General features: G+C 46.9%; 106 protein-coding genes, 4 long non-coding RNA genes and 2 other non-coding genes across 169 annotated transcripts; 61 read left to right on the plus strand and 51 right to left on the minus strand.

The window, feature by feature from the left end:
• Window positions 1-947: 947 nt before the first annotated feature.
• Window positions 948-33,144, minus strand: LOC108097225 (disheveled-associated activator of morphogenesis 1). The gene is made up of 11 exons (XM_043207407.1): window positions 33,115-33,144; window positions 32,659-32,833; window positions 27,298-27,383; window positions 4,766-5,845; window positions 2,844-3,812; window positions 2,598-2,775; window positions 1,837-2,532; window positions 1,561-1,766; window positions 1,356-1,498; window positions 1,132-1,293; window positions 948-1,076 (listed from the first exon to the last, which is right to left on the minus strand). Exons 1-11 carry the CDS (start codon window positions 33,142-33,144, stop codon window positions 1,061-1,063), a joined length of 3,741 nt encoding a protein of 1,246 aa, XP_043063342.1. The 3' UTR covers window positions 948-1,060.
• A 94-nt stretch (window positions 33,145-33,238) lies between these two features.
• On the plus strand, window positions 33,239-40,226 carry LOC108097278. Its single transcript, XM_017199478.2, has 7 exons — window positions 33,239-33,443; window positions 33,498-35,540; window positions 35,599-35,728; window positions 35,792-35,922; window positions 35,983-37,759; window positions 37,824-38,032; window positions 38,091-40,226. The coding sequence occupies exons 1-7, from the start codon at window positions 33,306-33,308 to the stop codon at window positions 40,011-40,013; spliced, it is 6,351 nt and encodes a 2,116-aa protein (XP_017054967.1). The 5' UTR covers window positions 33,239-33,305; the 3' UTR covers window positions 40,014-40,226.
• Window positions 40,227-40,790: 564 nt separating this feature from the next.
• Window positions 40,791-43,209, plus strand: LOC108097363 (anaphase-promoting complex subunit 7-like). 2 transcript variants are annotated; one of them, XM_017199608.1, is made up of 6 exons: window positions 40,791-40,923; window positions 40,985-41,498; window positions 41,657-41,985; window positions 42,241-42,330; window positions 42,397-42,677; window positions 42,745-43,209. In XM_017199608.1, the coding sequence occupies exons 1-6, from the start codon at window positions 40,852-40,854 to the stop codon at window positions 43,043-43,045; spliced, it is 1,587 nt and encodes a 528-aa protein (XP_017055097.1). In that variant the 5' UTR covers window positions 40,791-40,851; the 3' UTR covers window positions 43,046-43,209. The 2 variants fall into 2 exon arrangements, with proteins under 2 accessions (XP_017055097.1, XP_017055096.1); XM_017199607.1 differs by having other exon boundaries at window positions 41,657-42,330.
• Window positions 43,210-43,765: 556 nt separating this feature from the next.
• Window positions 43,766-52,728, minus strand: LOC108097335. The gene is made up of 3 exons (XM_017199569.2): window positions 52,412-52,728; window positions 47,922-48,145; window positions 43,766-47,842 (listed from the first exon to the last, which is right to left on the minus strand). The coding sequence occupies exons 2-3, from the start codon at window positions 48,113-48,115 to the stop codon at window positions 44,077-44,079; spliced, it is 3,960 nt and encodes a 1,319-aa protein (XP_017055058.1). The 5' UTR covers window positions 48,116-48,145; window positions 52,412-52,728; the 3' UTR covers window positions 43,766-44,076.
• A 3,749-nt stretch (window positions 52,729-56,477) lies between these two features.
• LOC108097174 (N-alpha-acetyltransferase 30A) lies at window positions 56,478-59,013 on the plus strand. The gene is made up of 3 exons (XM_017199312.2): window positions 56,478-57,638; window positions 57,704-57,949; window positions 58,011-59,013. Exons 1-3 carry the CDS (start codon window positions 56,952-56,954, stop codon window positions 58,173-58,175), a joined length of 1,098 nt encoding a protein of 365 aa, XP_017054801.1. The 5' UTR covers window positions 56,478-56,951; the 3' UTR covers window positions 58,176-59,013.
• Window positions 59,014-59,021: 8 nt separating this feature from the next.
• On the minus strand, window positions 59,022-63,709 carry LOC108097173 (poly(A) RNA polymerase, mitochondrial). The gene is made up of 3 exons (XM_017199311.2): window positions 63,497-63,709; window positions 62,575-63,430; window positions 59,022-60,282 (listed from the first exon to the last, which is right to left on the minus strand). The coding sequence occupies exons 1-3, from the start codon at window positions 63,594-63,596 to the stop codon at window positions 59,394-59,396; spliced, it is 1,845 nt and encodes a 614-aa protein (XP_017054800.1). The 5' UTR covers window positions 63,597-63,709; the 3' UTR covers window positions 59,022-59,393.
• On the plus strand, window positions 60,666-62,492 carry LOC108097176 (tetraspanin-2A). The gene is made up of 2 exons (XM_017199314.2): window positions 60,666-60,804; window positions 61,639-62,492. Exon 2 carries the CDS (start codon window positions 61,650-61,652, stop codon window positions 62,382-62,384), a length of 735 nt encoding a protein of 244 aa, XP_017054803.1. The 5' UTR covers window positions 60,666-60,804; window positions 61,639-61,649; the 3' UTR covers window positions 62,385-62,492.
• A 241-nt stretch (window positions 63,710-63,950) lies between the features above and the next one.
• LOC108097172 (solute carrier family 12 member 8) lies at window positions 63,951-68,344 on the minus strand. Its single transcript, XM_017199309.2, has 7 exons — window positions 67,645-68,344; window positions 67,040-67,587; window positions 66,701-66,902; window positions 66,398-66,632; window positions 65,693-66,289; window positions 65,446-65,624; window positions 63,951-65,381 (listed from the first exon to the last, which is right to left on the minus strand). The coding sequence occupies exons 1-7, from the start codon at window positions 67,878-67,880 to the stop codon at window positions 65,222-65,224; spliced, it is 2,157 nt and encodes a 718-aa protein (XP_017054798.1). The 5' UTR covers window positions 67,881-68,344; the 3' UTR covers window positions 63,951-65,221.
• Window positions 68,345-68,367: 23 nt separating this feature from the next.
• On the plus strand, window positions 68,368-70,877 carry LOC108097171 (pre-rRNA-processing protein esf1). The gene has a single exon (XM_017199308.1). It carries the CDS (start codon window positions 68,452-68,454, stop codon window positions 70,774-70,776), a length of 2,325 nt encoding a protein of 774 aa, XP_017054797.1. The 5' UTR covers window positions 68,368-68,451; the 3' UTR covers window positions 70,777-70,877.
• Window positions 70,817-71,974, minus strand: LOC108097175 (aurora kinase A). Its single transcript, XM_017199313.1, has one exon. It carries the CDS (start codon window positions 71,876-71,878, stop codon window positions 71,000-71,002), a length of 879 nt encoding a protein of 292 aa, XP_017054802.1. The 5' UTR covers window positions 71,879-71,974; the 3' UTR covers window positions 70,817-70,999.
• Window positions 71,975-73,635: 1,661 nt separating this feature from the next.
• On the plus strand, window positions 73,636-74,555 carry LOC108097057 (uncharacterized histidine-rich protein DDB_G0274557). The gene is made up of 2 exons (XM_017199093.2): window positions 73,636-73,772; window positions 73,938-74,555. The coding sequence occupies exons 1-2, from the start codon at window positions 73,758-73,760 to the stop codon at window positions 74,355-74,357; spliced, it is 435 nt and encodes a 144-aa protein (XP_017054582.1). The 5' UTR covers window positions 73,636-73,757; the 3' UTR covers window positions 74,358-74,555.
• Window positions 74,556-74,892: 337 nt separating this feature from the next.
• Window positions 74,893-79,554, plus strand: LOC108097229 (sex-lethal homolog). 3 transcript variants are annotated; one of them, XM_043207348.1, is made up of 6 exons: window positions 74,893-75,004; window positions 75,583-75,734; window positions 75,796-76,122; window positions 76,298-76,405; window positions 76,475-76,656; window positions 77,194-79,554. In XM_043207348.1, exons 2-6 carry the CDS (start codon window positions 75,672-75,674, stop codon window positions 77,831-77,833), a joined length of 1,320 nt encoding a protein of 439 aa, XP_043063283.1. In that variant the 5' UTR covers window positions 74,893-75,004; window positions 75,583-75,671; the 3' UTR covers window positions 77,834-79,554. The 3 variants fall into 3 exon arrangements, with proteins under 3 accessions (XP_043063283.1, XP_043063284.1, XP_043063285.1); XM_043207349.1 differs by lacking the exon at window positions 74,893-75,004 and having other exon boundaries at window positions 77,194-77,765; window positions 77,876-79,554; XM_043207350.1 differs by lacking the exons at window positions 74,893-75,004; window positions 76,475-76,656; window positions 77,194-79,554 and having other exon boundaries at window positions 75,796-76,130; window positions 76,265-76,390.
• Window positions 79,555-80,416: 862 nt separating this feature from the next.
• Window positions 80,417-84,059, plus strand: LOC108097227 (5'-AMP-activated protein kinase catalytic subunit alpha-2). Its single transcript, XM_017199387.1, has 3 exons — window positions 80,417-80,795; window positions 80,904-81,236; window positions 81,816-84,059. The coding sequence occupies exons 2-3, from the start codon at window positions 80,958-80,960 to the stop codon at window positions 83,277-83,279; spliced, it is 1,743 nt and encodes a 580-aa protein (XP_017054876.1). The 5' UTR covers window positions 80,417-80,795; window positions 80,904-80,957; the 3' UTR covers window positions 83,280-84,059.
• Window positions 84,060-84,098: 39 nt separating this feature from the next.
• On the minus strand, window positions 84,099-85,630 carry LOC108097228 (thioredoxin, mitochondrial). Its single transcript, XM_017199389.1, has 2 exons — window positions 85,286-85,630; window positions 84,099-84,575 (listed from the first exon to the last, which is right to left on the minus strand). Exons 1-2 carry the CDS (start codon window positions 85,475-85,477, stop codon window positions 84,279-84,281), a joined length of 489 nt encoding a protein of 162 aa, XP_017054878.1. The 5' UTR covers window positions 85,478-85,630; the 3' UTR covers window positions 84,099-84,278.
• An 883-nt stretch (window positions 85,631-86,513) lies between these two features.
• LOC108097283 lies at window positions 86,514-98,712 on the plus strand. Of its 8 annotated transcripts, none has more exons than XM_043207479.1 (5): window positions 86,838-86,903; window positions 90,484-90,586; window positions 91,632-92,080; window positions 95,416-95,889; window positions 96,107-98,712. In XM_043207479.1, exons 4-5 carry the CDS (start codon window positions 95,461-95,463, stop codon window positions 97,442-97,444), a joined length of 1,767 nt encoding a protein of 588 aa, XP_043063414.1. In that variant the 5' UTR covers window positions 86,838-86,903; window positions 90,484-90,586; window positions 91,632-92,080; window positions 95,416-95,460; the 3' UTR covers window positions 97,445-98,712. The 8 variants fall into 8 exon arrangements, with proteins under 8 accessions (XP_017054979.2, XP_017054975.1, XP_043063414.1 ...); XM_017199487.2 differs by having other exon boundaries at window positions 86,843-86,903; window positions 95,433-95,889; XM_017199486.2 differs by lacking the exon at window positions 90,484-90,586 and having other exon boundaries at window positions 86,795-86,903; window positions 95,433-95,889.
• Window positions 98,713-98,946: 234 nt separating this feature from the next.
• Window positions 98,947-104,295, plus strand: LOC108097118 (RILP-like protein homolog). Of its 5 annotated transcripts, XR_001771761.2 has the most exons (7): window positions 98,947-100,084; window positions 100,164-100,654; window positions 101,053-101,148; window positions 101,229-101,354; window positions 103,496-103,663; window positions 103,735-103,900; window positions 104,111-104,295. XR_001771761.2 is itself a non-coding variant. In XM_017199207.1 (6 exons), the coding sequence occupies exons 1-5, from the start codon at window positions 99,470-99,472 to the stop codon at window positions 103,357-103,359; spliced, it is 1,557 nt and encodes a 518-aa protein (XP_017054696.1). In that variant the 5' UTR covers window positions 98,947-99,469; the 3' UTR covers window positions 103,360-103,361; window positions 103,496-103,606. The 5 variants fall into 5 exon arrangements, 4 of the variants coding, with proteins under 4 accessions (XP_017054696.1, XP_017054697.1, XP_017054698.1 ...); XM_017199207.1 differs by lacking the exons at window positions 103,735-103,900; window positions 104,111-104,295 and adding an exon at window positions 103,131-103,361 and having other exon boundaries at window positions 103,496-103,606; XM_017199208.1 differs by lacking the exons at window positions 103,496-103,663; window positions 103,735-103,900; window positions 104,111-104,295 and adding an exon at window positions 103,131-103,374.
• A 15,579-nt stretch (window positions 104,296-119,874) lies between these two features.
• LOC108097120 (microtubule-associated protein futsch) lies at window positions 119,875-164,185 on the plus strand. Its single transcript, XM_043207467.1, is given in 12 exon segments — window positions 119,875-120,079; window positions 121,380-122,323; window positions 122,326-122,736; window positions 138,382-138,480; window positions 144,110-144,282; window positions 144,357-144,579; window positions 144,755-144,913; window positions 144,989-150,127; window positions 150,160-152,456; window positions 152,539-158,982; window positions 159,048-160,557; window positions 160,636-164,185. Coding segments are annotated over 11 exon segments (16,662 nt in total). The 5' UTR covers window positions 119,875-120,079; window positions 121,380-122,286; the 3' UTR covers window positions 160,806-164,185.
• A 68-nt stretch (window positions 164,186-164,253) lies between these two features.
• Window positions 164,254-166,472, plus strand: LOC108097119 (putative gustatory receptor 2a). Of its 2 annotated transcripts, XM_017199212.2 has the most exons (5): window positions 164,254-164,421; window positions 164,513-165,496; window positions 165,561-165,629; window positions 165,686-165,775; window positions 165,829-166,472. In XM_017199212.2, the coding sequence occupies exons 2-5, from the start codon at window positions 164,519-164,521 to the stop codon at window positions 165,898-165,900; spliced, it is 1,209 nt and encodes a 402-aa protein (XP_017054701.1). In that variant the 5' UTR covers window positions 164,254-164,421; window positions 164,513-164,518; the 3' UTR covers window positions 165,901-166,472. The 2 variants fall into 2 exon arrangements, with proteins under 2 accessions (XP_017054701.1, XP_017054700.1); XM_017199211.2 differs by having other exon boundaries at window positions 165,686-166,472.
• Window positions 166,473-167,631: 1,159 nt separating this feature from the next.
• On the minus strand, window positions 167,632-170,323 carry LOC108097359. Of its 3 annotated transcripts, none has more exons than XM_017199599.2 (5): window positions 170,094-170,319; window positions 169,738-170,033; window positions 168,493-169,553; window positions 168,237-168,436; window positions 167,632-168,166 (listed from the first exon to the last, which is right to left on the minus strand). In XM_017199599.2, the coding sequence occupies exons 2-5, from the start codon at window positions 169,793-169,795 to the stop codon at window positions 167,857-167,859; spliced, it is 1,629 nt and encodes a 542-aa protein (XP_017055088.1). In that variant the 5' UTR covers window positions 169,796-170,033; window positions 170,094-170,319; the 3' UTR covers window positions 167,632-167,856. The 3 variants fall into 3 exon arrangements, with proteins under 3 accessions (XP_017055088.1, XP_017055089.1, XP_017055090.1); XM_017199601.2 differs by having other exon boundaries at window positions 168,048-168,166; window positions 168,241-168,436; window positions 170,094-170,323; XM_017199600.2 differs by lacking the exons at window positions 169,738-170,033; window positions 170,094-170,319 and having other exon boundaries at window positions 168,493-169,648.
• Window positions 170,324-170,666: 343 nt separating this feature from the next.
• Window positions 170,667-174,168, minus strand: LOC108097242 (leucine-rich PPR motif-containing protein, mitochondrial). The gene is made up of 2 exons (XM_017199420.2): window positions 171,777-174,168; window positions 170,667-171,705 (listed from the first exon to the last, which is right to left on the minus strand). Exons 1-2 carry the CDS (start codon window positions 174,061-174,063, stop codon window positions 170,765-170,767), a joined length of 3,228 nt encoding a protein of 1,075 aa, XP_017054909.1. The 5' UTR covers window positions 174,064-174,168; the 3' UTR covers window positions 170,667-170,764.
• A 68-nt stretch (window positions 174,169-174,236) lies between these two features.
• LOC108097245 lies at window positions 174,237-176,118 on the minus strand. The gene has a single exon (XM_017199422.2). The coding sequence runs from the start codon at window positions 176,085-176,087 to the stop codon at window positions 174,354-174,356; it is 1,734 nt and encodes a 577-aa protein (XP_017054911.1). The 5' UTR covers window positions 176,088-176,118; the 3' UTR covers window positions 174,237-174,353.
• Window positions 176,119-176,323: 205 nt separating this feature from the next.
• LOC108097244 (large subunit GTPase 1 homolog) lies at window positions 176,324-178,535 on the minus strand. Its single transcript, XM_017199421.2, has 4 exons — window positions 178,327-178,535; window positions 176,974-178,270; window positions 176,703-176,908; window positions 176,324-176,642 (listed from the first exon to the last, which is right to left on the minus strand). The coding sequence occupies exons 1-4, from the start codon at window positions 178,426-178,428 to the stop codon at window positions 176,424-176,426; spliced, it is 1,824 nt and encodes a 607-aa protein (XP_017054910.1). The 5' UTR covers window positions 178,429-178,535; the 3' UTR covers window positions 176,324-176,423.
• Window positions 178,536-179,116: 581 nt separating this feature from the next.
• LOC108097288 (GDP-fucose protein O-fucosyltransferase 2) lies at window positions 179,117-180,781 on the minus strand. Its single transcript, XM_017199502.2, is given in 2 exon segments — window positions 179,117-179,357; window positions 179,360-180,781. Coding segments are annotated over 2 exon segments (1,485 nt in total). The 5' UTR covers window positions 180,750-180,781; the 3' UTR covers window positions 179,117-179,262.
• A 66-nt stretch (window positions 180,782-180,847) lies between these two features.
• Window positions 180,848-183,234, plus strand: LOC108097292 (mpv17-like protein). Its single transcript, XM_017199504.2, has 5 exons — window positions 180,848-181,535; window positions 182,341-182,513; window positions 182,597-182,730; window positions 182,782-182,913; window positions 182,979-183,234. Exons 2-5 carry the CDS (start codon window positions 182,351-182,353, stop codon window positions 183,147-183,149), a joined length of 600 nt encoding a protein of 199 aa, XP_017054993.1. The 5' UTR covers window positions 180,848-181,535; window positions 182,341-182,350; the 3' UTR covers window positions 183,150-183,234.
• Window positions 181,545-185,216, plus strand: LOC108097293 (protein sym1). 2 transcript variants are annotated; one of them, XM_017199507.2, is made up of 5 exons: window positions 181,545-182,183; window positions 184,331-184,479; window positions 184,539-184,621; window positions 184,675-184,857; window positions 184,916-185,216. In XM_017199507.2, exons 2-5 carry the CDS (start codon window positions 184,344-184,346, stop codon window positions 185,072-185,074), a joined length of 561 nt encoding a protein of 186 aa, XP_017054996.1. In that variant the 5' UTR covers window positions 181,545-182,183; window positions 184,331-184,343; the 3' UTR covers window positions 185,075-185,216. The 2 variants fall into 2 exon arrangements, with proteins under 2 accessions (XP_017054996.1, XP_017054994.1); XM_017199505.2 differs by having other exon boundaries at window positions 181,546-182,179.
• LOC108097291 (trypsin-1) lies at window positions 183,232-184,330 on the minus strand. Its single transcript, XM_017199503.1, has 2 exons — window positions 183,694-184,330; window positions 183,232-183,637 (listed from the first exon to the last, which is right to left on the minus strand). The coding sequence occupies exons 1-2, from the start codon at window positions 184,168-184,170 to the stop codon at window positions 183,269-183,271; spliced, it is 846 nt and encodes a 281-aa protein (XP_017054992.1). The 5' UTR covers window positions 184,171-184,330; the 3' UTR covers window positions 183,232-183,268.
• Window positions 185,217-186,385: 1,169 nt separating the features above from the next.
• On the plus strand, window positions 186,386-187,940 carry LOC108097347. Its single transcript, XM_017199583.2, has 4 exons — window positions 186,386-186,610; window positions 186,692-186,900; window positions 186,961-187,156; window positions 187,219-187,940. Exons 1-4 carry the CDS (start codon window positions 186,532-186,534, stop codon window positions 187,503-187,505), a joined length of 771 nt encoding a protein of 256 aa, XP_017055072.1. The 5' UTR covers window positions 186,386-186,531; the 3' UTR covers window positions 187,506-187,940.
• A 206-nt stretch (window positions 187,941-188,146) lies between these two features.
• On the plus strand, window positions 188,147-189,477 carry LOC108097345 (trypsin alpha-3). The gene is made up of 3 exons (XM_017199581.2): window positions 188,147-188,431; window positions 188,488-188,773; window positions 189,012-189,477. Exons 1-3 carry the CDS (start codon window positions 188,181-188,183, stop codon window positions 189,372-189,374), a joined length of 900 nt encoding a protein of 299 aa, XP_017055070.1. The 5' UTR covers window positions 188,147-188,180; the 3' UTR covers window positions 189,375-189,477.
• A 200-nt stretch (window positions 189,478-189,677) lies between these two features.
• On the minus strand, window positions 189,678-192,472 carry LOC108097346 (ras-related protein Rab-27A). The gene is made up of 3 exons (XM_017199582.1): window positions 192,143-192,472; window positions 190,612-190,820; window positions 189,678-190,316 (listed from the first exon to the last, which is right to left on the minus strand). The coding sequence occupies exons 2-3, from the start codon at window positions 190,768-190,770 to the stop codon at window positions 189,786-189,788; spliced, it is 690 nt and encodes a 229-aa protein (XP_017055071.1). The 5' UTR covers window positions 190,771-190,820; window positions 192,143-192,472; the 3' UTR covers window positions 189,678-189,785.
• Window positions 192,473-192,963: 491 nt separating this feature from the next.
• Window positions 192,964-197,341, plus strand: LOC108097251. The gene is given in 5 exon segments (XM_043207427.1): window positions 192,964-193,133; window positions 193,226-193,347; window positions 193,485-193,982; window positions 193,984-194,163; window positions 196,916-197,341. Coding segments are annotated over 5 exon segments (990 nt in total). The 5' UTR covers window positions 192,964-193,036; the 3' UTR covers window positions 197,009-197,341.
• On the plus strand, window positions 194,534-197,341 carry LOC108097253 (pleckstrin homology domain-containing family F member 1 homolog). Of its 4 annotated transcripts, none has more exons than XM_017199435.2 (3): window positions 194,534-194,862; window positions 194,948-196,221; window positions 196,916-197,341. In XM_017199435.2, the coding sequence occupies exon 2, from the start codon at window positions 195,237-195,239 to the stop codon at window positions 196,194-196,196; it is 960 nt and encodes a 319-aa protein (XP_017054924.1). In that variant the 5' UTR covers window positions 194,534-194,862; window positions 194,948-195,236; the 3' UTR covers window positions 196,197-196,221; window positions 196,916-197,341. The 4 variants fall into 4 exon arrangements, with proteins under 4 accessions (XP_017054924.1, XP_017054925.1, XP_017054923.1 ...); XM_017199436.2 differs by having other exon boundaries at window positions 194,534-194,858; XM_017199434.2 differs by having other exon boundaries at window positions 194,536-196,238; window positions 196,916-197,021.
• A 367-nt stretch (window positions 197,342-197,708) lies between these two features.
• On the minus strand, window positions 197,709-199,222 carry LOC108097254 (40S ribosomal protein SA). The gene is made up of 3 exons (XM_017199438.1): window positions 199,101-199,222; window positions 198,606-198,848; window positions 197,709-198,400 (listed from the first exon to the last, which is right to left on the minus strand). The coding sequence occupies exons 2-3, from the start codon at window positions 198,822-198,824 to the stop codon at window positions 197,807-197,809; spliced, it is 813 nt and encodes a 270-aa protein (XP_017054927.1). The 5' UTR covers window positions 198,825-198,848; window positions 199,101-199,222; the 3' UTR covers window positions 197,709-197,806.
• LOC122319793 lies at window positions 198,419-198,519 on the minus strand. The gene has a single exon (XR_006245332.1). It is a non-coding gene; the product is annotated as a small nucleolar RNA snoM1 (small nucleolar RNA).
• Window positions 199,223-199,871: 649 nt separating the features above from the next.
• Window positions 199,872-219,930, minus strand: LOC108097306 (glutamate receptor ionotropic, NMDA 2B). 2 transcript variants are annotated; one of them, XM_017199523.2, is made up of 10 exons: window positions 219,653-219,930; window positions 208,914-209,685; window positions 208,564-208,714; window positions 207,735-208,328; window positions 207,333-207,622; window positions 207,095-207,247; window positions 206,850-207,001; window positions 205,670-206,177; window positions 205,484-205,585; window positions 199,872-202,933 (listed from the first exon to the last, which is right to left on the minus strand). In XM_017199523.2, the coding sequence occupies exons 1-10, from the start codon at window positions 219,678-219,680 to the stop codon at window positions 202,891-202,893; spliced, it is 2,793 nt and encodes a 930-aa protein (XP_017055012.1). In that variant the 5' UTR covers window positions 219,681-219,930; the 3' UTR covers window positions 199,872-202,890. The 2 variants fall into 2 exon arrangements, with proteins under 2 accessions (XP_017055012.1, XP_017055011.1); XM_017199522.2 differs by having other exon boundaries at window positions 205,481-205,585.
• Window positions 219,931-231,568: 11,638 nt separating this feature from the next.
• On the minus strand, window positions 231,569-232,192 carry LOC108097058. The gene is made up of 3 exons (XM_017199094.1): window positions 232,053-232,192; window positions 231,760-232,002; window positions 231,569-231,703 (listed from the first exon to the last, which is right to left on the minus strand). Exons 1-3 carry the CDS (start codon window positions 232,153-232,155, stop codon window positions 231,660-231,662), a joined length of 390 nt encoding a protein of 129 aa, XP_017054583.1. The 5' UTR covers window positions 232,156-232,192; the 3' UTR covers window positions 231,569-231,659.
• A 375-nt stretch (window positions 232,193-232,567) lies between these two features.
• LOC108097303 (BTB/POZ domain-containing protein KCTD5) lies at window positions 232,568-235,306 on the plus strand. The gene is made up of 5 exons (XM_017199518.2): window positions 232,568-233,208; window positions 234,272-234,457; window positions 234,521-234,586; window positions 234,654-234,838; window positions 235,177-235,306. Exons 1-5 carry the CDS (start codon window positions 233,023-233,025, stop codon window positions 235,187-235,189), a joined length of 636 nt encoding a protein of 211 aa, XP_017055007.1. The 5' UTR covers window positions 232,568-233,022; the 3' UTR covers window positions 235,190-235,306.
• Window positions 235,307-237,893: 2,587 nt separating this feature from the next.
• Window positions 237,894-239,821, plus strand: LOC122319768. The gene is made up of 2 exons (XR_006245316.1): window positions 237,894-238,276; window positions 239,622-239,821. It is a non-coding gene; the product is annotated as an uncharacterized LOC122319768 (long non-coding RNA).
• A 2,879-nt stretch (window positions 239,822-242,700) lies between these two features.
• On the plus strand, window positions 242,701-243,364 carry LOC108097327 (galactosylgalactosylxylosylprotein 3-beta-glucuronosyltransferase I-like). The gene is made up of 2 exons (XM_017199551.2): window positions 242,701-243,136; window positions 243,187-243,364. The coding sequence occupies exons 1-2, from the start codon at window positions 242,931-242,933 to the stop codon at window positions 243,356-243,358; spliced, it is 378 nt and encodes a 125-aa protein (XP_017055040.1). The 5' UTR covers window positions 242,701-242,930; the 3' UTR covers window positions 243,359-243,364.
• A 415-nt stretch (window positions 243,365-243,779) lies between these two features.
• On the minus strand, window positions 243,780-284,135 carry LOC108097326 (mucin-2). Of its 3 annotated transcripts, XR_001771767.1 has the most exons (7): window positions 283,526-284,135; window positions 283,223-283,336; window positions 279,364-283,150; window positions 277,187-279,268; window positions 261,280-261,403; window positions 261,098-261,220; window positions 243,780-243,891 (listed from the first exon to the last, which is right to left on the minus strand). XR_001771767.1 is itself a non-coding variant. In XM_017199550.1 (5 exons), the coding sequence occupies exons 1-5, from the start codon at window positions 283,793-283,795 to the stop codon at window positions 276,911-276,913; spliced, it is 4,437 nt and encodes a 1,478-aa protein (XP_017055039.1). In that variant the 5' UTR covers window positions 283,796-284,135; the 3' UTR covers window positions 276,799-276,910. The 3 variants fall into 3 exon arrangements, 2 of the variants coding, with proteins under 2 accessions (XP_017055039.1, XP_017055038.1); XM_017199550.1 differs by lacking the exons at window positions 243,780-243,891; window positions 261,098-261,220; window positions 261,280-261,403 and adding an exon at window positions 276,799-277,047 and having other exon boundaries at window positions 277,187-277,315; XM_017199549.1 differs by lacking the exons at window positions 243,780-243,891; window positions 261,098-261,220; window positions 261,280-261,403 and adding an exon at window positions 276,799-277,047.
• A 152-nt stretch (window positions 284,136-284,287) lies between these two features.
• Window positions 284,288-348,072, minus strand: LOC108097186. The gene is made up of 3 exons (XR_001771764.2): window positions 347,088-348,072; window positions 310,195-310,256; window positions 284,288-284,360 (listed from the first exon to the last, which is right to left on the minus strand). It is a non-coding gene; the product is annotated as an uncharacterized LOC108097186 (long non-coding RNA).
• LOC108097185 (broad-complex core protein isoforms 1/2/3/4/5) lies at window positions 338,144-387,880 on the plus strand. Of its 2 annotated transcripts, XR_001771763.2 has the most exons (9): window positions 338,145-338,798; window positions 353,038-353,678; window positions 357,609-357,797; window positions 357,868-358,339; window positions 358,446-358,713; window positions 359,071-359,216; window positions 359,396-359,446; window positions 377,228-378,943; window positions 381,831-381,888. XR_001771763.2 is itself a non-coding variant. In XM_017199329.2 (8 exons), the coding sequence occupies exons 2-8, from the start codon at window positions 353,493-353,495 to the stop codon at window positions 382,649-382,651; spliced, it is 2,133 nt and encodes a 710-aa protein (XP_017054818.1). In that variant the 5' UTR covers window positions 338,144-338,798; window positions 353,038-353,492; the 3' UTR covers window positions 382,652-387,880. The 2 variants fall into 2 exon arrangements, 1 of the variants encoding a protein (XP_017054818.1); XM_017199329.2 differs by lacking the exon at window positions 377,228-378,943 and having other exon boundaries at window positions 338,144-338,798; window positions 381,831-387,880.
• Window positions 387,881-388,122: 242 nt separating this feature from the next.
• On the plus strand, window positions 388,123-391,481 carry LOC108097304 (vacuolar protein sorting-associated protein 18 homolog). Its single transcript, XM_017199519.2, is given in 6 exon segments — window positions 388,123-388,465; window positions 388,528-389,186; window positions 389,240-390,311; window positions 390,314-390,664; window positions 390,732-390,883; window positions 390,947-391,481. Coding segments are annotated over 6 exon segments (2,991 nt in total). The 5' UTR covers window positions 388,123-388,185; the 3' UTR covers window positions 391,424-391,481.
• LOC108097305 (protein C19orf12 homolog) lies at window positions 391,432-392,289 on the minus strand. The gene is made up of 2 exons (XM_017199520.1): window positions 391,813-392,289; window positions 391,432-391,751 (listed from the first exon to the last, which is right to left on the minus strand). Exons 1-2 carry the CDS (start codon window positions 392,012-392,014, stop codon window positions 391,531-391,533), a joined length of 423 nt encoding a protein of 140 aa, XP_017055009.1. The 5' UTR covers window positions 392,015-392,289; the 3' UTR covers window positions 391,432-391,530.
• A 118-nt stretch (window positions 392,290-392,407) lies between these two features.
• LOC108097181 (protein halfway) lies at window positions 392,408-395,872 on the plus strand. Its single transcript, XM_017199323.2, has 4 exons — window positions 392,408-392,798; window positions 393,580-394,496; window positions 394,567-395,077; window positions 395,146-395,872. Exons 1-4 carry the CDS (start codon window positions 392,781-392,783, stop codon window positions 395,536-395,538), a joined length of 1,839 nt encoding a protein of 612 aa, XP_017054812.1. The 5' UTR covers window positions 392,408-392,780; the 3' UTR covers window positions 395,539-395,872.
• Window positions 395,869-416,500, minus strand: LOC108097180 (coiled-coil domain-containing protein CG32809). Its single transcript, XM_017199322.2, is given in 18 exon segments — window positions 395,869-399,040; window positions 399,043-399,901; window positions 399,980-400,165; window positions 404,053-404,146; window positions 404,242-404,424; window positions 404,501-404,963; window positions 405,079-405,141; window positions 405,862-405,945; window positions 406,017-406,082; window positions 406,296-406,459; window positions 407,723-407,821; window positions 407,883-407,997; window positions 408,976-409,066; window positions 413,795-414,403; window positions 414,463-414,608; window positions 414,670-414,723; window positions 414,815-414,965; window positions 416,184-416,500. Coding segments are annotated over 17 exon segments (3,792 nt in total). The 5' UTR covers window positions 414,918-414,965; window positions 416,184-416,500; the 3' UTR covers window positions 395,869-398,627.
• Window positions 406,469-407,726, plus strand: LOC108096992. Its single transcript, XM_017198979.2, has 3 exons — window positions 406,469-406,955; window positions 407,052-407,247; window positions 407,303-407,726. The coding sequence occupies exons 1-3, from the start codon at window positions 406,940-406,942 to the stop codon at window positions 407,724-407,726; spliced, it is 636 nt and encodes a 211-aa protein (XP_017054468.2). The 5' UTR covers window positions 406,469-406,939.
• LOC108097182 lies at window positions 410,099-413,784 on the plus strand. Its single transcript, XM_017199324.2, has 5 exons — window positions 410,099-410,773; window positions 412,012-412,105; window positions 412,187-412,307; window positions 412,470-412,691; window positions 412,744-413,784. The coding sequence occupies exons 1-5, from the start codon at window positions 410,221-410,223 to the stop codon at window positions 413,452-413,454; spliced, it is 1,701 nt and encodes a 566-aa protein (XP_017054813.1). The 5' UTR covers window positions 410,099-410,220; the 3' UTR covers window positions 413,455-413,784.
• Window positions 416,501-416,608: 108 nt separating the features above from the next.
• Window positions 416,609-417,590, plus strand: LOC108097184 (alpha-ketoglutarate-dependent dioxygenase alkB homolog 7, mitochondrial). The gene is made up of 3 exons (XM_017199326.1): window positions 416,609-416,874; window positions 416,935-417,102; window positions 417,162-417,590. Exons 1-3 carry the CDS (start codon window positions 416,641-416,643, stop codon window positions 417,453-417,455), a joined length of 696 nt encoding a protein of 231 aa, XP_017054815.1. The 5' UTR covers window positions 416,609-416,640; the 3' UTR covers window positions 417,456-417,590.
• Window positions 417,591-417,751: 161 nt separating this feature from the next.
• LOC108097183 (protein a6) lies at window positions 417,752-420,042 on the minus strand. The gene is made up of 2 exons (XM_017199325.2): window positions 419,718-420,042; window positions 417,752-419,643 (listed from the first exon to the last, which is right to left on the minus strand). Exon 2 carries the CDS (start codon window positions 419,636-419,638, stop codon window positions 418,370-418,372), a length of 1,269 nt encoding a protein of 422 aa, XP_017054814.1. The 5' UTR covers window positions 419,639-419,643; window positions 419,718-420,042; the 3' UTR covers window positions 417,752-418,369.
• A 10,984-nt stretch (window positions 420,043-431,026) lies between these two features.
• On the minus strand, window positions 431,027-433,249 carry LOC108097017 (trypsin-1). The gene is given in 4 exon segments (XM_017199016.2): window positions 431,027-432,535; window positions 432,605-432,825; window positions 432,828-432,874; window positions 432,929-433,249. Coding segments are annotated over 4 exon segments (924 nt in total). The 5' UTR covers window positions 433,222-433,249; the 3' UTR covers window positions 431,027-432,172.
• Window positions 433,250-462,740: 29,491 nt separating this feature from the next.
• Window positions 462,741-471,967, minus strand: LOC108097372 (delta-sarcoglycan). 2 transcript variants are annotated; one of them, XM_017199619.2, is made up of 6 exons: window positions 471,647-471,967; window positions 467,704-468,350; window positions 467,514-467,634; window positions 465,774-466,035; window positions 464,486-464,609; window positions 462,741-464,390 (listed from the first exon to the last, which is right to left on the minus strand). In XM_017199619.2, the coding sequence occupies exons 2-6, from the start codon at window positions 468,277-468,279 to the stop codon at window positions 464,202-464,204; spliced, it is 1,272 nt and encodes a 423-aa protein (XP_017055108.1). In that variant the 5' UTR covers window positions 468,280-468,350; window positions 471,647-471,967; the 3' UTR covers window positions 462,741-464,201. The 2 variants fall into 2 exon arrangements, with proteins under 2 accessions (XP_017055108.1, XP_017055107.1); XM_017199618.2 differs by having other exon boundaries at window positions 467,704-468,942.
• A 20,631-nt stretch (window positions 471,968-492,598) lies between these two features.
• LOC108097033 (malignant T-cell-amplified sequence 1 homolog) lies at window positions 492,599-493,859 on the plus strand (the record flags this gene model as incomplete). The annotated part of the gene is made up of 4 exons (XM_017199052.2): window positions 492,599-492,675; window positions 492,741-492,893; window positions 492,960-493,262; window positions 493,645-493,859. Coding segments are annotated over 4 exons (615 nt in total), but the record flags the coding sequence as incomplete, so codon positions are not given.
• Window positions 493,860-494,672: 813 nt separating this feature from the next.
• On the plus strand, window positions 494,673-505,573 carry LOC108097300 (brefeldin A-inhibited guanine nucleotide-exchange protein 3). Its single transcript, XM_017199515.2, has 9 exons — window positions 494,673-494,997; window positions 495,418-495,623; window positions 496,103-496,236; window positions 496,838-497,478; window positions 497,542-497,862; window positions 498,014-499,292; window positions 499,358-499,725; window positions 499,787-500,222; window positions 500,777-505,573. Exons 2-9 carry the CDS (start codon window positions 495,539-495,541, stop codon window positions 503,702-503,704), a joined length of 6,192 nt encoding a protein of 2,063 aa, XP_017055004.1. The 5' UTR covers window positions 494,673-494,997; window positions 495,418-495,538; the 3' UTR covers window positions 503,705-505,573.
• A 228-nt stretch (window positions 505,574-505,801) lies between these two features.
• Window positions 505,802-519,720, plus strand: LOC108097323 (cell wall protein AWA1). The gene is given in 8 exon segments (XM_017199543.2): window positions 505,802-506,290; window positions 514,863-515,250; window positions 515,376-515,509; window positions 515,565-516,376; window positions 516,379-516,503; window positions 516,659-517,012; window positions 518,237-518,467; window positions 518,881-519,720. Coding segments are annotated over 7 exon segments (2,514 nt in total). The 5' UTR covers window positions 505,802-506,290; window positions 514,863-514,887; the 3' UTR covers window positions 519,376-519,720.
• Window positions 519,721-522,650: 2,930 nt separating this feature from the next.
• Window positions 522,651-523,399, plus strand: LOC108097056. The gene is made up of 2 exons (XM_017199092.2): window positions 522,651-522,804; window positions 522,857-523,399. Exons 1-2 carry the CDS (start codon window positions 522,732-522,734, stop codon window positions 523,297-523,299), a joined length of 516 nt encoding a protein of 171 aa, XP_017054581.1. The 5' UTR covers window positions 522,651-522,731; the 3' UTR covers window positions 523,300-523,399.
• Window positions 523,400-524,164: 765 nt separating this feature from the next.
• Window positions 524,165-525,684, plus strand: LOC108097356. Its single transcript, XM_017199596.2, has 4 exons — window positions 524,165-524,609; window positions 524,874-524,996; window positions 525,052-525,183; window positions 525,586-525,684. Exons 1-4 carry the CDS (start codon window positions 524,406-524,408, stop codon window positions 525,667-525,669), a joined length of 543 nt encoding a protein of 180 aa, XP_017055085.1. The 5' UTR covers window positions 524,165-524,405; the 3' UTR covers window positions 525,670-525,684.
• Window positions 525,685-530,360, minus strand: LOC108097355 (tetraspanin-9). The gene is given in 7 exon segments (XM_043207523.1): window positions 525,685-526,717; window positions 526,771-526,931; window positions 527,004-527,042; window positions 527,044-527,199; window positions 527,436-527,627; window positions 528,240-528,310; window positions 528,833-530,360. Coding segments are annotated over 7 exon segments (879 nt in total). The 5' UTR covers window positions 528,852-530,360; the 3' UTR covers window positions 525,685-526,476.
• A 1,995-nt stretch (window positions 530,361-532,355) lies between these two features.
• On the minus strand, window positions 532,356-533,594 carry LOC108097379 (protein THEM6). The gene is made up of 2 exons (XM_017199630.2): window positions 533,404-533,594; window positions 532,356-533,212 (listed from the first exon to the last, which is right to left on the minus strand). The coding sequence occupies exon 2, from the start codon at window positions 533,188-533,190 to the stop codon at window positions 532,609-532,611; it is 582 nt and encodes a 193-aa protein (XP_017055119.1). The 5' UTR covers window positions 533,191-533,212; window positions 533,404-533,594; the 3' UTR covers window positions 532,356-532,608.
• A 981-nt stretch (window positions 533,595-534,575) lies between these two features.
• LOC108097382 (protein THEM6) lies at window positions 534,576-537,274 on the minus strand. Of its 2 annotated transcripts, none has more exons than XM_017199635.2 (4): window positions 537,212-537,274; window positions 536,331-536,546; window positions 535,715-535,929; window positions 534,576-535,356 (listed from the first exon to the last, which is right to left on the minus strand). In XM_017199635.2, exons 2-4 carry the CDS (start codon window positions 536,488-536,490, stop codon window positions 534,940-534,942), a joined length of 792 nt encoding a protein of 263 aa, XP_017055124.1. In that variant the 5' UTR covers window positions 536,491-536,546; window positions 537,212-537,274; the 3' UTR covers window positions 534,576-534,939. The 2 variants fall into 2 exon arrangements, with proteins under 2 accessions (XP_017055124.1, XP_017055123.1); XM_017199634.2 differs by having other exon boundaries at window positions 536,877-537,242.
• Window positions 537,275-540,692: 3,418 nt separating this feature from the next.
• Window positions 540,693-549,917, minus strand: LOC108097234 (multiple inositol polyphosphate phosphatase 1). Its single transcript, XM_017199403.2, has 5 exons — window positions 549,537-549,917; window positions 548,358-548,791; window positions 542,248-542,633; window positions 541,955-542,158; window positions 540,693-541,894 (listed from the first exon to the last, which is right to left on the minus strand). The coding sequence occupies exons 1-5, from the start codon at window positions 549,712-549,714 to the stop codon at window positions 541,723-541,725; spliced, it is 1,374 nt and encodes a 457-aa protein (XP_017054892.2). The 5' UTR covers window positions 549,715-549,917; the 3' UTR covers window positions 540,693-541,722.
• On the minus strand, window positions 542,518-548,125 carry LOC108097233 (regulatory-associated protein of mTOR). Its single transcript, XM_017199401.2, is given in 5 exon segments — window positions 542,518-542,633; window positions 542,759-545,657; window positions 545,659-546,179; window positions 546,238-546,769; window positions 546,771-548,125. Coding segments are annotated over 5 exon segments (4,848 nt in total). The 5' UTR covers window positions 547,659-548,125; the 3' UTR covers window positions 542,518-542,625.
• A 2,117-nt stretch (window positions 549,918-552,034) lies between the features above and the next one.
• Window positions 552,035-561,821, plus strand: LOC108097339 (neprilysin-1). 3 transcript variants are annotated; one of them, XM_017199572.2, is made up of 9 exons: window positions 552,035-552,332; window positions 554,418-555,108; window positions 557,669-557,767; window positions 559,120-559,247; window positions 559,307-559,424; window positions 559,483-560,489; window positions 560,549-560,711; window positions 560,771-561,087; window positions 561,172-561,821. In XM_017199572.2, the coding sequence occupies exons 2-9, from the start codon at window positions 554,610-554,612 to the stop codon at window positions 561,442-561,444; spliced, it is 2,604 nt and encodes an 867-aa protein (XP_017055061.1). In that variant the 5' UTR covers window positions 552,035-552,332; window positions 554,418-554,609; the 3' UTR covers window positions 561,445-561,821. The 3 variants fall into 3 exon arrangements, with proteins under 3 accessions (XP_017055061.1, XP_017055063.1, XP_017055062.1); XM_017199574.1 differs by having other exon boundaries at window positions 552,035-552,146; XM_017199573.2 differs by lacking the exon at window positions 552,035-552,332 and adding an exon at window positions 552,359-553,221.
• A 200-nt stretch (window positions 561,822-562,021) lies between these two features.
• Window positions 562,022-646,347, minus strand: LOC108096997. Its single transcript, XM_043207577.1, is given in 27 exon segments — window positions 562,022-566,436; window positions 566,438-567,976; window positions 569,780-569,929; window positions 570,016-570,208; window positions 570,806-572,172; window positions 572,239-572,400; window positions 572,486-572,755; window positions 573,019-573,201; window positions 573,858-574,013; window positions 577,590-577,755; window positions 582,879-583,088; window positions 583,772-584,715; window positions 584,783-585,148; window positions 585,995-586,018; window positions 586,280-586,859; window positions 588,529-588,770; window positions 590,301-590,393; window positions 591,568-591,722; window positions 591,998-592,119; window positions 595,834-595,875; window positions 598,056-598,230; window positions 598,318-598,549; window positions 599,977-600,088; window positions 605,601-606,639; window positions 626,619-626,647; window positions 645,188-645,360; window positions 646,315-646,347. Coding segments are annotated over 24 exon segments (9,936 nt in total). The 5' UTR covers window positions 606,587-606,639; window positions 626,619-626,647; window positions 645,188-645,360; window positions 646,315-646,347; the 3' UTR covers window positions 562,022-564,969.
• A 2,178-nt stretch (window positions 646,348-648,525) lies between these two features.
• LOC108097362 (vanin-like protein 3) lies at window positions 648,526-650,514 on the minus strand. The gene is made up of 2 exons (XM_017199606.1): window positions 649,810-650,514; window positions 648,526-649,645 (listed from the first exon to the last, which is right to left on the minus strand). Exons 1-2 carry the CDS (start codon window positions 650,498-650,500, stop codon window positions 648,780-648,782), a joined length of 1,557 nt encoding a protein of 518 aa, XP_017055095.1. The 5' UTR covers window positions 650,501-650,514; the 3' UTR covers window positions 648,526-648,779.
• A 478-nt stretch (window positions 650,515-650,992) lies between these two features.
• On the minus strand, window positions 650,993-653,187 carry LOC108097380 (vanin-like protein 1). Its single transcript, XM_017199631.1, has 4 exons — window positions 653,111-653,187; window positions 652,398-653,037; window positions 651,374-652,100; window positions 650,993-651,314 (listed from the first exon to the last, which is right to left on the minus strand). The coding sequence occupies exons 1-4, from the start codon at window positions 653,180-653,182 to the stop codon at window positions 651,083-651,085; spliced, it is 1,671 nt and encodes a 556-aa protein (XP_017055120.1). The 5' UTR covers window positions 653,183-653,187; the 3' UTR covers window positions 650,993-651,082.
• A 13,584-nt stretch (window positions 653,188-666,771) lies between these two features.
• On the minus strand, window positions 666,772-669,004 carry LOC108097387 (vanin-like protein 1). Its single transcript, XM_017199638.2, is given in 3 exon segments — window positions 666,772-667,915; window positions 667,918-668,677; window positions 668,906-669,004. Coding segments are annotated over 3 exon segments (1,665 nt in total). The 5' UTR covers window positions 668,966-669,004; the 3' UTR covers window positions 666,772-667,070.
• Window positions 669,005-669,533: 529 nt separating this feature from the next.
• On the plus strand, window positions 669,534-672,330 carry LOC108097324 (UDP-xylose and UDP-N-acetylglucosamine transporter). Of its 2 annotated transcripts, none has more exons than XM_017199547.2 (3): window positions 669,534-669,822; window positions 669,902-670,022; window positions 670,998-672,330. In XM_017199547.2, the coding sequence occupies exon 3, from the start codon at window positions 671,000-671,002 to the stop codon at window positions 672,056-672,058; it is 1,059 nt and encodes a 352-aa protein (XP_017055036.1). In that variant the 5' UTR covers window positions 669,534-669,822; window positions 669,902-670,022; window positions 670,998-670,999; the 3' UTR covers window positions 672,059-672,330. The 2 variants fall into 2 exon arrangements, with proteins under 2 accessions (XP_017055036.1, XP_017055034.1); XM_017199545.2 differs by having other exon boundaries at window positions 669,937-670,022.
• A 321-nt stretch (window positions 672,331-672,651) lies between these two features.
• Window positions 672,652-674,510, minus strand: LOC108097325 (myosin regulatory light chain sqh). Its single transcript, XM_017199548.2, has 3 exons — window positions 674,393-674,510; window positions 673,172-673,696; window positions 672,652-673,115 (listed from the first exon to the last, which is right to left on the minus strand). Exons 2-3 carry the CDS (start codon window positions 673,589-673,591, stop codon window positions 673,011-673,013), a joined length of 525 nt encoding a protein of 174 aa, XP_017055037.1. The 5' UTR covers window positions 673,592-673,696; window positions 674,393-674,510; the 3' UTR covers window positions 672,652-673,010.
• Window positions 674,511-674,701: 191 nt separating this feature from the next.
• Window positions 674,702-685,255, plus strand: LOC108097247 (transmembrane protein 132E). Of its 3 annotated transcripts, none has more exons than XM_017199425.2 (13): window positions 674,702-675,247; window positions 675,436-675,728; window positions 675,790-676,905; window positions 676,966-677,171; window positions 677,461-677,620; window positions 677,686-678,086; window positions 678,178-678,536; window positions 678,612-679,031; window positions 679,094-679,232; window positions 679,295-679,418; window positions 679,471-679,888; window positions 679,966-680,219; window positions 680,361-685,255. In XM_017199425.2, exons 1-13 carry the CDS (start codon window positions 675,202-675,204, stop codon window positions 680,373-680,375), a joined length of 3,951 nt encoding a protein of 1,316 aa, XP_017054914.1. In that variant the 5' UTR covers window positions 674,702-675,201; the 3' UTR covers window positions 680,376-685,255. The 3 variants fall into 3 exon arrangements, with proteins under 3 accessions (XP_017054914.1, XP_017054916.1, XP_017054915.1); XM_017199427.2 differs by having other exon boundaries at window positions 679,474-679,888; XM_017199426.2 differs by having other exon boundaries at window positions 679,097-679,232.
• Window positions 685,256-686,561: 1,306 nt separating this feature from the next.
• Window positions 686,562-689,409, plus strand: LOC108097388. Of its 5 annotated transcripts, XM_017199641.2 has the most exons (6): window positions 686,562-686,862; window positions 687,116-687,315; window positions 687,838-687,855; window positions 688,021-688,312; window positions 688,502-688,721; window positions 688,873-689,409. In XM_017199641.2, the coding sequence occupies exons 1-6, from the start codon at window positions 686,679-686,681 to the stop codon at window positions 688,988-688,990; spliced, it is 1,032 nt and encodes a 343-aa protein (XP_017055130.1). In that variant the 5' UTR covers window positions 686,562-686,678; the 3' UTR covers window positions 688,991-689,409. The 5 variants fall into 5 exon arrangements, with proteins under 5 accessions (XP_017055130.1, XP_017055129.1, XP_017055132.1 ...); XM_017199640.2 differs by lacking the exon at window positions 687,838-687,855 and having other exon boundaries at window positions 687,116-687,375; XM_017199643.2 differs by lacking the exon at window positions 687,838-687,855 and having other exon boundaries at window positions 687,116-687,375; window positions 688,021-688,252.
• Window positions 689,410-689,631: 222 nt separating this feature from the next.
• LOC108097189 (dmX-like protein 1) lies at window positions 689,632-704,755 on the minus strand. The gene is made up of 15 exons (XM_017199332.2): window positions 704,529-704,755; window positions 702,085-702,302; window positions 701,789-701,937; window positions 694,205-701,293; window positions 693,059-694,138; window positions 692,516-692,740; window positions 692,077-692,433; window positions 691,753-692,017; window positions 691,599-691,686; window positions 691,264-691,533; window positions 691,132-691,201; window positions 690,981-691,055; window positions 690,791-690,924; window positions 690,637-690,720; window positions 689,632-690,573 (listed from the first exon to the last, which is right to left on the minus strand). The coding sequence occupies exons 1-15, from the start codon at window positions 704,613-704,615 to the stop codon at window positions 690,373-690,375; spliced, it is 10,392 nt and encodes a 3,463-aa protein (XP_017054821.1). The 5' UTR covers window positions 704,616-704,755; the 3' UTR covers window positions 689,632-690,372.
• A 592-nt stretch (window positions 704,756-705,347) lies between these two features.
• Window positions 705,348-706,721, plus strand: LOC108097273 (splicing factor 3B subunit 4). Its single transcript, XM_017199470.2, has 3 exons — window positions 705,348-705,467; window positions 705,532-705,615; window positions 705,674-706,721. The coding sequence occupies exons 1-3, from the start codon at window positions 705,434-705,436 to the stop codon at window positions 706,573-706,575; spliced, it is 1,020 nt and encodes a 339-aa protein (XP_017054959.1). The 5' UTR covers window positions 705,348-705,433; the 3' UTR covers window positions 706,576-706,721.
• Window positions 706,722-707,535: 814 nt separating this feature from the next.
• Window positions 707,536-716,224, minus strand: LOC108097272 (ceramide synthase 6). The gene is made up of 6 exons (XM_017199469.2): window positions 715,581-716,224; window positions 709,079-709,199; window positions 708,795-709,016; window positions 708,399-708,736; window positions 708,169-708,313; window positions 707,536-707,913 (listed from the first exon to the last, which is right to left on the minus strand). The coding sequence occupies exons 1-6, from the start codon at window positions 715,763-715,765 to the stop codon at window positions 707,698-707,700; spliced, it is 1,227 nt and encodes a 408-aa protein (XP_017054958.1). The 5' UTR covers window positions 715,766-716,224; the 3' UTR covers window positions 707,536-707,697.
• LOC108097274 (josephin-like protein) lies at window positions 710,283-713,218 on the plus strand. The gene has a single exon (XM_017199472.2). It carries the CDS (start codon window positions 710,594-710,596, stop codon window positions 711,218-711,220), a length of 627 nt encoding a protein of 208 aa, XP_017054961.1. The 5' UTR covers window positions 710,283-710,593; the 3' UTR covers window positions 711,221-713,218.
• A 564-nt stretch (window positions 716,225-716,788) lies between the features above and the next one.
• LOC108097168 (transcription elongation factor SPT6) lies at window positions 716,789-723,891 on the plus strand. Its single transcript, XM_017199303.1, has 6 exons — window positions 716,789-716,962; window positions 717,130-717,214; window positions 717,837-718,066; window positions 718,130-718,249; window positions 718,324-718,475; window positions 718,534-723,891. Exons 1-6 carry the CDS (start codon window positions 716,924-716,926, stop codon window positions 723,491-723,493), a joined length of 5,586 nt encoding a protein of 1,861 aa, XP_017054792.1. The 5' UTR covers window positions 716,789-716,923; the 3' UTR covers window positions 723,494-723,891.
• Window positions 723,892-723,990: 99 nt separating this feature from the next.
• LOC108097170 (cytochrome b5) lies at window positions 723,991-725,841 on the minus strand. Of its 2 annotated transcripts, none has more exons than XM_017199306.2 (4): window positions 725,659-725,838; window positions 725,516-725,604; window positions 725,382-725,450; window positions 723,991-724,239 (listed from the first exon to the last, which is right to left on the minus strand). In XM_017199306.2, the coding sequence occupies exons 1-4, from the start codon at window positions 725,764-725,766 to the stop codon at window positions 724,152-724,154; spliced, it is 354 nt and encodes a 117-aa protein (XP_017054795.1). In that variant the 5' UTR covers window positions 725,767-725,838; the 3' UTR covers window positions 723,991-724,151. The 2 variants fall into 2 exon arrangements, with proteins under 2 accessions (XP_017054795.1, XP_017054796.1); XM_017199307.1 differs by lacking the exon at window positions 723,991-724,239 and adding an exon at window positions 724,364-724,445 and having other exon boundaries at window positions 725,659-725,841.
• A 274-nt stretch (window positions 725,842-726,115) lies between these two features.
• LOC108097169 (polyubiquitin-C) lies at window positions 726,116-728,873 on the minus strand. Its single transcript, XM_017199304.2, is given in 3 exon segments — window positions 726,116-726,860; window positions 726,862-728,342; window positions 728,714-728,873. Coding segments are annotated over 2 exon segments (2,061 nt in total). The 5' UTR covers window positions 728,338-728,342; window positions 728,714-728,873; the 3' UTR covers window positions 726,116-726,275.
• A 1,334-nt stretch (window positions 728,874-730,207) lies between these two features.
• LOC108097248 (DNA topoisomerase 3-beta) lies at window positions 730,208-733,550 on the minus strand. Of its 2 annotated transcripts, none has more exons than XM_017199428.2 (6): window positions 733,437-733,550; window positions 733,143-733,375; window positions 732,329-733,076; window positions 731,154-732,204; window positions 730,704-731,097; window positions 730,208-730,642 (listed from the first exon to the last, which is right to left on the minus strand). In XM_017199428.2, exons 2-6 carry the CDS (start codon window positions 733,231-733,233, stop codon window positions 730,290-730,292), a joined length of 2,637 nt encoding a protein of 878 aa, XP_017054917.1. In that variant the 5' UTR covers window positions 733,234-733,375; window positions 733,437-733,550; the 3' UTR covers window positions 730,208-730,289. The 2 variants fall into 2 exon arrangements, with proteins under 2 accessions (XP_017054917.1, XP_017054918.1); XM_017199429.2 differs by having other exon boundaries at window positions 733,143-733,378; window positions 733,437-733,486.
• A 394-nt stretch (window positions 733,551-733,944) lies between these two features.
• LOC108097249 (tRNA (guanine-N(7)-)-methyltransferase non-catalytic subunit wuho) lies at window positions 733,945-735,394 on the plus strand. Its single transcript, XM_017199430.2, is given in 2 exon segments — window positions 733,945-734,132; window positions 734,135-735,394. Coding segments are annotated over 2 exon segments (1,245 nt in total). The 5' UTR covers window positions 733,945-734,006; the 3' UTR covers window positions 735,254-735,394.
• Window positions 735,290-736,979, minus strand: LOC108097250 (26S proteasome regulatory subunit 10B). Its single transcript, XM_017199431.2, has 5 exons — window positions 736,762-736,979; window positions 736,587-736,706; window positions 735,807-736,527; window positions 735,597-735,737; window positions 735,290-735,534 (listed from the first exon to the last, which is right to left on the minus strand). The coding sequence occupies exons 1-5, from the start codon at window positions 736,868-736,870 to the stop codon at window positions 735,432-735,434; spliced, it is 1,194 nt and encodes a 397-aa protein (XP_017054920.1). The 5' UTR covers window positions 736,871-736,979; the 3' UTR covers window positions 735,290-735,431.
• Window positions 736,980-737,664: 685 nt separating this feature from the next.
• On the plus strand, window positions 737,665-739,618 carry LOC108097280 (mitochondrial ribonuclease P catalytic subunit). The gene is made up of 2 exons (XM_017199481.2): window positions 737,665-739,104; window positions 739,165-739,618. Exons 1-2 carry the CDS (start codon window positions 737,840-737,842, stop codon window positions 739,526-739,528), a joined length of 1,629 nt encoding a protein of 542 aa, XP_017054970.1. The 5' UTR covers window positions 737,665-737,839; the 3' UTR covers window positions 739,529-739,618.
• On the minus strand, window positions 739,538-740,818 carry LOC108097281. Its single transcript, XM_017199482.2, has 2 exons — window positions 740,267-740,818; window positions 739,538-740,194 (listed from the first exon to the last, which is right to left on the minus strand). Exons 1-2 carry the CDS (start codon window positions 740,593-740,595, stop codon window positions 739,627-739,629), a joined length of 897 nt encoding a protein of 298 aa, XP_017054971.1. The 5' UTR covers window positions 740,596-740,818; the 3' UTR covers window positions 739,538-739,626.
• An 85-nt stretch (window positions 740,819-740,903) lies between these two features.
• LOC108097279 (PHD finger protein 12) lies at window positions 740,904-744,440 on the minus strand. The gene is made up of 5 exons (XM_017199480.2): window positions 744,288-744,440; window positions 743,964-744,154; window positions 743,212-743,896; window positions 741,630-743,149; window positions 740,904-741,562 (listed from the first exon to the last, which is right to left on the minus strand). Exons 1-5 carry the CDS (start codon window positions 744,333-744,335, stop codon window positions 741,373-741,375), a joined length of 2,634 nt encoding a protein of 877 aa, XP_017054969.1. The 5' UTR covers window positions 744,336-744,440; the 3' UTR covers window positions 740,904-741,372.
• A 306-nt stretch (window positions 744,441-744,746) lies between these two features.
• LOC108097351 lies at window positions 744,747-745,488 on the plus strand. Its single transcript, XM_017199586.2, has one exon. It carries the CDS (start codon window positions 744,977-744,979, stop codon window positions 745,427-745,429), a length of 453 nt encoding a protein of 150 aa, XP_017055075.1. The 5' UTR covers window positions 744,747-744,976; the 3' UTR covers window positions 745,430-745,488.
• Window positions 745,489-745,570: 82 nt separating this feature from the next.
• On the minus strand, window positions 745,571-747,722 carry LOC108097350 (zinc finger protein 865). Its single transcript, XM_017199585.1, has 4 exons — window positions 747,466-747,722; window positions 746,323-747,398; window positions 746,085-746,271; window positions 745,571-746,031 (listed from the first exon to the last, which is right to left on the minus strand). The coding sequence occupies exons 1-4, from the start codon at window positions 747,628-747,630 to the stop codon at window positions 745,813-745,815; spliced, it is 1,647 nt and encodes a 548-aa protein (XP_017055074.1). The 5' UTR covers window positions 747,631-747,722; the 3' UTR covers window positions 745,571-745,812.
• Window positions 747,723-748,950: 1,228 nt separating this feature from the next.
• On the minus strand, window positions 748,951-749,271 carry LOC108097385. Its single transcript, XR_001771771.1, has 2 exons — window positions 749,182-749,271; window positions 748,951-749,119 (listed from the first exon to the last, which is right to left on the minus strand). It is a non-coding gene; the product is annotated as an uncharacterized LOC108097385 (long non-coding RNA).
• A 1,004-nt stretch (window positions 749,272-750,275) lies between these two features.
• On the plus strand, window positions 750,276-753,112 carry LOC108097383 (alpha-tocopherol transfer protein). Its single transcript, XM_017199636.2, has 6 exons — window positions 750,276-750,619; window positions 751,043-751,202; window positions 751,915-751,996; window positions 752,076-752,318; window positions 752,383-752,567; window positions 752,637-753,112. Exons 1-6 carry the CDS (start codon window positions 750,517-750,519, stop codon window positions 752,749-752,751), a joined length of 888 nt encoding a protein of 295 aa, XP_017055125.1. The 5' UTR covers window positions 750,276-750,516; the 3' UTR covers window positions 752,752-753,112.
• Window positions 753,113-755,994: 2,882 nt separating this feature from the next.
• On the plus strand, window positions 755,995-776,536 carry LOC108097287 (flocculation protein FLO11). 5 transcript variants are annotated; one of them, XM_043207457.1, is made up of 8 exons: window positions 755,995-756,197; window positions 762,266-762,590; window positions 766,289-766,804; window positions 767,863-768,009; window positions 769,997-772,376; window positions 772,442-774,083; window positions 774,148-774,214; window positions 774,282-776,536. In XM_043207457.1, exons 2-8 carry the CDS (start codon window positions 762,396-762,398, stop codon window positions 774,354-774,356), a joined length of 5,022 nt encoding a protein of 1,673 aa, XP_043063392.1. In that variant the 5' UTR covers window positions 755,995-756,197; window positions 762,266-762,395; the 3' UTR covers window positions 774,357-776,536. The 5 variants fall into 5 exon arrangements, with proteins under 5 accessions (XP_043063392.1, XP_043063393.1, XP_043063395.1 ...); XM_043207458.1 differs by having other exon boundaries at window positions 767,884-768,009; XM_043207460.1 differs by lacking the exon at window positions 762,266-762,590.
• A 754-nt stretch (window positions 776,537-777,290) lies between these two features.
• Window positions 777,291-779,464, plus strand: LOC108097352. The gene has a single exon (XM_017199588.2). It carries the CDS (start codon window positions 777,499-777,501, stop codon window positions 778,027-778,029), a length of 531 nt encoding a protein of 176 aa, XP_017055077.2. The 5' UTR covers window positions 777,291-777,498; the 3' UTR covers window positions 778,030-779,464.
• Window positions 779,465-783,218: 3,754 nt separating this feature from the next.
• LOC108097353 (retinol dehydrogenase 12) lies at window positions 783,219-787,338 on the plus strand. The gene is made up of 3 exons (XM_017199589.2): window positions 783,219-783,291; window positions 784,621-784,929; window positions 785,689-787,338. Exon 3 carries the CDS (start codon window positions 785,748-785,750, stop codon window positions 786,936-786,938), a length of 1,191 nt encoding a protein of 396 aa, XP_017055078.1. The 5' UTR covers window positions 783,219-783,291; window positions 784,621-784,929; window positions 785,689-785,747; the 3' UTR covers window positions 786,939-787,338.
• Window positions 787,339-790,391: 3,053 nt separating this feature from the next.
• On the plus strand, window positions 790,392-792,518 carry LOC108097320 (zinc finger protein 25). Its single transcript, XM_017199540.1, has 2 exons — window positions 790,392-790,677; window positions 790,758-792,518. Exon 2 carries the CDS (start codon window positions 790,762-790,764, stop codon window positions 791,923-791,925), a length of 1,164 nt encoding a protein of 387 aa, XP_017055029.1. The 5' UTR covers window positions 790,392-790,677; window positions 790,758-790,761; the 3' UTR covers window positions 791,926-792,518.
• A 239-nt stretch (window positions 792,519-792,757) lies between these two features.
• Window positions 792,758-793,412, minus strand: LOC108097321 (NADH dehydrogenase [ubiquinone] 1 alpha subcomplex subunit 13). The gene is made up of 2 exons (XM_017199542.2): window positions 793,305-793,412; window positions 792,758-793,242 (listed from the first exon to the last, which is right to left on the minus strand). The coding sequence occupies exons 1-2, from the start codon at window positions 793,408-793,410 to the stop codon at window positions 792,884-792,886; spliced, it is 465 nt and encodes a 154-aa protein (XP_017055031.1). The 5' UTR covers window positions 793,411-793,412; the 3' UTR covers window positions 792,758-792,883.
• A 440-nt stretch (window positions 793,413-793,852) lies between these two features.
• On the plus strand, window positions 793,853-804,051 carry LOC108097165 (probable citrate synthase, mitochondrial). 2 transcript variants are annotated; one of them, XM_017199298.1, is made up of 3 exons: window positions 793,853-794,095; window positions 801,349-802,326; window positions 802,750-804,051. In XM_017199298.1, the coding sequence occupies exons 1-3, from the start codon at window positions 793,868-793,870 to the stop codon at window positions 803,119-803,121; spliced, it is 1,578 nt and encodes a 525-aa protein (XP_017054787.1). In that variant the 5' UTR covers window positions 793,853-793,867; the 3' UTR covers window positions 803,122-804,051. The 2 variants fall into 2 exon arrangements, with proteins under 2 accessions (XP_017054787.1, XP_017054788.1); XM_017199299.2 differs by lacking the exon at window positions 793,853-794,095 and adding an exon at window positions 794,747-794,994.
• A 268-nt stretch (window positions 804,052-804,319) lies between these two features.
• Window positions 804,320-806,434, minus strand: LOC108097166 (protein swallow). Its single transcript, XM_017199300.2, has 3 exons — window positions 806,044-806,434; window positions 805,158-805,973; window positions 804,320-805,082 (listed from the first exon to the last, which is right to left on the minus strand). The coding sequence occupies exons 1-3, from the start codon at window positions 806,300-806,302 to the stop codon at window positions 804,604-804,606; spliced, it is 1,554 nt and encodes a 517-aa protein (XP_017054789.1). The 5' UTR covers window positions 806,303-806,434; the 3' UTR covers window positions 804,320-804,603.
• Window positions 806,435-806,535: 101 nt separating this feature from the next.
• On the plus strand, window positions 806,536-811,325 carry LOC108097164 (transmembrane GTPase Marf). 2 transcript variants are annotated; one of them, XM_017199296.2, is made up of 9 exons: window positions 806,536-806,820; window positions 807,315-807,815; window positions 807,870-808,159; window positions 808,229-808,567; window positions 808,833-808,844; window positions 808,991-809,917; window positions 809,986-810,156; window positions 810,260-810,456; window positions 810,521-811,325. In XM_017199296.2, the coding sequence occupies exons 2-9, from the start codon at window positions 807,506-807,508 to the stop codon at window positions 810,720-810,722; spliced, it is 2,448 nt and encodes an 815-aa protein (XP_017054785.1). In that variant the 5' UTR covers window positions 806,536-806,820; window positions 807,315-807,505; the 3' UTR covers window positions 810,723-811,325. The 2 variants fall into 2 exon arrangements, with proteins under 2 accessions (XP_017054785.1, XP_017054786.1); XM_017199297.2 differs by lacking the exon at window positions 808,833-808,844.
• Window positions 811,326-811,507: 182 nt separating this feature from the next.
• LOC108097167 (serine/threonine-protein phosphatase 6 catalytic subunit) lies at window positions 811,508-813,250 on the minus strand. The gene is made up of 3 exons (XM_017199301.2): window positions 812,988-813,250; window positions 812,638-812,925; window positions 811,508-812,577 (listed from the first exon to the last, which is right to left on the minus strand). Exons 1-3 carry the CDS (start codon window positions 813,150-813,152, stop codon window positions 812,119-812,121), a joined length of 912 nt encoding a protein of 303 aa, XP_017054790.1. The 5' UTR covers window positions 813,153-813,250; the 3' UTR covers window positions 811,508-812,118.
• Window positions 813,251-816,661: 3,411 nt separating this feature from the next.
• LOC108097060 lies at window positions 816,662-851,583 on the plus strand. Of its 2 annotated transcripts, none has more exons than XR_001771756.2 (3): window positions 816,662-817,110; window positions 835,415-835,545; window positions 851,356-851,583. It is a non-coding gene; the product is annotated as an uncharacterized LOC108097060 (long non-coding RNA). The 2 variants fall into 2 exon arrangements; XR_001771757.2 differs by lacking the exon at window positions 816,662-817,110 and adding an exon at window positions 817,697-817,734.
• Window positions 851,584-888,394: 36,811 nt separating this feature from the next.
• Window positions 888,395-943,498, minus strand: LOC108097299. Its single transcript, XM_017199513.2, is given in 10 exon segments — window positions 888,395-891,420; window positions 891,422-892,230; window positions 892,233-892,535; window positions 903,849-903,932; window positions 903,935-903,977; window positions 904,046-904,142; window positions 904,212-904,368; window positions 904,972-905,740; window positions 930,361-930,405; window positions 942,973-943,498. Coding segments are annotated over 8 exon segments (2,208 nt in total). The 5' UTR covers window positions 905,276-905,740; window positions 930,361-930,405; window positions 942,973-943,498; the 3' UTR covers window positions 888,395-891,009.
• On the plus strand, window positions 935,760-935,832 carry Trnaf-gaa. Its single transcript has one exon. It is a non-coding gene; the product is annotated as a tRNA-Phe (tRNA).
• A 499-nt stretch (window positions 943,499-943,997) lies between the features above and the next one.
• LOC108097344 (protein SREK1IP1) lies at window positions 943,998-945,257 on the plus strand. Its single transcript, XM_017199580.2, has 2 exons — window positions 943,998-944,210; window positions 944,277-945,257. The coding sequence occupies exons 1-2, from the start codon at window positions 944,106-944,108 to the stop codon at window positions 944,985-944,987; spliced, it is 816 nt and encodes a 271-aa protein (XP_017055069.1). The 5' UTR covers window positions 943,998-944,105; the 3' UTR covers window positions 944,988-945,257.
• A 30-nt stretch (window positions 945,258-945,287) lies between these two features.
• Window positions 945,288-946,968, minus strand: LOC108097343. The gene is made up of 2 exons (XM_017199579.2): window positions 946,757-946,968; window positions 945,288-946,689 (listed from the first exon to the last, which is right to left on the minus strand). Exons 1-2 carry the CDS (start codon window positions 946,795-946,797, stop codon window positions 945,405-945,407), a joined length of 1,326 nt encoding a protein of 441 aa, XP_017055068.1. The 5' UTR covers window positions 946,798-946,968; the 3' UTR covers window positions 945,288-945,404.
• An 862-nt stretch (window positions 946,969-947,830) lies between these two features.
• LOC108097301 (alanine--glyoxylate aminotransferase) lies at window positions 947,831-949,651 on the plus strand. Its single transcript, XM_017199516.2, has 3 exons — window positions 947,831-948,227; window positions 948,469-949,331; window positions 949,404-949,651. Exons 1-3 carry the CDS (start codon window positions 948,078-948,080, stop codon window positions 949,573-949,575), a joined length of 1,185 nt encoding a protein of 394 aa, XP_017055005.1. The 5' UTR covers window positions 947,831-948,077; the 3' UTR covers window positions 949,576-949,651.
• A 581-nt stretch (window positions 949,652-950,232) lies between these two features.
• Window positions 950,233-952,409, minus strand: LOC108097302 (60S ribosomal protein L7a). Its single transcript, XM_017199517.1, has 5 exons — window positions 952,293-952,409; window positions 951,676-951,742; window positions 951,483-951,606; window positions 950,979-951,349; window positions 950,233-950,652 (listed from the first exon to the last, which is right to left on the minus strand). The coding sequence occupies exons 2-5, from the start codon at window positions 951,688-951,690 to the stop codon at window positions 950,347-950,349; spliced, it is 816 nt and encodes a 271-aa protein (XP_017055006.1). The 5' UTR covers window positions 951,691-951,742; window positions 952,293-952,409; the 3' UTR covers window positions 950,233-950,346.
• A 408-nt stretch (window positions 952,410-952,817) lies between these two features.
• LOC108097310 (protein deltex) lies at window positions 952,818-956,986 on the plus strand. Its single transcript, XM_017199527.2, has 4 exons — window positions 952,818-953,667; window positions 953,948-955,243; window positions 955,330-955,472; window positions 955,533-956,986. Exons 1-4 carry the CDS (start codon window positions 953,167-953,169, stop codon window positions 955,831-955,833), a joined length of 2,241 nt encoding a protein of 746 aa, XP_017055016.1. The 5' UTR covers window positions 952,818-953,166; the 3' UTR covers window positions 955,834-956,986.
• Window positions 956,987-959,184: 2,198 nt separating this feature from the next.
• LOC122319709 (trichohyalin-like) lies at window positions 959,185-976,795 on the plus strand. 3 transcript variants are annotated; one of them, XM_043207443.1, is made up of 5 exons: window positions 959,185-959,307; window positions 961,037-961,104; window positions 971,100-971,487; window positions 971,855-974,023; window positions 975,056-976,795. In XM_043207443.1, the coding sequence occupies exons 2-5, from the start codon at window positions 961,048-961,050 to the stop codon at window positions 976,654-976,656; spliced, it is 4,215 nt and encodes a 1,404-aa protein (XP_043063378.1). In that variant the 5' UTR covers window positions 959,185-959,307; window positions 961,037-961,047; the 3' UTR covers window positions 976,657-976,795. The 3 variants fall into 3 exon arrangements, with proteins under 3 accessions (XP_043063378.1, XP_043063380.1, XP_043063379.1); XM_043207445.1 differs by lacking the exon at window positions 975,056-976,795 and having other exon boundaries at window positions 959,225-959,307; window positions 971,855-974,034; XM_043207444.1 differs by lacking the exons at window positions 959,185-959,307; window positions 961,037-961,104 and adding an exon at window positions 963,582-963,919.
• Window positions 974,125-974,652, plus strand: LOC122319750 (laminin subunit alpha-like). Its single transcript, XM_043207446.1, has one exon. The coding sequence runs from the start codon at window positions 974,125-974,127 to the stop codon at window positions 974,512-974,514; it is 390 nt and encodes a 129-aa protein (XP_043063381.1). The 3' UTR covers window positions 974,515-974,652.
• A 682-nt stretch (window positions 976,796-977,477) lies between the features above and the next one.
• LOC108097114 (flocculation protein FLO11) lies at window positions 977,478-999,535 on the plus strand. 8 transcript variants are annotated; one of them, XM_017199193.2, is made up of 11 exons: window positions 977,478-980,664; window positions 980,735-981,247; window positions 981,314-981,453; window positions 986,911-987,054; window positions 987,151-987,226; window positions 988,174-988,515; window positions 996,144-996,236; window positions 996,297-996,399; window positions 997,395-997,545; window positions 998,406-998,557; window positions 998,749-999,535. In XM_017199193.2, exons 1-11 carry the CDS (start codon window positions 977,478-977,480, stop codon window positions 998,870-998,872), a joined length of 5,025 nt encoding a protein of 1,674 aa, XP_017054682.2. In that variant the 3' UTR covers window positions 998,873-999,535. The 8 variants fall into 8 exon arrangements, with proteins under 8 accessions (XP_017054682.2, XP_017054681.2, XP_017054691.2 ...); XM_017199192.2 differs by having other exon boundaries at window positions 996,147-996,236; XM_017199202.2 differs by lacking the exon at window positions 988,174-988,515 and having other exon boundaries at window positions 978,595-980,664.
• Window positions 999,536-999,621: 86 nt separating this feature from the next.
• On the plus strand, window positions 999,622-1,001,362 carry LOC108097117 (E3 ubiquitin-protein ligase MARCHF7). 2 transcript variants are annotated; one of them, XM_017199204.2, is made up of 3 exons: window positions 999,622-1,000,241; window positions 1,000,434-1,000,649; window positions 1,000,976-1,001,362. In XM_017199204.2, the coding sequence occupies exons 1-3, from the start codon at window positions 999,849-999,851 to the stop codon at window positions 1,001,210-1,001,212; spliced, it is 846 nt and encodes a 281-aa protein (XP_017054693.1). In that variant the 5' UTR covers window positions 999,622-999,848; the 3' UTR covers window positions 1,001,213-1,001,362. The 2 variants fall into 2 exon arrangements, with proteins under 2 accessions (XP_017054693.1, XP_017054694.1); XM_017199205.2 differs by having other exon boundaries at window positions 1,000,043-1,000,241; window positions 1,000,421-1,000,649.
• Window positions 1,001,363-1,001,610: 248 nt separating this feature from the next.
• On the plus strand, window positions 1,001,611-1,007,958 carry LOC108097116 (amyloid protein-binding protein 2). Its single transcript, XM_017199203.2, has 8 exons — window positions 1,001,611-1,001,777; window positions 1,002,108-1,002,380; window positions 1,004,624-1,005,249; window positions 1,005,342-1,005,566; window positions 1,005,657-1,005,758; window positions 1,005,949-1,006,625; window positions 1,006,699-1,006,856; window positions 1,006,928-1,007,958. Exons 2-8 carry the CDS (start codon window positions 1,002,201-1,002,203, stop codon window positions 1,007,063-1,007,065), a joined length of 2,106 nt encoding a protein of 701 aa, XP_017054692.1. The 5' UTR covers window positions 1,001,611-1,001,777; window positions 1,002,108-1,002,200; the 3' UTR covers window positions 1,007,066-1,007,958.
• Window positions 1,007,959-1,008,444: 486 nt separating this feature from the next.
• LOC108097034 (anaphase-promoting complex subunit 7) lies at window positions 1,008,445-1,009,577 on the plus strand. Of its 2 annotated transcripts, XM_017199054.1 has the most exons (3): window positions 1,008,445-1,008,577; window positions 1,008,639-1,009,151; window positions 1,009,303-1,009,577. In XM_017199054.1, exons 2-3 carry the CDS (start codon window positions 1,008,914-1,008,916, stop codon window positions 1,009,314-1,009,316), a joined length of 252 nt encoding a protein of 83 aa, XP_017054543.1. In that variant the 5' UTR covers window positions 1,008,445-1,008,577; window positions 1,008,639-1,008,913; the 3' UTR covers window positions 1,009,317-1,009,577. The 2 variants fall into 2 exon arrangements, with proteins under 2 accessions (XP_017054543.1, XP_017054542.1); XM_017199053.1 differs by having other exon boundaries at window positions 1,008,639-1,009,577.
• Window positions 1,009,578-1,010,395: 818 nt separating this feature from the next.
• LOC108097177 (GAS2-like protein pickled eggs) lies at window positions 1,010,396-1,056,220 on the plus strand. Of its 2 annotated transcripts, none has more exons than XM_017199315.1 (10): window positions 1,010,396-1,010,827; window positions 1,015,788-1,015,881; window positions 1,037,328-1,037,726; window positions 1,047,985-1,048,181; window positions 1,048,263-1,048,381; window positions 1,048,453-1,048,748; window positions 1,051,463-1,051,570; window positions 1,051,637-1,051,833; window positions 1,051,898-1,052,577; window positions 1,052,676-1,056,220. In XM_017199315.1, exons 3-10 carry the CDS (start codon window positions 1,037,559-1,037,561, stop codon window positions 1,053,899-1,053,901), a joined length of 2,991 nt encoding a protein of 996 aa, XP_017054804.1. In that variant the 5' UTR covers window positions 1,010,396-1,010,827; window positions 1,015,788-1,015,881; window positions 1,037,328-1,037,558; the 3' UTR covers window positions 1,053,902-1,056,220. The 2 variants fall into 2 exon arrangements, with proteins under 2 accessions (XP_017054804.1, XP_017054805.1); XM_017199316.2 differs by lacking the exon at window positions 1,010,396-1,010,827 and adding an exon at window positions 1,012,704-1,013,051.
• A 61-nt stretch (window positions 1,056,221-1,056,281) lies between these two features.
• LOC108097179 (calcyclin-binding protein) lies at window positions 1,056,282-1,057,462 on the minus strand. Its single transcript, XM_017199321.2, has 3 exons — window positions 1,057,343-1,057,462; window positions 1,057,106-1,057,278; window positions 1,056,282-1,056,914 (listed from the first exon to the last, which is right to left on the minus strand). The coding sequence occupies exons 1-3, from the start codon at window positions 1,057,355-1,057,357 to the stop codon at window positions 1,056,407-1,056,409; spliced, it is 696 nt and encodes a 231-aa protein (XP_017054810.1). The 5' UTR covers window positions 1,057,358-1,057,462; the 3' UTR covers window positions 1,056,282-1,056,406.
• Window positions 1,057,463-1,057,516: the final 54 nt, after the last annotated feature.

Below are 1,057,516 nucleotides of genomic sequence, written 5' to 3' on the forward strand. Positions count from 1 at the left end.
GCAGGCTGCCGTGGCGCGGTGGCGAGGTGTGGCCGGTGGCGGCGCCAACGCCGTTCAGCACGCGCGCCTTGCGCGATCTCTTGAACTTGGCCATGTCCTCGCCGAACACATCTCCGGTCCTCAGCGCCGATATCAGGTCGTCGAACTCGCCCTTGTTATCGCCGCTAGCCTTCGCTGGCGAATCCGGAACACCGTTGGGGGAACCAGACTTGAGACCCAGGTTGCGGGCCACGCTGCTCATTAGACCGGTCTTGTTCTTGCGCTCGATTGTGCGCTTCTTAAGCTCCGCCTCCTGCTTGGCCCGCTTCTCCTCCTCCTCCTGCCGCCGCCGGAAGCTCTCGTTGTCGTGCCGCGCCTCGGCAAAGGAGACCAGAAAGGAGTCGAAGATGCCGAAGAATTCGTCCGGCTGCAGTACCGATCCGTCCTCGCCGAACAGCCGCACTGCGCGGTCAAAACGCGTCTTCATATCCTGGAACTTGTCCTCCAGCTCCGCGAAGCGCACCGAAGCCTGGGCGTGAAACTCACGCATCACGGGCAGAAAACGGTCGCCCTGCTGGGCTGGACCAGAGCTGCGGTGGAACTCAATCTCGCGCGCCACATCCGCCAGTCCCGTGCGCAGCATCTGTATGTCCTTGTCCATCTCCCCAAGCGACACCTTGGAGGCCTCGCGCACGTGCGGAATATCGTCCTCCAGTTTCAACAGGTCCTTGAACTTGCGCTCGATCACCTGGACGAGGTAGTGTAGCAGAGTGGTGCCCTTCGACGCACTCGACTTGGTGTCTGCCAGGCGGTTGAGCGAGGCTAGTCGGAATCCAGAAGCGTTGCCGCGTGCCCCGCGGTTCATGTAGTTGCCTGCCGGAATTCGAATTCGAATAATTCAAAAGTTTAATAACAAGATTGGGTCAGCTTACCCAATGCAAGGACCAACTCCAGGAGCTTGCGCAGGCGGCGAGAGCGAGCCACCTCGCGAGATGCCTCCATCACACTGGTGATGCGGGGGATCAGGTCGTTGATCGTCAGCATGAAACGCTTCTTGTAGTGCAGACTCTTCAGCCGCTGCTCATAGTGGGGGGATTCTGGAATTGAAAAACAGATAGAACGGATTCCAGCCAACAGCTTTATGAAACCCACTTTGATATTTCGTAGAGGAAGCGATCGGCCCGTGCCAGGGATTCAATGTCCTCGCTGTGCTCGTCCAGCAGCGCCCGCTCCTCCGCCGAGGGCGTGAACTTAAGCAGCTGCTCCACCATGTCCAGTTGCAGTTGCTCATTGCTGTCCATGGAGAGAATGGCCCTGCAAGCGGCAGAAGTTAAAACGTTTGCAGTACTGTTTTGCTTAAGAGTCAACAATCCTACTTTGATATCTCCATGTCGCTCATCTTCAGCTTGCTTAGCAGGATCGTGCAGTTCTGCGCCCTGCGTCCGTCGATCACCGACAACACCTTCTGCTTGGCCGCCTTGCCAGTCACCCGTAAGTCCTCGTAGGATCCATCGGTGGTCTGGGAAATAAAAGTACAACGATTAGCTGGGTGGAACGACTTTGGCCGAAGAGCCGACACACCGAAACTCCGTTCTTTTGGTACGCCGAGAACAGCTTGTCTATCGACTCCAGCTCCATGTTGTTGTACAGCTTGCTTTCGTCCAGCTCGCTCCACACGGTGCCCTGGAGCTTGGCGTCCGGCAGCTTCGACCAGTTGAAGCTCTTCAGCGGATTCGTCGGCTGTGGCACGTTCTTCTTTGGCAGTTCCACTTTCGGTGGCGCAGGAGCTGGAATGTCAGCGCGAGAATACGGTGGTCAAACAGATTTGTGATGATGTTTATTTTAACTCGAGCTTACCCATAGTTTGTGCCATGCTCGGCGGCGGGGGAGGGGCTCCCGGGCAGGGAGGTGGCGGTGGGGGCAACATGGATGGCGCCATGGGCGGCGGCGGCGGCGGGATTGCCTTCAGCATGGGTGGCGCCGGCGGGGGGGATACGGCTCCATTGCAGCCAGTCAGTCCGGCCACCTTTTGGTCGTCGGGTATGCTGCCCTCGGTGACCAGCCGCTCGAGGCGAGCCCGCTCCTGCTGCTCGCTGAGCAGGCGGTGCTGCAGGTCCTCCGCCCGCATCTCGGCGGTCTGCGCCCGCTGCACCGCCTGTGAGTGCTGCGCGGACTCCTTCTCCAGACGCTCGCGCATGCGCGTCAATCCCGTTTCCAGGTCCTCCTTCTCCTGCATGCGCAGGTCGAGCTCCTGCTCCTTCTTGGCCAGCCGCGACTGCACGTCGAAGTTCTCGCGCTCCAGTTCGTCCGCCCGCTTGCGCGCCTGCGTCAGCTGCTCCTCCTTGACCAGCAGACGCACCAGCTTGGCCACGTTGATCTGCAGCGGCGCCACGTCGGGATCGTGGACCGGCGAGTCGACGGCCAGCTTCAGCTGCTTCTCTGGGTCATCCGGATCGGGGATGAGATCGCTGCTTGGCCGCTGCTCCACCTGCAGCACGATCTGCTGCACCACGCGGTCGATTAGCAGCCAGTGCTCCGTACAGTGGCCCGTATCTGGTGGGGAATCAAATTGAGATTAGATGGCTATCTGTATAATCTTCAAGAGACTATGTACTTACAGGGCAGGAGGAGCATGTGCTGCAGCAGGGAGAGCATGTGCGGATAGGCGGGCGAGTGGCTGAGCTTGCGGCGCAGCAGCTCGAACATGGAGCCGGCACTTTTGGTGTCCACGTGCTCCTCGTTGAAGCGGCGCGCGAACTCCTTCTCGTCCTCGGCGCGCACCATCTCAAAGAAATCCTGTCGAGGGTTAAAGAGGAGATTTAGTCAGCTGAGTCATTTAGTGGAATGATGCGCTTGCCACTCACCAGATGCCTGTCGAGCGTCTCGTTCTCGTGCGTCCGCAGCTTGTCGATCACGGGCTGGATGCCCAGCATGAGAAACTCGTACCGCAAGTGCAGCCGGAACTCGAGGTTCTCCTGGCCAGGTCCGTAATTGAGCACCGCGTTGACGAAGGACATGAGCGCGGTCTTCAGATTGACGTTGTCCCTGTACGCGTACGTCGAGCGGTCCAGGTCGTTGACGATGCTCTGGAAACGGGTTCGCTCCGTGGCGAACTCCTGGAAGTAGAGCATGGCCTGCAGCACCTTGCGATGGCCGCCGGGCACCAGGCACACAGCGCCGAGGATCTCCAGGGCGGCGATCTTGGTGCGGATGTTGTCCGCCACCAGGGACCTGGCTATGGTGTCTATGGCCGTGGGATGGGCCAGCACATGGGCCCGTCCCATCGAGTTGTTCATCAGCGCCTTGATGCAGCCGATGAGGCTGGTGTGCAGCGGACTGTTGGCCACCCGGATGTCCAGCTGCAGCAGCAGGTCGAGCAGGGCCGGCAGCCCGTCCAGCTCCACGAAGCGGAGCACGAAGCTGTGCGTGGAGGTGCGCAGGGCCGTCTTGAGGGCGTCCACGAAGGCGGCGTGGCCGTCCAGGCGGTTGCCCAGCTCGTGGCTGGGCGAGTCCTCCGGCGAGAGGGATATGTGCACCACCAGCTCCTTCAGCCGCTCGATGTAGTGCTCCGCGGTGGGTGGTTGGGTGATGGCCGCCGCATCAGGACCGTCGCCAGCGTCCAGGGGCAGCTTGCGCGAGCAGTATATCTGCCATTTCTTCTGCGCCGGCAGGCTGAGCATCGCCTCCTTGTTGGGCGCCGTCAGATCGAGCTCCTCCACCAGCTCGGCGAACTTTGTGTCCAGCTCGTCCACCGACGGCATGGGCTGCGTCGGCGTGAGCGTCTGCAGGGTGAACGCCCCCTCGACCACGCAAATCTCGGGCGGCTCATCGTCCTGGAACGGGAAAGTCGGAGAACTCGATTAGTGGCAGCTTGCGCAAGCGGATGGATACGTTCTCCGCCCGCCAGCAGTGCGTGTCCAATTAGAAGGCAGACCGCCTTCGTTCAGTCCAAAGCCAAAGCTATTGCCCAACCTCGAGCCCACCAGCCCACCAGCCAGTTTGCCCACCAGCCCACCAGCCCACTAACCCGGCAACCCTGAGCTCACGGCGAATGCTTTTGCTTATTTAGCGGAGCCCCTGTTTTGGAAAAACAATTCTTGCAAAAAATTGTACTAACATACTTAATTTTTGTGGTCCTTTTATACAAATTCCTTATATCCGAATTACTCAGTTAGTAAGTTGATAAGACAATGCCTCTATACTTCGTAAAGTAAACCGCTTTAGGATCTAATTATAAAAGTCAAGCTTTCGATCGAACAGCACAGCACAGGTGGTGATAAAATGAATATACGCTCAATGATTTACCTTTCAGTATTTTAGCTAAGAAACTGAGACCCTTTAAACCTAAAAAATTCCTTAACTTCGAGGCCCTTAAAATGCTTTAGTTGTAACGTCCCCCCTTCCCCTTTCAGATCGTTCCCATGTTCCCATGGCAATTTGAATTATCGCCTCTTATGCAACTTCGTGCGCAATTTGACAAATTCGCTGACACAGCACAGAATCGGGGAGCGGGAGGTTTGGAAGGAGGTCTTGAGTGGAGTGTTCGAGTGCTCCGGCTCCGATTTCGATTGCCATTTGGGTCTGCCGGGTGTCCGAGTTCGAGTTCGCACGTGATTTCGCCTGGATTTTTGGCTGGTTGGGTTGATTTTGCTAGTTTCGGGTTCTACCGCAGAGTTTTCTACTTTTGGCTAAAGGTGTATATTTCGGAGCATAAGCTATACCAGTCTATCAGAAGCTTCAAGCATTATACCCCATATATAATATTATGTATTTGAACTTGACCAACCTTAAAGCAGCCGCACCAGGCTCTCCTGCCCCTGAACACGGGCATCTTCTTCTTCTGCTGGTGCCTGTAGTGCTTCTGGAGCGGCGTCTCGTTGCTGCTGGTGCTGCCTGAAAGCCACTTCCTGATCCCGAGACCGTGGCTGTTGCCGTTGCCGTTGCCGTTGCAGTTGCCGCCGCTGTTGCAGTTGCTGCCGCCGTCGAGGTCCTCCTTCAGGCCAAACGGATAGCCGAAGGTGTAGCCTAGAATGTTATGGGTGTAGAAGGAACCGGCTCCGCTGCCCAGGCCGTTCTCATGGTGAGACTGCGACTGCTGCTGCTGCTGCTGTTGCTGCTGACTGCCGTTGCCGTTGCTGCTGTTGCTGTTGCCGCTGTCGCGGTTGGTATCGCTGCGTCCGCCGTACTGATTCCAGTAGCGATAGAGCCCGTGGAAGCAGTTGTACTCGCTGAGTAAGCCCTTCCAGTGCTCGAAGTCGAATCGCTCCTGGAAATTGTTGGACGAGGTGTCGCTGCCACTGTGGTTGTTGTTGTTGCTGCTGTTGTTGTTGCTGTGGTTGTTGCTGCCGCTGAGAGGGTGGCTGCCGACGCTGTTGCTGCCGCTGATAACGCTGCTAATGGGCAAGGTGGCGGTACTGCCCCGACTGAGGTCACTGCAGCTGTTTAGGCTGGTGATGGACACCAAGCTGCTGTTCTTGTAGCCGCCGCCTGCGGTGATTGTGTTCGCTGCCTTCGCTGTGTTGCCGCTGGTGATGTCCGTGCTGCCTTCTCTCGGGTTATCGCTGGTTACTATCTTTATCTTGGTCACTCCAGCCGCACTGCTGCTGGTGGTCGCCGTACCAGTTCCAGTTGCAGTCAGAGTTGCTGTTCCGGGGGACGCCGCCGCCTCTCCAACGCTCACTCCACCATTGATGGCGATGCAATTGCCGTTTAGGCTGGTCACCGACGTGCCGGCGGCTCCTTCTGCTAGCGCCGACGGCTTCTGGGGCTTCTCTAGCGTGCTCTCCGCACTCGTCTGCAGTATCTCCGCGCTGGCACTGTGCGTGTCCGGCTCATTGATGCACACGATGGGACATGACTGTAGCGTCTGCAAGCGGATAGAAAAGACAGAGCAATGGGTTAGTGGCTGGGTAGTATTCCAGAGTAATCGACCTGCCCACAACGTTGTGACAACTGGCTGACAGGTCGAGGTGCCAGGCCAGACAAATGCCCGTCAACGGCATATATCATATGATATCATATGAAAACCAAACCAAACAGAGTTATGGCAAACCAGACAGCCCAAGAAGAAAAATGCAAGCACAGTGGCACACACTCTTTAGCCAAAGTCGCTCTTTACTCGGAATGCGCTAGCAGTTTTTTGACCCTGCTAAATTATGACTTATCTTATAATCTTGGTTTATTGATATACGCTTTTCCAAGGGAATGTAAATCAAAATTAGTGCGCAGTGATACCACCTACTTTCTTTCACGCAAATTGTGACCTCAGGGGTTCCGCCTGTTAGAAACGAATGGAAATTTGTCTTGTAGCCAGCCACAAGCTGCAAGTAGAGCAGAAATCTGCATACGAGTTACACTTCCAGCGGCAAGGCAACCACGGATTTTCGTGGGTTTCTGTTTCTGACAGCGCGTGGGGGACAGCGCGGACACATTTGTGCATTTCCACGAACTGAGAGGGCAAATAAAGCAATTCAAAGCAAACGACCCGAACCGAGAAACAAACAGAATTACAACTGTTGTCAAGTTGTTGGATTTGTCATAAGTCTGTCGGCGCTGCGCTGCGATCCGTGTTGCAACTTGCAACTGCCGCAGAACCGAAATCGAATGTGGGAGAGGAGTTTGACGGTGTTTGCCTTTGCCTTCCCCCTCCGCTGTTATGCAAATTGCAAATCGCGAATTGCAATAGCGTTGCACACTCCACAATCCGCACACTCACTGGCGTTTCCATGGGCCACACCACACACCACACACCACTCAAGACGTAATCGAGGAGCGGGCAGCAGCAGCACCGACCACATTATGCTGATGATGGCTTATTAATTTGCTTTCATTACGCCTCTCGCCCGTTCCGAGTGAGTGGAATCCGATTTCAAGTCGGAGTCGGAGTTGGAGCGGGAACGGGAATGGGAGCGGGATTCAAAAGTGGCATTGGTATTGCTTTGGAATGGCTGGGGAATGCGCGCTCCCGGCTCGTCCGATTCACTTGATGGATTGAATTGGGTAATCAGCTGCTGGCGCTACTTAATTTTTAATTTGTTCGAGCGAGTGAGTGCTCAATCAGCAGCCATCAATCCATCAGCGAACTGGTTTGGCTATCCGGGCTTCTCGCTCTAATCTCACACACCAAAGGATTAATAATATTATATATTATAATATTATAATACTACTGAGAATGCAAAAACTCTTGACTATTGTCTTTCGCCTTTATTTTCCTTGCAAATCCTAATACTCGTTTCTATTTCGTAGTCTGGCTTGAGGTCTTTGGATGTGGATTTGATAAGTTTATATGGACAGTGAGCTTCTATTAGATGGCATGCTCTATTTATGCGATAAGAAGGTATACTTATGCCCAATTCGTTGGCTTCCAATTAGCTTTGTGTGCTGAAGTTTTACTCATTCAAGGTAGAAAATAAATCTGCTCTAGATTCACCACTCCGGTTGGGCTCACCCACTAACCCACGGCTGTTCCCAGCTCCGCCGGCGGGACAAAGTCGGATGCAGCGCCCCAGTTGCCTTCTGGGCCCAAAGCCAAAGCCAGCTGCTGTGACAGCTTCTGTCTCGGATTTGTCTGTCTCAGATCTGTCTCTTGTCTCCTCCGCTGTCGTCGTCGTCGTCGTCACAAATCAGGTCAATGCTTTAGCTTTAGCTTCAGCTTCAACTTCAGCTTCAGCTGCGGTCTTAACTTCTCAGCTCGTGTCACAGCAGAAAGCCTCAGTTTCTCTGTCTCTGTCTCTGCATCTGTCTGCATCTCAATCTCCATCTCCATCTGGGTCTACGCAGCAGTCCCAGATCTCCGTCTGGGTCGCAGTCACCAAGTCACCAGACCGCTCTGTGTGGGCCCGATCCACTAATTAAATCCGCGCATTGCCGACTCGCTTTCAGCCTGCGCGTGGGTCTAATTAGAGGTGGCTCGATCTGCTGACCAAACGGACACCATAAATAGCCTAGATGCGCCGCATTTGGTCGCAATTAGTCAAATATTTTGAGAGCCCAAAATCTGTTTGCAAAAATGGATTGCCCATTATTTACATTATTAATCACTTTTGGTTGGCATAACTAATTCGAATTATGCCCGGAACGAGGGGCACGTCTTTAATAATGCTGCTTCATGTGTCTGTCATCGAACTCATCATCGGAAATTCCCAAAATGTTGCAGAAGAATGTCTGGACGGCATCCCAGAAACCCAAGAGTGGTTCATAGATCGGTTCAACAGACTCGTCCATCTGCGGATCAGGAGTGGATGGGTCTTCTGTGTCCTCTGTGTCGTCGCAGATGTCGTCATCCTCCACTTCAGGTTCTTCTTCTCTTGGTGGGGGTTGAAAGAAGAAGGCTAGTTCGTGGTGGGGCGGGTAACTCGTCGCTGCAAAGTCATCCACCCTTCCCTCCCAGTCGAGCTCTACCTTGATTTCCCTCAACTCCTTATAATCTATCTTCTTCTCGTCACTCACATTTAATGTCTCGAAGATTCCATTTGTTGGCGGAACAAGTTCTTTGTATGGTTTTTTCGAAACATGCTTCCTAAAAGTTATTGCGATTAATTTTTAAATACTACTTAAATTTTGAACTTTTGTAATTTGTGCTGTTTGATTTACTGTTTGATACAACCACGCCGGCTTAGAATGAACTATTGTGCAAGTTTATGTTGACATTTGTTTAAAATATTTCGATTTGGGATGACTACTTTGTTATCCAGAGAAGCATAGGAACGGATGGACTTCAACTTGTGGTAAAAATACCTTGCAGGAAACCACTTCCTGGGTTGCTTACACTCTTCCTCCACATTCTGCACCAATTATGCCCGATGTGGAGTCTCCGAGGCCTTCGTATTTTTCACACCTGTCGTTGCCACGCCCCCTCGCAGCCGGGGAAACACTTCCGAGTACACCCACCAGCCCATCAGGTTGGAGGAGCGAAGCCGTGTAATAACTTCATACGATATGTCTGAAGGTGATTTGGAAATGAAAGTGAGACAAATGGGTGACGACGACAACGACTGGCAATTGGCAACTGGCATCGGGCATCGGGGGATGGCAGGAAAGAGCTAGCGATCACGGATCTTTATTCGGTGGACCGGAGGCCAGTTCATCCAACAGCTGCGCTGCCCTATTGCTCGAACGACCGAAAATCCATCAAGCAGTGAAGGCGACGCAGGCTGCGGCCGCTTCCCAAAATGAAAACGAAAATGGAAAACTGGTTTTTCCGCATGCCAGGAAAATGAAGAAAACATGTCGAAAGCGCGCACACAGCTGGCAGACAGCAGCCAGCAGACAGCAGCCAGAAACTTTTCCTTTTTGGCACAGAGCACAATTCAGCCGCTGCATCAGCAGCATCACCATCACCATCAACATAAGCTCATCTTTACCCACTTTTTAGGCACTTCAAGGGGTGGACGTTTGGCTGGGTAATTATCTGTGCGTTCCAGGGGCAGCAGGAGGAGCAGCAGCCGAGCAGGCATCAATCATACGCAGCGTTGCCCGCTTTCCTCGCCGGCGACTGCCAACCCCAAGCACTTGCAATTTCAATTTCGGCCCCGTCGCACGGTCCAAAAATAGTCAGTATGACCAACTAACTAACGAAGGCGACGAACGAATTGCGGATGGCGGATTGCGAGGGGAATGGGAACTCACTCGGCTGCCCGAGATTTGTGGCATTTCATTTGCAGTTGCCAGTTAATTGCCAGCATTTTTAGCGCATTTATCAGCACGGCACCTTTCTGTTTTGTGTCAGACGTAACGTCTTAATTAAAAGAAGAATTACTCCGACTTCCAAGGGATTATCAACGCTTCTGGCGAGATAGCTGCGATAAGCAGGTGACAAGATTAGTCAGATTGCCAAGGCAAAGGGCAGTGGAATATTCCAAAGCGATTAAGATACTAGAAAACAAGTAGAAATAGAAACATATCTAGGGATCATAATGTTTTTCCTTCTCAAATTTCGAATAAATCAGTTTTAAAGATTTTTGGGAAGTGTAACCGAAAGAGTTAATCCCCGAGTCCCAGAGCAGAAAATGCGGAACTCGCACCCCTCAAAACGACACCGAATCGCAGCGCACATAACCGCCTTAATCCGTGGGATACACGGGTGAGCAGTCGCAGATACAGATACTGCAACTGCATTGAGACTGCCGGTCGGACACGTAAATTTATTGGTGTTATTACTTATTAGGTTTTCGCTTTTATTTTAGTGGCCTATTGGCGGCGGCAGTGCAACGACAACACAACGAAAGTCAGGCATAAAATAGAAGCAGCAGCAGCTTTAGTAGCATCGAGCCACAAAGCCAAAGCCAACAATGCGCTGGACCGTGGTGAAGGTGTTGTAAGGTGTTGTTTACGTGCAACGACAACATTAGCATTACCGCAGCGAAAACAACAATAGCGACTGGGAGCAGTTCAGTTGAGCTCTGAAATTGAGTTAAACAACACGGCTGGGGGGCTGGGGGAAATGAACAACGAAACGAAAACAAGTAAATGTAATCGAGTAATCAGGCATGCGGGTGCTAATATTATATTGCACAAGCCCCAACCTCTTCACCCACCAACCCACCTTATTTAACACCCAAATGGACCACCATTTGTTAACATTGTTTTGATAAAAATGTATTGGTGGGAAGTGATTTCTTGAACCCCACAGAAAGGACTAGAAAGTGAGTCGAGTCAAGTGCTGCCAGTTCTAAACTATCAAAAACTAGCGTAGCAGGGAACATTTACTTTTGGGGGTGCTTACTATTTGAGATCTTTGAGATCGGTTGCTCAACAATTTGGACTTGTCGCACAGGAGTTTATGCGAAAATAAAGACTTGTTTTCCAGCTTGCTGGGCTTGTCGTCCACTCGCTGCGTTCTTTGATCTTAACTCATTTGGCCTACCAATTTACCCTATCAAGTGACTGCTAACTGCCAGTGAGCGCCGCTGCAATCTGAGACTCATTTACATGTCGGCCAGGCCAACTGCGCTGCTGTGCTAGCTGGTATTTCGTATTTCGGTTTATCTAACTCTTGATATTTGTGCCCGCAAAAGGCGACCGCCGACCCCTCGCCCTGGCAGGCTGGTCAGGCTAAGAATTTATGGCCAAAAGTTCGGATACCTCGCGCTATAGGCTAGGTGGGTGCAGCAGCAGTTTCCATTTAAATGAGTCGAGGAGGAAAATATCAGAAATCCGTTAAATGCCAGCAGTGGGACAAACTGGAAAATCAGCGAAAAAAAAAAATATGCAAAAAGTGGAAGTGTTTTTGTACATCGGTTTTCAACAAAACTATGGGCGATCTCCTGCTAGGGGCAACAACTTTCACCAAATGCACCGATGAAGTTTTCGCCGTTGTTCGTGTTTTCTTATATTTTCTGTTTCTTTTGCTGATTTGAATGAATAGTGGAGTGGTCGTGGCGGGTCAGCAACAACCGAGGATCGATCTCCCCTCCCCCCGCTCTGCCCTTCACCCGGGTCCATTGTCCCTGCCCAACCCTTCGATCCACACCCGAGCAGCCGTCATGGCACCATCCATCCACGGCAACATGTCAATGGTCATCGCTCATCTTTGCCCGTTTTTCGTTTTGTGTTGTGCTTTTTGTCTTTGACCGATAATCATCTGCGAAACAGCTACAAACAACGGAGCGTCCATTCAACATCTCAGCGAACAAGTTGTTGGCGAGTTGGCAAAGTGCTTTTTAATTGTGATTACAACGATCGCACCACCAAACCGAACCCAAAAAAAAAAAACCAAACCAAAATAAAAACAAAGTAAGGTAAAATGATGATTGTCGTCGCCGATCGACGGGCTGGAGGATTGACTGGAGGATGGGCAGCTGCCAAAATGGAAAGTCAAGTGCAATCGGCAGATAAGAATGTGAAAATATTCAAAAATGCAGACGAATCAGGAAGTCGCGATGGTAGGAAGTGAGCTTCACGACCAGAGAAGCTGTCGATCAAGACATAGTTATGAAATTATGAAAAACAAGTTTTAATTTTGGGTGCAATTATAACTCTGTCACAGGAATCACAAAAGAGTTTGGGAGACTTAAGAACTTAAATAATGAGAAATAACGATTTAAATGTTTTGAAAAGTTTAAAGAACAGTAATCAACGAACAACTTATTAAGTAATACCCTTTGCTCTGCAAGGGTATAAAAATGCTTATGTGATAACTCAGAGGTGACGTGTGCCTTAATAAATGTTCATAAAAACTAACAAAGTTCTATTAAAATTGTTATGGTTGGTTGATTTGCCTTCAGCACTTTTGGGAGACATTTGGCTAAGCCTCCGACGATGAGTGGAAATCTGCGCGGAACCGAAACTAAATCTGGGACTGGCAAGCCGACTGACATTTAAAGTTTAAGAGGCCACGAAATGTGCGCTGGCAATGTGGTTGTGGCGGCTGTGGAGGTGTCCTCGCCCCCAAGGGGCCCCCCTTGGGCAGGTATTGGTATTGGCGGGTAATTATAGACTAATAATGGGCCTAATTGGCCAACTGGGGGATACAAAAGAAAAAAAACACGACTGCGAGTAACTGGCAACTGGCGAGTGGGAAGTGGCAAGTGGCTCAGTTCGACTATTAACAGATGGACTCGCAGCGGCCTTCAGAAGTCGGCAGAAGACGGAAGAACTTGGAGTCGCTGCTTCGAAGGCTTCGAGACTTTTACTAAGCCCCCTGCCTTAAAGTGCAGCAATTAATTATCCGGCTAAAACATTTTTCCCTAATGATTTCTACTAGCAGCAACCAGCGCAACGGCGATTGGAGTTGGGTTCTATAGCCTGTTTTGCTCTGCTCACACATCGAGGGAGCACTTATTTATGGCAGCGCGAGTCATGCATTACACCCCCAAGTGATCCACTTTGCGGACCAGGGACAGAGGAAACCAGTTTGCGGCTCCAAATCCATCGAGATCTATCTGAGTGTGTCGGTAATGCTCGTATTCGCAAGATACAAGTTCGTCGCTCAGGTCTTTCAGCCAGGGATTTTATTCTATTGCCAGCCCTGTTTGCTGGCGCTTTGTTTTATTTTTAAATGACATTTATTCCGCATTCTTACAACTTGATTTAAGCATGGAGTTGACGCTGCAACTAACATTGTTGGCTGCTCCAACAGGTTCGCCCCAAATCGTGCAAGATTATTTTTTCTTTTTTTTTATTAGCTAACGAAGGCCTTAAGATGGCGATGCTAAGCTTCCCATTACACAATAGTATTTGTTTGGTAAACTATTTCATACTAGCGATCCTATCCCAAGCTCTGAAATATTATAATTTTTCCCATTTTCCGCTTGTAATGTACACAATATTTTTCTTTGCCTGGCTTTGCTTGACAAATTGGAAAATCGCCACTTTGCGAACCGCCAATTTTTTTATTAGGGGTCAAGGCGGGGGTGGCGGCATTTGGCACTTGTCCGAAATGTGTCGCTGCAATTTTGAAATTTTCAATTCGGATTTAATGGTGGCTTACGTAAAGCACATCGAAGACTCTTTTGCAGGCCCCAAAAATTAACCAGCAAAAGCAAAAAAAAAAAAAAAAAAAAACGGCTACAACGACAGCAATTGTTGTGCAATTTATCTTTATTTAATTGAACTTTTACTTTCGTCGTCGCTGCTTTTGCTGCTCATGTTGTTGTTATTGCTATTGTTGTTGTTGTTGTCTTAATGTTTTTGTTATTGCTCAGCGAACGCGTTTCATAAATTGCAAATAATTTTTCAACCAAAATCAACTTGATTCAAAATAAAAAGAAAATAACCGAAAAGCAAAAAGAGATATCCAGGCGGATCAGACTCAGGCACTGCTGTATGCACATACAGACATATCACTAAAGAGTCGGCCCGATCGCGGGCATATACGATATACCCAGATCGGTGGAAGGAGAGGAGGAGGAGAGTATGTATGTTCGGGAAAGGTATGCTAATCCGGTAAATCAATTGATGTGAGCCGCAGGCGCTTATAAAAAAATCGATATTAATTATTAATTCAAAACAATGCTAAGCCAAAGCAAAAGCCGAACGAAAACGAAAACGAAACCGAAAAAAAACAAAAGCCGGCGTCGGCAAAACCGAAAGAAAAGTTCAAGAAAACTCAAACCACGAAAACGGCGAAGAAACTCGCGGGGCCAAAAACAAGTTTATTTTTTTTCACTTTTTCGGTGGCCATTTAATTTGCCTAAACGAGCAGGGGCGATGGGCGGGAATATCGAAAATAATTGATGCCTGCACTCGTGGATATCGCGTAAATGGGCAACAGGTGAGCTCATTCCTGCTGGCTGCTGGCAATTGATCACAAGATCAGTGATTATGGATCCCAAGATTGCCAGGATCATACAGAACATTTAATTAGATCTCGATCAGTTTCAAAACATTGATATTGGGTGGCCAATAAAATCCCCCTGATTATTGGCAGTCCATCGCTCCTGTCGATTGAAACTGCATTCAGCCGACCTCCTCAAACGCAATGATACGGATAATTGAATGACTGCGATTCATTAGTTTCACTTGTTCAACACGTGGCTACGAACTCTTTGATCCGATCGCCGATTGCCGATTGCCGATCGGTGATCAACCATTTCTCCGCTCTGTGTAGAAAGCAGAAGTCCGAGTTAACCGAAAACCGAAAGCAAAGCCCAAGTATCTTGACCCTCATTAATTCAAGCAACCTGCCGCGGCATTCGCAAAAAAAAAAAAAAAAAAAAATCAAAAAAAAAAAAAACTGAAAATATATGGAAAACTTGTAATTTACAGTTTCAGTTTCAGTTTCAGCTGGGGTTTTCAGTTTTGGAGATGGGAACTCCACTCTTGGCGCTGCAATTAACATACGAAATTTATTTAAATTCAATTTTTATTTGGACGTCGGCGGCCTGCAACTCCACTTGCCTTCTTGGCGAATGTTTTCACTTTCGTTCGGCATCCGAAAAATCCGAGTCTCCACTCTTTAGTCTTCAGTCTTCAGCCAGCAGCCAGCAGTCTGTGTGCATCCGCCGGCAACCTGTTTTGGCCTGACTGACTGCCCGCTTAAAATGATTATTGTGATTATTGGCCGGCGGTTTGGGGGAAACTCTTTAGTTTGAATCTGAGCGAAACCCCAAAACACACAAATTGAAAACGAAAAGGAAAGTGAAAATGTTTGTCCAAGACGGGCTACAAAAACAAAAAAAAAAAAAAACAAAAAGCAGAAGAAGATCGCATAGATCGTGAGCTGCCGCTCCCCATCCCGCATTTCCTAGCACCCTGTCCTCCGTTCAATGCCGTAAATTATGTTGGCGATTTCTTGTTTCGTTTGCCGGTGAAATCTGCCTGACAAACTCCTGGCCGAGTGTGAGTGTGAGGAAAGTTGTCGCCGGGGAGTTCCTCCTCTTCCCGAGTGGGGCAGCGGGTCAGGGAAATCGTGCCTGACCCTAGGACCTCTGCCCATTTCGATTTCCCCAAGAATCAATCCATCGCTCACCTTGTTTCTGCGGGGCGGTCTCTTTACTTCCACTTGCACGTCCACTTCCATTTCGACCTTTTTGTCCCAAAAGTTAAGCCCCAACTGGGATTACGATTCGGTGGAGACTCCCTATCTAATCGGACTTCTGTCAAAACATACCTTTTTTTTTGTCTTTTTTGCGTGTTTATCCTCGTTTTGACACTGACAATGATATGCAAACACAGAATGATACTGAGATAATCGGAAAAGGCGTAAGAGAAGCGAGGGCGGAGAAATCTTATCAGATGTTCAGATACCGAACGAAAATTCTGAGGAAGACATACATACATTGGACTATCATCGTGAAAAAATATATAAACTTTACTTGGGGATTTTGACCTAAGGCCTCCCAATACGTATACGCAATGTCATGCGAGTCAATGCGACGTTTAATTATCCATGTTTTTGTTAATTGCTCGATTCATTTGCTAGCTTGCTAGTGCTCGCACAGACAAAATACAGTGAGATCCTCATCCAAGGCACGCGTTATCATCTATTACCAGCTGACCAGCAAGTTGGGCACTTTCACTCGCCAAAAGGCGAAAACAAACGAATTATGTATTTCCAGTGATTAGTCCGGTCAGCCGTAACTAATTCATGTCCGCATAAATTTCAATCGTTGACAGACTCTGGAAAGTTTTCGAGCGTAGGTGGCCCGCAAATGGATCGCATTACATGCAAAGATACTTTTGTATCTTTTGGCATTAGTTTTGATTAAGTAAGTTAAACAAGATGGAACGGAGTGGTCGAGGGGCTTGATTTGTGCTGGAGTGGGGACTTCAAATGCAAATCAGCCAAAGACAGGAAATTATTACGGTGTCCCCACCTCCCCCCGACTTTTCTCAGTCTAGTTTTGGCCATGTGCTGGTGGTGCCCGGTTTCGTTTGCTTTTGCATCGATTCATAAGCAATACACACAACACACGGCTTCCGTATTTGGGCTCCGAAATCGTATATAGTATGCGCGGGTCTTTGCTGGCTATAGGCTATATGGGTCAGAGTTTTCCGTAACTACGCGGCGATACCAATCCGTTATCGGAAATCAGCTTTCTTTGATGTGGTCGTCGCCAGAGAGGAGACCTTGGCGGTCTGTCTAGAATTACAGTTAGTGTGGATTACGGATTACATGTTTTTCCAAGCACAATGCTTGTTTCGATACCCAATATACCCAATATAAACAAAGATTAAGACTCTTTCCATTTAGATGTTAGCACTAGACATCTAGAAACTTTGCCAACAACAAAAGAGTTCAATTTCTTTCCATTCTGGTTAGTAGAGCTTTTATACCAATATAAAACAAACAACGGAGATATTTTCGAAATACTAGTAAGCTAGTAAGCCTTGTAGCTGCAAGCTAGAAGTATCTCACATTAAAAGGTTGTAATTGGAGGTGAGCAGGTGCGAAGCCATCGCTTGAGATAATTTAGCTATCTTGACTTGGCCCACATTCCACAAGCGCCACTCCAAAGGTCGTGAGAATTGAGTCCGTCTGCTGGAGAACCCCGTGTGGACACCCGTGCATTACTCCCCGTGAGAGGCCCCGAAAATCATCGTGGGCTAGGCCAATGTCAGTCTGGCAGTCTGGCAGGCCTAGAATCCGCCGCCAGCGGCTTATGTCATAAATAAAGCCGTAACGACCATAGGCGACCGCAGACGAGAATCGCCGAACCAGTTTCAGATCGAGTTTGGCGGCACTTGCAGATGCATTTAAGCGGTTCGAGGCATTTGCAGATCCAGATGCCGATTATGCAACCGTGGGGATAGCGAGGAGAAAGCTCCACAAAAATTTTAGCCCAGATTGCGGTAGTTGACGTCACAACGGAACTTGCCGTTAGTTATTGGTCAGTTTTGGTCGGTCAGCGGGGGTACTACTCCCCTCCAATTGCGAAACATGAACGTAGAGCAGTCGCTCTACCTTCTAATTGCAAGTGCAATTCCATGTTCCATGTGTCAGAGCCCCTTCTCCCCCCACTCTCCTGCCACACCGATCTACCGATTCCCCTACCGAGGGCTCAGAATCTCGTAGGCCAAGCCCGCAGAATGTCGAATGAGCGAAAGTCGCCAGGAAATAAATGCTACTGGCTCGAGTTGAGCTTAATGGGAAGAAACTTAAATGGAGCGTTGGAAAGGTGATATATATTATGACATTTCCCGTCAAGCAATAAGGTGTTGTGTCATTAAAATCGGTGTAAAATACGCAGTATTAAAAATAATGGGTTGCTCAATTTGTCTTAAATACTTCGATCGGATAAGTAAAGTTATTACAGTTTCTTTATTGTAATTAAAAGGAATTCTCTGCCCTGGTCACTATTGATTAAATGACGTTTAGTAAATATTTGCATACATAGGAGATGCCTTTGCTGACGAAGCCCACGCACTTAATTGGTAAATGCACTTTAGCCTATTAATAATGACCAGAGACGTTCCAGACGGCCGTTAATCGATGTTTCGAGTGGGTTATCGAATAACCCGCCGTTTCACTTGGAAAGGAAAGCACTTGCTTCGAATTGCACTTTAACAAGCACTCGAATCCAAACCAGGAGCGCCATCACCGCAATCGAAGCTCGGCAACGGAACCACCAATGTAGATAGGCGAGGGGTCTTGGCTCTTGGAAGCCCTCAACTCAACAGCGGGTCTCACCCCGCGGAATCCTCATCAGCATTTTAACACTCGCACACAAAAAGGCAACCGAAAATTATTACTAATTAATTATTGTTGCACAAATGCCTGACGGTTTGCCGCAATGCACCTAGCGCTTACCAACGTACTCAACACTCAACTCTCATCCCACTCCCAATATAATTTTCTGCCTCGGACGGCGGCCACTTGTTTGTTATTCGTTTGATTTTTGTTTTATGTACATTTGTTATGCGGCGCGCGGCATTTCGTCAGCTCATTCGATGATTGAAGCTCATTGAGGCGCGCACTCAATCAGAAGGCGGAGCGAGCGGAGATGGCGGCCATTGGGCACTTAATTTCGCTGGGGCGCATTTCACTTTCATTTCTCCACAATCAAAATGCGTCGAGTACCGGGCATTAAACGGTCAAGCGGGGGGCAAGGGAAGGAAAAGGGGAAGGGGAAGGGGACTGAGACTGAGACTGGGAAAACTGAGGCGCTAAAATTTCAATTTCATTTTATTTATGAGCGGCCAGGCGACACTTTTGAATGCAAATAGCGCTAAATTGTCGTTCAGGTGAGAGCGGACACTCGCTGTCTCTTTCACCTCCTAAGCCCTTTCTAATTTCCCTCTCTTTCTTCTGCAGTTGCAAAGCCCTAAAAGTGCAGAATTCGTAAATAACTCCGTGGGGAAACACAAACGGTCTAAAAAATTAGCTTGACAGAGCAGAAGTAACTGAGAAGTGGGGCTGATATGGATTGGATTTAACCATAGGTTATTGGAAGATCGTGAAACCATATCGTACCATATTAAAAATATATAAAACAGGCCTTTGGAAATTAGGGTAAATAATTAACTAAAGGTTAATTTAATGACAGGCAATTTCTCGAAACATTTGTTTTACCAAACTAACCGAATCTGATTTGGGCCTAGCCGTTCAATTAGATCGCGACCTAGAGACCAAGAGAAATCCGTAGCCTAAAATCATCTTCAGAACTCACCGTGTTTATCTTATCCATGAAGACGCTCATTTGGTTTTTTGCGGACATTGTGAGCCGCTTCTTGTTTGACAGACTTATGCACTAGAACCCGAATCGGAGAACTATAACTTTGCAAGTGTTTTCCGCCGCAGGTTCGGATGCAGCAACAATCCACACATCACGCACTACACATTGCCAATTCTTCACTTGGTGTGACAAAAAAAAAATTAATTGAAAAAAAAATGATTTCAAAAGGTGTGCGCGACAGGTGGCTGCGCTACGAAAAGCACACGCGCGCGCGTATTTCCAATTTTCGATTTGATCAGTTCGACTTCTATAGTCAATGGCTTTAGATTTTGCTTTGAACAGCCGGTCGGTGGGAAGCGACTCGTGTGCGTTTTTATCGACGGCTGGCAGCGCATTGAACGCTCGCCGCTCAAGACGTGCCAAAGGCAGCAGCGACTTGGCCAAAAGCAGCCAAAGCAGCGGCGGCAGCAGCAGCAGCAGTACACGATGAACACGTCGTGAGCCGAAGAAGTTGGCCAAGACAGAGTGGCAGCGAGAGCGCGAGAGCGTTGCGAGCGTAGCACGAAACCGGCTGGCAGCCGAAAGCGGGCTTTGAGCCCCATCTATGGGCCATGCCGAAGACGACACTCTGCTGCACTCTCCGTTCCGTTCCGTTCGTCCGTCGCACCTCCCATTCCCCCCCGCCCCTTTTGCCTTGGCTTGCGGATTGGGGCCGCCTTGTGGGTTGTGGGATGTGGGCTGTGGGTGGAGCAGTGGCAGTGCCTTTGCACTTTCATGGATGTTTCTCGAGCGGAAAGGGGATTGCATTCCAGACAAACTGACTTATAACAAAAACAAGGGCAGTGCTCAAGTTCTCGAGCCAAAGGCCCAGTTCTAAGACACTTGATCTTAAACGGCAAAATGGGGGCGAAAAGCAATGAGCTAATTGCTATCACACTCTGCTCGACTTTCCGAGGGCAAGCAGGTTGCCAGCATAAACATATAAGTTCTTAAGCTGCAGAAAATTAACTAAATGCAGTCACATCATAGATAATACCCACCAATAATAATCAAATAAGCCAAATCAACTTGTATACCAACAAAGAGAAAGGATATACTTGGAAGCCCAGTGTAAAAGAGTTGTAAGCCTGGCCCGAAACAATCGCCCAATCGAACTGGCAAATATAATCAAACAACTTAATTAGCTTTGGCAAATCAGCCACAATCAACAGAGAATTGCAAGTCCATACAATAAGTTATTCAGAGACATGCACATAGCCGTGTTTACCAGCAACTTTGGCAATTGTGGACTCAAAGACAGAGTCGAAGTCAAAGTCAAAAACAATTTAAGGTCGTCACAAATAAAGTTTGTTTTTTCGTCTCTTTTGTTTTGTTTTTTGCAAGTGTCATGCAAAAAAAGCGAATATCATGGCAATGCCGCCGTGTAAGATCCCCACGATTCTCGTCTCTTTTTATGTAACGGCCAAAAGCCGAATATTGGCGGTCATTCGATATATAGCGCCTACAGATTTTGGTTGCCAACCGTTCATCACCTGCTTTGGCTCGCTACCTTGCAAACCTACAGGAGGGTCTAAGTACTTTAATAAAGATAAAAAAAAGGAACTAAAGCGCTTGGGAAATCTTTAAAAAAAATTCAGGATACGGTTACCACAAAGAGTTAACAATAGTTATTATACAAATGTTTACCAGAGGTTTTAAAATAAAAGAGTACCTAGTTAAACAAAAAAGGGTATTATTTCGCTCTATAAAACTTTCTTTTCGAGATTGTTTCTATTTTTTCAGCATTTTGCTCTCATTTGCTCTGACCGTTACTGAGGGCTATTGTTATTAAATATTGAGTTGTTCAGTTATTGGTCTTCGAAGCTTCTTTCAGATCTTGTACTCACCTGTTAATTGGCTTCGTTGTCGGGGCTAAGTCTTTGGCTGCAAGAAAAAGACGAGAGTGGCGAACAGGCAAATTAGTTGAAATTCGTCATAGTCATTGAAGTTCAGAGTTTCCCATTAATTCAATCATCCCGTCCCGACTCGAGCATTTAAATTTCCCATTCGCAGGGCTCTGGCTTTTTACTACTCATCCCGCTGCAGGCGCAAAGCGAAAGCCAACACGCTTCGATCGCAATTACTTGGCCAATGGCCATTATGCGGCCAGACATAATTTCCCATTAGCAGCAGCTTTTTATGGGCAGCTGCAATCACTTAGAGAACCCATTTAATTTCCTTGGCCGAGTCATCGCCTAATCTGATTTGTCTTGCCACCATTCGTAGACACTCCCACTGCCCGATTCCATTTTCATTTCTAGCTAATCGCAGATGCACTTATCTCATCTGGATTCAAGATCTTGTGAAATTTGATTTATGTTCCTGAAAAATAACAACAAGTACGGTGCTCCGAAAAGGTTGATGAAAGTGAAATTTTGTCAACGGCTTCTTCAATTTGTTTTTCGGCTGTTTATTATTAATTTCGTTTTCAATTTCACTAGAAAGCATAAAAAACAAACTCGCAGCCCTCTTGATATTCTTGCCGGGCAGAAACGAACCATTTATCAGTGTTCGCACCTGATTTGAATAAATCAAAAAGTCTTCTCCCTGTCCTTTTTTGTTAGCCTCTCTCTCTCTCTCTCCCACTCGCACTCCCCCTGAATAACAAGTGGGTGAGGGGGTAGAGGTGGCGGCTGAAGCAGAACCAACGGCAAGTGAAGGGCGAAATAAATTGATGGACAAGCAACAAGATCAACGTTCAATTTATCTGCATGCAAGTTCCTAGAAATTTCCTATGGCAAAACAAAAGACTTAAGCAACGAACTTGGGGAAAGGACATTTAATGTACATTTCATTTATATTATTTTTTTTTTTGTTTGCATTTTTACGAAAATTAAGTTTAAATAATTTTTGTTTTAACTGACTACTATTTCCGTTTTATTATTTTTTAACTTCTGAACTCTCCCTCACCGCGTTGCAAGATGCTGACTAAAATTCTTATACCCCTTTGCAAGGATATACAATAAGTTAGTTTGGCCGCCAAAAAGGATTTGAGACTTTTCGAAGAAAATGTTATTATAATAATTATTGGCGGATGCCCCATGGCATATGCACATCCGCCAGTTGGATCGCTTTTTCCGGCTTCGTCTTACGACCTGCGGCTCTTGACTTTCGGCGGCGACTTTTTGGGCAAATCGGACGAAAGGGGCGGAGGGGCGGTAGTTGGACAAATTGATATGCACATTCCGGCGACATTAGCATATGTCGCGAATGGTTCAATTAACTATTCCGCTCAGCTAATATCGGTTTCACCCACCCCAATAAAGGGACGTTTGGGGGGACGCTGGTGGTAAATTGTGGATGACTTGACGCACGAGTATTTCAAATTTTTTGAAGAAAGTCTCGCCAGCGCTTCCCATATGAAAGTTAGCTCTGCGGCGGGTTGAATGACTCAGAAATCAAAATAAAAGTCAAAATAAAAATTTAATTAGTGTTTAGCTGTTTTCATCGTTTGCCAATCAACGTTTCAGGGGCGCAACCCATGAATAAAATAAAAGTTTCCCAGTTAAAAATCGTGGACCGCACAGATTGCAGAAATTTACACCTGGCATTTTAATTCGCCATCAAGTCAACGGATAAAAAATGCATAAAAGGTTTGACCCTTTAATGCTCTAAATGCAGTAAAGGGCACCTGAAAATGTCGTAAATGAATCCTAAATTACTCGGCCCGAAACGCATTAGAATTCCTTAGTTAAATGAACATTTGTTTTGGGATTAAAGTAATATGTATGCCTAACCCTTTGCCAAGAAACTAAGATCAAGATCAAAATCAGTTGGCCACTCCGATTTCTGCCCCTCCCTTTTTAGCTCGTTAAGTACTTTTGTTTTTATTTTTTTAGCGGTTATAATTGTCGATGCTGAAAAGCCGTAACAAACACCGATATTAATGTAAGAGCAGCGGAGAAAAATACATATACGAGAGACACTGCGCTGTGGTCATAAAATTATATTTATGTGGACAGAAGCAGGGGAATGCCGAGAAAAGGGGATCCGACTGCGGTTTTTCATTGCCGGGCTGTTGGCTGTTGGCGGTTGGCTGTTGTTGTAAGTTGAGATTGCATTAAAAAACGTGAGTGCGTGAAATACAGCCTACAACAAAGTCAAACATTGCAGTTACACTGGCCTTTTGGGTAATCATTTCAGTTGTTGTCGAGTTGTTATCGCTGTACTTCTTATTGTTATTGTTAATCGCCGTTTTTTGGGGCCATCGAAATGTGTCAATGCGGGATGAGCGTTCCAGGTGGGAAAATAACAATTTCGGATTGCTGTTATTGATGCCTCAATGACAGCGCACTACACCTGATGATTATCGTTAGGCGGAAAAACTACTAAAAGTTACTAGAAAGGTTACTTATGACCTCTTATAAGATCCCCAAATATTTTTGTTTTAAATGGGGTTATCTAAAGACGTTTTTTTACTAGAACCTACGAGTTAACTCTTAATTTTTCAACTCCCTAGATGCTTTTCCAGTTGCTTACATGAGCCGGCGCACTAAATCACTCATCCGCACCGTTAGACACACAAGCTAAACTATTACTTAGTTTCGCTAAAAAGAAAATGGGCAGAGCCTAAACCAGAAAATAAACCTGCCCCACCAAATCAGCGATCAAACCTCCATTTAATTTCTTTTTGATCTTCGATTTATGTATTGGTCACGTTTTACGTAATCCCAGCGAGACAAAGGCAGACGAGGGCCTGCATTTTTTCTTCTGCCAGCAAATTAGAAGCAAGTCAGGGGGAAAAGAAGAAGAAGAGGAAGAGAGGGCTAAAAACAAAATCAAAAATCAAACGCTTTCGATTTCTATTTGAATATGCAAATCGACCAAAGACCGGCAGCAGCCATCCAAAGCCATTGGATGGCGTCGCATCCTAACCCATTCCAATCCCATCCACCGCAGACCAAAAAGAAATTCCCATCAATTAATTTTTTTCTTCTATCACCTCTATTTTTCGATTTTGTTCGGTTTGTATGTTGTTTTTGTTGTTTTTGCTTTCAGAGGGGCCCTCTTCGGGTACAAATTTCTTTACAACGATTTTTGCACACACCACAGCTTAGAGGAAAATAAAATTTGAATTATAATAAAGTTAAGTTGGTCGTAAATAACGTTCAAAGGCGTCCGAAATTCCCAGCGAAATATGCATGGCCACAACAAAAAAGACCTTTGATTATTTTTTCAAATTTACCATAGTAGTGTGAGTGCGTGGTTAATAATTTTAAGGCTGTGTTTTGATTAACATTTAAAAAGCGTGAAAATTAATTTGCCAAAAAAGTTGCATGAATAAATGTATGGGTTTCGTTATTCTGCATCATTTTTTACCAGAGAAGACTCCAAAACATATAAAAAAATTTATATTTTCTTCTGGATGTAGAAAAAGTTCGTAAAATTGTCGTTACCTGTCAGGCGTCAATCACAGATCTCGCCAGATCAGGTAAAAATATTTCCATGAGCTTATTTTCTTACCCAGAAATGTGCCACAGAAAGAAAAGTGTAACAATACGAAAAACTACCTGCAAGCAAATTTTTGTTATTTTTCTACGTGCTGAGTTTGTATTTTCCCACAGTGCACTTGGAGTCAGTCTACCATCTAGCCATCTTTTTCTATCGCCTAAAGCCCTCTCTGTCTGCTTTCTAAGCAGAAGATTTACTCATCGAAAATGACTGGGCGCGGACTGTGGCCACAAATCAAATTGTTTTAGATTTTTAACTCGTTGTGTCCAAGTGTAATGGTTATGTGCCAGTGCAGTCTCTTTCCCTCGATTCTCCTCGCTTCTCGACGACGCATTTTAGCCGGGCTTTCACCTGCAGGTTACAAGTGGCGGCAGACATCACGTACGGGTCCACATGGAACGGCCGCCGCCGCGCCCAGCCTTGACCTACAGCATTGGTTTGGTCTTGGGCTTGGATTCGGATTCGGATTTGGACTTGGACTTGGACTGGGTTTTTTTTTTTGGTCTGAAGTGGAAGGTGGGGTCTTTCGCGGAGACGGGCTTTGTTTGTCTTGTAGCGCTACCTGAATTCGGCTAGAAACACTAAACCCCCCTTCACACGGGAGCTTTCTAAATACAGCTGGGCCCCTCCAACGAATCTCCTTTTCGCTCGCGACACCCATGCAAATCAGCAAAAGACTTTGAGCAGCCACTAATGATCTCCGAATTTGGTCAGAAGTAACATCGATGAGCTGCTAACTAGCGTTGAGTCAAAACAGTGGCCTATTCCCTAATGATTATAATTAAGCCGCTGGCCAAACACCCACGAATCTATCCTCCCTTCAAAGATATCCCCTGCCAACGCACTCTCGCACCTAATTAAAGTCGTTGAGACCCAGCCAACAATAGAGGCAAACGGTAAGCAGAGAAATATTTGCTTTAAATATTTATAATAGGTATTTATGCGCGTGGGTATCGCAACTTCCGCAACGGGGGCGTGGCCAGAGGGGCAGGAAGCCACAAATTGAAAAGAACAGCAGGCAAACTTTAGTTTCTGTTCGGATTCAGTGTTGGAGTTAAAAAATAAAGAGTTCAATGTGTTTATAAAAGAAATGGATTGAAATAGTTGAATTTGGAAACGTCGGAATATCTTTTGCTAGGAGTTCCACGATCTGTCTTGGCATTTGTTTAACATTCGTCGCAGGCAGAGAGGCATCGGCGGACCGCCGGAGGGGATTATCCAGTAACCTGCAGCGGATCGTGTCCAGCGACTGTTGACACATTTTCGACCTGTCCCGGCGACAGTGTAACGGCATTTTGTTAACTGAACATTTGCAAACCGCTGTAGCTGCTGCTGCTGCTGCTGCAACAGTTGCATCTTTGGAAGTGTGCAGCATTTTTGCTTTGTTGTTAATTTGAAAAACGACGGGAGCGAGAACGTGTTTTTTTGGGCCAAGATAGTCAGTCAGTTAGCCAGAGAAGCCAGGAAAGCCAGAAAAGCCGAGGAAACGGGTTACGCAAAGCTGGCGAACAAGATAATGTGTGGCAACCACCACTCCGCGGTGGCTCCTCTGAACTTTGTGGTGCGCAGTGCGTTGAGCATTGAAACAGATTGCACCACAGCGATTGCGGCATCCCGAAATGCTCCTGCTTCCTCATCTTCCCCATCCCCATCGTTGCCACAAAAATTCTGAAAACAAGTCTCGGCGAGTGACCATAATAAGCATGTTCTTAATTTATACACAAATACATATGCATTTCTCTCGTTTGGCAAGTAGTTATGTTTAAAAGTAAATCGTTATGCATGTTTGCTTGCATTATGTAATTGCGAAACAAACTCCTTAAGGTTCGTTGCCAAAATTGTACGTATTATATTTAAAACGTATATTATGACCAAAGAAAAAGTGTTTGAATATCAACATTATAGTTAGTGTCTTAATAATCTATCGGCTTGTTGTCTTTGAATGCTCAATTGCCGTTGAAATTTGTTTATTTCAATAATAGCAAAAGCCTTAGAGCGCCAAAATGCCTACCTTTTGAACAAAGTTTTGATCATATAAAAAAATAAATTTTAATTTTTCTTTATCAAATCGAGCGAACTCTCGCCGCTTAATTGACGAACACGCCAAAATCAAAAGAAACATCCCACAATTCCGCAGCTGATCGTTGCTGAAGATAAAGACTTGGCCCGGGAATTGGCTTTATTAGCATGCAGATGCTTATCAATCGATCGATTAGGCAGCCCCAAAATCAAGGGCCCTAAGTTCAGTTTTTCTTGCATACTTGTGGGCTCACAATGAACATGTTTTGCCACGGGTTTGTGGAATACGTTTCGGGAGAAGTGGAAAATCCGAACAATGTGAACTTGAAAACCCAGAAGGGGATATGGAAAATGGGGTAGAACGACATGGAAGGGCCGAGACACTCGAGCACACTTCATCAGCTTCACTTGAAGTCTCTCAAGCTTCGGGGGGGTCCCCTTTCTTATGTGATTCTCCCTTTTTTACATACCAGGCATTTATAAATATGAATGAAGGGGAGAAAATCCACAAAGGGTTTCTGGATAGATAGGAGACTCTCTAGACATGTGTTTGGGAATGCTTCTGTGTATTTGTTTAAAGGGGCTCCCTGGAAGTCCTTAAAATTACACAAGCAAATCAGCAGGAAACGCAAACGCTAATGTGCTTCAACCAAAGGACATTGGCATTGTTACCTTCAACACCATGCCGCCGCCCATTGTTGTTTCCCGTTTTCACCCCATATTGGTTAGTTTTGTTCGAGACGGATCAACTTACCTTCGTTGTGGCTCTAAATCGTCCAATGGCAGTCTTTACTGTTATCCAGTTACTTTGGCATGTAAGGTGGAAGGAAAGTTGTGCAACTGCAGGAAGAAAAACAGTAAAATGTGAGAAAGAATCCAAAACACGTAATGAGCTGATATTTTACAAAAACAGAGACCTTGCTCGGGATATTTGGAAAAGCATACTTTTGGGCATCCAATCGACGGCAGTCGACTTTGCTTGCCACCTATCCCCCCATCTGCTCCCAAGTGAAACAAAGCATAAACCACTCCGCACAATTAGATGACCCACTCGAGTCTCGATCGGTTCAACGACGATCTTTAAGTGCTGAAGGCCAATTGAAGTGCTCCTGGCTTGAGACATCTCAAATGTAAACAGAATACCCGAACAAACAATGCAGGCATAACTAAAATACACAGCGCTGGCATAACGAACATATAGTTCGATCAGTGGCAATTCAGTACAAGCCCAGAAATTAAAGTTCGGAGTTGCCCCGGGGTGAAATTGCAAGGGGAGGTTGGAGAATGTCCTACCCCAGAACATAGTGCTTACGTATCAAGTATCTTATGTAAACAAAAAACGTATGGTGATAAAAAATATACATATATTTTTTTGTTTGAGCTGCAGTTTTGTTTCAAATATCAAAAAAAAAAAAAAAAATTGTATACAACTAGTTAACAAGAGTTTTCATAAAAAAATAATCAATCCACTTGTGCCAATATATTAGAATGCTAATTTAGTTAAAGTATACTTTTGGGAAGTGTATTATATGTAAGTGAATTAAAAACCGGGAATTCATCTTTCTCAGGCCTCAGACATTGCCCCTGGCACCCGCATTCAAAGCCATATGCCACCCGCACCTATCTCTGCGTTCCTCGAAACTCCTCGAAACGGGAGTGCAGTGCATTTGGGGGTTGAACCCAGTCCAGACGGAATTTGAGGCTGCATCCTTCTCAACTTTTTTTTTCTTCTCAGTGTCAACGACACGCCCTTTAGCTTCTCCACACTCTTCCCCCTACATTAGTACAACTTTAAGGCCAAAGCCAAACAAGCAAAGCCAGAGGTTGAAGCGAAAAATCTGCAGCGAATGCCACGCAAAAGGCGAATGCAAATCGCGAACCAAAAATGTGAAAAACATCTCGCTGTCAGCTCAAACATTTGCTCGCGATAAGATTGCGCCTACCACCCCCTCTTAGCACCCACTCCCCGCGCTCTAAATGCTTCACCACCCCTTTCACTTTGGCCAAATGAGCAAATATTTGCGAGTCCGATAGAGCCAATAGCAAAAACAGGCAGATAACATTTAAATTCGTGGTGAGTACTTCTCCAGGCTTGCTCGATGCTCTTGGGGACAGAATAAACCCACGATTCAGAAGTGTAGTTTTGGTCTCCATTCTGCATAATAACCTTTAAATTTCGAATATGTTTAAATTAAATCTGGAAAAACAGTTCAATAAGGAATTGAACCAAACTTTTATTTAAGAGGATTTTAAATTTTAATACAAATGCCATAAGTTTTTTAGCTGCGAAAATCCCTTTCGATTTTTGCGCAATTGCTTGGCGCCTTGGCTTTTCAACGCCAGACGCAGATCATGATTCCGAACGAAGAGCGGGACGGGAATATTACACGTTTGCCTGTCTCCCTTCTATTTTTAGCCATCTGTGTATCCTCCCTTGTCCTCGCCTGCTAATAGATCGTGGCAACAATTTAATGGACAGCCTACCCCCGCTCGCCAGTTTCCCCTTGCACTTAAGGGAGATTTTCCGCATCTTGTTTTTCCTCGTCGTGATGCCTTTTGGTCATGCGAACGAGAGAATCGAGACCAGCAATCTTCGCCTTATAGGGTCGGAACTACCCGCCCTTTTGATCACACACAATTCTCATATGGTATGGTAGCCTGCCTGGCCCTGACTTGATTTTATATTTAGTTCGCTTCCTGCTTCTGCCACTCGAGATGGGAAGCATGGAAATGGATCTGGAATGGGCCCATAAATGGAGAGGCCCCATGGAGAGGGGAAGTGTCTGTCGACTGTCGCTGAAGTTGTATCGATTGCACTTCAATATCCCGGTATTTCCTTGTTCTAACTGCACTCTGTTGGTGATTTAATTAAATGGTCTTTTCCGCTTTCTTTTTAATTTGAAGCCCCACATATCATCTTTTGTTGGAAGCAGCCGAAAAACTAAAATTAGTTATCGGAATCTTTCGGTTTCGGCTTTCTTTTCGTTTTTCGGTAACCCCAAGGCGATAATTAAGAATTTCAACCTAATTGATTCTGGAGAGTGGAGCCGAAAATTGTACATAAATAAAACACAAAGAAAATATGACAAATTTGTCTACGTATCTTGGCTCTAAAAATAAAACTTATTTCGACCTTAAGCCTCCGGTTTTAGTGTATTAAATTTTATTATGTTTATTTAAACAGTAATTTAACCATCTTGACTTGATCTCGGGTTACCTGACATGGAAAAACTGATATGAAGCTGATCCATTTATACACCAATGCGACATCAAATTGTTAAAAGTGGAAAGTGGTTTGAAAGAACCGCAACAACCGCAAAACAAGAGAAGCTTCCCATGGAAACCAACGGAAAAAAGAGCCCACGTATAGGAATTGAGAGAAAAATGCGCACTAATAAAATCGTTTTTCACTAGTTTCAATTGCCGGGCAATTTGAATGCAAAACTAATTGAGACAACAGCGACAAGTTATCAAGTGCATCCCCAAGTACGTGTATCTTCCAGTCTGCACATGTAGCTACACATTTAACAAACTGGTAGTCTGTATGTCTGGGCTGGTCGGTCGTCATGGGGCTTCCCGATGCTATTGTATAGAGGAAGATATTGAGAGAAAAGAGAGTGCATTCTAAAGCAACATTTTAAGCGCTAAAAAGGCGATTCAAAAGCTCCCAGTCTAAAAAACTACATTTTAAATCAAGTAAATTATATTGGGCAGAACTCATCCTCTAAAATAAATTTGCATAAATTTCAATCAACCAGGGTATAATTTTGTAGTATGCCAAATATAGCGAGGAATTTTTTTTCACCATTTGATTTTCTCAATTGAATTCGTAGGAGAGGCGATCAATTTAATGAAGTGCTCCAATTCCAATCTATGTTACTTCGTTATTGGCAGTTTTATGAGTGAGTCTGCCACCCCCGTCTTCACCCACCCATGTTTAGCCTCTTAATGCTTGATCTTTCAATCGTCTCCCCTTTTAAAGCGCATGTGACTGTCGCCACGAAATTTTTTCGCAGATTTCAAAGATTTGGAGCAATAAACTTTTCGAATCGAGACACCATCTACCATTTGCTGTTGGGTCACCCAAGCGTTTTTCCTAACCGTTAGAATAAGAAGAGCCAAGCGGAGTTTTATTGACGTCGCCAACCCATTAATGCTAATTTGGATCGATTTGGTTCAAGAAGTTTAAAGAAAGCTAAAGAACCGAACAAAAAAAGAAACCGGCCGAGATGAGATGAGTAAGAATGGAACAAAAGATTCTAAACATACATATTTGAAATAGACGTATTGAAAACCAAACAACCGATAAATGCGTAATTATTTATTTCAAGTTCCCTTGGTTCACAGCCGAAGATTTTGCACTTTTGACAAAGTAAGCAAAAACGTGCAAGAATTATGCGGAATCGTAGGGTGACTGGTACAAGCCTCCTCCGATTTCAGCTCAGATTTCTCTGGAATCTCTTTCAACAACATGGGAATGTTTTGGATTGTCAAGAAACCGATAAACAAACACCGAAAGTTCAGATACATAAAAATCAACTATAACAACAAATTCAGTGTGATAACTAGGCGTCGCCTTCGATATTCAACCTTACCTTTTTTAGGGCAGACTTACCGCACCTACTCCCTAAAGACTCTGGCAGCCCCAATTTTTTTTTTGCTTAGCAAAGCGTAACGCCACGCACGCGCTGAGGATGGGAAAACGAAAAACGAAGAGAACGCAAAGGAATTTTATGCGCAGGCGCAGCCCCAAAAAGAGCAGCTTCCTCTTCTTGATCTCACTTCCCAGTTCTGCTGCCTTTATTTTTGGGTAGGCGGACAATCAACTTCGAATGCCAGCTGGCAAGAACAGGAGGCGAAACCATAAGGAAGCAGCATCCCAATTGGAATCAGCCATAAAGGTCTTGTTAATGCCCTATTTATTTTACTATTTCTGCTTTTTATTTCAATAATAATGGCAGGATGCTGAATAAAGAATGAAACCATGTAATGAATTTAATGAACTTAGTTATTTAAAAAAAAATAGAGATAAATATGGGGTTTTCTAAATACAATGCCAAAGATCGGATGTTATGAAGATAAGGTCAAAGAAAGGCAAAAGGTTCGGATAAAAATCCAGAGATGGGTTCAATGTCAAGTTCGTGAGCCTTGCTTCATTCTTCTTTGCCTGTACTTTTGTTTTTCGCCCACTTATGCAGTATCCCAGGGGAACTGATTGTTGTTGCTGTGTGAGCTCATCGCCAAAGTCACTGGCCACGCCCCAAAGTGACGGCATAGGCGCCAAAAAGAGTTGGAGTCGCTCTTCTCCCCCATCCTCTCATCCATTCCCTCTCTTCCATGTTAAGTGTCCACTCAAGAGAGATTTGTATCTCAAGGACGCACTTAAAAGAGGCGCAAGTGGGCGGTTCGGGGATGGGCGCCCATTTGGACGGGGTCATGGCCGTGAGTCACGCTTATGAAAGTTCGCATAAAACAGGAGTCATTGTGAAAAACTCCCGAAACTTTTCTAATGCACAACATTTGACACCGGAAATATGTTAAAGTTTACGAAAAGTGGGAGGATTTGTAAGAATTTATATTATGCAATAAAAAGATAGCCTTTTCTCTTTTTCGCAAAGCTTCACTGGGAGTTTTTATTTTTTTTTTTTGTAATCGGTTGTTGTTGGTTGGTTTTGTCACTTCACTTAACCGTTAAGCTAGTCACTTTGTTTTCGTTCTTTTTTCAGGTGGTGGTTGCAAGGCCAACAAAACAACAGCAACGAGTTGCGGAGTTTCATTAGCGCTTTATAAACTAATTAAACACACGAGTTGATTTCTCACAGAATTTTTGTTGACAACAAAATTAATAGCAATTGGGTTGCTTTTGTTGTTACTCCAGGAACAGTTACTAGGGAAGAAAGAGCGAGGGAGTTGAAGAGAGCGCAATACAGCCGGCTGCTGCACACACACACGAAGACTTACGCACTGGGGATTTATTGATTTTTCACACTCGCATAATAACGGTAAACAGGAGAGGTATGAGATCGCGATGATAGTGAACCAAAGGGAAGGCAAAAGTCGTTAAAATTAACACAAAAAGTGCATTTATTGCACCCCAGCCAAACACAGGACTTACTCTCTCTCAATTTATTTCTCTCTTTCCACCAACTCGTATTTGCTCCTTTTTTTAACAGGAGTTTTGGCACACGCCCAAAAATGCAAAAGCCGCGCACAATAACACATAAAAACAAAAGCCAATTCACAAACGGGCAAAAAAAAATAGTGTATTGAGGGAGAAGAAGAGGGTGCAACTACCGTTATCCCTGCGAACTCACTTTTTTTTGGCGAAGCTTTACTTAATACAGTCGCCTTCTTTAGCGCAATCACTCAGCTAAGCCCTCATTTTAGCCGAACTCCACTTTTTGTTGCACTTTAATGTTTGTATAAACCCGCGCAAGCCGTTTCGATTTAGGTTGACGAACGAAAAAATCGCGTCCGCTCGGAGCGAATTCAAAACAGTAGTGTTACCAGATGGCTTTACTGCCGCTTTCCCATCGGATATAAATATACTAAAATATCCACAGGCAGTAACGAGCGCTGGCTTTTCTCTTAGGAGGTGCATTTCTCCACTAATTGTTTCTGGCAACACCACTTGTTTCAAAATAAATCGTTATTTGCCGATAGGGCAGCTCTGTTTTAAAACGGTAATTTACAGATCCTTGCCTCACGTGTTTCGGTCGTTTCTTGGTTTGTCGCTATCATTGATTTTGTTTATAGCGCAATATGTTGATTGTGCACCTGCTGCTCTGGCCAGCACTTATAGCCAGTGTTCCCCCGCCGCACTCCACAGGAAAAATAGCCGAGGTGGCTAGGCTGCGGGGCGAACTAGAGAAAGCTCTGGATGAAGGCGACGAAGCACCTGTAAGCAAACTGTCATTTGAGTCACCTTCGATTAACTAAGTCGGGATTTCCCAGCCAGGAGTGGTGGTGGCACCTGCATGGACCCAGAGGGCCGACCACTCAGCCTCTAGAAAGGCCAGCAAAGTGGTGGTGGACCAGACCTCGCTAAATGGCGCCGCTGCCATTCGCCAGGAGATTCAAAAGGCGGTAGCCACGCAAGGACAAAACTCAGAGGTTCTCCAGCTGGAAGCGCAGCTGAAGGCCAGGGGCAGCAGCAAGGAAATTCCCGCCCAGGTAGGCAGTCCGCGCCAGGAGTTGTTAGGTGCAGCTGGCCAGGATGGCCAACTGAAAGCCAATGTGGTCGAGTCGCACGCTGCATCGCAGGGCATCGATCTGGAGCAACTACAGCGCTTGGAACTGTCCAAGCGACGCACTCGCGACATGCTCATTCTAAGCCGCATCGAGGAACTTCTTAACTTTAGCCTGCCCGCAGATGTGGATCGCTGGCTGACCCTCCAGGCCAATGGCAGCGTTTACCTAGTGGGTCAGCAGGCCGAGCGTTTTTTGGTGCTTACAGCAGACTTTAGGCCTCTGCAGAGCTATGACCACCCTGTTCCCGTGGCAGCTTTTCTTGAACTAGACCGCTGGAACGGCAGGAAGCACGAGCAGGAGGGTCTGCTGGTGGTGGCCTCCAAGGATCAGCTCACCTGGCTGCGCTTGGAACCCAGTCTGGGACTCAAGGCCTTCTGGCATTGGCCCCTGGGCATGGATTTGACAAAGATAAGTGCCTTCAGCCTGGATGGTCGGGATTTTCTCGCCCTCGTCGGAAACCACACACTCAGCGTCTATGCGTACGACCTGGAGGCGGAGGAGTTCTATATTGCACAGCGTCTGCAACTGGCGGAGGAGATCTCGGGCTTGGCTGTTCTCGATACGGGCAGAGAGTTGCTCCTGGCTGTGGGTCAGCGGGACGAGGTGCTAATATACGTTTGGGGTTCCAAGGGGGAGCCGCTGCAACTGCGCCAGCATATAGGAGCACCTAAGGTGACTGCAATCACAGCCTTTCAGATGGGCGGACGCTGCTATCTGGCGCTGGGCGGTATCCTGCCCCAGATACTGGTCTACATGCAGGGCCATCTTGTGCCGCGCACCATTTTTGGCCAGAACTTCGGCTTTGTGGAGCACTTTATACCCGTTCCCGTGCGCAGTTATCGGGATGACCTGCTGCTGCTCGTCCAGCACCGAGTTGCCTTTGATCCGCACTACCTGGTCGTCCTGGAGGTACTGGTCTGGAACGGAGAGGCCTTTGAGGCGGGCTTGCCGCCTCATTGCGGGGGCGCCTTTGGCGCAGGCTGCATGCTGGACCAGGAAAGGGCAGCTGGTATCGCGGGAGCGGCTCTGCTGCGTCACCCGGATCAGCCGCCTTCGATCCTGGTGCCCAGGAAACTGGCTCCCTCGGGAATTTTCCGGCTGGAAACACAGCTGCTGGCGAGAAATTCCGAGGCACAGGACCTGCAGGAAATTCAAAGCTTCATGAAGGATTGGGTGGAAGAGCAGGAGAAGATGATCCAACTAGCTGAATCCCTCCTATTGGAGGAGGACAGTCAGCATTACGAAAGGCTATCCGCTCCCCTGGTTATCCGCGAAGGTGGAACCGTTGAAGAACTCTTTGTGAACGAGAAACGCTGGACAGGAGCAGATGCTTCTGTGGATTTGGACGAGTTGATTGAACAAATTCGCGTGCTGGACAAGGAACTAAGTCGCAAACGATCGAAGCGTCAGCCTGAGGAGCTATATAAATTTCACTACGAAAAGCTGGAGGTTGATGACATCGAATCTGAGGAGCTTATCTTGGAGCGGCTTAATAATGAACCTTACTATATCCAAAACGGCTCCCTGCAGTTGCCATCGGGAACATTAAATGTGCAGCAATTGGAAGTCCTGGAAGCTCCGAAAGAGGATCTTGTTCCTGTGGAGGGAACTCAATCTCTCGACTCTCTGCATCTGCCTGGTGACTTGCAGTGCACATATATAAATGGAATGGAGTGGGACAAACTGATCGAAGATCTGGTGTGGCGCCATAAGCCCTTGAAGCTATCTCAGTTAAATGTGGAGGGGGTAAGTTGTAAACTTCTGTAACCTTTCTGATTGCGTACTTTTACTGCTTTTCATGTAGCCAGTTATCTTCGAGGATGCTCTGCAGATAAAGTTTCTAAACGAGCTTAGCTTTCCGAATGACTTCTTGTGGTCGCAGGGCAATGAGACGAGTGTCATCCAGGCCCCCAAAGAGTTTACACAAACGCTCTGTGAGTTGATTTTTAAACGAGTAGAAATGTGTGCTCTCATGCTCTATTTCCAATTCTCATTAGCTGTGAATGCCTTGGACACGTCCGGTACCATCAACTCGATGAATCCGCTGGATGTGGTTACTCTTAGTGATTCTCAGGACATACCGGGCTGGGTGACCTTCTCTCAGCTAGAGGTCTCCGAGGAATTGGAGGTGGGTGACTGACCAGCTCACGACCGTTTCTTATAAACAATTTCTTTTTCGTCCTGCCAGCTGAATGGCAGTGCCCAGGGACGCCAGTTCGAGGAAGCTCCTTTGAATCCCTCGCTCTTAGAGTCGCGTCTTATCCATGCCGACTGTCATTTCGACCAATTACTGGTGCTTGGACCTGTGCGGCTGCTTGGGAAATTGGACAACGACAGCTTTGACTCCCTGCTGGGAGACATCGTCCAGCGCTCCTCCGACTCCGACCAGGAACTGCTAATAGCTGGAGCCAAACGGGTGGATCAGCTGGTTCTGCCTGTGGATGCCCACGTGGCGGATAACCAGCTTAGTGGAATCCCCGTGGATGCCTTTGTGACCAAGCACACAACACAAACCCTTTCGGATGTGACCCAACTGGCGGGATATGTTTATTTCCACCAGCTGGAGCTAGCGGATGACTTCTCCTTTGATGGAGTTCGCCTGAAAGAACTTCTCTCCGAAGGTGTGCGCGTGGATGGGCCAAATCCCCTGAGCTCACCTCACACACGTCTTCGATTCATTGGCCACCCACCGGAGTTCAGCCGCCTGCAAGTAGAGCACAGTTTGAACCAGGTGCCGCTCTCCACCGGCTACCAGCTACTCCATGCACCGCTGTATCTGGATAAGGCAAACTTCAGTCGCCTGGAGGTAGGGCAGGCCCAAGTGGACCATGATGTTACTGGAAACGCTCTGCTCAATGGGCAAAACCTGGGCAAACTGCTTCGGGAGCCTCGACGCACCTTTTCGGGCGATGTGCATGTTCAGGAGTTGATTCTCAACCAGGGAGTGCAGGCAGATCAGCTGCAGGGCGTAAAGGCAGACCTTTTGCTGGACTTTCTGCAGCAGCTTGATGAGCTGCCACTGCTGATCCTCCAAGGACGCATCCAGGTTGAAAACATCACTGTCAGCGGCTCCGTGCAAGTGGCGGACACCCTGAATTCGAAAAATTTCGACGAGCTCCAACGAAACGTAGTGTGGTTGGATAGGCCCAATGATGTACAAGCGCGTTGGACCCTAAGGGACCCTCCCCATTTCCAGCAAGACCTTAACATTCTCGGCAACTTCAGCAATCGCCATCTTCCGGAATTTCTAGACGACATAGTGTGGCGCGTCGACGACGAAGGGCAGGAGGTTCGCATCGAGGGCACCAAGACCTTCTTGGCTCCGGTTTACGCGAAGGAACTTCAACTCGATGTTCTGAATGGGATTCCCTTCGAGTTTCTGGCCAACCAGGTTAATCCGCTAAACCTCTCGGGAAATGTGCGTCTTCAGGGGCGACTATTCGTGCAGGACCTGCAGCTCAATGGCCAATTAAATGAGTATGCAGACTTGCCCACACAATTAGGGGAACTTCTACGCTGGGATAACACCATGGGAAATTTCATACAGCGGGGAGTCATTGAACTTCCCAGGAGGCAACTAAACAATCTGGTGGTGCTGGGCCACCTGGGAAATCGCAGCGGTGATCCGCTTCCGACGCTTTTTGACCAGTTGATCTTCAAGGATGAGTCAGGGATTCATGTGGAGGGCCACAAAACCTTTACGGGACGTGTCCGAATCGAAGACGGGGCCTACATCAACACCTTGAATGGTCTCGATTTGGATCAGCTCCTGAGGCAGCTTATCTTTTTAGATTCGCCGGAGGAAGTTGTCGTTGATACACCAGTTCGATTTGAGGGTGCCGTTCAGATGGACCAACTGCAGGCCAATCACCTCGTGCTCTCGGGGGAACTACTGAATGGATGCAATGTGACCCGGTGGCTCACAGACACGATTCGTGTGGACCGCGATTTTAAAGGATCGAACAGTAATAGGATTTATGGCTATCTATCTATCTTTCAAGTGGTTTTCAAATAATATTTGTCTTGCAGTGAAATTTGCACAGGGATCACTGGATGGAAATTCCCTGGAAGTGGAGCAGCTTAATCAAGTGAATCTGTCGCGAGTTGTCACTCTGCACACAGAGCAGCACTTGAGTGAGCCCCTGACGGCGGACGAGCTGTTTCTTGATGGACACCTGATGGTTCGTGGCAGCGTCGATGGGCGGAATCTCTCCGAGGAGTATAGCAACACTTTAATGGTGCGTTAGACCCCACACCCAGTACTCCTTTACTTACAGTATATATTCTTTGCCGCAGACTAATCCTCTTACGGAGCAGTGTGTAGAAACGCCCCTGTTCATGTCCAGCCTTAATGTAACCGGGTCTCTGGAGGTGACTTCTCCCGTGAAAGGTCTTAACCTGAGCGATGTAGTCACTCTGGGCGAAGACCCCGTGCGTCTGCAGTCGCCGTTGTACTTTGACACCCTCCATGCTCCGTTTTTGCAGGCGGATCAGAGCCTGAACGGGTTCGACTTCAGGGAGTGGTACGAGGGAAGTTTGTGGGCGCGGGGTCGGGAAAAGCAGGAGATAACCGGCAACTGGCGGGTTAAGGAGCTGCGTGTGAAGCAGGCAGATGAATTTCGAGCACGTCGACAAACTGTAGAGGAGAACTATCGTGAGTGGTGCGAGGGCTTGGCCAGGATTCTGCTGCCCTACCAAGTTCAGAAGCTGCGCAAGAGCTTCATCCTCAATCAGCAAAAGGATGAGAAGGATGTCCGCCGCGTATTTGCTTTGGAGGATCCAGGAGGCGCCAGTTATCTGCTTATAAACGAGCACGGCTGCTGGACGCGCATCTATAGGTGGAATGGATCGGCATTCGACCCATCCGGAGCCTTCCAGAGCGGACCGGTGGACGAGGTCGCTGTCTTAAGAGAGAGGACCAATGGCTCAAGCAAGGAGTTCGCCTTTATGACCACTTATGATATGCAGGGGAATGACCAAACGGCCGGCTGGAATTGCAGTGAATTAAAACCCAATGTACTCAGCTGGCAGATGAAGAAATCAAAGCACACTGAGCAGCTGGACATTCCAGCAGACACCTTGAGGACTCTTAAGGAGCAGAATGAACAGCTTAGGCATTTTCCACCGGCGAATCCCAACAACCAGCAGGCCGTCAAGTACCTCAAACGTCCCACCATTAAATCCCAGCTCGGTTCAAGCTGGCAAGAGCAGCAGCAAGAAGTGGATCCCGCAGAGCTGGCCGGGGTACGCAGGCGACTGTTGGAGAACCTGGAGTTCCGATTGCAGACGGAGGTGAACATCACTCAGCTGAGCATCCCGGAGAGCGATCTATTCGACGAGCACCTGGTTGAGGATTTCCTGCAGCTTATGCGTCAGTTGCGCAGCTTGGGGCGACGCCTGGACACAGACACTCTGCCACTGCCGGACACTCCGGCCAGGGTTCTGGCCGCCCGAAGTGCCCAGCTCATCTGGACCGCTCTGCAGGACTTGCGAGGGATTTCCGGTGGGAGTGAAGCCGGGTTCCAGGAGGCAGTTCTGGAGCAAACGGTGCTGGATGTGCTGGCGTTGGCCAACGATGGCAACAAGTCCGCGAACGACGATAAGCTGCATGCAGTGATTCAGAGGCTAAGAAGGCTGAAGGATGAGCTCCATCAGTCAGAGGAGAACCAAGGAGGGGAACCTGCAGGCTCCCCTTCGGAAATAGAAGAGGAGTACCTGACGCTTCCCAGTGGCGACTGGCGACCCGTTGAAACCATTCGCTTGCACGTGGGACCGGCCAGCAGGGCTCAGCTGCTGTACGCCCGCCTGACCATGCCGATGCCCTCGGATGGCCCTCCTCCGACCACGCCCTCCTCGGCCCCAGCCGCCCACATCCAGCTGCACCACGCGAACGGATCGCTCTTTCAGACACTGACCGCGGAGCGAGGGACTCGCCAGCTGACCACCTTGCGGGTGCGCGACGAGACGCTGCTGGCCTTCGTGGAGGGGTGCTGCCGAATACGGGTGCTCATCTACCGCGGCGTGCAGGGATTCGTGGAGTTCTCTCGCTTCCCCGCACCTGCCGAAGGTGGAGGTGTGTTGCAGTTGCTGTCTCTGCGATTGCCCCTCAATCGGTCGCCCGGAGCCATGTACTCCCTCGCTGTGGTCCAAAGGCGGAGCGTCACCTTCTACGAGCTGGTAATAGCCGGACTCCTAGAACCTTGGCTCAAGTGCCCATAAATGTGATGGGATTGGAATTCGTGTAACGAATTTCTTTGTTAAATTCTGTTTGCCTGGATCCTTTAGATTGGTCTGTGTTAGCTGTTTACATATCTTGCAAATATTATTATGGATAATAGCTGCTTTTTTGTTTGTTAATATACCGTTGAATTGTTATTAATGTTATTAAAACTTTGCAAATACATATATTCTTGATCAGCATCACGTTCTGAATTGAAATCCGTCTGTACGTCTGTCCGTCTGTCTGTTTCTATGTAAACTAGTCTCTTAGTTTTAAAGCTTTCCCAAAAGTTGTGTAGCTATTGCACGCAGTATATAAGTCGGATCGGGCCGGATCGGCCGACTAAATCGGATAGCTCCAATACAAGAGAATGAAATAAAAAAATCTTACGCCGTTGTTTTTTATCAAATCGACTTGATTTCTTCCATATGGCATTTTCTAACTACATACATGAATTTAATTAAATAAATGCCTATGAATAAAGACAATTTATACCACTAACATTTGCTACCTAGAGCGATACTTATAAACAACAATGTAGTTGCAAACTCTCTTTCGGCATTACTTAGCGATTTAGTTTAAGAGCGACGTCATAAATCTCAAAATAAAATACCTGCAAAATAAACTGGTTCTGTTTAATAACTGATCTGATAATTTCTTACTTTCATAATCCTCTTTAAATCCCACTTTTTGGAATCGATATCGCGGTATCGATATTGAAAAACATCTGGTAAACCTTTCGACCCAGATGAACTGTGAACTGAACGAAACTGGGCTTAAATCTGGAACCCGATCCTCCATCTTGCGTAGTTGTGATACTTTTGGCGCGAGGACAAGATGGAGAACACGCTTTTCGAGAATGCTAAGAAGCTTTACGATCACAAACTCTACGAGTCCGTGATTCCAGTGGTAATAACCAAACATTAGAGGACAACTCCCGAAGTATGTTATTGAAATTTTATTGTTTCAGGCCAAATTCCTAAGGACGGCGATGAAGAATGATCGCAATGTAGCCACTCTGGAGATGGAGTACCAGGTGCAGCTGTACCTCAGCATATCCGAGTACAAAGTACGCCAATTTCGAGCCTCGCTGCGACACTTGGAGAACCTGATCCACCAGCGAAAATTGATGGTGCGCCACAAAAACGCCTGTTTGTTGGCCATCGAGAGCGCCTATCCGGAGTTTGGGGACATCGAGGTGCGTCGCCGAGGGGCCGAGTGTTATCGTGAAATCGGAAACCCCAAAATGGCCACAGACACCTTGCTGCAGATTCCGGTCAAGTTGCGTACGCCGAGGGTCAACCTGATGCTGGCCAGACTGCAGCATCCAGGCAATGGCAATGGATCGGGGTGCGCCAACAAGGCGGAAGCCCTGTTTGCCTACAAAGAGGTCGTCCGCGAGTGTCCGATGGCCCTCCAGGAGATCGAGGCGCTTCTCGAGCTGAAAGTTGATGGCAACGAGGTCAACTCGCTGGTGCTGCACGGTAATACTCTTAACTCTCAACTGAGACTACCCCCTGACTTGGCCTTAAATATTTGTGTTCTAAAATTCAAATATAGGCCTTATTCCATAACTAATCTGTTCCCTAACTATGTGTCATCTTGAAATGTTTCTTGGTCATCTCACCATTTTCCTCGTTAGCTGCCACGGTGCCCGGCAACTTCGACTGGCTGGGCACGTGGATTCAGGGCCTGGCGCAGATGTTTGACTGCAAGCACTTGGCTGCGGCACGCACCTTCCAAAAGCTGCAGGACACCAGCCAGCTGCACTGCAGCGAGCACCTGATGATGGCGCTGGGCAGGTGCCTCTACTACCACGGCAATTACTCCGAGGCGGAGCAGATGTTCTCGGCCACGATCAGGGCCAATCCGGATAATGTGGAGGCCATCGGCCTGTTGGCCGTCGTTCGCTCTAGCCTGGAGGATCGGAGCAGTAGCAACACCACGGACATGGATCGCCTTTACGCCCAGGTGACTTCCGAGCCCAAGTATTCGGCGGAGCATTGGTTCGTCCACGCCCAGTCCATGTTCGATTCGGGCAAGTTTGAGCGGGGCTTGAGCTTTGTGGATCAATGCCTGGCATCGAAGCCTCGCCACCAGGAGGCTCTGATCCTGCGCCCCCGACTGCTCGCCTCCTTGGGGCGGCAGGAGGAGGCGGCGGTGGCCTTTCGGATGGCCCAAGCTATCGTGCCCTATCGATTCGAAGTTTTCCGGGGTCTCTTTCAGTGCTATTTGGACCAGAAGCGATTTAAGGAGGCTCATGCCGTAAGCAACTGGACGCTACAAACTTTCCCAAACTCGCCCAGAAGCCTAACGGTACAATCTTAAATCGATCTTAAATCCTTATGTTGTCCTTTCAAAAATGTCCCTTCTAATTCCCAGATGTTTGGTCGTACTCTCTTCAACACGCCCAATCCGTTGGTTAAAAAGAGCGCTCGCAAGTTTGCCCAGAAGTCCCTGAAGATCGATCCGAACTACTCGCCAGCGGTGGTTTTAATGGCCGATATCTGTCAGTTCGAAGGTGCACCAGAAGACTCTATTAAGCTGCTGGAGGACCACGTCTCCCGCTTTCCGCAGACCGATCTGTTCACGCGTCTCGGCGATATTCTGCGTTGTCAATTGCAACCCATCAAGGCTTTGGAATACTACTACAAGGCGTTGGGGTCAGTCATCCATCCAAACCGTTTACGGATTTCGCTACTACATTTATACGATATGATAAAATTTCAGAAGGGATCCCAAGTGCGAGCTTGCTTTGGAAGGGATAAGTTTACTGAGATACTGCCCCCCGTCCTCCCTTTTAGAGGAAGATGGCACTACTAAGGTGGATCCCCAGCCGACTACCCCTCAATCCAAGAGTCTGGAGTGTGTGGATAGTGATTTTTTAAAGCACACCGTCCTCTCTTCGAAGGACTCTTTGAATGGTCGAGAGGCATCCTCATCACCGGCAGCCAGGTCAGGTCAAGATGGCGACGGCGATGGAGCTGTTTGGCACGATGTTGATACGGATATCAATTATGATGGTCATTGAGTAGGGCCACTTGAGTCGAAGATCTCTTAAGTTTTTATTTATGTCAATTGTTCTAATAAGCAATCAAGTTTGTTACTAAATTATGAAGTGTAGTTTAAGTATTATTTGCCTTTTGTTTGAAAAGAATGTTATGTCGAGGTACAATAAATATGAATACTGCAAAATTTCAAATATTTTGATTTAAAAAAAAAAACAAGAAAGGAAGCTTGCTTCGGCAAGCCGAAGCTTATATACCCTTGCAGTCATCAAATATGTCGAACAAAATGCAGAAAGGCTAAACAACATCGAAGCTAAGACGATTTTTCTGTTCATTTTCCATATTTTCGACTATAGGTCATATGGGAGCTATATGAGTTGTTAGAAAACTTTATATTCTGTTATTTCTATATAGATTTTTCGATCTTTCCTATGGTAGCTATAAGATATAGCTGTCCGATTTTTATGAAACTTTTTTCTCAATATTAGGGTTGTTAAAAAACTTGATATTTAAAAAATCATGCTCGTGGGATAAAAAAAAAAGATGTTATTAATTTATTTCCATTCTATATATATTTTTCGATCTTTCCTATGGCAGCAGTATGATAGAGCAAAAGGGTATTATAATTTCAGTCAGAAGTTTTCAACGCAGTGAAGGAGGCACCTCAGACCCTATAAAGTATATACATATTTGGTTTCAAATATGTTTTGCTGATGATACCTTACAAGTAAACACGACTGGGATCTCTTGACTACATCGACGTATCTTTATTTCATGGATATAGCGTTCACCAGAGCCTATAGCTTGACCATGATCTGGGTGATTGACTCTTACAGCCTAGGCCCGACTTACAACTACGGAGTTCCGGATCGAGGATCCCGAATGCGGAATTGCTTATTCCTTATTCCTTATTCGAGGGGAAACAGATTGGGAGGACTGACAGTGACTACAATAAATACACACACAACACGATAAAAAGGGGCTGGAAGAGCAGAAGGAGGTAGGGGTGAAACATATTTACAGCTAACCCGGCCCAACGATAGGATACCGCCTACTAGGGAATCTTCACGGGCAGGAAGAGGCGCGGATCGCCGATCTTGGGGCTCAGTCGCACCACCACCTGGTCATCGCCGGCGCCCACTTCGAGGAACGAGTTCCAGTCGGCCAGGAAGTAGAAGCCGTTCTTCTTCTTCGGCGGCGGTGGCTCCTCGCTGACGGGATCTGGTCCGAAGGAGTCGGCTAGGTCGTCCAAGGAGCCGTTCCGGGATTCCTCTGTGGTTGTGCTGGTGGTACTCGTGCTACTTGAACCCTCCTCTCCCTCCTCGGCTGCTCCCTTGAGGTCGCCATCGGGGTCGTCCAAGCCTAGACTCAGGCTGATTTTGGTAGGGGATTGGGTGGTTGAAGGTGCTTCCTCCTCCTCGTTATCCTTCTTGCTTCCCTCTGTGGTGGTGGTGGTGGCATTTCCCTCGCTCTGGCGTCTCGCTTTCAGGGTTTCTTCCTGGCCATTCTGCAGGGACTGCAGGTAGGCCACATCTGGGTTGGTACTCTGCTGAATGGACTGCGGTGTAGCCACCTTATCCAGACTCACGTTGAGCTGCTGCAGCTCCTGCAGATTGCTGATCAGGCGCTGCAGCTCACTGAGGTTGCTGTTGGAGTCTTCCCTCTTATTCTTGGACATCTCCGACTCCGACTCTGGCTCCGGCTTGGCCAGCTGGTAGTTTAGCTCGCTAAACTCCGCCATGAGATCTCCATCCAGCTCACCCTCCCGCGCTTCGCCTTCGTCCATGTCCTCTGCCTCGCCCTCGTCGCTGCGCCGACGGAATCCACTGCCCCCCAGTCCCCTGACCACTCCGACGGGCAGCCCTTGCTTGGGCGCCAGTTCGGTGCTCACGCCAATCCGATTGGCCGCCCGCTTGATGGCCGCCTCGATGATCTTCGTGGCACTGAAGACGGGCAGCTGCACACTGCTCTCCGTGGTGGGCTTGCTCTCCGAGGCGATGGGCCGCACCCTGGGTCGGCTGGTGGTGAGCGAGAAGACCGCCGGCGAGGAGGTGTCGTGCACCTGGACAGGGGCCTGGGTGGTGGTGCTGGTGGTGGTCGAAGTGGAGGACGTGGAGGTTGAGGTGGCCTGCAGCTGGCTCTCCAACTGCTGCGACAGTTCGTGCGGCAGGGCCACGCCCAGTTTCTGCAGTTGCTGGGTGTTGTACAGCAGCTTCTGCAGCTCCTCGAGATCCGCCTTCCTGGGACCCGACGAACTGGGTGTGGTGGGCGTGGCAGGCGGCCTCCTGGCGGGCACAAATCGAGGGGCGGCCGGCGTGGTCGGCGGCTGGGTCTGCACCGTCTTGTAGATGGGCTGCATGTGCTGGTAGCTCTGCCGTTCGCCGGTGTCCTCCAGACTTCCGAAGAACTGCTGGAACTGCTGGAACTGACCGAAGTCCGGTGAGGATCCGTGCTGCGCTGGATGGGCGGGCTGGCTCATGGCCAGTTCCCGCAGCTCCTCGCTGGAGGATTGCGCGGGTTGCGGTGCCAAGGTGGCCAAGGGCTTCTGGTAAACCGGCAGATCCAGCTTGAGCTCCGGCTCCGGCTCTAAATCCTGCTCCTTGGCCGGCTGGGCGTAGACGATGTGGGCCCCGTTGAGGGTCTTCACATGGGGACTGCGCACCGAGGCGGCGGTGACCAGTTGGGAGCGGGTCACGTGATCCGTTTGCAGCTGCACCCGTTCCAGCTCCTGCACCTTGCTCAGCAGCTTCTGCAGCTGCACGTAGTCCTGCGGGTGCACCTCCTCCTGGACCAGTCCGTTGCTCCGCTCGAAGTGGTTCAGCGGTCGCTGCTTGCTGGTGGTGGCCGCCGTCGAGATCTCCACGGCTCCCCCGCCCGAAGCGGCGAAGGGCGTGGCGGTGGGCGAGAGGCCCTGCAAGTGGGCAAAGTCGTTGCTGGGCAGGCTGTAGCCCGGCGCCCTGGAGCCCACAGCTACGTTCCTGGTAAGGAAGTTGGGCGGCGTCGTGGGCTGCTGCAGCTGCTCCAACTGCTGGACTCGGGTGATCAGAGCCTCGAACTGAGCGTGATCCACCGATGGCGTTGGTCTGGGCGTGGTTGTCGTCGTGCTCGTCGTCGTTGAAGTGCTGGTCGAAGTGGAGCTGGTGGTCGTTTTCGGTTGCTGCTTCTTCTTGCCGTTCCTGGCCTGCTCGTACAGCTTCTCCAGCTCACGATCGTCGCTCAAGAGGCGTTGCAGCTGGAGGAGATCGGCTGCCCCTAGTGAGTTGCCCTGACCCAATCCGAGGCCCAGTCCCAATCCCTGATTCCTCGAGGGCTTCGCGGTGGTGCTGGTGGTGCTCGTCGTCGTCCTGCTGGACTGCTCCAACTGCTGCAGCTGCTTGAGGATCCGCTGCAGTTCGCGCGCCTCCTTTTGCACTGGCGATGGAGTGGTGGTGGTGCTCGTAGTGGTGCTGGTGGTGCTGCTAGTGGTGAATCGGCTGCTCAGGGACTGGACGCCCGGACCGGCCGCCTTGATGACGTTCTCCGGATTGATCTTGAGCTTCTCCAGCTCCTGGAGGTTCTGCAGCAGCTTGGACAACTCATCGGAGTTGGTGGTGGTGGTCGTCGTCTGGTGGTTGCCCGCATTGGCGAAGTTGAGGTCGATGTTCGGATCGATTCGCCGGCGAGGCTTCTTGGCCTCGATCAGCAGGGGTTCTCCGTGCGTGATAAGTGGCAGTGGAGCCGGCGTGGTCGTAGTGGTGCTGGTGGTGGTGCTCGTCGTGGTGCTAGTGGTGCTGGTTGTGCTGCTCGGCGAAGGTTTTCTCCTCGGTTGCGACTGCAGTCGCTCCAACTCCTGCAGGTTCTCCAGCAGCTTGGCCAACTCCGCGTTTCCCTGGGCACCTGGCAACCTTGCCGTCGCCGTGGACAACTCCGTGTGGGCACCGGCGGGCTCCTCCGTGGGCTTGGCCAGTCCTCCCTCCTTCTTGAGCGCCTTGGGTGCCTTCTTCACTATGCCGAACCGGGTGAGGTAGCCCTCGACCTCCGGCTTCACCCGCAGCTCCTCGCCAATGTTCAGGGGCTTGAAGTTGGAGTAGGCCTCCGGGCGGATGCGGGCTCCCTGGAGGCCCCGCAGGTCGGCCACCGCCACCACCGACGGCTGCGGCGCACTCTCCGCCGGGTAGTAGTCGTCCAGGGCGTACCGCTTGTGGGCGGAGTCGCTCTTCCCGCCCGACACGATGCCCAGGCTCTCGAGGATGTCGGCCACCGGCTTAACCGTGCTGGTGGGCGGCTTTGGCTTCCTCAGGAACTGCGCGTTCTTGGCACTGTAATGCGAGCTGAACCGAGCTGCTGGAGGTGCAGCGGCGGGATTAGCTGGAGGTGGAGCTGCAGCTGGAGCTGATTCTGCCGTCACCGGCTTGAAGTCCTGGTAAACCACCGGCGGCGGAGCTGGCGGATGATAGGTTGTGGCCTGCGGCATGGGCCTGAACTGCTGCTGCTGCTGCTGCAGGGGATTTGGGTGGGGAAGCGGAAGCAGGCCGAAGGCTGGCTTGTAGGTGGTGGCCGCCACTGCAGGATTGCCGCCCGGCACCGTGCTCCGCGGCAGAGCACTGGGATCCGCGGTGAGGAACTTGACGGGATCCGGCGGAGTGTAGGCATCGATGACGCGGGTCACCGGCGGCCGCGTGTACAGCTCCTGGAGGTTCTCCTCCGTGTTGTTGTCCGTGTTGAAGGGCAGGACGAGCATGAGGGCGCGCATGCTGTCCGCCCGGCTCATATCGCCCGCCTCCAGACTCTTCTCGTACTCCTCGCGGGTCACCTTCTCGTACAGCTCCTCGATCTCGCCACTGCGGGGATATCGGAGCATTAGAATCTCACTCTCTTCTTGTGGCCACTCCACCACTGAACACCCCGTTCGGCACTCACCGCGTTAGCCTAGGCAAGGCCGGATCGTTGGCCAGGATCTTCTGCACTTCGTCGATCGTCTGCTCGATCTCCGGCGGCTGGAAGAAGCTCTTGTCCAGCTGCTGCCTCGCAGTGCCGCCCTGAATGGTGGGCAAGGCCCGCGCCACGCCCCCCAGCTGAAGGAGGGCGATCAGCGCCAGGCACACACGATGCATCCTGGTGGTGGGGCAGCTTAAGACTGCAGACTGCAAGGGAGAACGCGAAACATGTATGGGTGTCGCTCGATCTGTTTTAAATCTACTTGACCCATAACCACAACCCTTCCGAGGCCGTAGCTTTAATCATTTCTGTCCGATTTTATCTATATAAACACGCGAAATCCCTGAACAGTACACACGAGTATCTATAACACCTTTCGTTTTCGCATTTCTAACAATCTCACCCTCTCGCCTTTGACTTCCCGACTGACCCACCGACTGACCCACCGACCCATCAACCGACCGTTGAAGCATATCAACCACTCATTAGCCACCGACTGACCGATTCCAGTTCGGTAGCTTTAAAAACTGTGCACCAGCAATGGTAATAATCGGGTGAGTATATGCTTTGGGGTTTTCCACAATCACAGATCGCTATTCCTCAACCGGATCAGCGGAGTGAGAGGCGAAATTTCCGCCCAGGAAAAGGCGAATGGGAGAAATAATAACCAACTGACAAAGAAAACAAATGAAATGCATGACAAATTTTCGTCAAAAGCCGACAGCAGCGGCAAAACTGAAAAACTTAAAAACTGGGAAAAAAAATAGTACACAAAGACGGCGACAAATATGTGGCGAAGTTTACAAATTTATTTAACCAGCCAAGGCAGCAAACAAGACGTAACTCACAATCAGAAAACACTTGCTGAAGAGCTCTGAATGGAGCAATGGGGAGGTAGATGGTAGGAATTACCATCGTTTCGGGGATTACACAACCAGTGGAGAGTGGTCAGGTCCTCGAAACAGGATGAGAGTGAAGCAACTGCCATTCGTTGCAATGGGCAATGGATGGGCATTTAAATGGAGGAGCTGCCCGAGGCGGAGATCTTGTTCAATTTATCACAGCTTTTTGGCGGAGGAGAATTAGGAGGGGCCGGTACTTCGTCTATCGAACCTATCGGAGCGTTTAATTTTCACTTAATTGCCGTAGTTAAATCATAAATTTAATGAGTGCCGTAGAAAGCGATGACGAAGACGTTGACGATGTTGTCCAGCAGCAGCGGCGAAGCCGTTAGCGAAATGAACTGTTAGATAATCTGGTCGAAAACATGTGCTGTGGAGCAGGGACGAGGCAGGCTAGTTATGGCCAAGCTATTCCGCTCCAACCGAACAAACTGAGTTAAAGTGAGCTGAGCTGAACTGAAGTGAACTGCCACTACGTGCCGGGCATTCTTGAAGAGCGACAATCGAGGCGAGTTGCAGTTGGCAGTCGGCAGTTAACAGTCGGGATTGGATTATATGGATTTTGAAATGCTATTTGGAATGGCAGTGGCTGCCATTCGGGCGTTTCGAAGTACCACTGGAATTCTGCCCGTTAGGAATGGCAATGATACTCCACACATTACACCTAGATCCTTCCTATACTATTGACAGTTTCCAGTTGAATCTACATTGATCCAATAGCTCTACATGGCGCATACGCAATTTGGTTTGCATACTGCGATTAAACCTCGAAAGGGGGGAAACTGGATTTAAATTTCATAATACATTTAGCCTGTGTGCGTCACTTTTTGCGTGTATAATACGTATACGTATACTCTATGCACAATCAAAACGCAAATAATTTGTTGCCATTGCGGCAGCAGGCACACGAAATGTGAGTCAATCTTGGGTGAGTGCATTTCCAATCCAGTGAAAATAAACACAAGACCATCATGACGACGTCACTGAAGCGCATTAAGTGCAGAGCAACTGCGTGCTCCTTTATTGTGTGGTAACAATTAAACGCATATTAAGTAATATTAATAATATTATTACTGCTCAGCAATCCAACAATCTGCCGAGTGTTTGTGCCACCTAAACATCTGAGAGTCTAATTAGGAAGATTAATCTCTTTCATTTTCAGCATTTTCCGTTTTTCATTGCCATTTTCTTGGCGTTTTCTTTTTGCTATAGTGGATATAGCTGACACCTTATGTGCTCGGGCGAAAGACCACCAAAAGTGCGAGTTAAAGGCCTTGATCCCGGGTGGAATGCGAGCTGTAGGAAGTGATGAATAACATTCAGTTCGCCGGTTAATGTAACTCTGCTTCTAAAAAGGCAATCAAAATCAGACTTTGAAAGCGTCTGGCATTAAAAGTGCCAAACTATATAATGATTGTTTGGGTTCTGTCTTATGGGACATACGTCCTTTCTATTAAGATTTATTAGAATAACAATCAAGCCTATTGGTACACTTATTTCCTTCAGGGGTCATAGTCCCCCATTCGAAAAACATTAACCATGAATACCAGTGGCCGCATTGCCACCACATTTTGTTCCTAAGCCCTTGGCTCGAATGACTTTAGCCCTGAACTTTTACGGCTTTAGCAGTCACCCCACCTCAGTCACCATCCAATCCGGCGGCAATTTACGGTAACAAGCGCAAAAAGAGGAAAAACAGGGAACTTCACTTCATAAAACAAAAGACAATTGTCTTCGGCCCAAGCGGTCGCTTCATTAGTTCATTAGTTCATTAGTTGTTGCTTAATCAAGAGCAATGAGCAGTGAGCAGTGAGCACTTAGCCTTGCTAGCCGGCAGAGGTCAGGTTGATTAACTAGCCATTAATCTGGGCGAAGTCGAGAAGTTTGATGGACAATGAGAGATGTTTCTTTGAAGCCAAGAAGACCGATAGCCATACCTTTAAACTGAATGCAGAGACCTAGAAAGTATTTCAAGTTGAATCCATCTTGCTGGAACTTTGGTTCCCTTAGATCAAAGTTACCAAAATCTGTCTCCGCCTTATCTTATTATCTTATTCCCTGGGAATAGAATAGATTCAAGTTGAATCTAAATTGCTGGAACCTTGGTTCCCTTAGAACAAAGTTACCAAAATCTGTCTGCGCCTGATCTTATTATCTTATTCCCTGGGAATAGAATAGATTCAAGTTGAATCTAAATTGCTGGAACCTTGGTTCCCTTAGAACAAAGTTACCAAAATATGTCTCCGCCTTATCTTATTATCTTATTCCCTGGGAACCGGCTTTAATGCTCTGAATAAACACCACTTGAGAAAGCATTTTGCTCTCTCCCTGAGTTTCGAATTCGGTTAGTCAGGTGGCGACAAGTCCATCCATCATCGGCATATTCGTCAGAGCTCCATCTGCGGCGTCCATAACACTTTTACTCGACTGCCATGTGATGGACCAACTAGCCATTGCGGTTTTCCTCGTTTCGCCTGTCGGACCAGCTCAAACTCCTGTGCTGCGTTGGATTCTATTTGAGCCAACTGCATATGACAAGTGAATGTTGTTTTGGGTGGCCAGGAAAAGCCAGCCACCAACCAGCCCCAAAACCGAAAACCGAACTGAGCCAAGTCTCTGGCAAGGCGACTAACTCGGCCAACTGGCTTTGGCTTTGGCTTAACTCGGACTTTGGGTTTCGCTTTGGTTTTGGTTTTGGCTTCGGCTTCGGATTTGGATTGCGATATGGGTGTGGGTTCGGGTTCGGGCTTATTTGACTCTGTTTGACTCGTTTATTGACACTTTTACCCAGTCGATTGATTTCTTGCCTTTGCAGATGCCTAATTATTGTTTTTATTATTGTTCGCTGCCCCTCTTCACTTTTTTTTATTGTCAAGTTGCTTGGCTCGGTGGCCTGGTGTTTCCCTTTTTATGGACACTTTCACCAGCGGATCGCCGAAAAAACAACGACAATAATAATAAATATTAAAACACTTTACTAGCCAGGGAGGGCTTTTGCCTAATTTTCAAGTTTCCCTTCGTCTTTTTGGTTTTAATTTTATTTCACTTTGGCTTGCCTCCATAATAGTTATTAAAAGTGTCGCTGGAATAATGTTGTTTTCGTTGTTTCAATTATTTCACTGTCTTTTGTGGTTATTACAACGGAGTGTAATTCACCACCAGGTAACTTAATAAGCCTAACTTCCTTTTGTTGCTTCTTGTTTGGCAGAGTCATGTTAGTATATGGCTTTAAGGTAAACTTTTCAATTTAAGCCCACAATAGCGGGTGGAATTCCCTTCCGAACAAGCTTTTAATGTTTCCCCTATGACAAGGACGATGGGGTCAAAAGTTCAGGTTTCCCTATATCCTATTAACCCAATAATTTCACTTGCAATTTGATGCCACTTTGCAATGCCCTTGTGACAAGGTCGTTGCTGTGGTGCAGCAAAATTCGATTCACGATTCACGATTTACGATTAACGAGTTTGTTGCCTAAGTCTTTTGTTTGCCAACAACAGAAACCTGTCACCAGGCATTGGTGACCAGTGCTCCCCCTTCGCGGTTTATTTTCGACCAACATTTTCAATTACATTTTCAATTTTCGAACGCTTACGTTCGCCGGCGCACTCGAAAATCCAAATTTTAAATCGATTTAAGTCGCTTTTTCACAACTCTTAGAGGCGTCAAACTTTCAATGCACACACAGCACACAGTTAAAAAAAAAACAGACAGAGAGAGAGAGAGAGAGAGAGATAACAACCGAAATTAAATCGAAGCAAAACGCGAACACGCGACTGCGACTGCGACTGGCGCTTGGCTTCTGTAACGGTTTCGGTTTCGGTTTTGGCTCGGTTCTTCGGTTTCTGGGCTCAAGCGCATGCGCGGCTTGCAGACCATTTTCATTGAGCGTTCGCAGCGTACTGAACCCGGCTGAAAGTCGTCTTGGCCAACTCCGCTGCCGACGCCGCTGCTGCTGCTGCTGCTGCTGCTCTTGCAACTTTGGTTGTCGCTGCCGCTGCTGCTGCGACCTGGCTTTTAGAAGCCGATGCCCAACTTAAATTTTAGGATTTAATCCCATTTGAAATGCACGGCATAAACTTACATTTTTCTACCCTCACAGAGGGCATTATAATTTTCAGTCAGAAGTTTGCAATGCAGTGAAGGAGACACCTTCATATACATATTATATATCATATATATATCATATAAAATGATCATATAAAATTCTAACATCATTGTTTTAAATCAGACAAGCATGATTTTTGGAATGAAGAGTTTTCTAACGACTCTTGAATTTTGAATTAAATTTTTTAAATTGCACGACTACATCATTTAGCTGTCATATTAACAATCGTCGAATACAAGACATAAAAAATAGAAAACTTAATGATGTGAATGCCGAAACAAAGTATTTTCAAGCTTTTAAAAATAGGTTGCATTACTGCAATAAAGTTGTACTAATGTTTTAGAAGTGAACGCTCGAATAACTTTTTTCCCCCGCTTCGAATTCATTTTTTAACCACATTTTGAGTATGTCCTCCTTACACGTTTTTTAAGCTGTTTAATTAAACAATCAAGCACTTTAATACTTGACATAAACATGTTAACTTCAATGCTCCAAAAGAAGATTTCTGGAAACTGATAATTTGAAATCCCAGTTAATCACCAGTGAAGACATTATGATAGTTGATTATACATTTCAACCATTCTTATAATTCTACCTATCGCAAATCAACAAATACAATTAAAAGCCGATGTGACATAAAAAGCATTTCTGGTGGGGATTCCAAACGAAATCGCAGCCCGAGGCGTGGTGACCTGACGCCAAAGCAGAGCTCCGATCAGATCAGTCGGTCGATTGCCGGCCAAAGTGGCTCGCTTGCCTTGACCAAGTACACTTCGAACCGCTAACAGGTGGAGTTGGCTGAGGTCGGAGAAGGTGAACAGCATTCTGCCATCGATGGCAGACGATGAATGCAGACGCAGACAGGTTTCGGCAGTGCGGCAGGCATTTCACTTTGTCGAGCAGCCAGCACTTCTTCGGCGCTTCTTTCCCCAATTGTGAAATTCGATTGGTTTTCTCTCGCTTTCTGCTCCGCTTAAAGCGCTACGGGTCCCAGACCTATTTGGTTTTTTTATTAATACGCTGCTGATTGTGGTCGCTGCTCTGGTTACATAATAGAGCGTACGCACAAAGCAGACCACTGAGGTCCATGAATCGCCGGCAATCGCCAATCGCCGACCATCGATGGGCCTCAATGCACTCGACGTTCAGTGGTTCCCATTAGTGCAACTTGAACGGTCTAACCGCCGTGATCTGCAGCCCCAGGGGGTTTGACTGCTAAATGGGCCCAGAGCTGGTGCTTGGCGGGACCCTCTGGGGGCTCCAAATAAAAGTAAGTCGGCTTTAAGAGAAGACATGTAACCAAAGGTTCCGGAAGTTAGATTCCTGCAGTTAGACCTACAAAAACTATTTTAATCCATTTTGTATAAATGTAGGAATATAATTTCGTATCTCTTTTATTTTTTATAAGAAAATCCTTCTTATTGTAATGGCTTTGAATGCTCAGGTACACCTAGTTTCTCCCCCCCCGCCTTTGGAAGCTTCAACCTTTGTGCTCGTTTTGCGCTTGGCACGTCTTGCTTGAAATAATTAAAACAATTTTTGGTTACTTGTAACATTTGCCATTTACACACAAAAGATGTTTACCTCCGAGCCGCAAGAGGGGGAGGCTGGGCCCAGAGGGGGAGAGGAGGGGGCGGGACGAGCACGCCGCCTTTTTGTGTGTGACAACATTTGACACAATTTAACGCTGACGCGACAAATTCGTTTGCGGTCTTGGTTTGCTCAGCCGTGTGCCTCACTCAAGTCGTTAAAGTCGGCAGGGGTAGGTGGACCTGGGGGTAAGGCTTCCAAAGTGCTTTATATTTGGTGCGTTTACGCTCTGACTTTGCCTTTTGCACACACTCGAATTGCAACATGGAAAACAGCAGGGCGACCAAACAAAAAACTCAACCAAAGACATCTAAACGAAAACTGAAATATAGTATGACAAAGGCCACAGAGCTCTTGACATGAAACGGCCGAAAATGCTGGTGAAATTGAACATTGGAGCATCGCAGATGATGTGAGCTGCTTTTATGCGCCATGGATGTGCAAAACAAAGCAAATACACTTAATACCCTCACTGAAGAGTGCCAAGATGAAATAAATTGAGCTTGTTTTTTATGCTTCATTAGGGTATGAGCTCTGTAGAGATTAAATATCTCTATATATAAGAACTAGGCGGTAATAAATGTTTGTAATCAAAAATGAATGGCGGCTTTGCTGTTGGATACAATGTGCCCTTGGGCTATCAACGAAAAAAAAGCTGCACTTCCGGCTCCAAATCTCAACGAGCGAGGTGATAAGGCGGCGGCACTTGCCCGCTCTCCGGCTCTCCCCCCACCCTCCTTGTTTCTTCACTGCTGCTTTTACCTTATTCGGCCATTCACTTTCTCCGTGTGTTGTTTGCTTTGCTAATTTCGGATTTGCTTTCGTCGCAGCAGTAAAACAACAACAACAACAACCGGGCTTCTCGCCCGGCAGCGCAAAGTGAAACAGACGGCCAAGCAAAACGGACGTAAAACTGTTGATGTTGTTGCTTTCTTACACTGTGGCCGCAAATTCATATGCAAAATTCCAAGAAATTATTCAATCGCGTGGCTAAGATTATCCAATTCCAGTCAATCCAATTTAAATCAAATCCAATTCAATTCCCAGTGCGGAATATGCATATGCATGCAAGCTGGCATCAAAATAAGATCGGACTATGAAAAATACCCCTACCCGGTGTTTTCGGCACCAACTAATGTACCTCCGATTCTGAAGGCACTATTCAAATTCGGCATCAACATTGATACCAAGGCCGTAACTAAAGAGACAGTTCGCTTAGCAATGCCAAGTTCGTTGCTCAAGTATAGCCATGATGGGCGGGGCCACAGTTTTCATCAAATCGACAAGCAATAAAACTTAATCAATCCATTCGCTGGTTGCTTAATAGCCGCGGAACAAGCTGCGAACTGCAGGGAAACCCACTACAACATCCAAGAACTTTCTGGCCCGGCTAAATACAAGCTAAAAGGATATTCATCCGCACTGTCTTCCGGACGTCAGTTTTCTATAAAACCAAAATCATATTTACATTAGAAACTTTAAAAAAACACTATGTGCTAAGGTTTGCTACAACTTGGTAACCAAGATCTTTTTGCCAAAAAGGTTACCTAAAACGGCACTTTCTGGATCCATAACTTTTTCAATTCTAATCAGATTACAAAGTGGCATACCTTCAAACTTTTCTGATAAGAAGTGATTAAATCATGAAAACAGTTATTAAAAAATGTTATCTTTTGGGGAAATCAAAACTATTAAAGGTGTGCCACTATTAAATCGGCCAAACAAATTAGCAATTTATTGATAAAGAGGTGCTGGCTTTGCGTGACTTTTCTGCAGAACTATTTTTAGGAAATTTAAAAAACATCATAACAATTACACACATGTTTCAGACTTAAACATAATCATTTTTTATGTATGCCAAGGATCAAAGGTAGCATTATAAAAATGTGTTCCTGTTTTGTGTCATTGAAATTCAAATTGGAGCTATAATTCAAATTCTCGGTGTTTAAAAACTACTGTATCGGTATAAATGGTATATTTTCAAGAGCTAAATAGTACATTTCGAAAAAGACTCTGGCCACACTTCTCGGGGCCAGCTGTTCGCGCATGCATGTGTATGGGTGCGGATTCTTAGCTAAAGGAAAATCGTCACTTTCGGGGGATATACGATTTTACATAAGTTGGGCATGCCCGTACACACCTAGCGCCATAGATCGAGATCGGATCGGGTCCATCCTCTCCAGCGCCCCATCTCTGTTAGTCGAGAGAAGAATAAAGAAGACTGCTGCCCCTCGTGTGTGTATGTGTGAGCGTGTGTGTATGTGAAAAACCAGCAACTGTGAAAATCTAACCAAAAATAAGACCAAGGTGCACACAGTTGCAGACGAAGATTCGCAGCCCAATTTTTCCAGGAGGAAGAGCAGTCATCCTATAAGAACCCGTTACTTTTCGCGTTTCCGCAGGATTGTGCCAGAATGGCGGATGCCCAGTCAGCGGCGGCCGGAAAGAAGAAGTACAAGAACAAAAAGAAGGATTTGGATAAGAATCCCAATTCCGGTGTCCTAGTAGACCCACAGACACCCAGCAACGGACATGACCAGCAGGACGAAGCGGTCACGTCCGCGGAGCAGGAGGATTTGAAGCTGAGGGGCCTACTCAAACAGCTGCATCTCTGCAATGGCCATGGCGCCAAGGAGCAGGCTCCACCGCCCGCGGAGGTGCTCAATGGTCATGCACATGGCCATAGCAACAACAATCACATACGAAGCATTTGTGGCAACCACAACAATAACGGCAGTCACAATAACAACAGCGTGGACAGCAGCAATAACAATAGTAAGGAGCGGAATGGAGAAGGATCTGGTACCCTCCATTCAGACGAGGAGGAGAAGTCCATAACAGCCACAAGCATAACCACTGCCAACATACAAACAGCCACAGGGACGGGCACAATGACAACAGAATCGGAAAAAGAGGTTGCAAAAAAGAAAGACCAAGTGGCGACGGGGAGTTGCAATAGCCCGGAAAAGAAGGAGGGTCTGCTTCCCACCACCTCTGAAGGGGCCACGCCCACCATTACAGCAGAACCCCAGCTTCAAGAACCTGCCATTTCAGCCGACGAGATCGTGTACAAGGAATATGAGGCAGAGTACCAAATGCATGTAAGTAGCATCGCTGATTCTAAGCTCTTGAGAACACTAATTCACAATTCCCTACAACCACGCAGGACATCATGCGACTGATCCAGGCGGAGCTGTCTGAGCCCTACTCGATATATACGTACCGCTACTTTATCTACAACTGGCCAAAACTCTGCTTCCTCGCCTCGCACGACAATCAATACGTGGGTGCCATCGTGTGCAAGCTAGACATGCACATGAACGTGCGGCGCGGCTACATTGCCATGCTAGCCGTGCGCAAGGAGTATCGCAAGCTCAAGATCGGCACCACACTGGTCACCAAGGCCATAGAGGTAGGAGCCTTTGGCTCGAATACTAAACTGAAACGTTGTATTTCACAACCTTATTTTGCAGGCCATGCTTGCGGACAATGCCGACGAGGTGGTGCTGGAGACGGAAATGCGGAATGAGCCGGCTTTGCGGCTCTACGAGAACTTGGGCTTCGTGCGTGATAAGCGACTGTTTCGATACTATCTCAATGGAGTCGACGCGCTGCGGCTGAAGTTATGGTTCAGATGAGTGGACCCGGCGGCTGCCCTTGAAATTGTTGTCTAAGTAGCCGCCGAAGATGTCTAGCTCTGCAGTGCGGAGGAGCAGGGCGCACCCCCGCTCGTCTGGCCAGCCGGCAGCTTGTTTCGGCGCCCTCTTTTTTGTACCTATTTAACTAGGAAGCATCGTAGCATCATTTTTTTTTTCCTGCCCCTGTCTCTCTTTCATTTGTAAATTATTTTATTATATAGCAGGAGCAGCAGAAAAAGCAACATCTGCATAAGAACAGATCAGATCAGTTAAGCATAAAGCAGCACACAACGGACCCAAAATTTGATTAATTTTACAGAAGGCAATTTGTATGCAATACGTGATTTACATGCATAAAATTATACATTTAAAGATACATTAGTTATGTACATTAAAAAACGTTTACAAAAATCAATCTAGAGAATAGACAACAACTTGCAGCAGCAGCAGCAGCACAGCAAACACTGATCCACATACATTACAAAGATATAAACATAGAATCAAATTTTGTAAAAAGATTGATCAAAAGCAGAGATCATGCTAAAGCAAAGATTACGAAACATACGAGTAAAGTATATCAAAAGGAACAATTGGAAGAAAGAACAAAGAACAGAAAAACATCAACACCTCTCACACACGGCATATACATGAATGGTTTTCTGTGCGGAGGATGAAACAAATCGTCGTTTGGTCTTTTAGAACTTCTCTGTGCTCTCCAGCGTTGTTATCGCCTAAAATCAGGACACAGGTACACATAAATGTAGCGATAAGAATGAGGATGCGGTGAGTGCCGAGTAATATTGAAAGAATGCAATAAAAACTTCAACAATTACGAAAATATGTGTGTACGGGTGGTTGGAACTTTTTCTTATTGTTTTACATTTTTGTTTTATTGTCATAGAAAACAGTATTAATTTTACTTTAACTAAGAAAGTATTTCTTAGGGATAACTTCTAACAAATTTTTAATTTGGTTTGACCCAGCGAATCGTGTTATAGATCCGGTAACAATCTTACTGGATTGATAATTTTGGTCTCATTACTCTTTAAAATAGATTTAATTAAATACTCAACATTTCCTCGATCCTAGACTTAAGCTTACTTAAGAGGAGGTTTAATAGTATGAACAACATTCAGTTTAGTCAACTTAACCCACTTCGAAGGTGGAGTTGCAATTAATCTACGTATGTACACGGGTGTTGCCGAATCAGAAGCATCATCACCTGCTGCTTCGTCGGTTTTTGGCACTGCTTGGTAGAGCCGTGCTCCCTGATCCGCGGAGCTGCTTCAGTTCGGAGCGCGTGGTCGCCTTGATGCTTTGCACCTGCTGTCGCACGGAGGCGTTTTTGTAGGTGATTGCTGAAGTTGAAGCATTTGGGTTGGTCGTTGCATCCGACTCCTGCTTGTCCGCGAAGAGATCGCTGACCTCGACCATGCGCGGCTTGAAAAACATGTTCGGCCGGATGACGGCCTTCTCGGGGTGCCTAAACAGGTTCAGCAGGCCCCAGGAGAGCTCCTGGCGTTCGCCTTCGCCCTCCGGAAGTGATGCGTTCTCAACCTCGGACTCCAAAACCCAGGCGGCATTCCGCACCTCGATGCGCAGTCGCTCGCACTCCTCCAGGCTTACGTTCTTGCTGACATTGAGCAGCTGCTCCAGAGGATTTACGATGTACATCGCCGAGTGATCCGGCTTGGACAGAGGCCTTCCTTCGTTTAACGAAATGGCTCGGTTGTGAAAATCGAACTGCGAGTAATACTCAAAGAACTGCAGCAGCAGTTCGCTTAAGGAGCTTTGATTGCGACTCCTGAAGCCCAATCGCTCCACGTCCCGTGCGAAGGTGCAGTTAATTCCGTCCTCGAGCGTTCGGGAATCCTCCGACTCTGCCGCCTTTGTCAGCGCAGCAATGGTGGGCAGTATGGGCTGGCGCAGTTGTTGCAGGAAGAACATAACCAGGCAGGTGAGGGAGAAGTTGCTGATCCAGCGGCCTGGCGAGGGATTCGTCAGACCACAGGACTGCGCCCAGCGCCGAATGCTAAAGGTCAGAGGACGTACGCGTGGATCCATTTCGCCGAACATGTATAAAAGCTCCGACATGTAGAAGCCAGTTCTAAAATAGGGATTCCGTTTAAAAATCATTCAGTCCAAACATATTTCATGTTAATAATGAAAGCCCCAATAAGGGATGAGTCAAAAGCGGGCGTGGCCTCCTTCAGAGAGGGAGAGCGGAGTGCGAAGAACTGACCCCCACCACTGGCCGGATATAAGTGCAGCATGGAACTTTTCAGGTGAATCATAACCATTGGTATGCCAGGGAAGTCAGACCCGCGGGAGAGCACTGATTCACCTGCTCCGACACGAGAGCGGAGGCGTATTTACACGGCGTTTGGCAATCGCCACCTGTCGCTATCTAATCTTATCGAGCTGGAAAAGCTTTCTTATCTAAGGCCGCTCTCCCTGCTTGACTGTACGGCCCAACAGGCCTGAATGTTGTCATCACCGCGTACTACAGCCAAGAGTCAAGTTTGGTCAAAACGTTTTTATCGTACGAACCCAACGGATCTCCGTTTTGGTCCCGCTTCCGAGTAACCTATTTTGTTCCACTGCCCCGAAAAGAATCAACCTAAACGAGGTGAATTACAATCAAAGTGTTTAAAAATCAATGAACTCCATAACGGTTTGAAGGCAAAATCACTATTTTTTTCAAGTGCTTTCGAAAAAGTGTTGATATCTTGGTGCGATAATTACTCCCAAAAGTTATTTGTCAGTGAAATAAATATTTGAAATATATTCACATAACGTAATTTTTAAGTTCCACCAATAGTAATATTAACATTACCAAATAACTGCTCCAGATAAGACCCAGATAGTTTTGAAAGAACAATACAAAAAGTTTCAAACTTGTAAGGCGATTAAAAAGCTTAGGGTAATACCGATGTAACATTTAAAAACGGTTAAAAAGTGTTTGTAAGGGTTTTACGAACTCTGGTAAAATAACATAACACAAGTTTTTAAATGTGTTCCAAATCCTTGGACCGTTGACTGTTGCAATTGCTTGTGTTAATCATCTTTTGGGTGCCTGATAACGTTATTTGCTAAACACTGCTCTGATAAGGCCAACTATGATACAAAGAGAGAAAGAAAAGGGCGAGGAAAATCGAGCATATATGCCAACCAAAATCGTGATTAATAAGCACGACCAGGGCGAGCTTTTGGTATGTGACTCAAGGCAGGAGCGGTTAAAAGAACGAGAATGCTCGATGGATAGTTTAAATAAAGGATTCTTTAAGTGTGTGGCAAAGGTTTTTGAGTAAAGCCTTAAAGTATCAATTCTCAGTTTTATCGATTGACATGGTTCCTTGTTGCGAGTCCACTTATGCCTGATAAATGATTTAATATGAAATTTATACATCCCCGTAATGATCTCGTTCTAATTCTCAAAATTATTCTTCTTTTGCTTAAACAGGTTCCTGAACCATGGGTATTGGGTATGGCGCCTCCGACGAGAAGCTGGAGAAGCAGATCGGCTGCGTAAAGTACACGCTCTTTTGCTTTAACATCGTGGCCTGGATGATAGCGACGGCACTGTTCGCCCTGACGGTCTGGCTGAGGGCTGAACCGGGCTTCAACGACTGGCTGCGCATCCTCGATGCTCAGTCCTTCTACATCGGCGTGTATGTGCTTATTGGTATAAGCATCATAATGATGGCTGTCAGCTTCCTCGGATGCCTCAGTGCGCTGATGGAAAACACTCTTGCGCTGTTTGTGTTCGTGGGAACCCAAGTCTTTGGGTTCATTGCCACGGTGGCCGGATCGGCGGTTCTCATGCAGTTCAGCACCATGAATTCCAGTCTTCAGCCACTGCTGAACGTTTCGCTGCGCGGCTTTGTAGCCACTTCCGAGTACACCTACTCTAACTACGTGCTGACCATGATTCAGGAGAACATCGGCTGCTGCGGAGCCTCTGGGCCGTGGGATTATCTCGACCTGCGCCAGCCGCTGCCCAGCTCCTGTCGCGACACCGTCAGCGGCAACGCCTTTTTCAACGGTTGCGTCGACGAGCTGACCTGGTTTTTCGAGGGTAAAACCGGCTGGATAGTCGCTTTGGCCATGACACTCGGCCTGCTTAACGTCATCTGTGCTGTGATGAGCTTTGTCCTCGTGCAGGCGGTCAAGAAGGAGGAGGAGCAGGCCAGCAACTATCGCCGCTAAATTGCCCCGAATAGTTATGTTAGTTAGTAACGACAAGTGACCCTACGATAGATCTAAGAATTCACACCCCTTTCGAACAATAAGTACAATAAAGATTGCGACCCCTAAGTGTAAAGGTTTTGTGGCGAATGGAAAGCCCCAGCAGTGATGGGAAATTGACAGACGGACGTGTACGTTAAGGATTACTCACAGGTTGCTCATTGACAGATCCACCTCCAGGTCCAGATGCTCGTGATGGTACTTGATGATGGGCACCCTGGCCTGCAGAATGCGTCTTACATGACAGACTCCAGGCAGAAACAGATGCAACATGTCGCCAAACAACTCCATGTGCCGCTGAACTTGCGAGCGGCCATTGCTCAAACTCTCCTTGGTGTGGTAGACTAGCCGCGATGGATCCGCTACCTTGAGCGGGCTCTTGGCGCCCATGTCGTTGTCGAAGCGCAGGATGAGATCCAGATCGCAACCCATCCGGCCGAATCCGTTCACCGAAGAGCCAAAAGGCTGGGCCTGAGCGGCGGGAAACATTCCGGCAATGGCCTGCTCCACCTGCAGGGCGGCCAAGAAGCGCATGCGAATGCCAAGTTCATTTAGGCGCGTGTGCTTGTACAGCTGCTGCACCTGTTCCTCAATGCTCGCAGCACCTCGGAGGAGTTCCAGGAGATAGGACTGCTCGACCTGCCTCGTACCGTCAAGAGCTAATAGCTGGGGCGCTGGGTTAGTTGTCAGCTTGGGGCTACGTCTTGCGGATCCCGCAGCCCGGAACCAGAGAAAGGGTGATCGCACAGGAACGCCACACAGCTCCCCGTTGGTGACTCCCGCATCGATGGCCGTCGCCGCCTCGCCCAAAGTGGCGTACTCCAACAGGACATAATGCAGGGCCTCGTCCTGACGCACGCAGTAGTGGTGGGCACCCAGGATCGAGCCGAAACGGCTGCAGTAGTTATACAACTCCGCATACGACTTTTCGGAATTTACCTGGACGACAATGCTACGCCGTGCCAGTTGCTTGTGATGGCCAATAAACTCCTCGTAGTTGAGCTTACCTGAAAACACACAGGGACAGCTGTAGCACTTGGAAATAGCACTGATCCCGGTCAAAGACGACTCACCTGCATTCCGGTTGGGGGACGCCGCCTCCGCGGAGCTGTGTTTTATGCAATAAGTGCGCCAGAGGCTTAGCTGCTGGCTGCGGCGCACTAAACTGTTCATGGCGGGTGTGGGTGGTGGGCTGTTCAGGTCCAAGACCTTAAAATCCTGAACTGAGCCGAATATTTGTGGTCTCTGGTTTTAGGTTATGTTGAGCCGGTCATCGATTACCAACAGCAGGTGTGCAGCCCTGGTTGCAGTTAAGAAAGTAAAATGTCTATATTGTTTTTAAAAAGAATCATCGTACATATATAGACCTCATATCATTCCCACTTTTATTCAAGAGAACTTAATTTTGCGGACATTTTAACCAAAACATTCGCCTAAACGTTATTATTGCAGCCCTAGATACTTATCGATTGCTTTTTTTTTGGCGCCACTTTTAAATTGCAACCCACAATCGAACTATTTCAACAATTAAACTATATAATACACGATTTAATTATTGTGTTGTTATTGTTATTACATGCTGGTTTTCCGTGGAATGCAAATTTGCATTACAACTTGGTTTAATTAGACTATAGACGTACAAAATTGGGACACGATCGGGTATATTTTCGAAATATACATCCGCTCTTTTTGACCGGTTACATTAAATCAACATGTGGTGTATATATCGGATATATGTGTGTGATATATATATACATTAATTGGGTGCATATAGAGTGTGATTATTGCTGATATTTACGGGATCCCTATGCCGAATGAGTACGAGAGTACCGGTTTATATTATCGAATAAGACTGTTATTGTTCATCAAGTTGCTAATACAGGGCTTACAACTAAGGTTAGGAGTTTAGTATGTCTGAAATTTTTAAGTTGTGTTCTGTAACAATTTCATTGTGCTTTTTGTGTGTTCGTCTTAAATGCAAAGGCGCCAAATCATCGAGTTTGATTTCTGGTTTCGGTTTTTGGTTCACTTATTATCTCAGTATCACATGTGTATCCTCAAAATGCGTTGTGTGTGCGGAAACACCGGAAACATATCCATTTAGCAACAATTTATACGCTCTCAATCCAGAAGTAGTCGTATTTTAAGAACTACGCGAGAAAGGAACACATCGAAAGCATGCGAATCTTACGATTAAATTTAAATAATTAGTAAAATGCTCTGAGCTGTTGTGTCTGCGGCGTGAGCGGGTTAGTGGGTGTGGCGGTGGTAAATGCAGGAAATAAGAGCTACGGTCAAAATGAAAGCACCCTCAATTATAAATTTGATTAAAGCTCTAATAATAGGTACAGACGTCTTTTGAAACACCAGCAACAAAAAGGTTAAGCCAATAATTTTACAACTTCTCTATAGTTCAATTTCCTTAACTAGTCTGCAACTATCTATTTTGTTTAAAATGATAACATTTTAAGACGACATTAATGGAAACGATTGTTCAAACAAGAAAAAAACAAGACTAATACGAAGATTGAAGTCCCATCATTGTGACCGTAGCTACCGATATCCTTAGCTATACATTAAATACATTCATCAAATTTACACACATACTTAGCGAGTAAGTCTGCATAGTAAAGAGTTTTCTTAAGATTGGTTGCTTTGCTTGCTTCACTTTTCTGTAGTTTAGTTTAATATTTGTTAGTGTTTAAGAAATGCACTCGACTATTGCTTTCCACAGCCACACCCCCTGTCCCTTCAACCACTGCTTGCAGGTGATCCAAGATCCTTGATCCCTATAGGGTCTAAATGTCATCGATGAGTCGGCCCTCGATGACGGACGAGTGGTGGTAGTTGGGCCTCGGGCTAAAGTCCTCGTTCTGCTCGTTAAGTTGCGTGGGCGAGAGATCCACGCCAGGACATGAGGGCGTGACCACGATCTGTTCGTATTCATTAATCCGTTTGCTGAGCATTAAAAACAAAGAGAGTTGTCATTTAAAATCAATTGATGGGCTCAATTTCAACTTACCCAAAGCACCGAAATATGACACTCTTAAGCCAGGCGAAAAAATTAAACTCCGCAGTAAGACCTGGCTTCACGGCCGGATTGGCCGTGCCCACGTAAAACCAAACAACAAACACCACAAGGAAACAAGTGAGGGCGTAGTACCAGTTAACCAGCAACATGACCAGCAGCTTGGTGAAGGCCTGTGCGAAGTGAGTGAGTTAAAAAATAGCTAGTTCAATGAGCTCTTCTAAATTAACAGCATTCTTACTCCCAGAAGCGAGGCCCAACGATTGCAATAGCCCGAGTACCAGTTTTTCGTTTTAGAGTGGATGGGCGGGCGTATTGGAGCTATCGGTTCGATCTCGTCGCCCTGTTCCTGATCGTGCTCGCTGCCTCCTTGCCCGGCCACCTGATCCACGGCTAGAGTTGTGTCCGCCTCGTTGCCCAACCTCGGCTCCGAGGAACGGGAGACCTGCGCCTGGTTTGAGGTGCTGGGACCCTCACTGTGAAGCTCCAGCGGCACCGTCTGATGGAGCGGGGAGTTCTGCGGACTCTGCAGGTTCTTGTGCCGCACTCGATCCGGGAACAGCAGGTCAAGATCATTGCCCGTGTCTGAGACACTGCCGTAGCGACGCGTCTCGTAGCTAGGACTTGAGGCCTGAATGCGAAAGCGCTCCTCGCGCTGTTCTTGAATATCAAAGGTCTGGGCCAGTGCAAAGTAGGCGTAATCGATGCAGGCATACGTCAGCAGGAAAGGCATGGTCACGATGGGCGCCAGAAAGTTAATGTCGCCCACGATAATGAAGGTGACGGTGACCAAAGCCACAATGGCCATGGCGTATAAAGGCACTTTGTTGGGACCACGCTAAAGCAAAAATAGGGACAGGTGAGTTTATGTCACTGTTTGGCCTTCTAATTTCAAACTGGGAAGACCGTCGGCAGTTAAAATATATTTATATGGCTAGGTACTTACGCCCTTTCCTAAGATATCGATGCCGGGAATGACGTTCTCCTTGGCGATGCTCTGAAGGACACGCGGGGTGCCGTACATGGCGCCCAGGCAGGAGGACATACTGGATACATAGATGCCAGCCAAAAGCAGGAAATGTGCGGCCGACACCTTGACCGAGATCATGTAGTCTGTGTAAAGGATGTCACGCTGACAGGTTGCGCCCAGAAAGAGTACAAACACCAGGTACAGAAACGTTCTTTACCAATAAAAAAAAAATATTACTAAGGACCATTAAGAAAATCAAACAAGGTCAACAAGGCTTACGAGGTGCCAAAGGCTGCCAGGGTGCCGTTGGGAATGTCTGTAGAGGGAGCACGCAGATCACCGCTCATGTTGATGCCAGAGAGAACGCCTGTGACTGTGGGGAAGAAGACGCCAAACACGCGGAACCAGGAATAGCCGTCGTCATACTTCGGCCACAGGTTTTCCACGAAGTTGCCGCTGACCCAGCCATTGAAACCGTCGCCTGTGGAATAAATATAAATTCTCATTTAATGCTGCATGAATTAAACATTTTTAATGCAACTATAAGACTGGAAAGGAGAATTCCGAAGCGTACATACGTTGGGGAATTTACCTTATTGGCCAAACTAAAAGACCCACCTTTGTCCTCGCTGGTGAAGCTGCCGACCATAAAGTCCAGCGCAGAAATGAGCAGGATCATGAGAAGGATGAACTGCAGCTTGATGACCCACTTGACGCCGGCCACGTTGATGCAGCCCAACAGTAGCACAGCCGCTGTAGCAAAGCCCCGGATGGCCCATTTGTTGCCCTCAAGACCCACAAGGCCGGCCATCGACTCGCCGAATCCCATCACGTTGAGGGCGCATCCCACCGCCTGGCCGAAGCAGTACAGCAATCCCAGGGCGCCACCGAAGCGCGAGCCTAAGGTGTGGGCTATAAGGAAGTAAACGCCGCCACTTTCGACCCGGCACCGCTCGCAGATCCCGATCGCTGACAGCACGCTCACCAAAGCAATGACCACCGTGCAGAAGATGATCAACACCGCGTTAAGTATACCCGCCTGGGCCACGATCCATCCGGATCGCAAAAACACGATCACGCCAAATACGTTGATCAGACAGGAGGTGAACACCCCGTCCCAGGTGCCAAAAAGCACAGGTTGTGAGATGAAAAAGTTCGAGCGCCACCTGTTGAGGATTCGGATTGAATTCCTAGGTATAAAAAGAAATCCGTCATTTACTCACCAGGGCTTGTCGCCCTGTTCACCGGCAAAAATCTCATTTGCCCCAGAGGCATGGTGGCCACCAGCTGCGTACGTGTACTCGTTACCCAGATCCACAAATCCGCCCGTGTTGTTGTTTGTCCGCTGACGGAAACTGGCCACCGTCACATCGCCATCCTCGTCGCCTCCAAGTCCGAATCTTTGCCAGTCAACGGTGCGCCGACCCCCGGTACCGTTACCTTCTGAACTATTACTCATCACCTGTCCGCTTTCCCGGCGTACCGCTTCTTCTTCTAGTGCGTTGCTTTTGTTGTACCAGCTTTTGTTGTTTGTGCGGCGGAGCGGTTTTGCGCTGTGTGGTGGTTGTTGGTGCAAACGACTGCGCTGATTATCTGCTGGCTACTCGGTTGTCGTCGCGGCAATTAACTGATTACTATTGGTTTCTTGGCTTTTCCACTTGCGCACCCAACAAGCGAACAACCGAACCATCAAGTACATCCACGCAGGCAGAATCCTCTAAAGAATCCTCGTAATGCGTGAATACTTGGGCCAATCGGTTCACTGGCGGCTGCAGCGGGATGTGGCAGGCATCGTCGTGGTTGGACGTGATGAACTTGACTCCGTAGGTGCACAAAAAGTTAAATAAAAATAGTCGCTTATTGGTAAACTACCAAAAGTCGTCATAGATGACTTTTCGGTGGGCTGCGATAGGCGATAGGCAGGCTATCGATTTCGCACACTATTGTTTTTGCTAACCAAGCTATCGGTTTCCGATCAGCCGCACGTGTTTACATTTTACTTTGGCTGCTGGTTGCAATTTGCAAGAAAAATGGCCAAGTCAAAGGACAAGTCCGAAAGGCTGGTCAAGAGGGCATCCAAGGGGGAGGCCACCAGCTCGAACCAGCCCACCAAGGCAACGGCAACCGGCGGCACTGACCCCAACAGCGGTATCTGGCGTGATGCACGTTTCCAGCACCTTATGGCCGATCCTCGGTTTCGAGGTGTTCCCAAGGTGCAGCGCAAGGTTAAAATCGACAAGCGCTTTCAGGGCATGTTTACCGATGACAAGTTTAAGGTGAAGTACACTGTGGACAAATACGGTCGCCCGGTAAACAAGAGCAATGCTGAGGACCTGAGGAAGTTCTATGAGCTGGACGAGAACGAGAGCGATAGCGACGAGGAAAAGGAGAAAGAGTCCAAAAAAGACTCGGACTCGGAGGCAGAAGTGGAGCAGCAGGAGCGGCGAGCTGAGGAGTTAGCCATTGCCAATTTGAAAGACCAGGAAGAAGATCTGGGTAACGATGCCCTGGACAGCGATGATTCTGAGGTGCCGGAGAATCTGCGCGAGCGCCTAACCAACCCGGACATAGACTACGCTCGTGGGGAAGGCCGCTTGCTCACCGACTCCTCCTCCGATGAGGACAGCGAGGACGAAGACGGCGTCGAAGACCCCGAATTGAAAATTGACCACGTGTGGGGCGAGCTGGACAACGATGCCGAGAGCACCGAGGACAGCACCCGCCGGCTGGCTGTTTGCAACATGGACTGGGACCGCATCAGAGCAGAGGACCTGATGGTTATGTTGAGCTCCTTTCTGCCGCCCGGAGGCAGCATCCTTAGTGTGAAGATCTATCCCTCGGAGTTCGGAAAGGCGCGTATGGCCGAGGAGGAGGTGCACGGCCCCAAGGAGCTGGTGGAGCGCAAGGAGCCGACGGAGGACGACTCGGAGGAGGAGCTTGTGCGCCAGGAGGACAGCGATGCTGAGGAGGGCGAGGACTACCACATGGAAAAGTTGCGTCAGTACCAGCTTAACCGCTTGCGATACTACTACGCCGTTGTTGAGTGCGACAGCATCGCCACAGCCGACAAGGTATACCAGGAGTGCGATGGCATCGAGTACGAAAGCTCCGCCACCCGCGTCGACCTGCGCTTCATCCCTGACGACACCTCATTCGAAGAGGACACGCCCTCTGACGAATGCCACGAACTTCCGGACGTTAGCAGCTATAAGCCACGCCAGTTCACTACCACGGCATTGCAGCAGGCCAAGGTGGACCTCACCTGGGACGAGACGGCGCTGGAGCGACGCGAGTTGGGCGATAAGTTGTCCAGTGGGCACGTCGACAAGCTCACGGACAAAGAGCTGCGTCAGATAGTAGCCTACAGTAGTGAAGAGGAGGACTCCGAGGAAGAACCGGCGGCGAGGCAGTCAGCTCCTGAGGAGCTCTCCGAGCAGTCGCAGACAGAGAAGCCCAAAAAGCCCTCGAAGCAAGAGCGGATTGCCGCCTATAAAAACTTGTTGGCCGACATTCTGCAGCAGGAAAAACAGGAAAAAGAGCAGAAGTACGAGATGGAAATGACTTGGAATGTTGAACCCCAGCAAGATGAAAAACAGCCAGCAAAAGAAACCCAGGCCAATCTCACGCCCATTGAAAAGGTGATTCAGAAGCGTAGCGAGAAGAACAAGCAGCGCAAGGAGCAGCGACGCCAGCGTCTGATCGAGGCCAAGGGAGGCGATCCAGGCGAGGACAGTGATGACTCGATGGTGCCTGATGGAGTCGATTTAAACGACGCATATTTTGCCGAAGAGTTTGCCAACGGTGACTATGCGCCAATAAAGACAAAGCAGGACAAGAAGAAAAATAAGAAGCGAGCAAAGGCCGATTTAGAGGTGGACGCCGAGACGCAGCGGCAGGAGAAGGAGTTGGAACTTCTGCTGGATAACGGTGATGGCCCTGACGAGAAGCATCACTTCAGTCTGACCAAGATCCTCAAACAGGAGGAGCAGGAGGCGGGTGGTTCCAAGCGAAAGCGCCGCCAGCAGTTGAAAAAGTCAAAGAACAAGCCAAAAGGGTCCGAAAAGCCGGATGACGACTTCCAGGTGGACCTAAACGATACGCGCTTTAAGGCCGTCTACAAGTCGCACGAGTTCAACATCGATCCGACCCACTCGCACTACAAGGCCACCAAGGGCATGCAGCAGATTATTGGCGAGAAACTGAAGCGCAGGAAGGAGCTGGTGGAGAGCGGCGCTGTCAACGAGGATTCGGATGCGGCGGCTCCCAAGCGGAGCAAGCAGCAACTAGAACAGAATGCCCTAGTTAAAAGCCTCAAGCGCAAGATCGAGCAGCAACACCGGGACCAGAAAACTTAACGAAATAATGTACGATAGGTGGAGACCAATAAATTAAGAGTAAAGTTTATGAAAATTTACTAGTACTGTTTTAGAAAATAAAGGCCGATTTCTATGTATAAGTCTTAAAACACAGTAAATATTAGTTTAATGGAACAGCTTTCCTAGTTTTTAAAGAGTACAATCAGTTTTCCGGTTAATCTTATGCATCACAGGCTTTACACATCCTTATTATTAGCCTCCGCTAGTAGCTGTAGCTGAAGTAGTGCTGGTACAGCACCGCAGTGATCCTGGCGTTCAGGTGAAAGATGTCTGGCAGGCAGATCCGGCGCTCCTGCTCGTAGACAACCATTAGCTCGCAGATCTGCGCCCACACGGGATCGTAATGGCGCCGAATGAGCTGACAGTCAAGCCGTGGACGGACCAGCGCCTGTACCACAGCGTGCAGCTGCCCGGGAGTGGCGTTCTTGTCAAGCAGGGCGGCAAAGGGACTGCGCCCCAGGCAGAGCTCGTAGAGGACCAGCCCCAGCGACCACACGTCCGACTTGAAGTCCACCTTGCCCCCCGATTTGCAAATCGCTTCCGGGGCCATATACATGGGCGTGCCCAAGCCCGCCTGCGCAAGAGAGCTTGGCGCATGTACGTTTGATATCCCAAAGTCGGCGATCTTAACGCGATCATTTGCACTGAGCAGCATGTTCTCCGGCTTGATGTCTCGGTGGATGACGCAGCGGATGTGAAGGTACTCCAGGCCCACAACCATATCGCGGAAGAAGCTCAGCAGTCGCTCCTCTCCGACGCCACCGGTCCCCGGAGGCAGCTGCTCAATGACATTCCTCAATGTGCCATTGGGCACGTACTCCATCACTATGTTCACCGTACCCGCATGGCAAAATGAGCGCAAGAACTCCACGATGTGCGGGTGCCGCAGTTGCGAGATGATGTACACCTCCTCTTTGATCAGCCCCAGCTCGGTCTTGGGGTTCCGAACGATTATCCGCTTGACGCACACCTTCCTGGGTGGCTGATTGCGTCCCTCGTTCTGGTGGCAGAGGAACACCCGGCCGAAGGTTCCCTGGCCCAGCACAGCCCTCACGCGCAGATTGGGGTCGCCCAGGTTCATGTCGCATTCAAAGGAGGAGTCTTAAGGTTAAAGGCAATGTTTTCAAACGCTTGTTCTTATTTACTGTTAGCCCTGCGCAGTCGCACCGTGTATCGATTTATCCTCGAATTAGAGATCGATTTATCCTCGAATTAGAGATGCAAGCTTATCAGCGGAACTTAACAACTTAGCTAAATGGATGTTGATTTTGAAGAGGCATATCTTTAAATGTCTGTGAGTTTACTCTCCAAAAATCTGCATTTGCAATTTTTTGTTTATTCCTTTTTAATAGGAAACGGGTTTTACTTACAGTTTGATTATTTTTGTAAATGTTTGTGCAACTGTTAGCCATTTATCTTTTTTTGTTGCCACTTAACATTTTTAATGATCTCTCCAGCACCCGGGTTTTAAAATTGTAAAAATGCTTATTATCCGTCAGATAATGCAGATTCCATAGAATGATTTGAATAATCAAGTGTAGATCACTATCCTTGAAGCGGTTGGTGGTGTTTTGATGTTTTTTTTTTTTTTTTTTTTAATTTTTCACATATGAAAACCAAGAGCTTCCTGACAATTTGGGTGTTATATAAAACGATTTATCGCCAGTTTGATAATTAAAACTGCTGTGCTATGGAGACAAAGCGACATGAGTCGGGTGCATGTTGGACATGGAGTTTTGCAGACTGGCGTGGTGGCGTTATGGCTGTTATGCAAATCTGCGGCTGGGAAAGCAGTTTACTTTTACTTTTCAAATCGATTATATGTGCACAAATCCGCCTTTTCGTGTGCACCTAGAGCACACTAACCCAATAAATCGGGTGCAGTGTTTTTGTTCGCATTCGAAACGAAATGAATTTTAGGCCTTTTCACGAACTTCCCAAGTAAAGTCGTTCACCTAGCGTTATCTAATAGTGTTGTGCTGCATTTTAATTGCTCATTCGATTCAAATTGGATCGAATCAGATGTAAAATGCCGACAGGTAATTATCGCTCATAGTTGATGCACCTTTCACCTGACACGCCCCTCAGTCTGCGAGGGGAACACACGTACAGTATGCAGCATGGAGATTGCTAAAATCCCTTCACTCCATCTCAATTCATCATTTATCATCGGCGGCAGGCCCATCAAGTGAGCTAATATGGCTCAAACGCAGCAACAGTGAAAAGCAAAGCGAAAGTTTTTTAATGGTGATTATTTTTGGATTAGAATAAGCGACAAAACAATTTCAATCATTTCGGGTAATAATAACAAATACCGATATCATAAACAAATACCTACACTAATTTTGCGGCAGTTAACAGCCCATCGGTTTTGATCACATTCAGAATTGCAGCGATAACCAATATTGATGACGATTACACTGGCCTTCCCTTTGTTTTTTTTTTGCTATTTTGTTTGTTTTTATGCGTCTAATTGCCTTGCACTTGCATCGAATTTTTAGCGAGGACTGGTTTTGTAGTTGGGTGGTTGTTAACCCGTTGGATGGACAACGGGTTTTCTTCTGCGCAGGAAACTGGCTGCACCAGCAGCTAAGTCCACATGCCGTATACGTAATCCGCCTTAATTGAACCACTATCGCACGCACCTATTTACAAATGCCCGTCCCGAATTTTTGAATTTTCCAAACAATTGTGGCAGCCAGGGGCCATAAATTATAACAACAGACTGCGACTTTGACTAAAGTTCGTTGCCGTTGTGTGTTGCCATTGCTGTTGCACGTTTACATTTCTCTTGCCGCAGGTTGGATAGCTTTGGTTTGGGCCGGGTATAAATCGAATCTGGTCTCAAACGCAGAGCCACATTCAGCCTGCCACTGCCAAGGAGAGCACTTCGCGTACCGGACTACCGATTTGAATATTTTTTTATTGTGATTGAGAGTGAAACAAACATCCCAAAAACCATGCTGAAATTTATTGTAAGCATCGAAAAAGTGCTAGATTTGTTTTATATTTTCGAATCCTTGTGGCCTACAAGCCACCAACAAATTAAAATTTTTAAAACATTTTGTTTAAAAAATTAACATTTTTTGAAGGTCCCAAAAAAGTGTTGCAATAAACATTAAAAAACATTAACTTTGCAGCTTCCCTGCTTGGCCCTACTGGCTGTGAGTGGAGCTCTGAAGATTCACGATTACCACCAGGACCACGAAGAGTACGAGCACCACGAGCACCATGAACATCACGAGCCGGAACACGAGGAGACGGAGCTGCACCACGAGGTGGACCACAAGCACGCAACGTCGCACCAGAGTGTCAAGTTCCACCACTACCACGCCGTACCCGTCTACATTAAGAAGGAGGACCAGCATCTGGTGAAGAAGCCCATCGAAATCGGCGGCACCAAGCAGAAGCTTAAGATCCTTCACCCAAAGAGCGAGCACAACCACAACCACGGGCTTGTGTTGGAGAACCACAGTGAGTCGCACGTCCACGAGCACGGACACTACGAGGAGCCAGTGCACCACTCGGAGCACTATGAGCACTACTCTCACCACGAGTAGGATTCGTATTCGGATTTGGATTCGGATAAGGACTCTGCACCCGAATCGGGAATGCCAAATGAGCTATAGAGTTTTTGTTAGCGTTAAAGACTTTTCTACATATGTTAATTTTCTTTTATTAATAAAGCGTTCACATAGAGTACGGTCCAATTTAAGAAATATATTATTTTTTCTTAAATAAATGAAAGTTATTTTATATTTGAATTCAAATTTAAATTGGCTATCCGTTAAACATCGACTTATCGATTACTTATCCATTCTTCATTGCTGGAAATCAGCATTTGCTGTTAATTTCATGAATATTAAAGAGACGTAAACATTTATGTACATACAGATGTAGCTATTAAAGAGTTACAAGTCTCCAAATCGTTTAATTGCATTAATACTTAATAATAATATAAGAAAAACATAAATATTTAAGAAAGTATTTGTTTTAATGCTGTTTTCAGTGTATTTGGCGCTGCCGATCATTGAGAGTAGCAGTGATGCCAACTTAGGGAAAAACTGTATTTTTTAGGGAATTCACAGTTGGTCAGTAGCCTTTAGGGAAAGCCATTTCGGCATCTGGCAACATTAAGCGTTTCGTCAGGAAAAGTGCACAAAAACCGCTGTTTTTTGGTGCAGTTTGTGGAGCCGTTTGCTGAAAAGTGAGTATTGTGCGTGTACCGAGACTTTTCGTGACTGTGGGCTGTTTTTCTGTGTACACGCCAAGTTTTTGTAAGTTCGTATTCTATTTTTCTTGACTGCACGGTGCCCCAAGCTAACAAACACAGGCGCAACTTCGCGTGCGTGTGTGTTTTGCTCGAATGCCCGAGTGTGTGTGTACTTCGTGTTGGTATAGTTTTCTGTGCTTCCAACAGGGTATTTTTTGTTGTGTTTGTGGGTAAGCAGGAAGCATTTGGTTTTCCCGGATCCTGGTGCCCGAGGTCCCGGACGGGGCGCAGAGGCTGATGAAGGCGGCCAACGGTGCATCCACTTTTTTCCAGCTAATCTCGCGCCGTCTCATTCGCTCCGAACGGTCCCTCGGCTGCCGAGATGTACACACAGATACTCGGATTTTGCCGAGGGGAGGGCTGCTGCAGTTCTGGAGTCCGGATTTTGGAATCCGAGGTTCGGGATTCGGAGCTCAATCCGCATCCTGCAGTCGTGCAACAAAGACCTGCGCTCGCAAATACTCCTCGCTTCTGCAAGCTAATTGATTTGTGCTCTCTTTCTATCGTTGCAGCTTGTGGCGCGAACTGCGACGCAAATAAGCAAGTTTACGAGACAATTAGTGGAGCTATTGAAGCCAAATCAAGCGTAAAACCGAAGGACATGTCTAACTCCGAAAAGATGCAAGGTCAGGAGCACGACGATGAGCAGTCCTCCGACATCGAGGTGTGTTTTTCAGGCTGTGATTACCCTATTGGCCACTTTACTCATATTTTTTTTCATCTAGGAGTCCGGCGATAATGTAGGTCGCGATGAGGGAACTGACGAAGACGATGACAGCAACGGCAACATGCAGCAGGAGGATGGCGATAACAATGGCCATGGCGTCCAGAATGGCCAGGAACAGTCCGGCGATGAGGGCCCGGGCAATGGCCAGGGCAGCGAGTGCAACAACTCCGGGCAGCAGCAGCAACAGCAGCAGCAGATGGATCGCACCAGCGCCACCAACCTTATCATCAACTATTTGCCGCAGGACATGACTGACCGCGAGTTATATAATCTTTTTAGTGGCTGTGGACCCATCAACACCTGCAAGATCATGCGCGACTTCAAGGTGAGTCTGATTGTGGTTTTTCGCGAAGTGGGTGGCCATCTCATCTGGGACCCAGGTGAGCTGCACGTTACAGGTGCCATCCCTGTCGCACGCTGCATACACATAAATGCATCATACTCACACCCGCCCCCTCTCTTTTTTCCATGCGCGCGCCCTTGGGACGCCATCGAAACAGACCGGATATAGCTTCGGCTACGGCTTCGTGGACTACAAAACGGAGTCGGACTCGGAGGACGCCATCCAAAAGCTGAATGGCTTCTATGTGCGCAACAAGCGCTTAAAGGTAAGTTTATTAGCTTGCTCAACTTTAAGGCCCCCGGCTCAATCACGACTTTCTCTCTTGCCCCCACAGGTCTCCTACGCCCGACCTGGCGGACAGTCCATTAAGGATACCAACCTGTACGTAATCAACTTATCGCGTAACATCAATGACGATATGCTGGACCGCATCTTCTCGCCCTTCGGCCTGATTGTTCAGCGCAACATTCTCCGGGACAAGCTCACAGGACGCCCGCGCGGCGTCGCATTTGTGCGGTGAGTAAGAAAGGCATTATGCCTCGGGAGCTCGGGACTCCAAAATAGGTCAAAGTTCTCAATCAGCATCCAGATTGCTCCAGATGTTCATAAACTGTCGAAATATTGTTACCGTTGTGCAGAGATCTTTGAGGGCTTAATTAAACTTTTAATTCATTAGGGTCGCAACTTTTAGAGAGCTTATTATAGATCTCAAAGTCCCTGTGTTAAGACCACCTATGTAAACTAGCATAAAAACAGCTAAGATACCAAAAAATAGTGATTGCTTGTGAACCTTTAATGTCGTGTATCTATAAGATCCACAAAAGTGCCTAAATGATTTTTTATACGTGTACGCAAGTGTACGAAATTATCTTGCAAAGTAAAAGACCCTTCAATACTTTAATGCGATCATCAAGTGTGTCATCTCATCAACAATTAAGAACCAACCGAAATATGATAGTGATATATGCAATTGTAAAATGTGGTTATGTCCTGGAGAATTGAAAATTTGGCAAGTGCTTCCCAATTTTAAAGCCCAAACTCACTCGTTTGCAGGTACAACAAACGTGAGGAAGCTCAGGAGGCGATCAAGGTCCTGAACAACACAGTGCCGGAGGGCGGTTCCCAGCCAATCTGGGTTCGCCTGGCCGAGGAGCATGGCAAGGCGAAGGCAGCACAGTTTATGTCCCAGATCGGAGGTGGCAACGGTGGTGGAGGCCCGCCACACATGGGTCCCGGCGGACCGATGCAGCCGCATCACCACAATAACCACCATCACAACAACCACCACAATCCGCATATGCCGCCGCATCACCATCAGCAACAGCATCCACACCAGCATCCGCACCACCACCCGCCGCTGCATCACATGCAGCACCATCCCAACAACCACAACAACAATCACCACAACAATCATCATCATAACAACAACAATAACCATCACCACAACTTGGGAGGTCCGCACCCACACCATATGCAGCAGATGCACCCGATGGGCATGAACATGGGCATGGGCGTTAACATGGGAATGGGCATGGGCATGGGCATGCCCATCCACGGAGGCGGCGGTGGTGGTGGCGGCGGCGGCGGTGGAGGCGGTGGTGGCTTCCACCACATGGCGCACAGAGGTAGATCAAATAGAACAACACGATCTCAAAAACAGCATCCATATAACCATGCACAGAAATTTATTTAAACGCCATTAATTTCTTTACACGATATTAGCTGCATCTCTCAGGTGAAGTGTTCATTCTGCCATTGCCGATTTGCAGCCGATTCCCCAGCCAGCCGCAACCTGTAGGCAATGGCCGCAACCAGAACAACATCAAGAGCGTCTGCAGCAGCAGAGCCAGTACGAACCACCACCGACCGTTAGCCACCTGACCAACCAGATCCCCCGCTCCGACTACCTAGTGCCAATCTACTTCCCCGTCACCAATCCATCATCCGCCTCCTTCTCCATACCCTCTTCGTCGGCCGCAATTACGGCCTGCCCGGCCATAATGCCCCATCCCGTTCCGATTCCGGTATCCAACACGGAAGTTTTCGTTGCAACCTATCCAGAGGCCACGATGCCTCAAATTTCAACTCCAGATCCACCCATTGCTGTCCCGGTCCTTTTCCCCGTGGAGGAAGTCAATGGCGAAGTGGCGGCAGTGGATGGCGGTTGCTTGAGTTTCTATAACATAAACGAGGATCTGGTAAACTCGTTCACCTACTATGATTTGGACAACGGCGAGATGTGTGCCATGGGGCTGGTTTACGTGAGCTACCAGGAGCCGCGGATGGCAGAGGAGCAATTGGATGCCGCAACTCTGATTGCCCAGATGAGCAATGCATCGCTGGCAGATGGAGACGGCGAATAAGGCGAGGCTAAAGGCAGTTGGAATGGCCGGCGGACATGTCGTCCAAAGAGAACGGGCGAGTAGTAACGGCTCCTAACAATAAAAAAAGAAGAAGAAGAAGCCGAATCGGAAGGGAGATGAGGAGAAAAAGCCGATCCAAAACTTATATCCAATAGTACCCGACTCTCTCGCTCTCTTTATGTGTATGTATGTATGTTGTACCCCGTATATGTATATTCATGTTAGAGAGCCAGGATCGGTCGATACCATACTATTTCTGTTTAAACCAAAAACCAATACTGACTGGCCAGGAACATAGCAAATCCAAGCAGTGGCAGCATCGGCAGGCAGGCATGAGCAGGTCAGAAAGAACACTTTCACTGATTTTAGGCAAGCAGAGTTGAAGATGCATAGCGTGTAATAAGATGTAAGAGAAATAATGTTCCAAAGTACATAAGCCCACACAATCCCCTACCACTCACACGTAAAGACGGTCGGAATCGAATCCTTGATCAACGATTTGATAATTTCGAGATTAAGATAAAAGTTATGCACTGCGATGCGAATTTCTAAGCAAAGTAAGCAGCAATTCCAATGAATTTGTATGAGGAGCATACAAAACCCCAAACCCAAAACACGCAGCAATTGAAACGGAGACAAGAACGGAAACAAGGCAGTATCTTGACCTAAGATTACGGTGACATTAAAGGCCAGAAACTGCGAATCGGACGGCTATACTATACTGATGTACGGATACGAATTTTAGACGGACAACGGACAGCTTGCTCTGAATAGATGGTTAATTTGTAGACTTATAAGGAAATCACAATAAGAACAAGGGTTCGTTCGCGGCACTTGCTTTTTACCACATAATAAATAAATTATTGATGTATAACCAACAAGCAGACAACAACAACACTACACACTAAATAAACAACTATATATTAGATAAATATATATGAATGTATAAACACCCGATTTCCCGTAAACCTTCAACATAAACTCGACAAGAAGATCGTTGAATATGAAATAAACTTGAAATTTTCCAACCAGCATACGGTGGGACCCAGAAGCCCATACTTTTTTTTTTTATATATTCATAGTTTCTAATAGTAAAAACTAGTCTCCTAGCATTATCGTAGTTAAGGCAACTTTTTTTCAGACTTAACTTAACGCGCGGAAGAATAAATCGAAAATACATGTATTTAATTTTTAAAGTTAATTATTAATAAACAAAACACAAATTGAACTTTTGAGCCTGCGTGCGAGGTGGCTTGATGGCAGCGGCTGCGAAAGAGAGCGAGAGAGAAGAAAACGAGGTACAGTACTTAAATTAGTACATGTGTGCAAAACGGAGCTTACATTTGAAATATTGATGTACATTGATGTTAAGCTAAGCAGAAAAATAGCGAAAATTTTCGATTTTTGCCTAGCTGAATTGTAGTCCAACATTGAAATATTTATTAGTCTTTAAGCGGGTCTTACTCGAAAGGTGAAAGCAAGAAGCTGTGGCTCTACTGCAAAAAAAAGAACAAATTTAGACACATATACACAAAGATTTGTGAACAACCAAAACGAAAAAACTGAATTTTGCGATAAAACTGAACATTTTGATGGCAGTATTCTTGATAATTTATATTTGATTGATGGTGCACACTGTTCACCTAAAACACACACAAACAGCGGTTACCAGTTGGCATATATATTTACGCGTATCAAGCGAATTAAAAAACGTTTTCAGAGAATTGATGTAAACTCAGTGTCCAAGCCAAAGAGCTATATAGAAATTCTACTTGGTGTAATAAAAATGTTTTAATCGCAAAGCGGAACTGTTGACCCTTTCAATTGGAGATCGAAATTCTGAATTCTCAGTTAGGCACACCGGCTAGGCTTTTCGTTTGCTCACATGAACAGACTGATTCGTTTTTATTTTTAATTTGTCCAAATTCAAAGTAAGTAGTTTACACTAAAAATTGAATTGCGCGGGCGCATTGTCAACCATCTGGCAACCCTGCCGACTGCTATCGATAGGCACTGGAAGGCTAGAAAGAGAGGGTGCGAATCAGCTGCTGGAACGCCTGTTATTGGAAGCCACTGTGGAAATCGCGAGCGCTTTCCAATGTCAATTAAATAAGCAAAACGCGAAGAAAAGCACAGCCAAACTGAGAGTCTCGTTGCCACGGACGTGAACACAAAACCAGGAAATCTTTTTAAATATTAATATACATCATAAGACCCACTCAGCTTCTGCTCATCTGTACCCTAAAACACATCCGGATAAGGTGGCACGGTGGGCAGGAAGAACGAGACGTCGTAAGTTGGAGTGGTTTTTCTGCTCTGTTCTCTTATGTTCTGTTGATTCAACGGACTACGCAATAACGAAACGCAACGATAAACGACTAACAGCGACCTTCCCCGCAGCGGAGGAGCAATCCCTAGGAGCACTACCCTTTCCTCCCTCTCTGACGCGTCAAGATGCCTCAAATAAGGGCTGCGGCCGCTGAGGCGGTGGCCGCCGGCAGCGCCAATGGGCAGCCGCTGGTCAAGATCGGGCACTACCTGCTGGGCGCCACCCTGGGCACCGGAACCTTCGGCAAGGTGAAGATCGGCGAGCATCAAATCACCCGCGTCAAGGTGGCCGTCAAGATACTCAACCGGCAGAAGATTAAAAGCTTGGACGTCGTGGGCAAGATCCGTCGCGAGATCCAGAACCTTAAGCTGTTTCGCCACCCGCACATCATCAAGTTGTACCAGGTGAGCGCAGGACATCTGATATTGTGCATTGCCAAGAAGTTCTGGGGATTCCCTTCCCTACTCACATTCAATTTCCCATGCATAAATACCCGAACAAGTGTTCATTTATTTGTTGATCGATCCCAAGTGTACAGCAGAAATAGGATCCTAATTCGTGCTCGGCTCGTGCCGCTCTATAAACAAAACATTTTTTTCTTCATCATTGTCAGGGTAAATAGTAACCACAACCAACAACAATCGAGGCTTTCCGAAGTTACCCCGAAACTGGGGCACTAGTTTGCTTATAGAAAAGCCGCTGACCAAATAAACATTACAAACGTGATTCAAACAAACAAAATTCAGAATAGAAGTAAAAAATTAGACTCTACCTCATAAGCTTATAGATGCACAGTAGAAAAAATCACCGCATGCAGGTTCTTTGGACTCCAAAACTTTGTTTGTCCGTATAGAAACCAATATATGTATATAGTAAATTGCTCCAAGATAACGAATCCAATATTGACTTAGGCAGACACACACTAATCTGGGATAACTGCAATCACCATATTAAATGGCTTCCCATTTCGACATTTCCCAAAGGTTATCTCGACGCCTTCGGATATTTTCATGATCATGGAGTACGTGAGCGGCGGCGAGCTATTCGACTACATCGTGAAGCACGGGAAACTGCAGGAGCACCAGGCGCGCCGCTTTTTCCAGCAGATCATCTCTGGCGTGGACTACTGTCACCGGCACATGATCGTGCACCGGGACCTGAAGCCAGAGAACCTGCTGCTGGACCACAACATGCACGTGAAGATCGCCGACTTCGGGCTCTCGAACATGATGCTCGACGGCGAGTTCCTGCGCACCTCGTGCGGCTCACCCAACTATGCGGCTCCCGAGGTGATCTCCGGCAAGCTGTACGCCGGACCCGAGGTGGATATCTGGTCGTGCGGCGTCATTTTGTACGCCCTGCTGTGCGGGACACTGCCCTTTGACGATGAGCACGTGCCGACGCTGTTCCGCAAGATCAAGTCGGGCATCTTCCCGATTCCCGAGTACCTCAACAAGCAGGTGGTCAACCTGGTGTGCCAGATGCTGCAGGTGGACCCGCTCAAGCGGGCAAACATTGAGGAAATCAAGAAGCACGAGTGGTTCCAGAAGGACCTGCCGGCCTACCTCTTCCCCTCGTCCATCGAGCAGGACTCCAATGTGATCGACACCTACGCGGTGGCCGAGGTCTGCACCAAGTTCGGGGTCAAGGAGACTGAGGTGCACAACTCGCTGCTTAGCGGCGATCCGCACGACCAGCTGGCAATCGCCTACCATCTGATCATTGACAACAAGCGCTTCGCCGACGACGCGGCCAACCAGATAAACGAGATCAATAACTTCTTTGTAGCTGGCTCACCGCCGCCACCACCTCCGCCACCAGCTCCGCAGTCGTCGATGGATCACCAGCCACCGCTGGCCACCGTGACCGTGGGCGGAGGCACCGCAGCCAGCTCTGGCACGGCCACGCCGGTGCCCCCGACCTCCGGCGGCACGCCCAGCAGCACCATTAGGCCACACCCAGAACGGATTGCGCCGATGCGGGACCGCCAGTTGGCCATGTCCGTGCAAACTTCGGGCGGCGGAGCGTTCCCGGAGAAAACAGTGCGAGGCGGAACGCCGATCAAGCGCGCCAAGTGGCACTTGGGCATCCGCTCGCAGAGCAAACCCAACGACATCATGCTAGAGGTGTACCGGGCGATGAAGGCTCTCAGCTACGAGTGGAAGATCATCAATCCGTACCACGTGCGAGTGCGACGGCAGAACGTGAAGACAGGCAAATTCTCGAAGATGTCTCTGCAGCTGTATCAGGTGGACGCCAAGAGCTACCTGCTCGACTTCAAGTCGCTGACCAACGACGAGGTCGAGCAGGGCGACGACGTGATCATGGAGAGCCTCACTCCGCCGCCGCTCAGTGTTTCCGGAGTGATGCCGCTGCAGCCGACCGGCCACCACACCATGGAGTTCTTCGAAATGTGCGCCGCCCTGATCATCCAGCTGGCGCGCTGAGGGGCTGGCGACCAAACCAATGATGAAGAAGATGTAGGAGGTGACCGCGGTCGGCCGCAGCGTATTCAATGGGATCTTCTCGGTTGGCGGTCTGCGCAAAGACCGCCCTGAGGATTGACCATATGCCGGAGGACACAGTCCCACAAAGAAAAGCTGCAGTCGTGTAGAGTTCGGAGTTTCTCAGACAAAAATGCATAACTAAATTCTTTTAATCGACGTTTTGCATGTTGTCGTTTTGTTTAACAAAAATGTAGCTCACACCAGTGGTCCCGATGCCGTTTTAAGAGTTTAAATACACTCATAAAACGGTAGCAGGATTGAACAGCTTTTAAACCAACCAACTAGTGATTTTCGATCGACGAAAAGCTTCTGAACTCCGACTCCAGCTTCCCCTTGTGCGGCTGTGTCATCTAAATCACTTGTTTTTGAACTCGGACGCCCGCCAGCCGTTACCGCTATGCTACCGTTACCCGCTTTACCGCATCCATTTCCGCTTCCGGTTAGTCTAAGTTTGTAGGTTCCGCTCCGTACGACCAGCGGGCTTCGATCTGTTTCTGTTGTTTCTATATCGATTTCTGTTTATATTTACATGTTGAGTTATTATTTTACCCGAATCCAAAACATATGTGTACGTATATTTGTATTATGACTAACGAATTGTAATCAAAACCTTGGCCGGGCGATGTTTTTAGATTGTAACCAGCTTGGGCCGATCGAGAGTTTTATGTATCTGTATAAACCAAGCCACAATAAAGCGATCCATAATTATTCTAAATAAAACCTGGACCTTTCCTAACTAAATTCAGAACAGCAACGATGTGTGAGTTAAAAATAGCCATAATTAAGATTAGTTTTATTGCATATTAAAGTATTTTGTGCACATTCTTTCAGCATCGATGATTGCATTTCCTGCCTCGGCATTGGGCTATATCGCAGTTACAGTCTCGCGTTGCATGTAAAATCGTAACCTCCCAGAACTCGTATCCTTCTTGAATTTCGCTACTGCTTTTGCTGTTGCTTCCGCTTCAATTTGTCGATTAGCGTTTCAATGCTGTTGGCGTCCACCAGGCCAATGAACTTGTCCACCACGACGCCGTTCCTGAAGGCCAGCACAGCGGGCACGGCCTTCACCTCGAAGGTCTCCACCAGATCTAGGTTCGTCTCCACATCGATCACAGCCAGGTCGATCTCGTTCGAGTTCTCCAGCAGCTCGAGCATCTTAGGCGTGAGTATCTTGCAGGGATCGCACCACTCAGCGTGGAAGTTCACGATCACCGGGTTGTCGCTGTTGATCACCTGCGGTAAGTTATTACCTGGTTGTTATTTAGCAGTAATACAAGCACAAGTCAAGCACATATGAAGAAATATGGATTTAAGAAAATATTGCAGTCGAGGTAACGTTCAATTCTGATGTCATATCTTTATAGGGTCATAATATTAATTTAGAATGATTCACTTGGATTTACACCCCCAGTTTTATTTTAATTGCTTAGCCTTTGAAATAACTATCTCTATTTACGCGTTGCATAATGGAGTATAGATAAACTTAAAAAGACATGCTTTAGTTACTGAAAACTATAACATGTGGGGTAGAGGTTGCATGATTAATAAAACAAATAATTGCTCTGTTTAAAGAGGGGAGACAGTTGAGATAAGGAGACTAATTAATCCATATGCAGTTGATAATCTTGTTGCTAGTGGAATGCTAGTTATTCTTCTGCAATTGACTTTTCCGCTGTTTCTTTGGTTGTTGTTTTTGACTGCTTAACAGCTGGTTAGAAGGGGTTTAAACTGGTATCCAAATGGTTTGGGCCTCATTTGCATACACGAGCCAAACGGCCAACGCAAAATTGGGTGAGCGCAAAAACTTATGGACACGGGTCCATAGGCCAAGTGCGTCATGGGGTGAACCTGCCTTCTCCTGCCTCAACCCTTCTGCACGGAAAACTAATCACGTACGCCAGCGTAGCAAGGTCGTGCATTCCTATTGCGTAATTCTGACTCACCTTCTGGTCAAACTCGTAGTGGTCCTTGATGACCAGCTTCTTCAGGAGATTCTGCGACTGCGACAAATACTTTTGGGTGGCCTTGGCCGTCTGAGGAGCGATTCTTTGACAGCTGCTCTGGGCACTGGTGGCTCCCATGGAGCAACAGGCCACTAGACGTGGCGCTATTCCCTCGGCGGCGATCTTAAGCATTTTCTTTTACGTCTAGGTACGGATGCGGGGATGTATGAGGATGCGTACTACGACGATAAGTTTACGGTCTGAAGTGTTCAAACAGTTTTTTCCGTTTCCTCGTAAAGTACTGCGCGTATTCAATGTTTGTTTATAAACTGAACAACACGGTGTTGCCACCTGGCTCTGCGAACAACACTGAAACTAGCTAGAAAAAGCTAAATTCGTTAAAATGGAACTCATCAGATAAAGTCTTTATAATGCATTGTTCATTTCGGGCAAAACAGCAAAAAAGTGAGAAGAGGGGCTTAATTAATATATATATACATAATATATATAAAATATATGTATAATATATATATAATTAATATATAGAAAATGAGAAAGTGTAGCTTTGTGGATCAGTAACATTTTTAACGTTTTTAGTAAATTATCTTTGTTAAATGCATTACTTCATGCACGTACATATATATATGTGTACTTAATAAATTTTTTATTACCTAAATTAGTAAAATTTCCTCCTTACTTTACTAAAAAATTCGATAAGGTCAAACCTACTAGTTCACCAATTTTATCCTTGCGCCTTACATGAAAAAGCAAGTCCAAGATTAAATGAAAGACTTGCTGTACAATCACTGCAACATACCCTATAAAAAATGTTAAACGCAGGAAATTTATATAGAAATTAAAATTTGTCATTTTCAGGTGTCTGTTTTTAAGCTTTTATTTTTGTTACTCTAAAAAAGTTTAAAGATGGCGCTCGGCTAATTGGAACCAGATCAATTTATCGGTTCAAGAAAAATAATACAATTGTGTTTCCCACCCTTAGAAGCTCCGTTTTCGGCTGTTATGCATTTAATTATGGAGTTCTATTTTTAATAACGTTTATTTATTCATTTTATTTTAATATCTGGGGAAAAAACAGATTTGTCAGCTTCAACTGCAAAACAGCGGCAGAGACATTTTCTGAACTAGAACTGGAAGTGATGAGCCGATAGACATATCGATAAGCACCCGTTTAAAATACCCTTTACACTAAAACATTCATTCATTTTAAACGATCTGGTGGTGCAAATTGCGCGTTTGTGTGTCGCGTGTCGTTGTAGCCGCGCTGCCGCCAGTTGTCTTGTGTTGTTGTTTGCCGTTTCTTTTTTTTTTATTTTGCTTTCACTGCGATACGGTTCGCGGTTCGCTGAAAGCAGTTTCCTCTTTTTTTTATCCTTTTTGTTTGGTTTTGGCCGTGTCAACAGGAGGGCCGAGAAGCGGCAAAAGCGTCCTGCCACCCAAACACACACACTCAAATAGGCAGAAAGTCGAGCTCAGAGCATATGTGTGCAGAAAAAGTGCTGGATAAGCTGCAAAATATTGGAAAAAGAGAAGCGGAATTTGCTGCATTTCGGGCCAAGGAAGTGGATGCCGGAGCCGCAACTAAGAATCAGCAGAAAGCGTGAGTTTTAGTTTAATTTGCGTACAAAATCGGCAAACCGCCTGTCGAGATTCCAAATGAGGTTTCAAGCTCTGTTTGCGTGCGTGTGCGTGAGCACCACGTTTGGTGTTTGTGTGAGTGAGTGAGTGAGCATTTTTCCACCCCAGGAGCGCGCTTGAAAATCCAAGACGCGGTTTGATACCCTCCCCTGATTAAGAACGTGTTTCGCTACAAGGAGTTCGTTTTCTTGGAAGGACACAGCTGTTTGCTCCTCCTTCGTCTCTTTTGGCGTGCAATTTATGACATCAACAAACGATTCCAGCTCACACACACACATTACAGCGTAGGCAGAGCTTTGTCCTTAGACCAAAGCTCTTGCTTGAAGCTCAAAACCAAATTGTTTTTGTTTTTTTGGAGCTCCTGCTTGTTTCTCATCCTAAAATTTTCAAATTAATTGTTATTGATTTATTTACTGTCCTGTGCATATTACCCAATTAATAGAGAAAATGTAGTTACGAATACCTAGTACATGGCGATATCATCTTAATCAGAAGTTCAGAACTTGGGTGTGCAAAGAAATCTTTTTAGTACTTTTTTTCACAATACTTCTGCCATGAATATAGAGAAATTTCAATATTTTAGTGAAGACAACATTCTATTATTGGTTTTCATTTATTAAAGAATACATATGTGTGCATGTTAACATAATTTTAAACTAATACTCCTTTTTGGCTTAAAACTTTTGACTTTCTTTCAAAACTTTGCCTTTTGCCTCTGTGCCATTAGATTTCGAGTTGATCAATCGGTTCCAAAAATGTTTCCCAAAAACAATGGAAAACTAAAAACGAAAAAGCTGGCGCACGGACTAGGGAAAACTTTTATGATGCTTTCGCCTAAAAATACCTCGACCAGCAAATGCCTAATTTACCCGAGTCTGCGCCCGAAATGAGTTCTCCAAGTCCCAAGTGCGATCTCTGATCCGATGCGATTCGATCTGATTTGCGGTGATCCGAACCCAGATCGCCCAGGCACCTCTCGAAATAACTTCCCATGAAGCCATCGGTTGAAGGGGATTTCCGTGTCCGCCCGTCTTAAGCAGGTTCTTCTGCCCTACTAGTGTGTGCCCACTCCCAATATTCCTGCGCTGGCGCTGGCTTTGTTTACCGATTTCCAGCCCCATGCCGGGCACTCGAAACCTGCACTCGTCTATTTCTGATCCGTCTATATATAGAGCCCCGACTTCGGCTTACAGTTCGGCAGGGCTCGCCTGCGAAAGACAGGCGGATGGTGGTGGGGGAAGTTCAATTACCTTTAAATGGATTACACAAACAAACAGGAGAGCAGCACAGGGTGCAGCGAAGGGGACGCTGGCGGGGGGGAGGGGCGGAAGCCTATATTAAACACAGACACGCACTCACACTGCAGAACTAGATAAAGCAACACAAACAGAGACACAAAGCAGAGCACAGCGATCGGGCCTCTGATCCCGATCCCGATTCCGACCCATCCCCCATTCCCCTATCCCCCTCCCCCTCCCCCTCCCCTTTTCACCGGCCCCTGAGCCCCGTCATTCCGTTAACTTGGGCCGAGAAGCGGAAAAATCAAGGAAAAACATGGCAGGAGGGAGGGGGCACTGCCGGCGATGCTGCCAAAAATAAATTTGAACTCAAATCTCAGCGGCAAACGCGAGACGAGAAAAAAACGGCTGCCAAGAAAAACCAACGCAACGAATTCGCCTCCAAAGACCGGCCCATGTTGCTCTCTTTGGGCCTCGGGTGTTATGTAGTATACTGACAACCCACCCAAAGCCAGCCCAATTCTCATCTAACACTAAGAGAAAATATGCAGACACATCTGGACTAATTATTCCGCAAGAAGAAGTTTTCACGAGTCTACTTGGCACAGTTAATCAGCCTAAAATATTTTATTAAGATCCATTTGTTAAGATCCTCTTGAAGGGCGTTCCAACAAGACATGTTAGTAATATTAGTACATTGAGCTATAAAATTTCTCCAAATATTCTGACCAAGTTCCCCAAACTATAGATTTAATCTCCCTGCCCGCAGCTATTCAAATTTGTGCCAAAATTGGGGTTTGCTTGGTGTATCTGCCAATATGTCTCTTCGCGGTTTGCGAGGCCAGCTCAAGGATGGTAAATGCATTCCTTTCGGCGGGAGAGAATCGCCCCTAGAAACCGGAGGAGCCGCAAGGGGCAAGTAACGCAACGTGGCACGGATGAGAAATCAAAGCGCTGGAAGGCGGGGCAAGGCATACGTGCCCGACCTCATTAGTTTCCAGTTTCCAAAAAAAAGGCACGCACACCAGTGCCAACGATTGTGATACACGGGGCGGGAAAAGCGAGAGAAAAGCCGAATCGGGAAATCGAATATGGTTTTCCATACGCTCGGACCCATCAATTTTCTTTATCGGCGAAAGAGCTTAAACAGCGGCTATTTGTAAACGCGGGCATCTGCCAGCCCGAATATCGCTCTCGTCGCCGCCCCCTTCCCTTTCGCCCACCGCTCCTGGCCATAAACCAAAGCGATCCAAACCGATCTCTCTCACTCGGGTCCCTCCGCCGCCTCCTCCTCCTCCTCCTCCTTCTCCTTCGCCCCTCCCTTGGTGCGACTTTGGGGCAGCTATTTTTAAAGTCGAAAATACATTTTAGCTGCCAAGTTGCGAGATGCCAAGTACAGTTGCGTACTCGAGCGATTGGACCAGATCGGATTGGATGAGATCGGTTCAGGTCTAGTCAAAAAGCTGGCGGGAGAATCCATCTGGATCTGTCCCGGTTATAGGACAGTCGAGCTCTTTTTAGGACAATATGAATGGCTCTAAACCTTACTTCACAGACTACATTACTATATACCATTAGAGGCTAATTATTTTTCAACTTAAAAGAAGCAATTAGTATTTGTTTGCTTCCCAGGTAAATTTTCATAGAAAAATTTCGCATCATGATTTAATATTTTGCACCTATCCAATAACACATTTTTATTTATATTAAGCTCTGAACACTTCATATAATTGTTAGGGATTAGACCCTAAAAAAAAAACAAAAATCTTCACAAATCTTCATATCAGTTTTACTATAACTATTCCAAGCTAAGACAAGATACCTGCGGAAGAAATTGTAGTTTACTACCATTCATATGACTTTGACCAAGGCTCTGGATATTCTAGACTATTGCACAGATGCAGCAGAACCCTTGAGGGTATGCGAAGCCAACCGATGTTCTTTGCTTTTTCCTGCGCGTCTGCTAGTGCTGCTTTTCACTTGGCTGTGCCTGTGCGAAATGTAAAATCGTTTTCCCGAAGCTCCGCTCTCTCTTATTTCGCTCGTGGACAGACACGCAGATACAGATACTCGCAGACGGGAGAGGGACCAGAAACAGAGCAGAACTTTCGGTTGGAAAATTGCCAACCCCTCATGGCGCTTTTCGACGCGATCAGCTCGACCCCAATCGATGGCGTGGGGTGGGGAAGGGGGTGCGGGGTGGGGTTAGCGTGCACCTTCGGAGATGCGGACAACAGGCTGCGACGGCTGCTCGGACCGCTCGAGTCTCGCTATTCTGCGGCTGAATTCCGAATTCGTTTTCAGTATCCATTAGACTGCGACGGATGCTCTTTGAGTGCGGCCAAAGAACGGAGCAAAAACATCGGAACCGGAGCATTCGAGTCCCGGATCGGGACAGTTCGAAACGGTAAGCGGTTGGCAGCGGTTACCCGGTAACGGATGCGGGTGCGGGTGCGCTTTGTTTTCTCGTCCCGCGTCTGTTTCGGTTTGAAAAGTGGAGACGGGAGGGGGTGTTAGATGGTATTAGGTCTTAGGTGTTTGGGGTGCAGGGAGGTACACCAGCCGAAAAGCCAAAAGACCAGTGTAGCATTTGTTATTCATGCCAAAAGGCGAGTGGGCGGACGGAAGCAAAGAGAAGAGAATCAGATAAACAGGGCCAGCTCCGAATGCCTCTGCTTTTCTTCGATTTTCGCTGTTGTTTGTTTGCAATGGCCGAGTACAGATCTGCGTCCTCTTCATTCCTCAAATTCTTGATTCGTCATAAGTATATAGCAGCCCCAAGCTATACACGTCTATATTTATAAAGCGTATGTCTCCATCTCCGATTCACTGCCGTTGTACCAAGGCATTTAGTGCTCTTGAATATCAATATCCTTACCCATTTCACTAAACTTTTGTCAACCATTAGAACCCTTAACACAAGCTTAGGTTTATCACAGGTCCTCGTTCGGAATTGAAAACTCTGCTTAGTGGAATTTGAGTTATTTGGTCTATAAACACCGTCAGCTAAAGTTTATCAAGTCCGGTGGATCAGGTGGGTAGAGGTTGGTGGTTGACGCGCCATGTGAGTCACCCACCCGACTTCCAAGTTCTCGTGGAGCCACAAGCCCACCTTAAGGCGATAAGATAATGCCGGGTAGCCAGGTACAGCCAGATTAGATATTAGTTTCAGTGCGGTTTCAATGAGGCCTAACCAGGGGTTTTCCTCTCATTAGCCTCTTCTCAAAAGAGAGGGCGCAATAGAGCGATTCTATTTCGATTTGATCTGACCAGATAGGAGGGCCGAAAGCCAACTCAAGAAGTCTTCTTATGTTTGTGCTGTGTATTCGTGTATACTCTATGCCTGCGCTTTTCCCCCGCCGCTTTTCCCGCTCTCTCTTTCTCCGCTGATGTTTACGTTTTGGCGTGATTTCGTATTAACAAATTCACTTCTCTATGTATTTTAATTTTAGTCCAAGGTTTGAAACAACAACTGTGAGCAGTGGAAACGGAACGAACGTTCAGCTATAAACGATATCAAAACCAATAGGAAAAAACGCACACAAAGAACCGAAAACCAAAGACAAAGTCTTCGACTCTTCGGGAGAGAGCACTGAGTGGGACAGAGACGGGGCAAGAGCGAGCGGGACGAAGATAGCTGGCGGTCAGCGACGTTGGACAAGTAGTTGAAAATATTGCGCATACGCCGCGTGAAGCGAAGGCACAGAACAACAAGCCGTGCGTTCTCTTTGTAAACGCATAGATTCAGGTTCAAGAAAAGCCAGATTGGAATAAAAAAAACATAAAGCTAGGCACAGTGGAGAAAACGGAGGAAAAAAGGGACGCGGACAAGCCAAGAAGAGCCGAGGATTAGCGGCTTCAAAGGAAATCCATTTTAGATTGTAGCCGGCCATATATCCAGGTGAGTTCAGGTGTCTTCTGTTAAATCATGGTTAATCGAAAGAAGATATAGAGAAATTGTCTCTGAGATTAAACAGGTAATTGTGTGTCAATGTGTTAAGAAGTAATAGATGAATTTTTTCATTTTGCTTGCTCTTTATATTATTTAAACTTTTTAGGAATAGGAAAACTCAATTCTTTAAACTGCTGTTTTCCCGTAAGCCAACTCCAAGTTATCTTTGAAGGGGCTCAATAAACTGAACAATTTATTGGCTTATTCAATTTGGAGCTTTACGCTTCCCAGCCGCACTTAAGTGAAACAGGAATTGAAGAGGATTCGGTTGCAATCTCGAACCCGATCGTGGATCTCAGCTTGCCATCGTTTTAACCGACGTTTCAGCCGATGGGGATCAGAAATTGCACAACGCTGGCCAGCATTTTTAAGCGCTTTTGCTACGCTCACACATACACACACACACGCAGAGCTGCCAGGGAACATTACACTCATTGAATCGGTGAGCGCTGCCCGATTCCACGTTTCCGCTGCTCTGGCAGCAGCAGTAAAAATTGTCAACTCAAGCGCTGCGGTTGGCGACGCTCGGGGAAAATGCGAACCCCTCGCCCCGCTGGAAAGCACGCGCGGATTACCAAGAGGCTTCGCCGCCAGAGCCACCAGGTTATCACTAGGAAGAGCAGAAGAATAGCGCCCATTACCCCGAGCCCAGTGACTTCGATCGTAGGACGCAGGTGCGTTTGGAACCGGGGTTACTTGCGGAGAGTGGGAGGGGGGAGGGCTGTGGTATGCACTGAGTGCTGGGTTTCCAGCATTATCAGCGTACAAACAAAGCCAATTAGAACTTGAAACTCTTCCCTTCCCCTCTTCAGAGTGACAGAGGGTGAAGCTTCACTCCCACCACGATTGCCCCTTTCCACCCCCTCTCTTTCACGCTCCTATCTGGGCTCACTTTTATCAGCGGCTTATCAGTAAATAATTCCACCTGTTGCGCGGCTTGTGCGCCTGTGTGTGTGTGTGCGTGTGTGTGTATATGTAGATAACTTGAGGTGAGGTATCGCATTAAGCAACGCTTGTGCTGCCTCACAATTCTGGTCCCCAAAAAGCAAACTTTGCTTGTTTGCACTGCTCACCGCAGTACGCTGAAATGGAAGTCCCATTGCCAGCGGATTTCGTAGATAACCAAACTGAACTGAACTCAACAGAAACGAAATAAAACCAAGCGAACACACACTTGTACACATAGGGAGCGATACAGATACAGATACAAAAACAGAGACGGCAGTTTGCTTCAAATCTTATCTTAAAACTTGACTCGACAGCGTCGCAGTGACGCAGACGCTTAGCAATGCCGCTTCGATTTCTCAGACTGCGTCAGTTTATCGGGCAATCGATCAAGCGTTGAAGAGTTCGATCGTTTAGTAACCGTTATAGCACCTATTGGCGATCTTGTAAAAGATATTTAGATGTTTTTTTAAGCTTTTTCATATATGTATCTTTAATATGTCCTTCTTAGTTTAAACCCAAATCATTCTTAAATAGATGAACTTTATGAAGCTATCCTGCCTCATACTATACAGAATTGCAATTTAAGGGTTCCTGAACAGGGTTTCCGCATTTTTGAGGATACATATGTTTAATATCCTTATAACAATAGGTTTTCCTTTTTGCCTATCGATCTTTGGTAAGCGAAATTTTTCCAACTCCTTTCCCATTTATTTGGAGTTATGTGACCCATTCATTAATTAAAACCGCGTGGGCTTGCTTATTTTCTTCTTCAGCTGCCCCTCTCTTTCAGTCTCTCTTTTGCACTCACACGTCAGCTCAACCCTTACTTTGTTGCAGCTTGAACGCGGCAAAAACAACAACTTTTATTTATAAACAGCGCTCATTGTTGGGGGCCTCTCTCCGTTCCTCGCACTCGTTTTGTTCCTTGATGGACTCTCTGCTCCAAGTTTTGCGTTCTCTTGCTCAGTTACTTACATTACTGTTCTTAAGTCTCTTCTTCTTGCTGTTGCTTCGACTTCACTGGGGTTGTTGTTGTAAACTCGGTTTCAAGCTTTAATTACGCCTCACACATACACTCCGTTAAGGCTTCCATGCTTGTGTATGTGTAAACAGTTTAAGGTCGTGTGTGTGTGTACGAGGGGTTGGTGGGACTGGGAGGCATAAGGGGCAGGGAGCTCAGTTCTTCTGCTATTCCTATTTTTGTTTGCCCAACGCCGACGTCGCTGCACTCCAACGGTACTTCTGAGCGTGCCCGAATTCGAATTCAAATTCATTCGAGCTTTGTGCCTCGTCGCTGGCGTTCGCGAAGTTTGTTGCTGGATTCGTATTCGTTTTCCCCACTCTCTCGTCGCTCTCTTTGGCCTGCCACCCACTTTTCTTCGCCCGCTCGCCGGCTTTGGCGCGGCCTCAAAACGTGAGTACCTCTTCTCTCTTACAGAGGTTAATGTTTGTGCTTTTTTGTGCGGGACAGTTTTACGCCAATTTCGAATTTCCAGATTAGATATCGCTTAATTCTGCACTTTGTAGCCGTCTGGTCTCCCTTTTCAGATTTTCTACCCCTTAAGAGCATTTTTACCATCGATTGAAAATCTTACAGGATCATCCTTTGACACTGTTCTATGACAATCGATTAATAGCTAAGGGCAACCCATTTTTGGGGATTTAAGAGATGCTCTGATTGCTGGTAGTTATCAACCAAACCATTTTGTAGTCAAAAGATCCAAAATAATGTGGTTTACACATTGCAAACGTTGGGTAACTACTCTACCTGCTTGTTTTTTTCAGTGCACCGAGCTCTTTTCTCCTCTCTATTCTCTGCGTCGGCAGCTTATCACTCTCCAAAACTGCGCTTGTGTATGCGTGGGTGGCAAAGAGTGGAGCAGTTGCGCTTGTTTTTGTTTTTTTATTTTATTAATTAAAGAATGGCGGTTGTAGTGGTCTAGGTGGGATCGATTGCAAGGGGGTGGGTGTGTAATCGGGAATCGTTTAGGGGTAAGAGGTCGGAGTAGCTAGACTGGCTGTGCACAGCTGGAGAAGTTCAGTTTTAAAGAACGCATTGGAGCTTACGAATCTCTGATACAATATGTACTTTTTTCATTTTTCCTTATTCTTTTGATTATGTTTGATAAAATCGAAACCCTAATTTTGATCAATTTTAGTTTTAGGAATCGAACCCACAGTAGAGACTAAACCCAATACTTTTCAAACATTATTCTAAAACAAATTAAGAATTCGACAATTAAGAGTTCGAATTCTAAATGAAACTGGCGATGGTATCAACTATGTACATGATTAAAAAATATAAAGTATATATTATGATTCAGTTGGATTTGAAGGATTCGCTTTCTTACAGCTTCACGACGTCTTGCAAACGGATAAAAATGGAGAAGACTCCCCGGTACACGCAGCGGGAGCGGAACATGGTGTTGGGCTACGCGGCGCAGTACAAGGATGTGATCGAGAACAAGCGAACGGACGCCGAGTCGAACCGCAAAAAGGACGATGTCTGGACGGAGATCGCCAAGGAGTTCAACTCGCGAGTCTACCACCAGCGCAGCGCCAAGCAGCTCCGCCAGCTGTACAAGAACATGAAGCTGCTGCTCAAGAAGGACCTCTGCGGCGAGGACAAGAGCAACCACTCGTTCATGGATCTGCTCAACACGCTCTCGCAGCAGGAGTCCGTGGGTCAGTACATCGCCGAGCAGCTCTCGCCGGAGGGCGCGGGCGGGGGAGGCGGCAAGCAGGGCGGCGCGGGAAACGGAGGCGGTCTCGGGAATGGCCACCATGCCGACGACTTTGACGACTCAAAGGTAAGCTCCAATTTTAGATTTTGCTCGCCTTTTATCACCTTTATTTATCACCTCACCTCACCGAGCTAAATTCTTAATAATTATTCGTTGTTACTCATTTGATTGATGTACTAATACATCGTAGTCCTTAAGCCCGATTTACTTAAATTTACTTGCGAGCTTTTAAGCCCCATTAAACATATATAACTTACTAAAATGATGTCTGTAATGATTTCAGTATCACTTGTTTTCCTCCCACTTGCAGATGCCCCTTTATCCCGAGGGCATGGACACGGACGTAATCCTCATCAAGTCGGAGACGATCAGCGACAACGAGCAGACGGACAACGGCATGGACTGCCTGGACGACGAGGATGACGACGACTGCCTGAGTCCCAAGGCGCCGGAGGTGTGCCTGGAGGAGGAGGACGGCCTGCTCTTTCCCACCGATCTGCGCCAGTTGCAGCAGGTGGGCTCCGGTGCCGTCGGCGGCGGCGGCGGTGGTGTCTCCTCCACCTCGCTGCCGGGCGGCAATGTGCCCAGCAACGGGATCACGGACTCCGTGCGCCGTACCGCCAGCTCGCCCGTATGCTCAACGAAGACCTCGGTGAGTTCCAGCGGCAGCTATGCATCGGCGCTCAAGCCGGACATCCCTATCGCGCCAGTGGGCCACATTCGAGTGGGCAGCTTTGCCAACATCAACAAGACGCTGCAGAACGGCGGCTCCAACGCCACGGGCCTGTCGGCCAGCAATGGCGGCGCGAATGCCAGTGGAGTGCTGCCCCTGACGGCGGAGCAAGTGCAGCAGCACACGCTCCTCAACGGCCTGGGTCTGTCCGCCGTCAATCCGCCGCACTCCCTGCAGGCGGCCATCAATGCCGCCTACATGACAGCACCCACTTCCTCGGTGGCCGCCAGCAGTCGCCGCACCCCGCCCACTTTGCAACTGCCACGGCTCCAGCGCGGGAACAATAGCAACAACAATGGCAGCGGCAACAACAGCGCTGGCAACACCAACAACTCCTCGCTGGCCGGCAATGGAGTGCAGCTCCTGCTCAATGGCAACCACCACGGACAGCAGTCGCACCACCCGCTGTCGCGGGACAAGACGGGCGGTGTGGCCATCGGGGCGGCGGGCAGCTTCAACGGCTACAACGGACTGGCAGTGGCAGTTCCGTGCGGCACTTTAAACAGCAGCCGAAGTGCAACCGGAACCGGAAGCGGCGGCAGCAGCGCGAACAGCAGCGGCGTGGGCCTGGGCGTGGGCGTAGCCGCCAACAGTGCGACGAGCGGCAGTCCAAGCTGTGGATCGAAGAGCCAGCACCACGAGCTAATGAACTCGCTGAGAATCGAGGAGAGTCGGCGCAAGATCGACCTGATCAATGCCCAAATCGAGTACTGGCAGACGTTGACCCGCAAGCTTAACAGTCAGACGGGGCACGTTCCGAATCCCTCGTGTCCGTGCCACTTCCCGGGCGCCAACGTTCTCTCGCCCGCCACACCAGCTCCCGCTGGGCCATCATCGTCCTCGTCCGCCTCCGCCAACGTGCTGCAAACGCAGGCTAGCACCAGCTAGTCCGCAGCGAAGGGCCGGGGGGCCGGGGGCGACACCAGCGACATCATCTCCATAGTGGACATAGATGATGAGCGGTCTGAGGAGGAAGAGCAGTCGGAGGACGAGGACCACGCCATAACGGATCTGACGCTGCCCGGTGTCGAGATCGAGGACGAGGACGAGGACGTAAACGATGAAGATGACTCACAGGATGCCTTGGCCAAGGATGTGGGTGTGGTGGGCGGCCTATCGCCGCCACGTTCGTCGCCACACTCCCCGGCGCCACCAGTGAAGCGCTTTAAGCGCCAGGAAACCACCTCTGAGCTCCTGCGGCAGCTGGCCCTGCAGCAGCAGAATGAGGATCCCTAGGAGGGGTGCTAGTATTTCATCTAGTTTGCATGCCGCATGCAGCATCTTTTTTGTCCTAACCATTTTATTATACATTAACATATATTTATTTACGCCTAGTTTTGAGTGCCAAACAGAAAGATAGGAGCCTTGCCATCGAGAATGCTTGCCAAAGGACCTGCTGATAAACAGGTCACAACCACTCGCAAACCGCTATTTATTTGCTAACCTAACTTAATTTAAGTGTTCGACTATTTTCATTCTGTTTATTTACGTAATGAGCCACCTATTTTTTATTTTTTTTTGTTTTATGAATAGTATGTGTAATGTTAAGTTTAAGAGCTGTAACCAAAAAGAAGAAGAAGGAGGATATCTTGACTTTGTACATTTACCTTAAAATTAGAACTACTTAATTAGAACGGAGAATTAAGAGAACACAAAGAACGAAAACTGTACAAATGTGGTTCCTATTCTAGTCCCTAAACGAAAGAGTGAAGAAACGAGGAGGAAAGCTGAAATGTAATGCTTAGCCGTGAACTTGTGTATTATTTTTTATATCAACCCAGAGAGTTCCCTGTTTGTGACCCAAAAAAAAACCATCCAAAGAACTATAGCTAATTTGATGTACTTAAAGGATCAGCGAAACCAAAACAAAATAGTCTGTATAGATAAACGAAGATGGAGAGAGGCGGTCCAGAGATAAAGGTATGAAATTGCTAGTCGTCGTTGCATAACTTTATTTTAATGTAGCATACAAGCCGTTTAGTTATTGCTAATTGTACGTGTAAAATAAAAATAATTGCCTACCCAGTTACCACAATTTACAAGGAAACACACACCAAACCAAAAGTAAAATCTAAGAAAAAGAGCAAAAAAAAAAATTTATACAACTTTTGTAAACGAAAATTATTAATAAAACAATGAATTTACTTTGTGGCCTAGCCAAAACGTTTTTATGTGGTTTAAATGTGGCGATGAAGACAAATACTATCTGTAACCATTAAATCATGTTTAAGAATTGAGTTTTGCCTTTTGAATTTCGCGCACTTGGCGCCAATTATTTTCTCGTTACCCAGCACTGTCTCTCGCATCTTTGGTGCTGCCAGACCGTGAGAGGGACTGTTGAACATCATAAATGTATCATTTTTATACCATCAGTATCGATTTATATTATCGACAACCCTACTTCCAGATCCAGTTCCAGTTCTAGTTCAGCAAAAATTTCGCTTGCAAGGAATTTGCAAAAAGCAGCGGAATTGTTTATGTGGGGATCGGCAGCAGCGGCGTTAGCAAAAACAACAACAATATTAGCAACGTTAGTGAATGAAGTGAACGTGAACTGAAATACCGCTCTCCCACTCTCGCGCTCACCAGTTTGGGCTTGCGAGTGTGTGTGTGTGCTTGTGAGTGCGACGCCTGGAACGGCAAATTGCGAACTGCACATATTTCCCAAACCCTTGAACACCTGAAAACCTGAGACACCTGTCCACTCTGGTGGCGTTTAAGCGGTCACAGAATCCTTGAACAGCTGAAACATCTGGATAGCCAACGGGTAGGACACCCCGAAAACAGCTGCTAACTGAAGCGGGTCTTCAGTGCTATAAAGTTCTGTAAAGCGAACAAAAGCAAGTGATAAATTGCCGCAGGAACCCTCAACCTCGTCTGTCCCACGCCTCGCTGCTGCTGCTGATCACCTGGATGCCCGGCTTCCACCTCAATGAAATGGGTGAAATGGTCCTAGACGCCATTGACGACATCGGCGTAGTCGATGTCTACGATCTGGCTTCGGACATTGGCAAGGAGTATGAGCGGATCATGGATCGTTTTGGCACGGACGCCGTTAGCGGCCTGATGCCCAAGATCATCAACACTCTGGAGCTGCTGGAGGCGCTGGCCACGAAGAACGAGCGCGAGAACGCCACGATCCAGGAGCTGCGCGATAAGGTCGCCCAGCTGGAGAGTGAGAAGCTGGAGAAAGCTGAGTTCCGGCGGCGCTTTGACAAGGAGCTGGAGCTGATCGAGGAGCAATGGCGCAGCGAGACAAACGAACTGGTCGATCTCGTCAGCTCGCTGCAGGACGAGAACAAGCGCCTGGTCAAGCAGACGCAGGACCTGCAGTCCTCCTCCGCCCAGAGTTCCGGCTTGGGGGCTAGTCTCACTGAAAGCATCATCAGCATGACCAACCATGAGTTGCACGGCGCTCTTTCGGACACCCAGGTCCTGCAGCGACTCAAGGAGCAGATATACAAGCAGCGGGACGAGCTGAAGCACCGCGAGCGGGAGCTGCAGGACAAGTACAGTGAGCTCGAACACGTATGTTGGCAAGCTTGCACCTTTTCCTCACAATACACTGATTATTCCTTATTACATATGCTCTGCATTTCGTCCCCAGCTCAACATTCAGGCGGAGCGGCTTAAGGCTTCCGAACGGGACACACGCCGCCGTCACAAGCTGATGCAGGCCCAGGTGAAGACGCTTTGCGAGGAGCGTGCTGATTTTCTGGCCCAGCTGCAAGACCAGAGCCGCGAGATCAATCAGCTGCGCAAGCGCCTGGGTCTGGCCGAAAAGGAGAACGAGGACTTGGTCGCCTCGTACGACGATGGCCAAAACGATCCCAATCGGCCGCGGTACACTACGCGTGAGCTCAAGGAGCTCATCAGTGAGCGCGATGAGCTGCTAACCACCATTGACGGGCTCAACGAGCAGCTGGCGGAGCTAAAGCCGCCCAGCAAGACAAAGGCCAAGCGGCAGCGCCACTTTTCGAGTTCTGACGACAGTGACGACGATGACGATGGTCACGTGGCGGACAACGACGATGACGATGAGGAGGAGGAGACGGCGGCGGAGGCGGGTGAACTCGACCCACCAGCAACCGGAGAGACGTAAGTGGATCAGATTAAATTTAAAGTGCGCTGGCTTTTCACTAGGTGCTTAATTACATATTTAGTCCTGATGTAAGCAGAATGCGCTAATGCATTACCACGATTAATAGACGACCGCTCAGAGCAAACATGATAAATTATAAAGCATTTATAACCTGAGTCATCTTACCTTTAGTTGTGTTTAATGCTAGTCATATTCAAATTTACCTTATGATTCATCAGTTTTTTGTTTACCTACTTTGTGCAAGGTCAATCGTTATTCAAATATCATTGAAATAATTGAAGCCAAACAAAGGCTTGCTACAACAACACTAATCTTTGTCTGCCTGAGTAACTTTTTTATTTTAATTATGTAGTTAATTTACACTTAACAAAAATTATGTATGTACCATTTTAAGGCCGCCTGGTCACGATGCGCCAGTCCAGGGACCGCTGCCCTACGAGCCGGACGATGCACCTTGGAAAAAGAGCTCCGAGTCGGGAATTCGCAAGTTGTAAGGATGAAACCTTCTCCTAAATATACTCTAGTTAAAAATGAATTAATTATTATTATTAATTAAATTCTGTCTTGCAGCTTCCGGAAATTGTTCTCGGACCAGTCGGACGGCAACAACACATTCCCGAAACGTTCCTTGGCCACGCTCTCCAAGATGGCGCTATCTGCCACGCCTGGTTCCGTTTCCGCCTCCGCAGCGGCGAAGTAAGCGCCCCTTAAGCATCCAAGTTGGCGTGCATTTCACATTTTGTTTGTTTTCTGTTTTCTGTTTTTCCGTTCCGTTCCGTTTGCACCACCCCGCACCCCTGCATCTTGCATCTTTATTTGTTTATTGATTTATTTATTATTTATTACTTATAATGTTTAGTTTGGGCAAATGCCTTTGTCTGACACTGTCCCTCGCCCTTCACCTGCTCCGCTTGAGCTGTACATACATAGTTTACACACTCGATTGCTGTGCTCTCGTAATTCTAAGTTGTTATGCTATTTTTTTTACGTAATACGCGTTTTTTTCGTAACCCGTAACTAAACTGGATATATTTTATACGAATCGACTTTTTTACTCTCGATTTATTCTAACTTAATTAACGACTACCATGTAAGACTCCAAAAAAAAACAAACTACAGCCCATACATATGCAAGTGTTCCAAAGAACAAGAATTGTGCAAAGATTGCCGAGTGAGTTTTTAATGAATTTAGACAAACGACAAGGAAAAGAAAAAAGACAAATCCTACCCCTATGTGTAGAAACAATTGGACCCTGGTCAAGAGGACTTCTGGGCCCTCAGATTTTAGAGAGTGCAAGAAGAATGAGATGATTTTGCTTCAATTATCCGTAGCCTAACTATCTCCCGATCCCAATTCTAACTCTTTTGAATCCCCAGCTAGCGCTGTCCCCTATGAGTATACACATCTGTTGGAAGGTATTTTAGCATTCTCATAGCAGTTGCCCCAAGCGGCCTTATATATATATTACAAATTTATCAAAGTACGCAGACTTTAGAATGCGAGAAACCTTAAAAGAAAGATATATAATTGATATATAATTAGCAAACGTTACAACCTTAGCGCATTGTTTGTTGAATTGAATTAAACTAACTAAACGAAACCAAAACTAATCATATTAGATTCCATTGATCGCATAGAGTGCACAAAGATGCCAAAAATGAAAATAAAAATCTCCAAGTAATCCGATTGTCGGTCAGTCTGAACAGGTGTGTGTTTTAGAAAAGAGTTTTACCTTTGACTTAGCCAACAACGAGCAGCTCTCTCGAAATGTTGTTACCAAAATATTGTGAAAATGAACAGCACGCCATTTTACTTACTTTACTAAAAGCAGCTTGAAATATAGACAAAGGCCCTTCCGAAAAGCGATTACTTACTTATTATCCCCATTGTTCTTAGGAGATCTCAGTCGAATAGAGCTTTTGACCCCAGATAACAAGGTATAAAACTAATGATTCCATACTGGTAGTACTAATATTATGTTTGAGGGTCAATCTCCGTCCCGATTTGGTTAACACACTCTGTTCCCGTTTCCACTCACGAAGCACAAAGCGAGGAAACTCCAGTTACATATCAGCTTTGTCGATAGCATCGACTTTTATGTGCCAAAGACTAATTGTCAGACCCCTTTTCCCGACCTCAACCGCCACGCCTCCGCAGGCCTTACCCCTCCACATCATTTTCAAAATATCTGTATCGTTTAACTTACAACAATTTGTGGCAACTGATCTTAAATTTCAATATGAGCGCAACTGTATCGATATAATGATGGACTAACAAAAGAGTATTAAGATCGTTTGAATGAGATAAAAGTGGAGAGACATTGAGTAATTGGTGAATTAATGTTAACTAAATTTGTATACACATATACACATGCATTATACATAATATACTTTACTATATACTATGTAATACCGTATTATATGGAACTATGACTAACCGAAAAGATGGCAACAATTATACAAAATTAAAAGCGTACCAGGGTGCCACTTGGGCCACGGGAGCAAATGGACCGAATCGGAGGACCGGAATGAGGTGGATCACAGAAAGCGACATCCGGGTATCCCTCGACCCCTATACGATACGTACACACAATTTATGAGTGGCTCCACGAGGGCAACCATCAGAAATAAAACTTATGAAACTTTGACAACGATTTCGATTAACCGGATTGGGTTGATATTGAATGGACCGAGGATTTAAAGGTGCATATAACTGATTAAAAATATAGTAGCTTGGTTGTTGTTTATATTGATGACTACATGGGTATATAAGCTTTCCTTTTTCTACTTATTTTTATTTAACATTATGTATATGTTTTCTTTTAATTTATTGGAAGTCAAGAAAAGCAAGAAAATCAAGAAAAGAAAATTCAAGATAAGAGGAGTGGGATATCATACTGGATTAAGAGGAAGCGATCTCAAAAGACCTGTTAACTATAGAAATTCACTGCCGATGAAGTGTAGCTTATTTTTGTACGAGTTATTGTTATTTTCAATCCGAAACCGTAAGTAGGCCAATAATTGTCTTACTAGAACGGAGGAGGGATATCAAATGTCACCCAATGCCTTTTTACAGCATTATTGAAATCTGGGTGATGGTGCTAAAGGAGGTACAGGTGCACCAATTTTAATAACGATGTGGTAGATGACTCATCTAATCAATAATGTCAATTTACTGTCGCTGGGGAAGAGCCAAAGTCCTATTGCACAACAACCTTAATGTATGTTGTGTTTTTTGAAAGGTAAGTAGACACTCTTATTTTTCATTGGTTGATAAAATCGCAACTTTACAAAAGAAGACGGGTTTCCGTAGAAAGTTAGGTTTTCCCAAGATCTTTACTTATATAAAATGAAAAAAAAAAAAAAACATTCTGAAACATCAGAAGTTTTAAAAAAAAATGTTTCTGACTAATCAAACTTTACTGAGTTTGTTTCTTTTTATACCCTTGCAGACGGTATTATATTATGTGAAGGAAAAACTTGATACCCCATAAAGTATATACATATATTCTTGATCACCATTTGTATTGATCATGAAAATCGGATGGTCATATCATATAGCTGCCATGAGGTTATGAGGTTTTGGATATAGAGTTTTCTAACAACTCAAGAATTTCGAATTAAATTTCATGAAAATCGAATGACTATGGCATTTAACTGTAATAAGACAATCGGCTTAAATAAAAAAAAAAATGGTTATAGCTCGAATGTACTAGGACTATTGCGTAATCTCAGGCAGCTCCTTCTGGGTGATTCTCCTATGACTCTGACCCATCTAATTGGTTGAAGCTTTCTGCCAAGAAGCTTTTGGGCTGAGCTTTGTCCCGGGGCTCTGGGTAACCCAAGCTTATTGCACTGTCATCATCTTGCGCATCCGCATCTTGCATCTCGTGTCCTGCGCCAGCAGCGTCTCGTTCCTCCTCCCCACCTCAAACTCCGTGTCCTAGCTCAATGTCCTGCCGCTTACTGAGCGCCTGTTCTCCACGCCGGGTTTGAGGCGTATCTAGGGCGTGGTGGTTGCTCGGCTCGGGTGACCTTGGGAGCATCCCCCACCCCCTCCACGAATCTTCTGCGGTTGCGTTTCAATTGCCTAGCAACATGCGGTAGCTGGTGCATGGTGGATTTATTTCAGGGGTAGGGGTGTTTTCCTGGGATCCGTTCTGGGCATTCTTAACGGGATTTCCACGCAGTTCCAATTAAGCAATTAAAAATTTGCCACCGGCTTTATGGGCCAACCAGGGGTGGCGGGCGTGGTGCACGGAGCCGGCGCTGTCAGTTTTTTAATTAAGAAGATGTTAGCGTAATAGGATAGAAGGAGATGTGCTGCGAAAATCGTAGGTCGAAATGTGTGCAGCTAATGAAGAAGGCGTCTGTGTCTGTGGTCAGTGGGACAGGGACATTTTGCACTAATTGGCCTGGCCAGCGAAAAACTGGGAGGGGAAGGGGTCAGTGGTGGATTAATTAAAAGAAGGAGCATTTGATGGGTTTCTGCAAGGGCCCCTGCGAATACGGTTCGGCTGCAATTCGGTCGAACTTACGACGATTTCAGGGGCCTTCAGTCAGTCGATTTTCGAACAGGCTCACAGCAGCCGCAGTACAGGCTCCGTTGGATGCGGAGGGGTAAGCACTTGAAACTCCGGCCAGAGAGAGTACAGTACTCACTGGAAAGGGGCATCTGGACAAAGACTTTTTAAAGCTTGAGAAACAGTGCTCGCTGGCTAAAGTAAAAAAAAAACGATCGGGCTAAAAATCTAATTTTACTGTCATTTAGATCTCACTAAGGAACTCTTATTTTAACAATAAACTTAATAGTTTATTTATGTATATCTGAACTGCCAAATTTGGTAGTTGGAACACATTTAAATTTAAAAATATAGCGCAAATAACTTCTCAGATTTTATTTGACTCTGCTTGCTGTTTAAACAAAGATGTGGCCGACAGACAAATCAAGTTTTATTAAAAGCCAAGATTTCTGTGGCGAGTTTTTACTGTGTTTGAGCTCAACGAAGAGAGGGGTGCCAGAAAATGTTGCTGGGCAACATGTTGCGAATAGCGCTGGAGCGAGATAGATAAACCGCTGCTCCCCCACACACTTTACGCAGTTTTGCACTGGCCATCGACTGTTGCTCTTCGATGAGCCCCTGTGCCCGAAAACTGTTTTTTATACAAGGACATTGCCATCTCATGGCCACCCTAAGATTAAGAGAAGAGAGAGCCCACGCAAAATGTCATTCTATCTCACATGCAGAGTGTGTTGAGTTCATGGAGTAGTGAACATGAGCCAGAGCGAGATGGACATAGAGGATTTAGTGCGCGATAGACTACATATAGTTGGCCCGCTTTCGCCGCAACTCATTGCCGGCGAATTCTGAGCGCCTGTTTAGCGGCCAGCGTCAGGTTGGAACAAGAAAACGAAAGTGTTAACGCTCGCGCACATCCGCTGCACATTCCCTTAGCTGTAGACCGCTCCCGGCGCTCCTGTCGCGTGTGTTGTTTGTTCTGTTAGCCGTCCGCCGTTTGTTGGCCATATGTGACTGTGAGTGGAGGCCATTAGTCGCGTCCAGGATTTCCCCCCTCCGCCCCCAAACGAGCCGCCCTGTTGGCAACTCTGTTGGCCTGCTAAATTCGCGACGCGCATGACGCGATGTCGCCGCAACATGTTGGGCGCAATCTTGCCGCTGCTGGCGCCTCTGGTGGCCTGCTTCGTTCGGGTGAATTCTACGAGTTTTGGAGCTGCTGGCTTGGAGCGCTTTTCGTGCGATGTTGCAGCGGGCTTATTGGAATGAACATTCTAGGAACTTGCCCTAGACGGACTACCAGGCGAGCAGCAGCCCCCAGCAGGCCAACGACCCAAATTCGCGAAAAAATAGTGTGTGCGGTGAGATACCGGTGCGCTTTCTTGGTGCAATGCTGTCCCGCTTGCGCCAGGGTGGTTGTAATATGTGGTCAGAGCGGGATGGCTACAACTGCCAAAGAGGGGAAATGACAGCACTGGTTGAAGGGGAATAATGTTGAGCGTGGCAACCGGTTCGTGTCTCAGCTGGACTTTTACTCCAAAAGAAAAGCTTTAAGTTCTTCAAGTAAAACGAAACGCGCGAAAATAAATGGTTTTCAAACTTCTTTGACTTTCCTGCAAGAAAAGAAATTAGTCAGGTGAGTAATAAACATCAAAACCATATCAAGAACTGTTAGTGATTTACGCCATAGGGCGTTTTATGTTCCCCCGATTTCGCCCGTCTTTCTTTTTTGTACAATAAGTGTTCCAATTCGGACAGGCGAGCATAAATGGGTCGCACAATGAAATGGCAAGTGAGCGAGTTCTGGTTCGTCGTTCTTCTCTTTCTGGTTTTTCTTTGCCGGTGTCGTTCTTATCACTGCGTGGCCAACAACAACATCACCACAACAAACATCGCCACAACAAACATCACCACAACAAACACCCTCCACAAGCCAGTGATTTTCGAACTGCACTGCTCTGCTCCTTCGCCTTTGCTTCATGGTTTTTTCAACTGCCTCAGCTTTCTGAGACTCGAGTTAGCTAATAGTTCAATAAAAGAATATAGAAACTAATTAGAATGAAAGCAGGTCCCCATTTTAACATTCAAAAACAAAGTAATGAAAGTATAGTGTAGTCCCCATTTACAATACTTAAATCTAACAAAGAATAAATCTCTATTACAGATATTTGCATGACAAGCTTGGAGTTGTCCCGCTTTCCAGGCAAGGTTACGGTCCACCCAATTAACATTTCAGCAGGGTGGAGCAGTGGGAAGCTGGTGGAGAAGAGCACAATAAGCAACCGAATCCTCGCCAGTGGCCGAACAAAGAAAATCCGGTGGCCAAGTGCCCGACAATGGTGAGTGTCAAGTGTTGATATTTAAGCTTCAGAGCAACCAGCCCCTGGGGTTTTTTCCCCACCCACCGACCGACCGACCCCACCTTTCTGCCAGAAAGTGCAAGAAGAACACAATTTGGTCAACGAACGAACGTAGGAGGTACGAAAGCTGATGGGGCTGAGCCAAAAGCAGGCGGGGATGGGGCAATGAATATATGGCAACTGCAATGCAGCTGGCCCCCAGGGTGGGCACCACTGGGTTGTCGGTTGGCGGAGTGGGCGTGGCAGGGCCTAACAAAAGCAACTTAGGCAGATGCACTTGTCCCAAAGTAAATTCAACTCAATTCAGCACGGTCCTCAGTACTTAGTTCTCAGTTCTCCGTTCTCAGTTCTCAGTTGTCGCCTTTGGAGGAAATTCCATACCGCCCTGCGGCTGTTTTTCGTACCCCCCTTGTAGTTGGCCGGACTATAGAGCTATATCCCTCCGTCCTGTGGAGTGGCGACAAAAAGTATGCAATACTCGCCGTATGCCGTGCCGTACCGGAAATGGCAGCTAAGCGGATTCCGCCAAGTTCTTATCTTACAGCGGAGTAGGGGGTGATGTAAGGGGTGATGTAAGGGGTGACAGGTAAGCCCAAGCCTGAATAGCCGAAACTTTTCGGCCGAGCAATTTTTCCATGTCTTTTGCCCAACTGCTGAGCAAACCTCAAAGGAAACGGCAGAATGATATTTGAAGACTCTCGCAGGGATAACAACCTAAAAGCCGAGAGAAAGCTGAGTAATACACATAAGTAATCGTTCGCTCACTGTTGAGAATGACAACTTTGAGTTCTAAATTTAAAATTGGTCAATCTTACTTGAATTTTGAACCCTTTATAAGTATAGATATTTGATTATTGCTGAGCTCGGGGCTTAAAAGTGCCAAAAGTGGCACTGTATCCAGCTGGTTGAGTTGTAGTTTTTATATGAATGTTGCTGTATTTACATATAAATGACTTAAAGTTGTATTTAATTATAGAGAACGCTCCCGAGCAGCCACAGCCACAGCCACATTTGTATTGACTGTTGCTACAAGGACATCGACAAGGATATGACAGCGTCTGCCTTTCATCACCAGACGAGCATAATTTTCGACCATGCTATAGTTGACCGATAAGTTGATGGGGCCAAATTCGTTTTGGCCATGACATAATGTCAAATGGCTGCAGGAAAAGTTGAACCGGGGGAAAAGGAGAGTTTTTAAATCGAAGTTTCTGCGTTCGTCTACCCATATGTCCATCCATTGTTTGCCGGTATATTGGAGAGCTTTTTGCTGCAACGCCGCCGAGCTTTGAGAAGATGGTAGGGGGATCCCCACAGCGAGGTCCTTCCACTGGCCATGTGCCAGGAGTCTCGCTTCCAAGCGCTGGACGAGCTTTGCGCCTGCCCAAAAACAAATCATATGGCTGTGCGAAAGCTCTTCCCACAGAACAGCTGTGGATAGGCGGCGCCCCGATGACGCCATCGGGTTAAGCAGGCGATCAAGGGTTAAGGGGGCAACACCCAACATCCAACGGAGGACAGGAGAAACGATTAAAGCCAAATGTCCTGACAGATGTCTAGACAAAGATGCAAGGAGCAAGTTTAGTTGGCGAAGTTGGGGAGTCTTGATTCTCGTTGATGGATAGATTGATTAATCGATTTCCCAGTGGAGTTGCACATAGTTACGCGATGCTTGACCGCTGCTGCGGGAAGGGTTAAATACAGGATTATTTCCCAGGCGCCACATCCCAAACACCGAGCGCCTCCTCCCCAGAACTCACTCCCCCATTTGTCGCTGTGCGTTCGCGTTTTCGCTGCGGTTTCTCTAGAGCACTTGCCAACTTGCTGGTGCGTTGCGAGCCCCTGCAAAATAAACACATAAATACAAATAGAAATACGAGCAGAAATGCAGGAACACGAATGGGTGTTTGTGCCTGTGCACCTGTAGTATACAGGTTGTATACTATACCCGGCTATATAGGCAGGTATAGCAGGTATTCATAGTGAGTGCTTGTACTTTCAATGGGCTCCCAGCTGCATGACATTTAAAACATTTGCATTTGCATTTCACCCGCCTTCGATGCGGTCTTTGATTTTCCGTCCTCCACGCCCACGCGAAAAGCGGCGGACAAATGGACGTGTTCCTGCCATCTGTCCGGACATTTAAATACTATGTGGCTCAGAATGAGCTAAAAATGGCATTTAGAGCTACGAAAATCAATGATGAATTTAAGCATTTATTAACTATATCTCTATGTGATTTACATAATCTTTTAGGAAGCGAAGACTCTTATTTTTAGTTTAATAGGATAGATAGATTTGTTTTGTCTGTGAATGAAATTTAGGGGAGAAGGTTTCCTTGAATTAAATTCCATTTAAGGGATCTCGATCGGAAGGTTTTTGCATGCCTGCTGGAACACCCTTAATTAACACACAGAGACGAGTGCGAGTTGCCTGTTTATTTCCTTGGTACCCTCTTGTATTTTATTTTATTTTATTTTATACACATTTAGTTCGCTATAGCTCCTGTTTTGCTGTTCTGTTTCTGCTTTCCGTTTTTTCTGCCGCGGGCTTCGTACGCCAAACAACGGGGCGTAAAGTGGCCAACAAGCCGTTAAACATGCCCAGCTGAGTCCCCCATTGCCGCCATCACCCCGCTCCATGCCCCCCCCTGCTAAGCTTTAAAAGTGTAAAACTCAAACTAAAGTTGGCTTTCGTGGGGAAGTTGTATTGACCGGGCTTAAAGTTCTCTCCTCCCACGTTGAGGAACAAGACAAAGGCGAAGCCTGCATACAATTATGCAACAAGAGCAACAGCAACTGGAGGAGGAAGATGTTGCAGATACATTACAGTCATCCTCCAGTCGGGCGGAGGAGTTTTCGGAGGAGAAGGCTGCAAAGTTTGGCCAACAATGCCAATGTGGGGGTACTGCTACTGGGGAGCTGAAGTCTGTTCTATCCTGCCAGAGGTTATTATAGGATGCGAAGGCATTTTTCTTGTGAGGCATTTAAAATTAGAATCTATTTCACCATTTTTCAATTGTCCAGCTGTCTGGTTTTGTTTCACTTGATATTTAAAGGCCACGAATATTGGGAAAGGGACAAGTTTAACAAACTAAGTTTGATTACTGCATAATAAACCTATAGTATAACTCAACATAATTCGATTTGGGTTTGTTCTTTTCCTCCACTGCCGTGGTGCAATCTCACCAGTCCCTTTCTCAATCTCATTTGCAGTCCTTTCCTAATCTCTTCCCCTTTGGGACGACCTTTCTTGCAATTTGCGTGGACAGCGGCTTCTGGGTTCCTGGAGAAGGAGAGGATTTTGGGGCAAGGTGGCTTAATTAATGCATTTTTGTCCATTGACATTTCATAATTGATGCGGAAGTTGCATAACAGGGCTAAGAGGCACAGAATTAGTGCTAAACTCTAGGTACCAAACGATGTTATATAATTGCGATGTATCTGAATCCCTGAGTTCCTCTAATGAACATACTTTCAAGGGCCGAAACCCAGTAAGTAATATTTTTCTCCTTATGGATTTGCCATTATTTCCATTATCTTTGCATTTCAGGGGAGCGATTGTTCGGCGCATTGCGATTCGATTGGTCTAGATCCGATCGAGACAATCTGCATTTGGCTGACGGCGCTCGTTCTTGGGCCCATTCGTTAGCGTTTTATGGCTTATTTATTTATGGTTCTCCCAATAAATATTGAGGACACTCGGCAGACACGCACTCACTCGGACTCGCACTCGCATTCGAACGCCTCCTTCGTACTGGTTGTTGGCCAACTGGTGGTGACCCACTCTCGGTGTATGTATGTGTGCCGCACTGCATAAATCCTGTTGGGCCGTTGGGTCCCCAGCTCCTCCTGCTCCTCCTGCTCCTCCTTCTGCTGAGCCGGCTCTAATGTGTGTCCTCGTTTGGCCTGCCATCCTGCCATCCTGCCAGCCTGCCAGCCAGTCAGCTGCCCCTCGTGGGGTGCCTCGTTTAATTGGCCAACCGACTGCCTGGGGGATGGGGACTGGGGGCAGGACATGAAGGACATGTTAGTCATTTGGCAACTGACAAATACCGCACGAAAATGACGCCTCCGGCGGACTTTATTGAATTTGGTCTTTTGGCCGGGCAAACTAAACTGCATTTGAACTGCATTTGTAACAATTTTAGCTGCGCTGCAACTGCGATGTCCTTTGCGACACAATGGCGGATGCGACGCGGCTTCTGCGGTTATCGTCCTCACCAGAGCCAAGACGCTGCCCCCATTGTCCACCCTTTCGTTCTCCCTTTCGATCCCTATTTCCATCTGAGTTGGGCGGATCCGAGCGAAAACCGAAAACATTGCAAATCAAGAGGGCAGCCGTTTGCCGAAGATCTAACCAAATTGTTGGAAGGAATATTGTGGGACGAACTTGGGTGGGGAAATATTTAAAGAACCTACTAATCATGTATTATTAATCGAGCTAAATTATTAAATTAAAAAAAAATATTTAATGATGCAGTTGTTGGAATGACAAAACCACAAACAATTAAAGGAGTGTTATATCGAAATCAAAAGCCAACTAAGAAGCTTATAGACTTAGACATACTGGGTTTTGAACCCATTCCTTGGGAACTTGCAAGACTTCAAACATTTCAAAGCTCAAACTCCGAAATCGGGTTAAAATTGGACAATTTCCCCCAGTGCATTGAAAGGCGACTGCTGGCATTTTGCTTCGCTTGAACAGTTGCCATTGCTAAGTGCTGCCTCGAGCAAGTTTTCCCTGCCCCTGGCAGTTGACCCCCTAGTCCTTTACCTCGTAAGCCGGCACTGTCTTCGTTTTGGCATAATAGATGTGTACAACGATGTCGGCGGCATTTCAATTTAACTTGCCACGTGTCAAAGTCGCTCGCAAACCGAAGTGACACTTAAAAAAAAGAAGATGGGGTGCCTTCGGAGGGTTTCCTTTCGGGAAAGGGGCTGAAAAAGATACAGAATGTTATCCAGAAATGCAGGAGAGTGTGGTAGGGGTGCTTAAGGGATTGAAGGGGCAACCTCCTACAAATACACCCCCCAAAAACTTAAAACCCCCCCCGAACATTTTCCTGTGTACGCGCCTGGTGTGTGGTGGTGTGTGTACTGCCTTTTACTTTATGGTTGCTGTGGCTGCCGCATCGATTTACGCCAAAAACTTGCGCCGCAACGAGCCCCTGCAGTGTTCCCCGAGCCAAGACAAACCACAGCGCCGGCAATAACAACAGGAACAACAAAGGCGGCTCAAATAAAACGCAAGCATCGCCCAGCAGGTGGCGCCTTAATAGCCACCACCCCCTTTCACCCCCCTTTTACCTCCTTTTACCTCCTTTTGGCCCTAATACCAGCCGACGCAGTCCGACCGGCAAACTTAATTCAGGTGCCCGGTGCACTCTTGCTTAAATTTGATTTAGCAAAACCAAATTATTTCCGATTAAGTAAATGCCAATTGAAATCTCTAAATTATTCTAAATCATAAAATTAATGTTACGAAATGTTCGAGAAGTTCTAATCAATAACCAATAATTTTAGTAAATTATTTGCCCCATGAGTTTAATTTATGTCAAGCGGTTAAAGCTAACAGCCTGCCAAACCTTGTAGTTATTCTAGTTTTTCTTCTCTGTTAAACGTTCTTTTGTAACTAATTTCTTAAATTTTATTTTGAGAAAAATCATCAAACCTTGAGGTTTTTCTTCCCAAATTTCTGCTGAGCTACTAATCGTTAATTTTTAATAATATAAATGTCGTCCTAAATCCTTACTCACGCCGCTGATCCTTTTCATTACCTTTTGGGTGTGCGTGCGCCGGTCCAAGAACTGAAGAAGCAGCCAACAGCTGGCTCGTTGACCTTGAAATTCGTAACTTGATGTAACAAAAATGCCCCAAAAATTATGCGATGTTGTTTTTGTTGTTATTTTCTGTTGTTTTTGTTGTTTCTTTGCTTAGTCTACGACGCCATTTCGGGGCAAAATGCGGGGATTGGGGAAGCAGTGGGTATAATAAAACGCAATTGTTCGGAGTGCGTGAGTGGGTGGTGTGTTGTGTGCTTGGTTGTTCGGTGGTGGGTGTTGGTTTGTTATGGAAACCGGCCTAAAGGAAATGAAATATTAATAACAATATGAGCAACAAGACCAGAGGAAATCAAGATACCGCAAGGACTCTCGCCCCTAAGACTCGTCATAAAAATAACTGAAAGCGGATATCGCTTGTGGTGGGTGGTGGGTGCGCTGGAGTGGGGGAGTGCGCCCTCTTGGCTTCGACCTTGGACACTTGGACTGCGGTCGTAAGTGGCTCCGTAAATAGCCGACAGGACGGAGTGTCCCGAGCATAATTAGTGACTGGACATATTTAAAAACACTCGCCGAGGGAGGTGGGCCTTAGAATGTTTAGTTATGTATTTAGTAAATGGAGGGAGTTTAATTAATGACTTCCCTGACTGACACTATCTCCTGGCATCAGGGAACTTTAACATACAACTCGGCCTGAAATCATTAGTTTTTCTTCAACTAACAACTGTGTCGGCGTGTGTGTTTCGCAGACTTCTCCGCTGTGTAGCTGGCGTCGTCGTTGTTATGAAGCACTTAGACAAGTGGGTCACAATATTGATTCCCAGAAACTTTTCCGACTGCCTCCAAATGCAGTAAAGTTATGCGAGGGCTTAAGCGTACGGTGCCAGAAGTCCGAGTGCCACAACTTCTGAGCTGCAATCTGGGGAATTAGCGGCGACGCATCGCAGCTCGCTCCTCCCCGCGATTCTCTTCTCTGGGGACACTTGGCGACCTTAATTAATGGGGCAATGGGAATCAAGAAGGAGGAAGGAGGAAGGAGGAAGTGGGCCTAGAGCACTTTGAACTTCTTAGGCTTCCTGTGTAACACCGCGGATAAAGAACAACGGACAGCTGACAGTGGACAGCGGACAATGGACAGCGGACAGCGACGCATGCCACTTGCAACTTCCGTTTCCGACCGGCGGCGGCGGCGGCGGCGGCGGCGGCGTCAGCGATGCAGGAAGTGCAGGAAGCCAAAAAATCGATGAAAACGATCCGAAACTGGCGCAGTCTTTCGTTACGGCGCTACGGTTGCTTGTTCGTCGTCGGGGTCCTGACATTTTCGGGCATGTTGGCTGTTGAAATTTATTAGGATTACTCCGCGAGCAGGACCGAAAACAAGCAAGGACACGGCAAAAAGTAGCAGGCTGCCAGAAAAAGCAATACAAAACGAAAATAACTAAAAAAAAAAATATACTTTAGGTGGGGACGCGGTTGAAAATTAATCCAATACTCGTTTCTTAGTGGGTATTTAGTGTCCCAGAGCTTAGATTTGGTTCTATTTCTCAGTGTTTTATTATCTCTAATGGGACTACATTGAGTTCAACTTTCTGCCACAAGTATTGTGCGTTATGATCAATTTTCTAATAAAAATCACAAGGATATAGCCGCTTACAACTACTTTTCTAGGCAACTGCTGTTTTAGGGTTAATGGCTGGTTTTTCATTTCCAATTTCATACCTTGCTCTTTTCCTTACCTTGTTTTTTGCCCCTCCCAGATCCTGCGCCGAAGTCATTTCTTCTAATTAATAAAACGCAATTTATTGCGCTGCCAAATGCCAAACGGAAATGAGCAACGTTTGCGAGGGACGGGGCTTGAATGCTGTTATAATTAAAAAGCCCCAGAAATTTAATACATTTATAACGAGCGTAATTAGGGGAGGAGCAGCCTTAGCAGCCTTAGCAGTAGAAGTGGAGGCAATCGGTGCCGTGAAGTAATGAATGTGGCTTTAAAATGGCGTCACACCCATTCAAAATTGTTTCCGTTTCTTTTTGTTTTCAAAATGCTTGGCTGCCATAAAGGCAGGAGAAATGGGTGTGAGTGGGAGGGAGACGGGGCTTAGCGGTCGGAGGTTGTAAGTGAGCTGCGCACGCGATGCAGTTGCCGATAGCTACATACAGCTGTCCTTTTCCCACGCGCTGCAACCCCATCCGCTTTGCCAAGTATCCGTTAGTTAGTTTTGCCATCGTATTTATTACATTTCAATATTTTCGGCATGCTTCCTATGCCCGTACTCAACCGGATTTTTGGCTCATGTCGTTCCGCAAACTTTTAAAGGCGACTGTAGAGAAACAGAATCGAATATCGATTAAATACATCTTTTATGTTCGAGTTTATTTATTTATTTATTTATCGAGTTTTAAGATAATATGCTACGAGGATTGCTGGAAATATAAAGTTACAGTGCGTATGCTTTATTTATCAAATTTCTTTATCAAGTATACGTAGTTTTGTTTCAGTCCAAGGCAAGGTGTATAAAAAATATATTGCCGGAAACAAAAATTATCGTTTTGCCACAAGGATTGCTCATATTAAATTCTTTTAATGAAGAGGTGTCTAGAAAATATTATTGGGTTACAGTGCGTATGCTTTATCTATTGTTCTTCTTATATCAAGTATACGTAGTTTTCTCTCAGTGCAAGCCCTGCAAAGTGGGCGAGTGTGGAGGCATTTCCCAAGTCCTGCAACCGGCGCCGTCAAGTATGCAACGCCGTGCCGTGCGAAGTTATAATTAAATGAAATCCAGCGCGGAATTTAAATTCTGAATTTCGGCTCATGTCGGCTGTTGCTGTTGGTTTTGTTCTTTCTGCTTTTGTTTCGCTTCATTCGGCTCCTACGGCACTGAAAATTTGGGCCTTTGATTGGATAAAAACTGGGCGTGGTCGGGCACAGCTCGTTCCCCAGGGGTAATCTTTCCCCTGCCGCTTCTGTCGCGGTCGTCGTTACGTGTCTAAGTTGCTTGGGCTTTAAAGGGGTCGAGGGCTTTCGTCTCGAGAAACAGACGAGCCGAAATTTAAAGTATTTTGCTGAAACAGTTTTCACCCCTTCGCTAAGTTGGCCCCAAATTGGCCGCAACCAAAACAGAATTGCCTCGCTAAGCGCAGATTGAGTTGCACGTATGTACATGTATGTAAAAAACCAGTACATGTACGAAAATACCAAGGCAACTAATCAATAATTCGAAAGCATTTTATTTTAGCAATATGTGAATGTTTTAAATGCAGTGCAGACTTTTTTTAACTTGTTATTTTAAAAAGCTTTTATACTTCTTTGGATTTGTTGAAATAAGCTCCTACACCTTCTATAATTGCTGTAGTTCTAAACTGTTTGTTGTCCTATTGAATTTGAAAAGATAACGGCTTACTTTCCTGTGCGGGACATCATGGGCCTCACGGCCCGTCTGCATTTGCATTCCTCGCATTTCCCGACGGCATCAAACGTTTTATGCCTGGCTTTAGCGCCTGGCGTCGTCTGAGTTTTGGCACCAACCCATTGCCCCTTCTCCACGTTTTCGCTGCCCCAGAACTATACCGCCCCACGCTGTCGTCGCTCTGGCTGGCGGCAATCAGCTGTTCGGCTCCGCTTCGTCAGCTGTCGGCTGACTGAGTTGTATCACGGCAGCAAGGCGCATGCGTCGCTGGAAGTCTCGCGGCGTTGTCACATGTTTTTCGAACATGCTTGAGCACGAACGAGCGCGTCTTCCAGTGTGCCAAAAAAAGAGCAAGAGCAAGAAGAAGACGCAGCCGAAGACAAGCCGATTCAAGCAAAGTGTGTTAGTGTGTTTTGCGTGGAAGTGGTCGGGAACAAGGACGGGAATGAAGAAGAGGTTGGGAATGAGGGGCCTTCGTTGGGCGGCACTGTTAACGGTAACGGGCGGCTAGCGGTAACGGTAACGGGAATGACAACCGCAAGAGCACGGCCTCCCGAAAGCGAAGCAGCGCTGTCAAAGATTTAGAACCAGAATCAGAGTCAAGACCCCGCAGTCAACAGAAGTCCGACAAGAGAGAGTTGTGAAAAACGCAGAAAAACTATAAAAAATCGAGTGGAAAAGTCACGATAATTTACAGCACTGCAAATGCGAAATGCTAAATGCCAGCGCTCGAACCAACGGCAATCAATCAATTAGGCCCAACGGGGTGGCGCCCCCTTGCAACTCCCCAGAGTTCCCAGAGCAACAAAAACACGGCCGGAGAGAGCAGAGACATCGACAGTGACAGATAAAGAAACCGAAAGAGGGAAAGAGACCAAGAGAGATAGAGAGAGATACAGATACACGGCAGTGACAGCAGTTAAAAATCAATATCCGTCTAAAGTTTATTTCGGTTTCGGTGCGGACAATTCTAAGAAACAAAGTAAACGGAAATCGCTATAGAGAGTAATTTACTTAACACCTATACAAACAATATTAACTTAATCCATGCTTTAAGCTTATCGCGTCCGCTTTGTGCTACAAATTTAAAACAGTTTTTGCGAAAGCAATCGAGTGTCCATTTTGTGAACTAATTAAAAGATCTAACCAGCATTTCTTGAGTCGCAGCTTTAAGTGAAGAGAACAACTTGCTCCATCCAACGCCATGTGTGTTAATCAGTTTATATCAGCGCCAAACAACAATAAGTAACAACAAGCCAGGGCAGTGCAGCCAGAAAGTAAATCCGAGTCTAGCCCAGAGGTGAGTGCACAAACCGGGGTTGAGTGAAGGGGCTAATGAGCGGGGAATGGGAAGTGAGTGTGGCGTAGGTCAGGGCAAGAGTCGCCTGCCACTTGTGTTCCATTATCAGACGGGGGACAGGGGGACGGGGGACGAGGCGAGTGGGTTAAGCTCTGCATGTTGCATCTGCATCTGCATCCCAGCCACCAGATTTCGGCGCAGCAGGAGCCACCGCTACCGAGCTGCTTGAAACCCAACGCTTGGCTGCCCTCGCGCTCAGCTGAGCGTTACACAAGCACACACAAGCGCAGTCCGCATCAAGAGTCAGCTGTTCGTATACCCGAGTCCCCATCCCCTCCCCGTCCCCGTCCCCGTCCCCAGCCCATCGGTTCGCAAGCTCTCGTCTCTCGCCGGCATGCCGACATTCGCGTCGAGGGGGAAATCGATATCCCAATCTCCATCTGGCAGCTGTTCGCAGCTCGGCTTTTGCAGCTAGCGGTTCTGCCGGTGAAAAATCAGATGGTCGGTGGAGAAGGCCGCCTTGCTTCCAGCCAGCCCTTCCAGCCCGAAAAGGATCACTAAGAGATGTTGATTATAGCCAAAAAGTGAAATTTAATTATCACGGATTAGAAGCTCTCCCTATTTTGTTAACTTGCCCTTCTTTTCTGTAGTATACCCACACGAAAGCTAGAACTCTGATTGCTGCAATTCCCTGTTCCTGTCGTCTCCCTTTCTCTTCTCATCCGAGCCGATCCTCTTTCGCACTTTCCAGACCGGACGGAATATTGCGTATTTTCATTAGGTTATGCCGACTTCCAGGCGTGCGCCGTTCCCGACTGGCAAGACATTCAGTCTGGGTTTCGATACCGTCCTCTGAGTGTTTTGTGCAGTTGCCGCTAGAAGGCGGCGCTAACAGCTGACCCCGTGCAGGGATCCAGAGTAAGTGCGTCCGCTTGGCAGGACAAAAGGGCAGGTATAGAGTTTCGGCATATTAACAAACGCTGAAAGGGCGAAAATTGACGAGTGGCGAAATATGGGGAGCAAGAGCAGCGGGGAGCGGGGAGAGAGAAATGTTGTCGCGATGAAAGAGCGGGAGGGCAGAGAGGACCATAACGATGCCGGTGCCATAAAGTGCCGGTACGGAGCAGAGACGCGACGGCCATAACCGCTAACTGGAAGCGGCAAGCCAGCGAATCCGAGTCCGGCGAATTGCCGAGCCACGAACCCACAAGCCGGCCCCCAAATACGAAGGGCACCCAGGTTTCAATACCCTTGCAGAGCGGCGGGGCATTGCCGTTATTAATTAAAACTTAAATATAGAATGGCATTTGTTATAGCGACACATATATACGATTATCTGGAGAAGTGGTATTTTAAAAGTGGAAATCGGTTTCAAAAGTTTAACAATGGGGTTGTGGCCTGGCCAAAGTTTAACAAGCAGTGCGTTACAAATGATATCCCATTTTTATGCAGTAAATTCTAATATTTAATGTGATTGAAGTTCCAGTGATCTTCTAAGAAACTTGCCATCTTAAGCTGCCGATTAATCATTTAACTAGCTAGATTTGTTTTCGTTTGCCTTTGGCCAAAACACCCTGGTATCAGAAGGGTATTTAAAAAGGGGAGGCAAGGACTTTCGACTTGCCCACAGCTGAGTGGCTAGAATAAGACAGGGCGAGAGTGAGGGAGAAAGAGCGAGCGAGCGAGCCTGCGCCCAGCTGGAAGTTCCAACAGCGGCGGCAACGCAACTGGAGTTGCCAACAGCCGACAGCCGACATCCGAAATCCGAAATCCGAGCGGCGTCGCTGCCTCAGCCGCTGCCTGCCCCACTGGCTGCCACTTTGCTTCGTGGTGCACGATGGCTCGATTTAAGAATCAGTCGTCGTCGAGCTTTCAAACCGTTTGCAGCGAGCGTCAGAGCAGCACCGCCAGGGATTCCAGTCCAGTCCAGTCGAGCCAGAAACTCCAGCCACACAGCCAAGAAGCAGCAGCAACCAGAGTTACCAGCCAACGAGAGAGGGAGAGACAGAGACAGAGACAGAGAGGCCGAGGCAGAGGGGAAAAAGAGCCAAAGTAAATTGGCCAGAAAGAAGTTCTTTCTTTCGCCTAATTTTTTTTTTTCGAGTGTGGTGGTGTGATGGTGTGCGGTGGTGTGCCATTGTGCTATTGATTGTGAAACTTTTTTTTTGCAAGTGCCCCTTTTTTTCTGTGGCTTCTTGCAATGACGGTGGTGATATCATATAGCAAACAGAATAGCACCTTAACAGCACGTGCTAATTGGGTGAGCCATTGATTCCGGCACTCGCCTGTCACTGCCACAGCAGCCGGAGTTGTACCGATCGATATCGGTATCCTGCCCAGCAGCGATCAAATCCTCATCATCTTTTGCATCTGCATCTGCACTCAGCTGCTGGCCTGGCGGGCAGGGAAACCGAGAACAAAGGCCCGAGCCTCCAGCTCCAGCTCCGTATGTGAAATGTCGGCGATTCTACTCGTAGAAACACAAATTCAAAAAAAAAAAAAAAACCGAAGAGACCAGTGAATCATCAGCAGGCAAGCCGCGAATATGGCACGTTGTGCTACTCCGGTGCAATGGAGCGCATCGCTCTTGGCCACGGGCACGCGACCAAACTGCAGTTTCTAGGGGTGATTCTAGGGGAGAGCCTAGAGAAGGATTACGACAGCCGGGCGATACCAACAAAGCGCACCAGAACCAGAACCAGAAGGAGTTGGAGTTGGAGTCGGGTGCTTTTTATAGTTTCCGCCTGCAGCTCGGCCAAAAACAGCAGAAAAGGGAAAGGGGGTGGGGAAAAAGGGGGTGAATGCGGCGGACTGACGACGACGGGTTGGTCTGGTGACGTCGCCTTCAACGTCGAGGTTTCCTTCGCCATCGTTGCCATGGCGCGATGACGACATTTTTCCTGTGGGGCGTGTGCATGTCTCTTGCTCTTCCCACTGCTGTTTTTCCCACTGGCTCGCAGAGTCGCCTTGTTTTTGTGGCCATAGTAGTTGCTATATGTCTATATGTGCAAGGCGGCCAAAGTTCAATGGATTTCATGTACTGCACCTTCTGCCGTCCTCTGCCGTCCTTTTCCTCCTGTCTGTGGCCGTCTTTTTATAGCCGCTCCTCCGCCTGTTTTCTACGCCCGGATGACGGCTGTCTGCCAGCTCCACTGGGAAGCCAGCCGGCTAAAAGTGTGAGGGGGTGGGAGTAGGGGAGGGTGGTGATGCAGTCATGAACTTCAAACGACGACGAGGACTCATAGTCATATTCCGATTGACAGATGCTTGCCATTAATAGTGCTGTTTTTTTAGGGGTTTTGGCCGTCTATATCTCCTCAGCTAACTTGTCGATTTCTGTTCTTCCTTGCAGATCCGACGATTGACGAAAAGGGTCGACAAGCAAACGCGGAAAAAGCCAAAAACGAAAAGAATCCAGACAACAACCAAAGAAAATATATATGAGCAAAAAAAAACGAATTTTCATGTTTAAAACGCAAAACCAAAAATATCGATAAACCATTTTAAGTAAAACCAAAGAGACAAAAACCAAAATTAAAGTAAATTGCTACCAGTAAACGCTAGTCCAAATTTTCACTATATATATATACATATATATATATATATACGTATACTATATATTAAACTAATAATACTTAAAAAAAACACGCCAATTGCCGCAAAACTTAATCCAAGTCGAAAAAGAAAAACTAAAGAAATTTTCATTTAACAACCGCAAAATACCAAACACAGCTTCAAAGTGTGCACAAAACCAAAGAAAAAAGCTAATATCAAAAACCAAAGAAAGACACCAAACCAAAACCAAAACCAAAACCAAGACAAATTATTATTAAACAAAACCGAAAAACAATTAAGCAAACAAAGTCGAAGCAAAAAAAAAAACCAAAGGCAAAGAAAACTGCGCCGAAGTCACGGCCAGCAAACAAAAAGTACAATAAGCAAACACAAAAGACAAACAGCAGCAGCTACGCGGCGGTCGTCGTTGTGAAGTGAAGCGTCACCACTGGCCACGCCCACTCCCCGCTCAGCCGCCCTCCCCGTTTTAGCAGTCTTTTTCCTTTTGGCAGCGCATCATTTCAAAGAAATCTTGCGTGTGCCGAATAAAAAAAACTAAACAGTCAGTGCCGGTGAAAGACTTTCAGGAGTAGTGTCTCTCTTTTTTTTCGAGTGTACGAAAGAGTTTTTTTGTTTTGTGGCCGAAACCGAAGGCAACGGCAACAGCAACAGCAAAAGCAACAACAACGGCTACACCAACTGGGATGGGAGATCAGCCAAAGGCAGCGACAAGTGCAACCGGGAAGCAGTAGGCTCCGCCACTGAAGGCGTCGCCGTGATGGCCGCCACCCAGGACCTGCTGCCCAACGGGGCAGGCAACGGCAACGGCAATGGCAACGGAGGCAATGGTAACGGTAATCCGCCACCGCCGCTTCAGGATCAGGAGCGCGGCCAGGCGGAACAGGCGGAGGCCGGGGACGCCGGCGACGACGCCGCCACCGATGCCGGGGCTAGTTCGCTGCCCCCCTCGGAGATCGGCGGTCGGGCGCCACTGGACACGGCCTGCTCGGACGCGGACGGCGGTGCCGCCTCCAGCCTGGCCGGCGGCATTGTCGGTCCGCCCAGTCCGCTCACCGGCTGCTATCTGCTTATCGTCCTGGGCGAGCCGCACTCTGAGGAGCACAAGGACAACATCTTGCAGCATCTGCTCAAGGGTGAGTTCACTTTTAAATCTAATTACTTTTAACGGCTAAGTTCGTCCCGTCACTAGATAAAATAATATAATTTTCTGAATGATGAGTTATTAAAAATTAAGAAAAAAGAATGCTATATATATCCTTGCAGTTATCAAATCTGTCGAACAAAATACATAAGGTCTAAGCCACATCAAAGCTATGTCGATTTTTCTATAAGGTTTATAGTTATATGATATGGTCGTCAGATTTCCATGAAATTTAATTCAAGACTCTGAATTCCAAAAATCATGATTGTCTGATTAAAAACAACGATGCTATCATTTTATTTCCGTTAATAGATCGATTTTTCGATCTTTCTTATGGCAGCTAGATGATATAGTTGTTCGATTTTAATGGTATTCCCGATTCAAAGGTTATTAAAAATATTCAGAGGCTATTATAATTTCAGTCAGAAGTTTGTCGAATTGGAAAGCGCATTTGAATGCAGGCGTAGAAAGTCTGGGTATGCAAATGAGGTGTGGGGTCCGTGATTGAATTCGAATTCGAATCGGAATGCCTGAGCTGCGGTCGCGGTCAAGCCTGGCCGGTTACCGTCGCGTGTCCCCTTTGGGCCAACTGCTGGAGGCGGTCCAAAACGGACCGATACCGATACCGAGACTGCAGTCCAGAGTACAGCACGATCCATGCCATTCCATTCCAATCAAGAGCATTCCACCCACTCGGCTCGGCTCAACTTCTGCAGACTGCAGCTTCTTCACACTTTGCTGGCTGCCGTCGCCCCGTCTGCTGCCGCTATTTACTCGTATCAGCCAGATTCAATGAAGGTGGCGATGGTCGATGGTCGATGGTCGAGGGAATAGCCCGCTGCTTTCATGTTCATAATTCACTTTTCTTCTGCAATGCTCCGCCGTGTCTGACACAGTTTCGCCGGTTCTTAATGATAGTTAACTCAACGTGGGGCAATACAAGCGGCAACTTCTATTTTGCCATCGCCAAATGTTGTGAGATGCACAGTTTTCGCTGCTTTCCGCTTATTAGCATTGAAAATTATTAAGTTCGCAAGCACTCAACCGCGTTTGTAGTGCCTACAAATCGTACTGCTAAGTTCAAACAACAATTAGCTCAGGCTTATAACTGAGTGTAGTTAATGATGTTGGTTTTTTGCCTTAATTTAACTTGATGAGCTTGTGAAGGAATCGTGATATCCTCTCAACTCAGTAACAGTAAGTGGGGTAAAAATTCTTGGGTTTAATAGAAAGCGTTGCATCTTTGCTAATGGGTGTGCTGATTGCTTGCGAGACACTTCAATTACCTGGCAGCCTTTTAATTCCATTTCCATGCCCATGCCCATGCCCATGGACAGAGCCGCTCCGGGAAGCCGTGTCCATGTCCGTGTCCGTGTCCTCGTTGCCGTGTCCTGTCCGCAAACTCAATAGGGAATGTCGCTGGCAAATCGATTTAAGCAAATTGCGCATGAAGGTATGCAGCGGGTTTCGTTCGATACGAGGATGCAGCTCGTCCACTTTGTGAATTTAATTAAAATCGAATGCACACACCCACACACCCGCACAGCCACACAGCAACTGGGAGGCAGGACAAACAGCAGCGGATTGTTTACTTTTAATTGTATTAATTATTTTCATGTTGATTGCATTACAAACAGCAACATCAAAGCAACAACACAGTGGCTGCTGTATTGAAAAGAGCAAATGGGTCAGAGTTCAAAGTTCGGCGCTGCGGGTGGAGGAGATACATATGTATATGTGGATGTACTGTACAAATACAGATGCACAGATACAGTGCGATGGAGATTATTAGCAAATATTTGATTTATGCAGGCGACAAACCGGAATGGGAATGGGCGAGTGGGACCTGCGAGAGGGCAAACTACCAGGCAACTACCCAACTACCAACTTGGGAATAGGCAACTCGGAACTCGGGGTACTCGTGCTGCTCTAGGGGCGTGCCATGATGGCCGGACTCCAAACGCTTCCCACTCCTCGGGAGGAACGCTTCCTTCCGGAAATTGCGAAAAACTCGCCCGTGCGGACCGAAAATTAGCCGCCAGCTGGAGGCAATGGGTGGTGCGGAGGTGGCTAGTGTGGATTACCTGGAGGCTTAGTTGCAACACACAAAAAACGAAGCACAGAACACAAGAGATACAAGCAAAATGCAAAAAAAAAAAAAACTTTGCAATATTTGTTCAGTTCCGTTGCTCTACACTAGACAAACAGTGGCCAGTGGCGGCGGTTGCAAAGGGGGTTGCACATTTGACCCGAGGGGCGTTTCGAACACGACGGCCTTCTTTTTAATTGATTTTAAAAACACTGCGGCCGTGGCTATCGAGTCCCGCGACTAATGGAGCAGGAAAACACAAATAAGTGGGCCAACAAGGCAGGGGAATCATGTTTGACTAGCAAAAGGGAACAAAATTGAAACGATTTTACTTGAAATCAAATGATTTTCCTGGTTTAATGGTCGACCGTGTCACTGGCGTCGTCAAGTGGTTGGTGGTCACCACTTGAGCACTTCACTCCAATTGGCTTCTCGTTCACCTGGCACCCAGTTCCGTGTCTCTTTATTACGACAATTACGTGGCTCGCAGTGGATTGCAGTCACGCTTCCCAGTCTCCTGCGCTCCAGCGCTCCTCGCTCTGCCCCTTTCACAATTTTGGTCGTTTTTTAATTAATTTAAAAATAAATCAATAACAAAAAAAAAAAACAACGACATTCAAGGTCGGCCATTGGCAAAGGCCGGGGGAATCACATAACATTATTATGACAACTGTTGTTGAAAAAAAGGGCAAAGGGCAAAGAGCAAGTGGCGATAGACGAGGGGCGGAGCTCGAAAATGTCTGCCGGCCCCCAAATCGATCAAATAAAAGAGGCAGACTGGGCAGAGACGGCAAGAGCGTCCCGAAGCGACAAAAAGACGCGTGACGAGCTTCGATTTTGTAGATATTTTTAGACGGCCCAAAAGGGAAACACGGCTCCCTGAGGAGGAAATTTTTTGATTGCGTGACAATGGTGCCGGAATATGACAGCTGGACGGACGGCTGGGCGCCAGTGGGTGCCGCTGCCAGCGACAAGAGTCTTTGCCACAGAGCCAGAAACATGCTACGTGACCCTCCTCCGGCAACCCCTCGAATAGGAATAGCTGGACACGTTCGTTCGCCTGGCCAACAAAGTCGCGCTGACAATGCAATAACTGCTGCTGCTGCTAAACAAACTGCTGACAGACCAGAGACCGGCTGGTGCGGAGCCAACTAAACCACTCGATCCCGAAAGTGTGCTGCGCCAAAAGATTTGGCTTGGCTACATGTGTGTGCCGTTCTCTGTTCTCGGTTTTCTGGGATCCTCTCGAGTGCACGGATGACCGGTGAAAAGCCTTTGCACAGTTTTCCCTATAAGCCACTCTAATGTGTGACACTCTCAAATGAGTGCCAAAGAAGCAAAAAAAAAGGGTTAAATATTGGTAGATCCTGTTTAGTATGTGCACGTACGTGCCAGCTCCGCTCAAAATGTTGGGCCCTTAAATGTATGCTATGAAAAAGATGGCTGCCTGCCTGCAGACAACACGGCGTATTAGTTATTTTTTACTGAAAAGTATGCTATGAAAAAGATGGTTGCCTGCAGACAATGCGGCGTATACGTTATGTTGTATTGAAAACTGTGATTTGTTCACAGCGAGGGATGAATCGAGATGGCTAATTTCTTTGTTGAATAGCTCATTGCCTCCCTGAGGTTTTTCCTCGTTTAAGCAGAGAACAACGCGACTTATACCCTATAATCGATTTTGCATTGAAGAGCCCTGCGGAAACGTGGTGTTGAGGGGTAGAGGGGGGTATCGTCTGTCTCTAAACCGCACCACTCTTGCGTCATCAATCAGCACACAGACAGATACACACACAAGCATACACACACACACACACACACAAGCGTACACACACGCAAGGGCTGGGGACATTAAAAATGCTTTTATTGCAAATTAATTGCTTTGAAGTGCATTGGACGGAGGCCGCTCGCACCGCACACCGCACACCTCGCCTCACATTCGCATGGGCAGAGATCATGAGACGCGCCCGTGGCCAGTGGCGGACCACGCCCAACACGCTCGCCACCGCACCCCCCCCTCCCCCCTCCCCTTCTCACTGGACCTCCGATGCCCTCTGCTGTTCGGCTTTGGGCCGGGCTCATGTTACGTTCGTTCCACTTTAATTAGTCTTCGCCAGGTCGTTTATGTTTTAGTTTCAGTTTCGGGCTTTGTAATGAGCCTGCCATTAAATTTGCAATTTAATTTGCAATCATTTTAATGACCACAAATGCAGATAAAGACACAACCCCCCAAACAGGAAAGATGTCCGAAAACTTTGCCATCAAACTCTAATTGCACTGACCTTTGGTCTGGAGGTAAAATGTGTAAAAGGATTTTCCGGGACGTGCGCTAATTAGTTGCTAACTGTTTGTTTCTGGCCCAAACCCCAGCCGCAGTCCACTTTACCACAAATTGAAATGTTCAATGGGAAATTCATGAGCTGGAAAGGTTGGATCAAATGAAAGGGGTTGCAATAGTGTCGCCCATGTATGCCGATTGCCTGCACTCCCCTTCTCACCGCCACTATCCACTACTTATCAATGGCGCATCTGATCCCAAAGCACTTTTTGGCTCAAAGTTTTGGCCAGCAAGCAAGAAAATAAAACCCATTTCCTTTGCGGCAATTTCGTGAATTTTCTCAACTGCCCTGGCAATGCCATAAAGGATATAGTGTTCCCCCACCTTCCTCCACATCCCTTTCCCCACCGAATATACGAATATGTATTGTGTGTGTGTGTTTGTGCGCTGAAAACTTAAGTAAATTCATTCTCGGGTGGGTATGAAGTTTCTTGCCGGAAGGCGAGCTTCGAAATGGGAGGTAAAAACCAACAGAAACCATAGTTCGACTCAGTTTTACCCTCTTAAATCTTTGGAAACCAATTAGACATAATACCATAGACCATAGTTTTTTGGGTGATTTGAAATAGCTTATTAGATGGTTTGGCCATGGTTTTACATTACTCGTAAAACTTTCAAATGCGATTGATCCGCCAATTGTCCTGGGCTCTATCCACCTGCAGCTATCCTCCTGCAGCTGCATAACTCATGTGCACCTGGTTCCTTGGGGCAAGTACGTATGGATGGACTTGCGGAACGCGGACGGAAATGTTTTACAGGCTTGGCAGGCATTTTGCTTACTATAGCAAACGGCAAAGAGCGAAAAGTTGAACTGCAGACGGCCAGGCGGCCTCCCTGCCTGCCAGCCATAAAATTGTTTATCCTGCTGTTACATTTAAAGTGAAATACAATTCGGCTAATGCAATTGGCACACGAACAAGACGCAGGACTAGCAAATGGTCTGGTCGGTCGCCGGGATGTGGAAAATGGGCGTGGGGATGGGTGGGATGGGATGGGGAATTCGTGTGTACATACTCACGTAACTATGGTAAAGCCTTTCATTTTGATTAATGTTACGTTACGTCCTTCTCAAAGCTGCAAAATGGTTTTACGACCCGCAAAGCGCAAGTTTTTCCCAGAAAGAAGAAAAAGCGCTCGCAGGTTGCTCCAAGTCCAAATTTTACTCAGCCGCAAATTTCCCGACTTTTGCACACTTTCGTACTCACAACAACCACACTCACACTCACAATCACACTCACACTCACACTCACTCAAGCTCACTCGGAGTCGACAACGTGAAAATCATGAAAATTAATTGGCAATCTGGTCCCCGACTTGCCGCTCCGCTCCGCTCTCCACTTGGTGGCGGTCCTGCTGAGCTCGGCACAAATGAAGGTGCCGCCATTTTGAATACAGCACCAGCCCGGTCTTCTTCTTTCCACTTTCCACTTTCTGCGGAGGGTCGTATGCAAATGTTTGCCTTCAACAGCAACTTCAACAGACCTCCGAAAGTCCACAAGAAGTCGGTCAAACGGAAGCACTCCGTGATTCACTCCCGATTCCCGGTTCCCGATTCCCAGCTATATAGTCCTGGCCAGCTTTCTGCTTATTTAATTCGGGAGCGCAATCCGAGCGATTTCTATTTGAGTTTCTGATTGATTTGGACACATTTGTTTGATTTCTGCAAAGTTTGCTTGGACTGGGCGGAAAAAAGAGGGAACCGAGCCACTGGATATCCGACTTAATTCTGTAGGAAGCAGACAGGAATATATAGTTCAGAAGAAACTGCAGAAGAGGCATCCAGGAAGTTGAAAATATCGGTATCTGGAAATCTTAGTGAGTGATATAACCTGAATTTCAGTTGGTAATCTTTAAATGGAAGACGATGGTACCCAGAAATAACTTAGTTTCTCTTGGTTAACCTACATTTCACTCCTTTAATACGGCTTTCGACAATAATCTGGCTTCAGTTCGGGAAGAACTTACGTGCTTTTTGCACAGCAATAACTCACAACAGGCCTTAATTATAGAAGTCAACGTGGATGGCATCCTCCCACCTGGAATACCTAGTATCTTTCGGCCGCCGGCTGTCCTTGGACTTAAATTAAGCGTAATTAATTGCCAGCTGACATTGTTCGCATAAATTACCATCTGCGCCCGGCAAAACTTCTCCTGTCAAGTGGCCTCGAGGAAGAAATTGAAGTTGCAGCTGGAGAAGAGAGAGGAATACTCGCATAAAGTATTGGAATTCAATCAGTGGCCATAAATTCGCTTTGCATAATAACAAGTATCTGGCAGATACATTTATGCCCGTTGCCTTCGCATAAAATTGCAATTTTGATTCCTCTGCCCGTTTTATACATACATATTTTGTAATTTGATGGCAGCTGCTGCCCATGTCCATGTCCGTGGGTGATTGTGGGGGGGCGTAGGTGCCGCTGCTTAATGGTTATGGAGATGGTGGTTCGGTTGAAGGTGGCCAATGGCCATGGTGATGGTGGTTCGGTTGGCCATTTTCATGCTGTGACTGTTGCAATTTTCGTGTGGCCCATTTGCGAAATTAAAAAGCTTCTTGCATCATTCTCGGCCGCCTCCTCTGCATCATCGTCGTCGTCGTTCACCAGCAATCCCATGCTCCACAGCTTCCCCAGCTTCCCCAGTCGCAGTCATCAAGTGATTTGTTGGTCACTTGCCAAGTACAGCTGGTGACACTCACATCCCACATTCACATTCGCACACTTGCGTCCCAGATCCCCCTGGTTGCATATTCAGTTCTTCGGGGACACAGGGAACAGCAAACAGCGAACCCTGACTTTGAATTGGTTCTTGGAACATTTTAATGAGCTCTCGCCCATTAATCGATCAGAGATGAGATGATAATTTCCCTGTAAAGCTGCGTGGCGCTCTTGTTATCTGGGTCCCGGAAAATTAATTCCTTTCTAGTTGGGAATTAATTTTCTTTGGTGAATTGGGAATGATTTCTACCTATTTCCTGAGGTTACATTCCATTATTTTTCTTGCTCACACCATTACAACCTGATTTGTCCGTGCTTATTACAAGTCCCTTGTTTTTTTTTTAGCCCACTTCCACTTTTTATGCATTGGCCCCATGTAAAGTAATATTTTATTTATTTATAGCGTATAAAACCCACTCAAATTTATTGATTGGCTTGGGCGTTAATTGAGCATAGCAAAGTTGAGATTGACTCGGAAAATGAATTTTCATTTTCACTTAATGGCAATTAAAGTTATTGCGGCCAAAGTTGTGTATGTTTTTGGCACGGGATGCTGAGATGAGAACGGAGACTTACACTGAGAAAAATCTCTGTTACATTCACTAAAAGGGATAGAGAGTGATCAGGAATATGTTTGATTTTATTCTCTGTGTTCTCAGTGTGGACAGGAAGGGAAAAGAGCTGGGGATGTCGATACTGGAGAGAATGCATGAAATTTTCAATTTCCCGTCTGCCAATAAATAATGAAATGTTGAGCACGGCAAGAAGAGCTGGCTCCTCATTTCCCCGCATTTCCCTGCCTCAGCCAGCCACCTTCGCATGGATCCAATTTGTCGTCTTGCATGGGGGAAAATTGCGAAAAATCGTTGACAAATTGCATTTGAGGCGCCTTCTGGCCTGCGCCTTCCCCTCCCCGTTGGCTTTCCACCTGACTTTATGCCTGTTCGTGCCCGCATTAGCGCTTCCCGTCGAAAAGCCATTCTACGGCTGTTCATTCAATACAATTTCGTTTCAATTTTATTATATCTGGCATCGCCTCGGACTCAGAAAGGCGTTCTCTGAATGCTTTTTATTGCCCTTGTGGCTAACGCTTCCCCTCTAAGGGCTGAGGTGTAGGCAGATAAGACTCGGTACTTATGTACATGGCTGCCCATTGTGCGGGGAGAGATATGATGGCCCTTCAATGTTTGCCGTTATGCAGTAGTGAGCCATGAAATCGAAAATCCATAATGGACGAGCTGAGCACGAGGACGAGCACCAGAAAGGCTCACAGATGTGCATATATCTCCGATGCACACTCCGAACTCCATTGTGCACCTCAACCTCAAATGCGGATTCAGCTGGGAAAGAGGCTTTTGGGTTCAGTGGTTCAGTGGTGGGACATCGAACGAAGTCCTATAACTCAAGGTGCACTTCGGATGTCGTCCTTTATGCAGTAAATGTGTCTCTGAGCCTCTTCTGAGCAGAGTTATCATAGAAGTGCAGTCGATGTAAACATTTGATTACAGACTGCAAGCCGATATTTGGCTTAATTTGCTGTCGGTGCTATGGATTTATCATTTCACTTGGTATTCGGAAACCTTTTTTGAGTTGAGTGACGTGACGCTTGTAATTGGAACCAAGAATTCTATGAAATGTCTTTCGAATTACCAACAGAAAACGTAAAACAAACTTTAAATTTAAAATGTACATGATTCGCTAGACATTCAACTATATGATATTTAAAATTTGCATCTGTTATTTCACACTCAGACGGAATTGTTTAACGTTTATTTATTTACTCTTTTATTCTTTTTTTTATTTATTACACTCATTTTGCCAACGATTTGCAAAAATGTTTTTCTTTTTTACTTTACTGGTGGTAATTGTTCACATAAAGAGGTGAATAACTGAATGTAAAACTTATCCAAAATGTATGGTAAAACTCATCCGTCGATGATGGATCATCCGCCTTATTGACTTTTCGATGGCATTAAGGGATAAGCGCGGCAGCAGGCAGCAGGCAACAAGGCGGAAGGACGAACTGCAGTGGGGAAATGTTCCATGTTGCGAAATACGAGTACTCGTATTTGCAATTATAGCAATTAGTGACAAACAATTAAGACTGTCATGCGCAAACAAGCCAGAGGGCGGCATTAGTCTTTCCGGGGGAGTGGCAAGTGCACACACACACACACACACAGGTGTGCACAGCAATTAGCACAAACTACAGTTGCGTTTCCAAAGCACAATTGCAAAAGTTGCAAATACAAATTGAATTAAAGTAGAGCAGCGTCAGAAATGGATTACATACACACCCAAAACAATATGCAACTCGAATTCCTGGGGGTCGAAAGCGAAATGCATTTTCCTTTACAGCAGGAAGACTAAAAGGATACTTACACACCATCATGAACTTTTGGAGGAACGCGAAAAATCGATCCAAAACTGCCGAATAAATCGAAATTCAGGAAAAGATTGTTTGACAATTGTGGTAAAAATCACTATATTTTTAGTGGTTTTTCGGTTGTAAGAGTCCTTTCACTTTTTGGACGATTATAAAAACTGACTTTCGGCCAATTTTCGCATTTTTGGTAAGGGGTAACATCATCATTTTTTGCGAAAAATGGCCAAATTTCAATAATTTTAGGTGTGGATGCCACCGGATTCAGAATTTTATTACAAACTCAACGGAGTATGACATTTTATATTTAGATTTGTACTTACCGGGATAGAGACAAAAAACGAAGTTTTTTTTTTTTTAATGATTTTATGGCATTTTTACCACATTTTAAATGATTTCTGTGTGTTGTTTGGGAAAGAAACGACTTTTACTAGATATTTACCACTTTCCGAGAGTTCAAATCATGCAAGATACATTTGAGACCTTGAGAGCATCCGCCGGATAATTTATTTTTAGTCATCTTCAGCAAACTTTAAATTCGAAGGATGCGCGGGCCGAGTTTATTCCCGCCTGTCATACGCATAAATCTTGCACTCGCTCGGCCCGCGGACAAATGCAAATTTATTTTTAGTTCGTTGCAGAAAATTCTGCAGTTGCTGCAGTGGAAAATCTTTTTTGAAGGGAAAACACAAACACACACGCACACACACACACATACAAACGCCGGCAGAGTCATGTGCAGTCATTGTGACAGGCGCAAGTCTCTGTCAGAAATGTTTCCTTTTTTTGGTTTTTGTTTTCGCTTCTCTATATAGGGATTTGCCCACTCCGCCCCTGCTGGCAGTAAAATCGAAGAAATATAAACAAACTGAGGTGACCCAGGCAGCTATAAAGGGGAAGGGCTGCCGTCGGCGGCAACACCGTGATACGAATGTGGCAGGAGATATTGCACTGTACGTATGGTTCTGCATAGAGTGAAGGGATTTCGCCCTGTCCGTCCACTTTATTCCACTGGCAAACGTCCTCCTCCACCTCCTCCTGCTCTGTGTGCAAGTGTTCTGATTTATGGAGGAAAGGCAGTCTGCTGTGGGGCGGCGTTCCCTACGCTCTCCAGTCGAGAATGAGTCCAACAATCGGATTGCAATGCGAACTGTGGAACTTCTCGGAGTTTGCCCTGCTCATCCATACATAATACATCATCCATTTTGGAACGGAGAGATTTCTGGGAAAAGTTATTTTTGAAAAGTATTTAGGAATTAATTTTACAAGCTAATGCACTTAAAGAAACTCAGTTGAACTCGGTCTTAAGTCGAATCAATCGAGCGCATTCTTTTGTTGTTCCCTTAAAAGTAACTTGATAAATTTATGGTTGTGATAGCCTTCTTTAAAATTGCCAGAGTATGCAGACTCGCCTGTTCGCAGTTGGCCTACCTTTTTGTTTTTCTTCGCTTTTCTGCCAGAAGCAGTCGGAAAACTGAGGCAGGGATCGAATGACCCTGGAGCGCATCGGGTGAAAGGTGAAATTCGGGGAATGTGCCGCAAGCGAAGGTAATAGAAATTTCGGATTTACTTGTACTTTCGGGTAGATTGCAACCGACTTTGCAACCGCACGTGGCAGGGAAACATTTATGAGCAATTTATGCAGGGCTATTATATAGTACGTACTATATATGATATGTGAAAAGAGTTCACTCGCCGTCGCTGCAGGAATCTCCTTTCACCTCTGCTCGGTTCGTAGTGCCTTCATAGTGTGTTCGTTCGTTCAAGGGAATTGTGCGAATCGATAAAGTGACATAAATTATCCGAAACTTGCTCGCACTTCCTCCAGTCCACCAGTCCTGCACTCCAACTCATCCTGCATCCCAGGCACACACACACATATCATTTCTGTGGCCTTTGTCAGTCTCTGCAATATCTGGTATATGCCACATTTCCAGCCTCCTATCATTTGAAAATTTGTTGGTTCTCCCCACCTCACGAACCGCCCAACGAATTGGCGCATTTGTATTCCATATATTTGGGGCTTCTGTTGCCAAAAAAGCTGTCCAATGATTTGGCTCCGTTCGGTTGGACCTGCACACACAAATTTTCCTTTATTGTTGTCCGCTGGCGGCAGCCTATAAACATTGATTAGCCATTAGGGGGGAACAACACTTCAAAATATATGGCGCATTCGTCATGTTGGTCTGTTGTTGGTCAGGACGAGCGGGACAGTCGACTAAACTTAGACATGACTCAGCAGCAGTGAGCCTGAGAGGTGGAAACGGGCAGGGAAATGGAAATTGGACAGGGTGAGGACAAGAGACCTTTTGGATAATGACGCATGTTCCGAAATGACGCCATTCTCCACATTTTATTTTCACCGCTCTACAACTGCCGGGATATATATAGTACCTACGGTATATAGTAATTGGGTTATGCAAGATAAATGCAGTTAAATCTGTTGATCTTAGAGGATAATCGCAATACAATAGTTGGTAGTTAAAAAGGATTGCATTTTAAGAGGATTCTCCATTCACTATATTAGCTATTTATTAATTACATATGTATAATGCCCTTAAAGATACGAGTACTCCCTGCCTTAAATCGGCTTTTCTCCTCCGTTTCGCCTCCGCTCTGTTCCAATTAATTACAATTTTTATCGGGACATACAAATCGCTGGATCCGCAGAAAGCAACAACAATGTGTGTCCGATGTGCGATGTCCGCTGTCCAATGTTCGATGCTCGATGTCCTTGTCCGTGCCTGTGTGCCTGTGCGGCTTGGTTCTTGGTTCTTGGCTCATCAGGCCCGTCTTATCGGCACGGGGCAATCAGGCGCAGCATTGTTTTCGCTTTCGACCCTCCTTTCCTTTCCTTTCCTTTCCTTTCGGCCAGGTCCTCAGCCGGCTTGTCACAACAAAGGACAAAGGACTCCGCTTCAATTCGATCCGAAAGGAGAAGGATCCGGGGAGTCAGTCGGTTATTCGCTGCGCTTCGTTTACTTTAGTTTCCATTTGCTTTAATTGTTACTGTGTCTAAGGTCTCTCTATGGGATCGGGATGTCCCGGAACCCCTTCCTCGCCCACTTGGCTGCTTGACTGGCTGTCCTTCAGATGTAGAGCTTGTAGAGCCTTCTCTTCTTTGCCATCCACTTGTCTCAATACGCAATTAATGGGTGCAAGTGTTTAATTTCTTTTAATGTGTTTATTTATGCATTTCCAAACATTTAGCTCTTTTCGTCCGCTGCCACTTGCCACTTGCCCCCCTCGAACACAGTTGCACTTGCTACTTTTCCTTTTGCCATTTGCCATTTGCCTTTTGCCGGGGAGGCAGAGGCAGAGGCAGAGGAGCATTCTACAGAGAAGAAGCGCATTCATTTGGCTGTGCAAACTTTTTCAACGCGCTTTTCTGGCTTTAAGGGCCGCCGCCAACAACGAGCGAACGAACAGCGAGCGTCAAGTGGCTTTTTAGCTACAACAAAATCAACACTACCCCCCAGCTTCCCCTCGCCTCCCATGGGTAGTGAGTGGCTTTTGGAGGGGCGCACAGAATTATGCAACTATTTGCTATTTAAAAGCGGGGCTGAGGCAGTGGCCCGGGTGCATCCGGGCATTCGAGGAGCCTATCAGTAATCATGCGTCCTGACGAAGGGGAAGCCTCGTCACGAGCAGGAACACACAGGCAGCACAGGCAACACGGGCAAAAGTAGGGCCTCATTCACAAGTGTCGCTTGTGGCATCAGCGGGGTTTCACAGGATTTGGGTGGCAAGGGGGATGGGGAAACAGAGTGGGAGGGGATGGGTTGAAAGGGGTGGGTGCCAGGACACAGGAAACAGGTGTCTGTCTGCCTGACACGTCTGCATTCGATTACCTAGCTGGGGGGCGTTCAATCGCAGTGAGTGCACCAGCTTTTGTGGGTGCGGGAATCGGAAACGACATCGGATTCGGATTCGGATTCGGAATCGGAGTGGGAATCGCAATCACAGGGCCCACGGCTCCCGTAATAACGGTTATGTGTGTGGGGATGCGGAAAAAATGAGATTTACCGTTGGGCAATGCATGACAGAAAGGTGATCTTACACCCAAGGCCATGATGTAACGTCACTTACTTTCGAAAATCTTTTAAAATGTAATAAGAAGCCTCACATTTTGTTTTATCCTTTGGTTTCTGCAAATGACAGTGTTGGGATTAAAAACCCAAGAGCTAGGACACATATCATACTATAGTTCACGTTACTTTGTAAAAGACTTCTTCGAGCTTCTGAGTAAATGAACTCTGGCCGTTAAAAGTCAAAAGTGTTCCACCAAAAGCAGTGGTAATGTCAACCCAGGACGCAAAACGGCAGCCACGTTTTCGCCGGTTAAAATACGAGTATAGAGAAACTACAGGGGGTTGGGCAAAAAATTAAATATAAATAAATAAGCGACGGGCCTGGTGGCCCTGGCACTGGGCAAATTTAAGTCTCACTCACAGATATCAACGCATAAATACTAAATGAGCTCTGGGCGAGGGCGAGGGGCTGCTCCACGTCGGAAGCTCTAACTTTGACTTTGACTTGGACTCGGATTCGCATTCGGATTCGGATTCGGTTTCTGTAGCGCTTCCGCCGTCTTCCTCCTCCAGCTGAGTGGCTTCATTCGCTCGATGATTGCTCAAGAGGGCGGGACGAGGCAGGGCTTACCGCATATATCCTTGCCGTGTATACATATATATATATATAGTGTATACACACACACACACACACATAAACGCTGGCGTCGCATATCCTGGGCGCTTCCTCATTATTTTTGTGCAATCGCTGTAGGCGCTTTTGACTGCCGTCTTCCCCTTTTATTCTTCGCTTTCCCTTTTGTTTGGCCACACAATGTCCTGATCCTGCCTGAATCTGGCTATAAAGCGTGTGGCTGCAAAAAAGTGTTAAGATTTTACATTTTTTTTTCTGCCTCGAGTTCACTTTTTAGCCGCCTTTGTTGCTGTTGCCAGCCATTTGTGCAAATTGCTGCAGTGAACGGTGAGGGGGGGAGGCGTTCGGAATTGTAATATTGTTATATTTTCCTTGCTCGGCCTAAGCCAGAGCCATGGTTTTCCCGTCTTCCTTCGCCCGGATGATGATGATCCGAAACCATATGCTGTATGCTGAAAAGCGCTTCATTTGCATCGGTAGCGGCGTAAAAATGAAAGTTAAGCACTCATTAAGGCATCGTTTTAATAAGTTATTCACGACAACGACGACGCTGCTGGGGTCTCTCCGAGTGTTCATTAAATTTCCAAAGGGGCTTAGGGATAATTTACAATCTGTCAGATCTTCCAGACATGAAGGCCTGGCAGGCGAGTGGAAATTCAGGAGGCTCCTTGTCTCCTCGGGTTCCTCGACGAACCCTTGAACCTGTCACGTAGGACTTAGAGCCCCGGCTTCACTTCAAAGTGCCCCGAAAAGAAATTCGATTTATTCACTGGCACACACCTGCCCTTCCCTTCCGCCCTCCGCCCCTCGACTTTTTATGCTGCGCTTAAAAAAAGGCAGGCGAAAACTATGGAAAATGTGAAAAGCCGACTGGACCATGAAAATGATTAAGAGCTGGGCCTCGCCCTTCTGAGAGCTGAATTTTAGTATTTGCTAATGCTCAGGTTGAAGTCGGAGTGTGGCTTAATTTGTTTGCTAAATGATATAATACAGAGCTACAAGGACAGCGAGAACGACAGGCCAAACAATAATCAAAAGGCGTGCGGGGTGCGTCCAGTCCCGTTCATCGTGGCGTATGCGTAATGCGACCTCGACAGCATTTTACCCCCTCGGACGTCCCTTTTCTTCCCTTCGGACGTCATGCATAATTACACAAAACAAATATGTGAAGTGATGAATTATGTATGCATGGGCCCAAGGCGAACGGAGCGATCTCCCAATAAACATTTGGCAGAACTTAGTGGCAGTACCTCTTCGCAGCTCATAACTTATTTACTTGACTAGTGGATTTTTATATGCACAGTGCATGAAAAAACCTGTTAGTTTGAATTTTGTAAGCCTACACAAACCTACTCTTTAGTTATTTTTAAAAAGAACAAGTTCATATAAAACTAATTACCAACTTTGTGACATCTTTTACGAGTAATGCTCTATTTTTGCCTTTTCAGGTTTCCTCTCCTGGGACGTTTCGGACTGTCACGTTGACTTGGAAGAGGAGCTCAATACAATTACACAGCATGCGCCCGAGGGCGAGGAGGCTCGTCATGGTGAGTCCAGTCAACAATAAACAATTATCTGTATAATAATAGTATACTCCAGCGAAACCGATTTGGCAATGGCTGCATTGCTGCGGCATTCAAAGATCATCGAATCGAGAAACAAAGGCGCAATTGCAAATTACAAAAGTTATTCCAACGAATTATTATGACAATTGTTTGTCCACAACGCAGTCGAGTCAAGGAGTAGGGTTAGATTTGAGGGAACGGGATCGGATGAACAACAATTGAATGCACAAAGCCGAAAGCTGAACGCTTTCATGCTTTGTTGTTCGGCTTCTTTGTTGTTTGGCTTTTGTGATAATTCCGAGCCCATGGAGGCTGCATTTTCATTTGCCCAAGTGCAACAACAGCAAAACAGCAGCAGCATACAGACCCGTAATCATCACCTCCGCAGCTCCGCAGCTCCATCATTATCATCATCATCAGCGTCGTCGTCGTCGTCATCGACAGGAGCAACAATAAGCCGGCTGACAGCGCTGTTGTCTTTGCGGATTATTCTGAAAGGCTTTTGAAACGCACTCAAGTGGCTGCCACTGCACCAAGCGAGTCCAGCTTTCGCTGCTCCGTTGCTCTATTGCTCTGTTTGCCCACTTCGTTGACTTGCTCTGGAGATAATTGGGTTTGAGCCCTTCTTCTGGAAAAAAACTTACAACGGCTGCTTTAATTGTTTTAGTTTGCCAAAATAGAGAACATCGTCCTGTTCAGAAGCTAAACTCTTGAAAGGCATTCACTATTAAATATAGAAATAGAAGTTCGTTTCCTAGCTTGTAATTCAAGAGATTCCAAGAAATGAATACCAATTCCTTTGATTTCTTTAGCCTCCTTCCGCGAAACCTTAACGTGCTAGAAGTCGTCCACATTATTTCCATTTCGAGGCGACAAAGGAACTATACACTATGCCACGCTTAAGAGCCCCGGTCTTGGCAGTGATAAGGCGCGTTCTTTTCCTCGGCAGGCCTCTCGTTCGAGGTCGTCGATGCCGAGGCGTTGTCCTTGAAGGACATGCTTAGTGCAACACCTGCGCTCAATGCCCTCCATTCAGGCATTGTCCGGATGGGGAAAAAGTTGGCAACGCCAGCGCATTTTTTTCCCATTTTCCATTTTCTTTTTTCTCCCCTTTCCATTCCATTCGCCCAACTCGAAACTACTCAAACAAAATTCTCAAGTGGCGCAGCCCCAGAGCGGTCTAAAGCCCAATAACGTAACGATGCTGCAGCAGCCCAGCCATAAGCATAAGCTGTGGAGGAGCTGCGGAGGAGAAGCTGCGGAGGAGTGGCGGAGGAGGGTGGTCAGGTGGTCAGGTGGCAGGGACACTTGAGGCGCGATTGCACAGAATGCATTCGCTTCGCCGGTTGCATTGTCCATCCGATAGTCCGAAATCCCCGCTCTGCGCGACATCATCATACTCGTAATCTCCGACAACCGGGCTTTGGCGTCCGAATCGACCGACTTCTTGCATGGCTGCATTCGAAGGAGATGGACAATGAACGCGACAAACTCGGCGATCAGCCGACTAAAGGTTGCCTCCTCCAATGACAAACAAAAAGTAGATTTTCACAAAAATTCGCCATTTTCAATAAATATCGAAAGAGTTAAGAAAAGTATGGTATCATTCAAACGGCATTTAAATTACCCTTCCATTGATACCAAAAGTTAAACGAAGCAAGTTCAAGTTTCGAGTATATTTCACTTTTATTTTGTCAAAATAATTATGCCGACTAGTGTAGAATAAAATACTAAATCTAATGGATTTCTTAAAGAGTACTAGCTCGATTGAAATAAGGAACTGTTTTACAAAAATTACACCGGCCTTTCGTTTAAAGATTTTTACCATCTTCACGTATCTGGACGTTACCATGTTCTCGCCGCTCATTGCTTTCAATACTCGCTTCGCTACACCGGCTCTTGTTCATTCCATACTCGTCGCCGTACTTGACCTTCTCGTTCTCGTTATTTTGCCAGAACACTCGCCAGAAGCTTCGTTACTTCGGAGCCAAATATTGTGCCGCCCCTTCTGCTATCGTACCTTATTCTGGCTCAACCCGCTCTTAGGATTATCTGAGGCTTTGGACACATTCTTATCGCGCCTAAGCCGAATCGCACATATGCAATGAAAAGAAGGCCTGATGAGGAGACATGGCACAATAGGATGGCTAAGTCGTATCACGACCCAGCCTCCCAACCTAACCTCAAAAGCCTTACAAATTCTTGAGATAAAACGTATGCAAAATTGATAGAAAGATAGGATAGGATCCGTCCGTTCATATGCCGCCTGCACACTACACACTACACACACTTAAGCGGGGATATGGTAATATACGATTGTGCATAGAGCGAGTAAAATGGAAATAGAAAGTGAGTAGGAGTCACGCATACAGGCGCAGCTACAATGGCCTTGTATTGACAATGGCCGTGTGTGTGTGCTCATGCATTATTCAACCGGAGGACGAGACGGGCAAATAGCAGGGCAGACTCCCAGACTCCTAGACTGACTTACATGAAATATCTTCTTTTTTTTTCCTATAATTTGCATACGGGAGAGGGAGGGGGAGAGTGGGCGAAACAACTGGTCCGGCAGCGATAAGCAAATAAACTATATGGTGAGGTGGGGCGAGAAGCTGCGCACATTGGTGGTGCCGCAGATAAAGGCGGACCCGTCCTCCGCCTCCACCTTCCGGAATGCGGGTAACATGTTGACAGCGCATCAATTAATACGTATATCAGCAAGAGGCGAACAGCTGACGTCTGTCATATGCGGAGACCCTTCGCGGCGCATCCTTTTAATTATGGCCAGGACGATGGGAGGTGAAGTGAGAAGTGAGGACACGTCGCCGCTTGACGTTTTCAACATGTTGTTATCGGTTTTGTTCAACAAGATCTCCCTCCCTACCCACAAGTGTCCCGAGTCCGTCCACGTTTCCACGTAACCAGAGAAGATTCCGGCATATTATGTGCCCTGATTAATGATGCCATTGCCGATGGTTCGTTCCTAGCTAACGGCCACTGATGTATGGCGGCCACTATAGCGAGTCCACCGCCCAACCTTCCGAGGTGCATCTGAAAGCGCTAATTAAACTATCATCATCATCATAAATGCCAGGGATTAATGCGCTGGACGTTTACATAGAGTACAAGTGTGGCCATGGGGGGAATAAGCGCAGCCAATTAAGGCGTTTGCTTTCCACTCAGGGGAGCTGGAGAAAGCGCCGAGATGAGCTGTGGGAAATTCACAGCCTCATGCATATGTTCAGCGTTAATATACATAATTTATCAGCTGGGGATGACCTGGAAAAACACGCAAGCCACCGACCATCTGCATCTGCGGAACTGTCAAACGGGAATACAAGTTTTTGTGGTCCTCTATACTCGTATTTTGTGACAGTGATTATCAGCCCAAGTGAGGATTATTAATTGCCTATTAAAATATGTATTGCCGGAAAATCATTTCTCGCCTGAATTTAAAAGCATTCTTTAGTTGGAAGAAGACTTAGGAGATTTGCTCCCAGTTTTCGAAGGATCTCGAAGGAAGAGGGCGCAAAAGGTCATTGAAAACTTTTTGTAAAATGTGCGCGTTGGCTTGACAGTAAACTTTTTCCAACTGCGGTGGCGAGTGAGGCTGAAAAGCTGGGTGGACTAGCCCTGCTGACCAACCCCTGTTACTGTAATTACTTTGCAGCAAACAAAAAGAGTCGAGTCGAAAAATGAAAACGAAATCATGAAACACAAAAAGTTTCCGACTGCTACACTGCTGTTATGCAAATTTTTTTCCCATTTCTCCCTTTGTTTGGCAAAAGTTCGTAACTCTGGCAGCGCCGCGACTAAGGCCCGAAGCTGGCTGCAGTTATTAACGGTTAATCTGGTGTCTGGATGTTGCCACTTTGGCACGAGGTGCGGACAGCAGTGGGCTGCTATTCCGCGGCCCAGGACTCCAGTTCCGGTCATTTCCGTTCGGTATTATTTGTCAAGTGGCCGCCAGTCGACTGAGTCTCCCGGAGGCTTGGCTTTAAGAACTTTGCTGCAACCCTCCATTGTGTGTGGGTGTTGGTGTTGGCTGTTGCCAACTCTGGCCACTCTTTAAGTGGTACACTCTCTCACTCTCTCACTCACTCAATTACTCGCTTACTCACACACTCACTTACATTTTGATTCAGTATTAGTGCGATAAAGGTGTTTGTTTATCAGGAAACCAAGTCTTGGAAAGTAAAAACCATTCGAAAACTTTGGAAATATAGTTTGGTAATATCCGGGTCAACTCAATGACAAGCTCAATTGATGTTTAATTATAATTCACAAGACAGCGCAAGGAACTAGAAGGTGAACGAAACTTTCCTGCAAATTGACTGTTTTTCAATCCAGTTTATTCCCCTTCCGGAGCTGTCTTGACGTGAAGGCCACTTGGGAATGGCTTGGCCACAAAGATGCTAATATCGCCTGGCCCTGCGGTGTCCCTCTTGCCAATACGTGCTGTCTGCAGCCCGGTTATAAACTAAACATTCTTACGATCATGCCCTGCATGCCATATACAGCGGAAAAAGGGGGGCAGACTGGGAACGGGGCGGCAGTTGACCTGAATTCACCGAATTGCGTATACGCACGGGATGCCGTGGGCTGTGCGTATAGATACTACCTATATATGTTCATCGTGCGAGTAAGTCACCGCGTTCGCCGCTGCGTGTTCCAAGCTCGGTGCGATAAATAAAAGCCGTGGAAGAACACACACACACAGGTCGGGTTGGGTCGGCGGGATTATCATTTATAAAAAGCACAAGGGATACACACGCCACAGGGCCAACAGTTGAACGAATGAACGAAGCCAAACAAGTGAACGTAGAGCCATCCGACCCACCCGACCCACCGGCGCTCTTGTCTTGTATTTTTTACGCGTACGTGAGCACATTTGACCACTGCCCCCAAAGGGGATGGTTTCCGGGTGGGGCGTGGGGTGGTCCTCCGTGCAGTTGGCTTGTCAACCAACGAGTACTAAGTGCGAAAAATGCGTAAATTAGGACTGCCTAAAAAGCTTGTCATCAACGCTGTTAGGTTACCTGCACTATCATAATCAGCCGTACTCGTATCATCATCGTCCTCGTGGTTAGTTAGGCAGTTAGGTAGTTGCGAGTGGTGAAAAGCGAAGCGAGTCAAGGTCGCCGGCAAGGTCGCAACAGCGTGAACAACATGAACGCACAGCTGAGGGCTTAATTAAAGCATTAAAATTAAAGATTCATTAAATAATTTCTAGCCATGGCCACTGCGCACCCCGAGGGGCTCTGTTTTGTGTCATCATCATCATCGGGCGAGACAATAAAGCCAAGGCCTGGCAATCGAAATCCACTTGATGCGCCGTGCGTGCTCGAGTCCAAGTCCGTGCCTGGCATCTCTTCCAGTACCCATAGTACTGTCCGTCCGTTTATCCATTCATCCGGGGGTGTGCCCCCCAAACCACCCAAACCACCCGGTGTGACTGTCCTGACGGAACGAGGTCAGCCGAAAAACAAAAGAATGGAAACGACTCCTTAATCCCCTTAACTCCATTTCCCATTTCCGCTGTAGAAAATCTCGAATCTCCGAACCGGTGAGGAAATAAGAACCCTCTGTTTGTTTGTTGCTCCTCTTGCAGGCGAACGACTTATCCAGTACGCCAGCGAGAACCTGGTGACGGAGGTGCTCATCCACCCGCAGTACAACACGCTGATCCAGTGCATGCGCAACTTGCTCAGCAGCTTCACTCGCCATCGGCACATCATCCACGCCGGCTACACCTTCAGCGGCAATGGTTCCTGGATACTACAGGTAAGTACTCACTCACTCCTCTGCTTCTTCGCTTTTGGAGAGCGAATCTCACTTCTGTGCTGTCTACCCGCCAGGACGGAACCTTCTCTGTGGCGGACTTCTCTGAGGCCTTCCAGGAGCACGACGTACAAAGGGTGATCCGCGCCTACGCGGACACCATCACCATGAACATCCACTGCGCGGACGCGGGTCTGTGGCACACTCTGCCCGAGAAGGCCTTCGCGCGCCAGTGCCGCATCCGGATAAACCCCGTCGATGTCCTGGACACGAGCAGCGAGTGCATCAACGAGTTCATTGGTAAGATCTTTTTCAAGTCCACACTCAAATGTTACTTTGCTGCAGATACATTTATGATGCTTCCCCTTTTTTTCTTTCTTGCTATAATTCAATTCATTTTAATTTCGCGAAAAAAATCATTCAATGACTCTTGCCAAACCAAATCACTGTACTTATCGATTGTCGCTCTGCACAGGTTATCTGGCGCCCATGGTGATGCCTACCTCGCTGAGGGAGCTGCTTGAGACCTCGGACGTGGTGGGAAACATCCGCTTCACGCACCCCACCCTCTACGTTTTCCCCGGCGGTCAGGGTGACGCAGCGCTCTTTGGCATCAACGGCTTCAACATGCTGGGTACGTACGGACATGCATTTAGGTGATAATATTCACAACCTAATCCTCGTGCCATTCCTCTGCATTCCCATACAGTCGATGGCGGCTTTAACCGGAAGGCGTGCTTCTGGGACTTTGCTCGGCATCTGGACCGATTGGACGCGGTGCTGATGACGCGGCTAAACAACAGCAACGTGCAAGGCTTGGGAGCGGTGGTGTCGCGCAAGCGGGACTCGCATGTCTATCCCCAGATTGGGCACTTCTTCGGCAACGTACCTGACCGCAAGGGCCTGCCCAGCCCGGACGGCGACAAGGACCGCGACCCGCTGCTGATCGATCTCTTCGAGCGCGGACACGGCATCGTCAGCGACCTGAAGGCACTGGACCTGAAGCCGCAGGGCTGCTACCGCAACCAGGAGCCGGTTAACCTCTACCACAAGGTGGGCCACGGCACTCTGGACATGTATGTGATAAGCCCGGCCCGCGATTCGAAGGAGGTGAAGGAGTTCCTCCAGAAGTGGCATGCCGGCGACCAGCGGCTTTTCGCCGCCCGCGAGTCGCGTGACTTCAACTTTCCGCTGCAGAACTTGGTCTCCATCTGCGCCCTTCTCGTGTGGCAGCCGGCCAACCCGGACGACACCATCACCCGCATTCTGTTCCCGGGAAGCACACCCGATTTTAAAATCCAGGAGGGTCTCGAGAAGCTCAAGCACCTGGAGTTCATGAAGCACTCCACGTGCACGGCCAAGTCGATTGCCCCCGCCATCCAGACCGTGGCTGGAGCGCGCAAGAGCTTGAAGTCGGCCATCGAGGCCACGCCCGCTCCGCCCAGCGCTACCTACAAGTCAACGAAGTTCGGTCCCGCAGCCAGTGCCGCTTTGGCCGTCCAGCATCCGCATCCGCAGCAGCAGGACAACAAGGCGAAGGAGGCGGCGGCGGCGGCAGCGGCAGCGGCTGCAGCTGCGGCTGTGTCGGCCGCTGTGATTGTCCGAACCAAGGCCGATTCAATGGACACAGACGTCGAGCCGGAGCCGGAGCCCGAAGCTGAGCCGGCTGACACTGGGGACGAGGCAGCGCCCGCCGAGCAGGAACCGGAAGCGGAGACGGAACCAGAGCCCGAACACGACCACGAACACGAGGCCGAGCAGGACAACAAGACGGCCGGCGAGGAAAACAAGGTCGAGGTGTTGATTATGAAGCCCCAGCAGGCGGCAACACCTGCAGCGGTGGCAGCCTCTGGCAAGGATGCCCTGGACGCTGCCCATGTCGATGCTGCCACGCCCGCCGGCGGCAAGCCGGCCAAGGCGTCGACCAAGAGCGGAAAGGCGGAGAAGCCGCGGGCCGAGGTGAAGCCTGTGGTGCGGTCCCGCATCGACACTAAGCCGCCCAAGTCCATGGACCGCAAGCTGGCCAAGCGGGACGAGAAGAAGAGCTCGCCCACGGCCACGCCGGCGGCCCGAGCTCCGGTGGTGCGCGATGTCAAGCCGAAGGTGCTGAGCCGCCCGGCCAACAAGTGCAGTCCGAGCAGCACGCCCGCCAAGAGCGCCAAGGAGGCCAACAACCGCAAGGTGCTGGAGTCCAAGCAGCAGGCGGCCAGAGTGCAGGCCACCAGCACGACCTCGCGACGGGTCGTTTCATCCTCGGTCAGTGAGAGGCGTGTCCAGCAGCAGCAGCAGCAGGCGGAAGCGAAAGCGGCAGCCACCGGGGCGACGCAGGCGGTCCAAAGGAAGCCCATCTCGAGGAGGCCACGTGGTGTTTCGCCGTCGAAGCGGGCACCAGCACCCGGCAGTCCGGTGAAGCAGGCGAAGCCGAAGGCGGCGGACCTGAAGAAGGCACGCCTGGACAAAGGCGGTACCACCGATTCCAGTCTGGTGTCCACCCCATCGGCAGACGAGGCCACGGCTGCCAAGAAGCTGCAGGACCTGACCGCCTCACAGGAACTGGACGCCGAGAAGCAGCGCGAGCTGGACGACCTGAAGGAGGAGCAGGAGGTGGTGCGCGAGATCGAGGCGGTGTTCAGTCGAGACGAGATGAAGCGCCAGCAGCACCATCAGATCAAGGCCGAGCTGCGCGAAATGCCCGCCGAGGGAACTGGAGAGGGCGATGGCGAGGACGATAACGAGGAGGAGGAGGAGTACCTGATTATCGAGAAGGAGGAGGTGGAGCAGTACACCGAGGACTCGATCGTGGAGCAGGAGAGCAGCATGACCAAGGAGGAGGAGATCCAGAAGCACCAGCGCGACTCTCAGGAGTCGGAGAAGAAGCGCAAGAAGAGCGCCGAGGAGGAGATCGAGGCGGCGATCGCCAAGGTGGAGGCCGCCGAACGCAAGGCGCGACTTGAGGGCGCCGCCGCTGGCTCTGCTTTTGCCACTGCCGCCCGGCAGGACGAACAGGGTGCCGAAGAGACTGGTGAGGCTGATCTGGAGCAGAGCGACATCAAGGCCGAGGTGCAGGAGATCATTGCCACGGCCAAGGACATTGCCAAGTCGCGCACCGAGGAGCAGCTGGCCAAGCCCGCCGAGGAGGAGTTCTCCTCGCCGACACCCGAAGAGAAGCTGAGCAAGAAGACGTCGGACACGAAGGACGAACCAGTCGGAGTGCCGATCGATGTCCTGCCCGTTAATCTGCAGGAGAGCCTGCCCGAGGAGAAGTTCTCGGCCACCATCGAGTCGGGGGCCACCACTGCGCCCACACTGCCCGAGGACGAGCGGATTCCGCTGGACCAGATCAAGGAGGACTTGGTGATCGAGGAGAAGTACGTCAAGGAGGAGACCAAGGAGATGGAGGCCATCCTAGTGGCAACCGTGCAGGCTCTTCCCGAGGCAGCTCCGTCCGCCATCAAGGCTGTCCTGGCCGCAACCACCAAGGGTTCGCCGAAGGATGCCGGTAAGGTGGAGATTGCGGGCGAGCTGCCCGATTCAGGCGAACGAGTGCTGCCCATGAAAATGACCTTTGAGGCGCAGCAGAACCTTCTGCGCGATGTTATCAAGACGCCCGACGAAGTGGCCGATCTGCCCGTTCACGAGGAAGCCGATCTCGGTCTTTACGAGAAGGACAGCCAGGACGTAGCCGGTACCAAAAGCATCTCGCACAAGGAAGAGTCCGCCAAGGAGGAGAAGGAGAACGACGACGACGAGAAGGAGAGCAAGGAGGCGGAGATCGAACCCGAAACTGAACCTGAACCTGAAAGGGAGGAACCAGTCGTGGAGGAGGCTGCCAAGCAGGTATTGACCACTGAGGTTTCTGTCGATAAAAAAACAGAGCAGTTGGCCACCCTCGAGGCCGAGAAGGTTGTGGAAATCACTACAACACCGGCAGCCCAAGAGAAGCAGATAGAACAAGAAGAACAGAAAACAGAAGAGCCAGAGAAAGAGAAAGCTCTGGAGCCGGAACAAAGTGAGGAGGCAGGGTTTATCACCGAAAAGGAGGCTAAAAAGTCGGCTAGCACACCCGAAGAGAAGGAGACTAGCGACATTACGTCCGAGGATGAACTGCCGGCCCAGCTGGCTGAACCAACCGCCACCATTCCCTCGAAGGAAGCCAAGGAACGGGAGGACACTGTGTCCATGGAGAGTCCTGCCACCATTGAGGAGGCCATCGAGGTCGAGGTGCAGGCGAAGCAGGAAGCGCCAAAGCAGGATTCAAAATTAGAGCTGGATTCCTCGAAGGAGCCATCCCTGCCTGAGAAATCTCCACCCGCCTCCAAGGAAGTGTCTCGGCCGCAATCGGTCACGGAGATCGCCAAAGAGGAAGCTGCGCAGCTCGATAGTCGACGAGAGTCGGTGGCAGAGAGCGTAAAACCAGATGAAATCTCCGCCCAGGCTTCCAAAGAAGCTTCTCGGCCGGGCTCAGTGGCGGATAGCGTCAAAACGGAAGCCGATAAGTCCAAAGAACCATCGCGACGCGAATCCGTGGCCGAAAGCGTTAAAACGGAAGCCGATAAGTCCAAAGAACCATCGCGACGTGAATCAGTGGCCGAAAGCGTTAAAACGGAAGCCGATAAGTCCAAAGAACCATCGCGACGCGAATCCGTGGCCGAAAGCGTTAAAGCGGAAGCCGATAAGGACGAAAGGTCTGCACCGGCCTCTAAAGAGGCCTCAAGGCCCGAGTCCGTTCTTGAAGGGGCCGAAAGCCGTCGGGAAAGCATAAAACCAGAAAGTGCAAAAGACGAAAAGTCTCCGCCTGCCTCGGCGGAAGCGTCCAGACCAGAATCTGTGGCGCAAGCTATTAAGGACGAGGAAGCTAAGTCGAAGGAGCCGTCCCGTCGTGAATCTATCGTAGAAAGCGTCCAGGCCGAGAGCGCCAAGGACGACAAGTCTCCGCTTGCCTCCAAAGAAGTGTCCCGACCCGAGTCGGTTGCTGAAAGCATCAAGGATCAGACTGAGGTGAAGGACAGCCGCCGGGAGTCGGTGGCTGAGAGTGCTAAGGCGAAGAGCGCAAAGGACGAGACATCAGCCCAAGCCTCAAAGGAAGCATCCAGGCCAGAATCCGTTGCAGAAAGCGTCAAGGATGAAGCTGAAAAATCGAAGGAACCATCGCGGCGAGAATCGGTAGCTGAAACGAAGGAAGTATCAAGACCCGGGTCAGTTGTTGAGAGTGTCAAAGACGACGCCGAGAAGCCGGAAAGCCGTCGGGAATCGATTGCTGAAAGCGTCAAGGCAGATAGTGCCACGGACGGAAAGTCTCCTCTGGCCTCAAAAGAGGTTTCCCGGCCAGAATCCGTGGTGGCGAGCATCAAGGATGAACCCGTTAAATCCACGGCAGGGTCTCGACGCGAGTCAACGGCTGACAGTGTTAAGGCGGAGAGTGCCAAGGACGAAAGGTCACCTCTTCCCTCGAAGGATGTCTCCCGACCAGAATCAGTAGCTGAAAGCGATAAGGACGACACTGAAAAGCCGGAATCGGTTGTGGAAAGTATTAAGCCAGATAAGATTGAAAGTGAGAGGGGTGCAGATGATAAAGTTGAATCCGTGGAAAGTACAAAGCCAGAAAGCCTTAAAGACGAGAAATCTCCAATTCCCTCGAAGGAGGTCTCCAGACCACAATCTGTGGTGGAAAGTGTGAAGGACGAAACTGAAAAGTCAGAAAGCCGTCGTGAGTCGGTAGCTGAAAGCTTAAAGCCAGATAGTGCCAGGGAATCCAAAGAACCTTCCCGGCCTGAATCAAAGGTAGAAAGCGTTAAAGACGAATCTGAGAAGTCAAAGGGTCCATCCCGGCGAGAATCTGAGGCAGAAAGTATAAAGGTTGAGGTTCTTAAGGATGATAAGTCTCCGCTGGCATCAAAGAAGCATCTCCGCCAGAATCCGTCGTAGAGAGTGTGAAGGACGAAATGTCGAAGCAACCGTCTCGGCGTGAGTCAGGGACAGAAAGCGTTAAGGATGAAGCTATCCAGTCGAAGGAGGCCTCTCGACCCGAATCTGTTGCTGAAAGCGCCAAGGAAGAAAAATCTGCATCTGTGTCCAAGGAAGCTTCCAGACCAACATCTGTTGCGGAAAGTGTCAAAGATGAGGCTGAAAAATCCAAGGAACCATCTCGACCCGAATCTGTGGCAGAAAGCGCCAAGGAAGAAAAATCTGCATCTCCCTCCAAGGAAACTTCCAGACCTGCATCTGCTGCCGAAAGTGTCAAAGATGAGGCTGAAAAGTCCAAAGAACCATCTCGGCCAGAGTCGGTAGCAGAAAGCGTAAAGGAGGAAACAGCCCAGTCAAAGGAGGCCTCTCGACCCGAATCTGTTGCAGAAATCGCCAAGGAAGAAAGTACAAAAGACGAAACATCTGCATTAGTCTCCAAAGAAGTCTCCAGACCAACATCTGTAGCCGAAAGTGTCAAAGATGAGGCTGACAAGTCCAAGGAACCATCTCGACCAGAGTCGGTGGCAGAAAGTGCTACAGTGGAAAGTGGCAAGGATGAAAAATCTGCACCTACCTCCAAGGAAGCTTCCAGACCTGCATCGGTTGCCGAAAGTGTCAGAGATGACAAGTCCAAGGAACCTTCTCGTCCAGAGTCGGTAGCAGAAAGCGTTAAGGAGGAAGCAGCCCAGTCGAAGGAGGCCTCTCGAACCGAATCTGTAGCAGAAAGCGCAAAAGAAGAAAAATCTCCATCTGCCTCCAAGGAAGCTTCCAGACCTGCATCTGCTGCCGAAAGTGTCAAAGATGAGGCTGAAAAGTCCAAAGAAGCCTCTCGGCGGGAGTCCGTGGTTGAAAGCGTCAAGGCGGAAAGCTCCAAGGACGACAAATCTCCCTCGGCCTCCAAGGAAGCATCAAGACCAGAGTCCGCCGTAGAAAGTGTAAAGGACGAAGCTGAAAAGTCCAAAGAACCATCTCGGCGGGAGTCCGTGGTTGAAAGCGTCAAGGCGGAAAGCATCGTAGACGACAAATCTCCTGTGGCATCCAAGGAACCATCTCGGCCAGAGTCGGTAGCAGAAAGCGTAAAGGAGGAAACAGTTCAGTCAAAGGAGGCCTCTCGACCCGAATCTGTGGCCAAGGAAGAAAAATCTGCATCTGTGTCCAAGGAAGCTTCCAGACCAACATCTGTTGCGGAAAGTGTCAAAGATGAGGCTGAAAAATCCAAGGAACCATCTCGACCCGAATCTGTGGCAGAAAGCGCCAAGGAAGAAAAATCTCCATCTGCCTCCAAAGAAGTCTCCAGACCAACATCTGTTGCAGAAAGTGTCAAAGATGAGGCTGAAAAGTCCAAGGAACCATCTCGGCCAGAGTCGGTAGCAGCTGGTGCTACAGCGGAAAGTGGCAAGGATGAGAAATCACCTCTGGCCTCAAAGGAAACTTCCAGACCAGCATCAGTTATTGAATCTGTTAAAGACGAATCTGAGAAGTCCAAGGAAGCATCTCGGCGGGAGTCCGTGGTTGAAAGCGTCAAGGCGGAAAGCTCCAAGGATGACAAATCTCCTTTGGCATCCAAGGAAGCATCAAGACCAGGGTCCGCTGTAGAAAGTGTAAAGGATGAAGCTGAGAAGTCCAAGGAAGCATCTCGGCGGGAGTCCGTGGTTGAAAGCGTTAAGGCGGAAAGCTCCAAGGACGACAAATCTCCTTTGGCATCCAAGGAAGCATCAAGACCAGAGTCCGCTGTAGAAAGTGTAAAGGATGAAGCTGAGAAGTCCAAGGAAGCATCTCGGCGGGAGTCCGTGGTTGAAAGCGTCAAGGCGGAAAGCACCGTAGACGACAAATCTCCTTTGGCATCCAAGGAAGCATCAAGACCTGAGTCCGCTGTAGAAAGTGTAAAGGACGAAGCTGAAAAGCCAGATAGCCGACGCGAATCTGTGGCAGAGGGTTTCAAACCGGAAAGCGTTAAGGAAGAGAAGTCTGAGGCATCTTCCAAGGAAGCTTCCCGACCAGAATCCGTTGGGGAGAGTGTTAAAGACGAACCTGACAAATTAAAAGAATCGTCCCGGCGGGAATCAGTCGCAGAAAACCTAAAAGATGACAAGCTAGCACTTGCTTCTAAGGAAGCTTCCCGGCCAGAATCTTCAACTGGAAGTGTGAAGGATGAAGCAGAAAAGTCCAAGGAGGTATCGCGAAAAGAATCCATCGCTGAAAGCGTGAAGGCGGTAAGAAATCTATTTTGATATGCTCCTAATATGGTTTTCAGTCTTTTTGCTACTACTCAATTTTCTTTATTATTTAAATTAGGACAAGACAAGCATTAAGGACGTCCAGTCTAAGGAACCTTCCCGCCGCGAGTCAGTTGTTATTTCGAAGGAGTCCTCGCCCAGGCCAGTTTCGGTTGCCAGTGACCATGATGCTAACATCGCCGTTGAGGTCGAGCCAAAGTCTTCCGTCTCCCCCAAAGAAGCATCCCGCCCAGGGTCAGCTGCCGAAACGGCCTCCTCCCCAATCGATGAAGCGGTCATGGAGTTCTCGGAGGTCGAAGTGGTAAAGAGGGCTAGTCTTGCACTTAGCTTGGCCCCAGAAGGAAAGCTGCCGACGGACTCGAGTCCTGTTGACGTGGCCGAGGGTGACTTCTCCCACGTCGTTGTTTCTGCCTCCTCTGTCGCAGAAACACTTGCCCAGCCAGCTGAGCTTTCGAAGGTTGGTGCTGCCGTAACGGTCTCGTCCCCTGTAGACGAAGCACCAAAAACTCCATCACCTTTGGAGCCAATATCCCGACCAGATTCTCCTGATGAATGCGCCGGTGCTAAGGATGAGGGATCGTCGCATGCTTCGAAGGAACCCTCGAGGGCTGGTTCGGCTGCAGAAGGTCACGTGGATGATGTTAAAGAATCCGTAAGCCCAAAGGATGTTAAATCAGCGGAGGCATCTCGTCCCGGCTCTTCAGCGGAGCAAAAGGAGGCTAAATCTCCAGCACCAGAAACAGCATCATCGCCCATCGAGGAGGCATCCAAGGACTGCGCTGAATTCGAGCAGGCCGAGAAAGGAATTCCGCCTTTGACTATTGACCCTAAAGGTAATCTTCCCACTTTATCGAGTCCTGTGGATGTGGCACATGGTGACTTCCCCCAGACGGCAACACCCACAAGTTCCCCAACTTCAGCCGCAGCCCAACCGGCTGAACTGTCGAAAGTCGGCACTGAAAAGACAGCATCGAGTCCGGTGGATGAGGCTCCGAAGTCCATAGTCCAATCACCGGTTGAAGCCCGTCCTGATTCTCCGGCTGAGAGCGCCAAGGACGAAGCCGAGAAACCTGGGTCCATCATCGCCTCTCAGGAAGGCTCTCGTCGTGAGTCCATAGCAGAAACTGCAAAGGCTGACGAAAAATCCAAGGAGCCATCTCGACGTGAATCACTTGCCGAGAGTGGGCAACCTGAAAGTTCAAAGGAGGAAAAATCCCTACAGGCATCTAAGGAATCGTCCCGACCAGAATCAAAAGTAGAGAGCATAAAGGACGAATCGGAAAAATCTAAGGAAGCATCACGTCCACCATCTGTGGCAGAAAGCCTCAAGGTTGAGAGCACTAAAGATGACAAATCCCCAATTGCATCGAAAGAGGTTTCTCGTCCAGGATCGGTGGCAGAAAGTCTTAAAGACGAAGGAGAAAAATCCAAGGAAGCCAGCCGACCAGCCTCTGTTGTGGAGAGTGTCAAAGACGAGAGCGACAAACCAGATAGCCGCCGCGAATCGATCGCAGAGAGCCTTAAAGCAAGTAGTTTGAAGGACGAAAAGTCCCCGATCCTATCGAAAGACGTCCCAAAGCCAGAATCCTTTGTGGAAAGCATTGAGGATAAGAGTGAGAAAACCGAAAGCCGTCGGGAATCCGTTGAAAGTACGAAGGTCGAAAAGTCTCCAATAGCTTCTAAGGATGCCTCCCGACCAGCATCAGTGGTTGAGAGTATCAAGGACGAAGCTGAGAAGCAAGAAAGCCGTCGAGAGTCGGTTGCCGTGAGCGTTAAGGAAGAAAGCACCAAAGACGATAAGTCGCCATTGGCTTCAAAGGAAGTGTCTCGGGCGGAATCTGTAGTAGGAAGCGTACAAGATGAGGCGGAGAAATCTAAGGATGCTTCCCGTCGTGAGTCCCTTACAGGAAGCACGAAGGCGGAGAGCTCAAAGGACGACAAGTCCCCGCTGGCTTCAAAGGAACCCTCCCGACCTGCATCCACCGTACAAAGCACTAAAGATGACGCTGAGAAGGATGAAAGTCGTCGGGACTCCGATAAGTCTCCTCTTGCGTCGAAGGAAGTTTCTCGTCCGGCATCTGTGTTGGAAAGTGTTAAGGATGAGACTGAAAAGCCAGAGAGTCGTCGCGAATCCATCGCTGAATCTGTGGCAAAAAGCGACAAGGAAGAAAAATCTGCATCGGCCTCCAAGGAAGGTTCCAGACCTGCATCTGTTGCCGAGAGTGTCAAAGTTGAGGCTGAAAAGTCTAAGGAACCATCTCGGCCAGAGTCGGTGGCAGAAAGTGCTACAGCGGAAAGTGGCAAGGATGAAAAATCTGCACCTGCCTCCAAGGAAGCATCTCGGCCAGAGTCGGTAGCAGAAAGCGTTAAGGAGGAAGCAGCCCAGTCGAAGGAGGCCTCTCGACCCGAATCTGTAGCAGAAAGCGCCAAAGAAGATACATCTGCCTCCAAGGAAGCTTCCAGACCTGCATCTGCTGCCGAGAGTGTCAAAGATGAGAAATCCAAGGAACCATCTCGGCCAGAGTCGGTAGCAGAAAGCGTAAAGGAGGAAACAGCCCAGTCAAAGGAGGTATCTCGAGCCGAAAGCCCCAAGGAAGAAAAATCTGCATCTGCCTCCAAGGAAGCTTCCAGACCTGCATCTGTTGCAGGGAGCGTCAAAGATGATGCTGAAAAGTCCAAGGAACCATCTCGGGCAGAGTCAGTGGCCGAAAGCGTAAAGGAGGAAGCAGCCCAGTCAAAGGTTGTCTCCCGAGCCGAATCTGTGGCAGAAAGCGCCAAGGAAGAAAAGTCTGCATCGGCCTCCAAGGAACCTTCCAGACCTGCATCTGCTGCCGAAAGTGTCAAAGATGAGGCTGAAAAGTCCAAGGAACCATCTCGGCCAGAGTCGGTAACAGCTGGTGCTACAGCGGAAAGTGGCAAGGATGAAAAATCACCTCTGGCCTCGAAGGAAGCTTCCAGACCAGCATCAGTTGTTGAATCTGTTAAGGACGAAGCTGAGAAGTCCAAGGAAGCATCTCGGCGGGAGTCCGTGGTTGAAAGCGTCAAGGCGGAAAGCTCCAAGGACGACAAATCTCCTTTGGCATCCAAGGAAGCATCAAGACCAGAGTCCGCTGTAGAAAGTGTAAAGGACGAAGCTGAAAGGCCAGAAAGTCGTCGCGAGTCTCTGGCAGAAAGTGCTAGACCCGACACTTCCCGACCGCAGTCGGTGACCGAAGAAATAGCCGTGACTGAGAGTAAAAAGGGTGAATCGCCTCCAGCCGCGTCCAGGGAAACGTCCCGCCCCACTTCAGTGGCTGAGGACGCGGGCATCGAAAAGTCATTGGAGGCATCCGGTCGCTTGTCCGTGGCCGAGAGCGTGAAGACAGACAGTGGCAAGGACGAGAAGTCGCCACTGCCTTCGCGGCCCGAATCGGTGGGAGACAAGTCGCCGGCTGCCTCGAAGGAGGCATCCCGTCCTGCGTCGGTGGCCGAGACCGCCTCCTCCCCCATCGAGGAAGGCCCACGCTCAGTCGCCGACCTAAGTCTACCCCTGAGTCAGATAGAATCCGAAGCCAAGGGCACGCTTCCAACTCTCTCGAGTCCCGTCGATGTGGCAGAAGGAGACTTTTCGGCACCGCACGTTGAGTCCACATCGCAGCCAGCTGCACCCTCCAAGCCCGCAGAACAGTCCAAGACGGACACGGGCCACACAGCCTCCAGCCCCGTGGACGAGGCTCTTCCTATTCTGGAGTCGGAGGCCAGCGAAGCAGTCAAAGAGCATATCAGCCCTGCGGCCGGAGCAGCGGATGCGGTACCCGAAGCAGATCTGCTGGGCTTCGAGGATACCAAATCGGAGACCGTAACCAAGCAGTCGGATGCATCGCTTTTCGAGTCGATTTCCACCAAGGTTGAGCAGAAAGTGGAGAGCATCAAGAGCTCAGCCGAGCAGGTGGAGGAGAAGGTGGCCAGCTTGGCGAAGCAGGTGGAAAGCTCTGTGGCCGAGACCCTCGAGCAGGTGAGCAAGCAGAGCAGCGAGCAGCTGACGGAGATCAAATCTGTGCTGGACACCAAGATCAGCAGCGTGACCGAAATATCCCGCACAGCCGTAGAGACGGTCGAGAAGAAGGTGCAGCAGGTGACCGATGATGTGAGCGAGAAGGCAACGGCGCTGGTCACCGAGCAGCTGGTCACCAAAGCCAGTGAGAGTTCCGCGGAGAGTGGCCAGGACAAGAGCAGTCTGGATCTGGGCGCGTTCTCGGAGCTGCGGGAAACGCACATCACCACCGTGGGCTCGCCCGAGTTCACGGTCACAATCTGCGAGCGCGACGAGCCCGTGCTGCACGACATCAAGGAGGAGGACGAGGAGCACCGCTTCTCGCCGCCCAGCATTGGCGACAAGACGGGCATCCTGGCTCCCCAGCTCATGCGACCGCTTTCGCCGCGCGAGGAAGAGGTGGCGAAGATCGTGTCGGACGTGGCCAAGGTTCTCAAGTCGGACAAGGACATCACCGACATCATTCCCGACTTCGACGAACGCCAGCTGGAGGAGAAGCTCAAGTCCACCGCCGACACGGAGGAGGAGTCCGACAAGAGTGCCAGGGACGAGAAATCCCTGGAAATCAGCGTCAAAGTGGAAATCGAGTCCGAGAAGTCGTCGCCTGACCTGAAGTCCGGCCCCATCTCGATCGAGGAGAAGGACAAGGTCGAGCAGTCCGAGAAGGCGCAGTTGCGTCAGGGAGCAGCTGCTGTCAGTCGCCCGGAGTCGGTTGCCAGTCAGCCGGATCCCGAACCGAAGGAAGAGGAACCACAGCCAGCGCAGGCCAAAGAGCAGACATCTCCCGGAGGAGCAGCCAGCAAGGAAGGGTCCAGGCGCGAGTCCGTGCTTTCCGAGAGCCACGGTGGCAAGGACGAGAAGGCGTCGCGACCCGAGTCGGTTGCAAGCCAGGCCAGCGACAGGGAGGCCAAAACCTCTCGCCCAGCATCCAGCACAAGCCAGTTCAGTGCCAAGGATGTCGACGAGGAGACTACCGAGTCGCTGCTCCACTCGTCCACCACCACAGAGACCGTCGAGAGCAAGAGCAAGGTGGAGGAGAAGTTGGAGGAGAAGTCGAGCGTGGAGTCGCTCGTGTCCAGCTCGGTCACAAAGTCCACAGTCCTCTCCAGCCAGTCGGTGCAGCTGCGCGAGGAGTCCACCAGCGACTCGCTGAGCAGCAGCCTCAAGGTGGAGGACAGCTCCCGACGCGAGTCGCTCTCCAGCCTGCTGGCCGAGAAGGGAAGCATCAGCACCGGCGTCAAGGAGGACTCCAGCTCGTCCGCCTCCCACTTGGAGGAACTGCTAGTGCAGTCTGAGGAGTGCTCGTCGGAGTCCATTGTCAGCGAGATTCAGACCAGCACCGCTCAGAAGTCGGTGGTCAAGTCGGAAACCAAGGAAACCAAGGAAACCAAAGAAACCAAGGAAACCAAAGAAAGCAAGGAAACCAGAGAAACCAAGGAGACCAGCAGCAGCTTTAGCAGCAGCAGCGGTTTCACCAAGGACGACAACATCAAAGAGACAGTGGCCGAGTTCTTGGCCACCGAGAAGATCGTCTCCGCCAAGGAAACCTTTAGCGCCGACGCCGCCAAGACGGCGGAAGAGTGCCTGAAGAAGGCCAGCACCGCCAGCGCCGCCAGCACCACCGCCTCCCAGCGGACACTCTTCGTGGGCACCGACGAATCGCGGCGGGAGTCGCTGCTGAGCCAGGCCAGCGAGGGTCGGCTGACCCACAGCGATCAGGAGGACGAGGAGCACGACGAGGAGGACGACGAGCGCGCCAGTGTGAAGGAGGGCCGCTCCAAGTCCATTGCCACCATCATGATGACCAGCATCTACAAGCCATCCGAGGAAGTAGAGTCGATTGACCCGCTCGCCGAGGAGGAGCCCGAGCAAGTGGAGCAGGGTCGGGAGGCCACTACCACCACCACCAGCACTTCCGCCTCCTCTACCACCACCACCACTAGCAAGACCACGACTTTGCTGCAGTCCAGCGACCAGAGCAGCCACACAACCACCAGCAGCAGCTCCAAGTCCTCTGCCTCCAAGGTTGAGTCCATCACGCTCACCCAGATCGATCTGCAGTCCGGACAGGATCAGGATCAGGATCAGGCGCAGTTCCAGGCCGAGCCCGCCGACCGCAAGACACCGCCGACGGCACCAGTCAGTCCCAGCGTGAAGCCGATGAGCGCGACGGGATCGGCTGGCTCTGTGATTGGATCTGGATCTGGATCTGGGGCTGCAGCCGGCGGCGCCGGCGCTGCAGGCGGAAAGTGCGAGTCGAGCGCCGCCAGCATTGTCTCCTCGTCGGGCCCACTATCGCCCAAGGACATAAGCGGCAAGTCGAGTCCCGGCGCTCTCACCTCGGAGAGCCAGTCCATTCCCACGCCGTTGGGTCGGGAGTCGCACACGGAGACCCCGGAGTCCTCGCCCAAGCCGACGTCTCCGTTCCCGCGCGTCAGCAAGGATGAGCTCAAGTCACTGGAAATTCAGGTGGGTCTCACAACACAAGCGCTTTTACGAGCAGCGTTATCAGATATGTTTTATTCCTTCTGCAGCACCACGAACAGGAGCAGATTCTGGCTGGAGCAGCAGCAGTTGCCGCAGCCGGGGCCGCAGCTGCGGCCGAGTCTGAGGCTGAGGCTGAGGCTGATCTTCCCGAGCTGCACGAGCTGCGCGGACTGGAGAGCAGCACCGCCCTCAGCGGCAGCACAGAGAAGATAATCACCACCACAATCACCACGGTGACCAAGGTGATCTCCGCGGACGGCAAGGAGATAGTGACCGAGCAGAAGACGGTGACCACCACGGACAGCTCGGAGCCGGACAGCGAGAAGGTGGTGGTGACCACCACACGCACCACCAGCGAGAGCGAGCGCGACCAGCTGCTGCCCAAGGAGGTCGCCCTGCTGCGCGGCATGTACCGCGCCAGCACCCCGGGCAGCGAGGACGACGACGACCTGCTGCTTGGGTCGCCGCGCAGCGCCACCAGCTACGAGCTGCAGCACTCCAGCTCCGGGATGAGCAAGCGCTCCGACCTCGACGCCGACGGCGACGAGAGCCAGGACGACATTCCGCCGCAGTACGGCAGCGAGGAGCACTCGACGGCCCGCTCGATCCTTCTGCCGCGCACAGCCGACCCGATGGCCACCTCCTTTTACGGCGCCCTGCCCGATAGCTTCGAGGCCACTGCCGCCGCCGCCGCGCTAAAGCCGCCCAGCCAAACGGAGCCCATCCCGATCCAGGGCGCCCCGTCCGCTCAGGGCGACAGCCAGTCGTCGGAGAGCGTGGAGAGCAGCAGCCAGACCTGGGCCGGGCACAAGTTCCTAGACCAGGCGGACAAGGACTTCCAGCGAGCGCTCGAGGAGCACGTGCAGGCGCGCGGCGCCGAGGTCATGTCTTCCGTCACCGCCAAGTACTCGTACTCGCCCTCCAAGGCCGAGGAGATGGAGCAGATCGTGAGCAGCACTGCGGAGCGACAGCGCTTCCCGCTGAGCGATGTCCAGCGGTCGCGTGTGACGGAGAGTGGCTTCGCCACCGTGGGCAGCGTCGCCACCGCCGAGGAGCATAAGCATGACAAGCCAGATAAACCGGAGGAAGCTGCCGCCGTCACCACCACCACCGCTGGGGCAGCGGCGAGTGGCACAACCACAACCACAACCGCAACCACAACGAGTTCCACTGGAGGAGCTCTGCCCAAGGACCGGCTGGAGGAGTGGGGCAAGCCACTCGGCCTGCCGTCGCCAGCTCCACTGCCGGTGGAGGGCGGCGCTGACATCCGCACCACGCCCAAGAAGGAGCGCCGCTTGGTGGCCACCAAGACGCGACTGAACAACGAAAAGAACCTGCGCAAGCGCAGCGAGTCGCCCAACAAGGCGGCCAAGAAGCCGGCGCCCGTCTACGTGGACCTGACGTACGTGCCGCACAATGGCAACTCCTACTACGCCCACGTGGAGTTCTTCAAGCGGGTGCGAGCCCGCTACTACGTCTTCTCCGGCACGGAGCCCAGTCGGCAGGTGTACGATGCGCTGCTGGAGGCCAAACAGACATGGGAGGACAAGGAGTTGGGTGAGTAGTGGCGTGATTTGATTTCTTTCCAATCTTACCAAGCTTACTAAATAATGGATCTGGCTTTCCCCCATGCAGAGGTGACCATCATACCCACGTACGACACCGACGTGCTGGGCTATTGGGTTGCCGAAAACGAGGAGCTTCTAGCCAAGCACCGCATCGACCTCTCGCCCTCCGCCTCCCGCTGCACCATCAACCTGCAGGACCACGAAACCTCGTGCTCCGCCTACCGTTTGGAGTTCTAGGCCACGGGCTTGTTTGTTGCATTCGACGATGACTAAGCCAACCCAGAACGCACCCAACCGGAGAAGCAGGAGGAGCAGGAGAAGCAGGCGAGGAGAGCACTGTCAGGGGATCGAGTCCATGTGTGGCTTACAAAGTTGGCTTGGACTTGGACTCTGGCAGGACGACCACCAGGACTTAGACTAAAAGCAAAACCAAACAACAGAAAGATCTCAGCAACAGCAACCGAAGAACAGGAGGAGGACAAAAAAAAGGACGAGGACTAGAATGAGTTAAATGCAATATGGCGAGTTTCGTGCGCAGGAGCCGCAGGAAACGGAAATGAGGGCGGGCGAAGGCTGATATGGCGGAGTACGGGTCACGTGAATGACGCCATTTTGTTTGCCAATGCTGTCTATTGAGCTTTCGCCGACTTATTTCTGCCAACCCAAAGCTAAGTAATTAATTGATATTAGTTAAACGAGATTAATTACCAAAAACACAGTGCAGTGCAACCGATCTAACGGATACTCAAAGGATTAGTCAAGTAAAAGAATTATATTTGTTGCTTTCATTGGATAACGTACAGCAGCTACCTTGCCTAGTAATCCAAAGATTTAAATAGTTTTCAAAACCGCATAGCTAAAATATACAAGGAAAAACAAAAACAAAAACGAAAACGAAAAGACATTAAGAGAGCGTAGAAAAAATAGAAGCATACGAGTACGAAAAAAAGAAAAGACACACACACACACACACTATATATATAAAGAAATTAATACTCATGTTTACGTATTAGGCAAAACATTTGCGAGCCTTCTTCGCATGGACTCCCCATGCCAGAGGTATTCGGATATTAAGGCGAGCATTAACCAACTGCAAATGCATAACCCGCGAAGTCAGGGCGCTTAGAATAGTAAGCGATCATAATACAACGCGCCCTTTGAACTAAACTTAATCAAACGTTGAAGACTAGCGCGCGATTAAAACTTTGATTTACCGCGATTAACCCAATATCCGAGATTCGGATCCGTTAAACTTAAAAATGTGCCTCCTCCGAGATGTTTTCAAATTGCATCGTTTTCGTAGCCATCCTCACAGATTTTATTCGTTTTGTTAGACTGCGATTGGTTTTCTTTTTGTTCCCGCAGGCAGCCGCCGAAAGGCTTATAACCCCAGAAGGTATAGCAACCGATATACGTACACTTCCACTTCCGCATAGGGAGCCACATATGAACAAGACGAGGGAACTAAAACTGATCAAAAAAATAACACTGAACCTGAGAACAGAATAGGCGATTTGGGCAGAGGAAATAAGAAACAGGACGTTGTTGCTGGCGAATCGATAAGGATTAGAAAGGCAGGAGTAGAAATGATGATGTTACTATATAAGGATTCCAAGGGTCTGAAGGGGTTAGCATGGTATATGGGGCGACAGTGATGGGACAGGGATGGGACTAGCACTGCTTGTGATGGGGTTGGGTGGGTTTTGGGTTGGGTTGGGTCAAGTCGGAATGGAAACGAAGTGGAGTGGTTAGAGACAGAGTGGAACAGCTATTGTGAGAAAACAAAAAATAACAAGGATGAGCAGAGAGTCATAACTAAGTACGATAAAATATGAAGTACACAAAGTGAACGAAGGTTATTTTTCTATATTTTTTTTACTTTTTCATAGTCATAGAATAACAAATTTGCAAACAAACAAGTTAAATATGCAGCCGGAGCAGCAGGATGAAGATGAGCAGGCGGGCAGGCAGGCAGGCACACAGGCAATTTTAATCAACGTAACCAGTAACGTAACCTGTAACGTAACCAGTAACGTAACCAAAACGGAACAAGCAATTTGAGGCAAAACCGCAAAACAGCAAAACAGTCCAAAAGAGCCAGTTACAATTATAAATTATAGACTCGAGTGGTCGGTCGGTCGAGACAGACTTTTTAGGCTACGCGTATATTTTTGAGTTGCTTTTTATATACAAAAACAAAACAACAACAGATCCGGGAGGAGCTGCAGCAGGCGACTGGCAGCTTGTCACGTGTTGCTTGCCTCATGCAACATGCAACATGCAACATGCAATGCGCAACAGCAGACAGCAGACAACAGACAACAGTCAACTGGCAACCGTCCAGTCTACAACCGTTTGATAGCAACCAGCGAAATTTAAGCAAAATTATACACACGTAGGGCTAAGAGGGGCGGGGATCTGATTTAGGGGGGCGTGGTCCATCGGCGGGACTCTCAAGCCCTTACGGTCCGGTCCGAATGCAATCTTCATTGAAGTTCCCCGTCCGACAAGCACATCCGATTGGGTATTTAAACACCAGTCGAGCGTCTTTCGATTATTGAGTAGCAGCATTGCAGTCTCCGCTTCGAAGATTTTAAATTTATAACCGAACAAAAACAAAAACCGAAAACCGAAAACAAAGAGATAAAGTTTATTAAATATTCATAATTTTCGAAATTCGTGCGCTAAGCGAAACAAAACATGAACTAAACCTATGAAGGTAAAGATAAAGAATACTCACACATGAACTATATACAATATACGTATATATACTTATATATATATATATACCTAAATATATATATTTATATATATGTACTTGAGCGTATTGATGTTGCTTAAATCGAAAAACTAAAAAAAAAAGAACTCTTCTCCCAGCCAGAAGACATTTTTTGCCTTTCACGAAACGAATTTCTCCGTACGATACGAAGATATAAAAACTTGTTAACTTTTTCCCAGTTTGTTTGCCAGTTAAGTTTCGTTCGGAATCAGATCAATCAGATCACACACTTTACACACACACCACACACCACACACCACACGCCACACGCACATGTATCCATTGCCTTATATCCAGAGAACAAACAGATATCTGCATCATACCTTATATTAGGATAAGAATCAAATACGATATGTACGACCTATGAGAGTTTGTTTGTTGAATTTGCTTTCACTTTTTAGCAGCTTCGATTTAAATCAAATATACATACTAAATGCACACGCCCCCGCACACACACACAAACACACTCTTTGATTGATTGGTCGTGTGTGTATGATGTGTGTGGGCCCGTGTGTGCTCTATATAATCATTAGTACAGCAAGTGCATGCAGAAAGTAAAGTTGTTACAAACAAAAGCCGAGCCGAAGTATCGCTAACTGGCTAACTGAGTAGGTAGCTACTTGGCTAATTGGCCAATAGAGGAGAGAGTACATAATCGGAAGAAGAAGAAGCCGGGCAAGACGGGGAAAGAGCGAGCCAGCACAAAAACGATCCGATAATATGGGCAGAGGTTAGCGCGAAGAAATATATATGTATTACATTTTATGAAACGTCAAGCTTATCTCAAGAACTATTTCCAAAACAAAATCTGAAATTATAATAAACGTATTTATGTGAAGGCCGAGTGTGTTTTGTTTTCGGGTTTCCAGTTTTTCCGGCTTCAGTTTCTGGCTTCAGTTACATTTTCAAGGGACTCCCCTTGGACTGCTTGATTGATTATCTTTCAAGGAACTTGTGGCCTTGAGTGACCATGATGGATGGCCACTTAGCGCCGCTGGCAATCAAACCCTGTCAGCCAGGAAACAGTCGAAAGTGGTGGCTTTTGTAGATCAGACTATCTTTCAAGAAACACTAGTAAGTCATATCCCTTAAGGGTTTCCATTAATATTATGCCAAAGTTGTGTTTATTTTGCTTTTGTTAAGTTTTTATTTATATTTATTTAAGTTGGGCATGGACATGCTTAGAGCTCTGGAGCCGCTGCACCGCATCTGCCAAGTGTGCGGCCTGTGGCCCTGGCGACTGACCTCCCTGCCGGATACCGAGGGCATCCTATTTCGCAAATCCCGTATGCTGGAGCTGTACGGCTGGAGCATTCTGACAGCTGCCAGCGGCTTCACCGTCTACGACCTCATCCTGGAGAGCAACAGGGGCGAGCAGGACGCTGAGTCCCCAATCTCCAGCATTGGTCAAACTGTGGACTTCATCCAGCTGGTGGGCATGCGAGTGGCTCACATGGCTGCTCTGCTGGAGGCGCTCTGGCAGAGACAAGTGCATCGAGAGTTCTACATGGAGCTGGGCGGAACTGACGAACTGTCCAAGGCGATGCGGGTGAACGAGGATGCTGGTCGCCTTCAGATGGGGCGGCAGATGACGCGTTGGGCCGTGTGGATGCTGTGGGGCTATGCGTTCAGTCAGGGTTTCATCTTGGGAACCAAGCTGCTCGCCCCGGGCCACCGCTTTCCGTTCTACTGGCTCTGGTACCTGTTGCCGCTACTTGTATGCGGCCTGCGCTACTTTCAGATCTTCACCGCCGTCCACATCGTCCGTCAGCGGCTGGACGAGCTTCTCGTCGCCCTGCAGCAGCTCCAACTGCAGCCAAAGAGCCAAGCACTGGAGCCAGCTCCCGGGGAACTGGCCGAACTGGTGCAGGCGACCGTTGATCGGTTGGTTGCCGTGAGACTCGTCTACCAGCGGGTGTGGGCCCTGGTGACCCTGATGAATCGCGGCTACGGACTGTCCATGCTGATCCTGGTGGGCAATGACTTTCTGGCCATCACCTCCAACTGCTACTGGATGTTCCTCAACTTTCGCCAGACGGCGACCACGCCTTACGACATCCTGCAACTGGTGGCCAGCGCCGTGTGGTCAGCACCCCATTTGGGCAACGTGCTCGTCCTGTCTCTGCTCTGCGATCGAGCAGCTCAGTGTGTGAGTAAGCCATAGGATTTGGTCCGGTACCAGACTTGTAACCATGTTATTTTCTGCCCTTCAGGCCAACCGCCTGGCCCTGTGCCTTCACCAAGTGAGCGTGGATCTGAGAAATGAGTCCCACAACGCCCTAGTAGGTATTACCTTGCACTAAACATTTCACCATTGGTAACCGCCGCTCTCACCTAGATTACCCAGTTTTCGCTGCAGCTGTTGCACCAGCGGCTTCACTTCAGTGCCGCTGGCTTTTTTACCGTTGATTGCACGCTTCTTTATACGGTGAGTTGGAAACCCAGAGAAAATATTAATGAAACCGTGCTCCTCTATTTCAGATTGTGGGTGCCACCACCACGTATCTAATTATCCTCATTCAGTTTCACATGAGCGAGTCCAACAAGGAGTAGCACCATGCACCGTTCATAAAAGATGTTGTCTCAATAAAGAAAAACCCTTATCTTTCTTTTAATTAATGAGCAGTTTTGGCACAGCTGATTCGTCCCATCGTGCTGCCAACTAAATTTATTTTGCCTGGTATTAGGGATCTTGAAACCAGCTAATTTGACTATCAAAATCGATTTCTGACACCAGGCCAACATAATCCATAGCAGGATGCAGCTGTTAAATTTAAGATTACTCAAGTAGCTGTCCTTTTCTTAAGATAGCCGTCCTTGGCACACTTCCCCCCACCGTGTTCCACCAATCAGAAGTCATCTCGCTGGAAAGAACCGTTACTTAAAAGTAGCATCAAGCGTCGATCAGCTGATCGTTTTCCACTTTCTAATCGGTTATGTTTGCCTGGTGTTTCAATTTAGTTCGTCACAATTTTCTAGCGGAAATTGTTGTTGTTTTATACAAATTAGCGCTGCAGCGCATTCACCTACTTCGAATTTCTGTTTTCCTGGTGTTTGGTCTCGCAAACACAGCCGATTTTGCTTCCCAAATCGATTTGAGACACCAGGCCAACATAACTCATAGCAGGTTGCAGATGGTAAATCTGATCTTATTCAAATAACTGTTCTTTTCATAAGATAGCTGTCCTTGTTACGCTTCCCCTCCCTGTCCCAACCAATCAAAAAGCCATCTCACTGGCAAGAACCGTTACTTGAAAGTAGCAACAAGCGTCAATCAGCTGATCGTTTTCCACTTTCTAATCGGTTATGTTTGCCTGGTGTTTCAATTTAGTTCGTCACAATTTGCTTGCAGAAAATGTTATTCTTTTTATCAGGGGCGGACGCAAGGAGTTGAGCCAGGATGTCCGGACTCCCCCGAAATCTCAAACTTATTCAAAACTTCTTGCAGCACACGGTCTTTCAACCATATATGCTAAATACATTTTTGATTGCACTCCCCCGCCGAACTAAAAAATTGTTCGGTCGGATCCCCCCAAATTTTTTTTTTGCGTCCGCCCCTGCCTTTTACATAAAGGCTGTTGCTGAGCATCCACCTACTAAGCCTTTCTGTTTGCCTGGTGTTTGGGATCTTGAAACCAGCCAATTTCAATATGAAATTCGATTTCTGACACCAGGCCAACATAATCAATAGCAGGTTGCAGCTGGTAAAACTGAATTTACTTAAGCAACGGTTCTTTTTTAAGTTAACTGTCCTTGGCACACTTCCCCTCACTGTTTCCACCAATCAGAACGCCGCATCACTCGAAAGAACCGTTGTTTCAAAGTAAACATCAGATCAGAGATGCGAAACCACGCTGATTCTTTGTGTGTGTCACGAAATAGCACGCCGCGCACAAGTAATTAATTAATTTCCATGTGGTTGTTGTTGGCGTGACAAGAATAATTTGTCACGCGCTCAACACTGAACAAGCCAATTTTAAGCTGATCAGCTGATCGATTTACACCTACTAAGCGGTTCTGTTGGCCTGGTTTGGCAGTCGAGAAACTTTGAGAAATGTTGCCTACATTTGAGCGCTGCTGGACTATCGGGTTGGGCAACCCCACCAATTAAGAATGTCTATTTACCTTTTATTTGGCGTCTTAAAACCAGCCAAATTTTTGTGCGAAATTGGCACGCTACGTACAAGTAATAAATAAATTCCCTTATAGTTGCTGTTGGCGTGACAACAAACAGTTTTTTGAGGGACATTAAATTCTAAATTGCTACTGACAAACGTTTCAAAATTAAATTGTAAGAAATGCTTATATTTTCGGCTAGGCCACCGAGACATTTGTAGCCTTTGGCCTTGCCGGGGAATTAGAATTCGGGGTGTTAAAAGGACAGTCAACATGGGGCACGGTAACGGACAGACTCGCGCACGCTCCGAAGTAGATCCTCGCACATAAAAAGTTAACCCGCATAGCGGGAAGATGGCGGAACAGTAACAGCGACTGAAAAAGGGGCAGGACCTAGTTAAAGTGTGGAAGCAGGCAACATCGGAAGTCGCTGCGGTAAACCTCCTTTGCGGGCCGAAATGTGCGCCAGTAATTGGGTGCGCAGCAGATGATCCGGGACAGATACTCCTTGAACGCGTCGTAGGTGGGGTAAACGAAGCGCTCGCAGTGGCGTTTATGGTGGTAGCGGCACTCAGTGTCTGCAATCCAGTCACGTGCCAAGCGTGCCTCCTTCTGGGGCTGATCTAGCTGTCGCTGTTGGCCAGTAGTTGGTCCTCCAGCGACGCTGCATGGGCGTGGTTTTCTCTTCAGGGTCACGGCCTCCCTGGATCAAAAGAAAAATGTTGATAGCGTTTAGTAAAACTATAAAACAATCCGCCCGAAAAACAACTCACTCACGGCCCTGCTCAATCATGCGCTGAACTCCTGGGGTGTGAATCACCCGGGCAAAGTGCCGGCAGCAGTTGGCCCTCTCCAAGGTGCACAGGTACCAGGTGGGCATCAGGGCAAAGCGCACCTCGGACAGGATGCGTTCGGCGCAGTTGCCTCGCTCGAACCAGTTGTGCTCTAGCCAGAGCACCACAGACAAAAATATCTGAAAAGTGTTATAACGTTACTAGGCGCAGGGTCTTAAGGGTTTAGTTATATTACCTCTATCTCCGAGTTGACACTAAGGTAACAGTTTCGAAGGATGTGCCTAAGCTCGTGTTCGGTAAACTCCAGAAAGAATGTGGAGCAGACAATGCACAGAAAAACGCGAGATATGCGGGTAAGCATGAGCTCGCAAAGAATGCGGGCATGTGGATGGCGCCGAGCTTCCAAGTACGCCTTAAAGGCGGTGTCCTCGTTGAAGAATTCCATTTTCTCCAGCGACACCCAGAGCTGGCGCAGCAGCTCCGGTATCTGAAGCAATTCTTCGGCTACAACGCGAGCGAACAGCTCCTGCTCTACGTCTGCATCGCGGCCAAGCTGACCCAGTTGCGGCATTTGCTCCATGAAGCGGCGAGCCGCATAGATCTTCGCGTAGTTCTGAAGCACGGACTTGAAACAACGATACCGCTCGTTGCCGGTGACGATACCCGCATCAATCAGAGTCTGCTCCCGTAGAACTCGCAGCAGCTGCTCGGAAACGCGCTCTATGGCCGAGGGCGGTGGCAAAGGCACTGAGGCACCGTCGCTGCTGCCGAGCAGCTCCATTATGATCTGATTGGCCTCACCAACGCCCTCTGCGCAGTCGCCGAAACGGGTGAGTAGCCTGGCGATCTGTTGGCGACCGGCCAGCGCCTTTAGCTGTGCAGGATTACCACCATCGGGCTGGCCCCTGCTGGCATCGATGGGTGTCGTTGAGGAAGCGGGCCCCACCTCATTGTCCGACTGTTCGTTGTCGCCTTGGGCACCAGTTTCGATTGCCCCTGGCGCCTCCTCCTTGTTTTGCTCGCTGTCCGCCTGCTGATCTTGCGGCGGAGAGTCTGGCCGTAAATGTGGTTGTGCTTGCAGCTGTGATTGTGTCAGCGACGAGATGGTGGCCACTGACAGATATATTTCTACCGCGTCTTGGTCTTGGTTTTGATTTTGGTGTTGTGTCCGTATTTGAGCTTGCGCCTGCGCCTGAGCCTTCTGCTCGTCGGAAACTGGCCGCCGGGACAACCGCTTCATGCTTGGACGAAGAATCGTTCGGAACATGGGCAGATTGAACGTTGTTAAAATTATAACTAAAATTTAGATCCGCAGTGTCAATCGGAGCAGCTGCTAGAGAAGTAAGTGTGTGCTACGTGCTTTAAAACTTTCTGTTTACTCTCCGATTCCGGATGACAGTAAAATTCTGACGTAACGCCGAAAGTCATTTCGAAGCACACGGCCCACTTTGGGTTTTACAGAAACTAATCAGTTACTTGCCTGGAAACTTTTTTCTGCCCGCGGCCCGCCTCTTTGCCCATGGCAACCAAGGCACCATGAAGGCGGTTCCTGGTCGCTGAAAAGCCGGAGAAATCAGTTTGTACGAAAACAGGTTCAGTCCTCCGGCAGAATGCGAAAGTATCACGAACCAAATTTTGATTCTAGTTCCCCAGGGATTGCTTCAGCGTGAGCGTTTATCCAAAAACTCGTTGCATTAGGGCCACGCGGATTTCGCTTGCGTTTGCCGAAATCTGGGGCATCAGGTAAATGACGCGAGGATCTCCTCGACAGTTGGGCTAGCGCATCAAAGTTTTTAAATAGCAGTAAGTAAGTCTACAAAGGCAGGAGAAATTCACCTGCAGCAGCGTGATCTTGTCCAGCCGTTCGGGGGAGCGCGTCAGGGCTTTTTTAAAACCTGCCGAAAAAACCGGAGGATGCGATCTCCGGATCTCTGCATTACCAAGTGTTCCGTATGCTAAGAATGCATATTGTACGTTCAGCAAACTTAAACTACATAAATAAAAAACAATTCCCAAACACGGAGTGTTACAAGCTGCGCAGAAAAGTAACTGTCAATCCGGATTTAGAGTTGCCAGACCGATAACTGTTTACACGTGGCATAAAAAGCCTTAGTATGATTAATTTTATTCTGAAAACTAACTTCAATTGATTAATGTCAATTAAATTGATTAATTGACAAAACTGTCAATCTTCAGGATTATTCTTTTTTACACATTTTTTAAAAGCCCACATTTTTGTGTGTTTAATTTAAATTTAAATGTATGATTTTACTTTTTAATACACTGCTTTGTGAATAAATATATATGTACATTATATGTATATGTATGTATGTATATACATACATAAAATGACTGGATTAAAAGATTTAAAGTCTTCACAATAAAGCAAAAATATTGAAACATTGGAAATATAGGAATCTGTGAAAATAATTTATTTACAAAATAAGTTGCACGTCAATGCAAGTCACTAACTAGTTAGTTACTAATAGAGCAATTCTTGAGTATGGCTATCTAATTTGGGCGCGTAGGGCGATCCCGCTGGGAATCTTAACATTATTCACCTGCAGCAATTGGACGAGGTTGCGCAGAAACTCATGTGACACCTTTAGCTCGTCGTCGGACTCCAGACGTTCAAAGAGATCCAGCGCAGCCTCATAGTTATTGCTCCGGCAGAACTGGGCCAGCAGCATGTCGTAAATCTTCTGCTCGTCGATAGTCCGCTGCACGCCCCTTACTCCGCGCGCCAGCCGCAGAAGCGTCCGCACCGCGCCCTCCTGCCCCAAGTGCTCGCAGTTCTTCAGCAGCAGCTCGTGGTTAATGCAAAACTCAGGGTTGATGATGAGGCGACGCAGCTGTGTTTCTTTGCCGGACTCGGCTAGAGCCAGCAGCAAGGCGCTGTTCATGTTGGCCGCTCCGTGAACGCGACTAACCGTCGCGGTAACGGCAGCCAGGTGCTGCTGGGCAGACTCGACGGTGGTACCGGGAAAGCGGGCCAGCTCCTGTTCATCCCCATTGCCAAGGCGCACCAATAGCGACAGGAGTTCGAACTGCAGGGGCGTGTGCTTGTGTTTGTTGGCCAGGCTTTGGAACTCGGCCACCGCCGCATCCAAGTCACCCCTCAGCAGCCACTCGCGAACCACTGGACCCAGCAGGGCGTTGTGCGACTGACAGTAGCCTAGTCCGCGAAGGAAGTCCAGAGTCTCGTGGGTCAGATTCCTATGCTTAGCGCTCTCAATGCCCTCGCTGGTAGGACTAGTCGGGGGTTGTGAGGCGGCCAATTGTGCCACGTTAGTAAGAAGCTGCCACACGTTTTTGATTACATAGTCGCCGCCAACGATCTTGTGTTGCTCTGCTCGACGTTTGAGCATCTGTTTGGCGGTATCCAGTTGCTGCCCGTGCACTAAAAGAGCGGCGTAGTCAATTACCTTGTGCTCGTCAAGCTGAAAGTCTGAAAAACGATACGCATATCAGAATAATTTGTTCCCTGCGTCGAAAGCTTAACATAAACCACTTAACTACCTGGGTAAGTGCTATTCAGTCGCTCCAAGCTTTCCTGGGCACGCGGCAGATCGCGTAGTTTAATGTATAGGTCGAGGATGGAGGCCATCATTCCTGCACTCGTTTGGACCTTCAGAGCCTGACACTTAGCCAACAGTTCCTGAGCTCGCTTCAAACGACCGCTGCGTACAGAAAGCTGCAGCAAGCGGCGAAGAACACCGCGTGGATTTAGATGCTTGGACTCCAGTTCCACAAGATGGCACTCCAGTTCGTCGAGACTCATGTCGCGCGGGTGCTTAATAAATCCCCCGTGAAGCGTGGCCGTATCCGCAGACAGGGACAGCTTCGAGTTGCGCATTTTTTGCAGCGTACTGGCTATATCCTTAACTAACTGGTCGTCCTCTGTTGTCTGCCGGGCCAGGGAGAGCAAAGTTTCGGCTGCCGCAAACGACATTTGTAACTCCAGGCGACTGAGCTCGTGCAGGAATCGCCGCAGAGAAGCGGGATCCTGGCGTAGGCGCGTCTGTGGTCCGGTCATTTGCAGAAGCAAGGAGCCTACAAAGTCCTCCCCACGCTGCAGTGTCTTCTGTTGCAGAGCCTGAACTACCTGCGCGAAGAGCTCGTAGCGCTTGGTGGCACGGGCATTTACCGCCAGCGATGTCAGAGGCTGGATCAAGTTAGAGAGGTCCAGCCGCGTCGGATACCGCTTGAGCAGGTCCAGAGCTTCGGGCACTTGCTGGGTTTGCTGTAGCAGCCGACTAACTACCGGGCCTAGAGTCAGCGAAGGCTTAACACCAGCCGATTCCAGTGATTTTAAGGCCTCAAGGGGTTTCGTCAGGCTTTGGCTTAGGTTAGGGAGGAGATACTGGCGCAAGGTATCCTCGTCGCACTCCACCCGAAGCCGCTGCATATCGGCCAGAAGACGAAGCATGCCTCTCTCTCCCTCTCGTCGGTGGTGGTGCAGGATCAGGGGCCAAAAGTAGTGCGGCCGCAACTCTTCGCCGGCTGCGGACAGCGCCTCCAGACAGTAGAGTGCGGATGAGGGCAGGCGTCGCAGAGCCAGCTCAACTACCAAATGTAACGCGCGGGAATTCTGGTTACGCTCAACCAATTCCCCAGCGAACTGAAGCGTTTGCTCTAATGGGACGTGGGCGCGGAAAAACTCCTGCAGAAGCAGTGTGCCGTATTCATCCACATTTTGGTTCTGAGTTTCGAACTTTGGAGCGGGCAACGCAGCCACTAGCTGAATGACCACTTGGGCGCGTCCCTCGTGCACTAACTGGATGCACAGACTCTTGATCGCTGGCGGCAGGTCAAGACCAGTTAGAAACTCCCGTGGCAGTTTCTTAACCAACGTCTGGGCAAGCTCGATGTCCACATCTTTGCTGGAGAGCACTGTACGCAACATCTGGAGCAATTGAGGAGCAGTGAATCCCTCCTCCGTGTCCAGCAGCTTCTTGGCCTGGGCAACCCTGCCGTTCTCCACAAGGGCCTCAAACCAAAGGGCCTGCGAGCTGCTGCCGGGCTGAATTCCAGCGGCCCGCATGCTGGCCAGGACGGACTCTGCTCCAGGTAGGTCACCGTTGCGGGCGTGACTCAATAGCAGAGCGTCGAAGTTGCGGTCCGTAAGAGCAAAGTTGCGCTCGCGCATCTCGGCGAGCAGCTCGGTGACAAGGCGCATATTTCCCGCTGATCCGGCCACATCTAGAAGAGCGCTGTACAAAGCCGCATCGGCAGCTCCGTGGTAGACGGCAATCTCGGCCAGGAGGGAGCGATGGTCCAGCAGAGGAAGGCGGTTCTGACGCAGTACTTGCAGTCTGGTGTGGTAGTGAACTAGTGTCGGCTGACTTAGTTTAAGGAGCTGCCCCCAGAGGGACTGAAAGAGCTGTAGCCGCTCCTGCGCGCTCTGGGCGGGTAGCAGTTCGGGCACACACGATTCCAGAAGGAAATGCAGCTGATCCACGCCTATTCCTTGGGGCGTCGACGATCGCTGCAATTGCTCCAGCACGCGCTGGCAGTGCTCGTAGTTGAGAAGGCTGTTTTGCTGGTAGTAAGACTCCAGTTGCGACCACATATCCTCGATGCTGACTGGCGGTTTCTCAGAAGAGGCGGGGCGGCGGTGTTTCCTGTCCATCGCACGGAGGACGAAGCCAGTGCCAAGGAGCCGCCTTTGCGGCTGCAGTGGAGGAGTCGGTATCGTCATTGCATAACGCAATTCAAGGCCGGTGGAGGATTCACCACGTCCTGACAGCTGGGCAAAGCGTTGCCGGCACAGCCACACTCTCTGCAACAGTCGAGTTCGCTGCATTTTACCCTATTGCATCCAACTTAAAGCGAAATCACAAAATCCACGATCGGATTCCCGTCAGAAAAACAACTGAAACACGCGCCGGCAAACAGCTGTGATGTCCAGTTCGAGATGACACCCCGCTAAAAGCAGTTATCGGTTTCGATAACCAATAAAACCTCATATGCACTAGGTACCGCGTTGATTTAAATTTATTGACCGAATATATATGGTTATACGCCAGGGTAAAAATATGAAAAAGAAATATCTCGCTAACAGAAGGATAAGGTGTTCAATATTTGAACAGGGTATTAATTCTTTGGCCCCCACTCCATCTTCTTGCGAAGGAGTGGGTCGTAATCAATCTCAGTGATTAGGGACTGACCATGGTCTGCCGGCCCCTTGCCGGCCCAGATCTTTTGGATGCTGTCTATGTAGTTGTCGAAGTCCGTGGCTGTGAAGCGGTGCTGGTAGGGAAAGGTGAGGTTCTTCTTGTGGTACGGACACTTGGCGTGGTAGACCCAGTGGCGCGGGAAAACCACGCTGATGCCGTGGGCCTCGCAGACGGAAAGGAACTCTTCAGTGTCGTCATACTGGCAACGCACGCCGATGAAGGACATGGCGTGCTCCAGCTTGGTCATCGTCTCTGGGTCCGCGTGGAAGGCCTTCAGCACTGGATCTGGGCGAAAAAGCTCTTCTTTGTCCGGTCGAGTAATGGACTCGCGTAGGCTAAAGAGGAAGGTCATGGGCAGGTGGTGGAAGCGGACGCAGGCCATCAGACGGCGCAAGTATTTCAGTCGCTTTGATACGTTTTTGTGACCCAGCCAGCGCAGCGCTGCAAAGAACACCTCCATTTCCGAGTTAACCCCGATGGAGTCCCGCCGCAGTATCAGCTCCATCACTTCCACGGGTAGGTCCAGGAACTCACTGCTGCCCACCAGCGCCAGAAAGCTGTACCGCAGTCGGTTGAGCATTACCTCGCACACCAGTTGGAGCGCCGGCAGCCGCTTGGCCTCCAGGTAGACCTGAAAGGCTACCTTCTCACGCACCGAACTGTCGGACAGAATCTCCCAGCACACCTTCTCCAGCATGTGGACCTGCAGGTGGCGCGAGACTTGCAGTGTGGACACGGATGTATTAAAATCCGGCAACTGCTCGGTGCGCATCCAACGGTAGAGTACCTCGAAGCCGCGGGCAGGAACCTCCCGCTCGGGGAACCTAAAGTGGTTTATCCGCCAGTCGCGGTTCGCAAACCACACTGAGTAGCACTTCAGCAGATTGGGGATGCAACGAAAAGTCTTATCTCCGATTTGAATGTGCGCGAAAGCGCCATAGTTGCCCTCAATCATTGTGGACAGCACCCGCAGAACGGGCATCTTTGTCTGATTAGTGCTTATTGTCACGGGGCAGGGCTTAACATCTAAGTAGGAAAACACTGAACGGAGCGGTACTTTAAAGTTGCGCTTTCTAAAAGTTTTCCAATCTGCGTACTCCTCGTCTGTAAACATCTTCCATCTAAGCTCAGCCATCTCCTGCTTTGTAGTCTCATCGTACCACCATTGGCTCCTCTTCGGCTGCTCATTGGGCTTTTGGCCAGGAAATTCGATTTTCGGCTTCTTATTGGCTTTCCTGGCCTTCCTTATTCTTTTACTCTCTCGCTTGCCAGGTTTCAGGAACACGCGCTTAAAGTAAATAGGCCTTTTGAACTTGGGTTTCCAGATATCCGGCTTCTTAGTTTGGGTGTTCCGCTTTTTCTCAGTTTTCCTGTCTTCGAACTTTTGATTTTTCTCAGACTTAAGGTTCTGCTTCTCCTCGGCAACCTTCCCGTCCTTGCACTTCTTACCGTCACACTTTTTTCTGGTCCTGGACTTCGTTCTGGCTTCAGGCTTTTCCTTTAACTCGAGGGCCGAGCTCTGGGTCGAGAACTCAGTTAACGTGCTATTAGAGTTGCTGCTGCTCGGAGTGTCTGAATTTTCTATTTCTTCTGATAGGAGTGTTGCAAGTGAAGCCTCGCTCCCAAACTTACTAGACTTGTAGCGTTCCATTGTGCCTTTTGCTGATCATGAATATGTGCTCGGTTTCAAAACGGACAAGTGTCCAAAGGATATGATGCTTTTAGCACAGCCAACTTAATCTTGTTCCTACGTTATAATAAGAATAAATTCTAACTATTCTCTTCCAATTATTCTGCCGGCGTATTTTACTCGCATAATTCTCATCTACAGTATTTACTGGCTGCCCATTTTCTTTTTTTAGTCTGGGATAATAGGTCCCTGAGTTCTTTAGGTTCAGGGAACTTTAATAGCTAACTAAATCTATGCTAATATATTACAAGAACCTTTTAGATACGCCCTTGGACATAAATGACTAAAACACTACAATCAGTGCTCATCTAGGTGCGAGAACTTCTTGCGCAGCTTCTCGCGCCTTTCCTTCTTCACGTGACGCCAAGGTTTGGCTGATGGATCATTTGCGGCAACCAGTGAGCCGTCGTTAGCTAAGCGTACGTTTGGGAAATTTGTGCGTCCCTTTACGTGGGCGTGGGTGGGCTTGTCGGAAAAAAACTGCTTATCCAGCTCTTTGGAGGTGCTCTTGTCAATCTGCGAGTGAGAAGATCAATTAGGGAAAGGATCAAGTCGAGCCCCAAATGTGAGCTTTACCCGCATTGCTCGTTGCTGCTGGCTGGGTAGTTGCGATTCCTCGACGACTTTGCGCTGACGTTCGGGAAATGTGTGATACTCAGACTGAGGTACCGAGGGCGGACCCAAGGCGAAAAGCAGTTTTCCATTGACGTAGTCTTTGAGTACATATCTGGCGGAACGCGCCTGATCCGGTTGCCCGTTGGAAGTCATAAAACCGCGATTGTCTGTGGCATACCAAAACGAAAGAACAAGAGTTAGGTTTGAATTTGCAAAGAGCATAAGTACTTACATCCATAGGCCAGCAACAACTCCTCGGAGTGCGGTGGACGTTCCATGTCCTCGCCTTCCAGCGGCTTGGCTATCACGATACCGTATTTATCCTCCAGTATATGACGCGGGATACGCTCGCACAGCAGGTTGACGGCGGGAACATGATCACGCATCTGGTCGATGGGTAAAATACCATTGAGCAACATGTCCGCCTTGGTCAGCACGAAGCTGGGCATCACCAGGCCAGGACAGTCGCAGAGCAGGATGTCCTTGTCCAGAAACAGCGTCTGAAAGCGTTTGGTTTTGCCGGGAGTGGCTGAGACGGACACCTTCTTGACAGTCATCAACGAGTTAATGGTGCTACTTTTGCCAACGTTAGGATAGCCAACCATGCCTATGGTAACGTGCTGATCCGTGTGACGCGGACCGTTGTAAATGTGCCTTAGGAACTCGATAAGCTCCAGGCGGGTCAGCAGACGAGGACTGTTCTTGTCCTCCGGTAGGCGCGGCAGCTTATCGTCCTTCTGTTCAATGTCCACTCTGAGCTTCTGCTCGATGGCACTTAATGTGTCCTCTACTTTGTCCAGTGACTGGTGAATCTCCTCGACGGCCTCACGTAACTGTTGCACCTCGGAAAATGATTCCTGGCGCCCAGCCTCTGCTTCGCGCTTCAACTCTTCCTCCACCAAAGTGGCTGAGTAAAATGCCGTGCGAATGCCCTCGCTGTCAAAGTACTCCGCCCAGTGACGTCGCTGCTCTGTAGTAAGCAGGTCCGATTTGTTTACCAAAATCATGTTCATTTTGTTTGGATCCACCTCCTTCACGTAATGCTCCAGGTCAACACTACGAAACAAAAGCGGGTTGCGTGCGTCTACAATTTGAACAACAACGTCAGAGCGCTCCACCACACGCCAGAGCTGGCGCCAGAACTCGAGGTTCTTTTCATATGGCGTCATCAGGATCTCCTCATCTTCCTGCAACAGCGCCAGATCGCGGCGCCAGTCGAGAAAGGCCTCGTTCTCGGCCCGCTCCAGCTCCTCAGCACTAGTGTCCTTGTTCCATTTGGGACGTCGCGGGATTTTAAGCTGGTTACGGTGCTCATCGTGCTTTTGATGCATACGCTGCTCCTGCGTCTTACTAAGCAGACCCACGCGCTGTTTGGGGTTCACAAACGTAATGTTAAGCTTTTCGGCTTGGAACTCTGTGCCGGCCAGCTCAGCAGTGCGCAGGAAGGCCTGGAACGAAGACTCCTCGGTAACTGAGGACAAGTTCAGGCGGCCCCAATCGTAGCCATCCTGTAACTCGGTGGTGTGCAACTGGTGGAGTTCAGGAGTTAATACATCTTCGCGAATATTCGTTTAAAGGGCCTTACCATCGTGTCGTTGTCCACCTTGCGGCGCGGTGTGTGACCAAAGCGATCCTTAATGAGCTGGCGGCCCAGGTTGGACGCGGCGCCCTTGCTTTTTTTGCCCATAGCGCAACTCTTAGATTTGCAAATCTAAGCAAAACCAAACGAATATAAACCAATTTGTTAACAAAAACACGTGCAGTGTTAGAGGTGGAGAACAATCGATAGCGCCATCGATAGTTGACGTTACTTTACATTTTTGTTTTGTTTGATCTGTGGCTGATTGAATTGGTGTGAAAATAGAGATTTAATATATAGATATGATCTCTTTCATTGAAAAAGTATGTTTAATGTGTTATACCAAAGTATTTTGATTTACAATTGATCAAATTTTAATGTAAAAGGTGGATATCCCTTACAGTCAGTGTGTCAAATGCAGACAACTTAAACACAAATCAACATTAAAATGTTTGGATAAAGTAAACCACCTTTTCGCCTTCAGAAACATTTTTTTTTCGGTGGGACGATATTATCTATATCGAGGGTTCAAAATATTATAGTCAAATATCGATGCCATTCAAAGATAAACGCGGCTATGGTTGAAAACATAGTCGTTGGTGTTGAATATCGATAGATCTCATAGTTCAATGTTTGCTTCCTAGTGATGGGGTCAAACTTGTTACCGATATGTTATCGCCAACGCGATAACTCAAAAGCGGCATAATTTAAATGTTTGTATTTTTCTTTTTAAAATTTACAATACAAATACGCTTTCAAAGACTCTGAGAAGTTTAAAACTCAACTACTAGAACGGTTTACTGGCTATTAATTTATTTTTTGGTACCCAATCGCAGGCTGTTTGGAATCTCTGTTAACTTAAAACGAGTATTCGAGTGGCATTAAGTTATATACATAAACAGCACGGAAAATGGTGCTGATTTTATGAAGCGGCGACCGCTCTCAGTATGGATCGGCATCGGTGTCCTCCTGGCTATCGGTGTCGCCATCATCCCACACGATAGGCCAGACTGCGTTGCGGGAGCAGCTTCCCCCAGTGTCTTGCAGAATGTGTTGAAAGTGCTGGCCTGGCTAAAGCCCAGGATCTCGCGCTCCTCGTAGATCCTATACGTGAAGGTGCTCTCATAGGTGCCCACAAAATAGCGGGCGTAAGCGCACACCAGTTGGTCCACCACGGCCACGCCTCCATCTTTCAGCTCCCGCCGCTGGTCGTTCGACTCCGGCACAAAGTGCACGAAGCGGAAGCGGTAGAAGAGCTCCTTCAATTCCATCAGCTCGTAAGGCGTGGCGTCGCTGGCCAGGAACACTGTGGACAAGTTGAAGGCACGCAGAAGCTGCTTCACCTGCTGGGCCGCAGCCTTTAGGGTAGGAGTGGTGTTCTCCCGAGAACGAACGAAGTCTCCCCGTCTTAGGTGAGCGCACAAGTAATCTCCTCCCCTGGCATTGCGCTTCGGTCGCTCCAACTCCCACATGACAGGCCGCTGGACTCCAGCCGAGGCGTCCGTGGTCGCCAGGGCCTGATGCCGAAAGTCTGCAGCCACCTGGTTAAGGCGGCGGGCAAAGCGCATAGAGCGCCGTGCTCGCCAGAAGTGCTCGTCACCCCAGTGGTCATGCAGCACGGTCTCGGCACTGAGCAAGACATAAGTGCGCATGTCGTCTGCGTCGTCCGGGCCCGTCGTATCCTCGGCAATTGCCACGCGGAGCAACTGCTCCAGCAGACCTGCGCTTCCCTGGAACCGGACGCAGTGAAAGCGACTAACGCGCAGTTCGGGCTGCTGCAGTAGCGGTCCGCCTGACAATGATGTCTCGCTGCAAGGCTTGTCCGTGATCCGCTCGTATTTGTCCCGGAAGATGCCCTGCTCCAGCATGACCTCGTAGTGCTGCAGCCGAAAGGCGTGCGCAACGTGTACAAGGGGAGCTCCTGGATTGCCGAAGAGTCGCTGCTCGGCCAAGAACTCATCGTAGTCCAGTACGGGCGCGTAGCGGCGCAGGCTGGCCAGGTCAAAGAAGTGGCTCCAGGGCAGGCCAGACTGATGCAGACCCTGCGAGTGCCAGTGGTACAGTCGTGGCCATGGCGGCAGGACAAGGCGCACCTTGCGAAACCGCTTGATTCTTTGCAGGCGGCGTACGAACACCGCCATGCGAATGTAGACATCGCGGCGCAGGTTAAAGCCCTCGGAAATGTTCACGTCGTAGAGGATGTACACGGTGCCCCTCAGGTTGAGGACCTCGGGCGGGCAAGACCTCGGCAGGGGCAGAATCTCTGGCAGAACCCTTTTCGCACAGGTGGCGCTGCTTCTCTGGTAAAAAGCAGTTCCGCGGACTGCGGTTCCGTTCCAAAACAAACCCTTCGTGCCGGGTACTAAGTGGAAAAGCAGGAGCAAATGGAGCAACGTCAAGGGCCAGAGCCTGGACCAGCTTCCTCGCATTTTGGGTTTTGAGTGGCTGTGGCGGCGATCAGAATAAAGCTCTAACGCAAGTGCTTTTGGTATTTTGCAAAAGAAAATACATACCTGCAAAATATTTAAACACGAAAATGTTTTGTTTTTGATGCCCTTGCAGAGGGTATTATAATTTCAGTAAGGGGGATATGTACCTCAGACCCCATCTAGTATATATGTACATATAAATATGTATTCTTGATCTCAGTATCACCATCTGAATCGAATTAGAAATTTACAGTCTTCTGACGACTCTTTAAGGAATCTAAGATATAGCTGCCATGGAAATAAGAAAATTTTGGGGAATTCCACCAAACTAGTGAAATACCATATAATTCACTATCGCTGGCGTTGTAAGGGTCGGTTCAGTTCTATAGATATTTAGGTATCATAAATTTATAGAGGCATGCCACTTTGAAATTGGAATAAAATTAGTCGAGTTATGGCTATTTAAACAATAATTGTGGTTACACTTTCTGCGGGCACCATTTAATTCCAAATAATACGCCCTGAACCACACGCTCCACCGCAGCCCCATCCAATGCAAAAGCTCCAAGAAAGCTCCGCACGCTAATCTCAAACAGCTGACTTTAGCAAAACATTTCGCATTTGTATCTGAGGCCGCAAAAACAGTCAGATAGGAGATACGAACGGCAAGCGAATAGACGAGGGCGCGAGATGCAGACGCCGTGCCTAACCACAGTACAAACTAGAATTCCAATAGGTTAAAATAGCGCTGTTTTCCCCGTTACTCCAACTCAGTTTATCTACTAAGTAAGTAACTGCTTACCGCACAACAATGACGGCAACAACAACAAAGGCGATGGATTAAATTGTGGACGGCACGATCTGTCACGCTCTCGTTTACGAGCGACGTAATCTGTTTGCGTAGTGACTGGCGGAGAGCCAAACGTGCCACTATTTTCCATTCATTCAACACGCGAAAGAGCGAGACTTTCCTTCCGCTCCCCCTGTTACATAAAGTCCTTGGGAGAATGCTTCCTCTCGCGCCATCTCTTTCTCGTTCACTTAAGGTGAGAGTCAGGAGCGGATTATGGTCAAAATAGCGGGGATAATAGGCCTCCCTAAGATGGTCAGAAATATTCTTTTTTTTTTTGGTGAATTTAACCACCATTCAAAAACCCGCAAAAGCAGAAATTTTCCTAACAAAAATTGATGCGCCCCCGGTTGTCCCACCAACAATTGCCTTGGAGCCCACATTTGAAATGTGGTTGCTTCATCCCGCTCACTCGGCTGAGGGTCAAGTTCAGCGCGAAGAAAATGCCTAATAATTGTGCATCCCGAATGCCATGTTCGAATTTAGAAATTGCACTCATCTCGCAGCTAGTTTCGTTGCAGCGTTCGACGCAAGCAATAGCTAGATACATCTATCGAGATCGGGACGGCCCTACATCACAGCAAGTATCCTCTTTCCACATTGACCATGGCCAGCTCCTGACCCTCTCCCCTCGCGACCAGTGACTTTCGAAGAGCTCGAACCATTCGTCGTTGTTGCTTTTGTTGTTGTGGGCATTAGTTAATGTTTGGCAATAGCTGATCTGTTTTCCGTCCTGGCCAGCATTAATGTGATGGTGCCCCAGGCTGTGAAGTTGTTTCAGGGTTCGCTGGGCCAGTGGCGACGCGTAATCAGCGCGCCCAAACTGCATCCTATGGCCAAGGGTGCGCTTACGTACGCGGTCATGTGGCCAGCGGGTAGCCTGATTCAGCAGGCGCTAGAGGGACGCAAGCTAAGTAAGTAAAGCCAGCATTCGCAACCCGTTCATAATCCTATCCTGTTCCGCATACGTTAACGCTGCTCCATTGGCGACCCACAGGAGATTACGACTGGGCCAGGGCGCTCCGCTTCAGCTTATTTGGAGCCCTGTACGTGGCGCCCACTCTGTACGGCTGGGTGCGACTAACCAGCGCCATGTGGCCACACACAAATCTGCGCACTGGCGTCATAAAGGTAAGAACTGCCACTTAACCCGCCGCCCGAGCTTCAACGACCGTTTTGCAGGCCATCACAGAGCAGCTCTCCTATGGACCCTTCGCCTGCGTCAGCTTCTTTATGGGCATGAGCCTGCTGGAGCTGAAGACCTTTAGCCAGGCTGTGGACGAGACAAAGGAGAAGGCGGCGCCCACGTACAAGGTAACGCTTATGTCGCTGCTAACTGCTCCCCACCGCTCATAGCCATATCATTACTAACTATTCAGGTCGGGGTGTGCATCTGGCCCTTCCTGCAAACCATAAACTTCTCATTGGTTCCGGAGCACAATCGCGTGGTGTTCGTAAGCATTTGCAGCCTGATGTGGACCATATTCCTAGCTTACATGAAGACACGCCATGAGGAGCCGTCGGATGCCGCGAGTTTTGTTTGTACATAGTTCCCCACATGCCGTATTCGCTACCTGTTGTGTGTCCATTAGGTCAATTGTTGAATTAGATAGAGTTATTATCTGTATAGAGTCATCAATCGGTATTTTAATGGGGTTTGCACAGTTGCCTAGCTGCTCAGACCAGGTGGTGAGCGACCAACGATTAGCTGGCCCACCCAAAGAGAAGTCGGCGCCGAAGAGCTGCCCACCGTCTCTACAATCCAATCCACGTAAGCTGACACCTCGGTAAAGACACCTGGAAAGGGTGGTCGGGCACAGGGCTTGATGCTCCAGGAAACAATCCCCACCTGTGTGTCGGAGCCATTGAGCAGTAGGGGGCCGCCGGAATCGCCGCTACATTGTCCCTTTCCTCCCTCGGGCCATCCGGCGCAGATCTGGCTGTTATGTAGCTGGGTCTGATGACGCTCGCTGCACTCCTCATCACTGAACACATGCAGTATCACCTTCTGCAGATGCCGCTGGACCACGCCACCGGTCTAAAATGAGAGGAAGAATATAACAATCGCCTCCTTGGAAAGGACAACTTTCTTACAGCATTTAATCCCCAGCCCGCGAGGATTGCACTGGTGTTTCCGGGTGTAGCTTGCCCAGGTTCCGGCAGCCGTGTTGGTTGGACGTTCTTGCTCAGGGGGACGGACTGCGCTAACTGTAGCAAGGCGATGTCGTTGATGTACTTGTCCTGCGGCTCGTAGCCTGGATGAGCAAAAATAGCGGCAACGCGGGCTAGCTGACTGGCATTGCGCGCCAGGCTCTGGTTTCCGTACTGAATGTCAATCTGATCGGGCGTGGACCTGTGCACGCAATGAGCGGCGGTCAAGACCCAGTCTGAGTTGAGCAGCGTGGCGCCGCAGAAGTGGTGGCCACTCTTCGCGCGGCGCAGCGACACCACGAAGGGGAACTCTCCTGGGGCTGCCGTGGTGCCGTTGACGATCTTGCCATCCTCTCTAGAGCCTCCTGCCAAGACGCAGGTGACCAGGAGAAGCAGTGCTAGCAGTGCAAACAGAGCCATGTCGGCCTTGTCTGTGTGCGTTTTACTAACAGATCAGGTCAATTTATGGAACTTGGGAGCCCGCATTTGAGGAGGTTTTGGGTGGAGCTGGCCATGTAGTTGGGGCGGGAGCAATTAGCCATGCTAATGAAATGCAAACCTCGTGATTATGACTCCGCAGGGTCTAGATTGCAATGGCGGGACCACTGCTGTGGCAAAACTTCAAGGTGTTCGTTACTCGCTACCCGATAATGCGCGGCATGATATCATACAGCCTGATCTGGCCCACGGGAAGTCTCATTCAGCAGACGGTGGAAGGCAGGCGCTGGGGTAATTCCACAATTTCCCTGAAAATAGCTTCTCATCCTGTTTACTCTCGGATCTTTCAGGAACCTACGACTGGTGGCGCGTGATTCGGTTTAGTATGTACGGGGGACTTTTCGTGGCCCCCACACTTTACGGATGGGTCAAGGTAGGTTATTGCCGTTTCCATTCCAATTTTTCTCTACTTCCAGCGCTTCGCAGATTTCTAGTGCCATGTGGCCACAGACGTCGCTCCGGACAGGTGTCATTAAGGCTGCGGTGGAGACAATCTCTTACACCCCCGGCGCCATGACTTGCTTCTACTTCATTATGAGCCTACTGGAGTCTAAAACGGTGGAGGAGGCGGTGGCCGAAGTCGGCAAGAAGTTTTTGCCTACCTACAAGGTGAATTTTTAGTGAAATTTGCTTTCAAAATTTTCAAACCGCAATTTTCTATACACAGGTGGCGCTCTCTGTTTGGCCTCTTGTGGCCACCATTAACTTCACTGTGATCCCCGAGCGCAACCGGGTACCTTTCATCAGCGCGTGCAGTCTGTGCTGGACCTGCTTTTTGGCCTACATGAAACATCTGGAGCACCACGAGGTGGATGGAGCAATTTAGTATTTCTTGCATATAGTGTAGTTAAAATAAATTTAAGAGTTTCCTTTAAAGAAACCTCACGTGTGACCATACTAACCAGGATGGGTAAAGGTCGCATTGAAACAAGTGATAAATAACAAAACATTCTTTTGTTAAAACCGTAGGTAATTGTTAAAGCCTTTCTTTGTGTTGTTATACCCTTTGTCATTGGACGACTCTTTCAGCATTTAACGTGATGGTGATGTGAGCAAACTATTGAAGACTGAAATAACAAAACATAAACAATTTCTTGCTAGACACAAATAGCCAAATTTGGTAAAAAAAAAAAAATGTACCTGTGGCTCTGTGGTGTTTTCCGCAAAAGCAGCCACGGTAACACTGTTTCCAATGTTGCCAATCTAGCTATTTTCCCGCTAGTACTTTTTTAAACCACTGAAACCACACTTCTAGTTATTAAATGGTGTATTCTTGCATTGGATTGTTAAAAAAACATCGATATGCCAAAAGATCTTCACATTTTTATACATTTTTCTAGTTTTATACGATCACCATCTGGCTACATCATAATTTTCTAGTCTAAAAAGCGTATGAGAGTTAAAATGCTCAAGATTTATAAGCAAAAGCCGCGTTATGCCTGGAAGTAAGACCCCGCATTTAAATTTGTTTTAAATGTGTTATTTTTATATTAGTATTATTTAATGAGCTCAATCAGAGGTATTCTTATAGAGTAATTGTAATATTTCTTTGCTAAGTTCCGAATTCTTGTTTAGATCGCCAGACAATTTTGAAATACTTAAACAAACTGATTTGTTTTCCGTGAACAAAATATTATGTGCAAAGAAGGCTGAAATTGTGCACATCCTCGAGCACATTAAGCTGGAATCGGAAAATATTGGAGATATTCTGTTCCAATGCAAAAAAGTCCCAAGTGTCTAACTACGTGGATGCTGAGGAAATTAAAAGATTTTCGGCATTAGCATCTATTACTATTTTATCTGTTCAACCCATATTTTGTAATATTAATAACATTAAATATCATTTTTGTAGATACGGACTACGACGGGAAAATAAATGCTGTCATAACTATGAAGTCGCAGCAGATTGCCTAAAAAAGATTGGAACCAATCAGACCTACTAAAATTCAGCAGGCGAAGAGCGCATGATTGACGAAATTTAGGAACTACTCAAAATACTTATTAAATAAATCAAATTAATAATAATATCGTTTTACTAACGTAGCTTTATATTAAGCAATCATTAAATTTTTTTGGCGGTTTCTAGCTTCTTTCATTTGTTACTTTAGCTTTTTATGACCAGAAGAGTTGGCAACACTGTCTGTGCCCCACCTATTTTTCGATCTGGCCGCATTTTTTTTGGGTGTGTGCGAGTTTCATTTGTTTACGCTACTATTCCTCAAAAAAAAAAGAGAAAAATCACTCCGATCCAATTGAGATCCAATCAAGAATAAGGATAGCACCATGCGTGAACTCAACAAGCAGCAGTCACAGGACACCACGGACACAAGCGTGGAGAAGGGCGATTATCCGCGGGCGACTAGTAAGTTACGCCCAAGATTGAAAAGATCGGGAGTTGCACCCATTCTGGTTTCAATATTTTAATCCTCAATCCCGTCTCCAGATGGCGTGGTCTTCGGCGCCATCGTCACTTTCGCCAGCTTCTTCGTGTTGATGATGTCCTTCTGTTCGCCCTACTGGATCGAGTCGTACGAGGAGACGCGCTCCTCCTTTAAGAACATGGGTCTCTGGCAGTACTGCTTCAAGGACTTTGTGTACCCCAAGTACCCGTTTCTCAAGCAGTTCAATGGCTGCCACAACATCTTTTCGCACGTGAGAACTAGCAATGTCTCATCTAATTTGATTCTCAATTAAATTTTCTTTCATCAAAAGGACTACTACGTGATCCGTGCCTACCTTCTACCCGGCTGGCTAATGGCGGTACAGGGCTTTGTAACCATGTCCTTTATCATTGTGTTTCTCGTGCTTTCCCTGCTCTCGCTGACCATCATTCGTCTGCCATTGAAGGCCGTGCTGCAGTACGAGTGGTTGCTGGTCCGCCTTGCCTACTTGGGTACCGCCGTATCTTGTACGTAATCCCAATCTTAATCTAATTTTTTTAGCTTGCGGTTAATATGGGTACATTTACAGCTCTGTTCATGTTTTTGGCCGTGTGCATCTTCGGAGGCTGCGCCTACCGCCGCGACTGGATGATGTACCCTAAGTTCAACGTTCTGGGCTGGTCCTACGCTCTGGCCGTGGTCACCTTTATGCTATTGGGACTGGCCGCCCTGATCCTCCAGCGCGAGGCCCGACAGGCCTACGAGGCCCGTGGCGAGCAGAAGAACCTGGTCATGCAAATGGAGATGCAGGAGCCAGGCTACCAGCCGCCACGCCACCACCACAGCCAGTCGCGCAGTCTGCAGGGCTATATATAGGAGTTGAAGACCTGACAGCTCGCAGCTGCCTTTAATGCATTCCACTTCTCTTGAATTCGTAGTTTAAGTTTCCACAAGCAATCTCGTGCCCCTTTCCATTGCAACCGACGCCGTCCGAAGTGCCTTCAACGTTAGACTTACTCCCCAAATTTTAACAATCGAATATAAATACATATTTATACACGCGAACTCTGACCACCGCTCGATGCGGCTCGGCTCCGCTCCATTTATACTTGACACTTTATAATTATACTAAAATAAGAGCAAGATGAAACGTTAGAGCACAGATTTTAACTTAAAATTTTAATTTCTACCTAGGCTCAAAAATGTATACAGAAACAAATATTACATACCATGCCCTTTTATACAAACTGGTGTGAAGACAAATCAATATTAAATCAAACGTACTGTATTATTTGAATTTCCAAAAGTTAACCGATCATAAAGATCCCTTTTTCATTTCACATTATTTCTTCTGCAAACCAACTAGCTCGTCATCGGTGATAAAAAGCGGGTGTGATTGGCACCTAATATGTTTATGTTTGCCTTATCGAGCTGATAGGGCCGAGGCTGATTGCCAATTGTTAGCCTCCCAACAGCTCGATTTTCAGCACGGTTTTTAGTGAGTTTCGTGCGCTGACTCAACTCTGACTCTTTTTTTTCACCTGAACTGCAATGGCGAGGATCTCGTTGAAGATCTGCACCTGCATTCTTTTGCAACTCCTCTTCTGCAGGGCAGAGGAGGATCAGACGCTGCAGCCGCAGCCGCGCATCATCAATGGCATCGCAGCCACGGCGAACGAGAGTCGCCACCTGGCCTCCATTCGCCTCCGCTCGCACGACGGCAACTTCGGCAATGGCCACATCTGCGGAGGGTCGCTTATCGCACCCTCGAAGGTCCTTACGGCCGCACACTGTTTGTACAAGTAAGTTGAATTCCCGCCAGGTGCCCCCTCACCTTCTTAACGGACGATGCCTGCAGCTCCCAGAAGAAGCGCTATCGAAAGGCCAGCGAGTTCGTCGTGGTCCTTGGCACGCTGAACCGTTTCGAGCAAATCAACGGAACCATCGTGTCCCGAGTGAGCTCCATGGCCTACATGCAAACCTTCAGTCCGGAGAGCATGCGCGATGACGTGGGCCTCCTCTTCCTCCGGACTGGATTGCCATCTGAGGGCGTCCACCTCACCGTGGCCCCCATCCAGCTCCCGGAACAGGTCACGCCCTCCGGAAGTCTGTGTCAGGTGTCTGGCTGGGGGCGCACAGAGACGGTGAGTTGAAAAAGAGATTTTAAAACATGGGCCTGAGAAATTATCCATCAGATGGTATTTTCCCACTGCCTAGAATATTATAGGCAAAGACTTAGAAAATACTTTTTGAACTATGTGTGTACATTATTTGGAAATTTGGAAATTCATTATGATAGTTTTGATTTCTGCGAATGTTATTCTCTGCAGAATTATGGCTTAAGGCAACATACAAATAAAATGTTCCCTCGTTTTCCGCCAGAGTTCTCTGTCCAACGTCCTAATGACGGCCAACGTCTCCATCATTCGGCAGCAGACCTGCGAGGCGATCTACTCGTCCGGCTTGCTGCCCGGAATGCTATGTGCCGGACGATTGCAGGGCGGCACCGACTCCTGTCAGGGAGACTCCGGCGGACCACTGGTGCACGAGGGCCGACTGGTTGGTGTCGTCTCCTGGGGCTACGGATGTGCGGAGCCGGGACTGCCGGGCGTCTACGTGGACGTGTGGTACTACCGCCAGTGGATCGAGGAACACAATGGGGTCCCGCACTTCAGGATAAGTCCCGAAATAATAATACTGATGCTGTGCTCTCTGTTCGTGGCTAAAGAGTTTCTATTTCAGTAGACATTAGTTAATCGTAAAGTATTTTTTGTACACCTATTATAAGACCTAAGCCATAGAATAGTAAGTCTGAAAAACGATATAATAGGAACTATAGCAAACGTTACAAGGTATCCAACTTTCTAATGAGGCATCAATGCAAATGTAGTTATTATCTATCGGTCTGTCGAGTTTAACAAGAGTGAGATAAGTATCTCGATTCGGCTTTCTTATCAAGGAACTGAGCAGTGGCCCCCAATGTTGGAGCACCCGACATAAGCCCACCTGTAAGCCTCTTGAATAAAAACCCATGCCAGACGGCCTTCCTTTACTTAACAATCAACATTTATTTACAGCGAAACACACTTAGACCTGGAAACAAGAGTCAATATTGAAGTGGAAGGAATGAGAAACAGAGGGTTTGGGGCTCCGGACTTAGCAGTTGCGACAATTCCGCCGCGGAGAGCGCTCTTCCGTCCGGTCATGGAGACGCAGCTGCTCCGGTTGCCCATAGGCGATGTTCGGCAGGCAGCGCGACTGGGTGAGCAGCAGGGAGAACTCCCGGTTGCAGGCCGCATTCTCGATCCGCTCCATGACGCGACCCACCAGCAGCTCGACGGCCTCCTTGACATTGGCGCCGGTGCAGGCACTCGTCTCAATGTAGGGTAATCGGTAGCGTCGGCATAGGGCCGCCACTTGGTCGCGGCTCACCACGCGGAGTTGCAGAAGATCGCACTTGTTGCCGCAGAGCACCACGTCCGGATCCTCCGAGTAGGCATGCGTCCGCAGCTGCGACAGCCAGTTGGCCGTCTCCAGGAAGCTCTTCTCGCTGGTCAGGTCAAAAATAAGTAGGAAGCCCATGGCGTCGCGGTAAAATGCGGTAGTCAGCGAGCGGAAGCGCTCCTGACCAGCAGTGTCCCAGATCTGCAAGTGGATGCGATGGCGACGTCCGCGGGAGTTGTACAGCTGCGGGAGCACGAATTTAGTATTAAAGATATCGATTGATTGCTTTTTGAAATACAAGGCCGGAACAATTTGGATAGGAATTCAAAGCTCTTACAATGTTTTAGTTTATCATTTTTTTAGAAATAAAAATTCAAAATTATTGGCCTTGTCGTTTCAAACGTCTTCTTGATGTTGTTAGTATTTTAATTGCATTACATTTATTTGGTTTTCCTGGAAACCTTATTTGAATTGTATGAGTAAACAGTTTTGGGCCTGCCTTTGCCGATCAAAGTATATTAGGCTATGATTCACTCACCAGCCGCTTCTCGCGGAAGTCAATGCCCACGGTGGAGATAAACTGAGTGTGGAAACGGCCATCCGTGTATTGGTAGAGCAGGCAAGTCTTCCCCACTCCAGAGTCGCCGAGGACTAGGAACTTAAGCAGGTAGTCGTAGTCGATGTTGGTACTCGTCATTCTGTGTTTCTAAGCGGGTTCGTTCAGGACAGCAGGAGCATCCTGTCCGCCTGGAAGCAGAGAATCAAATGAGCGTCCTTTAAAGCTTTCCTCACCGAAGACTTTATTTCTCCCTCCTAGCTGCTTCTAGACTGCTTCCTCCTCCTGTTGCTCTGTGTAAGCCCGGGCTTAGAGTGACAGGGGCGAAGGGAAAAGGGCCCCACGTCAAGAGGCATCTTCATAAGCGTGCTCCCACCCACTTCCATCCCCAACATTACGACCCCACACGGCTCACACACCCCAAAACACATCTTTTCGTGGCAAATATTTGAAACTCATTAAATCCCGATTTATTGATTTTCTGTCTCGTTCTTTGAATGGGTTCGACAGAAGGGGAAGAAATCCATTTTTGTGGGGTTCTTTTTGTGGAGCTCCCTTATCAAAGAATATTTAGATTGGGCAACAAACCGATCGAGATCTGAAGCACTTCCTATGGCAGTGGTCAAAACGGTATTGCTCCATTGAAATGATGGAATCAAGTAAAAGCACGTCTAGCAACAACAATGTGAAACAAGGCATTGTGTTCATCCTCCCCCTAATTAGACTTACGAGTGAAAGTGCGTAGGTGTGTGTGTGAGGGAAGTGGGGTGAATGCAGCATCCCTGCAATCTGGTGTCCTTCTTCCGCTAAGAGGATTGCGGTTGCCTCCTGCGGTTATTATGGTTGCTAGACAACGGTACTTAGTTTCACCCCCCTTACTTTCACCAAACGTTCACAAAACGGGAAAATAGAGATCGAAATAAGTGGGTGAGTAAGTATGAGTAGCTAATAACCAGGAGCTCTCACTTCCCAACTATCGCTTCACCCTTGTTCCTCTTACTGGAATCCTTCGCTTATGTCTTGTAATCTAATTTCCTCTTGCTTCCGTTCACTGTCTCCGACTATCTGTCCCCCGCTTCCGCTCCCGTCCAAAGAGCACGCACAAGTTACAGTTATCTGCCGCTCTCGCAGGTACATTGATGCTTTGAAAAGGGGCGGGATGGGGAGTCAAGTCAACATGCACGCACTTCTATCGCCGTCTCGCTCGGTTGACGGTTAATTTTAAACCTTTATTGATTCGCAAGATCTTATTGGGTGGTGGGCCAACTCAACGGAAATAGCCTCCCTTTTTGGGGGGAGGCGGGCGCTGAAAGAGGGCCTGGCAATTAGGACCACAAGGTCTGCGCTCAAGGCCGCTTGGCTTCCAGTACAGCCAGGTGCAGATGCTTCCAATTAAAGCTGGACTGCACTACCGTAATTAGCTGCAGCCTCTAAGTCCTCGTCTTTCTCAATTTATTAGCAGGTGCAGAATTTGAATACAGACCCAGGAGAGGCTGCCACCTGCTCCGCTCACCTGTTCATCGGATCCGGCTAATTGCAGAAGCGCGGCACGCATTTCCGCTCTGACGCCTGTCTTTCACTTTGGCGCTCGAGACGTTTCCTTTTGATTTGGCGCTTAAAGGATGCTAAGAGGATTGGGCGGTTTTTTTTTAGCCCGCGCAAATCCCCCCGCCTGCACGGGAATTCCCCTAATTGCGTATCCCAACTGCCAAAACGAAAATAAGCAGTGTGGGCTTGCCTAAGGCGCGAGTTCAGTCAGTCTCCGAGGAATCCGAGGATACGATTGCAGATGCGGACGCTAAGGATCCTGCGGGCGATGCGGCGCACGACCTGTTGCCATGCACTTTCCAGCACAGACTGCGAACCGCCTTGGACGCCAACTGCTGTTTGCTGAGGCCCAGCTTTCAGCCAAAGCTTGCGGCCAGCTTTCAAGGCGCTTCCGAGGAGCGACAGGTGCACACGTGTGGCCCACAGGACGTTTCGCCGATGGTCCACGGGGACTTTAAGAGGACAAATTTATATTCCGCCTAGAGATTTCACTTTTACCGTACACTGCTGCTTCTGATTTCTCTGAAAAAGCTTTAGTAGCAGCTTCAGAATGTCTTTGACTCAGGCGAGTATTTATTTTCGGAGCCTTAAAAAAGCTAATACATGATTTGTTTTGTTAGTTTTTTTAATATAACTACACAGTTTGGGTAAAAATTTTATAAACAAAGTATATCAATTTGTTTTAAATAGCTTTTACTACACCGAAATTTAAATTGCGCGCGGACCGACTTATCGATATCTGATATCTGTGTTGCAAAACACCCGCAGTGTTGCGTACATTTCTTGGCAAGGCCGCCTGAGCGTGAGTTGCTATTCGTTGTTTGAATTAGATCGTTCGGTTGTGAATATTGAAAATACCATGGAGAACTTGAACTCAAATTTCGAAAAACCAGAGTTCGACTGGGACGCTATCAACGTCGGCGACTACCAGTTGGATCACTCCCAAAACTTTTTTGGTGCGTATAAAGACCTTATTGCAGGCAAGCTAAAAAAACGCGCCATTTTACTGTTTTTTTTTTCTGGCAATTTTTGCATTTCCCTACAACAGCGGCCAACAAGGAGAACCTTAAACGACTCAGCAATGCTAACCGCAGCATGTCCTGCCCAACACCGCAGAAATTCTGTCGGGAACAAGACGATTGCGAATCCAAGGACTTGGTGCCACTTAAAGTCGGCGAATCGAAGGGCGAGCCCCTACAGGAACTCAAAAAGAGCATCCAAACCAATTTAAAGAGCAACCAGACGATTGCGAATCCAAGGACTTGATGCCACTTAAAGTCGGCGAATCGAAGGGCGAGCCCCTACAGGAACTGAAGAAAGAGCATCCAAACCAATTTAAAGAGCAAGCAGAAGATGGTTCCCAAGAGCCCAAAATGGAGTCTGATGAGCCAAAGCCAAAGATCCGAGAGAATTCTGGCGAAAAACATCAAATCGACACCAAACAGAATATCCCCCTTAGTTGGGATGAGGATGAGAAATACATGACGGAGGCTGACCAGCACATGGTGCACGACGGACCTCCTCCGCCCGCGGTCCGTGCCAATCTTCGCCTGCAGTGGTCTCCACCGCGCCACCAACACCCTGCGGCCGCTGGCGTCATGGCAGAAGTCGGTACCATTGCCGCCCCCAAGGCCTATCAGTTCAAGGACGTGTACGAAAGCAAGCGACAGCAGGCGTTGCGCAAGCGATCCGAGGAGGAAAGCAAGGCGCGCCAGTTCCACAGCAGACCCATGCCCAATTTTAGGGCGATGCACAAACGCATGGCCGAGCTGGCCGTCATCCACACGATCACCGTTCCAATCACCCCCCGAAACACTCAAGCATTCGCAAACAAGGAAGGCGTTGCGTTGCCAGGACGACCAGGAGCCAGGGCATCTTGCTGACACCCGATCGAAGCCCTTCAACTTGCGCTGTGGGCAGCGAGTGCGCGACCGCCGCGAATTTGATGCCGCTGTTCAAGCCGGCCTGGAACAGAAGAAGAAGGAGGTAAAGTCTGGTTCAATGAAATATTAAAGTTTGGTAGTGGGTTTTTCGGTGCCCTGAAAACATACATACATAAATATCATAGTTAGGAAATTCGTCCTTTGTATTCAAGTGAAATTTACCCAGTGTTCATTTAATAATATCTGATATCAATACATTATACAGTTTATGCTTCTTAGTATGAACTTCAAAGAGCTCAATTATTTTTTTTTATATATATATTTTCAATATTCTAGTTGAATTATTTTTCAACCGCCACTGTTTTCGTACTCGAGTGCTCACTGTGTATTCCTGTCAACAATTTCAGTTCACAGTGACATTCCCGGTGCGTTTGAAAAATTCGGTGATACACTGAAATAAGTCGTTATACAGCACTGAGTGCCCGGTATTTGTTGCGATCCGCGCGCGGTCACACTGTGCTTGCAAAATAAACTTATTTCCAGTCGCAGGCCCCCAAGTTTCTGTTGCTCCAACTGCACATAGAATTCGGAATTTCGTTCAGTCCGGAGCCCTGTTCAAGTTTTTTAGTGCCGAGGGCCCAACTCTAAAATAAACCCAGTTAAAACTTGACGCTTACATACAGTTGGAACGGCCACCACGGAAACAACAACAACACAAAGTGACGCGAGAGAAACGGAACTAGTGCGGGGAAAGGAGAGAGCGAGCCAGAGAGCCCAGTTTGTTTTTGTTGCTGTGGTGTGAGTGAGTCATGACGTTTCGGACGGCGTAGAAAAAGACAGTTAACAATCGTCATTGCATAAAGAAAACACTCGCTTTCGCGTTCCAGGACTTGAAGCAGGATCAGCCCGCCACCCGCAGGACTTGCAACAGCTGCGCTCAGTCCGAACACGCACTGTGTGACATCCTCGCACTGGAACAGTGGCATTGAGTGTCACACCACACACACCGACCTTAACACAAGCACACAAACGCAGCGCACGCATACAGCCGCCCAGTTTGTCGTCACAGTTGGTTACCTTTCGATTCGGATTCGGATTGAGACTCGGATTCCGACTGTGTGAACAGCAACTTTCGCCAAACCCACTAGCGAACCCAAAAACAAACCCATACCCATAATGGTGGACCGCCTTGTCAACTCTGAAGCCAACACCCGACGCATCGCCTCCGTAGAAAACTGCTTCGGCAGCTCGGGCGTGCCGCTAGCTATGCAGGGCCGCGTTCTCGTGGGCGAGGGCGTCCTAACCAAGATGTGCCGAAAGCGACCCAAGTCGCGCCAGTTCTTCCTGTTCAATGACATCTTGGTGTACGGCAACATCGTAATTGGCAAAAAGAAGTACAACAAGCAGCACATTATGCCGCTGGAGGAGGTTTCGCTGGAGTCGATCGCCGACAATCAGGCGTACAGGAACGGCTGGTACATCCGCACCACTACCAAGTCCTTTGTTGTGTTCGCGGCCACCAGCACCGAAAAGCAGGAGTGGATGGCCCACATCAACAAGTGTGTGGAGGATCTGCTGCGCAAAAGCGGCAAGAAGCCGGTCGAGAACCACGCCGCCGTCTGGGTACCGGACACTGACGCCAGCGTCTGCATGCACTGCAAGAAGACGCAGTTTACCTTTATCCAGCGGCGCCACCACTGCCGTAACTGCGGTGCCGTCGTCTGTGCCGGATGCTCGACCAAGAAGTTCCTGCTGCCGCAGCAGAGCACCAAGGCGCTACGCGTTTGTGATGCCTGCTACGAGCGCTTGAAGCAAGTGCCCAGCTCTCATGCAGCTGGCGAAAATTCGTCCGCCGCTGCCACCTCTACCGGCAACAAGCTTAACACAACGACCGGTGACAGCTCGAACGATGAAGACTCCGACGAAGAGACAGTTTCCCCGGGTGGCGAGTCGCACGACGAACCGCGCTTCTACGGCGACAGTAGCGTGCTCTCCGCCGCCGACGACTCCTCCACGATAACCTCCCCCTCCTCCGCCACCTCCGCACCGGCGGCCAGCAGCTTGGAGGTTCCTCAGGAGGCACCAACCGTCCAGAATGCGCCGACTGCCGTCGCAACGACAGGCGGTATTTGCTGAGCGGACCAATTAGCAAAGGATCATGGTAGATATCTCAAAGCGGTGCGCTTGAACTCATCCACAGCACATGTTCTTTTGCACTATTGTTGCACTTGCAGTTACCTTAAATACCCAGCACCTATTCATACATAGATAAAAAAAATTACCTTTTGGGTATTGTAAAGACAAGATTAACCCCTTAAATAGCTATAGAAATGTCCCAACCATAATTTTTAAAACAAGCAGTATAAGATGATTTCCGTTAAACATTACTTGTGACTTCGACCTTGTCTTGGCTCTGTTTTTGGTTTCTTCTCGCGTTTTTCATTTACTGCAAATTCCGTTTTGCTTGATAATCTTATCAGCCAAGTGGGTACGGCGGCTGCTGCTTCTCTATTTCCCGCTGGCAAACAAGTGGGGTGGAACAAATATCAAGTGAGCTGTGATGATCCCCGTATCCGCACCCAGTCCAAGGCCGGCTTATCGGCCTGCAACTCGCGCCGTGACTCAGCTGAAACGATAGGGTTAGATGGCCAGTGGGAGCGTCTCCAGGCGGCGGATGAGTCAGGCGACTAGTCATTCTGGCCTCGGATTGAAGTATACGTTGTGCTTGTGAAGCCCACACTTAATTATAATGCATGCAGCTGCCGCTATCAAGAACATTGGACCAGGACCAGGCACCGATTAACACCAGACCGATCTATTATCATGCTAATCCAAAATTCTCTCCGCCATTGCAGCACGACGAACAACGGAAGAGATGCGAGCAGGAGGAGATTAAGGAGATACGCAAGATGACGTTATTCAAGGCGCGTCCGAATCCATTTAAATAGTGCTTGATGGAGCAGACGACTACCAAACATTTGATTACTTTGTCCAAATTTGAATGATGTCAAGTCGCCGCTACACAAATATGATTATATCAGTACATAGTTTAACCTGATTTATACCATTTTTGTCTAACATTATTTTTACGTGTTCGTTTACACACCTTTGTTTCCTATTTTTGGCGGATGAGAAACGAAACCACTAAAATTGTACGTTTGGCGGGAGAATTAAACTATATGTATATGAATACAATATGAGCAATTCGCAATTGCGATTATTAACTGTTTTCTATTTGTACAAAGTCGAAAAAAACAATAAATTAATACTGTAAATTGAAAGACATGGATGCATTTGTGTGGGGGACTAGAGTGAAACAGCAATAAGCTGGTTTCTCCCTCTTATTAGAGAAGCTCAAATACAATGAAAAAGAAAAGGAACGAAAGCAGCATACAAACCAATTTTAAAAGCAGGAACAGCCGATGTGATTAAAAATACAATAATCCATTACCGGTTGAAAACATTCCAAAACTAAGAAATTTTTTCAACACGTCATTCAAATATTTCTGCCTGAATACCTTGCATAACGATTAGTTTAAAGAATTGAAACTACTAGTAAGTAGCATTAAGATCAATGCCTTTAAAACCCGTTGCTCATCATATAAACGGTATCATCTACCAAGCATGAAAATAAAAAAAAACGTGCTGTTTAGATATAAACATAAAATATGTTTATTTATTCCGCGGAAGAGGCGCTTAACAACAAAAAGCTGTGTTGATGAAGTGTCATGCGTGGTTCTGATTTCTTAGAACTGGCCGTCGCTGCCCCAAGACGTCTTGACGGTGTCCTCGTTCCAGTCCTCCACTCCGCCAACAGTCTCGGCGGCCACCTCATCGGCCCAGTTGGTGGTCTCCTCGACCGGATGGTCGACGGCCTCCTCGATCTTGGGTGGCGGCAGCAGCTCCTTAGCTGCGGCCTCCTCCTTCTCAGCCTCCTCTGGATCGCGGTAGAAGAACAGATCGACGACCACGGGCCACTCCACGCTACGTGAGATAGTGCCGCGCAGACGGAGCACTTCGCGGGCCAGAAGCCACCACATCAGACCGATGGAGTGAGCCGACTTATTGTTGCACGGAATGGCAATGTCGATGTAGCGCAGCGGCGAGTCAGTGTTCGTAAATGCGATCACGGGGATGTTCACATAGCTGGCCTCCACGATGGGCTGGTGATCGGTGTTCGGGTCGGTCACCACCAGCAAACGCGGCTCGCGGAAGGCGGGCTGGATCTGGTTGGTGAACGCACCAGGAGTGAAGCGGCCGGCGATGGGAGTGGTGTCCGTGTACTTGGCGAACTTCAGCACGGCGCGCTGGCCAATGGGTCGCGATGAAATGACGAAAACCTGAGGAAGAAGAAGACATGCTTTATTAGAGGTTACTTCAACTGACGAAGACTGAGGAACATTACTCCAATGCTGTGTGTGGCGTGGCTGGTCAGCGGTGAAAGTGAAATCATTGAATTTCATACCCGAAAGATTAGTTGTAAACTCATCATGTAAGCCACGCCGCACGTCCCCACCTCTCCCGAAAAGCTGTACATATACTCACATCCGAGGAGTTTTCAATGGCCACAATAGCACGGGCCGCCAACTGCAGCTTCTCCCAGGTCTTGCCCAGGTTCAGAATGTTGACGCCATCGGCACGGCGCTTGTACACATACTGCTCCATCTGGAAGTTTACGTTCTCAGATCCCAAGTGGGTGGTGGCCACCAACATCTTGGTAATGTCGTCCTCCTTGAGGGACAGAATATCTAAGCCTCCCGACATGTTAACGTTGAAAGAGTTACGGACCTACGGATGGAAAAACTCATGTTAATGTCTCGCCGTAACCTCAAACGCGGCCCCTTCACGTGGGCAAACATCACACCCGTAATTTTTGCGGGCCTGCTCGACGTTAGACTTTGAAGCGAAGGCTCATCCTATTAGTTCATCCACATTTCACGTGGTTACGGAAGACGACGTCCGCATCGGCACGGATGCCTCTGTTTTTGATTCACCAACATTCCAATAGCTTTACCAAGCCTAAAAACAAGGAGCACTTACGTCTAGATGCCGCTGGGATTTTTGACAAAATGGCCGAGTGGACGGCAGGGGTGGAGACAAGTCAACACACGTTGGTCTCACAAATGTATCGATGTTTTAAATTTCGAAATCGATGTCTGGCTACCGATCCGGGTATGTGTCCGTGGCCGTCTTGTTTTTCTACCTCAACCTATCCGATTCACCCTCCTAACTTAGCGAAGACATCATACTACGATAGCGAGGGCACTAACGGTCGACAAACTCCGTGATTTTAAACTTTTGGAAAACATTCTTTTAACAAACATGTTACAAACATGGCAAATACCTTTTAGGTCGAATGGGACATTAGAAAGCTTTTCGATATCCATTTTAAATTATAATCTATAATTGTTCGATATTATCGATGTTTGTATGAATATATCTAATATTTATTAAGAAAGTAAAAAAAATCAATCTAATGAATATGGCCAATAAACAGGTGTTTGTTAAGTTTTATTTAAATTTAAATCAACTGGTAAAAATTTGTAAATTTGACACGAGAAAATAAAATTAATAGATAAATATATTTTATTTATATTTCCATGGACATCAGAATCGAAAAGACTATCGATAAATATGAATTCTGTGGCCTGACACAAGCTCAGTGGTGCGAGTTAAAATTCAAATAGCCATCAAAGGGGAACCAATAATTTTAATTTAAAGTCATCATTTTATCGTCGGTAAGTGATAAACAATTTTCTGATCCCGCTCCCTCTTAGAAATCGCGTTCCCCATAGTGATAGACCTGCTACGTTTTGTATACACATTTATTGCAAGTTTGTTTATATTATAATTTACGTGTTACTCCTCGCCATCTGTAACTACCACAACAATGTACGCATATTCCATTTAGTTGATGTACGTGAAACGCTCCTTTGCTCAATCAGTGATTTAAAAATTGTGTCGTGTTAGTAACTTGAAGTACAATCAGCCGTCGTGCCGTCCAGCTTTCTCCTTTGCTTTGGTGTGGACAGGTGAGGGCGCTCACTTATTTCGCTTATTTTAGATTCAGTTTAGATTCAAATTCACCGGCGGCTTATGCTCAATTCGTTATGTTCGTGGAGATATCATTGCGTTTAAAAATTGATTCGATTTCAATTTATGTTAATGTTTCTTCGGATTTCTTTTGGCTTTTTATCTTTAACACCTAACAAAATGCACTCGTTATTCGTGTATACGCCTTTGGGCGTGTTTGCGTTAGTGTCTGGACAGCGTGAATGTTTTCGCTCGTTTTTCGCACTTGTAACTTAATAACATTAATAATATTAAAAAAAAAACATCTTTTTGTATACATAAACATTTTTTTTGTTTGCTTTTAGTATCATTTGTCGTGATGTTTAGCTTATTTTCTTTGGGTTTAGTTTTAAATTACTAACTACTTATATAATGTAATGTTAACTTGTTTTACTTGTTTTAATTTGTCCGTAAAGGTTTGGTTTTCCCTTTGCTCTTCCGCTCTTCCTTTTGCTTCCACGTCCTGCTTTTCTTTGCCCACTGAATTAATACTACATTGTTGTCTGCAACATCATTTTCCAGTTTCATAATGCGTTTCCTTTGGCCTCAGCTTCATTTTTCATTTTTCGACTCGTTTTGTTTGGTAGTACTCGTATAATATTCTGAACAACTTCTCTTAAAAAATATATACATATACGTAATAATTAACATTTCGCTATTTCCCACGCTCGAATCATCCATAACTTGTGTATAAAATATTTTCACTACAAAAAATCACTCTTTTGCAAATAAAACTCAATAAGTTCCTTTGTTTTTATGCTTTTCTGTTAACATTGTTCTTGTTGCTTGTCTTTGTATTCGCTCTCGCTGATATCCTGTCAAGTCCGTTAGTCGAGTGTTGTTCTAGTTACTGAAAGTGCTGTGTTGTCGTTGTCGTTGCCTTCGCCGTCTCGCACCTCTCTCGTCGTTTTAAACATTGAGTGGGTGGGAGCTTTACGGGAACCCATCAACGGTTTAATTGAAAAAATTTAGCATTTAACGAAAAGAGTATCTAAGAAGCACACACACAGCCGAAAGGCCGTGTGAGTTTGGTTGCTGTACTAGTGTTTTTTTTTTGTTTTAACGTTGGATTAGTTTGTCATACCGACTTAAGAGTGATTGTTAAATTTTGTTCGTTACATTTACATTTTGCGCTTGCTTAGGGTATTCGTTATCCTCGCTAAACACTTAGAAGACACACATAAACAAATACCAACACAACACATCTCCTCTGGTTCTTCGTTAAGTTCATTTTTTAAGTCGCGTTTTAAGTTGATGCGTTTCATCGTTTAAACTTTTTACATATTTAATTCGATTTCGAGTTTACTTTTATTCTGATTTAAGCATGTTTTGCGCGCCACAACAACAATGCACATTTATAAATACTTTTTTTTATCTCTTTCTAGTTAGGCAAGTGTGTAAGTGTGAGCGGGGGGAAGGGGGGGTTGGGGGATGGTGTGATGATGTGTGGTGGTTTGTTTTCTCCTTCCTTCCCCTCTCTTCTAGCTGCTCGTCCTTGTTCTGCCTCCTCTCGCCCACTGTTTTAATACTAAATTGTTGTTTGCAAACATCATTTGGATGTGGAATTTGTGGGAGAGAGAGAGAGAGAGAGAAAGAGAGGGAGAAAGAGAGAATGACTGCATTAACTTTAGGCCAAATGCAAGAGAGTCGAACTACTAGTAAGTCAAATTCTCATTTGTATGTCTTCTGGATAGGAGAAGGATGTTGGGGGCTTAAACGAAAGGATTATTCTTCGGCGTGCAAGCGAAATTGAAGTGAAGGTAAAAGAAATACAAGAACGCTGGCAAACAGTTGACCAGCTAACAGAAGGGAGCAACTAAATTGAAGCCTCGTAGTCGTGTGGTTATCTCCTAGCGAGATGCAATTTTCGTTTTCGGCCTTGCTTCTAATTCTTGTTGGTGTTTTTTCTTTGTTTTTGTTAGCGGCACACAAGCAATTTGTTTATCAAAATCAGAAAACCAGAAAAAAAATATAAGTACATACATGTATATTAATATGTAAATATTTCTTGTTTTGTTCTTTAAATGTATATATATATGTACGTGTATATGCAATAACATTTATATCGTCGTAATCATAGCAAGGTAAATACATATAAATCTGTTAATGTGTATATTTAATAATGGGCGTGGCAACTACGCCTCGTTCTGTCCTCATCCTGCATGTTTGTAACCCTTCCATACGCTTACTTGAGTATGATTTCGTAAATATTTACTATCCGAAAAAAAAGTTAACAAAGGAAAAAACAATCACAAACAATCAAACGGATTAAATACAAACATACCCATCTCTGGGTTAGAACTACTCATCGTCTTTCCCCTGCCTTGTGTTAACGGTTAACAGTTCAAACGTCAAAAATGTAACGGTTGATCTCCCTAGCTTGTTTCTCTTCTTCTAATCCTCGACCTTCTTTAAAACTTATGTTATGAAATACTCGTGCGGCGGTTGCTTTTCAGTTTTTACGTTTCCCGTGTTCTTTTTAGTTTAACTGTTGCTTTACTGTTACATTAAGTTTAACTTTATACAATCTTGAAATCTGGGTTTCTCGTCGTTTAAGTTTCTCGATTTTCGAGTGTGTGCGGTTGATTCTCGTGAGGCGCTTGGGTTTGTTTGCCGTTACTCGTATCTCTCTGTCGAAAGCTTTCAATTTACATATTATTTGAAACGTTGATTTTGATTAGACAAACTCGGTCTAGGATTGCACTCTGACTTCAGTTAGTTCGAAAACGTAGCAGCTTAACTTTCCGCTCCAGACGCTTCAGAGCACCGTCTCCATCTCGGCGATTTCCGTCTTATACGACCTGTGATCCATTTGGGGGAAGGAGAAACAGGGTGACCCCCAAGTGTTAGTCGGGAGATTCGGGACACATGCTTTTTATGTGAACTACAACTACTGCTTCACTACACCAAGCATGCTCAACAGATAAAGAGGTGCAGGACATGCGTTGCGGGCTACTCTAATTAGCCTGCCAGCCCATGAAAAATGTGTCAAATTGTAATCAGGCTATCTTGGGAATGGGACCAGTGGTGGATAGGGGTAGGGGCGGAAGTTCATTGGCAGCTCCAATGGCCAACAAATGCAGATATGTGTGTCAAGGCAGGCGGTGGTGTTCAGCGAGTGAAAACCCTGCCGGGAAAACTGAAATTACAGCTGCAATGGGATTACATAGGAGGGACTCTACACGGCTGTTTGGCCCAAGACCTCGGCATCATCAATCAATCAGAGTCCAATGGGAAGAGCACTCAAGGGTTCGCATGTAAATAAGTTAGTGCCAAAAAGTAAATGCGAAAAGCGAATCACCGAACGGGGAAGGCAACCGGGGCCAAGTAGCTATGCTCTGAATGCCAGTGTGTGCCACAGATGAGGCCGTTGCCCGGACGGACAGGTGCCCTGTTCCGCCAAAGGCTTTTCCCCTGGGCATTTTTGCTATCCGTTATCCATCACACAATTATCGGTCCCTGCCCTTTTTCAAGCCAAACTTTGGGCTCCGCCCACTTATGTAATTTGCGCAATTCGCGAAAAGTTATGTTGGGTCTGTTGCGGCGAACATGAAAGCCAGAAGTCAGCACGAGTGCCAGTGATGGAGGAAACAGATTCAATGCTACCCATAATGATGAGGTGTATGCAAATATGTGGCCAAGGACGCAGGACCCAGACTTAAGTCCAGGATGGAGCATTGCCGCCGAGCGAAACTCGATAAATGTTCGCACTCCCTTATGCACACAACAAACCCCGGAACGGGCAAAGGACAGGTAGGACGGGTAGGACAACCGCACAGAGTAGAGCTCCACCTATGATGCCGCACCCACTGCCCTTTTTTGTCCCTTCTCCTCACGCCTCACCTGGTTGCAAGGCTCGCGAACTGTTTACTTGCCAGTAATAATTGCCAATGTGTCTTTGTGTCCATTAGTGTTACCAGTAAGCATCCATGACGGCACAGTGGGCGGGAATCCGGAAATCGTCCGCAAAAAACCTATACACAAGCTAAAGCTTACAACAGAATGATAAAGTACCTCTACCGAATTGACCCCAGTGAAGCGCAACGCACGACCGAAACATTGGAATCAAAAGGATAGTTAAAAACCAAACTGATAAATCTTACCTTAATGTGTGAGCATAAGAGAAATGATTTAATTTGCAAGTGCTTTATAATGCGGCCACCAAAGTGGCTGCCGAAGCTGATCGGCATTAACCACAGCTTAGTCTATAACCTCGGAGCCACCTCCGTCCTCGTCCCGTGCAGATTTATTCTCCGCAGGGCCCTCTAAACGACAGGCACCCCACAGTGGAGCACCACAAAGTCACTCCTAAGCCGTGCAACCGGGACGGAAACCGAGTCCTGAGTGGGAAGAGGGAAGGAGGTGGGTGCCTGTGGCAGTGGCAGTGCCAGTGCGGTGGAGCGGCACAGATAAAGGTGTTAGCCCCACACAAAACTTTGTTTGCATTGTGCTGGTCGGGATGGACGGGCGAGTGAGATTGACTGGCTGGGTGCTGGTGGACCATGGGAACCTGCGGCTGGGGAGCGGGGGAGACGGGCTGAAGGCTCTGCCGTGGCAGGGGCAAACTCCCGATTCCGATGGAGAGGGAAGCGATAATGTGCAACCGGCTGCTGGATGCCAGAGCTGCCCGATCCGTCAATGGCTGGCTGGTGCTGCTGCCAAGGGGGTGCAGATGGGGCTGGTCGTAAAGTGTTTCCACATCCAATTACCTAGCAGGACTCGGTCCATTGTGGACGGTATGCAAATGGAGGGACCTACACAATCCCCTCACAGACATTTCACACAAAGGCTGCCACAAAGCTCCTGCGCTGGCGGGGTCGAGGGCCGAATGAATGACAACAGGAACTGTCGGAAATTGTGCTATAACTAAAGACTATAACCAGGGACTGTCTTTCTGTTTGTGTGTGTGTGTGTGTGTGTGTGTGTGTTAGTGGGCATGGCTGCAAAGGGCCACTCTCTCCGCAAGAGCCTGGCGTCTGCTGCTGAATCAGAAACCGAGATAAAGTAATTTAATAAAGTCATTTCCATATATTTATATTAGAGCGGCAACCAGGGAAGTGGCCCGAGGGGAGACACGGGATGTGGCTGTTGTAGCAGCTGCCCGGCATCATTAGTGGGACTCGTTACTGGAGTTACTGGAGTCCCGGCAAAAAGAACACTGAGAATTGGCCACTGAACACTGAACGCTGAACACTGAACACTGAACAGAGCTGAAATGTTATCTCAAGCAATTGCTTAATTTAATTACTGCCACAGAGGGACAGAAGGACTACCAGGGGGGGCCGGGCTGGAGCAGGAGCAGGAGTGCAGGAATTCGTGCAGGAAAGGCATGCGTAAAGAAAACTTACCACCTGTATAGATCTTGGGCACTGGCGGCGAGACTCAGGTTGCCCAGCAGCGGCGGCCGCTCCTTGAGATGATGGTGGTTCAGCAGATCCGAGGAGGACGCCAGTCTGCAAACGGCACGAGGACATGGCGGCAATTAGGCAATTGGAAGGGACTCCTCTTGACCTTTCACCTGCTCCTTGAGCACTCACCTCAGCTGCGGCGCCTTGATGCCGTGCTTGTCCATGACCTTCTCCAGCTGGCGGACACGCAGGCGGGACATGTCCAGCTCGTGCTTGACCTTCCAGAGGTGCGTGTCGCAAATGGGGTCGTTGCAGCGGTGCTTCTTGAGGATCTCGGTGGCCTCGAAGACGGCGCCGCGGAAGGTGAGCGACTTGCCCATCGACAGCGAGATGAGCGCGCAGCAGTGGCCGCCGTCCTTCTTGGCCAGCCGCTTGCGGATGTACTTGAAGTAGACGTGCTCCAGCAGCAGCAGCAGGGCCGCCAGCAGGATGCCGGCCATTAGGAGCAGGAAGGCGGACAGGAACTGCTCGAGGGCCAGCGGGTCCGAGGACTTGTGCTCCTGCTTGCCCGGCCGGCACGTGCCCGTCATCCAGTAGCGTCGCAGTCGCTCCAGGTCCCCGTTCGCCCGGAACTCGAGCAGGCGCTTGTTGAACATCTGCACGTACTTGGAGTTGCGGCTGAATGCCAGTCCGTAGCCTGCGGCGAAAAAGCAAAGGCAGGGCCGTAAATTACAGCCATCGAACCGGATCGAATTGTGGGCTAAAATTAAGTTGTGATATCGAGAGGGATCCACCGAAAGCGGAACAAAGCCAAAAGCCAAAGATTGGCAGTGAAAAATGCTTTTCTATTTGATTTCCTGAAATAATGACTACATAAAACTTTATGATAACTTTATGAATTTAGACAAGAAGAAGTAATCGATTGATTATTTTCCACTGGTTCATTAGGAACTTTGCTTTAGGGTTTCAGGGAAACATTGGATGCCAGTCATCCCGTTTCATAGAAGTGATAACCTTTTTTACGAGGGTTTGCTTTGACAATTGTCTTGTCAATAACAGCTCTTGTAAAATAATTATGTTTTTTGTTTACGAAATGTAAATTCTTTACATAACCCGTTGCTCGTTTCACTAAGGGCAATTAAGGCCCACGTCTACCCGTTCTATTGAAAATATGTATTGTTTATGAGCTAAGCGAATGTCAGTAGGCAGTGAAAAGTTTCGCACGTTCTCAAAGTTAAAGTCAACTCGTTTTTATAGTTTACAAGTTGATGCTGTGTGGGGCTGCAAATTAATTTAATATCAACTTCGAGTGTCAATTATAAATTAAGAGTTGGCCACACACTGAGACTGATATTGGGGGGGAGCTTACCCGTCATGGCATACCAGCTGCCGACGGTCATGAGCCGGCAGTCCTCGTCCTGGGCGACTAGGTAGTCCAGCACAGTGCCGTCGTAGATGAAGGAGTCCAAGTTGCCGTTGAGCACGGCGGCCACTCCGTCGGCGACGCTGGTCTTGTTGTACCTGGGTGTTGGATGTCGAAGGAGGTGGGAGATCAGAGGTCAGAGGTCAGAGGTTGGAGGTTAGAGTCCAGTCTAACCCATCGAGGCTACTCACTGCCGCATGTAGTTGTGCATCACGTTGAAGTACTTGTGGATGGTCGAGTCCGTGTGGCTGTACGGGATGGTGCCGAACTTGAAGGAGGGCTTATGGGAGAAGGGGTGTACCAGACGGCTGTCGTTGAGACCGCTGAACTCGTGGAACTCCTCCCTGCAGGATACCGATGCAGATGCAGATGCGGATACAGATGCAGATACAGATACAGATACAGATGCAGAGTGCTTCAATAGGTTACCTGGTTATCATGAAGGCGGCCAGGTTGGCAGTGTATATGGCAAGGAACACGACGGCGAAGAGGGCCCACACGTTGGTCATGAACCGCGAGGTGAAGCCGCGCGGCGAGTCCACGTGGACGGCGGCCTGGAAGAGCACGGCCCACACCAGCCAGTAGGTGCGGAACAGGGAGAAGCGGTACGGGGTCACGTTGGTGTTCTGCAGGTACAGCTTCATGTCGTAGCCGCTGGGCGAGAGCCACTCGAAGAGGAAGATCATGAAGGTTGCCGCCTGGATGGCCACGATGCCCACCTGGGCGTCGACAAGGAGTAGAGCGGAAGAGAGAGAGAGAGACAGAGAGAAGCGGACACTTACCCGTGAGAAGGCTGGACAGAGAGGGGGCGAGGCTTCAGAGGCTACTTACCAGCATCCAGGAAGCCGTGTCGAACGGCTCCAGGAAGGCGGTGGGCGAGATGATGCCCGTGCGCTTGGCCACCACGATGGCGATGCCGGTCTCCATGAACGGCTCGGAGAAGTCGACCACCGCCTCGCGCTCCGTGTTGATCATCAGCGAGGTGAGGACCATGTCCGTCTTGCGGTTGACCAGGTCGGCGATCAGGCCGTTCCACTTGCCATTCTCGAGGGTACCCCATTTACCATCTTCGACCCGCACCAGCTCGTAGGTGAAGCCCAGCTCCTCGGCGAACTTCTCGAGCAGGTCGATGCAGAAGCCGCTGCAGCACTGGTAGAAGGACTCGTTGCGGTGTGCCTGGCCCACGTCGATGTCGGCGGCCATCTCGTGGTCGGCCGCCACCCGGCAGAGCACACCGCGGTCCATCAGGCACTTGCCACTCACCGGGTCCGCGGGCGACAGATTGATATAGGGTGCCTCTTCGAGGAATGTGATCTTCAAATGGAACTTCTCCGGCACGCCCTGGGGCGGGGCGTGCGAGTTGCCGGGCCACGCAATGTCGCGGATGTCCAGCTTCTGCGTCTCCCAGGACTTCCACACTCCAATCTGCCCCAATTGGAGTGGTGGTGGTGGTAGCAGTGACGGTGGTTGTGGTGGCATAATTACAAAGCGGTGCAAGATCGATTGATCGGTGCGACGGGATCAGAATCAGAATGGGTCGTGGGTCGTGGATCGTGGATCAGAGTGGAGCAGTGGAGCGAGTGGAGAAAGGAGCGTGAGAGTAAGGAGAGTGGCAGAGTAAGCAAGGATGGAGAAAAGCATGCGAGCAACCGGCACTTACCTCCTCCCACACGAGGTTCTTGTTGTTGGCGCTCGGCCGGAGGTTCATGATCTTGAGCTCCGCGGAGCGCAGGTCTCCGTCTGCCGTGAACTCGATGTTCGGCTTGTTCAAGTCCCCCTCGATGGACACATTGCGCAAGTACTTGAAGAAGCTGGGGAAGAGACCAAAGGCTTGAATTGACTACGGGCTGAATGCCTTACTACCTCTACAAGGATTGCTGTCACCATTTTTATGAATCAATCGTAAGGGAATAATGAAATATGATTGACCTTTCCAGTTCACTTCAAATGCATCCTAGATGCGAACTTAATAGGGATGCTACATTGGACTACATTGGGGTCACCACTTACGTTTCTCCGTTGTCCCAGCGACCGCGTCCTTCGTCCTCGCAAGAGAGCGCCTGGGTGGTGAGGCGGCGGTCGCGGTTGGCCGGGTCCGTCAGATAGGCCTCCACGCCGTAGCTGTAGATCTTGATGGCGTTGGAGATCTCGTTCATCAGCGCCGCGCTGGAGGTGTCGAAGTGGACGCCGAGCATCCCGACGGGGAACTGGGAGTGGGCGTCCTTCTTCTCGATGACCGACTGGCTGACCACCCAGACGTAGTTCTCGCCGGTGAGCTTCATCTCCTCGGCGGCGCGCAGGATGGTGATGGCCTCCGTCTGCGTGGCGTAGAGCAGCATCACGCGGGCCTCGCTGTTGACCAGCTCCATGAGGTCGCTGGTCCGCGTGACCACGATCGAGTTGAGGATGGTGAACTTGAAGTGCTCCTGCATCTCGGCCACGCGCTCCCGGACCGCCTGCACGAAGTCGTCGTGGCCGGCTATCTGCGAGGTGACCACCGAGAACTGGTGCCACTTGTAGCGCTCCAGGATGCTCAGCATGGCGGCGCTCTGGTGCTCGATGCTCGGCGCCAGCTGCAGCTGCAGCGTCGACTGGGAGGCCCGCCGCTCCAGACCCGAGTTGTCCGCGTTCCACGAGATCACCGGGATGCCCAGGTAGCCGGCCAGCTGGAGGAAGTACTGCGCGGAGGCCGTGCTGTGTCCGAACTGCTCGTTGTTCATCATGTACAGGATGGCCGACACGTTCACGCGCAGGAACTCCTTGCACAGGGTGCTCAGGATGGCTGCAGGACAGGGAGTGTGTTAATTAGCAGCTGCACCAGCTCACCTTGAGCTCGCTCCAAAGTAAACTAAAAACTGTACGAGTACCTACTATATATACAGTCTAGAAAGCAGAAGTCCAAACAGCATAAACAAACACGCTTCCCTTTGCTCCGTTCAATTGAAACGGAATGTAACAAGCTGTTTGTTTCCCTAAATTAGCCCCATTTATCTCTCGAGCGTGTTTTCATCCGAGCTGCAATACTGTTTCACTGGAAAATCTTCTCCAGCTTCTACAGTTCACCCTCATCCGAGTTTATTTACATACCTGACCCACTAACATCGCCCTAAACGGCTTTCCAAACGCCTTTCCAAATCTCAATCTCAGTTCGTGCGTGTTTTGTGTACAGATGTGTGGCAATTAATTGCGGATTATCCACCTTTCGTTCTTGTTTTACGATTGGCTACGCGGTGGAGTGGGAGCCTTTTATTGAGTTTGCAACTGTGGTTTAGGTTGGGAGGGTGCGGGGTCTACCAGCTAATTGACCTGCTGAAAGGACCTACGATGGTGCCGGGGCAGGACTCGCATCCCCAGCCTCCCCAGCTTCCTTTTCCTTCCGAGGAGCCACTGCAGCCACGTGGTAATTAATTCATATGCAATCTTCATTGCGACAAAATGGGGAGGTGCGAAGTTTAAGGGGCTGTCACGACTTTCGCACGCGATGCCATTGTTCGGCATTGACCAAAGACATTTTCGGGGGTTTGTCCTGAAGCCGAAGGAGCTCTCCGAGAGGCAACGAACGAATCGATGACAAGACATTGTCAAGTCCTAGGAAACGTGCGATAACCCCGACCTCGCTCCTCCCCCGTCCCTGCAAGCCTGTCGGTGTTCTATCAATGCTTTGGCAAAATGTAAAATCTCATCAAAAAGTTTAATTAACTTTTTCATCACTTTACTTCTGCTCTCTGCATTCCATTGCTGTCGGGGACCAAGGGTGGTCCGGGTGGTCTGGATGGTCTGCTAATTTCCCATCCCCATTCCTGTTCCGCCCCGCAGACGTCGTGCAGTGTCCCTGCATTCAATTACCAGTTCCATGTCGGAACTCGCCCGGATGAATTCGCAGCCGCAGATATGTATATAGATAGATAGATGCAGAGATACGCAGATGGTTGGCAGGACGGATGGACGATGGACGGACGATATAAACATAGGCGTAGGCAGCCGCACTCGGGATGACGGATCGATGGATGGACAATGGATGGACGACCCTCCAATCAAGATTGGAGTGCGGGGGAGACTATTCGGGAGGATTGCTGGGCGGACTGTAAACCGTAGTCTGCGAACTGTAGACCTTTTTTCGCATTTAACAGAATACACTTTACGGAATTAGGGCCGAACAAGGTGGGGGGGGAGCTCCCAAAATTAATTTTTTTTAATGGAGAATTTTTGATTTCCCGGCCCGTCCATTAGGAATTTAATTGTGTGCATTAAGCACCCCGTAATTGCATTACCAAGTGTCGAGCTTCGGGCTCCTGTCGGTGTCCTGCGAACGGTGTCTACTGGGAACTCAAACTGGGATTGGGAGAAGGTGGGGACTGTGGGACTGGGACCGGAACTACCGAGTGTGGATCGGGCCGGTGGCTGAAATCACACTCGCATCGGGATTAATTCACGCCCGAGAAGTGCGTAGCTTGGTAGGTAATGCGGTAAGTGGTGATTCATCAAGGTCGCCCGCCTGCCTTTAAAATTGTGCTGTGGCCGTGGAGATTGAACACAGGGCTGCCACTGAGGAGCGGGGCGGTGCCGCTGGCGGTTGGGTAATGTGCAAATTGAATTTTGACACCGCTCCGCCCCAATTTCACTGGCAAATGAGGCTGCCCCGCAGAAGCAGAAGCAGGAGCAGCTGGAGGAGCAACTGACAGCTGTCAGCTGTGACTTGGCACCGACTTTGAGTGCCTCCGCACTCGCACTCGTCCTCGCCCGATTCCCTCGACTTTGTCTGCTCTGACGACAGCCGGGGGCGGAGGGTGGAGGGCAGGGGGCGTGGCTGCCTCCGACAACTTATTATAACATCCATTAATTTCATTAAAGCATCATTCAATTGCCTTCGTTTTTATCGCAAGTTATCACAAGTTGCCAACAATTCAAGTACGTATAATAGAGTGCAGGGAGTTCCTTTCGAAGAGGCGCCACGCATGTTTGTGTGCCACGCTGCCCCACCCCTTTTCCCGCCCCCATTTCCCATCCTTTCACTTCTGGTGAGCAACTTTTTACATTACTTTCGATGCAGGCAAGTGGAAAAAGCGCCGACAGGCTCTCCATCCTGGCAGCACATAAATCTCGATGCCCTCGAAAGTGTATCTCGGGCGCACAGGCAACTTCGCCCTCCCCATCCCACCAGCTTCCTTCCTACTTCACTCCGGAACTCCTGCTCCTCCCGAAACGAAGTGTCATAAGGCACAATTAGGAGTCGCAGTTGTCCCAGCACTTCGACCCGCACTCGATAATGCTGAATAGGGCTCTGTGCGTATTCGTGACTTCAATGCGGGTAGTTGGGAATCGGAAGCTGCGATGGGAGAGGTATTTGGATGGATAGCACTGAAACCAGCATCTCAATCGATGGCAAACTTTCCCTGCTAAGCCAGCGCCCGACGAATCTCGTGCACACAATTAAACATTCGCCGTGATAATTCCGTCCGATTAAGCAATCCCCAGTCAATCCTCATCCCACATTTCGCCCGCCATGCATTGCTGGTTTCGAATTGAAACGCCGGATTGGCAGTTGCACATGCATCCTTGTACAAACGCCGCATTCTGTTGGTTTGCCTCCGATTTCTTATTTTCTTTTACACAAAAAGTTTCTGCAAAAAGTGTAGCATGCTTATTTGGGCAGAGTATCTTCTAATTCGTACAGAGCGAACTTAACTTGTGATGGCTATTGGACATTCATAATAATAATGTTTTATTATAATTATTTTAACGAAAATCCTCATCCCCTATTCTGCTGTTATTATGTGTGTGTGCTCAGGGTTGCATAGTGGGCATTTAAAATACCGTAAATTGGTTTGCCTCTGATTTCTTATTTCCTTTTCACATCTGCAAAAAGTGTAGCATGCTTATTTGGGCAGAGTAGCTTCTAATTCGAACAGAGCGAACTTAACTTGCGATGCATATTGGACATTCATGATAATATTATTTTACTATAATTATTTTAACGAAAATCCTCGGACATTAAGAAAAGTTAAATTAATGTGCTTTTAGTATATGTGTATGTGTGTGTGCTCAGGGTTGCATAGTGGGCATTTAAAGTACCGTAAATTGGTTAAATACCTAAATCCCCTATTAAAAGTCCCCTGTGGGAATATTCGGCTGAAATGAGTGTGTGTTTGTACACGCGCCCGGAGAACATAACTAATCCCAACTCCAAATTTCACAAAGGGCTGCGAGTGGGGAGTTGTGACCTCATCGTCATCCTCGGCCTAGCCGTCCTACGCACTCACGCATACGCACTTATCCACCCACTCCACCCAAACCCCTGTAGCACACTCACACACACACACACATCCGACATGGGCGTGGCATGCCAATATAAAGAAATGCCATGTGTGGCAGGACAACAACAACACGAAGAGCAGCAACTCGGGGGAAGGCAAAACGAACTAAACTAAACGCGACTCTGACGCTAGGCGCTGGCAACCCGGCGCATATATTATAGCTTGGCGTCACGGGCCCAGTGCCACCCACCACCCACCACCCACTTTCGCACCCACTTTCCCCAGCCAGTTTTCATACGAGCAGCTGAAATTCGTATGACAGCAATGAAGGGAGACAGGACACTCGGGGCGAGGACATCGATAAGGAAGCGACGACGAGAGCGCCCAAACATCTTATCGAATATCAAAGTGTTGCCAGATGATTTTTCGCTTTTCAGGCTCTTGTCAGATGAGTTTTGCACGTGAAGTATTCGGAACACACACACACACACACACGGACACATAAAAGGATTGGTCCAGAGCATGCCGCGTACTTCCCACCGCGCAACATACAGGACATCAGGACATGTGTGGCATGCACTTAGTAGTGGAAACTACATCAGCTTAGCTGACTCAGACGGTGGCAAGGACTCCGCCCCGAAAACCTGGAATTTAAAGGTCCCCGCAAGCTGGCGTCGTTGATCCCGACAGGAAATATTTCGTTGATCTGGAATTTTCCCTTTCGAAGGATTTGAGTTGCAACTCCTTGGATGTCGGTTTAATATGTGTGTGAGTGCAGATGCCTTCCGTGGTTTTTTGCCATTTTAGCGTTGTCAAAATATCGCTGTTGTAATCGGCATCGAATTAAAATTGATTCATTAGATTCCACCCCATTTTCGCTCAAGGATGCCGGGGTCACAGCCACGTCAGGTTATTCCGGAGCTGCTGACACGGCAAGCAGCCAGAAAAGGGCTATTCGGGCCTTTCGGGAAGGTGAAGCTTTAGTGTAAAGTGATGTCCTCCAACTCCAACTCCAACTCGAACACACCTCCGACTCGAGACAAATTGGGTTTCAGAGACTCGGATCCGGCAACCTGAGAGCCTCGAAGAGTGCCGTCTTTCTTGCCTTTTGCACTCCTCTTCGGAATGGGAATGGGAATGGCAATGGCAATGGGAGTGGGAATGGGCGTTGTGTTGACACCCTATACCAGAGTAGAGTGGACCCACAACCACAACCACTTGGCCCCTTGGGCCATTAGGCGTGGTTTCGCCTCGCTTCTCTGCTGCTTCGATCCGTTCGACTGGCTGCGCACTGAGTGTCGCACTGGCGCTGACCTGAGTGGTCCATCATTAGCAACTGAGCGTGTATAATCAGGCAATTCAGTGTCCACTTTGTGTCTAGTCTGCTACCCCCATATCGACCACTGCCCCCATATCTCCATATCTGCACATCCCCATACTGCCTGCCACATTGCCACATTACCACTGGCCGGCCTGTGTTGTCGGCTCTGTCACCGCAGGCATGTGTGCGATGTCAACAGACTTAAGCGCAGTTCATAGTTTGTAACCCGAAACCGAATCGGGGCACACAGACCCCATCCCCACAGTCTCCCACGAGGGTCTTCCTGTCGGGCGGATCAACCGCAGGACCCGAGGCCAGTTCCATCTCCTTTCCTTTCCTTTTCATTCCCTTTCCCTTTCCCATTCCCATTCCCTTTCCGTTTCATCGCCCGTAAAGACTGGACCCCGAGCAGTCCACTTTGAAAGTCTCCCAGCGGGAGCGGCAGATACACAGCGCACAGAACAAAGCAGAAGGCACAAGGCACAAGGATGGGAAAGGACCTTCTTGGCGAGGGGTGTGGCTGGACTAAGCCGGAGGGTCATTCTTGACCTGCCAGTGACTCCAAGGATGCGCCTTCTTCTTGCGGCGGCGCCAATTAGTGGGACAGCATCGGATTCCGGCTTGATTTGGGTTGGGCTTGGGCTCGGGCTGATTTTGCAGCAGAGGTCCAGGCCAAGTATGAAAAATGTGTGTGTGTGCACTGAACAAAAAACTTCGTGTCTGTTAGTAAAAAGTCTGGGGAGAAGAGAAGTCTGTCAGTAGAGTCTGGGGACCATTTAACCTCCGCTTTAAAAGAACGAAGACCACTTATTTTCGTACTTGCCTTCAACTTAAGTTTTAAGTTAAGTTTTATGCGGATTGGATATGGATACCTAGTACTCCTCTTTTCTCTAGATTTCTCAGATGGCAGACCATCAAAAGGTAATGGAAGCTGTCCAATTTATCCACTATCAGTTTTCACCCCGAGTGTTGATGGTTTTTTCCCCAGTGTGTCTGTGTGTGTTCGGCTCCCTCCTCCCAGGACCTTTCCGCTGGCCGAGCCATTGTCCTGCTCGACTTGGCCTGGCTTGGCCCCATCCCGTCTCGCTCGCCTTGGCCGCCGGCTTTGGGCTCGTTTCTTTTATTTCGAACACCCTCCTTGCCCTCTGCTGTCGACCATTTGTTTGGGGCTTGTTTCGAGAGCAGGACACAAGGCTCGAGGACTGCCCTTGGCTCGCGTACATGCGTGATGTAAGACAGGCCGTCGGCTGCCGGGAGTATGAACCTACGGCCTCGGCAGCTGTGGCCGAATATTTGCACGTTGCCAATAAATATGGACGAGCCGGAGTGCCGAGAATTTCCAGGGAGCAAGTCCCTTCCTTCGATGCTCGGCCTTCTGTCCGAGCTGCACTCTGCTAAAACCATTAGAGGTGTTCCGTTCGAGGGAGCGGGGGCGGTCTACCAGATCTACCACCTGACAGGTGTGGAAAGCGCTTGCAGTTAACGACAGAAACAGGCTTCAACGGCTTATTAATGGGCCAGTGGCGGTGAGGCTTCGTCGGAAGGCGGGAAAACGGGGTGGCGGGTGGCGGGTGGCATGTAGACAAGGTGTAAACAAGGTTAACGACGTGACAGCATCGCCCTTTCCCCTTCACCAGTGTTACTGGTCATTCAAGGCGGGCTGCACTGGCCGGATGGCGATGGTTATCGCGGGTTCAATAGCTAATAATAAAGAGCCAAGTGGTCCGTGGCCCGTGGCAGCAGGCAGACTGTGCGGCGGGGACCAACCAGCTACTTCCGCACGGGCAACGGCGAAAGCAAAAGCAAGAGCAAAAGCAAAAGCAAAAGCAAAAGCAAAAGCAAACGCAAAAGCAAAGCAAGGGGATGACAAGAAAAATGACTTACGGCTGCTGGGGATCAAAGTTGTCGGACACTGACAATGGAGTGATATACGATACGATACGTTGCCTCCGCGAGGTTCGATTCAACTAGAAATGTCATTTAGCAAAGTGGGCGCGGCTCCCAGCTCCGAGCTTGGTGGGATCATTCAATCATCCGCTTATTGACAGCCACTGCCTGCGCGTTGTCCATACGCCCAGTGGTCATCGTCGGTCGGCGAGAGTGAAAATTTGGGGGTGTGCACCCCCAATCGCCAATTGCCAATTGCCTATTGCAAATGGGGTATTGCGTTCGTTAAGGACGTCGATGTGCATGTGCATGGCAATTAGCAGGCGTGGCATCCCCATAATGCCGAAATAAGGCGCGATTGTTCAGGGTCAAGGGACGCCCGACATCGAAATCCCAATCGCAATCGGAAGCAGGCAACCGAAACCGACGAGACCTCGACTCACTGAAATGCACAAATGCACAGACGCTCAATTAAACGTATTCCATTCCGGTTTGGCATCGCTAGCTGCAGCTGCTATTGTTATGCAATTAATGCAAATTAGCCGGATGAATAGTTACTTAGGCGAGGAGGGAGTGCGCTCTGCCAGGCCGATAACAAATGACACGCACTGGAGAAGCGCTGGACGTGGCAAACCGAAGGGGTAAACCTGCCAGGAAGATAATGCGACTCTGTTCGGTTGGAGGTAACGATGCTTCGGCACAGAGCTCCTCCTAGTCTCTCCGGTTTAGAATTGGTTAAGAAGTAGAGCATAGCTCCATAAGATCTCTATAGATCGGATCACGGGTCCGGGGCCGACTTTGCTTCACCCTCTCCAACGAAACCCTATGAAACCCCATCTAAGGTGATTGCCTGTAATGTTCCCCTACCCCGCTTTTCCGCCTTGTCTCGCTGTGGTCCGTTTTCCATCGCCGCAAATGAGTTAAACTCGATAATCGGGCCATCAAAGTTTATGGTTGCCACACGAAAGGGGAAGGCGGCACAACCACACAGCCACACACAACCGCCCCTCCGTCCTGACCTGGTAATCGTTTGTTGTGTCTGGGGGTTAAAGTAATACAATTTCGTAGAAAATTACTTTGTCACAAAATCATGAACTGCGGGGCAGATGCGAGAGGCTTTAGTTTCGCCTTGGAAACGGAAAATAGAATGGAAGGCCCTTGATGGAAACTCTCGCCCACACTGAGCTCGATAAAGTGGGCTCATCCACCGCCATGCAGGACTCCCAATGCAGGAATGCGAACGTGAATGTGAGGGTGAATGTGAATGGGAACGGGTTGGATGACAACTTTAACTGGACAAGCGCTGAATCGAATTCAATTTCCACACAATTATTATTGAATTTGCTGGCACATCGATGGGTGGCAGGCCAGTGAGAGTGGCAGTGCAAACGGGCAAGGAAAGGCAAGGATTTTCACCTAAGGATGCCGAGTGCTGGGCGGGTGCTAAAATAGGTGGTTGAATGCGGACTGAGCCAGAAATTAAGGCAGGATCCAAGCGCTTATTGTTCGACAGTCGAGAGAAATAAAACGTTTGAACAACTGAACCACTGAACAAGCCCTGTTCCTGCCAATGCGATCGAGTGAACGAATGTGCGTGGGTGCGAAAGCTATAGAAATCCATTATAGATTCCCCATAGACCAACACACTCGCTGGCTGGGCTGTTGGCAGTGGGAGGGGCAATCAGCAGACAGACCTTGTTTGCTGTGTGTTGTAATTTGCGTACACACAGAAACACTCGAGCACATATCTGAATGCGGGCATATTCTCAAGGTCCTGGCCATAATAAACATTTAAACATCATTGAAAATTCATTTGGGTTTTGTTTGCACCCGCAGTGGCCCCTCCACCGCTCCACCGCTCCATTGCTCCACCCCACTCACTCGACTGACTGTTTACTCTATCAATTTGGCTAAGAGAATTGTAAAACTGCAACATCAAATTTCAATATGCCCTTCCAACCCGCCCCTCCATCCGCACACATGGCTGCCTCGGGAGCAATCACTCGTCGCTCTGCCCACTTGCCGTCCGGATAACGTCTCCGGATCTGCTCCGGTCCTCCGGTCCTCCGTTCCTGTGGCGCTGCATATTTCTGCGGCACGATGCGAGCAACGGCCTTGAGGACGGGCGGCGTGTTAGTTGCATGTGGCACAGAGATTGCAATTTGTAGACATGGACACTCCATGGCGCGCGGCCTTTTCAAATGCAATTTCGCAATGGCAAAATGAAATCTGGAATTCGGACAAATGCAACGAAGAGGACAAGGCATAAATTGCTGGAATTAGATTGGGCCGCCAGGCAACCCTGTTGCCCAGATGGCTGCCCTGACAACCCTGCATTCCCAAAATGTGTCACTGGCAAAACGGTGTCCAGAATTCAAATGTCACTCAATCACCGGTGACAACACCGACTCTCCACTAGGCAGCCCTGGAAACTCCGGCGGGCCTTCCGAATACATTATTTGCCAGAAGCTTTCTATCAACTGCTGCACAGTTCTCTTGAAAGTTCTGTAGCAATGCAATCATAGGAAACACGGGCCACCGAATGCTAAACTGCTGCTAGGCAGCCATACAAAGTAACAAAAAAGAAGCTTAAAGAAGTTGGGTCCAAAAATTGTAAATTTCAATTTTGAAAAGTGGAATCGTTTGACCCCTGTTTGACCACGTTTGCCCACCTTTTAGTTTTTTTTTACCATTCCATATTTGGAAGAGTATTTCCTTATGTAGTTTAGGAAAAACTTCAACTTCACCTCGACTGAAATTATAATACCCGCTGCAAGGGTATACAAATCAGAATTTGACTGTGGTAATTTGAGGCAGTGCCGCACTTGGTAACTCTTTTGAGACATTTTCCTCCCCCGGGAGTCCTATGCTAAGGTCTTTTTTCCGCGTTGACAACTCTGACAGCGTTTAATTACAGTCCGGCCTGCCCTGAACATTTATTAATGTCCGCCGCCTTCCTTGGCCACTTCTCGCATTAAGCATTTCCTTCTTTTCGCCATTTTTATTATCATTTTTATTCCCGCCTTTATTGCCTCGTCGTGGGTGGCGAAGAGGGTTAAGCGCTTAAGTAGCACCAAATGAACGGCTATTAAAAGTGCGTACGCAATTAGTAGGCGGCCAGGTGTTGCGGCCCACGTCCTGTAACCTGTGACCTGCGACCTGCGACCTGTGAATTGTGACCTACGACCTTCCCTGGTCCCCAATGAAAATTGTCCGCTCGAGCAAAATTAAAAATGCAAAAGGTAGAGGAGAAGCAAAAGTAAAAGTAAAAGTAAGAGGGCACTCACCTGTCGGACTGGGCGTCAACGACATCATGTCGAAGTGGATGTTCTTCTGCTCGAAGGAGTAGTCCTTGAGGAAGGTCAGCTTGGCACCCCGCGTCTTCGTCAGGCCGGTGACCGCGTTGTTGATGCTGCGCAGGTACTCGCGCTTCCCGAAGTTCGTGTGCGGGGCGATCAGGCCGATGTTGAGCTGCTCCTTGTTGGCCGCCCCGCCCTTGCTCAGGCTGCCGCCCCCGTTGGTCAGTCGGAGGGCGTGGCAGCTGGCTGGCAGGAGCAGCGGCAGGAGTGCGAGCAGGAGCAGGAAGGGCAGCGGGCTGTGGCAGCCGCCTGGAGGGGCTGGTCGTCGTTTAATGCTATTGCTATTGTGCTGGCTGCTGGCAGTGATCGAGGTGAGGTGGCGCGGCGGCTCCTCCGCGTCGCATTTCAGCTTGACGCGACTGGGCATCATGGCTAGTGGACTGGCCCTGGAGGCTCGCTGTGATCCGCTGATTGCTGCTCGGAGCTCCTGTGGCCCCTAGTGCATTTGGCCGGGATCGTGTTGGCTGGGACTCGAATGCTGTTGCTGTTGCTGTTGCTGTTGTTCGGGTTCGGTGTGTGGATGGAATGTGTTCCTGGCGCTTTCACAGCAGTCTGCTCTTCAATCCGCTCGCCAGCCGCTTGGCCTGCTGTGGCTTTCCTGGGCCCAAGATGTTGCACTTATATTGGCTGCCGTGCATCGCTTAATTTGGAGGAGAAACAGGAACCATGTATCCACTCGCACTCACTGGAGAGCAAAAGCAACCCCCCAATGCCCCACAACTAGGCAGCAAAGGCACAAGCAACATCTGCAGCAGCATTGGCCACACTCGACGTTGGCGCTTTCCGCCATTTCCGTTTCCGCTACTAATTTGCAATGGCCGGAACCGTGGAGCGCACCACGAGCAGCGTCGGCCGTTCAAGGAGAGGCGGATGGCCTCGCTTGCGATGTATTTCAGTTCCACTGTGCGGCGCCTGCTGGCGCCAAAGTTTGAGTGTGTGCGTAGTTATGGACACGCCACCCGCCCAGGTGCTCGCCCCACGTTGTTTCCGCCGCCTTTCCGGTCGCCAACGTAGGAGGACCTGCCCTGCCCTGCCTCCGCCTGCACCTTCACTTCCCCCAGCAGTCGGCCGTGCTCAGGACTAAGCAAGATGTGAAACAAGTGTCGAGGGCTGCTCGAGTGCAGAGGGTCTTGAATTAAAACTAACGCAAAGAATAAATATCCCCTGCATTTGCAATGAACTAGTGAGCATTGTCGAGCAGCAGTGGAGGTATTCGCGCTACTTAATTGTGAGGTATTATTTATTATTATTCGCCCCTCCTTCGAGTCCTGTTCCGCTTCCTTCGCCGTTTTTCCCTTGGTTTCAATTTGGGCGCAGCCTGCGATTCTATATAAATTAAGTGCGGCACTGGTCCGCATAATCGCAGCTACACACACACACACTCACACACGCTCGTGTCCTTCCTGCCCCGCGACTCCCTTTTTCGATTGCTGCCCCCGCAGGGCATGCGGGAATTGCTCGTGAAATTTTCACTTTGAATTTCGAATGCTGCCAGCCTCGGAGTAAAAACAGAGCCGAGCAGCCGAAGCGGCGGAAGCAGAAATCAGGAATGAGGAATCAGGAATCAGGAATCGGGAAAAAGGCAGCAGGCAGGAGTCGGATTTCGAGAACCAGTACGGAAACCAGAACAAGAAGAAGAACGAGAACGAGAACGAGAATAATGTACCCAGATGTTGGCCTCTGCCAGACGTCCCCATTCCCCATCCCCCAATCTCCGATTCGCCGAATGTTCAAGCCATTATGATAGTCGTCATCATTAATAATCCCTTATATTGCGGCTGCTGGTAGTTTCCCTGTATCTCAACCTGCTCTTCCGGATCGCGTTTCCCTTTGTTTGTCCACATATTTAGCTATTTCTACACCGAAAAGATGGCAAGTCGTTTTTAAACAATAGATTTGAACATATAGAAAAGTAGCCCAGGAGAGGATAACTCATTGGCTCAGATTATAAGGCCAGTTATTGGTTGACTTAAGCCAGAGTGACCTTGAAATATTCTCTCTGTTCCCTTCCGCACAAGATCAAGTCTGAAATCGAATCAGAACTAGAATTTTTTCTGTGTGCACAGCTTTGGCTTTGGGCGTCGCCTGCTGCGGCTTCGTGTCATCATCGAATTGCGACCCCTGCGCGGCAGAGGGGAGTGGCAGGAGTGGCAGGGGGAGTGGCAGGAGTGGGGGGCTGGCTCCTGCGTCAGCAAGATTCCCGACTTCATTTCGTGTTGCGGCGGTCGTCCCCTTTCGTTGCTTTTGGCTGCGCAGCAAACAGCAGCAAAAAGCTGTTTGGGCTTATAATTTGTCGGTTGTCGGTTGTCTGCTGCTGCTGCTGCTGCTGCTGCTGCTGCTGCTGCCGCACTGCCCCCGGCCCGCGTACCCTTTTGGTCTTTTGGTCTGGCTTAAACTGTGTTTTGACACTTAGCTGCCGGCCTGCCTTAGCTGCCTGCCTGCCTGACTGTCAATAAGCGTGGAAGTGGAAGGGAGCTGCTTCCCTCCCGTTTGGCGTTTGGCGGAAAAGAGTGATTACTTTGTTAGGCCCAAGCAGTCACAAAGGGAACCAGAGGCAGTGGCAGTGGCAGTGGCAGTGGCAGGACTTGAACCTGAACCTAAACATAAACCGTAGCCCAACGCTGCTCGTCCTGCTCATCCTGCTCCACTTGCAATGGCCGCCAAAGGCGGCGAAGGTCATGGGCTCCTCTGTGAATTTCTTCGCACTAATACATGTCTTCAGCCTCATCTCTTTGCTTGTGTGTGTGCGTGTGTGAGTGTGTGCTTAGGGCAGCCGTAAAATGTCTTCTTCTTCTTCTTCGTCTATGTGTGTGTGGATGTCTACATGTGTTTCGTACTTTTCGTACATGACGGCGGCAATAAATTGTATCTTATGAGAAAAGAAACCAAAATAACAGACATCCCGGCTAACGTGGCTCATAGATCCTAAGCCCTCCACCACCCCCTGCCCCCCTGCCCCCCTGCCTTATCGGGGTGGTGTTCCTGGGGTACATCACTCATCGGACGTGTAATGAATTCACGGGGTATTAAACTTTTGATTGAAAATGTTTGTTGCTCTGGCCGTTCTTGTTAGCGTCACTTCCCTTTGTTGCTGTTGCTTTTGCTGTCGCTCTTACAATGGCATTATCATCATCTCTCTTACGCCAGTGTATGTGTGTCTGCCTGCTACAGTGTGTGCGTGTGTGTGTGAGTGTGTGTGAGTGGGATTTTGACTTTTGACGGACATCTTTGGGCTAGGCTCAAGTCGTATTTGCTTGGCTGCTTTTGGGGACAGCCTCTGCTACTAACACACTCTAACTTATGGACACACACACAAGACCTTAGCACACGCACACAGTGGAACTCGCTGGGAAAGGAACACCAAGAGAAATTAAGGATCAGGTTGCAAACTATTTAGTGGAACACGTAATGGGCATTTTAAAACTCGTAAAACCAGTCAGTACTAAGTATGAAAATTATACCCAGCATTTGAAAATAACAGCTTATTTTTAAAAAGCAGAAAGCCTTTACAGAAATTTTTTACTGTGTATGTTCATACATCGTACATACGTTTTCTACAACTGACCCTTTTTTGACAGTTATTTACTTTTTAGCATGGCTCGCCGCTTCTTCTTGCGCCCCCTTCAACCGACCACGCCCACAAATGCAATCTATTTATTTATTTGGGGGTTACCCTCTCCACCTCTCTCCTCGTCTTCCCTTCTCCCTTTCTGCTCCTATCCCTTTTCCTTTTTGTGCTTTATCGCTGCCAGCCAACGGATTTGTTTGGCCAGCGCCGAGTGGGTTCGCTTTGGGCCAGAACGAGTGGGTGGGTGTGGGTGTGGGTGTGGGTGGGTGTGGATGGGTGTTGTTTAATTTGACAGTGCTTCGACCGCTGTCAGTCCCCTCCCCTCCCCTTCCCCTCAGCACAAACATCGCCGGTTGCTTATTAGTTTGGCCCAAACGCCTTTTTGCCAACGCTTTTTCTCTGTCCCTGCGACATTTGCCTTATTTTTCTTCTCGCGTTTCCGCGTCTCCAAAAGAGCCGAAAATGTGCGCTGGGCGTGAAAAATGGCTGCGTGTTATCTTCGTGACACCGACGGCGTCCCGTCCCTCGTCCTGCAGGATCCTGTCTGGCACCTAATTCATTAGATCAGCTCCCGCTTTGGCCCCCATGTTTTCGGCTTACTGTGCCGCCAAAACAACAAGCAAACTAAAGTTTGCTGCCCAAAGTTGGTCGAATGCAAATTCTGCTGCAACAACTACACGACGGGGAAATACGAGTGGAAGCAACGCAGCAACGCAGCAACGAGGGACAGGAAAAGGAAAATGAAAATGAAAATGAACAAGAACAACTAACACAGGGGCAGTTTGTCCCGCGTCTGGTGATTGTGCTGTATTGTGTTTGCCCAAAGTTTGGGCTCCCGACTGGGATGCAGTTACACAGTGGCAGCAGAGGCATCAGAGGCAGTTGCTGCTTTTGTTGTTGCTGCCTGCTTGTTGTGGCCCATCCGCAACATCCTCGCCAGCTGACCTTCAGTCGGCGGGGGCAGTGAGGGACTTCAGCTGTCAGACATCGACAGCCTGGCGGGGAGGTGTTCCTAAATGGATTGCGAGCGCGGTGGGGAGTGGTCCATCAGGTTCACTCCACACGAAACAATGAACATTCACAGGGATTTTGCACAGGGAAAGGCGAGCTCTTCAACCACTGAAGGCTGGCGAAGAAAGGAAAACGGTGTCGATGCCCCGAGCCTAGGATATGACTACTCCTTAATGGTGGATTTTGTGATAGTAAGATTCCTGATTCTAAATTGAAAGTGGTACGTAGGGAATTCCTATTCTAAGATAATGGAGATTTTAAAGTCCTTAGTGGAACTATCGATTCGGTTAAAAACGAAGTTGATTAGTTATTTTCTTTACTCGCCCCTTCGGTTTGTTTACGTTACAGAGAAATTGGGCAGAAGAAGAAAGAAAAGTGCAGGGCGGAAAAGCAGGGGGAAGGGTTGCACCACCGCGCGCCAAAATCCGCCAATGCTGCTGCTGCTTCGGTGGCCTTCCGCCTCGAATTAGCAAAAATTTCATAATAATAAAAATCTCAAACTTGTTGGGGGTGATTGGTGCAGGGGGAGGGGCAGGGGCAGGGGGAGGGGCAGGGGCAGGGGCAGGGGGAGGGGCAGGGACAGGGGCAGGGGGAGGAATCTTTTTGTAGTGCTGCGAGTATGCTCTCGAGTCGGAGGGTGACAGAAACGGGGACGAAGGGGGGGTGGCTGTCGAGGGGGTTGTCATTGCAGGGTCTTAATTAAAATGTGACGCAGGACCGGCGCTGGGGGCGTGGCCGGGGGTCTAGAGGGATCGGGCCTTTGTTTTGCTTTCGCGCGGTTTTCCTTTGCACTTCTGATGCACTCGGCCATTGTTGTTGTGCTTTTATTGTTGTTATTGGCCCACTCGCACTCACTCGCACTCACACACTCGAACAAAAACAAAGTAAAGGGTGACAGTGACGCTGAGGCTGAGGCTGGCACACTCCACTCACTGAAATTCTCCACTCTCCACTGCACTTTTTCGTGATTACTCGTATTTGTTTTATATACGCACACGCATTTTTCTGTAGCTTTGCTGGCTGCTAAGCGGAAAGTTTCTTGTTGCAGCAGCAGCGGCTGGCTTCGAAAGGGTGGTGGCCGAACCGAGAAAGGAGAAAGGAGAAGGCGGTGGAGTCGGAGGCGGGGGATGCGAGAAAGCCAGCGACTAAAACTGAAACATGAAGCAAGTCCACACCCAAAAATTCAAAGACACGCACAACGACAACGACAGCGACAGGACCGATGACGACGACGCAGCCCCACACAGATACAAGCACAAGCACAGGCACAGGCACTGGCACACTAACACTCACACGAACACCAGCACACACACACACACACAGACCCACTCACCGTAGCACACAAAGCCAGGGAGCAGGAACACGTACAGACACATACACGCCCAAAAGAGCCACGAAAAAAGTTTATCTATTTTGTTGTTGCTGATGCTGATACATTTTTTGCCATCATTTCACTGTGCTTTCTCTATTTCTCCCCTCTCCCCTCTCCTCTCTCCTCTCTCCCTTCTCCTTTTTTGTTCTTTTTGCCACCGCCGCTGCTGATGCTGATGCTGTTGCCTTTGCTGCTATGCTGTTTTCTTTGTTATAAAACAAAACACAATCGGATTGCCACAAGGGCGGGGTGGTCGAAAGGCGTGGAGTCCCGGGCTTACGCTTACGTTCGCATCCTGGGGAGCAGCGTTCACTTGGTCGGTCAGTTGGTCAGACGGCTTAGTGCTCGGTTATTTGTTGAGTCCGCTGAAGTCGGGCTCTGTGTCCGAGTTCGCGCTAGAGTTGTTCGGACTTCCGCCTTCCACCCGGTCCAAGCCAGACCGAGCCAAGCCCAGCCAAGCCAAGCTTAGCTCAGGCCAGAATCAACGGCAACGGAAACCAAACCTGGCTCTCTGACTCTGAACGTCGGCTGGCAGCTCCTGCGGATGAGGGCGAACTGAACCAAACGGAACTCTGAACGGCAAGAAGTGCTCTGCGGACTGAATGCGACGAGCCACCGAATGGCACTGCCGACCCAGGACCAGAGCCCCACTCGTCGAGTCACGGAGCTGTGGGGCCGCTGAGCCTCGGAGTCTCTGAGTCTCTGTCGTTGGCCAAGAGAAAGCAGCCGCAGCATCCACGAGCGGTCGCGAGCCCAAACACGAAGGACGAACTGCGCTCCGAGGGGGGCGAGGGGGGTGAGCGGGTGGTGGGAGGGGGTCTCTGTGGGTGGTGAAATCCACAGGAGCCGCCGAGCACTGTCAATGTCACAAAAAGAGAGGAGACATTGACTTGGTTTCGATTTCGTTTCATTTCGGCTTGTAACACGCCCTCCTGCAGCGTATACGTAATATTCCTGTTCTCGCTAACAGAGCTTTCTCTCACTCTCTTTTGGATGCTGGCCGCGTGCCAAGCCCATCTGCAGGGTTGCCACCCAGACTGTGGAAAGTGCAACCCTACTTTCCATGTTTTTTGTTTCACAAATTTATTTATATTTGTGCAAGTGTATTAAACTTCAAATCTTCATCATACCAAAGAAAGTACCCCACTTTTTCCTGTTAACTGATAAGCAACTTAATAAAAAAAAACAAAACAAACTTTGTCAGCCTTTCGGGTTCAATCAAGATTTTAAATTTAAACAATTATTATAAATATAATATTTGCTTCAAATATTAAAATTCAACTAATATTTCGTTTTATTCATTCAAAATTTCAAACAAATATAAATTTTGGGAAATTCTACCGAACTAAGTTGGGAATTATAGTCTGTTGGTGTGCTGCATTTGATTTTTCTTTTACCCCGAAAATCTGGCATCACCCGGAGCTCCGTCTTCTGACTTCCGCGTCTGCGTCTGCGCCGCTCCAAAGGCAAGTGGATGTTTGGGTTATAGGGGACTGCGAGGAAGGGGCAGTCCTTCTGGGCTTTGCCTCGACCTCGACGGTTCAACTGCTCCAGAGGATGCCAAAAACCACGTGTTGATTTGTTTTGATTGTGCGCACTTTGTGCGTTTAAGCTCACACTGGTTCTGTTTGCAATGCTGAAGCTGGCGATGCTTCTCTGGCTTTGGCACACGCACAACGTCTCTAATTGAATCCTTTGCGGCTTGCTCCCTGCGCAGCCAAGCGGCAGCGATGGAGCCTAGTCCCAGTCTTTCCGCCCCTGCTGGCAGTGGGCAATAGTTGTCTGGACCGAAGAGGTGTCTATTTTAAATAACACAAAGCCTTTTTCATGTTTCCGTGGGGTGTACCCCAATTTGATTAAATAGACATTCTTTTGTGTATGCGGCTAACAAGTCGTATGAGTAATATTTTTGAATTGAGCTATTAGTCCTACGAGTTGTATATTCGAAACTCTCTGAGATCCTTTCTTAGCGGGAAGGGTCTTTCTTTTCTTATCTTAAGCTTATAAAGAAAAAAATATGTATTAAGAATTAAAACATTAACTGTTATTTAAAGGTAAGCCTGGACAACGGGGCGTATGCTTACTATTGGGACTATGTACTATGATCTTTTTGTGAAAACTTAAAAATAGGTTTTGCTCCAATGTAACCACGATACTCATTACGTGGGGTGTGTTTAAAGCGCTGGCAGTTGCCTTCGGCTTTCGGCCTCAACTTCGGTCTGCGTCTGGGCTTGGTCTCGGTTTTCAGGTTTTCGGGTTTTCGGGTTTTCGGCTTGGATTTTATCCTGTTCCCGTTCGCCAAAGCCAAAGCTAAAGCGGCGGGTAAACACTTTGCGGCTTTTTTCCGCTCCCTGCTCCTTGCCGCTCCCCATCTCCCTACGGCTACCAGTCGCCTTCGTCGCTGTCTGCGGAGGGTGCCTAACTTGCCAAATTAATAAATTGCCTGTAAAAACGCATAGTCCGAAGAAGATAGCAACGTGTATTCCTTGATTAGATTTGAATGAGCCGGGCGGAGGGTGGCGATTCGGAAGCTGTCTGTGATAGATGATTGGATGCCCCTGCCAGGATGCCAGTTTCTGCTCCTGCTCCTGCTCCTGCTCCTGCTTCTGTTTCCGCGTCAGTGCGGCCCGTACTGCTGATACTTCGATCGCCCGCCTGAGATGTTCGGGCTCTTTGATGGATGCGACCACGATTCGCTCGCATTGAAAACTCGATTAATTACGCCAGCCGATGATTTTCGGGCTGGGTGGGAGCTCCTTTCAGCACTCCTCCACCGCTGCCTACCTCCTGCGCTGGTCCTGCTGTTGACTTTGACTTCTCTATAATTTCGTTTGCATTATATTCTATTCCTTTTTTCCGGCATAGTGTGCGCCTCACTGTGCCTGTGTGTGCCTGTGTGTGTTTGTGTGCGTGAGCCTCCAAGTCTGCCCGAGTTTATTTGGCAAAGTGTATTTAGTAAAATTTTGTTTGCCTGGCGCTGATTTCATTGGGCCAATGTTGCCTGCGAGGCATCTCTGTGAAGTCGGAAATCTGAAGTTTGAAGGGTTTTTCCCTCCCTTCCCTTCCCTTCCCTTCCCGCCGGCCAGCGCCATCAAAGCAAACACACACACTAAGAGCGATGGGAAAAAGAGGGAAAACTAGAAAGAGGACCATCAAAGTTTGGCAAGGCTCAAAGCATTTAAAAGATATTTCAAAACACATGCAGTACTGGAAAATCGGAAAATCGGAACGAGGGCGTAGCTCTGATGACCACGTTAAGAGTAATTTTCCACATCATTGGAGGCCGCTCAAGCCTCCAGAACCCTCTATCTGAGCTTTGAAGCTCCTTCCCCAAACTAAAATAAGTTAACCCACTTATTTGCATTAATTCCCACGCTGCACACTCGGGGGGCACCTCAAATTCGCCATCTGCATCAAGTGCAGTGCAAAGAGGGGCAGTGGACAAACAGAAGCGGCAACAGCAACGGCAATGGAAGCCAGCGGCAGATGGCGGATGACCAACTGCATCCGCCGCTCGCCAGCACGCGACCCAAATCCGCAATTACATCAGGCCCAGGCCAACGCTTCCGCCCCGCCCCTGCTGGAAAAACAAAACAAATCCCAACCCAAACGAAAACAAATCGGCTCCTAATGACATTTAATTTCCCTAGTTAAGCCTGGCATTGGATTAGAATTGTGTCGAAAATTCGCAGACCATTCCTCCCCCATAGGAAGTTTTTGCATTCGATGATGCCTATTGATTGGTGATCATTTTCCATATCCCAGGTAGCTTATTATACCCTTGCAGAGGGTTTTGTAATTTCACTCAGAAGTTTGCAACGCAGTGAAGGAGATACCCCATTCAAATGGCAATCAACGTACATTCGGTGGGAGTTGGGCTTCTCTGGTTTTCAAAACTATACTTTGTGTGGCTGTGAGTTGTTTCTTGCCCAAATAAGAGAAAAATTTCCATTGCAAAATGTTTGTTTTCCCAAAACTACTTAAAATTGCTCAGAAAACCCAGTTTTGTTGCAATATCTCAGGAAGTACTCCTCCAAATGTGGAATGGCATACACCAATGAATTCGTAATAAAATTCTACATACGTTGGCATTCACACCTAAAATTGTTGAAATTTGGCCATTTTTCGCAAAAAATGATGATGGTTACCCCTTATCAAAAATGCGAAAACTGGCCAAAATCCAGATTTCTTTTAATCGCTCTAAAAGTGATTGGGCTCGTTAACTTTGGTCATTAGGTGCCTAAAAATGTGAAAAAATCGACCCAAAAATCGAAGCCAGCTTGATTTCTTATTTTGTACTGATATTTGTGAATTGGCCTTCGACGAGTTAGCCACCATTCCTCGCGTCACCTGTCAGAAGCGTTCTCTGTGCCGTAAATTAAAAGAGGCAGCGCGCAAACGATTACTTCACACGTCATTCGACTTGACATGCGATTTGATGGCATCTGTCCCTGACAACAATCAGCAACAACAAGACCACCGCTCCACTGCGATGAAGCACCATCGTCGGCAACAACAACCACACCACCAGCACTCTGGCGACACACATGCGAATGGGCGCGTGGGCGTATACGCGATATTACCATTTGGTATTGAATAGGCGCAGCTATTAATTGGTTCAGGTGCTCCAGTGCTGCGCTGCTGAGAAGACGATCGAGGGGCCTGCCACCGTCGATTGTGGTAAGTGGAGCATAAAATGTGCAGATCGAACAGCAATAACTGCGGCAGCACCGATGAAACCAACACCGCGGCAAGTGGAGAGTGCTTGCCAAGAGTCGAGTGGGCGTAGTGCAGTGGGCGAGACAGTGACAACATCGTTTACGTGTAGTTTACATTTACATTTTACATTTTAGCGCCCATGCCAATTGCGAGAAGAGGCGGCGGGGGGGCGGGGCGGAGACCTGCTTCTCCTGTTAAATCCCCGTAAACTTGGTGCAAACATGACAGACTTCATCTCCTCCGTCGGCTCAACCCAGCATCTGGCCGCCCGCCCTGCCTTTGTATTTAAATTAATACGTGCCGGAGGCGAATGCACATACATGAGTATACGTATAGCGAAAATAGTTACCTGCCATCAGCTTTTCATTCCGCTTAATCAGCCGTGTCGCTTTGCGTGCTGGTGGAAGGTTTTATGACGGGTGTGTGTGTGTGTGGGCGTGGGTGGCAGGCACATTTCGCCGCAGTCGCTGGCTGCAAGTGACATGTTGCTCTGCGGCCATGCAACTTGTGACTTGTCCATGACAGCCGCATTGACGGCTCGGCACAAAGCAGGAGGGGCTCAAAGATAGCAAGTGGCAGCAAGAAAGAGAGCAGTCCGATACTCCTGTCAGCTGGCGTTTGGACAGGGAGCCGAGCAGCAAAGTCCAACTGAGTCCTGGAAAGGCAAAAGAAAGGCGCAGTGGAGGACGGCGGGCGGAGAAGTTGACTAACTGGCCTCAAAAGCACGCACACCCAAGCTATCCTCCTATCCTCCCATCCCCCCTCCTCCCATCCTCCCATTCCCAATGCCCACTGCTCCTCACGGGCAGCCCCTTGCTGGCTTTTTGATGCCTCGTTTTGCTTTGTGCTCCGCTTTGAGCGGTTATTTCTTTTGCTGCTCTGATTTTTAAACCTCTGAGCAAGGGCGAAACTACTTGAACCTGCTGCTAATGTCCCCCAGCAGCTGAGGAGGTTATCGCATTACTGTCGTCATCCAAATCGAATTGGGAGCGGGAGCCTCATTAGATTTGATTCGAATTCGTTTACAACAGACATCCTTCCGTTTCGGGCATCTTCCTGCCAACTTTGCGACTCCCTTTTTGTCGCTTCCCTTGGCTCTTTGGTCCGCAACGGAGCTGCGTCATCCGTCACGCCCACAAACACCCAAAAAGGCCAAAGCCAAAACAAGATTTGCTGCGATTCGGTTGGCTTTTGTTTATTCGAAGCACGCCATGACATCAGCGCGAAGACCAGCACGTTACTCCACTTCGGTCCACCTGCGTGGCTTACGCGGCCTTGACTTTGGCCCTCTCGAGCTGCTGCGACTTGACTGGAAGGGATCGGGAAGGTTGGATTGGCTTGAGTGGGGGATCGAGTGCAACCGACCTGTTATCAGAGCGTCTGCATCGGCGGGAGCGGAAACCAGGGCCGTGGAGTCGGACAGGCCCAGGATAGTGGGCGCCTCCTCTTCCTCGTCGTTTGGTTTGCCCTTGTCCGCGCGCTGGAGCACCTGTTTGCGCAGTTTGCGGAGGTAGGCCGCCTTGTACTCCTCGCTTGGCTTCCCACCTGCTCCATAGCTCACCTCCAGCACGGTCAGCGGAATCACGGTGGACGAGACGGCCACCAGGTCTGCAGAAAAAGGCCTGAGTGATGGTTAAGTCACCTTACAGAGCACCCACCTGGCTCGTATACTTCTTCGGGATTAAGTTTGTAGAGCATTGGCACGGCGGTGACGCCGGCACAGGCTAGCAGAAGCAGCAAAAATGTTGTCGGAATAGCCATGATCGTCCGCTCTGTCTAAAAGCCACGCACTAACTGAGAGTGCTGCACAACAAGATCTACCTTCAAATGAAAGGTGTATGATTTACCACCGCAGATAAATATATAAAAATATAACCGTCGTTTCAAATTTAAACTTGGCGCCCGAGTATTTATTCCTGCAGCAGTGAGCTTTTGTCACGCGATGCTAACTATCTGCGCGCGCTGTTATCGTCCAGGCTCGGATTGGTATTTTACCAAAAAAATAAAAGAGAGTTTAAAGGAGAATTAAAAGAAAAGCGAGTTTGTTGGTGGCAATGCATTTTTTCACAAGTTCTTCGAAAATTAAACATTCGCCGATGTCAGCGTGACCATATTTTGCTCCCAACTATCGATAGTTGCGACTGCAGCATCGGAAACAGCGTCATCGACAAAACATCGATTTTCGTTTCATCTCTATTCTATTGTGCATTACATTTTCCTAGTTAACTAAAAAAAAAGTCCGAAAACAGCGAAAACGGCGCACCGTGAGTGACCCACAGCGGAAAGGCAGCAGACCACGCGACCACGAGCAGCGGAGCAGTAGCGACAGAGGCAAAGGCAGAGGCCAGACATCCAGGCGCAAAGCAACGCAACAAACACGCGAGCAAGAGAAAAAGCATGAGCTGAGGCTGAGAATACGATTTCCATTGCAAGCGAAACATAGGCCAGAGGGGAAATTGGTGCACAAAAAGAGCGCCCAGAGGAACAGCCGAACAACCCCCTCCACTCCACAGCCATATCCACCCACCAGAGGGACGGAACCAGGAACCACTTGACCAGGACGGCGTCTTCTCCGCAGAAGCAGCGGAGCCAACAGCATCCCAACTAGCGGAGCACCCCGGCAGCGCCATGAGCACCGTGTTTATCAACTCGCGCAAGAGCCCCAATGTGCTAAAAAAGCAGGGCACCGACCAGTGGGTCAAGCTTAATGTGGGTGGCACCTACTTCCTCACCACCAAGACGACGCTCTCCCGTGACCCAAATTCCTTTCTCTCCCGCCTAATTCAGGAGGACTGCGACTTAATATCGGATCGGGTGAGTGCTGCTCCCCCACCCCTTCCGTAATTATAGTAATAAGCCCAACACCAAAAGAGTGCTCCGTTCATGACCCAATGCAGGTCATGCAGCGAAAGCAGCTTTTCGTGGGCTGGCGGAGTGTTATGCCAGGGGTCCGGGGGCCAGGCGCCAGGCGCCAGGAACAAAGAGCAAAAAGCGAAAAGCCCTGAGAGCGTGAGAGAGCGTTCTACATTAACTGCAGCTGCAGTAGAGTGTTCTAGTTTGCCGTGACAGGCCCTGATTTTGCTGCTGGGCCGAGTCCTTGGGCTGTCAAATGGGCGGCCAGAAGGTCGCCCCCCCTGAAAATCGGGGCAGGCCAAGTAATCATCGAATACCATAATCACAAAGCGAACTTGGCCAGTCGACAAACAAACATTTTGCTGGCTCCGCAGCCATAAATCCGCTGCGAGCTAGCAGCTAGAAATTTCAGAGGCACACAAGCGCTTTGCCTTTTTCGCTTTGTGTAAACAATATCGACGGCAGCCCCCTTGCCAACCCTTTTCCGGCCGTCGATGCCCGAATAGTTTTTAATAAAAAGTTTTGCACTCGCACTCGTTGTGTGCCTGCCTGAGCGGCAGTGTTGTTATAGCGCGGCCCGCGCCTTTTGCTATTGATTAAATTCCGTGCTCACTGCCTGCCCCCACACGCCCGCCAATTAAGGCAGCCACCCCCAGCAGTTGCCAGTTACCTTGCCTAAACGGGCGCTTAAACAGCCTGTAGCTCGAATAAAAAGCCCCTCGCTGATGAACGGCGGCAACAATGGGCGCCATCATTCAGCGCCAGCAGCAGTTTGCCGTTCACTTGCTAAATGGCAGAGAATTGCAGGTGGGGTTGTGTGCTTGTCGTTGCGGCAGGCTGCCAGTCAGACAGACGGACTGACGGACAGACGGACAGATGCTCACGCAAGCAGTTGCATGTGCAGCGAGGAAGCCTCAAAGTCAAAGTCAATGTCGGGCACAGGAACTGCTAATGACACCTCGCATCCCCCGGGACTGATGCGCTCCAAATGCAGAGACTAATGCCGTTTTCCGTTCATTTGCAGGACGAGACAGGCGCCTACTTGATCGACAGAGACCCCAAATACTTTGCACCCGTGCTTAATTATCTGCGCCACGGCAAGCTGGTGCTCGATGGCGTCTCTGAGGAAGGTGTGCTGGAGGAGGCTGAGTTCTACAACGTGACACAGCTGATAGCGCTGCTGAAGGAGTGCATCCTGCACAGGGACCAGGTTAGAGCCGTTTCGTATCCATTTCGTACTGCCGGACTAATCCCCAACTTATAACTTTTTCAGCGACCGCATGCGGACAAGAAGCGCGTGTACCGTGTGCTGCAGTGCCGCGAGCAGGAGCTGACCCAGGTGAGTCCTTGAGCCAGCGGATCGTAGGAGCCACCTCTAATCCAAGCCCTTGTCTCTCCCTGCGCAGATGATCTCAACTCTGTCGGATGGCTGGCGGTTCGAGCAGCTGATCAGTATGCAGTACAGCAACTACGGGCCCTTCGAAAACAATGAGTTCCTGTGCGTGGTCTCCAAGGAGTGCGGCACGACGGCCGGTCGAGAGCTGGAGCTCAACGACCGGGCTAAGGTCCTGCAGCAGAAGGGATCGCGAATGTAAGCAATCCACAGAGCCGCCAGTAACGTGCCCTCTCGCTCTTTTTCGCTTCCCCATCCCCCTTTTTTATTTTGGGTGTGCTGTTACCATTTGGTGCTCATTGTGCGCGGTCTTGTGACCATTAGAAAACATTGCCGAGCGTTTGACAACAATTCGAAGGTCCGACATACGTATTCTTTTTGTAAAAGCGAAACGGACAGTGGACCCTTTGTCCACTGCGCTTTTTTTGCAGCGCACAATATTTTAGATGTAAAGTATATACTTGTACATAGGGTTTCGTAGAACCTCATTTCTTGTCTCTGACTGATGCTCTCTGTCTCTCTCTGTTTAATTGCAGTCTTGGAATTTAAACGAGCGATATATTCACACGAAATCCCTGAATACTGAAACCGAACACCCCGTCATTAACCTACAACAAGCAACTCATTCCCAATCAGAAACACCACAGCCACATCGACCCAACACCAATTGGATGCAGTCAAGGAAAGCCACAGCCACAGCCACATCAGCCAGCCACTGCACATTAGATCAGATCAGTCACCCACTACACAGCACACTGGATACACCACACGAGATAAGATCAGATCAGAACAGATCAGAGCCACAAATCACAGCCACAAGTCACAGATCACCCACCAAGATCAGCTGGAATCACCCAGGCAGAGACCGCAGGGAGACTACGCTTTATTTGCATTCGAGACAAAGTTAACAGGTACCACTGCGATTCTCGCCTTCGCGGCCGTTGTGCGCTGGCTTACTGCAGTACTGTAGGACAGTGCGGCACAGCAGCGCTACATTACGGAGTGTGTGCGGGCGTGCATGTGTTCAACTTGTAGTAAACCAGATAGACCCAGACTTTGCGAGACTAGTCCCTACTTTGTTGCGCCCCATAGCCATGTGGCTGTTTCAGCCTCAGCTTCAAGCTTTAGCTTCGCTTATGGAGGCACGCGCAAACCAGTTAGAAGACAACCGAACAGACAGCACAGTTGCTGGGCTGCTGGGGCACTCAATAAGCTAGGGATATACACATTTAGCGGGAGTTTGTAGGGTTAGTCTTAGTAGTTTTTATCGTGCTTACAATAACGACCCTGACGACGCAGCGGACACTTCGCTGGAACAGTCGCGATTCCCTTGGTTAAGCAACTAACTAACAGAGTACCAAACACTAGGTTCGAGCTGCATTTACGTGTCCGAATACCCAAGCTGGAGTCGCACAGGTCCTGTGCATCCGCATCCGCCTCCCCGGAATTTGGCCGCATTGCTGCCCAGTTGTGCGGTTGTTTAATACGATCATGTGTGTGTTCCGTTTTGTGTGTAGGCCCGGTACATTGAGCTTTATTTAAGTAAAACAAGCAAAGGAAAGATATCAACTTTAGGAAATCAATTGAATCACGACTGAATTTATGTGAATTTGCACTCAAAAGAAATACATACATGAAAACTGATAGTGAGGAGACATGTGAAATGAAAAGTGTTAAGAAAAAAAAACCTATCCGGCGACGTTTTGTACAGACAGGCATGATATCTATAATACGATAAGTACATGAATGTATATAATTTTAAATAGTTACTAATTTATACACGAAAATTTATAATGATCCAAAACGTCGCCACCTACTCGTACCCATTTTGTATCCATTTTGACTTATTTTACGCGCACGGCAGGTGCAGTGCGGAATTATATAGAGAATAACTTATGCTTATGTGGATTATTTCGGCGGAGAACCTTTACACTAGCAAGTGGTAAAACCGCAGAGAGCCCGATAATGCCGGATGCAGTTTCCGGCGCTTAGCAATAGAAAGAAAAGGCAAGGTTACAGACACGGCAACCAACACCGATAAGATTCAGATAACTCTATCCATAATAAGATAATACAACACCCTACTGTAACCCCAAAAGAATTTACTCACTCCCACTTTACACACCATGTACCCACTCTGAACCCTGTAGACGGTGAGCAAACCGAACCGCCCAGATTGCAGCTGCATCTGGGACGGGACCGGATCTCTCTTAATACCCTGTCCAGGATGGCTGGACAATCCACACAACATGAATATAAATAAATAAACTTGGAACCCTTTTCTAAAAAACATACCAAAGCGCATGTCCTTCTGTTCTGAGGATGTGCTTTGAGCTTTAATGAGAGCTTGAATGCAACAACGAAACGTTGGGGAGAACTTAAAGCATTATTTTGGGGACACAACCCAAAGCTCAACAGAGAAAGCTTTAAAGGATCAGTAGGGACACTTTTTAACACATTTTCTTATCTAATTTTAGTATCATAATCCTGCAGCTTTTTTTTTGCCGCCAGCCAATCCGGTTATGTTATAAGGAGAAGCAAGACGCCCGGCACACCGTTGGGAATCTCGTAAAGCTCACGTTACTCCACACAGTTGGCGAGCCTGGCCAAGATCCTGTCAAAACAAGGGGATCATTTGGTGCATTCCTTGCCTGTAAATGCTAAGTATACATACATATGTATGTAAACTCCCAGCACCGCTCGTTTGTATAAAATCATCTACATTTTCCACAAGCAAAATGTATAGAAATCAATTTCAAACACCAGGCCAACATAACCGCTTAGCAGGTGAAAATCGATCAGCTGATCAGCTTAAAATTGGCTTGTTCAGTGTTGAGCGCGTGACAAATTATTCTTGTCACGCCAACAACAACCACATGGAAATTAATTAATTACTTGTGCACGGCGTGCTATTTCGTGACACGCACAAAGAATCAGCGTGGTTTCGCATCTCTGATCTGGTGTTTACTTTGAAATAACGGTTCTTTCAAGTGAGACGGCGTTCTGATTGGTGGAAACAGTGAGGGGAAGTGTGCCAAGGGCAGTTATTTTAAATAAGAACCGTTATTTGAGTTATTTCAAATTAACCAGCTGCAGCCTGCTATTGATTATGTTGGCCTGGTGTCAATTCAGTTTTACCAGCTGCAGCCTGCTATTGATTATGTTGGCCTGGTGTCAGAAATCGATTTGGGTAGCAACATCAGCGGTTTTTGGGAAACCAAACACCAGGAAAACATAACTTTGAAGTAAGTGACTGTGCAGAAGCGCTACTTTGTATAAAACAACAACAATTTCTGCTAGAAAATTGTGACGAACTGAATTGAAACACCAGGCAAACATAACCGATTAGAAAGTGGAAAACGATCAGCTGATCAACGCTTGATGCCACTTTTAAGTAACGGTTCTTTCCAGCGAGATGGCTTCTGATTGGTGGAACACGGTGAGGGGAAGCGTCCCAAGGACAGTTATCTTAAAAAAGAACCGTTATTTGAGTTAACTCAAATTAACCAGCTGCAGCCTGCTATTGATTATGTTGGCCTGGTGTCAGAAATCGATTGGGATGGTTTGACGACGCCGAATACCATGAAAAATATGTGCTACTTTCCTATTGGTCAACCAATAGCAAGGCAGCTCGATGTAAGTTGTTTAGTTTAAAACCCAGTTTTTTTGGAATATCTGAGAAAATTTTTCGCAAAAAATGACGATGTTACCCCTTATGAAAATTGCAAAAATTGGCCAAAAATCATTTTTTTTGAATCGTCCAAAAAGTGCGTGGGCTCGTTAACTGTGGTCATAAGGTGCTTAAAACAGTGTTTGGTTCCGCTGTAAGTCACTTTTTGGCCTTATTGCAACCAAAAAACCACTCAAAATATAGTGTTTTCTACCGGAATTGTCAACTGATCTTTCCCAAATCAGTTTTTATGAACTAACTAAAGAATCAATTAACTATAACAATTAAATTGCATTCGGTGGCATGAATAGTTGGGCTTTTCTAGTTTCCAAAACTATACTTTGTTTGGCTGTAAGTTGTTTCTTGCCCAAATAACAGACAAATTACCAATGGATAAAGTTTTTTTTTTGCCCAAAACTACAAAAAATGGCTACAAAAAAACGCAGTTTTATTGGAATATCTGAGAAAGTACTCTCCCAAATGTGGAGTGGCATACTTCGTTGAATTCGCAATAAAATTTCCTATCCGTTGGTATAAACACCCAAAAAAGTTGAAATTTTGCCATTTTTCGCAAAAAATGACGATGTTACCCCTTATGAAAATTGCAAAAATTGGCCAAAAATCATTTTTTTTGAATCGTCCAAAAAGTGATTGGGCTCGTTAACTGTGGTCATAAGGTGCTCAAAACAGTGTTTGGTTCCGCTGTAAGTCACTTTTTGGCCCTATTACAACCAAAAAACCACTAAAAAGAGAGGATTTTCTACCAAAATTGTCAACTGATCATTTCCAAATTGGTTTTTATCAACTAACTAAAAGATGGCAATAAAATGGCTTTCAATCAAAAAGATTGTACGGCTTCTCTGGTTTCTAACACTATACTTTGTTCAGCTGTAAGTCGTTTCTTTCCCAAACAACACACAAAAATCATTTTAGAATATGAAAAAAATTGCATAATATCATTAAAAATAACTTTGTTATTTAAAATAAAAATTGTCTCAGGGGAAAATAAATCGTATGTACAGTACCGTAATTCCAAACGATTTCGTTTTAATTTCGGTTTTGTTGGATAAATAAATGTATCACTATTATTGTTAACAATTTTATTAGCCCTTAGCAGGAGGCACACAAGGGAAACAGGTTTTTAGATTTTCCGTTGAAGTATATGATTGGAGTATAATGTGTAATAATAACATAAAATAATAATAAGATATATACTTACATAAGTAATTTATTTATAATAATACAAATCATAATATAAGAATAAAAAGAATTTGACCTTTTTTACTATATTAAATATTTTCTTTCTTTTAGGATTCATCGATCAACGAGGGCAGCTGAAACACGGAAGGACATGGCAAAGCTTCGGGCCAGATTATTCGAGGAGGAGGTCGGCGATTCAATATACTATAATAAGATACAATAAACTATAATAAGATTATCAACATAAGAAACGAACTTATTATTTATTTAGAAATCGAAATTTTAAAGATAATAAAAACTAACTAATGAAATTATTGACTGTTTTAATGTGAGAGGCGTGCGGGGAATTTTTTAGACACCAACTAAAAAGAAACGTGTAACAGGTGTATTTCGATTTAATCTAAATCATCACGTCTGATTCTGTCCATTTGGACAACCAAATTGGCAATTTCTGAAAACGAAATACCAGGCGAACAGAAATGCCCAGCAAGTGACTACAAAATCCGAAATCAAAAAAGCAGCCCCCTAAGATATGCAACAATTCTCATCTGTGGATGGCATCAAATATCGTGGTTCGAAACTTGACTATGCATGATCTACGAAAAATACGGGGATTTTGTGATGGGCATCACTGGTAATACTGGGTTTGAAACTCGAATAAAAAATACATTAATTTAATAAGAAATGTTGCATATCTTAGGGGGCTTTAAAATTTGTAGAATAGTTATGGGGGCTCGTACACAAAACGTGTTGATGCTCTTGCTTATTTTTTATAGCATACTTTTGCGGGCAATTTGAAAATATTAAAAAAAAGAGTAACCACCTACTATTGCATTCTGTTCGCCTGGTACTTCAAAATGAGGTTTGGTTGAATATGTTGGTATTGGCGGAACGAATTCGAAGGGACAAATTGGAAAATCCACTTTTAGGTACCAGGCGAACAGAATCCATTAGTAGGTGGAAATGGACAAAATTTTTGGAAAAATTGCTCACTGACAGAAGCTCTATGCTACTAATTGCTTACTGACAGAAGATTTCTGCTACTGATATAAGATCGCTGATATACAATTGTTTACTGACAGAAGATCTCTGCTACTGATTGCATACTGACGGAAGATCGCTGTTATAAAAAAAAATTCGATATCCACCTGCTAGGCGTTTCTGTTCGCCTGGTACCTGGTTTCCAGAATCGACCAATTTGGTTGTCCAAACATCCCCCACAGCCCAAAAATCAAGAACTTCATTTGTTAGTTTTTATAATCTTTAATAATGCGACTTCTAAATAAATAATAATTCTGTTTCTTATGTTAATAGTCTTATTATAGTTTATTGTATCTTATTATAGTATATTGAATCGCCGACCTCCTCCTCGAATAATCTGGCCCGAAGCTTTGTCATGTCCTTCCGTGTTTCAGCTGCCCTCGTTGATCGATGAATCCTAAAAGAAAGAAAATATTTAATATATTAAAAAAGGTCAAATTCTTTTATTCTTATATTATGATTTGTATTATTATAAATAAATTACTTATGTAAGTATATATCTTATTATTATTTTATGTTATTATTACACATTATACTCCAATCATATACTTCAACGGAAAATCTAAAAACCTGTTTCCCTTGTGTGCCTCCTGCTAAGGGCTAATAAAATTGTTAACAATAATAGTGATACATTTATTTATCCAACAAAACCGAAATTAAAACGAAATCGTTTGGAATTACGGTACTGTACATACGATTTATTTTCCCCTGAGACAATTTTTATTTTAAATAACAAAGTTATTTTTAATGATATTATGCATATTCTAAAATGATTTTTGTGTGTTGTTTGGGAAAGAAACGACTTACAGCTGAACAAAGTATAGTGTTAGAAACCAGAGAAGCCGTACAATCTTTTTGATTGAAAGCCATTTTATTGCCATCTTTTAGTTAGTTGATAAAAACCAATTTGGAAATGATCAGTTGACAATTTTGGTAGAAAATCCTCTCTTTTTAGTGGTTTTTTGGTTGTAATAGGGCCAAAAAGTGACTTACAGCGGAACCAAACACTGTTTTGAGCACCTTATGACCACAGTTAACGAGCCCAATCACTTTTTGGACGATTCAAAAAAAATGATTTTTGGCCAATTTTTGCAATTTTCATAAGGGGTAACATCGTCATTTTTTGCGAAAAATGGCAAAATTTCAACTTTTTTGGGTGTTTATACCAACGGATAGGAAATTTTATTGCGAATTCAACGAAGTATGGCACTCCACATTTGGGAGAGTACTTTCTCAGATATTCCAATAAAACTGCGTTTTTTTGTAGCCATTTTTTGTAGTTTTGGGCAAAAAAAAAACTTTTTCCATTGGTAATTTGTCTGTTATTTGGGCAAGAAACAACTTGCAGCCAAACAAAGTATAGTTCTGGAAACTAGAAAAGCCACATCACGGCGATCAAAGCCAAATGCGTTCGCAAACTCCAATAGCTCGATTGGCTGCTGAGCTCCAAAAGCCTCCAGCTCACGGAGAAAGTTCTGCTCATCAAAGCAATCCTTACGCCAACATGGACGTATGCAATCGAAGTATGGGGCACCGCATCCAAGCACCAGCTAAACAGGCTGAGGGTAGTGCAGGCACGTGCTGCTCGACGGGCATCGGGACTTCCCTGGTATGTGACAAACCAGGCCGTCCAAAACGACCTACGCCTTGTTCCTGTGGGCGACCTCCTAAACCAACACAGCCGGCGTTACTCGGATAGGCTAACGAGCCACCCAAATCCACTGGCAGGCAGGCTGGCCGACCCGCAAACCCTCAGACGCCTAAAAAGATTCCACCCCAGCGATCTGTCTTCGCGTATTGTAAATTAACATTGTAAATAGTTGTAAATAATTGTATATACCATAGCCCAGGTCCATATCCCATATGTACCATACCTACCCCATCTTCTAAACGCCCGGTTATGCTCAGATGGTCCTGAACGATTCCGGCGACAATAATAAATATCGAAAAAAAAAAAAGAATTTTTGTCCATTTAACTGCCAAATTGCCAAATTCTTAAAACCAAATACCAGGCGAACAGAAATGCCTAGAAAGTGGCAAAAAAATCCAAAAACCATAGCCAACTTTTATTTGTTCGCCTGGTGTCTAAAATTTGAAAATCTTCCAGATTTGCCATGATAACCCCCAATAAAACAAACAAAAATCATTTTATTTAGTTTGTATTGTCGTCTACAAAATCAACCTAATTTGTAGAAACTAATTACTCCTTTTAACCTTAACGTGTCAAGTAAGTATAATTAGTCCAGTTTCAAAGCTTGGTTGTATACAACAGTAACTTATAGCTAACAGCGGCGAATTGCTTTTTAAATATTTTAGGCAGTGGCTGCCGTTGAGGTGCCCGTTTGTTTGTTTAAACAAATTACAGTTTTTAACTGCCTCATGATGTCGGAGGTCCGCATTCGCCCGCGCCAAGTCCTCGTGCTGCTCATCGTCTTCCTGGTGGTGCTGATGATGGTGCACCGGAAGCGCACCTGCCAGGGTCCAGAGTACCTGCAGGCCATGTTTGTCCAGGCGGACACGTTACCCACGATCTACGCCGTAACGCCGACGTACCCACGGCCCGCCCAGAAAGCGGAGCTGACCAGGTGGATTACCCTCTAGTTGCTAAAACGCTTCTAACCCAACTGAATTGCAGATTGTCACACCTGTTTATGCTGATGCCGCACCTGCACTGGATCATCGTGGAGGACACGAACGCCACCACCTCGCTGGTGAGGAACCTGCTCAAGCGGTCTGGCCTGGAGAAGCGGTCCACGCAGCTAAACATCATTTGCGGCGCCTCAGATCGCAAGGCCTGCCCGGCTTGAATCAACATTTGGCGGTATTGATTAGAGGTCGTGACATTGCGAATTTATGCAAAATACGAGCAGTTCGAGTGCGTGAGCTCATGGGATATTCATGGGCGGGGCGACGTTTTCGTGAGAGGGATTCGCCGGATGGCGACACGCGAGTTCGTCCTTTAAAGATTCCGCTGGCGCGATTCCTACACGCATATCGATACGGGCGCATTAAAATTTAACGGCGTCGCAGCTCCACCCGCTCCACCCGCTCCACCCTCGCCTTGGCCGGCCTCCTATGCTGCTCCTGCTGCACTAAGGCGGAGCGAACAGAGCACGGCCGGAACACGTGCACACTTGCGGTAATTCCAAGCAAGGAAATAAAGGAATAAAAACTTTGACGCCACGCACATGAGCCCTTGCAGATACGGTGGCAAGGGTGGGCGGGGCGAGGTGTTGAAAGTTGGTTTGCCAGTCCAGTCGTCGAAGGACATTCCAAGTTGATTCCGCTCTGATCCCTCTGTATCCTTATCTGATCGCTGAAAGCAACCACCGCTTGACATCTGAAAGAAAATCGAAACAGAGCAGCTGTTCATTTGGTCGTTTAGAAATAATAAATAATAATAATCATAAATGTGGTTAATCTAAAACCTAAAAGTAAAGTAAACTACCATTATGCTGTTACAATAACTTTATAAAGATGCCACTGGCCATATATTTTTTTGTGGCAGTGTTCCGGTTTATCCTGTTCTGTTTTGCTCCGCAGTTTTCGACTCGCGGAATTCTCGTAAAGCGCCCCACGGAAAAGGCGGGCTTTCACTTTTCCTTTCTCGAGTTTTCCGAACGTGCATGTGCTCGTCTTAAGGTTGGCCCTCCACCACTCCACCACTCGGCCCACACCTTGCCCACGCCTATTTCCATTTCCACTTCCACTGCCACTCACATTGGGAGTTCCAGTGGGACCGCAATTTTTGCATCTCCGCAGTGCAGCACAACGCCGCCACCACGGCATCACGTTATCCTGGCAATGCCAACCCCTTGTGGGGCGGACGTGTTACCTCGCGTACGTCCTTCAACCCACTCGGCACCCCCAGACGACCGAAGACCGACGACCGAGGACCGAGGACCGCCACCCCAGTTCCATTTTGAATAGTGCAGGAAAGTGCACTCAGGCTGCAGATCCAGCCGGCTCCATCTACGGCTTGAGCCGCCCGGTGCACACACAGACAGACAGACACTCACACAGACAGACAGACAGATCGACCTGGCAGGAGTCACCACCTTTTCACTTTCGTTGCAGATTCCCCTGTTTCCCTGTTTCCCTGCTTCCCTGTTCCCCTTGCAACATTGTACCCCCTGCAAGACCCCCACCTGCGGCAGAGTTCCCCTCCCGTTCTCACCTGCCAGGGTGGCGGGTGGTTGCAGCCGCGGCCAGCCGAGGATTCTATGTCAACATGACAAGAGTCTCGGCCTCGGCCTCAGCCTCAGCCTCAGAATCAGGCTCAATCTCTGCCTCTGCCTGAGCGTCAGTCTCAGCCATGGCCGCCGTCTCAGCAGCAGCAGCAGCAGCAGCTGCAGCTGCAGTCGCAGCGGGCGGCGCAGCCGGCACTCCAACGCTTCCCCTCCCCCTTCCGCTGCTTCAGCTGGGGGTGGAATCAGCGCCAAAGGGTTAGATCCGTCTCGTCTCGCTTCGCTTTCATTTTGTCTCGTGGCTGTCCAGTGCATCTAACTGTGCAACTGCTTGCGCTGCCACGGGGCGGGAGGACTAGGATGCTGGGATTCTGGGATGCTGGGATGCTGGGATGCTGGGATGCTGGGATGCCGGGATGCCGGATGCGGGATGGGTTAGGCCTTTGTGAGGCTCAAGTGCATGTCGTCATCGCCGGCGACGCCGTGTTAAGTGCTCCCAAGCAAAGCGGCTGCTCGCCCCTCCTCTCCTGGCGTGGCCTCTTGTGCGGATGCGGTTCCTGGGGGCACTGGCAGGGAGAAAGTGCGAGTGGGAGTGCGAGTGGGCGGGAGTGGGAGTGGGAGGAGTGGGCATACGTGACACGTGATTTCTGTGCAATTTAACCCCATTTTTCAGCCGGCACAGCTGCAACGCCTTGGCTGCAACCCCCTTCGTCGATGTCGCACTCCCCCTCCTCCCTCGAGCCACTCTTTTGCCGCGATGAGTGTGTGTGGAAGTTTCACTTTTCCAGGAACAACGAAGCGGTTAACGCCTCTCCAAGGAGCCGGCAAATTGGGCAGCCCGATTAGGAGCTCCCTGCACGGCTGCACGGCAGCAAGGCTGCTATTTAATTGATTCCACCTGTGTTGGGAAGGAATGATTTTCCGGATGCCGAATGGGACGTGCATTTGTAAGGCATTGATGCGAGGGGAGCAGGCGAGGTTACGGTTAACCAAATTCGTTAATTTTATGAATTCGTCAAGTCGTTTTTATATGAATTCGTAACAAAATTCTGATTCCGATGGCATTCACACCTAAAAATGTTGAAATTGTACCATTTTTCGGAAGAAATTATGATGTTACCCCTTGCCAAAAATGAGAAAATTGACTGAAATCATTTTTATTAATCACCCAGGTTTCCTGAACATTCTGTTCCCTACCCATCTACCCATCTACCCATCGATCAACGAGAGCAGCTCAAACCACGTTCGAAGATTAATCGCCCTGGACAAGCAGAGTGTTTTATTAATTATTAAGGTTTTATGTACCTTTAGAGATATATATTCTTTCAAATGTAGGAAATTCTATTTATGCATCGAAATGAGTAAGTTTATTTTATTGAGCTTAATTACATGTTATTGTTCAACTTTTGAAGAGTATTAGAAAAAAAAAAATAATTAAAAAATATTTAGAAATAAGCCTGTGGCTGTTAATCTTCCAAAGCGCCTTACAAAAAAGTTGTTTTGCGGTGAAAATCACAGGGCGTTAACGGATCATCTTACAAAAAAAGGTGATATTCGTTGTAAAGATAATGAATTTCCCGAGGTAATCAGGAAGAGTTTTTTTAAAATTTATTTTTTGTGTATTTTTGGGAGCACTTGAAAGTGAAGCTTAAAAAATGGTTGTTAATTTATTTTTTAAAAATAGAAAAAATTTAAATAAACTCCTCCTGATTACCTGCGTATTTATGTGGAGAATTTGTGTTAAAAGTTTGAAAAGGATCGGTTAAGTAGATTTTGAGTTCTTTCTGTTCACCGACTTTCAAAATAACGTTTTCGGGAAATCGATTTCAAGTTTTTTAATACGTCAAAATACGTCGAAATTCGGTCGTTTAAAACGCTGTAACTCCGTTAGTTTGGCTCTAATTGACTCAAAATTTTTACGCAATGTTCTCGACATATTGCTCTCTTAGAAAAAAAATTGTTAAAACTTTACCCCCCTTACAAATGCTATGCATCCAAGGACAAACAGCATCTCAGAAGCAGCAGATGAAGCCTGCAGTGGACCACACGTAAAACTAAGCAGCAGCATCCGCAAAGTAAGTAAAGTAAAGCTGGCTAAATCAAAGAGAGGGAAACAAAAGAAAACTCATATGCCTAAGTAATTTGCATAGGCCAGCCGGGGATGGGGTGCCACCATCTAGATGGTGGCAGTGGGCTGGGGAGCCTGCTAATGAATGTCGAAGTACACAAACACGCCCAGATGCAGCGACTCCAGCGACTTCAGCGACTCCAGCGACTCCGGGCAACTTAGGGCGACTGAAACGCTGTTGGTGTGGAGTGGGGTCAAGCTGCAGCATGGCTGAATTATTTGTCAATGCAACAAAAAACAAAAAGCAAAACGGAACGAAACGAAATGAAAAGTTTGAGACGCTATTGAAGCATCCAGGGGGGCGAGGGGATCGAAGGACGGTGGGTGGATGAGGCGAAGGCGAATGCCAAACAAACTTGTCTCAGATTGCTTGACAGGGTGTGCCAAAGCACGGAAAGTGAAATGAAGCCGGTGAGCCGGAGATTGCAGATGGGAAATGGGAGATGGGAGGCCCGCATCTGGGACGGGTGGCGTCTTTTGTTTCGTCCTCTGGCCTTTGTCCTCCGCTCTTTCTTACCGTGCTCGTCCCGCCTCCTGTGCCCGTTGTATTCCCGCACTTGTACATGTGTCGCGCTTAGGGGCGGCTGCATCTAGTTGGTGTGGGCCGGGTGCTCAACTGCACTTGAACTACACAAGTTGCGGAGCCAGGGGAGGGAACTCAGGAGACGAGGCGCTACCGATAGCGATGCGATAACCAGGCTCCAAGGCGGGGGACTCACAGCTGGGGGTTCCGCACAAGAAGTGTGCCCTTGCATGTGTGTGTGTGTGCAATGCCTTAAGGGATGCAGGCAGGCGGCTGCAGTGTCGTTAGGGGTTTCTAACTGTAGTCTCCCGCCCACTTACCGCCTGTCTGCTGTCTGCTGCTTAGACAAACGCCCGCAGAGACAGCGCTCTATTTGCATATTCATATTCGCTCACTTGCGAATGTGTACAGTGTACAGTGTACAGTGAACACGATATTTGCGTTGTGTAATGAGGGGACCGCACCCCAACCCCCCAACCCCCCAACCCCCCGCATTTGCGGGGTCAACCCTTTGGAAGGAAAGGCGTCTGTACGCTGTATTAGTGGGGACTCTCTGGGCGAGCCCTTGTCCTTGTCCTTGTCCTGCTGCTGGTCCCTTTTTTCGGGGAGTTTTTATTAGAAACTTTTTTCGCCAACATCATTCAGCAGCATTCAGCAAAACAAAAAATGCTTCTCACCCTCATCCCCCCAGTGCCCCCTTCTCTAGGTGGAGTGCTACCTAATAGTATATACTTTTCACAGTGCCCCCTGCCTCCAAGCACACACACACACACACTCGTGGATGAACGGGAGATAAACAAGAGCGGCGATTTAGATATTTTAGACATGCGTGTGCACCACCCAAAAGTCTGCCGCTGACATGTTCTGGCTCGGCTGACCAGCGGCGACCCTTCCCCAACCGCTCCCCCCTCCCCCCTCCCCACTGCCCACTGCTCACTGCCCACCACATGGCGCACACATTCGCCCCAAGCTCGCGTCGTAACCCTCGACAACTAAGCGCGCTTAATTAGAAAGTAGCTGCGGTCGTGGAGCGGCGAGGGGGAAAGGACGGACGGACGCCGCGCCGCTTTCGCGTCCGCTCATTTTTCACTGACCCTGGTCCGCTCGTCCTCGTTTATTACGCTTCCTTTTTTGGGGTTTCCTTTTTTGGGCTCGAATTCGGTTGGAAATTCTGCTCATTACATGACGTGCCCCGGGTACGCAGATTGTGTTGGTTCGGTTTCGGATTTGTGGCGGTTGGGGTTTGGGTTTGGGTTGGGGTGCTGCACACACATATGAATATTCGCATGTTGAATTAATCACTTGGGCTTTGGGTTCGCCTTTGTTTTTTGTTTTTTGTTTTGTTTTTTTCGTGTTTTTCCCAACGCTTTCCTAGTGCCACGGCCACCCCGCCGACGCCTCGTGGCCAGCAACAAACATTTGACGCGGCCGCCACTCTAGGCATATTTGGCGACCCAAACCCCATCCCCATACCCCATACCCCATCTGCCATCCCTGCCTCCTCATTACTATGCAGCAGATCGATAAAAAAGTTGGTCCACTCCACCGACGCGGCGGTGATGTGGACGCTCTGCCGACTGCAGCGCCTCAGCTTCAGCCGCAGTCGCAGTCGCAGTCGGCGTCGACGCCACCGCAATCGTCGACATGTGTGAAATGCGCACATTAAATAAAAAACGTACCCAAAAAGCAGGGGATAAGAATTACAGGGTTGCCACCTATCCCCACTCCCGCTCCCACTTCCCACTGCCACTTCCCCCTTCCCACCCCCTTTTCCAGCCACTGGCCATCGCCATCGCCATCCATTGTGCTCGGCGATTTCGGACCACCGCACCCTGCGGCAACTCGTTTTAGATAAGGTGACTAGCGGCGGTTGTTTGGCATTTTAATGCAAAGGTTTTTATGGCGCTTGAAATGATTTCGGCGATTCGCCAATGGTCACAAAATTCACAAAATCCATGGATAGGGCGTGGGGCACGGGGCACGGGGCACTGGGCTCGGGGAAGAGGGCGGCGGATAGGAGATTTTCCAGCATAGAAGTGCAGGCAACTGTACGTATACTTGGCGGGAAAACTATGCATTTCCCCCTGCCGCATTTCCCAATGCGTTGCCTCTTTTGCGGCGGACAAGCATCACCAAATGGTTTTAATCACCCCGGCAGCTCCAGGCCGAGCGTCCCGAGCGGGGTGGAGCCACAAAAAGATGAAAGGCGCCGCGGCGACAGCGACTAAAATCAAAGACGCATCAAAGTTGGTTTTTAATATTCCATTCCGCTGCAGTAAGCCGAGCCAGTATGCAGCATGCAGCATGCAGCAAGCAGAGTGGAGCGGGCAGTGTTTTGAGTCCATCCGAATTTGGAATGCAGCTACATGGATGGATGTGTGTGCGAGGAGGTGGGCGAGATGGGGGAGGGAGGGGGTAGGGAAACTCGCCTTTGAGCTTGTCGCCTGTCAGCAGCCGCCACACGAGCGCCGAGCAGAGCGGAGCAGCTGCAGGAATTGCATCCGCATCCGCATCCGCATCCGCAGCCACAAAGCATCTAACATGATTTTAATTATTGCAGAGCAACGTCAAAGTGATTCCCCCTCCCCCCTCCCCGCCTGTGAGCTGCAGCTAGGAAATCTGGTCAAATGAATCAACTCGGCCCGAAAAGGAATCTGGAATCTGCCTTGGGCAGGGAACAAACAAGAATCGTCGTCTCTGGGAACTGCGCTCTTTTCGTTAGTGTAAAATAATCTCGATTTAGCCAAGTCTTTATTCGACAAGGATGCAATCCTACTCGGTGAATAGTAAATGGTAAGAATCCCCAATGACCTTGAAACGCTGTTCTTATGGATAGTAAAGTATATCCTTGAGATAAGTGTAGTAGATTGCATTCGTCTTGCATAGCTAATATTTCGGATAAGATGGGAAACTTTTGGGCAGTTGTGCTATTAGTTTAAGAGGTTAACAATGCTGACCCACGTACAAGAACCAGAAGAAGACTGAACCTGACCGGGTTTTAACCTAACAACTTAATAATTTAATATTATATGTCTTTATATGTTCTAAACTACCGTGTTTCCTAATTGTTGTCTGTTATCTTAGTTCTAAATATTATTAGACCAATTGTTCAAACTCAAAATGTAGTTGGATTAGATTAGGCTGCCATTCTACTTTAAATTTCTATTAAACAAAAAAAAAAAAAAAAAAATAACTCAGAGTAACAGGGAACCCCCGTATTGTTCGATCTACCCCGAGATGCGTAGTTCCGAATCCCAGATCGGTGGCCCCAGTTATCCACGATCCACGCTCCACGATCCCAGATTGGGAAACACTCGAGCGATCCTTTGCCACTAATCGCCGCTTCCCACTGAAGAGCTCAATAAATTTGCGAGCTGATGACGCTGATGAGGCTGATGAGGCTGCTGTTGTTGTGGTCCGAGTCCTCGACTGCGTGCGGATGAGCCTGGGCAACGGCCGTTGGGCGTTCGATGGTGGGTTGTGGGTGGTGGGCGGTGGGCGTTGGATGGTGGGTGGTGGGTGGTGGGTGTTGCTCGGTATGGTGTGCGGGTGTCGGACGTAATGCGGGTGCGTTTCGTTTTATTTTTTGAACATTTTTCGGCCGCCAAAAAGTAAACGAAAACTTTGCGGCAGAAAAAAAAGGGAGGCGTGCACACACACACACACACACACACTCTGGCACAGGGCAGTACATAGGAGGCCCGCGGGAGTGTGTGTGCGTGTGTGCGTGTGTGTGGGGGGTATAGTTGTGTGTGCCGCAGGTATATAGGCGTATAGGCGGCGGTTCGTGTGCGTGAGACAGCAGGGAGATGCTGTCGAAAAATAAATCGAAAAGGCAACACGTCATTGGTGGCTCGTCCTGATCCGGCGAGCTCGTCCTGCCGTCGTGCTCCTGGTCGCTGGTTCCTGATCCTGGTCGCTGGTCGCTGGTCGAGAGGCGTAGGCATAGGCTCGCAAAAGGCCGAGCCTATAGGGTGGGAACGGTTGCAGTTTCTGTTGCAGTTGCAGTTGCCCAAAGTACGTGGCAAATGAGCACAAAAAGGCCACGCCTGCTGGCCCGGAGATACATGCTGTTGGGGGCGGAAGGGCGAAGGGCGGTGGGCGGTGGGCGGTGGGCGGTGGGCAGAGGGCGGATGGGGGAAGGTTAGGGAGAAAGCTGTAGGTGCATCGCATCCAGAACTGCTGCTGCTGCTGCTGCAGTCCAGTGTCCAGTTGCCCAGTTGCCCAGTTGCCCAGCTACTGCACTTGCAGCCTTGCTCCTTCGTTGCACCTTCTCCCCGGGAATGCTGTTGTTGATGTTGATGTTGCCTCTGCTGGTGGGGCAGTTGCAGGGGCAGGGGCAGGGGCAGTTGCAGGAACAGAAGAGTAGGTGCGTTTCCCATTTCCCCACTTTTCCGCCTTACTTTCTGGGCATCTGCATCTGCATGTGTGCTGCTTCTGCCTTTGTTTTTGTTCTTGTTTTTGTTCTTGTTGTTGTTTTTGTTTTTGTTTTATTTGCTCCTCCTTTTTTGTTTGTGTTTGTGTGCTGGCGATGGCGATTTTCCCTCTATTTTTTTGCTCGCCTCTTTTGTTTTTCTGATTATATTTCCTGCACAATTTTAATGGATTTTTTTCGTGTGTGTATCTATATATATATATGATATATATATTTACATATATGTACATGTGTGTGTGTGTGGGTGTTGGTTGTTTTACTTGATGCGCTGTTGCTGTTGTTGTTGCTGCTGCTGTTCATCGTGATGAGCATTTTTTTGTGTTCAAGCAGATAATTACATTTAAATAAAATAAAAATTTCATGTGCCTCCACCACCGCACCCTCCGTCACCCAGCACCGCATTCGTCCGGCTCTTGCTAACGGCACTTCCCCGCCTCCCCCTTCTGCCACGCCCCTCTTGCCACACCAAAGGGGTTTTTTTTAGGGAGTGGGGGTGGTGGTGGGTTGGGGGCAGTCCGCTTTTTGTTGGCATGTTGTTTTATAATTCATTTCTCTGCGCTGTTTGACTTACGCGCTGCTCCCCTCCGCCATCGAGGTGCCGCTGATGCTGATGCTGTTGCTGATGTTGATGCTGATGGTCCCTGCTCCCCGGTCCCCGCTCTCCGCTCCCAGTTCCCCCATTCCTCTTTTCCGTTATGGACCTGGTCCACGTCCGGAGTCCCAGTCCCAGTCCCGGTCCCTGACCATTTGGCCAAGCGATGTTGTCACTGGGCCGCAAATTGCGCCGCACTCTGCTGTTCCGTATTCTGTGTTCTGTGTGCTGTGTGCTGTTCCTCCGACCGAAGGACGAAGGCGGAGGTCCTGGCTGGTTGGAGTGGCCCAATATAGAAGTCATTCGCCTCGACCTGCCAGCGCGCTTTGCTTTGTTTGCTCGCCAACTGCAGTCAAGCCGTTTGTGTAATGCTAATTGCTGCCACGGCGGTGGCTCACCTGCCTCATCTGCCTCCGCTGCCGCACCGCCTGCCAGGTGGAAAGTAGAAAGTTGAAAGTGGAAAGGTGCCGCTGACCACCTCCTCGGGTGCGCTTTCTGCGGCTGCCTTTGGGGTCATTTCGGATTCTAAGAGTGTCGTAGCTGCAGCTGCAGCTGCAGTGATCTGATGACTGATGAGGAGGCTAAAAGGTGGCAGGTGGGTGATGGGAGGTGGGTAATGGGAGGTGGCAAGTGAGTGTGCCTCCAAGCGGGCGGAAGTGCGGAGCACTGGAGCTCTGGTGGCAGCCAAGGACAGGTGACACACGACGAATGACGGGGCAGGAAGCCGCAGAAAATTGAATTGTTGCCGAATTTAAAGGTGGCAAAAAGCGATGCCGCGATGCAACTGTTGCATGCGGCGCCTCGAAGGGGTGGCTGGATGTCGTTGGAGGGGGCGGGGCCACGAGGATTTGGGTGGGCTGCAAAGAAAACGCAATAAGAAGGAGCAGAATGCAGAGTGCGTTATCCCATCGTGGGCACTCCTCGGGAGGCGGAGGGAGGGGGGCTGCCCCACAACTGGCAACCAGCAACCAGCAACAGGCAAAAGGCAACACTTTTTGCCTTGTTTGTTGCTTTTCGGCACTTCAAGGCCAACGGCCGCCACCAGCCGACAGAAGTTGTAAAACTTCTGGGACGACGAGTTCATTTGCGGCTTCGTTTTGTTCCAAGGAATGTGGCAGGCAGCAGGTCCTGGTTGCGGGCGCCTCTTTCTCTTCAGAAGGTGGACCAGTTGCCAGTTCCTCGAGAATGACACATTTCGGGCCAATCGATGCTGCGAAACTTGGGGATTAAAGCCGCACCAGTCGACGCATGAAACTGGGCTGTCGATATTTTCGGACTCTCCTTAAGCCAGACTCCCCTGCTCCTCCTCCTCCTCCGCTGGCAAGCGGATCTAGTTGCTTTGTCCTCGAACGGCTGCCGTAATGTATCCTGTCATCAGGCTCTTATCCTTCCGGCTCCGGGACGCCTCCTCCGCGCATCTCCTCCGCATCTCAAGTGCTCCCCATTGTTCCCCAGTTGGGGCTCTCCTGAATTGGGTCTTCGGGAGGAGGCTCCATCTGCCTTTGGCCGCCTGCCACCTACCACCTGCCGCTCGGCAATTGCCGTCCCCCCCTTCTGCCTGCAGAAGGCCTTTGTTCACTCGCAATTAAATTAAAGTCCTTTGTTAGCCCAACCGGGTGTTTGGCATTATGAGTAATTACACACTTCTGGGACAGTTCTCGGGAATCACAAAGCCCCGTTCTTAGTGCCGGAAAGCCAAGTGGGCCTCCACTGTAGGTACAAGTGTATTCCCCTCCAGCCTCGTCCTGTTCTGTCCGGGGAACCACTTTGCGTTCCGAACATGGCTTGCACTAGATAAGCTAGATGGGCATTTTAAAATAAAAACAGCCCCTTAGTTACCTATCGAACTAGCCTGCGAACAATTATAGGTGTATTACATTGACGTCGCAACTTAGTGATGGATCAGTATTAGTCACTATTCAGAGAACTCCCCTAGACTTGGAGGTAAGCACATGAAATGGGTAGAAAAAAAAGACCATCGTCAAAAAAACTCTACAATCGGAATAAAACTGTTTAAGCAATGAGAGTCCAGAAGTCAGTTTGGGTTGCATTTTCTGAACTCCAGACGATATCAACGATGAAATGCCATTTTCATATTCTTGCAGAGCAAAAGGGCATTATAATTTCAGTCGGAAGTTTGCAACGCAGTGAAGGAGACACCTCAGACCCCGTAAAGTATATATTCTTGATCAGCATAACGATCTGAATCGAAACATCTGTACGTCTGTCCGTCTGACCGTTTCTCTTCAAACTAGTTTCCAATGTGGTGTTTTTTAATAACATATAGCTGCCATAGGAAAGATCGAAAAATCTAGGTATATAGAAATAACGAAAATAAAATGATAACATCGTTGTTTTTCATCAGACAAGCATCATTTTTGGAACATAGAGTTTTCTAACAACTCTTCAATGTGGAATTAAATGTCATCAAAATTGGACGACTATATCATATAGCCGTCATATAGTCGAAAATATGGAAAATGAATAGAAAAATCGTCATAGCTTCGATGCTGTTTAGCCTTTGTGTATTTTGTTCGACATATTTGATGACTGCAAGGGTATATAAGCTTCGGCTTGTTTTCCTTTCTTGTTTTTTTGTAACCCGACTTAAACAGTGAGGGCCAAAACTGGAATCATATTAGCCCAGTCGGGGGATATAGTTTTCGGAGAGCCTTCTAGAAGGTATTGAGAACGCCTGAACTTAACAGCAAGGGCAAATTTCGGGCAACTAAATTAATTAAAAATTGCGGAGCACTTCCGCGGTTCCTCGTGCTAGAGTGGCTCAAAGGATCCTGCGGGCGGAGCGGCGTGTGTATTTGTGAGTGTGAGTGTGTGTGTGTGTGTGTGTGTGGGAATTGAGCAAGTTGCGCAAGGGGAACTAAGCTTGTTAGCAACTTGGCGAAGGCAGCCACACGCTCTACGAGCAGCATTGCCCCTCCCCCACCTCCATCCCACTTTCCCGCTCTCCCCCCTTTGCCCACCCACTAAGACGCAAAGCGGTAAGGAAGGAGTGGGCGGGGCGGTAAGTTGGCAAGTCGGCGGCATATGCATGTATTATTGTGAATATTATTATGCATATTTTAATTCGGGTTTTGGGTTTCAGTCACCGCCTTCCACCGCCACCTCTTCTTTCTTTTCCTCGCTTTTCTTCGCTTTTCTTTTCTTTTCTTTTCTTTTTGACTCTTTTTCTTGTTTCAGTTTGTGGTGGCGTTGCTGTCTTATTTTCTTGCACTTTCTGTGCTGCCTAGGATAGATAGATATGCCCCCGCCGTTGTTGTGTTTTCGGGCTGCTGCGTCTTCTTTCAATTTCTTGCACACTTGCCCCTCCCCTTCCCCTTCGCCGCCTTCTTCCCATCCCCACTGCCACTGCCACTTGCACCCACTTCCACTTCCATCTCCATCTCCATCTCCACATCCACTCCCATTCCCGGCGAGAGTTTTCAGCGCTCATATGTGCTTGTAAAGTTTTTACTTCGTTAGCATAATGAGAAACCGCGTGTTCATATCCCAGCACACCAGCACACCAGCACACGCCCCTCGAACAGAGCAGCCATATTCTTGGCCAAGTTGATTGTGTTGTGTGCCTTCTTGCGCAAGTATTTTGCACGATGCCAGCGACTTTCCTTTCCTTTCCCAGGAGCGGAGGAGCGGAGGAGCACAGCAAATTCTATTTAAATTGTGTACAACATTATTAGAAAGTTTTCCGCGGCGCCCGAAAAAAGATGCAAGGATCCGCGGCTGCGGCTGCCGCTGCGACTGCGACTGTGGCTGGGGCAAGGAAACCCCCCCACCCCCACCCCACCCCAACCCAAACCCCCCTGGAAGTCTTGAAGGGGTGAGCGCAAGCGGTAAAGTTGCGAAGAACGCGAACGAAAAAAATGAGCATAGAGAAGAAGTCGGAAAACGAAATTTTTAATTTGCCTCAAGGCAACGAAAAAACACACTCGCGTAACCACACACACACACACGCACACTCACACACACGGGTGAAAGTGTCCTGGTAACACGCCAAGTGCCAGCACTCTATTTGTATTCGTATTTGTACCCCTTCCAAGATTTCGTCCAGCGGAGCGAAGCCGCATAATTGTTTTTGCTTGAATGTGAGGAAAGCTAACAGCTAACTGGGGCGAGAGCCATGTGACGACTTCCTGGGTCCCCATCCTGGTGCTGATGCTCATGTCCTGGCCAATTCTGCAGCGAGCCTAGCGGCATCCATCAGCCATCATCCAGCATCCAACATCCAGCATCCATCATCCATCATTCTTCGTCTCCGACGATTGCTGGCGCTGACTTTAATGAGCCAAACTTTCTGTCTTATAATTTTGGGGACCCTGCTCCCTCCGCTCCCTCCGCTGCACAAGCGCGTATGTGGAGGCGGGTGGGCGTGGCGTAGCGTGGCGTGGAGTGGGTGTAAATGGCAAAGAATTAAAACCGCAAATGTTGCTGCGACATTAGTAGGACTGTGCACGAGGACGAGTATGTGGCGATGTCTTTCTGTGGGTTAGCGCACACACAAAAAGAATTCTTAACAAACTTTTCATATGCTTGTTGGGTCGCAGTTCCCACTCCAATGCACAAGGAAGCAGTCCCCAACTAGGAGTGCCTCCTCCTCCTCCTCCTCCCGATCCTTGGGGCTTGCGGCTGCTTCCTCAGCTGTGTAGGCAACACTCCACCCCTTCAGCACCCCCTCAAACCGCACACCCTGCATCCTGGGAAAAAAGTTAAACAGATAGAATGAAAGGAACTCGGGACGACGGACGACGGACGATGAGCGCGCACTTCTTAAGCATATTTCATTACATGTGCCACGAGTTCCCGGCACTCGGATGTATACGTAAAGGGACTTGCGGGCGGAGGCGGAGGCAGTGCGTCTCAGATGTCAGGCAAGATCGTTCGTGCCCATCATCAGCCACGTTGCCCTGACAAAGGAGCCCATCATCCATCCCATCCATCCAACCAGCCAGCCAGCCAGCGCACCCGAGCTCCACTTACGCTGTGGAAAAATTAACCACACGCTCGCAGTCAGCTAATTTAACCCTGAAAATCCTTGGCACACACGCACATGCCAAGTTCCCGCGCACCAGTCCTTAGCAGTCCCTTCTTAACCCCCCCCTTTCCCTCCCCCCTTTCCTTTCCCGTTCTGCCACATCCTTTGTCTTGGCCCGGGAATTGAGCCCAACTCTCCTCGAGTGCCTCGTTTCCTGCTCATGATTATTTTGAAATTAATTTAAATGCCTGGCGTTCCGAAAGCGTCTCCGCAAATTCACCGAAACGTCTCCCAATCCCGAGTTTCCCATGTGAAGAGTTTTCATCAAGGCATGGGATCCTTGAGAGTTGGATTCCCGCGAAGGAATCTTCTTGGATCTTCGCTTCTCAAAAGGATCACAGCATCCCCACCAGATCGTTCAGATCGAGCGGGCTCACAACCCGTTCGTTCGGCAGCCGACCTTGCCCATTGGGCCAAGTGGCAAGTGGCTCGGTGCTCGGCTCTCGGCAACCAGTAACCAGTAACCAGTAACCGGGCTTCTAAGCTCGCCCACTCACACGTATATGCAAATTCAGCCCCGGCAAGTTCGGGCGGCCTATCACGCAAACTAAGCACTAAAACACAGCCAGACATGTGGCTCGTCGGCTCGGGCCAACCACAGATCCTGGCACAATAGTTTGCCGGGGCAAGGGGAGGGGGAGCAGGAGCAGGAGCAGGAGGGGGTGTCCTTTTGACGTGGCATGCACTATTCGGCAACGACGCCGACACGCATTTAGGTCAGAGCCGCTAGGTGGGCGGTGTGCGGTGGGGGAGCTCCTGGGCGAGCGGGCGGGAGTGCGGACAGATACCGAGCTCTAGTGCGACTAAGCATGTGCAAGCCTGCCATTGGCTGGCGGCCAAAGCAGGCGGGGGGCGGTGCGGGAGCGAGGGGTGTGGGGCGCACAGGCCAATCACACTATCGCAAAATAATTTAAACAAATCTAGGACAGAGCGCCCCTTCGCCGCCCCAACGCCCCGCCGCCCCCCGAGGTCGGTGCTGCGTCCACGAGCCGACGCAGAAACAAGCGCAAAACATCACGAAAGGGGGCGGCGAGGGGGGCGGGAGGGGCGAAAGTGGGCGGCCCGAAGCGAGCCGAACGGGAGCCGAGCCGTTCCGAGTTCCCCTAGTTCTCGCTGGAGGGGGTGGCGCTGGGTGGCTGGGAGGATGGCCAGGACGTGGGTGGCGGCGTGTGCAAATGCCGACGGAAAAGCACGACCACACACAGACACAAACACACACACACACACATAAACACACACATGCTGGAGAGCAGAACTATGTGAATAGAGCGCGTGTAGAGGAGGCGAGCGAGACAGGAGGGAGATGGCAGGCGACTAGGAGGAGTGCGAGCGAGTGCGCAACAGCAAGGACGATTTGCTAACCGAAGGACAAGTGTGGCCCCCACCCCCACCCATAGAGCAACCCACACAGCACCCGCCCCCGATGATTAGAGGGCTAAAAAGCAAAGCTGAACTGAACTGAACGGAACTGAACTGAATAACCGGCAGGACATGAAAGCCGAGCAGCAACGAGTGCGCTCGCATGTCCTCCCGACGAGCCTGCCGAGTGCGGATGCAACGATTTGAAAGGCTTCTAAGTCCCGCTGCCAGCGTTGATTGGCCACGAGCAGATGGCCTAGTCGGAGTCCTTGGGCGGTGGCATGGGACGCGGGGGGGCGCTTCGTGTGGCAACTAATACACGGGTTGCAGTGGCCACCCCACCAGCACCACCGGGCTACTGCAACGCCATGTGGTTGGCTGGCTGGTTGGCTGGTTGGTTGGTGCGACTAGTCGAGGACCTTCCCTCCCTACCACCTATCGCCACCACAAGGCCACCAACTGGACTAGCGGGCTAATTCATAAGCATTCTATGCGTGTTGTGCCAGATAAATCCCAAGGCACTGGCACTAAAACCCGGCCAGATGCTCCAAAACACCACGCACGCACGGAGGTCGGTCCTTGGGTCCTTCGGATCCTTACGACCGCCCAGCCCACCCACGCCCACTCGGAGACTGTTTCCCTGGCAATATGCGTAAAATGTATTTATGATAATGCCAAAGAGAATTACGTTAATGTTAATGCAAAACTGTTACGACAAACAAGAACAATACGAGAAAATGATGACGCCGTTGAAAGACGAGTGGCGGAGGGAAAACGGGAATACGAGAGGTCAGGGGGCTGGGGGCGGGGGCGTGGCTCCGGCACACATAACGTTATCATAAAAGCAGATAAATTCAGCCAAAAGACAAACTCATAAAGGCAAAATGTTTCATTCTATTAAAAATTTTTATTGCAAATTTGTAATTTACAATTTGCATTTCGTGTGTTGGCTTTTTTATGTGGCTTGTCCTGGCGGCGGCACAGCCACAACATCCCACTCCCCCTCGCTGCCACGCCCCCCCTCGCAGTCCCCAGTCCTGAGTCCTGGAGTCCTTGACTTGCGACTGTTGCTGCTTTTGGGTTTTCTGGGCTTTGAGCTCTTTTGTTTCGCAGCGCAATTTTACAACCGTTATTCATAATAAAAAATGTTATAGAACATCATTTTGGCAATACATAAAAATGCAACCCGGGATAGATAGCAACAAGGTGCGGCTCCGGCTCCGGCTCCGGCTGATTCACCCTCTCGATTCTGCTGCCAGCGAGGAGCGAGTAATGTTTTTCTAATAAGAATCGTAAGAATCGTATCGCCACGGCCGCTCCATAGGCATATGCGACCTGCGACCCACCTGCACTCCCGTCGATGGCGAATTTTAATAACCTGCCATAAAATATTTCCCCGTATTTGTGTTCTTCCCCGCTCCCTGGCTGCCCCGACCCCTGGAGGTCGTGTTCCGACATGGCCGTAAAAAAGTCATTACCCATCCATACGTTAAGCCGCTGCTGAGTAGAGACCCCTATCTATGTGGCTCTATCGGACCGACGATTGCATCAGTGACGACTTTTGGTAATAATACTGTGCGCTCTTCGCAAAATGAAATTGCACGAAAGCATAAATATATTGTTGCCTATTTTCGAAAAGGCCCTGCCCCGCTGCCACTGCCACTGAGACAGCCTTTTTATGATGATCCATAATTCGGATCTGCAGTCCGAGTTGGACGCTGGCCAACTGGGAGCTATGCGTCCGACTAACCAGAAAATAAAGAAGAGACATTGCCAGCCAGCCGCTCTTTGTTTACTGCCCAAGATTTGTGTCTGGCGATAAGGGCAAATGAGTCGGACTCCTTCGGGACGCCGGGCCGCCCATGGTTATTTGTGGGCCAAATGGTCCTTCTTGGGATTTTACCACTGATTTCGATGTGGCCGAACTGATATGTGCTTATAGATTCTCCGCCAATCTGGGATGTTACTTTCCCAAATTACGTTCTTGCTATGCTGCACAGTTTCAACTCGGCATAAATGCGGATGTTGATTGCATTATGGAATTTCAAAGTAAAAGAGTGAATCTTCAACAATTGCTTCCACAATTGCCGATGCCTTCAAGATCACCGTTCCACTCTTATGTCCAATTTATCAGTTTAAGTTTAAATACATCAATAATTAACAAGAAAGTAAAGAAGTAGTGGTAGACAACTAGAAGGCTACCAAAACCAGTACATTCGCAAAACGAAGCTTAAATAAGAGAAGATGGGTAGCGTAATAAATAAGATCAGCTTACCAGTTTGCCAGTGGATCTCCATTGTTTTTTCCTAATACAAGAGTTATTCGAATCCATATTTGCCAGTGAATCTATATTGCTTCCTCTTAAACCAGAGGTATCCACATTTGGAGCTCGGGCAGCCTGTAAAACGATGGAACCATTAGTGCCTACTTTAGAATAGTTATTAACAATCAATTAACCGTGTCTTCTTTTGATGTCCGATTTCACCCAAGGTGCACAGAATACAAAACGCGCGGGGAGATCATTCCACAGAGCTTTGAAATTGGCGCAATGGAATTCGAGGAGTAAGACAAGAAGCTTTATCTGGAATAGAATAAAATTGAAGGTGAGTGCGTGCGAAAAGATGTATCAAAAAATTAAGCTCGATTGGCGTCGAATTGGATTAATGGAGGGTACGAGTATAACTTGTCTAATGTCGATGGAAACTAAGTGGATCCTTAGGAGAATCCGGCTAGTTGCCACTGCGAATCGGAATACGAATTTGAAAAGCCGAGAGGCCACAAGTCCACACCGCTGAAGCGTGCCTCAGTTTGGCAGTCGCAGTTCCCACCTAACATTATAATATTTAATATTATTTTCATTCTTTATTTTTATGGTACTCGAGGACATTTCGGGCACGCAAATGCTATGCGAGGTGGGGCCTTGTGGGCGCTTATCGCGCATACGCGACGTGGGACCACATTCCGCCAGCTTCGCCCGCCTAGGCAGGGGAAATCTTGTGCAATAAAATTCCTCTAAACACTCATAAAAATTGCAGGCATATTAAAAATTGTGTTTGTTTAAAAAAAAGAAGAATGAAATAAAAATAAAAACGGTAACAACAAGGTAGCGGAGCGGCCCCCTTGGGTCGCCTGGGGGCGGGTTTGCCGGAATTTGGCTCATACGAGTATGCGAATTTTGGGGGCGGGGGGGGAGCGGGCGGTGTGGGGGGCAGGGCTGCCGTGGCCCATAAAACTGAATGGATATTTGAATAGAATTTGCAATAAAAAATCCCGTTAAAAGCCAGCCCACTCAAAGAGTGCGCGTGTGTGTGTGTGTGTGAGGCAGTGTGTGCGTGGGTGGCAATAACAACTTGTGCGTTATGAAAAACTAATTTCTCTAAACATATGCGCTTCGCAGGCTAAACACGCGAATGAGCCATGGCCAGGACCGAGGAGACAGGCCTTTTACGATCCGATTGGGCGCAGCGCAGCAGCGGTCCTTTGCCTTTGCGAATTCCCTGCTACCCAGCTGCCCCCTCCCCCCTCTTCCATCACTTTCCTGCCACCGCTCGCATTCCGTTCATGTGTCGCGCATGTTGACAGAGACGCATGGAACGGGAATTGGGCCAGGAGCAGGAGCAGGAGCAGGAACAGGAGCGGGAGCAGGATGCTTTCTTCTGGGGCTCGAGCCCGAAATTGCAAATTTACGAGTATTTATATTGATGCCATTTTACTTTGATTTTAATGCGCGACCAAAATGCGTGCGAAGATTTTTAATATTTTCTTGTCCCCATCGAGGTCCGTTTCCCCAGAATTTTTGTTGTTCGGGTGTGCCTGTTCTGTTCTGGAATATTGCCTACGTCGTAGCTGCCAAATATTTATTTATTTAGACTCGTTCGCATTTGAGTCGCACCATCACGAAGTGCTCCATGTATTAGTGGAATGTAACCTTGCGAAATGCCATTGCTTTTCAGTAATTCTTTAAGACCACTAAAAACTATTTAACAGCAATATAAATCGGAACTCAACTAAAAAAGTTTTAGACTCGGAAGTACTAGGTTTCGGTCACTTTTCTGGGTTTGCGCAAAAATGTACCAATAATTTTGTTCACTAAAGAATTAATGCACAACTATTTAAGAGGTTGAAAAATTGGAGATAAATCAAAAAAGTTGTTGGCTTTGAAGTACTGGACTTTGTTCACATTTTGGCAAAACCCCTTTCGTAGATTTGGAAAGTGGTTTCATCAAAAAAATTGTAACAAGTCGACTCAAACAAAAAAAAAAACTAATAATGCAGTTTGCTAGAGAATTAAACTACACATTTTTAGAGGAATGTCACTTAAAAATAGGAGATCAATCAAAAAAGTAAAATGTCTAGAAATAATGGGTTTTGGCCACTTTTTGAAAGACCAATTTTTTGTTAATTTGGAAAGGTCATAAAAATTAAATCGACCCGAAAATAAAAAAATATTAATAAAGCAGTTTGCCATAGAATTTAACTATAGACTTTTAGAGGTACGTCACTTCAAAATCGGATTAAAATAATAAAAGCTATCGGACTAGAAGAGCTGGGCTTCGGTTACTATTTGCTAAACCCATTTATTTTTTTAAATTTAGAAAGGGGTTACAACATAAAAATTAGAAAAATCGAAAAAAAAAAATAAAATAATTAAACTAATAATGCAGTTTGCTGGAGAATTAAACTTCAAACTTTTAGCGGTATGTAGAAATCCTGGAGCTTGTCAAACCTATTTTTCGTAAAATTGGAAAAAGTGGAAATAAAATTATACAAATTTCAAAAAATTTACCCAAAATAGAAAAATAACAACTAATGCAGTTAGCTAGAGAATAAAATTATGATCATTAAGAGGTATGCCACTTTCAAACCGGAGGTCAAATATTAGAAATAATGCCATCTTTAAATCCAATGTAAAAGCACCAAGTTAATGACTGAAAATGTAACCGTTTAGTACTTAAATATTCATAATGATTTTGAAAGTCGTGGTACTTCTTTTAGTGTGCAAACCGTTTCAATGGGTACTAGGTTGAATTGCTGGGTTGGATGATCGATTACGGCCATCGATTCCGCCATCGGCCACTGCCAATCGCTGAGTAGTTGGAGTTAAGGTCAGAGGTCGCTGCTGTTGAGCCGGCGTTTGAGGAGCCCTTGCCACGGCCCCTTTTTCCCGATATGATTTGGTCAAGGACAGGGCGGGCAGACCCCTCTCCTCCCAGGAGCACCGGCCACTTGAGCCACAATGCAACTAAATGCTCGGAATTAATTTGTGTTTGCGGCGGCACTTGTGCACTTGTGTGTATGCAACTGCAACGGGGCAACGGGGCAACGGCAATACAGAGAGCCAAACTCGAAGCAAAGGCGGCGAGTGGGCCAAAACCGAAGACTCTGGCCCGCTGTTCAGCTGTTAGGAGCAAAACAAAGGCGGCCGCAACAACACAACACAACAAAACGCAAAGCAAAACAACACAACGCAAAACAACGGAAAACAACGGCTGAACAAAACAACAATAGTTTGCCAAAGCACCTGAGGGGCCAGGGATTGGGTTAGAGGCTGCCTTTTTTCTTGCTGGCCGGCATGTTGTGCCTGCCACTTAACAATAAGCGTTGGAAATCAATTACACACAAAGGCGTCAAGTGGCAAAATGCAAATGTTTGAAAAGCAAAGCACAAAACGCAGGCAAAATGGCAGCCGAGCGGCGGGGGGAAAAGAGTTTAATTGCAAAAAGGCCAAACCGGCGGAGCCAGAGTTAAGGGCAGTGTGGGTGCGGCGGCAATTCAGCCGCGAAATGCCTACAAAATGTTAATCGACAGCTTAAGTTCAGCGAGGGGAGATGCAGGAACAGGCGGAGGGGTTGGCTGGGGGGGCACGGCTATCAAAATATCGGTAATTTTGTAAAGAAGCGAAATTTATGTGAAAAATGCCAAACAACAGCACAGGGTTCTGGAAAGAGTCAGACAGACGAGCGGCGAGCAGGGCCAAAAAAGTCACGAAAAAACGTGCGGGAAAACAGGACAAGAAAAACCTGAGATGTGAAATGAAACACGACAACCGAAATGCTGGAAACGCTGCAAATGGGGAAGAGAGGGGAAGAGAGGGGGCGGTGCATGCAAAAAGCCCAAAGCTGCATGCAAAATGCCGAAAAAACGATTGCATGGGACGGGACACAGAGCACAGGACACAGAGCACGGGACACAGGACACAGGACGCAGGACACTGGGCGGTGGGCGGTGGGTCGTGGGGGTTGAGCTGAGTTGAGTGCAGGCTGCGTGTGAAGCCGGCGATTATGCGACGAGCTTGCCAACAAAAAAACCAGCAACAACAAAATAAAACGGCGGCTGGCGACCCACATTCGACCCTCTACGAACGGGGCCCCACCAGAGGGACCCACCACCCACCACCCACAAGCAGACCCCCAGAACCAGAACCAGAACCACTACCAGAAGCAGGAACAGGACCAGGACCAGGACCAGAAACAGGACGATCGTTCATCGCCAGGAGCAGAGGCCATGCAACATCCAGGGGGCGCTGCGATGGCAGGAGGGGGTGGCAAAAATTTTTAATGACTGAAAAATAAAAACCGGTTTCGGTCTGGCCAAAACCAAAAGAGTGTTCGTTCGGTGGGATGCGCGGGATGCGTTATCACCGTCCAGCAGAGTAGGTGGGTGGGTGGGTGGGTGGTGCAGGCATAATGCAAGTCAACGCAAACATTTTATTTGCATTAAGCGTCGCTGCGGAGGCAGCAAAGCAAAAAAAAAAAAAAAATAAACAAAACAAAAAAAAGGATTGCAACCAAAAAAGCCAACGTCGATAGCTAAAATACATACGCGTGCAAAAAAAAGTGCGAATAAAATAAAAAAACACAAAAAATCATGTACATGCAGCAAGTGCACCTACTTATGGCCGCACACACACACACACACCAACACACACACATTCGAGCCACAACGTTCGGCGGCAGCCAATAAAAACGCAGCGCTGCAAGTTGCGTGCAACAGGAAGGCGAAAAAAGCGCGAAAACCCAACAAAAAGCCGCCCAAAAAGCACAAAAGATTAAAAAAAATCACAAAAAGTACATACACCGAAAAAAAGGATATGGCAAGCGCGGCGCGGGGCGGGAAAAATCAAACAACACATTCCCAATCGCAAAAGGCCTGGGTGCGAGTGAAATGACAGCAGGCTGCCACTGCCGATGCCGATGCCGATGCACTGGCCACTGCAACGGCCACTGCAGCCTGCAGTCCACCGCCCACCAAACACCACCCACCGCCCACCACCCAGCGTGCTGCAGCAACTGAAGCTGATGATGGGAGGGGCTCGCATCGGCAGCGCTCGGCTCCACTCGGCTCGCTTGGCCCTGAAATAAAAATAAAAAGGGAGCCAACAAAAAAATCCTAGAAATACATAAAAATTATCCAAAAAGTGCAAAAAAGCAAAGGCGCAAAAAAACAGGCTCAAAACGCAGCACACATCCTAAACCTTGGGCGAGAGCAGGCCGGCCTCAGTCGGAGGGAGCGAGAGAGGGCTATGTGGGGCGATGGGGCGATGCGGCGATGGATGCAAGTGCAACTGCAACTGCAACTGCAGTTTCAGTTGCAGCAGAGACCAAGGCAGCGGACGCTCGTTTTAGTTGTTTTGCCAGCAAATGCATTTCCCAGGAGCGCAACGGGGCCCCGAAATGTAGGCAACGATTATTGCTTATCGCTGATTTGAAGAGGCCCCGAAATGTAGGCAACGATTATTGTTAAACGCTGATTAGTAGTAGGACTACCACACATATACGAGTATAGAAGAGTTCATCTTATTAGATTGCATCACACACTACAGGTTGCACAACGAACCAAGCATGATTTTAAAAAAAGATAAGACAGTAGTAGAAAATAGTCAAAATAAGTGTAGAAATGGAAAAAATATTGGAATTAAAATATTGAAATATTGTAAGATAATAAAAATAAAAAACCTTTCATCTGTTCAATAAAATATATATCAGTTCGCGCTGAGCTTGCAAACAGCTAAGGAATACATTTTATATTATAGAAGTGAGGATTCCTGATGGGAAACCCTTTGGAGCGCTCCTGAACCGGGAAATGCAGTTCACTGCCGCAGATCGAGTGGTACGCGAGGTGCGAGCGAGAGGGCGCCGTGGCAAAGGATGAAGGATGAGACGGCGAATGCCGACAATTCGAGGGACGGGATGCGAGCAGCAGTAGCTGCAGTTGCAGCAGTTGCAGGCACCCAATGCACCACCCCGGTGGGGCAGCGGCAACGGAAGGGCGGATGTGGGTCGGGGGGCCACCGGCCAATGCAAATTAAAAAAAAAAAAAAAAAAAAAACGTATAAAAACCATAAATAAATAAAATTAAGCTGAGAGCGCTGGGAAAAAAAGGAAAACCAAAACGATGACAGCGAAAAAAACCAAAAAAAAAAAAGAAAAGCACGCAGGATGATGTGCATTGTTGCTGATGCAACTGCACTTTACATACAGCCTGCCTGTCCAGTGGGCGTACTTGGGGGAGGGGTGGGTGGCGACAGCAGTTTGGCAATTTAGTGGGGAAAAAAATGACAAAAAAGGTAAAAAGGTGCAGGACAAAAACGGCGAAATATATTTAAATTTGTTGCTCTTATGTGAGTGTGAGTGTGGGGTGGGCGGGAAGTGGGTGGTTGGGCGGTCGGAAGAGGGAGCGGGCAGCCGTTGGTCGCGGGCTTTCGAGCAGGACAGAGACAGAGCGAGTGCAGTCAGCTCTCGTTCGAACGCTTGCAAAAAAATGTGCAAAAACTCCGCCCTAAAATGCGAGGCAATAAAATAAAAATCAATCTAATAAAGCAAAAAAATGCAAAAAAGTTACCGAAAACGAACAAAGATGGCGATAGATGTAACAGCGGCGGCAGCATTCGGCTTTCGGAGTGCGTGGGAGTGTGGCGGATACGCTAATTTAAAATGCGCAACTATGACAGCTCCCACCCACCTACCCCACCCCCACCTCACCCCCCTCCACTCCTCCATTCTCTTTAACCCCCGAACCCCCCAGCCGCGCAGGCTGACCATTGCCATTGCCATTTATGGGCAACAAAAATGTTCGATTTAGCGGCCTCGCCAGCACACAACAAAAACACCAATAACACCAACAACACCAACAACACCAACAACACCAAAAACACCAATAACACCAACAACACACCATCAGTGGGAACGGGAATGGGTCCAAAAATGAATCACCATACCCCAGAGTAACCCCAAATCGATGGCTGTCGATAATTAAAAGCCGATAATAACCCGGCTAGGCTAGGAAGTTTTCTCGAAGGGTCTGCAATGGTCTCCTTGGAGAGTGCACCATGCCACTTGCCACTTGCCATGGTGCGTACCCCGAAACCTAAATCCCAATCTCCGATGTGCTGCATTCCAGCTCTCAGTGCTTCTTGGCTCGCCCTTGGGCGGTTAATTTGCCGGATTAGGCAGAAAGACGAACGGCGGGCTTTAGCTTGAGGTTGAGGTTAAGGTTGAGGTTCGGTTCGGTTCAGGCATTATAAAACGAAGTCCGGAGGTCTGGGGAAAGGAAACTAAACCGCAGCCCTTTTATGGCTCCGAGGCGAGGCCTTTGTAGGTTTGCGCTGACGAAATGCGCCGATAACTTTTTTTATTTCGAAGCTCTAAAAATGAGACATTTCATATTACGTTTACGGCGGCAGCAACTGCCGACTCACCACAGCCTCTCCTTCCGTCTTCAGGCTTGAGGCTTCCAGCTTCCAGCTTCAAGCTTCAGTTGCCGGTTAAAAACAATTCGGCTGCTTGGCAGAGGGATTGGATGGGGGCAACCCCTCGAGTTGCTCCTTCTTTTTGGGGTTACGTTACGGTTACGGTTAGCGGACACACACCAAGGGTTGGGAGGCAGTGGCAGTGGCACAGGCACACACTTAACGGCACTCAACGCATACAAAATTTCAAAATCATCAAAAAGTAGAAAAATACGCGTTTCATGCACATTCGCGGCATTTATGAGCCCATCAACGTCGCTCATGGATGAAAGTAACGCGTTTTATGCGTCGTTTGGGTGCCTGCCAAATGTATCTTTTTATGTGGTTCGGCGGTGCTGCAAGCGTAGCTCGCTCATGACCACATGAGATGCGGCGGCCAGAGGGGGGCGGGGCGGATCTGAGGGGGGCGGTACGGTACGGGGCAGCACACGGCGTCGCCGTAAAAGAAACCGTTGGTGGCGGTTCCGGAAACTGCAGGGGAAGGGGGAAGCGAAGGGCGGGAGGCGGGAAAACCATCAAGTTCAAAGTTTTCGGCATCGTTTACGAGTCCTGTGCTGCTGCCACCGTTAGCCAGTAAAAAGTGAAGGGCGGACCACATCCGCATCCCGATCCCGATTGAATCCTATTGGCCGGATCCGCATTCGTACTCCACCTGACGAGTAGCTGGCCTGACTGGATGGCCGACTGGCCGACTAGGCGCCTGCTTAGTCCGTTCACTAAGCAACCCTCCTCCGCTGCTCGACCTCCACAACCACCTCCCTGCAACGGCAGCTTCCTTCAACCCCCCGGCGAAGGCCTCTCCCCCCGCACCCCGCACCCCGCACCCCGCACCCCGCACCCCGCATCCCGCACTCGTGGGCACTCGTGGAACTAACAAACAGTTTTTATGCGCTATTAAAAATATTCTTTTTATAAGCCCTATAAAAAGAGCGCAGCGACAGGCCCAAATAAATCAGGCGGCAATTTATTCGCAAAGCGCTTTCCGTTCAACCACCCACCCACGATTTCCCCCCCTCGATTTCCCCCGCCGCCGCAGCGAACCGCTCTCGAGAGAGACATTTTATGCGCACCTAAGTCATTTCGAACAATTTCGATTAAAAAACTCATCTAAACAATTTATGGCGCGGCGTAAAAATCAAATCAAAGCACAGTCGGCGGAAAAAGTGCAGCATTCAGCAGCAGCAGCAGCAGCAGCAGGGTGGCATAGTCATTACTCGCATTTCCCAGTTTACAACTATGCGGGAAAAGCATAAATTTAGAAAATTAGATGCCTCCCCCACTGCCCACCGCCCGTTGCCCGTTGATAAGCTATTAAACGGTTTGTGTGCATCCGGAGCACTGAAGTTCAGTTCGCGCGGACCTCACGCGAGATTAAGTGCAAATCACCAAGGCCTCGGCCTCGCCAATCCATCCAATCCACCAAGTCCACCAACGCCTTTGATCCCACCCCGTTTTGCCCGCGAGCATGTGATATCTGGAAGAGCCTTCAGCCATTACAAAGTTTCTAAACTTTACGATTAAGTATAAAGGAGAGAGACAAGCTTCTCGAGGAGCAGCTCGGCGGTGGATGAGGGGAAGGGGAAGGGAGGGGAAAGGGCAAGTTAAAACCGTGCGCGATATTAAAAAGTGCACGGAATAATGCTTCTTTTATGACTAAAGTGGCATCGGACAAGGGGTGAAGTTCGGATGGCACAGGAAGAACTTCAAATGTCAGCGGACGGCGGACGGGCGCGCATGAGCGATGATATCTTACCGCCCCTCTTCCACCCCCTCACCCTCCCTCTTCTTCTTCCTCTTCCCTCCGCAACCCCCGACAATTTCGCTACGCCTTGCCCCACGGGCTGGTTCAGGCTCATTTCGTTTTTAATTTCCGTAATTCCGTCAGCAGAAAAATTTTTGCAATATAAAAAGTAAATATCGAAATTTATAGACCTGCAGATGTGCTGGCTGGGGGGTGAGTGGGCGTTAGTGTTTGGCGGAGAGGGGGAGGGGGATGGGGGGGGAACCCAAAACCCAAGACGGAGGCTGAGGCTGAGGCGACATTAAAATGTTAAATAAAAACAGTAACAAAATACACACAAAAACAAACCGAAGACAGTTGCGGCCCAGCAACCAACCCCCTTTGGCAACTTACACGAGGAATTTAATGACAACACTAAAAAGTTTAAGCGTTATTATTTCTAGGGTAGCCACCCACCCCACCCCCTTGAACCCCCTTGAACCCCCTCAGCCACCCCCGAAAATCAGCTCCAAGGATAAGAGCTTAGGCGAGGGATGATGAATCCGACCGGATGAATGGATGAATGAATGGGAGGAAAAAATACGACGGCTGTAAAATGGCGAATTCATGACCTGCAACTGCCGCTACTCGTCCCCCCACTTTGTGTGTGTGTGTAAGTGTGTGTGTGCATTCTAATGGCAACTAAAAACGAGCGGAGCTGAGCGCGATTGTAACGATTCGGTTATTACCGTTATATTGCCGAAACAGCGCGCGTTCCTCTCCTTCCTACCAATAAACCTTCCCCCTTCGTCCAAAGAAAGAAACAAAGTCGAAACGCACATAACTCAATCTTCGACGGAGGTACCACCATCTGCCCCCCTTCCCCCTCCCCCTCCCCTCATCTCCCTCACTCGGAAAGGCGTAGATCCCATGCTCCCCGCATGCTGCCTTCCCCCTTTTATTGCTAATGGCAAAGCGAGGGAAACCGAGCAGAGGGAATGGAAAGGGAAAGGAAAGGGGGGTAGATGGATGGATGGGGGTTGCTGCAGTTTATGCGCCGCTGTTAAACTTACGGTAGTTTACCGCCGCAACAGCAACAGCAACAACAACAGCAACAGCAGCACCGAATCTCGAAATCCAGCCCAACCACCCACAAGCAGCGCATTCCCTGGCTTAAAAACGAAACAATTTTTACAACTTTGTTGTTTGCCTGCGGCAGCCTTCGCCATTTCTAGTTGGCTACCGCCCCACCCACTCCCCCCCCCCCTTTGGGGTATGGCCCGTAAAGTGAATGTAGTAATTTTTCAAAAATCTTTGTCTTTAATGGACCATCAAGCAGTCTTTCGGCCGCTGTCTCCTGCCCGTTTGCCCGCCTTACCGCCAACTCTTCGGTTTGGAAGCCGGCAAACTTGGCAAACTTGGCTCTTTAGCTCGTTGGACCTTGGCTAGAATCGACTCGAGAGTTACGCCGAGTCCGAGTCCGAGTCCGCCCATCGCCAATATTGCGATTCGGTTGTAAAAAATGCGTTTTAATGCTTCAATAAAATAAAAAGTTTGCATTAAAGGCCAGCGAGCTGGGAAGCTGGGAAGCTGAGGAGCAGGAGGCGGGACGATTGTCATCGTGGCGTTCCGGACGGAACAATTAGCGTAAAAATACGCGATGCAGCTCGCATCGCACATAACTCCGTGTTCTGTGGCACGGGACCCTACTCTTGTATTTCCCAAGTCCACTTTCTCTAGAGTTGCTGCTAAGGAGTTTTATGACAGCTTTACGTATATCTTGGCCCGATCAGGCGGAGAAGCATAGCATACTTCCTGGCACTGAAGTGGCGCCACATTAGAATGGATTGAACTAGGCTCGAAGAGGATTGCCGCTGACAGGAGATTCTACTGCCCCCAGGCCAACTGCCCAACCTCCCTACTTGGGTATGGACTGGCCAATCGATGCACATTGTGCACTTGCGAAGCAAAATTAATGTTTAATCAACAAAGTGGCAATATCCCCCAGCACCGCTACTCCGTTATCAGGCATGTGGAAAACTAGCGAAATTGCATCAAAGAAACGAAAATATTTGCAGTGCGTGGGCCGGGGAAAAAGCGAGATAAAAATTGAAATCGGATAATGCAAACAGCAAATTAAAATCCAGTCCCGCCGCCACCACCAAGAGGGTCCACTTCCACTTCCACATCCACTTCCACATCCACTTCCACATCCAGTCCGATTTGCTACCCACACGGTGGACATGGTGTCCAGGTCGAGTGGCCCAATCCTGGTGGCCAATCCAATGCTGATGCCGTGTGTTTGGGCCCGCTAATTGAAAGCCACTGCCACCTTTGCGCTTTGCAGCCAAAGACAAATATTGGATGGACCGCGGCTTTATGCATATTTAAAATCAATTAAGTCAATAAATAATAAGGACAACCTTAATGCGATTGCATATGAACGAAATGCGGCAAATGCCTGTGTGTGTGGGTGTGTGTGTGTGTTTCAGTGAGCCTGTGAGCCTGCGAGCCTGTTTGGTTTGTCTGCATTTCAAGGGGGGCAAACGACCGGGGGGTCGTCCCTATTTGACGAGGTCAAGATACGGTCCCGTATCCGGACGCCACCCTCCGGCGAATTTGATTTGGGGGCGAGGCGACACGCTTGAAGAGCTCTTCGCTGGCCACTTGGACGGCACTTGGCCCGAACGGCAATGCAAGTCCGATGCGGTGCACTCAACGATGAGTTTCAAATTGTTGCCGTTTGTGCCGCGTGCGCTGTGCACTGTGCGCAATTCAGGGGGCACACACAAAGCGGTCGCCGGAGCACGCCAGCCAATGCACTCGTCCACGAAATCTGGACACAAAGCCCCACCCCCTCCCCCCTCCCCCATTTGACCCAGTGGAGCGGAGCCAGCAACCTGAGCGGAGTCAGCGACGCGAAATCAAATGAAACAATCGGCTAAACGGGCTCCCCCACAAGGGCTCCCCAAAAACAAATCGCCATACAAAAAACGAGCGAACGAAAAAACGAAGAATTGGCAGGTCAAGGAAAGGAGCAAACGGAGGAAAACGGAGGAAAATGGAGCAAAAAGAAGCAGTACGCAAATGTGGCACACAAAAAGTGACTGCATCGGTGGTGGCAAAAGCCAAAAGCAATCAGAGTGCGTCGCCGGCCAAAAAGAATGCAAAAGAGATGCGGCGAAAGACAAGCAACAAACATGACTCCATCACCCATCACACAACCAGTTGCCCCCAACAACAACAATCACACACAGCACAACACAACGCAACACACACGTGGAGGCAATCAGAGAGTTTCATTCATGACGACGAAACTCGAAGCCCCAGTCCTCAGTCCTCAGTCCTCAGTAGTCGATAGTCCTCAGCCCCATTTCCCATCTCCAGTCGACAGCCGCATGTCCTTGCCGGGGCCACGGCCCACTTCCTCCTCCACTTCCACTTCCACTTCCACATTCACTCCTCCACTCCTCGTCCACATTGCCACATCCAGAGCCGTGTGTGTGCATCTTTTTGCTTTCGTTTTAGAAAACTCACAGCTCGCACGACACTCGAACGAACCCGCCAGAGCAGCAGACCAGACCAGACCAGACCGATCAAGCCAAAAAGAAACTGCAACGAATCAAGGACGAATTTTTTGGCAGTTTTTTTCGCCCTCCCCCCCACACGGAGTGCTGCTCCACATGTCCAAACCCCCAAACCCCCGCCTCCCACCAAACTCGTTCCGTTGCGTTCTGTTCTGTTACGTTTCGGTTTCGGTTTGGCTTTGTTTTCCGCCGACTCGGCCCTGTGCGGCTGCTCTGGTGCTCTGCTGTTGCTTCTTTTTGCACACACGATGCACACGGCGATTCTTTGGCGGCGTTTTTTGTGCCGAGCCCACGAGCACACGACTACGACTCTTCTCTGGCTGCTCGGGTGGTGGCCAAAAGAAAGCACCACGGTGTCGGCGACCCAGATTTGAGCACTGGCACACGGCAAACGGCACACGGCACTCCATTCAATAGTCATTAGGAATACTCGGTGGCAATGTGCGGAGGTGCTAAAAAGCAATGGGCGCCATAAGATGCGGATGGACACTCGAACTCCTTTCCCTTCCTTTCCTTTCCTTTCCTTTAGAGGGGGCCACCACTATCAATCTGTCCCCCCCCTCATGCATATGTGATGAGCCCCACAGCAGCTGCTGCGGCATGCAAAAGAGCCCTGGGTCCGCATCCGGATCCGCATCCACATCCGCATCCGAACCCAGATCCCAGATCCAGGCTAAGCCTTACAGAACAAAGGCGCCAACCGAAGAGCGGAGCAAACGCAAACTCAAACGCAAACGCAAATCCCGGTTTGTAAGCCAATTTGCACTTAGGCTTATCTAATGTCGTATCATTTGTATAATGCTCTGTTTGGCCTGATACTTGATGTCTACAGTGCGTAGTCAATACTCTGCCCCCGATTTCGACCCTGACACTCACACACACACACACTCAGACACATGCACTATGCATGAGTGTGAGGGCGTGTGCGCCTTATCCAGCGGGGTTCATTTCTAAGCTCATTTATGTTTATCACAAATGCGTGCCAAAGTGTGTCGTTATTCTTCCACATCTTCACATCGCCACATCGCTACTTCCACTTCCACTTCCACTTCCCCAAAGCCAGGCCAAGCCAAGCCAACTTTCAGCCATCGTCGTCGATGTTGTCGAAGTCGTTGGCGTGGCGCGCGAACAAAAACATTTCAAATATTCAAAAAAGCCACACACACTCGCTACCAACCATCCACCACCCACCATCCATTCCCACCTCCTTCCTTTAAGAAACAAGGAGCTCAAGAAGTGGAGTCGCTGTACTCAACTAGTCGGGACATGTACTGGCCATAGAAATTCATCTAACGGCTGTAACAGGTAATTGAACTTGGTTATATGGCCCTCGGAATGGCGTCGCGCTGCAAATGGAAATGTGGAATTGCCACGAGCGGAGCGGAGGTCGCAGTAGCGTCGTCGAAGGGTCGATGTGTCGAAGTGGCGGGCAAATGGGAATGGAAATGGAATTGAATGACGCGCGCATCGTGTGCCAAATGTGACGTTGCCCCTTCCCATCTTGCGTCTGGCGTCTCGCGTCTTGCGGCTCAGAAGCTCACAAGTTCAGAGGCGCCTCCCCTTCAGAGGCAATGCGTGCGAACTATATAATGCGGGCATAAAAAGGATTTGCACAAGGAGCATGTGTGCGCGGCAGTGGCAGTGGCAGTGGCAGTTATTGTGGCGGTGGCAGGGCGAAGTCAATTCCAAAAGACTACATGCTACATGCTACATGCTACATGAAAATTGCAAATTGTGCGCCATAGTTGGGGGAAGCTAGCGGAAGGAGAGGCGGCAGGGGAGGGCCAACTGTTGAACTGTTGAATAATTCATGGCCAACTGGAGATTTGTGCAGGGCATCAACGGCGGTAGCAAGATGATGTCTGCTAAGCGCGTTTGATGCCGATTTGTGGCACGAACACACATACGCATACGCATACACATACACATATAGTACGCATTCGCATAACTGTAAATCGCCAAAAAGCTGGCAAAGCAGAAACGCTGATGCCATTGGTGCTTAGGTGGGCGTAAGTGGGTCGAAAGTGCGGCATGGCCTCCTCACCCATTCGACACTCTGCTCTATTTGCCACTTGCCACTCGCCACTCGCCACTGGCGGCGATTTGCGAATGCTGTGCCACAACAGAGCGAGCATCAACAAAACAGAAGTGAAATAACCGAAGACAACAAAAGCACGCCGATGCAGCTGGCAGTAAAAACAATGGCCAACGTTTCGCCAACGTTGGCTGCATTTGCAACGCGCTTCTGCATGTCCTTTTCTTGCCACACAAACACACACCCGCACACCCGCACACCCACACACAAAACACACCCCACTCGCTCGCTTCAGGGATTCGCGGACATTTGCTGTCGACACTGGGCGCCTGGTGTCTCGCATCCCCACTCGCATGTGTGCCCCACTGTTGGGCGGGTGGATGTTGCATGCCAGCACCCAGCACATCGACTTTGGCTTGGTCTTATTGCCACATCCTCGTTTGTGTTAGGGACTTCTTTCTTTTGTTGGACCAGGCAACAGGTGGCACCTACTTCTGCTGCTGGACACATGCAGGCGGCGAAACCACACAGACCACGACCACAGCCGCATCCACATCCACATGCCGCATGCCACATGCCCCATCCATGGCTCGCTCAACGACCCACTGCCGACACTGGCTGAAGGACGTTCGGCATGGCTGCGCACTTTTCCTTCCTTTTGGCATGCAACTTTTTGTGCGAGCTCTGCCTGCTTCTTTTGGCGCGGCGGCTGCCTTGCTGTTTCTTTTGACGGTGTGCACTCCACCCCGCCCACTCCATTCCCACTTTCCACCACCCGATGCCCTGCTCCACCACATGGAGAACGTGGAGTGCAGTGCAGGTCGGAAGCCCCTTTGTCGGCCAATCTCCGCTTGTCGCCAATTGCCAGTCAGTCGGACAGACGACATTGATTTAAACATATGGTATTTATTCAAGTTAGCTACTAGGTTAAAGTAATCGTACTTCCGAGAAAGTTCGTAGGTTCGTTCGATTTACGGGGGGCGGCGTCCCACTTCTATTTACACTGCGTTGCGGAAGCCAGCGATGTCGCTCAGCTCGAGTGGCTTCCACTGGATGTCAACGTGCTTGTGGACCCGCTCCTCCTCCTCGTCGCAGCCTCCAGAGCAGTTGGACTTCTTAATATTATCAGCTGGGTCTGTGGTCAAGTCAGATTCAGATTCGTATTCAGAGTCAGTATCGGTTTGAGCTTCAGGTTCATATTCAGGTTTAATCGGACAGGGGTCAGGGGTCAGGGGTCAGGGGTCAAAGGTATCAAAGTAACAATCTGGACTTACCGAATTTGTGGTCGTGGTCCTGGTCGCAGGACTTCGGGCAGAAGACGATCTTCAGGTCGATGGGCTCGTACACCTTCACGATGAGCTGCGGCACCGGCGCCTCGGTGGAGAGGTCCTCGGGGCTGGACACTAGTGGACGGAACGAACTCGGACGGTTAACTTGGCTCACTGGGATGCTCGGCGATCGAGCGGAATGTGATGAGATGGGTGTTATGCGGACGGTGTGGTTGCGAGCCGCCAGCAACCAGGGTCTGCTGTTCACCGACAGCACTTCCCGGCGCTCTGCGGCGGTTGAAGGCGTTGTTGGTGCTTCGGGTGGTAGTGGGGCAAGTGGGGCAAATGGAGCCACTACTGATGAGGCCCTGACCGCCGCCAGTCCGCTGGCAGTCGGCAGGGTTTCTGCAGTGGTCGGTGTGAACACTTCTAGTGTACGCTGTGTGATTGGGATTAGTTCTTGCTTCGCAGCTTGGCTTTTGAGTTGGCTGGTTAGGAGTGCCTTTGGTAGCCTGGTCGGCAGTGTTGTCAATGTTGTTGTTTCTGTTTGTGTTGATGCTGGTTCTGCAGTGGATGATTCAGCTGTTGGTGTTGTGTTTTCTTTAATTATTGTTGGTTTAATGTTTAAGTTAGGTGTTGGTGGCTTCCTAACATTGATTTGTGACGCCCCCTTCAAGAAACTGGCAATGGGCATCGGATTTGGCTTGGCTGCAAGTCCTTTCAGGACTGGACCGCCTGATGCGGCTTTCGAGTGCACCACACTTTTCACATCCCAGGCCGTTTTTTTGTTTGGTAATACAACGTGCCGCTTGGCTGTGGCTGCTGGCGGCTCCTTGGCCACTGTGACTTTGTCCTTCCGGTCTTTGCTCTCAGCATCCGAGAAGCTGGAAGGTTCATCCTCCATGTAGTCATCGTCGTCGTAGTATTCTGAGCTCTGGTGACTTAATTTGTTAGTTGGCAACTGTACCGCCGCCTCAGTAGTGGTAGTAGTGGGTTCATTTTCGAACGGAGTGCTTGTTTTCACTCTCGTAGTTGCAGTTGCAGTCGTACTTTCGGCAGTACTTGTGCTTGAACTTGTGCTCGCAGTAGAGCTGCTGCTTTTCATTGTGCTTGATATCCGTGGAGCAGCTGTGGTTGTTGTTGTTGTCGTTGGCAACGGCTTCGGCTTCGCCTCCTCCGCTCGAGTCAGCCGCTCCTTGAGCAGGCTTAGCAAGAAGCTCTTTCTGGCCTCCATGCTCGAGGCTCCGCCGGGAATCTCGTTCTCGGTCTCTGTATTGGCACTCGTTTCTGCAGACAGAGCCTCGTCGTTGGCATAGTCAGAGTCGCCGTACTCCACGTCCCCCGTCGTCGACTCAATCGGCTGAGATGTGGTGGTGGTGGTGGTGGTGGTGGTGGTGGAGGAAGCTGAAGCTGCGGCACTCGTCCGACTTGGAGCGGAACTGGTTTCGGGAAGTGTCTGCTCGGTGGTCGTCGATGGAGCCGGGAGCACGGCAGCCACGGTTGAGCTGGACATGGCCACTGGCAGGGTTCTGGGCAACGGCAGCACCTCGTTCTCCTCGTCGAGATACTGCTCCGACGTCTCGCTGTCGTCGTACTCGGAGTCCTGCGGCTCCTTCTTGGCGGAGTTCGGTGGTGCCACGAGCGGCTTGGGCGGAACGAAGTGCTCCTGGGCGGAGGCCAGCTGCTGGAGGGAGAGCCGCAGGGAGTGGGCGATGAAGGGCTTCGAGGTGGCCAGGTTGTGCCTGGCCATCTGGGAGAGCGTCACTCCCGGCGGCCGTTGGCTGGAGGAACGCTCCCTGCTCGGCGGAGTGGTGGAGATTGAGTGGAACAGCTTCCGCAGCAGGTGGGCCGCCGCCAGCGTGGACATGGTCGGAGCCCTTGCTGTCGTCGCCCCATCCCCACCAGGATTCCCCTCGCCGGAGGACGGAGCATCGTCCATGTAGTCCATGTCTGGCTCATCCCGCCCTCCCAAACTATTCGACCGCCCAGCGAACTCTGATTCTGTGGCGTGTTGTGTTTGCTGTGCGTGTAGAGGGAGTTGTTTCACGAGGCGGAGTTCTTGTGTGCATGCGGAGTGTCTGTTTGTATCTGTAAGGCAGGTGTAGTGATTAGGTGTGCCGTGCTGTGTTGCCCTGCGTGCTTTCGAGATGGATTGATGGCTGAGCATGCGACTGTGGACTTACCTGAGGTGGAGTCGTGATCAGGACAGGCCGGTCGAGTGGCAGTGGTTAGCTCCGTGCTGCTTGAGATTACCGTGGTAGTGGTAGTCGGATGCCTCGTGGTCCCGATACTTGTACTTGACGCCGCAACTGATGACGATTTACGAGTCGTAGTGCTCGGATTTGGTGTGCTTGTTATTGGTTTCGCTGAGGTCGTGGGATTGGAAGTAGTTGTGCTCGGCTTTTGGGTGGAAGATACTGTAGAGGTCTTCTCAGTAGATGTGCTAGGTCTTTCGGAACTTGTTGTAGGTTTAGGAGTCGAAGTTTGTTTAGAGGTTGTACTTGATTTTATAGTAGTTGATACGTCAGTGGTTGTTTCTGTACTCGTTACTGTAGAAGATACTGTAGAGGTCCTCTGAGTGGATGTGTTGGGCCTTTCAGAACTCGTTGTAGGTTTAGGAGTACTTAATGTCGTAGTGCTTGGACTTGGTGTGCTTGTAATTGGTTTCGTTGAGGTCGTAGTTGTCTGGGTCGTTGTTGTAGATTTGGGAGTAGTTGTAGTCGGTTCTTGGGTCGAAAATACTGTAGAGGTCTTCTGAGTAGATGTGTTAGGCCTTTCAGAACTCGATGTAGGCTTAGGAGTACTTAATGTTGTTTGATTGCTGGTAGTAGTAGCTGTCGAAGTTTGTTGAGAGGTTGTACTAGATTTTAAAGTAGTTGATGCGTCAGTGGTTGTTTTTGTACTCGTTGTGGCGGGCTTTTCGGTATTTGTTGTAGGATTCGGAGTATTCGATGTTGTTTTTCTGGTGGTCCTATTAGGTGTTGAGGTTTCCTGACCAGTCGTTGTTGACTTTTGAGCGGTCGTTGTCGATTGCTCGGTACTTGTTATTGGTTGCACAGTAGTTGTTGACGTAGGAGTCGTACTCGTTGTCCTCTGGGAGGATGTTGCTGGTTCTTGGGTGGTAGTTGTTATCTTTTGTGTAGTCGTGGACCCTTTGGAGGTATTCGGATCAGATGTTGTTGTTTTTTGCGTAGTCGTTGTCGTTGTCTCGGTCGTTGTTGTTGGTTTCTGAGTAGTTGATATGTCAGTAGTTGTTTTTGAAGTCGTTGTGGCAGGTTTTTCAGTACTTGTTATGGGGCTTGTCGTTTTTCTCGAAGTTCTATTAGATGTTGAGGTTTCCTCAGTAGTTGATTTTTGAGTGGTCGTTGTCGTTGACTTAGGAGTTGTTTCTGTTGTCTTTCGGGAGGTTGTAGTCGGTGTAAGAGTGGTAGTTGTTACTCTTTCTGTGGTCGTAGTTCCAGTAGAGGTTTTCGGATCAGATGTTGTTGATTTTATTGTGGTCGTGGTTGTTGTCGTTGTCTCGGGCACTGTTGTTGGTTTCTGAGTGGTTGATATGTTGGTACTTGTTTTTGCAGTTGTTGTGGCTGGTTTTTCGGTACTTGTTGTGGGGTTTTGAGTATTCTCTGTTGTTTTTCTCGTGGTCCTAATAGATGTTGAGGTTTTCTGAGGAGTAGTTTGTTGTTGAGTGGTTGATGTCGTTGTTGTTGTTGACTCAGGAGTCGTTTTCGTTGTCTCCTGGGAGAGTGTTGTAGGTTGTTGGGTGGTAGTCGATGACTTTTGTGTGGTTGTGGTCACTGAAGACGTTTTCGGTGGATCAGATGTTGTTGGTTGAGTTGGTTTTTGAGTCGTCGTTGTCGTTGTCTCGGGCAGTGTTGTTGGTCTCTGAGTGGTTGATATGTTGGTACTTGTTTTCGCAGTTGTTGTGCCGGGTTTTTCGGTACTTGTTGTAGGGTTTTGAGTATTATCTGTTGTTTTTCTCGTGGTCCTATTAGATGTTGAGGTTGAAGACGTTTTCGGATCAGATGTCGTTGGTTTTTGAGAGGATGGTGACGTGAACTGGGTCGTTGTTGTCGGTTTTGCAGTAGTAGTTGTTGGTTCTTCAGTCGTGGTTATTGGAGAGGTTGCTTCGGAAGTTGAAGTTGGTTTTTCGGTTTTTGTTGTTTGCTTGCTCGTTGTTGTAACTGTTGAGGTTTTTTCAGAAGTAGTCGTTGGGCTTTGAGAAGTCGTTGTCAATTTGGTTGTCTTCAGAGCCGTCGTTGTTGTCTTCTGGGTAGTTGTTGTGGGCTGAAGAGTAGTAGTTGTTGGCTTTTGGGTGGAAGTAGTGACTGTAGTTGGTTTTTGAGTAGTAGTTGCCGCTGTGGAGGGGTCTTTGGTACTTGTTGTAGGTTTAGGACTAGTTGTGGTTGGCTTTTCAGTGCTCGTAACAACTGTTGAGGATTTTTGAGTAGTAATCGTTGGTTTTTGTGTAGTTGTTGTCACTGTACTTGTCTTCGTTGTTTTTGTAGTCGAAGAAGTAGTTGTTGTTGGCTTTTGAGTGGTCGTAGTCACTGTCGAGGTGTCCACTGTAGTTGTGGTTGGTTTCTCTGTACTAATAGCAGGCTTAGCACTTGTTGTGGATGGCTTTTCAGTGGTCGTAACTGTTGAGGACTTCTGAGTAGTGGAGCTTGGCTTTTGTGTAGTTGTTGTAACTTTAGTGGTTTTCAAAGTCGTTGTGATAGGTTTCTTGGTAACTGTTGTGGATTTCCTAGTTGTCGTACTTGGCTTCTGAGTGGTCGTCACAGTAGATGGTTTCGGAGTCGTCGTTTTGGGTTTTTTGGTACTTGTTGAAGGTTTTGGGGTACTTGTAGTTGTTTGTTTTGTAGTCGTAGCTGGGCTCGATTCCGTTGTAGTAGCTAATGTCGGCAGAGTGGGACATGTCGGTACTGTAGGTTTTGTGGTAGCCTTGGAGGTCGAAGTTGGTAAGACAACAACATTTTGCGAAAGTTTCAAGCCCTTCAAAGGCGATTTGTACTCCGGAGTCTCGGTTGCATAAGTGTACCTTTTGTATTGGTATTTTGTTGTATCCCTTGAAAGCTCATCTCTGGTAGACGTAGTCGCTGGTGTTGTGGGCAAGATTACAACATGCTCCGACAACTTGAATCGGTTCAAGGCGTCCTCTTTTACATCATGTTCTTTACCATGCTCGTGGGAGGTGTGGTCATAAGAGGGGTACAAAGGGTATGACGGGTACGAGGGATACGAGGGATACGAGGGATACGACGGATACGGGTGGTATTTGTGATCCTCGGTAGTGCGCTTCGATGCGGTTGTAGTCGCTGGCGTAGTCGTCGTAGGCAGTATGACGACGTTTACCGAGGGCCTTTGAATGCCGTCCGGCAACTGGATTTTATCGGACTTGAGAGCGGGCTCCAGTTCCTTGGCGTCCGCGTCGTAGTCGTCCTCCTCGAAGAGCGGTGCAGCTGGGTAGGGAGGATAGTAAGGCTGTGGGGCGTGGTAGGGTGCCGGAACAATGTCAAAGCAGTCGACTTCGCTGCGCGGACGGCACAGCTTGCGCTCGAGGTCGAAGCTGTTGCTGCCGGGACACTTGAAGCGCGTTTGCAGATAGGTACCGCTCTCCTGCAAGCGACACGTGTAGTAGAGGGCGCAGTCCGTCGGCGAGCGGAACGTGCCCTCCTCGGCGCACTCGGGGAACTTGAGCTCGCAGTTCTGCGGGATGTAGCTGCCACTATCGGAGATCTCCGTCGAGGGGCACTGATCCCCGGGCAGGCACTTGCGTTCCACCGGCGAGAAGATCGTGCCCTCGGGGCAAGCGAACAGCCAGGGCTGAGTCTGATTCTTGTCGCATCTGTAGTAAACCTTGCAGTCGTGTGGGTGTGGGAAGCGACCCTCCTTCTCGCACTGCGGCGTCCTGTGGTTCGGTCTGTGCTGCGGAACGTGCGGCACGCAGCTCCCGCTGCTCGAGTTGAAACTCTGCGGAACGGAAACAACAAAAAAAAACCGAAATTTAGTGACTGCCAGAGTGAGGGGTCGTTTAGCACTCACCTCATGATTCCGGCACTTGCTGAAGATAACACAGTTCGGCTTGCAGACATAATAGTACTGATGCTGATCGGGGTGGGGCTTGATACCAATGTAGTTGCGAGAGCAACGATTATTCTGAAATGGAAGAAGTTTTCTAGAGTGTTGGCAAAAGTATAAAACAGTCTACATAGGGGGGCGAAGTTGAATTTAATCTGTAAAATCAGTTACTAAACATCACCTAGGTTAGAAATTAGTTTTCTATATGAATCCATTTCTATAAAAATCCAAAAATATTTTCAATGTTCAACGAAACCTTCAACTTACGTAATCGAACCGCACCGGATAACCACCGCCGGGATAGGTCTTGTAGACGCCGTAAACATTATCGTAGTAGGTGCCAGGTGGGCTGAAAACCGGGGGCGGCGCCTGGTAGCCGTATCCGTAGGGCGGTTGGTAGTAGAAGGGCTGCCCGTAGTAGCCGGCGGGCAGGACGTGCGGATATCCACCTGGCGCTTGGCGGACCGAGCGACTGGTCGCCATGGAGAGCACGGCCAGCAGGCCAAGGAAAGTCGACCAGAGGCAGTGCGTCGTCATGGTGGGCAGCACTCTACTTCAGATGACTCGGAACTTGACTGGAACTAATTGCACTTCGTGGTCCTGCGCTCATCTAGCTAGTATCCTCAAGAGTTTCTCGGAACCTGGGCTGCGACCGCGGTCAGCTCTGAAGTGGCAGTGGTGACTTGGAGCGGGCAAGACGCGCTTAAAAGGTCGCTGGGTGCACTCGCTTCCGAGAATGTTGCATAACTCGAATGCCGATTGGCCGTCGCGTGACTTAAGTACGGAGATGTTATTCCCGCTCCAACGGAACCCAAGCAAAGCGGGCCCCATTCTTGGCCCATTCTTCGCGACAGCGAAGAGTGCAGCGGGCCAAGCGCTCTCTGCCACGTGCCCGCAGACCGGAAGAGAGTCTCCGCCGGTAGCGGCAGCGGCAGCGGTACTGCCGCTGCACCACGACCGTGGCCGCTCCGAGATGCATGACTAGAAAGCGAGCGCTTAGAGCGTCGCAGAGTGACGTGCTCCACTTCCGCACCGGAGATGTTGCGATTTTCCACCGCATTTTGGACGTGATCAATGGATGTGACTAATGCGGAATCGATGCCTGCAACGATAAAGGAAATGTGTGAGAAGTCGCACGCAGTTTCGTATTATATTTGTTTCGTATCTCAGAGCCAGGGTCATGTAACCATACCATAAACCATTTTTGGCAGCTCTGCCCTGTTCTACGATTCTTTCACGTACGACTGTGGGAGTTACGCATCCGAAAATTCAAGATTCGTAGCTTTCGGTATTGATGCGTCATTCAACACGTTCGTCGCTTGGGGCGGAAAGACACGATTCGCCTACTGTGTCGCAGCCGAAAAAAGGGCCTAAAACCCGAGATCGAGCACGTTCCCCCTAATTGGGAGGCAGGAATACCGGAATTAGTGTCGTAATTTGGGAAACAATAATGCAGAATGAACACTGGTGCAATCGCTTAGTTACCTAAAAACATTCCTATTAAAAACCATTCATGTTAATGATTCTTACGGTCCGCTTTGTACTTTGTTTTTAAGGTGGTAAATACCGACGGGCGCTATAATATGGTAATCGCTTTACACAAATCTGTCCATCGATTGCACTTTAATGTCACAACAAAAACATAACGTTAAGGTTGCGTTGTAATGATTAAAGATATTTATAAAGATGAAAACTCATGCATTCTTTTTGCTTCATCGTCGGACATGATTTGTAATAAGCTTTCTGATTTCTTTGTAAGAAAAGTAAGAGCTGTGATAAGTAAGAGCTGCATTTCCGGCTCTGAGCCTAAGATAATAACCCCATCCGCATGCAGCTGATATCGACATAAACACAAATCACCTGCCATGCGTTCCCCAAGAATACTATATCTACTATCTGGAGTACTTGGCTACCTGTGCATTCGACCTGCGTGATTTTCGAACGGGCGCAGGTACCCAAGATTTGTGTAATAAACTGGAGTCAAAGCCATTTCCATGTCATCGATGTTGGACAAGCTATGAGTCGCCGCCGCTCCGACTAAATTCTTGAGATTTTAACACGTCTCGAGTTGAGATAAGCCAGTCGTCTTTATAAAATGTGATGAAAAGATGAAATGAACATACTGCGATTCCAAGTAGAAAGAGAATGCAAAAGAACGTTTTGAAGAGATTGCCAGCGGCGGAATCTTCTCACGACACAGAAGAGAGTAAGAATCTCCATTGATGGTTCTCCAGAGCTTATTAACATTCAATGTTATTTGCGCCGAGCTGCACCCACACCAGAATGCAGAAAGTCTCCATTGTGTGTTTGAGACCCCACTAAAATTTCTGATCTTATGGTTAAGCCTCCTAGTTTTAATGGTTTTCAAAAAGTTTACCGACCTTTATTTATATAATAACCCTAAACCAAATTTACAAAAAATATGTTTGCCCAAAAAACAGCTTAGGGTTTGAGGTGGGATACATCTAAAAGTTTGCAGTTTGATTTTCTAGTGAACTGCATTATTTGTTTATTTTTTATTTCGGGGTTGATTTTTCCCAATTTGTATGACCTTTCCAAATTAACAAAAAATCGGTCTTCCAAAAAGTTTCCATAAATCAACTTTTTTGATTTATCTCCTATTTTAAAGCGGCATACCTCAAAATTTTGTTAGTTGAACTCTCTAGCAAACTTCTTCATTAATTTTATTAACATTTTTTGGTCAATTTTATTTAAATTTGGTCTTTCTTAAGACGAAATGGCTTTGAGCTTTTTGGGGCTTTACTTTGCTTAGCAATTGGCAAGCACAAAAAAAGAGATCATAATTAAGTCATCATATCTGGTTTTAAACTCTACTACCGATCGAAGTCTGCAAGCTTTGAGCTTTAAATTCAGCAAGAAAGAATTAAAGTATTTTGGAGTGTCAGGTAAACTCGTTAGGTTGTGAACTCCACTAGCGATCGTGGGGCCAGAGACCCAATCACAATCCCAATCCCAACCCTTCCTGAAAAGCTTTTCACACCGATAGCGGCTGTGAAAAGCTCGAGAAAAGAAGCCAATTAAGCGCGTTACCATCGTCCACGATCCTGGGGAACGGGACAAAAATGACGGGGTGCGTCTCTTAAATTACGAACTATTTCAAAGAGCGCCGCGCCAAAGAGAAAACCTGCTGATACCCCTTCTCACCCCGTACAAAGAAGGAAAAAGGAAAAAATCCTCAACCAACAAAAGAGAAAAAGTTAAGAAAAGTTTTCTGCCTGCTGCCTGCAGAAGGAGCAAGTAAAGTAGCAGCCAAAAAGACGAAAAATTATTTTACGGATGGGGCATGGGGCACGTGGGGCACGGGGGATGTGGGGGAAATCCGTCGACCAAAATAAACAGTAGCAGCAACAGCAGAGCAGCAGCAGCACGGCTCGAGTCAGGAGCAAAGGAGCAAAAAAAAAATCCGAAGGAAAAAGCGAATAAAAAATGGTGAAGAAAACGGGAAAAAGGGAGCGAAAAGAGCCTGGCGTTCACTAGTATTGGTGTTGGTATTGGCGTCGCCGTCGCTGCCCGCGTCGCTCTCGCCGTTGGCAGCGGCGTCAGCGTCACCGTGTGGGTGTGTATGTATTACTGTGTGTGTGTGTGCGAGTGTGAGTGAGTGCGTAAGGCTTCGTCCCCATGTGGCCAAGACTTTCACTCTCGTTCTGCCGTCGTCGTTTTTCCTTCAGAAAACGACGATGCCGCTTGCTGCGTCGACGTCGCCGTCGCCGTCAGGTTTTTCTTTTCTTCTCCCATCGAGGAGGCGATGGAAAAACGGGCAAAAAGTGGGCGATGGGAGGAAGGACCATCAAGAAGTGCTCCCCAAGCAAGCGCTAGAAAAAAACCATGCGAAAGTGCGGCAACTGATACATTTTCACGGCAAAAGGCACTCCGAAAAAATCAGGCAACGGTTTCAAGGCTGCTGCCCAACGACCGGGCCAAAAGGTAGAAAAGGAGGCGCAGAAGGGGGCGTCAGGGGGGCAGCAGGGGGGCAGCAGGGGCAACAGGCGACCTTGAACGCACAGCCTGGACTTGACTGATGGCAGACGTCATTCTCGTCGGAGTGGTAACACCAGCCAGCAGGCTGCGGCCCTTCTAATTACACCAACAGCTGGCTGAATGGCTGGCTGGCTGGCTGGCTGGCTGGATGGCTGGATGGCTGTGGCACACACTCGTGGCAAACCACCTGTAGGCCTGCGGTTGTCCGGCGCAAGGCGTTCCCCCACTCACATGGCCGGAGATTAGACAGCCCGGTGGGTGGGTAGGTGGGCAGCACAACCACCCACATCACCCACCGCCACATAATGCTGGCCACGCCACTGCCACTGCCACAGCCTCTGCCGGAGTTTTATTCTTTTGCCGCTGCTTCGTCGTCTCTGCCAGAAGGATTTTCTCGCGCTTAGCTTTCTCTTTTCTCGCTCCGTTCCTTTCCCGGCTGGCTAGATGTCTTCAACAGGTTGCACTGGGCTTCGTGTGAGTGCGTGAGTGTGTGAGTGTGTGTTATGGACGCTGGGTGGGTGGTGTGTCCTTGTGCTTCAAGGCGACTTCAGTTTCAGTGTGGCTCTCCCGGTGACCTTGGGTGGCGAGCAGCTAAGGCTAAGCGCTGCCATGGCAGCAGTCAACTCACTCGGGGGCTCCCCTCGTCTGGGCCAGCGAGTAATCCTGGCAACCAGACATGTGTGTGTGCGTGGGCGCGTGTCCTTGCCGGGGATCTGAATATCCCCGTCGCTGCTGTCACCGCACCGCAACACTCTCACTCTTGCACCGAAGCCCCCGAACCCGAACCAATCGAGCGGAACGGAACGAGCAAGATGACAAGATGCGGTCTTTGCTGGCTTGTTGGCTTGTTTTTGGCCTGTTGAGCCTGGGTAAGGCCCCAAAAAGAAGCCCTAATATTCCCTTTTCGGGCTAGGACCACTCGGCGGATAGTGTCGTGCCAATAGCCGGCCGATTAAGCGCGACCTGATTTATGGGCCCTATCGGTCAGCCACGACCTGTGGTTGACGTGTTAATCGCTATTTAGGGCGGTGCCTGGTCGAATCCTGTGCTGCCTGCAAACGCAGCAAACCCGTTTTTGGTTAACAACTCTTCACTCTTCGATTCCCCATTCCCGATCCTCAATCCCGGCGAAAAGTGCATGCATGGAGTAGTGGTCGGGCTGGATTTGAAAATGCATCGCATTAGCAGAGACAGAGACACGTCAAGCGAGCCAGAAACTGGGCCCAAAAGCGAAACCGAAGCCTCAGAAATCGAGGGCAGCGGCGAAGGGCACTGAAGGGTACACCGTATACGTATTGAATTGCAGCGACCTACATAGAAAGCAGCGAGGAGCGAGAACCCAAGAAGATTCGGACTCAATACGCTCCTCGCTGACTTGGAGTTGCGTTCGAGTAGAGTTGCAGGCGAGGCAAAGAGTGCACTCTGAAGCGTCGAGATCGCGTTCGAAACTCGAGGAAACATGTGCCTGCAACGTGGCCAGAGTTACGATGACGTTGTTCTTGTTGTTGTTGTTGTTGCTGTTGATGCCTGGATCTGTGGACCCAAATGTTACGCTCTGCAGGCAACGGCAACGGCAACGGCAATGGCAATGGCAAACGCAGCGCGACGCGTAACTAATAAAACTTGTTCCGCGAGGCAATCGCGTGCTCTCCTTGATTTGTGCAAACCGGTTGCCTTACTCGCGGAGCCGCCGAGTTTGCGGCTAGCATTTGATGGAAGTCGCAGCAGTTGCCGAAATTGGCATAGGTGAAATGGGCAAGGAGGGATGTGGAGGAGCACAGCCAGCGGGCAGCAGCCAGAGCGAAAGCGCTGCAAGAAGGACCCCCCGGATGACCACTTTGGGGATTTTTGCTGGCAGACAAAGTTCTCCACTCGAAAATCAAATTAAGTTCCCCATCCCCAGCGACGAAATTGACTGAAAAAATTGCTCCCAAAATACACATACACACACACACACACTGGCAGGTCGAATGATACGACCACTAAGCTGCGACCCGAGTCCTTGTCCCTTGTGTGTGCCTCTTTGCGCCAGCACCCTTGAGTGTTTATCATGTAAAACACCAAGAAAACATGTCAAACATGCCAAATATGCATGACCTACAAATTATGCGAATGCGACACCCCGCACACAAGCACACCCACACACACACACACGCACACACACAGGTCAGGGATAACCAGAAATCAGGGATTACCAGATACAGAGACAACGGAAAGTCGTGGTGCCACCTCCACCCCCAGTGGACTCAGTCGACTCAAGCCCAAGCACAACCCTCAACCAGTCAAGATGCCCGGCAAGAAAGCCGAGGGGCGCTCCCCTCGTCCACTTCCGCACCGCATCCGTTGGCCAAGGACCCAAATCCCGATCTAGACCCAAACAACACAGGCCAAGCCTTCTTGACCCCAAGTGTGTGAATCACTTTGCGGTCTGTTCTGCGTGTGTGGGTGTGCGTGTGTGCCCCGAATATCCTGGGCCCATATCCGAGCATTCAAATTAAGCAATAACACAACACCAGAGCGAACAAGTTTATTAAATAAGTCTAAGCCATCTTGGCTGGCGGACCAGCAGCTCCTTCCTTCGCCAGAGAACAGAGAACAGAGAAACGAAACCACGTCAAAGGAAGTCATAATTCCAAATTACACACATAATCACACGGGAAGGCCGAAAGTCAGAGTGGAAACAACCGCACACACGTGAAGTGTACGCAGGAGGGGGAAGTGGGTGGCAGCACGCTTAGGAAGCCTCCCAAAGTCACAGCCCTTGTCCTTGTCCTTTCACCCTATGAATTTAATAGAATTCAAGAGTGAAACTCTCGGATTTCTGCACACCCAACTCGCACAGCACGTCCTCGATTGACTGACCCACAAATGTGTTTAGCTAGTGGTGTCGGGGGATGACTGCCTGCCGAATGGGGCGGGCCATTTGTCCTTGGGCCTTGGGCCTTGAGATTCGGGCGGTGCGTGCTGCGTCAAAAGTTTTCACTCTTGGGCAGCTTTGCCGACGTGGCGCAGGATGCGTCGTCTAGCTTTCCAGCTGCCAAGAGAGCAGAGGACCAGGTATCGTGTGAATTAATTAGCAAAGACTCCGACTCCGACTCCGACACCGTCAGGTCCTTCGTCCTTCGTCCCACCCACAACTGCGCCCCCAAGAAGGCGGAAATTAACCCTAAAACGATTTCAACACTTTTGTGGCACTTTAGCAGCGCCCCTGTCCCACCATGCCTTCTGCCCCGCCCAGCCCACTGCCACATGAGTGAGCATACTCGCAAGCATAAGGTCAGGCCCACCCCTCAACCCCTCAATCCCTCAACCCCTCGACCTCGCCACCGCCCCGGGTCCAAGTTTTATGGGGTGTCCGGTTGCCGTTATCCGAACAAGAACCGGAAGCCAAGTCAAACGAAGGCGGCTGTCCGCAAATTAGCATGATATGCGTGCGTGCGTGGTGCTCGGGGATGAGGCATCATCGGCAGGACAGGGCGACGAGGCCAGGAAAGAAGGCAAGAAAAGGGGTGTGGAGTGGGCAGCGATTAGGCCCATCAAAGGATTAGACCGGGTATGGGACACAAGACACGGGACACAGGACTGGGAGCTGGAAGGGTTGGGTTGCCGAGGTCAGAGGTTAAAAAGTTCTGACACGCAATTACCCGATCCGATCCAGCTCATGTGTGGGATAGGTTTAGTCCCCGCCCCGGCCCGCCTTTGTCCGCCCTCCTGTCCCGTCCCATTCCAAACACTCATCCCTCCCCAAGGGTTGTTAATACCGTTTTAAGTGATTTTATGATGAATTTTCTGCCCTAAAACTCTAGCTCATTTGCACACACGCACACTCAACATATCAACAACTTCATCATCATTAACACGAAACAGTTATGCGATGTTAACTTTAACTTGCACTGGTTTGAGTTTGGGTTTGGGTTTGGGTTTGGGTTTGGGCTATTCGGTTTTGGGTTTTGGATTGGGTCTTTGCGGTCTTTGCGAGGCGAAAGTTTTTAGTGTGTAATTTTCACAGCCATTTTATAGGCGTAGTAAAGTGGTTTGCCTCTTGGCGGCACTTCTAAGCCTTGCTGCTCTATTAGGCAGACACGCACATGTGTGAGCGTGTTGATTTTTGTGGCATTTAAGCCTTTTTGAACTTTGAACTTGTTCGCTGGCTGGCTGACTGGCTGGAGGGATAATGAGCTGGTGGTTTGCCAGGATTGGCGCGCTCGTTTGCTGGTAGTTTTGTGAATGGTTTTACCAGTTTGCCGCCATTTGTTGCTTGTTTATTTTACGGGCTCTACGGGTGTGGGGGTGTGACGAATCGTTTAACGCCATAATCCCTCCACTGTCCCGTTTACTGGGGGATGGGGATGGGGCCCTGTGGCTGATGATGTTTTTAGATGCGTGAGTGCGTCTAAATTGGCGGTTAACCAACGGCGTGATTGATAATAAAAGGGGAATACTCGTACGTCTATGTTGTAGGGTTTCCTTAAACATTTTGGTTTGCTTATTCAATAAGTCATCGCTTAGAAAGGATCATCATCATTTTAGATAAATGGACGTGGAAAAAGTAGGGATACGGATTTCGCGACTGTATTTTATGAGTTAATGACAAAACAAAACCCTTGCCACTCATAGAAGATTGACGAGCTGCAGCGAAAGGAGAAACGAGGATGAGTCGGGTACGTTGATCCCGAGAAGCTTTATTTTTCGGTGGAAGATCCCTCTACTAATGTGTGTGTGTGTGCGTGTGTGAGAGTGTTTCCCCTCCACGCATGCCTATGTGTGTGTGCGACATAAGTAAGCTAAGCTAACAACAGTCACAGTGCGACCTCCAATCCGACTCCAACTCCGACTCCGACGCCGAATCAGAGTCAGATTCCGTGTCCCAGCGTGGCTCCTCCACTCGTATGCGTACAGTCTTTCAAAGCAGGCAAGCTAGAGGCACCGTCGATCGTCGAGTGGCGGCAACGGGGGAAGCGGGAGCAGCAGATGGGAGCGGTACGGGGAGCGGTACGGGGCTGCAGCCAGCGATCTATGTAATGCAAACGACAAAGAACCCAGCAAGCAGGGCAGAAAAGGAAAGGGAGAGCGGGGGGAGCAGGGGGGAGCGGGGGAAGTGAGTCAGTGACAGAGGGAGAGATGCATTTTTGGCAATATATTCGTTGTATTTTTTGGCAAATTTACTCAGCCGCAGCAGCGAACAACGACGAACGAGCGAAGCTTGACGGCGATCATCTCCTCTCGCTCTCCGTTTCGTTCCCTCTCGCTCGCTCCCCTTCAAGGCGTGTAGTTTGAATTGTGCATGTACCCACACACACACACACATATAAGCGGACAATGCCAGTGGCAGTGGCAGCGGAGCCTCTCTCTTTGGGCAACTTCCTAAATTTTGTGTGTTGTGTTGAACCTCGCTAGGTCGCCGAGCTGCGATCGTTGTTATATATGCACTCCTTTTTAGTGTGCGTGTGTGTGTGTGTGTGTGTGTGAGTGTGTATGTAAGTGAGCGATCGCTCAAGCATGCTTGTGTAGGTTGAGAAACCTCAAAAAAGTTGCATTGAAGCCGTTAACCTCGGAAGCGCGTTCGTCGCCCGAGTTTGTTTTTGGAAATTATAAATACCTCGCCGCGCTCCCCCTCCCTCCCACCCCTGTTCCTTTGCCACCCCCCTCGCTTTTTGGCGGGATAGGGAAAAGAGAAGGGAAGGGGGGAAGGGGGAAAGGGGAATGGGGCAGGGGAGAGAGATGTGGAAGACAGATAGAGTGAAGTCATTTGCCAAAATGTTTCCTCGGCGGCAAGGGGCTGCAAACTACAAACACATGTGTGCGAAGACACTCAGAGACTTTTGCAGCGGTGGTGCATTGGTGGTGGTGGTGCGAGTATCTGTGCAATCGTGAGTGGCACTAAAAATTACACAAAAATTACGCAAAATAAAACAGCCAGAGCTGCACTAAAAACGAAAACAAATACAAAACACAAAAAATACGGCAGTACGGCACCAAGCGACAGAAAGACAGGGGACGGACGGACGTACGGACGGACGGATGGACGGACAGACGGACGGACAGACGGACGGGGCTAAAAAACACAGAGAGAGAGAGGAGCACACAAACTCGTTCGGGAAAGAAGATTTGTGAGTTTGCAATTTTTGGCACACACAAACGGGTTTCGGTTTCGATTCGTTTCTCCTCTTCTGGCTTTATTTTCGGGCATGCAACTGCCCCTGCACCACTGCCATACGTATTGTTGAGCAATTTGCGCACAGCTTTCTATGGCAATGGCAATGGCAGTAGCTCGGCATGGGGCTCTAGAATTGGGGATCCGCAGAGGGATACAGGGCAATGCGATGCGATGCGATGCGATGGGATGCGAAACAGCTCAAGATGCCTGCCCTTAAATCATGTAAGATCGATGGGGAGCGAATGGAGTGCAGTGGTGTTTGTGTGCATTCTTCAGGTTTTCTGCTGCTGCCTTCAGTCCGTAGAAAGTTTTTGTGCTTTGTGCTCTGTGCTCTGTGTGCCGATCAAAGGGCATTGGTTGGGGCGGGGAAAGCGTGAGATGGGGATTTGTCGACGATTTCTCTTTTCGCCTGGGATGGGGGGATGCAACTGCGATCGCAGAAACAGGAATGCGATCCGTCGTCCCCTTAGACAACGAACCGAATCGAACCGAACCAGTGCAGCGCATCCATCCAGTGGCAATTGCAGTGGCAGTTGCATTTCACCTGCCTAACAGAATCAATTAAAATCGTTTATGCTAATTTTTTGCGGCTCCAGCATTTTTCATTAAGAGCTGGGTAAACACGTTAAAAAACAAAAACCGAAAAAAGGCATAAAGAAAAATCGACGCAACCACAAAAAAGCGAGCAGATTGGAGTGAGCGTGGGCGTAGGCGTAGGCGTAGTCGTAGGCGTGGCTGACATGGCATGTGAGGAGCTTTGTCCATCTCTCCAACTCCAATTCCAATTCCAGCTCTTGCGTCCAGTCCACCCGCCCAACTCACGCACGAGTCTAGCGTTACATTATATTTTTAACATTTTAAAAATGGCTGCCTTTTTGCACCATACGCACACACACAGGCATATGTACTGCGGCCTGTATGTGTGCTGTGTGTGTGCATTCAGACAATTTAAGTACATAAATATATATTGGATTGGAAAATACACAAAAAGTTGCACAAAAATCAAAATAAATAACCACGCGTAGGCATAACAATTTATTGTTTATAAAAAACCAACGAGCTCACATACCATAAAAAGGGGAACAAAATAAGGAAAAATAGGCGGCAGAGCGCCGGGAAATTGCTGCACTTGTTGTCGGCCAGTCGCGTTAACGTTAATATAATCCAAAAGTATAGATAAATACCCAACCCACCGGCCCACGGCCCACGGTCGAAATTGCCGGGCGAGAGTTTCGATGGCAGCTCATTGGAATCCTTTGTGCGGCAGAGCCCTTTCCCGCTAATTCCCAAAATCAAATGCGCACACACGTAGGCAACGTGATTCGTGTTTGATGGGAGGATATGGGAGGTATGGGATAGGGCAGTGGGTGCCAGAGTGGGTGGTAGAGTGGCAGGAGGAGGAGGAGGACTGGGCAATTGGGGAACTGGGGGACTGGGGGGAGGCAGCTAGCCAAAATACGCATTTCGCGCGGCCAACCCACACCCACACTTTTCCCCCTCCATCTGTTTTCAACCTGCATGTCATTTTCATAATACGCACACACACAGCCGCACAGCACACGTATTGATATTGATGCATGTACCACCCGGCGTATGTGTAATTTGTCCAGCACCCACCACCCACCCAGCACACCCACTCGGCAAAAGCTGCCCACTCCCGCCAATTGCAGCGCGCAGAAAATAAGCAAAACAAAAAGTGAAAACAACACAAAACAAGGCGAAAAAAATGATGTCAATGGAGAAAACGAGCAAAACAAATGAAACGAAGAGCAAAAAGAGGAAAAATGAACCAAATAAATTGCACGTGTATGCGTGCGTGAGCCAGCGAGTGTGTGCGTGTGGGTGTGCGTGTGTGCGTGTGATTAACAAAAATGCAATGGCCTTATGGCGGACAGTATATCCGGCCGGGCCACCCACTGCCCATCCCTTTCACACAACCTCCTTTGCCAGCTGCATTTGCATTTTATTTTCGTGCGTGCATCGCTGTGAGCATGTGTGCGTGTATGTGTGCGTGCATCGGTGGGAGTATGTGTGCGTGTGTGTGTGTAGGGCCATGTACTGAGTTTGGTCATTTTTTTATCTTTATTATTAAACTTTTTCATTTTTTTGTGATGTGTATTTATTTTTTGACTTTTTCGTTTTGTTTCCTTGCGAGTCCTTTTTTTGCGTACATTATGTGTTACCACACACACACATTTATATCCGCACAGGCAGGGAGAGTGAAACATGTCGTTGATGTTAATGTGATATTTGGGTGTTGTTGCATTACCGTTATTTCGGTCTCCATCGTACATAGACAACCGCCCATCGCCCATCGCCCATCGCCTCTGCCCAAATTCTTCCCTTCCCTTCGGTCTAAAGTTGATGTATTTTTTCTTTCCTTTTTTTTGGTGATTCGGCTGGGGGTAAAAAATGTTTTTCACGCAATTTTCCTGCTGCTAACGTCAACTCGAAAGCAGCAGCGTGGGAGCAGCAGAAATGGTTGATCTGCAACTTCAAAGTACTGCAAAACTCGTTTCTTTCCAGCATGCACCTAACTAAAGTTCAGGAATCTGATCATTCCCTTACTAGAAATCATCATAGCTCTACGTCTACATCATTTCAAGGGATTGAGACCGATCAACCCGCACACTTATGGTCAGGATGTATAAAACCAACACAAAGGCCAGGAACTTTCTCCCTCCAACCCGATGCCCATTAAACATCTATTTTAACTGTCCATGCCAAATATAACGATTCAGAGACACCCTAACCACAATGTAGTTGTACTTATTTACAAGTCCTCCGTCTTCCTTCCTATTTAAATTGGTTTAAAATCATAAAGTCTTCTCAACATAGTGATTATATAATGCCCTTGCCTTGCTAGATTATATTTTCTGTCTAAATTCAGAGTATCTCCGCATTGCGGAATTAACCTATCATTAAGGTTCAATAGAACGGGTAAGGCTTGCATATACTGGTAGGTATAGTTCCCCTTGGAAGGTGTTCCCTATTAATTGCCACTCATTTTTCGGTAAGAGTGCAGAATTTGTTTGATTTTGCAGGCCATTTAAATGAAATTTATTGCGCTCATCCGCGTGTCTGTGTGCATGGGCGGATCCTTGATGGATTCATGGTATATCTGCCTGACTTCCTGTCGAGTTCATGCTGGAAAAAATGCTCAACAGGTGGCTAACCTTGCCCGGCTCTTACCTTTCTTGCTTGCGGATTGCTTAACTAGATCGTAAACTATTGCATGACAAAGAAGTAAGAAACAAAGGCAAAGCAGTGTGCGTGTGTGTGTGTGCCCCGAAAACATTGCTACATTTTCGCAGCACATACCCACACTCAGACAGCGGCAGCAGATCTGAGCTCGCTAGGCCTATTAAACAAACATATTACGAGGCCCCCACCCCCGGAAATGCACACGCACACAGCACAGCATCCCAGCGGTTGGCCTGCTCACACTCACGCGCTCCAGCGGCGCCCAAAAGAAGGCAGCAAAAAATGCAAGAACGAGCTGCATCGCGTGTGTGCGTGTGTGTGTGTGTATGTAGCAAACGCCTAAATGTGCGGCTGTGTGAGTGCGCGCGTGAGTGTGGCGGATTTTAGCGCATTTTTATATAATTTCCACTTTGTTGCCTCGCGCACATTTATTTATTTTGGTTGTTTTGTCCTCTTTTTTAATTCGCGCTGCCACACGCCACGACCTTGCCGCACCACTCCCGCCTACTGCCAGCCAGCATTAACTGTGCTGCACTTTTCCGCGGCAGCAGCAGCAGCAGCGGCATCAGCAGAGGCAGTAGCGCAGCGGCAGCGGCAGCAGCAGCGCCGCAGCTGCAGTTGCAGTTGCATTTTTATAATATTTGGCTTGTGAATTTTATTTTTTAGACCTTTTGCAACTTTTTAGCTTTTTTTGTTGCTCTTTTTTGCGTTGCGTTCGAGCGGCGCATAAAAACGCCCATAACTGAAATCGGCTCGCCGGACTGGCCGCACTGAATCCTGCACGCGTATGCGTGTATCCTTTTTCGGGGGGTTGTTTTGCTCACGCTCACACACGCATGCAATCGGCTGCATGTGCAATGCACGGAAAAACATCGAGCGGGAATTAAAAAAATAGGGGAATGCAACGCGCTCTGCGCTCGTGTGCTCGTCCGTCGTCGTCCGTCGTCGCTCGTTCGATTTTCGTTGACTTATTTTTTAATTTTATTGCCACCACGGCCGCGCAGTCGACGTCGACGTCGCTGCCAGTGGGCAGTGGGCAGTGGGAAGGGGCGAAATTTGACCGCCCACAAGTGCATCGTGCATCGTGTTGCAGCAGTTGCTGGTTGCATCTGCCGCTGCAGCTGCAACTGCATTCAATGTCAGTGCATCGGGAGTCGGGAGTCGGGCGTTGGCAGCCGGCAGCCGGCTGGCTCGTTGCATGTGGCAAGTAGGCCTAGCGGGGAGCTCGGGCTTTGGTTTTGTTTTGTGTTGCCTACTTTTTGTGCGCGTGCATTTATTTTCGACGCTTTTAGTCCTTTTATGCTCTGCTTTGCTTTTTTTCGGTTGCACTTTTTCGTGTTTTGTTGCATTTCGTGTTTGTTCTTTTTTTTTCGTTTTGTTTTTTTTTATTTATTTTTTTGGGCAGTGTCCGGCATGCGTGCGATTGAAAGTGCGTGTGCCAGAGCGAGGTGGCTGCAGTGCTGCTGCTAGGGTTTTTTTTTAGGCCTGCGCCAGCTTTGTTTTTTTGCTTGCCGCCGCCGCCGCAGCTTTGCATCCTGCCAGTCGTTCGTGTCCTTTCCTCGCCCGCTCTCCACCGCCCGGGCTAACGCTTTTTGCACTTTTTGGCACTTTCCCATTATGTGCTTCGTTTTGCGTGGCTGCGACTTTTTGATAGGCCTACACATGCGTCGGTTATTTTGGGGGGGATTTGAAAGGTTTGCTATGTGCAACACTGCAACGCAGCAATGCCTTCTGGATATGAGGTGGGTGACTGGGTGGGTGGCAGAGTGGGTGGTGAGGCATTGGGGAGGCCGGTTAATACATGGAGTGGAGTGGCTATGCCGACTGTCCATTTCCGAGGACGAGGCTGAGCATTCAGTGCGTATACGTAATGTGCTATGTGCATTTTTATTTGGTTTCGTTTTCTTTTTTGGAGTCTAGGCATAGCTCCACGCGTGTGTGCGATTGTTATACGAGTGTGCGTGTGTGTGTGTGGTGTCCTTAACTAAATAAATATGATGCGTTGGACAGTGGGACGAAGACATCCCAATAGGTACCGAAACTGAAAGATGAGTTTGGAATTGCAAAGGGAGACTTTTTTTGGCGCTTCAATAATTGTTATAAATTATAAAAATTGGAATTTCAATAAATAAAAACTTTTTATTCTTGTTTTGTGGGTTTAAATGAGATTCAGATAATAGAAGTTAGATGTTATTTAGCACATTCTTATAAATAGGTAAGAAGTTGGTAAGGTTTAAGGTTTGCTGGCACAAGATCGACATAAGTTGCCAAATCGCGGCGTAGATGAGCTCGGGCTAATCGAATTTTGGAAATTAATCGCGGCTCTTGTCTCACTGCTCAGCCGAATCGAATCCCATGGAGGCTGAAAAGGGTTCGGGGTCGGCTGGATGTTAGCCAAAAGGAAATAAAAATGAACAATAAAAACATCGACATTTTTTCCCATTTGAAATTGGATTTTTGTTAGTTTTTCCTTTTTTGCCTATATATTTTATATAAATATCTACATGGACCTGCACGCACGATGCATCGACGTCTCCTGTCCGTGTTTTTGTAAGTGCGATGGTGGTGGTGGCGCTGCAATTGCAACTGCAACTGGTGTTTGTGCATTATTTCTACATAAGCGAATATAATATAAAAAGGCAATGCAATCGCGGATTTCCTTTTTTTTTTCTGTTTTTTTTTTCTGATCTTTTTTTTTTTGATTTTATTTTTTTTTTTTTTTTGAAGCCACGCAGCAGCGACACCAGCATTGACGTCGACGGAGGCGCATAGGCCGAAACCGAAAAAGGACGAAAGCGTCGCTCATTTGCCACGCATCTGTGCATGTGTGTGGGGCATGTGTGAGTGTGGGGCATGCATGGGATCGGGTGGTGCGGCGGTGATGGGGCGGGTGCACAAAGTGCACACATATTTTTATAGGGTTTCGATTGCATTTTTTAATTTTTTAGCTTCTTTTTTTCATCCAATTGCATGTGTGTGAGTGTGTGTGTGTGGGTTGCCGTGTGTATTTGGATTACGCTTTGTAGCCTCTTCCTCTTCCTCGCCCTTTCCCCTAGGCCCTTTTCGCCCCCTTCTTCCCCTTCTCGCATCGCACATGCACTGCCGCCCAGTTTTTGGTTTTGTTTTTCCTTTTTATTTTTCATGTCCGTGTGTATGTGTTGTGTGTTTTTTTTGTGAGCGATTTTTGCATTTTTGCTGTTTGTTTTGGGCAGATTTTTATTTTTCGGCGACCAGTCCCGGCTCAACCGACAGAGACAGCAGCAGCAGCCGCCGGAGCGAGTGAGAGCGAGCGAGCAGGAGCGACAGGAGAAGGAGCAGGAGCTTGACCAGGTCCAACTGAGGATGAAGTAGGGGTAGTCGGTGGTCGGTGGTCGGCTCCGCTCAGGTCAGCCGTGTGCGCTTGTGTGTGTAGCCTGGAGAAATGATTGCCACGACGCTGGCGATGATGATGATGTTGGCTCATTACGAGCTGCCTGCATATTATGTGCAGGCCAGAGGTGCAGCGGCTCAGAACCGACTTTGCCGTTGGAGCATTGACAACTGCAGGCCGCCACACACACACACACACGAAAACGCACACGCACACACAGGCACACGCACTCGCCTGAGTGTGTTTATATGCAGTCGCACACACACACACACACACACACACAGGACGACAGCGCCAAATTCTGAAGCCTCAGCCGGCGACGACTGCGACAGCGACGCTGATCTCAAAAACACATTTTCTGGGCAACATTATTTTTCGTATAGTTCGGATCCATTTAGATGAACATCAGTTAGCTATCGGATTGGACGTGCGTCGTTCGACAAAGCCAACCTAGCCAACCAGCCCAAACAAACCAAGCCGAGTCCGAGCAGCCAAAAAGTCAAGCCAGCCCAAGTGAATTTCAGTTGAGACTTCAGTTCAGTAGCACCCAGCAGTTCATCCAGTTAACCAGTTCAGTTCAGTTCAGTTCAGTTCAAGTGAGGCCTAAAAGCCATTCGAAAGGACAAGACCAGAGACCAGAGACCAGAGACCAGACACCAGGACACTCGTGTGCCAGTGCAATGCCAGAACAAGGCCGCCGCACCCCAAAGTGGAGCGACGTGCAACGTGATTCCATGACCACATCCGCTATCGCCCCGCCTATTTTTGTTTAAGTGCCAAGAAACAGTTTTTTTCGAGTGACCCAACCATCAATCGCTTTCAAGTGCCAACTCTGCGAACAAACTGCAAACGAACCGAGAGGTCAAAGCATCAAAACATCGCAACAAACTAAGACACAGTGCGTGAGTGCAAGTTTAATCCGTCGAAGCCACCCACCACAGGACTCGCTCGCAGGACACCCAAGCAGGTAGGTTCCAACTCCTCTTTTTTTTTTTACCACCTTACCACCTAACCACTGAGCGGCGAGCAGCAAGCAGCTGTCCTTGTGCGCTCCTGTTAGGCGTCAGAAATTACAAAGTTATAACAACAATAACCAGAGGAAGCAAAACATTTACTTTATCATTTTAAACACTTGGTCACGTCGCGGGGGCAATGTGAAAAAGTGGAGGCCAGTGCCAGCTTCCGTTTTTGCTACTGCTGCCTGCTGCCAGCTGCCAGCAGGGATGCCGCCGAAAAAGAGAAAAGCAAGCCACTAAAACGGCGCTTAACACACGCGGGCTGCCCTTATCCACAATCCCACCTACTCTCGCAAGTCCACATCCCCACTCACACCCCCCTAACACCCCCACTAACATCCCCATTCACACCCACACCCAAACCCAAGCCCCACAGCCACGTGGCATAGACATAGGAGGACACAGGACCCCACGCACACATGCACACTGCGAGGGGTGCAACAAAAAAAAGCAAAAATGCAAACACAGACAAAGTCAACAAAGTTTGCCTGCGACGACATGGCGTAATAGCAGGATAGCAGGATGGCCAGGATCCACGGGATTCCCATGTTTGGCCCAGTCGAGGGAACTGCAAAACAGGGCGGCAAAGTGTCCAGGAGTCAATTGCCCAACAATCGCTGTGCAGTGTGCAGTGTGCAGTTGGGCTCCCTCCTCCCAACTTCTAATTGTGCATCGCGTGCCGTTTGAGGTTGCAGATCGGCGGAGGAGCTGGGGACAGTGGCAGTAGGGGTCGGTAAGTGCGGAGCTGAACATGTAATGGGGCTCCTGGATGGGGGCCAACCACTAATGTCCGCCATTTAATTTCAATTTACGCGGTGCGCTCCAAATTGCTGCTTATTAATTAGGCGGGCAGTTAATGAAATACAAGCGATTATGCGACGCAGCTAGGTAAAATTAAGAACCTTTGCCACTAAAACGTTTTCCAAATATAATCTTGTGTCTTCTGTTGGGCCAAGTAAATGAATAACCACCCAACTAATTCCCATTGAAATTGATCCGAAAGTGAAATCGATCTGACCACATTAAATACCATAAATACTCAAAACAATCAATGGTTATAATAGTATGTGATTAAACTGATATGATCCTACATTTAAATCGAGGCAGTACAACACTTTTTGTATATCTTATATTTCCTGAACCATCGGTAATAAACTGTTTATGGGGTTCAAGTCGAGGCACTTCGTGCTACACTGAGTGTTGTGTGAAATTTCACTTCCTACCTCGATCTACGTCTTGTGCAAACACCCCCCTTAAGCCTCCAACTTTTCCAAGCTATCCATCCACACGATGATCGAGCAAATTCCAGTGAAACAGTGAAAGATTCACGCGGCCCCTTAAATCGAGACTGCAATTTTTTGTTTTTAGGCAAGGAGCAGCAACCAGTTCAATGACCCAAACAACAAAACACAGAGCACAGAGCACAGAACACAGAACGCTTGCTCGCGCACACATGGAGCCCCATGAATCCAAACAAAAGCCCAAAAACCGAGCGACCAAAACCGAAACCAAAACAAAACAACAACAAAAGCTGCACTAAAAGCCTTCAGATTCTTAATGCCTGCATGTGTGTGTGCGTGTGTGTGTGTGTGTGTGATCGAGAATGGGAGAGAAGAGGTTTGCAGTTGCCAAAAAATTGCAGAGGAGAACACATGCAAAGATGACGATATTGAAGTAAGAAAAAAATGCAAAAAAAAAACTCGAAAACGATTCACGCACACACTCAGTTGCGAAAAATATCAAATAGCAAATTACTCATGCGAAGAGCCGGAGGGAGGGAGAGGGGAGCGAGGGGCAGGGTGGTACGTATAGAATGTGGGATCGAAGAAAGCAAACTTGTATAGTACACTGCCAGCAAGTTAAGTTCAAAAACAAAAAAAAGGGCAGCAGATGGGGATGCCAAGGGGGTTCATTGGGTAGATCGAGTGCAGCCCTTAGGTTCAGCCGTATTATAGCATTATAGCATTATAGCAGAACAATCTGGCGAAGAGGATCTTTAGAGGAGAAAAGGGTCTGACCCGCCGGAGATCGACTAAGACTAATACCGATTTCTGCCAGCTTATGGCGCTCGGATACGCGTACTGCCGAGATTGCTGTGTTGGACCGTCATTAAAGTAATTATTACGTATACGCCACCTGCCCAAGCCCAGACTTGATTAGCTGGCGCGACTTTACTCCACCACTCCCTGCTATTAGAAGCCTGTAAAAGGAGTAGTAGTAGTGTCCACCACTCCGATCCTCAGTCGAAACTCAGCTCAAAGAGGTTGCAAGTTAACGGATGGCTATTTCGATGCAAATGCAAAATAATGCAACGAACCTTGTATCCGGTTAGACTAGAATTTCGGGTATTAAATGACACAACAACAGCCCGTTCGCTCGGACAAGGGAAGGCCAAACTAAACTGGCAAAACTTATTTCATACGGCGAATGAAACGCAGTATAAAACATATAGTATGGTGTGTACCTTGGATGGTCCGGTGTGCACATATGTACGTACATACACAGAACCGACGGACGACGTCTGTGTCTATATAGCTATATAGCAAACGCCTACGAAAAAATGCGCAACTGCATAGGTGAGCGGGCGGGGGGACCGCTGGTGGGTTGGGGTGGGGGGGAAGCCTCGTGAAGAACCAGAACGGCACTTGTATGCCTTCGAACGAACACGCACACCCCTGCACCAGGATTGTAACGTGTGTGTGTGTGTGTGCGACAATTCAGTTTGTGCGCTACAAAAGTCAAAAGAACAACATCGCACAATTCAGTGAGTGTGTGTGTGAGTGTTTTTTTGGCAGTCATTGACCCGACCAACGACTCGAGCGAACGATCATGGCCAAGGCAGCGGTGGTGGCAGAGGCAGAGGCAAAAGGCAGTGGCAGCGGCAGAGGCAGAGGCGGCAGCAGCGGCAGCGACGATGTAGAAAGATAGCAAACAAGTTAAACAGAGAGCAGCGATAGTCGTGCGTGTGTGTGTTAGTATGTGTGTGGGTATGCACATGCACACATGCACATACAAATTCGCATGCCGTGCTGCTTGCTGGTGATCTCACTAAGCAGCGACGTCGACGGCGACAGCAAAGCTCTGCGCTCTCCGTTCTCCGTTCTCTGCGGTCACCATTCTCCTTCTACGTTCTACGTTATCGGCTCTCCACTCTCCCTCCGCTTTCCTGGGGGGGAGCTTTCCAGCGGTACAGGGTGCTTAGATGCGTCGGAGCATTGACTTGGCCAAAAGCAATGATTCACGGACCCCCAAATCGAACCGATGGTGGTGTGGTGATCATATTGTTGATGCGCAGGGCGATGACTTCCACCGGTCCTCTGCCATTGACTCCCCGCCTATGACTCGCCGGCAAAAATTAGAAGTTCGCAACGAACCACTGGTACCCCGATCCCCCGATTCCCTGAGCTCAGCTCCCCCACTGACCGCTTCGCATTTTTGCGCTCCAGTCAAATACGATCCATGCGCTTTTGGCTGATAACCGCGGTTCACTGATCGCCGTACGCGCAAACAACGAACCGAGCGCTAAATTTAGTATCCCGTGCACACAGCCAGTCCGGTCAGCTTATCAGGCTTTCGCAAGGGAGGCGGGGGAAAGGGGGGATGGCGGGGATATGGCGGGGGCGGTGATGGAGAGCCTTTGAGAAACCTCTGGCCAAATTATATGGCCTTTATCGGTTATCCGAGCTGCGGCGGCTGTTTCTCCATCTTCCTGCCACGCGAATGTCAATCGGAAGGAGCTCTCCGGCGGAGCTATCAATCATTGCCCCAACCCCGCCGCTCGGCTCACTGTCAAATGACTAGGGAAAATTTTAATGAAAAGCATCTCGCCCCTCCTCCCCCGTTCGCGAACAAGGCAACCGTCAAATCCAAACAATATTAAAAAGGGAACTAGAAGTTATTGCTGAGACCCCCTACCCTTAGCCCCCATCCCCCATCCCCGTCCCCAACCCCTAAACCCACTTCCATCATTCCACCACTTTACAAAGCCAGCGACGTTATAGAAATTTTAAAACATGTTTGAACTACACACACGCACACACCAGAACAGACATCCTCCTTTTTGCTCTCGTACTCGTATTTGAGTAACTCTATTCATCATTTCGTCCTTTGAGGAGGCAGCGAAGGAGGCGGCGGAGGAGGCAGCTAACCAGAAGCGGCGAAAAAGAAATTTCCAGAAGTGAAAACTGCTTACAAAGATTTCTGCTACATCTGCACTGTCTCCTCCCGTTTTCCCTCCCTGCCAGCCGCCTCCTTTTAATACTCACACACACACACTCTTAAGACTCCCACACACACACACACACACACAGAGGGAAAGGGAAAGGGAAAGGAACAACAAGGAAAAGCGGGAAACTGCCTCGCATGTAAGTACAAAATTCTAAAAAAGGCGAACAAAAAATAAAAATATTAATCCTTAGCTTAAACATTTGCCAACGTCGACTCCGCCATCTTCTTGTCGCTTGTCGCTGTCTTCGTCCTCGATTTCCCGTCTTCGTCTCCCGTCTTACACCGCCCATCACCCACCGCCCTACGCCCACCGCTCCGCCTTTCGTCCTTTGTGGCGCACACATCGCGGCACCAGCCTCTAATACAGCAATCCTCTATTTACTACTATTTCACATTTTTCCTGCCAATTCCCCGCCGCCGCCGCCGCTTCTTCGCGCCATCAGCTCAGTTCTTCTTCCTTTTATTATTGATTGTGTTATTATTATGCCACGGCAGCGACGTCGACAGCAACGTTCCCCGGCTGTGATCGTCGATGCTTTTGTGATTTGAGTGCAGGGAACGGAATTCGGGGGTCTTGCAGGGGGGCCAAATGAAAAATGTAATGTACCAACCAAAAAAAACAAGAATGGAAATCTGAAAAAGTAGCACTAAAAGTAGCAACTACAGCACATACTATTTGAGCCAAACCTCCAAGACGCATTTGTACATCAGCTTTTAGGGGAGAAGTATCTTCACATAGCAAAACGAATTCAACAATAGTTTCTCACAACGAAGTGGATAGATTTACAACTAATTCATAATCACAACTAAAGCTGCTGAAAAACGAAATACATTTAATTCCTTTCTGAACTGTAGGAGGAACATCCTTAAAAAACATAATCTCCAGTCTCCAGAATTTTTTTCAAAAATTACCAATTCAAACTGAACCCTCGCTACGCCCATGTCAGCTTCTAATCCACCCAAGGAGTCCTGCTGCAGAAGGAGCTACTCGTACTATACAACTACATTGTCAAGCAATGACGACGGAGACGGAGACGGAGACGGAGACGCCACGCCGGCAGCGACTGCGGCAGAATCTCGACTGCGTACTTGCCTGTTAGCTGTTGGCTGTTGGCTTCGGTATCGTTTTTATTCAAATTCATAATCGCAAAATTTTTATATTCTACTTATGCTCAAAAGACGCGCGTGTGTATTGCTTCTTGCCTCTCCTTTTGCACTCTGTGTGTGTTAGTGTGTGTGTGCGAGCTAGTGTGTGTGTGTGTGTGTGTCGCGGGAGAGGGCTAAAAGTGGGTGGGGGGACTAGTGCTTGGCTTTGTGCCGGGCCTACAATACAGCCAGTGCCCTGCCCCCTTCTCCCCCCGCCTCTCGTCACAAAAACTCCCCTCACTGTAATCGGAAACTTTCCTCTTTCTTTACATTTTTCATCTTTTTACTTTTTCCCATTTTTTCCTTGTGCTTTCATTTTGCTTGTGCCAAAAATACAACAACAACAGCAACAACAACAACGGTAGCGGGAGGTTGAGAACGGAATGAATGAATAATAAAAACGAAGCACTCGATGGCGTAGAATTTGAATAGAAGCTTAGTTTTTCGCTTATACAACAAAAACTTTCTTTTTTCGGGGTTGTTTCCAATTTTTTTCTACTTTGCGCGCCAAATGGTGAGAGAGGGGGAGGAGTGGTGGTAGGCGGTGGGCGGTGCGGTGGGAGTGAGCGGTTGCTGCTGCTGGTGGGGGTGGTCGGGCGGTTCGAGTGGTGGCTTCAAGGGGAAGACATCGACATCGAAGCTCTGTGGCACAGCCAGAAAAGGGAAAGGAAAGGAAAGCGTTTTGTAAAAGGGAAACGGTCACACACACACACACACACACACACAGAGGCAAACACACTAGTAGTAGCGGGTAGCGGGAAAGAGACGGAAGAGCGAGAGCATAGACGCAAGACGGCAGAAGAAAAACTGAAAAGTTTATAATTACTTATTTTTTGATGAATTGGGTAAATATTAAAAAAGGAGCGCACAAAAAGGAAACGCCGAACCGAACCGAACCGAACAGAGCTAAATTCAACTGAACTGAACCGAACCGACGACCAGGGGATTCCCGGGGATCGGGGGATTCCCGGGGAATAGGAGATGGGGTGAGCGGACCGAGGGGTTCGAGGGGGAGGGGGCAAAACTTAGAGCGACAGGCAGCCAAAAAGGTACAGGCGAGTGCTTAAAAAGAAATACGACTACATTAAAAATTATCGATTGATGTTTTTCTCCTTTTTCTCCTCGCTGCTCCTGCTGAATTGAAATTCGATGAGCAGGCAGGCAGGCGGGCACAGGACTCACAGATATTTCGCAACGTCTAGTTTGCAGTCTCTAGTCGCGGATTAGGGGCTGCACCGCCCCCCCGGGAAATGCAGCTGCCTTTGCCAGCGAGGCAGAGCGCTTAATTGCTTTATCAGCCGCCAATGGGATGTGGGCGTGGCCGGGCCGCCAAGCCTCGAACTTAATTTGCGCAATTAATTTATTAAATAATTCAATCGGCTGTTCAAAAAGTGTCTCTCTCTCTCGGCTGAAGTCTGAAGTCCGAGGAAGCCGGAGAACAGGATCCGAGAATAGACTGAGACGAGAGGCTCAAGCCCGGGACCAGACATCCTTATTAACTTTCATTGAATTTAAATTTGTTGTTTACTGCCACTTTAGACCTCAGTGCCACCCGCTTTCTGTAATTATTTATGCTTGGCATTTCGAACTAATTTAATCGAGCCTAGGTGATGGAAATCCTAGTCGTATTTCATTGCGCATCGCATCTAAAACGGTTTAAAAGCAACCTTACTTATTACCCACTCGTATCACTTATTCTGCAGCTAAGTATTACGAGTCCTTTGCTTCTTCGCGGCGGCGAGGCAATCCCATCAAAGCAACGCCTCTCGAGTGGCCCATCACCACTGCAAGCTGCAAAGTTTCCCAACTATGAGACTGGTGGAAGGATGGGGGAAATGCCAACGCTCAGCTCACATTATCAAAGGCATCCCCATTCCCCATCACCCATCAACGTTGCCCCAAACGACTGAGAATAACGGACTAGTCGACCCCATTCAACATCTCCGCCCAACTCAGTTTTCTTAGCGCCGGAAAATCTGCGGAATTTATAAAATTTTCATAGTTACAACTTTTTTTATGCAGAGCGGGCGGCGAGGCAGGCGAGCATCAAGTTAATGTGCGTTCAAGCCGAGCACCCCCAATCCCCAGTCCCCAGTCCGCAATCCGCGGAGCTTCTTCTAGTTTGCAGTTTAGTTTCAAATACATACTTCGCCTGCCCGCCCCGCCCCGCCCACTTTCGTCCGGAGCCTCCCCTCTTTTTTGGCAATATTTTGTGCCTGCTCTTTTCTATGCAGTAAACTTTTCATTATTATTATTATTTTTTGCTGCCGTCGCTCTCTATATTTTTTGTGTTGTGTATGTTTTGGTACGACGACCTAGGGGAAGGCGCCTCCCATTACGTTGTTGTTGTTGCTGTTGTTGTTGAGTCGGCGGTCGCGGAGGAGAAAGGAGCGCAACAAACGCAACCGCCCCCTCTCCGTAACCCCCTTCGCTTCGACCCATTTTGAACCTCAAGCAACCAGTCAGCAGTCGTCCCCTGTCCCAAAAACCCCAATCTCTGCGCTCTGAAGACAAACAGACGCAAACTTTCGCAGCTCTAACAGTTTCTCCTACGCGAAGTGGGCGGTGAGCGGTGGGCGGTGGGCGGGGAAGGTTAGAAGAACAGAAGGGATGCGATGCAAGGGCAAGGACAGGGCCAGACGAAAAGCGTGAGAACGAAAGGAAAGCGCAAAAACCCGAAAAAGAAAATGTTCGCGCGGGAGAAATGTTAAAAAATATTTTTATAGCTCCGCGAACGTTAGAATAGTGTTTGTAGGAGAGGGGATCAGGGCCGGGGGTTCTTCCTCTCACTGTGTGTGTGTGTGTGTGTGTGTGTGTGTACTCCTGCTCCCCACCATCGCCCTCTAGGCATCATCGTCCTTCGTCTTCGGCTGGGGCTCCGTTTACCCTTGTTGTTGTTAGTCAAATGGGGTGTTGATTGAACGGTTGCGCGGCTGTCCTACAACGCGGCAGTCCTACAACAACAACAACATTCTACAACCAACAACAACAACATCCTACTACCAACAACCACACCTAAGAACCAGCAATTCGTGCGCCCCTCGTCTCCCGTTGTATTTATTTTATTCTTTCCTGCCTTGTTTTGCGTTTAGACACAAATTTTACAGCCCGCTCGCCCACGCGGCAGGGAGCACCAATGGAATGGAGAGTCAAGGAGCCAAGTTTGCAAAAGTATTACTCGAGCATACGTATATAAAAAAGATTGCCAATGTGCGGTAACTGGCGGAAAAGACGGGAAAGAGGCCCTCGCCCCCCTTCGCTGTCAGTTCCAGTGTCTTTGCATCGAGGGCACATTGTAGTTGAGATTTCCGCCAAATGAAAATGATGTATTCGCATGGAATGTCACACCAGAGACCGAAGATGGATACAGAATTCTGATTTAGGGGAGGCTTTCACGAGCTTAATGCTTAGGAGTTAAGGCCTTGACTGCGGTGCCATTTAAAATTGAATACTCAATACATTCAACTAGTTATCCAAGTAGAGTTACAAAATTTAAATTGTATAGCTTTCAGTCTTTAAAAGAAAAATATTCTTGATAGAAAGAATTTTTAAATACGTATACTAAAAAGCTAGTTAGTGGGTCGAAAAGATTTGTAGCCCCCATCTACTGGCTGGCTGACTGAGTTTATATGCTAATATTTGTCGGAGGTACGCGATAAGACGGATAAGAGACTCTTCTCTCTGTCGCCAGCGCGGGTCAAAAAAAGAGAAACAGGATAACCCTGTGGCCTTGGCTCCATAATCACATATTTAGTTAGATAAACCAAGGCTGTATTAACTTGCAGTTGAAACAAATGAAAAGAGATGAAAAGCTTACCTGATTCCCTGCACTGCGATCCATTTTATTTCTTTCCGTTTTCGATCCTGGTGGTGGATTGCCTGTAAGGATAAATCGAACAAATTGCATTTGTAATAAATTCAGTCGGGCCATCCATATTGTCTATGCCAAAGTCAGTTAAGGGTCGCAATTGCTGTTTTTTTTTTTTTTTTTTTTTGGTAAATAGAAAAATGAAAACGGAGCCTGAAACTAAACGAAAAGCAACCCAAGTGAAATGAATTGCATACATGCGAGCGAGCGAGCTGCCCTCGTCCTGCAAACTAAATATGACTTATAAAAAATAATAAATACATAAATTACTTTAAAAAACAAAAAGCGACCGAACTGCCCGAAATTAAGCCAACAAAGCGGCACGAATCGAGCGAGTGGAGCGAGTGGAGGGGCAGGCAGCTCCGTCGTGCCGTCAGTGGGTTCGATAGGCAAATACCTCGGCCCGAATGGCCGAGCAAATAGCTTCCGAAAAGCCGTGAATCACCCCGTGATTGCAGGGTAGACAAATGAAATTAAAACAGTAGCAACAACAACAACAGCAACAACCGGTGCAAATTATAGTTAGCATCAGTTTTGGCTGTTGGCCAGGTCCTAAGCCCCCTTTCCCCCTTCCCTTTCCCCGCTCCCCTCCTGTGGCCATGCCAACACACACATTCGTCTAAACGTTTGTTTGGCTGCACTGCGGCAGCAGTGTAACACGGCGTATACGTGATACGTGTTCCCAAAGCGGTTAAAATTTATTCGCCTGCTTCTCGTGCAACTGCCCCCCGCTCCCCCTCCCGTTCCCGCTCCCTATTTCCCCTCCCCCTCTCTCCTTCTCTCATAGCCCATTGTTCTGTCAATGTCATTGTTGTTGTTGCTAGCCGCTAGCCGCTGTTTTGATGCATATTATACGTATGCACTTTTTTGCTCTCGCCAAGTTAGAAGACTCCGGTCGCGGCAGGTTCATGGCTCAGCGCGAAATCTCATTTAGTTTTCATCTACCAATGCCCTTACAACATAGCGGTCGTCCCAGCTTTTAAGCCTTATTTTCTTTGTTTTAAGACAAGGTCATAATATCGTTGTCTGCATTCAATTCGGATTCAATCGGACATCGTACTATAAACAAGTTATATATTCTTTATAGTTCCCTATATCAGCGTTAATTGAAGAAGGGTATTGCGGCCGCCAATGGTTTCAGTCCGAATATTCAGACTTTTTTGTCTACACCGCGTATATGGCGAAAATTTTAGCTGCATTATTCTTTTTTTTTTTTTTGGCAAAATTATTAGTATTTTTTTCTACTCCGCTGCCCGCCATGGAAACACTCGGGGGGAAAAGGGGCGGCCAGGCCAGGAAAGGGGCGTGTCAGGCGAGCCGTCGGCAGCATTTTAAATATAATTATATTATAATTTGGCGCGGTATTTTTTTCGCGTTTTCCACTCGCTGTCGCTTTCCACATTACGTACTATATATACGATCCTTCTGAATATAGTAAGTGTGCTGTGTACATTTTTTTCCTTATTCGCTGCTGAGGCTTTTGGGGAGGAGGAAATTGGAGGGGCGGATGGGCGGAGGGGCGGGGTCGCTGCATTGTTAATGCAATTTCGCTTTTGTTGTCGCTTTTTGTTTTTGCGCTTTTGTATTAAAATAATTATACATTTTTTCCACTCATTTTGTTCGTTTGCATTTGTATCTGTATCTTTGTATTGCTTTGTTATAGCCCACCACCACACATGTATGTGTGTGTGTGTGTGTGTGTGGACATGTGTGTAAATTGTAGAAAGTCAGTTTTGATAGTTTTTGCTATTGTTTGAAAGCCGCTGCCATTTCTCATTTTGCATTTTATTGTTGCATCTTCCTGTGGCGCATTTAAGCTTGTAATTTCGCTCAAAGTTTAGTAGGTTGTTGGAAAGGGGGCGGGGCGGGGGCAGGTGGGCGGTGGGTGGTTGGACGAGTGGAGGGCGGCATTAATGCATCGCTCTCTGAACCTAAGACAAGGGGGTATAGAGCGGGAGTGGCGCTTTATTGCATTTCCATGTTTGCCGCTTCGAGAGCCACAAAGTTTTTCAATAAAAAATCAAACACATGAGCCGGCATAAATTATATGCCGGAGTTAATTGTTATTGACAATGGTATCGAGTCAGATCCGCGGCCGAAGTCGTTAATTAATGCTTTCACAGCAAGGGGTTTGAGGTTGTGTGCTGGTTTGCTGCTAGCTCTCACTGCTACTGATTCCTTACCCCCCAAGGTTGAGTCCTTCTCGGTCTTGGCTTTGCAACAGGTGCCCTGACCTAGAGGAAGCCGAGTCACCCAGCTAACCACCCACCTCCCGCCTCTTCCAACAGCAACAGCTCCTTCGAGCCCTTCCCTTCCCAAGTTGGCGTCCAAGGACGCTGCGTGGCCACCGCGAAGGAGTTTGTCGACAAACAGGATGGACTGACTGGCGGTGGGTACACACACCCCCACACCCACACCCACACACAGACCGACAGACAATGAAAGCACGAACGCGGACACTCGGCAAGGGAAGGGGAGGGGGGAGGGGAGGGGTGGTTTGCCGGCTGGGCGGCAACTGTTGCGACTGGAAGAGGACTGGAGGACCCACACCAGACATTGAAATTAAAGTCCACACTGTCCGTGTCGAGTCTGAAGTCTGAAGTGTTTGTCGTTTCCTCGCTCTCGCGGCTGTTGTTTTTCATCCAGCTCTTCGGTGGCGCTGCTGCCACTGCTGCCGCCGCTGCTGCTGCTGCTTTCAACTGCCATGGACTTTTAACTTCCGGCTTCTCCGCCACACTGACTGCCTCGCTGCCTCGCCACTGAGCACCCGCCACTCCAAAGTCACGGCCTTGCCTGGCAACCGAGCCGAGTTAAGTTGGCTCGAGACTTGACCTTGCAGCAGCAACAGCAACAGCAGCTGCCATCTTGGGAGGCAGACAGAGCTGCCCACCCACCGACCGTCTACCTTGCTGTCTGACAAACACACGCGTCTCACCTCTGCCACTGAGCCAGGGTGTGTGTGTGTGTGTGTGTGGAAGTGTGTGTGTCCGGGTGAGCAGTGATAATCCGCATAAAATTACAGAAGCAGCGCCAAGGACGAAGGACGAAGGACGGGCAGACGAACGGGGAGCAGACAGTGCCCAACACACGCACAATGCTGGGACAACTCGACGACGACGACGACGACGACAACGATGACAACGACAACGACAAAAGCGAAAGTAAGGCCAAGGTCGTTTCACACCCACCCGAACACCCACACCCACGCCCACACTCACACCCACACCCGCCCACTAACACACTCACACGCCTGGCAATTGACCAAGCATAAGTAAAGTCGTCGACGTCCTCGTTGCTGTTGTTTTTCTTGTTGTTGTTGTTGTTGTCCCTGCCGTCGTGGCTTGTGACTCACTTTTACTTCGTCCTGCCAAAAAAAAAAAAAAAAAAAAAAAAACAACCAGCAGAAGATAAAGGAAAAGGCGAGTAAATTTAACCCCCACCATCCCTATTGCCCCCTTGGCTAGTCGAACCGAAGCCAGCGCACAAACGAACGAACGTCCTGCCTGTCTGTGTCGCTCTGTTTTGTGTGTGTGTGTGTGTGTGTGTGTCACCCAGTCAAGAGCATATGTGAAGTAAACGAGACGCCCGAAAAAAAGCACATACTCCTGCCAGTTGTCGTCTTTGCCCTGGCTTCCCGCTCCCCCTTCGCCTTCCGCACAGCCATGTGTGTTCCTTAAGTTTTTATGGCTTGCTGACTACTACTTCCGGCATCCGGCAACCGGCGTGCGGGACTCGACGTGTCCGGGATCCAGGATTCGGGATTCAGGACTCGGGGACCGGGGACCGGGGTCCAGGCCAGCCAATGAATACATTAACACACTCCCCCAGACACACACACACAGACAGGAAGAGCGAAAAAGGGAGGGGAGGGGAGGGGAGCCAGAGCCAAATGGCAGACAACGTCTTGTGCCGTGTCCTTGACGTCCGGCATCAAAATACACATGCGGTCCGTCTTCATTTCTCAAATCAACTCCCCCTTTCTAGCCGAGCCATGCCTCACCATGCCACGCCCCCTGCCCTCCTCCTCCTCCCTCAGTTGGCATTGTGTTGCGCCTGGGGGTATGCAACAAGTTGTCCGACTCAGCTCGAGCCCAAATCAACAAATTATCACACATTGCTTGTTCCCCCCGCCCCCGCGTCCGGTTTGCCGGTCTCTTCCCCTCGTCCTTCCTCCGATTCTTCTGCCAGTTAAACTTCGATAATATGGAAATTTTCATCATTTTCTATCCCGAACGAATAGCGTCGCCCACATCGCCACAGACAACTTGTCGCACTACGCACTCCACACACACCGAAACACACACGACGAGGGACACAGGACAAGCCGGCAGACATTGTTGACAAGCAAACACAAAACATGAAACGGCGGGGAAAGTATGTGAAAATAAATGGAAATGGAAATGGAAATAGAGATGGAAATGGAAATGGAAGTGAAAGTGGCTTGTGGGTTGAGTTGAATTCAAACCGAGTCCGAGTCCGAACCTGATTGTGAATCTGATTCTGAATCTGAATCGCAATCTAACCCGACGAACCGACCCGCATGTGAATGTGCGTGTGTGTGTGTGTGACCCCTTGACCCCTGCCCTCTTCTTCTCCTGCCTTTCCAGTTTGATGAATAGGGCAGGACGGGATGGGACAGGACAGGACAGGACAACCAGTTAACCAGTCGAGCAGTCATGAGCGCTATCACTTACTGGGGCGTCAAGTCTGACGGGTTTCTGGTGTCTCTGTCTGGGCGATGTCTCGCAAAGTGTTTGGGCAAAGATTTCCACATGCGTTCGTTCGGGGGGTTGGGCCATTCCAGTTGTGATTCTGGTGATTCTGATTCCGATGCCTGTTTGGGCAGGGGTTGCAAGGTCAGGGGTTAGGGGTTAGGCTCATTTACATGGCCCACAGCTCGTAAGGATTGCGGACGACTTGATTTGCATTTGCCGACAACGGGATATGTTACGAAAGGCGAAGGGCGAAGGGCGGTTGGAAGGGAGGTCAGGGGTCAACCCACAACGAACACACACACACTCAAAATCACACAACCCCCGATGGCGGATAATGGGTTATAAAATGCCGATTATTTTGTCGCTTTCGAATCGCTCACTTTTGGGACAAAAAGCGTTGTTCAACAACTCCGCTGGTGGGCGGGGTAGGGGTTAACCCGGGGCTGTTAAAGGGTTAGGGGTCGCATATAAGTGTTGACTTCTGGCCTATGGTAAATCAGGGTTAAAGGTTTCTCCATGTAATGTGCTTTTCGGACACAACGAGCTCTTGATTAGTGGAGAAAGTAGTCGTCGGTGGGAGGGTTGCAAAAGAGGGGAGGATGTTAATTAGTTTAATGCGTGTGTTTGTTTGAGTAAAATGGCGGCCGTCGTAGAGAAAGTTTCCTTTCTTCCTTTCTTTGGGTCTCCACCTTTGCCGACCCTGAACCTCCTTCGAGATCCTTGAGAATTGCAAAGGCTTTTCCACACACCGCCCCCTGCCGTTTGCTCTCATCTTAATTAGTAGCGCCTCCAAAAATATTTCGCTCAAATATTTTTTACATACGCCACGCGAAGGGGTGGTGCTGGCGGTGGCGGTGGCGGTGGCAGGGGGTTTGTTCAGTTTAAAAGAAAAAGTTTTAAATTAATTATTAGAAAAAGCATCAGCTGCGGTGGGGGCAGGAGTTGGGGCAGGGAGAAGGATCTGAGGATGCGGTGGGGCTCCCACATGAGCTCGGCAAAAGCTTCGTCAGCGTCACCGGCAGCATGAGGGTTAAGACTCACACACATGCCAGTTAAGTGTGTGTTTGTGTGTGCGTCACCTCCCTAGGCAATTTCCGCTGCCAAATTGAAAAATTACGCGAGCGCAAAGTTTCGCTGCTGCTGTTTCTGTCGCTGCTTTGATTTGCTTTCCCACTCGCGCTATCAGAACCGTAGCCCTTCCACCCCTTCCCCCACCCCCATCGCCAACTTCAGCTGCCACCCCTTCCCCTTCCCCCTCCCCATCGCCTTTCAAAAAAACCAGCGCCACAGTCTCCGCTCACTACTTAAGCGGCGCAGCAAAACATTTTTACATTTTATACGCTCATTACATAATTTCAAAGTACATGTGCGGAATTTTAGAAAGCCGAAAGGAGAAGCAGGGCAAGATGAGAACCAACTCGGCCTCTCCTCTTTTTTTTTGGGTTCGGGGCCTGGAGAGCCACTCCCCCCACCCCCCACCGCCCCAGCTAGCGCCCATCTTCGCACACACATTACAGAAACGGCAGTGGCAACAAAAGAGAAAAGACAGCTATCGAACACACACACGCACACGCACACGCACACACATACACCCAGACAGGGCACGCAGGAAAAACGAGAAAAACGCTAATGAAAATTAAAATGAAAAATTGCAAACGACGTGTGGCGTAAGACCCAGAGGGGTGTAGGGGGTGGTGGAAAGGGGACGCCACCCACACACACACACACACACACACACATACACATACACACACTTGCCTACATTAGACACAATCATCGCTCTGTGTGTGTACTTTCCTCACGCATTTCTCCATCTCCGCCACTGACAGCGAAAACAGAAAAAGTAGAAACAAATTTTCCATTTTTACTTGCCACCCCCTTACCCCCTACCCCTACCCCTACCCCTCCCCCTTCCCCTCCTCCTCCTCCTCCTCCGAAGGGAAGTTGTACTTGGCGCGGAGGTGGAGGAAATGGCGGCAGCGCCAAACGCGAGCGTTTGCCATTAGCATACACTACTCACATTTTATAATACATTTTCCCCCTCCGTGGGTGTTTGTGCCAGTGTGTGTGTGTGTGTAAGTGTTGTGTATTCATTTCATTACACAGTACATAATGGATGTGCTCGGGTATTTGTGTGTGTGTGTGTGTGGCTGCGAATTCGGGGCTAAACTACCCTTTTGCCTAATTTTTAATCTCAAACGTTGCCGAGCAACGCGACAGCAGCGACTAATGTCGCCTGCTCCTCCTTGGAAGGGTCAGCGCATCGAGATCTCGGGGGGGATACGCGGGGGGTGTCGCCATCTAAGCTAGTTTGGGCCATAACCCAGCAAACAACAACAACAACAGAAGCAAGTAAAAAAAACTTGGCTATTACATATAAATACGTATATAGAGGATTTTTATCCCTTTGCAAGTACAATTAAAAATGTAAATCAGCCGACGCCGGAGCCGCTGCTTCTGCTTCTGTCGCTGTCACAGTCGCTGCCGCTGCCTCTGCCTCTGCCTCTGCCCGCGTCGCCCTTTTTTAATTCTCTCCAGTTTTTTTCGCCGACATTTTTCGGCGGCTGCTTTGATGGGTGGGTGGTGGTTAGTTGGGTGGTTCCACCCCCTCTCCCTCCCCCACCCCTCCCCTTCGCCTTCATGTATGTAAATATTATATTTATTTATTTCGCGGCTGACAAACACAACGCGAATCTCTAGTCCCAGCACCCAGGATTAGGAATCCTTCGCCACCACTGCCTCTGCTCCCCTAATCTATTATTAAAAATGTTAACTGAAAGCATTTCTCGTATAAATATAGAAGGAGGAACGGGCCACATAGCATAGAGCCGCACAATGCCCGGGAACGGGAACGGGAACGGGAACGGGCGGAAGGGGCAACAGCGAACATAAATACATATTTATTGTTGGTACAAGCAATTTAGCGAAAAGAAATCCAAATTATATCATAACTTTGTGTAGTGCGCCATCTGGGGTTTAGTTGCCTTGCTCCTGCCTCCTGCCTCCTGCCTCCTTGCTCCTGCTCCTTGCTCCTGCCTACGCCTACAACAATGGGGAAAGAGTCCGGGAGGAAGGCAGCAGCTGAATCTGATACTGAATCTGAGTCAGAAGCCGGGAGTCTGGATGCTGGATGCTGGATGCTCGATGCCGGAGTCTGGAGCATAGACACCAGAGTCGGCGAGGAGGGGGAAGGGGGAGGACAAGGACAAGGAGGAGCAGCGGGATCTGAAGTCGGGAACAGGAGCCGCAGTCAGAGCAATAATTCTATGCCGACGCCATTGTAGCCACCTTAAAGATGTTGCCACACATTTTTGTAGCGTTTGCTCTGCTCTCTGTTCTCTGTTTTGTTTTGGCCTTTTCCACCCGCCGCCTCGCCCTCCGCGTCCGCGTCCGTGTCCGTGTCCCTTTTTTTCCCTACTCAGCGGAGCAAGAGGAGCGAGCAGGCACTGTAACAATGAAAACAATTACAACAACAATTGCGAATAAACATGCAAAAAGCAAAGTAGAAGATGAAGTAGCTAAGGAGGCGCTGGCGCTGGAGGAGCTGAAGGAGCATGGGGGAGGTGCTCGGGGAGGGACAGGACGAAGGTCCTTCGCGAGAGCGAGCGAGCTTGCGAATGAGAATGAAATGTTTTCTAATAAATTTTGCTTTATGTGCGCGGCGCGGCGAAGGCGGCAAAGAAGGTTGTTGAGGAGCAGGAAGCCGGGGACGTGGAGCCGGAGAAAAGGGAATAAATAAAAATAAAGTTTTATATTCATGTACCGCACACACACACACACACACAAATACACAAAGGGAACGCTTGCCACCCAATTGCCATTAATATGGCGGCTGCCTAACATCCATCTGTGTGTGTGTGTGTGTGTGTGTGTGTGCTTCTGTGTATGTCTCTAATTCCAAGTTGCCGTTTATTTTAACTTTGCCACCAACTTTAGAGGCATCCCACAACAGTCCCAGTTGGTACTGTACCCCCTGCACCCCCCGCACCCCCGCAACCCCCGGCAACCTTGCAACGTCGCTCCTCATCCGCCTGCTCAACTAAGCCGAAAAACTTTTTCTGCCATTTTGTTGCTTCTCTTTTACTATTTCAGACACATTTTTTCAATTTTTCTGTTTTTTCCTTATTGAGTTTCTCTTATTTTCCAGGTTTTTCTCTTTTTGGGTTTCTGTTTTGTTTTTCCAGCTCTCTTTTTTTTTCCTTATTTTATTTGTATTTTTTTTTTTGTTAATTTTTTAACGCATTTTGCGTGGGCCGCGCGTTTACTTAGTTAGTCCGAACGTACTGCGGGTGGGAGGGAGAGGGAAAGTCGCGGATTGCGACAGCTCCGAAATGCCGCGACAAAGGTAAAAGGATTTCTGTGTAAGTTAGACGCAGGGATGATGGCCGGAAAAGAGCGAAAATAAAAAACGAAATAAATTTAATGGCTTTGTCAACATCAGTAGACTCGGAGCCAGTTTCTATACGTAGGTATGTGTGTGTAATCGGGTGGAGGGATTACATAGTCTGGGATCATCGATCGTTAACCCTAAGAGGTAAGCTTGTTCAGGTCTACTTTCTCCTAAACATTCTATACATTTTTAAAGAATAGGAACCGATCAGGTCAAACTATGATTTATAGAAATGTAGCTAATAAAACTTTAAAATATTCAAAGGAAATATTATCAAAAGAAAATATTGAAACAACGGATAAGTCAGAACTCGGAGATTTGGGATCAAGCCCCGATGGCTATTATCATTTACGCGCGGATAATGCAAGGGCCGAAATTGTATTTCGAGGAGGGATGTGAATGGGGGTGGCTACTGCAGATGTCATAAGATGATCCCAAAGGCCATAAACCGTATAGAATTGCCGAATCTTTTACTATCACTGTCGTTCCCATTCTCATTCTTTATGCGCGCATTAATAATTTCGTATTGGCCGCAATAAAAAGCTTCGGAGGAACGCGAACCAAAGGGGGCGGAAGGAACGGATTCTGAGCCCAGGATTTTGGACCACAAAGCGGAATAACAAAAATCAAAGCATGCTCAGGTCATTAAAGTTAACGCTGGACCGAGCACACAGAGAAAGCTTTGCCCTTTGCGAGACGGGGGACGGGGGATAGTCACTACTGCCAATACAATTGAATCCGTCCGGGTTCTCCGTCTCTTTCTGGCGAACTGGCAGCGCTATCGCTGCATAGTATGTATGTACCGTACCGTACCGTACCGCCACTTCCTCCTAATCAACCCTTTATGAACCCCTAAAAGGGAAAAGGAAAAATTGTTGAGCGAACGGAGCAGCTAGAGGCCGGAAACAACGGCAAGTACACGGGGCAGAACAATAAAATGTAAAATTAGAAGCGACTGCTTCCTCGGGGCAGTTTTCCATCGACAGACTGCCAGCATCAGCATCAGCATCAGCATCGGAAACGGATTCAGATTCGAAATTCATATCGAAGGCTAGTCAAACTCGGTGATATCAGGGTTCGCAGATCGGTTCGCGAACGGTGATCGATTGGCATTAGCCTCTGATATTCTATTTCCGCCTTCAACTTTCGCTTCGTAAGTCACCCACCAACAACAAAAAAAAAAAAAGAAAAACTTACAACGGATTCCGCCCAAGCAGTTATTTAGGGGCAGGGGGTGGCGGGGAAAGGTAAGCGGAGAGGGGGCTAGCATCCACCAGTCAGCATCATTAAGGGTAGTTTCGAACATCGTAAAAAATATAGAGAAATAAAATTGAAAAAAGCAGCAACAACAATAACAAGGTCGGAAGACGAAGTCGAAGTCAGCGGCAGGCAGCAAACCCAGGCAGTGAGGCGGCAGTGGCAGTGGCAGTGGCAGCGGATGCGACAGCGACGTCGACGTCGCACAACTACAAACACAAAGCAGAGCAGGCCAGATTCCAGGAGCGGAGGGGTGGTGCGGGGTAGCGGGGGTTGCGGGGGTAGTAGCGGGGAAAAGAGCGCAGAAACAAAAAGCGAAATAAATAAAAAGTATCGATATAGAAAATTTTTGAAGAAAACTGCGCTGCGGCGCAGCTGCTATCCTTGAATGAGTTCGCGAATGGGCTTAGGGTTGGGGGTTGGAGGTTAGGGGTGGGGGGTAGAGCTTGTGGGTAGATGAAGAGGTGGGGAAGTTTTAGTCCCATGGAAGGAACTAAAATTTTAGAGGGTCCTCCTACCCTCTCAGCCGCCAACACTGTGGCTCTTTTGGCAAAAAGCGGGGGAAATGCGAAGGCCAAATCAATGAGCAGAATTTCGAGACAGCGAATAAGTGTGAGTGTGTGTGTGTGTGTGTGTGTGGGTGGGGGGTGGGGGGGCCAAAAAGGAGCACTACTATTAATGTTAGTGTCTCACAATGAAACTTTAGCCCAAGCACCCCCCTCCCAGGGCGTTTCTTAGTTTCCATGGATATATCTGGGTCAGACAACATCGAACCCTATCCACCACCACCCCCTCACCCCACACCCCGGCTGCCGAAATTAAAGAAATATGTTCCATTTCATTTGAATGCGAACAAGGGGGGGGAATATTGCCGAGAACGGTATCTACCCCTTCCCCCTTCCCCCGCTTCTACCACCAAACCCTTGAGCGCCCACGAAACCTCGCCAGATTCGTCATCTCCTGCCGCGACTTGGGATTCCTTGCTCCTGGCTCCAACTTCGTCGTCGTCGTTCGTGGGCGTCTTTTACCCCTTACCCCTCACCCCCTTACCCGCCAGCCAGCCAGCCAGCCCTTCCACCTTTCCAGCCAGCCATTAAGTTTTCTCGCTGTAATAAAAAATTTTTCTCCTTTTCGCCGCTCATCGGTGTGCGTACTTTTGTGTGTTCTTTCAATGAGTCTGTGTGTGTGTGTGTGTGTGTGTGTAGATACTAAATTTTCTAGTTCGTTTTATTTCCTTTTTGCCTTTGCCTCAGCATTAGTGTTTATTTATTTTTTCTGCTCTCTTCCTCATTCTTTTCTTACGTTCTTTTTTTTTTTTTTTTTTTTTGAAAAGAAGATTTATGTAAAATGCGGCCGGGGGGTGGTGGGCAAGATGGGAAGCAGCAGCGTTGCCGGCGTCGGTAGCGAAATAGTCGCAGATGCTGTTGCTGTAAGTTTCACGCAGCTAAAAAAGCAAACTGCCGAAACCCATCCAGCCATCAGCCCATTCAGCAACCCACCAACCCACCGAACCAGCAACCGCCCCCGCCCGCTGCCACCTACCTCAACTTGTGGCTCGCAGCACTGCACCCCACCACCCGTCGTCCTTCGCTGGGAGGACCTTTCTTTGACGCGGCTTTGGTCGCGACAGGCACACGGCAAGGGGGGTGGATAGGCGGCTCGGTGGCTCGATGGCTCGGTGGCTGGGTGGCTAGGTGGGCGGCAAGCTCAGGGATGGCTTCCGATGGTGGTGGTGGTGGTGGAGGGTGGGCAAAAGTTTCGGCAAGTTTAATGTTTAGATTTCTAAGACGCCCTCGGATTTTCAACTATAAAATATTCTTTTCATTTTTCCACAAGCACCACCACCACCCCCTGGCCGCAACAGCCACCCCACCACCCACACTTGCCAGAGCCATTAAAAGCAAACGCTGAATTATAGTACTCTCTAAATACATACACACACACACACACACACACACACAGAGCAGAGGCAGAAGAGGAAAATCCTTGCGAGGGGTTGAATTTGGGTGGGGATTGGCTGCTTGTTGCGGTGCTTAGATGTTAGTTGCTAGTTCCTTGGTCTTCCGTACTTTCGCACTCCGCAGCTGGCTCCCACTTCGTCGGCGGAGCGGCACAGTGGTCACAGCCTCATTGAATCCGAGGCCCAAGGCTGCGGGGCTGCGGGTTCATCGCGCGCAAGATGCAGTTATGTTGATAGAAGAATGTCTGTGCAAACTGGCAGAAAACAGAAGTCGAAGAACAATTGGCATTGACTCGGGGCACACTCAATATTTGCACATTCGCCACACCCGATGCGCGACACTTGTGTGTGACTTCTACCGCTGCTCTCCCGCCTTCCCTGTTCCTATTTTTTTTTTGGGGGCGGGGGAAGCTTAGTCAAACAAAGCGCGGGTCCGCACAATTGCCAATGTTGGAGCAGCTGGTGGGGCAATTTTGAAAGCGCAACTCCAATTGACAATGATCCTCGAATTAGCAAAAGAAAGGCCGAGCTGCGGCAATTGACCTCAGACCACTGTGCACAGACATTGGTCGAAGGCCACGTGCCGTGGGATATCGTGGGAGTCGGGAGGCGGGAGGAGGGAGGAGTGGGGCCTAGAGGCGGTCAGAGGGGGTAAGAGGTTCGACGGGAAAATCTAGCTGAATCGAAGCGAATGGAAAACAAAGTTTTCCTTCCTCCCCGAAGAAACCCCTCTCCCCTCCATTCACGCACTTTGTTGCTGTTTTTCTGCTCGAATGGATTTTAGAATTTGCCGCATTTTGTCTCTCAACTATGTGCAATAATAAAAGGCCCACCCCGTCTTCCATCTTCGCCGGAACGGAGGAGAGCTGTAGTAGGAAAAGGCAACCAAAAGGCAGGGAAAGGAAGGGAAGGGAAGGCAAGGCAATCAGCGAGGGAAGAAACACCAGAAACGGCATAGAAGACGCATAGAAAAGGACGTGGCTGGCGAACGAAAATGCCACAAAACGTGCTTCTAAGTTATTTTTCATTTGCCACGCTCAGCGCCAGATGACCCTCCTCCATCCTCCATCCTGCCCCTCCCCCTGCCGCCTCCTTCGATCCCCCACCGTTCATCCCCACCTAAGAGAGTAGTTAGGCAAAAGTAACAGCGGATGAAGCAACGGGCGGAAAAGCGAAGGGCAGCCCATTTTAAGATTTATGTCGGTGATTATTTCTAAGTTTTTGTGCGCTCAACGATGGCCATCGTGCCCCACTCCCCCCACTCCCACTCCTGCCTCGCCATCTCTGTCCTCCTCTATAAAAAGAAGGAAAACACTGAAAAGAAAAATAAGAAATGCGGCGAGGGGAGCAGGGAAAAAGCAGCAGGTAACTAAAGGAGCCGAAAGAACCCTAATGCTAGACGAGGTCCTGAAACCTGGCCAGATAATTCCAACGCCTCGCCTCGCAAATGGCAAGGACCGACCGTCGATGGTAAGTTGGAAGCACAACTTTAGAAATTGTTAGTTTCGTGAATGGTCCGTGCACGGCTTCTGCCACTGCCACTTCCTACTTAGCAGAGGGTTAAAGTTGCAAGTACGTATATTTCCTTTGCCCAGGCATTATTAAGTAGGGCCGGCTGGGTGCCACCCACATTAGAAGCTCCTTGCGAAGTTAATTCATCTCGGATCGGAAAGCGTAAAAGGGACGCTCATACTCGTATATATGTACCCTCGGTTGATAGTTCAGCCCTCCTCAAGGTAAACAAAAAGCGCCTTTCGCTTCCTTCCTGCCACTTTCGCTGACGGCATAAAAAATCTAATCTAATCTATCTAATGTGCCGCCCGCCTCCGCACTTCTGTTGTTTCCGCTTTTTTCTAAGCACAATACTATTTTCTTATTTTCGTTTCGTTGTTGTTGCTACATTTAAAATGTTTTATTTGGCCATTTGTATGTTTTATGGCATTCCTTGTTACCAACGTCCTCCCAGTGTTACCCACCCAGTCCCCCCGATACCTCGATACACTCTCTGATGGTACATGTCCTGGTGGGACAGGAGGTGGTCTAGGAAATCTGTTTACCTTGGTACTCTTATCATAGAATCGTGATATCAAGGATGTAAAATAACCAAATTACTAGATCATGTTCCTCTTAACTTACTTTTAATGCAATCGGATATATTAACAGGTAAAAGTATTGTTTCAGTTACTTAATAATGTGAACGGCATTACATTTACTGATGATACTCGTATTCGTCATAGTTTCGTGTGTGGAGCATTGAGTGTTCGGTGTTCTTTGGCTCCTTGCTTGTGCCTCCTTTTGTTGTGTTTTACTTTATTTAATTTATGGCCCGCACACGGAGCAGCCAACGAAATAAATAAATAATTGAAGCTTTATAAATCTAAAACAGTCACCAGTAGTTGATAATTCCCACCCCCCTTGCTGTCTATATATGTATATGTGTGTGTGTGTGTGTTAAAGTGCCTGTGAGCTCTACGTGTGCGTGGGCAAATGCTTATCAGCGAAACTAAACAAAGTACCAGACCAGGACTTCAAATCAAGGAGTTCCCCGCCCCCATTCGCACCCGCAGATTTTTTCCAACTTTTTCTACCCGGCATCTACTGCGTTTCCCCCGCTTCGCTTGCTCCTGCCGCCTCCTGCCGCCTCCTGCCGCCTCCTGCCGCCTCCCGCCGCTTGTTTTCAGCTCACTGTCAAGTTTACTTTCGTTTTTCGTCTGCGTATGCTCATTCATTTCAGCGCGAGAGGAGGAATGGGGAACAAGGACGGGGGAATGGGGAGTGAGGGGACGACTCACACAACTCAACTTAAATGCGACCACTAAAAAGGAACAGACGACGGCGCAAGCAGGAAAAAAGCACGCACATACGCGCTACGACAAAAAACACACAAGTGCAAAAGCTGCAAAAAATACGATATTAAAAGTAATAATAAGTGCTTTGAAGGGGGGTGAGTGAGGTGGGAGACCACCCGCACTTAGATATTGAAATGAGTATGTTTTTAAATATAAAAGGATGCCCTTCCCCGCACTGTCACACACACACATGCTGAGCATATCCCCCTAATATCCACTTACAACAACAGCAACTAATACAAGCAATGTCGACGGAAGCAGCGACGCAGCCAATGCAAAAGAAATATATCAAGCAACCCTCGTGTGCTTTTTATTTTCAAAGTTACTGAAATTCCTGCTCCCTCTCGTTCACTCTCTCGCTCCGTCTCTGTCACTCTCCTTTCGTTTTCATTTCACCGTGCCTTTTTAGGCTGCTCGGTACTTAGTTGTAGGACTGGAGATGAGAAACTGGATCTGAATCTGAACCTGGCTTCGGGACGGGGGGGTAGGGAGTGCCTGCCTCATCTATTCAGGGCAAAAAATCTCTAAACACCGCACATGACAAAGGCCGTGGAGGGTGGGGAATGGCTTGCGACCCCACCATTTATCATATGGAAAATGCACTGAGAGAATCCTTTTTGAGAAAGCAATAGAAATGCATTAGTTAGTCTTTTGAAAGTTCGAAATTAAAACCAAGTTTTTAGATCAATTGTACGATGAAGATCAATACCAAAACACCTTTACATCTCATAAACAATAATTGAAATGCAAAAAATTAATCAAAAGGCATACCCTCATCTACATTAAATTTTTTGTTGAAAGAAATCGTATTATTGCAGAGGATGTCTAAAAATCACCTGTTCTTCTTAACTAATTCCGCTTATCCCGGCTGCACTTGTAAGCCCTTGCCTTGCCTTAACCATTACCCCTGCCCCCGGCTCAGCTGGCGTCTCTGCCCGCTTCACACACACACCCACACACACACACACACACGTAGACACGTATGCAGACACATACCAGCAGCAGGGAGAACAGGACGAGATTGTTTAACTACGAGAACGTAGTTAAAAAACGAAAAATCGAGACCTGCAAACGAAGATGAAGGCGGGTGTTGCTAACTAGCGACTGCAACGGCTGCGTCGACGTCAAAAATTGAAAAAATATACACAACTACAGCGACAGTAGTCTCGTACACACCCACGCACACATGCAGGGGGTGGTTTGCCTTAAAAAAGAATTTCGCGCAGTAAAATCTAAAGCGAAATTGCCGCTTTCGGTTCGGGGGAAGGGGAAGGGGGGAAAGGACGGCCAAACGAAGTAAAATGTAAAGAAAGAAATGGTGAAATGGTGAAATAAAAACCTTGTTTCCGCGCAAGTTACAAGAGCACTCCTGCCTGCGCTCCCCCGCAGACTTTTCCCTTTACATTCGCCTAAAAAGCTAAGCTCACACAGATTCACACACACACACACACACACGTGGAGAGAGGCCAACACAGACACACAGACTCACCGACACAGACTCACCTTGGCAAGCAGAAGAAGTTCAGATATTTGCTAGCAATAAAAGTAGTAATCAGCTGGAGGGGTGAAAGGGGCGAGTGAGGAAAGTGGGGAAAGTGGGGACGGATTCAGGAGGGGCGCTCCGCTCCGAAAAGCTCCGACGACGCTGCCGAGTTAGAAAGAGATGAGCATTAGAAGCAGCAGTCGCGACAGGACTAAAAAAAGGATGGGGGGAGAGGGCACAATAAATACGCCGCGTAACGAGAACTTTTCATTTTATGTAATTTGAGTTCGTTTTTTTCCGGCTCCGCTTTGTGTGCGCCCCCCCGCTTTCTCCGCTTTCCCCGCACTTTCTTTTTGCCATCCTGCTTTGCTCACTTTTCTATAACATTCGAATTTTTAAGTGAGTCTGCTTCTGTCGCAGTCGCTCGAACCCTCGCCCTTTCGCAACGTACGTAGGGGAGCATGGGGCATTGTCGACACTTTTTTTTCAAAGTCGTTTTTTCATAGTGAAAATATATTTTTTGATAATGTAATGCATATCGTTGTATTCGAAAAAGATCTGGCTAATAACATTCAAAAAGTTTTTTGGTCTATTGTCAAGGGGGTGAGTGTGGTAACCAAAAATCTGAAGTGTTGTCAAATTCAGAAATTGAAAAATCGTGGGGTAAAGTCGACACCCCCCTGGGGCAAAGTCGACACATACCTGAAACTCGAAGAAAATGAACACAAAATCATAAGGTATCAATATTTATTCGTCAATAAGTAAAATGTTTACAAAATACAGCCATCTACCCATCACTTCCTTTTCAGCCAATCAATTAATGTTCTCGGGGAATGTCTTATTTTTCAGCTGCCTTTTTTGCAGCTAAGCCTTCCGATCGTACTGCGTGGATGGCCGTTTTGATATTTTCCACGCTTACGGAAACCGTTTTCCTTTTATAATTGCGTACCATTGGGTGGCAAACATGGCAAAGTTGATCAAAATTCTTCAACGCATTCAATTTTGTTCAGTACACAGAGGCAAACACGCTTTAATGTCGGTGTCGACTTTACCCCACATACATAGTGTCGACAATGCCCCACACGACATTTTTGCAAACAAGTTACATAAAAATCATGATAATATAATAAAATTTTATGACGAGTGTCATTTATATCTTCTGTGAACTCTACTGAATAAAGCCAACATACCTTGATAACTCTTCGCAATGCACAATTCTTAAAAAACCAAACTTCACACGATCGGAAAATTTTACTTTTGTGTGCCAAAAACACATGTGGCGTAATAACAAATTTTCCATAACTCAGAATGCCACCAAACTTCGTTGGTAATGTGGGGCTCTTAGGATCTACATTCGGTAAAAAAATTACGTCGATATGATTTATAGTTTTTTTTTAAGAACGGGTGTCGACTTTACCCCACTGTCGACAATGCCCCATGCTCCCCTATATCCTTGTCCCCTTGTTTTTTTTCCGGCAACGAGGAACTCCATGAAGTAAATTACTTGGCGATACACGTCGGTGAAAACTGCACAGCATCTATACAAACAACAGATCGTTCAAATTTTAACAGATCTACATTTCTTCAATAGTAGTTTGTTGAAATAGAATATAGAAAAAGTGCAAAAAACAAACGATTTTTGATGATTGTTGTTATTTGGATTTAAGAATAAGATCAGCTGCACATCGCCCGATGTCTAAGAGGCGTTGATTACACTGTGCGACAAAAAAATGTTTGAGTTGATTTTTTCTTATTTTTCACTTCTACTAGTCAAAATAAGAATACAAGTTTTTGGATTTGTTAATATCAATAGCCAATCAGCTTCTACGCACACTCAAATGTCCCAAAAACGCGTGTTTTTGCATATTTCACAGCCTTATAATCACATATTGGGAAAATATTTTTTCACCGCTATAAGCGTTCATGCAAGTTCAATATCTATTAATTAAAATGTATTAAGCAAATATACCGTTAGGCTTTTATAACAATGCTTTAAAATTTTTTTCTCCCAGCTCTATACTCTGGGCGACTACGTATGGAACTTGTTACGCGAGGATACCTCTGAAAAATCCAAAAAAATCAGAAAAAAATTTCACTTTTAAAAAAAATAATAGTTTATTGGAAGTAAAAAAAATATAATATTTTGTGTTAAATATTTTCATAATAATAATTTCATAAAATTTATCATAAAAAAAGAAATCCTATCACTTAGAAGGTGGCATAAATATTTTTGTGCATAACTTATGCCCCTTAACCGAAAACAATCAAAAAAGTAACTAAAACAAACATTTCGTTAAATTTTGTCGCACAGTGTTACCAGTAGGAATTTATTATATAAAGAACACTAGCTAAGCAGTTGCTGATATATTATATTATGCAGGGTATATTATTTATATTTATTATATATAAGTTAGAATGTTGGATTATTAATATTTATTATATATAAATCTATTTATAAAATCCTATGCGATCAGTTGAAATCAAAGGATATAGCCTGCTTCAATTCCTAAATGTATCTGCAGATCTCTCTAGCTAGAATTCGACAGACTCTGTGTTTTCAACTTCGAAGGGGAAGATGATCTTTCGAGTTGAGCATACAAGTATGCATTCAAGCGTCTCGAAGTTTTTGAGCCAGCGGGAGGAACAGAAACCGCGCTGCGGAATGGGTAGTAAATGTGCGAGTCTGTGGGTGTATTTGTATAATATTATTTTTTACGAGCGCGATATGTTGTGCAAAATAGCGGGCGGCGCACGAACCCGAGCCCCTACATTTACCTTGAATTTTTTCCTTCTATGCGGGGAACGTGACCACCCCCACAGTCTCCTGCTGCAGCAGTTACAATATATTATAATGCCTTGTTCTATATAAAAAACAACAACACCGTTTTGCCTCGTCGTCCGTCTCGCCGCACTAAATAAAATGTATTTACAAAAATGTTACATCCTCTTGTTATAAACTTCTACTGAAAATATGACGACAGTTTGTTCACTTAATTTTTACTCGCTTACCAGTTGCAATGCGTCAAAGGGGCAATAGCCGAGTTAATTATTTACAGAAGAAAATGTTAACCCCAATTGGGGTTACAGATATCTAATGGCAGGGCACTATCAACTAGAATCGGCTAAAACGAGCTATCCGATACACACATAACAATCGCTCGAGCCCCCAAATAACCCCACAACTCCACACCACCACACCCACAACCCCATCACCCCCTCCTCCATCCCTTAAAATTATTTTATGTGACAATTAAAATGCATTTTTGTGAAAAATAAAAGCCCCATGAATAATGGCAGAAAATATTTGGCGTCACTCGCTTTTTCTACATAATGCCCGACTTTTTTTACCGCAACATTTCTGCACACATACTCGCATTCACGCAGGGGCTTGGGCTTGGTATGTCCCGGCAATATTTATATTTGCCTATGTAATGATTTTTTATTAAAAATAGAAGAGAATCGACAAAAAATGAATGGCGCAAATCGCAGCCTCTACCCTCGCCACCCTCGCCCACCCTGCTCATTGCCCTGCGAAATTTATCGATGAAGCATTTAAAAAAAGGCCGCAAAATGAAATGTTAATTTTATTTTGATGTAATATTTAACAGCGACGCGTCGCCAGTGTCCCGCCCTCCGCACCAGCGGGCACAGCACAGCACAGACACATATGTCGGGTCTATCTGCTCTGCTGGCAGCTGACATTGCTAACAAACAATGCAAATCACTGCCAGCGCCCCATGGCTTCCCTCCCAACCACACCATCCATCCTTCGCCACGGTTTCGGTATTCATCAGTATGAATGCCATCCTGTCAAATCATCATAACAGCAGTGGCAGCGGAAGCCCAAAAAGAATCGTGCAACAGGAGAGGGAGAGAGCATGACTTGCCGCAACCAAGGTTCCATTGATCTATTTTAACCCACACTTTGTAAAAGAGATCGCTAATTTACCACGCCAAATAGTTTGACGAAAAAGTGGGAAAAACATTGTCAAAGAATGTTAAGTGGGTAAAAAAAACATTTAGAGGTATACCACTTTGAAATCGGAACAAAATTGATGAAGTTATGTGCTCTGTCCAGTTTTGGGTCAACTTATGGTTCGCAACATATGAAGACTGGGGAAAATCCACATAGAAGAGCCAAAATATTGACCATCGCTACAAAATTTTAAGGCAGTTTAGCAATTAGAAACTTTTAAAGGTTTGCCACTTTGAAATCGATTCGAAATAAGTGGAGATACGGTTGGCAATTAAGAATCTTGTGCAGCAGAAATCAGATAGTAATGCACTACTGTAGTTTAAAAAGTTCCTAAGTATTAGACCCCCAAAAAGGGGACACTGGGAATAGGCTCATTGACGAGCACTAAGACTGCGCACAAAATGAACGAATGAGCAGGCGACATATACGCACACACACTTACGCCTAGCAGGACTCACACACCGCCACGCACTTCGAGGTACTCGTATATACATATTCATGTATGCAAAAAGAATGTTAAAAGTGTGCGTGGGCCTCGAACGACATGCTAAAAATTTGTATAGAAAATTAGTTAAAAAATTACTCCGCAGACACGCGCACGCATGGAACGGTGGGTGGAGTCGGGAAAGCAGGGGGAGCAGGGAGGAAGGGCAGAAGGGAGGTAATGGGGTTTCACTTTACATATGCGCACACACACACACACACACACACACGCACACATAGAAAGACGGAGAGAGCAAGTCGCTCCACCAGTTAGACACAGATGGCATTAGTGGGCGGTGTTAGAAGTGCGCGCATTCCCCTGTTTCCCCATCCCTCACTCAGCTCCACCTCATCTACGCTTCTTTACCGCACACACACACACACACACACTCACATACACCCCCAACCACACCACACACCCACATGGACCATGTACAATTTTAATGTTTAGAGTCGCGCGCGCTTAAAGTTTGTCATAAAGCACCCCATTAAAAAAAGGGCGAACAGCAAACCTAATGGTGGGGGATGGATTGGCGTGGTGGTTGTGGGTGGATGGGGCGGTGGGTCGGTGGGTGAGTGGGCGATGGGGCGATGGGGCGAAGGAAACCTGCGAGCAGGCAGGAGCGCACGAAAGAGAGCCCCATCAAATTAAATACAAATGCGAATTAGAAAAACTTTTCCCCCGTTTATTCTTTTTTTTTTCCTCTTTTCGGTTTTGTCTTCGGCTCGCTTTGTGTACATATGAAAAATTAAATTGGCTGCTGCCGACCTCGACGTTTTCGTCGCTGCTGGGTTTCAGGTCTCAGCAATGCAGCAGCGACTGTCACTAACAGACTAGCGCGAATGCTAAAGAGCCAAGATGTTCGGATGAAGGGAGGCGGGGCGGGATCAGCGGTTAGCTGGGCAGGGGTACGTATACGCACATGCCAGCAGAGAAGCAAAAAAGTTTTGCCGAAAAAGAAAGTGCTTGAAGGGGTGTAGTTGTGAAGGAGGGACACAGGGTAACGAAAGCGGATAGGAATAGGGGCAGGGTGGGAGTGCCACAAGTTAAAATAAACAGCAGAGTCAAAGCAAGCACAAAAGCGGACCCATTCGAAGCCAAGATGATGAGGCCCACGGAAGAGAGCAATTGAGTCGAACAACCAATACACTTTCCGCACAGCAAGATCGTTTATGATATCTTGTGTTGGTAATTGCAGTGTCAAATCTTGGCATACCCTTCCTTCAAGCAAAAAAAAGGGTTTTCCAAATACACAAACCCCTCTACATCAACTGATAATAGATAATACTAAGAAAATGAATATTGAAATTCGAAATGAGCAGCATACTATACGTATACATGATTCGTTCGGTTCGATCTTCAGCGACACCAAGTATACGCTCTGTTGGCAGTGGAGATTCGCGTTCCTTTGAACGAACAACGAACCTTTCCACAGCGTAGAGCAGCAAGCGAAATGTTAAATTATTTGGCAACGAAGTAAAGAGCAGGAGGGGAGGAGGGGGGAAACGCACAAATTAAAAAATAAGCTTCGCAGCGCCGCCGCCAGCAGAGGTTGACGAGCGATGGGCTATGGGGCGGTGGGCGGTGGGTGGTGGTCGTGGAAGAGGAACTCTTCATCTGCACGCACCACAACGCACTTTTCCACAAATACATTTGCAATTTATGTACCTTTTTCTGGTTGCGACGCGCGAAATAATAAAAAGGGAGCACCGCACACAAGCCCAGCTCGCACACACACACACGCACACACAGAAGAGCGTAGGCAGTTCGACAATGTTCTATATGGTTACATATTCATATGTGAGGGGCACACACGGCGGCGACTGCGAGTGCGAGCGAGAAGGAGCGAGTTTACATAAGCCCCACCAAAAGCGAACGCAACTTTTTCCAACTCGCGTGTGGGAGGGGGAGGGGGGGGGGAGGGGAACTGTGGAATGGGAGTGGGGGGTTTGCTCAACTTTCTTTGCATACTCTTCCTGGCATGTATATGTGTGTGTGTGTGTGTGCGCTTCTGTGTCTGTGTGCATGCACCCCCGACGATCCGAGCCGATCCTTCGAGGGTATTTCCCATTCGGTTTTCGGGGGGTTCTTTTTCGTTGTCGTTTTGTAGTTGTTTTTGGCAATTAACCAAAAGTGGTGGTAACCGCCCCCCAACCCCCAACCCCCACCCCTTACCGCCCGTCCACCCGAATCCTGTCACACGCATGCTTTTTGGGAGCCCTTTTCCGGCCCCCCGCGCTGCGAAAATTTCACCCACTTGAAAATTTTTAAATATTTTTAACTGCTGCGCTCCACTCGCTCTGTTTGGTTAATATTTTTCTTGCTTGCTTGTGTGTGGGTGTGTGTGTGTGTGTTTGTTTGAACTGGGGGAAGTCTAGTGTTTGCACGTTGGAATGTAGTCCCCGCCACGGCCCCCTTTCCACCCGCATATGCGTAATATATTAACCAAAACAAAAAAAGGAAAGAGAGTGCAAAAAAACAAAGGCACCAAAAGTAGGTGGAGCAACAAATTTCAGCTCGCTTCTGACACATTATCTCGCATTACCCACACACATACCCACATGCAGGCTCATAAAAACACATAGAGATGGGGCAACTTTTTTGTGCGTCGCACAGAATTAATAATTGGGTGGCAACTAACCGAATGTTCGCTTACCAGGCTATGCCCCAGGTCCTTTTTAAAGGGCATAAATTAGAGAATGTAAAGGGAAACTTATCTATTTCGTTGACCGATCTTCTGTTACTTAATAGATACCTAATAATTACGAGCAATTAACTAACCCCTTAACGCATATCCAAAACAAACTCATTTGACCGATTTTATTCTCTTATCTTTTCAGCATAAATCTGCTTCTGATCGCAGGTGAGTACTTTCCATTATAGAGTTCAGTAAGGCACAAGGATCACATCCTTTGGCCAAAGGGTGGGCCAGCACGCGATTGTCTTAAGCTCGAATGCGATAGGCAAAGCCCGAATGACAAACATGCATGTGAGGGATGGCTTGCAGACACACACTCACACACCCCTGTTGGGACACTCACACCAGCTCACAAGCTCCAGCTATTCCTATTGGCTAATTACTGCGAACCGAGCACACCGAGCACTCCCCCTCGAAAATAATCTACATATGTGTGTGCACGCGTGTGTCTGTGCGTTATTTAAAGCAAGTCGAGCTAAATATGCTGAAACTTTGAGGCCAAGGCGCAAGAGGAGCGCAAGATGCGAGGCACCACCCACCAGCGGTTGTGTGCGTGAGGCGAAAATCTAAATTATGTGCACCAAACACAACAAAAACCGCCAGAAACCACTGCCGCAAGTCTATCCTTGTACTCTTGTGTGACTGCACGCCGATGAACGAGAAATCCGTCTTCTTATATTTTAATGCAACTATAAGAAGAACAGCGACATGCATACACTGAAAATAAAGATCGGTTTTTGACAGTATTTCAGAGTAAGGTAAGTCAGCGAAAAGGTTTGGCCAAAAATGTATAACCCATTCCACTGAAGTGAAGGAAATAGTTTTTGACAAATTGATAGTTAACAAAACCAACTTATGTTCCTATTTACAATAATTTTAATGCGTTACATATGCATCTAGTAATTCAAGTAAATGTCCAATGGTATTTTTGTAAATTCAAACTTTTTTTCATATGTTTCTTTATGCTGAGTGCAGAAACAATGATTCGCGCGCGCAACATGCAGCTTAAATAATTTGTCGCATTTGCCGGCTGCCTAGTTGCTTCCTTCTTCTGCCGACGTCCTAACCCCAACCCCCCTCCCCTCCCCCTTTCTGCCTTTCTGCCGCACACCATTCCAATTTGAAAGGAACTACGCGAAACTACAACGAAGACGTCAACATTCACATCCTCATCCAGGCTCCTTCGCCCGTTCACTCACACACGCACAAGCACACGCACACACTGGCTCTCTTGCGCCGAAAAAGGAACCAAAAGACGGAGAGCAAGAAAAAAAAAGTAATACTTCGGGCGCACTTGTTGGCATCCCATTGCCGTCGTCGTTTCTTTTCGTCTAAGAGCGCTGACGAAGAAGAAGAGAATTTCGCCCAGCATAGCATACTTCTCGGGGTGCCAGGAAGCAAGGGCGGCGGAATCGGCTGGGGGTGTCCTGCGTCGAGGCGCTACTGGTGGGTACTTTACTTGATGATTATGGCGACGATAATGATGATTGGAATGGCTTTGATGGCGTTGAAAATGAAGATTGCGTGTAGTAGATTTGCTCCGACTTGGTCCTGCTCCCTCTTCCTTTTCCTCTGCCTCGACTGCCCGCTGCTTGTGTGCGTGCTCATGTTCATGTTGTGGCTGTGTGTGTGTGTGTGTGTGTGCATGAGAAGATATAGTAAAGAGGGGGCGAATTTCGGGTAATGCGTCCAACTACACACTATCAGCATTTGATTTTATTACGCTCATTTGTTTGCGCGTAGTTCGCAGTGTTTACCTTACTTTCTAAGACGTTTGCTGGATTTTGCTTGTGGGCGAGTATGGGTGAGTGTGTGTGTGGGCGGGCGTGCTTGTGTGTGCGGCCGAGCAACAGGATGACACGAATGATGGGTGGGTTGGTGGTAGAAGCGGCCAGTCTTCAAGTGCTCGCAACTTTGACCTCCTGCGGCAGCAACCGAGACGCTGACTTCACTGCCGTCGTCGTTTGCTTTTGTCGTCGTCGCCGTGTGCTTTTGTCGTCCTCGTGACAATGAAGGCCACGCCGTCGACTTTTGCCGGCTCCGGCTGACTTTATTTTCCTCCGAATCACGCCAAACTCTGACTGAAGCCCACGGAAGGAAGGATGCTGGCCGGGTGCGGATGCTCTTCGGATTCGGCTCGGCCCCAGCCGAGACCGCCAGCGTCTTGGGCAGTTAGTAACCGTTAAGACCTCGTGGCTGTCTAGTCGCATGTCCTTGTCGGCCGTTTTGCTCACCGTTTATGTTTTCGTGTCTCGACATTCTGCTGGCTCGAAAGCAACAAGGTAAAGGAAACCCGCAGCAAAAGAATTGCTAGATCGCCGATCCGAAAGGACACTGGCCGCGCTCTCTCCTCTATCCCACTCTCTCTCTCTCTCTCTCTCTCGTTTTGTCTCTTCTTAATCTGCAAATGTTGCATACTTTTTTGGGGTAGCATAATGGGGCTAGAGCGAGCGAGCGAACGAGCATAGTTAGCCAAAAGTCAGAGCGGGATGGAGCAAAAAGACAACAAATTAAAATTTAAAAACGGCTCTCCTCATACACGCACGCTCTCCAGCTCCCACACACACACACACGCACGCCATCCTTTTTATTTGCTTGGTTATTTTTGTGCGTCGATTTCCCCTTTCGAGGCAGCGACGAAGCGACGTCGGTGGGCGGGAGAGGTGGGCGGGAGAGGTGGGCGGCAGCGGGAGCTCGGCTCGTAGTTCTACTTTATTGCACGTGTGTGTCGGTGTCGGTGTCTGTGTCTGTGTGAGAGTTCTTTTTATTTTCGTGCTTTACAAATTTTTGTATTTTTCATTTTTCGCTTTTCGTTTCGTCCTGTTTCGTTGGCTTTTTTTTCGCGCGCTCCGCTCTCGTGTCGTCGTGTAAACGCGTTTTTTAAAATTTCCCAACGCTGCCGGCATCGCACGGGGGTTGTTTGTATGTGTGCCGCAGTGTTCGTGTGCGAGGGGTGGGGTGGGGTGGGGAGGGGTTGTGTTGGGTGGGCGCAGCAGAGGCCGCAGCATGCAGTGGGGTTGGTTACGGATGGATTTTTTCCACCGCCACAAACACAGGCACTCATACGTGAGCGCTGACTCTTTTTTCTGCTGCTGCTGCTGCTGCCGCCGCCGCCGCCGCCGCCGATGCTTCTTCTTATCCACCTCTTCCCGTTTTCCTTTTTCGCCTGATGTTTATGTTGTTGTTTCTTTTCGCTTTTTGTTTCAGCTGCTGCTGCGCTGCCGCTTTTGGTTTTAGCATTTTTCGTTCGTTTTTCGCATTTTTGTTTTGTTTCTGATTTTCCTTTTGCCTGTCGCTGCCTCTGTCGGCTTCTCTGCCGCTGCCAGCTTCGCAGCCGCATCCTTTTTTTTAACGCCACACGCAGAAAAAAAAAGCAAACTTCGCCCTGTCCGTGTGCGTATCTCTCGCTCTGTATGTGTCTGTGTGTGTATTGGTGTGCGAATAGTTGTGGCCGCACGCGGGGTGGGCGGGCGAAAGCCAGCGAAATGAGTAATGAGTGTTTAGTACGTTGTTTGGCGGGTGATTTTTATGGCAGCGCTGCTGCAGAGGAGTTCAACTGACGGCGAGAAGGAAGGGTGGAAGGAGAGAGGAGGGGTAGGGACGGTGGACGGCGGACGGCGGACGGCGGACAGTGGACACTAGACGCTGGTCCTGTGCAGTAGCCAGTCGGCAGCGAACGAGCAAGTGCAGGCAGCGCGGACGGTCTGCGAAACGTAGCACAACATTTGGCGCTACCTAATTGAAATCGCCTCGCCAATTGCTAATCTGTGTGCTTGTGCTTGTGCTTGTGCTGGTGCTTGTGCTCCTGTTCCTGTGTGTAATGACTTCGATTGTGTGCTAAGCTTTCTATTCCTCGGCAGCATCAACTTGAGCACCAAAACAAAGCTCCGTCGGCGTCGCTGCCGCTGCCGATGCCGCGTGCTTCGCGTCCTGCAGCGACCTCGGGCCTCCTTCGGCTGTCGGCTTGCTTCGCTTCGGTCGGTCCTGCGATTTGGTCCTGCTGCCGCCGCCGCCTCTGTCGCGGCCCGCGTCGCTGCCGGCGGCCCTGGGCTGTTGCGATTGCGACTTGGACTTCAATCGAGTTGGGTTTTTAAAAATAACGTTAGTTGCTGTTTGTTGCTCGTTACGTGCGCGTGCTGCGACGCGGACCAAAAAAAATTAACCACCAGCCACCAATGAAAACGGGAATCTGAAACAACTAACAAACCCAACTGAAGTTCCAACTCAACTCCAATTGGAACTCGAAGACACAAAACACAAAAAGAACCTGCGTAAATTGTTTTGCCTGTAGTTTGTTTTTGTTCAAGTGCTACTTAATCCGGCAAGGACAGCATCCCGGGATTTAAGGAATTTGTCACCTTTACCGCCCCGATTGTTGATTGTTTTAATTTTTTTTCGGTGAACCGCAGAGGCGAAACCCCCAGTGCCGATGACAAGTTGTGCAATAAATCGAATCTAATCAAAGTGAAAGCCAGTCCAGAAGTACATACGAACAATCCAAGTGATAACGCACGCAGCCGATCCTAGAACACGTTAAAACCAATCTGAACCAACTGAATTTGCACCCGAATAGAATAGCGAGCAACCGCAACATAAACTCTGACAAACTGCCCAAGTGAAAGTGAGAGTGAGCAGCGGCCGGAGTTCTAGCCGGAACCGGATTCCCATTGCCAAACGGATCCGCAATTCGCTGCAGATGATGCTTGTGGCGCAGTCGCAGGATCACTTGAAAGAAATACATGTAAGTGCGGTATAAGATTATATTTGACTAAGCGGGAAGTTTTTAGATACATTTCGCTGATCTTGAGGTTAAGGGCGGACTAAGACTTTTTCAAAACCCCTTACAGCACACGGTCTTTTTAACCATATAAACTAAACAAATTTTAGATCGGACGTATATCATATACATATTATATTCCTCCTTATCCATTATTTTAATTGTTCGCATTTCTGCTGCTCTGTGAGCGCACATTCCTTGCTCTCGCGATCGTCGAATCGCATTCCGTATTCCGAAATATCAGCGAGTCGGGGCGTTGAACCCGATCAAAGCTTTTTTCTTGTAAGAAAAAAACACTCATCGAGGGCTGGCGGGCCGATCTCTAACGCGATGCCGCTAGCGCTTCCGTCATCGACCTCCTCGCATATTACGTATACGCTCGTTGGCATTGCCTTGAGCAGCGGACAATGCCCAACGCATGCGACGATGATAGGCCTTCGGCGAGCGAAAAAGCGAGAGAGCGACAGAGGGAGTGGGCGGGCAAGAGCGAGAGAGGGGATGAATGCGTGATCGAGACTGCAAAGGCGCGACAGTGTGCGTGAATTTACCCACTGCAGTTCCAATTAGAACAAACGGCGGGCGACAAGTTCAATGTGATCATTTCGCCTTCGCTGCCGCTGTCGCTGCCTGCGTCGCCGTCGACGTCTACGCCGTGAGGTTGTTGTCGAGGTCTCCAGCACCTAGAGGTTAATACCGGTTGTAATGGCAAAGCACCCAACAAAGGAGTGCAGCTTAGATCGACGATATTGTACCGTACCGTACTGTACTGTATACTGTACAGTGGCCACTGCCTCACTAAGCTCACCTTTTTTTCGGATGATCTGTGTGACTCGGTGACATTTGCAATGATCTTGAAACAGTCATAAACCGAACGAGACGCAGCAGTAAAGGCATTATAGATACGTATATACGTGTAGATACATTCAGAGTGTTTATTCGTTTATGAATCGGCAAGAGGTCACTGCAGACAGGGCAGCGGACAGCGGGACACGCGGGGGAAAAACCTTAACAAAACAATATTAAAAACAATTCTTAAAAAATGCTAGCACAAGTGCGATACCAGCAAAATTAAAAAACCAAAATCGCCACGCATGAATATCAAAAAAAAAAAAAAAATGCCCACAAAAAATCAGTGACAACAACAAAAGTCAGTAAAATAAAAACGCAGCAAAAACAATGAACAGAAACCCCAAACCCCAAAAAAAAAAAAGAAAAAAAAGACTCGGGCAAACAAGATGCAAGTGGCAACAAGTTTCAGTTGCTTGGACTCCCAGTTCCGCAGTCTCTTCAGGGCCAGCAATCTTTGCTCCACAGTCTTGAGTCTTAAGTGCTCAGTCTTCGGTCTTCGGTCTTCAGTCTTCAGTGCTTAGTGCGTGTCAGGAAGGAGGGGCAGTGCCATAGGGGTGGAGAGCGGGTTGGGTATCTGGGTTATGGCAAACATGGGAGCCATGTAATAAAATGCGGTAATGGTAACCAAAATATTAAACAAGTCTTCGTCAATATCAGCAGAAATTGCAGTTTAAGTGCAGTTGGAGGGAGTGAGAGGAGCAGAGGCGGATGGGCCTGAAAACAAATGCGAAAACAGGCCAGATTCCCAAGAGTTTCTGACTTTGGATTTGGGTTTGGACTGGGGCTGGGGCTGGGGCTTTTAAAATGGGGCTACACTTTCAATTGGAACGCCTCGCAAGGGGAAGGGGGAAAGGGGGCCAGGGCGGAGCGGGAGATGGCGATCCGAAGACGCTCGACGCACGAAGACGTCCGCTGATAAACGCTCCGATCGCAACATTGTGTGCGTATACCGCTATATCATATCTTTGGGCTTACCCACTTACATAGGGCGAGGGCACACACAAATACACACAAATGCACAGCGAAAGTTGCATGTTCCCTCTATTTACAAACTGCCGTTGCTGATCTGCAATGGGAACGGGGCGATTCGTGGGCAGAGCAAACATTTCCGTCCATGTGTGGGTGGCGTTCGTTGATTCGCTCGGCGACACAACGACACTTTTCAACTTAAAAAATTTCCTCAACCCCCCCTTGGTAATGAATAAACAAAACTTCTAAATGGGCAATACCAGAAAATACGAAAATACACAAAAAAAACCCACACACAGAACAACCACAAAACCCCGAAAAAACGCAATTTTCGCTCAGCTCCGCTGCCGTCGCACGCGCAGAAATTGCTCGTTTTTGGCGACTGCGCTGCCGCTGCTGTAAACTGCAGCGATCGGATCGCACTGCTGCCGCCGTCGACGTCGCTGCACTCAAAAAAAAAAAAAAAACAAGCAAAAGAAGCACACAATCGCACGAGAAGTATATAACAAAAAAGCGAGCAAAAAAGGCAAAAAGTAAAAAGCGAAGAGTAAAAAAACCGAATGAAACATACAGGCGGCATAAGTATACACACACACAGCGGCGCAGGGAATTCTCTGATTCAATTGGGCAGGCACACACACACACACACACACACACGCACACTGGCAGAGGGCAGCGGCACAAGCCCAACACATTTAACTGCATTTTTTCGGAACTCAGTTGAGCTTTTTAATTCGATCGGTTCAGTTACTAAAGTTAGTTCAGCCCAAACGCACAATTTCAATTTCCATTTCTAAATTTGAACTCGAATTGAATGGAATTAGTGCGACGACACCTAAGAAACATTAAGACTACCCTAAGCCCACAAGCACTCCACCTTCACGCAAGGATTGGACAGTCTATTCTATTTTTTTGAGTTTTTTACCAAGTGCCCATTTGTATGCAAAAAAGACCCTACGGCACCAAGTGCTAAATAAACCATAAAGCATCCCGAGAACGGGAATACAGTGCGCGATTCGCGCGCGCATCTTCTCCACAAATTGAGACAAAAAGAATCAGGATCGGAGAAAGCGGAAGAAAGCCTCAAGCTATAAGTGAATAAACAGTGTGTATTCGAAGAGCAGTCAACCCATGACGTCCCCATGACGCACCGCCATGAACGAGGATGCGCTTGCTGACCGAGGTCAAAACCACAAAGGTAACCACCAGGTAAGGTTGGCTGGCCCACTCACATCCTGCCGGAGGATCTCGGCCCTTTCGAATCGCTACGCGAATGTGCTGGAAGCTCCTTGATCTTTTCGAGGACAAAGTTGTTTTCGTGCGAGTGCGGTGGTGTGTGTGTGGTGGGGAAATTCATCGACCACATTCGCAGCGATGCAGGTACAGATACATACTGAAATTTGATTCGAATATGGTCCAATTCATGAGAAGGACATTTGACTCATGCGAGGGGCAGTTGCCAATGCAGCTGGCCCTGCTACTCTTTGTCCTCTCTGCCTTTTGATTTGGGCCTTTTGGGCCTTGGGTTACCCTCATTAGCACTTTGATGTAGAGTCAAAAAAGCAGACGAACCAGGCCCAGACCCCACCACTCCCCTCCTTCTCACTCCAGATCACAAATTTTCGGGTGCATCTGCATACAAAGACACGGGCATACACATAGATTCAGAAACACTGTGTACGCACACAGATACAGATGCGGATACAGATACAGATACAGATACACAGATGCACTGCAGGAAGCAGGGCAGCACACCACAGCAGCGTCGCCTTATTTTCCCCCATCGTTTCTACCCCCCGGACTCTCCACTCTCCACTCTCCACTCCACTGCATTGTTCGACTTCTCCGCCGCTCCGGCATTCTCCGCTTCTTCGGCTGCAGTCGTCAGACGCTTCGCGAAGCTCACGGCCAAGGCAAAATGCAAAGGCAACAGCGGCAAAGGCAGCAAAGGGAGCAAAGGCAGCAAAGGCAGCTGAGGATCTGTACTCGGCCGCTCACGAAGGCCAAGCTAGCAGGGCTCGGGAATGATCGAAAGCCAGCCCGAAACTGCAGTTGGCTGTTCAGCGTCGCAGCGAGCAAACGTCGTGTGGCAGCTCATCGCAAGTTGCCGCCATCCGTACATCGTTCTTCCTTCATTCATCGCAAATTGAAAATTGCAAATTACAAGTTGGGAAGCGCGCAACACGCTCGCGCAAAGTGCACAAGTCGCGCTATATTCGCTATATTCGCATGTTCAGATATATATTCGCGTCTGCCAACGGTTTACTGCTTGCATTCTACACCACACCACACCACACCCATTTTGTTTTCGTTTCTTATTTTTTTTTCTGTTGTTATTACTCGTTATATCCTTGTTGACTGCCCTCCCGCCCATGCAACCCACTCAGGCTTAGTCAGGTTCGATCGGAATCGGTCTCAGGAACTCTCAGGATTAGCTCTATTGCAGGTAAGTCACGTGAGGGACCCGTTGCAACTTTCGATTTCTTTCGGGGCAATACGGAAAATGGGACAACAACAACAACGGGACACAAATGTCCAGACAGACACGCACTCAAGCTGTTTGGTCGGGCGGGGGGCCTCCCAGTCCTGCTTCTCCTACTAGTAGCGCCAGTCCTCTGCCGTAGCCGCAGCCTCTGCCTCAACCTCGTTTTTTTTTTCTTGTTTTTTTTGTTCTGTTAGTTGTTAGGGCGACCGAGACCCAGACCCAGACGAATCAGCCAAGCGACAACAAAACACAATCTCTATCCCCATCCTCAGCCACGCCACATACACAGCCATCCACAGCCATCCCCAAGCATTAACCATCTGCAAGCCACAAAGACCGGTACCCATACACTGACACGCACATGGACACGTGCACACCGACACAGCAAGGTGACGTAATGGCAACTACTCCACTAACACATTTTTCTGCATTCCTGCAACTGCGAGGGAGCAGCGAAGGCAGCATGGGAGCATGGGAGCTTCGGAGATGTGGGGGCGGGGTGGGAAAGTCGCGCGACGAGAGAAAAACTGAATGAAAATTGCAGGCAGCCAACGAAGCGTGCCTAGCAAAAAGGAAGAGTAAAAAAGCAAAAAAAAAAAAAAAAAAAAAAAAAAAAAAACAGCATAAAACGACAGAAACTAGAGACGTAGCCAGACTACGAAAATCAAGGAGAGGGGAGGGGAGGGGTGGAAAGGGGAGGAATGAGGAGAAGGTTTGACTCACACACGTGGGACGTGCTATGGAACTCGGGATACGAATGCGATTGTGGTGGATGCTAGGAAGAAACAGAAGCGGAGGAGACTCACCGAACTGGTGGCCCCGACTAGACGCTGTCTGCATGACGATGTTGGTATTAGCGTGTCTATCTGTGTGTGTGTGTTAGCCATCTCTGTGTGTGCGACTGGCCGACATTCAAGGTTGACGGCGCATAACTTGTTGTTCTTGTTGTGGTTGTTGTTGTTGGTGGTGCTGCTGCAATTGTTGCTGCGATGGCAAATGCAACGCAGAAAGAGGACGCACAGAAGCACTCACTTTGTACTTCAGGGGAACCTCATGAGTAACAGTAACAGTAAAAGCAAAAGAGTAACGGGGTTAGGCCGAGCATTTTCAGTTAATTAAAGTGACTGAAGTCTGAAGTCGGTGGTCGCTGCTGCAAAAGTTTGCCACGGATTTATGGCTCGGCAATTAGAATCAAAGAACATAAGAGCGGACATCCCAACAGAACTGAGCAGAACAGACAGACAGACAGACAGACAGACAGTAGCAGACCGACCGACCGACCAGTAGCACTTCCGTTAGCCTTGGAGCCCAATCAACTGGAATCAACAACGGCGGCCAATTGAGAGTTCGCACACAACTGGACACAAAGCACACACAGACGGGCAGAGCAGCTCCCTACGGTTCCAGTTCCCAATTCCCAGTTCCCAGTTCCCGTGACTCATATTCTAGCACAGAGCACTTGTTTGGCTGCAACACACAGCGGCAAATGTGTCCGCCATAAGGCAGATGCAATAACAAATGGGGATCACGATCATGACCATCATCATAATCATCATAATCACCACCACGATCGGCGCAACAATGATGATGATGATGATGATACCACTCAAGGCCACCGCAAGTTGCGAGGAGTCGCAAAACAAACACTGAAACAAAAGCGAAAGCGCAACAGAGATCGCAACCTATAAAAGAAAAAAAAAATGAGACAGACAAAGTGCATAGTTATCGCTAAAGACATGGGCGTGGTGGTGGGGGGCGCTGAGCGACGCGGGGCTCGGTTGATCCCAGCTTGTTCCCAAGTTCTTGGAAACGGTTACTTCAAGGCCAAAAGCCGGATAGACAAACAAATGGCACAAGGCACAAAGGCTAGAAGATAACTTTTTGCACTCCTCTTCGCTTTCCATTCCTCTCTCTCCCTTCTCTGTTCTTCTCCCGCTTAATTGTGCTCCATCCGCGATATTTCTATTTCTGCCAGGCATAAAACACAGGCAAGAGCGACATGGAGACGGAGACCCTGCAATTCTACGTTTCTTTTTCTTCTGCCTTCGGCCGGCACTCCCCATTCTTTTGGCTCCGCTTCTTCTTCCTGCTCTGCTGTCTCAGTCAGTCAGTTGGTCATGAGTGTCATGTGCATAATTGTGGGGTGAAGGAAAGAACGGGGGGACTAGGGCAGCCAGTGGAAAAGAGACGTCCCGGGAAAGGGGTGGCTTCCACTCGACAAACTTCTTCTTCGATGCACTGCACTACCAACCGATTGTCGTTGGTTATTTTTTCTTATTTCTTATTCTTTCCCCCTGCACTTTCGTTGACATTTTTCATTGTTTTCTGTGTTTTACTTTTTCAAGTGAAGAGGTTCTCAACTTTCACGCGGGGGGCGGGAGGTGGGGGCACAGACAGAGACGAGACATGGAGGGTCGTCTTATATAAAACCGTTGTAGCTTGGGCTTTTCTTGGGCTATGACACGAGTAACCCGAGACGGTCTGCTTAACGGTTAATGTGACAAACAGTGACAATGGCCATGACTGTGCCCCACCCCCTGCGTCACCACCCCCTGTCGATCGATCACCCCTTTCCCAGACTGCAAACTGCTCTCGTAGTGCAGAAAAAAATTGAATAAAAAGCACAAGAAGAGTAAAAAAGCGCTGCGAATAATTGGCATAAAAAGTAAATGTGTACAACTTGGTGAGCCAGATGCGCATTGAACTGAACCCCCACCAGTCACTTCCCCTTCAACGCTACTCGCACCCAACAATGCATTCACATTCAATATCCACAGCACAGTAAGAACGCCAAAAGATCAACGGCCAAAAAATTTGCCAGTTCCAAAAAACACACAAAACTTGGGGCACACACATATGTGTGCAATATAGCAGGCCTAAAAATAATGCCCCCTTCGCAACCCGTGCAAACCCCTTCTCCGACCGCTGGAAATGCGCACACGATGCCGATCCGATCGGATTCCAGCCGAAGTGAGCGAGTGAGAGAGCAAGTGGAGAACGGCAATGCGATTGGTAATGGCAACAGGAAAGAGAGGAGGGCGGGGAGCCCTAGCTGACTCTCTCGCGCACATTTTTTTTTATCTAATAACCTTGTGCAATGTTGTTAAACCCCAAAAGTTTTTTCACCTTGTCGGCGCAGCGTCGGCGACTGCGACGTCGACTGAGAGCAGCTTTTTTATTTTTTTTTATGAGAAATGCTAGTACTTTACTGCTGCACTCGTGTGCGTGTCACTGCGAATATATATGTGTGTCAATTGATCGCGACTGTGTACGTGTGCGCCACATTGCGCAAAATAGTCTATAAAATTAATGAGCTGGCCACGCACACGCCTATGTATGTAAATGCATCCTCATATCAATATATAAGATGGGAACGGGAATGAAAATGGAAACGGCAACGTAAACGAAAATGGAAGGCACGCAAGACAAAAAGCACACAAGCTAAATCCAATGTAATGCAAATTATATGTAAGGGAATGCAGAGGTGGAGCGGGGAAGAGGAAGACACAGCTGACTTTCGCTTTGCACTCACCCCATTCTCCCTGTCTCACTCGTTCTCCTTCCATTTTGATTTTGATAGGCTTTTGTGTTTACTTTGCTTTTTTCCCCCATTCCGCTGCTTCCTTTTTCATTATAATGTGCACTTTTTGAATTTTTCACCAATCGATTTGCTGCGCTGGCAACTTAGAAACCTCCTGTCTACCTATTCCTATTTAATAAAAGCGATATATCAAAACAGTTACGTAGTAGAAATTCTGCAAACTCAACTTCCACTTAAATCGTTCCCATACTTTTGTAAATGAAAGCAACCAGGAGGGGGCGATAGAGTGGGGGTCCGGTTATTGTTCTTGTTGTAACATGCAAATTTCAATTCAGTATATAGCAGAAATGGCGCAGTTATTAAACCGACAGCTCTCCTTTTCTCTCTTTTTGCAAAAGGTATTACTTACAGTGATCTCCGAATAGGCGGCTAACCAGATAGAGATGCAGCGAGTGCGAGAAAGATCGCACTAGAGGTTAATGCCCCCAAAATGGCGGGAGTGTGTGTAAACGACGCGGATGTCCCTCGCGAAAGAGAATTTCGCTGTTTGTTATTTTCGTAAGCTTTTTTGCAATTTGCAGTTCAACGTTCATTAGAGCGGCGTCGGGCCAATAACTGATTGTCCCCTTGGGGGCGTGGGGCGGTGCACAACTTATCGGGCGAAGCGAATTGCCTGCGATAATGGTAAACGAAACGCCGTCTGACTTTCGAGTTGCACGAATCCCGAACACGAAACGCACTTAGGGGGAGGAAGGTGGGAGATCGGTAGACGGGAGCCAAACTGTTGAACGCTCGACGCAGGTTAAAGCCCCCGATGACGACAGCCATGACTGGGGCGAAAAATTAACGCGCACACAAAAACCACACTCACTCACTTCCCCTTCCTTTTTTGGTCTTTTCTTACCAAAAGTGCACCAAAAAAAAAAAAAACACACATACATGTATACACTGGCTGTACCAACTCCAAATCGATAGAGTGATTTCGATTCCGATCCGCGCGACTCTTGGCGAACTAAACGAAGCTAAGTGACGCTGGGAAATGAACGCGTCGATCTAGCGCAAAACTATTCGCACTCGTCGTCTTTGCATTTAATTTGACTCAAAGAGCAGCAGTTCGAAACTTACATGGCTAGATTCCACTATCAAGCACGAGTGAGAGAAAGAGCGCCACCAAAAGCACTCAAATAGAAACTAGTGGAGAATAGAAATAGTTGAGAGTAATTCATACGGCAAACTCAATTGAAGGTGAGCGAATCCGATGGTGAGTGCATGGGTAAGGGGGAAGGGGGAAGGCGTGAGAGGCTGCATTGGTCTATCGCCTATGGTTTCTAAGCAGTGCCCTCGCTCCTCTCCCACTCGGCCCCACTCTCCCACTCACGCGCTCTCTCCTACTCACGTACTCTCCCACTCCCGCGTGCTTTTTTCTTGTTTATTTGCAGCTTTTCGACTTTGGCTGGCGAATTTGTGCAGGGTAAACGACCGAATGTCCGAACACGATGACTAGGTTAAGGTGAAGGTCAAATTAGCAAAAATGCAAAACAACTAAGCGAAAGAAAGAGACAGCGGCGAAGCTGACGGCGCAGTCGCAGCGCACTAACAATAGAAATCAACTTTGTCAGCGGGAATGGTAAAGACGGGAATAGAGGGGGCAGGAGGTAGCGGAGCCAAGCAAAAACAAAACAAAAAAAAAATAAACGAAAAGGCGGCGCAGGCAGCCAAAGCCCGTAAAAGAAGAATATACTGAAGCGTAGACAAAAGTGGTCAGGCTCTTTTTTTGTTGGGAATAGTAGGCATAGCTTCTCCAGACAGGAAAGGGAGAGGTAGGGGGGTGTGCGAAAACTCTTCTTCTTCGCTGTCTGGTGCGATCCTCTTCCCCTAAGCGAAGAGGAAGCGGCCTGAAAAGATGGGGGGAACGAAAAGGACAGATTGCCTCTGTTTAAGACTGTTTGTCCACACGCTCACGCTTCAACACCATCGCAAAATGGCAAGCTTTCTAATGTTCCTCTCTTTCTCTTTCGCAATCTCTTTCTATTATGCGCAACTAGCTAAGCAGCGACGCCAGCAGAAGCTGAGGCAGCGACTGAGGCAGAGGCGGTTGAAATGAACGCGAGACCTTGAACTTGGACTTAGTTTACGGGTTGAAGAATTGGGTTTTGTTTTGAATGGTTTTCTCTCTCCGTCGTGTGTGCTATCTTGCTGGTTTCAATGGGTGCTACTTGTTCTATTTGCATGTTTCTCCATTTTCTGTTCACTCCCACTCTCTTGCCCCCTTATTGGTTACAATTAGTCTAATCGGCCAATTGAGAAGCATTAATCAGGTGCCCTACAGGTTCCGCAGTCTAAGTGTGTAGAAATGCAATGCAAATGCCCTGTTATGCTGGACGCACACACACACACGTAGTAGAGTGGGGTAGTACCACGCGCTTTCAGCGTCTAGCATTTGTCTAGCTGCACGCAGGCTCAGCTACACACACACACACACAGAGATGACTGCATTTTTGCACTCGGTGTAATGCTCTCATGGAGAACCGCTGCCCACCTCCACCGCCTCCAGCTCATTCTCCCTCTCTCTCTGTACTAGTTTTTATACAAAACATTCGCTTTCACTACTCTCTACTCTCGCCACGTGTTCCTGTGTTTGTGTATGTGTGTGGCCGTTAGATTTTACATTTGGCCGGCATTCGGTGCTTGAAAAGGGGAGGAAAAGAGGAGAGAAGTATTTGCAATGTGTGCGATTTGCCATGTGGAAATGCTATGTGGGCGCCACAGCGTCTAGCCGGCAACAAGTGGAAAGTAGGGGGAAAAGTAGGGGAAAAAGGGCAGAAGGGCAGGAAAGTGGATGTGGACTGACCTTGTTTAATGTTTGGTAAGCTGTCGTAGACCAACTTGACACGCGTTAAAAAGAAAAGGCTGGAATGGGAATGTGGATGAGAATGTGTCTGTTTGTGTGTGCATAACTTAGTTGGCTAACCTTGAAAATAGAAACCGCACACACAAACACACTTTAAGACAACGATATTAACGAAGGCAATGGCAAAACGCAAAGCCAGAAGAAATCCGCAAAAGTTTTGGGCAAACACAATAGAAAGAGAAAGCAAGTGGAGAGTGCGGGGAGCGGCAAACAAGTTTGCGAGGGTGTGATATGGACGTATAGCAAACACAGCGATCAGAACACACACATCCGCACAACCATACGCTTTTATTTTCGCTAGCATTATACAATTTAGTTTCCAACTGAACAAACTACTTGGCGCTCTATCTAATCGCGTTCGTCGCTGCTCTTTTGGCTTTTTATAAGCTATAGCGCAGTCAGCCAAATAATTGCTTTTATTCAAACTCGCACCACATAACCACACCAACACCAATACAAATACCCTCATTGGGGAGAACCAAAAAAAAATAAGTAAAACGACTGCAACAAAATTCGACTTTTTTCTATAACTATTTTGAAGGCTGCCAGAGCGAGAGGTAGATATAGCGAGAAAGAGAGCTGACAAGCGAAATGCGCCAAACAAAATTTAATAATAATACAGCCACAAAGGCAAAAAAAATGTAGTATTTAGCCTTGAAAGTTCGTAAGCACTACGAGCACACACACTCGAGATCTCGACTGTACATACATATGTACATTCATGCAGCAAGAAATAAAAAACGAATCGAGAGAAAATACAGTAAAATGCCTGCTCTTTCTTAGAGCTTGCAAAAAGATTTGGTGATATGAATGTATGATCTGTTACAGGGTTTCCCCTTTCTCTTTATAGGAGACATTTTTTTTCGGGGCTTTCCGCTTCTCTGGGAGTGTGAACCGAGGGGAAAGGAAAAAGTTGGGACCTCTCCCCCTCTCTTCGGCCTTCATTATAAGTTATTACTCAGCCGGCGACTGCGACGCCTTTATTTTGTTCTATGCACAAAAATTCTGCTCTAGTATAAACGGTGGAGAGCTAAAGAGAGAGGCAGTGCGACAGAGATCGAGAACATTAAAAGTTCGGTGCTGGATTTTTTGTGCAAAAAATGCTTTTTCTGCTTCGAACTCAAGTTAGTGTGTATGTGTGTGCTGCGTCTGGGGGGAAGTCTACGTTCTAATACGAATCAAGTTAGCTCCCCTTCTCTTTCGCTCCGTCCTGCAGGCAACCCTTTTTGGCATTGGTATTGTTGTCCCTGTCCAATCCTTTCGATCGCCTTTTCGGAAACAACGGACAACAGAGCGTGCGCGCGCGATCGCCTCTTTATCGTGCCGTCTTGCTTGCTCTCGCATCCAGACGGCGCAGCTCACACACACAGAAGCAAAGTGCCGAATTTTTTGGGGAATAGTTTCGCTTGTGTGTGACGGTGTGTGCTGACTTTTTTTCTGCTTTTCGCCTGCCTAATGCGCTTTTTGTGTGCGGCCGACGTCGACTCTGGCAGAGGCAGCGACTGCGGCAGTGACTGAGACTGGCACGGCACTCTCTTCTTCTTTAGCACAAATTCAGTTGAATTTCTACGCTTGCAATCATCAAACGCAACAAACACAAATCCCACGGAAAGCGGAAAACGGACACGGACTATCCGCAGTATTCGATCCAACAAATAGCCAAAGACACGCAGACATTGGCACATCCGCCCGCGGATGATCCTGACCCCCGCAATCCCCCACCACCTCCCGCTCGGGATAACCGAGCTTGGCTCAGGCCATGAATTCGGCAAATAGTTTAGTTTAGTCATCGGTTCGGTTCGTTCGGTCGGTCGCTCCCCCAAATCGGTGGTTCTCGCTTCGCTTCAGATACAAAAGTTCATAAGTAATAGTTCGGTTCGGTTGTCCTCCAATTCCCAGTTTGTCATCTTCTAACTAACGGTCTATCCTCGCCTCGTATTTGTGTGTATGTGTGTAGTGTACCGTGTGAGAGTGCAATTACTATTTTTTGTCTATTTTGTTGTGTGCGCGGTACAGAGAGCGAAAATTGCGTATACGACAAATTGCGCATACGCCAGCAGATTTGTCGCATAAAAATTCGGAAATCCACTGAAATCAAAAATCAGAAATCAGAAGTCGAGAAATTTTGCAAGCCCAGCTAAAAACCCATTGAGCGAAAAGCTCAGACATGACCCACAAGCTCCCATAAGAACCGGGGGCTATTCAGGGCCGGGCATCGGATTCCAGTCAGAGCGCCAAGCAGGAGAAAGGTGAGTCTCCTCGCAATTGGAGAACCAGTGGGAATGGGAATGGGAATGGGAATTAGAATGGGAATATGACTGACTGGGAACAAGAGTAATGGTAATGGGATGACGATATAACAACGGGCACGTAGACAAAGACCTCTGCGAGGGGTGCTATTTTTGTGCGGACACATCACTCATACGTACGTATCAGCTTGAAGCAGCTTGGTATAAAAAAACACACAAAAAGTGCAGCGCACGCCCGGCAAAACTTATCTAATAGTTTTCACTTTCAATGCCGAGCGAAAGCTTTGCCACTGCCGCTGTCGCTGCCCCGCTTATCGCAGTTCGCAATTCGCAATTCGCAAGAGGGAGCGGGAGCGGGAGAGGGAGAGGGAGAGTTAGAGGCGCACCAAGAGAGAGATGAACTGCCCAAAAGTTTTCTGTATTCAAATGAATTTTTTTTTCGGTTGTTTTCTTAAATTTTTTTTTACATTCGTTTATTTTTTTGGTTTTTGGTTAAGATGTCCAGATGGGAACGTAGCGGCAGGCCAACTGTTCCCCCTTCCTGTTTCCCGATTCCGATTCCGATTCCGATCCCGATCCCGATCCCGTTTCCATCCCGCCGTACATACAAGTGTTCTTCGTATACTCACATTTGTTATAATTCCCATTTTTACTCCTCCCATTTGCGATGCGTTGGCTGTTTTCACTCCGTTTTTATATAGCATTTTTGCTTTGTTTTTTTTTTTTTTTCGGCGGTTCTGCACTCGTTATAAATTTTTTGCTTGTGCTGCTTCTTCGGTCGCTGCGAGTGCTAATTGTCGTCTTGATAGTTTATTTAATTTTGATTCGCCGTGTGACATAGAAATGGTTTTTGCTGCTGCGTCGTCGCCGTGGTTGACATTTTAAACTGCATTTGTTAACAATTTTTAAACATTTCGCATAGTTGCAAGCGAAACAGCAGCAGCAACAGAAGCAGAACAGAACAGGCAAAAAAACGCGAAAACAGAGCAAAAAACCGTAGCAAAGCAGAAACAAATGCACAACTTTCAGCTCGCACAGCACAAATCCGCGTATAAAAACAAAAGCAACTTCGAGGCGAACTCTGAACTGCAGTGAACTTAAAGGGGGAGGGGGAGGGGGAGGGGTCGGTCGGTCCACTTGTAATCCGATTTCAACTCAAATTCTAATTGTTTGCTCTTCTGCTTTCTTTTCGCTTGCAGTTAAATAATCATTAGGCAGCTAGCGAACAACACAATCGGTAAATCAGCGGCGAGATATCCAACGACAGCAAATACTACCGAAGGCAACCAAAGAAGAAGAAGAAGAATCATCGAGAGCCACTGCGCTTTCAACATCCTTTCTATCGGGGGGCAAGGGAAAAGCCGTCAAAATACGCAAGAAGGTGACCTCGAAGAAGGCCAGCGTTGTGTCAGTTGACGACGATCACAACAACAACAACAACAGCAGCCACAACAACGACCACAACGCTCGGCAGATCACACCCACAGTAACCCCAACACCAACACCAACACCAACGCCAACACCAATACAAACACCAACGCCCATATCAACGCCTGCAGCCACGCCCACGTCCGTCGTCGACCAGGAACAAGAACAGGAGCATAATCCCAGGAACAACCGCAATCCGAATCAGAATCAGAATCAGCCCATCGAAATGGACGACACACAGCACTTCTGCCTCCGCTGGAACAACTACCAGAGCAGCATCACGTCGGCATTCGAGAACCTGCGGGACGACGAGGCCTTCGTGGATGTAACGCTCGCCTGCGAAGGACGAAGCATCAAGGCACACCGCGTCGTCCTCTCCGCCTGCAGTCCCTACTTCCGCGAGCTGCTCAAGGTGAGTGCCCCCAATGTCTAAGCCATAATATCATATTATCATAACACCATTTGTTTTTTGGGGCGGGGAGAAGTATCAATACTGTTAATCATCCCAAGGGATATGAGTTTTGAACAGATTCATATAAATAAAATCAAATCAAGGAACCAAGTAGATACAAAATGTCCTTGATGAAGTGATTTTTTTTAAATGTTGAGAACTTTTATAGATTGAATACAACCCTGGGAGAAATGTTGGTCATGATTTCCCTTCTGAGCACTTTCGCAACTGTATTTGCAGTTACCGTTAACTACGCACACAGCTCTGTGTGTGTGTGTGCGTGACCCACTTAGCACCGATCGCAAATTTCTCGCTCTTTCTCTTTAGAGATGTGCCTCCTTATCTCGCAGTGCACACATGTGTGCAGCAGCCGGCGATGTCTCAGCTCCAGTTTCCTGCTTTGTACTCACTTCACCCTCGCCCCCAACTTGGAGGCTATGGTCTATATATATCCCTGCCCCATATGAAAATGCAACTGCAGCCTGAAAAGCCCTAGATTTGTGCTCATCTGTGGTGGAAGTGCCGGAGTTTCTTGGCAAGTCAGGTCCGCATCGGGATTGTGATCGCTTTTGACTGCCAAAAATGCGCCTCTAAGCTGCGAGGGAATTACTTTAAAGCCGCACAACCAGTCCCTTTCCGCCGCAGTCAAAGTTTGGAGGAAGTGGGTAAATAGTTGTTTGCTTTTAGCTAAAACTGCACGGCTAGGAAGGAGTAAGTTTAGCCGAGTGGTGAGCGAACGGGGGAGGGGGGGGCGGGGGGCTGACGTTTCGCTTGCATTTTAATTTATTTAGTTGCACACAATAGCAAATAACAGACGGAGTAAGAAAAAGGACGAGAAAATCGGCAAGAGTCGCGATAGACACAAACACGGCAATTGTCGGCAGATTGTGGGGAAAGGCGGATGGGGGAAAGGGGGGATGGAAAGGGGGAGGGGGACGGGGGACGGGGGACGGACAAAGGAAAGGCAAACGAAAGGGAAGAAAGGAAGGAAGACGTACAGCCGAAACACGTTATAATTTCTGGCTCACAGCGACGTTGGCCCTGTCATTCAGGCTATTTATTCACTTCTGGCGGAATTTGCGGTGCAAATGAATCGATTGCAGGCAGGGACATTCCGCTGGGACAACGCTACGTATGATTGATTTGTGTTCCCTGATCATGCAACGCATGCGGATCTGAGTTCGCATTTCTTTCCGCTGGAGTACTGAAGTAGGCCGAAATGAATCCGCCGCAGGAGCGTAAATGCCAGAAGCATGCACTTCCCCACTCCACATCCTTCCTTCCCCTTGCTGGTGTAGCTCCCGGCTAATCCTTGAAGTTGCGGCCCAAGTCGCAGTCGTAGTCGAAGTAACTTGCAACTAATGCAGACCGCCCTGCCCCGCCCCTTTCCGCCCCTTCGAAGCCCGCAGTTTGCTTCATTATTTTCATTATGACATTAAAATTATGTGAACCGCTGTTGTTGCCGACGTTTGCCCGCCAAAACTTTGCACTGCCTGCATTGAAAATATTTGCACGCAATTGCGGTTTTTGAGCGACAGGGACGGGGCATGCCAGTTAGAGAGGGAGAGGGCGAGGAAGAGGAAGAGGGGATGGCAGGGGGAAAAGGAAGAAAGAACGACGACAGCCTCGACGTTTGCCATTTGGAGCTGTCATTGGCGGTGGAAGGGGGGCGGGGGAAGGCGAAGAAGGCGGGGCAAGGAGGAGGTCCTGCAGCAGAAATTATATAAATTACAAAGTCCCCCCCCCCCCCACTCCTCCTTCTCCTCCTCCTCCTCATCCTCGTTACTGTTACTGTTACTGTCTCTTTCGACATGATTTGTTAACATGATAGAAAACTTGCTGCTTTCCGTTATTATTTTCCGTTTTTGTTCCAAATTATGCGCGAGGCCGACAAACAAAAAGCGAACACAGCGCGGCAAACTTGTCAGTTCTGTTTGGTTTTTGGAAATAACTGCAATTAGGAGAAAGCAAGGGAGAGAGAGGGAAGGGGGTGGGGGTTGGGGAGGGGAGCCAGGAGCCAAGGGCCAATCCAGCGCTGATTACGCAACGGCTATGGCAACGGAGGACAGGAACCGAAACAAGAACATGTCAAGAAGTCCCTGGCAAAGTTTGCTGCACCTTCCCCGCCCCCCTCCCCCCTTTCACTCCTCCTCCAGCGGAACAAGAAATTGCGCGAGCAGAAAAAGTCGGCATTTAATTTGTTAAAAAGGCCAACTAAATGCAGCGGGACAAAAAACAGCAACGCCAACAAAGGGAAAAGGCCGAGTGAATTTTTCTTGAGTTTGTTTTTTTTTTTTTTGTATTTTTTTGTTTTTTGTTTCCTTTTTTTTTTTGTGCATTCCCATTTGTTGTTGTTGTGCAAAATTATGTACCCAAGAAATTAGTATACAAAACTTTGCTGGCTGGCAGAGTGCAACACAAAAAGCGGCAAAGGCAACAGCAACAGCAACGGGGAATGGCACAAAACTTTGTAAATTCAATTTGAAATACATACAAGTGGGCAAGTGGACAAGCAGCAGCAGCAGCAGCAGGAGGTGCTGGACAAAGGAGACAGTGGACAGTAGTCTGTAGCAGTAGTAGAAGAAGAAGGAGAAGCAGACACTTGGCTCTTGCCCAGCAGGAGAAGGAGAACCCAGTTCCAGTACGTCCAGTACTTGGCGTCGCAATTGTGCGCGACTTTGCGCCTATGCATAAATATTTAATTAACTGCAGAGCATTATTTTAATTAGGTGTAAAACTGCCAAACAACAAAAGCCAGCGACAAGACCCAACCCCCTTTTGGGACTCTGAATCCCATTCGCATTCGCAAGCGAACTCGGACTTGGAATAGTCAGGCCACTTGGCCAGGGGCTAGAGGGCTGGCTTAATGGCCGCTGCTGCTGCTGCTGCTGAGCTGGAGGCATTTGCTAAAAGCATTTCTGGCTTCTGTGTAACGGTCAGGGCCACGCCCACAGCGCCTCATTTGGCTCATTTGGCTCATTTGCATGAAGTGCCAGCTGCAGCAGTCAAGGGGGAGATCTTCCGATCCTCCGATCACTTCGCCACTTCCCTTCAACCTCCGCCATTCGTCTTTCGTCAAATTGACCTCAATTTCGCAATCCCACAGATACACGGCACTCGCTCACTCACTCCAATGCACTGGCAATCTTTTAGCGCTAACTCAATCGCAAATATCCAGTGCTTGCTTGCCTGCATGTGTGTGTGTGTGCGAGAGCACATAAATTGCACAAGCCAGTAAATAAGACAAAACACACGGGATGCAGGGCCTGTTCGAGGGCAGGGAAACCGGGGAAAACGGGGGGAAAACGGGGAAAACAGCAACAAAAGACGAGGCGACGACTTGACCCAATTTCTAGCCAAGCAGAAACAGAAACAGCAACTGAAAATGAAAGAGCAGAGGAGCTGAGGAGCTGAGGAAACGAGGAGCAGTTCCCTTTGTTGGAGTTCCACTTGATAAGTGAAATTCACTGTACACACACGCAGCACAAACTGGAATGCACTGGTGGCCCTGAATGTGCCAAGTGGAATGGGGATTGCCAGAGGAATACAAACACACACACTACCATACACACTAGCATACACACACACACACACATGTGGCACATGGGTAAAAACTGCAGCTGGCTGGTGAATGCGAAAAGCGAAACCAGTGAAACCGGCGAATGCAAACTTCAAATCGCGCGTTGGCCTGTTGACTTTTTAGCGACAATTGAAGGTTGTCTGGGCCAGAGCCCCCTGATAATTGCGCTGGCAAACAGGCTTATCGAAGGGCGGAGGACGGAGGGAGGGAAGGGAGGGTTCATCTGACTCACTAACTGACCAACCGAATATAATCGTAACGAGCAACAAGCGAACTGCAACTCCGATTCCACTTGCATTCCCATTTTGCAGAGCACTCCCTGCAAACATCCGGTCATTCTGCTGCAGGATGTGAACTTCATGGACCTGCACTCGCTGGTGGAGTTCATCTACCACGGCGAGGTGAACGTGCACCAGAAGTCGCTGCAATCCTTCCTCAAGACCGCCGAGGTGCTGCGCGTCTCCGGACTCACCCAGCAGCAGGCCGAGGACACACATAGCGTAAGTAAACCCTTTCTGCAGGATAATGGACAGGATAACAACTATAGACTTCTGCCTTCTGCCTCGACAGCACTTGGCCCAAATACAGAACCTGGCCAACGCCGGCGGTCGCACGCCGCTCAACGCCCATGCCCACGCCCACGCCCACTTGCAACAGCATCCGCACCACGGTGCGCTGCACGACGACGGCGGCCCGTCGACCTTGTTCAGTCGCCAGGGAGCGGGCTCCCCGCCGCCGCCGGCGGGCTCCTCGCTGCCCCCGCACATCAACAACCAGCTGCTGAAGCGCATGGCCATGATGCACCGCAACAGCGCCGTGGTGGCTGCCGCCGAGGAGACCTCGCACGTCCTCAAGCGGCTCCGTGGCTCGGACAACGGCCTGCCGCTCTCCGGCGGCGGCGCCGGCAGTGGCAGCAACAACAACAGCCCCGACTTGCCGCCGCTCCATGCGCGCAGCGCCTCGCCCCAGCAGACGCCGGCCGACTTCAGTACGATCAAGCACCACAACAACAACAACACACCGCCGCTGAAGGAGGAGAAGCGTGAGTGTCGTCTATTCGGCGGTCTATTCTGTCTACTCGCACCTATGTTACATTACATATCAATCTCCCCTTTGGGGTTTACTCCACTCCACACTATTCCGAACAGGAAACGGACCCACTGGCAATGGAAACTCTGGCAATGGCAACGGCAACGGAGCGAGCAACGGCAACGGAATCTCCATCAGCGACAAGCTGAGCAGCCTCACACCCTCGCCGCTGGCACGGGCTGGAGCCGATGACGTCAAGTCGGAGCCCATGGAGCTGGTCTGCTCGAACAACAACGCCAATGCCAACGACGAGCATAGCAACGACTCCACCGGCGAGCACGACGCCAACCGCTCCAGCAGCGGAGACGGCGGCAAGGGTTCTTTAAGGTGGGTTCACTGTAGAGTAAAAGGTCCTTTTCAAAGGCATTGCTTTTGGAAAGATAGTGCGTAAAGTTCTCTTTGCAAACGCATTGCTTTTTAAGTAGTTTCGCAACACTGCAATTACCAAATCTAACCCCTATTCCAAGGCATTGTTTTTGCAAAGATTGTGTGTAAAGTTCTCTTTGCAAACGCATTGCTTTTTAAGTAGTTTCGCAACACTGCAATTGCCAAATCTAACCCGTTTTCCAAGGCATTGCTTTTGCAAAGATAGTGCGTAAAGTTCTCTTTGCAAACGCATTGCTTTTTAAGTAGTTTCGCAACACTGCAATTGCCAAATCTAACCCCTCAAAAACCCTTTTCCAGCTCTGGCAACGACGAGGAGATCAGCAACGTACTCAACTCGCACCCCGACGCCCCGCAGTTCATCATGTCGCAGGCGGAGAACAAGATCTTCAACGCCACCCCCTTCAGCTTCGCCATGAGCAATCTCGATCCCTCAGCGTTGCTTGGTGCGTATGCGCAACGTGCGAAGAAGGGCTAACTGACTAACTAACTAACCAACGCTTTCTCCCTTTCTCGCTTTCTCTCTCCATCTCTTCCCCTCTCTCGCTTTCCCGCTCTCTCCCTCTCTCTTTCTGGCTGACGCCCCCGTTGGTTGTCGGTTGCCAAAACGATCACCGATCAACAGGTCTCAACACACAGTTGCAGCAGTCCGGTGACCTCGCCGTGTCCCCTCAAGGTGAGTCCGAGCATTTCTCTATCCGTACTCTATTGTTCCGCTCTATTTGCGCTCAAAAGCTCATTATTACATTTTTTACATCAAATGCAAATGCAAATGCAAGAACCAAAATAATAATATATACCAAAGAGTCTATGCAAGTCAGATACCAGAAATACCTAAAGAAATGAAAGGCTAAAAGCAAACGTAAACCTAAATCTCAAGAATACGAATCCAAATCTAAAGCTTGAAATTGAAATTGAAATTGAAATTGAAACCAAAGCGAGAATCTAAGTCCAAATTACTACCTAAACTGCTGAGAGATCATTTTATCTGCCCGTAAATTATTTGATTAAATCGTTTCGATCTAGTTTAATGTTCAATTTATTTGTTTTTGGTTGTAATCTATAATCTATTTTTGGTTATCATTACCATTACCGTTTTCGTTCGTTGTTCTTTGATTTCTTTCGATTTTTGCGTTTTGACTGACTTGAGGACACACACATACATACATGTCGCATATGTATGCGTGTCGATCAGGAGCAGGACTTTTGATTTAACTTTCGATTTATTTCCCGTTTGACTCAACTCGAATCCGCACCCGTATCCAAATACGAATTCGAACTTGATCCTTGGAAGCAAAGCAACGGCAGACCCAAACCGAACTGAACACAATGCGCTTTACTTCTCACCCAAAATCCCTCCCTCCAAAAAAAAAAAAAAAAAAAAAAAAATACATAGTAATGATAAAAAACAATCGGTTTTCAGTTCGTTGCGATTCCAAGTCGAGTTGCCGTCGTAGCGCATTAAGCGTATAAATTTCTTTCTTGTTTGATTGTTTCGATGGTAAATGTTTTCATTTGTTTCGGTCACACACTCACACCCTCACACACGCACATGCCAGAAAAGAAAGCCCCCCAAGTGCCCAGATACACCCTAGTATAGTACTTACGTGCACATGCAGCTAGTCGGGCTCCCTGTCATACTACATTCAAGTTCGACAAAAGCGCCACAGATACTGATGCTGATGCTGTCGTCAGGAGGAGCAATGCATAATGATTTCAGTAGCAGGGTAATTGCTAAACAAACGCCAGCCGCGAAACTTTGGCAAACAGTCAACGGCAAACAGCAAACAGCAAACAAAAAGCAGAGCGGATTAACCAACACACACATCCGCTCATTTTAAATTCCCAAATCATCGGCTTGTTTGATGAACTACGCGAAATTAATTAACTGCCAGCGCCCCCAGCTTCCTAGTTGGTCCTCCCAGCCGCAAAGTGTTTAGCAAAATTCTATCACAAGTTTCGCGCCACACGCTCACACACTCTCGTTATGCTGCGGTTAGGCCACAGCAATTTGAGTCCCGTCCTCGGGAATTAAATGGTGTTGCGACTTGGCAGCCACTACACTCCCGCTCGATCCATCTTTTGCATTTCCGAAATGTGAAGTGAAATTATAATCAGGCCAAAAACTACCTAACACGACACACATTGTGATCTTTGTTTGCTAATCTTTGTTTCCTGTTTTGTTTGCGCAATTCGTTAAGACTTACTCTTCCGTTTGTTTTGCATTCTTTCCGTTTCGTTTCGCTTTGTTCCATTTTGTGTGCTAATTTTTTGTATTCGTAATAAAAGAAACTCAAGTAAAACCAATCAAACACAAACAAATGTATTACAAACAACAGCAAACACGCACCCCCACACACACACCAAAGACACGCCAACCACCAACACACTCTCCCACTACCAACACATGCATAGAATTTTTAAAAGCGTTCCAAACCCCACAAACACCCCACGATCCCAACATTCTCTGCCCTCCCGGCTCCGTTATTCTCCTCTTTTAAACTAATATCAGTTCGATGTCAATCTATTATTTTAGTAGACTAGATTTCCAGTAATCCCACTCCGTTGCGTTTTCGTTTATTGTATTTCCAACCAACATTTTTGTTTGAGTTCCAACCCTACGTTCCGTTCGGTTAGTCCCAGTTTCAAGAAAAACAGCAGATTAACACTAGACATGACACGGGAAAATAAGACCCGCAGAGAAGCGAACACCGAGTACATTTTGCAATCGAAATTTTATTGGTGTGAACTTTTAGTTTCCATATAAAACGCAACGCATTTGAAGATCGAATATATACATACCTACATAATATATATATATATATTGAATATTGAACTCTTTCCTTTATTTGTACGTCGTCGTGCTTGTGTCTAAAATTATGTAAACCCCACCCGAACCAAATATACCACCCATCGACCCGCTCCCATCAGCAAAGTCAAAAGAAAAGCTTTATTTACAACAATTGCATTCGAACGAATTTTCACATTAATTTTCAATGTGTCTTTTGTTAACAACTGTCGAAGCCCCTACAGCCTGTGATGGAGGAAAAAGCGGTTTTCATTTGATTTACCACCACCCTGTCCCCGGAAAAGTTACCTCCATTGCCCCTGGGTCGTCTCTTGTTCCCTTGAATTCGGCCACACCACCTTGCTTTAAGCACACACACACACACACACATATTCCTACCAGACCCCCAAAACCGAAACCCCCAATAGCCCAACGTTTTCCCCACGCAATTCCAATACACTTAAATCTTGGTTGCGAATACAGAAATCAGTGCACAACCAGGTACATGTAAATCCTTTAAATATCCTAGGCCTCCGATCTGACGCCCCCCCCAGTGTTTACCGGGGTCGGAAGATCAGTCAGAGCTCAGCACAGATTGGCATTTGTTCACACAGTACACGGCAAGGTACAGTACACACCAGGCGCGGTTAGTTTCATTCCGTTCCGACTAGTTCCGTTTCGTTGAGCGACTCTCGGCAAATCTATACTACAACGCAATGTGTTCCCACTCTACAAACGCACGTTCCAAACTTGATAACCTACATGGCCACACTGCGGCCCAACCGATCTCACTTGATCACCTGGCCACACTAACACATACGCACACACACACGCATAGACCCGCCACAGGACGCACACACACAAGAATTAACGAGAGCCTCGTGAATTCGAAATTGAGAAGGAAAGGCGAAACTTTTGCCATTCAATGAGGTTAAAAGCACACACACTCACTCACTCACATACATCCCCGCCCACACACACACACTCAAGCACAAACACACACACACACACATACATGAACTCTATTATGCGCTCCAACAGCTAACAAAAGATCATCAGAGTGAACTAATACCGAAGTTGATCGACTAACGCTAATCTTTATTTACTTTCCAATTGTACTAACCGACCAAAATTTAAAATTCCCCCCCAATAATCGTGAGAACTATACACATATATATATTTTTCTACCTACCCACACTCGTATATATATGAAACAAAGTATATATATAAATATTGTTAAGAATTGATCGATCTAACCCCCTGTATACGTATATAAATCCGCTTTACTAAACCCCCAATGGATTCAAAGATACAACCACTGCCGCTACAGGCGACCCCCAAGCAGACAACTCGATACATGATACAATCACACCCACCCCCAACCCCACTTCCTGCCCCCGCCTCCCCTTCCCCAAGAACCCATCCCCAACACCCCCCCCAGCACTAAAGAACACAAACTGAAAGTAACTCAACCAACATTTCAAGGCTTCAAGTATATACAACTTAATTGAGAAACCGCTTAAATTACGCCTATATACATTCATATTTGTTGCTCCTTTGATTGAACCAAAGAACACACAGACACACACACAAACACAGCCAGAAGAGAAGAAATCAGAGTAATCAGAGTATTAGCTTACGCCTAGCATACCTAGAATAAATTAAAATTACTTTAACTCCCGTGCGAAGCATTCAAAATTCACTAATTTTAAGTTCCGCAATTGGTGACCCCAGCAAAAGCCGGAAATCGAAAAATGTATCAACCACCAATCTATTTAAGTTACCACCTAAGCACACAAACAAATTGAAAGCAACGGAAAACTCGAAGGATCATCGGTTGGCTGGCTGTTGGATGGAATGGAGGAGTTGGGTTTTAAAAGATAAAATATTCATATGTAGTAAAAAAAAATAGTACAAAATGGAAGTAATATTGGTACAAAGATGTTAAAAAAGTACAAGTACATCCACTAACCCTCCACTCCCACCACAGTAACAGGAATAGAGAAAAGAACCGAGAGCAAAAATTGTAATCTAAGCACAATGTAAATTTTACCAACTTCTGCTAACATTGATTTACCAAAAAGATGTCGAAATTGAATTCGAAATGAAAAAAAAAAAGTACCATTAAGATACCGGAGAGAGATGATGATGTTTAAGACGAAGGTGATGATTTGGCAAGGGTTTAATTCTAGTGCTTTTTAAGTGACACACCCACACATAACCCCGAACCCCCTTAATATCTACACACACACACACACCACAAACACAAACACAGATACTAAGAAAAACACTAGGTACGGGAAGCCAGAAAACACGAACAATGAATGAACAGATACGCATACTATGAACTTTTTATGGTGATGGTGTTTTACACAAACACAAGTACACCCACACACAAACACACTACAACAACAACTTACACGAGCACCCAGACACACACACACACACAAACAGACCCAAACACACACTAGGCTCGTCTCTAGCCCCGCCCCCCGCCCCCCAACCTCCTACGCCTGAACTCAAATGCTCCTCCTACTCCCAATCCTACTTTGTAAATTACAACACACCACCACCGCACACTATGGTAATGAGTAAAACAACAACAAACCAAACCAAACAACCACAACAACAACAACAAACAACCAACCCGAAACCAACACCAAAACCAAAACCAAAACCAAACCAAAACTAGCCAAAAAACCAACAAGAACCTCAAACCAAACCTAATACCAAACAAAAGAACCCCAATTTTGCACACGTTGAGTATCGGTTAGTGTCCATCGATCGTGCGATCAGATCGACATCGATGTCCACGGGCGCTGCCGTCAAAAAAGAAAGAAAGAATATCGATTCGCACTGCAACTGTCACAGTTTGAGGCACAGTCACAGTCACAGTCACAGTTTGAGTCGCAGTCGCAGTCACGGCAATTCGGTTTCGAGTTAAATGGTGAACAACTGGAAACTGAAGTGTCGACGAACAATCAAAAAAGAAATAAATTTCTCACATTTCCCATGCGAAGCCAACCGTTTTCTTTTCCACATGCCATTTTCCGATATTTCCCCCTCCCCCAATTCCCCACCTTACCATCTACTTCTCTCTGTCTCTCTCTCTCTCTCCTTCTGTATATCTCTCTCTGTCTAATGTCACGCACTCCGCAAGAAAAACAGATTGAACAATCGAAAAATAAATCCAAAGTTAAATTAGCGACTAGCTATGCTAAAGCCAAAGCTAAAGCAGAAATAAAAGCAAACTTACATATTTGATGCAAAAAATGCTAACGAAATTCGTTTTCTGATAACCATCTGGCAAATACCCACAAAAAAAAAAAAAAGAACAACTGAAAAACCAATCGAAAAATTCAAAAGTACATAAAATCTAAATCTATATCCAAATCCAAATCGAAACCAATGAGAAACCACGCAAAATTGAGGCAAAACAAAAAAAAAAAAAAAAGAAAAAAAACCAAAACCAATTCAATTCAATAAAACTCGTTGTCCTTGGGCTAATGCGACGTTTTCTGACTTTCTTCCCCACCTTGTCGTCAGGTAAACTGACGACAAATGCTACAACTACTACAACCAAAAACAACAACTTGATTACCAACAACAACAACAACAACTACGTTTACTCTCTACCAACAAACAACTCCAACTCCAACTCCAACAACTCAATAAAAACTCCAACTCCATCACCACCAAATACAACTACAACTACAACTACAACTACAACAACAACTCCAACAACTCGACCTTTAGCTATCACAAGTGCCTCCGGCATCTGTGGGCTTAACCTCTCCACATTCGCAGCGAACGGAAGCAGCGGCGGCAGCAACGGCGGCCTCTCGGTGACCGCCCTGCTGCCCCAGCAGCAGCAGCAACAGCAACACCAACACCAGCAACACCAACACCAACACCAGATGTCGCAACAACAACACCAGCAACAGCAGGCGAACAACTCCGGCGGCAGTCAGACGCCCAACGGTATCCTGGCCTGCAGCACGCCCACGCCGAACACGCCCACCACCACCCAGCAGCAGATGTTCGCCGCGGTGATGGCCAACATGGCGGCCTCGGCGGCATCGGCCTCTGCGGCATCCGCGTCTGCCTCGACGAGCGGCAGCGCCAACAGTTCGCTGAACAACTCCACGGGCGTGATGAATGCGGCGCTCAACACCTCGGGCAGCGGCGGCGGCGGTGGCGGCGGTAGCGGCGGGGGCGGAGGAGGCGGCGGCGGCGGAGGCGGACTGAACAGCGCGACCAGCGGCGGCGACGATTTCCGGTGCAATCCGTGCAACAAGAACCTGAGCTCGCTGACGCGCCTCAAGCGCCACATCCAGAATGTGCACATGCGCCCCACCAAGGAGCCCGTGTGCAACATCTGCAAGCGCGTCTACAGCTCGCTGAACAGCCTGCGCAACCACAAGAGCATCTACCACCGCAACCTCAAGCAGCCGAAGCAGGAGCCGGGCGGCGGCGCCACCCAGGCCACGGCCAACAGCTTCTACCACCAGCAGCACCAGCAGCAGCAGCTCAACCACCACTCCTCCTCATAGGGCTTCATGTACTTCGACTACCGGCAGCATCATCAGCAGCAGCCTCATCATCATCAGCAGCAGCAGCAGCAGCAGCGGTTCACCAGTTGAGGGGCGGCCACTTCTGAGCGGTACAGCGGCGAATGGGAGTAGCAGCAGCGGGTCCTTGTTGAGTTGGCTGCCCCACAGCGATGGTATTGAATGAACGGAGCATATGCAAGGCATAGGAACCTAGGAACACACACACACACACACAGAAACATAGAGAGAAACCCACGATTACGAGAGTGGTACGGTGCTTTTTGTACACATTAACTATTAAAGATCGGGAGGGTATATACGTATTCAAACCGCTGAGGGAATCCGTAGGAGGGGAAGCCGTAGGAGGACGAGCGGATGAGCACACAAACAAACACACACAGTATAGGCTAGTTACAATTAGTTGCCTTCGGTAGTTGCTAAGCGCAGGATACACAGTTTATACAGAGTTAAACGATAGCCGTTAGTTATCCCGGGGATAGTGCCCAACCACCTCCTCCGCACGTTTGTAAAGTTTCAAGTATGTAGTTATGAGAACCACTTCGACCCACATCCCATTTCCATTCCCATTTCCATTTCCATCCCACCACCCACCATCCAACAACCACATCAAGTTTACTCTTTGTCGTCAGCTGTACAAGTCTTAATACCATTAAGTAGGAGCTAGCAGAGGTGCCTGTAGTGAATTCTTCGAAATGGCTTTAACTAAATACAATTTATATGATGATGAGCAGACAGACATCGGACAGCATATTCTATATACACAACTTAGGATAGGCGCCGATCGTATAGCGATCGATTTTAGGGGGATATGAGAAGCGTTAGACGTACGAATTATCTCTCTTTCTACTTTTCACTAAAATAATAATGACCAATCTGCAGTTTTTTTAATATTTACATAATATACATATACATATATATCTGATGTTGAGAGTTGCGATTTATAGATAAGCGATAAGCACATGTTTACAAGTTTAGCAGAAGAGGAAGCGATAAGCGAGAGGGAGCGACCGACCGAACGACCGACCAATTGCAAAGATCTTTTCTATATAGTACTTTAAACTAGTTATCGGATTCTGATTCAAAGTTAGGGTTAGGCGCACTCGAACACACGCACACGCACACGCCCACACCCACACCCACACCCGCACACACATACGAATAACGATGCATATGCCTAGGCTAAGAGAAATGTTTAACTATAGTGTTTTTTTTTTTTTTTGATTTTTTTGTATATGTATTTAATGTTAGTTTTGCGAATATTGAATAATGATACCGAAATGTTTAACCGGATACTTCGATGAGTACACCTGTGTTCGTTAATTTTTAGTGCTGCTAAGTAAAAATAAAGACACATGTATGTGCGTAAGACCTATGAATACAAGCAAATATATATTTACGTATATACAGCACACACACACACATATGCACACACCCACAAGCCAACAAAGCAGTTGAGATCCATGTATAATACGAAGCGATGAGGTTCTGTGTGAAGAACTCCACTTACGATTCTTACGATTGAACTCATGATAATTACAATAAACGTCTTCACATCAAAGCGATATTTCATTTACCCCTTCCCCTCCCGAGGTCACCCCCCGAACCCCCAACCCCCTAATACCCTATTGCCCCAGCCTCGGTATTGTATGCATGTCAATCGAGGCCTTGTCACCCGTCACCCGTCGCCCGTCGCCCATTCCCCGTGGGAAACTAACACTATGAAGGAAAACTAGGGAAGCTAGGGAAGCTCGACCGACAGAGGTCTATTATCCCCGCCCTCTTTTCCACGCACTCTCCTCCTATCATCTCTGTCTGTCCAGCCACATATCATGCACATACTGTCCTCACTCATAACTACTACACATATCCTAGTTGTTAGAGCGCCAGATCCTGGCCCTGTGTCCTTTTAGTGTATCATATCACGTGTGCCGAACCGAACCGAATCGAACTTTGACCCCATTACATTTACACCAACGTCGACACGCTCAAGTAGCTCGGGTCGAGCACAACAAACCTCACCTACTTTAAGCACCCTTGAAGGCCAGAAGAACGGCATTCGCGTGAACCCCAACAGCAACTAATAATACTAACACCCCACATCGAACCAATCCTCCACATCCCTACGATTTATCATCAGCCGGCGGCGAGTTTGGCTTGTCGTCCCCGACGAAACCCTAAGTATCTGAATCTTCTTGAAGGTGCCCGCGATCCACTGTCCCCCCCCCAGAGAACACCCCATTCTCACACAACCCAAAAAATTGGAAAAAGTTCTTTGTGTGTGACCGACCCACCCGTTCCCCAACACGTTAAACTTACCGCACATTTAGTTCTTTTTAACCAGTCCCCGAACCCCAAACCCCGAACCCAAAACCCCAACGTAACCAAACCCATTCAAACCCAACACAGGCAACGGTGCTGCGATTGAGTTTGAAAAAAAGAGACACTAGTGACAACCGCAAGAAAAAAATCACAACTTGCAAGTAAACAAAATAGAAAAAAAAATGAAATAACTAAAATAAAAAAAAAACTTAACATTTTATATATACAACAAATCAATCAGGCCAAACATGTTTCAAAATTTTGCTAAACTTAACAAACAATTGAGAAATCGAATCGAACGAAAATTGAAATTGAACGCATACTAAATTGGAATCGAAGTCGAAATTGAATCGAGAAATGCGAATCGAAATCAAAAACAAGACAAATTGGCTTCAAAGCATCCACGAAATTCGTGACAAATTACCAACGATCAGAAAACACCCAATTGGCAAAAAAAAAAAAAAAAAAAAATAGAAAAAAAACACTACAAAATTATCCACCAGTTTCCAAGGTCGTTCCCAAGGTCGTGCCACTGGCAACTGCAACTGCAACTGCAACCGTCGTTGCAACTGCAACTGCCAGCGATCGAGGAGCTAATTTCCGAATTCGGATTCGTATTCCCCACCTACGGCAGAGAACCGTCCAATTCAAGAATTCAAGTTCAACTACAACCACTACAAACTAGCCACAGCAACAACAGAAACAGCAACAACAACAGTCAACAAACAGTTTTATTACCATTTTGTTTCCATGCGTTTTCCCCAAAAAAAAAAAAAAAAAAAAGAAACGGGACTGAAAAGCCAACCCGAAAGCAAAAACCAAAAATCGAAACTCCGAAAATGCGAAATTGGTAATCGCACTCTGAATCAGAACATCAATTCAATCGAAAATGAAATCGAATTCTCCGAATCATCAGCGTTTTTTCAACAAATTTTTTGGTCAAAACCAATGCGAGCCAAATCAATTTTAAGGAATGCGTCCGCAATAAGAAACTGAAGCGATTACCAAAAGCAATAAATTGATTAAAACAGAAAAAAAAAAAACAAAATTAAGGACAAGCAAAGTTAGCAAAGTCAGAAAATTTACATTGTATTGAGCCTGGATTTGTTAGTGTTATAAAAATAAACTAAACAACAACAAAACAAACATACAGAAACAGACACAGATACAGATACAGATACAGATACAGATACAGATACAGATACAGATACAGATACAGATACAGATACAGATACAGATACAGATACAGATACAGATACAGATACAAATACAGATACAGATACATGGACAGAAACACTGACACCGACAGAGTCATACTAACACCAAGACACCATGACATCATGACCTTGACGGGACCACACTGAATGTACTACAACTACAACAACTACAACTACAAGAACAACACACAACTAAACAACCAAACAAAAACGAAAACAAAAACAAAAACAAACCAAATAACAACAAAGTCAAATATACAGAAAAGTCACTATTGTCTCTTTTTTTCTTCTCTTCCTCTATATGACCGTATAGGTGGCAGCACCGGCAGCCTGCTGGGCGGCGTCATAGTGCCCGGCGGTAGTGGCACCCCTAGTAATAGTAGTAGCAACAACAACAACAACAACAACAGCAACAACCAACAACAACAACAAGTAGAACAACAGTCATCACCACACCACCTCCTCCAACAACAACAACATCATTCCACACCACATGCCAACAGTCCACAACATCATCAACAACAACAACAACAACAACAGCAACAACAACAACATCAGCAACAACAACAACTGAAGCAGGAACAGCTGAAGCAATCGAGCGGCGGCGGCGGCAGCACCAAGTCCAGCGATCTGCACATCGCGGCGGGCAGCGAGCGCAGCCTGTCCCGCTCATCGCAGGGCATTGCGGAGGCGGGCGGGCACAGTGCCACGCCCTCGCCATCGCCCACCGCCTACCACAAGCGCGAAAGGGAGCGCGAACGCGAGCGAGAGCGAGAGAGGGAACGAGAACGGGAACGAGAACGCGAACGATCGCTTGACCACGAGCGGGACATGGAGGGACAAGTTGGCAGTGGCTCGCCGGCCTCGCCGCCACCACCGCCGCCCCCGTCGCACCACGGCCACTTCGGACAGCATCCGCTGTCGCTGCTGCCCAGCCACCACCAGTTGCACGCCACGCACCACGAGCTGAGTGCCGCCGCCGCCCACCACGCCCACGCCCATGCGCATGCCGCCCACGCCCACGCTTTGGCCCGGGCCGGGTCGCCGTTGGAGCACCACCATCTGCTGCACCACCGACGCGCCTCGCTGTCACCGTCGAGCGCCGTTTCAGCATCGAGTGGAGGCGGGGGGCGCGGCTCGGGAGGAGCGGGCGGACCCGGCAGCAGCCTGCTGTCGTCGGTGCGCGCCCAGGATGTGGCGCAGGCGAACCGCCTGCTGTTGCCCCTCCCCCTGAACGCCTGTCATCGGTGCGACGTGTGCGGCAAGCTGCTGAGCACCAAGCTCACGCTGAAGCGTCACAAGGAGCAGCAGCACCTGCAGCCGCTGAACAACGCCGTGTGCAACCTGTGCCACAAGGTCTTCCGCACGCTGAACTCGCTGAACAACCACAAGAGCATCTACCACCGCCGGCAGAAGAACCACCACTCCTACTTCCACCACGGCGCCGGCGTCGGGCAGGCCGGCAGTCCGGGCAGCCGGCTCCACCAGTCGCTGAGTTCGCTGAGCGCCGCAGCGGCGGCGGCCAACAACAGCGTCAACGTGGGCGGGGGGCAGGCGGCGCGGGAGGAAATGCGGTGGCCGCCGCGGCGGCGGCAGCAGCTGCGGCCGCCGAACTGCTGCTATCGCCGATCGTGGGCGCCGCAGCGGTGGCCGGGGGAACGGCCAGCTCAACGCTCCAGCTGGCGGCGGCGCACCAGCAGCAGCAGCAGCAGTCGTCGCCGGGCATCGTCAAGCCGTGCATGGACTTCTTATAAGATCAGCAGCAACTCTTGCAGCAGCTGTTCCACGTGGCGCTCAACAACTCCGCGGCGGCAGCGGCGGCTGCAGCGGCAGCAGCGGCGGCGGGCTCGGGCCCGGGAGGAGCGGCCACGGGAGCGGGGCCAGGCGCTGGAGGGCCGGAGGCGATGAGCGGAGTGCCGGAGTACGGCGGAGTACCGGGACCCAGTGGCACGCCCACCGTCGATCTCACACAGCTGGAGCATTCGGCGGGCGGCGGTGGGTTCTCGGCCGCCGCCGCCGCCGCCGCCCTGCAGCACCACCTGCCGCACCACCTGACCCACCAGCATCCGCTGTCCCACCAGCATCCCCACCAGCTACCGCATCCGCACCCCCATCCGCACCAGAATCCGTACGAACGCATGAATTTACTAGACCAATAAGGGAGGCGCGGGAAAGTATGCTACGAAAAGCAGACTCGACCATCGGGCACCAAACACACCCACACACGCACACACACACACACATGCAATTGAGGAGCAGAAGCAAGAGGAGGACAAAGTGAAGACGAACTGAAATCAAGAAGAAGAAAAAAGGAGAAGGAGGAGAAGGAGGAGGAGGAGAGAAGAACCGACCGAACGAAAGGAGCAGGATGACTACTACCACGTAACAATGTAAATTTCGGATCTCACAGAACGGAAAATTCAAAGACTTTTTCGGCCAGAACAAAAACGGAAACTAAAATATATAATGGTAACATCGAGACGAAGCAATGATCGATCAACAAGAAAGCAAAACCAGCAAGGAGAGGAAAGGAAGACAAAAAAACAAACATTTTTAGGCAAATGGAAAAACTGTGATTATTTACGACTTGATTATAAAGCAAGCAAAAACAAAAGTCTTTTACGATAAAGCTATATAAATACATTCATAAAGAAAAAAAGATGAAGAACACCCACACACACACATACAAAAATGAATAAGATCGCGCAGGAATCGGACTCGGAATCTGGGCAGAAGACGTATACGTATAAGCATTTTTTTTCCCCCTCCCAAATTGGGAGGCGAGTAGAATTTGTCAAGATAGGACTAAGTATAGGAAAAACGCGGCGCTCCAAGGAAGAGCTTGGAGCACAGGATAGAAGACTGTAAACCACGCCACCCACATGCAACCCACATGCCCACCACATGCACACATACCATTACCATTATCATTACCACCCATTACCACCCATTACCCCCATTTTGAAAACATAACACCAAGTATTACCCAGAAAATGCGCCCTTACACTCAGATCCGAACCGAATACGAATCCCCCAACCGATGTGGATGTGGTCGCAGACGGAGGAGATCCCACAGAATCAGAATCTGAATCTGAATCGAAATCGATCACTGAATCATTGAATCCTTGAACCAATGTGCAATGCGCTATATCTAACACTCCCCCGTATCTGTACAGCATATAACCAATCTATCTTCGTCGCATATGCATACTTTGAACACCACACACTTCCATGAACAGAAGATCGAACGAACATAGAACTATAGCATTTTTTTTGATTTTTTTTCATTGTGTATCATTGTAAGATATCAGAGATATATAAATATATATATACATGAATATATATATGTAATAGTGCATACATATGTGTACATTTAGCAGCCATTAAATATTCATCAAATGAGTAGCAAGGTCAATGTAAAAACCACAAGAATGCAAACCTAAGTCTAAGTAAATGTGTGTGTAATACGATTTTTTTTACTTATCTACAATTACGTATACAAGCGTTGCTCTTAGGAAAACACACGCTTATACATTTGTACATGTATTTGCATAGTTATGAATACGAATACGAATACGAATACGATATATGGATATAACTAAGACTATGACTCAGCATAACGTATACACAGCAAAACCATAAATCAATTTCGAGATGATGAAAGTCGAGAGGGCGGAGATCTAAGATTGTAAATACGTGGAAATAGCACTGAGGGGGAGATAAATGGGAGATGGGAGATGGGTCGGGTACGAGTATGAGGATGAAATAAAGGGTTCGTGCGCGTTTCGCAGCTGTCGTCTCGCCTGGAAGGGGTATTGGGTACAAGGACTGACTAGTTTTAAACTCAGCCGAAGGGCGATGAGCGATCATCGATAAACGTTAGCTTATAACTGATTTTCAAACAATGCAATTGTTCGTCCTCAGTTGATAAATATGTTTTCAATTAATACGATTAATATGCTCTGTTTTCCAATTGGCTGACTTCGCGACTTGACACCAAACGTATAATCAAAATTAGCAACCATATAGCATAGATGGTTGGTTTACTTTGCTTCCAGCACATATTACCTTAATTTGAAGACTGATCTGATCATTCGAAGTAGAACTTTGAAGGAGCCGAGGACTAGAACAACCCGCAGCAGGAATCAGGCTGGGGAACCGCAGAGAACGACGACGTTGTTTGTTAGGAGAGCGTGCAATTTCATCTTGGGTCTTGGGAATAGCGATAGGCAGGAATAAGGCTGGGCAGCCTTAGTTAAAAGTCAAACCTAGCTGGGTATCCTTGCATATCCTTGCATAATCTGTATGAGAGATAGAGAGAGAGAAAGAAGGGAGAGTGGGGAGAAAGATTTAGCGCTGAAACGTTGTTTGCGAGTATAGCCGAATTTTATTTTTTATACAACCTAAATATTATAATTATCTCTTAGTGTAACTCATCCACGCATAGTCTAGGCGCATGGCGAAATTTTTTGTTTCACCACCGTATTTTTTTCTTGCTTCTTTTGGCAAACGAAAAGTCTGAAAAGTTGGTTAAGTTGAATCACCCACGTTTTGATACCAAATTTCGATTAACATAGCTTATGCACATACGATCTATTATAAGTTTACCGTACGATTACACCTATTACTGTATCTGTATCTGTATCTATAAGAAGAGCCCTCCGCGATTAGCAGTCGCCAATCGCCAGCTGCAATGCCATATATGTAGAGCATCCGAGTGCTGTCCCCAGCTGAAATGCTCCGACCTCAACCCCAATGTCACCTCGTTTTTATTATGTTCAATAAATGTGGAAATGTACATCGAGTAGTCTATTGAGTACTGAGAGTCACATAACAGTTCGAGGACGTGGAGATGTCGCAGCTTTGCACTTTTTAATGTTGATTACCTAAAACATGTACTACTGTAACTAACAGACATCGCAGATAACAAAAACAGTTCACAAGCCCCCGTGTGTTTAAGATGGTTCATCGTGTGAATACAGAACGCAGGATAAACTCGTCTAACTAAAGTGAGGATCTAACCAACTACTAACTAACTTAATAGCATATTGATATTCAAAATAGCAGCATAAGGTCTCGATAAGCGAGACAAACCCAAACAGAATACCCAAACGAAATACCAAAAACCCAAAACCGAACACAGAATACCGATTACCGATTACCGAATACCGATTACCGAATACCGAATACCGATTACCGATTATACCGATTAAACAATACCGAATAATCAATAGTAGGTTCGCCTGTTTAACGTGTGTACTATGGCTACTTTTTTTCCTACTCGTATAAATGTTCCCACCCTAACGTCCCCTAACCGAAGAACTTTCCCCAATCCCTTGCCAGTTAAGTGAATGTATGCATACTGAACCGTATTATCCAATGAACCATTAGCTCCAAGCCACATAAAGCTTACAATTACAATTACATTAACAACTACAATTACAATTACAATACGCGATATTTAAGAAATAAACTAAACTACAGTAACAACGCAGTAACTACATGGATATACTTACATAAGTAAAATAGCAAATCCGAGCAAAGCAGGAGGAGATGGCCCCCAAATCAAACTCGATCAAGTATCCCTAGAAATAGAACCAAGGTGGTGTTGAGTGGGGAAAGGGAGCAAAAAGCAAAAAGCAAAAAGCAAGAAGCGGACCCACCATTCCACTCCACATTCAGCTCCATTTCACGCTCCACGCCGCTTGGCCAGAATCAGAAGACAAGCCCAACTACAATAAAATATCTCATATAGTTGCAAACACTCGTACACAGACGCTTGCAAAATACTTATAGCGGTAGAAATAGTATCCATACCAATATCCATAGCCACACTCACCCTGAAACTGACATGAAACCATGGCGGATCGATCTGATCACATCTGCCACGTCATAAAATAGCACCAGTTCAAAAAAAAAAAAAAAAAAAAAAACAAAAACAACAGACAGAAGTTTCCTTTGGCGACTCTTGAACGAAACTTTCGAATTGTTTTTTACCCAAATGCTCCAACTCGAACTCAAACTACAACAATAAAAACTATTAAGTTTTCCAATTTAGCCTAGTAAGAAATGTACATTTTTGTCTCCTGTACGTACACTTGTATATAAGCAAGGTGCCAGCACTAGAACTAAAGCAAACCGAAACGGCAAGCCGATAAAATACACCCCCACACATAAATGTATATGCAAAGCAAAATAAAAAAATTTCAATAATTACTAATTTGATGTCTTTGTGTAAATGTCAACCAGACAACTCTAAGAAAAGCAAAAGAAAAACCAAAACCAAAACCAAAACAAACGAGAATTCGAATTCGAACCGAAAGGAAAAGAAATATCAGTTAGTTTCTTTATACGTAAATCGGAAAACAATTATTCATCACAAAAAGCGAAATGCAGACACATTTACACTCTTCAGACAGACACAACCAAAACAAAAGAAGTATTTTCATAATTAAAAGCAAACTGATATCGTGTTATTATTTAAATAAATAGAATGTATATAAGAGAACTATTGTACGTGCCGAGGATTTCATTTTTAACTCTCCCTGGTTGTCTTGCCACTGTCTCTGCCTCTTGCTCCCTGGGTGACCGAAATGGAACTTGCAACTCGCGGGGCTCCCGACCCACTCCACTTAAACCACCTTCCCACCTTCCCCGGATTCCCACGACTTCTTTTAAGCCACCTGTGCCGCAGTTGTGTCCACGCCATCTGTGTGTCGAGTGTCGGGTGCTGGGACAAATCATTCACTCCACTCGCCTCCGATTTACTCCATCTGCACTCATCTGCAGCGTAAAATGTCGCCTAACTCTGCCAGTGTCCCCCGTCGATCATCGAGGCCTAACACCAGATCGCTATATACGTATTAATCCAACACACGATCCTCCTTTCCCCCCGCACACCAATTACCAATTTACCTTCCTTACCTTCCACCACCCAATGATAACTGATAACCGATAACTGATAACCGATAACTGATAACTGATCACAGATCACTGATCATTGACACTCGAAACCGATAACTCTAGTCGTAACCATAACTGTTAACTGTTAGTCGATAACACGGGGCATCCACCCATCACCAGTCGCCAGTCGCCAGTGGTGGTGGAGCACTATTCCCATCCACTCCGCTCACTCCACTCCACTCCACTCAACTCCGCTCTGCAGTGAGGTGACTGGACGGGCAATATGTCTACTATATATACTCTTAATTTGTTATGAACCCTATGTGTAATGTTATTTATTTATGTCTTTTGCTATTCACCATGCCAGACACTCGAAAACACACCGACCGGCAGTCTGTTTGTCCCGCTGCTCGGTGGCTATTCGCGTGTGTGGGCAGCATTCATTACCAACATTTCAGTTACCCTTTAGCTACCCTCAGAACGAGTCCTTCATGTGAAAACAAGAGGACACTCTTTTGCGGCCACTTCCGTTGTTATAGGATAAGGCCCCAAAAAAAAACACAGCTACTACTAGTACCAATCAATACCAAATACCAAATACCAAATACCAATACCAACCATACCAAATCCAAATCCACCAATCCACCAATTTGCAGGAAACTCGCCCAAGAAACTCTTCTCATGCCAGCTCTGCTGCAAGCTGCTCTGCTCGAAAGCCTCGCTCAAGCGCCACATTGCCGACAAGCACGCCGTGCGCCAAGAGGAGTACCGCTGCGCCATCTGCGAGCGCGTCTACTGCTCGCGCAACTCGCTAATGACGCACATTTATACCTACCACAAGTCCCGGCCCGGCGAAATGGAGGTGAAGGACATCAAGCTCTACAACCAATTCAACTCGTCGATCTGAGACTTAACGCCCTTGCCGGGCCGCCCTAGTAGCGTGCCACAGCATAGTCCATACCACCAGCAGCAGCCACCAGCGAAGAAAGCCAATACGACCATGAACATGACCATGACTAGCATACCACCACCACCCCCACACCCACCCAAACCCTTGTCGCCTGTAATGCCCAGGCAGGATTACCTCAATCGGACCGATACCGGTAATACGATCTATCCAAAGCGACCAATGCCACTGAACGACCAGTACCAGCTGCTCATCCAGCAGCGACAGATAATGACCCTGTACGACTACTACTTCTACCAACGCAATGCGAACGGTAACGATCATAACGGTCTCAGTCACAGTCACGGTCACAGCAGCAGTCACGGCCCTTCGATTGCCACCACGAGCAACTAAACTTCAAATAGAACTTAGCTCAAACTTAAAGCAATGCCATTATGTAGTGATATATACACCTACCTACCAATCTATTTTAGAACACGACGAACAAAGAGAGTAGAGCCCACTATTATTAGGGCGAGAATATTTCGAACAATTTAGTTACAAGCGAATTTTGTTAACCACAAAAACAAGAAAAGACATTAGACCTAAGCTAGGCTTAAGAGGACATTTGGAACTCTTTTAGATTAGAAAGTAGATTAACCTATACATCGATGTATCGACCTAACGTAGACTTGCTGACTTTTTCACAACTCATGCCTATGGACCAGTATGAAGAATACGGATATACACTATTTACACTCTGTGGCCTTCTTTTACCTTATACCTCATACAACGTACTCGTAGTCAATTTTACAATTAGAGCTCTTTTCCTGTTTCTGTTCGGAAACAGACGGACATCATCGCACAAGTTGCCTTTCTCAAATCTACGTAACTTCCCTCTCGACCTGGACAAGCTGAACAGATTGTATCGTGCTTTCTTCCGTAGCTTAAATATAATATAAAAAGTAAAAGAAATATATATACTCCCCTTACATAATTATATAAAGAAAAAATATACATAACTCGGAGACGAATAGTTGATATTGGAAAGTGAAGAAGGACATTAAACCTTATGTGTCGTAAGTCCCCCAGTTTGCCGGTCGACTTGTGCCCAGTGCTATAAATGTTGCAACTACAACGGAATCGCTTGCTGCGGCTTGGCTTGGCTCAACAACATCAACGTCAAGAACAACAACAACAACCACCAGACAACAACAGTAACAACGGGGCGCCTATAAATAACACACTTTGTCGAGCGGAGCAAAGCTCCAGACGCGAGAGACCCAGAACGCAGAACGCAGAGTCAGAAATTGAACACCCACAATCATGCCCGAATCGGAGGGATGTGAGCTGGCTTCATTTGACCTCGTGCATCCACCAGCGACAGACAGAGCTGCAACTCTAACTTTACTCGCTACAAGCCTCGCGCTACCCGCACCCGCTACTCGTTAGTCAGTCAAAATAGAAGATCGCGCGCTTGCTAAAGGTTAGCCCAACATCTTAAACTACATTGGTAGCCAACTATCCGACCATGCGCCGATACGTAGTTAGTACATTACATGCTATCTCCCTCTCATGGCCTCGTTCTACACACTGTCGCTCTCTCTCTCTTTCTCTCTCTACCTCTTTCTCTATCTCTCTTGGGAGTATCTGAACCTAAGTCTATCTGTACAAGAATCTCCTTCTAACTCTTTATCTATCTACCTCCTAATCGTCACACACACTAACGAACAATCGAGCGTACCTCTGCCAGCTTAGTGCTCGATGTATATTCTGTACAAATTGTTTCTAGACGATGCAAACAATTAACCAGACCAAGCAAACTCTCTGTGGTTTACCACTAGAACTACGCACTCGCCTCTTCTATGGCCACCATATGCCAAAGAACTCTTTTGTACTATATTGTAACCACATTTTGCCTGCTCACGCGCTCCGAACTCGCCTCCCCACTGTCGCTCTTGATCTCACTTTCCACTAGACTCGCCGTAGCCTATATACTATAGTCTAACCACTCATGTACAAAGAACATCTGCGACCTGTAAGTACGACCCACTCACTTGCTACCGTAGTCGACCTCGCCTCTCTCTTTCTTCGTTCCTACTCGCTCTGCATTCTACTACTCGCTACTACGTACACGCTAACAACACCCCAATGTAAAGCTACTTTTAGACAAAATAACAAGGGGCGTTAAGCTCCCTATCTTTCCTTTTACACACACTCTCTCTCTATCTGAAGCTTTACTAACCGTAGTGACCAAAGAGGCCTCACTCCGCCTTGATTGATTTTGACATTTTTCAGCGTCAGTCGCAAGATTACTCGCCCAGATTACTCGCTGACGCAACACCCACTAACACCCCTTTCTCAGCTCCTCTGTCATCTGTCATCTGATCTTCGATCTGATCTGATTCGTCTTAAGCCTCGTTGACTTGGCATCTGCGTTTCCAGTATCCTCGTATTGTTGTCACTTTCCTCTCTCTTTCCCTCTTTCTCTGTCTCATCACCTACTGTTCCCGCTCTGATGCAACTGTAAAAATAAGCAAAAGTATTATCCACTTATGTACAAAGAATACTACCTACAACTATAATATTATAACGACTATATAGAGAACTAAAAAATGGATTACGAACGCTGCAACTACAAATAGATCTTTAGATATGAGTCTACTCAAATATTTAACTTTTCGTTTTGGTAAGTTAACGTCGTCGAAGGGCCACGACAAATACAAATCGAATCTTAACTCACCACGCTTTCTCCACGCTCGATCTATCAAATTGGGTTGAGGCCCAACTACTAACTGCAATCATAGTTTATCATTTACTTACTGCTTTCGTTTTTGTTAGATTTCCCAAATTTACTCGCAAAAGAAAAGCAAAACCAAAAAAAATAGCCAGTCTTACCAACCGAAACCGAAACCAGCCAATTCGAACCATACCGATGAGCGGAAGCTCACAAAGACACATCTGAAATCCATATTCGAAATGCGATAAGCTCCTAATTTAGTCTAATGTTTATTGCTTTACTTTTGATTCTTTGCTCTCGCTTGTCTCTCTGCATGCCACTCGCTACCCGCTACTCGCTACTCGCTACTCGCTTAAAATACCATTGCCACTCGCTGCTTGCTTGCTTGTTTGTCCTTTGTCCTTGGCGACGACTTCATCTGCTAGCTACCCTCACCATCACAATCCCCATTACACTCAAACACAGACTGACACTCATTCATAGACACTTATACACAAGTAAGTTTGTGATTGCATGTGCACTTTATTTGGTTTGTAGATTAACACGTTCGTACCTCGTATGTATATATGTACAATCGGTTGTTAACTAGCCTAATTTCCCTATTTACGCCTACAACGAAGTAGTCACAAGTGAACAGTGTACAAATCAGTATAAAAAACTCAGATATCTCGTATTCAGTGCGCTGGCGAGTTCTCCTGGCGCTTAGCCAACTGCATGCTCTTTTTTCGGTTCCCAAATCGGACCTGAAATTGGATACGCTGGCGCCAGAGGCTCAACAGAGGCTGGAAAGGTGACTCTGTAGGAAAGCAGTTAGCAAACTCAAGTAGAATTCTGTTTTTCTGCCATAACTTCACACATATGCATATAACATAAGCTCAGACATGCTTAAGAAGAACGGTCAAAGTCAAGGCCAAAAACGTTTTGAGCCATCTGCAAACAAAATTAACCGCTTCCGTTTCCGTTTCGATCCGAACTGTTTCCGATTCGTTCTGTACATAATGCAATGTATAAATAAAGAGAGCGCAACGAGCCGGAAACCGAGTTCGGAATTAGCATACGTAGTGGCCGAAGTTTAAAAACTGAACTTGAACCGACACACACATTTATCTTTACCTTAATAGTTATACCATATATATTCGAGTATTAAACTATATAACGCTTTACCTCTACTCTCTGCTAGCAACCAATTTTAGTTAAATTCAACTCAATTCAGGAAGTTCCTAGTGCTAAAATAGAGCATTCAAGCATTTACTACCTACCTACCTACCTACCGTATTTTATTTTAAACATCTTCCACTATCCCACTCCCCTCTGTCCTCTGCCCTTTGTCCTCTGTCCTGTTTCCTCCAAACTCCAATCCTTTCCCGTATCCTGGTCGCCCGCAAGGGGACAATCTACCACGTATTTTCACCCTCTACCTTGCACTTTTATTTTCATACTTTCTGAACAACCACAAAAGCAATATAAATATCAAATACCAATATATCAATACCAATAAAGAATAAGCCTAAACCAGTTTGAATCGAAACGACCTTCTCCACCACCACCCAAATGAACCCCCTTCCACCCCCCTTCAGCCACCACGCCCAGTCCGAAACGCTCTAATGCCCTTCTTTGTTTGTCTCCTGTGCAGGACCGCACAGCATCAACCGCTCCGCAGCTACCTCGCCCACCAGTTCTACCTCATCGCCGCCGTCGCCGCCCACGGCCCTCACCTCGCCCACCAGCTCGCTGAACGGCAGTCTGGCCGCCGCCGTCTACAACCTGCACAGCCATGCCCACGGCCATGTCCTGGGGCATGCCACCTCGCCGCCGCGTCCCGGCAGCGTCGGCAGCAGTGTGGGCAGCAACCTCTGCTCCTCCACCTCGGCCTCGGTCCTCTCCGGCAGCAATGGCAGCAACAGCGGCAACAGCATCAGCAACAACAACGGCAGCGGCAACACGAACAACAGCAGCAACAACAACGCGAACAACAACAACAACAGCAACAACGGCTCTAGTCCGGGCAGCCAGCAGGCAGCATCGGGCGGAGGGGGCGTGGCCCAGGCGGGCGCACCGCAACTGCCGCTTCGCATGCCGCCGCCGACCAGCGGCGGGATCAACGAGCCGCAGGAGTGTCCCTACTGCCGGCGCACCTTCTCGTGCTACTACTCGCTGAAGCGGCACTTCCAGGACAAGCACGAGCAGTCGGACACGCTGTACGTGTGCGAGTTCTGCCACCGGCGGTACCGCACCAAGAACTCGCTGACGACGCACAAGAGCCTGCAGCACCGCGGCTCCAGCGGCATGCTCAAGCGGCTGCTCAAGACGTCGGCCATCAAGCATGGGCTGGTGGGTCATGGCCACGGACACGGTCATCATCCGCATCCGCATCACCACGCCCTCTCGCATCCGCGGACGAGTCTGTTCGACTTCACCAGCGAGCTGGGACAGCCGCCACCGGGCATCCAATAGGAGCTAAGTTGGAACGCCATCTTTTAAGGAACGAATCTGCCAGCCGTTGGTCTCCAGCCCCGTCTCTCAGTCAGTCAGTCAGTCAGTCAGTCAGTCAGTCAGTCAGTCAGTCAGTCAATCAGTGAGTCGGACGACCAGTGAGCAGCAGTCAAGACCAGCTACAAATACTTTGCCCATTGTTTTCGCACTGGACCGACGACCCCCGCTCCATAAGGCGGGGTCCTCAGCCTGCTATATACATTAGTTAATATTATTAATCATCGTGCGTACTCTAAGCTTTAGGCATACATACATATATTTTGGCGTCAACTGTTTTATTATTCTTATCCTTATGTTACGTAATTATTACGATTACTATTATGCCAGAGTTTTTTTTATACACATGTATCTATTCGTACCATTAGTTATTTGTGCTGCTCTCACCTACTTAGTAGTTGAAGCACCTTCGTTGCTTCATGTGCAATACCTCAAAAATCGTGTAAATAATTTCGATAAATCATTAATACCTCTGGAAGCCGCACAGGCGGCAGGCCAACCAACAACCAACATAAACACAAACACACAAAACACAAAACACACAAACAACGTGAAGTTGCGTTTAAGGAATACTTATTAGAATTAGAGTTATGTTTACCATTAACGACAACAAAATGGGAAGAGAACGAAGGACTAGATCACACACGCACACACACACGAGCACTCTCAAGCTGGGGGGGCGTGGCCAGATTGCGGGGCGGGCGCTGAACGGACGGAGCAATAATGGTACATATCACGCAGCTGCATATGCAACTGCACCATCAAATGAATCTGAGTCTGCAGCCGAAACTGACACTACCGAATCTTTAATAGAATCTGCGCCACCTGTCGGGCGCCTCCGGAACTCAGCTCCCGCCCCGGCAACTCCGGCAGCTCCGCAAAGATTTCTTGTTGTTTTGGTTCGAGCAAACAACAACAACAGCAACGTTAACAGACATACACACACACACACACAAACACACAATCATGCAACTAAAATGTAACCATATTATATATGTAAACCTTCCTTTTTTTTGCTAGTTTATACTCATACAATTATTTTATTTGCCAACTGCTGCGCCATCGTGCGTTCTCTAAAGAGTCGGATTCCAGTAAGAAAAAGATAAAGATCGGCGGCAGAGTAGAGTAAGAGATGTGTGTCTATTTTTTTTTTGTTCGAAGGAACCTAACTGTAAATTTAGGACATATGTAAGACTAGCTTAAGATAAACGCAAATCTAATGTTCAACATAAAGTCGATAGAACAGAGAGACGTGTAACAAGTAACAATTAACAAGCAACAAGCAAACAAACAAAAACAACAAACAAAAGTAAAACGTTATCAGGGATAAAATATCAAGTATGTAGTGGAAAATACTTTTTTTTTCTGCTTATACACATACATATACGACGAATAAAGTAACAGAAATTAAAGTCATTTTTTTATATACACACATAATGAATGCATATGTGTACGTGTAAGCAAAGAGAAACAATTATACTAAAGTCTATGTATACATGTATATACTTTACACCATTTACCATATATACAATATATATAGTACCGATATACACACACACACCGACGCACAGGCACCCGTACTAGTACGTGTGGTGTATAGAAGAAGAAGAAGAAGAGCTGTAAACATTTTTGCAAATCGAGGATTAACGCATTAAACAAAAACCGCAAAGTAACTCAGTGATTTTTCACCAGCTAAGTACAAATGTTCTGAAATTAAATTTAATAACAAGTCGCAAGCCGCGAAGAGCAGAAAGATTGTTAAACGAAAGGGCGAATGCATATGCAGAGAAGCAGAGCAAATCAAATACATATGAGTGCAGAGTAGTATGTTTTCTCCAGTAGAAATGCGGGTATCCAAAACAGAGCAGAATCGGAATCAGAAATAGCAACAGTTTGCACTGCCGACTATTGTACATACCTCACGGGGGGAGCTACAAAGCAATATCTATTCAAGGTACATCGGTTTATCGGGAACGCCTTTAACACAGATATAACTAGAGAAGAGAACACCTAACTGCCCCTACTCAGACTAGAAGTGCAAAGAATATCCACCCACTTACATCTGTGTTAAACAAATTCAGTGTCAAAAACAAAAAAAAGATAAGCAAAAAGGGTACGACAAAATGGGTACCAAATCCATGTCTCAGGAATTTCTTAAATTTAAAAACCAATTTACACCTAATATTAACACACACACTATTTACCGCAGCAGGAACGTCGGGATAGACAGCTACTTAATTCCAATCAACACACCTTAACGGGCATATCATCTTCATCATCAAATGCGTGTTCTCCGATATCTTGTCAATCGCAGCAGAGCATAGATATAGGCGCAGTATCATGAGCAGTAACAAATACACATACAGATTGCAGTGCGAGTAGTAAGAATAGTAACAGTTTTAGACGAGTAATAAGTATTCTTTGTGCCATGCTACCCAAAACGGAACCCTAGGAGTAACGATAGGAAGCCCCGGGATTGGTGATCAGCACGGGGTGGGGTTTCGACAAGTCTCTTCACTTATCAGCGTTCAAACGAAGTTCCATCCAGGTTAATTTACATGGCTTAACAGCGTTTTCAGTTATATATCGGACAGTAATCGGGGCAGGTGCGCTTTGTAGATCTGACATAGTTTTAATTAATTTATTCAACCTTACAGATACTTGTGGGGGGTCGCAAAGGGAAGGTTGACGACAGAGGGGATGGGATAGGTGGACGGGATGCGATTGCTTTCCCCAGATTCTCGTTTTCATCGCATAGAGTTAAATCTTCCATTTTAATATACTTTACATGTATTTATGTTTTTTTTTTTTTTTTTTTTTGTATTTTTAGTACATATTTAATTTTAAATATATTTTATACTTTGACGAATTACACATTATTCTAGTATTAAGTTCTTTAAACTTATAAGACGTACTACATTTATTACTTTTTTCAATTGAAGCGAATACAAGAAGAAAAGCAGAGACAAAAACGAAAAATAATGCAAATGCAACAAACTGTGATCTTAAAAAAAAGTGAAAGTGAACATTTTCTTCATTTTCTTTGTACGAAATTCCATTTTGGCTGTTTATAATTTTAAATTATGTTACTACAACTACGAGACTGTAAGGCTGTCTCTCAAAATTTATGTTTAGATACTCTACGAAACTGTGAATGCGAACTTTTGTATTATTTTTTGTGCACCTTCCTTATTCACGTATTGTTTATATATATTCAATTAAACCTATTCAAAATTATACTTTTTGGCATATGTTACACAATAAAAAAAATCATATTAAGAAAAAAAAAATCCGCAAACTATAATTTCCTCATCCCAAACGATACGTTACAAAGGTATACACTTCATATTTTTCTATTTCGTTAAGTTGTAAAGCGTTTTGTTTGACCTCCCCTATAGGAAGTAGAGGAAAAACTCAGGGAAGCTAACAAATGCTCAGGGAACTACTTGTAAGACCCTTCCTGGTTGCCAATCCCCCGACCTGCAACCCCTCATCGCACTTAGATCGTACTTACAGTCAGTCAGTCAGTCAGTCACCAAGCAGAAAATAACCAGAGGAATGAATTACTAACGAGAGGATCTAGCATGGCCAAAATAAACTGAAGGAGACGCATATATTCGTACCATAAATGAGAAGATTTTGAATCATATTAATGTAGTTGATAGCTCTAAAGTTCGTATAAAAATATTCTTAGAAATAGAAAAGTATATGTATATCCATATTTGAAGCACTTTCCCCACCCGAAACCAAGCTACACTCAAAGGCATAAAAGCTAAGACACCAGAGACGTACATATGATATGTCAGTCACTGAATTTCTATCTAAATATCTATTTATCTGTTGTTATCTGTCACTCTCGAATGCAAGAGAAATTACACACAAAGACAAAGACAAAGGCACACGCGCAAGTACCTTGTACATGTATGTGTGAGCGAAATTTAAATGATGAACAAATCGTAATGTTATTGATAAAAATGCAACGCATATCACAAGCATCCAATATGATAAGAAAATGAAAATTATTACAAATTCGAACACGAAACTTGAATCGGAAAACAATTAGATAATTGAAAATTATTAGTCAAAATTATTTATTATATAATATACAATAAATGTGCATATATATGATTCTATATGTGTACAGGCATATATGCATATGTTAATATGGACAAAGCCAAATACATTTCGGAACTACCCTGTTTAATAATTTAACTTTTCGGTATTTAAAACAAAAAATCTGTGATTAACTACAAAATTTAAATTTTAAAAATTAATTGTATAGCGCCCAGTAAGCGATAACAATGTTTAAGCTTAATTACGAGCAAGCCAAAACAAAAAAGGGAAATTGCAAATCAGACTCGGAAAACGAACTTTTTGGATTTTATCTAATAGTTAAAAACGATGTTTATGCTGTTGCATTTTTTCACACTTTCGGCTATACATACTCACATGCATATTTTACTGGGGCACGGCGCACTCGGCCGCCAAGGTGACCGACAGAGAATCGGATTCAGATGCAGATATAGATACACTTATACGCAGACACATCCTTCACCGATACAAATCAACGCACAACATATGCAGATAGTTGTATTCGAAGGAAACCTGAAAGAACATTTACATTAATAATATTATTACTTTTTTTTTGTAGGATTTTCTAGAAATAATAAATCTGTAATTTCGAACACTTTTAAAGTCCGAATTTATTAAAAAAAAAAAACAAAAAACAGAAAACAAAAATGGAAATGGAGAAATCGGAAGTCAGATGAATAATTATCGTAAAGTCAAGCAAAGAATTACACGTTAGTAAATAAATTGCACAAATAACAAGAAACTCATTTCATGCATACAACATACATGTATACAAACTAATTGTACATTTTTTATTAATAACCCTATTGAAAAATCAATCACCCGCTGTGCGCAGTGGTTTCGAAGCCAACTGACGTTGTGTCACAGAATTATGAATGCAACGCAGAAAAAAAAAAAAACAGTTAAAATCGAAATATTCAAATATGAATCGAGTCAGGAGTGTGAGAGATGTTTATCAAAAACGGATGGCATTTTGCATGCTTAAGTGTACTGACTCCATTTGGAATTCGGACACATGTTTAACGACGGCAGAAAGGCACGCATCCAACATAAATATATATAAATAATATAATTACATGTATACAAAAAAAAAAAAAACACTAATTATTAATAAAAATATAAAAAAAATTGCTATATTTGTAATCATTGTGGGATTGGATCAAGCAATAGCGGACTTTCTATCAAATAATTCTTTTCTTTTGATTATGAAACGGTTTTGAATTTGAATTTTTGAATTTCGATTGGTCGATTGGTCAGATGCCTATCGATTTCAATCCCTGCCGGGGCCGTATCGATAGTTACTCAACCAACTGCTCATCGACTTATCGATACTTGGAGTGCCATCACTTTTGCTGTGGGCGTAAATCGGGGGAAATAAACATTGCCGACAAGGAAAAACCAGCAGAATGGCCCAGGGAATGCCCAACCAGCCCAAGTTCCTGCCCCGCGTCGAGCGGGGTGCCCCGGGCAACTCCTACGTGGCCACAGCCTCCGGCAATCCCTTTGAGGAGGAGGAGGAGGAAGAGATCTTCAGCAGGCACAAGATGGTGCTCCGGGTGCCTAGCAACTGCACCGGCGACCTGATGCACCTGAACGTCTCCCGGAACTGGCTCGTCTGCATCCTGGGCACCGCGGAGCGCACCACTCTGTTGCGCTTCTTCCTGCCGCGCGCTATTCCGCCGGGAGGTAAGCATGCTCACCTCTTGACTATTATGTATATCCAAAACACATCTATGTTCTTGCTGCAGAGGTGGCCCTGGAGAAATACCTCTCGGGCTCGGGGTACAAGATAACGCGACTATTCCTGGACCCCACCGGCCACCATGTCATCATCGCGCTGGTCCCCAAATCCGCCTCAGCCGGCGTCTCGCCAGACTTCCTGTACATCCACTGCCTGGAATCGCCTCAAGCGCAGCAGCTGAAGGTGCGGCGCATCGAGAAGTTCAAGGACCACGAGATCACCGCCGTCGCCTTCAATCCGTACCACGGTAACGAGTCGACCACCGGCTCCATTTTGCTCGGCACAAGTCGTGGGCTTATATTCGAGACGGAGCTGAACCCCGCCGCTGATGGCCACGTTCAGCGCAAACAGCTCTATGACTTGGGCCTGGGTCGCCCCAAGTACCCGATCACGGGTCTCAAGTTGCTCCGAGTGCCCAACAGCAGCCGGTACATCGTCGTGGTCACCAGTCCCGAGTGCATCTACACATTCCAAGAAACGCTGAAGGCCGAGGAGCGTTCCCTGCAGCCCATATTCGCTGGCTATGTGAGCGGGGTGCAGGAGCCGCACTGCGAGGAGCGCAAGACAGACCTGACCTACTCGCAGCTTCGCCTCTTCGCACCGCCCAACAGCAAGTATCCGAAGCAGTGGGCGTGGCTGTGCGGCGAGGGCATTCGTGTGGGCGAGGTAAGTAGTTTGACTTAGTAACACGGCAGATCAGCTTTAACTTCGTCTCACAGCTTTCCATCGAAGGAAACAGCGCCACTACCCTGATTGGGAGCACGTTGATCAACCTGGACTTCGAGAAGGCCATGCATCTGTCGTACGAGGAGCGGCGTCTGAACATTCCCAGGGCATTCGTACTGACGGAGTACCACGCCGTGCTGCTGTACGCAGACCACATAAGGGCCATCTGCCTGCTGAACCAGGAGCAGGTCTACCAGGAAGCCTTCGACGAGGCCCGCGTTGGCAGGCCAATAAATATCGAACGTGACGAGTTCACTGGCTCCATATATGTCTACACCGCCAAGACCGTGTTCAACCTGCGCGTGACTCGCGAGGAGCGCAACGTGTGGCGCATCTACCTCGACAAGGGGCAGTATGAGCTGGCCACGGCGCACGCAGCCGAGGATCCAGAGCACCTGCAGCTGGTGCTCGGCCAGCGGGCGGACGCCGCCTTTGCGGACGGGTCCTATCAAGTGGCCGCCGACTATTACGCGGAGACGGACAAGTCCTTTGAGGAGGTGTGCCTTAAGTTCATGGTGCTGCCGGACAAGCGGCCCATCATCAACTATGTGAAGAAGCGCCTCAGCAGACTGACCACCAAGCCGGTGGATGTGGAGCCAGTGGACGAGGAGGAAGCGGAAGCCATTAAGACTCTGGTCATCTGGCTCATCGATCTCTACCTCATCCAGATCAACACGCCCGACCAGAACGAGGAGTGGCGCCGGGCGTGGCAGACGGAGTACGATGAGTTCATGACGCAGCCACCTGTCCTCCTCTGCACGCGACAAAACCGCGAGGCAGTGCAGCAGTTGATCGCCGAGCACGCGGATCCCCACAACATGGCCCAGTTCGCCATCGCCATCGGTGACTACGATGAAGTAGTGGGGCAGCAACTGAAGGCCGAGTGCTACGCGGAGGCACTGCAGACGCTAAGCAACCAGCGGAACCCGGAACTCTTTTACAAGTATGCGCCCGAACTGATATCGAAACTGCCGAAGCCCACAGTGGACGCCCTGATGGCCCAGGGCTCCCGGCTGGAGGTGGAGAAGCTGGTGCCCACGCTCATCGTTATGGAGACGCGCGAGCAACGGAGCAGACACAGCGCTACCTCGAGTTTGCCATTTACAAGCTGAACACGACCAACGATGCCATTCACAACTTCCTGCTGCACCTGTACGCGGAGCACGATCACAAGCTGCTGATGAAGTACCTCGAGATTCAGGGCCGCGACGAGAGCCTCGTGCACTACGACATCCACTACGCCCTCAAGGTCTGCACCGATCTGAAGGTGAAGGAGGCCTGCGTCTTTCTGGAGTGCATGCTGCGCAAGTGGATCTCCGCCGTGGATCTGGCCCTCACGTTCGACATGAAGCTGGCCAAGGAGACCGCCTCGCGGCCGACGGACAGGAAGATGCGCCGCAAGCTCTGGCTTCGCATAGGTAACTGGATTTCACTGAATCTCTGCTTGTTGAATGTTGGCATCTAATGACGTGGGTTTTCTTTTAGCGAAACATGATATCGAGGGAACCGACGACGTCAAGAAGGCGTTGAATCTGCTGAAGGAGTGCGACCTTCTGCGCATCGAGGATCTGCTGCCCTTCTTTGCCGATTTTGAGAAAATCGACAACTTCAAGGAGCCAATCTGCGATGCTCTGAGGGTAAGGACTGCCATTCTATTGTGGATAACCTTTGTACTAATCAGAATTATGCTTGCTCGACAGGACTACAACCAGCGCATTCAGGAGCTGCAGCGCGAAATGGCCGAGACCAAGGAGCAATCCGATCGCGTGGCCGAGGAGCTGGAGCAGCTGCGCGAGCACAGCATCACGATGAGTGCGCAGGACACCTGTGACATCTGCGAGATGATGCTGCTGGTCAAGCCGTTCTTCGCTTTCATGTGCGGCCACAAGTTCCACAGCGATTGCCTCGAGAAACAGGTTGTGCCCATGCTCACCAAGGAGCAGGCGCGACAGCTCAGCATCCTGAAGCAGCAGCTGGAGGCGGAGGTGCAGCCACAAGCGCAGTCGAGCGCCTCCTCCAAACAACAGGCGATGGAGCTGCAGCGAAAGCGGGCACTGCTGAAGACCGAGGTCGAGGACATCCTGGCGGCGGATTGCCTCTTCTGCGGCCTGCTGATCGATACCATCGACCAGCCGTTCGTCGACGACTGGGAGCAGGTGAACGTCGAGTGGGAATAGTCCAAATATTTATGTACATATAGAGTATTTATTATTAATAAACCTACACAGATCACAACGATTTTGACTAAGATTTCACTGATAGCACTTTGTGCAGCAGCAGCAGGTCAGTCGACAATCTGCATGCGCAGCTCGTTGGTCACAAAGGACATGACCGTGTTGAGCACCGCCTGCTGGATGGAGGCGTTCTGGACGATCAGCGGCAGGAGCATCACCACATCGGTGGGATGTACCTCGGCTATGGCCTTGGACACGTGCTGCACCAGCTGCTCCCGCTGAGTGTCGGTTAAATCGTTGAGGATAACTTCGCCCAGGGGTCGGAAGGTACCTGTGTGTTGTTGGTAAATCGGATGATGAGAGTGGTTTTTTGTTTGATTTTTGCTTCTTACCGCTGGTCATCTTGTAGGCAGCGATTCCGCCTGCTGCCCCGCCTACCGCCAGTCCAACTGGACCCAAGAGCATGCCGCCCGCGAAGGAGCAGGCCGCGCAAATGGCCGCTCCTTTGCCGGATTGCTTTACGGCGACGCGGACATTGCGCTCATCCGCCACGATGGCTATCGCCTCCATCAGTTCGCGCGTATCTATGGGCATCTTTCGGCTACGTGGTGTTTCCCGAATTTCGCAATGCTCTTCTTTCCTGTTTAGACTTTGTTCTGTGTATGGTACAGACAGATGTGTCACCGATCAAGCTCGACGATCCTGTTTTCTCGAAGTAATGATTCTTTATGAGTACAGAAACTGTAACTTCACAACATAAACAATTGTTGCCTTGTTTAAATAAATCGAACTTAAAAATACACTGCGACTCAAGATAAACAGCAGATTAAAAATCCCAGACTTAACATGCACAAAAGTCGATGACACTATCGAACGCGAAAGACTACTTATCGATGTTTCGATTAATCTAATCTATTTGCTATTAGTGGTCACCTTAATATCGTATGTTCTCTGTGCCGATGTATCGATAGACTGCGGAGAACAGAGCAGTTAACAGTTGTCTGCTAAACGTAACATTTGCCTTTTGTTTTGTTCGTATTTGAACGATTTGAGTGCATTGTAGTCACTTATTATTTTTTTTTTTTGATTACCCTGTACCCTTAAAACATTGCAGTGAATTTGTTTGCGTTCGGATTGATGGTTTATCACAAACTAAAGCAAGACAGCTTTAAAAATCACTGGAAAACAGCTGATCTGCGCTGAAATTGGGATGTGCGCAAATCATTTAAATGACAGCGTTTGCGGACACAGAAGTGTGATTCCTCGGATGTCCATTTGGCTGATCCTCTGTGACTCTGTCCAGGAGTAAACCAGCAGACCGCCGAAGGTGAAAACTCAGCGGAATCCCAATCCGGAGGCGATGTTCGCAGACACCCACGTAAGTCAAATGCGCATGCAGTTGCATGTGTGCGTGGGAATGTTGATATACCAGCATTGATAGTGTATTTATAATCTAGATTCTAGATTCTAGAAAGCATCGTAAATTACTGATTCACTCATATCTTTTGATTTTGTGAGCTTAGTGATGTTATTTTTAAATATAATAATAAAATAAAATATAATATGGGGTTATTTATGTACAATATGTATAGTTCTTATCTTGAAATTGTAAACAACATTTTGGAAGAGATTCAAATTTAAGGTTTTAATCCTTGAATTTTCAACTAATAGTAGAGAACCACCCACATTAGCCACCGAAATAGCCAATTTACCACCAACCGACCCGCTTACAATTGCTACCAAACACAGTTAATCTTTTTATTGGCCTTTTATCACATTCGGCCTGGCCATTTCAATTCGATGGGATTCGTTAATTAATTGCCGAATTAGCGTAGCGGCGTCATTGGCAGTTAAGCCGCACCGCAAGACGCTAAAAAAAAAACGATTGGGGTTAACAATTACGACGGGGGAGCAGCGGGTCTGGTTGCTATATGGTACTATATACTATATGTACGTTCAGGGTGCGCCCCACTTACCCTAATTACGGAGGAGGACCAGCCAAGCCCTCGTCGGCTAATTCGAATCGTAAACAAGCGCGTCTGCAAACATTTGCATACGTTATCCGCGCCCAATGTGGGCAGACGGTACTTTTCCCCATCCCCAAACGCCCATTCATAACCATTCGAATCGCTAACATTGCCATTTGATTGTCGTTTCAGGGCTGGCAGCTCCTCCTTCTCCTGCTGTTCCTGGCTGCAGGCGCATGCGCGCGTCCAGAGGCAACGCAGCAGGAGCCCTTGCTGCAGGAGCAGCCCTCCCCGCCGCCGGCGCAGGAGGAAGTGGAGCAGGCGACCTCCTTGCCAGCTCCCAGCTCCACGGTCGATAATGTGATCGTGGCGGAATCCACCACCACACCATTGCCCGAAGCGGTGGCGCCAAGCACGTCCTCGTCTTCGGGCACAACGACAGATGCCACGACCACAGCCCCGTCTTCATCCGTGTCCACGTCCACCACATCCACCTCCACCACCTCGACCACTTCGGCCGCTCCGCCGCCACCTGCTGCCCCCGAACAGCCGGAGTACCTGAAGCACTGCTTCTACGCCGAGGAGCAGCTGTGTGGCCGCGCCTTCGACGGACGATCCGATGTCGCCGAGGGTCAGGGCTCCTCCTCCATGTCGCAGCAGGCGGACTCGCAGTCCCCGAACGGAGGAGGAGGAGGGGGACAGGCCAACCAGGCCAACAGCTGCCAGTGCAGGGAGCACCCGGCGAAGCCGAACTCCTGGTACTGCTGCAACATATCGCAGCTGACGATGATCTCGAGCTGCAGCAACATTTCAAAGTGGATGAATCTGCATGTGCGCAACATGACCGTGAAGGACATGGACCTGTCCAATCCCATTTTCCGATCGCTCCAGTCGCTCGCCGTCACCGATGGCAATATCACGCGACTGGTGAACGCCTTTCCGCGACTCTCGGCCCTCAAGTGCCTGAACATATCGAACAACAACATCTCGGAGATCCACTCGCGGGCGGTCAAGGACGTGCCCCACCTCGAGTTCTTCGGGATGTCGCACAACAACCTCTCGCTGGTGCCGCACCGTAACCAAAACAAGAACATAACGCTGGACATTAGGTGAGATCATTGCAGATTGTTAAATAATTGTACTATATAGCTTTCTTTATCAATATTTTCCTTTCTTCAGTGGCAATATGCGCATGTTGTGCACCCCACTCAACGAAATAATCTACAACGAGTCCATTAACTTCCTGAACCCCGAGCACTCCTACTGCCAGTACAACGCCACCCGCACCTGGTTCCAGTCGACGGACAAGGTGTCCGTGGAGCAGCTGGAGAACAGAAAGCGCTGCGTGACGAACTGCCCGGTCATACCGAACTACGGCAACTGCAAGTGCACACTGGAGAACATCATGATCATCCAGGACAATCAGTCGAAGCCCCAGTGCCATGTCGACTGCTCCAACTTGGGCCTGGTGGAGTTGCCGCAGCGGCTGCCGGACAACACCTTCGTGCTGAACATCACGAACAACAAGATAACCAGCCTGGGCGACTACTTCCAGACCAATCCCACCTACCACAACATCAACCGACTGGTGGCGGACAACAACCAGATATCCTCGATGAACGAGTTCGAGGGCACCAAGTTCATCGAGACCTTCCAGCGCATCTACATGCGCAACAATTCCCTGAGCAAGGTGAGTGTGTGTTGCATTTTATGGCAAGTGAATTCCGATGATCACTATTGAGTGAGTGTCTTCGACAGATTCCCGAGTATTTCCTTAACAATGCTCTCATGGACTCTGGGCTGGGTCGTCGCATCTACCTGGCAGGCAACAAGCTCCAGTGCGATTGCAATTCCGCCAAGACGCTGCAAAATTGGCTGAAGGAACGCAGCTCGGACATACCCGACTACATGGACATCCGGTGTCGCAACATCCCGCAGAGCGTCATCGAACTGCAGGAGGCCAAGTTGTGCCAATCGCCACCGGACTGGACCGACTACATCTACTACTTGATAGCTGCCGAGGTAATCCTGTTGCTGGCACTCATCGCCAAGGTCTCCTACGACTATTGGGTGTTCAAGACGGCTGGCTATCTGCCATGGCCAGCCAGCAAGATGCCCAAGTTACCCTGCGACTGGCTGTGCGAATCGTAGGGCCTTGCTAGGTGAGGTGATTTTTTTTTTTGGAGCAAACGAGAGGCGTAGCATCGCCAAATAGCGAGACAGTTTAAGTGTTTAGTTTAGACACAATCACATGACAGAACGTATACCCCATACGTCTTCAATATATCCGACTGCGAAACTATGTGCCTTTTATATATGTGAACGATTTTTGTTGTTAATAGTCTACTAGCTCTAAGGAATTGATGCATCCAAATGCAGGAGATGCATCTGGAATACATATAATATAATACTGAGTAACGTTGATCAGATCCTCGCCAAGGCAAGGAGCGAATAAATGAATAGAGAAAGCCATGTTTAAAGTCAATTTTACGAATGATATTTATTGTTGTGGTTTGTTGTGATTTAAATAGAATAATTATTATTAGGAAAAAAATACACACTTCTAACTCTTCCGAATGTTGCATTCTGCACCTCATTTTTGTGTCAGTCGGGCAGGGGCTTTGAGATTGATTTTAAATACCTGTGTTGTAGGTGTGTAGATGAGTGGAGTGTGTGTGTGCTTTGCTGATTTTGTGGTGTGTGGTGAGAGTGTGTGGGGTGTGCCTTTTAAGGAATATATTAGGTGTACGATATCATTCACGCCGCCTCGCTCACTCGTGTGACTCTTAATACTTATGTAAATATCTTGAGTTCGTTTATTTAGGGGACCTTTAAACACTGCTCTTCGCATAGTTCGTTATTTATTATCTTCGTAATCATCGTATGCATCGTATGTATATATGTTCTTTTAAATGTGTATTCGTTGCGTGGTTTTGCATGTAAATATATATGTTATACATATTCGTCGAATGGCGCTAAATAAACAATTCAAGTCTACTAACTTAGGTAAATATTTGTCTTTGTGTATATGTGATGTCTTGAGCACGCATTTTTGTCTTCAACTCAAGTCTATTGCACCGGACCGAGGGACTTTGGGCCTCTTGCTAAAAAAGATATGGCTAACCATAGACTACGATCAGCAAAAGTCTGGAAAAGGTGTATTTGAGCTATTGGATATACATATAATAGAGCTATGAATTTATACATATATAAGTAGCAGATACAAGTACGTTCGTCGTATCTTTTTCCTATGCTGTTTGATATTACTCTAAAACACTTGTCGTAGTTCCGTTCCGTTCCGTTCAGCAGATACATTAGTTTCCACAAACGATCGGGGGATCGACAAACCGAACTGCATTTCGACTGCCAAAGGTGAACATTTCAAGGAATGTGTGTATGTGTATTTAATTGATATAAAAATGTGGCAGAGGTGCGACAAATTGTCATAATTTCTGTGTGTGTGTGTGTTACAATTAATTTCAAAGTAAATTAGCCTATAATACTGAAGTGTGTGGTACTGGCCGAGCGCAGTGGAATAAAAAATCTATGTCTGTGCATCCGAGTGCAAGTTCCAAACAGTCCAAACACATTATTTTTAACTCTGTTAAAAAGCTATAAGCCCATACAGTTCAGATCTCTTGACGACTGCCAAGCACTTGAAGGCCTGGAAGGGCGAAACAATGGGTAGTTGTTCGTGGTCAGTTCGTATGTCGTTGTGATCGGGCAATGCCCGAGATCTACCATGGATATATCGGGGATATAGGGGTTCGATGTTGCGTGTAGTTGTTGCGCTAAATGCATGTGTCTAGAGATATTTGCATTTGCATTTCTTTAACCCGTTTTTAGGTGCTATTGTTGTAAACAATAAAATCGTCGGTAGTCCGAAGCGCTTCGTTTCGTACACTCTCCGGAATTTCCCACCAAGAATAACGAGCTCAAGGCCCCTCTATCTCTTAAGGGGAAGGGGGAACGGGGGGAGTGCTTTTGGCTTTCTTGTGGGGGGGATAAAATTAGCTAGTCACCTTTTAACAAAATAAGTACAATATTATCATCGTTCGTTTCGTATTCCATATTGTATCTTGATGAGCTACATATATAAAACTATCAGTCTCACTTCCCATACCAAGGTAATAATAAAAATCTATGCCATATTTTAAGTACATACGTAGACCTGTACATATGCATAATAGTTGATCGCGTTAATCGGTTTGTGTGTTCGAACGACTGTTGTATTAATATATTGTGTGTCGTCGTGCTCTGTCCTCAATGCATGGGAGTTTTCTTTGCGTGTAATCGTGGTGTTGCTGTTATGGTGGCCAGGTTCCGGTGCCTGGCTACCGGGTTTTTGGGTCAAGGGGTGCCGACACATCCGTCCACACAGATGGATATAGAGCTGGATATGGAGCTGAGTGCTCGAGTTTTTCTGTTTTGGTGTTTGTGTGCGGGAAAACATTTTGGGTTTCCCCAATCTCAATGTCAGACTGGGAAACTTTCGGGCTTTGATCATCGCTTCTCCTCCTCTGCTCTCTTGACCTACATATGTGCAATCTCATCGAAACAACAACAAAAACACAACATGCAACAAGTACATCAATGTAAGCGAATACATACATAAATACATTCATCTGGGTCTGTTTACGCTGGTGCATAGGTATGCTATAGTATGCTATACATAATCCTATGCCCGATTTTTTATAGGGGGTGCACAAACGGTGTGATTACGCATTATACAATCGGGATTTTGATTTGTGATTCGATTCAATTTCTTTTTTTTCCCTTTTTTTTTCTTTCTTTCTTTTTTTTCTTTTTTTTTTTTTTTTGTTTTTCCTCCAATCATTTGCGTGTTGCGTTCTCACAGACAATACCTAACGTACACTGGATGCTGGAGCTGTGCAAACACACATTTATGTACGACAATTAGATGATAGTAAATACATGAACAGTGTGTACTGTACTGCTCGCCCTAACAAACAAAAGAGATGTTTGTGTGGTAATATTCTTCCAAGGATAGCTATCGGTTCGGTTCGGGTTCGGGTTCGGGTTCGGGTTTGTCCAGCGTACGATTAAGTCTATGAGTCGTAGCATTGCTGCCTTTTCAAAATCGGAATCGTAATCCATGCAAATAATGGGGCAGCTTCATTCAACCTAAGATGAAGCTTCATTGGCTGCATATGCAACACCGCGCCCGCCTCTGATTAAATGTCAATTTTAGCCTCGTTCCACGCCAATTTCCAGTTGTGTTAAAGTATCTCGGTCTCGTACAGCTGTTTGGTGGTCGTCGTGGCAGTCGCCGTTTGGTGTTGGGAGTTCAAGTTCAGATTCGAGTTTGAGGAGTTCGCAGCAGCAGCGCCTGCACCAGCCGCCCCTGGAGTTGCGCCATTGCCACCACCGCCAGCAGCACCACTGCCGCCGCCACCGCCACCTCCGATCGCACCGCTCGTAGCATCACTGGCCAGCACACCGTTGGTGGCCGCAGAAGCAGCAGCAGCGGCAGCAGCAGCAGACGCCGCCGCCGCCGCAGCTGCGGCCCCACTGGCCTCGCAGGCCAAGCTCAGTGCGGCGATCTTCTGCTGGATGTTGCTCTCGCTGCCCAGCTTGCGCAGCGTGTTGCCCCCGCCGCTGCTGCCGCTGCCACCGGCCATTTCCTGCCCCCCGAGGAGGGACAGGCCACGTCCACCGAGGGCAGCTTGCTCATCTGCTGCAGCCGCTGGTACTGCTCCTGGAGCAGCTTCTGCTTCTTGAGCAGCTCCTGGTGGCGCATCTCCAGGGCCACCTGTCGCTGCACGTGATCGTTGCCGGACTCGTTGCCGCTCGAGTTGTCCCCGCTGGAGGTGTCGCCAGCGACAACGGGCGGAAGGTCACTCGCACCTCCTCCCCCCGTGGCACTGGCATTCGAATTGACGTTGGCCGGGGTGGCCCCAGTGGCAGCCAGGCTCTGTGGCACGTTCGGGCTGGTTGGACTGGCCAGTGGACTGCGTGAGCTGGTGCGTGGCGGCGGAGGTGGCGGGATGCGCTTGTGGCCCACCTTAGTGATCAATTCGGCGTTTCGCTCGGGCACGGGTGGCTTGTTGCTGCTGCCGCTGCCGCCGCTTCCGTTGCCGCCGTTTGCCAGGATGGTCGTCTCGCTGGCCCGCGGACCAGTCGGCGGTCCAGACAGCTCGCCCTCCGATTCGCTGGGGTACGAATGCAGGCGCCGCAGACTGCCCATGTTGGTGTGCACCATCAGCTGTTGTTGCTGCTGCTGTTGTTGCTGTTGCTGCTGCTGCTGCTGCGAATGCTGCTGCTGCTGATGGTGCGATTGTGACTGGGACAGCTGGTGGGTGAGCACACCGCGCTGAGCTTGGGCCGGCAGCACGTTGCCCGAGGCGACAGCGATGACCATGCTGCCGGTGGTCGCCTGCTGCACGTTGACGCTCGCCTCCGTGTAGAGACGGGCCTGCGATATTTGCGTGGTGACGGTGCTTTGTACTGCGGCCTGTGCGCTCTCATCGGATGCCGAATCTTCGGGGCGAATCTGCAGAGGGAACGGGCGACTTGGAACACTTTAGTTCGGCTGGGATGGACTCACCGCCCTTTTTGGGGAAACACTTACCTCGTATAGTTGCTGGTGTTGCTGCTGTTGCTGTTGTTGCTGCTGCTGCTGCTGCTGCTGTTGTTGTTGCTGTTGGGCAATGGGCTTGGAGAATGTCTTGAGCTCATCTAGCAGAGCATCGAGCGCGTTTTCGGGTGCGAGTCCCCCGCTGAGAGCGAACGACCCCATCCTGGGTGTTGGGATTGGCTACAAGACACACACAATTTGGCGGTAAAACACTAGCACAAATGCGAATCCCGCGAGGCGAAGCCAAGATACATTATATATATAGTACGTATATAAATATAACATCTCACATTTATACATTCGTCAATAAGGTACTCAAATTGGACATATATATTCGCGCAAATGATCTTGTTGCACGTACACATCTGATACGGAATCAACCCAGCAATAAGTATTTAACAGATAGCTAAAACGAACAAGCCGCTCTTTTGGATTGGAAACAAAAATGTGTGCAGTTGCATAGAACGAATCATGCAGTGACAAAAAGCCGACTTGTAGCTTAACTTTAATCAAACAAATACGAGCACAAATAGGAGAGCATGTAGTGCGTATACTTGATCTGTTTTTAAACATCGAACTTATGCGTATTCACAGGTAGTAAATGAACATTTTAAGCAGGCAGCAGGCAAAGGTAAGCGTTCTACAATAGTGGAGTAGGTGAAGCTGTACGTATATGATGAGAAACGATATTTTAAAGGCCGGTGAGTCCGGTGGTAAGCGGTATGTGGGAGCGAGTACTACGAGTAGTTCGAGTATGAAGGCGGCGTTTAAACAAGGGAGATGCGGATGCGTTTGACAGATGACGACAGAACCCAGATTGGTGGACGAGTGAGGTTGGTCTTTGGATTGAGTGAAAGCTGTAGAGCTAAAGTAAATCAAAAACCGTGTGAGACGCATTCATGGGTTCTAGGGAAGTCTTCACCGATTATGATGTAGAATATATATAGTTCGTATCGGGACATGTGTGTATTGCCATGTATCTGAGTGTGTATCTGAGTGTCTATGTATCTTCTTTAGACCGTACGCTTTCCTTAGATGAGATTTCTTACTAGGAATCGCTATAGCTTTAAACTTATGTTAATTATCGCCTCGCTGATGACTGAGGTACATAATTCTGATGGTGATGGAGAGAGAACACTCCTTGAGTGTCACACATGTGATTGATGAGGGGCTGATAGGTCGATGGATTGATAGATTGTTGAAACTTCAAAGACAACAATCGATGAGTGAGAACAGTGACTGAACAGTGATGACTGTTTGCATACTTTTGATTGACTGCAACACAATTAGCCGTTCGATTGTCTGGTTAAGATTAATTGTTAGGTACAGAGAGTAGTTATGGTTCGGGGACTCGGATTGTTCGGAATGTTCGGAATAAGGGACTTGGATGTTCTTGGGACTTGGCAGGTGTGTACGTACATAAACAGGGGTACATATACATACATATTTTCTATTTCTTATATTTGTATATATACACACACATAGGCGTTGATCGCAACTACATTAAATATCAATAAAAAGTAAGACAGATTTAGGCATTTCGCGATTAACTGATTGATGATTCTTTCTCTTCTTCAACTGGGCGTGTCCGTATGGTGGGAGTAAATGGAAACAATCAATGACAAACCCCGGGAACGGGCATTTAAATGCTGCATTTACACTTCATCTTGGCATCTTTTAACATCGGCATCTGTATTTGTTTCTGAGTGTGCGTGTTTACTGCTCGTTTCATAAGCTTCATGGCTGTGCTTTGATAAATCTCGGACAACGCACCTATGTATGCAATATGAGTTCACATAATGGATCACATGACTGAAGTAGGAAGGAGATTCAACCGGAAGCGGATCCAGACAACCAAGTTTTAAACAAGCGTACCGAGAAGGAATTTACACATTTGGGGAAATGGAGACAAAGACAAAACAACATGTAGAACAAGGAACGAACACCAACAGAAGACTTGCAAAGCGGCGATTTCGGATCGTTTGGATGTGGGTGTATTGACTTTGAGGTGTCGGGAGTGAAGCAAACAAAACTATAAAGGGAGTCAAATGAAAAGAGGGTGTTGGAATACAATAGTCCTTTTGGGAACACACCAATCGGTGCATATGTGTGTGAAAAGTGCCACCGGATAAGTACAAACACATCAATTTTATTACTGGATTCCCAAAAATCGATCGGGATACTACCTATTTTGATTGCACTCAGAAACGACCATTGATTGATAAGACACGGAGTAAAAAGGGCTTTAAAATCGGAATCAGATCAAAGGTGGGTTTGGAAAGGTTGGAAAGGAGCGGGGGAGTCGCAGCCCACGAAATGGAACTTTGGCTGGTTGGTTGGTAAGCACACACAGACAGTCATTCAATGGGGCTTCTATTGATACATATGTACATACGAACATGGATATGTGGCTGTAGTTGGCTTGATTGGTTTTTGGGGTTTGTTTGGAGCTTATGGCTTATGGACAGCATTGATTGATGATTTGATATGGTTTCGAGTTTAGTAGGAGTATTAGTTTAGTTAGAAGTTTATAGCAGTAGTAAATAGTATACAAAATATAAACTAGTATGTTTAATGCAGAGCAAATTATGTTTAGCAAAAAGAAATTTGACTTAGTTTTATGACTTTTCTTTTTTTTTTTTTTTTTTTTTTGTTGTCAAAATGTTTTCTTTTCGGGTTTTAATTATATTTTAGTTTTGTTTTGGATTTTATCGGTTGGTTTTTGTAAATGTTCTTTTATATTTGGATTTTCAGTCATTACTCAGTAATTGCCTCTTTGAAGTTTGAACTCCATCGCCAGTTAAACTATATGGGTTGTAGTTGTTGTTGTAAACGATATTCAAAATGTTTGAGAAAAGGCAAAAAGAGAAAACGAAGGTAAACCTCATTTTATAAGACGTTAGCTTTGCTTTATAAATTAACTGTTGTGTTCTGTTTTGATTTTTTTTTTTTTCAGCATTGATTGCCACTGATTTTATGATATAAACGTAATTGCTTCAAAAATATGTTGTGTATCTGTAATTGTAGCTGAGATTTTCGGTTGGATGTTGTGTGTGTCAAATATCTAAGACCCGACAAAGCAAGCTCAGAACAATAAGCTCGGAAGATGAGTGGCAAAGGGCAGTGGCGGGGTCAATGGGTCAAGGGGTCAAGAGGTCAAAGGGAGGGGTCCGGGGTCGGTGGCTGGATCGGTGAAGCTTCGCGTGGTTTTCTTTTTTTTTTTTTTTTTTTTTTTTTTTTTGCGGTGCTATGCGGGGCGCTATCTCAACTTGTGCCAATTCGATTGGACTCGGTCGCCATTCAAATTAATTGGACTGTATTGAATTTTGATACTGTAACTCTTGCTGAATGAATTGGTTAAATGGTTGGTTAATTTATGTGAAATGAACGATGAACCAAAACACTATTTATGTAACAACAGCCAATTGCAACTTATACATAAGATAATCGCACAAAAAATAAACCAAGGACTACAAACAAATAAGTGTAACGTAATCCATGTTATTTCGGTTGATATAACTAAGAGGGTTCGTATTAAAACTTTGCACAGTACCCAATTCAAATGGTAAATCACCGTCAGAACTTGAAGTAACATATTTACATAAACACCAGAAACGCGACGCATTTCCGGATAAGTAAAGGGGTCAAAGGGCAGTCAGACAGACGGATGGAAAAGCGGAGTTTTGCGGCACCTGTACGTACATACGATAATATTTACTTTGAAATATCGCAGATTCTACGAGTCTCGAGAGAAGATTCAGGCTCAGATCTTGTCTGGTGAGGTGGATTCGAAATGAAAGCATAGCAAACACGATATATGGTAAGGTCGAAAGCAACTAATCTCTGCGATAGAAATACTGGAAACAATACTTTTATACATATGTTTCTATAGTCATGACACGTTATGTATTGCAGTATAAAATGTATATAAGTATATGGAAATGGTGTGGCCGGGCCCCATAACGCTTTCTTCGATTTTGGTTTGGATTTTGAACTAGCTCTGTGTAACTGTCGCCGTACCACGGTCTCTGTCTAACCCGTGACCTCATCTGCCACCTCACACTCACCTTGTCAGGCGCCGAGATGTCCGCCGATCGCGGGGGCTCCTCACTAATAGTCGGCTCGTTGGGCGGCAGACGTTGCTCCTGCACGCTGGCCAAGCTGTTGGGTTAAAAAGAGAGGTGAATAAGCTTATCGGTCATCCCTCTATGCTATGGGTTATGTGGCGCCCACAGTTGGTCGATGGGGCTACAAACCGTTTGAGCGTCACCAGTGTGCCGGTCAGCTTCTTGCAGCGACGCAGCGCCGACTCCAAGCGGTCGGGCTCTTCTTTGAGGAACTTTTCTTCGCGCACCACCTTCTCCATCTCGTTGGACAGGATGCAGCGCAAGCCATTCGAGAGGGCCGGGAACTTGAGCTTCAGTTCGGCGACGGTTTTGCTAAACAACACAAAAAGAGCAAATGGGCATGTTACGATCCCCAACCAATCACTGATTTATCGTATCCATAGCCCACCTGGCACGGCTCAGCACCAGAGCCATGTCTTCCACAGCGGTCATATTGACCCGGGTGCGTCGGTTGATTACCTCACCGCGCAGGTTCTCCACCGAACCCTCCAGATCGCTCAGGTCCTTCTCCAGACGAATGACCTCCTGCTTGTAGAGCTCCTCCTCGCGCGAAATGCGAGTGGCGTCCTGGTCGCCCTGGTGGTCCCAGAAGCTGCCGCTGCTGGCCAACAAGGTAGCCCGGATCCGCATGAAGGTGCCCTTGATGTCCTCGCGAACGGCCACGGCCTGAGCCTGCGACAGGCGACGCAGGGTGCGCACCTCCATGCGCAGGTCCTTGGCCTTCTTCTGCAGGCCGCGCAGGTGGTTGTACACCTCGGGGGCCAGTGCGATGTCCGCCCGGTAGTTGGGATGGGCGGTCTGGGCCAGCACGATCGGTTTCGGCGGCGGCGGCGGCTTCAATCTGTCGCGCTCTGGCCAGAGAAAAGAACGCGATCAATCATCGAACTAATCACGCAAAGTTGCAGCAAAGCAATTGGTGACGAAACAGGTGGCTGATGCATGCGTGACTGGTGTTTATGTTCTTACCTTGCGACGAGGTGCGTGGAAGGGTGGACGACTTGATTGCCGGTTTGGTTGGCTTCGTTTCAGCTGCAGAGATCGCATTGTGCGGCGTGTGGCATTGGAGGAAAGGGAAACGAATGGCTTTGTACGATCTTGGCTTGAAAAAGCGTTCTGCGCTAACATTTCCTCACACTCAAAAACAAAACTCGCTTTCAAATTTTACAAAATCGCCAAAATAAGTTACTAAATTTCGGGAAACGGCTTAAGGGGCACAACTAGTGTGACATTTCAAAAAAATCTTTTTTTTTTTCTTTCATATTTCGGTAGATTACACCTTTAAAAATAACATATTAAAATTTCAAATCGATATCTTAAATTGTTTTTGAGTTATAGCAATTTTAAGAGCATCCGCTCGTATAGCAGTGCATACGATCATTTTATCTTTAAACGCATTTTTCTCGAAACTGCATTTTCCGAATTTGCTGCAGTGATAACTCAAAAACTAATGATCCGATCACTATCAAATTTTTTTTAGATGTTCTATATATAGTCCTCCCTACAATGACCTATCGGTTTTTTGATCCGATCAAATTTTTTTCTTTAAAAATTTTACTGTATATTCTTCAAACATGTATAAATATATTCTGAAAATTTGAAAAGAATTGATCCAGTAGTTTTTTTTATAAAAATTCCCAAAAATCACCATTTTTTTAGGCCGTCACACTAGTTGTGCCCCTTAATAGTTTCCCGGTGGTTTCTATTCTGAGTGCAAAGGTAATAAGGCAGATGTGATTGATTGTGAATTACCGGCATGTAGAGGATTGTGCGACTTTGGTATTCCCTGAATGTCATCGCTAAACGAGACGGACTTCTCAAAGGACACGGATTTTTCTGGAATACAAGGAGTCGAGAGACATGTGACGGCAGTTTGCAAAAGGAGAGGGGAATCCGGTGACACTTACGGCACGAGTTCTTGCCCAGCTTGGGAGCTTTCTCCCGAATGTACAGCTCGTCCCCGGAGCCGTTTGCTGCGCAGCGTTTTGGGGAGGAGAGAACATTTGAGATTTGAGATAGTAAGATGGACAGCAAGGCCAGCAAGTACAGCCTCATAGATCTTTAGTCCTCGAAAGCCAGGAGGCAGTGCCAGGACAAAGTCAGTGCTCCAAGCTAAGCGGGTGCCGAGTACAACATCTAAAACAAATATGGGCCCAACCCATCCGTACGGAGGCACGGAGACATACCTTGCATCTGCGATGGCACCACCAGATAGTTGGGATCCAGGGTGGGCACGGCCAGCGGGGCGATCTGGGGGTTTTGGTTGACCAGCGCCTTTTGCACCAGTCCCGTGAGGTTGGCCAGCTGCCGTTCCATGTGCTCCACGCGAATCCGATGCAGGTCTTCTGGCCTGCAAGTAAGCGAACAAGAAGAAAAAACGTCGCGAAATCAGTCGAAAACTTGTCTCCACTTGTCTCGGCGTGGTTGCGTGTTTTCGCGAGTCGCACCACCACGCTTACTGGGCCATACATCCGCTGGCACCGCATTGCTCCAGTTGCGCAGCCAAGCTTAGGCACCAAAAACAAAAACACACCGGAATTGGAATCGACTTTGAGAAACGCGGGTCGCGGCACTTAGCTCATGGGAGCGTGCACCGAAACAGGCAAGAACACAATCGCTGCTGCGTTGCGACAACGATATACCCTCCTACTGCCCAGATGCACTCGATCCGGTCCAATATACCCGCCACTCCACCTAACAAATGCCAACAGAAGCCCAGCCGGCACGCAATGTCGGACCGCTTTTGCAGTCGTTACTCGAAGGCAAGGCAAGTTGGAGCGGTGCAAGAACTACTGAGCTGAGCTGAGCTGAGCTGAACTGCTATAAAAACATGACTACTTGCAGTGGTATGTACGATTCCGTTCGATTGGGAAACCCAGTGGCCCTGGTTGACGGATGACGAATGACTCATGACGACTCTGATTTGCACTCGATTCCGACAGTGGTCAGCACACCGGCGCGGTTTGCCCGCTGCCTGGTCAACTTTCAGATGGACGAACTGCTGCTGCTCAAGAAGTCCGTGCAGAGGATGGCCCTGGAGTCCCCGGACACTGGGGATCTGCTAGCTCCGGATACCGAGTGCCCGGAAGTGGAGGGATCGCAGCTCCCGGAGCGAATGGCCTTGATGGCCGCAGATCGGTAGGATTGCCCTCCCTTCGGCATCTGAATTTTAGTGATGAACTTTCCGTTGCAGGAGTGAGCACGACACCACTGGTTCCAGTGGTCCTTGGCACTCTCATCCCCATCCCCATCCCCATCCACATCCGCATCCGCATCCGCATCCCTCTTGGGTTGAGCAGAAGCCCTCCAAGTTGCAGACCCTCTTCCAGATCAGCATAACGGCTCTGGCCTTCCTCTCGTTCGGCGGCTACCTGCTCTGCCTGATCGTGCAGGCCATCAAGAGCAAGGGCACCACCTACTTCCATCCGGTGGCCACGGCCACCACCACCTCATCCAATGGCAACACGAAGCGCATCAAGGTGTACCGACGCAGCAGGCGCAGCGCCACTCGCCAAGGACATCCCAGTATTGCCCCTCTGAGCAGCCTGCTGCAGCAGGACTACGCCTCCTACATGAGAGCTGTGCGGGATCAGAGATCGAGATCGGTGCTCACCTAGTGGGATCGTAGATCTGGTTTCCGCGATGCGCCAGTCGATTGGGTCCGACCTTGATGCCGTACAGTGCGTACTGATCCTCCGTCATGGTTCCGTCGCTGGAAACATAGCATGGCATTGATTAAATGTTTCATCCCATTGATTCTTCACTTCGCTCACCTCTGCTCCTCGTCAATGATGGGGGCCACCACAGTACCCCTCGTTCCGTACTGACTGTAGTACGGCTCCTCGTAATTGCCGCGGCTGCTGCGCTCCGGAGAACTTGTGTAGCCGTCTAGAAAAGGAGAACGATCTCAATTGGTGCATGGGTAGGCTTAAAGAATATATATTTGCTTGCTCTACCAAGTTTACGTATTTCAATTTAGGAACAACGAAACGCAATTAAAGAAACGTAAAGTTCGATTCGAAATGAAACGGATGGGATGCATATGATTGGGGCCGCAAAAATTAACGTTATCCGATTGGTTTTTGAGTGTGAATTGTGCATGGCTAACATTTTATTGGCATTTGGTTTGAATTTGAATTTCTAGCGGTTGCATAAAGCAGCATAAAGCCAGCAAGCCAATGGATAATCAGATGCGAGTACTCGAGTGTAATGTGAAATGTAGGCGACTGTTCACATTGCACACGTAAGTGAGTGTAAGTAAGTGTGTGGAAGCGATCGTACAATCATAGCTATGAATAATTGGATAGAAAGGCAAATTCTCGTGTACCTGGAATGCTGTATAACTGATCCGGGGTGTAGGGGAACAGGGGTTCCATGCTACCCCTTGAATTGAGTGATCTGAGTGGTTTCACAGGCGCTCCTTTTCGGTTTCGATTTCAGTTTCGATTTCGGTTTCAGATTGGTTTGTTAGGGTTCGGTTCAGTTCGGTTCGGTTCGGTTTTGGTTCGAAATGATTCACACCGAATTGGTGTGTTCGATTGTGAGTGTTGTTGTTGTTGTTGTTGTTATTGTTGTTGTTAGGTTAATGGATGGAATATGAATCATATTTAGACTGGGCTTCACTGCTTTTTTGGCGAATGCGCATGACTGAGAACTGAACACTGGGCAATTGATCAACAGAGGGCAAGCCACAACATAAGCCCGCAAAATACTGGAGTCCCGGGAAGGAAGGGATCGGCAGGTGGGCAGGAGGGGATCACCTGAACGAGGGCAAAGGAGCAAAACAAAGGGGTCCACTACTACTCGGAGAAACGAATCAAAGGAATGCGAAATCAATTATTCGGCAGATTCGACTACGATACGTACCCATCGACACCTTGTTCCGTTCCGACGAGTACATCCCACGGGGCAGGGTTTGCGACGAGCCCACGTAGTAGGGCGCCGGTTGCTTGCCAATCTGAAAGATACGGATAGATACGGATAAACCGGATAAACGCCGTTTGATTAGTTCATCAAACCAGGGACAGATAAAGGTAAAGGTAAAGGTACAGGGACAGGGGCGAGGGCACAGGTATTACTCGCTTAACACTGCCAATTGGCCTTCGTTCAAGTAGCGAAATAGCCACTATGGTTTCTCCCCTCTTTAATGACGGTTCGGTTCGCAGCCTATCCCCAAGACTGCGGACGAACACGTACTCGTAAACACACTGAGAGAAAAACGATAATCAACCGATTGCCAAAAGGTGCAGTTAATAAATTGAGTTTCAAATTCCCATCCTTTATAACAACTTTGAATGATTTTTCTCAATATAGCTAAGCGTGTTTCTCGGAGCCACAACATCAGTTCGGATTGTAATTTTGATTGGGAGCTAAAAGCGAACTCACGGCCGTGGCAAGATGAATACCCAGTAATTGGCATTTGACCCACCCACCACTCGATCAATTCGATCCACTCGCTTGCCAAATTAACTGAATCTCAATTCGCCGAATTCGATGCGTTTGAAAACAAAAGTTATTTTCTGTTTTAAGTTGGTTGATGAGGGGATTGGTTGGGTTGGTCAAGCGCACGTGCTGTGGCTTAGATTTCCTGGTTGGTTCTGGGCTCATTATGCGGCGTTCTCAGCCGCATTGCGATTGCAAATTGGCTGCATTACCGAATCATCCGGCATTGGACGACGGGTCCCAGGAGTGCAGCAAGTGCAAGTGGTTGGCTTACTCGCCGCCTGCTACGGCCAAACAGCCACCGCACCGCAGCCCACAGACCTCAACCAGTTTCTGTTTCAGTTTCAATTTCAATACAACAATTTTACAATTTGTTACAACTGAGCGAGACGAGACGAGCGGACAGCAAGCTGAGCAGCCGAGCTGCTGCGGCTGTTGATGTTGCTGTTGTTATTGTTGTTATTGTTATTGTTGTTACGGCAGCGTCTGGGTTTTCGGCGCAACTCAACCTGGCTGTGGCGCATGCGTGGATTATTAGTGAAGTGCGAGACATCGCGGCAATCGGACGTTGCAGACGCGTCGAAGATCCAATCTTTCAATCTATTCAGACTCTAATCGAGGACCACACACAAGACAGCAGAAAGCAAATTCGTTGAAATCGAAATCGAAATGGCGCAGGGCCTTCCTCTTACTCTGCTCAGCATGGTGCTCCTGTGCGCGGCCACCTCCTTCGCCTGGAAGCCGATCGCGGTTAGCTCGAGCGGTAGTGGCATTAGTGGGAGTACAGCCGCCTACAGCCTGAAGCAATCGCACCCGGGGGCGGCCAGCAGCAGCCACGAGATATCCACTAGCTTCTCTCAATTCAACAACGACGGCAAGGAGACCGCCGTCGATGCCGAGGACGATCTGCTGCTGGGCCGAGCCCCCATTGTCAACGGAGTGGACTCCAGTGCCTCGCTGTCGCATCCCATCAGCTTCGTGGATCACGTCGAGGACCAGTACGAGTCGTACAGCATCGAGGACGAGGCGCCCAAGGAGCCGCTGACCTTCGCGCGAACGCCGCTCTATGGGTCGGATCGGTGTAGCGTTAAGAAGTTCGCCTTCAACCAGGACGGCGAGGTGGAGTACGGCAATCCCATACCGGAGTTGGAGCAGTTCACCCTCTGCTTCTGGATGCGGTTCACCAACCACAGCGGCGACCACGTCCTCCTGACCTACGAGGGTGAGTGGGTGAACGAAGGGTCGGGAATGGGAATGGGTAGGGAGTGGGTTTGGCTTGAATGGTGTTTATTGCTGGTGGTGGTCAGCCTCTCACCGTGACTTGCTTTAACTTCAGTGGCAACGACGAGACAATGGCTCCACAATGACCACTGAGCGATTACTTCCAACGGGCAACGGGCAACGGGCAAATGCTGTTGCATAAGCGGACAGTCGATCTTTTGATGGGCCACCGCATTGCCAGCAAAAGAGAGACCTTCGCTGTGGGCAATGAAATTTGTGGGCCATGCTCCGGCGATCGCACCTGGCTGCGAAAGTGAAAGGAAGCCAACTTCCTGATGCAAGTCAGCACAAGAAGACAGGTTGCCGTTCGCGATCAGTTTGACGGCCAACGGTGATGATGATAGTGGTGATGTAGCCGATGATGTTGCCGATGATGTTGCTGATGATGTCGGGTTCACCTCTTTGGAGGAGGAGTGGTGCTATCTGCTTACTGCTGCTGCTACCCTAAAGATTCGCTTTGTTTTTGCTTCTTTCTTGTTTTGAATTTTTTTTGGAAATATTCAACTGCCCCATGACGCCGACTGTGCGCCACTGTTGGTGTTAGTTTTGTTGCTGCTTTCTTGGGTTTTGTCGTTGCGGTCGCATTACATAAGCGATAATTTACCTGTTTCCAGTTGGATGTCGTCGGCATTGTTTGTGTCGCACTCTAAGCGCAGCTGAAGCCAAAGCCGAAGCCAGCTTTAGCATTTGACATAATTTCAAAGCCTCAATTCAAGTAGCGGCAACGGCGATCAGCAGCCGAGTTCCGGACTTCAGGCCGGGCCGGCTTGCGGCTAGGAAATGCTTTTCCCACAGCCGGTGGTGATTCATATTTAAATGTATGCAGTATGCAGTTTGCAGTCTGCAGTATGCATATCACATGCTTGGCAGCCTAACAGGATTTGCCGCATACGCGCAGTTCCAGTTGCCAGTTGTATAATCGAGCTAAGATCTCGTCGTCTCCTCAGTCGGCTTCGGTCAGTCACGAAGGCTTCCTGATTGGCTCGGTTGGGAAAGAGGATACGTCTGTTTTTCGGGTGACGGGTGACGATAGGTGACGCGTTCTGCTTAACGATGAGTCCACAGTTTGGAATGCTGGCTCCAAACAATCCCAGCTCAGTTCAGACAGCCAACAGAAAATCGCCATCAATGAACGGCACGAAAGCGAGTCTTGAATCTGATCCACTTTTGCATCCACAGTTGGAAAGGAACAACGCGAGGTGCAAATCTGGGTCGCCAATGCGCAGAATTCCAGTTTCCTTTCGATGGCCATAAAAGGTCAGCAAATGTTCAGGTGAGTCGAGTGTTGCGTCCATCGCAATGGATCAAGCCAAGTCAATTCGATCTGCGATCTGATTTATCGTTTCTGCTGTAGATTGAACTACCCGCTGAAAATGCGCCAGTGGCATCACATGTGCAGCTCGTGGAATGGCAAGACGGGCGAGTGGCAGGCCTGGCTGAAGGCAGAACGCATTGGGCGTGGCTTTCACAACTCGGTGAGTAGAGCTGTGGAGCTGCTTCGACTGACTCCAATTACGCCGAGCATTGCAAAATACTCCCATACCAGCGATTCGCACTTTTACTTTCGGCATGCGAATCCATTAGGGAGATGCTGCAATCGTTCATCACTTTATTGTCTAATCTACTCGTATTTGCAGTTGGTGGGTCACAAAATCCCAGCGAACGGCAAGCTGCGTTCCGGCGGCAGTTCGGTCACCGGCGAAGTGAGCCACGGCCTGCACTTCGAGATGACTCTGGTCCAGCTGTATCGCGTGGCCCTCAGTGCTGGGAAGGCGCATCGCGACCACAAGCACCACCACGTCCATCACTTTGACCACGAGGGCCAGGAGGTATCCAGCACCACGCGTGCTCCGCCATCGGTGAGAGAATGCTGTTGCTTCCACTAACATCCACTAACTCCTCCGAATCCAGATCAATCGTCCGCAACCCATGCACACACTGCTCGCCAGTGGACAGATTCCAACCAGGGTGCGCATCAATCTGGCCAATCCCACGCCCGCGGCGAATGGAGGCGCCACTCCTGCAGGCTCAGCGCTCACCGATCCCGCCCAGCAGCAGGCCATCACCATTAACACGAACTTTGTGAACGGACAAATCAACGCGGGCTCGCGGCTGGTGGCCCAACAGCTGCTGGGACTCTCGCCATCGGGCGGACTGCAGCCACAATTGCAGACCGGCGGAGGCAACCGCTTCCAGATGCTGAGCAACTCGGCCAACGTGCAGTTCATCGACGAAACGGAGACGCACATCCAGTTCAAGAGGGAGGCCAACGCCAAGAAGCTGCACAAGCGCGGCCTTGTCCTGCTGGACAATGGCTCTGTGGTGGACGATGGATCCGGATCCGCTTCCGGAACGGAGGCTAGTGAGTTGTACAACGGGCTGGCCGACTTCGGGGGGCAGCAGTTCAAGCAGGACCTGACCCTCAAGATGAGCCTGGAGGAGGAGATCAGCACGCACGACCGCGAGCCCGCCGAGGAGGAGGTGAAGGCGGTGATGGCCATCTGCAGCAGCTGCCATCCGGAGCCCTTCCAGGGGGCCATCGTCTTTGCGTGGAAGGATGTGCGCGAGCACATGAACAACGTACTCAAGGGACTCAGCGTGGGTGCCTGCGGCAACTTCTAGTTATTCTATGAGTTCTTTGAGTTCGGACGATAAACTAGTGACCCACTCCACTCTTGGCTTCCCCAGGCCCTCCTCCTAACCCAAACTATGTTTCCTGCTTTCATGTTATTTTTTTGTTTTTTGTATATACGAGTAAGTAATCAATTGGAGCGGGAATCCTCTCTCCTGCTTCGCCTTTCTGCTTGTCCATGTGGGAGTCAACGCTTTACAACAATCCTTGACTCGCTCATGGACACCCAACTAAGCCCAACCTAGCCAACCTACTCAACCACCACACCCTAGCAACTACGCAGTGATATTGAATAAAGGAATATTTAAACCAAAGTGGCCGCAAACTCACCTTCGACTTGTGGATGTGCTGGTGCTTGTAGTCCGAGTCGAACTCCGGTTCGCTGAAGTAGCTCTGGTCCTGGTCCCAGTTGGCCTGCGCCTGCGGCAGGGGCTGTGGGATGCCGGGACCGCCGGGCAGGATCTGCGGAGGGGCCGCCACCTCGGTGGACTCGAAGAGGCGCAGCACCGAGCGGTCGCGTATTTCGCGCAGGTGCGAGCGCACATCCTCCAGCTCGTAGAACATGTCCTTGCTGGCGTCGTGGATGTAGATCTTCACATTGGGCCCCTCCAAGTAGGACATGGTCAGCTGGCGCGGGAACGAGCGCACGAACAGGGCGCGCACCGTGTCGATCGAGGTGATCTCGTTGGGCAGCAGGGCGCGCTTCGTCTCCGAGCGGTACTGCAGGAAAACCAAGCCCAACGGCCGCTCCAGCGTCTTGGATGGCGTGCGTACCACGGGGAGCGAGGAGCGCTGCTTGCCGCCCCTCCGGAATCCGGTGCTGGCCGTTTCCACCTCCGACATGATGCCCGGATCGTCGTCGAACAGCGGTCCCTGGTTCACAGGCGCATATCCCCGCATCGGCTGGTTTTTCTTGTTCTTCTGGGCTCGCGTGCTCATCTACGAGTGAAATTTGATTATAGAATGAAGCATTCCGCTTCTGATGACTTGTTCCTTACCTCCAGATCCATGGCTCGCTGTTGTTGGGGCGCCATCTGATGGGCATGGGGATGCTGAGAGCCACCGTAGACCAACATATCGCCACCGAGCGTGTGGCGCCGCGGATCGTCGCGTCGCATGGCCCGTCGTCGTTCATCGCCGCCTCCTTTAGGGAACGTTTTAGATTTATTAGTTGCTGTTAGATCAGTTCCAACAGTTGCACTTACCCTGCTCGTTTGGCGGTAGGCGACCTGATTTCCCATCATTCTGCCAGTCTTCTTCTGAAAGGAAGAGGCCCTTCGAATTATGCATTGCCCTACCACACACAGAAGCTCCTCCATCTCTCAGTTTTCTTGGAATTCAAGTACTTACCGCCCTCGCGACCTTTGCGCTTCTTTTTCGAAGAGGAGCTGCTACCGCAGGCACTCTGGTTGGAAGAGGCGCTCTTGTCTTTGCTCTTCCAGCGGATCAACATCCTGCTGTTTTCCTCTGGGTTTCCTAAAGCTCAATGGCTGTGCTGCGACTGCAGGAGATGATGGACCAAGCGGTGGTTAGGGTAGAGCCAAAAATGCACTGCACTTTGTTTACGTTTGTTACCGGCAACAACACAATGGACCGCACACACACACTCACATGTGCGTGTACAACACTCAACTTTGGTGTAGATAAAGCAACCGAAACTCGCAGTTCGGGAGTTCGGGACATGTGGGCTCGCCCACGTCCACGGACAGTCAAGTCAAGTCAAGAGGGTGTGGTGGGAACGGTACCTATTGCAAGGGGGGCATGCAACGCCGAAAGTGCGCAAACTCTGCAGCACGGAAAGGAGCAGGACCGAGCAGAAGGCGTGACTGCTGGAGCTGGAACTGCAGAAGGATCTGGATCTGGTCGCCAGAAATGACGCTGCTCTGCAGGGAAATTCAAAGAGAACAAGTACAACTCAAAGAACCCATTTCCGAAGTAAAGGGTGCAAAAGTATTTCCCATTTCCGGATTTGTATTATGTAAATCAGCCTTATGTACCACATCCGCCTGGGAAGAGACAGTTAATCGCTTTGGTTAGTTAGAGTTTGGTTGGAGGAGTTATAATGAATGACACTCTTTTCGCCCGGCAACATTTTTCAGTGGATGTACACATTTTGCCTGTTGTACCCAAACAGAAGCTATGTGCGTGGAAGGAAGGGGCAGGAGCAGACATGTGTACATACGGAATACTTGGTACTTTTCAGTGCACGCACTCCACGGGCTTGTGTGTGCCCGTGTGTATACACACACTTCCACTTACCATCAGCATAATTGCGGGCCACCAAAGGAATTTTTGATTCGATTTAGGAGGTGCAGTGCTGCCGAGAGCTTAATTTCAGTGTCGTTGTTTTTTCACAGAGCACAGAGCACAGAGCCTCTGTTTGTATTGGAAACAGAAACAGAAACAGAAACATCCAGTGCAAAGGGGCAGAGAACAGGGGAAGTGCACAGGAAGTGTCCTGGTTGTTGACTTTTCCGCACACGTCAGCGGTTTGTTGGCTGCACTCCGTGGACATTTCAAAGAGGATCTCCTGCTGTGTGTACCTATGCACATGTGGGTGTGTGTGGGCGGTTCACTGGGACACCGCCGGCGGTGTTTCTGCGTTCCTTTTCGGGAGTTGCAATTGCAACCGCTGCTACACACTAGCCGATTCAGCTCAGGAACGTTCCTGAATTAATTTAACGGGTTTGAACAACAAACGCTCTTAGCTTTAGCTCACCACCGTGTCAGCCGTGTTCGAATGTGTGTGCTACCGTCTTTAAAATTCGTTCGATACGCTTTGCGACGACCAACACTCGACCACTTTGCACTCAGCTTTCAGCTTTCAGAAGCCAGCAGCCACCGCCGCAGCATAACGGCAGAAGAGCAGAAATATTTCTGGTATATCTACACCGGAAAGCGTTTCCGCCCTAGCCGAACTGCGAACTGCGTGCCATTCGGCGCATGCGTTGGCCTCTGCGGGAATCGAGTGTTCTCGGACCAGTTGGGCAACCTGGCATCCCTGCATTCCATCGCTGCCCAGTCCCCAGTCCCCAATCTACGGTGGTGTTTACTCTGTTGCCGGGGAACCCCGAACGGTTGCAACGATTGTCTATCGAGTGACTGCATTCGATAGCCGAGCCGATTGACGGAAGTCCTTTGAATGCCAGTGACGCAATTCGTTCATCGTGACGCACATGCTTGTCGTACGCCGACTAGCTCCCTCGGGAGCCAAGCTCCAGGGGAGGAGGTCTGGGAGCACCAGTTTAGTGGAGTTTACCGGCCAGTGGCCCTGTTCAGATAAACAGGAGTTCGAGTCGAGCATGCAGGTCATTAGAAACTTTGTCACGGCGGAGGAGGAAGAGACCCTCATGCGGGAAATCGAACCTCAAGTCAGGAGGTTACCCTACGAAACGAGCCACTGGGATGACGTTAGTATGCAATGCAAGTTGGAATGGAACTTGACTCTTCTACATATCTTTCACTCACAGGCGATTCATGGATACCGCGAGGTGGAATGCAAAAAGTGGTCATCAGACAACCGCACCGTGCTAGATCGTGTGGCCAAAAGAGCTTTTGGTGGCCTGGTGATGCCCTTGGTCCACATTCTAGACCTCGAAGAAGCCGGAGTGATCAAGCCGCACGTGGATAGCACTCGAGTGAGTTGGACAAGCCACTCGGAAAGATCACAAAAAGCAATCTTGATTCGTTTCAACAGTTCTGCGGCAGCACCATCGCTGGCATTAGCTTGCTCAGTGATTGCGTTATGCGACTCAAACGGGTGACTGAGGATCCAGCCAGCAAGTCCGCGGATATTTTGCTGCCGCGACGCTCACTCTACATCATGAGCCACCTGGCGCGGTACGAGTTCACGCACGAAATCCTGGCCAGTGAGAAATCATGGTTTGGGAAACGTCTGGTGAACAGAAAGCGACGCATTTCTGTCATTTGTCGAAATGAACCTTCGTCTCACACTCAAGAGCAGACAGACCGTCACAAACCGAGAGATTAGCCCAAATCTAGCAAGTAACATTTTCCTTGTTTATATTTTCAATACGAAATTGATAATGTTGTAGTAGAACTTCTTATTGGCAGGTTAAATATAAGAACAAATAAAAATGGTTAAAGGTGAGGAACAATACAGGGTTATGGCTTTTCAAAATTCTTTGGCTTACATACATTAGTTGAAAAAAATGCGATTATTGTAATTGAAAAGGCTAAGATTTTGAAATGATTGGGATACCCATTCAGCATTTGCACATTACCCCCATCAATTAGTGTCCTTCTTTTCGAGAAAAAGTCCACAAGTCCCAGGGGTCTGGTCTGCAGTTATATACAAGAAAATTTTATTCCGATGTGGTGATCAGTTAAATGTAATACAGACTGCGGCTGGGACGAATCACTCGCTGGTTCCCCCCAAGTACGATCCTCTTAATCAAATGTACATAATAATCATAACTTAATCTATCTACTTGTACGTTATAAATATTGGGTTCACCTTTCTTTGTCTCTCGCTTCCGAATTTTCTAATCCCTTTTCTTTTATAAATTTTACAAATTTCTTTTTTCCCAAGCATGTATGTATATGAATTGATAATTTCTACTTTCTTTTGTACGTTGTCGTCTCGTTTCTTTTAAAGCTTAAAGTATGAAAAAGACAGAGACAAGAAGAGGAAAGGAAAACACAGTGTGTTGGGGGAAATGAAGATATGAAAGGTCCGCTAATAATTTGGCCCTAATTCAGGGGCAACTGGGAATCTGTGATGGGTTGTTGTTGTTGCTAGATCTACGTTTATATTTGCACTACTAGCCACGGCTAGAAAAAGTCTGAGCTATCCTTTCGGCTCGGGGAATGATATTATGGCGATGGGTATTCGGGTCTAGCTGCGCACATCAGGCAGATATTTGAAGTTGTATGTGGTTAGGCTCATCCAAGTTTCCGGCGGCGCGGAAGCTGCAGCGGCAAAGCCACCGCCGAAGTGGACGAGTTCGCGTGCGCCATGACCGGGAGTGCAAGTGCCACGGGGGCAGCGAGTCCGCCTCCACCGTACTGCAGGTGCTGCACCACCGACAGCTGCGGCTGTTGTTGCTTCAGCAGCTTGGCCGCGGCATGTGCCTCCGCGGCAGCCACCACAACTGGGTGCACCACCTCGGATCCACCGCCTCCGCCTCCGCCGCCGCTGGCATGTGGCACACTGCCCTCGCAGTCGTCGTCGTCTGAGATCAGTGATATGCTGAGGTCGCTTGACAGTTTCAGGGAGATGGGCGTGGGTGGCGAGGGCGCCACCAGCGGTGCCACCTTGGCGCGCAATGCCGGCGACAGTTTCTGCAGCTGTTCCGGCAGCAGATCGTGCGTGTACTCCGGCACTCCGCTGGACGCCAGTCCTTCGCGCAGCTTGCTCAACGAAAGCTCGTAGATGCGGTTCGCTATCACCGTGTGCACAGTGGTCTCGTCCGGCAGTGTGGCTGTGATGTCGCCGCCCACGTCCACCTCCAGAAAGCAGCTGGTATCGCTGCTGCTGGTGCCGCCGCCGCCACCTCCTCCCTCTCCTCCGCCGGCCATTGCCATTCCCATTCCCATGCCATTGGTGCCCGCCGTGGGCGCTCGACAGGGCTTCAGGTGGTGGCTGGACAGTCTCGTCTGTTGGCAGTTGGCAGTGGTGGAGGATCGCGGCACTAGCGAGACAGTGACCTCCTCGATGGTCTGCGAGATACTGAGCGGTGCGAGCGGTGGCGGCGAGCGTCTGGAGACGATGGCTTCCTGTTCGTCGTCGCTGGTTATCAGGATGCTCTCGGTCACGGGGAACGACGAGTAGGCGACGACACGGCCCGACTGTCTTCTGCCCACTCGTGGTCGTCGCTGTCCAACGACGGGGGCGGAAATCAGAAGACGATTGTGGACAGCGGCAGTAGACGGTCCAGCCGCTGCCGGCCCACGATCCTTTTCATCATCATCATCGTCATCGGACAGAAGGTCGATGGTCACGTCTGCGGGTAAGGTGGCAGCCGCATGGCGCCGCTGCAGCTGTGTTAAGCGATCAGTCTTGGGGGCGAAGGCCTGGGTGCGCACTTGGGCCATGCAGCTTCGCTGGCGCTCCTGCAGGCGTTCCATCCACCGGCAGCGGCGCCGCTTGAGCCGCCGGTTGTCGAACAGACGGGCCGATATGTAGAATGGTTCGGAATGTCTCTGGTTCATTTCGTCTGCAATTTTCAAGGGTTTGTGGTGCGGTGGTCAGTGGGTAGTCAGTTGGCAGTCGGCAGTCTGCCTGCCTTACCGATCGTGTGGACTGCTCTGCTGGCGGCGTTGCCTCCGAGTCAGGGGGTCATGGGCACTGGGACTCCTCCTCTTGCTCTTGCACTTCCACTTCCACTGGCGGCGCGGCGAGTACAGTTGGATCTGCGGCTGCAACTTGCATAATTGCTTAGCAGGCAGGACGCTCGAGGGCGGCTAAGCGGTTCTAGGCGCTGCTCCTCCCGCCCCAGGACATTTCTGATTGCGAACCGGACCGAGTTGGGTGGTTTTCCGTGCGCCAGCTGCTGTAGGTGCGCTTTTGTTGTATTTTCTGTGGCCGAGGCTATGTTTATTTTGGGGTAGACTGCATCGATAAACGCCACACATCGATACCTCGCTTTTCGATAGGTTTGAATGCAACCATGCGCGCGACTGGTCACACCGATTAAAAGTAACAATAGAGAACTGCTTGCTTGGCGCGCGATTCAAATCACTTTAACTTTGGTGAATCTTAAAACGGTAATTAAACTCGGAATCAATAAATGAATAAAATTTTTAAAAAGACAGTGAATGCAAGTGTAAGTGAATGTAATAAGCAGTTTCAGTTTACCCTTGTAGTGGGTATCGGTCTAAACTAGAATAATATATATAGTTACTTGAAGAAACTTTATATACTTATATGTATTCTTTTTTTATATCTATATATATATGTTCACTCAAGATTTTGGCGCCACCCACAATTCTGAAAACCACTCAAATTACGCAGGCGCCTTTAGCAAAAAAGCTTTCACTCAAATTCAGCGACAGCTTTCACTCCACGTCCGAACAAGGACCGAAACGACTAGAAAGCCGCCAACCATGGACGGAGTCAGTTGGCATATCGTCGCTGCAAGGCACGGATGCGAGTTCGCGCTCTCTGGTTGCAAAATAGATTTAATGCCTTTCAATTTACCCAATGCTATTTCACGATTTCGAAGCGCCCACTACGACTTAGGTTGACTTTGGAATTTATAGTGAGCTGGTCTTAGGCATAATTACACTGGCGTTTAACTGCCAGCACAGCACCTTCGTTTCGTACTCCCCAGCCGGTTTCTAGATTTGGGGTCAAGTTTTTGAAAGCCATCAATAAACGAAAAATTGAAAAAATCTTATATGAAAGAGGGTGAAAAGATCTACAATCTCCCATTAATAAATTTAAACACAGTTTGTTTGTAAGAGTCTAGTTTAAGAGCAAGTTTCGGCAAGGTATTGAGAAACTGGGTAAACTAACATGTAATGAAACATAGACAATTTCGACTAACATCTTTGAAATGCAGTTTACTTAAGATAAGATTTTAAGCCATTAGAGATTTTAGTTTTAGAGCAAGTAGATGCAAATCACCGAAAAATTGAAATAAATACCAACAAGTATTGGGCAAAAAAAATGCAGTTTGTATAAACGATTAGAAGTATCCTAGTTTATAATCGGATAAAAAGTAGGAGTGTGATGGGCTTTGAAAATCCAGGCTTAGAGATTGGTTCGGCAATCACAAATGTTGCGGATCAATTCTCCACTATCAAGCTACGAAATATTATAATTCACAAGCCTTTCATCGCAAAGACTGCAGAATTGAAGATCGGTCATCATTTGAATAAGCTTGGGGCAGCTTTAAGAGCTTGAAACAATACCCACGAGTCAAACGGAAACCCTAGGGAAGAGAGGCGAGGAAGATCCGATTTCAGTAATTCACGCGAATGGCTCGTTTCCCCGGCTCGACGAGCAAGGGCAGTACCCAGAAAGCAAAAAAAATGAGAGAAGGGAGCTGCCCTTGGCGAAGGAGACCGCTTAGGAGGGAAGACCCAGTGGAAGGGAAGCCGGGCGCCGTAAGACAATAGACAGGAACCACAACAAAAATTATAGACTCGGTTTTGACTTGGCTCGACTCTACGTATACCAGTGCTTTGGGTTTGGCTGCCAGCACAGGACCCTCGTTCCGCACTCCTTGCGGGTCAAACTGTAGATCCTTTGACTGTTTGCGCTTGTGTTTGTGTAAGTGTGTTGTGTTCCTGGATTGCACTTTGGCCGTTTAAGTTCGCGGAGCGTGCAGGTGGAGGAGTTGGCAGCAGGGAGTCGGGAAGTCGGGGAATCGGGGCGTCGGAGCACCTAGGCAGCCGCATCTAGGCGCACCACACGCACCCGTAATCGACTCCCCCTGGCTTTGGATCTAAGATTCGACTCCTTTTCCTTCCAGGTCGGCCAGACTCTGCCAGCAAACGTTTCCTGGCTCAGACAACAAGCCCGTCCCGTCCCGACCCAACCCGACCCAACCCACCTGTGCATTAAAATGAATTCCTTTTGAACGAGAGTCGGGCGAGGAGAGGCGAAGGCAAAGGAGAAGGGCGAATGGCGAAGGGCGAAGGAGAAGCGCTGAGCTGAGCACCGAAGTCGATTTGAATGAATGCACGTCCTTGCTGCTCATCCCGGTGCTCATTCTGATGGGGGAAAGGACTCGGCTTGGGGGCTTTCCCGCTTCCCTCCTCGCGTGGGAGCCTCGTCGCGCCTTCAAGTGTTTGCCTTTCTCAGGTGTTGAGTTAAGTTGAGTCAAGTTGGCATTGTCTTTTTGTTTTCGCCGTCTGCCGCAGTTGTTTTGCTTTCGAAGCTCCCCGCCGCCGCTCGTTCCGCAGATTTTTCCCACCCCCCGCGCCTCCTTTTTTATTGTGCTTTGGCATTACGCCAAATGTGCAAAGCCAACAAAATACCAAAAGATTGCACACTGCATCTGTCCTTGGGAAGGCGCTTTGGTTTACTGCTCGTTCCCTTAGGACCAGGTGTGTGTGGGTGTGTGTGGGTGTGGTGTGTGGGTGTGTGTGTGTTTTGGCATCCTATCCGGCCACTCGGTCCTCGTCCTTGTTGTTTCTGCTCCTGCCAGTGCTCCTGCTTTTGCTCTGTTCCCTGTCGGCCAGCTCATCGATGATGCTGATAGTGATGATGTTGCCATTGCCTTTTCCAAGGCGCCTGCTGCCTGCAAGTACATCGGTTTCCTTGATGATCCTCCTGCCACGACTGGAAGTACTCGCCTAGGACATTTCCCCCCCCCAGTGGAGCTTAATCCACAGCCGCAGTTTGCTTCGCCGTTGGCGAATGTGGCACATTTTATTGTTCCAGCACAACACAAAACCTACTGGGCAAATCACACTGCCAAAATCAGACTTCCTTAATTCATTAACTTCGGAGACTCCTTTGTCAACTATATGAAGGAGCTATTTGCCCGCCCTCTAACTTCCCTTCTGCCAAGCGTTTTCTTGCGTGACAGATGTATACGAATAGGAGCTCCGTCGCCCACTGGACAGTTGAGTCAGTGGCCATTGACATTATTATAATTATCGAGCAGGCGGAGTGGCTCACTCCGCTTTAAGTGGACTGGACTGGGGTCAAAGGCACTTCTGCTTGCAAAGGCATCTGTTCCGCATCCGCATTCGCATCCATATTGGAAGCCCCAATCTGCACCTGTGTATCGTTCGTTTCCTGTCCGGTCTCGGCAGTTGGTGCCACTGCGACTGGCGACTGCGGCGACAAGTTCCCGGGCAACGGTAAGTAGAAATTTGCGTCAATAGGATTGTTAAAGAGGCTTAAGTTAAATGGGAAAACTTCCGAATCAATGAACCGCAAATTGCATGCGAAATGCCAAAACGAAAATGTCGCCGGCCGTCCAACTGAGCAGCAGCCCACGAGAGCGTGTGCGTGGGTGACACCCAGTGTGTGCCAGTGTGTGTGTGCCAGTGTGTGTGTGGGCTGCGTGCAAAATGACGATGACGATGTTTCTGGGGGGAGGAGGAGTTAAGTTAACTGAAAACGAACTGAAGTCGCAGCCAAATAAACAAGCATCACGCAAAAATTGTATTTATACAGATCCATATGTGGCGAATCCCTGTGTCCACGTCCACCCAAACCAGACAACCAGACAACCAGAATGCTCCTCACTACTTAGAGTGTCTCAGTGTGACCGCAAGGACGTGGACCTATTGCGGCAATAAAATATCCTTCGGCCACTTGCGAGCGCTTGTAAATGCATCCGTCCGTATGGGCATCGCATCGAGTCTTCCAGCTGAGTACGAACACACTCGCACTTCCCAATGAGCAATAGAGAATGCTGACTGAATACGTACTATATACGGATGGGATTGGGAATGGGAATGGGAATGGGAATGGGGCAGGGGCAACAAAGTATTTCATAAATTCGGTTTGTTGTTTCTGAGTCCCGGACTGAGACTTAGTCTCCTCCTCATCCACTTACCCACTGAGCTAATGGCAAATTTATTTTGTTCGGCAAGTTATCAGCCAGCCGGCTGGCGGCAGATTCAATTTCGCGAGTTGTCCCCTCGTTGGATCGGCTGGCTATGGGAACACTTTCTGGACGGGAAGCGTCTTCTGCCCGGAGTTGCAGCTCCAACGGAAAGACAGAGTTCGCCCACGCTACATGCTACATACACTCGGGCTAATCTGGATAGAGGATACGTGATTCCGTTTCCCAGTATGTTTTTTTGGAGTGAGCGTGAGTGGGCGGAGTGGGCGGACACTCGAGCAGCAGGCCTGCGACGTTTGTCTGTGTATTATCCTGGGTAATGCATGCAAAGATGCTGCAAAGTAGCTTAATACTTTATGCTCGCAATGAAAAGCCTTTTTACGATCGCATTATGCTTGTACGTACTTATATTTCAGTAGTTATATCGTGCGTCTTATTCGATACACACGACACACACCCCACAACCAGACGGACGAGCTGCCGGGGTCTATGTTTGTGCGATTGTAAAAGTGCTCGGCTCGCATTAACTTGGTCGGGGGCTCCTTCTCCTGCGGAGTTCGTTTTCGCAACTTGTAGCCGCCGCGCCGTATCGCATTTTACAGCAGGGTGCATGTTCGCATGTGCGTCGAGACACCATGGCGTATGAGTGATATCTGCAGTGCATAAACTATGCAGTAAATAAGTTTATTATCGCCCGGCGTTGCTCGTATTTCCGCGGCTTTCCTTGGATTCAATATTGGGCCACCCTCGGTTTTCAGTTCTCCCTTCTCCCTTCTGCTCCCCGTTCCCCGTGTGATACAGTCGCCTCTGCCCAATGCCACCAACGCCACCTAATTGCCTTTGGTTCTGCCGGCCAAGAGAAATGGCCTCGTCCCTGAAAAAAAAAAAAACCCTGCACTCGGGCAAAGTTTGGCGACTCCGCGGAACTGGCATGCAAAACGGTTGAAATGCCACCGGGCCCACGTATTTACATGTCCAGTGGAACTCCTCTGCTCCTCTGCTCCTCTGCTCCTCAGCTCAACTAAATATATTCTCTACTGACGGACAGAGCTAGCAATCGCTACTTGTTGTTGTTGTTGTTGTACTGTACTTCTTGGTTTCCTCCTGCTCGGTCCTTCCTTTGCTTTGTTGTAATTATTTTGCCGGCACTACCGCTTCTAATTAATACAAATGGTTTGATACACAATAAAGATTTTTCAACTTGGCTCGTTACTGGTCGTGGCCACCCTCCACCCGCCACCCGCCACCTCCGCCTTCACTTCGCTCTCTTGGTGTCCTCGGCAGTGTCCTCGTTGAGGAAAAAAGTTTTCCCATTTCGAAAAGTTTTTATTTTGTACTGCTGCTTCGACAGCTTCTGCTTCTGCTTCTGCTTCTACTTCTGCTGGCCTGCAGTTGCTGTTGCTGTTGGTGTTGCACTGACTACTGACTACTGTCCCACCCACAGCCACGCAGTTATCTTTTGTTTTTGAGCTTTTGCGTTGCTTTGGTTTGGTTTGGCTTGGTTTGGTTTACTTCAGCCTCTGCGTTTTACTCCTCGACGTCGCAGGCAGCGTCATCACAATCACCATCATCATCATTTGGCCCTCTGCTGTTTGACTTCTGTTTTATACCCTTTTTTACCCCAAAAGTATTCAAACTTCAGTACCATGTCTTGGTACTCAAACAAAATGTTTGTTTACTTGTATAAAAATTAGAGAGGTGCATAAAGTTGGCCGTTTAAAAAACACATAGCAAATGATTATGCAACTCAGATAATTTGCCTTTTAGGGAATCTTATGTTTCGGTCTCTGAAGCTGCCAATAATTCCTTTCTCAGCTTCTTGGTCTGCTTTGCCCGCTGTCTTCATCAACGTGCATTGTTTTTGTGTAATTTTGCAATAAACAGCAAAACAATTTTAAAAAAGAAGGGCTGGCAGGAACAAGGACAAAGCGGAGGATGTAACGTTTTGCCAAGTGGAGCGACACTGAGCCAACCGCACCATCCTCCCATTTCCCATTTCCCATTTCCCAATGGGCCCAACGAAATAGGCAACGCTAAAAACCTAGTTAAAAAGTTGCGCTCGCCCTGTCCCCCATTCGGGTTTTCCGCTTTTCCTGTCTCTTTTGCCTTCTGTTGTCACCCCTCCGTTGGGCCGTGCACTTTTTAAGTGCGAGCAACCAACTGTTCATCCGCCATTTTTGCAGCGAACCTTCCTCCTCGGAGCAACATCCTCCTCGTCCTTTCCATCATCAGTTGGCCAGAAGGAGGAGGAATACTTTTGGTTGCGTTTGTGGAAGGCAAATGTTATGCCTTCATTTAATATGTGAACTGGACTTGTGGCCCTTTGCGGGGAGTTGGTTGGCGGCGCAGTTAATTTGTTATTGTTAGAGATTGGCTTCGGCTTCGTATGCGGTGGTCCCCTTTTCGTATACAGTTCCTAATTGAAATGTATTTGAAAAAGTTTGCGTTCAATTTGCATTAAATTCTATTTAAAGAGACCTCCTCGAAGTCATGTGCCTCTCGAGTCTTTTTTTTTTTTTTTTTTTGGCCAACTCATTCCGACCGAAAAGAGTCGAGCAGTTTCGAATTAGCATCGTCGGGGCGTAAAAAACGAATGAACTGTCGAATGTAAGGAGGGACTAGCACACTAAGCCGGCTTAATGACCACTCATTACCGCTAATTGATTTCAATTAAATCACGCCCGAAACGGCATTTGCTGAGGAGGAAGTGCGGTTGATGTAGCCACAACAACTTAAACAACAATTACAAAAATAATCAGGAAACGGGGAAAGGGGAATAAGGAGCGGCAGAAACAATGGTCAAGTCCATCCAGTCCGCAAAGGCTGAGAACGTGCGAAGGAAGCGTGAAGGATGGGATTGCGGAAATGTCTGAGAAGAAAACAAGGAAAAGCAAACACGGGTGGGTGGCGAGGGTGGCGATGTGTTCGAAAGCAGGAAAGCCCCTGCTTAGGACATCGGAATAAGTTCCATTGGTACACATAAAGCGGTCATAAATAGCGGATTTTTTTAGATAGCTTTGACTACTTAACTCAATGAAACCAACCGCCAACACTTGAGCAGTGCAAAGTGGCTCCGATGCGGATGCGGATGCGGATGCGGATCTGGTTTAACGACCCATCAGCTAACTGGCCATATTAAATACAGCCCAGCCCAGCCCCCGCCCGACAGACCCTCGACTCTCTCAGCCGTTGCGGCGGCAAAGATTTTCGGATAAAGTTAATTACAACTCATTGGGTATGCGGCGCTTTTCGCCGGCGAAAAGTTGAGCTGCCTCGGCCAAGTTCACGTCCTTCGTCCGCAGATGCTCCTCTGATGGAGCAATTAACAATGAAACTACACTTTCTAATTGGATGAAACGCTTTGCAAGTTCTCCGTTATGCTTCGCTTAATCGCTGCTCAGAGTTTTAAGTGAATGCCTCAATAGGCCGGTGACGATTGCCGGGAAACTGCTGCTGTTTGGATCTATTTTGAGTTTCTGCATTCCATCACATAATTTATGCAGAAACGATGAATGGAGTAGATTTTGAATAATTTAAAACTGAAAACCAGATTCGGCACAGTGTTTGTAGAAGACAACGATAAAACCTTTTATTATTTTTTTTTTTTTTTTATATATGTATAGATTAGTGCTCTTATTTATTTCTATTTGCGTTTGTGAACTAGCGAGTGCTTTTATGCATCAAAACTGAAATCATGTTGTTGATTTAATCAAAGGGCTGAGGTTGCCTCATCCAATTTGCTTGCTAATTGAAAACAATTAAGCTGGCATTCAGCAGCCATCAGGTGTATGGCGACGAGCAGGGATTGCTCTGGTCTTCTCTAAAAGACCTTTTCTATTTGTATAGCGGCGCTAGTCGGTCGGCCCAGTGGCGCCAGTGGCCCAGCAACAAAGTCACAAAGAACAACAAATGAATACAAATAGTCTGCAGTTGTCTGGTCATAGATAACACTTTCGCAGACAGATTCGCACTTGGCGGGGTCCGCTTCTTGGCCAGTTGCTACAGGGTAGTAGGGTTCTCCTCGACTTCGAGCTTTCTTTCGAGCTGAACAGGAGAAGTAACAAGTATCCTGTGGTCGGACACATCCGTTTGATGCCTTTCCTGCACTCCCGTCACTTGACCGACCGCCTCTTGTGGAAGTTTTCTTTTCCACTCAGCTTGGACTTGGCTAATACGCTTAAAGTATGCGGACAACAAAAAAAAAAAAATCTGAGACGATCCCGAGTAAATTATTTATTGGTATATTTGGCTTTTGAACAGCGCACACACATTCAGGGCGAAAGTGAAAAAGTTTTAATAGAATTTCTTGTTTGATATCCTTTTTCGAATTGCTTTGTCTACCCTGCATAAGCCCCGACCTTTCCCCTTTCGCCTTTCCCCTTTCCCATTCTCAATACTGTACCCAATCCCTGCCTCAATCCCGATACCAATCAACTTGAATTCCGCCGCCATTCGAGGCGTTAGTTACATTGTATCCCCGGCTTTGTTCGATTTTCCAGCATGTTTGTCTATTTGTTTGGTCGTTTTGTTCGCACTTAATGTTTTGTTATTATTGCCCTCAAAGTGTTGTGCTCGAACTTCCTGGCCAAGTGTGAGGGTATTTTCCACGGGCACTGGCACCCTTCTTCTATCTTTCCACTCTCTCTCAAGGCTTATAGCTATGGCAAATAAAACAATGCAAGCTAACAAGTGAGAGGGCTGCGGTTTTCCTTTTTTTTTTTTGGATGCATAATGTGCTTAATCCAATAATTAATTAACTAATTAGCTCAACTATGCGGCCAATAAAGTCGAAACGTCCGGCTGTGCGACTGATTGTGCGACTGCATTGATAAACAATTTTCAGTTGCAGATCTGCGCGAGTGTAATCGGATTTTCGTTCCGACTCTTTGTTTGTCAAACATTTGATTTGATTTGCCGAAAGTGCGTTCGTTACACGCAATCTAAAGGGGGCAGCCGAAATATGGCGTTATAATAATTTTCATTGCAAAATTTACACATGCATAATTAATTAGTATCAAAAATTTAATACTCACACTTTGTATCTGCTTAAATATTTACACTTCGTGCCAAATTTGTATGCAAATCGCTTTGCTACAGACTGACAATAACGAGCACGTATATACGTACACCCACACAGCCACACCGACACTAGCACCCATCCATTCCCCCCCACACACACACACATACAGGCAACACGAAATGTCAGACAATTAAAAAAGCATACTGCACAGGGCACTTGAATAGGATTAATTAATGTTTATTCAAATACAAACAAAATATTTTATATATTTAAATTTAGTTCTGCAACTAAACTAATTAGTTAAAGAGAACTGCATTCTGAATTATTTTTCCAATCAAATTCGTTAGATTTCTCAAGTCCCTACTCAAATGCGTTTGTGTAAGAAGTTTTTGTTAATAGGTTTTTAGCATTTCTTTGGAATTGTACGACACTACGACATATTTCGTGGCATTTCTAGTCAAATACTCGGCGCTGTGGCCCGCCAGTGCTGGGCAAACAGAATCGAAAACGGGTTGCCTGCCGCTGGCGTTCCTGAATTGCCCATCCTGCCTTGCCCGTCACCCAAACCCGAAAGTGGGTGGAAAGGGGGTGGGAAAGGGGGAGGGAGAGGGGTGTCCTGGCGATTGGACTGCTGCTCTGTTGCGTGGTCGAGGTGGAGGCGGAGGTGGAATCACGGGGGTGGCAGAGGGCTGCTGGCGTTGATTGTTGTTTTTGAAAACCCTTTTGGTGTTTGCATTTAACGAACAGGGCCACAACGACATAGCGGCAAAAACAACAATGGTGCCAATATAACAGCCATGATGGGATGAAATGTGCTGTGATCGAGGAGCGGGGATCGGGGAGCGGGTATTGGGGATAGCGATGGGTGGACGAAGGACTGCGGACGTGCGGGGATGATGAGGTCTAGCTGTGGAGCTAATAAAAGGCTCGTTACAATGAAAACAAATCAAATCGCAGGCCAAGCCATCATCCGTTGGACCAAAGCAAATCCCAGCGAAAATGAAACACGGCTAACGAATGCCACAGCCAAACAGGAAGTAGTTTGAATTTCCGGTGTCATTCGGAGCCCCCGTCCCCCCTTTCAGAGGCAGCTTTCCGCCTAAATGTTCAAATTGATTACTATTGTGTGTTGAGCTGAGTCGTGGTGGGTGGTATGTGGTGGGTGGTGGGTGGTGGGAGGGATGGCCCTCGCTATTCGACGGTACTCAGGGGTCAACTCAGCCTCACTTTGAAATGCCATTAAAATGTATTTACAAACGCAAATTGATAGAGATTTCAGTTCGAATCTGGCCCTGCTCGCTGGTCGGCCTGTGGTTCTGGTTCTGGTTCTGGTTCTGGTGGGTGCCAGGTCCTGGTCCCCCTTGCTCGCAGTAGTCGGCGTGTTGACGTTGCAGCTTAGCCCTCGATTTGTCAGCAGGCACGAGTCCTGCAGTCCTCCAGTGCCGCGACTAAACCGCTTGCACGGTTTATAGCAGAGGTGTGCTTCCTGGTTGAACGGAGTTGAACGACCAGAACGACTAGTTGTGTCCGGCTAACCTGATCCACATAATGCACCGGATACGCAGTTCAACATGTCGACTTATTGAGCGATTAGTCCTTAGGAGGTTTACTTTGAAAGGTGCTTCGTCTAGAAGTTTTACTTGTGGATTGTTTGGGCAGCGCTAAGCCCGCAATCAATGACTGCTGCAATGCCTTTTAAATAAACTTCTCTTGAAACGCAATTTTAAGCATGTCTCTAATATATGCAAACAATTTACTGCTGCAGGCGCAAAAAGGACGAGGACGGGCACATGCCAGGACTATGGCCAAACAGCCAAACACACACACACGGACAGCAGACCGTGACAACGGAAACAACAAGGCTAAATCAATATGCAGAAGAACGAGGGCGCTGACGAGCCAACTTGGTAAACAAGAAGCGTGACAAAATGATAAAGTGTCGACTGCGCCATGACGCCGAGATAGCAACAACTTGTTGGGCCAAATGAACAGTCTGGACAGAACGCAGAACTGAGCTGGAGAGCCCGGGCAAAGTGAGCAATAAACATATGCGATTAAATTCATTATGAACACTTGAACAGCACACAATACGACTGTGAAATGACAAACCTGATTGCGAGTGTCTGTAAATATGTGTGCTGTGCTGTGCTCGTCGTTGTGCCTGGCTGGGGTCCCACATCAATTCAACATTGTTTTGCGGCCTGCCTCTCGTCAGTCAGTCGCCGAGGCGGTGGCACAATGGCTTTGCTCGAAGAATCCTGGAGACGGAGGAGCATCCCTCGCTGGGGACACGTTCGTGACTTGTGTTGCTTAGGTTGTTGCTTTAGCCCTCCATATCCATCGTAGTGATTGGAGTGTGCGTGTGCTATTACTAATTGCATTGCAGATATCGAATCAACATGCCTCCGCGCCGAGATTTCGCACCGAGATTCGTTCTGTGCTGGAAAGTCCAACCAAAAGTCCTTGTGCATTTCCACGGTCAGTTAGCAGACCCATTTTATTGCCCATCTTCTGGTGGCGCTCTCTATAATCTAAGCGCGGCCACCGCTGCCCCTAATTGGTATAATCAACAGTTGGCGAATGCCCAAAATTAACCAGGGCGAATTGTTGCACAATGTCCTCGCCGCCGCCGCTTGATATGCACTGGGGTGTGTGGGCGACTAAGGAGGGGCGGCCTAGGTCGTGATGCGATAATTGCTGTCACAAACAGTAGTGGATTGGCCGACAGCGCGGCTAGCATCGGCATCAGCATCAGGAGCAGCAGCAGCAGCAGGAGCAGCAGCAGGAGCAGCATCAGTTCCATCGCCAGCATAACCATAAACCGTTGTCCCACCCAAAACACACGGGGCGAGTGCGTGTGGGTGCATTTGTGCGCGGGTAATGGCGCGCCGGGCACCGCATTTCGCCATTTGCCATCGCGTTGCATGGCCTCGCACTCGGGTGTCCACCTCCACGTCTACGGATGTCAGGGCATGCTCGCTTTTAGTCGGTTTTAGTCAATTTTGGTTTGTCGTCTGCAGGCTCGGAGGTTTTGCAGGCTCCCACTGGCAGTTGGGCAGTTGGGCAGCCGGGCTGGCTGGCTGGCTGGCAGCCGCGATTACTTAGTAACGGTTCCCGAGCGCAACGACCGACCGACCGCCTGTTGAATGGAATGAATTGGAGAGCAGGCTGTCTGGCTGGCTGGCTGGCTGGCGCTTAGCATGTGCCCCAAAAACTGGCCACCAGCGAAAGCTGTGTCAGGATCAAGAGCGCAACCAGCGGATAAATGGCCGGGGGGCCAGAGTTCTCGTTGATCCACGTCCGGAAGTGGTAGACGTCGGTGTAGATTCCGGCCAAATCGGGCTCACCGCAGCCCGTGCCGAAGGACACAATGCCGGCCACCTTGCTGTCGCAGATGAGCGGCCCGCCCGAGTCGCCCTGGCAGCTGTCCACCTCGAAGTTGTGCTCGTCATTGGCACACAGCATTCCCGTCCTGGTCCAGCCCTGCAGCTTCTGGCAGAAGGTGTCCGGCAAGATCTTAACGTCCCCATTGACGACCTCATCGGGCAGTGGTCCGAACTAATGGAAAGAGCATAGGCAGGTGAGTATGGCCTGGTAATTTGAGGTAAGAAAGTGCAGAGAGTGTACATGTATGAGCGTGCCCCAGCCAATGATGAAGCATTTGAGCCCGGCCGTCGGCGCCTTGTTGTACAGCGGTATCGTGCGGACGGCGTCGCCCAGGCGGAGTTCCTGCTTAAGAAACACCAGTCCGACATCATACTTTTGCGATTTGCCCCTTTTGTACTTGGGGTGCGGCAGCAGCTTCCTCGCCGCCACCATCTGGGTGGTGCTGCTCTTCACCAGTCGCTTGGGGTGCCAGCGAAGACGGTCAACGTCTTCGGCTGCAGCTGGCGGCGTCTGTTGGCGGCCTCAATTAGCGGATTAGGAACTAGGACTAGGACTAGCACTCACGAATTAAAGAAACAATGGGCCGCCGTCAGGATGGCACGCTGGCTAATGATGGAACCCGCGCAAAAGTGGTTGTCCCCGAAGAACTTAGCTGGTTTACCCAGCCTAAGCGAAACTACGTGCTTCACCAATTGGTTTGTCTCCGGACGATAGCCGCCCGTAACCAGAAATTCGAAGTCAGAGGGTTTCGGTTTTTCCCGATCCGTTGACGGCGTTACGTCGTTTTCGAGAGCGGCCAGCTCAGCATTCACAGAAACTAGCAATAAACACAACACAACAAATTTGGACGGACACATTTGAAATCGTTTTTCTATGAATATCTGACTGAAAGAGAGGGGCGCACTGTCACCGCATGATAGCGTTTATTTAGTCATCCGATAAAGTGATGAAAAAGTCGCTTTCATAAATAACTTGTACGCGTTAAAAGGCGAGTGTGAGTGGCGAGTGTGTGGCAAGTGTGGCAAGTGTGCGTGTGTAGCCGCCACAGGAAGCATTTATTTATCCCCTTAACCGCCCAGCTAGCTGCGCACTGCACTCCAGTTAGTCAGGTTCCGGGCCACTCAGTCAAGTCGGGCCAAGTCAGTTCCTAGGCCAGCCAACCCGGCCAGCAAAGCCACACACAAGCGCACACACACCCTACACACTCTCTTGGTTGTGTTGTCGAGTTTTTCCCGCTTGCCAGTAAGTAGTTGGTTGGTTGTTTCATGTCATTCAGGGCTCCCCTCCGTAAGTCCTGCAATGCTGGCGTGCCAGCCGTTCGACGACTGGGGTGAAGGTGTTGGCCGGGTCGTTATCATTAATTTGCAGCCTGCTTTTTGCAATAATTTACAAGACACATCTTTTTTCCCCCGACAGCCCAGCAATGCGTGGGCATGCCCGACTCCTTGAAGAAGTCAGTTTTGGGTGGGTTACCGCTCTACTGGTGCTCGGCATCTGGAAGTCGAGCAAGTCGAGCAAGTCGCTGCCGGAGGGCTTCAAGGACCCTGAGTAGCGCCTCGAGGTTTTTGCCTTGGCTTCCTGCTGCCTTGGCCAAGTTTTTAAGTTAAGTTGTCATTTTGCCCGCTTACTAAAGACAAATTTGTGCGGCAGAACAAAAAATGGTAGCCATTCTTTACCCTGCGACCCACATACTTCTGTTTTCGTGCGTGATAATGGAGCTTGGGCGGCTTAAAAGTGCAGTGCGATCTCGCCTTCCTACTCATCAGTTAAAAGCCCCGACAGAGAGTTCAATGCGGTATGCCCACCCAGAGATTCCGAAACCGAAACCGAAACCGAAACAAGCAAGTGCATTCGATGAGCAGCAGTCAGCGCCAAATCTAAATCGAAACCCGAGACGGAGCAGGAGCAGCTGCATAAGTTCAGTTCCCCGGGTTGATGGCCGGTGGTCGGTGGTCGATGGTCGGGGGCAGTTGTCACCAGCCAAACAATTATGGCACCTGACTGCCCTCAGATAGCAGACCGCCAGACACGCCACACAAGCCAGCCAGCCAGCCAGCCAGCCAGCTGGCCAGGCAGAGGAGTGTGCTCTTCGTATTACTTATCACCACTGGACGATGCCGAGCTTTGATTATTGTTGCCTTTTGCAGTTTTAACTAAAACGCATTCGGACGAGTCCGAGTCTGGCGTCCAGTTTGGCATCAGCAAGTGAGGTGAGCAGTGTTGGTTGTGGGAGTGCAAGTGCAACCAGAGCCAGAGCCGTTGCCTGCAAAGGCTATCTTAATCCCAGTGGCCAGGAGGTCCCAGCGCCGCCCCTGACCTGTATTTGTTTGCATACATTGATTGAATTTGTTCACGCCATTAAATTTGCAAATTGCTATCGGCAATTTTGCATAAACTGCAGTGTAAGATTTTACCGCACAACTTCCTCGTCTGCCGAACGAACGGCTAATGCTTGCAGCTTTCAGCTTTCAGCTCCACATCCACATAGCTCCTGTTGTGGTATTGTCTGGACTCGTGTCCCTGTCGCTGGTTGCAGCAAGGACAAGGCCATAGCCATAGCCGTAGCCACGGACTGACACGACGGCTCTTGTGTGTGTGGGACTGGCTGGCTGGCATTCGAGTCATTAACTATTCATATGGCAAACAAGCAAAGCGACCGGGGAGGAAGAGCCACTTGATGACACATTTGATTCCGCCTGTCATCGGCCGAGTCGGTCCGTTGTCCAGTCCGTTGTTAGTCCGGGATAATTGCCACCGGTCCGAACTCCACACTCCACACTCCACACTCCAGACTCCAGACTCCAGACTCCAGACTCCAGACTCTAGGTTCCAAACTCTCGTTCTTTACTCCGCTCTGGCTTTAAGCTGCTGCCTGCACAAGGATTCGGGGCTCAGCCAGATCAAGCTAAGTGAGCTTGATACCCGGTTGACCTTCCTCTGATTCGCATTTAACAGGCATAAACAGTGTTTAAGCTCTCCCCCTCGCAACGGTGTATCAGGGACTGGAAAAGCGTTGGAAAATTTAAATTATCCCACCCGCGGGAACTTTTCATTGCTGTGAAAAAGCCGTGAGCTGGGAAATCGAATTGCGGGCAGCTTAAAGACCCCATGCAAATTCAGTCAAAATGCGCGAAAGTTTTAAAAGCGAAACCAGGGGCCATTGCCTTCGAAGGGCTTCGAAGGGATACGATCAGGTGGCAGGGGACCAGCAATATATTTACATTACCCCACTCGGCAACACAATTCGCGCTGCACTACCGCATTTTTATTTTTTTGAAGTGATTTTTTTGCTTGTGTGGCCCCTCAAATTTATGATAAAAGTTGTGAATTCGATGGCGAGGGAAGGGACAGTTGGGCAGCATCAATATTTCTCATTTCGCGCTCCATTCGGGTCAATCTCTGAAGGTCATCGGTGGAGTCCGAAAGGCGGAAGGCTTCTCCTCTTGCCACCCCTTATGGTGCATAAGACTTATCTCGAGACTTCCGATAAAGCTCACTACTTATCTCCGATTCAGTTGGAGAACTCATCTATATTTGGTTGTTATTCCTTTCCATCTTGCAGCTTCCCTTCGACCAATCTCCGATTGAATTGGCTGGAGGAGCGGCAGTCTCGGCTCTACAAATTACTTTTCCGCTCAATGGGAGTAGAGTAATGAGCATAATCTTAATTATCTCTGTCATTTTTCCCCTGTAAGACTTCGCCGCCATCTTTGCACGACCTCGTTCTCATACACGCCAACTTTATAACTATTCGAGTGACCGACCTTCATCCGATGTGGTGTGCTCCCCTGAAGCTCTGCCTTCACTGAGAGCTCCCGGCTTAATTACATTTTTTTCCGCAGACCCGCCTTTCTGGATCGGCATGAGTGGGAATTTTCCACGGCTGATTGAATTTGGAAATGCTGTCGGCTGCACTTGAAGTTGGCGTCTCCTCTGTCCGGCCAAATTAGATCCGATGCAGTGGGGCCGCGGTTTATCTTATTAAAAGCAGTCATAGACGCTCAAAACCGAGCGTCCTTATAGCACAAATTAAGCAACTTATGCTCAATCGAAACAGTTGATGCAGATTCAATGGAATTAAAAAAAAAATTAAATTCATTTAAACCGATCTAGAATAAGCTTAAGGTTGTAACGATTGGAACTCTGCATAAACGAAGGAAGCGATAAATCCCGAGGAGGAATCCATACAGAAGTCAGCAGACGGCACGTTCATTCCGAAATAAGTTTGTCGAACTGGTTAGGGGCCTGCAGACTCCCCATCCCGCACTCCCCATCCCGCACTTCAGCCATCAAAGGCCTGGATGAGGATGAGGATGAGGATGAGGAGGCGTCGACGCCACAAAGTGGCTTATTATAATTTGCAAAATAAACTAACTGTATGCATTGGTTACCCGCTTGTCTGTCTAAAAGTGAAAATAATATTGTAGTTGAAATATCAACATTGACGTGCGCCGTGCGTGTGAGATATGTGTGTGTTTGTGTGCCTGTGTGTCTGTATGGGTGGGTGGTTGTATGGGTGGGTGGTTGTGCGGCGCGGCACGTGGTCACTGGTGTGCGTTCCACTCTCGTCGTGCCAATACCACTACCACTACAAGCCGGAAAACGAAAAGGGTTCAATTCCCCGTCGACTAGTCCACCCATTCGTCCTCGTCCTCGTTGCTGCCACTCTGCCTCTCTGCCACTCTGCCACTCTGCCTCTCTTTTGGCTGCCAGACAGCTGGCCGGGCATTCAGCATAAGCATATTAGGCGACGCCATTCGGCGGTGGCCGTGCTGGCTGGCTGTGTTGTTGCTGCTGTTGTTGTTGTTGTTGTTGGAGGCGGTGGGTTTGAAAATGAAAGGTTCAAACTTGGGACGGACTGGGACTGGGACTGAGACTGGGGCGACACTAAAACGTGACGCTGAATCCAATGCGATGCTCAAGCGTGTGAAAATACCAGAAAGACGTGTTGCTATCAAATGGATGGAATGCCGTTCCTGGCATCGCATCCCATCGCATCGCTTCGCGCGTGTGCTCTTGGCCGCCTGGCGTATTTATGGCGCACTCGTAAGTTAACAGACAGCGGAAGTGATACATCAAGGACACACACACACACCACACACACACACACACACTCACGTCAATTGGCGTACACGTCTGTAAGCGATTCGTCTTTACACGTTTTAAATTAATCCGCAAGTAACTTAACTAACTTCTGTTTTAAAACTCGCTCGGCTCGAATGATTAGAAGCCGCACAATGCCGCAACAAAGAGAGATGTGACAGAAAGGATCTTACAGTTTTTAAGCCTTCACGAGGCATCGTCTTTGGCGTGGGGTTCCCCCAGCTCATGCTGACTCATGGAATCAGAGTCAAATGTTTGCAGCATCCTTGGTCCACATTTTATAGTCGTCTCTGCTCAATTATAATAAATCTCTGCCGTGTCCGTGTCCGTGTTCCTCCTGGTCCAGCCCTCAGTTGCATGTCATTCCTATGCTACCTATCTGCCTTGGGCGGGGGGCGTGGTCGGTCCCGTCATATGCCGTTGTTGCTTCAATTGCTTAACCTTGGCCGCTGCTCCTTGTCACTGCCAGATGACTGGAGCTGCCAGTTCCCCCCCACTTATACAATATCAAGATTAGCGCCTAATGTCGGGCTGCCTCTTCCACTTTTCCTGTGTGTGTGTGTGGGTGTGCCTGTGAGTGTGTGTGCGGTGGGGGGTAATCGTTGGGGTAACATGCAACTTGAGCCTGGGCCCGTGAAGGGTCCATTCCAGGTCCACCTTTGCCTGTCCTTTGTGCCTTTGCCTTGCGTTGTTGCCGCTGCCGTAGGCGTAACTGGGTTGGTGGGCGTGGTGGCGGTGGCGGTGCTCGTGGTAGAGCTGCTCCTGCCGGCAAAGGCAAAATAAATTACCACTCATGTTGTTCTCCTCGCTCCTTGGCTCCGTGGATGCGGCAGGGGCGGTCATTGTCGTCGTCAACAAACATTTTGACACTTGCTCCGTAACCATAAAAGTCAGTCAGTGTTGGGGCTTAGCCAACTTTAAATACCTTTAGACAGATTAAAAGTCTCGTTAACCAAAATGTTTGCAGCCTTGCCTGCCACTAGGTGTTGGCTGTGTGTGTGTGTGTGTGTCAGTGTGTAAGTGTGTGCTCTGCTTGTGTTTGTGTGTGTTGACGTGGGTGGGTCATCGTGTGCGAAAACTATCGCCATGCATAAATTGTTTATGGAAATGGTTTTAGCCTACGGGGCAACGGCGCTCGCCCGCTTGGATTTGCGGCCACTTTTGCAGTCTGCAGTGGTCCTTGTGTCTGCCACGGCCCCATATTGAAAAATTACTGAGCATTATACTCGAGCGAGGGTCACTTTTAATTACTTTCAAGAAGGTCAACATTAATGAGTGTCAATGGGTGCGTCCCTGGCGTCTCGCTCTGGCCCCCAAAATATCCAGAATGTCCTGGCCATATTGATCGCTCCACTCGGCGGCAGTAGCTCCAAATGTGCTGGAAATTAAAGCAAAAAACTTTTCACATTTGTCGCCCATTTTGCGGTTGGCCATTTGCAACTTTTCCTCGGCCCGGCCTTTTGTTTCTGTTTAGGTTAGTGTCTCGCCCCTTGTGATGTTGTTGCTGTTTGCTGCTGCTGCTGCTGCTGTCAGCATGTGTTGCTTTTAAATTTGCATGCGTTTCCTAATTTACCAGCAGCCACCAGGCACAACCAACCAGGCGAGTGGGGCAAGGTGGGCGCGCAAAAGTATGCTACACTTTTTGAAGTTTGTCCTGCGGCTCGCCAAGTGACAGCAATCCTTCGGTGCGAGCAGTGCACCCACCTAAACCTAATGTCTGGGTAATTGGCAGCACTCTCGGCCGGCCGGCCAGGGTCGGCTTAAACCGTTCTCATCGTTAAATCACATCGCTTGCCACCACAACACTGCCAGTACGTACATACACATACCTATACAACACACTCACACACACACACACACAGGACACTGGGGCAAGTGTGAGTGGCAATAATTTATGCGCGTTAAATTCTAACCGATTGACTTGTCCATAGGCAGCTGTTAGCCGCATCAGTTGGTGGCCAGATCGGAACTGGTGACTGGGCGGAGTGGGCGTGGCTGGTGGGGGGTGGTCGGTTTGGCCTGCGGACGACGCACGAATCGAATCGAATCGGCTTTATTGCAAAAGTTATTTTTGCGGCACGCGTTGTTGTTGAGGCGCTGTTATTGTAATTTAATAAGCGGCTAATTGTTGTTAATCAATTGTTTAACAGTTTACAACGTATTGTTGCGCTCGCTACAATCGTTGTTGCTGGTGGCGTGAATTATTTGTATTATTTTTTATTGGCCGGCTAAATGTTGCCGCTGCCACGGCTCAGTGCGTTGTTTTTGCACGCATTTTAATTGCAATTGCTATTGCAGTTGCCGTCGCAGTTGCATTTGTGAATTGTTATTGCAATTCATTGTTGCTGCTGCAGTCGCCGCCGCGTCCGCCACTGTTTGCCGAGTCTCAGCCCAGTCAGTCTGTCCGGGCGTCTCTCTCGTGTATTTTGTGGTTATTGCAACACCCGAAAGTCCAGCCAGTGCCAGGACATGGCTAGCAGGAGGAGGAAAGCAGGAGAAAGGCAGGAGCAGGAGCAGGAGCAGAAGCTGATACGGCGGCGCCAGCGGAGGAGCCCTTACAGCTGCAGTCACCGGCCGCAATTATTCTGTTGCTTTATTGTCTGTTATAATTAAATCATTTGATTTCATTGTTTGGATTTAACATTTGTGTGACGCCGTACATACCATACCTAGGCACACATACATAAATACTGTCCCGTTTCCCCAACTGGATCGCACACACATTGCATACACTATATAATATATATATACACATATGATAAGCAGGCTCCGCCGCGGAGTGGTGGGCATATTAAACTTTCACTATCTGGCTTTGCAGCGCTAATTGAATTTTTTAGTATGTGAATTCCTAGGCAAATAATCATGCACACCCCCCTCACTCAACCGGCTTTGGTACGCATAGAGTATGCGAAATTACTTATTAAATAGCTCATAAATGTTAATATCGATATGCACGAATTTTGTTTACCCATCGTCGTTTTGACATGTGGCCACCACAACCGCGTCAGCTCGGCGATAGAAAGTTGTTCGCTTTCGCTGTCGGGTGAGGACACTGGAATGAAGTGCCTGTCCTTCAAGTCAAGCGAAATTGAATGTGCTCTCCGGTGCGCATTTAATCCAAAGCATCCGCGAACAACATGGAAATTATATTCTACTCTGGTTTACCATGCCGCTCGGGACTTACATACATATAGTATAGTACATCTGTTCTGCGGGGATCGACGTTTTCCTAATTTGCTGATGAAAAATTTTCACGTACTTAGAGCAAATGGCAAGGTGTCGGGGCGCTTGTCCTGGCATTGCCTCAGCTCAGACACTAATGAAATAACGGTCGGCTGGAAAAGGTTCTTTTGGGATCCTGCTGTGTGTGCCTGTGTGTGTGCTCCAATCTTGAACGATAACAATCCATCTTTTGTCTAGCAGCGCTACGTGTCGTTGTCGTTTTCACAACAGTGTTATTTTAACAGCAGCACAGGGATGGGATGGGTGGAATGGATGGATGGGGAGTGGCAAGGGTCTGGTGGGGATGAGGCAAATTTATTTATACACCCAAATGAAGCAGTCGGCCAAAGAAGGGACTGCGGGCTGGTTGCTGGTTGCTGGTTGCTGCTGGGGTCTTAAGTCCGAGCAGACATGAGTTACCGTTGCCAAATTAAACATCACCGGCATAAAATTTATGAAGCCAGACATTAAGTCCGGGGCCCGCAAGGAACTAAAAACATATTTTCTTGGGACCGTTGTGTCGAGGCTTCCACTTTTGCATAGGTATCGCTGTGTGTGTGTGTGAGTGTGTGTGCTTTGTTTAAAGCAAATTAAGGACATACAATTTTTACCGGCACTAATTCCTACATCACTGATACTTATCCCTTTCATAAATTAGAGCTCCAGTGCTGCTTAACCCCTTGCTGATCCTCAGTTGCATATGACCAACCTGGGCAAGGATTTGGGATTCGCGAGAAGAGTCTGCCGCCTTTTTTTATGAACGACCCCAAGCCCACTTTGTTTCCTGTATCGGACGAGCTGGTGTCATCGGGTTAAGTGGTCGTTTTGGACTAACAAATTCGACACCGGGCAATTCCAGTGCAGGAATCCCCTTTTGGGGGGGTGGCACGCACATGAAGGGAGTGAGGAGACAGGAGAAGGCAGGGCCACTGAAGCCATAATGCTTAACGTAATTACAAGTAGTTTTACGGTTGAGCTGGGGGCAAAACATCGAGAGAAGAGAAGAACCTGGCGGATCCCTTTAACTGAAAATTTGGCGAGGCCACAAGGACCACACGACGGACCATTCGGCCCAAAACAACAGCCGTCGAGGATAAAAAGACGAAGACAGGAAGGCGGTCGCTCTGCGGCAGCAAAGGAAGCAGCGCGAGAACAATGGAAATTACGAGTTTCAATTTGTAGAAAAATTTATTATATCCATTAAGTAAATGGGTTTCGAACAATGTACTAGGGCTGCCAAGCATCCAACCATCCAACCATCCAACCATCCAACCATCCAACCATCCAACCATCCAGGCAGCCGGGAAGTCTGCTGTGCTGTTGGCCCCAAGAAGTCAACTTATGACTCATTTGCCCTGTTCGTTCGTCCTGGTTCTGGTACTGGTTCTGGTTGTTGGTGCTTCAGTGTAAACAGGCGGGAAAAACTCGGAAGCTCCGGAGACGGAGGCCAAGACATCCAACGCATCCAACGCAGAATGTCAAATTTTTGAATGGCCCTGCTGCTGCAGCTGTGCCACCGGCAAACGATTGTTGTCTGGGCTCGGCTGTCGCCCCGTGGGTCGAGGGAAAACCAACCGCAGAGACCGGTCCAAGCGGCTGGCCCCCATAAATCCCTTGCCACCACCGCACAGCACAGTCCACAGTCCACAGTCGAACGGAACGGAAGGGAGTGAATCATAGACCGCAATATAAACTTTTATGCTTGGCTTATTTGTTTTGCTGTCTGTTTGCTTCTGCGTTTCAATGTTTTCGTGCCTCTGTGTCCCTGTAAGTCCGCTGCGGCTGTTTTCTTTTCCATGACTTTGCGACCGTGTGCTGTCGTCACTGTCAAATGGTTCTTCTGCGGCCGACATGTTAATACGTTTTGTGGCCAACATTTTAATCAGTTATTTTTGACCAGTCCTTAGCGCATGTCGTGCCACCTGCCACCTGCCACCTGCCACACCGCCAAGCAATGCAACAAAGCAAAGAGATATCGAACTGCAGTTGAAAGCGAAACAATTGCAACGCACTCGGCGCCACCCACATTCAATTCCATTCGATCTATTTCATCGCTGTGTGGCTCGTAAAGCTTTATCGATACATCTCTGCACAATTTAATTTAGCCGCAACTTTATTACTTTTTGGAGACGAAGTCCTGCCTATGCAGGCGTGCCACCTTCTAGATTTAGCTCTGGCCTAAGCCCCGCCAAGCTGTTTGATCTCCCGCCCGCTCATTAATATGCACGGCACCAGAATCTGGTTTGACTTTCGACACCATTTTGTCTTTATCTGTGTGCGCTTCTGTCTAGGCAACACGGACACGAAGAAGGAATCGGAATCGGAATAGGAATCGGAGTCGAATTCGACATCGGAATCGGGGCAGTGATGACATCCATGGGGGGAGGGAGAAGTGGAAGGCAAAACGAATCCAAGAGAAAACAAAACATTGACAGTTGACTTAAATGAAAGCACACGTGGCTCATAGTCTAAACAGCTGCTGGAAATAAAGTTTGGGCTTCTGATTGCGGTTGAGGCGGAGGCGGAGGCTGGAGGTCCTGGCGGTCCTGGGCTGTGGCAGGAGCAACCCTGCCATGCCACCCATGACCCGATTGCCGTTTTCAATATGCCAGTGCTTAAGATTTTCAATTTTCGTTTGTAATCAGCAGTTTGTATTTGTCGTTGAGCACCCACCCACCACCCACCACCCACCATCCACCCACCGCCTTACGCACCTTAACATACCGCAGGTGTAGCAAAAGTCATCGCAAAGGTGAGAGGAGAGTTCTGCGGATGGGATGGCTGGCTGGCAGGACGGAAACACGGAAATAAGATGGAGGAGCATGGAAATGCAAATGTTTTCCATACGCTGCGCTGTCGTTGCTTGAATTTTAATTTGCACTGCCACCAACCAACCAACCAACCAACCAACCAACCAACCAACCAACCAACTTGCGCTGCAACATTGCAAAAGTGGCGAGGGCTCCATCCCAAGACGGAGGAGGAGTGCAGCCGAATGGCAGGATGACATCCATTTCGCATTTCGCATTTCGCATTTCCCAGCTCGCATTTCCCAGCTCGCGCTTGCATCCCGCACGTTCAGTTCAAAGACATGTTCTTTGCTGGCGGCTCATTGCAGAATAATTTGCATAAGCTTTGCACCGCCAGCCTCCCGGAGCTTTGTGAGATTTTATTTGTTGCCCCTCGCGGCATGTCCCCCAAATCCCCATTGGGGGTCAGAGGTTAACGCGTGGCGGAGGGAGGGTGTTCGTGAAGGGCTTGACTTAAACGGAATTTGCCGGGCGGTTCAAATTAGCCGACTCACGTCCCCCGCGAATCTTACCCCCCTGATTCGCTTTTTATCTGCGTTTGTTTGCCGAAAGACAATTGAAGTGCAATTTGCACATTTTGCCAGGTTTGGCTTCTCTCGACGCCAATTTCCGTCCACAATTAACGAGGCTCCACGGATGCCGAGACGGTATCTGTCCGATCGACGCCGACTGGATGCTAATTAGAATGCAGAATGGGCTTCGCTTGTGGGCCAGTCGCAAACGTGGAAAAGTTAATTTAGCACAGTTTCTTAAATATTTATTGAATGCCAAAGCCAAGTGTAAGTCGGACCTTACACTCACAAAAGGAGACACACACACATAATCATGGTCCGATTGAGTGGACAAACAATACGTGCCGGGAACGCCTTTCACCGCCTTCGGATGGCTTGGATATTGGTTCGGTGGTTCGGTGGTGCAACAGATACAACTGCGTGATAGGGGGCCATCAGTAAATGGTTACAAATTGTTGCAGACAGCCAACGGGTCGAGCTTAGGCACAACTTGCTGGCCATTGTTGCTCTTTGTGGAACGCCAGCGGTGGAAGTCGGCAAATGAACCTTGAAAATTCATCCAGAGATGACGGACGCGGATCGCCCTTGGTCAGCCGGGAGGGGAATTTCGAAGAGTTTCGAAAGGACACATGCTTACCTATACCTATACATTTGGCAGCACTGTATACATGTCACGTACGCGCTCACACCACAACCCATTACACTTTAACGAACAGACAGTTGTCGTTGTCGTGGCTCCACGTCCTGGCTTCTGCTGGCTTCTGCTCCTTTTTCCTCCAGATCCTCCAGCGAGCGATACGATACTGCAGTGGTGTCGGCTTTCTGTTTACTCTTCGCTGTCTGCCGGCTGCTGTCTGCTGCTGTTTTGATTCAAGCCAACCCGGCGCCTTATTGGGTCTTACCCAAAACCCATTTAATAATCTCATTTTGCCACAATAACAGAAAATATGATTTTCCCTCGAACAATCGCAATTCCAGAAGCGAAAGACGACGACCACGACCGCCGCTCGACCCATGACCCCCGATGGATGATGGCAGCAAAGTGAAATCTCTGCGGAACAGAGCAATACGGTGGCAGTACGTACGGTCCTGTTCAACAAGTAATTGAATACATACGTGAGCCGCATTTCCAATAATGATTGCGCTGCCATTATTTATTGCGTGTTATCCTTTTTATGATTCCTATTAGTGGAATTAGTTTTCTCCGCCGGTGATCAGCGCTTCATTGTTTTGTTAGGAGGCGACTTCCTTTTGGCAAATGCCATACCGCCCACGTAATTATCCGCCACAGAGTTTCGCCATGTCAGTGGAGTATGATTGATGCCAGCTTTCGAATGCGGCTAAAGCCGTAGCAGGTGTTTGCAAATTGGGCCTGAAATTTGTTAGCTAATTATGCCTAAATGCATGCTTTTCGGGCATTTTACAGCCGCTCGTTTCCCGTTTTCCCGCTTCATGTGCGCCACTCGTATACCCTCTCCACAAGTCCGGCATTAATGCGAAAGCCTCGCCGTAACTGCCGAACTGCGGAACTGCGGATGGACCGACCCGACCATTAGGTCTGCGGAGCAACAGAGGTCGGTACCCGGCCAGGACCGTTTGCACATTTTCAGGAGGGATTTAATTAATTTGTTTTTAATTCAATTTAACTTATTGCCTTTCTCTCTTCTGGCTCTTCTGGCCGCCGCTCCACTCCGCCGATCTCTCTGCTCTCGGAAGGCGTTAGCCTACTTTGCAGCGCGGTTGGGATGTGCGTACGTCGCGTCGTTCGTACTTCGTACTTCGTACTCCGTATTTTGTATTTTGCATTACGTATTTCTTTTTTTTATACCCTTGCAGAGCAAAAGGGTATTATAATTTCAGTCAGAAGTTTGCAACGCAGTGAAGGAGACACCTCAGACCCCATAAAGTATATATATTCTTGATCAGCATCACGAGCAGAATCGAAATATGTATGTACGTCTGTCCGTCTGTCCGTCTGTCCGTCTGTCCGTTTCCGCGCAAACTAGTCTCTCAGTTTTAAAGCTATCGTGCTGAAACTTTCCCAAAAGTTGTGTAGTTGTTGCACGCAGTATATAAGTCGGAACGGGCCGGATCGGCCGACTATATCGGATAGCTCCAATACAAGAGAATGAAATAAAAAATTCTCACTCTATTGTTTTTCATCAGATCGACTTGAATTCTTCAAGATGGCGTTTTCTAACTGTTATTGAATTTCGGATTAAATTTGATCAAAATCGGATAACTCTATCATATAGCTGCCATAGGAGGGATCGAAAATTATATATAGAATTAATGGAAATAAATTGATAACATCGTTGTTTTTCATCAGACAAGTATGATTTTTGGAATATAGAGTGTTCTTACGACTCTTGAATTACGAGTTAAATTTGATCAAAATCGGACAACTATATCGACATATTTGATGACTGCAAGGGTATATAAGCTTCGGCTTGCCGAAGCTAGCTTCCTTTCTTGTTTTTTTTTGCTTTCCCGTATTTCGCATTTATTAAATGGCACATTTACTCTGTTTATTGGCCTTAATGCCGGCTTGCTTGCGAAATTTACATTTTAAAACAGTTTACTGTGTTCCCCCAGCCACCGCCGTCGCCACCGTCGTCTCCTTCCGTCACTCGCCGCCTCGCACTTGGCCAGGCATTGTTAAAACATTTTCATTGGCCTTAAGTGGAAATTCATGTGTACAATAATTTGTTGCGGCAGCGAGTAAAAGTACACCGAATACGGTCAATGAGCTCTGGCTCTGGCTCTGGCCAAGTAATTCGCGGGCAGTCGTTGAAGTCCGTTCTACCTCTGCCATTTCACTTTCTCCTCAAGCCGCATTTCATTCCTTTACTTGTCCACTCCGTGGAAACTGCACTGCTTTCGTCCTGCGAAATGGCCAAAGAGCAGCTTATTGATTTTCTAGCCGCAGACAAGAAGAAGTGACTGTTAAAATAGGACTCAAGAGGCGACACAGGACAGACGGTCAATCCGCTGTCGTCGTCGCCAGATCCGTTCCTTTTTCGCCCCACCACCACCCTCTTCCCCTCCTCCCCGCTCGTCATCACTTCGGGGGCAGCCGCATGTAAACACATTAACCCGTGCATTCATTAATACGACAAATATTTGCCAGTCCAGACGAGGCGACGTCGTTGACGTAAGCGGAGTTGGGCATTTTAAAGTAAACAGAATTAACAACAAAAGCTGGCAAGGCCGCGTTTCACGGACACGCACATAATCACATCCATGACGCCGTCCGCGTTTCCGTCCACCCCCCCGTCTCCCCCCCCCGTCTCCTACCCTTTCACACCGCCGCAATCACGATCACAATATGCCACCCATTAAAAAGAGCGAACCCAACCTAAAATCCAACTTTAAGCGACCTGCTCGCCCACTCCATCCTGTCCATCCAGTCCATCCTGTCCAAATTGCGGCGCCAGCTAAGCCGTAACTTTAGCTGCTTTAACGAGCGTGACAAAATACTTTTTGACCCTCAGGGATCCCTGGCTAACTATGGGCGAAAGGGGAGCCGGAATTTGTCCAGTTAGTTTGGTGTTTGTTAATTGCTTGCAAGTGGATCACCAACGGACCACCCACCACATAGGAAGCAACTATGAATTTTGAGCAACTATTGAAAAACTACTGCTGACTTACACCTTAATATTCATGATCATGATTAAAAATCCCTCTTTAAAAAAATCCTTTCGTGCAACTATGATTTTTGAAGTGCAATGATGCGTATATAATTAACAGCAGAGTGTATCCGAAAAAATTAAGTTTTACCCATAATAAGCAGATTGTTTTAACCCATCCTCATCATTGCCAGGAACGCACAGTCCCTTTTTCAGCTTTAGTGGGTGCGAGTGCATTAAAATAATTTGTGTTGCATCTTATTGTCGGCCAACCGCCAACGGACACCCGTCAAGCGAACCCTTCCCCTCCCTCCCTCCCCTTCCCCTCCCTCCTTTCTGTCGATGGCCATTTTTCATGTGACTTATTTGCGTTTGTTGTGGTCAGTGGCTCCTGTTGTTGTTGTTTTTGCTTTTGTTCTTTCAACCGCTGCTGCCATCACGGCGCTTGACTTTTTTATGCACAAATTTAAATGGCGTGGGCGGAACTGGATCTGCAGGCTGGAGCAAGTGCAACCACGGTGGACAGCAGCAGAAACATCAAAAAGCAGAGAACCTATCCCACACACACACACACACACTGACACACACACACCCACACACACCCACACACAGACACACTCAAACACAGGACACTTTGTTGTTGCAGTGAATTTTAATCCCCTTTCGTTGAACGTCAGTATGAGTTTTTGGAGTTGTTGCTGCTGCCTTTTAATGCCAAGCACAAACCGTGGATAGCAGGCAGTTTCTTTGCCATTCGCTGTTTGGTTGTTGATGCCGCCTGTTGTGGCCTTTATTGCGCAGTTTGGCGCTGGTCGCCGCTGTTATCGTTGTTGTCTTCATTCATCAGAATGGAACCTTGAATAATTAAAAGCAGTTTCTGATTACCTACCACATCGTTATACGCCCACACACACACACACACAGACACACACACTCGTACCCACACGAACTGACAACAGTGACGTAACGCAAGGAGGTCCCACCTGTGTGTGTATGTCCGTGACTGTCTATGGGCAAGTGTGCGTCTGTCTGTGTGTGTGTGTGTCTCTAATTAAACGGCAAACAGGATTCGAGTTGAGTTGAAAGCAAAACGAAACAGGAAACGGAAGCCAGTCGCCATGCAGGCGGACAAACCTCCCACTCATGTACCCAAGTGCACCCCATCTACACATACACACACACACACACATACAAACAAGCATGGCCGGTGCTTGCGTTTGTTTGTTGAGGCTAAGCAGCAGCATTGTTTGCCGCAGACGAGGCATCCAGCGTCATGACCCTAGCAACGTCCCGTGCCGCTTTTCACCGATGGTGTTGCTGTTGTTTATGCACCGGGCACGCCCTGCTCATTTCGCCATCATTATTGGCCCTGCCACTTTCTCGCCACCCGCACCGCTTTTGATTATATCCGTGCACCCAGCAGGTTGGTCCATATACCATTTTTCGGCATCCAATTATTTAATTATTTTGACCAAGATTTCCCCTCTAATCTAATACTGCACGTTTCATAGTGCCGACCAGAAGAAAATGGTCAGCATTTACAGCATTAAACAACAAGTGATTTTAGGTATGCCAATTAGAAAACGTATTTTTGCAAGCCACTTAAAAAAAAATTCAGCATGGAATAGGATCAAAAACTAAACCATCTCCAATTAAAGAAAGTATTTGATGAAAAATTGACAAACCTTAAAATTTCAACAAGACATCGGAAAAGTGGAAAATCCAACATGGTCAGGGTCAAAAAATCATCCATTCCCAATTTAAACCAATTTAACTACCCTTGAATCAAGAAAAAATATTTCAATTTTACCTATCATATGAAAGATTGTAATATGTACATATATAAAATCAATAAAAACTAAGTTATAGCGTCGTTGTTTTCTGATCAAACAATCCTGGTTTCTAAAATATAGAGTTTTTCTTAAATTTCGAATAAAATTTCATAAAACTCGCACAACGATATTATATACATAGATGCCATATAAGCAATCGAACAATTATTTTTTTTTTTTTTTTAAGAAAATGCAAAATAAAAATGTTAAAGGTAAATACATATATCAAATAATGAAATATATATTAATATTATATAATTGCAATTGTTTAATAAAACGGACTACCAAAAACTATTATAAAATAAATACTTTCACTTACCACTTTTTTATATAATTTAATATTTTTGAAGCTTAATTCATGTTTTCTCTTTATCATCCTCTTGTTCTTCTTTCTTAATTTTTGTTATTTTTTTATTTATTTTTATTATTTTTGGTTTCACTTAAAAAAATACAAAAAAATCACAATAATTCACATAAACAAAAAAAAAAAAAAAAAAAAATCACAATAATTCACAAAAACAAAAAAACAAAAAAAAATCAAAATAATTCAAATAAACAAAAAAACAAAAAAAAATCACAATAATTCACAAACACAAAAAAAAAAAACAAAAAAAATCACAATAATTCACAAAAAAAAAAAAAAACAAAAAAAATCACAATAATTCACAAAAACAAAAAACAAAAAAATGCGTATCCTGTACACACTGCGAGAGTGGACATTGTATTCCGTACATACTGGCATACATGCATATGTATGTATGTATTATATTTTGGGATTTTTGCGCAGCTGTTAAGAAACACAGATTTCTCCCGTTTATTTGTAGTATTTTAAAGAAATCTCATAACTAAGTCCTGGGATCACATATGACATTTGTATTTAATTAGACAATTGTTTTTAACTAATTTGCACCCGCGTTTTTATTCGGAACTACGCGAAGGAAGAAAACAAAAGGAGAGGAAAAGCTTTGACTTCCGAACACGGGAGTTCGGCGGCGATGAAAAGGAAGCCAAAAGAAAGAGCATTGCCATTTATTTCATTCCTTGGCAGTATTTTAAAGAAATCTCATAACTAAGTCATCGCGATCACATATAACAATTGTATTTAATTCACAATTGTTTTTAACTAATGTGCACCCGCGTCTTTATTTCGAACTACCCGAAGGAAAAAAAACGGGAGGAAAAGATTTGACTTCCGAACACGTGTTGGGCGACGAAAAGAAGCCAAAAGAAAGAGCATTGCCATTCATTCCATTCCTTGGCAGTATTTAAAATAAATCTCATAACTAAGTCCTGCGATCACATATATCAATTGTATTTAATTCACAATTGTTTTTAACTAATGTGCACCCGCGTCTTTATTTGGAACTACGCGAAGGAAAAAAACTAAACGGGAGGAAAAGATTTGGATTACGAACACGTGTGTTTGGCGGCGAAGAGAAGCCAAAAGAAAGAGCATTGCCATTCATTCTATTCCTTGGTTTTATGCGTATTTAGTTAAAAACAATGTAATAATTCAATTACTAACTGCAACAAAATTCACAAAATTATACATACATTGTGTTCTTACATGCACACACACTGATTTTTAACTTGTGTAATTATTTAGGATAACGTTTACCAGAAATGAAAAAACAAACCAGACGCGGCGTCGCCGAACGAGAGACTGAGAAAACAAGGACGTGGGCAAGAAAGTGAAGGGACAAACGGTTCTAAAAGCTCTATCAGATCCGTGCTGCTCGTGAGAGAGCAAGTGAGAGGATCAAAAGTGTGGGTGAAAGAAAAATGAGAAGAGGCTCTCCGTGCTTGCAACTTCAAGTGCTCTCCCCCTCATTCCTTTTCTTATTTTCATTCGGAAAAAGACGCCGGCGGAGCGGAATGAAAAAATCAATTAAGTGAAATAACGCCGCGTTTTGGTTGTTAAAAGTGCTGAAAACTATTTTAAACTATAACTATTAAGTGAATAAGTGATTGCAGGCTGAAGTATTGAGATTCCATTAATATTTTGCGTTGAAACGGCTAAGATTGGTGGTCTAAAACACTGCGTCGAATTACGTTGTATGTGTGTATGTTAGTGCCCGCCCGTGTGCATGTTCAAATGTACATATATACATATGTGCATACATATTTGCGGAAGGATGTACAGTTGCACTTTAGAAAAACAAGGCATGGTAAGTGAAGAAATAATTATTCATTATATAACATCCAGGCTTTAAGGAAAAATAATAAAATAGTCCAAAGTAAAAATACATTCTGGCTAAATAGATCACCCATGTATCAATAATTTTAAGTGTTAATTAAATTTCTGAATTCGTTTTAAAAAGTTTGTACATTTTAAGCAGCGATATTTTCTCTAATTTGGCTTGTAATATCCTTTGGTATCAGCACAGTTTTTAGTTTGCAGACTGCTGTCTTTTGACCAGTGCAGGTCCTTAAAAATTATAATTATAATTCTCAATGCCATTGTATTGTTACCTGTAACAATCTTAGGAGCCGGAACCATCAAAATGTACATGGCACGCACTAATTAAATCCGAGGCCCACTGCCCAAAAATGCCACCATTAGCCCTGTCCTGGCGTTCAACGTGGTTAGCCTGCTCCTGGTAAAATGATATCATTTTAATTCCCCAGCCGACGTACATACTTTTGTTGTTGTTGTTGTGGCCGGGCAGCCAGCAGGCTGACGAGTTGCTGACAGTGCCGAGTGTCCGGATGTAATTATGCAGCCCTAGTTTCGCCCCCCAACGAGCGCCAACAACAGCAGCAAAAGCAAAGGCAACAACAACAACTAAAGCAGGGGGCAATAATAATAAAATCCTTTCACTTTCACTTGCGCCACGCCGAAGCTGAAGCCGAAGAAAAGCCAAACTGAGCTGAGCTGAGCTGCCTCAGCGATTATTGCGCATTATACTAATCAAGGTGGTTAGCAAGATGAAAAGGTGGACGGAGTGGTTGGTGGGTGGTTGGTGGGTGGTGGGTGGACTGAAGTGAAGCCCAAGCTCGAGCCAAACTAATCCGCGTCAAGGACTTTGGCTTTCGTGCTTTCGTGCTGCTGCTGCTGCTCTTTCCCGGCTCCCCATAATGTCGCATTCATTAAGCCAAACAGCAGGTGATGCACACCTGCGGCTCCAACTGCCTGCCTGGCACCCCGCCCCCTCCTCCAAGGGCGGGATGGATGGCAGCCGCCGCTATCGCGAAATTGTTATTTAAACCAGCTTGCGGGCTTTTCCCGCTCCTGCTCCCGCTCCGCTCCGGTGGCAGTGGCAGTGGCAGTGGCTCCTGTGGAAGCATCTGCCCTGTCCTATCCTTTACTCCCGTCCTGCGTATTCTTTTAATTCCCTTATGGGTGAATCGCTGACGACGGAAGCGGAAGGCGCTGAAAAGCGCGCTAAAAAAATTCAAAATAATGAATGCCTCGTTCCCGTTCTCGATCCCAATCCCGACACCGACCCATTAACGTTCTCTGCGCTAGCTGTTTATATTTGTATTATTCTTTTTTTTTATTATTTTTTTTTTTAAGCTGGAACCTTGATGGCCACTGAACAGGTCTCAGCCTGTGCGCGGCCCACTTTGACGACGTATTGTGCCTTTGTTGCTGTTTGCTGCCATTTGCTGCGCAACGCGGTGCAGCGTCGCGTATGATTTTGATTAAGCGCCGCCTGCTAGAATTTCTGCACCTTAGCTCCTGGCGGGTCGCCACCTTCCCAGGTGGTCGGTCCCTCCAAATGTGAAATTAAAAAGGCACACACACAAAGGCGACTCGGGGAGGGAAATGCAAAAGAATTGCTCGTGCGAACTCTGGCATGCCCACTATGCGTATGCGTATTGTGTGCCTGTGGCTCCAACTGCGGGTGTTTTGGTCGGTGGGTTGGTGGGTCGGTGGGTCGGTGGATCGTCTTTTGGCAGACGATTTACCCGATTGCGATTGGACAATGTCCAACGACTTTCCGCTCCAGCGAACGCAATAGGGCAGCGCATAAACTCATAAAAAGATACGTTGTCAGATGAGACGAGACCACAAAAGCAGCAGCAAATGGAAAATACAGTAGCGATAATCGGTGCGGCTTTAATGCACTCGTCAACCGAGGGGATCTCGTGTTAATCCTTTCACTCGCCCGACTGCTCAGCAGTCAATAATTTGTCAATATTCAAATAATCGAACGAACAGTCAATGTCATTGAAATGCGTGCGTGGGCAGAGAAACTGCCCATCGGTGTGTTGTGTCTTGTGCGGTGTGTGTGTGCCTGGGTGGGTGGGCTACACACACCACGTAGCCAGACCACGGTAATACACACAGTCGAGCAATCCTTGTCAATCATTTAACTAAATATTTAAGCACTTTGCCCCTTCGGCAAATTCAATTTTGTGTGCAAGCGACCACTGCCACTTCCACTGCGGCCCACCTTGCGATAAACAAACCGCAAATGCGGTACACACGCGCGTCAGATTGAAGTCCGGCTCGATGTCGGTGGCAATGCGAATGCCGAACCGACCGCCAGTCACCCACCAGCGCCCACTTACCCAGCCACGCCCACACCCACACCCACACCCACACCAAACACACACAGAGGAGGGAAAGTCGTAAACATGTACACACGCCGATACACACAGAACCAGTCAATGTCATATTTGCGAAAGTGCAATAAATTTCATATGAAGTTCGTAATCGATTTTGACTTATTGAAACATTATGATTGAAAGACATTTATGAGTGTACGAAAAGGTCTCCGGAGGGTCAATGCCAACAGAAACGCTGACAGCCGCCCAAAAAGGGGGCGGGGACATGGACGTGGGCGGTGGTCGGTGGTCGGTAGTTGGTAGTTGGACACGCAACACGTCGAAACTCGGAGCGGGTGGCCGTTGGGGTGTCGTTGGGGCTGTTGGGAAGATGGGAAGGGATGGGTTCGGGGGGAAATCACACAATCAGCAGTTATTAGGGCTACCTCGGAAGTCATGAGACAGGCTGGGCCGGCAGTAAAAGCAGTTAAAGGAGTGCGAAAGCAGGGGGGAACCAGCCAAGGAGCAAGGAAACCGAAGAACCCCGGACCGGGATGCCTGTTCCTGATGCCTGAGACTTGACTGTAAGTGACTAAGCCTCGCAGGATGTACTGCGCTGTCGAACGGAAATCGAAAAGAAGCCAGACTCAACGGTTTGCGGGGAAGGGGAAGGGGCCATCGCATTGAGCTGTAGCTCCGAACGGGCCAAAGAAATTGCCAACAAATCTTTTAGGACAAAACAAAAAGGGGCGGAGACGGAGACCCGGGCAATCATCGGGGAATCAAATTGGGATGTAAACACGTAGATAATGTGCTCATACGTTTCAGTATACGCACACAGTTCTCCGCACCACGAAGCAGGGCAATCCAGAGTCCCGAATCCCGAATCCCGAACCTCGAGCCTCGAGCTCCCCTGCCACTCGATTCCGGCGTGATCTAACCCACGTAAGTGGCTGTCTGTCGGTGGGCGACCTTTGGCTGCTCGCTCTTCGATTGGGAGGACTGTGACCCAGAAGACAGTAGCCCTTCCCCCCAGTTTTACCCCCCTTATCATCATCGTTATTATATTTCTTCGGCGTGCTGTCAGGCTCTTTTTCTTTTTCTTTCCCCCTTTTTTTTTTTTGTTTGCGTGCTGGCGGCTTGGATTGCCTGGTCTGGATTCGATTGGCATTTGTGCTCCTGTTCCTGTTCCTGTTTCTGTTTCTGGCTTCGTGCTGTTTGTCTTTCTCGTGTTGTCCTGTTTGCGGTTCCTAAAAATTGGACAGCTAAATGCTCTGCTCGCATGGCCCTTGTTTATTCGCCTTCATGTTTGCGCCAGCCAACTGACATTTTTATTCGCTGTCAATTGATACAACAAGCTGTTGGTTGGACCCCCTTGAGTGGGGTAAGTCAAGATTCCCAATCGAGGGAATGGGAATGGGTGGAGGTGAAGTGCGTGTTCGGGCTCCGTTCGGGGAAAAGCAGGGGGAAAAGGGGAGTGGCACACGAGTTAGCCATTAATTGCTGCAATTGGCCAACGATTTAATTTGCAATGAAATTATTATATTGAAATATGCATAAATTGTATCGGCGAGCGACAATTATTTATTTATATTGAACATATGCAAATAAACAGACATATTCGCCAGTAAATTCATTTGGCAAATAAGCGTCGACAGGCGCAACAAAAGCAAAGCAGCAGAGGATGCTGCAACGACATGCGGCATCCACAATGGCATGCCATGGCAAAAGCAATTTATTCTGCGCATAAAACAACTTTGAAACATCTGCATGCATGCATGTGTGTGTGTGTGTGTGTGTGTGTGTGTGTGTATGTTTCTTAGAGTCTATTAATTGTTATGACTCCGAATTTAATTCGGAAACTCTCTAACCGATATGTACATGCAGTAAATGCCATTTAAGAGTTACCCGTATTAACTAATGAATACGAGTGTTTGGATTCGATTACTTTCAAGGATTTAGGAGCTCCTGGAGGAAGCCGGTTAACGATGAACCAAGTCAGTCGTAAAGAGTGAATGGGATGTGGGAGCACGCACTGGGCAACAAATCCCTAAACGTATAATTTACAAAGTAAATTTTAATTAAAAATCCTCATGCAATCCTCAGCTATTTTAATTGAAGCTTAATGACGTCACAGCAGCATATTTTTCGACTGTCGGTTATCCCAAGGCAGAGTGGTGAGAAGAATGGGCAGCTGGGTGGCAGAGTGGCAGGGTGGCTGGGTGTTCGTTTGGGGGGGAAACGGTAATTAAGCGTGCCAGCAAACTTGACTCGGAATCGCAGATAACGCGCCCAGGCCACGCCAAAGAGTTCATAAAAAGAAACGAAGAACCCAGGACGAAGGACGAAGGAGACGGAGGACGGAGGAGCAGACTGTTGGGACAGACTGTTGGGTCCTCCACTCAGGATGGAAGCGGGGCAGTGGGATGAAACAACTTGGCACGCTTTGTGTGAATTCTTCAGAAACAAATTAAACGCGTTTTAAGACTTGACGGGGCGACCCGTCAGCCACGTCATTACGTTCCCATCATTATCATTATCATACCGCCCCCGCCAACCCGTCACCCCTTCCTCATCTCATCTCATCTCATAAATGAGTCAAGATGTCATCGGCCAATGGCGGATGCCACACCCTCCTCCTCCTCCACTGCAAAACGAGATGGCGATGGAAGAGTTAATCAAATGCGCAAATGGAGTGACTTGGAAACAATGCTGCTGCTGCTGCTGCTGCTGGTCATCTTTCCCCCTCTCCAGAAACACTGTTTTGTAACTGCTAAATTTGCCATAACATTGGACACAATTATGTGCTATCTGACGTGCCCCATAAGCATAGCTTGTATCCCTTATCGCGTCCCCAACGCCGCCGCCGGGCGAGCCAAAGTCCCCAATCTGGGAGTCCAGTGTTTAGTGGAGCGTGCTGCTCCTGCGAGCGATAAGATCGCCCACAAGAAACTTGCTTGTTTGGTTGATGTTAACGTGTGTGTGCCTCGCAAATTATTCGCCATTTGCCATTTGCCAGCGATGATGCGAGCGAAAAGGAAAAATTATAGTGCTGTGCGTAAGCTGATTAGCAAGTCGAATTACGGCCAACTCATGGGGTTTGTCGCACTAATGACCGCAAGTTTTATGTTTTCAATTAAGTGATAACAGGCCAGCGCGCCATAGTAGCACTCCTGACTGCCCCAAAGGCTCTGCCGCAAACGGACACGATCCGTGGCAAGTGAACCGCGGGGCGTATACTTGATATTGCCGCAATGGAACGGACAGAGTATTAAGTATACGACCGGGGTAACGCGATGCATTTGATGCAGCTGCTGCTCCACCTTGCCACCTTGCCACCGCAAGTCACTGTTGTTTGACCCATGAACGCAACGCCTGTCGACTGTTTATGGGACTGGCGGCTGCTTTGTTTAAACTTGTGTGCACAAAACTTAAAAAAAAAAAACAACAAAAACAATAACAACAATAACAACAGCAGCGGCTGGGAGCAGGAATGCCAAAATGCCATCATTACCAAGCGACAAAAGTTTGTCCTTTTGCCGGTGCTGCTGCTGCTGCTGCTGCTTCTCCTGCTGCTGCCTGCCGCCTTTTCCTGCTCTGGTTCTGGTTCTGGTTGTGCCAGGAACAGAGCCGCAGTAAGGACGACGCCTCCGTTGCCTCCCATTTAAAGTGCTCCTTGACTCGGCCGTGTAGGCAAATGAAGTGAACGGTTTCTGGGTTGGCTGCTCCTACTGCTACTGGCTGCTACTGGCTGCTGAGTCTGCTTCTGCTGCTTCTGCTGCTTGTGCCATTGCCACAGCTAAAAAATGAAATACGTAATAAAAGGGGAAAAGAAAACAAACGCTCTCTTACTGCCGGCAGAACAACAAACAAAAGGCGGGCGGGCAGGGCACCCGCACACCGCCACAATGGCCCCCCGGGAAAAGTTTTTCACCCACCGAAAGCCACGACGATGGCGAAGACTGTGCCGCTGACAATAGAAATGCGTTCGGCAAAGTTTATTTTATTTTGTTTTATACTATTTCTCTGCTATTTTGGGGCGACGCACGAGTTTTTCATTTGATTTCCGCTTGCCACACTTTTTGTGACCTCCTCTTCGCCCCCTCCCCGCCCCCCTCGAGTCACAAACAGAAACAGAGCCGAGCACAGTTTTGGTTCAGAATTACATTTGGGATGAGGAGGAGGAGGAGGACCAGACCCAGTGCTCGGTCAGCGGGCTAAAGAGCGTATGTTTGTTCACAAAAGGATTAAGTTGGGACTGCACACACACACACACACACACACATACACACACGCACCCCGCACCCACACACTATTGACTCCCATTTGCAGCCTCCAACTCCAACCTCCTTTCCTTTTCGCAGGGAGTAGTTCAAGCTGAATGGAGAAATGGCTTCATTTGCGCCCTCAGTAATGATATGGTGGTGATATGGTAAGCCCGTTTTAAATACGTATTAATGCTGCTATGCCACACTGTCCGCGAAAGCAGGATATATCCCTTAGATAATGCTTTCATCACGATCACTCTTCTCTTGTAATATTGTAACAGGAATTGATGTGCTTAAACGAAACTTTATTTATATATTTAAATACTAAATGCTTAAAGGGTTCTACAAATATAGAGAGTAAGCTACGTTTTTTTTTTATACAAAAGTTTTTTTTTCAGGTGCACAGAAGTGGCATAAAAAATCCATTTGACAGTCTGGGTTTCACCGTTTAGTCACAAGTTTGGGCATTTTAGCTCAATTTTCTCCTTGGCTCCACCGTCGTGCTCCGCCATTCACATTCGATTCCATTTTGGCCAAGTTGTGAAACGATTCCAGTTGCCCGAATTCAATTGGGCCAACTTTTTGCGGTCTAGCGCCTTTGACATTGCTGATTGTTGGCCATTTGGCAATTCGATTACTGGGCAGCAGTAGCAGAGGAGGGAGTGTGTTCAATTCAATTAAAGCCAGCCGATAAACGAATCCGATTTGCTTGGTTAATGCCTAAGCCATAAATCTCCATTCTCTGTCGGCAATTAAAATTTATCTTTAATTGGCACGTGTAGCCCATGAACAGTGAACACTTAGCAGTGGGCCAGTTGGGAAGTTCTGCCAACTGGCAAATGGCAACTGGCAACTGGCTTCTCGAACTTTGCACAGCCTTATCGGCATTGGGGAACTGTAGTCCAAATCGCAGCAAGCAGCGTGGCGCTTGGCACACCTGCCGCTTAACTCCTGGAAGGAACTTACTACCCCCCTCCCCCTCCCTGCACACACACACACACACTGACATTCGGGTGTACCTGATGGGGCTGCGAAAAGGAGCAAAATGTAATTTGGATTTAATTGCCTGTTAACACGCACTCGCGCATAGCGGGCACCGCCGGTAACAGCTCGTAAAAAACGCGCAAGGAGGCGGAAAGGGACAGGTCGAGTGCGAATTAATGAATGCCACCGTCCAGATACCCTTACTACTCTTTTTTTTTTAAGTGCAACCACAAAAATTATGCAAAGATTGCTCAGAATCCCGCCCACACAGATTCTAAATGCAGGTTGTGAAAACACTGTAAACTCGGCTTTAAAATTCATACAGAAAATGTTCTAATGGGATGTATTATGGGATGTGGAGCCTTTGAAGATTGCCAATGATGTACTCGTAATTTAAGTAAAAATCATACATGTGTTCTGGTAATCCCTTGCTTTGCTTTCGGTATTTCCTTGCGAATAGCTCTACAATCGGTACTAAGCCTGGTATCCTTCGGATATATTGCTTTGCAGGACTAGTCGGAGTTGCAGCTTATCATTTTTCCCAAACTTTCGACGATAAGCTGCCCGCGAATATGCGCAACACTTTTGCAAATGACTGTCTGTCCGAATGCTTTGAATAACTATTAAATTTCCCTGAACAGCCATGCCCACCACAAACCCAATAAGGCTAACACGAACCGCATCAAGATCCTGCGGGACAGACAGCCGACCTCCCATGTGCTGCTCCGCCTGCGGAACTGCGGAACTGCGGAACTGCGGAACTCGAGCCGACCGAAGGGAAAGAAGTGCTGAACTGTGCATAAAGCGCAGATAGACAGCCAGATATGTGGCAACTGACATTCATTACGACATAAATTCGTTTAGTTGCTCGGACCGAGGAAGAGATAAGACGCAAATGCCGATGCCGATGCCGACAGCGACTACGTGTGTATAGTATATAGTGTGTAGTATTCCTCGGCTTTCCACTCCCCAGATGCCCTGATGCACGCACGTCGCAAGGGGTTCCTGCCACAAGGATCCAGGTGGAGCTGGCACTCACTAGAGGCTCTGCCAGCCCTTCCCTTCCAACTCGAATGTAATGCAACTTAGTACGCAAATAAGGTGCAGGGATGTGTGTAATTTAATAACTTAATAAATGGATGAGGCCACGTACGCTTCGTACGCCTGCATCCTGGAAAATAAGACTCCTTCGGTTTACTCCTCAAAGGCGGGGCCAGCGTGGTTAGCCCCAGATCAATCTATTGGATCGCGGTTTGTCCTCCTCGTGCACAAATCACTTTCTGGTCGGGCCAGCAGCAGCTGCACGGCTCACTGACTGTCCGATTGAGTGAGTGAGCTGCCACTCGGGCCATCGGAACATCAAAAGGGAGTCGAGCAGTCGAAAGGTGACCTGGGTCGATGGCAATGCCAAATGCGACCTTGCATCGGTTCGGCCGGAGGACGAACTCCGTGCTGGCTGTGCCACGTACGTCCTTAACGATGAAAACATTACACAGCTTTGCCTAATTGCCCACTTAAACGTCAGTTAAGGCATGCACCTGAAGATCCCTGCTACACCCGAGCTGCACGAGTGTGGAGCCCCCACTCCACGCCACTCCACTCCACAGCAAGCCAAGCTAACCCACACCATCGCATTGCCGTGGAAACGTGCACACACGCACACTCGCACACTCACACACTCGAGTCGCGCTGTCAACACTGTTGCAACAACAATGACTCGAGCGTTTTGTAAACAAATGAAACAATTAATTTGATTCCACTCTCCAGCCAAATCCTATTAACTGCAACGTAAAAGAACGCTTAAGTGTGTTCATGTGTGTGTGTCTGTATGGCTTGTGTGTGTGTGTGTGTGTGTGTGTGTGTGCCACTTTCATGCATACTTAATTTGTCAGCTTGGCGCTGGTTTACACCCATTTTAGATATCGTTAACTAACTAACTGTTGCGTCCGCCCTTTGCCTCGAGAATACGTCCTTGGGGGAGGCAATTGACTGCCTGCCTGCTTGCCATTAACGTTCCGTAAGAAGAGGAGTGGGAGAGGGAGGGGGAAAAGGGGGAAAACGGACGGGTCTCGGCGGCCTGCAGAATTTATGGCCGCTCACATATGGCGCCACAAGGTGTTTTCATTTTAATTTTAGGACGGCTTAAGACAGGTCGAAGCGGAGCTCCACTTCCCCCGGCAGTTGAGTTATGCATTGAAATTTAAACTATGCATGTGCTCAGGGCTGAAACGCATGAGTGGGGAAGGCGGGGAAAGCGGGGAAAGTGGGGAAAGTGTGGAGGACAAAAGGGAACGTCCCAGTGTCAAATGGAAGACTCGCGAAAGTAACTTTCTAGCTGACAGTTTCGCCTGTGTGTGTGTGTGTGTGTTTGTTAGTGTGGTAATTAGAAAATTTTATGTGATTACGTAGCCGCGTGCGAGGAGAACAGAGCCTGTACAGAGCCAGTGTACAACGGGGCGGATGGTTGACAAAACGGAGCGACAACCAATGAGGGGGAAAAGTACCAAAGCGCCTATTAGAATATTAATAGAATACTAAATATAACGTCAAGTGCGGCACACGTGCCCTTTTGGTTCCTTTGGCTCCTTTGTCTAAAGTGGATGGATCTGTTCAGAGGGTCCTTGGTCCTTGAAGTTGCCAGATGCGAGCTGTGGTGACTAAACTTGAGCCCAAAGTGTTGAACAAAGTGAGAGGGTTAAGCTGGCGCATTCATTCAATCTGGCCGCCAGCTGCTAAGCAGGCCATAAATGATGCAGGACCCATTGACATGGCGAGTCCATTGAGGACGAAAAACTGCACTTGGACTCGACTCGGTTGCAACTCCAGAAGCTTTCAAAATCGAATTGGCAGGAGCGCGCGCGGCAACTTTCACTGCTGCTGCTGGTGGCTAAAGCTTCCCCGGAGTTCTCGCAACCTGGCAAGCTCGTTTCGTTTTTCGGCTCAAAGCAAAGCCCTTGGCTCAGAGACTAACTCAATTTAGCAGTCGCCCGAGGAGCCGTCGTGTGCAGTCGTAGCCTCGTGGCTCGGCAACTCCCACAACGACGACGAGGCCAACAAGAACGAAGTCAAGACCACACCACGACCACACATAACTGGGCCTAAATCTCTGAGTCCTGAGTCAGAGTCTGAGTCTGCGGGGCCTGAGTCCGCGTGGCCGCCTGGTAGTCCTTTAGTCCTGGAGTCCTGGAGTCCTGTCATCGTCACTCTGCGGAGTCGTCGGCGCTTAGACGCACCCACAAAAGCACTTCAAACGCTCGACGGTTCGATGGAAGTGGCGCTGGATGGCTAGAAGGCGTTAACCAACGAGCATTCGGCTTGAGTTCTCGTTTGAGCGCTTTGTCGTAAAAAGTGCGCACAATCCCGGCCGTCGAATTAAAAATCCGTATGTCCAACCAATTGCAGGGACAGGAGTTGTTGGTTTTTTTTCCCATCTCACGTTCTAATACATCTTCTTGAAAACCCATTCTCGAATCTGATTGCCAATAGATTTAGTTGTTCCAGTGGTTTGTTTTTGTTTGCTGTTTACGCATGTATTTCTCTTTAAGTATCTCTTTAAGTATTACAATATATGTGTTATAAAGACTTCGTACTTCCATCCCACCACACATTCTATATAAACACTAGGTTTCCTAATCGTGCTAAAAAAAATCAACAACAAATTAATCTTAACGCCCCTTTAAAAGCATTTCGTTATGTTTACATACATACAGATACATATACATTTATTTATTCGCATATATCTATATATCAGTGTTCTCGCACTTGACAAATTCAACGGCAATTTCATATTCAACTCTATTTGTATTCATATTCGTATTTATATCCATATTTACCCATATTTATTTATCCTTTACTCATATTTATATTCGTAATTGTTTATGCTTTATATTTGTATCTTGTATCTTGTATCTGTAATATTACACATGTATAGATATATAGGTATAAATAGCTCTTGCGATTCATTGGATGATATTTCATTGTCTTCGTATTGTGTTTAATGTCAGCGTGCTGCCTCGGATTTGGATATTCTGATCGTAGTTAGCAATTTCTATATATATTTTATTAGTCGTTGCGGGGTTATCTACATTAATACAGTCGATCGGGTTCGATTTAACCGATTTCATTTGTGTTGCGGTCGGTCGATGGTACGAAGCAGATATCGAGTTCTATGAAGTAGACAGTCTTATGTACAATATCTCTGGACTGCTCTGCGGAAATGGATCTGGTTTTTTGTAATTAAATCACTTAATGTTGAAACGATTTTGTGGTGTCAAAAAAAAAAGGGAAATATTTTAAATTAATAAATCACCAGCGTTCAAAAGAAAATTATTATTTTGATAATAATGGTTTTGCTATAAGGCGGCTGTGTTTTTTGCTAAGGTTTCTCAAATGAAAACTGATCTGCATTTCTGATCCTTCCTAATGGATTCCATCTTGATAGGCACACATTCACATTCACAGGGGAAGAGTACAGTTACACTGGGGGTCTACACCAATTTAGCTACAAGGATATCTTCGATTCGGTAGTATCTTATGTGTTTGGTATGGGTTTATATTCACTCCCTTGGGAGGTTACTCTGCTGATATTCGTATATGTCTATGATGGATATGCCTATGTCTCTGAATTGCCTTTGTTAAACTAGTACACAACATCCAAGTGTCTAAGAAGCTCTTGATTTTGTTCATCGAGTTCGGGTACAGTAGTTCCCTCGACAGTTTGTGGGTGCGAGAAGGACTTTGAATGCGGGATGTACGTAGTGTGTGTGTCCACTAAATGTGTAGGTATACCTCTCTATGTTACAGTTAGCGTATGGGGGGTAATTCAACATGTATGCGGTATGCGGTATATGTGGTGCATGCGGCTATAGTTGTGGCAACGAGCGATCGATCGCCCTACTGGAAATCCACACCGCCTGCGCTTGGTAAATCGCTGTTGGACTTGGACTTGGATGTGGACTGCTGCCACCGAGTGCCGCCGTGCGATCATCTGCAAACGGTCGAGTCGTCGCCGGCGCAAATGGAGTGCGGGGCCGCCAGGAAGAGCTTGCCGTTGGAGCAGGCGCACAGCTGGAAGACCCGGTGCATGTGGTCCCGACTCTGGGCGGTGCCCAGAATGGGCGGCTGCGCCGTCCGCAGGTTGGGCATCAGGATCTTCGAGGACTCCAGTCGCAGCTGCAGCGATAAGAGCATAACACGGAGAAGAACAGGTGATCCACTGATTCGGATCTGGATTCGGAATGGCTGCGGTGCTTTCAATTCATACTTACGCTCCCATCGAGGGCTCGGAACTTGACGTCTTCCAGGGCCACCACTTCAATGCCTCCTGCCCGGGACTGCAAATTGATGTCCTTGGCCGCCGTCATCTGCAGTTGGCGGGTGGGCGACTCGAGTCTGTAATTAAACCCAGGATGAAAGTGGTCGAATCACCAAAACGGGAGATGGGAGATCAACGGATGTCCAGAATGGCATCCTCCTGTTGCCCAGAACGCTATAACGTGTGCCTAATGAAACGGAAAGTCGCTCATTTGCCACTGGGCCGCATAAATGCTGCCTTGAAAACATTGCAATTTCAATTTGAATTGCCGATATGACTGGCGTTGACATCGCCGGCGCGCTCGTCAACCGAAATATGTATTTGCGTGTGTATCTGGCGCCAGACAATTTGTAATTTCCATGAGCCAACAGGCAGCTATCACCAAATTTGTCAATGAAAATGTTATTACAAGCCGCCGATCCTGTTAATGGTTCGTGTGCACCGCGTGTGTGGTGGACAGATGGACGATGGGTGGTGGCAGAACCCATGGATAGATGGACTTGTGTGGCATAATGCAGCCAGCCCACCAATCCCTATCCCTATCCCTCGATCCCAATCCCAATCCGAATCCCTGTCGTCAGGGGGGAGAATCCCCTCTCGGATTCCCGGCCGGCGTTAGCCAAAGAGGAAAAAAGGTCTGGCCCCTTTAGCGCTTTTTAATTCACTGCCAACGTTTGTATACATTCTGACAAATGTGTATAAATATTTTCAGTCCCCCCGTCCGCGTTCACTGAACTGAATACCACCGACACCTCCTCACTGCAGTTCAGTTCAGGTGCGGACGCACCACTGCACCACTGGGCCACAGGCCACCACCACTTGTCCCATTCGTCGTTGTTTTGTGGCCACTGTTCCGTTGGAGGGGGGAGTGTTGTTTTTGTTACCGCAAAAGGTGACGTTGACAGAGGCGCACGAACGCAACTGAGTGTTTGCTTTTAATTTTTTATTTCTCAGATTTCCCCAACCCAAGAACGACTAATATGCTGCCACAGCAGCGTGGGTTGCATGCCACGGCTGTTGGCTGTTGGAATGGATGCTGGATGCCCAGCTACGAATTCCTGGAAATTTATTACAGTCATTGAATTTCAACACCAGACTGCGAGTGGCTGCAGTAGATTGGCTTTCGATTTCATTTACTTTAATTGGCCATGGCTTTGGCACTGGCATGCACTGCGTTCCTTCCACGGCAGATCAGGGGACAGGTTGCAGGGAAAAGGGAATAGTGGACGGGACAGTCTTACCTCAATTCGCGACCTGGCTCCGCTCGGATGTGCGGCGTCTGCACGGACTCCCGGAAGACCGCTCCGCCCTCGCCATCGATTCGAAGGGAGTGCGCTCCGATTGTGACTTCATTGCGGTTCACGGAGAAGAGGCTCCGTCCGTTGGTGTCGTTGATGCGAAATCCCGCTGCCAGGCACTCGAACTTGTCGTGTCCCAGAAATAAATGATTCTCAATCATGCCATTCGGGTCACGTGTATTGATTGAAAAATTACGTGATGATTCTGTTGATGGTGGCGACGATGGGCCGTCGTCGATGGAGTCGTCGATGGAGCGCCGAGAAATGGAGAAACGGAGAAACATGAAGAGAAATGGAGACACGGAAACACAAAGATGCGACAAAAATGATATAGAAACTTGGCGGGAGATTGTTTGATCGGGGGGACGGGGCAAATTAATCCAAATGTTTGTATGACAAATGCGCGTAATTTTAGTCGTAATTGCAATATAAATAAGTAAACACACGCCTCCAAAAACAGACACACACACACATACACACCACACATACAGCGACGTGTGTGCATGCAAATGAAAGTGGGCACCTGGTTGCGATAGCACGTAACAAGGCGGCGGAAACGGAAATCAAATCTCGGCCCCTCCTCCCCCTCCGAGGAAGCCATCGCTCTCGGCTCTCAACTATCAACTATCAGCCATCGGGCATCTGGCATCTGGCATCGGGCATCGCTGTCACCCACAACCACCTCCTCACCCACCTGCCCCACCTGCCGCGAAAAGGATCTGGAATCTCCCCGGTGGAGCAACCATCCCCACTTCCGACGCGCGCGTCTGCGGTTGTTGCTTATCGCTGCGGGAAATGCTCTCCTGTTTGCGCCGCTGCCCCTTCCCCTTCCCCTTCCCCCGCTCCTTGATGGCATTTTCCTGTCGACACATGGACGAAGGTCCCCTGGAAATCGCATCAGTCTTCTTTGGCCGTGCCTTCATATGGTTTATCTGTAATTGTACATCTTGGCTTCTTGGCTTCTTGGCTGCTTGGCTGGTGGAGGAGCTGCTCTGCCCGATCTCATTTGCCGACGCTTAGCGTCTCCTGATTTCCTGCTCGCCTTCGTGGCCAACACGCCTGATATCTCCTGATTTATGTCTTGCCTGGCAATGGCGCACATTTGTCGTCTTCATCGGTCGCCCTGGGTCCTTCGTCCTTCCTCCATCGTCCATCGCATGTAGCTGGTAACTGGTAACTGGTAACTGGTAGCTGGTAACTGGTAACTGGTAGCTGTACACCTGGCCATGTAACGTGAGTGTTTGAGTACTTGAGCTCGGCGCACTTGCCCTCGAGCACTGGCCAACCAATGGGCCTGCCAAGGCTCCTCGGCGGCTGCACAAAAGGCGGCCAGCAGCGCAGTTCATTAAACATGCGTTCCCTGCGACGATGCGACGATGCGATGATGCCATTCAGCCCGTCATCGGAGCCATGACTTTGACACTTGTGCAGGGGAGAAGGTTCACCAGTGGCAGCAGGCCCCAAATGCTGAGCGATGGCTGCTTGACCAGGATCTGACCAACCGAGCAGCGAATGCGAAGAGTGGAAATTTATGAAATGAATATTAATAGGCGTCGGTGTCGCCGACAATAATGGAGGGGCAGCTGCTGTGTGTCCGCACCTAATCGCTCGATATCGCCAGAGGCGCCCCACGGAATCGCAATTCACACTCACACTAACACACACACACACTTGCACACTCACCTATGGAGATGGGCTGGCCGTGCCGCGAACGGATTGTCGATGTGCGCAGCATGTCCATAATTATCGCTTGTCCCGACAACTGAATGCCACCGGGTACGATTTTGAGCTGGCCCATGCCCTCCTGCAATCGTTAAGAGCGGATGGTCAATTGGATGGTTAGTGGGTAAGTGGAACCGCTGACTGCCATTACCGTGGAGAACTCCATCACTTTGAGGATCCAGAGGGTGAGCACCAGGTTCGTGATGATGAGCAGCATCAGGAGGAGGAGCAGCGTGTACAGGCACTTCTTCCGCCAGCCGATGAGGCCCAAGTACGTCTCGATGCCGCCGACGAGTCCGCCGTGGGCATTCTGGGCATTGGGCCGCTGGGCAGCAGCGGCTGCCGCATGGCGTCCGCTCCCTCGCGAGTGGGCGTGGCTGTGGCTGCGGCCGTGGCTCACCATGGCCTTGCCCGGCGTCGCCGTCACCGTTGTCGTAGTGGTGGCGCCACCAGCACCACTCCTGGCAGCTCCTCCTGCACCACCGTGGCTCCCGTTGCCACCCGTTGAGGCGGCGCTCGTGCCGCTGGTTGTCATCGGTCCGGTGGCTCGGTGGCTCGCCTTGTGGGGCCGCTTGGGCGTTGTGCCAACGGAGAGTCGCTGCTGCTGCCTGCCTTCGTCGGCGGAGCAGTTGGAGGTGGCAGTGGTGCCAGTGACTGGGGCCGTCGCTGGCAGGCGCCTCGAGGTTGGCCCGAAATCGGCGATCTCACTGCTGCCAGCAGCCAACATTGCACACCGGCTGCTCGGCAGCTAATGGCGGCATGAACTGTTCATCTCTGACGTGGCTTGAGTATTCTATTCTGTGAAAAGGGAAGAGGATTTAATTGCCGAGCTGTTCTATCAATCTTTTAAAGCCAAGAGGCAGACTAGTCTACGATGTGTGGCACAGATGTGCCGCCTGTCTGGAGTTGGGAGTGGTGACCCCGCGCACTGGTGACCCCGCACTGGTGACCCCGCACTGGTGACCATTAATCTGGCCAGCAAGGGCGAGTTTGTCTCCGCTTTATGTGGAGTCCTCGTTTGCCACGGTGGCACTTAAATATGCAGCAGTTGCTGCTGCCGCTGCTGCTGGAGTTGCAAGCTTGGCTCTGCTGGAACTCCGGTGGAAAGTGCGGAAAGTCCGACTGCAGAATGCAACTACAAATGCGCCAGTTGATGACTTTAGTGGCGTCAGCTGTTGGCGACTTCACACGTGCAGCTCTTCAATTATGCATGCCTGCAGCTACGTACATTTACGAACTGCAGGTGAGAGTGGGTGTGTTCAGGGAGTGTGTTCAGGAGTGTGGCAGGAGTGTGGCAGGAGTGTGGCAGGAGTGGCAGCCGAAGTGGCGGAGGGCGGCACATTTACATGCATGAGCTGCACGGGAGACTGGGTGTATTTATAAAACCATTCTGTCAAAAGAAATCATAATAAATAAAATAAAAAGTCATAAATGAATAAATTATAGACTTTTTGCTCGTGAGGCTCGTAAATAAATAAATAAGTAATTCTAGAGTTGCAAGTAAATTATTTTCCAGCCAATCTGCCGATGTCAAAGGCAATCAGTTGAATGTGGCTGTTTGGCTGTCGGCTGGTTGGCTGTCGGCTGTTTGGCTTTAAAGTGCAGTTGGTGGCGACACACATTTCAAATAGCGCCGATCGCGCTTCTTTGGAACCTATAATGCCTATAATTAGGACTCTCTGGCCAGTCCATCCGCCCGTAGATCTCTCATCTTGAGAATCATGTGGCTCATGAGCCATGAAAAACAGTCTGTGCGCGCCCAATAAAAATGTATAAATAAATGTATAGTTAATTCGGTTGCGCCAACTTATTTTTATTCATATTCGTTTTGAAAGTACATGGAGCACTCTTTGGCGAAGGCTGTTCAAAAATTGGAATACTGAATACTGAATAATGTAGTGAATAGTTTGCACATTGAGCAAATAGCCCGTAAATATATTTTACGATCTATTCTCTTCTGGTCACCGCATCTCGTGGCATCTCGTGGCTGTGCCCCATAAACACACACGCACCTGGCCAGTGGCCACACACTCTCGAGTGCCCCCCGCTCCCCGATCCGTGAATATATCCGATATTTGTTTATGTTTATTATTATTATGTTTATACAGTCTGCGTCGGCAATTACTTCATTTGTTTACGGCCCGTTTCAGTGCATTCTGAGTGGCGAGGGGCCATATAGTAGGCCATATAGTGGGTAGTCGAGGCGATTCAAATTAGGGATTTGTTGTGCAGATCACACCAAATCGAAAATCAAAACAGATAAGGTTTGCTCCGACTGAAATCCGTGGCAAATGGCGCTTGGCGGTGGAAAACCCAATGGAAATCCTTTGGAAAAAAGGTTTGCGGGGAGTTCGGTAAAGTCGGTAAAGTGAATTTAAATTAAATTGCGAACTACAAAGCGCACAGAGGAGTTACAAAAGGAAATGTTTGGGGTTTTTCCGACTCTAGCTGCATAAAAAAGGAAGTGCTGAAGCTGGAGCGGCCATAAAGGAATTAAATGTTTTCAATTGGAGTAATCAGCAAGGAGACCCAGATGCTAAGCAATTAACAGGGAGAACAGCATTTATTTTATTTTGGAGCAGGAAGAGCAGAGTGGAAAGGAAGGTCGAAAGCATGTAACAGATGTAGCAATTCGCAGACTGAATTTCCACTAGCCAGCAATCTGAATACTCGGCCAGATTCCAGATTCCAGATTCGCAGCCGGATGAGGGCCAAGGATCGTGCTCCGAGAATCGCTGAAGGTGATTTAGTGTCTGCCAACAGTCGGTGGACTACGGACTACGGACTACGGACTACGGAGTACGGCATTCAGCACGCGTCCTGATGACTGCTCTCGGATCGGGCGGGGACGAGGTGCAATATAAACTCCGCCTGGGACAGCATCACGTGCGGCACGTTACACTAAAGTTGCCCATACAGTTGCCGCTCACTTAATTTTGTTACTGCTACGGCTGCTGGCTCTTTATTGCGACTTCTGTCACAAGCATGCATGCAGATTCCCCCGCACATAGAGTATAGTAGATGGTTGATATTCATGGGGAAATTACTGGCCCCGCAGTGCGTACACAGGAAGTACAAAGTGTTGAAGTAGGATGTTGAAGAGTTCTATCGGTTCTTCACCTATAAAGTAGTGAGTAGTAGTGACTCAGCAGATCATGTGCAATATAAACGTATTGACTGGGCCAACTGGCACTCGGAAAGGGCAACTTATGTGAAGGCTGCTCGAAAGTCGAAAGTCCCTGGCGGCGGGCAATTTAAGGCGAAATGGGCTTATGCCGACGACGCAGCCACTGACGGCTTTTGCAACCGCAGTTGCACTCGCAGTCGCAGTTTCAGTCGCAGTTGCACGGATGAACTCGAATCCGGGAATGCCCGGGCTGGATGTGGATGGAGTCAGGTGCCACTCGTGCGACCCGCTCCTTCGGTTAGCTGAAATGAACTCGTAAATGGAAAGTATTGCATTGTCCTGCTATTAAGTTATCAACAAGGACGGACGCAGACATGGCTGCGAGACCCATATGCATATGTGGTTTGGGTTTGGGTTTGGGTCAGAAAAGGGTCGAGCAGCCTGTGCCACGGCACGTTCCCCGGGAAAGGACACCCTAATACCCTTGCTGAGTCGTTGTCCCAGTCGGAGTCGTGGTTTTGGGCATAATACACGAGTACTCCAACTCCGACTTTGGCCCGGCAGTTCCATATTTTGAAACAATTTCATGTTGTGTCTTGTGCGAAAGGTGGTTGTAGTTGCCACACTTAATGGCGCTCGTACGTTTGGGGCAGCAGCAGCAGAAGGAGCAGCAGGAGCAGCCGAGGCAGACAACACTTGTTGTCATTGTTGTATACGTAGTCGCATGTATATTGTTATGTCCTTGTTGCCGCCTGCAGGACATTTTTATTCCAATCATGCGTAACCCCCTTCCTTTCTTTCCCTTCTGCACTAATGCGACCCTTCCAGCTGTTCACCAGAATGTCTGGGATTGCTCATTTAGGACTTAGAACTACATAGCTTCCTTTGGTTCTTTTCCCTGATCGGACATGAAAAGCTATCAGATTGACAGAAACTTAGTGTTTAAACAAGATCATTTTGTACGTACTGTTGCACTTAAGTTATAAAGATATTGATCCAGAATATCTAGCAGATATTGATCTCTTGGCCCGATTACGACACACACTCAACTGAGAGTCCGATCGCGTCGACGCGCTGACCTTCACAATTTCCCAATCAGCGCAACCATGGAAAACTATCGCACAACTCAGAACCGCACAGCACGTAGCAAAGAGCAGAGACACACAGTAAAAAAAAAAAGAAAACAGCACTCGAAAAGAATTCTTTTGAACCGGGGGAAACTCTCGTCTGAGAAAAGTGTCTTTCTTTGAGGGAGCGCTGCCGATTGCGCGTTCGCGTACCGCTCTTGTCCACGTTGGCAGAACAACTGACGACGGGCCAGAATCAGAATCACTTGCCGGAATATCAGGCATTTCATTTCGCAGTTTCAGTTCAGTTCAGTTCATTTCGGTCGCTGCTGCTGCTGCCCCGTGGATGTGGCTATGGATTTTGCCTTCGCAAAAGCGGATTCGGGTTCGCAAAGCTTTCGCCGAACGCCGCTGCCGAGGCAGTTTCACTCAAACATCGGTTGGCTGTGGCCGGTGGCTCCCCACTCGGCCTGGAGTCGTCCTCGCTCGGCTCCACTCGAGTGGTTACCGAGTGGCACGGCCCTCCAAGTGGGCGGTTTGTTTACGTTTTTTGGGGAGAGCATGCAACACGTGGTCGGCTGGGGACACGTGTTGCTGCTCCTCTGCGGTTGAGTCAGTTCAACTGAACTAAGGCTGAGCTGTAAAAGATCCAGGACCTCAGAATAATTCCAGGAAATTAGGTCTTCATCCCTGCACCACAGCAGATCCTGGTTAAAGTTTTCACAGAGATTCCAAACAGTTCAGAGATCCATATGCCCAGAATAGAAAAGCAGCATGAAAATCGGTAGGCAGAGATCTTAAAATTGCCTTTAACTTTGGTTAGGATACTATTCCTTTTTTTGAAAAAATATTTTTTTTAATTCTTACTTTTACATTGTTTCTAATACATTACTTTTAAGCCTTTCAAGCACACATTTTTCTGATATCCTTATTTTCATAGAGGTAGTTGCCTTTTATGTTTTTGGGGTCGCTGATTTCAAATTTTATATCCATTTAAAAATTTTTTTTTTTTTTTTATTTTTTTTTAATACATTTTTTGTAAAATTACTATATTCTACTTCTTCTTTCTTAGATGCGTAATTCTAAGTTTCGAAAATTTGATGTCAAAATAGTAATCATATAGATAGGCTTCACTACTTCCGCCATATGGGATCAGCCATTTTTCAAAATCTGATTACAAATCCTTAATCAGCGACATTAAAAGCCTTTATATCTAAAATTTCATATAAATCCGCCAAAAACTTCTCAAGATAATAAATATTTTTTGCAAAAAGGACCTTTTTTTACGGTTTGTTTATTAATATTATCGAACTCATTAAAATCTTTCGATTAAAAAGTGAAAATACCGAGTGATCAACATGTTAATATAGTAAATTTCAATAAAAAATTATAAAAGTCAAGTCACAAAAACTTGAAAACTGAAAAGAATGATAGTTACCTAGATGGAATTTTCCTTTTTCCACCGTGCCGCAAAGGGTTAAAGCAAATTTTTTGGGGATTTTTGCCAAATACTAGGGTATTTTAATTCAGATCCCAAACCCCTTTTCATTGCCTCGCTTTGCCGGAAGCCATGCGTATTTATAAATTAAAAACGTGTTCATCTTTGGCCAAAGTTCATAATTCTGCGCCTTCATTAGCAGCGGCATTTGCCGCCTGCCACACACACCCACACACACACACACTCACACACACAGAGGCGTTTTGTCTTGTTTTTGCCTGCTGGCCCACATAAAGAGGACTCCCGCCGTTATGGGTCCAGGTCTCAGGTCCTTCTAATTGTCCTCGCCAGCAGCTGCTGCTCAATCCTTTCCTTTTGGGAAGGCAGTGGGAACGGGGTGGTTGGTTGGGTCAGGCAGAGGCGGACTTCGCCGGCAATTGCTCCCCCAAGGATCTGGCTCCGGGAGATCAAGTCGCCCTTGCCGCGCTGCACTCGCAGAAACAGGAGCCGCAGCTTGGCGCAACTTGGTGCTGGAAGTGCGAGCAAAAACCCCCTGCAACGCCTTTCCACTTCGGCTTGCCGTTGTGTATTGTTCGAAGCTGCGGCCACTTTTTACAGCTGCTGGAGAGTGTGTATGGGCGTGTGTGCCCCAAAGACCTTTGTGGTGCTGCCCCGCACACACACACACACACACACATACAAGCACACAATAGTGTATGCGTTTCAAGGAGGGATGTCCCGGGGTCCTGGTTAAAATTAAAGTTGCGACGCTCGGCCCAATACGTCCACATACCCCACACAAAGTCCTGCGGCACAAAGCACATACTCATACCCACAAACACACACACACCCACACACACAGAGAGAGAGAGAGGCGTTGCCGCACATGTTAATTGTGCTCCGGAAGGAGGACACGGGCTCCTAGCCTTGGCTGGCCGGAACAACTGTTCCGTCGTCCCCTCTTTATGCATTTATAATATCTTAGCTTGCTTTCAACTGGATTTGCCCCTTGAATTTGGCAGCAGCTCCAGCAGTTCGTGCTGGAAAAATAATGAGCCAAGGCTTTCGGCTTGTGTGTGAAAGTATAAAAGTGGTTGGTTCCTTAAGGGATCCCATTTGGATGCAGGCGGCACTCGGAGGCTCCCTACTCCTATGCCCCAAAAGTAATTAGTGTCCGGCCAGCGCGCTTTCACTTACCGACGACTCACGGCTCACCACGTACCAGCAGTGCGCTCCGAAAGATATAATGAGCAATCTGGCCAGTTGATTGGGCGGTTAGGAAAGCAATTCCGACACGAGGGCCGAGCCTCCATGTCAATGACAATTCATACAAACGAATGCGAATGCGGATGCCTGGCAAATAGTCGTGCCTCGTGACTCGTGCGTCGTGCGTCACTTGTGTGTCACTTGTGTCTGGGTTGGCGGAAGGAAGGAAGGGCTTGTCGGGTGTCGCATGTGGGATGTGGCATGTATTTACCTGGCCTATGCCGAATGGACTGGCCGGGACTGGACTGGCCGGATACACGATTTTGCGGCCGTCGTGGCTTGAAGTTGTGCAAACAATCATAAATAAAGCAAGCAATCAAACATGCTGTTGTACTCTGATTACCCTAATTTGTATGCCACAATTTGACACATGACAATTGACACTTAGTTACAATGGGTGCCGCCAGCAACAACAACAACAACAAGGCAACAACAGCAACAACAGCACTGGAAGCACTGCAGCCGCACAGCGCACATCGCACATATTTGGCAATCATTTATTTTAGAGCCAATTGAATTTTAAGTAGTCAAACATGCATATGACATAAGTACGCACACACACACACACACACAATCGCAGCCCTTTGCATGCGACAATGCAACCGGGTCTACCTACCATCCACATGTGGCAGAGTGTCTGTGTGTCTGTGTGTTGCTGGCTGGGCAAACATTCGCATCTCGATGCATGCACCCTGTCGATAAAAGGCTCCACAACTCCCTGCCCCCGCGAAAAACCCTCTCCCTCCTGCCCCAAAAACAGACTGATCGCCCGTTCAAAACATAGCCATAAATATGACAAGTTGAATTCATTGAATGGTTTCATTTCATTGTTCGCTGCGTTCGGTGGGAGGGAAAATTAATTGGCCAACTATTTGGCTTTAACAGCCATCAGCCAACCAGCCACTAAATGCGGCGTCGTCCCTCGTCCATCGTGCCGCCTGCGAAAGTGTCGTGCGAGTGTCATCGCAGATTAAAACCCAAAATTGATGGGGCAATGTTTTCAGTTTTATTATCATGGCCGCCGGACACGAAAGCAGGAGTCGCTCTTAACTCGATTTTCCCCAATTTTTTTTGGGAATTCACCTGGAGAGGAAGAGAGGCGAACCCAGAATAGATCTGAGGCAGAGGTCGGTGCACTCTGTTGGGCATTACACATCGACTAGTCACTCTCTGCCAGCGGGAACCATCCGAAGTTATTGTTTTCGCTTTCACAAAAGCGCATCGGTCGGTATCTGAATGTATAGTATCTGAATGTATAGTATCTGAATGTGCATCGTTGCGGGATCTGGGATCATGGCGTGGTCCCACCTTCCTTCCGGTTCCTGCTGTTGCTCTTCCTGCCGCACAGCCGGTACACGCCGAAGGGCACCAAAAATCAAACAGCTTACAATCCAGGGACAATCTGTATGGAATCATCGCGAAGTAGGAGTATCATCATCACATCATCACATTGCCATCTGCTGAAGGTGCGGCACTGGCACTGGTGGCACTCTTTTTCTACTGCTTCTGCCGAAGCGAGAGCCCATGAATAATTCCACTTCAATTGCACTTTGTGTATTTCATATTTGCAGGCAGTGCGTCACCGACAGACTCGGCAATTGGCTTCGATGCCGCTTGCTCTGCTCTCGGTCAGATGGATGGCTGACTGGCTGACTGGCTGACTGGCTGACTAACTGACTGGTTGACTGACTGACTGGTTGACTGAGATTCAGACAAAACATTTCGAGCCTGCGTTATTCTCTTATTAATTAATAACAGCTCACAGGCCACTCCCATTTGGCCGGAGCAGTTAATCTTTTCACTTGTGACCCGCTCATCACTTTGCTGCTCCTCTGATTTTCGCTTTTCCGAGCTTGTTGTGTTTGCGGGGCAACATGTATTCACAAGATAGTTTTTAAAGGAATCACAGGTCGATTGCAAATAACTGTGCATCAGAACTAACCACCTGCGATGCAGATATATAATATTATTATATGAATAGCAGGTATCCCCTAGTCGCATCGTCCCAGGAAAGAGCAGACTATCATGTTTTGGTTTGTTTATGCCATCTCTCTGCACTTAAATAAACTTTTGTGTCAAAATTTTATCAATTATTCAGTTAAAATGCATTGCAAATCCTGTTAAAACTCTGCTGCAGCAGCAGTGGCATCAACAATAACACAGCATCGACAACAATGGCAGCAATGGCACAAAAAAACCAAGGCGAAAGGGCTGAGCGGGCTGAGGGGGATGCACTGGGTTGGATTGGATTGGATGCCAGGCGGGAGGGGGGAGGGGGGAGGAGATGAAACCATGTCACTGGCCACATATGGCCATTTGTCAATTGAATGATGGGAATATGAATTTATGGCATTAAAATCTTTTGGTTTTTCGGCCGTTCGGGCCAAGTGAAAGCGAAAATGAAACGAAAAAGCGCAAAACCGGAAAACAAAGAGCGAATCGCCGGCCCGCTTCCCCCCCCTCCCCGCTTTCCCCTTCCTCCGCCCCCGCTCCGGCGTAAATAGTTGGTGTGAAAGCGAACAAAAGCTGACTAGGATCAGAAGGCCCGGCAAAAGCGGATTATCGGAAAAAACAAAATCCAGAAAAAAAAGAAAGGAAGGGGCTCAAACACACAGCACAATGCAAATAGCCGTCGATACTGCGAATGGGCATCGCTTCATTGTCGCATACAAGTCAACTGAGAGCACACACGATTGCCACTGCCACAGTGCCGCACTGCCACAGGATGTGGCATCCTGGTTGCCCCAGAAGCCGACGAGAAGGTGAACTGAACTGAGCTATCAGCCGTCAGCCGTCAGCCGTCAGCATTAGCCACATTGCATCATCAGCAGGCCAGTTTCATTCAACTGTCTCGCCTCGTCATCGCAGCTAGAAGATCATGAGTTGCCGGTTGATCAGCCATTTAATATGTGGTATTCTACACTGGAGACTCCAAGGTTTATTATGGAATCAATTAAAGAATGAAAGCTCCTGCCGAGTGAACTTGGCACCTCGAATCGGAAGGGCAGTCCAGGTTAACCCGGTGCAGTTTCCTCTTTGGAACTTGTATATCATTATATCATTGTGTTTATGTACACCTCCTTTCCTTTGCACCCGTGTGCGTGTGTGTGTGTGTGTGTGTGTGCCTGTGCGAAGGGGAAGGAGCACTTGTCTAAGCGATTTTTGATTACACTTCCGACGGAAATTATCATATATCCTTCTGCTTGAATAATTTTCATGGAAATGCGCGACAGAGCGTCGAGCGTCGAGCGTCGAGCACGGTAACAACCAACACGTAAACCTTACCATCAATACCTCGGCTGCTCTGCTACCCCTCATCCCCCACATCCCCTCGACCATTGGGGAAATCCCTCCGAACCATTCCCCCTTTAGAAAGAGTCACAAAATCCGACGAGGCCTCTGTTGCCCGGGGGAAGTGGGGGAAATTGGTTGCTGCAGCTCTGCAGATTTGCAGACTTGCACCTGGGCGCTGCGATTTATCGATGGATGACTGAGTAGTCACTTAACTGAATCAGAGAAACATTTCAAATTGGGATCGGCCTTCCATTTTGAAAGCGGCTATTAGCTGCGAAAGAGAACAGAAAAGCAAGTCAGTCCGAAACAAATGGGTGGTGGAAGGAAATCGGGAAAGTCGGAAAATCGGGTGGGAAGGCCGACGAAACCCGACACTAATTAAAGCCATTTGTTGTGCCAGTTTCATTCAATTAATTATTTCGACCATCAGCGCTGTCAATCTATTTATCTAGAAATCTGCCTGGCAGCATTCCGGACCAGGACTCAGGACCCAACTCACTCAAATACGGCCCTCCGCCTCGAGAGTTTGGAGTCCGCCACGAGCTGCACGACTCGACTGCCTTGTTTTGGCAGCAGAAAACGGTAGCATCTCTCGCTGAATCTCTCCGAGGAGCAGGAGGAGGAGCCTAAGGAGCAGGAGGAGGCCGAGAAAGTGCAGGAAGAGCAGGACGGCGTCCAAGAACATTGCCTTGTTCTGCGCTTCTTCGCAGTGAGTTTGGGTTTGCTTTTTGCATTGGCCGCAGCAGCAGCAGCAGCAGCAGCAGCAGCAGCAGCAGCAGCAGCAGCAGCAGCATTCGCTCGTCTCGTGTTCCAGTTAATCCTGCTCGCTGTCCATCAGCCGTCAGCCCGCTTCCACAGTTGCTGTTCGCAAATTGCCTTTTGTTGTTCAAAGTTGGCCGGATTGGGAGGTGTAGAAGAGTACTGACTTTGTTCCAATCCCTACTCAAATCGAGGAGAGTGTGGACAAACGCAGTCTGATTCGCCAGTTCCGCTTTAAGGATAACTTGTCACAATATACATATCCTATTGCAGGCATCATGTGAAAACTGACGAAATCTTCGGCTTGAACCACAACGGATGCTGCCACCTGGCGAGTCCTGGCAAGTCCTGGCTTCTGGCTGGCATCAATGTCGCTTCATCGCAAATACGGCTGGCTTCCTCAATGGGACACGCAAACACTGGGTGCCAGTGACCTTTTTATGCAAATATTTCCCGAAGGCAGTCGGGCCAAGCCAAGCACACAAGCGGTGGCTGTGGTGGCCCACAAAAACGTTGCCAGTTAGCTAACTGCCTGCCCGCCGTCCCACACGTTCGCCCTTATCTAAATCCTAATCTTTATCCCCCCAACGTCAATGGAATACCTGCCGAATCATGCACAAAGGGCCGCCACCGGACAGGCTTGGTCCTCCCCTCAAGGGACCCAAAATTAAAGCTCCACAGCCTCAACAGTTTTGCCTACGAGCCTTGCTTTAATGGTTACTTGATCGCAACCGCCGTGTGGATGGATGGATGGATGGATGGATGGATGGATGGATGGATGGATGGATGCCCCCTTATGAGGCAATGATCTAAGGCGAGGATGCAGTGGCAGTGGCTCGTGGCTCGTGGCTCGTGGCAGGACGCAGCGCCGTTGGACAAACGACAGGGGCGCTATTGCAATCTAGATTCGAGATGGGAATCGTAAAACCGGAAATAAAACAGGAAAATTAAAAACGTACAAAAGGTGCAAAACGGAGGGGGGCGGAGGGGGGCGGCGCGGCACGAAGGCAATGTGCGCAAACAGAGAGGAAAATGGCACACGGATACGGATAGACAGTCCGACTGTCGGCTCCTAAGAGCCGCATTCAGCACCCCCTTCCCCCTCCCCCTTTCCAACACCCACTCTATATTGGGGGACTGCGGCGCAGGCAGTTAGGCAAACACACAAAGGTAAAAAAATATACAACTCCGAGGGCAATATGTAAAATGAGAATTGCAAAGAGGATGATGGCCGTCCGAATCCCGAGTCCGCAGGGTTCGCAATTCCCACGAGGCCGTCGACTGCAGCAGCCACCTGTTCCGGCCCAGCCGGGTCTCATTAAAGCCCATAACCCCATGGAGCCCCGTTCGTGTTTATTGGAGGTGCCTCCTTGAGCGACAAGAAGTCAGGCGCCACTGCCACTGTATTCCGTATTCCGTATTCCGTATCCCGTGTCAACATTCAATCTGGATGCTGGAGAGGAGAGAGCACTCGAATCGAATCGAAGCCAGGCATTATTGAAATAGGTTAAAGTCGGCGGCGGAATTCGATTGAATCACACAACGTACGACTGCCACAGGAGTGGCGCAACCGAGGAACCCAGGAGGAGCCAGTCGGAGGCACGCAACGATGCCATAAACAGAACAGAACAGCAAGCAAAAGTCCAACAACATGGCATTGGCAATATCTGGGAGGCGAACGTGGCAGGACCAGCGCCAAAAATGGCACAATACTTGCAGGGACGTCAGGAGGCGAAAACAATTACTTAAAGCAATTCTTCCGAACCATTTGTACAAAATCCACAAATTAAGGCACTTGCTCCGCAGACAGCAAGTTCGTGGGGCTGGGTGCCATGACAGCTGTCGTATGTCGACTCCAAACACCCAAACAGCCAAACAGGGAAACACACCCAACTCCTGACTCCTGACTCCTGAACACCCCACTTCCCACTTCCAACTGCCTTTGTGCTTCGCTGGTCGTCTATCTGACATCCGACTGTTGGCTAAAAGCCGTTAAATCGCGGTGCAGGAGCCACAAAGCCAACGCCGAAAGTAAAATCAAAGTCAATAACGAACAAGAGACAAAGAATTGATGAAAATCAAAAAAAAAAAAATCAAAAAAAAAAATACAGCAATCAAATGCAATAAAACTCAGGAAACGGGAACCAAAACGAATTCGGGTAAAAATCGTTTGCTACAAAAGATTTAAATATAGGGTGATTCATTCAGTGGGGCAACAACAAGTGGCAAGTGGCAAGTGGCAAGTGGCGGCGATCGGACCAATTGAACACTCAAATGTCGGGCAGAAAGAGTAATTGCCAAGGAACGGAAACCAAATTTTGAATCAAAGTTATGCCGAAATCACTTGCACTTACACTAAACCAGAGAAGTTTATCGAATAGCGTTGGCCTGTAATTAAATTGCACAATGTTTTGTGCAGTTAAGATGTATAAAATCGGATGATTTTATACAATAGTCATGGATGTGTTTGCTTGGCTCTGTTTGCGTATGAGCTCAGTTAGGTAATTCTGGACGCGTTTCCACTCAATTACCTGCGGTGGATCTACTACAACTGAAAAGTTTCCCTCAGACGGAAAACTTTTCTGCGACTGACGCTGAAGTGCTGGCTGTATTGTCCAATGACGCCCCTTCACATTGATTCAAAACCAATTGTGCTCTTCCAGCCAGCGATCCGGGGGAGTCGTCAGAGGATGGCAGAGGATGTGGAGTCATCAGGCGAGTGAGGATGTGGATGTGGAAATGGAAATGGCCCACTAGGACAAGGAGGACAAGGAGGAGTGCAAGCCTTTGCTGGCACGACTTGCTCATTTATTTATGACAATTTATGCGTCGGCAGGGAGAAACATCGCGGCAAGACAAGAAAGGCGGCAAGAATCTTTATTCATTGATTATTTAACGACTTCTTAAGTGGTTTCTTAAGTACACAAAAAACTCACCGCTTATGTGCGATTAAGCCAAAGTAGCAAGTAGCAAGTAGAATTGAGCGTGTGTGTGTGTTTTCGTCTAGGCCAACTCAAAGTCGAAGTCAAAGTGAATTGATGAAGCTGGAGCTGGAGCAAACTTTTGCCGAGCCACTGCGACAGTGGGCCCTCGGACCACGAACCCCGAACCGCGGACCCCAAACCTTGGAGCCACGCATTTGCAAACTAAATCGCAGAGAGGGCCACAAATGAGCAAGTTAGTCAATGGCCTTCGCTTTTCCGACACGCATTTCCATGCGAAATTGCCGCAAGAGAAGTCGAGATAAAAAAAGAGGGAAAAGGTCAAAGCAACTAAGACAGGATAAACTGGTCTACTTAGGCTGCTCAAATAGCATACGACCGAAGTTTGCCGGTCGCCTCCTTTGGCCAGCGGAGCCATGACACCGCGATGACGAGGAACTTTCCGCACTCAAAGTCGAAGGAGCTTAGACTCGAGTTCTCGAGTTCGCGGAAGCGTGACCAGTGGCCACCTCCACTGGTGTCTTTATGTGGGACAAATCAACAAGCAGTTGACCGGGAATTCAAGATATTTTTTACTTAATATGGCAAACCAGATTTTCTGAATTTGAATACCTGGTTTCCCGATGTTGTTTGTTTTTTACCGCATTAAGGCAAACGTTGGAGAGCCTTGGCACACAACTGAAGCTCACTTTTGAGGACGCTCTAGTCGCCGGAATGAACACAACAAAATCTGTGAAATAAGCAAATTAAATTAGTGGGCAACCCACTCCACTCCACCACTCCTCCACTGCTCCACTCCACCACTCCTCCACTTCCTCCTTCAGCACCGAAGCACCAACGCACCGAAAGCCGTGTGGCGACACTGCTAATTGCGCGATTTAAGCGAAGACTGCGGAACATGGCTCCTAGCAGCCGATGATGATGATGATGTGGTTGCCTCCTCCACTGCTGTTTGGTGTTTGTGGGGCAAACAGCGAGTGGAAAGCGTTGAAATAGAACATCCGGCGGCAACGGAAAAAAGCTCCAACGAAATCCCATCGTAAGGCAATATTCATTTTTCTGGTCACGTACGTAAAGTAAATCAATTAAGTTGTCATAAATTGTACCATTGCAGCCGACGACGACGACGCCTTCCCCCTGACAAACCACTCCACCGCCACGGCCATCCGTCCCGTCCAATGTCTCAGTGGGGCCCACATTGCCACGCTGCCACGCTGCCTCATGCCACCCCGACCCTTCCGTCGTAGCTGCTTTTTGTTGCCAGGCTCTCTTATTTGATTTGCGTTCTGTTTGTGCAGCAAATTGAGCGGCATTTTCTTTTTGCGCTGCGCTTCGCCTCTATGACTCCAGCACTACGCAAAGTGTCTCATTTAATCTTCGAGATACTCGCAGATATATACGTATACTATATATATAATTTTACAATGCGCGACGAACCAGAAACCACGAAATTGCTGGCGAATTTTCTTTGCTATTAAGCCATTTTTTCGCTGTGTTCTTCTGTCGCTTTTACGACTTGAAGCTGTGGAAGGAGCATCCATTGGGGGGAGAATCTGAGTCTACGATTGTGTTATTTTATCTGTCACTTCGCGCGGCACGGCAGCCCCTTAGCCGCACCGACTAAATTGTTTAGATGGTCACTTAACGCGGAAAGCTTCTTAGCAGAGCAAATGTTTACTTTGTACACTTTCCCTATGCTTTCCAAGAACCTCCTCCAGTACTCAAATCCAAATGGTCGGGGAAGAACAAATATTAATGCACTTTTTAGATTTTTTGCGGGATTAATTTGGATCCCAGAGAATTTCGGGATAGAGCTTGGCATTCCTCGGGGAGGGGGAGTAATTCTGGCTGCTCGATATACAATAGCCAGTTTAATATGAAGGTATAAATTTGAAAAGCCCCACTCCCGGGCAGACGAACAATTTACGATGACACATTGTCGTCGTATTTTTCCTAGCCGGGGCATCCACGGGCCACTGCCAAAGCATTCCGAGTAACCAATTCGCTGTTGTCTGAACCGCAAGCAACCCCATTCGCCCAACCCCAGAAAGGACCTCCTCCTCCTCCTCCTTTGGCAGGAGGAAGACTCTGCTCCACTCTGTTCACTCCCATTCCTTCCCGGCCGCAGACTGGCGCACTTTCGTTAAGCTCAAAATGATTGCGTATAATTTGGCAGCGTTTAGTGGATGCCACGAGCGGGGGGGAGACTAAGTCTGGGTCACAACTGACGGCGGCGGCGGAGGAGGGCACTTGCGGCCGGAACGGGATTTCTCTTTCATTTCAACAAGGATTATTTACTTCGCCCAAGATTCAATAACAGTTTTGAAATGAGCGTAATTTCGCAGAGCTTTGGTTCAGTCGCGGTATAAGCCCTAAAATAATGTGGCATAAAGCGCAAAGTGGTCGCCCCCCCCAGGAAAGTGGGCCAACTGAATTAGACATTCCCCCCGTTTAAGAGGAAAGGAGGAGGAGGGGCACTTTGCACGACGAGTTCCAGGACATGGACACGTCGTCCGCAGGACCGCAAACACACAGTAACAGTAACACTCAGTCTGTCTGACAAACGAAAGGTTTGCGACTGGTGAGTCATCGAGTCATCGAGTCTGCGGCAACCACACACTTATCAATTAAAAGCTTTGTACAGAAGCCACCGATAAAACCGCTGTCAGTGGAGCTCCCAGTTAATGGCGTTTTATCAAGTCGTTTTCGGGTTTTGTGTGTGCAGTTTTAATTAAAGTTGATTAAAAGCCCGGCCTGGGTCACATGCATTATGACCTGCTGTCAGGCAATTCCGACCCACCGGTTGGTTGTTTTGTTGGTTCGTTGGTTGGTTCGTCAGTTGGTTGGTTGGTTGGTTCGTTGGTTTGGTTTGCTGCCTAGTTCCCTGTCATTACTCAGGATGCTGGTACAATTATTCCGATCCGAATCCGAATCCCAGCTTCGAGGGCGTAGTGTTCGGTGTTCAGTGTTCAGTGTTCAGTGTTCAGTGTTCAGTGTTCGGTGGCTCCGATAGATTCGTCCAGTTGGTCAGGCCGGTCAATCACTGTCTCGTTTCGGGTTTGGCCGAATTAAGGAAATTAAACTTCATGTTTTAAAACATCCATCTAGATAGCCGATGCACCCCGGATCGGTTGGCTGGCTGGCCGACCTGGCCAGAGGAGTCAGATATCATGTAATTGTCGAGACTATTAAGGAAATTAGCTTTCACCCTGCGCCAGTGTTGTTCTTCTTGTTCTTCCAGCCGGATACTTTTTTCGACTTCGTGTTGGGTTCTTCTGCAGGGCAATCACAATCACGTTTTGCATTCGCCCAATCTAGCCACCTCCAACTCCAAGTCGGAATCCGAATTCGAATCCAACTGCTACTCCAACTCCAGTTCCCGGGTTGCCGGGTGTACGTTCCGTTTGGAACGCAGTATGCATGTGCAAATCTAATAATTCTTTGCCAACTGTCACTCCATTAGCGGCAAATCCAGCGGAATGAAGCGCCCGGTGGGTGGGACAGCGGCCAGGAGCAGCCACTTCCTGCTCACTTGCTCGAGCTTTGAGTTAGCGCCATCTATATTTTTTTTTTTTTTTTTTTTTTTTTGTTGAAGGGCCACGCGGCAAGGTCTAAAGAGGTCAGATTTGGGGCAATGTGTGTCTGCCTCTCCGGCGGGGAAGGGGTGCGAGTATGCCGATTGCCCTCTGAGGAGTGTTTGGGTCGCGAGTACATCGATCTCACAGCGTCCCTGCTCCCCAATCCCCAATGTCCGTCCACCCAACACACTCCGTCTCATTGCACTCCACCCTGCCTGCCTGCCGAGTATCAGTCCCACTGCTCGTCGCAAAGTGAGTGTGTTTGTACACCATTTCGAGGTTTGGCGATTTATTTTGCACAAGTTTTAATTTCCGGCAAATTTCCTAGTACAATTTCCCTTCTCAGAGCTGCCGTTGCGCTTTTCTCCACTGCACTTCAAAGTGGAGCACTCTCACCCCTTTCTCCTTTCTCCTTTCCTCTTGTCAGTCGCCCACCCACTTCCCCACTTCCCCTCTTTCCCACTTTCGCACTTCCCGCCTGTATAAATTACCCTAAGATGGCGACATGGCTTTATTTGGGCCACTGCGTATACTGTCTATGTGTGTGTAAGTGTGAGTGTGTGTGTGTGTGGGAGACAGCGGGATGAAGTCATCGGGTTCAGCAGGTCAAAGCACTCATGCTTTGTGGATTTGTGCAATTTTATGTAAATTAAGCAAGTGCGATTTTTCGACACGACTTTCTTCTTGGCAGTGCAATGTGTCCGTCCGTCCGAACTGCTGTCCAACCGGTTGCTCTGGCCCTGTTGTTGTTGTTGTTGTTTTTTTTTTTGCACTCGGAGTCTTGCCAAAATCTTCTGGCCACTCGACGCCACTTGGCACGCGGCCAGGTGCCACTGCCCGCAGATAATCACTTCGGATGGCGGATGGACGGGACTGATTCCACACACCACTCAACTCAAAAACTGACACAGCAAAGGGGATTCGGAAGAAGGAAGCCCGAATGCCAATCACAGACAATAAAGATTGTAAAATTTGCTTTCATTTCCAAAAAAAAAAAAGGGGAAGGTTTCAAAAGTCGCGCTGCCTCCATTGGAAAACACGGCTTTCTACTTTCTAAACCCGTTTTATTGCCCGATTCACCGCTCGGCACTCGGCGGTTTTCCGGCTGCAGACATGTTGTCCCAGGACGGCCGTTAAATGAAAATGCCGATGCCAAGCCAACAACAGACGGCGGCAACTTGATCTGGCCAAAAAGCGTTTGATTTCGCTCACACTGGGCTGGTAGTGCTGCAGTGCTAAACAAAACGTGGTCGAAAAATGTATCAAAAGAAAAACGCGGGGGAAAGAAAAACAATTGGCATTCAATTGACGGCAATCATCGGCAGGCCGTGATTCCAATTCGGCGCTGTTACAGCAGTTACAACAGATGTGTGTTCCCCCTCCTCCAAAATAGGAACAGGAGGCCACCAGTTCTCCATCGGGGATGGATAAAATCCTATTAAGGGTTCATTCCTCCGACGCGGCCAGCAGTTTTTATCTCTCTCGCTAATCGGGTAATCGGTGGGAAGCCCTCTGGTCAGTCGGGGAGTTTGGGGATTTGAACACTTTAAGGATACTTATATCTCCACAGCCAGACCGAACTGAACTCAATTTGTTCCTGCTTCAAAGAAGCAAGCGGAGGAAGACAAGATGCACTGGGAGATCTGGAGGAGCTGGAGGAGCTGGAGGAGGAGGGGGCCGCATCCAAAATTCGAGAATGCAAATTTTAATTTGGTTCCGTTCTCCTGGTTCCCTCGTTCTTCATTGGCATAAAAAAAGTGCAGAAAACGGGGAAAGGCGATTGGGCATCAAGGGCCGAGCAGAAGAAGTCAACCGAGCCAAAAGGCAAAGTTTCGTTAGTTTCGTTTCCGTTTCGTGCAATTAAACTTACTTAAGTTGCCCTTTATTTCCAGCCTGAGTTCGCTGAGTCCGCTGCCATCACACGCTGTTGCTGCTACTGCTGCTGTAGCTACTGCTGCTGCTGCTGCTGTTGCTGCTGCTGCTGCTGTAGCTGCTGCTGCTGCTTTTGCTGCTGGCCATACAACTTGTTATTTAGTGGACTTCCGGCTGCAGCGGGCCAGCAGCAGAAGTGGAAGTGGAAGTGTTTGACGCGGTTTGGACTGCGCCTCCCGCCCTCCTGTCTGATGGGCGAAAGGGCATATCTTATTATCAGTACTTGCCACGCAGCGTGGAAAAACGTGGCAGGAGTTGGATTCGGAGGCCTACAAGAACCAGCAGCCGATAACTTTGGCCATAACTCATCAGCTGGGCGCGCTGTAAAGTCCTTTCAACTGCTGCTCAGTTGCCAAATATGGTTTTTGTGCTTGCCTCGGCAACTATATATTTTCGGGCTGGGGCCCTGGTCTTTATAAGTTTATATTTCTGTCTTTCCCGTGTCTAAATATGATACATGCCCACGCCACAAGTTGGTAGTTGCTAGTTGCAAGTTGCTGGTTGCGCCAGCACAATAAGCGCCAGCCTACTGCCACTGCCACTGCCACTGCCACTGCCACTGCACCCTCGAAAGCATTCAACCACCCAACCACCCATTCACCCACCACCCACCAGCCAAAAGCCAAAACTGTCGGCCACCCACTCTGCCACTCTGATATTCGCCATGTTCTAGTTGACTGCCGCCGTTCAGCTTGTTTCAATTTTTCTGGCAAAGTTGATGCCGGGAAACAGATTGTTTGCTGCACACACACAGAGCCGAACGAACAACAAGGGCAAAGGCGGCAAAAAGTGTCGGCGCTGCAAATTTTCCTTAGCAGTTTGAACTTCTTGTCTTCTTGCCTTCCCCCCATCACCATCCCCCAACCAGGATGGGTTCCCATCCCCATCCCCATCCCCATCCCCATCCGATGCCCACTCCATTTAGGCGGTGCATCCGTGATCTGGCGGCGCCACTCGCCTGGTGGCCATGCACTCTTATCTGCTGATGGTGTAAATTTCTTAAAGTTCCCAACTTGCCCATTGTTGCAACTGCTACTTGCTACTTGCTACTTGCTGCTGCTGCTGCTGCTGCTGCTGCCGATGTTCCGATGTCCGTGCTCCACTGCTCCTGCTCCTCCTGCAAAGCTCAATTTTCCTTGCGATTTTGTTGGCGTCTTCGGGAAAGAGGATTGCGGATGGTGAATAGTGGATAGTGGATAGTGGATAGTGGCAGGCTGTTGTTCGGCCGTTTGTTGCTGCTCGTTTACATTGCGGCAGCATTTTCGAGCATTATCCTTGCCGAGCAGTCAGTGCGGAGCCCTTCCTGTCTGGGCCCCCTACTCTACTGCTTTTTTCAGCCGCCTCTGCCTGGGCGAGCTGGTATAAATAATATCGCCGCTAAATTAGTTAATAAATCATTGGAAAACGCTTCCAAGGCGTTGACTCGTGGCTGGCCTGGCCAGCGGCAGGAATTTCCGTTTCGCTCACTCCAAATCTTGAGGAGAAGTGGTTGTGCCTGCGCCTCTTTGCCTGTTTTGTGTGTGTGTGGATATGCATATGGATATGCTGATGCAATGGCAGTTTGCAGTTGCAGTTGCCTCTTGGCAGGATGCAGCGCATATATCACCGTTGATTCGGCATTCCCGGCTGACAAGGTCGGGTAATTATCAGCTCGATTAAACATTTAGCGCGTCGCCTGCCTTCAGTTGGCGGCGCTCCACTCGAATTCAATTAAAACATTAACAAACAGGCGGCCGAAATGAAGGAGGGAAAGAGAGGGGTGGGGAAAGGGGAGGGGACTGCCAGTGGGTGGGGCCAACAGACAAACTACTCTGCTGCTGCTGCTGGGCCCCAAAAGCAGGCCCGCCAGCGGTGGCAGCTTCCCCCGCTGGTCCGAAAAACACTTTGTAAATGAGCCCTGCCGAACCGCTTGGTGCGTGCATATTTGTCGATTTACATTGCGAATTTTTGTTTAAACACGCACACGCAGATCAATCAGACCCCCAGTCCAGCCAGCAGAGGCCTTCTGCCCCACCATTCAGCATTCAACGTGCCACATTCAGCATACCCACCACCCACCATGCACCACCCACTGCACACATGCACTCAGTCGGCTGTTCGCGTACATTGGCACGCTTTTGAGGGGTTTGTAGTCGTTTTTGCTTTCGCTGTTGTTGTTATTGTATTTACACATTTTTTCGAATATATTTGCAAAAAATATTCCGCGTTCAAACGAGTTGAAACGCACAAACACAAACATTTGCTTACTTTCCTTTCGCAGTATTTAATTGCACCGCAACTTAAATTTGTTGCCAGTGCATGTATCATATACTCTATATATGAGAGGTGGATATAGTATATATAGCGTATGTATATGAACATATATAGCAAACGAGTGTGCCTCTAAAAGTCTGTGGTTTGGTTCTTATTCATCTGGATTAAGGGTTGGTTTAATGTGGTGTCAGCTTAACGATGTCCCCGCTTGATTGATCCCCAAAAACGGCTTAACATTTTTAGGGACTTCAGCTACATATATTACCTGGCTTATTTATTAAATGGCATTCGTTCTAATACGTTGCTTAAATGGAATAAACGATGAACGAGGTGAAGTAATTAAAGGAGATGCTTGAAATACACACTTTTTGCCAGAGTTAATACCACGAAAGCAGATCGCAAATTTCGTGCTTTGGCAGTCACGCATGTTTTCCCTCCTCGCAAAAGTTTCAATCCGAAAGGACTCTTCGTGCGGAAGTCAAACCACGATGCGGTACAATTTTTAAGGATCCAAAGGAATTTTTAATATTTTAATATGCAGGGGGAGTCAAGAGGACCTGGCCGCAATCTCAGTCTCGTCTCGGAGAACAAGTGTACACTGGTCTGGGTGTTCGGTGCTCTAAATGATCCGTTTATCCTTGAAGTTGGTGGCTTGCCTGTGTGGCGTGGCATGCCTCCCTGTGGCTCGTGAGTGGCTACTAGTCCGTGAGGCCTGGGCAGCAGCAGCATTAGAATCGCAGCACCTTACCTTCCCACAGAAGCAGAAGCACACGGGAGCAAGGGCGAAATTATTTTGCAATAAATTTTGTGACATATTTCCATGAATGTGAAAAACGCTTAAAGGAAACTCTTGCAGGCAGACGACAGGTAACATCTGGGGGGTTGTTGGTGGTTCGGCGTTGTCTGTCTGTAAGTCTGTAGGTCTGTAAGTCTGTGCGTTGTGCGTTCTGCCTCGCACATACAGACACATATTAAATGCACATCAGGGCGACACAATGGCAACTTAAATTGTCTAAGAAAACGTCACCAGTTGTAGGGATAGGGATTCCTGCCTGACGTTTGCTCGCCAAGTGTGGGGAAAACAAGAAGCGTGGGAACACGCGGACGCGGACCTGAACTAAGATCCTAAGACCCACCTCTCTGCCCGGCGATTTCGCAATCTGCGACTGCGACTGCGACTTTATGACAGTTTGATTTATACATTATTGAAAAAGTTTTGTCGCAGGCGCAAAAATCAGTCGCCAGCACCGACAATCACGTAGCCAATGCGACGCCAACACTGACAGCAACACCTAAGCTCAGCTCAGCGATTTACACCGGGAAAAAAACTACCTCACTTGATTGTTTCCATTAGCCGGGAAGGCTTAAGTGTTCTTTTCTTGCTTTTAATTCCGTTTCTTTAAAATTTTTTTCTTTTTTTTGTATTCAGTGTTAATTTCTTATTGTTCAATGGCATAACTCAATTCATCAATGTATTTTTTTTGGGTGTACAAGTTATCTTCATGAAGGCACGTTACGCACAGTAAGCCCATTAATAATTTTTACTCCGAAAATGTTGTCTTTGAGTTGCGGGCCTGCTTCGATGCCAGCAATGAAGTGAAATCCATTTTTAATGCGCTCTGGCGGTATCAGTCTTAGTTCCCGCCCACTTACCGCCCACTTGCCGCTCCCCATCCGCAGTCCGTCACCGATTTGGCCGGAAACTGTGAGGAGTCCTAGCCCATCTATGCGTATGCACGGCATCGAAGTTTGGCTCAATGGGAGCACGTCGATGGCCTGGCTCGTGAATATTCGGTGGTGCCCTTCCCCTTGCCTGCTGCCAGTTACTTTTTGGCATCGAAATTAATTAAAAAAGTTTTCAATCAGCCTTCTTCGATGTGTCAGTCCCGCGAAAGAGAGCATTAAGTGCCTGTGTTTTATGCGATGTCGACTGAGTGGAACGCTCACGCTCCAATATCAAGCAAATAATCAGAAGCGCCTAGGTGCGGAATGTCCTTGGAGGAGATGTTCCTGCGATCCTGCCCTCTCCTGGATTTCTTTGGCTGACTGGCACTCAGCTTGCACAAACACAGTTGACTAAAAAACAAAGGAATCGGCGTGTGGAGGCACTCCACACACTCCATTTCATGCCACTCCCACTCCTTTCCAGGACTAACATTCTAGGTGGGACGGACCCACCTTTCGGGGGGCAGGGGGCAGATTTCTTTGGCTTTTGATAAAAATACAGATATAACACCGGCGTTCGTTCGCCTGTGTGTGAGCATTGTACGAACATTGATAAAAGTTTTAATTTATGTCAAAAGCTTTCGCCAAGAATTTTAATATGCGCACAATTTTTGCAAAGTTGTCCCTTCCGCTCACTTTGTGCCTTTCACTTTGGGCCGAGTTCCACCCTTATTTTCAAACTTATCGAATCCTTTAGAGCTGCGACAGCGGCAACATTCTCTGGGCAGAAGGCTAGGGCTCAAGTTGATGCTTAATAAGTAAAGATTGTCGAATAGAAGCCGCGCCGGAGAAGACTTAGTCAACTCTTCCACTTGGCCACTCTTCTGTGCATCAGCAAAAGAATGTGCAGGAGGATCGCCTAACAAGGACGAAATTGCTTTGTCTTCGTGGTAGCTCTCAACGCCCTCTCTTTGGCCCCTCCTTGTTATTCAATATATACATAGTTCTCGTTGTCGGCAAGCAATTGCCATCAACTATGTTTGCCTTACTCTTCGGCCACAAATGCAACACACTCCGACAGCAACAACAGCAACAACAGCAGCAACAGCAACAACAGCAACAACAGCAACAGAAGCAACAACAGCAGCCCAAAACCAACCCATCTTTGGGTTTCCATGTAGAAGGCGACACTTTGTTCTCGGAGTTCTTTTTGCTGATTCGGTTTGCATTTTGATTTTGTATGTGTTTTAGGAAGCCATGCATGTTGCCCTGAGCAAGTTCGAACCACCTTCACCCCTTTTTCCACCCACTGGTAGCTCCCACCAAAGTTACTTTGATTACAAGAGTTAAATGACATGCGAAAATTATGACAAAAACGTATAATAAAGTTATTAGTTGTACGCTATATTTGTATTCTAAATACACTCGTAAAAATCGTATATCTGTAGCATGTTTATTTACTACGTGCAACTAATACACTTAGCATACAACTTGCAACAAATTGTTGACAGTGAGCAACTTTCACTTTGCAACAGTTTGAAAACCAGGGTCGTCTCCTACCCAAGTTGCGAACCTGGTTTCAATGTGCTAAAACCAGGGACGTCTCTTACCCGCGCTCCGAACCTAATGTTCAAGTTTCACACCATCTTGGTATTTTCGTGTTCCGTGCTTTTTGTAGAATTTTTAGACCAATGTGGCTGTATGGCAACGCCGTAAATATTGGTTCTTGTTCCATCTCTAATTCGTTCGCATCAGCTGCCAAAAAAAGCGCAAGAAAAGGAAGTCGTGCAAAATGTTCAAAAGTACGTACAGCATGGCGCTTATGTCGTTCTCTTTCAGACTAACTTAGGCCTTCCGATCTTTCCAGATTCGAGGACAAGGACAGCATTTCGAGCATCCAGCAGCTGAAGTCGTCGGTGCAGAAAGGCATACGTGCCAAGTTGTTGGAGGCATATCCCAAATTGGAGACCCACATCGACTTGATCCTGCCCAAAAAGGACTCGTACCGCATCGCCAAGTGGTAGGCTGTGGCCTTTTATTTATTAGACCCGGATACCACATTACCTTTCCCCAATATCTTGCACAGCCACGACCACATCGAACTCCTGCTGAATGGAGCCGGCGAACAGGTGTTCTTCCGCCATCGCGATGGCCCCTGGATGCCCACGTTGCGGCTCCTGCACAAGTTCCCCTATTTTGTGACCATGCAGCAGGTGGACAAGGGAGCCATCCGGTTCGTCTTGAGCGGAGCAAACGTCATGTGCCCGGGTCTGACCTCTCCGGGCGCCTGCATGACCCCGGCGGATAAGAGCACCGTGGTGGCCATCATGGCCGAGGGCAAGGAGCACGCGTTGGCCATTGGACTCCTCACACTGTCCACAGAGGAAATGTAAGTGATTGAAACTGCGTCCCCAGTTAGACTTTATTTCCATTATAGTTATATGTTTTCAAAGTACTTGCTTTATCTCTAAATGGGTTGCAAGTACTTAGAGTTCTTACTTCTAGTTCAGCCCAAAACTATATATACACAGTTTATTTGTTTTCTAAGTTAGCTTAACAGTTGAACTGAATAGTTTGTAAGGAGTCCTTTTTGCTAGTTTACTAGATTCTATTAAATTTCTTCGGTTAAGAGAGAATATGTGTTAGCTGCAGTAGCTCTTAACTTGTGTAAAGCTTTCAGATTTTTATAGAATTAGAGAGAACTCAATATCTCTGGCCAATTTGCTTTACTTCAATAACCAATGAACACATTTATCTTCCCGTTTCCACAGTCTGGCAAAGAACAAGGGCATCGGCATCGAGACGTACCACTTCCTAAACGACGGCCTGTGGAAGTCGAAGCCCGTGAAGTAGGCGAATTAGGAATCTGCAAATGCACTTTTTAGTCTTCTATGTCATGAGAGCAAAGAATGGTTTTGATATATGCAACTGAATCCTGTTTATTATTTTTTCTGTCCTAATATAACTGTCAGTTAAACTACTTAAATTAATGCGAAACATAATTAAAGGCATTTAAAGCAAGAAGGGAAGCTAGCTTCGGCGAGCCGAAGCTTATTTACCCTTGCAGCCATGACAATGGCGAGCATAAAGGTTAAACAATATCGGAGCTAACACCGGTTGTTCCTATGACCGCTATATGATATAGTCATCCGATTTTCATTTATATGTACAAATCAAGAATATGTATACCTTATGGGGTCCGAGGTGTCTCCTTCTGAATGAAATTATAATACCCTTTGCAAGGGTATAATGAACATAGAGAGAGAGAGAGATAACAAGAGAAAAGAACTGAGCACGGAAACCACCTGTAGAAATCGTGAAAGGTGTTGAGATAAATGAATTCAATTCTTTATCCTCGGATTGGAGCAGATATAACTAATTAATTAAGGAGCCGACTGTCTATTTAATTAGCTTGCTTTATTGATTTGTCAATAAATCAAGAAAATTAAGCCTTAGTTACATTTTCTCCAGGGCTGCACACATTTAAATGAAAATCTCAAGGTTATTGGGTATTAGGAACTTAAGTGAGAACTTTAGTTCGAAGTTCGGAAAGATTTGAATATCCTAATGTGAAAACTTTAGTGTTTTGTTTCGAAGAAACAAACAAAGTTAAAAAACCAACACCCAATTCAGTGTTTGTCGATCCATATGTTGGGCCACTTCATACTGACCCATCGCAAAAATCATAGCATACTTTCTGGAAACTTAAAAAAATTTGCTTTTCTGACCAATACGTTTGATTGAAAGGCATACATTTCTTATGTAAATGGGAATATAAAATACATCCGGTGTTTCCTTGGGCCAAAATGCTCCTTCTTTCAAACTGGCAATGCCACCCTTTTTTTAAGTTTCAGCTGGCCGATAAACTGTACAATCGAACAGCTGTTGCAGCGACATGCGCACTCCTACGCCTAACGGTACTCCATGGCCTGTGCGCACTCCGCCGTAAATGGTGAAAGTGCTTTCCTTTCGCGTCACACAGCATTTGTCGCATCCAACGGCAAGTGCAGCGTCTTTTCCCTCGGAGAAGGCAAAAAGAAAGTTGGAAAAAAACATTAGGATAAGAAGCAAACAGAAACCACAAGTGGTGGCACGCATAATGGCCAAGATCGAGCGTCAAAATGGTAACTTCCGATGAGTAATCACAGGGAAAGTGTTAATAGAACTGCTAAAATTACTTGACATATGGATTTTTTTTGAAAACGTACCGCTGCAGTGCCCACTGCATTGTTCGCCTTCATGGGCTTGTGTGTCTGTGTGTGAAAGTAGGAAAAAGTTTTTCAAGGAAAACGGATACACACTGTTTGAACTTTTTGAAGGTGCACAATTGCATTGTGTGTGCAAAAGTTTTTTAGAAGTGCAAAAGTGACGTGACGCGAAAACACGACACATACGAGCGCACACATCAAAACTTTATTGCATGTGTGTCTGCGTGTGCGTGTGTGTGTGTGTGTGCATACAGATGGCAGCAATATGTATATGTTAACGTATATAAAACATTACATTTTAGATTTGTTTGTATTGATTTTACTACTATTTTTTAGGAGCTTTGTGAATTGTTGTTGCCACTACCAATAACAACATAACACACACACTACTAAGGATACTTGGGCTAACACGCACACACGCAATCGACTGTTTGAGTGTTGGAAAGAGAGCAGCAATATGGAGGACCTCTTCTTACTTGTTATCAAGGAATCAACGGGAACTAAACACAATGCGCTGCGACAAACGGCGCAAATCGCTTACGGTAAGTTTTCCAATTCGCTTTTTGGCCATATGTCTGTGAATTACATTTATGGTTAAAAAGGGGGAAAGAGAGATAGAGCGAAAATAGCGTACCGTTCTCACTTTCTCTTTTGCTTAAAAGTTTGTTGTTTAGCGTTAGTTGCTACTTTCTGGTTAATATTAGTTCAATTTCTAAACTGCATATTTTGTATTCTATTCCATGCACAACATTGCAACACACAACTAAATCTTTTTTATTTCCTATTGAGTATCTGACTGTGGCTTTGTGTGTTTTGTGTTAGTGTTGCTGAAAAGTAGGCAACGAATCGGGGCAGTTTCCGCATTATCAGGACAGATTTATTGTCTTCTAAAAGTTTACCGTTAATCGACTATTTAAAGGCTTTTTTTGTATTGGTACCATAAGGTGCATTCAGGAGAAACAAACTATAAAAGTGTATCCGCAAATAATATATTAACTCCTGAAACTTATTCTCCGTGCAGATAAACTCTACCGCCAGCATGGAATCCACCGGGATCCTTCGCATGAGCTGCGCTCCGTTTGCTTTACCGCCCTGCAGATGGCGCTGGACACAAAGCGGCCCAAGTTCATCACGATGGGACTCAACGGCCTTCATGTAAGTGCAGTGCCCGGAACTGGTGATTATCGGGGGAGGGGCTATGATAATAGGGCCAACAATGGCCATTTCAACCACTGACACACTTTTCCGGCCGGAACTTCCGCCGCACAAGGCGGATTTATCATTCCGTGTGCACACACTGGACACCGGACAAAGGACATGGGATATGGGATGTGGGATTTTGAGCATGCGACCTGGTATATGGCATATCTGGGACATTCAGGGGGCAATGGGCGGAATCGGCTAATTGCCGGGAGTCCCCGGGGGTCGGAAGTGACTTTTGTTTATGACTGGTTAACAAAATGGTAATCAATAGTTCCGAACTTGGTCCTGTATTATGATGTTTTCCTTGTTTCTGGCTGTATTCCACTGCCCCACTCCATCCGTTCTCTTCCAATTTACTTATGCTTATATTTTATTCAGAGACTCTTAACTTGAGAGTCTTAAGTAACAAACATTTTCCTTGATGCCATCTTCTCAATGGGTATTGTTTCAGTACCCAATAATTTTTTTCCGATTCCTCTCCTTTAAAAACATTCCTGCCATATATTTGTTACCTAATCGCTATTAATCGGTTTTCCTGTTGCGATCTTATCAGCGTGTCATCAAGGACGAGCGCTTCTACATCGGCCTTGAGCCGGAGGACGACTCCGTTTGGCTGCCATCGCAGCTCCTTAGGGCCACCAACGGCATCCTGCCGTCGACGAGCAGCGAGGACACGGTGGTCAACGTGCTCCGGCTCTTCCTGGCCATGGCCTGCTCCCCTGCCTGCACCCTAAACGGTCGCCTGCTGATCGAGATCCTCTCCAGATGCGGCGAGTGCTGGGAGATGGGTTCGCGGGCCACCAAGGCCGCTTCCTTGGCCGCCGCCTCGCAGTGCCTTCGCACCTTTTGCGCCTTCCTCATCGAGGAGGCCGAGGAGGTGAAGAAGACAGCGCCCGCCGGCCTGATGACCCAAACGCAGGCCTCCGCCGTCTACAACGAGGTCATCCCGGTGATGCAGTGGCTCTGCAGTCGCCTCGTCGAGCCCAACGTGAATGCCTCGCCGAACAAGAAGTGCGAGAACCACAGCTCGCTGTACCTCACCGAGTGCATCCTCACCTTGAGCTCGGCTCTGCCCAGGAATGTCCATGCCAATCCGCACTTCACCTCGTTTCTTTGGCAGAAGTTCTGCCCCACTTTAGCGGCGGCCCTGGGCTCTCCCGGCAGGATCAACCTGGACAAGAAGTTTACCTACAAGTAAGTGAAAACCTGGAACAAATCAGAGGATTTTCATTTTATTATGATTCTTATTTCCTTCAGGGACGCACTGCACATGATTGAGAACGAGGCGCGCGGCTTTTTCACAGGTCCTGGCTTAGATGGTCCCCAGGCTCGTTGCGTCTACTTGACCGCCATCCAGTTGCTGCGGATTGCCGGTGCCCATGGCTCACTGCGGCCCATGCTGGAGGCTCTGTTCCATCGGATGCTCCTGCTGCCAGCTCCGCAGAATCGAACCGAACCGCTCCGCTGCGTGAGGGAAATCTTCAAGAGTCCCGAGCGCCTCATCGATCTGGCGGTCATCCTTTATGTGGACAAAAACACCGCCCAGGGATGCAGCGATGAGATGGCGCTTTTTCGACTGTAAGTGCATCAATTAAAAAAACGAAATGCAATTCAAAAAGAATTAAAATACAGATCTTGCTCAAGAATGCTTATAAAGTTTCTAAGTTTTGAATATAAGTATTGGTTATTTTTAAGCCGGATTATATTGTGTGTTGTGTTCCCTTTTCAGGCTGGTCGACGCCATGGAGGAGTGTGCCTACGGAGCCAGTGGCGTGGGCTCCGCCACGGAGGCCAGCCTGCAGGCCAGTGTGGAGTGCATGGTGGCCCTGCTGGACAGTCTGCAGGTGCTCTGCAGCGGCGAGCTGACCGAGTCGATGATCAGCGACCAGATAGTGCAGGTGGTCAACGGACGGCACGACCTGCTCAAGGATGCCGACTACTCCGGGCCACTGACCTACCAAAGCATGGCCCGGCTGCCCGCTCCGTATCGCGATGCCATCGTGGAGTTCCGGCAGAACGTGTTCGAGACCTCGTCGGGATCGGAGAGCGAGGGCGAGCCGCCGCACGAACAGGACGCGGCCTCCAACGGCTCCGGGGACACCGAAGGTCCCGAGGACGACGACCCCAGCAGCTCCAGCGACGAGACGTCGCGCGTGGAGAACCGCTGGCCATACTCGCACCTGGAGGCTCCCGTAATGCCCATACGAACCGATAGCGACAACGATCGGCAGCATGCCCGCGATTTCGCCAGGGCTTTGAGGCAGGATCTGGTGCCGAAGCTCCTGCGACTGCGCAGCTGCGTGGAGCTGGACGAGGCGATGCAGGAGTTCGCCTCGGCCGTCTGCCAGGAGAACAGCATGAACTTCTCGGACTTTGACTACAACCTGACCGCCATCAATGCGGACGGCATCTACCTGGCCATCTACTCGTCGCTCCTGCTCAGCCTGCAGCTGATGCGTGCCGGCTACTACGAGCAGGTGGCCCAGGGCATGTCCCACAAGGACATCCTGGTGCCGATGTCGGAGCAGCAGTTCGTCACCTCGGTGCAGAACACCGGCGTCCTCGTCTATCTCTCCTCGCCGTGGCTGTGCGAGCTCTACCAGTCGGTGACCGTGTGCAACGTCTTGGAGGCCATGCCCCGCCAGCAGCTGGAGGGGATGGGGCCGCGCTGCGCCCTCGTCGACATGCTGTGCGATGCCGGCGGACTGGGCGCCACCCAGATGCTGTCCGAGTGGCAGCGCCTGCAGACGGCCAACGTGAAGCACAAGGAGGAGGAGCAGCTGCACGACAAACGGCGCGAGGCCGCCAAGAAGCTGTGCCGGCGCCTGCTCACCTGCTGCTGGGAGTCCATGGTCATCGTGCTGAGCTCGGGGCTGGGGGATCTGCAGACCAGTTCGGCCTCCAACAAGCTGGTGGCCCTGTCCAAGCGAACACTGCGGGTCAAGGCCAAGGCGAACAAATCGAACGGCGAGGCTCTGTACGCCATGTGTCTGGATGGACTGCATTCGGTGAGAACTTTTGAGGATTTCCACTTCTCAAATGCCTTATAATTCGAGACTTTTTGTGTCCTCAGGCCGCAACGCTCAGCAACAGTTTGAATCTGCAGCATTTGGCCGGGAAAATACTTAACCTGCTGGCCTCCAATGTCTGCCAGACTTCCGGACCCCGGATCTCCGCCAGCCAGGCCATGTCCATGGACGTGGTGCTCACCGGCGGCCTGAATCTCGGCAGCTACAGCGCCGATTGTTGGCCGAGCATCTTCGCAGTCTGCCGGCACGTCAGCCAGCTGGAGCACGAGATCTTCAGCATGCAAAACTCGGCCATATCCGCCTCTCCGGGCAGCAGCCGCCGGGACCTCGAAACGGGCGAAAAGCTGAGCAACGGCAACACCCAGGACAAGCTCAATCTCTCCTCCATACCCATCGACGATGATGAGACCTGGTATTTATGGCATTTACTTACTCATTTATCCCTGAGTGCTGATCAACTCTCTCTTCATTAGCGTGGATGTGTACAGCTTCCTGCAAGCGCCCATGCAGAGTCCCAACACGAACATCACCTCGATTTTGAAGGTCTACTCCGGAACGAATGAGACAGTGCTGCTCAGCCAGAGCGACACCTCGAAGGTGCTCTGCGCCCTGTCCCACCAGGCGGAGAACCTCTTCGGAGACGCCGCCGAGAGGCTCAGCTTGCCCTCGCTGTGCCAGTTCCTAAAGCACCTGTGCCGCGCCTCCAGGGAGCAGCTCTACAAGAGCCAGGTGGCGCGCAAGGGCAGTCGCATCTGGTGGCCCAGCAAGGGCTGGAAGAAGCTCGACTCGCTGCCCATGTCCCTGCTCCTCCACCGGATCGGCGACGTCACGCTCAAGGTGTTCCGCAGCTCGCGACCTCTGCTGCACGTGCTCAAGGTCTGGGCCATCACAGGACCGCATCTCATGGATGTGAGTAGAATCCTACATTTCGAAAATACTTGCACATTTTTAGATGATGATTAAACGATGACTCCCCGAAAAAAAGTTAACAATCATCGGATTGTTTAAAGGGAGGTATTTTCCTTAATGTTTCTTGGCTTTAAAAGAAGTTCCATAGCGACTTTTAAATTAACAAAATTTTATTTGAAAATTTTGTGAAATATGTAATTAGATTTTTTTAAATGAAAAAAGTTGATATGCAACTTTTTTATTGCCAGAAAATGTAGAAGAAAACACCTTCATCCAATTTCTTAGGTCATTAATCAGGAAGAATTAATTATTTGATCTCCATGCACAATTTTTATTTATTTATTTTTGTTGTTTCTAGAACAGTGTATTTTGTTTTATACTCCTTTGAAATGTTCTTCGATTGACAGCGATTGTTAAAGTGATTTAAAGCCACTTTAATAGACTTTTATTTAATCAACTTTCTTATACACTCCTGCTATTATTCCGAATGTGTTGTATCCTCGCTTGTTCGTTAATTACCTCATGAATTATATTGTGAAACTTGCAACTTAAAGGCCGCCTGTCACCGGGACCGGATGATTTCGAAGCGGGCGATCGAGTACATCCACGACATAATCACCGCCCTCCTGGTGGAGCAGTCGGAGCTGCCGTACTTTCACTTCAACGAAGCGCTGCTCAAGCCGTTCGAGAACCTGCTGAGCATGGACACGGACGTGGATGTGCAGGACCAGATTGTGGCCTGCCTGTACGAGGTGGTGGAGGCACATCGCACCGAGATCCGCTCCGGCTGGCGACCTCTGTTCGGAACCCTGCGGAACGCGCGCAGTCGGATGCTGAACATGAGCAACATCATTGACATCTTTCGGGTTTTCCTCGATTCGGACAACACGCTGGTGTTTGCCAACGCGGGATTGGATTGCATCCTGTGCCTGCTCTCCTATCTGGAGATATCCGGCGGGGGAAATAACAATGCCTGCTCCGGTGGAAACGGAAACACAGCGGGGGGAACCGGAGTGAATGGTGGCGGTGGACAGCAGGAGGAGGACAACACGTTCCGGCCCACGGACTTCCTCCATGAGACGCTCCGCTTCCTGGAGCGCTGCTCCAGCATTCTCGGCTTCATGCACAGCATGCCCAAGTGCCCCAACTTCCATTCGACGTACAAGATCAAGGGCATCTCCTACACGCACATCATCGACGCGAACATACCGAGTTCGATGGAGAACTTCACCTACTTCGGCAACGACTACCTGCAGACGCGGAACGAGCAGTACATGATCTCCTACCGGTCGCTGCACATCGACAAGGACACCATTGTCAAGATCGACGAGATGGACAAGCCGTCGGGAGTGCTCAAGGTGTGGTTCCTGCTGCTCGACGGGCTGACCAACTCGCTGATCGTCTGCCCCTACTCCCACCAGGCGCCCATCCTGCAGACGATCTTCAAGCTGTTCAAGAACCTCCTGGCCAGCCCGGGCATCGACTTCGGCTTCTACTGCATCAACCACCTGCTGGTGCCGATGATCCAGGACTGGCTGCGCTACATCAACAAGACGGGCGCCTCCTGGCAGCTGGTGGAGAAGAACTTCAAGCACTGCTGCTGCATGACCACCGACCTGGTGGTGGAGTTCATCGAGAAGTCGGTGCCGGAACAGCGGCGTCTGGGAGCGGGCACCAAGACGCGCCTGGCCCAGATCGTTCACCCGGCGGACAATCTGCTGTACTCCAAGCTGAAGTTCGTGACCGAGAAGATTGAGAGGGAGCAGAAGCAGCAGTCGCCGCCTGTCCAGGATCAGGGATGCAGATACAACCAGCAGTACGACAGCAGCTCCAGCTCCGCCAGCGAGGAGCAGCAGAAGAACGGCGGTGGCTCGAACGGGGGATCCAATCTCATCGAGTCGCCCACCAAGATCTCGGGATCGGCCACACTGGCCTTGAAGCAACTGCTGCTGGTCCTCATCGAATGCGCCGCCCAGTCGCAGGAGGCGATTGCCCGGATCTCCGTGTCCTGCCTCAAGCACGTCATCCTGTCCACCGGCATGCTCTTCAACGAGTCCCAGTGGATGATCGCCTGCTCGGCCATCCACCGCGCCTGCACCGTAACAATCGCTCCGCTGCGCCAGCTCTCGTTCGCCTTCCACGAGAAGTCGAACAGCTTCTACGGGGACTGCGCCAACGTGAAGGTGGCTGCCCGGCGGGACAGCAGCCTGGAGGAGCTGGCCAGGATCTACGCGCTGGCGCAGCAGGTCTTTCTGTCGGACAATCAACGGGAGCCCAGCCAGAACCTGGCCTCCACGCCCAGTGCCTCGCAGTGCAAGTTGTCCGACGACAGGAGCTACTCCTTCCTGCTTTACCCCCTGAACAATGGGTTCAACTCGAACCTGGACAACTTTGTGATCCGGATCCCGTTCAAGAATCTGGTCGTGGGCCTGCTGGCCAACCAGATGCTGCTCCAACTGGTGGCCAAGCTGCTGCTGTCGCGGTTGAAGTGCGTGCCCCAGGCGGTGTCCACCTGCATCTTCGACAACTACGCAGCCTCGGCGGCTTCCCCCAGCCACGATTACGACTTGGACTTCCGCTCCAAGGAGATACTGCTGCGCTGCGTCAAGCAGTACCTGATGTCCGCCCTGGAGTTCGACTCGCGTCCCGGTCTCAAGTTCCTCATGCAGAAGGTGTCGAACATTGAGTACGCGGCCAATTTGTACAAGCAGATGACCTCGTCGTGGATGATCTACTACATAGCGCTGGTGGACTCGCATCTCAACGACATTGTAGTGTACAACCTAGGGCCGGAGGACCTTAACTTCATCCTGGAGTCCTGCTCCCGACTGAACACCACCACAGTTAAGAAGAAGGAGAACTTTGTGCGGTACCTGTTCTGTCTGCAGGATGCCTGGAATCTGGTCTGCGAACTGTATCTAAGCAACTCCGCGCTTCATGAGATCGAGAGTGGGTCGGGAAAGCTGCGCCAGAAGCCACTGCAAGTGCACCACCATCCGCAGAGCAAGCCCATGTGCATCTCTCTGAACGGGAATGGAGATGCCGAGATGACGGATACGGGCTCGGGTTTGGGATCGGGATCGGGATCGGGATCAGGATCTGGATCTGGATCCGGGAGCAGCACCTCGCCCAGCAAGTGCGTCCAGCTTCAGGAGGAAGAGAACGTCACCATGACCACGCTGATCAGCGAGTTTCAACCGAAATGCCGAAACAATCCCTTCGACACCAATCGGCAGGCGAAGTCATCGGAGGCCGAGTCAATATCGCCGGAAATCGAACAGCAGCGAGCCAGCAGCATCCTAAAGGACTCCAACTACAAGAGGGCTGCCTTGGCCCAGCTGGTGGTGGCCTCCATGGAGCTGCTGCGTTCGCTGCCCGGCGAAGCCGAGGACAATCTCAAGCTCCTGATGACCCCGACCATTCGCGAGGCCTTCCGCCTCGTCCAGCTGCAGGGCAACGAGCTGAAGGTCAACCAGTTTTAGGCCATGCTTGTTGAGTTTTATTTTGATCTGTAGGCGCAGCCCCTGCCCCTACCAAATGATCCTTCCTGCTCCCTTCAGAAGTCCCCGAAACGCGATCCCTCAAAGTAATCCCCTTACCGCCCCCCTCCCACTCCCCGAATGGCTAATTTACAGCTACGTCTGCATCTCATGCTCTCTCTGACTCACTCTGTTCCTATCTGTCTTTCTCTCTCTACAAATGGGAAACCTCGCTTCAGTGTGGCCAATTTAAGATCGCGAATACGTTAATCTAGCCTTTTTGATTTAACACGCCTTTGTGTATGTATTAGTTGTTTCTAAATAGATTTCCAATAACAGTCGTTTTGAAAATGCCTTCAGATTATTGTATCAGTATTATCTTCTTAAATGCAAAGGCAACAAATAGTGTAAGTGTTGCAGTACAATTAAGTTTCGTTTGCTTTCCATACAAAGTTGGTCACACTGATCGCAGACTCTCCATCTGTCCCTCTCTCGCCCGCAGTACCCAGCACAGCAGGCAAAACCATTTCAAAGTAAAAGCTCAACATGCCAGCACAAAAAGCAAAACTATCAAAAGTACAACAAGAACAATGTCGAAGCGATGCAAGAATATCATATATATTTATATATATATAGAGTACTTCCTTGCGATTAGAGGATAAAGATGATGATGAAGCGTAGACAACGTAGTCCTGTACATTAAATTAAGTCCAGACTTTCTCACACTTAGCCCCTGCACCGCCCCCGCTCCCCGCTCCCCCATCTGTCCTCTGTCCTCTAGCCTCCAACCACGCCCTTTTCCCAGCACTTATCGACTTCGAATAATGTAAAGATGTATCAGGGAGCACCAGCCCCGCCCACAAAACCAGTAAATTATATATATATACATTATACGAGTATATACAGTACATATATACATTAAGAGTGTAACCTATGTAAACTTATAGCGAATGTTAACTAACACAAAATCAGTGCCGCCCATTAATCCACGATTACCACCATTAAAGATTAGATCACACAAGCATACACATAGAGCCTGTACTAAAACATATGTGTGTCCAAGTAGTCCCGCGCTGCCTTCAAAAAAAAACTTGCATACTTTTGTACCAGTGTGCGTACCTAAGAGAGAAATGGAAAATATCGAAAGCAACATAGCCGAACAAATTCTAGCCACCTTGCTGCACTATCGAAGCTTATTAGCCTACATTTTTGCGCCACACGCATACATACATACAATATACACACAATATCAGGGCTCAAGAAAGGGGGCTCCGAAAACTCTGGGTTCTCCTGTCTCTGTCCCACCATCGGTTTACCCTGCGCATAGCTGATAGCGATAATTATACCGATACCTACATACATATACATACAAACAGCTACGTACAGTTACATATATGCCTATATAAAGATCCAAAGAGTTATATATCTATACATTGATATAAATAAATGTACTTATATGTATTATAGTTGCCACTTGGGTATGAATGTTGTATGTAAATGTCCTACAAAGGAAACATTTTTATATGTGAAACTATTAGAAACGGCGCTACAAATCTATACATATACTATACATATAAATATATATACATATACATTTATTTTCGCTTCGTCGTAAAAAGTATATACATATAGATATACATATATATAATATAAATAGAGAACTATGTACTTGTGTTATTTACTTGCCCATCTCAACTCTCTCAATCTATCTCTCTTTATTGACTTATAAGTGTAAGTGCGAAGAGTGCTGTTGCAGAGCAGGAAGAAAATATAAAAATTGCTCTAGGCTAGTACTAAAACTCTCCAAGAGTGCATTTCTAACAAGAATGAGAATAAACGATTCCACAACGCTTTCGCAACTTTACTAAACAATTGCTCCTTGTGTGTTATTTATTGAAGAATTCAAAACGGGGCGCCCCGAAATTGTTATGGTCACACTGCAGCTTTTGCAATAAGAGTGCCCAGCGCTGCAAGTTCATCGATCCATGCTGATAATAGTTACTTTTTGAAAGTCTGGCAGCGCCGGCGCAAAGCAGTCGAAAACTGGTTTGGCACTAGCTTTTTGGTATCTTTCGCTTCCCCAATTGCGCGGTCACTTTGACGACGGCTCCAACTTTTTGCCGCCTCAATTTGTCGTCGCCACTCGCGAGATTCGATTCGTTGGTCCCGAAAAGCGCGTCCCCAAAATAGATAACTTCATACTTCGTCTCCCGTTTTCCCGAAGAAGAAAAGCGCGTTGCTGGCTTAAATTATCTACTTCAACTCGTGCGTTTTTTTTATTTATTTTTGAAGTGTGTTAATTCGATTTGGGGCCATCAAAAAAAAAGTGCTGAGAGTGCTGGGGGCACACGAAACGCTGCACCTGTCTCACCTGAGCGCCTCAAGCCACAAAAGTGTAAAGTGCAGCGCGACTATTTCTCTGCCGTTTATTATTTTTGTTGCTTCGAGATCGGAGATTCAGCAAGAATTCTGCGAGCGTGTGTGAGTGTTGTTAGTTTTTATTGCCGCCGCGCTCTAATTGCCAGGTTTCGAGTGGAGAATTCTTCAGCCGCTTCTCCCACTTCTTTGGACGCCCGCACCGCAAATGAGGTAAAAAACAATAAATAAGCTAAGCTAAATACTCAAGCAAGTAGCCTAAGAAATGCACTACCAGCAGACTGGATAAGAAGTGGCTAAAGGTTTCAATGGAGTTTTCAAAGAGTCAAACTTTCTTGTGTTCAAAACCCCTGTTTATTAAAAACATTTCTTGATGTTTGGTGGGCAAACAACAAATCTTTAATTCCAAACAATACTTATGAAATTTAAGATATAGAGAGAACCGTTTATTGATTATTTTTGCAGCTATCTATTTCTCCAATATTTTTGAAAACAGTATTGATGTTTTGTATTACTTATTCTTCTATTATGAGTATGAGTTGCGTTTGAACTTGCAATTTGGTGCCTTGGTTTTTCTGTTATTGTTAGTTGTTGTCTTGGAAGCCGTCAGATGTAAACCGCTTAACGGGCGACACACTTTTTTGTTATTAATAAATAATGCGTTTGTTGTCGGCCGGCCTTCAACTGTATCGTTTGTTATTGTTACCCACATCAATGATGCTGCTGTATCTTCATGTTCGATTTGCTCTAAATACTTTGGGGCTCAGGAAAAGATCTGGAGTAACAAATAGAAGAGAGTTATTTTAGTCAATTTCTAGGTCCGAGAACACCTGATACTCTTTAAAACATAGAAGTTTGCTTATGCTGGTGGCATTTGATGTTTCAGCTTTGATTTACTTGAAATATCGAAGCTAAAAACTGTACTCTAGGGATTGAAAAACTATGGTTGAGAGAAAATGTGTCCCAAGACTCCGCCTTGCGGGTGATAAACGAGAATCTCGGACACCGCAGCGACTTCCTAGAAAACGGGCGAGAGCTAATGCCTGGTTATGATTGATGGACTGGCCAACTGATTGGGCCGCCTGATTGAGCATTGCATCTTGGGCTTATGCAATTCCCGCCAGCAGTTCGGACACCGGAGCCGCAGACTCGCACTCGCACTCGCACTGGCACTCACCTGGTGAGCACCTGGCCAATGAGCCAATGAGCCAATGAGCCTGCGGTGAGTTTGAAACCCCAGCAATAACAATAACAGGCACACTTCGGCTGGCAAACGGCAAACGGAGTCCCACAAAACGACGGCGACTTTCCAATGACCACAGCTTGTGGGCCAATCGGTTAATTGCATTTCCTGGCCACCTCGTCATCGTTATTCATCGTCGTCATAGTCATCGTCATCGTCATCGTCATCTTTGCGAATGGCCATCACCTCATCCACATCATCGGTTCCATCTGCGGGAAAACCATTCCCATGATGGTGGGGCGTTAATGCCGCTTTAATTACCCGGACTGTTCGGCCGGGACCTCGGATCTCGGGATCTGCAATGCATTGCATTGCACATGCAAATTGCCAAATGGAAAATGCCAATTCACGTTCCGCGTATCTTATAGATACACAAAATTAAAATTATAATAAAAAGCAAAGAGGCAAGAAACAGTTGCCGAGTCTGCCTTCGGCTGCCTAGGCTGGCTTTTAAACTCGGCTCGGCTGAGCTCCTTTTGTAATTCAAGCCACCGCACCACCAGCTGCACCACACCGAGAGAAAATCCCTTCTCAGCTAGAAAGACTTTTTAGAAGTAGCAATAGTTCGTAAAACAGAAATGTTCTGGAAAGGTTTCGAAATTATAGCAGTATTATCAGATAACCATTAAGCTCATTGAGCAGCATCTATCAATTGAAACTTACCTCTTAAGCCTGTCTATACTCTGCTATATCTACTCGAAATGTTTTCGGTGCAGCAAGCAACGGCCTGGGCAACCAGTTCGCCTCGCCGCCCAGTTAGCCTCAGATGGTATTTCTGCCAGGCGGACAGACGGACAAACGGACAGACGGACGGACACTCGGCGGCGACTCTCGGACTGGTTGGGTTTTCTACTGCGACTGGCATTTGTGGCATAGGATAAGCCTTTTAGCCAACTTAACCCACTGGCAGCAGCCTCTGATAAATTAGCGAAAAGCAAACGATTGCTTAGTTGTTTTTCTAAGGCAATTAGAGCATAATTGTATTGGCGTTGCACTCAGATATTTTTCATGATTGCGAACCATATTTTGCATAAATTGTTTCAGTTTGTGTGTGCTTTTCTCAGAGGTTACAAAATGCTGTGGAAGAATTAAGGCGCAAGAGACCAAGGGTAGTAAATGAGTACTACTCACTACATATTTCAGCAATCTCTAGAATTTCCCGGCTTGATTTTGCTATTGCTGTGGCGAGAAGATGACGATCTGCAGATGGCTTCAGCCAGAGCCGCGCCCATCCAATCCAGTTTGGTCCGCAACTTGCAATCCGTTCCTGCGCCCACAAACAAACGCTCAGAAGTGGCAGCTGGGCCGCCAGCTGTGGCAGCATATGGAGGCTGCCCCTTGTCTCCATCGCCATCTCCATCTCCATTTTGATCTTCAGCCGAATTTGAATCTGAATCTGCATCTGAATCTGAATCTCCTTCGCCTTCGTTGCATTTTTCACAGCTGTTTCGCGTGGGCAAGCCAAGAGGTTGGACAAAAAGGGATTGCGATTGGGTAGAGGGGTACACAGTGAGTAAATTATTCAAATACCAGCTACCCATTCATTAGCAGATTGATTTATTCAATTCGTGGAAATTGGTTTGAGATTGGTAGTTCTTAATATTATTTACTTTTTAAATACTTCCAAAGTTCTTGTGTCTTGTGTATTAATATAAAAGTTAGTGTTTCTGCGTAACCCTTTTTTTTGGCTGTGTAAAATTCGAGTAGGAACGGGGCAGCTCGGCTCTTCACTTAAAACCAACACCCTCGATAGCAAACAGACACAACCGAGACTGAAACTGAAAACGGCAACTGCATATCATCAATTTATGCAAAACAATTCAATTTTTGCCGCCATCAGCGGTCATTTACCCCTTTTGCAACTCCCTCCAGTTTTTTTCTGTATTTTTTTTTTTTTAATTTAGCGGCACCCATAATTTTGCTTAGGGCGCAAACGTACTTGAAACAATGTTTCGTGTCCCGCCTTGGACAAAAAGTTGTTCAATCTTTCACACGCTGCAAGTGGGTGGCTGCAACAGCAACAGCAACCACAGACGACACACAGCTGCAACACCAAGACCACCACCACCAACAACAACAACAACAATAACTCGTTGCTGCAGCAGGTGTGTGGGAATCTTGGCCAAATAGCAAAAGTTCAATAGCAACAACGGCAACACTTGATGATGCGATAGTTGCTGCTTGCCACTGATGATGTTGCTGGATGTTGTGGTGTTTATAGTGTTTCTGTTGCTGTTGCTGTTGTTGTTGCTGCTGCTTTTGCATTTTGCCTCCGAAAATCCAAAGTAAACACCAGCAATGCCGCCATTGTGCAGCTGCTGGGCGGGAATGTTGCTGGTGTCGCTGTTGCTGTTGCTGGTGTTGCTGTTGATGATGTTGCTTGTGCGACTGCCAATTTTCAGCTGACGCAATCAGCCAAATGAAGAGTTAGGCAGCACCGCCGATCTCATCGTGCACGCAATCAAACTGTGAATGATTTCAAGCGCGAAATTCAGCGCGTTTTGCCTGCCGACGGTTTCACCAGAGGCTGATATTGCTGCTTTGTCAGTGTCCCATTGCCACACACAGCAGGTTTAATCCAAAGCATCGGTCTTGAATTCAAATCCCCTAAAGAAATTCCGTTATCAGGATATAATTTACTCTATTTTTATAATGTTTAATATGCTTAAGCCAGTTTTTATACTTTCCTTACTTGTTGTTAACAAAGTACACACACTTTTCCTCCACAAAATGCCAGCTAATTGGGAAAGTTCGAGGAGTTGCCCTCCAGTTTGTTAGAGATGTGAAGCAATCCTGGCCAGCTGTTGCATAATCCCCCCTTAATTGGCTGAAGGTGAAAGCTGGCAGACACAGACACAGACACCTTCCTTTAACCCCCACACATCGTTGTTAATGTTCTGCAATTAAAATGAGCCGGAGTAAAAGTGCACAAGGCGCTTTCTCCAGCCGAAGGAGCAGATTCCCAGCCAGCCAGTCGGGTTGCCACTGCAGTGGCTTCCTTGGGCACGACAGCAACATTTGGTATTTATGGAGCTGCCGCGACTCTGCATCACGATTGCCGCCACGGCGCATCCTCCTCGGTGGCATAACCCACGTTTGACATTGCCTGCAAATTTGGCGATAAGCTACCAGCGCACCGGAGTTTTCACCAGAAAAATGCTTCGACTTTGACTTCGACTTTGGCGGAGGAGAGGATGCCGAGATTATCGACAATTTGTCACGTTGGCAGTCGTGCGTTTGCCTGATTGCAGCGGCGGAAGTAAAAGCCTGGACACAGGTGCGCATCAGCAACATCCAGCTGCAGCAACACCAGCAACAGCAACACCAGCAACATGCTACATGCCACATGTATCCATATGCACATGCAAACCATTCAAGCGCACACGTGTGTGTCCAAAAGACGACAAATTCGACGGAAATTTCTCTTTTATTTATTGTTATTTGTGCAGCAGCTGCTCCTGCCTATTCGAATATGAAAATGATTTGAAAAGCACTGGAGAAATGCTGCTGGCGTACGTGCAAATATTTCCATTCGTTGCCTGCCACTGACACGTGAGCAATTAAAGCATGCCCAATGAACTCATAATTATAGGCATAATTTAAGGCAAGGCAGGCAGCAACAAAATTGTGCCTCTTGCGTTGCAGCAATCTTCAAAACGAATGACTTAGGCAACGAACGCGCCACTTCGCCAGCCAGCGAGATAAATCTGTTTAACGATCCAGCTCGGGTATTTAACATCACTCGAAGTGGATGTCTCCCTCTGAAAAAAAAAACAAAAAACATTGATTTAAGATTAGCCAACTGAACAATGCGCAAGGCAATTGTGTGGCAATCGGGGTTGCCCTTGAGTATATAGAAAACAAATCACAGAAATATAACAGCTTATACTCATCACTTTGATTAGAAAAGATTGTTTATGATTTTAGTAAAGAAGGATAGAACCCCTATCTTTGTTATAATGATTAATTAAGAAGTTGAAGGAGAAAACTGTGCGTTGACACCCATGTGACATATAGAACCCGATCGCTCATCGAACCCGAACGACTTTCCCTCGATCATGACTCAGGGTTATAATAATAATAAAACCGGCATCGTACTTCACTTTTCAGAGAAGTGAAATTCCGAGCGAAGAACTGACGAACTGACGATGAAATAAAATACGATGCCGGGGCGTGATTATCAGTTTAAAGAGAACCCGCTGTTAATGCGAGTCCAACGAATCGCGGTCTCGATCTGGATCGGAATGGGAAAACACTTTACGCGCTTGTCACGCACATGTAATGCGGAGAACACACTGTAAGCTACGTGAGTTTACAAAAAAAAATAACAACGAAATATAAAAAGAGTATCGAAAATAAAAAGAAACCCCAACTGGATGCTGGAGCGGCAACAACTGAAAATTATCATATGCAGAGATGCAGAGAAAGTCATGTCCACAAATAATTACTACATTTTAGCTGCCTAAGAAGACGCAGCCGAAAACAAAGCCATAAAAACAAATTTTTTACATGTTTTTTTTTTTTCTTAGCAAAACTGAGAAAATTTCTTTCTGCATTTCCGTGGAATTGCTGAGCATGAAATTCGTATGGAAATAAAAATCAGCCAGTGGTCAGAGCTTGTTATTTCTTGTTGTTGTTGTTCCCCTTGTTTCCCCTTTTTTTTTTGCTTTTTCAATTAAAGTAAGCAAAAGCTGAGCAATTGCCAAACGGAAACCGAACGGAAAGTGTCAACACGGTGGAAAAAGGCCGGGGGAAAGGCAGAAATCTGAGGCGTGACAGGAAGTTGTGGATGCCAGCAACTCATTAGAACTAATTGTGGGGGTCAGACGGGAGGTCAGGGGGCAGGGGGCGGCGGGCAGCGGTACGGCAGTTGCTTTTTAACAGGTGAAAGGCCGTCAAAGACGTTGGCCTTTTTGCTTTTGCTTTTGCTTTGCTTGGTCTTGTTTTGGCTGCCACTTTCTTGCTGCTGCTGCTGCTGCAGTTGTTGGTCAAAACTTAGTTGTATCTGCCAAATAATTTGTGGCGGCCACAGAAACAGAAAATCATTATTATTATTACTTTTTCTTCAATGTTATCATCTGCTGAAAGAAAGGGGAGTGCTGTGGAAGTTTCTGTAAGCGGAAGGTTGCTGCTGGTTGCATGTTGCCGCTTTTCATCGCCATCGCCATTGAGATGCGAGATCCTTGTCTTTTAGGTCAGGAATCTCCTCCACCATTGAGATAAACTCTGAGTTGATTGGCTCTGGGCTTGAACTTAAGCCCCGATAATTGGCGTTAATCGGTGGAATTGTTGGGATGACAAATAGCGAACGGATGTGGCATGAATGCTTGCAACAATTTGTTAACAATTGTGAAATGAATTCGATGTCTGTCTTTTGTTGACAGGGCTCATGTATGTTTTATCTAACGTGTTTTTTTGATTACAACAACTTTTATTTGATTCAATAAATTCAAAAGTACTGAATGATGATTAAAATGACTTCAACTCGACCGAGTATTCGTAATGCGCAATCCCTATTTAATAGAAAATTAAATATGACGGCATCGTTTAATTTCGATGTGATAGTTTTGATAACCGATTGATTAGCAATGATTAGCTCAATCATTTATGTAATTTGCAGAAAACAAGTAAACTCATATAACGAAGGAAAAATGTTTGCGAGTTTTTAAGTACGCCGTTTACATTAACAACCACTTCTTCAGTGTGTGGCTCGATCACACAACCCAATTCTTTATTTTCCAATTATCCATCCATTCGACACACTTTTCCCCCACCATAATTGATCTGCAACCGGCGGGGCCAAGTCCCGATTATCGAATGATTTATATCTTTCCCATTCAGATGGCGATTCGAAATTCCGATTCATATTTCACCATTAGTCGGCGGGCAATTATAAATGTTTTGATCCGAGTAATTGCCGCTTGCGTCAGCAGTTCGCACTAAGTGGGTAACTGAGGCAATTTGGGTTCAGGCCACCGACCACCGACCACCGATCACCTTTCCCCCCGGAATCGTCTTTGGGTAAGTAAGTTGAACTTTGCGAGCCAAATGATTTATGTGGCAGCCGGAGCAACGAATAGCAGGTTGGCCGAATCAACGTGCATTATGCATTATACAGCGGGCCGCTCAGTCCCGATAATAAATTTCTATAATTTTCCCCAGTTTCTTTCTTGCATTTTTGGGCCGCTGCAAGTGAAGCGTAGAATTACGTGAAAAAGTGAAATTATGCGACGGCTCTGCGGCAGTGAATGTAAATTGCCACAGATCTCTGGCTCTCTGGCTTGCCGGCTTACAAACCCACCGACTGGCAGTGGTGCGTGAAAGCAGGCGCCACTGCCTGAGCCACCAGCACCACCAGCACCACTTGTACGCTCAGCGAAAAGCCAAGCCCTAAATATAAATATTCTTATCTCTTTTTGCATGAAAATAGTTTTAAAATTTCCTTTTCTTTAAATCAAATTAATATTTTATTTAAAGATAACCTTTACAATTTGTAAATAAACTAAATGCTTACAATTAATTTCAACAAGTTGTCATGGATTAATGCATTAATATTATAAATGTACTTTCAGTTATTTTTTCAATATATAAGTTCAACAATAATGTGCTCAGTGTACTCGAACCACCAGCAACACCGCCTCTGTCGATGCGTGTGACCCAATTCGGTTATTTCGATTGCAAGTTCAAGTTTTGCTCACTTTATTTATATATAAAGATATGTATGCACATACATATCGCCTTGTGTTCTTCTGATTTCTTTGGTCATTACTTGTCAGGCTGTTCACGTCGCCAATTGGACTTTTAGGAAGGGGAACAAGGAGTTCGGAGCGACGCTCCCCACTTTCTTCGACTTTCGCACGAAGTCAACTTGGTTCGGTTTTTGGCAACGCTTCAAGTGCGTTGGAAAATGCAATGCCACAGATTGTTGTGATTATTTCAATGAATAATTTAGTATCTACAAACACAAATCCACCATCTTTAGTGGTTTTTAATACCAAGTGGTAGTACTACTATATTTTTTGTGGTTTTTAAGTTGTAATTAAGCCAAATAGTGACTTACAGCGGAACCAAACACCTTATGACCACAGTTAACGAGCCCAATCACTTTTTGAACGATTTAAAAAAATTAATTTTTTTGTCAATTTTTCGCATTTTTGGTAAGGGGTAACATCGTCATTTTTTGCGAAAAATTGCCAAATTTTAACAATTTCAGGTGTGAATGCTATCGGATGCAGAATTTTATTACGAATTCATTGGTGTATGCCATTCCACATTTGGAGGAGTACTTTTTGAGATAATGCAAAAAAACTGGGTTATTTGAGCCATTTTATGTTGTTTTAGGAAAAACAAACATTTTTCAATGGTAATTTGTCTGTTGTTTCGCCAAAAAACAACTTACAGCTAAAGAAAGTATAGTTTTTGAAACCAGAGAAGCCCAACAATCTACTCGAAATCCTATCAATAGAAAGAGCCTTTAAATACATCCTAGTTTAACCAAATCCCTTTCAAATCTTCATTCGATTTAACGGTTTTTGGTTGCAGCTGCCTCTGAAGAAGCGCCAGTAAGATGATGACGATGACAGCAGCCGCGGCAGCCTCCATGTCCGCCTCCGCATCCGCTAGCGGGTCGATAGGGAACTCGGCATCGACGGACTGCAGCAGCAGCATGCAGGGATCGACGACCAGCTCGGCGTCCAGCGACGTGATGACCTTGACGACCACGGCGGCCTCCTCGTGGTGTGCCATCCCGACCAGCTCCCGCCTCCGGGTGCTCCGCCTGGTGAGGCCGCACCAGCGCCGGCTCCTCGTGGGCGGACCGGAGCGGGGCAGCACCTACGGGTTCGCGGTGCGCGGGGGACGGGAGCACGGCACCGGGTTCTTCGTCTCCCACGTGGAGCACGGCGGCGAGGCGCAGCTGAAGGGCCTGCGGGTAAGTGGTTCAGTGGGTCAGTGGTTCGGTGGTACAGTGGGACTCCACTAGATCTCCCAGTCACGTAGCAGAACGTGATGGACTCCAGGGCGGGTGTGCCATTCACGTTTCACTTTCCAACGCAGATTGGCGACCAGATCTTGCGGATCAATGGCTTTCGCTTGGACGACGCCGTGCACAAGGAGTTCATCCAGCTGGTTTCTGGCCAGGATCGGGTCACCCTGAAAGTGCGGGGCGTGGGGATGCTGCCCTGCAGAGAGTGAGTGGTATTTTGTGGCATTCCGGAAGGAGTTCTCCATTGTATTTGCTTGCAGCCAAGCGGAGGAGCGCTTGTCGTGGAGCGTGGTGAAGCTGCCCAGCGTGAGCGGCACTCCGTCGGAGAGTTCCTTCAAGGGCGACCGACGTGGCGCCAGTCGGGACATCAGCGTGGTCCTCCACGTGGCGCCCAGGACGAAGCTCGGACTGGGCATCTGCAAGGGTCCCGAGTGGAAGCCGGGCATCTTCGTGCAGTTCACCAAGGAGCGCAGCGTGGCCCGCGAGGCGGGACTCCGCCCTGGCGACCAGATCCTCAGCGTCAACAGCATCGACTTCTCGGACGTCCTCTTCAGCGAGGCGGTGGCCGTGATGAAGAGCAGCAGCAAGCTGGACATGGTGGTGCGCACGGCGGCCGGCTGCGACCTCTTCCCGGGCGAGTCCAGTGGCTACAACAGCTCCGCCAGCTCGGTAACGGGGGACCAGAGTCCCTGCTGGGCGGATGCCAAGTCCAAGCGCCTCACGGCGGTCAGAGAGGAAGCCGGCGGAGGAGGAGGAGGCGGAGGCCTGAGCTCAGCTCCTGGAGCGGCAAGCACCAACTGGCCGCAGGGCGTCGAGGTGCACAAGCAGCTGAACAAGACCATCATCAAGCTGACGGAGAACGGGACCTCCATCAACAACACGTACATAGCCAGCAGCAGTACCGTTTCCGGTTCCGGTTCCTCCGCCAGCGCCAGTGGAACTTCCGGTCGCAGCCAGCAGCAACCGCAAGCGAATCATCCTTCGCGCCACTCAACCACGATGAAGCGCAGCCACCTGAAGTCTGGGAATACGCCGGGTTCCAGGGGATCGGAATCCGCAGGATCTGGATCTGGATCGGGGGAGTTGTCGCTGCGCCGGCTCCCCCGCCACCGGCGATCCTTGAGGAGGCTGCTGCCAGTAGATCAGTGGGCAGCAGTCTATCGAGTGCCATAACCGAGGAGCTGAAGAAGCGGAAGGAGGTAGGTCATACTATATACATTGAGCATTTCATCAGAAAAGCAATTAGTGTTACAGTTTGTGACACTCTGCGAAACTAAGTTTAAGTGGCACCCTTTTCTGAGTGCACAACAGCAGATTGCGCCAGCAACTAAGCAACTAATTGGAATCATTGCAGAAGCAGCAGCAGCAGCAGCAGCAACAACAGCAGCAGCAGCAGCCCAACAATCGCGATCGAGATAGAGATCGGGATGGAAACCCAAATGGACACGAAAGCGGGGAGCGTCACAATGGAAACGGAGGCCACAGCCGCAGCTCCGGCGGCCCAGTGTCGCATCGCCAGAGAGCCAATCTTGCTGGCGTGGCTGCCACTCTGCAGGGCAGCGAACGCATCAGCAATGCGGGGGGAGGAGCAGGCGGCTCGGGCGGATCGGGCGGCTCTGGTGGAGATCAGCACACGGCGCTGATGGACGAATTCAAGCGGGCCCATCAGCGAATGTTCAGGAACGGGTTCCATGAGAGCGAGCACAAGGTAAGCCACTTGCAACTGAGCAACTTGCAACTAGCAAGCGCAGCTCACACAACGCAGCAGCAACATCGCAGCAACTTATCAATGGTCGGTGGGCTCCTTGCAAAGGTCAAGAGAGCGAGCTCTGCGAACTGCACTTGTCGTGGACCAGGAGAACCCCCACCCCCTCCCCCTCCCCCATTGGGGTGCCCATTGTTTATAGTTGCTGTTGCCCAACAACTCAAGTAGCTGGCCACTTGTGGCTCGAGTATCTCATGGGGGGGTTTGATTGTATTAAGTTGCGATCGGCCCCTCAAAGCATTCCATATTAGCGGGCAGATCGATAAGCGATTGAATCGTTCATATAACAGTGATCTATATTGGGCACTAATCAACAGCATTGACCATTCAGGTGACTAAAATTAGTAATGGCCTGCCTGAAATCGCAGAAACATCTAGAGGCTTCCGATAGATAAGCTAAATATGGCAATCCGAGGTTGATAAAATGTATTCTATGTACGTTTTTGTAAATGCAGCGAATGTATTCTGTAGTTATCTTTCCGATAAGAAACTATCTTAGTTCACGCTTCTCCCAAAACTTCTGCTTCTACTTTGTTTTCATAAATGATATATTATATCATATTATTATATTAGAAGTACTTTTAACAATTAAAGGCCATCAGTCCGAAAATCAATCAGAGGCAGCTGAGTGATGTCCGTAGATCTCGGATCTAGATTTCCGCACCCTGGCGATTGCGACGATGACTCACGATCCGGGTGGCAAAATAGAGCGAGAAAATTGGAGGAACCAAAACAAAAGCGGGCAAACAATTGGCCAAGAGCAAACAGGTGGGGTGGCCGAGTGGGTATATGTATGTTTTGAGTTGGCTGTTAGGTGACTGCTCCTCAATGGCTTTATCTAATCGGCGGCGCCGAGCGATGAACGCTGAACGATGAACCTAACTGCGCCGCCGAAGTTGTCCAGTCTTGGCAAGAACGCGCTGTGGAGCACATCGCCCTGCGGCCGGAACATGAGTTTGTTGCGTGTGAGGAACGGAGGAGGAGGAGGAGTGGGAAAAGGGGGGGACGGGGAGGGAGCGGAACGCATGCCCACCATGCGACCCGTGAGCATGGGGCGGCCCCTGGTGACCATGTCCACCTACGAGGTATTCACTCCCAGGTTCTCCATCTCTCGAATCGCTGATCTGCTGCTAACCTTCGCTTTTCTGCTTCCCTGTTTCCTTCCAGGAGCGTGGTGAAACGCTGAAGCGCACCTCGATCATGCCTGATGAGAGCTGCTACCGAAACAGTATCAACCACAACGGCAATGGCAATGGCAATGGCAATGGCCTCGCCAGCAACAGGAGCAGCAACTCCAGCCACACGAGCCACCTCAGTGGCAGCAATCGACTGCAGCCCCAAAACGGATCGCATCCGACGAACGGCAACGGATCCTCAGCAACGGAGCTTCCGCCGCCGGTAAGCAAATGACCCACTGGTAACCCAAGAACGACCCCCGGCCAGCTATCAAGAGAATTTAAAGTTAACTCGAATGCAAATCGATTTTATACTCGCTGACTGTTAGTCAATTGTAATCAATGAAATATACTTGACGAATCCGTAGCTTTTAAGCGGAATTCATTCCTTTGTATTGGACTTTAGGTTAAGTCAAAGATAATTTCACCAAAGCACACAATTAAAGGTGGTTCTTCTGTTTGGATAATTATTCCTCAGAGAGCTTGCCTTACTGCAGTTTTTATTGGCAATTGGTGCGGTTAGCCTTTGATGGCAGCAATTGATAACTGGTCTTAAATCTCGCTCTTGATAATACATTTCAAACTTCCATGGTACGAACTCTGCAATTAATAATTTGGGTTTCGTTGGTCCCACAGCCACCACAGTTCGCCAACATCCAGGCGGGCCAAGTGACGCCTCAGCAGCTCAAGCTGATCACGGGAAACGGAGCTCCAAACAGAGTCGCAAGTGGAAGTGGAGTGCGGATTGGACTAGGCAATGGCAGCTTGGCCAAGGTCAAGCAGCCGATGTCGCCCGTGCGCAGTGCCAGCATCAGTGTGGGCGGATTCCGGCCACTAGCCACGCCCCAACCCGACTACGATGCTGTCCAGCTGAGATCGCCCGCTGGCACAGGATCCGCGCCAGGAGGAGCAGCCACGAGTCAGCAGCAGAGGCGCACCCTGCGACTGGGCACGGTGACCATCGGGGAGTACGGGGATCACAGGACGACAGCCAAGCGGGAAACACTGCGGAAAACCAACGGCGAGGGCAGCTCCAATGGGATTCTGAAGAACGGATCCAGCCGGAGCAGCGCCAGCTTAAATCACGGCAACTCCCACCAGGCAGAGAAATCCATTAAGTTCGGCAACTGATCGACCCGGACTGACCCGGTCATATAGTTTTGTGCAATATGCTCGAAGATTAAGAAGGGAGATCAATCCATAGGGAGAGTACAAACAATCGGACGTGCAGCGGCTTTCCATACGCATATATACTTACCATACTATATCCATTACATATACATGTATAATTTTTTTTGCTTACACCTAGCTTAGCTGTTTATTTTTGCGATTTGTTGGAAATAATGTACCTCTTGTTGCTATTATTTAACAATCACTGTAAATAACTCACAAACAAGTGCGTGTGTGTTTCCAATACAGCATATAATACCTTATTCCCCGACTCTAAAAATATAAATAAATGTCTGTACATCTAAACAAAGACAACGCTGATACTGATAAGGCGAATAAGTAGCGGGTTGCGTCAGCTGGCGTTCGACGTCAGGTAAATCGCTGAGATATCGGGCGTGTTGCCTGGGATTGGGTCTTAATTGACATTGATTGGCCAAGACAAATCTGCGACGACACTTTTCATTAAGGAGGCACTCGGCTAAACATGGAATGCATCGTTTTTAAGGGCCTCGAAAAATGAAAGAAACACTTTAATTATTTTTAACCATTTCAAATGATTGTCGAAAAAAAAACAAAACATAACAATTGCAATTTTGAAAAACTTTCCATTTTAGACACGCGGTGAACAGAAAAATCAAGCAGCGTTATATTGTTATAGGATAATTCAGATTTATGGTAAGTTGCAGCAGTAACTCCTTATGAAATTACATTTTTTAATATATATTTTATTTCTCTTTCAGGATTCGTCGATCAACCAGGGCAGCTGGAAACCGAAGGCCATGACAAAGTTTGGGGCCACATTCTTCGAGGAGGAGGTCAGCGACACTATTTAAACATCTTATATATATAAATCTCATGTCACGATGTTTGTCCGCGATGGACTCCTAAACTACTTAACCGATGTTAAATTTAATTGGCATACCAGGAGCAGTCTGGTCCAACTTAAGAGATAGGTTAGCTTAGATCTTTAATTATAGTCGCAATTTTATTTTATTGAAAATTATTTGTCTATAATAAATTGACAGTCACAATATCTCACAGCATTGCCAGATAAGATTATATTTGACTTCACAAGCAAATCGCGAAATTTGAATGTAAAAACCGGTACGTCATTACCAAACAACCTAATATATAAAAGGAAGTCGTGTTAGTTACATCACTTATAACTCAAGTCATTGTACTCCTCCTAAACGGCTGGACCTTTTTTTTATAAAATTTTTGTGTGTATTCCAGGCGGTTTGAGGATGGTTTAGATTCACAATATGTTAAAAAAAAATTTTTTTATTTTTAGGGTTTTTAATGTTTTAATAATTATTTGGAGTTTTGCCGGCTCAAGGTCTGGGTGATATTTAAAACACAATTTATGTTTTTTGACCAATATATTTCGGTTGCTCATCGGCAACCGTCTTCAGGGCAATTTTGACACGTCTGCGCCAAGTGACGTGGAGTTATAAACTGATAAACTATATAAACATCCAAATTTATAGTTTTACTAGAGGTCCTGTGTCCGCTTCGCTGGTCAACACAATTTAACAACATAAAAGTCAATGTTGCAACATTTTTTAAATATATGGAAGTATAGAAAGATGGTTATTTAACACTTTTCCAGTTTGACTTTTCCACTTGCGCAGCACAATCCAGCCGTTTCTCTTTTAAACATTAACGCACTGCAATATCGGTCGCCATTGGTCCAATATCTAAATTTTCATTATCACTGTAGTTCGCAGTGGGGTCATATTGGAATGCCAAGCGATTGAATTATGCTAATGATCTCCATGTGCTCATTTGTCTTTCTTCGCTTAAGTTTTGTGAATATACTGGCTGCTGGCTTGGATGTCTGCGGCCAATGTTTGCACGTCGTCCTCTAAGCATTTTGGACTATGGACAGAGTGGTGAATTTATCCTCAAATGCACGATCCACATAATTTTCACAGTATAACTTAAATTGAATAAAAATTCTTTTTTTTTCACAATTTCACAGTGAACACAAAAATTGAGTTAAAATGCTATGGGAGCGTGTTTGTCAGTGTGATGAGGTAGCAACTCACTTTATATGCGACAATATTGCAATTTTCTTACGGATCCCTAATTTTTTTCAAAATAAATTATAGCCTATTTAACTCCACGATAATATAGCTTTCTATCGGTGAAAGAATTTTTTAAATCGGACCAGTAGTTCCGGAGCCTATTCCCTGCAAACAAACAAACAAACAAACAAACAAACAAATTTTACCTCTTTATAATATTAGTATAGAAGTATAGATTATCAAGGGTATGTATCTAGCTTTCAATATTTTTTTTAATTCATTCAAATCGGATATATGGTTACAATAATAAATTTGGGAGTTGTTACAATAATAAAAAAAAAAAAAAAACAGAAAAACAAACAAACAAGCAAACAAATTTACTTCTTTATAATATTTGTGTGAAAGGTAACTATTTAAAAAAACCGGGCGAAGCTGGGACGGGCAGCTAGTATAATATAAAACATAATAACAAATGTTATACTATAAGAAACTTATTAGTTTTTTAGAAATCGAATTATTGAAGACAATAAAAACGAACTAATGAAATTATTGATTGTTTTAATGTTGAAGTTAGGTGTGGAAAGCAATGAGTTCGAAGAGTTCGTCCATTCGGACAGTCAAAATGGCAATTTTTAAAAACGAAATACCAGGCGAACATAAATGCCTAGAAGGTGGCTACAAAATGCAAATAACCATATCCAAGTTTCAAACCCAGTGGATCGCAAGTGGATCATGTGTGGATCGCATGTTGATCACATGTGGATGTGGATATCACCCTTCTAGGCATTTCTGTGCTCCTGGTATTTCGTTTTCGGAAAATGCCAATTTGGCTGTCCAAATGGTCATTTTTTCTTTGAAATCGTTGTTTCTGTTGGCCTAGTGATTAAACTTGAGAAATCTCCTAGATTTGCCAATTTATCCATAAGGCCCCAATAAAACAATCATTTAATTCTTATTATCGACAATATTTTTATTTAACTATAATGCCATAACTACAATGCCTTAACTACAATGCCTAACTATAATGCCTTAACTATAAAGCCTTACTACAATACAATGCCTTAATTATATTTGCCTGATCTGCAAAAGAAAAACTTATTGTCTGCGGAAATTTTAAACGTAAAAAAAAGTTTTCTAAAACCAAAGGAGTTAACTTGACCAACACTGCTCCCTGTCAAAAACCTACTGCCCTGGCAACTGAAGTTTTCATTATCGATAGGTTTCCCCAGGAAAATTAATTTTAATTGAAAAGCAAAAGTCATTGGAAGTCTCGAGAGCTCTTTTCTTGGAATGAAAAAAGAAGCAGATAAGATGTACGGCAATAGAAGGTCATTCGATGATCCAAAATCGTTTTTGACATTGGGTAAGAGTGGTTCTCGGTTGTGGAAGCCCCCAGATAAATGGCCTTCTTCCAGATGAGTACTTCAACCAGTATGTGAAGCCATCGCCCTGTGTCCATCGGCGTCGTTATGTGCCGTACTCCTCACGGTCGGAGCACTTCAGGCGAATGCACTACTTCGGCCCCGCCTATCGAAAGAAGCTGTCCACCAAGACGGAGTTGATCAACCAGCGCTCGGAGCACCTGAGCAGCCAGATCCGCGACATCTGCCATGTACTGGAGTCCAAGATCCTGATAAATGGGGCCGAGAAACGTCTGGAGCAGCTAATAAAACGGATGCCCAAGCCATCGCCACCCTCACAAAACAAGAATGCCCAGGATGCCCGGGCCAAAGATGCACAGAAGCCTGTGCATCCGCAACAGGATTCCCCGGACACCCAACCCCTTGTCGTCACCATCGGCGACGAGGTGATCTACGACGAGACCTACAAGCTGGACCCCATCTGGATGCCCAATTAAGATGGATACTCCGATTCTCCAGGCATTATGACACAACCTGCAGAAGCAGAGAAACCACCTTGTCGGCATAAATAAATAAATAAATATCCCATATTGCCAAATCAGAATTAATTGATCCAGTTGCTTTTCGAATTGGGGCATTGGGGCGGCGTTGGCGTTGGTTGTTGATTGTTGGCTTGCTGGTGGTAAGTGCAACATCAGTTTCAGCTCGACAATTAGGGTTTTGAAATTGAAAACATAAGTTACTTTTTTTATAGAAAAATTACGTTTGTTTTTTAAAGAAATCGCCCCTTCTTGAGCGGCTCCTTAAGACTAAGATGGGTTTATTGTAGCCAGTTATTTTTATTTCTATATTTCTATGCAACACAAACTTTTTTTGAGTGTTGAGTCATAATTGCACAACAGTCAGGTGCTCCGCGGGGGGCGGTTGTAGGTGAGGGGGCGGCTACCGGTTGACCAACTAACTGAGTAAACCGAGTCTCCTTCCTCATTGTTGCGGCAGAATGACGGCGGCAACATTTGTTGACAGCAACAAGTTGCCGGTTTCGGTTTTGTTGTTATTATTATTACCGTTTTAATGCTGTTTGTTATTGTGATTACCAACAGTGCGCTACACTGGCGGAAACTTTTGGTGCGATTAGGCGACTGTTAAAAGTCATTCGATAAAGTCTTAGACCATCAATTTTTGCTTCATTCAGATACGCAATTCTTTTTTTCTTGATGAAAAATTATTCGAAAGTGTTTGCATTATTCATTATGTTTGCAAGCTAGGGAGTATTGTTTTCAGTGGCTCTAGTAGTCGTTAACCCCCGAAGGTGCTTTAAAAACCTGAGCTCCAGCTGAAACCCAAACTACAGCCAAAACGATCGTGGCTCAATGTCCAAAGCGTCGTCGCTCGTGGTCGGGTTAAACCAATAAAATCGTTGCGCAGACGCGGCCATTCAGTTGAATTTTGGACACGATATACTTCGGATCGAAGCTCGAACTAAGACTTAAGCTAGATTTGCATTTGGATTAGCTTTTGTTCGGCGAACTAAAAACTAAGCGTTTTCACCTCGTTTTACAACCGCGTATTTTTGCTATTTCGTTCTCAAGACCGGATAAAAATGACGCTCCAATTCGTGGAGGTGCCTCTTATTCTGCTGCTTTTGGCCCTGATGCACTGCGTCATCGGCACGCCCATCGCCCCTGCCACGCCAGACGGCGCCACGCCCATCGATGCTCGAGTATCGGCCGCCGATTTCGGAGCCCAGGACGCCTTTGATGCCGCCGAATACACGCAGGCGGAGGCCAGCGAGGCCGGGTTCAAGGTGAGTCAGAAGTCAAGGGGTCAGGTGCTGCTGCTATAAGATCTGCTCATGATAAGGGCTCTAAATAAAACTATTACAAGATAACGATTAAGATAAGCAATTGTTTTTAAGCCATAACTACGTATTCAAGATACTTTATGAATTCTAAGGCAGTTCCCTATGCTAGTCAAAGTATTTCTGTAATTATTTAACTAAAACTCAACTTTGAATTGGCAATGGTATATTACTCAATTAGGCACTTTAAGAATTTCATATACATTTTAGATCTCTTTGCTGCCGACACCAGCGAAAACGGCAGAGTCCGTGAACCTGGAGCAGGAAGCCATTCCCTCGAAGGTGCTCAGCGTGTACGATAACAGCCAGAAGAAGCTGGCCGAATTGGCCCAGGTGAGTGGTCATCTGTACTCCCGAGGGCTCCTTTAAAGTGCTATTTCGATCGCAGCCCGTTCCCATTTTGGACTCGATCAGCGAGCACGAAAAGTACGGCAACAATGGGGACATGTTTGACGGAATCTCGCGATCGCTTGTCAACGGTTACGAGGCCTTTTCCAACCTGCTCAACACCTTCATACAGGTGAGTGTCGAGTGGCGACTGCCGAAACTGCGGCCTTTGTTTGTTTGTTTGCCTCATTTCAGAGGTGGGTCCATTCGCACGCGAGTTGCATAACACTGGCGGTGCAGTGTGAGTTGCGATTGTCGAAATTGTAAACTCTTTGCCAGTGCTGTCCCTCCTTAGTAGCTTAAAACTAGGGCCAAAAGGGGTTTAATGGGTTAGTGTAAGTGCTTAGTTCAGTTTAGCGAGTTTTAAGTTAGTTTTACGGGAGGAAAGAAAGCCAGGCGGGCAGCACTGCGGCTTGTTGGCACCGCTTATGCAATTAGTCGCAAGTTCGCTTTGACCAAGGTCAGCTCCATCCAGCTTTCTCTCTTTTAACCACCCTCTTCCCCCTCTATCTCTCTCTCTCTCTCTATCTTGCAGAAGCCAAAAGAGTTGGCGCGCAGCGTAACGAAGGGAATCACCGCTCAGTTGGATGTCATCGGTGGAAAATTGGTCGGGCTCTAAGCCACTTGAAGTGTATTTTTTTTTTTAATTTAATAAATACTTTTATTTATTTGTAACTTAACACGAACATGTTGTGTAGGAATGTATTTTGATATAAATATATACGTATAAATAAAACAATCGTACTCATAGCAGTAGTAATATTTGCTCTAACTGTATGCTCCCTCTCTTCCTCCTCCTCCTCCTCCTTCTCCTCCTCCTTCTCCTCCTCCTTCTCCTCTTCTTTCTCCTCTTCCTCCTCGACTCTTGGGTCTTGATGCTTTGCGGGCAGTTGTGGTTTCGTCTTCTTCGAATACTAAAGAGTTTTAAATGGTAACATATTGTATAAATACTCGTATGTAAAAATATTTTGGTTATCTTTTCCTATTTAAAGGGTTAGCGTAATCCACACTAGCTAATGGGTATTTCGGTTACAGTGACTTCTAGCTTTTCCCTGGTTCGTATGAAACGCACTGTACCCGCCCATGTGTGTGTTACACCATACAACTACGGAGCACATCACAATATGGATGCACCGTTAACTTAACATCTCTGTGTGCGTTTGTTTTACTGGGAGCCGTATGTCCCGTTCACACTGCCCACAGTGCGAACACATCGTCTAGCCCTTTAGATTTGTTCGATATGTTTTCGCCTACAGATACAACATACAACAAAAAAAAAAAAAAAATACAATTTCAATAAAATTAATTTTTGGCACATTTCGCAGAATGGATTAGAAACTAGGGAGTTGACAGAGAAATAAAGATGGAGGGAGACAGGAAGCGGCGGGATTGCTGCCCCCTGCCCCCTCGGATTTTACAGGCGCGTTCAATCCTCCCAGCTGCTGGTGCGGGTCTGGGGGTCAATAGACGGGGAGTAGGACTTGTAGGTGTCCGAGGCCCGCTTGTGCTTCACCGTGCAGAATAGCAGCATCGAAGTGATCAGCCCGAACAGCTGGACGAAGGCGATCCCGAGGCCCACGGCCCCCACCACGTTGAGCTGGCCGGTGAACCAGCTCTGGAGCGAGTGGGCACAGCCCTTGTCCCACCACAGCGACGGGTTCTCCGACCTAAAGGAGTTTGAAAATAGTTGATATAGATTATTAATCCTGAGGTCACTTACCTCCCGCAGTCGGCGCGCATCATTCCGTCGCCGGATCCCTCGGTCAGCACCTGGCGCTGGTCGTAGAGGGTCCTGCAGCAGGACTCGGGCACCCAGCGCTTCCCCGGCCACGATTCGATGTCGTACCAGTCCTCGTACGAGGACACGCCGCAGCACTCGAACTGTAGATCGTTGAAAGGGTCAAATCACTGTCACTGTAATCTGCAATCCGCAACGGGAAAAGCGCCACTCACCGAGTGCTGCACACTGTCCCAGATGGAGGCCACCGAGGGGGGCCACCAGAGATCCCCGGTCGCTGGTGTTGTAGTGCCGTTCGATGCCGAAGCGCAGCTCGTTGGCCAAAGTCCGTCCCAGGCCGCCGCGGAAGAGAAAGGCGATCGAGCCCACCAGGAACTCGCTCATGAACAGCATCACAATCAGCATGAAGTACTTTACAGGGAGCGGAGGTGGCGGAGGGTGAGGCATCGATTGGGGTACACCAAGAGAAAATATTAGCGTTTGAGTGGATAAAACTGAGTTGGGCTGGCGAGCCCCTGAAGTATGCTACAAGAAATAAATCACTCATACGCCATATAGGCCATTACTTTCGTAATGCTTTCGTAATGTTAACTGCTGGGTAATTTGAGCAGCGGTTATGAATGGAACCATGGCCTTTGGGTACTCACCAGAACCAGGAGGCAGCGCGACTGCACCCAGGCGCCGCAGCAGCCGAAGAAGCTGACCACGAATCCGGTTCCTCCGATGGCCATGAAGATGGTGTCCGCACTCAAGCCGGCGTGTTGGGGCAGCAAGGTGGCGTAGCCCTCGTAGCTCAGGCGCAGCCACAGTCCGGCTCCCAAAAACGCGCAGCTACACAGCTGCAGTGGGTGGAATTGGTTGAGGTTGGGAATTATAAAGGCACTAAAGACTACCAAGCAGAATTATCGAAAATATAAAGAGAAAGCTGCCTCTAAGTTGTACTAATAACCCGACCATTGGGTTTCAGTACTTCTTTATGGCTTTGTGAAACAAATTGATGTACATAAATTTTGGTGGGACGGTGCAGTTGCCGCCAATGTCAAAGCGGAGTTTGCAATCGGAACTGAACAAATCAAAGCAACGAGTCGGCAACAGCATCTCAAACAATGCCACATGCCACATGTCGGAAAGACACTTCCGCTGCAGACGGCGGCGGCAAAGTTATGGCTCTGATTAGCTGCTCTACCTTTTTGTTCCGACTCTGACTCTGATTCTCTCTACAATTCCGATTTTACCTCTGCACGGTGCATTTGCTTGTCAGTGATGCTGCATATCCGTCCACGCCACATGCATTCGGAACAATACGACAACAATGAAAATGTTGCAGCTTCAGAAACACTAAATAGAAGTGCCCTCCTCTTTTACACTTGAATATTTCTAATAGTTTTACACCATTGTTCATTTCGATTTGTATTTGGCTAATTATGGAGCTTTTAGCATGAATAACTCACCCATAAAATGATGTTGAGCCAGCAGAAGGTGCGGCGTATGCAAGTATAGCCGGCATTGCCCATCGCGGGATCTGAAGAGCAAAGTAAAGGCAAAACATTAGACCCTATTTATATTATTTTACCCTCTTTTATCATAAACCATACAGCACTTCAATGTTTGCTGCTATTATGTGTGTTTCCAATCTGCTTTTATTTTTAGTTTTATTGGTAATTTTCATTGGCATTTCCTTTTGTCTATGGCATGTAACTGGAGTACCGAGTGAGCATGCCAGCGGGGTTGTTTGGTTGTTTGGTTGGGCAATTGCAGCTGCAGCGAAATGCACAAACGTCCACACATGGAAAGGCACTCGCTTATGCAAATAATTTATGATCCAATGAAAATAATAACTAAATAAAACGCAACCAAATTAACAGCGGCAGCGGTTGCAACGTCCATGGTCACCGAAACAGATGAACAAAAAAATGTGTGTCCTCATCGACTATTTAAACTAAGTAAGGGAAAATCACTATTCCAAAAAAAAAAAGATCACATGATGCCGTTATCGAAACATTGCGAAAGGATAGAGAACCAAGGGGCGAGTTGCCCAAATCACCATTCTTCTTGATGTTCATGGGAAAGATGGAGCACCCATAGAATAGGTTTCATGTTTTGTTAAAATCAAGTTCCATGGATCTGGGAAAATTCGTGTTTGAAAAACCACAGAAAATACTCTCGTGCGAACCGAACCGACAATATGGATAAAAGTGAAGAAAACATGAAAACCAGAAAAGATCCTACTGAATCTGAATCTGAGTCTGAACTTGCAGTCCCGAGGGGCACGCGATAAATCTCAACGGTCCTACGACCCGCAACCCCTTTGGATCGGGGCTCGGAATGCCTGGCTGACTGGCTGGAGGAGGGTCCAGCGCTACGCTGTGCACTATATAATTGAAATAACTATCATACGCGACGATGATGGGGATCGTCCGCCCCCCAAACATAATAACAGCGGAGCAGTGCAAGTAGTGAGCGGGAATGGGCGGGGTAATGGGTCTGGGCTTGGGCTTCGGCTGTCCAGGGCTGTCCGGTTGGGATGGCCGCGGTTTGGCTTTTCAGTTCCATCCCAGTTCCCATTACGACTGCGATTACCATTACCATTACCATTACTATTTGCAGTCGTCTCCAAGTGCGAACAATTGCACAAGGCACACAAGGCACACAAGAGCAGCAACAACGAGAGCAACTGTCGCTCGCTTATTTTCCAATTTAACTCAATAACGCGGACTGGCTTAATGGCATTTGACGCTGAAAATTTGCGATTTACCCACCCACCATCCTCCACCTCCGTCCTGATCCGCACACACACACACACATTGTACACTATACTATACACCACACACTATCCAGCGTAGAGCACACAATATGGTACACTATATGGTACATCATACCCCACACACAGATGCACATTCATCATAATTCGAGTAGATCTGGGAAGCTGCGGATGTGGCAAAGTGATTTATGCCAGGGAAATGCCAGCTGACGTCGAAAATTGTCATTTGCCCAAAACTTGATCACGACGCGATTAGGTTATCGTATGGCGAAAGTAACAAGGCAAGGGGTTTGGCATATACAACAGAACGGATTTATATTGAAATGTTATAACATTATATTCAAGATATTATTGCAATTTTAAAAATAGTTTGTACAACTTCAAAGTAAATTGAAACAGAGATCCGCAAATTAAACAGTGGATCAAATAAATCCATGCGATGAAAATAATATCTGAGAAAGATGACCAGATTTCAGGAAGAGAAAGATACGCCTAGAAAGTACTTGGTCGGGAGTGGAAACCAGTAATAAAAGCTGGTATTGCACAGATCCAGCAGCAGCCAGCAGCAACAACAACAACAACAACAACAACAGCAGCAACAGCAACTTTGGCAAGAAGATCAGTGGCTCAGCGAAAGATTTTCACCATCTGACCGCTGAGACCTCCCCATAATATTGCCGAGGTTGTTGTTGTTGTTCCGTTGTTGTTGTTGTTGCGGATCTTACAAAGTGTCGTCCACGAAAAGTTTTCTCTTTTTTGTTGTAGCTTTTCAAAGTTGTTATTGTGGCTTTTCGGACCGATCGGCCAATCTATGTGTTTACTTTGTTTGTGCCCCATTGCCGCATTTCTTTTCAGTTGCAAATTACTTCGAGTTGTTGTTCGTTGTTTGTTGTTTGCTTTCAATCTGGTTTTGTGGTTGTTGCTGCTGCTGTCGTCAATAAACTGCAAAAGTTCGTCGGTGTATTGTCACTGCATCGCTTTTCTATATGCTTAATTCGGTGCTACTTTGGCTGTGCAAACAGGACATTTACTTTGGCTCCTGTTTCAAAGGACTTCTTCTGCTGTTGTTGGCACGTTACACACTGAACAGAACAGAACTGAACAAAAAATTGGGACACTTTTTAGCCCGATTAACTGTTGGGAAATTCCTTTCCCAAAGATTTGCTTTCGTTTGTTTGAATCTGCACTTTGGATTCGGATCTACGTTTTCTGGGACTGTGAGTTCGTGTGGCGATTCTATGCGCTCGTCGCGGTTGTTCAAAATAAACTGACAATTCTGCGCGACATCGGTTAAAAATAGTCAAGAAGCGACGTTGCGGCACAGCAGCCGAAGTTGCACGAACGACCATCCGAAGCGGCTTCGGTTGCAAGTTGCGCTACACTCCAAAAAAACCTGGTAATCAAACAAAAGTTTGCATAAGTTATTGCCTACTGGATTTCTGAGATTTAAAGTCCCCCCCTGTCACTCATCTTAAATTTGTATCTCAATCGTTAAACGGCGCTGAAATAGAATAAATCCAATGCTGGTATTCATTTTTTCTAAGTGTATTTTCTGCTTCTCCCGCGAGAATCGGGGAGTACGTGAGACCCCAAAAGAGCGCCGAGTTGAGTTGAATTGAGCGACGCGCGCCGTCTGCATACTTTATGAATGGGATTTATGTTTAGATTTCAGTGTCACGTTTTGATCCACATTTCGGCCCAAGCAGGCACGATAGAAAACGGAAAGAAGTGAAACAAACAATCCGAACGAACGAAAGCCGCCGGCAGATGGGGATTCAGATTCAAACAAACAAATCAACGGGAAGTGGATGTGGTCAGCACTCATACGCCGTGTGTGCAGCTGTTGCATCTGACATGACGTCACGGATTACGCTGCAATCGCGGACAGCAGTCAGCTGTTCGCTATTACTGTTAGCTGACTAGCTGTTCCATCTAAGAGATGGAACAATAAACAAACACAATTAAAATAAAATTTATAAAAATATAGTGGTTTTTACCAAAACTGTCAACTATTCTTTTCCAAATTGGTTTTTATCAACCAACTAAAGGGCCAGTTAAATTATAAATTTCATTCAATCGAATAGGTAGTCGGGCCTCCCTGGTTTTCAAAACTATACTTTATTTGGCTGTAATTTGTTTCTTGCCCAAACAACACACAAATTACCATTGAAAAATGTTTGTTTTTCCTAAAACTACATAAAATGGCTCAAATAACCCATTTTTTTGCATTATCTCAGAAAGTACTCTTCCAAATGTTTGTAAATGTATGGCATACATAGTTGAATTCGTAATAAAATTCTGATTCCAATGGTATAAACACCCAAAAATGTTGAAATTTTGCCATTTTTCGCAAAAAATGACGATGTTACCCCTTAGCTGTGGTCATAAGGTGCTCAAAACAGTGTTTGGTCCCGCTGTAAGTCACTAATTGGCCTTATTACAACCGAAAAACCATTAAAAATATCTTTTCCAAATTGATTTTTATCAACTAAATAAAGGAACAGTTTAATGACAGTTGAGTTGCAATTAAATTTGATGACTGCAAGGGTATATAAGCTTCGGTTCGCCGAAGCTAGCTCTCTTTCTTGTTTTGAAGTCCGCGGGGAAGTCCCTAAACAGTTTCGTTTTGGAGTTGCATAACCAAAAAGTCAAAAGCATTTATTGGTTTACCATAACGGAGACAGCGGGAAAGAAAATAAAAACCGCATCTACTAATAACCTCCGACTTTTCGTTGCGTGATAACCAATTTAGCATAAATGAAAGTCGATAAAAGAAACCCAGACGATATTTGTACATAAGTGTAAGTTATTTTAACTTAGGGGCTTCTGCCACTGATTTTATTGTGTTAGCTGCACACACTCTGTAAGCAAAATGATAAATGGTGCAGTAAAGTCTTTTACTAATTTGCATTCATGTGGAACAATATGTGCAATATGATTCGATATATGTATGTATTTACTCATAAACCAGTCTAATGTTTGTTGTGCACAAAAAAAAAGAGCTCCTATTCTACGCAATGGAAGAGGCAAGAGCAAGGGATTCCCAATGGACACCGCAATCACTTGTCCTTGCGCAGCTTCTGGCTGGACAGCTCGATGGCGTCCAGCCAGAGCTTGAGCTCCTCGGGCTTCTCCGGTCGCTGGGCGGTCTCCGGGTAGCTCTTCAGCACGTCCAGCACGTTGCAGTTGGTGATGTTCTGCTTGGACATGGCCACCGCCCGCACGAACCCGTCCGACAAGGTGACGAACTGCTGCTCCAGGTAGATGGCCTTCTCGTCCCACCAGACCAGCCTGGTCAGGATCTTGTACGGGTGGAAGATGGGGATGGTGCGCCGGTAGCGCACACTGCTGGCCCCCTGGACCGCTCCGCCCCGCCGCTCCCGGATGCGCTCGTACAGCCCGGTCAGCGCGTAGAAGTGGAAGCGGGCGAAGTCCAGCTCGCGCAGGTAGCGCGCGTTGTTCATGTGCCGGATGAAGATGTCCACGTCCTGCGAGGTGCACAGCCCGTAGATCGCCGTGGTCTCCGTCACCTTGCGCTTCCGCTGGAACAGACGGCCCGCGAAGACCGTGAACACGCAGCGGATGAAGTAGTTGACATCCCAGATCACATAGAGGACCAGCAGCACCACCAGCCAGGCCATCGCGGAATCAGTCTTCGGATTGCTGAAAAGATGGCAAACGTTAGTGCCAGCATAACTCTTTTCTACGAAAATACAACTGAAACTGAAATGAAATCTGGACTTGCATCAGACTTTGGCGCTGATTTACCGGACCGACAAAGTCCGTTGACGGAAAAGTCAATCGTATGGGCTGACCTCGTCGAGCAGCTAGAAATACATTTACATTTTACTTACAAAGCAGTCGATCGTTCAGCCAAGTCGAACTCCCCAGAAACTTGTAGCGGGACGAGCGGAGGGAGCGGTAAGTCCGGCGGTAGCAGCGGAGAAGACGGAGCGGTACGCAACAACACAACTGTTGGCTCGGCAAGGCCACAGACGACTGAAGACTGAAGACCGAAGACTGCAGACTGTTTACTAAAGACGCCGATTGGCAAAAGCGAAGACGACGCAACGCCGAAGAAAGCGAGCTTTCAAAAGTTAGCCAACGCGAGCTGTGTTGCCAACAATAAATTGCTAAACTAGCTAAAACCTGAATTTAGTCTAGCAAAAAAAAAAATAAATAAATAAAGCATAGAGAAATATTAAGCAATTTTTAGTAAGTATACGTATTGGTATGAAAACTATCAAAATGATCTAAGCAAATTAAATTCGATTGAATTTCTAAACAAATTTTAAACTTATTTACCACCTATATACTTTTGGCTTGAAAAATGACATTTTAACAACACTTTAATCAATCCATGAAATCGGTGGAAGCGATAATAAAATGGCAAAACGTAAACAATATAAAAATGTCAATAACATGGCTCTTATTTAGGGGAAACTCAACGTCCAACTAAATCCTTTGCAGTACTATTTAAGTTATTTAAAAAACAATTAACTCGATGGGCACAAATCTAGCTATTAGAAAACAGACATGAGCAGCACTGGAACCCCCTTTTTAGTCACTCTTCCCTAGTCTCTCCAGCTTTCCCCGTCTCTTAAATAAATCCAAGCTTGCCGGGGCAAGCCTGGTTCCAATTGCTGTTTGCTGATGTGGGAGAATTTTGCTGTGGCGTAATTAGCAAATTCGCACGTATACGCTTAAAATTATAGGTATTCTTAAAGTGACTGCAATCAATGCAAGCACTAGCCACCGAACTGCAATCACCCGGCTGTTTTCTAATAGCAAATTACCCTAATAGACAGAGTCTCGAAGGGCCGCTGCTGAAAGTTCACCATGAGGGTTCAACAACAAGTTCTAAGCAGGTGATATCGAATGTAGGAAAATATTTACCAGTGGGCTTTAGTACTGCTTAATCGAAAATGTAAGCAAAGCTGGAGAGTAAAACAATTATTTCTGAAAGAAAAGTTTCTTGTTGATCCCAGGCGCAAAAACCAACGGCCCAAGAAAATCGCAAATTCGGTTTCATCCTTTCACATTTTCTTGTTACTTTACTAAACAATCATTGTACATCGTTACTTACACACTGTGGACTACCAAGGGGTTCCCTTCTGTGTTGGGGGAGTGGCTGATCTAAGGGTAATTATACAGTACAATACAATAGTTAAGGCCAAAGGAGGGCGGGTTTTTCAGACACTTTAAGCTTGCAATTTACGCGTTCCACGAGCACACTTAGACACTAGACATTAGCACGCACGCACGCACACACACTCACACACACAAGCACGCGAGACAAAAAAAAATGGGTTTTTGGGAATATCCGTTTCCGGTTGCGCATCCGCATCCGCACCCGCATCCGCATCCACTTTCGCTCTTGGCGACTCCAGTCAGCAGCCGCTGCGCAGGTTTTTGCTGGACATGTCGTTGTACTCGATCCACTTGGACAGCTCCGGCGGCAGGGAGGGCTTCAGCTTGGCGCAGTGCGCCGTGCTCGGGGGCGGGGCCGGGGCCGGGGCTCCCGTCGCCGCCCCACTCGCGCCGTGTCCGTTCTCCGCCAGCGATGTGTCCATCGCCGGGTTGCTTATGCCGCCGGCTGCGGCCGAAGGCGCAGCCAACGACGCCGACGCCGACGCCGTCGCTCGGAATCCGTTCGAGGAGGTCCTGGGCAGAAGCTCCGCCATCACCGCCTCCATGGACACGTCAATCACCCGCTGGCGACAGATGGCGATGCAGTGCACAAACTTGTCGCTCGGACGCACGAAACGGTGCTCCATGAAGAGCGACTGTTCGTCCCAGTAAATTATCTGAAAATGAAATAATCAAAAATCACACGATAATGTAATTGTACATTACAAAAAGTAAAATATTTAAATGATTACTGATCAACAAAACAACCAAAAGTCAAAAGATTATTAAGAGTTAGGTATTCTCCTCAATATTTCTGGGAAATAAGTAAATATGCCAACCATCTTTTTAATTGAAAAATAGATCTGTTTGATTTTATAAAAATTAGAAAAGAAAATCCCTTTTTGATTGTTTTATGGGGGAATTCTTTTATGAATGCGCTCAAAATTGATTTTGATCGATGCTTTCGACGGTGAAAAAGCAGGAAATAATAATGAGTAATTACTTTTCTGGAATGTCTAATCTTGATGCACTCACCCGCGAGACAATGTTGAACCGGTGGAAGGGGCGGATGAAGCGGCGGTAGCGGATGGTGGCCGCCCCCTGGAAAACAGAACCTCCCAGTCCTGTAATGGTGCGGTATAGATTGGTCCGCTCGTAAAAGTCCACGCGGGCAAAGTCCAGTTCTCGGAAATACCGAGCGTTGTTCATGTGATACAACAACGTGTCAACGTCGTTGGTAAGGCAGAGTCCTAAAAAAAGGATAATGTTGGGGGCTTAAAAAGTTAATTTGATTGATTTAATGATGTTTCTATATACTGCCATTCTGTTCCACCTATAAGGATATAGCTTTCTAGAGCGCTAAAATATATAAACGCTTTTGGAAAATAAAAAATCTTAAAGTAGAACTAGTTCTGACAACGCTGCGTATGAGTGATAACCACACCACTCATACGCAGCGTTGGCATAAGATTATCACTCATACGCAGCGTTGGCATAACTAGAGTCATTTTGTTTTCGAACTTGCTGCATTTGTTTCTAATTAAATTGACAACTGATAGATAATTTAACATAAATACTACCTAATGGATAAAAAGTTAGCTAGGATAAGCCGTTAGCTCTTTATGAAGGACCAGGAGACAGGACTACTCACCGTTGACCGTCGTAACGTCCAGGATGTGGCAACGCCTCTTGACGAAGCGCGCGAGCAGAACACAGAGACACATACGCAGGAAGTAGTGGAGTTCCAGGAGCCCGTAGAGAACTAAAATGGCCAGCAGGACGCACAGCGCCAGGTAGCACAGCTGCTCCATTTTGCTGGGTAGATGGGCGGGTGGCTGAGGGGGCGTGGTCCGAGGAGCGGGCGGCGCTACGAGAGGGAAGGAAGGGAAGAGCGGTTCATCAAGACGGCTGGCTGGCAATCAAGTTGTCGAGCGATAGCAATCTAATTAGAATGCGGAAGCAGGAAGCCAGGCAAGTGCTTGACTTGGGGTTAGGGGCGGTCGGGGGTTAAGGTTACGGGGGTGGTTTTCCGAGCGCGGTTCTTGTCCCGGCTTTTCCGAGATGCTGAGCGAAATTAGGTCACGTTTTTTAACATCAGGTGATTCACGACATTGTCACACAAACAACAGTACTTTGCTCTACTTTGGTGTTTATATTTATCAGGCTTACGAATTGCTTTAATAAATTCACAAATTACTTAAAAAGGATTACAAAATTGTCCCTGTGTAGCACACACACACGCTGAGCAGCACTCGCGCATGACCAGGACAACCCCTAATTTGTTGATTCGTGGCTCGATTCATGGCCAGGACATTCGGACATCGGGACATCAGGCCACCCGGCCACTTGCAGTCCTCTCATCCCCTTTCACCGCCAATCACCGAATAATTTCCCATATTTTCCAATAACAGGAAAAACCACTTGCACTCGCACACACCACACTTTATTAAATTTAACGAAAAAAAGGCAAAAAAATAAGTTTTTGTTTTTGTCTAGTGCTCATAACCAAAAAAATTCAAGCGAAGCGCCTACCGCAGCGACAACAGCGCACTGAGACTGAATCGCTTTTTTGGCCAAATCCAAATCCCACCGCTAACGTCCGCTGGCAAAAAGTCCGCCGCAGCCTCTGCCACCGCTGCCGCCTCTGCTGCAGTCGCAGTCGACGCCTGCGCAGCTCCCACGTTCGACGCTCTCAGCTGACGTCCTCGCAGCTTTCGGCCCGAAAAAGCTTTGCTGGCTAAGGGTTGAACCTGTTGCCGGTCCACTACGGTCTATCCCTCTCAGCACCCCCACAAATATTGGACTAGCGAATGTCGTGATCACAGACGTTCGCCAGAGCCAGAATCACTGAGATGTATGTTACAAGGGCAGACGGAAAACATTGTTAGGTTGCGCACCTCATTGATCATTCCAAAGTTTTGTAATTATTTTCTGAAAACAGCTAGGATATACATATGTGACAGGTGTTGTATATTGCATTAGAGCAATTGTTGCAACAGGCATTCCTGGATAAAGAGCCGTCAATAACCACTAGCAATGGGAACATGCACCCGAAACTAGGTGTTTCTTATTTAATTATAATTAGAAAAACCAATTCTAATGGTAAGCACAATACTTAAATATACCCAATTATCTATAATTAGATATTGGTAATTATATATACTTAAAGCACTTGTATCCATTTAAGAAGTTGTTTCTGCGTCATAGAAAAAATCCGGTTTTTACCTTAAGAAAATTTCAACCAGATGATGTTTTTATTTATTTCGTATTTCAACAGAAATCGGTTAAAACGCCGTTCAATGTTTCCGTGTAACAAATCATTTAGAAATCTAGAAATTTAAAAAACATAACAAATTTAAAAATAATAAATTAGCTACTACTACTTGTCTTTGCGAATAATATCGCAAAACTAAATAATAAAGTGCACTGTCAAGCAACAAGCAAAGTTCTTGAATTGTTCTTTGCCCCTAAGTAGAGATGTTTCCGGTTACTCGGGCTCCAAAAAAACAAACAAACTAAGATTATTCGAGCTGTACAGTACTATCACACCTACGTCTCGAAGCTCGGATGCGCAGAGAGAGATTTCTAGCCGGGTATTACATATGAGTATCTCGAGCTGCAACAAAAAACGCTGACTGTAAATTCTAGCAGGGCAAATACGGGAAGTTTGTACTTATAAATATATTATCAGCAGGTTAAAACGAAAAAATAAAACCGTTAAAAACCAAGGACTTAGGTTACCGACGACAGGCATACACTATTTCTTTTTTTCTGGTGTTTTGGGATCTTGAAACCAGCTAATTTGGCCACGCAAATCAATTTAAGACACCAGGCCAACATAACTCATAGCAGGTTGCAGCAGGTAAATCTGATCTTATTAAAAGTACTCTTCTTTTCATAAGATAGTTGTCCTTGTTACGCTTCCCCTCCCTGTCCCTACCAATCAGAAAGTTATTTCGCTGGAAAGTACAGTTGCTTCAAACTAAGCATCAGACCAGAGATGCGAAACCACGTTGATTCTTTGCGCGTGTCACGAAAGTGGCACGAAAAGCACGAGTAATTAAAATATTTCCATGTGGTTGTTGTTGGTGTTACAAGAACCACTTGTCACGCGCTCAACACTGAGAAAGCCAAATTTAAACTGATCAGCTGATCGATTTACACCTGCTAAGCGGTTATGTTTGCCTGGTGTTTAAGTTTAGAAACGCCCAAATTTGTATGGGAAAAGTGTTGTTGTTTTCATACGCAAGAGCGCTGCTGCGCATTCACCTACTTCGAAGTTTTGTTTGCCTGGTATACGGGGTCTCAAAACCAGCCGATTTTGCTATACAAATCGATTTTATGCACCAGGCCAACATAACTTATAGCAGGTTGCAGCAGGTAAATCTGATCTTATTCAATGTACTCTTCTTTTCATAAGATAGCTGTCCTTGTTACGATTCCCCTCCCTGTCCCTACCAATCAGAAAGTTATCCCACTGGAAGGTACAGTTATTTGAAAGTAAGCATCAGACCAGAGATGCGAAACCACGTTGATTCTTTGCGCGTGTCACGAAAGTGGCACGAAAAGCACGAGTAATTAAACTATTTCCATGTGGTTGTTGTTGGTGTTACAAAAACCACTTGTCACGCGCTCAACACTGAGAAAGCCAAATTTAAACTGATCAGCTGATCGATTTACACCTGCTAAGCGGTTATGTTTGCCTGGTGTTTAAGTTTAGAAACGCCCAAATTTGTATGGGAAAAGTGTTGTTGTTTTCATACGCAAGAGCGCTGCTGCGCATTCACCTACTTCGAAGTTTTGTTTGCCTGGTATACGGGGTCTCAAAACCAGCCGATTTTGCTATACAAATCGATTTTATGCACCAGGCCAACATAACTTATAGCAGGTTGCAGCAGGTAAATCTGATCTTATTCAATGTACTCTTCTTTTCATAAGATAGCTGTCCTTGTTACGATTCCCCTCCCTGTCCCTACCAATCAGAAAGTTATCCCACTGGAAGGTACAGTTATTTGAAAGTAAGCATCAGACCAGAGATGCGAAACCACGTTGATTCTTTGCGCGTGTCACGAAAGTGGCACGAAAAGCACGAGTAATTAAACTATTTCCATGTGGTTGTTGTTGGTGTTACAAGAACCACTTGTCACGCGCTCAACACTGAGAAAGCCAAATTTAAACTGATCAGCTGATCGATTTACACCTGCTAAGCGGTTATGTTGGCCTGGTGTTTAAGTTTAGAAACGCCCAAATTTGTATGGGAAAAGTGTTGTTGTTTTCATACGCAAGAGCGCTGCTGCGCATTCACCTACTTCGAAGTTTTGTTTGCCTGGTATACGGGGTCTCAAAACCAGCCGATTTTGCTATACAAATCGATTTTATGCACCAGGCCAACATAACTTATAGCAGGTTGCAGCAGGTAAATCTGATCTTATTCAATGTACTCTTCTTTTCATAAGATAGCTGTCCTTGTTACGATTCCCCTCCCTGTCCCTACCAATCAGAAAGTTATCCCACTGGAAGGTACAGTTATTTGAAAGTAAGCATCAGACCAGAGATGCGAAACCACGTTGATTCTTTGCGCGTGTCACGAAAGGCACGAGTAATTAAAAAATTTCCATGTGGTTGTTGTTGGCGTTACAAGATTTACTTGTCACGCCGTCAACACTAAGTAAACCTTGTTAAAACTGATCAGCTGATCGATTTACACCTGTTAAGCGGTTATGTTCGCCTGGTGTATGCTTCTCTTCGCACGCATCATTTCTCTAATAGCATAAGTCGGATTTCCGTATCACAACCACATATCGGAGCTCCAAGCTTTGATCGGTTGAGATGGCCTTTGTTCCATTGGAGGGGTATTATATATGGCCCTCTCGAGGGCCAACACAAATTAGCTAGCTGTAAACACTAGCAGGGAACACGCTGAGCAAATACGGGAAGTTTGCACCCATTAAATATTAACAACAGCTTAAAATCGAACAAACTTTTTAAAAGCCTGCTGAAAGCGAAGTCACTGTTCACAGGTGTGCATTGATTTTTCGTTTTATATTTTTAGCTTAAACAATTAAAAAAGTACAAGCGGGATAAGCTTTAAACTAGAATTCTTGTTAGTTTTGTTTGTTATTACTGTAGCTGTTATTGTTGGGCTTACTATAGGACAAACATAATAAGACAAAAGTAATTAAAGTTGTAAGAGCTATGTACAAATTATGTGGGTCTCTCCACTGAAGAATTGATCTAAAAACCAAAAATTTGTTCCATATCCTTGACTTATAAAATATTTATCTGGTTTTGTTTATAGGTATATAACACAAGTTAGCACAACGAACGTTTTCTTTTTCTTCCCCCTTTTTTGTTTGGTTGGGGGTGGCGGGGAGGGGGGTGTTGGGCAAAGGATTGATTTCAATAAAGGTATATAACTAGATATATGTACGCTTGTGTTTATGTATATGCGTAGTGTGTTGTGTAGCTATAGTTAATTAATCTTATACGTACATCAGTATTTATATATGTACACTTTGCGTTGGATTAAGGATAAGGAACAGGTTTAGGGATCAGAATGAATAACTGAATAACAAAAAAAATAGGTTTAAGTTAACCTTTTACCCCTTTACAGCAGTTGGGGAGACATACAGAGTCTATAGGCTAAAGTATACATATATAAAGCATGACACAAGCTTGCCACTTCCTTTCTCGCTCTTTCTGCTCTCCTCCGTCTCACTCTTTCCCCTGCTCTCATGTTCGAAGTGCGGTTCTCTTGTTTCAGATGGTCCACATAAAATAATAAGGCATACTAAACACACAGACTGCAACTTGCCACTTGGTCAACATTTAACTCTCTCCGGGTTCTCATCTCTTACTAGTTTAACACCAACTGGATCTTCACTTCTCCAGCCTGTTCGCATCTACTCCATTCTTATCTAAATCATTTCATTCAGCTGTATCATAAACTTTCCGACGAATCCTTTAACACCTGGTCATGCAGGAGCAGGCGAGCAGGGCACCAAAGCAGCAGTCCACTCTGATTTTTATTCCAGGTTCTCTCCTCAGTTGGCCGTCACCCGGCACAGCTCTTTGACGTCACAGTTTTCCACGCTCTTGGCAAAAATACGACGCAGCGTGCCCAGCGGACAGAGGTCCATGTCCTGCGGGCAGCTGGGCAGGCGCACTACTCGCTCCTGGTGCAATACCAGGACCTGCGGCTCCTCCTTTTCGCAACTAAAAGGGAGTCAGTTATATTTTTTATGTATGTTCTTTGTTGAACTAGCCATCACTTACTCGTAGCGGAGGAAAGCCAAGTTGGTCGCGAAAGCGTCAATCTGACTTGTGCGCCAGCGACGCTCGCTGGAAAAATTCTTGTGCGTTAGCGGATTCTTGTCCCGTGCCAATCCCAGGTGGGCCAGCAACTTAAGGAGCGTTCCCGAGTGCGTGAAGTACAACGTGGCGTTGGCCCGTGGCGGGCTTTCCGGAATTTCCGGGTTACTGCAAAACAAGGGGTACTAACTTAGCGAAGTTCTCGACGCACTCGTGTTTAAAAAGGAGATGCACTAGCAGAGCATAGCCACACTCACCTGATGGATGCAAACATATCTGCGATTGCCGGACAGGCAATGCGATGAGTCAATTCGTAGCCGTAGCCATCGTTCCAGTAGTACTCCAGATCCTCGAAGAACTCGAGCGCTTTCAAGGCGGCCACATCGAAGAAGTTGCACCACACCGAATCGGATGAGGACCGGGTCTCGGAACCGCGACGTGGGCGGTTCCAGGCCGTCTCAAAAGCGCACACCGCGTACATAAGCTGCACATCTTCCGGCTGGAGATTCGGCAGCCGGGTGCTGCCTCGCACTTGCTCTACAGCGTACTGCATCTCCGGCTCCGCTAGGAACCTCCGTGCATTGACTAAGGTCTCGGGATTCTTATCGACGTCAGTTTTCCACTTTCCACAGCCCTTATAAAACTGAAAAAAAAAAAAAATATATAAATTAAAATTATCAATTAGATTCATAGAAATAATAAAGAATTTTCTTTTTTGCCAAAGAAACCACTAAGCTTTTGCGTTATTTCTCATAACACGATCTCTACCTGGCGTTGGGCTGTATATGGCCACCGTATTGTCCACAAAGCCAACAGCAAGCTGGACCTTGAACGGGTGAAACGACAGCCAGGTGGGATGGCCGATCTTGGGACCAATGAAGCCCTCGTTTGTCCGCAGCACCTTCTGAACTCGTCCGTCCAGCGAGTAGATCCCAACTTTGGAGGCGTTGCCGCAAGCCACCGTGTCGGCAATCTGGTGACTGGCAATGGCTGTCACATCGCTACCGGCGTCCCACTCGTGCAGCACTTTCTCGGCGAACCAATGGGAATGCGGGCAGGCCCGCACATCCAACACGCTGATCCGACCCTCGGTACAGCCGGAGACCAACACCGATTCGTTGGCTCGCTGGCTGGTGTGCAGAATGGGAGCACTGTGGCGCCGGTATACGGAGATCCTGGCGTCCTGCGGCGAGCATCGCTTGTCGAACAGCTGCACAGTGCCGTCGTCACAGCCGGCGATGATCACATCGGATCGCATGTTGGGCAGGTAGGGTGCCAGCACCCGGGCGTACGTTTCACTGCGTCCCAACGGAATATCCGCCAGTTTTAGCTCCCTCTCCACGTCCCAGATGCGGATAAACCGACAGCCGCCGCCCCCTATAATCAGGTGCTGGCTGCACTGCTGCCAGGCGGTCACGATGCTCCCGGAGCCCGATCCACCTAGCGAGTTTCCCGACACCTCCGCGTACTTCTCAAAGTTGCTGCGGAAGCGATGGCCAGTCTGATTCACCACCTGACCCAGTGCCGTCCAGGCGGTCAGCATGCGCGCTTGGTTTGGGGAATCCTCGGTGCTGGCAGAGCTGGCCGGTGGCGAGGATTCCCAGACACGCACCACGCCATCCTCATAGGCCACCAGATTGAGTGCCATGTCATGAGCGTTAATGAACTCGATGCTGCTCACGCGGGCAAACTGGGCAGCGGATTGACTCACACTTCCTCCTCCCGCTGACTTCCGCGAAATGCTACCGTTGAGCGAGAGGGATGATCCAGATACCGATCCGTATCCGGAGCTAGAGCCAATGGTGGAGCCAGCGGAGCTCGATGCTTCCGTTGCTAGGGCCTCGGCGCTGTAGGTGCGCACGGATTGGTATTGAAAGTCGTATACCAAAACCTTATCCCGGTAGGCCACCGCAATCTGCGGCTCATACGGCAGCAGCTTGACAATGGAGGGTGTGAACTGCGTTTTCCGGTTCCACACGCACACATCGTATCCGAACCGGTCGCTCTGCTGGTGCTGTCGATGGGCGTTCCGGCGCACCAGATTATTCCTTATGAAGCGAGCCTTCCTGCGCCGCAGTTCCGCGGAGTTGCGATCCACGGGGAAGCGCTGCCGTCCCTCCTCCGCCACTCCTTCGGCGTTGCTATAGCGCTCTTTGCCGGGCCGCGTGAAATAGGATATGGCCCAGGGTATGAACTCGGTTGTGACAATGGGTGTGAGACTGTGTCCGGGCTCCAGATACTGGTTGCTCTCGCTGCCACTGCTTCGCGCCGAATGGGTGCTCTCTCTCGGCCCGCTGGGCAGTCCAAGACCACTCCCGGCCACACCTGCTCCTCTGGGGTATGCCGGCCCGCTGTCAGTCTCATCGTTTATGGAGCTGGTGCGCAGCTTGCGCTGCAGGATTGTCTGGGGATCGCCGGAAGTGACGGCCGTCGTAGTGGAGGCACTGCCCGAAAGTCTTAGTTTCGTGGCCCAGTGACTGGCGCCAGAGGCAGCTGCTCCGACGGGCGGTGATTCGCCGGCCGCTCCTGCTCCTCCGGGTCCGCCGCCACCACCCAAGTAATTCACCCTGGTATTCGGACTGGGCGGCAGACTGACGCTCAGGCTGCTGCACTTGTCGGATGACGTGGCCGTGGTCGCCTCCTTGGCCGCCATGATGGGACACAGTGCCGTGTTCCTCACGTGGTCCACAATCTCCTGGGCAATGGCGGCCACTCGGGGAAACGGATCCTGGGCCAAATTGCAGATGCCCAGCCATAGCTTGGTGAAGATCGACTGAAAGGGTATGCTGTTGGTACCGCCGGCTGCTCCTGCCGTCCCTCTTCCGCCCGAACTGCTTGATCCACTCTTCGAGCGACCCAAAGTGATGGTGGAGGAGCTTGCTACCGAGATGGTTGACGCACCAGCCATGTTGGAAATCGAACTGGAGCTGGCTCCCCGGCGTATAGTCACATGCCGCTCCAGGCTGTGTGTGGAAGAAGTTAAGTCCCGGGGGTCGCCGGTCATCACGAACGAGCCGTGGCCGCGCATATGATCCGACAGATAGACGGCCACGAACTGTGACTCGAACAGCAGCACCATCCACTGTAGGGCTGCGGCCAATTCCATCCGCACCAGAGGCGACATATCCTCGCCCACAGTCTCCAGCATTGTGATGGCAATGATGCGATCGATGTTGTTCGCCTGCTCTTCGCTGCGATCCGTCACCGAGCTGATGAATGTGCCCAGGGCGAAGACGGCGGCGGCTCGCACTTCCGGAATCGAGTCCCGCAGAAGGACGTACAGCTTCTCGTGGGCCAGATCGCGGGCTCCCGACCAGCGCGCCTTTTCGAAGTTCTGCCACAACATGCCCAGGCAGATGGCCAACCACTGGCGGAGCAGCCAGCTGCCGTCGTTGAGCTGCTCTAGACAAATGGACAGCAGTGGGCCCTGCAGGGCACTCGTCTGTCCCAGCAGGAAGTTGTGGACAATAGACGACAGCACGAAGGCGGAGAGCGTACGGTGCTCCTTGGACACGGAGGTATCCTGCAGTACGGATAGGAAATACTTGTACTCCTTGACCAGATCCACCTGACAGGTGGGATCCACGGCTAAGATCTTGGCCCAGATGAACACCAATACGGGTCGCAGCTCGCGTGTGGAGCTCTGCAGAAGCTTGAGCACATATGGGGAAAATGCCCACGCCTAGAGCGAGATTTACGGCCCAGGGACCCAGATCCAAGAAGCGGGCTAGCAGCTCCAAGGCTCGCAGGCGATGCACTTGCGAGAGGAGCACTTGCAGCACAATCGGCAACTGCTCCGGCGGCGTTCTCGACTCCGATTCGCTGTCCAGCCAAACCTGAAAAGCGGTGAGCTGGTGCTCGAAGAACGGCAGCTGTCGGTACGGAGCATTGTGGTCGAGGATCTCGGGCAACTGCTGCAGGGCCAGGTCCACCACCAAATCCCAGGCCTTCCACATCGGGTGCCGATAGCAAGGCGGCAGGGCGGGCAGCGAGACAGGGGTGCAATCGTGGCTGCGCAGGATGCGCTCGGCCAGCAGGAAGTTGCGAAACAGGCTGGCCACCAGCAGGTCCTGCCGAAATAGGCGTTGGAACAGCTCGCGAGGAAGCGTGTTCCAGGCTATCGTGTCCGTAATGGCGGTGAAAATCCAGTTGAGCTCGCCCATCATGGTGCGCCGATCGTTGACCTTGCCTGCAAGGTAATTTAATGGTTAACGTGACCTAAGGCTTAAATCAAGGCAACACCTCACCTGGTATCTTGTCAATTAGCTCGCTTTGGATGCGCGGCACCATGCCCAACTTCTCCTGCATAGCGTACCACTTGAGGGCAATGTTTATGGGTGTGGTCAGGCAGCTGGTAAACAGATCCGCCGGCAGCTGAGCATTCATGGGCAGAATTTCGTTGGCAGCACAGGCGGCCAGGTGTATGCAGTTCTTGTAGCTGACCAGCTGGTTGGGCAGCTGCACCTGGTTGCCAGCGACATTGAGTGAGCCACTCGATCCGCCCGCCAGCTGCTGGACTCCGCCCCTCTGCTGGGCGGCGGCCAGCGCCTTTTCCAGTTCGTGTTCATGCTGCTCCGCGTACGGCTGGAACGAGTTGATGATGATCCCTGCATTGGAGCAATCGTACACATAGATGGATGGCGCCGACATCCATGTGATCAGCTCAAAAATGCTCAGGGGGATGTACTGCGTGAAGGTCTTATTAAACACCCAAATCTCTCCATTGACCGTCGGCTTGGGAACTCCGTGTCCATTGTAGTGGAAGAGGATGCGCTCCCCCCTTGGCGTTTCTGCGTAGCGAGGTGCACAGTTTCTTAACATCCTCCATGGTGGGGTCGTGGCACTTCTTGTACCTTGCCCGAGGCTGCCAGCGCTCGTACTGCATCTGCAGGTTGCTTCCGATCAGTTCCATGGCCTTTGGTGGTGACACCGAACTAGGATCTATCCAGCATTCTAGTCGGGAACAGGGCTGAATCTTAACCACATCCGGGGGATCTACGCCAATGTTGAGGCACAATACCAGAGCCACACTGGCCGTTTTCATGCGCTCCCGAATGCGCCAGGGCTGATGCTCGTACAGCATGGCTTGTATGCGCTCCTTGTGCCGCTTGGTCTGCAGAGAAAGTGGGCACTTTTCATCCCGTAGGCGTTCTATAAAGCATATGTTGTCATTAAACCTCAGGCCGCCTTTCTTGTGCGTTTTCAACTCAATTTTGATGGTCTGGATTAGGGTCCTTATGCCAAGCAAAAACTCATTCTGGTCAGAAGTGATGGACACTAAGGCAAATAAATGCTTAATGTTATTTTCAACACAGAATTGGCTGTAGTGCCCACAGCGGTTGTTGAACCGCTTAGTTATTGCATCCAAAAAGGCCTCTTGGGCAGACTTTAGACTGGTCACCTCCAACGCGTCTGACTCGATTTGCTCCAGGTCCTTAATTAGCGACAACATGGGATCAACACAGAGGACGGAATTGTTAACCTCGGGGCTTTTGCGAATGGGGAATTTTATGGATTCCTGACTGGAGTGTAACTCATGCATCCAAGAGCTGCCGTGGCTGCTGTCATCACTGCTTTCCTCGACTGCTACAGCGACTGGAACGCTGCCGGCAGAGGCTTTGGCTGTGGCAGCAGCAGCGGTGGACTTAGCGCGAACGGCACTTGCCATGTTTTGCGTGGAGATTTTTTTTGTGTTTTCTCGGTGCAAGTGCAAGCGATATTCCGGAACGATTACGTCTCCGCTTCGGATCCAAACCAGCGAAAATCCCCCTGCGGGGACACTAGCACATAACCCCAAACACTTTTCGCACTTCTTCGCTCTCCCTCCAACAATTCTCCTCGTCCGCTTTTCCTTTGCCTTTCCTCTTCTCCACGTTTTCCGCCTACGGATCGCGGCCCATTTCCCGAATACGGTTAAAAAGAGCACGCAGAAAACACGCTGTCTGGCAACGGATAGCAGTGACTAGCCGTAAAACGCTTGGGGGCGATTGGAGGGACGATCTTGTGTCGCGTTTACAGTATATTACACTTTTAGCAGGCTTTATTTATTTATGTTTAATCGAATTATACGAAAAGAATTGCGCAGAAAATCAACTAGAGCTGACACAAAAATCGATGTCCTTCCATACTATCGAGGTTTCGAGAAAGTTGATATCGATTGTTTTCGTGCAACCATTCATTGTATTTCTAGGGCAGCGTTGCCAGATCAATAAGTAGGCGCGCAATTTAAAAGTACATTCGTTCAGTGCCCGATAAATACGGAATATCGTTCACTTTCAGCGTGGCATTAATTTACTATTTAATTAAATTTTTGCACAATACTGAGCTATGTTATATTGTTATAAACTTTATATAAAGGATAACTCACCCGCAAAACAGGATCCTCGTGCAACGGTGGTGGATATCGCACAGTGTGGATGCGGTGGCGACCGAATAATCCCGTAGCAAAGCTTTCTGCACTTTTCAGTGTCCTTTGCGTGGCCGTGTACTTGAAGTAATACCACTCCGGATTGTACAATTCCGGAAGTAGGTCCGGAAATCGCCTCTGCATCCGCTCCGCCAGTTCGATCAGCTCGTCCTCGCCCTCCGCCACCAGAAGTTTCTCATCTTCGCTGGCATTAAGGTGTTTCCAGCTCCATTTGCGCAGCTTTTTCAGCTCATCGGAGCAGATCGGCGGTTCAGGCTGATCCAGAATAAGTTTCCTAATCTCAGACAGGCGATTTTGTGCCTGTAAAATAACGGATTCGCTAGGATTTCGAGTTCCATGGCGGATTATGGACCAGATTCGCGTTGGGTGGCAACCTGGTGGTATGAAACGGGTAAAAATCGAGAGAAGTCAGCTGTTTTTAATCATATGTTAGTTAAAACAGTAGGATATGGAAAACATTTTTATAGTTCAGGCTTCTTTGGTTTTACTGTCAACTTTTCCAAACACTCCGACGGTTGGAGTGTTTTAGTGATAGCCCGCAGTAATAATGTTAAAAAGAAGGTAAAATTGCGCTTTAGCGGCTTTTGCTAAAAATGGTCTAGGAATTTTTTTTTTTTTTTTAATGGATACCTTGGGGCCTAAACATTAATAAAAAAGTGGCGGAAAGCTTGATTTCTAAGTATTTATTTGTAAAAATAGCAAAAAAGCAACTGGCCATAGCTTTTCTGGGTATTCACTCAGTACTATAAAATCACTCTGAGTCATTTCGCAACCTTTACAGCGTTCAGTAGTAAAATTGGCAGTGCCTGACATGGTAAAATTGTTAAATTTCTTTTGTTTTTAAATTTTCACACAATTGCAGCACTCTTCATCCACAACACATTCTCAACGGTAAAGTTTTTCGCTAGAAAAACATGGCAATGTTCTAAAACGGGTTGCCTCGCGGCAGTAATAATTGCAATTTTAACACATAAATAATTAAAATTTAAGCTTTCCGCCACTTTTTTATTAATGTTAAGGCCCCAAGGTATCCATTAAAAAAAAAAAAAAATTCCTAGACCATTTTTAGCAAAAGCCGCTAAAGCGCAATTTTACCAAAAAGAAATCATAAATACAAACCGGCGTATAGCGGCGGTGTTTCGTCGTAATTGGCAATCGCCCTGTAAGGCGTTTTTGTTGACAGTCTGCTTTCGATCTCTGCGCGATTTAAGCGACGGCAGGAACCCTTCTCCGCCAACGTCTCGCCTACGTAGTTAAGGAGGAGCAACCAAAACAAACAAGAAAGTAGTCGTAGCATTTTTTCGAGCGATCGGAAAAACTTGTCGAGAGACTCAAGAAGATTTCGGAAAAACCAAGTCAAAACATAAAAAACTAAAAATGCGCAGCTAGCACGCGACACACAGATCGAAAGACGGAGCAAAGGAAAGATGCTAACAAAAATAAACACGCAGGGGAAAACAAACTGACAAGTGGGCCAGTGCCAAAAGGGGGCAGCGCTGTTGCGGGGCGCGATTGTCAGGCAGCACTGAAACCAGGGCTGCCAGAAATAGCCGTTTAGACCGTTTGTTGGCGGTATATTTAAAATATATAAATAAATAATGTATGCTAAATTACGTTTTGTTGAATTAACTTAAATAATTATTATTTGTTGATAATAGGAGTGGAAATACATGCATTGGCTTTTTTCGGTTGCTCTATACCGCTCAACAAGTGTTTGTTTAACAGCATCGAGCTTTCTGTCGCAAAAAGCTCCGCTTTAACCAGCCCGGTGAGCGATTAAAATATTGTGTAGTCGCACGCCATACACTCAAAAGGACTAAAGCGGTTGCTAGACACGAAAAATCTTAAGACCAAACGGAATAAACAACGTGCAGTTTAAAAGTTGACAACTTAAGGGCATACAAAGACAAAACAAACAAATTAAATATATACCCTATTTTTGGTCCAGAGTTCGTTTCCATTGAGTTCTGAATTAAATTGTGCTTCTTGAAGGAAGCCTGGGTATTTTTTGGCTGCCATATGGCTCTTCAAGAGTCGCATTCCGCCAATGTCAACGGGGAAAAGAGGAAAAACAGCACGTGCCGCGAAAAGTTTTGCGCCAAAACTAGAAATCCAGGTAACCGGTAGCTCGGTGTCATTGTCCTTTCACCATTTGTTGATGGGGGGTGTACCACTTTGATTTGTGGTCATCACACATGCCATTGCACTGCAAAAAACTGGTGAAATTCCCAGACTGTTGCACAACTCTCTTTCTAATTTTACTTGCTGCAGAATATTTGGAGCCTTTAATTTAGAGCCTCTGTAACAGGAAATCGTACAACATCAAAATTCCTCGCACTGTACTTACGCTACCTGTTGGGCGCCCTTCCTTGGAGCTTAAAGCGCGTGTTTGGCAACTTTGAATCTATTTTTGTAAGCCAGGACAACAATCAGCTAACGAAAATCGATCAAATTATGTTCTTAAGGGTGGCCTGGGGCTGTGCCACCCATCCGAGTAGTTGGCGGAGGGTTTCGCCAGAGCCGCCAGTATTTGATCACCGGAGGGTTCGTGAACTTGGGACAGGTATTCCCTCTCTATCGGTGAAATTGAACGAAGAACGCAATTTCGAACGCGATTTCCGAAGCCGCATCGAGTGGCCGAAAACAAGTCACAAAGCAATAACACAAGATGGGCGCTAAAGTGGGTATTGTGGGTTGGTTTTTTCACGGGGGACGCAGCGCTCCCTAATCTCCCTACTTATCGGACAGGGAGGTAATTAATTTTTTGGGAGCCATTGACAATGACACGATGATCACGCACTGATAATGCCAACGCCAATGACTGCTGGGCGGAGGGGGGTGGCGTCTTCCCTGCGGTTGGGAGGCGCGTGGTGGGTGGTGGGTGGTGGGTGGTGGACGGTGTGTGGTTCAATGATTGGGTTACAGCGTCATGTTGGCTGGCGCAGACGGCCAACCAAAAGCGCTACAAAAACAAAAAAAAAAAAAAAAACAGAGCCGCGATTAGACCACTTTGTGTGTGGAACGTGCCAAATGGACTTCCATCGGTTGTGGTCCCAGCAATGGAGTTGGGGCAACAGGGGAACGGACAGGTAAACAGCGTTGTCTGCCCCACAAATGGGTGGCCTGCGTCCATCATTAGTTGATGGGCTAGTTGATATCCTTTGAAAACACCATTTCAGACTATCAGTTCCAATCGAACTACCCGAGTGGGGGTTTAATATCTCGAGGGAAAGTGAACCCGAATACGTTTTGGGATTTCCACTTTAGACTCCAAAGGGTCGAAACCATCGGAGTAGGGACACAGTGTATTTTGGGTCTCCCGAGAAGGTCCGCGTCCGGTGCTCCCGGTACTTTGGTGTCCAGAAAACTCGGACCAAGCGCTCGACTCGCTCGTCGTGGGGTCTGTAACCAACTTAGCATTAATGTAATATACACTCTAGGTGTCACTGCCATTGGCAATACTTTGTACACTCTGTTGTTGTTGTTGTTGTTGCTGTTGTTGCTGTTGCTGTTGTTGCTGTTGTTGCTGCTGGCAACGACGTCGGCAGAGGCGCTGGCCGCGACAGCGACTGCTTAAAAGCTAAGGACACGCGTCGAGAACGCTCAGTTGGCATCGAGAAGTCGCTTTGCGAGGTTTGGCGGCAAAACAAACTCTAACCAAAAGCCCTCGAGGAGCGACACTAACGGCCAATCACTCGCACACTGGCGAGTCGCGAATGCCGTCGAGCGGTTAGTTCAAAACAAAAAAACCAAAAAAAAAAAACGAACAAATAAAAACAAATCAAGGGGTGAAAGTCGTAAAAGACACACACAACAACAAGAAGAGCACCGACCGAACAAAAAACAAAACAAGACCGCAAGCCCGCGACGCAGAAACAATAATAATAACACCCAAAGCCTGCTACACAACTAAAAGTAATGCACTAAGATATTAATTAATAATTACAGCAACCAGCAAAGAGCGCGAATATTGAAATTAATTTGCTCTGGCCTTAATCTAATCGAAAAGGTCTTGAGATCAATGGTTTTATGTACAAACAACCATTCCGAAGTGATTGCACCGATATATGTTTTAATATAAATTAGAATACCAAGTTGTTTTCTATGCTAATCTCTTTTTTTTCCTGTGCGATGGTAAATTGAAAAGTTATTGTCTAGTCTGCGAACCATCGGCGGTAATCCGATGCGAATTGAACGACGGCCGAATTAATTTATTTCAGTTTGTCTCGCTCCGTTCGAGTTGCCATCCTCCTCATCTCATCGCCAGTCTTCTCGGCTTCCCCCCTCATCTTATATATGTACATATAGTATGGGCATATAGCGACATCGGCGTTCGCATCGCATTTCACGTGGCCCAGCAAAGTACCCAATTTTCATAACCGTTTTGCCGGTGATCGCGAGTTGAAAACAGTGTGATTATGATTAATAAATATTCATAAGCGTCACGAGATTTGGATCTGGATTTCCGATGGGCTTTCGATCAGTCCATCAGATTGGCTTTGGCTTTGGCTTTGGCTTCTGCTTTGGCTTCGGCTTGGAGACAGTATATAGATGATATAGTCGGCAGCCTCAGTCGGCGTCGCTGCCCGCCGCAGCTGGGTTAACTAGTTTCGAGTTTTGCAAATTTGCCGCGCATTAATACGTGCTCTAAGTCACAGTGAATATCGGTTCGAAAGAATGATCGGATGTGCCTCTGCACAGAAAGGGATACGCTTTCGGAATAAGGCACCTCTGCCCGGCATGAGTTCTTTCAATACTTTCATTGGCACTCCTCACAGCTATAAGAATCAAAAACAATAACAGTGTATGTGTCGTTCTGGCAATCCATTAGATATTTACGTAAAACTCTCAACCTCGCTAAGCATTTGTTTAGTTTTTTACGTTCCATAAATCAAGAGCTCATTGGCTGGTTTAAGTTAATTCTACCCAAGCAACAATTAGTTGAGTGGTCGTTAAAATAATGTTTATTTCTAACACTTGAACGACGAACTTGCAGGATGGTGATAGTGCTCATCACTTTATAATTAGAATCGCACTCGCAAGTGTTACACCTCCAATCGTGGGTGATTGAACTACTAAAAACAGCACCTTTTGATTTTTTAAGAGGACTAAAACGTACTCCTTCACCAAACCTACTCCTTCAGCCCCAAAAGTGCAGTGGTTGGATAGAACTTACAAATATGTTTGAGCCCAGTTGGCTAATTCGAAATACGGCATGTGCCTTTAGCCGCTGTTCACTGAAATTTATAGCACAAGCAACTGTTTGGCTTTGCATCCCCTGCTGAGTTGCCGGCTGCGATTGTGCGAAAAACACGTTGGCCCTGATCGCACGTCACACAGCAGCAGCAACAGCAACAGCAACAGCAACAGCAACAGCAACAACAACTACCCACAAAAGGCAACAACCACTCGGCCATATCAACGAAAAGCAAGAGCAACGACAGCCAAGGAGATGATATCAGAAGATCGTTACCTGTCAAAATCTCCGAAGCGCGCACTTTGACAAGAGACAAGCGGCCGTAACTTCTGGGGTCCCTCCACTCCACCTTCCCCTCCCTCCACTCCCCCCACTCCCCCCACTCCTCTCCCTCCCCAATGCCCCAGCAAGTCCCCTTTTGCGCAACAGCACTTACAGTGGACACCCGCGACACGTGAACACGCGAGTGGCAACGGCCTGTCAATCGACCACACTCGCTCGTGGGAGATCTGGTTGAGTCCAGTGCTAGCCGGTCTGGTTATGAGTTATATGTTGCTATATATAGCTGAGATATCGGCGAGGCTCGCTTGCGGGAAACTGCAGCGATGATAACTCGTCGATAGGAGCGTAGTAAATAAGTAGAGGCTTTAACATTTGACCCTGTCCATGTCCGTGAAAGCCTTTTCTGCTTACATATATAACCATATAGAACTGTAAATCACTGCACACTATCTCTCGATATTTCCTAACCCTTCTCTTTCCATTTCCATTTCCATTTCCATTTCCATTTGGATTTTCGCCAGTGCCATCGCCGCTGATGTTGCGTGCGTTGCCGCCGTTGTCGCTCTAACTGCGAACGGTCCGCCGCTGTACCGCTGTACCGCTCCACCTGTCCGTCGTCCGCCGAGCGCCGAGCGCCGAGTGCCGACCGCCCACCGCCAGACAGAGCGGACGGGCCATAAATCAGGCGCCCGATAAAAGGAAGGGGAGGCAAGATGTCGCAGCCACATGAGGCAACAGCGGCCCCCGCAGCCGCTCCACTTTCGCTGCACCTGGAGAAGCCCTTGAACAATGGTTACCTACAGGCGAACGTGCCGCTGGAGGAGCTGAGCGCCACGGTGGTGTCGCCGCTTCTGGGGCAGCAACAGGTGCCACATCCGGTGCAGCAGCAGCAGCAGCAGCAGCAGCAAAGCCAGGTGCCACAGCTACAGCAGCAACAGCAGCAGCAGCACAAGCTGCCCACCGTCGTTTTCCTGGCGCCCGACGGCAGTGGGGGCGTGGGAATCCAGCGGAACGCAACGCCGGGAAACCCGGGGGCAGGAGGGGGTGGAGGGGGCAGCAGCAGCAGCGACTGGCTGCTCAAGGAGTCGCAGCAGAGGCGCCGCCTGCTCGTCCTGGCCATCGCCTTCACCGTTCTGGGAGCCGCCATCGGAGCCCTGGCCATCTACTTCGCCAGCGTCCACCAGCGATGCCAGTTGTACCACCTGGAGCCAGGTAAGCGGCATCCTAATCAGCTGTCCATCCGTTGTCAACAGGTCACTAGTCAACTACTGATATTCGATTGCCATTCTTATGGAGAACATTCCAGCTGTCATGGCGGAAATGAAAATCCAAGGATTAATCATGTTCGAAGCATGAGTTATTAGTGCAGACACATGCCAGTTTTCAAAAGTTGGACAACGAGCCATTTCATGCTGAAAGGCACTTAAGTCGTTAATTATTTTTGGCACCACTTCAGGAAAATACTACCCCACAACTATGATAGACTATTTTTATCTTGGAGATGGCGTTCCGATGGCGTTTACCTGCCTGCCAGTACGGACGAGCTCCTTACTGGGTCAAAAGCCAATTTGCAGGCATCCTGCGCTCCTCAGCTGGATCCTGCCACTTCCCCGAACCCCGAACCAGCGCCTCTCCTGGCCACCCAGTAGGCATGTTAACTGAATTTAGCGCCTGGTCGCTGGTGATTCAAAGAAACGACACGAAAACTCAATTTCCTTGTCCTGGGGAATACAGAGCACAGAATACAGAGCACAGAACACAGAGCAACAGGCTGAAGGATTCTGCGGTTGCGAGTCTGCCGGGTGTTGTAATCTCCGTCCTGCCGACTTCCCTGTAATGCGCCCGTTCGAAATTCAATTACAGAATATGTCAAACAACAACAACAACTCGAGCACAACAACAACGCAGGCAGTCGCTTCCCTGCCGCTCGCCTTTTTGTGGTGTGCTGATTGCCGCGCCACAGTGGTGCAAAATGCCAGTTCAGCCAAACATGAATCAATCAAAAACATATGCGAAAGTATTCCTGTTGTAATTCATGTTTGCTTTATAGTATGTATACTACCCTTCCTGGTGGTTGTAGGTTGCTTTAGGTATTCTCTACTCCAAGAAATTAGGCGACCACCTTTTGGCCAGAGCCCAAGTATTCCGTATTCCGAGACACTGTCTGCCTTGTGTTCTTATCTCGCGTTATCTGCGAGTGGTGGTTGCGTCGTTCGAGTGGCTGGGTGGTCGGGTGGTTGGGTGGTGCTCTAGACTCGACTTCCTTCTGCATTCGTTTGGGAGCACATGAAGAAATGCGATTCAAAGCGACTGAAATATTCAAGAGCTGCGAACCGGGTGGCTCCCTCGCAGGAGCAGGATGTCTGTCCCGGCATAATTTACATGTTCATGTGCTCCCTCGATTACAAAAACAAGTGAGGGAGACAACGAAGAGAAAAGAAGGCAAAACAAGGAACAAAAAGCAATCAATCGGCATTGCCAGGGATGTCTATGAATTTTTAACGGCCTTTACAATCGATCGCGTCCTCTTCCCTTCGGCTCCTTACACTAATTGAATATGTACACACATAGCACCTCCGTCCACGCCATTGCGCCCCATTATCCTGTTTATATTTACAGTGATAAAACGTGTTCTCAACATTTTGCTCCAGAATTCATTCACGAAACCTCAGAACGGATGCCAACGGCGAGGCAGCAGCGGCACCATCAAAGCCTATTTCTTTTTATAACGATTTAAAAATATCACTTTGGCGGCATCTCCATAAATACCCAGCGCCATCATCATCATCATCGCCGCTTTACAGGGGCAACTTGTGGTAGGCCTTTGGCCTTGACTATGATTTCCCTCCCGCTCTTCAGCTTTTCCACTTCCATCCCCTCTCGACCATCGATTTTCTCTCCTACTACTCCTGCCTTTAACCTTAAAGGCTACGAGATACGAGAGTTGCAGGCCATTAAACAGATAAATTAAAGATCGCTACGAGGCTTGGCTTCAAGTTGAACCAAATCCATTTGGTGAAATTCAGAAAGTAAGATATATTCTCAATACTTCAAATATCGCCCAGGAGGGAATGCAGGTATGCAATAAGTAAATTAATAAGCTTCTGGAGTAAATTACATTTACGATATTATGAGAAGGCACAAACAGTCGAATTTAATGATAAACCGATGGCAACAAAATCGATTGATTCTAATACCATCCTTTGCTGAATTTCGAATAACCCTATTAGGCCATAACATAATGAAATTCGCAGCTCCTGGACATTCAACCCGAGTGGCCAAGTGGCCAAGTGGCCAAGTGACCAACTGGCCAACTTGCCAACTTGCCGCATGCCACTGGCCACTTGCGGTCCACTTAAACCTATTAACGCCGTGGCAAATGTTATTGGCTGGGTGGCAGGGTGGGTGGCTGGGTGAATAGCTTTAATTAATAACTAAAGCTGCCATCTCCAACGCTTTTCCCCCGGCTCCTGCTTCGACTTCGGCTTCAGCTTCGGCATCACAGCACCACTTTTATTGACAGCCTCGACAAGGACGACATGCAACATGTGTCCTGTCCGGGCGGCAATCGATGGCCAGTGGGTGGGACTCGGCTCCGGCTCCTTGTTGCTTGAGGTTGGGGAGCAGCCCACTGGAGAACTGGAATTCAATTTTCTTGAGTAACCCGCTGATAGGGTCTTCGACTTTTCACATTTAAGAACACATTGCTCATACGCCGCGTGTGCGTGTGCGTGTGCGGGAGAATACTGAAAATCTGCATCTCTAATTGCAGGCAACGATGACAGACCGAAAGGCAGGTGGAACCAGTACTCGGGATCCGCCCCCGAGGGCCCGGAAAACATATGCATGACCCAGGAGTGCGTGAGAACAGGTAAGCTGAGATCCACTTGGAAATTGGGAAATGGGGAAATGGGGAAATTGGGGCCTCGACATGCCATTGCCGACTAAGCGGTTCATATGGCAGAAAGACAATATCAGTAATGACTGCAATTCACATATATAGTACGTACACCCCGATCAGAATTACCGGAATGGAGTAGCGCTATAATGAATATACCATAAGTTTTAATGTGCTCCAGGCGAACGAAAGGAAGTCAGCGCAGTGGACACAATCACCAATAAGTGCGCGGTTTATTTGGGCTGTAAATAATTCATCGGCTATTAGGGAATCCAAGTGGCCCAGTGGGGGAATGCTCCGCCCGGCGGTGGGGAACACGACATCTGCTCCGCCATTATGTCAAGCCAGGCGGGCGGCCAGCAACACCTCCAAGCCGAGTCACTGGCCGAGGAGGAAATTGGCCCAGTGATTGACTGGCTGGCATGCCGGCAGATACGGGACACTTGGACACACCTGTCCGGCTGCCGGAAATGTTCTCCTGAAATATACATGGCCACTGGCCACCACTGCCGGGCGGGCAGTGCAATCGATTCTGGTGTCCCACTTATTACATGTATGCTTTTCGGGGTCTACTGAGGTCCGAGTCAACAGCGAAGGGATGTGGGATACGAATTCCATGTTTCTTGCACTTCACTTATACGCTTTTACATCTGGAAAAGCAACTGGCATTTTCTGAGCTTTTTCTTGGAAAGCCAATGATAATAATGATAACCAACCAAACATTCTATCGGATGAAACTGAGAGCAAAAGTCCAATGGACACTGGCAATGAATGGCAACTTAAGGATAGAATTATTTGAATCATGTAATTTCCAAGTGCGCTTTCAAAGTTTGCTTTCTTACCTGGAGCATAAATTATTGGCTTTCCCGGCCACTGTGGACTGTGAAGCGCCTCGCAAAGTGCGCACTTGGTTTTCCGAGATAATGAATTTCAGCTGGATGACGCTGATTTATGGATTGCCAGCGCAGCGAGTCAACAATGCAGGCTTATCGCCGGAATGGCTGGCTCCTTCTTTGCCATTAGTTCCGCGTCCATTCACAACTTTGGTGTGGCCGAAAAAGTTGCATCGCCGCGGGAAAAGTTGGTTTTCTGAAGCGCCTATCGCTTATCGCCCGGCCATACGTATCATGAAAGTTTTGGGTTGATGATTTGTGGGACAAGTTTACAAGCGGTGCGATTGGGGGGAAGGGGCATAAATTGCTGGCCCAGCGGGTGAGGCACTAATTGCACGCCAACTGACGGGTTTCCCAGGCGTTTGATTTACTGGCTAATAAACCGGCAAACCGGCAATCAATCCAATCCAATGCAATCCGAATCTGACCTAGCGGCCTCCCTGCTCTCGGCCATGGACCTCAACTCCGATCCCTGCGAGGACTTTTTCCAGTACGCCTGCGGCACTTGGAACAAGATGCATCCCATTCCCGAGGACCGCAGCTCCATCAGCACGTTCGAGGTACGTACCCAAGAAGTTGGGAAGCCTCTCTAATGCCCATCCCCCCGATCCGCCCGCAGGTCCTGTCCGACCAGCAGCAGGTGATCCTGCGCGCCGTCCTCGAGGAGCCGATCGACGACCGCGACAACCAGGCCACCATCAAGGCCAAGACCTTCTTCAAGAGCTGCATGGACATACGTAAGTATCGATCCTTCGATCCATCTTCTCTGAGCTCTTAGGATCTCTTTTTTCGCAGCTCAAATCCGCAAGGTCGGCATCGGACGGCTCAAGCAGGTGCTGCGCTCCCTGGGCGGCTGGCCGGTCATCGAGCGGGACTGGCGTCCGCCGGCTAACCTCTCCGTGGAGCGGCTGATGGGCCAGCTGCGGCTCAACTACAGCGAGCCGGTGATGATCGAGCTGTACGTGGGCGCCGACGACAAGAACAGCTCGGTGAACATCCTGCAGATGGACCAGCTGCAGTACGCGCTGCCCTCGCGCGACTACTACCTGAAGGAGAGCAGCGAGAACGACCGCCGCGCCTACCACCGCTACATGACGCAGGTCTCCCTGCTCCTCGGGGCCGATCCCGCCACCGCGGCCGCCGAGCTCGAGGAGGTGGTGCGCTTCGAGACGCAGCTGGTGAACGTCTCGCTGCCGGAGGCGGACCGCCACGACACCAGTACCGTCTACTTCAAGACCTCGCTGCCGGAGCTGCAGCGTCTGGTGCCCGAGGTGCAGTGGCGGGAGTACCTGCAGGCGGCCCTCGGCGCTGAGATCCCGCTGCAGACGGACGAGCCGCTGGTCACCTATGGGCTGGAGTACCTCACCGAGATGGGCCGCATCCTGGCCGACACCGATCGGCGCGTGGTGCACAACTACATGCTGTGGCGGCTGGTCATGTCGCTGATGTCGCACATGATCGACGAGTACCAGCGGGAGCGCGTGGAGTTCCGCAAGATCCTCATGGGCATCCAGTCGGAGCGGACGCGCGGCTCGCAGTGCGTCGAGTGGACCAACAAGAAGCTGGGCGTGGCCGTGGGCGCCCTCTTCATCCGGGACAACTTCAACCAGGAGAGCAAGGAGGTGGCCCTCGAGATGATCCACACGATCCGGGCGGCCTTCAACGAGCTGCTGGCCGAGAACGACTGGATGGACGACGAGACGCGGGCGGTGGCCAAGGAGAAGGCGGACTCCATGAACGAGCGCATCGGCTATCCGGAGCTGCTGACCAACGCCACCGAGTTGGAGCAGGAGTACGTGAATGTGAGTGCAGGGCAAGCTCCCAAGGATCTCCGATTCTCAAGCCCCTCCTCTTTCCCCAGCTGACGATTGTCCCGGACAACTTCATCAACAATGTGCTGAGCATCCTGCACTGGGAGTCGGAGAAGATGCTGCGCCTCCTGCGACAGCCGGTGGACAAGGAGAAGTGGACCACCGAGCCGGCGGTGGTGAACGCCTTCTACAACCCCAACAAGAACGACATAGGTGGGTTGCCCTGATTCCTGCACTTGGTCACTAACTCACTGGGTAACTCTATCCGCCAGTATTTCCCGCTGGCATCCTGCAGCCGCTGTTCTACAGCCAGCACTTCCCCAAGTCGCTCAACTACGGCGGCATCGGCGTGGTCATCGGGCACGAGATCACCCACGGGTTCGACGACAAGGGGCGGCAGTTCGACAAGGAGGGCAACATGATGCAGTGGTGGAACAACGCCACCATCGAGGCCTTTCGCGAGCGGACGCAGTGCGTCATCGACCAGTACTCGGGCTACAAAATCAACGAGGTGGACATGTTCATGGACGGACGGATGACGCAGGGCGAGAACATCGCCGACAACGGCGGTCTGAAGCAGGCCTTCAGGGTGAGTGTGCATATGATGATATGTACATGATATATCCCATGATATTCCATCACCAAAACTTACTCCGCGATCTCCACCCCGCAGGCCTACAAGAAGTGGGAGGCGCTGCACGGCCGGGAGCAGCTGCTGCCCGGCCTGAACATGACCCACGACCAGCTGTTCTTTCTCAACTACGCCCAGATCTGGTGCGGATCCATGCGGCCGGAGGACGCCCTGACCAAGATCCGCTCGGCGGTCCACTCGCCGGGATTCGTCCGTGTCCTGGGGCCCCTCTCGAATTCGCGCGACTTCGCCCGCGCCTACAACTGTCCGCTGGGCAGCACCATGAATCCGGCGAAGAAGTGCAGCGTGTGGTAGTCGTCCGCCGGCTACCGGCCGAGGCGCCGATGTTTTTTTTATATATTTATATCGCATACTACATACCATAGTACCATAGTATATACATATGCCCATATACACAATGCGCTACGAGTGGCCACCAACCACACCGATGAGATTGGGGATCGATCACCTGTTCTGTTCCAATTTTATTTTCGAGTTTCCTGTTCTTTTTTTTCCGTTTGTTATAGCGCAGTATTGCACATGTACTTATTACCTGGCTATATAAATTTATAGTGTGTTTTTAGCTGTACACTAGTGCGTTGTCAGAGTAGCCCACGAACACCCCGATCCGCACTGTCCGACATCTCTCCTTACCGGCATTATATTCGTGAATAAAGAACAAGTACGGAACACTTGAGGCACTCTTTTTGGAGAACGGGTGGGTGATGAGTCTCGATTGATGAGTGTGGGTGATATGTGTGTGAACTGTGTGTACATCCATGACCACTCGAAAAACCACTGAGATCTCCCGGTTTACCAGTACTCGTACTTCTCTCGAACCAATCCCAATTGAAAGTCGAACTGGGAAGCAGGAAAGCGGGCTTGGTCGTGCTTTATCCGTTCATTTCAAATTCTCTTTAATTTTTAATGCTCGTTTTTTGGTTTCGCTTCGCTGCTTTACATAGTATGTGTTCTCAGTATATATGTACGTATCTAGTGGAACCAATCGAACCATTCAAATTATACGCAAAGGGTACGCAACGAAATGATTACAACGTGGCTATTGACTATTTGTCTAACAGAGTTTCGGTTGCCGTCTTTGCATCAGAGGATAGTGCTTAGTTTCTTATGTCCCTTCTTAAACAAATTCACATTTAATTGGCTTATTTTACTTTGCAAAGAATTACGGGCTTAATGGGGTCTCTTGTACCAGCATGGAGCTAAAAGCAAATTTGCTTAGTTTTGCGTTTCTTTGGCCGTTATGGCATTCATTTAAATTTAACTCTTTTCTCTAAATTTGTTGATGGCTTTTGTTTGTTTTTCTTTATGTTTCCATTTTTATTACAAATTAACTTATGTTTTGTAGCAGTTTACCTAATTATTAATCAACAAGAAGAAACGTTTTTATAGTTGCTTGACGCTTCGCACAAAAAACTGACACACACAACTAAAACCAAAAACGGATATAGTTTCATTTGGTTTACTTCGAAGCAGCTATTTTAAAAAATTACAAAAAAAAAACGTTCAAAACTACTAGCGCATTAACCTATAAACTTCATGCTTTCGTTTAATTTTACTTGTATTTTTACTTTTATGTTGCTTTTTGTATTTTCGGTATTCATTATTAGTAGGCTTATGTAGTTATATTGTTTTGTTTTACGTTAATATTCCTTCGTCCTGCCTCATACAATATATAGTTTTCAGAGTTGCATTTTCAGCTACGCGAGGCACTGCTTGCCATCACCGTTACATTTCGCACTGCTTGTATTGTGTCCGTTTGGTGTGGAGAGTTTGATGAGTAGGTGTGCGACAGAGAGCGATAGAGAGTAGGGATTAGACAGAGATAGAGTCAGTGTTTGTCACATATGTATAAATGTATATATATACATATATATATATATATCTTGAGATATATTCGTAGAGAAAGGCACAGATGAAATTATCGTATAATTAAATTTGTTGCTTCTTATTTTCCTCGCGTTCGCCCAAATCGTTTGCTAAGTTTGATTTTAAAGTTTATCTAAACTGGAGAGCTCGTTCACTTCGTTTTTTATAGTGTGTACAAAGAGTGTAAAATTGTTTTCTTTGGTTTTCCTTGAAAAATTAGCTAAGACCATGTTGAAAAATTGACAGTGTTAAGTTAGTGTTCTTATCGATTTCTCGCTTCTTTGTCTTGTTTAAGGTTGCCTTCTGAAGAAATATCTTGATACTCTATTGTAATTCGTTGATAGTTCCATATATACACATACACTATATATAGTCATTAAACATTAATCTTTAAATTTCTACTACGTTTCTCTTGGTTTTTCTTTATAAATGCTACTTTTTAAAGTTCATCTTGTAGTTGTTGCTGCCATCTTTGCTTTTTCTTCGGTTAGATTTGAGATATCTTTTTTTTTTTTTTTTTTTTAAAAAAAAATAACATTTCGAATGCCCTTACTGCGTTGGCACTGTGTTTCGGATATCTGCACTTTTGGGGGCCAGGGTCTTTTGGTCTTTAGTCCACGGAAGATTTGGAAGCCTTTAGAAGAAGATAGAGGGACAGACAGGGGGAGATTTGTGAAGATTGTCGACCGGATCGTAATAGCTACCTGTTTGGTTGTGGGTGTTGGTGTGGGTGTTGGTGTTGGTGTGTTTGTCTGTGTGTGTGTTTACGTTCCTAAGTAAATTCGTTTGCACAAAGTTCTTATTTTTGGTTTCCCCTTTTCCGTATCCTTTTTTTGTTGGGCGTTCTTAACCCTGCAACAACGCAGCTATATTCGTTTTTAGGTTAGGTACGATCTTAAGAGCTACAGTTCTCTATTGCTTATCATTGGGTTCGCTCTGACGCTTCTCGTCGGCATCATTCCCTTCAATTAGTTTTCCCTTTGGCTAAGATACATGGGTTCACGTACAGGCTTTCTATATACAGATAGCATGTGGTGTGTTTTCTGGTGTCTGCACGGCTTCTCATATAAACGTTTTAACTTTAAGAGCTAATCACAGAGTTGATGATTCTTCCTTCACAAATTTCCATCAGTTTTGTTCGAATGCAGTATCCCTATAAGTATCATACTCGTATCTATATATATGTATATGTAATATAACTGTATATATGTAAATCGCATATAACACTTGTATATAATCCAGCATCGCCTGGGGTATCTTCGTTTTCGACTGCTACATTTAAACGGAAAACACTCTAATCAACTTGAAACTTAGCTATCATATCTCTCTGACCGGATCTATCACGGTCTTTTAGTTTTTTTTAGGGTTCTTCGCTTGAGTTCTGCTTGTTAAAGTTATGAAAACCGTAGGATTGCACTAAAAACAGTTGTCAATTACATAAGCCTGCTAGCCTTTCATTCCATCGATTTTTTTTTTTTTTTTTTGACTTCATCTTGTTTTTTTTTTTTTTGTGGCTTTGAGCTTGCCATGTAACATTTCCGTTCAATCGTTTATAGTGAAACTGTCATCGACTTATCATTACTTGGGTTCTCTCACCACATCACCACATCGATCTTTATGCCTAGAGCCTTATTTTATAGTTATAATTTGTAGAAAATTCCCTAAAGTACTCTTTAATGGCGGCCAGATTTACACTACAGAGATTTTGTCAGTGGAAAAGTTGCTTGGGGATCGACTTAGCTCACTTAATGGATTCGTTAAGACCCAGATTGCATTAGATTCCATTACAGCAATTGGTATTTTGGAACAGTGACTATCTTAACCGTTACCCTGGCTAGAATCCGTGCTAATCAGCTCTTCAGTATCCACTTCAGTTGTAAACCCGGCCTTGGATAGATTACTACATACTTGAAAGGATCTAGAGAGTGTGTGTGTGTGTGTGTGTGCTTGCGTTTAGTCCACGGATGACTGTGGCGACTTGACGAGGAGCAGCTCCTTGTAGTCGCTGTCCTCCGCCTCGATGTCCTGATCCTGATCCTGTTCGTTGTCCCGCTGCTCCCGCTGATCCATGCGCCGCCGCTCGCTGATGATGCGCAGGATGTCCGAGGAGTCGGACTTGCTGACGATCCCCGTGGCGACGTTGGCCGGCATTTTCGGACTGCCGCCTTGCTCGGGCAGGTCCAGCGAGCCCGAGCTGATGACGGCCGCCGATCCGGGACTAGATCCCGATCCCGATCCAGATCCAGACCCAGATCCAGGTCCTGATCCCAGTCCCAATCCCAATACCGATCCCGATCCGGAGACCGATCCTCCGGCGGCCGCCGGCAACAGCAGCGAGCTCTCGTCCATGTCGGCGTCCTCGTCGAGGGCCTGCTGCTTGAAGAGCTGCTTGGTGCTGCCGCTGCGGCTGCGCGGCGGCATGGATCTGGGCACGGAGAGCAGCAGACTGCTGCGCAGGCATCCCTGGTCCACCGACTGCGACCAGCCGAAGGGTCTGCGCTGATGCTGCGGATGCTGTGGATGCTGCGGATGCGGATGCGCCACGATGGGCATGGGCGTGGGCGTGGGCAGGGACAGGGGCGGGGGCAGTGGCGCCACCGAAGGCACCAGGGCACTGACCACCGCCAGGGAAACGTCCGCTGCGTCTGGGTCCGTGTGGCCCACGTCCGCGCTGCGCACACTGCGCAGGTCGTAGGAGCCCACTCCAAATCCTCCTCCTCCTCCTCCACCACCACCCCCCACTCCACCCCCGTCCGACTCGAGGCTCTCGAAGATCGTGCCCCTGCGGCAGTCGAGGGCGTCCCCGCCCCAGGGCAGCGAGTCGCAGCTGGTGCGCTTGGCCTCCAGGTTGCGTCGTCGGATGGCCTGCTCGTCCAGTGAGCGCTCCTTGGACAGCACGCCGCGCTTGCGGAAGCCGGCGGCCGCGGAGGCGCGTCGCCCGCGGCGACGACTGTCCAGCGGCGGCAGCGGGAGGCCGGCCACGCCCACGGCCAGCGTTTCGCCCGTTCCACCACCAACGCCTCCCGCTGCCGTCGCTGGGCCGCCGAAGGGCTCGCCCAGCCGGGCGCCGAGCGCCTGAGGCGTCAGCGTGCCGCCCATCTCGGCCAGACTCAAGCCGAGCATGGATTGCGGTGGCTGCTGGAAGTACTGAACGGTCTGCCGTCGTTGTCCAGCTCCAGCTCCAGCTCCAACTCCAGACGTCACAGATGCCGCTCCGGAGCCCGCACCCCCGCCACCCGACGATCCACCGCCGGCCACCTGGTTGAGGTTCGTGGCCGCCGAGCTGGTCAGGCTCGAGCTGGGATTCCCGGATGCGGCTGCGGCCGCAATTGAGCCGCCGGGAACAAGGGGGAACTTCTTGTCCAGCGAGGGCGTGCTGTAGATGAAGTTCTTCGGCAGGGACTTGACCTTGGCGAGGGGGGCGCGGGGGAGCGGCCGCCTTCGATTGCGCCTCCGCCAGCTGCTGGCACAACTTTTGCTCCTGGGCGAACTCCTGCTCGCGCACCAGCTCGCGCTCGAGCTCCACCTCCATGTCGAGCTCGTCTTCCATTTGCTTGTGGCTCTCCTCGAGGTGTTTCATCAGTACAGCCACGACGACGTTCACCAACACGAATTGCGCCATCAGCACGAATATCACAAAGAATATGGGAGCAATAACCGAGCTGACGCAGCAATTGCGCACGCAATCGGCCGCGTCATCGCAGTTATCCCTCAGCGTGTCCTTCATGATGCCGTTCCAATTGTCGCCAGTCGCTACGCGAAACAATGTGAGGAAAGCCATGCCAAAGTTGGCGAAGTGCGCGTGCTCGCCCAGTCCCTGGCAGGGTATCTCGTCGGAGCACTCGAGTCGCCCGAACAGCTCCACGCCCAGCGCCGCGAATATGAAGAAGAGCAGGAAGAAGAGCAGGCCCAGGTTGCCCACCTGGGGCAACGCCTGCATCACGGTGTCGAGGAGGGCGCGGATGCCCTTGGCCATCTTGAGGAGCTTGAGAACCCGCGCGATGCGCAGCACGCGCATCACCCGGATGATCGTCGGGTTGATGGGTATGATGTTCGTCTCCAGCTCCTCCAGCACGATGCCCACGATCGAGAGCAGGACGATGCCGACGTCCAGCTGGTTCCAGCGGTCCTTCAGGTAGAGCTTCCAGCCGAGGGCCACCAGCTTCATGTTGGCCTCCAGGATGAACACCGCCGTGAAGAAGTAGTTGAAGATCTTGAGGGCGTACTTCAGGGGGTTGGGCATCTTGTAGTACTCCATGGCCATGGTGACCACGTTCAGGCCGATCACGGCGGCGATCGCGAGGTCGAAGTACTTCGAGGTCACCACGTTGTGCACGAACATCCTGGTGGGCGAGTAGTTGGTGTAGTAGGGCGGCTCGTGCATCCTGCGCCGCTTCTTCTCCATCTGCAGCGCTCTCTTCGCCGCCCGCCGGATCTTCTCCTCCTTCTCCTGCTCCTCGCGGCACCGGTGGAAGTTCTCCACCACCACGCCGACGAACATGTTGAGCACGAAGAAGCCCACCAGCAGGATGAAGGCGATGAAGTAGAGCAGCCGCCACTCGTTGTAGTTCACGATGGGCTGCTGGTCCACGCCGACGGCGTCCAGGCCCGTGTACATGATGTTTACCCAGCCGTCGCGCGAGCTCAGGACGAACAGGGACATCAGGGCCTTGCCAAGGTCGTCGAAGTTGTACTTCCGGTTGGTCCACACGTTCCCGGGGATCCGGCGGCACTCGTCCGCGTTCCGCACGCCCTTGATGTTCTCGCCCTCGCAGTAGTAGAAGGTGCCCTTGAACAGCTGGACGCCCAGGATGCCGAAGATGATGAAGAAGGTGCAGCAGATCAGGACGATGTTGCCGATGGGACGCAGGGACGATAAGAGCGTTTGCACGACTAGTTTCAGACCCGGGGCTCGGTTGATCACCCGCAGCGGCCGCAAGGATCGGAGTAGTCGAAACACCTGCCAGGATTTTTTTTTTTTTTTTTTAGATTTTTTTCTATTTTTTTTTTTTTTTTTTGGGAGAGAACAGAACAAAGTGGAAAAGGACGAGAAGAGAAGAATGATTGTGGTTGGTGCATCGGCTACACTGCTGTATCGCACTGCTTGCCTCAAGGGCTGCTTGGGCTAGCGGTCGCCAGGTGGCGCCACGTGTGCCGCATGTAGTCAAAGCATGAGGTAAAATAAGTAGCCTGGATGAAGCCAACAAACCGAAAATACACCAGTAATGGCCACAGGTTTAAAAATCAATTGAAGAACACATAAAGCAACTAAAAAAATATAATTCGGCAAACTAAGAACAAAATAACTGAACCCTTTTTTCACTCGAGTGCCCCCCGCTGTTTTGTAAACCCCTCTTCTACAAGCACGTACCAAAATCTTTTCAATTGCAAACTTAAAAAGCCACACTGGTGTGTTAAACAAGAATCAAAACGAATTAGAAGTCCTTTAAACAATACAAAACGTTAACATTGCTTCAAGAACATAGCAAGGCAATGAAAATGAATATATGTGAGTATTGTTAAAAGTACAACAAGATGAGGCGATTGCACTTATAACTAGGATGGAGATGTTTTGGGGTTCGATCAGAATGGGACAGCTCAAATGAAGCTTACTTTATGTATAGGGGTATGACACTAACTGACAGTTCTACTGACCAAATGAAATAATCGAAGGATTGGATACAAGAAAGACCTTCAGCCGCAAAAGAAGTCTTAGGTAGAAATAATTTTGTTACTGGTATTGTAATGGTATTACCACTGATACCATTGTCTTACTAAGAAAACATTTTAAGAAACATTCTTTGGAGCCTACATACGTAATAATTTGTTAAGTGTCATAACCCTATTACTTGGAGATTGTCGACAGGAAGGGGGAAACGATCAACTATATACAGTACAAAACTTATGGAGGCGAGTCAACGGATTACTTGAATTAATGTTCTTCTTTGGTTTTGGGGGGTACTTTTAGAGTTATATATTTCGGGAAGGGGCTCTACACACACATACTAAAGGTGAAAACAAATTGGATTTTCTTGCTGATTAACGCATATAGCAGCCGAAATTTACCTGAAGTTTTCGTATAGATATACAATATTTATATATTATATAGACGAGTAATAGAGAGACAGACACGAAATGTGTGTTAATAGAGATCAAATAAAAATTGAACAGATTTTCGAAAATGTTTCGTTGAAGAATTTTGCCACGTATGTGGGTATGGGTGTGGGTGTTGGTGTGGGTGTGTGTGAGAGTGTTTGGGTGTGTGGGTGTGCGCAAGTAAAAGAAAGAGCACATAAAGAGACAAGATGGCCAATCAGCAGAGAGACAGAGACAGAGAGATAGAGAGAGAGATAGAGATAGAGAGTTATGTGTTTGGGGCGATTTAGCGAACTTTGCGAGTTTTGATTAAGACTTAGCGTTAGCGTTAGCATTAGCTTCAGATTTAGCACTAAAATGGCGATATGGCGATATAGCGATAGCTTTTCTGATCCGAGTGCGCAGCCCAGCAGCCAAGTAGGTGGGCGTGGTCGGTTCTGGGCGTGATTCTTGGTTCTTGGTTCTTGGTTCTTGGTAGTAGCTGTTCTGGTTGATGGTCTTGTTGGCTTGTTGGAAATCGCTCGAGACGACTGGCTTTTGGTTTTTGTTGGCTTTTATTGTTGTTATTGGTTTTCCGACTGCCGACTGCGGACTGCGGACTGCTGGCTACGCCTACGGCTGTCGCTTTCGAATAGCAAAGTGTCCAAGGGCCCGCCCCCGTACTTACCCTTAAAATCCCAAATATCCTCGGACTCGATTCGCTAATCAGGGACATTAACAAATCAATTATGGAAATGGTAACCAAAGATCCGTCCATGATATTCCAGCCGGACGTGAAGTAGGCGTCGTGGCCGTAAAACATTCCCGTGGCCACCACCTGCAGTTGGATGATTGCAGGAACGAGAATATATAATATATTGTATTATATTATCTACTAAAAACACACTTATGTATAGACCATACCTTGATGAACATTTCGACGGTGAAGACAACGGTGAACACGTAATTGGCTGTGGCCAGGAACAATCTTTCGGTGCTGCTAGGAGGGATGTTTGGTCTTTCCATGGCCAGGGTGATGCAGTTGAGCGCGATGAACAGCAGGACCACGTTGTCGAACCACTTCTGGTTGACGAACCACGTGCAGATTTGCCGGAACCTGCCGAACGGAGGGCGACGAAATGCAAATACGTGAATAGGAACTCGCAGACTAAGTTAAAATTCAATTTTCCCTTTGGGGAAATGCTTACAGATAAAGAATTGCTAAATAGCTTAACTCCTAAATTCGTTTGTTCAACTAGAAAACTACACCATTTGTTTGTTACTTATTTTTAGGTAAGTTTTTTTAGCAACTACTGCCTGTTCTCATTTCCGGAAAAATGGGATTGTAAAAATCCTAGACTTTGGAATGGCCTGAAAAATGGGATTGCGGAAATGCGACTAAAACTCAACATAAACTTAATTCCATAATTCCGATTAAAAAATCGGACACCCAAGTGGAATACCTCTTAAAATTGTTTGTTTAGTTCCCTAGTTTATTTTTATTTTCTGTGTTGATTTTTAAAAAATTTTATTTCTTAATTTTCCGAAAATGGCATCTCTCACTAAAATGGGTTTCCGTAAAGGGTTTCACATTTTGTAAGATTTCAGGCCTATTTCGGTGGGGCACACCTTTATATGTTTATATGTATGTATGTATATGTATGTATGTATATGTATATATATATGTATATATGTATGTATTACGTATACGCACCTGTTGTCCTCTGGGAATATGTAGAGCGAGTAGTCCTCGCGCTCGGTGGTGAAGTGCTTGGGCGTGAGCTGCTCGATGAGCACCTTGAGCTTGGAGTAGCGCTCCCCGCCCCCCGGCACCATGGAATGTGGCTGCATCGCCAGCTGCTGCTGCTGTTGGTCCTTGGACAGGCGGTGCTGCTGCAGGTGCTGCTGCTGCGGGGCGGTCGAGGAGAAGGAGTCCTGCCTTTGCTGGAGCAGCTGCTGCTGGTGGAGCTGCTGCAGCTGCTGCAGCTCCTTCTCCTCGAGCCGCTTCTTCAGGTTGTAGTGGCTGATGGAGTTCTTGCGCTTGTCGCGCGCCTCCATGTACTGCTGCAGCATGTTGTCCGGGTCGTTGAGGTTGCCGTACGACTTGTTCCACTTGTCCAGGTCCATCTTGGAGTTCGTGTACGAGAGCGACTTGCGGTTCGCCTCCAGGTTGTGCAGGTTCAGGTGCGAGGTCTTGCTGAACGCCAGCTCGATGGAGCTCATCCTGCGCTGCCCCGCCCCCACGCCCCGCAGCTTGGGCGGCTGGTTGAGGTTCAGGTTCTGGTACACCTGCGAGTTGAAGATGCAGGCCGAGGCCCGCCGGCTGCCCACTGGGCCGCTGCCGCTGCCGATGCTCAGCGTGTTCGAGAGCCTCCTGATCGAGTTCTGCGGACTGAGGCGGTTCGTCTCCTTGGCGCCGCCTCCCTGGCTGCCACCGCCGCCGCCCACGGCGCTGCTGCTCCTCAGCAGGCAGCTGCTGTCGCCGCCGTTGTTCAGCTGCTGCTGCTCCTCCTCCTCCTCCTGCTGGGTTCGCCGGTTGCCGCCGTATTCGGTGGCCGTGGAGGAGCGCCGCTTCCTGGAGCTGCCCCGCCTCAGGCGCTGCTTGAAGCCTTGCTGCTGCTGCTGCTGCTGCTGATGCAGATGCTGCGCAGGCGTCGCCAGCGGGAGGCGCTCGCTGGACGAACTGCCGCTGGTGGAGGCGCCTGTGTTGGTGCCCCTTGCCACCTCGCCGCCGCCGAGACTCACGTCGTTCAGGCTGTGGCTCTGGCTCTGCGCCTCCGCCGAGGAGGAGATGGTCGGCACGTAGATGGGCGTGGCCGCCGCCGGCGAGCCGGAGCTCTTCGAGATGTCGTCGATGATCACGCTGTGCATGCTGGCCGAGCTGCCGGCGGCGCTGTTGACCCCGCCCCCTCCGACGCCGACGCCCAGCTGGCTGGCGTTGAGGATGTTGAGGGGCTTGTGGGCCAGCACGGGCGAGGGCGGAATGAGATCGATGGAGGGGATGCCCTCGTCCAGGCTGCGCTGTCCGCCGGTGAAGATGTTCGGAGGTCGCAGCAGCGACGGCGACGGCGGACTGGGTGGCTGGATAGATGGATGATGGGAGGGGAGGTGGGTTATAGCTCCTTGCAGCTGGGTGCTCCTACTCACCTCCATGTCGCCCCACTGGCGGAAGCTCATGCCCGGCTCCAGCGTGGTGCTGGGCGAGTCCTGGGGCGTGGCCGCCGTCGTCGTGATGATGGGCGGATCCCGGACGAGCCGGATCTTGGAGAGGCGCGGCGCCTCGCTGCGCCGCTCCTTGATGGAGTATGTCTGTGTGCGACAAGTGGTGGTGCAAGTGGTGGTGTCAGGTGTTCATGTCTGTCTGTTGCGAGGCTCCTCGAGCTGCTCTCCTTACCTTTTTGAGGCCGCCGCGCGGCTTGGCGTGCTGTGCCCCCTCCTCCTTCCCGCCGCCGCCGCCCGTCTCCCTGTCCCGCTCCCTCTCCCTGTCCCTGTCCCTGTCCCTCTCCCGATCGGTGGTCGAGGAGCCAGAGGCGGCGAGGGAAGACGAGGGAGCGGCAGTCGAGGCGGGCAGCTCGTTGATCTGGTAGTCGTGGGTGGGCTGCAGCAGGCGCTGGCGGTGCATGTTGCTCTTGGCCTCGATGATCAGCTCGGCGGAGTCCTGCAGCTGCGGGAGGATGACGAACCGGGGATTCAACTCGGATTCAAGCGAACGAACGAACGAACCCGAACAGGAACGAACAGGAACAGACAGGCCACACATACTTGTATACTCGCATGCAGCATGCATCTATCCCACTCACACACTCACACACACACACAGACATCCCGCTTACTCCTCAGTCACAGTCACACCTGGGAGCTCCGGGAATCCCCAGATCCTCCTCCACATCCGGATCCGGATCCAGATCCTTGCTCGAGCTCACTTACCTTGCGCACATCCTCCGCCGATCGCCAGCGGTTGCGCACCTCGTAGTAACTATCGTTGGTGGTCGAGGAGTCCGCCTCGCTCCGCGACTCATCGTACATACCATCGCTGTAGTTCTCGGCCAGCGTCTCCTCGCGCAGTTTCTTAACCAACTCGCGCTGTTCGCGCTCGCGACGTTCATTTCGCTGAGGGAATCAAAATTTCAAAATTAGACTTTCTCGTCAACCGGCGGGACTTCGAGATCGGGTTGGTGGTCTAGGGTTCGGTTGGGGGGCTCGAAGTCGGTGGGTCGGTGGGTCGGTGGGTCAGTCGTTTCTTGACCCACTTCTGGCTGGCTGGCTGGCTGGCTGCCAGGTTGGCCATCCGGTGGAAACGGGCGGGATGTTTGGGGGCAGAGAGCGGGGTTTTGGGGCCGCGACGCGACGCACACGATGCTCCAAGTATGACAAATTATAAAATTTTATAATCCATAATTTATATGTAGAATCAACCCAAGCGTTACTTTACTTTTAACAAGTTTCCCAAGTTAGCTGAATCTCAAAATAAAGTCAAAGTACACCACTGGATATTGCTAGCAAACTTTCACTGGGTTAAAAAATAATATTTGCAACATAATAGTTTAGATTCCCATGATAACATATTGTATCCCATATATTTATAAATAATGCTTGCTATTCTGATAATTATAGTGTTCAAATTTGAAGCGTCGCATGCGTATAGTTGGGGTAAAAATCATATCGAGAGGATCCAATCGAAGAGGATCCAAAGATGGTTTCGAAAATGCGCGGTTCTATTACTTTTCAAGTTTTGGGACAGGGGGAAGATGTTGGCAAAACTCTACCTCTGAACTGAATCCCTCAACCAAAATGGCCACCAATAAATTAAACAGCACATAATTGCCGAACGTCATTAGGGCCACAAAGTACAGTGCGGCCCAATGACTCGTTTTTTCCATTCCGTTGAATAGGACGACGTTCCAATCCTCCTGCGTCAGTATCTAAAAACATTGGGTTTCGTTTCGTTTTCGGTTTTCGGTTTCGGTTTTTTTTTTGGTGATTGTTGTAGTTGTTGTTGTTGATTGTTGTTGGAGTTTGATTGGAGTTGGAGTTGGAGTTGTAGAGTTGTAGTTGTTGATCGGTGGCAGTTGCAGTGGCGGGCGGCAAACGTGGTGCAGATTTAACGTACATACGCATGGATATATATGTCGTGATACACATATCGGAATCGGAATATATATCGTAAGAAGCGAAAGAAAAAGAACGAAATACCAATAAACAAACTTTGTAATTTGGTCGTTGAGGTGGGCGGCAAAATAAGTAAGTAAGTAAGTAAGTAAGGAAGTAATTAGTTAAGAAACACGAATGGAGAACAAATGGCAAAAAGTCAAAGGTCAGACAATAAAGATAAAGAGCTAGAGCAAAACGGCAAACGGTGTTATCTTTTTGATTAATGCATATAGACGCATATAAGTACGTATGTATACACATCCTGTACGATCGACATACTTATATGAATGTATATTGGGTGAGCATCGATCACTAGCGGTTTGTTCATTTTGGTTTTGGCAACTCAGGCGCATACACGAAATAAGCGTTTAAATGAAAACTATTATAGGGTGATGATAACCTGACCTCAGAAATGAAAGTAATTAATAATTAATAATTTAATAATTTACTGTTGGGGCAAATCAAATAAAGTGGATTGCAATCAAGAGGCAAAGCCAGAAAATGAGTTCCCTAAACTAAAAACACGAAAAAACATTTACCCAAATTCCTTGGTGTTTTAAATTTATAATTATATTTTCTGGATAAAATTTGCTGGCTTTATGAACTATTGAATGTTGTAAATGTTCTAATGCACAGCCAATGACACTTGGGTTTATGTTTACCGTTAGAAAATGAGTCAGTTGAGAGAAAGATATGGATGGGACTTGGGGAAGATCAAGCAGTGGCGGCAGCTTGACTCAAAATAAACCTGGGCAGCCTGTTAAAAAGCCGCTTTAACTATCTTGAAACAATAATTCGTGGTGTGGCATACTAAACAAATTCAAAAACTGAATAAAACTGAATAGTTACATAAACAAAAAACTTAAGCACGCTAAAAGCAAAGCCAAAGCAAATAATTTAGTAGCAGCAAAGGCTCTTGTCTAAACCAAAGAGCAAAAAGGCGCACAAAACTCTTGCAAATAGAAATTTGTAAAAATGTAACATATTCATGGAGCGTTTTGTTCCATTCTGTTTTTGCTTTGTACAAAAAGTGCCAATGAATTGTTCTATTTCGCTTAATTTTTTTGTTTTTTGTTTTTTTTTTTTTTTTTTTATACAGTACAAATGCGGCGAATTATTTTCTTTTTTTAGTTTGTTAAAATTTTTTGTGGCTGTACATTCATATTGCGCATAAGCAACTTTAAAATATATGTAAAATCAACGCTTTTTATACAGCTTGCTTAGCAACAAAGTTTAAAATGAATGGACTAGGTGAAAGAAAGAGATATAGAAAAGGCATAGATCGAGGGAAAGCAGCAGCAGCATAAGGAAATCAAAACGTTCGTTTCTGTTTGAACAAGCCAACGAAGCAACAAACAAACAAACAAACAAACAAACCAACGAACAAACAAAAGACTCAAATCAAATATATACAGTTTGCATGAGTGTGGCTGTTGATGATTCTCTGGGTTCTGAGAGGTCGCGATCGAAGGCTGACTCGGGTCCGGCATACAAATATAAAGCTAGAAGCCAAAAGCCGAGGGCAAATTGGGGTTAGGATCACAACGTCATGCAAAAAACTCGGAGTATCAGCGATAACGATTTTCGCTTGTGTGTGTCGTATGTGTGTGTAAGCGAGAGATGTGGAAAAGAGATAGAAGAGAAAAAGAGAGATAAAAAGATTGATGTGAGAGAACCGGGTGTCAGTCCTTTCCAAGGATATTCGGTCGCGGCAATCTGCGTATTAGAAAGTCGATACTGGGATGCCGTCGATAAATTTATCGAACAGTAACAATCGTTCTTTTTGGAAGCACCTCAAATAGTATGCACGTTTAGTGTTAGCGACCTTCGGTAATGAATATCAAAATTCGTCAAAATGGAAATGTTAGTAATTTTACTCAGAAACCAAAGTACATGGTTTTTACTTCGAGAAACCGTAATATCAAATTCTTTGAGATCAGACCCATACATCTATATTAAATATATATATATATATATATAAATCGATGTGAAAGTTAAGATAACCGTCCTTCTGTGATCTAATCGCAGTATTAACAGGAACATGTTGACTAAATTGTTTCGGATTTGATCCCCAGTGTTTAAAAAACTGCAGTCGAATTAGCAGAAGTCGCAAAATATAAGCTATTCGGTGCTTCGACTGTTTGCAATATTCTAAAAGTAGCAATTGCTTCTGCTTCTGCTTTTGAAAAAATTAGAAGTCGCAGTCGAAGCATAGCACAAACTTATGAAAGCAACGAAAAGCAAAAATCATCAGCAGGCCTCGCTTTTCGTTTTCTTGCTTCTGATTTTGCTGCTGCTTTCAATCGTAGCCGAAAGTCGTTGCTGTTGCTGCTGTCGGCTTTCGGAAGTCGTCAGCAGTCGAAGCCTCAAAAAACGAGGCATTCGACTTATTGCTGCTTTTGATTTTTGATTTTGCAGCTGCTGCTGAAGCAGCTGAGATAAGAAGTACATACTAATGTACATTTTTCTAAAAAAAATTTAATGATTAAACATGTATGTTCATATATTAAAAATAAAAACATTATAATTTTAAATTATTCATCTTCTAATTAAAAGCAGCAGCGTCGAAATCAAAAATCAAAAGCAGCAATAAGTCGAATGCCTCGTTTTTTGAGGCTTCGACTGCTGACGACTTCCGAAAGCCGACAGCAGCAACAGCAACGACTTTCGGCTACGATTGAAAGCAGCAGCAAAATCAGAAGCAAGAAAACGAAAAGCGAGGCCTGCTGATGATTTTTGCTTTTCGTTGCTTTCATAAGTTTGTGCTATGCTTCGACTGCGACTTCTAATTTTTTCAAAAGCAGAAGCAGAAGCAAAATCATATAAAATGACACTTACGGCAGTTTTTCAAACGCTGTTGATCCCACCTAACGGTCATGTGTGTGCGTTAAAGCGTTTCAAGTTGTGAATGTTGTGTGTGAAGAACTCTACGACTACATTTGCTGGCACAAGAATCGGAACGAAATCGAAAGAAAGTCGAAAACAAAGCTGATTAAGAGAGAACTCAGGGTATACAACCAATAGATAATGACTAGGAGCAGGATAACGCAAATCGAATCAAATGAAGAGGTCTAAGAGAGCAGAAACTAGGAACTGGGAACTTTCGTGGCTATACGTAAGAATTTGTCAAATACTTTTTTATAATCACAAGAACTTCAGACTGGTTTGATAGGTATTGCTGTGGCTGTTGTTCAAAGTGGGGTTTCGGGGGGGTTTAAGGTTGACTGTGGTTTCGGATGGCGGAAGGATGGGGACGTGGGTAAGGTGGGTGGGTAAGTGGGTAAGTGGTTGGTAGGTAGGTTGGTAGATAGGTTATGGGTAGTTTATTGCTGTATTATTGTTCTTACTTGGAATACTGTGACTGTGGCCCATAAAATGTTGTTGAAGTGTTTGCGATCGCACTCGCATTGCGGATGCCGGCTGATTATTTCGGGACACGTGCACTCGCGTTCGAGTCCGGATTCGTCCAAAAATTTACAAAACTTACCGCCAAACAGATACATGCCGAGTATGCTGCAGGTTTATATATATGCTTTATATATACCGTATACATATGTATTTATTTATAGAGTCTTAGATGTGTGTATGTTATTATAGTTCATTAATGGCTATATAAACTGGTTCATAGATATAGAGAGAAGGCTGGGTTCATATAAATATGATTATATTATATAGTTGTGATTCTTATGTCTAGGGATATAAACGGGTAGTAGGTTCATCTAGAAGTCCCTCTACAAATATATATATATATATATTTAGGTTGGGTGTCATTGGGTTACTTGTGGTTTTTTTGGGGAAGAATAAACGGATAGAGAGTCGAGACTTCTCATTAAATGCGCATTCTGCTCTTCTGCTTTCCTGGTCTTTTCTATTCTTTACTACCTTTTCATTGGCAAGTTCTGTCTGTCTATATACACAGTGGTTGTCGGGTAGAACTTAATCTGGTCCCGATTATTATTAGCTTGCATATTTACATATACCTCCTAATAAAGTGTGCTGTGCAATAAGTAGTATACGGCAAAAGGATATTTTCTGTTTTATTTTACAATTGGTCTTGAAACCTGGGAAATGACAAATAGTATTGAACTCGTCGAAACCTCTACTAATTACACGGGATAATATACGTGTTTTGCATGTACGTTTGTTAGGTATGTGTGCCTGAAACTGGGGGGACTTCGATTACAAATCACATTGGGAGACTGGTAGGGGATGCTTGTGTACGTATATGTGTGGCTATGTCTGTGTGCGAGACAGTGGGAGAGACAGAGACAGAGAGAGTTCTCCTTTCAGAGGGTTTTTTGGTGGAGATCTATACAACTTAGAGTCTAAAATAGGTTAATATACTTAGACGTAGGACATAGAGCAAGGTGTAAGACAAAAATCGAAGCTTATATATAGTACATAAAGAAGAGAACGAGCGAGACTGACCGGGACAGAGAGAAAGAGATAAGTGTACATATAATGTGTATGTCTCTTTTCGATAGGTGAATGCGAAGTGTTTAAGATGCTGGATGCAATTTCAGTTCTAGTCGGTTATATTTACATACATTTGTGGCATGCTAGAAGCGCAACGAACTCGAACAGAAATGCTTACCTGGTGCATCAATGTACATCACACAAATACATACACACATACAAGGAATTTTTGAGCATATGGCTTATGGACATTCCTATATTCGAATACTCCAAACGACATGCGGATGCGCGCTGCTTGCTATGGAACTCGTAACGGTAATGAAATCGCCACCGGCAACGGTATTTCTAACACTAACGGTTAGCTAACGGTAATCGCAACGTTCAACACATGCACGGCAAATCAAAAATCGTAATCGCAATGGTATAATTAATTGAATTAGAAATCGAAGTAACTGAAGATTAAACCAGGTCTGAAACTAAATACCACACTTAATCAAGGACACACCACAAATTAGTGCGAGCGAACAAGATGTCTAGCTAGCTAGTCAATCTCGAGTTTGGCAATTGAAAGCATAAAACAAAAAAATTATACAAAAAGAAGCTTATTGCGAGTGCGAGTGAATTTTTGATTTTCAGGATTCAAATCACTCGCGCCCACTTTAAAAACATATGGTTAAACAGACAGACAGAGGCAGAGACATAGACCGAGAGTGAGAGAACGATAGAACGTCACAACAGTTATCGATTGAAACGGAAATGAAACGGCTTATCGAATTGCAACGGAAACGGAAACGGAAACGGAAATGAAAACAAAAACACAAATCTTTATCCATATCGAAATCGAAAGAAAGGGAGAAACGAAAAAAGCTTAATGCTCAACGTATTTCTCTGCAGGATTAGTAATGTGTCTCTTTGGGTTTTCTCGTTTTTTTCGGTTTCATGAACAGTTAGGTTATCGTAATCATATCAGTAGCAGATTATGGCGTAACATTAGGAGTAGTAGTAGTAGTATAGATATATACATATATAGGTTTACGTATGGTATAATGCTGATAGCAATGGGTCTACCTGGAACACTGTGACGAGCGCCCAGAGCAGGCTGTCGAAATTCTTACGATCGCAAATCATCTCTCCGTTAATTTTCTCGCAGAATTTACATCCGAACAGATTCATGCCGAGTATACTAAAGTGATGGTTTGGTTTTGTTGATATATAATATGATATATATATATATATTTTTTGTTTGATTGTTTTTCGTTTTTGATAATTTTTTAATATATATTCTTATATATTTTTGTGTTTTGTTGGTTTTTGGGGGATATTTTTTGGGTTGTGTTTAGCATACAGTTTTTTAGGTTTATTTTATTTTCGGTTTTCATATTATTTGATTTTTATTGGATTGTTTTTAGTATGTTTTTTAAGTTGTGTACGGTGTGTCAAAGAGAGAAAAGAGAGAGACAATATATATATATATAAAGAGAGAGAGAGAGAGATAGTTAAGAAAGAAAGAGACAGAGTGTGGGTGAATGATAGAGATACAAAGATAGAGAGCAAGGGAGAAAGGGATCCTAGTAAGTGTCATTGTAAGTGAAATGAGCGGCAAACGAAAGCTAAGACAAGAAAGCACTCGAAAAAAGGGAGGAGGTGAGAAACAGAGCTTCAAGGCTTGCCTTTTCAATTAAAATCGGACCTCGAAACAGAATACAAAGGAAACAAAGTTACAGCTTGCTCGAAAGGAACTTGGACAAGCTAAAGCCTTGCGGTTAATTGGGAAAATTGGTTCTTTGGTGTGTGTTTTTGGTTTGCTGGCGGGTTTTGATTGTCTGTTTTCAGTTTCTGCATTATTTTAGTTTTTTCTTTTGAGTTTATTCGGGGCATTTATCGAGGTTGTTTATCGGTGGCGACGCTGGCTGCTTTTTTGTGTATAGCTTGATTTACAGTTCATTCGTTTCATTATTCGCTTGTTAATATATAGTACATATATAGTATGTTAAGTTATGTATGTCGATAGTGGTCCGATGTTTCGAGTGGCTGTTGTGTTTTGCTATTCTAACTACACAAACTTGGTTACGTTTAGGTTAGCATCTAGGCTTGCTAATGTGTTTGTTGTTCTTTTCTTTTTTCTGTTGTCGTTCTGTGTGTTATACTGGTTAATCATAGTTATACGAGTATATCAATTACGATTATTCATATAAAGATATTTATAGAAATAGAGAGAGTACGGGTATATATAGGTATGTATCAAACTGTAGCGACTGCAACTACACAATAAGTAAGCGTACGATCTTTTAAAGTATTTTTAAGTTTATTTTCCAAATACTTTTTGTCGAGTGTAATCTTGAGCGTGATTGTGCGTGTGCCATGTCCGTGTGAAAAGCTCTGAGCAGCAAAGCTTACAGGCCCGCATTTTTAAGTCGTCTGGCAAATGCATCAAACCAAGCCGAGCTTTCTGTGTGTGAGTGTGTGTGTGTCTGTGTGGGTGTGTTTGTGTTGGTTAACGCTAAAATAAGCTAGGATACACACTTAGTTAATTTGAAACGGAATAAAGCGTTTTTGGCTAACTAACTAAGCTAACTAATTGTTTCTGTGACTTATATAGCTGTATTTTTAGTGTGTTTAACCAAATGAGTTTCAAATGATTGCGTGTCCAAGAGAGAGAGAAAAAGAGAAAGCAATAGATAGTGACAGTGTTGGAAAGAGCTGTGTGAGTGTGGTGTATTCGAAACGAGGTAATGAAAATTGAAAGAAATTTGAGTGAAGAACATGTTCCAAAAAACTTCATAAGGAAAGGCATCGACATGGTCGGTGCTTGAAATCGAGTGATCCGAGTGAAAGTGTAGTAGAAACAGCATTTTAGAGAGCGAGGGAGAAATTTTGTCAATGCTAAGTATTTAGGAGGCGTATGCGTGTGTGTGTGTGTGTGTGTTAGAGTAATGCAAAGTAAACGAGCGAGGACTCAAAGTGTACGACATCTAACGGCACTTTGGGGACTGTAGAAAGAGACGTAAAGTGGGGTGAACAGGATTGGGAAAGATATAGCGATAGAGATATATTTAAGTGATACGGGTACAGTTCTTGCTGGTACGGATACGAGATCGATTGCTTAAAAAGTTACACAAATTGTAACGTCATCTAACTACGATTCTTCCATAATTTTCAAATTTTACTCAGAGACAGTAAGTGAGAAATATACCAAGATATAGAACTTAAAAATAAGTGGTGTTAGATAGAGAGAGAGAGAGAGAGAGATAGAGAAATCGTTAAGAGATCGCTGGGAAAGACATAAAGGCAAATCTTTACTCATATAGGCAATACTCAAGTGGTACGCAATTGAAACGATCGTGGCGGAGAAGGGCATAAATGAAGGCGGGACTTGGAGAGGCGGGAGTTCAAGAGATACGTGTCATTTTTTGTATTGTTATGATGTGGAAAAGGATAGAAAGCTGTTTGATCTTAAGAACTCATGTGACTCGAAGTGAAAGGCGAGAAGAGAAAGTATTATTCAAATCACTGCACTTATTAGGATGATCGGTAAAGCTCATAAAGGTCCTTTGGACTTGAGATAAAGTCATTAAGACTTGCTTTTTACCCTGTATTGATTTGACAGAATATCTGGTTTACTGGATTGTTTTTAAATGTTGCTTAGCAACAAGAGGCTTTTAAGATAATTTTCAATGTATTCTTGATCTTATATCGCTGATTAGTTAGGAAATTGTAATGTTCTGATGTCAAGGGAGATGGATTTTCGAGAACGATGGGTTGGTGGCTGGGCGGGGGTGTTGGTTGGTTGGGTGGGTTAGTTTTGGGACGTTCGTCTATGGGAAAGCAGCTAGTGAGGCGCTAAGAACTGTTAGACATAAGACGACTGCTATGGGCTAACGAAACTGAACTGTTTCTGTTTCTGTGGCTCTGGTTTTTGGGTTAATCACTCTTTTTCATTACATTGGTTGTTGTTTGTGGGGCGCGTTCGATAACTGTTTGGCTATCGATTGTAGATTATATTGGATTCTTTCTTTTTCATAATTAATTTTGTTATCTCCGCATTTTTTGTTTTGTAAGTGTGTGTATGTGTGTGTCTGTGGGTGTTTGTGTCTTCTTTAATTGTGTTTTTGCGTCTGTTTGTGTGTTCTCGTGCCCATTTGTCTGTGTTTGTGTATGTGTATGTGTATGTGTGTGTGTATGTGTGTAAGTTGTGGTGAGTAGCTGGCAATCGAACTCACCTGAAAATGAAGATGAACAAGACAAGCAGGGAGAAGAAGACGGCCACGTTGTCCATGGTGCGAAGCATCACGAACAGTTGTCGGCGCAGGTTGGGCATGAAGCGGACCAGCTTGAGGATGCGGAGCAGCCGGAAGGTCCGAAGCACGGACAGACCGGAGCCACCGCCCCCCGTACCGTTGCCCATGAACGTCTGGCAGATCTCAATGGCACTGGTTTGCGGAGAAAGTATACGGAAAGTTAAAGAGTTTGCGGAACTTCAGACAGGGAACTTTGAAAGACAGGATTGGCCCCTTAAAAAAAAAAGCCTATTAAAACAGCAAAGTGGCCCACGAGGCGTATACGCAATGTGCTTGCAACAATCACGTATACGACCAGTGGATCATTTAGTAGGCACTCGCTCTGTCACTGGTTTGCGGAGAAAGTAGAAGAAAAGTAAAGAGTTTCTCGAACTCGAGACAGGCAACTTTAATCCTTTTAAAAAGCTTATTTAAATAGCAAAGTGGCCCACGAGGCGTATGCGCAATGTGCTTGTAAAAAATCACGTATACGACCGGTGGACCATTAAGAAGGCACTTGCAGAATTTTAGACAGGGAACTTTGAAAGACAGGATTGGCCCCTTTAAAAAAACCCTATTAAAACAGCAAAGTGGCCCACGAGGCGTATACGCAAGGTGCTTGCAAAAATCACGTATACGACCAGTGGATCATTTAGTAGAAGAAAAGTTATAGAGTTTCTCGAACTCCAGACAGGGAACTTTAATCCTTTAATAAAGCTCATTTAAACAGTTGAGTGGCCCACGAGGCGTATACGCAATGTGCTTGCAAGAATCACGTATTCGACCAGTGGACCATTAAGTAGGCACTCGCCCTCCAGTAACCAGTTGGCACTCACCTGAGGATCACGATAATGCCATCGAAGACATTAAACCCGTTCGCTATGTAACGGAACGGTCCCTCGGCAATCACCTTGAGCAGCATCTCGACGGCGAAGATGCCCGAGAAGACGACGTTGCTCGTCTCCACAATGGCGGTCAGCTCGGGCGGCTGGTTGTGGTACTCGATGCCCATGGACAGGGTGTTGATCAGGATGGCCAGCAGGATGCCCTGCTGGAAGTACTTGTGCTCCACCAGCCGCCTTATGTAGCGGCGCACCCAGCTGCAGACGCGCGACAGGCAGCGGTAGACGGCGATCAGGCAGCGGGTCGACGGCGATCTCTGCCTGGGCCGCTCGTCCAGCGGCGACAGGGCGTTCTGGTAGAGATCGTAGCAGCAGGCGTAGTCCTCCATGTAGTTCCCGGTGGGGGCACGCGCCTCCCGAGCCGCACGCGAGTTGCCCTGCGCCTGCCGGGAGCTCCGGTAGTTCCGGCTGTGGCTCGTCGTGTTGTTGTTATTGTGGTGGTGGTGCGGCCCGTGCGACTGCTGCTGCTGGTGGTGCTCCTTGCGACGGTGGTTCGCCGCGTGGGTATCGTCGGGCCCGCCCACAACGGCCGACACCGTCGTGGGCTCGAGCTGCTGGCCGGGATCGCCGGCCGTCGAGGCCACCACCACGGTGGCTCCTTCGGTGCCGTTTGGCGGCGTTTGGCCCTGACCCGCCGCCGCCGCCGCCAAGGAGCGCGGCTTGTTGTGGTGGGCCCGCAGCGCCTCGGCGGTGTGGGGATCGCAGCGGGCCAGCGATGTGTAGAAGGACTCTAGCGTACTCTGGCCCGTCGGCAGGGCCGCTGAAAAGGCCACTGAGAATGCTAAGAGCTCTTGACAAGTCATCGCGTCGTGTATACCCAGTTCCGAGCAATCGGCATAGGGATTGGCGATGGTGCCGATGGTCTGCGGCAGGTTAACCTTTCGGGATGAGGGAAACCAGTTGAGTTGACTGAAGGCAAACAGCGAAGGCTAGTCGGCTACTCACCTGCCAGATGCTGCCATCGCCGGCCTGGGTCATTTTCTCCGTGGAGAAAATGTTGCTTTTCTCAGTGGCTCCTCCCCCGGCTGCTGCCCCACCTGCCCCACTGGCGGCACTGCTCTGGTGGTTGTTGAGGCCGGAACCGCTGATGTTGTTGCCGCCGCCGCTGGCACTCGCCGCTGCAGCTGCAGCAGCAACGGTTCCCGCAACGGTGGCCACTGTGGTCGCCGCCGCGGAGTTGGAGCCCGCCGCCGCGGGGTCAGCGGAGAGGGCGGGGGGCGTGTGCAGGAGCACGTACTCGTTGAACATCACCGACGGCCGCCGGCTGGCCGAGGTGGGCGGACTGAGGAAGCCCGAGGTGCACGGGTGGCTCTGCGGGTGTGTGGTGGTGCAAAAAGAAGAGGTGGTTTTAGAGGGAGTACGATAACCAGAGGGAAAGCTCGGCAAGTTTTGGGGGAATGTAATGCAACACAACGCTCAACTGGGGGTCTAAAACAAACTACAATCCAACTCCAGTAACGATACAATATATATCTATAATATATATAGGGTTCAGGAATAATATTATACATGGGTCGTCCTACAGATGCATTCCTTCAATTTCAACCTGATTAATGTTCTGGAAACCAATTTACATCTTCATTAATACTGAATGCATACTTTTCCCACCAGGTTTGCCAATGCTCGTAATTTTATTGGGTTTCCAATATCCCCTACTCGTGTTACCCACTTCAATCGCTGCCCGGCTTTTTCGAACCCACCTGGCATTTATTATTGGAATAATGGGGACATATGCACGGTTCGAGCCTTTGTCTACCCTTCAAATGGCATTTACATAGGCAAACAAAACAAAATGATATAAATAATTAATGGACTTTATGGTGGCACAATGGACTCGAACAATGGCTTCAGATTTATCAATGGGACAATCGATTCGCTTTGTGCCTTTAAACGCGAAACAAAAAGCTCCAACTGCACTTAATTTGCAAACATATCGCCTCTATCTACAAATTGCAAGTGTTTTTCAAATTACCCATTTGTTTTTAGTGAACGCTTATTCGGCGATATTTGTTCGCAGGTTAAGTGCCATTGTCAGAGTTCAAAACTAGCCCCTTTCTACTTTTATTTTCGTAGAACACTGAGATTTGGTTTCGGTGCGCTATTAATCTGCCGGCTATTTACACACATTATTTATTTAACGTATTTATGGATCAGTACCTTGCCTAAATTTCCCAACTGCAGCTATTAGCAAGGTTTGTAACAGATATGAGAGATTATTATTATATATAGTACGTAGTTATTATTATTATTTTCGTTTGTGGCTGCTGTTTTGAAATGCTGTCTGTTTTTGTTGGCTGGCTCTTTTTTGATGGCAATTTGGAAAGATATTTATTCTGTTTCTGTAGCGTTTTTTGATCTTTACTGTTTCGTTTTCGAATCGATTTGGGTGTTCAATTTTGTGGACTGCGCTGATCGCCAGGGAAGTGTGCAGTGGATACTCACGATTAGCTGCTCGGAGTCGATCATCTGCTGCGGGAACTTGAGCAGAATCGTTTTCTGCTCGGCGCCACGCCCCTCCGGCTTCAGTTGATGGTGGGCGGTGGACTTCTTTAGCGAGGAGCTCCGGGGAATCCCATCTGCGGCCAGCGATTGTTCAGTGTTGTCGGAGGAGGAGTGTTGCTGCTGCTGCTGCTGCTGCTGATGTTGCTGCTGCTGCTGCTGTTGCAGCAACTGATGCTGCTGGTGGTGCGCCGAGGACATGGTCACACTGGCAGCACTGCCGTTTATTCCATTGACCAGAGCCACTGTGGTGCAGCTGGGGGCGTTGTTGTTGCCACCACCGTTGTGGTTGTTCCCACTGCCGTTGTGGTTGCTGCTGTTGCTGTTGTTGTTGTTATTGTTATTGTTGTTGCTGGCCGAATTGAGCGGCACCATGACGGTAATCATCTGATCCTGAATGCTGGACGGCTTGCGATTACTGTACTTGGGGCACTTCGGATGGTGGCACTTGATCCGCGACGGCGAGAAGGTCAGATTGTCGGCGTTGGGCAGGAGACCCTCCTTGCGCTGCTGCCTCTGGTACCTGCACCACAGTGGTTTGCGGTGAATGGAGTGGGTGGGGCGGGGGCGGAATGGAATAAATGTTTCGATTAGCGACAAGTTCAACTGGCAGTCCGCGCGGTTCACACACTCATGTCTGTACACAAAACACCGTGTTCTCTGTTTTCTGTTCTCTGTTTTCTGGTGGGGCAGGTGGTACGGAGGTACGGGGGAGTGGGTGGTTTCGTTGCACGTGCAGCGGGGGGATGAGGGATGGGTGGTTTGGGTGGTTGGGTAGTTGGGGTTTCCATTTGTACGTGCACTCTCATTAGTGTCAGTGCCATGTCGCATGTGTGTGTGTGCTTAGCCATTAGACAGACAACAATCGCAATTACATAATTCAATCAAATGAACTCAGGACAACGACAGTACAAAAATGCAAATGATCCAAATTAACACGAGTCCCATCTGCGGATTCAGTGCCATTCGCTTAGCTCTGTACTCTGTACTCTGTTCTAAGTGTGGAATCATTGAATGGCGGCAATTCATACGTATGGAGTGAGGCACGGAGGTGGGTAGGTGGGTGGGTTTGTGGTTGCACAGCCGGGTCATCAAAGGGAGCTCTTAATTAGCTGCTCTGGGGCGGAATACTACATCGTTAGATCTTAGTTTCCCCCCTTGGAGGAGTCTATGCTTGGCGAGGGTTCTTTTTGAACCCAGTGGGAAGCTTCGTATTTGAATGCAAATACAGCAGTTCATTGTTCTTGAAGCTCAGATACTCCGGCAATTGGTTTCAGCTTGCAAATTGCAAATACAAATCGAAATGGTAACTGATTGCTGCCAACTGATGGCCTAACATTTCAAATTCCAGTGCAACATAAGGGCTTTAATTACTTTAACCAAGGTACGATGCATTTGGGAATATATTGTATCCTGAAATAATTAGCTATACACATTCATGCCCTGCGACTAAATTCGCTGCTGAATCAAGCTTAGTACTTTGTATACTAAAGTCTATAACAAGTTGCGATACACTCGAGCAGATGCTTAAACAAAAAACCAAGCAATTTAAAAAATAGGGTTGAAAGTTGTATCTCAAATACAAAAAAATAAATGAATAAAACGATATAAAAAAAATAATACAATCATGATCAACAAAAAAAAAATATAAAGAATAGATATTATTAGGTAAACAAAAAACACACCTTAAAAAAATACTCAAAACTAAATTTAAAAAAATATATTGAAAAAAGGAAAGACAAAAATTGAACTCAAGACCAGGGCTCTTTGATAATAATAAAGAGTATCCGGAGTATTAGGAATCATTGTATTCCATTTTTTGAGATTTTGAGAGAATCTTGGGTGATTGGGGCAAGGTCCTTGTTTGCTGCTCGAGGTTTTGCCGAGAGATTTGTACGCTAATTACTCGCTTTAACGGGTTAGTTAATCAATCAAGTTGGCCAGTGTCTAAGCCTACGGTTTTGAAAAGCTTTTCTTTTCGCCTCGATTCGGTTCGCGGTCGAGAGGTGGGTAAAATTAAAGAGAGAGGGGGTAGACTCAGATCGAGAGAGACAGACAGGGAGACGTGGAGAGACATGGAGGGGGAACGGAAATCGGAAATCGGAAATCGGAAACCGGAAAAGGAAAACCGGAAACCAAAGTAACGAACGGAAGACATAATTGAACGAAATCAAAAGGTACAAGCAGCATACTTATATAATCTGTACTTCTTTAACATTCGTCTCTTGAAGCGGCGCCACAAGTGGGCGATGTATTTGACGATCTCCGCGTAGCAGGTGGCCGGCTCCGAGTTGTTTGTGCTGCTGGCCAAGGTCGAGGTGGAGGTGTACCTGGCCCGCTCCTGGCGCATCCGCTCCATTTCCCGCTTCTTCGTCTCCGAGAACTGCGTGGCGATGACGACCAGGCACAGGTTGATCATGAAGAACGAGCCAATCTGCAATGGGAAGGCGCACATTTAAGTGAAATGAAAATATTTGTAGGTTCACAGAGCACACACCCCTTTGAAATCTGTAATAAAACAGCATTCAATGGATATAATGCTGATATATTAAGTATAAAAGAAAAAGGTGCGTGCGCGCCAGCAGGTGGCACTATACGTACGTATAGTTGCTGGAAAAACTTTTCGCATTTCCGTTCAAAAGTTTTCGTTTTCATTGCTGCCGGCGACAAATGCAAACTAAAAGTTTTCCCCTGCCTTTGTTTATGCTCCTGCACACATACACCCACACACACACACACGCCGACTGCTCCTGATGGATCCTCGGGGAGGACCTCTCCCGCCAGCCACTTAAATTCAATTAGCTGGGGGATCGCCAGGCGTCCGCTGGTCATCTGCCGATCACTTTGTATATATAATATAATAGGTATAAGCCCACTAGAATGCCCATTTAGGAGAGCTTACTTTCACAACTTCACCTCTTACTTGGTACCTCTTCCTTTTACGACTTAAAACCGAAATACTGGCAAAGTTTAAGCTGGAATCCATATTTCAAAACAAAGCAAGCGCTTCAAATTCGAATGTCGTGGCGAGGCAGAAAGTGCATAAAACAGAAAGAAGCAATTTCCCTCCGTGGCGAGCGCCCAATTGCAAATGGAGGAGGGAGCTGTGTTCGGAGTGAACTTTGGAGGGGACTTGTACTATTTGCATACCAAAAATTGTTGGCAACAAGAGCAAAATCATTTTGCGCACAACATGAACAGCGACAAAGGCAAACATGGACTATATATGGAGACTGCGGGGAAGAGAAAGGTTGAGCAAACTTCAAACATAAATAATTAAATTTGCCCATGTGTGTCTGCATCTACATTTGTGTTTGTGGCGCTGTCTACGTAGGTACATATGTGTGCGTGTTTGTGTGTCTGTGAGCCATTAAGGCTTTTAATTAGTCCAAGGACACCTGAGCACAAATCCTGCCATGCAAATGACAGCACAACAGACTGGAGTCCACTCGAAGATGGCACTGGCGAAAGTGGACAGTCGCCGGGCGGAAAATGTGAAAGTGGCAAATGCAAATGCAGTGGGAAATGAAAAAGGGAGAAGGGAAAGTGGATGGGTGGATGGGTCTGCTGTCTGCGTGGCAACATGTTGCCAACTTCATGAAATTCATGGCCTTTTTTGTAGACAAACTTTGCTCCTTTCGCTCGATGGCCACCTGAACAGCTGAACAGCTGAACACCTGAACACAGAATCTGATGCGCGTGTGTGGTCATGCCATAGTTTAAAAGTAATTTACTTATTTGCATTGCCAAATTGCTTTAGCATACTTTCGGGCAACAATAAGCCCCTGAAAACCGGGCTGCCAGGCGCAACTTTGGCTCAATTGGATTGAGTCCCTTTAAGCCGTCTAGAAATTAAATATTCAATTCGTGATCAAAGCGAGAGGCCTCTCACCTCTCACCCCTGACCCCTGACCCGCTAACCCACTCAGTGAGCCCACTGAAATCCTCGCCCAACAACACTCACCACAATCAGCAGCACAAAGTATATCCAATCCCAAAAGCTGTGCGCATCCTGCACGTAATACATTATGTCCGTCCAGCCCTCCAGCGAGATGACCTGCAAATCCAACAAATATTTCACCATAATTAGCGTGCGCTCTCCGCAGGAATATAAATGTACGAGTGTATGCAAAAAAACCAAAAAAAACCAAAAAAAAAAAAAAACAGAAACAAGTCGAGGCTGATAGCTGGTGTTTTATTGTTCACGCCCGGCCATTGTTGGCCGAAAAGTGAGAGGAAAAGGGGTTGTGGGCACAGCAATTAGGTTCGCCTTCTGGTTCTGCGGTGCTGGGACCACGGCACGTATGCGTAATGTGTGCCCTTGAGCCGAGAAGCGCGAAAAGTGCTCATGCTTTCTGTTTACTCTTTCTGAGCATTGAAGCAACCTAAATAAAATTACCTATTGAAGGGTTTTAACTGTTTTAAGAGCATTTCCAGTGCCGAGTATCAATAACCCATCCATTAAGCTAGGCACTAATCACGGTTGGCTCAGGTTGAATGTATTTAACTACTAAAACATTATTGTTTAAAGCCTCTTCAGCCAGATGCGTTTAAATGCAAAACAGATTAGGGTCCCTGTGGGCACTGAAATAGACTCCCCGACGCTTAAACCGCCGTTTTAAGCCCGTTATTGGTTTCATGGCCTAATGTGCACTTGATTTGGGCTTAATTACATCGTTTGACCTGCATATCAATAGATTTGCTTGCGGTGGGCGCCATGTAATTGGCATATCAATTAAGGTCTGCCCCGAAGGACGTATTGGGGGTTCGGCAGCCGTCAGTTGAAGCATCAGTTTCGACGCCTGATGGGGGTCTATCCCCATCACCATCACTATCACTATCGCTATCACTATCCCCATCACACTATCACTTTTCCTGTCCGCGTCCGACGAATCGGGATGCAAATTGGTGGCGTTTGTTTTGTTAGTTTAGGGAAAGCAGAGCTGAGAGTTTTACTCCCGGCAGAAGTTGACACCGAATTAGCATTCAACATTTTTCGTTTCCATCGCTGCCCTTCGCCTGTTGCTATTTGGTGAACCCACTGGACTATTGAATGGGTACACAGGGAGAAAAAGTAATGTTGTTTGAATTCTTTTTACATAAAGGATCTTCTAAGCGTTAATAAATAAATAATCCAAAATCTTTATATATATATATATAAAGATTTATATATATTTATATATCTTCGTACTTTATCTGTGATAGTTTCCCATTGCAGGGGCGGTACTCACCAGGAATATGGCCACCCAGGCCATTCCGATGTTGTCGAAGGAAATGGTTCCCTGAAAGGGATTCTCCCCGCTCTGCTTACAGGTGGTATAGTACTGGTTCCAATTGACGCAGGACGTGTTCGTCGGCTCGTTGAAGTCGAACAGCTTGGCCTCCTCTGCAGATTGCGGATTGCGGGATGGAGAGATGAAAAGTGAAAAGACGGGAAGACGGGAAGACGGGAAAACGGGAAGGCGGAAAATGTATTGTTTGTAATTGTGATTGCTTCGGTGGCTCTGGCTGTCATTAAGCGACAGCAAGAGGGCAATTAAAAATGCCATCAAATTTGATTACAGCGCAATTTGCACTTCATTTAGCTTTAAAGTTAATGTAATTGACGTTGACTGGGAATGGGGATGGATATGCAGATGGAGATGGGTACGGCGAACTTACCATTGCAGACCAGCGAACCGATGCGGTACGGTGGAAAGTTGCCGCAGAGATGCATACCCGAATCGTTGGGCGTGGAGCAGATGTAGTCCTGATCCTTGGAGAACTCGTAGTACTGCGACAGGCTAGGGGTGCGATGTGTACAGAGAATTAGGAGAGTCATGGGATGCGATTGTCAGTTAAAATCGGAAGAACATCCAGCACACAAAGAAACAAAGTGTACGAAAGAGAAGTTCACACCACGAAACGAGGGAGACAGAGAGATATTTAGAAAGAAGGGGAAGGAGTGAGAGAGTGAGAGAGATAAAGAAAGAGCACAAAGAGAACAATTAATAATCATAATCCGTAATCGTAGTTCCATATAAGTAATCTGTATGTTAAATGCGTTTCGAAAACATTTACATCGAGTTTAACGTAGAGAGATGTTTTGAAATAAAGCACATAAATGATATTGATAAATCAATTTTGGGTGGTGCTGAGCTTCGTGGTTGACCCGCGAGAACATTCAACTAATTAGAGTGAGATAGACGATGCCAATTCGAGTTTACGTGAGGCAAAATAAATGAGCTTAACAGAACTGAACAGAGTGAGACACGGTTGACCAATGCAAAAGAGAGACAGATAAAGATGTGAGCACGTGAGCGAGCGAGAAAGACAGCGATGGTGATTGGCGAGAGCAAGAGCTAGAAGAAAAAACTAGAAGCAAGGGCTAGAAGCTAAGGCTAGAAGCACGAGCAAGTAGCAAGAGCAACTAGCAAGAGCGAGAAGCTAGAGCGAGTAGCGAGTAGCGAGTAGCGAGCAGCGAATTGAAAGACGAGTTGAAGTTGCAGTTCCCTTACACACAGTAAGCAGGATAGCGAGAAAGAGTGAAGTATAGCAGAAGCTGGTCACACTGAGCACAAGTACAGAAGCACACAACTGTACCGGAAGAGTGGAAGAGTGAGAGAGACATATGCGAGCCACAAGGCGCTAACTAAAAAGCAAAAGCACAAAAGCTAGGGAACGTGGGAACGTGGAGGGTCGGTCGGAACAAAAAACGAGGAGAAAGGAAAAAGAAGTAGAGTATTGCAAAAAGCAGAAGGAGGAGGACCACACACCCATAAAAAAGGAAATGAAAACGGCAAAGCAATTTAAATTAAACGCGCAATGTTGCCACAAAATGGCCACCGCGCCGGAAACTCACGACTTCAAAAAATGTCTGCCTCAACCAAGTGTCAACCGTTAAGCCTGTTTTTATTTGTGTGCGTGTGTGTGTGTGTGTGTCTGTTCCAGAGTGTCGCTGTGTGCGTGTGACAATAAAATGTGTTTAATATGCACGTGCAAGCACGGCAATGACATTTGAGGACGAGGGGCAAGCGGCACCGCAGTGAATTTTGAAAAATTCCGCGCCTGCTTTCCCTACTTTTTGTATCGCCCATCCCTTCGCACAGTTCGCAACAATTCGCACGCTCCAACGTATGCAAAACTTTATGGAGTTGTTCATGTTCATATGCGTCTATGTATTTAATCGTAGTACTTGGCCTGTATGTGTGTATGTGTATGTGTATGTGTATGTGTGAGTAGGACATTGCGAGAGGGGCGAATGCAGCAGGGGCAGCTTTAAATACCTTTGCAATAGAAACTGATGATTTTTCCTGTAAAAAGAGTTCAGCTTACAAGAGATACACATACATAGGCGCACACAGACAGCGCGACAGTGTGTGTGTGTGTAAGTGAGTGCGGAGAAAGTGTGCCAGTGTGCGTTTCTTGTCTGTTGCTGTGTGTGTGTGTGTGAGTGTATTCCGCTCTACACTACTAAATACTGAATTGCTCTGTGCTCCATTGTACTGTACTTTAAGTGTGTTTGTCTGTGTTTTTGGAGTGTGTGTGTGTGTTTGTGGACCCCAAAATGTTGTTTAACTTGGTGAGCAAGCAGAGAAAAATGTTGTAAAAATAGAGAGATGTAACAGTCGAAGTTGTAGACTGTGTTACACCCAGCACTCGCTATAAGAATCCATCTATTGAGTATCAGGTGTAAAGTGGTTGCAATATATATATTATATTATAAACGAGTGAAAATGATGTATCCTAAAATATGTTATTATAATAAAAAGGGCAAAAAATATTATAATTTTCGGAAAATATTTGTATTGATGAAATAACCATTAAAGTTGATTGGTTACAAGTAAGCTTTATTAACTTGATCCAAATTACCCGACAAAAGAATCGATGTGTAAGACAGGATCATATATCCCTTTAGTTAGATGCTATAACCGAATAAAAGGAGAAAGGGTACTCGGGGAAAGGTATACTCGTATATACGAGTATACTGTTGCTAATTGGTATGCTTGTTATTTCGGTTGTTTGTGTGCCTTTGTTGTTGTTGCTTCCCTTTTCCAGGGGTTTTCCCGAAACATGTCATTCATTTGTGGGCAGAACCTCAAACAATAATGAAAACAAAAGCAGAACACTGCAAAACGAAACCCAAAATTTGGCAAACGCAACGCAAACAAAACAGTTGGGTGGAGGATACAGATCGGAGTGCAGCTCTTTGACGCATTTTCTCTATATACCATATATGTACGAGTGGTTATATTCACATAAGTGTGAGTGTGGTTTACTTAACAATTGAGATCGGATTCAAGTGGTGCCACATCAACAACTCTAGACACAGAAAAGGAGCGTACATTAAGGAGTTTAGGCTAGGCTAAAAATGTATACGATGGGGTTAAACTAGGTGGCTTTAAACGGGCTAACTAGGGACTTTTGCTTTCGGTACAGTTGTGTAGGCTGGGAACTAGGGGCTTTTGCTCTCGGTACAGTTGTGTAGGCTGGGAACTAGGGAGATTACATATGGTGTTTTCGGGCGGGGATAAAGAGAACAGAAACAGATTGCTGAGTAGTTGTCGGGTTTAGTTTAGTTTAGTTAAGTTTAGTTTATATTTAGTATAGCTTGGTATTTCGTATATATATGTATATATATTCATATATCTTCAACTTTTACTTAGACAGATAGAGCGTTAGCTGGTTAGACGTAAGAGTAAAACGAATCGTATTTTGTATAATCGTATATGGCCAAGTATATTTACTGATACAAGTATATAGATATGCACATCTACTAATAGGGTGTATGTCGACTAACAAACGTGTGGGGGAGCGTGACGGCTAAATAGAGTACTGTGTGTGTGTGACAGAGAAAGAATTAGGTTATTGAACGGAGCAGGAACTTCTATTCCTTTGGTTGTCCGTTCAAAGCGCCATGGCCACTGCATTTTCTTTGGAGCCACACAAATCTGTAGAGAACACCTCTCCGGAATTTACTTTTATTAGACTTTATCATTCGTTGGGAATTTATGTAAGTGTTTTATATTCTCAAGAGATTTCAGTGGAACCCGCGACACAAGAGTGCAGCAGTGGCCAAGGCGCCCGGGTTGTTGGTTAAGGATACATTTAGATAACGAGCTGTAGCTAGGGAAATATATAGCAAAGCCCAATGATCAGATAGGATACTGGACTCAAAGAAGAGAAAGTAGGCGAGTAGTAGAGGGAAAGTAGGGGCAAGGATTCGGGACTTTGCAGGCTAGCGCTGGCGAAGACTGGGTGGATAGTTAGAGATACTTATGGTAGAGGCAGTGGTGGAGAGTTACATTGATAACAGTATAGTATTCATAGACAGAATCTAGTTGTAGTAGCTAGCTAGTAGACAGACGGCTATTAGAGTCTGTTTGTCGTGTCCACTGGGGGCTCTTCTGTTGGTGTGTCGCACTGTGTATACGTAGGAGTGTGTGTGTGTGTGTTCGCATAGGAGTGTGTCAGAGTGTGGGTTAAGTTAAGGGGGGAAGTAAATAATTTTATCTTACGAGTTAACACGGACTCGAACTCTGTACACTTCAGGTAGTCCCCTGTAAACAAAAAATTTGTTCCCGGTATGATTTTTGTTTTGTTTCATATTATCTGCTTTTGTTGGTATTTGTATTTGATATTTATTTGTTTGTTTTTTTTTTTTTAGTTTGTTTTGTCTAGGAAAAACGTAAAACTCGAAAACATAACAAAGATTAGAAGGGTGTCAGATTTTGGACTTTTGATTTGCATGGCTGCCAATTCGGATATAATTTGTTCTCTTGTTCTGTTTTGGTTTCAATTGTTCTTTCGTCACAACTTAATAGAATCGAAATCGAAGAAACGAAAAACTGGAAAGGAACATATATGCATATATATATCTATACTCTGTTTGCCATTCTCACAGGCTTTTCCGTGGATCTGAGTGTGAGTTTGTGGGTGTGTACTGTGTGTGTGTGTGTGTGTGTATGGGTGTTAGTGTATATACAGCATGACTTCGAGGGCTTACAATATCACAGAAACGTTGATCTTGATTGTATGGTATACTTCCTGCAGGTGCGAATAAAGTTTCTCAAAACAAAAAATCTTATAAAACCAAAAAGATTCCAACTCAAAAAGGGAGCTGCGGAAAAAGCTTCGATACAAGTACCATTATCAAAATAATATAGGCTAAAAACCTGCACTTAAAATAAATCTTTTGAGTACATTTTTTTACTCCTGAGTTTTCTTTAGCGGCTTAACAAACTACTTGCAAAGTCAAGTGAATTGACTATGCATTGCCAGCTGCACATAAGTATATACAAAAATTGTGCAAAGCTGAGATCAGCGGCAAAAACCAATTCATTTGCGAGTAGTCTATAAACGGATGTATGCATCAGCAAACGGTTTGTACAGCAAACGGTTCGAGAGCAAACATCAAACAAAAACTGAGGAAAACAAAGCCGAAGAAAAATAAAGTTTCTTGAGCAAGCGACCCAAAAATTCCATTGCCTACTTTAAAGGGCTGCGCTGTCTATGTGTGTGTGTGTTTGTGAGTCCTCCTCTTTGACTCGGTGTGCGGTGTGCGGTGTGTCTGTGTGCGAGAGTGTGTGTGCGTGTGGGGGTGAGGGAGCACGCGTGTCCTTTCTGTTCTGTGGGTGACGTTATAGAGCCGCCGCGGCACAAACACAGACGCAAACACAATGCCAATGATAAATGATTGTTTTGACCAAGTTTAAAATCTTTTGTAAGCTGCCGACGAGAAAGTGGCACAGTGGCACCAAAACAAACATGCAAGAGGACTTGAGAGGTCTCGAAAAACGTGGTCTCATGTTTGGTAATTGTATGTATAATATAAATTGTATCTTTTTCTTGCCTCAAAATTGACTTGGAAATGCAGTTAAATAAAATCATTCGTTAATTTCAGTAAATTCTTCTCTAGCTGGGAAGCTAGAAACCAAGGTGCGGTTTCCTTTTGACTTGCTCCTGATGACGCGACCACAAGACTGCCGCTTGGGGTGCCACAAACTGGCACAGGCAGCGGGCTGGAGGCTCTAGGAAGCGGACTTCATCAAAAAAAAAGACGGCCTTCTGGATTTCTGGGTTTCGTATGCAAATTGCCGAGACACTGATGCAGCTTCAGTGAGACGTTTATGGCTTGGTTTTTTGTAGTGCGGACTGTGCTCGTGTCTTGAGGCTAAGGCTAAGGCTAAGGCTAAACAAAAACTAAAAAAAAGCTAAGCCATGAAACCAAAAAAGCCAACAGCGGGGGATTGGGAGAGTAGCAGCAGCCAGGCAGTTGTGGAAGACCCAGCTCACAGTCTGGACTTTGGACTTTGGGCTTTGGGCTTTGGGTTTTAGATGGCGTGGTTAAAAGACAACAAAACCCAAAACCGAACCAAAAACAAAAACAAATCGAAAACGAAAACGAAAACGTAACACTTAAAGCAACAAAAGGCAATCGGATCGAAGTACACGATACGAATACAAAATATATAATATATATATATAGTATATATGTACAGCATACATATATGGCTAGGAGTACGTATATGTATGGTATGGTATGTGCCTAGGTATGTACGATTATGTATGATACCCGGAGGCGTCGGCAGACAGAGGCGCCTATATGGTACTCGCATTCCCATACGACTTTCACTGACTTTCACTGACTTTCACTGAGGCCTTTCAAGTAGAGCAGTTCTCAGATCTCAGTTCTCAGTTCTCAGTGTTCTCAGTTGTCAGCTCATGTGGCGCTACTTACGTGATGGGATAGATCACGCCGGTGGGAGGGTCCAGGCTGCAGCGCTGGTGCAGGATCCCCTCCCACAGCTGCACTCCGATGATCCCGAAGATGAAGAACACGAAGAAGCAGAGCAGCAGGACGTTGCCCAGCATGGGCAGGGTGTCCAGCAGGAGCATCACCAGTATCCGCATGCCTGATAGATCGAATCGAAAAGGGAAGGCAGGTTAGGATTTCGATGGGGTTAGGTTAGGGGTTAGGATCCTTGATCTGTTCGACTCACTCGGTATTCGGTTGATGGCCCGCAGGGGACGTAGCACGCGAATCGTTCGAATGGCAGTCAGGTTGAGGTTCTCCACATGCATAACGTACTCCAGCAGGCCGGCGAGGACGATGAAGAAGTCCAGGCGATTCCACGAGTCCGCCAGGTAAGTGTTCTTGCCGCACATGCCCATGGCCACCATTTTGATGGTCATCTCCAAGGCGAAGAAGGCGAAGATGATGTCGTCGAAGATCTGGAAGAGAGAGGATTGCCATCCATGAGATCTCTGTTTCTTTTTTAGGGGAAACAGCTCCTCCGCACCTCAAATCCCATTCGATTAATGACCTAACGAACTAACGAGACTTGATCAAATTAAAATTAGCAAGCCCTCTTGCTTGGTGGCGGGGAGGGGGGAAGGACATGGCTTGCAAGGACACTCCAGCCCACCATGCGTCGCACACATGAACACGAAATGAGTTTGCCTTGGCGACATCATCATCATCATCATCGTCATTCGCCTCGTTTTCGGTTTGGGTTTCGTCCTCGCCCTCGTCCTCGTCCTCATCGTCATCTTTTTCTTGTGGCCCGTGCAACGTCTTGTGTCAAGTAATTTGGGTTTTCGAAGGTTGCGAATGGTTGGCGGTGGTTGGGGTGGTTGTTGGGGTGGAAGCGGGGGCGGTTTACCACCGCCCACTTATGTCACCAGTCGGTGACTGCGGCTGTCGTTGTCATTTAGACTTTGTGCTGTGTGCCAATTTGGCGATGCCTTCTCTTGTCTTGCCTTGTCCATCCCCATTCCCATTCCCATCCCCATTCCCATTCCCATCCCCATCTCCATCCTCAGCCTCACTCCCATGCCCATTTTCATCCACCTTCAGTCGAAACTCCTCGTTGTCCTTGCAAATATCCTGTCACTGGCTTTTCGGGGCGGGGGTCCTGGCCCTGCTGTCGTCTTACTTTACACTTGGCTGCGGCCGAAAATGTCGCCCGACTTACATATCATTTACAATCATTTTCACACGTTGAGCCCGGCCTGGTTCTCTATGCTCTTCTGTAATTGCCCCACTGAACAGCGGCGCCCCTCCAGGACAGAAAAGAACGGAAGAGAAAGGACTGCTGTGGTGGCGGTGGCGCCTAATGAGCCGAAGTGGGTGTCGTTGGGTTTCGCTGGGTGTCATCAGTGTGTGGCAGTGGCAGCCAGGAAGTGAGCCAAAAAATTGCTTAAATAAATGGCATTTAATGCGACACCGATGCTGACAGGCCCACCTGGGGAGCTGGGGAGCTGGGATATCCAGCGGGGAAACGAGTCCTGCCCACGCCCACACTTTTCGCAACATCGTTTCTTCTATCAAATTAACCTAAGGCCCCTGGGATGGATTCATAATTATGTCAATTATAAACACCCTGCTGGGACAGCAATCCTCGTACTCGCACGTTGGAATGGAAAAGTCCATTTGATGGGTGCTGTTTTTGAAAAACAATTATCAAGCACTTCACATTCACATTACAATCTGTTGTTTCCGCTATTTTGTTCTGTAAATTGGTTTAGTATAACAATAAGTACTCCCATCTATAAAAATTAACTTGCAGCGAAGGTCTGGCGAAGCACTTAAGTCTTTCTTATAAATACAATACTCGTATTCGCAATAGGTAACAGGCATTTTGGTTGAGAGGACTCACCTGGAGGATCTTGCAGCGGTTCGTGACACAGGCGTCGTCCACGCAGGGCTGGTACATTCCGAGGGTGATGCAGTTGAGCAGGATGACCAGGATGGAGACGCGCTCGAACCACGTAAAGGCCGCCGGAATGGAGTCGCGTCCGTGTCTAAGTTAAGTGAATAACCAAGGAAAAGGCAAGCGAGAACAAGGACAAGGATTCGCGGGAGGAGGAAGGGGGTCGTTGCCTACTTTTCTGCGCTGATTGAAGGCGAAACAAGTCGAGCGAAAGGGGGCGTGGCGTGGTGGATAACAACTAGCAGCCGCCTCTAATGCGCACTCAAGTGCTTGTCAACTTGGTTGCCAGCCACCCACTATGAACCACCCACTATGAACCACCCACCATGAACCACCCACCATGAACCACCCACCATGAACCACCCACCATGAACCACCCACCATGAACCACCCACCATGAACCACCCACATGCCTCCTGCGGCTGCCGCTTGTCGGTCCCGTTTGGTATGCTCTCGGTTTTGGTTCTCGGGCTAAGAGGGTGCAAGTTTGGGGTTCGTTGGCTCGGCTCCCCCTTCCTCCAGGTTCCGAGCCACCAAAATACAGCGAATGGCCAGAATTGACAGTTGGCAGTCAGCTCATAACACTCCATCTAAATGCTTTTGGCCAAACAAGGACGCGTATGTGAATGTTGCATTGTAAAATGCTAGTTTTATGCCATGCATCGTATGAAACTAGCATTTCCCTTCAGTATTTTTAGGTTGATCACCCAAATGCAGAAAAGTCTTTGAAGACAATGAGGTAAATATGAGAATAGAAAAGGAGCAGAGTTTGAGTTAACTAAACACTCGCTCAAATTGCTATTGTGTTTTTTTTTGATAAAACAGAAAAAGAATTCATTAAACGGAGAAAGTACAATACGCATTTTGAAGACATTAAAAATCATGAGACTTCAAATAAAAGTAAAGCACTTGAACCCAATGTAATGTTGGACTTTTTAATATTTCTTCGCTTTTAGCGCTCTACATTAAATGGAACTCAATCGGCTGTTGTCTGTTGGCTGTTCTGGATAGCCAGATGTTTCCCCCAAGCCCCGCGAAGCCAGCGCGATTCACTCTTCCTTTTCGCCACTTGTCGCCTAAAAGCCTCGTCGGTGCACTTTGGGTTTCGGGCCTGGGCCGAGAAAAAACAGCGAAGAAAAACAAGAAGAAAAACTCGAAAATCACGAAAAACTTGCACAAGGCCAAGTTGCCAGCCAAGGGGAATGAATCCTCGAGCTGACTTAATGCACGGCCAAATGAGCGCCAAGGACTCTTTCTTTCGATAGAGCAATTAAGGATCGAGAACACACGCGCAAAATGGCAGGAATGTTTACGCTATTAACGCACAATTAAAGATAAAATGCGGCGAACAATGGTCTGGCCGAAAAAAAAAATAAAACAAAGATGAAACAACACACACACACACACACACACATACTATACACCCACACAGGCACACAGACAAACAAAATATCCGTGGGGGTGGTGGCAGGGATGAAAAGCTGCCACAAAAAGGGCAATTCATTAGGAGGCGAAAGGGAAAGGAGATTGGAGCGTATGCAGGTCGAGGGTCAGAGGTCGGGGGTCGGGGGTCGGGGGTCAGAGGTCGGTTTGGATCCAGTTTGGATTCAGTTCAGCTCGGTTGGGTCCGCCGCCGCGGCCGTGTCATAAAAACAAATGTGAACGTGAACAGGCCAGACGGCACAAAAGGCCGCCCTCGAAATGGGGGCGGCACCGAAAGGGGCGTGGCCCGGTCCACGCCCACTCTCCCTCCGCCTGGTTAAATACTGCAGCAGCACAAATATGCGACAGCAGTAGCAGCCAGCCACATCGACCCTGGCGCATTCATTTCATTCCGTTAGGGATGTCAAAAAAAAAAACAAGAGTATGAACGATATATAAATATTTGAGCAGGCTGCATTTTTGTATGCAAAATGTAATATACGTATCGATATTTTGTACTGAGTTTTTGCCTTACTGAGAATAAAAAGCCTGGAAAATATATCCATCCCGTATCAGTCGGACCGATACTTCGTGCGAGAGGTACTTTTACTTGAGACCAAGTCACCCACCTACCTAGTATTATATATATTTTCATTCACCCCTAGTCAGGTGTGCCGCCCTGTGCAGTGGGTGGTGGGTGGTGTATGGGTGGCAGGCACTCGCGCATTATTTTTGATTTGGCAACAGCAATGGGCCCCGAACCAACAGTAAACAAATTAAGTCGAGCGTAAAGTCGGCCAGCGGAAAGGAGGCGGTTCCATTAAGGGGGCGTGGCGGGTCAGCCAGTGGGCGGAATGGGAACGCATGCAAGCGTGCAGAAATCGCAACAAATTAAAAGAGCCGCAAACAAAGGCGAGAGCCCCGAAAGCAAAAGCCGAATAAGATGACTGAGCATGCCAAATTGGCATGGCGGGTCGAGAATTCGAATTCGAGAGTGCTGAATGGTAAATAACGAATAACGAACAACGAACAACGAAGGCGAGAATGAGACAGATGAAACATGAAAAGCAAACATTTAAAAGGAGAAAATGCCAAAAAGTGAAAGTGAAAAACTTGAGATAAATTGGCTCTGACAAGAAACCATTTCTCCTCAGCGATGGCGGCGATCAACTAAATTGGTTCTATGGCATCAGAGGGTAATTGAATACCACTTTCACTACTCATCTACAGGGAGATATTAGAAATGGCCTAAAAACATTGAAATGTTATTCAACGAACTGAGCTTCAATTTCAAACCGATTTCACAGCAAAAGGGTCGCGTTTAAAACGATGAGATTATTTGATTGCCACCTTTTCAGGGCTTAAGCCAGTGGCGGAAATTAAGAATTCCCACGGACGAACACGGTGAACACAGTGAACACAGCGAACACAGGTTGTCCTCGCATCAGAGGGACGGGGCATTTGTGTAATGAATACAATGCACGTACTCAACGGCGGTCAGCGGGGCTAATGGACATTGGCCAGAAGGGATCCATGCCAGCACTACACCACTACACCATGCCTCCTTGCCTCCATGCCACCATGCCACCGCTGCAAGCTCCTGGCCCTCTGTCATAATTAGTTATGGGCGTGGCGGCGGTCGCACATTATCAAAGAAGCGAAGCCGAGTCCTGGCGCTCTCTCTGGCACTCCATGCTAATGATGCCTGCGTGTCCGCACATCCCTGTGCGAATGTGTGCGAATGTGTGTGTGTGTGTGTGTGTTTGGTCCTAATGGCGACCGCACAAGGATGCAGCTGCTCCCAGTAACCTCTTGACCCTCGTGCCGCACATGTTGCACGTGCCGCGCACATTTCACGCTAAAAGCCCCGTGAAGCGAAGGAGACAGCCTCGCTGCCACTGGAAACTGCCCGAAAATGCATCGTTTCACCTGGGAGATGTGATGAAAGTTGCATCGCTAATTTGAGTTTAAGTGTCACCCCGCAGAGAAGAACATGTTTCTTTGGGGTTGGAAGATTAATGAATGAGCACTCTGTTTGTTCTACCAATAAAGTTGAAGTCAAATGATTTTACCTAACTATGGGGTAATGTTCCAGCGAATTTTCTTCGCCTGCCACTGGATTGCAGGGACTTCAGGGTGTCCAAATCGAAGGACTTCGAAGGGACAAAGCGGAAGGGAGCGGAGGGGGGCGCATGCCATCCGATATTGATACGCAAGGCCAGTTGGCGACGCTGAGGCGGCTTCAACTTTTTGGCAAATGGCTCCGCTGACCTCAGCTGCAGCCGAAGACACGTCTGGGTCACCAAAGAGGGTCGCCGTCGGAAGTGGAATCGGAAGTAGATGTGGATTCGGAGGGAGGAGCGAGCAGAGTGCAGAGGAAGTTGAACTTAAATTAGTTTAGCCCAAGCAGTTTGATTGCTTCTGGCCGGGCGAAGCGATTGAAATGCAAGCAGGACCAAGTTGCACCGCAACACAGCCACAAAATCACTTTGGCTTACAGCTCAACTCAACCACCAGCCAGCAGCAACCACCCACGTTACGTTGCCAGTCGATAATAATTGGCGCTGGGGGACGCATCGCATCGCATCGGATCGCATCGCATCGTAAAGTTTGACAATAAAATCCATAAAATGTCAGCAAGATATAGAACAATACAATGGCGGGTGGAGCGAATGCTGAGCGCGAACAATGGGGCAAATCAAAATTTATGGCCAACAATTAAGTGGCAAGTATCGAGAGAACGATTACGTACTTGTGGCTTGTGGCAAGAAAGGACCTTTCCAAGGAAGGGGGGAGGGAAGGGAGGGGAGTTAAGTGGGGGAGGTGGCATATCAAGTGGGTAATCGCAGACATCAGCGTGGCTTTCTGGCTTAAAATAAAAGCACTTCACTCACGACTTCCGCCGGAATGTCACCGGAGAACCGGAGAACCGGAGGAGAACCACGACGTTCTAAACTCAATTATCATAATTTACTCAGCCCCGAGAACGGGCATAAATAAATATCAACGTCAGTCAATTTTAATTTCGCTCCGAGTGAAATGTGAAGTGCGCGCCGAGAAGAGAAGTATGCAAAGCGATTTTTCATGCACATGTGCCACATGCCACATGCTACTCGAAGGAGGAGCAGGGGAAGTGCCATTGGCAGTGGCAGTGGCAGATAAACAACATCGAGTCGCCAGGGTTGTCATCTTCTTCCTTCCGCCTCCGCCTCCGCATCCCATATCCCATATCCCATATACGATATCCCATATACCATATCCCACATCCCACATCCCACATCCCACATCCTACTGATTTGCGCACATTATCCCCGCAGAAAATGGATGGGGATGCGGCAAATATGAGAAACAAGTCGGCAGCGGAAGGATCCGCCAACTGGGACTGGAGGACATACATCCACTGCTCCGCTGCTCCACCGTTCCCGTCTCCCGATGATGACGCCCATTCAGATATTTATTATTTATGCCCAGCGAACTCGCGCACACACGCAGTACTTCTACCTTTTGCAACTGCTGACATTGTGGCATGAATTTTGCAACAGGCAGCTGGAAAAATAGCGAAGCAGATCGAACTACTTGTACCCACTGTTTGGAGAATACAATTTAGGTCCTGCTATTATGGTTGTCCTATAAAATCCAATTTGTAGCATAAATGTGTAAAAAAAAAAAAAAGAAATAAATTCGAAGCAAGTTCGGAAAGATTAAACAATCATTCAGCCAAAACCGAGAACACTTTTGGGGCACAGATCATATGCACCCATTGAAAATTCGGATGTCCGCATCCTGCAGCGGCATGTCGCCCCCATCGAAACGCATTCAACCTTTGCCGACCGATTCGATTCGAGTGTCCTTAGGCCCATTAAAAAAAAAAAAAAAAAAAAAAAAAAAAAAAAATACGTCAAAAAGTGGAGAGAAAATCGAGAGGACACAAAAAAGAGGAGAAAAATCAATAGGCTCACAACGCACATCCTGGGAAATGTGTGACAAGGACACTCCGGCACACACATACCAACACACAGACTCACACACACATACGCACTCACCCAGGGGTAAACTGGCAGCGAAGGACAATGGTAATTAGGGCATCCCCAGCCTGCTTTTTGTTTTGCTTTTGTTTTGTTTTGTTTTGTTCGCTTTGCAAAGGATATGGATTGGTGATGAGCATCAGGCACCAGTTGCGTGGCCGGGTGTACTGCGTCAGCGCCTTCATGGAGATCTCGGGGAATCCCGGATACGGCAGGTTCGGCTCCCCGGACGAACTGGACGAGCTGGAGGAGGAGGTCTGCGAGGAGTCGCCGTCGTCGGAGCTGCAGCTCCCATTGCAGCTGGAGGCGGTCGAAGAGCTGACCGCTCCGCCGCCGCCGCCCCGCGACCGCCCACCTGCCGCTGCTGCCGCTGCTGCTGCTGCGGCGTCGCTCAGCGAGGAGGCTCCACTGTGCCGGCGACCTGCCCGCCGACGCGGTGCCTGCTGCTCCTGCCGCTCCTGCCGCTCGCGGCGATCCCGCTGCTCCTGGCGATCCCCCCTTCCCGGATAGCGGCGCCTGCTGCCTTCTCTGCCATCTCGATCGGATCCCGAGGCGTTCGATGTCTGGCGGTGATGCGATGACCTTTGACCGCCGCTGCTCGCTGTCGCTGTCGCCGTCGCCGCGGGGTTCATCCCCGATGATGACTTCGCATTGGCACTGGAGGAACTTGTTTTGCGCAGCCTGCGGCTTCCGCGCCGGTGGCCACTCCCACCGGAAACGCCACTGCCACCGCCCCCATCGACGATCACCGTCATGGGCGGCTCATCGTTGGAATGCATTTGACCTAATCTGTTGTTGTTGTTGTTGTTGTTGTTGTTGTTGCTGTTGCTGTTGCTGCTGCCAAGCTTGGTGTTGCAGTTGCCGATGTTGCTGTTGCTGTTGCTGTTGCCGTTGCTGTTGCTGTTGATGTTGCTATTACTGTTGATGTTGCCGTTGCAGCCTTCTGTTGCTGCTTCCACGCGACGTCGCTGGCCATTCCTAGCTGATGCTGCTGCTGCTGCAGCTGCAGCTCCCGCTGCCGCAGGTGTTGCAGGTGTCGCTGCTCCGGAGGTTGCTGCTGCCGCTGATGGAGTTGTTGCCGCTGCTGCTGCCGCTGGCTGTGGCAGCATTTTCTGGGGGGCCAACTAAGCGAACGCTGGTCATTCCATCTTGCCGGCGATTGCTGAAAGTGAAGAGGGAAGCCAAGCAATTAGGACAGTCATTAAAACCTAATATCAAGCTATATAACAGCAGCATCAGCTTGCACTGAGAAAAACAAGTATATCCGGATACTGATATATGATTCTATATATGTATCCGTTTAAGAAAAATTCAAGTCTATAAGTCGAATAGCACGTGCTCTCATTCTATCAGTATTAATGTTGTTCGCTTGCTTTTTGCACTAAATATGTATTTGATTCGCAGTTTTGATGAGCTCATTTGAACTCAATTTGGGAGCCGACAATTTTCTCCTTGTGTACGTGCAAAGTTTGGGAAATTGATTTTTAATGCGATACTTGGCGTCAGCAATGGGCACCAACCCACCCACACACCCACACACCAACACACACACGAACACCCTCCCTTAAAACACAACACTCGACCCCCCGCCTCCCCTTGCCAACGTAATAAAGCCAAAACATAATTTATACGCACGTGCATTGCTTTTTGTAAAACCTTCTGTGCGTGTGTGCGTGTGTTTGTGTGTGCCAGTGTGCCAGTGTATGTGTGTGGAGTACGAAAAAATAATGAGAAACACATTTTGTGCGTATAGACAGAATCGTAGCATACTTTTCGGGAGAGACCCTTGTGCGTAGGTGTGCGTTAAATCATTAATTACGGCCCATGTGCCCCTGCATGTGTCGTGTGTGTGTGTGTGCGAGGACCTCTAACACATTAACGTGCCAAAAAGTGCTTCGTTGTGGCTTGCCACACACACAAGCACACACTCACACTCACTTACTCAGGGGAGACTTGCAGTTGTGTGTAAATTGGCTCATTGATAGGCCGCCATTGAGGGTCACAAAGAAGGGGAATGCTTTGAAAGGCTATTGAGATATTTGAGCGGATCTATGGAGTCGATTGAGCAGGCAGCACACTGGACTCCGGCAATAATAGCCAGCACCAGCTTATCGAACAATTTATCAAAATGCAGACACCCTGAATACGAAAACCAAGTGTTTGCCTCCCCGACATTTCAAGTAACCGATTTTGATGAATGCTCTGCTGGTGTGTCAATTAATTGCAGAGTGCATACAGAACTGAGAACTGAGAAAACAATTGTTATTCGTTATTAGAGGGGAATTGATTTATTTAAAATTTCACAAATATTTCACACAAGTTGGTTATTCCGGCTTACTGCCTGTCTATAGGCAATATCAATTCTATCAATTTTTTGTTTTGTCAGCTACTCATTATTCTAGGGGCTAGACACGTGTCCTGCACAACTGCTTTTTCTCGTGCCACCATTGTTATTTATAGGTGGAGCCCGAGACTGGAAATCAAAATAATTAATAATAGCTGCTTGGCGCCATTTGCTTATCAGGCGGGAGCGGAAGTCAGCGCCAGAAGACAAACAATGGCAAACACTGCCACACACAGCGGCACATGACAATAGAAAAGTTACCGCACTATTTGGAGAGCGTGGAGCAGGCTCAAGGAAGCGGGAATATATATATATAGTATAGTACACAGGAAGAAAAACAACTGTCGTAGGGAGCGAATCTCCATCTCCATCTCCATTCGCTGTAAGCTGTAAGCGCCTTGTACGAAAGCAAATGGCACATGGCACCCGTGTAAGCTCTGTTTGGGTTGGCTTTGTGTGTATGTGTGTGTGTGTGCGTGTGCGCCATGTGTGTGCCCTACACAGATATACATAATTAAACACAAACAACGCGGGAAAGGAAACTCTGGTGTTGATATTAGTCAAAGGGAGAGTAAAAATACAAACAGGCTAGCACACACACACACACAGAGACTCTGACTTCGTGTGTGTGAGTGTCGCCTGGTTACGAGATCAATTTGACATTTAAACATGTCGGATGTTAACGCGATAACAATTTGAAATGGGTCAACACAGCGCAACACGAATTTATGTTGTAAGCGGACTCAAATTGCAGATATATATCGGACATATAGTAAACCGTTTGCCCAGCGAGCGGGCTTATTGTGGGGCATTCAGGGGATTTCCCGTCCATTCTGCGTTATAATATCGACAACAAATTGCAAATTATGTTGCAAGGAATCAAACTTTACGGGCTTAACCATTTGTCAAAGGCAATAAGTGGCGGCTAAATAATTACAATTGAATGTGGACTCGACAGAAAGTACTCGTATTCACCAGTTGCTCTGAAGCCATGTGGAAATATACGAGGTAACTCCACTGTGCGTCGAGCTGTCTTGCAAGTTCTTCACTTATAGCCAACCAATTTGTTATTTGTGTTGGCTTCGCCCCTTTCGCTGGGGGTTCAATGTAAACAGCAACTAGGACGACTCACTTTTTCACTCCGTCGGCGCCATGAAAATATGCAAATAAATTGTCGCTTATGTGGCAAGATATTTGCACAGTTCTCCAGCTTTTTTTTTTTTTTTTTTTTTGAGGCTGTCGCTGTCGCAGAATCTGCAGATATATAATTTACTTTTAAATGCAAAATCAAGCCGCTGTCATTGATAGCTGTCGCGGCGGGAGAAGGGGAAATAAAAGAGGCAAAATAATACGCATACGCAGCGTGGTACACACGTTGGCAAATAAATCAGAGAGACAGCGCGCCTCCATGTCGCCCGTTGGAATGGGGATCCGTTTTTTTTTTTGTCAGCTCATATGGGGCCTGCCTTCCTCGAGCCGAAGATTTATGCTCACCGCCTGCTTTATGAGGCAGCGACTGTCAGGAAAAGTCGCCGATATTAACATAAAGCTTTGGGCCAAAACAAAAAAAAATACGCTTTTTCCTGGGAGCAAGAACTTGGCAAAGAACAAAACTTAACTTTCAGTTATCAATGCTCTCATTCCGATTGCCATTCCATTAGGCAATGGTCAGTAGAGACATCGCCCCGGTTGCCTCGATTGCCTCGATTGCCCCGACTTCCAAGAGTTTCTCCACTTTTGCCGAGGTTCCCGGGCTCAGCTGTATTAACATTAATATTTATGATTGCTCATCTGTGTATAAATCGAAGCTTCGTCTCGCTTTCGCCGCTTTCATTGCTTGCTTATTGCGCTGATTTTATTATTATTTTTATTTGACTTGGCTGGCATAAAAGGCAGTCGAAGGAGAAAACTCATTTTCATGTTCAGCAGCTGCCAGGAACACAAGCAGTGAGATATATATACATATACACGTATATATATCTATATATACACCTGCTTGAGACTCAGTTTTTTGTGTTTCCATTTGATTTTGCAATTCTACGAGTAGTATGCCCACCAACTTCCACCGCTTTTCTTGCTTTTCTTGCTTTTCAGCTTCATTGAGCGCATTGCTTTCACTGTTCACTGTTCGCTGTTTCGCTTTTTATTTTGTTTTGATTGCCCCTGCCAGAGATTTGAGCTTTACTTTCTCTTATTTCCATTCTTTTCATTCACAAGCCACACGTTGCTTATTGTCGTTTTAAATACGCAGACATAAAATTCATATTTTTATGCTCCGCTTTTTATTGGCCATGAATGACGGCCACTGAGCCGCTCGGAAAATCCAGAATCCAGTATACGGAAGCCGAAAGCCGGAATTCACCTGGAGCACAGCCGTAAATTTGCCAGTAAAGCATCAAAAGTATCCCTTTAGCATCCTCTATATACATATTGCACACATCCTTTTCTCCATTTGGCAGTTCGGTAAATTTCGTGCTTTTTTATTTGCAACTTTTACGTAATACGGTTAATGGAATCTGAGAGTGTGTGTGTGTGTGTGAGTGTGTGTGCGTGGGGTTTATTCATTATTCGATAAATATTCAGCAAGTGAGCGAGATGCACGTCTTAAGTTTCGTTCTGGGACTGAGGGCGAGGCGATTCAATTTGGTAATGGAAGCTATAATCGAAAAAATCGATTTATAACCGAGTCTATCGCAAAGAAGACGGACGATCCATGAGTTGTTCGGACGATCAAGTAATCGATTACACTGTGCGACAAAATTTAACGAAATGTTTGTTTGAGTTCCTTTTTTGTTTGTTTTCCGTTAAGGGGCATAAGTTATGCACAAAAATATTTATGCCACCTTCTAAGTGATAGGATTTCTTTTTATACCCTTGCAGAGCAAAAGGGTATTATAATTTCAGTCAGAAGTTTGCAACGCAGAGAAGGAGACACCTCAGACCCCATAAAGTATATATATTCTTGATCAGCATCACGATCTGAATCGAAATATGTATGTACGTCTGTCCGTCTGTCCGTCTGTCCATCTGTCCGTCTGTCCGTCTGTCCGTCTGTCTGTCTGTCCGTCTGTCCATCTGTCCGTTTCCGCGCAAACTAGTCTCTCAGTTTTAAAGCTATCTTGCTGAAACTTTCCCAAAAGGTGTGTAGTTATTGCACGCAGTATATAAGTCGGAACGGGCCGGATCGGCCGACTATATCGGATAGCTCCTATACGAGAGAATGAAATAAAAAATTTTCACGCCGTTGTTTTTGATCAGATCGACTTGAATTCTTCAAGATGGCGCTTTCTAAGTGTTATTGAATTTCGTATTAAATTTGAACAAAATCGGATAACTCTATCATATAGCTGTCATAGGAGAGATCGTTGTTTTTTATCCCACGAGCATGATTTTTTGAGTATCAAGTTTTTAAACTAGCCTTGATTTATAAAAAAAATTTCATCAAAATCGGACAACTATATCATATAGCTGCCATATGAACAATAGTCAAAAATATGGAAAACTAATAGAAAAGTCGTCGTAGCTTCGATGTTCTTTAGCCTTTGTGTATTCTGTTCGAAAGATTTGATGACTGCAAGGGTATATAAGCTTCGGCTTTCCGAAGCTAGCTTCCTTTCTTGTTTTATGATAAATTTTATGAAATTATTATTATGAAAATATTTAACTCAAAATATTATTTTTTTTTTACTTCCAATAAACTATTATTTTTTTTAAAAGTGAAATTTTTTTCTGATTTTTTTGGCTTTTTTAGAGGTATCCTCGCGTAACAAGTTCCATACGAAGTCGCCCAGGGTATAGAGCTGGGAGAAAAAAATTTTAAAGCATTGTTATAAAAGCCTAACGTTATATTTGCTTAATATATTTTAATTAATAGATATTGAACTTGCATAAAACGCTTATAACGGTGAAAAAATATTTTCCCAATATGGTATTATAAGGCTGTGAAATATGCAAAAACACGCGTTTTTGGGACCTTTGAGTGTGCGTAGAAGCTGATTGGCTATTGATATTAACAAATCCAAAAACTTGTATTCTTATTTTGACTAGTAGAAGTGAAAAATAAGAAAAAATCAACTCAAACATTTTTTTGTCGCACAGTGTTATCGATTCATTGTTTGATTAAATTGAAAATATCATATAATCGATAACTTACAATTTCGATCTGATCAGAAATAATAGATTAAAAAAATTGCGCAATGATTTTCTTGTATATCGATTATACATTTTGTAGTTAACTCACGTAAATATCCCATGGAATATATACCTATACTTTGTATTACCGCAAGGCAACATAATGAATTCTTTTAATCACAGAGAGCCCGTAAGTTCTTAAGCTTATTAATATCATTATATTCAATGGCCTTCCTGGCGAATGCAACAATCAATATCGAAATTCCCTTAATGAAATTGCAACCCTTGAATTCGCTTAACAAATGCCAACGACTTAATTCGATCATTTCGCGTAGCGCCAGTGGACTCCAGTGGAAATGCGACCCCGATACGAATTAAATGCTCTTCTTATTTCATTTTATTGGCTTTTAACCGTATTTGCTCATGCCATACACACTTGGGAAAATTGTACTTGCAAATAATTGCGCATACGCCGTGTGGGCTCAGTGTTCAATCAACATTTTTGGCGTCTCGCTTTTAAGTAATGAGAACGAACGATGGCACCTTCACCTTCGCCGACGCCTCATTGGCAAAGCTACAGCCTCCGTTAAATAATACAAAAAAAGCGGAAAAGGTAAAGGTAAAAAAAAGAGGGAAAAACAGTGGGAAAATTCCAAGGAAATGGAAGCCGTCCAAGGCTGCGGCCCTGTCGCATCGATATTGTAAATTACTTTCGCTACGCTCTCGCTGACATTGAGAGTTCCTCCGAAAAAGGCAAATCGCTGGGGCAATCCCTTCGCCCCCAACGAAATCACGGAATTATGCTGATTTAATGCTTCTGGGGAATGCCAAACTAATCGCCGCCTAGTCGAGCAGACCTAAAATAAAATAAATCGTATAAGAAAACTGATACAGATATAAATATCTGGGGCGAACGAGGGGAGCGAGCCGCATGAATTTTTATGCAAATTCTTTTAGGGTTCAACTTGTTGAGCCAAAGGGACGCCACAAGCCGTCTCCTTTCTCCTTTCTCCTTCAGGGGTGGAAAGGGGGCACACGGCAGCCTTTTCACAAATTAAACAAATAAGACAACAACGGACGACGACAAAGCTCTAATTCGATTTGAGCTGTGAACTCCCCTTCACCACCGAAGGGAACATTTTGGAAATGGCAACGACATGTAAATACTTTTGCCCGCACACTCGCAAAAACATGTGAAATTCACCGAATACCAATGACAAAAAAAAAAACAAAAACGAAAAGCGAAAAAAAGAAAGAAATGTAAAACAAAGTAAAAGGAAAAAACGAATTTGTTGGTTGTTGACAAAAAGCCCGAAGCAAGAGGCCTGGTGCCTGGTGCCTGATGCCTGATGCCTGGACAAAAGTTTTCTTCGTACTCCCAAATCGAAAAGCACACGAATGAATTTTCATTCAATTATCTTGAACATTCGCCCGACTCTCCAGTTGCTTTGCTTTGGTTTTGGCTTTGGTTTGTTTGTATGTTTGTTTGTCCCGCCTGGGGAATGAAACTAGCCCCAAACTGTTCGGGGCAGAACGAGCAGGACGAAGCAGGACGAGACGGGACGAAGCAGGACGAAACGGGACGAGCGAACAGGAAGGCCAAAGGCCGAGCACGTTGAGGCCATTGTCTTGGCTGGAAATTCATAGCCGCTCTGTTTCAATTTTCGGTCAGTCAAGGAGGAGGTCCTGTCCCCATTCCCATTCCCATTCCCATTCCCGCTAACGCTTTCGCTTTTTATCTCCTGTGTCCTGAGTCCTGAGTCCTCAGTCCTCAGTCCTGAGTTCTGTGTCCGGTGCTGTGTGCTGTGTGCCATAAAATTTCATTTTATCAAGCAATGAAAACGTGTCGACTCGCACTCAAGGTATACACACTGCACTACACTGAAAACACAGAATGGAGTTTCACTGAAAATTGTGATTTCTGCAACTTAGTCCTAATCAGAATACCTCTGAATTCTCTTTTACGATTTGTTCTACTTTTTAATTTTTACAGGATATACTTTCGGAAAAGTAGTTCAAGACATTTTTTGGCTGTGTATTTATGCCACAAAGCGCTCGGCGTAATGTCTTTAAAATGTAGTACTCCCATCTCCCATGAGTTTGTTAAGGAAATCATCTGTATCTGCCCTAGGGCAGTTAATGGTGCGATTCGTGTGGTGACACTTGTCTCTGGGGCGAAGGCCACCTGACCCCCTGACCCCTGATCCCCGGCTCCAGCGATTCGCCAAAAATGTATTCCTGCCTTTATGACCCAGCCGTCTGTTCTTGATAATTTTCAATTAAGTTCGGACCGCTTTTCGTTTATTTTCGCCTTTGTCTGTTTTGTCGCTTGACGCAAATTTTGCTTTTTAATTGGCCGTCATCAGGTCAGCGGCAGCAACCTTTGAAATTGCCAAATAATTTACTCGCCGTTCCTTTGTTACTATATATACGTATCTATTTGGTTGGTCTGTTGATTAGGCGGAGAAAGCGGAGAAGAAGTGGAGGTGGCGCAACCTTGCCTAATTGCTCCGTCTCCCGAGAGAAGAAAGTGCCCTGGCAAACTTTTCCGCCGCTCGTAAAAGAAATGCTCGGTAAATGAAAAGCGGCGTCCAAATGCGGCAGTTAAATTCGCAAATGAAGCCGAATGATTAAGTTAGTGGGAGCACAATGCGGCTGGAAAATGTTCGGGAAATGCTGCTTGAAATTTAAAGCAGACAAGAAGGTGTTTCAATTTGCAATATTTAACTGAATAATCTTTGTATATATATATATATATATTTTATATATATTTGGCAATATTTAATTCTTTTTTTATATATATATTTCAATAACAGGCAACTGGTAACTGGCTAATTTAATTTGAAAGTGTGTGGCTTACCAGTGCAAACAACCCGAAAATGTTATACTTTTTCGAGTAAGCCCACCGAAAATATACTGCCAGATTTGGCCTTCTTGACCCTTGGTTTGCCGTCCACAGTTTAGAGTGTTTCGGTCGTTTTAACCCAGTTTTCGGGGCCGTCATAAAAAGTCCGGCCCCTGAAAAAAAAAATGTATGACAATTAAGCTCGGAGAGCTCGGAGAACTGTGAATAACCGAGGGCAAACACTGGACCCAAATGCGCTGAAACTGCAGCCAAGAGATACGAGAAAGGAGAAAGGAGAAAGCAGACGACCCAGGATCTTGTCCAATCTCTCTGACACATGACAAAAACTGAGCCGGACTCACCAGCAGAAGCAGAAGCAGAAGCAGCAAAGGAAATGTGCAACTGAAATATGGAACTGAGGTCAAATTGGGACTTTAACTCGAGCTGCTCGCCAGCAGAATGACAACTGTCCCCAGCATTTTGACCTAGTGCTAAGCAGCGAAACAAAAAATGAAACAAAACAAAGCAAAACGAAAACAAACCAAACCGAAACGCACACTTCTAGTTGTGTGTTGTGTGTAACCTTTGCCAGCGCAAGAAGAACATGGCCTAGCACTTGTCTACCCTTTTGGCCTCGTCATTGTTTGCCCCACAGGCCCCCGAAACTGGCAATAAACTTGTCTATTTTAGCACATGCCACAAAAAGAGACGCCTTGGCGCTGCGAGCGGATAGCAGATAGCAGCTGGAGGTTGGGTGGTTGGGTGGTTGGGTGGTGGATGAAGGGCAACTATGCCAAGACATTGTTGAGCTCTTTTAAGAGCAGTTCTCATTTCTTTTGTTCGGTGTGCGGCGCAGGCGAGCTCAATTTGAATTAAATTCAATTTTTTTCTGCTTCTGTTTCTGCTTTCTATGCAACTTCAAGGTTGCAACAGCAGCAGCAGCAGCAGCAGCAGCAGCAGCAGCAGCAACAAACAGGCAACAGCCTTTTTTGCATTTGCCAGCGGCCATTAGACCAGATATTCCCTCCCTTCCCCACTTTCTCGACCACTTTTTTTCCATTTTTGAGCAGATCCCACGCTCGGTTGGCCTGATTTCGTTCATTCTGCCTTAAAGTACCGATTATGAGGCTCTGATGTTTGCGATTGATCAAATAGAAACTATTTCCCTTGCTTACCTAAAATCGTATTCAGAAATTTGGTGGCAAATCGAAATTAATCGCAGTCCTTTTGCCAAAAAGTACACAGTATCTAATAGTCTGGTTAGCCCAACTGATAAATTCGTTCCTTTTTTAGTTTCCTTTTTTTGTTTTTGGTTTTGGCCCATTTTCCCCCTTTGATTCCTCTCGCTTTTTGCTGCTTTCAATCTTTCTGTTTGCATTTTTCGGGGTAGATGAAAAGGCATTCCGAAAAGCTGCCTTGCAATTAAGAAATTTGTCAGTTCGCAGTGCAGCCAAACGAAATGCGAAATGAATGAAATGCAAAATGCGAAATGCGATGAAATGAAATCAAATGAAATGAAATGAAATGCATTCAATTGAGAAATCCGTGTGGCACAAAGCAAGTCGTCTAACGAGCGCATAATTAAGGCCCACAACCGATGACGTTTCTATAAAAGTTGAATTATAAATTTCTGTTTCGAGTGGTGCAAAATATGCCCAGACCTCCAGATGATGATGATTCTGATGATTGTGATGATTGTGATGATTGTGATAATGATTGTCACGATGATGATGATGATGGTAATGTGGCGGTGGCCGTGTTGCCTTTTGGTGTCGTTGTCCTAGAACTGGGACGTAGCCAACTTTTGCTCTGCTATCTGCCGCACTTCCTGTTTCCTGTAACACTTCCCCACTTCCCCCACGTGCCCCCCGTTTCCCTCTTCCACTCCCACCAAACAACAAAAACAACAAAAACAACAAAAACAACAAAAACAACAACAAGAACAACAAAAAACAACAACATGGCCTTCCTGTTCATCGTATATGCCATTATGGCCACTTGAGTTGATGCCAAAGCTGCCATTTGCCGCTCCCCTCAGCTTCCCTCTCCCCTCTCCACCTTGGCTCCTCCGCATCCTTTGGCCACCACCCCTGGGGTCACCATTGGATGTCATTTTTCGGCTCTTTGAGCGCACAAGTTGGCACGATTTATGAGAGCTCATGAGAACTCCGGCAAGTAGCAACAACTTTGGCTCCGGCTAAGAGCAGCCATATCGACTAAGTGCATTTGCCCGTTTTGCATATCTCGACACTCTAGACACTGGACTCTGATGAGCAATTCCTTCGGGAAAGAGAAGCCGTAGCCTTCTTTTTACACCATAATAGCCTAACAATTAAATCAGTTCAATATCATTGGTTGGCATTGTTCAATTTCAAAACGAAACCATTTAAAGCAAAACTAAATATCTCAATCTACTCGTGCATATGTAGATCATATCAATATTAAATTTTAAATTTAGTTTTCTGTATTCTTGGTTGCCAGTTCCTTTGCTCTCCACCTCCAAGAAACTTAACCTTTTGTTGGCCGGGTGCTTGTTGCATTTTTGGATTAGCAAGCTCCTTGGTTTGGTTGGTTTCCCCATCCTGTAGAGCTTCGTTCCGCATCCTCCGCCCGCATTGAATTACACACTTCCGCCTTCCTTCCTGGCATTCTGAGTGTCAGTTCGCAGTTCGCCGGCCGTTCAACTTCCTAAACGGTTTGTCAGCCCGCCTGCATACTTCCGGAAGGAAGGAGGAGCAGCTGGTCCTGGCCCATTGGCATTGGCAGCTGTCCTGCGCCAAACTTATGTGTGTTAACTGGGGGGAGTTGTACCATATAGTTGGGTGTCTGCTCTGCCATTATTGGTTTACGTATTTAACAGGGGAAATGTTGCTGTTAGCGAGCACCATCGGATTGTTTCCGCTTCCGCTTAGTGCTAAATATCCAACTAATTACAAAATACTGGCACATTAGGAGCGAAGAGAGCCATTTAAATGCATGTGCTCCATTTTGAGGGTTTCTAAAATCGATTTGAAGTGCCCTGAATTGTGGGTATGCAAACTATTCGAAGCTTGAAAACATTCCACTAGCAGGAGATCAATAAACCGACCTTCCCGAATTCAAAAATTGAATCGCAGATCATTTGGGAAACCAACTACTAACAATAAAGGAAAGGTCACCTTAAGATAGGGATATAACTAGTTATGTTATGGGATCTGGAAGCCAGGTTTGGCTTACTTTTCTAGAATCCCTAATTTATCCGAAATATATAATATAATATTATACCTGCAACATATTGTTCCTGCCACAGACACGGCCTGTTGTTGTGGCAACCAGTCAACTGTTCAACTGCTATTCAGACGCGTTTGGAACAATTTATGAAACTACGCACCGTCGCATCGTTTTCTTGGCAGCCTCCTCCTCAAAACTTTAGTCACTCTGCACTCTGCACTCCCTTTTCCCATCAGGTTTTCCCTTTCCATCCGCAACGAACACCAGCAAACAGCTAAATAAAAAGCACCCCCATCGAAATGCCGTGAAAAGTTTTGGCTCTTGGCTGAGGTTTTCTCTCGGTTTTTGTGCCAAAAATTAATTAGGCTAATTAAAATGCTGGCATTGGAGGCGGATAAAGACGACGGCGGCGGGGGGAGGTAGAAGCAGCCGAAGTTGGTGCCAAAAAAAATCAAGTTCAAAGTTCTTCTTTTGGCGGCGCACTTGGCACGCTTGATTGAATGAAAACTTGGCCACCTGCTGGAAAAGGAAAAATTAATTAACCTGGCCAAAGTGCAACTCCTCTTCAGTGTTCAGTTTTATTTCGGTTTTTTTGCTTGAAAACAATTGGCAAAACTCGGAACTCGAAATATAATTAAGCTGTTGTGTTTTGTCGTCTCGTTTTTCGGCAACCCTCGGGGCCTTGAAATCAATTAGTGCGTCAGTCAGTGGCGCTCCAAGAAATCGGCAATGGGAGTGGAAATGGCTGTGGAAATGGAAATGCGATTCCGAAATGCCGAGTGACCACTTTGGACAGCTTGGGGCCGCGAGTCATTTGCCATCCGCCGTTCGCCATTCGCCACGCGAAATGAAAAAAAGTTGTCCAAGCGCGAATTTCCCACCCGCGCTTTTCACCCACTTTTCACTTTTCACGATTTTCACGAGAGTTTCCACGCATGGCCGCAGGCCACTTGAGCTCCGGTTTCAGCTGCTCTGCAATTTAGACTTTGGTTTTCATTTAGGTGTCCCCGTGTGTTGTTGTCACACTTTTTGCTGAGGCTGAGGTGTGGCAGTAAGGAGGCGAGGGTCGGTGGGCGGTGGGCGTGGCCAGACTGGGGAATGCAAATGTACCCACTTAAAACAACGAGCTTTTAAAGTGCTCGAACTTGGGTCATTAACAGGCCAAGAGCGTTTCTGCCGGCTTATGAGATGAGACCAAAAGACTCCTTAATCTTTTTTGCTTGGCACTTCCGAGGTTTCCATTTGCTATTAATTATTTTCTCTTGAAACCTGTGACACTATTGACAGTGATTAGATTACTCAATAATCAAGCATTCACCTTCTGATTAGAATTACTATTTATTATGTATTTCCATCTTCTAACTATGTATTAATCTTGACTGTTAGCTCGATCGAATCTCTCTCTATTGAAAACCTTTCAAACTCTTTAACTGGATTTCTGGGTCTTTAGCGATTTCAAGGCCACTGCAGTTCCTTTTCTACTCTTTATCAGTGAAAGTCAAAGGTCAAGTACAACTGGTATTCACCCGCAATTTGCCGCTTTTTTCGGCATCGGATTGCTAAATGCCTTCATTAAAAGCGGCAAGTGCGCAGGCTGCTCCCAAAAAACGCAGCGAGCGACTCCGACGACCTTACACTTCGTCAGGTGGCTGGTGGGTGGTGGGTGATGGGTGGTGGGTGGTCGGTGGTCGGTGGTGGCTAGTTGGTGGTGGTTGTGGGTGATGTCAGGTGGGTGCTCCCAAGGGGAGGGGCCAAGAAACAAAAACAACGGGCACGTGCAACACAAAGGCGGCTAAAAGTGCTTCAACCTGCAAAGGTAAAAGTTGGCTGTCTGCACTGAGCGAAATAAAGTGTGAACCCAACAAAGTGGATGGAAAATAGTATAAAGTGTATAGTAGCACTTCCAAGGCATAAAATACATTTAATTTCGTTTTAGGTTCTTTGGGATGTTTGTGAGGAAATACTAAACACACAGAATATTCATTCCTCATTTCTCATTATTAATTCCTCATTTAGAATTTGCTTTCGAGATCCCCTTTTCGCACTGTGCATCCGTCCCAGTTGCATTTGAGCAGCTGACGTTGCTTTGTGGAGAACCATTTTTCCATGGTTGATAGTGAGTGGGTTGCCCACCACCACCACCCACTGGGGTGGCTTTTTAATGGGAGGGATCGCAGCTGTAGCTGTAGCTGTGGCTGTGGCTGTTGTTGTTCTGGCCCGCTTCCTCGGGCTCCACGTTACTTTGTCCTTTTATGCAGCATTTCTAAGCCAACTGACAACATCAAGAGCTTGCCACTCTGTCCAACCTCCCTCCCCCTCCTCCTCCTCCTCCACCCGTTGTCTCCGCCACCTGTGCGCCGCACACGCTATTCCGCCCACCACCCACTGCACCCACTGCCACAGCCATTTCACCCATTGCAACACCCCCTTCAAGGCAATTGGCCGTGTCGCGGTGCGCTGTGAAATAGGCAACACTTGTGGGGATGCGGGCCTCGCGAAAGGGTTGCCATCTGTTGATGCAATCCCCCAGTGACGAGGAGGGGGTTGCCCTTGCCCCCTTTACCCCCTTTACCCACTTTACCCCCTTTACCCTTTGCAATCGAAGGCCCAAGGCCGCCACTGTCATGTGCACGTGGCTCAAAACGGAGCCTTCCTTTCGAGGATTTGGGGTCCGTGATTGCATAGAAATCAGAAAACTCTCTCCCCCTCTGGTGGATCAAATTTAAGTTATAAATAATAGATAGGGCAAACAATAGATAGGTTAGATAGTTATCAGATAATCAATCCAATATATCACATTATCTTGAGCCCAATTGCTGGTCATTTATTGGGTTTTCCGACCATCTGCATCTGCTGGCCATTTAAAGGTGAGTTACTTGTAAAACCCCAAGATCCGCGTCAGTTGCGAAACCAATTTGCCCACAAAGGCACCTGTAAGCTCGTCCATCAATTAGATGATCGCAGTTGGCAATCAAATCAATGGCTCAAATGGCCCCGGGGCACAAAGGCCACCGAAGGAGCCGAAGGGATCCGCAGCTCAGGCGGGGGACTCCGCTGGCCGGAATACACGTACAGTGGCAGTGGCCCAGGTGCATTTATCAATTTGGCCGAGCCCCGCAGCGCAAATGGCAACAAAGCCGGCCAAGGGACACGATATGACACGACGACACGGAGGAGCAAGGAGGAGCAAGGAGGAGCAGGGCGACTGGCTACTGCCGTGCGGTCCAAACAATGATGGCTAACAAACTAAAGACGGAGGAGCAGACAGACAGACAAAGCGCTACACAGCAACCAGAGAAAGCCACATCAAATCAAAATAATTCCTGCAATTATATATACCTGAACTATACATCTGGATTGTCCGTGTAACTATACGAGTAGCATTATAAAAATCGTGTGCCAATTTCAACCTGAATCGACTTTTTTCCCCTGTGTAATGGCCAACTTCCGGCAGTTTGGCAGACAGTCGGCGCAGCTGCAATTGTTTTTAGCCAAACAATGGGAGCCTGCTCCTTGGGTCCCGGGCCTGCACTTGCACCTTCGTCTACTACTCCTCGCCAGCAATATCGCTGTCCTGCGAGACAATGGCCAATTGTACAGGCAGGCAGGCAGGGCATCCTGCGATGCGAACGTTGTAATTAATGCCTCAGGCCACTGGGATCTTGGACTGAACGTATACTATATACTATATAGGCATTGTTTGGCCGGGAGGAACAATGGCGACAACAGCCAGATAGATACTCTTGGCCCTGGCCGTAAACAACAACAACAAGAATGAACTGCAAAAAACAACAACAAAATAAATAACAACGAGCAACTGCAAAAATGAAAAGAGGCCAAAACATCTTAAGCAGAGGCTCAATCATCACAGGTCGTCATCACAATTCGAAACCTGAACTGAAATACTGAAATGTTTTATTAAATGCGCCCTCCGAAGAGCAACAACAACAACAACAACAACGGCAAACGGCAAACGGCAAAATCGGATTAAATATGCATATAGAAACAGAAACATCATATGCATATGTACGGCTTAAAGGAAAACGTGTGCGGCCCGGAAAACTCGTATACGTACATACATATACATATACATACATATATATATACAAATACATATACATACATGAAAGGAAAGTATTTAATATGTGGTGAATAAGGAGAGCAATAGAGTTTGCTTTTATGAGCTGGCCCATTTCCGTTTCACCTGCCTCTAAAAGCCACTCATCTATTCATCTGAAATATCCACTAAAGCCATAATTGGCTTAAAGAAACAAATACTTTTTGTATGAGAGGAAGTTAATTGAAATAAAATAACTACATTTACACGATAGCAATAATATCTAAAAAATGAAATTATCTTTCAGGGTCTTATCATATAATTTTCAAATTGCCAGTAAAAGCCCTTTACTTATATCCATGCGCTTTCAATTTTAATTTTAATTTTAATTGCAAATTAGTGCTCCGTTGTGTCTTTTTCGGCCATTTTGTGCAGTTGATGAGAAGTGAAAGGTGAAAGGCAGCGGTGTTTCCACTAGCAGAGCACTTTGCTATTTGCTATTTGCGGACAGACACATTTTATCAGGTCAATCGAATAAAATCAATAATTGGTCGGGTCATATCACGCATACGCCGCATTAGCCGCACAACTGTTGACAAAGCCGATGAACGCGGCCCCCTTTCAGCTTTCACACTTCTGCCCGCTTCGGCGATAAATCAGATTTTAATTGGCATCTAATGTGCAGTTCGCTGGCCGCTGCAGCCAAATGGCCAGCAATGCATATTTAATGGATCAGCATTATAACGACATTATTTGGATGCTAATTATAGCCAACCAAAATTGGCAAAAACACCGGCACAAGCCGCAGAAAAACAATTAAAATGGCTGCTGAATGGATGGATGGATGGGGAAAAACCTCAGAGTCCCACAAAACGCCACAGCAATTTAATATTTGGCAAATGCTCCACTGCCACTCGAGGCGATCCACCATTTGGCCCACTCACTCTCCGTCGTGCTGGGCAATCAATAAATCTAATGAAAATTTCTTCGCCTCGACCTGTCAACAAATCGAAATTGTGCTAAGTCCACACTTGGGAAAATCTTAAGTCTGGTATTTGAAAAATTGACAAGCCGAGACAGCATTTATGGATTTATAAATTGAAAGTAATTTAATAATAGGGAGCGCGAAAGGCAGAAGCAAAAATAAAACGAGTACTTGCGGATTATAGCTCGTTATCGCCTTAAGCCCTGTTTTTGGTTTGGTTTGGTTTGGTTTGCTTGTAAATACGCGTTCTGGCAGTGCACGACCATGTCCTTGCCCATATCCATGTCCTCGCCATGTCCATGTCCTGGCCCTCCAGCTTGGCGTGCAATTCAATTAAAGTTGCATAAGGCCATCGGACAATGGCTCCTCCGCGTCCACCGTCCACCGTTCACCGTTCACTTTGGCCATTTGGCCAAGTGAATTGTTCACTTTGATTTGCCCATTTACCCGCCACGCCCCCCGCCCCCTTTGGACAATCTGCCGCCCAGTTTTGTGACAAGAATGAATGAACAATGGCTTTGGTGTCCTTGGCAGCCCGGGGCCAAAACATCGGGATGAAAATTAACGAGGGGTGCGAGGCAAAGCTGCCTCACCAACTCTGAAAGTCGAAAGCTGAGAACTGAGAGCTGGGAGCACACATATTAAATTACCAAGTGGCAAGTCAATTGGCATATGTTAGCGTGCCGCACAAGGCACCACTCAGCCAGAGTTGCCAAGTTAAATGAAGTCAAAAATGTAAATTTCATTTGGCAGTTCAAGACGAGAAATTCGCCCCCGCAGAAACGGAAAACGGAAAACCGAGAGACGCAATTAAAAGGACGCATGGAAGGGGCGAGCAAAGTGGGCGAAGTGCCGAGGTGGGCGTGGCAGTTGGCGTTGCCAAATTACAGTTACCAGCTGTTGCGCCGCGTCTTCAAGAAGAAGTGTAGACCCCAGGAAAAACCCCCAAACACACACCCCTCAAACAATTTCCGCCAGCTAGCAACATGTGTTTCTGTTCGGCACCGCACCTACAACCCCATGAATGCTGCCAACATAATTAATAAACGAAAACTGGATAGACTGAAAGATACCCAGTAAATACATATGTGTTACCTATATACTATCTACTTTGTTATTAATATTTTCTCATATTACATTTACTTTCCCAATATATTTATTTCATATTAATTAATTAATTAATTAATATCTACTTATCAATACGCCCAAAGTCCTCTGCAAATACCTCACCGAATAAAAGTGAACCAAAATTAATTTGTTGAAGGAAATCTGGGGAAAACGCATTTTGCGGAAAACAGCCAGTAAATGACAAAAGACATAATTTCATAATTAAGTGCACAGGACTGGAGAAAGCGGAGGAGACAACAAGAGAGAGAAGCTATCGACAGGGAGAAAGGAAATTTCTTTTGTTTTGTAGGCCATTAGCAAGTGGACTAATGATCTACCGAAACTGGCTCTGGCTTCTGGCTCAGCTCGTAATTAATGGCGAACGCAACGAGGAGGGGCAGCAGGACAGCAACTTTCCCGGCAAAGTCGGGAAATGAGGCAATTTCCCAAAACTCAGAACTTGCAGCCAGGCAGCGAGTTCATTCTTCAGTCTGTCAAATAGAGATTCTCTAATTGTCTAGGGGATTCTCCAAAGGGGGCTGTGCATCCGTGTTTCCAATTGTGCGAATGATATATGCATGGACAAAGGCTATAAATCTGTAAATCTGAACTGTTCGGATATGGCAATTTAATTACAACCCACTCGGGTGAAAAGGAGTGCCGACGGCAGGTGATACTCATACATTATAGGGAGTTACAATTTTGATGAACCGTGTGAAAGTGTTGCGACTGGATTGTAAATTATGTTTACTTTTGTTTGCTTTTGCTTACAACTACATATTTGAATTTAAATGCTGCGAAACGCATTTGATCGATCTACTTGCATGTGTCACTGATTGGTACACACTGGACCCCGCCAAAAGGATAAATTCCCATCAACTCCCGAAAAGAAGCGAAAAGGAAATCAAACATGTGTTCTATTCGCCGCTCAATCAAGTTATTTGGCGGGAAAAGCGTGTTGTTTTTGGCGTAGGTTAAAACATGCTTTTTTTAGCCAGCTCTGCAATTTGCAATTGGAAAATAGATCCGTGTGGGTGTGGGTTCGGTATTGCGAGGGACTGGTACGAGTACGAGTACGATATCGTGGCAGCTGCGTCATTTTGGCATTTGGCAATAAGCAAATAAATAAATAAATCATTTGTGTGCATAGCCAGCGATACTCGTATGTTATATATCGCTAGATATGGCCAGGAATTGATATGGTGGTATGCGGTGCGTGGTGCGTGGTGCGGCATGTGTGCCCAGCTGAGTGGATGTTCGGTGTACACCACTTGAAAGTGGCGGAGGAAATGGAACTTGACGGCGTTGACAGCAGGCGGCGCCAAATCGGCTGACTGCTGTCCTCCGCCTCCGCAAAACGGCACACATGGCGTATGCTCAATATGCCGCCCCTACGATTATGAATATGTTTTTATCAGGGGAGTGCACACCATACATATTTCATGTCGCATGGAACATATATACACACATATCTCCATCAAAGACTATTCTTAGCCATTTAACAAAGAGTCAATGGAACCTTCCATTCGAAAAAAGAAAAGAAAAGCAAAAAAAAAAGATAAACGTGAAAACAGGGAAGGCATAATTCTTAAAAGCAATTTGGCCAGAAAGTGGCCTTCACTTCTCCCTCCTCCCTTTCTTCGCATTTCCCTCTCCGTCGTCGCCATTCAAGTGTCCATCAGAATGTTTGACAAGTGTGCTGATTTGACCACCTTTCTCAAAGAGACTCCCCCCTTCCACCCCTCATCCTCAGTAATTGTCTGTGTGCGATTCATTATTTGACTATGCTTGCAATTTCCGCTGCCCAGCCATTCCATTCCGTTCCGTTCCATTCCATTTCTTGCCTTCCCCCCAATGCCGTACCCCTTGATCCCCTCGTTCCCCTCGTACTCGCCCCATTCCAACCATTCCAATTTCCCCGCCCGGAAGTTGTTAGTCGGGCCAGGGCCACCTCCCTCTCTCTCTCTCTCTCCCTCTCTCTCTCTCTCTCCACCAGCCCTAATGAATAATGCAACAGTCTCTCTGGGGGGCGAGTGCTGAGGGGAGTGATGTAGCAGGTAACTCCAAAAAATAAGGTTGCAAAACCCTCCTCCCTCCTCCCTCTAGCGAAAGCGAGAGCGAGATGCAAACTCCCACCGATAAAATATTTAAATCGAATACTTTCCCAGATACAAGAGAGCTGGGTACAAAAGGGCAGGAAGTATTCCGGGAAACCTGCTTTAAAACTGCAGACAATGATCGCCGCTCCTCTCCACTGCGTTTCTCACAGGGACCATCGGTTGAGGCTTAGAACCAATTAGGAAAATGTACTATAAACCAAAGCCCTTCATCGCGCGTTTAATGCAAAAAGCAGACAAGATAATCTTAAGAGTTGACTGACAGTTCTTTAAATAAGTCATTTAAAGCTGCATATATTATAAACAGGAAATACCATATGGGTATATACAAATAATAGTGCTTACCTTTGCGGAGCTCGAGAAAATAATAGACCCTGAAAAGACAAACAAAATGTCAGAATTGTCATGTCAGATTTGTTGCATCCGTGTAACTTAAGCCGCGCCACGAGCAATTTCTAAAATAACCCATAATTTAACAAAAAGTAACTAACCCTTGTTGTCCTGGCTTACGGATATTTGTAAAAAGGCCAATATCAGCTTTTCCCCATCCCCATCCCCATCCCCACCCGGAGCGAACTTAATGTCTATCGAGCGTTAATCCAGTCCATTCGGCGCGTAAGCCATTGGTAAACGAAACCAAGAACTAGGTAAACATTTCCCATTTTGGGACAATTAATCAAACATTTTTTCATTGAATTTCCACGGCGGGAGTCAAGCTGGCTGGCTGGCGGGAGACAAATGTTGAACTAAGCCGTATCACATGACCATGGCCCAGGTTATTCTGGCCAAGTTGAGGGGGCGGAGGGCGGAGGTCCCATCCCCGGGGCGTTAATGGGCCAACTGACAGACAGGCCGAATGATGGATGACACGGAGGGAGGAGGGGGGATTGGAAGGGGGAGGGGGGTTTTGGCCGAGTTATGCGTGTTCGAGTGTGAGGGCAAAAACAGGGCGCTCCATGTTAGTGTTAGTGGGGATATGGGCACTATCTGCCCACCAAAGTCCCCCCCAACAACCGAAACGAGTTCGTACACCCGTACATATCCGCTGATGCCTCTCGCTTGTCATAAATCGCATTTGTGCATTTGCATTAGACGCAGCTCGTTGCTCACAATGAGCAACAATGTCAAACTTACTGCCGCCATCGCCATCGCCATATGCATGCAAATCTGGCCGGGATGCCATGCAAATCCTGTTTTACAGCCACCAGACTATGACTTTGACTACGACTGCGACTATATATAAATGTGCAGGGTATGCATGCTTGGCTTAAGCCCGAGGTCTCGTCTATATCTATATATCTATAGCGATGCAGCTATATAGCTGTACATCTATATATGGACTATATAGTATGTCTACATGGCACCATCTTCGCCTTCGGATTCGGATTTGGCTGGGGGACTTGGCATTTATTGTGATTTTATGGCGTACGACGGACATAAAATATGAATAGATTAACGCACACACTCGCACACACTCACACACTCGCACGCAGACATGCACAATGCAGCAGGCGACAAATGTGTCACTTTTTAAGCCTTTAAGGTCCTTAAAGTTTCCAGTTTGAATTTATTACAGACTTTGTTGAATTTACTGCAATCGGTTTTTATACAGTTTTTCTTCAGTATAAAATATTCAGGACATACAAAAGAGGTCGATGGAAAATTTAAGCGAGGCGCATCCAATCCAATTTTTCAGATCAGGAGTAGATTGTAAAATAATAAAAGTATTTTTTAAATAACAAAAGCTAGATTTTGTCGAACAGCTCAAGTTCCCTACTCTTAGAGCCTTGAATCCTTCGGAAAATATCCCGTTGTCAGTGTGTACTTATCCCTGTAGTAGTGCGTATCTGTGTGTGGCGCTCGCCATTTGTTTATTTTATGCCCGATTGCTTCATGTGACATCACTCAATTGACATAACGATGACGAGGCGATCAGCTTTTCTCAAAATTGGCAGGAGATCAACCGTAATGGCAAATTGCGTATTTACCTACCTATTTCTCTTTTGTGATTGTATTAAATTGGAAAATGGGTCCAAAACTGCAGATGGCGGGCTAATTGGAAATGATTTCAGAAAGGTAAGGTTCATCAAAAACGTGACTGTTTTAAAGTGAGCGCTGCAGTGCATAAATCAACAATAAATGTTCAGGAACAAAACAAAAAAAAAAACAAAAAAGAAAAACCGAAACAGAGAGGCAAATTTCATACATTTGCCTTTGCCCATTTTTTTCCTTATTTTGGTTGCGTTTTCTGTTTGATTTGCGGAAAATGCAAGACACGGTCGGGTCGGGGAAAAGCACATGGCAGAGGAGGAAGAGAGGAGTGGAGGGGAGTGGGGGGGGAGCGGTCGAGACGAGACCCAGTTTGCCAAGTAAACAAACGGCAAATGAAATGCCGCCGCCGACGTCCGTCGACTGAAACTATTAAAAATGAAATGGGCTGTGCGAGAGCAGCTCTGCCCCCATTTCATCCGCCCACCTCCGCTCTGATCCACCCACCATCCACCCACTCCCCGTCCCCCTCGTCCTCTCCTTTCCTCCTCTGATGATGGGACCAAGCAAGGCAATGGGCAATGGGCAATGGGACAGTGGGCAGAAGGGACAGTGGGCCTCACAGACGACTCCGCCGACGGCCTTTTTGCATCAATAATGCATACAATCACGGACGGAAGATGGGCGTGGCTGGAAAAAGGGTCGCAGGAACGGGCGGGTTTATCTATTTACTCATATGCATATATGTACAGAAAGGACGAAGGCAAGAGAAATCTCTAGTGATTTCAAATCACTTTTTATTTCAACAGAAAGCTGTACAAATTTATAACTAATAAGTAAGGGTGAATGTTTGGCCAAAGCAAGACTTTAAGGCTCGGCAAATATTTTTGAACATTTGCAAAAGCCTTTGTTTCAAGTGTACACATATTTTTTGTTAAGCTCAGTGCGTTTTATACATGAGCTTCGAACGTTCGTCGTTCATATCTCCCCACAGATATGGTCATTTGCATACGCCTTCCACATTGCCAGGTTTTTGCAGGCGTTTCAGCCAAACTTTAAGCAGTATGCTGACCTATTTACAGTCGTGTATGTAGTACTATATATATATTTGAGGACTGGAATGCAGAATAAAAAGCGCGTTTCAAAACGACAAAGCAGATTTGTTTTAAGTTTCGAAGCAGAGCGGGAAAAGAGGTCTTAGGCCTTTGGCTGCTGTTGCAAAATAACACCGAAAATAAAACCGAAAAACACCAACTCCACTACCAGTATGAAACGCACTGTACTGCTGTGCCTATATATATTATATACAATCAGACACATTGCACTACTACTCGCACACTCGACGCACTGCAATAACTTGGCTAAAAGAGCGCAATAGAATATGCGTTGATGAAATATGCAGATGACACAAATCGCTGGCATTAAGCCACCTGCCACACACCCATCGGCTGGCTCCAATCGATGGATATAGATCGATTGTAGAAGGACTCAAGGGGAGTTCCAAGTTCCAAGAGCAAGGCTGAAGTGCAGGCCATGATTGATGATAGGCAAACCTTGAAACCTTGAAGAGGCCGAGCTATTTGTCTGGGAATCCATGTAAATGCCCGGGCATAAGTCAAGCCACTCTGTTCATTATGTGGAAATTCCGGGCAGCTTTCTCCTTATATTTCTTCTAGAATGCCCGGCAATTACCAGTCGGCGGGGGACATCTTTTAATTTGCCACCAATCCCCCGCCAAGCCCCCCTTTTTCCTTTTTCCCACTGGGCAAACGCAAACACCAGACGACGAACGCTTTGTGTCCGGCGTTCGCCTAATTTGTTTTTCTTTCGAGTTTAATTTGAAACCTGGACAACAACGCCTTAGCCTTAGCCTTGGTTTTTCGCTTCTATCCAAAGCAACAGTTTGCCTGCTGCAAGGACCAAAAAACAAATTTTCCCCACAGTTTTCCTTTGGGGGGGGGGATGGAAAACGCTGGCGCTGCGTGCTTGGAAAATGTGTTTATTTAGGATAACTTAACTGATTGTTGTTCCTGCTCTCGTGGCCATTCTTCTCGCCAGTCGCTTGTTGTTCTTGGCCAGTTGACAATTGGCCCGGAAGAAAAGAGATGAGAAAAAGTGGGCGGGAAAGTGGGAAAGTAGGCGAGCGTGGGCGAAAATGGGCGGCTGGCAGGACAATGGGCACTCGAAGGCGAGCCACGTGCACACAAAGCACATTGTGGGAAAAACAGTCAGTTAGAAGAACAAAACGAACGAACAAGTTGCGAGCTACGTTTTCAGATTTATTGGATATAAGATACCTGGTATACATACGTATCCCTTAAACAGCAAAAGCAGTAGCTATTGTTCTCAGATTTTCAGTGCAGAAGAAGTGTATTCAATATTGCAGATATGGTCAAATGACGATCCATTCCAATCCAGGGGCCAAGGGATATACCCAACCGATCTGCAATTGCCGAGCACTAAAGAGCTAAACAAAGTAGAGCCAACAAAACGGCAATGGCAACGAGGTAAATTGTATCTGCGACCTCCGCGGGCTGCCAGCTGACCCACAATTTCCTCCCCGCCCCCCTTTTCCCCCTCCTCCCCGCCCCCCTTTTCAGCAGCTCACTGTGTTTTGTTATTGCTGCCGTTCTGTAATAAGCAGTAAATACGCTGAGAGCAGAGCAGTCGACTGCCATAAATCAGCGGATGAAGGAAAAGGGGGCGTGGCGGATCGGTATAGGTTGGTGGGCGGGTAAGCGAAAAAAGGCGAGAGCAAAAAAGCAAACGCGCTAAAAGAAATCACAGTAATTAATTAATATGCCTGGGTGTTTGTGTGCGTTAAGTGGGCCTCATAAATTAATTGCCAACGCCCTTTGTCTGGCCACGCCCACAAAGGAAGTTTCCCCGCCCATCACCACCCACCACTGCAGCGCGGTCTACTGGAGACAGACAGCACTAAATCAAAAGAATCTCTTGCCTTTCTCTTATTTTTAAATACTCTTGCAAGAGGTATTCTAATTTCAGACGAAAGTTTTGAGACATTTATGGTATGTATATATCTTCTTGGTCAGCATCACCATCCGAATCGATCTTCGTTTGCCTATTTCTATGTACACTTATTTCTCAGTTTTAAAGCAATCTTTATAGAATATTATGTTTATGGAACAAAATTATAACATCGTTGCTTTTTTTCTATAAGCATGTTTTTTTTAAATAGAAAACTTTTTAACGACTCTTGAATTTCAAATAAAATAAAGTGAATATCCGACGACTATATTATATAGCTGTCGTAGGAATAATCGGTGGAAAATCTAGAAAATATTTATGACAAAATCGTTATCGTTTATAGAGAAGGGTATATAAACTTCGACTCGCCGAAGCTGGCATCCTTCCTTGTTTTTTATTTAATTGTCGCTGTAAGTAGCTTTTGCATTTGTTTTTCTTCTGATTTCCCTTTAATTTTTTACGGCCGGGTTTGATGCGGAATCCCAGACAGAAGCCACCCGCTCTGCAGCACTAACCAAGCCAAACGGAATTCGAATTGAATTCTTTATAGCATTCTCTTTAGGATGAACCCTTTTTTCCGGTTATGCAAACTCGGAATAACGCAAACAAAACCCTTTTTTTCAGTGGCGCTTGTGTGTGTGTAAAAAAGCGCAGAGACAAAATTGTTTGAGGGGTTGAGAAATTCGTATGAAAGTTATTAAATTTTTCATTCAATTTATTTAAAGTAGATTTCGCAACGGCTTAATCGTCGAAAAATCTCTACTTGGATTCACACTTTCGTTGGAGTTTCTGTTTTCGCTGGGAGTGCAGTGCATTATGATTAGCTGACTAGCCTAAGTAAATTTAATCTCCATGCCCCGGCGAAGTCCTCCCGCGGGATGAATATTTAAGCAAATTATGCCCATTGCCGCACCGCTGGCCATGGGAAAAGAATAAATCGTGGCAACCTGCCTGGCCCGGAATCATCTCCGGCTTCTGCCCAGGGCCTAATCCCGCCCGATCTGCGAGCACAGGTGCTGCAAGTCACTCGTCTCTGGGAGCACCGTTAAGTTTGAATTATGGCGCACATGTGGCCGCTGGGATGCCCCTTTTCCTTCAGCCCCTCCTCTTCTGTGCCTCCCTCTGCCAACTCCAGCGTGTCCATGAAAATCTGACACGCATAAATCCTGACCAGAACGAACACAAGAAGGAGGAGGAGGAGGAGGAGGAGGAGGCAGAGGCTCCGACGAAGCAACAAGAGCATGGCATGGCAGGCAAAAAATGAAGTGGCAACTGCGGCTGGCAGCGGGAAACGGGAAGCGGAAGCGGAAACAACGTAAGCGGAAGCGCATGTCTAACAAGTTGCTGAAACTATGCGGGTCCGCAAACAACACTGAGCGAAAAAGATCCTTCAAAATGTCTTGCATTCGAGGGTTACTCTCGTCTTACCAAATAACAACAGGAAAATATCCCTTAACAAAGGTTAACATCTTTAAAGTTTAAGAAGATACGTACAAAAGGGTGATTATTTACTTTAAGTGCAGGTAGTTTTTTTTCAAGTGTGGAGAGAGAGAGAGTGGGGAAACGAGAGGCAGATAGCGAAGTCGGAACTACGCGACTGGCCCCCAAATGTGATTAGTGCACCCGGCAAGTGGCCGAAACAAATCGGGCAAACTGGGGAAAGTTCTAGGCAGCAGGTGCCTTCTTCTTCTTCTTCTCCCTATTCCCCATTCCCCTTCCCTCTTCCACCATCCTTCAACCGTTGAAACAAACACATGTAGGAGCATATCCGAACATATGTACGCCAGTACACATATCTCCATCTCCCTCTCGCACGCGCTACAAAGTTGCTAAGACGCTGCACAGTTCAGTTTCACAGTTTCAGTTTGGCAAATCCCTTTTATGCCATGTCCTTGTTGCGTCTCTCTTTTGTTTTTGTTGTGGTTGCTCCCTCTCCTTCGCCTTCGCCCTCGCCTTCTAAGCCCCTCTCTGATTTTATAGACCCCCCCTTGGCGTCCGCCCCTGGCTCACTGCTGTTTGTTTGCCTACTTTTAGTGTTTAGCCGACGTCGCATAAAAATAGAAAGGCAAGAAAAGCAAGTGAAACAGCACAGTGGACGGGAGCGGCCAAATACCTGGAAAAACGATCCAAGTATTTTTATTCTCGAGATGCTTGAACTCCTTCTTCTGTTTTACGTTTCTTAAAACTGTGCTAGTGTCGTCTTCATAATGTGTGTTCAAGAGCTATTTTTAACGATGCCACGTACCTATCTTTGGTGCCAGCATACTGTTTACCACTAAACAAATGGATTAATTTGAGGTGACACACCAGCAAAAAGTGGTTTTCATCGCCTCAGAGCTCGCTGTTAATAAATGGTATGGCTTGCTGCACACCCCAAATAATAAAGTTGAAACCACTGTGCCGGGGGATCATTGCAGTTTGCGGTTGCCACTGTGGTCGCGTTTCCCGTTCCACAGAACGCTCCTGCTGGTTGTCGTCTGCGTAAAGGCTTAAAGTATTACAGTTACAGTAGTTCCCTTGCAGTCCCCCCCCTTGCCACGCCCCTCGCCTGGCCTACGCCCCCCTGCTGCTGCGACAGAAACCCAGCTAAGCCAAATGTTGACGACGACGTTTGCCGCTTTTGGCTTTCGGCTTTGGCTTCAGTTCTACTTTTCTGCTTTCCCGATGAAAAAAGATACAGCGGAAAAAGTCAAGTATTTTGGAATAAAATAAGTAAGGCTCTGCTACTGTAGTAAACTACATTTGTATCCAAGGTCAATACAGAAAAATATTTTTTTTTTTTGATCCTGAATACCCAATTTTCTTTCGGAGTGTAGGCCATTTCCGTTGAATATATGTTGCCCTTCCATTCCGTTCAGTGTACACTTCTTAGCGCAATATGAGCAACTTTTTGTTGCTGCCACAGCTACTGCTGTTGTAGTCACAACAAATTGCTGTAAGCTGTGAAACTAATCTTGGCAGTTCTTTCCCCTTTTCAACCCCCCCTGTTTTTTCAGGGGCAAAAAGGGGGGAGGGGAGAAACTACTTCAGCGAATTACTTTCGGATAGTTTTGTTTCCCTCGACTTACTTTATTTTTCCCAGCCAGTCGTTCAGATGGCGGGGGGAAATTGTGAGTCCGTGACTCTCTCATTAGCTGCGAATAATTTGAGCAGCCCCCTTGACTCGCTCGCAGTATTTTTCGAGGGTCCGTCGTCCACCTGATGGACCTTTGACCTCACGTGCGGCGCCACTTGGCCAATTTGCGTTGCGCTGCTTGCCAGCTGAACGCTAACAAGCGGTCGACTCGACACACAAAAGGCGTTTACCATCGGCTTTTATGTAGTTACAGCATAATGTGCTAATAATTGATTGCCTGCTATGCGTTATTTCCCCCTCAAATCGGAGTTTGTGTTGGGCTCTATTAATGGCCGATTGGTCCGTCAGTCCGACGAGTTATTCAGGCATCGGCAAAGGTTTCTGACTTTGACCCCAATAAGGGGTTCTATAGAAATATTTAAACGATTTTATGAGAATAACAACGAACAACGATTCGCTTTGAGTGCTTTAACCACTGATATCTTTGATGCCAAAAATCAAAGTCAATTGAATTACTGGAAAAATCGGCGCAGGACTAGACGAATCCCGGTCAAGATACTTCCATTTGCATTCTACTTTCGACTTGAATCCCTCGGGGATTTCCACTCCATCACAACTGCTCAGTCATTCCCATTGAGGGGGGTGCAGCGACTGACTCAATTTACCTTATCGATATGGCCCCTATTCCCCGAGTGAGTCTAATAGAATAAACCAATTGCCAACAAAGGGGGACTGGGCAAAAATAGCCAATGGAAAGGTAAAAGGAAAGCGGGAAGGCGGGAAGGGGGTAATGGGTGGTGAATGGGAGAATGGGAAATGGGAAATGGGGACACCCCGACAAACTGTTGCCCATGTGATGACAGGCTCAAGTTGTCGTTGTTTTGCTTTTCGCTTTCGCCTGCCTTGGCTGCTGGCTGCTGGCTGTTGGCTGCTTTCACTTTGTGCATTTCCGTCAAGCGGAAATTCGCGTAAATTGCCGGCATGTCCACTGCGAAGTGAGAGGAGGAAAAGTGGTGGCGGGGAGGAGGGTAGTCGAGGAAAAGCGGGGAAACCGGGCGGTTCCGAAACAGAGCGGAAGTTGATGCAAGTCTAGAAACGAGTGCCAAATGCCGGAAGCCCATGGCGTACTTGGACACAGGACACGGAGCCAGGGAGCCAGGGAGCCGAAATGAAAGGCGGAATGAAACTGTTTGCAATGCCCGACGACAAATGCAATTTTCCCAGGGACTTGGCACAACAACAACCACAACAAAAACAACACCAAAAACAACAACAACAATAAAAAGGAGCACAGAAAAGGAGGGTTCGATTCCAAAGGACAGCGGATGACGATGGTGCAATGAACTGCGTATAATTTGTGGGAAACAAACTGATTGAACAGCTCCTCGCGCAGGGAAATCTAGGATTCCTACGGGCCAGCAAATTGATTGATGGAAAAGTAAAGAAGTAAAGGTAAAAAGTAAAGGTGAGCTAAAAATAAAAAGGAGAGGAGATTCGGGGAATACGTATTTTATGCCTTGCAAGTGAGAGTAATTTACACAAAGTTCTGTAAAAGCAAGAATAAATGGAATTACCCTGCTTATAAAGCTCTTTTCTCTTCTTTCGTAGGAAAATAACTAACCGAAACAAAGGATTTTTTTTAGAGTAAGCGATTGAGGTTTCCTTCATTTTTTAATTTAATGTTTTTTTTCCTTCCCTGTTGTGAGCTTCACCCTTGAAGTTTTCTTATCCAACCTATCCAAACAATGCCCAACAACCCAACATTTGCCTTTCATCTCCTGGGGATCTCCGTCGTTTACAATCCATCCTCGAGTTCAACTGCTTTCAGGACATGCCAAGGATCCAGGGAATTGAACCTCCTTCTAATCCGCTATCTCTAAGCCCGGATCCTCAGTTACACTGGCCTTATGGCGGAGGATTTGCGGTGGCCATTAGCAAAGCGCCCCAACGTTATCCCAGGTCCTCGTCTTGCTCGTCTCTTAACCCTCTGCCTTCGACTGCTTCGACTGCTCAGCCTCGTTAACCCCGCACTGCCCCAAGTCCTTGGGCAATCCACTCAATTTTTATTCGTTATTTTCATGTTCGCAATGCAATAAAAGAGGACCGTTCATGGGGGCTGGCTCTTTTCTCGGCCGCTAGGATGCCTAGAGGCACTCTCGAGCCATTCTCGATGCCATTTTGCGTATTCTCCATTCTCCTTGCGGCGCTTTATCCTCTGGCCTCCGTTTTAGGACCGCTTTTTCGGAACCCAGGACCTCGATGCTATAATATAATGAAGTGATTGAAGTGCCGGCGACTCGTTGGAATGACCATTAGACATGCAAACAGCGTCGTGTTGCTATTTATGCTTTGTACGTAGAGTATATCCCTTCCCCGTCTCAGACGATTTGGGCTTAACTGTCAATTTCGCGAAGGGGGACACATTGTTGGAACATAATATTTTTATTCTCGGATTAGCTTTCCTTTATTCGTCGTTTGTTGGCGAATTGCTGCATGTTAATTGGCCACGCAATGGCGACAAATTGAGCTCACCGCCCACCGCCCACCGAACTTCTCGACACCTTACCACCTTCCTTACCTGGTACCTGGTACCTGGTACCCCATCCTTGTTTATGTTATTTGTTTTTGGAAGGACCTTGCACCTGACCCCGAGTGCTTTTGGGGACAGAGTGCCAGAGATTCAGAGATTCAGCTCCATGCCAAGTGTATGCCAAGTGGCATCCGCTTGGCATAATGAGCTGCGTCTACAATTGCTCTGGCCTTGGCAACTGCCTTAAAGAGTGGGAACCAAAGCAGAACCTCCCATCCACCACCCACAACCTTTTGCCACATTTGTTTTGATGTTGGTGCGTCGACACAGTTGCCATAGTTTCAGCATTTGTATAAAACACAGCTAAGTCTGGCCAAAATACTCTCAAGTCCCTATTCGCATAACATTATATCAAGAATTGAATTGTGAAAATTAAACGATTTGATGGTTGGAACCCCTCGGTGGAACCCCTCAAATTGAGTGTCAATCTAGCACCCTGGATTCTTCTCGGCTTATCCCTGGGTAATAAAATTAAGCCGCCAATCGCTGGCTCCACTGTGCCGAGGTGACAGGCAATGCTATCATTAAGGGCTTTACGACAATGCCGGGCAATAAAATTAATTAAAATTCAATAAATTGACGCCCCCGCCGAATGGAGACATTCGAATGGAAGCCGAGGAAGCTGTGATGATACTCGTACTGATTTTTGGATACTTCTGGTCGGGGTTCCCAGGACAAGTTCAAGCTTCACAAGGGGTTTCACCGCCGATGTTTAACATTGGGAATTGCTGGGCCGCTTTTGGGGGCTGGTGGCAAGGTCCTTGTTCTGCGGGTGCCTGCTTATGTTAATGCCCAATTACAATTGTTCGCTTTTGCCGTTTGCGTTGGAAATCGTATTCTCCGGGGTACGTATAATGGGAGAATGGGATGAGTAAATATTGCTGGAAGTGGGACAAACATTTAGGACGCAAATAAAGGGGGAGATTTATAACCCAGCAAGGAGTAGGATGGGGAAAAGAGGTCACGGAAGATGCGAACAAATAATTATAATCGAATAAACGTTAAATCAACAACTGGAAAATGGATTGAAATTGATTCATAATATATGTATACTTATAATATATTTATAGCCTTGCTTTAAACATAAACCATAACCAATTTATTTTCTTTCTTGAATTAACTGCTAAATTTTTTATTTTTAATTTCCAAGCTAAAAAGACAGATAAAATTTTAAAGGCAAAAATCAATCTGTAAAGGGTAAATTCCCCTTGACATTTTCGCCATTTTTCCCAGCTCTTCTGTCCCATTTTCTGTTTTTCAATTCCGCACTTGCCTCAAACGCCTTAAAATTTGTTATTTATGAGTTTGCCCATCGACAGGCAGCGAATAATTTACAGCATCATAAGAATGAAGCCCCCTCAAAAAAATAAGAATCTCTATAAACAAAACACTTGGCAATGCACAGGTAATAAACAACAAAACCTAATACAACAGCATTCAATGGCAAGAGCAAAGGCGAAAAGACTGAAAATAATACTACGCCAGGCCAGACACAACAGAAGTATAATTTTTGGATAGAACGAGGGAAACCAAAGCCAGAAAATCGAAGGGTTTAAACAGAATCGAGAAACTGCACTTGGACCCAAGAAGGACACTTCGGAAAAGTGCGACAAAGGGGGTGGCGGCGTTGGAAGGGGGAGGGGGAGGGACCATCGAGAGGTCTTCGGCGGCAAATTGAATTGTTCGTCATTGAAGAAAATGGCAAGTGATTGGAAAGGAGGCGGCAGGACAGACTGATGGGACTACGAAGTGGCACAAGGACCACATGCATATGGAAAACTGCATATACACAAACAGAATTTTGGTTAAAACTAACAGTGATTTTTTTAATTTTGCTTCTCAACATTTTATACACTTTTTATATCGAATTAAATGAACATATGTTGCCTTACATAAAATATATATGGATTACTTCTCTATGAAAATCACTGTTTTTGCCAGTGCTTAGTGTGGGAATCCATACACATGGCAACAGTTGGCCCACAAAAGATTTCACAGTCAAAACAAAACCAAATGCCAAAATGAAGACAGCAACTGACAACGGAAATTGAATCGCTCTACTTGTGTGTGAGTGTGTGAGTGTATGTGTGAATAAGTCGATATGTGTGGGTGATTGTGATTGAGTGGGTGTCACACATTTTCTTTAGATTTGCCTTGACTATCTAAGAACAAGTCGTGCTGCCGATCAATCCCAATCAATGAAAATAATTCAGCTCTTGGTGGAATTCGTGAAACGATTTAGTGAGTATTACTTTATCTGTATCCAAGTAGTTGAAAAGACAAACAGAAACTTCAACTTTACATGCCATAACGGATACTCGAGTTCATTGAGTCCCCACAAAATTTCACTTTAATAACTTTCTAAACTGCGAACACCGAGAACACCGAGATCTCCGGCCAAGTGAAAGTTAAACTCAATAGGGCGGGGGAGGAAAACTCTAGTGAGGAAAACTCCAGACTTTGCCGTCCGTTCTGTCAACCGCACACACTTTTTGCCGTATTCCATGGGAATGAAATATGCTCGCATTCAATTCACTTCATGTCCTAACCATATTTTGACAACTGTTACCGCAAAAACAGAAAACCAACAGAAACAACACAAAAAGCTCAAACAAAAAATTCGAGAATAAAGGAAAACAAAAATGAAAACGAAAACGAAAAAAAAGAATGGATATAAAAAAAAATCGGCTTTGCCAGCTGTGGCATCCACTTGTGGTTATTTGTTGTCAGAACTTTTGCTTTCGGCCCTCTTTCTAAAAATTCTCCTTCCGTCGCAAACTTTCCTCCTTCCTTCTCCGGTTTTTTGCCAATTCTAACCGGCGCTAATGTCTCTGTGTGTTGTGAGTTTCACTCAGAAGAAGAGCAATCCGTTTTTTGCTGGCCCCCCAAAGTTTAACAACAAAGTATCGAAATTTCACTTAACCATTGCATTTCCAATCTTAGTGGGATCTAGACCCTTAACACAATAGCACAACATCAGATAAGTTGATTTTGAGAGTCCGCCATAAAATATTACACCCATTGCCACGTCACCCTCCTCACAGCCATTTGTATACGGATGTGAGATTTGCTTACATCTGTATAATTAATCATATTTTATGGGCTCAATGTCGATTGTCGCCGACATTGTTGCCATATCACTTTCATGCATGTGTGAGTGAGGAGCCGAGAGCAATGGGAATGGGCGACACGTAATTGTTGTCACTTATTCATTGCACAGCAGATAAAATTAATTAGCATTTTTCGACACTGGAAGAACACCACCTCACCGCCTCACCGCAGTTTTGCAATTTAAATTCCCCGAACTTCATACGCTTTTTCCAGACTTTCGCTCGGGCGCCAAACTTTTTCGAAATGTGAAGATTTTTTTGAATAAAAATTCATGAGGGCCGCGCAGTCAACGACTTAAAAATTTCATTTCATTCAATTCCCTTGCCGCCGTGGGCAGCAAACATTTTAAACTGCAGACAGTCTTTAAAAATTATGTTTATGATAATTATTATTACGTAAATATGCACCAGTGAATATACCATACATACATACGTATATATACAATTTCGGTTTTGTTCCTTCATCTTTTGCTGACATATTTTCACAAGAATTTCGAGAAAAGGTTCCCCCAACCTCGGACTTTCTTTTCCGCTCTCGTATTCTCTAAACTGTAAAATTCATAGTCATTTTCAAGGGGATTGCACAGAGAAAAAGAAGGTGTGAAGTATTAAGGGTAAATAGACCACAAACAAAAACACATATAAAATTGTTTATATGTATGTAGTGTAGCAAGCAGCCCTATGTACATATACCTATTATTAAGCACTGCTTGATAAGCAGTTAACGTTATTATATATTCCTTAAGTTAAGTCATCCTTTATGTCCCCCTTACTCCTTTAAGAAACACCATGTAAACCCATCTCTAAGTATGTACGTCTCTCTCTTGCACATACGAGACTGTGAAATAACAGAATTAACATTAGTATTAACAGAGATTATGAAATAAAGATCGCTTTTGCTGCGACCACGGAAGAGAAAACACCCTGATTGTATCACTACAGTAGTTTTCTTAAATAGATTAGGTTTTTTGGGAATTAAACTACACATATTGAGCTTTAAAACTTTAAAAACATTTTATTATACATTTCTCCCTGTGTCTGTGGAAGCTGTTACTGCTGAGGCTGGCAAACTTTTTGGGCTGAGGGCTCACACAAAAACAAACACAAGCACAGGCACAGGTGAGTGGATGAGTGGGTGAGTGGGTGGCTTCGGTTGGTGGTTGTTTTGGGTGTTTTGGGTGTTTGAAGGGGCCGGCAGAGTGGAGTAGGAGTTTTGGGTGCTTGGTTGCCTTCCAGGCAAAGGGCAATTTTCAGTTTGAATATTTTAGCTGCTAATTAAAATGTATTCGTGGTTAACAAAACGCGCAGCTCCACAAGCTCCTTTTGGCCTGTCTGTTCTTCCTCTTTTTGGAGCGCCCATTTTTAACGCCTACCACAGTCTTCTTACAGGTTTTCCCCCGCCCAAAGAAAACTTTCCAGCGCCTTCGGTTGGAGACGAAGCCGCAAATAAACAGAAAATGTAATTGCATGTGGTAATTTCAAGGAAATGTTCTACAAAAGAGATTGAGGGGAAAACGCATCATGGAAAATGCAATGACAAAAGCCCAGCTGCATGCAGAAACCTGAAGCCGGAAATGCTGCTGCCATATTGAATTGCCACAGACAAGTTGAAATTGTCCGGAAATGGAGTTTAACTCAGGTGGCAGGTGGGTCGAGGAGGAATGCAGCCAGGTCGAAGGTTAAGTGTCTGGGCGGGTTGGGCGTGCCATGTGGCACAGAACAATTTCATTGATTTCAGGTGCTGTCTCACATTATTGGGCATATACCTATCAGCATTGATTTATTAACACAAATTTAAGTAAAACATAACGATAAGAAGATAGGTTATAAATCTCTGCTTTTAAGCACCTTGAAGTCGTAGGAAAGTGTTATATTCCTGTCCAAAAACATTGAACATTATTCCGAGTTCTCTCAGAAATATTTCGTAGATAAAGTCTGAGGAATTCGAACTGCAACCGCATGAGCGCATAAGCTGATCATCGCACATGCCGGGCTAAATGACAGGTGAAACGTCGCTCGGAAAACGGAAAACAGGCAACAGTGACCGTGTTACCTGACCTGTTTGCCATCCACTGGCCACTGACCATACCTGGTAATAAGTGAGGAACTCCCAGTAACGTGGCACAACACTCCCCTTGAAACTCCGGTGACCTCCAACATTCAACTTAACCGTTGGTGAAACTTCGGGCAGCGCAGAGCAGCTCATCAAATGTGGCAGGCTACGAGTTGCCACGCCCCGATTCCTCGACCGCCTTTCTCATTAACCGGAGACCGTTCGACTGAAGCTCATGAAAATCCCATAGCCAGGTTGCAGAGAAAGAATAAGGAATATGTTTGAAAATCAGGAGGTATTCTTCTCACAAAATGAAGAAGTCTTGCAGGTCGAACTAAAGAAAATAAATTGTCTGAAATACTATTAATAAAAAGGTTAAGTTTATAATTTAATATGAAAACCTATTCTTATTCAGCTTAACAGATGAGTTTTTCCAAGTGTTCGTCCATTTGGGTTCCTGTGCAGTTCACCTGTCAGGCAGCATAATGTGCACAATGTGCATGAGTATTTCGCATTTCAGCAATGTGCCTACTATCCCTGTCTATCTCCATATAGCCCTGTCCCTTTCTCTTCCCGATGCTCTTTCTCTTTCCGACTGTGCTCCATCGAGTATTCAACTCGCATCGCTTGCAAAGTGACATGGCATATTTCAAGGTAAACATTTTGAATTTTGCATATCAAACGCGGGGCAGAGCAAACAGCAAACAGCACAAAAGAAGAGTGGCAAGAAGAAGAGTGGCACACGCATACAAATGCAAAAGTTCAGTTACACACACCCACACATACACACACCGATACACTCGGCTGGGTTTTCCACGAATTGCTTTGCAATTGAATGAGCTGAGTGCTCCCCCGTAAGCCATGTGCATCGCGGAATGGTCTGTCTGTGCACCACCACCCACCACCCACCACCCATGGAACCACCCAACCACTTCCCAATCGCACTACCCCCTAAATACCCATTGCAAACTGTAATTTTATAATTAATGAACGCTGCCCTCTGTCGATGGACGCTTAATGCAAATACTTCGGGTGGGTGCAGTGCGGATAGTTTCCAAAAATGAGAATTTCGATAAACCAGTCACAACCGGTTAAAGCTGCTGCAATCCCCTTCACAAGCAATCCCTTTCTGCGAGGGTTGCTCAAAAAAATATTACCCCTTGCAATATCAAATAAGCCCTTATGGCAGCAGATCATAAAGCCATCATAAAATCAAAACTGCATTCTTTAATTTAGGTTTAACCCCACCTAACCGATAAAAAATTAACACGGAAAGATTAAAATATTTTGCAGTTATTGGATTACATTTACCATTAACGTCTTTCAATGAATGAAGCGATATAACTGGTCAACTTGAATAACATTGCGCTACTAATTAAACACCGAGCGAAACGAAAACACATTCAAAATGATTATCCATATTTGCATGATATCAATTAAAACTATTTTCGATTTATCTGGCCATGCAAAATGCAGTAATTAATTGGGCAACCCGCTGGTCACAAATTCCATCTCCATTTGGCCGTATCGAGTGAGTTTCTCTCTCTTTCTAGCATTCTCTAGCCCTCTCTTTTTCTCGCCTTTATCCCTATATAGAGTATGCTGCTCTTTCTCTGTCTGTCTCTGTTTACAATAGCCGCCCGCTAATTTATTTGAAAAGCCATTTGTTACCTTTGGCTTGCCTCTGTTTACATGTCCGTCCGGTTGTCTAGATCCGTCCGTATTTTCAGTCCGTCCGGATTTTCTATATACCCACATGTGTGTGTGTTTGTTTTTCAGATCTCGCTTGATGTTCGCGCATTACATTTACATTCACAATTACAATTAGCGTTAATTCAATTTACTGAAAGAAAAGGAAAAACCCAAGAAAGTGCAGAAAAAATAAGGCAAAAAAACAACAAAAAAAAAAGGTCGACCGAAAAAAAAAACGAAAATTGTTTGCTAATTGTTTAGATATGTGCATAAAAATATGTGTGTAGACATATGCCAACCCCCCAATGGTCTTTATAATCAATTCATTTAGCAAAATCCGGACAAGTAAATAAAGAGAAAATCGGAGAGAATAAATTGAAAGAAAGAGAGAGGGCATTTTATTGATACAGATACAGATCGAACAGCTGCCAATTGCCAAATGCCTCCAGTACTCGATAATCTTATGTACAGCCAAAGATACACACATATTTATTTAGTGAAAAATCGAGGAAAATCGAGGAAAATGTGTTCGCTTTGTGTTTGTGTTTTGTTAAGCTTTAGTAAATACTTGAAAATTTAATGCCGTTTGGCCAATAATTAAGGAAAAAACATTTCCAATGAGCCCATGTCCAGTGCCCCGATCCGATTCCCTCTTCCGACAAACTTTTTCTTTTGATAATTCGCTCCACAATCTGGCGCATATTTTAAGATATTAATCATACGCACAGTTGGCAAACTTTGATTCGGCGCGCGGTTAATGAAAAATCCATTGGTTTACCCAAGAAGACTCTACTTCTATTAAATCACAGGAAGCAGCCAAGGGAAAATCATTTGGAGAATGAGAGAACAAACATCAATGAACAATTAATGTGAAGACAAGTTCCGAAAAAAATTAAGAAAGAAGTGAGTGAGAAATGGGAATGTTAAAAGAATGCAAAATCGAATTGTAAACAGTCGGTTCGACGGCTCACAAAGCCCGAGGAAACTATTAAGAAAGCATCGGGCAAACAGAAGGCACAAGGAAAATACTAAAAGGCCGATAAAAACTGTGAAATCAAGGTTGTGGTTTACAATATTTCAGCGCACAATCTTTAAGAGAATTATTGCTTTAATGTTAATGTACCTTTCACTTTATATTATATTACTGTTACCTACTCGCTCTAAAAACATATTTGATTAAAAAATCAGTTACATACTTAACGTTTTGCTTAAAGCCATTAAGCCAACGCTACGTATGCGTAATTTTCCAGAACAACATCTCGAGATACATGCAAAGTCGATTCTATTATCACATTCTTTTTGCAAACACAATCTCTGAAATTTTTTAAACAGTTTTCGGCATTTAAAACCACCACCAACCTACGTTGCGTATGCGCAATATTTTTTAAATCAAGTTATATTTGCAAATTCACTCACCTTTTATTGTTCCGAAGGTCTTTTTACTTGTAAACTTGTTGTTTGCCTTGTGATTTTCCTTTTCCGCTTTTTGCTTTCCAACAACTTTTCGCTCGCTTTGTTTCAATATTAATATTGGATTTTTCGAATTTTTAATTCGCGTTCAGCTTGATGTTGTCTTTTTTCTGGTGTCTCTGCCAAAGTCACAACAATAACCAAAAAAAAAAACAAACATTGGGCTTTTAATAGGGGTGTGAGGAAGCATGTGTGTACGTGTGCGATAGAGATCGCCATATTTAAACATACATATATAGAACTATATTGAGTTTCAAAACAAAAGTTGCGCGCCCAGGAAGTCCACTATTGTTAATTTTTGTTGTTGTAAATCGCCCGTCGGCGTTCGATGCCAAAATACCTTGGGCTACCGAGAAAAACACATTCCAAACACGAATACAAAAACTCTTTTCATTAAAACACAAATCGGGATTAAACAATTTACATTAATATAAAGTTTAAAACAATATGTCGCGCCAAACCGTTAGATATTTATTCCATCGCAATCATACAAGATTTTCTGTCAATATTAGAAAACTTTAAAAAAAGATATTGCTAAAAAAAATGTTCACGGAAAAAGAATCTATTTTAAGGCTTTAATTATTAAAAAAAAAACTCAAGCACCTTTTTAATGGGAAGATTTGAAAACAATTTTTTGGTACTTCTTGAGATAAATAATGATAACAATAAACGAAAAAGATTTGTTCGTATTTTTTGAATGTGAACTTAAATAAAAGAGGGAAACCACTTCAGATCCTTTTAAAGCCATACAGTTTTTTAGAACCTTTTTTAAAGATCTGTGGTTTGTTGTATTGTAAGGCACTTTTATATATTTTTTGACGTGAAAAACTCAAAAAAAAAGTTTAAAAAAATTGCAAAAAAATCTATTAACTTTTTTATTGACACGCACTAATTTATTTTCATTTATTTTAAACTTGAATGCCAACGGTATTTAGTGTTGATTTTGGTATGGCTGGCTCTCTGGTATTTTATTTAATGGGTGTGTGTTTAAATGGGTGGTGTGTGTATCGTATCGCTGGGACTCCAAGAACTACAACAACGCAGTGTTATCCGCTCGGAGGCTGAACGCCTACTGGATGTTTGGATGTTACACGCGCCGAAAGCTTCCGCAGAATGTGCTGTTACGTTTGCCAAAGCACGCAACGCGTCGGCAGAGCAGCAGAGCGTCGGCGGCGAAGCTGGCAGCGACGTGCACGAACACGGACGAAAACGACTGAACACGAACGGACACCACCGAAACACCAGACCGGAATCGGAAACTCAGGGGAGACTTCACCAATATATTTCGCCAAATGTACCAAAACTTACGATTAAAATGGCTTATACAAATATTTAAATCAATTTAGGGTCAGTATAATTTATGAAACTGGGGCCAGTAGGGTCTTTACTCTTTATTTTGTAGTTACCTGTTATAAACTTTACCTGCTCTTCAGTTGAAATCCAAGACGACCAAAAGGAAACCGAAAATAAGAAGGTATTGCGCCTTAAAATTGTTTTTAGCTCAAACTCAAGATAAGCATCTCTTTTACAGTTCTTCGGTCAAGGTGCAGATCACCTCTCTCTACACACACACATAAAATCAAAAAAGGCATTTCACCACTGACTTTTCGATGCGCACGCGCCTATGTTTTAAAACGAACTAAGATAAGAAATGCAGAGAATAAGACCGACACGCAGTGAGGCTTATGGGAATTCGATCATTCCCTTCCATCCTCTCTCATTTCTTTTCACTCTCCAAACAGTTGTGGAATGCTAACAGTTAAATGCCGTCAACGTATTCCCTAATTAATACAATTATATTAGGACAAAAAAATATCCCGCAGAAATTAAAATATCAGCTCCTCCTATTAATGCTTCTACGATCGACTGAAAAGGATTTTTATATGGAAGTTCGGATGCCTGCCAGCTGACTGTCCTTTTGCGTTAATTGCATTTCGCAAGCATGGACGTCCAAAAGCGCAGCGGCTTCATCCTGATTCATAAAACATATCTGCTTGAATAATTCAAGGCAAATACATATAACGCAGTCTACACGCTGCCTAAAGAAAACTCTACACGCCCCAGCCTACGCACCTCCCACAGTGGTCATCTTAGTCTTTAGTTTAAATAAAAATTCAGATCCATTCATAATAATTTATTATATTAAATATATATTAAAATAAAAACTTACATGCTTAATATAATCATTTTTAGTTACAAACAGTTAAATATGTTTTGTAATAACTAAAAATCTGATTGGCATAAACTAATGCTGATTTCAACTTCATTATATTTTATTATACAGATAATTAAATCCCCCACTGTGCTCAGGTGTTCTCTATGGAGACTTTCCACCGAGAGCGCTTCGTTGCTGGGGTGCTGCTTTTCCAGTCGGCCTTTCCTTAAACTTCCAGTCGGCCTCGTGTGCTAACAAGTGGAAAGCAACAGTTGAAATGAATGAAAACTTTCGACGCTGCTCGGTTTTTGACGTCGCCGCGGGCTGATAAAGCGACTGCGACGCGAGCAGCGACGCGAGCTTCATGTGTTGCTTCACCTGCTAAATTGAGTGGGTGGTGGGGGGTTTTCGGTTGGGGGAGGGTGGCATCTCCGTTAGCTGTTGCTTTTCCAGCCAGCACACTGTTGCTCTCACTTAGGCGCCTCTTATTTGGGGAGAAGGGGAGCGGTTACTGCAAGGTTTTTCGGGATGTTTGGGGGGCTTCAGGGTGGATTGCTCTTGGTCCCGTTAAGCAGCAACTAATTTTTGTTAATTACACCTTAATGACATGAACTTGACACCGTTCCATTGCCGATGCCTCGATTTCCATAAATTAGGCAACCAACTAGACAACGTGATGCGGTTTAATAGACAGCAAGAAAAACATTAAATGTTATAGAGACCTCTGACCGGTTTTGTGTTAAAAAAAAAAATGGGATAATATTCTCAAACTCTCTTATTCATTTTTTGTTGAAAAACAAAAATTATTTAGTAAAGGTATTAAGTTGTATACTGAAAAAAACTTATTGAAGGAACTATTTATTGGATATTAAAAATCTAGCAATTTTCAAATGGAAAACATTTTGTTGGGTGTTTGTTCGCACAATTTTTTTTAGTGTGTGTCTGTTTAAGCAGCACTTAATTACAATGTGCCAGCTTAAGGGCAACTACACAAGCAACGGCAAATATAAAGTGCATCCCGCAGCAAATGCAACACTTACACACACACACTCACGCATACACGCATTGATTTTAATGAGTCCAGGCGACAAAGAGAAACAAATCGTTTTGACAGCCCCTCGAATAAATCTAAATTTTTATAGACCGCTTTCTTGATTTATTACAGAGCACTTAACCAATTTTGTGAGAAATGACTGACAGTGAATAAACTTGTCCATATCTAATAGTTTTGCCAGCATTTAATAGAAATTATATCTATAAACTAATCTTTCAAAATTATACATTTTTATAAACAAAATGTTACAAAAGCATTTCACCAAGCCTTCAACCAGTGTTGATTAATTCGTTAGTAAGATAAATAGGTGAGTAATTTTGATTCAGCTATTATCGGATGAGATACGTCAACGTAAACGGCATAATTAGCAAAAACAGCAGAGTTACCAATTTGCTGCCCTCGACTGTGGTGGACCCTCCATTCGCAAACTCATCGAAGTAGTTGCCGTATATGGCGAAGGTCATTAGGTGGTTATGTGGTTGTCGCAGCTCCATCTTAATCAGGGTTACGTTATCCGCTTCCTCCGACGACCAAGATAGTTGGGATGGTTGCAGGGCATAGAGGTCGGGGAAGCTGAGAGTGCTAGGCATAATGAGGCGTCGTGGCTTTCGGACGAACTCCCCAAGGATCTGAACTTCGGTGAACACTACTTTGTATCCTTGCTGCTCGCTGATTAGCCCACAACTTTCCACATCGGAATCGCGACAGGAAAACAAGCCACACAGGCGAATAGAACTGTACTGCTCCTCCTCATAGCGCCTTTCGCCCACCCAAACCCCCAGTCGATAGTTATATCCTGGTGAGGCCCCCTCCAAGTTCCAACTGACCTGGAAATCACAGCACAGGTCCTTCTGGCAGATCCTTTTGTTCACCGAACTGCCGGTGACCATAGGCAACTCCCAGGTGGTGAAGTTCTTCAGTTCCGGTTGCTGCAGAAGTTTCAGCTTCGTAGGACTCATCTCGCCCGATTCCAAAGTCTCATTCGAGGACGTCTGCTCCTCGGGATTCAAGGGAACCCGCGCCAGGAGCAACCTTCTCTCACCTTCTGCAGCATCCGAGATCATTAGACGGGCCAGAGCGCCTCCTTGACCGGAGTAGATGCCACTCCCACTGATCCCCGCCTGCGGAAGACTTCCTCCGGACGCCAGGACATTCACCCTGTTGGCCCAGGCCCAACCCTGCTGGAATTGAGAAGCTGCATGGGAGCAACGAGAGGTGTTAATTATAAAATAATTACAAATTATTAATTATAAAAAAATAAAAAATTAAAAAAAAAAAAAAAGAGAAAAAAAAAAAAAATTCTTGGTTTATGGCCTAATTTCTAGGCTACGTTATAGTTTACGAAGGTATTTACGTTACCTGTGAGAAAGGGGAGCTCCGAGTTAAACATTTTGGTGACGATCACGTGACGGATGCCCAATCGCTCCACCAAGTCTTGCGCCGGCTCGTAAAAGAGCATGTCGAAGCAGATAAAGTGGCCGAAGGTGACCCCGAAGTCGGTTGCAAAGGTGGCAAGTTCGGGGAACTCGGTGCGATTGGTCGAGTGCTCCAGATAGAGGTTCCACTTCCTGTAACGCGAGATCACAGCTCCTTGCCTGTCGAACACCACGTTGGTGTTATAAACAACCTGGCCGCCATTGGAGCAGGTACTTTCCGAAGGACATTCCTCCACAGCGCGTTCCTTCACATTGACCACGAGGTACGTGTTGTATTCCCTGGCGGCACATGCCAAACGCCTTAAAAAAGGAGCTATTTCGGTGTCATCTCCAGGCTGCTCTTCGCACAAACTCAGTTCGGTGAATTGAGGCACCGCGGTCAGTGTGAGTACACCATTTAAAGTGGCCTCCGGAAAGACGATAATATCCGTGGTTCCATTGGCCGAGGCAATGAGCTTTAGATAGCCCTCCAAATTGGACTCCAACAGGTGTTGCGAGGTACCCATTATCTCTGGACGGTACTCCGCCACACCAGCTGTGTAAAATGCATTGTTGGCCGCGGCGAACGAGACAGAAACACTGAGGAGCCACAGAAAGCGACGGAGGCATGCCATCTTGGTGCTGAAAGTTCAACGATCAGAAGCCGACTGATCCCAACCGGTTTGGTTTTATTCCATATACACATTTCTGTGTCAAGCCATATCAGCTATCGCCTGATTGCGAGATGGCTAGATTCTCACTCTAATCGTCCCAATCGCTAATCAGCGCCAATACACGTGAAAAGCTTTAAAGCCGATCGGTGAAGTAGACTTTTGGGCGGACAAGTCTTCTACCACTTTTTAGAAGTGATAATAATAGGTTTTCATTATTTCTGATTTATAGTTATTAATATAGTTATTAAATAAGTTTATAAAATTGTCCACGAGTTCGATTTAAAGTGGCAAACACAGATTAAATGGCTTTACCCACTTGTCCATTGACCGGGGAACACATGGTATCTCAAGAGTTTGGTGAGAGCCATCATTTAGTAAGCACTTTACCTAGTTTTTCTGAATCACCTGTGGGATTTAAAGCTCAAATTCAATGAAAAACACTTTATAATTGTTCTTGAGTTTGTATTTTATAATCAATGTTCATATCAAAAAAAAATGTGTTTAGAATTTGTGGCTTGATACAGTCACCAAGGTTCCCTGATCTTAATTAGTTGGGGTCCAGATGCTGGCCAGAGCCACCAGCGATATCAGTAGCCATCCGGCCGGGATTGTCAGTCCCATGGATCCACTTCTATAACCGCAGGCCAGTTGCTGCTCTTCACTTCCCTCGCCGAAAGTACACTCATTGTCGTAGTAGTTTCCGTAGACGGCGAAAGTCAGTAGGTTGCTCACCTCCTGGGACTCCTTGAGCGCAATGCGAACATCGTACACGTGGCTAAGGATCATAACATTCCAAAAACGTAAGAATATTTTTTTATAAAGAAAGGGGCTTACCTATTTTCAGGGGACACCTGCTGGGACATCTCAAACTGGCTGGGTTCCAGGGGCAACAGGGTGTCCAGCACAGTGCTGGGGAACAGAAGGAACTCCCGAGACTCCGGATAGCTGACCCTGATCGCCAGACGCGTGAAGGCCACCCGGGGCTGCTGCAAACTGTCCTCGGTCGTCAACAGGGTGCCGCAATCATCGATTGAGTCTCCGGAGCAGGCGAACAGTCCACAGTTGCGGATGTAGTTGGCGTCCACTCGCTGCTCGTTGCGCCAGCCGTCGTAGGTTCCCATCCGGTAGCTGTAGTAGCTGCCGTTCTCCACCGCACTTCCCAGGGACCTCCAGGCCAGATCAAAGTTGCAGCAGAAGCCGCCTTGGCAGAGGGTTGTGTTGACGGTGCCACTCACTCCCTCAAACTGCAGCAACTCAGTCTCGTAGTTCTCCAGGTAGTCCCTCTTCATGTAGAAACTAGTTGTCGACGCCGCCTGCCGGGACTTCACCTCGGGCAAGCTCCTCCTCACTCGCTTTTGAAGGGATCTGCTGCGGGAGTACTTCGGCACCTGGGCCACGTAGATGCTCCGCTCGCCGGAGTCCTGCCTCATGACACTGGTCAAGCTGCCCGACCGTCCGTGATAGATGCCCGAGCCACTGTTCCCGATGGAGGGCCGACTGGCCCCGGAGGCCAGCAGATTCACATCGTTGGCGTAGGCCCAGCCCAGTTGGGTCTGAACAGCTGTCGAAGAGAAGCCGAAAGTCTATCAGTTGTCACTTCTTTTCAGATTTTTACGCCAGGGGATCCCACTGTAAATGGCTTCGTCTCGCTGCTTTATGGCCCGCCCTTAACGACTTTGAAGACTTTACAACCTGATAGCGAACGCTTTTTCCAGTGCATAATCGGTTCAGAGCACTTCATCTCGAGAGGTGGCGAGAGCCATCAATTAGCGATCGATTGTCGCGATAAGGGAACGACCAGCCCCACCTTCTTTATCTCATTTCGGTTGGTGTGTCCGTGTCTGTGTCCGTGTCTCACCTGTGAGGAATGGCAGTTGGGAGAACCACATGGCCGGGTAGACGAAGTCCGTGACTCCCTGCTCCACGATGAGCTGGTGTGCCGGCGTGTAGAACAGGATGTCGAAGCAGATGAAGTGCCCGAAGGTGACCCCGAAGTCCGTCTCGAAGGTGCTCAGTTCTGGCACGAAGGTGCTGTTCTTCGCCTCACCATAGAGGTGCACCTTTCGGTACCTGGAGATCACCACTCCCTGGCGATCGAAGACCACGTTCGTATTGAACACATTCAGACCGTTCGAGGCACAGGGTCTTGTGTCCTCCGGGACATCCTCGCACTTCTGCTTCTCGGTGAGATTGATCACGATGTACTTGCTGGCGTTGCGGGCCGCACACGACAGGGTCACCAGGAACTCCTCGTAGTAGGTGGCGTTGGGGTCACTCAAGCAGGGGCTAATCCGATCGTCGGGATTGGGCACAAAGGACGTGGAGGAGGCCGAGTTGAGGGTGCTCTCGGGAAAGACGATTATGTCCGTGGAGCTGGCGTTCTCGGAGTGTATTATCTCCACGTAGCCCTCGAGCGAGTCCGAGGCCGAAGAACTGAGGATCGACTGGCGGAACTCCACCACACCGGCCGTATAGTAATCGGTGTCGAGCAGGCTTGCCTGCAAAATTTGTAAACAATCAAAACATTTCCGAATTGGCGAAATTCGAATTCGCGATGGCGCGCAACCCCACCTGCTGAGTCATGCCAGGCATTAGCCCTAGGAACAGGCCCACTGGAAGCAGTCGCCACCAATTACTCGCCATTTCTAAGTAATCTGATAATTGCTAATGACTGGCACAGCCTCAGACATCGGGGCTTTTATAGGAGCCCGCGGAAGGGGCACCTATGGCCGAGAACCACTTAATCTTATCTGCCAATGGTTCGCTCTTTCCAGTGCTGACATTTCTGTTTAACATTTTTACAATCGAACATATCAATTGATTTTAATTGTTAAAATAGAAAAGATATTATTTTGCATTTTCAGAAAGAAACAGTAAATAAAGGTTTCTCAGTTCGCCAAAGGAATACAAATTGAAGAAATGGATTAGTCAACACCTTTTTCTTAGAACCACAAAGGACTTGAAGGGGAGTGGCAGTTCTCTGAAAACTTTTTAGTTGAAAATGAAGCCTCTGAACTCTTACTAAATTAAAGATAATTATTATAAGTAGCAAAATACTTTTAGGAAAGTGACAGCCTTAGCGTTTTAATCAATTAAAATGTAATTCTTTGACCTTTTTGGACATTTTAAACCCAAAAAATCCCCAAACCCGCCAGAATAGCAGCACTTGATCGGCTTTTGGCCGTATTTTTGTGGGCTATTCTCGGGTCGGCTTTTTCAGGGAGTCATGTCCGCTAACCGTGAGCGTGATTGTTTTCTTTGCACATTGGACTGGCTGCGCTGTGGCCAACTATTTTGCGCCAGCCTTATCGCCGCACCCAGACTATCCAGGTTCGATGTTCTCTCTGTTCGACTGCGATATACTATATTGTACCGTCCGCTTCATTATCATCGCCCTGCAAATAAATCAACTGATTTCTCTCGATTCTTACAGCATTGATTTTTATTTGTCCTCATCAAATGTTTACCATCCATTACCGCAAACGCGAAATAAATCGGCAGAGAGTTCTTAATTAGTGTATCCTAGGATTTTATTGTGGGTCTTCTATCTTTATTGCATAGGCAAGTTTCTTCTATCAGAAGGTACTATTGTGTTTATTACTCAAACGTGCCGTAAATGTGTTGATGGGATTTATGCTAAGTCGGCAGGCGATATTCGAATACTTGCCCCTGATGATAATTTAAGGAATATCTGACTGTATCCAAAAACAACTTGACTTCATTTTTATCTGTTTTTTCTACTACTTATGCCAGGATTCTATTGTGGATAAATTATAATTTAGTTGTAGGATTTTTGCCCGCAACATTCTGCCCACTTTACCTTGCTTATCTTTCAATTGTTGTATTTCTTATATTAAGTGATATCCAAAGTTATCCGTCAGATCCATCAAGCAGCTAATTTAGGCCGCAATCTGCGCCATAAAGTTCCCAGTCGACATCATTGCCTCAGTTTCAGCATTATCGGGGTTTCGGCTCCCTTTTCGGTGGTTCTTGTTCTGTACGAGAGTTTAAGAACATTCACGAGTATATCCACCTTGTTCGCTGAGGACAATCCGAAACGCAGATCCGAAACGTTCCATCCCGGGACTTAATGCATTTCCTTGCGCTCCACTCCACGAAAGTACCCCGTCGTCCGGGGTGCATGCAACATAAATTCGGGAAGAACACCCCTAACAGAGTCTACTTGGCAATCCTTTCCGCTCCGCTGTGCTCCTTGTTCTCCTCTTCCCCTTTTGGCAAATTGATTTGCGGCAAGAAAAGTGCGCAAGAACTTTGGGGGCGGCGGGTCGGGAAAAAAATAAAATTAAAAAATAATGTTTGAAAATTTCTTGGTCATATATTTTAAATACGAAAATTTACCCAAGGGAGTCGAACCATGCACAAACACACACACACACAAACGCACACACACACACACTCGAACAAACCTGTTACCTGCTCATTTTATGCGCAAAAAGAAACGAACGGTAAAACACGTTAAAAGCTAAGACGAAGTCCCAACAACAACAACAACAACAACGGTAGAAGCGGTCGAGGGAGAACGGGAAGAAAGGAAAGAAAGCACAAAAAGGTAGAAGGAAAATGTTTTTGTGAGAGCGGAGATAACTGTATACCCTTCAAGGAAAATTCTTTTCCACACCTTTTAATAATATTATTTTTATAATAATATTTTTTTTTAATATTTTTAGGCAATTTTAATCCAAGACATTACAAATATCGCACACGCTTCCGTATACTAATTTATTTACTGGCGTCATAAATCCAAAATGTAACCATAACAAAGCAACAAAGACACAGATTGCTGAATGTTACTTCTAAAAACAATTATTGAGAATTTTGATAAGATCCTTTTCACACAATCTAAGAATGAATTGACCAAAGAATGAATTTCCAGTGCAAATAAACGCCTCCGTATACTAATTTATTTACTGGCGACAAAAATCTAATAATAAACCATAACAAAACAACAAAGACACAGATTGCTGAATGTTACTCCTAAAAACAATTATTGAGAATTTTGATAAGAGCCTTTTCACACAATTCACTCTTAGAATTGAGACCAAAGAATGAATTTCCCGTGCAGATGAACCCACAGCAGAGTCGGTAAAAGCCGAGTAAAAAGTTAGAGTGAACCCCCATCGAAGGTAAAACGCAGGCAGCTTCATTTAGTTTTTGGCCTGCTCCACATATGCATATACATATACATATACATACACATACACATATACATATGTGCGCATATGTATTTCAAGGGGTGGTTGTGTGTGTGCGAGGGTGTGTGTGCGGCATTCGTTGCTACTTATGTTTAAGCTTCGTATTTAAGCTTTTTGCACGATTTCCTCTAACAAATGGATTTTCACTTGTTGCCCAGTCAGACGAACGAAGCCATCACATACATACGACACACATAAATATGGGCTTATGCACTGAGATAAATTACTACAGTTTTCAAATGATAAGCCAATAAGAAAAGCCCCATATCATCATCAGAATTACTCAAGTATAATTCGAGCTTTTTAAATCAATTTCTTTTTATTACTTTACCCTTCGGTCACGAAACTTGTGAAATGTACCTCGGCTTTTCTCTCAGCGTAATCACGTGTGTGCAATCTGTATGGCCTTGTTGTCAGGCTCGTTTTTTAGAGCTCCTTCCTGGACTCCATTTCCTCGTCTGCCTTGGCCAACAAATAATTTAATTTCTTGGGTCGCCTTTTATGCTTATCCTCTCTTTTTTTCTAGGCATTTTGGCTAAGTCCTCGGGATTCCTTTCTGCGGATAAGCACCAGGCCAGAACTCTCGACTGGCAGGATAACTTTCCAGCTATCGATGACTAGAAGTGGATGCGCCCTCAATCATTGATTAGTCAGGCCACGAAATCATACGAAAGAAGTGGGGCTTTGCCTGGGACTTGGGGCAGATTTTTGTCTGCTTGATTAATTGCAATTTTGTTGTGCCCTGAGCCAGGCAATTTGTTAGCCAAAAAGGCGGGCCACACACCACACACATCACACCGCACACCCACGCACTGGTATGCAAACTAAAAAGTATTATTAATGATGGCCAACCGGTTGGGGGGGCGGCACTTCCCAGGCATCCCAGGCTCGCCTGCATTTGACATCGCTCATACGACGCGTTGTCTGAGATTTATGCCAAGAGCAGGATGCGCCAAAGAGCGGCACAGGGTGTGAAGTGGGTCAGTGGCTTGCCAGCCGACTGACTGACTGATTAATAACAAGCGCTTAAATCCGGCAAACACACATCGCACACAGCCTGCCGCAAAAACCAGTGACGAAATATTACGCATACGCACATACGGACTCCGAAAATGAACTGTATCCACCAGCAACAAAGGAACACATCCACATCCTCAAACGAGCACACACGAGTGAAGGATGGAAAAGCTTGAGAAATGTGCTTACATGTGTGCGATTAGCTCCTTGCTGTGGCAACATGAAATCACCAAGGACAAAGTGGCATGCAGCTGAATTGAAGTGATACTGCTGTGAAATCCACCGGAAATATGGATTTATGTAAAAGTATCGCAGAAAAGAAAAAAGAAATGAAAGCTAAAGGATTGCAATTTAAATGGGTTGCACAAGGAAACCGATTAAATACTAAACTACTCTGGTAAGCAGTGGGAGTCCTCGAAGGACATTCGTGAGCACTTAATCAAATCTCGCATTACAGGTGACTCCTACACACACACAACAAGCCACGGGAATTTGTCAAATTTAAGCAGAGGTTCAGTGCTATTGAGCCGTTATGTTAATCCTTTGTATCGGCAAACTGTCACTGGACTTTCCCTCCCACTTTCCACCCTTCCACCCTTTCCCCTGCGAAGCCCTGTGGGCTATAGGTACATATTGCTGGCCATGTCAGGCCTCTGATTTATAGCCGTGTATGTGGCACGACCTCCCACCACCTGGCTCGGTTTAATAGCCTTAAACGCGGCGGCTAATAAGTTTTCCCAGCTCCCCAGCTTCCCATCTCCCCACTTTCCCTCCCAGCTGCACTACTCACACATCCGCAAAAGCCAATGACTTGGCGTTTGCCTTCTGCTCTTCGAGATTTATTGACATATAAATTTAATGCCATCGACCGACCGACCGACCGATCCCACCTCACAACAAAGTTAGCAGCAGCAGTTGATTGAATGCGCTTTACTGCCTGGATTTCCGTTAGTAAATTGAAAAAGCTCCGAGGGGAAGAAGAGTCGTACGAGCGACTTAAATTGAAAGCGAGTCCCTTTTGGCAGGACAACACCTCGCCCGGCAATATATTCTATCTGTCGAATTAGAATCTGCTGCGAAGCGGGATTAGGTTTGTGATAATTGAAAGTCCCGAATCGATTGGACACGCCAAATTGGATAATTGGGTCAGCTGGGATCCCAAAACTGATGCAAATTTCCTGAGTTGCAGTTGCAACCTTGATTGGTTTCCAGTCTGGCTATAGTTTTCTTTTTTGAGGAATAGTTTAAGGACATCTTACCAAAAGACTTCAAATCACCAGAGAATTTCGTGGGGGAACGCTAGGAATTTTCTTATTTCTGGTGGCCAACCAGCGAGTTTTCGTGGATCTCGTGCACCTCCTTCAATGTCAGCGAAATGCATGGAGCCAAAATGAAAGTTTGCCGCTTGCCACCTTCCACCTCCCTCCCAGTTTTTCCCCCCAAGGGCAAGGCAGCAATGGGACTTTTCAATAGACAGAATCAAGCGCCATTACTTTGACTGATATCGAATCGAATCGAACGACTGCGACTCCGGGTGCCGTGTAATCGAATCGAATTGAATGGAGGGGAATGTCGGACCGCCATGCATGAAATGGATGCCTGGGACAGCCAGGTGAATCCGTGGAAAGGATGCGGAGGTGAATGCGCCTCGCAGGATGCAGCATCTGTAAGTCAGAAGCAGGACGAGGACTTAAGACTCAATTCAATTTCTTAGCGACATTCTTCCACCCACGGTGCTGGATTCGTGACGCCACTCCGAACGCAATATGCACTTTATGAAACGCGGGAACATGGCCAATAATTGGGTATTGGTTTCACTGAATTATTAATGCAATGCAAGAGAAGAAAATTTATGCATACAACAGGGAACAAATTAAACCCTAACAAATATTGAACAAAAGATACATTTTTGAGAGCAAATAAAATATATCGGCCATTTGATGTTTCGCTTCATTTAATTAAAGGCCAAAAAATAGTTGTCGGTGTTAGGAATTTGTGAGGATGATTTTGTTTCGATTTATTTGGTGAAAACTGGTGAAATAGAAGGCGTGATAAAATCTTAAATCTAAAGTAAAATAGTGTCCCACAGTAAACACATTTATCTTAAGGCCAATGAAAAGCCACACTTGCGGCCAATTGAACATTACGAGCTGGCAATTACAATCACGATCGTCGTGCAGCTCTAATTGCCAGCATTGAGCCCTCCACACCCACAATTCTTGGCTCTTGCGAATTTTCCCCCCCCCATTTTCCACCGCCCTTTCCACCTTACACTTTCCACCTACCAACTTCCCTTTGGCATTCTGTCGTTCTGGCTGGCTAAGGTTCAATGCAGTTCAGTAAATATTATGCTAAATTGAGATAATTTGTTGGCTGAATTTCTCACACACCGTCGCGCCCACACACACTCCGACACACACACTCCGACTCCGACACACAGACAGTCACACAGACAGGGAGCGTGTCGCCATTTTGGCTCCTGGCGTGTCCTTGCCATGGCTGAAATGGATTTGCATGTAAATTTGTTTTCGCCTTATAGTCGCAAATTTTTTGCTCGATTTTGCACATTCTCTAGATTTCTATCGTAATTGGCGGCTTGTTATAGGCAATACGGAGGACGCAGGCGGGGCGAAGGGGGGAAGGGGAAGCGAGGAAAGCCGGAAAATCGCAGAGGAAAAATCCCACACACACACAAGCAGACAAACAGACGAAGACTAGCTGCAGTTATGCCTTTTTGGCCGGAAGTATCAGCGCCAGAATCCTTGCCGATTGTGTCACTTCTTTATTCAATTCGCAACCTTCGCTCCGTTCTTCCTTATTTTCCTGGCATTTTTTATCGACTTAGTTGCAACTAAGTTTAAGTGAGTGTATCCTAATACGGATCCATTGGCGGACTATTAGCTTTAAGGATTTCGTTTCACTTGTGCTTCTCTGGCATTAATTCCGGAATTCAGCTCGAGCGAAATTAGTTTTCGCAACTTTGTAAAATCAATTAAGTGCTGTGATTATTTCGCTGGCAAGTAAACTTTGATTTTGACATCCGCACTAAAGTTTCATAATCAAAACAATTTCTAATTGGTTATCTGTCAAGACAACGAAAGCATTTGCAAAAGTTACCGATGGGAAAAAAAAACTTGTTCCCGGAATTAATCGATGGGGATTTCGTTTCGTTTTACCTGCAGGTTTTCCGCGATTTGGCCAAATTTCGCTGGCCGGGAATTGAGGAACTTGAGGAACGTAGGAACGTAGTTCGCGGCATGCCACTGTTATTAAATACTTCGCTTGCTCTCCACCTCCTCGAAGCAGATATAGTACGTATATGAGCATCTTTCATACATACATTTGGGCTTTCCGCACTCCTCAGAGGAAAACTCAAAGGGCAAGTATGCCGTATGCCGTGCTCGTCTTTATTTATGGCATTCTTTGGGAGCAGTTTTCGATTGGTCGGGGGGACGACAGACATTTGCATCCCCAAAAAGGCGAAAGGGGAATCCCAGCTCCAGCTCCAAGCCCGAACCGAAACCCAATGATAATAAATCGCATGCCGAAAAACAAGTCGTGTGTGTAAAGTAGTCATTAAAAAGGGTCCCGAAAAGGACATCGGCCAGGCACAATGCAATTAATTGTTTTGTTTATCGGTTTATCGGACAGTTTACGCTTGATTTGACCCAAAGGCCGAGCACAAAAATACTTATGGACTATAGTATACTATAGTATACTATAGTATATAGGGAAACTTGCTTGGGATTGTTGTGCATCCAAGTGAGTCCGAGCTGTGCGATGACACAACTTTCGACAACTTAAACTTGAGTCCTCTGAATTATTGATCAGCATTTGTTTGCCTTTTGCGGGACTTACTTGGCTCACTCAACTTGCTTTATATAATATTTGCAAAATAGAGAGAACTCCAGAAGTAATTAGAGTGCTCCGTTACCACTCGAAAGCCCATTAACACCTTTCGTTTCGCCTCAACCAGCACATTTGCACTTACCTCGGCTCCATTGTTCTCCCACTCAATTGGTCCTTGATCCCTGGCCTTTTGCAGTGTCCTTGGAATATGTCTGGCCTCGATTTTTACAGACTGGGGGATTAGCGGACGGTCGAATTTCGCCGCATCTGTATCCCGTATCTGTTAATGTATCTGTGCATCTGTACCGAGTATCTGTATCTGTAGCGGGGAATTCGCAACCGCCTGGCATTTGCATATTTCCATTTTGGGCTGACCACAGGACACCGAAATGAGGATAATAATGCGAGCCATTACACATGCCGAAAACCCGGCTAAATGGGTAATGGGGGCCAACCGCCCATAATGCGCTTTCAAAACTAATATGAAAATAATGTGGGCTGCTTTTTGGCTGGTGGGTGGTGGGTGGTGGGTGGTGGGTGGTGGATGGTTGATGGTTGGCTGGTGGTTGCTGGTTGCTGGTTGGTGGGGGAATCCAATGCCATCGAGGAGCAAGGACGTTGCTGCATTGTTGCTGTGTATCTGTGTATCTGTTTCTGTGTATGTGTGCGAAGTTCGAAGGACACTTCAGCCACTGCACATGCATAAATATAGAACAATAAAGTAATAACCGACAGTTCAAATCGGTGGCTCTAAAAATATACTCTATCCTCAACGAAGAGCTTTTTATACCCTGGCAGAGCAAAGGGTACTATAAATTCAGTCAGAAGTTGGGAACGCAGTGAATCGAAATAAGTCTGTCTGAAAACAAGATACATTTTAGTAAGAATGGCTTACATTGCAAAAATGTTTGATTTTGTGATCTATTGGTTTTATTTTTCTATTTTTGCAAATTAACACGCTAAATGGAAAATGTAACATGAATAATGCGATTTTTAACAATCAACAGAAATTTGTAAGTTGCAAGATTAACACCTGAAAAATGTTAGATAACATTAAGTTAACATTAAGTTAACATTAATTTTAATTTTCAATGTTAATATAATGTAAATGTAATGTTAATAACATTAAACGTCGCCACGTCATCGGCGATGATAATTAAAAATTTTTAACGTTTTGATGGACTTATAATTCCCAACGTGTTTTGGCTGAATCTTAGTGGGATAGGGCTTGATTGCGGCCCATTCCTCAGTTCTCCGGGATGACCGGCAGTTTCTCTGAGAAACTGATTTCGGTTTTTGGAAGTGTGCGTGTGCTTGTGAAGTGGTTCCTGCTGATGCCTTCTACTGGACTCCACTCCAGGATGCAGTGCATCATCACCTGACTTGGTATGGTGTTTTGCGATTAATAACTTTAGTTATTCTTAATACAGGTGATGCTGATCCCTTCCTGCTTATACTGGACTCCAGGATGCAGTGCCTCCAAACCCAGCGAAGTGAGTATCATTTTTTAAAATTTAGTGATGACCTGGAGGCCGTGCAAAAGCAATTAAAATATTCAATATAGCAATAAAGCATCTCCGAAAATTCGAAATTTTTCATCGGGAAACTCTCTGTTCATGAATATATATTCTCCCTTAGAAGTATATCATGCTTCGGCGACACGGAATACGGCTAATCGGTAGTCACGATGCAACCAGTCACCCGGTGGCATAACCCGATTAGATCCTTGCCCCTTGCACCTTCCCCTGCACCTGCCCCTTCCGCTACGAAGTCAGCAATAAAATGCAACAGGAAATGAAATGTAAACGCTCGCAGTGCAATCGTGTGTAAGTTCTGGCAATGGCATTATTACAGCGCCGGACTGGCTTGCAGTTCGAGTGAATTGTGAATTTACCACCCGCTCTCCGGCCTTTTTGCTGCTGCTGCTGCTGCTGCTGCTGCAATGGAAATGGAAAATTGTTAGCATCATCAACACGTAGCGTTGACGTGTTGAAAATGCTGAAAATTACAAAGGTGAGCCACGGGTTGGAAATCGGGGCGACGTGGCCTGCCTTGCCAATAAAAAGCTTTTCAATTCAATTTCCACACATTTGACGAACGCAACAAAAATGTATTATTAACTTAAATCATTTTCCACATTATTATTCACACCTTTTATGAAGCGCTTTTAAATATGGTTTGCAATTTGGGGGCTTGATTGTTTTCAAAAATAAATACTTGGTAATTGGTGCCAGATTGCGTTCATCACTTTATTTAGTTTTGCGATACATTTTCTTTTTTTTTTTGTGGATGATCAAAGGACAAGCATCGTAATGGCATCGTTTTACTCATCTGTTACTCTTACCGAATTCTCGTTGCCTGTTGCTCCTGCCACTGCCTTTGTTTCTGGTTATGGTAATGGTTAATATGTCGCCGTTTTTTGCGGTTTTTATGTAAATTAATTGAGATTTTGTTGTCCGTCGTACGAATACTTTTATTGGTATTGCTGCGGCTGTTGCGCTCGGTTTATTGTATTTTTCGCTCTTTGTGTTCGATGATGATGATGATGTCTTTTGTTTTTCGTGTACACGGAGTGGAAGAGCTAAAGTTTAATCCGAGACTATATTCGAGCTTAAAGTATACTGTCTGTTAATATAGTATAATAATGCAATTAATTATCCTGCAATTTCAGAAAGAACTTGAGAGATAGTAAGGATTAAAACGCTAATAAGACAGATTGCTTTGATTCTGTCGCTGGTATTTAATGGGACTGCAAAGTCTGTCCTGTTTATCGTTTGCCTGTCCGTGTCGTTTTTTTTATTATTTTTCAGATATTAGCCATCCGCTCCGTTGCCTTTATCGCCCGTGTGTTGTCCCTTATGCTGTTCCTGTTGGCCAACTTTGTTACCTGTTGGCTGTTGGCTGTTGCATGCCCTTCTCCTGCTCGCTTCCTGCTCGAGTTGGCCGTGTTTGACTTCATTTAGTTTTAGCATAAAAAACGCGTTAAGGACGCACGCGGTCAGCAGCGTCGTTAGCTTCTCCACCTGTGTGATACCCGCCCGCAGTAACCCCTCCCCCTTTCCCCGCCCCCCAATAATGGCACTGAAAGTAAAAATCTTAAAAAAAGGCATATGGCAGGCACGAAAAAAACACAAACAACACAAAGCGATGTCGGGGAAGCCAGGGGGAGAAACGAAGAGGAAAAGTCGACGAACAGCAAAGGAAATGAAGAAAAACTTGATTTATTTTTATGTGCTCAGCGATGCGGCAAGAAAAATGGGAGGGGATGGGTTTTCCATTCATACAAAGGCTACGTGCGTAATGACCAGGCACACACACACACACCGCTACACACCGACACACACACGCACTCACGCACTTGAAGTTAAAGAAGTTCCACGTTGCGTATACGTAATCATATTCTTTCTTATTTATATTTTTGTTTCGGCCCCGTCCTGCCCAACTCCTGCTAAATTATACATCTGCATGTGTATATACACGTATAGATGTACGTTTATATAGTGAATATACATACCTGAGCAGGGCGGTTGTGTCCTGGCTGCGTGGACAAGTGGCCAAAAAGAAAAGCGCGGCTCCCAAATCAATGGGAAAGCGCCGCACAAAAGGAGTTTGGCGAATATTGCGGAGAGTTGATGTCCGACAACTTAAATATTTGCTAAATAAATACATGAAACTGTTAATAAATAAGACATTTGCGAATAGAAACTTATGGTACGTATTACGTATACGTACAAATTGAATGAAGTCGGAGATTGCTTGCCCACTTAAAAACCGCAAATGTTTGCCAAATTCTGCAGACAATTAGAAAATTGCATTTTGTGGGCAGCCTGGCAGAGCCTGGCAAATAAGGAAACATACTTCCCCCAATCGTGTTTACAATACATTTTAATAAAGTCAAAAAGGCGCTCGGGTGTGCGGTGGTGTGCGATGGCGACGAGGGGGAATCTCCGGGGATGTGTGTGTGCGATGGTGTGTGCCAGGTGAGCCCGAAGGGAACATAATAAAAATATGAAAATCAAGTGAAATCATTTCCATTCAAATTCAAATGGCAAGCCAGAACGCCAAAGGAACGAACGAGCCTTCTTGGCTGCCAATGCGACGTGGCATTCTGGGGAGCTGTGGCAGCTGAAAACTGATATTCAATTCAATCAGTTCTGCCCGAGACCTCGGGGAGGTGATGGAGAGGGGAAGGGCGAACTCCACAGCCAGAAAATACCGAGAACACTGGTTAGCTTAAACAAGTTTACGCCAAAAATATAATGTTAATAACCTGCTGATTCCTCAAGAGAAAAGACATTTCAAGAGAAATCTGATAATAAACTTCGATTGTAAATGAACGTTTATATTTTTGGGTCGAATCTACTCCGTGTTTTTTCCAGTGCAGCCAGAAGATTGGGATTCGAAATGGTTCCGAGCTCAAAATGCGGTTAGATCCTAATACGGCGACCAGTGTACCAGTGTGTGTGTGTGTGTGTGTGTGTGTCAATGGCTGGAACTGATTCTGATTGAGAATCCTTCCTCGTCCGGACCTCCCGATTGATGGCGGCCCAGGAAATCGGCCGAAGGCGAAGCCATACACTCCGCAGGACCAGATATATTTTATGGGCGCGACGGCGGCCTTCACCTACACTTCACCACCTGTTATACATAGCCACCCAACCAGCCAACCACCCAACCACCCACCCACCATTCGAACTCCCCGTCACCGCCCCATCTCACTGGCAACTTTGCGCCTCCATTCACTTTAACAATAAATTTCAGCAAATAAATCAAAATGTAACAGAAGCCGTGTGGAATTTTTAAGTGGCAGGTGCCGCAGCAGCATCCCGCCACCCGAAGCATCCGTGGTGCCACCACCCACCCTCCAAAAAATCGGGCGAGCGGAGAGGGCTCAAAGTTTTTGATTTTGCTGCAAAAAAGCTTGCCTAAGAACCAAATCGAGTGCCAAGGGGGGGGCGTAATGAAAAATAAAGCCAGAAGGGGCCAAATAGATTACAATCAGCGGAGTTGATTTCATTTCCATTTAAACCCCATCTTTAGCACCGCTAAAATAAAATTAAATTAAAAATTAAATAAAAAATCGAATGATATAGTTTGTTAGAGAAAAAAACTACTAACACTTAGAGGTATGCCACTTCGAAATCTGATTAAAATTAGAAAAGTTATGGACTGAGAATTAGTGCATTTTGGTCAATTTTAAGCAAACCCATTTGTGGAAATTTGAAAATTCATAATTCATAAAAAAAATTCATAAAAATTTAAAAAAATCCAATAAATTGTTAGAGAATTAAAATAGAAACTTTAAGCGGTATGCCACTTTGAAATCAGATTGAAATTACCAAAGATATAAATTGTTGTTGTTTAACTGAGTGACGGGTATCTGATTGTCGAGGCACTGGAATATATATAACTATATCTCTTGATTTCCTTTTTAATTTGGCTTTGTTTTCTGTTTTGTCGTGCATGTAGGCAACAATTTCGCAACCTTTTCCGAAGCAATTTCATGGCTCTGCCGCCCCTTTCTTTGGGGCAACTTTCACCCTTGATGCTGGACACCTTATCAGGTCGAATGTGTTCTTTTCAGAAGGCGGAAGGTCAAGAGCGGTGTCGGGGGCGGGGGCGTGGCTCGTGAGCGCGGCATCAGCAAGCAAATGATGTTAAATCGTACGGAAAGTCACAGCGTGAATCCTGTCCACCAGGATTCTCCTGCGGAGAAGTCGTTGTCGATGCTTTTGAAGATGCCCCACTGTCATTGCCATTGATCCGTCGACCACCACCCACCACCCACCGCCCAGCAGGACCTTCACCCCCCCACTCTCGTTGTCCTTGGCTCATTATAAACGGCGGCCACTGTTGCATGGACGGCGACGGCGACGGCGACGCCGACGTCGCTACCTGTTGGAAAGGCAAACAACGCTGGCAGAGCTCCTCGATGCGCCTGCGCTGGAAGGGAGTCTCCACAAGGTCGTCGGGTTGTGTAGAAAGGGGGCGGATGGAGTCCTTTCATTCAAATGTTCCCGACTCCTTTTGGAGACTCGCAAAAAGTAACGGTCACTTGCTTAGCAAAGGTTATAAACCAGAAACTGCATTTCAGCAATTAAAGATGCTAAAATTTAACGGTTTTATTTTTGTTTAACAATATTAGTGTGACCAAGTAACTAAGGGATTTAAATTTAAGAAACTTGTATGCCTTAGAAGTATACAACAAATGAGTTGCTCTAAACTGAGGAAAAGAAAACTGTAAGCTGTTAAAATAAGATGCTAAATTTAAGATGCTAAAATTTAACGGTTTTATTTTTGTTTAACAATATTAGTGTGACCAAGTAGGATTTAAATTTAAGAAACTTGTATAGCTTAGAAGTATACAACAAATGTGTTGCTCTGAACTGAGGAAAAGAAAACTGTAAGCTGTCAAAATAATGCATTAGGCAATGCGTTTCGAGAAGTGATGTTCAAACGAAAAGATGCTTTGTTAATAAGAGCAACATGCCGCTTGAGAACCACAAAACATGGCAGGCAGAGATCCCTGTGGAGGCCGAGTTAGAAGGACCTGTGGCATTCGGCTGCAGGAAGTCGAGGTTGTGAGTGCTGGGCAAGTCGGTGTAGTAGTTTGCCCAAATGGCAAAGGTCAGCAGGTCGTTCTGCCCAGTCGACAGGCTGAGTTCCGTAAATATAGGCTTATCTGGGTTGTCCGCCGCAATTGGTGACTCCGTCCAATCGAACTCCGAAACGGAAACGGGCAGGAAGAGAGCATTCAAGGTGCTGGGCATGATCAAGCGACGACCACGGGGAGCGGCCGGAAATGTGCCGGAAATGTTCAGCTTGGTGAAGTGGTGCCTGTTGACGACCTCCTCGAACTCGGGGAATATGTAGCCACAGCTGGCGACATCCTCACCCGTGCAGGCGAACAAGGCGCAGGTGGCTTGCTCCGTGCGATCCACTCGAATCACGGTGGTTTCATTGCCGTAATATACGCCTATTCTATAGCGATAGGACCTGGATGCACTTGAAATCTCCTCGTTGGATGGTGTGGCCTGCCTTTCGATGCTAAAAGAGCAGCAGAAGGATCTGTGGCACAAGCGCCTCTCGAAGCTCAGGAAGTCCTCCGCCAGGAGCTCGCTTTCGAATATATCCACATTGTAGTCCCTGTAGGTGGCCACGCCCGTCAGTCTCTGGGTCTTCAATTGGGGTGTAAAGAGTGGCGTAAAACCGGGGGCAAGTTGACCACGCCCCCTCTTCGGGACCTCCGATATCAACAGCTTGGTGGTGGGCTCTTCGAAAACCTCAGCCACGAGTCTCCCCCGCGACCGGCATATATCCCCGATCCCGTGGTGCGTCCTTTGGGCTCGCTGGCATCCGCCGCCAACAAGTTGACATCATTGGCAAATGCCCAGCCCTCCTGAAGCTGGACGGCTCCCAGAAACGGCAGCTCCGAGAACCAGTAGGTGGGATACACTATGTCCGTGATGTTCAGTTCCCTTACCAGTTTCATTGCGGGATCGTAGAACAACATATCGAAGCAGATAAAGTGCCCGAAGGTCACGCCGAAATCGGTAGTGAAGGTGGATACATCGGGAGAACGGAGCACCGACATTTCCACGTATTCGTGGCGCCACAAGTGGGTTTTCCTATATCTCGAGATAACTCTTCCCTTCCGATCGAACACCACGTTGGTGTTGAAGAACCTAACTCCCGTTGGGGGGCACGGATTAATGGTATCGGAGCCAGCTCCGTTCGCACAGAGCTCCTTCTCCACCACGTTGATGACCACATAGAGGCCACCGGATCTCGCCGAGCAGGACAGTTCGATGAGGAAGAGCTCGTAGTCGGTCTGGTAACAGGGGGTTATGTTCTGGGATCCATCGGGCACGAAAGTGGCCGTAGCCCGCCTATTGATGACGTGCTCGGGGAATACGATGATATCCACTTCACTGGCATTTCTGATGATCTCCTGAAAGGACTCCGAGGCAAGAGTAGTGCGTATACGGAGAGATTCCCCCTCCACTTCCCTGTGCTCCACAACCGCCGCCCAGTAAGTGGGGTCTTCGGGCTTGGAAAGCTGCGGAGAAAATGCGTATTGTACTTTTGTCTATGTGACATAACTAGTTAATCCTAGCTAATCCGAATTAGTTATAAGAATTGATTAAAAAACATATCAAGATTGTGTATACGACTAGTTGAACAGCCAGCGTACGAAACATTAGTGTTCTCCGATTTAATCAGTCAACATCTTCTCTTGAAAATGTTTAAGGAACAAGAACATTCCAGATCTTCCCTATAGATATACCTGATGAGATCTTGTGCAGAACGTAACCACCAGAAAAAAGAACAACTGAAAGGCCTTCATGATGGGTCCGTGGCCGAAATTAAACTGAAAACCGTCGCGTTCTTACCCAAAAATGAAGACAAAGTGTGAAGTGCAGGGCCAAAGCCAAATCGCAATATCTTGTCATTCATGCCAATTGTTTTAGGGGGAAACTGAGATGGATATACCGGGACTATGCATTTGTCTAGATAAGACTTTATGTCGCACGCCTCATAATCATTAGCAATCAAATTTTGACTCGGATTTAACACTGCGTCAATATAATAAGATAGCAATTTATTGAAGTATAACCTTTACTTTGCCAATAAAAGTCATACTACGATAAAACTTGACAATGGCAAAGCCCTGGGTTAACGACCTGCGATTATAATATGTACTTGGGAGTAATTTGCTGTCTATTTTTTTGTATTGAAAACTTTTTGTGTGTTTAAAAACATATTTTAGTTTTAAATACGAAATAGTTACTTAAATTTAAGAAACTATATCAACCAAGCTCCTCATTTAAAAACGATAGGCCGTTGGTCGAACAATCGTCATCGACTTAAGCTTTAAGCTGCCTTACAGTGCTATCGGGCCCCACCGGCTGGTCACACAGCCCCAGCGAATTTCAGCTGTTCCACACGCTCACCGCAACAACAAAACGCGGCGGCAGCAACAACAATTAAATACAGACACTACACACGAACTTGATTGTAATAAAGCCGTTAACAGTTATTAGTGGGCTACCAAAAAAAAAATCGTCGCAGTTCCAATGCGCCCAACGAGCAGTTAACAGCATTCCAAGGAGAACCTCTAAGAAAGAGATAGAAAAACGGTGAAGGTCGCGCTGCGAACAGAATGCGGAGAGCGAGCGAAAGAGAGAGATAATTGATTTGCAGGTTCGTTAATGGTGTTAGTTCATATTCTATCAACCCCGTGTGCGTGTTTGCGTGCTTATGAACCCAACAACTGATATAGTCAATCTTGGTTCTTAATTCTTTGCATCCCGGCAGCAAAAAAAGATCGAGATCCGCTAGCAAACCGGATTAACTAGCACCCGGAATATCTTTGCCCGAGTAGAATATCTTCCTTTGCCAGAGTAAGTGATACCGATTATAATAGCCCGCCAAACAATCCTCGCATTTCTTATCGGCAACGTGACAATCAACCGATTTGCCGACTAACGCTGAGCGGGCAGAGGTACCGCCCCATAACCCCACCCACCGACCTTTTATTAGAATTTTAAAAGCATAACTACCCCAGATTACACCAATCTCAGTTAGCATTTTAAAATCTTTACATCAGAAGACAGTCTAGAAGTATATCTTGTTAATAAGTTAATAATAAGTACAAAAATCAACGTACCAATCACTTTATATTTACAAACATATCTTCACGATCCATATCACACGATCCCAGTGAACAGAAATAAAGTCTTTGACCTTATAGATTGATCTGAACAAGAACAAAATATTTTAATAATCTTATCATTTTAAAAACCAGTTTTTCTAGTTCAACATTGCGGAAATGGAATTAAAAAAAATTTCTGCAACATTTATTCAGTTAACATAATTTAGTCAAAATTAAGGACAAAGAAATTGTCGAACTGATTGTTTTACGAACTGATTATACTACTATATCAAATCAAATTATTTGCGCGCAAACATAGGATGTTTCACCTACAGAATAACTGATAACACAGAATGTTTAACATGCGAGATAAAAGAAAATATCAAACACAGCAGACAGACTATCAATAAAGAAAAGGGGGATGTTACTTGGAGTGTCTGATAACTTGTTTCAACAGTGTAGTATAGTGTAGTGGCTTCCAGTATTCCCCTTGAATACGCCGTCTCCAGAGATATTTCACAATACATACATATTTCATATTCCATCAACGTTTCGGCGTAAAAGCAATTTAAAATCCTAACTAGTAAGAAATATGGCAACTATAAATATATGGCCATGTATTTACTAACCCATAAATTCATTTCAAAATCCTAGAAAAATAATAATAATTAAAGAAAATGGTATACAATATACAAAATATAATTTGTTAAATCTTACTCTTCAGATATGGCTTTGAATGTAAAGGCCCTTCTGGGCATGCTGTTCGTGTTCATCGGCTGCTGCAGCAACGTGGTGTTCCTAGAGCTGATAATCCAGATCGATCCTGGAGCCGGAAACCTGATCACCTTTGCCCAGTTCCTGTTCATCGCCCTGGAGGGCCTGGTCTTTACATCGAAATTCTTCACGGTGCGTCCGAAGATTGCGCTGAAGGACTACGTTGTCCTGGTGGCGCTCTTCTTTGGGGCGAATGTGTGCAACAACTATGCGTTCAACTTCAACATACCCATGCCCTTGCACATGATCTTCCGCAGCGGATCCCTGATGGCGAACATGATCATGGGCATTATACTGCTGAAGAAGCGCTACAACCTCCGGCAGTACAGCTCGGTGGCCATGATCACGGCGGGCATAATACTCTGCACCCTGGTGTCCAGCGGCGATGTCAAGGATAACACACACCACAGCCTCAAAGTGGAGACATCCTTCTCGGACTTCTTCTGGTGGTCGGTGGGCATTGGTCTGCTGACGATCGCCCTGCTGGTCACGGCCTACATGGGCATTTACCAGGAGGTGATCTACAAGAAGTACGGCAAGCACCCCAGCGAGGCGTTGTTCTTTACGCACATGCTGCCGTTGCCCGGATTCCTGATACTGGCCGGGAATATATGGCAGCACTTCGGCATTGCGTGGTCCTCGGAACCGGTGGCCATTCCTCTGCTGGGCGCCATCGGTCTGGAGTGGAAGTTCCCACTGATGCTGTTTTACCTGCTCTGCAATGTGGTCACCCAGTACGTGTGCATCAGCGCCGTCTACCTTCTGACCACTGAGTGCGCCTCGCTAACCGTCACCTTGGTGGTCACACTGCGCAAGTTTGTCTCGCTGCTGTTCTCCATCATCTACTTCCGGAACCCCTTCACACTGAACCATTGGGTGGGCACCGTCCTCGTTTTCTTTGGCACCATACTCTTTGCCAACGTGATCAACCAGGTGAGGGACGCCTATCGAGCCAGGTCGAGCGGGAAGGGCCGCTTCGACACCGCCCCGCTGGCCAAGAAGGCGGAGTAATCTTCGAGAGCTGTGCTGGATCCTGCTGCAGAGGCCATAGTCCATTAATTAGTAGTCCTAACGCCTTGTTTGTACATAGAATACGGTTAAATTGGGAATACGCTTAGCGTTTAGACGCCTCTTTGTGCTTGTGCGTGTCGTCTGTCTACAGTTTATATTGTTTGTTTTAATACTTGAACTTTAAAGTGTCCAAAAGTTGTAATATACAAAGTTAAGCTTTAAGCCATCGTTTAATTGATTTTTTTAATAAACTATAAATGTGAAATTCAAAAGGGCATCTTTGCTTTGACATCATATACACAAAAAAAGGATATAGTACTGCTTGCGTACCTGGGAGTACCAGACTTCAAGATAAGATATGCAATCAAAGCTTTCCAGAGAATTCAGCTATTAGTCAGCTTCCGAAAACATGTTGATTGGCTTTCAAAATCAAAATTATTCCTCAGCTCTTTCTTTCGTTTCTTTCCAAGTCTAAAGATATGCAGCATGCTTCTAGCTTGAACTCCGGGGTTATTCCAAAGTTGTTTTTTGTTTGATCAGTTGTTTTTGACGAAGGATTTCTGTAGACATCTATTTAGAGTAACATGTGCACGTTCCGGTGTGAGAAAAACAAACTTTTATTGCCACATTCTTGTATATAAGTGTGTATTTGTATATAGGTATATATGTATATTCAATGAGTTAATACTTATGAAAGGATTTTTATCGGGGAAATCGTGTTATCGGGCTCCAACTTCACACACTACAATATCGTACATAACATTCGCTTGTGTTGTCTACTTTTTGTTTAATTTAAATGCACAGGTAAGTACAGGAATATCAGGAATCAAAGAAACAGGGGCCGCGAAAGCAAAAAAAAATATATATTAAATTATCAAAACGAAACTCATGATGGATAGTTTGGACAGGCTGATTGCAGAGGCAGCTGGCTGGCGATCGATTCCTCGCGATCTTACTGCTCATCCTTGTCCTTGGCACCGTGCTTGAGGATGCGCGTGAACTCCAGATAGTCGAACAGACCGTTTTTGATGGGAGCTTCCCGATACATCTCGTCCACCTGGAAGGGGCCGTATAAAAACTAGATCTCTTAAATACACCGGTAATTTAACTCACATCCTCGTCTGTGAACCGATCACCCATGGTGGTCAGCAGCTCCCTGAGCCGGTCCTCGGGCAATACACCCATGTTCTCCTCGTCGAAGCAGCCAAATGCGTTCTTGATCACGTCCTCGGGATCAGTGCCCTGCAGCCGCTCGCCGAAGAGCGTGAGGAACATGGTGAAGTTAATCGGTCCCGGCGCCTCGTTCATCATGCCGTCGAGGTAGTCGTCCGTGGGGTTCTTGCCCAGCGAGGCCAACATGTCGTGGAGATCCTCCTTTTCGACGAACCCGTCCCGGTTCTGGTCGATCATGTTGAAGGCCTCCTTGAACTCGGCGATTTGCGCCTGGTCGAACATGGCGAACACATTGGAGGTGGCGCGTTGGGCACGCTTCTTGGTGGTGGCACGACGTCCGGCGGTCTTGCGAGAGGACATGGTTCTCGAATGTAGGATCTAGTGAGGACAAATGGAGCTAAATGGAGCCGGCGGAGCTAGTGGAACCAGTGGGTCGCGCTGGAGTGATGTGTGTGCGGCGTGGATCTGAAAAACAAAACCAAAAACGGCGACTCGCATTAGCATTCGTTGGCCGGGTATGTATTTATTGCTATATATAGACATATTGCAGCAAATTCCGCTGAAACCGATTTTCAGTGCTCCCCAAACAAACTGTGTCAACAGGCAGTGAGCGCCCGCTACAGTGAATCAATCGAGCAAGCGAGATGACGCTTCGGTTCGAGCTCCCTCTCCCGTTATCGGTCCACCTCACTGGGGATCCACTGTGACCGACTCATGCACGCACACATGCGCAGTTTCTCTGAGTCACTCGCGCAAACGAAAATGACACGTATGGGAGTTTGGCTCTCTCCCCGCCACTTATTTCCTCAGTATGGGTGTTTATCAATGCTGTTGAACTGCGGTTTACAGAAACAACAAAACACCAATTTGGCTCATTGAAAACATTCTCGCACACAATCGCACATATTACCATTCAATTAAAGCCTTTAAAGGCCCGAATTTAAGCACTATGTTGTTTCTAATGTGTAATCCGTTGCCTGGCTTTTTCCTATTTACATTTAAGTATCATTTTAGCCCAATAACTATTGTTTTTATTTGAGCGCTGCCGAAGCTGACTCATACACACACTTATAATCGCGAGGCCCTTAAGGACAGCGCCCTTTCATTGTCCCACTCCTTGACTTTTTCTATCATGTTTCGGTGGGTCCAATTCATACTTACAGCAGCCGAATGTCGAGTTTTAATACTTTTAAAGTTTCGTTGGAACCTTTCGAGCAGCTGCACTTTTTTTAACAAATGATTTTATTTAAAGTGTTGCCAGATGTGCAAAACATCGGTTTCAAACGATAATATCGATGTATATGTTTTTAACCGATTAAAAAAGGATGATGTCTTCGCTAGGTTAGGAGGGGGCATCGGATATTTTAAGAGTGTGCACCCGATAGACCAACAAAAATACCACGATAAAAATACTTATTTATTTCTCAAAAATATCGATATATTGATATTTTAATATAATTTTCACATCCCTATTTTGCAGCTCTAGTAAAAATTCCTGAATGAAAAGAGCCATGAATTAGGGCAGGATTTCGAAAGCAGGCCTTCCCAGCAGCTTCTTGGCAGCGCGAAAAACTTCAAAGTGTGCAACACATTAGCAGATCGGTCAAGACGTTTAATTTCGAAGCTGCGCGATTCGCAGGCAAAGATGTGTCTATACCACGGACAGGCCATTCATGTGTATCTGTGTGCGAGGTGTCCCATGGCCGTGTGCGTGAGCCTGTGAGTGTGTGTGGGCACACTGGAAAGAATCAATAAAGGATGTGCTGCGAATTGCTGAGCGAGAAAAAAGGACGAAAAGTGCTCCCCAGTTGACTTTTTGGCTCGAACAACCGTTAAAAACGTCCAGCGAGTGAACATAAAACAAAATCGAGAGTGTGGAAACAGTTAATTAGCGAATTAGCGAGTGGGCTGTGCCACAGGACCTCGGGAGTCAGGACTTTGCGTTATTTGGATTCCTGCACACTGACAAGATGATGAGATACTGCCTGCTTATTGCATTGCAGCTGTGTATTGCATGTAAGTAATGAATGATCAAAAACAAGAGGGGTGGGTTAGCAAACGGTGGAGTGGGGTGGTAAGGGCGAGGAGAGGAGCAGGTGACCTCCGCCCTTCTAGCATCCCCGCCCCGTATTGCGCAGTATAAACAAATTCTGACCGTTCTTTACCCCCAACCCCCGGGGCATTACCCATTCAATCCCCGCCAGACTCCGTGGAGGTGCACTTCGAAGCGCCGGACAGTGGCTTCTTCCTGAAGCATGCCCGCCAACCACCTGTGACGCCGGAGATCGCCAACGTGCAGACATCTTCGGCAGTGCCGCCGCTCCGGCAGCGGTCATCCTACGATTCCGTGTTATCCCTGGACCGCTTTACGGTGGTGGAGACCACTCAGCCGGTGTCAATACGCGCCAGCTACGGACCCTTTTCCACCAAGCAGACGGTGCCCGCTCGCTACATTGTGCCGGACACAATGGACAGCCAGTCAGGGGATTACATGAGCGTGAGTAGCCTCCCAATGGTGGCCAGAAACCAACTCGATTTAAATCTGGTCTCCCCAACAGAACGCCACTCTTCTGGAGCTCCAGCAGCCCAACATGCACCTGGACATCTCCGCCCATTTGGTGCGTCCCAGCGTTTCACAGGATGCTCCCGTGCTGCGCGTGCTCTTCCATGCCGGAGCCGATCCTGGTGGTCACTTGCAGCGCCAAAAGGTCTGCGTCCTTCTGCACGTGGCCATGGGCTCAGAGCAGCCGCTCAAGGGGCGCTGCATGCCGGAGGGCGAGGACGGTGTGTGTGTCGCCGAGGTGGTGGTCCCTCTTGGCTGGTGGCCACAGCTTCCGGCGCCCACCCAAGATGGTAGTGGCCAGGCGCCACCCAAAGTCCCGCAGCGCTATGCGCAGGTGTCCTACAGCGTGTTCGAACCGCCTCTACGGAATCCCGAGCAATGTGAGCCCAAGGTGCAGATTCAGCCGTTAACCACCTTCGCCCAGGTTCCCCTGCTGGCCGCCAGAACTCCCTATCGCATGCTGCGCGCCGACGATGCCGTGACCTTCCTTCTGCCCCAACACCCCTTGTATCCACTGTCCCGTCTCCATGTGCCCGTCTTTCTGCACCAGTACCCCGACCAGCGGGTGGCCGCCTTTACGGTGAGAGCTCGTGTCAAGGCGGGCCTAAGGATTCTGGGTGCCACCGCCTCCACGGATCAATGGAGCGTTTCCGTGGAGAAGGAGAACCCCAAGCACACCACTGCACGAGTGACTGCCTTCCGAAAAGAAACCGAATCTAGTCTGGAAGCGGGCGGTAACTTCACAAACGAGGTCTTCGAGGTTTTCTCTTGGCTGCTCGAGGTGGCGGAGGACTCCAATGACATTGTGGATGGTGGAAAGATCGTGTGGTCTGTGACCCATGTTTATGACACGCCCAAGGACAAGGACTCCGGGGAAATGGTAATACCCGATGACAACAAGAAGCGACTGATCGCCAAGCTGGAGATCAACAAGGACGACATTCAGGCGGTGCTGCCAATGGCCAAGATCTGGGAGGTGATGAACACGGCGGTGCTGACGGGCAGGCAAGTGGCCCAGGCCATGAAGGTTTTCATTGTTTCGCAGGCGGGCAAGGTGGCCGACGTGACGCTTCAGAGTTCCTGTCACGCCGAAGATGAAAGTGTTATCAAGGTGCGTTTAGAAAAAAAGACAACCATTGATTCCGATTGATAACCAAACAATCTCCCATAGGTTTCCTCCTCCTGCAGCTCTGTTTATGTGGACGGTTCCGAGCAGCGCGGCTCTTCCAATGCCTCCGTTATCGTCAAGTATGGAACTTACGTGGGCGTGGCCAAGTTCATAGTCTGGATGCCCGAATTTCCGCTGGAGGTCTACATATCCGATTTTCGTCTCTCCCAGATTAAAGGATGGAAAGTCACTGATGACAATCACTTTTTGTAAGTCATTACTTTTTTATATTACCCAAGCCCTATAAATTATTTATACGTATTTACTATAAATTTGTTGGCACTTAATTTGCAAATGATTTTCGGGAAATACTACATTTTTATGGTCTCGCTCAGTTAAAGTTTGAATAGATAATAGCTGGGATTATCTAATAGATTTCCTATTTATTTATTATTGTTATCTATTGTTGAATTATTTCCAAGTTTTGCTAGTGGTTAATGTACAAAGTTACTTTACCCTTTTATTGTGTTTTACTTATCCCGTTTTCGGATTTCGCAGGCATAGCAAGCAGTCGCGACGTAGAAAGAAAAGATCTTACGTTTGGGGCCAGCATGGAACCAATTATTACAACAACCTCGGGGCAGATAAGACAGTTTGCCGTGCCCGCTATCAACAAAGTCCCGTGGAGGTGTATGCCAAATTTCTGGCAGTGGATCAGGTGAGTTTCAGTTAGCGCTCGAATTCGCCATTCGGAATTATAATTTGTTTGTTACCTTAAAACAGAACTCAGGTCGCACCAGCTACTTTATATCAAGGCGTACAGGGTTGCGGGTCACGGATCTGGTACAACCGCTGCTTCGTGTGGCTGATCCCAAGATCGCCTCGCTCAAGGGTCGAATCCTGCAGGGAAAGTCTATGGGCCGCACCGATGTGCAGGTTCTGTCGCCCATTACGGGTCGAGTAATTGGAACCAAGGAAATCCGCGTGGGCAGTGACAAGGTCAACCTTTCTAAGCTCATTGTGCGGGTTATTTCCGGCCTGCAGCTCACCATCAGTCCGGACAACACAATTGAGAACGGCTACCTGGCAGAGACGTCCGTCACCCACAAGCTGACTGCTCAGTATCAGGAGGGATTGCTGGACATCGACTTAGAGTTCACGGATGGCTCCAAGACTCCCTTGCGGTAAGTTTTTATAGATTTTATATGTACTCCAAAACCTTTTAAACCAGAGAAGAAAATCAAATCAAAACAAAATATATTATTAATCTTGCAGTGACATTGCCGTGGAGGACTATTTCCTGCTGGTGGAGAGTTTGGACACAGAAGTGGTGGCCTTTGCTCCCATGCTGGCCTCCCATCATCCGCGTGTCATAGCTGTCGGCGAGGGCAATGGAAACCTGCTGCGCGTGACCCTGCTCCTTTCCGAGGAATGTCGCCAGCGACGCGGCACCTTGAGCAGCTCCAAGCAGAATAAATCGAACGCAGCACCGCTGGCTAGTGCTTTGGCGTCCATCGAGGTGGATTTCAACAATGTGGATATCGTGAGCAAGCAGGAGGCGATCCAAAATGACGGCACTGTGGGCAGGGAACGGAAGAACTACAGGCAAACGGGAGATCTTGCAGATATTATAGGTGCGTAATGGCTACTGCTTTGGCTGCAAATATTTATGTGAAATTATTTCTGACATTCTTTTTAATCTATCGCAGTTGGCATTCCCTTGCGCGACTCCAGTCAGCTGTATGAACCGACTGTTCAGGCGCGCCAACATCGGGGCAGCATTCAGGCGGTCCATAAGGGTCATCATGGCAAAGGCCTCGCAGGCACTGGCACCATGTCCAACATGGAACTGGGCGTCTACGTCCTGCTCACGGCCTTCTCCTTCGCCATAATTGTGTTTGTGATCTCCTGCGTGGTCTACGCCTCCAAGTTCCGACCTGCGATGATTGAATCCGGCTTGGATCCCCTGTCGGCGGGCAAGGGAAGCGGTTCATCCGGATCGGGAGGCTTCCGCGATGTACGCTTAAAGGAGTCGACTACGAATGCCCACGATTGGGTCTGGCTGGGGCGCTCCACCATCGATCGGCAGTCCATTGTGGCCGAAAGCAACACGCACCTGAACCCACGAGGTAGTAATTGATGAGTTTTGAGTTTCTTCGTAATAATAATGCAATGACTTCGTGATTTGAAGCAGATTCCCGCATGCGCATCACCAGCAATCCCATTGTGAACTACGACAATGGGCGACGAGTGAGCTCCTTTGACCAGCAGCCCAAGCTACAGACGCACATTGTGCCGGCCTCCAATTTGAACAAGCAGCACGCCGACCAGTGAGTATTGTGCTTGCATCTTAGCTCGCTTCGGCAAACTCTAATCCCTGAAGCATTTGCAGCTATTTGGCCAACGAGCGCAAGGATAATGCCTTGGACTACAAGCCGCCAGTGCCGCCGCATAGGAACGTGGGTGCAAGGGCCTGTCTGCCGATTCAGCCTGTTTCCGGATCCAGCTCCGTAAAGGTAATATAAGGTGTTAGAATTGAAAACAGCAGTGTCATGTATTTATTTTCAGCAGGATGCGCCCAACAAGCGGCACAGCCAGCTGTACAAGCGTGAGCACTTGCAGAGCAGCGACAACAATGCCAACCAACAGCCGGCACAGCAGCCGAACCAACAGCCACCTTTAGAACGTCCTCACCCACTGGCCCATGCCCATCCGCACCAGCATCAGCGCAGCCATAGCCACAGCCACAATTTCAGCCAGGAGCCACTTATCAAGGCGGCGCACAACAAAATCAAGCAGCAGCAACAGCAACAACAGCAGCAGCAGCACGAGGAGCTGCACAACGCTGAGAAGCTGGTGGAGTACACGAATCCGCACCAAAAGAACGCGTTTCAGTTCGATTCGCTGACACCAAAGAGAGTAACCAAAGCAGTCGCGTCCTCGCCGGCAACGCAGTCCACAGCCGTAGTCCAGGGCAAAGCTAAAGGTAGGATTGCGTCTGCCAAATAGTTTTTGTTGTATATAAGGCCTCCTAACTAACGATTCCTTGATGTCCTTTGACAGAAAACCACAGCATGGCCAGTAGCACCGGGGATGCTGCCAACTCGAATGGAACGGACGAAATCATGCGGCTGCCAGCCAGCGCCGTCAGCCAGGAGCCCACCACGAAGTCGTCGCGTGTCAAGCGCGCCACCGTGGTGGGCAATCCCATGTTCTCGGCCACCGTGGACGAGTCCGTCGCCCCCGGTGAGCGTCTCGGGCTGGACGATCTTGACATGGACTACGAGCAGATCATGCACTACTTTGACAACCTAAAGGTAAGTGAACTTAGTCGTCTTATCTGTTCTATTCTAATTGTAATGTATTTTCCATTATATGTACATTTACGTATGTACACTTAAATAAGAACTCATTTGCGTCTCGATTTATTTAACTTACACACGAATTGTATTCCATAGGAGTCAAATGCCTGAGTACAGGAGATCATTGCTAAAATTCGCGAGATATTGTCCACATTCCATCACCGCTACCAAACGGTTGCCACGCCCCTTACCTCGCCCACTCGCAAGCAAATGCAGCTGCTTGATGAGCTGGTCGCCGGAGTGACATCGGCCACGGAAATCGGCGCAACCGCAACCAAGCCAACATTGTTGCCCCTGGGAGATGTAGATGTAGAAGCTGGCGAGGCTTTCGATGCCTACGATGGAGCGTTGGACATTGAGAGCAGACAGTTCTAGACGTCGCACAGATGGCACAGATCTAAACGCAATTCTAGCAATACCCCCCCGTACTCTACAACAACAAGGAAAGCACTCTTTAAAACAATCCATGCCGAGGTCGAGAGGAGAGGAAACCGGAAACGGGAAACCGGAAACGGGAAACCGGAAACGGAAAACGGAGTACGCATATAGGCAAGGCAAGGACAGAAGGAGAAACATATTTATTGCTAGGCTAAGTTCATATTACTGCATACACCTATAGGCATATGTAAACGTGGAGATAATCCAAGTGTATCTCGAGGAGCGCGTGCCTGACACAATCGGAATCGACGGGCAACCATATATAGTATACAACTATCTTATCTCTGTAACTGTATCTGTATCTGTATCAGTATCTTCATAAGAACTATGGTGTAGTTAAGGATCAGCCATCTAAAGCATAGCTTAATCCAGACATTTTTTCCCCATTTCTTCGCTTCACACATACACACGCATTCTTGGATAATGTCGCATACCTACCTACTACTGTCTCATCCGTCTGATTCGATTCTAATCCTGATTCTCTGTATTCACACGATCTCGGCCCAAACTTGCATATCCTATATCTTCTCTCTGTTGCGTGTGCGTGTGCGAGTGTGTGTGTATGAAAGTGCTTTGTGTGTGCGTGGGTGTGCGCCAGAGAAAGTGAGATAGTGAGAGAGTGCGAGTGCGAGTGCGAATGTGAGGGAGACAGCGACAGAGAGAAATAGAGAAAAGAGGAGAGTTTCCAAAATGTGCCGGGCACCGCTCCCAAAAGTCGCTAGAACTTAAAAACTGAATAATATACATGCTATATACAAATATATATATACATACATATATATATTTATTATTATAGAGCGCGCGAAATTTAATGAAAAAAAAAAAAACAAAAACAATACAAAAAGATAACCCAAAATGCTACATTATCTTAAACGAAAACTTGAACAGAAAACGTCGCTTTATAAGTTGGTAATTGAAGCCTAATACCTAATACCAATCATAAATCTAAACTAGAAATGAACCACGCAAACACAACACAAATAATATATAGACGCTTATGAGCTTTATTTGATCGATTGCATTGAAAAGGAAGCTAAAAGCAGCTGAACAGCAGCAGAACCCTTAAGCGTAACAAACTGAACCGAACAGAATCACAAATAGTACGGGGAAATGTGTAACCAAATATTATATGATATTACCGAGCGATCCAAGCTTTAGATAACAAATTTACCATATTTATAGCATACGTGCGTATTTATTATCATTATTATTATTACGGTTATTATTATCTTGTCTTATGATTATGATTATCGTATGTATTTATTACCAACGAGAAAAGGAACAAGTGCAAAATTACTTCAAATCCAAATCCAAATTCGAATGCCGAAAGCCATACTCTACTTTGAATAGCGAAATTAGACACACTGTAAAACACGCAAGAAAAATCAAATGCCGCCAGGATACGCCAAGTCCTTCCCCGCCTAAAATGGCCAACGTATTCTTATCTATATAGAGATATATTACGATATATACGAATAGATATATATGTATATTCATTCACTTGTGTTTCACATGCGCGCTCTCTTTTTAAGCCGATCAACACGTATTTATATGTAATTGCATCTGTTCGTTTTCCTTATCGATGATATATACCCAAAAAGCTACTTCATTCCATTAGCAAATCATACTTGTAGCCACTAATTGCGTAATTTGTCTTCTTTCGTTTCTGTGTAAGTCTGTTTATTTTCGTTATTAAGATTTGTAATCACATCTATGTAGATCTACGTATAAGTGTCTAATCCGACTAGTTTATATTTTAGAGGCCATCTAAGTATTATGTTCGTTTCTCTCATTGTTTCATAATCATATGTTGTAAATTGTTCCGTCCAAAAAAAGAAATGAAAAACAAAAACAAGAACAAAGCTGAATGAAACGATAAACAAAAGCAAGAAAAACAAAGCAAACAATTGTAAAACGAAATTAAGCAATCTATATCTGTTTTTTTGTAAGGCTTGTAACAAAGTCCAGAAGGAAACGCACGAAATCAATGTTTATAAACTAAATTTGTAGTCCTTGAAGAGACTTTCGGACACTTAATATTGCACTGTACTGTACATAACGTGTTAAAGGCGCAGTACGTTTCGTTATACGGCAGACTCGCTGAATATGATCCAATATTTGTTTATCAAATCAACTAAATTGCCTGGGAACTGTTGTTGAAGTAGAAGTTATGAAAGGCAAGAGGTGAATTTCGGATCTAGGCCTGTCCCTATAGGAAACGCACTGAACCTATTATTAATCTTAAACTTGAGTTGCTCTTTCAAGCTAAGGACTGCAAAATCACACGCATACACAAAAACACATCACAATCCTATTGATTTCGACCTGGAATATCATTAGCGTATAGAACTAGATTCAATTGTTTGCCACTCCCTTCGGCTTTCTTTGTGCAATCCCAGTAACAGTATAAAACTATATACAACATATCCCCGATCCTAGTCCGCACAACAAAACATATACATACATATATGTATGTAGAACACACCAACACCAACACCCACTCTCAGTCGAGCTGCACTGCCATTGGTGAAAGTGAGATTTAGGCCTATTGAAGCTTCCAGCATTTACCAGTGCCATATTTATAACTTTATATAACTTTACCCACACACACGCCCTGAAGTACGGTGATCAATCCTGCGATTGATTTCGGCAAGCATCGAGCTTAGCACACAAGCCTTCTTCCAAGCTTGCTTGTTAGACAGACGACAGACAGTAAAAACGACAACCGCCTCCCTCCAAAAGTATCAAAGTAATCTTAGCTGATCTATAATTCAATGGAGACCCCCGACAGAAAACTAGAAAAATTTTAGATGGCGTAGGGCGAGGATCAGAATTTTAAACCTAGACAAATGCTTGGCTTCAGTTCGTGGATCGGTTTACTCCTTCTTGAATGTGTTTAACGATTCCAATGCAAAGACTTTTATATACCTTTTTTAACTAAATATTTACATATACACACACATATATATATATACATACCTATATATATATTATATTATTGTTTATCGTGTTTTCGACTGTAATTTAAGGCGAAATTTAGATATTCTCTAGTCAGTTCAAAACGATTTTTTTTTTTCGTTTTGTCACCCCCACCATACAATCACACAGACATACACACACACACTCATAGTTTTATATAGTCAAGGCAAGCTTTTACCGCCCCCTGCCACGCCCCCGCCCCATTAAACCTAAGCTGTATGTACTTGTATGTAATATCAAACCACAAAACAAAGAAAAAATGCACTTACACTTTAAAAATAATTAAAAAAAGAAAAGAGAAACTTCTGGTTTTTTTTGTCGACCCAATTGAAACTTGGAAAATCATCGATTTATATAGTTAATAATACCTATATCGTGGCAAACCAGGCGCCGGCTAAGTGTAATGCAAACAAAAAAAAAATACATATATAATATAATCGAATCGAAAAATTATATAAAAGCAAGAAAAATGAGAATCACAAAAGTTGTTTATGCTGCTTTTTGCAAGAATGGAAAATTAGGCTATACTTAAATATACATACAAATTAAATACATATATGTTTAAATTGAATATATATGAGTGTGTACGCTTGGCACAAAAAGTAAACCAAATCGATAAACAATCCAAAAAACAAAAACTAATTACGCTAAGGAGCTAAAATTACGAACGGAAAGGGTTCGAGTCAAATTGGAAAAGTACTATACGAAAAATATAATGTTTTGCCATGTAAGTTCTATGAATGTCCCACCTGCCTGATGTCCCCGCTTCGAGATAATGCCTAAATGCCCCGCCCCCCCCAAAACCCCGCTTATTTGCACCGCCCTCCAGAAAACTTCAAGCGATATAAAGCGATATTGAAATCTATATCGATCGATCCGCCGCATAATTGTTAACATTTGTATCGGTTATTAACGTAGTTGTTGTGTATGTATGTATGTAAGTATGTAAATGTGTGCTTACCCCCCCAGAAAATAACGATTAACGGTAAAGATAATGACGAAGCAGATAATACCCAATTCTTGTTGTTATTGGCAGCGCATGTCTTTTAAGAGCTAGTGATGTATGATTTATCTTCCCCCAAATCAGATTTTCTTTTAGCAAGCAAAACACACACACACACTCAGATTGATCTCCACAAAATGCTTATATTACTATAAAGTATATTCACACCCATATATAAACAGCGTATAAAGATTATAAAAAAAAAAACAAAAACAAATATATATATATATATATAAATCATACCAATTGTATACCATTTTCGAGCATTGAAATCCAATCCAGTCCCCCTTTCAACATATAGAAAAAGATCTAGGAGAAGTACACTTTTGCTTGCTGTTCAGTTCCATCAATCAGTTAAAGCTGATCCTTCCGATCGTTAGGACCTTATTTCCCCATCCAATCCAGAGCAACCAAAAACGAGACGAAACGCCGAGGAACGAATCGAAACGAAATGAAATTAAATGTTGCCATGTAAAACACTTTAGTAGTTTATTATTATTATTACTATGATTATTACAATATTATTAAGCGAAGGACACATGTATTGTTTAAACGAAAGAGGGCAAACAAAGAAGCAAACAAAAATATTATAAATATTCAAAAGTGAAAACTGACAAAATTAATTTAAATAAAATAATTTATTAATAAACCACATATTACGAATCGACTGTTCTCAACCTTTCAATGAGCGGTGGCTCTTTACAGATGATCTGGAATACTCGTAGAATTTGTTTTTCATTGATATTGAATTGAATCATAAATGTTCTTGCAGCAATTCAAACCAAATTTGGTTAACAACAGGATGACATAAACCGATGAAAGGCCACTGCCTTATACGATAGTGATATGGCCAATGATGCGTTTGCTGTCTGTGTAGGATTCTTTCAAGGTCCAGGGCCCAATTATCTCGGATACCTTTGGAGACCAAGGCTTGAATCCATGTTCGCGGCGCCCTTGATCCCGTTGGAGCTCCTTTTGCCGCCAGCTGATGCCCGGCCGACTGCCCATAAGCGATCTCCCCTATTATGTAATTCGCAATTCGGTGGGCGTGTGGCACCATTTTGGGGACAGCCGTGTTCTTGAATTTTACGCAACAGTTGGCGCCGCCGCAGCGTGATCTTGGCTATATAGCGTTCTCGATGGCGTCAACCTGCGACCCGACCGACCACCCGTCCACGAACCCATCGGCACCCCCAAGCTGATCCCATCCAATCCGATCGAATCGGATCCCATCCCATCTTCCATTCCATGAGTCGCCCACTCCACCGCGAGAGGATCAATAACAAACAATAATGTGTCGTCGTCTAATTGTAAGAACCAACTTCCAATTTGAGAGACATCCGATATGATCGCATAACCCGTGCCCACAGTGGCGGCCAAGTTTGTAGTAGAGTAACCAATCAAATTGGTTAGTAGGTGACCTTACCCACAAAAATACAAGGGCTTGCATACACAAAAAAAAAAACGTATACGCAATATTTTCAAAGGATTTTTATGTTACGTATACGACCAGGTGTCCAATGGCGAGTCTTCGTCTGACCTGCAGCCCTGACGTTTTGACCTCTGTCGTATGTGATAAAACCGGGGACCTTACCCACAAAAATATAAGGGCTTGCATACACAAAAAAAAAACGTATACGCGATATTGTCAAAGGATTTTTTTTGTTACGTATACGACCAGGTGTCCAATCACGAGTCTTCGTCTGACCTGCAGCGCTGACGTTTTGACCTCTGTCGTACGCGTGAGAGTGACTTTCATTTGGCTGATCGCGGTGCCCAAACCTAGAAGCCAAAGATGCGATACGAAGCGGGCCCAGCGGACCGTATAAAAGCGCTTCGAAATCGCGGCTACATTTCAGTTGCTTTAAAATTATCGCTCCAACCGCCTGTCGCCTGCGTGAACTGCGATCGTCGCCCTCGAACCGTCTTCGAATCGTTTACGTTCTCGAGCATAACATTTTTTTTCTGTTTCCAAACCGAGTTGCGAACACACCATGTCATTCCTGGGCAACACCTCCGACCTGGAGTGCGAAAAGAACGAGTTCCCGAGGCAGCGTCCCTCGGGCATCGTCACCAAAGTGGCGGCCCACAAGCTGTCCGCGGAGCCCAAGTGGACCGACAAGCGGGAGGAGGACTCCGACTCGGAGGTTTCGTCGCCGGATAACTTTCTGACCAAAGGTGGCCATGGTCGAGCTGCTAACCCCCATCCACCACCACTGCTGCTAACTAACCACTAACCACTGGAAGGTTGTTACCATCGTTATACCCTTGCAAAGGAAAAAAAAAAGAAGGGTATAACATGTTTGGTCCTCCCAGCAATTATCTGCTTCGCGTAGTGCATGATGACTACCAATCGAACCCGTCGAGCTAACCCATAGTAGTTGGAGCGACTAACCACGTAGCGCCTAACAGATCGCAATCGTTCTTGCAGGCGCCTTCCTGCTGACCCCCTCCTACGAGCTGTCCATGGAGCGGGCGGCCCTCATCTGCGAGAAGATGGCCTTCAAGGGATGCTTCAGCTTGACCAAAACCGCTACAGGCATTCTGTTTAAATTCTCACACCCAGATGACTATCAGGCGGTGTTCAAGAAGGGCTTCCACAAGGTCACCGGGGCGCGATTCTACCGCAAGGTGAGCCCACCCACCCACACGCACATCTCCAGTGATTGGAAGGGCATTATGGGGCACAAGGTATGTGCCACAGCAGTGAGGTCAGAGGTGCAACGCCTTCTCGATGAGGCCGGGAATGTCCCCAGATATTCTAATAAGTGTGACTAAACACGTTTCTCCCACACAGAAACCTAAATTTCCGTCTGGATACTTTGCACTTTTATATATTTTGAACAAATATTCAAATCAATTTGCGATCAATACTTGTTATTAGACCATTTGTACCTATGTATAAATTCTACCGCTTTTCAAAATTAGATCCCAGATCTTAAATCTTAGAGTTCAATGCTTCAATGCAAACTCCGAAATTATCAATTGGACATTCGTTGCACCCACCACAGCTTCCCAGAGCTTCCCATCACTGCCATCACGCCCACACCATTCCGAACCTCATCCAATCCGATCATCGATCATCGAACATCTTCTGCCAGACTAACCCAACCGACAAGTGAAAAATGCAAACTTTATTTCCCCCATTTGCAGCAAACATTTTCGCGCAGCGTGAGTATCCATCCACCCATATGTCCATATCGATTGGTGATACCCGTAATTCCCGCAAACCCCATATATCCATCGATCGATCGAATACTTAGCTTAGCTTAACCACGCGCATGCGCAGCAGTCACTCTCCGTTCTCCTTTCGTTTCCTTTGCTTGTGGCCCACAGATAGCGATTCCCTGTCGGCCGCGGAAGACCTTCACCCTGTACGTGCTCGATGTGCCGGAGGACCTGCCCGTGGAGGATATCCGGCATGCCATGTACAAGTTCGACTCGGTGGTGGAGGTGGTGCGCCTGCACATCTACTCGAGCCTCGCCAGCAACGCAGCCAACGCCTCCGCCTCCTCGGTTGCCGCCAGCTCCTCCTCCGCCGGCGGCGGCGGCGATAAGGGCGTCGAAGGTGAGCAGATCCAGCTGCTCCACACGCCGACCCAGACGCTGCGCCGAGCGGCACTGCGAAGTAAAGTACCCTCCAATTGGTAACATGCGAAAACATATTGAAATTATCCATCCCCCTGTCCCACGAAGAGATCTCTATGAAAACTAATTACTACTGCGACCCTTTCGACTTGACCCTTGACCTTCTCTAGGCGGCAAACCACTAGCCACTAACCACTTTTGCACTGCCCTGATAACCTGTTCTTTCCAGGCACCTCCAAGAGCGTGGGCTCCGTGGTGGGCGATGCCATCGAGAAGGCCGAGCGTCCCGAGCGCAGGGAACTGCCGCCGGCCGTCATCCGGATCACTCTGGCCTCCATGGACGAGTACAACATCCTGTTGCAGAACGGACTCAACTTCTACGACGCCACGTTCTTTCCCACTGAGGCCAACATCTCGCTGAAGGGCGCCAAGATCGACTACAAGCGCAGGTATTTCCAAGATTGTGGTTTCGGTTCACAAAAAGCCATCTCCAGTATACCACTTTGAATCGGATTTCAATCAGAGATTAGGATACATGTTTCATCATTCTTTATAGAAATATGTTCTAAACAAGTTCTTGATTATTTTCCGCTCCCGCAGAATGCTCGATGGCTCGATTCCCGGAAGGGTGAGGGAGCTGCTGCCCGTTTTCGATGCGGCTGGCTTCTGCAAGCTGCCACCGCCCACCAGCAAGCTAATTAAGCCGCCGAGGTCGTAGATACGTGCGATGCGATCCAAAGCGATGCGATGCCACATGACGCGAGATACGACGACAACGCGTTCCGGCCAAACTCACGGGCCCCCTTGACGACCACACTCCGGATTCGGTTCTACCTACCCATTTTATCTTACCCTGCTTCGCTGTATACTATACACACAATGCTCTTTTTTTGAACGGATGCCAACGTTTCCGCTCGATCCGCCGATCCAATCCATAATAATTCCCATTTTGGCTACCATCTCTATTCTATCTGTCTCCCCTGTGAACTCTTCAACCTTCTTTTTTTTTTTGCTAGTTTTATTATTAAAGGCCCATATACGGCGTAGCGTCTAATTTGTTTGATTGTCTAACAAAGAAAAATAAGCAAAACACAGAATTGAAATAATAAAAACGAAATAAGAAAAACAATTTTCAATGGCAAACGGAAATGGAACAGTTCACTGATGTTTGATGTGTATATTAGTGGGCAAATGGAAGAAAACCTACATATATGGGCTTCTATAATGGTGAAAAACATCCTGTTGACGACCGAAAAACATATATCTGAATAAATTGCTGATAAAGCTATGGAAAGCTATGAGTTTTCGGTAGAGGGAACATTTTGTAAGCCAAAAAGAACAAATCCAAAGACATTATCGTTTAGATTAATTAATTTTTTTTATTCATTTTGCACTTTATTTATTTTTAGTTAATTCATTTAGTTTCTTTTTAGGTATACATATATCTTGATTGATTCAACAACAGACAAATTTTTGCACAAAGCTCAACACAAAGACATAGATCGTAATATATATTCGTAAGCATATCAATTAGCATACTGTCGAATGTCTTGTATATCGTATAATAATAATAATTAATTGATTTAAAGCATATAATAGATGTATGTTGTATATGTATATATATATATATATATCTTGTATCTGTATAGTAGTGTATAGGATAGTCTGTTTAGGAAATACTCAAAGAACATGAAACGAATCAAGCGAATCGAATCGAGTTTAGTTTTTTGCTTTGTCGTTTGGAAAGAACATTAAACAGCAAAACGGAAACGGGCAAAAAAAAAAAAAACAATACCTTTATGCAAATAAAAATAGTAATAAAATATATATATATATGTATGTATATCTGTACGTGTAGGAAATTGAAATACAATTAAAAATGTTACAATAATCAACGATTAACAAAGAATACACATATTGTAGGACACGCGGAATCGATTCCGCTTCCCTTTCGCCGCGGCGCACACACAAAAACAGACGAGCAGAAACACGGACGTTGGCTGCGGCGGCAGGCGGACACCGATCCGGGCTCGGAATCCGGAATCCTGAATCCGGTATCCAGAATCCGTCCCCAGAAATGTTACGGATAGAATACAGCTTTCAATACACGGAGTGAACGATGTTGTCCTTCTCCACCAGCAGACGGACCTTCATGCAGCCATCGGAGCCGCAGGAGAAGAGTCGCCCGAAGGGATCCACGTACACCTGGCTGACACCCTGGCCGGTGTGCTTGAAGAACCCGTTCTTGGCGTGCTCGTGCGGGAACGTGTTGATCAGCATGAACTGATTCATGTCCCAAATCTGCAAGGGAAGCAGCTCTGATTACAAAACGGATCGCTCGAAGGAAGCATTCGAAACACGCACCTTGATGTCACCCTCGATGGAGCCAGTGACAAAGAACTCCTCGTGCGGATCCAGAGCTATGCACTTGATGGTGCTATCGTGGGCCTGTCAACAGATAAACGCGGATTATTAATCTCTTCCTATGGATCCTGGAATCGATATACAGCGAACCCACCTGATAGCGATGGCGCAGCGTTCGCTGTCTCACATCGAAGACGCAAACGTCGCCGCGTTTGCCGCACGAGATGAGCACCTGGTGCTGCGGCGCGAACACCAAACAGGAAGATCCCTGGTCGTGGCAGGTGAAGGCTGTAAGGGATTCGTAAGCAAAGCAATGCCTGGAAAAAGCTACTTTGGAATCTTACCCGACACACAGGACTTCTTGTGGGGCAGCAGTGTGTCCCAGATGTTGATGTTCTTGTTCTCGGAACTTTGGCCGGCTGCAAAAGCGGAATCGAATGTAAAGAGGACTCTTTGGGGCACCCAAAATGTGTGTGTTACCACATCACAACTCACCGCTAGCCAGCAGACTGCAGGAGCCCAGGAACACGAAGTCGGACAGGACCTTGTTGTGGCACTGGTAGCTCTGCGAAGAGCGGGAGGCACAAGCATAAGAAAATGGATTACAAATTACTGAGGTCAACTCACGATGAACGAGCGATTGTTCTGGGAAGCGATGCCCGCCTGCCAGAGACTGAGCTTGCCGTCGCCATCGCCGATGCCGAACTTGTTGCCCTGCTCCGAGAAGCGGCAGCGCGTCACCTTGGCAAAGGTGCCCGAGGTGCGGGGCGAGCAGACTGGCTGCTGGTGGCCCCACTCCCAGATCTGCACGGAGCCATCCTGGCCACCGGTGAGATACAGCGGCATCAGCGGATGGGCGCTCATGCGCTTCACGTTGTCCACCTTGTGGCGCAGCACCTGCAAGACAACACAACATTTGACTTAGAAAACTTGGAAAAACTAGGAATGAAAGGATCACCCACCATGGATGTGCCGCGTCCGGATTGCGAGGCACTCTGTGTGCTGGCATTGGACTCGCTGTACGCATTGCTGTTACTTCCGAACTGGTTTCTGTTCCAAATAAAACAAAGCGTCATTTAAATGATAAATTCCGAAAGGAACAAGCACTGGACTCACTGCTCCTGCGTCTGGATAATCAAGAAGGACGAGCTGTTGGTGTCCGCGTCCTTGGACAGGTTCATCATGTCGTAGTCGCACTCGTCCTCGTACCAATTCGGCGACTCCAGCAGCAGCGAGATGTCGAACTCCTGGATCTCGCGCGGATTGGCAAAGGCGATCATCGAGGAGCTGTTGTTCTTCAAGCAGAACGACAATATCGACTCGTGATCCTTGTGGATGATTCGGATTTGGTCGGTGTTCTCGTTGGTCGAATGGGATTGACCTGCATGAAGTGGTAGCAATTGAGCAAATGAGCCATCGCCTCCTGGATAAAGGACTCACCCTCATCGGTCTCGTTGTCGTTGTGGGTGTGGTGCGATCCCCGCGTGCTCGGCTCCATGTTCTTGCCAAAGATGCTCTTGATGAAGACCTCCTGGGCGGGCTCCTGGCGCACCAGGTAGTTCCACAAACGCCGGATGGGCCCGGCCGATGACCCGGAAACGAACGGCGTGTTGTCCTTGTTCAGCAGCGAGCGGTACTTGTGAATGGCCAGGCCGTTGATGCCGCTCTCCGCGTAGCAACCGGGTATAAAGTTCCTGGACGGTGGCCCGCGGGCAATGAGGTCGCTCAGGGCGAAGTCCTGCCAGCGATTGAGGGTCCTCAGCACCTCGTGCGAGAGTGGACTGATCACGGGGAGATCTGCGCGAGATTGGGGAGACAATGTAGGAGGGGATGCTTTAGAGGATGCGGGGCGAATGGATGGATGAAATGTTACTACTACCCTGCAGCTCGATGCCGGCCACCTTGACCAGCTCCTGGATCTTGTGCGTGCTGATCTTGATGAGCGCCAGCCGCAGAATGCTCCACGAGTACGACGTGGGATTGGTGTGCTCCGTGTTGTCCTTGGCCTTCAGCTGCGTTCGGCTCACGTTCACATCGTCGTCGTCCTCCTCCTCCTCCTCGTTCTCCGACTCATGTGAGTCGTCTGTGTCGTAGTCATCACACTCTGAAAGTATCAACCAAGTGAAGTAATAAGTGAATAAGTAAAGTAATAAGTGAATAAGTGAAGTAATAAGTGAATAAGTGAAGTAATAAGTGAATAAGTGAAGTAATAGGTGAATAAGTGAAGTAATAAGTGAATAGGTGAAGTAATAAGTGAATATGTGAAGTAATAAGTGAAGTAATACGTGAAGTAATATGTGAAGTAATAAGTGAAGTAATAAGTAAAGTAATAAGTAAAGTAATAAGTAAAGTAATAAGTGATGTAATAAGTGAAGTAATAAGTGCAGTACAGAATCAACTGCAAGCAAGGTCTGAAACCCACCTGTTGTGGGCGGTTTCGTTAGGAAGTAGGACAGCATGGACGTCTCTGGCGGCATGAACTGCTCCCGGTAAGTGGGCTTGTCCTCCTTCATGTTGCTGGAGGTGCTGTTCTGGCTGAAGCTGCCCAGAATCTTCATGTTCAGCTTCATGCGCTGCTTCGTTATGGAGGTGACTGTGTTCCACACACTGTTCTCATCGACCGGCTCCTCGGAGGTGGAACCAGTGCCACCTGTGGCTCCTCCGGCTGTTGCTCCAGCTCCTCCCAGTTGGTTGGGCGGCTGTGCCACGGCGGGCTTGATGAGCAGCTTCTTCATGCCGCCGCCGAAGAGAGTGGACCAGGTCTCGTTGTTGAAGCTCTGCCCGCTCAGGCGGTACAGCAGTCGACTGTCGCAGGTCGACAGCGAGTAGATGAAGAGCGCCATGTAGGTGGAGACGAAAGACTCCAGGAGCAGAACGTTCAACTTGGGCACATCCTCGTCCTTCTCGCGGGCGAGAAGAGCCCGCAGGTTGGTCACTCCCGGCCACTTTGAGGGCGTGGTGCACACGCCGGCGGGCTCGTCCGTGGAGTACTTCCGCCTACGGCCATAGGCATTACGGCTGCCCACCAGATAGCTGCACTCAAACGACGAGTTGATCTTGGCTATGTTCTCCATGCCCGGACTCGGGTAGCCGTTGAAGGCCGAGTTGTTCACCACGAAGCTCTCGGAGTCGCAGAGCGACTGGTAGATGCAGGAGGAGAGCGCTACTGCGAGGTCGCGCAGCACGAAGATCTCGCTCAAAGCACTCGGCTCGATGCCCGGGAAGGGCAGCACCTTGATGATGCTCTGCAGCATGTCCACCGTCTGCGACTGCAGGTACTTGATGGGATCGGCGATCACCGTCTTGTTGCCCGCCACACAGGCACTGAGCAGTGGGAGCGTGGTGGGGAAGGGCAGCGGGCTGAGGAGCTGCTGCTGCGTCTTCTCCTGCTGCAGTTCCTGGAGCAGCAGCACCAGCTCCATGCGCACGGATGCCAACCCGCCGCCACTGGCGCCGTGCAGGGAGCAGTAGCTCAGCAAAGTGCGGAGCAGCGTTTCATTGGCTAAAAGTGAAAAGCAATGGAATTAGTCACTCACTTGGTAACCCAACCGGGATCCTATCCTCTTACCTTTGAGCCAGCGCTTGCGCTTGGCCGCCCGCATCACCTTGGCCTCGAAGTCCTGCTTGTCCTGCATAAGGATCTCGTGCAGAGTGGGTCGCTCGTTGCTCGGATAGAAGCTGGAGTTCATCTCCTTGTCCCTGGCCTCGGCGTCCGGATCGCCGGACTCGTGCGTCGACTGCTCCGACTGGCTGCAGTAGTTGCACAGCTGCTTGAGGGCCTCCACCTCGCGCTCCAGCCACATGTACAGCTGGTAGCGCAGCTGGCCGCCATCCACCTCGAATCCGGTGGCCAGCGTCGACAGCTCCTCCATGAGGATCTTCAGGCAGGCCACGAACTTCAGCTGCTGGGCCATGATGTCCATCTTGGTGTCGCTTCCGTTGCCGCCCATCGATTTGCCTCTTCCCAGAACGGATGCCTGCGGCTGCGGAGTGGCCAGCTCCGGCTCATCGGGCTCCACCAAGTCGGGATCCTCCTCATCGTCCTCGTCGTCGTCCCACTTGATCTCGAACTTGGCCTCCGACTCACTGGACACCGGAGCGCCCCAGTCGAAGGAGTCCGCCGTGTTTTGCGTTGCTGAAGCGGCCGGAGTTGCGCCCCAGGTGTCCATGATGCCCGTGTTGATCAGCTCCTCCTTGCTCTGCTGCGCCAGCTCCTGCTGCGCCTGGCTGCCGGCCACACTGCCCCCAGAATCGTCGCTGATCTTCTGCGGCAGCTTGTTGAGCACCTCCAGCGCCAGCGCCGGGCAGCCGCTCTTGAAGTGCCCGTGGGCGGTGGTGAAGTACAGCTGCCGCTCAATGGGCGTGATCGAGTCCTCCAGCTGCAGCTGCTTGTCGCAGGCCACGGCACTGGGAGCAGCATCGCCGGCGTAATTGAATCCGGAGAGTACGACGTGGGCGATGCGCTTCTCCTGGGCGGACAAAGCGATGTTCTGGCGGATGAGCAGCGGATGGGTGCGCAAGTAGATGTAGAAGTTGAACACGTTCGGGTTGGTGGCCTGCGGCTCCGGACGCAGCAGGTCCTCCTCCCGGTAGCTGCTGTGCAGGCTGCCCACGTTGTTCAGCAGCAGGGTGTTCAGGCTCTCCTGGTACTTCTTAATGGTCCAGTAGGTCATCGAGCGCAGGAAGGGATCGGGGTGGGCGCGACTCAGGTCGCAGCGCCCGGTCTCCGCATCCGTGCCCAGGATGTGCTCGTGCAGCAGGTGGTGGTAGTAGCAGCCCTCGGCATCGCCCTCATAGAGCCGGGCAATGATGAGGGCCAGCTGGAAGTCCTCCAGCTTGTTCATGCACACCTCGATGGCGTCGTTGAGGCTGTTGGCCAGCAGGAAGAAGGCCACCGCGTGCTCGAACCGCTGCTTGCCCAGCAGCACGAAGGCGTTCTTCAGCGCCGCCTTGCGCCAGCGATCCTCGGCGAAGTTGTTCCCAAAGAAGGCGGTCATCTTCTCGTCGCGCCGCGACCGGAACAGGCCCCACACCAGGGACTTCTTCTTCATGGCCAGGTAGTAGATGGCCGCGTCGAGCGGCTCCTGCTTCTGCTGGTAGGCGCACTTGGCCAGCTTCTCCACGCACCGCCGCAGCGTGTTGATGTTCTTCAGCCAGTAGCCCACTCCCAGATCCCGCAGCGTGGCCCAGCGGAGGTCGCCCTTGGTATAGCTGGGTATGAGGTTCAGCAGCTCCTCCTCACTCTCGGAGTGGTAGGCCCACACGATGTTCGAGGTGCCGACGCCCTGACGCTGGAACTGCGCCCGCTGCTGGAGCGGCAGGCAGCGCAGCAGGTAGGTGAAGTGCTTCATGGCCAGCAGGAAGCGCAGGCCGCAGTCGTCCAAGGAGTCGGTGCTGGTGCTGCCATCCTTCCCGGCGCCTCCCTCCTTCCCAGCGCCCGCACCCGACTTGTTGCCCGACTGATCGGCGGCGAACTTGTCGGAGAAGTCCGTGTTGCAGGTGGCCACCGTGTCGGCCAGGGCCAGCAGATGCATCTGGTCCAGCGAGGAGAGCCCCGGCAGATGGGTGTGGGTCAGCAGGCGCGACAGCAGCTGTCCCTGCCGCGGGCCAAAGTGCGAGATGGAGTGCTTCTCGGGGAGGGAGAGCCGGCGCTCCTGGCGCTTCTTCTCGTCGCCCTCGCTGAGCAGCTCGTCCAGGTTGTCCTCCGAGTTGTGCATGTCGAAGAGCTCGTCGTAGTCCTTGTCGCCCTCATTATAGTTGTTGCTCTGCCCGGGCGTCTCCCGGTCCGCATTGAGGAGCACCCACAGCGGCAGCGGCGGGATCGAGTTGATCTCCGCGTAGTCGAGCATCAGCTCCTCGGGTATCTGGGTGGTGCTGCCGCGGTGCTCCGCCTGGATGTTCTGCTCGGCCGTGTAGCTGATGCTCAGGGTGCGGGAGCGCGACCAGCTGCGCTGCCTGGCGTAGCCGTCCTCGTCCTGGCCAACGGTGCTCGAGCTGTTGCCGCTCATGCAGCGCACCAAGTGCGCCAGGATGGCCTTCACCCAGCGGATCTTGCCGCAGTTGAGCAGCTCCATCAGCTGCTTGGGATGGTACTGCGGCAGCACCGGGCAGGCGATGCGCGAGGCCTGGAACAGCCCGAAGTCCGTCATGTAGTCATCGTTGCCGCCGTCGTCCTGGCCTCCGCCATAGGAACCACCAGCACCTCCTCCAGCACCGCCACCAGCTCCATTCATATTGGCCATGCTGACGTTGCCCAGACGACGCTTCTTGTCGTGCGACAGCAGCTGCAGATTGGCGGTGCTCACCTTGCTGATCAGCGGCATGGAGGCCACCGTCTTCAGACGCAGCTGCGTGGACTCGTTGGCCAACGAACGCAGATCCTCGTCGCGCAGGTTCCGCGTATCGGGCACATCCTCGCCAGCGGCCGCTGCGGCGGCGGCGGCAAAGTGGGAGGAGTAGTGCGGCTTCCACTGGGAGTAGACGTGCATCTCCGAGTCCATGGCCACCACCAGGATGCCGTCGCGCACCCACGATATCTGCATGGGCAGCGGCGGCAGTCCGTCGGCCGTCTGCAGGTCGATCTGCCGCAGCTTCATCCACCGGATCTCGTCCACGAAGTTCGGCTGGGCCAGCGAGCTGGCCTTCCGCAGGATGGGACGGTTCACCGAGCGCGACTCCTTCATCGCCTTGATGTTCGCCTGGGCGATGTCCGATGACACCGGCGTGTAGAGCAGGATCTTGCTGCCGACGGCGACGGTGAGGATGTGGGAGCCGTCCTCCTTGCTCACCCAGTCTAGCTGCACCAGGTGCTTCTGGGTCAGGGGACAGGTGTTCCCGTTCTCCGCAATGCTCTTCCGCAGCGACTGCAGCGTGCTGAAGCTGGGAACGGTCAGCAATCCGGAGGCGGCGGCCGAGGGCTGCCGGTTGACGGCCAGCTCCGGTGTGGTCTCGCCACTCCGCGGGGATCGGCTCTCCGCGTCGTGGGCGAAGGTGTGGAGCACCTGGTTGAGGCGCTGCTTCTTCGCCAGCAGGCGGCTGTCGTGCAGGTAGCTCAGATCGATGCCGTGCCCGATGTTGATCCGGGGCAGGTGGACGTTCTTCAGGTGAATGGTGTCCTCGAGCACCCACTCGCTGCCGCCGGAGCTCTCGCACTCGTAGATGGCCACGCAGAGGTTGACGTAGCGCGAGTCCGGATCGGGTCCCTTGTTCGGCCGGGTGAAGCTCTTCCCGTACTTGTAGGCACACGCTATGCGGCCGGAGTAGGCGGCACTGATGTTCAGCGGCTGGCCGGGGATCTCGATGGCCGACTGCTGGATGCGGCTGAGCATCTTCCACTCGCTCCAGTGGTAGGCGTCCCCGTCCGGCTCCTGGTCCGGATCACCCTCGCCTCCATCGCCCACCGGTTCGCACTTCCAGAAGCGCGAAATCGAATCCGAACAGGCGGTCACAATGATGTACGGGGCAAAGCAGGCCGGATAAATGCTGGAGCTGCTCAGGTGACCGGCGGCGGGGGAGGCGTGGATCACGTCCACGCCCTCGGGCAGCGGCAGCTCCTGGGTGCACACCTTCTTCGTGGTGATCGAGATGTGCGGCGCCTCCACCTGCGGCCCAAAGTGCTCGGCTCCCGTCAGCGTTTCGGCTCCCTGGGACATCCGCCTCGGATTGGAGTTCGGATTGCCGCCACCGGCCCCGTTCTGCTGCTCCTCGTCGGGCTCCTGGGTGAGGTTGCTGTCGGGCACATACATGGCCGTCTCCGAGAGGAAGGAGCTCTGCTGCTTCGAGCTGATGACGATGCGCCACATGTGAATGGTGCTGCCGCGCAGCGTCTTCTCGATGTTCACGATGTAGAAGGGCTCCTCGAAGTCGGCGTTCCGCTGCAGATCGACGATGGCGTCCATGTCCGACTCGAGCAGGGCGTTCAGGCGCGGCTCCTCCAGATCGTGCGGATCCGTCAGCGGTGTCCGCTGGCCACCGGTTATCAGTTGGGCCTGGAACACGTGCAGGAACTGGGTGTTCTGCCAGTCGTGCTTGGCCTCCGAGATGGCGTCCAGCTGGAGGATGCAGCCGGGCCGAGCCGTCGACTGCTGGGAGACCACCTTGAGCTTGTCGTGCAGCGCCGATCGCTGGGCCCGCATCGTGGACGAGGCATTGGAGATCATCGACGACAGCGAGTGCGACTTGTGCAGCGTGTTGAGGTTCTCCGAGCAGGAGATCTCCGCCAGCAGGGTGCGGGCGTCGATGACCGCCTGGTAGACGCGCAGGTTCTCCCCGTCGCTGGCCACGAAGCACGCGGACGGGGAGTTGCTGTAGCTGCCCAGCGTGGTGCTCGGCAGGAGCGTCGGGATCCAGGCCACGTTGCTGAACGCCGAGATCTCCGGCGAGTTGATCCTGGCCAGCTCGCTGACGCCGCCCGAATGGCACAGCGGACCCACCGAGTCCACGCGCCACAGTATCAGCTCCGAGCAGAAGCCCGTCGGAGTGAATACATCCTTGTCGCCGCTGGATCCTCCTCCGGAGGGCCCTGCTCCGCCGCCAACTCCTCCGGCCGACGGAAGTCCGCCGCTCAGCGGCTGCTCGAACGGCGACATCGGCGACTTGGCCTCGGAGTCGGGCAGGTTGTGGTGCGAGGTGGACACAAGCAGCGGCAGCACCGGGTGGCAGGTGATGTCGTTCACCCGGAACCGATGGCCGGAGGCACGGCTCACGTGGCCGATGCTTAATACTTGGGTGAACTTCGTCTTGAAGGCGAACGTCAGCTGCCACAGGTTGAGGGTTCCGTTCGAGTGCTTCGTGACCATGGACACCGACGGCGACACGTTCAGCGGCAGGGCACTGGCTCCTCCTGCCGCTCCGGAATCCTGCGAGCTGCTGCTGTGCTCCGCTCCTCCGCCGATGCCACTCGCGGCGGCACTGCGATCGCCGCCGGCCTCGTCCTGGTCAGCATCCCCGTCCCTATCGCGGTCGTCCTCGTCGCCGGCGTCCTCCTGCTCCTCGTCGTGCCGCTCGAAGGTCTGGCCCGAGTGCTGGTCGCTCTTCAGGGAGGAGTCGTCGGCATGGCCCTTGTGGAACTCGTCCTTGCTGCGCACGTTGTTGGCGATGTCGCGGAAGGCCAGCGGATGGGTGCCCGTGTTGAACAGGCTGACCGTGGTCGACATGGACATGGCGTCGCCCAGCGGGAAGGCCGAGGGGATGCGCGTCGAGAAGGAGACCTGCGCCTGCCTGAACGAGCCCGGATAGTAGTCGTCCAGCCACTCGATCACCCAGATCAGGTAGCTCCCGTCCACCGGATGGATGGCGAAGAGCAGATCCGGACTCTGGTGCCAGTCGCGCAGCAGGCACTCGATCTTGTTGTCCAGCGAGTCCACTAGCTGGGTAATCGGATGCGGGGGCTCGTTGTTCAGCGAGTTCTGCGACGTCGTATTGGACATGGAGTTCAGATGCAGCCCGACTCCTCCGCCGCCGGCCATGCCCGTGGTGCCGGCCGTGTGCTGCGAGTAGCGACTGTACTCCTCGCCGCTGTCGTCCACGGAGACGGACTTGGAGGAGCGCAGGTACTTCTTGTGCGCGTGCGCCTGCGAGTGCGAGTGCGAGCCGTGCGCGTCGTCCGGCAAGTCGACGCCGCCGCCGCCGCCGTTGGAGGCGTTGCCGCCGTGGCCGTTCTCCTCGTCGATCACCTTCTTGGTGAGCTCCTGGAATATGGCCTCCGCCTGCAGCGTGAAATGCATCTCCTTGTTGTTCAGCCAGTGCAGGATGAAGACGTTCTGGTTGGCCGGGTCGCTGGTCTGCATCGAGGGCACCAGCGGAATGTCCGTTTCTGCGTTGATCGACGCCGCCAGGTGGAAGTGCATCCCGGGCGTGACGCCCGACCCCTGGAATCCGTACGAGTGAAAGTCGTGGACGCTGCACGAGGATGGCAGCGACGGAATCGGTCCCAGGTAGTTGGTGTAGCTGGCCGGTGAGCTGCCCATGGCGCCCATTGCCCCGGCCGCTCCACCGCCACTGGCTGCACCCCCACCGCTGGCCGCTCCCTGGCCGGCATTCGCGCCGGCCTTCATGTGCCGGCGGATGTGGAAGCAGGTCTTCATGTGCTTCAGCCGCTGCATGAACCGGTGCTTGTGCCGGTGGGTGCGGAACTTGGGGTTCTGCGAGGCCATCGGATCGAACTGGGTCATGTTCACCATGCCGTCGTCGGGGAGCACCGTCTCGATCCAGATGCGACAGATGTTGTCCAGGCAGGAGGTGACCAGCATGTTGGCCACCGAGCCCTTCGGCATGTACTTGCTCGTCTTGCGCCACACGATATTGGACACGGCTCGCGGATGGGCGATGTACACGTACGTGAAGTTCAGATCGCCGCCAGAACCGGAGGAACCCGGGCCGTCGTCCACGCCGTGGCGACCACCAGACGACGACGAAGGTCCAGCGGACGAGGATCCCTTGGCCGGGAAGAGAACCTGCTTGTTCTCGTACCAGATCTTGACCAGCCGATCGTTGCGGCCGCAGGTGGCGAACAGGGTTCCGTCCGGACTAAATGCCATGTGGTAAATGGGTATGGCCGTCTGACAGCTCCAGATGTTCTCCCACGTGGACACATCCTCCGACTGGGCGGTGCTCGATGGCTTCGGCTCCTTGCTCTCGCCGATCTCGAACTTGACTCCTTTTAAAAGAAAACATTGTTTTTAGAAATGGGTAATCTACATATGTACATAATCTACATACATAATCTACATACATAGTCTACATATTTCAGGAATGTATTGGAAATACATACGTCCTAGAAATTTCTGATTGGAATCTGATTCTAACTGTAATCGCTGTTATCGAAGTGGACTCCTATTGCAGTGATGTAATTAAAAGTCTTACAGTCTGTAGTCTACAACCAGACTCCTTTAATTATGTAAACAATAGTTTTTATTCTTTCCCGGAAAGGAAAATCGATTACTGTGATTTAAGCTACTGCTTTACTTGGAAAACCCCGTAGGACACCTGCCAATGTTGACGTAGTTCCTAGTTTGTTATAAACACCATATTGAACCCCATTGATCCACTTTTTGTCTGTGATTCATCTCCTCCCACGCCAATCAATAGTTGGCAGGACAAACAAAGGCGGTCAGTGGAAAGTTGTGTGTGTGTGTGTGTGTGTAAAGCTCACCAGTGTGCTCCTCCTCCTGCTGGTGAGTGGGCGACTTGCTCTTCCACAACTGGATGTTGGTGCCGCCAGTGAGGAGACGGGTGCCCTCCAGATTCCAGGACAGGGTCACCACGCTCGAGTGGCTGGTGAAGGAGCCCGTTTGCACCCATCTGCGGGAGACACACAATTTAATAAGGTTAATCAAAGATACTTAACTAGGTTATAAGCAGTGCATGTGGAGTTTAAAGCATAGGCCATCATCCTTGCTGCTTTGCTGCACCGCTTGAAACCTCCTTAAAGGATAGAGGCAAACCCACCTGTAGTCTAGAAAGTGGGTGTTGTGCTTGCTGGACTCGATCACCGGCGTGGGCTCAAAAATGCAAATCTTGTTCTCATAGGCTGCAGCGATCTTTCCGGTATCGGTGCTGCAGTCCAGGGCAGATATCTTGACGTAGCCATGGTTGGCGCCCGGAATGATCTGGACGCGCTCAAAGGTGCTCGCCAGGATGACCACATTGCAGCCGGCGGCGTAGGCCTGCGGATGATTAAACGCAATTAAACACAAGGGTATAATTCATGGCGGGTTAATCTAAACGTTCTACGATCGTTATGTGCTCTTCGAGGTGTTTGTTTTCAAGTGTATATGCACGGGATGGCGGCTACATATAGGTATATATAGGTGTATATCGATAACAAAACCCTAACTGTCCAGTTAACTGGCTTATCAGGTTGGCTGACAAAGCTCTTGCCACATCATGTTTGGTTACCTGGTTAGCTAAAGTGTGTTTGATTTATTTGTTGAGTTGTCGCTGATATGCTCATTATCGTGGCCAGAAATTTGAATACCCTGCTGGGAAGGGGTATATCGTAAATTAACTTTATGAACTACGACTCACGGAAATGGTGGGGTGCATCTGTGTTGCATCATGTTGACTTATTGGTTTTTAAAGATCAGTAAAATTCATTTGCTCTAGGCAAAGTTAATATTTTACAGTGTTTTACGATTGCAATTTTTTCTTTAGGAAAAGAAAAGGTGATTCAATTTACTCTATCGAATAATACGTACGAAGGGTATCAACTAATTTATTTTGATCTATGATTATTAGCCATTAAATATATATAAATATACATTTTATGGTGGAGTTTCCGACCTTCCCGATTACTAACTCATTAGTTTCGCAGAGATAAGATACTAATAAAACCAGAATATTTATTTAGTCCCTCTTGACGAGTTTAGTTATAAGTAACTTTGAGTTTTCCTGAAAGTATGAAAGGCTGCTAAGTAAAGTGGGTGTTAAGTGTTTATTTCTAAAGAGTTGCTCCTTTTTATGGGTTGCTCTGGATACTACAGCTGCAATGGTGTCAGGGGATTGTCTTCGTGCTGACCAAACTCCTTTGTATATACAAATATTCATATGCATACACTTGAAATTAAACAAAATGAAACGATGGCAAATGATATGGCGCAAGGCGGGTGGATGAACGAGGTCTGCGAAAGGGGGACTGTGTCAACAGCGGTGCTGATTACAGAATAGAACACATATAATAGAATATAGAAAGTACACATACGCCCCGTGGGGCCTCTCATTAGAATAGCAAAATGTGCACAGTTAATTATGCTTCCTTGGGTGTGCAGGAAAACACAGACCTGGTCTCTTGATCAGATAAACATTCTGGGTAAATATACTGCGAATAGTATTTGGTAACAAGAAGTGTAGGGAACGAAAAGGCCCATTATAAATACGTGCTCATTTTTCATGGGTTGTTTATACACACAAAGGTGGAATTTGATATATTGAATATAGCAAGACAAAAACTTGGATAAACTGTTTTGGCAGAGATTCAATTTTGATTCTAGGGAAATGGATATTCTTCCGATTAGTGTATTTTGATTGTGATCATGTACATGAAGACAATACTACTTAGGGAGACCTCTCTTAGCCATCTCAACTAACTCGCAAGCGAGGGTAAATATGCAATATAACGAACTGAAAATAGTCAATGGTTCTATATAGTATAGGGATCGAAAAGGCGCATTATAAATGCGTGCTCACGTTTTTATGGCCGTTTATAATTCCAATTTGCCATTGACGTGTGACGGAGAGAGAGAGAGCGCGAGAGAGACACGGGAAAGGAGAGAAGGGTGTGTGGGAAAGTGGGAAAGCGGGCGAACCGAGGGGGACAACCTGCAAGATGCGAAATTAGGGCATCAAAGGCCACCTGACCAATCGAAGGGTACACACCGACGCACACACTCTCTCTCACCCACACAACTGGCTGCAACTTACGCATGTGTGCGTGCGGCTTGTTTACTGCCAGCATTTGACCTTAAAAATGTAATTAATTGCTGGCCAAGTATGTAAATGCAGGTGAAAACAAACATTTTTCTGCCACACACAGCCTTTTGTTGTTATCGAATTTGCACAGCACACAAAAAGTTCTCTATCTCATCATTTGCATTTGATTTTTTTAATTGACCACCAAGTGTGGCAAAAAATACATACACACACACAGATACACACACATGCAAATATGTAAATAAAAACATTAAAGACGTGCTGCGATCAGTTCTGGTTGGAATAACGATGATGATGATGCCCCGTTTCCAATTAGAATGTGTGGGGAGTTTAGGGACTGATGAGAAAACGGAGCAGAGTACTCGAACAACTAATAGGGAGGCGTGTTTGGGGGGACTCAATCGGTAATCAAATAATGCTGATGATTCCTATCCCGATTTTTCCGATTCTTCTTCGTTGCTTACTGTAAATGGTATTCCTTCCACGGAACCAATGGCGAAGCACCGGTCGCCCGCATTGCAGGCGCCGCTCAATATCTGATGACAATTCATTATTTACACACAATTGATTATCACATCACAGCGCACGGATATTGGGGACTTGGTTCTTTGGTTTCTAGCACGAATTTTCTTGCTTCTTGTAACAAACGACAACAAAGTGACATTACATAAAAAATTAGAGTTGAGTTCTCGGCCAGCACGGCCTATCGATCTATCGATAGTAGGGGTGGGATTGCCAGCGGGCATCGTTGATTTTACTGGCTTCCAAATTATATTATTTAATATAAAATTTGTATATGCTTTAATGATATAGCCCTAAATTGCAATTTTTCAAAATAAAGTTTTGTATCCCACTTTATGTCGTATATGTATTTACAAGATATGTATGAGTTTTGAAATATTGTCCACAGCTACACTTCAGAGAACTTGTGATGTGTATCTCTAAGCATTTTTAATCGAGAATTATTTAAAATTAATTGCTGTTATCTAAGAGTTTGGAAATAGTGTCCACAGCTACACTTCAGAGCCCTTGTGATGTTCATCTATAAGCAATTGTAATCGGTAACTGGGTAATTTGCACTTTATTGTTTTATTTTGAGGATGGTAAATTCTGTTACCTCTTTTCAAATCAGATACCAAAACAAAAATAAAGACAACATCGGGAAACAAACAATTGGGTGCGTTTATACATTTATTATTGTTGATTATTAGAATTAATTATAGTTATATATCGATTCTTAAAAAATAAACATTGAGTCTTCAAACTCGATGTATCGACCCACTCCTAATATTGGTTTTGCCATCACTAGCTTGCATGTTAAAAACGCCGAAAATTAATTTTTGGTTTTGTTCATAAAAATAGTTGTGAAATGGCGGCAGGTCCCATTGCTGAACGCAATCAAGGTGGGTTTTTACTTAATTTGCTGCTTAAGTTCTTCTAAATCTTCTTTTCCCTATCCTTTGGTAGATGCAACCATCTATGCCGGCGGACTGGACGACAAGGTGTCGGAAACGCTGCTTTGGGAGTTATTTGTTCAGGCGGGACCAGTGGGTGAGTAAAGTGGTTGATCTGGGATTCCTAGAATGCATACTACTCATTGACTTTTCAGTGAACGTACACATGCCCAAGGATCGGGTCACCCAAATGCACCAAGGCTACGGTTTCGTCGAGTTCCTCAGCGAGGAGGACGCCGACTATGCCATCAAGATCATGAACATGATTAAGCTATATGGCAAACCCATTCGTGTAAACAAGGCGTCGGCTCACCAAAAGAATTTGGATGTCGGCGCCAACATCTTCATCGGCAACCTGGATGTGGAGGTCGACGAAAAGCTGCTGTACGATACGTTCTCCGCCTTCGGGGTGATTCTTCAGACACCGAAGATCATGCGAGATCCAGAGACTGGCAAGTCTAAGAGCTTTGCCTTCATCAACTTCGCCAGCTTCGAGGCCAGTGATGCGGCCATGGACGCCATGAATGGTCAGTACCTGTGCAACCGTCCCATCTCGGTGTCCTACGCCTTTAAAAAGGATCACAAGGGCGAGCGGCACGGTTCGGCTGCGGAGCGTTTGCTGGCCGCCCAGAATCCCTCTGCCCATGCGGACAGGCCGCATCAACTGTTCGCTGATGCGCCGGTGCAGAATATGATGCCGCCGATGTCGGGCCAGATGATGCCGCCACCGATGATGGCTCCGCCGCCGCCTGTGGTGCCAGTTACGAATAACAATATGGGCATGATAGCGCCGCCGCCACCCGTGCCCCAGCCTGCGCCGTTCCCAGCCACGATACCGCCGCCGCCGCTGCCACCAATGGCCGGCGGACAGCCGCCCCTACCTCCGGCAATGGGCATACCACCGCCACCACGCATGATGCAACCAAATGCCTGGGCACCCCCAGGCATGCCAGCGCCGCCGCCCAGACCACCGCCCACCAATTGGCGTCCGCCGCCCGTGCCCTTTGCCCCTGCGCCCTTCGCACGGCCGTACCAACCTGATGGCTACCAGTACTAGGTCTAGGCTGTAGTGTATACCAATTTGGACGAGACGAAATAAATTTTAATAGGATTTATCTATAAAGAATGCTATGCTATATATGTGAAGACTAATAGTAACGTTATTTGGACATTAAATAGTTCTCACACACTTCATTTCGGAAATGTTCATAAATTTCATTCAAACTTCTTACACGTTTCCATTTTGAAAATGTTGAAGACTGGGCTTCAGTTCCAATTCTTTCGTGTCATGCATCTTATTGAAAAAATATTTTAAAATGTATAAAACATCAACTTGTAGCTTATAAAAGTTGAGCTGAGTCGAAACTAATTCAAATAGGTAATGTAAAATAAAAGATTTTGATAAGCAGAACTATATTTATTAGCCTTGGATCGTTCCTCAACTAGATAAGGATAGCTACATATGTGTCCTGAACCTATCCTATAAGAGAAAAGCCCTCGAATTGTTCCCATCCCGCTTCTTTTGAAACATTGCTTGGTTCTTGTAAATTGTTTTGCATAAATTTATTAATATGGGAAACATACAAGTACAATATTTACAATAGTTTTGACTACTATTTATTTTCCTTTATTGAATTCTTGTCTAAGCAAATTTGGTTTAGTCCCACTATGCTTTCTTCCATTTCGTTTGGTAAAATAACTTAGCTTTAGCTTTACGATTACTTGGTTATTTTAAACGTTACTTTCTTGTTTTTCTTTTTGGTTAAGCAAGACAAACAACAACAGAAAAACGGTGAAGCATATATATGTATATATATATATATTAATTAATAACGATGTACAAGAAAATCGTTACGCATAAATTTTCTCGCATTTATTAAAATTTCTTTTGGTTTTCGTTTAATTTTCCTTTTTTATCTTAAAAAATGAATTATATATAAAAAATAATAATTAACATAAAAACGTTCTGAACTGGTTTGGTTTTTGTATGTGTGTGTGTGTGTGTGTGTTGTATGTGTTTGGGGTGTGTGTTGATTTTGTTTGTTTGCTGTTGTTGTTGCTCCTGTCCCTCGGAAAATGTGCCGATAACGAATGGCGCTGATTTCCGCTTCCGGTGGCCACCGGCTGCCCCGTGATCCGTGCTCCATTCGTGACTCGCCCCAGTCACCAGAGTCGCAGCCTACTTGGCCGCCGTTGTCGTAGCTCCTCCTGCCACTTCGGACGCGTGGTTGTTGGCATTATTGGTCTTGCGCTGGGTGGCACCAGCGGCTCCTCCGCCGGAAGGGAGCCCGCTGTTCGACTTGTTCTTCGAGCGCGCCGATCCATTGGCCAAACGTGCGTTCTCCGAACTGTCTGTGAGATCCTCACTATCACTGGAACGAATGTCACCTGACATCTGAAAAGAAAGCACAATGAACAGGTTAGTACACGGGTGAGGAGTAAATATTACCCTATACTACCAAAGAAACCAACAAATTTTAACTTATGTTTTCTTGTTTTGAATCGAACCGAAAACTATTTCTATATAGATACAAAGCATCAATATTATACCTTATAGGTTTCAGTTAAAAGACTACGTTATGGATTTTTTAAAGGGCTAAGACACAGTTAAAAGGACTCGGGCTTGATAGCTAGATGCCGTTACACTTACCAGACCCTTCTGCAGAGAGTCGACAACAATCTTGAGAATCATATATGTCCAGATGACGTGCAGGACGAGCAGCATCAGAAGCAATGAGTTGAAGATGTAGTAGGCTGGGAACATGGGCAGAATGCGCGGTGCTTCCACAGATGAGCTGCCGGGTTAACAGGATGGTGGATTGTCAGTTTGGGATTGGGGTCACTTCAACCAGGAAGGTTGGGATGGTTCCTCCCACTCACCTGTAGATGATGCGTGGATAGAAGCCCAGGCGCGTGACAATCCAAACCACAGTGAAGATGGCAAAGATCGCGTCGCAGAGCTTCTGATAGTTGGCATACTTGGTGAGCTTGGCCGCCTCCAAAAAGATGTCGGCACAATCGTGTACGACCAGCACCAGAGAACCAACGCGATGCAAGTTGCACACCCAACTGAGCGACATCAGCAGCAGGGTGACCATGTGATGAATGAACATCTGCCAGAAGTCCTTGCGTTTCACATCAAAGAACTGGGTGCCAGTGAGGGACCAGTAGAAGGACATTGAAATCATGTAGTACCACCATATATCACTGCTGATCGACTGCGAAGAAATACGTTAATTGTTTTCGATAAGGAGGCGGCGGTTCAGCGGTCCGTACTTGATGCGGGTAGCCGTACCAGCAGCTCTTCACATCCCAGAACCAGGGCTTGTCCCACAGCACAATCACGCCGAAAATAAAGCTGTACAGGTAGTAGATGCATCGCCAAGTGTTTTCGCAGAATTTCACCAGCGTCGACGGTTTGTCTTGGGCCCTTCGTAAACGCCACCATCGCTCGATTTGACGCTCGCTCATATCCGTCTGCTTTGACAGCGGAGCCAACTGTTAAATAAACCAAGGATCAGACATCTATATCGACAATGATATTCAGTGCTAGCACTCACCCATTTGTTGTCCAATCGCGTGGATTTGGCATAGGCGGTCTCCAAAATAGGAACATTTGCTGCTTTCTTAGGTCTAGAACTTCGTATCCCCAGTGACTTGCCTATCGGCGATATCCAAAAACTGCAAGTAATTAAAAGATTTTAATTAGAAGGCGCTTATTTAACTGTTTTACGACTACGGCACAGGTTTTAAAGTTTATGATAGTCGAGACGAGTGCTTCTAGATAAAGTCTAGCACATGGTAAACTAGCTAAAGAATGTTAAGTATGAGTCTATAAATACTAACTGTATAATAGAATAGAATCTAATAGACTTTGGGAAGGTTATAGAATATAGGAACTGTTGTTATCTTGGCAGTAGAAGTGCTATCCATGACACCTGACAACAAATCCAATAAAAGTTAGATTGGGCTCGACACAACATCTCTAATTATGCATGTACGTACACCCATGGCGGAAACGTTTTTGTTTTTTCTGTTTATGATTTAATTTAATTTTATTTATGTATACATACGTGTATATTTATTTTGCCCACACACCTGTCGTCGTCTTAACGTCTGGCACGTGTGGAGCATGGCAACTGGGACCTGGCAAGGGGTTTTGGGATGGGTTTTGGGTTGCCCGCACGACCACATGCATAGGTAATTAGCCCGCCCAAAACTGGACATCGCCACGACCACGCCAGACTTACATATATCTCTTTTCGGAAGCTAATTTGCCAATGAAATCGAAAGATTTGCACATCCCGTGCCAATACGATTGGAATCCCAAGTAGTTTTGAAAAGAAACCCTCCTAATTCATAGGCAGATCACACAAAGCCCGGCCAAAAAAAATGCGGAAACCTCTGTTGAAGACTTTCTGTGGGTCATGTATAAATTTTAAAATAATTAATTTGAACTACTCCCGAATCTATGTTCAGTTCAAGTTCATGCAGTACATAATTCAATTAACACACAGAGGATTTAATTGACCCGCATTCACTTTCAGATATTGATTTATATTATCACCCCCGAATATTTTGATAAGTTACGTCTTTTCAATGCCCAGGGTTATAGGAAGTGAACCCATTAATTGGGATTTCCCAAACTTAGGGTGTGTAATAATAAATTAAACAAATTTTATTGACAATACGTACAAAATGGGTTATTAACAGTGACGCAAATTGTACGCTTAATTATCAGCGATAGAGGCTATCCATAATTACAAGTATAACATTTCTTATGGAATATTTATATCTGAGAATTTAACTTTAAACGAGGGCTATTTTAAAAAGTTGTTTTGCAACTTGAAAAATTATTATCGTCAAAATATCGATACGCACATCGGCATAAGGCAGAAATTTCGCAACGTCATCGATACTTGGTGCCAGCGCTAATGTCGTTCCATCCCTAAAGCTAGTCCTCGGAACTGCCTTAAAAGTATAAACAAAACACAATACTTTAATCTAGTGGCTTTTCCCAGCTCCCCTACGGAGCTACACATTTAAACGAACCTGTCACTCCACACGGCGCCGAAATGGAATCTTCCAGCGCTCGGACATCGGAGAACTCTTTGGGGGATTGCGGGAACACAGCCCAAGTGCAAAAGGGAATCTACCATGAACGACAGACTCGACACCTTTGTGGCCTCCACGCCCTGAACAACCTCTTCCAGGGCCCCGAAATGTTCAAAAAATCGGAGCTGGACGACTATTGCACCACGCTGACCCCGCGAAATTGGCTAAACCCCCATCGGTCGTGGATCGGATGGGGCAACTACGATGTCAATGTGATTATGTACGCCCTGCAGCAAAAAAACTGCGAAGCAGTATGGTTCGACCGCCGGCGGGATCCGCATTGCCTCAATCTCAACGCCATCTTCGGGTTCATCCTCAACGTTCCGGCGCAGATGAGCCTGGGCTACTACATCCCATTACCCTTTCAGATGCGCCACTGGCTGGCCCTCCGACGCATCGATGAAAAGTACTACAATCTAGACTCCAAGCTACGGGAGCCCAGATGTCTGGGTTCCGAAGAGGAGTTCATCCAGTTCCTGGGCAGCCAGTTGCAAATGGAGCACGAGCTAATCTTGGTTCTGAGTGAGGAGAAGGACTCCACCGAGAAGAGCGAACAACGTTGGCTGCTCCCGCAGTTTAGGGATTAAGGTTATGGTTATGCAAATAAAGTTTCCGTGATGGTATTAAAAAATTCCGGTTATTTAATCACTCATTTAGACAACCGAAGAGTGCCCTAAAATATAAGCAATTTCTTAATGATCACATTTAAAGTTTTCTTTGAGATTGCAAATGGTTTTTTAATAGTAATAAAATTCCATGGAAATCCTACCAGTAGTTATTACTTTAAAAGATTAATTTTTGTCAATAATAATTTGTATTTAAAGCTTCTATTAACCAATCATATTATATGACAGATTGTATTTTCGAAAAGAACTTAAATCCAAACGTAACCGCGCTACAGGTTCTATTGCATTCATAGAAAGTTAAGAACAACTCGCTTAAATGCAATTTTAGAAGTGCATTTTCCTCAAAACGCTAGATGTCGATTATCAAAGTGGTTTTGTTTCGTGCGAATAATGAATGTGTTTTGATGCAACTTGATGACAGTTTGCGATTAGAGCCCCACCATTATTCGGGCGTATTTATTAAATTTCACTCAGGCAATGTGCAAAGCTGGCGAACAAAGTGCAATGCACTGGCAATTATTCGGGTCTTATCAGCGGAACAACTTCAATTTTGGAGCCCCCAAACCGTCGGTCAAGTGTTCTATAGGGACCGTCCGTATGCATATTATACTACAAATGTCGGCTGTTGTTCGGCGAATTATTTGCGGTTGTCTGCGATAATACAACACGCAAGGCAACCGGCGGTTGTGAGATTAGCGCAAGTAAGTGCCACACCAGGCTATAGCTGTATTCCAGCTATATATATTCCTCGTATGTGGCCCGACTTTTGGGACTGTCGTGGTCTGACTCACTGCCGATACCCAGTTGGAATTAAGCATAAGCGCCATTAGTCAGCGACTAATAGACCGCCGAGCGATCTGTTATCTTTATAACGTACGCTTTTCCTATGAGCTTTACAAGTGGAGGACGAAACTTAAATGTTATTTTAAATATTCGAAATATTTAAATGATGAGTTGTGAAGAAATTCATATACATAAATCGGAATACGTCCCTTAAGCCTTCAAACAAAACAGTGGAAGCAGCTGAAATTTGGCTCACACTGTTTAGCAAGAAGAATGAGAGGTGCTAATTAGATATTTAACAAATTGCACTGGAAGCGAACCGCGAACCGGCTCCCCCCTAAAGTGGAGTACCACCTGACTAGGCAAAACTCCTCATTCTCATTCCTACCTGGTGCGTGAAGCACGTGCGTTTTTTCATTCTCTCTTTTTCTGTTTTATGGCATTTGCGTTTTTTCTGCTTTTTCTGCTTTTCACTGCCATTGGGCAATCGGCGCGATAAACAATTGAAATGACCGACCGCGTTTGCAAGCAGCGGGGAAAACACTATAGAAACGGGTTTACGGATCGGTTTTTGGGTTTTTGGGACTGTTGTTCCTAGAAGTTACATATTTTGTCAATCTCAGGATTCTAGCGGTGCGTAAGAAGAAGCATAAGCTTTGGGGGCGTGGAGAAGATGGAGAAATGGAGGGAGCAGAGCGGCCGGCGATTATGTACATTTCTCGATACATGTGTATGTATGTATGTATGTATCTCTCTTTGCACTTGATGTGTGCATGTGAGCCATTAAAATAATTAACCTGAAATTTTATCGCACCAGAGCGCTGAGCTCGAGGGTCGCCTCTTGGCGATTACGTATCACAATAGCTATAGCTTCAGCATAAATGCGGACGAATAGAAGAACGTGCTCTACACAGCTGCGCCCAGCAAAATAGTACTCATAAATCCCACTTGAAATAAGTCGTAATCAGCTAGCTAACCCCTCATATATAATATATCTTTAATCTAGGAAGGTTTGGAAAAACACATAGAAGTTTTAAGCAATAAATAGGCCTTATTGAATTTTAGTTGGCCATTTCCGCTTTTATGTTTCGCCTATGGCCATAAGATATAAGTATCTTATTTAATAATCAAAAATGATAAAAAGTTCTTAATAAATTTGTTCATTTAAAATTAAAATATAAATTGAGGTCTGACTTTTCAGTCAGCACCAACTGTTTAAATTGTTTTAGTAACTCTCTCTTTTGTTGTTCTTCGCGTAGTGTAACATAAACATGAACATAAACCCCAATTCAGTGCAGAAAACATTCCAAAGCGTGTTTGTATCTGGTGAAGTGCGAGTGTAGCGGCCATAAGGGAAGCGCCAATCGGGCCATAAAGTGCGCGCATATTTGGAAAAACTTCTTAAGACTATGACTCACTGGCTGGGCCAAAGAAAAACGTTTGACTAATCATGGACTTAACCCACACTTCAACGGATCAGCTAAAATATATGAAGCACACGCTATAAGACCAATATATTTAAGATAGTTGCTTATCTTTATTTAAGGCAAAAGCATACACACAAACAATATTTAGTTTTTGGTAGTCCCAAGCATTGACTGAAGTATGTACTTATCAAACCCGTTTTGGTTCATTCAAATTGTTAGTCAGCTAAATGAACATATAAAATAAATACATATGTGCATATATATTTTTAAGTCTAACAAAGATTTTCCTTGGCGTTATTGCACCCTCTTTTAACCTAAATAAATGATATGGACACACCTTCTGAAACACCCTCGGATTTCGAACCCGCTGCCCACGCCCCTGGTGTACCCACACACCCCCAATGGAAACAGTCATTCGAGAATTCAGCGTAAAACAATTGAGGCACTGGGCACTGTTATCAAGTTTTATACGTAAATCTTGGCACAAATCTTATCGGGGCAGCGCTTGTGGAGTGGCAGTATCGGCGGTGCTAGTTGGGCCCAAGGTGGTTCCATTATGGCCACCATGACTTGGGCATTGGGAACGGTTTTCAGAGAGAGAGACTCCAATTCAATCGAATTGAGACAAATCGATGACTTTTGCCATTAAATGAATATTAATAGAGAGACGCGTCCGAAATTCCAATTCGACCTTGAAGTCCAATTCTTGTTTAAGAAGCAGAAATACAAAAACAAATAAAGTGGTCTGCCATGAAACAGATTTGGTTTCTGTCGCATTTCCAAACACAGATGCAAAAGCCACCGAAAACAAAAATCAAAAGACCGCTGTTAATGTTGTGTACGTTAATTTACAATAACAGTGTAAGTCAGACATTTTAAAAACCTATAGATAACGTTTATACTTTTCAAAAGATCATCATAAAATAAATGAAAAAAATGTAAAGCCTCTCAATGTTTAATTGATAACTATTATTGAAGTTGTACTGTAGTTTTATGTGCTTGAGCTAAGCTTGTTTGACAAATGCCCTACATTTTTCGGTGGCAACGATTAGGAGCTCTCACAGCACTTCGCTTGACTGTATGTATATGCGATTTATGTAAAAGTAAGGGCATAAACATATTGCAAAAATATGAGAATAACTATTTTTTTTTTACAAATAAATGCACCTGCACGCAATCTGCACACACGAACAGCGAATATTCACATATTTACATGTTCACAACGTCGCTCAGGTTAATTGCCCTGAAAATCGGCCAAAATGCTTTTGGCCTACACTGGGACAATGGTCATCGAAATTAAATTGATTTTTTACTTTTAAGTAAATATCTTTTCGAAATTGGTCTCAGATAATTTATCGAATTTCAGACCTTGTCGTTAAATATTCAGGTGTACTTTTACCATAAGAATCATAAGAATCTAAGAAATCGAATGAAATTGAATCTTGAAATAAACTTAAGCTTAAGTAAACATTTAAAGAAACAGTAATATTGTATTGCACGTCGATTAAGGGGAAAAGTAGTTTCCGTGAAATAGTTTAATATACCAATCTCCGATTGATACATGTAGTAAGCTGAATTGTCAAAATGTTTATGTATTTGCCCCACTGTACCGGAGTTTGTTCCCATTTTCTCACTAGTGCATACATCCGTACAATACACACAATCACCGGCCATTAACAAATATACATACATATGTTTTCCCTTTAACTAAACAATTAGTATGAACTTTAATGCAAATGCCGGAGGCGGGGGGCCAATACTTGGTGGGAAATTCGTAGCCGGCTAACTGGAAACTGCAGCCGGCGTCGCTTGGAAGGGAAAACATAGAGTTGCAGCAACAACAACTTGGCGAGCGTGTGCGCCTTACACACACATACACGCTTGCAGAATGTTGGGCGTTTCCACGTGAGGTTATGTTTGTCGAAAAAAAAAAAAAACCGACGGAATTATGAATAAAGTTTACTGTACATAATGCAACAAACGTGGGCGGGTGCTCTCAATGGAAAAGAGAGTGAGAGTGAAAGAGAGGGAACCCGAATGAATGGGGATGGAACAGTGCCGGAAAGGATGCGAGATGGGGGCTAGCGGGATGCCGCAAACGGGAAACTTACCGCTCCAGCGTGTAACGGACCAGCATGACGACAGCGGCGAATGGAATGGGCCAGATGAGGTCCTTGTAGTTAGCGTGCACCACATCCTTTCGCGAACCTGGCGCTATGTCAGCCCAGGTTGTGTTCGGCGGCAGCCAAATATGCGTACTCCAGAATGCATCGCTGAACTTATTGATTAGATCCATGTTTGCTGCTCCTGCTGCTGTCCGAATTTCTCAATTATTTTCTTTCCGCTTTACAGTTTTTCCCTGGCGTTTGTTGTCACATATAGGTACGATGTTTTATGTGCTTAACCAAATATTCTTGCATGCGACCCTGCGCCTGTGTGTTTTTCTTGTGGCTTGGAAACAGCAACAACAACAGGAGCACCGGACCGCGGTTCACACGAACACACACACACAAGCACACACTGGCAAAAAATGTACCGCCGAATCGTTGTTGTCCTTTAGCACTCTGTTTAATGGGTTTATTTTAGTTTTTTTTCGCCGCTTCGGAATGAATGAGAGTTCGGGAAACGGAAACTGCCGGGCCAAAGAAATGCACTTCAGAATTTCGTGAGGGTCGAGAGCTGTGTGAAAAACACACTTGATATTTCGGATGAACGAAAAAAATACTAATAGGCACTAGCAGCTGTACGGAATCGGTATATATAGAGCCAGTTAGATGGGGAATCATCGATGGATCGATGATTTAAATTTTTTTGGAAACATCGATGTCTAACGGCGACTATCGATGTTTATCTACGTCTAATAGTGTTTTCCGGCAAAGAATCGGGATTGATGATAAATAATAGCCAATCAACGAATTGAAATGTTTAAAGGAGTACTTTAATATGCATTCGTGATAAAATGGTAGTTGAAGGGCAATCCTGATCCACAGTTTCTTTTGTCTTAATATTAGGCTAGGAGAACAACGACAAAACCCAATTTAAAAAGGTTAATAAAGGTATTTTGCAAGAAATTCCTTTTGTCTTGAACTCCGACCTTTCAGGTAGTTCAGTTAAAATAATAATTAATGAATAAACTTTAAGAACCATTTTCCTGATTGGAAATCTAGCTAGGTTGTTGACTTGGCTACGCCATGGTCAGCGTTGGCGCAAGATCACAACCAAAGGTTTTAGTCTTTGCTAAGCCAAGTCGCTAACCAACTATTGCGTTAAAACTATCGATACAATCATCGGTAAGTTCATTCCAATTTCGCGCCTTTACCAGCACTGACCACCGAGGACTCTGCTTCTTCGTCTTTGGGTTTTTTTTATTGTGACTCTGCAAGCGACGTTTTTGTGCATTACCTTTAGTTAAATTCGTTGTTAAGCCTATAGTTTAATTGTTTAATTTATTGTGATGGCCGAATTCCTGGATTCTGAGGCCGAGGAATCGGAGGTAGGTATCGTCGAATACCACGATCCGCCGATTTGCGGATTTTTTCGCGTTGCGTTTTTTCTGTTTGTAGGCGCGCGTACTATTTATATGTATATGTGCGGTGCGCGTTGCGTGTGTGTATATATATAATGCATTTTCCTTATAATTTTTCCTCGTTTTTCCCGCAGGAGGAGGAAGAATTGGACGTGAACGAGCGCAAGAAGCTGAAGAAGCTGAAAGCCGCCGTCTCCGACAGTAGCGAAGAAGAAGAAGGTGAGTGTTTCTAGCCGCCGCGCTCTGACAATAACAAAGTGTTAGTGATCCCTTCGACTGGCGGGCTTTTCCCTCTCAGGCAGGCCCACGCGTGGAAAACTTATGCTTGAATTTAGTGCTTCCTATAACCCCGTTGCACTTTCAATTTTGTTGTTGTTTACTACTTTGAGGTTAGGTCTTGTGTTTTTACCGTGCTACCGTGGCCATCTAACAGCAGCATCGACAATTAGCGTTCGTTCCAGTGTGACAAGTTGGAAGCGCGCGGCTGTTTCCAGAGAGCTGCATTTGAATGTGCACTCGAGATTGTGAATGCAGTTGTACCTTTGGCAAAACATTTTCAAGAATCACACTCAAAATGACGCGAAAGTGTCAGCAGAAGACTAAACTAACTGGATTGATAGCAGTGCTACTGACTTTCCTGTCATTTAACAAATCAAATCCACTTTCATCATGTCGGACTTTTTAGTAACTCCATTAATAAAACCTTCTGCGAAGCCAAGTATGTAGGTCACAAAAACTCATTAGTTTAAACCAAGCAGCTTGAAAATAGAGAATCCCCACTAAAGCCAATATTCAAATATAGTTTGCTGATGTCCTTTTTATTTATTTTTTTGTTCAACAGATGACGAGGAGCGTCTGCGCGAGGAACTCAAGGATCTTATCGACGACAATCCTATCGAGGAGGATGATGGCAGTGGAGATGACTCGGACACCAGAAGTGGTGGTGACACCGAAGGCGGTGGGAGTGGCAAGAAGCGCAAAAAGCACGAGGACGACGATCTTGACGATCGACTAGAGGACGACGACTACGATCTGATTGAAGAGAACTTGGGCGTCAAAGTCGAGAGACGGGTAAGTGAGATAAAATAATGAATGTGAATAGTTTATAATAATAACACCAAATTTCCCTTGCAGAAACGGTTTAAACGCCTGCGTCGCATCCACGACAACGAGAGCGATGGCGAGGAGCAGCACGTGGACGAAGGACTTGCCCGCGAACAGATTGCCGAACAGCTGTTCGACGAAAACGATGAGGTAGTAGAAACACCTGACCACTATAACATGTTAATATATATGTATTTTTTTCTAACCAATCCCCAATCCTTCAGAGCGTTGAGCATCGAAGCGAGCGCAGTCCCAGGGAGGCGGACGCATTCGACGAGGAGGACTCGGAGTCAGATGCGGACGATTTCATTGTTGACGATAACGGACGTCCTATAGCTGAAAAGAAAAAGAAGCGTCGTCCCATTTTCACAGATGCGTAAGTTGACCTAATAGCTTAAAACCTCCGAGAACCTCCGATTAATTTACCAATACAGATCACTGCAAGAGGGCCAGGACATCTTTGGCGTGGACTTTGACTACGATGACTTCTCCAAGTACGAGGAGGACGAGTACGAGGACGACTCCGAGGGGGATGAGTACGACGAGGAGCTGGGCACCGGCGATGATATGCGTGTCAAGAAGAAGAAGTCGCTGAAGAAGAAGGTGGCCAAGAAGACGATCTTCGACATTTACGAGCCGAGCGAGCTGAAGCGCGGACACTTCACCGACATGGACAACGAGATCCGCAAAACGGATATACCCGAGCGCATGCAGCTGCGCCAGGTGCCCGTGACCCCAGTGCCCGAGGGCTCTCACGAACTGGACCTCGAGGCGGACTGGATCTACAAGTTCGCCTTTTGCAAGCAAACCGTTTCCGAGCAGGAGAAGGCCGAGAACCGCGAGAAGCCGCGCAAGCCGCCGACGGCCGTGAACAAGATCAAACAGACCCTGGAGTTTATCCGCAACCAGCAGCTGGAGGTGCCCTTCATCGCCTTCTATCGCAAGGAGTACGTCAAGCCGGAGCTGAACATCGACGATCTGTGGAAGGTGTACTACTACGACGAGCGCTGGTGCCAGCTGAACGAGCGGAAGCGCAAGCTAAAGGTGCTCTTCGAGAAGATGCGCCAGTTTCAGTTGGACACGCTCTGCGCCGACCCAGAGAAACCCGTTCCGGACGACGTGCGCCTGATGCTGGACAGCGACTTCGAACGCCTGGCCGATGTGCAGTCCATGGAGGAGCTGAAGGACGTGCACATGTACTTCCTGCTCAACTACTCGCACGAGTTGCCGCGCATGCAGGCGGAGCAGCGGCGCAAGGTGATCCAGGAGCGACGCGAGGCCAAGGCCCGTCGACAGGCGGCAGCCGCCGAGAACGGCGACGATGCGGCCGAGGGCGCTGCGATTGTAATTCCCGAGCCCGAAGACGACGACGACCCCGAGTTGATAGACGACCAGCTGAAGCAGGCGCCAAACAGCAGTCCATACGCGGTGTTCCGCAAGGCGGGCATCTGCGGCTTCGCCAAGCGCTTCGGCCTCACGCCGGAGCAGTTTGCCGAGAACCTGCGCGACAACTACCAGCGCAACGAGGTCACCCAGGAGAGCCTCGGGCCCACGGAGCTGGCCAAGCAGTATCTGTCGCCGCGCTTCATGACCACCGACGAGGTGCTTCGCGCAGCCAAATACGTTGTGGCCCGCCAGCTGGCGCAGGAGCCCCTGCTGCGCAAAACGATGCGAGAGGTGTACTTCGACAGGGCCCGGATAAATATACGGCCCACCAAGAATGGTATGGTGCTCATCGACGAGAACTCGCCGGTGTACTCGATGAAGTACGTGGCCAAGAAGCCGGTGGGCGATCTCTTCGGCGATCAGTTCATCAAGCTGATGATGGCCGAGGAGGAGAAGCTGCTGGAGATCACCTTCCTCGAGGAGTTCGAGGGCAATGCGAACGCCAACGGACCCCCGGGCGACTATGTGGAGGAGTCGAAGGCCCTGTACCATCTGGATCAGTTCTCGAAGCATGTGCTCGAGTGGAATACGCTGCGGGCGGAGTGCGTGAAGCTGGCGATGCAGAAGTGGGTTATCCCCGATCTGATCAAGGAGCTGCGCTCCACCCTGCACGAGGAGGCGCAGCAGTACGTGCTCCGAGCCTGCACCGGCAAGCTCTACAAGTGGCTGAAGGTGGCGCCCTACAAGCCGGAGCTGACCAACGACTATAACTACGAGGATTGGAGCACGCTGCGCGGAATACGGGTGCTGGCTTTGGCCTATGATCCCGACCAGTCGGTGGCCGCTTTCTGCGCGGTGACCACCGTGGAGGGCGAAATCTCCGACTACCTGCGGCTGCCGAACATCCTGAAGCGCAAGAACTCGCACAACGCCGAGGAGAAGGCCCAGAAGCTGGCCGACCTGCGAAAGCTGAGCGACTTCATTAAGATGAAGAAGCCGCACATCGTGGTCATCGGAGCGGAGTCGCGCGACGCCCAGAACATCCAGACGGACATCAAGGAGATACTCAAGGAGCTCAACGAGAACTCGTCGGAGCAGTTTCCGCCCATCGAGGTGGAGATCATCGACAACGAGCTGGCCAAGATCTACGCCAACTCGAAGAAGGGCGAGTCGGACTTCAAGGAGTACCCGGCGCTGCTGAAGCAGGCGGTTTCGCTGGCACGCAAGATGCAGGACCCGCTGGTGGAGTACTCGCAGCTGTGCGATGCCGACGACGAGATCCTCTGCCTGCGCTATCATCCGCTGCAGGAGCGAGTGCCGCGCGAGCAGCTGCTGGAGCAGCTCAGCCTGCAGTTCATCAACCGGACCAGCGAGGTGGGACTGGACATCAACCTGATGGTGCAGAACTCGCGGACCGTCAACCTGCTGCAGTACACCTGCGGTTTGGGTCCGCGCAAGGGTCAGGCGCTGCTGAAGCTGCTCAAGCAGAGCAACCAGCGGCTGGAGAACCGCACGCAACTGGTCACCGTGTGCCATCTGGGGCCGAAGGTCTTCATCAACTGCAGCGGGTTCATCAAGATCGATACCTCGTCCCTGGGCGACAGCACGGAGGCGTACGTGGAGGTGCTGGACGGGTCGCGTGTCCATCCGGAGACGTACGAGTGGGCCCGCAAGATGGCCATCGATGCCATGGAGTACGACGACGAGGAGACCAATCCGGCCGGCGCTCTCGAGGAGATCCTCGAGTCGCCGGAGCGCCTAAAGGACCTCGATCTGGACGCCTTCGCCGTGGAGCTGGAGCGCCAGGGCTTCGGGAGCAAGAGCATCACCCTGTACGACATCCGTAACGAGCTGAGCTGCCTGTACAAGGACTACCGCCAGCCGTACACCAAGCCCAGTGCCGAGGAGCTCTTCGACATGCTGACCAAGGAGACACCCGACTCCTTCTACGTGGGCAAGTGCGTCACGGCCATGGTCACCGGCTTCACCTACCGCCGGCCGCAGGGCGAGCAGCTGGACAACGCGAACCCGGTGCGCATCGAGTCCAGCGACAGCTGGCAGTGTCCCTTCTGTCACAAGGACGACTTTCCCGAGCTGTCCGAGGTGTGGAACCACTTCGACGCGAACGCCTGCCCGGGCCAGGCGTCCGGAGTGCGGGTGCGCCTGGAGAACGGCCTGCCGGGCTTCATACACATCAAGAACCTGTCCGACAAGCAGGTGCGCAATCCGGAGGAGCGCGTCCGCGTCTCCCAGATGATCCATGTGCGCATCATCAAGATCGACATCGATCGCTTCTCGGTGGACTGTTCCTCGAAGTCGGCCGATCTGAAGGACGTGAACAACGAGTGGCGGCCGCGACGGGACAACTTCTACGACTTCGTCACCGAGGAGCTGGACAACCGGAAGGCCAGCGAAGCCAAGGCGAAGGCGCTGAAGCGCAAGACCTACGCCCGCCGCGTCATCGCCCATCCGAGCTTCTTCAACAAGTCGTACGCGGAGGTGGTGTCCATGCTGGCGGAGGCCGACCAGGGCGAGGTGGCCCTGCGGCCGAGCAGTAAGTCGAAGGACCATCTGACTGCCACCTGGAAGGTGGCCGACGGCATCTTCCAGCACATCGATGTGCGCGAGGAGGGCAAGGAGAACGAGTACAGCCTGGGCAGGAGTCTGTGGATCGGCACCGAGGAGTTCGAGGACCTGGACGAGATCATCGCTCGCCACATCACGCCGATGGCGTTGGCTGCCCGCGAACTGATTCACTACAAGTACTACAAGCCCAACACGGCGGCGACGGGCAACGACAAGGAGCGCGAGTTTATGGAGCAGGTGCTGCGCGACGAGAAGACCAAGGACCCCAAGAAGATCCACTACTTCTTTACGGCCTCGCGCAGCATGCCGGGCAAGTTCCTGCTCTCCTATCTGCCCAAGACGAAGGTGCGCCACGAGTACGTGACGGTGATGCCGGAGGGCTATCGTTTCCGCGGCCAGATCTTCGACTCTGTCAACAGTTTGTTGCGCTGGTTCAAGGAGCACTGGCTCGATCCGACCGCCTCGCCGGCCGCCGCCTCCTTGGCTTCCAACTCGACGCCCATGCACTCGATGCGACCGCCGCCGACAATGTCCACCGGCCCGTCGTCGCTGGGCTCCCAGGCGCCGTACAGCATCACGGGCAGCGTGACGGGCGGAACGCCTCGGAGCGGCATCAGCAGTTCCGGTGGCGGTGGCGGCGGCTCCAGCGCCTACTCCGTATCGCATTCCATTGTCGGCTACAGCTCCTCGTCGGGTGGCTCGGCCGCTGCGGCTGCTGCTGCGGCGGCTGCCTCGCACTACGGCAGCTCGTCGACGCCGTCGTTCGGAGCCATCATTAATACGCCGTACACGCCCAGCGGCCAGACGCCGTTCATGACGCCCTACACGCCGCACGCCTCGCAGACACCCCGCTACGGCCACAACGTGCCGAGTCCCAGCTCACAGTCGTCGAGCAGCCAGCGGCACCACTACGGCGGAAGCTCCGGAACGGGCAGCACGCCCAGGTATTATGACATGGGTGGAGGAGGAGGCGGAGGCGGTGGCGGTGGCGGCTCGAATGCCTACAATATGGGTGGCGGCAACATGCCGCCGCATCACCAGCAACGTGCCAAAGAGAACCTCGACTGGCAGCTGGCCAACGATGCCTGGGCCAGACGCAGGCCGCAGCAGCAGCAGCAGCAGTCGTCGCATCATCCGCAGCAGCAGCACCACCAACAGCAGCAAATGGGGATGGGCATGAGCATGAGCATGGGCTTGGGAATGGGTCCCGGAGGAGGAGGAGGAGGCGGAGGCGGGGGCTATGGGTCGACACCTGGCAACGATTACAATAGCGGCGGTGGACACAGTCGGGGAATGGGCGTTAACCACGGAGCCGTATCGTCCATGTCCTCGAAGGCGTCCGTGCGCAGCACTCCACGCACCAACACCTCACCCCACTCCATGAATCTGGGCGACGCCACGCCCCTCTACGACGAGAACTAGGCCGTCGGACTAAACCACCACAAACTGGAAGCAAAAACCTTTCCTAAAAACAATACTAAACGAGAAGTGTTATTTTTAGCATCGAGTTTTTGTATTTGGAAGGAGAAGAAGCTGCATTAATCTTAGAAAGTGCGAGCGCGATTTCGCATTGATCCTCAACGATATTTACCTTTAAGAGGAAGTCGCTAACTGATTCGCGGTACACGCAAAAAAGAAAATTATATATATATATATATAACTACCTTAAACAAAGATCGAGGGGCGCCTGCCGATTAAGTCAACCGAGGAGTCATCCGGGGAGCGAAAACGGCTTGGCTGGTGCAAGGATGGAAGGAGGAGCAATCAGGTTTATGACGACGGAAAGACGAAAAATAAATTTGAATTTTTTCTGACCAGAATTACGAGTGTGAAGTGTTGTTATTTTCGAACCACAATAGAAATGTAAATAATATTGTGGAGCCCAACAATCCTTGTAGTTTCGTTTTATTTTGTGGAAACTGCATTATTAGTTTATACTTTACTTTTCGAGTCTATTTTTTGATTTACATTAAATATTGTATTTGAGTGATTTGTACAGTTTATTTAATATCAAATGCTTGGAAAATGTTCACTTCAGTTGGAGAATATCTCTGGAATCAAGGAATGGAGCCGAAGCAGGCTAGTTTCTCGCCACTCCGCGTCGGATCACGTAGACCAGGGTGATCGCGATGAAGGCTGCGCCGAGGCCCACTGCGATATGACGGCAGCTAATTGGAAACGGTATAAATATAAGGTGATTGTTCATTTATGAGGCATAAAAACCAAAAGGCATTCAAAATATGTGGGTTCCATTGACCAAACTAAAGATACTTTGGTTATCTAGCGGTGTTACAGGGTTTAGAGGGGTTAATTTAGGACGCAGCATTGCTTGGGGGCGGCGGCGGAATCATTGCGCGCTTCAGTGGGCTTTGCACTACAGTGGCCGATGCACAATACCAAGAATCAAAATAAAATCGCAATTCAAAATATATATACTACTATTCGCAAACGGTGAAAAATTACAGCGTGCATAGTTAGTTTCCACGATGGATAGGTTTTATCCGAGTGCCTTGTGTGATATGTTTATATACATGCATATATTACAAAATGGAATAATATTAAATTAGTCAGATAGGACTTACAAATTCAACTAGCTTTTGTAGAACCTTATTTTCGTGCTAGTGAACGACTTAAATCTTGATAAATGGAAGCGTTTTATTAGAAAATTCTTACACATATTATTGAGTATATGGGGATTAAGGAAAAATATTTGGAAAAATGTATATTCGGTGTTCTTTATCGGTGCCTAAAGTAAAGTAAGCTTCTAAGCCGCCACTTATAAGCAAGAACTTGTATTTGTTAATCAAATTATATATAAGTATCAATTTCCATAAAAAATCCTCACTTATTTTCAGAGATGATTGCATATTCAAGGAATGATAACTGCATATCCAAATTTGTAGATAAAATACATTTCAATGGAAATATATACATATATATCTTTCTGACAACAAAAGGCGAGTACATAAGAGCGTAACACATCTGGGGCTTCGAGGCAATTAATGGATTACATAAGAGTTGGCTAAGTGTCCAATGTTTAATTGACTATTGATTACAGCCCAAAACGACCAGAAGCTCATGCGAAACCGGTTTTGGTCGAAAAACAAGTCATGCAAAGGAAAAGTGGTACGATTTCAGGGCGAGATGGAAGAATCTTAGCAAGAGCACAATTTTGCTGGAATATAATGAGATCAGTCCGAAAGCAGGAGTTTTTATTTACAGGCGACAATCGGCAAATAGATGAATTGGTAGGTTGTGTTTACATGCGGATAATTCTTGGTGAAATCTTAAAGCTAGACGGGATTCTCACCTAATTGGACTTTTCTTGGCAACATCGGCAGCATCCAGGTCGCCAATGTAGTACTTTTTCAGCATCTCTCTGGAAGGGACAAAGGAACAAGTGAGCAAGCCTGGAGGGAAAATGGGTAAAGTGGAGTTTCGGACCTCGCCTCTGAGCTGTGACCCACATCATTAAAGTCCTTGGTGGCATCGCGTCCGGCCACATCAACCAGGGAGTCCTCGCCACCGGGATGCTGCAATGGTTTGGATGTAATGGCTCCCGAATCCCTAAACCTTTAACGACTTGCCTCAAGCCTAAACTTAGTCACATCGTACACCTTGTTGTCGATGACCACCCATAGGTCCTGGGCCTTGTTGTGTTCCTTGACGACGGCCAAACGGATTCCCTTGCTCATTTTGAATGTCCTATAATTTAGCTGCGAACCTGTTGTTTCGTTTTACGGCTGACTTTTCCAGTGTGGCCCTTCACTGATTTCATATGCCAGCTGGTCCCACAAAACACACTAATTAATACCACTATGAATGTGGTATACTAAATTTTCAAAATGATAATGTACCTATTTTGCAAATCAATTAGGAACTATTATTCATATTTTAAAAGCCAATAAAAAATAACTGCGTACAATAAGTTCTTGATCATCATTCAACCTTTTTTTAAGATATATCGAAAAACACAGCTGGTTCTTCAAAGATCATTGCACCCAAAAATAAAGCACACCCACCAAAAAAACTAATTTACATATATAAGTTTTAAACAAATAAATTTAAAATGTATTTTTTGTTGTAATACACAAATATAATTTCCGATTAAGATTATTGTTCACGCAAATTAACTAAAAGTTTACTTTGAATACTTCTACTGCCTTGGCAAGATTAAATTTTAGATTATAATTGCGGAAAAAATCTAGAGAGCGCCACCACGTAGACGCAGGACCAAATGCAAAGTAGACTCCTTTTGGATGTTGTAGTCGGACAGAGTGCGTCCGTCCTCAAGCTGCTTGCCAGCAAAGATCAATCGCTGCTGGTCTGGGGGAATACCCTCCTTGTCCTGGATCTTGGCCTTGACATTCTCAATGGTATCGGAGGGCTCGACCTCCAAGGTGATGGTCTTGCCGGTCAAAGTCTTGACAAAGATCTGCATACCACCACGCAGACGCAGGACCAAATGCAAAGTAGACTCCTTTTGGATGTTGTAGTCCGACAGAGTGCGTCCGTCCTCAAGCTGCTTGCCAGCAAAGATCAAACGCTGCTGGTCTGGGGGAATACCCTCCTTGTCCTGGATCTTGGCCTTGACATTCTCGATGGTATCGGATGGCTCGACCTCCAAGGTGATGGTCTTGCCGGTCAAAGTCTTGACAAAGATCTGCATACCACCACGCAGACGGAGAACTAAATGAAGAGTCGACTCCTTCTGAATGTTGTAGTCCGACAGAGTGCGTCCGTCCTCAAGCTGCTTGCCAGCAAAGATCAATCGCTGCTGGTCTGGGGGGAATACCCTCCTTGTCCTGGATCTTGGCCTTGACATTCTCAATGGTATCGGAGGGCTCGACCTCCAAGGTGATGGTCTTGCCGGTCAAAGTCTTGACAAAGATCTGCATACCACCACGCAGACGCAGGACCAAATGCAAAGTAGACTCCTTTTGGATGTTGTAGTCGGACAGAGTGCGTCCGTCCTCAAGCTGCTTGCCAGCAAAGATCAATCGCTGCTGGTCTGGGGGAATACCCTCCTTGTCCTGGATCTTGGCCTTGACATTCTCAATGGTATCGGAGGGCTCGACCTCCAAGGTGATGGTCTTGCCGGTCAAAGTCTTGACAAAGATCTGCATACCACCACGCAGACGCAGGACCAAATGCAAAGTAGACTCCTTCTGAATGTTGTAGTCCGACAGAGTGCGTCCGTCCTCAAGCTGCTTGCCAGCAAAGATCAATCGCTGCTGGTCTGGGGGAATACCCTCCTTGTCCTGGATCTTGGCCTTGACATTTTCAATGGTATCGGAGGGCTCGACCTCCAAGGTGATGGTCTTGCCGGTCAAAGTCTTGACAAAGATCTGCATACCACCACGCAGACGCAGGACCAAATGCAAAGTAGACTCCTTTTGGATGTTGTAGTCCGACAGAGTGCGTCCGTCCTCAAGCTGCTTGCCAGCAAAGATCAATCGCTGCTGGTCTGGGGGAATACCCTCCTTGTCCTGGATCTTGGCCTTGACATTCTCAATGGTATCGGAGGGCTCGACCTCCAAGGTGATGGTCTTGCCGGTCAAAGTCTTGACAAAGATCTGCATACCACCACGCAGACGCAGGACCAAATGCAAAGTAGACTCCTTTTGGATGTTGTAGTCGGACAGAGTGCGTCCGTCCTCAAGCTGCTTGCCAGCAAAGATCAATCGCTGCTGGTCTGGGGGAATACCCTCCTTGTCCTGGATCTTGGCCTTGACATTCTCAATGGTATCGGAGGGCTCGACCTCCAAGGTGATGGTCTTGCCGGTCAAAGTCTTGACAAAGATCTGCATACCACCACGCAGACGCAGGACCAAATGCAAAGTAGACTCCTTTTGGATGTTGTAGTCCGACAGAGTGCGTCCGTCCTCAAGCTGCTTGCCAGCAAAGATCAATCGCTGCTGGTCTGGGGGAATACCCTCCTTGTCCTGGATCTTGGCCTTGACATTCTCAATGGTATCGGAGGGCTCGACCTCCAAGGTGATGGTCTTGCCGGTCAAAGTCTTGACAAAGATCTGCATACCACCACGCAGGCGGAGAACTAAGTGAAGAGTCGACTCCTTCTGAATGTTGTAGTCGGACAGAGTGCGTCCGTCCTCAAGCTGCTTGCCAGCAAAGATCAATCGCTGCTGGTCTGGGGGAATACCCTCCTTGTCCTGGATCTTGGCCTTGACGTTCTCAATGGTATCGGAGGGTTCGACCTCCAAGGTGATGGTCTTGCCGGTTAAAGTCTTGACAAAGATCTGCATATTGCCTATGTGCGAAAAAAAATTAATTGGTTTTTGCATGAAAAGAAGGAGGAAAGTGCGCAATTGATTTTTCTGCGTAGTGACCCAGTTCCCGTGACCCACAAAAAAAGTGTGGCATACACACGTAAATGGATAGAATTTTTTTTTCTTCAAAATGTTTACACAACTGAAACAATTTCACAATGAAACAACTAGTCAAGTATAAATGACTAATCTTCGATATAGAAAAAAAATGGAGCAAAAAAAATTGTATGCGTATGTATATGTGCATTCATTTTACATGTACACAATTTTTTTTTCTTTTTGCTGCACTTCTGTTTTTGCGTCACTACTTTAAATGGAGGAAAAGAAATTATACAAAATCTTTCCCACTCACCTTATTTGCTTGTTTCGCACAATGTGAACTATAACTTCTTTTAATTTGTTTTTTTTTTTCTTCCTTTTTTTTCTATTACTGCACTTTTTGAATCGACACTTATTGTCCAAAAACCTGCTTGTTCTCTCGGTCCGTTCTCCACTATTTTTTCACAGCTATGCGACTGCGGCCCCGTATTTATAGGCGTTTTGACTGGAATGTCGCCGCCTGCTGTCCTGCTCTTTCTCAGGCAATATTTCAACTTGGCCTGCTTCGCTCCCCACTTAATTGTGCTTTATTCTTTGCCTAAGTGTTCCACGCTAAAAATCTACATTGCCAAAATGGTGTATGAGGTTAAAGCTAGTAAATTGGCTCGCAAAAATCTGCAAAATATGTTATTGAGAGAATATGCGTTGTGCATTAGAGAAATGCATTCGTCTCGCTCACTCCAATGGAAATCAAGGCGCAGTTATCGATATAATCACTGTTGTGTTTTCCAACACTGACCCAGCTCTTCGGTGGGGTTGCATGTGTGTGTTCTATCCTGGAAGGGTATTTTTATATTCAATTATGAGAATTATAAATTGTACAACATTTGAATGCCTAAGGGATAGGGGTGAAAAGAAAAGCCATGGCTCTGCTTTCCCCTACTTTACTTTTCTCTACTACATTTCTTCCAGGGGTGGTGTGTGTGTGTTTGGGTTGGGTGACGCTCTTTGTTTGGCGAGTTAAATGACCTTTGTTTGTTTTGACGTCGCTCCCAAGATTTGTCTTCGCTTTGGTCAACAGCCTTTAGACAAGAGACCCCCACGCACACGGAACAGCTGTATTCCGGCAGACATCCAATTTTCCGCAACCGTGGAAATGTATTGTACATAAATGTGCACTTGCATATGACTAACAGCATCTGGAAAGTTCCTAAACGATTAAGGCTGATGAAATCGTATACAGCCTAATGTCAGCCAATTAACCATTAATGCAACCCCATAAAAAAAAACTTAATAAATTTACAAATGCATTTTGAATTTGTATTCCAATTTTTTGTCCTAGCAGAAACAAAAACGAGTCATACATTTCCAAATACGCACTGTCTAAAAGCCTTTATACATTCATATGCACATACATACATATGTACAAAAATATTTTTTTTATTGAAATGGCTTCAGAAAAGAACTGTTTTCAATAAAAAATAAGTTTTTAAAATTACGAATGTTCCCAGAAAAATGCAGGTAAACTTTTTAATAGTGAACTTTCGAATAATTTTTGGGCTGACTGTATGTACATAATATAAACACCGTCAATTATTACTATATAAAATGCATGATGAGTCATCTAATGTCTGTATACATCCATACATATGTATGTGTGGTTAGACAACCCTTAATACTAACTCTTGAAAATATGTAAATGCGGACCTTATTGTATAATTTATAAAGCTTTTAATAAATGAAAGATAAACACATACATATGTATGTACATATGTGTTTTTTTTGCCCTTGAACCAAGAAAACAATATTTTCTTTATAAAAAATTCGTTTATTTTCTTCGGTTTTTGTGTTTTTGTTTTGTTATTTGTTGTAAATGCAATCCAGAGTCCTCAAACAAAATATGCCGCCAACTGGGCCATTTTATCTTTGGGCTGTCGGCCGCCGCGTCCGCCACGACCTCCGCCACCAGGACCAGATCCGACACCAGATGCAGTCGCTCCACCAGCGGCTCCAGCTGGTCCACCGACTCCCACGCCGCCACGTCCCACTTTTCCGCCCCTGGATCCGCCGCCACTGCGAACAGGTCGCGAAGCGACCGCCCGATGCTTTTCCACCAGGTGGGAAAAATCACTGGAGCAGAAGATGCAGCCACTCTTCTCCTCGCTGCCGTCCTTGAACTTGCTCTTGTCGGATTTGTAGACCACGTTAACCTGCTGGGCGCCACACTCCTGGCACTTGGCCTCTACAAACGAGAATACGAATCGTTAGTGCATCTAATCCATTGTTTTCAGCTAGATACCCACCTTCGACTGTGATCTTGGTGGCTCCCTTGAAACAGTTGATGATTACATCGCAGCGGTTGCAGCCCAGCTTCCAGGTGGGTGCCAGCGTGCAGTCAAGCACCAGAACGCCGGTGGGGCACTCCACACAGCCGGAGATGCCCAAAGTGTTTAGCGAGTGCGGGCAGGTGGAGTGCGTGCAAGTGTTGCAGCCCCCCAAATGAGGCATGTCGCTGAACGGCGGATGGTTGTAGCAGTACGGGCAGAACGGATACGACCGACCCTTGACGCCTGTGGAGAAGGCCAGCAGATCGAAGTCGTCCAGTGGACACTTGAACTCCCGATACACCTTGACATTTCCAATAGGCAGGGCGTACGTCTCGTCGCAATGGGAGCAGTGCAACCTCGCTGGCTTCGTCTGAAATTCGAAAAACTTAGACTGGATAAGCAGGTGAAGAGATTTACTTTACTTACCTGAATGTATTTCATGTAGCGCCTGCATTTCCCGCAGCGCGAATGCGCCTTGCCTGACTCGGCCAGTGGCGAGAAGGAGACCTCGAATAGCGCGTCCATACTGGTGATGTTCTTAACAAAGTACATGAACTTCAACTTAAAGATCTGGATGGCGTGGCGCAGAACATCCTGAAAGTCAGCAGATCCCTGCGCAATCAGCGTCAACATACGCTCCACCTCCGTTCGCATGGTGGGCAGCACCAGCTCCGGATCGATCTTCTGATAGCCGTGCACCAGCACAATGCCCAGTGTTGTGGGAATTAGTTTTCGGCCATTTTCAATGTGCACGTAGTTGCGCTGGCAGATGTTGTTGATGTGCACCGGTATCGAGGCATCCGTGCCGATCCCGTGCTGCTCCATCAGTGTAATCAGCTCCGATTCGGTAAGGTAGTCGGGCGGACCCGTCTGACTTTCGGCCAGCCGCACATCGTTGATGGCCACCTGAGTGCCCTGGACAAAAGGCGGCATCGCCTCATCCCGTCCGAAGGCCTGCCAGGTCATTACCTTTGTGAATCCGGCATCGATCAACACATTGGCCGTACAGCTAAAGGTTTCCTGGCCTACGCGCAGCTTGGCCGTCGTCACGCGATACTTCAGATCCCGCGACACGGTGCCCATAAAGTGCCGGCAGATGAACTCGTAAACGCGCCATGTGTCGCGATCGAAGTCACTGCGGTTACCCAGTTTCATGGGCGTAATCGGTGGATGGTCTCCGGCATCCTTGCCATTTCGCGGCGTCTGCATTTCACCCAGAATGGCACGAGCCTCCTCACCAAAGTCCCCTGATGGCTTCAGCACATGGAGCACGGCTGGCAAGTCGAAGTTAGCCGGATACTGATTGGTCTCCGTTCGCGGATAGCTGATGTAGCCCTGCGTGTACAGGCGCTCTGCTATCTGCATCGCCTGGAACGGGCCGATGCCCAGCCCGGAGCTGCAGATCCTCATCAGCTCCACGGTATTTAAAGCCTGCGGTTTGCTCTTGTAAGCTTCCTTGCTGCCTACACTCTCTACGCTGAAAGCAAAAAGTGGAAATCGTTACCATATGGTTAGCAAACATAAGTTATTAGCCAGATTTTAAGCGGATTGTAAAGTGTATCCCCCTTATTGACAGTACCCTCACTAATAGAGTATCTTACGTGGCCTCCTTGTGCTCCTTGGCGCGATTCAGCAGCATTATAGCGATGTCTTTCTTAAACACCCGACCTCGCGCCCAATCCAGCGTGAATTCCGGCTGGCCGGCGAGTAGTTGTAGGTACCAGAAAGTTTCCGGCTTGAAAGTCTGGATGTCGTCGTGCCGCTTCACGCAGAACCCAAGCGTTGGCGTCTGGCAGGGACCGTAGGAAATAAGCGAAGAGTCCAGGTCACCGTAGCGGTCCTGAAAAAACTTTGTTTGGAAGCGGGTAAAGGCGCAGCCAATCCGCAGATCTAACTCTTGTCGCGCATCCACCGATTTCGCCTCGTTCTCGTTGGGATGCCCCAGCGTCTCCATCGCTGCTTTGATATCCTTGTCCGTGATAGCCGAGAAGTGGGCACGGTACGTCACCTGCCTGCTGTACACATTGTGAATGACATGCTGCACGGCGTCCATTACCTCAAAGCAAATATTTTCGCCCTCCTTGTCGCAATCCAGCCAAAGAACCAAATAATCGCAACCGCGTGCCTCGTTCGCCAGGAAGGTGCGCATGTGCTGCTTGGGATTTGTTTCCTTCTTTTCAGTGGGACAGCCAAAAAGCTGCACGGGATCCACTTTGTTCCACGAGTTGTACTTGCTAATGAAATCCAGTGACATTACATGTCCGCAAACGGAGGTCATCCGGAAGTGGACACTGCCTTCGTTTCGAAAGTTTCCCGTCCACTCATGCGTGGAGCAGCCGTTGCCGGTGCCTGGAGAGAATTCGGTTTGGTTATTACTGGTTCCGCGGGGTTTTTTTTTTTTTTTTGCGGACTCACCTCTTTTAACCGTGCACCGGCCGTTGGACAGAATCCCCGCCAGCGAGGCCGCCAGTGAGGGCTTCTCGGCCACCATCAACACGCTCTTCATGGCTCCAAAAAACAGTGGCCTATATAATTGATGACTTTTTCGTAGTGGTTCCTGCCCACTCGTTCTCTCGCATGGAATTGGCTCACTGGGGAGCTGCGCCTCGCCGGTTTTTGGTTCTTCGGATCCGCCGTGGGCTCCTTACCTGCTAGTCGGGTCAAATTCGTATATACAGTTTCTATATATTGCAATTTAGAGTCAGTTACCTTTAGTTTTGTGCTAAAAAAAAAACTGATGCAATTAGTGTGGTTGATTGTCTTTCCAGTTGACATACCAAAAGTCCCGTTAAAGACAAGTGGTCACACTATACTGGCGGAGAATCAGTTTTACTGAGTAACTTTTTCTATACCCTTACAAAAGGTATTATAATTGCAATTCATCAGCTCAAACAACTCTCGGTTACTGTATGTGAGCTGATAGTCTCTTTAAATATATTTTTATTATTTGCATAGATTTTTAACTATTATGAACACGCTAGAGGGTGGCAACGTTGTTTTCATTTCTGTTTAAAGAATGCTTCTAATAAATATTTAATAAGGAAAACTTATATAGGTAAACTTCTCAGACGATAAAGTGGGGTTAAAAGTTTTCTTAGCTATCTAGAAAATGATTCCAATTAAATTATAAGTCCAGAAAGTGATAGAATTAATTTGATACCCGATTAATGGCATATGTTGGATTATTCAGAGGTATAAACTATCCTCACATTATTTAGATCGCACAGTCTGGTCACATTGATTCGCTCTTATTTTCCCGACGTGCACGGTGGACTTTTCATGGCAACGATTTTCTTCACGGAGCCCGAACTAGTGGTCGGTCATGGCCGTAGGGTGCTGTTCGTGAATCCCAACGACCTGCAGATATTCAAGGAGATCGAGCTCCCTCCCGACCTCGGCCTGAAGGCGCCCCCTCTTCTGCCGAGCAGGAATCTTGTCCTTCGAGCGGACAAGGTCCGGGAAAGGAGCAACAGCTTGCTGCTGCGGGTGCCAAGCAGCCGGAAGCCACTGCCTCCGGATCGGGAGCAGCCAAAGTTGAGGTTCCAACCGTCGTGCAGAATGTAGCCTACTCACCAGACAGACAGCTGTTGGCTGTGACCACCAATGGAACCCAAAAAGCGTTATTGCTGTACCGCGCGCGGCCGGAGAACGCACGCCTGCTCTCGGCCCGACCACTAGCCCGAGCAGCCAGTGCCCTGCGCTTTTGCAGCGACAGCAGCTCCGTTTTGGTCACGGACAAGACGGGCGATTGCTACCAGTACGACTGTGTGGAGGTGGAGGCCACTCCGCGTCTGCTGCTCGGCCACCTGAGCGTGGTGTACGATATCCTGTGGTCGGAGGACCAGCAGCACATCATCACCTGCGATCGGGATGACAAGATACGGGTGACCAACTATCCCGCAACCTTTGACATCCACAGCTATTGTCTGGGTCACAAAGAGTTTGTATCAGGGCTGGCATTGCTCACCGATCAGCACATAGCCTCCGCCTCGGGGGACAAGACGCTGCGCGTTTGGAACTACATACAGGGCAAGGAGGTTCTGCGGCACGAACTGCCGGCTCCGGCGGTTCGACTGCTGGTGCGGCAACTGGAGCCGGAGCGTATATACCAGGCGGCAGTGCTCTTCTACGACCACGTGGATGCCCTGGGACTGTATCGCTTGGAGCGTAGCTCAGACGAGACCTGGAGTGTCACGGGCGCGCAAATGGTGCGTGCCGAGGCGGGCTCCTGGAATATCAGCAACTTTACTTTAACAGCCGACAGAATTTACGTCACCGGCGCGGAGAACGATCGATTGAGCCTGAGGGTCTACGACATTGCCACAGGCCAGCGGGCGACCAACGGAGTTCCCGAAGGATGGCTGGAAATGGTGCTGGAGGGGCTGGGCGCCTCAGGGGAGGAGGGACTTCCATTCGTTCCCGAGGACCTATCAGTTTGGTTCAAGAAGCGCTTTGACAACGTCAGCGACTATCTCGAGCGCAAGAAAAGGCGCATCGAGGAGCAGCAGCAGCAAAAGTGTGGATAATCCCAAAAAGAAGCCCGATAAGAAAATTACATAAAGTTTATCTTTACATAGCATTTAATTAGCGTATGGAGAAAAGAAACGGACTTTGTGTGACAGGTCTGTTTGTTGGACATAATATATATATCTGTATATGTGTGTAAATGGGTAATGGTTAACTCTATGGGCGAGGCAGTGGCTCCTAGACGGGCTTGTAGTCCAGCTTGCTCTCCAGCTTCTTGTTGTCCGACACCTTGCGCACCGCCTTCATGAAGTCCTCCTGAATAACATACTCGCGCTCGGCTCTGGAAAAGAAACCCAAAAACGTTTTAGATGAGAGAGGCGAATGCAAGACCATAACACTCACCGGATTGCGAACAATCCCGCCTCCGTGCACACATTGCGCAGATCCGCGCCGTTGAAGTTGTCCGAAAGCTTCACAATGGCCTCGTAGTCAATTTCGCCGTGTTTGGCAATCGTTAGAGCGTGAATTTTAAGGATCTCCAATCTAAAAAAAAAAGGAAAAGATAAAGTTTAAGGTTCTTATTTTTAATGTTGGTTTAATGGTTTAACTAACCTGGCTTGCTCGTTGGGCAGCGGAATCTCGATTTTTCTGTCCAAGCGACCCGGACGCAGCAGGGCGGGATCCAGGGTGTCCGGGCGATTGGTGGCCATGATCATCTTAACTTGGCCGAGCGAATCGAAACCGTCCATTTGGTTGAGGAGCTCCATCAGCGTGCGCTGAATCTCGCGATCGGCGGATGTGCCCTCGGAGAAGCGTCGACCGCCGATGGCGTCGATTTCGTCCATGAAAATAATGCAAGGCTGATGGTCGCGGGCATAGTTGAACATCTCGCGAATGAGGCGCGCACTCTCGCCGATGTACTTGTCCACAATCGCAGAGGACACGACCTTTAGGAAGTTGGCGTCTAGCTGGGAGGCCACAGCACGGGCCAGGAGGGTCTTTCCGGTGCCAGGAGGTCCGTACAACAGACAACCCTTTGGCGGTGTAATGCCGACGCGCAAGAACAGCTCAGGATTGAGGAGAGGCAGCTCAATAACCTCGCGCAGTTCGCGAATTTGCTCCGTAAGACCTCCAATGGCAGAGTAGGTGACATCACCGGGGTCTTCGTGGGACATGTTGTACACCAGAGGGTCCACCTCACGTGGCAGGTACCTCATGATGGTCAGCGTTGTCATGTCAAGAGCAACACGGGTTCCAGACTTCAGCTTTGCCTTGTCCAGCTGCCGCCGGCATCCGACCACGTATCGAGGTCCATTGGTTGCCTTAACAATGACTGGAAACCAGACGATTAATAAGAACCCAGGGATTTTCCTAAGCAAGCTGCAATCTCACATTTATCCTCGGTCAACTGCTTCAGTACCTCGCCCACGATTTGACCCACGCTTTGCAGAGCCTTTAAGTCATTCTCAGATTTGTCATACAGCTTGGTTAACTCCTTGATCTCCTCGCGCTCTGAAAATAATCCTTCATTAAGGACTTGCTGGATAAAATCGGCGGACGAACATACTTTCTTTGAGACGCCCCTCGATCTCCTTATGCTCCAGCAGTTTCTTTCTGTAGTCGGAGAAGGCTTTCACCCGCAGATTGTCGGGGATCGGCGTGGCTGTCACAGTCATCTTTCCGGAAGATTTACGTTTTACTTTTCGCTGGATACAATTAAATTCCGAATTATATTTTGAGTGAGTTGCAGTTTTGCTTTTTCAGAGTGACCAGCAATATGTTATTCTTAAAGATACTAAAAGTTTACATATTTAGGCACAGCTATCGATTGCTTGTAAATAAATCGAATAGATCCAGGGAGTGGTAAAACATAAATTTATGTTTTTTCTTATGCTTAATTTAATTATTTTGATTTTAGTAATACTTTGATAAAAATTAATTATAAGTTGTCATATCTTTTGCGTTTCAGAAATAGTCACATTCATTCTTTTAGTCACAAGACAAGTATCTTGATGAGACAACGACTACAGGGTGTATTAAATATTTAGTTCAATTTTATATAATGTTGATTCTAATGAATTATTTTCCCTTGCTAAATTTATAATATTCCAATTCGCAAAATAAATATAGTTATTTTTGTGGTTAATTTTCCAAAGCTTCCTATGCTTATACATTCTTAAGCTGCACACTGGTTTTTCTCTCGTCAATTTTGTATCATTAAATTAAAGTATTAAATATTTAGTTCAATTTTATATAATGTTGATTCTAATGAATTATATTCCCTTCCTAAATTTATAATATTCAAATTCGCAAAATAAATAAAGTTATTTTTGTGGTTAATTTTCCTAAGCTTCCTATGCTTATACATTCTTTAGCTGCACACTGTGTTTTTTCCCTCGTCAATTTTGTATCATAAAAATTTAAAAAAATTAAGAAAGTTTTGTGTTTAATTAATCCGAAGCTTCTTATATACATTCTTTAGGTAAACACTGTGTCCAAATTTTTTCTCTCGGCAATTTTATAATATTTTAACTCGCTTAATAAATAATATTAAGTCTTAAGTTTCCTGATACGCACTCAAACTGGTCACACTAAGAACCGGCAAAAATTCTTATTAGAATATTATTACCTAAAACTCGCCGGTTATGTATAATTTGCGACTGCTGCTCCAGCATGTTCTCCCTCGGGGTGGCTGTCACTCCCACCTGCGATGGATGGCCAGCCAGCACAAGCGACGGCCTCAGCTCGGCAGTCTGCCGCCGGATCGCTTGGAGCAGCTGCGCCGCGATCTCTTCGAGCGTCGTCAGGAACTCAGCGGGGAGGAGTGGATGGAGGTGCGGCAATCGCTGGTGGACAACTACAAGCACATCAACGTGAAAAACGTGGACGCTGTGATCCTAGGCGTGTGTAGTGGTCCGCAACAACTGCCGCTGGCCAAGAACTATGTGAAGTTTCTGCAGAGTCGGGGATCCCAGCCCAATCCGGCGACATTAGGTCGCCTACTAAGGGTCTACAATGCCGCCTACCACGACCGACCGCTCAGCGAGGCGGAACAAGCCGAGATCCTGCAAATCTGCCAGACACTTCGAGCGGAGCATGAAACCCTGGACGCCAGCAGCTGCGAGCACCTGATCCACGGATTGGTGGCCACCAGCGAGCATTGGCAAAGTGCGCTGCCCCTGCTCGAAATGATGAAGGTCACCAGCGCACCCAGCGTGACCGCCTATAGTGCTCTGGCAGAAAAGGCCTTCTCAGTTGGTTCCGCGGAGCAAGAGCTCGCCTGGCATCTGATGGAGGAGATGGCCCTGGCCCGCAAGCCGCCCAAATGCGAGGTCTACCTGGCGCTGATCAATCGACTGTCCAGCGAAACCGCGGAGGTGCCTGCCCAGATCCAGCGTCTGCTGCAATTTCTCGAGCGCCACGAGATTCTAGTCAGTCAGCGAGTTGCGGAGCGCTTGCAGAAGCTCGCTCAGAAAGTACCCCACCATCTAAAGGCGAAGGCCACGCATTTGGGACCTCTGGGTAAATGCCAGGCCTGCCAGCAGCACCTCCAGCCGGTGGCCATCAGCGACGAACAGTTTTCGCAGCTCAGCGAGTGTTTCCTGGAGCGCGTGCTCATCCGACGCGATGTCTTTCAGCGCTCCACACCCGAGGAGGTGGCCAGATTCAAAAAGTACGTGGAGAAAACGGCGCCCTACGACTGTGTGATCGACGGCCTTAATGTGGCCTACTCCACAGGCACCAAAAAATCGCCCCAGCAGCTGGCCAAGCTGGTGGCAACTGTGGTGCGGCATTTTCGGGAGCAGGACAAGCGAGTCCTGGTTTTGGGACGCGAGCATATGCGCAACTGGTCCAAGCAGGCCATGCACTACGTCCACAGTAACGCCAGCGTCTTCCTCACCAGCAATCTGTAAGTGGTCATCGCGCCAAGGAGAAAGCGAGATGAATAATAACTGGTTTGTCCTTGCAGGTCCCACGACGATCCCTTCCTGCTTTACGCCACGCTGCGCAGCGGACAGGACACGGACTTCTTCTCCCGCGACCTGATGCGCAGCCATGCCTTCCATCTGGGCCCCGAACTGAAGACCGTCTTCCGTCGCTGGCAGCAGCAGCACCAGTTCTCCCTGGTCACCCAGACGCAAACGGGTCGGATTATAGTTAAGGAGCCCCTTCGCCACCGACTGTGTGCCCACGAGGTGGCGGGCAGCTGGCATGTGCCCTACTGCGAGGCGTACACTCCGCATCCCACGGAGAGCTTTGAGGTGCCTGCGAACTGGCTGTGCCTCAGTCTAGGGGATCAAACCCCCTCCACTGGAAAGGCGCGGCGGCGGTGACCAAGCGAGTGTGTGTGTGTAGAGATTAACTACATATATTAGCCAAAGGTTAACAACAAAAAATATACTGGAGAAGCCATCCGAAACCCATCCGAATCCTAGTCGCAATCGTAGCGGGTGCACTTCTCGAACGCTCCGAGGCCCTGCGGCTGCTGCGGCTTCTTGCGGCGGCGCTCGTACATCAGCTTCTTTTCGGCGGCGCACATGAGCCGCCGCTTGATGTGGTTGTCCATCTCGAAGTCCATGTCCGCCGGCTTGGCCAGTTCGTTGGGATCCCGGGTGGCGGCCGAGTCCAGCGCCTTGATGATCAGACTGAGCAGAGCGTGGGCGAGCCGATGGCACACATCGTACTCGATGGCATCCTGGCTGGTGTAGTAGATGGCCGACTGCGAGGTGGGCTGCACCCCGATGGCCAGCAGGATGTTGCAGAAGATGCCGCGCTGCATGCGCGCATACGGATCGACCAGCTGCGGCGGGATGCGCATCGTGGTAGCCAGATGGGCGATGAACTTGGCGAACTTCTTGATGAGCACGTTCAGGTACTGTGTGCGGCACTGCCGCTCCAACTTGGTCAGCATGTTGTAGTACAGTTCCTGCTTGCGCTTCAGGAAGTCCTCCTTCTTCCGCTCCTTCGTCTTGTTGCTCTTGAGGATCTCCTCCAGCTGTCTGTTGGAAGCGGAAGAGACGTGCGTGTTATCCAGCAGCAAACTACCGCCACCTCTGGATGGATGCACTTACTCGGTTGTTATGGCATTGTACTTGCCCAGCATGCGCTTGATCCGCTTGGCCCGCAGCTTCGGATCGTAGACGTCCTTGAACTGTTCGTAGTTGTCGATGAGCGTGTGCATCTTGGGCTTGGACAGGGCCACATCGTAGGGCTTCGCCTTGGGCGGCATGGCCGGCTGGTAGGCCATGCGACGCACATAGGACTGCAGCTTGGCCAGGTTCTCTTCCTGGCGCCGCTTTACGTTCTCCTCGGCGCACGGATCCGGATCCTCCTCCTCGGGCAGCGAGTCCGTTGACGTGGGCAGCGGCTCATCCCAATCCGAGACATTTTCGCTCGCCATGACAGAGAATTGGTGGGCAGAACGGACCAATCAATTTGAACGGATTGAAAATTTAGCAAGCACCAACAATTTTCTGAACTTTTTTCTTTTAACGAACGGATAGTTTCGAAAAACGAGAGCACTAACAATTTTATGTATTTGCGTTGGGAAAACTGAACACCTTATGAGAGCTCCCAGTGAAAACGGATTCAAAGGAAATCCACCAGGCTGCTTGATCGGAAATTTGATATTATAATAGACTTTAAATCTACAACTTTTTTCAAAAATTTATTATTACAAATTGGGTTAAAAAAAAATAGTTGTGCTCGTAATCCTTACAAGTTTATTTCATTTTTGCAATTTATACAACTTTTATACAATTAGAAATAAAATTAATGGAGGCAAAGAATCATCCGAAACACAATGATTAAATCCGTAAACACGGAGCTCGGGGTCTGAAAGGTGCTCCAACCAAAGGCGGCCAGCTACCGGTAGCATTGGATCCCCAGATGGCTCACCCTTTCGACGACATAATCCGCTTTCTTGTAATAATCATATGGCGAATGTACTTAACTTTAAAATGGGAGGATTTGAGTGTGTTTTAAAATGTGAGACATGTGAAGTCGAAGTGTAATATTGCGATGATGATTGAGATGATTTCACTTGAATGCTATCCCTAACCTGGCTACTGGCTACTAGCTGCCCCACTGAGATTGGCGCTGCTCCACTGGAGTTGATTTGTGTCTGTGTGTGTGTATGCTTAAACTAAGTTCAGCTGCTGCCTTCCGATGCCTGATCCTACGATCGCTTGCTGCGCGCCTGCGCCTGCAGCAGGTCCATCGACGGCACCGAGAACACGAACGACAGGCAGCCGAAGCGCAGCAGGCTGCCGTGGGCCAGCACAGCCGATCCCTCCCAGGCGCCGGGTACCATGGGCACGGGTCCGGCGTTCGTGCACCGGCAGGCGGGCTTTACAATGGGCGCCAATCTAAAGGGAGACAAGTGAGTGAGTAAGAGATACTTTACCTCGAAGGGAAACTACTAGCATGACTTACCTGTCCTCGCCGCTCCTCTGCGTCTTGAACTGGCGATGGATGTGCCGCCGCTTGTCGAGCAGGTCGTCGACTCGCCTCTTCAGCTCCGTATCGTCCGGCCGCATCCGCTTGCCGGCGTGTGTGGGCATCCTGTCGGTCAGGTCGCAGGCGTACAGCTGGCCATTGACCTCCGTTCCGAACTCCGAGTAGTTGATCAGCTCGTACGACTTGGAGAACTCGTCGTAGAAGATGATGGCGTGCTGCGGCGAGATGCGGCAGCAGTAACCGATCGCCGACAGGTCCACAGTCTCCGTTTGCCCCAGCGTCGTCGACGGCGAGTAGTGGCCGCCGTAGCCGACGTACAGCGTTCGGTAGCGCATGAAGATCGAGTGGTCCAGCCCCAGGGAGCTGAACCAACGGCTGTCCTCGAGCATGTCGCCCAGGGGCGTGATCACCGCCCGTGCCTGCACCTTGCACTGCAGGAGTTTGAGCTCCAGCCGCGAGGCAAGCTCGTAGGCCTTCTCCGTGTCGCTGCGGGCACGCGGCACGTAGCTCTCGGCAGCCGCGTCCGCTGCTGCAATCGCCGCCGCCGTAGCCAAGGCCGGATGCAGAGCCATGGCGGGATCCTCGTCGGCTGCATTGCCGTTCTTCTGCGCCAAAATCGAGGACGTTTCGCTGGTGAAGAGCAGCGAGAAGCGGTTCATGTCCTCCGGTGCCAGTTGGCTCTGGAGTCCAGTTGTTTCTCCGGCCACATCCGATCCCTCGCAAGATGCCAGCTGCCGCAGTCGACGGGCGGCCGTGCGATTCTTGTACTGCGTCACAATCTCGGGGTGCTCTTCGACCAGCTGCTGCAGCCGTTGGTGGGCCAGCTTCTTGATGATGTCCACGTCCAGATGGGAGAGGTCCGCATCTATGATGCCCGCCTTGTTGTCCTCCTCTTCCTCCTCGAAGCTGACCTCCAGCTCCAGACTGGCCTTGGACTCCTGCTTAATAACCGAAGGCTGATCTTTGGCCTGTGCATCCGCTTCCGTTTTTGTAGTCTCTGGATCTGCGCCACCACCATTCACCTTTTCGCCAGGAGAGTTTGTTTCGAGCTCGGGATCCTCTGGACTGGGGTCTGTGTCACTATCCTCCTCCAACGCCGTTTCCACGCTGCCATATTCCCGTTGAATCTCCCGGAACTTGGCGTGAGCTGTGCGCAATGCCTCCAGATCCTTGAGCAGTGATTCGGTGACCGACTCCCGGGAGATCTCCTCGACTTCAGTGGGCAGGTTCTTGCGACGCTTCACCCAATCGTAGCGCAGGGTTTGGCGCATGGAGGGCAGCAGCGCCGGCGGATGCTCGTAGTGGTAGCGCACGATGGCCGGCACCTCGATGTGGGCGCGGGCACGCATGTTCGTCTTGGTGCGGAAGGGCGGATTGCGAGTGTTGACCCGCCGGAAGAACTCCAGCTTGACGTTTTCGTGGTCCAGCGGCTGGTGGAAGCGATTCCACAGGCGCACCCGCTCCGTGGCCGAAATGCTGTTGGTCATGTTGGCATCCTTTATAGGGATATCCCCATTAAAATCGAAAACAAAAAGCTGTACTTGTGCAATTGACTTACTATAAAGTTCTCGGCGTGATTGGGGCACATCCACAATCCAGCTGGCAGTGCCGTTAATGGGGGATCTAGGCAATCCTGGTGATAGTACAGCGGACAGTAGTCGCAGGAGATTAGGGGCGCCCGCTTGCAGGAGCGCGTGCAATAAAAGCAGGTCTTGGCGGGCAGCGGCACCAGCCCCTGTGCGTCCAGTTCAAAGGGCTTGGAGTTGCGGCGCTGATTGCCCGCACACTTGCGGTGCCCGCCATTGCCGCTCGGCGGATGAGTCTGCTGGATGGGCTGCACCTTGCCGTTTCCCGGGAACTGGGTGTGCAGTTCCAGTTCCGGTGGCAGGGAAAATTGCTGCGGATTTAGCATGCTGGCCGCCCGGATGACATCGTCCAGCGGCGTCGGCTTCTTGTTGGGATCGAGGGCCCGCTGTATGGCCAACGGCATCTTGGCCAGCAGCTTCTCAGTGCTGTTGCGTTCGCTGTTACTGCGTTTGCGCAGGTTGCGGATCTTTAGCGGTATGGACTCCAAATCGCCGGAGGAAGGCGTATTTGCCCGCGATCCACTGCCCGCCGACGGGACGCGCTCCACAGAGCTGGCCTTGGAGGATGTAGCCGGCGGCTGGGAGACCTTGGCCATGCGACAGCTGTGGCACAGCCACTGGCCACTGGGAATGTCCTCCTCACTCAGCGGAGGATCACTGGGAGGCAACAAAGGATTACGAGTGAGAATAAGCACTGGAAACCGCAGCAGCTACCGATACTTACTGGCACTGCAGGTGGAAGCTCGAGGGACAGCGGTCGCAGCACAGCAGATTGCCGCCCTCCTCGCAGGCGTCGCAGTAGTCGTGGTTGTGGCCCCTTCCCGGTCGCCTGTAGTACGGATGCTTCGTGTTACTATTCCGCTGCACCAGCTTCTCGTCTTCGTTGGGCGGCGGCCGGATTAGCTGCTTGATTTGCTGCGGCGGATAGGAGCGTTAAATGAGACACATGCGTTAATGTGGCATCTTGAGCAATCCCCGCCAATTGGAATGTTGACCAGGGAATTGCAGCAGCTGCGGCTTGACCCAAGCGGCCTTGGGGCGAACTCACCTCCATGATGCTCAACGAGGCGTTGGGGTCCTGGTCCACTTTTGACATCTTTTTCGCTGGCTCCTCTTATCCGGTGTACACAATCAATCTCTTGGAGCAAAGCAAAGCAGAACTTCACTGGTAGGCGGGCGGGCGACGGTATTCGGTATGCAGCCCTGCGCATCCGCCCACTGCCTGGCCTCACTGGGCGTCTATCGATAAACTGTTAACGGTTCGGCAGTGCTGACCACACTTCACTTCAGACTAAAGTTGTTTTTGATAAGTTTTAAACAAACAGAACAATTTTTTGTTGGTTTAATATGTTGTATGTTTTTTGTTTTTGGGGCTAATCCCATCAACAAAAACAAAAAGCCAGAACATACTTTTTAATTGAAAAAAATTGGTATACAACATTAAATACAAAAAACAAAGATACCTGGGTGATACATATAAGTCCTCAAATAAGCTCAGTTAACAATACAAAAATTATTACATATATTTTAAAGTAGAAACCTAATTAAAAAATTGTCATCTTCTGACTTATATCATGTAAACTTCCATATACAAAAGAATACGAAATTTGCAAATAGCATATATCTATTTTTGGCTAGAAAATCCCACCAAACAATCAGCGCTGCTAAAAGTCGCGCATCTCAGCTGGCAGACGACGCAATTCGCCAATTTACCAAACAATAGACTAAACTAGTGCAATGTTCTCCATTTTTGGAAAGCGTAAGCCGGCAGAGACGCCCACAGAGGACCAGCCCATTCAGGGTCCAGCAGAGGGAATCCGTCCTGGCACAAGCAGCGATGATTTTGTGTTTATAGAACGAAAACCAGGACCGGATGCTCCTCCGGGTGCTTCCTCCGGCCCCATGTACCCGCCAATGCCGCCGGCGGGTTATCTGCCCTATCCGCCAATGCCAGGACCCAGGGGCGGATCCGGACAGGTGAAACAGCCCAGTGCCCAAGGACCCGTCAACTATTTGCAGGACATTCCCTTCGAGCTGGCCCCCGGGTTGGCCACCAAGGACCGCTACGCAAGCACCCAAATGCAGGTGGACAGTATCCTGGCCCTCCTTACGCGGCAAATGTCCGTGGATGAACTGGCCGAGGAGTACACCTTTTCCTTGGAAAGGTCCGTTCAGAACGAGTGTTACTAGCACAACTTACACATTCACCGGTTATTTTAATAAAACGTTGATTATTTAATTGTAAACGAGCGGAAGGTTGTTTACGTTTTGCACTTTACCTGAATCCTCGAATTTGAATCCCCAACCAACAATAAGTAATACGAATACGACTATGTTGAAATTAATGTTTACTTTATAACCAGATCCAATCCAACTGGTTAAGGCAATATAGAGAACGAGAGGAGTATACACAATAGGTGCCAGGCGATGAGACGCCGGGGCTTTGTGGAGTACACGAGACTTTCGGATAAGTACATTCGGTATTCGCTATGGCTAATATGCAAAAAATATGTATGTGTATAATTGTAAAGTGCTAAGACTACAGATGCACTGCCTCAGGAATCCTGGCTTTCTTAAACAGCTGCAGGTCCTGACTGCGCCTGAGGCGCACCGGCGTGCTGCACCTGCTCCTGTACGCCCGCCTTGGCCGCTGAGCGAGTAGCCCGCGACCGCTCCCATTCCGCTTTGTGTTTGCGCTTGGTGTGGTGGTACATATTCGACTTGGACCGGAACTCCGTGGGACAAAAGGCGCAGGTGTGCAGCTTGACGCCCGTGTGGGTGGCAAAGTGCTCCTGAAAGAGAACACACTGTTAATTGCATTTGAGGGTTGAGAGCGTAAACTGACCTCCAAATACCGCTTCATTTTGAAGCATTTGCCGCACACATCGCAGGCGTATTTGGGCTTGCTCAGGCAGCGATGATTCTGACCGGGAAGCTCGCCGCAGTTGGGGCAAATGACTGAGACGGGTGCAGCATTGATGGCGGCATTTAGCGGAACCGGTGAACGCTTCTCTGTCTCTGCAGGCGGGTTGCTGTGGGAGATTCTTTAATAGCACGTATTCATAATAAAGCAACCTACTCACCTGTAAGGATGAGCTAGCATTGCCCCACTGGTTGTCGTTGTGCTGGCACTACTTGTGCCCACCGCCGCAGCTGCTGCTGCTGTGGCCGACATAACGGCAAACAATTGTTCCTGTTGCTGCTGCTGGAGGAGACTCACGCACAAGCGCTGCTGCAGACTGTCGGCTTGATTTGGGGGGCTGCCCGTTAGCGAAGCGGCTGCCACAACTGCCGCCGCCACTGCATTATAATTGGCCAGCATGAGCTCGTTCTCCTTGAGCCTCTTCTGGGGCGAGTCCTCATCGCTGGCATCGCTGCCCTCCGTGTGCTGGACCTTTTTGGGCGAGTGCGTCTTACGGCGACTGGCCCGATTGCGCGAGCCCCGGCTGGCGGACGGCGGAGTCTTGGTTATGGTGAGGTTGATGGCCTCGCTCGGCTGGCTCTTGATTACGGACAGGGGCAGCTGTTGAAGGGTGGGTGGTGATTGTAGGGGAGTTGCTGCAGGAGTGGTAGTGGGATTGAGTGTAGCAGGACCAGGTTGTCCGGGAATATGTGAGTTTGTTGCGGAAACAAGAGGAGCGCTAAGAGAAGGCGGAGCAGAAACTTGAACCGAGGGAGCAGGCTCCTCCGGGGCTGAGTGGTTTTGCCCTGACTTGGCCGCATCCCGTTCCTCACGCGCCTTTAGCCACTGGGTGGTGTGCTTGCTCTTTACGTGGGTGTACATATTCGAGCGGCAGCGAAAGGCCATTTCGCAGTAGGGACAAGGAATCGGTCGGTCGCCCGTATGCGTGGCTATGTGCTCCTCTAGGTAGCGACGCATCTTGAAGGACTTCTCGCAGAACATGCAGGGGAACTTATTGGCCGTTGTGGGTGTCACAGCTTTGGGCTCCTCCGCCGGCTCCAGAAACAGCTGGGGCTGCGACTCTGGCTGCATCTCGGTGCTCTCCTCCGACCAGTTAACATCGCAATCGATGGCCAGGAATTGGCTGCACAGAGTTGTCTGCTTGAGCTCCACCAGTTTCCAGAAGTTGTGGAAGCTCTCCAGTTGCGAACAGCACTCGGTGCAGATGCAGGTGGAGATAGCATCGTCGCGGGAGAGCTGGTGAAGATTGGATACACTTATTAGCAGAGGGCGGAGGGCAGGAGAAGAACCGTTGAGTACTCACGCAGAGGTACAAGTGAATCGAGATCAGTTGGACCAAGTAGCTTTCCGGCATCGCCTTTGCATCGTCCTCGTCCTCCGCAGCGGACACACTGTCTCCGCTAGCGCCGCCGAACAGCACCACCGCGCTCTGCTCGTCCAGCGCGTTTAGACACAGGCGGCAGATCATTTTATTCTGTAATTTTACTTTATTCGATTTGCTCCAACATTAGTTTGTGTTCTCCACACACGCACGGTCACACTTTCGCCTAAGGATGGCACGCCGCCCACACAACGTCTATCAGTCCGTTGGCCTGCCTATCGTTTTGTTGCGTTACGTGTGCTTACGTAACGTTACGAAAAACGTTACTAAAAAACGTTGATTTAATTCAAATAAAGCTGCAATTTCAGTTACAAATTGAATACACAGAAATACTTTTTATATTTTTGTTGTATTATTTTACACTATAAATAAAAAACGACCTCTTAAACAACGAACTATAATATACAATTTCCGATACTATTATTTTATATACTCGATACTATTAATTTTAAATCAGATTGCAGTAAACTTTCAAAAAAAAATTTATAGAAAACGGAGACTCACGATTCCAATGTTGTGTAAGGGAGCTGAAAATTAAAAATTATGAAACAAACAATTGACGCTGAATAACCAACACTCCAAAATATTACAGTTACATTATTTGGCTACAATTCGGAGGGCAAAAAAACTTTTTTTAAAAACGTGAAAAGTTACACCATGTTCAATGATATTTAATTTTCAATGATATCAAACTTTGTTGGCGTCTAAGGGATTTCACAAACGACTACAGAGAGTGGAGCTTTTAAATCTTATCTGAATATGCATATATCATTGCTCACTTTGCCGAAATGCAAGTGATTTGCATGACTTGTAACCGCCAATTTGCTTTGACCGCTTCCATGACGATGCTGCAACCGCAGTTGGCTTAAAGTGCGAATATTCTAGCTAATTGATTTGCCCAATGATGCAAACACTGTTGGCAAATGACAAGTGCATTTCGCTATATGCATTTGCCGTGACTGCCCAATCTGAACTTAAATTTTTCACTCTAAACTTTGACTTCATGTTTGAAATCGGTACTTTTAAATAATGTTGGTATTTTATTTAACAATTTGAAAATAAAAGCAATTAAGGTTTCTGTAAAATGGGCATAAAATGTTTATTTTCGGCTTACTGGCAATGCAAAGGTCGGTAAAAACGACAAGAACGATGGCCACCATTCACATGTCCATAATTCACATAGTTTGACCATTTGAATTTGGCAGTTAGCACTTTTTTCAAAGTCTGAGATAGGCTTTGTTTTAAAGCATTTATGGGCCGGCTAGGTTCCATTTTCAAGGCCACTCAGCTGTCTTCAAGCTGTTCAAACGTGAACTTGTGCGTGTTTTTGCTGCGTTTGCTTTAAGCTTTATAAGTTTACAGCTGCATTAAATTTGCTGCCGAATGATACAGTCGGTATTCCATAACTTGAACAGTTATTTGGTCTTTTTTACTTGTAACAAAATCGAATGTTTAAATGTTTTAAAAATAACGTTTAATGTAAGTAACCAACGTGTCGTATGATTAATTTTTTCTTTCCAAATCCAAAGTGTAACTCACAAGTGTATTAACTTGCACCATTTGTTAATCAACCTTGCTAATAACAAATAATAGTAATCAATAAGTAGTTCTTAAACTTGGAAAAAATTCTATACTTACAGTGTCCAACATGTCGTATAAATAATTTTGAAAATGTACTTTTGAAATAGAGAAGTTAGACTGTATGGCTCGCATTGTAATACGACCGTCGATTGTTGGTCGAGTCAGGTAAATTTAAATTTTTGGTGGTGTTCTGTGGGCCAACAACAAAAATGCGACCGAATTCGCTTTCGCCGCTGCTGCTTCTTTTTGACAGTTTTGTTTTAATTCATGTTCATGCTTTGTTGTCGCCGTTTTGGCTTGGGCTTAACTTGCGAAACACGTCCGACAGACCCGAAGCCAAGCCAGTTCAGTTGGCCAGCTCAGCCGGGAGCAGAGCAGCATAGCAAGTGGAGCGCGACTTCGCCTTGCCGAAAATTGTTTGCCAATGTCGCGATAAAGCGTAAAAACTCAAAACCAAACGAAGAAAACAGAAAGAAAAAACCGCCAAACTTGGCATGGCGACAATGGCCTACACCAAAAGATGGAAAGCCGGAAAAACCACGCAGCACCCACGCAATACGCTCACGCAAAACAGGAGGCGGTTTTCGACCTTATGACACAGAAAAGCCAACAACGAAATTGCTCCATACGGCTGAGCGTGGAGTTATTTGGAGATGTTCATCTTTATTATTTTAATGAATACTATACTTAAAAAATTGCTAACGACAACTCAAAAAATTTAAAACTTCACATAAAACAATAATTAAATATTTATTATGATTCTATATAGAGGGTCTTGATTTCTTTGTGTGTAGAAAAATTAGCATATGTGTTAAACTGAAACTAAATTAATGAAAGGTAATTTAGACCATTGTTTTGGGTCAGCAAAAAAATACAAAGCGAAAGAAAGTAGAGTATATAATATAAAAGTGATGATCTTGGTTATAATATTCGCGTGGATCGCAAAGTCAGAAATTGGCGCATTACATGGGCTTTTATGGTGATGTTTTCGTTTTGTTTTATGTGCAAAATTGCTTCTTTGAATCCCTTGTACAGCCATATGGCAACGCCAAATGGCCAATGCTTTACACGATCGCATAGCAAGTTGCCAGAGTTATCCCCCATGTCCTCTCCTCTTTTCGCCGTTATCCAAGCATTTATTATTTGCGGTTGGAGCACCGCCGCCGGCTGGAGCAGCGACGCCAGCTGAGGCTGCGACTCGACGAAAAGCCAAAAAAACAAAGTTCCAATCAGTTGCAGTCGCGAATTAGCGTCGCACAGACGCGCTTCCCAGCTCAGAATTCCCTCTCGCTCTCACTCTCGCTGTCGCTCCTTTTGGCATCTTGGGCCCTCGCGGAAGTCCGATAGTTCCGAGATATCTTGTGGGTGTAACGGTGAAGCCAACTCTGCAGGATGGTGCACATGAACGACAAAAACGAGGATCACCTGCTGGAGAAACGGATTTCGGATCTGCAGGAGTGGCTTAAGTCGCAGCCGCAACTGCCGCAGAATATATGTATGTTCGTACAGCCAAGTGGGTCAAATCGCAATAGCCAGCTTTCATCTTCCCCCCAAAGAACACATAAAGAAATTGCAATCGGTTCGGATAGTCGGCTTTCTTCTTTTTTTGTTACTTCGCGCATTTTTTAGTTCTCTATTCGGAATTTGAAACGATCTAAGCTTGGTTTCTCAACTCATTTTGGGATACGATATGCTCCCCAATATATTCCCAATATAAACATTATTTAGATTTTATTTGAAAAATGGTTATAGTTAAAGATGGTTAAAGATTTTTCTCGGTGTGATTATTGCTGTTGCGGTTTGTCCAACTGTGACTGTGGGTCAATTGCCTGTTGCGTAACCACCGCACCGCACCCCACCGCATCGCACCGCAGTGACTTATGAATGCACCTGAATCTGAATCTGTGTTCCTCCGCAGCTCGCTTGCTGCTCCGCCGCTTTCTGCACTCCACACGCTGCGATCCGTCGGCTGCCCAGCGGCTCTTGGAGCTCAACTACGGACTCCGCAACAAGCACGCGAACATCTTCATCGACAGGGATCCCCTGGACGCCAGCTCCCAGCAGTTGTTGCAAGTAGCGTGAGTACCTGAGCAGTTGGGATCGGGGAAATAGGGGAGCCCAAGGACCCAAGAACCGGAACTACTAGTTAAAACTAGCGTCTTTAAAAGTTGGCTATACAAAAAACCGAAACAAAACAATTTTGTACAAGTAATTGTTTATGCGATTTAGTTAACTACCTAAAAAAGAAATAAAGATCTCTTTACGGTAATAAATTGAAGACATTAGGGAGTTTATTACCAAGTTAGACGGGTTTATCCATTTAGCATTAAAAATGCAATTTTAAATTTCAAACAAAAAATCCGTAATTGTTAAAAATAACCTGAACCGTATATGTTTTTATTTACCCAGTCAAGTTTACAACACACTTTAATTTGTGGTATGTCTATAATTCAGAAAAGCTATAGGAAACACCTATTGAGAGATAAACTGTTTTATACCGACTAAACCTCGGACTGTGATTTTAGTGCACTCGGCGTTTAATTAGCCGAAACTCCCGTAAAATTGGAAGTACCGTCTGAATTTCCTTACGTGCCACCTGAAAGGCTGATATTAGCTTAGATCTCGCAGGCCTGCTGAATTCACAGGCTTTCAGTGTTCACTTGCTGCTTTTTGTACCCAGAGTTTCTGTACGCAGAGTGCAATGGCTTGAAACCGGTTTGGTTTGGCTGGATAATGGGGTACCCAGAATTAAGTTGCCCGTTTCCCTGACGTTTCCATTTCCACTCGCAGAGACCTGGTGCCGTTGCCCGGCTTGACCCCCGAGAATAACAAGTTGCTCTTTTATCGCCTGATCGATTTCGATGCGGAAAAGGTAAGGAAGCATATATCATGTCATATATTTTCAACTATTTCTGAATTAAATGTAATGTATGTTTTCTTCTATTTGATAGTTCAACTTCACGGCGGCGATCAAGGTGTTCTTTATGGTCGCCGACTGCCGCTTCGCCACGGAAGATGAGGAGCGTTTGTCAGAGGGGGAAATCCCCATCTTCGACATGGCTGGATACACGCTGCGTCACCTGACCAAAACCGCCTTGGGCGCCCTGCGGGTGTACATGAAGTTCGTCCAGGAGGCGCATCCGGTGCGGCTCAAGGAGATCCACGTGCTGAACTGCCCCCTGTTTGTGGATAAGGTAACCGAGGAATAATACCTACATGCTCCCAACAGAATTCACAACTATTTCATTTCATCCCAAGGTCATGGCTGTGGTCAAGCCTTTCATCAAGAGCGAAGTCTTCAAGCTGATCCACTTCCACTTGCCCGATTCGGAGACCCCGTATGGCCACTTTCCGCGCTCCATGTTGCCGGAGGAGTACGGCGGGGAGGCGGGCAAAATGTCGGACTTGAAGCAGCAGTGGATGCAGCTGCTCAAGGAGCAAAGGTGAGTGCTCCCTCCTGCTCTCCTCCATAGATCTCCAGTTAATTTCCTTGAATTCCTTTCTTTTTGCAGGGACTATTTGATGGACTCGAAAAACTGGCAGATAAACAAGGTCAAAAAGAGCGGTCAGCGAAAGTCCGCGGACGCTGGAGTTACACAAAGTCTTCGGGCGCTTGAAATTGATTAGTCGTCGCGTGCACAACTGTACCTTAATCTATGGTGTTTTTTTTTGTGGTGGTTTTCGCCTTCTTCAGGATTTTGTATAAGCGAACACTGTTTGCTTTTTATAATTCGGACATTTTGGACTTAATAACCAGCAAAGCAATAGGTTTCTTATTTCAAGAGGTTTCCTCTGAGCTAAGAAATCGAAGCGACAGAACGCAATTTAATAATGCCAAAGGCACTTTTGCAGAATCCTGTTGAACGTGAAAATCGGATTAGACCCCACCATCTATTGTTTTTTGTTCTGTTCTCGTTTCAACCTCCCAACTGGGCTTGGGTCTATGTAAATACATGCTATGCTCAAAGAGAAGGCTCCTCTTGTTCCACATGGCCATGTTCATTCATTATCACAACCGCCGCTAACGGCCACATTTTGTGTAATTGAATACTCTGGTGTGGAAAATGAATGACCGGGAATCAGGAGACGCGCCCGGGATTTCCATTTTTGATGCAATGGCATAATTCCAATCACTGCCGGTGCATTCGATGCCTGCGACTGAGGCAAAAAACCCGCTACAAAAAGGAGTGCAAATTTCGATCACTGAGAAATCATTTTCGAAGTTCTGGCAAGGCAACCAAGCATTACATAATTCACTAAAAGCAGGTAAAGGTCATAAACAGTTAAACCATTGTCTGTTTTAATACATTTATTTTGGAATTTGGAATCAAAGCAATGTAGACAATTATCTACCAGTTTTGATGAGTGCAAAAGAGTGTCCTACAAATCGGAGCACGTATGTGTGTATGGCATATGTGTGCGTGTGTGCGTGTCTGTATGTGATCAAAATGAGTGTGTGTGGCAGTGGCAGGAGAAGGGGAGCAACAGCAGAGGCAACGGCTTTGCAACAGCAGCAGTGTGGCACCGAAAGTGGAGGCCGAAGGACCCTTGAGGCGTAGTGTGCTCGTCGACACATCCGTTCGACTGGGCAACCAACCAACCTGGCCAATGGCTCGTCCGCAATACCCAGTTTGCGGTCCACAATCCGCACTTCACAATTCGCAATCCGCATTCCCGCATTCCCGCAATCCGCAATACGACTTCGGAAACCCGGACACCCACAATTCGCAATTCGGCCAGTGACACTTGGAATATGTCTACGAGTCGTGTGGCTGACATATTAAAGTGTGGTTTGGTGGAAAGTGTGCTCAGATCCAGTGCTGCATCGCCTCTGTTTAGCCACTGGTGTCCACTCCCATGAGTTGGTCAAGCTACATACATGGTTGCACTGAGAGAATTGCCTTGCAAAATAATGGGGAGAAATGGTTTAAGGTATACAAGAAATAAAAGGAAACATGTTTGCTCTCAGTTGAATAGTTAGGAAGTAATTGATAGGTAAGTTCATTATATTGATATCATAATCGACTTTACTTTCAATCACACTTTTCGCGCGGTGTACTGGTGGCCCAATGGTCTCCCTGCTCCAAATTCCCGGATTTAACGCCACTTAGCGCTGCAACTCATCCATCAGTGTGCTACGTGCCACTCCCACCCCTGGGAGGTGGGCAGTGGGCGGTGGGTGGTACGTGGTCTGGGTGGACTGTTGGGGGACTTACACTTTCATCCGAAACCAGATGTGCAATGCATGCGATTGCATGCATGGTAATCGAATTATGTGGCAACCCTGCCTTTCTGAAGGGTGGTTTTGCGGGGGAGGATGCCTGTTTGAAGGGACAATGCAAGTGGATCCTTTGGTGGGTGCGTTTTTGTGACTCCCCTTGCCAATCGATACCCTTTGTTTCAGTTGATTTTTAAGGATATTTCAACAGCCAAACTAAATCAAATTCCTTCTCAAAGAGTAAACAAAATAATAACATGTATACCAAGTTTGTTAGCTTATTATAGGTGATAATACTTTTCCTAGAACTTGGAAACAGTATATATATGTGGTGTTGGTTGAAAATCTAGTTGATAAAAAGCCTTGCCAGATTTAAAGCGATTTCAAATCCTTAGAGACTTCAGCGGCACCTTTGAGCTTCAGTCGGAAGGACCCACGACCCGAACCACTCGACTCACCCGACCAACCCAACCCACACCTACTGCAACTCCCCCTCGATGGCCAGCAGTCAACCCTTCAATTGCATTATGACTACCAACACAATTAGGGCGTTAGCCGAAACCTCGTCCCTGGGGCTTCGAGTCCCCGAGAAGTGGGCATAAATTATACATATTTGCACATGATGGGCAGAAAGAATATCCGAGTGTGAGGATGAAATTGGATGGAATGGGCTTTCGAATTGGGTTTGCGTTTGTGACAGAGAGCGAGAGTCTCCGGCAGACGTGACGCCCAAATTGATCAATTTTGCATTCTGCCACAACAATCGCAGCTGTAAAAGGGGGCGGTGTGGGTGGGCGTGGTGACCCCATTAGCATGCCCAAGCCCGAAAAGCTTACGCTGCACTCTATATACGAGTGCAGTTGGCCGACGACTTCCCCTACTTCCTCCGTAGGTTCCTTCGGCTTTCTCCGCTCTTCGCTCTCCGCTCTCCGTTCTCTGCTCCCCGCTCTCTGCTCCCCGCTCTCTGCTCCCCGCTCTCTGCTCTCTGGTCTCCCGTTCTTGCCTGCACTTCCCCTCCTTTCGCCGGAAGAGAAAGACACTCAACCTGGGGGCGTGGGGCGTGGGCGGGGCTGGGGCAAAAACAGAGGCAGAAGCAATAAACGAAATGTGCAGTCAACAATAGTCCTCCAGTTCGTTGTGTTCGACTCTGTAGTGCAGTGGATCCCCCATAAGATGAACCCGTCGCAATTTGAACCTTTTTACTTTTTTGCATTTATCATTGTTTTATGGCGGAAATAGATTCCCTCTCATTCTAGATATTTACGAGCCAATTATGTTTGGCAGAAATGATACCTTTAGAGCTTATAAAATAAACAGTTTTAACAGTTCGGCGAACCTCTAAAAGTTTGTAGTATAATTCTCTAAAAAACTGCATCATTAGTTTTTTTTTTATTTTTCTGTGAGCTGTGCCAATTTTGGTTAATTTCTGAAAAAATATTGAGCTTGGCCAGCGACTACTGTGCTCGCTCGGTTGTGTGCGTGAGGTCCAACATGTTGTTGTTGCACGCTCGTTGTCGTCGCAACACCAACACACCCACACAGACACACACCGGCGCAGGCCGCGTCTCTACACGGAGTTGCTTGCAGCTGTAGTTGTTGGCCGGGTCGCTGTTCAGTTGAGTGACTGATAAGTTCAGTCGGCGTTCGTTTGGCGCCGAGAACGGTTATCGCGTCTAATCGAAGTGGGCTTAAGCTCCTCGCCAACAGACAGACGGAAAAGTGCTGGGAAAGCCAACCGCGAAAAGCGTCAATAACTACACACACCGAATGATGTTCGCTTTCGTTGATTTTTTTTCGAGTGTAGCACCCGGCAAGTGAACAACTCCTGCGGATTTTCATCTCCGGACTCCGGGAGGTATGCAATGAATTTCGCCTGCAGTCGGTGAGCGAGTTCTAGCTGTTGCTTTTGTGCATACAGCTGTGTGTCTGTGTGTGTGTGTGTATATGTCTGTGTGCGCTCTGCATGTGTGTCCTGCCAGTTGAATCCTTGTTTCGGCGAATGCTTGTTCAATTATGTAAGGTGGAATTCATGGCGGCGCAGCCTGTTACCAGGCGACGGCGATAAAAACCAAAGGACCTGCCTGCCATTTACGGGGCGAGTCCTGGCGACAGTAATGAATTTGAGTTCTGAGAAGGCTCTAGCCCAGCTAGAGTTGAGCCCTAAGTACATGTGTTAAATGGTTCCAACCGCCGGGATCCTAGCAACTGAACTACGTTATGATAACTAACCTGAATGTGGTTTTGTAATTCGATAGAGGAAGGTGGCTCATTATTTTTGCAAGCCTTGTGATATTGAGCCAAGTACCACTGGGTAAATGCATTGAAATGATTTCCAATTAGTCCTTGATTAACATCGCACTCTTTGGCTTATCCCATACATGCTGTGGTTGTGGCAGCCCCCGACAATTGGCGACCTCAGCGAATAACCCTAATGCCTCATGGCCGAGTGTGTGCGAGTGTGTGCGCCATTACTTAACACCTACAAGCTGCCGCCAGTCGGCACGCCATTACACTATTACACTATTACAGCAACAAACGCTATTACAGAACTACGAATGCGAGGGAAAGCGCTGGGGGAAAGCGCTCAGGGAAAGCGGGACCGACGGCTTTGAACTACCCCCAAAAGACTTTAACCTCGCCGAAGAACGTGGGGCGAGGGACCCATATTAGTCATGCCCGGATCGACGAACCCACGCCCCCTTTTTGGTGACCCCAACCAGTCCACCTACACCTACACCTCCACCTCCACCCCCCACTTTCCCCCATCCTCCCCTGATTGTTATTGCATGCTAATTCTCTTCTCTTTCAGTGCCCCCCACTCGAATTCTCGTTCCTTTCACAGTATTGCTTTCGGCTTTTGCCTTCCAAGAAGTCATTTTCCTGCGACTAATCGCATTTTCCACACGCAGGGAAAACAACTGAACAACTGCTTACTCGAAAAGTATCTCTAGAAATGGGTAGCTTTCATATGCCTTAATCAGTACACCAAATACCTTTTGCCAATTCTCCCTCAAAAGTTGATCCTTCACTCCCGAAAGAAGTCATCGAAAAGCCACTGCGTTTCGCCGAGTGTAGAGTGTACATCACATAGTAGTAGGCAGGGGCGGATTGGGGTTGCCTGGTCAGCATCGTCGGTGGCCCACTTTTGCGGCTAGACAAAGAACAGTCACCTGTTTCACCTGCAAACAGAACAGAACAGAACAGAGAAGCGAATGCCGCCCCCTTGGCAGATGGCAGATAGCAGATGGCCCAAATTCCCGGCGAGCGGTTTGAATGAGTCAGCCCAACTTGGTTACAATGCACAATGCATAATGCATAATGAGAGAGAGTGGCGAGATCTGATTCACTGCCAACAGCAGCAGCAGCAGCAGCAAAGGAAGGTCCTTTCCCCCCAACACCCACCCACCCCCTCGTATCCTTTGCACACCGCCTGTGTCATTGACGCTTATCAAAAGCCAGCGATCAAAGCCAGGGCTTTGTTTCCATTTTGCTGTTTCAGCTTCTCGCCTCCGCCTGACTCCCCCACCCCCCATTTCCCATCCCCCTAGCCCTCCCCGGTTTTCCACCGCCGATAAGCATCGGGGAAAAGCTCATGGAACCGCACAGTGGGCAGTGCACAGTATCGGTCATTACTTTTTACTCCACTTTTTTGTCTCCTGGAATCTCTGGGGATCCGAAAGCAATCAAAGTGAACCCGAGAAGGATACCAACTTCCAGGATTTTATTTGTGTTTTTTTAAAACCCACTGTCCACTGTCCACTGTCCAGTGCCCACTGTCCACTATCCACTGTCACCTGTCTGACTTCAGGCAGACTGTTTGCCCGTCTCTCACCTTTCTTTGCCAGCCTCCTCGTCCTTCTCGTCCTTCTTTGTCTGGCTTTCCCTTACCAAAGCACCCACATCCACACATCCTTGCATGCATATATAGTATGGTATGCATGCCTATTGAACATCCTCATTGAATTTATTCTCGTCGGCGTCTGGTTTTCGTCCAGTTCTGTTAATCTCCTCCAGCCACCCACTACTTTACCATTTTACTAACCAAACTAACCAAACCACCCTCGCCCCAATGACAAACAGTTTTTAGCTGGGGACGATGAGCAACGAGCAGGCATTAATAACTTATTTGTTGTTGTATTTTTAGTTTGCTTCATCACACAGCTAAAAATTAAGCACTTTTGTTCAGAAAAGCATTATTTATTTACGAATTTTTTAACTAAAACCTTGAACTTTGAATGGGTTTTCTAACTAGCAAACTGTTGGTAATTTATTTAAAGGAATTTGTTTAACATGGAAATATTTTTTTCTGTGTAAGCCTTACTAAACGGCCGCCGCCGCCTTTTTGATGCCATTTTTTGGGGCTTGCGGTGCCGCCAATCCCCTCTTTTTTTTTTTTGTGCGCCCCTTCTTGGACAATTTATGAGGTCAATGAAATGCCTTGCCGCTCGTTGAGCGCCTCCCGCCGCTCGCAGTGGGAATTCTGACGGCGGCGACGTCGCCCGGCGTCTCCAGCCCCCCCCCTAATTCCACCCCCTTTTGCTTCCCCCCTTCCCCTTTCACCAACCAAACTAAGAAGCCCACCCCCCTGGCCCAGCAATGTCATTGGGGGCAATGTGTCTAAAGGCTTTTGCCTCCATTGCCTATTGCCTATTGCCTTTGGCCGCGGGCCATGAGCCATTTTCAGCCGGAGTTGCCAATTCGCAGAGGGCGACGAAAATAGCAGAAAATAGTGGAAGAAGAAAGGAAAATGGAAAAAGGAAAAAGGAGCACGTAACGTAACAAGGGAGCCTTGCAACTGGTGATTAAAACATTATCGGGCATAGATGACATACAAAAAATGCCGAATGGGAATGGTTACGTTTCGATCCATACAATATGCCTTTTCAAAGGACCTTGCCTTTAAATCGAAGAGCCAGAAAAAGGAGGAGATATCTCCAGTTAAGCTATTAAAGTTGTTCCATGCTGCTCAGATTTGTAAATGTTTATTTAATGCCCGGCCAGACAAAGTTCTGGGCTCTTACTCCAATTTTTCTTTCATAGTTTAGTCCGGGCAGCAAAGTTTTCTTCAATGAGAGGGGAAAATGGGGATGGAAGTGCTATATATATATATATATATATCATCACCAGGGAACGGTTCTTTAAGCTGTTTGCCAAAGTCCTGCGCTTATGCCGACATCCTTGTCGCCTTTGCGACTCTTTGTGACTCCACCTCCGCGTCCAGGCGCTGATTCCATCGATTGTCGATGCTCCATCTGGAGAAGAAGGTCTGCGTTAAAGGCCACAAAGTAGTTTAAGGCGGCTGGAAGACCAGAACGGGGGTTCCCCAAAAATGATCAAAAAGTTTCGCCTTCTTTTTGCCCAATTGCCGTCTGGCCAAAGTCACTTTTATTCAAAATGAAAGGTGAGTGCTTTACCATCAACACATTTGATACTTTTTGATACAGTTGATACTATTTGTTTAAACCCTTGCAGGGGGTATTATAATTTCAAAGTGGTTTCTTGCCTAAACAACAAATATCTTACCATTGAAAAATGTTTGTTTTTGCCCAAAACTACATAAAATGGCTCAAATACCCTCTTTTTTTTTGCAATATCTCAGGATGTACTCTTCCAAATGTGGAATCAGTTTATATGAACTAATTAGGGGATAAGATAAATGACAATTAAATTGCATTCGGTGACTTAGATAGTTGGGCTGATAACTACACACCTTTTGGGAAAGTTTCAGCAAGATAGCTTTCAAACTAAGAGACTAGTTTGAAGATAAACGGATTCTGATCAAGAATATATGTACTTAATGGGGTCTGAGGTGTTTCCTTCACTTCACAAACTTCTGATTGAAATTATAATACCCTTTTGCTCTGCAAGGGTATACAAAAATTATTCATGGATACAAAGTACTCGGCTTTAGGTTTTCGGCTTTTCAGCTCTTCATCACAACTTGACACCGATAAGTGCACTCATTTGTATTCATTGCCCCTGGATCTATGGGAAAATTACGAAAAATTGCTGCTAAACGGTTTAAATTTAGAACTACGCTGGCAGAAGGTCGACTGCGGCGGTGGGTGGCGGGGTCAAGGTTATCGCAGGTGGTGGTGCTGGTGGGCTGACTTGGCCGATTGCGGAAAAGGGCGCTGACAAGTTTATTAAAAACTACGTCAACTTTGGAATGGGAATGTGTGTGTTTTCTTCGAGCTTCGAGGTTCGGAAATGGCTTTCAGTGGCATTGCGCATTGCCAAACCGACGACAACCACTAACTATAAATATCGAAGCGATCCATCGGTGGTTGGGTATGGGATGTGTTAAATAGCACTTCCTTTTTGGGGCCCAAATCAAAGTTGTATCGCTGCGTTTATTAAGTGAGTGACTAAAACCTGAAAACTGAATAATTCAGGGAGTGTGTGTGAACAAGGACCTATCGATTGAAGCCGTTCAAACTTTTGCTTTTGCTTAGACAAACATCGAACACAATTCCCTTTGATTCGCTGCTCACTCCCCTGGATATTGTGCAATACATGGTCCTATACCATATATAGTATATATAGTACACGCAGGCCGATGAATAAAGCACCGAATTCATTTCGACTCGCAACTCCCCAATCAATATGCATCCCCTGCAGGACCTCCTATGCGAGCAGAACAAACTGCAGGATAAAAGTTCCCGTACCCCGGCCGAAAAATAAAGGCAAAAAAAAAAAAAAACTTTATGACAGCCAGCTGCAATAATCATGTTTGCGTCAGGATGTGTGTGTGTGTGTGTGCGAGTGTGTGTGCGTGTGCACACACATATATGTGGTTCAAGGATGCTCGAGTTTTATGTCCTATTTCTTTCTTGCTATTTTATACTCAGAAAATCGAGAGAGAAAATAAAATATTGTCTTTTGTCTATTAAAATGTAAGGTAGCAGTTGTTGTGAAAACCCTGTGCCCTGGAAAATCTGAAAAAACAAACTGTTCAGTTACCTAAAATCACAAAATATTGTGCAACTTACTGGTTATAAACTCCTAATGGTCGTATTGCTGGTTATTTCTGCCTTTAGAGATTTGATGAAGTCATAGAGCCAGTCAATCTGGATCACAAAATATAGTTACTTTTGTCCTGCGTCATTCGAACTGATATTAAGATTACAATAAACCATAAAATATGAGCGCGTTATGCTCGTATGTAAACCTAAACGTTATAGTTCCATGCTGTACAAATATTTATGTTGTTTTAGTCGAGATTGGCCAAAAGTGGGAAGTGTAAAAATTCCCCTTGTCCAGCGTAACGGTAATAATAGCGCTGCATTTTTAATGGCGAATTTTCTTGAATAACATGACAACCTGGCCGGGCCGGGCCTTTAAATATTCATCAATTGTTGATGTTATTATTTCACTTCCGGTTCGTTTGCGGCTGCCAACCGGTTCAATGAACCTGTGACACGGAATAACCCCCTTTCATCTCCACTCTCTGCCCCTCCTCCTCCTCCTCCTCCTTCTTCTTCTTCTTCTTCCCTGTCTCTTTCCATTTCTCTTTCTCTTACTCTGCATCCGTCTCGCTCGCTCGCTGGCGAATTATTCGCTGGCAGTGCAGACACGTTGTGCCGTTATGTATATATATTTAGTTTGGCTTATTTTTTCCAAATGATTCCCCAATGATTGATGGGGCCCAGCGCGAGCAACAGTAAAAGCCAAGTGATATGTGATTGCGACCGATTTGCCATACTTGCTACTGCACTGCGCGAAATTAGCTGGTATTCTCGTAAGAAGTGTTCTTTATATACGTATTGAGAGGTTGAGTTTCCTCCGATAACTACCATAATAGGAGTGATTTCTGCCAGTGCGTTATTGTTGCCACTGGCAATTATGAAAAGCCACGCCGAGAGAGAAATCGTGCCAATGGCCTTCTAATGTGTGTGTCTCTCCCGTTTTCCTCTTCCTTAGCCGGTGGGTGCTCCACTTTAGGGATATTCCATGCCCATGCCGATGCCGATGCCGTGCTGCTGGCTGGCTGGCTGAATAAATAGGATCGAGGAGCACTGGGGGCACTGGGCACTGGGAAAACGGTTACGGAATGGATGCTCGCCGGCAGAAACGACTTGGCCCAGCGCCAATTGCATCCTTCGAAAAGTCATTCGAGGACAATGCCACGACAAATGCACAGCAGCCAAGCCAACAGCAGCAGCCACAGCAACAGCAACAGCAACACCAGCAGCAACACCAGCAGCAACACCAGCAGGAGCAACAGCATCAGCAGCACCATGCGGCGGTAAGTCCTCTAGCCTATTTTCCAAGCACATCACAGCAGTGTACAGCACGTTCAACAAAAATATATATAGAGTATAGTTCTTGATATGCCGGAATTGAAAACTGCTTAGAAAATCCCCAGCGAACTAACTCGAGCGATCATAACTTTGCCTTAGCTCTGCATTTTTTAAGCGACCTTCTTATCGAGCAACCACCGTAGCTGTTACGGGCTGATGTCGCATGCACATAATGCAGGGCTTAAATTAATTAACCAAACACGAAATAAACTTAAGCGTTCCTGGGCGCTGTAAGCTTGCCAAAGCTTTCCGTTCTCCAAAAAACGGGTGTATAAATTTGGGGTGGCAGCCAGCGAAAGGTTCGGGGGGAGTGGGGGCGGTTGTTCAAAGGTCGGGGATATATGCCGCAATCATGCAAATGGCCACTTAAAAGCCAGGCTGGCAGGCCAAGCGGTTGTGCCTAATAAAAAAATTAACCTTAAACGCCAAAACAGCAGAAGCAGCAAAGGCAACAGTGAAAACTGGTAAGCTAAATCCGGAGTCACGCGTCGCAGATCGGCGACTGAAGAGCCGTGAGTTTGGCATCCGTTGGAAAATACTTTGGCACGCATCCGCCACGAATGTGAAGTGCTTCAAATAATGTCATTTAGCCAGCGGCAGAAAGGGACCAAGGACGAAATGTAATAAGGCATTGGGCCGGGGAAAAGAATAACAGTGCGGGGAAAGGGGATAGGACAAGGCGACAAAGCGATATTTTAGTATAGCGAATCTTTATTCATAACATACTCAACTTGATACATAAAAATATGATTTTTATTGAATACTTTGGGGTTTCCTATATAAAATATTAGGTTTTTATTTATTGACCCTGTTTGTTAAGCCATCCGATTTTAGCTTTGGCGTTAATCACCGATGTGGCGTTATTTATTCGCCCGCCGCTGTATTCCCCATCGCAGTCGCACCCACACGCATACATGACAAGTTGACTCTTAAAGCTCAGCAGGCTCCACAGCTGAGTCCTCGGAGCTTTCCGGCCTCTCTCTCTGCCGTTCCCACTCTTTTCCTTTCCTTCCGGCGAAGCTTTCGGCCATACAAAGCGAATTGAAGTGAAGAGAGAGAGGCATGGGAGAAAGGAAAAGCGGAACAGAGGAGCTTTCGTCGCATTCCCATTCACACTTAACGGTAGCATGCTTTTCGGGGCAGTTCGACGCTGGCGCTGCGTGCGTGCGGTCTTACGACAAACGGTGCTCCTTAGAGTGAGAGAGAAAGGAACGGAGAGCGCGCGGTGTGTGTGTGTGTGTGCCAGCCAGACGCCAGACAGAGACAGCAAATATCAGTTAGCTAAAGTGAGCAGCCAAACAGATAAATCAAAAAATTGAACAGGGAAGAAAGCAATCGCAAAAAAGGAGCAGAAATCACACTCGCTGGTATTTACCGTTCGACTTTTTTTGTTGTGCAAATTGATGCAAAATTAATAAGGACAAGTAATACACACACACGCGCACGTGGAGAGGACTTTTTGGGACCGCGGTGAGTGTGTGAACAATAAACAGAAAGCAAAGCATGCGGCTCTCTCTTCTCCTCCTTTTCCACCTCGGCTCTTTCTTCCTCGTTGCCTCTCTTTCTTAGGCTGCTTTTTATTTAAATTGTAATTAATTTAATCATGCACATGTGTGACAGCTTCTCTGCTGTCTCCTCTCTTTTTTCCGTTCTCTCTCTTCTGCCTTTGCATTTGCCTTTGCCTGCTTCTTGTCCCCCCGTTTCATTTGCCTAGAATTATGTTACGATTTCTCCCAAAACACTTGCCCACATTTCCTTGCTTCCCTTTGCTTCAAAAAAAAAAAAAAAAAAAATATACGTTATTTTCTTTTCTGTACACCACAAAAACAAAGGCCGACATTTTCGGGGATGGGTGTTCACGTTTTTTTCGGGGGTTTCTCAGTTGTGGGGAGTGTTATAATGTTGGTTTGAGGGAGTTACAAGGCTCGTAGGAGCTACCATGACTCTCTCACTAAATTTCATCGGAACATGATTTTAGATAAAAATATTTCGGAGCTCCTTGCGTTTGCGGCTTACAGGTTTTCACAATCTTTTCTTAGGGGCTCCTCGAATCGTTTAGCCTTACAAGGCGATAAGTGGCTTAGCAGTCCTTATTGGAGCTTAAAGATTTAAGGATGTGTCGGTGTGCCTTTGAGCAATGAGAGCCCCCGCTTTTCGGGGAGAGTTTAACCTTATTCTGTCTCACAGAAGGCGCAGCTTCAGATTGGGGAATCTAAATTAATTTGTGTCCCAAGGTCCCGCAGAGACAATAAACGATAGGACCCCCTAGTATTCCGGCGCCATGTGTCAATCATCGCATCCACAACATGTGCGTGTATATCCTCTATATATCCATCTGCCCCTCAGCAGTTGCACCGCCTTTTATCACCGTGCCCATCCGCACATTTTGCGTGTGAAAGGATTTCTCCTTGAGCGCTTTGATGCGAGTGCAGCATCCATCGCAGTTGCGAAAGTCCCCTCGTCTGTTGCGCCAGTTGAGCTTAGGGCCCCGCATTTCCATAGCTTCCACACCCCCCACCCCCCACACCACATCCCCCAACCCCGCAGCAGCTTGAAAACTTTAAGCCCGCTAATGGTGTTAGCCAAAGACTTTGGGCCCCAGACCAGAAAGGGGGACAAACGGAGTCGCACGGTTGCCTTAAGTTATTATCTCAGCCTCCGATTTGGAGTCATTTAATAGAATTTAAGGACGAAAAGGATGCTTTAAAGGTAACAAGGAGGAAACTGTCAAATTCAAGGGAACAACAACCATCAATATGTTCTAAACAAACCAACTGATAGTCAAGATAACAGAATAAACTACGAAAAGGAAAGCATCCCGAAGGCATTTGGGTTATTTGTTTATTTTCCCCCCAGGCGAGAACCCTTTAATAGTAATCGCTGCTAAAAGGAAAGCGTCACTAAAACAACTGCGCTCATCAACCCACGGAGACAAATCAAATCATCGTTTCACTTAAAAAATCGCACGGGGGAATAAGCCAGAATGGAAATCCGTAGGGAAAACTAGCTCCACATGCACAATATATACAAACGTATATAAAGGGAAACTGTGTCAAAAGCGCCTGATTTCAATTTGCGAAATGAAATCAGAGGGGAAATGATAGTGGCTCAGTTAACCCCTGATCGGAATGAGCCATGGGTTTTCCATGCCCCTTAGTTTTCCCCAGGGATGCCCCCCATTTTAATAGGTAGGTTCCCTTGCCATTTCTGCCAATTTGTTTGTGGCTTAACTGTCTTCGATTGCTTGCTCCATTTCTTGCTGAATACTTCCATAAAACTTTTATGGAATTTCCGATGAAGGACAAACTGGGAAAGACATTGAACTGAGTTGCAAAATGTGTCTTCTTTTTATGCCACCAAAAGTTGCAGCGACTGATCTTTGCGCTCAGCAGCTGTGTTGCACACTTTTGGTCCAAATTGTGGTCTGCAAAATAGTTGCAAAACCCAAACAAACTGGCAACTAAAGTCTGAGCGAAATGTGTAAGCTGTCAATTGGTTTTGCAACATTTGTGGACGACTTGAAGTGCAACTATTTTGCTATTAAGCGTCAATAGAAATTCTTAAAGGCCAGGTGGATAGTATAGTTCAATTAATTCTGTGAATGTATTTCCTTATAATTCCATATTAATTATTTGTTTTTCAGATGATGGAGCAAAGTGTTAGGAATCAGACAACGATGTCGACGACGACGAATCGGAATAGGATGGCCGGCGGCATAGAAGCGCCCAGCATAGCCACACAATCCGCAACCGGAAATGCAACTGCAAGTGCAACCACCTCCGCGTATGCATCCGCATCCGCAGTATCCGCAGTATCCGCAGCATCCGCATCCTCCTCGTCGTCGTCCTCGGTTTCATCGGCCACCTGCTCGGCGACCATCGTCCAGGCGAAACAGCGGCCTCCTCCCCTGAAAACGGCGACGACAACGGTGACCACCACTTTGGTGAGCAGCAGCGAGGGCGGCCAGCCCCTGCCGCCCCCCGCCCACTCGGTGGGTGCGGCGGCAGGGGGAGGAGCTGGAGCGGGAGGGGGGAGCTACCGCGGCACCGCCACCCTGACCACACCCTCCACGCCCCGCATCGAGCTGAGTCGCGCCTCCAGTTCGTCGCACCACGAGGAGGACAGTCGGGAGAGCAGCCCGGAGAACGTGTTCGAGCAGGTGAGTCGGGGCGGAGTCCACCTTCCACCTCCCACTCCCCAGATGGAGTATAAGGCACCATATACCAGATACCCTTGGCAGTACCTATAGTTCGAGGGAGTAATGGGGATGATTCTGAAAGGCTAGCTATTATATTCTTAAAGTATTTTAAAGTATTCAAGTTGCAAAGCTGAAATCTTTCAAAGGAGTAACTACCATACTATGGAATATATCATACTAACCTGCCAAGGTAATCAGGTAATGCCTTATACCCCATTTAGGTGGACAGATTAGCTAAAATATACCTCTCCATTGGCAGTGGTTGGGTTAGGTTTTCGAAGGCGAGAAATCATCTGGTGCTAATTATTTTGTGCTTACTCTTGTTTGCTTCCTTTGGACTCATGTACATGTATGTGTTTTTATTTCGCCTACTCAACACACCAATCAATCTGTCTTTGCCATTCATCGTATATATATATACATATATGTGTGTTCATCTGTCTCTTTCTCTGTCTGAAACACTCTGTGATGCGCTCGCTACCCCTTGCACACACACTCCCCCTCGAAAAACACGCCCCTCTGGAAACCCTCAACCCCTCAACCCCTCAACCCCTTAACCCCTGACCTGTAACACCAACATCCAAAAAATCCAAAAAAAAAAAAAAAAAAACCCCAATCTAACGAAAAAACAAAACAAAAACATCCCGTACGAACCACAAAACGAATCCTGCACACAAATTGGCTGTTGATTTGTTGATTTCGTTTCTGTTTTCGACTTTTTGCTCCACCTGGCTCCCTCGAACACCGAGCATGCTTCTTAACCCCCAACCACATCCTCTCGCCTCACCTAACCTCACCTCACCTCTACTGAACCGAACTGTACTGAACTGACCTCCGCCTAATCCCCAAACGAATACAACAAATCGAAAAAAAAATCGAAAAAATCGAAAAAAAAACAAAATCAAAACTATCGCTCGGACAAAACGACGAACGGCTCAAACGACCTTTGGACGACTCTCTTTTGGACTCGATGTGTGTGTGTACTGGCTGGTTTATGTGGTTGAACTAATGCTCTGAAGGTCGGCACTGGCACCCTACAGGAAACGATTGGCCTTGGCTTTCGGGAGGAGGGAGCCCTCGAGCTGCGCAGCTCCACCGAGGAGCTCTACTTCATGGATCCCGAGCAGAAGAAGGAGGAGCAGGAGCGGATCCAGCAGCAGCAGCAGGTGAGCGGCAGTCGCGATGCGATGCGAAGCCATCAAAAGTGCGGCGTCGATAAACAATCGCAACTTACACGATACACACAAACGATTCGATAGGCAAACTAGTGCGAGATGTAAACGTTTGAGTAGTTAACAGAATAAGCCACGAATTGGCATCATCAGTTATCAGCTTGTATCAGATTTTATTGGGCTGGAAAGTTAGAAAAATATCCCCCTTGTTTTTATTCCCCTTGCAGACTCTCGGTTATCAACTCAAGATATTTCGCTTTCGATGGCCCCTTGACTCCTCAATATCAACACGCTTCTCTTAAACACATCGCGTTCGGGGAACTCGTTATTTTTTCAAGCTGCATCGACATTTCCCATTAAAAAGCGGATGGGCATGACATTGACGGGGTCGCAAAGGCTCAAAGGAAAGGAATGGGGAAATGTGGAAATGGGCGAGGGGGTAGGGGGTATGGGGAGCCGGATGGGAGACAGTAACCGCATCACAAGTTGAATTAATAATGCAAAATTGTATTCGAGTGGCTGGGAAGTGCAGCAGCAGCAGCAGCAACAGTAGTGCCATCGACGAAAGCGGGCGGCGGATGGACGAGTGAGCACCGAGTGACAGCTGACAAGTGCAGCCAGCCAACAAGAGCCACCCTGCAGCACCCAACAAGAGCCACCCTGCAGCACCCAACAAGAGCCACCCTGCAGCACCCCAACCCCCAACCACCAACCTCCATTCCCCACTGCAGCCCCAATTTCCGCCGGGGTGATTGTTTGGCGAAAGTTTATTCCAGCACTTGGGCGAAAGTTTGTGGAAATTATTTACCCCGCAGTTAGCTTCTTTTCCAGGAGAAATGAGGAGCTCCCTCAGCTTGGGGCAATTGGTTTCGGCGAAACGGGAGCGCTGGCAGCACGGCACCTGGTTAATTGCCAGAAAGTGGCAATTGATTAGCTGGATGCGTGACTGCGTTAATTTGCCCCAAGAAAAGCCGCAATTATCCCAAGGTTGTTGCCAAAGGGCTTCGACATTAACCTTCAATCACTTCAAAACGTATCTCATATAGGATAGAGAATTAAATTCTTTAGAAATAAAAGAGGAGCTGCTTGCACGGGAAATGCTAATTAACTAGAGAGCCAGAAACCGAAATCCCTTCTACGGAAATACCAGCTATACGAATTCCCCAATGGCAACCGAAATGCAATTCCATCTCCATTTCGAGTGAAGTTTTTCCACACTTTCCGCTGGCGCTGCTTTTTTCCTTTGTGCTCTCGCTTTGTTTGCCTTGGTTGATTGGTAGCCGCGGGTTGCGAGTCCAGATTGAAGAGCCGCGATTGACGGGGAGCCGAATCGTGGGATGCCATGATTGCCAGCGGACCGCCTAATGGAAACGGAGGAAAGAGGAGGGCGGTCCGACATCAGGAATTCGATTTCACATTTTCCGCCATTAAGTGCACCCTCCTTTAGATCTTCTGTTGGGCCCAAGCCAACTTCTCTCCTGGATGTTCTGTTCCCGATCTTGTTTTAATTTAAGTTGTCTTACTATACTTCAAACTTTGACTTCGATTCGTAGTTTTCCTCCTTCACTCTATATAATTCATTAAGTAGTAGCCTCAAGTAGATCTACTAGACGTTTCTTCATTACCTTCTGTTCTCACAACCCCCCAGATTCTGTAGTACATCTGAGGTTAATCCACTCCTCTACTCCTTCAACCCACTTAAGTTCCAGACCGGGACCTCCTGGGTTTCGATTTATAAACGAGTATCTCCCCCATAACGTAGTGTCCCACTGCCCTCGGTTATTGCCCACTTCAGCGTTTCAGCGTTTGAAATTTCACTTGGGATAGTAAATCACGAAACACAACACACCAGGTATTTCATTAAGGTGACATGTTGGAGGGGCCACTCCTTCTTGTTCCTTTCCCTGCTCGCCCTGCGCAAGTGCATCATCCCTTGACAGACTTCTCCGGTTCTCCGGTTCGCTGTCTTTTCTCCTTGCAGGCCAAGCGCTCGTCGCCGCACATCTTCAAGTTCGACGAGCACCAGAGCTACCTGCAGCAGCACCAGCGGAAGGACTCGGCCAGCTCGGAGGTGGCCGCCCTGCTCTGCATCTCGGGTCGCACCAGCCGCATCTCCAGCGTGGGCAGCCAGGGCTCGGCGGTGAGCCGCCTCTCCGCGATATCGGGTGTCTCGCGCTCGCCCTCGCCGCACCGCATGCTCCTCGAGACCTCCTTCTGCGGCCCCAAGCCCGTCGAGCTGGCGGGGAGTGGCGCAGCCAGCGGAGCCTCCACCGCGGCCAGCTCCTCGCACAGCCAGGCGGAGGGGATGCCCGGCGCGGGCACGGTGGCCGCCAATGCGGCGCTTCTGGAGCAGCTGCTCCTGGCCAGGAAACACGACCCCACCCAGGCGGTGCTGGCCGAGGGCATCAAGGTGCTGCCCCCCGCTCCGTCGGGCTCCGCCGCGGGCGCCTCCACCTCGAGTCGCAGCCGGAGCGGCAGACCAACCGCCGGCGTCCTGGCGAACGGGGAGCGAGCGGAGAAGGAGCCGAGCAAGCTGGGCAAGCAGACAATTGGCGCCCAGCGCAGGAGCACCAAGAGCCCCGGACAAATGGTCGTGGGCAAGACGGCCAGCGGCACGGAGTACATTCGGATCAACCTGCGCCCGGACCACATGTACAGCGACAAGGGTATCGCCTCCAACGAGCGCGTCGTGGAGGCGCCCAACCAGCTGGCCCCGGTCTACTCCAAGCCCGCCTCGCTGAGCCTCCAGGGCGGCAGCCTGATCGAGGAGCACCGGCTGACCCCCACGGCGAGTCCCAAGCCTGGCCGGCGGTTCACCAGCCGCTCACCCTCGCCCGCCACTGGAGCAGGAGGTGGAGGAGGAGGAGGAGGATCCGTGTCCCGCAAGAGCTCCTTCAGCTCGCTGTTCCGCCTGGGCAAGGACTCGCCGGATTCGCCGCGGGAAGCGGCTCGCTCGCGCAGCAAAAGCAAGGAGCGACCTGCCACAGCCTCCGGTGGACTGGGAGGAGACCGCAGTGGTGGTGGGGGAGGAGGAGGAGGAGGAGGTGGCTCCCAGAACGTGACGCCCAGCAAGCAGAAGTCCGTGCTGGCCATCTTCAAGCCGGGCAAGCGAGGCAGCCAGAGCAGCAAGAGCTCCTCCCCGATCGAGTCCACCGTGGAGCCCACTCCCCCACCACCCCCACCTGTCCCCGGATCGGGATCGGGATCAGGGAATCGCAGCCGAACGCCGGCAGGATCGCGTCCCGGGAGTCGGCTGCGCTACTACGACGAACCCGTTGAGGGGGTCATCCACATACCGCTGCACACGCCGCCGGAGGAGCGGGAGGCCCGCACCCTGCTCCAGGGCATCCAGCAGCTGGCCCACGCGGCCCAGGCCAGCATGGACCCCTCGCCCCTGCCCACCCACCGTGCTCCGCCCGCTTCCGCCCAGCCGGTCTGCCCGGCGGCGGGCACCCAGATCACGGCCACCCAGCTGGCGGCGGCGGCGGCCGCTCTGCGTCCGGTGGCCCAGCGGCGGGTGGCCCAGCGTCCGGATCTGGACGCCATCCAATCGCTGCCCAGCCAGGAGGAGCCGCCGGCGGCGGCGCTCGGGGAGGAGCAGGGCCAGCCGATGGCGGAGCCAGCCAACTGGAGCCTGGAGGTGCAGCGGCACAGCTCGCAGGACTCGCAGGAGACGACGGCCGAGTCGGTGGGCTCCGTGATGAGTGCCCGGGCAGCGAATCTCGCCCAGCAGCGGGAACAGCGGGAGCAGGCGGCCATACAGCGACTGCCCTCCGTGGAGAGCACCCAGAGCGCCTGCGAGCCGCGCCTGGTGCACACGGTGGCCACCGTGAATGCTCCGCATCCGCAGGATTCCGCCGGGGACTCCGCCGCCGCCAAGGAGCGGAGGCGCCTGCTGTTCGCCACGCGGCTGGGATCCGGCAGTCAGGAGCAGCTCTTCTCCACCCAGTTCAGCATCTCGAAGACGGAGAGCCAGTCCAGCCAGCTGTCCGAGCAGGTGGAGCACTCCGGCTCCGAGGGCGCTTCGGAGGGACTGCAGCGCCAGGGAACGGTGATCCGGCGGGTGGAGTCCGGCCCTCCGCCACCGCCGCCTCGAGGCGTTTGCAGCTCGGAGGAGGAGCAGGGATCGGGAGGAGGAGCGGTGGTGATGCGCTCCAAGCACAAGTCGCGTCCGGCCAGCTCCGAGGACGAGGCTGCTCCTGGGCCGGCAGCGGATTTCCGGCACTCGCGCTACTTGGAGAACTTCGACGTGCGCCGCAAGCTGCACGAGAACCTCACGGAGGCGCAGGTGGAGTCGCCCAGTGGCGGCCAGGCGACCATTCCCCGGAAGCCAAAGCGCCAGAGTGTCCCGGAGAGCAGACGTAAGTGGTAGAGCCACTCAGCCAATCCAGCTGGGCCATTCTAAAACGCTTTTGCCTAATTTCAGGTGAAACAGCAGCCAGCTACAGTTCCGGCACTGCCACGCCCACCACTCCTACTCCCACTCCGACGCCCACGCCCACACCTGCGACTCCAGTGGGACAGGTGGGACCAGTGGAGCAGGCCAGGCAGCCACTGACTTCCTCCAGCACCACTCCCATTCCCACTCCCACTCCAACCACGGCAGCTCCAGTTGCAGTTGGAGTTCCAGTGGTCACTCCACCCGCCGGCCAGGCCCCCACTTCCACTTTCGCATCCACTTCCGCTGGGGGTCCTCCGGCCACGAACTCCTACCGGGATCTCTCCAGCACTCCGCAGAGGAGCCAGGAACCCGTTGGCGCCTGCTACAGGGATCCTCCGCTCACCTCCGCCACCGCCACTCCGCCGGTGGATCCTTTGTTGACCTCCCCGCCGCCGGAGCGCCGTCACTCGCTGTCGACGGATGAGCACGAGCCCGTGGAGTCCTCGGAGAGCGAGCGGGACTCGGACATGGCCGGCAGCTCCTCGGTGACCACGGCGGTTCCGGCGGGCGGAGAAGCCTCTGCTCGAAGGCACCACAACTTCCCGCGCAACGTGTGCGTGATCGAGGAGCACGAGAGCACCGGCCTGGTGTCGCAGGAGTCCTTCGAGGACGAGCTGCCCTACATACCCACCACGCTGCCCGAGGAGCGGGCCCAGGGCGTGCCCATCATCCCGATGCGGGAGCGGGCCAACATGGAGCTGAAGACGTGCCCGGTGGACAGGCCGCGCTCCACCACGCCGCTGAATCCCTCGCACCTCGAGGAGTACTGCTCGGGGATCATGACGCCGCAGGAGGGAGCCCCTGGCGTTGGGGGACACCAGGAGATCGATGGCGCAGGAGCAGGAGGAGTTGGAGGAACCGGAGGAGGTGGTGCCTCCTCGATGGGTGGAGCTCCGGTGCGCGGGGAGAAGCTGCGGATCAGCCTTCCCCGCAAGGAGTCCATCGGCAAGGAGCGCATCCAGAACTCGAAGTCGCCGCGACGAGTGTCCAACACCAGCGGCAAGTCCTGGTTCGAGTTCGCCGAGGAGGGCTTAAGGGCCAACAACCTGGAGCGCAAGGACTCGGCCAAGCAGCTGCTCCCGGTGGTCACACCACCTGCTCCCGCTCCTACTCCATCGAACCTGGAGGAGCCGAAGCCAAAGGCCTCCACGCAGCGGAAGCTCTCCGGCCACTGGATCGACTTTGAGAACATTCCCGAGAAGCGGAAGCCGGCCAAGCGGATCACCACGCTGCCCAAGGAGACCTTGGCGAGCAGTGCGATCGCCGCGGCGACCACCAGCTCCTCCTCCGCCTGCGGCAGCGGCCACCGATCCGGAGGAGGAGTAGGAGGAGGCCACCACCATCAGCATCAGCACCACCACCACCACCATCACCACCAGCAGCAGCAGCAGGGATCGAAGGGAGGTGGCGAGCACTACAACTACGTGAAGCCGGAGGACTGCCAGTGCGAGTGCCACGAGGCGGAGCGCGGCGAATCCTCGACAGCCACGGCCGGAGCCGGGGATACCAGCACGGAGACGGGAACGGGAACGGGAACGGGCAGCGAGTCGCTGGCCTCCGTGGAGCTTCTGCAGCAGGGCGAGGACATGTTGCCGCTTCTGGATCCAGACACCTCGGCGGAGGGCAGGTAAGCTGTTTGGTTTAGTGGGTATGAGTTCCCCTGAGTCACAATCCTCCTTTGATCTCTACAGGATTTACGGGGACGAAGAGCAGGCTCCCCTAATGCGGCACTCCGGCAAAGGAGTCTCCCATCCACGGGTGAGTCCAAACCCCAAATAAGTTAATAAAGGTAATAGGAGAAATGGAGGTGATGAATGATTTCCAGAGCCAACTCGAGGAGTTTCCACGACGGGACGATGGATCGAGTCCCCGCAACCGCAAGTTTCCCGACAGAAAGTAAGCAGAGCAGCCGGAAAAACCCAACTCCTCATTATTTGCCGGATCGGATCGATGTTTTGTCAGTAGATCTTCAGGGTAGCAAAACCATTAATCTATCTCTATGTAAGTCGAGTCGAGTCAAACTGAACTAAAGGCCAGCGCCAGGAGGACCCTGGCCAATATCCTCAATGTACCTCAAGCAGAGTGGTTGTTACATATTCGAGCAGGAGCCGAGGGACGATCCGATGATGATCGCTAGACAATGATGCGCATTAGCTTTCGATTCCAAAACGATGGCTAAGCGAAACCCCCAATAAAAAACACACCCAAAAGATACGATACGATGATATGCATACGATAGATACTCCGTACTAAATAGCTCATGAATGTACATGTTAGGCTAATTTTTTTGATAGCAACAATTACAACAACAACACTCACTCTATATGGCAATGGACGATCGATCGGTCGATCGGTGGGTCGGTTGGTCGGTCGGTCATTCCCCCTAGAAACTTTTCGCTGGCAATTTACTATATGTGATCTCAGACAAAGTATATATGTGTGGTCGACCGGATTCTCTAGCTGTAAGTCGGTGTATCTGCGTGTAGTTTGTTACCTAGCTCAGACAAATCCTGAATCCTGAATCCGGAATCCGGAATCCAGAATCCAGAATCCAGAATACAGACTCCAAAATCCGAAATCCCTAGGCTTAGTCTCTAATCTGTGTCTGTGTCTGTGTCTGTGTCCGTTTCTATATACCTGTGTGTGCGTGTGTGTGTGTGTTGTGGAGATCTCCATATCTCTGAGAGCACTACCCTACCGATTTCGGGCCATATCTCTAGGATTCTCACAATGGGACACAGCAAGCGATTTAAGAACGAGTTGTAATCGTTTACTAGTATGTCAAAAAACCGAAAGAAAAGTAGCCTGATTCATAGCCTTTAGTTGAGTTCGAAGCGTTAGTTAGTTAGTCTGCCCGACTAAGCGGGTATTTTGTAAATAAGTCTAAACTAGATTACAGTATTCGATGCAAATTGATTTTGAGAAACACTCTTTTTTTGTTTTTGCGGGACAGAAGAGGCGATCTTCTTTGAATGAGTTGAATCAATGTACTTGAATAAATTTATATAGCCAACAAACTGCCAGCACACACACACTTGCCATAAGAGAAGTTCCTCCTTTGTTTTTGTGTTTCGTGGGTAACCGGTTTGGTGTGGTGACCCCGATTGGTTTATGCGCCCCCAAACATTGCGATACAAAGACGATCCTTATATGTACTACTACTGCTTCAAAGAAACACTTAAGTCCCTAAAGGAATCTCTTACGAAAGAAAAAACACAACTCCTAGCTAGCCTTTAAAATTCCTAAATACTTTATTACAATACTTTAGCGGACAACGGACATTCATTGAATTGAAGCAAAACCAAGCGAATAAAACTTAAATATAGTATTTAAACAACTTAAAGAAAACTTATAGGTAAATTATACAATACATAAACAACATTAAAAATGTGCGAAGCGGGGGCGAAATAAATGGGAGCTTAGATCAGAGAATTGAACGAGTTTTTCGAAAGAATTTCAGAGCCCCAATTAAACCCAAAAATGAGTAACGTAATAGAAATCGTTTTTGTATTTTTTTTTTTTTTTGGTAGCAGAAGTGGTAAAGCACAAATTGCACTCGAAACATATATGATATATAGACGTAATGGCGAATCCAAGCAAGATCTTAACAAATTGTACAATAATTTCCATAATACATTTATGTGAGGATAAATACATATATATTAATATATACATACAAGTCTAAATGTATATGCATTTACACATAAGTTGCGTTCCAGTTTCCGAATCTTGTTCTCAATACTTTTTTAATCGTTTTTGAATAAACTTTTTTTGTATAACTTAGTCAAGCCACGAAAAATGTTGTTAAAAATGCATTTACATTACGAAAAGAAGACAAGTTGAACGTTTAAATAAGCAAAGGAATATGAAAAATTGTTACCAAAATTTATGCATTCATACAAAACAAAACAAAAAAAAAACAGCTGGGTTGAGCTAAAAGAAATAAATTAATAAATATATATGTATGCACTTTCTTTATTTTACGATTTCATCTAGACGAAGAAGATGATTTTGATGAAGAGCAGGCAGAAAATTAATTGAAAACTATTCATTAAAGTGACAAAAACATATTTAAACCAATTGTGTGTCGTTTTACTCGGGTCTTGTTTCGGATATCGTCGGGGTTTATCGATTCGCGGCCCTAAGCATGCGACTTGGACATGAGAATTGGACTCTTATCGCAATCTGAGGCTTTAACAGCCCACCGTTGGCAATCGATCATGATTACGGCTATTTAACATGCATATAGGGCTTAGCCTTAAAGCTGCTTACAGATAGCGACTCCGGGTGACACCGTCAAATTCTGACGAACTCCCTTAAATAATTCGTACCCCCCTGAGAATATTTATTGTTAACATGTGAATAATCAGGTAAGATGCAAATTAAAGTAACTATAATTCGCGTTTTGTTGCCTTTGTTAATTTCCCGCTTTTTGTGTTCTTTCGCCGCGTGTAAACGTGTTGCACTGAGCGCTTCTCTTACTGCGCAAGCGCGCTCTTTTTTCTCGTCGAGGGTGTGAGCGCCTCTCTTACCATTTATACACAAAGAACAATTTTTACGAATATGGGTCAATTACAGCAAAGTTTATCGGAAGCCTGTGGATCCCGAGCTACATATATGCAATTTATACGATCAGGGGCAACATTGCGTATGAGTGATATTTTTCTAACCTTTTCGAAATTCCCAGCGAAATAAAATTACACTTGCAGCTTGTAAATAAATTTGAATTATTTTCTAGAGAGTGAGAGAGAGAGGGAGAGAACGTGCAGTTCTCTCAGTGTACTCTCCCTCCAGCTGCTCAGTGTATAAGTAGAGGCGGCCAAAACGATACGGCCTCAAAACGAACAGAGCCATCGAACGGTGAAGGTGCGCGCAGCGAAAGTCTCCCCCATAAACCAACATAAAAAAAAGAGAAGAACGAAATATAAAAGGAAAAGAAGAAAATCAAAACAAAACGACAAGAACAACAGCAAGACGTTTTACTTTTTTTGTTTGTGTTTTTTTTGACCCAGAGAGAAAAGAGAGAGCAGAAAGTGATCGAGATGGCGTTCATGATGCCCGTGATGAAGAACAACTACGATATCTACAAGGACACGCGTTCCCGCAAAACGTCGGAATGTTCGAATGCTAGTAGTAACGGTACAACGGCTTTGGCCACCGCACTTGGAACGCCCGCTCAGGGACAACAGCAGAACCAGCGCCGTCGCAAGGTGTCGGAATGCAAATCGGAGAGTTTCGCCACCTCCCCATCGCATGGACAACTGGGCGTGTCCTCCGCCCACCAGCGGATGCAAATGCAGCGGTGTCACAGTTCGCGCGCTTTTCCGCGCAACGCATCACGCAGCTCGCACGGTTCCATGCAACAAATTGTGTCGCCCACGCGCAGTAGTCCGCCCAGCCGCTCGCATACTGCTTCCGCTCTGGAACGACAAGCGGCCGCCCAGGCCGCCGCTCTTAATCAAAAGCAACAACAATCGGCAGTGGAGTCCTCGAACGACTACACGAAGTTCCACTTGCGGTTGGTTGACAAGCTGCGCAAGTCCTTTCGCAAGGATAGCGGTAAACGGTCATGAGAGTATCGCAATCAAAATAACAATCCCAGCAACAACAACCACTACGACAACAACAATGCCAGCTGCAGCAGCGCTTCGTTGCTATTTATTAACAACAACAACAGCAGAGAATGGGAGCGACAGGAGCAAGAGGGTGTAAGCGAGACAGACGATGCCAACGGAAGATCGCTACCTGGTCAGGACTTGGGAGAGCACAGTGCAGCTAGTGCCTCTACCTGGACAAAAGATGCCACCTGCCTAGAAGGAAGCAGGACAAAGAGTATCTCGGAAAGGAGGAGAGCAGCGAATTCTTCCAAGGAGCGGGGAGCAGCACGACGACCCCCCCGGGAGCGAGAGAAAGGCATGGTCAGTCGTTTGGGGCGACACTTCAGGCGTTATTGTAAATTGCTGGCAGTCTCCAACGGCAGCGCTACGGCCGAGGACGAGACAGAGGTATCGGCAGAGGTGAGCTCCATGGAGCAGTTAACCCACAGCAGAGACAACAGTCGCAGTCGGCGTCGGCGCAGCAGCAGCATTGGAAGCGCTAGCAGCCGGCTGAAGATGCGACTGCGACGCTGCACTTCGTCGCCAGGATAAGAGGGAAACGGCTTATTATCAACTAGGTCGGAGCAAGAGAGAGAGGAGAGACTGGAAGTGAAAAGAGCGGGCAGCGGCGAAGCCGAAGGGGGCTGCGAGGAGTCACTTAACCTAGTTTTGTGTTAACCGTAAAAAAGTAACGATGCCCCCCAAGAAAAGCAGGAAACACAAAAGTAAGTTGGCGTACAGTTGTTGGTGCAAATTTGTTTCAAACATAATCTACAAAATATAATATATAAATCAATTTCGGTGTACATATACAAACTATTTAAACATACATATATATTAAACACTATCAATACAAAAAACAAAGTCCCAAATGTATAATTACATTAATTATATGTATTTATGTATGCCAGGCTTCCAAATAGAACATAGAACCTATCCCGGAACCAAAATCCTCTCCCATTTTTTTGTAACTGCGGTTTCGCAACTAGATGAAAACAGAAATTGCAACTGCCAATTGCATTGTATAACGAAAACCACATCAGCAACAACCCAAAAACAAGACAAAACACTTGAGAAAATAACAAACACACTAGAGAACCACAGATTTTTACTTTTTCATTTTGTAATTGCATAATTACGATGCGCAATCGACAATATATAACTTTAAAAGCATTGCGAACAAAATAAAAATAAAAAACGAAGCAGCTGAAAACAGACTTAATATTAATAATAACGTATAAATTATACACATATGTACTTGTACTAAAAAATATATATATATACAAAAATGTACCTAGACGACAGCTACTTTTAAGCAAAAATAAATGTTATTCGTTTTTTTTTCCTAGCTAGTAATTTTGTAATTACACAAACAAACACGGCAAACGAAAATGAAAAACTCTAAAAAAAACCAAATAAATAAAAAGTAACAAAAAACTATATGAAACGAAAACTTGAAGACTATGTAATTTTATTTGCACGCGAAACATTTAAATGTCAGCAGAGGAAGAGAGCAAAAGAGAGTGAGCGAGAGAAATGGCAATTGCAGCTGCAGCCAAGTGCGCAGAAAATGCGTTTCGTGGGGGAGGGGCAGCCCCCAATTTCAGCCGCAATTAGACCCACTCTCCCTCTCGCCGTCCCTCGCACACACTACTCTTCATGGGGAAACGGTATGCGGAAGCAGAAAAACAACGCGAAGAGAGGAAAAATCAGAAGAAGTGAAGAGACAAGAAGAGTGATCCCCCAATAACAGTGCCAACGGTAAATATCTATTTATATGTGTAGTTAGTGTAGTTAGTAGGTAGTAAAACAAAGTCGAAAGGAGAACCTTTAAAAAGTTAGCCAACTACAAAAGATACGATAGAAGCCCCATTACTACTACTACTACCCCCAAAACGAACGGTTGTGAGGCGCAGTTGCAAAGACACAAAGTATCCGACATATCTTGCAGCGACTCACATATACCCGAATTAAGAGCGTCACGGCAGTATAGCAACCTTGACCTTTGGACGCAGCAGCGTCGAATTGAATTGCCTGTAGCTATTTGGAGTGTGTCATATAGCTGAAATCGTTTCGGGAACTGAGGGGGGCTTGTGGGGACCCGTGGGGATGCTCTCTGGGCGACACTGTGGCACACATTTCGAGTCTCGGCTAGAAACAATTCTATAAACGTTCTTCGATTCAATTTCAATTAAAGAATAAATCAAATGGCGATCGAGTGGTGGTCCAAAATAGAAACAAAGTGAACTTTTCATATGAATATAAATATTTCTTTAACACATATGTATGTACATATATGTATGTATATGCCTACCCAGTTGAGTCAGCGGATCTGTTTCAATATCAAACAGTTGAAGATTTGTTAATTTTAATTTGCTGTGATTCGCGCATGCAGCAAATAAGCGGAAACAAAACGAAATTATAGCGTGGATAACTGGGCATACATATACAAACTTATGTACATATGTATGTATGTAGTTTAAAGTCAACAGCTGTTCTGTATATAACTATAATTAAAATCGCGATAGTGCCAAATCAATGCATATATAGTCGCACTTGTTTCAATATTATTATGATCAATCAAGCGATATTAATTTAAGGACTCTATGAGTCGAGGAACTATGAAATCATATCAGTACGATTCCATCTCCGATCTTCTTTCATGTTTATTTATCCCCCGCAGTTTGCAGAGTCAACTGTTATCTTTTGGATATTCTGGTGTTTTCTGGAACCGGTTCGAGTTGGTTAGCTGGCAGATTCTCAACTTCACACGGCTGTAAAAGCTGATACGCAGATAGCCGTGTTTTACCCTCGTAAATATCGCAGATAGGCTAATGTTATGCACTCATAAATGTCAACTAAATGATTTAACCGCCTTCAATTCGCTTTCGGGAACAAATAGCAATTTGTGTGTTCCTCAGATGCTTTTATTTTGAGGCAGTGTAATGCGAGACGTCCTCTGCGTCCCCATTGTTGTTATGGGTTATGCAATTCCTTTTGCTAATGCCAGTGGAACCCTGGTATACATAGATATATAAGTCATCTCCCCATTGCACTTCCAAGATGTTTTCTTTTTTCCTCGATTGTCAGCATAAACAGCCCACTCGATATGCAGTTAAGGCATCAACAACTTTACAGTGGCATAGACTTGGTCTTGTTTTTGATTATAAATCTTAATACTCAATTTTTGATGTGGCATTTCTCAAAACATTTGCGGTCAAATTCCCAAAGAAACTGCATTACTACTTTATTTTTAATTTTTGGTTTATTAGACATTGTTTTTATTTCATTTGAGATTTCTTCTATCCAATTGCAATTTGTTTTAGTTTCAGTTACAAGGCTCCCACATCAATTTAGCTACCTATGTTCTTGTTATTTTTTCCCCTGTTCTTATTAGTTTTTATTTATTGTTTATTGTCATTTTTCCCTGCCCCCAGTTTTTGTTTTCATTTTTTATTTGCTAATTTGCGAACCACTTAAAGACGAGTGACAGGCGGTGAAATAAGGGGGACCAAAGGGGGGGCAAGCTATTGTGTTTTCTATGCTTATGCGAGGCAACAGGTTTTCATTGGAAAAAACCACCCGCTGCCCCCCTCGCCATGTTGTGTTTCTTTAATTTTTGTTTTTCGCGTTTTTGTGCTTTGCGCGTGCCGCATTCAACGTGATGCTGAATTGAACACTTATTGAACAATTTCCAGTTTTATCCTCTTATGGACGCGATACAATGACGCCAACACTGAAATGTGTTGTTGTTGTTGTTGTATCTAACCCCCTTTTACCCCTTTCCCTTTCTTGAACCATGTATGTTACATATGATAATTCGATTACGTGGATTGCATTTTTGCGGTTGGTCAGTTCGGTGATTATTTAATTACGAAGTCGTTTCTCGATGTCAACACATTTTCCTATTCGATGTCCACACACACAAAAATGTTTGTTCTTAAATATAAATTTGTTTTTGGAAGCCTCGAAAATGTAAATTATTTTTGTTTAGTTTGTTGTTCTAAAAAACATATGTATTGGTACAGTTTTCCCTTGTGTTGTTAGTCGTTGTTTACGTGTCGTGTGCTAATCTTTTGGCAGCCCCATTGTTTACCCCGATCTGTTGTTTAGCCCAAGATCAAGGTGAGATTGTATAACCCGAATTCCGCTGACGTCACATCAATTCGCTGGGGCGGCGATGGCCAAGTTAGGGGCTTATTATCCTGCTGCCAGGGTTCACAGGGGTGAGTTGAGAAGTGTCGCTGTGGGGGAATTAGCGACAAGCCGACGACAACACAACGGACCGAAAGTGGAAAAATAGATAAGCGCACTTAAGGGTAACCAAAGAGGATAAACGTAACCCACTAATCGCGGCCAACGAATACTTTAAGATGCACAGTGCGCACGTTTTAGCCAAATAGTACGAGTATGTTTCACATCTTTTGTATATGTTTTGGGTGGATCTGATCAAAAGGTTTACAGAATTATATTATATAATGATTTTATAATGCCTTAATCTATTTTTACCATTCTTAAAAACGTTCTCATGTGAAATAATTGTGGGAAACCACAGTCACGTACCTTATTTCGTTTCTATATGTGACTCAATCAAGAATATAGTTAATGTTCAAAATTGAACCTCCCATCAACAAACAAAAAAACGTACGCCGACAATGCAGTGGAAAATTCCCAAAAACTTGAGCGAAACGGATGGCGAAAGAGAGCCAGGATTACGGGCGGAGGGTGGTGCTTCAAAAGGGGGGTGGGGGTGCGCAAAGGGCGCAGCTTTCGCTCCTCTCATCGATTAAACAACGCGAATGGCGTACGAGGAGGAGGGCACCAAAAAGGACTCGTTATCCTGACCTAGTCAAAGTTCAGCTCTCGTGCGCTCTCTTAAACGCAGTGACATTTGCTCTCTCTCTCTCTCTCTCTCTGCCACTTCTCTCTTGTCACAGGCGTGCAGTTGGGGCCAAAAGGGGCCCCATATACTTTACTCAAAAAAAAAAAAAATTACCAGCCTATATTGCAATTGTGTTATTAGTTCATAAGTTCAAATAGCACTGATAACCGATCGTGGGATGGACAAGAAGCTTATGTTGCAGATAAGAACTGTTCGAGTGTATTAAGCTTTTAGTTGAAATTGTCTATAATGAGAAGATTAGCTTAAAATTACATTCACTCTGTGCGTTGAAGGGAGGCAGTCAGGCGGACAAACGATTTCCCGTTTAATTTAAAAAAAAACGTTTTCCCCAGAAAGTAAGTCATTTATAAAATTATTATAACTTTAATGTGTCTGTGTTTTAAGAATGAAAAAAATTCCAGCTCAAGCCTAAAGTTTCCCAAATTAGTTATTTTGAACGCCCATGTGACTCCTGTTATCCTTCTCATTTTTCTTTATTTCCTGCTTTCCTTTCACACACCCTCTCACCCGCCTGTTTCCTTTCCTGTTTTTTTGAACGTGTGGAAGAGCACGTAGCCAAAAGTGCCGAAAAGGAGGAAGAAGTAAGCCGGTTTTGGTCCCGTGACCCCTGTGACTTGGCTTTCGGCCTGTGTCAAGGACATTCAACTCTCGTCCTGCTTCGATAAACGGCATATATTGATTTTTTTAATTTTCATTGTTTCTCCTGCGTTGTGCAGCAATGATTTTCGTTTTTTATTATTGCAGTGGCAGTTCAGGTTTTATGTGCAGGTATAATTGCCCAGGGAAAAATGAAGTTTACAAAAGTCTTGGCCTTGGCTTTGAGGCGGGGTCAGTGATCCACCTCGCCACCCTGGCTTGCCCCCTGGACTCCAGCCTCTTTTCTCTTGTCGGCCCTTTTTGCCTTAATTTGGCATAATATAGACACTAATATTAAAATTTGCGCTCTGTGTATCGACTTATCTCTTTTAACAATTCGAAATCAAAAACGTGCTACGAATTGGAATGTTAAGGCTTAAGCAGAGAAAGATAGACCGCAAAAGCAGCGGGGCTTAAAGAACGAGTGAGCAAAACAAACGAAGAGACTGAAAAGAGAAAAACAACGTTTCAAGTGAAAGTCGAACACAAACACAGAAAAGGAGAAGGCGAACAGCAAATTGGTAAGAAATGAAATTGAAGCCAAGCTGCTCTTCTTTGGTATGTTGGCCGCAAAAACAAAAAGCGGCGACGGCGAAGCTGACTGAGAACCGCTGTAACCATTTAGGGTGGACCATCTGTCAAAAAGTTAAGACCAATTAATCGGTCAGAGATCAATAGACCAAACAATATTGATACAAATTTGGTATAGTTTTTTGTATGGAATATTACGCATACGACATGTTAGGCATAATAAAATACATAAATATCAAATGTCGTACATGTATAAACACCGATATTCTCCGTTAATTTAAACCGCTAAGCTTAAACCGCTAAGCTCAAACCGCTTAGCTTATAATAAATCAAATATGTCAACGCTGCGTATGATTTATATTTTACGAAACTTACGTTCTCTGAGAAACATTATATAGCCCAACGTTTTTTCCTACAATTTGCGTCCACCCTAGTGCATATGCAGCAGCGGCAGAGGCAGCATGTTAATAACAGACACTTTGAAATATTTTTTTCAGGTTATTTCTGACGCGTTAACACGGCTTGGAACCACTGGAAGTCGAAGTCAGGCGGCGCCGAGCAATTGGAGTCCGCGGCAGTCAGTTGGCAAAGATCGCGCGAGTGGCTTAGACACGCAGCACTAACCCAGTAACTAGAGTCTCAAATCGGGCTTGCTAACTGATCGAGTAAATATAGTAAGCCGCCCCTGGGGAAAAGTGCGAAAGCAGCACCTGACAGCCCAGAAGTTTGCTAACACGAAGACAAATCAGTTCCCAGCATTCAAGCGGGCAAACAATATTGCCAGATATAGAGGCCACAACGAATTGGTAAGTCTTTGGTAGGCAAAAGAAAGTTAAATAATTTCCATTTAAAGAATTTCATAAGTCAGAGATCAAGAGCGGTTGTCGTAATTTCTATTCTATCCCAAACTTGTTTGACTCCTTGATAAATCAATTAAATATGGGCTTCGTTTTGGAAAAAGTACAGGTGTTCATTCCCACAGTGAAAGTTCTTTTGACTTCTACCGATATTCTATGAATTAATTAAAAAACAATTAAAATATATTTTACAACTCAAGTAGCGTTGATTGTTTGTGTTTTAATTTGTTGTAAGCCAAAACTGAGTTCCCACATTCGTTATTACTTGAACGAAAGCATAATTGAATTTTAAACAAGCGTTGATTGCTGTAGATAAAAAAATTAGTAGTAGTACAATTTCAATATTAACCAGTATCCAAAGTCTACTAGCCCAGACCTCTGGTTACACTTAATTTAATTGAGCTATTTTTGAATGCTTTACTTTGAATGCTTTACTTCATTCTAGACAACATTGTAATGCCATAAAAAAGTGACTTTTAAACCTAAAATGATTTGCTAAATACGCGCAGCGAGTAGTTGAAGTGAATTACGGAAAACCAGTTGTTCAGGTGCAAAACCACTCGCGAATTCGGGGTCAGGGGGGCCTTCAACTTGAGCACTCCCCCTTGCAAGCTTCTCTTTTGGCTCATTTTTTATTTTGTGGTCACCCTTTTCCCCAAGCCCTTTTTCGGATAACTGAACTTTCTTTTCACCGTCTGTCTCCCGTAGAATCCGACGAGCCCATCTGCAACCGGAGATTCGTAGTCTGCGCGATCCCCTGGCCAGATATGTCGGAGGCTGCCACGCCCCCAGGATCAGTGCCAGGTTCAGTGTTCCCACCTGGCTTCGATCCCACCGCCGAATCGGCCGAGAAGACCCTGTGTTTCCGAGGCTTTTGGGCCTGGGCGGTACTGATTCTCCTGATCGCCATCTGCGTCGCGGTCTTCATGTGGCTGCTGCGCAAGTGCATCCAAGGTCCTGCCTACAGGACGGCCAACCGGATCGATGGCAAGGTGGTGATCGTTACCGGCTGCAACACGGGAATCGGCAAGGAAACCGTTCTCGAGTTGGCCAAAAGGGGCGCTCGGGTCTATATGGCATGTCGGGATCCCGGACGCTGCGAGGCCGCTCGCCTGGAGATCATGGATCGCAGCCGCAATCAACAGCTGTTCAACCGAACTTTGGACCTGGGCTCCCTGCAATCGGTGAGGAACTTCGTGGAGCGCTTCAAGGCCGAGGAGTCCCGGCTGGATTTGCTCATTAACAATGCTGGGATCATGGCCTGTCCCAGGACCTTGACGGCCGATGGCTACGAGCAGCAGTTCGGCGTCAACCATCTGGGCCACTTTCTGCTGACCAACCTGCTGCTGGATCGCCTGAAGCAGAGTTCGCCCAGCCGAATTGTGGTGGTCAGTTCGGCGGCTCACCTCTTCGGCCGGATCAACCGGGAGGATCTGATGAGTGAGAAGAAGTACGGCAAATTCTTCGGAGCCTACAGTCAGTCCAAGCTGGCCAACATCCTGTTCACCCGAAAGCTCAGCTCGATCCTCAAGGATACCGGGGTCACGGTGAACTGCTGCCATCCGGGCGTGGTTCGTACGGAGCTGAACCGCCACTTCGCGGGACCCAACTGGATGAAGAGCGTGCTGCAGACAGGCTCCCTCTACTTCTTCAAGACCCCGAAGGCGGGTGCGCAAACCTCGCTGAGATTAGCGCTGGATCCCAAGTTGGAGGGCTCCACCGGGGGCTACTACTCCGACTGCATGCGTTGGCCCCTGGTGCCCTGGGCCACGAATAGGGAGACCGCCGACTGGCTGTGGCGGGAGAGTGAAAAATTGGTGGGTCTTCCGCCACTGGAACCGCCGCCGCCGAACCAAACCCAAACCCAAAATGGCAATGGCACCCAGAACGGAAATGGTAGTGCCAATGGATCACGGGAAATGCAGTCCGTCGAAACAGTGGTGGTCAATCGTTCGTAGTTGTAGTCAAAGTCCTTGATGGAAGCGTTATATCCAGTGCAGACCTTCTTATTTATTCTTTACAATATTCCGTGTTTAAGTATCCTTGGAAAAGTGCCTTCACTATAAGCAGCTTGAGTCACTGATTTTCTTGCCTGCTCAAGGAAGTTTAAAGCTACAACCAGAAAATTGTTGATGTATAAAAATGTACGTTAAACGAGTCATACGTAAGTTCTATATTTTTTGTATTCCCAAATCATGTTCAATTGGGGTTTAAAGAACTTTCTCTGAGATTTAAGATTTGCAAGGGTACTTAATCTGATAATCGGAGTTTTTTTTCTAATACTCTTTTTTTTTTGTTCTGCACATTATCTTAAGCAAAAGAAAACCTATTAAAATAAAAATCAAACCTGACATGCAATCCTCCATTGGACTCTCCCGTATTTGTCCTTCATTCCCTTCCCCCTCGTCTTTGTCCAAAAAAAAAAATTAAAAAGAAACAGTAACAGTCAGCATAAAGGGAACAATTTACAACTAAGCGAAATCAATGAAAACGCTGACTGCGCTGCTGCGTTCTCTGCTGCAGCGGTCGCTGCCACTGCACTGCTAGGTGTGACGAAGGGGGAAATTGGGGCGAGGGGAGAATGAGAGGGAGAGAGCGTGAGTGGGTGAGGTGAGTAAGACAGGTGAGCGAGAGTGCGAAAGTGAGTGAGTCAGATAGTCAGTCCGTCATCTTTTTTGGCTTACAGTGGACAAAATGGATTTTTAAATTAAAAGAAGAAGAAGAAAATAATTCTTTTACACAATTTACTTCATTGAAATTCTTTTTTTGTTGTTAATAATTTCAAGAAATTTAAAAGGAAACAATTCAACATAAAATTTAATATGTTTTTGAATGAACTACAAGAAATTAATTAAAAAAGTCATTATTAAGTTTTGTTTATTTCACCCACTGTGCACCCGTTTGTTCATCCACATGCCATTAGCATTAACGAAAATCACATAAAGCAAAAAAGAGAAGGAGGGGATAAGGGGAGCAGTGCAATTAAACCCATGCATGCCCGCGGGGGTCGTTCTGGTGCGCTGGGAATCTGGGTGTGCCAAAAAAGTGAAAATCAAAAACACCAACTGATTGCGCCGCTTTTTAGACGATCAATTAGTGTCGGCAAATCTAAATGTAACGGTGTAATTTAGTTGGTTTTTAATGTGCTTGCTCTAAAAATGTACTCACATATACTCACTTTTACCTGCATTAAAAGGTACACATGTGTATATAAACATACAAATTGGTATACTCTTTTCCACCGTATTATTAATTTAAATTATGAATATTTAAAAAATAAAGGATCAAAATAACACTTTAATTCATTTTTACCTTTTTAATTGTTGACACTCTGGGGTTAAAGGAAGGGAAGCCGCTTCAATTACACGAAAAATGCAACGGAAATTTCCACTCGTGAATGAGTGTCTTTTGATTGCGTGCCACCCCTTTTTCCGCCCACTTGATCCCCCCAAAACCCTCAAAATACCCCCCTCAAACAGCTGTTGCACTGGCAAAACCTCGGCGCCAAGCAAATTTAATCGATAAGAGGCAGCAAATGAAAGGGGAGAAACGCAGGAAAAACGCTGTAACATGACGAAATCGTTGGAAAACGCTTGAGCTGCCAAAACAACAATAATATGTAATTGTTGGGGTTGGGTAATAAAGCAAAATTGAACAGGTAGGTATATTTCCAGGAGAACCATAACTCCAATGACCCTAAAATGCTATGGCATTTCATTTAAATTGAGCATTTTGAAATACCCAGAATTGTCTGGAAAATTCTGGAAACATTTTGCTGTGCATTCGAATAAGAGTCAATTAAATTTTAAATTGAAGCAATACATTTAAAGTCATTCATTAAATAAAGGCTGAAAGGAAAACCAATTTAAACCAGGAAGAAATTCAAGAAATTTTGAACAAAGAGCCAATGTTGATTTAGGAGAAATTTTAAAATAAACATTTAAAAATGCAAACAGATTTAGTTTACGGGGATTTATGGGACGTTTTTAGACTGAACGATATCTCCAAACTCGAAACTAACGTCTGTAAAAAATATTACGATTAGAGAAATTCAATCTATTCCTGACTATTCCTAGCTGTGGAAATAAAAAATAAATAAAATAGGGCCCTTATTCCCCGGGTACAACGATTTATAAGTCAGAATATGTACGATAGTGGTAATGGGCACTTATTATAACCTACCACAATTTTTAATCAGTTTATAAACATGGGTATAGCTTTATGTAGTTTTTTATTTGAGTACATATGTACATATGTATATTTTTTGTCACTAATGCCAAATACATTTATTGCATCTCTGATCAAAAACCGATGGTGGGTAACGGAACCCCTACATGTATAGTTAAATATTTTGTACTTTAAACCTCTGGACTTTCAGTGACGCAATTGACTTCAGATACATATTTATATTGCAATCTTAGCGCTCATGTGATTGTGCGTCATTAACCCTTTTTTACTCTAATCAAATCGTTGTCTGTACGTAGATTCTTCCAGAAAACGTAAAATTAAGAATAGACAATATCTATACTTCGAATGCCTTTGAATAGAATACAAACATTTCAGCAATAGGATAGATGTTGGTTATCTAATTATTGTTTCCTTTCCATAGCTTTTATGTTTTAGAAATAAATGTTAGATCGATAAATATTACAACTGGGCCCAAAAATAATAGTTAGAGGGTTAAACAAGCAAAAACTTTCCATTCATGGGAATGTGCTGAATGATCTTAAATTGACTGAGTCGGCTGAGTCAGTAACGAGCTTTTCCGACATCGCCGATTGATCGTCAATGGGCGATAATTGGTTCAAGGTCGTTTAAGGGGGGTGTCATGAAGCAACACTCCCGTTAATAAAGAGGCCGCGAAAAACTTAAAAACAAGAAACAAAAACGAGACGTGAAAAAAACAAAATGCCAAACTTTAAGTGCAATATTCACATATAGCCGCTCTAAATATAGATGCGGGGCGCTGGCGCATTTTTTAGTGGCCATTGATCGCAGCCAAATGCAAGCATTGCTTGGCGACGTGACAAATGCAGTGTCGAAAATAGTCTTGCCGATTTCCCTGACATCTTCCTCACGACAGGGCGTGACGGAGGAGATCAGGCAAAAAGTTTTATTGTGGAGCTGTTTAATTGAATATACAATACCCATTGAAGATTTCCTCATTAAGTTCATAGTTCATAATCTATTAAGTATTACGAACCATGACATACTTAATTACTGCAAAAAATGTTTAAAGCCATAAGGCAATTTATTTGTAACGTTTAATTGCCCTTTTGAATACGCGCAATTCCAACAGTGCTGCCACTCTTTTTTTGTTATCGATAACAGCGTAAATTGAGAGGCGGATGGAAACCAGTCACAAAAAATACCAAAACCTTCTAGAAAACGAAGAACGCGCTAAAAAATCCCTTGTTCGTCCACCATCTTGGCCGAAGTTGCCACAAAAGTAAAATCACGGAAAAAACTACCCGATCTCGCAAAAAATAAGTGTTGACTATTGTGGAAAAAAAGACCAGAGAACAGAAGTCCGCCAAAAAGAAGTTGCCAAAAGCAGGCGAAGATTGGAATACCGATTTTAGCTGCCCAAACGCTTCTGAATCCACATCCACCTTCGTTTCCAGCGGAGCGAAAGAGAGAGAACGCGTGGAAAGAGGCGCCGACAAGGAGGAGCCGTCAGCCGTTGTGAGAAAAGGGGTAAGCCTGACGAGTCATTCAAAACTTGGCGAACCCTGCAGCAGAAACCATTTCCAACGGCATTTTCAAACCATTTAAAGCAACATGAACGCCAAGCGTGTCAAGTACTCGACGGTGAAGGAGGAAATCGAGCCCGTGCTCATTCAGCACGATCCCGATGTAGAGGAGGAGGAGGCGGAGGAAGAAGAGCACCATGTCCTGCAGGAGCACGAGGACGACGGCCAGGAGACGCAGTACACTTACGCCTACACCACCGGTGAGGACGACGACACCGAGACCGCTGTGGTGACCCTCAGCGATCGGGAGCACGAAGCATTGACCAATGCCCAGGAGGTGATCATTGATGAGAACGGCCATGCGGTGACCCTGCAGCAGCTGGTCGAGAACAGCACCGTCGAGGAGGTGGAGACCATCGAGCAAGGCGATGGCACCCACACCATCCTGCGTATAGTGCCCAACATCCATGGCGAGGACGAGGAGGAGCCCGAAGAGGAGGAGGAACTCGAGGAGGGCGAGGAGCTCGAGCACGAGGACGATGAAATCGTAGCCGTGGAGCACGATGAGGGCGATGTTGAAGAGGAGGAAGACGAGGTGGGCTCCATAGTCTTTGAGGGCACCATTGACCAAGCGGAGCAGGATCCGCACGCCCGCAATAAGACCTTCTACTGTCCCAACTGCGGCAATTGCTACAGTGCCGCCGGTTCCCTGAAGCTTCACATGCGCGCCTGCTTGCGCCAAAGGAACGAGGTATCTGCCGAGGACCGCAAGTGTAAGGTCTGCAGCAAGGTCTTTAATTCGGTGGCCTACTTAAAAGAGCACATGATGCGTCATACGGGCGAGCAGTCGTTCCGCTGCACTCGATGCTATCGCAAGTTCATTGAGGAGGCCAAGTACACCGCCCACATGGAGTCGCACAAGAACCAGGACAAGCTGGAGGCCGAGGCAATGGCCCTGGCCGCCCAACACGGCGGCAAGAAGGTGGTTGTCAAGGAGTTCCAATGCGCCTTCTGCTCCCAGAACTTCACAGTGGTCTTTGAAGTGGGCCAGGTGAAGCGTCGCTACGCCTGCGATGCCTGCCGCGACAAGTATTCGAACGCGGAGGCTCTGCGTCAGCACAAACAGCAGGTGGTGGAGAAGCGCGAGTTCAGCTGCGAGCGCTGCAGCCGGAAGTTCGTCTTTGAGGGCTTCCTGCAGCGCCATCTGCCCACCTGTGATGGCAGCATCAAGCGTCGCAGGGACATGAAGTAGAGGCGGCCTCAACGTGACGGCAACTGGCGGCACCGGCAGCAGCTGGAGATAGATAGATACGAGCGGGAGGAGCAGCAAAACGAGCAGGAGTCGCCGCCGCCAGTGCGTTACGTTGTTATCAAGCAGGAGGATGTGGGGCAATAGGATCACCGGGATCACTTGGAGGATAAATATAAACCGCCAGGACCACTTAAATCATAACGTGAGGGAGTAGCTACTGGCCATCTACAGCTTGACAAAACACCATAAGCATATGCTTTTTTTTCGGGGCCTAAGCAGAAACATTCTTTCTTTAACCAATTCCAGAGGAGAGCGTCCATTTTGTTTACCTACATGAATACCCTATACATTTGTTATGATTTCATGGCCAGCTGGCTTTGAAGGATGCGTGATTTAGAGGAAGACGCACGTTGGACACACATACGGAAGGCGATTATGGCCAATGTATAGATATATATTACTTACTTTTAATTACGACTACTTAATAATAGAGCCCAAAATCACCCGCTATTGTGTAATAACCCCAAACCGAAATGCTGGTACACAAACGCGCGTCAAATTGATCTTGAATTTAATAAATCAATAAAACAAGATTCTTAAAAAGCTCTCACTTTTAACTCGTTCCAATTGCAATATAAATTGGCTTTTGGATTTAAAGTTATCCTACAGTTAAAAAAAAAAAAATCGTAATGGGATTCCCCGTACTTTGTCTACCCAAACCGTTTTTTGGCCATTTTTGAGCACTGCTTTGGGACAATTTTACAGATGGACGGCAACGCCCCAGTCGGCAACTTCTGGTAACCTCGGTGCTCCAGGAAAAAAAAACTCGGTATTTCAGCCAATCTGATATTATAATTGGATGATATTTAGCGCTTAGGCCATTCTAAAAACAAAAAAGGAGCTTTCACAATCGATGATTAGGCGTAGGCATTAACTAATCCCTTATATTAGGGCCAATTTAAGACCACAGCTTCAAGTGGGCACGCTTGGCGTAGGACTTCCAGTCCGAGTGGGCGTAGAACTCCTTGAAGATGGGTGTGACCAGGGTGTCCTCCGGCAGGGTCTTAAACACGGGCTCACCATACCAGGTGCCCACTTCCCAGCCGGGCACGTTCTTCATCAGCTCGGCCTCCTCGTCCCGATTGCGGCGCAGCTGGCGCAGGAACTCCCGGTCACGTTCGGCCACCAAAATGGGGAAGATGACGTTCTGGGCTGACCGCATTTCGATCTCGTCGCGTTTCACCTTCTTGGCGGTCAAGTAGTAGATGCCCAGGCCAACGGTCGTTACAACCACATAGGCTCCGATGGTGGTGAAGCCTGTGAAGGTTCATATCGCTTATGTACCACTGAATCCCTCAGACATCGCGGAAATAGCTTACCTGTGAAGTAGCTCTTGGGTGGCACACGAGCAAAGGGGATCTTCTTGTAGCCGCCCGGCGGAGGGAGGTCCTGTTTCGGAGGGCAATGCGGCACGGCCGTCGCCATGGTGAGTCCTGATCGGAGTCAAATATATCAGTCGGCTATAGCCTAAGCAAAATCATTACTTACGCTCGAGTTAAGGGGAAGAAACCAGTCGAAATTTAATGTCAAAAAAATGACGTTTTTGCATAACACCAGGGCAGTGTGACCGGAGCATTGAACTGTAATACAATCGATGATGTTCCGATACTATCGATGTTTCCAGAAATTTGGCAAAACATTTTTTAAATTCAAAGTCGACTTATTTATCAGCATAAAAACTGATTTTATGGGCTTTTAGTTTATTGAATGAAACTAAAACCCCCAATTCATATTTTCAATATTGTAAAGTGTTTAAATAGAGTTTTAAGATTCTCTAGTTCAATGAGTTACCTGTCAAAATAACTCAAATTATACATAACTTGTTTTCGTGTTCCCTTAAAAATTTAAGGCAAATCAAAGAAAATATTTTATTATATTAAGTATGTGTTTAGTACGCCTTTTAAGCGCTTTTACAAGGCATTGTTTTCGGCAACGTCGTTTTATGGCCAAAAAGTCAATTTGGGAAAACAAACCCTTTGGTCTCCACCGTATACGATCTAAACAGGAAGACGAGATTTCTATGCAACTAAGGGAACAAGAGCAGGAGCAGCCACAACCATCAAATCCAGAATCTTTTGAGGGAATACCTGACACGCAGCAAGATGAGCAAGTGAGTTTTTCAAATGGACCGCCCACGCGGTTCCTCCGCCGTCTTAGTCGGAAATCGAAATTGTATCGTTAACGTTATCGGTTTTGAACAAAATCAAATCATCATCAGCGAGGGATTCATAGCTGTAGGGAAATGGTTTCAAAGAGTTATGAATGAAAATATGTAAACTGTGGCAGCAAATGTGAAACTTGGTTTTATTTCAACAGAAACAGTTTAGAAAATGGTTAAGCTATTAAATTATTGCCAAGTGCGGGTGGTTAGGTGCCGTAGCAGCGAGCCCGAAGCCCACTCCTTTAGTGTAACCCATCCCCGATTGGGCTCTCTCAGAGAATTAATCCGTTTGCGAAGTCGTTTTCCCCTGATACCCGCTTGGGAAAACCTTGTTATCTGTTTAGCCGTTTGGGAAAAAGTTATAAATTGTTTTGGAAAACGTTATTTCATAAAAAGTTTCTGTTACTCAGATTGAAAAAGCGCCTCTAGCGGACGAGTTTGACAAACATTCAAAGATAACAACCGATGGTGGGATGATTGACTAAGTCCACGAAATCTATTCCGGTTTCTTTCGCACTTACGCGAAAACACCCTTTCACTCGCACTCATGTAGTGTGCAATAATGTACTGACGGATCCGTCGAGACTACCTTATACTTATTCTACCATGAGCGGGCGGTTTCAGTTGCCGCGCAGCTGCTAGACGAGAAAGAAATTCGCCGAGAGCCCCAAAAATAAGAACACTTCCAGAAAAAGGAAAGGCAATTTTTTTCTGTGTGTGTGTGTTTTTTCAGTGCGAGAGGGATTTTCAGCCAAGGCGAAAGTGTTTTTCTTCTACTCGCAGCCGTACGTAATCGCATTGCCATGTCGCTCTATCGCATTTCCGCACGCAAATTGTCCGAGGCACAGGTAAGTCTATCTTAATTTTTCCCGGTGTATAATTTCATTCCTGTGACTTCCTTGCGGATCCCACTTAAACAATTTTCCACCGAGTTCCCTTTTAGAAACGATCGTAAAGTGTGTCGCCTTTTGTTTTTTGTTTTTTTTTTTTTATCATACTCCTACAACTCCTTCCTTTAGGGTCTCTTCTTCTTCCACGCACGTCGCGCTGGAATAAAAAGAAGAATTTCCAGCCATGTGCTTGCGATTAAGAAACTTTACTCTCTTCATTGTTGCTGGCAAATGATAAGTGCTACTCAGTATGTGTGTGGGCTATGTGATTGTTCTAATACATTACATAATCGCCAAATGAAATTCGCCTAGCTATTTTTTTTTTGGCAACATCGAAATGCCTCTATAAATAAATTTCTTTCTTGTATTGGGGGTTTAACGAACTCATCTTTACGGGCCGCCCAAATTGTTGTTGTAGAGTTTGGAAAATTTCCACAAAACCCGGCTTGAAAATTTTGTTGGCCTGATTCTTGTAAATTTACAACAACAAAAACAAATACAAATGCCACGGCGCAGAGCGCGGGAAAGAGAGTAAGATATAGAGAGAGGGGAAAACAAAGAGTACTTTTTCTCTCTTTTGTTCCGTTTCCGTGCGTGTCATATTGTTGTTTTTGTTACCAAAAAAAGATACACTATCTCTTTCTTTCAAACGAAGAAGTGTCCGCCGAATGACCTTAAAGCAAAAGGAGGAGGAGCACGCCCACCCACCCAACGCCCACCGGCTATGCACATCTGCAAGTGTATAGATTGCATAATGCTAAAAAAAACATGAGCGAAACAGCAAAAACTGCGCTATGATAATTGAAAAATCAATACCACCAACAAACACACACACACAAAAAAAAGGGCTCGCAGGACGAGCCTCCTTTTGGCTTTTCGGGGGTGTTTTTCCTTTTCTTTATCCTGTGTTGGATAATAGGTACACGAAAAAAAATTCTAATTCAAAATGTATAAAAATCTTTCAGTCATTTTGACATGATTTGTATCTGATAAATTCAGTTCAACATTCTCTTAGCGAAAAAACACTTATTCTTATAAAAATGTCCTAAATGAATTCTAAACAAATTGTTAGCAAATTCGTCAAAATACATTTTTGTTTGTTTATGTTGAAGTACGTTTTTTTCGGTGTAGATTTGCGAAATGTTATGCACACTCTCCAGATTCTTCTTCATCCTGTTCTGCAGACGCTGGCAGATTGCCAAAAAAAAAAAAAAAAAACATCGCTGACGTCGGCGGCAGAGGCGGTTTATTTTATTAAATTTTTTTTAATGCTATAAATGTTAGACTAAACACGGGTATAAGTAATTTGTTTGTTGCCTACTCTTAGTTTTTGGTAATTTTGGGCAATCAATTAGCATTTTTTTTTGTTTGATATTTTAGCAAAATAAAACTACTGTTGTTTTATTTGCCTTTGACGTACCTTGACGAAATGGCAACACGCGAAATTTTTTATCGCCCCTCCGCTAATACGTCACAAATCGTGACGATTCTTACGTAACGCTTGCGGCCCTTTGGCAAAAAAAAGATAGTTTTTTTTTTTTTTTAAAGCAAACTGAAAGAGAGTAGAAAGTTAAGAGAGTACTTCTCTATAGAGTCGCACAAAAAAATAAACGGAAATGTAAACAGATGATCAAGCGATTGCATAAGAGCAAATGCATAATTTATACGCGGCATACACATTTGTATATTAAGTTTTACGGCCGCAGCTCGTTTTTATTTTTTGATTAGGGAATCTAAATCGGGATTTTATGACCGGTGGGACAAAGCTCAAGTGGACCTTTTCCACCTGGATTACCACCAATCCCGAGTTCTAGTTATGCGCAAGATAACGCCATTAGCGGGCGTCATGGAAAGTTTGAGGACCCCGAGATAAAGAAGGGGGCGTAAATCCTCCCACCGATGGGGGCGTGTGAGGTGAAAACTTCCACCCACCACTTGGTTTTGCCCGCAAGAGAGGATTACATAAATGCACACATTAACGAAACCATATCAATCGTAATAAATTCTGTTTAAGTCAAAACCTTTTACCATCCAAAATTTATTGTCGGAGTAATAAATAATTAATAAAACGCCATTTAATACTATTTCTTATCGACTGAATTATGTTTGCCGTTATCTACTACGGTTTTTCTCTTCAACGTACATTTTATTAAGCAAATTTTCACATTGTGTGAAACATTTGATAAAATAATTTTGTCTGCTATCAGCAGTACCAACATTTAATGCTGTTTAATTTACATATTCACTTACGACCGCAGTGCCGCAATTTACAATAAAGTATGTATTTTAATCTAAGTATTATGCAATTTAATCTGGTCAGTAAAAATGTCACCTTGTCATTGCCTAACCGTAATGAATGCATTGTAATTGCCCTACTCTAATGGGTTAAAATACAGCATTGCATTGCTCCTAATAGTGCTGCATTATTATATCATATTTTTAAAATAATCTAAAGTCGGTGAGGAAATCAGCAGACACTGCACGTCGATGGTTTCTGCTCGTGCATCATTTGTCTCATTCTTCAGTTATAGCCGCCTCGATCCGCAGTGCCCCGCCCACTGACTATAGCCCCCTCGATTCTGGGCTGATAAGCGTGACAAATTTGCGCTGGGCACATGATCGGTAGACGTCGCCATACGTATATAGCTGATAGCGCCGACACGCAAAGCCCCCCAGTTGGTTGGTCGGTTGGTCGGTTGGGAATATAAGGTGTTAACTCAATCAGTTTCAGTTCGCTCGTGATAAAAAAAGAGCCAAATATTTGTGTTTATATTTAGGCGATTTCGCAATGCGCAATTGAGCAGGGATCAACTCGCAAATTTGTCGCCAGAAAAACACACATAAGCACAGTACGCCAAGGCGGGCTAATGGATGGGCCAAAAAGATACAAAATGTGTCTATATCTGAGATACAAATGTATCTATATCTGAGTGATTTATTGGGCAGCAGGAGGGAAAAAAAGGAACATGCAAATGAATTACTGTTTACGATACATTCCTCTCAACTTCCCGCCAAAGCCTCGTTATGATCTTGGACTTAGTCAGAGTTTTACAGCTCGTAAATGACTAAAGGCGAAAAATCCCACCCGGCAACAACATTCTGAACAGCCTGAACAGTCTGAAGTTTGTTCAACTGATCCGATCCGAACGGGATTACGTCACGCGGCACTTTCAATGCGATGCGATTGTGTGATGTGTACTTACTTTCGGCGTCTGTGGCGGCAGATACAATATAAAAGGAGGGGGGAGGGGGGGGATGTATAGAGAACAGCGAATAGCGCACTAAACTTAATTAAGACGATTAACTTGGACAGAGTTGAACGGCGCTGCTGCTGCTGCAATTATTAGACAACTGACAAGCGTTCTCTAATAGCAGAAATCATCAAACCGAATTGAAAACGTCACGCGAGGCAAGGAGAGCCCAAGGTTCTGAGATCCACCACCCCACCAATCCCCCTGCCCCCTGCAATCCCCATTTACCGCGAGATCAAACAGTTTTCGTGACGATCATTCAAATGCCGTGCAATTGAACTACAGTGATCGCTCCGAAATTGAAACTTTTATCGTTGCATGGCGTTAATTGCAAGTGCAAGCCCATTGTTGCTTCATATATATTATATATTCCCTTGTGTAATCTGAATATGGAACAGATCTCCGATCATAAATGCTACTATTAAATTTAATCTCAGTTCGCAAACTCAACTAAGCTTGCGGTTCAAGGGATCACTGTAGTCTGGGTGTGTGAGAACACTCGATTCCATCTCCACTGTCGGGGTCACCGGCGGCTCACCTCGATGACAACTCTGCTGTTTGGTTCTCGAGGCTTTCCCGGCTTTTCCAAGGTCCGCCATTTTCGCAATAGGAAACTTTTATTATGAGCTATAAATACTTGTGTTGATTGCATAATTCGAGCACTGGGATCGTTCGATCCAGATGAGGATTGTCTGGGGCGGCGAAAGGAAGTCTTCGGTCGGCGGGAAACACGCGACCCCAAATCAAATCTCTTCCTTGATGACAACGCAACTGCGACTAGGCGACTAGTTAGACATGCGATAATTGCCGGCGCGTGAGACCTTGAAATTCATTTGGAACGCTTGCCAACTCGGGGGTTTCTGCTTATCAGCAGATGAACGCTCGCCTCTGCGCCAGATAATGAGCCCCTCCAATTGTATACAAATGTAGTATGCTCTTCTCGGCTAAGGCAGAACTTAAGGCCCATTTGAAGTACCCCCCGAAAAAAAAAAACAATAATGAAATAAAGCATAGCGATAAGATACAGTGATGCGTGGTCATTAGGTTTCGCTTCGATTGGAGCTGTTATGCAAGCCTTTCTCCCAGCGATACAAACCGCACACCTGACAGCTCAATTAGCATTTTCTTCGACGGCAGTGTGGTATTTTTCTTTGCGGTTTGCACCGGCAACAAAACGACGTTTTTCACCTTTTCTTCGGTTTCCGATGTCACACTACTAACTACTACACTGCAGAAAATTGGGGATATGTTAAAGTGATTTGAGATTGTTTTTGAGTCTACTTGTCAAGTAGTAATTTTCCTATTCACCCGAGCAATTTCTTTCGCCCAGTGCTGCTTTTGTGGTAACGAAAAGCGACATTTGCGGTTGGCAACCGACGCGGCCACCCGCCTTCTTCCTTTTAGACCGATATCAACCTGTTTGTCGGTACGCTACTCCTCTATTATCGGCCATTAATATGCACGTCATGCTGGCTAAAACGTTGCTCTTTCTTTTATCAATGAAATCGGAGCTTTATGCTGCGGGGAAACCGGTCGCAATCAAATGGTCCGCAAATCATGCAATTCAATTTGGAGGCGGCGCCACAAGTTCACTTGGGTAATTGAATTTGTTGACCCACTGGCCGCGCAGCAGAGTAAAAAAAAACACGAGGGGTATTGTGGCTGGGTTTTTTTTTTTTTTTTGTTGGGGAAACGACGGTGCTCCTCCGGCTGTCAATCAAAAGCAAATCGCACTTTGCGCTCGCCGAGCAGCGGATCGGTATTGAAATTGGACTCTCGGGCTCCAAACGCAGCTCGGAATTCCATTTCCATTCCGTTTCGTTTTGTTTGACAAAATGCCAACGCGTGGCATAGATCACCAGTGGCGTTTCCAGAGGGGGCTGCCAATTTGGGTTTCAAATTAGAGTGTTCAAAATGTATGTGTGTGTAGTCACTTTCTCTCGAGATTTAAAACCCTAAGAAGTGAATAATATTCAAAGTTGTTTAAACCCTTTTAGGTGATACAAGCCTATGTTTTTTTTTTCGATTTGTATTTTTTGCGTGTTCGGATCTCCCACCAAAAGACTTCCGAAAAAAGCAAAAAAATATTGACGCGACTTGGTGGTTGGCAGGTGTTGTGGGCGGTTCGTTGAACCTCAAATTAAGTTGGATTGAATTAAATGCCGGCAGCTGTTTGTGCCACACACACAGTTCGTTGAGCCGGGGAACTAGTTCGTCGTTGAGTCACGACATTAATGTTGACATAACGTGCGAATGTCGAGTGCCGAGTGCTGAGTGCAGCTTTATCAGATCGCCGGAGCTCAGACTCTCGCACAGACGGGGTATTATTTATTTATATGCGTTTCGCCTTGTACTTGAAAGCGCCGCTCAATGACGGACAGAAAACAAAAAAACAGCCGATTGCAATCGATAACATTCGATTCGGAAGTGCTTGTTAGTTGTAGTTGTCAGTTGGCTAAGCAAATTAGCGGGATTTGTTTTCGTTTTTGTGCTTTGGGGGCTTACATATGTCAAATGTACCGTGATTTATGCGGTGAGACTCTGATTTATTCGGCAACTTCCTTAGGACAGTTTAAAAGTTAAACGTTGTTTTGTTTTTCCCTGAATAAGCTCAAATCGTTTTGAACAGTTATTATTTACAGATTAAATGCTTTGCTTAAGAAACCCATATTCTAATCGCTATTTAAACTGCCTTCTTTGTTAAGCCAGGCTATCAAAATTTTCTTCAAGACTCAATACGCATTATTGAATGTTATCTTTAGTGATTATTTGTTTGGGATCGTTTATTTGAACAGAGAACAGCAATTGGAACAGAAAATAGTTCAGCTGGTCCGCTGATCGGGGCACCTCAAAATAACTGCCCATTTAATTACACACTCAAAATAACCAGCAAACTGGGTTTCTTCGATAAAAAACAAGCTTGTAAAACCGAACAAAAAGTCCCCCACAACAAAGTGATATCCCCATCATGTGATTCACCAACTTTCCATATTCCACATCGAAAGTCCCCCAAGAGGAAGCCCCAAACTCACTCGAATGTCTCACCTTCGACCAATTGCAGAAACTGCCAAATGTGGGAGCCTATGTGCGCATGATCGCCGCCGATGGACGCAGCCTGCGCGACGTGCTGGCCGCCAAGGTGCCCCAGGAGCAGGAGCGCGTGAAGAACTTCCGCAAGCAGCATGGCGCCACCAAGATGGGCGAGACCACCATCGACATGATGTACGGCGGCATGCGCGGCATCAAGGCCCTGGTCACCGAGACCTCGGTGCTGGATGCGGACGAGGGCATCCGCTTCCGCGGCCTCTCCATTCCCGAGTGCCAACAGGTCCTGCCCGCAGCCGACGGCGGCACCGAGCCCCTGCCCGAGGGTCTCTTCTGGCTGCTGCTGACCGGCGAGGTGCCCACCAAGTCCCAGGTGCAGCAACTCTCCCGCGAGTGGGCCGACCGCGCCGCCCTGCCCCAGCACGTGGTCACCATGCTGAACAACATGCCCACCACTCTCCATCCGATGTCGCAGTTCGCCGCCGCCGTCACCGCGCTGAACCACGACAGCAAGTTCGCCAAGGCCTACTCCGATGGTGTGCACAAGAGCAAGTACTGGGAGTACGTCTACGAGGACAGCATGGACCTGATCGCCAAGCTGCCCGTCGTCGCCGCCACCATCTACTGCAACACCTATCGCGGCGGCAAGGGCTCCCGCTCGATCGACTCCAACCTGGATTGGTCGGCCAACTTTGTGAAGATGCTGGGCTACGACAACGCCCCCTTCACCGAGCTGATGCGTCTCTACCTGACCATCCACAGCGACCACGAGGGCGGCAACGTGTCGGCCCACACCGTTCACCTGGTGGGCTCCGCACTCAGCGATCCCTACCTGTCCTTCGCCGCCGGCCTCAACGGTCTCGCTGGTCCCCTGCACGGCCTGGCCAACCAGGAGGTGCTCGTGTGGCTGCGCAAGCTGCAGAAGGAGGCTGGCAACAACCCCTCGGAGGAGCAGCTCAAGGAGTACATCTGGAAGACCCTCAAGTCCGGACAGGTGAGCGAATCCAAATATTCAAAAAATACAATACATACACATATGTATGTATGTATTCAGATGCACGTACTAGAAAACATTCAAAACAAGAATAATGGCCATCCACTTGGCTGATATATATTATATATATATATATATATATATATAATATATATGTTGTTGCGAGCAGTTCTGTTGGAGGAATAATATTGTATTTTTAGATACGCCTTAAAGAGTCTGCTTGTGGACCAGATCCATTTTTGTTCTTTGATTGAAAACTCTTATAGCTATATTTTAATAATTATTACGTTGCATTTCAATAAGAATAGTAATATGTAGATTCAAAATTCACTGTGATAGAATTCCGAATAGTTATGGAATGTATCGAATACGGAGAATCTGATCGTGATTATAATGATTTCGTACGATTTGCGTACCTTTCAGGTGGTTCCCGGCTACGGACATGCCGTGCTCCGCAAGACCGATCCCCGCTACACCTGCCAGCGCGAGTTCGCCCTGAAGCACCTGCCCGATGACGAGACGTTCCAGCTGGTGTCCAAGATCTACAAGGTGGTGCCCCCGATCCTCACCGAGACCGGCAAGGTGAAGAACCCCTGGCCCAACGTAGACGCCCACTCCGGAGTCCTGCTGCAGTACTACGGCATGAAGGAGATGAACTACTACACTGTGCTGTTCGGCGTCTCCCGCGCCCTCGGCGTCCTCGCCTCCCTCGTCTGGGACCGCGCCCTCGGCCTGCCCATCGAGCGCCCCAAGTCCTTCTCCACCGATCTGCTGGTCAAGATGGTCCAGAAGTAAGCCTCTGGACGAGCGACCGGTTGGGGAGCGGCAGGAGCTGGAGTAGCCGGAGTAGCTGGAGTAGCTGGAGTTCAATGAAGGATGCAGAGCCTGTAGATTGTAATAGACGAGGGACGAGAGAGAGAGAGAGAGAGAGAGGGATTCGATTAGATTGGATTGGATTGAATTATATTGGGATTGGATATCGATTTGACGACGCTGATATTGAGAGAGAGTTGGATACGATGTTTAGTTGAGGAGAACTGCAACCAAATACGAACCAATAGGAAAAACCAGAAGAAAACTGCAACACACTGCAACCGCAAAACAATAAGTTGGTAATAAGGCAGAAAACTTATTTTTAGTAGTAAAATAATTAACGAAAAGATACCAACAAGCAACCACTGAATTAATTGTATAAGCTATATATATTGATTGACTATATATATAGGGACAGGCAGAGAGAGAAAATCGTTTGCGCCTATTGTTTATGTTCAGCATTTCCCCCCATCCGAACACCACCCAACCCCCCACGAACCTCCCACTCCCACTCCCACTTTTTTTTAGTTTGTTATGTTTTCATCTTAGCCGATCGACTAACCAAGACCTTAATGCTGTATCCCCCGCAGTGCCCCAAATGACCCACCAGCACCTCGCCTGAAACCCTGAAAAATTACTAACTGGATAACAGTTTACTTTTAATTTAACTATAATTTATTACGCAAACAAGATACAAACGAGAAATACAATACAAACAAAAACAAGTGTAAAGAAACCAACAAAAACATTTAAAAAACTCAATAAAAAAACAGAACAATAAATAATATAACGCATAGAGAGTAGTTATTGCCAACTCCCCCAGTTTGGAGGAGGAGCTGCAAAAGCGTTCGTTCATTGCCGTGCAAGTGTATTCGGGAAAGCAAACTCAAAATAAACCTTAGCAAACTTGAATCGAAGAGCGTGTCTCCATTTTCAGAGCGAAAGGGTGCGAAAAGTCGACGAAAGGTGACGCGAGTGCCGAAAATCGAGCAATCGAGCAAACTGCCAGAGTGACTGAAGTTGCACTGGCAACACCGGTGTGACCAAACCTCCAAATGACGCACGGACTAGTCACATCATTTCAATAGGTGAAATCTTAATATAATTTCGCATTCCCCACAAAGTGAAATTAAATAATTCGGGGCTCAAGGGCCAGATGTCACCAGATTCTTTTTTAATATAACTGGAAATGTGCAAATTTATTGTTAAAATAAGCAAGTATACTCGGAATAAAATAAATTTAACATTTCTCATACAACACAATTTGAAAGTTACTTATTTTGGAGGCAAATCGAGCCATTTCGGATAACTAAAAGTATTAAAATTAGCAGTTTTAAAAATATTTATTAGGTTACACATGCACATACTGTTGGTTAACTGAATACCGGGGCAATAAAACTGCTCACTACATAAAATAACAAGAAAATGAAAATACAAAAAAATAAATAAATAAAGTATGGCGAACTATCGCTGGTTCCTCGGATCAATGAACTCCCCCATCTGGGTTAGCGGCAGTCCCACTGTGAATGTGGAAGTGCTGGCGTTTAGTTGATCGCCATTTTTGCAGCGAACGCAGGGCCCCAGAAGGCGGAGCATCCGACTGCCGAGGGTGGTCCTTCTTGTTCTGCCATGGACTTGGGCTTGGATTTGCGACTGCGTCATCGATTGGATGAGCAGGTGCGCCTGGCTGTCGTTGATGCTCTGGTTTTGACTCGTATCCTGGCTAAGGTTGATGCCCAGCACCTCGATGACCCGGTTGTGACGCTTGTCAAAGTAGTAGATGCCCTCGCGGTGCACCCACTGCCTGGACGAGGGCCTCTCCTCCTCATGACCCTCGCATTCGATGGCCGAGTCGTTGCTGCTCGGCTGACTTGTTTCGGAGCTATTCGGCGCCGGATCTCTTCTGACCAGTGCCAGTGACGAGGAGCCTCCACGAGTGTCCCCTTTAAAGAAAAGGAAACAATGGTAAGAAAGTCGTGCTGTAGTTCTGATTTTGTTCTAGTGTCCCCGACCCTTACCGTTTCCACTGGCATCTGCTTCAGTGCTGTCGTTGCTGAAGTCCAAGGACTTAGGTGGAATTGCCAACTTGGACTGGCCGGGATTTTGAGGGATTCGAACGGTGGGCGCTGCACTAAGCAGAACCATCTCGATGGAGCCATCGCTGCTGTTGTAAGTCAGATCGCCAGGAGTGGCCACTGTATTTACGGCGGAGAAGGGATCTGTTTGGGTGGCCTGGTCAATGCCCGCCGGCGGCCAGAAGTTCAAGGACCTTAGCGAGTGACTCTGGTGCCGCCTTAGTTTCTGCTGACAGTCGCTAAGCTCCGACCGCAGTGCATCATAGTTAAACTTCATACTAAGCATTTCCCCTATCTTCTCGTCTAGGCGGAATTGCAACTGGTCCTTGTACGTCTGAAGGGTCTCCTTGTCCTGCTGCAGGCTCTCCTTCTCCTGCTGCAGCACCTCGACCTCGGCCAGCAATCTCTCATAACTGCAGCTGGATGTGGAGTTCGAATTGTAATTCGAATTGGAGTTGGAGTTACAGTTGTAGTTGTAGTGGGAGTTATCCAGTTTAAAACGTTCACCGGCATCGACCCGCCGGGAATTGGGCGTCAGGTATTCCGGCATGGAACTATGCCTCTGGAATCCGGAAGCCGACGCATTTCGCCTCTTTTGATCCTGGGCATCAATATCCGCTATGTACTGGCGCACCTTGCTTTTCACGTGCTTGTAACGGCGTTTCGTGTACGCCGAGTGGATGTCCTGGTAGGACACCGCCTTGCTGCTTCGTGCGCTGCCCAATGGAGCTTTTTCCCCGACCCCATGGCAGCCATCAACTTTAGAAATTAAACAATTGTAGCTCGATACATTTATGGATTTTTTTTTGCAAGTTATGTGACCGCTCACCTTCATCGGGATCATCCAACTCATCCTCCTGATCGCGACCCACAGGATCACTTACACACGTTTTGTCGCTCTTGTTGGCCACATCCACATCGCCATCCGCATCCGTGTAGCAGATATCCAAAAATGGCGCCGGATTCCGCTCGAAGGCGGCCGGCTGATGGTGCTCCGAAAACCAAGTGTTCCTAGTGCCCAAACTACTCAAATTGTTTAGCTGGTCAAAGAGCTCGTCTGAGGGAAAGCTCTCGTCCTCGATACTCATATTATAAACACAAAACGCAGAAAAAAACAGGAAAAAGGACACAAGACCACAAAGGTTGCAATGACATTTCGATTTTAGTTGGAGCGGGAAAGGCACCGTTACTTTTTGGCTTACTGGAATGTCTGCGATGTGACCCTTAAAAAGTTAAGCGATTGCCGTTTTTAAATATATATCGATATATGCTTAAGCAGGGAGAACGCTTAAAAGTATCAACGCGTCTGAATTTAAGCCAGAAAAAATCGATAGTTGGTCACACTTGACGTTACATCATGTGCATTTTAAAAAAAATTATTAACTAAATTTTGTCGAATTGCCGCATTAAAAGCTTGATTAGCGCCAGGAACTGAATTTGGACGGCCGCGCGGGGGAAATGAACGGTTATTGGATATTTAAGCACCGCCTTCCACGCATTTGCATGTAAAAACTCAGAAGCTCAGAAGCAACAACAAAAAACCGGAGAGGAAAATAAATAAAAATATATAACAAATACAAATATGAGCGAGAGTGGCAATAATCAGGTTAGTTGGTGTAGCATGATGGAGCGAGAGGGGGATTAAACATTATCAATTCGATTTACGCACACAAATGTAAACTGTCAAAAAGTAACAAAAAAAACATTAGATTATATTAATTTTGGCCTGTATTTGTTGCAGCGCAATTGGACCACTTGTATGTGTGTGTGCGATTTGCGTTGCGGTATTTTCATTTTTGCAATATACAGTGCACGTTCGAAAAAGTCTCCCAAACTCTTGTCAGATAAAACACATGTTCTAAGGCAGCAAAAAAAAAAATTCAATACCCGAAACTACATATAAAATATTTCGTGTTCTGTGAACTCCCTCACGATGATTTAAGGATTTTACCAAATGACGAAATGTAATCACTTAAGCAATTTTACTTTATATATATTTTAAAAGATATTAACCCTTTCGAGAGTGCACTGTATCATTCATTACGTTTTTCCTTTCGTTTTGCCTTTGGTGTCATAATTTTTCATTTAATTTCGTTTCAGTTTTGTGACGTTGATTTTTGAGCAAGACCCACAAAAGGCAAATTACACAAGAAACTAAGATATTTGAGTTTTGAGTTTTTGGTGGAGGAAGAAACCGAATCCCTAGGCTGCATACCTTTTGTTTTGTATCGCAATTCTCTTCTTCCCCAAACCAACTGCAAAACCCACCAAATCTTGAACCGGATCCCGAAATGGCGGCCTACTTGAACCGCACCATCTCGCTGGTGACCGGGCAAACGGGCCCCACCGACGACGACGACCGTCACTCCTCGTCGACGGACACGGTGGACAAATCCGGACCGGGATCCCCGCTCTCGCGACTGAACTCATCGCTGCAACCGTCGGGTTCGACGACGGCCGCCAATCTGCTCCCGGAATCGCGGCTCTATCAATCCAACGACAAATCTCCACTCCAGATCTTTGTGCGCGCCAAGAAGAAGATCAACGACATTTACGGGGAGATCGAGGAGTACGTGCATGAGACGACCACGTTCATCAATGGTGTGTAGAATGGCGCAAAAATAACACCCCAACTAATTTTTTCAACCCTTCCAGCCTTGCATGCGGAGGCGGAGATCGTGGACAAGGCGGAGCGAGAGCTGTTCGAGAGCTATGTGTACAAGGTGGCCGCGATTCGCGAGGTCCTGCAGCGGGATCACATGAAGGTGGCCTTCTTTGGGCGCACCTCCAACGGCAAGAGCTCCGTGATTAATGCCATGCTGCGCGAGAAGATCCTGCCGAGCGGCATTGGACACACCACCAATTGCTTTTGCCAAGTGGAGGGCAGCAACGGCGGCGAGGCGTATCTCATGAAGGAGGGATCCGACGAGAAACTCAATGTGGTGGTAAGTCCTGTGTCTTCAGATCACTTATAGAAAAATGTTTCGACTAATTTGCCCTAATTCCAATCGCAGAACATCAAGCAACTGGCGAACGCCCTGTGCCAGGAGAAGCTCTGCGAGAGCAGCTTGGTGCGCATCTTTTGGCCACGGGAACGCTGCAGCCTGCTACGCGATGACGTTGTCTTTGTAGACTCACCCGGCGTGGATGTGTCCGCCAACCTGGACGACTGGATCGACAATCATTGCCTCAACGCCGATGTCTTTGTACTGGTCCTCAATGCAGAGTCCACGATGACGCGTGCCGAGAAACAGTTCTTTCACACCGTCTCGCAGAAGCTGAGCAAGCCCAACATCTTTATCCTGAACAATCGCTGGGACGCCTCGGCCAATGAGCCCGAGTGCCAGGAGTCGGTAAGGTCTTCCAGGAAGCCCCTTAAGTCGGTCAAAAGTCTTTACCAGAACCAGTATTTCCTTTATTTGGCAAGGCTAGGTATTCATGCCCACAAAATCACGGTTTTGGTAGCATTAATACTGGGCGCGATCAAATCATTGCCATCTCTCAAATCTCTTGTATGCCCGTTGTCTCTGTGTTGATGTCTGTCTTTTATTTTCGTTTATTACCCAATCAACCAATCTATCAATCAAACAACCAACTACCCACTGTAATCAACGCCAGGAACTGGCTAAGGTAATGAATGAGCTTGCTTGGTCCCCGTAAACCCCATCCGCTCGTGAATATCCTTGTTTACTCCCCCTTCTTGCCTTCTTGGTTGTCCTGATCGTCCTGATAGCTATAATCGGTAGTTACAATGGCTTGTTTTGGTAATTTCATAGGTCAAGTCCCAGCACACGGAGCGCTGCATCGATTTCCTCACCAAGGAGCTGAAGGTGAGCAACGAGAAGGAGGCCGCCGAAAGGGTGTTCTTTGTTTCCGCCAGGGAAACGCTGCAGGCGCGCATCGAGGAGGCCAAGGGCAATCCGCCGCACATGGGTGCGATTGCCGAGGGATTCCAGATCCGCTACTTCGAGTTCCAGGACTTCGAGCGCAAGTTCGAGGAGTGCATCTCGCAGAGTGCCGTGAAAACCAAGTTCCAGCAGCACAGTTCGCGGGGCAAGAGTGTTTCCGGGGACATGAAATCGATGCTGGACAACATTTACGAACGGATCACCATATTCCGCAACCTGAAGCAGGACCAGAAGAACCTGCTCACCGAACGCATCCAGGGCACGGAGACGCAGATGATGCAGGTCACCCGGGAGATGAAGATGAAGATCCACAATATGGTGGAGGAGGTCGAGGAAAAGGTGTCGAAGGCTCTCAACGAGGAGATCTGGCGTCTCGGCGTTCTCATCGACGAGTTCAACATGCCCTTCCATCCGGAGCGTCTGGTTCTCAACATCTACAAGAAGGAGCTGAATGCCCACGTGGAGAGCGGCCTGGGCAGCAACCTGCGTGCCCGCCTCTCCATGGCGCTGGCCATGAACGTGGAGTCCGCCCAGACGGAGATGACCGACCGCATGCACGCCCTGGTGCCCAACGAACAGCTGCTGGCCACCAGCACCAAGATGGTCGTGCGCACCCAGCCCTTCGAGATGCTGTACTCGCTTAACTGCCAGAACCTCTGCGCCGACTTTCAGGAGGATCTGGAGTTCAAGTTCAGCTGGGGCATTGCGGCGATGATCCAGCGCTTCACCGGCAAGGTGCGCGAGCGCAGCAAGAAGGGCCAACCGGCGCTGGTCAACCGACAGAGCAGTATTGGGGTGCGTTGGGGAACGATGATTGTGCCAGCTCCATTCCTAACTCAAACTCTGCCTTCTCCTCCCTACAGCACAGCGTTTCGACGCCCGCCACTACGCCCGTGGAGGCGACTCCCGTCTGCCTGCTGCCCACGCCCGGAGTGGCTGGCATCACGCCCGAACAGCTGTCGCTGATCTCCCGCTTCGCGGTGTCCTCGATTGGATCCCAGGGCACTGTTGGCGGCCTCGTCGTCGCTGGCATCGTAAGTTTCGCTGCTCCTGACGTCTGTTCAACGCCTCTTGTGCTTACGAATGCCCAAGCAGGTGCTCTTCAATAGCTATGTGCTGAAAACTCATCACTTGCAGATGCTGAAAACGATCGGATGGCGCGTGTTGGTGGGCGTTGGCGCCCTTTACGGCTGCATCTACCTGTACGAGCGCCTGTCGTGGACCAATTCCGCCAAGGAGCGCACCTTCAAATCGCAGTACGTTCGCCATGCCACCAAGAAGCTCAAGATGATCGTCGACCTCACCTCGGCGAATTGCAGCCACCAAGTTCAGCAGTGAGTATATTGATTGCGGAACTGTCCTGAACCGCTCAAACACAACACGATCCTTCCACTCCAGGGAGCTTTCGAGCACCTTTGCCCGTTTGTGCCGCACCGTTGACACCGCCACCACGGACATGAACGACGAGCTGAAGACGCTCGACTCGCAGCTCAACATCCTGGAGGCGAACCAGAAGCAACTGAAGCTGCTCCGCAACAAAGCCAACTACATACAGAACGAGCTGGACATCTTCGAGCATAACTATATATCACCGCAGTAGGAGGGGGAAGAGTGGAGGACAGACGGGGCATCCAATGCGATCAGAAGCTTTAAACTTGACTCACGAATCCGCAAGGGTTGATAACCAATAATCAGAAAATGGGAAAACATAGAAATCAAGGAAAAGCAAACAACCAAACGACTACAAAAACAGTAATTGACTACGTTGACAAACTCTCAGTTTTTTCCTATTTTTATGTAAACGCATGATTGGCACCTCTTTATTCTGTTTCGTTAAAACAAATTATTGTTGTTGTTGACCATTATTTTATTTCCTACCTATTTTACACAATGTGAGGATTATTTAATTTTTTTTAACGATCGTTGACCCCGAATACAGACGTATACACACTGTGAACATGGCCGGGTGCCATAGAAAGCAAGTTGAGGTGAATTATATTACAAGCCCCACTAGAAAGCGAACGTCTCTTATTTTCCCTCTATTAGAGAGTCTTGTAGTTATACATATTGTTTTTGAATTGGATTCTAGAATAATGAAATGGCGCTGTGGGGTAATGCAAAAACGATATAAATAGTTGTTGTTATTGCAAAACAGAGAGATGATTCATGAACGAAACGAAATAAAACATATTTATGTAAGAAATATAGTTGTTTTCATTAACTGGGTTCCCAGAATTTGTTGTACTTATTGCTGCCTCCTTAAATGCGGCATCACAAAAGTGAAAGAGATAAAAAATGGACACCCATCTATAAACTTGGACAGCATTTCCTTCCCCAAGCAAACTAAAAATGGATTTCAATCTCCATTGATTTTCGACAAACGCATTTCAAAATTGTCTTTTTTGTTTTAATCGTATCGTTTTGATCGGGATCACACATTTGGTTTTTCGTAGTTCTTGTGCCACTTATTTTCATCAAAGCATTATTAATACAAAATGTACAAAATATATAGTTCGTGTGTGTTTTCACAGAAATAAATAAGTTTGGAATACAAAATATAGTGAATTATATAAAGGCATGCTTCTGTAAATGTCTCTAGCTGCTTCAGCATCCATTCTCAGTAAATACAATACTTGGATATTCTTCCTAAACAAATCAAATATATACTTTCATTCTATTATAGGTGTTGCACTTTGACTTGCCGAAAACAAATAACAAAAGGTTAAACGTTGAGCTTACTAAATAGATATGTGTTTGCCATACAAAAGGGCCGAATATTACAGGTGTGTGTGTTTTCTGTGTTTGAGAGTTCTGGTATTTTGTGTGTGTATGTTTTACTTAAAGGCGTTTAGAGGTGGACAAATGGATCAGGCGAAGGCTGCCCTCAGCTGGTCCACAAGCGTACATAATAATTTGCCACGATGCCGATTCAGTGGGCGGATCGTATTTGGATCGGTATATGGTATCGTATCGTATCACACGGGGCTCGCCTCGCATTAGAGGAAGTAGGGGGTGGTGTTCTGCTTGGGTATCACCCGCTCGGCGTCCGGGACCGCCAGGAAGATCTTCGTCTGCCTCTGCTGCGCCGTCTCGAAGCTTAGGATGGCTGCCACGTTCCCGCAGCGGTAGCAGTAGTTCGGTGCCGACCACACGGTTACCAGCTTGCCCTCGAACATGTACTTGATGCCCTCGTTGACCAGCTGGTGCGCCCGGCAGATCAGGTCCAGGTTGTTGATGGCCATGAAGTCCTTGGTCACGTTGTGGCCGAACAGCCAGCCGGCGCCGCGCGGACTCTGGCCCCAGTACTCCATGTCCTCGGGATCGGACCAAACCATGTCGCAAAAGGCGCCTTTGTACGGGATCTCACCGTTCCGCTCGATCGTCCGGATCTGGTCGAGGGTAATGATCTCGGGACTGAGGCCGCCGTGCACGCACAGGACCTCCTCGTCAATGATCTGCGATCAAGAGACAGGGATTACATATCGTTGATTGTCTCATTTGGTGGAGCAACTTACGGCGGCGATTGTGAGCAGATCGAAAACCTTGCAACAGTACTTCCATCCGTTGGCGTTCCCGTACTTGCTGAAGCACTCGTCGAAGAATCCGTACACCTTGGTGATCTGGCGCGTCTCGTGGTTGCCCCGCAGCAGGGTGATCCGGCTGGGGTACCGGGCCTTGAGGGTCAACAATCTGGTGAAGGTCTCCAGTGAGTAGTAGCCCCGATCCACGAAGTCGCCCATGAATATGTAGTTGGTGTCGGGCACTTGGCCTCCTGTACGGAACAACTGCTCCAGGTCGTAGAACTGATTGGGAAACGTTACGAGGATTACTTTGGGATCAAGATAAGGCGCAGTATTGGGCTCACCTGGCCGTGGATGTCGCCGCAAACGGTAACGGGCGTGCTCACAGGCAGGATGTTCGTCTCCTCCAGCAGAATGTCGCACACCATCTCGCAGAGCTTCTTGAGCTCGTTCTCCGGCAGGTACTTGCACTCCTTCACCATCTCTATCCACTTGTCCACATCGCCCATCTTGACTGTATTGCAATCCGCCGATCCTATCCAAATCCACAAAAATAAAATCCGTGTGTTGATTATATCCCGAGCTAGAGATGGGAAAATACCGATTGCTCTTCGAATAATCCCGAATCAGTTTATTTCTGAAATACAATTTATAGGTAGTAATAAAAGTGAGCGACTGCCATAAATATATGTTTAAATATTTTTAAAAACAATAATTTTATTTTCTAATATACAATACATTAACACTGGTTGTGCACACACTGATGAACTAGTTCTCTCCGTTTTTTTTTCCACAAATGTTATCGATAGCCACTCTGATACTTTCAAAAATTCAAATTCAAACTAGTCCCTGTGCGCAAGCGGGATTTTTCTTATTCTCCATTTTTTTAAGCCAAAGCTAAATCAGTTGCAATTAGCTTTTAGCCGCCACAAATCATAATTAGTCTGTGCTGAAAGCTTTGTAAATCCTCTTATTTTAACCCCTCCACAGAACTTCCCCACCATTTATGCATATTTCTTAAGCCTTCTTGAAAATAATCACGCTTTTAAATTTTATTACCACGGCACGCTACTTGTTAGCTGTTTGTTTTGTTTTCCGTTTTGTGTTCGCTGCCTTTTCTTTCGGGTGTTACGGACGCGTGCTGGCATGCGTTTTTCGGTGGGGGTGGCATGGGTTAATGGCGCCGGTGCTTGTTTGGAGTCTCATTAGCACGCTGCCATTTGATTGTACTCTTTGCATCTCGAGTTGGAAAAATTAACGTGCCATAAAGGTGACAATTTTTGAATGGGGAAATGAAAATAAAATAGAAGGTGCGAGTACAATTTGATTGCATTCTTAGATTAAATTAGTGTTAAAGCGTTTAATGAATAAACTCTCTTGATTTGTAAACAGCAATGTAATTCTTTTAAAACATTTCGTTAGTTTTTTTTTTAGTTCGCTTTTTCTGTTATGTGAACCTTCCCTTCACTCCCAATGAGAGAGGGGGCTCTTTCCCGCTCCATTTTTACAAAGATGGCGTGCTCCATCATTAGTGCCGTTACTTTATGCCCTTCCGTTTTGGTATTCAACTTTGGCTTGTTCTCGCAGCAGCTTTTTGTGCTCTTTTGGCCAGCTTTCTTCGCTAGCCCTCCCCCATATCCTGCCACATCCTTCCATTGTCCTTGCTGTCGCTGTTTGTGTCCGCATGGCACAATGTTGACAATTAAGTTAAACTTGTTTTCTTACTTCGTTTCGTTACGTTTCGCCAATTTCGCTCTCCCTCTAAAAGTCAAAGTCCTGTCGTCTGCGGCTGATGTGGCCGATAATTATGTGCCCCCTGCACGGACCAAAAGGACACGGACGGAGGAACAAGGACAACAGACAGTCACTTGCCTTTGCTGTCTTTGCTGACACACGGTGCCAAAAAGTTCATCATTTTGTTGCCAAAAAATGAGTTTCCCAATTTCGAAACATTTCCCCGGTATGCAACATTTTGAAGGGGCTTGATAAATGAAAGTAAATACCTTTCCCATCAAAAAAAAAAAAGAATTTTGAATGATTTATGAAAGTTTTTTCTTAAAAAAGTGATAAAAATTGACTCAAAAAAATTGTCAGGGGTACAAAATTTGCAAAAAGTTGTATTTTTCCAATTTCTAAAATCCTGGTATGCAAATAATAATAATTATCGGGGTACAGTTAGTATTTCCTCTGTGCAGGACAGCGTGTGAAACATGGAGAGCAGGCGAAAAATGGTCAGCAATGGGTCATTTTAATTTCTGGCATTGTCCGCCTTCTTTGACTGAGTTGGTCATTTTAGCCGGCTTTTCTCTTACTGTTGACATTTTGTTAACTTGTTTTTTCCTGTGCCACAGCAGCCACGCCGCTTCACCCACCTACAATTTTTATTTTTTCCATTTCTCTGACGGCTTTTTGGCTGCTCTTGCTCTTGTCGCTTGAATTGTCGTCGAAAATTAAATAAAATTAATTACCGCGTGTGTTTGTATATAAACATACACACAGTGACAGCGAGACAAGACAGCGATTCGCGCACCACTGAGCCACCTAACCACCCAACCTCCCACAGTGGGAGCCAGTGAGCCACCCAAAACGCCTCCCAACCACCCACATTCCACCACCCACCTGTGCCTTTTCATTCACGCGCGTGTGCGTATGCGGCGACCTCAAGAAGCCCACAGTTCGCCCACAGTTGCATCAACATTTAAATCAACAGCAGAAAGTCGCAGCCGCAACATCGGGACAAAGGATTTACGACTGACCAAATAGGAGGTCACTTTGTCATTATATTTAAGATCTAATGAAGCGTACCAGGAAGTGCGCAAAGCCAGGATATTCCCGGAACTGAGAACAGTAATTTAATTTTGGGGGTTTGGGAAATTTATGTTGTTTCGATTAATTCTGTTAAACCTATTAAAAAGCTTAAAATGCATTTTGTTGCTATCCATAAGGTTGAAGAACGCAAACGGGCAGCAGCTAAAAGATAAAGAATTATCCATTAATTACAACCGAATCCAAAAAGGAATAAATATCAATAAACGCATTTTGCAGAGAGAAGTGAAAGGTAAGGAGCAATTGCAATTACAATTTTTCGCAGGCTTGTCCCAGAAAAAAGGTTTCCCCAGTTCCTGTCCCCGGGCTTCACTGTATCCCGTGGCGAGAGCGTGTCGACGGAATCTCCATCATCATTATCAACAGTTGCCATTCAGCTACTTGGAGGCACAGCGGGTCGAGAATCCGGGAATCGCAGAACTCCGGTCGAGTCGGCACTGCCGTGTTGCTTTAAATTATCTGTTGTTGCTGCCGGCGCCACCCAGCACAATACAACACCCAACCTCCTCCACAGCCACACACTTCCCCAAAACTCGTCCGCCCACTGCCACCCTCTACTATTTAACGCTCCAGTTTTAGCAGCCTTCTGCGTTGGGACAATTGGTAAGATTGAATGTTTCACTTTATTTAATCAGAATAAATTATATTTTTACCATTACAGTTATTTATTTTTAACTGAACATGTTTACTTGTTATTATAGAATTACGCCTAAGGAACCTATTTCTCATTTTTGATAAATCCAATTTTTATTCTCTGTGTAATTTGTTGACGGCAACATCTTGCCACGTTTGCTGTCATTTTTAGGCGGGTTCTCGTGTCGTTTGGCCACGTTTTGTCGCCCAGCTGGCGGTGCTTGGTGTGCGGGCGTGTTTTGGAGGCGTTACTCCGCCCTGGCTTCCCCTTTTTCCGCTTACTCAACTCCCTACTTTCATCGTCTCCGTTGTGTCATTTCATGCGTTTGCTTTGTTTTATTTATTTTAACTTTTGTGCCCATCTACCGCTCTCTACCGCTCTCCCTCTCTCGCAACACCCCCAACTCTCATTTATTCCTTTCCCCACCCTAGCTTGCTATCTCGCTTTCTCAACCAGTAGATTGTCATTACTATTACTTGTTGTCGTCTTTGCTTCTTTGTGGCCTTTTGACTTTTTAGTGCTTTGGCATTTGACTTCTTCCTCCTTTTCATTCCATTTCGACTACAGTCTCCTCCCACAGTGGCGTCGATGAAGGGGAGTTTCGGACTGGTGGGAAAGGGGCTGGGCAAATTGTAGTACATAGTTTGCTGTTGCGATAAAAACGAAAATAAAAGCCGAAGCGAAGCAGATAAAATTAAATAGTGACCGAGGTTGGACAGCAAAAATTAAGGTGCTGCAAGAAGCGCGAGATTCGCAAAGGTGGGGCTCTTTGTGGGCGGCACCTGCTACCGTGGGCGTGGTCCACGTGCAAAAACTAATCGTTCAATTAAGTTGCCCGCGAGGCGGCGAAGTGGCGTGGCACCCATAACATGTCCGAAACAAGCAGTGAACGCAAAAAGTTAAAGAAAAAAGAAGAGCTGCAAAAATAGAGTTTGTGCAGATTGTATTAGGAAATACAAAATAAAGTGCACTGTGAAAAACTTTGTGGATCTTAACTGGTGTTGAAGGTAAGCGATTTTTAAATTCACGCTTAATTGTAAAGTCAAGCTAACACCAACTTGTTTTGAGATCTGCATGTGTTAACAAAGTTAAGTTTTCCAACAGGATATTTCGCACTGGTTCATTGTATTTCAGCTCAAACGGTCAAAAAGTTGTACTTATTTTGGTAAAGAAGGGTGATCCCTTTAAATGATGTTTTTTCTCTGCAAAGGTGCTCCGCTGTCGTCTTCCATTTTATTAACTTCCGTCTGCCTCTTGTTTTCCCAATACATCTGCAGTGTAATGGGGCATAACGGGAAAAGGGTAAAAGGAAGAAACTGGGGAAGGAGTGAGGAGAGGAAAGGAGGGCAGCTTCTACCCTTTAATTTCTTTTGAGCACAAAACAATTATCAATTAATGTACCGTTATGTGTGTATTTTTACGTGCGTACGTGCTCGCGTGTTGGTGTATGTTTGTTTGGAAATGAAATTTTTTGAGCTTACATTGTCAAGCGGCAATGAAGAACGAAAGAAAAGTGGGTGGGGCAGCAAGGGGGCGGTAGAAAGCTGTGGAGAAAGGGCCGCTAAGTAAGGATGGTAGTCATTCTCTGGTACCCAGAAATAAAGTTTGTTTGTTCGCATTCTCGACGGAAAGTAAATATTTATTGTGTTCAACATAAAGTGCTGCGATATTGAAGGAAAAACGCCAGAGAAGTGGAATAAACAAAGGATGTGGATGCATGAATTCGATACCCCTATATTTTTCACTAAAGAATACGGATAAAAGAAAGAAAAACCACAAAAGCTCAGCATTGATTTCAATTTATCGTCGTGCTTGCATTTGCTATTCAAAAGACGTTGTTAACTTTAAATTTTAATTTTATACTCGAGCTCCTTGAGTAGTATATTTCCATGATTATTATTACAGTGTTCGAATTTCGAAGTGACTAATTTATACATGAAATGCATGAATAATTGTTGACTGCCTTTGTATGTGTAAAAATCATTATTATTTTTGTGGTCTTTGTCACCAAATTCTGTAGCCATTTGGTTAGCTGTTACACAGGAAATCAAATTTAAAAGTTATTGTTATCATTTAACTTAACGTGATTCAAAGAAGTGTAATCCTTTCTGTTCAAAAAAAATCTTTAGTTGCCTTTAAAAAATGTATTTATGCATAAAATATTTTGTAGCTTGCAAATTCTTTTTGCAAAGTGCAATTCGAATTGGATAATTCGTTAACAGCTGGACGACTTGTTTTAGTTAAGCCTTTTGGCCCAAAAATTAAGTCATTAGGCCATTATGGCTTAGAGCACCCGCATATATGCAACGCAGATCAAGGGGAATACATATGCAATTGGTAGGCGATTCGGTGTGATTGGAAGAGGTTGCAAAATGCAATTTGGTTCATTTCAATTTCATATGATTTTCATCCTGATATCATTTTGTTTTATTATCTCGCCGGTAAGGCTCTGTAACATATCGCAACATGTCAGAGCATTTTATTGCATTTGATTTCATTTTCTACATGTTCATTATAGTACCCACACACATTAAATATCTATATATCATACATACGTATCATACGTATGTATATGTACGTACACACATGTATATATCGATATACCCTTTGTTGTTGCGCACACGTTTCCATTTCATTTTCCAGTTGATGTTTTTTGAGCAATGCATTTTATTTATATTTGCTTAATTTTACTCTATTTGCATTGTTTTTTATGTAAATGATTGCAATTGTTGCCATTTGTTTTTGTTGTTCTCGATGATGCGGCTGCCTTTGCTGTTATTGTTGGCTGGCTCGATTTGAAATTCCCTTTGAAATTGCCGTCCATGAGTCGTCCTGTCATTTGGAATTGGTTTTCAGCCCGGGGAAAGTGTCCTGAAATTGTCAGGAAGTGTTGCTCCATTTACCAGCTTACTCTTAATCCGAAAGTGGCAGAAAATCTTAATTTATTTATATAGTATATATGCCCGAGCTTATTAAATGTAAAAACACATTATTTTGTATTTTCAGTATCTAATGAAATAGATCGAAAACGAATGCAAACTGAAAATGAAATACATAAATATTTTAGTGCTTTTGCATTAACGAAAAAAGACTCCATTATAATAGCCTCTGATTAGGCCGCTTCCTAAAAATTTGAACCTCACCGGTCTGTAGCGCTGCCCCATCAAATTGTTTGTTTAATTTTCGGGCTCGCCTCCAATCGGGCTTCAATTAAAATCAATTTTTTGTTGGCTCAGTTTTCCAGCGGCAGGAAAAGCAATTGTTCACGTCCCTGTGAGCGAGGGTTGCGAAGTGGAAAACGGTTGAGTATTCTGTTTGGGATAACCACATAAATAGTCGAAAATCCATTTTGTCTACACGCGCAATTATCTGCACTTTAAAATGTACATTGCCCAATGGGTGTGTGTGTGTTTGTGTGTGTGACAGAGTGTGTGTGTGCGATCCTATTTACGAACACAGATGCAAAAGCCCGAATGTGTAAACATAACAACTCGTAAGCTTTTCGGTCCGTTTCTGCCCGCATAAAATGCCTGTCACTGCCAGAAAGAGAGGGAACACCCGGAGAGAACGAGATGGGGCAAACACACACAAACACACAGGGACACACAAAAATACACAGGCGCGCAGACAGTTACTAAAAAGACTAAAAGTAAAACTTAGGAAAATGTTAATTAAATTCCAACAACGAATCAAGTAATTTACAACGACCAAGTAGAAAACCCCAAAGCACCGTTGGGTAACCTCCCACCACCTCGCCCTCCTTCGAACACGCCCATCCGCCCCTCGAGACACACACACACACACACACACACACACAGTCACACAAACAGAGGCCGTGGCAATGTGGCATGACAGTAAAATACGGGAAATGCTTTAAGCTAACTGTATTTTCGTGTGCGGCTGATGCCCCTAATGCCTTCTGCGTTTTCCCAGTTTCCCAGTTTCCCAGTTTCCCCCCCTCCATCTCTATCTCCCGTTTCCCGGTTCTCGGTTCCCGGTTCCCAGTTCCCGTTCCCGTTCCCGTTCCCGTTCCCTTTTCCCGGTTATCGCAGTCGGAACCCAGAAGGTATCTAAGTGTCTCCACAAATAGCCAGCCGACAAAGATGAAAGCGAACAAGTCGAAGGATTGCCGGGAAAATGATTCCTAAAATAAGATTATTTTCCATAAGATATTTTCCATAAATCCTTAATAATTATTTATTTATTTAAAAACCTCAACATAAAAACCAAATCATATTTTTCATAAAATTTTTATTGATAAATAAATATTATAACAATTTTTAGTAATTAAATAAAATAATTAAAGTATGTTAAGTGCAGTAACCATTTGTATAAAATCGCGTCGCCTTGCTCCTAATTTTGCAACAGCGTTTAGACGCGTGCTAGAGTATGTTCCTTTCCCTATCCTTGGGCCATCTCCCTAGTCCCGAGTCGCGAGTCCCGTGTCCTGCGTTCTGCGTCCTGCGCCCTCTTCCTCTTCCTCCACCAATTACTTTGAGCTCGCTGTGCGTTTCCCCTTTCGCCGCCCCCCCTTTTCCCCTCTGCCATTGTTTGAACGTGCGAAATGAGTGCAAAAAGTCGCCCCAAGTTGTTGGCCAGGTTGGACCGCCTTGGCTGCATCCTGGTCCTAATCCAAGTCCCTCTCCCTTGCCCACAGCTCCTCCAGCTCCTCCAGCGCCACCAGCTCCACCATTTCTGGCCACGATGCTCCAGTTGGGCAAACTTCAAAAACAAAAACGATTTCCCGCCGGCGGCAGAATCAGCGGCATGGCAGCTTCTCTATCTCGGATTTCTGAATCGTGGTTATACTCTCTTTGGAAAACCCTAAAGGGAAACTTATTTGCAGTTTTCAAAAAAATCCTAAACTGATTTGGTTTCAAGTTCTATTCTATATTAAAATACTAATCCAAATATTAACTAAAATGTATTTTGGAGATAGGAAATCTGTGTTTAAAAGTTCATAGATTCAAGTATATCCGAAACTTGTACAAATTACTTTAAACGAGTATTACCCAATCCGTTTTCCTAGCCCAAAAACAAGAGTAAAGCCGTTCTTATCCAAAGCCAATTTCATCCTCTTAACGCAAAGAACTTCACCTACAGGATATCCCAATCTTCGATCTCTGGCGAAAATCTCTTCCTTTTCCTGTCCTTTTTTTTGCTGTCGCTAATGACGCAACGGCGACAGCGGAATGAGCGGCTGCGAAAGGGGGCGGGGCGGACCCGATGGGCGGGACATTTGTTGACTAGCCCTGGAGGAGGAAAAAAGGAAAGGAAAAATAAAGGAAAAACGGCAATCCCGCCCGTCGTGGAGAGAAGCGCGAGTGTTTTGTCTGAGCGCTCGAGGGCCTTCGCTTCGATTGGGCGGATCGGGGGCTCTCTGCGGGGATCCACTGGCTTTCCGGGGGGGCAGTGGCGATGGCGGGGGTGGCAGTGGCGGGAGCTGCCACTCCGGGGACCCCTCTGATGGCTGATGGCCAGTGGGGGGAGGTGTAATTGCTGGTCTGCGGCCGATGTCTGTCCTCCGCTTCGCTTCGCGTGGGCCCAAAAGTTAACAACACAATTTCGGCGGGAAATAAAAAACAAGTTAGTTAATCCCACAACGTGTTGAATTTAATCAGTGACCAATTTTTCACTTACCTCGCCAACAACGCCAATCGAAAAGCCACCGTCTCGTACACAACGAGAAATTTTCATAAGAAATGAGAAATTTAAAGTGGATTGAATGGAAAGTACAAAAAGTGTTCTTCAAATAACAGATCATCTTTAATTTTGAGTTCGGAAAAGGTAGTGTTAAATGGTAATAAGAGTTGGTCAGAGTAAGGGTGTACTTTTCGGTGGAAACCCCATTTAATTTCTCTCTGTGGAGCTCCAAGTGCCTGCCACATTTCGGTGGGTCGAAATGCCTTGGGTCATCAGGCAGCTGCAGCATCGTTTTTGGCATTGTGTGGGCTGCCTGCTTTTGCTTTTGCTTTTGAACAGCCCCACCGTTGTCCAGTGGAGCCACACGACCCTCCACCCGCTCTCAACCCCACAACCCCCCTCTTAACCACCCCGCTCCATGTGTCGAATGTCCATGGGTGACTTGGAGTGCCGCCGCTCGTCGCCCCAGTTAGTCGATTGCCGCTTCTGGCTGGGATTCTGGGATTTGGCACAGCGCCGAGCTTTGTTGTCAATAATTGCATTGATGATGGGCCATGATGACGGTGGGCGGTAATCCGAGCGAGGGCATTAATTGGGCTTTAAGCAAAGCTTAATTGGTAATTGGCAGACGAGGCGGCCAAACGGAAAGTGCTGAGCAGTGACGAAACGGGCGAAAGGATCAAGTTGAAAAGGTGAGAAAAGAGCTGAGGACTGAGACAAGGAAATTTCAAGGGAACAGAGCGAGTGAGATTCTGATTCTGATTTTTACAGGAAACAGACGGAAATCACATCCCGATTTTCTTATCTTATTTGTGGTTTTAAACCAACGACCAACGAATATCGGAGCTTGTAATCTTTGTGAACGAATTTCTAATCTGTTTCATGATATATCCATTCCTGGTACCCATTTAACGCACGATTTTCCGAGAGCCAAAATAACGAATCGAAAATGCCTGCAGGCCGCCACAAAATGCAGCCATCAAATCGGGGGGAACCACCCACCCACTTGACAGCCAGGTGGAAATGGAGGCCAGAACGAGCTCGGTTCCGGCCGTGTTGTTAACGCTTATACAATTTAGCTGATTGCCCGTTGGCCACAGCGCGGAACGCTGCCCTCGCTGGGTCAGAGGTCAGGGGTTAGGGAGGCAGGAGTCACGGGCTTACTGACTGATGGATGAAAAATTAGTACAGTAATCCCCGCACTAAGACTGACAATTAGATAATGCAAACGGGGCTTAAGCGGCCCTGCCGTGCAGTCTCCTGTTGCTCGTTACCAGTTGCCAGTTGGGAGTTGGCAGTTGGCAGTCGTTGTCCTGTTTTCCTGTTATCCTGTTTGGCTTAATGTGGTGTCGATGGCCCGCGGTGCCAGCTCGGTCCGAGGTGGAGCGTCCTTGGGCATCCGCTAGGTAGATCACATGGTGATTGCTGCTCTTCGCCGGCCGCCTAATGAGCCATGGAACTTAATAAGCAAACACTTGTAATTACTTCTGTCTGCGGGGCAACTGGCCGCTCTCCGCCGCCCATAAACTGCGATTCATTTCCATTGGTGGGTGTTTGCTGTTCAGGGGGTTCAGTGGGTGGCTGGCTGGCTGGGTGGGTGGGTTGGTGTTGGCCCGGCTAATACCCACACAAACACACGGCTGGAATCGGCCATAAAGCGCGCATAGTAAATTGAATTTTGTTGCCTTCTGCGGCGGCCCACATCTCTCTGCCTCCCTTTGCTTTGCTGCTTTCTCCACACTTTCTCCGCACTTTATCATCCCCTTTCTCCCCTCTCCCTAACTTGTACAAATATATTACCTAAGTGTACTTAAAAAAATGACAACAATGCGAAGTTTTTATGAATTCAAACAGGTTCACCAAACGCAACATATTGGAGTCCATTTCTGAAGAGTGCTCACAGCTCTGTTAGTTGAAAACTAAAATAGTGGCCGGTGTAATAATCCCTTTAAAGCTCGTTATTGTCTAAATATCCAGGAAAGGTTCCCCCATTAAAATACATGGCGTTCGGGAGCTTCAATCGATAAAGAGACCCCCCTTTTCGGCCAGTGTATGTAGTGTGAGTGCGCAGTGATATATATACATGTGTGTGTGTGTGTGTGTGTGCGGGGTGTGATAGTGCGGTGCGGCAAGGACACTCCACGCACAGGAGCAACAGCTGCTTTACGACGGTCGCCGCTCGTCGCTCGACTTTCTGCTCGGTCCTTCTGCTTTTAGGAGGCACTCTCCTCGGCAAGTTTATGTGAGGTTGCCTCGGGTTTATGGCTGGTTTACCTTTACTGAAGGGAAGGGGAAGGGGAGCGGAGGGGATGGGGGGGATGTAGCATTCCCAGTTGATCAATTCGAATCCATTTTTAGGTACAGTCGGGCGCCGTATTTCTTAGTTGAGAGCATAGAAGCCGGAAAGGGTTTTTATTTCGAGAGTGAACAATTGCAGGCGCGTCGTAAAACTCACGATTTTCCCCGCTACCTCGAACAGAGTGCCACTTGCAGCTTTAATTTTCACACTTTGAGGCAAAATACGCTCGGTGTCTTCGCTCCTTTATCGCTGCCTTCGATTGGCGATTGCCTCATTTGGCTTTCCTATCATTACGATCCAGCTGCGGATCCAGCTGCATCTGATTGCTGACGTCCTGATGGCCAGTGGGTGGGTCACCCGGCTATCCTGGCTATCCTGGCTATCCCAGCTCTCCCGGCTGCAATTTGTTGCACACTTAATGGCCCCCAGCTGCCCCGCCCCATTTCGGTTCTCTCCTCGACTCTGGCCCCGTCACCCAATCGACGGCGTACGCTCGAAAAATTTCAATAACAACTGCACCGCACCGTCAACGTTTCGCCATTTCGCCATTTTGTCGGAGTCAAACGGCGATCCTCCCGCCTTCCGTTTCCCGTTTTCCGTTCTCGGTGCTCCGTTTGCCGCTTTCCGCATTCCGGCTACCATTTTGCTCACGGCCCGGCCTTTTGCCTGGCCCACAATGGTTGTTATGACACCGAATCACCCGCATCAGGCGAAGGACCAACCACCTGTTGGTCAGCCCGGAAAAGCGCGTCCGGAAAGCGGATACAGGAAGCAGGATACTCTGCCTTTTTTAACCTACTTTTTTGGCGGTGGACTGTGCTCTCCAAACAGAAGTCATAAGCAAAATGTGTATCAATAAACGTAGAGATTAAGAAGCAATTTCAAATGCCACCTTAGTAGGCATTGTACTTCTACTGTACTACTTTATTGGACGGAAAGAGGATAACCCCTTGTCGGCTTAGGAAGCCCCGGAGCGATGGCAAGGATTCACCTCGCCTGCACCAAATTATTGCCTTTTACAATTACAATTGTAATTGAGAATGAGAGCTTTACGGCGGAGTTTACCAGGAGGAGGAGGAGGGAGGATGGCGGAGGGAGGCGGCGTCTTTTGTCTCCAGAACCCCAAAGGGGAATGCGAATGGGTGGATGGCCAGGGAAGTGGGGAGTGGGGAGTGGGAAGGCTATTGGAGATGGGAATGGGCATTCGAATGAGCATTCGAACGGGCGGCAAACGGATGCGAGTGCGATTGCGAGTGCGAGTGCGAGTCGGGATGTGTCGCCAACAGCTGCCGCCAGTCGGCAGTCGCCTTGTTATGGCGGGGATTCCCCAATCCCAATCCCAATCCCAATCCCCTCCTGGGGATGATGACGTCCATATGTCGCCTGCCATTCGGTTTTGTTTTTGTGTCTCTCGGCCAAGTGCAGCGTGGATTGCTCATGGCATACGTATTGGTATTGCCAGTGGAAATGGCAATCGGAGAGCACATGGAGATGCGATGCAAGTGGATGTGGATATGTGGATGTGGATAAGGATGGAGCTGCAGATCGGGAATGGGAATGGGTGAATGGCAATGGGAATGGGAATGCATCGCTGTCATCACCGCTTTTGGGCATTAACCGCGCTAACGAGAGAACGGCAACCGGAGGGCTGTAATAAAGTCAGTTGACTTTATAGCCGCCTTTGATTGTCTTGGCCATTTGCAGCGGGGGATTCTGCTGAAGACTGCAAAAAGGACGCGAAATGTTATATGTCATGCATGACCGAGTGCTCTTAAATCAGCAAATGGGCTTCGCTTAAAACAAACTTCTACAAATTATTCGAGTGCTCAAGTGTTGTTTGAATCGTAATCATAATTACGGGTAAAGCCAATCAAAGCTGGCCTTTCTAATTCATCAATTACGACTTGAGAGGGGCCCTAATCATCGGATGTCACTTAATAATACACAGATGCCACGGAAACGACACATTCTGGGGGGTTGCAGTCGGTTGGCAGTCGGTTCGCAGATTGCGGATGGCACTTCTGGGTCGAAACACATACATATACATACATACCATACCTATAAAGGCCCTGTTCCGCCGAAACAAACAGGCCAGTCCAATTCGCAATTCGCAAGTTTCGCTCGAGTCGTAAACGCAAACGTAAAAGCGAAGAGCAAACCGACGCGACGAGCAGATAGAAGAGCCTGAATAAGAATCCAGGCAGAATGCAAAACACAGGCGAGCAAGGACACAGGCACCCACACACTCACACACTCGCACACGCAACAGGACAACAATCAGGATGCTATGTGTATGTGTACGTGTGCCTTTAGCTCTGATTGTGGCTCCATCTCGAGGCCTCCACTGCCATTTGCCATCTTCATTTCCATCATCATCTGCGCATCTCTCGCATCATAATCAACATGAAAATCAAATTTGAATTTATGAAGCACCCGAGGAGCGGAGTCGAGCAGTTCGTCCGTCCGTATATAGCGCCGGGATCAGGCGGATATATAGGAGGGGGTGCAGACTGTGCTTACATTTGCTCATTTTCATTTTTATACCCGCTGCACGTGGTGTGCGAGGGTATGTTGTGTTCCCCGTCGATTTTGTTACACCAACCAACCCCGTTTTTTAAGGGAAGTGAGTTCGCTGAATAAAAAAACCCAAAGTGTTGAAAATAAGTAATATTTTTAAGCTAAGTCAGAAGTGAATTACAATTAACTGCAGATGATTTCTTCATACAACTAGGAGGCTATCAAATTCCAGTTCAAAAGTTGGCACTCCTAGTTCCAGTTTAAAGCTACTTTCAATTAAAAAAAGCAACTTCTTAAAATTTAAAAAAAAAAAACACGAGTGATTTTATTTCACGGCGACCTTCAAATAAACGTAAATTTTGAATCACCCGGGATTTTATTATTTAATTGCGTTACCAGGTACTTCGCATTTCCAGACTTATTGTTATCGCTTTCTTTCCATAATTTTCCTTAATTTTTTTTTTCTGCACTCGCTGACTGCTGTCTGCTCTTGTTGCTTTTGTTTTTTGTTGTTTTTTTTTGGGGGCAATAAGCGGCAAAACATGCGTTGCATTTAAGCCCCACACACGCCTGGCCAGATGGCTGGCTGCCGAGTGGTGCGACGGGGGGGTTTCAGGCTGTCAGGGTGTCAGAGTTTCAGGGTTTCTGGGTTTCAGGGTGTCAGAGTTGCCAGGCTTCCAGGGGGATCGGGTTGTTCGAGGGGGGTTCTTGGGAGAAGGAGCCGCCCGGCGGTGGCTTTCGTCTGCCTGCCTCATTTATTCATTTGCTGCAATTACATTCGTTTTCGCATCTGCTGGTGTATTGGTGTGTGTTGGTGTACGCGTATTGGTGTCGGTGCCATTTGCTGGTTAAATGAAATCATTTAGCATACTTTTCAGCGCCCTTAAAAGGATATGGGCCACGGCAATGGGGGTCATTCGCTGGCAGGCGGCAGGAGCGGAAGTGCGAAAAGAAATGCGAAAAGATACGCTCTGTTCGAGTGCAGTGGCTGCGATGTATTTAAGTAAATTAAAATGGCATTTAATCACCCGGGAAACAAACTGTGCGAAGGAGCAAATGACTGAGGGCCAAAGCAAGTCAAGAAACATAAAATGTGCAGAGCCCTAGCAGAAAAAATCAATCACAGTCAGTGGAAAACCCAAGCCAAAACTTTAATTAAATACAAATTAAAATCGTACGAAGAACGTGGTTCGAACTAGGTAACATCCCAATATCGAATTGTATCTTTGATGCAAAACCGCCTGGTTTTTTATACCCTTGCAGCGGATATTTTAATTTCAGTCAGAATCACAATTAAACTGCATTCAATCGAATAGACTTGGACTTCTCTGTTTTCCAAAACTATACTTTGTTTGGCTGTAAGTTGTTTCTTGCCCAAATAACAGACAAATTACCAATGGAAAAAGTATTTTTTTTTGCCCAAAACTACAAAAAATGGCTTAAAAAACACAGTTTTTTGGCATTATCTAAGGAAGTACTCTTCCATATGTGGAATGGCATACATCGTTGAATTCGCAATAAAATTTCCTATCCGATGGTATAAACACCCTAAAAAGTTGAAATTTTGCCATTTTTCGCAAAAAATGACGAAAAAAAAATGCGAAAATTGCCCAAAAATCATGTTTTTTTTATGGTCCAAAAAGTTATTGGGCTCCTTAGCTGTGGTCATAAGATGCTCAAAACAGTGTTTGGTTTTGCTGTAGGTCACTTTTAAGTCTTGTTACAACTGAAAAACCACTCAAAATATAGTTTTTTTTTACCAAAATGGCCAACTTGTTCGACATATTTGATGACTGCAAGGGTATATAAGCTTTCCTCCATGTTGTTAACACATCTGAAAACCTAAAAAGTTCGAGCTGACTCGATCCACGATCGCAATTCGAAGTCCATCGATTGAAAGTGTTCGAGGAATGGCGAAGAAACCAATTTAAATCAATTAGTGCAGCCAGAGAGAGCAGGGAAAGCCAGAACGAAGACAGAGGCAGACAGAACGGTTCCCCCAACTTCGGGGCAACCAGATTAGTTTTCCCCCCAGCGAGTTGGTAAGTGGCGAATTTAATTCCATTTGTTGGCCAAGTGCACCATCCAAGTGCCATCCTCCTCCGCTTCATCATGTCCTTGCCCAGTTTTTTGCCCAGTTCACTCCCCCTATTTTCTGTTGTTTTTTTTTTGCCCCTCTGTTCGCTGACAAAAGCTTAAATTGAAGTCGGATTTGGCTGGCTGGGCTTTGTGCGATTTCTAATCTCTTTGTCGCCGTTCGCTCACGTTAAGCAAACATTACGTATACGTAATACGTATACGTAATATACCTTAACGTTTGATTGTTCGTGGGGATCAGTATTTGTGTGTCTCTCTATGTCTGTGTGCCTGTGTGTTTGTGTGTTTGTATGTGTGTGTGTAGGGATAAGTATCCACTAAGCAGTTGGAATCTGTTGTTATGACCCAGCTGCTCCTGCTCCTTGGCTCCTCTTGGCTCCTCTTGGCTTTTTTGCTTTGCCGGTGGTCCTGGTCCTGCTCCTCCGATGTGCTAAACATTGTCAATGCCATTGTTCTTGTTCTTCCTCTAGCTCCTGCTCCTGTTCTTCCTCTTGCCGCCCTCGAAGGACCTCGAAGGACCTGCGAGGACCCCGCACCGACCGCCTGTCTGGTTGCTGTTGACTTCGTTTGTTAAGTTTATCTCGCACTGCACTTGTCTTGTCCTTATCTCGGTTTTGGCCCCCTTCCCCGCCCCCAACCCATCCTGCATCCCTCCCCTCCCCCTTCGCATCCACCTCCTGGTGCCACACATTCCTTTTGTCAGGACTTAAAGCTGCTCCTTTGCTGTCAGCCGTGTTGTTTTTGCTGTTGTTGTTGTTGTTGCTGCTGCCGCCGTTGTTGTTTTGGCCCTTTGTTATTGTTTATTTGTGTGGCGGGTGGGTGGATGGTCGGTCCGAAGGGCTGGCAGCCAACCCGACCCGAATCTCAAGGCCAACTCACCGCCTTATTGGCTCGTAAATTTCCCTCTTTTATTATCAGTTTAAATTTAATTTATCCTCGGCGGGAGTGAGGACAAGTGCAAATGAACACATCAAAATCAAAATGCCAAGTTTTCACCCCGAAAATAAGGGAAAGCAAATTGGAAACGCTGTGTGTGAATGTGGCTACACTGAGCAAAATCAAAGGGAAGGGATTTCCTTGATGGGTTTTCAACCCTCAACATATATTTTCTGTGTGTGTGTGTGTGTGTCTGTATCTTCATTCTTTTTCCCCAGTGTGTGCTTCCATTTTTTAGTCTCTGTGGCTGCTCCTTTCCTGATGCGCAACTTTTGAACTCATTTTATTGTTAAGATTTCGTTTTGTGGCCTTCGGTTTGAATTCCCTTTTCCCCAGTTTTCCTTCCTTTTCGCCCTTTTATGACCGCAATGCAAACTGTGTGTGTGTGTGTGCTAGAGTGTGTGTGTGTGCGAGTGACCCTTTGGAGACCTATTAACAAAGGACCCTCGGTCACGCCCCACGCATACTTATTAGACTGTAATCAGTTGGTGGCCACCAAATGGGCAACTGGTGGTCAGCACGTCATCCCTTCGCTTTCGCTTTCCCATTCTGATTCCGATTCCTATTCCGATTCCTATTCCGAATCCGATTCCGGTTGGCCTGATTACGTGGGTGTTGGCAAATCGATTTCTTTATCTGCCCCCGGCTGCAAAGTGTTAATCAGATCGGAGAGATTGGCGGCGGGCAGAAAAACCCCCCGGCCATTTCAACTATAATTTTCATCTAATTTGAATTGATTTCCTTTTGGGACCGGCCTCGAACCTGATCGGGTTCGGGAATGAGCTGCGCTGACAGGCGGCGGCGAATCGTTTTCGGATTGAGTAGAAATGCGGAGTAAGTGCTCCCAATCCGCATTGTAATTATTATAATCCATTATAATCCTCCACAGCCGAGTTATTTCTGGGAATTAATATCGAAAGAATAATGCTTATAGGCAGGGATTGATATGCGATCGTTATTCTTTCTGCACTTTGCGCAGAGCTTTCAATCTAAATTCAAATTTCAGCCACTAAAGTTGATTCCATGTTTTGCGGCATTGTCCTTTTCCCCACCCCCTTTTCCCCATTTTCCCCCTTTTTTTTAGTCTCCCCTCTTAACGCGTGTGCATCCTTTTTGCATCCATTCTTTTTGACTCCACCAATTCATTTATATCGATGCATATTCTGCAGAGCCTGCTGAGCGGCAACAACAACAACAGCAACAACCACAGCAGTAAAAACAATGGGAATCCTTTCCGGAAATGACTCCAGTACACTAAGAAAAACGAGAGAGAATTGGATGGCAGTTGTTTTGCTTCTCTGCTTCAGTGCGATGCGATATACGAGATTGAGAACTGGCTTGGCTTTAATTTCTATTGACTTCGGAATACTTTCGGCTCGGCATTTCCATTGCGCCGGAGTTTCGAGTGGCGCAACTATTTCGCTCGGATTTCGGTGGAATTTTCATGAAACATTTCCTCGGTGCTTTTCCTCCAGTGCGCTTTCCCTCCCCCAGCCGCTTTTCCAGCTTTTCCAGCCGTTCTGTGTGTCCAGGCCGTTCAACTGAACAACTGCAGCAGTTTCCGTGCTCGAATTGATTTTGATGTCCCCCGCCGCAGGACCACCACCCCCTCCCCACCCACAGGACCTTTTATTGTTGTCGGCGCTGCTGCTGCTGCTTCTCCTGCTGCTGTGTTGTTTGTTGATTGCCGCTGGCTGCTCTGCTCGTCCTTCTCGTCCTGCTGCTCGTCCTGCTGCTGCTCCTGTTGTCCTTGTGCAATTGAAAGTCAAGCCATTATTTTTTGTTTCTGCATTTCTGTGCGCTGCCGCCTTTTTTCAGCTTATTTTCCAGCTGGCCCTTTTGTTGGTGTTTTTGGCAGTGTTTGGCGTCGCCAGTCAAAGGCCACCGTCAACTGTTTAACAAGCAGAATAATGCAGGAGCTGCTGCGATGTCCCCCCCTTGCCACTTCCCAATGCCACATGCCCCACTGCCCCATGCCCCATCAGGACGCCAACGACACCGACACTTGCCTGTTCATTGTTGTTTACAAAATTGGCAAGGAATTCCAACGATTTCATTGTGCCAGCGAAAGCAAAGAAAGGGCCAAAAAGTGAAGTGAAGCTCGAGCTGCTCTTGGCCACAAAAGATTATTAGTTTATGATGGGAGCTGCGGCTGCGGCTGCTGGGATCATTATTCTTTGCCCAGACGCCACAAGGTGAGGGCGAAATGGCCCTCTGTGCCCACCTAGGGGTTAAATGACAGCTCGTAACCGTTCAATCGGAAAGCATTATCCGCTCCAATTAAAGCTCCAATTGGCTCCACTCAAATGAAAACTACTTGGGAGTCGCTCAGGGAAGTCTTCTTGTTCTCTCCGCTGGAAAAAAGCCATATTTTTGGGATTTCTGTTCACGGAACTCAGAACTCACATCTGAAATCACTTAAAATACCACTTAAAATATTAGTTTAGTTTTGGCTTTGCCAGCCGAGCAGTTATATTTAATGAGCACCGAAAAGTTGAGCGGACCGCAATTACAGGCCTTAATTGGGGGTTTTAGCCGGGCTCAGTGATTTGGCCATTAGCATATTCGATGAATAATCGATTGAGTTGCACAAACACACGGCACACGGCACACGGAACATAGAACACAGGCGCAACTTGGACTCCTTCCACAGGAGTGAATGTGGCAATATGGCAGTAGCAACAGTGCAACAGCAACAGCAACAGCAACAGCAGCAACAACAGTGCAACAGCAACAGCAACAACAACAGTTTGCAGCCAGCTGGCTTAATTAACGCTTTGGCCCTGCAAAATGACCATAAACACGACGCTAAATTGATGGCTGATGCCATCAGGGGATGTGCGTGGAGATGTGGGTGGATGAGAAGGGAAAGGGAAAGGGGTGCATCCTTGGTGGCAGCAGTGCGTATGCGTAATGCGATAAATCCGATTGCAACACAGAGCCACAAGACCCAAAGAGACCCAAAGAGCGAAAGAGCGAACGAGCGAAAGGGCCTTTCTTCAAATGTCGCTGCAAAAATGTAATCCCTTGCTGCGGCAACAACGAGCGAACAACAGAAAGCGGCGAAAAGCGGCAAAAATGGCAACAAAAATGGCAACAGGGGTCAGGGGTCAGAGTCAGCAAACAGCAAAAGGTCAGCCGCATCGATGGCAAATAAAAAAAAGAAAAAGAAAAACAAGCAAACAAGTTGAGTTGTGTCGTCATTGAAAAGGCAACGACACGTGCGTCCATCCGCAACTTTATGAACTTATAAGCTTACCCCGTTTCACGTGTGACCCCGGGCCAGGTCGCATTCCCCCCTCCCCCCTTAACCCCCCTTAAACCCCCCCCTTAACTTAAGCCCTCAGCCCGCAATCCCTGCCTCTCAGCTCTCAGCTCACAAACAAAAATTATGCTCGAAAATATTTGAGGCGATTACTCTGCCAAAAGCGAAACTGTTGCGAAAATACGAGTACCTTGCATCGGCTGAATTTGGATCAAGATCGGAGTTGAATCTTTAAAGTGGGAGTGCAGATATAATTCCTTCGAAAGTAAGGAGTTCCCTTTGCTTTGGGATGATAACCAACCAACCAACCTGGCGAGGAATAGAAGAAACTCTGGGCGAGCGAAGGGTATGCCCGCTTCGCGTTTCCCGCGCCAGGATAACCGACAGGATAACCGCACCGCCGAGGGCAATGTCTGGGGTCTAGACCAAAGTGACATTCATTGTTCCACGGGCGAGTCAAAGCGAGCGTGTAAACAAAACTCGAGGGGAGGGGGAGAAGGGGGAGTGGCTGCAAAGGCTGCACCGCGGATCGGGGGGAGGGAAAATATAATCGGCAAACAGAGAAAGCCAGGCCAAACAACAACAAGGCAATACGGGATGCGAAAGGCAAGTGGCTAGAAAAATCCATAAACATGAAAAACAAGAAACGGGGAAAAGTTCTTCAACTTTCGCTCAACTTGGGCGCAAAATTTCCGTTCAATTTCAATGAGTTCGCCTCGCTGCTCTAACATTTCCCCCTGGTTTTCCCCGCTTTCCCGCTCGCAAGTTTTGGTTTAATATGCAAATCGTATTTTGCGAAACTTGCTTGGATACTTGAAGGCGCCGGCTGCCAAGCCAAGAGTTTTGAGGCCCCGTAAACAAGCACTAATTAGAGAGCACTCGGCGAGGACAAAAAGTGTTGCCTGCTCTCGAGTGCTGTGTGGGGGTGCCACCCACCCACAACAAGTCGCATTTCGCATTCGCCATTCGCCATTCGCCATTCGCAATTCGCATTTGGCATTCGCATTTCGCCAGACTGCGCAGCACAAAGCCAAAAAACCATTAATAAAGCTTAAACAAATGACAATGTCACACGCGACACATCGATGAACAGCCGCCCCCTTCCCTCCCGCATTTGTAATTGAAGTCACCAACAGGGGGAGGGGGAAGGGGGGGAAAGCTTTGTGGGTGGCAATGGCGGTGGGGCATTGAATGGCAAAGAAACCAGCAACCAGCAACCAGCAGGCGAACATCTAGCAAACAGGTGAGCATTCCTCTGCGAAAAGGTAGCGCGAAAAAAGGCTAAAAGGCAAAAAGGCAAAAAGGCAAAAAGGCAGACAGCCGAAACGGGAAAAAATGCAACCAGAGCAATTGCAACAACAATGGAAATCCAAATGGGACAGGACAAAGGAGCTCTGCCCCGGCAGAGGGACTCGAATATTCGATGCTCTTAAAGGATTCGGTTTCTCTGATTTGATGCGACTCCTCTTTGGCTGTGAATAATTTACTTCTAATTTCTAATGTGCCGTTCAGCAGAGTTCTGTTGCTGTTTGTTCCTATTTTGAGTTCGAACGAACAATACTTATTATAATCATCAACTGGGAAACACCTTAACCCAAGCAGAGTTCATATTGTTGTCTAGTTCAGTCCGAGTGAATACCTTTCGGTGGAACCCCCGTCGACAGAAAAAGGAGTTGGAACAAAGGCCGCTCCCATGCGAGTTTTGCATGCGAGTTTCGCTGGCCGGGAATTCGTTTCGTTTCGTTTGCATTGCAGCAGTGGCAGTGGCGAACAAATTCTAAAAATGACTGAGCAAACGCTTTGATTTATGAAGTTATTGGGGGTGCTGGGCCACATCCATATACACTTCCATACTACTTCCATATCCACATCCACATCCACATTCAGATTCGAACGTGGAAGCGGAAAGCACCCGAGGAGCAAAGGACCAAAGACCAGGATTCGCGGGCCTGGAGCTCCTGCATCCATATCGCAGCTTTGGCCCCAGGCGTCGCATTTGTTGTGGCGCCCCTTTGAAGCACCCCCTCCCCCTGTGACTCCCCAATCCAACCTGATCCGATCCGATCCGCCCATCGAACAGCAGCGCCGCTCCGCCCTAATTCAATAAAATACAGCTGACTGAGTGCTTGAATCATGACCCGGCGATTTTAAATGTTTGCTCGTTCGTTCGGTTGTGTGTCTTTCGATGGGTGTGTGTGTATGTTTCGGTGAGTGTTCGGTGGTGTGTGTGTGTTTGGGTGTGTGCATGTGGGCAACGGCACGATGGAGCTGAAAGGCTTAGCAGTTAGCTGAGCACACGCTCCGTGGGGAAATCTCTTTTGTTTTTCCACTTCGCGCAAACATTTTCCCCTGCACGAGAAAAAACTGAAAGCAATTGAAGGGTTCCCCTCAGAAAGTGTAAATTATAGCGTTGCTACTAATCATTTTCGCAGGCAAAAGGCTTGGCTGGATCACCCGTATTCTGTCATCGCTACTCCCATTTACAGCACTTCAAAATCGATCGAAACACCACAAATTACACATTTATTTCAATTGCGATACATCTTTCTTGCAGTGCCACTCCTTTTTTTACGGCGCTGCAACAAAGCAGCAGCAAGTTGGACCAGGAAACCCGGAGCGACTGAAACTGGAGCGAAACCAAAGCGCCGGAGCATCGAACGGTTTTGATTCAATAAACGTCAGTAGGTGAGTCGAACGAACCAGTAGCAATGGTAGATGTAGTAGTAGCACTCTCCACCCGAAAATGGGAAAAGCTGGGAAAGCTGGCTGGGATCTGGGGACCCGAGAAATCGGCGGGCGATGAAAGTTGAACTAATAAAGCGACGTGATTCGAAGTTGCAAGTTCGGCGGAGCCTCGAGTGGCCATAAAGTTGGCCCGAACTGCCAGCCAGGATGGCCGATAGCTTTATTTATATTCATATTTGGCCAGCCGCGAACTGCGGCCTCCTTGGCCAACTTAAAGCCAATGTGCGGCCTGTGTGTGTGCGGTAATTGGCTCGCTTTGCCTTACAAATTGCAAATTTATTGCGATCCGACAAGAAACTCTATGCGAACACAATTAACTGATTGATTGCGCCTTTTGCGGCTCGTGAATTCTGCAGGGCGATTGCCTCATTAAATTTTCAGCGGCATTAACATTAATATGCGCAGCTATGCGATGCAAACTGAGGCACCGCAGAGTGCTGCATTTTTAATGGAGAGCCATTACCACGTTGCCAGGTTGCCTCTTCATTTGCACAACCTGTTGGTTTCCTAATTCCCGGGAATACTCTAGTTTATGGGCTCAATATGGGACTTTGTGCAGATAGCAATTCGACCCTCAATGCTTAGAATAGATTTCACAGATGCGTATATCCTGGCAATGGAAAACAAATCATTTGCCCATTGATCTTTTCCGCTTATAAACATTCAGTGCCGCCCATTCATTAGCATCGATTGAAACTATTACGCCACCGAACGAGTTTATCAGCCATCCATTTCGCAATTAAGAACAATCAATGTTTTTGTGAACAAATGCGCTGTTTCCCTTCCCGCTTTTCCCTTTTCCCTTTGCCACTTTACATTTTCCCTTTTCCCTTTCCATTTCCGTTTCCCTTTCATGCGAATGCGAATGAGAATGTAGTTTAATTACCGAAATTTGTTCGCCACGAGTTGGTCCGTGGAAGTTGAGCGCGTCGCAGGGAATTGTTTATGCAGCTGCCACTGCTGCAAACTAGTTAGCATAAATACAACTGTATGGCTGCACTCTTTTCACACACTTTTCGCCATATTTTATGAACGTTTCATGAGCGGTTTGTCTTTTTCTGGTTGAGTTGAGAACACACATTGCACTGCCTGTTGGGTTTCTGTTTCTGTTTCTGTTCAGTTTCTGCGGCGCTTTTGCTTTGGCCAATTGGCCGCAATTAGCTAGCTAAAAGCGCCCACGCACACAGAGGGCGCCCCCCTCACCCACACACACTTACATACACACTCGCACGTATCGTGTTAATGGGCAGTCCGAAAAGTATGCAATCAAATTATGAAACTGCAACAGAAAAGAAAAACATCAACGCACACAAACTAAGTTAAAAGCCTTTGCTCTCTCTTTCCTCTTTCCTCTTTCCCCTTTGCCATTTCCCCCTTTCCTTCTCCTTCTCCTTCTTCCCCTCCCCCTTCCCAGGACGCCTCGTGTCGCAGGACCTCGCAGACATTTTATCAAGTTGCATGCGGCGGACTTAAGTTGAAGTTAAAGTTAATGCCATGAATTTCAAATTGAATTGAATGCGTATGGTGGCCCCGGTACAGTGACCACTGGCCCGGTGACCGCGCAACCGCCGCCAGGCCAAAAGCCCATGTTCGAGTTGCTCAACTGTGTTGCCCACTGTGGCGAGCGTGTGTGTGTCCGTGCACTGAGAGAAACTGTTTATAACTGCTATTAATAACTGCTTGGTATATTGACAGTGCTGGTGGTAAACAGTTAGTTGACTGCGAACAATGTGTTCAATTTGAGGTTCAATGCAAGCAGAGCACCTCTGTTCGTCTTGTATCAATTTGCTTTTGTCAGAGAGCTGCTTGTCAATTCCCTCCAACAACTGGTGATTGTGTCCACCTTTCTCCCAGTGTTTGTGTGTGTGTGTGTGTGTGTGAGTGTGGCAGACAGCAATTGTATATAATGGCAGCGGCTAATGGAAGGGGGCGACGGGTGGAGGGGGCGGGGTGAAGGGGCGGGGCAAAAGGGAAACGAAGTTAGCCATGATGAACGTTGAATTTACGCAGAAAGTTTAACGGCGCACAAAAGTATGCTTTGCTTTGGGCCACTTATTTATTATTGGACTGGCCGCAAGCACTCACACTCGCACACGCACATGCACACACACACACACGCACACGTGTCCGTACCTAAGCTGCGCCCCTTGGCCGCCCCCTTTGCCCCCTCGACCGACGGACTTACCGGACAGGACAACTTGGACTAATAGCAGCTTCTCCGCCTCAAACCCACTGCTCTCGACCGGGTTTTCCGCCTGCTTCCCCTCCCCTCCCCTCTCTCCGCCTTTTCCTCGGCTTTCCCCACATCTGGCCCGTTGTCGCTGCTTAAATAATTTAGCAATTTGTATGCATGGAAAGCGCTGCGTGGCTTCGCCAGGATAATGCCGTAGTCGAATAAGCGCATCATGGAAATACATAAAATCGCATCAACAGCAACAGAAAAATCCCCCTCTGCGTGTGTGCGAGTGTGTGTGTGTGTTAGTGGGTTAGTGTTTGTGTTCGTGTGCGTTGAGGTGTGGGCGTGGCAGTAAAAGCGCAGTGCAAGCGGACCAAATGAGCATCCAAGGAATGCAATCCGGCGCACGCAGCGACCCCCAAAACACCGAGCAGTTGGTCAAATTTGCCGAAGGAGCTGAAAGGCTCACTGCACTGGGAAAAAAGAGAGGGGGAAGTGTGCTTCAATCAATGGAAATTGATTTAGCTGTCCGAAATAGAGAGCTGGGAATAAATGCAGGGCAGGGCACTCCCTTCCCTCCTTCCCATTTCATATTTCGTGTGGCCTTCTTGCGGGCTTTTCTCTCAGTGCACACATGTATTAGCACGAGGATGCAGATTCGACTTTGGTCGCCAGTTTCGCCCGTGAGATACGTGGGCGGGCGGGCCAAAAATGTTATCATTTGGCACATTTGTACTTTACGTCTGCTTCTGCTGCTGCTGCGTTGGTGTGTGTGTCTGTGTCGGGTTTCTGTGTGTGTGTGTGTCCGAGTTTGTGTGTTGGCCCGGCCGAAATGCGGAAACGCCTGGCTCGAACGGGGTGGCCGGCATCCGTTTCCTTGGCCGCTGCGCTGCTGGCTTAAAGAAGGCATTCCCTTTCTACCTTCTGGCCAGAGTTGTGGATTTAAGAGTGCTGGCCTGCGTGGCTATTAACCATTTATTAACCATTTGAATAGAGAGACTTAGGTATTAAATGAGGATCAGGGATCACAGAGCTGTGATTATAACCCAGAGTTAACCACACTCCAAAGAGAGAGAGTAAATTGAGTCGCAAACCTCTTCGATTGTTCCCCTCAGTCTACTATTTACACGGGGAAGGGGAAGCTTTTTGATCGAACTCCTTCGCAAATTAGTGTAGTGGATCCCCGTATTCGGCTCGGGCCTGCATTTAATTAGAGCTCGGCCAGGAAGGCCACATCCCCGGCTGGCTGGCAGCGCTTCTCGGCGAAAGGCGACGCAGTGGCAGCGGAAAAGTCACGTACTCATATTAAAAATAACCGAAAAGCGTTCCTAAGTGGCAGGAGAACGTGCGGTGAAATATATTTGGGGGACTAGCCATGGGGTTAGGTGGCTGGGCGGACCTGTTCCCAGTGAAAGGGCGGCTGAAAGGGAGAGCAGCGGGAGGAGCTGGAGGGGCGGGGAACTCAAAGCAGACGTCGTCATGGCGAACAGTCGCTCCCTGGCGACCATTGACGATGACGGCGACGACGACAAGTACGATGATGGCTGACAAAGTGGAAATGTCCCATTGAAGATGACGTTCCATTTCCCCTGCCCGAATCGCTGGTAAAAGCCCAAATACCCAAAAACCCAGAAAGCCAGAAAGCCGAACCCAAACCCAAACCCAACCCGCTGGCACATAGAGTAAGTCTAGTGACGAAAGCGGCGAATCGACGCGCATATTTCTCGTTTGATTTTGCGACTACCTCTGCCGCTCTGCCGCTCTGCCGCTCTGCCGCTGTCATTGCCGCTGCCACAGCTGTCAAAGCGTCAAACAGTCAAACATCTTTTGCCGTTCTGCCGTTTGCCTGACAAATGCGTGCCCTGCCCCCTTCCCCCGTCCATGTACCCCCCTTGGATCCCCTTTGGATCGGAAGCCCCTGGCCTTCGCCCTTCATCCTTCGTCCTTCATCCTTCATCCGCAGTTAGTGACGTGCGCCTCGTTTCGTTTCGTTTCCCTGTCAACTTTCTGACTTTTGCATTTACTTATTTATGCCAGCGCAGCACTGAGCGAAAAAGGGAGGCACATATGGCGTACATACATAGTCTAGAAACACTTTGCATAAGATTCTCGAGAGGTTTGTGTTGTTCAAATAATTCATATAGTTTTTCAAGTATTAATACTTTGTCCCAACTAATCTGGTTGCATTTCGTGTGTTCTTATCTAGTTATCCACCTCCAAACTCACTTCTTGTCCTGTTTTTCTCTCAGTGCATGCGTGTGTGCGTTAGTGAGTGTTCTAGCCTCGTGCCATTCAATCAGCAACTTTAATCAGTTGGCTTTTTGTCATTGCACACACTTCCAAGGACCGCCCGAATTTGGACCACTTCCTGGCCCCCCTGATCCCCCTTCCCCTTTCCCTTTCCCCCTCTTTCTTCCCGCCTTGTGACCTCCTGACCCCCCCCTCTGTAGCTCCCCCTTTCCGACACACTTCCTTGTCATTTGTCTTGGTTAAGCTGTGCGTGTTTTTTTTATGACCAGCTGACCAGCAGGCGCCTCGTAAAAACTCCGATGGCCAAACGCATGCCATTCGATGCAGTCAGTTTCTGTCTGTTCTGGCTGGGCTTCTCCCCTCCTCCCCCCTTAAATTATGCAGGCAACTTCCCTTCATATTCATTAGGGATCGGGGAAACAACTAAAACGGCAGAAGGTCGCTTGAACGGCCATGTTGGTTCATTTGGCCGCTAACTGGAAGACCGGAAGTGGGTCAAAGCGGGGGAAACGGGGGAAACTCGTCGGGGAGGAGGAGGGAATGCGATGAATGCATAATTGAGGGAGTGCAGCCGGGGTCACGGGGTCAGGGGGTCATCCCGCCGACACCTAATTCCTGTACGTCCAAAGAGTCCAGCATTCAAAGAGAAACTTCTCTCTCCTTTTTTTAGCAATTTAATGGTGCTGGCGGACTCTTGCACTCCCCGGGAATCCTGTCACGTGCTTGGCGTTCCGAAAAATGCGTCAACAGTGGCTTAATTATTTTTTATTCAGTTTATGCTGCCACTCCGACTCCGACTCCGACATCCTCCTTCATCCTTTGTCCTGCGTCCTGCGTCCTGCGAAGCACTCCCTGGCTCGTTTGTTGGTTTTTTCCGTTGAGCTTCCTGTTTATTGCTGCTCGCCTCTCCCAGGATCTCCGTATCCCTGCGCACTCTAAGTATATGTTTTGGGATTACGAGCAGTGCATACCAATGTCCTTTCTGGACACGTCACTCACTCGGACAGAGAGACTGGAGTTGCAACAGCTCCTCACTTTCCCCTTTCCACTTTCCACTCCGAACCCCCCGCTGCACAGCTGAGGAGCTGAATTGCTCGGGAAGCCTCAAGTGAAATGAAGTCGCAATCGGAGTTGTCATAGCCCCGTTCGCTCGCTGCCTGTGCATACTGTATAAATCCGTCACTCAGTCGACAGTGAGACGAGCAGTTGTCCTTGGGGCTTCGTCCTGCGGCGCCTCAATGGAATTAAAATCGCTTTCGGCCCTGCCATTGATAGCCGCCATTGGGAGCTGCTGATTGGACTCCGTTTTCGAATCAGTTCGATTCAGTTCGGGACTCCGAGGACCTGTTGTCCTGCTGCCCTGTGTCCTTGGTGAGTCCCCACATATCCAAGTGGTGTAATGGTGCAACTCCAGCCTGCCAGCGGATGCACTACCTCCTGAAACAAGTCGAAAAGGTTTGTAGAGAGGCCATGGGTATACTCTATTTGCAAATTGCCAACGCATTTCGCAAAAGAATTACGCTTCCGAATTTGAAAAAGCTGGTATGCAACATTTTTAGGGAGCTCGAAAGACAAAAGAAAATAACTTCTTTGCTCAGATAAAATGATTTTCTGTCCTTTTATGCAGGTTTCTCTATAAAAAAAATGAGTGAACGAAAACTGATGAGATGAAATTAAATTATCTTCGGCTGTTGTATGAAGACTTTATCGCAAAGAGAGTTTATTGCGTGATTTCGCTTCGCAATTTTTCCTCCGAGGTTATTGTTCTGGTGAAACTGAATAAACTGAAAGTTTTAATTCCGAATCTTTGCTAGCATATCTTTATATCGGTGGGCTGAGTTCCTCCATTAAGAAACGGAGCACTGAGAGCTGGACTAAACCCACTCCCGAAAAAAATCGACGGCCGAACGAAAGGTGTTTTTGCGAGGGGTCAAGGGTCAAGGGGGACTTGCGGGACTGCAGCCGAAATCCGAAATTCGAAATTCGAGGGGCTGGGCCTGGGTTTGCGATGGCAAAGTGCTGAGTTTCAGTCCAAAGCTGGACAACGGCGAGGGCGTGGAAATATGAAATGTAATAGTGGCAGAAACGAGCTGAAAAAGTGCTGCTGCTGCTGCTGCTGCTGCTAGCGTTTGACAAGCAGCCAGCTGCAGCTGCAGTACAGTACGGCAGGGGAACAGTGGAGCCTCGCGGAGTGCGACCGAGCTTAGCTAAAAGCGTGGCGAAAAACCAAGGAGGCGGGGCGCAGTCAGCAGAGAAGCAGCAGCTGAAAGTCGCTTGTGTTGATTGTTTGCACTTTACACACTAAAAACTGTGTGACACATTCGCTCAGCGAAGTAAAACACAAAAAAGTAGCGGGAAAACAAGGAAAAGTGGGGAAAAACCCATGATGCCCGCTGACATATGTGTGGGTGGTTGGGTTTGCTGAGTGGGGAGTGCAGAGTGGGTGGCAGATATGTTGCCTTGCGAGTCGCGAGAAGGAGGAAGGAGGAAGCGGGGAAGGAGGAAAGGGGGGAAGCCCCAAATCAAAACCGGCAGCGACAACAGCAGCGTGAAATGTATAAAAATTGAGCAAATAAAACAGTCGCACCAGGCAACTCACTCCTGGCCGGTGGATACGCTGGAGTGGAGTGCAGATCACTGCCGCTATCCGTATATATAAAATATATATTCCTTTAAAAGATATCTGCCTGCATTCGCCTTGCAAATGGGATAAGCAAACGACACCGTTCAGCTTGAACTTCGCAAAGGAATTCCTGCCGATGATCAACTCGATTGGCGCATCCCAAATGTTTTTCGTGGGAAGCCACAATATCCTGCGGCAGGGTATTCCCGCAACATCGTCGGGCAGTGCTTCTGGCTCGGAAGGAAGTCGATGTGGAAGCAAAAGTGGAACGAGAAGTGGAACAAGAAGTGAGGATGCGGGGTGTCTGCTGCAAATATAACGCATACGCACTGTGGCAGCTTCGTATGTTTTACGACAATAACTTGGATACAATTTGGCAGAGCGAGAAATAATAAAAAGCGCCCGACGCTGGCAGCCATGACGACGGCGACGAATCGCACTCTGAATAGTGCAAATTAAGTTCTATACTGGAATCCAAGGCTCCAAGGATCCAAGGGAAAGGGTGGGTGGGGGGGGTACCTCCCTCTGGGCTGGAGTTTTCCGGCTGGCAGCTGGGAAATTCGCAGTGGAGTGGAGTGACGACTTGTCAACTTACAGTGCTTACATTGCTTACAGTGGGGACTGGGACAGAACGGACGGACAAACGGACAGAGGGACGGACAGAAACGAAACGAAACGAAACGGAATGGGACGCAACGGAACAGACGAACCAGAAACGGAATAGAATTGCCTCCCATGGCGACTACTTGATGACGAGAACTCGAAAAGGAGGAGTTGAGCTGCCAAATGGGGGGTCCCCAGTAATAAGATAAGTAGTCGTTGCAGGATGAGAACGAGGATGAGGAAGATGAATGGATGAGGGGGAGGGGAGGGAGTGAGCAAGGGGGAGTGGCCCCTGGAGGCGCTGTCTGCAGATTGGCACGGAATGTTGCGAGCTGTGCACCGCACAGATGACTGATCCCTGTCGCCACACTCCAACAACTCCTTCATCGCGAAGTCGCTGATTTACCAGCCACCCACTGCAAGTGCCACTTTGCCTCAGTTAACCGCGCAGTTGCCACCGAAGACGAGCCAAACCATTGGCTCATACAATTTGGCTCGTTAAGAAGAGGAAAGTGGGCGACAAATGCGAGGATATGAGGGCCATTTGAACCGAATCCAAGACATGTGGCAAAGTGTGTTCCCACTTTGTTTGCTGCTCTGCCAGTGCACTTACCACTCGATGTCCCCACCGAATCGCATTCGTCTATCGGGCGTTCGAGGCTCCAAATATGCATTCTGCTCGCAGCAGCACTTGGCCATAAGTTTTTCTCCAGGTGGCTGGCATATCGCGTGCCTGCCATTTTTGGGCCTGTCGGAAGAGTTGATAAACTTGTTTTAAAGCAAGATGGGAACTGGCTGAGGGGAAGGAGGAGGCTGGGAACCAAGGTGGCAAGGTGGCAAGGTGTCAAAACTGAATCCGAATGCGAGTCCTTGCCGAGAGCTGCGCTTCTTGTTGCCTACTTCTGTGCGCTGGCACATAAAACTTAATAAATTCGCCATGTATATTTATGCGCACACATTATCATCCCAGCGGAGGCGTACTCACCCACACACACACAGAACACGAACACAAGCAGCAGCAGCACGCACACACACACACCGAGGGGCATAAATAACATGGCCAGGAGTGCGGGAGGGGAAAGGACGGGACGGGACAGGACACACAATCTGAAAAGTGCAAGTGACAGGAGCAGAGGAGCAGAGCAAGTGGCAAGCCCGCGAGTGAAGCCCACCCCCCCTTCGTGTCCTGCCTCCCAACTGGGAGCGTCTCCGTTGGAAAAGGCTTTCTCTTCCTCGGCTGACCGCATGGCAGAGCAAGGCATTTGTACCTGTGCGACCGCAAAATCAAATTACAATGTGGCAGGCGGCGGGCGGGCACTTGACTCCGCTTCCCGCTTTCCACCTCCTCTTCTCTGCTCTCTGCGGTAATTTCATAGCCGTGAAAAGTGCACTCGCAGTCGCGCAATCTTTCAGCCGTGCTCCGTAGTCCATAGAGCGTATCCAGGAATCCAGCCTAAGTAGCGGTGTCCAACAGGCAGACAACAATGTCTCATCCGCGCGGGATGCGTAATAAAAATCGCCACGGGATCGGGCTTCCACTATCCGTCCGGATTCGTCCGGAATCGAAGCGAAGCAAAGTGGAGCGAGGGAGGAGTGTGAAGAAGTGCGAAGAGTGTCGCGTGGTCCGTGGCACAGTGGGTCGGAATCAATTTGCCGGGCCGACAAGGCGCTTTCAATCTGAGTGGATGGCACCGGGCCATCCTGGCCAAAAGAAACCAGGCGAGAGGCAGCCAGAGAGTGCTGGGAAAATGTGGTTAGCAGAGGGCAGAAAGGCAGACAAAGAGGGCCAAAAGGAAAGTGCTAAGAGCATTACAAAGGGTGAAGGATAAGGCCGGGAGCCGGGGGAGGGATTGCCAGGCACAAGGTCAGGTGGGGAGGTGGATATATCCTCGGTTTCGGATCAGGCTGGTAAGCCCTCTTGCAGTAAAGAGGCAACCTGGAAGCGGAGGGCCGACTTATATCCGAAGCACTCATCATCTGCGCATCCATTCTGTATTTTTTGTACCATTACAGAACAGAAGATATTATAATTTCGGTCAGAAGTTTGGGATTGGGTAAATTACAATTAATTACCTGCATTCAGTTGAATTCTCAGCTTCTCTTTCAAAACTATACTTTGGCTGTAAGTTTGGTTATTTGGCAATGTTTTCAAATGTGAATTACTTGCGGAACGCTACTCATAAGACGGACGGTGGGATTCACCCGTTCGGTTTCACTGTACCTCCCACCTGACTTGGTGCCCTCGAGCAGGGGGATTGAGCACGCAGGACGCAGGACGAAGGGGTCGGGGATCCCGTGAGGCGCCATAAACACTCGCGGGCTGGCAGCAATTTTGACGCGCTGCGCCTGAAGACGAGGGGCGTGGTAGGGTGCAGAGGAGGGGGGGGAAGAAGGACAACAATGGCGGCGAGATGAACTAGAATTCCGCTCGGAGGAGCAGGAGTGGGAACAGGAGTCGAGGGGGAGGGGGAGGGGCGACAGCAACAACAATTACATCTGAGTGCGCCCTAAAGGACATTTTACTGATTTAATATTTGTTGCGAGCTGTAACTTGATACGCGTCGAGTTGCACGTAGCATCGCAAGGAGCAGCCTGGTGCAGGATGAGCCCAAGGATCTGCCGGCTGCTCCTCGTGCGACGCTTTCGTTTTTTTTCTCTCACTTAACTGGAGCGCGCTCAAAGGATGCTAAATATTGCATTACGTATCCTTGCACTTTATGGCTGCTCCTTGGGCTCTAGTTCTGCGCGAGTCCTCCCGTAATTCCACGCAGGTGTCCTCCGTCCTCCGTCCTCCGACCGCCTCCTGCGCTCCAACTTGGCCGGAATGCGAGCTCCCATCGCCATCGCCATGGCAATGATGATCTATCCTGCCAAAAATCCACTCCTTTCCCTTCTCCTGCTCTACTCTCACCCATCGCATCCATTTCCGGGGAAAACACTTTCTTGCATTACTCATACGCTGTGTGTGCCAGCAAAGGAATTTGATTCGTTTATTCGCCGGAGAAAGCCACATAAACTGTAAGTGCCGCTAGAAAGTGGAAGACTCGAGTCGTAAAAACATTCTTTTTAGTAAGCGTCATAAACATATGCCCCCGTTGGACATTAAAATTTGCAAAACAGAAAACCAAAAGCGAAAAACCTTTCGAGACCAAGAGCAAGCATCTGGCGAGAGCAGCAGATTGGACACACCTCAACGGCGGGCCGCGTTCTCCGGAATGGAGGATCCGGACTGGAGAATCCGGACCTCGCACTCCGTACTCCTCACTCCGGACTCCGTACTTCCCCTATCGGACTTGCCCGCACCCCAAGTCCCATCCCCAATGCCCCACGGACTGGCCGCCCGCAGCTGTTGCTCGCTGCTCGCTGCTCGTAGTTTGCATTTGTAATTGCTTTCTCTTGGCGTCGCTTTTTTATAGTTTACCTTGTTTTATGGTCCACCAAGTTGTTGGCTCCCCCGGTGCCGTTTCTGTTGGTCCTGCTGCCAAAAGTGAAGGAATCCAGTGCGAGTGCGAGTGGTGGCCAGCAAGTCGAAACAATCAGCCCAAAGTTTGCCTTGACTTGTGCCACGGCGAGCGAATGAAAACAGAAAGTATTGTTACCGTATTTGTCAATAAAACGAGTACTTTGCCCACTGAAACACTTTCGGGTTCCGCGGAGAGAAAGGAGTCTAAAGGAGCAAAAGTTCTGTGATTTAACTTTAATGATTTCCACTCGGCTCGGGGACAAGTGCCTTAAATAACGTGTATGTACGTGGCTCCTAATTGGATTGTTCGACAGGTAGTTCAAACTTTCCCATTCTTCTTGGCATTTAAGCCGCTTCGATGTCATTATAGAACGCGACTACTGATGCTGCATAAGATATGCGTCCATTGTCCACTCCCATCACAAACAGGAGAAAACAATGCAGCTGTCATGGGCCTAATAAGCATTTGACCAGCTCACTTTCCCAGGATCCGACTCGATTCGACAAAGGGCATGCAATCCGGCAATTTAAGGCCTCAGGTTGAGGTGAGGTTGAGGTGTTTGCAGCCCAAAGCCTTTGGGAAGTCCTCTTGCCTAAGCCGTCTTTACAATTTCCCACTTGGCGGAATTATCCCATGCGAATGGCACGGCAGAAAATCCTACACGGTTCAAAACAGTTTGGTTCAATGGTGGGTTTGAAGAGATCTTGAATTACTCATCTTGAACTACTTATTGCTGCCCTGCATTATTCGATAACCTACATTTTTCAGTGTCAGTGAAGCAGGAACCTGGGAATCGAATAAGCATGCCGGGCAATTACAGGCCAAAGCCACATCAACTGGGCACAAACAATAAACGCCTTTGTTCCAAACAAAAGCATTGATCTCGGGCTAGATGCCTGGTGCCTCACCTCAGGATAATATGATAGGTCTCTTATTACTCGAACATTTAATTAACCAGGGCAACCGAGTGCATGGAATAACTTAAATGCAAATCTGTCCTTGCGTTTAATTCCTCGCCAAATGTTCTCTTTGAATCAATAAGCAACCGTCAACAGGATTGTATATTCTGTTGAGTGGACTTGAAAGTGTGTTTAAAAGTGCAGAGGAAGTGTTGTTCGAGGATCGCTTTTATGCTGCCGAGCTATCCTATCCTATCCCCTCTCATTAAAATGAACCTGCGGCAAAGTTTTGCCAGCTCTAACAAAGAGCATTACAATAAAACCCGGAGAGCCGAAAGCAAAAGGCACAAAGCACTTTTGGCACTTGACAGACGACAACCAGGACGGGAATTGCGATGGGGATGGGGATGGAGATGGGGATGGAGATGTTGATGATGAGCACTCGGATGATGTCCCCAGACCAGAGTCCTCCATCCAGCGTCCTGTATCCCGACTCCAACTGTGAATGCGTCTGCGTCTGTCAGTGGGACTGCGAAAAGACATTCGAGTGTCACTTGTGCAGCAGTTTTGAATATTTTGTGAATAGTAAATTACGATCATGAGACCACAGACTGCGGCAATCATGACTGATGGGGGGCAGGGACTTGGGAATGGGATTGGGGATGAGCAGTGCGATGGGGATGAGTCCCCAGATTCTCGTTGGCTCGAGGAGCTGCCCTGTTCTCGGCTCTGCACGCATATTCATTTGGAAGGCCTTCATCGGCCTGAGCTGCACCGTGGCAACTTTTGGCTGCCAGCTCTTCATTTGTATGCCTCCTTCGTCCTGCGCCCCCAGGATGTGTGTGTACCCAGTCAGCTGTGAAAGTGTGAATATTGCGGCTTGTGTATTGTTGGCCGGAAGCAACCATTTTTATGTCCTGCAGTTTTTACAAGGCCCCTCGACTCCGTATCCTCGGGGAAAGGAGGTAGCTAGGCAGTTGGCCATTTGATTAGGCCTGGCTCGCAGCTAATTGCACTGAAACTGAGATTCTCGGCCCTGCCGGAATGCCAAGTCTGCTGCCTCAGGTCCCCAGCTTCCTGTACCCGTGAGTATTTTCCCAATGAGTTCTCTCTCACTTCCCCTTTTTTAATGTTATCCGATTATAAGTTGGAAAACTGTTCATTGCAATTTTACTTGTGCTAGTGAGTTGCGTTAAGATGATCTATTCAAATCCAAAAAAAAAAAAAAAAACACCAGCCCATTAAAATTGTTTTTATATTTGCAATTGGCTTGCAGCTCTACTTTGGCTTCTTTAACAATTCGTTCACCCTTGCTGTTCCTTTTGCCGAGTATTTATCATGTTTATTACCCTTCGCGTGCTTGCTTTGACCTGATTCGGGAGGTATATAGCTATATAGTTGGATTCACATACCGGAGAAAATACATATTTATGGCTAACCTGCGACCCCCTGGCTGCGGTTAATAAAGTTTTGCCAACTCCTGCAGTTCGCCTATGTAAGTCACTTGTTTGTTTACGTACATATAGCACATATAGCACACACAGCATATCTGTAGTAAAAATATTATATGAATTCTGTATGCAGGACAACACACAGTGTCCTTTATCGACATGCAAAAGGGTGTCAAACGAATTAAATTCCCAGTTAAATCAGTTATTCGCCCACACAGAATGGTGGCAAAACAAAAAGTTGAGCATAAAGTGTCAACTGTGTTTGTGTTTAAACTCCTGTGCCTGTGCCTGTGCTGAGTTCTTTGATTTAAATTACGTTATTAGGGGTTCATTCTCCGAAATGTTTTTATACCCTTGCAGAGCAAAAGGGTATTATAATTTCAGTCAGAAGTTTGCAAGGCAGTGAAGGAGACACCTCAGACCCCATAAAGCATATATATTCTTGATCAGCATCACGAGTTGAATCAGAATACGTCTGTCCGTCTGTCCGTCTGTCCTCCTGTCTACGCAAACTAGTCTCTCAGTTTTAAAGCTATCTTGCTGAAACTTTCTCAAAAAGTGTGTAGTTATTGCACGCAGTATATAAGTCGGAATGGGCCGGATCGGCCGACTATATCGCATAGCTCCCATACGAGAGAATGAAATAAAAAATTCTCAAGGCCTTGTTTTTGGTCAGATCGCCCTGATTTCTTCAAGATAGCGTTTTCTATTCCCACGAGCATGATTTTTTGAATATAAAGTTTTTTAAAAAGTTTCATAAAAATCGGACAACTATATCTTATAGCTGCCATAGGAAAGATCTAAAAATCTATATAGAAATAACGAAAATAAAATTATAACATCGTTGTTTTTTATCAGATAAGCATGATTTTTGGAATATAAAGTTTTCTAACGACTCTTAATTTACGAATTAAATTTGATCAAAATCGGACAACTATACCATATGATCTATAGTCGAAAATATGGAAAATCAATAGAAAAATCGTCTTAGCTTCGATGTTGTTTAACTTTTATGCATTTTGTTCGACATATTTGATGACTGCAAGGGTATATAAGCTTCGGCTTGCCGAAGCCAGCTTCCTTTCTTGTTTAAAACTATACTTTGTTTGTCTATAAGTCCTTTCTTGCCCAAACAACACAGAAAAATCTTTTAAAAAATGCAATATGAAATTTTGCCATTTTTCGCAAAAAATGATGATTGTCAACTGATCTTTCCCGAATCAGTTTTTATGAACTAACTAAAGGATCAGTTAAATAACAATTAAATTGCATTCGGTGGCATGAATAGTTGGGCTTTTCTAGTTTCCAAAACTATAGGTACTTTGTTTGGCTGTAAGTTGTTTCTTGCCCAAATAACAGACAAATTACCTATGGAAAAAGTTTTTTTTTGCCCAAAACTACAAAAAATGGCTTTAAAAAACCCAGTTTTTTTGCATTATCTAAGGAAGTACGCTTCCAAATGTGGAATGGCATACATCGTTGAATTCGCAATAAAATTTCCTATCCGATGATATAAACACCCAAAAAAGTTGAAATTTTGCCATTTTTCGCAAAAAATGACGATGTTACCCCTTATGAAAATTGCAAAAATTGGCCAAAAATCATTTTTTTTGAATCGTCCAAAAAGTGATTGGGCTCGTTAACTGTGGTCATAAGGTGCTCAAAACAGTGTTTGGTTCCGCTGTAAGTCACTTTTTGGCCTTATTACAACCAAAAAACCACTCAAAATATAGTGTTTTCTACCGGAATTGTCAACTGATCAGTTTTTATGAACTAATTAAAGAATCAATTAACTATAACAATTAAATTGCATTCGGTGGCATGAATAGTTGAGCTTTTCTAGTTTCCAAAACTATACTTTGTTTGGCTGTAAGTTGTTTCTTGCCCAAATAACAGACAAATTACCAATGGAAAAAGTATTTTTTTTTTGCCCAAAGCTACAAAAAATGGCTTTAAAAAACCCAGTTTTTTTGCATTATCTAAGGAAGTACTCTTCCAAATGTGGAATGGCATACATCGTTGAATTCGCAATTTCCTATCCGATGATATAAACACCCAAAAAGTGGAAATTTTGCCATTTTTCGCAAAAAATGACGATGTTACCCCTTATCAAAAATGCGAAAAATGAAACCATCAATCATTAGAAATACAAGTATAAAAAGAAAAGACTAAATGAAGTTAGTTTTTGTTTTTACTTTTTTGTTTGCCAATTTTATTTCGTTAACTAAATCGGTTTTCTCTTCCATAAATTAATTAAATATTTTTGTTTTATTTTTATTTATAGGTGGAAACTTCCCGTATTCGGCCTGCTTCCAAGCGAGACGCCAAGAAAGGGCAGAATGCGGCAACGACAGCGAGGGAATGCACTGGAGGAGACTCTGAAGACTCGATGTCAGCGAAGGTACCAGTTATCTTCCCGGAACGTATTTCATTCGCCTTCGATGAGGAGAGTGCTAACTAAATTATTAAGAGTTATATTAAGACATATTGTAATAATAATAATTTTAAAACATGTAATAGTATAATATATAATAATAATAAAATGATACAATAACATAATAAAAAAATATAATATAACGATTACGAACTTTCATTTTATTTAATATGTAGTTGCATAATAAACGAGAATAAAAATGAGATGACATGATTTTTGTTTGTTTTATGGGCCAAATCGGTAAATTCGGGGGACCAAATACCAGGCGAACAGAAAGGCCTAGTAGGTGGCTGCAAAAACCATATAAACATAGCCGAGTTTCAAACCCAGTGGATCATGTCAAGCAGTACGCTCCACAAATGAAAAGTGTTGCATATCTTAGGGGGCTTCCAAATTTGTAGAATACTTATGGGGGCTCGTAGACAAAACGTGGTGTTGCTCTTGTTTATTTTTTATAGCATACTTTTGCGGGCAATTTGAAAATATTAAAAAAAAAAGAGTAACCACCTACTATTGCATTCTGTTCGCCTGGTACTTCAAAATGAGGTTTGGTTGAATATGTTGGTATTGGTGGAACGAATTCGAAGGGACAAATTGTAGCATACTTATGGGGGCCAGTAGACAAAACGTGGTGTTGCTCTTGTTTATTTTTTATAGCATACTTTTGCGGGCAATTTGAAAATATTAAAAAAAAAGCGTAACCACCTACTATTGCATTCTGTTCGCCTGGTACTTCAAAATGAGGTTTGGTTGAATATGTTGGTATTGGCGGAACGAATTCGAAGGGACAAATTGGAAAATCCACTTTTAGGTACCAGGCGAACATAATCCATTAGTAGGTGGAAATGGACAAAATTTTTGGAAAAGTTGCTAACTGACAGAAGCTCTATGCTACTAATTGCTTACTGACAGAAGCTGTCTGCTACAATTAGGGGGCTGCATTTTCAGCCAAAATCAATACCAAATAATTGCTTACTGACAGAAGCTGTCCGCTACAATTAGGGGGCTGCATTTTCAGCCAAAATCAATACCAAGCCCAAACAGACATCACATGATAGATCCTTCCAAAGCTTTGATTGCTACATATGCAGATGACATTGCAGTCATCTACAATTCCAGATGTCGGAGGGAAGCAGCAAATGGAATACAAGAATACCTTAAGGATCTTTCTGCTTGGTGTAAACGTTGGAATATGAGAATCAATCCGCAAAAAACTACGAACCCCTGCTTTACACTGAAGAGACTTGTATCTAACACCCCTGAAATCCAGCTAGAGGGAGTCAGTTTGGAACAGCCGTCGCAAGCAAAATATCTTGGTATCACACTGGATAAGCGCCTTACGTTCGGACCACATCTGAAAGCAACAGTCAAAAAATGTAACCAAAGGATTCAGCAACTGCGTTGGCTTACACACAGAAGGAGCACTTTGCCGCTGAGATGCAAGAGGGCAGTATATGCATTCTGTATCCTGCCAATCTGGCTTTATGGTATTCAAATTTGGGGGATCGCAGCCAAATCGAACTACAAAAGGTTACAAGTGTTGCAGAATCGGTTTCTACGTACCATTACTGACTGTCCCTGGTATGTGCGTGGCACGACACTTCACAGAGACCTAAATCTACACACTGTGGAAGAACAGATTGGGAGACACACAAGCCGATACCGAGATAGATTAGAAAGACACCGCAGCTTACTGGCTAGGAATCTACTCCCAGCGAGACCTTTGAGGCGTCTCAAAAGGCAAGGCTTTGCCAAGACGATAAGGAATCAATAAGAAAATACTATATATAATCCTCTTCTTAATGCTGAGGTTTGGTTTACTTTTCTCATTGGTGACACCTGTGTTGTTAAGTACTTTAATTTGCTGTACAGATTCTGCACTAAATAAATAAATAAAGAAAAAAAAAACTGACAGAAGCTGTCTGCTACAATTAGGGGGCTGCATTTTCAGCCAAAATCAATACCAAATAATTGCTTACTGACAGAAGCTGTCCGCTACAATTAGGGGGCTGCATTTTCAGCCAAAATCAATACCAAATAATTGCTTACTGACAGAAGCTGCCTGCTACAATTAGGGGGCTGCATTTTCAGCCAAAATCAATACCAAATAATTGCTTACTGACAGAAGCTGTCTGCTACAATTAGGGGGCTGCATTTTCAGCCAAAATCAATTCCAAATAATTGCTTACTGACAGAAGCTTTCTGCTACAATTAGGGGGCTGCCTGGTATTTCATTTTCAGCCAAAATCAATACCAAATAATTGCTTACTGACAAAATTTTTGGAAAAGTTGCTCACTGACAGAAGCTCTATGCTATTAATTGCTTACTGACAGAAGATTTTTGCTACGGATATAAGATCGCTGCTATACAATTGTTTACTGACAGAAGATCTCTGCTACTGATTGCTTACTGATGGAAGATCGCTGTTATACAAAAAAAAAAATTCGATATCCACCTGCTAGGCGTTTCTGTTCGCCTGGTATCTGGTTTTCAGAATCGACCAATTTGGTTGTCCGAAACATCCCCCACAGCCCAAAAATCAAGAACTTCATTTGTTAGTTTTTATAATCTTTAATAATGCGACTTCTAAATAAATAATAATTCTGTTTCTTATGCTATATTAGAAGTACATATATTGATATTATTATAGTGTACATCCGAAATAGGGACATCGAGAAGAAATCTCCCAGCCGCCCAATTTCCACCAAAAAATCAAATAAATTAATCAATAATCGTTTCATATATTTAATTTAGCTTGTATAATCTTCACAAATTCGGTCTTAAAGCTAATAATGAGTAAGATTCCTGTGTTAATATTATAATATTTTATATTGCTGATCTGCTCCAGGAACAATATAGTCCAAATTTTGCCATAAACGCGAAGAAGGTCGTGCCGGTCAGCTGTTCTCGTTGGTCGATATCAACATTAGCGAGGAAGTATTATCCAGAATGGTCCGTGTTTTCAGGGTCTCCAAAGCCGCGCCTTGCTGTCGTCGCCGCTTCCTTTGTGATCATCCATATTGAGCTGCTAAATATACAAAATGGTATAGAAAAGATTATTATAAATAGGTTTTGTAAATTAAAATGCAGTTTTTTTTTAAATAAAAAAATCTATAAATCGATCTAAGAACAAATTCGTTATGTTTTTTAAATTATCTGTTTTCTCATAGTGAAAACATTGGTTTTGCGGGATTTCACAATGAACAGACAATTTTTGTAGGTCAATGGCCAAATTTATGAATTAAGTTCAGTGCATAAATTACGTGTGCCCGTTCCGGAGTTCTTAGTTTATTTTACATTCTTGGGTTTGCTTTCCTTACCAGATGCATCCTAAGTCTGAGCTAGAACTTTGGCTCCTTTCGGACTATGCTTCCTTCAATTTGTACCCTTTAATTTAATGACAGTTTTTCACTACAAAGGCGAAAAATGAAATGCAAATTACAACAAGCACTGGCAGCATGGCAAGACTGACATGTCAGGGAATGGCCTCGACTTTTGAATGTGGTTATGCGCCTGGATGTGGATGTGGATGAGGATGTGGATGAGGATGAGAATGAGAATGAGGATGTGAATGTGGATGTGGGTCTAGGCCTCGATTCATCGTTCTCTGTTCAGTTGATTGTGGGCTCTTCATTAAACGCCAGCAAAAACAACAGCAATGGGTCACCGAGATCGACCGGCAGGCGTTGTTGCCGCTTCCGTTGCTGTTGCTGCATAAATAACGGCAGCGTTGAGCGATGCAACACGCACTTAAAGCAACACTAACAACAACAACAACAACAACAACATATCTACAACAACCAAAGCTTGCACGTTTTGCATACAAAGCAGAATACACCAGCTAAAAATCTAGTGGAAGAAACAATGTGACAGCAAGCTAGAGAAAAACAACAAGAAATGTGGAAAAGGGGAAAATAAAATCAGTTAAGTCCCCAGTCATACCCACTACTGATTCAGCTGTGCGTAAATAGAAATACATTTGAAGTTTGTTTGTAAAAAAAAGTCTTTTATACTTTACTGTTTTATGGGGGAAAAAAAATTAGGGTCATGGCTCCAAGTTAACCACCTTAATTACTTAGTCATCAATTAAATACAAGGCTCGGCGAAAAAGTAATTGGATTGTATGCAAAGCAATTTAAGGATCATAGCTCTTTTCCCTGGCGAACCAATGGTTGACATTTTGCAAGCACTTAACCTTTCGCCATTTTGAAAGCCACTATTGCCATCTTGCCTCTGTAATCGCAATGGCACGCACAAGCAATTGAAATTGTATTAAATTGAATTTTAATATATTGCAGAAATAACAGTAACAAAACCAAACGAAATGAAAACAAGAGGAAAGGCAAGAGCAGGAGCAAGAGCAGGAGAAAGAAATGGGTGAAAACGGGTTTCGCACTCCTAGCATTTCGTTTTCCTATCCCCTTTCTCCCGCGCTGCTAGCTGTCATGCTTTGAATTTAAATTTTACGCTGAAATATTAATAATTAAAGCCATTAGTTTTAGTGTCGGTGTCTGTGTGTGCACGAGCTTAAAAGTTTATGCATTTTTAACCTTCAAATAAACACTCGACACGTATGCAGACCAACAGTTTCAACACAAACCGAGTGCTGAGTACAGTGCGGAACATGAGCTTAATTCTGTCGGGAAAATAAAATGCATTTATGCAAGTGCTTGACAGTTATTATTCTTTAGACATCCCCTGCTGTTGGTTATTTTTTATTGCACTAAAATCTTTAACTAATTATTGGTATATACAAAATATCACGTATACGCAATGCAAGCCGGTCTTAAAATTGTTGATTAGTAAACCCAATAACTTTATTGTAACCCTTGAACCAAACATTTTCAATAAGTGGAGAAAGGCTCCTGTCCAAATCAACTTATGTCGCGCACTTACGTTTGGCATTTACATGCGGCTGCTCCTCTGTTCCTCTGCTCCTCACTTCGGCCACTTTTTTGTTGCTTTTTTTTCAACTTTCTGCCACGGCTCTTCCTCTTCCTCATCATGTGCGGTTTTTGTTGCCGCTGCTGTTGTTGTTGTTGTTGTTGTTGTTGTAGCTGTAGCTGTAGCTGGCAATGTATTTTGACATCGCGTCGCACACAAATTGCAAAAACGGCGCCTTGACTCGCATTTTCGACACTTTTCCACGCCCGCTCTCCTCTTTTCCTCTTTTCCCGAGTTGTTGTTTCCGTGCTTCTTTTCGCATCCTTTTTTGGCGTCTACGTGTGTGTGTGTGTGTGTGTGTGTGTGTGATAGTGTGTGTGTGCAAGCGAGTGTGTCTGTGCTCAAAGTTGTGTCACTTTGGCAAGCTCGAATTGATTTGCCTGAAAGTTGCCGGCACTCCCTCCCTTCTGCCTGATTCCATACTCGCAGCACTGTGCCATCCCAAATCATTTGCATAAAATCAAATCGCACCGCAAAATAAACTCCCTGTGTGTCGCTTCTTCGCTAAGAAGTCTTAAAGTAAGCTACCACGCCCACTACTCACCATCGCCCCTTTCCGTTTTTTCGCTCTTCGCTCTTCGTTTTTCGTCTTTGGTTTTTCGCTTTTCATTTTTCGGCTTTCCTTCGTTTTTCTCGCAACGTAACGTAAGTTTTATGTGAAGTAGGCGTAAGTGAAGCGAAGTTATGTCTTCTACGTGGCCACTGGCAGCATGGATGCCATTTTTTTCGGCTCCTTAAAGGGCTGCAGCCGATTGCGAAATCGCTTGAATAGCCATATTTCAAAAGGGAACTAACCGGAGTGCACGGCACGAACCTAGTTAGCATAGCCTTTAGGATCGCTAACGTTAATTTGAGTAAGACGTCTCAAATGGCTGCAGCGGCCTTTTCAAATCCTATAATTCAGTAAAACAATAATATCAGTTTCCAGGAAACTAATATTCCAACCCACCAGAAGGTTGAAACTTTGTAATTGAATCAGCGCCGCGTGGTTCGCCATCCCTGCCCTGTCCTGTCCGATTCCGGACACACTTGCCACTTTGCCACTTGCCGATTGGAAGACACACGTTGCGGCAACAAGACAGGACATGCCGCCATTTTTCGTGTAGCCGGCAACATTTCGGGGTTCCGAAATCACCTACCACCTACCACCTAACACCAATCGCCGGAGCAAAAGCCCAGAAACCCGCACGAGGTGGCAAGTAGTTTATCGCATATTTGCAGGGGGACTTATGGCAAACATATGCAGCCGTGTGTATGCGATGCGTGGGCCGACGTGTTGGATTAGATTATACATACATACATACATACGTGCCACTGCCACTGTGTGGGTGTGTGGGCAAGTGGGTATGTGTGTGTGGATACGGTTACACATGTACCGCAGCCATCTGACCATATTCGCTGCTCCGCGGCGAGCATGTGGCCCAAACCCAAACCCAAACCCGAACCCAAGCCTCAGCTCAGAGCCGTGTTCATGCCAATTGCCTGCCGATTGCCAGGAGTCCTGCAGGGGTCCCTATCCTCCTTCTCCTCCGACTCACCTCCGTGCGGGAGCAGACCGTTCCGAATGTTAATCGCACGCATTAGTATTGGTGTCAGGCCTCGGGAGTTGGCCAGGCTGCGTCCTGGGATGGCCAAGTGTGACAGGGCCGTAGCAGCCGACCCACTGCCCTCCCAATCCCAAGGCTCCTCCGATCCCAAGGTGCGTGTGTGGGTGCACTCTCGCAAAAGTATCCGCAAGATATAAAACGAGTTAGTTTGTGGTGCCGCAAGATGCTCTGTTTGCATGTGTGAAGTATTAAACTATTTGAATCTTGCAAACCCATTCATTACTGCTAATTATAAAGTGCTATTTTCTTGGGTGGAACCAACTTGTTTCATAAAATTAGAAACTATTTTCCACCCTCGCCCGACTGACTCTCGACTTTCGCTCAGTGTACCAGCCTTTAGCCGGCTAGAAAATTGTGCGACAAAATTGTGCGGCGATGGAGGGAGGGAGGAGTTTCCATTCATTCCCCGCCCGACATTCTGTTTATGGGGTTTGTCGGGTCCGCCGAGCCGAGCTGAGCTGAACTCAGTTGAGTTGAGTTGAGTTGAGTTGAGTAGGCGACGTTGTCTTCTACGTCGGCCGGGCTGTCAAGTGGCCTCGATTTCGGGCCCAAAACCCAGAAGGTGGGCGTTGGCCTGGCTTTTTCGAATGGGATTCGGATTCAGATTCGGATTCCGATTCGAAGGGGAAGGGGAAGGGAAACGGGAAAGGGGGCCTGCCCCTGCGGCTGCGGGCGTTTTGCGGTGTGCGGCTAAGAAAACTTGAGGTGCTTAACAATAATTGAATGGAACTTGAGTTAAGTGTGCGCCGCTGCCACACTGCCACACTTCCTGCCTCCCGGGAGTCCCCCTCCCCCTCCACCTCCCCCTCCCCAACCTCGGAACTCGGCGAGTGTTCGGCGGGAAATGTGTGATTGGGTCTATTAAACAAAGTTCTGCGGTCGTCTGCAGCAATTATGACGGGGTTGCGGGGCAAAGGGAGCAGATGAATTGTTCTCAAAACTCAAATTTGGGCAGGACAAGGTAAGTTTTGCCACCTTTCATTTGATTGAAATTAAAGCAAACACCCACACAGAAGAACCGACCAACGTTGATTTCCGAAAAGTTAAAGGCCATAAACTTTTAATGAAATTTAAATGACAATTGTTTTGGAGACACTTAATAAACCGAGAAGCTCTAGAAATGGCCTTTCACCTTCTCAGCTTTTGACACTTGATGCGTTCAACTGCACTTTAATAAGGCAGGCGAACTTTTTTATTGCATTTCTTTGCTTTAATTTGAAATTTTCGGGTTGCTGGGAGCACTCGAAGCCAGCTGGCTTTTTCCAGGGACTCGGTAAAACAAAGCCGGAATGCTTTGCGAGTATTGTCGCAGGATATGATCCTCTGACAAAGCATATGGCTTCGCGGAAAGCAGGGCACACACATTCTGTTCAGCTGAAAGAGTAATCTAGAAATTCCGTCTGCAACAGCCTTTTAATGCCTCGAATTCGGCCGCAAATGCATGAACACATTCTGTGATTGCTCGGCTGAGGAGCGGGCTCCAAAGCCGATTTCCCGATTTTCCCGATTTCGATACCGCCACTGCCACCGCTGGCACTCCCACCGCCACTGCCGCAATTCCCCCGCCCATATTTATTGACGGATTGATTGCGCCGCACGCTGAATAAGTTAATAAGAGGAATGCAGCGTTTGCGCGGCTACATAATAACTTTGCCATTCGCCCGCACACTCCGATCCCCGCCGCCAACAGCACCCAGCATCCCATCCATCCAGTAATGTGGAAAATTCGATGACATGGCAACTCTGGCTTGGGCTTGGGCTCGTCCTGTTTCTGTTGCCTGTTTCAGCTGCCGACGAACCAAACACCTAATGACACTGAGCCGCTTTTGGCATAACCATGGTGTCTTCTCCACCACCAACACAAACACACGAACACCAACACCAACACGAACACCAACACACCTGCACACGGATGTTTACACAGAGAACCATTTGCTTACACCTTATTAGGCAGCAAGTTTTTCAGAACCTCAAATCAAGCGAAAAACTCCTGAAAAACAGCGGGAAACACGCCAGTTTGCTCCAGATTTAATGGGCTGTTTAGGGGAAAATGATTCAAATTATTGGGATAAATTATTGGGATTATTATCCGGGAGAGCCATGCGTTTTTCTCGTAGTGTCCCCATGCACAGAGTTGCAGTCAGTTGTTATTGAATGCCGCCTGCGATGTAAATACATTTCGAATTTGCGCTCCAAGGATTTGCGGGGTTGCGAGGGGAAGGAGGTTGGGGGGCTGGGGGTTGGGGTTTGGGGGTTCCCTAAGCCTGCGGTTTTGCATCGTTAGGCGGCGTGATTTTCCCAACGGGGGCTGCGAAATCAGCGGGGGGTGGAGATGGGAACGGGAGTCGCAGAGCGCTCTCAATGCTGTTGAGGTTTCCGCTTTCGGCGAGGGGAGATCAGAGGAGAGGGGAGGGGAGGGGAATGGGAGTGGGAGCAAGGCAATGGCAAACAAACTAATATGCTTCTGACGGACTGGCGGCAATGACGGGTGTGATGCGCGCCCCGAGGAGACAGGACAATGAGGCAAAGCGACCGCAGCAGGAAAAACCAGAAACAAAACCGCAGCATAATTATTGAACACTCCATTATGGACAGGCACCTGCCAGAAGGGAATGCTCGGCGCGGTTTTTGGGGTCCGGCAAAATTGAATGACTGGCGAAAAGTTTTGCATACGAGCCCTGCTTGCCCTTCCGCCAACAACTGCCCTTGGCCAACAGCCATCGGCCAACATCATGCTCGGCTCATTACAAAAGCCCAGTTCGACGGCCGGCAAAACGGTGGCCAGGTAATAATTCAAATTGATGACCGACATTCGATCGAGTCCGGCACTTTGCTGGCCACAAATTGCGATGGCTTGTTCGTTCCTTCGTCCACATTTCGCCGTTTCTATTCTCGATTTCTATTTAATTTCCATGACACGCCTAACCTCGCCTCGGGTACTCAGTTTTATCTGAATCCACACGAGCTCAGTGGGGAAATCATCGATTTATTAATGGAGCAGAGAATAATAGAGGAGGAGCTACTTTAAAATAGCTAAACTAACTTGGTTCGGCCAACTAACCTCTGTTTTAATTCCGGATGAAACCGGTTTAAGCGCTCTTGTTCAACTTTTCAAAAGGCTCAAACCTCAATTAGTCGTGTGGTCGCAGCATTTGATCGCTCCACCCGTTCAAGCCCACACACCCACACACACTCACACCCACGCACATTCAGGAAGCACAACAACAACAACTACAATGAGAGCGGCAGGAAGACAAAAGTTTATTTTCATTTTCCGCGAACCAACAAACAATTTAATTTCACACGCGAGCGCCAGTGTTGTCGTGCGGCATGTAAAGCCATCCAGCCGATGCACGCACACATGCGCACGCACACACGCACACGTGCAAGAAACAAAATGTGCCACAAAAAAAAAAAAAAAAATACAAACACAAATAAAATAAAATAGTAGTAATGATGCCCAAGATTCCCGCAGGTGAGGCACATAACTCGGGTTAAGGGTCAGCTCCGCATATCCGCATATCCGCACATCCGCAACCCGCAGAGCGAGAAACAAGAAGGGAGAAGGGAGAATGGAGACAGGAGAAGCTCGGCATCCCCGCTGTTAAGTCAATGACTTTTATGTACATTCTGATGGACTTTTAATCCATTCACTCAGCCAACCGAACCCAGCGCTTCCCGGTCGACCGCAAGAACTGCTCCATCTCGAGTTCGTGGATCCAGGATGCAGGATACAGTATCCTGAGACCCAGCTCCTGGCTCCCGGGTCCTGGCTCCCGAATCAGGACCCTTGCACACCGCACTCCTCTGCGGGGCCTGCACATCGCTTAATGTGCTTAAGATGAGTTACATTATGGGCATCAGGGTGAGTGTGGCTGTGCGTATGCCAGGGTCACACTGGAAAAATAAGTCCCATCCTATTTGTAGATGAGGTTAACCCAACAGGGATATAACATCTGAAGTTTTTCTCCGGCAATTAACAATGTGTTTGGCTTTGTTTTTTATTACCAACTTAGAGAACATTCTTTCGCTTGAAAGTTTATTTAGGTTCAGCTTTGTAGGTTTGTCGCTCAGTGTAACGGAAATTCCATTTTGTAATGTGGCAAAAGTATAAAGTGTAATATTGTTCCCTTTTCCCGCTTCCTTTGGATCCCTTTCTTGTTTTTCTCGATTCGTTTTCGTTTTGGTTCGTTGTCGTTGTCGGTTTCTCGTTGGCTTCCCTTTTGACCATTAATAGGTGTACTTATATGCTTAATGGAGTGCCACTCCGCATTGTCTTCGCGTGTGTGTGTGACATAGTTAAAATTGCATTCACTGCGGGTGCTGATCATGGTATTGGTGCATCAGTGGGTGGTTGGGTGGTGCAGGAGTGCAGAAGAGGACTGCCAACCTTGGAAGCGGACAAGGGACTTCAGAACGGTGGGAGACTTGAACCGTTATGCAACTGTTGTTCAAGTGTGGTAAATAGTTTGCGTTTGACTATTTGCCAGTCACACATACACACATACACATGCACAGAAAGAGAGAGAGTGAGAGAGAGAGAGAGAGGAGATGCAATCCCCCACTCAGGTAAACTCGAGTGGCCCTTGGCCATTGGCATTGTTCACATAGGTGGCCAAAAGGGTTTTTAAGCTTTAAATTAGCTGAGTAAATGGACCAACACATAGATACACCAGCACACACCAGCAAAACACACCAGCAAAACACACGCACACATGCGAGCCCAGCTGGATAGCACGTTTCAATTTGGAATATGCATTTCGGCAGCTGTGACACATTTCCAGGATTTGCTCACATAACTATGCCTTTCCGATGAATAAGGCGAAGGCGACTCCGCAACACACAATGCACCCAATTATATCGAATTAGACAAACATACAATCCCTTATTTGTCGATATTAATATCCCTTTCTAATACAACTAATTGCTTTCCATGGATCTCATTTTATTTGCCAGACAAATAACAGATTTATGGATTGATTTGCCACTTATACCAGTTCGTCTGTCTTACATTTAGTAAACACGAAATTGAAACGAATCCACCAATATTTTGCCCGATAAGTTGATTCTATTGATTGAAGCATATACATTTCAATTTCTACGCACAATATTATTTAGAGGCAGTTGGAAAATAAAAGACAGAGAATAGATTTTAACCTTGGTTCGAATTCTTATTGGCAAAGTGCTTTTCTTTGAGTAGTTTTGTCACCTTTCCAATTAGAACTTAAAGTGAGAGCTATAAACTCTTTTAAGGTTACTATCTGTTTGTCAGTGAATAAATAAATACAAAATGGAGGCAAGCAGGATATAAATACACGAATTAAAGAAAAATACATGCGGCACATGCGAGGTAACCACAGCGAGTTTTGAGATCCTGCAACTTCAACTTCGGCGGGCAAGTGGAATAATTGAATGGGACTCGAGTGTCTCAATCTGTCTCGAAGTGTGCAACAATATTTGATTATTGCCACAATTAGGCCCCGCCCCCCCGGCCGCCCACAAAATATTATTAATTCAATTTGCTAAACTATTTGACTGCTTAAGTTGCTCCACTCGAACATGACACACAATCTGCAGAAGAAACATCTTCGGCTGAGTTGCCACTTGTGTGTGTGTGTGTGCGACATGTTGAATGTGGCCACTGAGAATTATTGGAGTTCCTAACTAAATGCCTGCCTCAATCAATAAAAAGTTCCTATATGATCAGGATATTACATTCCCTTTAAAATATCCATTTTAAATGATTTATTGTGTGATCTCAAGTGAAAGGGTTTCCCACATACCCACCGATTTCTCTCCGTGTATGCGGCGTCTGTTGTCTATGTTTATCAATCCATTGCGTTGTTGTTGATGATGTTGTTGATGTCCGACTACGAGCAATTGTTTTTGCATTGCACTGCATGACAATTTGTTGCTCCCTGCCTGTGTGTGTGTGTTCTTTGAGTTCCTGCTTTTGTTTGTGTGCGTGTGTGTGTGTATTTGTTGGTGCTCCATCTTCAAGATATATGGCTGAGATATGGAATAAATTCCGCCCACCTCCGTTCGGTTCGCCCCTTCGATTTGCCTCTTAGCCGGGCACAAAGTTTTGTGGACAGAACACTTTGACTTCGGCTTGCACAACCCTGGCACACTTTATTTATATACACATCTCCGTATCTATGTGTGCGTGTGTGTGTTTGTGTGTGTGTGTGTGGCAGTTGCTGCATATGCCACAGATTGTAGATAGGAGGACCCGGCAGGACCTCGCCAGCAAGCCAGTAAGTTGGCCAAGTTGGTGCGCACTGTACCTTTACATATACGATATGCGATATACGATATACGATATACGATATGCGATATACGATATACGAGTATGTACCACACGTTCAGTGCAGAGCTTCTGCAATAATAATTATACATACGAATCGCAGACCGATGAGGTTCGATTTTTAATACCTCCTTTTTGGAGCTTGGAGCTTATCGTTTGATCACCCGAATGAGCTTATGGGATGTGAATATGTTTAAGGAGTAAAATCCCCACAGAAGCAGGGTTCTGTTCGTTCCCACTTTCATTTGAGACCATAAGCTCTTCTCGCTCACTCGACAGCCTTACAATTGCGAAACGCAGTGCCCAAAACTCTTGATTTCGGACAGTGGGTTTCGCTCGTTCCGAAAAGAGCTCAGCCTTTTGGGTAGCCGGTCCGAACTTATCGGTTAACTGCGGAGTTATGTGGTCTGTGTACTTAATCCCCGGAAAAGACGGTCGGTCATGCAGCGTTTTTTACGCCAACTCCCCGACTTTTCCTTTATTGTTGTTAACAGAACGCAAATGGTGATGAGGATGGGGATGGGGATGCCTCTCCGCTTATTTATACAATACAATCAAATCGCAGTACTCAATACCCCCGTGGGTCCCCCCATCGACTTTTTTGGGAAGGAAGGGAAGGAGTCGGGTTGGTTGTAAGCATGTCTAGTATGCTATATGTTTGCATATTGTCTACGAAATGCCATTTGAATCCCAGTCATTCTGTCTGTGCCACTCCTCGTTTCCTCGTATTCCTCGTATGTCCTTGTTGCTGCTGATGGTTCTTTCACTTCTTCTTCTTCATCTTCTTATGTTGCTGGTGTGTCTGTGTGTCTATGTGTGTGTTTGGTGTCTCCCTGCTGCGCTTTGAGTACGCATATGACTACGCCCGAACTCGGGTTTATAAATATTCCCGCCCAAGGGACTCTCCCACTTTCCTCCACTCTCCCCCACTCACTGCTGCATTGGCATTGAGTTCGAGTTTGATTTATAGAAATATAATATATTGTTTATTCGATGCTTCAAAATCCATTTGGCGCAACCCTTTGCGAGGCTGGGTCGCTGGGGAAACCGGTTTGGGGGTTCGGCATTTGGGGACTCTTTTTGCGCTCTGCGCCAAATTGACATTGCTGGCTAATCAATTACAGAGATAATTTAATTAATTTAAACAAACAATGGCAGTTGCAGTTGCAGTTGCAGTTGCTGTAACAGCCATAACGGCCGCTAATTTATTTGCCTGTTTTTTTTGTTAGTTTTAGACTGGCAACAGGATTAAAGCGAAGGTTAAAAAACTCATCGGTTTATTTATGACCCGGATTTGCCGGCCTTTGCAGGACATGGCCACGCCCACTCGACAGGTGAGTTGATCAAGGCCAGGTGCATATAGCAAGTGGGTTTCAAATTAGCGCGAACTTGCTTGTCCAGAAGTATGAATCGCAAGGTTAAATAAACTTCGAAGCTGTTGATTTGTTGTCATCTATTTACAGGATTCTGTTTTCTGACCCAATTGAATTTATGTTCTTTCTATTATAATAATAACTCTGATTTTAAAACCAGGTAAACCAGGGAAAGCTAGCTCCCCTTTTGGACACACGCTTCTGGAAGCTGGCTGGAGTTCTCCTTTTGGGATAACGTAATTACAACGTACTACACGAGTACGATTATATAGGGCCCCACCGCCCTTAGGCAAATCTCGCTTGACGGCGGCTTCTGGGAGCTCCTTTGGCTGGGGGCGCAGAGTCTTTGAAATCGTCGCAAGCCGGGAGCGAAAACATTTGGCACGTGCTTGCGCTAAAGTTTCAATTGTGGCCAGGTCCTTCGTCCTCGCTGCTCGGTGCTCGGCCCCCAGGACATGCGGTCAATCATAAATTGCCTTAGCGAAAGCCTTCGCAAAAGCGTAAACAAGTCGACGCAGTCCTGACATTATTATATTTGCTCGAAAAAACGGGCAGGTAACATTTTCGCCTCTCTTTCTCGTTTTTCTTTTTTTTTTTTTTTTTGTGTTTTGTGTTTGGGGTTTTGGGCTCTGGGCTCTGGTTACTGGGTACTGGTTACTGGGTGCTGGGTACTGGGTGCTGGGCTTTTTTGTTTTCTGTTTTCGAAAAGCCAGGAGCCCAGGTGCGGGCGGGCGGAAAAAGTGGGTGCAAAATGCCTGCGCCGGCGAAACACAAATATTAAATGCCGCAAGGTGTACGGGCCGTGTTGAGGCTTCAGCAAAAAGGGGCATAAATTGTGTGCCACTATATGTGTGTGTGCCACTATATGTGTGTGCCACTATATGTGTGTGTGTGTGTGTGCCGTGCTGTGGCAACGTTTTAGCTGATTTTATGTTTGCTGGCAGACATCTACCACCTCGCTGGGCCTGCAGCTTCCATCCCTGCCGCCACCAGTTCCTCCCTCGCCCCGGAAAGTAGGCCACACTTGTGTGGAAGCTGGGAGCTTTTTTAAGTTTGGCCAACTAACATATGCCGGCGACGCTTGAAAGATGGCCGCGATAATGAGAGCGGCGCATAAAACAATCAAGGCGGCGGCGGGCGGAGGGCGGGTGCGGGAAAAGCCTCGCCTCCGGAAAAACAGCAGCGACACAACATTGTAATCATTATCAACATAAACAAATCAGCAAAAGGACCCAGCCGAAAACAACATAAAAACCGCGGAGAGCCAAAGGTTCCGCAAAGCGTGAATATTTTTAAGCAGCAGTTCGGAATACCCTCGTTTTTTTCTTCTACCAGGGGATCACGGGAATTGCTTTAGATTAAATGGATGAAAATACATAAGTAAGTAGGGTAAAAATGGAGCTGCATGAATTTCCAACACGAAAACAACTAACTCCCCGACATTTGCTGTGTACCCCTCGAAAAGGGCGTAAATAAAAAGCACCACAAAAGAAAAGAAAACCCAGCAGCGTTTCCTTCGATAAGGAAATGCGTTGGATGAGCTTACGCATTCGCCGCCATTTGAACTTCGCCTTTGACTCGAGCATCCTCGTCGTTGCCCGTGTCAGTTCAGGTTAGATATAATCAGCGTGGAGGAACTTCCGTATCGCAGGGGGGTTCGGTGTTCGGTGCTCCGCATTTGGTATGGTGGTAAGCCCTCGGCTTTCCACCGCTCAGAAGTCGACCACCTGTTGTTTGAGTTTTCCCTCAATTGCCACGTTATCAGTTATGCGCTTTGATATCTGATAAGCCCACATCAAAAGGCGCTCTGCCCGCTCTTTCCGCTCTTCCCGAAAAGGGAAAGTCAGCAAGGTAAAAAATAAAGCTGGCCGAACAAACAAACACCCACTCAAGCACACACACAAACACACACAAATACAAACACACACGCGTGCAAGTACAGTGGTGAAAATGCAATGATTAAAGAGCACTTAACTCTCTTTCGATGGAAAACTTTCAAGATTGAAAACATATTTCAAACACTAGTAAGTATCAGTGGGTATTTAAGCGAAGCCATCAAGTGGTTTATGTGTTCCACGGTACTTGCACCACTTGCCCCACTGTGCTGAGTGAGTGGACAGTGGGGCAGTGGGGGATAAGCGCCGTAAAAGAAAGGACAAAATCCGCAGTTAGCCTTGCTTTTTCCGTGGATTTCCTCCTGTGTTTGCATTGTTGTTCCTGTGCGTGTGTACAACAATTTGGTTTTTTGCTCTACCCGCGGGGGCGGGGCGTGGTCGCCAAGTGGGCGGCTCTGCGCCGACTTTGGCTTCAGTTTTAATGCGATTTTTATGCGGAGTAAGCGCAATGGAGTCGCTCCGCCAAAGGAAACGAAGGGAACGAAAGCGGGGACACCTAGACCTGATGAACTAGTTGCCACTCAGTGTCCTGTTTTCTGCCAGGACGGACAGCTCTCGTCCTTCCTGTTGTTTCGCGAGCTCTTTTTTTTTTGGGGAGCTCCACAGCTCCTGCTTATTTCTCTGTTTTCCGTTTCTGTTGCTGTTTCTGTTTTTGGCCCCACTGACAGCAACGCGGGTCTACTAAATAATTTCGTTAGCAACACAGCACAGTGGCGCAAAAAACGGGCGGTAAAAGTACAAAGGAAAGCGAAATGTAAAGAAACTATGGAAGCTTATCAAGTTGCACAAAGTCGCAGGTAAAATGCTCTCACGCCGATGGAAATTACCGGGAAATCTTACAGATACCTAAGTCGCTGAGAACATAATTGAAAATAACCTGCAAGTATAACAGCTCTCATTTGTCTAAACCTAAACCTAAATGAATCAAATTACCCCATAAGATTATCTCAAGCACTAAGCATTATTTCTATAGAATATTTTGGTTATTGTAATGTATTAAACTTGTTTACTCACAGTTATTTTTGGGACTTCATGGCGGTGTTTTAATCCTCCTATTTTTTGGCTCCGCTTGGAGAGGATGCCTGTTATTCGCAGGTAAGCTCAGCTGAGTTTGGATTGCTAAATTTCTCCTCTTGTTGCTGACGGAGTGCGTATGCTGGATGGCGGATGGCGGACGGTGGACGGTGGATGGTGGATGTTGGATGCCCGATCCTGGATCCAGGAAAATGTGCCAGCTGTGCGGCCACTCAAGAAACAACAACAGCAGCTGCCGAGTAAACAACACACACACACACACACATAAGCACTTTCCGTGGCCAGCGAGCCGTGGCCGCCCAGGCAGCCTCCCTGCAAAGGACCTCGTCCTGTCCCTTCTGTTGTTTCTAATCCCATTTTAGCTTAAGCTTTTTTACGCTGCTTTTCACACAACGCACTGAAATATCGCCAGCACCATCACCGTTCGCGGACACACACGTCCACCTGTACAGTACAAACAATGGCGATGCCGAACTGCCTTCTGCGTCTGCCTTTTGGCCCATTCTTGTTTTCTTTTCTCGTTTCGTTTCGGGGCTGCCAGAAAAACAAGTCGCAGTCCTGTTTTGCGACTACGCGATACCCGATAATAATTGCTTGAATCCTGAAACGAGGAAGGCGAAGAACTGAGTTGAAGTCCGGCACTAATTGATTTGAGAGGTATTCCAGCTATTTGAATTGATAAACTGTCAGTTAACGAAAATTACCTTAGGATTCCTTACGCATGACGCAAGTTAAGGAATGTTAATTGACAACGCGGCGTATGCGTAATGTGACGGCGTGCAGTAAGTATACGTGGCATTGAGCAAGAGGTAAGTATGATAAATATAGAAGGTATAAGTATTTACACCTAATATATGCAATATTGGAATTGACAAGTTGTTGCATTAGGAGAAACTCGTATCCTTCGCTTTTTGAGTCAAAGTAGTTCATGAAATGTAAACTGAAATCAATGTGGCTTATTTACTCATGAAACGCTTTACTTGTTTTTCCAGGGTGATTTTTGGGCGGATTAATAACCCCAGCTGGGAAAATGCTTGCTGGCCCGTGCTTTTTGTTTTCTTTTTCGGCCCAGCCACCTTTGAAACTGCCTGTCCGGTGTGAAGGAGGCGCAGGGTGGCTGGCTCCTTTGTCTTCTGCGGACTAATTGGTCACCGGCCGGAGCAGTAGATGGCACAGTGTCCTAACCCCTCAACCCCCACTCCCCACTCCTCACCCCTTCCCCCTTTCCCAGTGCACTTCCGCTCCCCTTACTTCGCATATGTCGGCGTCAAGTTGACACGAAGCTCATAAAAGTGCGAAAAAGCGCGGGTGAAAGACCGAAATCAGACAAGGATCAGACAAAATTGAAACCCCGGCGCAAATCTCTGTCAAATTTAATGGGCCCAAAAATGCCAACTTCTTAAGAAAAAAGCCCACCGCCCACCGCCCACGCCCCTGGCACTCAATGACAATCAGAGCTCAAAACAGGCAACAGACTGTGAAATGTTTGCAAGTGGCAACTACAAAAGCAACAGCAACATCAACAGCAACGGCTACAGCCAAATAAAAATAAAATCAAATCAAGTAATATAATATATATATATACGCGATACGTATATCTGTGTATGCGCAAAAAGGCAGTGTGCGTAAAAAGTGGGGAAAAGGCGGGAAAAGTCAATAAGAAGCGGAGGGAAAATTGAAAAAGCGACAAGGTGAAAGCTGTTTCTGTTGCTGTTTTTGTTCTTTTTGTTCTTATTGCTTTTGCTGTTGTTGTTGTTGTTATTGTTGTGTATACATGGAAATTACGGCACGCACCACGTAACCCGCTTCGCCACGCCCCCTGCCGCCGCCCATCGCCCATCGCCCATCGCCGCCTTTTTGCAGGACATATAAAATGCATGGATTGTTAAAAATAAATGCCTAGCGCAATATTTTAAGTTTCTTTTTCCCTTATTTCCCTTCGGCTTCTTCGTGAATTCTGTATTCTGTATTTTGTATTTTGTGTTTTTAATTTGCGTGACGCAGCAGAAGGGGCGCGTCCGTAAAGTGGGCGTGGCTGGGAGAGCCAATGGCCTGTGTATCTGTATGCCTATCAGCGAAAGCAATAAATTTTTTAATTTTATATGTGCGTCGCTACGTGCGTGAGTTTGTGTGTGTGTGTATGTGTGTGTGTGCTGGGCAATTTTTTTCATTAATTTTTTAGTGGCCACTGGATGAGGACTCTATGAACGGCAATGGGTGGGTCTTTCTCCTTTTTTTTTTGTGGGTATAGCCATCAAGTTGTTTAAGCACAAAGAGCGGCGGTCAAAACATAATGTTAATAGAGGTCGGATGCTGAGCCAGAGAAAAAAAAGAGGAAAATGTAGGGGTGCAGACACGAAAACTACAATAAACCCACGCAATTTATGACAGTGTAGGAAGTGTAAGAAGGCGAGTTAGAAAACCAGATGAATGTGGTGAGTAATCTTCCCTTGGGAAACACTTCTGTACTTGCCACACAGATCGATTGGTTTATTTAGCTGCCTTCCCTGATAACTGATAACTGCCAACTGTTGTGAACTTTGAACTCACCGCCCTTCGAAGGGGGGGGAAATTAAATACAAATAAAAAACATAAGTCCGTCCGCGTGGTGTTTTTGGGCAATTCAATTAATGGGGCTTCCCTATTTCCTATTCATGAATGTGTTCCCCCTTCCCACCTTCCCCTCTTGAAAACTGGACACTGAACACTGGACACCATAGCACACCATATTCGAATGGAACTCCGCGTCGTGAATTCCGATCCGTTTGCTTTTGTTTATTTGTTTCATTTTGAAGTGTTGTACTTTATTTTCTCTGCCGCTCGTTTTTATGCCCGTGTTATATTTTCCCAGCCTCGTTTTTCTTCCTCAATTTTTTTTTTTCTTTTTTTTGCTCTTTTTTTTGGGAGCTTCTTTCCCGCTCTTTTTGTTCTGTGGCGATGAAAAAATAAAATTGCGTTTTACGCAAATCATTTTTAATGAATTTTAATATTGCCTCCGTGTTGTTGTTTTGCTGCCGCTGGAACGAACGACATGCATATAACCAACAGCAACAGCAACAACAACAGCAACAACAACAACAACAACAACAACGGTTAGGTCATTAAATTTTAAATGAATTCCGTGTCGGACCCCTCGGCACATAGGTAAAAATCGTAGGCAACGGCGAGCGTGTATAGGTACATAAATACATAAATATATGTATTGCTATACAAGTAGGACTCGGTGGGCCATAAATGCGGTCTCAGCATCCGTCCAAGGATCACCAGCTGAACCAGGACCACAAAAAAAAAAACAAATACAAATAAAAATGCAGGAGCAGGAACAAAAACAAAAACAAGAATAAGAAGCACGCCCTCACGGAGACGACGGTCCGGTAATTTCACCTTCCCTTCGTCCTGCTACCCTGTAAATCCTGAAAATCTAGGGTGATCTATGGTTCCGATAATCGCCATCAGCTGTCAGCTTTTGTGCGAGATCGAATATTCAATTAGGTGTGATATTCACCTTCACTACTGTAAGTAGCTTCTATAACTTTGTCTGTTTTTATTTTTCACTTTAATGCGAAACCAATCTGAGAAGAATGCATTATAAAACATACAGCAGGTCTTTCGGGAGACTTGTATTACTTTGTTTCTTGTTTAGGACTTCGAGGTTGTTTCGCGGTTGTCAAGGACATTTGCTAGTCGAGTTGCCGGCCAAGTCGGGGTGCTCCTGGGCAGCAGCCTTATTCCCAGCTCGCTTTTTATTTTCCTGCTGACTTGCAGCTGTTAAACAAATAGCTTACTTCGTCCATTGTTGCTGCTGTTGTTGTTGTTGTTGTTGGTGTAGCTTATTGTTAGCCAGTCGCCAATGTGGAATTGACAGTTTATTTTTCACTTTCGGTGCGAGTGGTGGAAAAACAATTATATTTTATGATGGCCAAAACGAAAATTGAAATGGGAGCGGCGTTTACCGGCCAAATGGAAATCGCCGCAAGGTGACTTGCCTTCGGAATGGCCGGCTTTTCCGCTCGCTGGCGGGGTGGAGGGAGGAGGGTGTTTGGCTCACATTTTGGCCATTTCATTAGCGGGCCATGCCAGGCAGATAGCCGGCCAGATGCAATCGGTCAGGTGAAAACCTTCATAGAGGTAAGCTGCTTATCGCACTATCAGTGCGAGTGCAGACTGCTGCTGCCGGGAGGAAAGTCGGGGAAAGCTGAAGAAATCTGGGCAAAAATGCTGAAAAGCCAGGCTGCAAGCCACGAACTCAGCGGAACACACAGTTTGATGAAACTTCTGATGGCCCGCCGCCACAAAACAGACAAACAAACAAACAAACAGAAAAAGGCAACCGGGCCCTGTCGCTTTTTGGTCGAGGCGTGGCCGCCAATTGTTTTGGCCAACTCCAGTCGGCATTTCGCATCGCGTATCTGCCGGCGCATTCAGCGCCATCTCAATTGCAAATGTCGGACACATAACTCGAGGGCATTAATCATTATAAATCAGGCTATTCATTCGGCGATTGGCCATGGCAACCACCTGCAGACAAAGCAACTGCCGAAAGGCTGGCTGGCTGGATGGCTGGATGGGGAAATTCATGGGGAAAGCCAGGTGAAAGCCAGGACGAAAGCAAAGCATAAACAAAATAATGAACGGCACATCTGAAATGCCAAAGCGAAATTCCTCAAATGAACTTCCGCCACAGAATGCAGCCAGAAAAAAAATAGAGGTTCGTATATATAGAGAAGACGACGAGGAGCTGGAAATAATAAAATAAACCAGCCCGCTTCAAAAACAAGTAAGGCAAATGAAAAGCCAGGCATGCCGTTTTCGAGCCAAAGGAGCCGGCAGATCGGTTGACTTATAGTGGAATGTGGGCACCGTCTGCATGTTTGTGTTGCTCTGTTCGAGTTCGAGTTCGAGTATTTCCCTCCGAAGCCTCGGGAAGCCCCGGGAAATTTTTCCAGCTCTGTTTTCCTTTGCCCGTCTGCCGCCTGCCGTCTGCCGTCTGCAGTCTGCCGGCTGTTTGGCTTTGTGGATTGGCCCTGGCAATGATTGTTTTGCATATTTTCCTTGAAATGGAAACTGGCGGGAGGGATGCGACACGATGACGATGACGATGTGACGATGAAAAGCCGATCTGGCACAGCACGCATTTATCACAGGGTTTTCTATCGAATGGCAAACAAAAGGAATGCCATAGGTTTTAAGGTACTTTTGGGAGTCATGGCTAAATAGTTTGAGGCAAATTCGGCAAATTTTTATTGCATTTCCTGCAAATTACAAGGCCCGTTTGACAAATGCACAGTTGCTTTGTTCAAATTTAAATCTTGTTGTTTTCCTGCTGCACCTTTCACACTAAAGTTGTGTTTTGCCTGCCAAAATACAGCACCGAATTGCTGTTCATTTGTTTGCCCTCACAAAGCCCTGGCCAAGCCCAGTTTGGAGATTGAATTACAAACAAACTAAATATTTCATCGATATTTCCGAACAGTGTGTGCTCTGAGTTATGATTTTTGGCTTTTGCACACAAATGCGGAGTCGAAAAAGGGTTGACAAACTGGCTCTGGGCTTCGACTGCAGCGGTCGTTAGCTGATGTTTTTGTTCTTTGAGTTACATAATATGTAGTTTTTATTAAATCAACAAACATCATGGTGAAAAATTGTTTACTGGCCTTTCGTTTGTGCAACTGAAATTAGAAAAACCATGGGCTTGCCTAGCATTTTGAAATGAGTGTTTTATTTCAAGGATTAGCTTTCCATAGAACAGCTAAACACCAACTAAATAAATGCTTTCGGTCTGCTCGATTGGACATGCCATTTCAAAAAAAATCATAGCACATTGTGGATAGTTTTAGAGTAGATTAACACGGGTTTCGTTTGGAAGCCAAAGCTGCTTATAGAGTTTAGTGGCCCAGGGCCAATTTATAAACCCATCAATGCTAAGTATTCGGTTTGACTCTGTAGTTGAATGGAAAATATTGTTGATTTTCCCGGGCACCGTTCATTCAAGCCGAATAGAGCGCTGGCCAGTGGCCACTGCAAATTGTGGGAACAACAGTGGCCAAAAACAATGCATGTCCGTTATCGAAGACTGCGCTCAAAAGTGTGCTATGAAATTTGCTGCTCTCGCTCGCTTGTGTGCGTGTGTGTGTGTGTGTGTGTGTGAGTGGTCGTCGGTGGGGCAGCCATTTTGAAACTTAGGAGCGCTAACAACCGGAAATCGTGCAAGTATTTAAATACTGCCACACTGGTAAGTGCTGCGGATCCCCAGGAAGTCGGAGGAGCGGGTAACCATAACCCAAAAACCGAAGTAGATGGGAATTTATTTGAATTGCAGTTGGCAGTGTGTGTATGTGTGTGTGTGCATGTGTCTGTGTGACCCCGTTCCCCCTACCCCTACCCCTGCCCCTCTCGTTGTCATTCGGCTGCATTTACATGCACTTACCGTTGTCATTGAAAATGTACATTTGCTTAACCCTCCCAACGACCTCCGGATAAAAATTCGACCTCAAGACGAGTCCTCGTCCTCGAGTCCCTTTGGCCTGTCATCTCGACTCATCTCTCATCTCGACTCGGGCATTATCGTTACTCTTAACGTTTTCACAACATGAATTATTGATTTGATTGCTCTTCAATCTCGTACCCCCTCCCCCATTTTTTTTGTATTTTTTTTTGTCTGTTTTTTGTGCTCCCCCAGCGATTATACATTTTTAATTTGATTCCTTCAGCTTTTTCGTCTCGCTTTCGCTACGGTTTTGGCTTGGTTTCGTTCCGTTTCGTTTCGTTTGGTTCCCCATTTGCCGGCGGAAGCGCCGTCGCATATATGACAAATTAACATTGTTAGCATGCCGGGGCCGCAATTAATCATCAAGGCTATAAGGGAACTCGGCTACCTCGGATGTTTTGGGTGCCTGGGGTAGGTGGAAAGGCACTGCCGTGATTGAAGGGCGGTCGCCTGTCTATGACTATGAACTGAGCTCAACTGACTTTCGGATGACTGAGTGTCTGCCACACTGTTTGACCTTTGACCTGTCCCACCACGAGTCCTCCATTCGAGATTGGAGATCCATGCATCATCGATCCGAAGGGCAGTTGGATGAGCTGAACTACGCTAATTCGGAGAACTACCATTGCTAAGTGGTCGCTAAAAATAGCAGCCCTGACTTAATCCGTGATTAATCTCTGGCCTTTTCATTTCCGGCTTAGTGTGCCAGGGGTAATTTGCTTTGATTTCTGGTCAACGGCTCTCGGCTAAATCCTAAATATGCAATGGTTTTATTAAAATATAATTATGACCCTAATCCCCAATTAATGCTAGTCCAATTTATTTCCGGTTAATTTGGGGCTTCGCCTGTAGGAGTTCTTTGCAGCTGGCCGGCTGTCATGCATTTTAAGCCCGTGCAAATTAATTTCAGCGAATAAATAATTAAAATATGCATCTGCCTTGTTTCGCTCGCATATTCAACTAACCATTTCGTGTTGTATCTCTGTAGCCCTGCCCCACTTCTCCACCCCGCTGTTGATTAATTTTTTGATTTTATATCAGGTCATTGCTTCTAGTTATTTCAATAGATTGACCTTCTCCTTTGTTTCAACTGTTGGCTGGGCTGTGTTTTCCCCTGGGTTTCATTCCATTCAATTTAATTCCGTTCCAGACCATCAATCAACCTGCTGGGCTCAGCCTGGCTCAATCTCGCCTGGGTTCTGGCCCAGACATAAGTCTTCGGCACGCCCTCTTCTCTTCTCTCGACTGCTGCACCGCACCACCTCCGCCCCCATTGGCCCCGCCCCCTCCCCCTGGAAAACAGCTGCTGCCTGCTGCTTGCTGCTTTTGGCCTTGCTGCGTCTGCAACTGGCCCAATACAATTGCTAAGTTATTAATGTCATCTCGTATTTTCCCTGGCCAACTTGTCGCTGGCTGCCCTCTGCCCTCTGCCCCCTGCAACTCACTCCCCCTCCATCAGGTTCTGTCTAACCCGCTTAAATCCTCAACCACACACGATACACTACTTGAAATTTCCAAAAACAAAAGCAGCAACATAGTTTGAATACCCTAGCTTTGGCCTTAGAACTAATAGACGACTAAAAACGACTACTCAGGTTAAATTCTCGGTATTACTTCCCTTATGTCGCTTTAAACAGTGATACAAAAAAGTGAGTAGAAGCGAGTATAAAGTACTTCACCCACATATCAGTGGAAAACATATGGTTTTAAATGTTTAAATGCATCGGTTTTTGTTCAAGTCACACAATCTCCTGTGGTCAGGGTGCGAAAAGGGGAATAAAAGCTTTGCATGCGAAAATCAGTTGGCAACAATATTTTATGGATACACTTCTCGGGCATCCGCATCCATAGATTTTGCAATTGCCAGAGGCGCCATTCAGAGGGAGGGGTTAAGGGATTTTCAGGGGGTGGCGGGGGATTGCGAGCCGGGGGAGCTCGGAGTGTCAGCTCATGTGTGACCAACTTCGTGGAGCCGGTGACCCTCTACTCTACTCAACTACACTCGGAAAAACTGAAAACCTCCTCTCGTCAAAGGCAAATCCCCAAAAAATCTGCAAAAATCTGCAAGAATCCGAGGGGATGACAAATTAAGTTTTCTTTCGATTCCAGACCCCAACTACGAGTGCCAATTTAAGGCGTAATTAGACCATTTCTCTTGCCGAGACCATTTCGAATGCCTGCGAATGCCTCTGCGTGTGTACCCCCCCTGAAAATCCCCGATCATTTTCTATATCCTCCCTTCATAAGCTTTCTGCCGGGTCGACATGTGTTGTGTATCAGTGACGGAAATCAATGTCGCACTTAAGCGGATTCCTCAAATTGGCTATATGTTTCTTTATTTTTGTATACCGTATTTTTGTACCCACCTCAAATGTGACGAGAGGTATGATATTTAAATGCTGCTTCAAAGCTATTTCACATATCCTTCAAAACATAACTTGTGCCTCTTTTTAACCACAAAAACAACAGGCAGCTTCACTTAAGGTACTTTATGCTTTAAATTGGAATTCTATTAGGTGAGTTCCAGGTAGTAATATATCCCTATATCTTTTGCATAATATTTATCTATATTTAAAAAATGGAGTACCGGGTAGCTAATAGTCGGGATATTCAGGGTGGTTTTTATTTTTTATTTTTTCCCCGAGCTCTTTGCCACCGTCGAGCATCAAGGCCAGACTCCTGGTTACTACTAAGCCAAATCAGCAAACAAACACACACACACACGCACACTCGTGTGGATGTGGATGTGGCTGTAGATGTGCAAGTGGAAGTGGAAGTGGGTGTGAAGCAGCTGTCGTCGGCCGTAGGTGTCAACAACTGTGTGAGTGTGTGGACACCTATACACCCTCACACCCCGACACACACACACACAGACACGCACGCACACAGACACGGCGAACGAGGACGAGAAGCTGAAAATATAAGTAACAAATGCCCGACGGAAATCAAGTTGAAATTTCATTGAGTGCAAAGGAAATTCAAACGGAAAACCAAATGAGCGAGCCAAGCGCACCAAATCGAACGAGGAGGACTGCTGCCCCGAACTGGAACTCGAAATGGAACTGGAAATGGAAGCCCAAGCTGAGTCCCGGACCGCAGTGGGGGATCCTGGGACCCGGGACACGGTTGACAGGCTCCTGGCCTCCCGGATTCAACGAGGAGCGCTTTGTACAGCGCTTTGAACAGAACAGAAATTATAATTTCCTGGCCTTGTTGAGGTGAGGTGACTTCTGGGTCTTGTTTATTCATCATTTTGCCGGCTTATTCTGTGTGGTTTTCCCGCAGAAATCCATGCAGTTCCTAAGCAGACTAATTTCAGTGTTCCGCTAGAAATCTATCTTTAAGCTCCTCCGATAGTCCCCTGGTCGTTCTTTAATGTTGTCAGTGAGCTGTATGCCCGATATGCCATATCCTGCGAGGGCTGGAATGTTCCTGTCGATGTCTGGGGTTCCCCCCATTAACTGATTGTGTCAGGACCCCGCGTTGCGCCCCGAATCCTCCCCCGAATCCACACCGAATGATGCCACACACATTCTCAACGTATTCATACACGACGGTTCAGTTGGCCGCCGCTTCCCCGCTTGGTGTCGGCATAAATAAATCAAAATGTCGCCGATGCCCGGCTTGAACAGTCGCCCCTCCCTAAGCCACACCCTCCACCTCCCTCGTCCTCTCTTGATTTCGGGCTTGCAGTTGTGTACTCGTATTGTTCTTGGCCTATTGAGGGAAACAAGCTTCGGCGTTCCACGTTCCATGTCCGGCCGAAACGAGAGCAGAGGCTCAGCTTTCGAGGGCCAGTAACGGATTGCCCCTCCTTTCACTCGGAAAAACAGGGGAAAGGGAAAGAACCTGCTTGTCGGTTGGGCTTTGCGAAAAGTTTTCGCTTGCGTTTGAATTTTATGCGAGTTCGGTTCATTTTTTTTTCGCTCTTCCTCTGTTCGGTCTGGGGTTTTTTTTTTTTTTTTTTTTTTTTTTGGGAAGGTCTCCTTACTTCCTTGCCGGAGTGTCGCATAAATTTAAGTTAGCAGCACATTCTCAAACTGCCCGCCACTCCCACTGGAGAGGCGGAGCCTCAAGGACAACCGCAGATCGTAGTTCCTAGGTTTACTTAATGCGCCGCTAAAAGTTTTCCTATTCTATTATTTCTGGGCATCTTCGCTGCGCTTATTCGTCCTTCCCCGTTTCGGTTTCGGTTTCGGTTTTGGCTTCGGTCTCTGTTTTGCTTTCGCCGCTTTTAGTCCGCTTTTTGGGCCCACTTTGGTTTTTCAATTTTCGCAACTCAAGTAAAACTATTTATAAGCTCTATTTGCCTGGTTTTTTGCTGCAGGGAAAGTGCTGATGGGCTGAGGACTTAGGCTCCCATCGACACGACTGCGTGGCTGGCGAAAGGCAATATTTCTTAAGGGGTTATATACCTTTTTGAGCGAAAAAAATGAGGGAACTTTGGATTTTTTTTCAGGTGTGTAGCAATTTTTTTATGATACTGAGGTTATTATTTATTGATAGTAAATGTTTTTATAGACACAACAAACGTTTGTTCTTAAAAAAATATAAATAACTTTCGAAGTTATGGCAATTCTCTCATAACCCTTTTTTTGTTATAGCGGCTTGCGGTGACCACGATGGAAGTCCAGCGGGTCAACTAAAATCAATAAACCAAAAAATTTTTATTAGTTTAATATTATTTCTAGTTCGTCATTGAATTACTTCAAGAATATTTGGTTTTTTCTGCATACAGTAACAATTTTTTCAAAAAATTGATTTTTCGAGCTCTAAAAATTTTATTAAAAATTTCTTATCTACAAAATCGAAATTGCCGCAGAAAAACTGATTCAATGGCGAACTCGGCACAATCATTACGAATGTTTTAAAAAAAAATTGAAGAAAATCGATCAAATAGTTCTTGTGCAATCGCGGTCACAGCAAAGGCACTTTTGGAAAAAAACGACTTTGAGATAATCGCATTCAAAGTTTTACGCTGCGTTACAAAGAGTGACGAACAGCGCCTCAAAACGATGTTTTCCTATCGAACTATTATTCGGATCTCTTCAAAAATTTGGGAAAATGTTCTCTAGGGGATATACTTTAGGATTCAGCTAAAAAAAATTTTTCGTTTTTTTTTTAAAAAAAAGGTATATAACCCCTTAATGTCCCAGTGGCTCGAAGGGGGAAGAGCTGCTCTCAATTCAAATTCGAATTGGTTTCGTGGCTTATTTTGTCTTTCGGAAAACAGAGGTCGTGATTGGTAGGAGGTGGTTTCATTTAGAGTAAGAGGTTTTGAAATATGTGGATTTGAAAAGAGTGTTGTTTTTTTGTTATAAAAGCCATAAGCATTTCTAGTTGAGGTGAATGCCAATGCATTGCAATGTTGCACAATGCATTACAATGCTCTAAAAATATTATGACAGCAAGGAACAAAAGCCGGTTAATTGGTTAATTTGATCAGCTCCCTGTCAGAGAGTCCTCGAACGTAATTTCCTTAATTTCCAGCGGATAACTTCCCAACTGCATTTTGTGATTGGTAAAAACTTTTTGCGGTTCAACTGGATGTGTCAATACAGTGACTTTTTTCGCCTCCAACGCGACACCCCTTTGCATCTATTTTTGCTTTCGGGGCTCCAGTTGTTTGGTTGTGTGTAATTGATTCCACATTTGTCGCCATTTGTGCAGCAGCCCCCCGTTCGCTTCCCCCCGAAAGTTTGGTGGCAAATAAAAGCAATTACGGCCATCAATTGGCCATGTTGCATAAAAATGAATAGCCATAAAATGCTGCAACGGTGACAGATGGAATATGGGAGTCATAGAGCGGATGGACGGAGCCCATAGATCAGACTTCCACATTCACATCCACATCCACACACACATACACACACACATATACATACACATTCATGCCCCTTGGCAGTTGTTATTTTTGACTTTGTTTTTTGTGTTGCCGCTTTTTTCGGATCTGCTGGCCGCGAAATTGTTATTACTTAAAGCGTCTGCGGGGTCCGCAGCGAAATGCTGCACATTTTTCACGCGTTTGACAACAGTCCTTGTCCTAATTGCAGCTGCACCCGTCATCATTACGGGCGACTTCCTGTCCTTTTACAGTTGCTAACTCTCCGCTCTCCACTCTCCACTCTCCGCTTTTCACTTACCACTTTCCCTTTTCCCTTTCGGTGGCAACCTTTCGGTTGTGGCCAAGTTTTGGGCTAATCTATTTGTCATGTTCGCGCATTCGAATCGGAAAAACTAAGCGACGCAGCCAACGTAATTTGCAGCGATACTTCCTGCTTCTCCCCGAGCGTTTCCCGCTTTTCCCCGCTCGTTTGCCGCTTGCCACTGAAGAACTGGCCGCAGGAGCGAGGAAAGCGGAAAAGACATTTCAGAAATTCAAAAGCGTTGGCTTTGATAAACGAGCTGCTCGGACCCTGAGCAAAAAGCCAAGAAAACTAAGGAGAGATACGTACACTGGACTCTGCGTGGACTGGAATACTCGTACAATCACGGGAGGTGCGGAAAAGCGGGGGAAAAGCGGAAAAGCGGGGGAAAGGCAGAAAAGCAGAAAAGCGGATGAGGTCGGGGGTCATCCGTGTGTGTGTACTGTGTCTGTGAGCGCAATTGCAATTCAAATTTTTGCTGCCGCAAATGCAATTTCTATAGGATTTCACTTTGGTTGACTCTCGCTCCCATCTGCGCCCCACAAATTGCACTTTCTTACTGCTCCGCAGCAGCAGCAGCCCGTCTCTTTCGCTCCTCCTCTCTCTTTCTCTGTCTCTGTTTCTGTCTCTGGCGCTTCTTAGTCCGCTGCGAAGGAAAACTCCTCATCCGCATGTGTATCTGTATCTTTGCGGCATCTTTTGTATCGCAAAGATTTGTTTACTCCCCGCTCGACTTTTGTTTTTCAGTTGCTTTGCTTCATTCGATTCGTTCTTTCTTAGTTTCAAAGCCTCTGTCGCTGCACTTAAAAAAAAGATTGGAACACACATTTTGAGAATATTTGCAAAGCAAAGGTTCTTTGTTCAATAAAAATCTGCCTTCCGAACAATTCAGTGATTAATTGTGAAAGCATTTTCTTGCACTTTTGAAATTCTTATTGGCGGACTCCTTTTTTTTCCCAGTTCTTCCTTATCCCACTTTAAATGCAGATCGAGTCTTTTTCTGGAGCTATAGTGTAACCAAAGATGTTGCACCAGGCCAAATCTGCTGACGAACAGAGCGAGAGGGATGTATACAAAGATGGCGACAGAAAGAGACGCGTGCATATGTGGGGCTGCAAAAGTTCTGGTTGCGATTCAACTTTTGTCGCTTTGGTAAAAAAGTGCCACGAAAGTAATGTTGCCGAGTCGCCTCCAGGGAGATTGAGTGACAGATTGAGCGGGTTGCACGGCAGCAAGGGGAATTCGGGGGGAGGCGGGGCGAGGGCGAGGGCGGAAGATATGCCGAAAAACTTTCAAACAAAAACGATTTAAAAAGCGATTCAAAGTCAGATTCTCAAATCGAATCAAAATCGATTAAAGCAAAGTTGTTTATGGCACAAAGTTCAACAGATTGAACGGAACCCGCAAATAAAACACCAAGGGCCGGAAAAATTCGGCAACCCCCTCTTCATACCCTGTGAGGAAATGAGAAAAACTTAGCGTTAGCGTTAGATTTTCACTCGTCTTTTAATCCGCAAATAAAATATCTGAACATTTTCTGGTAATTTCGATATTTTTAGAGAGCAGCAGAACATTTTCGTTGTGTGTCTTAGGCGGCAAGTCATTTGGGGTCTTAAATGGCCACTTAATGGTAACGAAAAGTTTGATCCCTTTGAGCTTGTCGATTCGGGAACCCTCGTTCAGATTATAGTATTGCCAAATTGACAACGGTTTTACATTACCAGAGGACAAGTGGGTGACACGTCACTACCTTCGGAAGCAATTTCAAGAGAACTTTCAACAAAGCTGTGTACAAAAAATGGAAAACGAAGAATGTTCCAGCCGGTATGCACATTTTGTATAAAAAATTATATTCCGAAATTTGATAAAATCTGTACGAAGGCGCTTGAAAAATGAAGAAGATATTTTCCCTGTCAAAAATAAATTGATTTTTTGCTATTTTATGAGGGGTTTAGTGTTAAAAGTGCTTCAAATTGATTTAGTAATTGTTTGCAATAAAATTGTTGACATTTTTTTGTTGAAGACTTCTTTTAGGACCTCAGTTGCACGGTCTCCGATGCAATCTCAACCAGTTGCAGCTCAACTCATCCCAACCGAACTCAACTCAATCACAATCTTAAGATGGGCAAACAACCATTGCTTGCTCATATGCCACACGGCAAAAAGAAATGAATTATATTACTTGAAATTCTATTAGAAAGTTCACTTCTTGTACTCAATTTGCATAGACTTTTCTAAAGGTATTCATGTACTTAAGCAACCACTGCAGTTATATAATATTATTATACGAGTATTTTTAATTTAAGCACAATTTTTTACAGTACCGGCAATTGCCAAATGCCAGAACAAAATTTATGCAGAACAGAAAATGCTTCCCTTGAGGAAAAGTGTGCGTTGGAGAGAGAGCGATATGCGAAGCACGTGGAGCCAAATCACATTTTGTTTGCGTACAATTTTTGATAGATTATTACAGAATGCGGCAGACTTGGGCTGGGATGGCTGGGTTAGCTGGGTTGGTTGGTCGGGTCCTATGCATATATGTATATATATACTGACAGTATCTTGCAGTCACAGCCAGCAACTTCGCGCCAAGTTGACACTAACGGGACCAACTGCGTTTGGGCTTGATGGGGTAAAAGGGGGTACTCCTCCCCCTCTCGTCTGGGGGAGTAAATCCAGTCAAGAAGGAAAAAAATTATTACGTGTATTGAGAGGCTGGAGATCCCCAGTACCCAGTACCCAGTAACCAGCCATGTTCATCCGCAGCTTGTTTGCATGGCTGAAACGGCTCGGTGCTCCAACTTGGCAGAGGGCTCTGCCTGGCCTGAAGTTCACACTGAAAAAGTTCGGGGTTGCCACTCATGGCTTATGATATTAATATAAATATTCTCTTGGGAGTTTACAATTGCTGCAGGCCCAGGAGGCTGACTTAAATGGGTAGCTTTACTATTTACTAAATATAACAAGTACCAGTAATCAAAATAAATAAATACAACCAACATTCAGCTCCCCGTTCGTTAAAGTGTACAGTAATGCTCTAGCTTGTCACATAATCACCCAGCTGCGAGTGTGTGTGCGTGTGTGTGAGTGTGTGTAAGGGACGTAAGATAGCGATACCCTTGACAGTACTTAAAAAATGCGAATAAAAAATAAAGAAAGCGGGCATGTTTACTTTTGTTTTCCTTGCCTTCGTCCTTTCAGCCAGTTCAGTTCGCCTTCTCGAAAGCTCCTCCGCCCTCCTCCCTCCAACCTCCGCCCTCCAACCTCCAACCAGATTCTCCGTTCGGTTTGCTGCTTTTCAGATTTTGTGCGGTTGCTTTTGGCGCTGGATGCGCTCCACAAAATAAAAACAAAATAGAACGAACCGAGAAAAAAGGCTAAAAAAAAAAAACGAAAAATGTAGACAAAGTTCCGAATTGCCCCGGCTGCTTTGCCTTTGCCAAATTGTCCTAATAGATTTATGGACGTACGCAAAATGGCTACACTTGGCCCGAACCGGAAGTGGCCAAAAAAAAAAAAAAAGGGGGAGCGGCAGGGACTTTTAATTTGGTTGCGCAAGACTTGGCGCCCCGATAGGCCCGCCCACCTTTTTCGCCCATTAGCCGGGCTCAGGGCGATATTAGCTGCGGGTTAATGGGACTCCAATTGGGAATTCCAATTCCAATTCCCTCGGGAAACCCAAATCAACTGACCAGAGCGGTTTCCTTTCCCCCTTTTCCCCCTTCCCCTTTGGAAAGCCAACGAATTTGGCTTTTATCTCATGCCAGCGATCGAAAAACCTATGCTCGACCAGGTATCCTTCTCAGCAGGTTACTTGGGGACATTTATGCACTAACTTTAATCGTCATAATCCCGAACCGAGACGAGACGGGGTTAACTTGCAGACGACGATGGAATTTTGTTGATGTTTGTCTTGGCAGCTCCATCGAGAGTTTTGCAGCTCCCGTTTAGTTTAGTTGGTTACTTAGCTCTATATTATAGCAGACCCTCGGTTTTGCCACCGCAAAGTTGCAAAGCCAGGACCTCGTACCCGTATTCCGTATGCCGTATGCCGTCTTCGGACTCCAAGGATACCAAGGATCCAAGGAGCCGCAAGCAGCCGCATCCTTTTGGCCAAATGCCGTGTGTTGTCTGACGTTTTGCTAACGACTTTTCAATGGCTGCTGCTGGGCCAAGGCATAAGTTTTGCGGTTCCCCCTCCCCCTCGCTTTCCCTCCGCTCTTAGTGTGCGTGTGTGCTCTATGTGTATGTGTGTGTGTGTATTAGGACAGTCTGTTCCAAGCAAACAGTTCGCTCCGACTCCTTGTGGCTGCTCTCCGTTGGGTTATTGGCTTGGCTTGCTCTGGCAGCAGCTGTTTGAGGCTCTGCGAGCATCTGCACGGCCAGAAAAAAATGTGAGATCCCAGAACCTGAATGCCAGAATTACTTGCCACTCTTAATACGAGTACTTCATGGTGTGCTGAATTCCTACTTCTTTGTCTTCAGTTTTTAGGACTCCAAACTGGGATTCAAGGCGGCAATTAAGTGAAACATTTAATTCATCCTGTTATCCCTCGATTGTCAGTTGAATTGCGCACTTGCAGACACCTTTGCCCGGAGTTTCCTGAATCCCAACCGACTTGAAGCCCAATCTGAATAGCCTTCCATCCAGAAGTTTTGCTATCTCCGCCCAACCTCTTTAAACCTCCGTTGGCTTTGAGGATTTGGGGACGAGCATCTTGGGTTTTTGGCTTAGTGTAGGGCTCGCCGTCTGTGTGTGTGTGTGTGTGCATGTGTGGCTTCTCTGCCTTGCCATAAAGCTGAGGAACTGCTACAGTTGTAAAAAGAAATTAGTTGCCGCTGCCTGCGGGCTCGCTAGCGATGGCATTCGGGCCCAAGGAGCTCCGCTCACGCACTCGCCGCTGCGATCGCTGTCACCACTAGCGACGCGTTGTTGTAATTGACTGAAGACTGAAGACAATATGCTGCGGCCGGAATGAAGGGTCTAAGGGGGAAGGGGGAACACACTTGAAAACCGCAGAGCCGGCACAACGTAACCGTTAATGGGCCAGGCATATCTCTCGCCCGTAAGTATATCATATCGCCATCGGGAGGACGGGCAAACGGGGCAAACGGGCCAACGGGGCGGATGGCTGCGCTGAAAATGAGTTAATAAAATGCGTATGCGTAATCAAATTATATGTCAAGTGTGTTGACAACGTCGCAGTCAACGTTAATGGCAACGCATTGCCGAGAAGATGGAGACCATCATCAGCATCAGCATCAGCATCATCGTCCCCCAGCGCAGCACATCCTCATACCCTGGCAGTCATCCTCATCCTGGCAGTCGTAGTAGTCGTTCTCATTCTCGTCAGAGAGTCATCACATACGAGCCCGGCTGGCTTCCCTTGCCAAATGCGATTTTAATGACTCGAACAAAGGAGAACATTTAAGCGAAATTTATTACTCCGATGCGCGTGTTCCTGCCACGTCTAACTTATGTGTGTTACTTGCTGTGAAGGATCTGCATCTGCAGATCCCTCGATCCAAGGACCACATCCACACATCCACTTTGCAGCTGATCCCTCTTCACCTGACCGAATTATCTGCTCTGCTCTGCTCTGCCAGCTGGCGCTCGTTGGCATTTCACGAAATTAATTTAATGCCCTTTCATCTGTGAGAATTGAGGTGGTTCTGTGATGCCACCCAGAACACCGACATTCGGCTGTAAGAAGCGCAAACAATGCAAATATCGACCTACAGTGCGTTTCGTAACTGTATTAGTTAACTTCGTAAGCTAACTCCTGTCCCTTCAACAACTCAAAAGAAGCTTTTGGGTACTCAACACTCCGAGGTTAAATCACTCATCACTCAAGGGAATTAATGGAAACCCATTATAAAAGAAGAAAGTGTACTATCGAATGACCTTACACCCATGCAACGCACTGCCCAAATGCGTATGCAGTGGCTGGATAATTTCGAGAGACATTTGAGCACATTACACATCATTTGATGGGCTAATGCTTTTCCACTTGACATTTCGTCTATAGCCTCGACAAACACTTGACCAAAGAGCCCGGGGGAATGGGGGAGATGAAGTGAATGCGATGACCGGATATGGTGATATTTGTCAGAAGTAAATTAAATTGATGTGGCAAAAAGCTGGGCGCACGCCCATTCACCATTCGCCATTCGCCAACCCATTGCGATTGCCGCAAACAGAATGCCACTCGCCCGAACACCTGATGTTGGAGCTCTTGATTAAGTGAAATTTCATTCCAGAGTTGTCATGAAATGCGCACGCACAGAGATATGCCAAGAGATACGCACAGAAACGCAAATTGATTGCGAAGCTGTTTGCTATAAATTATTAACACTAATTAAATGATTAAATAATTCAAAAAGAGAGCACCGGCGGAAGGGAGAGCTTTTTATTGGTCGGCCTATCGCATTTTATCCCATTTTTATCTTTATCAATTAACGCGCAAATTGATTCTGTGCAAATTTCATTTGAATTCAAGATTCTCGCATTTCTCTCTGCATTCTGCCGCTCCAATGAACTCGGCCATTTTGTGGCTCGTTTTTTTTATGATTTTCTCAATGTATCTCAATTCGGTTGTTAACGTTTTGGGGCAGCCAGAAAAAAGCGAGCCTCTAATCCCCACCCTAACTTTAAAATATAGTTTGACTTACCCAAAATCGTTGATATAGGTATCTGGAGTTTTCAGATTTAGGCTCTAGCTTCCATGTACGAGCAATCCCACGGAAAATAAGAACATTTCTTTTAACAGAAAAAATCCTGAAAAAAAGAAGTCAACATAAATATAAATAATAAAAACCAAACAATTAACCTAGGTAACTTAAAAAGTAATCACTTAATAAGAACATAATTCCCAACATAAACTTAAATAAAAGAATCTAAAAAGAACATAATTCCCGAAATAAACTTAAATGAAATAATCTAAACTATAACTCAAATGAAGTCGATTTCTGCAATTAAGTAAGTAACAAAAGTCGAAATCTACTTCTAGATATATCTTGTTCGGATTAACTTTTACCATTTGAAGCAGTCACTAGATTTGTAAGCCGCAAGTGAAAACACAAACTTCGAGTTGTTGATTTTTGACTAAATTGTTCATGATGTATTTATTCTTCTCTTTTCTTTTGGTTGGGTTGTATATATATATATATATATAAGAGAGAGAGATGTTTGTATACATATATATGATGCGAACTGCGGTATTTCTTACTTGTTATTTGCCTTTCTCAATGCTAGATTAGTTTCGTTTTGTGTACGGCTACATATATATATGTATATGCATATGTATATGTATCTAGTGGACTAGGAGTACATATGAATTAGAGTAATTTATCCTTAACTGCCACTCGCAATCAGCCTATGCGGTTAGCCTAAAAGTTCAACTTACCGTGCTAGGAATTTGACAAAAAAAAAATTATCGTTATCGTTATCGTTACATTTAGTTTCTCCATGTTTACTTGATGGTATTCATTTGTCTGTGGTTGTGTGTCCGTCTGTCCGTGTGTCTGTGTGTCTGTGCGTGTCGTTGTATGCGTGTTGAAGTGGACTTAATTTAATTACATTGGCTTATTTTCAATATTTGTTTTTATCGCTTTTTGTTTAACCGTACTGCTGGTTGTTAGTTAGTTAGTTATTAGCTATTAACTACATAGACATATATCTGAATTGGCTTATTCTATGACACAAGTTGGAGCTTCGCAATTAGTTTCTGCGCGGACAGAGCCCATAAATTTAGGGACATCCTGTTCTGCACTTTTTATTCACTTGTCTCTTCAAATATTTTCGCTTTTTGTTTTTCAATTTTTTTTTTTCTGTTTTCTGTTTTTTTTTCTTTTGTTTTTTGTTTTAGTTGTATGCTTTGTGTGTTACGAGTAATGACTATCCTATCTGGTTTAATTTCACTATTTTAATTGAATGCCACAAATTGAATATGGCAAAAATTAACAAATGCAAGCGCCGGCCACGCCCACTTGGTGGGGGCGGTGGTCGCTCAAATTGAATTCATTTGAAATGAAACGAAACGCTGCTCCGCTCGCTTGACAGCCCTCCAATTGGATGCCCTGTCACGGGAAAAGCGGAAAAAGCGGAAAACAAGGCCAAAACCAACAGAAACAGAAACAGAAACAGAAACAAACAACAAATGGCCATTCACGCGCTCAATTACCTACAATCAAAATGCATTTAAAAAGTGTTTAAACCTAATTGCCAGTGGGCGGGTTCGAAAATGATGGAAATTGGACGTTGGACGTTGGGCTAAAAAGAGCGGAACACTCAAGCAAAGTGCCACCGAAGTTTTTGATAATCGTTGGCAATTCGTTGATCGCTGCTACGTGGCATCCAGCGGTTGGAGTCAGTTGAATGAGTAATCGGAGAATGAAAAGCTTGGCACAACATTAACAATACCGTTCGGTTTCCTTTGACACATACATACATACATACAAGTTACACTCATAAACACACATAACACTTTGAGCGTAAGAACAACAGTTCGATTGTTAAATACATTTAGAGGCTGGCTTAAACAACATTTACTTCGGTTGGCTGTATTTGGAGACACATTTGCAAAACGTAACTTTGGCACCTAACTATTATTTTTTCAATGCAATAAATCTGAATTCCAGGAATTCATATTGTCCTTGCGAAGCACTAAACAATACTGCTCTAAAAAGTTTATGGGTACTTCTCTCGTTATACTTTTCACAACTTAAAAAAAAATAGAAAACAGTATGCATAACAACTGGAAGAAGAAAATAATTACATCAGCATTTGTGTGATACAGAAAAAAAAAACTTCCTTCCAGGAATTTACATATCCCCTGCGAAACAACAAACAAAACTAATTGAAATTTTGCCATAGAAACGACAAAAACAAAAAAAAATGCTGAGCAAAATACATTTGAGTGAGCGTGAGGGAGCAGGAGCGACTAACTAACAAATCGCTTAAATAAACTTTGTCCTCTGGTATTTATACAATTTGTCATTTTCATTTGCATTCTGTTTGCTCTGCCTGCCCTGCTCCGCCCCCCAAAGTGCCACGCCCACGCACTATTTATTATTCATAGTTGTGTGTGTGTGTGTGTGTGTGTGTGGGTGTGTATTTATTAATTTCTGGGTTTGTGTGCTGCGGCATTAACTTTAAAAACGCCCTCATGCAGCATTCAATTATTTATGCATTTATCATTTAGAATTTTAATTTTAATTCACTCGCTCATTCCGTCACGAAGTGCGACTCAACTTCAGTTGTTTGCTTCCTTTGTGGTTTTTGTTTTTGCTTTTGCTTTTGCTTTTGTTTGCTATATTTACACACATATTAATAAATATTTGCCCAATGTTTTATTTATAGTTTATATGCAGAAAAACACGATGAACTTCAAGTTGAGCTCGGTGGCCCTCGAAAGTAGGCTATGCTTTTTTTCGTTCTCCTTTTCTTTTCTTTTTTGGGAAGTGTTACGCGATTGCGATGTTCCTTTTGCGATTGTGTGTGTGTACGGAGTGTGTTAGTGTGTATGTGTGTGTGCATTTACTTACAGTGTGTTTGGTTTGCTTGTGGGGACTTGCAATGGGCTCCTCCTGCCTAGACACGTATCACTTCACCTGGCGCGGGTCCCGCCTTCGGACACAGTGCATCATCGATGCTGTCGCGCAGCCGCATCGCGGCGTCCAGCTGGGCGGCCTCGTCCTGGGCTCCTGGTCACATGAAGATGTCGCCCACCGCCGGCGACTTGCGCGGTGTGGTGGGCACTCCGTGCGGACAGTGCGGCGGGGTTCCCGACCCGGAGCCACCTGCTCCTACTCCTGCCCCTGCCACGCCCACCGCCTGCTTCGATTCGTCCTCGAAGGTCACCATCTTCTCGCTGCGCGGCTTCAAAGTCACGATCTGCAGTTGGGCGGGGGGCGGCGGCGGCTGCTGCTGCTGCTGTACGGTGGGCGTGGCCGAGCAGAGGAGCGTTTGGGGCGGACCAAGCTGGAGGCCGTGCGGCAGGCCCATCCCCATGCCGCCCATGCCACCCATGCCGCTCATGCCCATACCCATGCCACCGCCACTCATGTTCATGCCACCACCACCGCCCAGCATGCTGGGGGAGTAGCGACGGGGCGGGGGGCAAGGCCAGATCCCCAACGCCCGACAGGTTGAACTCACTGATGCTGCGCGGCACAAAGTACTCCAGGTGGTGCTCCGGTATGCCCGTCGAGCGCCGGATTGGCGTGTTCCGCTGGAAGGCGGAGGAGCCGCCGCCGCCGCCGCCGCCCGCCTGCAGGTGGCTCCTCCGCGGCAGCGAGCTGTACTGCGTGAGCGTGTGGGCGGGTCCGAAGAACATGGTCTGGTGCTGGCCGAGGTTGTTCTGCGGCAGGCCCACTCCCACTCCCACTCCCATTCCGACTCCCATTCCGCCCACTCCCATTGAGGGATCAGCGCTGGGTCGTTGTCAGGAGGGCTTGGGCGTGACCGCCACGGTGACGAGGGCCAGCTCCTCGGCCTTGGGCATCACGTGGTCCTGCACGCTGAAGCGGCGCAGCCAGAGCACGATCTCCGTCTGGATGAGGCTGAAGCACATGGCCACCACGGCCATGCCCACCAGGATGTAAGCGGAGGCCGAGTAGAGGGCGACGGCCCCGTTGGGCGCCATCTCGCCAAAGCCGATGGTGCCCAGCGAGGTGAAGCAGAAGTAGAGCGACTCCAGTACGCTCCAGTTCTGCAGCTTGTGGAAGAGGATGGCCCCGCTGCTCACGTAGCAGAGCAGCACGCACACGCAGATGGAGATGGGGACGCTGGGGGAGCCGCGCCGCTTGCCGGCGGCCTTCTTGCCCTGCTGCTGCTGCTGCGCCTGCTGCTGCTGCGACTGCTGCTGCTGTTGCGACTGCTGCTGCTGCGCCGCCTGCTGCTGCTGCTGCTGGTAGACCGACGGGGGAGGCCGTACTGGTGCAGCTTCTGGTGGCCATAATGCCCCGGGCCCTTGCTCTTGTCCGTCTTCCGGCCGCCGCCGCCGCCGCCGGTGCCGCTGGAGCTCGGGCCGCCGCTGCCGGAGGAGCCGCCGCCGCCCGCGGTCCCGCCCGGACCGCCCTTGATCCGCTGGCGGCGGAACAGGCAGCGCATGCCCGCCGAGAGGGCCTCGCCCATGGCGGACAGGTAGAGCAGCACGATGGGGATCCCGAAGAGGGCGTACACGAGGGCCGCCACTCGACCCCACTGCGTCCGGGGGGAGACGCCTCCGTAGCCTGCAAGGAGAAGAGCACGTGCAACCACGTGGCAAACACATTGTAGTCGGGGCTTAAATTCGGATTTTATGCGTTTAAGAAATATTATATATGGTTTGCGAAACGCACTTTCTACGTGCTCCCCATATATTTACATTTGGGTGCAGAAATGGCGCAGGTGGAAATGCAAGAGGGGAACCCACAAAGGTAGAGTGCCACGCGATTTTAAAGATAAGAAGCAAGCCACATTTCCTGCTTAATTGGTGTCCATGTCCGTGCCTGCCTTAAAGTGCGCCGCCCAGAAAATAATTCAATTAATAACTTTCCCTTTGGCCGGAAAAGGTGAAGGCCGTAAATCCCAGCTCGAATTTTCGTGCACAGTGGAATCTCGTTAAATGGACCGGTTGACTGAAGTTTCAATGGCGGCATCGCTACGTGATCCCATTCGCAGTTTAACAAGCTTCAATCCAGAACTTCTATCTAATTAGCCGGCCGGACTCGGACTGTGCAGATGACGGAGAGACAGGTTCAGATACAAATACAGATGCAGATACAGATACAAATACGGATACAGATACGGATACGGATTAACAGGAGCAGATAGAGTCGTTTGCCTGCTGAGGGCCAGAAAACCGGACTGCCGACATTTAGTATCATGTGCATGTGGCACAACAACCTTTTTGGGCAGACCCCCTTCCCCCTTTCCCCCGTGCCACGCCCCCCTGCGACAGCCCTCAAAAGCATGAAAATAATAGAAAAAACGTAACTTTTTCTGTCGGAGACACTTTGGCTTTGATGTTGTTTGCCCAGGCCCAGTGATTTGGAGCACGACGACGAGGGATCGGAATGGACTGAAATGGAGTGGAGTGTGGAGCGGAGTGGAGTGGCATCGAGACTGGAAACAGAATAGGACCTGTGGCAGGACCTTTCTAGGCCTTCCTGCCTGTGGGCACGACCTAACCCAACAACTCTGCTCACTGCTCACTGCTCCCTGCTTTTTTCCGCCTCGGACTTTCGTTTCGCCCAGACTTTCGGCTCTGCGCAATGAACTTTTAATGTGGAAACTTTTATAATTGAGTAAAATCGTGCGTGTGTGTGAGTGTGCCCTGTGTGTATGTATTAAATTTTATTACTGAAATGCAAAAAAACGAAAAAAAGAAAACTCCAAAACGACAATAGCAAAAAAAGCACGACAAAAATCGGAGTTGAAAAACACACAGAAAATGCTCTTCAGTTGTAATGTAAAAAATATACTTTAAAATCCCAAGCACGTTTAAGTACATGGCCGGAGGGAAGTGGGCGTGGCCAGGGGTGGTGGATGGGAGGGGGGAGGTAGGTTGTGTTGCATGTGTAGGCTCTTCCGGGAAACCAACCAACCAACCTACCACCTCACCTCTCCTCTTCAGAGACCCACTCAGACCCTCTTGAATTCCGTGTTTCACACGCTACGGAAAAGTTGTTGAAAATTATCATCGTCGCATGGCCATCGTTCATAAATGGTAGCCCCGCCCACAGCCCCCGACCACGCCCCCCTTTTTTTGCAACGCAACGAGCAACGGCAACGGTTGCTAAAAATTGTTAGTGAAAATTATAACATTTACAATATGGCGTCCATAAAATTGTATGTAGTTATAACTAACTAACTAACGACGCACACATGTCGACCGAACGAACCCCCCGTTTTCAACTAGCTGCAAGATTACGAACGGGTTAAGGGGCAGGACTCCACTCCCCCCAAGCCCCCTCGAACCCCCCTCTCCCTTCTCTCCGTTTTACAGCCAGCAAAAACTGGCAATTATGCGTAGCAATTTTCGGGGAAAGTTTACCCCAAACTGCATGCCATATACACATTTAACAAGAGCGGGGGCCGTAAAACGATTTCCATGTTGGGGATTGAAATTTGGCATCTCGGATTGAGACTGTATGGTTGGTTGCTGGGGTTATGGGGGTTTGGGGTTTTGAGTTTGGGTGCTTGGGTGCTTGGGTGCTTTAATGGCCCTGTTGGCCGAGAACGGGTTAAGTGCACACGTAGTCACAGTCGGACGACACAACATGGTCAACTTCGGTTTTTTTTGGTCCACTGAGGAGGGCCTTGTTCTTCGGCAGATTTAGCTATTATGGCATTTTGTTTGGACAAGTCATTTGCCACGTGGCACGTTAACGGAACTGTCGAACTGGCGACATTTTGTTGCTGCCAAAGGGTAAATTATTTTCACAAGTGTACAGCATTAAACGTTGTTGGGCTGCAAAACAGCCAGAAAGTTGGGCGATTTTCTTAAAAGAACAGTTCGGGTTTTATGTATTTTATCAATATGCGGCTACTTTCAGTGGAAATGTAATTGCAATTAAATGATAAATTAAATCAATGTTTGCATAGGCGAAAATGCGTTTTGTAAATAGTTGCCAAACATTTAAATTTACAAGCTGTTGCTTTACGCTGTGGCTTAATATTTAAAGCGAAATAGCCACGCTCACCGACTAATTTTTGCATTGCGGGGAGAATAATAATATACATTTTTCGTGCCCGCAAGCAAACTCGCCTCTCGCATGCGATCGGACTCATATATACGTACTCGTACTCGTATATGTAGTGAGTCTGGTTTACTTAAATTGGTTTATTTTCGGTGGCTAGGCAAGGCATTTGATTTCATTAGTGAAAGTTGAGTGCCGTCCGCTGACAAAGGGCAATCCACATCGTCGGCAGGGTCAACGTGAGCCGCCCTCCTTTCGCTTTCGCCCTGGAGCCACTCTAAAATCCGAGCCAAAAGCCAGCGAGAAATATTTTACTACGGCAATTTTCGGGTATAAAGTAATTACAAAATACTCTCCATCATACACACACACTCAAACACACATACACACAAACGGGGGGTGGTTGGGGGGGTTGGATTTGGAGACGACTGAGACGACAAGAACCTCTAATAGCTAAGAAATTAATTTTCACAAAAAGCTATTAAGAGAGTCACAAAAATTTCCAAATACAAAACCAAACAATGTTTATTGGGGGAGTAGGGGGGTGGGGGAGGTGGGTGTGCTGGTGGGTTGGTGGGCGGTGGGTGGTGGTTGGAACATGGTCGAGAGTCACAATGTCGAAGGTTAGGTGGCCTCCACCAGTGGACTCGAGGTCAAGCAGCAATGGTTGAGTGGGCAATGAGGTTCTTCCTCACACTTTCTCCTCTGTCTTGCTTTAATTACAGATTATACACAGAGAACAAAAAATAGAAGACTATTTTTGGGAATGTGAGTTATAAAAGCAATAAGGCGCCTACATTTAAATCAGTACTCTTCTTTAAGCAGTATCAGAATAGAATAGAATCAGTAAAAGGACCGTCGGACCGTTACAGCAAGAGGACGTATTAAATGTGGAAGGGACATGATTTTCTCTATGTGCCACTGGCCCTTCTTGGTGTGTGTGCGTCAGCAAGTTTTGAGTAATGAAAGTAATGAAATTGCGACAGAAAAACACGCGCGCGCCCCTTATCATCGTAAATAGACAAATGTTCAATAAACAAAGCAAATTGCGGATAATTTTTTGGAGAAAGGCAGCAGAGCAGCAGAGCAGCAGGCAGCAGGCAGAAGGCAAAGGGAAGCATCGGAATAATAATAATGATATGCAGGGCCAGCCGGAGAGGACCGAATGAAACAAAAACATGTCATTAAACGCCCCAAAAACATCATCATCAATGCCTGGCGGATGGCAAATGAAGGGCGGAGGACGGAGGACGAAGGACCGAGGACATTGGACAAACATGACAGCAAACATTTTTATGACATGGCAACTGGCGCTTGAAGAATTAATTAAAAATTAAATGGCCTATTAAAATTGTTATCGAGACGCGGCGACGCCGGCAGCGACGCCGATGCTGCCCATTTAACTGTTAAACAAATGCGAAATGCGAAATGGAAACAAAAGCCAGCCGCAGACAAAATGTCCCAACAACGAACGGCCTGCAGTCCTATCAGATCTCCCCATATACTATATGGAGTATACTATATGCATGTATGTGTGTATGTATGTATGTATGTATGTACATATGTACATACACAAAGGCAAACATACATAGCTGGACCATAAAACGTTGCATGGCTGACATCGCGAAGTGACGCCAACGATGCTTGAACATGTCAAAACATGCATAAAAATGCGAAAATTGGCCGAGGGGGAGAAGTGAAGTGGGGTTATAACTCGTGGAAAGTGACAATATGAGATGTAGATAGAAAAAAGCAAGGGAAAGAGAGAGAGAGAGAAAGTCATAGAGAGAGAATGGAAGAGCGAGATAGAGAGAGAGCAGAGGAAGTCCCTGTCATTCCCATTTTGTCACAATTCATATGGCAAACTGTACAGTTTGCCATTGTTGCTCGGCCATGAAAATAACCTCTTGGTGGGAACAACAGCTTCTCCCTACCAGGCAAAAACAGCAAACAAAAACACACATTTTCCCAAAGTTTATTGATAGTTTGAAAGATGCAATTTGGGACGCAAGCTTTCATGGAAACCCTCTCAAAGGCTACTAAAATAGAGTCTTGAACAAGAGAGTCACATTGGCAAGCAAATTGGGGGAAAGCAGAAATTTATTTTAAACGGTTCTCATTATCATTCATCTAAAATCATTGATTATGTGCAGAGACCTTAAGCACTTAGTTTTCCCAACTTAAAAGGTAAGTGTTTTGCTTTAATCGGATCATAATTCTGTTTGCCAATACAACATTAATTGAACCACTTTTAAATTGGTAATTATTCGACAAATTGTTTTTAATCGGATTATTAGTTAAACACCTATAATAACGTTATAATGAATCGATTGCGATTTTGAATTGATAGGACTCCAACTGCCTACTTAACTAATTCAACTATTTTGGAATCTTTTTACGATAACTCTTAAATTATTCACTATTCCGCTGGCTATTCAGTTAGTTTATAAATTGTCGAAATTTCTCGAAAACAGCGCATAACAGTGACCCGAAAATAACTGCCAATTAAGCAAGCAAAAACTAAAAACAATTCAAGCCGCCTGCCTGGTTGTCAGTTGTATAATAATTTGTCAAGCACTTGACATAACGGATGCATCCCATCTCGCATGCTGCATAACGCTTTTTCTGTATGCCGAACACTCCACGAAAATATGCATAAAATAAAAAATGCGAACTCAAGCCAATACACAGGACCCACTGAGCAAGTAGGGGCCTGCATATTTTCCAGCGAACGCAGCACCATTTTCCCTCTTCCCCCATTTTCCTTTCCTTTCTCTGCGATTTTCACTCCCTGTTCCTAGCGTGATTGTCGTGCCCTGCAAGCTTATTCACAGAGGGGTGGCGGAGGGGGGTGAGCAAGGTCAAGGAGCAGGGCAGGAGTGGCCACTCGAATGGCGACGGTGCCTTGAACACATGCCCTGAAAAATGTTCCATATCCACTCAAAAGCATATTCACATATGCTGAACCAAGGAGCATATGTACGTACACGCAGAGAACAAATTGAAGCAGTAGTGTTTGCCTTTACCAAACCCTTGGTGGGATAGTTAGGGGGTTACCACTGCCTGGCTGTATGGGGAAAATATCCTAATTTTGGACGCGACTTAATTGCCATGGTCACACTGAGTCCTTTTTGCATACAAGGATTTTACAAGAATTGAGGGTTGGTTACATGGCTTTTCTACATTGGTAATTCAAACTTCTATTTTCTCTGCGTGCATCTGGTAAGACGACGTCCACAATGATTGTTGTGCTGCCTCGCTTGGCCTGACTTTTTGATTTTATGACATTATTAAGCATTGATAGGCGACATTTACACACAGAAATGAGAGCCACGCTTGATTGGGCCATGTTCCCCGGTGCGGGTGTGTAGGTGTGTGGGTGTGTGCACGTGTGTGTATTTCCGTATCCGGCATTAAAAGACAAAATTCCCAAGAGAGCCACAGAGACAAAGAGCCATTGATGGGGAGACAAGCGCGTGTCTCGGGCCCAGTTTGCAGGCTTTAAGTAAACCCCGACCCCTGTTTTGCCTGCTCTTCACTTTCGCTTTCGCTTTCAACTCTTTCTCCTCCCCCCTTTCCCTCTGCCTCCCTCCCTCCCTCCTTTTCTTTTTCGCTCTGTTATAATCCCTTACGCTGGCTTTTCCCCACTTGCGAGATTGATTGCCTGCAGTAAGTGTTCGTTCGCAGGAGATGAAAAACTAGCCGAAAAATCCGGCCAAAGGGGTGGGGCAAGCTGTGAGCTGCGCGAATGGGGAACGTGGTGGGGCTAAAAAATTGAGTAGTGTGCGTGCTGACGTTTGACACATATAATGGTTGTAGTTGTTGTTGCTGCTTCTGTTGCTGTTGCTGTTGCTGTTGCAACTGCTGTTAAACAGGAAGACATTAAAAAATGTATGCAGCATGTCAAGGGCTGTAAAGCGGTGTTAAGGGGTTAAGCTCCGAGGGGACTGATGTGACAGTAGGCTCACACCCACGCGAAAGCACACACACACACACACACACATATACACAGCTATACAGAGGGAGAAAGAGAGGCCACTCAATGTGTGCCCGTTGTCAGTGTGTGCGGATCGTGTATGAAACATGTTTGGCCCATTCATTCGCTCATTCATTTATTCGCAATTTCTCTCCTTCCCCTTCTTCTTCTTCTTTACTTTCTCCACACTGCCCCCCTTGCTGCTTTCTCCGCTTTTCTCCGTCAGCGGAATGTTGACTTATCTGTGATTGCTTCGCCGATATTGTTGTTCTTGCTGTTCTATCTGTTGTCGCGTTTGGCATTATTTGTTTTATATTTGACACTGACACACCCACGCTCAACCGCTCACCCGCTCACCCACTCACCCACTCACATACTCACCCACTCACTCACTTACACGCACACACTCACAATGTCTGAGCCATAAAAATGAGACTGCGAATTGCAATAAAATAAAATAAACTGTCGCGCAATATATTTTTTTTGCTCCTTTCCCACCACAACCCAATCAGTGCTGACTGTTTCTAGGCTGGCTTAGTGCACAGGGACTTCTCTTCGATATAATAAAATAGTCTACATTACAAAAATAAAACAACAAACAACAACAAAATTAAAAATATATTTTTTTAAATTAATAAATTTATATTAAAACCACTGAAATTAAATAACTTTCGTGCTAATATTAACACAAGCATTACAAAACATTACTGGGGAAAACATTTTCGCTATTAACCTGCATAATTAATTAAGCCTTTGAGCTTATTATTTATAACAATCTGGGAAAGTCCCACCAAATTAGTTCCCCCATTTGGGGCAACACTGCGAGACGCGCTGAGCCCATAGATTTTCGGCGGCACGTGTGGCAAATGATTATAGTGGCCGACCGGCCGGCGAACACACAATTCCGGGCATACAAATTATGTAATAATAATAATACAACAGAGGACGTGTCATCTATCATGGCTAAAGCGTTTTTGCGGAGAAAAGAGTGGGGAAGAGTGGGAAAGTGTGCGGGGAGTTTGAATGTAATGCAGGCCAAGGGTGTTTAATAAAGTTAACAGCCAACGGCCAATGGGGCACGATGCGGGTCAAGCAAATAGGAGTCGGGTGAGCGAAACACAAATGGCGGTTCGGTTCAGTCGAACGACAACGAATCTCTATCCGCATTGCATAGCCATTTGTAATTCAAAATGGCAACCGGAAGTGGCAGACGAAGCCATTACACGGATGGTAATAGTTTATGGTCTGGCAGCGCTGAAGGTCAACGGCGCAAAGAAGGTCAGAGTGGGTGGGCACCAAATGGTGGCACACACTCGGTATTTGGTCGGTGGCCCCTCTTTATTTGCCGGAGATTTATGTGGGGCAACCACCGAGTGTATGTGTTCCTGCCCGTTTGCATTCACTTATTGATTGCAGAACACGGAGAACAGAGAGCGCAGCATTTGCGATTGCCAGGATGTGTATGGGGTACCATATATTGCTCCTTTGACCACCCACTACTCTACAGCCACTTCCGACTCAATTAAGAGCGGCGAAAGTTCTCTCCCTACCTCGCGACAAATCCAATTAACAATAAAGCGCCGCCCTAATGTCATGCCACGCCCCAGCTTAAACCAAAAAAAAAAAAAAAAATAATAGCAAAAAAAACTAGCAACTTTTCCGCAGTTAGTTGGCTAAATGTGGGTTCTGCGGTGGCTCACTGCAGTTGGCCAAATTGAATCGCAGCTGTCAGAAAATTGCAGCGCGAAAACAACAAACACAACGCACGAGCGTATAAATCACAGCAGAACGAGGGGTGTGCTGGGTATTGTGGTGGGTATTTATTAGTTCAATGTTTTATATTTATGAGCACAAGTGTTAATTTTATTACCGCGTAACGGGGCGTATGTGTAATATTAATTACTCCCAGTAATAGACAATGAACGACTGGATTGTGTCAATAGATAATAGATAAGCCCACCGAAAAGCGTAGGAAATGCAAATATGTAGACATAAATTCGGGGATATAAGTGCTATACATCAACGGATGGGATTTTGAGGACGCCATTAGCCCGCAAAAGTAGGCAATGAAATAAGTTTTACGAGCTAAGCACACACACAAAATTGCCAATTTTCGGTGAATTTTAATTGAACGACGTCCTGTGGAGACAGGTGGGCAATGAGCACATCAAAAATAACTCTGAGGCCACAGCCGAGTATCCGAGTATCTGAGTATCCGAGTATCTGAATACCCGAACGAACATCCAGCGAATATCCAGCCATACAGAGCAGCCATGACAGCCATTCGAGATTCGAGAGTAAGCCGGCCGAATATCTTCATTATTGAATAATGAGCCAAGTGTCCTGGCAGGGCTTTAGCAGATAATCGATGGGAATTTTGCATAATGGTCTTGTCGCTGCCGACTTAATCTCATGACGATCGTTCCGACGAACTCCCAGTCGCCCAGTCACCCAGTCAGCCAGCCAGCCGTTCCAAGTCGCAAGCCCAAAGCCGGCAGGCAAACTTTTTGGCCCAACTCCAAGGTGACTTGATGGTCTGGCTGGGATTTTCAGATTTTCCTATTTCCAGACTCCCCACTCCCCACTCCCCACTCCCCCTGCTCTTCGCTACCCTCCCTTCGTGACACTGGGCGGGGCCATCGGCTTATTTAAAGACACACATTAGCTGGAAACAATCGAAACTTCCCACTTAGCAATTTGAGGACAAATTGTTTCATAATTGATTGATGTGCCATCAGGCCAAGTTGTCTCGAGAGCGGAGTTGTCGAGCATGGCAGCCGACAGATACGTATTTAAAGTCAAAGTAGCAACCTCTGTAAGAAATTGCAATCGCATTAAATGGGAATTGGGAACATTGTAGTTTGATGAGCACACAGAAAATAAATCGTTAAGGGAGATTTCACAGCTGTGGGTGGGATTTCTTAAGCATTTGCTTCCAAAAATTGTCACAGTCATTATATTTAGCCCCCTGATGGATATTAATAGTGAGAAAGCTAAAACAGAAGCTTTATCAAACCCTTTAAGTATGGTACATATAAAGCAGGAAGGGAAACCCAAGTCGAAAGCCACGCAGCTTGTCCTATAAATTTGGGGAAATGAAGGGCTTGCAATTATCCTCCGGGTTAGCCTGTCGCATAGATGGATTCCCGACCGCCGGCCCACTATTCTCCCCCCTTTCCCTTGCCCTGAGTCCTGCCGTATTTCTGGCGTTGTTGTTTGGTTTACCCAACTGCCAACCGCAGGTTGCCCTGCTTGTCTACTACACATTCACCGCTCCCCAGATTTCTGTCCCGATTTCCCGGCGCGTTTCCCTTTAACTACATGATGTCAAAATAATTTCAATGACACCCGCCATACAGTCGTGACTGGCAGCGTTGTGGCGTTGCAGAGCGAGCGAGTCGGCGATATTTAGACAGATTTTTGATAGCTCTCCCGGCGGCACTTTCTCCCCTTTCCCTCCTCCAGCGGCTGTCCGAAATTGAGTTTTGATTTCAAACTCAATTCACATAATGCGGGGGAGTTGGTGGGTGTGTGAGTATTTCGCTGCTGGTGATTGCTACAAATTCGATTGATTTAACGGCGCGTTTAATGTGAATGCTTTTGTGTTGCCGGCCAACCACAAGCCAAACTCCCTGCACCTCCCCTCTTTTTTTTGTTTTGGCTGCGGGTCAGCTACACAGCGCGTGTCTTTGTTTTTTTTTTTTTACAATGTTCAACTCGGAGCAGCCAGTGAATTGAATCTGCCAGGGAAAATCCGACAGTTGATACTCTTGCAGGGGGAGAAAGAGGGAGCCTGCTCGTACGTGACCATTGTTCTTAAGATCTGACAGAAATGGGCCTTCATTTTTTAAAGCTCGTTCTTTAAAGGATAACACACACATCCTACTCGTACTGCACATACAAAAATAATATCGCTCGCCTCTTTCATAATGACCAATAAACAATTCCAACTGCATTGTACAACATAGCACGTGCAAGCGTTAAAAAAATAAATCATTAATTATAAGTGCTTTTATTGTATATCCCCAATTAAAGAAAAATATTATTGGAAGCCACAAATTGCCGTGCCATGTGTATAATCCCCATTTTTTAGTTGAGCATTTCAAAATAAACACATTTCGATCCCGGAAATAAAATTACTTTCCCGCCTCTCTCGCTAGCCATTTCGAATTATTTTTTCAATTAATATTTTCTCCCCTCAACTTTTCGACCAGCATTTCAATTTACGTGCGAATTTTCTAGTAGAATGACCGTGTTCGGCATGTTAAACACGTTGGACGTGCATCTTAATGTCGTTTTTTTTTTTTTTTTTGGGCGGAAAGGGAAGAGGTGCGGAAGGACACTCAACTGCTTAGCCCCCGGGTTACTTATAACTAATTGAAATCAGACAGGAAAAAGGGCAGGCAGACGCATTGGTAAATTGAAAAAAATATATGGCCAGGCCGGGTGAGCAAAATCGATGCTGTCGGTTGACAGTTTGTTAATTAAAAACAGCAGCAGCCGTTCGTTGGGCGTTGGGTGGCGATGGGCGGTAGGTGGTAGGCGGTAGATGGTAGGCGGTAGAAGGGTGGCCAATGGCCAATGGCCAGTGGCCAGTGGAGCGGACATCTCTGGTCCGGCGGTCACTCAACGTCTCACGCACACACGCACACGTGCCGGGGTTCATGCACTTGGCAGGCTCGGATGGCAAACGTCAGAGTCCTGGCTAATAAATTGCTCGGAGAATCGAAGGACCGGCGACGAACAAAGGAATCGGATGGATGGATGGATGGATGGACGGGGACCAGGCGAACGGGCGAACGGGCGAACGGAGCGTATGAGCGATGGGTTCGCACGGTTCGGAGGGTTCGAAGGATTCGTCGGAGGAGGGGGCACTTTTCACTCACCTATCGTCGTAATTAATGTCAGGGAGTAGAGGAAGGCCGAGGCGTAGGTCCATTTGTGGGTGGGTGCATTCAGCTGGATGCCGCCGGGGGATACACCTTCGACTGGCGCACCGCCAGCAGCAAGGAGTCCTGCAAAGTGCCAAGGAAATGCTCGATTGGCGGACCAAATGGGGGAGATTCGGTGTCTGGTTGCTCACCTGAAAAAGCTGCACCTCCTGCGCGGCGAGGCGGGTCCAGTTCTCCTTGTACAGTATGTTCAGGTCCTCCGTTATCGACCACAAGCGATCAACGGTCCTGTAAATGAATATAAAAGCACAGATCACTCATCAGTAACTTTTTAGGGTAAGTGTTTTGAATATTCACCTGGATCTTATGTCCGCGTTGGCCAGTTCAGTGCGGGGAAACGGTTTGGAGGCAGCCACCGCAGTTTCCAGGGTGCCGCCGTCCTCCAATTCGCCCTCGAGGGTCACGAACACAATGGAGCCCATGGCGGTATAGAGCAAAACCAACAGAAGCACGCCTGCAGAGAAATCGAGTCATGATTTGCAAAAGAGCATCGCAATTTTGTACTTAATGTGTAAAACGAAATTGTAAATATTAATAATACAAAACACTGCACACATTTTTTGTGGAGCTGCTGGCTCTAAAGGATTTATTACTTGTTTACAAATCGATGCCAGATGCCGTGATTGAAATCATTGAGAGGAGCAGGCAACGGTTCGGATGAGGGAAAAAATGTGCATTCTATTGCATTTTCCAATCAAACTGATTGCGGCATAATAAAATACCAGCACAAAATATAACAAATTCTGGGTAACGAATGACAATGCAGAAGATGCACATTGTTATAATGCTCAAAAAATGAAATCAGGAATTTATGATAAATATTAATTTGTATGGATATTGGATTAAAATTGGTTTCACCTAAAAATTAAAACCCCTGACCACTGAATTGGAATGCAAACGGTGAGCACGGCAACACGAGGATTGTGTATATTATCCATACGCAGTGTTGCCATTGTTTGCAACATTGTTTGATGTTTTACAAACTTTTTGGGGCTTTAAACAAATAATAGAAAAGTTGCTACTAAAATCAAATGAAAATACACCCGATTTCACTCACCTGTGGCCGAAATGCAGTGCGACTTGGGCGCCCTTTGGCATCCGCACAGACTCCCGCCGCCACCGCCGCCGCCGCCCTCCCGTCCCGCCTGCTTATCCGCCTTGGAGCCGCCGCCCGACTGTCCGCCCGCCGACGTCTGTCGTCCGCCGCCGCGTCCGCTGGAGCCGTTCGCTGCTGCCGCTGCCGCTGCCGCCGCCGCCGTTGCCACCACGTTGCTGCTGCCGCTGGCGGTACAGGTTCCGCCACCGCCGCTGCCGTCGCCGCCAAGGAATGCCGCCAGCGGCAGAGGCGACTTTTTGTTCATTGTTCTTCTTCGGTTGCTGCTGGTGCTGCTGGGGGTGCTTTTGCTGCTGCTGCCTGTCGGATTGCCGTGACCTCCGACCTCCGACCCCTGGCCAATCTGCCAGTCAATCAATCAACCTGATCGAATCGAGAGAGCGAAGGTGTAAAGTTTCGGCTAAACGCGCTTCTCTTCTGCCCTTGACAACCAAATCAAACGCTTTGACGCAAACGCTTCATGTGCCACGTAATTTGCATCCCCTTTTTCGCCTTCGCTTGTGGGTGGGCGTGGCCGGGAGCGGGGGCGGGCGGGTGTTTGTCGATGTTATTATGTGACCGTCATAAAATGTTGTTATTGTTGTAGCGCGCCCTTTTACGATCCTGCGTTTTTTTTTTTCGGTCTTTCTCAGCGGTTCTTCGTTCTCAGTTCTCAGCAGTTGGGTGAAGGTGGAAGTGGAAGTGGAAGTGAGACAGCCTGTCACGCCGGATGCTGCAAATGCAAAATATTTTCATGAAAACCGGGCCAAAATGAAAACGAAAATTGCGTTGCGAGTGTTTCGAGGCGCAAATTGCATGGTAAACGCCGTGTAATTGAGTCAACAGCTCCAGGTTGGCACAGCAAAAAGTAATATCCCGGCCAACCGATTTCGCATACAGCTCATAAACACTTCGTTACCGATAAGTAAGCCTTAAATATTCAAGCAACCCCGAAAAAAAGGGAATATCTTGAGTTCTGTGAGCTCATAGGTATGAACATTTTATGCTTTCTCCTGAAACATTTAAAGTCCGAAAAGAACCCAGTCGCTAATTTAAATAACTTGCTGAAATAATAACCTTTTAAGGAGCACAGAGTAGAAAACTAAGCCAACTTAAAGCCTGGAGATCGGAATGCGGGTCAGCGGCCCAAGCATTCCCATTATCCTGCTAATCGCAGTCCACGCACTTACATTCCGCATACGCACATACTATATAGTATATATATCTTCAGTGTTTGTCGCAAATAATCGGATAAACGTGGAGATGGCTGGCATTTAAATTAAAGATTGCGCCACCCAAGCACAAAAACTTGTCGACTGGTGGCAGCGATTCCTTCTGGTTAGCACGTGCCATCCCTTTTTCCGAGTCTCGGGACTCGGGTCTCGGATCCCGGATCCCGGGTGCTTGGATCCTAATCCTGGGCCACTTCAATTAAGGACACCGAGGACACCCAGGCCTGTTTTTGCTTATTGCTTGCATTTTTGTGTAGTAGACCCGCCTCCAATGCTAATTAGGTGAAGACATCGCATCACGTTCCGTTCCTCTCCGCCCAAAACTCCCCCATTTAATGAAACATGTTCAATTGTTGTTGCCACACATGTATGTGGTATATATCCTGTCATTCAATCTTGTTATGAAACCCGATACTGTCCTGCGATAAGTAAGACACGCATTTGTCTGTGTACTCAGGCACAGAGAAAAACAAACTACTTCCAGCCCCGAAAATTTGTTTATCTGCAAGACTTAAGGCAACATATGTACATCTCATAACTTATAGTAGTTATTAAGTTTCTCTGATTACATACCACATTATTGTCAATAACAGCGTATGCCAATAATTGCCTAATAAATGCTCTACTGATGCATTTGTAATGCAGCTCTTCATTAGTATTTGGATAACAGATGTAAAAAAATACTTGCATTTTTGGAAATTACATTTGAGAACCAGCAACTGACGTGTCTGGAAAACCAAAGTGCGGAATTAAACCTCCCAGCTGATGAGTACGATATGCAAATTTCGATTGTAAAACAAAAGCGTCATTTCAATCAACTTTTCTCAGTGTCTGGCTGGCGCTGGCGCTGGAATAACTACACACATCAGGCAAATCAAGCGAGGTAATTGGTAATTGCATCTGCATATCTCATCTCTTTGGCCGCACAATTGAAATTGATATCTGGAGCATGGCAGACCGAAAGTACATGCACTCGGAATGGAAATACTTTCGGTTCACCTCAAGCTAAGTGCGACAGTATTTTCGGCTTTTCGCATTGCCAACCAAATAACCAAATGCTAATCTGCATTCCAGAGCCGGCTTCAACACGATTATCCTGCCAATTTGCGCAGGGCCAGCGAACAGGGCCATCATCAATCATGTGAAAGGCGGAAGGACCACAGACCAAAACAACGCTTGCCGTTTCCCCCCTCCCCTTCCAAAATTGATCAATCTCGGCCAGCGCAAAGATTAAATTTAAGTGTTTTTGGCCCAGAAATGAGCTCTAATGTAGCCAAAATGTCCTTAAGGTATTTGAATATCTACGTTCCCATAAATTGAAAAAGTTTCATGTTTTAGTTTCGGAATACGTATACGTATAATGCCCACAACTATGCAGTCACAAACTTTAAATTGACGAACTGCAGGCTGCCCGCATGAAGTATTTTTATTTTACAAACATTCCATTCCTTAACACTTGGCCGTGTTGGTTTTTGGGTTTTTGGTTTCACATCTGTTTACTTCCAAACAAGAATGTTTTATTTTTAAAGTAAATCTACCTTTTTTCCATACGAAATTCGCCATTGTTTACTTGGCTCTGGAATTTAAATCAGATTCGCTACAATGCGGATCAGGGGCATAGAAATGATTGTGTTTCCATTTGGGACTCAAGCCGATTCCCGACTTTGCTGACATTTAAATATTACACCTGTTTACCGCGCCATTTTCCGTTGCTAAAGCACACACACACACACACAAACCCTGAAGCTGGTGTGGAAGAAAGCGGTACATTAATTTCGCCTTTTTAATTGCTGACATTTATTGAACGCTCCGTCGTGTGTTAAATCTACCGTGAGAAGAAAGCAACATCGATGGCGGCGGATGAATTAAGGGACAGGAGTGGAAATACTTATGTATGTATGCACACATTCCAGGTGTGCGTCGGTGTGTGTGTCATTGTGCGAGTGTGCATGTGTTGTTGCCTTTGAGTCTGACTTAAGTGCAAACTTATGCCAATTATGCGAAGATTTTCCCAGAAGGCAACCAGCAACCATTGAATTTTACCTACACGTAGCGAACCGAAGTGGCCATGTAGTACGCAGTGTGTTGGCCATCGATAGCATTAAGGCCTTAGGCTTTAAAAAAGGGTTTCAAATGCACCGATAAGCCATTTAAGCCATTTAAGTGGAATGAATATGCAAACATTCGATTTCAAATGATCGAAGTTAATGGGAACTTGATTGAAATGAAATGGCTCTCTGCTTACGTTGTATTTGGCTTCCGAAGTAAAACTTTTTATTCGCTGTGTACACATAGCTCAATAAGAGCTGCGGGGAGCGGTAAAACTCAAGCAGATTACACGGATCATTAGCTCAAATGAGAAAGTTCACATGTTCTGCTCCTGGTGATGCTGCTGCTGATGCTGATGGTTCACCGGCTTCTCCTTCGCACTAAACACGACGTCCAGCACTTAATCAAATGCAAGCACAGTGCCCAGGAGAAGTCAGCCAAGTGTCCTGCTCGAGGTCCTGGCAACAGGCGATGAATATAGAAAGTAGGAAGTAGAAAGTGGCAAGGGGAAGTGGAAAGTGGAAAGGGGAAGTAGAAAGTGGAAAGGGGAAGTAGAAAGAAGGGATGTGCCAAGGCGAAGATAGATGCTTTTAAGATGGTCAAATGGAGGCGGGCAGAGAAGCGGGTTAAGACGACAGTGTGTACAACCAATATGCCTGATTGAAACGAAGTAACTTCCCAGGACATGCGACAGGACACACACGCAGGACACGTGCAGTTATTTGCGGAATTTTGATAGATTTTCCTGCAACTGATTTGCGCACGTCCCAGCGAAGGCAAAAGGTGAATCAAATGGAGCGGCCAGAGACTATCCTATCCTGTCCTATCATTCTTACTCGTCCTTTTACTTCCTCCCCCAATTCATTTTTTTTTTTTTTTTTTCTTGCCAAAGTGCAAACCAGTGTCTGTCCTGTTCAAGTCGGGCCTTCTGACGTTTACAAGTTTGTTGCCTTACTGATGACGGACCACTCGCAAAAAGAAGGACCCACTACCTAATCTTCGAGCGAAAATATTAATTTGTTTGCTTCTTTCCATTACATTGTTTAAGTAACACTTTTAATATATGAAAATTGATGATTTTTTGCCAAAGGAAGAGTTTACAAAACATTAATCGAATGAATTTTCTTTAACTAAGACCAATTTTGTTTCCATTAATCCCAAACATGGTAAACTTTTTTTCTGTAAGTGCCTATAAAAGAGGCATTACGAAGGGAGTGATGGCGACCACATAAAGAGATATCACATCACGCATGCCGCCAAAAACGATTCTCGTGTCTAAACTGACTGACAGGACACAGCAGCCAGGACACGAGTTCACGCAAAAACAAAAACAAAGTGAAAGAGAAAGGGCAGGACGAAAAGGAAGCGAAACTGGGGAGCTAAAAAGGGGGTCACATATCCAAATATCCATTTCTCACTCATTGCGTTTTTGGCAACTTGCTGCACAATTAAACGGCAAATCACGCCTAGGATTTGGTAAAAGCATCCAGTGCCCAACATCCTCTCCTGAATGCAGCAGCAGCAGCAGCAGCAGCAACAACAATGGATGGGATGCATGGTCCAAACCGCACAGAAAGCAATTGGGAAATGGCACAAAAACTGGAGCATGGCCAAAGGCGAAACCATGGAGAGATCGGAGGCGAGGCGAGGCGGAGGGCAAGAGATTGATGACGAGCACTGTGCGGGAAAAACCACCGACGTTTGAAAGTTGGCCAGAGGGCAAAAAGGAAATTGCAAATGAAATGTACAGAGCCATGGCGCAATTTCTGGGTGAGCGGTGGCCGAAAACTCCGGGTTAAGGGGGCGAGAAAACTGATCAGCGGGGCGGCGGCGGTTGGTTGGGCGGTCAAAGGGACATAAAGAACCAGAAAACAAAAGTTAGGCAAGGACCAAAAAATACCGTGGAAGCCATAAAGCCTCCGGTACTCCAAAAAAGGCACTAGAAAAACAACACGAAATCGGAAAAAGAAACCAAAACTAGGAGTAAGTGAAAAAACAAATGTGATTCCGTGAAAACATAATATATCTATGGCTAAGTGACACGAAAAGATCATAAAAGTCACAGAACACCGCAGATAACCAAGTAATGCAAGCGAAACAAAAAGTTGTATTTATATTCAAGTGTTTGACCGAACTAGATATCACGTATGTTTAGTTCTAATTTGATTGATTGGAACATCGTTGATTGAAACTACTAAGCTCGAAGGTTTTTGCAATTACACCGGTTACAATCTCGAACAAAAGCCTGCACGGCACTATCAAACAAAATTTACCGCAAAAAGGCCAAACACTTGTGGAAAATGTACTCATTGTTCTCGCAATGCTATGAAAGATCCTTGCCAATATCTAAAGCTGGTTCGATTCCATCCCCATCCGGGGAATATAAAATCAAGGGGTTCAAGAGGGGAGCAGAGGTGGGCAAAACTATCAAATTGATTATCCCCAAGCTGGCCGGAGTTGCCTAATTCTATTACCGGCTCCCGCTGACCAAATCCCCCGCTGCCAGCCAAACTCGCATCCACACAAATGGATCCAAACAATAACTCACAAAAATCCTCACAATTTGCTGAACTTGAGCCCAATGCAAACCGAGGGCCAACTAGGGGTTAAGGGCGGATACATACAGAGGGCGGGACGATGGCGGGGGCGAACACAAATGCTTAGGCTTAACCCACTTGAGGGGCCCTTGGGTTAGATTGTAACCAACTCGAGTTAACCCATTAGTGTTTGGGCGGGGAGATAAAAACCAGCAAGCCAGGAGGCAAGATGGGAATGAAAAAACAATTTCACTGCAAAGTGAAACGTAGAGTCACGTCTAAAAGGGGTTCCCTTCTTGTTGTTATTGCTTAGTTGGTGATTTTGTGGAGCAAGCAAATAAATTGGAAAGAAGCAAGGGGCTGCAGTGCGAGTACGAGGGAATCCGTCAGATAGCTGCCACCCCGCGACAGCCCGCCCCGCCCCCGTTCGTCCTCCATGCCTTCCTCATGTTGAGTCTCGCAATGATTGAATGCCCGTACTCACACACATTCAAAAAACACAGACCCAACACACTGAGAAAAAAAATTGTAGGCACTCACTTGCAGAAATGTGGTACTCCAAGTATTGAATTGGGATAGCTTAAAGAGTTCCAATTCTATTTAATAATAATTATATATTTATTTATTTATTTATTTTTCGATTTATTCCAATAGAGTGTATACCAACACAAATGACTTCAAAGGATATTGTTCACATACCTACCACCCTAGTTTTTTTTTTTTTTAACTAATGAAGGGTTCGCCCTTTTTTTCTCCCGGTGCGGGTGAACAAGTACGAGTAAAGGACTCTAGTTCGAAATTCAATTGGAACCCTCGCAATGAAGAATTTTCTGTGCATTTTTCTAGGGCACACGTAGCGGCACACGACGGTGGAGCGGAGAAGAGGGAAGCGGGGAAGCGGGGGCGGTCGGTGTTTCGGATCAAGACGTCCGAGCCAACATAAAATTTGTTGTGCAAAACATAAAAACCAAACAGAGAACGACATGAAAATGTGGCAAGAAAGAAATATACGCCAGACCAGTTCACCAAGTGAGATTCCAGCAAAATACTACAAACAAGAAGAAATAAATAGAGAAGGGGAGAATGTAGGAAAACTAGAAAATACTACAAACAAAACAAAGAAGGGCGGGGGGGTGGAAAAATGGAAAAAACGCTGAGCTCAGAGCATCATGAAAAATGTAAAGAAACCCAAACGGAGAAAAAAAGCAAAAAATAAATAAAGTAAGACAACGTGCGGCGCAGGAAGAAGCTGGGGAAAATAAAAACTAAATCAAAAAGGAAAACACAGACCGAGATACAAGTCCACGTCTTATGCTAAGAATTTTGATGCACTTACAAAAATGTACGAGTGCGAGTACGAGTACGAGAGTCCAGTGGGCGGTGGGCGGTGGGCGGTGGACGGTGAAGGTGGGAGTTGTGGGTTCTAGGTGTGGAACTGCCACAAGTGGCACTGACGAGGGCGAGCGCTGATTGGCACAAGGCCAGGCGATACGGCGAGCACCAAAGAACGTTTCACTCGAGAATCTCCCCTACCCCCTAATGTTTTTCGCCAAGTCCTCTCTTCAAAGGACCTTCCACTCCCCGCTTTCCCCGGAAAGCTCACAAGTTTCGAGCATTTCTCCACACAATGAGACGAGTCTCGGAATATAATGGCCTTCAATTAGTTCGAGTCAATAGCCTACAGCTGACCACGAAATGTGAGATGGAACTTCAAAGCTCGTTGACCATTGCAAACATAAAATGTATACATTTTTCTCTTTAATAAAGAAAGTATAGAAAACTTTGGGTTTGACACTAGAACCCCCGGGACCTTGGGCCATCTATCAAACACACATTTGTTTCAACTGAATCCTCAAATATACACAATTGCATTCCACACATCATTTACCATAATTTTATACAATGAGTGTACGAACTCTGAGCACCGAAATTAATTGAATATTATAGGCCAAAAGCAAAGCTGAAACATTACTACGTTTTGGATATTGATATTCCTGCTACCGATTTAATTATGCAAGGTCGGAATAAAAAGACTTGTTAACAAATAATGGCAGACCAAATCAGAAGTGAAAATGGAAACTCTGAACACAGGAATACTTTGATATTAATTTGTGTGCGGATTAATTTGCAGAACGGACTTACATTGGGAATTAAATTTGGTTTGCTCAAAAACGAGTTATTAATACCTGATCAGACCCAAATCATTTGAGACTCGCTTTATTTTATTGTGTCCGGCCTGTCAATAAATTATAGCCAAAAGGTGTCGGAATTTCCCGTAAGCCAGTCACTCCCGAAATAAAAACCCTACTCATTTATCGAGTGACGAGCGTGATGCCGCAGCAGTCCGGTTTTCCGGCGGATCGGAGTCCGATGGAGTCGTCGTGCCCGATTTGATTGCCAGTCGCCAGTCACGCCTCCGGCATTCGGGGTCCTCACTCACTGCTCACTCCTTTGCGTGCTTAAAAGCCGCAATAAATAAATCTTTAGGGTGCTCGAGTCCCAACCGCATTCGTGATACCCACTAAAAATAAAGGGAATACTCGTTTAACTGGGCCTGGAGCTGTCAGCCGGCTGGACTCGTTGACGGTTTGCGGCCACCGAAAAGTGGACACGGATGCGGATGCGGATGGGGATGCGGTTGGGTCCTGCATTATGACCCACAAGCATAGAGAACGGGGTTTATATTCCCCCTTTCCACCTCCCTACCTCCCTTCCTCCCTTCCTTTCCCTTCCGTTTCTTTTCGGCCTCTGCCACATGCCAACAACTTCGGTAATCTCTTGCATCATCGAGATCGAATGGAGTACGTGGCGGGGGGAAAAGCGGGGAAAAATCCTGGGCGGGGAGAGGTGGGAACGTGGGATGGAGAAATCATCGGTGGAGAGGCCCGTGGCTCGTTCTGCGACTGTTGCTTCTTTGGGCGCCCTGAAAATGCATAAACAAGCAAGGAGCCGAGTCGTTTTCTGCCACATCCAGACACCACTTGAAATTACATGGCCCCAGTGAGGAAACCAAGACCGTAACTGAGACTGAGACTGAGACTGAGACTGAGAACCGAGAACCGAGAACCGGGAAAGGGACAGCGAATGGCGCGCCAGGGAAACGGGGAATTGGCCACCCCAAAACCAAAACCCAAAACCAAAACCCAAAACCCAAAAAAAAGCGGCACCGTGAGAGCAACTGCACCAGAAACCGAAAAGACACTGCAAACCAAATGGTGAGATGCATTTCAGATGCTTTCAGCTGACATTAATATTCCATTTTTTAATAACTAACAATTAAATATAAGTTATTTCAAATTAGATAGTTCGTTTATGAAACCCAATCGAAATTGAATACGAGATCTTGAGACTTACAGTCTTCTGTGGCTTCGTAGGCTACCTTTTGATACTTTCAAATGGAAAACAAGTTTCACCTAGTGAAATGCTAGCTGTTAGTCATTTTTTACCCACTGTGCTAACCTGGGACTGCGGGACTGGAAGACGGTGGCCCGAGAGCCTGAAAATGAGACTGGTACGGACAGTTTCGGTTGCTGCTCGCGTACATCTGGCTGCGAGTGCTTCGCATATGTAGCCAGCACGTTCCTCATTCAATGCCATGCGACGTGTTAAGGAGTCGGGGGTTTTTATTTTCAATGCAAGTCCTATCTCTGCGGGTGTATGTGTGTGGGAGGTGGTGGGAAATTTAATCAGTATGGCATTGCGAGCATTCCGATAGACAACCTGAATTTAGATAACAAATTATGCATTGCCAGTCAGTCCTCGCCCCTCGACGGCCATTACAATTGTTGCACATGTGTGAGCGGAGCGCTTTATGTGCAGCCTTTTAGGCCCCATTTTGCTGGCAGTCTTCCCAGCTCTCCGTCCCTGTCTCCCGTCTTCCGTCTCCAGTCTTGTATTTTCCCCTTTTTTTTATTTTCGGTCCGGCAGAGGTCAGCAATTTTCATTTGAGGGCTTCGAGAGCTGATGCGAATTCAGTAGGTCGGTGGCCAGGAAATGACAGTTATTGCCATTTGCCTTTCAGTTCGCCAGCCAGCCAGCCAGGCAACCCGCTGCTTTGGACTCTCGGTCTTACACCACAATTACGAGCGATGAATGAAAATGCAATGGAAAATGCCTTTTAAAATTGACCCGACCGCCGGCCGCCCGGGAAAAGCGGCCGAAATGTATGCTGCGGGATTTGGCACAAAGCGGGCCAACATTTTGTTTATTTCTGGCCCGTCAGTCACGTGTTGACGCAGCCTCTTTTTTCCCCCCGCTAGCTCTCTCCTATATATATAGTATATATACTTTTTTTGCTATAATTGCACTTTGGTTCCGTTTCTAGTTCACTTGCTTTTCGATTCGGTTTGTTGTTTAAGCTGAAATTGAGTTATGCTACAACAGGTTAGAGGCCATTCGGGCCTTTTAGTGGGAAAGCTTCAGTCGGCTGGAAAGTAACCCGAAAATTGCGAACCTAATTGGATACATTGATTGTGAGTTGCAGAAAAAAAGAAAAATAAAAGTGGGGGAAAGCTAAAGGAAAGCACAAAAGCGGAAACTTAGAAGAAATTTTCCTGGCTTTTGAACGGATCAGCTAGAGTATTTTTCTTATCTTGGCATGTTTTTTTTTTAATGTACAAAATCCTTGCTTACCACAACGAAACGAAATCGTTTCCGGATTCACCGCAGCTAAATTAACCCATTTTAGCTATAAGCCAATATATTTCAATCCAACTTTGACTCTCCTCTAACAAAAACAATTTGAAATGGAACAGAGCAAAAGTCGATTATTTCGCTGACCAGACGAGACTGTACCGCAGGAAATAAAAGTATCCAACAAAGCCAAATCCACTTCAATCACTCACCTACGACGAGCCCCAACCCACGAAAAGCCATCAAAAATATTGCAGGGAAAAAGTCAAAAGTGCAAACACTCAACCGCTCAAGTCCTAACTCCCCAACACACTTGTCCCCAAAATTTTTGTCATAATCCAAAGCCAAAAAACCAATAGAGGGAACCGCACCTCCAAACCACACACCCCCTAACACACACACACCCACACACACACACATGCAAACACATGTCCAATTTTCGCATGGATTTCACTTTTCCCATTTTTTGTGTGTTGGACAAATAAATGAAATGAAATGAAACATTTTAACAATAAATGCAAATTTAGCTAAGCCGCCTATTGGCAACTAAAACCGACACGGACGACAAAATAGACAAACAAGCACTCACACACACTCACAGACAATCATCCCCAAACACACACACACACACACAGCATAGCAGACGTTAACGCACACATGCTAACCCAAAATGGAAAAGTCTATAAAGCAGGCAAAGCCACCAAAAAATAGAGAATGGAACCGAACAAAAATGCGATGAGCGAAAAAAGAGAGGAAAGGGCCTGCAGGGTAAAATATACACTGGACAAAATAGGAGGCTATTTTAAAATCGTACACTATAAAAAAGTGCCATTATTTTTATGTGATTTACGTCTATAGCTCTTTTGGTAAAAAAGTTATTGTATAATTTTAGGTATTTGCTTATTCTAACATATCCGATTTAAAATTATGTACGTTTCTAAAAGTGTAGGGATGCAAATTGTTCGCTTTATTTCCACGCGCATCTGGCACACTCACACACACACACACACACACAAAATGTAGGGAAATCAAAAGCCCTCCTCCTCCTTTGTGTGGGTGAGCGTGAAAAGTGAATGGCGAAATGTGTCAGCATGTGGCTAAAAAAAAAGGAAAAATTTTATTTTTTTATGTTACTAGCTTTGGGGCATCTGACCAATTGTATGATTTAATATGACAATGGGCTGGCGGTCTCTTTTGTGGGTGCGTGTGTGCGTGTGTGCGTGTGTACGCGTGCTGCGTTTCCACATATGGACACATAAAAACCCACTCAACTAAGCCTTTATTTAATAACAAACTAAGCACAAAGCAACTGCGGGCTGCTCTCAAAAACCGAAAAGCAATCAGCGACTAAGCTAATACACTCAGCAGAGCAGAAATATTCGATTTGGCACATTTTGAAAAGGTCCGAACAAAAATAAATACTCTCAAGGGATTTACCCTCTTTTCTCTCATTTTTTCAATTGTAAAATATAATTCTTCTCATCATAACTAAAGCCCAGCGGGAATTACACAGTTCAAAATCGTGCAGAATAAAAAAATGGAACGATAACTCTTAATAGCAACTCTACAGATTCTTCACACCGCAGTCTCTGCCGCAACCCAACCAAGCCAATTAATTCGATCAGAAAAAGCCTCAACGCAAAGGACTCGGAAAACAGGCCAACTTTTTATACATAGTTTCGAACTGATTCGACAGCAAAGTTCGCTGGCAATCGTTCAAGTGGAACATCGATTTCGTCGACCCAATCGATTCCCAGCCTCACCGATTCCGATTCCGATTGCGATTCGCTCTTAAGCAAACGACTTGAAATTTGAAAAGTAAACGAAACGATGATAAAATAATACGAATACAAATACAAATACATATACATATACAAATACAAATACAAACAGAGAGGCAAACACCAGGCCAGCTCACGGCACATACAGCCAAACTCGATATACAGATGTGTGGGTTCGGTTTGGTTATAGATGGCTGCATATAAACTGAAAATCGAAAACCATATTTCAATTTGCGGCATTTAGCCCACACTCACACACACATACACTCACATACACAGACACATGCACATCGGGGGGCAAAAGGACACGCATGATCAAATTGATACGCTTGCCGTAACGAGCAGCACTCGCTGAGTGAGTTGGGCACACGGTACGTATACGTACTCTGCTGCGGACTGTGGATTGTGGACTGATGGCGGTTGAGGTGGCAAGCTGGGGGCCTGAGCCCGGCGAATTGGGTGGGCGAGCGGTGCGTCGACCAACGGCGGCGGCAACTAATCGACCCGGACCGAATGCCTCGAATCAAATATAAATTGCAACATTGCCAATGCCTGTTTCTAGGTCCGCCGTTCGGTATTTGGGTGCACTGAAAGAATATGTAAGCACTCTTCGAAACACGAAAAATAAAAAAAACACCATTGAAAAACACAACTTTGTATTAAAGAAATCAAATGTTTAAAATCAAATGTTTTAAAATCAAATGTTTTAAAATCAAATGTTTAATACTTATTTGCATTAATTTTGCTGCCTGTATAGAATTATAACATTTCTGTTAGTACACAAGGACTGCAAAGCATTTCTGAGTGCAGCTAACTGCAGTAACAGCTGCTGCTTCCGATCCGATTTCGGCAGGCTGCACTGTACCTTGGCAGGCGAGGCAGTGACCCCAATTCCCAATTCTCAAGCCCCCATTTTGCCAGTTTCCCTCTTCCCTTTTCCCCCTTTCCGCATGTCTACACGTCCATCTATCTCTAATTCCGCTTGATGCCTAAACATGATTTTACACCTCGACCGCTTCCAGCATTGCGGTATTTGCGTGCCTTCAGCTTCTTAGAGAAATTGGGAGAAAATTCGTGGCGGAAAGGGGAGGAAAGGCGGGAAAACATAGGGTTTTTGGGATCCGTAAACGTGGCCGTGCGGTGGCCCAAAAGCTTCATACATCATTCAACAATGAGCGCTTCGGTAAAGGTCGTCTTTGTATCTGTGTGTGAGCCCTTGCATGTGTATGTGTGCATGCTGGAGATTTTTAACTGGTCCCTCCTCAGCCAACTGTGCGTATATATGTATATGTAGGTATATCTCACATATATATGACTGCCATCTCTTCATGGCTTTTTGCACTTTCCCGCTCCGATTGCGAAATTTTAAGGCGATGAAGTCTTCTTTGGGTCCAAAAAAAGAAAGCTATAGGCTATAAGTTCTTGAGTTCGATATGGGAAAATGCAATTAATGCATATGGCGTATATTTATTCCCTTTATGTGTGATAAGCGGAAATGGGAAAAGGCGTAAAAGCTGCAGGAAAAATTAAACGATTTTACTTAAATTATTATATCAACATAAATTAAAATAACTTCGAAAGCATTTGAAGCCAATTCTTCCCCTAACTAATTCCGTATTTATTTATGATTTTAAATCCAAAGAATTTCAATTGGGTGTAATTCGGAATATTTAATCAGCAAATTGCTGTATCCATGTATGTATAATTAATGAACGGTTAATTGTCAAAAAAGCAAGCCACGTTTTATGATATTAATGAATTAATAATTGGTCATATGTGAATTAAGAATCAATTCACCGAATACAAGATAAAATAAATAATTGCAATAATTAATACTCTCTTTAGCTGATCATAGTATCAATACTCTTCAGCTGTTTAAAGCTTCTTTTACCCTAATATTTACTTTGTATTTCCCTGCCTAACTCATTCAATGACTTATAAATTCCTTGTTTTCTCGTGATGTTGTTTTATTTAAGAATGATAATCCAATGTTTAACTTTCGGTCATTTAAATACTGAAAACCGCTAGCTTCAGAGATATATATAATGTTTTTTTGAGCACCCCCTCATTCCTCAGATTTATATTTCACCCTGTTCTCACTTATCGCTTGGTTGCACACCTTCTGCCCGAAACTTCTCCCTCGCACTTTTCACGCCCACTGCTGGGGAATTTTCCCGCTTTCCCTTCTATTGACCACAATTATGAGGTGCTTTTAATCATATTACAGTCACCGCTCACCCGCCGAATCTCTTTTGTGGTCCTGTGACTGGCGAGGCGTGTCTCAGTTGGCTTATTTTTCCTTTTTTTTTTTTTTTTTTTTTTGCCACCGCTCGTTTCTTTACTCCCACCGCTCCCATATTTTTTCCGTGTGCATTATTTTCAGCTACCCTTGACCTTCGGCCAGCCCCGCCCCCCGGAATGACTGGGGCTAGGTGACCTTTTTGAATGAGTCTCCACGGAATAAGCGCGCTCGCCTCGCTGACTATCTGAGTAGCAGCAGGGCTCCAACTGGAGCTCCGATTTGGGGTAGATGGGCCCATCTAGTGGTGCCGACTGGAGGGAGACTGGTAAAAATCAGCTTAGTGTAGTTTTAATATACCTTATATGGGTAAGAACAATTTAAATGGGGTACAAATCTATGGAAAGCCCCTAGGTTTATAAGAAATGTTAGTAACCTTCATGCGAAAATGTTCTTAAATTGATATTTAGCTTAGTTAAATGGGTCAGAAGATTTCTGGGCTGAATATCCTTGAAAAAAATTATTCAAAACTTTGTTGTTTCGAATACAATTTAAAGTTGGAACTTTAAAAAACCAAAAGTTTCCCATTTGTACCTTTGCGAATACTCAATTTGGCCGGAAAATAGAAATGTTGGCAGCACTGGAGGCGGTGGGAATGGGAGTGGCGTGGGTGATTTTGAAGGAGGCTGCTTATCGCTTTTCTATTAGACACGCGCCAGGACCACGCCCACTGCCCCTCATGCCCACTGCCCCGTTTAGCAAGCCCTCAGCATTGTTTCAAAAATGTTTGTTACAAAAGTTTTTTGGGCGCAATTTGAGCCGCAGAACAACAACAACAACAGATTTCCCCACTTTCCTCCGCAGTTATGTTGTTGTTATTCGGTTGTCCTCAACTTAAGTGATTCATTTGCACTTAAGACACAAATGATTTCGTTCAAATTCAGCGCTCAGCGAACTAAGTAAATAAGTCAGCCAAGTCCTGTCCCAAAGAGCCAAAGAACTTACTTTCTTTCCTCGTTTTCGAAAACCGCAAAATGTAAATGCAAAGTGCGCATAATTTAAACAGAGACAGAAATGCGGGGAAGGGGCAGAGAAGGGGGCAGGGCAGATGGGTGGTGCAGATGGTGTGGGGGGTTGGTTTCCTGGGGGAGGGGGAAGCAGGTCTCATCTGTGCCTAATTGACTGCCATTTCGAGTGGAGTTCGGCGGGGGACCGGGTGTAATTCAGTTCGGGTTATTATACCAGACTTTTGAAAACTTGTTTTCGTCGCTCCTCCACCGCTCCTGGAATTTTTATGCACAACACACGCAACGGTAGGAGCGCTTTGGAAAAAAGTGGAGCAACAGGGGGAAAAGCGGGGAAAGCGGGAAATTCAGACGGACAGTGACAAGCAACTGACATCCGGCGAAATATAATTTACAACTACGGTGGCCGCTGACCAGCGGAAAAGCTAAAGTTTTCCTCCACACCAAGTCTACGCGGTACACAGCTCAAAAATACATGCAAATATTAAGAATATTCATGAAAATTTAAAAGAAACTCTTTCATGTCTTAAGTAAGCTTTGTAAAAAATTTACCATTTTTTATTAGGGAAATAAAGCACAGAAACACCAAGACACCAAGACTGTTCAACTGGTATTTTCTGATGAATTTTCCGCTGTGTGCCAAAATGAAAAGCGAATCACAAAGAAAGATTTTCTAATGAGCAACTCCGAACTGGGCACCAGCAAAGTTTTCCAATTCGCATGTGTGTGTCTGTGTGGCTGGGAAGTGGAAAATGGGAATTGGGAAATGGGAAATGCGGGGAATTAAGCTCATTATTGCATTTAGTTGAAAACAATCAAAAGTAAAGAAAACTCAACTCAAACTCTAAGCCAAAGGGAAGCACAAAGGGAAAAGGGCCAGCTTTAATTGAGTTAAAAGCGAAGGGGTGGCGATGGGCGGTGGGCAGTGGGCGGTGGGTGGTGGTTGGTGGGTGTTGAGAGGTGGAAAAGTTGTATTCGAATTATTGAAGCGATAAATACATTAATTAAAGTCAAGTTGCTCATAAATAAATAAAATCTGCTAAAAAGTAAACGAAGCAGCCAGACAAGAAGAAGCAGAGGCTGAATTTGCTGGAGGGGGGAAAAGCGGGAAAAACAGGTAAGAAGGTGGTGAAAAGTCAAAGCCAAAACCATTAATGAAAGCGGCGAAAGAAAGGAGAAAATGCGACATTTAAGGGAGCGAGGGCTCACTTTTTGTTTTTAATTTTTCCGCTGCTGCTGCTGCTGATGCTTTTTTTTTCTCTTGTGCGCGTGTTGAATGAAGTTGAAGTGCGGTCACAGTTGCGGTTAGCGAAATGGCCAAGACGGAGGTAATTGCTCAGCTGGATTGATGAAGAGAAGCTTAATGAAGAAAAGCGGAGAGTCAGCAGAAAAGGGCAGTATTTGAAGAGAAGGGGGGAAAAGGTGGAAGGGAGGAACGCTTCGGGGCTGAGCGAAAATTGAATTAAAAGTACTGTGAAACAAAGTTCAACCAAAGGAATTTTTGTGGAGACAATGGGATGTCAAATGAAAGTTGTATTATACTCGCATTTACCTTATTATCTGGTAAATCAAAAATGGAAAACGAGAACCGTTGGTAAGATAATAACAAATAATAACCTTTTAATAACCGGACTTCTTATTTGCAGCACTGCAGGTTGTTTCGGCCTCATTAAGCAGTTAAAAGCTTTGGTTCGCAACGAGACACCTTTTCCGCATTTTTCCACACCCTTTTCCCCCCGACAAAAGATCCCCAAGGATCCCCAGCAGCGTTCTAATGAGTCGCCATGGCATTTTCTCGGCTAACGGAGCGCATTAAAATGGAAATTGAACGCAGACGCGGCAAGCGATACTAAACAAGCATCGTAATGATTTATAAGAAAGTATATTTGTATATACGAGTACGAGTATAAATGGGGAAAATATGGAGCAAGAACCGTGACAGCTTGAGTGCGCCGCAAGTTGCAACTTGACATCATCTCGCCCCCTTAACATCAATTAAAGATCCACAAAACCTAATCTAAGCACTTAACCCACAACCCGAGGCGATAGTGGGTGACATCTAAGGGGGTCCCCCTACCCACTTCCCCAGTCACTTCACTTAAACTACTCCTTCGACTTTTCCTACACCGGCGAATGGATGCCCGAAAATCTTGCGGAGCGTGAAAACTTCATCGTCAGGTGAACGCCGGCAGATGAAGCCGAAAGTTTGCCAGCGCCGACGTGCAGTTCATAAAAAGGAGTTCAGCGAGGGGAGTCCTTCCCAAAATCCCCCCCACCGAAGGGAAGAAAACTTTCGTGCAGGATAATTATGAAAGCGCCTATCGCGATGTCTTCTAATGGCGGCGTCGACAACCAAACAAAAGCGCTGAAAGACAGCTGTCTCCTGCCCCCGAAACCGGCAACGGCAACGGCAACGGCAACTCAACATCACAGCACCCAAGTACCCAACTTATCCATCGGACCTCGGGTCTTGATGCACTGCAAAAAACACATAAAATTCACAATCGAATAATAATCAAAAAATTATGTAATCAATAAGAGCATCCTTGGGAAATGCACTTGAACAAAGTTCGCATTTTGCAACTAAAGTAGAAGCTTTATAAATAAATACTTATTTTCGCCGTGGTTGCTTTTGATTTTAACCAAATTTTTTTTCCGCATGCACCTGGCCACTTCAGAGATCCCAGTCCGCTCTCCATTAAGCCGGAGCTCCGGCCGTATAACAGCCACGTAAATGTAATTAAACCATACATCAACGTGAAATATGTCGACTCTGCGACTACGACTACGACGACTTCGCCTAGGAGCCGAGGCCTGTGTTAACTCGCCGTATGTATCGCTGTACGTACACGGGATGGATATGTGGCAGGACCCTCGGGGATGGATTGGCATCGTCGCCTTCTCGCCGGGTTCTTCCCCATCTTACAGGACGGCCCATTAGAGCCTGGGCAGAAAGTCTACCGAACTTCGAGGTCCTGGAACTCTCGAAATGCGAGACTAATTCAATCCCTTCAAAGGCAAACAAACAACGTCTGTATAAAATAAAGAAGCAACTTTGCTATAATTAATCTCGTGCTTATTAAATCATTACTCAAATGAGAAATTAGACTGGAAATTGCTGGCCTGGGCGGGAGTCTAGCAAACTTTTAGGTTACTTATTCAATAGAAACCAGCTTCTGCTAACCCAGAAACTGAGTACGAAATAAAAACATTGTAGTGAACTATTTTAACATATTAAACCAGTTATGCGTTATTATATTGCCACAGACGCACTTAAAAATCAAGCAATTTTCCCCCAAACACCTAAAAACCGCAATACAAAAGGTACAAACGAATTATTCAAAACACGGCACCGCGAACGAAAATGCGATTTAATGCTAGTTGTCAAACGAAGAAGGCGAAATTCTCATTTGAATACCGCAAGCGCTGGCAGCGGCGGGGGATTAGCTCATCTGGCTGAACTGAACGACAACCGAACAACCGAACGACCAAACAACCGACAACCAAACAACCGACATCCGAGCGACCGACAACGAGGGTATCCATAGTTCCGCATCATGGACACAATGGGGAAGCCAAGAGCTTACTGCTGTCGTGTTCGCCGGCAAGAAAAGGTAATATAAATACACGTAAATATAAAGCAGAATTGTAATTATGTGCTTAACGTGAGCGATGCGATGCGATGCGATGCGATGCGATGTGATGCCGGCAGCCCTTTTCACCCGGTCCACCCACCCACCCTTGGAAGCCCCAACCCATAACCAACCCAACGCCTAACCACCACCAACCGAAAACCCCAAACCAAACGGCGTGGCAGCCCCACGGTATCCGAACCCAGGGGAACTCCTTTATATAACCCGCCAGGTGCTGTATATCCTTCGCCATGCACGAAAGTGGTGGCAAGTTGGCGAGCATTTGAATGGCATCAAGACAAGTTGGCTCTAATTTAATTCCTGCGCTGACTTTTGGCCGTCATCATGATGATGATGATGACGATGATAATGACGATGGTGTCGAGTACGAGGATAAGAGCTCTGATGACGTTGAGGCCGCACCTAATGCTACCGGGAAATAGTCCGCACCTAAAGTCGCCGATTCCGTATGGCTTTAATGGCTTAAGGCCTGTCGCGAAAAGGCAGGTTCGTTGGTCTCACAAATCCAATTGTAATCAGATTCGAAACTCGCTAACAAAATATTGATGCGAAAAAAATGTAAGACACCTCAAAATACTCCGTGTTTATTGTTAGGCAAGATATTCAAATAACCAAAAAAAAAAAAAAATCTAACGTATCTAACTTATTTGGAACTTGTTCGGAATCCTAACTAAGAAGCTTAATTAAAAGAGGCCTAATTAATGGTAATGCAAACATTATCATACTAACCAACTTCAGGGCTTAGTGCGCCCGAGCGGAAAATTTAAAATTCTCTGTGAACCTTAAGAACTTTGCGTTTGCGTCCCTTTTGGGAAAAACAAGGCTTGAGTGATTTTCCCCTGTTGACACTCTTCGATGTTCGACGTTCTTTTTTTTTCAGCCAGAGGAGCACTTCGGCAATCACCTGTGCGGTTCAGACTACTGCTCCCTAACCCCTGTCATCGGCTTATTTATTGGCATAAAAAAGCTAAAATAATGAGCTACTTAAAAGAAATATGTATGCTGTGGGTTCGGAACAGAAGTGCAGCGAGGAACCAGAGGGGTCAGAGGGGTCAGAGGAGCCAGCGGAGGCAGGGGAGGCGAAATGCATCAAGTTGAAGCCCTGTGCCCAAGGAACTTGGCTAATGCGCATTTGCCTACCAACGGCCCTCTCCGCCAGGAAAGACTATAAATTTCCGCAGAAGTGGGGAGGTCTAGGTGTTTTTTTTTTGGGTGGGGGGACGAGTCGGAAAGAGGACTCGATTGACGGGATTTCTGGCCCGGGGAGTCTAATGATGGCTGCTCTCCTCGCCTCTCCAGAGGAGACCTCACCAACTAAGACAAACTAAAGGAAGACATGAAAATTTTCGATATCCGCACCTAACGACTGTGTGTGTGTGTGTGTGTGTGTGCTGGTGTGTGTGGGCTGGTGTGTGTGTGCTTGTGTGTGTTTGCTGGTGTGTGTTTGTGTGTGTGCGGCAATGAGATTTTAAGAGCTTCCTTCTTCCTTTCTAAGCAAAAATTTGTTATCGCCATTGGCAGGCTGAACCAGTGAAAAATACTATATTACAAGGTACATATACATCTATATATAGATATATAGTATATATAGCTCTAACGAGCTATCCGTTGCCGATCCCAGGGGGAAATTGACGGGGTTTTGGGTGGTTTTTCGGCGGGCGTTCACGGCGACTTTCGGGAGGCTGGGGACTTGGCCCGATTTGCTGCTTGTCTTGCATTTAATGTCACACGCTTCATTATTTCTAATTGGCAAATTTTCAATCAGCAAACGAAGAGCCTTGAACGGGGTTGGGTGTTGGGGGTTGAGTGCTTAGTATTGGGTGTTGGGTGTTGGGTGTAAGGTCCTTGCTGGACGGGCTGGCGACTGGGGGGCTGGTCTATTCCCAGCGCGTAAATTTGGCTGTGCTGTGACTTAACAACTTCAGAATTCAATTATGCGACACACAGTGAAATCAACATTATTGATAAGCCGCAAGGACAACGGAAAACGGGGGCCAAGAGATGAAGAGATGGAGACAGTGGTAGGTAGACAAGACAGAGACCGAGAGGGAGACAGAGAAAAAGGGAGAGAGAGTGAGAGAGATAGACAGACCAATCAGGCCGCCAAGTCGCTGTCCCAACTAACCGACAAAAGTTTGCCTCCTGGAAAAGCAGGACCTCGGAACGAGGAGGACGAACCACGACGAACCAGGCCAACAAAAGAAAACGTAATGCGCAAATTATCGTAATTATAAATTAAGTCGACGTCGGTTTGCTTTTGCAAGAAGGGTAGTGGGTAGTGGTGAAAAGGCGCAGTTGAAATGTTGGAAAATGTAATGAAAAATACTTTTTGCACAAACCGCCCAGCCCAGCCAAGTCAGCCCCAGCCACCCCACCCCGTCCCACTCTATCCACCCACCGCCTGACTGGCATTCGAAAATAGATTTTCACTATATATACGTATATAACGACCAGTAATTCTCTGGGCTTCGGGGGAAGTTTGGAACGACCGGAGGTCTTACAAAGTTGCGTCTTCTTCGCTGTGTAAAGTGGAAAACTTTTTCCAGCGCTATCCCCACTAACCAGTTCGCCTTTAAAAAAAAAATGAGCAGATATACTATATATATGAAGAGCAGTCAGGGGTAGAGGAACAAACAACTAAAGCTTTACCCAAAGCTTGTGAAAATTTCACTTATTGTTGTTGCCTCGGGCTGCAAATGAAGCCATTTCGAGGGGGTGGTGAAAAGAGCGGGCGGGTTAGGGGGAGGGGGTGGGTCTGGGCTACCGTTATGATGCCTGAGCTGAGCTGGCGTTATTGGGTCGGGCGCTTCTAATTGTTGGCCAACTCCGGCCAAAAACCCCTAAACCTTCTCCACGCAAATTCTGTGGCCATAAACCAAAAGCGTTAATTGAGCGCCGCAGCCAAAAGTCTCAGACAAAACAGTAACATTAAATAGATACAACAACGATGGTTGGATGAGAATCTTCAAAACAATTGAAAACGCCTCAAGTTTTTGGGATCTGGCAGGAGGTGGGGTGCCACTTAGAAAAATTTACAACTTTTTGGGGCGCGCAACGAAAGTGGCGGCTATTAAAAATGTAACTGCCATTTGTTTTGGGAAAACTAAAATGAATTCTGGGCACGAAAAATCGTTACAAATACATGGAATAACGAAATTAAACTTCCCTTTTCAAATGGTAAAAAAAAAAATATTGAAATATTTTATACAATTTTATTCATTTATATATTCCTTTTCTCTATCCTCGTTTTATACCTATTGACTTTCAAGCCCAATGTAGCGTTCGATTTATGAAGATATACGACAGCAATCTTTAGCAGGCATTTTTTTAAAATAGCCACTTACATGAGATACGCATATAGCAATTTTCACAGGGTTATCTCTGGCAGCCGATCGGTTCGAATAGGAAATGCCCCACTCAGCGCGGCAGACACACTTCCCCAAGACATATCCCGCCCAGGGGTATCATCAGCACATCCCCCATCCGTTATCTGGCTCCTCCGACCCCCGCCGACTGACTGATGGATGTCCTGGCCGGAGGCATTTTCCTCTGTGCATAAGTAGCTGGGAAATTAACGCCCAAAAGGACGGGCGAACGGAAGGCGGGGGATTGTAGTGCGTGCGAAAAGCGCAAATAAGGAAAGAAAAAAAAAAAAAGAAAAAGCGAGAAAGGAGAAAGAAGAAAGAAGAAAACAAGAAGAGGAGGCTGATGCGTGACAGGGGGCGAAGTGAATTCCATTGAATGGTTATAAATTGAAAATGACTAAATGAAATGAGTAAATATTGACAGATTGACTGAAGTTGGCAGGCAATGGCATTCCACTTGCGGGTCATTCAGCTACCCAGTCGTTTTCCTCCCGCGACTTCGCCACGCAGTTTGACAAGGCTAATTTGTTGATTTGCTTCAATTTGGTTTTAGCTTTCCGCTTGCTCCCTTCCCCCTTTTTTTTCTCACCCCCGCCCCGATCTAATCTCGTTATTTTTGTCATTAGCATTCGAGTTTTGTGTTCCATTCTCCGGCTTTTGCTCGATTCCATTTTAGCCCGCGCCTGTTTCGGTCAGCTGGAGAAGAAGCATCGGACAAAGTTTTTTGTCCTACTAATGAGCTTAGAGCTCTGGAGTGGGAGTGACCGAAAATAAACGGAAGTAATTATAATGGCTGCGGACATGATTTTTGGCATTCTAATTGAATCGAGAGAGAGTCCCTTCTCAACATTAGGTACTTAGAAAAATGCTCAGAAACTCAACAAAAAAGTAATTTTCCCTCGTTCTTGCGGACATCGAAACAAAACCAAAAAAGTAACGTCAAACACATTTATAATTTTTGTATTGGTAGATTTATTTCCAAAAAAAAGAACAATGAATCTAAAAATATTACAGCCAGTAAACCGGAATATCCAGGAAAAAAGAGAAGGAGAAATGAATTATATTTGCTTTGCCATGTTTTGTAATAACAAAGATATTGTTTGGGAGTCGATTTGTATGGCCAATATATTTTTATCTATTGATAATTTTTCCCCAAAAGGGCGCTCTATTGAACTGGGTTACATGCAAAAATGCAAATACACATTAAAATTGTTAAAAATACATCAAGTTTAAACGAATAAATAAAGTGTAAATTGGCCAAGCTAACAGCTCGTATACGTAATTTAATAACTCTGAAAAAGTGTGGCCTACTTTTTCGGTTCAACTTACATTAGTCCAAAATATGGGGTAAATATGAGACTAAATAAATATTATTGAATCAATTTTTTAATTTTAGTCGAGTAAAGGCCAAAAAAGTACCCTTGAACCAAATGAACGATATTTTTCTATGTGAACAGTGCGTATGCGTAATTTGATACCATAAAAAAAACATTGCCTACTTTTTGGGGCAAATATTTATTAATAGCCAATTATTTTGAACCAATTCAAGTTAAACGAGAAGAATAAAAAAAACTTAAAATAAAATTTTGTAACTTCAATTTCTCTCTACCATCGAAATATACCATAAATCTATGAAATCGTTTAAAGTGAACACAGAGTGTCGTCATCACTGGAAACGGCGAGAAAGCTGAAAACTTCCTGTAAATTGGCTCTTAAAAATCCATATATAAACCAAGTCGGCTTGTTCAAGGCCACCTCCTCCGCAAATACCCCCATAAATAGACTACTATCTCTTTTTACAGTAATAACAGACAGTATAAACATTTGCCTTCCTTGCAATTCAATGAATACGTACTCGGATACTTGAAAAAAATATACATAGGTTCACCAAATACAGACACCGGGGGCTTGGGTAGTAAGACACATGCCTCGCATCTGATCCCCGAGTTTATCTGAGCATCCAACTAGACCTTCTATATGGCAATGGCCGTACAATAAATCGAAGTCACGACAAATATAAATAATAAAATGTATTTTATTTTATTTTATTTCCATTCCCCGCGTTTGCATTTCAACGTGCTTTTAGTACATAAATCTCGGGCTTAGCAGCGGTCGGAAGCCCGAACTCAAACCCAAACCCAAACCCAAATGCAAACCCAAGCCCAAAAGCAAAGCAAAGCCAGCAGCCGGGAAGAGTAAAATACGCAGAAATAAAATAAAAATAAATAAATAAAATAAAAGTTGGGCGCCTGAAACAACAGACACGAGTCGTGGGCCGTGGGCCGTGGGCATCAAACCTATCCTGTCCCGCTGTATGAATATTGTTTGTGCATATATAATAAAAAAATAAAATACAGGAACGGGCAAGGACAAAACAAAGAGCGAAGGAAGAAGTAACAATAACAAATCCAATATTAGATGGCTATAACAACAATGCGTTCAAGAAGGAGCCAGGGACGCCGGGGGAGGCAGGGACCATACGTATGAAGAGCTATTTTGAAGGGAGGACTGAGGACGGAGGACGGAGGATGGCTCACTGGTACTGGCAGCTGGTGCCAGGCGAGCCAAAGCAAAGTCTGACGTACACGTTTATGGGTTTGCGATTTGCGATTTTCCCCAGGCGCAGCTCAATAGAAGCGACGTCTTGACTAGAAAGGGCCAGCCGAAAAACAATGGGAAGTGATACACTCTGCACTGTGAAAATCGGATAAAAACACACACAAAAAGAGCGGAACAGAGGTAATTCCTGAACTTAATTTGCGAGGGAAGGGCTTACCCCTGTTGTTCTTTCGACAATTTCTAAGCTCTGAAAATTTAAGATAAAGAATCAAGATGCTTACCTTTAGCTAGCTTTGATGAGTTCCAATAAGCTGTGGCAATTCGACCTGCAATATAGATAAGATTTCCAACTTATTAATTAAAGTGAATTACTTTGTTTTAAATTTTTTCATAACGTTTTATTTTAGGAAATATTTGAACTATTGAAATAAAACTTCTAAATGAAGACTTTTATTTTTCTATTTTCTCCAAGTACTGGGAAATTGTCTCAACTTTGGCAAAACGTCCCCTGTCGGTGAGTATAGCTTATTTCGAGGTGATTTTAAAGGCATTAAGCAAAAGTGGCTAACAGAAATGGAGGGAAATGAGATGGTTGCTCGAGCTGAAGTGGATAATCGTCAAATGATGCTTCTATTACATTTTCCTCACAAAATTGAAAGCCCAACCATAATCAAGAGCAATAAAACACAAAAGAAAATTGTTCGAGGTATTTGGAAAACTACTTCTTTGCCAGCAAATTTTGACCATAATGCAGGCTGCCAAGTCTTGCCTTTTGGATACACAAAAGTGTTCTGCAGTAACACCCAAAATCTAATTTATATCACGTTAATGAGCTTTTATGTCAAATTTTTGCGGGCTGGTGGGGCTTGGCAAAAGTTTTTCCAAAGGTCGAACAAGTTGAGTATCAAAAAACAAACAAAAAAAAACCCAAGAGGTACAGGGAATGTGAAACGGTCCAAAAACTGTCCATTGTAAAAAGTTCGCTCATGGCTTATCAAACCAAATTTGTGGCAATAAAACGAAATGGTAACGGAGAACATAGAATGACAGGATTTTGGAGAGATATTTCTGCCGAAAAGGGAAGAATACCCCATGACTAAGCCAATAACCGAAAGGTTATTTAATATTTGGCAGTGGCGTGGCCTCCAAAAAACGGACCCTTTCCTTGCCCCACCACTTCGCCCCATTTTCCGCCGATTTTCCACCGCCCAGATTCTTCGCCAAATTCGAGCCGAGCTCGCACTTTTTCTTTCTGCTCTTTTTCCACCATTGCCACGAAAAGAACACAAACATCAAAGCCGGTGAAAGGCGCCGCCAAGGACGAGGGCGTGGCCAGACTTTCGCCCATTTCTCCACCGCTGCTGCTCAACTTTGTTGTAGTTTATTTTGTTTCTTTTTTGAGTTGGGTACTCCAGCAATCGACGGCCTGCGGCCAAATATTAAACAAATCTAAGCGAAACGAAACGCATTGCAAAGTTGTCAACTCGCTCTGATAACACGCCCTCCTCTCCCAGCAACCAGCACCCAAGCTATCCAGTATCCAGCACCCCGAAAGAACCCCGCCCTATCCGTATTCCTATATCACCCCGTAAAAACCCAACCTCCGGCAGTCCACGGATTTTGTGTTCACGCTGCCTTTGCCTTTTGTTTGGCAGGCGAAAAACGAGAAAAAGGCAAAACATTCGCAAATTTAAATGCAAATTACCAGACAAAACTGATGAGCAGAGTTAGCGTGCCGGGGGAGGCGGCAGTGGGGGGGTTGGCGGAGTGTACAAAAGTATTGACAGTATAGGAAATAATGGCCTAAATAAAGTCGAAACAGGTGCCTCGCACAATAAGCAGGGTAAAATAAGCAGGGGGAAGGGCGGCTCAGAATCTGGGGTAAAAACCTGCGTAAAATGTAGGGAATGAACGGCAGCATATGCCACGAAAAACTAAATCAGAAATGGTGCGGCTGCTCGATGATGATCTCAAATGATAGCTTAAATACACATACCGTGGAATCCTGAGTAACAAAATATAAGTGTAATAAAAAATATGTAATTGCAAAATAATCAAATCACCATAAAATGTTGGAAAAACTTCCAGATCTCCTAAAGTGTTAGAAACTATCTAAAAATTTGAATTGCGCGCTCGCAGTCAATATGCCTCACATTTTATTTGTGGCGACAAATCTCGGCTCATTTGGAGCATTTCAGTGTGTTTAGAATAGCGATACATGATTACTCCCAGCTCGGTAGTTCTGCCGCGCCCACAGCCGCCCATATAAGCCCACAAACACACACACACACACAAGCACATACGCACACAATGGGAGTAGGCACACGCACACCCACACAGGGGAAAAGACTTGCTGGCTCGGCACGCACATACGCAATATTTTGATGCGATTTTGTGGCTCGCCAAATGATTTCGCTGATGTTCATTCTACAGACCCCATTTCGGGGGCTCTCGAGGGGAGGGGCGGGCCCCTGGGGGGAGAGGGGCGTGGCGGGCAGACCGGGAAGACTGGCAAAGGGAACAGCAGACAGGCTTTGGGATTTGTTGCCATCTGACAACATGACAAAGTTCTCCGGCAGCCCGGAGATTTGGGCCGTACGTAATACGTAGGTGGGTATATTTAGCGACCAGGTTTTCGCTCAGTGTTTACCCACTGTTAACCCGACATCCGCCCCCCGAACATTTTTGCTCCACCATTCATGTTGGTCAGATCCCGACGAGGTTTTCCGCGGCATTCGTTTGTTGCCCCGCCATGGAAGCCTGCGGTTCGCAACCCACTGCAAAGGGTCACAGAATGAATGCATATTCCGTACACCTCCATTTAGTGACACAAATGTTGGGCTTTCATCCTCATAAATCCGAAACTGTGGCCATTGTGCTGGTGCCATTGTGCCCTTGCAACCATTGAAAAAATCTGAGCCAGAGGAGGGAAGAAAAGCTACAAAACGCCAGACAGACGCTTTCAGCAAAAACGTCAAACTAGCCAACTGAACATTATTTAAAGGCGAAATGATTTAACCAATTAGAGGAAGCTAACGTGACAACTTTAAGTGTCTTGAATATGGCGCTAAAAAGTGAGCAGAAAAGTCGCGCCCCAAAATAATTACCCAACTTCATGGACTTTTTTCTGAAGTATTTACTGACCTCCGAGCATTTCCAAAAAAGAGAAAAAGAAAACTGCGAGTGGGGGTGGCCTAATCATTCAAAGCAACGACTTCCAAATGAGCTATTCCAGCCTTATGAATGACCGAGGCCATCAAGAGTAACTCCTTTATTTGTTTAGTACTCATAAATACGGGTTTCATTCGTTTCGGGTTTCGGGTGCTCTGCATGCCAGCCACTTGCTGAATAAACAGAACATTCATTCGGTCCGCAGCCAAAGACAATTTCTGGCTACTATAGTGGCCCATAACTCAGGCAACTGAATCAGCACTTGACTCTGGACTCCGGACAGCGGACTCCCCGGACTCCGGTCTCTCTGACTTTGTCCAGTCCCTACTCAAAATTCGCAAAAATTTATGCACTCCTCAGTGTCTCCGCCGCACATATTATACATATATATATATGTATGTATATATACATAGTGTATATGCTTGAGCGTTATTACATTTGAGCCCGACTGCTCTGCGCTTTGACCATATCGTTGGGGTCCGGGACCCATATTCCCAACTAACCAAGCGACAAACTTCATGACAGAACCTTTTCCCCCCCGCCCGCCTTTTTACACAGCTATTTATTTATGCGGGCGGTGGCGGGGTAAATTTGCTAAAAATCGTGCGAGACACTGCGTTGAAATAAAAACGAAATTTATTATTTATTTATTTCGTTATCACTTTGTATGCGACACAAAACCGCAGAGTTCCCCGTTCGGAATACCCCGGACTTGGCCACAATGGGACTGGGCCGCAAAGTGACAGCGAATGAAGCCGGCGCAAACCAATGGCTGGCTACCCACCAAGGAAATAAAAGTAATAGTTCGCTGTATGGTCGGTGTTTTTTGGCCCGAACCGAGAGAGCGACCCACCCCTCCACCTCCCCGATTCGCCATCCCGGGCACGCATTTGCGATTAGAGAAAGGATACACGTAATTTTTTTCTCTCGACGTCCTTTTTTACGAGTTGTCGGTCCGGTCGCAATAAAAGTGCGACGGCGGAAAGGTGGCAAGGTGGCAAGGTGACAAGTTAGCGGTTATTATTATGCCAAGCGCCCACCCAAATCAAGCCACCCCACTCCCCACGAAACCGAAAAAAAAAAAAAAAAATAGAATAAAAAGGGAACGAGAATGAGAAAGAGAAAACCTTTTCCGACGACAAGCGCATTTACAATGGATTTGTTTTTGAATTGGAATTGGTTTTGCTTTCGGGTATTTTCGGTATGCCATATTGGATATCCCGTTTTGGATTATTCCCAGACATTGGGCGTCCCATACACTGGGAAAAAAGATTCAGCCCACGAAAATATTTCATAAGAATCTTTTCAGGCTTTTGAGTCGCAAACAATTATCAATGGTTAAGTTTATTATGACCGAACGGAAAGAATTTAATGTCGAGTAATGATGAATCAATCCGAATTTTTTCCAAGCGTAATCTCATGCGTTACTCCCATTGCCATTGGGTCGCATTGATGGCGCTTTTAATGGCCTTGTCTGTGGCACTTCGACGGGGTTCCTTTCGGTCGGGGTCACCGGGTTCGGTTGGGGGTGGGGGGTTGGGTCGGGTCAAATGTTACGATGGCAGCAATGCTAAGAAGTCGCACTAGGCAGCGCAGACAATGGGCATACACAAAAAACTGGGGATAAATCAATGTTCAGTTATTATCGACAACTATTATTTGGGTCACAACGAGGGCAATTACTCGACGAAAAGTTTGCTAAGCGATTGATAGGGTTGGCTGGGTCGCCGAAACCCAAAGATAAAAGATAGAGGGCGAGTACAAGCCTATATAGCAATACATCTTCAAAATCGAACGTGTGAAAAAAGCTGCCATCGGTAGGTAAAATAATACCAATGTTTTTTGCTTTTCATCAGCCCTTTTAATCCTACGAAGTAGAGATCAAACTCGAGGTTAGGTACTTTATTAGAATTTGCATGCACATCATTCCGTTAGCTGCAAAACAAAAACACTTCTCAAGTTAAATTGTTTAAGGATTCTAACTTCATCTTTCGATAAATATGCATACTGCCAAGTTAGTAATCAAGTGCAAATACTTTGACAATTACATTGTTAGTCACGCACCCGCCCCAAAGAGTTTTTCCATTTGCTAGCTAAAGCCCGCAACTCAACCGACCCCGCCCTCATTTTTACGCCCCTGCTTTATACACCGACCCCGCTGCGAACTTGAAGCTTTAGCCGTTGTGTCCAAAACTATTTGAGCGTCAAAAGTTTGCCTCAAATTACCGTCGCGCTACATAATTCAGGCAAACTTTACCCGCCGCTCAACTGGGGCTAGAATGCAGATGCAGATGCCAAAGCCAAAAGCCGAACCTGCAGCCAGATGAGCACTTGGAAAAAATAAAGTCAATTCCTTGACAAAATTTGTAATTATGCAACACAAATATCAGTGATTTCTTATCTGAAAAGTGGCAAAAAATCATGCCAAAATTATGTCTCACAAAAACGATTGTCTTATCTCCAACTCTGTGTTTTTGATTATGTGCATTTCGTGAAGAAGAATTCAAGAGCCGAAATAGCTCAGTTGGGAGAGCGTTAGACTGAAGATCTAAAGGTCCCCGGTTCAATCCCGGGTTTCGGCAATCACAAATGCCAAATATTTTGCCAGACAAGGATCGTGGGTTTCTTTCAGTGACTCTGCATATATATTTTTTGTGCATGCATCTGGTGGAGTCGCATTCGTTGGCTGATTAGCGAGACAGCCGACAGTTAAGTTTGTTCAGTGCGCTCAGTTTGTTCAGTTTGTCAGCCTGTTGGCGGCAGGGCGGCAACTTTCCGCTAAACGTGTGCACGCCGGGCCAAATGAAAAGTTTTCAATAAGCTAAACACTTCGAGCTGCCAGACAGAAGTATTTCGGCTTTGACAGACAGACAGACAGACACTTCGACTTCAGACGCTAATGAATTCGAGCGTGGCGCATTAAAATGCAGCGCAGTTTTTGGCCAAAAGTAGAGACTGCAACTCGAAACTATGCATTTAATTGATTTCGAGTGTTCCTCAGGCAAATAGAAGAACTCTTTGCACGACGTTTAAACGGTCCTAACACACACACACACACACACACGCACACACACTCACTTAAAGGAGAGATCATCAGGCGTCTTATGAAAATGTTTGCCAGGCATTTGATCTTCGCCAAACTATTTCGTGCTGCCGCCTTCCCAAATTGTTATGTGAGCTTAACTTAATTAGAAAAGGCTATAAAACCCAAGCGGTATGTACTGGGACTCTAGACCAAGAGCTATTTAGATTTTATTACTTCTTTTATTTTATAAGCTAATGATTACATAGAGCTAGCAAAGACAAGACAAAGACAGCTTAATAATAATTGAAAAAGGAATAAACTGCGTTTAAGGCAAACCTGTACGATTACTTTTCATTTATAGATTCAAAGAGGAATCACCATGGTAGAAAGAAACTTTCAAATCGTTTTCCCATTTTATATCAGCCTTCTCTTATTAACTAAACTCTTGAAAAAACGCCAGGCTTAATGGATTTGTAGAGTTTTTTTTGTCTAAGTTCGAATCATTTTGTCTGTGCCACGCAATTGCATCTCAGTGGTAGATATGCAAATAGCCATGCATTTAAATTAATCATACGCACTGTGTGCACGTCTGTGTTTGTGCTAAATAGGTAACGGTTAACGGCAGCCTTGATTGTGTGAGTTGAGTTAAGGTTGTGCATGTGCAATTTGCAAGATTGCTTTCCATGGGAATGCGCTACAGATGATCCGCATTCAATACCCCGAACTCGGCATCAAAAGGCAAGTTCCCGAACACGAAAAAAAAAGATTAGCCTAAAAGATTACCTTCAATAATTAAAATTCGATTGAATTCAAAAACCAATAATAAAAACAAAGTGCTGTTCCCCTTACACTAAACAAAGAATTATAATTAGAAGTGATTTGATTTTGGGGAAGCGTTTTTTTTTTACTGTGCAGTGTATTTGCAAGGAGTTGGGAAAAATAAGGTTAAGAAATCGCTTGAATCGCACACGCACACATGCAAGTGGCGCCCTTACCTTAATTTATGTGCACACTTTCAGTTTGAGCAGCACTGGAAATGTGTAAATGTGTCCTGCTTTCGGAGTGCACTAGTGTGTTTGCGTTTGTGTTTGTGTTTGTGCTGGTGGTTGTGTATATAAATCAGCCCGGGAAGAGGAAGTGCTTAGCTTAGCTTAGCTAAGCAAACTACTTCCAGTCCGACACACAACACCAACAATCGGAATCAAACAGAAACAAGATACTTTTTTGGCCCGCAGCTAGCAATATTGTGAGAAACAAACCCTGACCCTTACTTCCAAACAAATTCTAAACAATTATTTTGCAATCGAAGTTGCAGCTTAAAACCTTTTATACTAACATTGTTTTGGAAACAATATATTTTAATTACCCATGAACCACAAAAGATCAAAAGTATTTCCAGTGTAGGCCATTTTCGTCACAATTGGTTTGCAATCCATAATGGCCACCATTTGTGTCATTTCTTCTATAAATTTACGTTTATCCCACATTCATAATTGTTAAGTGGGTTTTCACGAAAGCCAGCCATTTGGCATTTCGATGAATTCCCCACCTATTTATTGCCATACTTAAAAAGCGGATTTCCGCAGCCAGATTTTAAGGCATTTAATTATGGCTTTCTTCTCGGTTTTGCCCAGTGTTTCGGGTGCAAGGGGTTAAGCGAAGAAGATAATCCAGAGACAAGACCCAGATCAGGCTATCAGGCAACCACTTAGGCCCATCCCCCCCGGCCCATCCCTATTTCCCCGCCCTTTTTGGCAGTCTTGGCCCGCTTTTCTTCGTTTTTAGACGGTTTTCTCAGAGCAAAGGAGAGAGCAAAAGCAAAGAGTCGCCTTAACAAGCAGCTGGGCCTGACAACTGTTTGTTGCCTGATATTATTTCCAGCAGTTTTAGTCGCTTGTCGTGTGCAGGGCTATTACCATTAGTTGTTGCTGTTTTTGTTGCCACTTGACACTAAACGAAAATGAAACTGAAAATTGTTTGGCCGAGCCGCAGGCGGCGACAGCCGTAAAACACAAGTAAACACAGGAAAGGCGATTGGCTTAGCCGAAACCTGAATGTCCTTCAAGGACAGAACTCGTGGGATTTGGGTTCCGGGAACTATAATAAATAAAAGTACCCAAAAACAGTCTCAAAAACCAACCCAACATTCAGCACACATCTAGGGCTTTAACTTCGGATTATGTTCTTTGGGCTACACAAAAACAAAAGTGCTCACAAAGCCAATTGTTGAAGGTAAACAGCAAACAAGTTTTGTTGAATTTGTTAATGGAGTTATTTACCTTAAAAAATCTGGGAGTTAAAATGCACCCTAACTGCAGCCATTAAAAGTTATCCTTGGGTTGCCTACTTTTGATGGAAGACTGGTGAAGGGATTGTTCAGTTTACCTAACAATTATTTAAGAGCACACTTTTAAGGGCGCCTCTTGAACTTAAAACTATATTCATTTTCAATGATGAAAAATGGTACGACTTGAAGCCTTAAAATATTTTTAATCTCTCACATTACCAAAAAATGTAACCTAAACATACACACAGGTAAAAAAAATACCAATGTATTTACTTAATGATTAAATTAGTTTGAATCGAAACTGAATAATAGGTAATATGTTTATTAATACGATGGCTGTTGTTTTCCCCCGAGTCATGCCACAGTGCATATGCTTCGTTGTCCTGCGAAAATTGTTGTGGCAAGGCAGTTGGAAAATGTTTACAGTTTCACAGCCACTTGAAAAAGTTCTCCACTGCCACTCCCCCCGCTTTTCACCGGCCTGCCCCCCTTTACTCCCATGGTTTTTACTTGGCCAGGTTATTTATAGCTGTCGCTCGTTTGTTGTACGTATTTTTTAATAAGTTGTTTTTGCCTGTCGCTCGGTTTATATTTTGCATAAATTATGTCAGCCACCACCCACAAAATTGCCCACTTTCGACCGCTTTCTCCCAGCGACAACACTTTAAAGTTTTAATGGCTCTCCGCCTAGGTTTCAGTGTATGTGCATGTTTGTTTGTTTGTTTGCCTGCTTGTGTTTTATTAATGAGCTGCGCCAAATTAAGTTTAATGTGTGTGAGTTATCTGTGTGTTTGTTTGCAAGTTTGCATATTTAAATGTTGCAAGCTGTCGCTGTCTCTATCCCTGTCTCTGTCGCTCCCCCAGCACCTTTGCCCTCCCATATACGAAAAACATTTGTTAGAAGATCGAGGGAGAAAGTACGGATTGATTTATGGAACAATTTATAATGGCATTCCTGAAGCGGATTCCTCAAAAAATGAAGAGCATCCAAGAGCTCCTTTATCATGCAGATTCGTTTACGCATTATTTATGTTTTGTAAGAATTACTATACGTATATTTTTATAGAAGCTTAATAAGAATGTTTGGCTTGAATTTTGGAAATGTTTACCCCAAACAGTAAGATATTTTCGCACCGTGAAGCCAAATGCTTCACAACCCCTTCTTTTCCCACTGTCCATCTCTGTTTGACATTTATCATTTATAATTGTTTTGACTGTGGCAAAGGGACTTCCGAGTCCGAGTCCGAGAAGCTGTGACCGAAAAAGAGGGCGGTGTCAGAGAGGGGCGTGGCTGGGCGGTTAAAGGGATTCCTGTAACGGTCTTCTTTGTGCATGCATATATTTTGACATTTTGACATGCATTAAATCAGTCAAGCGTAAGCCACTTTGAGCTTCTCCTTTGACTCTGCGGTGCACGCTCAGCTGCTCCAGTCCCGTCTCCTTCTTTTGAACTCCCCTCCTTCTGCCCCAGAACAAAACCCCACGCTTTCACACAACCAACACACACACAAACCAACACACACACACACACTTCATTCATCCATCTCCATCTAGGTCTTTTCGGGGCGCCAAGTTTTGGTGGCAAAGCAAAAACCGCAGCCATGTATTTAAATGCGCACTTAAATTTTGAATGCATCTTGAGGGTTTCGAGTGCCACTGAATGACACAATTTTCCATATATTCGTTATATACTATTAATGATGTCAAACTGCCGGAGGGTCATTCACTCAAGTAATGGAAACCGGCGGCAGGGATTACTCTTCCTTTGATTTTATTCGGCTTTGATCTGTTGAAGCTTGATCCGGTTTGATTTGCCTGATTTTCCTCTGTCCATCTTGTTCTTTTGCCCTTTGGTTTGTGGTAGATACATTTGGAAAAATTCTTGCCTGGGGCCTTTTGAATGGAGTGCAGAAGTGGAGGATTATTCAGTCCCTTAAATAAACTATTAAACAGTGCTTTAATTGAATTTATCTCGAAAGGTTAAGGAATATTACAATGTACTTTGTACTGTGAAGTGCAAGTGGCTTATACAAGTGCTTGATAACAAGAAAGGAAGCTAGCTTCGGCAAGCCGAAGCTTATATACCCTTGCAGTCATCAAACATATCGAACAAAATACATAAAGGCTAACAACATCGAAGCTATGACGACTTTTCTATTAATTTTCCATATTTTCGACTATTGTTCATATGGCAGCTATATGATATAGTCGTCCGATTTTGATGAAATTTTTTTCTCGGGTCAAGGGTAGTTCATAAAGTCGATGTTGTAAAAATCATGCTCGTGGAATAAAAAACAACAACGTTATGATTATTTTGCCATTATTTCTATATATATTTTTTGATCTTTCCTATGGCAGCTATATGATAGGGTTATTCGATTTTGATAAAATTTAATCCGAAATTTAATAACCGTTAGAAAACGCCATCTTGAAGAATTCAAGTCGATCTGATCAAAAACAACGGAGTAATAATTTTTTATCCTTTATTTTTTTGACCTCTTGTATGGGAGCTATCCGATATAGTCGGCCGATCCGGCTCGTTCCGACTTATATACTGCGTGCAATAACTACACATCTTTTGGGAAAGTTTCAGCAAGATAGCTTTAAAACTGAGAGACTAGTTTAGGCAGAAACGGACAGGAGGACAGACGGACAGACGGACAGACGGACAGACGGACAGACAGACAGACGGACAGACGGACAGACGGACAGACGGACAGACGTACAGACGTATTTCGACTCAGATCGTGATGCTGATCAAGAATATATATACTTTATGGGGTCTGAGGTGTCTCCTTCACTGCGTTGCAAACTTCTGGCCAAAATTATAATACCCTTTGCTCTGCAAGGGTATAAAAAGCAAGGTCAGATTACCAGGATAAAGTTAAACATTTTTAAAGATTGATCATTTGGGTCAAGTTCGTTGCCTCGTAATCTTGACAAGGCCCACAAGATTTACCATCTGTATCTGTGAATCTTCTGCTCCTGGTCATTCTCCATCCATCGCGATCCGAAATTTATGGGACCTCCTGACAGACGCAGAGATTTGGCGCTGGAAGCAACAAACAGTTTACGGAAATTTATGTGGCCAGAAATTTGCACATGTTAATTGCTACAAAGCAGGGGGCGGAATGGATGGACTGGACCGACTAACGGTACCCAAGGCTGATGTCCGCTGTTGACGCCGAAAATGCTTGGAGTCGGGAATTTATGGATAAATTATCGAATTTATTTTCTTTCGCTACTCTCGTGCGCGTTTCTGGGTAGTGTTTACTTTCAGATTTCTTTTAAATTTAGCTGCAACAATTTTTCATAATTTTGCCGTTGGCATAAATCAACGATGGGAAAAAGGGAAGGAGGCGTACTACCATGTTTCTAGTCATTTGTTTTGGGCAACAGTTTTGCAGTCACCGCACGCAGGCGAGAGCGACACAGTTTTCATCTGGCCCCTTCAGCCCCTCGCTTTTATTATTTTTTCCTGGCAACAGAAGCAGGCATGGACCCAGAAGAAAGTGTGCACGGTTTTAGGGGGTGGTGGTCTAAAGGGGTTCACTGTGGGTGCACTAAGAGAAATACCAAACAACTAAAATCGATTTAAAGTAAACAACAAAATTTGTTGGAATTTAGCATTTTCTCTTTTCTATATGATATGTTTCATATTATTGAAAATACATTTGAAACAAAAGTTGAAAAATATAAAAATTTAATTCAGCGTTACCTACATACAATTGTTGAATAGGTTACGGATTTTAGATATGTTTTAAAATCAAAATATATATTTATATGGGGATGATTTTTTCAGTGTGCGGTGTGAGCGTTAGCGAGAATGAGCGACGATGTCTGGCACAATTACGCCAGCAACAACAAGTGCAACAACGAGCTGCATCTATAGTTGTACAAGAACAACAACAACAACAAGGAATAACGAAACCCCCGGCGGTCGTCGTTCCCGTTGTCGGTTATTACCGTTACTCTTTGGCGTCTTTAATTAGGGCGTGGGCAGCAGGCGCAAAAAAATTTAATTTGTTTGTAATTAATATGCTGAGGTTTGGTTTTGTCGGAAAGGAATACGTTGCATGAGGCATTGGTCACAAAGGCAGACAATAGAGCGATCTTACTAAATGAAATGTGTGACTCGGGAGAATTTAATGGCGACAATTAAATTAAAAAAAAAAAACCTTGAAATCATTGGCTGAATTTGGGGTTTCATTCTCGGCATTCGTGCATGTTTGCGCACGTTCATTTAAAATACGTAGATTGCGCTATTATCAGAGCTTTAAGAAACTGGCATACATTTTGCTTATTTATAATGATCAAGTAGAATAATTCGGTATCGACTTTATAAATATAAATAAATAATAGTTAAAAAAGCACTAATAGATCAGCTTCCTTTTTACAGTCAACACTCACCTGATGACCGACTTTAAAGTTTATAAGATCTTCCAACTGTTGATAATGTTCAGCCGCCCCATTTACGAAAATATACAGGATACCGCCGCTAGAAAGTCACTATCGCTTAATCAGTTTATTTACACGATTAACGGAACGCGATCCAAGCCGATTATAACAACTAACGGTAATATTAAGCACTCTATTTGGGGAATCCGTTAATATTGTAGTTGATGCTGCCGATGTTGACCGTCAGACAATAAAAACTGGCGGCGGCGCCGCGTGCACGTGGTTTTGGCCCCTGTTTGGGCCATGGCTGAAATAAGGTCCTTTGGCACGAAATTGAACTTGACTGAATTTCCCAGGGCTTATCTCAACGGCACTTCAAAGCACTCACAAAAAAATTGAAACAAAACGGTTGGCGACTACGCAAATTAACGAGAAAAACACTGTGAAATCGCGAGTTGGCTGGATGTTATAACTGTTTATCGTTCGCGAGTCTCCAAGTGTTGGAGCTTTTTATGCGTCGAGCATCCGTGGGGCTTGGAATTTGGTAAACAACTAAGTCGCGGCGGAGAAACATCGATGGTGTTAATAGTTCCAACACATCGATAGCTCCCCGCGACTATCGATGTTTACTGTTTAGGTGTTTGCCAGTAATAATAATTAATAATAATTTCCTTGTACATGAAAGTAAATGACTAAAATGTTATTTACGACCCGTTACTATAAATTATAATTTTAATAGCTGATTTCATTTGTCTTCACACTTTAAAGTTTGAAATTTAAAAAAAAGTATTGCCACACCCAAAAGCGCTCTTTATAAAATATGAACCAGTTCCGATAACTTGTACTGTAAATATTCAAGTTAAGCTTTAAAAACAATAAACAATAATATATATTTATTTATTTATATTTGAAATATTTATCAGTCAGACTTTTAAAATTTAGACGCCTGATATACTTTATATTGTTACAACACTATCTTAAAATCCAGCGATGCCTAACAATAACAGTAAAACATAGGTCCATCGATATTTCTTGTCCCATCACTAATTCGAGTTTTTTTTGTTGGGGTTTGAGGGATAAATTAATGCTGCGCTAGGCAAAATAAGCTGTGGATAATCCCGAAAGGATTGCCGGGGACCGCGGCCATGAATTTCCCGTTGGCGAATGCCAACAAGGACACTTTGAGGGCTGCCTGCAAGAAATGCGGCTACGCCGGTCACCTGACCTACCAATGCCGCAATTTTCTCAAGGTAAACCTGTGCGAAAACCGCATGTTCTACGGACCCAATAAATCCAAGCGCTATCCCCACTTCTAGGTGGACCCCAACAAGGAGATTTTGCTGGATGTGGAGAGCACCAGCTCGGACTCAGAGCTGGACTACCTCACGCCGCTCACGGAACTGAGAGCCCAGGAGCTAAAAGGAGGCGCTGAACTGCCACCAGTGGTCTCCAAGGGTAAAAACAAGGACCGGGGCAGGGACAAGCTCAAGGAGGAGGAGCGTGAAAAGGACAAGGACCGCGGGCAGACGAACAGGAAGCGGAGCAGCTCGAAACGGAGTCACAAGCTGGACAGCAAAGACAAGGACAAGAAGTCCCTGCGACACAAGAAGCGCAAGAAAAAGAGCCGAAAGCACAAAAAGTCGAGCAACGAGGTGGAAAAGCCAAAAACCAAGTCGGGCAAAAGACCCAGCAGCGGCAACACCAGCAAGAAGTCCAAAAGACGCCGCTCCTCCTCGACCTCCAGCTCCTCCTCATCGGATTCAAGCAGCTCATCGGATTCCTCAAGCGATTCATCCGAATCCGAGTCAGATTCCAGCGACAATGAGGAGTCCAGCACCAGCGAATCGGATGAGTACGGGCGCAAAAAGAAGCGGCAGGGCAAGTACAAGCGAAAGTCAACGGACACGGCCATGTTGCGGCGGAAGAAGACCAAAGTGAAGCGGAAGCGCCACCGCGCCGGCGGATCCGGTGCTCCGACCGCCGGTAGTAGCTACCTGAGCAGCCTCAGCGACAGCAGCACCTACTAATGGATCAGGATAAAGATCAGGACACACAGCTGCCTCCCAAAGCACTCGCTCCGTAAACTAGTTCGATTTCCGTTTAGCCGTAAAAACAGAGGGGGAACACCTGCCTTTCCCCCTATCTTCCACACAGAGACTGCCTCTAGTTCCAGGCCCGACAACTTCCCAAAACTCTTCCCCGGATTACGAAAGCAAACACTGAACCCTAGACTTGTCCTAGCCCTTAAGTTTCAGCAATGATCTGCTGCAAATACAACAAATTAGTTTGTACAAGAATGAAAAGTGATTGAAATTGAAAACTATATCTGGTTTTAAAGAAAGCTGGCGTTGTCTGGCTTGTATTTTTGGATATGCTTGGAGTCCTCCACACGCGCTATAATACATTTTTGGGTCAGAATACAAAACAATATGCAAAGATAGCTACTATAAGCGACCTCCGCTGGACTCGCCCGATTTCTGATAGATCCGCAACGCCTCCTGCAGCGCTGAAATGTGCCGCTGCATTTTGGCCATTTGATTGGAAGACTGCTCGCAATTGTGACACGTTGATACTGAGTTCAAGTCGTGGTGACCTTTGGTGGCCAGCAGCTGGGCATTCCGCTCCTTCAGATCGCCATTCTGGACGAGAAGCTCCTCGCAGAGAGCGCAGGCGGAGCAGCGGAGATCCTCGAGGGCCTGTTCCCTCGCCTTGAGGTTTCTCATCAGGGCGCGGTTCTCGCGCTTGAGGTTGAGAAGCTTCTGCTCCAGTTCCAGCATTTCATCCTCGCTGTCGCGTTCGAGCACCGAATCGCTATGCGCTTCAACCGGTGCTCCCGCCTTTCCCATGCGGTTCATGGCCTGCAGGATGGCGTCCATCTTGTGCTCTATCGAGAGACCCGAAGCCCGCTGTTCATCCAAGAATTTGTCCAGTGTCTTCACAGCACGAAGATTTTCAGAAGGTTTTACGGCGGGGTTGGCCACGGTCAGGGATTTACTGTGGTTATTTGATGAGCCTATGGGTCGTGGCAGTGGCGTGACTATCACATCCTCGTCGGCAGCTGCTCGGTCCGGTTCCTGGTCGGGTTCGTAATCGTCCAGCTTCTCCAGACTTGGAATTCCCACACGCAAACGCGGCTGCGGCTGTGGAGGACATGGGGTCGTCTCCTTACCGCTGGAACTACTGGATTTGGACACAGCCTGACGGGAGAGGGATTCCGAACTAGGGGAGGAAGTCTCGCTGGCAAACTGCTCCACTGGCAGTTGGTACTTGATCATAAAGCCTACGAACTCCCTCTCATCCGGCTCCTTGTCGAATCGCAGGCTCCAGAAACGCTGCTCGTCGTTGTAGAACTGCAGATAGGACTCCCGCAGGATCACTTTACCGCCACGCGGCCTCAGTTGCAGGGTGGTTAGCACCTGGTGCTTGCTCTTGTACACAATCAGCTTGAAGGCCTCCATCTCGCCCAAAATCGAGAGAGCCAGGCCGACGCGGCCCAAGTTCTCGGTGTTCTGATAGGCATGTACCACCTTGGCGATTACGGTGTTCCATGTGGCAGTGGAAGTGGGAGGATCCCCCGTGTCCGCAGTACTGCTCCTGGTTGCTAGCGGCTTCTTGGTACTCTGTGGTTTCTTGGAGCCACCCGGCTGGTAACGCAAGCTGGGCGATTCGTTCTCCAAGGGACGATCGTCGTCCTCGAAAATCTGACGCAGGTTACGGGGACCCGAGTCACTAAGCATATTGATTTGAATAGTTGCATTATCAAAGCCAGTAAACAATACACCTCCGACTGACTCACCTCCGCAACTTGTCAAAAAAGTCCTCGTGGGACATTGCCATGTCGCCTTCTTCCTCAACTACCTATGTATATATCAATTAGATCTACCCTGCCTTAAATATTTATCTACTTGTGTAGGAATATCAAAATTATGCGAAAACATTAATTGTTTTTGTTTTGTCTGCTGCAGCTGAACTTCGCCAAGTTCTGTTCAAGACCTGGTCACACAAATAATCGGTATTCATCGGCAACTGGGTTTTCAAATTCAAAACTAGTATTTATTCAAAAACAAATACTCGATATTGTGTATGGTGTTATCTTATTTAAAATTTAATATAATCGATTTATGGATAAAACTTTTGATTTCCACAGTCCTATTTTAATGGGCAAGTTTATTTTCTTCTATTTTTTCTATTTTTTTTTAAAAAGCTAAATCTGAGATGTTGTTAGTATGGTGGGCTGCTAATTCAACTAATAATCACTTTCTAGGAGCAAAGTGTTCCAGGATTTCATCACAAATTAATTGTATTTTATTTATTGCCGCTGACCTTTCGGTTCCTAAATCTCCGTGCTCTCAAAACCTTTTCGAGTTGTCACTTGAAAATCGGTAAAAGGGCTCTCTTATCAAATATATCTTTAAAAATATCTTCTTTTTTCTCTTCTTAACAGCTAAGATCTCTGCTCTCTGCAGATTCTTCCAGTATCAAAAAAAACAATATAGAGTATACGCACCCAGTTTCAAGGTTCTTGTTGCTGAATTCGAATTTCACAATGAGCCAACTTTCCAAAGGCCATCCAAAGCATCAGCAGGAGTACACTGAAAAGAAATGGGAACTTTTTGTAAAAATCAATTGGTCATAAGATTAGGTGACAAGAAACGTAAGTAAATAAATATTCGTTATAACTACATCTTGAAAATAGCAAATATATTGATAAAGTAGTTTTGTTCCATATCTATCCTATGAAAATGTTGGTTGAAAGAGACATAAATATTATTTTAAATCTAAGCTAGAGTTTATCTCAGTGTGGTTAACGACGCAGTTGCTCCCGATGTTGTTGCTTGATAAGCGGGAGAGCGCAACATTTACCGCTTGTTCAAGTGCGTTCATCGGCAATATTCCGGAGATAAGCGGCGACCCGCAGAGCTATAAGGTTGCCAGCAGCCCGGCAAGCGTTTCAGTCCGATCCTGGCCACTCAGCGCGAATCACCGACCCCATTTTATTACCCCAAAACCCACAATTCGTACCCCCCGCCAGACGAAGAGCACCTGTTCCAGCGATAAGCGTTCTAAGCCGTAAACACAAAGATCTGGTTACGTAAACAAGAAACAGAGAGCAGAACATGGAAGTACCGCCTCCGCTCGTCCTCAAGCGACCGCTGTATGTGCCCAGCAAAACGCTGATGGGTCCGGGACCCTCGAACTGCTCACATCGCGTCCTAGAGGCCATGAGCAATCCGGTGCTCGGCCACATGCACCCAGAGTGCCTGCAGGTGGGTACTTTCCTATCGGGGTTATTTACAATACTGCAATGGATCATAGATCTGTAGCTAATAGTCCAGGGGAAGCTGTCACATCTTCTTTACCATTTTGTTAAAACTTTCTTGCATATTGCACTCAAGTTAAATCCTACCTAAAGAATATCATTTGCATGCAAAATTATAACGCTAAGATCAAATTCGGGAAACCTTTCTATAAGTAAAAAGCTATCTCCCACACCTCTTCGATCCACAGATAATGGACGAAGTGAAGGAGGGCATCAAGTACATATTTCAGACCCTGAACGATGCCACCATGTGCATCAGCGGAGCTGGTCACTCGGGAATGGAGGCCGCTCTGTGCAATCTGATCGAGGATGGCGACGTGGTGCTCATGGCCATCACGGGTGTCTGGGGTCATCGTGCCGGGGACATGGCCCGTCGCTACGGGGCCGAGGTTCACTACGTGGAGGCGAGTTTCGGGCGGGCTCTCACCCTCGAGGAGATCACATTCGCCTTCGAGGCGCACCGCCCTCGGGTTTTCTTCATAGCCCAGGGCGACTCCTCGACGGGCATTTACCAGCAGAATATCCGCGAGTTGGGCGAGCTGTGCCGGAAGTACGACTGCTTTCTGGTGGTGGACACGGTGGCCTCGCTCGGCGGGGCCGAGTTCCTGATGGACGAGTGGAAGGTGGACGTGGCCTACACCGGTTCCCAGAAATCCCTCGGCGGTCCGGCAGGACTCACGCCCATATCCTTCAGCAAGCGCGCCCTCACTCACATCCGCAAGCGCAAGACCAAGCCGAAGGTGTACTACTTCGACATCCTGCTGATCGGCCAGTACTGGGGCTGCTATGGCACCCCAAGGATCTATCATCACACCATCTCCTCCACCTTGCTGTACGGATTGCGCGAGGCGCTGGCCCACTTTTGTGCAGTGGGCTTGAAGGCGGTGGTGCGCCGGCATCAGGAGTGCTCCAAGCGACTCCAGCTGGGCATCGAGGAGTTGGGCCTGGAGATGTTTGTGCAGCGGGAGGAGGAGAGGTTGCCCACGGTGAACACGATCAAGGTGCCCTTCGGAGTGGACTGGAAAAAGGTGGCCGAATATGCCATGCGCAAGTGAGTATTGCAAATTAATGACGTTCTAATTAAGAGCACAAAATATTGTTATATGTTGATTGTTATTTTCAGGTACAGCGTTGAGATCAGCGGTGGACTGGGACCCACCGTGGAGCACGTTTTCCGGATCGGTTTAATGGGGGAGAACGCCACTGTGGAGCGCGTGGACATGGTACTCAGCATCCTGAACGAGGCCATTCAGAGCAGCAAGCTGGGGATCAAGACGGAACGCTCCAAAATTTAATACCACTCAGCGGCATCTCCTTGTTTTTATTGGTTTTTTAAAAATATATATAAAATAAAATTCATATTTGAATATATTGCCGATTACAGATTTTTATCGTTGGTGCTGCCACTTGAAAATGTAACCCACGATTTTCTTTTTTGAATATCGATAGAAATTTTTTCTAAAAACATAGTTATCGAAGAGGCTAAACGTTTATGTTCCAGATGTCAGATTAATAGCGATGCACACGTATATATATCGATAAATATTTAAATTTAGCAGAGGGAAAACTGAGAATTGCGTTCATAACTAACTTATGTAGATAAAAAACCATCAGAGGAAGTAAGAAAATAAAAAAATTATCAGCATATTTTCTATGTATTCTATATGTAATAGAATAGATATACAGAAAGAAATATAAGTTTTTGTTTTGGGCAAGCCAAACATTCCAAAAGCACAAGGAAATGGCAAAAGATTCAATTAAAAATTACTTCAATTCATCTTTTGGGCACAAGATTAGGTACCACCACCAGTTTCAAATGCATTTTGTAGAGCACTCGGCGGAAAACAAAGCGCAACATAAGAATACAACTTAGATTTATTGAACACCGATGCAAAATCGGCTCGTCCAAGCACTCACAGACACTTTATATAAAAAAAAAAAAACAAAAAAAATTGTACACTTAAATGTTTATTTTTTATCAAACTCAGAGGACGCTACATTGCCCACATCATTTCATCATTGTGTACTTAAAGTCTCCATCAGCTCCATTAGCTCGTCAGGAAGGTCTAACCCTGCTTCTGGGCCAACTCGCGGGCCTTGGCGCGCTCCAGCTTGGAGATGCGGGCCAGACTCTTGGAGCCAAGGATACCACCGCCCCAGTGACGACGGATCTCCTCGTGGCGCTCGTTGAAGTTGGTCTTCACAGCCTCCAGGACCTTGCCGAAGTTGGCCTTGTCGTTGTTGTCGACGGTGGTCAGGGCGAGGGTGGTGCAGGTCTTGCGGCGCACCAGGCGACCCAGACGAGCCTTGCCCTTCACAATGCAGTAGGGCACACCCATCTTGCGGCAGAGGGCGGGCAGGAAGAGGACCAGCTGGATAAGGAGAGGATTAGAGAGACCATTAATAGGTGTCATGGGAAACCACGTGGTCGGGGCTTGGCTGTCTAAGTCTGTCTATTCTCAATTTGCACGTAATTCCGTAGGCTCTTATTACGAGCTTAATCTGTGGGTTGCTTGCAAAGCACTATCCCAGCGATCAACCTCAAGGAATTAAAAAATCAGGCGTCAAATTTCCACATGGCACAGCTTCTCGCCCAAAAGAGAGCGAGGGCTTTCGGTTGAAGAAATTCAAATGTTTACATCATGGCAAAAAGAGTATAGAAACTAAGTGGAGCCCCCATGAACAATGGATAACTAACCTCCAGGGGATCAACATCGTGGGCAATGACCACCAGCTGGGCCTTCTTCTGCTCGATGAGCTTGGTGACCGTGTTGGTACCAGCAGACACATAGCTGGGCTTCTTCTTGGGCTCCACATCCTTGCCCTTGGCCTTGGCCTCGGCGATCTTCTTCAATCGCTGCTTCTTGGCCAGAGGCGACTCGGGGCGGTACTTCTCCAGCAGCTTGAACAGCTTCACGGCGGTGGTCTTGTCCAGGGTCTGGCTGAACTGGTGGATTGGAGGGGGAACCTTCAGGCGCTTCTGGAGCACAGCCTTCTGACGCTGGACGCGGATGTATTTGGGCCAGCGCACGAAACGGGACAGATCGCGCTTAGGCTGCACATTCTGGCCTGTAAACGATGAGTATTTGGTTAAGAGATGCTTGCTTGCTCGTATCAAAAATAGAGTTATAGGAATCTTCAAAGATTCAGAGCTTATTCCTATAACTCTATAACATGTTTACTAATGATAGACGGTGCATACCGATTCCGAAGTTCTTGGGACGCTTCTCGAACAGCTGGTTGACGACCTTCTTGACCACGGGCTTCTTAACCGCGAGAGGGGCTGGAGCCACCTTCTTGGTCACTGGCTTCTTCTTTGGCCTGGGCTAAAATCAAAACATCAAATAATGAATAAACCTCTTCAGAAGAGAAAAACCAAAACACCAATTCCTTACCTTCTTGACAACCATTTTCAAGCAGTTGATCAAAAGTCTCTACTGAAATAAGCAGATGCTTAATTTGCTACAAGAGAATTGAGAAAACCATTAGCTTTAAACTCAAATGACGCTTTAAATCGCAGAAAGCTTGGCCGGTCAGCAAAACACGTGCAAAACAAAACCGAGCGAGAAACATGTCATGTGTGTGTGTGTGTGTGTGTGCGGTAAAAGGCTGTAAACAACTACTATTTTAGCACCATTTTTAATAATATTTGGGTGTTTTATTTGATTCTCAGAGTTCTCTTTAGTTTAAATATCCCTAAACCCACGTAAATCGGGTTTCAATCACAGCCCTTTCACAACACACACCCACAACCGCACACAAACACGCAATAACATGCCGGAACGCACATTTCTTGGCTAAATTGCTCAAATTTGTACTTTTTGACGAGAAAGAAGGATTTTACTTGTCAAATCCATATTTTATGTTGCATACACTTTGTTCTTTCAAGTAGCACTTCAAAATTCGGCTCTTGGGGCCCACAATAAAAAAAATAGAAGAAAAAAAATTGGTTTTGCACACATTTTCGCTGGCTATGCCACTTTTTGCTGATTGTTTGGGATCCAGTAATTACCTGGGATGAACACGACCACGAACGTATCGAAATACTCGCTGCAATTACAATAAGAAGAGATATTTTAAGTTAAAATGTTTGCCGGAGCTCGCGAAACACATGCACTCACCGGAAACGTGGAAAGGAAAAGACAGGAAACGGGGCTACCACTATTTGAAATCGAATTCGCTGAGTTGCATTGCCGACAGAATCACTTAGAAGTTACGGTACCACTAAACCACAGTTCTTAGACACACCGCGCACTTCGAAACCCCGCTAACGGTTAGCGGGGACATCCACCGATATATATTTAAACCAACAATTTAGGCCAATAAATCTTATGACGAGTCGTAATTGTTATTGTGTACGTAAATAAATAAAAGAAAAAGTTGCTAGAACTTTTTACCAAAAGTCTTTATGGTTACTTTTTTGTAAAACCGTTTTCTGGAAATATTAAGAGGCAACTGGTGGTTGCAGTTGCACTAGCAACCCTGGTCACTAAATTAAGCTGCAGTATTTTGCTAGCGGTATTTTCTTCTGGCCTTTTTAGCGCTTTCTTCTGTTGTCTCTCGCCAACTCGCTGCCCAAAAAATATTTCTCACCTGCGCTTGCGCTAAATGCTAAATAAACCGACTTTTAGCCGTTAAACGCGAGTGCCTAAGCCAAACTAAACCCAATCGGAGTGACTAGAAAGTGGAGTGCGAAGGCCCAGAAAAATGAAAGCCGCGGAAAAACAGGGCTAGCAAACGCAGGCACCAGGCCACCATTTTTAATTTCTTTGTTTATTTTGTGCCCATCTTCGCGAGCGAAAGAGACAGAGCGAGAAAGACAGAGGAGGAGTTGGATATTGAAATGGAAATGGAGTGAGCGCAGGGACAACGGATAGATTCCAGCCATGGCCAGCAGCGCTGGAAGTGCGGGAAGTATTTCCGGATCGGTGGTTTCCGGCGGAGGAGGCGGATCCGCCGCCTCCAGCTGTGGGACCATGGCCCTGTCCTCCGCCGGATCCGGTGTTCCGCCCGTGAACCACGCCCACGCCGTCTGCGTGTGGGAGTACGAGTCGCGGGGCGGCAAGTGGTTGCCGTACTCCCCGGCCGTCTCGCAGCACCTGGAACGGGCCCACGCCAAGAAACTGACCCGTGTCATGCTGAGCGATGCGGACCCCAGCCTGGAGCAGTACTACGTCAACGTGCGCACCATGACCCAGGAATCGGAGGCAGAGTCGGCCGGGTCCGGACTCCTCACCATCGGAGTGCGCCGGATGTTCTACGCCCCCAGCTCGCCGGCGGGCAAGGGCACCAAGTGGGAGTGGTCCGGCGGCAGTGCCGACAGCAACAACGACTGGCGGCCCTACAACATGCACGTCCAGTGCATCATCGAGGACGCCTGGGCGAGGGTGAGTGCGGGAACGCTAAGGATACCTCTTTCTGCAGATCAATTGGAGAATTGAAGATTCAAAATTTGATTGTTCTAGAAACCTCTGGGTAACCATAGATGTAAATAAATCTTTTTCGATATTTTAGAATTGCGATAATTGCATTGAATTAAAATTAAAAAAAGTCTCAGAGATTTCATTTCCCTGACACATGCAACTCCCATTTGAACTGCAGAGAAAACTTATTAGCTCCATAAAAAAAAATCAGCTTTGGCTCTTATTAATTGCATTCTTCCCACAGGGCGAACAAACCTTGGACTTGTGTAATTCCCACATCGGCCTGCCCTACACCATCAACTTTTGCAATCTCACCCAGTTGCGTCAGCCCAGCGGTCCGATGCGCAGCATCCGGCGAACCCAGCAGGCGCCATATCCTTTGGTTAAACTCACGCCACAGCAGGCGAACCAACTCAAGTCGAATTCCTCCAACGGGAGCACCCAATATAACACTCTTCCCAAACTGGGAGACACCAAGAGTCTGCACAGAGTACCAATGAACCGGCAGCAACATCCACTGCCCAATAGCCATCAACTGCAACAGCAGCAGCAGCAACAACAGCAGCAGCAACATCAGCAGCAGCAGCAACATCAGCAGCAGCAACATCATCACCAGCAGCATCAGCAGCAGCAGCAGCATCATCATCAGATGCAGCACCATCTAAACCACCACCAGACGGCGCCAAGGAAACCACCGAAAAAGCATAGCGAGATCTCCACCACCAATCTGCGACAGATACTGAACAACCTGAACATCTTTAGCAGCAGTACGAAGCACACGAACATGGCGACGGCGGCCAGTGCCAGTTCGTCCTCCTCATCGGCCTCCTTGCACCACGCCAATCACCTGTCGCACGCCCACTTCTCCCACGCCAAGAACATGCTGACTGCCTCGATGAACAGCCACCACAGCCGCTGTTCGGAGGGATCGTTGCAGTCGCAGAGGAGCAGCCGGATGGGCTCGCATCGCTCGAGATCGAGGACGCGTGCCTCGGACACGGACACGAATAGCGTGAAGTCGCATCGCCGGAGACCCAGCGTGGACACCGTGTCCACCTACCTCAGCCACGAGAGCAAGGAGAGCCTGCGCAGCAGGAACTTTGCCATTTCGGTGAACGACCTGCTCGACTGTTCGCTGGGCAGCGACGAGGTGTTTGTGCCCTCGCTGCCGCCCTCGTCGCTGGGAGAACGGGCGCCGGTGCCGCCGCCTCTGCCACTGCATCCGCGACAGCAGCAGCAGCAGCAACAACAGCAGCAACAGCTGCAGATGCAACAGCAGCAGGCGCAACAGCAGCAGCAGCAGCAGCAATCAATCGCCGGTTCGATTGTGGGCGTGGACCCGGCCAGCGACATGATTTCGCGATTCGTCAAGGTGGTGGAGCCACCGCTGTGGCCCAATGCCCAGCCGTGCCCCATGTGCATGGAGGAGCTGGTGCACTCCGCCCAGAATCCGGCCATCTCGCTGAGTCGCTGCCAGCACCTGATGCATTTGCAGTGCCTCAACGGGATGATAATTTCCCAGCAGAATGAAATGAACAAGGTGAGTGGCATTCAGTCAATTAGAGAGAGATGGAGAAAGAGGAAAGCTTAACGACTGGCTAATAACCTGCTACTAACATTCCATAGAACCTGTTCATCGAGTGCCCCGTGTGCGGAATAGTTTACGGCGAGAAGGTGGGCAACCAGCCCATCGGCAGCATGTCCTGGAGCATTATCAGCAAGAATCTGCCGGGACACGAGGGCCAGAACACCATACAGATCGTTTACGAGTGAGTTAAACCAGGTTTAATTCTTGAACTACGACTATAGAATTCTTCATTGCATTGCAGCATTGCATCGGGCCTGCAGACGGAGGAGCATCCGCATCCGGGACGAGCGTTCTTCGCCGTGGGATTTCCACGCATCTGCTACTTGCCGGACTGCCCGCTGGGGCGAAAGGTGCTGCGCTTTTTGAAGATCGCCTTCGATCGGCGGCTGTTGTTCTCCATCGGACGATCGGTGACCACTGGGCGCGAGGATGTGGTGATCTGGAACAGCGTGGATCACAAGACGCAGTTCAACATGTTCCCGGACCCCACCTATCTGCAGCGCACCATGCAGCAGCTGGTGCACCTGGGCGTGACGGATTAGTGGATCCTCCTTCCCAAAAGAACCAACCACAACCACCCACCCACCGAAGTCCCTGAACAGAATAGGAAACCCTCACCTCGACCACTCTCTTCCATTCGTTGATAAGTTACTTCCTACATAATCTCAGTGTGTGTGCAATCCTCGTTTACTATGATATATTTTTTTTATAGATATATTGTAATAGCGTTCGAGCTGCTCGAACCCTAAACAACAAACAGCAAACCACAATTGCAATTGTAGCTTCCTTTCCGCTCTTCCAATTCGTATTTGTACGCACTTAGCCAATAAGGACTCATATGAATCATATGTATTAGCTAGACTAGTTTAGTGTTTAGTGTTACGTTTAGTTCCCAAGACACCTAATAGTATTAGGCATTATCCTGATTTCAGATTCAGATTTCAATTCAAGCCACGTCACGCCATCCCTCAAGCATTCGAGTGTAAGCTGTGCCAAAATCGTAGTGCTCCCACGTAGGATATGTAAATTGTTGATATAGATAGCATGTACAACCGTCGCCCATCCCTCCGTCTCTCTCGATTTCGAATTTTTCAACTTTTTTTTTATCAGCTCTGTGCGTAAAATTGCTATAGGATTAGATTAATCGTATTAAAAGAGAGATGACTGGCGATGGGCGGACTCGATAGACTTGTCTCACTCGTCTTGGCCATTTAATCTCTTCCATTCAGCGAATTTGATGTGATTTTAATTTGAATTATTGATTAATAAACAGAGGGAGCTTAGTTGTAAATCGACAAGATATTCCATTATATATTATATATAAACAAAAGGCATACATTTATCATACCGCATACCACATACCGCATACAATTATTTTTTTAATCGAATCTTTTGCACACATTTGATGAATTGTTGCTTTCATATTGATATCATCGAACATCGCCAATATATATATACATATAGCCTATATAGCATATAGTTTTTAGACAGATCGTACGAACAGTAGCCGGCGGCTTTTGTCTGCGTCACCGTATTCGATTTGATATAATTTTACTATGTTGTATTTAGCACTGATTAGTTTTTAGTGTTCATTTTCCACAACAAATTCCACACCATAAATATATGCATATTATAATACATATATACAGTACATCAATATATAGTTCAAATAAAGTAACTTCATTTATGTTCAAATGAGTTTCAAGTTTTCATGGGATCGATGCTGACAAGTATTTGAGAAATTCAAATTGTTATTAATTAACGAATAAGGAAAAATTCCAATTGGGTGCTATTTGATAGTTTTTTTTTTGTATCTTGATTGCAGTGCAATTCAAATCAGTCTGTTGACATTTTTGGGACTTCCAAGGTTCGATTTCGATTTTGTTTTCAGTTTTCAGTTTTCAGTTGCTGCAGTGAATCACTTAAAATAAATTAATAAAAGACAAAAAATCAGATGTATTTTTTGTCATTGTGCGCAGTGCGTGCAGTGGCTGTTGCTGTTGGTGAAGTTGCTGCGGGCCATTTAAGGCGCATCGGCAACATGTTGCAGACGTGTGTTGTCACTGTGTCGCCTCTTCAACTGCTCCAGCTGCCTACGTGCTGACGTCAGACAGGCGCGCAAGGACAGTGTCCAAAAGTGGCCAAAACAACGTGGCTCCGCGCGGCTTTCACTGCTCCTCGAAGGGCGGTCACCATCATCTTCCCGCACCAGAAACCTCCTCAGCCAGCAGCAGCTGTTGCTGTTGCAAGGCGCTAATTGGCGTTAGATGGATTTGTTTACCTGTCAGCATGTTATAGTAGTTATGGGCTATCAAAAAAAAAGTATTAAGAAGTTCCCTGCCCGGCTGTGGCATCTGGAAATGCTTCATATTGCAGTAAGTTGCAGTATCTCCTGCAGCTTAACTTAAAAATTTTCTAAATATTTCTAAATAGAAATTAACACTGGACGTTGCAATGTTGTTGGTGCTGCTCCTGCTGATGCGGCAGTTCTCCTTGGGCCAGTTGCATAAGCAAATGTTTTCCTAGAATTTACAGCATTTCATGCGATCTTTATGCGACTGACAATGATCGCTGATCGTTGACATTCAACACACGCACCCCGTCGATATATACTATATACATATATATATACTATATGTACATATGGGGAAAGAGAGAGGTGCGTATTGGTGATGAGAACGCTAATAAGGTGGTTTTGGCCAAAACGAAAAGCCTGCTTCACTGACCCTGTGGCAATCGCGTTATTTCGGCCTCAGCCTCGTCCCGGCCATTTTTATTTTCATTTAGTGATAAACACTGGGGATAAGGCCACTCGACCCAGTCCTCTTTCCCCGTTTCCAAATCCACACATCTAAAACCAAGTGAATTGTCTTTGAATTGGAGTGACTGACTGGGAAATCCTATAAGAAAAGTGTGCAAGAGTTTGGCTCGCATGTCTTTGGTTCCTGTTTACGTATGTTCTTGTTTTTAATCTGTTTTTTTTCTGGTTCCTAACCTGCACTCCCAGTGGCCATTAGTCATGCAAATGAGCTGGGATCATCAAGTTATGTTGCTCTGTTGCTCGCTCTCAGCCTCCTTATCTCTCAGGATCAGCTGAGGCAGAGGCGTTGGCAGATACACTCGAAAAAAGTATTAGTTCAAGACTGTATTTAAAGAACGGAAACGCAAACGTCATGACTTAAAAAAAGTCCTTGAGTGAAGTGTTTTTTATTGTTAAAAACTACTTCAACTACTTCAACTAGTCTTTGATAATAAAAAAGCCTAACTCCTTTTCTAATTCTCCAAATTGAGAGCCAGAAAGTATGCAACATGTTTTCTGGGGTCACTTTCCTTTGGGAACAGCATGCAAATGCTAGTTTTCAACATTTTTTACCCAAGTGTAGAGAACGTTGCAGTGGCAGTTGCGTCGACGCCGGCGTTTGGGGCGGCCGAGAGAGATCGCGCCTAAATGCAGCAACAACAGCGGCTTGCAATCAGTCAAGAGCCTCCGCTCGTGCCAGCCGCATCAGCCACGCCCCTCAGCCATCCGCCCCTTTTTCGCCACACAAACCAAACATCGAACTTCGTCAGTGCCACACTTCGATAACTCGTTGAAAAAGTGTTTTTTTTCTTTTTGTATTTGTTGACTGGATATTGTTGCAAAGTATTGTATTCTATTTTTGTGAAATATTTGTTTTGAAGTGAACAAGTTTTTTGTTGTTTTTTGTTATCTTCGTTGTATCGGCAGCAATAGAAAATAATAAATAAACCACAAATCAATCAAACAATCTCGGAGTGGAAGAAAAAAGGCAGCGCCCGCCTTTTTTTTTTAACCGCGCTCAAGTCGCTGACAACTTTTCGCCGGAGAGCCAGCCGCAATTTGATCTTTCCGTAAATTAAACTATTACTGTTTAAATATTTGCCAAGAACACAAAAATAACATACGTTGTTCGCTGGCTGCTCGCTTCGGTCCCGTCTAAAATTACAAAAGCCTCGACAAAGTCGACGAAGTCTCTCTGATAAAAAAGTAGCAGCAGGTGAGTACACATACAGTATGCACAGGTAGTACGAAAACCAGAGATAAACTCGATGGGAGAGGCCGAGGTGCAAGACAGACTACAATGTTGGGGAGGAATTCTAACAGTTTTGCGGTGATTTCTGCGGTTTTCCTGCTGACTGGCGGCGCCAACAAGCGACGTTGGGTTATAATTCAGAAAACATGCACTATATCCCACAGACAGACAAATAAGGTTTAAGAATGAGTTAGTAAATAGTAAAGTTCCCCTCTGAAGAAAGCTCTTGGCATTTCCACAATCGAATTTGCATCGCCGCTTAGTTCGTTGCCATAAATCTTGGCTGGCCAAAAGCGAGCGATTTTCGATAATAAAACGGTTTTTAATTGCCCAACAGCGAAATACGACGGCTTCGTTTTTCCGTTTTGGTAATTTATGAATTTATGCGATCTGCGAGCGGCGTTCTTGGGGCATTGGCCACACGCCAGCCTACGCGACTTGTATAAGGTATGACATACGGATCGGGCAGACATATCTTTATTGAACTCTATTGAGTTCTGATGGATGACCCATAAATGCGTTAAATGGATGTTCGTCTGACGGCTGAATGCTTTGATTTGTTTCGCATTTCAATATTTTGTTTAAATTGTTATGGCCGACGGGAGGATTACTATTACAGATTAAAATAGGCATTGGGTTAGAGTTACTTTTGGGATTATACACAAACGAATTGTATTGTTATGACTAAATCTATCGTAAATTAGACTTTATTGGATCTTTTTTTCTAGAGCTTTGCCAATTTTAGTGCGCCCACGGATTAATCAGGTGGAAGCCTTAGCTTGACACTTTTGAGCAGGGGATTGCTAACTTATCCAGACTGTTCGACCTTCCGTCCTCCATCCGTCCCCTTAGAATTCACCTGCAAGGTGCTCCCTTTCAAGCTGGCTAAGTTTTCAAGTTCAATTGCTCGATTGAATGGGGTTCTGCGGCCAGCGAGTGTTTGCCCAATTGTGGTTTTGAACTTGTTTGGCTTTTGGCCGAGCTTTTCCCCTAACAACCCCCTTCTAACCGCCTTCTTTACAAGCACTGCCAGTTGACCGAGCTCGTTGATGCTAACCAAAAGCGAAACCAAAATGTTGCGGCCGTACTGATCAAGCTGGCGACTCAAATCACAGAACAAAAACTATCTGAAATGTGTAGTAGTAAGGAACTGCATATATTTCGATTCTCAAAAAACATTCATGATTAAAAATATATGTACTTTATATATTGTAAAGTGCCTCCTTCACTTGCAAACTTCTTACTGAAATTATAATACCTTCTGCAAGAAAACAGTTTGATGATTAGTTTTTCTCCGTGCAATTCCGATGCACTTGGCTGTGTCAATTGTGCGAGTGTTTTTCGAATTTAATGTGAATTTGCGGCTGCTGTCCATGTTTGAAGTTGTCCATTTACGGGGGAAATGTCACAACACAACGTTCGGGTGTGGGGATCTGACCAATTCTGGGCGATTCTATCCGATTCTGGCTTGCCTTGCTCACAGTGCCCATAACACTGATCATGATCGATGGCAACTGATATTACTCGGTAAACTTTGCGGAGCCCCGGAGGCACCAGCGACAAATTATAAACATCAAATAAATCAACATGAGAAATGTGCAGCGAAATAATTGCATCATCAACCAAAACAGAAAAGTGTCTGGAAAATAATAATATAATATCTTGAACAATGTTTTCTGTTTTCCTTTTTCAGCCAAACTTGCCATGGAGGTGGAATGCGATTTGGGTGAAATACAGAACGAGGAGTTGCTGAGAAAAATGGTAAGTTTAAAGGAACTCTTTTTAAGATATTCTGTAGCAATAATACAAAACACCAAAGTGATTATTATTCTTAAACAATTCCTTTATTATAATCCATTAAATGGAGTATTCTGCTTGTGTGGCCAATAACTGGCATCAGTTCATTGCCTCCTGGCCGGACTTGTGTCCCCGTTCCCAGCTGAATGCCAATGGCATTGGCTTTTAAAGCCCTGCTTTTCCCCCAGACGACACTTTCGAGAACTGGCCAGAAGCGATCCAGACCATCCATGGCTCGAGATCCACTCACTCGGTTAGTCAGTCCCGCCAACCCAGGCCGAGCCCAGTTCAACCTGGCCAAATTGGGTCATTTATGGGGTTGCTCACTGTAGCTCGCTCGGCGGCGTGGGCCGCTAGTCGCTGACTTGGCTCAGACATTTGCAATAATCGTTAAAAAGTCGTTAGAAAAGTCAATGGAAAAACGATGACGATGTCGCATCGGAGACCTGGCCAAATAAATGATCTATCTATCTGCATTAGTGAAGAATAAAATGGAGATAGATGGGCTTAAGCGAAGATTCAAATACCCTTGGTAGCGCATAGTTCACATAATTCACAGATCCAAGGAAAATCAGTCATATTTATTTACGATCCTATGTGGGAATTATATTCTAAGATTATATTTTACAGGTTTTATATTAATACCTAATATAAACCACATATGTATATGTGAATATATACTATATATATATATTATATAGGTGAATTATACCTTTGAAAGGGTATACTCGTGTAGGTGAGACAAAAAGAACAAGAGACCGAATAAAGCAGACGACAGAAGAAGCAGCAGCAGACGATCGATGGCCCACGCAGCCGGCTTTGGGGAGAAAGAGAAAGATGGTGGCCGAGTGAAAGACGGAGAGAGCGATAGAGTGGGACAGAGACAAATTGGGAGGCTGCTGCGACTGCGCTGAAACTGCGCTGCGACTGCGACGAACACTGGTAAAAAGCCTGCGACGATGACTCATTGGCCATGAATCAATTTCAGCTTTGGCCTCTGAGCCCGCTGAAATGACCGCTGATGGCCACCTCTTCCTCCTCTCTTTCTCTCCATCTTCTATCCTTTGCTCCTTATACAGGGATGGGAATACATACATTAAATTATTGTAGAGACCTCAAAATCAAATGAATTATAAGAGGTGTCAAGGATAATTTAAAAACGTTTTCCGACCCCATCAAAAAAAAAGTTGAATATGTTATATTTCGACTTTATGTTCAATTAAGAATATTAATATTAAGAAGATGCTACCTTGCTCCACTTTTTCAGATCCTAGTGCTTGCTAGTGAAATAAACTAGCTTAAATTAGTAGGCTTCTCATAGTTTTCTGGCCAGTAATTGCATCCCTGGCGGATCAGATCTCAGCCCAGAATAAAACGAAACCCCAGAAAGAAGCGTTGGTTGGCTGCGATCCGTGTTTCGTGGCCATGAGGCGATTCAATTCAACTTCGAGTTCGATTCGATTCGTTTCAGACCCGAACCGAAAAATCGCGTGGGTCGCCAGCCGTCGACTGCTGAATAAATCAGTGAGCCAAAGTTGAATTGGCACACACGGAGTAATGAAAATGAAAAAAAAAAAAAAAATAAATAAATAAAACACCCGCGTATGGCAAATGGCCAAATGCAGCAAGTGGACCAACGGACAGTGGGCCACCAAACTGGACGGTGGACAGTGGAGTGAATTAGAACGACAGTCTAGTCACGACGTCTGCGTCTGCGCAACGTCTGCGCCAACGTCGCCGATGAGTAATTTTGGCTTACTATTTTGTTATTTTGTGGAATAGTGGGCGCCAGCGGCTCAAGAGCTTTCCGAAAACGCTGGAAATAGTTTCCAGCTAAATAAAGGGGTTTATTAATAATTTGCAACAAAGACACCCACCTCCGGACGCCGATCGAGTGATTTATTATTGCCGATCCGTAAGACCACGGATTCCTTGCAAAACCGAAATCGAACACGTACATATTTTTGTAAACGGATGAGCGGATGACCAATATACAACAATAATGCGCTTAGATAACATAATAATTTTTAATTTCGAACATTGTCTCGAATTCTCTAAATAATTGCATTATGGGTTTCCGGAAAATTTACCAAAATCCTTGGAATTTTGGTTCAATTTCGAAGTGGCATGCTACTTGCTTTCACTAACAAATTATTGGCTTATTTCTATGTGACCCAAAACAGCACCTTCAGGAGCTATAACTGCAGTGCTGACCCAATTTGCGATCTTAATAAATTGGTTGTTCTGGCTGGTTTGCCCCATTTGTGTCACTGTGCGGCTCAGCAGTCGCGTCATCTTCGTATTCGTCGCTTTTTCGTATTCGGTCATATCTCGGTTCGCTGCCGTCGCGCTGCCGGCGTCGTCGTCGACGTCGTCTGCCGGTGACGACAGCGTTCAAGCGGCAGCGGCCACTTTAGGCGGCTTTGATTCTGATTGGAAACTTCAGTCTGATTTTGGTGCTCGATCGATTGCAACGTGCCGACGCTCCGTGAAAACAACATCTACCCAAACAACAACGCTCAACAACAACCGCCAACAACGATCGCCTATTTTTTTTAACACTCTATTTATTTACCACACGAAATTTAAAAAGAAAAAGAGAAATCCACAGGATTAGTCACACCCCTTGCCCCCCAAGTGTTTTTTTACGTGCTTTTTGCCGGTGCAACAACAATCCAATAAAAACAACTCAAACCACAGCAACTCAGTAACGAGGAGAAGAATTTCCAAGTCAAAAAAAAAGAAAAGAAAAAAGGAATACAAATTCTTTTTACCTGAGGTAATTTTCTGTCATTTCGACCAGAATATGGGGTATAAAACGTAAAAGAAGCTGCGAAGAGGCCGTAAAGCCATCTCCTTTAACCCTCGATCTCTCCATCTCTTTTACTCATTCACCGTCTTCTCACAACTTTCACACTTTCGCACAGTTAAGCTTAACCTTTTTTTCCCAGTCTTTGCATAACAGTTAGTCTATATCTCTGTATAGTACAGTAGACGTTGGCATTTAAGCTAGTCGCCAAGTAAATTACTCGCAAGTGAAGGTAAACAAATTGGCCCATGACGCCCCCACAATATATTATTTAGTAGTAAAATCAATAGTTAAGGTAATTGCGGTGGTTAAAACGCATTTCATTTTTCCTAGCTGCATGGGAAAATGGTCAAGTGCAATTTCGTAGACATTGTTTGCAAGCTGAATTGTCGGAGAATTCTTTTGCAATTCGTCACGCTGGTCAACTGATTAACTGCAGACTTACTGCTTACCTTTCGAATTATCACCCATAGTTTTAAATGGACAGACAAAATATTTTGGTTTCCTGAACAGTTGTGAAAGAAGCCCGGCCTGCGCCCAACGCCTGCCAATTAGCGAGCGACACCTGTACCTCATTGTACACATATTTATCTATCTCTAGCTGTATCTGTAACTGCGCCAAGTGGCTTGTAAACAAACAAACGGATCTTATCGTGGAATTAGTGCTCAGTTTGTGGATTTTCGTCGCCAGTTGATCGAGGATCCCGACTAGAACAGCTGACAAGGGCGGGGGCCTGACTAAGCAGTAAGAGTTATACGGAGGGGGAGACATACATACATATATGCTAATCGGGAGTGAATCTAATTACTAGAGAACAAGTTTACACCGCCGTGGGCCGTCGGCCTTGATAGCCGTTCTACGCTTTTCCACTTTTCCACTCACGAAACCAGATCACAGCCGAAAGGGTTTTGTTTTCGGGGAGCGGGGCTCTGCCTGAAATTATCCATGGTAATTGCTCCCATTGTCGGAGATAGATGTTCCGATAAATCTTCGCTGTACTTTATATGCAAAACTTTGTTGGTTTATCTCCGGAAAATCTCTCTATAAAAAAGGTCGAGCTCAATACAAAAAATAAAAACGCCATCTGTTGCGAAAATGATTCTGCTGGGAAATATTTCGAGAGCAAAAATTATATTTTTTAATCAACGAGCAAAATTATTCATTTGTATCTAAATTTGTGATATTTGTAAGTTGTTCTTGAAGCACAAGATGGTGATCTATCTCGGAATCACAATAATGACTTCAAATTAGCCAAAACCATAATTTGAGAAAACAGTACAAATGGTTTTCCGGACTGCGATACAAAAACTCCACCTGCACTAATGACTGTGGCTCCGATAATTGTCTCGAATATATGTACGTACGTTATGCATTAAGATATTAAGATATTTTCCCCCTCTTCCGTTTTCGGGTATGAGATCATTTCGGGCTTAAGATTTATTCGAAACCTAGTTGTTTGCGCCGCCTTGCTTTGTGCCCCGCCAATATGGTGACGATTGTCGGCTATATATCACCTACGGATCGAAGCTTGCATTATAATTTCCCACACGCTTAACCATTTGACAGGTGTCCATCGATCAAAAAGCCGAAAGACCGAAAACCCAAAAAGCCGAAAACCGAAAATTGAGTTATTTTGAACGTTTTCCCATGGCTCAACAACAGTGAATACCGGCTAATGTGGGTCCAGTTTGGTGGGGTATTTTGTATGCAGGCGACGGCCCACGAAAGTGCTCCACTTTTAGAACTCGGTTGGGGTTTTATAGAGCCATGTTTTATTCACCTGGGGCGACGTCATACCCAAAATAAGAGGCAAACAATTAAGAGCGAAACCGAAAAACACAAATAAGTCCACGAAAGCAAACATAAACATGTTTTGACGCTCAGCCGGCTTCGCTGCCTTCGTCGACTGCAAATGACACAATTCAAAAATTCTAGATGCCATATATTCCCCATATTCTCGATTCGCAATTGGGCGGTCAGTGGCAATTAGGTCACTTTAATATGCATATGTACTCAGTTCAGATTGAGGGGGAATCGGAATTGAAGCGAAATTGAAATCGAAATTGCCATTAAACTACAAAACAAAGCAAACACAACAAGTGACGCCAATTAACGTCGGCACCAAAGTGCAAAGCAATTTTTTAGCAGATTTTAGTGCTTCACCGCTTGCTGCTAACTGGAGAAATGGTACCTAAATAAGCTGACTATACATTTTTAAACTAACGGTTTATTTAGTCGTAAACCCTGCGTATGAGTGATAACTGCGTATGAGTAATAAATTGTAAAGCCAACATTTTTTATTGAGAGCTTTTTCCTTCCGATGACTTTGATACTAGTTGGCGAATTCTAAAGTTATTAAATGTAGCAACACAATTTAAGATTATAGGAATTTTAATCGCAAGTTTCACGTCGTGCATTTTTCTTCTACTATCTTGAACTTGAAAATATATGGTGGCATTATCTATAGGGAAACATTCAGTTAAATATATATGTATACTAGTAAACCCAGCGAACTCCGTTCCGCCACCAGATGGCGATAGTTTTAGCTAAAACTTCGTTTGGTGTTTAAAAGATAAAGAAAATTTTTTTTTGTTTTATATATGAAAAGGAAAAATTTTATTTCGATACCATTAAAACTTTGGCCTTTTCCGAGTGTTTTGCAATATTACACGTTGGTTCCTCAATAATTTGAAGATTTAACGGTAATTTTAATGCTAAATGAGCCGTTTGGCATCCTTCTAACAATATGGCTGCTATTCCCAAAGAAGCAACTGCAACAGCTATGTTGGATCTCGCCCGAACAGTTGCTAAAGCTAATGACATGAGGAATGTCTTGTCAGTACCACCAGGGGCATCTAGGAAATATAAACCACCATTTTCTTCATCGATTGCCTTCATTAAAGTATTATAAACTTTCTTCTGTTGGGAATTCAACAGGGGTACATTCGCTTGAACTAATAAATTTAATTCCTGGTGATCATATTCACGTTCCCGTTCTAATTCTCGATTAAATGCCTCATTCATTTCACGATTTGGCGCTGGCATTCTAACCTGATTAATATATTACCGCACATGAGGTAACACATATATTATCTTCGATCAAGAGTAAAACCCGATAATGTATCTCCTCATTCATCAAATTGTTCACAATCAGGATGGCGACTTCGTCTATTGTTGGAGCATTAAATGTCCTTTCGTGTGTTTTAGATGGTCGTTTATCTGCTTTTATGACAACTTTATAGTCATCATTTGGCATGCGCTCTAAAGCACTCTTAAACAACCTGACCATCGCATGATGTTCATGAACCAGACACTGCATGTCTTGAAGAATTGCTCGCTTCATCCCTTCATTGATCGCTAGACGTCGATCAAGTTGTTCTTCCATGTTGCCCATGAAATATATTTGTAAAAATTTTTTTGTGTATCTTCGAAAGGTAGTAATGATCCAATTCGATGGTGAATCTGCCCTTGTATCTAAGATAAAGTAAGTTATTCTTTAACTATATTCTATGTAATACAAACAAAAAAAAAACCTTAAATGTCGGATTAAATCCTCGTTCTTCGATAATATCTGCCCCAAATGACGTCATTTGGAAACAACCATTGTATTTTCGGGTATTTGCAAGAAAGTGGCGTGATTCTTGTGTTTCACCACAAAGCAACGAATACAATGGCTCAGGTGGCGGAGTCAACAATGGCAATTTAACTTTACCATTAAAGCAGCATAATCCAGGCGTTTCTCCGGAAAACTTCAGTGCACCGCAATACTCGCAAACAACGTCCATTTGCCCAATGCAAACGCTAGGATGCAAGCTGTAATCAGTGATGCAATCGTATTGAAACGCTGCTCGATTCAAATCAGCACTTGATAAATTTCTTCTGCGTCGCAAATGATCTATTTCTTGACCTCTGTTGTAAGCTCGACGATTCTGCATTGTCAACCGAGCCGTATAACGGATTGCCTCTCTTTGCTCTGCTGATTGAGAAGCACGAAGTCGACCTATTCTAACGCGGTTCTGTTCACGTTCAATGTTTTGTTCTTCTTCAGACCTTCCATTTGCAGTATTTTGTAGTCTTCTTGCATTACGGCTTTGTCGGGAAAGATTCGATCGTCTTGGTCGCGGCATTATTAATTAAACTTCCCTTCACTTCAATTCACAAAAAGCACGAAAAACTTCACTTCACTTCAATTCACCAAAATCACAAATAATTTCTACTCACTTTAAAAAAATTGAGTTAAAATGCTATGGTAGTGTGTGCTTGTCAGTTTGATGAGGTAATAACTCAGTTTATATGCGATTTTTGGTATGTCGAACGGAATAAAAAGTACCCTAACTCCTATTCCGGGCTCTAAGCTACCTTCCTACCAATTTTCAGCCAAATCTGTTCAGCCGTTCTTAAGTTATAAGTGGTGGAACTAACACAACTTGCTTTTATATATATAGATTATTTTTAAACGCTTACTATCTGGCACTAATCTTAATTTTTTATGTCATATCTCGATGCATGTTCAATTGAATGAGGAACCATTTAGTCATGAGCTAATCGCAGCCAAGGTTTATTTGTACAGTGAGCACCGACTAAGTGAGAGCGCCTCAGCTGACCTCTTGACCTTCTCTTTCGCGGTTTCTCGTTGTCTTTTGATTTCCTCTCAATTAAGTTTTAATAAAGTTTAATTTCAAAAACAAAAAGATTTTTTTTGACGCAAAAAAACACGAAAAGTTGGAGGTCAACGTTGCTGACACGACAGCTAAAAACGAAAAACAAAACAAAACCATCCAAAAAGCAAAAAAAACTTTAAAATAATTTATCAGCATTCGCACATCAACGAAAACTCGCACGTCACGTCATCAGACAGAGACCGAGATAGCGGTAAAGAGCGAGAGGAAAGAGCGGTCCATCCCATCATTAGGTCCGCAATCGCAATCGCAGTCGACGTCGACGCCAACGCCAACAGGTTGCCGCTGCCGGCGTCGCTGCAGAGGTGCGAAATCTGCTTCTTCTTCTTTTAAAACTGGTTATCAGAGCCTGGTACTTTTAGACATTACGTCATTCGGGCAGAGACAGGGGCAGAGGCACAGCTAGACTGAGAAAAAGTGTTTTAATAAAAAACGACCATCATTCAGATGTTATTATTATTAATTTAAATAATATGAATGCCATTTTAAGGGATGACTACCAAAATCTTAGGAAAGGTTCGACGAAAAGTAGTCACTTCGAAATTTTTCTCAGTGCACGAAACAAAACAGAGGCTGTGGCAGCGGCGCAAGCAGAGGCGTTTTAAGACGCAGGTCTAGACTGCGACCACGCGACCAGTACTTAAAAAAATCTCACACCGAAAGCAAGCAAACAAAAAAAATAAACAAAAACAACAAAGCCAAGTTGCAAACTTTTTGCACTGTCTGTGCAACAAACACACTTGAATGTTTCTTTCTATGATTTCGCGCGTTTTGTTTTATTTTATCAATTCGAATCTGTTGATTTGGGCGAGTGAAAGCGCTGGAAGTAATGATAGCGCCATCTGTCGTTCCGTTTTGTCAGAAAAGAAAGCACCAACTTCGCTATCAATCACTTGGGGATGCCACAAAATATACGATTTCGCTAATAACTGGGGAAGTGGCAGAAACCATAAATCTCTGGGAGTTGCTAGGAGGGTGGGATAAAGGTCTCCAGCTGATCTAATTAAAACTGGCTATTCTGAGTTGACCATATGGCCATGCGATCTTAATTTGAGATTTCATATAACCATGGTCCATTGTATCAGCGAATTTATTTTGGCGAAAGTTAGTAATCTTGACATTGATTTGAACTGAATTAGAATTCAGTCTTTAAATTACTCATAATTTCACCTCCTAATCTCCCCATTCCGCTTATGGAAGTTCCATCCATCATAAACTTGAAGCTAGATTTTAACTATTTATCAGAAAAGCATTTATATTTCCATTTCCTACATCAACGTTCCACTGAGTAGAGTTCCATTTGGCTTCGGGAAGTTTCCCATTTGGCTGTCATATGGCCTCGGTTTGGCTAAAATTAAACAGTTAACCCATTCCCCTCTCCTTTCCACCCACTCTGCATAGAGATCGAGGTGTCATTATTGTTAATACAAATGTTATTTGACATGCTTTCCGCCAAAGCAAAACTGGTCGTGTTGAGGCGAGGTGATATCACCGCTTCAACTTCACTCAATTTGTTTGCTAACGATATTGCGATCGCTATCCTGTCATCTCTCTCTCTCCCCCTATAAAGTCTGGCACCTTTGTAGATAGATTATTGTTTAAATAAATACGATCATATATGAATCGTTATGCGAGGCTCTTTGTTGTGGCCAAGCCAATACGATCCGCTTATCGGTCAGTCGGAATTGTTCCATGTTTATTTATAAGCTGGAAACGTCAGCCACCGATTTTGATTCGGTTTCGATAAGCAGGTAAGAATGCGAGCACCCGAGACTTCCACAGAAATAGGGAGTAACTGGAGCAAGTTCCCGTAAACTGAAATCAGATTCGGATGGGCCAAGTGCCTGGCATCTATTCTTTGTTTTCGTGTCGGTGGACTAAGGTTAAATCAAGTTCTTGGACCTTCGCAATGACCAATTTTGTGTTCAAAAGAGATTACTTTTTGATTATTATTGTTGTGAAAGCAGTCCCCATAAATCAGTCAACGCATTAGTCATTCAATTTGTTACCCTTACGTTAATCCCAGCCATTTTTGGCAGTCAGTTGCTTCTGCCATTGAAATCCGAGAACTTATGGGGGCGTCATCTTTATCATCATCGATTCCCCGGCTAGAAGACCGACTCGATTCATTTTCTATCTATATGGCTAGTGGTTGAGTCAGTCGATAGCGAATTGCAGTGGTTGTGTTGGTTGACCGGCTAATTGTTACTGGTCTGGATGCCATAAAAGGCGATTCAAACCGCTCGAAGCGAGAAGCGTGGGCTCCCTGCACTCCACTTGGACTCACTCTGTTTTCCACTTCACTCGCAGGCACGCAAACTTGAGCACGAGCTCATTTGGTTTAATTGGCTCAAGGACGGAACTGTTTAAAGATACAGTGTTGTGAGCAAAAAAAAAAAAGACAAAAGAGTTTACATGTTATCCAAACGCATTTTACTGATTATAATGCATTCTTTTCCGATCCTTTCAGTGGCAGCAGTCCGAGGACAGCGAACGCAAGAAGCAGATCCGATCGCATCTCTATAAGCTGCGTGAGTCGCGACTTTGCAACCTCTATAGGCACGAATCGGAACCAATGTCGGAGCCCAACGGAAACGGACATGGCAACGTGAACTCGCTGGCCGGATACGCAGGCAAGGATCCATTGGCCACCAGCCACGGGGATGCTCTGCTCGACCAGAACTTTCAGAGCCTCAAGTCCAAGGAGGTGCGGGATTCGACCAGTCCCACCCATGATTTGCGGTTCCATTCGATGACCCTCAGCCAGCCCAATACCACCGGTTGGGATGTGCAGACCTCGTCGGAGGTCAGTCCCGATGGACGGGCCTATCGCACCGAAACTCTGGCCAAAACAGATGGTGAGTCCAGATCCTGACAGAGGATTCGTTTGCTTGGTGGTAGCCTCTTGTGTCTGGCTAGCACCTAAGCTGACTGAAAGTAACACTTGCTGTAGGTCCACTGATTGACTGGTTAACCTAGTGAAATACATAATACACTTTCACTGCTTTTTGTACGATTGTTAAAAATTAAAAATACAAAAGTCGTAAATAAACGCAACCAGTCAGTCAACAGAGTCTGCAGCAAGTGTCCAACGAAGCTAACCCCCTTGTCCCTTGTCGGTGAAGTTTTGTGTATAACTCCAAACTCTGTTTGTTCTGTATGTCCATGTCCACCATTCGACCTTCCACCCAACGACCTATGAACACCCCGAACACCCAATCGCAGGCGTGGAGAAGCTCAATGGTGGTGGCCTGGCCGAGTTCAAAGGTCGCAACGAGCAGCGCTCGAGTGCCTCTCATCAGGGCGATGACAAGAACTTCGTGAAGCAGGCGTCGGACAGCTCCAAGACCCAGCTCCAAGAGACGGTGGTCTTTGGGGACGAGACCAGTGGTCGCACCGAGATGAAGATGAGCTCCACCTCCACTTCGTCCTCCTCCAAGGTGGTGTCCTCCTCATCCACAGTAGAGTATGGCGATGAGCCGCGCTACCTGCTGGATAGTCAGGAGAAGTCACATCATCAGCGCGACTGGGAGCAGGATCAACGGCGTCAAGAGCAGCGCATCCAAGAGCAGCTGCAGCGACAGGAGCAACAGCACCGCCAGGAGCAACTGCAGCGTCAGGAGGAGTTCCAGCGTCAGGAGCAAGTCCAGCGTCAGGAGCAAATCCAGCGCCAGGAGCAAATCCAGCGGCAGGAGCAACTGCAGCGCCAGGAGGAGCGCTTCTCTGAGAGCCGCGAGCAGTCCAACAGCACCCGGAATGTGCAGACCCAGCAGCATTACGAGGAGAACAAGCGCTATGTGGATATGGACAAGGCTTCGCCGGAATACCAACGCCATGTGCAACACCTGATGGAGCAACCGGGCGAGATCATCTCCAACACGGTGGAGTATCCCAAGCCGAATGTCAAGATGATCACCACAGTCAAGCGCCTGCCGGACGGAACTATTGTCAAAAACAAGCGCTACGAGACGGAGCAACTTACTCCCAGCCAGAGTCAGACAACCCAAAAGCAGCAGACAACCAACAAACAGACTAACAACCAAGTCCGCAATCAGACTTACAATCAGCGAAGCGCACAGGATGTGCAGGATAGTCAGGTTCGCGATGTGGCAGAGAATGTGGAGCAGAAGCATGTGACGGAGTCGCAGAGCTTCTCCTCGGTGAAGAAGTCCAGCCGACGTTTCTCCACAGAAACCACATCGGAGACTGTGGAGGAGTACGATGATCGCGGCCAGCCCGTGTCCAGGGTGGTGCAGAAAGCACCCACACCCTCGTACGCACCACCGTCCCACTCGCCACGTCAGTCGCCGGGCCGTGACTTCAGCACTCACGGCTTCCCCTCGGTGCGTCCGAATAAGCCCACCCAGGAGTATGCCTCTCAAAGACCCGCCACCGCTGGACCCGGCGGTGAGGAGGTGGTGGTGGTGCGCTCCGAGAAGAGCCGCCAGATGAAGCAGCAGACCAGCTCGCAACGCACCACCGAAACCGAGGTGCTCGGGGATGACTACCATCAGCCGCAGAGGTCGCCACAAAAGCTCAGGGAGGCCCCGTCTCCCAGCTGGGAACAGCCCACCAACACCAGACGCCATCACGTGGAGGAGGACTTCAGCACCCATGGATTTCCCTCGGTGCGCACCACGACTACTCGACCCGATCAACCCGACGGTGAGGTCTTGCAGACTGTCAAGACGGTAAGTCGCAATCAGAGCGCCAACCGCAAGACGAACACGGAACGGGTCATTGAGACGCAGGTGGAGCAGCCGGGCGCCCATTCCCATTCCCACCCCTCGCCCAGAACCCAAAGTCCGCGTCGATCTCAGCCACGCGAGGACTACGGCAGTCAGGGTGTGTCCTCGCCCCGCGGACCGGCGGGTAAGCCAAGTCAATCGCGGCCCAGCACCACCGGAGGTAGCACCCCCACCAAGACGACCACCACTTCGGAGCCCTTGACGCGTCGCCAGTTGCAAAAGGAGCGCGAGGTGGATGCCGCCCATCGGGCGTTCGCCGCCTCGCTGCGCAGCAGTTCGCCGGCGGATAGCACCACCTCAGTGGGGTCGCACCACCACCAGACGCCGCGATCTAGCGTCTCCTCGAATCGCACCTTCCGTCGGGAGATGCGCGAGGGCTCGCACGACAGCCAGGCGCCGTCGGAGTCGAGCCGGATAAGCTCGACAACCGTGACCCGGCACACTGGTGGCACCACCACCAGCAGCACCACCAAGACCAAGACCACCAAGCCGGTGCGGGGTCCCAGCGAGCCGAGGTCGCCCACCCCGAAAACAGGAGGAAGTGTGACCACTACCACGACCCACGTTACCAGTACCACCAGGTCCAGTCCCAGCCCAGCACCAGCCTCACCCACAACCTCAGCACCAGCCAGTTCCGCACCACCAGGTACGAATTAGAGACAAAAAAACGTGAAAATGCGTTTTTAGTAAAAAGAAACCACATGACTATATGCTATATAAATATTGGAACTACTCGTATGAACTACTATGTATATGAATGTATATCCTTCAGATAACAAGCTATCACAGTATACGTATACTACCACTAAGCCCGGCGATATATTCTCTCTGCCACCAACTACTCCTCCTACTATTAACAACGAACCGACACTAACCTCCACCACCACCAAAACAACAACAACAACAACCACCACCTCCGACAACCAGAACCACCCGAAACAATCTGCAATTGAAACCGATAACGATAACGCTAGCGATGCCGGCGATTCGCAGCCGATCCGCAAGGTGAAGCTGAGCGCAAATGAGTCAAAGGTGGTGGAAGAGGCACCCTGTGTGCGGCGTCAGTACTACCAGCTGGGAAGCGAGGGGGAAAACCCCGAGACGCCCGAGAGCTCAGGGACCCCTGGTAAGGCTTGAATTCAACCACTACCCGAACTTGCCAAAAGAAAAATAAAACAAAAATTTAAGAAACTCTGTACACCTAACTATTCTATCTATACTTCTTTTTGATTTTTGCAAATAAATATACTTGAAAACTGTTTACCAAAACCGCAACTCTGAAATGTTCAATGTTCAATGTCTTGACCAAGCACCACACAAACTGAAATTGCACTCAATCACAAACTGGGAAGCCAAATGGGCTGCAGACCGAAGGAGAGAGATCTGTGGCCCGTTACTCTACTACCTCTAAATCTAACTTTTCTCTTCTTGAGCTTTCACTAATGGGTTTACTTAATATTGCCTGAGAATGTGCTTGTGCCTACCTAAACCAGTAGAATTCGTCTAACCCCCGCAGCAGAAGCTGCCAGCGTAGTTGTAACTAATCCTAACCAATTAACAAGGGCTTTGCCAAAGTAAACACAACTTACGTACACCTAAGCACACACAACGGTTGAAGAAGTAGTCGAGATCACGTAGCTCCATTCGTCCCTCAGTCTTATGCCCTGATCCGTTGCAGCCAGCAAGAAGCCCTATCCAGTAAGGAGGCCCCACGGTGAACCGGAGCCGCAGGTTCCGTTGAGGCGTAGCTCCAAGTCGCCCACTGGGGAGCCACGTCCGGTGCAGCGAGAAACGACTTTTGAGGGTCGACGTGTCTCCCAGCCAGAGGATCAGCTTTCGATTGACGAGCTTATACTCATCGAGCAGATGAGCGGAGCTCCGGGCTTGCCTACAATGTCTAAGAAGCCATCAGCTAGGGATCAAAGCCCGCAAAAGCCTTCACCCAGAGCTCAGAGTCCTGAGAAACCATCGGTTAGGGCTCAGAGCCCGGAGAAGCCTCAGCCTAGAGCCACTCCCAGGCAGAGTCCGGAAAAGGAGCAGCCCGCCTTTGGGGCCAGCACTCCTAGTCAGCTATTGCCACGTGCCTCAAGTCCTGAGAAGGCTTCACCCATTCAGGGTCCCGAAAAGCAATCGCCCCGAGCCCAGAGTCCCGAAAAGAGTGGTAATGTCAGCCAACCTTCTGTTTCTCCCCGTCAAAGTCCCGAGAAGCAATTACCCCGAGCCCAGACCCCAGACAAAGTGTCACCGAAACAAAGTCCAGAAAAGCAGTTGCCTCAAGAAGTTTCAAAGAAACCGCGTCAGAGCCCGGAAAAGGAGCACATCAGTCAACAAAGACGTGAGGAGGATATATTTTACAGTACGATTTCCTCAACGCAAAAACGAACTACCAATAGTATAAACGAAGAATTCCTAACAAACGAACGAGATAACCAGAATCAAACCACGATCTCCGAAAAGAAACCCCAGGTACTAAGTAGAGATGAACCGCAAGTGAAGCCCCTGGAAACCATCGAGAGTCCAGATGGAGGATTTCTCTCTAAGGGAACTGAACCCGAGACCCAGCCCGATGAAAATCAAACGCCCACTTATCGCAAAAAAGGACTGACACGTCGCGAGACCTTTGAGGATCGTTGTCGTCAGATTTTGGGAATGGAGGAAGATGGCGATACCCAGGGAACCTACACCCAGCAACCGAATGACGATCAGGAAGATGTGAGTGTAACTCACACGTCCATAGAGACTATTCAAGTAAAGATCGAGGATTGCCCTGACGATGATGACGATGACCTGCCCCGTGGTGTTACTGAAACATTTGTGGTGCGTACACAGCCCAAGATCAAGGTGGAAGAGGAGGAGCTTCTTGTGGATATTACCGAGTCCGAGGATGTGGAGATCTTAGTAGCTCCGTCGAAAAAGAGTCCCAAGCAAGGAGACAGTCCTACTTATCCTAAGGAGCCAGAGACTTCCGGAACCCCAAAGCGGGAGCAGAGTCCTACTTATGTCACGAAACCAGAGTCCCCCAGGTACCCTAAGGAACATAATATTCCCAAATACCCAACGGAAAAGATAGTTACAAGGATTCGAAAGAGCCAGAGAATGTTGGATATCCCAAGGAGGCCTCTAAATATCCGAAAAACCAAGATATTCCCCAATCTCCTAAGAAGGAGCAGCGTCCAACTTTTGTCGAGGAACCCGAATATTCCAGGAATCCCAAAGGTCAAGAGCAAGGACATCCAACACATTATAAGATTCCGAACAAGCAGGAGACAAGCTTTGTGACCGAAAAGGTCATCGATTGTCAGGGAAAGACTATTGTCGAGAAAATCAGCCAGAGACCGCGAACTCCGAGTCCCACTACACCCAAAAACAGTACGAAGCCAAGGCAAAAAGTGCCGGAGAAAGTACGCGAAACCGAATCGGAACCCGAGAAGGAATCAGAGCCAGAGACGAAGAAGAAAACCAATGTCAGCGTTACGAAAACCGAAACCGAACGTCGCAACTCGCGCACCACCAAAACAAAGCAGCCACTGACGCCCAAGGAGCCACAATCGAAGCTTCCGGCGACTAAGAGTCCCCGTAAGGACTCGCTTTCGGGTCGCAAGCGGGACAGTTTGGTAGAAGAGACCCGAAACACTACAACCACGACCACAACGACTCGTCGTCAGCAGAGCGAAACTAATGGTTCGCCTTCCATCAAGGACCGCCTTCGGTCTTCGCCGCGCAAGCAAAAGACTTCGCCCCAGCAGACGCGAACACCTACGCCAGCGCAGTCAAGAAATCCAGAGGATGACGTCGATGGAGACTCGACTTCTCCGGACTCCAGCCCTACGAGGGTGGGTAATGAACGTCGTCGTTCGAGCAACATTTCGGTACACACGGAAATCATCATAGACCACACAGCTCCCAAGTCCCCAAGAACGGAGAGGCGACCACAAACTTCCTCTGGTGGCGTCATTAGTCCGATTAGAAAACTTCCGGTAACGGAGCGGAAGGAGTCGGCTCCGGTGCCTCGGGTTACCCGTCGCGATAAGGCCGAAAAGGTCACGCGCTCGACTAGCGAGAATATCATAAAGGTCAGCGGTACCAGGCCTCAGCCCCAGATGAGCAGCCTAAAGCCAGGCGGAGAAAGAACTCGACCAAGTAAATGCTGCACCACCAAGACAATCAATCTAAGCGAGCAGCGAATAAATACAGCCACCGATATTGAGGGTGTAATCATCGACATTCAGCAGGCCAAGAGCTCGCGGGAACCGTCACCGGATAGGATTGTGCCAACTCCGGTAACCGGTGAGGTGGAAACGGGAAAGCCCAGGTTTCCGGACGTAGTGCAGGAGCCCGATGAAGAGCCTCGTCGCAAGCCACAGGTCACGAATATACCAATTTTCGAGGAGGAGTCGCAAACTTATGTGGGCTGCCAGATTTCCGAGTTGCGCAGCTCAAACGGGCTAGAGACAGACATCCTGGACAATCCCATGGTGGAGGCTCCCAAGAGCTTGGATTATCCCGTCAATGCTCCCGATACTGACGAGAGTCTATTAACTGTGCACGAGAAGGTTTCTCGATTCACTGACTCCGCCGAAAAGGTAAAGCAACCGCGTGTCTCTGCTCCATTTAACAGGGAATTCGATACAAACGCCAAGATTCCCGAGGACGATGAGTGCCTGCTGAGCATCAATCAAAAGGTGGACAAGTTTTTGCGCACGGCCGAGAATGTGATTAGGCCTTCTTCGCTGTCCCCTCGTCCGGAAATCGAGCGCCCAGACCTGAAGGAAATTGATGAGGAGCTTCTACGGGACGATTGCACCCTAACCGTCTCACAGAAAGTGCACAAGTTCATTGACACAGCCGAGAAGTTGGCACCCACCATGCCGCAAAAGTCGCCACGCTTGGTGGCCAACATTGAGCGCCACATATCCCGACAGAGCGAGCCAGACCGCGAGTTGGATGAGGAGTCAGAGCCAGAGTTGGATCGTGATTCAGATGTAGAGGACTGCGACCAAATTAGTCCACTCGAAACGGAGGAGGAGGCCACCCAAACTGTGACCAAAAAGGAAACAATAAGGGAGTTCAATCGACAGTCCAAGGAAATCAGGGAGACGCGAAGGGACTTCAAGGAAGAGCAGGAAAGGGGACCAAAGAAAGTAACCCAGAAAGAGCCTGCCAAGGTGCCCAAATATCAGGCAAAGCTACCACAAAAAGTGTCACAATGGGAGCCTAAAAAGCAGCCTCAGAGAGAAGACAAGGTTCATCAAAGAGATAATCTATGGGAACCCAAAAAGCAACCTCTCACTAAGTTGAAAGATGAGCCTGAAAAGGTTACCAAGAGGGAACCTAAGGTGCCGCAAAAAGAACCTCAAGCGAAGCTCAAAGAGGAATCCGAACGGGTAACCAAGAAGGTGCCCCAAAAGGATCCGCGCAGGGAGCCCCTCAGACAATCCGAAGAGGAGCCAGAATTCTCTCCCGAAGAAGAATTCGACGATGAGCCTCTTCCAATGACTAAGACACATACGACAGCCATCGAAGTCAAACGTCAGAAAGATATCCTTAGTCGCCCCTCGGTGTTTGGCCAGCGCACTCCGGAGCGCAAATCCAGCACAACACCTTCGCCAACTAAGCTCAACGGAAGTCGGAGCCGACCAAGTCCAAGTAGCAGTTTGATTAACGAAGAGAAGAGATCGTACAGAAACCAGGTGACTAATGTCACTAAGCCGGCAACCAAGAAAACGACTCCTTCGGCCATTTCCCCTGTCCAATCGTTGCCTACCAAAGCAACCAGTGTTTCCAAACGGATGGAGCACATCAGCCAGCAGTCTTGGGTAGTCGAAGACGTGGATGTAAACGTAGAGGTGGTGGGACCGGCGCCACCTTCCCACACCAGCGAGAAGCCCCGAAGGAAGAGCCCATCGCAGACGCCGTCAAGATCGCCATCGCGCTCTCCCTCCCGATCGCCCAGTAGACGCACCTCCACCAACTTGAACACGACCACCACCACAACCACCACCACTGAGCACCGCCACCCGAGCACCACCAAGTCAACTGCCCCCAAACCGACTCTGACTAACCCATCCAAAGACGAATCCGATATCACACCCATTGAATCCCTTACAGAAAAGAGCACCACCACCACTTACACAAGCAACACCACTGGTCGAAATGTGGCTAGCCGCAGGAATGTGTTTGAGCCATCCCAGGAATCTCCGGTGGATTCTGAGCCCACTGGACGCCGTCCCTCGTACATGGATCACACGAAGAGCTCCCTGGAGCACATTCGACGCGACTCGCTGGAGATCAACAAGAGCCATTACTCCCGGAAGTCCTCTGTGGAGGATGATTCTCCGGCTGAGCCACGTAATCCCAATACATCCGTGAAATTCGATGTGCCCCGAAAGACACCTTCGAGGATTGCCGATGAGATTAGGAAGTCCTCTCTTAAAGGTAAAGACGACGACTCCGATCTGGAACAAGAAATCGAGGAAATTTTCGATCTCCAGCGACTGGAGAAACTTTTGGAAACTGTTTCTAGCTACGAAATGCGTCGTCGCATTCGCGCCCAAATTCGTCTTATACGCAAGAACATGATTAATGCGGGGTCAACTACTACCATAACCACAGTTAACACCACCACAACTCCAGGAACGAGTTCACCGCTTTCCAAAAAGCGGGAGCAGAGCCCTGGGACTAGTCCTGAATCAAAGACCACTGGCAGTAGCATCAAGGAAGTCCGCACCACCACGACTCGCCGACGAGTGGAGCAGGTGGATAGTTCGACACCAACAACACCAGGAAAATCATCCCCGCAGGGAAAGCCACCAGTGAAGCCAAGGGAAAGAAGTTCCAGTCCCGCACAAAGACGTCGCATAAGTCCACCGAATAAGCAAACTCCCGGAGACAGGAGCACTACCACCACAACCACGAAGGTCACCACTAATAGCACTACTCGCGGAGCTCCCAGCAAACCCACTCAAGGTCCCATTTGGGCCGATCGCTCCAAGGTACTAAAGGCCCATGCGGCAGTTCCCCAATCAAACGGAAGTACTCCACGCAAGGGATCGACTTCGAGCACCACTTCAAGCAGTGGCAAGCTCACTCGTACTTTGACCAGCTCCAGCACTACGACCAGCACCAGTAGCACCACCAATACACGCAACAAGCAGCGCGAAGAAGACTCAATTACCTCCAGTTACGGCGTGGGACCCACGGACGAAAATGGACTTCCGCTTTTCGGAATTCGGGCGCTCAAAAAGAAAGCAACGCCACTGGCAGAGGATCCCTGTGAGACCAAGCAAGGTAAGTACATTATATACTACACTATTATTTTTTAATTTTACCAAAAACACTTCCAATTTTGGCTCTCTAGAAGTCACAGGCTATGTAATAGAGGAGCAGTTCTACTCGGACAACAAGTCGCCACCAAAGCACGAGCGCAAGGAGCTGATCTACTCCAGCAACGCTGATGAATTGGCTGCCATAAAGCAGCAGCTTCAAGATGCAGACGACAGTGCGCTTCCAGAGTTAGATGCCCGGGTGGTGCGGGAGTTCAAGAAGATTGAGTCGAAACAGTCGCTCCCGGAGGATGCAAGATATGTGCGTCGTGGATCGGTTAAGGAACTAAGCGAGAAGTTCATACGCAAAGAGTCCTCCTCTTCCACCCATTCGTCCGTGGTGAAGCATGAGGATGAGACCGAGGAGGACAGCGAGTCCAACGAGGTGTGCAGCGTAATCGAGGCGCCACAGATGCGCCAGAATCAGAGCCACATCACCAGCACCACTCGATCTAGCAACACTCGTTCCTTCCTCAACAGTAGCGCCGATCAGCGTCAGGTGACCAGTGTGGACGACGTCCTCGAACGTATGCGCAATGCAGATAATGGTGAGACTTAGATAGTGCCTATTTTGGACGTAAGAAAATCCGTAATTGAATAATCTCTACTTGCAGTGGAGGAGCCCGGAGATACAAGCGAGGACCGCGAAGCCCGTGCTCTGCTCAACAAATTCTTGGGTGCCAGTGTCATTATGCAGGGAGTGGAAAGCATGCTGCCACCGACCGCCTCGGGGCAGCGTCTAAACAGTCAAGGGGTGAGTAAAAATTTTCAAAATTCCCTAACTCTTCCTCATATTTTGTTAAAATTAATTTGTTATCTTAGATTTGTTAGTAGCCAAGAAATGCGATTTTGCTAAGATTTTCGAAAAAAAAAACGTACTTAATTGCAGTTTTTCCAGCATTTGTTGGACGTTTTGCAATTATGCAACGATATCTTTCGTATAAGGTTGAATTTTAGAAGAAAAAAACCGTATTCTATTACAGTCTTCCCAACACTTGTTGCACGCTTTGTTGTTGCAAGTGCCATGCAAGCATAACCTAACCTCAATGATGCGCACAAGCACGTGCACGTGGTCGATTAACCGTTAACCGAGCGCGTGCTCTCGCTTTCCCCGCCCCCCTCGCTCAAACTTCGACAGTCAGTTAGCTGTGCAACAACCGTTGCTCTCTGCCCACCTTTCACCCGTCCTGCTCTCACTTGTGTGACTGCCACATTGGGGCATGTTTGTGCCGTGTGCGTGATGTGATGTGTGAAGAGATGCGATAGATGCGCACCATGCTCGACTGGTCAAAAAGCACAAATACAATGCCGGTAAAAAAAATAGCAACAGGAATTTTTTTCGGGTATATCAACATACATTTACTGTGTAAATTCAGAAAGTTAAATGTTTGTTTGTTTGCTTAGCCCTTGGTTTTTATTTTAACCGCAAACCATTTCTGATCGTTTGTTAATTTCTCTTCAACTCAATGCGGCAATAGGCAACAAACACTTTATTATTATTTATCCAGAACTATAGTACTATAATTTCTGCCGCTGCTGTACAGCGCGCATGAGCAAAGGCTGCGGCGGCAGAAGCAACGAAGCTGGCAGAGGCCGCGCATCTCGGCATCGGGATCGAAATTGTCAGTCGAAACTCAGAGGCGGCATCGATCACTTGTGCGAAGAACCACGGGCAAACAAGCTAAGCAAAAAATAAAATAAAAGAGTGCCAGCGAACCACTTGTGTTAACACAACAAAATCATAGAAAAGAAAGAAGCGTAATAATAAAAGGCAATAGAAGCGCATAAGAAAAGACAAGCTCTTTATTTTTTTTACTGTGCAGTTCTGTTATTACATTATCGTCATATGGTGAACGAACGCGAGTGTCCATATTTGGTCTAACAGCAGCATCCCGAGAACCACAATCAAGAGCGACAACAATAACGACAACAACAACAACAACAACAACAAGGGGCGTTCAGCGTGAGTTTCATGTCACTTATGGGGCAAGATGGTACAACCAACCAGTGGGGGAGTGAGGGCAAATACTTTTGTCAATTATTTTTAGTGCGCATAATTTGCTGGCAAAACGAAGCATTCCTGTCACGACACCTCAAAATGCACCTGAAAGGCGACGAAACCGCCACAGATTTTTACACACATACATATGTATGTATGTATGTAGATATACATGTGTATTTTGAAAGATCTATATCCACCGATACATATAGCTATTTATACATGTGTATATATAAAAGTCTACCGAGATACAGACAAGCTCATCTTCCCAGCTATAGAGCAAATAAATAAATAAATACATTTAAAAACAGAGCGGAGAGCAGGAGGATGCATGAATGAGAGCGTCAAGCGTACGGAAAATTTCGACAAAAATAGCTCCAACGACGGGCACTATTTTTACGGACTATACGGACTATACGGACTATGTTGGAGCATTTTTGGGCAACACAATATGGTCGAAGGAGGAAGGGGGGCGGCGGGCATTAGGATGTGGTGCATGTGCAGCGGACTAAGGCATCTGATGCTCCCGTTTCCTCCACTTGTGTGAACCAAATACCGATTCCCAGCGAAATATTTACCATAGTCGATGCTACGAATTCTCCCAGATATATGCGATATACACACAAGTCCCTTCAAACGTGGCTACGGCATCTCGCCTTGGAGAAGAGAATTCGTGGTTCATTTAAATCCCATCACAGCACGGTGGTTTCAGCTGATCGAAAATAGTACTGTTCTTACTTTGCAAATAAGGCTGAGGTTTGAAATGGAGATTCGCCAGTTGAACAGAACTTTGCTGAGTACAACAGCGACTAAAGCTAAAAATGTCCTATTTTAATAGAACTATATTTAACTTCAAAGAACATATAGAATAAAAATAAACCTGTTGGGAGTGCAGTTTTAGATTTTAGGAACTATAAAGGAATTAGTACATTTATCAGATCCATATATTCAGATAATAATTACATTATGGGGAATAAGTTTTAGCATGGATTTTATTGTAGCTTTGTGTTATTCTTTGACTACTAAACTTCGGTTTTCATATATAGTATATAGTGGCTCTCTAACTCCACGGCTCCCCGATCCCAACCGATCGAACTGGAACGTAGAGAAATGCTGTTTCTGTTTGCCATTTTCAGGTGTGCTGCGTTGCTGCCCCTGTACTTAGTTGAGCGTAACATGCAGAGCGGCAAATCCTCAAACGCCGCTTCAGCCTCCCAAGTCCCCAAACTCCCCTTTTCAGCTCACTAACTCTGCGTTCGGTGATTAAGCATCGCCTGCTGCTGCTGCTGCTGCAAGTGCTCAGAGTTGGGAAGTTGGGAAGCTGGGAAGCCGGTTTCCATTATGCCCGCATCACACTGACTTGAGAAGTAACTTTGCTCCAAGAAAATAAACATGAGGGAAAAATATTATTTGGTACATGTACTTCGAGTAAAAAGCAACTTTGATTCACAATTGGTTGAGGTTTTTTTTTGTCCGAAATAGCATAATGTTTACGTAAGAGAACACAAAGAAAATGCTTTATTGCTGACTTTGGATAACAAAAAATATTGTTCGTAAATGTCTCGAGGTTTTGAGAACAAACGGGGATAATAACTTAAGCCCTGACAACCAAATAGGCAACCGAACAGCTGAAACGGTGTGGCTAAGCCAACACAAATGTCGAATAGCATGTTTATTTCACTCAGAAAAATCCCCATATACTATATATTTTTTATAGTTCCAATATGCATGCTGCATATATGTGACGTGTATGTTGCATATTGTGCTTTGTCAAACAGCCTTAACTGCGACTCCCATCGTCCCAATCATTTTCTGTTTTTTTTTTTTTTTTGTTGGCTGCTTCTTCCTGCTTTTTGCCGTTTCGTAATCGGTGTGTGTGCGTGTTGGCTGCTTCGCCTTTGTCTTTGCCTCGCATTTTGCATGTCAAATAATTTCTCATCTTGCCCGAGCTAAAAATACAAACAACAACACAACAGGAACAACAACACAACAAAAAAAAAATTGAAAACGAAAGAAAGTCAATTCGGGAAACGCAAAAGCAAAATCATTATTCTTTTGCATGGAAAATTGGCTACAATTTTGGTTTCGTATGTGATTGTTAGTTTTTCAAGAGGAGGAGGAAGTGCACTCAAAGAGTTCTAAAAACCACTTTAAACTACAGAATTCTTTTTAGGAGATTCTATCATGACTTATTCAGATTTCAGGTTACCAATTTTGTAGCCTTACAGAATAGTATATTTAATGTCGGTTCAGAAACAGTTTAAACAAGTCCCAACGTCTATATTTAGGTGTTCCATTTTTCGACAATGTCTGGGTGCCGGTACAAATTGGTGGCCATCAATCAACTGGCTGTCTCTGCCCCCTTCCATCATTTCAGGCAGTGTCAAAGCCGAAACAAAAAAAAAAAAAAAAGAAATGACCGGCAGCAGCAGTCAGTGGCCAAGTGCAACAGCAAAATCAGCTAACAGCTAACAGCTAACTGGCAATGAACGCTTTGGTCAGCTGCACTCTCCATTTGCCCCGCACTCCGAATGGTTTTAATTGTTTTCTTTTTGCAATTTCCATTTTTATTTCCATGCTTGGTTTGCTGCCCCTCCATTTGTTACGCTTTGGCGGAATTGCGCCAAATAGTTGGCAAGCCTTTTCAGTCCCCACCAAAGAGATAAAAACAATACAAAAAAAAAAAAAAAAAAACCAAAACAAATTATTAAAAATAAACCAAAGCGAAAGAATAAAATTCAAATTAAACTTAGTCAAATTAGATGAAAATGATTGTACATATTTTGTGGCCCACATTTTGACAACAAAAACATTTGGAAAAGAGGGGAAGCGGGACTTGTAAAAATGTTTGGCAATTAATTTTGGTTGGCTTGTTGTTGTTTCGATACATTTTGTTTATAAGACAACACAAATATTATATAAAGTTTGGCCCACAAGAACGAAAGAGCGAACGAGAGAAGAAAATATTGGGAACTTTTCCTGAAATATGGTCGAATCGTTCGTTCGATGTGTTTGTGTGTGTGTGCTTAAATAATTTATAATTAAAAATAGCAACGCGTGTTGCAAGAGGAAGAGCGGGGGCGCTTTTCGAACATGTTGGAAGTCAGTTTTTCAAAAGAAAATTTCCCTTGCCGCTGACCAAATTTGGTCAAATTGATATAAACAACTATATTTTTCATTCGGTTAGAAATCGAGAGAATAAGAGCGCGTTCCTTTTTTCGTGCCATTTGTGTTGTTTTCATCATCTTTGCCTCGTCATCACAAAATTGCAGGCCAACGCGGCGTATACTTAATTGCACTCTCCTATATCTATAGACATTTATTATATGTGTGTGCATCAATATTTTGGCATCAATTCAGAGGTCCATAAACGCTTTTAGCTGATTTATCTATTGTGCTGTCTGCCGGCACAAAGAGAAATTTTATTGCTTGATTTTTCTTTTGGGGCAATTGCCATGAATTCATTCCATGTCTCCTCTGATAATATCAATATCAATAAACTCTTGAGGGAAACGGGTTTAAAACATATAAGAGGTTCTGAATGCTTTTAAGGGTCAAGGAACCAAAAGCTAACTAATTGCGGGAATTTTTTTAATTTTGATTTTCGGCTTGAACTTAAATGCTTTTCCTGATTTTTACATTTTGTGATCAAATGCAAATAAATGTGCAAAAAATGAATTGTCATGTGGTTATTCTTTGAGAACAATAAAGCAATAACAATGCCAAGTTCGCCTTTGTTAATGCTTTACCTTTGGCCAACGTGTCGTATGCGCACTTTATTTATTGCCATTGAGCATATTACGCATACGACAGGTATGCAACGACATTGACTGACTGCAGGCGGAAAATGCAGCAGACAAATGCATTCGAAATCACGGCTGAGGACAAATTGTACTGACAAATTGATTTTTGGTTTTTGCCTTATCACGGCCATCGATCGACCGAGCAGTAGATGCCACCAAATTTTGTTGGCAACTCTTGGCAAGTGAATAATTGCGCTGGCTGGCTGGCTGGCGTGGATTTTGTGGCCGGCGAATGTGCTCATCGTGCTTTATTTAGCCAGGGCCCAAACAGCTGGCGTTTGTTTCTCACCCACACACAAAAAATGAAACGAAATTTTCCGGTTGATAAACAAAAAAGAAAGAATAGAAAAAGAAAAGAATTGAACGCTTGCTGATCTCCGCAAAATGTTCTACTCTTGTTTTTTTTTAGGTGAAGACCACGCGGATAACCAACACCTACAGCAAATCGGGCAACAGTAGCACCTCCAACAAGGTCAGCAGCTCCTCAGCACCAGTTACACGCACAACTTGTGACATCGAGGAGATTTGGGACGAGCAAACCCTCAAGCAACTGGTGGGTACATACTGCACAAACTAGATGCTGAAACTCAGGCGTGCCACAATCACAATCGATCGATCAATCACACCATGCATCCTCGAACGCTTGCAGCTGGAACAGGCGTCCACCTACGAGGAGCGTCGCAAGATCCGTGCACGTCTACGCGAACTTATGGCGGAACGCGAAGGTGAGTGCCATTTACCATATCTCCGTAATGTCCCCCATGCAAGAAACACGCCACAAGGCCAGCGGATAAGTTCATCACCTCGTCAGCAGCGAGACGCCGAAGATCGCCGAAGATGGAAGCGCAGTGATATCGAGGCAAACCGCGTATCAACATTGTGTTCTGTATCTGTATCTTGTAGATAATGCGCACAGCAACTAGCTAGGCAGGAAACAGTGAAGTCAGTAGGACCAAAACTTAAACCGTTTATCCGATATTCCTCGATAACTCGATTAGTCTACAGGTATTGCACCACCCAGCGTTTTGATGTTGGTCATGTCCATTGTTCCTCCCAGTCGATGAACATTTCCTCGTGGCATTCCACACATCGTTATCGTTATCGTTATCGTTATAGTGTCATCGTTACTATCGTTACTATCGCTACTTTGTTATATCTATCGATCGTTGAATGTTGTCGTCGCTCAGTAAAAGTCTCACGTCGAAGATCCACAAATAAGTGGAATCGATCCATAGTACGTCAAAAACAAGTCATCGATTCACCAAGTCTGCTATCGTTAATTTGTTCCACCTTATCGATGCTCAGATGTGCGAATCCGAACGATATAATATATATGGAGTATCCCAGAAGTCTGAGAGACTGAATCAACAATAGTTCAGAGAAGACTTTTGACCTGTAACTGCTTGCCTTAAGTCTTTCGATTTTTTTGGTACTTCCAAATACTTGAGTTTCCTTTTATGTATTTTTTTTTGCAATTAAGTTAAGCACAACTTCTTACCAAAGGGATTTGGTCAATTGAGCAAAGTCCGTTCCACATTTGCAGATCCCAACCCGAGTTCTTGTATTGCTTGATTGCGTTCTCGTTGCGAGTCCCTATTCTTCCCAGCACCTTCTCTATCTCTTAATCTATCTCTTATTTCTCCGTTGACTTCCTTGCTGCGGCTACGCGCAGACCAAAAAAACGTAAAGCAGGAGAAGGAGGAGGAGGAGAGCAGCGCCAGCGAGTATGAGGAGATCATCGAGGAGGTGACCGACTACAGCGACGAGGAGGAGGAGGAGGAACAGAAAGTGCCACCTCCGAAAAAGGAGGGGCCCAAAAAGGAGGTTGCCAAAAAGGAAGTGACCAAAAAGGAGGTCGCCGCCAAGCAGGAGGTGACCAAGCAGACGGCTGTGCAAAAGGTGGAGAAGCTCAGCCAAGTCACCGAAAGTGTTAGCAAAAAGTTGGCCAAAGTTGAGCTGGCCAGCAGCTCCAACAGCTCCTCGACCACAGACGGTGGTGTTGTTCAGGTGCAGGGTGAGTCCCTGCCAACAGCCTCGAAAACAGGAGCCCCAGCAGCAGGAGCAGGAGCAGGAGCAGCAGGACCAGGCAGCAGCAGCGGCAGCAGTAGCTTAGGTAGTAGGAAGCCCAGTAGTCTTAGCAGTAGCCAGGTAGCAAGCACAGTGGTTAGGGTCAGGGATAAGGCCAAGCCGGAAATGGTGCCAGTCACTGCACCAGCATCTCAAACTGGATCTGGATCTGGATCCGGGTCCGCACCCGTTTCGGGATCCGGAGTGGGAAGCCGTTTGAGTGTGCCCTCGAAGGAGGACTCCGGCACCGAAAGCGGCGAGGACCTGCGTCTGCTAGCCGCCGGATTGCGGGATACCCTGCAACAGAGGAGCGGCAGCGACGCCAGCGAAGCGAACCGCAGCCTCGTGGAGGAAGTGACCGATGCCCTTAGCCGCCTGGAGAGCAGCCTGAAGCAAGGCAAGGAGCTGGCCGTCGACGGGGGTCAACGGCAGGCTCTGCTCGGCCTGGTGGCCCGCCTCCAGAGTGGACTCAGTGCGCCCGAGAAGCTGGCGGACGATCGAACGGCTGCCGAGGATCAAAAAGATGACGAGGATCAAAAAGATCCGGAAACGGACAGTCGGCAGTCGCGATTCGCAAAGCGTCGCCAGCGAAACAGTCGTCACACCGTTGGCGTTTCCCGCGAGGAACTGGCGGATGCTCGACGCTACATGGAGGACCTGCTGATACTGGAGGGCAAGGACTTGGCGCTCACCAAGACGCCCAGTTCGAGTGCAGTGCCGGTGCAACTCTACCGGCCAAATCAGTTTGTGCCACAGCCCCCACAGCAGCAGCAGCAATCTCCCAACCTGCCACCTGCAACTGCGACGCCGGTGAGTCCCACCCAAAACACATCTCAGCTGAGGCCCAACAACCCCAACAACCGGCGACCGTTGTCCGGCGATTATGCCGTGAGCTTTGCCAGCTATGAGGCCAATCAGAGTTCACAGAACTCCAGCCCCGAAGGCAACGGCAACTTGGCAAGCAACTCGCAGTCCAACTCGAACTCCAGTTCGAACTCCAGCCGATTTGGTGGCGGCAAGAAGCACCTGATGAAGCGAGCCAACACCATCGACATACCCAAGGCCAAGGCCAAGTACATGGCCGACTGTGACTCGGACTCCGACCTGGAGGACGACCATGGTCCGCACTTGGGCCTGAAGCGAGCGGTGCAGGTGAGCGTTAAGCGACGCGTCCACAATGCGGTGCCGCCGTTCGAGCCGAAGACGGAGAACGATCACAAGTTCCTGGCCTTCATCAACAAGCAGAGCCATCAGACCGGGTTGGGCTGGGGCGGTGGCGGTGGCCGGAGTGTGTCGAACTGGACCCACAAGTTCGGCAACATCAAGCACACCTTCGAAACGGGAGCGGCGGCCACGGTGACCAAGGGCAAGCCACCACCGGTGCCGGGACACGTGCCCGGTTGGGCCAAGCAGGAGCAGCTGCACCACCAGCAGCTGCAACGCGAGCAGATGCAACGGGAGCAGATGCAGCGAGAGCAGTATCAACGCGAGCAGAGGCAGAGGGAGCAAAGGGAATTGGCTCAGAGGGACGCCAAGCAGCTGCAGCGAGAGCAGCTGCAGAGAGAGCAATACCAGCGAGAGCAAGGCCAGCGAGAGCTGTCGAAGCGAGAACAGTTTCAGCGAGAGCAACTCCAACGGGAGCAACTCCAGCGAGAGCAGTTGCAGCGAGAAAAACTGCAGCGAGAGCAACTTCAGCGGGAACAACTGCAGCGAGAACAACTCCAGCGAGAGCATCTTCAGCGAGAGCAACTCCAGCGAGAGCAACTGCAGCGCGAACAACTGCAGCGCGATCAGTTGCAACTGCAGCAGCAACAACAAGCCGCAGCCGCTGTGCAAATCGAGCGGCAACGTCGCCAGGAACTGGAAAGACAACTGCGAATCGAACAGGAGGCGCGATACGAGCGGGAGGAACGCACTCGCCTGGAGCGAGAGTACTACGAACAGCAATTGCAGCGACAGCAGGCCGAAAGACAGCAGCAGTTGGACAGGCAACGCCAGCAGCAGGAGCAACTCGAGCGACAGAGACGTCAGGAAATGGAGCTGCGGCTTCAGCAACAGCGGGAACAGGCCGCACAGGTCAACAACTTCAAGCACGCGCCACAATCCGTCTTTCGCCCGATTGAAAATGAAACGCAACCGCAGCCGGGCATTTACAAGCCCATTGCGCAGAAAACCCAACCGAATCCGGCCATTTGGAAGCCGCCGACACAACAGCCGAACCTTCCGCCGCAATCGCAGCAACATCTGCAGGCCAGAACGGCCAATTCGTACAGCAATACCCCGTCGCCATCGTCGGCGGCCACCTCGCCCATCGGATTGCCCTGGGTGGCTAAGCCCAAGGTGGACAACAGCGATTTCCGACGCAAGGCGCACCACTTCGAGGAGAGGTCTCTGAGGGACAACTTGGAACAGCAGCAACAGCCGTCATATTCCAATGGCAACAGCGGCTATCTGCAGCGTCACAATTCACTGCGTTCGAAGGCGCCGGCCTTGAGTGAGTTCAAGAAGCGACCATCCCTGCCGAATGCCATGGATCCGGGAGCAGCCGCACCGCCAATGAGACCCGTGTATCAAGCACCACCGCCACCCACAAATATATCCTTTACATACGCGGACTTTCCGCCAGTGAGGCGGCAGCAGGCTGGCAATGCTCACAACTACAGAAGTCAACCGTGCCTCACGAGTGCCGTGGAGCAGGCCGAGGCCCTGACCAATCCCCTGGGAGCGCCTCTTGTGCTCACCAGCTCGAATCCCACTTACCTGCCGCCGCCTGGAAGCAGGCGATTCGATTACATCAGCAGTCCAGTGGACGTGGACGCGGACAGTCCGCCCAACAGTCCCACGAGCTTCATGACCATGCCGAACCCCACTCTGATGACGGACAACACGGACGATGATCTCGATCTGGATTCGGACAACAATATGATGGAGTACCGGGCCGAGACGAAGGTGATGCGGAAGCCACGTGGCCAAACGGCTGTGCGAGTGGCGGACAGAAGGAACGCGCACATGAGCGATGACGAGGTGTACGGCAAGAACTCCCGGGCAGCCAAGTCCCTGCTCTACACCATGAAGCAGCTGGGCGGTGGTCCTGGTGGCCAACCTGGTGGTGGCCTAGCTGGCAATGCTGGTAACCAGAGGAGGCAACCCATGACAGCGCCCAGCTCCCCGAAGTCCGGCTGCCTCTCGCCCGACGGTCGTCAGTACCAGGCGCCACTGGTGGAGCCGCTCTTCCCGCAACTGAGCACCTTTGAGGCCAAGCGACAGCCGCAGTTCAGCAACTCGCCAATGTCCGCCCCACCTGCAGTGAGCATGCCGCAGATCAACTACCAGGCAAATCCCACATACACACCACCGAGATCCAGTCAGGATGCCAGCTCGTATTTGGGAGAGACGCAGACCTCCTATGTGGTCACCTATCCCGTCGACGATTCCGGCGATGAGCCGGAACAGGAGTCGATGGCCACGTCGGTGAGCCAGCGGTTGCGTCGCACCTCGGAGCACTCGAACGCCAGCTCCTCGCTCTCCTTGGGCAGCACCAGTTGGACAGCGAATCCCGTCCACAATACGGTCAATACAGTTCCCAGCCCCATGGGGCCACCGGTGGACCGCAGCACCAAGCCGCAGATGAGTCAGCCTCAGCAGCAGGTTAATCACAAGAAGCCGCAGCAGCAGGTGCAGCAACAGGTGCCGATCCCTCAGCAGCTGCCTAAGCAGTTGCCCCAACAGATACCCCCGCCGATCCCGCCACAGATCTCCCAGCAGTTGCCCAAGCAGTTGCCTCAACAGGTGCCACCTCAGTTGCCCAAGCAGTTTCCGCAGCAGATCCCTCAGCAGTTGCCCCAGCAGATCCCTCAGCAGTTGCCCAAGCAACTACCCCCACAAGAGTTGCCTCCGCAGAAGCTGCCACAACAGATACCCCCACAGTTGCCACAACAGATACCCCAACAAATACCACAACAGATACCCCAACAAATACCACAACAGATACACCAACAATTGCCACAACAGATACCCCAGAGTATAGCCAACAACCCAACGTCCAGACATGCTCCCAGATTGAGTTCGCGAAGTCACACCATCCAAGGGGACACCGGCTACGACAGCCGTCCCCTGCAGAACCGCGTGATGTCGCAGCAAACGCTCAACTCCAACGTCATCACCAGCAATACCAACGGCAACACCACAGTTCAGAAGCAGCTGAAGGAGCAGCACATCAACGAGCTGCGTCGCAAGAGTTTGGGCAACGTGCTGGAGAGCTCGCAGAGGAGCAGCTACTTCGAGCAGGAGTACAAGTCCTCGGCACCGCCCGATACGCCGGACATTGTGAAATCGTCGCTGCCCAAGGAGAATGCGCCGCTGCTGAAGAAGTTCGGGCCGCCACAGCGCCATCACTACATGCCCAATTCGTACCAGAGTCCGCAGCTGAATAAGCAGACCACCAGCAGCAGCAGTAGCACCACCACCACCGCAATCAGCAGCAGCACAGTGGTGCATCAGCACCACCAGCAACACCAGCAAATCAAGCCGAGCATTGTGGAAACCCCTGCGACGCCACAGCCACAGGTTCCGCCCGAGGACGAGATACCCCACAACATTGTGTTCAACAATGTGAGCGCCTTCACCTCGATGGGTAGGAGAAACCACGAGGAGGATTCCCACCAGTCTCAGTCTCAGTCTCAGTCGGGATCTCGGGTGAATCGTCTGAGCAAGTGCGACTCGTGGAACCAGATCTGCCAGCTGCAGCAGGCGGCGGGTCCCAGTCCGGCCAAGTACAACCAGCCGGGAGCCAACCAGCCCGGCGAACTGAGGCGCACCAAATCCGGACACTCCCTGGCGGTGCCGAAGCTCTACGAGGCGGGCATTGACAAGGCGCAGGTTAGCGAAAAACAGCGCACTGTGGCGGCCTATTTCTCCGGTCAGAAGTCACCGACTGGCGGTCAAGTGGAGGAGCTGCGCACCGCGACCACGATGACGACGACCTCCAGTCGAAAGTCGGCCATTAATCGGACCAAGACGAGCGAAAAGCTCTCGGCGGCCGCTCGAAAGTCGCTCAGCTCGCTGACCAGCACATCGAATGGCAACGTTTCCACCGCCGGCTTGGGAATGCCACGTAACGTGGGTGGTGGTGGTGCACCCATGATGGGCGGCGGACTGAGTCGCAGTGCCACCATGCCACATATCGCCAATCTCAATCTGCTCGACGAGAGCAATGTGGAGGATGCGTTCGAGCAGCTAATGATGGGTGCCTAACATTTACCACTAAACCAAATGCATATACATATAATATATAAATAAATAATTAACAAACAAACAGTCCAGCCAACCACTCAACCACTCAAGCCAACAAGCCAACAATTTAGCCCACCCAAGAATAAAAGAACAACCGCATTGAGGCATTCCAGTTCGAAACTGGATGAGAACATGATAAAAAAAACATGATAAAAAATTTTTTAAAATAGAAAAAAAGATATACGATATACGAAATCGACATCGAAACGGAATGATAAATGTAACTTGTAACGGCAACTGTACTGATTAATGTTTACTGATTTACTCAAGCGCTACTGTTGATCCTAGGATTAGCTTTGTTTTAGTTAACACCCACCACCCACCATCCACCACCCAACCGCCCACTCTCCATGTTCGATTTGTAAAGAGTTTGTAGAGCAGTTAGAAAACGCAGATAACGATAAAGAGGCACGCAGACACGCAGAGTCAGTCGAAAAATTGAGGGGCCACAGTCGGTTTCTATTTTTTTTTTCTTCACATTTCTTAAACACAAAACAATCACGCAAAAAAAAAATAATTGTTTGCTGCACTGCGTTCCACTGAAGCCCCAAGCAACAACAACAACAATAGCAACAAAAGCAACAACTTGATCAATATTCCGAGATTTGTGAGTTGAATATGAAAATATCAGATGTACAGAATGCCATCCATCCGCCCACCCTCTTTTTTCCCCGATTTTGCCAACGCCCCTGCCCTGCCTTGTACTACCAAAAAATTAAAATAAATATACATATAAAATATTGCTATACCGCCCAGCAGCAGCCTAACAGCATAAAAACCACACACATTTTAAGAAAACATACAGTTGAAATCAAAACAATGGTATTAATAATAACTAAACATGATGAACTTAAAAGGGGATTACTTTCTTTCGAAAATAAATTCAATAAATTCAAAAAGAATTTTCCTAAACCCCTTTTGACTTTGTTCATAGTTGTGTTAATACTATTATTTAAGAGGCAGCTGTATGTGTTACCTGTGTGTGTGTGTGTGTTTTTCTTGTACATATTTGTATTGCCTGAAAGTTATTTCTCAGCCAAATGTGGAAATGTAAAACTGCGTCAATTATTAGCGCTTATCCCTTTTTTAGTCCCCTTACGTTGCGTTACGTTACGTTACGTTTTGTTACGTTTTTCTCTTTTGCTCGTTCGTTCGTTCGTTGGTTGATTGATTGACTGATTGACTGATTGATTGGTTGGTTGGTTGGCCCAGCAAGGTTTCAAAAACGCATACAACTAAAATTACGTATAAAAGAAAACGGAAGCAGCAAACAGAAACCCCCATGTTGTCCCTCCTTTTTTAATCAACTGTTTCTCTCTCTGTCGTCCCTTGTACATATATGAATATTTACTTCTTTTTTTTTTTTCTTAACACCCCACCGCAGATGAGATTAGGAAACAGTTTGTTTCGTTTGATTAACGATCAGTTTTTGGTGTTCAAGTATGTCAATATATATTTTTGTCGATCTGCTGATCTGCTCCTGTTCCCTGTCCCACGATTTAAAGCATGCTGTTCAATGATTTTTAGCTATAACTGTTAATAGACTTATGCATGACTTTCCACATTCATTTTTACACAGATGGAATAATCTACTTAAAAACTGAACTTAAAACGAGTTTTTTAAAGTTGCATTTTTTGTAATTTGAGTGTTTATTTAAACATATTTGTGTTTTTATTACCTAAATGTTTATATCTTAACTCATACCCCTAAATGAGTGATTTTTTTTTTAAATAACTCGGTTAAAGTTCGAAACATCGAGTGTTTCTTTATTTGTGTGCAAAAGTACGAAACTCATTAATAGAGCCAACACCACCACCACCGCCACAGTCATGTCCACACCATTAGCGACGGTTTCTGATTGGTTCTTTGTGTGATTTCCGAAGTGCGTTTCCTTTTTTGTGGGGAATGCCAAACCGCACACACTGCGATCAAAAAAATCCATGCGTGTGTGGCAGCTTGAATAATGCCAATTTGTTTTTTGAGTTTTTGTAGCTGATATTATATTATATTATGTAAGCAAATAAATAATTTGTGCTATTCTTTGACACGTTGCGTAGTGTGTAAATTTGTTGCCTGCCCAGATACAAAACACATGTATTTTGAATAACCCAAACGAATCGTTGATTACCTGATTGATATTTTTTGTGTATTTAATTTTTGTGCATGCCCCAAAACTAATCAATGTAATTTGTTTGCTTCTCTTTTTTCTTCCACCTGCTGCAAAAAAAAAAAAAAAAAAAAAAAAAAAAAAACCGCATCCCTAAAAAACTCTATTCACACAGCAGCCCAGCAAAAGAGTTCCTCGACCAGCGAACAGCGAACGGAAACCAAGTCGAAGGATGGCGGTGCCACTGTGACCACAACAACAACAAAGGGTAAGTCCATGGAATGGATCGAAAAGATAGTATGCGTATTAATCAGTATACTTTCCGTAGTTACCACACGCACTGTCAGCGGAAGTGCTGCATCTAAAAACATCTCGCCCTTGGCCAAGTTCAAGCAGCTGGATAAGCAGGCAGCCGCCCAGCAGGCGCAAAAGTAAGTCCATCAAGTCCCCCTGTCCAAGTATTCAGAATTTTTCATGTATATATACATACATACATATACCGTTGAGCATACACAAACACACACATATATGGTAGCGAGGGCATACTGTACACACAAGCCAACATTTTTGCAGGTCATCCATTCAATTAGAAGGCCAATGGAGAAGCAAGCAAATGCAAAGCACTTGAAAACGATTGTCTTTGTGAAATAATTGCCTACTTTTAAGGGCCCACTTTGCTTCTCCAAGACTCCATTACACTCAAATCAATCAATTGGTTATCGGAGAACATGGCACATTTACACAACAGATTGATGAAATGCAAGCACATTCCTCACCCCTTTAAATACACACACACACACATATGTACATATACAATCCCTGGTGTTGGTTCTCTATGAAAGTGTGTTGGACTATCCATTCCAAAAAAAACAAAACATTTTTTTAAGAAAGTGAGAAGAAAATTGAAAATCTTGAAGATAATGTAGTGAGGGAAAAGTGATTTCGCTTTATGTACGTAGACCTCCCACCTGTCTCCCTCGGTTTTTCCTAGTTAGCACCTCAGAACTGGACTCGATTTTTCCTCATTATTCTTTTCTCCCGACTATATCTCTACCCCGTTAATGTTTTCCTTCGGCAAACGAAAAATTCCAACAAAATTCACAACCAAACCATATTGAAAGTCCGTTGACAGAAAGATCGAAAAGATCGCGATAGTTGTTTCGTTTCTAAGTTTTATTTTTTTTTTGGTATTAAAATAATTGTTGTTGTTGTTTCTTGCTAACACAAAAAGATAATATATACACACACATTGTACACACAACAAAAACACTTAACACAATCGAACTAAAAAATCAAACAAAGAACACACAGCAGTAAAAAACAGAAAATTCTGAAATTAAGAACAACATGAAGATGAAGAAGAACCGAATTTGTGTGAGTTTCGCTAAAACGTCTGCAACCCTCCAACCTTGACTCATTTGTTCAGATCATCTCCAACAACAACAAGCACACCCACGACCCCCGGCGGTTCGGCACAACCGTTGTTCAAATTTACCGATCCGGCATTAAATGCGCGCGCCGCCACTGTCAAGGATCAACTTCTGCAGTGGTGTCAGCATAAAACGCAGGAATATGAGGTATCCAAAACCTAAACCAAAAAATCAAAAAATCAAAAAACCAAAAAACTAAGCAAGCCCTCTAAAATAATTACGAAATGCCGAAGCCACAGCCCATATTTTGTTGTCCTTGCGATTGTTTGTTAGTTATATATTGCATTTGAGTTCTAAATTAATAAATACTACATATTGGGTATGAACTTTTGCATTTATCAAAAGCCAATAAAAGCACAAGTCTAGTTTTGAACTCAATTGCCGGAAAAGCCAAGAATTTTGTGACCGTTTCTTTAGCCTTGCCGTTCGCTCCGATGTTATTTTTTAGTTTTGCCAAATTTAACCAGAAATCTAACAATCAGAACAACAAACATTATAAACAAAAGCAAAAACATCTAACAGCGCCTAACTTTTGCTGAGCTTTGAAAACTTTCTCCAATACTCATACACGCAAACAAACACACACCCAGATATATACACACACACACACACACACACACCCGCACACGAACACAATGCACGAATGAGAAATTCAGGTTCTATAAAGATGTTAGCCATTTTCGTTTTACCGTTATACCGCTTTTGCTGCCGAATATTAATCACCGCTTATCGTTTCGAAATTCGAATGGCAATTTCGCTTAGCCGCAAGAGTTTCTGCCGCTGTTTTTGTTATTGCTTCGACTTTAGTTGACCTTTAGATGATACCACCTACTAGCTAATTTAGTTAGTCTTAGTTAGTAACGGAGGCTGGAATCTCAAACTAAATGCTTTTGCTTTTGCTCGAAGGGCCATCAAAAAAATCAGCAGCCATCCCTCAAAAAGAGCACTATCGATCGATCACCACTGATCACTGAATGTAAACTATATGTGTGTGTTCTGTTTCGCAGAACGTCCAAATAAGCAACTTTAGCTCGAGCTGGTCAGACGGCTTGGCCTTTTGTGCGCTGATACACCATTTCTTGCCAGATGCATTTGACTACACCCAACTAACAAAGGAGACGCGACGACACAATTTCGAGCTGGCCTTCAGCGTTGCTGAGTAAGTATTAATTATTTAGTAAAAAAGAGAAAAAAAAAAAAAAAGGAAAAAAAAAAAAAAATTTAAAAAAAAAAAGGAAAAAAAGGGGAAAAAAAGGGGAAAAAAGAAATTACATAAGTGAGTATTAGGATGCGTATTAAGGTATAAGCCACAATATCGAATAATATTATTAATTAATTCCCTTTTTACAGTGAGAAGGCTGGCATTGCACCGCTGCTGGATGTGGAGGATATGGTGGAGATGAGTCGCCCCGATTGGAAGTGCGTGTTCGTCTACGTGCAGAGCATATATCGCCGATTCCGCAACTGCCAGTGACTGCCCATCAACCCATCAGCAGGCAGCAGAATAGTCCAAATCCAGATCCAAATCCGAGTCAATTCAACAGGAGCAGCAGCAGCAACTCATTAAATTTTAAGCACACACCACCACAGACATACCCTTTTGGCATTTTGTGTTAAGACACATACCCCGTATATATCCACCCTGATCCTGTCGCCCACTAAGATTCCTCAAGATTCATCCTGCGAATATCTAACTGTATAATCGGCATAAGTATATATATTCTTCAACTGAAGCGCAAATGGCTCGTCGAACGTGAACAGCCGACTCTTTGTACGTTTTTTGTGTTTGTTTTTCCCCCTTTTTTTACTATTATTACGATTACGCATTATTATTTGTTATCGAACTTGAAGCAGAAACTATGCAATAATTGTTGATTTATATTTTTTTGTCATAATTATAATTGCGATGAGAACAAAGCAGTGCAGTTACTAACCCTGCCGGCGGTCATCGACAATGATTCAAATAAAACTAAATATGATTACGTCTTGATGCCGACGCTTACATTGATGAATAACTGTAATAATAATAAACATATATTCTATGTACGTACGTGTAACGAGAACGACAAATTTACTAACCGATGGCATTGAAAAGGCCGCAAAGAAATCAAAAAAACAGCAAATGAAACCCAAATAACTCAATATGTCTTTTTACTGGGCGTCTTAATTATCTCAAAGGAGTCAAAGCAAATAATTTCCAGGGAGTGTGCCTTTCGTTTTTGGGCAACTCACAGGTAATCACGTGTGCTCAGAAACCTGGTCAATGTCAAGCGTTCAAGTTTTGTCTAAGATGTCGCAGGAAAATTCGGTGTAGAAATTCGTTTATCAAAATTTGGTTCGTTACACACACAACATCACACGACGCATATAACCCGCCAAGCAGTTTGAAAGCAATTCAAGATCCGTGGCATCCACGTTGCAGTACATCTGTGAATTTGCTGTGAGGCAACATGTCGCATCATCAGCACGTTCTTTCCGAGGCGTCCGCCCTTCGCCTGATCAATGGCTTGGTGGTGGCCAACGGCGGTGCCACGCCCCTCGCCGTTCAGCCGCCTCTGGCGGCGGCACCAGCGGATCCCATTAATTCAACGGAAGTTGGTCTACCAGCTTCTTCTGCTGAGAGTCCTGCAACTCCAGAGGCGGCCAGTGACACGCCCACCGCCTCAATGGCCGCTCTAGAGATCTCATCGGCGCGTCAAAGGATGTTGCCGGCGATAACGCGTCTTCCTTCGCAGGAGACCGTCCATTCGGCCGACGAGAATGGCAACTCGTGCCGCATCTGCCGATGGAACCGGCGGGACATGGAGGTCATCAAATGTCCGTGCAATTGCAAGGGCAGCGTGGTAAGCGTCCTTTCAGTAAGGGAATTCCGGTGTTGAGGAGCCCTTTTCGAGATTCACAAAAACATTCACTAACCCCAATTGACAGAATTTGCTTTACCGAATACAAAACAAATTTCGAAAGGGGGCCCTCTTTAACCAGAGGTTTCTCTGGGTTTATATTGTGGACTTATGGAATCTAGGTCACCATTGCAGGGCTTTATTCACCTGAAGTGCCTAAAGCGCTGGATTATGCACAGGCGGGATAATCGCTGCGAGGTCTGCCATGCGGTCTTCGACATCTCGGAGGAGCGGGTCAGCCTGAAGCAGATGATGCGCACCTTCTGCTGTGGCCGCTGCTGTGGCCTGATCGTGAAACACCTGCTGTTCAGCGCCTCGCTGATGCCACTGGCCCACATTATCCTGCAGCAGGTGAGCTGGGTCACCTGGAACCCAAATGGGTCACCAAAAAATCGACCTTTACAGAATTAAAATATTTAAGCGCAGGTCATTAGGAAATTTTATTGACAGCGTTTAAAGGTAAGTCCGAGATCGGACTTAATTGGGAAAGTTATACATAGGTCACTATGCCACTTTAAAATCGAAGATAACTTCAAAAAGTTATGCACTTAGAAAAATGCACTGGAAAAGTACACTTTTCAGCGAAGCTTTTTTTTTCAGAAATTCCTCATAAAAATTTCAAAAAAATCTACTCGCTTAAAATTGATTTTTAATGATATTTCTGGATTTGTCCTTAGGTACTGCAGTGCATGGATAATCTCAATCAGGGCAGCACCGAGCAGCTTACCGTCCAGGAGGTATTCGTTGCCTCCTGTGCCCTTTTAACCTCCAGCGCGTTGTTCTTCCATTTCTTTGAGTTCGTCACCACGCGGTGCCTTCTCATCCGGAATATCCTGCGCCACTGGTGGATGTTCGGCAGCACCTCCGACTTTGCCTTGGTAGAGATCGAGGACGACTCTATTGATCTCTTTTAATGGAAGGGCGGCAACCGGCAAGGACGTTATCCCAAGGACGATTTTCCAGCGACAACTTCCAAACTTACATGATTTCGCCGCAATAAGATCAAGATATAACAAATTAAAATATTAACACATTAAACATCCAAACCTATTCTACCAACCAAACTAATGTTGATGCTTATAAAATTTAAATCGGTTTTTATTTAAAACAGAAAATATTTTTATCATCGGATTCAATTTATCAATGTTTTTATCTTGTCAAGTATCTTCTAGTTTTAATCATACTGTTATTTTAAATCTGCCTCACGAATTTAATTTAAAAAAGCTAATTAAGTGGATGGACGAGCACGGTCACACTACACAATGTTATCGTCGCGAAGTGTAGTGCCAGTGGTGGGTATCGATAAGACCTTCTTGCTGGCTGTCCCACCACTAGTTTCATCATAAAATCGACACAAGAAAATAAAGAAAAAGTGCCAGAGGGCTGCAGGAACAAAATACAATCCCCAACGCATCAACCGTGGACGAAGATTTCGACTTTAGCTGACGACCCCCGATAATTAGATGTATTCGAAATTGTGTAAGTGCCACAGGAAATACCAAGATTAAAACGAAAGCAAAAGGCAAAAGCAAAGGCAACGACAAAGCGAGCAGCGGAAAGCAAAAGCAAAAACAGTACGCGAGCAGCGACGCTGGCAGAGAAAGGAAAACCGAAAACAGAAAACCGAAGAACGCCTCAAAAGAAAGTGAAGTGAAGTGCAAAACACACTCGAAAAAACCAGATCTCTTCAGCGTCTCTTTGCTGTCGCATTTGTTTTGTTTTTCTTTGTTTCGCCTTTTCCTTTTGAATGAGCGGCACGTGTGCGAATGCATTTCTTACGAATTCCGATCAAATCCAAACTTGTTGCAGAGTGCCACGCCTCCCGCGATTCCCCGCCCCCCAACGGTAAACATCGTCAACTAAATAGCTTAAGAGTTGAAAACAAACAAACACCAGAGCAAGATGGCTCTTCAACAACTCGCGGCTCTTAACTCAAGTCCAAATACGAACACCCCGAAATCCCTCTATAACATATCGCTAGAGGCCCTAATCGGGAGTATGAACACCAAGGTTCCGGCGCTGGACAGGATCAACAGACTGGCGGAACTGCCGCGCAACCTGCTCATCGATGTCTACGAAATGGTGAGTGCTCTCCCGTTGTATCATACTATTCCCCAAATGATCCCATTATCATAACCAGTAATCGTTTGCAGTAAGGGGAAATACCCGGGTGCTTGATAAACCAGCTGGCTTGATATTCTAGAAGCTTTTTCTATGTTGCCAATGCTTTTACTTTTCCCACGATCACTCACCATTTGTACGGAATGTATTATGTCTTTTAAACATAAAATTATTTTTTCTCTGGGAAACAGATTTTTGAAATTATTATTCGGAAAAGAATCCCTAGAATGGTTCTGACTCTAAGAATTATGCATTACTTTGGAATAGAGATTCTTGGAATTTGGAATATTTTGTTTATGGTGTGATAGATTGTAGCTCCTTTGCCTGTCCTTGTAGGATTAAATACTTTTACCCTTTCCATCAGTGATCATAACGATTACAGCACTTGTTGGAGCGCCTTTCTTATCTCAACTCCCCATCCACATTTCGCCACTGGCAATTACCATTCTCTCATACTCATTATCCATTATCAGGGATTGAGGGGGGTATGGCACTTGTCTGTTTTTGTTTGCTTTTCCGCTTAAATTGTTTACACCCCCGCCATTCCCGCCCATTAACCCCAGAACGAAAGACCTTCGCGGAAGCAGGCAGGAAAGACTGTAGATTGCACTCGTAAAATCTCTAATAATTTGAATAGGGCTTTTTTTCCCGATAAATGCTATAAACTAAACTGTAAGTAATTCAGTAACTTTCATATACATTTGACAATTCCTGCAGTCCATCAATCGAATTTAATTCAGTTACCTAACCCCGAAATAGACATTTAATAAGCATTCTGCTCGGGGTGCGCATACCTTCAGATTAGTTTCATTTGGACGAAGGAAATCGGAGACGGCAGCTTCGCAGACCCACAGGTGGTTGCGAGTGAAGTTGGTCAGCCAAAGGTTCGATTCCACAGATGAACTGTCATAATAAGTGGCAATTACAGTGTAAATTATAAACAAAAGCGAGACAATGGGGGAAACGGGGTTCTAAAAATAAACCAACCAGTTGGATGGGTCCAGCGCCCTTTGATTGTCCTGTTCGGAAATTCTCATTCTGGGATGCTGCGGGATGCAGTGGATGCAGTGATGCATAGACCTTGCCTATATGGCGCAGCTGCTGGGAAAGAGCCATTGAACTTGCTGATAATGGCTAAGCAAATTCCATTGTTCGCTGATTGGACGTGTCTTCTCTTCTTGTTTACTTTACTTCTTGTGCGCCATTTATTTGCTAGTTGAGTAGTAAGGCTTATTTTGGACCTAGGCTAGTCGATATTCTAATTCATAATCATCCAAGTGGCAGAAACCTATCATAAACCTATGTTTTTATACCCTTGCAGAGCAAAAGGGTATTATAATTTCAGTCAGAAGTTTGCAACGCAGTGAAGGAGACACCTCAGACCCCATAAAGTATATATATTCTTGATCAGCATCACGAGCAGAATCGAAATATGTATGTACGTCTGTCCGTCTGTCCGTCTGTCCGTCTGTCCGTTTCCGCGCAAACTAGTCTCTCAGTTTTAAAGCTATCGTGCTGAAACTTTCCCAAAAGTTGTGTAGTTGTTGCACGCAGTATATAAGTCGGAACGAGCCGGATCGGCCGACTATATCGGATAGCTCCAATACAAGAGAATGAAATAAAAAATTCTCACTCTGTTGTTTTTCATCAGATCGACTTGAATTCTTCAAGATGGCGTTTTCTAACTGTTATTGAATTTCGGATTAAATTTGATCAAAATCGGATAACTCTATCATATAGCTGCCATAGGAGAGATCGAAAATTATATATAGAATTAATGGAAATAAATTGATAACATCGTTGTTTTTCATCAGAAAAGTATGATTTTTGGAATATAGAGTGTTCTTACGACTCTTGAATTACGAGTTAAATTTGATCAAAATCGGACAACTATATCGTATAGCTCCCATATGATCTATAGTCAAAAATATGGGAAATGAATAGAAAAATCGTCTTAGCTTCAATGTTGTCTAGCCTTTATGTGTTTTGTTCGACATATTTGATGACTGCAAGGGTATATAAGCTTCGGCTTGCCGAAGCTAGCTTCCTTTCTTGTTTAAGGTTGTTAAAGGCACATATGAAGGAAATTATAATGAAATCAGTAAACGTCTTGTTTAGGACGCCTTCCCCGCTGATGATCAAATCCATAACAGCTATTTGCTCTCAGTTTAACACCCAGTTTAATAATCTCCATCCGTCCGCAGATGTCGCAGCAGGAGTCCTTGAAGGACACGCTGCTGGAGGAGCTCGCCCAGCTGGAGGTGTTCTCGCGACTTGTTCGCTACTCGGCTGCCCGCAGCAAGTTGCTGCGCATAATGGCCTCACTCATGGCCAGCCAAAATATGCTGGCCAGTCGGCTCAGCGAGAACTTTGTTTCCCGCTATGGAATCGCCTCGGCAGAGGTGGAGGAGGAACTGAACGAGCAGCCTTTGGTGGTGGCGGATGTGAAATGTGATAAGGGATCGCCGCCAGAAACGTCTACGGTGCTCGACCAACTGCAGATTTACGACGGGGAACCGGAGGACGGCACGGAGGAGCGAGCTGCTGGCTGTAGCGAATTTCTTACCAAATTCATCACCATACAAGCGGACGCCAAAGCCTTAGAAGCCCAATCCCAGGCGGAACTCAGTGTGATCAATAATGCTGCCCTCGAGGAGCTGCCCGCCGGGGAGATGCAGGTCATCGACTTGGGCCTCCGCCTCGGTTCGTTTCTCTCGGAGGCCGGATGGATGCAGGAGAGCATTACCGTGCTGGCGTGCCTCAATGCAAGACTGAAGACCCTGCCGCCCCACAAACACTGGCTGGAGATGCGTCTCGACTGCTTGCAACGGTAAGTTAGGCATACCTACTAAATTTAGAAATCTTTTAAAGGTTTCCATTCCCCATTATCATCGAAACTAATCAGTCATCTTCTTTGGCAAGCCTCTTATCTGCAGAATCGGCGCACTGCAACTTCAAGCTGGCGCAGCGCACCTACAACGAACTGATCGGCCTGAACAGATCGCTCAGTAGCCGCGTGCCCCCCCAGCTGGTGGCCATGGCCTACACCCAGATTTCGGCCATGTACTTTGCCCGCAACGAGTACAACCTGAGCCACATGTGGAGCAGCCTAGCCATTCGATTTCTGAAGAAATGTGCGACACCGCGGTGAGTTGTTCAGTTCGCCCTTCCCTGTCTGTCTCCCTCTAGACCGATTGTGCTCACTGATTGATATATTCCCCCGTTAATCCCCGACAGAGTCACCGTCGATGTACTCCGGCAGGCGGCCAAGGCCTGTGTCGTCAAGCGGGACTTTGCCCGGGCCAATCTGCTCATCTGCCAGGCAGTGCGACGCGCTCGGTAAGAACAGCGGTCCATGGATCTCGCATCTATTGGTCCTCTTCCTCTTCTCCCTCTTTTCGCTTATTAATCTATCAAGAAATCGAAACAGTCAAGTGCAGGCAACAATAAATGTGTACATATAAGCTATTAAGTTTGTAAGTTACTATTCAACTGATTTTAATTTTCAATCTAATCTTCTGGCCCACAGCGAATACTTTGGAGTTAAGCACCAAAAGTATGGCGATGCCTTACTGGACTACGGATTTTTCCTACTGAACGTGGATTCTGTTTTCCAGTCGGTCAACGTGTACAAGGAGGCGCTGGCCGTGCGCCGCGGCATCTTCGGCAACATGAACTTTCACGTGGCCATCGCCCACGAGGATCTATCCTACGCCTACTACGTCCACGAGTACAGTACGGGCGACTTCAGCTGTGCCCAGGATCACGTGGACAAGGCGGTGAACATAATGAAGAATCTGGTGCCCAGCAATCACCTGATGTTGGCGTCGGCGAAGCGCGTCAAGGCGCTGCTGCTCGAGGAGATTGCGCTGGACAAGATGGCCGATGGCATGGACGAGGAGGATCTGCTGCTGCAGTCCGAGGAGCTGCACAACTTTGCCCTGTTCCTCTCCCTCGAAGTTTTCGGCGAGGTGAACGTGCAGACGGCAAAGCACTATGGAAATCTGGGGCGTCTATACCAAACAATGAACCGCTTCGAAGAGGCGGAACGAATGCACCAAAAAGCTATCAAAATCAAGACCGATCTGCTGGGGGCATTCGACTACGAGGTGGGCCTGTCCATTGGCCACTTGGCCTCGCTGTACAATTACCAAATGAAGAAGTACCGCGAAGCCGAGAAGCTCTACCTGCGCAGCATTGATATTAGTAAGTCTAACATAAGATGATTCCTTTCTCGAAAATTAAATTCGTTTTCGTATTCTCTGTATTATTATTACAGGCCTGCGTCTATTTGGACACTCGTACTCTGGCCTGGAATACGATTACCTGGGTCTGTGCCACGTCTACGAAACGTTGCACGACTTTGAGAAGTATTTAAAGTACGCGCACACACTGGAGAGCTGGCAGATGCTGCGCGGTCAAAATATCACTCAAAATGTTTGTGTCGATAGCCTACAAATCAACCAATACTTTTACAATATTCAATCGTTTGTCCTTATCCCTTGCAGAAGTCCAGGTATCCCGCTATCGAGGAGGACTACACCATCGACGATGTCAAGACGAAGTTCTTCAGCATGTGCCTCTGCAAGAAGTGCCCAACCACCAGTTCGGCAGAGCCGACGGGCACGGAGTCCAGTTCGAACTGAGATGGGGCCTTGGGAGTGGGAGTGGGAGCGGAGGCGGAAGTGGCAGTGGAGGAGGAGGAAGTAGTGGCGGAAGAAGCAATCGCAATCGCACCCACGCCCCCCGTATCGGATGGCACAAACTGGAGGGCAAACTGTAACGAAGGCAGAGGCAACATCTGCAGTTTGTCTTAAGATAAGATATTCGCATAAGTTAGCCGCGCCTCTCGATCAGAAGAAGAAGAAGGAAGGAAAGCATCAGGATCTACGTGTTGTGCAAAATGTCCAAGTGTAGTTAATAGCCTAGGTTCATTCACGTTTTGTTTAATGTTCTTTTTTGTGTCATTTCCATCGAATAAGCCCCGCGCAACATGTGGGTGGGCCAGTTCAGCAAGTGTTCCGCTGGGTTCCATTGTGTGTTCCAGCCTTCATCGAATACGTCCAGTACCCTTAGTTCCCCGAAGAGGTTTTCGCGGACTCCCAGTCCTTAGTCCTTTTCTTTCAGTCAGTTTTCACCTAGGCTAAGATCTAAGATGTAGAAGTATTGTTAAAATTTCGGTTGCCCGGCTGAACGGGACGGCGTTGAGCTAAATTTTAGTTAATGTATTCCCCCACGTTTTGGCCCCTGTACAAACGTTGACTATTTTACTAATAATTTTATTTTGTATTTCTTATATTTTTTTTTCGTGAAACTCGAACTCCAGAGGATGAAATTAGCTTTTGTTTTGTTTTTGGAAATGTAGCGAATATTGTACTCATTTTTTTGTTCATTTTCCGCAGCATAATCGCGTTTGTTGTTAAAGTGTTTAGAGCACAGGATTAGCAGAAGAATGATTTTGTATAGAGCGATAGGAGTAAATGTATTGTATAGTCTAAGCCTACCCAAAACGATATAATATATATATTTCTGACACGTATGTACACATGGAACACGCATCAAAAGTATTTCTGCAGACCCTAAACTTAAACAAAACAACTGGAGAGCATTGGCGGTGGGGAAAAAGCGTTGTAAATACCTCGGTTTGAAAATTACAGCTTCCAGTTAAAAAATAAAACGAAAAGGTTATTATAATACATGAATATAATTAAATAAATGCCTATGAATAAAGACAATTTATACCACTAACATTGGCTACCTAGAGCGATACTTATAAACAACAATGTAGTTGCAAACTCTCTTTCGGCATTACTTAGCGATTTAGTTTAAGAGCGACGTCATAAATCTCAAAATAAAATACCTGCAAAATAAACTGTGGTTCTGTTTAATAACTGATCTGATAATTTTTTACCATCATAATCCTCTTTTAATCCCACTTTTTGGAATCGATATCGCGGTATCGATATTGAAAAACATCTGGTAAACCTTTCGACCCAGATGAACTGTAAACTGAACGAAACTGGGCTTAAATCTGGAACTCGATCCTCCATCTTGCGTAGTTGTGATACTTTAAGCGCGAGGACAAGATGGAGAACACGCTTTTCGAGAATGTTAAGAAGCTTTACGATCACAAACGCTACGAGTCCGTGATTCCATTGGTAATAACCAAACATTAGAGGACAACTTCCGAAGTATGTTATTGAAATGTTATTGTTTCAGGCCAAATTGCTAAGGACGGCGATGAAGAATGATCGCAATGTAGCCACTCTGGAGATGGAGTACCAGGTGCAGCTGTACCTTAGCATATCCGAGTACAAACAACGCCAATTTCGAGCCTCGCTGCGACACTTAAGAACCTGATCCACCAGCGAAAATTGATGGTGCGCCACAAAAACGCCTGTTTGTTGGCCATCGAGAGCGCCTATCCGGAGTTTGGGGACATCGAAGTGCGTCGCGGAGGGGCCGAGTGTTATCGTTAAATCGGTAACCCCGGAATGGCCACAGCCACCTTGCTGCAGATTCCGGTCAAGTTGCGTACGCCGAGGGTCAACCTGATGCTGGCCAGACTGCAGCATCCAGGCAATGGCAATGGATCGGGGTGCGCCAACAAGGCGGCAGCCCTGTTTGCCTACATAGAGGTCGTCCGCGAGTGTCCCATGGCCCTCCAGGTGATCGAGGAGCTTCTCGAGCTGAAAGCTGATGGCAACGAGGTCAACTCGCTGGTGCTGCACGGTAATACTCTTAGCTGAGACTACCACCTGACTTGGCCTTAAATATTTGTGTTCTAAAATTCAAATATAGGCCTTATTCCATAACTAATCTGTTCCCTAACTATGTGTCATCTTAAAATGTTTCTTGGTCATCTCACCATTTTCCCTATTAGCTGCCACTCCTTGAATCCTCATCACCGGCAGCCAGGTCAGGTCAAGATGGCGACGGCGATGGAGCTGTTTGGCACGATGTTGATACGGATATCAATTATGATGGTCATTGAGTAGGGCCACTTAAGTCGAAGATCTCTTACGTTTTTATTTATGTCAATTGTTCTAATAAGCAATCAAGTTTGTTACTAAATTATGAAGTGTAGTTTAAGTATTATTTGCCTTTTGTTTGAAAAGAATGTTATGTCGAGGTACAATAAATATGAATACTGAAAAATTTCACATATTTTGATTTCAAAACAAAATAAATAAAAAAGTAAATTTTAAATTTGGCGCCATGTAGCGGAACTATTTGTCTCTTGGAATGCTGGAAATGTGTTTTGAAGCAAAGAGACTTTGACAGAAAGCACTCAAAAGCAACTGTTAATGCGGCTGTTATCTCAGAGAGACATTTGAGCGAATCAGCCCAGGGGCTTACCAAAAAGGGGGCCGATTGCCGCCCGCTATACAGAAATATAAATGTTAGGCCCCTCTTGTTAATTTTTCCAACACCCTTGTCGCTGTTACTGTGGCCAATTTCGAGATTGTGAGAGTAAACAAAACTCGCTTGGTGTAAAACTTCTGTTGACGAATTTTGTCGCCCAAAACAAATTCAAATAAAAAAATTAAATATTTAGGTATTAGAATTGATACTTGAAAACCACATTGATTTTTGTCTAATATACTTAAGGTTCTATTCCTAAGCCGTTTGTTATCTTACACCTCAGAACCGTAAAACAAAATTAAAATTTTTTTATTATATGTAATAAGAAGTGAACTGCATTCTTAAAACAAAGATATTGACATTTAATAAAAACTTGCCTTGTTAGTAATCTAATCTGTTCTCAAAGGCCAAACAGTTTCCATCGTTAAGATTTTAAAATATTATATTAATACCGAGCTCTTTATTGTTATTTTACCAAACAGCGGCTTAACATTGTGAGAGAGTCGTAACAGTGACGCCGACGTCGACGGCGCGAGAGAAAAGTAGCGGCGCCGGCAGAGTCTATATAAGCAACAGCGCGCAACCCATTTTTTTTGAAATTTTTCAACCGACACCGCGCGCTGATGGTTGTGTTTCGGTTTCCGTAAAATCTTTTTAAAACTCCATTTCGAAAAACATGCGTTAAATTGCCGGGAACAGATATCACGAGATGATATTTGATTTCTTCTTAGAGAATATATTTTTAATATGAAAGATTTATATATTCTTCACAACCCATTCGTTTTTGGGCCGTGTCGCGGGGATTTTTTGTTTATGTTCTAAACCCTGTGTGCGAGCAAAACCCTTTTTCGAAAAAAAAACCGCAAAGTGAAGTGCAAAATTGAGAAGGCATTGTGCATATTGAAACAACATATCCGAAATATTGATACTATTTAATATATTCTGATCTAATTCGATACGAATGTTTTTCGTGTAAAATAATATACCCCAATAAAAACCGAAATTTGCATAAAAGTCGATAGATTGCCGGAAATTCGTAAGAGGTTTGTAAAAAAAAAAAACACAAAATATTTTTAACGGACCTTTAGATAGTGGAAGTTAGTAATTTTTCCTGATATTTTAGACGAGGCCTAACAAACGGTTGAGTTAATCAGACACTGTGTTTATCAGTGGAATAAAAACAAATGGGAGCGTTACACATGTTTGGTCCGATTGTGGATTTGTGTTTGCCTTGTCGTTCTTTTGCTTGATAAAGCGAAGAATAATGTCTCGGAACACATGCCCTATCGAGTGGGTCAGAGAACCGTCCAGTATATGTACATATCACCCACTTTTATCAACCACACGCACTTGTTGATTTCGGCACTTTTTGTTGCACTTTCTGTTGCAGTTTTGTGCCCAAGTTCGTGTGGTGATTTCCTAGAACGCGGCTTGTCATGTCAACAAGAATGGCAAAGTTCCCTTGGCTTTGTTTGGTTACTGCTTACTGGTGGCTTTCTCGTCGTCCGGGCTTCCGCGAAATCGGCTGATGAATAACATTAAAATCTGCTGCACACCATAAATTTAACCATCACCCCCGCCGGAAGCCCCTCCAAATCGCTTCTCTACCCTCCAATTTTTTGGTTTGCTAATTAAAAGCAATAAGGCAAAACGATGACAGGATCAGCTCACAGATGAGGGCAATCAAATAAAGTAATTTAGTAAGAAACATTAAATTCAGAGCATGAAAATAGGTTTAATATCGCTTTATTTTTAGAACGCAGAAGTTTAATAATACATTTTTTTTATTTTTAATACTTATTTGATTGCAAGCGAAAGTTTAACACAGTCATTTATTTACATTATTATTAAAATGACTCAGTCTTAAATTTGTTGCATTTGAGTGAACGATTTTATAAATTTGAAAATAAGGTTTATTTTTACTAAATTAACGTTAAATTTTTAGGGAATTAACTAGTAATGAATAATATTTTTAATATGAGTGTCAAATGTTAAGTCATAACGTATTTAACTACTAGTGCTTTAAAAAAATAAAAATTTTGTTTAATCCACTAAAAATTTAACCAGATCTGTGCAATTTGCATGTGTGTGTGTCAACAAACAATTTACAGCTGTTTACGCCTGTTGGATGTCCACAAGAACAACAAACAGAGGGGAAAGGATTGAAAGGAACTCAAAAATCTCTCTCTCTCTCTCTCTCTCAGATTCCCCCAGAGAAATGGAGAGAGGGAGAAATCACATTGTGTGACTGCCAGTTTTTCATTTCTCAGGCCGTCAATTGCCGAACTGATAAGAAAAATGCACAACTGATAAAGGGTGACATTTACACACAATGAGTCGAGAGTTGCGAGTCGTAAGTTGGGGGTCTTAAGTTTTAGTAGTGCCGATTGGGCTGGGTCTCCATATGTTTTCCCATGGCCTAACGGTCGCAACGCATGCGCCACTCTTCCCACAGCCCCTTCCTCCTCTTTCGTCCCCCTCGCACTCACGCACACTGGCTCACAGATAGCACTTATGGATTACAATAATTCCCAGACGGCGAAATCAATGCACAGTGGTTACCCATTAGCATGATCCCAATCGACCTCCCACTGGCAACCAATTTTGGTTTTATTGAGATCTTCCACGAACTGGTTACTTTACATAGGTGTTCCTGGTAGAAGGTGGTATCCTTACTTAGTAATCTTCACCTGGCAGCAGCTGTTTCACCTCCATGGTTCCACTGTGCCCACTGTGCTTCGGGGTCCAACTATTGTAGTGCGTGTGCTTTCCGCTCCTTCTTCCGTTCGCTCCTCTCCCGGAATAGTTGGGCAAGGACTTGCGCGGAAGCTGTTTAACGGTAAACGGGATGGGGTGGCTCTCGGTCCCTGGGTTGCAACCCTGGGTTTTCTGCTGCAAAAAGTCGGGCCACTCCACGTTAGTCTTCGGTCATATGGTAGCCCGTCGAGTTGCGGAGTTGCGGTCTCGCGGAGTCGCCTTCTCGCGGTATTCGCGTCCACTCCAAACATCCTGTGCTGCTAAACTTCCCGATTTCCCTTCCGTTCCGTTTCCGTTCTCGACCTCCTATTCTATTTCCCTTTTTTTGTATTGTGTGTGCTGCTGTGTGTGTGTGTTGTGTGTGTTTTAAGTGATGTCCGCGACAATAAAAACATTGGTTTTTTGGCATCGCCGTCGTTTTTCGTAGCACACTTACCGCTATAATATAACGTGCTTCCTTGTCTGGCCGATTTTTCGGTACCGCCTATGCCGTCGTCGCGTGCAGAAAAAGTAAGCGCAGAATTTAGCGTAGTTTTTTAGTGTTATTGTTGCTGTTTTTTGGTCCGTTAGGGTGGCAACCATCGATTTGCGTGTCGCGCAGACAAAAAACACAGAAATTTAAAAATCAAAATCAAATCGGCAAACAGAGAGAAAAACAAAAACGGGGAAACAAAAGAAATCAAATGCCAAAATAGCAATTCAATTGTCTGAAATGGGAAAAAGTGAGCCAAAAAACAAACAAACAAACAAACAAACAGTTGAAAATAATAATGATTATTATTATTATTTTAGCTGGGTGGCTGGAACTTATCGTTTTATCTACATATCTACCAACGATATGTACTATACACACACAGATATCTGTGCCGGAATGTGCTGGTGTAAATCATAAACATAAGGGGCGCATTCAACTATTATTCCACATGCAACGACACCCCTGATAACAACAACAATAAGCACCATGCCATACCATCCAGTATCCAATCAAGTACCCCTAGACCTCGCCCACTACCCCCGATCTTTAGCATGCATACGATATATACTTAAATGAAAAAAAATGTATAGTATAAATGAACAACAAACTGCGACAGCTCGGTCCCATAGCTTATGGGGTTTATCTGAAGTTCCACTTACAGACCAACAAATGACAAATGACGCGGCCTTATACACAAGCACATATGTATATGTAGTAGATATATATCCATAAAATATGTCATACGAACAGGGATACGGCCATAATAATGGCCCATGCAGATCCAGTTATAACCACTTAGCGGTACCATAGTTTATGAGTGTAGAACTTTATAACTGCCATCGATACGTGTTAGCCAATCGAGAAACAAAGAGCGATAATTCCAAAAGGCCATATTTAGTTGGAGATAGTTAACAAGGCGCCATAGGTGAGCAGAAATATTTCCGGAAACCTTTTTAGTAAAGGCCTTGGATCTTCAAATGTCAATTTCAGAGAATTAACAAGTCGTTTTAAAGTTAGGAATGCTTAAATGCATTTGTATAGGAAACACCAAAATGATTAAATGGAACACAAAAATAAAATAGTCTTGGGGGACACTTCACTGTCAGAGTATTTATGATATCCTGTATGGACTGCATGCTTTAAATAAATGCAACATCTGAATCATAAATCTTGCTACAAACTTGTGGCGCATCCTAAGCCGTCTGGCTCTTAATTAAAGAACTTGTGAATGTTTTTTGGTTATATCATTTATTTTCCCTGTGCGAATTTTGCCTACATTTCCATGAGTCATAGTTTGGCAGGCCACCCAACGCGGTGGCGCCTCTCGAAATGTTGTTGTTTTTCATTCGCCAGGAGATTGAGTCACGTCAGCTGTTCTAATGAGTAATTGGATGCCGCATCGGTGGGAGGAAGGCTGGCTGGCTGACCTTGGTGACCGCATGCGCAGGCATTCGTCACGCACTCCAAAATGCAGAACCTCGCTGGCAGGAGGAGGAGATTCCCTGAAAGGTCAGAACAGCACTCTGCATATATGGTATGTGTGGCATTGACCTTGCCCAACTCCTACCTGGCCATCAGACCCTCTCACCCGCAGAGCGGCCTTCACGGGAAAAGGTCTGCTCAAGGTCCAGACTCAGACTCAGACCCAAGCCAAACCAAAGCAAAGCAAACCTAACCGAACAGAAGGTGTCAAGTCGACACACAGAAAGATAAAGATTGGGTCAAATACCAAATATTGGGTTTTCATTCAATCGTTTTTCGAAGTCAAAACTTAGCAAATAATGATGAAATAATTCTCTCACAAAAAGGTATGCATTCGAGATCTTAGATCTTTTAAATCGAAAAATATAGCTTTAAGGATTGGAAAAAAGAAAAGAAGACTTACCAGTGAAGACATTTCCATTTTCTGTAAAAGAAAAAATATGTTCAATTATTTAAGAGAATTTTAGTAGTACTAGTATTTGATATGTTCTATAGAGTATAGGACTGTATAAACTAATATTGGCTATATGTAAAGTAAGTTTTAAAGAAAGTAGGGTGTTATCTAGGGTATTTTTAGAACCCAGAACGTTACGTAATCCCCGGGGAATACCAACTACAGGACACACCCAATTGTTCTGTGGTGACGCTTGCGTTTCTTCTATTGGACGGCTTGCGTGCGAATTTTTGTGTATTATTTTGGTGGACGTGGTGTGTGTTTTCCAACTCTCTTGCCATTTCCGCTTGTCAGACATTTGTCAGCTTTTAGCTTATTGCCAACTTCTGTAGCCGAAGTCTATGAGCGATTGCGAAACAAGCCTACACCGATTGTGTGAGTCTGAATATGAGTCTGGGTCTGGGTTTTGGTTTCGGTTGGGGTTTTGGGATTGGAAATGGAATTGGGATTGGGATTGGGTCCGAGACTTTAGCCCACCTCAAGCACGGTTCCGTTTTCGTATTCATCGGCGTTTTAGTCGTTTCTTTTCGCTCATTTCATCGCATATTTACGTAGGCCATTCGAGCCAAGTTAACGCCTTTATTTATTGACTTATTTGTTTAGACCAGCACTTATCGCCATCTCTTTTGCTGGTTCTCTATGATGATGTGTGGAACGCTCACTCACGTTCAATGACAAAAAGCAAATAAAACTCCATTTACCGTTTTCCACTTACGTCTCTCCGATGATGTCACACGTTGTCTGTCCCATCCATACCTGAAAAAGCCCATCTACATCTATATAGTATATAGTATATGCCTATATCATTATCAATTTCCTTTCTTTCTGTCGCCAGGTTCCGGCCCAGCTGAGGAAAATCAACAAAAAAGAAAAGAACAAGAAACCGAACAGAAAACGGCGCACAGAGGAGAGATATCAACGCCAGATCGGTAAGTTCATCAAAGGTCGCGGGGGGAGTGTTAAATATAGTTGGGAGGAAATGTGTTTTGGGGGAGGGATGATCGTAAAAAGTCATAGAAACGCGCATTGTTATTCCAAAGTTTATATGGTTATATGTTTATATGGTATTTTGCCAGAGGAGATTGTGTTTATTTTTAACAGAACTATTTAACTGAAATAAAAACTTTCTCGCATTCGAAAGACTGAAAGATTTCAAGAGTTCTTTAGTCGGTATAATAAATGTATTATAACTATATGTGTTATTTAAAACAAATATTTCCATTAAATCCACGGAAAGTTTTCAACTCAATGAGTCATGAGTGAAGTCATTGGGGAAGAGTCCTGCTCATATAGGATGACTGCATTCATTAAACGGAACTCTTCCCTCAAGCATTTTTATTCTTCGAAAAGAAGAAACCTCAATGTGGCGCGAAAATAATCTCTTAATGTCCGATGACCATTCGCGATCTAGAAAGACACGGCGCTGCGCCACTAATCATTTTGGTTCTGTGAATCATGTGGCTATATGTCTATATGCCCGGGCTCTATCAAACGCGTATCTCTTGGCCGTGATAAAAATATACGATCAGTTTCGTCATAGATCAAGAAGTCGACGCCTCCGGCTACATATTTATATATATATTATATATATTCGTATGAGCGCATTTTTCGGCGGATTATGTCGTAGGTCAGGGAAACTGAATGTGCGAAAGAAACGCTCGTTATGAATGGGCAGACCGCCAAAAGAATCTGTGAGTCACAAAACACGGCGCTTCTTGGACTGCAATTTCGATTTCGTTTTCGATTTCGTTATCTAGCGTTTATCACACATCAATTGGCATTCAACAACTAACGCAGAACAACGTATCGGGAAAACGTGGCGCGAAGTTCATTTATTCAGCGCGATCGCTAAATGGCAGCGATCGATAGCTCGGAAGTCGATTTGTCGTCGTTTGTCATACGTATATCACCCACCCCACCCCCCAGCACCGTGAAAATTTCAATATTTATGAGTATGCAATCGCTCCTAGTTCCTCGGTTCCCAAAAATGGACAACCGCACCGACGTCAGGCCCCCCATCTCTGATCAGTTTTTGGACAGTTCACTTATTTTTTCGACAGGCAAAAGGCGACAGGCGACTGGCGGGGAGAGTGTGTCAAGTGATCGCCAAAGGGCCACAAAATGCCTGGCATACAAATTGTGGGAAGTGGATGGAATGGAATGGATCATCGATCAGTTGGCAGTTGATTAAATACAGATAGCGGAGATGACAGACGGGGGGAATCCCGCGGTGAATTGGAAATGAGGCAGAGGTGTGCTGGGATCCTCAGACCTCTTCGAAATAGGATCTCGGGGTAATGCAGGTACTGAATATTTCAAGTATATCCAAACTCCAGATCTTTTAACAAAGGTTGAACTCTGCTCTGATCAACAACGATAAAAAAGTCCTTTTACCTAACCACCTACCCGTAATATTTAAAGGCAGTTAATCCTGAAATATTGCTCTCTGTTTATTAATGGATTTTCATCTTTTTCACCGAAATTCAAAGATGTTTCTCCCTTTGTTTTTTTTTGGTCTATGATCTGCATTACTGATCTCCGCAAATCTTGAGTTATTTGATTCACAGCTCGTTGCGTGCCGATCGTGAGGCATTTGCCCGGGGCGATCTTTTGTCTCTCATTGTCGCCACTGCTCATTGAATTAATTGCACACAGAGTCGCAACTTAGTTGGTCCTATCCCATCGCGACATCCATCTGCATGGAGTACATCTGCATCTTGAGCAGAGGAGAGTGATTCCCAGGCGCCTCGAAAATTTAGTTGTTCGCGCACGCAATTTGCTGCTGGCTGAGATGAGATGCTTGGCTGTGGTCATGAACCCGCATTGTAGTTGCCATTTTATTTGTTTATTAATTGCTCAGCCCCTCTCGCCAGCGGTTGATGGATGATGTGGCTCCGTCTCCAGCTTTAAATCCATCTCCGTCTCCATTTTGAGCTCCGGCTCCATATCGCTGGCATGTGGGTTGTGGGTGAAATGAAACCATTCAAGTTGACTGCGCCGCCGTTGCTGTTTCTGTTGGCTGTTGCCACTGGATGGATGATGACAATGAAATGCTGAAGTTTCACTTGGATTATGCCTCTGAACTATGGGCAGGCTCATAAGTATTACGCAGCTTGATCTCGCATTGATCCCGAGTGATGATCTGGCAGCCAGATATTCGGCAGAGATTGGCCAAACCGATTCTCATCACTGGATCAGATCAGATGAGTTCAGTCCCAAACTGATCCAAAGTGATTACAAACTTAAGTGATCTTCAATTAGGAAAATCCTGATCTACGATCGTGGTGTTTAATGCCCCAAAAACTATAGAGCGATTAAAAGCCTAATCTGAGGTCATTAAGCGTACAATTACTCCGCCGCATTTGAATGTATTCAACATCTGCCAAGAATAATCTATCCCCATACAGACGGCGGAGTTACCATCGCTTTTTGCGATCTTTAGCGATGGCAAAGCAGGCGTGAAATCATCGCCATTATGATGATTAGTTTTTTGCTCAACGGCGGGCATTATTATCAAATTAACACGGCGTTTCACAGACCCATTATACATATATGTATATGGAAGTTAGGGGTGATTTCGGGGAGTGGAAGCCAAGCGGATCCGATTAAATGCCTTCGACGATTGTCGCCTATTAACGAAATCAACTTGGATGCGGGCGGTCTGATGATGGGCCTAATCAAAAATGTATTTATGAGATACGACGACATATACACGCATCTATAAGATATGCGCTTGTATATATAATATTTAGTGGGTCAGGGGTACCAGCGGTGCGTACTTAAATTTCATTACATTTAATGGCGTTTAGTCATCGAAGGTTTGTTTTTTTTTTGCTGGACTGTCGAAAGTTTGTCAAAAATCTGTGTGGAAATCCGTTTGGCTGGAATGATAAATGGGGGCGACAAGCGATCGAATGTCCGAATGTGATCACAGCTCGAATGCCAAATGAAATTATGAACCGAGATGCGAGAGGCGATGGGTTTTGCGACTAGAGAGTCTTAACCCAAACCAAACCAAACCAAACCGGACCGGACCAACCTGATGTACGGAAAGGTGAAGACAAATTGGGCAGCTTACATCATGAGGGGTATTTTTGGTTTTTTTTTTGTTTTCAATTTTTTGCACGGTCTGACAGAAAATATATATCGCCCAAAGGCCCGGCAATTAAGAATTTTTGTCTTTGGCCTGGCCTTTAAGCTGAAGTTTGCCTGGGTGGGCGAGAGATTTTCTGTGTGTGTTGTGTGTTTTTCGTGTGTGTTTACGAGTAGTTTGTAGTTTGAGTGGCTGTTTGTTGTTTGTTGCTCATTAGATGGCTCAAATGGCAGTCAAAAACTGTTGGCCGGAACCGGGACGGCGAAACCCAAGTCAGCCAAGAATCATTATGTCAATGTCGGGTCTCCGCCTCTCTGACTTCAAACCCCCGACATTTAATTTGCTGTTTTGGGTTACCTCATAAGTCTCAAAACTCGCGGCTCTTTCGCACTTGAGACTCACTTGAGGTTGTGCTGTGGAGGTCTATTCTCCGAGATTTAGCAAGTCCATCAAGTCCGAGTGTGTCAAGTGTCGATCAGTTCGTCCTTGGCCACTTGAGCCAGGAAATCTGAAATCACTGCCATTCAGCGTCGTTCTTTCTTTCTTTCGGTTTTGTTCCCCGGCTTATCCCTCTTTTTTTTAGGGCTCTTTGTTGTCGGGAGATTCTGAAGGATCATTCTGGGGCAAAGGATGGGTGATCGAGCTCGGTACCCAAATACCCATGACTCGACACTCCTTTCCTGCTAAAGGTGATCATCCATCAAGGCGGAATGCCTAGATCAAACGACTCGGCTCCGATTGAATCATTGATTCGATCTGATCACCCCTGATCGTCGGCATCCCCATTGTCTTGTGCATAATTTGTAACCAAATTTAGTAACATACGATTGCCTGATTGGTTTTTGGGGTTCGGGGTTCGGGGCTATAGGGTTTTTGGTTTCTGTGATCTGTAGTAGATCGGTGATCTTCAGGCTGCGTGTGTGGGACACCGCGTCTCTCGTTACGATCGCCTAGCTGCAGGGGATAATTTTTTTCAAGTTAGCTGCGTGCTCGTCATTCCCCTGATTGGCCCCGATCGTAAAACCGAAGCGTGCCGCGTGCCCTGCCCTCTTGGCTAAAAGATCATCCAAGATTTTTACGATCGCTTTGCTGCCCGCTGCCTTAGCTCCCCGGATCCCCACCTAAAAAAAACAGAAACCTCGTACCTTGATTGACCGAACGCTAGATAGATCATTTAATTTAAACTATTTATGGATATTTTATGGCCAGCGATTTGCATTTGGCCAACTTTCCATTTGACAAAATGAAACCCTAACTGCGCGCTGCTCCCATCAATGGGAGATCATGAATGGAATTCCATTTAACGATGTGAGAACGGTGGGAAGATCCCAGACCAGAGAGCAGGAAAGATTATAGAGGTGCTGGATTAAGAGATTGCCATGACTGCGAGGGAGTGGGGGAAGCCCTATTAAATTCTATTATGGTGAATTGAGGGATCTTAAGGCCTCAAAATATGATTTCAACAGAGATTAAACCATAAGTTGGCCATTATCACAAATAAATAATGGAGAATTTCGGGGAAGAATCGCAACAGAGTATTGGGAAACACCCAAAGAACCCAAAAGGAAGTAAGAATAAATGTTCGAGGAGATTAATCACAATTAGAAATTAACGCCAAATATTTTTTTTTTTTTTTTTTTTTTTTTTTTTTTTTTAAATCCTGAAGTTATAGAGAAAAACCCAAACCCCACATATCAATGGCAGAAACTGAAGCAAAGTGGATTTCCATCCTCTTACTCGTATACCCCTTCCTTTCCTTTGAAGACCTATCTAACATCCGGTGTTGGGGTTGTGTCATCCATCTATCAAGCCGCAGTCACTACGCAAACAAAAACACCATATGGCAAAGTGAATGAAGCACAAACAGTTGAGGCATTAGCTCTCTGTTCCTGCCAAAGAGTTATTTTATCTTATCTCTGGTGTTAGCGTACGAATTTAGTTCAATTTTGATTTGGGACTGCAGTTCGCTTTTGCTAGAAAACTTTTGGCCCGGTGTTTACCTGCCTGGATATGTCGAGGAATGGAGTTTACGAGTGCATCTGGCCAGATGTACACATCCAGGGCATAGATATAGATAGATATGTACCATACGAATTGTTGATTCTGCTTGGGGAAGATCTTCTTCATTTGCAAAGACCAAACAAAAACACAACTTTCTGTATTGACTGAGGAGCTTTATTTGCTGCTGCTTTGGCCATATCTTTCAGCTTGTATCGGTTAATGTGTATCTGTATCTGTATCTGTATCTGAATCTGCTTCATCTCTGTGTTTTTATTGTGTTTACACTTGACTCCATCATGTGGCTGTTGGTGCCTGGGATTGGATCGTGTTGAAAAGTCTTTGCAATTAGCACGCTTTCAGCGCATACCAAGCACTTGCTATTGGGTCAAGGTTAGTAGCCCATCCCCATCTCTAGACCCAGACCCCCCCCCCCCATTCGCGATCATCATCTTGTCTAGCAGACTACTTCGAACCTAGCCCTAGTCCGTCCCATCGCGAGCCAATCCATCTTGCCAGCCAGCCAAACTCCCGAGCGAGCTGTTTGTATTTACATTTTTACTCGTATTTGTATTTGAAGTTGTCTATCTGTATCTTTTTTTCGCTGTGGGCGTAAACACACGGCAAACAACTTCATTTGAGTGGAAATCAGACAAGAAGTTGTCGCTGTCGTCCCAGTTTTTGGTCTTTGGCTTGGGGCCTCATTGATTCAGGTCATGTCGGGTCAAAAACTAAGCTAAACAGTTGCGATGGATAGCTTTAAATAATCTTTGTATTCTCGAAACGCAATTGGATATTAATAGGGGTTTTATTATCCCCTTTCCCACATCTAAAGATGTCCAATTCAACTGCCCAGCCTCGGTTTCTCGGATCAATCCGATTCATTGAATGCTTTCCAGCTCCTGTTTATGTGCGTATCCCTAATTGGGAAAAGAATGAAGAGTCTTGGTTGATGAGGAGTGGAAGTGAAATGGCAGTGGAAGTGGAAGTGGGGATGGAAATGCAGTCAGCGATTGTAGAAGCTGGAAGCTGATGTCAAAGTCGGAGACCTAACCCCTATATAAATGTGAATGGCAATTCATGAGGCTGGGCAAGGCGTATACCATATATATATAAATCTATATATACGGATTTATATGCATGCAGCTGCCCCGCCCTCCGCCCTCCGCCCTCCGGCCCCCTTTCATCTTTTTGTATGCCCTCCAAGTTCCCAGTTCCCAAGTTCCCAAGTTCCCTGTTCCCAAGTTCCCAGTTCCCCGATTCTTTCCGTCTTTGTGACGTTAATTAGAACGATGCACCATGCGTGGCTGCTGCCGGGGATTGCCATTGGGGGGATTTTCAAGGAACGCGGCGGCGAGGAGTTTCGCTCCCGAGTTCTGGCTCTGCTCTGCAGATATAGCTTCTGTTGGATTAACGGCACACGTGTCCGCATCTTGCGCTTATTTATTACCTTTCAGCACCGACTGAAAGAATTTTCCCTTTTCTTTTTAATGATTTTTTCATCTCCCTTTGGTTTTCACATTTCTGATTTAATACTCTAACATTTAAGAGATTTCAGAGATTGGTGCCCACCGATTTTAAAGGGTGTTAAGGTTGGTTCTAAGTTCCCTAACATTTTTCAATTACGGCTAGGTTAAATTTAAAAGTTAATAAAATCTACAAATTGTTTCCATATGTGTAGTACCCCGATTCCCGTAGGGCACTCTATCTTCGGTGTGAAGAGACTGTTTATTATTTCCCCATTCCCAAATGGCTTCTAATGTATCGCATGTCGGACAAAACGATGCGGACATCGTTCAGTGCTCTCCCTTGAATTCCTTGCTGGGTGCATTCCTTGTGTGCCAAAAAAAAAAAAAAATAATAAAAATAAATAAAATACGCCGGTTGTTGAAAGGTAAAGATGTGGGGGAAAAGGGAAAAAGGGAAATGCAGAAAGGGCCAGGCCCAAGCAATATCGGAACCGCTCAAGCGCGAACGGGGAAAATTTCCGCACATAAATATTTTCCAATTGAGCAGGCCATGCAGTTTATTGGTTTTCGCTTTTCAGCCCTTAACCTCAGCCCAACCACCCCCTTTCCCCATTAGAAATTTCCCCCCCAATCCACCTCAAAATCGTCTTGTTAGATCTTCAATACGAGAGGTATTCTTTGTAGTTGCAGTTTCAATTGCATATGTGATTGGTATCCATATATATATGGATATATTTCACAGCTTGTAGAGCCTCGTTCTTCTCCATTCCAATTGTCGGAAAATTATCGTTGAACGCCTGTGTCTGGTTTGTAATTTCTTTATGCATATGGTACAGTAGCTGAACACAGCTCAGTTGATTTTATTTATTGCATTTCGTTAGCTCATTCTATTAAACATATTCATTATGTATGTTTCGCTATTTTGAGGGGAACATCTAACAGAACATATTTATCTTGGTTTCACCGAGTCTTTAAAGGTTGCCCCTTGCGTGACTAAAATCCGCATTCTTTTCTAGTATGAAAAGTGATGGCTTCAAATCTTTGATCTACGCTGTTCTCTGTGATTAGCTTAATTAAGATTGATGGATGGCAAACGTATTTAGAAGGCCTGCTACCTCGATGCCAACTTCTTAGATCATTGATTGCCATCTTTGGAGAACCTTATAAATTTTAAAGTTTTTTGCACTACAAAGTTGTTTATTAGTTAGATTAAATCTCTTCTCTGTTGTTTAATCAACTTTTAAATTATTTTAAGCCAATATTAAGTTTTCCGATATGTAGTTTCAATGACTAAGATTTTCCATCCGAGTGTTGATGGCCCTGAAAGTTTGGGCTCTTAGTGGCTCCAACTTTGACAACTTCTCACCCCGCTCCCCCCCCTCTTCTCCTCATCGAAGCCTTTTAGTGCGTTTTCCAATTTGTTTTGGTTGTTGTTGTTTTTCGCATTAATTAACAAGGTGAACGCGGAGCGAGTGTTGATAGGTGACCGGTTTTGAGGTCAGTAATGGGTTAATGGCTTGCTCATGTCTGTTTGTTGTCGCAGATTTGTTTAATTATGCCAAGACATGTCCGTGGGTGTTCGTGATGAGGGTGGAAGGGGTTGCTTTATCTATGCTTTTTTTTGTTGAAATTCTCTGCGCATGCGCAACTCAAGAACAGCAACAACGCCACAACAACAACAGCAACAACAACAACAGCGACAACAACAATTGCAACCTGTCAATGTCGCTGCAACAAAAAACAACTATGAATTACCTTTGACAAAATGCCGACAGTGAACGCCCCCTCCTTCAGCCGCCCCTCATGGAAGTCCAACGATTTCGATTCGTTTCAAATTGCAAAAACAGCAAATGAAAAAAAGGTGTATAACCAACTTACTCAAAGTGCATTAAGTACACACACACACACACACACACACGGAGGCTAAGAAACAAGTACTCACACAGAGAGAAAATGTTGCTCAAAATAAATTAGTTCAATTAATTGGAGTTCTTTCATAGAAAACTAAAATGATGCTGTGAATTTCAAAGATATTTATTTATGGTTTTAATATTTTTCCGCAGTGTATAGATACACACAGATGCACTCGTATGCTTGTTATCAATATAAAATGCCTTTTTTTCTTCTTCTTCTCCGGCTACTCACATTTGCATTGCATAAAATTTGCATAAATAATTCCATTTAGCTGCAGCAGCAGCAACAACAACTTGAAACTAAAGTGAGTGAGTGCAATAAAAGTGATGTGTCCCCGAACGGTAATCACCACCCCCACCCAGTTCCCCGTGGTATCCACCATATCCATCCCGGCGTACAGTTGCCTCCAGTTGCTCCATCCGGTTGCAGTTGCATGTTGCATATTGCACATTGCACATTGCACATGGCAAGCAACGTATGTTGCAAGGCTCAAGTGTTTATTTGTGACTTTATTTGGGGTGGGGGTTGCAGTAAAAAAAACGTCTTTATTTTTACCCGACGACGAATGTTGACAGATATGGCCAAATGATGAACAAAATGCCAGTAAGGGGTAGGAAAACTCGACGAGGGGAAAAGCCCTAGGATTTCTCCAATGGAAAATGCGAGGGTGAAATGATGCGATTTGTCGGCATTCTTTTCCTAATCTTCTTAACTCGCACTCTTGTTGCACTGATTTTCCTTATTCCTTATTCAGTTTTCCTTTAATTTTCTTTGATATAGCATAGCATTCACTCCTTTTGAGTAAGTTACTGTTATGTATTAAGTTCAAGGAATCACATTAATGAATAGTCGATAGTTTTTAGTTTGCGATAGTTATCGTTTTGAAAATACATCCCTGTTTTTACTTCTTGTTCTTTCACCATAAAATGTAAATGAGTTTTAATAAGAATAAAATATACGATATAACAGTTACCCTTGTACCTTGTGTACGCATATTTCTTGTAAATAAATAAATAAATAAATTTTTATAGAAGTCACAATCATGGTATCCTTATCTGGTTTTGCAGTCGAACAAAATCCTTTTCTAGCCACCTTTGTAGAAGGACTTTCACCGCTTGCTACCACTTTAGTTATGCCACACGTACCCCGCCTGTTCTAAATGTTCCGCCTCATTTTGTGGGCGTTGCGAATTCTTTGTTCATTTATCGGCTGCGCAATTCGTTTGGGCCCATTCCGGCGTCCATTCGTTACGACATTTCCCTGCGCGAGCTATGGTGTACACCTACCTACCCCCAGGGGGTTCCAGTTCCTCCAGTAAGCACTATTCCCATATTCCCAGGCAGAAAGTCTGATGATATTTGTGTATATTCATCCAGGCAATCGTTGAGTTGAGTGCTTCTGTAGCTGCCGTGGCAATTAATCGATTAGCTGAGCACATTTATTTCGCATCTCGCATTGTTAATGTAAAGATATTTTTTTTTTTTTTTTTAGAGGGGCACGATGATGGGGAAGATGGGGAAATGGTGGCGCCGCCGATGCCTTTGTCGCCTCTCCTGTCACCATTAACGATCGCAATTTACCAGTGAAATATGACGGAACAATAATGATAATAATGCACTGGGCGTTGGTCAAGCGATCGGCGATCGTTTTTAGAATGCGCACCGCTTTGCATGCGAATTGGAAATGATCGAAGGCTTCGAGTTGAGATACACTCGAGTGTGTTCGAGTGTTCGAGTGCTCGAATAACCGATTGCCAATGCGGAAATGTTGCTGCTGATCTATGGTATGGTCTATGACCAATGTCCAAAGATCGATCTGCAGAGAGAGGGAGGCGTGGGTCGTTCTTTGCCGGGTTGCCGGGTTGCCGGGTGGGAGTATCTATCTATCTATCCATCTTTCTGTGGCTATCTGTGAACTGGAGCGAAAAGGAACGCCTTGAAAGCGTGATAAATGAGCGCTGAAAACTTTGATCAATGAAATTCGCTCGTTGAGATGCCAATGAACTCTGTTCAATTGTGTTCGGTTCGTTCTCTCTTGACTACCAGCTACCAGCTAACAGCAGAAATGAGACAAAGCCTTGAAGGGATCAGCGAAACCAAACAGCAGATCAATAGAAACTGAAATGGCAACGACCATTATGTCAGTGAGATCATTGATCACTGACCAGGAACTGTGGCTGCAAAGCAAAATGAATGGACCTGAGCGGTATTATGGTACCAGATCATATGCAGAGAAATAGAAAAAAAAAAACAACAAAAGTATATACAAATACATAGATCACATCTCACGTATCACATTTAATATACTATATATCCTCCGTACTAATTAAACTTATTGACTGCTTTACCATTAGTCCCTGACTTCAATTATTGTCTCATAATCGATTTGCTCCAACATTGATTCCCAAAATGGATCTTGTTGGGGATTTTCAATGATCAACGACTGTCGATCACCTAAAACGGATCCAATTATGTCATTTAATTGATCCGCACAAGTTCATATCCGTGTAATTTGTGCCCGTCTCTTTCGCAGTGTGTCAAAGTTGAGTCGATAATGCGATCATCTTGTATAATGATCGTGCAATGGACTCAATTTCGACTCGGCCAACATCATCGAAAAACTAATTGATTGCAGGCACCCCTCGAGTTGCCCCGCCTGTTGATCACCTGCTGTGTTTTTCGTGTTTTCTTTTTTTTTTTTTTTTCGGTTTTGAGAGGTTTGTGGTGGAGGGGCTTGTGACAGTTTCCAATCCACTTAAAATTTAAATTACGAAATCTTTGAAATTGAAACTGGCCCAAGATTTTTGTGCGTTTCAGCGTCTTTTGGATCTGGAGATTTGTCTTTTTGGTCTAGGCCATTTGTTTTGAGCCATTTGACATGGCTTTGGCATTCACAAGAGTTCGGTTTTGTTTTAAGCCCTGCGTTTGATTGCCGGATCATTATCACAAAACGATGTTGTTTGGCAGACAGTTTTAATGATTCGACGTGATCATCATCATCACGTCCAATTTCTTGGGTCGCAGTTCGATCGAGTTTTAATTGCTCTAACCCTCTTTAAGGGCCTGTCATAAATTAATTTGAATCGTTTTGCCAACCCCAAGCCGAACGTTAAATCGAAAGTGAATTTATTTTCAATTTCGTTAACTATTATTTAAGTGCGCACATGCGCAGCAATTGGGTCTATTTTTTTTTTGCTCCAACTGTGTATGTGTTAGTGTGTGTGCGTGTGTGTACCCCCTAACCCTGACAAAGGTCAGCCAATCGATCGATCGTTTCGTCGCGACTCAGACTTCTCCAAAGTTTGTCGTTCGTTGAATGCGTGACTAAAAAAAGACAAACACTAATTAATTGTTCTAAAAGTGACACAAAAATATATCGCCTGCACTGGCGAGATGAAAGACCTTTGGCGTTGAGTTAGTGTTGCGCTTCTGTTTGCGTTTTTGGAGCCACAAGGTTAGCCATAAATAGCCCTGGGAAGCGAGACTCCCAAATAGCTCGAGTGGATCGAGTGGATCATTGACACTAGCCAAGGGAGGTGGGTATTTTTAGGGCACCACACCACACACTTTCCTTTGGGGGAGGGAGGAACTCTTTTCTTTTTCAAACGCCCAGTGGGCCTCTGCTGAGATGGGATCTACAAACGTGTGTTTTGTGTGCGGATAATGATGATCAATGGAACCAATAAACCAAGAAAACAACGTCGACAACAAACAACAAAACGCCCAACGCTCATGCCGGAAATTGTAGAACGTGTTTATGCCACAATTTCAAGTTGTTAAGCCACGCACAGAGACAGACAGACAAATGCGTCAGACGACGACGACGACGACAGCGACAACAACAGCAACAGCAACAACAGCAACAGCAACAACAGCAACATGCGACATTCGTGCCAAAATACAGATACAGCTACGAAGATACTTCTTCAGATACATCCGAGCACAACAACCGTTCTTCTCCCAAGAAGAGCTCAGTCCCTCGATTCCTGCTTTTCGTCTGCAGACTCCTCCTAGAAGCAATCTATAGAAAGCGAAACTTTCTAGCTGCTACACTGAGAAAGAGAAAGTTCGAGTTTGGAGTAACAGAACCCTAGAAATGTAGGGTTCACTAAAAGAATAGAAGAGAAAATCCTAAAGACGAAGTTTTGGCTTCGATAATATATTCAGTTCTTTACAACTATAGTATTTCTAGCAGTGCAGAGATGCTCACGCACATCGTAGAACCATGCTGAACTGAATCGAGGCAAACTATGAAGCCGAGCTCCAAGTTGAGCCGAGCGGAGCGCTCCATTCATAAATTCACCATTCAGATTTCAGATTTGGTTCGCCAGCGCTTCGTCTGCCGATCACGTGCCTGCTATCAAAACAGATCGGAGCGGAGCGGCGGAGCAAGGAGTGTGGGGCATTCGTACATAGAGTGGGGAACAGCAGTTGATTGAACCGATTCGTAATAACGTGGCCAGACTCACGATCGGATTGAGTTGTTTATGGAGGTGGCACGTTGACATCAACGCCTCAAAGTCGCCCCATCATCATCTCCCACTCCTTTCTGGCCAGGTCCACCGCGAAGACAAAGTCCAAGTCCAACTCGAAGTTTGGATTTGTTTTCCTGGTCGTTCGATGCATAAATTGGAGTGATCCATCCATCGCCGTGTGCGTGTCGCATATCAATTATGCCCTCCGCCAGCGGAGTTCTTCTTCTTCTTCTGCTAAAGACAGTGCGTCTCGCAATTATCAGGCCCACAGATATCGGAGTACCAATTTATACTCATTAAATATTCCTGTTTAAATCGCTTTAGCTAAGATTAATAGTCTACGTATTAATCTAATTAAAAGCTAACGAGTAATTTTCGCCAATACAATGGGACGATTTTGCACAATCCTCAATTGTTTTGAACGCCTTTGGGGGCTTTTGCATTTAGATCAAGGGATGCGCACAGCTCTCCCCCGCTATGTGCTCCAGTTGTTCGCCGTGGCCTGGTTCCTGCTGCGAGTGTGCGTCTTGACCTCGTTACCAGGTGATCTCGGTGAATCTCGGGGGCTGGGCCAATGAGTTTGAGTTGAGGCTGGCAGCAATCAGGCCGTAAATGGCTAATTAACAACAACGCATAACTCTCACCTGGCCAAAGAGCTTAGCACTGGCAAATGGCAGTGGAAATGGAGATGGAGCATTGGGGGTCTTCACGGACCAGACAGACAGACAATTGCCAATTATGTTCAGGTCCAGATCCAGTTCAAGTTCCACGTCGAGTTCTAGTTACGCGGACTGCTGGTCCACCAGTCCCCGAGATTTGCTCTTGCTCTTGCTCTTGGACTCGCTGGTTTCCATTTCAAAATCTTAACGACTTTTGTTCTTGGCCCGTTGTTGTTGCTTCTGCTATTCCGCTGCATATTCTGCTGTCATTAGATATATGGCAATTGTGTCACACCGCTTGCCCACCGAGTTTGTCGCTTGGCCAATGTCAATTGTCACTTGATAGTCACCATCGCCTTCAAAACGGACAGCTCCCACAACTCACCCGATCGTAACGCTAAAGTCCCGCATTAAAAAACTAAATTTCACTAGAATTGAAAACAAAAATGCCGATACAGATTATTAGATACTCAACTTGCCACTTTAAAATCGGAATTCGGATGGTAAGGAGCTAAGCACTAGTAAGAGATATATGTAGTTCATCGAAGGAAACCAATAAAACTTAATCCTTTCCTGGAAGAATCTTTGCATGTCGTAAGATATTATAACACATTTGTCACTTTTTCATATGCAGGCTCCGATTGATTCGTTTATATGGTCACGCATGCCATCTTTCGGGCTTAGACTTTCTGGGAATCAAGAAAAAGGGTTCGAGAATCTGCAAAATTGGAATTTGTGACGGGGCATATAAATCTTGTTTGCATATACTCGTAGAAATTACAGATCGAACCGATTCGATTTCTGCATAAATACTGCAAAAAATTACCTTTTTCGGTGGGTTCTCAGAAGACGCGGTTTCCCCCTCCCCTTCTCCCCCTCCTCTTGAGCGAACTGCGAGCGAGATGGCGACAGCATTAAGCCTGATTAGGCCGGCCCAAAAAGAAAGGTAACAATAAAGACACACAAAAATATAAAAGAGAAAAAAAACTCATAAGTGATGGCGGGGGACCAAAAGAAAACAAAAGTAAACCTGGCGCAAGTTCAAGGTCAAGAGCGGAGAAGAGAGTGCTGAAGAGAGCGGAAAGCTGCGCTTCAGGCTTGTCTCACTCACACACACACACACATACACACTCACTGGAGCGAAAGGTGAACATGCGAGTAAAGGAAAAAGGGCGAGTGGTGGGGGGCGGCAATTGGAGCGAGAAGGCAAGAGTTGTGCAGCAGCAAGAACTTCGCAGCATCAACACAACAAAAACAACGAAGGCTAACAATAAAAAAGGACAGTCAAACCTCTCATGCACTGAACATCTTTTTTGTATTGACCAAATTTTGTGTTAAAACAAGAACAATATTTTGTAATGGATCCAGTAGGTTTTTTACGGATCCATATTTAGCCTAACCCAACTTCAAACATGTGGTTTTTCGAATTCAGCTTATTGAAGAATCACTGTGGCAGAGAAATGAATCAGGTAAAACAGCAGCCGGAACGCAACAACAAAGGCCAGCAACTTGAAGCCATGGTTAATGAAAGTCAGACAGTGGGCGGGGCAGAAACAGAAAAACATTAGAAGTGGCGAGGCAGAAAAGCGCTTGCAACCGCCGCTTTTGTCCCACCTTGCCACCGATTTCTCTCCTTGGCCAAAAGCCCACTTTAACGCACTGAAGTGCTACCGCCATTACGTCATTTGGCGTGAAATAAATATTTACAATATGTGTATATACATATACAGTAGAATCCTGTTATAACGACTCCGCTTATAGTGTCCGTCCGGGTTTTGCGACGAAAACTCAATGGTTTGGTTGGTCCCCATACAAAGTTATATGAAAGGGCCTCCGCTTAGAGCGTTTCCGCTTTCAGCGACAAACCGCTTATAAGAATGAAATTTTTCAAGAAAATTGAAAAATTTAACCGGATATTGCGTCGTGCCGGAAAAAATACAGTACCGTAGTTCCAAATTTAAGCATCAAAACACGCTGTTAGAAATGTATGAATTTGTCAGTGATCGGCACCCTTGATTGTGTGCGTAGCAGCGACACGAAGGATCTTGCACTGGCACAACTCTCTGTTAGTTTTAGCTGTCGCCTTAACTACGCTGCTGCGAGAGAGAGAGAGAGAGAGTCGAAGTGCAATGCCGACGTCACACTGCGTGTGCAGACCATGGTAGAATTATACAAGGTAGTCTCGTAGTACCTATTATGCCATGGTGCAGACCTTGTAGCCTATTCCATGAAATGACCCGTTATATTTCTAGTTTTTTCTGCTTTTTTTCCGAGAAAACTGAATGTTTTAATTTGCCAAATGCAATATGTGCAATAATAAGCTCATTCAGTTTTCAGTATTTAGAAAAACCTATGTTTTTGAATTTAATTTATTAAATTTTTCGTTTTAATTAAAAAATTAATTTGATTTATTTTAAAAACCTATTACAAACACAGCAACCATAAAATAATCAAAAAAAAATTTTATTTCTTCCTTTTGCTTAGTGCGTCTTCCGGTTATAACGACGAAAAATGGTCGGTCCCTTGAGAGTCGTTATAACCGGATTCTACTGTATATCAATATTATGTATAGATTCCAAATCACGATCACAGTGTTCGTGTGGTATCGGAGTGCTCAATGTAATCCCCACATTGACTTGTGAATCAAATGATAAGATTTCCGAACACCCTACCAACTTAAACTTTATTCTTTTACTACGGCAGTAAGCAAAAGATTTATAAACCATGTAGCACCAACATATTTTTAGATGCCTTGGGATATTCTTGTCCTTTCGGATGTCGTTAGCCGTAGGTCATTCAGTTTGTCTTTAAAGTCGAATAAAGTCACCTCTACTCCCTCTTTTTGCTGCCTCCCTCTCTGTTCTCGTCTGTCTATCTCTCTCTCACTCGCTCTTGAGGCAACCCACACTGCGCGGCTGCGACTGCGCAAATGACTTTGAGTTCGACTCCAACTTGGAGCTTAGCTATTGTTGTTGTTGCTTTCATTTAAAGTCTAATCAAAACATTTGAAGTTACTTAAGAAACCTACGCAGCTTAAGTTGCGTTTCTTGTTTCGAATTCTTAGCTTGTCGCAGCTTTGTCTTTGTTTGTTTGAATTTGTTCTTTTCTTACACACAGACGGAGGCAAAATAAATTGTAAATTCAGTTTCTGCGACATTTCTACAAAAAGCGGTCAGTCAGCGACAAGTTTTTGTTGTTGCTGCCGCTGATTTGCAGTTCTTTAGTTCTTGTGTTGTGTTTCTTTGCCCTTTCAAATGATATAGGGGCCCTAGAAGGTTAACATGTGTGTGTGTGTGTGCGTGGAAGTTTGATCTACTTAGGGCCAGACGAAAAAAAACAAAAACCTTATTTCTTTTCATTTTTTTTTTATGTTTCTTTTGTTGGTGTTAAGCCACTAACTAAATGCTCTGGGTGAGTCAGTTTGTGAACTTTAGTTTTGGCCCGATGCCAGTGAATTTCCTTACTCGCTCGCTGGTAGCCTCCTACTCTGCTGGTCCCCTCGCAGTGCTCAGCTATTCCAAGGTCGTCGTCCTCCCACACACGCCACCCACTCCACCACACTCCAATACAGTCGTCAGGCGACATCGCCGTCAGTCCCCAACACCATCTGACTAATATATAAGTACATATCAGTATGAGCGCAAAGTTTATACAGTGGTTCCGCAGTGTTAGAAATGTTATACTTCATACTTCATATACTCCACGAGGTAAATGGTACAAGTTAATGGAAAGAAAAGATTAAAAATTCATCCAAAGAAATCATAAATTCATTTTAAAAATAGATAAATAATGTTGAAAATAGAAATTAATTTAAACATATATTCAAATCACCAAATCAAAAACACATTTTAGCATAAAGCTCATGTTCAAATCCTTAAAATGGATAATACATTCAGGCTGATAAACTCATTTATTCTTTATTTCTACCCAGTAAATAAAATATAGGTATAATAATTAATAAGCCGTTGTTTAAGGTTATTTTGTGGAGTTTAAACTATAATATATGTATGCAAATTTATAGTTTTTATTTTCCAAATTTGAAACCACTGTCTCATTCACCATATTCTGTGCTAAAACTTATTTGCATTCTTTGTTTTTTTGATTTTTAACTGCAAAATGGCGACACCGGCTCTCCTTTTGTTTGCCGTCTATTGATTTAGCCGTAAATGACGAAACGGAACGAAGACAAAGCGTCAAAAAGAAATCGCCGCCGCCAAGTGCATTTAACCAAATGAGCGGGTAAAATAAGGAGAAATAGGGATAGTGCTGACATTTATGGCAACGACGCCTGACGCCCGATGATGGAATGAATATAGGATGGAATGCAATGGGGCCGCCGATGGGTGGATGACAATGCATCAGTGCAACAACAGACAAAGGAACCCAAAGGGAACGGCCACAAAAGGAGCCCTACATTCACATGGATATACCACACATACATACATACATACATACATACATATATGTATGCAAAAGAGGACGAAAAAGGGGGAAACTTTGGGAGAGGCAACTCCATTCGAGTGCTGTGTTACCATTGTTGCCTCAAATGGCTGAAAATGTATAGATAATAACTTGTGAAAATAACTTTTGCACTTGAACAAGATTTGAAATGTTGTTGTTGAATGGGGAGCACTCACAGTACAGTCGGGCCAACCACCAGAGGAGAGCTGCATCCATTTCATATATAGAGACGGGCACTGTCAAAATCATGGTCCATGGTCCACATTCGACACTGAAATTTCTGACAGATGCGAGTGCATCAAGTTCAGATGGTGTCGAGAGTGTTCGCCGATGGTGGATGGAGATGGAGATGGAAATGGAGATGGAGCTGGCTGGCAAAGGGGTGACTATGGGGAGTGGGAGTGTGAGCTGCAGTGCCATTGAATGCTGAATGTTGTTGCCTCAAAAAGAAATCGTTTCGATTATCGCTTCAAGTGTCATCGAACGTTTGGGTGGCATAAAAGGAAAATATGGGGAATGAGTTGTTCGGGAGAACTGTCTTGGGGGTACACTGTAAAATTTCAATTTAAAAGTGAAAAGTGACGAATTTCCTTCAATAGCTTAATCAATTTTTAATTTTGTTTGTTTCTAATCTTTTTCTAGTGCTTTAATCAAGCCGAATTACAGCAAAAAACCAGAGGAGTCTCTCTTGATGCAATAGATACTTGATATCTTGTTTCATTTACACTTGAAAACCCCTTATATCTGGCATTGTTTTTCTATTGGGTTCGTCGTATATAGATATACCACCCCCCACCCAATTTTAACGTTGTGAAACTCCATCGCATGACCCAAACCTCTCGTGGGGTTTGTAATTGTTAATTGAAAAAGTCAACAGCACCAGCAGCAGCAGCAGCAGCAACAAAAAGATTGACTTCGTTACTTTTATAACATATTTTCCATACTCACCGTTGGCTAAGCCAAAGATATAAGCTTTTGTTACTCTTATCACTTCACACTCTCAATCACTTTTACTGCCATTCGGCAATTCACACTTTATTTTTGTCAAGAGTAGCGGAATTGTAAAGGAAAAATATAAAATAAAAAAATACCTTAAGCTGAAGGAAATTCATTAGTTCACTTGTTGCTTGGCAGCAAGTTTACAGAATTAACGAAAAAAACAGCAACATAATGAAATTGAGAGCGTGTAATGACAATCGAGTCGCAAAGGTGTAAGGTTATAATTGAATAAATACAATCAGTCGTAATAAAACTAGTCTGTAGAAGAAAAAGTTATCTTTGGGAACCATGATTCCGCAACCAATAACCCTAGACTAACCCTTTAAAGATAGCAAATTTACAGTTGAATTGACAACTTGCAGCAATGGCTGATAATAAATATATATGGGAACTCAATTGCTCTATTGCCTAAGACCTGGGAACTTCGGCAAGATAAGAACAGAGAAGTGTTTTGAAAACAACATAGTGAATTGTGGAAAATACGGGGGAGTTTTAGTAACAGTTTCGAATGTGAAAATCAACTATGACCAAAAAACAGAAAAACAAAAAAAAAAAGCAGTATAGAGACATTCAATTATCGGATTTGGCGATTGGAGAAGATCGGATCTCATTGGATTGGAATGGAATGGGACAGGCCTTATATGCGAATCGATGCCGACGACGCATCCTATGCAAAATGTGTGTGTGTTATTTATACATTTATTCGCTGTCTTTGGATGCGGATTTTTTAATTAAATTCACTTTCAAAAATACCGCTAATCATTCGAACAAAAGGCTAGCCGAGCATTTGCATATTTGTTTGTCTCGAAAGTTTGCGACTTTGCGTTTTCGTAGCGTCTTTTCGGTCATTCTGCAGGCCCAGGTCAGCAGGGGGCGTGGCATATGAATAGATTGATCGATCTAGGCAAAAAGATTTTCGCAAGTATGGAAAGTGAAATCCAGGGGATGAGATGCGGATTTGCCCGAACGGCACCCCCCAAGGTTTGCAGTATTGTCGATCGTCAATGGCCAGCAAATTAGCCAACACACATGGGTTTTTGTACTTGTCCGAGTCCCAAATCGCAATCGGATTCCGAATCCGAATCCGCCTGATCACCAAAGAGAAAAAAACACGTAAGTGGCCAAATCGGTGCGCCTTAATTAAGACCAGCGGTTACGTAAGCACTTAATACAGCTCCGGGGATCAACGGATCCAATAGCCATGCGAATTAAACACACAAAACATTTAAAACACACAACGAATGCCGAACAGCGGAATGCCAATGCGAATGGGCTTCGATTTTTTAATGCTTTGTTCCCACTCTTTCACCCATTGCGTATTATTATTACCCCGATCGGTCCTACAAGACTTTGGCCCTTGGCCTAATAATTATGAAGCAGGTGTGGCAAAGGAGCGGATTTCATTCTGCTTCGGCATAAGAATTTTTAATTAGATGTGGTCTCTATTTTTGCCAATGTCATATGGTGACATTCCTAGTGACAAGTGCACAAATTCATTGAATTTAAATTTCTTAAAAGACCATAGGTGTTTTTGTTTTATCCTGAGATATATTCGAGAAGGGCTTAATCCCATCGGAGGATTTATGAGGGGCGGAGGCGTGAGTGAAACAGCAACCTGTTCTGATGGCCCAAGGTCAGATCCTGTTGCGGCATCCTTATGCAACGATAATTCGATAAACGCTCTTGATAAGCCATAAGTTTTATGACTGGCCTTGTCTGGCGATATCCAGTTAGCAGCTGGCACCTGGTGGTTGGCCATCCTCTTCGGAATTAATCTCCTTCTCGCCGAAGTTCACAGTTCAGTCAGACTCACCGCTAATGAGTCGCTGCAAATCGACCTGAAAATAATGGAGGGGAAACGAGGAGGACTTGGGTGACGGCATTAACCTGGCGCCCAATACCAACTTGATTTCTTTTTGTAGAGGTAGAGGTGCCGACTCTTGTTGCTGCTGCTAGTTTTGTCAGAGGCTTTTTCAAGTAACCGACTTTTATGTTTTATTTATTGATTTTATTTGTATAACTCTTTCAGTTGCTCGTTGTCGACGACGCGGTTTTTTGTTGCCGCTGCTGCGGTTTTCAGTACCATAATTATGTCAGCTGCAGTGGCACAATCATAAATTTACGCCGTTTTGGTATAACAATTTTTACAATTTATTATCCACTTGCTGGCAATCTGATTGGTTATCATCAATCACCAAAGTTTCAGTTAAGGGGTTAGGGAAATACATATTGCTTTTTCACAACATAAATCGCTGAAATGACTGAAAAATATTTAAAATTGTAATTTATGTACATTTGTTTCTTGCAGTTTACAATCGAACCAAACCGAAACACTAATCCGAACCAGACGCGATGCACAGCAGACAAAATCGCAACGAAAACCCGACGACAAACTACTCCTAAGGAAGCCCGAAAATCCAAAAAACAAAACAAATAATAAATAGATATATAAATAATAGTAATACAAATAACAGAAAATCAAAACTGAAAGGTAAGGGAAGTAAATCGATTTTGAGGGAAATTCACAAAAAACTCCAGGATGGCCATGTTGGAGGCAAGGCCATATAGGCCATTCAAATCCAGCGAAGAGTATCTGGAGGCGATGAAGGAGGATCTGGCCGAATGGCTGAGCACACTTTATCCGGAACTAAGCATCAATGCAGAGAATTTCATGGATCGCTTGGACACGGGCGTTGCATTGTGCAAGGTAAGCCTTAAAATCGTTAAAAGAAGGAAAAAAAAAAACAATCCACACACTTTCCCACAATTCCACCCACACACTCTCGACACTCTCCAAGTGCTAAGAGCTCGACAGATTTCCATTTCATCTTTTATGCCTCGGCTAAAAAGCTTCTTACCTGGCCAACGGCACTTTGCCGGGGAAAAAACCGGGTCACCGGGGGTTCATTGAGCCAGGTTAGTTGCTCAACCGAAAGCATTTGCGAGAAGTTCATAATTTAAATGAAGCACAGCCCAAGGAGCAGGGATAATGAGGCAAGAGGAACAAAAGGATTTCATTAATGAGTTGGCTGGATATTAAGCTACTGCATTTAAAAACTGTTAATCAACCCAAGAGCGTGGCCAATTACTAGTTTAGCATAATTCTAAAAGCTTGTATAAAAAAAAGGATGGAAAAGCTAAGCATAGCTAACTAAGCAGCCACAAATATTTGTTAATATATATTTTTTTAATTTAATTAGATTGCTTTCTATAAAATCATGTAAGAACACAAAAATTCATTTTTCAACATATTCACATAACATTATTCCATTTTTCTATATATGTATATTTTATTTTTATTATATTTATATATTTATATATTTATTTTTTTCGCTGCTATCTTACTTGTTTTCTCAAAAATTATGGTATATGGTATGGTCTTTTCTTTGATCCGTAATTCTATTCGCTTGGCTCGCTTTGGTTTGGCTTTTTGGTTTTTTGTTTTCTGTTTTCTGTTTTCTGTTTTCTGTTTTCTGTGTTCAGTTTTGGTTTGGCTTGGTTTGGTTTGGTTGGCACATGCCATAACCACAGCTCCCTGCTCCCTGCTCCCTGCCCCCTCGCTGCCTTTCGGCCCTCCTTGCTTGTTGGTGCTGAGTGGCGCCAGTAGCACCCGACATCGTCACGCTGGAGGCCAATAGCAAGACCTCAACCCGTAGACAATTTGTCTTTACTTGTGTTGTTGCCCCGATGTTGCAGTTGCTGTTGCAGTTGCAGTTGTGTCTTGCGTTTTTTTTTTCTCTTTCTGTTGTTTTTTGTGTTTTGCGGATTCGTATCGGCAAAGAAATCGCCTTGCCCCCTTTGGGGGACTCCTGCTGCGGCGATCTCTACACGTTTCTCTCGAGTGTGTGGACTATTTTGTATTTTTTTTGTAGCAAGAACAATCCTAAGAATCCATACATCGTTGGTTGTTACTGTTCATATAACAGTCAATAAATCCAATCAGGTAATTAGTACTCTCTATTTTATTTACACTATTTAGAGGAGAAATATATTTCAAATCCTTGCCAATGACCGCATAAAGGGATTTTAGAGCTAGTAAGTAGAGTACGAAGTTAATCGACGCGGTTTTAAGTGCAGATTATCCACTCCACTAACCACTGTAGCCACACACAGCGGTCCCGGCTGCCACAGCCTCACCTGCACACACACACACACCTTGCCTCAGATCCCTGGGTCTGGGATATACGATTCCCCTTCTAGTCCCCAGTGGACCCGATGGACCCGATGGACCCGTAGAAAACTCCACCCCGAGGCGGGTGCTCGATATGGTGATGGATATGCGTGCAGCATAATCATGAAGTTGCTTTGATCTTCTGTCTGCGCTGTCTCGAAATAAATGAAATGACTCAGAGACAGGGGGCATAAATTTTGCACCAGCAAAAGATCGGGCCAACACTGGGGGGGGGAACTGCCGGAAATGTCATAAGCATAAATATAATTTTTGATAATTGTGTGTGTCGCGAAGCGTTAATGGAACTTTAATTGAAACTCCGCTGGAAAGAGAAGGGGTCTTTCGGATTCGGGTTCGGTCTTAAAGCAAAGCAAATCTCTCTAAATGGCCAGCAATTCTGAAGGCGATGCAGTGCAATGTGATGTCTTCATCGTTCCAACAACGATCGTAATTACGACATGATGGCCACTTTGAACGAAGGGTGGTCTGAAAAACGAGGAAGAGGGGTCCACGAATTGCGGGGCCAATTAGCCAAAGGAGATCGTTAGCTGTCTGACGATCATTAGCGAATTGTCTTTACGATCTGTACAGGCAATTGCTTGCCAATTTATCTAGTTAATTATACGATTTTCTATAGTTAGAACTTCTTGCTGCTTATGCATGGACTTTATTTTTTAATGTTTTGTTTTTTGTTTCTTGTTTTTTGAGTACACCCCTTCGGTAATCCACATGCAGCAACTTTGTTGCCGAGTGATTTCCGCTGCTTTTTTTTATTTTATATTGGGCATTTTGTTGCTTTTCGTCGTCGGCTAATTGAATTTGATAAAAAGCCAACAAATGCGTTTAATTGACCAAACATTGAGGCACTCACACAGCCGCCAATTATACGTAGATAACCCAACGGGGGCAGATAAAGCCAGCTCTCTTTTTCGGCATTTCGGTTGAGTAAGAGAACTCTGCACTTCCGCAAGCGGAGCTCAAGTCCGTATCCGTATCTCCATTCGGAACTAGGACGGCATCGAATCGAAAAATGTGGCATATTTTCAACCGCACAAGCTTCCCTTAATTTGGACTAAAAACGGGAAATTAAACCAAAAAACAAATGTTTTCGAAAAAGCCATCATTTAAACAACTTCTTTTATGAATTCTGGGTTAACCCAATACATGATTATCGATTTCAATGGCCACGCAGCTCTTTGATTGCGAGGGGGAATGAAAATCGTAAGGTAATGACGAATGGGGGCAGCGATTGCACGTTCCCGAAGAAAGTTGTGCATCCAGAGCAAAAACGACGTGACGTTATGCAAGTGAGGAGGAGCATGGCAGCAATGCACAGCAAACCCATAAATTTTTCAAACATTTGAGACTTACAAAGCTCAAAGGAATTCCGTTGCGCTTTAAATTTGTCACGATAAACGTTCTAAAACATTTGATTGGTTCTCACATAATACATGTGAAAAAGTATACGTAAAAAACATTTAAAGTTTGGTAAGAAATTTATTTCATACGGTAAGACCCAGGAAAAGTGGAAAAATCCAGCCAGGTTTGGAATCGAATCACTTGGCTACTGTCACCGATTTGCTGACATATATGGGTCAATATTATCTATCTCGACCCCCTATCCCGTCCCGTTTGATCACCGGTGTTATTTAGTTGTTTGCGCCAAAAGCAAATGGAAATGAATCAAAATTCATTAGAGGTGAATTTATTGTGCTGGCCATTTGATTTCAGCTTCAGCCCAGATTAAATATCTGGCCAATCGATCGGCTGGGCCGTTCGTTCGCTGGCCCGCGAGTCGAGTGTAAAGGGGTTGTATATCGCGCGGCAATATCACCGACAGATATCACAGGTGGCTTGACTTGCAGCTGAGTTAAAAAAAAAAAATCAAATATAAGAAGAAAAAAAGATCAACAAAAAGGGGGCGGTAGGCCGTGTCTAATCCGATTTTGACTTTATTAACGGTGCAATTTGTACCGACAACTGCCAGACGGGAACCAACTGGCAGCCCCGAAACCCCTAGCTCTTTTTACTCCGAACTCCCGGAGCCTGCGAGCCAAAGACCCCAAGCGATTATTATTTATGGCCGCGAGTGTTAACCACACACTCTCCGCCCCCCCACAAATTGTATGCTAATCGCTTGGACCCCGAATACATTGGCAGCTGCCCCAAGTGGAACTGGACATGGGACATGGCTATGTACATGGAACCCGGGGACCTGGAACACTCGATTGTTTTCCTTTCGGTTACCATGAGTGTGCCTGATTTATGGAGTGTCGCTGACTAATTTGAGATCTTTCGCGGGGCGTGAGTTGCAGTTGTGTTGCGTTGAGTTGAGTTGAGTTCGAGTCTTAACTGCGAATGACCATTCTAGGGATGGCTGGAAAGCGTGACCAGCACAAGCCACAAACTCACTTATGCTATATTGGCTATATTGGCCATATTGGCATTCGGAACTGCACTGTTTCCAAATTCAGAATAAACAAAGGTCAGCGATGAGGGGGCGAAGTTGGTGGGATAGAGTCCAAATAAGGCAATCAATACAACAATCGATTGATTTCACTGAGTCATCGCGGCAATTGTAGATTCGGAAACATTAGACTTGAAATTGGAGTCCATAAATGGGGAGATATGCATAGAGTTGTTGTGTCTTTTGTTGGTTGAAACTGTACTTCCTTAAAAAAATGCATTGCATCTTCTCCTGATCTGGTCACACTTGCCGTGCTTCTATTGACCACAAGGAATAGATGAATCTCGCAGACCGGTATTTAAAAGGCAAGGCCGCCATTTCCACCCACTTCCTATTATGAGTTTCCCACGCACGGGATGCGTGAGCGATGGCAACTGTCAACTTCTGTCAGTGCGCAAAAAAATAATAAAATAAAAAATAAAACCATAACAAACCCGAAACAAAGGAAACACACTACTTTTTCGAGCTTAAATATTGTGAATCGAAAAGCCAAATATGAAAAGCAAACAGTTTGTTGTCGTGTCAGCAACGTCAATGTGCCAAGTCCAAAAGCCTTAACAAAAACTCCAATAGTCCAAACCCCAAGTCGGTTCGAGATCTTGCAGTCACGTTTGCTTAATAAAATTAATATTTACATATGTTCCGTATTTACACACATACAACAAATGCTGCCCCAACCGAAAGTGGACAAATAGCCAAATAGACCGGCATGGCCAGGCAATTTGCACGATCCGCGTGGCGGAGAACCCCTCAAGTCCCCATCCGCGATCCTCATTTCCATCGCCAGTACGCATCATAATTCGTCCGTGATGATCTCTTTGTACGTTAAAGGGGCTTTCGTGATCCTTGATCTGTGATTCACTGGAGAAAACGAGTCGGGATTGCGGTAACTCGGTGACTCACTCATCGCCAAATTCCGATAAGGATCTCTTTCAAAAACGGAAGCGCGACGATCGTTAGCCAGTTGAGAAAGAATCTCTTCAACAGCAGTTACTTTATTTTAAGGATAGTTTATCTCCTCGGAAATTTATACGAATTCTAATACTGGACGAAATAAGTCCTTGAAGCATATACCAAAGATCAGTTTGATAGTTTGAAGGACTTGTACACTTTCTTCGATGGTGTGAATTGGTTAGGAGATAAGCATTTAAAATTGGTAGATTGTTTACGGACCAGTCATTTGGATAGTTTAAGAACAAAAAACCCGTAATGCTTTTCTCGTGTAGCTTTTTTTGTGTGTTGTGGCATTTCGAAACAGGAAACACACCAAATCGGACAAATTGGACAAGCGCGACAAACAGATCTCGACGTTTGCGGCTTGTTCTGAGTCGGACTTTGTTTTCTGCTTCTGTTACTGTTTCTGTATCTGTATCTCCATCTGTAAACCCATCTGTATCTTATTTTTGCAACTAGCGAATACTGTGTCAGTCTCGCTCGCACTTTGGGGCCATAGTCGCTCTCGACTCGCACATAGATCGACTCTAATTTGGCCAGAGTCTTAATTCAAGTTTATAACTAAATATGCGCCAAGTAGGTACAGATCATTGTGGGAGGGCCGAGGGGTGGTGAAGGGGGGGGTTCTCGCTATAGCCAAAGCTCTGGCTAACCTCGATTGCGTTTGCCACATTTTTAACAACTTCACCCACATTCAAAATTCGTTTTGGCTTTGGCCGACAACAACAGCAAAAACCAGTTCGGTTCGGTTCGCTTTTTTTTTTTTTTTTGGTTGGGGGGGCTTTGCCATCAAATTCCGCCACTTTTGGCCATATCCAAATGCCCATCTAGCCATTCTGTTATTGCCTTCTCTCTTCTGTTTCACCCAAATGTCTCTAAGCCCTAGAACCGTAATATTATATCAAACAGAAGTCTTCACCCTGACCTTATAGAGCATACCCCTTATTTAACTTAATCATTAACAAGCCGTTCATTTTAGCCCATTTAAGGAAATAACTCATTTTAAATGTATTTAACCGTTTTATGATCTTTTTTCCCCCTCTAATTAGTACGTCTTAAACTATATCTCCAAAAACGGAACAAAGTTTTTATGTTTACGACTTTTAAATGTTATATTTTATAAAAGTAAAATATTCTAACATTTTGTTAACCGATTTCACTCCTCTTATACATAAATATAATATTCAAATATATATATTATTATATATATATTAACTCTCAAGACCTCTTCATAATTTACTACAGGCAATTAATTGCTGATTTTTCAAAAATTGCTTTCTATCATTAAAAAACAGTAATGGGAAAGATATGTTTTGTCATTTACTTAGTTACTAAGGAATATTTTTAACGTGAAATCAGTGAAAACAAATACTCGATTGTCTCAACATATGGTTGCAAAAGGCAAACAATGGCCCCCGTTACTAGGTTAATTGGATTGGAGCTACTCGGATTTCCAGAGCACTTGTTGCCATTATTGCCATTTTCATTTTCAGTACCATTGACTCCAAGTCAAGCGGAAGTCGTTGTATGTATTTCAGTTTTCCAGATATGCATTTCGGTTAGCAATCGTCATCGACAATCGCTAATTCTGAGTGATCTCATCGGTGCTGCAGCACTCTATCGAGATTGCCTATCATCAGGGTCGCTCGAAGTTTTTCCCACACACACACAACAGAGCAATAAACTTTGGGCCAAGAGTAGCAAAAAGAAAAAAGCAGCGAATAAGAACGCCTTCTATGGGCATTATGAAAATACCGTTAAAAAGATCAAAAGACCTCCGAGCAGGTGAGTCAAACTCCTCGAATCTCAGAGAGGGGATCGATAGATCGATCATTGTTTGTTACCTGTTACCCCTGTGCTCCGTGCTCCGTGCTCCGTTGTGCAGAAATCATTTGCAAGCGAATCGATCGATCTATCATTGCCAAAGCCATATAAGCAGTATGATTGTGGGTAGGAAGTCATCGCCATTGGAGAACCTTGAACCCAAAGAGACAAAGCCGCCGATGGAACGGCGTTTGAAATATGATTTTGTATGAGCCGCGGACAGTTTTGTGATTTTGATTGAGCTCCCAGTTAGCTGCTTTTTTTTGTGTGTGTGTGTGTGGGGCCAATCGATGGCAATCAGCGGCAAAAAATTAACAATAGCCAAACAAAATAACAGTTGAAACGGCGGCAAATCCGCTTATCGAACTTCTTTCTGTTTTATAAAAAACCTTCATCTTTTTTACTCTGAAGGAATAATAAATGCGTCAATACAATTGCAAACATTTCGGGAACATAAATGCCTATTTTTTTTATTTTGACTTGCAACTGTTTTTTTTTTTTTTTTTTTTGTTGTAGCATTTTGCACATGTTTGTTCTATTGAATTGCGACTGTTATTTTTTTTTTTTTTTGTTGATTTTTTTGCAATATCATTTTAAAAATTATTCGACCCCTGCTTTAATTTTTGCACGCTTTAAGTTTGTTTTATTTAATTTGCCTTTTGCGGAAGCAAAAAATAGTTTTTGCACTTGTCTGCGTTGCTCTGCCTCTGTCGACGTCGACTGCGACTGCGACGCCCGCGCTTACGTCTTCGACTGTTACGGTACAAATAATGCGACAGAGTTTCTTTCTGTTGTTGCAGTTTATTTCAGCTTTTTTCCGTTTTTTGCAATTGCTTTTAGTAGTCATGTAATGTTATTAACGCCATATTGACATACATTTTGTGCACAAGCAAAAGTGCAGAAAAAATAGCGAAAAATCTAAGCTAATTACGTGACGTTACGTACTACCTGTAATAACGCCCTCTCTGTGTTCAAACGCCATACCATATACAGTTGAACTTCCCTAACTCAAACTTTACCTCCTCGAAATTCGTTTAATGGCAATTAAGTGAATAATTACAATAGTAACTCAATAACTCAAAGTCTAGAGCTGAACAAAAATGTGTACGGTTTAGTGGTTTGAGATATAGAGGTTCGACTACAGTTCTTCTTCTTCCGCCTCCTTACTGTATTCTGACTCGTATTCTTCTTCTTCTTGTTACACTACCGCATCAGCGTCACGTATTTGCCATACGAAGAAGGCGTGGCCGGATTGAGTGAAGTGAGTGAAGTGGGCGGTGGGCGGTAGGTTACAGGTCGACCCACTTTCCATCTCTTTTTGTCTCAAGGCTCCATATGGTTAAGGAGAAGAACAAGAGTCATGTTAATTGCTCCGACACTTGACTTCGAAGAGGCGGATGCGGATGTGGATGTCAGTTCACTGGGTTAGATGGATAAGAAACTGAGTTGGACGAAGTAATATCTTCAATTGTTATAAGGTTTTTATCTAAGGAGAAAAGAGATTTTATCTTCACTTCTCTATTCAGAGCCATTAAACTGGCCTAATCCTTTATTTTAACTGTTGCTAGGTTAGGTGACCTCGATCTGGAACATTTAATTATAACCACTATATCGTTTTGTGATTTCGCATGGCATTAAAAGTTAGGTAAAAAAAAGGTCGATGAGTTTTTTACGGTGTCCCAATATCGATTTATCAATAGCAACCTGCACTTGCACTTGCTCCACCAACGAAAAGCAGCAACAACAAGTGGCACGTGCCTTCCGCTGCTGATGCAAGAAAGTTTTGATGTCATAATAACCGTTTTCACAGCGGTCCACCCCCTCTTTCTCTTTCTCTCTCTTTCTCCTTCGCCCCAGTCAACTGTCGAATTTCGAAAGTGAAAATGTGATGCTGCTGCGATTATCAAATATGCATGTGCGTCCGTCTGTCGCGCGCCACTCTGCATGCATTATTCAGATTCAGATTCGGATTCAGATTCGGATGCAGAAGAGGAAGAAGCCAAACAAACACTGGAGTGCTGCTGCACTCAACGCACGCTCACCCATAAGCCCACAGTTATGGTCAAGAAAATGGGTACAGAGGTTGTGTTCACGCAATACACGTTTCACTTTTTACTTCGTAACCGGCAGTTGTTAAGACAATAAACGTTAGGAATAACTATGCGAGTGACACGTTTTTACTCAAGATAAATTAAAACCTTTATATCCATACTGTGCATAAAATGTGAGACTTCTAAAATATAGTTGCTACATTTTGGCCCTCCACTGTATGTTGGCTATAGGTTCGGTTCTAGGCTGGTGGCCAAAGTGAAACCAAGGCCCAAACAAACTTCGTGGGTAGCGCGTCAGTCCAGGAGGAGCGAGAGAGACGGCAACATGGCGACTTAGAAAGAGACGGGCGGTCGAGATGCATTTAACGCCTCTGGGTTGCCGAAATGGGTTGTGGGCGTCGCTGCTTTACCTTGCAAGCGGCATGATAAGAGCCCCAAAGAAGAAGAAGAAGAAGCCAAAGAGGCAGATGCCGAAAGGGTGAAGTTGAGATTGGTAGCAGATCGACGTGTGAATGCCCTCTCCCAGAAACTAATCTATTAACGTATTATAGTCTTTAGTAAGGATATTAGTTTTTTAAAACCTAGAAGCCTAGAAGCTTCCCTCTGATATGCACACTCGCATTTATTTTAAGATCTCAATTTGGGTTCCTTTGGGATATGTACACAAGTGCAAACGTCAGCGGAGCGTCGTTGTCGTCACAGCGGTTGCGGCAATTTCTGTGTTGCCCTTATTTGGGGTTAGGGTATTATGGTAAGGTGAAACAATAAACACCAAATAAAGCATTTGTCAGATATCCATAAAAGAAGAGAGGCGGTGTGGAAGAAGCAGAAATAATAATATTGTTTAAATATTAAATTATTACAACAAAGTGTGCATAAATTAATATGGAATGATGCAAATGGAAATGCATGACACGTCGAGACGCGATTGCAGTTGTTGTTTTCGCCCCGAAATGGAATTAAAGCTTAAGTTTTTTGGGGCCCAGGGAGCTCGGATTGCGGATGACATAACCTCAAACGGCAAATGTGCCAGCGGCTGAAACACAGGGAACATGTGGGAAGTTGTGATAAATTTTCGTTTTCAGATAAAAAGTGGGGATCGTATAACCCTGTTTAAGCTAGTGTAGTTATCACAGCAGAGGTCATTTTAAGCTCCTCCAGGAAGGGGGAACCCTATGTCCTAAAATACCGTTCACCCCAGAAAAAAAGGGGGCAAAAAATAGAAGAAATAGATAAAGCATTGTCGCGACGTTGATCGTTCAACGCCCATTGCAGGTTGCAATCCACGAAATTCGGGGGATACCCGGGGGGACAGCCTAAAAATGCCGTGCTAAATTCTTTAGGAGCGTAAAAATAAACCGTTTCTAGTTTTGTATTTTTGACTTTCACTTGGCGGCACTCTGCCGAAATATTTGCCGTGCTCATTGAGAATTCCGCATCATCTTGTGCTAATGCTAATGCTAATGCTAATGCCTTTTTCCCGTCCATCTCCTTGCAGCACGCGAATTATGTGAGGCAAGCGGCTGAGGATTATCTGGCGCGGCGGCAGGCCCGAAACAAATCGATGACCCGCTCCATGACCTCTGGCCTGGCGGGTCCAATCCTGGCCCTGGGCAACGTCCACTACCTTCCGGCCGCCAAAAGTGGCACCTTCTTCGCTCGCGACAACGTTTCCAACTTCATAACCTGGTGCAGGTAAGTAGCAGAACCCTCTTGCCAATTGCCAATCCAAATCCAAATATGTAATATCAATATTACTTAATACTCACTTCGCAGAAAGAGCCTTAAGATCATTGAGTGCCTGCTGTTCGAAACGGACGATCTAATCATGCGCAAAAACGAGAAGCACGTGATCCTCTGTCTTTTGGAGGTGGCACGTCGGGGCGCCAAGTTCGGTAAGATCCTTGAGAAAACCTTTAAGAGCGAATATTATTTTGAACCTGTGAAATCCCGTTGCGCCTTTTAGGAATGCTGGCTCCCATGCTGGTGCAGATGGAGCGACAAATCGATCGGGAGATCGCCGCCGACATCAAGGCCAATGGGATTGGCTCCTCGGAGAGCGGCACCCAAACGGAGGCACTAAACGCCGGAAGTAGTTCGACCACAACGACGACAATAACGACCACTACTACGGTGGAGACGGATCTGTACGATGACAGTGACGATTCGGAGACGGAGGACGAAGTCGACGAGAATCCCGTGCTGATGTACGGCCCTCAGCCGCAGATCATCACCAACGATCTGAAGAGCCTCGATGAGATGGTGAGTGGTAGAGAAACCATTAACTTTATCGTAGAACCTAAACCTAAAATATTAAAAGATATCTTATGGTGCAGAGCCTTAGCCTGGCTTCTTTTCTGAAATCGCATTTGAAAGAGCCAACTTGGTTTCCGATATCGGATCTTTCCGCTTTTGGTTTTCCATTTTCCCGCAGGGCTTTCCGTCTCAGTTTGCGTTCCTTTGGTGTCCCACTCCCAATGTCCACTTTGGGTTTTCTCTTTTATATTTAGTTTTTTTTTTTTTTTTTTTTTTTTCCTTTGCTGGCTCAGCTCACGATTTTGTTTGTTATTGTTTTGCTTGGGCTGCTGTTGTTGCTGTTGCTGTAGTTTTCTCATGTCCATTTTTAGCCATGGCTAAGTTTCCAGTTACGAAAAAAACGGACCGAAAACAGTACCAAAACAAATCAGAAGCAATTGAAACTGGGACTTTTGTTTTTTTTTTTTTTGTTTTTGGGTGTTATGAGGGTTTCCCAGATTTGCCTTCTGCCATGTTGAGATGTAAAATTAATTTGACAAGATGACGACGTGCCAACAACAATTACAACAATTGCAATTGTCAATGTAATTGCAAGTGTGACGACGACAGCAGCAGCAGCAGCAACAAAGGATGGGGATCGGAGGATTGGTTAGGCGCAATGGAAAATCATTGACGGCCAAACTAATGAAAGCCATGCAAACATTTCCTCACGCCGCCAGCAACATTGACAACAGCAACATGAGCAGCAGCAACAATGTTCGACAGCTGGGGGATGGATGGTCGCTGGATGGATGGGACATAGACCTGGACATGGACATGGACCTCTCCTTCTTCTCCACCACCAGCTCCACCAAAAAATCCACTCCGAGGCAGCCAATCAATTTGTGCAGCAGCAACAGCAACAGCAACTTCAGCGCCAGCAACAGCAGCAGCCAAATCAGCAAATAGCCTCAACAACTTGTCGAAAATCAAATGATGTGCCACCAACAGCAGAAACGAAAAAAAGAAAAAGAAATGAAAAGAAAAAGCCACGATCATTTGTCGACTCCAAAAGTCTGGAGCTGCAGAGCTGTGGAGCTGTGGAGCTGTAGAGCTGCTGGCACGTCCGCATCGCATCGCATCGCCGCTGTCTGTCTTTTCGGTCTCCAGTTGCTGTTGGTTGGTTGGTTGGTTAGTTGGTTGGTTAGTTGGTTGGTTAGTTGGTGGCATGCGATTTATGGTTAGGCCAGGATCACATCGCTATCCTCATCGCAATCCATGGCCAGCTAATCTCGTATGCGTCAGAGTCACGCCGATCCCCGATCTCTGGCAGATCGCTGGCTGGATTGCTTGGCCCCCCCATCCGAAAGATTTATTGTCATGTCGGTTCCAGCTTGGAGCCACCGTGGAGCCACCGTGGAGCTGGAGCTGAAGCTGAAGCTGGAGTTTGGATTGCAGCTCCACCTAAGCACGCATCCCATCCCATCCCATTCCATCCCATCCGAGAAGGAGTTGCAAAAGTTCAAAGGTGCCAATGCGTTGCTACTCAGCTCCGAGCTGCCACAAACTACAGTAGCAATGGGTTCGTTCGACTCACAGTCGGAGAGCCCAAGATGCCGGTGGAGAAGCAAAGATCGAGGTGGAGATGGAGATGAAGGCTGGAGCCAGGGCCAGAGTCAGAATCACACTGGGCCAAACGGCCAGACACCCACGCTTTCCAAAAACCAAAAAAAAAAAAAAAAAAACGCCCTAAAAGCATAAAATTTAAATATAGATAATGGGTCAAAAATCAAATAGCGATTATAAAAGAATTTTCCAATGCAGATGGTTTTAAATTTGGGTTCTAAACACCTTCTTGCTAAGAGATCATTTCGAGTAACCAAGCACTTGAACTTCATTTTTGTGAGTGCAGAATCAGACCCAAAGACAGGCCAGGCCAAGTCGTCATTTGTTTGTCTGCCGCCGCCCGCTGGGACGGACTGCTGATGGTGGAGCCGATGGTCTGACTGGTCTTGCCATGGATCCCATGGCTCCCTAGGGCAAGGGTAGCCCCTCAAAGCCCCCCCCCAAATGCCCCTCTATCTGCCTGATCCGCCTCCCCTGCGAATCATTTGTTTGTTGGACAATGGCAGCGCGTGAATTTATGCAGTGAAAAACTATTTGGTGACCCCGATGCTCGATGCTCGATGCTCGTCGCTCTGCTCCTTCTGCTCCTTCCCCTCCTACCAATTTTTTTTATTTTTTTGGGCGAACTGCAACTACAAACTGCCACTGCAGAAGTCAGAGAGTTAGGAAGTCGGGGAACTGATCGGGTCAGACTTATGCAATGCTAAGGGTCAACGAAGGGGGACGGAAGCTGGGGATTGGACACTGGGAGTCAAGAGTTTTTGGCTGCAGATCCGAAGAAGTTCGTACAGTGAGAACAGTGTCTAACCACTTTTTGCACTTAGTAAGCCATTGACTTAAATAGTAAGACAAATAAATGCTTAATTATACAATTCATTTCACTTCCTATACCTGTCATCATTACGCGTTTATATGGTCATTTGTTGAAATGTATTCATCTTACAAATAACTATTATGGCGAAGATCTCTATAATTAAATGGGTTTAAGAGATAATAAAATCACTTCTAACGACCGGTCCTAATGATTCATGATCATTAGCAGGTGCTAGAGCGTAGAAATTAACGTTTTGGTATAATACCTATTCTTAAACATGTTACTGTTTAATTGTTTATAGGTCAGGGACCTGGTGGAGAAGTGCACTTGCCCCTCGCAGTTTCCGATGGTCCGAGTGTCCGAGGGCAAATATCGCATTGGCGACACCAAAGTTCTCATCTTTGTGCGGGTAAGTTCTTGAACATTTTGGGGGCATTGGCTTGGGTGAATAATTTTCCATGGGCTTTGTTTGCAGATCCTTCGTTCCCATGTGATGGTTCGTGTTGGCGGTGGCTGGGATACCTTGTCCCATTATCTGGACAAACACGATCCCTGCCGCTGCCGCGCCCAACATCGCAGCTCCGTGGCCGCCCGCCTTGTGCCCCGCCAGTCGCCGAATCACAATCCCAACAACGGCATCGAGCTCCACAAGGCACAGGTGATATTCGAGAGGTGAGTGTCTCTTGTGTCCTAGACCGATAAACAAATTGTGAACGATGTACTTTTCGACTTTAAGATCACCGCCAGCAGCTCGTCGCGTTTTCAACAGCCCCAATTGCAATGGAGGATCCGAAACGGTTGCGGGAATGGGATCAGGATCAGCCGGCGGAGTGGGATTGTCGGCGGGATCAGGAGTTGTAAGCGGGGCACCGCCTCCGCCAACCCAGAACGGACACAATCTGTCGCCCAATTCGGGGAAGTACCGCAGTCGCAGTCCAACGCCGCAGCGCAAGTTTCTCAATCAGCAGACAAACGCAGGAGCCAGTTCATCCGCAACGGGATGCAACCAGGCAATCCCCACAGAATCTTCCAGCGGCGGCCAGTTGCTCGGATCGCCCAGCTTGGCCAGGAGATCGATGTCGCCAAGTCCGCGCCGCCTCATCGATATGCGCAAGAAACAGAGCTCCTTGGATTCCTACAGCAGTGGCCCGAAATCGCTGCCCGGCTACAGTTCCTCCATTGAGGAGGCAAATGGAGGAGGACCTGCCGGCGGATCAGCAGCAGCAGGAGGGACCGGAGGTTCGGCGGGCACCGCCGCAGCAGAGCAAGGTGGCGCCAACAAATTCGAAAATATCAGCGACAACGGCAGCGAGATCAGCGACGAGGGCTACCGCAGCCTGGGGGTCATCCAATCAAGTGCCCAGAAACGCGAGTCCCTGCACAGTCAGGCCTCCATCGAGGATGCTGAAAGCAATGGTGAGTTCTAGAGTCCACTCCAGATTGGCTACCATTTATTTAGGGTAGAGAAAACCCGATGATTGATCTTGAGTGTCTAAAACCCCATTCATTCGCAGCGCGTCTCGATCAAACCTCCAGTGACTCGCAGATCTCGCCCTCCGAGGAGCCGGCGGAGAAAACAGCCGTGGATATTCTGGAAGAGGAGGATCTTAACGGCCGGGAGGACCGTGAGGAGGAGCAAGAGGACTACTCCGTGTGCGATGGCCCGCAATCCCTGCCAGCGATTCTCAGCGTGGCCCACAAGCTGAACAATAAATTTGAGCAATCCGGGGTCTTCATAACCGACGACGAAATAACCGTGGACATGGCCAAGACCGGGGATCAATCTGTGGCTCCATCTGCAGCTGGAATACCAACTGCCAGCCTCAGCAAGATACCACGCTCTCCGCTGGCGCAACGTCGTCGCAGGAGCATCGACAATAGTACATGTGGTGGGGCCGGCGGAAGTCTGCAGGACTTGAGCAGTCGATCCGGATTGCCGGCTCCGGCTTTTAGCCGGAAACAGCCGGTTTACCGATCCGTGCGAGCGCGCAACTCCGCCGGAGGAGGAGCCCCGCCCCCTCCGGTGGCACCACCCCGATCACGCCAAGCCACCCAATTGCCCATGGTGCGGGATGTGACAAACACGTGGAGTGGACGAGCCTCAGGGGCTCCAAAGAGGAGGCCTCCCTGCACCGCCGACACTTTTGTGGCGCCCAACAATGGATCGGGACCCGTACCCTTTGAGCGAAACAGCAAGGCACGCTCCTCGCAAATCCTCTACGACAGCAACGGCCGACGGGTGAGGAGCGGAGCACCAGGATGCACCAGTTCCCTGACCACGTCGCCCGTCAAGAATCACGCCTCCTCGCCGCTGGCCCAACAGCTTTTGGAGGCGGCAAGCAGCGCAAAGAACGATGCTCAGATTCTGGAGAAGATGAAGTCCCTTCTCTCACGCTATGCGGCTGGTAATCAAGCCAAGGGAGCCGCCGGATCTGGGCCAGCACAGAACAAGATGATCAACAGCAATGGCAAGAAGACACCGGTATACGAGGACTTCACCACGGCCTGGGTGCACAGCAACGGAAATCTGGAGCGATCCGAGAGCTGTTCTCCGCCAGCCAAGGCTCGATCCAAGCGGAGTTCGGCCGCCAGTTCGTGTGAGAGCAATAACTCAAATGCGGGGACCGGAGGAGCTGCCGCTGCAGCTGGAGCAGGATCCGCCAGTGTGGTGTCGCCCAGGCGGGAAAGGGGCATGTCCAAGATCCCGGCCCCAGTGCGCCATCATACAGAGCTTTACTAGCAGCGCCGGAGGACGCCAAGCGTCCAGATCCGTTTCAAAGCCAAGTCGAGGGTTTTCTGAAAAGCCTCCAAGCGAGTGTAAACGCATTAAGTGCAGTGGAGAGAAGTCTATTGGGGATTGGGGGAAGAACATAGATAAGATAGAGTTAAAGCCGAGCTGGAATTGCCTGCTGCTGCTGCTTCGGAGTGGGTGTGTGCGTGGAGAGCAGAGAATGGATGAGGAATCGGAAGAAGAATCAGGAAAACCTTTGAACCATTAAGCCCAAAAGAAGTCCGTTAAGTTATTAGGAATCTGATCGTGAGCCATACAAATCTGAAGAACCGTATTAGAATCAAAATGGAAAATGATAATCCTTCCCAGGGGACAGCTATAGCTATAGGAAACTCAAATCAGAATCAGAATCAGGATCGTGGAAAACGTCGAGTGAAGATAGCAAACTGAAACTGCCTCAAGGACAGACAGGTCAGAATCCCTAGCAGCCAGAGACCCCTAAGCATATCCCTCTTAAAAACAGCTCTCTACTCGTCTATGAGTAACTCTTTCTTAAGCTCAACTATAGAGAACCCCCTGTAACCTTTCCCTATAACCAATAAATATACTACGTTTATAAGCAAGTTCCGATTTCCTTAAACTTTATATTTCCAAACGAGTCAGTTACAATTTTTGGGACTTTATTAAATAAGTGCATTTTCATATTTCAATTAACTAATAAGCATTTGATTTGTATTTAAAAGTAGCATATAAACGTAGTTATTTTACGACCTTATGGCACCCAGTTAGCTTCAATCTGTGCTGATCTAGGGTAATGAATATAAACCATTTATACAATCCAAATTTGAGACTCGAGTAAAAATTTTAAATACATTTTTTGTCTAGGCCTAGAACAGAAATTTTAAATCTACACTAAAGCCACAAGCAAAACAATATCGAATATATCTATTGAAAAACACACACGATTGCACACATATAGAGGAAGCCAGACATAGTTTTCTAGAAATTTTTAAAGTAAAGCCAGCAAATTCTTCAGATATGATTCGTAGCGAAGCAAAAAATATTTATTTTTGTACGCTTGATCGAGGAACTGGGCGGAGATCGTGGGATCTGGGAAGAAGAATAGCTTTTAGACGACTCGAATTTTGCAGTTTAGCTATATATATATACAAGGAATGTGTAGACTCGGTTAGGGATATAGCAAGCATAGGTAGGAAATGAAGCGACCGCCCAAGCAAACAGCTCCGATAAGTGGGTGCTCCTTGGTCTGGGAATGCGAAAATCACGCTCTTCAAAGCTACAAACCTTCAACACCACCAAAAATACACACACACACCACAGGGAATAGAAAGAAGAAGTTTAGTTCGAATTTAATCAGACGAATAATAATTGAAATTCGAAAGCTACTTCCCTAGCATACTTATATGAAACATACAAAATAGACACAAAACAAGAGAAACGGTCACAAAAAATAAATAACTGAGAAACTATAGCTTTTGACGCGACAAAAAGGGTATCGTTAAAAAATTAACGTCATCTTAGATTGAACGAACGAACCATAGCATAATTTTCAGAACCCTTACAACATCTACAACTATTAAGATATATCTTGTATGATTATTATTCTTTTTTTTTTCATTAGCTTTAGCAGTGTTAACATATAGTTTATTACATCGTACCTATAATCATAACTATATAGATTGTAAATTGTGTTTGTCTAATTGCCCCCATGTTGTATAGTTCTTATGTACTCGTAAAATCGGCCTTAATATTCACTCTGTCGATACCTTATATCAGTTTACTATATTTTTTTCTTGTGTATAATTTCTATATTGAATTTAAGTTGCGTTTTTCAGCTTTTTATTGTGCACCAAATGATACCAATTTATGTGAAGATTCGAAGGGCGAATAAGATCGCAAAATAATTAATGATTAATTGTTTAACAATTAAATTGTTTCAAGACACACACACACACACACATACATAGACAAAGAACACACATACACACATGCACACCTGACCCGTGGTGTAATTACAATTATAGAAAATTAAGTAACTTGGCCGATTTGCATGCCAAATAATTGATAGAAAATCAATTGAAGGAGATTGCATCACGGGTTCTCGAGCGCTGGCCATGATGAACATCACATTGCATCGCATATAATATGTATGTATTCGGATATATATATCGCAAAACATATAAAGTGTATTTTAAATACAACTTAAGTGTAATAATCAATTCATTTCAAAAGCAAACTAACTATTACAAATGGAATAGATTAGACCGCAAGGGTGTACTCTAAGCAAACCAGCAGCATAATTGATTTAAATCACAAGAATTTAATTAATAAAAACCTATATACAAATATATAAAGAACAAACAAAGCGTTCGTTTAACTTAATGCCCACGCAGGGCTTTTATTTATCCACATATATAAATTGTGCTGGAATCGAAGCAGTGCCTAAGTATTTAGCAATACATATAGTCGGTTGGGTGGGGGGTTATCATATATCTAGAGATCGCCGAGAGAGTCCAAGCCGCCGCCCATCTCCTTGCCCATCTTGGCCTTATCCTGACTTTCGGTCCAGGCTTTGGCAATCATTTGCTTCGTCTTCGTATCACCATCGTTGTACATCTTCTTCATGATGTTCACCAACGCAGATTCGGGATTCTCGCTGTCCTTGGACATTTCGGTGTCCTGTTTTTGCTTCAGTCGCTTCTGAATGGCGGTTAGGACATCCCAGTTCTCGCCCTCCTTAACCTTCTTTAGGTAGATGGCAACCATGTCGGTTTTGATCTTGCGGTAGCTCTTCTCCACATCGATTCCGTGAAGCAGGTTGTTAACGGTCAGGCCGAAATCCTTGCCTTGCAGATCTCGAACATGGAGTTGCAGCGAGTTCGGCGTATAGTTGACCGTCACATTCTCCTCCGTACATCCCTGTACGCCATTTAAAGTGATGAAAAGCTTAACGAACTTGGCGCTTTGGTCCCAACCATAGTCGGTCAGCTCATGCAGATATCTGAAACACCCGGAGATTGATACGAGTTATATTACAGGTAAACACAATATGATGAGTATATGGCATCCATTGTGCTTCTCGGGACCCTAGAATCCTTGGAGGCCACTTAAGTTAAAAGGAGAAGGTCTGTGAGCACCTCGTGGCTGTTGGATTCCATGGACTCCCATGTTTCAAAGCAGCCAGCTGATTACCTTTTCGCTTCGGTGGATCCAGCCGCCTTTCGTTCCTCTGCAATGCGGGCCTTCATCTCCAGGTTGACGATCTCCCGCTCCGCCTCTGCTTTTGCCGTGGTCAGCACGGCTTTTACGCGGGCGCTTTTGGCCTGCTCCAAAAAGGCTGCAAGCTCGGCCACATCGATCTTTAGCTGTTATCCAAGCGAAATAATAGGTAATCAGGGAAAATGTAAGTTCGGTGTCATTAGGACTTACCTGTTCCAGGGACATATTGTCTGGATTCGCAATGGCAGTTGATTTATTTCGTAAAAGCGCAGAAATTTCGAGCAACTTCAATGACGCCGGCGCCGAGCGCTGAATGTACTAAAATAACACTAACGCGTGGCGAACGCAACCACCACATTCCAGAAAATACGTTTTATAGTATTT

Source organism: Drosophila ficusphila, unplaced genomic scaffold (assembly GCF_018152265.1).
Source record: "Drosophila ficusphila isolate 14025-0441.05 unplaced genomic scaffold, ASM1815226v1 contig_198, whole genome shotgun sequence".
Taxonomy (NCBI): Eukaryota; Metazoa; Arthropoda; class Insecta; order Diptera; family Drosophilidae; genus Drosophila; species Drosophila ficusphila.

Coding starts and splice junctions, on each gene's coding strand:
- LOC108097225 (XM_043207407.1), bottom strand. CDS start 33,144: ATGCACCTCCTAAGAGAAAAGCCAGCGCTC. Junction 27,384..32,658: donor GAGAAATAAATTGAGAGAGA/GTAAGTCCTGTG, acceptor TTCTTCCTGCAG/TTGCACAACTTTCCTTCCAC. Junction 1,499..1,560: donor ACCAAAAGAACGGAGTTTCG/GTGTGTCGGCTC, acceptor TTTATTTCCCAG/ACCACCGATGGATCCTACGA.
- LOC108097278 (XM_017199478.2), top strand. CDS start 33,306: ATGTTGATTGTGCACCTGCTGCTCTGGCCAGCACTTATAGCCAGTGTT. Junction 35,729..35,791: donor AGAGTTTACACAAACGCTCT/GTGAGTTGATTT, acceptor AATTCTCATTAG/CTGTGAATGCCTTGGACACG. Junction 37,760..37,823: donor CGATTTTAAAGGATCGAACA/GTAATAGGATTT, acceptor TTTGTCTTGCAG/TGAAATTTGCACAGGGATCA.
- LOC108097363 (XM_017199607.1), top strand. CDS start 40,852: ATGGAGAACACGCTTTTCGAGAATGCTAAGAAGCTTTACGATCACAAA. Junction 41,499..41,656: donor CAACTCGCTGGTGCTGCACG/GTAATACTCTTA, acceptor TTTCCTCGTTAG/CTGCCACGGTGCCCGGCAAC. Junction 42,678..42,744: donor TACTACTACAAGGCGTTGGG/GTCAGTCATCCA, acceptor ATAAAATTTCAG/AAGGGATCCCAAGTGCGAGC.
- LOC108097335 (XM_017199569.2), bottom strand. CDS start 48,115: ATGCATCGTGTGTGCCTGGCGCTGATCGCCCTCCTTCAGCTGGGGGGC. Junction 47,843..47,921: donor GCCTTGCCTAGGCTAACGCG/GTGAGTGCCGAA, acceptor ATATCCCCGCAG/TGGCGAGATCGAGGAGCTGT.
- LOC108097174 (XM_017199312.2), top strand. CDS start 56,952: ATGGCGGATGCCCAGTCAGCGGCGGCCGGAAAGAAGAAGTACAAGAAC. Junction 57,639..57,703: donor AGGCAGAGTACCAAATGCAT/GTAAGTAGCATC, acceptor ACAACCACGCAG/GACATCATGCGACTGATCCA. Junction 57,950..58,010: donor TGGTCACCAAGGCCATAGAG/GTAGGAGCCTTT, acceptor CTTATTTTGCAG/GCCATGCTTGCGGACAATGC.
- LOC108097176 (XM_017199314.2), top strand. CDS start 61,650: ATGGGTATTGGGTATGGCGCCTCCGACGAGAAGCTGGAGAAGCAGATC.
- LOC108097173 (XM_017199311.2), bottom strand. CDS start 63,596: ATGAACAGTTTAGTGCGCCGCAGCCAGCAGCTAAGCCTCTGGCGCACT. Junction 63,431..63,496: donor GTCCCCCAACCGGAATGCAG/GTGAGTCGTCTT, acceptor GTGTGTTTTCAG/GTAAGCTCAACTACGAGGAG. Junction 60,283..62,574: donor GATCTGTCAATGAGCAACCT/GTGAGTAATCCT, acceptor TCCCTATTTTAG/AACTGGCTTCTACATGTCGG.
- LOC108097172 (XM_017199309.2), bottom strand. CDS start 67,880: ATGAGTAATAGTTCAGAAGGTAACGGTACCGGGGGTCGGCGCACCGTT. Junction 66,633..66,700: donor CTGGCAGCCTTTGGCACCTC/GTAAGCCTTGTT, acceptor TTATTGGTAAAG/AACGTTTCTGTACCTGGTGT. Junction 65,382..65,445: donor GTCATATTTCGGTGCTTTGG/GTAAGTTGAAAT, acceptor TTTAATGCTCAG/CAAACGGATTAATGAATACG.
- LOC108097171 (XM_017199308.1), top strand. CDS start 68,452: ATGGCCAAGTCAAAGGACAAGTCCGAAAGGCTGGTCAAGAGGGCATCC.
- LOC108097175 (XM_017199313.1), bottom strand. CDS start 71,878: ATGAACCTGGGCGACCCCAATCTGCGCGTGAGGGCTGTGCTGGGCCAG.
- LOC108097229 (XM_043207349.1), top strand. CDS start 75,672: ATGTCTAACTCCGAAAAGATGCAAGGTCAGGAGCACGACGATGAGCAG. Junction 76,123..76,297: donor AGATCATGCGCGACTTCAAG/GTGAGTCTGATT, acceptor CCATCGAAACAG/ACCGGATATAGCTTCGGCTA. Junction 76,406..76,474: donor TGCGCAACAAGCGCTTAAAG/GTAAGTTTATTA, acceptor TTGCCCCCACAG/GTCTCCTACGCCCGACCTGG.
- LOC108097227 (XM_017199387.1), top strand. CDS start 80,958: ATGCCTCAAATAAGGGCTGCGGCCGCTGAGGCGGTGGCCGCCGGCAGC. Junction 81,237..81,815: donor ACATCATCAAGTTGTACCAG/GTGAGCGCAGGA, acceptor CATTTCCCAAAG/GTTATCTCGACGCCTTCGGA.
- LOC108097228 (XM_017199389.1), bottom strand. CDS start 85,477: ATGCTTAAGATCGCCGCCGAGGGAATAGCGCCACGTCTAGTGGCCTGT. Junction 84,576..85,285: donor ACTACGAGTTTGACCAGAAG/GTGAGTCAGAAT, acceptor AACTTACCGCAG/GTGATCAACAGCGACAACCC.
- LOC108097283 (XM_017199484.2), top strand. CDS start 92,666: ATGCGAACCCCTCGCCCCGCTGGAAAGCACGCGCGGATTACCAAGAGG. Junction 92,806..95,432: donor ACTTCGATCGTAGGACGCAG/GTGCGTTTGGAA, acceptor GCTTTCTTACAG/CTTCACGACGTCTTGCAAAC. Junction 95,890..96,106: donor ACGACTTTGACGACTCAAAG/GTAAGCTCCAAT, acceptor TAATGATTTCAG/TATCACTTGTTTTCCTCCCA.
- LOC108097118 (XM_017199207.1), top strand. CDS start 99,470: ATGCCCGGCTTCCACCTCAATGAAATGGGTGAAATGGTCCTAGACGCC. Junction 100,655..101,052: donor CCACCAGCAACCGGAGAGAC/GTAAGTGGATCA, acceptor TACCATTTTAAG/GCCGCCTGGTCACGATGCGC. Junction 101,149..101,228: donor GAGTCGGGAATTCGCAAGTT/GTAAGGATGAAA, acceptor TCTGTCTTGCAG/CTTCCGGAAATTGTTCTCGG.
- LOC108097119 (XM_017199211.2), top strand. CDS start 164,519: ATGGACATGCTTAGAGCTCTGGAGCCGCTGCACCGCATCTGCCAAGTG. Junction 165,497..165,560: donor GCGATCGAGCAGCTCAGTGT/GTGAGTAAGCCA, acceptor TCTGCCCTTCAG/GCCAACCGCCTGGCCCTGTG. Junction 165,630..165,685: donor ATGAGTCCCACAACGCCCTA/GTAGGTATTACC, acceptor GCTCTCACCTAG/ATTACCCAGTTTTCGCTGCA.
- LOC108097359 (XM_017199599.2), bottom strand. CDS start 169,795: ATGGTGCCTTGGTTGCCATGGGCAAAGAGGCGGGCCGCGGGCAGAAAA. Junction 169,554..169,737: donor GGGCAGAAAAAAGTTTCCAG/GCAAGTAACTGA, acceptor TCTAAATTTTAG/TTATAATTTTAACAACGTTC. Junction 168,167..168,236: donor ATGATTGAGCAGGGCCGTGA/GTGAGTTGTTTT, acceptor CTTTTGATCCAG/GGAGGCCGTGACCCTGAAGA.
- LOC108097242 (XM_017199420.2), bottom strand. CDS start 174,063: ATGCAGCGAACTCGACTGTTGCAGAGAGTGTGGCTGTGCCGGCAACGC. Junction 171,706..171,776: donor ACTGAATAGCACTTACCCAG/GTAGTTAAGTGG, acceptor ATCGTTTTTCAG/ACTTTCAGCTTGACGAGCAC.
- LOC108097245 (XM_017199422.2), bottom strand. CDS start 176,087: ATGGAACGCTACAAGTCTAGTAAGTTTGGGAGCGAGGCTTCACTTGCA.
- LOC108097244 (XM_017199421.2), bottom strand. CDS start 178,428: ATGGGCAAAAAAAGCAAGGGCGCCGCGTCCAACCTGGGCCGCCAGCTC. Junction 178,271..178,326: donor AGGTGGACAACGACACGATG/GTAAGGCCCTTT, acceptor GAACTCCACCAG/TTGCACACCACCGAGTTACA. Junction 176,643..176,702: donor AGCAGCAACGAGCAATGCGG/GTAAAGCTCACA, acceptor TCTCACTCGCAG/ATTGACAAGAGCACCTCCAA.
- LOC108097292 (XM_017199504.2), top strand. CDS start 182,351: ATGGTGCCCCAGGCTGTGAAGTTGTTTCAGGGTTCGCTGGGCCAGTGG. Junction 182,514..182,596: donor GCTAGAGGGACGCAAGCTAA/GTAAGTAAAGCC, acceptor GGCGACCCACAG/GAGATTACGACTGGGCCAGG. Junction 182,914..182,978: donor AGGCGGCGCCCACGTACAAG/GTAACGCTTATG, acceptor CTAACTATTCAG/GTCGGGGTGTGCATCTGGCC.
- LOC108097291 (XM_017199503.1), bottom strand. CDS start 184,170: ATGGCTCTGTTTGCACTGCTAGCACTGCTTCTCCTGGTCACCTGCGTC. Junction 183,638..183,693: donor CGGGCTGGGGATTAAATGCT/GTAAGAAAGTTG, acceptor CTCTCATTTTAG/ACCGGTGGCGTGGTCCAGCG.
- LOC108097293 (XM_017199507.2), top strand. CDS start 184,344: ATGGCGGGACCACTGCTGTGGCAAAACTTCAAGGTGTTCGTTACTCGC. Junction 184,480..184,538: donor GGTGGAAGGCAGGCGCTGGG/GTAATTCCACAA, acceptor CGGATCTTTCAG/GAACCTACGACTGGTGGCGC. Junction 184,858..184,915: donor AGTTTTTGCCTACCTACAAG/GTGAATTTTTAG, acceptor TTCTATACACAG/GTGGCGCTCTCTGTTTGGCC.
- LOC108097347 (XM_017199583.2), top strand. CDS start 186,532: ATGCGTGAACTCAACAAGCAGCAGTCACAGGACACCACGGACACAAGC. Junction 186,901..186,960: donor GCCACAACATCTTTTCGCAC/GTGAGAACTAGC, acceptor TTTCATCAAAAG/GACTACTACGTGATCCGTGC. Junction 187,157..187,218: donor CTTGGGTACCGCCGTATCTT/GTACGTAATCCC, acceptor GTACATTTACAG/CTCTGTTCATGTTTTTGGCC.
- LOC108097345 (XM_017199581.2), top strand. CDS start 188,181: ATGGCGAGGATCTCGTTGAAGATCTGCACCTGCATTCTTTTGCAACTC. Junction 188,432..188,487: donor GCCGCACACTGTTTGTACAA/GTAAGTTGAATT, acceptor CGATGCCTGCAG/CTCCCAGAAGAAGCGCTATC. Junction 188,774..189,011: donor GCTGGGGGCGCACAGAGACG/GTGAGTTGAAAA, acceptor GTTTTCCGCCAG/AGTTCTCTGTCCAACGTCCT.
- LOC108097346 (XM_017199582.1), bottom strand. CDS start 190,770: ATGACGAGTACCAACATCGACTACGACTACCTGCTTAAGTTCCTAGTC. Junction 190,317..190,611: donor ACTTCCGCGAGAAGCGGCTG/GTGAGTGAATCA, acceptor GTGCTCCCGCAG/CTGTACAACTCCCGCGGACG.
- LOC108097253 (XM_017199435.2), top strand. CDS start 195,237: ATGGTGGACCGCCTTGTCAACTCTGAAGCCAACACCCGACGCATCGCC.
- LOC108097254 (XM_017199438.1), bottom strand. CDS start 198,824: ATGTCGGGAGGCTTAGATATTCTGTCCCTCAAGGAGGACGACATTACC. Junction 198,401..198,605: donor CCATTGAAAACTCCTCGGAT/GTGAGTATATGT, acceptor CTTCTTCCTCAG/GTTTTCGTCATTTCATCGCG.
- LOC108097306 (XM_017199522.2), bottom strand. CDS start 219,680: ATGATGTCGTTGACGCCCAGTCCGACAG. Junction 207,248..207,332: donor GCCGCCTTCATGATAACCAG/GTAACCTATTGA, acceptor GGTATCCTGCAG/GGAGGAGTTCCACGAGTTCA. Junction 207,002..207,094: donor ATGCACAACTACATGCGGCA/GTGAGTAGCCTC, acceptor TCCAACACCCAG/GTACAACAAGACCAGCGTCG.
- LOC108097058 (XM_017199094.1), bottom strand. CDS start 232,155: ATGGCTATTCCGACAACATTTTTGCTGCTTCTGCTAGCCTGTGCCGGC. Junction 232,003..232,052: donor CGAAGAAGTATACGAGCCAG/GTGGGTGCTCTG, acceptor CTTTTTCTGCAG/ACCTGGTGGCCGTCTCGTCC. Junction 231,704..231,759: donor TGCAGACGCTCTGATAACAG/GTCGGTTGCACT, acceptor GATCCCTTCCAG/TCAAGTCGCAGCAGCTCGAG.
- LOC108097303 (XM_017199518.2), top strand. CDS start 233,023: ATGAGCACCGTGTTTATCAACTCGCGCAAGAGCCCCAATGTGCTAAAA. Junction 234,458..234,520: donor GCATCCTGCACAGGGACCAG/GTTAGAGCCGTT, acceptor TAACTTTTTCAG/CGACCGCATGCGGACAAGAA. Junction 234,587..234,653: donor GCGAGCAGGAGCTGACCCAG/GTGAGTCCTTGA, acceptor CTCCCTGCGCAG/ATGATCTCAACTCTGTCGGA.
- LOC108097327 (XM_017199551.2), top strand. CDS start 242,931: ATGATGTCGGAGGTCCGCATTCGCCCGCGCCAAGTCCTCGTGCTGCTC. Junction 243,137..243,186: donor CAGAAAGCGGAGCTGACCAG/GTGGATTACCCT, acceptor ACTGAATTGCAG/ATTGTCACACCTGTTTATGC.
- LOC108097326 (XM_017199549.1), bottom strand. CDS start 283,795: ATGACGACGCACTGCCTCTGGTCGACTTTCCTTGGCCTGCTGGCCGTG. Junction 283,151..283,222: donor GCAAGTGCCGGAATCATGAG/GTGAGTGCTAAA, acceptor TCCGTTCCGCAG/AGTTTCAACTCGAGCAGCGG. Junction 277,048..277,186: donor GGACCACGACCACAAATTCG/GTAAGTCCAGAT, acceptor ACTTGACCACAG/ACCCAGCTGATAATATTAAG.
- LOC108097185 (XM_017199329.2), top strand. CDS start 353,493: ATGGACGACACACAGCACTTCTGCCTCCGCTGGAACAACTACCAGAGC. Junction 358,340..358,445: donor GCCGCTGAAGGAGGAGAAGC/GTGAGTGTCGTC, acceptor TATTCCGAACAG/GAAACGGACCCACTGGCAAT. Junction 359,217..359,395: donor CGATCCCTCAGCGTTGCTTG/GTGCGTATGCGC, acceptor ACCGATCAACAG/GTCTCAACACACAGTTGCAG.
- LOC108097305 (XM_017199520.1), bottom strand. CDS start 392,014: ATGCCCATAGATACGCGCGAACTGATGGAGGCGATAGCCATCGTGGCG. Junction 391,752..391,812: donor TGCCTACAAGATGACCAGCG/GTAAGAAGCAAA, acceptor AACAACACACAG/GTACCTTCCGACCCCTGGGC.
- LOC108097181 (XM_017199323.2), top strand. Junction 394,497..394,566: donor AACATAACGCTGGACATTAG/GTGAGATCATTG, acceptor TCCTTTCTTCAG/TGGCAATATGCGCATGTTGT. Junction 395,078..395,145: donor GCAACAATTCCCTGAGCAAG/GTGAGTGTGTGT, acceptor TGTCTTCGACAG/ATTCCCGAGTATTTCCTTAA.
- LOC108096992 (XM_017198979.2), top strand. Junction 407,248..407,302: donor GCCTTGATGGCCGCAGATCG/GTAGGATTGCCC, acceptor TTTCCGTTGCAG/GAGTGAGCACGACACCACTG.
- LOC108097182 (XM_017199324.2), top strand. CDS start 410,221: ATGGCGCAGGGCCTTCCTCTTACTCTGCTCAGCATGGTGCTCCTGTGC. Junction 410,774..412,011: donor CGTCCTCCTGACCTACGAGG/GTGAGTGGGTGA, acceptor TTGCATCCACAG/TTGGAAAGGAACAACGCGAG. Junction 412,692..412,743: donor CCACGCGTGCTCCGCCATCG/GTGAGAGAATGC, acceptor CTCCGAATCCAG/ATCAATCGTCCGCAACCCAT.
- LOC108097184 (XM_017199326.1), top strand. CDS start 416,641: ATGCTTGTCGTACGCCGACTAGCTCCCTCGGGAGCCAAGCTCCAGGGG. Junction 416,875..416,934: donor AAACGAGCCACTGGGATGAC/GTTAGTATGCAA, acceptor TTTCACTCACAG/GCGATTCATGGATACCGCGA. Junction 417,103..417,161: donor CGCACGTGGATAGCACTCGA/GTGAGTTGGACA, acceptor TCGTTTCAACAG/TTCTGCGGCAGCACCATCGC.
- LOC108097183 (XM_017199325.2), bottom strand. CDS start 419,638: ATGAACCAGAGACATTCCGAACCATTCTACATATCGGCCCGTCTGTTC.
- LOC108097372 (XM_017199619.2), bottom strand. CDS start 468,279: ATGTTGGCTGCTGGCAGCAGTGAGATCGCCGATTTCGGGCCAACCTCG. Junction 467,635..467,703: donor AAGTGATGGAGTTCTCCACG/GTAATGGCAGTC, acceptor TAACGATTGCAG/GAGGGCATGGGCCAGCTCAA. Junction 464,610..465,773: donor GAGCCAGGTCGCGAATTGAG/GTAAGACTGTCC, acceptor GTTTAATTACAG/ACTCGAGTCGCCCACCCGCC.
- LOC108097300 (XM_017199515.2), top strand. CDS start 495,539: ATGGAGGACCTCTTCTTACTTGTTATCAAGGAATCAACGGGAACTAAA. Junction 497,479..497,541: donor GACAAGAAGTTTACCTACAA/GTAAGTGAAAAC, acceptor TATTTCCTTCAG/GGACGCACTGCACATGATTG. Junction 497,863..498,013: donor GAGATGGCGCTTTTTCGACT/GTAAGTGCATCA, acceptor TTCCCTTTTCAG/GCTGGTCGACGCCATGGAGG.
- LOC108097056 (XM_017199092.2), top strand. CDS start 522,732: ATGAAAAAAGAAGCAGATAAGATGTACGGCAATAGAAGGTCATTCGAT. Junction 522,805..522,856: donor AAAATCGTTTTTGACATTGG/GTAAGAGTGGTT, acceptor GCCTTCTTCCAG/ATGAGTACTTCAACCAGTAT.
- LOC108097356 (XM_017199596.2), top strand. CDS start 524,406: ATGACGCTCCAATTCGTGGAGGTGCCTCTTATTCTGCTGCTTTTGGCC. Junction 524,610..524,873: donor CCAGCGAGGCCGGGTTCAAG/GTGAGTCAGAAG, acceptor TATACATTTTAG/ATCTCTTTGCTGCCGACACC. Junction 524,997..525,051: donor AGCTGGCCGAATTGGCCCAG/GTGAGTGGTCAT, acceptor TTTCGATCGCAG/CCCGTTCCCATTTTGGACTC.
- LOC108097379 (XM_017199630.2), bottom strand. CDS start 533,190: ATGGCCTGGCTGGTGGTGCTGCTGGTCCTCTATGTGATCTGGGATGTC.
- LOC108097382 (XM_017199635.2), bottom strand. CDS start 536,490: ATGGAGCAGCTGTGCTACCTGGCGCTGTGCGTCCTGCTGGCCATTTTA. Junction 535,930..536,330: donor GGACGTTACGACGGTCAACG/GTGAGTAGTCCT, acceptor TCCTTTTTTTAG/GACTCTGCCTTACCAACGAC. Junction 535,357..535,714: donor GGTTCAACATTGTCTCGCGG/GTGAGTGCATCA, acceptor TTTCATTTTCAG/ATAATTTACTGGGACGAACA.
- LOC108097234 (XM_017199403.2), bottom strand. CDS start 549,714: ATGCTACGACTACTTTCTTGTTTGTTTTGGTTGCTCCTCCTTAACTAC. Junction 548,792..549,536: donor AACACCGCCGCTATACGCCG/GTTTGTATTTAT, acceptor TCATACCACCAG/GTTGCCACCCAACGCGAATC. Junction 542,159..542,247: donor GATATGTTTGCATCCATCAG/GTGAGTGTGGCT, acceptor CTTGTTTTGCAG/TAACCCGGAAATTCCGGAAA.
- LOC108097339 (XM_017199572.2), top strand. CDS start 554,610: ATGTCGCAGCCACATGAGGCAACAGCGGCCCCCGCAGCCGCTCCACTT. Junction 555,109..557,668: donor GTTGTACCACCTGGAGCCAG/GTAAGCGGCATC, acceptor CTCTAATTGCAG/GCAACGATGACAGACCGAAA. Junction 560,712..560,770: donor CCCCAACAAGAACGACATAG/GTGGGTTGCCCT, acceptor TCTATCCGCCAG/TATTTCCCGCTGGCATCCTG.
- LOC108097362 (XM_017199606.1), bottom strand. CDS start 650,500: ATGGCATGCCTCCGTCGCTTTCTGTGGCTCCTCAGTGTTTCTGTCTCG. Junction 649,646..649,809: donor GGAGCTCCCCTTTCTCACAG/GTAACGTAAATA, acceptor GCTCCCATGCAG/CTTCTCAATTCCAGCAGGGT.
- LOC108097380 (XM_017199631.1), bottom strand. CDS start 653,182: ATGGCGAGTAATTGGTGGCGACTGCTTCCAGTGGGCCTGTTCCTAGGG. Junction 653,038..653,110: donor TGCCTGGCATGACTCAGCAG/GTGGGGTTGCGC, acceptor CAAATTTTGCAG/GCAAGCCTGCTCGACACCGA. Junction 651,315..651,373: donor CAGGTGTCCCCTGAAAATAG/GTAAGCCCCTTT, acceptor TATGATCCTTAG/CCACGTGTACGATGTTCGCA.
- LOC108097324 (XM_017199547.2), top strand. CDS start 671,000: ATGGCTTTGAATGTAAAGGCCCTTCTGGGCATGCTGTTCGTGTTCATC.
- LOC108097325 (XM_017199548.2), bottom strand. CDS start 673,591: ATGTCCTCTCGCAAGACCGCCGGACGTCGTGCCACCACCAAGAAGCGT. Junction 673,116..673,171: donor ATCGGTTCACAGACGAGGAT/GTGAGTTAAATT, acceptor GGCCCCTTCCAG/GTGGACGAGATGTATCGGGA.
- LOC108097247 (XM_017199425.2), top strand. CDS start 675,202: ATGATGAGATACTGCCTGCTTATTGCATTGCAGCTGTGTATTGCAT. Junction 675,248..675,435: donor ATTGCAGCTGTGTATTGCAT/GTAAGTAATGAA, acceptor AATCCCCGCCAG/ACTCCGTGGAGGTGCACTTC. Junction 678,087..678,177: donor GGCTCCAAGACTCCCTTGCG/GTAAGTTTTTAT, acceptor TTAATCTTGCAG/TGACATTGCCGTGGAGGACT.
- LOC108097388 (XM_017199640.2), top strand. CDS start 686,679: ATGTCATTCCTGGGCAACACCTCCGACCTGGAGTGCGAAAAGAACGAG. Junction 688,313..688,501: donor GCGCCGAGCGGCACTGCGAA/GTAAAGTACCCT, acceptor TGTTCTTTCCAG/GCACCTCCAAGAGCGTGGGC. Junction 688,722..688,872: donor AAGATCGACTACAAGCGCAG/GTATTTCCAAGA, acceptor CCGCTCCCGCAG/AATGCTCGATGGCTCGATTC.
- LOC108097189 (XM_017199332.2), bottom strand. CDS start 704,615: ATGAATTGTCATCAGATATTGAGCGGCGCCTGCAATGCGGGCGACCGG. Junction 701,294..701,788: donor GCAGGAGGAGGAGCACACTG/GTGAGCTTTACA, acceptor TTCTTTTAAAAG/GAGTCAAGTTCGAGATCGGC. Junction 694,139..694,204: donor GCGCAAGCGCTGGCTCAAAG/GTAAGAGGATAG, acceptor TTTCACTTTTAG/CCAATGAAACGCTGCTCCGC.
- LOC108097273 (XM_017199470.2), top strand. CDS start 705,434: ATGGCGGCAGGTCCCATTGCTGAACGCAATCAAG. Junction 705,468..705,531: donor CATTGCTGAACGCAATCAAG/GTGGGTTTTTAC, acceptor ATCCTTTGGTAG/ATGCAACCATCTATGCCGGC. Junction 705,616..705,673: donor TGTTCAGGCGGGACCAGTGG/GTGAGTAAAGTG, acceptor TTGACTTTTCAG/TGAACGTACACATGCCCAAG.
- LOC108097274 (XM_017199472.2), top strand. CDS start 710,594: ATGGAATCTTCCAGCGCTCGGACATCGGAGAACTCTTTGGGGGATTGC.
- LOC108097272 (XM_017199469.2), bottom strand. CDS start 715,765: ATGGATCTAATCAATAAGTTCAGCGATGCATTCTGGAGTACGCATATT. Junction 709,200..715,580: donor GTCCGTTACACGCTGGAGCG/GTAAGTTTCCCG, acceptor AATTACTTGCAG/TTTTTGGATATCGCCGATAG. Junction 708,737..708,794: donor GGTACGGCTACCCGCATCAA/GTACGGACCGCT, acceptor ATTTCTTCGCAG/TCGATCAGCAGTGATATATG.
- LOC108097168 (XM_017199303.1), top strand. CDS start 716,924: ATGGCCGAATTCCTGGATTCTGAGGCCGAGGAATCGGAG. Junction 716,963..717,129: donor CTGAGGCCGAGGAATCGGAG/GTAGGTATCGTC, acceptor TTTTTCCCGCAG/GAGGAGGAAGAATTGGACGT. Junction 718,250..718,323: donor TGTTCGACGAAAACGATGAG/GTAGTAGAAACA, acceptor CCAATCCTTCAG/AGCGTTGAGCATCGAAGCGA.
- LOC108097170 (XM_017199306.2), bottom strand. CDS start 725,766: ATGAGCAAGGGAATCCGTTTGGCCGTCGTCAAGGAACACAACAAGGCC. Junction 725,451..725,515: donor GGTCACAGCTCAGAGGCGAG/GTCCGAAACTCC, acceptor TGTCCCTTCCAG/AGAGATGCTGAAAAAGTACT. Junction 724,240..725,381: donor GCCAAGAAAAGTCCAATTAG/GTGAGAATCCCG, acceptor GTTTCCAATTAG/CTGCCGTCATATCGCAGTGG.
- LOC108097248 (XM_017199428.2), bottom strand. CDS start 733,233: ATGAAGAGCGTGTTGATGGTGGCCGAGAAGCCCTCACTGGCGGCCTCG. Junction 731,098..731,153: donor GCTACATGAAATACATTCAG/GTAAGTAAAGTA, acceptor TTCGAATTTCAG/ACGAAGCCAGCGAGGTTGCA. Junction 730,643..730,703: donor CACCAAGATCACAGTCGAAG/GTGGGTATCTAG, acceptor TCTCGTTTGTAG/AGGCCAAGTGCCAGGAGTGT.
- LOC108097250 (XM_017199431.2), bottom strand. CDS start 736,870: ATGACTGTGACAGCCACGCCGATCCCCGACAATCTGCGGGTGAAAGCC. Junction 736,707..736,761: donor CGAGGGGCGTCTCAAAGAAA/GTATGTTCGTCC, acceptor GATTATTTTCAG/AGCGCGAGGAGATCAAGGAG. Junction 736,528..736,586: donor GCAGTTGACCGAGGATAAAT/GTGAGATTGCAG, acceptor TCTGGTTTCCAG/TCATTGTTAAGGCAACCAAT.
- LOC108097280 (XM_017199481.2), top strand. CDS start 737,840: ATGTATAATTTGCGACTGCTGCTCCAGCATGTTCTCCCTCGGGGTGGC. Junction 739,105..739,164: donor GTCTTCCTCACCAGCAATCT/GTAAGTGGTCAT, acceptor TTGTCCTTGCAG/GTCCCACGACGATCCCTTCC.
- LOC108097281 (XM_017199482.2), bottom strand. CDS start 740,595: ATGGCGAGCGAAAATGTCTCGGATTGGGATGAGCCGCTGCCCACGTCA. Junction 740,195..740,266: donor TACAATGCCATAACAACCGA/GTAAGTGCATCC, acceptor CGCTTCCAACAG/ACAGCTGGAGGAGATCCTCA.
- LOC108097279 (XM_017199480.2), bottom strand. CDS start 744,335: ATGTCAAAAGTGGACCAGGACCCCAACGCCTCGTTGAGCATCATGGAG. Junction 743,897..743,963: donor AGCTTCCACCTGCAGTGCCA/GTAAGTATCGGT, acceptor GTTGCCTCCCAG/TGATCCTCCGCTGAGTGAGG. Junction 741,563..741,629: donor CAGAGGAGCGGCGAGGACAG/GTAAGTCATGCT, acceptor GTCTCCCTTTAG/ATTGGCGCCCATTGTAAAGC.
- LOC108097351 (XM_017199586.2), top strand. CDS start 744,977: ATGTTCTCCATTTTTGGAAAGCGTAAGCCGGCAGAGACGCCCACAGAG.
- LOC108097350 (XM_017199585.1), bottom strand. CDS start 747,630: ATGATCTGCCGCCTGTGTCTAAACGCGCTGGACGAGCAGAGCGCGGTG. Junction 747,399..747,465: donor CGATTCACTTGTACCTCTGC/GTGAGTACTCAA, acceptor AATCTTCACCAG/CTCTCCCGCGACGATGCTAT. Junction 746,032..746,084: donor AAATGAAGCGGTATTTGGAG/GTCAGTTTACGC, acceptor GTTCTCTTTCAG/GAGCACTTTGCCACCCACAC.
- LOC108097383 (XM_017199636.2), top strand. CDS start 750,517: ATGGTGCACATGAACGACAAAAACGAGGATCACCTGCTGGAGAAACGG. Junction 751,203..751,914: donor CAGCAGTTGTTGCAAGTAGC/GTGAGTACCTGA, acceptor TTCCACTCGCAG/AGACCTGGTGCCGTTGCCCG. Junction 751,997..752,075: donor TCGATTTCGATGCGGAAAAG/GTAAGGAAGCAT, acceptor TCTATTTGATAG/TTCAACTTCACGGCGGCGAT.
- LOC108097287 (XM_043207457.1), top strand. CDS start 762,396: ATGGATGCTCGCCGGCAGAAACGACTTGGCCCAGCGCCAATTGCATCC. Junction 766,805..767,862: donor CGGAGAACGTGTTCGAGCAG/GTGAGTCGGGGC, acceptor AATGCTCTGAAG/GTCGGCACTGGCACCCTACA. Junction 772,377..772,441: donor GAGTGTCCCGGAGAGCAGAC/GTAAGTGGTAGA, acceptor GCCTAATTTCAG/GTGAAACAGCAGCCAGCTAC.
- LOC108097352 (XM_017199588.2), top strand. CDS start 777,499: ATGGCGTTCATGATGCCCGTGATGAAGAACAACTACGATATCTACAAG.
- LOC108097353 (XM_017199589.2), top strand. CDS start 785,748: ATGTCGGAGGCTGCCACGCCCCCAGGATCAGTGCCAGGTTCAGTGTTC.
- LOC108097320 (XM_017199540.1), top strand. CDS start 790,762: ATGAACGCCAAGCGTGTCAAGTACTCGACGGTGAAGGAGGAAATCGAG.
- LOC108097321 (XM_017199542.2), bottom strand. CDS start 793,410: ATGGCGACGGCCGTGCCGCATTGCCCTCCGAAACAGGACCTCCCTCCG. Junction 793,243..793,304: donor ACCCAAGAGCTACTTCACAG/GTAAGCTATTTC, acceptor GAACCTTCACAG/GCTTCACCACCATCGGAGCC.
- LOC108097165 (XM_017199298.1), top strand. CDS start 793,868: ATGTGTTTAGTACGCCTTTTAAGCGCTTTTACAAGGCATTGTTTTCGG. Junction 794,096..801,348: donor ACACGCAGCAAGATGAGCAA/GTGAGTTTTTCA, acceptor GACCAATTGCAG/AAACTGCCAAATGTGGGAGC. Junction 802,327..802,749: donor AGACCCTCAAGTCCGGACAG/GTGAGCGAATCC, acceptor CGTACCTTTCAG/GTGGTTCCCGGCTACGGACA.
- LOC108097166 (XM_017199300.2), bottom strand. CDS start 806,302: ATGAGTATCGAGGACGAGAGCTTTCCCTCAGACGAGCTCTTTGACCAG. Junction 805,974..806,043: donor GTTGGATGATCCCGATGAAG/GTGAGCGGTCAC, acceptor TAATTTCTAAAG/TTGATGGCTGCCATGGGGTC. Junction 805,083..805,157: donor AGCAGATGCCAGTGGAAACG/GTAAGGGTCGGG, acceptor TTTTCTTTAAAG/GGGACACTCGTGGAGGCTCC.
- LOC108097164 (XM_017199296.2), top strand. CDS start 807,506: ATGGCGGCCTACTTGAACCGCACCATCTCGCTGGTGACCGGGCAAACG. Junction 807,816..807,869: donor GACGACCACGTTCATCAATG/GTGTGTAGAATG, acceptor CAACCCTTCCAG/CCTTGCATGCGGAGGCGGAG. Junction 808,160..808,228: donor ACGAGAAACTCAATGTGGTG/GTAAGTCCTGTG, acceptor TTCCAATCGCAG/AACATCAAGCAACTGGCGAA.
- LOC108097167 (XM_017199301.2), bottom strand. CDS start 813,152: ATGGGCGATGTGGACAAGTGGATAGAGATGGTGAAGGAGTGCAAGTAC. Junction 812,926..812,987: donor GCGGCGACATCCACGGCCAG/GTGAGCCCAATA, acceptor TTTCCCAATCAG/TTCTACGACCTGGAGCAGTT. Junction 812,578..812,637: donor ATCTGCTCACAATCGCCGCC/GTAAGTTGCTCC, acceptor TCTTGATCGCAG/ATCATTGACGAGGAGGTCCT.
- LOC108097344 (XM_017199580.2), top strand. CDS start 944,106: ATGAATTTCCCGTTGGCGAATGCCAACAAGGACACTTTGAGGGCTGCC. Junction 944,211..944,276: donor AATGCCGCAATTTTCTCAAG/GTAAACCTGTGC, acceptor CCCCACTTCTAG/GTGGACCCCAACAAGGAGAT.
- LOC108097343 (XM_017199579.2), bottom strand. CDS start 946,797: ATGGCAATGTCCCACGAGGACTTTTTTGACAAGTTGCGGAG. Junction 946,690..946,756: donor TTTTTTGACAAGTTGCGGAG/GTGAGTCAGTCG, acceptor CAATATGCTTAG/TGACTCGGGTCCCCGTAACC.
- LOC108097301 (XM_017199516.2), top strand. CDS start 948,078: ATGGAAGTACCGCCTCCGCTCGTCCTCAAGCGACCGCTGTATGTGCCC. Junction 948,228..948,468: donor TGCACCCAGAGTGCCTGCAG/GTGGGTACTTTC, acceptor TTCGATCCACAG/ATAATGGACGAAGTGAAGGA. Junction 949,332..949,403: donor GCCGAATATGCCATGCGCAA/GTGAGTATTGCA, acceptor TGTTATTTTCAG/GTACAGCGTTGAGATCAGCG.
- LOC108097302 (XM_017199517.1), bottom strand. Junction 951,350..951,482: donor TCCCAAGAACTTCGGAATCG/GTATGCACCGTC, acceptor CATCGTTTACAG/GCCAGAATGTGCAGCCTAAG. Junction 950,653..950,978: donor ACGATGTTGATCCCCTGGAG/GTTAGTTATCCA, acceptor CTCCTTATCCAG/CTGGTCCTCTTCCTGCCCGC.
- LOC108097310 (XM_017199527.2), top strand. CDS start 953,167: ATGGCCAGCAGCGCTGGAAGTGCGGGAAGTATTTCCGGATCGGTGGTT. Junction 955,244..955,329: donor AGCAGAATGAAATGAACAAG/GTGAGTGGCATT, acceptor AACATTCCATAG/AACCTGTTCATCGAGTGCCC. Junction 955,473..955,532: donor ACCATACAGATCGTTTACGA/GTGAGTTAAACC, acceptor ATTGCATTGCAG/CATTGCATCGGGCCTGCAGA.
- LOC122319709 (XM_043207443.1), top strand. CDS start 961,048: ATGGAGGTGGAATGCGATTTGGGTGAAATACAGAACGAGGAGTTGCTG. Junction 961,105..971,099: donor AGGAGTTGCTGAGAAAAATG/GTAAGTTTAAAG, acceptor CGATCCTTTCAG/TGGCAGCAGTCCGAGGACAG. Junction 971,488..971,854: donor AACTCTGGCCAAAACAGATG/GTGAGTCCAGAT, acceptor ACCCAATCGCAG/GCGTGGAGAAGCTCAATGGT.
- LOC122319750 (XM_043207446.1), top strand. CDS start 974,125: ATGTATATGAATGTATATCCTTCAGATAACAAGCTATCACAGTATACG.
- LOC108097114 (XM_043207438.1), top strand. CDS start 988,695: ATGGTGCCAGTCACTGCACCAGCATCTCAAACTGGATCTGGATCTGGA. Junction 993,814..996,143: donor GTTCGAGCAGCTAATGATGG/GTGCCTAACATT, acceptor CTATTCACACAG/CAGCCCAGCAAAAGAGTTCC. Junction 998,558..998,748: donor CTGGCCTTCAGCGTTGCTGA/GTAAGTATTAAT, acceptor CCCTTTTTACAG/TGAGAAGGCTGGCATTGCAC.
- LOC108097117 (XM_017199204.2), top strand. CDS start 999,849: ATGTCGCATCATCAGCACGTTCTTTCCGAGGCGTCCGCCCTTCGCCTG. Junction 1,000,242..1,000,433: donor GCAATTGCAAGGGCAGCGTG/GTAAGCGTCCTT, acceptor TCACCATTGCAG/GGCTTTATTCACCTGAAGTG. Junction 1,000,650..1,000,975: donor CCCACATTATCCTGCAGCAG/GTGAGCTGGGTC, acceptor ATTTGTCCTTAG/GTACTGCAGTGCATGGATAA.
- LOC108097116 (XM_017199203.2), top strand. CDS start 1,002,201: ATGGCTCTTCAACAACTCGCGGCTCTTAACTCAAGTCCAAATACGAAC. Junction 1,005,759..1,005,948: donor CAGGCAGTGCGACGCGCTCG/GTAAGAACAGCG, acceptor TCTGGCCCACAG/CGAATACTTTGGAGTTAAGC. Junction 1,006,626..1,006,698: donor CCTGCGCAGCATTGATATTA/GTAAGTCTAACA, acceptor TTATTATTACAG/GCCTGCGTCTATTTGGACAC.
- LOC108097034 (XM_017199053.1), top strand. CDS start 1,008,914: ATGGCCACAGCCACCTTGCTGCAGATTCCGGTCAAGTTGCGTACGCCG.
- LOC108097177 (XM_017199315.1), top strand. CDS start 1,037,559: ATGGCCATGTTGGAGGCAAGGCCATATAGGCCATTCAAATCCAGCGAA. Junction 1,048,749..1,051,462: donor TGAAGAGCCTCGATGAGATG/GTGAGTGGTAGA, acceptor AATTGTTTATAG/GTCAGGGACCTGGTGGAGAA. Junction 1,051,571..1,051,636: donor AAGTTCTCATCTTTGTGCGG/GTAAGTTCTTGA, acceptor CTTTGTTTGCAG/ATCCTTCGTTCCCATGTGAT.
- LOC108097179 (XM_017199321.2), bottom strand. Junction 1,056,915..1,057,105: donor GGATCCACCGAAGCGAAAAG/GTAATCAGCTGG, acceptor CGGGTGTTTCAG/ATATCTGCATGAGCTGACCG.